General features: G+C 32.4%; 20 protein-coding genes and 2 non-coding genes across 37 annotated transcripts in view; 7 read left to right on the plus strand and 15 right to left on the minus strand.

Moving 5' to 3' along the window:
* The first annotated feature begins 170,862 nt into the window (after positions 1–170,862).
* LOC113396443 (CUGBP Elav-like family member 4) lies at positions 170,863–171,207 on the plus strand. The gene has a single exon (XM_026634414.2). It carries the CDS (start codon positions 170,863–170,865, stop codon positions 171,205–171,207), a length of 345 nt encoding a protein of 114 aa, XP_026490199.2.
* Positions 171,208–177,624: 6,417 nt separating this feature from the next.
* On the minus strand, positions 177,625–177,696 carry Trnap-ugg (transfer RNA proline (anticodon UGG)). The gene has a single exon. It is a non-coding gene; the product is annotated as a tRNA-Pro (tRNA).
* A 12,858-nt stretch (positions 177,697–190,554) lies between these two features.
* On the plus strand, positions 190,555–842,327 carry Bru3 (bruno 3). Of its 10 annotated transcripts, none has more exons than XM_026627538.2 (14): positions 190,555–190,970; positions 198,790–198,870; positions 256,508–256,590; positions 665,747–665,795; positions 697,403–697,528; positions 798,384–798,463; positions 832,030–832,200; positions 832,567–832,681; positions 834,081–834,257; positions 835,031–835,120; positions 836,903–836,980; positions 837,508–837,684; positions 837,872–838,038; positions 838,148–842,327. In XM_026627538.2, exons 1-13 carry the CDS (start codon positions 190,952–190,954, stop codon positions 837,997–837,999), a joined length of 1,374 nt encoding a protein of 457 aa, XP_026483323.1. In that variant the 5' UTR covers positions 190,555–190,951; the 3' UTR covers positions 838,000–838,038; positions 838,148–842,327. The 10 variants fall into 10 exon arrangements, with proteins under 10 accessions (XP_026483323.1, XP_026483480.1, XP_026483557.1 ...); XM_026627695.2 differs by having other exon boundaries at positions 837,526–837,684; XM_026627772.2 differs by having other exon boundaries at positions 198,811–198,870.
* LOC113392031 (parkin coregulated gene protein homolog) lies at positions 437,066–441,421 on the minus strand. Its single transcript, XM_026628282.2, has 4 exons — positions 441,002–441,421; positions 440,353–440,524; positions 438,868–439,017; positions 437,066–437,247 (listed from the first exon to the last, which is right to left on the minus strand). Exons 1-4 carry the CDS (start codon positions 441,284–441,286, stop codon positions 437,087–437,089), a joined length of 768 nt encoding a protein of 255 aa, XP_026484067.1. The 5' UTR covers positions 441,287–441,421; the 3' UTR covers positions 437,066–437,086.
* Positions 842,328–846,524: 4,197 nt separating the features above from the next.
* LOC113391430 (poly(ADP-ribose) glycohydrolase) lies at positions 846,525–852,148 on the minus strand. Its single transcript, XM_026627426.2, has 10 exons — positions 851,884–852,148; positions 851,580–851,738; positions 851,296–851,405; positions 850,338–850,481; positions 849,611–849,687; positions 849,280–849,445; positions 848,690–848,820; positions 847,847–848,034; positions 847,061–847,298; positions 846,525–846,714 (listed from the first exon to the last, which is right to left on the minus strand). The coding sequence occupies exons 1-10, from the start codon at positions 852,118–852,120 to the stop codon at positions 846,623–846,625; spliced, it is 1,542 nt and encodes a 513-aa protein (XP_026483211.2). The 5' UTR covers positions 852,121–852,148; the 3' UTR covers positions 846,525–846,622.
* A 4,024-nt stretch (positions 852,149–856,172) lies between these two features.
* LOC113391339 (poly(ADP-ribose) glycohydrolase-like) lies at positions 856,173–861,388 on the minus strand. Its single transcript, XM_026627315.2, has 12 exons — positions 861,157–861,388; positions 860,821–861,080; positions 860,408–860,569; positions 860,103–860,212; positions 859,763–859,906; positions 859,538–859,620; positions 859,177–859,333; positions 858,650–858,780; positions 858,047–858,234; positions 857,354–857,594; positions 856,768–856,892; positions 856,173–856,672 (listed from the first exon to the last, which is right to left on the minus strand). The coding sequence occupies exons 1-12, from the start codon at positions 861,194–861,196 to the stop codon at positions 856,217–856,219; spliced, it is 2,097 nt and encodes a 698-aa protein (XP_026483100.2). The 5' UTR covers positions 861,197–861,388; the 3' UTR covers positions 856,173–856,216.
* Positions 861,389–862,507: 1,119 nt separating this feature from the next.
* LOC113395143 (uncharacterized) lies at positions 862,508–864,579 on the plus strand. The gene is made up of 4 exons (XM_026632740.2): positions 862,508–862,776; positions 863,075–863,246; positions 863,724–863,855; positions 864,259–864,579. The coding sequence occupies exons 1-4, from the start codon at positions 862,664–862,666 to the stop codon at positions 864,505–864,507; spliced, it is 666 nt and encodes a 221-aa protein (XP_026488525.2). The 5' UTR covers positions 862,508–862,663; the 3' UTR covers positions 864,508–864,579.
* A 1,685-nt stretch (positions 864,580–866,264) lies between these two features.
* LOC113391353 (uncharacterized protein CG5902) lies at positions 866,265–872,652 on the minus strand. Its single transcript, XM_026627291.2, has 4 exons — positions 872,273–872,652; positions 871,258–871,343; positions 870,113–870,343; positions 866,265–869,881 (listed from the first exon to the last, which is right to left on the minus strand). The coding sequence occupies exons 1-4, from the start codon at positions 872,464–872,466 to the stop codon at positions 869,727–869,729; spliced, it is 666 nt and encodes a 221-aa protein (XP_026483076.1). The 5' UTR covers positions 872,467–872,652; the 3' UTR covers positions 866,265–869,726.
* Positions 872,653–873,011: 359 nt separating this feature from the next.
* Positions 873,012–887,361, plus strand: LOC113404937 (uncharacterized). Of its 3 annotated transcripts, none has more exons than XM_064216078.1 (23): positions 873,012–873,375; positions 873,455–873,642; positions 873,890–874,086; positions 875,297–875,420; positions 875,543–877,374; positions 877,567–877,637; positions 877,725–877,930; positions 878,161–878,317; positions 878,519–878,617; positions 878,836–878,993; positions 879,323–879,625; positions 879,693–879,812; positions 880,020–880,141; positions 881,118–881,227; positions 881,576–881,681; positions 881,866–882,040; positions 882,110–882,356; positions 882,446–882,524; positions 882,712–882,785; positions 883,007–883,050; positions 883,215–883,532; positions 884,057–884,244; positions 884,327–887,361. In XM_064216078.1, exons 1-23 carry the CDS (start codon positions 873,231–873,233, stop codon positions 887,073–887,075), a joined length of 7,812 nt encoding a protein of 2,603 aa, XP_064072148.1. In that variant the 5' UTR covers positions 873,012–873,230; the 3' UTR covers positions 887,076–887,361. The 3 variants fall into 3 exon arrangements, with proteins under 3 accessions (XP_064072148.1, XP_064072150.1, XP_064072149.1); XM_064216080.1 differs by having other exon boundaries at positions 880,029–880,141; XM_064216079.1 differs by having other exon boundaries at positions 877,728–877,930.
* Positions 887,362–887,421: 60 nt separating this feature from the next.
* Positions 887,422–891,513, minus strand: LOC113391340 (retinoblastoma-binding protein 5 homolog). Its single transcript, XM_026627281.2, has 11 exons — positions 891,326–891,513; positions 891,204–891,229; positions 890,909–891,103; positions 890,421–890,627; positions 890,010–890,191; positions 889,425–889,544; positions 888,910–889,103; positions 888,355–888,530; positions 888,027–888,140; positions 887,818–887,938; positions 887,422–887,515 (listed from the first exon to the last, which is right to left on the minus strand). The coding sequence occupies exons 1-11, from the start codon at positions 891,342–891,344 to the stop codon at positions 887,439–887,441; spliced, it is 1,431 nt and encodes a 476-aa protein (XP_026483066.1). The 5' UTR covers positions 891,345–891,513; the 3' UTR covers positions 887,422–887,438.
* Positions 891,514–893,650: 2,137 nt separating this feature from the next.
* LOC113396108 (phospholipid-transporting ATPase IF) lies at positions 893,651–922,537 on the minus strand. The gene is made up of 17 exons (XM_026633953.2): positions 922,272–922,537; positions 908,965–909,163; positions 905,255–905,380; positions 902,359–902,580; positions 901,595–901,774; positions 900,834–901,139; positions 900,330–900,577; positions 898,493–898,909; positions 897,998–898,169; positions 897,364–897,554; positions 896,660–896,941; positions 896,290–896,426; positions 895,828–895,963; positions 895,201–895,346; positions 894,675–894,842; positions 894,093–894,251; positions 893,651–893,870 (listed from the first exon to the last, which is right to left on the minus strand). The coding sequence occupies exons 1-17, from the start codon at positions 922,365–922,367 to the stop codon at positions 893,678–893,680; spliced, it is 3,378 nt and encodes a 1,125-aa protein (XP_026489738.2). The 5' UTR covers positions 922,368–922,537; the 3' UTR covers positions 893,651–893,677.
* Positions 922,538–926,073: 3,536 nt separating this feature from the next.
* On the minus strand, positions 926,074–927,960 carry LOC113396270 (ubiquitin-like-conjugating enzyme ATG10). The gene is made up of 2 exons (XM_026634191.2): positions 927,520–927,960; positions 926,074–927,247 (listed from the first exon to the last, which is right to left on the minus strand). Exons 1-2 carry the CDS (start codon positions 927,831–927,833, stop codon positions 927,046–927,048), a joined length of 516 nt encoding a protein of 171 aa, XP_026489976.1. The 5' UTR covers positions 927,834–927,960; the 3' UTR covers positions 926,074–927,045.
* Positions 927,961–928,262: 302 nt separating this feature from the next.
* Positions 928,263–932,378, plus strand: LOC113396191 (spermidine synthase). The gene is made up of 4 exons (XM_026634073.2): positions 928,263–928,393; positions 928,667–928,873; positions 929,078–929,203; positions 931,250–932,378. The coding sequence occupies exons 2-4, from the start codon at positions 928,670–928,672 to the stop codon at positions 931,784–931,786; spliced, it is 867 nt and encodes a 288-aa protein (XP_026489858.2). The 5' UTR covers positions 928,263–928,393; positions 928,667–928,669; the 3' UTR covers positions 931,787–932,378.
* Positions 932,379–933,993: 1,615 nt separating this feature from the next.
* Positions 933,994–937,105, minus strand: LOC113399793 (protein abrupt-like). Its single transcript, XM_026639065.2, has 7 exons — positions 936,910–937,105; positions 936,568–936,708; positions 936,074–936,205; positions 935,739–935,890; positions 935,101–935,255; positions 934,381–934,564; positions 933,994–934,158 (listed from the first exon to the last, which is right to left on the minus strand). Exons 1-7 carry the CDS (start codon positions 936,985–936,987, stop codon positions 934,014–934,016), a joined length of 987 nt encoding a protein of 328 aa, XP_026494850.1. The 5' UTR covers positions 936,988–937,105; the 3' UTR covers positions 933,994–934,013.
* A 1,017-nt stretch (positions 937,106–938,122) lies between these two features.
* Positions 938,123–941,171, minus strand: LOC113401498 (protein bric-a-brac 2-like). 2 transcript variants are annotated; one of them, XM_026641466.2, is made up of 7 exons: positions 940,988–941,167; positions 940,761–940,901; positions 940,352–940,483; positions 939,791–939,924; positions 939,353–939,543; positions 938,871–939,057; positions 938,123–938,289 (listed from the first exon to the last, which is right to left on the minus strand). In XM_026641466.2, exons 1-7 carry the CDS (start codon positions 941,063–941,065, stop codon positions 938,130–938,132), a joined length of 1,023 nt encoding a protein of 340 aa, XP_026497251.2. In that variant the 5' UTR covers positions 941,066–941,167; the 3' UTR covers positions 938,123–938,129. The 2 variants fall into 2 exon arrangements, with proteins under 2 accessions (XP_026497251.2, XP_064072058.1); XM_064215988.1 differs by lacking the exon at positions 940,352–940,483 and having other exon boundaries at positions 940,988–941,171.
* Positions 941,172–943,033: 1,862 nt separating this feature from the next.
* LOC113392069 (transcription initiation factor IIE subunit beta) lies at positions 943,034–945,824 on the minus strand. Its single transcript, XM_026628341.2, has 6 exons — positions 945,612–945,824; positions 945,091–945,195; positions 944,371–944,533; positions 943,648–943,757; positions 943,391–943,568; positions 943,034–943,313 (listed from the first exon to the last, which is right to left on the minus strand). Exons 1-6 carry the CDS (start codon positions 945,671–945,673, stop codon positions 943,053–943,055), a joined length of 879 nt encoding a protein of 292 aa, XP_026484126.1. The 5' UTR covers positions 945,674–945,824; the 3' UTR covers positions 943,034–943,052.
* On the plus strand, positions 945,505–969,761 carry LOC113392064 (chitooligosaccharidolytic beta-N-acetylglucosaminidase). Of its 3 annotated transcripts, none has more exons than XM_026628303.2 (16): positions 945,505–945,528; positions 949,845–949,909; positions 957,181–957,317; positions 957,942–958,072; positions 958,614–958,719; positions 960,558–960,721; positions 964,112–964,220; positions 964,932–965,053; positions 965,131–965,265; positions 965,918–966,023; positions 966,149–966,324; positions 966,746–966,844; positions 967,177–967,297; positions 967,581–967,673; positions 969,195–969,342; positions 969,508–969,761. In XM_026628303.2, exons 1-16 carry the CDS (start codon positions 945,526–945,528, stop codon positions 969,590–969,592), a joined length of 1,800 nt encoding a protein of 599 aa, XP_026484088.1. In that variant the 5' UTR covers positions 945,505–945,525; the 3' UTR covers positions 969,593–969,761. The 3 variants fall into 3 exon arrangements, with proteins under 3 accessions (XP_026484088.1, XP_026484110.1, XP_026484099.1); XM_026628325.2 differs by lacking the exon at positions 945,505–945,528 and adding an exon at positions 945,558–945,707; XM_026628314.2 differs by lacking the exon at positions 945,505–945,528 and adding an exon at positions 948,339–948,433.
* Positions 969,762–970,190: 429 nt separating this feature from the next.
* On the minus strand, positions 970,191–970,879 carry LOC113396359 (chorion class B protein Ld10-like). Its single transcript, XM_026634304.2, has 2 exons — positions 970,721–970,879; positions 970,191–970,578 (listed from the first exon to the last, which is right to left on the minus strand). The coding sequence occupies exons 1-2, from the start codon at positions 970,769–970,771 to the stop codon at positions 970,252–970,254; spliced, it is 378 nt and encodes a 125-aa protein (XP_026490089.2). The 5' UTR covers positions 970,772–970,879; the 3' UTR covers positions 970,191–970,251.
* Positions 970,880–977,260: 6,381 nt separating this feature from the next.
* LOC113392042 (nidogen-like) lies at positions 977,261–989,384 on the plus strand. The gene is made up of 7 exons (XM_026628273.2): positions 977,261–977,475; positions 983,986–984,476; positions 984,847–986,522; positions 986,598–987,578; positions 987,661–987,835; positions 988,057–988,341; positions 988,471–989,384. Exons 1-7 carry the CDS (start codon positions 977,293–977,295, stop codon positions 988,691–988,693), a joined length of 4,014 nt encoding a protein of 1,337 aa, XP_026484058.1. The 5' UTR covers positions 977,261–977,292; the 3' UTR covers positions 988,694–989,384.
* On the minus strand, positions 989,046–992,563 carry LOC113392072 (transmembrane protein 50A). The gene is made up of 4 exons (XM_064215956.1): positions 992,353–992,563; positions 991,742–991,873; positions 990,765–990,900; positions 989,046–990,378 (listed from the first exon to the last, which is right to left on the minus strand). Exons 1-4 carry the CDS (start codon positions 992,446–992,448, stop codon positions 990,269–990,271), a joined length of 474 nt encoding a protein of 157 aa, XP_064072026.1. The 5' UTR covers positions 992,449–992,563; the 3' UTR covers positions 989,046–990,268.
* Positions 992,564–1,024,918: 32,355 nt separating this feature from the next.
* Positions 1,024,919–1,024,992, minus strand: Trnat-agu (transfer RNA threonine (anticodon AGU)). The gene has a single exon. It is a non-coding gene; the product is annotated as a tRNA-Thr (tRNA).
* Positions 1,024,993–1,053,412: 28,420 nt separating this feature from the next.
* The window catches only part of LOC113392050 (kinesin-like protein CG14535), a 368,367-nt gene continuing 268,346 nt past the window's right edge, over positions 1,053,413–1,153,433 (minus strand). For both annotated transcript variants that reach the window (XM_064215983.1, XM_026628293.2), the window contains 6 exons: positions 1,118,028–1,118,190; positions 1,068,888–1,069,091; positions 1,060,321–1,060,414; positions 1,057,831–1,058,028; positions 1,057,390–1,057,605; positions 1,053,413–1,057,120 (listed from right to left, as the gene is read on the minus strand). In XM_064215983.1, coding sequence (XP_064072053.1) covers positions 1,054,428–1,057,120; positions 1,057,390–1,057,605; positions 1,057,831–1,058,028; positions 1,060,321–1,060,414; positions 1,068,888–1,069,091; positions 1,118,028–1,118,190 — 3,568 coding nt within the window. In that variant the 3' untranslated portion in view covers positions 1,053,413–1,054,427. The remainder of the gene's footprint in view (positions 1,057,121–1,057,389; positions 1,057,606–1,057,830; positions 1,058,029–1,060,320; positions 1,060,415–1,068,887; positions 1,069,092–1,118,027; positions 1,118,191–1,153,433) is intronic.

Raw genomic sequence — 1,153,433 nt, forward strand, 5'->3', positions numbered from 1 at the left:
AATTGATCGTATTTTAAGCACGCATGTAAGAACTCACTTCATATATCACTTGTGAAATGTTGAAACCCGACTTCCAGTGACACGTTAAATTGAAGAATAGAGTATCAATAAATAAATATGGAGTAAAATAAATAGATAAACATTATTTCGTGTTTATTTTAATAAATATGAATATCAGAGAAAAATGTTTTGTACAATAGCTGCAGGCCAGAAGATAGAATTTTTGTTCAATAAGTTTTTCGTCTAGAGCCAGTCGTTCCTCTGAAAATGCGATTATACTCAATTAATTTGATAGGTGAACGAAAACTGTCATAGAACCGAATTAGCCAACTCAGCTCCTTCGTCTTATCTACTGGAGTACCAACTATCACATAATTCTGACAGCATTAAAACATCTTTTAATGTGTTCCAATTGCCGTTTCACCAATCACATGTATTTGGAAAAATGTAGTTTGATGATCCTCTTGAAGTATTTTGATCAAGGTCAAGGCCATTCTTAAGGGAGTCCAGACAACTGAGCAGGATATATTATAGTACACGTGTGTGTGTAATCTTTGGTGCACTCTGTAACCTCACTCTCATAATCCTATGGGACGGTAAATCCGACACTACCAGAAGCAGTTCAGGAGCAAGTATCAAAAGCTATACAAGCCTTCCGAATCACGGGTGTGTACTTCCAATTCACAGACAACGGGCTGCTATTAAGAATTTTTCCACAGAAAACCCAATAAACTTTTATCAACCCCATCTTGGGATCGAACACTGGATATCGGAATCTGAGCATTAGACTGGGCTGTCAAAAATATAATTTACTATCCAATCATCTATGTATTTTATGTAAAGATCAACATCACCCACGGACATTGAATAGATTTAAAGACTATTATTCGTGTTTAAATTAGGTCATTAGGTGATCAATCCACATAATTAAGGCGAGGCAATTAATGTGTCGATCTCATGACTACAGTGCCTTGATATCCGAAGCACGATAAATAGTTGGTCGCGCGGGTTTTCGAATCGCGTTCATTCACCGTCCTGTAGATGGTTTTGAGGATTAATTGTGACCAAATGTAATGGATTGTTGTGGGATTGATAAGCGCTGTCTGTCCACGACTAGTCCACGGGGATTGTAATCGCTATATATTTGTTTATTATTTATTGAATTTCAGTATAAAGTATGAAATGAACAATAAATATATGAATTTACAAATGTCATTCGATGCAACAGGCGATTTTATCGTTAAAGTGGCGATCTTCTAGATGACCTAGACATACGATTAATTTAAAAAAGATAAGTGAGTACAATTAAAAATTGACAAGTTTAATTCTTATTAAAATAAAATCATAACGAAAAAAAGAACTTATGAATATATTACTATAATTCATCAGCTCAGAAAAGGTTCCATCTTATATTTTGGAGAAGATTTGCAGATGTTCCACCATGTTGTTCCACTGCAGGTTGTTACATTAGGTAGAATGTCATCCAATATATACAGCACCTAAAAAACATTAGTTGAAGTATAGACCAATGATCATTTCGATTAATTTCAAAATAGTTAATTTGAATTTGATTAATAATAAACTTAATTAATGGACCTTCCATATCAGATTAATTTATACGAAATATTAGAAGGAACGATTGCTTAACATCTTTTCATCTTTCACTAGTCATATTTCTTTTTCTTTTAACTCTTTCAAGCGGTCGATGAAAGAGTCGTTAGAGGTTTTGCTGCTTTGATTGATTGCGGGAAAAGTGATTTAATACTTCTCACAGCGTCTCGACTTAAGAATGGAGATTATTCTGAGTTTAATAAAACATTTTTTGAAGTAATTCTTATTTAGGCGTTAATAGAGGACATTTTTAAGTATGGTAATATTTATAAACATAAGAATTAATAACATTAACATTAACAATGTTAAGAGCCGGTGCCTCTGCAGAAAAAGCTGAAACAAAAAAAGATCTAAATATTCATCAAAAGTATAACACCTCACCTTATTTGCCTCCACTGGTGACAGGTGGGCTGGTTCGTTTTTAGCCCAGAGGATCGGAATTGCGATTCAACGGGAAAATGCTGCTAGCATTCTTGCCACCATTCCACGAGGTCAAGATTTATACAGTAACTATTTTTAATTCATATTTGTATATAATTAAGCACTTAAGGTCAAGTTTTAGGGTAACGTTGGAGTGAAATATTGAAAACGCAATAACGTTTTCACCGTGTAACGTTATAAATTGTTGTATTCCTTGTTACTAGTTACTAGAGGGCGGGTGATTGGTACCCTATATTCTTTTTGTGACCCTGAAAACGTGTAAATTTTATAATGATCAGTAGTTAAATGAAAGCGAAACAAATACACTAACTTGCGATTATTAGGTTAGAATAGTTAGGATTTGGGAAATCTTAGGTTTTGTATTTTTTTTAAATTTTGTCGTAGATGATTGTTCGGCTTGAAAAAATAAATCACATGGCTTAGATTATTAAATAAGAATCACTAAATTATGTTGAACATATTACAGTACGCAACTGTGTGTGCAAACAGAAGCACTATCAACGGATTATGTTGTAATAGCAATCTATATCTATATGCTTTTCAGAGCAAGGTATTGTAAATAACGCTTCTATACTGAGCTACTAAGAATTTCTTCACCAAAACTGAATTTGTGACTTTGAGACGTGCAAATGTATTTGCTATAGCTGAAAGTCTTTGAAAAGAAGTCCAAAAAATTTAATACGTTTATCAAAATTTGTTCATTTCCTAACGTATTTATAAATCAGACGTATCATTTGTCAAAATATATCGTATCAATTCGACCGTGTACACGAACAGAACAAACGCATTAAGGTAATGGTTACACTAACATCTTAATCCTGCCAATTAGCATAACATTGAGTAGGGTCTTAGTTCCAACGTTTGGTTATCGTTGAGTAAAAGAAGTAAAGTAACAGCCTTTTAAATGATCAGTGATGGACTGAGAACTCTCCTAATGAGGAGAAGGTTGTTTCACTATTTTGGGTCGGATACATATGTGTTAGATTTTCATCCGACACATGCCGGTTTTCTTATGATATTTTCCTTCACCGCAATATGAATTATAGACATAAATTAAGGTTTGCAGCTTATTTCACCATTTTGGGTAGGATACACATGTGTCAGATTTTCATCCGACACATGCAGGTTTTCTTATGATATTTTTCTTAATGTCAGATTTAACTGAAATAAAATATGAACTTACGTCTCAATCCCACAATTTTAAAGTCTTAGGTATTCGCTTTGGGAATAAAACGTAAAATTGGAATATTATTCACATCAACCATATTTTCCCTCGGTACCCAAAAACTGCTGAAAACTTTTGGAAGATCGCCACACGGACAATACGACGATTTACAACCACTCCGTGACCTGTAAGGTGAGATTTAAATGTAAAATACATGACGTTAGCTATCCGATGATATATTGTGTTTTGTTATTCTGCGAGGAAACTCGGTGAGGTAATAATGTTTTCGGGTTTATATCTACTAAATGGTACCTCTGTTTGGACTTTGTAATAACCGAATTCGAATAGTGAAAAATTTTGTTTATGACTATCATCTGTTACGTCTGTTCGAAAAATCTTTGTGTTATTCTGATCTTGAAGTTATTTATTGTACGATATTTTTATTGGTGTGATCGCATAATTGAAATTTTCCTACACAAAAGATTTTGTATAATAATATAGCTAAGCATTGGTGTGTTTCCATATGTTTACGTGTTTAATAAAAATAGTAAACTAAAAGTCAATAAACGTCCCAATGCTGGGCTTAAGCCTCGTCTCCATTTAAGGGGCAGGTTTAGCGGCTAATACAAACCCTTCTCTAATACGTGTTCGTGAATTGAATTTTAATTAGACAGATTAAAATTAAATTCACGAACGCGTCCTAACCAGGGTCCATCACGGATCATATTACATAAAATATAATAATAACTATTATTATTGTGTATTTCGATATTAATTTAGCATCATAACTCCTAAATTTAGTGGTGCATTCATGATGTCGTTATTTATGGGCGGTGGTGACCACCACAAGTGGCTGCCCTATGCCTATTTATATGGTAAAAAAAGACTTTACGTGGACCATATCGGTTATATCAATAGGTGAACATGAGTGACCGTCGAACATTTAGTGTGTATTATAATAGGATAAAAATTTAACTCAAACGCTCCGCAGCATTGGATAAATATTTCCATCCAATGTCGTTTAAATAAGGACGAGTTTCGACGATGCGAAATATTCGTACCGCGTTATAATTCAGTAATATTCTTAATTATAACAGAGATGACGTATTTTCATTGCCTTTATAGTCTTCGTTATTTCAGCATCTTGCGGAATCCTATGAAAATGCAAAAGCCGACGGCGTTATAAATATTTTTAATGACTATATTTAATTAAACTTGGCCGGTAGATCCTGTTTCGCGATAGTAATAGCTAATGAGAATAAACTTGATAAAGTAACCTGTTTTTCTTTTAGAATATTCCTGTATCACTAAAATGCCGTCCATTTTTGTGTAAAATTATTTTGTCCTACCAAATTTTGTTACTTATTAATATGGATTCTTGTATGTTAAAATTGTCTTTTTCTGGTGGTTAGGCTTTGTGCATTCATCAGATATTCTACCGCCAAATAGCAGTACTCAGTATTGTTGTGTTCTGGTTTGAAGGGTGAGTGAGCCAGTGTAAATGCGTAGGGACATAGCATCTTAGTTCCCAAGATTGTTGGCGCATTGGCGATGTGATGAATGGTTAACATTTTTACAGCGCCAATATATATGGGCGGTGTTGACCACTTACCAACAGGTGGTCTATTTGCTCGACCGCCAACTTATATCACAAAAAAACTTCCGAAAAAGTTCTGTATCTTACTAAATAATATACATAATTTATTTAAATATAACCTTTATTTCTTTAGGTAGGGTACCCCATACCCACCCATAACCATATCATAATACTTGGGAACTAGTACTAAATAAATATGCCTATACTCCGATCATAGCTTTGCAACATATGTTCCAGAAAGACATTAAAATTATTACTATTCAGGTAAAAGGCAAAAAAGTCTTCCTCATGTATTCCACATGTAAAGTCGAGGGCGAAATATTTTTTCACCCTCACCGTTGAATAGGATGTCGTTCAAAAGGTATTTAAAGTCAAGACGAGAATTCTTTGACCATTTTTCATTTTAAAACCTCCCTTTGGAAATATAGGCTTCAAAGTGGTTTGCAATATATGGAGGCGCCTTGTAATGTTGAAACTGCTTGTTTGGGTCTATTAAATAAAACGATATGTACTCAAAGTCAGACAAAGTCAAAAATCTTTATTCAATGTAGAAGTGTTTACACTTGCTTATTGATAGTCAAAGATCTACCACCGGTTCGGAATTTAACACCTCGGACCTGAGAAGAACCGGCGAAAGAAACTCAGCGGGATATATTTTTTCTTTATTTTCATGTTACATGTATAATAATAAACATATTTTTGTTTGTTTTGTTTGCGACGTATTGGCGATGTAGGGAACGGTTAATATTACAACGCCGATGTGCACGGGTGACCATTTAAAATCAGAAGGCCCATTTGCTCGTCCGCCTAGCTACATATATAAAAATAATTAAAAAATATAATATTTTTGTCACTTAAATTTGAATAAATGCTTAAACAGTCGTTCTTAAGCTTTCTCGATTTAAATTTAACAAAATTAAATTTTTAAGTAGTTAGATTCTTGACAAAAGTATAAATTTAATCATTTATTTAGGCTTTAAGCAAGCAATATAAATATATATTATATACATATAAACAAGGACATGAGGAGTACATACTAATATATGTCGGAATAGGCTCAGACATCACAAGTAAAACGCAACCAATATAATTATAATCGCTTTATTATAATTTCAATAAATTAACAAAGTAAGGGCGGTTTTACACAGCCAAAGCAATACCTATACTTAGTATCGACTAAGGGCAGTGAGGGAGGTGGTGAATACACTGAGACAGTGGTCCGTCCACCGAGACGCAATCGTTAGAAATGCGTGCCGATACCCTTTTTTTTATCTGTATTTGTGTATTGCTGTTGGCCCTATTGGCCTTTACAGCGTCACCGAACGTTGGGGCGAGTGCTAAGACTCTGCCTTAAGGTGAACCCTTTTGGACTCGAGAGTGACGTTCGTCCTGAGGGTGTCTCCTATGAGATCGCACCTCGGCTCAGGACGTGGTCGGTGGGGTGTGAATTTAAGCACTGATAGAATTTACTAACGTCACGGCCGCCTCCGTGATGTCACTAGTCCGGGTCCTCGTTTCCGCCGGCGGAAACGCTGTGAGTGTGAGTTGTGTAGTGTGGTGGTTTTCCCTACTACTAATGGCACGTTTGCGATAGTGAAGCTATCGTCGTTGTCGTTCAGGACGTGCATAGGTCGCCTGAGTCTGTTAGGTAGATTAGCTCTTAGGGAGGTGTACTGACAGGAGTGCCGATACCCAGCGCGTCTAGTCTTTTATACTATCAGCGCGTAGTGGGGAGTCGGTGGGGCGATGACGTCAGGTGCACGTGCCACTAGCGCACGCTGTCGCTGACCGCCTCCGTCATATACATATTTTGAAGTGGGCAAGAAGGAAAATATTTATTTATAAAAGAAAACTTATTTTCAAAAAGTAATATTAAAGTGTCATCCGGTTAATGTCCCTCTGCTGGACTAAAGCCTCCTTTAAGAAAAAGATTTATTCCCCCACGTAGCTTCAATGTGGGTTACTGGATACATATGTGGCAGCATTTCATTGAAAGTAAATACATGACGGTTTCTTCACGATTTTTCACATCACCGCCGAGCACCAATTGAATTATAAATACAAATTAAGTATTTGATAATTCAATGGAACTTGATTGCTATTGAACTTGCAACCATCGATTAAAATACACGCGTTCTAACCATTGTACCATCTCAGCTCTGTACTGAGCTGAGCCGATTTGCTTAAGATTAATATATAAATTATGATAAGTTACGTAGATTTATACAGTTTAGTTAAAATATTAACGTTTTATGCTTTTGTTTTCATCGAGAGCTCGTGAAAATTTGCTATTACATTACACACTACCCATGTTTTTCAACTCTAGTTCGATTTTAAAACGCTTTGAGAATATTTCGTAAATGCCTCGATTGAAACTATAGTGAAACAAGAATGTAATTAATGTTAATATCACAAAGAAAGTATCGACTGTGAAAGTCGTAAGTCTTGCAGTATCAGTCTGAAAAAAATATTATAAAGAGTTATTTTCTTTTTTTTTTTTTTTCTTATCTTTAGTAAAGTCATCCTTTTTTTAATTATTATATTTTATTTTATAGATTACCCAATCGCAGTATTGGTCGCGTTAATTTAAGAATTTCATAAATTTGACAATGAGCGCTTCAAGACAATTCTTTCCACGTACGTGCAGGTTGTGGAATGATCTTCTCCTCGAGGTTTTACTGGTACACTTTAATATGGGAGTCCAAACATCGGGTATACAGGTTCCGTCTATGCAAACAACGCATCAGGAACTGTCCTTACGGTGTAGATATCCATAGGCATCTGAGACCACTTGCCTACAAAACTATAAAAAAATATGAAGAATTAAAAAAAAAACGATTATTTTTTTATGCTATTCCCAAAACAATATTATAAACACTTAACTTATCATTATTTAGTAGTAAAACCTTTAAAAGCAGAGATTCCAACTAACGTCCAGATTTGTGATTATTCATAAGCTTTTATTTATTACTTTACTTGGTGGTAGGGCTTTGTGCAAACCCGTTTGGGTAGGTACCACCCACTCATCAGATGGCGCCAAGCTGCTTGGCGGAAGAATATTGCTGGTATTGTTCTGTTCGGGTTTGAAGGGTGAGTGAGCCTGTGTAACTACAGGAACAAGGGACATAACATCTTAGTTCGAAGTAAGGGATGATTAATATTTCTAACCGCGCCAACATCTATGGATGGTGGTGACCACTTAACATCAGGTGACTCATTTGCCAATACATTACATTAAAAAAAACATTTTAAAATTTTCATAAAAGGCACAATGAAAAAGAATTATTTGACTCTACCTTATTTATTACTGAAAATATATCAACTGAAAGAAAACTGTGACCTTTATCTTGCCCTGCAACGGTTTAATAAATACGCTGGTAAGTTGAAACCGGTTGCCGCACGCACGCCTTACCTGTACCGCGGGTACAAAAATAATCAGGAAACAGTAATCAATATAAACTTTACTCCAGTAATCTTCTACAAAGCGTATTAGAGTTGAAAGGTTATTTATCGTCACGCAAACATGTTTAACGTTGTTTATTTACTCGGTGTGTTGTAATTGTTTAAGCGAGCGTTTCCTCGGTCCGTGTATATTGTTGTTGTGACAGCGGCTTGGCGTTAGGCTTTGAACACTATCTAGATTGCTTGGGTTTTAACAGAGGGCACTTAGTCCTCACGCAACAACTCTGAGCTTTTTTATCGATACTTATTAATAAATGTTATCGTAATTTAATTCAATCTTATAATTCAACGTCACCAATGATTATCGGGAAATTGTGCAGGGATAATATTGAATTAACCATGCAATAGAAGTATTTTTCTTCCGGTTTTAACAGAATCGTGAGTATAAAAGCACGACTTACTGTTTCTAATTTATTGATAAGGCGTAATACAAAATACAGGTACATATAGATTATAAACTTCACGCTTACGAAGTTCGTATTCGTTGAATTCCATTAATAATAGGAGAATCATTTTTAATTGTATGTAGTTGACAATGTGTGAGAAAATTACAGAATTTCTTGCTGGTTTTCCTCGGTCGAATCTGCGTTTCAAACTTGTAGTGGTTGCAAATTCAATTTACTAACGTTACACTGTGATCCAAAAGTAAGTATAAATGAATCATGTCATATAACCATTCAAAAGTAAGGAATAAAATGATTAAAATTAAAAAATATATTTTTATATTTTCAATTGACTGGAGATGTTAACTGTCACTTACTAAGTTGGCTGGTATTTGTATGAGTAGAATACATACGAGCGTAATATTTTGATTCTCAGATCATCTTCCCTATAAGCTAGCCACTAGACTGACGGGGCAGTTCTTATATAAAACTGTTTAATAAATTACTGATATAATATAATAATATTTTCAATATAAAACCAGGAAAATATAACTTAGAAATTGTATTAAAAATGATTTATATGGAATGAAATTTTATATCCTTTAAGTCATAATAAACAAATCTTTATCAAGATCTGAAACAAAATTCTTGTACTTTTCCAAAGCTGACAAGAAAGCGGCTTAGCCTGGGGTGCAATATTTTGAAGTCCTATGATATTATGATACATAGACGAAGGGACGCTTAGAATAAAATGAAACAGAAATGACATCTTACCAGCCTCGTCTTAAACCAGAGTACAGAATTGGCGGGAACGCCTTTCGCTTGTAGGCCCAGGTGAGCCAACCGTCAGGGCGTCACGGTAGAACAAGAGATTCCGTGATGCCCTCCCGAAGGAACGGAGTGGGTACCATTGGTTTTTAGTGGGTATTCTAGTGAAATGCGGTGTACCAGGCGGTCTTGGCACCGGTGAGTCCCACATACCATTCCGACTAAGAGAGCTTTTCCAATAGAAAAACGGGCACAGGGATGCAATAAGTCCGGTCGCAACATGTTAGAGGCGCCTAAGGGATCAATGGTTAAGTCTGAGATAGTCGATAAGGTGCACAGAAGATCTCCTAAATTAATATTTTGAATGAGAGGATCACTTGAAACTGCTTTCAACCAGGCCAGTGCTTAATACTAATATCAACTATAATATTATTTTTAGATCATTTTTATTAAAATACTGCTGCTGGAAGTATTCAATAAATTACTATTATATCTATTAATATACCCTTCGAGTTTAAGCTTAAGAGTAGATGATGAGAAGCGCAATTATTTAATAAACTTCATGAGGAAGAAGAAGAGGAAAACTTCGTGAGGAAACGTACATGTGTCTAATTTCAACGAAATTCTGCCACATGCGTATTCCACCGACCCGCATTGGAGCAGCGTGGTGGAATATGCTCCAAACATTCTCCTCAAAGGGAGAGGAGGCCTTAGCCCAGCAGTGGGAAATTTACAGGCTGTTAATGTATGTATGTAATGTAAGACGATGATGAGTTGGATTGATTTTATTTTATGTATAAAAAAATAATAATTCAAAAACACTAAGAAATAAATATGGCTTAAAATCACACGTTTCGATGAAAAACAGGAAATGAAACTAAGAGAAAAATTTTAATTACCGTAAAAACAGCGAAGTGTTTTATTCTTATAATGTAATGTTTGATTTATATTTTGTATCAAACAGTTGGCGTTTAATGTAAAATATACTCGAGTCAAGTAGGCGTTACAAGTACTTTTATATAAACGAATGTAAACAAAAAGCTACTATATTTCCTACTTTCAACTGTTTCACTAATTAAAATATATATTTACTTTGGAATTTGTGTGAGCCCGTCTCTTTTGGATAGGTACTACCCAAAACTCACGTATTGTACCGCAAAACAGCAATATTTAGTATTAGTTTTGGTTTGAAGGGTGCTTGAGCCAGTGTAACTACAGGTGCGAGGAAAATAATATCCTAGTTTACAAATTTGTTGGTACATTGGTCGTCTACGGAATCATAAATATTTCATAAAACGCAGATGTTGTGGTGACCACTTACCGCCAGGCGTCTAATTTATACGTCCACCGACTTATTTTTTATGTAGTTTACTTATTTAAATATATATCTATGACGTGTTGTCACTCACGGCTACGCTCGCATTTAAGTGGGTGGTCATCAAGTGTTAGTCATATATATTTTTTTTTTTTATGTCTTTGGTAGCAAACGAGCAGGAGGCTCACCTGATGGAAAGTGACTACCACCGCCCATGGACATCTGCAACACCGGGGGGCGTGCAGGTGCGTTGCCGGCCTTTCAGGAAAGAGTACACTCTTTTCTTGAAGGTTCCCAAGTCGTATCGGTTCGGAAAAACCGTCGGCGAAGGCTGGTTCCACAGAGTGGTTGTGCGAGGCAGAAAATGTCTTAAAAATCGCGCTGTTGTGGATTTTCGGACATCTAGGTGGTGAGGGTGATTTTTGGAATTTCGACGAGATGTCCGAAGGTGAAATTCAGCAGCCGGGATTAATCCGAACAATTCCTCGGAACATTCCCCGTGATAAATTCTGTAGAAGATGCAGAGCGATCCAACATCTATAGTCATAGCCTATTTCCTCCCTTGGAGTAAAAACTCGCTTTATACCGAATTTTATCAAAGTCAGTTGTTTAGCCTTGAAGAGCAACATATATACAGACAGATAGAGTTACTATCGCATTTATAATATTAATATAGATAAAATGTATAAATAATAATAATTGCGTATTCTTTACGTTGCCTTTTTATTGAAAAGTACTTGAAAATTCTTAACATACCACCATTAATATTGAATGGTTGTCAATACCATAAAAAGAAATTACGAAGTGAAATCGTAAGACGTATGCCGATCATAAGGTGGTTCTGTATATGACATAGTCTCTCATAGAGTATCATAAGTATCTTCAAGTCTGTCAAATCGTACCTTTGGACAGCCAGTCTACATGAATCATTAATATGTGTGGAGGAATTTCGTGCATATAATAAATAGTATTCAACGCATTCCGAGAGATCGATATGGATCATTTGGCAGCAACTGTTAACTGATATTAAGCTCGTTTCATAAATCTTATAAAACAAGATGTAAGGCTATAATAGAAAAAGGACGATTCGAGAAAACTAACCATATATTTTTCAGATCAGCATCTTTAATGTTGTCCGTGTTAAATGCTAACCGCTCCACTCAAGTTCTGCCGCGTACAACAAAGTCTTACATTACATACATACATTAACAGCCTATAAATTTCCCCCTGCTGGGCTAAGGCCTCCTCTCCCTTTTGAGGAGAAGGTTTGGAGCATATTCCACCACGCTGCTCCAATGCGGGTTGGTGGAATACGCATGTGAAAGAATTTCGTTGAAATTAGACACATGTACGTTTCCTCACGAAATTTTCCTTCACCGCCGAGCACGAGATGAATTATTAATTAATCACATGAAATTCAGTGGTGCTTGCCTGGGTTACTTTCAACCCGAAATCATCGGTTAAGATGCACGCGTTCTATCCACTGGGCCATCTCGGCTCTTCTCACAGTCACAACAGTCTTATATTTATATAATATAATATATGAGTATAAGACTGTATACATAATTACTGTGACACGTATTGCCCCAGAAATGTTAAGAATCTTCTATTCAAATTATATTAAGACAAGCGGCCCGTCCTGCCTTCTCACGAGTGCAAATTATTAATAAAGAACATTTTATGGTGTAAATATATTGTCCTAAATCAAACATGTTAAGCGTTCATAAGGATATTTGTTTGTGATATATAAAATAAATATAACAATCAGAATTGTTTTTTAAATTGTCTCCATTTTATCACTTTATAATCTTAGTATAAATTATGATATGGACTTCGATTGTTACCGATGGAAAGAAGTTATTCAAATACATGTCATTTCCGTTACGTTCCTTATTCTATGATTTACAAATGAAAATTTACGCATCGCATATTGTTGTTTATCGCGCACTCGACGCGATTACCGGTTCTCGCTTCTAAACGCGATCTCTGGGACGTGACACGCATAAACCTGCATCATACAGTAATAGGGCAATTGAGTTTCCTTTTACGTATATAAAAATGTCAAAATATGAAAAAAAATAGCATTTATTTTCTTATTCCGCGCCCTTCGTTTTGTTGTCCCGTTCCTGAAGATGTCCCATTTGTCTGGAACGTATCTTTTCATTATTATTTTTTTATATTCAGATATATTATGGAATAAATCTTAACGAAAAATAACTGTTTTTAGAATTTATTCCTTAACAAAGTTAGAACCGATTTTTATGTAGTATATAAAAATATTAAAGTAAGTAATCCTAAAAACAGTATCGTAAAGCAAGGAAAGCATACAAAATCGCTAAAGCGCTTTTATTGCTCAATAAAACATATATATCTAAGAGTACAGGCGCGACCCTCGATTTCAACCCTATGTCTCTCGAAACATTGTCAAACAAATCCTTGTATTAAGCAACTATATACGCATTTTATTATTAATAAAAAAGTACTGCCTCGAAACATTTCTTGATATAAAGGCAGTGACTGCATGCATGTGTTTCTTGCCGGTTCTTCTCGGTGGAATTGTAGATTCCGAACATGTGGTAGCTTTACTTTAAATAGTTTGTTAAATGACAATTCATAAGTGCTTGTAAAAGTCTACTTGAATAAAGTCTATTTTGATTTGATTTGATTTGCAGAAGTTTCAAAGAATATGTGTATGGAAACATCTCAAGAAATCAACCAATTTAGGTTTAATGAAATTTCGCATAAGAATACAATATATTCGTAGTTTGTACTCCGAACTGTATCTGAAAAGGAGAAAGGCTTTCATAATTTCTATAAAGTTGGATATTATCACTCGTCTGCTTAAGTACTGTATAAGTTGGCCAGGCGTCGTAGATTCCTAATATATGGTTGGAAGAAGGATATGAAGTCACCAGCCACGATTCATCCCCCCCCAGTCTCCATGTATGTGTGCATGATGCTTGTGTACAATATACGTCTTTGATTTAACAGTTTTCACTGAGTATATCTGCTTTGTCAAGAATTATGAAATAAGAAGGTGGGAGGCACCTACTTCGTCCCATTGATTGCGTTCATGGATACGGCGATCGTTTATTCAATGTTAATATGCTCGGCAGTGAAAGGCGCTCGAGCGATAGTCACCGTCTGTCAGATATGTTGCTGAAGGAGGCCGAGGAGTAGGAGCGAAAATAAGACCTAAGCGCCGCTGTGGCATCGTAAACGGTCTTGGGAAAGTGAATTTGTGTCTTTAATCAATAAATTGATACCCTCAAAGTATGTATATAATATATTTTTTTTATATACATACATATAATAATTGTCATACACATTTATAGTTAGACCAGTCAATGACGCTTCAATACGAAAATGACCAAAAAAAAAATTGCCGAAGCCTATCGTATATGTCGGCGGAAAATCACGTATTTAAGAAAAACACGTGCCCGGAAATTATTGTTTTAATTATTTTGAATAATTGAAAACCGTTTGATTATTAAATTAATAATATTTAGTGAATTTTGAGATGTTAATATTAGTTTGAAATATTTCACCGTACATAAATAGGTATTATATTGAGGGAATAGTGCCCCCACCCATTTTTGTTATAAAAGGCCGAACGCCCGCCGGTATCGGCAGGTTTGTTCGAGCCGTCGGAGCGATCGGACCTCCTCAGTTTGGAATAAATCAGAGAAGAATATGTCCTTAGTTTAATTTCATACCTTCAAGGATGGATAGAAATCCAAACCCTGACATTCGTCATGTTTTTTAAAAACAAGCCGAGACAAGCTACTTGGTCATATATTATCCTCCATTCTGTAAATTTAAGTATCATTTTATTCTAAAATAGATTTTTAATTATTTTCTTTCTATTACAACTTAACATTCAAACTGCTTAATTATATATTTTTACAATTGGAATCTGTTTAAATTAAAATTTTATTAAAATCTATTTTTAAATATTATCTTAGTTTTATAGTTGATCTTATAGTTTTAGACTTCGCTGTCCTGGTTTTAATACGTTTAAATCCTTAAGTATATCAGCCTTTATGAAATGAGCGCATTGTCGACTCGCTCGCGCCGCTTTACGACCAATAACAGGTTTAATAACTCCACCAGTAAAATGTTTTTATGTTCGCGAACGAGTAACCACGCGCAGCGTTTATACTACGCGTCTTACAAACGCCAATCTCATCAAACAAGCCTTAAATATATTTGACGTCTCACTCGCAATACGTACGTAGTAATGTGACTACTTGTGGGCCTCGTATTTTCCTCTACAGTATTGGCTATTGAAAATTATGAATTAATTTTGTTGCAGAAATTTTATCTGAATAATAAGACTAATTGAAATCACGACAGTAACATAAATTTTAAATAATCGTCTCTAAAAGCAATTTCTCAGTTACGTAAGTTAAAAATTACGAGAGTAATGGAAGCATCTAAGTACCCGCAAGATAAAAGCCCTACTATAAATCTCACGAGAAGATTTAAAAGTAACAAGCGAAGAAATGAGAATCGTCCGATTTTTGGCAAGTTCGCAGACACCGGCGAAGTCGGCGGCGATTTAATAGAACGTATTTAAGTTCGGCCATTCAAAAAACCAGAAATTTAAAAGGAAACGCCGTTCATAAGTTTGATCGGGAGCCAAAAATAATCCGCACCTGAAAGATTCGCAATTCACCTCTCTTGGCACGGCTTCTTAAACTGTCCCGAGTGAGGCTATAATGTGTCTACGTCACGGCGCGGGGCGCGTCTGCTCTCTATATCGCGAAGTTACTTACTGAACTCGAATGAAACTCGAACACTCGTACGAAATACGACTTAAAATAATTCGTACAATTACTATAAATATTTTTATAGATAACAAAATAAGATAGTTTTAAGCGACTGTGTTCGTATGTCATGTTCGTGTTTTCAACAGATTGGTAGGATTAATTGTTTGAAGATTCTTTTCATATATGTTTTTCACATATGTGAAACGTTACCATATGTCTTTATAATAGGTAATTATTATGTTTTATTTAAATCTTTGAATTTAGAATACATTCGAAAGTACATATAAACGAGCATTTGTTAGACAGATTATAAAAATATGTTTATAATTAGTCAGTTTACTTAGAAAAACTGAAGGCACGAAGTTTCTTTAGAAATTGCGTTTCTCTTTGTTCCACCATGCTTTTTTATAATAACAAGCTTGTTGAAATGATCTTTTAAATAAGTATTAGTAGGTATTAAATAATTTTTCACACTGTTCTAGACTATATTTAAAAAAAATATTATTTGATAAACTTTTCATATTTTATACATAAGTATATTAAGTTAATAAGTTTAAGTGCTTCATAAATGTATGTTGCTGAGCAAATCCTATTGGAACTATACTATATAAAAATTCACACTGAATGTCTATAGTGGTGACCTTACCACCAGATGGCCCATACGTCCGTACTTATAAAATAATACTTATATTTATAATAATTGTATAAATTTTTGCACGTCAATGTATGACACATTATGACATGAACATAATACATTAAATTTGTAACATAGTATCATTAGCTTACAATCTTGCAATAACTGAATTTAGGAATTTGAATATTTCCATACATTTAGGTTTACTAACAATGTTTTCTTTCGCATTCCAAGTATAGTGTTTATGCGGCTTTGAAGTCGCGATTTTATGAGAGTCACATTGTAACCGAGGTTTATCTTTATATTATGATATAAAATATTCAATGATATACTTGTGCTCAAATTAATGTTAGGGACATTATAGTGAAGCAATAATTACATTTTCGTAAGCGAAAATCGTCATCAGTCATCTCTATTCAATATAGAAGCGTTTCAGTTGCTAATAGATAGTTAAAAATTTATCACCGGTTCGGAAATAAATACCTCGGACCTGAGAAGAGTAGGCGTAGGAAACCGGACTTTTTCTGTCATATATTGCAATGAATGTATTCATGTTATAATAAAAATAAAATTTTCGCCATTAGTTTTGTAATATCCTCTCTTTAACGAACTTTTTAAATATATTCTTAGCGGTTAATTTTCTTAGCATACATATATTGCCAATCAGCAAGACTTTGTATTGTGGTACTTCAGTTTGTAGAGTAAGTGAGACAGTGTAACGGGCACAGGGGACATCCCTAAGGTTTGTGATGCATTGGCGACGTAAGGTATGTAATTGGAGGGGTGCGCCTTCATAACAGAATAGAACTGAATCTATACGTCAAAAGTATTGTCACACTTTGTTGATGACATAAAATAAATTGTCTAAATAATCCAAGAGTTTATAACATTCCGGAATTAGTATCAATTTAAATTATGGATATTTCTAACATCTTATTAATAATATATTTTATTTCTTATTATTTCTTTCTAACTTATTGATAATCTTTCTGCACTTTTAATCTTTTGTTATCAGAAATATAATCTTCATTCACTATGTAAGTCTGTACATGCCCACGGTATCTACGGTTTTCTAAATTTTTTTTCAATCATTACTTTAGTGTGTAATAACTCAAATCACATGTATAATTTAGGAAGTACGAATTGATAATCGTTTCGAGTGCGTCATAAAGAACAATATGGCCGCCAGTAAATATTCGTTTGGGAACCGCGTAAATATCATAATACCATTAAAATATTGTCTAGCTGTTCAGGAATATTATTATAGTGAATTAAAGGTTTTACTTAACGTTAATGATAGTTTTTGTAAAAGTCCATATAATATTAATACAAAAAACAATATAGCAAACATAGCCGTACATTTCAACGATTTTAAAGTGTTCTCACAGAATTTTATTTTTAAAATCCATTTTGTTGAAAAAAATATTTTATGTATATAATTATATACTAAAAAAAATTAATTATAAAACATTATTTAATTTAGGAAAAGTATTTACTTGTATTGACTATGGGTACTTCGAGTGATTGACGTTTTGATTTGTGATTATATTCGTAGTAAGCTTATCGCTACGTCGTAGCATGGCTATGATTTTGTAAGTTGCAGCTACGAGCTACGATTAATAACATTAATACTATTAAAGGGGTTATTACTAGACTATTTGGAGTACTGTTATCGTTCCCTTTTTTACATAATCTTTACGCTTAATAAAATAAAAAAAGAGGGAAATAAGAATATCAATTTATTTTTATAATAAAAACAAATAACCAAAAAAAAAAATTATTAATAATGGAAAAATAGCATAAATTAATATTACAATTGCACTTTATTTTTATGTTGAGTAAACAAATGTGTTTTTTTTTAAATATCCACCAAATAGCTCACAAACTTCACAGAGGACCATGTAATCGGTACAAATTTGTGTGCCCAACATACTCGATGAAGTTATAAGTCAAGTTTCTTCACGAATATTTGAATTGTTAACAAAAGCGGACATAAGGTAAATTTACTGTTATATTTTTCGTATGCTTGTTATGATCTTTATAAAAAATAACTTAATTAAATTTAATGAGACATGTAACCCGATACCAATTATTATTCTTCGTTTTATAATGATGTTGTTACTTTGTGTATATTTAGTGGTATTTTATTTTATTTAATAAAAAAAATGCAACGAATAATTAATTTTTGTTTTAATAACAATGTTTTCAACTGAGATGGTCCAGTTGATTGAATACTTATATCTTAAATAAAGATCGCGGTTTACATCCGGGTAAGCATTGTTTAATTTTCAGTGGTGGGTATTTGGTCAGAAATGGATTAAAATTCACGTCATCGGAAGACATTGTGTAGGTAGTAGGTAGTAGGTAGTTGGGTATTGTGCAAAATGAGATAACGTTTCGATGAAATTACTGTATTTTTTAATAGTCACAAAAAATTATAAATCACACCGAGTCACCTAAACACAAAAATCTCTCGGCCCACTGTACTGAATAGATACCGTCCACTTGACACCCAGACTCTGCACAGTGCCACACGATGGATATATAATTTTTAATATATTTTGTCAAACAGTGTCAAATTTTGTGAATTTCAAACATATATACCAAAATATAGCGAGATGGCCAGTGGTTAGAACGCGTGCGTCTTAACCGATGATTTCGGGTTCAAACCCAAGCAAGAACCACTGAATTTTCACATGAAAATTTATATATATATATATATATTTAATTTAGCTTAATTTGTGTTTATAATTCATCATATGAAAGAAAACATCGTGAGAAAACCTGCATGTGTCTAATTTCAACGAAATTCTGCCACATGTGTATTCCACCAACCCGCATTGGAGCAGCGTGGTGGAATATTCTCCAAACCTTCTCCTCAAAGGGAGAGGAGGCCTTAGCCCAGCAGTGGGAAATATATTAATAATGTTATACCAAAATAAATTATTACATAGCAGTTTTGACGAATAAATAACATTCGCACTACTTTAAAACCATTAAATAGATATTCCAGCTACGAATAGTAAATTGTAATGTTTCCTTAAAGTTTTAAAACACAATATCCTCGTGCAAACAATGCTTTAATTCAGTTTGCATCATGTACGTTTCTTGCATAATGCCGTTGCGAGATTGCCACTTATCCGGAGGCTTTGCCAAAACGTTTCATTCGTATCAAAATCTTTGTTTTGTGAAAATTCTAGTGAGTTGAACGTGTGAATGTACGTTGTGGACATTTTATTTGTAAAACGATTCAAGTAGGATTTATTCTGATTTTTTTTTCATAATGACGTCACATTCAGAATGTTTTTGGCGAAATTAATTTCAAGGTTATATTTGAGTGCAACGTTTGTGTAGCGTTTGAAATTGAAATGTTTGTAACGTTTGGATTCACTTCTGTTATATGTGTGGTAAATGTATTTTTGTTTATTCTTTATGTTCGTCCGTCTGAAAGATTAAGACCATTAAAAGTTACTTTACCAAAGGTCCTACGTAAGCATGTTAAACATTTTACGTATTGAAAATTAGATAAGTAGCTCAAGATACTTAAATACTTTTTGAAAAACAAGTAATAACAATATTTTTGGAACTCTTCGAAATTCCGAATAATCTAAAACTGCGCGCTTTTATTGCAAACATAAAAAATATTGTACGGTTAATTAATATACAATTATTTTTATTGGAATGGAACTGTGAAATGTGAAAATCTGATGATAAGGTCATGTGAAAATGACCAAAAGTTAATTTTCAGATTTACTCACAATCCAAACTGAAATAATGGAATATTGCTGAGGAATATGTGACAAGTCAGAATCATCGAGTAAATTAAAAAAAAAAGAAGAATAATCTTATGGTCTACTTACTTAACTCAGATAAAATATTTGAAAATGTTGAACCAATTTTATTCTTTTATATCTTGGTGTGCGTGATAGCTACGTTTGACAGTCACAAATAGCTTTCTACTTTACTAGTGTGCCTGTATTTATTGGCCAAGTATTGACCACAATTTTTTTCGATGCGTACTGAACTTTGATACTCTATCGAGACATTGAAATAATCAAAGTCTCAAGATAATATTTAACTAATTAGTTCATTGACGATTTTTCTCTAGATTTTGTTAAATTGGTCTAGATGGACCAGTTCTTAGAATACGCAAATCTTAACCTAAGATGGCTGATTGAAAAGTTTTAAATACAATCTTCTACAATCCCAAGTAGGAAACTCTACATATTTTATTTTTGATTACAGTTTACATCATACTATAAGACCAAATTAAAAATTTAGAACACAACATCGTGATAAAAACTTGTATCTGTGTGATGGAATTCCACCTCCACTATACATGTGTCCAAAAATCTACAATAACACAGCTTATTGGAATAAGCTGCAGCCCTTTTTAAGATGAGAGAAAGCCGTTGCTATTGTCAGTGGAACTTTTAAAGGCTTTTAACGATTCTTTAAGTAAATTATTCAATTCAAATTTAATCCAGAATAACGATTCTTCAATAATTTCAAACTAGCATTACGAAGATATATTACAAATTTTATTTGTAAATTCTGTGCGAGTCGTTCAAATAATTTACATTCAGTCTGGAAACAAGTAACACACCAGCATGCTAACGATACTTTAATTCAGTTTGAATCACGTGCTCCACTTGCATAAGTCTATCACACGTTCGTTATTGTTATTTGAACGCTTGATAATTTCTTTACATAAACCATCTCTTTATATAATATACATATTCGTCTCATTTCATTGTATTGTTACTTAAGACATTTATTTATTAAGGATAATAAACAACTTTTTTTTTCGTTTATGATGGATGACCGGAAAATTGTCGCCACTAACATAGTGATCAATAGTCATCATCATCATCATCAATCTGGTTCGATTCCCGGCCGAGTCGATGTAGAAAAAGTTCATTAGTTTTCTATGTTGTCTTGGGTCTGGGTGTTTGTGGTACCGTCGTTACTTCTGATTTTCCATAACACAAGTGCTTTAGCTACTTACATTGGGGTCAGAGTAATGTATGTGATGTTGTCCAATATTTATTTATTTATTATCATCATCAACTCCCATTGACATTGGACAAAACCTTGTACCCAACCTTGGGAACTAATTAATTCCCTTATATCATTAATAAAGGATTACAATAATATAATGAATAAATAAAGGATATTATTTTCCTTATATAATTGATCCTTCGAACCAAATTACAATAATACTAAGTATTGTTCTTTGGTGGTCGAATGAAATGTGGGTATAATACCCAGATACGCTTGCACAAAGGCTTGTCACCAAATAATAAAAAACATAAGGATTAACACATAAATTTTGGAAACATATAGTACTACGTGACTTAATTCATGCCGTTAACTGAAAACCATTACGCTATAAATGTAGAACTAGCTGTTCGTCCCGAATACGTACGGGTGAAATGAGTATTTTATCTCGAGATATTTGTATAATTTAATTGCAAGATTATTAGGTCATAAATAAAAAAATACGTCACAGCGTCAGATAATTATATACTTTGATTGTAATCACTTAGTTTTGAGATTTGATTCTGTACGGCCAGTGAGCTCAATCGCTCTTTGTCACGTTAAAAAAAACATGGAATGTCGGTTGGCAAGAAGGAGATGACAGATGATGTCGCGGCCAATGAAATATTGTAAAAATATATATACGATAGTACAGCTATCGATTTGTTGTATTATTTCGTGAATATGTATGACGAAGACGGTGACCCCGAACCAAACAATCTTGCCGGCTCCCTGACAAATATATATTGAAAGATCCTGGGATACTTGGATAAGTTAGAAGTAAAAAAAGACTACATATTGTTAACCGATTGGATTTAAGTATAGCTAAAAACCATCCAAGTGACAACACTAACCAACACACAGACCTACGTCTATACTAATATTATAAATCCGAACTTCGAGACAGACATGTTTGCATGTATGTCATGTCATTTCGCACTGAACCCAATTCGATGAAATTTGTTATGAAGCAAGCTCGAAATCCAAGGAAGGACATAGGCTTTTTTATACCCGACGACCCTCAAAATGCGAGCGAAGCCGCGGTTGATCACTATTTTATATATCTAAATATACAAGATATACTTAGAAACATGGAATAAAGCTATCAAACGTATATACGTCACTTATGTTCATATCGCGGCCTGTATACTCTTGAGCTGTTTAGGCTTAAAACGTTACTTTTTAAAGCATTCAATTTAAAATTAGAAAACAGTTTTGAATTCGATTTATTTTTCATACGACCTTTATGTTTATGCTACTAGCAGCTGTATGTGTGCCTATATATTTTCGTTTCCCAAACTTTATGACCTTGGATCCGATATATGAAATACACTCTGTTTTGGCTAACAACAATATTTTCTATAAAACACAACAACAGGACAACAATTTCTTAGCTTATTTGAAAATTTAGTTTTATTTAATCGTGTCGTTTTACGTTACTGTGTACAAAATTTGTGATACTTTCATTTGATTTGGAATATTTTTAATCTGTCCGTGCATGTTTGTGTCCGTGTATGTTTGGATGTTTCTTCATGAGGTTATAACATATATTATTATTAAGAAGATATTAAAATCGTCAATCGGAAAAGTTACAAAAAAACTCAATGAATTAAAAAGTTTTTTTATGAAAATGAAACTAACAGAAATCGGGAAACGTAACGACATTCCGTTGAATTGTAGACTAGTCATAACGCCACGTTGAATTCGACTAAAAACTGCCACTTTACAGCCATTTCGCTAATAGCTGTTTAAACTTCTACAAATAGTTCGTAGTATTACGTTTTATATGTACGGGGCTATCTTACAATCGTTCGATACGTCGCGACTATTTTGGAAATTAATATTATTTGTATGTGATATTTTTATATTTTTTTATCAGATTTAACTTCACTGTACCAAAGAAACGCAACAAAAGTGTTGTGTTTTTGTGTTTGTTTTATACATTTTTCTCTGATAGTTAATGCAAGCTATTTTCGTAATTGTAATAAAAGTATGATTTAGAAAGCTTAATCACATAACGCTGAGTTTGATACTGAAATATATACATAATACAGGCCTCAAAAATATTGTTTAAAAATAAAGTGTGTCTGTTCATCTGACGGACTATTAGTACACGCGTTATAATGGCTGTCTATCTACTGAAATCTATGAAGTATATATTTATAAATGTTTTCGAAAATCCTATCATATAGAATAAATTTTATGAGGGATTTTTTTAGTACTATAATCTTACTTTAAATTATGTTAATTCTTAAATGAAATAATATTCTTGACACTAAATTGATCATTTGTTTAAAATAATATACTGTGACTCTTTTATTTAGTGGAAATGACGTATTGGTGATGTTATATTCTTAATTGGCATATAAATATTAAAACGAAATCGCGCATTATCAAATGACTGCGGGATTCGCCCCCAGCGTTTCGAAATTCTTGGCTCGCTGTAGCAAGTTTCGTACGCTCTAAGTTTTTGTGACAAGCTAACTCGGTAACGCCTGAATGTATAAGTTGCAATTTCTCGCGTAACAGTCGCGACACTTGTAACGCGTTCAAATGGAGTTTCTCAGCTTATGCAGGTTTATTATTAACAAGACAAGTTCGCGGCTTCGCGCGTCTTAGTCTGACTTAATAAGTGAGTAACTCGCGTTGTTTAATTCGGTTTAAGGAAATTCGGTAAGATTAAATTAAATTTTAAGTGACATTCTGCAAAACTAATTGTCACAAATTGAGGAAGTACATTTTGAAACTCTTTAAGTTTTATTATCAGACGAATTATTTAAATTAAAATTAAAAGAAATAGGTAATTTAAAAACCAATATTAAAAATAACTTAAGTATTTCTTGGTTAAATCGCAATTCAAATTATTTGGATAAAAAATGTACTGTTCCGCTGTTAAAGTAGAGGCAATAAGGCAGAGCGGTTAATAAGTCACAAGTGTTTTTACACAGCTTCAAGTGAACTATTACGTGCCGTCACATTTGAAACTAAGAAACAAAACATAAAATATATGTCAGCGCAAATAATAAAAAGACGCTGATTTGACTTTTTTAGAGGTAAAGTGCGTAGTTGGCCGGCAGATGGCGTGGCAGTTCGCACTAACGGAACGTCGGGGCCAGCGCAGACTCGGGAGACAGTTCTCGGTCGACAAGCGTTGGGTGCAAACGCATTCCTTTTGCCTCGGTTACTCTAAACAGTTATTATCTAGTTAAAGACTCGTGATTAAATTATTGTGAATATTAGTGTGATTACTGTGATTTATTATTGTGCTAATTGTGAACCAAATTAAATTATAGACGATTATTCTGTTTGTGTTACTACCTACCCTCATTAGTCGATAATATTACCATGTCTAATACGAAAGATACATTCGTAATGTTTAATATATTTTAATAAGTATTATAAGAACTTCAATGTTGGTTATAATTGTAGCGTGCGTCAAAACAAAAACAAATGACTGTTGTACGCGAAACAGTTTGTCATTTTTCGTTACAATTTTCAAACAATCTTTTTAATCCCCACATTTCCCTTCATTTATTCAAGCGCGCGTAACATCGATGAAGTGAAGAGCACGATTTGAATATCTAAATTAGTAATCCGAAGTTTCCTCATTCCGGTTCTTACCTGTTAATTTTTTCTAGGGTAGTTCTTTTTGTAATTTATCGACGATGCGTGACTAGGCGGTACGAAGTTTCTCCTGAAAATGCAACGTAAGATGCAAAGCTATTAACTCTCCTTGGGGAATTTCGAGCTGGTCTTACTTTTCACGATTTAAAGCTATACGTAAGGTAACCGGGCCAAGTCTGCACATGAAATATTTTGCGAAAAGATTTATCGTGGGATAATATTACTGAAACAGAATATGTACACACAGTACCGTAAATAAATTAATTGATGTTTTGTTTATATATAAAAGATACACACTTGGTGGTAGCTATGACCATGCTTGCCTTTACAGGTACCACCTCTTTATCATTTTTTAATGATATACGTAGGTGGAACACCAAATGGGCCATCTGATAGTAAGTCATCACCAACACTCATTGACATTGGCGCTGTTTGAAATTTCAACAATTCCTTACATCGTCAGTGACCAACCAAACCTTATCACAAGAATACTAAATATTGCTGTTTAGCGTCAGAATATTTGATGAGTGAGTGGTCTTGTACTCGACCTACCACTACCAATAAGTAATAATAATTATTGATGGTACCTCTCCAGATGTGTAGGTATTAGCTATAATTTAATCTTATGAGTATGTAGAATTAATACACATACTCGAGCACACATTGTTTGTTTTATTTCTATTATGAGTATTTAATGGATAAAATATATTAATGTATACATTTGGACTTTTCCATATGAACTGAAAATGAAATAAATAAATAATTCTTAATCACAGAGTATCTTAGGCCAGCTAGGAGACATGGCTTGTCCACTACGGACTGGAATGGCAGGCAATGAAATTGAGCAATTGTTTCCAAACTATAAACTAACAAGAGAATAAATAAAGTTATTATTATTATTAATACTATCTTACTCGTATTCTATGCGTTTACGCGCCCTTAATCTGATTGAGTTGAACCTTTGTTGTTGCTACATGAAAGCGTAGTTCATTTAATTTCCAATAGATGGCGTGGAATCGCATTGAAAATTACTTCGAAATTTAAATGACAGTTTAAAGATATTGATATATGCTCGATTAAAGCTAGCCAATTATAATAATTGTTATTTTTTATAAATTAATTTAATTTAAAGTATGATGACATACTTCAAAAGTATCTTATATTAAAAGTAAGATCAATATTAATTCAGAACACAAATGACTCAATTAATTGAAGGAAATGAAGTAATTTTACAACCGGCGTCGTTATGGGCAAACAATTTTATGTTCGTTTTGATTCCGTCGTTTCTCAACGACTTCATTGTAGTAATGGGCATTTGTATTCGTGTTCTTACGTTTAAGGGTTGTTTGATAAAGTTAGTACATGTATCTTAGATATCAGTTATTTAATTCGGGATGTCGATATGAAAATATATATCACAAATATAATTTATGAGCGTTTGGAATTTTAATCCACTTCATTATATAGTATATATCTTTGTATATAATTATCTAATTTTACTAAAATCCGTCTAGCTAGTTTTAATTAAAAACCTCGTGTATATAAAAGGATTTTTTTATGAAAAAAGGTCGTAAGATTAAGTTGTTAATTTGTTTGGACAACAGTGTGAGAAACTAAGAAAATCTTTTCATCCACCCAACCCCTAACGAATAGCTTTTACACATTATAAAAGAGAATGATTAATTTCGAGAATATCGTAGAAGGTTTTCGTTACCTGATTTATTTAATTAACTTTCAATATAAACAACATAACTAAAGAACAAATATTTATGATTAATCACACTTAAATTAAAGGCTTATTTACTGAAATGAACATGTTAAAGAGTCGATGTCTACGGGTGGTGACTTCTTACCAGCAGGTGGTCGATTTAACTCTCTGATTACTTAAATAATAAACACAACCTTCGACCTAACTAAATGTATGTTAAAAGCTATATATTCAGTTCAAAGTCGGCACGTAAGACATTATCGATTTGAAACTTTACGAATACATCTAATTTAAACCAAGCAAGGGACCAATTGCCATTGATTATTCAAAGCCATTAATATTTTATTTTTTGACGGAAATATAATATTAGAGTGATAGTTTATGACATATTTTATTGCGAGTTTTTTGATTTTATTGTCTCCACTAAAGTCTGAATTCTTGGTTCAGTGGTCGCTGCTTCACTTTGTACCACGCGCCGCTTTTAATGACGTATTGTCCCAGATTCCATTTTTTTTCCAATGGAAAGCTACCATCAGTGGTCCGCGGACCGATTTAAACAATGGAACTAGGAATACCAGTGAGTTCCTTTCTTCAATGTTTAGTAGTAAACCATTCACGATTGGGCTCCTTTGGTTATTATCAACGAGTCTAATACAATAATCCTACACAAGCATATTTAATTTATTTAAATTTTACGTTTATTCTACGTAATAATTGCGTTCAGTAAGCCAATATGGTTTATAATACAAGCCTGCGCCAAGTCTCGGTATGAAATTTATCAAGCCGGAACATGCGAGGCGATATTAATTAGCCAGAATCACAGCAAAGACGCATGGATCCTGTTTACAATGCAAGTCGGCACATACAAGGTAAATAAGCTTTGTTATTATTAGCCGAGCTAGGTTTTGTGCCATGGTCTCATGTTGATTTTACGATATCCTATCTCCATAACAGGGTAAGTGTAAATTAAAATTTAAAGCAAAAGAAAAACACGAAAGAGTTTTTTTTTAAATGTACTTTTATAAGTATCATTACATAGTATAAAACAAAGTCGCTTCCCGCTGTCCGTATATAGGTGTACTTAGGTCTTTGAAACAACGTAACGGATTTTGATGCGATTTTTTTAATAGATAGAGTGATTCAAGAAGAAGGTTTATATATAATACATGCATAATATAATAGAGAAACACTGATGAAAATTTTCTAATGTGATGTCGTAAATAAACACATTTTTTGCGCATACATTGCATATGCTGGCTAAACCCTACAAGATAGATTTAAATAATGTACTGCAGTATTAAAAACGTCCATCGTCGCACCCATGCGTAGCCGGGGCTGGTCGCTAGGGTTTTATAATCGAGACAAGTATAGATTATTTTATTTCGTTATATATGTTATGCGATGCCTACACTGTGTAGTATTTATGTCTCATAAAATTACGCAAAATACGATTATATCAATAGCATAGAGTTCTTTACGTTGCCGCAGTATCAGATGTGCGTGTTTTAAGTTAATAGAGACGAAATTGCTACACAATAACTTTGTAAATAAATTGCTATCGATTGCCGAAAAGATATGACACTAATAAAATATAATCCATTGGTTGGAATAGTTATGCCTGTTTCTGTTACTGGGTTGTTTGATATTGAAACGTAGTCTAGTAATTAGTCTGTGACCAGAATGATTAGAGTTCGAATGTTAGGTTAGCCCAATAAACCTGGCTGAGCTCTAAATCTTATTTGCAGTCTGGTATTTAAAAGTTGGTGGAGCTACATTCTCGAGCTCCGAGGCATGGCAATGAAAGCATCCGGCCTTGCGCCTGTTACTCCGGTACTGTCAGTACAACCTCATTCGTAAAATGGTGAGAACCGACTTACAGTATATATTACAGGATACGTTTCATACAAATTTTTGAAATCTCACGTTATTATGGGTTTTTGTATAGGCTGATATTCATTTAACATTGAGCTTTCTTGACGATTCTTTTTCACAACCTACCACGAGACGAGTTCAAGAACACAAATTAAACAAAAAATTATAGTGTTTAAAAAAATGCTTGCTCATGTTTGAAATTACAATTTACCACTGGGCCGGTTCACATTCGGTTGGTTAACTGTTTTTAAAATACCACAATGACAAGTTTCTGTACTGATTCTTCTTATAGACTTAAAATAACATATTATCTATCATACTGGGCTCACATGAGCCCGTACATCTTTTACTTGTTCAAGGCATCTTATGGCGTATTGCCAGCGTCTGCTCATTACTTTAGTCTAGATCTGACAAGTTCTTCGTTTTTAAATAAAGTAGTTGTTTTTTTGACCGCAATAACATTTTTATGACTGACCCAATACATATATTAATATTGGATAAGAAAATGTTTTCTTATATATAATGTATAGTTATGTATAAGAAGCTAATTGGATTATAAAGATATATTACAATTTTATTTTCGTTTCAGTTTAGTTTTATTATAATACTAGGTAGGTTATAATGTGGACTGTTTAGAGGTATTGTGTTATGATCAAGGGAAGTGCCAGTCGAGTTGTTCTTAAGAGCGTTTTCTGAAACTCTAAAACTGTAGTTATTTTTAATGCCATTGGGATGCCATTCCGTAGTACCTTTTATATTTATATTACCTTAATGTTATTTTAAATAGAAGCAAGATTTCCAGTTTGTCTGAATCTTTGAATTGCCTAACATAAATAACAATGTTAGCATAAAGATGACGTCACATTGATTTTCCTAGTTATATAGGTCTTTTGCGCAAACATTTTTTAAAAATATTGTAAATAAGAATGAAGCTTACGTCATGAGTTTAAATATCCAGAAAACAATTTCGCAATTTTATAATCGTGTTTGTTATACTTGTGTGTGTGTGTGTGTATTTATCGTTCAATGGCCTCGTCTTACGTAGTTTTATTAAAGTCCGTTACACTATTTAAGAGTGTAGAGGGAATTACGGAATTATGCTAAACAGCTCACCCATAGGAACCGAGCTGTTTATCCGCGCTGAAAAGTATCCTGTATGCGATTTCAAATTCTTAAATCCGTTTATAAAAAAATATTAAATTTCATTTACCTTACCAGTTTGAACAGGGAATTGCAAAATCATGATAAATAATCCCACAGGAACATTGCATTTTCCGGAAAGGATGGTATGCTGTATCCTCTGCTCTAATCTAAAACTGAAAATATCTTTAAATTAAATTTCATCAAAACGTACCTATTCATCTGGTTCAACATAAAGTTGTAATAACATAATAAGTATAAACTATATATCATAGAAGAATTAAACTTTTTTTTGGTATAAAATTATATGTCATTCTTCAGGCAATAAACTCTTCGTGGAAAGAATCCTCTCGATTCTTTCTTGCTTGCTTCTTTCCCCAGTGTCAATTGTTTTCGATTAGAAAGATAAACCAACAATCTAAAAAATGTCCCTTCACTCATATTATATATTTTTGTGCAAATAATATATAATATAAGTCGAGATGGCCCAGTGAGCCGAGATGGCCCAGTCGTTAGAACGCATGCATCTTAACCGATGATTTCGGGTTCAAACCCAGGCAGGCACCACTGGACTTTCATATGCTTGATTTGTGTTTATAATTCATCTCGTGCACGGCGGTGAAGGAAAACATCGTGAGGAAACCTGCATGTGTCTAATTTCAACAAAATTCTGCCACATGTATATTCCACCAACCCGCATTGGAGCAGCGTGGTGGAATATGCTTCAAACCTTCTCCTCAAGGGAGAGGAGGCCTTAGCCAGCAGTGGGAAATTTTCAGGCTGCTAATGTAAAATAATGTATTACAATAAAATAATCAAAGGAGCTATAAGGGGTATTGGAGACCACGGTTAGGCATAAGTTGTGTGAGATAGACGGACGATTAAAAAAAGGTGGCAGGTAAGGGCTGGATGCGGGCTGCCAAGATCGGATTGGTAGGCGTTCTATGGTCCATTGCCTGATGAAAGCTTCCCGCGTTCTTCCAGGAGAGGACGGCAAAGGGCTGAAAAAATAAATAAATAAAAAAAACAGTGATAATCGGATAATTAAATTATAAATATTAAGATAAATGTAATTTCTCCTTCTTTCACCACTAATACCCGCTCACGAATATGAACATTAAAAATTTAATTTTGTAACGAAATAAACATTTTAAAACAAAATAAAATGTAAAGTTTATTTTGACTAGACACTTAATTTGCTGTTTAACTCACAACTTGATCATGTTTTCAAGTCATTTTTGTCAAAACGCGCCAAAACAACTTTAACTTCAACAAACACATCCTATTATATTAGTAAGGATATTATTAATAATATGTTGAGTTATGATACTTACATTTAGTAAACAATTTAGCTTATCACATTCGAACATATATCATTTGGAACAGACGTTATCTGGCTCATTCTAGTTTGGTCGCAGTTTAAATCTATTTGGGTTGAGATATTATGCTATTAATTGAATAAATGTGATTTATGCGATAATTATCTAATTGTCATACTAGTTTTATTCGCTAGTAATTCGATTGCAATAGAATTTTCAAATTGATACAGTTTTTATGATGATTTCACTATAAAGGATGTCTTGAAAGATTTCTATCATCACGGAATCTTCAAGACGTGTTACGATGTACAAGTTTGTTTGGCACATGATCTGGCTTTAATTGTTTTCTGAAGTACGAGAGTGTTCACTATCTGCTTCCAAGCTTTAGGGTGCTATTGATAATTTCTTCGAGAGAAATAATGAAATCCTACCGCCAAACAGCAATACGTAGTGTTCGTGTTCTGGTTCGAAGTGTTACTGAACTACAGGTACAAGTGACGAACAACTTTGATCCCAATGTTGATGGCGCATCGGCGTTATTAGGAATGGTTAACTTTTTTTTTGCCAATGTCTATGGTCGCTTTCCACTCACCAACATTATATTGGTCCACCTACTTATATTACAAAACAAGTAAAACTTTTTTAGTAGCTCGACCCGGTCATCAAACTAGGAACTCGGGATCTGAAGCTTTATTAATTAGTCACTAAGCCTACGAGGCTGTTATTATTTATGTTCGGTAACAGTTTATTAAAACAAATAGTTTAATTTTTTGTATCTAAAAAAAAATAATGAAATAAAACATATTAAAATATAAAAATTATTGAGCATGGACGTATCTAAAAGGATTCACACATGCACGAACGCCCTCCACTCAGAGTTATTTTATGTAAAACCACTTTTATGTAAAACGAGTGCACAAAACAATAACTCTAGTCACAACATCCAATATTTCGTTTCGATATCATCCTGTTAATAAATGCCTACATATTTAAGCCAACAAATATTACTACTGTTCTTGGAATAGAAGAAAAATTTGACGTTAAACGATGTTAAAATATCTCGAATGATTTACTTCGTGTTGATAATATTATTATAACTATTCGACTTTGTGAACTACTATAGATACTTGAATCTTTGAAATTGTAACCTTATCTATTCGATTGTTTGTAGTAAACGCATATATTTCTAACTACTTAGATCGTGATCGAAGTGATTTCTTATCGAGATTCGATCGTGATCTTTCACTCTCGTAGTAAGCGCGGGAACTAATGCGACCTCCAACTTCCTGGAGCCGGCGTCACAGATTTTTTGGCAGTGATTCATGATTTGTTTTGGCTATAAAACGACTCTCAAACGAGAGCCTGCCTGACTAATGGACTTGCCAGTGTTTTAACATTAAAACGTGATCGTAAACTCGAACTTGGATTACCGCTTTTGCTGTTTTCATTTGCTTTAAAACTTTTAATGGTTGATGAGTTTAATATAACTCAAGGAAATGAAAAATCTTGAAGTTTTATAATATACAAGTATTTCATTGATTTATTTATAAGACGTTTAACGATTTACGTGGCGTCACACACTTCCTTTAAAACACACAAGTATGTATTCTGTTAATACACTCATTGGTAGGGATATCCCTTACCCCAGCTGTGTTCCTACTACTTATTAGGACAGAATCAAACAGTGTGAGGAGTATCTTTTTATTGTAATATCTAAGGACGAATGTATCACAATCAGGCGCCCTAAATCGTTTTATTCTATCCCAAAAATAAATGCAAATAAAATAACACATTACCTTCCTTACAAGCGCCGCAGTTGGTTTAAAAACGAATTCGTCATATGTAAATATTATGTTAGAATTTTTAGACAGACTTTATGAAATACCAGGACTACAAGACGAGAACTCCTGACGGCGCTAAAATAAAATTCTGAATTTAATAAAATGCAAATAGTCTCGTCTCGCTTTCCTGATGGAGAGACGGACGATTTTCATCTCCATGATATACTAGTTGGTTTTTATGGATATGCTCGTTTTTTTCTTGATTTTATATTACAGATGTCTTATAAATAATATATCTGTATAAATTATATAAGCCCGCTAAGTTTCTTTTTTCGGTTCTTCTCAGGTCTGGTGTGTTACTTTCACTAACTGGTAGTAGATTTTTTCTTTGTAACCAATAAGTAATTATAATGCTTTCTATATAAAATAAAGATATTTGAATCTGTCTTTTATATTATATCCCATCAACCTTGGGAACTAATATGTTATGCCCCTTGAGTCTGTAGTTATACTGGCTCACTCACTCTTAACCGGAACACAACAATACTATGTACTGCTGTTTGGCTTTGGCGGAATTAATTTATTATTTAAATTAAATTACAGTGAACGACGACCTCTGTGGTCGAGTACTGTTTACACTGGTTTTCATGGCTACGCCACTCCGAGGTCCCGGGTTCGATTCCCGGCCGAGTCGATGTAGAAAAAGTTCATTCATTTTCTATGTTGTCTTGCGTCTGGGTGTTTGTGGTACCGTCGTTACTTCTGATTTTCCATAACACAAGTGCTTTAGCTACTTAAATTGGGATCAGAGTAATGTATGTGATGTTGTCCGATATTTATTTATTTATTTAACTATATTACTAAAAATATTCTTGATTCTAACTAAATGAAAAATTAAACTTTACAATATATCTATTTGAAATTTATTTACAAACAAGTGAGCAACCACTATTTTCCCTTATATATTTCATTAACTTAAAAATAAATACTTACGCGTTTAAAATGCATGATTAGTCAATATTATAAAAAAACATTATTAAATTATGATTTATTAATGGGCAGACTGATGATAATGTAACGTAATTAACGTATGATAATTTAACTATTATTTACAGGCCCAGAGGTTTTAACCTAACATTAGATTCCATGGTTATCGTTTCGTTACGGTAAAAGGTTTTTGCAATTACAGTATCTAATAGACTATTAAATTTTAATAGGTTTAATAGTACGAGGAATTCAAGGCCGATTATTACGATTTCTAATGCAGATAGATACTTATGACAGTCATTTTTGTTGCATAAGAATACCTTATTACAGTACACGCAGACACACAGAAATTTAAAAAAATACAAATTAAACATAAGATACATTAAACGCACTAATAAATATCTGTGGATATACAGACATAACAATAAAAAAAATCTGTCAAATTGTTGCTTAAAAACGTTTTTTATTATAAATAACTCTATAAACTATAAGAAAATATGTCACATGTAAAGGTTAGTCACGGATCGCACGATGAAGGCCTCATGAGTAATAACGCGATGTACCGGGAATCGTTGGCAGGGATCCATTGCTTCTCAGAACTTTTGTAGTTATTCAGAATGAAACGAATTATTAACCAATTTAGTAACTGCTTCAATACTAAATATCTGTATGAAAAGTGAATGAAAATATAATTAATTAATTGGTTTGTTACAATTAATATTGTAATTAAACTTTATTAAAATTCTACATTCCAAAAAGATTCCTAATCTTTTTGGAATGTAGAATTTTAATAGATCCGTATGTTACGATAATTCTTATCATTCATTTTTTTAATTTAGGTTGGCAGACTACCAAATGGGACACATGATGGTAAGTGATTACCGTCACCCTTAGACGATATTGAGTACTGCCGTTTGGCAGTATCTACCGAGTGGCTGGTACCCAGACGGCTTTGAACAAAGCCTAACTACCAAGTTTGCAGCTTGTGGAGTACAGGCAATTGGTCATTGATAGCAATGTGACACAGGCAGATGTCGCGAGATAGATAATATATGTACAATACAAATAATTTACAAACGGAATATCTAAATTAAAATTCACATATAGCTATTTCGTATATATTGGAGAGTATAAGTATTTAATTCCTTATTGTTATTACTAGTTAAAATTAACAATTCGTATTGTCTGATTTAGATTACAATGTACAATTTCTATCCATTTATATACATATATATTTACAATATAGTATATATATATATATATATCTAGGCGCGCTTTCCAGGAATATTCAGCCGCCTTACGGCGGGTGCCGCTTGTGGGGTCGCGGTTGCATGCCCTTGGCGATCCCGTGGCCTCACCACTCGGCGGCATTGTGGAAACCCGAGGATGGTTTTAGTGGGTAGGACAGGGGATTAGCACTAACGTGCCCTGGCACGGGGCATTAGATCCCGGATGAGTCCCTCATACCCGTCCCGGTCCCCCAACCGAGCGGCATGCGTATGTGCATTTCCTCCTCGTTAAACAAAATAAAAAGTCGTCCCTTTATAATAAATACTTACATTTAGCAACTCATGTCGGTAAATCTTAGGTTTTACTGGAAAATCTTAAGATTTAACTTAGTTCGAGCTTTTATAGTAACATATATAACATACAGAACAAAAATGGCCTTGTTCACTAGGGTTTCTTTCCAAACTTTGGATTATTTGAAAATTTAAAAATAGAATCCAATATATACATATTTAGCCATCATATGCTCGCGACATTACCTTGTTAATATTATACGGTTACGAAACTGAACGTATTGTTTAGTCAAGGGTTCTTCACTAAGTACTATTGAATGGTCGTTTTACCTGAGAGGTAAAGAGTGCTTTAATATTACATTTAAACAGAAGTGAAAACAAGTCTTTAATAACGCTATAACAAGATTTTAGTATACATGTGACTTTAGTAACGATATTTACGCATCGTAATGAGTACGAATACATATTATTTCTATGTTTTGTTTGAATCTCTTATTGTTGACAGTGTTCGCTTGCAAAGCACTTGATTCGACAATTTTGTTGCGGAATACGTTTTTTCTTCACAACAATACATTAATATGATAACGTATTATATATTTATACACGTTTATCTTCAAATTATTTGCAATTAAGCATCTAATTTTTTTTTTATGTTAGAGGTGGCAAACGATCAAAAGGCTCACCTGATGGAATGTGACTACCACCGCCCATGGACATCTGCAACACCGGGGGGCTTGCAGGTGCGCTGCCGGCCTTTTAGGAAGGAGTACGCTCTTTTCTTGAAGGTTCCCAAGTCGTATCGGTTCTGAAAAACCGCCGGCGAAAGCTGGTTCCACAGAGTGGTTGTGCGAGGCAGAAAATGTCTTAAAAATTGCGCTGTTGTGGATTTTCGGACATCTAGGTGGTGCGGGTGATATTTGGAATTTTGACGAGATGTCTGAAGGTGAAATTCAGCAGCCGGGATTAATCCGAACAATTCCTCGGAACATTCCCCGTGATAAATTCTGTAGAAGATGCAGAGCGATCCAACATCTCTACGCAAAGCCAAAGGATCAAGCAGATCGGAAAGGGCTTGATCGTCGATAATTCGAGCCGCTCTACGTTGGATACGGTCAAATGGAAGGAGCTGGTACTGGAGAGCACCCGCCCAGAGGTGAGAGCAGTACTCCTGAGCACACCGAGCTTTCATTCACCGTCAAGTATTCCGATACTAGCTGTAGGGGCTAACAGAATGTTCTCAAATCGTGGAGATACGACGAACATATTATTTTCTTAATTTAATAATTTTAAAAATTGTATAAATATTTAAAAAAATACATATAATACAAAAGTTCCTTAAGATCCAAGCGTTATCCGAAAATTTTAAGACTTTTTCTATTAAATATTATTGCTTCAAAGTAAAATTTAAATAGAAACACTGTTAATAATAGACGCTTGTACAATGTTACATCGCTCGGACGGTAGGTATACGATAACAGGCAGTAACTACTACAAATATCGATTACAAAAATCCTTATTAAAGATCATTGTTAAGTTATTGTTACGAACGGGAGTCCTTTTGGTTGGGGTCTCTTTGGCTAGTGGTTGGGGTTAGCTGGTATAACTCTTTTTAGAAAAATAATTTAAAATAAAATTGAATTCTAATTTGAATTATTCCATCGTTCCATCGACGGTTACATATGTTATATTTTCTGTTTCTCATCACTAGCCCGTCTCTCAAAAAGATCAAGCTAACTTGAACAGGGTATAATAGTATAATATGAATTTTGAAAATCGAACTTCATAGAATATGCAGCGGCTATTAGAAAAACATTCGATACGATATGTACTCGCGATACACCGCGCGTATGATAAATTGTGAATCAGTCTATACATTTTTCAATGTAAAGAAACTCTATAACTCATACTTCATACAGTATACACGTGTTCGCGGAGCAATGAAGTATGCATTTGTCATTTCGGCGAGACCAATCGATTCTATCTCAACGGTCTGTTTCGAATATAGCTATTGATATTCTATATTTAAGCTGTTGTAAATTTTTTATCGTTTCCGGTTAATATTTTTTTATAGCGAATTTGGACGCGGAGTAGTCATGTACAATTGAATCGTAGATCGTAGGTTCATATTCGCATATGTACCATTTTCATGTGATTATTTTTTTGAAATAATTTATTTCGTGCTAGGTGGTACATCACCTTGAGGTACAAAGCGCGTATTTGATAAACTTAAGCATCGGAGACGATTTGTGGAGGAAGCTATAAAAGGCTTTCCTAAAGGTTTTTGAAAAAAATGTTGGAATTGAGTTTGAAAACGCTATACAGATCCGTGAGCAAGTATTCCTGATATATGATATATATTGTTCATGGAGCCGAGATGACCCAATGGTTTGAACGCGTACATCTTAAACGATGATTGCGCCTTCAAACCCAGGTAAGCGCTAATGTATTTTCATGTGCTTAATTTGTGTTTATAATAATTCATCTCGAGCTCGGTGAAGGAAAACATCGTGAGAAAACCTGCATGACTGTGTTCAATTTCAACGACATTCTGCCACATGTAAATCCACGAACCCGCGTTGGACCAGCGTCATTGAATATGCTCCTAACCTTCTTCTCATAGGAAGAGGAGTCTTTAGCCCAGCAGTGGGAAATTTATTTCTACTATAATATTATTATTATTATACTTAATGTAAAAAATATTCCGCATATTACACCAATACGCTTGCAACATTTTATGTCCCTTGTGTTTGTTGTTACACTGGGTCACTCACATTTCAAAGCGGGATACAATAATACAAAATATTGCTGCTTGGCGGTTGAATATATGATTAGAAGATGGTATCTACCCAGACGGTCTTACATGAAGCACAACCACCAAGTAATTAGCAATTCCTTGAAACCAAGCATCACATTACTAAGATTTTTATAAGAGTACGCGAAACAACAAATTAAGTATTAAATTAAACATCACACTTAATTTGACAGGATTATAAATAAAACGTGTTGGAAATAATTCATGCAGTGACGAATTCCCCGCAATATGTCCGTTTCATGCTGAATTAATTATGTTTTTTAATAACAAGCTGTAATTGTTTTGTTTCGAAAAACACGAACGGTTTTATGTTCGTATTCAATTGTTAACGAGTTATGCCCGTTATGATGTTCTCGTTGATTTTGAAAATAGAAGATATATCTTTGATAAATATTTTAATACATAAGTAACATACACACACACGAATACTCGCACACAGACGTATACTGTTATAGGATTCGGTATGTCATTTAAGATATATTTAGAATGTATTTTAATATTTATTTTGTTTTTCTCGCTACCTTAACCATTTTACAAGACTTCTGGTGTAACAAAGTACAGAGGGTTTTAGATATTCACGTTTGACACAGTCGAAATTTTATGCGGGTTACATTTCAAAGCGCAACTACTTACATATGATGTTATGTAATTGAATGGAAGGATGTTTGTTATTCAATTATAACAGAATGGACGAACGAAACTGAATGAAAATGAACGAAACTCAGGTGATCAGAGGAGTAAGTTCTTGAGGAGTTTGATATGCTGATTTGAGCTGACTTTTTTATGATATAGGTAGGTGGACGAGCAAATAGGCCAACTGATGGTAAGTGGTCACCACTGCCATTACACAATGGCCCTTAAAGTAATATTAACCATTTTTGACATCGCCAATGCGCCACCACCCTGTGGAACTAAGATGTTATATCCATTTAGCCTGTAATGCCACTGAACCTTCAAACCGGAATACACGAATACTGAGTACTGCGGTTTGAATATCCGATGAGTGTACAGTGCCTACCCAGACGGGCTTGCACAAAGCCCTACTACCAAGTAAATTTGTATGATAGTGCTGTAAGTGCAAAAATAAAATTATGATGCAGTATCAAGTCAGGGTTAAAACGATATTTCAATATCATTGAAGTCTCAGGATACTACATTTTGAATTGATTAGACAGGTAGAAGTTTCTTACCCCTTCAACAACCAGAAAAGAGCTGATGAATAGCTGCACGAATTCTATAATCAAAGTCAAGCAAAAGACACTCGATCAATTCACCTTACAAAGAAAAATAAAACAAAATCGGTTCATCCGTTTAGGAACTACGATGTCACAGACAGACTTACACAGATGCACACACACATACGTTAAACTTATAACATTCTTCTGAGTCGGTAGTTAAAAATGTTTCATAAATAGACAGCGATACTGTTTCTCATGTGATAATAGTTTTAAAAACAAAATTTGAATATAAAATATGACGCAACTTTATCACTCTTTATCCCGGAAAATAAAATAGTTCCCAGGAGGAAGTCAGAGATAAAATAGATTTTTAAACTCCCCTTTAATCGCTTTAAAGCAAAATATGCACAAGCTCTTTACTTATTCAAATGCAATTTTTTAAGTTTAATTAAAAATGCTAGCTTAGATACTTTGATATCTGAAGTTTTAAAATGCCAAGTCCCTTGAGCTGTCTTAGCGTCTTACGGAACAAAGTTATGAATAAGTAAGAAGGATTGAATTAATTTTATTAAGGGGCAAAAGACCACAAAATTTACTTGCTATATACATTGTATTTATAACTATACTGCCTCTCCCGACTTCAAACGAGTTAACTAAGTTTATTGATGAATTAAATCATGGAATACGTGATCGCAATCGAATCCGGGTCGAATTTAAATCCACCCAATCAAATATACACCAAAAATGTCATCAAAATCAGTCAAGCCGTTTAGAAGGAATTCAGTGACATACACAAGTTTAGAGATAACTAACTCGACGTTTAATTATTATCTTTTATTCATTAATTTTAATTAATTGCTACTTGGTATTATAATATAAAAATATCCACTGAAAGCCGTTCAAAATAAAAATAAACTCTGATCAAGTAGACTTTTATTACTTTGAATTGTCATTTTAGAATATAAGAATGCAAAAGAATTAAATCGGAATTTACAGGAGAAACTCAATAGATAAACTTTTTCTTCAATCATATTTGCTACGTCCTGGTACTGTTAGTAATTATCAATTGTTAATTATTATGTTATTATGTCAATTTACTGCCAAGCGTAGCCAAAATATTTTATCCTTTGTAATTATATAATTATACTTCAACTATCCTTTAAACACTCTAATTATTTTTGACATAAAATCGGCGATCTTTTGGAAAAGTATCTGTTCCAAGGCATTGATTTTTTTTTTATAAAAAGTTATGTTATTCTATTCAAGACTAACAGCCAGTGGCAATATTGTACGTAGAGACTATTTTCAAAGCTTAGGACTTTCTGAAGGGTTTAAGGACTTCCTGTTTTAAATTATTAAAGAGAAAATTATGACATAAAAATGAAAATATTATAGTATAAATATTAAAGGGGCATTTAGTTTATTATAATTTTTCGATACTTTCCTTCTATTTTTCAATATAATAATACTACTTTTGTACACACATCAAAGAGGGAGGAGTACCAGTAGTACCAGTAGTATTCTTAAACTAGGAAACCCCATATCTCAGGGGTCAATGACTTACCAATCAAAGCTTACATTTGTTAGACTTTTTTTCTGTAATAGTCTTATAAAAAAATTGTAAGCATTTTACGTCGTTAGTTATTATCTTTATGAAATTATGTTAAAAGTTTACAAAGTGTTGTGATTGACTATAAAACAAAAAAAATAATACGTGAGGCTGGTATCACTAAATTCATATCCTATTTATTACGCTAGAAAATAATTATCTAATCTCGCTTCTAATGGATGCATTACCGGATATAATGGAAAATGAAATTAGGTATGAATTTATTGAGCTTAATAGAGTGGCTTGGTGATCAGCATTAGTTATGGAATTACTAACGCCTCAATGAATGCCGTGAGGTACAAGAGATAGCGTGCCAAAACAATAATTAATTCTAATTCTATAATGAACATTCGATTATAGCCGTTATCATATTTCAACTGCCAGTTCACAAATCATTCATTAACACGCTGCAGCACGCGATAAATGCACGTTACAAGACAATATTTTACAAGTTTTTAATTAACTTGCAATGTGTAACTATTTATTCATTATAATTTAACATTTTTACATTATATATTATTTGTTCGGATGGATTCTTCCAAATCAATTTTGAAGCAGATATCTAGAACTGATTGAGCTGAAATTTTGTATACTCGTTTAGCTTATATGATAATGCATGGCTAGGTATGTGATATCATTCTAAACGCAATATGGTGGAGTAACCAAGATGGCAGACTAGTTATTTTGATTGCACTCGTACAATATAGGTATCAAATGAAACTGCTGACAAGAACTCGAAATATAAAGTGATTTCACTCTAAATTTATAAAAAAATCGTAAAGGAGTCAACATCATTGATTTGAAACTTGTCTGGGAAAAGTATAATTCCAAAATCAAACCTGAAACTTATTCGTAAGCCGCAAATAAACTTCAAGCTGAAATCAGCGGTGTATTCCTCAAAACACTCAAGTGAAGGTGCCGAGGACATGATGTCGTGAACGTATCGCCTTAGGGAACCGTAGCCGTGTTGTATATCATCTCTTAATCTTTTAGACAAAGCTATATGAGGGTCGACAATATTTAAAAACAGCTAAATAATCAAAGTGGTGAGCATCTATGGTTGTTTTCAACTGGTAACGCTGAGACTGGAAAGGCTTTTCTCTTTACCTTATTGAAAAATTAAGTGGCTATTTATACTGGAAATTACTTGCACTTGATGCGGCAACAGTGCCAACACATTGAATTTTGATTTATCGATTAAATCTCTATGGTTCCATATGACATGCTTTATATGTTGGATTTCCGATAAACAACTCAAAATAAATTTCTCTTTGGTGGTATAAATATTTGTGTATTTGACAATTTAATGCAGTTACATTCTGTGAGAGGAAATCAAGTGTTTGATCAACCATTTAGATTTGTCAAAGCAAAACACCTATGGCGTTCTTTTTCATTAATTGAATTGACCGAAAATATGGGACAACTCGGTAGAACAACTTTCAAAGAATATTTAGCTATTTTAATGAATCGTGTAAAATATTCCTTGCAGGTAGGATTTTGTGTAAGCCCTTCTAGGTAGGTACCACCCAGTCATCAGATATTCTACCAAAAAACAGCAGTACTCACTATTGTTGTGTTCCGGTTTGAACGGTAAGTGAGCCAGTGTAACTACAGGGACAAGGGAAATAAGATCTTAGTTCCCAAGAGCTGAAATTAAGAATCTGGAGGCTCTTGTACCAAAGAAAGTACATAAAATAATCGTTTATGTAATTACAATCTCTGTTAGTTTCTGAAAACCCTTCACAATGAGTGAGAGTTTAGAATGTGCACCTGTGTGTAAAATAGGCATTGAAATATTTCCTGTGCAGTCTACGAAATCGCCGTAGCCGAAATACAGTTGGGACGTTTTTACATTAATAAGATTTTAATATTTTTCTTATTACTTAAACTAAACGATAAGAAGTTACTATCCCAACATTCCAGATTGTCGAAAGCCAAGCACGCCCGGAACAATCTTGAGATACGAACGTAAGTTTTGCTTTTAATTAATTATTAGCATCACACGTCTTCAAACTTACACCGTTATTTTAGACTGGATAGCTGATAGTTGAAGAGTTGCTCGAGCGGAAGTCTTGGGTAAACTTGCAATAGTTATATAGAAATAATTGAAAACTGACAACGCGCAATGCCAAATAATGTGTTGTACAAATTTATTCAAAGTATATAATTATAATTTTTAAGGACTCCTCACTTACCATGCAGATGTATGCTTCAAGGTCATAATGTCAAAGTACGTACCGATCAAGTTTTGTTTTCCATCGAAAAATTATCAGTACCCGTCCGAAGTTTGAAGGTAGGCAGTTTTTATACTGTAACCGTTGGTTCAGTATCAGAAACCATACCATTGTGCCGTCAAATTATTTGAGAGAGAATAGAGCCTACATCGGAGTTTGCACACACACGCGAGAGCAATTATATCTCCTGTGCATTTATATTTTCTCCAGTTTCGTTTAGGATTTTAATATACCAATTCATTCTTATACCAATTTTTGACCTTGAAAACAGACGGACAAATTTGTGATTTTAGCTACTGATGCTCTTTTTTATTCATATTTCTATTTTATCTTATAATCAAGCGTATACCTTCTGATAAAATCGATTTCTTAAAATATACCTATTTATTTCTGAGATAGTTTGTACGAATACAATAAAGCGCCATAGCACAGCCATGTTAGTGGTTAGTCCACCATATTTTTTGTAGGTTTTTTGCTTATATGCATAATAGCGTATTACACAATTGTATACGTTTTATAATATGTATCTAAATCTATTTCATTATGAAGTACGATGTAGTTATGACCTCATGCGTCTGAAGCCGTCTACAGTTACTAGTGTCGCCCGGAATGATTTTCTTTATGGTTTCGTGTGTTAGAGCTATTCGGTTTCTAATAGAAAAAACGTGGCAATAAGGTTTTTTTAACATATTTCCGACTGATATAAGAAAAATATGGTGACATTTATGCATGGAACTTACATTTGCATAGAAATATACTCCAGAGGGTCTATTTTATTTCTTTGTGTCAAGTGTTCAGGATAATTATTATATAATATTTTGTTGAAGAGTTGTTCCAAAGTTATTGGTGACATTTATTTAAGCATATAACATTTAACTTAACTTTAACTCGGTAGTTACTCTTTTTCGCCATTATAATTGTGGAGTTCATACCAATAAAGTATTTTAAAATTAGCTTATATATTCTATTGTAAGATATATATAACATATGCAGTTAGTTATTAGTATTTACATACAGATATATACAAAATAAAAATCAATCTTGAGTAAGCTAATATTGTGTGAAAAATTTTCGGACTAGGATTAAAGCGAATTCGATAAAAACTTACGAATAAAACTAACCTCATTCCAGCATAACTAATACTTCTATGAATAGCGTTAGTCGGAAATAAGTTGATACTTTGAATTATATCTAGAAAAGTGTAATCGTGTTAAAATCGTAGTTCGTAAAAGTTCTTTTCTTCTAAAGTTAGAGGAAGAGGATCTCATAAACAAGTATCACGACCCGGTCCTGCCCACGGGTTGGCAAGCTTCGTTCCAACTTCTGCCAACTTCATAGGTCGCGGTCTCCGAAATTTCATCTGATTTTTTGCGACCACTACAAAGTTATTACGAAGCAGATTTCGATATTACTTTAGACAGCGCTGTCATGTTTGTTGAAAATAACTTACTTTACGGTGGTAAGGCTTTGTGCAAGCCTGTTTGGGTAGGTACCACCCACTCATCATAATTATGTTCTACCGCCAGACAGCAATTCTTAGCATTATTCTGTTCCGGTTTGAAAAGTGAGAGAGTCAGTGAACTAAAGGCACAAGGTACATAACAATTTAGTTCCCATAGGTAATCGGTAATCCGACATGCTCACCCAAAGCCCTATTACCGTATATATTAAATGTTATTTTAGTATGGATATCAACTCTGTTGCTGTCACGATGACTAGACAGTGATTTTCACTTTCGAGTGATAAACTCGAACAACCGCGATAATCCTTAGGAATAATTAATGAATCGAGCATATTAAATGATTTGAATCAAATTATATTAAGAATAACAGCCCATATCAGTGCATAGAAAATGGCTTGTTTGAATCCGACGATAATTGAGTTTTTATGCGAGGTGCTGCGAAGAAAAATATGCGATTAAACCATGCATGACGGAAGTTATTCTTTCAAATGATTTTTTTCCTGCTCGTTCAAGAAGAACACAAAGATTTGTCGAGCAGTTTATAAACAGGCGAAACTAACAGTTACAAAATTTTAGACAATATTTATTACTTTTTGCAACCATACTTAAATACTTATACTAAAAAATATTCAATTAATGTTATAAAATTGCTTTATGGGCAATTTGTCTACCTGCACTGTGAAATCCCATTTATCGCACTTAAAAGCCGTTATTCGTATATTTTCAGCAGGTAAAAGGTAAAAATGTTGTAATCATTTTTAAAAAAGCTGAACAATGCGTGTATACAGACGTGTTTTTCAGTGTTGTTTAAAAAACGCCTACAGGAGAAATCATGTAACCTTTCTTCTGTAGATGATAGATATGAGATGAAGAAATCCTTAGTGTTTTTAAACTTAATAAACTAAAAACACGAGACGTCTTTCTTAAAACAAAAATCCAGCTTTTTTGTGTATTTAAATTCTATTAATCTATTATTTTTAAACGTTCGAAGCTGAAGCCGCGTGGCATACTTTTGTATACTGTAAAATGAAGTCGGATAGAATTTTTATTCCTTTTAATCTCAATCTAATAGAGATAGTTCGAACCATTCTCTTAGACCTAGTGCAGAATCGCTAGCGGTTATTGGAAGACGGTGCCAAGAAATTGGCCTAAACGCTATCTAGGGACACCTACTGGAATTATTCAGACTGGATTACGTATTGGATTGGTTTCTACGATTTTGTATATTTAGGTGGTAATTTAACAACTCGTAATGTCCCACTGTTGGTTAAGGCCTAAACTCCCTTCGAGGTTATACTTAAGGTTTGGTTTGGTGGATACAAATGCGGCAGAATGTCATTGAAATTAGATACAGGCTGGTTAACTCACGATTACCTTCAGCGTTGAGCAAGAGATGAATTATTTTATTTTAATGAAAATTAAGTATGACTTTATTTGAACCCGCAATAAGATGGACGTGTTCTAGCGTACCAAACTACAACTTGCTTTTATTTGTTGAATTTTATAATCAGAGTAAGAAGTTGCATTAAATGAGTAGCTATATAACACACATCGATTCACGTTCCGATAAACGTGACTGAGAAAAATATTTGTAACCGACTTTTAAAAGAAGTAGGTTATTGATTTTAATTTTTTGTTTGTATTTTTGCGGTATCTTCGCTCAATGTAAATAGATTTTAATGAATAGATTATATTTGAGAAGAGATTTAGGTATATTAGAAGAACAAAATCTACTAACAGTGGAAGTCTCATTCTCTAAAGGCCCTACTAATTCATCACTAAAGAAAAGGATGAAATACCAAGATGTTATTTTCAATCAAATTAGAAAGAAGATTTTTAATTTACCTGTAATTTATTATCAGCTGTCAGTGGTAAAGCTTAACGAATTACTTAAGCTACAAATTTTAATTTTAATACTAGGTTTGAGATAAGAGTACTGTTACTCTAATGATGGTGAAGTTTATTCAAAACTTCATAATAATGGTTATTATAAAAAAGTAGTATAATTAAAAGTACATTAGAAAAAAAGATTGGATTATTTAATAATTATTATATTTAATACGAATTTAAAATATAATGCATATTAAATTTTTTATTATTAATTCCTACCAATGAACGGTTTAATTATAAAGCTATATTAAAAATGTTGCTCAGTTACAATTTCAAAATAGCCGATTCAAAATTTTAAAAATTCTATTTTCAAAATAGTGCATCATTGTCTTTGCAATTCCAAACTTTCCAGATGAATTTCCAGAATGCGAATTTGCAATAAATGAGCGTCCCGGGTGGCTCTTAGCTTAATCTGGATGGAATTATTCATGACGGCCATGGCGGTGGATGACATCGGCGCTCTAATGGCCTTCTCGAGGACTCTTCACGCCTTTTGGTGAATCCATGCCTGAATGCTGGTTTTGTTTGGAGATTTCTGATTTATCTTCATAGTAATACTATGTGTGTGTTTTTATATAATTACATTTATTTGTCTATATTATTATCTATAATTGTCGCGAATATAATAAGCATTTTGGGAACATTGATATATTTCATTTGTCTTTGATTAAATTTAAAGATAATATTTGTAACAATCTTAAATTAACTTAATTATATACTTTTAATATTGTCCAATATTTTTTATCTTATTGTGTTAAAATATTTGAGTGCATTTCTTGTTTTATCAATCGGTGGAAACTTCGCTGGATAATGTGATATTTAAATTGTATTATGTAATCAGATTATATTTTATATCTGTTTGTTTCCTAAATATTAAATAAATAAATAAATAAATTTATTATTTTTCCTTCATAAAAATAATCATTAGATTTTTTTTAACCACATTTTATATATAATATCATTTCTATTATCTGACAGATATTCAAGATTAATAAAAAACGTAAATTTGTTGCGTTGGTTACGCTACGATCCAGATATTGTTTTGTTTTGCATTGAAACTTATATGGAAATAAAATAAAAAAAAGAATTACTGAAAATAAATAAATTTTATAATATTAGCAACCTTTAATTCTTATGTTGCTTTGTAATAGGTAATTTAACTTGAATTTTCTATTCGTTTTAATACATGCAAATGTCTTTGTTTCCTTTTTATAAAAACCATACCCTACATCGCCAATGTTTCACCGACATTCGAAACTGAAAGGTTATGTCTTTTGTGCCTGAAGTTACACTGACTGACTCACCTACAAACCGTAAACAACAATATAATATGAGATAGGCTCGCATAAAGCCCAACCACCAAGTAAACACCAATTAAGTATCCACGGATATTTCCGTTTATGTATTTATTTATGAATTATGTAAGTGTTTGTTTACCAAATAAAAACCCGTCCTGATTTTGGGTAGACAAAGGTAGAGGTAGATTGTTAAGCTTTGAATCGTTATTTTTTGTCAATAGTAGGAATTAAAAAAGGACCTTTTCAAGCTAAACGGCTTATTTTAAATTGAATGGCAGACGTGACTGAAATTGATAAGGACGCCATCATCATCATATTCAAATTTCAAATTTGTATTCTCACATTAATGTTCTTTAAAACACTTTAATGTCACGCCGCTTAAATACATTAACTTTTTCCAAATATTAGCTTCCGTTAATTTGCTCTAAGAATATTTAAAATATTTATTTTAACACATAAATATACAATAAATAAGTCCTGTTTAATATGAAACGAGACGATTCTTAATTGAATTTTATTTTCTTTTTAATTAATTCGTTCCGTTTCGAATTCCAAACAGCTTCACATTTCCTGGGTGAGTTTTTGCCAAAATAAACAGTTTTCTAAATTGTGACGAACTTTACTTTAGCTGATCCTGAACACGCTGACTTAATATATTTATTTTATTTAAAAAAAAAAACAACTTGTTTTAGGTGTATAATAATTTTAATGATATTCGTAATCTTTTGCACGGATTAGTTTTAATTTGCTTATAATTGTTTGATGAATTCCTTAAGTAACGAGATATAATATATTAATAAGAGATTGATCCACGTTCCTTTTTTGCTAGTAGTATCTCATGACGAGTATATATATATATATATATCGCGGCGTTAAATAAAAAATTGTTCATTCAATGCATTATAGTACGATGTGTGTGTGTGCGTGTGCGTGTGCGTGTGTGCGTGTGCGTGGGCGTGTGCGTGTGCGTGTGCGTGTGCATGTGCGTGTGTGTGTGTGTGTGTGTGTGTGTGTGTGTGTGTGTGTGTGTGTGTAATATGTAACTTCGAAGTAATGGTACGGTACATGAATGTCATAATCGAAAGTGAGGATTGTGAATCATCGAGGGTGCACCAACGTATCATGATGATACCAATCTAATCATTACTCAGTTACGAACCATTTACCCAGTATCGTTAGTATCGTTATCCTAAAGTTTCGTGATTACGTTACGAATCTTACTAGCATTATACATGAGAGTGTAATGATCTTCAATAACGTCTACGAACTAGATAGATAATAGTCTGGAATATCTCTTAGGTTACGTCTTATACCTATACAAGGACGAAGCAAGGGGTAGACACTAGTAATAAATAAAGTGAGATTAAAAAAACTACTTCTTGACCCAATCTAGATGACATCGTCATATATCATTGCTGACGTCATCATATATACTTCGACTCTGTAAATAGTTTGGTATAAAATTGTCTTACAATGTAGTAAATATTTTTTTGTATAATATTTCATATAAAACCTTCGTATATGAAAAAATATGAATGTATAAGAAAATCTGAAACCGTTCCAAATGCCTTGATATCACGTAAGATCCATCCGTCTAGACCTAGTTACCTATTTCGTGTCTTACCAACGGCAGGTGCTTAAATGAAATAGCTCTATGTAAGAAAGAATTTTATGAAAAATAAAAAAATATAACCCCTATCAGACGTGAAATGTAATGACTTTTATCTGATCCAAAAAATGTATACCGTTAAGGATCAAATTTTTTATTCGTTTCCTTGGCATAATTTTTTCTATCGTTTTGAGTTAATTGGCTTTTTTAAGATATTTCATCACAATTTAAAATATATGTCATAAACATTTCTTTTCTTCATCGTTCACTGTGTTCATCTGTGTGTGTAAGAGTTGTTCACTCTTCAAAAATAAAGAAATAGCTCGTGAATGTCCACCACTATTGGGCAAAAATCTCCACCGCAGGATAAGTTATGCCCTATTCATAAGCCCTAACATTTGCTACCGCTGATGCCATGCTGCCCAATAGTGGGTCCACCGAAATACATTATACAGAATTTCATCCAATATATCCAAGATTCCTTACGTGGTATTTTAACGCGGAACGTAACATAAATAACAAAATAAAACAAGCCGTGCTGGTCTGGATTTGAACGTAATCATCGATTAAGATAATTAACCCAGTATCTATCGACTAGACTGATAATGTTCTGAAATATCGTTAAAATACTCATAGCTTAGTAAAACATTCTAAATTTAAAAAATATATAGAACTATATGGAAATGTGCGCACAATATAAAGGCCATGTGTTCAAATTGGTTGAAATCTCCCCCTCTGTCTATCAGATAAACAAGAGTAAACCATTGCCAGTAAATTAAATTCCGAAATCAAGCTGGATTTAAACCACGATCCGTAAGTTGTAGCTACTCTTACGACATTGTTTCGCTAGACCTCTCAGCTTGAACGCAGACATAAGATAAAATATACAGGACGTTGATTTAAATAGAATTCATTGTTTAAAAATATTCAAACTCTATTGTTATAATCTCGTTGGAATTTGCTATTTTAACAAAATTATATAAGTGTTACAATGGGACTCCGTATTTTTTTTAATAGTGAGTTGTTTACTCTTATGAAGTAGCGTTGGAGCTGATTTTTATAAATAAATAAATATTGGACAACATCACATACATTACTCTGATCCCAATTTAAGTAGCTAAAGCATTTGTGTTATGGAAATCAGAAGTAACGACGGTACCACAAACACCCAGACCCAAGACAACATAGAAAACTAATGAACTTTTTCTACATCGACTCGGCCGGGAATCGAACCCGGGACCTCGGAGTGGCGTACCCATGAAAACCGGTGTACACACTACTCGACCACGAAGGTCGTCATATTCACCATGCAGTTCCAGTGCCGGCTGGTCCATATGCATGGTGTTCAAGTTTTATCCGATAAATGCATATTTTCTTACGAAATTACCTTCCTACCCGACGATCTTCATTCTCAACTTCAACATTAGTATATTTCATCTGAAATTATCTCTAATTTAAGTTTTTATTAACAATTTCTTTGATCCAACACAATTTGTTTTTTATTTATCACCCTTGAGTTTGAAAATCTGTTATATACAGGATGCTCGTAAGAAGAAAGCATGTAATGCAGTTGATTTTACGTCTACCGTCTCTCCTGTTGTGTTGGGTAGGTGATTTAATAAACTATTAGAGTGAGAGCAGACAGTGCATCTTGATTTGGCCTTATAATAACATGAACTGGGAAGTTTATCAGTCTTTATAAATTGCCACCGTGGCTGAATTTGGAGCTAATATCAATATATGATAAATATGAACAAACTGATATCCTTTAAAATATCTTAAGTTACAGTCTGTCTTAATACTATCTCGTCTGATGTTTGCTCTAATCGTTATTGGTAGTCGTTGCCAAAATTTCTGCCTAGCTATCTAGGCGGGCCACTCGCCGCGATTTATAACGAAACTTGTTGGCAAGCCTACCTAAATTCGACCTGCACGTATTACCGTATATCGTGTTTACGTGAAATAAAAAACATTTTAAGTGCACGGCGCAGACGATTTGCGAGGCGAGTCGATTAGGTCGATTTATTGGTATATTTACTAACAAATTAAGATTTTATACTATTATTTGATATTCCTGATATTTGTGCAGGCTTGGTTGACTGGATCGATCCATAATTATTTATTCTACTTCGAAACATTAATATTCTGTGCAATTGTGTTTAAATTTGAAGGTGATTATTAGGTGCCAAAACCATATTGCGTTTTAGATCATTGTCCCATCCCATGTTGATGGTGAAAGGAGTGGACTTGTATGCTAGTGCCTATGTGTGATGGGTCTATCTCGTCGTGGCGGTGTTTATGGCGAGGAGGTCTATATTGTCATGGTGATTAAGTCTCTTCTACATACACAATGTAAATAAAAAAAAATGTTTCCAATGTACGGTCTGCATTACAATTGTGAAATATAAAATATATTAAATCGATCATGTGTGCGTTAGTAATTGTTTTGAGAAAAAGACTTTTTATTTTGCTCGAGATATATATTTTTATGTCTATATTGAATTCAGACCATGGCTCGATTCTGAATAAGTAATAAATATAATATTTATCAAATAATTATTATGTTTTCAATAATATTATCGTGATTACATATTACGTAGCAACGTAGAACAATAAAATATGAGCATAAGTTAGGCTTCACGGTCTGCAGGGTAAAGTTAGTGTAGGAAGTATGTGTCAGGCGAACAGTCAATAAACTTATATCGGAATTCAACTAACTCGTGGGCACGTGTCAAAGGAATTTACAACTGGCCCAGAAGTTTGGGGAAAAAACTTTGTTCCAAGATAAAACAGTTTTATTGCCTTATTACATTTCGCCTGCGGAAATAACTGCAATAATGTCATTATGTCTCGTCTTCCTTATAAAATATTTAGTGTATTTGGTTAAAACTAAAATATTCATTATTGAATAATGAATCATAAAAATACGTTTGAATCATCATATTAGAATGTTGAATAAAATGTAAAGGCACCACGGGTTTCATTTACCGCTTTTTTTTGAACATCTAAAAATACAGTCATGTTAGCTAAATATAATTATATATGTATATTATGTCTCCTGCCTGGAAGTCAACAAGCATCGTTAATCATCATTAATATAATCTTTTATTGAGTAATACTCCTTACTTTTGTTTTTTAACAGGCCAAGTCTAAAATAAATGTCGAATCACATCAAACATAATAATTGTAAGGGTGCTACATTTTAAAGGTACAGCTTTTAAGGATTCTTAATTAAGATGTCTGTTAGTGATTTATATTTGTATATAATATAATTTTAATACAGGTAATATAAGATGAAATAGTATAAAAAAGAGATTGACACCCAGTTAGAACGAAATTGCTTTTGATATATTGCATTACATTACATTAGCAGCCTGTAAATTTCCCACTGCTGCATATTCCACCACGCTGCTCCAATGCAGGTCGGTGGAATATACGTGTGGCAGAATTTCGTTGAAGTTAGACACATGCAGGTTTCCTCACGATGTTTTTCTTCACCGCCGAGCACGAGATGATTTATAAACACAAATTAAGCACATGAAAATTAAGTGGTGCCTGCCTGGGTTTCAATCCGAAATCATCGGTTAAGATGCACGCGTTCTAACCACTGGACCATCTCGGCTCATTCATGTTGCTATATACTATGTATTAAATAACATATATCATTTAACAACGTTTGAAAATAATTAAATGGAAAGAAATAAAATGTTATTAAAATCTCGTGTGAATTAAAATAGAATAGAGAGAGACAGAGAGAAAGTGAAAGAGACGGAAGATATGCTCGAAGGGAGCATAACACTTTTTCTTACGTGATAATTTTTACCCGTTCACTCTATTGTAATCCGCGTTAAAGAACTTCATTCCAAATTAATAAGGTAATGAAATAGGGTAACACCTTGCAAATGTCTCAATGCTGGCCAAGCTACCACTCTTTTTTTGATGATAGGTACGCGTGGTAGATTCACGTCAAGAGATGAATTTTAAACATAAATAAAGCACATATAAATTCAGTGGTGCTTGGTCGGGTTGAGCTCAGAATCATCCGTTAATTTACCTCTTATAGCCATTGCGCAGAAAACTTTAATGTGAATATGTTATATTTTAGCCAAAACATACGGAATCGCTGATACTAAATCACTTTCTTCATAGTGGACAGATAACTCGAAATTTTAAAATGTGAATCAATATAATAATGTTCTTACGTATTTTTTCACCCAGAGATATGTAATTTGTACATGCCAAAACAGAGCCATAGCTGATTAGTTTATCGTAAGCCACAATATATATATATATATAAAAAAATATATATATACCGTCTAATAAAACGTAATAAAAATACCTATATATTTTAAGTAATTTTCTAGACCTTTCAAAAATTGTTGTCAATTCTAAAATTAAATTTATCATTAAAAAAAAGATTTGTAGTGTTTCCGTTACACATAATTTTATACTAAATAAAAATCGGTTCAATGTGTGTCTTAAGTCTATTCGAATAAACTCGGTCATTTATTACTCGTAATTAATTAAATATTGTTATCTGAAGCCCGCCACACGTCCTGCAAGTAATAAAGACTGGCGCCGTCTCTATTTATGCCTTCTGCCAATCACCCCTACGTTCAAAGGGGGGTCGTTAGGTATTGATATGCATTCCATATTAAAGTTTCTCAAATATATTACAATTACCATTGATTATTTTAAACACAATTAATTAAGAAATATTGTATAATATATAAAAAAAACTCGTAACAGGTTCACTAGTTTTTTATCTGTGGATCTGATGAAATTGGATCATCCTAAAATCGGTTAAAATTCGACGAAAACAAAGGGACATACTATAAGTAAACAAAAAACCAAGTGATCAATGAGTGGTTAGAGCCAAGCACACATTGATCAGTCTGCTGGCAATCAGTATTCTGTTCTATAGTATTTTGGTTTGAAATGTGATCTTCTGTCAATAGAAGGAAAAAGGTTATTTAAGCTATTTGGCAGTGCAATGACAGTATCTATACAATAAGTTGACCACTTATCATTTGCTGACGTATTCGTTCCATCTTCCTAAAGTAATAAGTTTATACAATTTAATATATTTATCATTTAACTCAATTGGTCAAAAAATTACTTAGAAACTTAAATGATTAACAGTCTGTAACTGCTAAGCTGCCTCCTCTCCCTTTGAGAAGAAGGTATAGCATATTCGACCACGCTGCTCCAATGCGGGTTGGTGGTGGCAGAATTAAGTTGAAATTAGAAATGTACAGGTTTTCTCACAAATTTTCCTTCACCGCCGAGTACGAGATGAATTATAAACACAAATTAAGCACATGAAAATTCAATGGTGCTTCCCTGAGTTTGGAATCGCAATAATCGGTTATATACGTATATATATTTTATCTTCACTTCTCATTATAGTAATTTTTCAAACATAATCGTGAAACTCTATTTCGTATAGTTTTAATTACATAGTCTACATGATGATCAGTGAAATCAATGTGAAGTTAGACTCAACGATTAATCCATTTAATTTGTGTAAACACGTTTGCACAGTTAAGTGCATACGTATCTGCAAATCAGAACACAACAATTTATGTTATAATTGATGACGACGCGGTGTAACAGAAAGATGGGACTCTATATTATTAATAGTAAGTAGTTCTTGAGGTACTTTTGAGGTACGCGTTTCGGGTTATAAAAAATATTATACAAATAAATTATTGGGGAAAGATCGACTCGTAAGTCTTGACAGCAAACAGCATGACGCTCTGTTTTACCGTCATGACCCTTTCCGTGGCCACTCATTGTTCCTATAAGTGATTACATTTTTATATTTTACTAGTTGCCGCACGCCACTTCGCTCGCACGTTTAGGGTTCCATGTCATTGTATTTGATATAAAAAGATAGCCAATGTAGCCCTTAGTGTTCAAGCTTACTTCATACCGAATATCATCAACATATGCCATAAAAAATAAAAAAATCAAAATCGTTTCAGTGAAAGAGAAACAGACAGATAGACTGAGTTACTTTCGCTTTTATAATATTAATATAGATTATAATAATAATAAAAATCTATATTTTTTATTAAATTATGAATTCATTTAATGACCATCTAATTTCGATGTTTTACATCTTTGGTGATGGCAACTTTTTAATATTGATTTTTTGTTCTTCAAACGTTAAGTTTTACAAAAAAAAAATCATTTTAATTTTCGAATTTATCTTCTAAAAGATATTTTCGCTCACATTTTGCACCACAGCATCTATCGTGGAGATTGGTCGGGAGAATATTCAATTTTGATCCGTGCTCTATCTTTTCTATTAGCCAAGTTTGATGACAGTATCCGATACATCGGATGAAGCTCTCACTACAATTTACGAATTTTCAAATATATGCCGTTTAAATATATATTAGTTTTCGTCTGTTTAATTTTACTGCAGCTAGGTAATTATAACATATAATATTCATACATAACATTTAGGTATATGAATAATTATTTATTTGCTAAACAATAAAATAAATAATATTTAAATAACGTATAATATTTAACTAACAATAACATTAAAAATAAAACATATTTCTTCTCTAAGTTAATTACATTACAAACGAAATTAATGAAAGTATATATATATATATATATATATATATACATTTATATATAAAAAACACGTCCAACAAATATTATTTTTAGTTCATTTTTTAAGTAGCTTAATAGCTTAAGGGCTGTTTTGTAAAAGCCGGTGACTTCTTTCTAAACTCTAGATTAATGTCAGTCCACTCCTGACTCACGTTGAATTTGGGGCGGGGGGAAATAGCAATATTAGTAAATCCTTGGAAACAAGAACTACAAACTATTCTTTTGTTTTTATATTTAAATGCTTAATAAAAGTACTAAGTATTCATTAATAAAATCCGTGTTAGTAGTAACTGTAATAGGGTTTTAGATCTATGTTTGTCAATAATATATTTTTTTAATTTTTAGTTAATTAAAATAAAGAAATATTATAAAGTTGTCGTTCAAAGTAAGTCGTTTACATTAAATTTAAATCAGTAATATTTTTTACAAGCTTTTACGAGTAGTTAACTTGCAATGGAAGTATGTACGGATGAAATCGTGCAACACCATTTAGAACATATCTTTAACCAATTGAGCTAAATTTTTTTAATAAAACACACGTTCAGTTTGGATAACAATGCATGGTTAACTGTGTGACGTCATTCTAAATCCAACATGGCGGCATACCCAAGACGGCGGATCAATTATTTTTTGTGTGATTACTAGGGCCTACTTAAATACAGACTAATTATAATTTATTATATATTATTTGTAATTCAATACTAGATTAATATGTAAAAAAAATTATGTATTATTCGCAGGTTACTATTTCTTGATAATATTATTGAAAATTTTAAATTAATTACCTGAGAAACATTTCACTAATCCCCTAAATAATGTTAATGTTCTATTTTACAAACTTCCAACGTATACATAGCATTACATTTAATAATATTATATAGTGATTTATATATTATAAAATCGCAACGAATAGAGCTTATATAATTGAAAAAAACTTTAATATGCCGTACCTGTTACACGATATCGCTCTGCAGAGCTCCGTACCAACTCAACTGTATCTAATTCTTTTATCGTTTCTCGTCTATACTTGAAACTCAACTCTTTTGCAAAACAAAACTTGTGTAAAACTTCCCCGGGTGGCTTATGGCTCATTTGGCACAAGATGAGTTTCCAAGTCTATTTAAATTTAAAACATGTCTATCTGTATACGTACGTTTTTACTTTATCGGTTCGAAGATTGCTGAAAGTAAAAATACGTTATGTAACTTATTTTTTTATGGCATTGGTTGGCGGACGAGCATATGGGCCACCTGATGGCAAGTGGTCACCACCGCCCATAGACAAAGGCACTGTAAGAAATATTAACCATTCCTTACATCACCTATGCGCCACCAACCTTGGGAACTAAGATGTTATGTCCCTTGTGCCTGTGATTACACTGGCTCACTCACCGTTCTATCGGGAACACAACAATACAGAGTACTGTTATTTGGCGGTAGAATATCTGATGAGTGGGTGGTACCTACCCAGACGGGCTTGCACAAAGCCCTACCACCAAGTAAACTTTTTACTTTTCATTTCAAATTATTGTTATTGATTTTCTTTGATGTTTTACTTCGAAGGATTAGGTTTAAAGCTTTCAACGTTAAAGAGAGAACCCGTGTATTGGAATATTAAGTGAGTAACTTTGTGGAATGATTAATATTACTTGAGTGTGGAATACTTACCGTAACGTGGACTATTTAATCATTTGTTATCCCATATATATTTAATAATAAATATTCGACAACATCACATACATTACTCTGATCCTAATGTAAGTAGCTAAAGCACTTGTGTTATGGAAATCAGAAGTAACGACGGCACCACAAACACCCAGACCCAAGACAATATAGAAAACTAATGAACTTTTTCTACATCGATTCGGCCGGGAATCGAACCAGGGATCGGAGTGGCGAAAACCGGTGTACACACTACTCGACCACGGAGTCAAATATATATATATATATATATATAAATAATCCTATCCACATTTTTCCATAGCTTAAAAACTAACAGTCCTTATAATATTACGGTGACTGATGTATAACAATCAAGGCATAAATAGTCAAATAATTGAATCTTAAATAGCGTAACAAGATCAGTATGATTGTTCTTATATGTCTGCTCTTACTAGCAATCATATGACATTCATAGTCGTAAATTCTTATGTTTTCGTATAACACTAGAAAGCTATTTGATACAGCAAGGTTTTTTTTTGTATAATTTACTTTAAATATTTTTACATGTAGTTACGCCTTTTTGTTCTTGATTTGTTAAAGTATATTAATTATTTTATTGTACATTTACATGTGTCCTAAATAAACATATTCTTCTTGTTATTATGTTTAGAAATATTGAAGGAATTTATTATAAAATCACGAATTTAATATTAAAATAATCAGAACGTCATAGCGCTAGTTTTCATTACAAATTCCATGTCATCACATAGCCTTAAAATTTAAATCAAACAACAGAGAAATAGGGAACGCAGTGACGTGTAATTTCCAGATAAATCTCACGAACTTGCTTGACTGCCAGTCGGTCTGGCCTCATAATTAATCCACACTTCATGATTACGTCACGCCAGTTGATTTGTGGCCGCCTTCGCCTTTCCACTGCGCCTAGTTAGCAAGAACGCTTTGTTGTGCGTCGTGGTTCCAATTACTGATTACATTCAATGATACGAAAGTTTGCAGATGACAAGTTGAATAAAAATTAAATAATCCTACTGGATTGGATGTTTTATTTCAAATGTCGAATGATATTTTTCTTTTCATATATCGAACAGATGTCGATTGACATTTATGATTCTTATATCAAAAGCCATAAAATCATATTATTGTTATTTGTTGGTCTTTTACCACTAATCCTTAAATTAAGAAGAAAAAATTTAGTTTTGGTTGTGTTCTGTTTCAGCTTCAGGGTTGGTGCCTCTTATGACATTATTCAATGCCCAATTCAAAGCATTTCATAGAGCCGATATGGCTTAGTTTTCAAATGGTGGTCAAGCAACACTAAGTTTTCGACTCTTACTTAGTGATTAAGGAAAATATCGTGAAAATCCTGTAAGTGGAATGGTATTCTGTCATATGTGTATCCACAAAGTGCGCCTTAGTGCTCAGTGAACACAATGAATTTTTGATGGAATATGCTCCAAACTATTCCTTAAGATGTTTAAGGACGTTTGCCCAGTTTTGTTGATTAAAAAAAATAATAATAAAGACAACGTAATATTTCAAGCGTTTTAGTTGTTAAAAAAATAAAATAAAAATGTACCTCGCTCAAAGTAAATGTAATCAGTATCATTCGGAACGTTCTGTTACAATTCCAACGCTTAATACCATCTGAATAATTCATCTCGCATTTCCAAAAGATAACTTCCCAATCAAGAGTCGATCGTTGTTCAGGATATTAACCTCGTTATGGCTTTAGTTCGTCGTGACCTTTTGATTGTTTTGAAAAGTATTTTGTGAAACGATGGCTTAAAGTACACTGACCTTGAAGAGATTGTTCTCATGATTCTTAGGGCACGATGTTGGGTTAGGTTGACAAAATGTTCAGCAAAAATTAATGAAATATGAGGCAATTTTTTTTATTTGAATTATTAGTTGTAGTAAAAGGATACTTCGACTGGTAATGTGCCCGCTGAATCCAGTATCTTCATGTATTCTGACCACATTGTCCGGAGATACATCTGTTACATTTTGTTTGTGATAGTGGTTACAATTTACAATGACTTTTCTTGCCCATCATTTATTAGCCTTTCAAACGATTTGAGTAGTCTATTGTTACTTAAGATCTTTAAACAAAGACGTGCTGCTTGAATTTATCATTACTTTGATTAAAAACATTTACAATATTACGAAAATATGTTACTTATGAAATAGTTATCAATGGTTAGTAAGATTTAAGTCTAATATTATTTGAGAAAAATGGTAACCTAAAATGGGTTGAAAATATAAGGTCAAAGAAATGTAACATCATTTTGTCTTTTCCGAAACAACATTATTCTTCTTAAGGTTGAAGAAAAAAGTAAATTTGACAAAGGTCTATAGAATAGAATACAATCTCGAGATAGCCTAATGGCCATTATACGTTAATCTAAAGTGAGAGGTTGTAGATGAAAATTGAACTGGCGTCGCTGAGCTTGGTGAGTGCTTATTTCTTGTTATGTAATAAATATAATTTAAAAATGATAGGCATACGAGTGATTCTACTTCAAATGGTAAAGTATAGCACGTGAAACGTAAAACGAAGGTCTATTCCAAAATTATGGCTACCGGATAGTTACTTTGAGATTATATTTTAACTGACGTGTTACGACGGCAAAGAAAAAAACGAAAATAAAAAAAATTTTTGTATTCGTGATTACGTTATTATTCCATCGCGATCTAGATATACATATATAACCTAGCCTACATATACAATATAGATACTAATCGTCCTTTTTCCATTACCTACTTTCATATCTATTAAATTTCATATTATTTTCTGGAATAAAATGAAGTTATGGTACTGAAGAATTATTTCTGTACTCTTTTTTATGGCCTTGGTCGCAAACGAGCAGGAGGCTCACCTGATGGAAAATAACTACCGCTGCCCATGGACATCTGCATTACGTGATAGCTTGAAGGTGCGTTGCTGGCCTCTTTTTTTGAAGATTCCCAAGTCATATCGGTTCGGGAAAATCACCGGAGAATAATTCTAGTTAACTCCTTCCATTTGCCATACACACCAAAAAAGCATTCTAATGGTTATAAATACAGGAATTTCCAAAGAGATTTTATTATATATAGCAGCATTTAAGAAGATAAAATTGCAATAAAATAACAAATCACGTATTGCATAGTCAAAGAAAATCATTGGTTTGAACCAACCTGGAGAGAATTGCACGCAACACGCTTATACGAGTCATTTTGTTAGGAATTTTATTTCTTAATACAAAAAAGTCTCTCCCAATTTATAGTAAAAATAAGATGAATTCTGGCTTTTCTAGTAGTAGTTTAAGATGTAACCATCTTAACTACACTATTATAAAAAGGGTAAAATATATTTGTTTGTATGTGTGAGGTTGTCTCCGGAACTAATTATAGTAGTCTAAAAAATGTCATATAATTTTCTTTATTAATAAATTGCACGCGTGCGGAGGCGATTCGAAAATTGTAACTCATCGATATCTGTACTGAACTGTAAAAACAAAAAAAAAATCATAATCGATTCATCCATTTGGGAACTACGATACCACGTCAGACACACATACATACATACATACATATATACAGATATGTCAAACTTAAAATTTATTATTATTACTTTTGAGTTGGGGCTTAAAGTCACGCGAACGGAGTCGCGGGTACCAACTTATATTAAATACGATTGATAAATTGGATTTGAAAAACGACGAGACAAGTGAACCTACTCAAATTCGACATTTTTTTTTATTTGACAGCTACAAGACAATATATAAACAGCGTAATACTAGGCGGCCCAAAAATAAAATTACAAATCACTCGAAGGGATTTAATGATCGTTTTGGGTACAAGTAGAACATTCTGTTACGGGGTAAATCCTATCAATTACGGAACAGCTCGATAAATCGTGGCTTTGTGTGGAAACAAACCACTGCCTCCATCGTTAGTTGGTCAGCCGTGATCTATAGTTGGGGTGACATGACGATCTATACACATGAGACAGACATACTAAACACATAAAAAATCCTGTTGTAATTTATTTAAAAACAGTTAAACTGACTAAAACTCTATAACATTTGATAGATATTTATTATGCACAAGATATTTTTCACAAAGTCAAGATTACGGACTGTTAACTAAAACAACAAAACAGATGGAATGCTTCATTAATAAACTCTACTATATTTAAAGATAGAATATCTGTATTAGGCAGTAATTAATATAAGACACATTAAAATAACAAAATGTAATTGATTCGAATCCTAGAATACTTATAAAAGTAATTCATATATACAAAGAAAACATTGAATTCGTTTATGTTATAACACGATCATCTTTGATAAAATTTAATAATAATAAATATAGTGTTAGGGGTGTTCAAACCCGTTGGGGTAGGTACTCACTCATTAAATATTCTGACGCCAAACAGCATTGTTGTGTTAGAAGAATGAGTTAGTCAGTGTAACCACAGGCACATGAGCCATAACATCTTAGTTTCTAAGGTTGTTGGTGCATTGGCCATAAAGAATTGGTAATATTTCTACCATGGCATGCTACTAGACATCACGTAGGTTATAACTTTATGTACGTTCGAGTATAACTATTTTAATGAACTGGTTTATATTATTATTTTTGCGTTCGATTCAATATAATCCAAAGGTAATCGGACCGCAGTTTATAAGCCTACTGGGAGCGTTTAAAACAAAAACTTCTCAAATTTGTAAGAGTATATCGGATATACTTCGACAAATTTGAGAAGGATTTGTTTTAGTAAAAGATAATTTTATTACTTGAGAAAAAGTACGTGTATAATCTTGTAGCTTATATATATTTTCCATAGAGTAATTCATTCTGACTTCGAATCATGGTCACTGTAGTGACTGATATCTCCCAGTATTGTCCATCTGTCTGAATGGCCGTTATCGGTATCGAGTTTGGCTTGTTTTGGATTTACCTCATCCAATATTATGCATATATTTTCCTATGTGATTTAATTTCAACAAAATACATTACACGTATATTCTATTTCTAGCTTTCAAAATTTGTTTTGTAAAAAGATATATGATCGTCAAGCTGTGTACGCTGTATTGTAAATTGCTTTCAGCGGTTTTTTTGCTTGATTGGAGTGATGAAACTGCTGATATTTTTTGTTATATTTTAAATTTTCGTAATTTTTTTTTACTAAATTTCCTATAATTATTGGTATGAATATAATTATTTGGATTTACTATTTTAATACCTAAAATCTACCCATTATTGAAGCGTACTTGTGTCCTGGCAGTATCATGGCACAGGCCTTTAACCTAGTCATGGAGTTCATTGAACTTCATGATATCTTTGGGGTAAAGAAATTTTGCCTTTTACAGATTTAATTTTTTTTCCAAGTAGTATTAAAATGACGTGTTACAATCTAAATACATAAAAAGGGATATGTCGTGGGACACACAGTTATATTATGTATTTAATAACACAATACAAAAAGAAAGAGAGGGAAGGTCGTCTGGAGGGGATATAACGCTTTTTCGTTGTGTCACGATATCTGCCAGTTTACTCTACCGTAAGCCGCGTAAAAGATTTCGTTCAAAAACTTCGGTCCAATTATATCATAATATATTATCAAAATTAATATTGGTATATTTGTCTTGTATACATTTGTAATCATTCGTCCGATTTTTATGAAACATTGGTGACACTATCGTTCTGCGTGCGTCAGTAGAGTTTCAGAATTCTTGATTTTTTCAAGTTTAAATATAAACGTTCTACGTAGTTTTTTAGTCAAACCGAGCGTAAGCGACAAGTGTTTGTAAATAAATAAAATATATAAATAGATAGAAGGGTTTACTATGATTATATCAAAAGGTACTCACTACACTTTGAAATCCTGTATACCACCGGATCGGAATGTGGATTCGGACGAGAAGAACCGGGCTCAGTCATACAAATATTTATTCTTGTTCAATTTCAACATATTTTTTTAATTTATTAGTTGCTAAATGTAAAGTGAAAGTACCTTTTGTAAATGTCCCACTGTTGGTACTGCCAGGCCTACGTTTATGGGAATTCTTGGCACATTCTACAATAATATTCCAATGATGTTAGGTGGATCCATATCGGGCAGATTTACATTTTTTGGTTGTATTTGTCTGGTTTGAACCCGCAATCATTAAGGTTAACCTTTTTTAGTACTTGGCTATTTGGCTAATAAAATTACTTTTATTAATCAAATAACTTGATTCTAAATTATAGAATCAGAGAATTATGAAGGAAGTTTTTTAAATGATGTATAGTAATTTCTACTAAATGTTCGTTCAACACTATCATGACTAATATGACTATGGGATATTAACACAAAATATGTCCCAAGAGAAAATCATAAATTGTTTGCGATCATAAAGATTCTCGTAATAATATATCGGATTCCTTTCTCTTTGTGAGAACACGCCGTTAATGAAAAATACGCACGCCTTGGAATTCCTCATCGATCCACGTTGACGCATCTTCGACGTTACGTGACTTGAAGGATGCTGTAACACTGTCCTGTAATAATTTTATTCATGCGTTTAAATTTGTAGTTAATCGGTGTTATAAATATTTATATTCGTCAGTATATATCACCTAATATAAATAATATAAGTTAGGAATGATCCCAAAAAACATAGCTGACTTATCGCGTACTAGCGATTTCTTTCAGAGAATAATTGATAAGGAAACCCAATAATGCAGTCTGTATATTGGTGAAAGGGTTTTTTGGCAACCGGTCGAGGTAAGTATTATCCACGTATCACAAATTCTTCCACACAGTGCTAATTACTATTTTTGTGTTTCATTTTGGGGGAGTGAGTCAGGGTAATTACAGGCACAAGGAACTTACTGTGCCAACGTCTATTGGCAAATGTGACCGTTTATTAGGATACCTAATACGATTTACTATTAGGATACCCATTTAAAAGTTAGCTAACTATTTGAAATAAATTAAAAAAATACATCTATATTATTATGAAAGTTTGATCAAGTGGATACCATTCGTTGATGAATCTTATCAAAAGCTGATCAAATTCAGGCACTCACCAATGAGTTGCGTGTTCACTTTGTGCTTATAAACTCATCTTAAATTGTAACAAGGTCAATGTTCAGCTGTGGGATATATAGAGATTATTTTATTGTTATATTATTTTTTATTCCTGGCAATAATAAAGATAAATATATTCCAAAATGTAATATGTATCTAAACATGTACATATTTTAATATTAGATGCCCAATCACAGTACCATCTATCGGGTTTAGTCTAAACCAGATGACTTAGATAGATGGCGTTAGATACCTTGATAGGGATCGGTATCGACCGTTTAGGAGTTCAGTTACATACATTTTTAATTGTAATAAATAAATTAATATTATGAATCTGTAATGAATAAATAAATAACTCAAGTTTAGATAGAATTTCATTTATTTATTTTTACGGTCTTCTTATAAATATTTCTTTCAATTTTTTTTCTTTTGTTACTTTATAAAGTATTTTTTATGTAAATATTGCACAACGGTGTGAAATACGCCTTACTTAAGCTTAATATGCCGCTAGCGTCGTGGAATATTGGAACAATTTATGTGAGGACCTTTGTAATTTAGAAGAGCTCTCAAATTGAAGGTATGGAGGTTGACACCTCGGCCTCGTTGACTGAATTTAGATGACGGCTTTCCTCGAGAGGCTTCCGAGGAATCTATCGCCATAACTGATGAAGTGTTGAGTGGTTGAAATGAAAAATAGGATTAAACATTTCTATATACGACATTGTAGATATATTCAAATTTACATATGTACATATATGCTTTTTATATAGAACAAACGCCGTAAATTTATTCGGCGGCAATTATATTAAACGACATCTGCTAAATATAGTCTTCGTGTTAAAATGTATATCGATCGTCATGACGATTTAAAAGATCTAGAGTTAGTGATCACATGGTATTTTAAAACATAATATATATTATAAAATAATTCTCCGTGAAAAATATATCAATTTTTTTTAATAATCGATCAACGATGTTGTCGTATATTAATCACAAACAGACCGATGTAAAATCTGTACTAATTTTATAAATTCGAAAGTAACTCTGTCTGTTACTCTTTTACTGCCAAACCACCAAGCAGAATTTGATGGAATTAGGTATTAAACATTTCTATCCTTAACATTTGATGACGAACCCCTAAAACGCAAATCGCGGGTGACTCGACTAGTTTATTATACAAGATTAAAATATCCATAATCTTTGAGGCGATATAAACCGCGCAATTAAACTGAAACAGAACAATGCTTTGATGGAGCTTCATAGTTGATTTATTGATTATTTGTTTACTGTTTTTAATGCACCCTTTTTCGCTTTGTCTCAGCCAATGTCTAAGCCACGGAAAATAATTATTATTCGTGCTACTTTTTATTAAAAATTTCAGACTTTTTTTCGTTCCTTTGAGCTCCTTTCAGCGTCCCTCTTGAATCGGTAATAGTGAATTACTTTTTTTCAATCTTCTTCCTTTGAAATGGGGAGAGAAATTTGAATTGTGCGACTTTCAATGTTTGTATTTTTTTTTCTAATTGGTCTCCTTTGCATCTGCAGTATTTTGTAAAAGGATTATCTGTTAATATTTATGTTAAGTATGGATCTGTTCACTCATGAAACCTCAATGTTAAATTATAGTTGTACATATGTATATAGATAGATATCTCTCATATTAATGCACGCCGATAATAATTTAACGTGAAGGTGCGCCTTCGTGTGTGAACAGATCTTTGATTTAAAAAAATTATCCAATTATCCTAATTATATTTAATATCTGTTCATTCTAACTTCGTATGTTTAAAAAGGATTGTATTCCGAGCAATTATTAACCAAATATATGTCGTATGTCGTCGTAGGATACGACCCGCGTACTTTTTACGCATTATAACTAAACATCTCGTACTATTTTTAAAAATGTCGGTGCATAAGACGTTTTACATTTATATGTATGAATTTTGATACGGATTAACACTATTTTTCATCATCAATATCAGTATTTTTATATCTGTTGCAGTTTTGACAGTGATCGCTTCTAAAGCGCATATCAAGATATATCTGAAAAAATATGCAACACATCAAAATATACTATACGACAGAGGGCTTCCGAAACTTATATTTACTGTGACGCCCTTGGGAATTTGCCATTTTTTTCTGCCACACACGGGGATGCGCTGTTTGACAACTAAAGCGTAGTTCTAGCCGTAACAAGTTATCAGAAAAAATACGTTATTTGGATTTATATTTTTTTTATTAGAAAAAAAAACAACATAAGAATAAAAATGAAAAGAGATATTTATTTTACTTTGTTGGCTGCTAAATGAGCTGGATATTCTTGCTTTTCCGAGCATAGCTTCCCAAAACGAGGATATTGTTTAGAATTGCACAAAATTATGCAAGACGTCAATATTGAAACAACGATATTCATATTAGACATATTATGCTATTGACCGTTACGCCATAGACTTCGTAGAAGCTCATTGATTCTATGAACATTCTCTATCCAAAATATCATTAAAAATATAATGGCTATCTGATTGTAATTAGTGATTACAACATTCACATAATTTGGAACCTTAATAAATGTGAGGTATCACTTACACCATCAATGCGCAAAAAACTATGGAACTAATATTATATGTCATTTGAATCGATGAAAACACTGGCTATCTGAACTTTAAAATAATACCGACAGAGCGATCCAAAATATTATTGTTGTTGAACAACTGACGAGTGGGTGGTACCTACCCAGGTGAAATTATACAAAGCCCTACCATTATTATCAGGAACAGACCACTTAACGACCATGAATGATACCTATTTTCCTCCAAGACGCACGTCGTAATAAATTCCTTTGACAGATTCAAATTGAAGATATTTTTCTTTATTATTTCAATTGTAAGTTTATTTTTCCTTATTACAGCAACAATAAATACATTTAAGACAAAGGTCTCAGATATTTCAGACGACTCGCTTTTACAACTGCATTCAATCATTTCGAGTCCAATTTCGTTTTTAGTTAAATGTAAAAACATGAGATGTAGCGATTTTATTTAAAACGTTAAAAAGAGTAAAAAATAAATATATTTGCAACAATACTTTTTATGGTCCTTCGAGCCGGATTTATAAGTAACTTATTAAAAATTATAATCAACCATAATAGTTAATATTTAAATGTTCGAAATTATAATATTATAGATGATTTTTATATTAAATAATAATAATAATAATAATGTTAAATTAGACGATTTGTCTCTTTAATAGATAAATCAAACGTTTAGTATCAAATTATTGTGAATATAATTTAAATATGTCGCTTATAAATTGCACCATATAAGAAGCGAGCGTTCTTGTCTCCCCGAGGACTTCTATCACAGGCTACCGGGCGGCTTAATCTAACGAATGTTACACTAACACAACTTCAGAAATGGGATTCGATTCCCGATTTAACTAAGTGCTTTTATAGAAAATGATTTTCGTTTTCGACGAAATGGTTAAGCTATGTACTAAACGGATCGACATAATGCTATTAAAGTTATCCAACTATTGTAAGCTGTTGTGTAGTTTAAATATTATAATGTTAACCTCATATTATTCTACCGAGAAGAACCGGAAAGAAACTCAGTAGTTTTTTTATGGCGTAGGTTGGCGGACGAGCTTATGGGATACCTGATGATAAGTGGTCACCAAGCAAATTTGTCATCTCCTATTTCAACTTGGCTTTTATTCGACTACGCTGCTCCTCAGTGATTTGGGTGGGTGGGACGATGCTTTGGGTATAGATACCCAAAACAATATCATAACACATGTAGGTTTCTTCAAAATATTTCCTTATGAGATATCAGAGTCTGGATTTGAACTCGTGGTGCTCAGTTCACGATTCACGAGTATTATTCATCGGATCATCTGAGCTCTGCAAGATAACAAATTTGTAAATTCAGATCAAGGTCATGACTTTCATTATCCGTATAAGAAAATACAGCGTGAAAAATGACTTTATATAATGGTCGTTACGACCATTGTTTATAGCTATTCAGCTTTAACCCTCGTCATGCTGACAATGAAGATAACGTCAATTCAAATGTTATCAATGAATTGTGGGACCGCTGAGACTGAGTTGTGACAGAAGGACCCAATTGGATGACCCTACGTAAGTTATTTTTTATACACACTAGCTTTATTACGACCTTAGACTTCTTGATATGAGAAGGATTTTGTTCCTAATTTTCTTAAGGAGTACTTTCCGGTTTCGCACAGTAAAGATTAAGGGTTAGGCGTAATTACAAGATGTTCAGTCTATTTTCCTGTTCTATAATTAATCTAGCCATAGACAATTTTTTTCTGTATCTCAAGTGTTGATTTAAATATCTCCTAATTTGAAAGACGATTAGAGTTCAAAATTATACATTATATCTCTTGAAACAAATAAATAAATTAAACGAATTTACAAATTACTTTTCCACAAACAGAAAGCAACATACACATTATAAAATGTAATATGGCAACATATAAAAGCTCTTCGACTAACAAAAATAATACAAGAATAAATAATATAATTTTAAGTGTTGTAAAACACTTGAAGTTGAAAGTTATAATAATGTTACATTATACGATAATTAATCATATTAAAAGCGAGAATGCAAATCATTCAATTGCAGCCATCTTGAGCACATTACAATCTCTAGTCATTGAGTTATGATACTAATTGCACGCATGTGTTGAATCGGAAAAGTGATCGAGAAATTTGCACCAGAGACATAACATTTTAGTTCCCAAGGTTGCTGGCACAATGGTGATGTACGGAATGGTTGGACCCGAGATGGCCCAGTGGTTAGAACGCGTGCATCTTAACCGATGATTTCGGGTTCAAACCCAGGCAGGCACCACTGAATTTTCATGTGCTTAATTTGTATTTATAATTCATTTCGTGCTCGGTGGTGAAGGAAAACATCGTGAGAAAACCTGCATGTGTCTAATTTTAACGAAATTCTACCACATGTGTATTCCACCAACTCGCATTGGAGTAGCGTGGTGGAATATGCTCCAAACCTTCTCCTCAAGGGAGAGGAGGCCTTAGCCCAGCAGTGGGAAATTTACAGGCTGCTAATGTAAAAAATGTAATGGAATGGTTAATATTTCTTACAGCACTAATGTCTATGGGCGGCGGTGATCACTCACCACCAGGTGGTACACAAAAAACGCATACCTATAAAAAAAATATCCATTTAATTACTTATATCTACATGACTTTCAAAATTTTTAAAATTCTAAAGCAATTTTCTATGATATTTGATGAATTCCATTCAAGTGTCTCGACCAATGATGTCACGTCATATTAATGGCAAAGTTGTTTAATTGTCTTTACTCCTCCCGTGATTGGGATACGCTATAGGGACTTGATTATGATTGAAAAAATAAAAAAATCCAAGAAGAGATGGTCCAGTGTACATTTTAACAGATGATTGCGGGTTCAAACCGAGGCAAGCACCACAAAATTTTCACGTCCGTAATTTGTGTTTATAATTCATCTCGTATTCGTTGAAGAAAATATCCTGAGGCGAACTGCCTGTGTATAATTTCAATGAAAATCTGCTATATACAAATCAATCATACCTGATATGCAGGCAGGCCATGGTAAATTATACCTCCTCCTCAGAGGAGAGAGAGGAGGAGGTATAATTTACCATGACCAGGCATTGGTGTATTTACTGGGTATTATAGTTTTAGTAGTATATAGCATGCTTATAGTTATTTGAAGCACTAGAGCCACATACTAATTATTATTAAGTATGTGTATTCGTGTTTGATACTTTATTTATTGTCCTCGTAATGCACTCATTGGTCTAATGACTTTAATAGCTGCAGATTCTGACGTCCACACCAATTGAAAATACTTCGATAGTCATTTATACCATCGTTAGTGATTTTTTAAGAAAATAAGACATAGCCAGCATTTCCGACCCTCTAATTATCAAGTCTAGGCTTGACAGTGTAATTATACTAGTTTCGTAATTCGTAACAATTGTTCTAATTAACTAAATGATTGAGTAGGTTTCAGGAAGTGTAAGATTAGAAATAGTGTTAACGTTTAAATTGTTTTTCTGAATTATAAAAGATATGTTGTATGCATATTGCTTATTTTTTAATTTATCCTACTTCTGGTTTTTATAAGCATATTATTATAACCCCATATAATATTAATGAACATTAGATAGATATAAATATTTTATATTTCAGTTGTGAGTACTGCTGTAAATTATGCCGATTAAAGAAACTTGTCCAAGATAATATTAATATCAACACATATATAATACAGGAGAAACAATGTTTCGAAAAAAAAGGAGTTACGTGTAATGGTTTTCTATTTTATTTTGTTTCTAATTTAAACCACGTGAAGTCAAGACGAGTAGTTAGTAGTACATAAATACACCGATGCAACGTCTCGTTTAAGTTGCACACAAGTAAGGGACGTGAGTGAATCTAGTAATGACCCCATCGTTCACAACTGCAACTTGGCAGAACAACTAAGCGAGGAACTTACAAGTTGTGAGATCTATCCCGCTTGCCAACTCACTAACTGGGCGTGTGATGCTAATTGCAACATTGTTTTTGAGTTATCATTTGATTTGTCGTTCTTGGTAATACGTTTATAATGTCATTTGTTGAAAATACCTTCAGTAATCGTCAACTGATTGATACGTTTAGACTGATCTAGGCGTTTCTAATTATTGACTATAGAGGTTTTTGTATCTGTTCATATCAATGGAACATAATGGAATAAGCTCACAAGTTTTTCCGTATTAGCCCAACATAAGAATGATTGTAGGCAATTTTTGTTACTGCTATTGGCAGTTACAATAAATATATATCTTCAATGTTGATGAGTCTTATATTAGTTTGGACATATGTTGTTTTGGCAATATCTAAATTGGTATTGATCTACCGTTACATAAAACCAGGAATGACAGAACAATTATGACAATATTATGAGGACACTATTCAAGATTAATGTGGTAAAATAAAGTCTCGGATTTTGTTTGAGAAATTGGCAAAATATGGCGAACGCCGGTAAAAAATTCATACATTATCTGTGTTTAAAATCTTACTAAGATATCAAACTTCAATTTCGCTCGAGATAAGAGTGTTACAGTTTACTCTAAGAGCTGAATGTTACATAAATTCGGTAAATAGTGATTTATAGAATTTTTAAATGAATATACTCTGTCTTTGGCCGATTATAAAGTTGCAGAACTAAAATAAAAGCAATATTAATTATAATCATGGTACTTTGAGCATTATCGTATTATTGGATTTTTGTAAAAAGTTTCTGAGCTCATTAAAAAGTATTACTGAAAAATAATTAAAAACTAAAGTATCATTCCAAAGTTCCGCAAGATCGGTATTGGCCGAACTCATTCCAACATTAATAATTCAGAATCCGTACCTTCGACAAATAGCAGCTCTGAATATTCATAACGGGTTTATTTTTTCCACCAGCTAATTACAAGACTTGGACGTTTTCCATTTTTCTCTACAAACCTTTGATTGGGTATTGGGAATATGGATAGCGGATTTAATTAAGTTTGGGTGACGTTGGACCGTTGAATAAAATTGCCTTTAACGTTTCAATTCTTGTGAACGCTGATTTTTTTTATTGGTTCGCGGTTCGGTTGGTTTATCGTGTTAGATATATCCTCGTATGTATTTACATGTAATGAGGACGAGTACACGTAGACAGATCATACGATGGTTATGGCTTCTAGTCTAAATGTCGCTCATTTGTGTAAGGATCATGTATTTATTGAAGATTTTGTATTACTTTTGTTTAAGTATTATCGGTTGGTGGACTGACAAATGGGTCACCCAATGTTATGTGGTCACTACGGCCTATATAAAATATAATAGATAATCTTTAACCATGATATTAAGCGTTCTTTATATCACCGATGCACTACAAAGCTTAGAAACTAAGATGTTTATTTTATTTATTTATTTTTATTTTATTTTATTTGGTTCTTCAACAATGTGTACACTGATTATAATAATATAATATAACAAAGTAAAATTATATTCTAAGTGTCACAATTACTTAAAGAAGAACACAGCATGCACAAAAAGAAAACAATCAACATCTTAACCTAATTTGAAAACTATTTAAATAAAATTTAAATAACTATCTAATTAAAAGTATATAAAAGTAAAAAAAAAAAACTATGTAATAAAAATACAAGGATGTATCAATTCAGACATTATTTTTGCTGCCCAGTACGATCTTTTTCATGGACGCAATGGACGTAACATTTAGATCGACACTGTTTTGATATTCATCATAAGCATTGTACAATGTTAAGTACATACCTTGTGTATTGCTGTGGGGCGGTAGAATATATGATGAGTGGATGGTACCTACCCAGGCGGCCATGAAAGCCCAACCACCTATTAAATAGTTATTGTATTCTTTGGGAATATCACGGAACCCGAGATAGCCCAGTGGTTAGATCGCGTGCATCTTAAACGATGATTGCGGGTTCAAACCCAGGCAAACCTAGTGTTCTTATTTCTGTATACAGAAACCGCATTGGAGCAGCGTGGTGGAATAATCTCGAAACCCTTCTCAAATGGAGAGGAGACCTTAACCCAGCAGTGGGAAATTTGAAGGCTGTTAATGTATCACGGAACCCTAGTAAGCCAAAAATTGCCAGTATTTTACAAAATACTTCCGTTTGTAAATAAATATTTTGCATATGTATGTGACATTTGACATCCTCTAAGTGAGTTTAGAATCGGAATCGAAATCGGAAGCTCATTGATTGATATAAATTGCGAAAAATACTTGATAAAAGAATTAATTGATTGATGAGACGATAATGATTGAATAATTGTATGTATTTATTTATTATGGATTTGTAAAATACAAAATTTTGATCTTTTAGCAATTTCTAAGATGAGGTGATAAATTTGCACAGGTAATATGTGGTAAGTGAAATAATTTTTTAAAAACATAGACTAATTAATCAAGAACCGTTTGTAGTGTTCACTACAAACGGTTCTTGATTTCATTAACAATTCGCAAGGAATTGGCTCAGTAATAACTTTCGTAAATACATACATGAGTAATTAGCCAGTTTGAGTTTTTCACCAGAAACTTAAAATGCGTGTTATAAAAATTTATACAAAATACCGATACAATACTTCAGCTATACTTATACGAGTCGGTAAATATTGATAAAGATAAGTGGGGTAGTGCTAAATTGCATAATTGGATCCTTGCCGGTGGAAATTTTAATTATGACCGAAAATTTTAATTACATAAACGCCAAATCAGCGTTCGACTTGCGGCCGGGAAAGTAATGTTGAAATAAAATACGTATCAGTTTTTCTATTTGATAATTTATTCAATAATATTATAATTGAAAAATTATTTGCTTAACTTATCATTTATCGTTATTTTAGTAAAATGTTGTCTGTATCCTGTACAAGTTAGCTTGATCTTTTTGCGAGACGGGCTAGTGATGAGAAACAGAAAATATAACATATGTAACCGTCGATGGAACGATGGAATGCGTAATTTGTGTTTATAATTCATTTCGTGCTCGGCGGTGAAGGAAAACATCGTGAGTAAACATGCATGTGTCTAATTTCAACGAAATTCTACCACATAGGTTTTCCACCAACCCGCATTGGTGCAGTGTGGTGGAATATGCTCCAAAAATTTACCTCAAAGGGAGAGGAAGCCTTAGCCCGGCAGTGGGAAATTTACAGGCTGTTAATGTAATGTATGTATGTTTATGTATTTTTTTTGCTTGTATATTGAATGTATTCTCTGAAACTAATAATCGAATTCTAAAAAAAAATATTTGGTAGAAAGCTAAATTATTCTTGAAATTCAAAGTGAGCATTTATATTAATTAATTTTTTTATTAAAAAATTGCACCCATACGAAGCCGTCGATAATAACAAATAAATTTATTTATTGTATACGTATTGTAATTAAAAAATATGATTATAAATTAAATTAATTATTTATAATTAAAATAGATATAATTCAAGTAGGCATTTTACTAGCATCTGAAATGTAATCTAAAGGCCTTGTTTAAAAGGTTTTTTAAAAGAAAAACCCAGAGCTTCTTTTCAATATATTTCGTATTATGTAATTTGATTCGAGAACGAGATAACTGAGTTTCTTCCCGGTTCTTTTCGGTGTAGTATACACTTCGAATTTAGTAACTTTATATTTTATTTAATACTACCCGTCTCAGCTTCACACGGGTATATATAATAAGGCTGAATATACGCCTTTTATTGATTTTTTTTTTTTTTTATAGTATAGTTGGCAAACGAGCAGGAGGCTCACCTGATGGAAAGTGACTACCACCGCCCATGGACATCCGCAACACCAGGGGGCTTGCAGGTGCGTTGCCGGCCTTTCAGGAAAGAGTACGCTCTTTTCTTGAAGGTTCCCAAGTCGTATCGGTTCGGAAAAACCGCCGGCGAAAGCTGCTTCCACAGAGTGGTTGTGCGAGGCAGAAAGTGTCTTAAAAATCGCGCTGTTGTGGATTTTCGGACATCTAGGTGGTGGTGAAATACCAAACTTCTATTATTCTCCGTTTAGAAAAGTTGAAATTGTCACCGTTACTCAACTATAATATGCACGTGACAGATTAAGTAAGAAATAAATAAATAATTAGACGATTACAAACAAGGCTTACACTGTGTATTGTATGTTTCAATCAATTCTGTAATAATAATAATTTAATTTAAGTTATGTTTGAATTGTGTCGATAACATTGATATCAAATAAGAGGGTATATTGACTTTTCTGGTCTTTTTTGTGATTTCACGTGATTTGTAGTGAGGCCTATATAAGTGATGGAAGCTCGGTATAGAACACTTTACTTTTTACTTTGATCCTGGACCAGCAAGATGCTAACATTTAAGGTACGATATAATTTGTATCTGATATTGTATAATTGTTATTGCTTGTTTAGTTATTGATGATGAATATATGAATTGTGTTATTTGCAATTATCAATATACAAAGTTAGTATTAAGGTAAATATTAATTGATACAATATTACGATTACTACAGCTATTATAATGATTAAATAAATATTTGTATTTCATATATAATCTTTTATTGTCTTAAAACCTTAAAATATAACAAAGTAATAAAGAAATCATCTTAAAATATCCTGAAATAATGTATTAAGTCTCTATAAAAAATCTAACACATGCATGCCAGAGAAAGGTTTATACGTAGAACATATAAATCTTTTCTCTTTAAACACTGTGTATTGTTGAAAACCGCATTAAAATTCGTTTCGTTCAGACGTATATACTATATAATATAGCGTACTAACGACCCGCCCCACTACTGCATACTAAAAAAAATACTACAGAATGTCTTACAACTTTCACAGCTTTTTTGTCATTAGACAATACAAACCTCTATGTCCCTGCATTTTAAATCTGTAATATCTTCGAAAATATTCATTTAAATGACATGCTGCGAAGGCCCATATTCTAAAGTCCGCCTATGTATATTTATATTTTGGTCTATCTATTAACTAAAAAAAAAACAAAAAAATATTGAATTTTTCGTTATTCAATTAAATTTTACCTGTTCCCGAAATTCATAGAAGAATATCCTAAGATTTAGTACCGGTAAGTTTCGATTTAAAGTTCTGCGCGGCACCTCGTCGGATCGCGTCGATCAATCAAAATTATATTACCAATAAATCTACGCAAACTCATGCTGTGTGGATGATACCTTTTACAGTTTACGACAAAATTACGAGTCTTGTAAATGGCTTTAGTTGAGAGACTTATAAGATTAAATCAAATGTTTCCGATCGTAAATAGATCGTTGATTCCATTTCGATTCGATATTAGGATAATAAAATATTATTAATATTGATAAGGTTCTATAATATTATTAATATTGATAAAGCCTGTTAGATGAAAATATATAATATAGTATAGGTCTTATCGTTAATACATTTAACCGATACGATATCGGTTGCGACGAATTAATAAGTTATACATAACTCTAAGTTAATATAAAAAAAACATCATTCTCACACTAAGTTTCATCAATATCGGTTAAGCGGGTAATAACGGATAATACTTAATTTTTTTTATATAAATTGAATAAACATTTAGATAATTACATACATATTAAGTTTATCAAAATAATATTATACTAACATTGTTTTGGTAGAGTCATACAAAAACAGCTGATACAATTAATATAAAACATTCGTATAATAGTTTAATCGTTAATTTATATACATAATATAAGCTGAGTTAGTTATAGTCCATCGAGGCAGCCAAAGAGAAAATTATCACTACGGGGAATTTACAAGAAAGCGTTATTTTAACGTTGAATTATTATGATCGTATCGTACACGTCACATACGGTACTAACGAACCCGAAACTTTTGCCGTACACTGATTGCTTCATAATAATTTATACACTGTAATCTGCGAGCCATCGAGCGTGGTATATTACTCATCGTCGGCCGACTCGATTCACGACTCATGTATTCGATATCGCGTATTAATCTTGCTAATATTAAAAGGGATTGTCTCGATGTATCGACGATACGACGCGACGTAAAGATACGTTTATTTTGATGAAAACGCTTACTCGCAGATCGATCGCGAACCCTCGAGCTAGTACTGGCTACTTATAAATAAAAATTCAGCAATCAAGTGCCCGGCGAATAAGAATTATAGTCTGAAAACAGGCAACTGAAGTTAGACGTATGATAAAAAGAACATAAATTTATTTATGTAAACGGTGGGTGTTTTTGTTTTGAATGAAGAAAATGAGTGTTATGGATTTTTTATCTTACTGATTGATATAATAATGAGAAAGTTTGGATGGATTCATGTTTGTTACTCATTCACGCCAGAACTGGATAGCCTGAAACTTCGCAAAGAGATAGTCTTACTCTGGAATAGAATATAGGATAATTATTATGCTGGAAAACTTAACACCTGCACTTCGCCCTCGCCTCATACGAAGGCGCGAGTGGAAACTATAAAACTTCCAAGATAGTTTTTTAATAGAATTTTAAATTTACTGGCTGACATACAATGCACATTATTAATCGATGGCTCTAAAAGGGAGAAATTTTCCAATAAGAAGTCCTTATGAAATGGAGGTGAACACTAAGGATTTTTCAAAATTCATCTTTTAGGGTTGTTTGTTGTATAATATTAGTAATTGTTCATATGGAAATTCGTCATATTTGTTAATAAGTCAATGACCGAGACTAAAGATTTTTGAAAATCGATCATTTATTGGAACATGGAAATTAATATTAAGGCTTCTGTTTTTAAGGAAACGACCAATTTTGCTGTATTTTCCGATGGGTTATCTCATCACGTACTCGGTTAATAATCGAGTTAACAATTTTGAATGGTACATTTATAAAAGAATAATACTTAATATAGATGATGGGAGTGTTGCTTTAAATATATATATAATAAAAATGTTACATGTGTGAAAATAAGACTACGTAATGACTAGGTATTAGAAACGGGTAGAAAAAATGTATGTATCAGTTTCAATTTCGAGTAAATGATCAAATCAATAAAATATAAAAAAAAACAGTTTACAAAAAAAAAAAAAAAATAAGGCATTTACAACTCAGTACGTTTAATATGAAACTTATGTCTTATATGGTTGAAATTTTAATCTCAATACACAAAAAAAAAACTCACTTCATAAATATTTTCCTCGTAACTGTTATATGATCAGACATGACAAAATAATTTTATATATATAGTGTAACGTTAAGTAGACGTAGCTACCGACACATATAACAAGGGTCATCATTAATACTGAACCGCAAATTATACTCCTCTGATAGTAATTACGAGGCCTCGTGTAGTTCATCACGAGTGACCAACACTTCTCTCGCGTATTACCGTATTACTGCTAAGAGTCATTCATTAGTACAAAGTTTAATTTACAATTGATTATAGTTGTCTCTTGAAAGGGGATCGTTAGTATGTAATATATTTAAAAAAAAAAGGAAATACGAATAGAATGTAAATGTTCCACTGTTGGGTTAAGGCGGAGACATTTTGAAGTCGAAGTTTTGGAGTTTATTCCACTATGCTGCTGCATTAGACACATATGGCAGATTTTTATCCGACATTTTCAGATTTTTTTCATGACGTTTTGCTTCACCATATGAAATAAGCATTAATTAAGGACAGCAATTATCAGTTAGGATTCACATGTCCTAACCACTGAGTCATCTCGGTTTTGATCATCCTTATTTTAAGTACGAAGCAAGTTTTCATATTTTTCATAATACGATTTTACAAAGCACTTCAAGGAAATAGTGTAAAATTATGTTGCTAAATCTATATCTACTTTATTCGTTCTGACTTATAATTTAAACTATAATATTTGATTGATGAAACTGTATGGTTGTACTTTTTGTTTATAAAGTCGATATTTTGAAAAAAGTTATAGACTAAATAATATTAGGCTGCGATACGCGGCGGTAGAGCTTATGTTTAACGTAAGTGAAAAGTAAATGAGCAGCTATTTAAAAATAAATGTAAAGAAACTTCAAGTTATAAAATAGTTCACATTTCAAAATAAGTGGCATTGTTGCTCAAAAACATTACTATTTTATGTAATATTAATAATTTCTCATACAACCAACCAACCAAATTTGGGAACTAAGATGTTACTTTGTGCCTGTAGCTACACTAGCTTACTCATCCAAACCGGAAACATACTAATTATCTCTGTTTGATGGTAGAGTATACGATGAGTGGACGGTACATACCAGAGGAGCTTACACTAACCTACCACCAAGTGATGAATCTATTCTAAAATTTGTTAAAATATAATTATTACAACCGAAATAATAACAAAGCAAGCTCCGGTTCGTATTGTAGATTATATCGAAAAGAACTGCCAAAAACTACGTATTTACTCTCGCATACAAATTCTTTGAAATCGACATATAACTGATTATTTAAAGATGGTTTTAAATTTTATAACCCAAAGCGTAGACATGATCTTATAAAGGTGTATCGCAATCAGCGTAAGTGCTTGCAATCAAGCGATCGTTAAATTTGCAGTGAAGTAATTAAGTAAATGCACTGCCCCAATGAATCCGTGGACAATTAATTTTGAAGCGGTTATCCAATTTATTTTGTTAAAAGTTATGCTTCACGGCATGTGCGGTGAAAATTCGAAATATTTTTCCTTAATTTTTTTTTTATTATTCAAAAATCACGTAAAGGTAATATTTCATTGAACCCAAAACTAGCCGCGAATATTTTGGTGGTAGGGCTTTATGCAAGCCCTACGGACAAACAGCAGTACTCGGTATCATCGTGTTTCGGTTTGAAGGGTGATTGAACCAGTGTAATTACAGGCACAGGGGACATAGCATCTTAGTTTCCAAGGTTGGTGGCGCATTGGCGATGTGAGGAAGGTAATATTTCTTACAGCGCCATGGTTGTGACCACTTACCACTAGGTGGCTCATTTGCCCACCTGCCAACCTATATCATTAAATAAAAAAAAGTCAAATTTATTCGTATATCGAATTCAAACTCGATCAAAACATAAATCATTACGATTAAAGGATTAAGGCGTTTGACATCATCGTTCAATGAAGATGTACAATTATTATATTTATGTGTGTACCTCAGTAGGCTGGTAAAGGTGGCATTGACGTGTGAATTATTGACGCTCAATCACAGTGTCACGATTATAATTGTACGAGTTTTATATTTCATGCAAGTCCAGAAGTAAGCAATAGCACAAGATTGCACTGCATCTTTGTCGGTCCTTTACAATCTATTAAAATTGTGCGGCGAATAATGTGTGACTTCGCTTTTCGTGTTTAACTATTTTACTGCTCTATATTTGTAAAGATGTTTCCTGATAATGCAATTCGCTGCGGTTTATTCATTATGCAGTCGACTCGGTAGGCTTCGTGTAAAACTGTATGGTGAGCTAGGATTAAATTGACAACATGACAACATCACATACATTACTCTGATCCCAAGGTAAGTAGTTAAAGCACTTGTGTTATGGAAAATCAGAAGTAACGACGGTACCACATACATCCAGACCTAAGACAACATAGAAAATTAATGAACTTTTTCTACATCGACTCGGCCGGGAATCGAACCGGGGACCGGAGTGGTGTACCCATGAAAACCGGTGTACACACTACTCGCCGAGGTCGTCAAATAATTACAAAATATCTGTAAATATGTTTACTGATAATGCAATTAGCTGCAGTTTATTCAGTTTCAGCTAACTTGGCATTAATTAATTCGTGGACTCGGTAGGCTTCGTGTAAAACTGCACGGTTAGTTAGGAACAAATTATCAGTTATTCTATCGTTAAACATTAACGATTTGTCTTACTGTACTCATATTTCAAGCATACATTACATATATAGAGTTAGTGCAAGATAAACACAGTAAGATTAATGGTGATATACCACAAATAAAATTCTACTTTCTAGTAATAGATCACTACACACGAGTAGTATAAAACAAAGTCGCTTACCTCTATCTGCCTGTCCCTATGTATGCTTTGATCTTTAAAACTACGCAAATAATTTTGATGAAGTTTTTTTTAATAGATAGATTGATTCAAGAGGAAGGTTTATATGTATTATATACTCGTATGTATAATATAGTAGAGAAACACTGATCATTTTAGAGGTTTATAATGTGATGTCGTAAATGAACACATTTTTTTTCGTTTACATTGCCAACACTGGCTGAACCATACGAGATAGATATAAAAAAAAAATATTTTTTTACCTTTTACTTTTTACGAGAAATAATGGCTTATTTTCGAAGCGATTTTAAGCAATACAGTATTATTCCGCATCCAATTGAGTAACTTAAATACACTGGACATTTAATGTAATTTAATATGGCCTTTTATACCATGAAATTAAATGAATATTTTCGAAGATATTACGGATTTAAAATGCAGGGATATAGCGTTCTATATAAAGACATTCTGTTGTATATTTAGTGTCATTGTACCCGCGCGAAGCCGGGGCGAGTCGCTAGTATGTACAAGCAATTTATATCATTCTTATACAAACTAAGATATAATTATGTTAGCTAGTTTGGTTTCGTGATATTCTTTTTTGTGTAATTTATATGTTTTGTAACTTAAATTAGTAATTATGAAACGAATTAACACGAGAACGCGTTACATTGTATAAACTAGTACACAAAGAAACGTAATATAAAACTGTAAAAAAATGCATCATTTCATATTCCGCCTGCGAAAGGGCCGAGGACTTAACGAGAGAATTAGAATTTTTACATTGTAATGGCCGTTTCTGGCAGCGAGCGAAAAAACTTCGGATTAAAGAGCTGAAATTGAGCCACGAGCGAAAAAAACCGCGCTCAGACAATATTGCAAAATTCAACTACAAAGAGCATGATAACGTTTACTTCATCAGTATACTAGTTTTTAAAGAATAATCCAAATATTCACAGTATGAGATATGTACTATGAATAAAATATTATAAGGACAATTGTATAAGGCGATCTTTGCTTTTTGATTTTGAGATATTTGTATCCAGCCAGGTACTCCACGTGGATTAATTTATTTATTTGAGAAATAAAAAAAATAATAATAACACTTTTTAGTAAAAAAAACCCCAATATAAGACAGATGACAACTTACATTAAAAATAAAAACAAAAACAGAAAGTATAAAAAGAAAGTAACACTTATTTTTAAATTAAATATATCAAATTATTTACAATTTATGTTAATATATAATTTTTACACGAACACATTCTTTGTTCAGTCACTTACAAAGGGGTACAAAAAATAAAGACTGGTTTCTCGAGTTGAGGCGAGGACATTTAAAACGTACGTCGACATTACATGACGTTTTATAGTATATGATCTATCCTGTGATTAGCACATTCAAACAAACGAACTCAGCAATGCAAAGCATTCCTCCATTCTGGCTTGAACAGTGAGCCAGTGTTATTAGAGTTACAACTGTTTAAACTTTTACATTACAGAGTTGAGTTTTTTGTTTACTCTAGAAATGTTATATAGTTGTACAAATGCTAATGCAAATCCCTTATCTAAGCACCCCGATATTGCAATAAGTAGCTACAGAACCCTCCTAACGTACACAGTTTTCTACCTTGATTTCATAGTATGAGTAATTGTGAGTATAAATGTAAATCACCGTAGGACACGTTTGTGATATCAGAACGTCGTATTCGACATTGAGTATTTAGAATATTTTAATGTATCAATTTTAATACATCAAAATTTCGTATCAAATTAAGTCGATTAAGATTTGTCGTGAGATACGAAACGCAGTGCAGATTTTGAATAATAATATCAGAGATAAGTACTGTTAAATTAAATTATATCTAGCAATATAATAAACTGACAATCAATTGTTTTAAATGAATCTTTAAATTTTAAGTCAGTGGTAAGGCTTTGTGCAAGTCCGTCTGAGCAGGGCACCCCCAACTCGTCACATATCCTATAGCCGGCGCCAGACTTGTGCTCACAGAAGTGGTCACTTCTTTGAAGACTTTGCTTACACATTTGGTCTCATATTGTAGTACCTGGTAGATAATGTTCAAAGATTTCATCACTCCTTCGTCACATATGTCTGGCTCTTGCAATCTATAAAATCGAAATCGCGCTCGTTACTGCAATCCATCGTTAGTTTGTTTAGCCACAAATTATATAGGTTTGCGCACGACAGATCACAATGGCGACGCTTGCGCAACTGGGCTTCGCGCAAGTGTGGCGGACACACAAACATTCGAACTTTGATCCTTTTGATGTGCGCTAAAAAACCGACACGGAGCGGCAAAGCGCACTTGTGTGTTCAAACACGTGACAGTATTATCAAATGTCCGTGCCACACATGTGAAAACTTATTTAAACACATGTCTGGCGCCGGGATATCACGAAATAGCACTACTTAGTATACTTGTGTTCAGGTTTAAAGGGTGACCGTTCAGCGTAATTACAGGCGCGAGGTATCTCTTAGTTTCCAACGTTGGTACATGGGTGATGTAGGTTATGGCGAATATTTCTTACAGCACATTTCGCTCATTTCTATAAATTATGAACACTTACCATCAAGTTACCATTTGCCAGTATCCGTATCTGTTTTTATATAATATCGTTTATAAAAGAATTATTTTGGTATGTTATGTATGCTTTTATTTAATCAAGTTTATTAGAACATATCTAAAAAAATACATGAAATTAATAAAATCCAGTCCCTAAATATTTGAGTTCAGGTTAGTAATCATTTAATATGAAATTTTACGGATCAATTTACAAATTGTTTGTTCCGTTTAAAATTTTTCGTCAGCCTGCATTATAAACTAGCTGTGCCCGCGACTTTGTGCGCGTTCGAATTTAAGTTATTTGGACATTGTAGCGTGACTTTATTTATATTTTATATATAATTCTAAAATAAAAGCCTAAGTTAGTCCTTATTATAAAATAAAAGTAGCCTAAGTTACTCCTTATTACATAAACTATCTGCCAGTGAAAGTCCCGTCAAAATCGGTCCAGCAGTTCCAGAGATTAGCCGGAACAAACAAAAAGACAGACAGACAAAATTGTAAGAAAGGTTATTTTGGGATATCTACCGTATATGTACACACATATGCATTCAGTAAAGACAACAGACACTCCAATTTTATTACATATATCGATGATACTTACATCCGATGACGTGTACGTTGTAATATTCATTTTCCGGTCAATTGTCGATTCCGGACCACTCGTAGTTTTTAATATTTTGAAATCGAGTCGAATAAGAATATACTTTATTAAGTGAACTATTATAAGCACTTTTGAACGTGCTTTCTTTTTTCTGAATAAAAATTACCAAGAAAATCCGTTATGAATTTAAATAGTCTTTTCATAAAAAAATATTTACATCATTATTCAGAGTTGCTTACTCAATGAATTCAATATCGATAACAGCTAAACAACACTACTTTCAATGCATTTGTATTGTTTAACTGTAAAATAATATTTCGATTACATGGTATTAATTAAACGAACGCAAATAACTATACAATACAAAGTTCAAATTTGATAGTAAATAAATTATAATAATTGTATCAATGTTTCAAATCAATTGTTTTACATAAGCACAAAATTATAAAAAAGTCAATTAAATAATTTCTACTATGATATTTACTTTATGTTTATAATACTGAGTTTCTAAGGTAATATCTTTTCGGTAGAATCAATTTCCGATCCGTTACTAGCTACGTAGTTCAATGCAGCTACATGACGATTCAAAAGTGCTTTAATGAGTCTTCTTGTATGATGAATATTTTGATTCTCAAATTTAAATTACTTATTTTCGAAAACGCTTTTCTGAAGAATTTTTTTTTTTGTTTTCATAGTAAACCACCTTTCCGGAAAAGATTACATGCGCCCCAGAAATACCTTAGAAATAAATATATTTCTTTGTTAGATTTCCAAGTCTTTTCAATAGATTTCGTATTCAAATCTAGCCGATGACAATGTACTACATAGAACATGTTGTTATGTCGCAGTGTATGGCGTCGGTGTGTCGACTCACATCGCGCTGTCAGTCGTGTTAATTAAACGTTTTCATCGTGGATATAAATCTTCTAGATATACCGGAACTTAAATTGTATTAATAACATTCTATTTCACTCCTGGAAATTTACGATGTTCACATCATGACATTGTTTGAAATAATTAGGTACTAACGTTTAAATTATATCTTTGTGTTATGCAGCAACATATCTGCACTTAAGTAACTATTGTTTAGTAAGTAACTTGTTTTAAATGTTTATTAATATATAATGTAATACTTATCGACTTAAAATGTAAAGAATCATTTTTATTTAAAGGAAAAGTTCAAATTGAATATGCTTACTATTTTGTATGACAATTAAATTCATTTTTTTTTAAACCATTTAAAGATTAAATCTTATGTATTTGCAATTTAGCGTGTTTTGCAAATGTGAAATCGTATTATTGAATGTTATAAAAAATCAATGTCAATAATGATCATCTGATTATTAGATTTTATGGTTGTAGTTTCAAAGTACAAAAGGTTCAGTCCATTGTAGTTAAAATCACTCAGATATTATTACACTATAAACTTACAATTTAAATGTTTATAAACAACGAACTAGCTACTGAATTTAATGACACAAGGGACATATTAACTTGGCTAAATAGTTGACGCAATTATAACATAAGTATCTCTCATAGCGAATTAATTAACAATGCAATTATATGAGATGGTAATCTGGTGAACTTGTTCTGCTTCTATCTTCGATAATACATACAATGATATCTTTTTCTTCCTTTGCCCTGTCCGTACCCCAATATATTTGGGGTCGGCACAGCATGTCTCTTCCTACCATTCTTCTCTATCATTCACATCCATCTCTCTCATATCCCTCACACACTCCAACCATGTCGTCTTAGGTCCTCCTCTTCCCCCCCCCCTTCCCTCTACGCTCATGCTCATCTTATATATACATAAAATGATATATTCTAGTATATTATGGTCTAGGGTATAGGAAGAGAAGGTATTAATTAAAGGTTCCAAATTGGACAAGTCAAAATATGAGTACCAAATTTGTATTTATGATTATTATTATTGCTTGGTGATCAAGGAAATTGTTATGTCATATTTTATGAGCAACTGATATATTTGTATCCAAACACTCGCAGTAATGCCGTATTATGTATAGCCTCATAAGTATGAAAAGGAGGTTGCAGTTGTTCAACAGTGACATATTTTTGGACTGTTCAGTTACTTCAGTTACCCAATACAGTTACTCTACCGCCAAACAACAATATTAATATATCATTTTTTAGCTTTCTATATATAGTAACTTAAGTGGATAGTTTTAATCGAGGAGTAACTCAAAGCCATATTTAATAATTTATAATAAAAATTAAATGACACATCTAGAACGTGTATATCCATATAGCCTCTCGTACACACAAGGGGACAATGCGTTCCTATATTTATGTCTCGTTTTTTCCCATAATTGGTTTTCGATTTAAAGGCGACCGCCACACCAATGATTTCACTTCTGATGTACTTAGTCGTTTATATTTGATTTTGTTATTGTTAGCAGTTCATTAAATATTTGAAATAAGTTTAAATGCACTGAACATTTTGGTTTTAGATGGATTTACACTAAGAAAAGATTAACATATCAGTACGAATCTGAATATTCAATACAAGCACATGTTACGTCTGTTCTTTGTGATTGTGATCAAATCTATCTGTATTATCTACACAAAATATGGATTAGAAATTGTGTGTACATTTCTTAAAGATTGACAAGTATGAGCTCTTTTATATAAATGTACGTGCCTCCTACACATACTTGTATTTGAAATACATCGTGTGTAGGTTGCCAATTTTAGCGAAACGTGATTAAATATTTAATTGTGTTTATTAATAAACATGAAACACGATGTTTATGTTTTTGTTATTAAAACAGTTATTTACTAGTCTCCCCAAGTCCAACGTATCTCAAGTGGTTAATGTAACAATGCACATTAGTAATGCAAGCAACCTAAGCCATTTTGAATCGACGATGCGCTGCCAAACATAAGATATGAAATGTTACGTTCCTTGTGGTTCTAATTAAGCTGGCTCATTTGACCCGAAAATCTTAGCTGTTTGATGTTTGAATACCTAAGTGGTCCAAGACCAGTATCCATAAAACCGTAAACAAGTGAAGTTCGTCTTTTTAAAATTGCACAATGGAAGTTATTTAACTAAAGGTGAAGTTTCCAGGAATATTTCTTTATACATCAAAAACTAAAAGCTGACGTACCTAAAATTTGTTTCCATTCTCGGCAACGTGAAGTCAAATGCCATTAAAAGTTTTAATGAGTGGAGCATTCTTTCGGGGTAGTGTTCGAAGTGGTATTAATTAAAAAGAGAGCCGGGATCAAGCACTCGGTTTCGAGTTGAACCGGCTGCTCCACCCGGACATACGGCTGTACTATACAGTCAACTGTTTAATGATTTCAATTATATTAGACTTATAGAAATAATTTAGTATAAAGTTCCACCCTTATTTTTAGCTTGGCCTTTTAAAACATTAAAGGGTCATGTCAAAAAGTATTGATAAATAAGGCATATTATGGGCAGTAGGCAGGATATATATACTTACATTTTAAAGTATTTTTTGCATACTCTGTAATTTAAATGGTGGAAAAGAGTAACTACTGAGTTTCTTGCAAGTTCTTATCCAGGTAGATTTACGTTTAATTCATGACTGTAACATGACATTTTATGCTTTTATGAGCCTACTTGAATAAAAAATATTTTGATTTTGATCTTATTATTAATTTTAAAAATAGCCTAAATACTGATTGAAAAATGAGCGAATTTACGTAGTAAAGTACAGAAAATATACGTATTACCATAATTTCTTTATTTAATTAAAAAAATTAAAAATTTAAATTCTGACCGGCTAGATGTTTTCATTTGGTTATAAGAACTACACGCCCGCTAACTATACATAAATTAATTAATAAAATATAAAACATTTAACGCTATGTAGATTAACAACTGTTTTGTCCGCTGCATAGCTCGCCTCCTTCGACTGCACGACTGTGTGTCACGGTAGGATCTCGTCTTTCGCCTTTAAGGTGTCTTTAGACAAGCTGGAAAAACTTATTTTCACTTAATTCTCTATGAAGAGTATTATTTAAACCAATTTATATTTTAGTTCATATTTTAGCAACTGTAGTGACATTGTTTTGATGAAAGAGTCAATTGAATTATATGTCTTTGCTTACTTTGATATTCTACGCTTTTACGGTCAAGCCGCTAAAACGATAGTTTTTTTTTTAGTTTAGTTGCAAGATAGTAGAGTTTTATGCAAGACTGTCTTGCTAGGGACTACCTACCTAGATAAGTGTACATACATACATCAACAGCTTGTAAATTTCCCACTCCTGGGCTAAGGCCTCCTCTCCTCTTGAGGAGAAGGTTTTGGAGCATATTCCACCACGCTGCTCCAATGCGGGTTTGTGGTATATACATGTGGCAGAATTTCGTTGAAATTAGACACATGCAGGTTTCCTCACGATGTTTTCCTTCACTGCCGAGCACGAGATGAATTATAAACCCAAATGAAGCACATGAAAATTCAGTAGTGCCTCCCTGGGTTTGAACCCGAAATCATCGGTTAAGACGCACGCGTTCTCGATGCACCACTGGGCCATCTCGGCTCTCGAGTGTAATCAGAGCATAAAGGATATTACCTTAGTTCCCAAGGTTGGTGCCGCATTGCTTATATGTAGAATGAGTAACATTCTTAGAGTACCGACGTCTACGTAGCAGTGGTAACTTTATACCATCAGATGGCCGATTACTAGTCATATATGGGACATAAAAAAAGTACTCTAAACAAATACTTATCACAGGAGATATCTTCATCTGAAAGAAACAAAAATACTGTCGACGAAATTAATCTCAAACAATACCTCGAAAAATCTATTGAATTCAAACACTCGATAACAGAACACCCTCATCTTTTTCCTTTATTATGCAAAACAATGAATAGTTGTTCAGAAACAGTGCAAGCAGACCACATAATGATTGGTTGCGTAGCGTTGTCTCATTCTGTATCTCCTGTCACGTGTTTTATTTCGCTTACACTACGTTTATTAATATGCGATGGAATGAGACGGACATATACATCTATGTACCACAAAAAAAATACTGTTAAAAATATAAAATAAGTTGAAATACTAATAACTAGTTATACCGCTGAAAAAGTTTGATATAAGGACTAAAATTGATGAATGTGTTAGCACTTGAACAAAACATATAAATAGAATATAATATTCCTTTGATAAATTGGCAGATGGTATGTTAAAATGACTGTTTTTGGGGAAGCCTAATAAATAAGCTTCGCCAATTGCCAAATATAATTTGAATTAGAAGTGCGCTACGCTAACGTATTAATTTTTTTAACGGTTTTGATAAAACATGCACTTAAATAGCACCATTATTAAAATCATCCCTAATAAAATATAATATATTAGAAACAATGTCTCCAAAATATGTATTCAGTATTAAAGTTTCTTTTAAACTAATTATTTATATATATAAACTAAAAAAAAAAAAGATGTATAGACTTGAACATAACGATATTAAAATGATTTAAAAATACGTTTTTTATTTAAACAATATTATAGCTTAAATAACACAATCATGAAACTACTGACTCCATATTATTTTACAAATGCTAAATATAATCTTCAATACGAAAGGTCACATGACTAAATTTATCAATTGAACAATTCTCTATGAAAATATAAATTAATCAATTTATATAATTGATAAATTTATATTATATAATCAATATTGAAAAAGCCGTGTTTTATGACCACTGCTATTTTTAGGTTTTTAACAAATATTGAAAAGTTTCTATGTATACTATGAAATAACAAAGTTTTAACTAAATTCAAAATAGCATTATAGATTACATGGATGACAGGCTTAATACTTTTGTAAAATAAAAACTAGCCCAGAGTCGTAATTGAGTTTGTCTGTGAGATTCATTTGCGCAATGAATAGAGAGGCAGTCTAAGACTTTGTAACTTAAGTATAGTATATATTTTGATGAAAATAAGATGATAAAGTTTATAATATAAAATGTATGAACGAAATTAATTATTTTCTTTAATAACACATTATTAGCTAAATTATAATTATAATTTTATATCAAAGTTCAAATACGTCATAATTGATAGGGCTTAAATTCAAATTTCACTCCGGTTTTTAGAAATTATATTTAATATTTTTGTTAACAACATTTTAATAATTGTGAGCTACAATTCTGTTTGTCATAATTTGACAATACATTGGTACTGTCAAATTAGCTACTATGTCGATGATCCAGTGAGGCTTTTCGTGATATCATAAGGCTATAATAATAATAAAAATCATCCACGGGAGTTGTACCTCACATACTCCATGACATCTTAAAAACGCTGAATTTCCATGAATACATCGTCACACTTTGTTAGAAACTTCTTAACCTATAGCCCCCGTGGCTATGGCTCAGATCACTTGGCTCAGACCCGTGTATATTATATTAACCCTCTTGAAAAAAGAGGAGAAACAACAACACTAAAAATATCATAATAATAAAGTTTTTATTGGTTTACAATATGTTACAAGGTAGTCTTTTACTCTTAAACTAGGAAACACCGTTGTTTTAGGGGTCAGTAACTTCCCATTTAATGCGTAAATTTGTTAGACTTATTGTTAGGTTTAAATTTTTTTGTTAGCTATATACAACCTCTCTCAATAAATGGGCAGTGCAAATTTCAAATTAGAGATGTATCCTATGATAAGTGCGTTCAAACTCAGCTTTTTAAATTTGTTTAGTCCACTAAAAAATTCTTACGTATTTTTTATTTTTTAAAAGTCGATTCTTTTTATCCATCCACAATGTAATACGACGCTTTGTTTAAAACGTATTCACATCAGACTCTCCCGACTGCATCTCCCCCGATACCGTTATATTGGTTAAATAAATTCGTAGTCCTCAGGCCGTGGTTCTGTGACGAGGATAAGCTATATTGTTGACAAATTTACTGTATCATTAGATATTTACTTTTTTATGTTACAGGTTGATGGACGAGCAAATGGGCACCTGATGGTAAGTAGACACCACCGCCCATAGACACAAACGCTGTATTAAATATTCACCATTCCTTACAACGCCAATGCGCCACCAACCTTGGGATCTATAATGTTATGTCCCTTGTGCCTGTAGCTGGCACAAGGGACATAACATTAACACTGGCCCACTCAACCTTCAAACCGAAACACAACAATACTGGGTACTGCTGTTTGGCGTTAGAATATCTGATGAGTGGGTGGTACCTATCCAGACGGGTCAGCACAAAGGTCTACTACTAAGTAAAATTGTATTATATTGTGTAATAATGGGTTTAGAATGACCATTTTATTTGTCACAGGTATATAAAAATTGCCTATATAAAGACAATCATAATTTGAAACTATAATACATAAATAGTTGGTATACGAAACAAAACCTCTTTGTAATATTAGTTTAAACTTTCAATCAATTTTTAAATTAAAGTGCGCTTTCAACATCAACTCAATATCACTGACCCAAAAGCGGTTAATAAAGCGCCACTACAAACGTCCTTAAAATCACGGTTCGAGTTTCATTACTTGTTTTTCTCATCTCCTTTGTATTTTCCAACTGATTTTGACACAAAACACCGAGACACTCCCTGCGGCTAATCTGTTTTTTGTTCTTGCAACACCGCCGGACAGAGTTGTTTTTTAAGTTTAATTACGATTGGGTTCTGTCGAATATGTTTTAAGGAATGCTCTTTGAAAATGAGACTTTTTTAAAATAAGTATAAATAAATTTTACTTGTTATATTTTAATGCCTAAATTTTACAGAATTTATGTATGTTTTAGTATTTTCAGTTAAAAGTATTCGTTAATTTCAGTTGTAAAGGTAATCTTAAAATAATTAATATATTCATGAATGTTAATTTATTAAAATTTAATAGGAAACAAAATAATCATATCCATAGTCATCGGTCATTATACATTTTACAATCAAGCAATTGCTGTTGTCGGTGTTTTTATGTTCTGGTTAAGAGTGAGTGAGCAAGTGTAGCTACAGGCATAAACATTTTAGTTCTCAAGGTCGGTGGTGCATTGGTCATGTGTATAGGCAATAATGACCAATTAACATCAGGCGTCCCATTTGCCCGACTGCCTACCTATGATATAAAAAAAATATTGTAAGATTTCAATTATGGACGACGCAAAACCCTAACAAAAGTCATTTGTATTAAGACGTTTTTTGCTTTGATAGTTTGAAGTCTAATAAATGTAAGCATTAATGGAGAAGTCATTGGTCCCTAAGATGTTTGGTTTCATAGTTTTGGGGTATAGGGCCTCTTTGATATATGTAACATATTGTGAACCAATAAAAACATTATTATTTTTTCAGTTATAAGCTAGAAATCAAAATGTTACATATTCTAATGTTTTTCGTTCTCAAGGGAGATTAATCGTGTGCAGAATTTACTATAGTGCACAAACAAAAGTGCCTTTTCTATTCCAATTTTCATAATCCGATGCGACGGCAAATCCCGTACAACTGGAGTTTTCCAAGGGACGAGAGTGTAAACACTTTTACCTTAAAACATCCGAACGGCTTATTTGAAATTCTTGAAAAAAAAATACGACGTTATTTTCGTAGTTCTACCCGGGGACGAACCCTGAAAATCGATGGTCATTTTCACAAACTACACCAGCGAGTCATTCGAAAATTTGTTGTAATAGAACAAATATCACGAACATTACATAAGACATAAATGTTAATGTCTAGATGAGATTAGCCGAAATTCGGTTTGCTAGTGTGTTTGCTGTTTCCGGTCTAACAATGTGATGTTTGACATAGTTGCAAAACCCCGCTTTATCTCGTGTTATTTCAATAGAATTCACGTATTATGCTTTAAAACCTTGTAATGTTTCACTTCGCTCAAGTTTCTGGATTTTCAATGTCATATTAAATAATTTTACTTTAAACTTGCAATTGTTCTACAGCAGCTGATGATGTAATGAGTGACCAATGAGTGTTCAGCACCATCGATTAATTTCAAAAGGTTCAAGTAAAATTAGTTAATTTGTCTTTTCGACTATAGATCAGCCAGTGAATTTAGAACTCATAGTTTCAATCTTAGAATAATACAGAAATAACGGCCTTACTTACGCATATTGTTCAGTAGATTTTTATTTAATCAATGATTTCTCTCTTTTTCTGACATGAATTATTTTGCATTTGAAAGAAGAAGACGTAGTATTTTTTATGTAATAGGTAGGACGGACAAATAGGCTACTTGATATTAATGGTGTTCACTATACTTAGACCGCCAATGCATCGCCAATCATTAAAGCAAAGATTTCATGTCCCTTTTGCCTATAGTTAGACTGGTTCGCTCACACTTAAAACTAGCACTAGTAGAATGTGTAATGTATTGACGGTACCTATCCATAAACGTTATTTAGCGTTTGTTTAGTTAAATATTAACTTCTCTCTTTCAGCCATCATTGATTTAACATACGAAAGAAGAAGACAGAGAATTGTTAAACTAATCACCGACTACAATACTTTTACATTACATTAACTGCCTGTAAATTTCCCACTGCTGGGCTTATGCCTGCTCTCCTTTTGAGGAGAAGGTTTGGAGCATATTCCACCACGCTGCTTCAATGCGGGTTGGTGGAATACACATATGGCAGAATTTCGTTCAAATTAAAACATATGTTAGACACATACAGGTTTTCTCACGATGTTTTCCTTCACCGCCGAGCACGAGATGAATTATAAACACAAATTAAGCACATGAAGATTCAGTGGTGCTCGCCTAGGTTTGAACCCGAAATCATCGGTTAAGATGCACGCGTTCTAACCACTGGGCCATCTCGGGTCTCAATACTATACTTACTGTAACAAAATATACTAGTGCTTAATGTAACAAAATTTATTTAAGCGATTTAATTGTTTGACGTTCTATTATAAAAATATATACATTATTGTATATATTAACTCAGTTTCAAAGATAATAATGCTGTAGTTTGAAACGTGTTTATCCTGTTAATGACCGACATTGGTAGAAAGCAAACGTACATGATATAATTAATGCTGTAATTTAGCCGTATACAGGACACGTGTTAAATAAACATGATTGAATTAAGACGGTAAACTAATACAAAATAAATCATTACAGTAAAATAACGTTTAATTATTTTTAATTAGTTACACGCCCCGGCTTCGTACAAGTAGAATAATGGTCAAATTAAAACATTTATATCGTAATGCATTCAGTCTATTGGTAAAGCTTCTTGTCGCGTCGGCATATTTTTTTCCTCATCTCCAACTTTTGATTGCTACATCAACGATATATTTAAGCCAATTTACACAAAATCTTAATGTAGGTATAGGTCCTTTACAAGTAACAAATCTAATGAAACTCACCACCTATTAGTAAAAACAGAACAAAAATCCGATAAGAAGTTTTTGAGTATATCGCGTTCAGACAGACAGATGTGGCAGAGAGATATTGTTCTATAATGTCTTTGCATAATATAAAACAAAGTCGCTTCCTGTCTGTCTAAAGTACGCTCAGATCTTTTAAACTACGCAATGGGTTTTAATTCAGTTTAAATCAATAGACAGTGTGATTCAAAAGAAAGTTAATAAAATATGTATATGTTTATTATAGGAGAAAAGAAAAGAATTTTATTATTTTCGATTTATATGTCTATTTAATGTACCCGTGTTAAGGCGGGTAGATTATACATACAGTAATAAAGAAGAAATCGATGTTATTCCATCGACCGATTTTATTTACCCTTAAATCAACTGGAATCCTGTCAAAATGGTCTAATATTTTTAGGGTCACCAAATAAATGTAATTAAAGTTCCCGGTTTAGGCGGATTCGTTCCCAGCGAACGGAAATGGGAACGGTTGGCGATTTTCGAAAATTTTATTTTTCGTTTAATTTCAACCTGTCTCGAGTTTGTAGCGAGATGTTATCAGATTTTCCGTTCGGAAATATGATTGAGATATTTAAGTCCTTGGTGATTTAGTAAATCGAAATAATTGGTGATCTTTTTTATTTAGATGCGCAAGTGGTTCAATGTCAAAATCGTTATTAAATAAGCTTTAGTTTTTCTTGTTGATTTTTTTATTTGATTCTTTTTTGTTTTACAGGAGGAGGCATGCTTTTTGCCGACGACATTGTACTGGTTGATGAAGATGGATCTGAGATCCAGAGCAGATTGGTAGATTGGCAACATAAACTGGAGAATGTTGGCTTGAAAATCAGTAGAACGAAGACTGAATAAATGTTCTGCGATTTCGGCCTGCCTCTCCGGTCCTGAAGCCATATCGTGAAAGACGATATGGTTAGAAAGAATGTTACTTGTGAGATACCGTCCGACAGAAAAGTATGGAAGAAGAAGACATGCTGCGCCGACCCCGAGTAAAATTGGGATAAGGGTAGGAGGATGATGATGATCTTTTTTGTTTTTAACTGTCTGTCAAAAATTTATCACTAGCTTCGGAAGTCAACAGCTCTAGTCTAGAAGAACTGGCGAACGAAACTAAGCGATTTTTTTTTTATTCACAGCAAAGATACAATTCTTTATTTGTAATGGAAATAAATTATTGGTTAATAAAAAAATGTACTCAACAATAAAGTATCATCAAGTAAGATCATATTTTAGTAGGTTTTTTTTTATGTTCTCCCATGGGTGGGCAAAGTTCACATTGGTTTATTTTGTTATCGTGATATAAGGATTAGGAGCCTGTGATATACTTCACATCTTATTCAGTGCAGAGAATGTCTGAAAATCCTTTCTTGAAAACGTTGATGTGAAACATTCTTTACTGCAGCAATTCCTAAATGTTGGAAAACAAGATGTTGAAATGTAAAATGTTAGTCAGAGTTAAAACGCGAAGCAAGTAAGGGTATTTAAAAACTTTTCGTCATTAATAAACGCTTGCGAATTCTGTTGGACACTGAGTAAACGTTTTGACTGTGTTTGCTACCTCGGTTTTTTGGCAAAGGAATTTCAGTCTGTTAAAGTGAGAAATTTAATTAGATCTTTTATATGAAATTTCATTATTTCAGTTGATAATTATTACATAATATGTCCTCTGGGATTTGGTCGGGTTTTTTATAGGTGTCCATTAGTTATTCAAAGGTAATATATATAAATCTTCTGTATGTGTGTGCAACCAAAGTCCTAAACGGTTGGACCGATTTCGATGTTTTTTTTGTATGTATTTGAGTGGGTTCCTTTACAGTTTAGGATAATAAATAAATTTCTTATTTCGCTCGGACGAAATCGAGGTTCGAACTTAGTATCTTATATAAATGAATAAGAGCCGTGATGTCCCAGTGGTTAGAATACGTTGATATTTATTAATGATTCTGTGTATAAATCCCGTGCTTAATTTATGTTTACAACTAATCTCGTGGTCAGCGGTGAAGCAGCGTGGTGAAGTAAGATCCAAGCCTTCTTCAGGTAAAAAATTAGAGGAGGCCTCAGACTAGCAATTGGACGTTAACAAGCGGCTACTTTGTCCGTAGATAGTGTTATATGTAAGCTATTGTCAGTTTGTGTATTTTTTTTTAATAAATGGATACGACAATAATTGTATTTTTAGTTCAAACTATTTTTGTGAATAAAATTGAATGTGTCCTTAACAGTCGTAAATTAGTAGAACCACAACAGTATTATATTTTTGGAAACATTTAAGAGTTAACTTGAACAGTATAAGCGCTTTAGCCAAAACAAAAAGGGCTGAAAGCGACCGCAAGTCTTGAAAATCACGAAGTGAAAAAAGTTGACCCCCTCATTTAGGAAATGAACCGACACTTTCGTTTTACCCACGTTTAAAAGTATTGCAATTATATATAAAATTTTAAAAAATGTACTCGTATTTATTTTAGGACTTCGGGTAAAACATTTGGGTAAATAATATTATCTTTGTCACCGACACAAATTACTATTATTGGGAATAAAAATTGTCGTAAAAAACTCAGAAATATTTGCATTGATTAAGCTTTCTGATGGAATTTATGTTAATTTTACTGGATTGTGACGTCTCAATTAACTGGGTTATATTGTGCAACGGTAAATTCTTCAATTTTGAGACTAAGAAAATGTACTTAGAAGTATAATCGTTTATAAAGTAGATTTTATTCAACACATTTTTTTGGAGAAATTTACATCAGTGGTAGGTATTGGTGGTACATTGAATGTAATCCAATAGAATAAATAACCGATAGAAGTTTTCTTAAAAAAAGTATATTTTGTTTATGTTTTTTTCCATCTCACAGCTACAAATCATTATAGTAACAAGAGATGCATCATAACCCTGAACGAAGTTAAATTCCGGGAAAATCACATTCTACACCACAGAAACCGATCCCATCATAGTCACAACACATGGCTGTGGGCATTGTGTCTATGATGAGATCGGATAAGGATGGAAGATTTTATCCTGGCAAGAACCCAATAAGTGACAGAAGGCAATACTCCAAGTAATTGGGAAGAGCAAAAGTTAGATTTGGTAAACGAGATTCGCAATTTAAATATTAAATAAGACATTTTGGGCAAAATAAAAGAGCCGAAGAAAGACATAAGAGATAATATTGCCAGCCAATTTACGCACAAGCAAGACCTAAAAAGTGCAAACGGCTTAAAGGTGACACTCTGTAATAAGGCTTATAATAGTTAGCACTCGTAAAACACTCCGAAGCCGTCGTGATGATATTGCATATCATTACAGCCCACGAGCTCTTAATCTTACGTCGGAGATGTCAATTAATTTCAATAGAGATACAGATAGAATCTGACTACCACCTCACAAGACCTAACTAACTACCGCTATGAAGACACGCTGAGCAAAGTAATAAAGGGCCATCATATAAACCCATTTAGATTATTCCACTAAGACAAATAACACCGCTTCAAAGTCATGAAGATCTCGTCTGGTATCTGGCTTATAATGCATACTCATATTGCATAGGAATACAATACAACGAACCTTAAAAAAGACCCTAAAATTGCAGGCACACTAACATAACAAATACAAATGAAAGATAAGATACTACAGAGAGGAGATACAGAAAGAAAAGGAACAAAAGATGATGCCCCTTCGACCAACTGTGGAACAATTATGAGCTCTTACTTTTCTCTAGGTAAGCTACAATTCTTAGCAACATAAAACTTTCAGAATATACAAGTAAATTTGCGAATTCTAATTCCACGATTTTTGCTTATATTGTGTAATATGCCTTATTTATCTATAGTTTTAACATAAGATTTTAATTTATTAAGTTGTAACAGAGGGATTTTATTATAGAAGCGAATATAATATTCCCTTAGGAATGGATTCAGTTTGCCGAGTGGAAGTTTATTACTCATCGTGTTTATACACAATTTGTCCATTTTTTCATCAAATTAATTAATAAATTATGTTATAAATACATATATAATATTTTTATCAATACATAAGCTTTTGCAAGTAATCCTCTTTTATTAATATATCCCAAAGGGATTGAGCTCCAAGATTCTTAATTGCCTGTACTGTTCTTTAGTTTAGACAAAAGAAAAAACCTTTAATATCCAGTATAGTTACCCCAATGAAGGATACTTAAAATATAGCATCATGTTAAAATATGACGTGACAAAACATTATTACAAAATTTTCACGTTGTTAATGGTAATGATTCCCTTCTTTCCCGATTTTGTCACGACGACCATTCTCGACATAGATTAGCCAGTAAGAAATATACCTAATAGTGCACAAAATATTATTCCTTTATTAATTTATTCCTAAATATGTGGATTTATCCGTGCGAAATTACTAAAAATTTACCTACAGTACACAAATCTTCACCTTCAATTTTACCCCCACGAGGGTTCAATTAAAAAAGTAATTTATGTCCTCCCCCGGGACTCAAATGAATCCCAATTTTCAGAATGAAGAAGTCAGAATTATTTTCGCATTATACTATTGGTTTATTCCTTTATTCTTATAATCAGATCTGATAACGCGAAATGACCGGAAAGAGTTCAGGCGCAGGATGAACAGGTTTAAGTGCTTTCCAAGAAAAGACAGTCTAAACACCTTCAGAGTTCTGGGCTGCAAATGAGATTTTTTTTTCTCAAAAAACCCAACAGCTTATTATATGCCCGACGTAGGAATTAATCCTAGGCCCTTTAGCTAGCTATTAGGCTAATATTATTTAAAACGTCACCAAACCATAGCCAAAAAATCTTTGAGCATTATAAACTGATTACGATGAAGCGATAATTTTATTGTACGTAGTTCTACAACGAAAATACACACGTAATCTTCATACAAGATCTTGTGATGATATCCAACATTTAAAAATATAAAACCATCAGATGGTTTTATATTCAAGGCAGAAAAATAAAACGCAAAAACTCGGAGCGTCATCGCCCGATTACGAGAAAGTGATGATCATTATACTCGTAAGCCGCACTTGGGCAAACGAGCCGACTTTTAGTACTGTACCGTAAAAATGCAGTTTTTATGTCTCCACCGCCGTCGGATGGATGCTGTTTTTTTATTTCAACTTCACGGCTGTCAAAGTGCTTTTTTCACAAGTCACGCGATAGTGAGATTTTACTGCGGGACCGACTCTTACTATTGTATGAGGTTAAATAAAACTTTATCTATTTAAGAGCTATCACCGTGACTTGTAATAATCTTGTAGGTTAATTGATTTGTTTCTTTTAGATGAATAGTGATGATTCGATTAAAGCAGTATGTTTTATGAATAGTTTGTCCAAATAATTTAAAATAGTAATTTTCATATTTAAATAAAAGTCGAGATATGAGATTAATGTAAAATTTTGTGAAGGAATATTATCGTATACTATTCTGAATAAATATTACTTTTAGTGGCGCTACTTTTTTTAAAAAGGATACTTTATTGTATATATTTGTTTAAAAACTACTTAGTCTTAAATATATATTTTTTTCTAACAATAATTTCTGTTTTTTTTTTTATTCCATTGATTTGAAATACAGTTACCAGAAAAAAAAATTGATTAAACTTTTGAAGAAGATATAATCTACTTTTTCCTAAACATTAAACGCGCCATCTCAGATGATTTTATTCTTTCGAGTTACCATCTAGTTCTGTTAGTTACCAACTTTACAAGCCATTCGGTCTCATATACGAGCTAGCTTTTTACGACCGGCGACAGTGATAAGAATTGTTAATTTTATAGAAGACCTCAATGCGGAGACGTGTGCATCAAATTCAATGTTGTCTGCCAAGTTGCCAGGGGAATAAAATTATAGAACATTATTTAAAATAAAAGATTAATAAGGTTTAGGTATACATACAGTTTCTGACGTTTCCTTAGACTTCCTATCCTTTCTCGGTGGATTGAATATCATCATTGATTTTAGAATTTAGATTTGAATAGTATTCACATTTTTTAATTATTATAATTCTTCAAGTGGCAATGGCGCATTAATCAATAATAATCTTTTGAAAGTAGTTATGTATCTGAACAAATTAGAAGACATTTAATCCCATTCTCAAGGAATATTGCACAAGATCTAGTGCATTCTCTATTCACTTAATCAAAAGCCGACGGGACGACAAATCCGAAAGGACTGAAAAGAGTTCAAGCCAGGCCAAAAACTTTACTTGCTTTTCTGGGTATTCTGATTAATGCTAACTTTCAACCTTCGGGCAAACTGCTGATCTGTGACTGTCTTTAGTGAAAACCCCAACAACCCATGGTTTGAATTCAAGACCTCAAAATTTAAATCCATTTAGCAAGCAAGTAGACAAGCCAATCGTAAATAATAAATTTATTAATATTAACAATGAAGATCATATGAAACTGTATATGAGAGATGTATGTTATAGCGTGGAAATTAAATTCAAGGTCATTTCGAATACGGCGTTGAGTGACGGCGATGTTTAAGAGGAACCAAACGAGATGTCAATTGAGCTAATATACATGCGAGAAATTTGATCGTATCCTTAAAGTATTATTTTTTTATGCCGCTTTTTTATTGGAGAAATCCAAATGTTGAAGACCTAAGAATTTATTTTACAAAGTATTGGTAGCATTTTAAAAAACCACTCACAAAAAATAAAATCTAAATATTAACAAATTATATTTTAAATCTATTTTAATTATTATCGTTACATCTATTATGCAAGTTCAAATATTTTTATTTTCCAAGCGTCGTCGCCGCGTCGGGGGACCTTTGCCTTTTTATAAAGCAGGTATTAATGTTAGGAAGGTATTTATAGTGATTAGTTAGTTGAGTTAGTAACTTAGTTAGGTATCATAGGTATAAATGTAGTGGTAATTGAGTCTAATTGATCCCCTTTAATACCCACCTTCGAAATTGACGACCTTACCCAAACATATCATATCTGAAGTCATGGTTACCTTACCGTGTTCTTTCAATATCATTGAAGTGATACGGTACTAAATGTTGAATAAATAGGACATATGGAAGGTAGTCAGATCCCATCATCAACAATTAAAGAGCTGATGATTTTCAAACAACTGATATGGTCATAGTTTCCTTACCATGTTCTTTCAATATCATCGAATGGATAAGATATATAGAAGGTAGTCAGATACCCTCATCAACTATTAAAGAGCTGATGATCTAAAACGGCTGATCAGGTCATGGTTACCTTACCATACACTTTCAATATCATTGAAGTAACACGGAACCAAAATTCGAATCGATAGGATATATGGAAGGTAGTCAGATCGCCTAATCAATTATTAAAGACCTAATTGTTTTCATACGGCAGATTTTCATGAAACATGGCCAAGAACACTCGGGATAACATGACACAAAAAAAAAGGCTAAACGAAAAACAGTTCATCCGTTTGGGAGCTGCGATACCACAGACAGATACAGAGATACACAGCCACCTTAAACTTATATGCCCTCTCTTTTTGCGTCGAGGGTCAAAAACATTTTGCAGTAAGTCTTAAAAGTGTCGTATCAAATGGATAAAAAGTTTTTGCATCAATTCTAGAAAACAATGTTTGGTAGTAAAGCTTTATGTAAAAATGTCTTAGTAAGTACCACCCAGTTTTCATACGTTTCACCGTCAATCAGTAATACTTTGTATTGTTGTGTTCCGGTTTGACTAGGCCTGTATAACTATTGGCACAAGGAATATAATATCTCAACTCCCAGTTGGTGGGACATTTCATAAGTTTCATAGGGTACTCATTTCTCTGTGCAGTTGGTGACCACCTACCATCAAGTGGCCCTTTTGCCCGGCCGCCTACCAATGCCATAAAAAAACAAAATTAAATCAATATATTCTGTATTCGAATAGACACATGAAACACAACGATTTAGTGTTACATTATTGAATTTAACGAAAAGTCGATTCGGAAAATAAATTCTACCGAGAATAACCGACGAGAAGAACATAAGTTAATTTTTTGCCTTTTTAATTACAGAGTATATCATTAAAATACAATTAAAATATATATCCTGGCACGAAATCAACAAATACCAAGACCACGCTTTTTTATCATTCCCTTTAAGTCAATTTCTTTTACATAAATAAAAAAAATTGTATTTAAAACTGAACGCGTTACATTTCATCGCATTAATGAATAATGAGAATATTTTTCATTCTTTTACATAATTAGATATTTGAATAGATTAAACTCTAGTAAATGCTCATCACAAAGGAGAAAGTAATTTAAATGTAAACTCAACAAAGGTAATTTCGCTAACAATGATGTATTTCGTTCTCTCGTAAAAGCGTCAGGACTTATAAACTTTGGTTCCGTCTCGGCCCTCCTTGACAAAAGTTAGTCACTTCAGTTTTACATCTCCAATGCTGATTAAATCTTTACTTTGGTGCAGCCTTAACTTTTCAACCTTTGATAGAAATATAATATATAGTAATATTATAAATACGAAAGTAACTCTGTATGTCTGTTGATCTTTCACGGCTAAACCATTAAACCGAACCACTTGGTGGTAGTACTTTGTGCAAGCCTGCCTGGGTAGGTACCACCCACTCATCAGATATTCTACAGCCAAACAACAGTAATCAGTATTGTCCTGTTCCGGTTTGAAGGTTGAGTGAGCCAGTGTAACTACAGGCACAAGGGACATAACATCTTCGTTCCCAAGGTCGGTGGCGCATTGGTGATGTTAGGAATGGTTAATTTTTCTTACAACCCCATTGTCTATGGGCTGTGGTGACTATTTAGCATCAGGTGGCCCATATGGTCGGCCAACCTATGACATTAAAAAAAACGTGATTCTATTTCATACCTAACACCTGATAACCCACTCTCCAAATGCGAACGAAGCCGTGGGTGACAATTAGTATTATATAAATATATATATATATATATATAATATAAAAGCGAAATACCACTCACTGATTAATTACCAAATCTCAGAAACTATAATACTTACAAACTTGAAATTTGGCAGATAGGTTTCTTATAGGTGTAGACGTCTGCTGAGAATTTACGAAATTCCACCCCTAAGGGGGTTATGCCGCTAGTTCAGCTAGTTATTTAAATAATTATGTCGATAATATTCTAAGGCTGCTGAATGTTATAATATTTAATTGTGGGCTGAACCTGACATAGTTTTATTTAACAGTCGAAGTAAAATAATTTTAATATAAAAATAATAACACAACTACCATAAAATACACACTAACTAGAATGAATATGTTGGTGTGTTGGTCGATATAAAATACATCTATATACAATGATTAGCCCATATACTCGATCTGAAGCGGTCGGTCAATCGATTGGAAGCGCCCTCAATCGGAGAGGCAATCGAGATACCATAGACTTGAATGGTTCTTCGGAACTGTCAAATCAACTCGCCTATATTTTTTGAAGATTGACGGTTTTTATTGGACGTTGGGACGACGGGTTATATTTATTTATTTATTTGATTCAATGAAGAACAAATATTTTTGGAAATGTTTTTTCGCTGTGATGAGAGTTCGCAGAATATCAAGGTCGAATTCGAATGGTAGCGCTTTAGAGAAAAGTGTTTGCTTCGGTCACATGTACTGATTACGAAAATAGTGCCCAAAAATAGTGTAACATTTTCAGGGTTCATGTATGCATGTATGTATGTGAGTTCTGCCTTATAATAACTGATGAACGTCATAATCAGTTATTATAAGACAGATTTTACGACACCTTGGTATTCTTTTTCATTTATTATTTATGTGATTGAAAAAATAATTACATTATTTTCGAATACATAATATACATGAGCTTCGATACAGCTAAAATAACAGGATATAATATTATAACAGGCACATAAGTGTATGTATAATGAAAACTAATGTAGCATCAGTTCTCTAACTCTTATAGTCTGTTGGGACGAAATGACTGCAGAGGTCGAGCGCAGGATCAACGGCCTTAAGTAGTTTAAACACCGGTAACTTTCTGGTTACTAAGAATAACAGAGAGGCCCGATAACTTTTATCGAGACGAAAAATAACAGCTCGGAAGCCATGATATGCCAGAAATTATACAAGTTCGCTATTTAATCAAGGAGTTAAATTTATCATATACATATCTTTATCATTTGGTAAATATCCATTATTCATTTAATATACACCAATAATGACAAGTGGCCTAGGGCTAAGTGGTCACCAGCATCCGTAGAAATTGGCACTCTAGTAAATTCTGACCATTTCATGCAAGTCAATGCGCCGTTAACAGGGAACTGGGACATTGGATCACTCATCACTTATACTGGAACACAACATACTAAGTATTGCTGTTAGGCGGTAAAATATAAAATGAGTGTGTGGTATCTACCTATACGGGCTAGCATTTGTGCAACTGCTAACAAAGCGTTACACTTTAAAATACTTTTGTGAATTAAATAACATTATATACATTAACAGCCTGTAAATTTCCCACTGCTGGGCTAAGGCCTCCTCTCCCTTCGAGGAGAAGGTTTTGGAGCATATTCCACTACGCTGCTTCATTGCGGGTTGGTAGAATATACACGTGGCAGAATTTCGTTGAAATTAGACACATGCAGGTTTCCTCACGATGTTTTCCTTCACCGCCGATCACGAGATGAATTATAAACACAAATTAAGCACATGAAAATTTAGTGGTGCTCGCCTGGGTTTGAACCCGAAATCATCGGTTAATTGAATCAACGAGAATGTATGTAAACACCCGTGATATGACATACGATTCGGATTTAGCTCTTCTGCTGCATAAGCACTTTCAATGTCAACCACATTGGTGATGAGTTGAGTGTTTGTGCCGTTGGACCCAAATAGTCTTCAAAATTAACAAGCCTCTAGTGTAGTGTAAAGCACTTAAATATAAAGATGATTTTATTGAATTATATGATCAAATACCAATGGAATGAATGTAAAAACAAATGAACAAATGTTTATTTTACAGCAAATTGTGGATCGGTTTAGAAACTTTAGACACCTAGATCGGTTGGAAAGTTGAAAAACTCGAGGTGTCATAACAAAACAAACAATGGGTCACATTCGCGAACTTTGCCGTCGGCTCGGTAATAATCGACGAGGGTTTATTCCAACTAGAACTCAAAATTACCTAATAGATTATATGCGATTGGACGTTGGATGTACTTCGTTTTAAAATATACGTAAATTAAGATAGTAATGAAGTTGTATAATTTTGTAAACTTTCCACCGTTAATACACCATGAACTATGAGTTCTACGATGTAATCTTGCTCCTTTATTTACACTGGCTCACTTAACCTTCTAACTGAAATTCAACTATACTGATATTTTAGTCATATAATAAAATAAAAAAAAAACAATTATTTTTTATTTAGCTCTTGCTAAAAACCCAATTTAATACGTTTTAAAAATCATATACCTTTAATTTTTTTTTAAATATATTATATGATTACATTACCTTGTTTAGAGCGTTCCGAAAACTGTTTCAGTGTACTACTGGTGTGTTCTACTACTGGGTAGTGTCTAAATATTGACGATCCAAAAACTGTTTGATTTAAAAATATATTATGAACGTAACACAACAGTAACTTATTACACTATAATCTCAACACCCTTAGTTGGTTCCAAGCCGCAACGCACAAAATGAAATGCCCTAAATCATTTAATAACAACCTCCTTAAATATTTAACTCCACTCAAGTCATGATTATAGTTATTGTTTCGACTGACTTGTTCATTTTATTACTTTGCAATAAATTTAGACAAATCAAAAACAATATGATGCAGTGCACATGTAAGTATATAAAATATTTTTGTGATTGAATAAACAGTTTTTCATGAATGTTTTGTTTCTACGACAAAAATGATTTGACCACAAATTTTGTGTTAAAATATCAACCCCAAATTAATTAAGGAATAATATTCCTATTTTATTACCAAAGGGACCACCCCTTTTAAGCTTAGCACTTGCGTTAGGAATAATAGGTTGTGTTAGGGTCAGGATCGATCCCGCAACTTTCTACATCGCTAGGCGGCCCGTAAATCGTTGCACTATTGACGCTTCTCTGATTGAAGGTCGATCATAATCGAGTGCGATTTAGTAGATCCAAGTGGAATAAGCCTTTTTTCTGCAAAAAGTTAGAAATGGCGAACAAAAAGCCTTGTCGGTAGAAGCAAAACAATTGACACTTGAAACAAACTATTCTTCGCCATAGCAAGTAGAAATTTATGACTTTTGTTCCTGAGATAGTTTCCGCGCCGTATAGATTTATGGTTTAATCGATTACCGTTTCATTCAGGTAGCGTCTAAGTTGCTCCACAGTTGCGGCGCTGCTAAAGCGCTTTATTGCGAATGTATGTTTCATATTGGCGTTATAAAGTTCGTTGTTATATCCGTCCTATTGAAACCTATTGGAGTATTATTCGCAGTAATAAAAATAACTCGATGAGAGCGAAAATATTTATTTCAGCGATTGACACGTAATTTTTTTGAATTTAAATATTAAATTATATTTCTTATGTATTATTTATTATATTGCAATGCAGTAAGTTTAATATTTAATTAATAAAACAAACAAGCTCTCTGTCAGTTTTTTCTCAGAATAATTTATATTTCAGATCGATCTATAAATTATTAAACGATAATTTTATTAAAAGAGTTCTCAAATATCACTTCAATTAAATATATTATGTTGAATTTGTTCAAGGAAACTCACACGTGATAGAAAACGTTTTCAATTGTCGATATAAAATTATGATATTCATTGCTACAATTACGAAGGCAGAAAGTTCCAATCAATACATAATAATTACATTGCGTCAATGAAAGTTATCTTTTGATGAAGTAACCACAAATTATTTTTGATAGATAATTTAATCTGACCTATTATTTTATCAAAAACCATTAATAATTATGATTAAATAAATATATATAACGTTAACATAACCTTATTCTATTACTATTAACGTTAAACGTAACGTACCACGTAACGTAAATATTGAATGTGTACATTACAGCTCATCACAAAACTGGACGATGACCAATGCTATGACAAGTTGTGATTACGTCATCACTTTTCTCGGTAATTGGATGTCAAATAAGCCAGATATATTAAGGGATTAAAAACAGATGTGTGTGAGCAAAACCAAAGCGAAAAAGAATTATCCGTTAACGAATCAATCAGACGTAATTATTTTGGTGAATGTTCCAAATTTAAATTACGAACGAGGACTTCACGGAAATAATTGAAGACACGTAGAGTAGCCGCAGAATAGATTAATAAATATACTTCATCTCCAGTGAAAAAAAAAAAAAAAAATATTATTATCGCTTAAGAAAATGAAATCGCGTTAAGCAGCGATTAGAAAGTACTCGTGAAATTAGAATATAAATATATATTAAGAGACAAAAACGGCGAAAATAATTCGAAATGCTTTTCGTAGTCATGTAAGCCCGATACTTAAGAGATTTAACGATTGGTGGTTTTTTCAATGTTTTCGTTCTGATTCATTTGTTCAACGATGATAACTCATATACATATCCCCAAATGTATCTGTGAAGTTTTAATATCTCCACAAAAGCCTTCGTAGGTAATATATAATTGTTAAATTATGCAACGTATTTCCCTATTACTACAACTATTTCAAACGAAATTCTAAAATAAATAAAATAGGACCGAATCGCTGTAAGAGAAGTGTAAATCTGTATCAAGCTGTTCATAAACCCATGCGTTTGGAAGTGCAAAAAACTTATTCCGTGCGGCTTCATTTAAGTTTTGATCCCGTAACGTGTACAGACTTGACGTGTTTTCTAAACTTTTCAGACGCAGACACCAATTTAAATTTAGCGTTATTTTTAATTTTGTAACCGTTTAAATAAATTGTAAGATCAATTGATTTAAAATTAATTATATTTAAGTAAGTGTGGTATTATTATTTAATAATAAAATACATTAATATAACATCAGTAATATTGATCATTCGATTTGATTGGATGATAACATAACTGTATTATTTTACATATAGAGTGACATAATTTCGTATCGATTTTGTTTAAGTAGGTTCGAAAATTATTTCATATATCTATTTCTAATTCTGTCAGTTAAGTGTTAAACAATTATGAATACGGGTATATTGTAGTCCGCAGTGTACGTAATTCATAGAGGCCATCTGGTCGCGGCCGAGTAAAAATTTAATCAGAGCGCGATGCTCTGAAATTTTACCGAATCCACACTCCTTCACGGTTTTCAACTTTTTTCCCAACCGAAACATGCATTTGAATGGTGAAATGGAAAGAATTCCGTATGCCGTTTTTAAGATTCAGTTGTTAAATTTTCGGCTTTCGAAAATTTTCACGGCGCGGGCGATGAAATAAAAACGTAAAATTGTTTCAAATTTTTCTTTTATTTCCTGCGGAAGTTTTAGGAAATGTTCGTGAATATTTTTTCACCATATTTACAGTTCCTGTAGCTCTCGAATAAAGCAATGGGAGAGTAAGGCTTTAACTACACCAAGAGAAACAAATTTGTTAAGAAATAAGCTATCATAAAAAAAAACATCTATTTAATTCTTTTAAGCTTCAATAATGAAACGGATCACCGGCTGGTCGGCGACATAAAATTTGCAGGATTAGGCCTAGGTCTCCTTGGGTCGTCCTTAGCTGTTTCTTGAAGGTCTCAAACCAAAAAATAGCTAAAAAGCTAATAATAGTCAAGTAACAAAAGCGAATACAAACTCCAACAAACGAAGTAATGCGAAAAGTCGTCGTTTTATTAATACGCCAAAAGTGCTATAATTTTAATTATCAATTGTTGACGTTTAATAATCAGCTAATTCTCATAAATTATATACACGTATGACGATACGATGAGTATACATGAATGATGGGTCAATGATCTGGTGCAATTACATTCACCATGTATAACCTTTAAAGTAGTCGAAGTCGCCTAGGACAAGATATTTAATATTTCCTATAGTACCAATGGGTATAGATAAATTCATAAACATAAAACATAATCAGCCTGTAAATTTCCCACTGCTGGGCTAAGGCCTCCTCTCCCGTTGAGGAGAAGGTATGGAGCATATTCCACCACGCTGCTCCAAAGCGGGTTGGTGGAATACACATGTGGCAGAATTTCGTTGAAATTAGACACATGCAGGTTTCCTCACGATGTTTTCCTTCTCTCTCAGATAAATTCACGACTAACAATCAGGTGGGCTGTTTGGTATCTAACTTCCAATATTTTTTTGCATCCTAGTTACCCTAATAATAAAATTATATTAAAGTTCAATTAATCTTATACAAGTTTACCGTACTGACTTGTTTTGAAGATATATTTGTTTATTTGAATTAAAATTAGTGTTTTAGATTAAGGTATTTCGTAGTGTTGTATAAAACAATATCGATATATTCAATCGATTCATCGATCTGCACTTCTATGACTAAAGTATTTTTTATGAGTCGATTCAAACAAATCGTCAAATTTGCAATATGTCAATGTAAATATTTTTTTACTGTAAAAATTTAAAATTAATATATCATTATTTGAAAAGATACAAGTGCGTGATAATTAAATTAAACTATTATATTAAATTTTTCCTGCACCGAAAATACAATAAACAGTTAACGATATATGTATAATAATATTATTAATCCCATTTTATATGTAAATAGATAATATTACATTAGCAGCCTGTAAATTTCCCACTGCTGGGCTAAGGCCTCCTCTCCCTTCGAGGAGAAGGTTTTTGGAGCAAAAACCACGCTGCTCCAATGCGGGTTGGTGGAATACACATGTGGCAGAATTTCGTTGAAATTAGACACATGCAGGTTTCCTCACGATGTTTTCCTTCACCGCCGAGCACGAGATGAATTATAAAGACAAATTAAGCACATGAAAATTCAGTGGTGCCTGCCTGGGTTTGAACCCGAAATCATTGGTTAAGATGCACGCGTTCTAACTACTAGGCCATCTCGGCTCTCAAAAAAAAAATGTAAAGATAATATTTGCGTATTGGAATGTTTTGTGACCTTTAGCACCTTTCTCAACTGTAAACAGAGATTTTTCGTAGTCCCGTAAAGCCCTCGGAAGCCCTGTCAGCGTCCAACACTCAATCGGTATTTGTCAAGTTAATTTGAATAATCCCAGGAGTTTCCCAGCGAGGTACGTTCGTGTTGTGTGCAAATAAATATTTAAAGGATGCTTTTCTAGTGAATTTATTCTTAACGGTCTTTTGCTCGCGAGCTTTCGTTTGTGTCGACGTTGGATATTGAGAAACATTCGCTTGACTCTAGTCCGAGAATATCTTAATTACCCCGAAGTAAGGAAACATTTATCTTTTTAAGTTTTAATGCCTCGTTTGTCTAATAGCTAGATAATCCGCAGATCCCAAGGTCCTAGGTTCAAGTCCCTAGTCGGATCAATAAAAAGTTATTGGGGTTGTCTATCGATAAATTCTCAGTAACAGTGGAGAGTCTGGAAGTAAAAAGCGTATATAATTCAGTGCCTCGGAAAACACTTGAAGCCATTGGTCCTGTACCAGAGCTCTTAATAGTGGTGTCAGCTTTGCCGTCTCATCAGATTATAACAGTGTTTAAATATATAGCGCATCTGCGTTTGGACACACATTTGTGCTGTATAAAATTTCCTGCGTAGTTGGTTAGTCTCCCTTGAGATTGTCAGCCGTGACCAAAACCGGTCAGAACGACATAATCATGTGCTAATGTTTGTCCTCAATTTAAATAGTCCTATAAGTAACATATCGTTACACGATTTTACTTTTCAATAGTTCCAAGTCACGAGTAGTTCACGGTATTGGTGTGTACGTGAAAACGACCCAGCAGCCATGCGGATTCCTTTAAATTCGACGTAACCTGGATAAATAAAAAATACTGTCTATGTAGGTTTAAAAGATGTCTATTTTTAGGATTATAACGAAATTCGAAAAATTAAACAAAGTTTTCCTTGTCTCAATAAAACTTTTCTAATCATTTAATCGCATTGTTCGCTGATTGATGGATCTCTGTGACCTTTATTTAAAGTTGCCTGTTTTTCTGAAACGTATTTTATCACTCCGACATTAATTATATCTTTAATAATTATTTTGATACAGAATAACTCTACATCTCATATATTTAATATTGAATAAACACTGTATTTGTTTATTGCTTCACAAAAAATAATCATAAAATTTCATTTTCGCTGTGGTTTTCTTTAAAACATTTTTACACACTATTTAAATCTACAATAATTTTATTATTCTTTTATTTTAAACGGAGTCTGGAGGCGATGTTACGACATTTGCCTTTAAATAATTTGTAGTTTAAAAATATATTTTTTCAAGAAAATTTTCTGTAACCGATTGTTTCGTCATTACGTTTGTAAATATGTGTTTTATTGGATAACCGGCTCAACTTATTTAATGTGTCCACTATACGGTCCTATAGGAATCGATTAAGGTTTATTTGTTGCTTGTTACAAATAGTAATCATTTCTGGACAGTTAATACTGAAAAAATACCTTTGATTATCTAGATAGATCGTCAAAGCTGAGAACGTGTCGAAAAAACGGTACACCCACACTAATAAAGAAGTATGACATTTGGTGTGTCAAGCGTAGATCACGCACACTTAGATAAAAAAGTTGAATCGTTTTTTTCAGTTCTCTTAGTGACACTATCTAGATATATAAATATATCTAAGAAAAATACAATTAAGTTTTGCGTTATATTTCCAAACAAACAGATTAGCTGAACGGGCGGGCTAGCCAAAACTAGCTGTCATGTAAATCTCCTGTTGTTTATGATGTACGCCACGGTATAACTCACGGGGCCGTGGCGATAAATACACGCTCAGACCGCGTAGAATCGTTGGAATTAAAAACTCTTTTCCTAAGTCACTGGTGCGTTTCTCATTGCGAGAGTAAAAACGGGAAATCGTTCTCTGTGTGCATTGTATGAGTATGTATGCAAAATTAAATGCGCGTGGGAGATGTGAGGTTAAATTGACTCGTTATGTAATGTAATATTTAACCGAGTTTCAAATATTTTTTTCTTTATATACGGTGACCGATTAACTGAAAACGGTTCGACTGCTTTGGATGATTTACAATGTCTTCTTTGACTTAAAAAAACTGCACTTTCTAGTGGGATATTGTGCAAGTCTGTATAGGTAGTACCCATTTGTGGGTGACACATCAGAATTGCTAGTACTTGTACCCATGTGTGAGTGACACATCAAAATTGCTGATGGTTGTACCCGTGTGTACCCATCAGAATGGTGGCACATCACAATTTGGCAGAATGGCTGCTGGTTCGTCTGGTGACAACTAAACAGCAATGTTAAATATTGTTGAATAGTGAATGTTTTTTACAGTGCCAATGTCTTTGGCGGTGGTGATCACCAGGTTTTGCTATTTTTTTTTCTTATAACGTGACGTGACATACATGCTATAGAGATTATTTAAAGAAGTGTAGTATAGTAAAGATATTAATTAAGTTTCTTTAATATTGCAGCACATTACAATGATGAAAAATATTTTGTTGTAAATGTAATCCCGGTTCAATGAATAGAAGTGCACGGCTTACCGCATTTCAGCTCGCGTATATAAAAAGAGCAAAAATCGTGTAAAAAAACATTGTTATCTGTTTTAATTTCCTCAGTTTTGCAACGCGTGCGAATGCCCACTGGCTTTTATTGAACGTGCTCTGTAGTGGACTTTGTAACATGCGATATTTTGCAGCGTTCCAACTATTTTACAGTACTGTGTTATATACCACAGATGGAAAATTACGCAGTATATTATTTAAAGTTGTTATACTGTTGTCACCAAATAATACAGCTTAATAAACATTAAATTTATTTAAAGAATACTTTTTGTTTTGTTTTTTTTTTTAATTTATGAGCGCTATCATGGGTTGCTATCATTTTGTGCTTCCATGTAGATATCACCTGAACCAATTACTCCAATGACAGACGTCAATATTGTCTTTAATGTTATTGGTAATGGGGATTCGTGTTGGTCTCTTTGGATAAATATCACCTACCTATCATTTGTTCTATGGATACTTATTTCTTTATACTTTTTATTAATATGTTCCATTTTTAAAGAGGAAGTTAGCCAGTATGATTATAGGTTATAACATCTAAGATTGACTTATACAGAGTGAGACAGAGATGACTGAGACCGAGAGCAATAGCAAAGCTAACTTAAATCCATAAACGTGTTTAAGTTGTAAAGATATTTTGATTGACATTTACCAATAACATAACATTTTTGTTATACTCGCTGATCATATATATTTTTTTCTAAGTAATGAAGATTTCTATGTAAGAAGAATCAGAAATCAAATAGACCTATTTGCAATACATTTTAGTAAAAAATAAAAATCAACCTCGTGGCTAGAAATAAATTGTAAGCAAAACTCGCTCGCCCATCTTCAATTTCCAACTTGTATTATGATTCTTATCATAAAATTCTAAAACCACTTCATAAAGGACATGACGCTTTAATAATAAAAAATTCAAGCTATTTCTTACGCTATAAAACTTGAGACCTTAAATATGATGTCAGTTTTACAAACTGTGGTTTTTTTGTTGAAGAGTAGCTGATAAGTGCCTAGATGGGCTCACACAAAATCTAACGACTGGTAGAATTCTTGTTTATATTATAAACTAGTTTTCGCCCGCGCTTTGTATGGTCGTTGGTTTTGTGTTTAATAAATAAATCTTATTAATCATTAAAATAATACTTTTTAGAAAATAACGCCAGGATTTAGGCTCGGGCTACATCACAGGACACTAATTATTGTGAAAAACAGTATTGTAAATCTGTTTATTTGAAAAGAACAACTTCTCGCTGGAGGCTGCTTTCCGAAACGGAGGTAGTGTTATAATATTGACAATTCAAAAACGCTTAAGTGTGAAGGTTACTTGAATAAAATTGATTTGATTTGATTTGAATAGGTATGATAATTAATTTTGCTTGATACCAAATTTAATCATATTCGGTTCAGTAGTTGTTTAGCCGGTTTAGTTATTAAGCGTAACAGATAGACAGAGAGTTACTTTCGAATTTAATTTTTAGTATAGATAACACATTTAATTTATAGTGATAAAATAAACCATAAGTTATTACACGTGTAAGTGTATTGACTGCTGATGGTCCTTAATAAATAAATAAATAAGTCGATTTTACATAACGAGTGAAACTTACAGTCTTATAGCTTACATAGTCCACCACAACGCAGCACTAGTACCTTAATCTAAACTACAAAACATTCCGAAAACGTAAACGCCCAAAGTATTCTATTTAAATACATATCAATGACACTGCAGTATAAAATCAATATAAAATTATTTAGGAACGAAGATATGAAATACACAAATCCGAAACGTAATTCTCTTGCAATATCATAGTGAATTTCGATGTCAATATTTATCCGTTTCAGTAAGATATCTAAAATATATTCGAAATAATATTCTCAGCAAAAGGATGCTTTTCAAATTTAACCGCTTCGTCTAAACCACGTAATAAAATATATTGAAGTACTAAATCGCGATACATTTGCCTACTCGATGCGGGTAAGTTTTAGTTTAGATATATTTTTCGTCTGTTACAAGTGTACTGATACTGATGCTTAAAAATCGATTTTAGTATATTTGGTGAAAGTAAATTCCCATTTGTAATTATTTATTTTAAATGATGTTCCGATTTAAGAAAGTTAATCTAACATTATATTTTTTTAAGGTAAAAGTTTATAAAATATAGAAAAATAAATAATTAAATACCGCTTTCAAATGCACGAATAGTTTAATCATAAAAATACAATTACTATATCTGAGTCAACGTTAAAAAAAGGAAGCTTTTTATATTGGTGTAGTCTCATGGAGGTTATCCTCACAATGTTTTTCTTAATCGAATAAATAGGATCTGATACTTTTTTTAGTATCGTCATTGACCTATTCGAATAACCGACAGGAACAAGATAAGACAAGAAAAACAACATATCTTTTCGTACATCAAATATGTAATACATTTCACATTAACCGTATATTGTTTACTGTATAGCAAATAACGAAAACGAAATCAATATTTTATTTATTTATTGTTGTAATTTGTACTTGTGATAAAAGAAGAAACTTTGTCCATACATAGAAAGACTGACCTAGTAGGAAAATTACTATCAAGATCTGTTAGCGTAAACCAGGCCAAATCTGTACCATCATCCGATGACCCGATGAACGAACGAACGAAGATGCGTCGTTCTAAGGTATAAAATCGAACTACTGGATGTTAAATTGCAGTGATTTGTCAAAAAAAAAAACAGAGCAGAAATGGCAGAGATGAAACAGAATTTCATCGTAATTGTATTATTAGGTCGTCTCATGATGTACACTTTTTATTGTGTAATTGTAGGCCAACTGACGGCTAAGGTTAACCTTACGATAAGTGCTCATGGACATCTGCAACACTGGAGGGTTTGCATGGGCATTGCCGGCTTTTAAGAGACCAGCAAGTAGTAGTAGGAACCTTCATGGTTCCCGGGTCATACGAGTTCGGGATGAACCGTAAAAGTTGTTCTCAAAAAGTGATTGTGTGAGACAAAAATGTTTTAAGAACTGCGGTGTTGATTTTTGGATATCGTGGTTGTGTGGATGTAGCTTGGAATATTTTGCCACCGCGTACGAGATTAATTATAAATACACACACAAACACAAAATTGTTTTGGTGTTTCTCAGATTTGAACCCACATACTTCTGCTTATATTTACTAGTTTTAACCACCGAGCCCTCTTGTCTCTCTATTACGTGTTTACTTCCAAGTATTAAAATCACTCGTTCGCGTATGCCTCATACGTGCCAAAGCAAAATGCAAATGAAATTGTGTGGCCAAACTTTTATCCCTTATTTCTACCTGGATTATACCTGTGAGATATTATAATGTATTCAAATGTTAAGCCTTTTATTTTAAGAAATGAAATTATATACAAATTTATTATGAAAAAATTGAGGTTTTATTTTATTATTTTTTTATTTTTTAGGACAACCAACAGTAGATACAATATCACATCCAAAATAAAAAATTAAAAAATTACTTTTCAAAATTATCAAGGCAAAAGTTCTACTACTTAGAGGTAGCCTCACCATGCATTATCATATTACACAATGTAATTATTGAAAATATGAATTAAACATAAGCATAATAATTAAAAATGAGAAATACAATACATTTTTTAAACTATTATATAATAAATAATAATTAATAAGATAAACCATATGATTAGAGTTGGGCACAAATAAAATTCTTTATTTTTCGTTTGAATTGAGGCCGACTATGGTGACATACATATGTCTAAATCTTTTACTTTAATACTGATGGTGATGTATAATAATGATAATTTCGATATGATGGAATTCCTACCTAGTTGCGTTTTATATAATCTGGTATAAAAGAAATATATATAATATATATTTTAATACATGTACGTTGTTTTTATTTCTCTTAATTAATTAAAATCAACTATATACATAATTGAACTTATAACTTAATTAAAAATATAATAATATATATTATCCTCAGATTATAATGTCAAAGGGCAGATGGAGCGCATGTGAAGTAACAAAAGCTAATACAAAATCAAATGAGAATTTCCCGCTAGTAATTGTAGTAATCAATAATTTATTTATACGTTCACAATTAACAATTACAGTAACAGTACTTTAGACGTATTAACAAAACGACGTAACGTTTCGCCTTCGTGATACAAGTGATACTGGCTAAATTAATTTGATTGAAATTTTGAAATATAATAGTCTACAAAAATTATCACGATGTTATGTCTTAGGGGATGTAGTTTTATGACAATTTCTAAAACTTCAAAGTAAGAGGTAGATTCTCATTTAAGTTATATTTATGTTTGATACTTATTACCGCAGGGCTCCGTGATTTATGAACCGAATTCGAATATTTTTTGCTTGGAATTTACATTCTGTTTGGTCTTATTTCAATTCGAAGAAAAAATACCACCCCTAAGGGGTGAAAAAATACGGAAAGAAATTTTTTTTGGCCTCGTATTTAATTTATTATTTGAAGTCAATTTTTTTTGTTTAAATTTTTTTATTAGTATTGGAATGTCAAGGCGATATTCGAGTGTCACGTACACGCAATATCTTAATTATATTTATCTGCATTGAGTACAAAAAACTCAGCTGTTTAAAACAAAACGCAATATCAGATGTTATAAATTGCCTAGAGTTGAACGTCTTAATAGTTAGTTGGCAAGCTTTGTTATTCCAGAAACCAGGATGCGAATCTCGGCGGAGTCTGCGGTAATCTGCGACATACTGTCCTCTAATTGTGGTCCTAATTGTCCCCCATTCCCCCTTCTTTATTCCCCGCTAGTTGTTATTGCGACATTTGGCGGTAACAACCGGAAAACCTAAAAAAAATATACTGTCGGTCTAATTGCGTTTAGCTAATTAGATTTTTTTTATATTTATAATAAGCATGGAGATTATCTTAATAATAGAATGTAAGAATATTATTATTATTTAGACCGACATATTTGATGGGTGTCATTAATATATCAATAGTGTAAAAGTTATTGTTTTATTGTTTTTGTGATGACTTATTGTCTTATAATTATAATAAATATATAAACGTAACAGTTTGCAAATATCCCACTGCTGGTCTAAGGCTTCCTGACCGTTTTGAACTTATTCCAATAAAACATACATTGAGCTTTTCATAATAATATTTGGTATAAAAACACCTTACTATATCTTTTTTGCTGGAAAAATGCATTATGCATTTTCCTCCATGTGATGTGGGACTCGTCGGTGTACAGGACAACTGGTACACCGGTATACCCACTCAAAAACCAGCGGTACCTTCTTCGTCTCCTCGGCGGGCGCCACGGGATCGCTTTCGAATGTTACCGTGACGGTTACCGTATTATACCTAAATGTAAAAAAAAGTCAGACAGTTTTATTAAATCATATTGATCGAAATGGAATATATGCATATATAATTTTCCAATTAATATTAGACGATGATGCCTAAAATGTTGTCCGCTGCCACCACATGCAATCTGTTGGCTCTAGAAAGGCCATCTCAATGCCAAGAACTATGTGTACTAATAGCAAAATTACAAATCGAAACGCTTATTTAACGGAGCACACCACGGATTTAGCTTAACGTTTTCTCGATCCGTGTTGTTAAAAGATTGATGTGATAAATTCGTACAGATTGAAAATACACGGGTATTGCTAGTCTTATCATTTGTATCTTGCTCAAATCGATTTATTATAGGAAACCAGATTGTATTTTGATGCTCTTTTATTGATGTCTCCATTCATTTAGTCAGTCTTTGTAGCGTTGTAGTTAAGATCTTACATTAAGTCTTTATAAGGCAAAATAATCATTTAAAAGTTATTTTTAAATCAGTTTCGGTGAATGCATGGTTAAGTTTGTAGTGATGGCTTGCAAGCAATCACATATCAATCAAATATATCTCGTACTTTATCATTTAAATTGATTTTCTTAAATATTTTAAGAAAACTACTCACAAATTTACTGTTTGTAAATCTTTCACAGCTTGGCAAAAGTCTACTCTCCAGATCAAGTCAAGCATGGCGATCATTCCACCATGCGGCTCCTACGCACGATGGTTGGTAGTGCTTACCCAAGTTTGAACACGTGAATCTTTATTTAAAACTAGCTGTGCTCGCGACTTCGTGCGCGTTTGAATTTAAGTTGTTTGGACATTGCAAAATAAAGCACGCACTTTATTTTTTATTTTATATATATAATTCTAAAATAAAAGCCTAAGCTACTCCTTTTTACATCAGCTATCTGCCAGTGAAAGTCCCGTCAAAATCGGTCCATCCGTTCCAGAGATTAGCCGGGACATACAGACAGACAGACAGACAAAAATTGTAAAAAAAAATATTTTGGTATATGTACCGTGTATACATACATATGCAATAAGTAAAAAGCGGTTATTTTAATATTACAAACAGACACTCCAATTTTATTATACGTATAGATTACGCTTATTCTAACGACTGAATTACTATATAAATGTCTATCCTTTCGAAAAATAACTTGATAATGACTTCGAAATGTTCGTTTGTTAAACTCTATTTTTACTAAGCAAACGAAACTGTTAATCAAGAAAGCCACAAGTCAAACAACACGCTTATTTGTCGACTAATGAAAGTAAATAAACTTGTGGGTATGTTCATTATTAAGTTAGTTATACTAAACACTAATATACTGTCTTTAAACGAACGAGCGTTCTATGATTAACAACTTAAAAACGACTCTAGATTACTTATACAATGTACTATATTACTGAATTTTTGTTGTTATTTGAGTGCTTGGTTCATTACAAATTTACTCAAATTCAGTTCAGTGATTTAGCTGTGAATGCTTAACAGGTAACAGACAGGGAGAGTTACTTTTTCATTTTTAATATTAGTATTGATTTATTTACTAACAACAGTATGAAAGGAAATATTTAGTTTATGTGTGTGTGTTTTTTTTATTAATGAATGAACGACTATTAAAATGAATTTTCACAAATAAATCGTAATACAAAAACTTCACTTGAATTATTTATTTGTTTTACGTATCGTAATCTGGACCCCTTTCAAAACAACGAAGGTAGATCTACAACATAGCATTATCGGGTCTAGCTGAGCACATACCTTGTTTTTATTTACTTGAAGGAATACCAAATAAAAATAAATAACAATAAGTACTCAGTAGCGGAAATAATTATGTTGAAAAGTGAGAAATCTATTATAAGCTAGCTGTTACCCGCGAGTTATTCCGCGTGGAAGTTGCATCGGAATTTGTTAACAGTAATTTTATTAATATATTCAATATTAATAAAATTATTGTTAACTGGGTTTGTTGGTCATGCAAAAATAGTAATTATAGTTGCTGACAGTTTAACAGTTTAACAAAAACATTTGTATTTCGTTTCCTGAAACGCGGAATTACGTATATACTAAAGAAGAGTTTATAGGAGAACTCCCATATTAAAGTCCCAACATCACAACAACAACATTAACAGTCTTTAAATTTCCCATTTCTGAGCTAAGCCCTCCTCTCCCTTCGAGAAGAAGGTTTGGAGCTTATTCCACCACGCTGCTCCAATACGGCTTGGTGGATACACATGTTGCAGAATTTCGTTGAAATTAGACACATGCAGGTTTCCTCACGATGTTTTCCTTCACCGCCGAGCACGAGATGAATTATAAACACTAATTAAGCACATGAAAATTCAGTGATGCTTACCTGGCTTCGAACTCGCAATCATCGGTTAAGATGCACGCGTTCTAACCATTGGGCCACCTCGGCTATTAAAGTCCCAATAGAATAAAATTCCTCTATTTTTTAAATCGCTAAAAAAGGCCAATCATAATAGCGTTTGGACCATCCCCAGAGGTATTGATGGTTACTTAGAATATTTTATAAATATTAACATTGATGATATAATTTTAATAAACGATATTACACAGACGCTCAACCCTAGACCGCATAGTAAAAATATAATAGATTTCATCACGCTAGGTATTTCATTAAATAAGCTTGCTTCTCACAATACCTAAGAGCAGCAAAAAAAGCAACGTTTTAAAAAGTTTAATATTAATTTAAAAAAAAAAAAACTTTTGATAATCGAAGACACTGCTGTTTTAAATGGGTAACTAAATTCCTGAGGTGTAAGGTACATATTTTGCTCATAGATATTCAGCTGAAGGTACCACAAGATACACGACTTATGAAATAAAATCATCACAATTAAAATGGCTTTGTATAATTTATTTGTGGTCGACGCAGTAAGTTGCATATAAACGATTTTAGAGACTTCCGATCGGCTGATTGCCTGGCGTTCAGCCTCCTTGGAGTGGAATGCTTTTACTGGTGGGCTCGACTGATAAATACGCTTAAGAAAAATACCATAGTCGGCTCTTACAACGGACTTGATCGATTTTGTTGTAGTTTTCCGAAACATCACGGTAAACGATTGGTAAAATATTAAGAGCAAATTACAATAGCCGTAAACATTTTATCTATGTACTTGAATCTATATAACGGTTTAGTAAATAATATAAAATGACTATTAAAACCATATTATATAGTTTTTTAATTGTTATAATCTTACATTTAAAAAATACGCCGTTTTATATCACAATTATATGGAACAGGGATCAGAGATACTTGATTCCTGAATAAGTTCCAGGTACTAAAAGATTCTAGCCTTGTTCGCAGAGTAATCGTGTTCACTGAAATCGAGTCTGCTAGTTTCGGCGTGACGCATTATCGGATGTGTTCGGGCACGCGCCTGGAATCCTACCAGTGTAAAATTGCAAGCAATGCTGAACGCAAAATAGAATGCTCTGTAAAATGTTTCATGTTCACTTATATGGAGTTTCGGAGGCAATTTTTTTATACTTATAAAAAGTTTAACGTTATGTTTAACGTTAAGTTTAACGGTATTTTTTATACCGTACATATTATATTATATATATTATCTACACTCTATACACAAAGCTGAAGAGTTGTTTGTTTGAACGCGTTTATCGAAATATCTACAAGTCCAACTTGAGAGAAACTTATTGTGTTAGTATTTTTCTATGGTATAGGTAGGCGGATTATCAAACGTCCACCTGATGGTGAGTATGCCATACATTACCACTGACAGAAATATTAGGCGTTTCTTGCAATGCGCCACCAACCTTGAGAACTAAGATATTATGAAGTTAAGTTGGCTCACTCACCCTTCCATTCGAAATACAAAAAATGACACAAGCGATTCTAAGTATTACTGTTTGGTGGTAGAATATCTGAAGAGTGGTACACTTACTCAGACGGGATTGCACGAAGATCGACCACCAAGTCAATAATAAATAATATAATATTCAGGTTGAGTGGTGCATGTATCCGCTTTTTATATCCATGCCAGATCTTGCAGCCAGTAAAGTTTGATTATTATTAAATTTATCAATTCATCTTGATACTTTATGATTTGCAACATCTTAGAAAATTCTGAGGCCAATCCATTGACCCCTCATCGTCAACCACGACGCACTTTATAGAAGAGCTCTTTATGAGATAAATATAGTTGCTTCAATTAGCATAAAAAAAATATATTTTATAGTTTTTGTTTCATATATATCTGAACTGATATAGTCCAGTAGATAGAACACGTGAATATAAAAAAAATATTGTCGTTTACTGACATACGTAGAGTAACTACTGAGTTTCTTGCCGGTTCGTGTCAGTAGAATCTACTTTACCGAACCAGTAACGTGACGATTCAAAAGCGATTTTATAAGGCTACTTGAATAAAGAATATTTTGATTTTGAATATTGACCGAAGATTGCAGGTTCAAACACGCCACACACAAATTGCCACATGTAAATAACAACCAATAACAACATTAAGAAGAAGAGTTCAGCAAAGTTCATGAGCGGAGTACGGCACGGGAGGGACAAATTAAGCTATGTTAATATCGATCTCGCACCGCTCAGATCGGAATAGGAGACGGATATCATAGGAGTAAAAAAAATATCCCCAAGAAACTTATAATGCCGTGGAACTCGAGGTCCTCAAACTCAGTTTGGAATAATGAAATCTCCGTTTTTCCTGATAAGAGATTCTCAGTAGTAGACAACAGAAAAAGCCAGTTCTTTCCCGGTCTCATTCGTAGTAGATTATAGTTCCATTGGACTATCAGAGTGAGATAATAGTGTACACTGCACTCACACAATTTTGTGCTTTATAATAACCCTTTCGTTCGTAAATATTGTTAAAATCATAAGCATCATAACTGTTTGTTAGTGCTTACTGTTCATTGTAAATAGGGCCAGCCTAATAATATACATACAGTTAAATCTAGTTTAGAAGTCAAAGCACATAATTGTATCTTTATCATTATGTTGCAATAAAGATTATATTATTTACATTAACACTCGAAGAGAATATTTATCAATATTTCCAAATACAATTAAACATTTGAGAACATTAATCATCTCTCATATAGTTTATTAGAGTGGGGAAAAGAATGTGTTTTCTAGTTGGAAGTGATACAATGTATAACGGAGTGGCTTGGACATACGCCAAACATAGTTACATTCTCGACTATTAGATTATTACGAAATTTCACATTTTTGAATTTAATATTATATGGGAAGTCATTTGAATAATAAGTATCCGTAGATATCTTTAAAGATATTCCGTATATTTTCATTTTATTGACCAAACATTTCAACGTCTAGTGTGTCATGCTAATAATCGGATTACTAGTGGAATGTGTTTCGTATTGTTGGTTCGATACGGTCGTCTTAGTGTTGTGTGCGATGATTTAAAGAAATTATTTCAGAAAATAATTCAATTTATTTTTTGTACCTTTGTGTGTGTGTATGTTAGATTTTTTTTTCACTACAGAGATATGTATAGAGAAAAAAACGCGTAATATGAACCTAACATAAAAATAGTCTTCGAATCTTACACGTAAATGTTTTTGTTCGTATTCGTGGTTTAAGTATTGTTCAAGATTTTAAACTTTGTACAGTTTTTGTTGACAATTGCGTGAAGGCTTGATATAATTTTATCAAGTGGCAAAGACTTGTGGTATAAGTTTGTTGATTTGCGTTATACTTCTTTTATACATCAAATGTATTTATGTTGCATGGATTATACACAACTTACAATTATATTAATTTTAATAGGTATATAAAAAACTATTAATAACGTAATAGTGAACGATTCTCATAATTCTGTTTTTAAAAAGTTTTTTTTTTATTTGTCTTTCAGCAAAATTATATTGTTGACAGGTATGACTATAAGTCAACCTCCACTACAGTACCGTCAATGTACAATAGGAAGCGCGCGAGTCGTATTGGATAATTTATGACAAAAAATAAAGAGGCATTGCACCGCCTGCCAGCTGGTAATAAATAAAATTCTTTCATATTATTTAAGCACTGATTTTTTTTCTGATGCCAGAGTAAATATGAATTAGTGGATAGAATATAATAAACGAAAAACGAGTCTAATCAGAGTGAGAGTCAATAAAGATCTTCGACCCTAAATATTTATTTATTTTGTAATTCAGACGATCAATTTTTTTTATAACTTTTGTCTCAAGTTTTTACTGCGTCACCAACCTGGGGAATGAGAAGATATGCCCCTTGTGCCTGTTGTTGCACTAGCTCACTCACTCTTACGACTGGAACATACTAAGTATTTCTGCTTATTAGTCAAATATATGATTAAAAGGTAGCATCTACCTAGATGGGCTTGTACGTGGCTCTGCCATCAATTATTAATAAAATAAGTAATACTATGGCCGAAATTTGTGTAAAATATTAATATAATTCATTTATCGCACAAATTCATAATATCACTTAAACCCTAACCATAAGCTAGCTTTTTAATAACTTAAGCTTTATTAAAAATCAATATCAGCGATAGAAAATAATATTTAAAATTTTATAACATTCATGTTTAAGATTTCTCTGATTGCTTTAAGCTAATATAATCTTATTGATTATCTATCACGACCTGAATCACGCTATAGAAATTTTCAGTAACATTTGATATATATATAATGAACTGCTTATATAAATAGAGTTGTCCTCTAGCTAAGTAAGTTAGTAAAATGTAATTTATCTATTTTATATGTTAATTTCGTATTGAATTATAATTTATGTGTAAATTATTTATTATTTTAATATAAAACTAAAGTGATTTTATATTGAAATGAAGACCTGGCTTGCTTAATATTATGACAGAATTATGTATTATTCATAGTTCGAAAGTTTGACGGCAAATAAGTTTGCGGTTAACGGGTAAACCGGGATCGATAGGTGTAATTTACATTTTAATTCTATCCCCGAGCGAGGCGCTATTAACAGTTTTAATCGTGTTGTAAGTGACAACATTGGCTAGGTATCTATGTCGTGTGGAACATTAAAAAATAACATACAAGGCAAATCATTTGAGAGCGATAAAGTTACCGTTGATGTATGTAGATCTTAATTAAATAAGGTGCACTTTATGGGTGACTGTGGGAAGTGTCATGAGGTAAATTATATGCAAGTATATAATATGCTTTTGAAGATGGACCAGTGAGCCACATGACTGTAGTCACTATGTCCAATAGATAATTAGACCGTAAGAAATATTACATTGGTCACATCGCCAATGTGCCACCAACCTTGGGAGCTAAGATGTTATGTCCCTTATGCTTAGATACACCAGTTTGTATACTGTTATTGATAAATGTATTGCTGGCCATTTCCCGAGTAGTGTTTCAGTGTATCGTCTTCATACTGAACATCACCAATGCGCCACCAACCTTGGGAGTTAAGATGTTATGTCCCTTGTGCCTGTAGTTACACTGGCTCGCTCACCCTTCAAACCGGAACACATAAGTAAGCTAAGTATAGCTCCTAGGAGGTAGAATGTATGTTGTGTGGGTGGTACCTAATCAGATGGGCATGCATAAAATCCTACCACCTATACTATAGAATATATTTATTTATTTAAAATATAATATTAGTACGATATATGTTTAACTACGTAATTCCAAATGAAACAAACGTGTTAGGTGGAAGTTAGCGTTCATTGACCAGAAGTGGGCTTACAGAAGTGATTTTTATTTCTCTGAAATATTAATTTTAAATACACTGCGAAAATAGTTATTTATAGAACCGACGTAAGATATTATATTTATAATTAAATTTATTTTATTTTTTTAACTACTTATTTTTCTGTTAGAACTATCTTTCTGTTTTAAACTGCATTTACGAGTATATTTGTACAGCTATACTGATCCCTATATTTCCCTAACACTAATCAAAGTTATGCCATCAGATTTATACTTAATATAATAATATTAATTATTTCTGTCAGGAGTATGCAGACAGGTGAGTGTAGGATAATTTATATAGAATGTGTAGTGAGCTTGTGGCGTGCCATTAGGCATCTCCCACACTATCGATTGAATATTCAAACGCTCGACACAGCGCAGCTACGCTGAATATGCTCCGATTGTCCGCCTCACGCCCGCTTGGAATTATGATGAATTCGTTCCACAATATACCCTGTTTTTCATTAATTAATCAAATAAATAAATACTGACAAGTCTATAAAATAACTTTTTAATTATTAATCATTAATGTATTCTTCAGCTAGTTTACTTAGAGATATTAGCTACGGATGTGCATAAAATTTGTCTAATGCAAGCTACGTAAAAATACCTTACATTTATTATGGTCTGTCTCCTTTAAATTTTCTAGAAACCTCATAAAATTAAGCAACGCTGGAGTAATATTCAATTACGTACTATGATATAAGTATTAAGACAACTCACTGTTTATTATAAGGAATATAAAATACCAAAAATATAAATCTTCTTTATCAATTCTTTTTTAATTTATATAATTGAATTTGAAGTCAAAGTAAATTAATAGTATTATGAGTCTTTATTTAAGTTAATTTTCCTTATTTTAATTATAGCTCAAAACACAACAAGCGTACAATTTAGAAAGTATTTCGAACCTATGCATTAAAATTACAACCGTAATTTTATGAAAAGCAAATAATGCAAGAAATATGCACACGGTATTAGCCATTTTGATTTTCTTTAACACTTTATTACGAAATCAAATGCTAGTACATTTTAACAATAACAAGTAGCTACACAAGAAACAATTTCGATTTACATGGGGTCGCTCGACAACTGACGCTGGTGTTGAGCTCGTTAAAAATATTTACAAGGCCTGGGAGGAGTCACAGGATGCCTTAGGGATATTTTCTGATTTACTGAGGCCTTTGATTGTGTGCAACACGAAACTTTGGTCAGGAAGCTACGTCATTATGGAATTACGGACACTGCACTCAGTCTTCTGATTTCGTATCTGAGGAATCGTATTCAGAGGCTTGATGTAAATGGAAAGAGATCTCCCGGGTCTCCAGTTACTGTGGGGGTCCCTCAAGGATCAATTCTTGGACCATTTCTCTTCCTTGTTTATATAAATGACCTGCCACATCTCCTAGGTGATAAACTCGAGATAGTATTGTTTGCTGATGATACTTCTTTAATTTTTAAAATAAAAAGACGTATTTCAATATACGACGATGTGAACAATGCTCTCTCTGAAATAGTAAATTGGTTTAGTATTAATAATTTAATGTTAAATAATAAAAAGACAAAATGTATTAAATTCACTACTCCCAATGTAAGATGTGTCAAAACGACTGTACTTTTAAACGGGGAAGCATTAGATGTTTTAGAATCAAAAGAGATCCTTGGTATGACAATAGACTCTATTAAATATCAGATCAATTAAGTGTATTATTAAATATACGTATTTTAATGAATCGGCATATACTATTTGCGCGTGAATGATATGAACGCCGTTAAGTGATGATTAAGAAAAAAATTGTTAAACATTGTAGATTATTATTATTTTTTTAGATTTTTTTATTTTTGTCGCTTAATTAGCCATCCATTTAATATTCAAGATTTTTTATTAAAAAGCGTCGTTCAATTATCCATATATTTGGTTTTATATACTAGACTTTAAAATAATTCAAAAACTCTTAAAATATCACTTGATCGATGTCATCCTATCATATGCATGATATGCATAACCTTATTCATTTGGAGATAGTCATATGTATTTTCCTCTTCCATACCTCTCTAACTCCTCAATATTACACATATATTCTATCACACAGTTGCAATTGATCTTCTGACTGATAGTAAATTAACATGAGCACCTTAGATTGTTCTTGTAATACAACATTCATCTTTTCGCAGTGTTTATCTTCTATATTTATCTTTTAATTGCTATAGTCGATTTATTTTTCTAATAGAATATATTCGATTTTCTCGTTACTAATTTTATATTCTATCCATTCCCATCACTCAACACATCTATGTAGAAAGTTGCATATTATTATACGACATTATTGTCCAACACCAACACGATATCTATAATATATTATTAACTAGTTGTGCCCGCGACTTCGCGCGCGTTTGAATTTAACAAAAGTTATTGTTGTAGCCTAAGTTAGTCCTTACTACATCCGCTATCTGCCAGTGAAATTCCCGTCGAAAACGGTCCAGCCGTTTCAGAGATTAGCCGGAACAAACAGACAGACAGACAAAAATTAAAAAAAATGTATTTAGTAAAAAGCGGTTATTTTAATAAATCAAACAGACACTCCAATTTTATTATATGTATAGATAATACCAGTGGATATCATTTATGCCAGTACAGACATGCATTTATGTTCAAACTACTCTAAAATCGTAAGTATGAATTAATGTGTCGTCGGTAATATCGAGTTTTATGTACACGATATATCATCGTATCGGAAACTATAAAGTCGCTCGACGCTAACAAATAATTAAAACGTAATTATGTATCGCGGCACAAACGAAACATTAACAAAAACCATAGCTGGGTTTCGACAGTGCAATTGAGTTGTACCATAAAATGAAAAAATCAAAAATTTTAATAGTAAAGTAAATATATATGTTATAATTTTTAGTAGTTTAAACAATATTTCAGAGTGGGCTTAAAGAAGAAAATGCTACGTTTTGAACAACATTAAAGTCAATACCCCCTGCCGGTCGTATTAAGAGTAACATTGGAAAGAATGACCACTCGCCTTGGAACATTTTAGACATTTGGGATTACGAACTTTCTGGAATACAACAAATATAATTCACGTTGCTACCACCCATGAGGGCTCTCATCCTACCAGCTGTTTCTGAGGAGTTTTCTCTTACTGAAGCGCTAAAAAGCGCATAAACTGGTATAGCCGATTGCTGAGAAGTACCTCAAGTCAAAAGCAATAACAAGACAAGTCAAGTTGGAGATATATCATGCTGCACATTTTTGGTAAAATATGTCTGGATTAGAATTTAAATGCAAATGTTCTGTTTAAAAAAAGCTTTTGATACTTAATGTATTGTGAACAATCCATAAAAAATATTATATTAAATATTTTTATATCTCAGTATAGAACAATTATTTTAAAATATTTAAGAGTACTAAAAATGTTCTAGAAATTTATACATAGAAGTATGAAATGCTTACTCGTATAATTACAAAACTAAATAACTGCAAAAATTGAATTTTAGGTTATTTTTATTGACGTAAAATTCAATATATTTTATATAAAAATAAATTCATGATATATTCCTATTAATAGTGATTTCCGTTAATTCACCCGCTGCCGCTGAAACTTGGACCATAGTCGAAACTCGAGGACAGTACTAAGTACTCTCCAGACAACCAGTGTACTGCAGATAGTTCGCCAGATTTACGAGCCGGTTCGATGCTCAGGCTGCGTTTCGGACTTAATATGGAACGATGTCTGATATTGTGGCTTTATGCTCTTCAATATAGATTTGAGTAACAATAGTAAATTTTGTAAATCGCATAAACCCTGTGACTATTCATTCATGCCAATCTGAATCATTATTTTGATTGCTGTGTATTAAACTAACTTTCAAAAAATAGGTATAGGGAATATTGAAGGCAAAATCTCGATCGATCTATTTTTTATAATAATTAAACTGCTTTAGTCACCAGGCGACATAGTATGTCTCATTGGGAGAACAGATAAAATCGCAATATAAACTCAAACATTAGTAAATAATTATCTTCAAGGCAAGAGTGAATAGGCATCTTCCTGACAAGCGCGTTCTATCTTAGACTATATCAATACTTACTATTGGGTATGAATAATAATAATTGAATTAAAAAAAAGAAAAGAAGAATTGAATAATAATAAAGAAAAAAAAAAAACAAGCACTGCTTAAAAACGTTTTATGTTTATTTAAAGCCCCAATTTCTAATTCACACTTATACTATGGATGAATGTTTTTTTCTTTAATTTCAAATATATATATATATATATGTATATATATATATATATATATATATATATATATAAATTATGTTCTACTGCTAATATTAAAAACTAATATTATTAATGTTTTATAATAAAAAATATTCGATACAACTAAAAGTTTGAAAAACAACGCTGAATAAATGAATGCTCTCCCGCCATTTAAAATTCTCCGAACTCGGTCGTTTCCGTATCTTTTGTTCTGTACTGAAGCTTTTCATCTTAAAATTAATTGCAAGTTTCGATTGCGAGTGGAAACTGTGAGATATCATTTATTATTTATGATCCAAACGGTGTGTTTTGTTCACGTTACTCACGAAGTTGCAAAACGAGAAAACAATATTTTAAGATTTATATTCGCTTTTTCAAAATCACTGAAATTATATGAACTACGCAGTCTCAACATTAAAATGTATAAATATTTATTGGAATTATTAAATTGGCGTGTTTGTGAGGTATAAAATATAATTATAGCGATGCATTAAATAAAAATACAAATTACAATTTGATGTCTTTGAATATTTAAGATTTTTTTTGTGTTTTATTACTTTACCTTATTTTTTTTAGAAATACATTATATTTTTCAGGGCGGCTTTGTGCATGAAATAAAATGGACTAGATTAAAAAAAGGATGCATTTTAAGAAAAGAAATGGAAACAATAAACACAGAATAATCAAGTACCGAAAGACAAAACATTTAACAGTAACTGAATCCTTTTTACTTAATTCTTAACAAACATTCAAATTGAGTATACTAGAGAGTTCCAGTTTTGTGTTGCAAGGCCGGACAAGATCTTAAATCTTTTATCAGTCAGATCAGTGTCAGAATTGAAAATGGACTTACATATCACTGGGCAGTTTGTATACTCACAGAATCGTAGATCGAAGATAGATAGTAATCGTAGATCGAAGTTGTGGGTTACGAAATCGTAGCAGTGCTACGACGCATTGCTTTGAGGACTACGAATGTTAAAATAATCTGACACTTCATCATTTATATTTTGCAGTCATGATATATTATAATGTAAATACCATTCGTGTTAAGGCTTGTTACATAATTTCAATATACTTGTGATAGGCATGTTTGTATAAAAACCTACGGTAAATTGAAATCGTGTCATTTGCGTTAAATGGAAAGTTCATTGTGTGCGTTGCTTTTGTTCGTTCAAAAGCAATAAATATCATCGTTGATCTTTTAGCTGAAAATTGTTTGCTACAAATAAGCCTGTCCTATCCAGATTGTCGTTTACGGAGGAAAATTGAATATTTTCTAGGTTACGCTTTTTGAAGTCAAATTTTAAAACTCGGCGAGCGAAAACTTTTATCATTGGGACTTTTTAAGGGCAAAAAGACTTGTTGTTAAGTCAGTATTTAAGTATTTATTTTGTAAATTACTTCAGTTTCAGTGCTTTATGTTAAATTGAATTAAATTCTAGTTAATAGGTATTTCGAATTTTTAACGATCGCATTTTTAGTTAATAATTAAATACTTTTAAATTTTCCGCCAACTTTAAGTTTACATATTCCATGAATATTATTGGCTAGTAGTCTGATATATTATGCAGTTTACAAATAGTTCTTGATTCATATATCTTTATTTATAATATACTATAATTTGACTTCTAAAGTTCCGATAGTAACTTCGCCTAAATTCAAATGCAATTCTTAATTAATCAAAATTCAATCAATCCATCACGTCCATTTAATGTTAAAGTTTTTCTGTGACTGGAATAGGCATCTTTTAACGGACTATTCATAGAATTTTTATACCCAGACCAATATTTTGTAAATGGTTTATTTTAATGTAGTTTGGTGGCGCGAGTATGGTGGCTGAATGTAATAAGAGCTGAACATTTTTTAGTTAGCTTCAATAGTAATCGGCACATTATGCAATCTGTATTATATGAATGTATGACGTCTGGCCGTTAAAGTGCGCTGAACCTTTTTTCTTGCGTACCGTGAATATTTTGATCTCAAGTGAATGAAGATTTTGGCAAGATATAGATGACAATTAAATTTAATATATTATATATTTAAATAAATATTAATTGTACGAATTTTAACCAATGTTGTGTATAAAAGTAAGAAATATAAAAAACATTTACAAGATTTTCTTATCTCGTCCCTACAACTGTTTTACTACGCAAAGCAAATCAGGAATGTATCCTAGGATATTGTTAACTAAAGCGTATTTTCATTTGATTTGATTATATGTGCTATTTATTAATAATGTTTTATTTTATAATAAACATAACACAACCATAACCAACAGTTGTTAATTACAATCAAACACTAATATATACCGGTATTTCAACGGCTATCCGCGTTGTACGATCGAGCGTGAACTCAAAATGTGTTATAATTTCAAACACAGTAATTAAGCGGGGCTCGATAAATTATTCTAGAGTTATCAAGTATGCAAATGGGGCATAAAAATGGTAATGAGTATATATATCTCGAGGTGAGTCAGGTATTAAGTTGTCCTGGTATGTCAGATCAAATTTAAAAGGTAAGATTATCATATAAATGTTAGTATGTGTTTTTATGGAGACCTATGCAAACATACGTATTATATAATAAGGTCTATTTTCAAAAGTATATTTAAATATATTTTAGCGATATTATGAATTAAAAGGATTTACATTTATTGTATAATATCGTCATTTTAGAGATCAGCTTTTCTTACTTTTCCCATTGTTTAATATATAATTTAACTGTCTACGAATAAATTCTAGATTTAAGTTATTATTTTTATAAAAATAAATTTATAAGTAACATTTACTTATACCGTTGCTGCTGAAGTCATAATAACTTATATACTTCTATTTTATATTTTATTTTTAAATATATAAATAATGTATAAATTTATAAATATATGTGCCGACCTATTTAAGTAATTAGTCTGTTATAAATTGCCAATGCAGTATAAAGACTTCTTAAGTATCAATATAGTCACATTTAGAATAACTTTTTTCGCTGTATAATTCAATAATATATAATATTTTTATTTTTACTTTTAATTGTATTAATATTCTTTTACTACATGAACAATGGGTAACTAACATTGACAACTAAGATGTTATGTCCCTTGTGTCTGTAGTTACACTGACTCACTCACCCTTAAAACTGGAACACAACAATATTAAGTATTGCTGTTTGGCGGTAGAATAGATGAGAGGGTGGTACCCACTCAGTGCCCAAAACTGGTAGGGTATTGTTATTTTTTGTATTGTTAGACTTAATTTAATTTCATCGACATTTATGTATAGCGCAATGATTTTTTATTAATAATACCAATGATATATTACTGGAGGTAGTTTTATGAATGTGAAACTTGCAGTGATAGTCATAAACATTATATTATGAGTAATATATGTAATATGACGTCACCTTCGTTGAGGCATCTCCACATACGTATCTACGACTTGTTCTCGTATACAATATTTTTGTGTTCAATCTTCGTACATGAATGACATTTAAGAGATGTTTTGTATTAGCCCGTATTTATACTGTCAATGTATTGTAAACATAAAATCTACGTCCCTCGAGACTATAATTATTGCCTTTCATACACTGCTTCCTTACAAGACTGGTTTTCAATTTTAATGAGTGAATATTCAGCAATGAATAGTATATCAGATGGTAGAATAATTGGGTAATAATAAGGTTATATTCGTATCCACTATCATTTGTAAAGTTATATTAAAAAGGCACATTGCCTTTTTTACAGAAGTTGTAAACATGTCAATAAAGTATACAATAGATTTCAATCACAGTACTCTCAATCCATAACGTTTTTGGCAATTCTCGAATGTGTTGGTGAAACACGTTTTCAAACGAGATAAGATTTACTGACGCACCGACTCTAACTGCAGGTCAAGCCTGGGGGACATTCGCAATTTGGGAACGTTGCCGGTACATTTCAGATTTTTACACGCCCCGCGCTTTAATTGCGATATCCCTTAAAAACAATGCATTTTCAACAATATGTCAAACTCAAGCATACATTGCCCGCTGTGAACTAAGCGTTTATTGAGAATGTCATATACGTTGCGTAATGTATGGCATTGTTTGTTGTATTTCGACAGTGTTACATGTTACGTGGTACCACCACCAAATAAATGATCGCTCCGGCCGACGGGCCCAAAACGAATGTCTCGTAAACCTCACGCATTCAATTACTCTTCGCGCGTTTTTTCGATGGCCGTCGGACAGTAGGTTACAGAAAGCAATTTAGGGTATTCGGAAAACTGGCGGAGTAAATACCCTACCACGGTTTTTTGTTGTTTTGTTTTTACGTAATTCTTTTTAGGTTATTTCTGATGGTATAACAAATACACTTCTACATACAACTATATCATACTTAAATTTGAAAAGTCATCATCACTCATGATTTTAACTGCGTTTAAATCGTAACTCTACAAATGCCTCTCACATATCACTTTGTAGAGATGTAAGGGGCATTCGTAAACCTTAAAATAAAGATTATACTTCTGAAAAAATATATGATCCTTGTTATAAAATTTTTAGCATTACTGTTGTATTAAGGAAGAACTGTACAATTGAGGAAGTACAATATTATTCTTAAGGTAACAGCTTCTAAATCCCACTACTGGGCTAAGACCTCCTCTCCTTTTGAGGAGAAGGTTTGGAGCATATTCCACCGCGCTGTTCCAATGCGGGTTTGTGGAATATACATGTGGCAGAATTTCTTTGAAATTAGACACGTGCAGTTTTCCTCACGATATTTTCCTTCACCGCCGAGCACGAGATGAATTATAAACACAAATTAAGCACATGAAAATTCAGTGGTGCCTGGGTTTGAACCCGAAATCATCGGTTAAGATGCACGCGTTCAAACCACTGGGCCATCTGGGCTAAATACAACATTAAAGACAATTCTAAAATACTAACTATTATAATAAAGTAAAAATCCCCGCTGCTCCTTAATTAAGCTATTGCATAATATTAATATATTTTTCGTTCGAACAATTGTTTATTTACAATTAATATAACACAACTATACAAATATTTAATTAATAAAACAAAACCGCAATTCGCTTACGGATTCCGCGTACATTTGTCATCGGATAAGTGGTTGTGACCGCGAGAATAAATAGCTTATTATGGTTCTGTATATCGTTGGATTAATTATTGCACCTGAGACGGAATATTAAAATTAAAATATATATATTTTTTTATTATTATAAATTGATTTATTAATTTAATTTAAATTGAATCACTTTATGATATAAATAAATATTTTTGATGAACGGAATGACAAATATAATTGAGGTGAAATTATGTATATACTAGCTGCGCGTTCCGACTTCGTTCGGGTGAAATAAATATTATAGTTTATTTGATAAAAAAAATCCTGGTTTGCATCGTTACCAATCGGGTCCAATCTAAACCAACATTGATAGTTGGCTTAGATTCGACCAACTATCATGTATGTATGTCCAACTATATAGTTGGCTTAGAATGAGCCGATTATTATAAATCTCTAGCCGGTATAGATTGGACCCATTAAAACACACCTACAAAAAAAAAAAAACATCAAAATCAATAATCGACTGTTTAGTTCAGTTACACAGACACAAACCAAAGAAATGATTATTGAAAGCTGTTAGCTTAAGTGTACTGAGTGTGGTTAATTAGAATTGAGTTCCATGTTAAAAATATAAATAAATAATCATAGAATTATAATCAACAAAATATGTTTAACGATATCATATATAATATAATTTACTATTCATAAATCATAATCATTAAGGTGATTGTTCTTTGACGTTTAAAAATCCCGTTATAAATCTACGGAACATGCTTCGTTTTTACGATGCTAATTTTGTCGACAACTCTACAACTTCTGATAGTTGGTCAACATTACCTGCATTGCGGACGCTATGAGATGATACGGCGATTGTTATACTTTACATTATAGAAGCGAGTGTGCTCCCCACTTCAAATAAGTTGGAACGCAAATTAAAACTTATGAGAGGTTGGGAACAAAGAGAAATTCACACCGGTTATATGTTAAAAGGAACTGCTCGTATTTCATTAATCTAACCGTAAAATTTGAATAGGTTATTTGAATAAATTAATTCGAATTTATTAGCCTTTTTTTTATATTTCTTTTCATTTTCAATGAATTATTGCGTTTCTAGTCGATATTTATAAGAATTTGGTGTCCCCTTTGGCTTTTCAATTAACAATATAAACCAATAATAATATTCTTTGATTATTTGTAAGTATATATTGCAAATAAATATTGTCAATATAATATATTAACACTTTATAATATAAATTTATATAATAGCTATTAATCTTAGTGTAAGTCAAATATCATTAAACATGAAATTACATTGATTATTATTAAAATAAAATTAAGAGCTGGTCAATGTTTCTCTGCTGAGACTAAGACCCCGTCTCCTTTTGGGGAGACGGCTTGAAGCTCATGTCACTAAACGACTCCAGCGCGATTTATTAATATGTAAAAGTTGATAGTAATTATGACATATATAATTTATTACGCTTTAATTTAATAACAAAAATATTTTACCACGACATGTCGCATTGACTATTGCTTCAACAAAGCATGATGTGATTCAATCCCTTCGAAACGGAAATATCAATAAATTAGTCTTAACTAATGTAACTATACGCACAGGGATCATAAAACTCAGTTCCCAAAGTTGGTGACGCATTGGCGTCGTAAGGAATGATTATAATATCTAACGGGGCCAATTTATTTACGTACTGATCACCACTTACCATCAGGTGGCCCATTTGGACGACCGCCTCTATATGCTATAAAAATATACTCAATATTTCAGTCACTTATGTAGTCAATTGTGAATATTTTCCTTTGCACCTAAATTAACTTGAAAATCTGTTGACTATATATAAAAAGCAATTACAAAGAGAGAAAAAAAGGGAGAAGAATCGACATTATAATTTAAGGACCGAGTAGGTAACGAAGTCGCCACACAAAATGCCGAATGGAAATTCTTCACAAACTAAAAAGAAGTCCACAAAACTAGACCTACGTACACGAGAGTCGTAATTCGCGACACAAACATTCGGTAACAAAAGCGCACGGATGGAACACATAAACCTGCCTAGCTGATGTTCCGTTTTGCCATTCCGCCGCGGTACCCGAATAAATGAATAAACGTATCTTTTCAAATGGAAAGCATACCGAAAAAAGCCACGGCGAAAAAATATATGAGCGCTGAAGCGGTTTTTTATAGCCACAGCTATAGGCTTCCGCGCTAATCTCTTAACTCTTGCCGTGGAAACAATAAAACGTCGTCCGTCGAGTTTTTAGCACATGGACAAAAAATTTACCCCGAAAAATGTCCAGGCCACCACCCGCGACATTTTTTACAGGTGAATTTTATTTCGCTGGCTGTTTATCTCCGCTAATGCCTATATTAAAACTTTCATAATATAATCCTAGAGGAAACGTTATAACATTCTTTGCGCACGGTATTCAATATATTTATTGTAATGGACAGTTATGACAGACATGTGATCTATTTTATTCATTAATATAAGTATTTATTTTGAGTAGTATTCTGGACATATTTGTCATAAAGTAATCATAAAGCAAGTTATTACCTATTTATTTTAAGAAAACCAGCGCCTGTAGTAGAATATTAGTATTCTAATGATTATTAAAATGCTTATCGTCGAAGATAGAGTTGATTATTAGGATCTGTTTTAAATTATTTTCAATAAAGTTTCGCTTTAAGTAAAGCTAAGAAATTTGTACATATAATATTTAAAAAATTATGCGATCTCGATTGAAAGTTACAACAAAAATATTTCGCATTTTATTTTAGCAATTATTTAAAATACTCAGATAGAATAGTATTATTATATCAACGCTGTCTGGTTTGCTGGTATACTGGCTAAGTTATAAAGCTTCGAGGTCCTGGGTTTAAATACCAGGTCAGATGACTAAAACCTTGTTTCTTCGTCAAGGAATTCAAATTTTCAACCCAGAGCCTGTGAATTAGAAGTGAGTACTCTCACGTGCCTTGGAAAGCACGTAAACTGTTGGTGCCACTTTTTCTAGTCGTGTCGGATTTGCCCCCCATCGGAGAGAGTAGATTATGAAACTTAGGGAATAAAAAATACACTTGTGTTTGCGTGCACACTTGTGTACTGTAATTTAAGTCCTGCGTAGTTAGTTGGTCTCCCTTGAGAATTGCCGCCGTGACCAATATCGGTAAGAGAACATAATTTTTCGTGTTTCATATTTATAGAATTGTTAAATCTAAAAAAATACTAATCCCTCAAGTAAATAATAAAGTCTAAGATTTTCACTTGGTGGTAGGGCTTTGTGCAAATCCATCTGGGTAGGTACCATCCACTCATCTGATATTCTGCCGCCAAGCAACAGTACTTGATATTATGGAAAGGTGAAGGAGCTAACGTAAATACAGGCACAAGGGACATAACATCTTAGTTCCCAAGGTTGGTGGCGCATCGGCGAAATAAGGGGTGGTTAATATTGCTAACAGCGCCAATGTCTATGGTGGTGACCACTTAATATCAGGTGGCTAATTTGCTGGTGCGCCTACCTATTACATAAAAAAAAGATTGAATGGAAGAGATCATCAAACCGCATATGTACATTAATACTTTTAGTAAAGTATTTTTAGTATAACTTGAAAAATATATAGCTAGCGACCTTCCCCGGTTTCGCACGAGTGCAATGCTGATACTAAACATACTATAGAATATCTTTACAAAATATTCACAGTTTTTTTGTCATTAGACAATACAAACCGCTTTGTCTATTAAAACTGTAATATTTTTGAAAACGAAATATACATTTAAATTGCATGCTGTACAGGCCCATAATAATTTATATTAAATGCACAATGTATTTAAGGTACTTAATTGGATAAGGATTAATGCTGTATTGCTTAAGTTAAGTCACTTCATAAAAAAGCCATTATTTCTCGTAAAAAGTAAAGAATAAAAAATACCTATTGTGGGTTATTCCTAACAGATAGACATAAACCGTCGCGGACTTTTTCGTTTTGTATAAAAATATTTTAGCCTTATTTTTTATATAAATATCACTGTACCCATTACACATATTACCATATCGCTTAAAATCCTTATTTAAAATGAAATAATAAAATTTTAATGTCCTTATGAAGCTGAATGTAAACTTTAAAGGCCATATAAAACTTTAAGTGCTCAACTACGTCAGAGTAATTTTCGTAATATTATGTTTACTTAACATGACTTTTATTTTAAACACCTTTATATATAAAATAAGTAGGCGGTCGGATAAATGAGCCAACTGTATATGTGGTCACCACTAACCATCCCTTACATCCCCAATGCGCCACCAACCTTAGGAAATAAGATGTTTATATGTCGCCCTTTAAACCGGTACTTAAAAATGCAAGTATTTTGTTTGGCGGTAGAATATGTGATAAATAGAACTCCGTATCTTCTTAGACAGGCCAGTACAAAGCTCTACCATAAAGTCAGTAATATTTAAATATATTTAATACTATTATTTTTTTATATCAGTCAGCTAGGCTAGCAAATCGCTATTTAATGTTATGTGATTATTTTCAATAGATATTGCCACTGTACGGAATATAATCCATGCTTTATATCGACTGCGATGCAAAAATGTATCTGAGATATAATGTCTAATATATGTGATCATTTTTCAAAATATTATTGTAATATGTATAGTTAATAATTCAAAGTCATTGTGTCTACGAAATCGTAGCAGTACTACGAATTCATAGCATGCATGATTAAGAAATAATCCCCAAAAGTCGTTTAATAAACGAATGTATGGTATGGATATCATCAAATGTTTTGAATTAATTTCCAATTTTATTTTTCAACAGAACACCATGTTCACTTAACATTAATTTAGTGCCATCTATCAATAGAGACAATCATATTTTCAATATCAAATATATGAAAACATTTGCACACGTTTCATAATATATAATAATATTAATATATTTATATAATCGACTATTTTTCAAATAACGAAAGAATTAAATTTATTTCTGGAAGTCTTTTATTTTTTTCATCGTTTCGTTTCTGGATTCCAAACTGGAATCCTCCTACATAATTCAAATACGGAACCGCAGAGGAAATTGTATCCGCAAACTCTCTGCTTCTTATCTAACAAAAAGTAAATAAAACTAAGTAGAGAAACACTTAAGCACTATCTTGAAACTCGTATATCTTACTAATCACATAACTTAAACAATACTTTAAAATTGTCTAGTTAAAAATATCTCGAACAAATACAATAAAGTATAAATTATTGCAATTGTAAAAAATAACACATGGAATTAAAAATGATGTGTATAAAATCTGTATTGTACATACGCATGTATAATGAATAAACATAAAATTAGTTTACGTAATATATTTAAACCTTAACTGTTTATATTGCTTTTCATACTTTCTGTTTTTGGTTTCGAGTTGTCATATTTTGTTTGTATTAATCTTAAGTGGAAACTTGATTGATTTATGTTGTTCTTTTATCTGTTAAAAGTGCTAGAATAATTTTTTGATTCCCAAATAAATAATAATAAAAATATTTATTTATTTAATTGACGACCTCCGTGGTCGAGTAGTGTGTACACCGGTTTTCATGGGTACACCACTCCGAGGTCCCGGGTTCGATTCCAGGCCGAGTTGAGGTAGAAAAAGTTAATTAGTTTAGTATGTTGTCTTGGATCTGTGGGTGTATGTGGTACTGTCGTTACTTCTGATTTCCATAACACAAGTGCTTTAGCTACTTACATTGGGATCAGAGTAATGTATGTGATGTTGTCCAATATTTATTTATTATTTAATTATAATTCCAAATAAAACATTCTGATATACATAATGTCAACATATAATTGTATATGTTACATTCTGTTATTTACAGCTTATAGTTATTACCTGAGATTACCTTACGTAAACTATTCAGTAAGTATGTCACGTGACAGCTAGGAACTAATTTAGTACGCATAATAAATCTACACAGCGAGCCGCAGCCAGTTGGAATTAACCTCGTTGAACAGGTGTTAATATTATATAATATATTGTAATTAACCATTGGACTCAGATTTGACAGCTTATTTATAAATTGCAGTATTACGAATAAACTTTATAATAAATGTCTGGCCTTTATATTTACTTACGGTTTTACGGTGTATACATATTCCATAACAATACGTAACAGATGACTTGAACTCATAAGTAAAACTTAGCCAAGTGACTCCTAAAACTGTTATAAGTCACAAAGATACTTTTGTACAAAAATATATATATTTTTTTAATTTTTATTTCGACAATATATAAAAGTGGTTGGAGATTAATGTAACAACGTCTCAGTAGAACTATAAGACGCTCTGTACGATGTACGTAAAGTGTAGTTCAATAAGTATGAACGAGCAGGTCACTGAGCGTGACACAAACGGTACATAGAAAAAAAACAGAGTAAAATATTATACGAACGATTTATTAATGTTCTAACATAAATATTTTATACAAAAAGCAACCTATAAATGTGCCTCGCTGTGTCGCTCATTGCACAATACTCCTTCAAAGCGGATTGGTAGATATGCATGTGACAAAATTTCATACACATCCAGGTACTAAGATCACGATGGTTCCCTTCACCGTTGAATACGAATTCAATTATAAACACAATTTAAACATGAAAATAACGTCGTACTTGGCAAAGAAGACAAGTCCAGATTTTATGTTCTTTGTTTGAAATGTATTTGTGTCTTAATCGAAAAAATAAAAAAATACATTTAATTATGCCTTATATAATATATTTATTCGGTAACAAATATTCATTTTAGAGTCAAATTGGTACAACTCATTTCAGAACTCCACTATCCTAGTGTTTACCGTCAGATGCGGTATCGAAAAGCGGCAATAGCAAACAGAAATACTCTTTGCGAACAAAACAGACTAATTCTATAGTCGCAAGCTATTTTAGGAATCCTTGCGAACTTATTCAAAGGGTATATGGTTGAAAGTTGCTTGAAATGGACAAGATCAGCTTAGCAACATCGACAATAGCACTTCGGCCAGTGCCAAAATGTTTAAAACAAATATTCATTGTATGCAAATTTGGCCAGTCGGGATTAGAAACGTTATTTTGATATATTTTTTCATTTTGATTTAATCTGTATATTTAATAAATATTCAAACTTATTGAAAAAAAATTTAATTTAAAACTTTTTCGAACATCTTAGTGTAAAAAAAAAACTAAACAGTGCCTTCGTGAGTGAACACATAGCATGATGCACATAGTATAGTAGTACGAAGAGTCAGACAGCTGACATTAATACCGTTAGATTGCTATATAGTTCTTCAAGAATATATGTTTTTTACGGTTGCGTCACAATTTATTATAACTTTTCCTCACACTGAATTTCAAGTTTCATTATATTCGGTTCAGTATTAATCCACGCGCTTCCAAACGGACAAGCTGGTTGTTTTTCGTATTTTAACAGAACCATAATATAATATTTGTATAAACAGAACAGGAAAGGACAGTCATCCTCCCCATTCAATCAAGCTTTTGACAGCGAAAATTAAATAATAATATGCATATTTTTAATATAAAATCCCGTAGATACTCATGGCCAAAGAAAGAAATTAAAACGCCTGTGTAAAAAATTAAGTTATTTAGGACAGGTCTCGTTGATATTCTCAGTTTCTTGGTATCATTTTAGTCGGTGGCAAGGCTTTGTGCAAGCCCACCCGGGTAGGTACCACCCACACGTCAGATATTCTACCAACCATACCATTCTCCAAACAACAATACTTGTGTGTTGTGTTCTGTTTGGAAGGGTGAGAGAGTCAGTGTAAATAAATGTACAATGGACAAGGGACAAAACATCTTAGTTTCCAAGGTTGGTGGCGCGTTGGCGATGGAAGAAACGGTAAATATTTCTTACGCCGCCAATGTCAATCAGCGGTTGTGGCAACTTACCCCACGTAACTTAAACTTCCATTAAACATGAGATATTATATAAGAATATTTTAATTTTGTTTTTTTATTACATAAACATTATTAGTTTACATAATATAATTACATGTATATATGTTATATCTCAATACCTTACATACCAGGCATAAGTACCTGCTATAATATAATTCTAAAAATATTATCTACGAATAGTCTCAGCACAAACGTGGCTATACACATTCTGCGTACTACAAGTTACACAAACAATTATTCATTTGAAGGCTGTATAGGCGACTAAAAATATGACTATGATAAAAATGTATTAAAAATAATATTATAATAATTTATTGATAATACAGTGGAAGTTATTTGCATAAAACACGACGAATAAATTATGTTCCTATAATCAAGATTCAAGTTTATGCTTTCCACGGTAATGACATGCAACGGCTAAAAAATATATTTATTAACTGCATTTGATATAAACTATTACAGGGAATTAAAATTGTAAGGTATAATTTCAATTTTATATTCTATACAGGGCTATCTGTACCATTCGCTTAACATTTGTTATAAACGTCCTTAATGGAATGATGATAATGAATGTATGTACTTCAATAACGCAATGGTTAATGGGCCGCCTAGCGATGTAAAAAGTCGCAGGATCGATCCTGACTCCTTGGGCTATTGTCGTTAAATAGTCGGTAAATAAGACTATTAGTGATTCCTTAATTAATATGGGGAAAAAATAAACAATTGTGGTGTGTAGTATATATATATGTATATAATATATAAGAGTATTATGTATATTATACATATGAGTCAGTGTAATTACAAGTGAATCGCGTGCTTGGTGAAGAATTGATCTTATAAAAAGTGATTTATTCTTCAATTTCAGGTAAAAATTGACCAGACTCATCTAACTCCTTGAAATGAATAAAATTTCAGTCATAGTAAAACATTAACCATTTTTATGTTGATACTGGGAAAATATTTAATATATTTCAATGCTAATCACAGTAAATGAAATATTCGTTTTGGTCATTGAATATGATTTGATTTTATTGATTTATAATATATTGCATGACATCCAAACATGGTCATGTTTCCTATAAACTCCTGACGATCAATTAAAATCTTAGTTCAAAAAAGTTCGATAAGAAAGGGTTAAGCAACGACAAAATAAAAACAAAATACCGAATAAACTTATTCATAGTAAATTAACAACATATATACGTCACATTAATACATACATAATAATGTAATATTATACATAAAGTGTATTACATAATTGTCATAAGTAATGAAAAGACCATGGTAAATATTTTTTTTTGTTACCTTAACGTTATGTTCTACTATTTATAATACTCCTAATGCGTAACCAGTGTGATGATATCGACTAATCGATTTCCACCGCAGGATAGTGCACGAATGTGTGCGTAAACACAGGTGTCATCTCTAATCCTTTCCTCTCATCATCCGATGGAACGGCAAATCCGACTCGACCGGAAAGCGTTCAGGCGCACAAGAAACGAATTTATGTGCTTTCCGAGGCGTGTAGTGTACACACTTCTAACTTCTAGTCTCCAGGCTATTAGTGAGAACTTTTATACAGAAAAACAAAATATTTTTTTATCGGCCCGACCCAGGGTTTTGAACCTAGGACGTCAGGATCTGCAGCCTTATATATAGCCACGAGACCAACGAAGCGATCATAACCAGAATATTTATATACATAAATGATATGTTCTGTGTTTCATAGAGACAGCACAATTTCTTTTCGTTTATTCTCAACGGATTCCACATTCTGAACATAAGGCAACTTTACGATGAACTAACTTGACAGACTTATGTATGTATGTAAAATTCAAAAGAGTTTGTGAATGTGAAGTAAAAGATAATATTGGAGATGAATTCTTTTATTACGATTCAAACTCGTAACCTTTTGTTGAATCAAAAAGAGGGGTGTTATATGAATCTTGTCTGTTTTATTTGGCGTTGCAGATTCTAACACAAATCATATTATTTTATAACCGTAACTAGCTCTTTAAGCACGTTAGAGTTAAAAGTATTATATTAATAAATAATTCTAAAGTAAAACTGTAGTGTTGCTTAGATAAAAAAATAATCTAGCTCAACTCACTCTCTACTTCTGATTAAAAACCTATTTCTGTCACAAATTATTTTCTGTCAAATATCGCATATAAACCTGTCAGAGAATCAGATAATTTATTTCTAGTGAGTGACATATTTTCTCATGATATTTACCATCTCATTTACGTGTTCATTTTTATTCCTTTTATCTCAAGTCACGGCCTTATTTACTTTTGTTTAACACAGTAATTGATATATTCATAACAATTCAAATCTTTAATTTCTGGGTTCAAATCCTAGATTTAATCAATACTAGATACTGGGTTTTTCTGTCAGTATCGAAAAGCACGCCTAATCTCACTCCAGTTATATAATATTTCTGTAGCATCTGATTTTGGGACAAAGGATAGAAGATGCACTTGTGATCAATATCATCAGGCACCTAGACAAGCGAGTCATAGTAAGTGGTCAACGTCACCCACGAACGTCAGCAATGCCTGGGGTACAGCCAAACTGCTGCCTTTCGCAAAATACTCTTTTTAAGCCTCGTTTAAAAAAGGATATATCGTGGCGCTGAGGCTATACCGAAGGGGGAAGATACGGAATAAATGGCTACGTGTAGTCTGAGAGAAGAATGGTGCCGTGGGCATCAAATCAAACAGTTCCTCAGAGAATTATCTTTAAAAGAGCCGGTAGAACATAAACTAACGAAATATCTGTCAAGTCGTGACGGCTCTAATCTTTTTTTATAGGTTAATTTACATTTTAATTTTAAATGAATAATACTTATTTTTATATAGCTCTTCAACTACTTCGTTTAATAGAAGAGAGTACGACAATTTTATTAGACTATCTGTGATAATCAAACCATCGCAAGGCAGCCCGTAAAATTATGTGCAGGTTTCAAAATTGAAAATTACGTACAGACAAACTTTCAATACATTTATAACATTCGTTAAAATCATGTATTAAATGCATAGCAAAATCAATACAATATCTAAAATAATTGGCACATTCTATACCGAATCAGCACTACTTATGACCGAAATTATACCTTCTAAATAGTCCAAGAAATAATGTAAATTAAACCTTAATTGTATTGTAATAAGGGTGATATTGTCTCGTATTACGTGACATGTTAATCAGTACCGTACATACTTTGTTTGCCATGATCCCAAACTGCGATAAATTGAAAACAAACATCGTGTGTTGTTTAGAAGATGAGGGCAGGTTGAATTTACAAATTAAATTTCGCATTTGGGAATATGTACAATAAATGTAATATATGCTGTAGTTAAAGTATATATCTTGTATCCGTCGCTTTGTACATCTGGACTTTATAATTGAACATAAAAGAACAATTTCCTGCTTTTGATTGAGTCAAATTGTGTCTATGATTCATGTTGTACAAAGGTGCCGGTGAATGTTGTAATCTGCCACGTTGTAACCAAACCGCATTGGAGAAGTGTGATGAACTACGCTCCGAACCTTCTTCTTACAAAGGAGAGATCTTGGCTGTCCAGTGATACATATAAAGACTGTTACTTTACTTTATAGGATAGCAAATGAGCAAATGACACTTATGGGATGGTAAATGGCATCCACAGCCCTTAACATTGGCCTTTAAAGCTGTGCCCTAAAGTTTCACCCGAGTTGAATTTAAATTATACATGTCTGTTTCATACTGGATAACTTTTATGGTTTCGGTAACCTTAGGGTCGTAGCGTGAAATTATATACGCTTTAACCTTCCTCAATGAACGGACTAAGGTAAAATATTTAATTCGTATAAACTTTTAGTTCTTGAGATTATCGCGTTCAAACTTTAGTATCAAATTGCAAACATTATTCTCGTATTATAGATTTAAACGAACATAATAAACGCATCACCAAAAACAGAAAATATGATGTCGAATCTCACGCAAAAGCGTGATACAAAAATACAAGACAGAACTGTAGAAAAATTTGAGCAAACTCAAAATCCACCGCAGAAACTACCTTCTAGACGACATTGAATGTAGTTATTATAGAATTGTAAGCATACAAGCATCAAAATAACGTATCTCCGTACGACAACGTGACAATATTAGTGGCAACACTGTTTTTTCGCCGTATAACAATTGATAGTAGAAAATACCTACCCTGAAGAGTACACAAATCTACGTCGTAAATCCAAAATTAATTTTAGCTAAATCAATACAATTTTATAAATATTTCGTACAAGTACAATAAATAACTATAAATATAATAATCTTTAAAATAATTCGTGCTTAAGACGTCAATTATTTTTTTATAATAATTAAATTTTATACAACCATGTAACTCTTTTTGAAAAACTATCCATAGTTTCTTTAAAACAACATAAATTTTCCCTTATGTTATCAAATGCTATAAAAAACTATTAAAAGGTCGGTCCAATAAAAATACGTAGAATATAAAGTTTTGAAATTCCCACCAATAACACATGTGGAGTCCGAACGTTTAGACCAAACGAATATCATAAAAAACTCTAAAACATATGTTGCTGGGTAAAGTGCACTGACCGCATGCATCCCCGGGGTTCTAATAACACAGCTTGTTAAATTTAACGTAAATGCGATATGAAATTCTATTCCGCGTGAAAGAATATCAAGGAGACTTTATTTATTACTCAACTGTGACCCAGCTGAGTTTATGCTCTTAGGCTTTTATGAAAACTTACCTGTAGATGGATTCTGTAAGAAGAACTCGTAACTCACCGCATAATACCAGCGTGAAATGTAATAATATGGTAAAATAAAATTTATAGAATACACGTGTCAAAATTGCTTATCACTGTATATCAGTTGTCAACATTTCGATCATGAACTGAATCTGACCTCAATTTTAACTCATTATTAATCATAACATTTTTAAATTTTGTGTAAGCCTTATAATAGCTTTTAGATATTATTGTTATAAAATTGTGCTCACCAAATAAATAGCCTGATTCAATTCTTATTTCAGATTATATGAAATTCAGAATTGTTCTAATTTTAAATTTCGCCATGGTATTAAAAAAACTTATATTTCCTGAAAGGCCGGCATCGCACCTGCAAGCCCCCCGATGTTGCAGATGTCCATGGGCGGTGGTAGTCACTTTCCATCAGGTGAGCCTCCTGCTCGTTTGCCACCTCTAACATAAAAAAAAAAAAAGCACTAATATTTAATTTTGAAGCCCAACAAAACGAGTAGAGCAACGATCGCAATAAAATAACTTAAAACTCTTTGACCATTGAATATTATAATCTCTTCTAGCCCAATAAATAATTTCAGTATCTTATTTAATTCTTCGCAAATACGCTACCAACTGTGTTATTATATTATTCATATTCCCTTGTGATTGTAATTAAACTCTCTTAATAGTTCAATCACCTCTCACATTGAAACAATCTGTACCATTTATATTCGACCGTATAATATTGAAAATTTCTGAATTGTCTGTACTAATCGTAATTACCAATGTTTGTTTTTAGATATACATTTTTATGGTTTAGGTAAGCGGATGGGCTATCCGATGGTCCATTTACCATCGGATAGAAACAGGATACCACCGTCCATAGAAATTCACGCCGTAAGAAATGTTACCATTTCTTCCATCGCCAGTGCGCCACCAATCTTGGAAACAAGATGTTATGGTCCATGTGCCTGTAGTTACGGTCACCCTTCTAACTGGAACACAACATTAAAAAGTATTACTGTTTAGCGGTAGAATATCTGATGAGCCTCGTAACTAAATATCGGGTGGTGCCTACCCAGGCGGGCTTGCACAAAGCCCACCAAGTAAAGATTCTTCTTTTTTTTTATGAAATTGATGGCAAACGGCTCTCCCAAAGGAAAGTGACTACCACCGACCATAGACATCTGCAACACTGAGGGCTTACAGGTGCGTCCACGGATTTCAGACATAGGTCGACGAAAGTGAAATTCAGTAGCCGGGATTAACCCAAAGAATCCCTTGGAACATTATTCGTGAATATTGCCGATGAAGATGGAGAGTAATCCAACATTTCTACGCAAAGCCAAAGGAAAGAGATCGATGAAAAGGACTTGATCGTCGATTATTCGAGCCGCTGTGCATTGAATACGCTCAAATTGAAGAAGCTGATACTGGGGAGCACCCGCCCAGAGGTAAGAACAGTATTCCATGTGAGGCCGAATTTTCGCCTTGTATAGTTTTAGGCTTTGGTCCGACATTTATGATATTATCAGTACATTATTACAGAAACTAAATATTAGTCAATTTAATTGGATTGACATGGATTATGACTCCAATTTAGTTGTATATCAACCAGAATATATTCGTTTTTCAAAACGATTTATGATATTCGTTTTGTAAATCATTCGAAATCTAAATTTCCGTTAGATTTATATAATCTTTCGGTAAACAAGCAAGACGTCACTGAGTTCAATGGTTGTGGGTGTGTGCGTTTTATTCGTCTATTTCCCGCTCAGTACATAGAAAGGGATGCGCCCAAATGTCACGGAAGCAAATTATTTACAGCCATTCCTTTAGACCTGCATCCGTATGATATGGCGATTGCGGTAAGTTATTGATGGCTTTGTATTTATATTTCTATTAAAATATATCATAAGTATTTGTTTTGCAATTGGAAAGTGATATTTTTGATAAGTGATTTGTATCCATCTTTGTAACTTAATCATATATGGATTAACTACTAAGAATAATCTTAAAACGATTTTTTGAATTTGGAATACAGATATTTTAATTATACTAAAAAAACATGCAGATACGAACAGACTTATCTTATTCCGAATACATAAATGTTCGTATTATTTACTACGAAATAATATTTTTAATTTTAACATTAAATAATAAAATCAATATTTATGTAGAAATAACTTAGTCACCTATTTATAGGACAAATTAAATTTCTTGATTATTTTTTTAATTTTTCAATGTAATTTTTTTTAAATGTATAATATTTTCATCCTTAAGCTATTAAATATCTTAAGGCGGTTTTAGATCTGTTTTATAAATTTCGTGTTTCATTTAACTTCGACTGTTAAGCCTGGTTGTAGGTGTGAGTTAAATCCATGGTTCAGGTTATATTATTAAACTAAATTAAACAGGGTAAACTGCGTTTAAAGCCAGTTTCACCCAAACGGTTGAGCTTAAACTTTTCACGATTCTTTTGTGTTTATGATTTATAATTGTCATTTACAGTTTTAGTGTATGGAATAAATTAAATCTCATCTTTTAAAGATCTCTTTCAACTTAAACGTATTTTTGATGACCTCCGTGGTCAAGTAGTGTGTACACCGGTTTTCATGGGTACGCCACTCCGAGGTCCCGGGTTCGATTCCCGGCCCAGTCGATGTAGAAAAAGTTTATTAGTTTTCTATGTTGACCCAGACCCAATCTGGGTGTTTGTGGTACCTAAATGATATATGACGATGAAATGGTAGCTAAATCACGTGTGTTGTGGATTTTCCAAAACACAAGCGATTTAGCTACTTACATTGGGATCAAAGTAATGTATGTGATGTTGTCCAATATTTATTTATTTATTTATTTTTTATTCTGCTCGATTGTGTTTTACTTTTTCTTTTTATTTTTGTGATGTACAGTTGTTTTTGTGTGAGTAGGTATTTTATAATACTTGTTTTGCTTTGTGCAAGGCCTCAACACCTCAACCATCAAACAGAAATACTTAGAATAGTTGTATTCCGATTTGAAGAGTGAGAGACCCAGTTTAACTGCAGGGATAAGGGACATAATATATTAGTTCCTAGAGGATATAATTGATGGTTAATATTTCTTATAAGTATTACTAATGCCTATGATGCAAGTATCTGTTTACCTATTTTAAGTTGAAAAAAATTAGGAGTACATTATTGTTAACTCGATTATACTCGACGAAAATAATATATTTTTTTAATACAAGTAAAATATAATACGAATTTCTCCTTAAATATTTTCTTTTATACAACTCTCATTTCTTTTCAAAAGGAAGTTTCTCGTAAGTATGGCTGAAAATGCTACTCCGGTTTCCGAGATATTTACAGTACAAGAAAATTTCACGATACAGTGATGAAATAAATGTTACCTGTTTGAAACTCAAACGGCTGTGAGGAAGTCGGATTTGGCTTATTTCTTTAAATGCTGTTCTAGAAAGTTCTGTAAAAAATATTAAAAGTTAATTTTTACATTTTTTTCGAGTATAGTTCAAGTGCCGTTTCCTTTAAATGATCAACGATGTTAGTTTGAAAAAAATGACATCGTTAACAGGCGTTTTCGAAAAATTGTATCAATTTTAAACCGAAATTTAAAGTAAAGTAAAGCAAACAGCATCTAAAGATCTCACTGTTGGACTAAGGCCTCCTCTCCTTTTGAAGAGGCTTACAGCTAATTCCACCATACTGCCCCAATGTGGGTGGGTATACATATGGCAGAATTCCATTGGAATTTGATACATGCAGTTTTTACAAGATACGACGATTAAGGAACTCTGCCGATCATTAGATGAATTATACAAAACAAATTAAGCACAACCTCAGCTTTCGAATTTTACTTTAAAATATCTGACCTAGCTTAATTTTTTACATTGAAAGAATAAATATATAATTTTTGAAGTATTTTGCCAATCAAAGGAACACTCGTCAATGAATTTAAAGCACATTGTAATAATTTACTGAGTACGCACTCAAAAGGTAGATGAGCCAATGTAATTAATTACAGGCGCAAGAGATGTAGCCACTTAGTCCCTCCGACTTAGTCCCTATGAATGATTCCTTTTTTGCGGCGCCAATGTATTGTAATGAGCTTTGTTGATAACTTACTGTTAGGTGATTCCTGCTTAACTATATCAAATAGATAAAAAATAATATCAAATTTTAACAGTCATCAAAAATGAAAATAGAGCGCGTCGAATATAATATTGAAGCCCCAAAAGCGAATATGAAATCAAAATCGAATCCCGGTAGATTTTTCTTGTCTACTGCTTTGTTAATACAACAAAACTGGAATTTTAATTATAATTAATAATCTTAAGACTCGAGACTCCCTTCGAGATGTTCATAAAAGATAAAGTTGCTTCGCAGTATGTTTACAATAATATTTTGTATATTCACGATAATATAGATCTTTTTGAAAGAAATGGTGACAATCATTGCATAGACACGAAGATGAAAGCTAATACCACCTACTCGTAGTTTACGACTTCGCAAAGTTAATACATTCTTCCTGAGGCATGGTATTCGTTTCTATAGTAAGAGGCCAGTTACTTTTAACATGACTCATTAAAATATTTAAGGCTTATTTAAAAAAAAAAAAAAATTATAAATAAGGCATATTACTCAATACAAGATAATATTAAAGAAAAAGCCTGAACTTACAATTTTTTGATTTCTAGACAGGATACATATATACATAAATTTAATTGTACTTATGATGGAAAAGAGTAACTATTGAGTTTCATGCCGGTTCGTCTCGGTAGAATCTACTTTTCCAATCGGTGGTAGCTTTTCATTGAATTCAACACTAACGTGACGATTCAAAAGAGCATTTATGAAGACCTGTCTACTTGAGTAAATATATATTGAGTAAGTAAATAAGTAAGTAAATTTTGATTTTAATTAATTATTGACTATTTTATCGTCGTTATCAGGAATTTGCATTTGTTTTTGATTTTGTACTCGCTTTTTTGTATAATATACATGCGATTATATTTTCACCTCACATATATGTGAGTCATATTAGTGTCCTTTGGGAACATGACCGACTCATATGCCGTAACGGCGTGACAGTCTTATGACGTTATGACGTCATGATGTCATGACACCTCTCTGCTGAACCTCTCTCACTCACCTGTGTGTTAGTGGCACGTATCCAACTATATGTAAATAAAATCTATTTTTAATTACGATGATGAAGTAGAACTTCCCACGCGCTTACATAAGTACATATATAGAAATTTTGTAGTAGACCGATAACACAAAGACCAAATGTTGTACCCATTTATTAAATACGAGACCGTTAATATGAAATACATTGTACACTTATCCTGCTAGAAAAAGGCACATAAATCTAAAGGGCTGTCAAGCGAAGTACATTTTGGGCGTAAAATAATCCACATCGCTAAAGAATATGTCAAAAAAAATGAGAATTTAGCAAGCGGTAAACATTTCTTTTTTTTAATAACTTACGCATATCAAATGAATTATCTTTATCAATAGTTGGACGTTTATTAACACTTACCAAGAGGGGCCGGCACATCTTCACCTATGAATGCGAGTTCCAGCCTAGCCATTTAAATTGTTCATATCGTATTTACAAATCTGCATCTTTTGGATGAAATGCTGCCACTTAACTTGTCAATGTGTCAGTCCACAAATTGTACTGGAGCAGCTTGGTAGAATAAGTTCCAAGCCTTCTCCAACTAAAGGAGAGGAGACTTAAGTCTAGCAGCAGCAGACTATTTACAACATAAATTACAAATAAAATAACTTTAACATTTAAATATTTGTGTCAAATGATTTAAAAAATATTTCTTTCCAAGAATATAAAAACTCCATAGACACACGAGTTTTTGAGCACATTTAAGAGTTTGCACCTTTGAAGCTATTGTCTTAAAGTTGTCGTTTTTTTAGATATTTTAAATACAATAGTTACATTCTTGACACAATATTTTTAATAAATGGAATATTAATTATTATCATAAACAACAAATTTCGACTTTACTTAAATTTTATGTAAAATACTTGAGCAAAAACTGATTTTTTAACTCGCTTCAAAAAAGTCAATTACTAGATGTTTGACGCATTTTTTTTTCTTCAATTACATTTCTATTCATTCACGAGACATGAGATTTACCGGCTGTTACTTATAATACAATATTAGGAAGCTAGAGTTTTTTTATAGCTTAAGATTTATTTTCCTTTTTGGTTGTTGTAAATTGCTATAGAAACCAGACATCCATAACGGGTGACATGTTTCATTCAGTGGGGCCCGAATCTCGTGTTCCGTAGCTATCAGCTAGGGTCGTATTCTCATAACCTCAAAGTTCTCTCCAGGGAGGGATGGGTCAAGGTTGTCCCGAGATGGTAAGATTACATCAAATACATTCAGTTACTATATTGAGAGGTTTTTCGTAAGCCCTTAGGGTAGTATACTAAATTGTCCCAACAATAAAAAATTGAAGTTTGTCATAGATCTTTATATGTTCACAATTGTGTACGGATTCCAGATTGATTCTAGTTTCCAGAAGTAACTGTTATTCTAACAGTCAGGGATTATTTTCCCTTTTGTTTATAATATATATTTAGTTTATAATATTACGTAAAACATATTATACTAATATATTAAAGACAAAACCACAAATTTAGGGAAACCATTTCAATATATTAACCAATTCCCCCGAACACTTTCTCAATATATTCGGCAACTATTTAGCGATTCCCGTCTATCCAGCTCCGGGAACTTTCGTCCGAAGGGACGCCATTAATCTATCTTTATTACCAGGCATTTGATCACGATGAATTCACACAAAAGTGTTTATGTTAGCCCGAAGATGACTTAGCGGTATTTGAGACGAAATTCAGAAAATTTGTTGCTCGACTAAACACTTATGATACTAGTAGTGACTGTTAAAAAAAGGAGATTGCTTTTTAAGAAAACCGTTACAGGTTTCATGTTAAATTTTTGACGTTAAGTATCATTAAAGTAACCTATTGCCATCGTCTGTCTGAAGATAATTTGAAAAATGTTTCATATAAAAAATACATTATCCTAACAGTGAATTCATCGATACAGATGTTTTTCACGTTGAACGAAGAGGTATGTTTCCTCCAAGTTCAAGGTTAAAATTATCGTATTTTCATCAAATGAAAATACGAAATATTTGAGAACCTACTGATAATGACAAATATAATATATATATAATTAGGACTAATATAAATAGACTTATTAGCGTTGTTTACATAGTAATTTCGCTAATTATACAGGAGAAGTTAGGTAACTTACTATGGAAAGTATACAAGTCGTCAAACCCCAAATGCTTTCGATAGCACCTGACGGAAAATGGTACGTGGAGCTGCACATATTGTCCTTACATCCCCAATGCGCTACCTACCTTCGCAGCGAAGATGTTACCTTGTTCTGACTGGCTTACTCACCCTTCAAACCACAACAGAATACTAAGTATTCCTGTTTGGCGTTAAAATATCTGATTAGTGGGCGGTACCTTCCGAGACGAGTTTACACAAAGTCCTACCACCAAGAAAAAGAAAAATAAAATTAGAAAAATCGTAATCAAATTTACATAATTCTTTATTAAAACTGAATAAAATAAAAATAGTATTATTTAAATAATAAATATAACTAATGAATAAACTAAGTATAATATTTTTATATTCCAGTACGAGTTCTAAATTAACCTAAAGCGTGAAAACCGTAAAAAATTGTTACCGATTAATGCAAGAAAAATGTCAAGCTAACATTTTTCAGGTCTATTATATTATTTTACTAATATATGGAAAAAGTTTCATGCATAGAGTTCTCTATGAATGCATTTAAATAGTGTGCACCCTTTACGATGGCGCGATAACGTCATGCATCGTAAAAGCCAAACAAACTGCTATGCGTTACGGAACAGCTTTTCAAGCTATTTCACGATATTTTAGATTTAAAATATACAATAAGAGCAGTACTTTGCGACGTCGCGTGGACAATTGACGTGGTGCTTTTTGTCTATTTCTAAAGAATCCTTATATATTCCGCGACAAATTCTATTTTAAATATCGAACTTCAGTTATCAGTATGCTATCCGACGTCGAACGTGATAAAATATTTTCTAGTGGCATTGACGTATTGACAACATTTTAAAAATATGTTTTTGGAAAAAGATTTTTCGCGAGGAACCTTTTGTTTCTCATAAAAAAATTAAGTCAAAGCTAATAGTAGTACTTATACTAATGAGATTGCTTTTTAACCAATAGTATGAAGGAATGATTAAATCAATAGTTAGAAGATAGAACTATCAATTCGAAAAACTTTATCCGAATAACGTTACGAAAAAAATAAATTATTTCGACCAAACGTCTCGATAAGTCGGCTACAGAATAAAAATAAAGCTTGTTTCTTAGTTGCATTTATTTGACGAGCTTAGCGATAGCGAACGATAACGTCCGACAATAACCAAACCCTTCCTATCCGCAGCTTTTATTGCTCTCTGGAGGCAGTAATGCACGAGACCGTGTTTAAGGGAATCCCCGTTTTTATGGCTCAACTATTTTATATCAAATGTATGTGTCACTTTGTATTAAAATAAATACAATTTTGTAATGCGTTATACAAAATTTAAGTATTACTATATATTTTAATATTTCAGAACAGAATGAGACGATTCATGTTTAGATTACAGTTATCAATCTTTTATAGTTATAATCATACGTATTTATTGTCAAAAAAATCTCCATTAATTTACTAAGAAATACTTCTGAGCTGAAGTAAGAAAAATTGAGAGTCACTCAACTAGATTTACAATTTGTACGTGTAATATAAATTTCGTTTTAGAGAATCTCGTTGTGATTGTTCATTAAAAAGAAGCAGTATGCTAGTATCTATGTATATAGTTATTTGAATTTAGTTTTTAAACATAATATATTTTCATTTTTTCTTGAAATTTTATAGTATTATAAGTTTTGTTGTACGTGAATTTGGTAAAAAAAGGGTTACGTCCAATTTCACATTTCGCTAATCATCCCAATTACTTATAGTCATTTAAAACGATAATGTTTACTTTATATCCAAACTCCTTATTGTATTATTTTGTATAAAAAAACAGAAACGAAGAAAAAATCCATTAAAAGAAATGAGCCAATTCGAACACAATATTTCATAACTGAATTCACGAGGTGGCGACGAAGAAATTGCTTTAAAAATGAAATATTCGAATGAACGCGATTCGATCGCGATGCTATCGAAAGGGAGGCGAATTTCTATTATAAGGAATTGGCATATCATTAAGGCTATTTACTGAATTGAATCAAATATACATCAGGTCAAAAATATATTAGACTATATTTGTTTTATAATTATAACTCTATTTAGATCTATTTAGATATTCCACCGCCAAATAACAGTACTTTGTATTGTTGTGTTCCGGTTAGAAGGGTGAGTGAGCCAGTGTAATCATAGGCACAAGGGACATAACATCTTAGTTCCCAAGGTTGGTGGCGCATAGGTGATGTAAGCAATGGTTAATATTTCTTACAGCGCCTCTGTCTATGGGCGGTGGTGACCACTTACCACCTGGTGGCCCATATGCTCGTCCGTCAACCAATGACATAAAAAAAAAAACTCTGCCGTTAGTTAATTAGTAGGAAGGGATAGCTGCCGAACCTTGTGTTAATTCTCCTGGAGTCCACAGGTTTAATAATAAAACTAAATCTTGGAGATAAGTTTTTGTGCAAGCCCGTCTAGATAGATAGTTACAATTCGTCATATATTTCACCGCCAAATACTTAACATAATTGAGTTCCAGTTTAAAGGTCAAGCAAGTCAGTGTAACGCAAGGCATAAGGGACAGATCTTAGATCCCAAGGTTGGTGGCGAAAAAAACACCGTTGTCTATGGGCATTGGCGAACACTTTCCATCAGGTGGTCTAAGGGACATATATTTTTATAACGTGTGAAGTGCAGATACATCATCGTAAGCTGTAATTTCTCCTTTCAACAACTAGCAATCATTACTTCATGTATAAAAATACATAATTACTGATATTTAAACAAAATATGAAATTTAACTTCATGTTTATCAGAAAATGTGATTCCGTACTTTGATCAATAGTTATATAATTAGAAAGTAGCTCCCCCACTTAAGCTTGTGAAAATACCATGACGTAACAATTTCCAAGGTATAGTACGAAAACAAACAAATAAATATAAAAACAACGCAGAAATCAAAACTTCGACCCTCCGCAGGCGTGTTTCAACTCCAACCGTAATAAAAACGTGATAATACTGATAAAGAATCACTTATTTGTAACGGCAACGGAAATAAACGAAAACTTAATTTCACGTCCGTTGAAATTTGGAATTGTGACGTAATGAGTTTGTGAGAATGCATAAAATATGACGAACCCACTTTGCTTTTACTTCGGCTGAAAAAGGCCCTTACGTTTCGTGTCAAGATGTTATTTTCCCAGAATAATAAATTATGGTTATCTCCCTCGCTTACAATTATTCCTGACCTCGGCCATCTTTAACAATTTGTAAAGAAAAACGACAATAGGGATTGTTTCGTTTTTCAAGCTGTTATATTTTAACGAAGAATATAATCTTTAGATAAAATAATTATAATAGCGTCAGTAATCATATTAAGAAATAATTAAAACCAGCTGGAAAAGATGATATATATATGTTTGCTTGTATACGTATACTTATTTTTTTAAATTGTTTAGAGGCAATCGATAGATAGGTAGATAGATAACTATACAGATATATATATATATAGATTAAGAAGTCTTATAATCATAAGATCGAATTATAATATCAAAAGTATGGAAACTTATTTTCCCTACCACCAAGTAAAAACAAAGAAACAAAGAAAATAAACTTCAAAGTAATGTTTTCATTACTAGCTAGAATAGTTTGTTCTGACAATTTTTAACATTATTGTTATTTAAAAATTATAACCTCACCAGTTAATACTCAGCTACTAAAGGCAAAGTAAAGCGAATTAAGATATGAACATACATTGTAATTATCTGATTAATATGACAAAAATATGTCTAGCTAATATGTTAAAACTGATATGATACCCTAAGAGAAGCGAGCCTGGCATAATTTACAGGAAATCAATAATGCGAGTCCGAGTTGGGCGCCCTTCTCGACGCTTTTGATAAAACACAGTCACCCATGGAGAGGAAACATTATCTTTATGCTTACAATCATTTCGTAAACATTCTCGTGATTAAGTTCCCCGTCCTTAAAACAAAATTACATTTTTAGTAGGATGCGAAGCTAATATTCGTGTCGGTATTACATTTTTTTTTGTGTTTAATATTTCGTCTTCGTGCGTTATTTTAGGTTAATAATTGAGACTAAAGCAAGATTAAGTTAAATTAAGTTAACCATTCGTATGATATAGGATATACATATATAAAGCCTGTAGTGGTGTATCACACCGTACGTGAATTTATTTCCTACTTTTTCTTAATAATTTGTGAATATGCCGATGGTGTTTCGAAAATCTATAAATAAATAAATAAATGATACGATTAGCGAGTGCATTCATAAATATTTTTTAAAATAGTGTTTTTATTTCATAGTAGTAGTAATGTATTTTTTTGTTTTTAATGATAATTGTTTTAATTTATAAAAAAAAAAATTAAATTTTAGTAATAATTTTTTTTAGAAATGTATGCTATGTTCATAATAAAAAATAATCACCTATATATTTTTTTTAATTTAAATTAAAAAAAAAAATAGCAAAAAAATAATAATTTAAAGCAATGCTATACAACATCCTAGATTATACTAACTATAAACATACAATTTTAATACCACATTTTTAATAAGAAAACTAGTGAAGTAGTTAAGTTTAAAGACGTTAATATATTTTTTATTAACAACAAAACTTGTGATACATTTTATTATAATGACGATCTAAGTTGCCTCTCTATTCATTTTAATAGTCTCATATCTACATCTATATTTCGCTTTACTTTTAAATACAACGGGGATCCGATAACACGGTGACATCGCACATACATCCACCGATATAAACATAAGCTTTTATCGTGATTGATGACATTTTATGTTCCTGATGTCACTGGTTTTATGAAGAAACGGGTTAAGTATATGTATTACGTAAATTATTTACGTTATTCGTTTAGGGAGTGAGGGATCAGGGCGAGGTGAACGTATTAAGGAAATAACATATCAACTGTTATATCTTTTTTGAAGCCTGAAGTAATGATAATAATTTTTATTATAATATAAAGGTTACATTATTGATGTATCTAAAAATCTTAGTAAATTTTTAGAGATACGTGTCTAGTCATCATAAACGACGATGATATATCTTCATCATATTTCGCTTACTCACATTAAGTCCGTTTGGAAACTGTGCACTATGTTTTGGAAATATTTAGCTGTTTTTGACGGTCTGCGTTTGCTTGACACTAATTAATATTCTTGGAAATGTATTTGTGTTTATACTGGTCGTATTGATAGATTTTTAAAACGATACACGAACATAGACATCATAACAGTTATATCTGAAGATTCTGTAATAAAAAATTTGCACAAAAGTTATTGAGACTTTTTATCAAGAGAATGGCTAACTTCTAAAAAAATCGTTAAATTTGTTTTGAGTTGAACTTAAATACTAAAAAAATTAGCAGCTACATCAATGAGGAATTTATGGCATATAATTTATTTTCCATATAAACATTTTATTACTGAAAATTCATATAAAAATATTGAACACGTTCAAAACAAAATGCGTGATGTTTTTAAATCACAATTTTACTACTTCTCTATTGTTTAGTGACCCTAAATTCGCTCGTTGGACAGTCCCCCTTGACAGGTTTGTTGCTGGAAGGTCATTCAACCGAAGGGTCTAAGCCCTAAGGGTACTGCTATAGAGATGAAAGTTAGGTGTCTCTCGTTTATCGTGCGTAAAATGTTGTAACATTTTATTATTGTATATTTTATAATAACATTATTAAAGAAGCTTGTGTTATATTTCAAAAAAAGATAAATTACTATTGTGCCACATCCAGTATTTTTTATAATTAAAATATATATATACAGAGAAGTACGTGCAAAGAATTATCTATTAATACAATTAAAAACAATATAACCTTTAAATAAAATCACTACAACTATTTTAAATGTTTTAATTTTTATTTTTTTAGAACAATAGTTTTTCTTTTCATTATAGTTTTTTTTTATACTAAAATATACCTAAATAGTAAAAAATTCAGCCAATATGACAAATATTAAAAACATCCGAACAGGAGCCTAACAGGAGAAAGATCTTGAGAAGAAAAAAAGAAATACTACCTCGAAATCAAGTAAAAACTTAAGAACAAACATATTAAATTATGATGACGTTAAAGATCTAATGAATTCTAAAGTATATAGAAAATTTACCTTCGATTTTTTTTTTAAAGTTGTCTTCGCTTATTGTATGTATGTAACAAAAAAATATTATGCTGTAAGTGAGGTTATATTGGTGCAATTTGTTGCACGGTCAAACTTGTATGTTGAATCGAGATATAAAATGTTTTATCAAACATCAAACGTTCGAATATTTTTTGTAACAATCGCTCGTAGCGCGAGGAAGGAGCAATTATCGTAATAATAACCTTTTTCCGTACGTACACGTAATTGAAGCACCGACAGTCATTTTCCTTGTCGTTATGACTGTACCCAGCGTCGAGGGCGAATCGGATATAAAATCAAAGGTCATTTTAAATTATTTACTTTTTTAAGGATATTATTAGAACGGGAGAGAATATTGTATAATTATGATAAATTTTCATTATCATGTGTACATTTTTTTACACACGAAAACAACCGAACGTATTAATTTGAGATTATGACCAAACCACGTGCAATATTTCGCAGATGTTTGTATCATGGCTATTAATTTTTTTAATTACTCTTCCTTTTGCCCGTTGAAGTGAAAGAATTAAAAAAATATTATTTTTTTATTCCTATTTCAAATCAGAATTAAATATCTATCGTATAATCTTATCGTAAAAATATTATGTATCTATAACATAAATAAAAATAAATTAAACAACTTCGTTAACTACTTATAATACTACTGAGTTGTAATTATTAATCTTTAATTTAAAAAAAACAAAAAAAAAAAATGTTTTTATATATATTATATTTATTATACATTTATATATATGAGCGACTAAAACCTTGTAGGTACACAAATACAAGTCCGTAACGCCGAATCCGAATCCATCCATGCACAATGTCACCGTCCTTGGACACAGTTAATTTTGCCCCAATAAATATCCCAAGAGAAATTCGGTCGCGATAACAATCACGATTGCAAGTGGACGTTTGTAATTAGCCTTTTTATTGTCTCGCGTCACGAAGGGTTGACACAGGACGTAATTGGGACCATTACTCGGAAAATTCGGAAACATGCGTCGCTATTAACATAATCGTGAAAAATCCTTGTCAACTGCTTAATTTTCAGCTACGGTTTTCGAACTCTATTTACATAATTATGTATAATTTATTTAATGAATTTCCGGTTATGTCACAAATCATTTGATATTCAAATGAATTTAATAGTTATTTGTAAATTTTTTTTTGAGTGAAATATTTGTAATGTTACAGAGTTTAAGTAAGCGTTTATAACAACGGAAATAGTAATATATTAGCTAATTACGAACGGGTTAGTGACTATATGATCCGAGATGGCCCAGTGGTTAGAACGCGTGCATCTTAATATGATTTCGGGTTTAAACCCAGGCAGGTACCACTAAATGTTCATGCGTTTAATTTGTGTTTATAATTCATATCGTGCTCGGCGGTGAAGGAAAACATCGTGAGGAAACCTGCATGTGTCTAATTTCAACGAAATTCTGCCACATGTGTATTCCACCAAACCGCATTGAAGCAGCGAGGTGGAATATGCTTCAAACCTTCTCCTCAAACGGAGAGGAGGCCTTAGCCCAGCAGTGTGAAATTTATAGGCTGCTAATGTAGTGACTATAATAGTATAGTGAATAAAATATTAAATCGTTAATATATGTTTCAATAATGAGATTGATATTTTTATAAACAAGTTTAATTATTGTGCAATTAAAATAACGCTAAAATTAACTTATATAACTTGATTACATTTGATGTCAAGAGTAGTGACAGTCGAGCCATTTGATTGATGTTTTAAAAATCAGATTTATGATAATTATTATTCATATTAAATTTTATTCAGTCGACAAAGAGTTAATCCAATCTTTTATATGCGCTCAGATTGAACTCACAATCGATAGATACGAAGGATGGCTTACTATAAAACCACGAGGGCATTTGTATAAGCAAATCCAAGTCGATTTTCACCGTAACGAGTAAAATAATTGTATTCGGAAATCACTGGAACATTGTTATATTCAATTTAATTATGCTACTGTAACTCTTGAATGTTTTTTTTTTTCATATTTAGATAACAATATAATATTTGTTTTCCGAGATGATGGTTCGAGTTACGCTCGGATCAGATAGTTGGCGTAGTGGTCGATATAAATGTTTTTATTAGGTAGCTGATAGGCAAATGGGCCTTCACCATCGTCCATAACCATTCCTTGCATCGCCAATACGCCACCAACGTTGGGGGCTGCTGCTGCTGTTATGTTCCTTGTGCCTGTAGTAACACAAGCTCACCCAAACAGGAACACAACAATACTAAATATTACTGCTTCTCGATAGAATATATAATGAGTGGGTGGTACCTATCTAGACGGGCTTGCACAAAACTCTACCACCAATTAATAACGAAATAGTAATAATATATAAAAATTGTAAGGAATAAGTATTTATAAACTTAAAACTTAATGGTAGTGCTAGTTTGGTTCAATGGATTGTTAACTTCAAACGAAGAAAAAAATTAAACGTTTTTGTGTTTATATACTATTTCAATATGTGTATGAGTGCGTGTTATCTCTCTGAACGTTTGAAGCTCGACGTGACTCGAACGGTTAATAAAGGGATCAGTCAAAACTCAAAACATTGACAACTGGGTCCTCCCAATCAGTCTGAAAATGTTACGAGCGATCGTGTACCTGGCGGTGAGTTAGTATAATACTTTACTGACTGATGCCCGGTTCCTAGATTTAACAAGTCAGTTATATATATGTATGTGCTTAAATCTTAAATGGAAATCTATGTGTGTATAAAATATACTTTTTCCTTATCTTATATATTTACATTGCAATGTGGCAATCTGTGTATTACATGTTTATTTAACTTAACGACTTAGAAGTCAGACAATATAAAACATGAAATCAGTATTTACTAGATTTTTTCTAAATTAATATAATCGGTATAAGATAGGCTTCGATTTTATCTCGTTAAATAAATGAAAAAAAAAGCATTTTTTACTTACCTCAAATGCTTCATTTGAAAGTTTTAACATCCACCAAGTCTAGATTTTAAACAGTTTCAATATAGATATCTGGGAAGTTACTGAGAGAAGTTTCCAATCGAAATTTACCTGCGACCGAGAGTTCGAAAACGATTTATAGAAACTTTGTCAACTGGACACAGTTTCTTATGGCGGAGATGAAATTCAACGATCTGCTCTCGACAATTTTTGGGAGTCTTTTGTAAAAAACGTTTAATTGCTAAGTGTATATGAATTAGAATAAATGAAATTAGAAAGTATGATACGATAGATAATAGCCTGAAAATATTTCACCGCTATGATGAGACCTCTTCGCCTTTTGAGAAGCGATGCGATGCGAGTTTACTTACTATGTTTTTCATCCATGATTATTGTTATTATTTTTTTATCACATGGGCCACCTGATAGTAAGTGCTCACTGATCATAAGTATTGATACTCTCAGATTCATAAATAATTCCTCATATCACTATGTGCAACCCACATTGGGAACTGCGATGTTATATCTGATGATGCCAAGTAAATTAGCATAAAACTATGCTTGCCTGATTTTTAATCACTTTGTCATATGGTGGCGGAAGTAATATTGTTTACTACATACTACATTTGAAGTATATTTGTTAAAACTACACTTGAGCTAAGGCCAGGTCAAAATAATTTCAATTTGTGTCCAATTTATTCTAAAAGCAAAATTTACGTTAGCTTTAGTTTGTTTAACATTTAATGCTTCGTATTAGTGTATCGAGTAAGTTTATTACTAGAGATCCTAATTCTGGCTGCCTAATAAAACCTGGCTTTTTATTGGCAAATACTAAGTTTTATTGAAGGTCAAATTCATAGAACCTGATCATAAAAAATATAATAAGCAGTAGAATTAATAATAAATAAAATATCCAAGATTATAAAACAAAACACGGAGCATGCAGAACATTACAGTGACGCTAAAAAGAAAAGCAAATTCCCGGTAACGCGAAACGACGCATATTTTTGTTAATATATCAAAAGTGGTATTTGATTATAATATCATTTATAATTGGTTCGGTTCTTTGCTTTATCTAACTTTTTTATAATTTGAAATTAAAATAATATAATCTAATCGAATTTATATTATGTAGGGCTTTGTGAAAGCCTGTCTGGGTAGGCATCAGATATTCTTCCGCCAAAAATCAATATGTTTATTGTTGTGTTTCGGTTTGGAAGATAAGTGAGCTTGTGTGACTACAGGTACAAGGGACATAACATCCTAGTTCCAAAGAGTTGTGCCGCATTGGCGATTGTATGAAATGGTTAATACTGCTTACAGCGTCAATGTCTATCGGCGGTGGTGACCGCCATTCAACAATACCAAGTGCTGTGTGGCGGTAGAATATCTGATGACTTGGTGGTACCTACCCAAATAGACCTTCATAAAGCTCTACCAATTATGATCGGTTGAGAAGTTAAGACGTGACATCGGAACGTCAATATTGCATTAATAATATTAGGATATAAATTAACTGTATCCTTTAATCAACAAATCTATTTGACGTGGATACAATGTACAAAGAAGCCTACTTTAGGCTGAAATGTTCCATTTGTTGGTTTCGAACTATCCTTTTGGGAAAAGTCAGTCACGGGGAAATACAAAGGAAAGATTTGTACTACTGACGTTGCTATAATAGGTACTATTGGACGCCTGAGTACAGTAAAAGGGATATCGTTCAACAGGCGATTTTAAACTTTAGAGTTGTGGTGTAGAGTTCGTTTTAGTTTATTTGCATCAGATTTGCGTGCGTGCCTCCATCTGATAGCACTTCTTGTAGTTTATGTATCAGCTACCTTTGTTCTCTATTTTCACCTTGAATTAAGAACATTTTGGTGTTTTTTTTTTTATTTGAAATATTTATAAACAAAGAATATGATTGCGTTATCGCAAGTACCCTCCGAAAAACTTTTTTATTCAAAATTCATATCCACCTAAAGGGTTGAATTTAATAATCCTTAAGTTATTAAATTAGGGTCACGAAAGCGTGGATCTTTTTTACCTAACCTTTTATAGTAACAATGATAATCTGTATTGAAAATGGGACAAAATATAAATGAATAAAATATTAATATATCTACTTAAATTAAAAATAAAAATATATATTAAAGAACTCTTGTTTGCAAATAGTTATTATACAGTTATTTATTAATTAGTTCATGGTTGACAGTACATCTTGGAAATGAAACGGTCGTCTCTTGGCTATTTCTTTTTATATTCAATATTTTAAATATTCACAAATTGACAATAAAAAGACCCACTGCGTTAGGTCTAGCTCTTAGGTCAGCGTATTTTCTTTTCCGAACCGGTGGTAACGTTTAATTTAAAGATCAATAAGTAAGTGTAATGCTTCTATATTGAATAAAGAAGTTCGATTTAAAGAATTCATAATATTATATGAAATTAACTATTTTTATGTCAATTGTCTAAATTTAAAGTAGGTGAAACTTCGAAGACTTTTTTATCAAAATATCATATACTTAGACTTTCTCCGAAACGCACTATTTTTTTTTTGTATGAAATTTATATAAATTAGTTTAGTAGTTATTTTAATTAGGTATTACGATTAAAGTCTCGTGTATTAGTATAGATTTAACATCTATACATAAGAGTGAATTTTATATAAAATACTTTTATAAATATAATATAACAGGAAATGTTTTTATAGCTATAGAGATAATATACGTATCCATTTTCAAAAAGTTAAGTTACGTGAAGTTATTTTCATAATTTTCCTCCCTTTTAGAATATTTATTTTTATTTTTCCTTTCAATACACCGCTGTTTGTTTGAGTTGAATTTTTGTCATATTATTTGACACTACCGTTAGTCCTGCGCCCAAGTTCGAGTTTTGTCAGAATTGTCATCCCATCGGATTATAAGAGGGATAAAGAGTCCATCAGTGTTTACGCAAGACAAATTATAGTATACGCAATTGTATACAAACACAGGCAAATGCCTCCACTCATCTTTAGGAGATACTCGGAGTATTCCATCGAACTGATATAAAGCCGGTTGATGTACACAAGTACACACATGTCAGATCACTCTAGACATGATTTCGTCGATTTGTAGCTCACAATTAATTTTAATAAAAAAATAAATCATTTTAAAACTTATCGTCGCTAGATTAGAATGACATAGACGTCACATTAAGTATACAAATTATATAATTATATATAAATGAAAACCGCAGCAGGCTGCTAAGAAGTGTTAAAAATATAAAATGAAAATATACAAAATATACAAAGTTGTGGCTAACGTAGTGCTAATGAATATGAATATGTATAAAAACTGTCTGGCCAATATATCAAGCATATAATGGTATATATTTAAAAAAATACATTAATTGTATGAATAAATAGTTTTAAGGTATGTTTCATAATGAAATCGAAAAATAAACGTGTTAAGTAGAAGAGAAATGTTTTTTTTTATAAAGTTAATTTAAAAAAAAAAAATTACCTGTTTTGTTTTTCCTATCAACTTTGTTGTTATGCATACTTCAAATACATGCACATAAAAAAAATCTAAATTGCACCGTTCGTAAGTGTTTTTACATTTCGTGTACAGAGAGGACCTTGATAATATTTCAATCTGTATAAATATGTTATATATATACTAGAAATGTGATTTCAACTTCTAAAAATAATTAAAGTAATAAAAATTGCACAAAAGTTTAGCTAAAAAATGAAGCTACATCTTAAACTTGTCGCCCACTGAACAAGAACTTGAATTACTTCAAAAATAGGGACAAATTTTAATATCGCACGTAAACTCCCCTTGCCTTTTCGCCCGAATAATGTCTTTATGTATGTATTTGTATACGACATTGTGTGTCCCCACTTGGCGCGATCATAGAATTTCCATAACCTCAAAAAACATTTTTCCGAACGTTATTACAGTCCCTCCATACGATTCCCGAACGATTCTATATAATATTTGATGATAAAAATTCTGAAAGAATATGGTACGCACTGAGGATACATTCAATATTATTCGCACCTATTTATTGAGAATATAAATATGTGCTGAATTAATATTAAATTATTTTTATAAAAAAAAAAAAATTTTGGTATTTTTTTTTTAATATCAGCTGAGATGCTTCACGAGCTAATCCTCTAGAATGCGAATCGAAGATTGCAGGTTCAAGTCCGGTCAAGAAGTATTAGGTATTAATATTTATTATGAGATGAGAAAAACGTCATAATTAAATCGACGTGAATCGAATTAATGATACGTGCTCAGCAGAGATGTACACAAGGCTAACACCCTGGGCTTAAAAATTAAACATATATTGTTTATTTAAAACCAATTTTATAAGTTCAAGACTTAATGATTTATTAATTAAATTAAAACAATGTCATATCTAATTCAAACCCTAAATATTTTTGTAATATATAAAAAAAAAATCTAAAAGAAGCAAGAAAAGTGGCCCTTTCTAATTCACTTTTTTTCTAAACAGCCATTAAGGGCGCGGATCATCCGAAACGACGCTGGTAGGTTAGAGGGAGAAGCTGAAGGGTGGTCCATCCCCTTCTATTTTCGGCGCTTGAGTTATAGTCCGGCCGAACATTGAAGACCTTTTTACCAAAATTCACGTTTCGTTTTACGACTGCCTCCTAAGCATTGGTCGGATAAATTATTCAGAGAAACTTTTTCCGATACTGATGTTGGTTTGGTTTTTATTAAATGCTAAAGTGCTGCCCCACAATGCTTACTGTTCTCTTCAATTTTCGATGGTATTATAGAAAATATATCTTACTAATTCTATCGAATCCTATGGTTTGATATTTTAACTAATATATATCGTAGTGCAAATGGGTTATAACGATTTAATATCATTAAATTTCGAAGCTATGACAAAAAATGTTTGCGGCTGAAATGTAAAGAAAGTAAACGCATGCTAAAGTATGTTAACAATACAAATTTCTTGCACAATATCGCGCGAGACAAGAGATTCGTAATAATCAACCGCGTCGCATAAACTGAGTTCACTTGCCTCTAAATATCTGCGAGGGTGAGTGAAAGGGAGGCCTGTATCAAGATTCGAGGCTCCCCCATAGCGTACGCTATGAAAGGACCGGGAGGGAATTTTAGGTTAGTGGACATGTAGACATATAGACGGGAACACGGCAAATTTGTTGCCTAATTTAGTTCGTCGTATTGTGTTTCTTTTGTGCGTAAGGTCATCGTTCGTCGTTGTTGTGTGATCTCATTTAAATTAGCACTGTATATAATAAGTGTAATCGATGTTTAGTTATTAAGTGGTCGTTAGTGTTCGATTTATATCGATCGACATATAAATAAAACACATATTAAATTGGTGGTATTTCGCGTCTGGATTAAAAATAAAAAACGATATAAAAAAAAATAGTGTGTTTGACCAACGGTTGTTTGTAAACAGTACCGCGTGCGCTCCGCTACGTAAACACAAACATACGTTTTCGTGTTAAACTTTTTTCGCGCTAAATTTATTTCTTTAATGAATTTAACCAGCTGAACGTACTTTAGTGTTAACTTTTAAGGATATCGCTCAAATGTTGCCAGTACCTAAATCGTGCCAATAATATATGTGTAAGTGTAAGTGAATATAGTCGTGTAATTATTAATTTAAAAAATCTGTATAGTTTAAGAAAGTAAAAAAAAAAAAAAAACAATTGCGAATAAGAATATAAGTTGTTTATAGCGTAGCACGTGTGAAACATTGAGTGGGTGAAATACACGAGGTCCCTGAGCCTCTACTATAAGGATCGATACCATTACGCATTACGCGAGCGAGACACAAACAGACAAAAAACACGCACACCAACGCACCCCACCCTACGCCCTCCGAAAGTAAACAGCCCGCCAAAGCTTTAAAACAAAACCGAATTTATAGTGTAAGAAAATTATAGTACAAATTAACTGTGATTAAAACTATTTACTTTATTGAATCTGTACTGTGATAATAGTCATGCTGGTCGGCACGAATCTTTGCAATCCGGCCCTAATGTTCCCCGCTTTCGTACAGACACATCCGGTAAAAACTATGATTCCTAGCCGGCAAGAGTCTAACGAGAGCTCCATGCCGTCGACTCCTGTGCACGGCGGTTATGATGCGAAGCGAGCGTCACCACTGACACCGGCCGAGAGGACAGGAGCGCCGCCCGGAGCCGGCAAAGACGCTGTCAAACTTTTTATCGGTCAAATACCGCGGCACCTTGAGGAAAACGATCTGCGCCCAATGTTCGAGGAGTTCGGGAAGATTTACGAGCTAACCGTCCTCAAGGATAAGCATACGGGAATGCACAAAGGTTAGTCATACATCGAATTTAAAGGCCTTATATTTATTATATATATTTGAAAACCTTTTAAATGTGTATTATTTAAAATATTATTTATATTGTTATATATTTAACCAATTTATAACCTAATGTAATTTTTATTTGCGTGCCTAATTTAATAGAGTAGACCAATTAATTAATTTGTTAAGCAATCGCCTTGAAGGCGCCAGAAAGTTTTCTTGGATGATATTTCTTCGTAAATGTTGAGTATTAGTATTGAATTAATACTTATTAATATTCAATACGTAGCCTCAGGTACAACCTAGAAAGAAAACTGATCAAAGGCAATAACAGTCTCAACAAATAATTGTAAATGAATATTACGAATATTTGTTCTTAGAATTTATTTCATATTTGGTGGTACAACTGTTAATTATCCCTTATATTCAGATATGAATATTACACACTTAGTAAGAATGAAATTATGTAAAACCATTGAAGCGGCAAGAAAATGAAAACATTTAGTTCAAGTGACAGGATACCGTCAAACATCGATATATGCAAATAAAAAAATTTAAGTTTGTTTGCGGAAGCGAAAGGGGGACGTTGTCATCTCAACAGACACTCTCATGCGGTACTAGATGGAGATCTTGACCTTGTAGACGCAATACTTGTTGGTTGGACGTGAAATGGATTGCCTTACATCGAAATTGCGTTATCATCAGGCTCAATTTAAGCATTGGATTCATAGTCTTCAACCTGAACCACGGTCCTCGTCCGACATCTCTCGCTCAAGCTGTCTTGCAATATTCATATTTTTGTCATTTTTATTATTTTTGACTCAAAACCAAAAAAAAGGTATTATTATTATATTAGTCACGTCAAAATGTAAACTATTAAAATTTATATAAAAAAATCGTATCTTTAACGAGGCACATGAATCACTATTGCATTTATTACATTTCGGTTGGGTTTTTCATCGTTAAACACACACAAGGATGACAAGGGCCTGTGAAACTACTAGTAATTGTTTTCAGAAGTTTGACGTCGTCTTTTTAGGGCTCAGGGCAGAGTTGGGATTTCACTCTTGCTTCTATATGCTCTGAAAAAAATTGCTTTATCAAAACTATTTTCCTAGGGTTCATTCGTCATCACTTTCATCAAATAGAAATCTTCGTCACCATTTAGGGTCACTGATAATTCTTAAATTCTATCAATTTTCATTTAAGTGGCGGATTATCATATTGTTTGATTTATGTAGGTTATTAAGTATAAAAAAGCATTGTAATAATAGACTCACCAAACTGTACTACACTTGAAGTCACGTGGAGTCCGATGGGCCCTCCGTGTTGAGAATAGTCAACATCATGGCTAGCGAAACACTCAGGAGGGGTATAAAAGGTAGGAAGTAGTAAAACAACAGTTGCGTGTAATATTTCCTGAAATATGACAAAAATATAGTCGCGCCCATTGGACCCTGAAGATTAAAAATGTTATAAATAAGGAGTCTTTGGTTAAGTACTGAATAATTAATGAGAAAAAGTAAAAATTTACGATAAATAGACTCACTGATTTCGAGTATAGTCCAGGATCCAGCATGAACGAACAATATAATGTTTGATAATATCGCGTGTTGTGATTTTATTATTTACCAAACTCATTGAGAATGTGCACATTTATATTTAAAAAAAAAAACCTTCAAAATTAATCATATTTGCGGCTTTCTACTAAATATATGAAAACTCAGAAGGACTCAAGCTTCTCTATTATTATAATTTAAGTGTTAAAAAACAGGGTTCTTAATGAACTTGGTAATACTATTTGAAAACTCAATATTAACAGATACATAATCGAGATGGCCCTGCGGTTGGAACACGTGAATCTTAACCGAACATTGCAGGTTTAAACCCGGCTAAGTATTATTGATTTTTCATTCGCTTTTGCAATGCACCTCGTGCTCGACAGTGAAGAAAGACATTAAGAGGAAACTGCAACTGTCGAATGTAATGCCACATAGGAGCAGCGTGGTGAGGGCAAGCAGGTTCTAAATCTGTTCTTAATTGGAGGGGAGGCCTTAGCCCAACTGTTTGACATTTACAAGTTTTTAATAGATAAAAAATCCCTATATCGTGTTGATTATCAATAAAATTAATTAAAATATGAAACTGTTATGTATATTCATTAATGGTCAGCTTTATTGTGAAACCGAGTTCATGAATAAATGAATTTAATTGAATAAATTTTGTGTTTATTTGACCTCGTCCGTTACTCTTTCAAGAGATGTTTATAATCTTTATATATTATTATTAATTAATAAATTAATAAATATTATTATATGATAAAATTCGCACTCTAAACCAAAATCATAGAACTAATAGATGATTAACCGATTCTTTGTTTAAATAAATCAACTTTGAATCTCAATGAAACTATGAAATGAATGATGATAACGTTATATCGTATCGGACTGCCTATTCTATAAATATTTAGCCTTGACGCCTGCAGATCACGTCTGTCGAAGTTACAGACTCAAAAAGCGGTATTTATGCCAAAGAGCTATTGAAATTTGTGACAAAAAAAAATCTAGATAACTCCTCGGTAAAAGAAGTTCTCGTAATCTGAGTTTATCACACTCGTACAAAATTCTACTATCTCGGACAGCTCGAAAATTCGTGGGCCTGGAATCGGTTGTGTCCCATTAGACTATGGGAGTTAGAGTAGGGAGAATACGATGAATGAGATACACAGAAATTCCATATATGTATGTCTACGGTTGTTGTCAATACAATATATCCCGAGCAGCTAGCTAGCTATATTGGACGGCGGAGGAAAGTTGTGAAATGGATAAAGCAAATTTTCAAATGTAAATTTAAATTTACTTGGTGGTAAAGCTTTGTAAGCCCACCTGGGTAGGTACCAGTCATCAGATATTCTATCGCGAAACAGTATTTATATTGTTGTGTTCTGTTGAGTGAGACTGTGTAACTACAGGCAATAGATATTACATCTTAGTTCCCAAGATTGGTTGCGCATTTGCGATGTAATTAATGGTATTTTTTTTCTTACAGTGCCTACGGGCGTTGGCTATTTGCCAGTCCGCCGATAGAGGTATATCATAAAAAAAAACAATATGAATAAAAACATTTCAACAATTATAAGTCACTATAAAAGTAATTCTTTATATCTGCGTAAAACTTCAGATGAAACAAAAGAATAACAATTGCTATAGCAAATATTTTTCGATGTTATGAAATAAAATAATTTTAATAAATGTGTGAGGTATTCACTTAAAGCCAAACCCATTTTTTGAATTCCACGGAAGTAGGCTAATTGACAATAAATGGTCCACCTAATAGTAAGCTGTCACCACTGATAAAAATTGACATTAATTTTCATAGAGTATTCCTTGCTTCGGCTTTGCGTCAAGATTTGGGATTTAAGATACCCCCACTTAAACCTGTAACTATTCTGTCTTGATCCAGTAAATACTTGGGGTCTAAGATCGGAGGTATCTTTAACTCCAAGCATGACTTCTGCTTTTCCGCCTTTTTCATCTCTAACCCGAGACCCAGTAACGTCAAGTAAAAATCACTTCGATCATAATAAGCGTTATTATAATTTAATTGCAATTTGATATGAACTTTTATGTGAAATATTTCGGACGCAAAAAGGTTTTACTGCTATCACACAAATAAAGCTGACGACTTGTTCTTTTTTTAATTACTGCTTGATTCTTTATTCGAATATTTTTATTCGAATAAAGAAACTAAAACCTCAGCTTAAATTTTCCAAATATTTCTCGTTAACAATTCAGTATTTTAAAAACGCCTTTAAATTCCAAAGATAAGACGTATAATGGCGGGTAATTGGTTCAATTGCTGTGTGTATTGCATTAAGTGTATTTTATGCATTTCTTGGTTTGTTTACACTTGCATGCTATATTTCAAATAAAATATATTCGTATTGAAACTCTCCTATCATTAAAATGTAACTTAACGATCTCAAATGAATAATAATACCTATATATAATTTAAATACCAGAGGATTCTAGAAGGAGTATTCAAACGGGTGATTTATTTAGACCATTTTTTTTTCACACATTGCGGCGTTAGCGCACCCATCGTTTAAATTAAATTATTTGCAAAAAATAAATTTAAAAAAAGTTGTTATTTTTGGTCGTAATAAATAATACACTATCAAATGCCTATTATGCATATTAATTAGAATTTAAAAAAAAATCTAAATCAATCACCCTTCAGAATACTCCCATAATAATCCATTATAATACCTCACGCACTTAGATTCAGACAACATTTACGTACGGGTCTCCGAATTATTGAGAGTTTATATTTATTATACTAGAAACCAGAATCTGTCTACTTTTCACTTTTGATATGGCTGTTAGAAAGGATAACTCAAGAAAACATTTATTTTAGTAAGGCATTCGGCCAAAATAGCCAATTTATAGTTTGTCACAAGATAGCGTTGTAAGAGGTAACGCAATCCTTACAAAATCTTCAACCATAGAATAATGTTATTTTAGTTCTTAGACATAAGTGAATTATGACTGTACTAACATATTAAAAAAATAATATATTATCAAAATAAAGCTCATGAATATTCCGGGGTGCTTGCTTTTCCAATGAACTAATTTTATTTATTTTGCTTTGAATAAGACACACAAACAAATTGACCTGATGGTGATTGGTCACCACTGCCCATAGTCATTGGTACAGTAAGAAATATTATTTCCTTACATAAGGGATTTAGAAATAATTAGTTGATCCAAAATAACAGTTTCAACAATTATATTATTTATTAAAAATAAAATAATTTTAGAGCTCTCTAATTGTATTTTTTATTATAATTCGGGCAAATTAAGTTGGTCACTTCAAATGGAATTCAAGCTTGCGTGGCTTTTATTTTCAAATATAAAACAATTATACTAGATTAAACTGCAAATTATTTGAAGTTAATTAAACAAAGTACCTTGCCATCCTTAGCTGAATAGTTATTCAACTAAATATAATATTTTAAATAAAATGTTATTTACCTTATATAAAATATATATAATAAGTCTCAAAAATATATAAAGCAACTCGGTATGCGTTACAGAAGTAATTTTTCTTTTGAAATGGTGGACGTATATTACTAACCGCGAAGTTATTATACCTATGGGTATATGTTTAAAGAAGTTAAAATATGTATACATTTTTGCTTTGAAAATTTTGTTTCGAATAAACAGGCCCGCAATAATCATTTCGTGGCCCTTAGGCAAGGCACGTCTCGGGCCCCTTTACCTTTTCTAACTTGTTAAATGATATATTCTACCACTGTTACATTACGAAGGTACGTCATATCTTGAATTAAGTACTAGAAATATGTTTCTATTTATAAACGATGAATTTCTTAACTTTTGGCTTACCACGGAGCCCCTAGAAATTTGTCTACTTAGTGACTATTAGATAATCTGGCCCTGAGAATTAATCATACTTTTTTTTTGTAATAGAAGTTTCTAAAAAAATGGTAACAAAATAATTATTAGCAATTATGAAACTGATTTCATTATTTAAAACTAGCCGTGTACCCGTTGGGGTATCCCATCGAAAACATTATACAGAACCCACCGAATTTTCTAAAGTAGATATTAGAGTTTTTGATAACCCCATGCCCTCACTTTACTTTGGTCAAGGCTCACTCAATATGTAACCCTACTTTTAAATTGACGCAGGACTTAATATTAATTTTCTTGAATGTGGTGATCTTCTTAACAAATGTTTATCCCTAATTGCACACTCTTAAGTGGTAAATTTTCAAAAACACTGTGACAGCCGAAAACAGAAACCAAAACTCCGATTTATAAACTTCTAACTTTCTTAATGACGAACTTGAATATAAACTTTCATCCCCTCTTTAGAAGAGAAATTAAAAAAATACTCTCTTACCCGTAAGGAATTTGTTCGCAAAATGTCATCCTGTTCAACCCAGTGGCTTAGGCCGTGATTTAAACGCAAGTAATTTATTTTAAAATCTTATCTGTAATGAATACAATATTATTTATTAACAATAAAGTTAAGCTAATGGAATTTGTGTAACTGTTGAATCTAACATACATACATAATAATCATGTCGAAACCTTCATACATAAGATGTATTTATTGTACGCTCATATCAATTTCATCCGTCGATCTGTTTTTCAAGTCCCATATTCTCAAGTATGCTATTTAAATACAAAACAAAGCACTTTTAAAGTTAATAAGCGACAAATAACTTAATATGGTCATTGATAATTCGATTTCAATAATGAGAGCATCATGACGTCAAACGATTCGTAATAATTTAAATACATAATGAATATTGACTTATATTGGTATCTTAAATATGATAATCTTACGGTATATTAGGAATTATTATTTATTTATATTAATTAAAAAATATATAAACAAAAAGGAGGGCTCGTCCGGGATTTGAACCCGGGACCTCTCGCACCCAAAGCGAGAATCATACCCCTAGACCAACGAGCCACTTAGCGTATCAGGTGAAAGTATGATTTTGCTTCTGAATAAATTGATACGTATCAACGTCGTTGATAAATCTTTGCATACGAATGTAATATTTATTTCAATGGTTTAAGTGTCAAATTAGAATAACACTGTTTCCACTTGAAACAATAAAATATGAACAAATGTTTTATTTATTATTTGATTTATTAACTTTTAATTTTATTGATTTAGTGTGGTTTATTTTTTTATTAATACGGTAAAGTCTAGCCAACGGCAACACGGTAGGTAGTCCGTCTATTGATACTAGAAATAGAAAGGTTAATAACCAGTTATTACGTCATCAGTCTGTCAACCTGAATTGTATGATGTTTTGTTTCTGGTTTATATACCTACAATGCTCGTTCGCTTCTTATAACAGTATTAAACATTGTTTTAGTATAATAAGTAATGGCTTGACCTATTCATAATTAGGGTATGATTATTTAAACTGCGTCGTTTTATTAATATTTAACTAAACAACCCATTAACAATGTTTATAAGGCAGAATATGATTTGTGTACTTAAGAAAAAATATATTATAACATTAATTTTATTCAAATCAAATCAAATCAAAAATCTTTATTCAATATAGAAGTGTTTACACTTGCTTATTGATTGTCAAAAATCTACCACCGGTTCGGAATTTAGCACCTCGGACCTGAGAAGAATCGGCGAAAGAAACTCAGCGGGATATTTTTTTTTTTTTTCCATTTTGCATGTACAATAATAATTATATTTTAGTTATTTGAAACAGCCTGGAGGCGATCATTTCATTCCCAAGGTGTGCAGTCAACTAAAAAGTCATTAGTGTTGTAATATCCTTTAGCACACAAACGCTCTTTAACGATTCTTTTGAATTTTATAATTGAATAATTTTGAACGTTTTCTGGGATCCTGTTGTAAAAACGTATACATTGCCCCAAAAAAGAGTTACTAACCCTGTGTAATCGGGTACTTGGAGTAACAAGTTTATTCTTGTTCCTAGTGTTAATAGAATGTACGTCACAATTTCTGGGAAAATCGTTTATGTTTTTGCGTACATACATAACATTATCAAAAACAAATTGAGAAGCGACAGTCATTATTTTAATTTCTTTAAATTTATCTCTTAACGAATCTTTTGGGCCCAGGTTATAAATTGCACGAATAGCCCTCTTTATATTTATGACATTTTAAAATTGATTTTATCGACTCTTTAAAATATGTATTTAAGTAAAAGATACTCTGTTAGTTAATAGCAGGGCCGAATTTAGGGGAGGGCGACACGACAGAGATTCCGACGAGATACAAGTAAATAAATTATAGCTTACTGATTGAAATTAAAATATTAAAAAATTATTTTATAATATAATTATTAGGGTCTCCACGCCTCTGTTGCTCTCCTTTGTGAACCCAAGACCTCTTCAGGCCTCCTTTGAACCACTCTCTTCATTTCTCTATCTCCAGTCATATTATCAGTTACTTGTTATTTATTTTTCTTCTACACTCAGTTAGTTTTTAGTTAACACTTTCCTATTATTTAGGTACCATTCTTCTAGAAGAAGACATCCTTACGCATTGATTCACCATATGAAATCAAAATACATAATTACGTTTGAAACGTAACTTAAATTTTATTCATTTTTTTTTATCAATACGGTATGCTTTGCAATACTTTACTCTTAAAATTATTTTGTAAGCATGTGACGTTGTATTATAGTACACTGGGGAATCGACCCGGCTTCGGGTGCATTCTCAAAATTTATAAGGGATAAAATCCGAAACTAATAATCCGATTCTTTTTTTTTTAAACTAGCAGTTTAAAAAATTTTATTAAGATAGTAATATTATTCCTAAGTTCTTTAGGTTATAAATTATATTGATATCATATCATTTGCGTTAATAAACCTTCTTCTCAAAAAGGAGAGGAGGCCACAGCTTAGTTACAGACATTTACACGCTGTTGCTATACTTCTCTACTTTGTTCTTTAATAATAAATTGCAGCCGTGCGAAGCCGAGAAAGGTCGGGTATTAATAAGAAAAAATTAGTAGTGAGTTTAGCTAAAATATATTGTATAGGTATATTTATTCTATGACGTTTATTTATTAGTCACATAAGTAAGTCATAAATGAGAAATATTATACATAGTATTAAGCTCAAGGTCATCATTTTATGGTTCCGTTCCGACCGTCCGTTTCGCAGCGAACGTTTTTTTTTTTCGATGCACATAATGGAAATGGTGATATTAACTGGCGTATTCATCGAATGTCATGGTATTACTAGCTAAGCATGCAGCTTTATCGCACATAATTTTTAAGCTACCTATTGCATACAAATCACCTTGCCCATTTTACGCCCTCAAAGGGTGAATTAAAAAACCTATGTTCTTCCCCGGGAGTTAAATTTTCTCCAAAGGAAATCTCATTTAAATCGCTTCAACGATTTTATCGTGAAGAGCTAACAGACAGAGTTCCTTTAGCATTTACAATATTAATATAAATAAAACATAATATTAATCTATATTAAATGCCCGAGTTTGGTAATATATTTATTTCAAGAAAACCATTAAATAATTTTATGGCGAGAAATGCTTTACAACTAAGCTATAAGTATTTTGCATTGTTTGATAGATAAAAAAAGTTTACCTTAGAATATAGACATATCTATTCTTCTGGATTCTTTATCTTTATTTTCACTATTTCTATATATCTCCTAATGTTTAGTGTAGCGTTAGCAATGTGAGCGCATGTAAAATGCCGTCATAATTCAGCTATTTTGTAAAAAATATTCACAAATAATATTGAAAAACCTCCCTCGTTTACCCCTCTTTCTATTGGTAAAAATCGCATCAAAATCGGTCGAGTGTTTTATAATTAGTTATCGGACATGAATACTTTGTTTTATATTATTTATGTATTATAAAAGAATGCGCAATTTACGCTTGTCACGTCAATTGTCTAGATTGAAACCGAGTGAAATTGCGAAGTGCATCTACTTACATAATAATACCATATACTAAAACCCTCACCGAAACGCGCTGCATATTCAGACGATGACTTCTCACGAAATTACAACGAAACCTAACTTCTTTTATTAGTATACATTTGTCAGAACTCTTCAAGATGTAATTAAATTAGATTATTGGTTTATGAATGCGTACGGGGAGATCGAAACAAAAGACAAATTTTCATATAATCTCATTTCATATCATTGCGTTCTTCGTTCTTCGTCACGCGCTTTGAGTGGGAAATGCTATTTAAGTGCAAATAAAGTTACAACCTCATCGTGACTGTGTTTGTTTTAACTCAAAGTCCGTGTTCTGTGAACAAGTTTATCGATACAATCTGTATAATGATAAGTGTGATTTTTTTGTAATAAAATACTATTTGGAAACACAAGTTATTTTCCACTTTCAGCATATTGATAGATAGAACATATTTTGCACCGGGGTTATATCAAATAAAACATATACAATATACGTAGGCGGATGAGCAAATAAGCCACCTTATGGTAAGTGGTCACAATGGCGCTGTAAGAAATTTTAATCAATCCTCACATCGCCAATGCGCCCCCAACCTTGGGAACTAAGATGTTATGTCCATTGTGCCTGTAGTAACACTTGGCTCACTCAACCTACCGTCGAGTAAAAGTGGAACTAGAATGGGATTCAGGATTATTTCCCACTCAATCTCACTGTAGTCCCACTTCTGGTAAATACTAAATGTTTTCAATTACGTAATATAACGAGCCCCGTTTTAACATTTTAGTACGATTTTTTGTATAATTCTCTCGTGAGGATATTTAAAAAACGCCCTCGTTTCGGTTATTTCGTTGCGGCAAGTGAAAAATCTGTCGCCGTAAGTGTTCGCCGCTTAACACCGCTTTACATCGCTTTACACGGCTTCGGAATGTTTTAGAAAGTGATGTATGTAATGTGGTTGTTTGTTAAATGTCGGGATGCTAATATATTATGTTTATGATTTCATTAAGTTTTCTTTATACATTACATTTTAAACCTTAAGCCTGTTGTTTTAATTGAATAATAAAACATTTAATTGCATAGAAGGATGAAAGGAAACCTTAAGAATTACATTGAAATATGGATTTTTCCCAGACAAAATAAATAAATATGCTTGAAAAACACATCGGGCAAGTGTGTGTAATTATGTAATGTTGATTCGCGTTGTTCATATAACATGGTTGATTTTCATACAAAATATATTTATTGGTAGTACAAAGTTATATACTAACATGCATGTTAGAAAGAGATAGACATCTCATATTTATATTGAAAGAAATAGGACAGCTTGAGGATAACGTCACAGAGTGAAAATGTACTACACCTTCTGAAGATCGCCTTCGTTGAAGGCGATATTTACAATGTTCGAACACGTTTTTATAAATCAATTTCGTTCTTGTAATATAATAATATTTCCGAAATCATATTTGTTATATCAAACATCAGAAATTTCATATATTGGTTGAATTCATCGCGTTTCAAATCAATCCAGAAATACTGTAAATTTTGTTAAGACTTTATCAAAAACAAAAACACCAATAAAAAAATCAATAATCTATTAGAAATACGAAAGTAACTGTATCCGTCACTCTTTCTAAACTAAGGAACCGAATTTTATAAATTGAATGAAGGACGCTTAAACCCTAAGGGAGCAAGAAAGTATAATTTTTTATACCTAAAAACACCCCCTTCAACTGCATTTAAACCTAGTTAGTTTATATTTCGATCAACTTCACATTGTATAACGTTATCCAGATTTATAGGTAAATTACACCATTTGATAAAACAAATTCAACATATACGATAAACAAATATTTAATAAAAATAACGACATAAGGAGATGTCTTCAAATATAATCAACCGTGATGAAGCTTCAAACGTTTCCCTATAATCAGCGCTCGTCAAAGTATATCTCCGGAGACATCAAAGTGATGGTCAATTGAATTATATTTGTCATAATCATTAGTTTTAGATCTATATGGTTGAGATTCATTGGCTTTTCTACGATGTTTAAGAAAATAAGACATTCATTATAGTTGTTAGCTCCGGTAAATGTACACTCACGGCTGTATGCACAAGCGACCCCGTGGCGCCCTTCGAAGGAGGGTACCACTGGTTTTTTAGTAGGCTCAGTTGCTGGTGAGTCTAGATATCCTTCAATGGAAAGGGGTAAATGCGTGTTTAAGCGGAAAAAAAAGATGATTGTACAGTTTAAACCACAAACATCAATAATTGTGTTGCTGTGTCATGTCTTGGAGTACATTATTGATGTAACAGGGCCATGATAACTTTCTATACACAGAAAAGTGTTACTCAAAAATATTTTTTCCGTCAACTTTTTAAAAAACTTAAAAGTCATGGCAGGAGGCCTTGAAATCGAGTAAACTGTACTTACAAATATATATTAAATACCTGTATTTATTTTCGCCACGTCTTCTTAAAGTAACTTCTCAGTTTTTTGCTAGTTCTACTTTCCGAACCAGTAGTAGCTTCACATTTATTTCCTTCCAGTATGTAACATGACGATTTAAAAGTGACTTCATGAGTTTACTCAAATAAAGAAAATTTTCATTTTCTCTGTAATGCTTTTACAGAAACATAATCGAAATTTATATTCTTTTTTTACATTTCGTTAAAGAATCTTATATATATTTAAATTAAATTATTCTGATTATGTAAAGTTGCTTGATTTTAAAGGAACCTCTGTGTTCAAAGGTTTTATACAATTAATTAGTGTGCCTTCATAATGAAATGATCACCCCCCAGCGATTACCTATTTTATTTAAAATTGTAAACGTTTATGAAATTTGAAAAAAGAACTTTTTACTCGTTTTTCTAAAGATTTAGGCATATCAGTATTTTGAGCTGTTTAATTATTTTTTTTTTTACTATTAATAATGTAATGTAATGTTTATATATAACAAAGAAATAAAGAAATTTGAATTTGGAATTAGAAAGCTATGTTGAAAAAAAAAATATATATAGACATAATCTACGCGTGTATTAACTTTCAATTCAATCTAGTCATCTTTTTGAATATGATGATGTAAAAAACATTTTAAAATACTCTGAATATTAATAACAATTTAGTCCATCCAAATACTTCTAGAAAAAATCTTTTACGTAACTCGAGTGACCTTCAAACTACATCTGTAATGGTCGTATTCGAGTTTCAGTTGACTTTATTAGGTGTGCCAGATTAAATAAAAGAAAAAAATGGTCTCTTCATGTATCACGTTACACGTTTGAGATGAAGGTTTTTAGAAGGTGTATCGTGGGGATCGAATCCCCTGCTGAAAGCCTACGAAAACAGTGGGTCAAAGATAATATGTGTTTACATTAAATCACAGGCCTTTCATATAGAAATACACGCATACAAAGTATTGTCTTCTTGACCGAATTTGCTCATGCAATTGGCTTGGCACCCTTAAGTATGGCTTTTTTTTATAATATCGGTAGGCAAATGGGCCACCTGATGGTAAGTGGTCGCCACTGCCCATAGAAAATGGCGTTGTAAGAAATATTAACAACTCCTTACATCACCAATGCGCCACCAACCTTGGGAACTAAGATGTTACGTCCCTTGTGCATGTAGTTACACTGGCTCACTCACCCTTGAAACTCGAATACAATGATACTGAGTACTGCTGTTTGGCGGTAGAATATCTGATGAGTGGGTGGTACCTACCCAGACGGGCTTGCACAAAGCCATACCACCAAGTAAAAGTTAGCTAGCTAGTTCGAGGGCATTATTATAGTGCGCAAGTATGTGCGCAAACCGTAGTGCGCTCTTAAAATCCGATAGCAACACTAAAACGATTGTAGAGTTAAGGGGCCTGATCAACGGCTTAACATGCTTTCCTGACTTCAAATTCTAGACAGATGTTTTAAATTATACAATAGAAAAACACCATTTATTTCTTAATGTACTGGTCTGGGATTTGAACCTAGAACTTTGGGGTCTGTAGGCTTTTAAGCTACTAGACCAATGAGTCAGTCTACAAAGAAAAAGTATATTAACTTACGATTGTAGAGATGATGAGGTGGTGTGGTTAGATATATAAAATATTATGGAAACTATTCTTAAACAACATTTAAAAATATACAAAATTATCCGTATCCGCACAGTATCCGTGTGCTTTAGTTGATAAAAAACACGGATAGCTCTGTATTAAAATTATTCGAGTTAACACCTACGAATTCACGTTCAAAAATCGGTTGAAGGCTGTACTAATAAAACTAGGTAACAAACAGTTCGCAAGCGTTTTTTTTAAATGCTAATATCGAAACTGTACACAATACGAAACTGTGACGCATACGTTTATTCAACACCAATACTAGTAGAATATTATTTCGTTACATTTTTAACTCTATCGCAATTGTAATAAGAACTCTGTTGGATATTTGTGTGAAAAACGCTTTATGGTTTTTCATAATATGTTAACGAATGAATAGAGCGTTTCAAAGAGCGGCGTTTTTAGTTTAAGTGAAAAAAGCTTGAAAAAACAAAGTCGGTTTTCTGCTCGATAGCACGAATATTATCCTCTCGTGACGCTATTACATAAGGAATTGTGTCAACATCTAATATATTATTTAAAAAAATAAAATTATCGAACATTAATAATATATATTTATATAATTGCGTATATTTGTTACTATTTTACGCTTGAATATACAGTAATCTGATTTTAATGGACTATTGTGCATATAAGCTTGTAGCTATAATTTGATAGCTATGAGGTGAATTTTAATTAAATTAATAAATACTTTGTGTCCAATAGTTTAAAGGCCATTTAATTATTATAACCAGCTTCGATATTGTGTGCGGAGAGGGGGGGGGGGTAAAGTGATTTTGTGTCTTATTTTTCTATCATCTTGTCCGCGACAAAATTTCATAATGGTTGATTTAGCAATTAAGGCGTAAAAAAAAACGAACTCACTTTCACGTTTATAATATTAGCTAGGATTATAAAAATAGTTAATGTTGGAGTAAAAAGAATCGGCGTATGCAATTCAGTGCATTTTCGTCAGAAAATTTTCATTCACACGTTATAAATAATAACAATAATAGCCTTTATTTACGAGAAACGCGGTAAAAAGACAGATGTCTTATGAAATAATTCATGCATGCTTGTGTGTTTAGATTATGCATGTTTTGCGTCTTATAATATTATCAGACATATAAATGTATTTCTAAGATTCTTAATAATATTGAATTACTTTTATATTAATCCGTATGAATTTATATGATAGCTAGTTTTCATCTGCAGCTTCGAAGGGCGGGTGTAGGCTTAAGGTAGAAAAAAGTAGTTCGTCCGTGGGGTTCAATCTTGCTTTATACCAAATTTTATCAAATTCAATTCTCTGGGTGGACAGAGTTAATTATATTTATTATATTTTTTTTAATATAGGTCTTACATTTATATAAAACCTTTTTTCTACCATATCTTTTTGTGTGTATTAAAATATAAATAAACTTGTATTTGTTGTTGACTAATATTCTATGACAACTTATTCTTAATACTCAATCGCACCCCAAGTCTAATGTGGTGAGTGTTATCTGTGGATGATGAAATGTTAGGTAAGAGAATCACTTTTCCTAGTTCCAAATTGTAATTGTTTTCATTTCCATTTGTAGAATAAATCAGCTTTTTGCATTGTATGTTTTGTGTGGCTAAGAATATGATAATTTTATTTCATCGACCCGATTTCTTGATGAATCAAATCTGCTTTCGAATTCCAACGTTTCCTGATAAAGTTTATTTACGTTTGTAAAAATGTATCAACTTATTTGAAAGATATTAAAATGAAAAACTAAGCGGATCAACCGTTGACTAAGTGATAATAAGTGGATTCTCTTTATAGTAATGTATAGTTATTTTTTCTCGCTTATTTAGCTAGATTTAACCGTTTCGCTAAAAGCGGGAGGTTACATTATTCAATTGTCGAGGTAGTCGTGTTGGGCTCTCGAAGGATATAAATGATTATTACACTTTAGTCCCGGAACACCTGAGCGTCTAAAAGCTTTTTTGCAACTAAACCGATTACGAAGGTAATTTTTTTCCTTCTATCTATAACTATAAATTAGAACTGTTATAAGATTATTGTTCTTAATTCAAAATAAATTCGAGGAAAGAGAGAAAAGAGATTTTATCATTTTTAGAATAGTTTTTATTGTTTGCATAATAATAAGGTGATTTATTTTTAGTTTTAATTTAAGTGACATTACCTAATAATTTGAAGTGTATGAAATAAAGTTGTTTATTATTATTATCACAGTTCATGATTATTTAATTTACTTAATCTTGTTCTGCCACTGTTAGTTGTTCTATTGACATCGCTAATAATAAATATTATTTATGAAAAAAAAAGGTAATATAAGTTAGGGTAGGTCCACTTATTTCCAGAATTATTTTATCACATGTTTCTGATATAAATGATCTACAATTAAAGCAACTTAAACTTTGAGTAAGTTGCTACTGCTCTGAAGTCGATAATGCCAATCTATTATAAAATTGAAATACATTTTCCCTATCTAATAAAAATTTTAATGAGATGATGCTCAATTAATTTCAAATTTCACGATTTTATTACGAATATTTATCTCAATATATTATTAATAACGTTATTAATTTTAGTAAGTCTTTTATTGAATTCTCTTCCGAATACTTTATTTATCTTCTACAGAACAATTCATCAATTATTCTAAATACAAATCGTTACACTAGTTTTTCACTGCACAATGTTTCAACTACCAAACTTTTTGTTAGTTATTTGGTGTATAATATTCTAAAAACCAATCTCTACTTTAGTCTTCCACTGCAAAATGTACAACCAGCAACATTTGTATTAGTCATTTAGTCTATAATAATCTAAATACGAATCTCTACATTTACTGTATAATAATCTGATATTAATCTCTGTATATGTGATATAGTCTATGATATTCCCAAAAAACGTAGAGATTGCTCTACAAAGAAAGTACTATCATGAAATCAAGGTACAGTGGACATTGGTTCTAATTAATGACATTACCGTGTAAAGTTTTCACCTGAAAAGATAAGAAACCAATTGTTTGTTAACAAAATAAACACAGAATATTTCGTTGAAAATGTAAGAAACCGAAAATATAATTAGTCAACAAAGGTAATGACTGAGAGATACTTGTCTCTATTGAGCCGTTTGACAAGGGCGCTAATGAAGTAGTACATGGGCCCTTGAGTTATTATGATGCTTAATTGTCTCAGGCTTGCGGTCGAACACAAGCACTTATGACATATAAGCATGCTACTAGGCCTTAATATAGTACTAAGTGCTAGATATTTATAAATTATTATTTTTTAAGCGTATATTTATATAATCGGTTATACACAACATTACTTAGAATAAAAGTAAGCTTATTAATATTTCATCTTGGGTAGAGTACTCCACTCTTCTTAAGGAAAAGGCTTTCAAGGTTAATCCACCATACTTCTCTATTAAGGATTAGTGGAATTATACGCTTTAGAATTTAAACCGCGACGTAAAGATTACCTGATGGTATTTTCATATACACGACTTATATTGTAAGCTTAAATTATGTACGAAAAAGTGTGCATATAATGGTGGTTTTTTAAAGGTAATATAAAGAAACCTGGCAACCGATGATGCATGAAAGAAGTTTCACGCTAAAATCCTAAAACGATATACATACTAGCTGTCGAGGCTTCAATCGCGTTTCAGCTGTTAGTCATCGGGTATCAGACATAAAAGTAGTATATAACCTTTCTCAAAATTCAAGGTTACTTCATATCAAATTTCATCACATACGGTTAAGTGGTTTGGCCGTGAAAGAGCAATAGACAGACAGATTTAATTTTATATTCATAATATAAGTATAGATTATATTATACTTTTATTTCCTAAAAAAAAAAAACAGTTTTCTACAGATTCGTTGTCCGTTTCGTTGATTTTTCATTCGAAATCCAAATTTTAGGATTACTAAATTGAATAAATAACTTTTAATGGTCCTTTTGTTATTTTTTTTATAATTGCTTCTACAATCCTGGCCTTACTTTAGTCTATCAGTTGTCTTAGTGATTTGTTATTAAACAATTAATTATATTTAATTTTGTATTGTTTATTGGTGTACAAATAATTGTATTTTGATTTGATTTCGAATTGTTATTACATCGTAGCTCTATGTGACGGTTGTATTTGTTATAAATATTTCAGTATTCTAAAATTATTTACTTAAAGCAATTCTTATGCCTTTTCTAAACAGCCGGCAATAATTATTGTATATTAAAATTTCAAAACAACATACTATTTAAAAAAAATAGGACGGGAAGAAGAAACATTTTTAAAAAAATATTTGAAATATACATTTTCAGTCACTATTCATTAAAAATTTGACTAAAATCTGTAAAACTCTTTATTGTCACCGGTTAGTAAGTTAGTTAAAAGCACAAAATATTTAACATTTGAAAATATAATAGTTTTATTTCTCTTCCACATCTATAAGTCTTTTCTCCTGATTGCAATATCATATCACATGAATGATCCCTAATAAGCTTCTCTTGATCTATGTGTAAGGCTGTCTGGGTAGGTACCATCCACTCATCTTATGACGTAGACCGCCAAGCAGCAATATAATATAGTATTATTGTGTTCCAGCTTTAAGGGAGAGTGAACCAGTGTAACTACAGACACAAGAAATATGTCATCTAAGTTACTAAGGTTGTAGATGTGTTAGAAAATGAAAGGAAAGTTTTAAATATTCTTATGGTGCCATTATCTGTGGGCAGTGGTGACCACTTGCCATCAGGTGGCCCATTACCTCGTCCCAAAAATTAAAGTTGATTGGTTATTCTAACTATTATTTTGAATTTTATCTTTCACGAGTGACGTTAATATTTTATCAGTTTAATACTGTGTATCAAAAACAAAAAAAGATGAGAGGAGATGTCCAAAATACGTGAATCTTAACCAATGATTTCGAGTACATATCCGATGTACCTATGAATTTTCACGTGCTTAATTTGTCTTTATTATTCAATTCGTGCTCGTGATGAAGATAAATATTATATTTATATCCAGGTTGAATGTGGCGGATTACAATCTACTTGTGTAATCTTTACTTGTATCCACCAACCCACGTTGGAATGGGAATAAGCTCTTAACCTAAACCTTTTCCCTAAAACAGAATTGAAGCCTTAGGCAGTGGGACATTTATCGGCTCTACTTAGCTCTACCAGTACTTATGTAGCAACAGTATTTTTTCTGCTACGTAACGATCGATGATGTAGATACGACTCTATTTCAAAAACATTTTTTTACAGAGGAAGGTTCTCGAATATTTATTAAAAGGGTAAATTTATATAACCAAAAAGAAACATAGAATTACTTTTTACTTAAAATAATTCTAATGATTCATAACGTTAGCCAGTAAAAACCATTATAATTATTTTGGCATTTTATAGTTTTACTAAATTTAATGGCGTCTACAGTAATATCAGATTAAAGTTTGTTCTAATGGAATTCAGATAGAGCACCGTTTCGGCTTGACAGCACAAACAAGTTAATATTTCACATGTTTTATCTGGAGTCAAGTTTCAAGTCTAATGCGACTTATGTGGAATTATGGGAGGTGGCCACTTTGCAACTTAGGGTAACAACAATATCATGTTTAACTTAACTAATAAAGAAACTTTTAACTTACTATTATGGGTAAGTTTTGATAAGATGAACACGTGTGCTGTGCGATGGCGCATATGTTGGTGCCGTACGCATGCGTGCGGCGGTGGTGACGTCACAAATCCGTCGGACACGTCGTGTCCGCCGTCAGTCGTGCCTCAACCGGCCGCGCACCCGCCCGCACACCCGCGCGCCGCCGCGTACGCCACATCGCGTAAACAATAATAAAAACACGCCACAATGTACCCTCGCCACTTATGATAAACCGGCCGCGTGGTAACGACATTTTGGTGTATTTAGTTCGCATTTTGATGTATTAATTTTAATCGTGGATAGTGTTTGTGTAACACCAGTTAATAAACGTGTCTTTTTAGTGCCATTTTTTCTACAACATAGTTTTAGATACGATATCTTGCCAGTACAAAGTTTAATATTCCATTGCCTTCTCGCCTCTAAATAGTTGATAGGAAAGCTTCGTGTAAAGAGTTAGGCGCGCTAGTTAGATTTTAGAAGACATAAGTGTACATATATTTCGAACGATAGTTTTATAATAACATTACAGATGTCTTTGCTTTGTGGAGGTGAGTGTCCTCGTAAAATTTCACCTTGCCGTGAGAACTACGCCAGCAGTAGAACAATTTTCCCGCAATTCATTTATATTATACCTATGATTTCAACGAGTGTCATTAGCCTCTCGAAAGTCAAAATATTAATTAAGCTGTCGCTGAATAATTCGTTATGAACATACATAATAATGCTGCCTAAGCCTTAAATGCCATGTCATATTTTACGTTGACACCATCATTTGTATTCGCTCGACATAAATTCAACAAAATTAAATGATAAGCTTAATATATAACATATTAGAGCAGACAATTGAATGGTTGATCTGAAATATACGATTTTCATTTTACGAAAATCGAAAAAGAATGAAATATAAAAATGTAAATAGTATTTAGTATACAATAAAAGTCGTTTATTTACTGGCGTAAAAAATGTAATAAAAATATATTTTATTTTAGACGACCTTTAAAATGTCACACGTAAGAATTATACTTAGAACGTGTTTGGTATAAAAAGGGCTGTAAAGCTGTAAGTCTTGAAAATTACACTGAAATATTACAAATGCGTGACATTTTAAAATTAATTGAATGTATAGTTTATTTAAAAAAGTTGATAATGATTTTAAATGGAATATATTTTAATATTATTTTCGATTCGTGACTTCGATCCGGAGTAATAAATGATACGAAATTATCTTTTAATTACAGTGTTTTTAATTTAATAGACAATTTTTTTCTTAATAGACAATTGTTATATAATATTTTAGTGGACCATAAAAATACTCGTATAGAAAATTTCGTATAGCTCCGGACGAATTTGTGAATTGTATGATTGACGTTTTATGTCATTGTTGTAAAAACCGATCAAACGCATATTACTTTAAAAGTGTATTGTGTAAGAAGTTCGTCATTTTCATCGACTGTATAGTTATTATTAAATAAAAATTAGGATGAAGTAATTTAATTTCCTTTACGTTCACTCTCTAGTATGAAGCATAAAGTAACACATTGGAAAATAATAGTATACGAAAAAAAAACGTGAAGTGATAAGTGATATCATTTATAAAAGTCCAAATTTTCCAATTTTATTTATTTTCTTAGGTGAAAAAAATCCATAGATTTACATTTTATAAGTAGGAATAGGTTATGGACATATAAATTTAAAAAAAAAATGAGTCTAAGTTGCTCTACAATTAAAGTGGAATATGAATAGAAATTTTGAAATTTTGATACGTATCAATATCGTGAATCTTAACCAATGATTTCGAGTACATATCTACCTATGAATTTTCACGTGCTTAATCAATATCGTATTTTTGATACGTACTTTAAATGTTATAGTTATTATTGTCGGATATCAACTCGGATATTTCAATCGTGTTTTGCGGCGACTTTTAAGTTATTGCAGAGCTAAACAAAATAAAATCTAAGTCTGATAAATAAACGAGTACATATTTTTGTGTGAATATTCGTTCTATGCGACGGATTTAAGGCGACAGAATTCGTTTCCTCTCGAGCTCCTTACTTAACATAAGCCTATGTACTTCTTTTAGTTTTTATTATTTATAAAATGTTTGTTTTTTCAAACTCCTAATTCTTATTTTTAATCATTCACTGGTCTTTAGCTAACCAAAAAATAAATCAATCTTAGTAAAATTTAGTGGTTTATCTTATTAAGATGAGAATTTAACATTTTAACAGTACAAAAACAATATTCATATCCTATAAATTATATCAAACACAGAGTGTTTTTATTTAAAAAATACAAGCATGTATGTAAACGTATAAGGTTTGAAGAACACCTTTTATAGTTTAAACACTCATAATATTTCATTTTTATTTTTCTAATACATTAACTAGAAGTTCAATGTCGTCATATTTGTGATATTTTAGTTAAAATAATCACATTTTAGTATTCGAAATAAGATCTGAAGTATGATATATCTTTTACAAGCTTTGCGTTATAGTTTCATAGTTTAACAAACTATTCAGTTTTCAACATGGATTATATCAACAATATATGAAGATAGACTTTAATACAATAACGTACTCTGGGAATTAAAACGAGCGTGCTCGGTCTGTTTCATACAAAATATAATATTAATTGTCAACGTGTATTAACAAAAAAAACCCGCTTCATTTCCTCAGCCACTTTTTAGGTATCATGTTATTGTTTATAAAATAGTGATTTATATTTGACATTCAAACATAAAGTACTTAAATGAATATCGAGAAAAATATTTTAACTTCCAGCCATTCTTTTTAGTAAAACTAAAGCTATACTTGCTATATAGCAATACATCTTTGTCGTGATTGTCTCGGTATAGATACGCTGGTGTTATTGTAGCTTAAGAAAGGATATCACGTCGCGGCCGCTTCCGCAACGTTCAGTTCTCAGGTGTGTTCAATACCTTATAAACGTAATTATGTTTATAGGAAAAACTGAAAAAATATATAGCGGTGTGTGGAAATTTAATATCGATAAAACATTATACCGTATTATCAAATATTTATCACTTTATTATTGTAAATGATTGCAGGTCACTCTTGCTTAAATTTCCTTAAATAATTTTGACACTAAATTTTGTGCTAGTTTAGAGTTTATTTTGTGAGTGATGGTAGCCCATTAGGAAGCTTTGTTTTTTTGTAGCAAATGGGCAACCCGATGGTAAGTCAACACTGCCCATAGAGATTTGTCATGTCAGCCTTGGACACTAAGTACGCAGATACACTGGCTCACCCAGCCTTCAAACCAGAACACAACATTACTAAATGTTGTTGCTTGGCGTTGTATGACGAGTGGGTGGTTGTACCTAGACTTGCGAAAGTCCCTACCACCAAGTAGCTGTGATGGTAGCTCGTTGCACGTTCTATTATTCTGTATGCTATTTTCACGATTTTTGATATTTGTGTATGATCCTTTAAATTTTCTCAGGTTAGTAAATATTTGAAATCCATTTTATATTACGGTACTTTGTTTTTGATAACGATCCGGCTACGGTTGTTTTGGGAACGTGTAAAAGAGAAGTGAAAATTCTTAGTTTATTTTAAATGTAAAAAATATAAAATTGTTTGTTATTTTCACATAAGTTTAAAGACAGTTTCAACACGGAGATGTATGTAGCCTCACAATTAATTAAGAAAAAAATAAAATTAAATTCAACAATAATGTACACATTATAAAAAAAATTATGAAAAAAATATCATACTTATAATGTACAATTCCCGTGATAACCAGTGGTTACAAGGCGTGAATCCTAACCGATGATTTTGAGTTCAAACCCGGGCAAGCACCTCTGAATTGATGTGCTTAAATTGTATTTATAACTCATTTCGTGTTCGGCGGAGAAGAAAAGCATCATTAGGACACCTAAGGCAGTGGAGCAGCCTGGTGGAGTAAGCTCCAAACCTTTTCCTGAAAGGGGAGAGGAGACCTATGCCCAACAGTGGGACTATAACAGGCCGTTACTTTATTCTACTTCATCTTTATTAGTTGACTTCACAGTTTTCGTAGAAATACAAGACGATTCATATTAAATTATAATTTGTGGTCTTTGAAGAATATAAATAATTTATATCAAAACTCGAAATCAAAATATACTTAATTAAAGTCCTAACAACTTTTAAATTCATCATTTTACAAGGTTATATAACATGTCGCTAACGCTGCTTTCGAATGTAGATTTCCCGATTAGCATAGTTACCCCTTTTTCATTAATTTAACTACAAGCACTAATTACAATATACAATTAATTTTATACATACTACATGGAAATCAACGATCACTAATTCGAAACTCTATTATTGATGTTGTTTATATATTATAAATATCGTTTCAGTTATTGTTACTTTTTTAACGTAACATTTATTTTATTATAATAATGATCGCGTTAAGCAATTTATCCGTATGTACGGAGATTTATCTATCTGTCATACATCATACTTTAATCAATCTAAACGCTCTACGTTATTTCCAGGGTGGGTTTTTTTAACTATCTATTAATATCTCCTATTGGGTTAATTATGACAGTTTCTTCAGAATGTCTTAGTAATTTTAATTTATTATTCATTTAACTATTTTAGCAACTACAATTTTGAACATAAATAACTATATTAAGAAATAAAATTTATTATTTTTACGATAATAAATATTATAGTGATTCATAAAAGAAAATTAAGAGGAATTTATTTGATTCGAAGACAATTTTACATATTAATAAATATAAACATGAAAATTTGATTATATTTGAATAAGGTATGAACTACACAATTTATTTTCTGCTCGTTATAGATTGAAATAATACATATATATTTTATTTATTACTTGAATCTTATCAGAATTCTCCTAACGTAATATTTTAAGGCCAGTCAATCTAGCGAAGCGCAGCGCTGAGTATATTCGTAGCTGCGCGCGCGGACGCTCGGAAATGCGCGTGATTGTGCGAGACTACGCTTTTGCTTATTAGCGTGGCCGCCGCGTGAAGTATTGCGTACGGTCGGGTATACGCGTTCCTACGCGATGCTTTTAGCGCCTCTATCCGCTTTAAGTCTCTTCAGAACCAGAAGTTTAATTATTTAAAATTAAAATATTGTTATGTATTTGTCGCTTCGTTTTATCAGGTGAGAAAGGCCTTGTAATTTTTATGTGAAATTCAATAAAAAACATGCTTTATGCAGTATATTATGCGAGCTATTTGCAGTTTTCATTTTCAATTTAGTTTTACGACCTTTTGCATTAATACTATTGATACTGTCAAAATAAAAATAATTCTTTCAGAGTATTTTGTCTGTGAACTTTACGTCATCTTAGATTTTTATATTTAAATCTCGACCGAATATTTTGTCTGCAATGCAATACTTCAAACACCAAGGTGACCTCATTACTATTAATATTTTCTTTGAAGAAATTAACAAAATAATATATCTTATGTTTAAAGCTCGTGTCATCTGTTCATTAAATTTTACTGAACCTAGTTTATATATCTATAAAACACGACTAGGATAAGCTTTCAGTTCCATCTTTGATCTTTAGTAAAAGAAAAAAATATATTTGCTCATTTTTAGTATTTCTTATATTTTAATTCGACCAGAACTTAAGCGGCACAGTTTTTTTTACAGCAGCATAAAACTTAAATTGCACAAATAACAACAGACAGACAAATATATTACTCATCCTCGACTTTTCGGAAACATTAGGATTTTTTATTAGACAACTGTTGTTTTTATGTTTTATTCATTTTAAATATAATATTTGAATTGTATCTGTGTTCAGAAAAATCTATTTATTATTTTGTCCAGCGTGTCGATGAGTTAATTGACTACGCGGAGCATCGCCAAAGTTTAAAGTGCCTGTAAATTCAACATAAATACAAAAAGCATAATATTACAGTACACAACTTATATTTTATTGTATTTTCATGAATCTTTAAAATGTATCTTTAAAAGTGTTGTATCTATTTTATAAATAAATAAATAACAAACAGTTTCTAACCTGAACCCTCCCAAGAAATGTCAAGAAAATTTATTTCAAATATTTCAAATTAAACTAAATTTTCTAGTTCGTTGACGAAAAAATAAATCGAGCATATTATCTCTAGACTCATATATCATTATGTGGTAAAAATACTCACTCATATAATTTTCAGAAAAATAAAACTGTTAATTTATTTGATTGTGATGGACGACACTCCAAAGATACAGATGTCCGCGTTGCAGTGACGACAGTCTTTTACGAAATCTATGCCAAATTTTTTGTATGCCTCTTTTAGTTGATTTTATTAAAAACGAACTACTAGTCTTGGGAAACATTTTATTTTTCTACATAAATTATATCTATATCTTATATACAATACTTTTGGAAATATATATTTTAACTGATTATTTATCAATAAAGTTACCTGTTATCACCAAATAAAATGATCACGACATATCAGATAGCGTTGTGACGTTGAATCTAATATTGATAGCTATATGTATATATTTTTGAGTTATAGTTTTAATATGACGAAGTAAATTAGGACCGAATATAATCAATGAATCGAATCTCAAACACGACATAGGACATATTAGTCTGTGACAAATATGCCATCCTTTTTTCTCTTCTGGGATCCTTACCCTGGACCTCAAGAGTTGCAGCCATTTAAGCTAGTTACTCGACCAATGAGGCAGTCAAAAGTCGAGTCAAGACTTCATTAAAAATTCTTTGTTAGGTTTTTGACCTACTTATGAAGCGATTTTACAAATGCTTGTTCCATTATTTTTTATGTGAATATGGTTTGAAGGCCGTTCACGATATATTATGATTTAATTGGTGAACTTTGTACGCAAATCTAGGTACCTACCTGGTACCTAGTACCTACTCATTAGATATTCTACAACAGTATTTATTATTGTTGTGTTTTGTTGTGTGTGGACTAAAGGATGGGTGAGCCAGTGTAACTGCAGGCAGAAGACACATAATATATTCCATGTTTAGTAGCAAATTATCGTGATGAAGGGAATTGTTCATATTTCTTACAGCGTTAATGTTAATGGGCGGTGGTGATCACGTACTATCAGGCGCTCCAATTGCCAGGCCGCCTACCTACTTATACAAAAAAAAAACAGTTAATAGTTTGTTTTTATTTGAATATAAATAAATAATCAATAAAACATACCTACTACATAAAAAAATACCTTTATTCCTAGTTATAAAACTTACGTATTCATTTTCTTCACAAACATAAACTAATATATGTCAGTTACGACAAAATTCAAATATGAAACTAAAATGACAACGTACTAAAAAAAAAAAATAGGCGACAAAGCGGTTATGCAGTCTCACAATTGAGTTAAGAAAGACGTGAAATTGCACTAAAACTAGAATATAACTCTTTTGTGAATTTCTTGGCAGAACTACCACTTTTTCCGGGCTATTAGTGCAGTTATCTTGTACGTTAAGGCGAGCCAACATGTTGAATCTAACTTACGCATATTTCATTGTTCACAATTATTGAACAAAACTTCAAATTGATATTAATGTTTTTACAATTGTCAATTTTTTTTAAATTAAAGTTCCATTTTCAAAATTGTTAAAAAAAACTGTAAAATAAATACGCCCGTAAGAATAATAAGGAGTTTATTTCGAGTTTCATTATAAGTTTTTTCAATCTGTTATATTTACAATGATGGTGTCAATAAATAAATTATTGTTGTAGAAATGAAGGTAACGTTCATAAAATTGTTTATATAATAAACTGCGGGAAAGTTGTTTTTTAGGATAGGAATATAAAAGAGAGAATAAAAAATTAAGTCCATGTTACATATATAATATATTTTTGTAATTGGAATATGATATTTCCTATTGGTTAAAATTGTAATTTATAAAAAAATCTTTTTACAGGAATTGCTTTTATTTTATTTGTGATTTAACTTTAAATTCAAACAAATTATGTTATGACAGTGAAGAGTAAAATATTTGATAAAAAGTGCATTTATAGTTGATAAAATGTATAAAATCTTATAGTACAGTACTAAGCATATGAAATAAAATATTTTTTTAGAGATACAAACAATAATTATATGTTAAATTAAACGTCTTTAAATCAAGGTAAGGTGCTTAGTTATTGGCAGTATATTCCTTTTGTATATGCATGTTGACTTGTTGGCTGGGATAGTTGCCAGTTTTTGGATCCTCTGTTGACTCAATAAGTAGTTTGAAGATTTTCCAGTATTAAAATTAGACTTCAGGTCCACGGAAAAAATGTAAATATTGATAATTATTATATAAGCTGGTTCTCACGGTAAGGTATTCTTTATATTATTAGAGAACAAAGACTTAATAAATCTGGATTTAAAGCGACTCCTCTCTGTTTTCCAGAACCGGGCGGCACCCTTATGTCAGAGCCGCTTTTGAGTTTATATAAATCACCCATGTCAGGTATTGTATAATGATTTATAAATTATTCGTTTTAAGTATTAATTTTTTGTACATAAGATGTTTTATATGATATCCATAGTGTGTGTAGTTAAGACCGTTTGTTAATAGCAGATGAGTGATAAAAAAATATTGTCATATAAGGTGCGACTAAAGAATCAAACTCTTGTGTTTTATCTTTACTGTTCTAAGGATAACATTAGTGTTTGTCGAAAGGTGCAAAGAATACGTTGTTAACTCAAGAAACTGTGTCAACTACAATATAACATAAATATTTCGACCCATCTGGCAATGTTGTATTTTTTTCTAAAGTGTCATCTCTGTGGTTGTCTGCAATTATATCTTTATAGAATCCACTTCTTATCAATTATGCAACAGTCAAAATTAATACTTTGAATTGCTGAATTAGTACTTAGTATGAGTATGCGCTTAGTGGTACTTACAAGAGACGTAACATCTTGGATCCATAGTTAGTAGCGTATTAATGAAAATTATTTCTTATAGTATCAATGTACACGTATGTATGTAAATGAATCCAGTATAAAAATAATATATTATGCTGCCTCATGACTTGTTGTTATGCTGCTTCTAATAATTTTTTGACGTATTTAATTTGTAACTATTATTGTTTCCACGACATTTACACGCGTAAATAAATCTTTGAAACTAGTTTTATAAAAAAAATGTTGACTTAACGAAGATATGTTTTCGTATTTCTTCGTTAAGTAGTTTTCGTTGCATTTAAAAACGCCAAAACTGTGCCCAAGAGGGTAACATTGATATCGTGTCAAAAGCGGGATTTAGAAATAATCTCTTGGATTTAGATATATAATTAAAAACATGCATTGAATTGAAGAGGAGCGTGAAATTTTATGGATACATATAATCCTAAGAGTAAATATATCATCAGAAATGGCTCAGATATGTACATGAAAAGAAATGATTTGGCCGTGGATTATATTTGGATAGGTAGAAATTTTTATTGGTGCAAATTATGTAAAATAATATGTATTGGCCAATCGGCATTGAGTAAGCGTGGGTAAGCTGCAAATCTCCTCCAATATGCTTTAGGCCCAGCAGCGAAAAATTAACAGTCTGCTATTAGATTATTTGGAAAGTAATTTTGTTTTTTTCCAACTTACAAGCGATATTAAATGATATATTTTCAAATGATCGAAATTTCGCAAGCCAGTTTTTGGACAGTCGTTCTGTCATGCTTCTTCATCGAAATTCACATCGAATAGTTGTTTCTAGAAACACAGTGAACAACGGTTTTTCAGAAGAGAAAATATTGTCGAAAATGCTGCTTTTTAATTTTCATGTTTGAATGAGTACCAACCAAGACGTACTTCATAGAATCAATCAGTTATTTTTATGAGTAACCTGTGCTATAACAGCTTTCAAAATATAGATTAAAAATAAACAAAGCAATTATTAGCTAGATTGTGAAGTTAGCCGTGTATTAAGACATCTGTTAGGTATAAATGTACAGACAATACTATTTATATATCAGCAATGTGACGCATGTCATTTCTAATATAATTTTATTCTAAGTATGTATACGTATTCGTAACTCATTTCCTTAACGATGCGAGAGGCGACGTTTTTGGTACCCGATTTTATGTTACTTTTTATAGCTCAGGTCGAATGGTTTTTCGGTTCGACGGGTTTAATTCACTCGTCGATTTTTTCGGTATGTGAATTTCGAATTCATTTTTACATATAATTTTTACTGAATTGATTTCATGTTGGTTTAATAAATATAAAAGACAGAAAATGATGAATGAGGAAATTAAGGTTAGATGTTGCGTGGGTTGTAAGATCGTGTTTGGAAGACGACAAAGTATTTCGTCACGCTCTTTACTATATTCTTGATTGGGTACAAGGAGATAATTGTCTTATCATTTGCGAAGCTGTCACCTAAATTAATTCTCAATCCAAGTTCAAGCATTCTAGCTTACAGCAGTTAGAATAACATTTATATTCTCGCGTTATAGCTTTAGTATGTCGCTGCAAAGAATATTTTATATGAAAACGAAGGAAAGTAACAGCCTATTTAAGGTTCTCATCTTAAAGAGAAGGTTTGGAGCTTAGTCCACCTTACTCCATCCACTACACACTGTTATACTCCACGTGGCAGTCTTCTTTTTCTCCTGACATAATCAGGTGTTCTTAGGATGACATTCTATGCTACCGAGCACGACTAATTATAAACACCAATTAAGCCCATACACATTTAGTAGGGCTTGTCAGGATTTGAACCCGTAATATTTGGTTTTTGACCCGTAATCTGCATTTTAATATGACCTTTTTAAATTTCTATATTCATAATACATCTAAGTATTACTTATGTTTATACTCGAAGAATCATTTGACTGTCAATATTATTCTATTAATCATAATTATTATTGATTTAAGGAATAACTTGATAGAATAAACATAGTGTATAAGTAAATTTTATATGAATCAATTGTTATACGTTTTAGAAAATTTGTAATTAGCTTGTTTTTTAAGAATCAAGTTTTTAAAGAAATTCGTCTTTTGTTAGTCAAAAATGAGAAACAAAATTGATTATTTTCATTTCAATCAAATTATTGTAACATGAGTACGAACGAGTACGAGGCGACTTTCAAACGTACTAGTCCTACAGTTATCCGTTAGCTTAGTCAACGTATATCCTGCGTACTACTTTTAGCAAAGTGATTCTTACTTTGAGAATAAATAATAGGTATAAATGGTATTACCCGTGCAAATGGCCAAACATTACGACTTAGAGAAGGGTTTTTGTCTGTCTAGACGGGCAGAGTCTAGCGAATTAATGTTTTGATGAGATTTTTAACGATTACATATTTAACAGCTCGGATAACTTTGGATATCGTAATTATAAAAACAAAAGTAAAGCAGCTCAATGACTCATTCTTTATTTTGTTGTCTGGATTAAGTGTATTCTTAAAAGGTCGAGGATCTAACGTTTAGCTGTTAACGCTACAGATCTCGAAGTCCTAAGTAATATAAAATATCTCAATAGCAGGAAAAATAGTAAGTTTAAAGACGGCCACACAATCTTTCCTGTCCTGTAAAAGTGTCATTTTTATATTTGGAATTAGATTCTTATAATTATATAATCAGTTCAGATATCCGAGCTGTTTTTGTTTTTTGTAACGTCAATCTCAATATATATAAGGTTGTCTACAAGAAATCACTACTACTACTATAAGACTTCGCATCAATCAAATTTTATAAATAATATATGTTAAATCAAGAATAACTTTTTGACGAAAGTCACTACGTCCTTTCTGGAACAGAATATTTGAATCAATCCCAGATATGAACCCGTAATCTGTGCTAAAGGTCCATAAAATCTATCTCTCTCGGCTCTGAAGTTCAGATATCAACAATGATATATTTTCAAAATGTAAAAAAAGTAATGAATTTTTTACTTAAATATTCATCGTCGAATAATCGACGTGTGAATTATCGAATAAAAGCCAGTTGTTTTTAAGTTTATTTCTATCATTAAATTACTACCGACATCGCTTCCTGAAATAATACGCTGTCCAAGCGTTAAATTTTCATTGAAATCGGTTCAGTGAATCTCGTGCTTATTAACGTATTCGACGCTTTATCAAATAAAGATATTCCCAAATGGCTCGACCGTTTAATGGAATGAAATATTTATTAAAAAAAAATGTCTGTGGTAGTTCTGGACTTGTTTAAATTCGGAGTTTTATCAGATTAATTAAAACATACATTTATTATTCATAAAATAATTTTAATGCATGTATCGGAGAGAGTATGCATTTTCAATGTTTTACGTTATGAGGGATCGCCTGTACTTCTTATTAGTATAAATAAGTAACGATTCGATGTCTATTTACTACCCTTAATCAACGCGCTTAAATTATTTTGTGCTGATAATGCAAATTACATAGTATCAGTTTAATTACATAGGTATCGTGGTTTAATTTTATCCAATTATTTTTTTAACAAATGTTAACCTTTGACGAATATATACAAAGATATATCTATTTTTTACCATTGTTTTTTTCCTCCAGCTTAAGTTTGCCTGGAATAGATCTCTATTTTAGCGATAAGGCCGACTCTTGTGCATCTTTCTTGTATGAGACCTGTGTATGCGTCTATTGGTGTATCGTAAAAAGTATTTTGATTTGATTTGAATACATACTCGTACATCTATAACATTGTTGCTGTCGAATGAGTTATTTTTCATTATTTTATAATTAATACTAAAAAATGTAAGACGGTTATTCGATGTGCATGATATTTAAAATTTGCTTGTCCATTTAAAATTTTACAGTTTTATCTCATAAATTACACACACAATGTACCTTATTAAAAAGAGGTAATTAATTTTAGACAAATTAATTATCCGCGCACACGCATTCAGATTTTAATTAAGTATAACATTATTATCTCCATTTAATTTACTCCTGGATTATTTTTAATTATAATATTTTATTCAATGAATTATTAAATAATATCTCGAAGTCAGAGATATCGTATTATGAAGTTAAATTACAAATACATTTATATATTTGTATTCCATGCAATTTTTTTCCTTTTGGCCACGATAGCAATTCTCAACGGAGACTAGTCGAAGAGATATTATTATTTCTTCACTTTCTAACTCTAATAGTGCTGGAGTTAAGACTAAGGACTAACGGTTGTACGTGCTCTCTAAAGTACGGGAATGTAAACATACGACATTTCAAATTTCAGCCTACTAGTGTATTCCTTGAAAATATAACACTTTTTTTTTTTGTTGGATCAATCCAGTTGTCCAGTATCTCGATATTCGCTTTAAAAGATAGTCACGTAACTAAAGCGGTTGTTTATTGTCTTCATATAAGGTTAAGAACAATAGTTTATTCATATTCATAATGATAATGTGGGACTTTCATTTTACAAATATATATAGATACCTTCGTAAGATTAAAATGAAGGATTCCTTTCGAATTTAAATTGAATATAAAAGGAGTCTCCTTAATTTAAAAAAATGCTGAAAGTTAAATAAAAAGATGTCCCCAATATAAGTCTTTGGAAATCGGAAATCGTTCTAGAATTTTCGGGCCATTCATATTTTGTAAAGCTCAAACATTAAACACATGTAAGAGCCTAGCTTATTAAATGGAATTTATTTTTGCTCGATATTTCTCTTTCAGTTCGGACTGGATATAGTCCAATGAGCGCTAAATGCTTTCACCCATAATATTTAAATATCGAGGTAATTCCGGTCAATCATTGCGGTAAATCGTCGGCCACGCGGTTGACTCTATTCATAATTATTCCGATTTTGACGACAGGACGATTTAATATTGTGTGGTATTAATGTGCAAATAAAGATATAAAATAAGTTAATTGATCAGGAGTTTGATTTTATAGACGAGAAAGACGAAGAAGAAGAAGAAGAAGAGAGAGACGACGAATATTCTATAATATTCTACCGTGGTGATAATATAACTATACACTAGTGAAGAATAAACGCGTGACCTTTTAAGTCACGTATTGCTAACAATTTAGATTCGACTTAACTGTTGATTTTTTTATAGTAAGATACAAACCTACGCATATGAGGAACGAGAATATTATGTAATAAGTAATGAGAACTGAACTTTGATAATAAAACGTGGTATTTTATAAACACGTACATAAGCACACTCACACAGACGAGATACAGAACGGTAACACATTTTTGTGCCCTTTTTATTGCGAAATGGTCTTGAGAAAATTAAGCCGAAGGCACCTCATGGTGAGTAAATAAATACTAGCAATAAAAAGCCATGTTAATTCTTTATACTGCTAATTCACTACCAACTATGAGAAATAAAAAGGTTATGATTGTAATTTTACTGACTCACTTAACTAGCAAACCGTAACAAGACGTATTAAGTACTACTATTTGGCTGTAAAATAATGTTGTTTGTGATATTGTATTGTTTACTGACTGTTGCATCGGTATGGGGATAGATATAAGGCCACAGATACTGAGATTCTGAGTTGAAAGTGTGTACAATCGTGTGCCTCGGAGAGCACGTAAATCCGTTGGTCCTGCACCTGAGCTCTCTCCGTTCGTTTCAGATTTGTCATCCCAGTGAATTATTAGTGTCAGGAAATAGAAAGTTATATTTACTTATGTTTGCGCAAACTCTTTTGCACGATACGGTCACCGTGACCAAAATCGATTAAAATGACTTCATCATTGTTTACTGGCAATACTAAATAATTTTTGAATGTGGGTAGAGAACATGCTAGTTGTGACGATGTAAAGAGATGTTGATCTCTCTTATTCGTAATATAATTTACGAAAATAATGTATGATAATTTGGTTTTAAATACCAAGTTAAAAAGCGTGGTACATAAATATTAGTGATCGTAGTGTAACTTATATAGTATTTTTAAAAACATCTAATACTTGAATCTTCTGTAGAATATTTATTTATTTATTCGTCCTCAACAGGGTTACGGTTCGAAAAAATATACAATGAAACGACATTGATACTGCTTATTTAGAATGTTTTGGTTATTATTATAGTATTATGTGCTACGGCATATTACTACGCCGTAGACACCTACGGGGTAAAATACGTTAATCTTAATAAAATTAGATTAATCGAGTTATCCTAAGTGGGCTGCCAAGTATTATATTAATTAACTACGTAGATCTAAAAAGAATATTGTTATTTGAAAACCGGGTAAAACTGATTTTAAATAAATACGTTTAATTTGTTTTAGAACTTATCTCGTGTTCGATGAAGGAAAATCTCGCAAGGAAACTCGTGTCAGATGGGATTCCGCCAGATGTGGGCACTAATTTGCACTTTTTTATTAATGATAGATTTAAAATTATAAATAAATGCGTCTTGTTTCATAAATGATAATATTGAAATTCAAATATCAAATATATTCATCTTAACTCAATCGTTATTTTATAATTTATTTACTATGATGCATTAACTCTTAGGCAATGATGTTCCCGTCCAATATATTTTATTTCACGTAGCTTGAATGTCTTGATATTTCGTATTATCAGAATTAACTAAAACATCAAACGATAGATAAGAAAAGATGGTAAGAAGTTTAATTTAACAATATCCTGGCTGTTTTTCGAAAATCTCTAATTTCAAGGTCACCATTGCGTCCCTTTGAGTCAGAATTTACACGTTACTAAGATTTATTTAACTGACACTATATAAATATTTAAATCGTTGCGTCATGGTAGGGCTTCGAGTGAGCTCGTCTGGGTACCACGCTCTCATCATATATTTATGAACAGAACATAGCGTGATGCATTGGCGATGTTTGTTAGTAATTCTTTAATTACCGATATTTCTGAACTCTGTCAGACTTGTCATCCCATTGAATTATTAAAATTGAAAAATAGAGAGAGCCATGTTTGCGCAAATATTCTCGCACAATAACTCCTGTGTAGTGAGCAAGTCTCTGGTGAAAGTGACTGCGGCGACTGAAATCGGTTACGAGTAGAAATGAATCCCTATTTTAATAATATGTATATAATACAATCTATATGACCCTCAGTAATATTTTGTCACATTCAAAATTTTAAACAATTTTAAAACTTTTAGTATTTTAACATAATTCTCATTTTAATTAAAAGTATGACTTTATTATTATTCATTAAAAAGTTTATATATATTCTTCTCCTAATGACTTCTGAATTAAGATACTCGCGAGGATAGAATACGTGTACTTTAACTAAACTTACAAGGTCATGAGTTCAAACCCGAGTGAGAATTAATTAGTATTTTTAATAAGAATAATTTTCACACCAACATTGTGTATTTAAAGTAAAGCTGCATTAGCCCAGTGATAAGAAGTTAGAGAGAGTTAGAGTGCTGAAGATTGCGGGTTCAAACCCAGACAAGCATGATTTTATATTTATGTACTTAATTTGTGTATTTATTAGGAAGGAAATTTTTGTAAAACATTTATGTGGTAACAGGTATGAGGAAGGTCCTAGCACTGCAGTAGGTCTATTTCCGGTATAGTTGGGGGGATGGGCTAATAGAACACCTGATGGCAAGTGGTCACTACCACCCTTTACATCACATCAATTCGTCCCCAACCTTGGGAACTAAGATGTTATTTCCCTTGTGCCTATAATTACACTTGCTTATTCGCCTTTCAAACCAGAATACAAACTTAGTGATGGCACCTACCCAGACCAGTTTGCCCAAAGCTATACGACCAAGTAAAATGTATATATAATAATAAGTAGATAAGTATTATAAGCTACTATTTTTTTTTAATTATTGCGTAGCGAAGCTCACGCTTAAAGTATTCAGCCGTATGCGGCTAAGCTGTTCTGTATGTATTTGTATTTTTTTAAATGCAGATTAAAATAGCAATTGGGTAAAAGCCAAAAACATAAAAAAAAAACTTAAAGACATTACTTTTTATTTCCGACATTAATTTCCCAAGATAACTGTGAGTAAACAGGTCCTCGGCGTTCGTATGTTATAGAACAAACATACTCTTCAAACATACCGTCTCAGAACGATTTTACTCCAAAACTACCAAATATTCTAAGATCTTGAATAAATATTATTTCCATCTCATCATTCTAATGCGTTTTCTTATGGAAATGTACGGAATAAAAGATTCGAAATGACATCAGTGAGGGGGGGGTGGATGAGAAATGTTACCAGTTTCAGTGCTAGCGAATCGAATGCGTAATATTTACATTAATGGAAATAACACAAGAAAAAATTATTGTAATTAAAAAAAAAAAATGGGACAAATGAAAAGCATATGACATTGAAATGACGAGATTTCATTGGTGGAGAGCTTGAATAATGATTTTCGAAAAAAATACATATAAGTTGTAATCGGAAATTTGGAAGTAGAATTATAGTCAATATAAGTAGTGAGGTGGAACAGTGTTGTATTATAAAAAACTAGCGACCCGCCCCGGCTTCGCACGGGTGCAATGCTGATACTAAATATACTACAGTATCTCTTTATATGTATATAACGTGCACAGTTTTTCAATCATTAGATAATAAAAACCCTGCGTTTCAAATCTGTAATATCATCAAAAATATTCATTTAAATTACACGCTATAAAGGACTATATTGATCTATATTAAATGTACAATGTATTTAAGGTACTTGATTGAATAAGGATTGATGCTGCATTGTTTAAAATTGCTTCGATAATAAGCCATTATTTCTCGTAAAAAGTAAAGCATAAAAAATGGTTATTGTGGGTTATCCCTAAGATATAAGACATATAACATTGCCGACTTTTTTAAAGACCGTTTTAAGGTGTACAATACTGTAATAAATTATTTTCATCTATCTCGTAGGGTTCAGACAGCGTTTGCAATGTGAGCGCAAAAAAAATGTGTTTATTTACGACATCTCTTTAGATACCTCTAAAATGATCAGTGTTTCTATACTATATTGTGCATTTTTAATACATATAAACCTTCCTCATGAATCAATCTATCTATTAAAAAAAAACCGCATCAAAATCTGTTGTGTAATTTTAAAGATCTAAGCATACACAGGGACAGACAGCGGTAAACGACTTTGTTTTATACTACGTAACGATGAAGATATATTAATCAACTTTTAGTAGCGCAGAACATGGCTAAGTTATTAGCAAATCGTATGGAGTGGGGTTTGTTTTTATTTATTCCTTCTTTGATTGGAATATTCTATAATATTCTACCGTGGTGATAATATAGCTATACACTAGTGAAGAATAAACGCGTGACCTTTTAAGTCACGTATTGCTAACAATTTAGATTCGACTTAACTGATGGTTTTTTATAGTAAGATACAAACCTACGCGTATGAGAAACGAGAATATTATGTAATAAGTAATGAGAACTGAACTTTGATAATAAAACGTGTTATTTTATAAACACGTATAAGCACACTAACTCACGCTTGGTTATTTTCTATTATATTAACATTTTTTTTTTACATTAATAACCTGTAAATTTCCTATTGCTGGGCTAAGGCCTCCTCCCCCTTTTGAGGAGAAGGTTTGGAGCATATTCCACCACGCTGCTCCAATGCAGGTGGAATACACATTTGGCAGAATTTCGTAGAAATTATACACATGCAGGTTTCCTCACTATGTTTTCCTTCACCGCCGAGCACGAGTTGAATTATAAACACAAATTAAGCACATGAAAATTCAGTGGTGCTTGCCTGGGTTTGAATCCGAAATCATCGGTTAAGGTGTACGCGTTCTAACCACTGGGCCATCTCGTCCCATTGCTATTAAATATGAATTTTTTTTTTTAAATTTAGAATTGGATTTAATGTAGCGTAATGCTGATGGTACTTTTTATCGATATAATTGTTTATGATATTTTAATATTTGGTGGACATATATATTATAAAAGATTATAATATGTATATATGATATTCGATTGAAATTATAGTTATCATGTTCCTTGGACCTTCAGATATTTATCAGTCGTATCACATCAGACAATTCACACAAAAAGACAATGAGATGCGTCTGTCAACGTATCTATAGATTATCTATCCTTTGTCGGGTTGTGTTTAGTTTTGATTTGTTCATTTTCCATCCCTCAGTTACCATTATACATGGATAGAAATCATTAATCCAAAGCTACCTTTGAGAAACATCCGAGGGGATTAAGAAAAATTTCAATTATACTTCATTTCGTCCCCGGCCCCGTGCGGAGGGTCGGTAAGGCACAACGTTAGGATTTTATTCCCATCGGAATTAAAAACTCAAATGGAATTCTATTCTATAATTTTCCCTGATTTGTAGATAGACGGCTCTCTGCCGTTTTATTACTTTAGTTGTGATGGCTTTCGGAATGTAGTTACTTTTTGTGATAAAAATCGTTCGACTGATAAAACGCGAATTAGAGCCAAGAAAGCGATCGAGGATTGTACGTATATCGATTCGGCTATCTCGATTCACGTCAGCGTAATCGATTTTATGCCATTGAAGTTAATTAAGCTAAGGTTGGAACTTTGCTTGGCTCATTCGGCTGCTATTCTTATCTTAATCGATGTTTAACTTCTGCACGATTTTCAATGTGTTGTTTAAATACACTTGGAAATTTTAAGCGTTTTCTTAAAGTAGTTTAAGTAAAGTTTGTAGGGGGTTGAGTAATAGCATATTAATGTCTGAACAGGGATCAACTTGTATAGTTTAATCACTTGCCACGCGTACGCGATTACTTATTGATGGGTGAACTAGGCGCTCGTTTTGATATTCACACGCACATAAATGTAGCATTTAGTTTACATTAAATCTATATATTCTAATAGATATCAGTCGAAGCTTCGCACCAGAGAGACTTGCGAGTTTTTTTTTATAATGAATAATATAGATATTAAGATTTTTATTTATATTACTAACTGTAGATTTCAGAAGTCCATCGAATCTGAAAAATGAAGGAATTTACATTCCAACTCCCATTCTCATCCCACCTCCTTGGAAGGAAGAATTTTTAGAAAGCGTTGTAATGTCTGCTTTAACTCATCAAAACAAGCCAGCGTATAATATCGACATCAAAAATGAACTTCTATATAAGATTTCATCTCCGATTTCACCCTCTTAAAATATGAATTTTCAAAAATAGTATACGTACTTCCATATTTCAACAATTGAAAAAAGGCGAACTTCTACACAATCTGAGTCCAAATGTTACCCTCTTATATGATGTATTTTCAAAAAGACTGTAACCAATGTCATATACTTATAAAAATAAGACTTGCCAAAAAGAAGAAAAGAAGGCACTGATTTCAATACCTCTAAGTGACAAAAGGACAAATATCTATGAAATCTTTCATCCTAATTTTCACCCTCTTAGGTGATGAACTTTCGAAACATGTTTAATCGTCTTTGAGTTATATATATGGATCCAAATATTGATTTAATTGTTACTTCATACTTCTATGGCATAAATAATGAACTTCAGCTACCTTGTATATCCAGCGCTACCTACATAAAGACCTATTTTATATTATATTGTTTTTATATAATTTTAATCAATTGGGTCCATTGAGTTGTTAGCGCGTATCTACAAATGAATATAAAATATCCTGAACGACTGATTATTATCAACGCTAAGCTGAAACTTAAGACATAGAGTTAAAATTTAGAAGATAAATTATTTTCGCAATGTAGAGTCGTGCGAGGAAGTTATTTTTTTTGAACGATGTTCTTTTACTCCACTTAAAGTATAGTAAGCTGGCAGAAATCGTCATGTGAGGGTAAAGCATTACGGCCCCTCCAAACGACTCTATCTCTTTCACTCTGTCTCTATATTATATGTAAGTTTAATATAACATTATTTAAACTTATCGTTTGCTACTGTTTTAATTCACATGAGATTTTTAATAACAATTTATTGCTCGTCATTTTTATATTCTTAAAGGTTATTAATTTATATCACTGTGCTTTGTGTTTGTTATTGAATAAATAATCCACGACACATCTCTTTTAATATTAATAGACACGGTATGCCATCTCGACCTTCAGATTTATCTAATCAAGCATTTTAGCGCGGCGACACAAAATATATTGAATAGGTACGTTTCTGCGTGTAATCGATTGTGTGGCGCTGAAATTGCATTAACATATATTTTTTACTTCCACCAACGACCGCGGTGGGTCGTGCTATAATAAATAACACATTTTTTCATTTATTCGTGAATGCGTGTATTTTCAACGGAGGTACATCAAGCGCGGACCATGTTATTACTCTGGTCGTTGGCGGATGGAGTGCACTATCTTATTTATTTTCCTACTGAGAGCAATTCGCGGCGTGTGTATTGATCTGTCACCGCACATTTGTATGGAGGATTTATTATGATTCAAGTTGAATTGATGGCTTTGGTAATGCTATAGTATTCGTATCGTATTTTATTGTTATGAAAAGATTCATTTGTTTATTCACCAATATATTATTCATGCTATTACTTATTTTACAGTTTTTTTTTTTTTTTTTAATTATAGATTACAGATAAATATTAAACTCATCACTGAGTGTGCCAGTTTAACATACCTAAGAGATATATGACATTAGTTCTTCAAGGTTAGCGGCGTATTGAAGGAATGGTTAATATTTCCAACAGCATCAAATGCTTATTGACGGTATTATTTACGATCTGGTGGCCCATTTGCGAGTCCGCCTAACTATTTTATAAAAAAAATATCAGCCGTATATCGATTCGCAAAGTTAAGAGAAGATTTTTTTATGTTTAACACGTCCTGTGCTACCATTAACACTTCGGGTTTCAACAACCTATATGGTGAGATAACTCATCAACGAAAGCATTCTCTGAAAGGGTTAGCCTCAGGCAGGCAGGCTGTAAAAGTCTGGCAAATCGTTTTCCTTACAATGTTATAAAGCGTCGACCCCAAATAAATGGGACGTGGAAAAGCGAATGATGATTTTTTTATATTTATTCAAAATTGGAACGCATATGTATATATATAAATAATACCTAGACTCCTTAAGGTTTATGAAATATAAATAATATTCTAAATACAAATTTAAAATTATAAATTTTATAATAATAACATGAGACAAAGAAAATAAACTTCAACGTTCGAGAGAAAAGTACTGACGAAGCGTAAGTTTAGCGCGAGTCTGATTAAACTTTTTTATTTTCTTTGATAAAGTGCAAAACACTTAGCTCCTTGTGACAAATATATTTCACATTATTTTATTCATTAAAATAAATTATTTTATAACATAACATAACATAACATAAACAGCCTGTAAATTTCCCACTGCTGGGCTAAGGCCTCCTCTCCCTTTGAGGAGAAGGTATGGAGCATATTCCACCACGCTGCTCCAATGCGGGTTGGTGGAATACACATGTGGCAGAATTTCGTTGAAATTAGACACATGCAGGTTTCCTCACGATGTTTTCCTTCACCGCCGAGCACGAGATGAATTATAAACACAAATTAAGCACATGAAAGTTCAGTGGTGCCTGCCTGGGTTTGAACCCGAAATCATCGGTTAAGATGCACGCGTTCTAACCACTGGGCCATCTCGGCTCTTAATTATTTTATATTTAAATTATTTTATAAATAATATCAAAGTATTCTTAGAAGTTGTCAACCTCTATTTTAAAATTTTAATATTTAATTAAAATTCAGTTCACTCGTTCACGCGTGATTAAGTAAGAAGCATTGAAAATATTCAAATTATTCGTAATAGAATATTTTAAATGTAAGTAATGTAAATGTTTTACTAATGGGCTGAAGGTTTAGGGCTTATTCCACTTTGTTGCTAATTACGTAATGTTTTTTCGGTTGGATAGACACCCATCAGTTTCATTTAACAGAGCGCGTATTATTCTTTACCATTTAAATGAATTAAACAGAATAAAATTAAGCGATGCATCTTGCCGTGTGGGCTTGAACCCATTAAGTTGATATAACCCATATGTATATATATATATGTATGTGGTCACCACTGCCGATAGATATTGGTACTATAGGAAATATAAACTTTTACTTATGCGCCATCAAACCTTGAGAACAAAGATACTACGTGCCATGTGCCTTTAGCCACATGAAATCACTCTCTCTTTAAACCGGAGCACAAGAGAACTAAGTATTAGTTTAGCGGTAGACTATTTGATGTATAGTGGTACCTACATAGGCATATATATATACATTTGATAAATCGTTCCAGCGACATGCAAATAATAAGTATACTGCTCAATGCATTTAAATTGTATTAACTTCGCTTAAAACGATTCAGAGCTGGCAAGAAACCAACAAAATTAAAAAAGAACCGAATTGACAATGTGAACTTACATTTTTAAAGTTAGGTAAATATTGGCTTCATTCCGATACGCTTACAGAGGCCTTTGTGATTAATTACACGGTCTCTTTTACAATAATCGCTTTCCTTCGTAAGTTGTTCCAACAAATATGCAATTTTAATATAAATTGGTCTCGAGCCTTTAAAAATTTCGCCTTCACAGCTATTACCGCTGGTATAACGGTTTTTAAGTGAAAAATTCGCGTAAAGCGTTTTTTACAGCTAAATATTTACAGAAGATTAATTTTCGATTCTAATTATAGAATTAAATACAATACAATTTACGATCTTAAAAGCTGTGATTTGTCTTTTTAACTTGAAGGTTTAATATATTCTTGTATGTAAATTGTTTTTTTCATGTACTACAGCTGATTTCCAATTTTGATTACATATAAAAATATATTTCATATATAATTTAAACCTTAAGGCATATTACGTAATTCCAATATTATGTTCTATGTTAGTATAATTAACACTCCAGTAAGACATTGAACGATACATTACAAAATGTTTCTTGTATAGAAGTTCATAAAAAATATTTAGATTTTCAAACGAAATATTATATCATAAAAAAAATCCAGTCTCCAAAAAGTAATATTTCACCTCCTAGTTATAAAATATTGAACTATTTTTAACTATTTAATAATTATAAGCCCATAAAGTCTATAAATAGTATTAAATTACCACGTAATTGGTACCACCTCTTTTCGCTCTAAATAGCACTTATAGATTGAAGCACCATTGGTGCATACTTCTCATATGTATTCTATAATAGCTCTTATTGTTAAGACGTTAAGAATCACGTCTCGATCAATTGTGCTAATGGTCCACGTGAATAGAGTTCTTATGAATTAAAGTATAAGGTATATAATGCAATGGTGGTAGTTAAAAGCGGTTCGAATGGAGCTCGTAAGGCACAATTAGGAATGAGGATGGTACTTGATCCTTGGGACATTGAGGTTTCCATCGAAACTGCGAGGTTTGAATTAATTAGAGAAAATTGTGAATGTCCTCGTCTACTTAATGATCAGGTCAGCCTTAGGTGTAATATATCTCTTTGAACCTTTAATAAAGGGTTTCGTTTTAACAATAATTACAAATATATTTGTACAGTATATCATTTATCTGATTTATTTATCCGTAGATTGTAACGGACGGAAGACATACACGAAATAAATTGTTAAAATGTTATTGGTAGATCCTAAAATTAGCATTTTTAAGCAGACAAACTGTATATCTATTTTTTTTTTATTTCTTTCAATGACCGTCAATTTCAAGATTTACTGTGAGCCGTCCCGAAATAGACATTTTTTGTATTTTCTTTTATAAATAAACTTTATACGAAAAGTGATAAAAAACTTCTTCAATAATCATATTATAATGAAAACAAACTTTGTAAACATTTATCAAATATAATTTTTAATTAAAGTTAAATATTGAGAATTTTATAACAATTAATTTAACGTTGCAATATTCTTTCGCTGAACTATTTAGCGAAAACACAGATGTATTATTAAGCTCATGAAAGATTCAACAAACGTATCAGATCAAACAGGCTCTGCCCTAAGCAATCGGTACGAAATCACAACTGAAATGAAAACGGTAAGTTATCGTCGTTAGGAATTCTAGTCACATTGTTTAAATTTGAAACTAGAGATACTATTACACCGATACACTTTGCCGTTTCACGCTCGATATGACCTTATTTGTAAACTTTTTATACATTTTTTAAGCTATGTAACTGAGAACATTTAAATAAATTTCACCGTTTATTGTCATTTAGGTTATAAATTGTTTAAATACTCTGATTTTATTTGTTAAAAGAATCTTGTGTGTGAATTATGTTTGAGACTTTCGATATATACGAGTTACGTTTAAATACTAAACTCTGTCTTTTATTGGACCAAATGCTGGAATAAAACTCTTGCAAATTTGATTAGACGCAGTTTTTCAAGCATACGCTTTTATAGTTAAGTTCTTTATTAAGACTCTAGGGTTTTCTATAATGCCACAATTCGTTTGTGCAATTCGCTATGTGGTCTTCCTGTGTTTAATTTAACACGTCATGAGTTTTTTTTATCAGAGCCATAACAACAATTTCACTGTAAACATTCTTATATTCACCACAACGTATTATGAGCTGTTTTTTTCACTCAATGAACATTTTAGTTATTTAACAAATTAAGCATAAAAACTCAGTGACATTAGCACGTGATGCTCAATTAAAATCCGAGTATCCTTATTGATCAATCTCAGATTTTATCGTATATAAAAATAGATTAAATCGTTTTTTATCGGATTGAGTTCATATAAGCTCCTTTAGACTTGAACTGTGCGAATGTACTTATGCGACTAAAATAATACCAGGGAAATATAACTAACAGAAGATTACACAAGATAATATGAAATTACGTTTAAGTTATACGTTAGGTATGTTTACGATATGGCGCTTATTATCTTTTTGATCTACTTAGGCTTATGTATTGAGCACTGAGTACAATGTGGGATCAACTAAGCACACTATGTGCCTGTCTGCGGTGTACTGTCAAACATGCAATACGTGCATTGAATTGCTCTCGTGATTTGTGTATTAACTAGAGGTTCGTGGGTTTTAGGACTGTTCTCCCTAAAATAAATATATAGATACAATGTTGTACCTTTCAGGGATTTTCCAAAAACTCATCTTACAAATTAACAGGTTTTCATTTTGCTTTCAAATGTAATACTAACATAGATTTTATATGTTTTAATTTTATTTTTTAAATGAATCAATTCTAGTCTGAAAGGATAATTATATATATACGTATTATTAACAATCATATAAATTCTATATTCATAGGAAATAAAGACTATTTATTTATAAACATAATATGGAGATTTATAAACACCTCTAAAGTCCAACATAGATAAACATTTGTTTTAAAAAATAAATAATTTTCTTTGTGCAATCAAATATTTATCATAATTCAAAAACCGAGTGTAAACCGAATCCTTATAAAAATGTTTTAAAATACCTGAATAGTCGTAAGACTCTATCAAACACCTTATATTTAAATGTTAACTAAACACAATTACGTGCTTCGTATATATTAAAGTGAAACTGTTAATTGAAAGACTAAGCCGGATTTTACATTTACGGAATGAAAACAGACTAAAAGCCCCGAAAATCAGACATCCCCAGCATGGAATGGCCAGGTGAAATGTCTCTCACATCTGTAACGGAAGCCGATGGCATTTAAATGACGGCCGGGTCGTTCGCGTCACAATATATACAATCAGGGTTTAATATGATGTGCGTTCGTGTCAAGGTAATTTTAAAGTATGGCGCTGAGAGAGCACACTTTATGTTCGTACGAAATTTTGTAAGTTTTAATAGGGATTTCTATCTGACATAACGCTTGTATTAAATTGCGAAGCTAATTATGTCAATGTTTTCTTATAGCTTTTGCTTTGTAAATATATAAATAATAATTATAATGTTATTATATTTTCATTCATGTGTCATTCATAACGTTATAAGTACCGTATCGCGATATAAGAAAAAATAACATTTTTAATTTAATTCAATTATCAAAAATTGTGTGGTTACGTGTTGTATAACATTTTCATAATAATAAATTCAGAACACATTTTATAAAAAAAAAAAAAAAATGTAAATTATATGTAATAGAAATCTGAAAAAAACATCAGTTTTTTTTTTTGGATAAATAATATAAAACCTAACATCGACGTTGTGAAATAATATACTTCGTTATTTTTCTTTCCCAAAATATTTTATACATCACGGCTCATTAAAACCAGACACTTTATGATTCAAATCGTCTAAATTACGGTAAAAATATTCGGATATTCTAAACAATGAATATAAAATGTTTCGAAGAGAAATGATAAACGTCAAACACTAACGATTCTTTGAAAATACAGAAGTTTTAATATTAATTGAAGTTCTTTGAAGGCGACGTCTTCATAAGCATTCATTCTATTACAAATAAAAAATGATCTGAAGTATTCTCAAAGGAATTAATGCGATTAAATTTTATTCTAAATAAAATTTTCATTACAGTATTCTGCTCAACCTAACATTCAAGATTAAAAATCATAAATAATTTACGTCATATAAACCTTTATGTTTAACAAGGACCATATACAGTCTCATCCATGAAACAATAACAGATTTATCTTACTAATATTACAAATGGGAAAGTTTGTATTCAGTAACGCTCGATCGACGGGTTCGGCCTGTTCTTGTAGACTTTATTATTTGTTAACATCAAAACATATAAATAAACAATAATTTAATTTATGCGAAATAATAATATTTTTTTTTTTAAATGTAATACTCTTATCTTTCTAAATATTAATCAAAAAGTTAAATTGAAAAGTAAATATAAATTAACTCAGTCTAGTTTAAGGATGAATAAAGAAAATAAACATTAGTCTTATATTATTTTTATTTTTGAAAAAAGAATTAGTTGATCGGTCAGACATCCATAGAGATATTATGTAACAAAAAAATTTGAAGCACAACGCACCACACATCGATCCCAATTCTGAATTATCAGAAAGTGAGATGCGACATTAAAATAACATTTCTCGTGTGAGAGATTGAAAAAGTTTTTAAAGAATAGTCTGCTCGTCCAGAAAGGACATGACATAACATCAATCTTAAAAAATAGTAACAAAATATGAGATAGAAGAGACAATTCTAGAATTAATTTGGGTTTATGATATCTAATTATCTTTATTACTACAATCTTGAAACCAAAAGCCTCCCTTTGGAATGTTTTTAATAATATGACCTTGCCTGCGGTTAAGTCACAATCTATTTATAGCAATATTTTCTACGTTTTGTATTGAAATATGAATAGTTTTAAATATATTACATAAGTTAATTTGACCGACTTTCGATCTTGACAGAAAATGAATAGTTGTTTGTGTAGTAGTTATTTTAGTTTAAGAGTGTGTTCAAATACAAGTACCTTTACATTGCATGTGGAGTGTGGAGATCAAAATTCAAGAATTTGTTATATACGTAGTTGGCTTTACGTGTTTTCCGAGACATCAGAGTATTACAATGCAACCTTCATCGGGTTGCGAATGAAAATTGGCTAAGAAACCAATACATAAGTTAACTGCTCTGGGATTCAAACCTTGAACACGAAATCTGTAGCTATGTAAAAAAGCTATTATATAAAACAGGTTGTTGTTATTTATAAATATAGTTAGCTAAATGAAACTCTACGATGCTTACCTTAAAGATCTGACTCAGATGATTAAGAAAATAATAACATTATCTGCAACGATTTAATTATGTTTCGTTTAAAAAGCGCTCTACAGCGTATAGATCTATTCACTTGCGAAGGCGCGCTCCACGTTAAAATATGAGCTGGAAAGCTTGTTGATTTTCTTTTCAAATACTTTTTTAGTGATGATTGTATATATCTTTATTAAATAAATAATGAAAAAAATAGAGAAATATTCAAAACATATTTTAGTATGTACTCTTATGTGAAAATCAGAGACATCAATACATTTTTTTTTAAATTACATTAGTAATAAACTTAGTAATAAATTAACAGATTTCTTGACCAAATATCTGATACATTAGTGAAACGAAAAGCGTAAATCATTTGTCATACTGGACAAGAAAATAGTTAAAACGGATATCCATAGTAAAAAACCCAACCTTATAAATGTATGTAAAAAAACAATAATAATATTTAATGTACACGTTCAAAAAAATATCCACTAGAATTAAAACGTAAAATGCGATGTAATTTTCATTGTTTACGTCACTAAAAATTCCCGAGAGGCCTTAAAAACCATCCCTTGAATTGTAATTACATTTTTTTGTCACGCCTAAATACCAATAATTTCGTTATAAAAAGACATTCGAAGCATTAGTTCACATCAAGCGTAATAGTGTTATGCATTAAGGTTCGCTGAGGGAACAATAAGGGGTGATTACCCCTCGGGTGGGAGTGGCGCGCGTAATCGGTGAAGATGTTCTGTGTCAGAACTCAGGATAGAGCGATTGAAAATATTCTTGACACATATTATCATTGCTGTTTAATTCTGTTTAGAGAATCGATACTAATATATATCAATGCAGAGTTTATCCGTATACATGTTTTAACGTGCATATCTCGTGACTAGTAAAGTTTGAGAATTTTACGTAAATTAGCTAATTCATTGAAAGGTTTTTCATACTTGTTAGACACGATTAACGACTGAAAAACAGTGCGATGTAATTGTATTAGATAACCTTAAGCGCTGGTTTATTTAAATTAAGATGTATGTGAAGACAAAATAACGCAATTACTCGTAATATATTTATTAAATAAATGTATTTCAAATAGGCAGGCAGGCTGTAAAATAGGATCTTGCTGATCAGACATTGACAATGTAGGAAGTATTAACCATCCCCTACTACGCCGATGCGCCACCAACCTTGGCAACCAAGATATAATGTTTGTTGTTCGTGTAATTACACTCGTTCAAACCGGAAGATAACGATACTAAGTATTTCTGTTTGACGGAGGAAAATATGGTGAGTGGGTGGTCTACCCACGTGAGCTTGCACAACTCCTACTGAGTAAAATAATGTCATAATTTGCTTTATTTGCTTCATTTGCTTAATAATCAAATTACGGTTACAAGATCGACCCTGATCGTATCAGATATTTATTAGAATAAATCATATTTAACCAGTTGGTAGGGATTTGATCATCGGGCTTGATTAACTCTGGTCTGAAAATTTACGTTTACCCCTATCAAAGGCAAACGTTACAATGATATATCCATTTAAAAGGGATAAACTATTAAATTCGAGCTTGGCAGTGTATAATATATATGTATGTATAATTATGTCATTTAAACCAAGAATGCAATGAAACAGTTTGTCAATAACGCTATCATTGTCTATCGCTGGAGGTGATTACTTTCCATTAGCTTATCCATGCCGTTGACATATATATTTTAATTTAAAGATATATACACAATATGACTATGTGTGAGTGAATTATAATCAAACGTAAGGTTTAAAAAAACGATTCATTCGTATGAACTTAAAGTATAAAAGGTAAAGATCAATGACCTAACAGCTATTTTATAAACAATGCTAAAAAAAAATATGCTTAAAATATAGTATGTGTATATAATTGTGTTGTAGTTGCGTGTATATTTTCTCTAACGTCTTATAACTTGGACCATTTCTAGCGAGTTATGTTTGACTTCAACTGGCTCGACTGGATCCCTACATCTGGTAAGCGCACGATTCTTGCTCTTACATCGGCGTGTAATGGCCACTCTTATATAGCGTTACCTCGACGCGTTATTTATTACATAAGAAAGTAAATTGTGTCAGGAATAATAGTCTAATTATAAATCATTGTGTAATCGAATTTGGAAACGGATTATGACCAAATTTCTACCACTGGGCGAATACTTATTAAAAAAAACTTCTTTTTTTTTTAAATTGAAATAAAATAAACATTCGACATAATATACAGTGAGATATAAATATAGTATCATAATATAATGATTAGTGATATTTTCGTTGAAACACTAGTATACATACGTGAAAAAAATAATACTGAAATAAGTGCTCACACATTTTATTTTAATAATTATTAAAAAAGGTACCTTAATAATATACATACATGTTTCAAACTTAATAAGAGAAACACAGACTTCGTAATATTTATTGATATATGTATGTATATATCAATTAAAAATGTTCACAACATTAACAAATTTTAACATGTAAAATAATTACAGAATATTTTAAAATTATATTTATAAAATCTCGTTTAAAACTGATTTAAGTATGTCATTAATATTTATAAGATACAAAACACGAAAACTGTTTAGATATATCATTCGAACAACTCAATAATATTATGTTACCGGGTCAGACATAAAATGGCGAAACGTTCGTAAACAATTTCATAATGGATCACCGGATTACAAGAAAATATTGTGAAACTTACACACAGGGAAGCTTGGGAAATTCAAGATATGTACAAAAATTTTACAAAACGTCACACAGAATCCTTGTGCAAACAACGACTCTCCCATCGGGTACAATAGGAATGAACACATGAAATGAGATGTCTCATAACAGCGAAATACGAAGCGGGGACGCGCGTTGCTGACAGTGCAGTCGACCCGCTTATAATACGCTGCTATAGAAGATTATCTTTCGTAAAATATATTATTAAAAACGTGTCGCGTTTTCTTGATATTTTTACCAGAAAACTTTAGATGTCGGATGTTTCGGTTAAACAACGCTAGTTCACGTTTTAAAAAATGTCTTGTTTTGTCATGTACGTGGACCGACTACCATATGAGTTTAAGGCATTGGTTTTATGGAATTATTGTTACTCTGTAACATAGTCTTTATTAGCAATAAAAATGTATACAAATTAACAGAATATAGACATAATTCAACTTTACGATTTTCCTCACCATGATACAAGTATTTTTTACGTTACACCTTAACGTAATATCTGCATGGTTTGCGTTTGTTACTTAATCAGGAAAATTATTAGTATACTTTATTATAAAAGGCTCTTCAAGCGTTTTTGAAACATAAATTTAGAAGATATCATTAAATAATTTTATCCCTTTTTTGGAATATGTATTTCACTGAGGAGACCTGATAAGATACTTAGTAGTTATTATTTATTATCAAACCATCTTGGGTCTGTAATAAAGAAGTACGTTTACAGCTATCAGGCGTTTCACTTGTCCTATACGTATTGATTTTATAACACCCACTGTCACATAAAATATACACTATATATACTAAAAGAAAAGAAGCGAGCTGTCGTGGCACACCCAGTTGGAACGAAGTAGCTTTTGTCAATTCATTATGCATTGATGAAGGAAATAAATCAACAAAGTCTGATAAATGGCAAAATATAAAATTGTTATTAAAAAATCCGTGTGAATTAAAACAGTATTTTTTTTTTTTTATAAAAACGAAAATAATAGAAAGGGACAGAGAAAAAGAAACGAGAGGGAAGGTCGCCTGGAGGCATGACGCCATTTTCCTTACGTGATGATATCTCCCAGTTCACTTTACTGTAAGCCGCGTTGAAGAACTTCGTTACAAAAAATGCTTAATTCGACATTATATTTGAACATTTCTGAACTTTAACAAAATTCTATGAAATGTTGATATTATCTGTGTTACAAGATCAACGACAGAATTTTATTAAAAAAAAAATCGATTGACTTCGTACTACGGCAAAGGGAAAATTAAAAAAGGAAGTACCAAAAACGTTCACATTAATAAACGTGTGAATGCTCGCTCGGCTCCCTGTCTCTGACAGATATTAAATTCGCATCCGCGATCCCAGCCGGCCACAATATATTACTATCTACAAATGTACACTATGTTTCGCATTCATTTTGAATATATTATACAAGGGGAAAGAGTTTTGAAAGGAACATGCAGGGAGTAGATTGAAAAACAATAATTAAATAGGTTTTTATAACGACTTTTTTTAACATACATACATACATTAGCAGCCTGTAAATTTCCCACTGCTGGGCTAAGGCCTCCTCTCCCATTGAGGAGAAGGTTTGGAGCATATTCCACCACGCTGCTCCAATGCGGGTTGGTGAAATGCACATGTGGCAGAATTTAGTTGAAATTAGACACATGCAGGTTTTCTCACGATGTTTTTCTTCACCGCCGAGCACGAGATGAATAATAAACACAAATTAAGCACATGAAAATTCAGTGGTGCCTGCCTGGGTTAGAACCCGAAATCATCGGTTAAGATGCACGCGTTCTAATCACTGGGCCATCTCGGATCTTTTTTTAACGCGACTGAAAAAATAATTATTTTTTATATGATATAGATTTTGTTCACACACATTTTGGACATTTTATTTGGTATTATTTTCTTGATGTCTTTCTGATCGATTTCACAAGTACGTTCTCTATTCGTTCACTCTCGTAACCCGATGAATGGTAATCTGAAATGATTGAAGAACTGAAGATTGATAGATTTACGTGAATTCCGAGGTAAGTAAATATTAATACACGAAATTTTAAATTTCATAGCTCAAACTGGAGTATCAGTCCAGAATCACGAGATCAAAGTCAGTTATCATACCATTAAGAGTTCGATAAATTATTTAAAAGAGATGACATAATTATGAAAAACAAAAGAAAAACATATCAAAATTGTTTGGATATAAAATATAACGAGTAAAATGGCGCTTGTTATGTATATCATATAGCATAAAAGAAGGTACAAACTGAAATGCAAAATTGTGTGAAGTATGACAAGTTGGAAAAACTGAGAAATAAGTACGAGAAAATAATCAAATACACTCCATCGACCATAAACAAAACTAAATACTCATCCATTCGCAAGTATTTCACAAAGAATGAAAAAGTCATAAGAACTATAGTCATCATCATCTCATCAACTTGAGTCACTCCTCACTCACTATTGCTTAGCTTACAGGCGCTCTCAAACTCACTTATATTTTATTATACCAGTCATATTCAATACATGCACAATTTTCTGGAAATTCTTGTCAAATTGATTTGGTAATCCTAACCGTTTTTGCTTGGAGCAAATCCCGCTATAAATGTAAAAGGCTCGCTAAAACAAGTGCATTGAAATAATAAAATAAATATGCAATATATTTTTTTAATTGTTTTAACGTAAAATTGACGTAAAGCAATTTATTAGTATGAACAAATGTGTCATTATTCGATGAATTCTAACATCTGAAATAGACCGAGCCTGTATCTAAAATATTGGCTTATTCTTTTTAACATAATGTATAATATATCACGCAGATCCCTTGATTTTTCTACACACTGTCTTGTTAGTATATCAAATCATCATCCTCCTGCCCTTATCCTAAATTTACTCGGGGTCGGCGCAGCATGTCTTCTTCTTCCATACTTCTCTGTCGGACGTCATCTCACAAGTAACATTCTTTCTGACCATATCGTCTTTCACACAATCCATCCATCGTTTCTTTGGTCGTCCGCTACCTCTATATCCATCCACATCCATTCTCAAAACCTTTCTCACAACATGGTCCTCATTACTCCGCATAACATTCCCATACAATGACAGCCGGTTTCCAGATAGCTTCTCGGTTTGCGGTGCCACTTTCAAACTTAACTCACTTTTCACTATTTTCATTATTTCAGTTGTTAGTACATCAATTACAATTTTCATTTGTTTAAGCTGATATAATATTATAATCAATTTCGTCTCAGTTCATGTTTTTAATAATGATTAGATTTTATAACCAAATCAATAATAAAATAAACAACTTGTCGCCCGCGACTGGTTGTTTAGTTTAAACCAATTTAGGGTAAAGTGATCACTCAAAGTTGTAGTTGTATATCATGTAGTATATTTTTTAGCAGTAGCACCTTCAGGATGCATTCTAAATAGGTTGAAAATGAAAGAATACAGTAAATCTACATAGGCATATATTTAATGACCAGCGTAGCGGCCATTCGCACTATTGAATTTCGAACATAGAACATAAATATAGAAAAATACTTCATCATCAGGGTTTCATAATAAAAGCAAACGGAAATAATTAAAAGTAGTAAAGAATTTTCGATTAAATTAAATTTTTGGTTTATTGATAAAATTTAATTATACCTATTGCTTGACATATTAAACATTTTTGTTGACATTGATAATTTTTTTTACAAAATTTCATGCAAAGGTAGTTCTATGTTCAGACAGATATTAATAAAATGTGTCTGAATTTGCGTTACAAATGATTTTAAACTATAAAATAAATAATTTATAACATATTTTGCATGAATTATGACGTCATTGATTTTTTAAATCCTCAGTTTTTTAGAAACTTCTAATCGAAAATGTTTTTTTAAAAACCGGCAATAAAAGTAGCTGCACTATCATCTCGCTTCACAGTTTTCGCTTCACACGATATGACATACATATAGTTACGGAATACCAAATATTTTTCAATTCAAGGTCGTATCGAAATGAGTTCAGAAATGAAAGCTGTTTATAATCCTAACGTGGTTTTTGCAGAATCGCACTACAGATACAGTAACTTTCACATTTATATTAATAGTATAGGTTACAAAAATCCACAACAGCGCGATTTTTAAGACATTTTCTGCCTCGCACAACCACTCTGTGGAACCAGCTTTCGCCGGCGGTTTTTCCGAACCGATACGACTTGGGAACCTTCAAGAAAAGAGCGTACTCTTTCCTGAAAGGCCGGCAACGCACCTGCAAGCCCCCCGGTGTTGCAGATGTCCATGGGCGGTGGTAGTTACTTTCCATCAGGTGAGCCTCCTGCTCGTTTGCCACATCTACTATAAAAAAAAAAAAAATAATAATTTAAGACATGAAACTGATTATACAATAATAATGAATACATATTTAGCTTGATGTAACAGAATAGGTTATGAAAAGTCTAGATAGAATGACGCTTAGGAATATTATCGCTAATCTCTATGTACTACAGCATATATCTACAGAATATGTATATAGCTGTAATATTATACAAATTCACTATATTAGTTCGTCAAAGAATAATTAACGTAGTTTTTATTTTTAATTATAAAAGACACAACTCGTACCGCTGAACGTAACGGGAAAAACTTTTGATCCTCTAAGCAAGTTGGAAGCAACATTATGTAAATAAGCGGAACCATGATTAACTTTAGTATGTTGCTTAACACGTCTTCTTTTAAAATTTTTATAAAGAGGCGCGCTGCGGGTAATTCAGTATGGGGGAGTTAACGAGATTTGACGAAACAAAAGGTGAAGTTAAGACTCTTTTGAGAGGGGAATTTATAAACAAATAATCATTCAAGCTATGTATAAAATGAATATGTATTCTAACTATTTACCGACCGCGGCTTCGCTTGCTTGTGAGGAATTGGGGTTGGTGTGCACGTTAGGGATAACATGTGCTATTCCAGATTATAGTCTAAATCTGTACCAAATTAAATTAAATCAAATCAAAATATTCTTTATTCAAGTAGGCTCATAGCATTTTTGAATCGTCATGTTGAATTTCATTTGAAGCTACGACCGATTTGGAAAGTAGATTCTACCAAGAAGAACCGGCAAGAAAGTTGTTACTCTTTTCCACCATTTTAATTCCAGAGTATATCAGTAAAAAACAATATTTTTTTTATATATTCTGCCTAGAAATCAATAAATATTAAGTTCACGCGAAACTTTCAAATAATCTTGTACTGAGTAATATACGTTATTTACCAATGTTGATTTAACATTAGCTATAATTTTTTTAAAAGACCATTCAGATATCTTCAAACCTTTCTGGCATGAATGAGTAACAATAATCCGTAAAATTAAACCTTTGGCATTTATAATATTAGTAACTTTAAAACAATATATTTACTTGGTGGTAGGGCTTTGTGCAAGCTCGTCTGGATAGGTACCACCCACTCATCAGATATTCTACCGCCAAACAGCAGTACTCAGTATTGTTGTGTTCCGGTTTGAAGGGTGAGTGAGCCAATGTAACTACAGGCACAAGGGTAACATCTTGGTTCCCAAGGTTGGTGGCGCATTGGTGAAGTAAGGAATGGTTAATATTTCTTACAACGCCACTGTCTATGGGCCACTTACCATCAGGTGGCCCATGAATGAATATATATGAATTTACAATGATAACAATTTAACGAAAAACAATAGTACTTTTTCGAAATTGACGATGAACGATTTGCTATTATTTAAAGGCTTAACGTATGTTAGTCATTATAAGAGCTTTATACTTACTGGATGAATTTAAACCTTGAAGTACTAAAAACAATAAAAGTATACTGTATCGCTCGTAACCCGGGTAGAGTGTTACAGCGATTATCTTATCTTGTAACGATATTGATTTTCACGTTATTAACATAGCATGTGTTTTGTGTAGAGCTGAGAGAGCCACGTTGATAGAACTCGTGCATTTAGATTAATTATTATCATTACTGTATTTGTAATTCTGTATAGAAGAAAAACACTGTAGAGTATTTTTTTATGATGGATAAAATCAACTAGAGGTAAATAAGCCATCCTTTTTTTATGGCATTGGTTGGCGGACGAGCATATGGGCCACCTGATGGTAAGTGGTCACCACCGCCCATAGACAAAGGCGCTTTAAGCTTTAACCATTCCTTACATGACCTATGCGCCACTAATCTTGGGAACTAAGATGTTATGTCCCTTGTGTCTGTGATTAAACTGGTTTTGGCCTTCTTCTTAAGAAACAAACAAATGTACGGACTTCAGTTTTAAATTAATTTTTGTAGTCAAAATCTCTGTTTGTTATAATTTTAAGAAATATATATATATTACATTATATATGTTACTGTAAAAGCTCGAACTAAGTTAAATCTTAAGATTTTCCAGTAAAACCTAAGATTTACCGACATGAGTTGGTAAATGTAAGTATTTATTATAAAGGGACGACTTTTTCGTCCTAACCTAGCCTAACATATAAATCCTAAGATTTACCAAGTGAATAAAATAAAAGTTCGAATTCCAAAGTTTTATGGACATTTACCATTCATAATAGGTAAATCTTAGGTTTTACTGGAAAATCTTAAGATTTGCCGTAGTTCGAGCTTTTACAGTAACATATACATTGAATAATATGCAATATTGATCCATGAATTGAACGTTCCGCGCTGAGTACATAAATTCATTTGTTATGTAGTTGACAATGTAATTTGATATGTAAACAGGAGTAACTACTGAATCTCTTGTCGGTTATTTTGTTAATGAATATTACATTGCGAATCCGTTGTAGCTTTACATTAAATTAAATCTTTATTGATTAAGTTTATTTTGATTTCAAATGATGATTTAAAAATATTTTAATATCATCAAACGAAACTGTCTTCATATAAAATATTTTTACATAACTTTTTTTTACATACTACGTAATCGTTTGCACGTAACTGAATGATTTATTTGAGCCTCTATTCTAATTATTTTACGAATATAAATTATGTAATTGTAACAATTCTATAAATGAGAGTTATAAAATTTTTCTCAAAGAAATAACAATTATAAATGTTTCTAACAGTGTGAAATAGGACAATAATATCTAAGTCCCATCACACGGATTTATGTCGCTGTTTCAAGAGCAGACTTATTAGCCCTCGTTCACACGTTCGTAGTTGAAACCTTTTAAAAACTAAGTATACGTTATACTTGAAATTTTTATATTTTAGTCTGTGGGATATTATATGATTATTCTTCTGTGGATTTTAATATTTCTAGTGATCATGTTAACTGGTATCGTCTTTGGTCGAAAATGTTCATAACATTCGACAACTACTTTTTTGTGCACATCTAAGCCACAATATGTAAGGTCATGTAACATGGAACATATAACATATTAAATTACATGTTATATTTCCCTCCTTTTTCGATTACAATGAACATTAAAATAATATACTTTTTTGGATGTTTGTATATTCATATTATTAAATTTTATTTTATTCTAATTTCATGCTAAGTGGTAAAGGATTATTATAAAAAATAATAGAATACCATTACAACGCAGCTTACCCAAAAATAGTTTGAATCCTTGTTAAAACAGTAATTCAAAGTATTCCTAGCTTTATGATTATGACGTGGTTACGAGTTACTAAGAAAACGTAAGGCTATGTAAAATATTTGCGTGTGATAATGATGAGTTTTGTTGGAACGCTAGTGACGGGTTCCAAAATTAGCTTTTATATGTAACCATAGTACAGATATATAATGAACGATTCACACAAAAAAAAAGATTTTATACAAAGTAAATTAGCATATGAAAGTATGTAAATATGCATATGTTAAATGCACTCAATGTGAACGTGCCTTTAGGATCCACCGCCAGACACTAAACATCAACTTGTCCTATACAAGTCTAGATTTAATAGTCCACTTCGTATTCCTGTAACAGTAGATGCTCGCTTCAATATTGCCAGTAAAGCAGTATTAAATGGAAATTAGTTGCATATATGTAGTATCAGCTGTTATCCACGATTGCATCTTCATGTACCTTTGACTAGTTGAGATTATTCATACTAAGACTTTTATTTTTTAGACAAAACAATAATTGATGTGATATAAAAAAAAAACATTATTGTAGAACATGCATTTATATAGCAGTGTGTATATCCCACTGATGGGTCTCGTTTTCTTTTGTTTAAAGACTTTTTGGAATTTTAACACTAAGGTACATTAATGTTGTTTAGTGAAAACAAAATATGTAGATTTTCAACAACGTCCAGGTTTCCTCACGTATTTTCCTTCACAATAATAAACATAAAAAATCTGTGGTCGATATTAAATGCTACGGGCTATCTTGGTTCGAGGTTTGTTTGTAGGTATGTTTTTAAGACATATAGGGCGGCGGAATGGTAAATAGGACATTTCATGCCAAGCATTGGTACTTCAAGTAATATTAATCATTCGTCATTTCACCAATGCAATTTAATTATTAATTATTGCGTTGGAATTTGCATTTGATTTTGTATTTGCTTTAGTTGCGTCACTATAATGTTCCGCGCGCTCCACTTGCCTTTTGTTTTATAGTTTAAGCTAGTATAATAAAAACTGTGAAAAATCTCTATTCTCTTTATATAACATTAAGTTTAATATTTAAAAAATGTAACATACTTTAATTGTTAAGGATATTATGAAGTTACAACTAAACATGAACATAGATAATTAATAAACATATTGTTATTATTATCATGTATACTTCATAGAAAAAAAAAAAAAAAAAACGAATTGGAAAAAATAAACATTGCAAAAATAGTACTACTGAGCTTACGATATCTTAATTTTGTGGTATACATATTTTCGGTGACATCCGTGTTGATTTAGGATGTTAGAAGTACCTACTTATAAATATCTTCTATCTTTCTCTGACATATTGGATACGATATTTGTTGAATTACACAAAATATATTTTTAGTCAAATGATATCATATCAGTCTGTAATCCTGATTAAATATTACCTGGATTGCTATCTACTTTTTAATTTTCATAAGCGGAATGAAACCTACTATAATAACTTTCTATAACATGAAAAAATACTTAAGCATTTTGCTTTGATCGCCCATTTTGATTCCAGTTATCGAAAATGTTCATTGAAAAATTTGACACGAAAAACGTGACAAATGTGGTTCATATTAAAAAAAAAACATGTGTAAACGGTTTCCCACCTCTCGTTGAGAGGCCTGAAAGTTTTCATTATACCCACAATTGCCTTTTAAATGTAACAATAAATTCATTCGGTTCTCAAAGGTACGCGTTGAATGCGAGCCCGCTAAAGAATTTCCAATAAAGCCGAAAATATTGAACGGTTAAATATTTGCTATGGATAGAACTAACTACGAAAGTAACGGTAAATACGTTTTGAGTTTAATTTTACGAGAGATAAATGTTCGGATTAATTTGACACTTTTTTTTTTTTTTACTTGGGCTTTGTGCAAGCCCGCGTACATAACTTCTGGCGCATTCTTGATGTAAGGAGTTGTTAATATTTATTACAGTTTCTTTATCTAAGGGCAGTGGAGACCACTTAAGATTAAGTGTCATTAAATCAAATCAAAATATACTTTATCCAAGTAAGCTTTTACAAGCACTTTTGAATTATCATTTAATCAATTATATACAATATATATATCCTGTCTAAAAATGGACAAGTACTAGCTCTGCACTTTTTTATCATTTATATTATTCGCCATTGGCAAGTCCATATTTTAAATACAAATATGTAGATATAATACGACAAGGTTCTATTCATTGATTTAATGTCTTGAATTTTCTTTATCCGAACTGAATTAATAAATTTTTGTAAGAACCTTGCCATAATTCAGTTAGTGTAGAACCTTCATACGAGTATACGGTAGGAGGTGTACAAGTTCCTAAAATGCAGAGAAAACGGTGCAATATATTTTAAACTTTCTCAATTTGAACACATAATTACTCTTGTTTTGAATGTGTTGCGAGCGAAGGCTGTATTTTACCAGAATTTAATATTATGTATGTTTTGAAGTAACAGACTATCGCTTTATTTCGTAACATCCTGTAACTTATAATAATATCATGTAATATAAAAATATTTGATGATACTATTGTATATGATTTTCGACGATAGATACGTAGTTGTTTTTTTATTTTTTATTTAGTAAGTATTGTAATACGTCTTGGATACAATTTATTCATTCTATTAATTTATATGCAAACCGGCTGTCATTGTATGGGCATGTTATGCGGAGGAATGAGCATCATGTTGTGAGAAAGGTTTTGAGAATAGACGTGGATGGATATAGAGGAAGGAGACGACCAAAGAAACGATGGATGGATTGTGTGAAAGACGATATGGTTAGACAGAATGTTACTTGTGAGATGACGTCCGACAGAGAAGTATGGAAGAAGAAGACATGCTGCGCCGACCCCGAGTAAAATTGGGATAAGGGCAGGAGAATGATGATGAATAATTGTTTTACAAAAAATAATATTTTTTTACAGATTAGTAATCTTTAATAATATGATATTCTCAAATATAAAAAAGTATTTCTAATGTTGATATAAAAAATAATTTAATTGTATGAATACAAATTTTAGTTTAAATATTACTCTCATAACATGTATAGATACACCGGGATTAAGTCAAGTAGTACAGTATTTGAAATTGCTGTCTTAGAAATAGTACTAGTTCATGCGCTATCAAATTTTATAGCTCCCCAAACTTAGTAACATCTATCCCGGGGTTAAATGGCCCCGAAGTTAGGTCAGACGTTAGTCATAAATGTCTAGTCTATAAAGCCTTAAGGTGTGTTTGTGGTCTACGTCGTAGTCACGAGTCTACGTCGTAGTCATGATAGTGATAAACACGCATATCATGTTTTTGAATTATAGTATTACGAATCAGATGTATTACTTTAAATGACTCGTTGAACTTTGAGAATTTCTTTCTGTAGCTGAGATGTTGGTAGTGTTTACTACGTGCCACGGAAAATACGTAAAGTCATTGATCATATAAATGTACTTTTTTCAGTCGTGTTCCATCGCTTTATAAGAGTGGAGCAAAAATACATTTGTGTTTGCAATCTGCGGGGTTGTCTTGAACTTCCCCGTTATTGAAGATTTTTATTCTAAATCCATTGTTACTGATTAGTTTAAAACAAAGAAAGGGCGATAATCTTTCATTATAACATATACACTATTTAATCGTAATGAAAACGTAAGTCGGAATACCCTAAACATAAAAGTTACTTTCACCACAATTTATATATATATATATATACTAGCTGAGCTGCAACCGCGTGGAATTCAATTAATGACGAAAATCCTTCAAGATCTTACATATAACCCTCACCTACAACGTTCCCTCGTGAAGGGTTAAAAATGTATGTATCCTATGTCTCTCCACGGATTTCAAATTTGCTCCACATCAAATTTCATCAATATTCGTCCAGTGACTTAGCGGTGAATGCGTTACAAACAGACAGACAAAAATAGTTAATTTAGCATTTTTAGTATTGGTACTAATAAGAATAGATTCCAATTTTATTTAAAAATACAATGGCAATTGTTTTTTTTTTCTTTCTAATAAAAAGATTTAAAGGTACCTAATAGAGGACAAAGAAATAAAAAAATTCAAAAGTAGTTTATTAGCACCATCTTTGAAACCTGACCTCAAATGTCGTCCCTTTGTTAAAATAGACCCATTGAGTATAATCAAGTGACTCACCGACCATTTTATTTCCTGCTACGATTTCAATTCGGACCATTTCCATCCTCCAGCACTATTAATTCCAGCACACGTAAAAACTCTAGTCTTAATTTCCCGTCTATTGTTTCATTTTTAAAAACCCCTGCCTCTTTCGCCCCGGTTGACCCGAATAGCTTGTACATCGCTGATTTTGCATAATTAAAACCGTCTACAGTTTTAATAGATCCTTTGACCGAGCTTCTCACTTCCAAACGTGGTTCGTGTTATAGATACGTATGTTTTCTGTTTTGTGGTCGTCTCTTTGAAGTAAAGTATGAGCATGCTTATAATTTGAACGACATTTGTTTTCCAAATGTTCAATGTGTGATTATACTTTGTAATGTAAATTTTTAAATGCGCTGTTTATTTGGTGATCATTTCACTGAGTTGAAAATCAATCTTTGGTTTAAATGTTGTCTATAAGTTTAGAATGCTTGTTTTGTCCTTGTAAGATAGTATATTTTTTATACATAGCAGTAAGTTGATACATTAATAGTGTTAAAATTAAATTGTGTCGTCAAAGGATAACGTGGATGGTGAGTAGAGTATAGGATGATAAGATGAGCGGATGTGACTCTACATAAACATAACATAATCAGCCTGTAAATTTCCCACTGCTGGGCTAAGGCCTCCTCTCCCGTTGAGGAGAAGGTATGGAGCATATTCCACCACGCTGCTCCAATGCGGGTTGGTGGAATACACATGTGGCAGAATTTCTTTGAAATTAGACACATGCAGGTTTCCTCACGATGTTTTCCTTCACCGCCGAGCACGAGATGAATTATAAACACAAATTAAGCACATGAAAATTCAGTGCCTGCCTGGGTTTGAACCCGAAATCATCGGTTAAGATGCACGCGTTCTAACCACTGGGCCATCTCGACTCTAAAGACTTATAATTAAAAAAAGGCCTTTATTTCTGTTCTTGTGTATACTAATAATAATAATAATATATTTTTATCTTTGAATGTGCCTTAATCTTTGGAAGTGAAATATCGGCACACGGTTGTTAATCTCCTATAGTTTGTCTTCCGACAAAGGTCTCCTCTAAAGATTTCCATTCAATCCTGTCTTTTGCTTTGCGAGTTGAACCCGCTGTTTTTTTAATGTCGTCCTCTCATCTCATAGTCTGTCTAGCTCTGTTTCTTTTGCCATCTCGGGAGTACTATTCCGTTACGAGCAATTTTTCTTTCCTTTCTCTCATCATATGTCCTGCCCATCTCCACTTAATCGACTCTAAAGACTTAATCGTTTCCAAAATCTTTTATTAATTAATTAACCTTTGCCGTTATAAGTTTCTAAATATTGCACCTACAAAAATTATTAAACCAAATTTGTAAATATACTTTAAACATTAAAAAGATTCTCAAAGTAAAGAATCGATCGATTTCCCATTAGAGGGAAATCTTGAGAACACATTTTCAACGGACGGCAACTACTAACATAATAAAGTAGTTATTTCAAAACTCCTTACCCGTTTCATCAAAGATACATCAGCTTCACATCAAAGTACCCATCAAATTGCCCGAAGCTATCCATCACTCAGATTTCGTTATGTACGATTAAAAAGTCCAGAAACATGTTAAGCCTTTCTTCGATGTCCAAACAAAGCGGGCTGTATTATAAATTTAAAATTTTCGCCGTTCAATTAATCATCTTCAGCTGGTGCCGAGTCCGATCCTGGACATAAACAGCCTGATATATCGTTCATACTTTAGTAAGGAAAATATTCTCATACAAGTTTGTGTTCCCGTCATCGTTCAGATGGAATTTGTTATGAAGAACTTTTTGACTCTTTTTTTTATAGTCTTTTCAGTGACCGTGTTATTTTAATATTTTCAGTAATGTAATCTATGATTCGTTTTATCATTGTTGTTTATTTGAAGTTCAAAATCGAAATCAAAATAAACTTCATTCAAGTAGGATCATCTAAGCAAAATTGAATAATTTTTTTTTATTATTATATTTCTTTTTTAAGTTAGCGTATGTAGGATGAAATACACTAAAATCTTTTGTTTTATTACTAATAGTCAATAAAACGTTACAAGGTTTTATATCACATAGCATAACCATTTGACACTTTTATTACGATTGATACTATTAAAAGCCTTATGATCAACTTTGACACAAGCAAATCTAACCAGTATTCGCTAGATAAAAATGACGATATTCGAATGTCCAGCATTGATTGAAAGAGGGGATTTGTAATGAGACGGTCAGCAGTTATTGATTCACGTGGTTCCATTAGGCCGAGCTTAGGGATGGGATATGATTAATATCTAAAAAATATCGATAAGAATGCTTGAAAACAAATAGCATCGATGTCAGAAAGCTTCAAGTAATTTAAATGTATTTAATCATGATCTTGAGTTATTATAGTTGATAAATAATATTATAAGGAAAATTTAAGTATTGCCATAATTCATAAGGATAATCTTCATTTTTTTATTTATCACATTTCAATCAATTATACTTAATAATTATTTACCTATTTGGTTTTTTCATAATTTTCTTCTTCAATTAATATCTTATCTTGGACTTACGAATGCAAAAGGTTGCCAGTATTTTGGACACTACTTCGATGTAAAAGCATCGAACAATACTTTGATTTTATTTATAAAAATCCTTCTATAATCAAAGAGGTTGCTTACAAATAGTTTTAATATAAATCGTTTAATTAAATTAAAAGTAATATAACCTGAATTTAGTTCGTCGTTTTATAAATTTTGTTATATAATACATTTCATATATTTCTCGCGGTATCTCAGAAGTTATTGTAAATTAGATTCCAGAATATCAGACATACAATTTCTTGAAGCTTCTCTGTGAAGTTTCCTATGAACCGTTGGGTAGCTTTTGACGTTCATAAATTTTAAATGTGGGATCCGTTTCGTGAAGATGTTATAACTGATATAATAAAAATTTTACATTTTTAAAGGGAAATAATTTTATTTATTTCATTTCGTTTAAAAATATTTATCTGAAATAGATAATCATATTTTTCATTAATGTATTTTACGAAATTATGTAAATATTACGAAGTCGACTTTCGTCCATATACACTTGCAGTTTAAGATATATAAACTACCTTTTATACGATACGCCGCAACCTACTTAGTACTCAAATACTTAGTGTGTCTATAATTAGACAGTCTCGCTCACCAAATGAATGAGAATGGGAAAAAAATATATTGCTGTTTGAAGCCGCTGATACTGACAGCATTATTAAGAAAAATAAAGCAGAATTTGCAAAGAACGGTTATAGATGCTAAAACAAAATTCTATTCATCAGTTAAGATCGCTTATTTACTCACACAATTACAGAAATGCATCTTATTAAACATAAAAACAATTGCGTGCACTGTATACTTTTGAAATTAAATAAATAGAAAACAAATTTTTCTCTCGGTATTCCCACAAAATTTCCAGTCCGTCGAGGTTAAAAAACAGAATTTATCGACATGTCAGTTTCACGTCCCTAGCGGGCTCCGGAGTGCGAATTCAGCTGGTTATCTTGTCGCATGTACTCGTCCCTTTTGCGGACTGCAATCATGTTAGACGCACTATCTTGATCCTGACTCATTTTGCAATAACCCCATTTCATATTTATAACATTTATTATTCGTTTTCTCGCAATACGTTTTCCTTTAAACAGTTTCGATAATAATAATTGCGTTACGTTTTGTGATTCAGTGTACTTGGAATAACGAAGTAAATTACATTTTTAAGTCATATTAAATAAAGTTACTCGAAATAGATATACATATGTAATTCGACGAAAAAAATTATCATGTACAAGTTTTGTGGGAAAAATTCTACTATCCACTAATCGAATTTTCTAAGCCTTCCATAAACCGAATTGGAGATGCAAGCCCGGCTTCGTAATTACGACGAACTTTCCGCCGTTCGTCGGACAACAATTATACTCGGATTACGTTTGGAACTCATAACCGTGTCCCGGAATCCCGTTAAATAGGTATAATGTGCAGTCGGATTAACTACGCCAGATCATATTATCCTTAATTGTTCGCTTAAATACAAGTTTATATCTCGGATTATGTGATTTAGGAATGTTTTTTAGAAAACCCCCTCCCCCATTCTAGTATAGAGGGATTTAATTAGTCGAATATTGACCTCAGTTTACGAAGTGGAAGATAACAATTGTCCTAATATTATTTCTGTCGGGATGTGATACGTTATGATGCTTGCTTTTAATTAAATTGCAAATTTTATAGACTTTGGGATTGGAAACAAATGTAATGTTGATAGAATTTGTTTATTGGGCAAATTTTGATTATGGAATGAAAATTTTATCTGCAAAACTATTTTTTTTTTAAATCACCGAATACATATTTATTTTTATGACTATTTTATACTTTTAATCTCAAAAGCTATTTAAATATGCTTAACATAAATATTTAAAAAAACAAATCCTCATAAATGACACTGGCTAAATTTACTGCTTGAATACATTTTAAAGTACAGACAATTGCATTAATCATTATTTAACTTTTATTTTAACACGCGTTAAGTTTTGATTCGTATAATTACAATTGTAATGCCTTCAAAGGTTGGTAAATTAAAAATGGAAGTAAGTTAATGTTACGTAATTAGTGAACACAACCTTACAAGAAACGGCATTTCGTTGGGGCTGAGCAACTTTAATTATGCTAGAGGGGTGTCATTAATATTCATTAATTATTACCTAAGTCTTTCTACTGTAGTAGAAAGACTTACAGATCATATAATTGAAAAAGTATTCGAAGTCAAAGTCAAAAATCTTTATTCAATATAGAAGTGTATACACTTGCTTATTGATAGTCAAAAATCTACCACCGAGTCGGAATTTAACACCTCGGACCTGAGAAGAACCGGTGAAAGAAACTCAGCGGGATATTTTGTTTTTTTTTTTGCCATGTTACATGTACAATAATAATTATATTTTAGTTATTTGAAACAGCCTGGAGGCGATCATTCCATTCCCAAGGTGTGTAGTCAACTAAATAGTCATTAGTGTTGTAATATCCTTTAGCACACAAAAGCTCTTTAACAATTCTTTTGAATTTTATAATTGATACAACAAATAAAAACACACTTTAAGAATTATACATGTATTTATAAGTATACAATACCCCTGCCTTTTAAAGGAGGAGGTTTGGGGCTCATTTTGTTAGACACATATCGTTGAATATCATCCAACACTTTTACTTGATGGAACGGCGTTATGCAGGTCTTTTGGGTGAGTAGCAGCCATCACATTTCACACATTTCGTATCCTACCGCCAAGAAGTAATATTTAGTATTTTTGTGTTCCGGATTGACTGATAAGTAAGCCAATGTTATAACATTTGTTCCCAAAGTTGGTGGCACATTGGTTTTGAATGAAATGATTAAAATTTCATATGGCGACATTGTCTACGGCCGAGCGATGTCTGTCGACGAGCATATGGGCTACTCGATGGTAAGTGATCACAACCGCCCATAGACATAAATAAAAAAATTAACCATAACTTACATCGCCAATGCGCCACCAACCTTGGGAACTAAGATGTCACGTCCCTTGTGCCTATAGTTACACTGGCTCATTCACCCTTCAAACTGTTACACAACAATACAACCCTGTATTGTTGTGTAACAGTTTGAAGGGAATGCTGTTTGGCGGTAGAATATCTGATAAGTGGGTGGTACCTACCCAGACGGGATTGCACAAAGCCCTACCACCAATTAGTGGCACGTAATACATGACTTCCTCGCGATGTTTAATAATGTATTTAAAGGTTTATTTTATTAAAAATGCCTTGTAATGAATGCTTTAATTGTCTTTTCATAAAAATGTAACTGTTATGTTTCATAATTTTTTTATTACATTACTTAAATTAAAATTTCTTTTCGCATTACAACAATAAACATTTATTTAGTAATGAGATGAGGTTTTGTGACGAGACCGCATCTTAATAGTTTAAAATTCGAATATTATTCTAAATTTCATGTTTTAATTCGGATTTAATCCGTAATAGTTAAATAATCCTTAAATAGTTACGTGAACCTTGTCGCGAAATATATAAGCATATGTATGTAGTTGATTAACACAAATACGTGTTAAATTTAATATTCTCTGGGGATCGTTTTATTAACACAGAGGCATCGAATCACATTTTTTAAAATAATTTCGACGCGTTGTATATGAGTCTGTCGTTCTTTGCATGAACGAACAATCAACTGTTTCATTCGTTTTAATTTATACATTATTCTGACAAATCTCAGTTAATTAGCAAGTATTTTTATTAATTGCATACGTCCAGTTGGTTGTTTTCGTTGAATATAATCATTTACATACATATAATTGAGCCAAGATAGCTCAGTGGTTAAAACGCGATAACAGTATACAGAGATTGCGCATTTAAATCCAAGTAATAATGCATTTACTTATTCTCAATTGTGTTTATAATCAATTTGTGCTCGGTAGTAAAATAAAAAATATTGTGAGGAAGCCTCTCGAAAAAAAAACAATCATTATATGTATGTGTAGCCATCATACCGCATCGAATCAGTAAGATGCAATGAGTTCCAAACTTTCTCCTCATACAGAATAGAGGCCTAAGTCCTGAGGGGTACTTTACTACTACTAATTGTTGATATCAATTTAGTTTAGAATATTTTCTAAGGGAAATATTGTATTGTATTTTGTATGAGGCAGTTTACAGAAACCGAGTAAAGGGTATGTAATTTAATGGAGGATTACAATCAAAAACGATTGCGCATCGTGTCGTGAGACTTCAAGGTCGACTGTCCATGTACACTTATTGCAAACACGTTACGTAATTATGAAGAAAAAAGGATTTTTTAGTATGTTATAAATTTGTTTTTTAAATGATAAAATAAAATGAGCAATGCTATTTGTCGTCATCTGACCAGAGATGGCCCAAGGGTTAGAGCGCGAGCATCTTAACCTATGATTGCGTTTTTCATCCCAGTCAAACATCATTGACTTTTCATGTGCCTAACTTTGCTTGAAAGAAAACATGGTGCGAAAACTTGCATGTGTCTAATTACAATGAAATTATACCACACTCAGTATAGTATATATATTGGAGCAGCGTGGTGGAGTAAGCTAGAACTATAGAATTCATAGTCACATCGACATTGAGTATTAATTGGCAACACTAAATTAAAAATATCGTCATCACATCAGCCAATCACAATCTACTGCTGGACATAGCCTTCTCCCAAAGTGCGCCAATATCCCGGTTCTATGCCTTTCGTATCTAGTTGGGTCCTGCCACGTTAATCAAGTCATCAGTCCGTAATAAAAAGATTACAGTTGATTAAAACATATAATTTTAGTTCGATTTTTTTTTAATAAAAAGCTAGTTTATATAGATTGTAAGACGATGTGCTATAAATGTGCTCAAATGAAGTAACATTTAAAAAACTAGAAAATATGACTTCGCTATTAATTTAATATTACATAAAAAATGTGAATCATATACCCAATTATGTTTATCAATGTTGTATCCATACTAAAGTACTATTGATTTGCTAATTTAGTCAAAAAAAAAAAACGCATCAAAAATAATCTTTCACCATTTTAAAAGTCGATTAAATATAGAAACAATAATCACTTTTAAACTTCATATTATAATAAAAAAGCCATGGAAGTAATGAATATTAAAACACCCATATCAATTCCATGAAATAGGCTGTCCTTTTTAACGGGTCAAGTAAACTTGTTCAACATAAAACGAATGCAAATTGTCTCAGGAAACTCTGGTCGTTCACTAAGTAAGTTACAAAACGAATCATTCATACTGAACAGTGATGAATTAGAAATGGCATTGCGTTACAATCGAATTTCTTAATACAAACTTAATTTTTATTATGTAGGTTATATATGTATTTTAAAAATGGAACGCTGGATTGGTTTTAATACTACTTATACAAGCAGAAATTCATCTCATAATGGAGGTTCCTTACGAAGTTTTTCATTATGGCTGAGAGTGTTATGAACACAAAATACGAAAAATTTAATGGCGCTTGCCCAGATTTAAGACAGCAATCACCGATAAAAATTCACATGTTTATCGGCCCATCTCAGCTTTTATTGAAGTTTCTTACATAAATCAACTAAAAGACGTTAAAAGTATATATTTTTTTTCCAATTTTCCTTTGGTAGTGATGTAACTTTAGTAGTGTACGTCGCTATTTTTAAAATGTACTTACAGTTAAAGTAATTTGCCTAAATGTCGATTCAAATCAGAATCAAAATATTCTTTACTGAAGTAAGCTCATAAAGGCACTTTTGAATCTATATGTGTCTGTGAAGTTATATCTAGCCAGTAGACCGACGAGTTAGTTTACGAGTTCTTTCGAATAGAAGTAATAAGAAGACATCAAGGATTTGAAACAAAAAAATCTATGTATAACTTTTAATATTCCCTGTTCTATATCTTTAAGCTTATAGGGCTTCATTAAAGTATAAACAAATATTGTGACCCAGCCCTTGTTTATACAAAATGTATCCGCAATTATTTAATCTCGCAAGGTCGTCTAAGCTACAATGTTAACTTGAAACGATTTTTATGTTGAACACTTTGAACGTAATTATATTTTTGATAACGTTAAATGTTTTAAATATTTTCTTGTTTAAAGAAATTTCGTAATATGAAATTTTATTTTTAATTTGTCTTGAATTTGTATATTAGATAATAGAATCCATTGGTCGCAGGAGAACCTCGAAAGAAAATTATTAAGATCGCAACGTATATGTTGTATTGGATTGTTTAAAATAATAACAAGAGAAAAATAGTCTATTATTTATATACATACATATTTTGAGGGCCTGTGTTTCCAGTTGTTTGCGTTTTGTCAGTCAGTTTATATATTTAGTTAATTAAGCAAACATACCATCCCAGCTTTTTACCCAGCCTTAATAGAAACATGTCCTAGTAAATCGACCTAAACATTCTGTTGTTTTTCCTATTTTTAAACTTTAAGTTGTGTGACTTATCTATTAAACAACACTATCATCTATTCTATGCAAGCGAGGTCGCGGATAAAAGATAAAATGTTATTGTAATGCGAAGCCTTCGCTTGAAAAAGGAAAAATAAATATAATATTAAATAAACTAAAATATTTATATGATTCTATTAAACTAAAACGATTCACACATATTTCGTCAAAACGCTTAATTTTAATTAATAACTTAAACTTAATTCCATGTTGAAAACGAATTTAATTCAACTCTTTAATGTAAATGTTTTTTACAGAGCATAAATTCGTTTCATAAGCCGCTCACAAATGAGCCATCAGGTTTAAATCGTGAGCCAGTGAAACACCACTTGAGTTTTTATTTTTAAACAACACTCAAAACACAAATAGCGAATTCAAAGTGCTACATTATTACGGAATCAGAACAGAAGCAAAACGTTAAGGAAAAAAAGACTAACAAATCAGCCGACAAAAGGAAACGTAGAACAGCGGCCAACAATGTGCAAATTGCTAGTCTAGGAAGAACGCTAAGTCTAGAAAGAATTCCGTGGAAAAACGCTAAGATCCGACAGTGGTCAGTACAATGCAGTAAGCACGATAACAAACGACCCATGATCATACTGCGGGTGCTTGTTTTTTTTTCAATGTATATTTTAAATTGGAACATTCATATACCGATAGCATTTTTAGTTTTAATTAACATGAATAAAAGTGCAACATTGTGTTTATTCGCGAAATATTTTTTGGCATCATTAATTGATCGAATGAATCGAAATGATTATTTATTGATGTAGTCCGAAATATTTCTCGTTTCATTTTATGGGAAAAATACAGCAGAATAGATTTTAATTAAAACCGTTTTTTACGCTAGCTACTGCAATACTATGCTTTATAATATTTTTATCAATAACACTCAATACACTGGATTATTATGTAATAATTATATTATTTTAATTAAAATAAAATTTGGAAGCGAATTATAAACGACGCCACAGCCACGACGAACATGGCGAAATGTATTTGACGTCAATAAGATCCAATAAACGTTGTTTCTAAATTTCAATTAATTTTAAAATAACTATGTAGTATTTTTTTTTTATTGCTTTTTATTTTTATTTTGTTATTGATAGTTGGTAAGTTATTTTTTGTTTTTTGGTGTCGAGTCAATAATACCATAGAAAATTACGTAGACTGGTAAGAAGTTATAGCAAAGCATTACTAGCGGACCTAAAATACAACCTTTTGATACACCAAAGTTTTTTTATATATATTTAGTTTATAATAATAAGTTACATTTGGTATTTACACTTGTTTTTGTATATTTTAGATATGTATCTACTTTATTTAGGAGGAACATTGAGTACCCTGAAATGAATATCAATTTATTTAATAATTGTAATAAGTTGCTACATCTTAACGTGATTAACGTATTCAAAAGCTTTGGATAAATCTATAAAATATCACAGATTGGTTTGTATTTATGCACATGGTTACATGACGATATTACTAATAAATATCATTTAGTATTTCCTAAATCCTCAACTAAATAAGTATATATTATGCAATAACATTCACAAAATTTATCAGACACATTATGCATATAAAAAAACTGTTAAGATTGTCTTAGACTAAATTTAATGCAGTTTACGTACTTCAGAAACAAGCTTTGTTTAAAATTAAGATTATAGAATCAGACGTAACTATTATTAGATTCATTTGTTTCAACTACAATCTAATTTTAATCTATGTTCAAATATAAATTAATATTTAATAAACCGATTTACTTTTTAACTAAAACATCAACAGTGAGAGGTATCTTAAATATAATTAATATATCAATTAATTATAGTTTCGTTTAGAATTAAATACATTTACAATAAAATTAAATTGAAAAGCATTGCACATAGTTATACAATTACAATATTATGTTGTACAATTAATTATTGAAATTATGTATTTATAGAATTAGCAGGATTAACGCTGCTTAATGAACAATTGTTTACCAGAGTGTCTGATTATCTCCTCTGTTTATTAGATCGGTATGTGTATTTGTTCGTATATTATTGTCACAGATGCCGTCAATTAGTCATTCAATAGATTTAATTAAGCCTTAATGCAATGTCCTATTTGCTAAGACAATTAGATGGTATTCTATCTACCTAAGGGGTGCCTATCTATCTACCTAAAGGGTGCCTATCTATCTACATAAGGGGTGCCTATCTATCTACCTTAGGGGTGATATGAGGTTCTCTATTTGTATTTATGTATATATCAAATTGATGCTGAAAGCATGTCATTGTTTGATTTTTTTTTATTGTATGATAAATCTATAGAAGTATTTGAATTTCTTTTTGGTTGATTGGTTGGTTTATACTCCGGTTTCCATCGTACATCTTCATTTATCTGATAATGTTTTAAAAAATAAGGCCGTAGTTGTATTCATTTTTTTTTATTGAATGTTTAATAGTCTCGCTCACTTCAAATAAGATTGCTACTGTTGGAAGAACTAGTGAAATTATCAGTTTAAAAAGATACGGCATCTTTTTTTTTCTGAGATTTAGAATGAGTTGTTTTATTTGAAATGACGACAGTTTAAAATGACCGATCACAGTCAATATTTTAAAAACATTATAACTACATTTATGGATTTTCTTCAATGTCAATAGTTTCAATTTAATTACTATCTGGGAAAATCCTAATCCTTACTCTGTATTAAAATGCACGTTGAGCTGTCAGACTCATATTAAAGATTAGCACATTATCATAATGTTATCGGTTTTATTTTATTTAAAAATATTGCTAAATAAATGTTGTCTCGTTCTTATGTACTGGAATAAAAAGGATAGCAAGTCTTCGTTCATTAGAGTCTCATTTTGAGGCAAACCTTTGAAGCTACCACGCTGGTCGAATGCTGGTGGATACACATTTAGGCAATTTTGATCCTTAGGACGTTTATTTTACAGCTTGGCTGAATAGGTATTATTTGTACAAACTTCGGCTAAATTCTAGTTTACTAAGATTCAAGTTTTCTGACAACTTGACTATCTTAGTATTGGTCGGCCATATATGTGTGTTTTATTAATACTATAATCACGTTATATTGAAGATGTAACTAATGGAAAGGCTAATTATTAAGTTAATAAATTTATAAAATCATTATAATCAAATTTTCGAATTTTGAAATTAAAAATTTGCTATCATTTGTAACCGTGTATACTACCGGAATAGTAATCGTTCTTAATTATACATACGGATATTGTCCTCACTAATTCAAAAAGGTCAAAGGATATATACCATGTTATATAGTGAAAACAAAAGTTCGTAGAGCCGTTATTAATATTTTTTTACGTAATCGTCTATATTATATTTATATAAATTACGTAGACGTAATTACAAATTAAATAGTTTAGTATTCCATTTTATGTAATAGATTATTAAAAAAAAAAAGTTGCGGTTGATTTTCTGGGATTTATTAAATAGTATATATTATTAATATCAATAACTGAGGAGTCCAGTTGTCTGTACAAAACTCATCATTATATCTTTATAGAATTTAAATGGTTTTATTACGTAACAAACCTCTTTCGAACAAAAAATAATATTGCTAATTCTCCTACATATAACTATCAACCTGAACATACGTAAAAAAAATGTAATAAAAATTTGGAACCTTTTTTGAACTTAATAATTTCATTCAAATTTTTTAATTATATGAATGTATGTATAAGTATTGTCTGTTAAAAAAAAATCATTATTATGTTCTTTGCGAAACAACTTAGACAAGATCTGGCGAAATGAGAAAACAGGGGAGCATGCCAAGTGCAGTTTCATATTCGGTATAAGGATACCAACATACGTAGATTCTGATTTTAAAACAAATACAGTTTTATTACGGGGTTTAAAATTTTTACGCGTAATATTTAAAATTCGACGATAGTAGTTTAATCAATACTAGCTCGCTCGCTTCGCTCAGAATTAAGAGTTTTAGTTTAGTATTTTTTTATATATCTGTTATTAAAACGGACGTCCTTTTCCAACATCAAATGGACTTCTTTTTAAATTCTTTATATCTGTCAATCTTTCGAAAATGATTGAGTATATAAATAATAGTAATAATAATAGTATTAAAGATATTATAATAAAACTGAATGTCGAGATATCAACGCTATAAATTAATTGTTTCGTGTGTCACCAGCCTAAAACTTTGAAGGAATCCTTGAAAACAAAACTAAGTTTCGTTGACTGTAAATATGGACAATATCACCAACTCACTAATTAAATTTTCCAGTCTTTTGTTTTTCGTTCGCTTTCATATTGAATTTTATTTTATAAGATTATATAATTTTGACCAATCACACGTTGCAATTTTGCCAATTTATAGGTGCGAACATTTTGAGCGACATACTTACAGTTACTTTTAAGATACTTGAGTCTCTTTAGTTGAATATCAATTTATTTAATTTAAAGTTTGTTTTACATCACATCATGATTAACGTATTCAAAAGCTTTGGATAAATCTTTAAAATATTACAAAAGTGTCATTTATAAGTTCGAAAATTTTGATCGACGCCAAAAATCATCACTTTGTAAGGATGATTGAGCCAGTGTATACTCTATTCCGACAATAACAGGAAAAAAAGACAAATAAACAACATTTGACAGCAAATTGACTCGATATAATTGGCCAACAGCTTGATTAATTTATTATATGCGCTATTGATTTGCGAAAAAATGGCGTTTTGAACGTCGACGAAACTGTTATCGAAATTTTGGAAGAAAAACTAAACTGAAAATAAGTAGTTAAGGGCAATAGTGTTGTATTATAATTAAAGATATATTACTCAAACTGTTAGTAGTGCACAATATCGTTGTTGTAAGCGACGCGCATGAAATACGTAAATCTAAGGTTTGTTTATCTTTTTTCTTACATCCATTGAAACAGGCTATGATGAGATGTGGTCATTTAACATTCACTGGTCGATTTTATAGTTTCCATTTCCATTCGAAATACAAAAAAACGCGATGTGGATATTTCAATTTAAATTAAAACTATGATAACTAATTCAGCTTAAAATGACAATGGTTATTATTAAAAGCAATACGGTGATCGTGCAAGTATATTATAAAAACTCGAGTAAAGCAAATTAATACAAATTGTTCTAAAAGAATAATTGGAGAGAAGACTTTTGCGTAGCCAGACATTTTCGGGTTGCAACTATTAAACAAATCGACTAACAATAAACCTGAAACTAAAGTCACACACCACATGCACATCAATCATTGACATACACACACCTACATCACACTTGCCTCACACAAACACACATGCACTTTGAAATAATTATTAATTTCATTTTTCTTTTTGTTTATATTAATTAAAAGTTTATTTATTCTTTAGTTGCTTAGAAACACACTATGTTATGAAAGAGTGGATTCCTCGGCCACAAGTATGTATTATGCTCATTAGAGAGACCCAACCTTAAATATGCTATGTAAACACCGTTCAATTATTATTTTAACTAAAATGCTAGTTTTTCTATTATATTTTTATTAATATGTACGTTAAAACAAAGCCATAAAATATAATACGATATGTTTAAATCGAATAGATATTATCTAGTATTGTAGAATCACAATCTATACTAATAATATAAAAAGGTTACAATTTGTTTGTTTGTATGTTTTACTTTGTGGTAGGTCTTTGTGCAAACCACTCTCGGTAGTTACCACCCACTCATCAGATATTCTGCCATCAAGCAACAATACTTGGTATTGTTGTGTTCCTGTTTGAAGGGTGAGTGAACTAGTTTAACTACAGGCACAGGGGACATAACATCTTAGTTCCCAAGGTTAGCGCATTGGCGAAGTAAGGGATGGTTAAAATTACATTTTAAAAAAAAACCTTTTTTTTTTATTCTTGAGTACTATAATAGGGTATAAATTAAATCAATATCTTAACATTTCCTTCATTAATAAATGGCATCCGTGCGATTCTGAGGCGGGTCGTTATTATTCTTTCTTATACTTCAGATCACCGTTAGCTATAAATAAAACAAATGCTTCACACTCAAATATTCCCATTAAGGTATCCCCGATCCAAACACATCAAACAAACAAGTATGCCACTACATCGCCCCTATGTCCTTTATAAATATTTGAAAGGGCAAAAATCCACTACTGTTATCTCGGAAGTCATTGGCAGTGACTTCTTAACAGGAAGTCGTCATTAGTCGTCTTCGTTAGTCACTATAAAGTTATTTGTAACATGATGTAGTGTGATTCCAGCAGAGTTGATAGAACCATTATCTCATATCAAACCGTGGGTATCGGAAGAGTTGTCTCAAGATTTTTTGTTATTCGAAGCCTTTATAGCCTAGCAATTATATCTCTTATTGTACTATCCACATTAAGGCAGCCTGGTGGATTAAGCACTAAACCTTCTCTTATAGGGGAGAGACGATTGCCCAGCGGGGGGAAATTTACAGGCTGTTCTTTTATCTTTTCTAAGACAATTAAACACAAGTACCAACTAGAGAAAGATAATAAATTTCATTTGCAAATATCAAAAAACACAGACAAATAATTAGGTACACAATACTCGAATCGAAACAAAGTTTTCATTAATTCACTGGCCTCTTGGCAAAATCTCATGCTAGTGTACAACTAACTCCGATTTCCGAGAATAAGTCAGCAAAAGTAGTCACACAACTGGATGGAACTACACTACCCTTTTAAACTAAATAAGATTAAAAGCGAGTTTTCCGACGGGCAACTGTGAATCCTCTCTTTGTGATTAATTAAAGCAGCAATAACGTAGTTTTTGGTGCTAGTTTTTAAACGAATACATTCTTTAACCTATCCAGCTTTGAGATATGAAATGTACCATAAAATATACCTTTATACATTTATACTTTGATTTTCGTATACAGATTGCTCAATATGCAGAAAATAGTACTACTACTAATAATAGTATTATTTTTTAATTATTTTCTAATAAACGAGACATATGTGTTTAACTGGAAAAACTACTAAACCAATATGTATATAAGTAGTACCAGAAGATACAAAGCGCTTGGGAGAAGGATTTAGAATATAATATTATTAGAAGCTAAGCTTTGCTTCGCAGTTTCACTCATTTTCAATTTAGGCTATTTGAATTATTGTTTGTTACAAAAGGACAACAGTCATATCATTCGATAGAAATTAGTTAATAGTATCGTACGATAATAGTATATATTATATTTATAAGGAAGGAATGTTTATACGGAAGATGTTAAATTAATAATTAAATTACTGGCTCTTATTTTTTCTGTTAATTTCTATTAAAAAGATTTAAATAATAGCCTATGTAGGTGTGGTAAAAACTTGTTCTTACTCGATGAGTACGTTCTTATAAATCTTGTCTTGTAATAAATACTATTAAGAAATTATTATAGTTTACAAAGATATGCTATATATGAGAGAATTATGAGTATCATTTGATTTACAAATGTTCATCTATTTTTATAAGGTCTTTAAAATTTAAAGGATAGACGTATCTAAATCGAATATCTCAATAAGTTAATTTTCCGTAGATTTAAAAGTGAGAGAGATATTTAGGATTTTTTTATGATGTCACGGCAAGACATTATTTTCTATATTATTATTAATTATAAAACAAATTACAATTCACTTAAGAATAAATATTTACAATCTACTTAAGAATACACTCGAAATGCGATCAGGTTTAAGGCTATATGTAAATATAATAACGATCGGTGAAACCTATTATTTGTGATAAGGGCCAGACAGACAGATATATTGGAATTCATTAAAATGGTCTCTATAAAAAAAAACACTGTAAATTATTAAAGACTACGTAATGCCGAATAAAATTTGAACCCAAAATTCGAACTTAATACCTACTTTCTTGTGCACTCTAACGTTAAATAAATGCTACTTAGGCTGAATGCATCCTTTCAAAGTACATAATGGTATACTATAAACAAGACGCCCGCCGGCTGTTGGAGCCTCATCAAAGGGCCGTGTAATGTCGTGCCTTCAGCGTAATATTGTTACTGCGGTAATGAGCACGGAAAAATATACGAGTTATATGATAATATTATGTCTACAAACAGATTTTTGTGAGCTTATTATTTCATACGATGGTGGAATTTTTTTGATGGAAATGAGAGACGTTTTTTTTTAATAATTGCTAAGACATATTTTTAAGGAATCGGAATTCGAAGTGATAAATTTAACATCACCAAGTCAAGACTTTTGATAATATGACAAAGTTTAATAAAATTACCCATTATAAATATTTCTATGATTTTATTTCCACGTCACTTCAAAGACGCTAAATAATTATAATAAAGCATACGTATAATTTATTCGAATTAAAATCGCGATTAATTGAACGAAACAAAAAAATTAAAACCACAAAAGTCTCTGAAGAATATGATTACTAATAATAAGAAAACAAAAAGATCAGAAATATAAGTATCGTAGATGGACTTTGTATAGTTTAAGATAAATAAATAATAAATAAATAAATATTGGACAACATCACATACATTACTCTGATCCCAATGTAAGTAGCTAAAGCACTTGTGTTATGAAAATCAGAAGTAACGACGGTACCACAAACACCCAGACCTAAGACAACATAGAAAACTAATGATCTTTTTCTACATTGACTCGGCCGGGAATCGAACCTGGGACCTCGGAGTGGCGTACCCATGAAAACCGGTGTACACACTACTCGACCACGGAGGTCGTCATATCAGATATTATCCATTTATCAATAAATCTACCGCATACCATCAATACTTTTTATCGGATAACTTATATTGCTCATACACGTAATACACACTTCGCACAATTATGATAAGGCGTAGTGTACAATGTGATATGAGTTTTATCATTGATTATATCAGTTTCCTTTCTAATTACTATGCTTTGGCTTGAAGGATGAGGGACCCAGTGTAATGGACACAAGGGACACGGTGACTCAGATATTACGAGACATGATGAACTCATCATAATATCACCGCTATGAAATAAGTATATAACAACAAATAATATAATATTGAAAGTATAAAAGTAGTATACACAAGGCCGATATATTTCTTACATGAAGTATGTTTGTACATAAAGACTTTTAGGTTGTATGTCAACATGATTTTTTTAAAGATATTGTTTGGGGTGCAATTAAATGGTACTGATCAAAGACATTCGCTCCATTAGAAACTTTAACCGTTCCTAATACCATGAATACGGCACTAAGGAATAGGAACTAAGACGTTACGTTCTTCACTCGTCATTTAAACTGAAATACTATTAAGTATTTCTACCGCCAAGTACAAACTTCTTAATTGCGTCTCAGTTTACAAAATTTTGCCACCGAAGGTCAACGAACTGGATGTTAAATACGAAATATACGAAAAGTCCTCACGGTTACACTTACTTATTGGTAGTTTTTTTTTCTCTAATTGATGTATAATATATTAAAAATACTTTTATAAAGATAAGCAAATTCATCTATGTTATGAAACAAATTTTCAGAGCAATTTAAAATTTCGACGAATCCACATCGAACACACTGTGAAACCCCTCCCTGACAGTCATCCATAACTAATTTCTGCCAGCGCCGAGTATGTAATCCGAAACTAACTTTTCAGTTTGTAAAGATATATCTCACTTAGATACATTATAAAATCAATCTTATATTTAAAGACGTTAGGTGTAAATTAGGTTGTTTATATTTTAGATTGATAGAGACTTTCTCTCTCGGCTTTAGCGAGTCTGCTTCTTTTAAGCGTACGAGACAGGAAACTTTCCTCCACGCGCGGTACTTTTCGTGAATTTTTCCTAATTAAATGTTGTGAGTTCATTATACAATGAAGACTTGCTTATTATTGTATTCCAAGATGGCGCCCGTCGTGATGTATGTTTGTGTGAGTGTGGACTCGTGTAAAGCTGTATGAATTTATGAATGTTTCAAATTATATACAGGAAATATTTATGAATATAAATGAACAAGTTAGATTTACTAATAATTAAAAAATATTATAAACATTTTTTTACACTATGAAAATAAATATTACAACTTATATCTTATATTTTTATTCCTTCCGCGACGATATATATATTTTGCACCTCTCAGGGTCGTGACTCAACAGTGCTATATTAAAACGTCAGACGACACAGAATTTACTGTAATTATTACTTACGCAACTTTCAACCGCACCTGAAAATAAACAATATCGATTAATAATAGTTTAAACTGCGCTAAATTCCTGTAGGAATGCCATTCCTGCCTCTACTATATCGTAGAGTCACTTTCAATCAAATACAAAATATTTTTCAGGATATTTAATAAAAAAAAACACAACGTTTTATTTCAATACTTAAGAACTTAAAGAAATTAGTGTCATTTATAACACAAGTTTACGTGATCAACACAGTAGCTATGCGAATACTTTATTTCCTGCAGCGCATAGGCGTGGTGGTAGCAGATTACAAGGGCTTAGATAACGGCTTTGAAATAAAACCTCCTGGCTAATTAGTGGTCGGTGGCCGGTGGTCGGGCGAGCGTCGATGCAAATACGACCGACCGGCGTAAATTACCGCCATTGTAACATTATTTCGCGTGCTATAGTACTTATTTCGCTGGTACAATTAGTGTAGGTATTTGAAGCCGATTGTCGGATCACGGTCGTGTCGTAGATTAGATAGATACTGTTTATTGGTTTCCGATTGGAGTTTGTTTTGATAAGTCATTAGTTACGTGGTATTTTCCGGGGGTTTGCGGTCGCGGTTTAAAATCGAATATACGGGTTTGAAGATGTTTATTGTTTTGTTTAAATTACGAATAATACTGTTTGTTGTGTTGTTATTTAGCCTAGCACTAACAGTATTTTGCTTAAACATGTTACTATTTACATTGATCTTAGTATGATTTTTAATTATAAAATATATACCCTATTTAATATATATATATATGAAATTAATAGCAAAAATGCCCATTTTCGTAATACAATTTTGTTAAGATATATTTAAAAAAATAGTATAATAATAATCGATGTATTATTATATTATGATTTGATAATCAAATAATATTATATTTATGCTTATTGGATAAATTACTTAGATATTTTATGGGTTGAAATATGGATGCTCAAAAATTTTATGTTTTGGCATCGTAAAATCGTAATGTAAAACGAGATATTTACATCCAACATCCCATAGTGGAATATTCCATGGCTAAAACTCCGTCACTGGAGAAGAAATATTTACCAGCTATTACTTATGACGTCGACTGAAAATCAGCGTTGAAACTCGAGGACCTGACGTTATAGGCTTTTAGGTTGCCGACATAAGCTGAGTGGCTATCCTATTTGTGACGTCACTGTGCCATGTAGTTTGAAATTTAAAACTTTTATTTTGATTATAGGTTACATGTTTTGTTTCCTTTGTTTGTTTTTTTTTTTTTTAGTTTTGTTAGCAGTGCACGTCCGAATTAAAGATTATTGTTATTACTGAATTTATCTTTACTTAATACACTTTGTATCAATAATTTATTTCGTGATCAAAAATTGATGAATATTGGTAAAATAAAATTATTTTCTAAAAGAGTTTAAAACGTTTCGAAACAAAATAAAAAATATTTTTATGTAGATAGATATTTGAATAAATTATTTCAAATGTTGCTGCAAATACTACCGGAGAAAATAAAAACAAAGAACTGTAAAAGTTACAAAATCAAATATAAATAATTTGTAAATATTCAATCATAATATCATATAAATAAAAAATATAAAGAAAAATTAAATTAAAATAGAATCCTAAAAAAACATATCGAGACGATCCCAAAGATAATACGAGTGAATCCACTGGCAAATCCTAGTTTAAAAATAAAGCTCGCGACCGTCCGTTTCAAAGCCAGCCGGCGTAATCCACATTCACACAGACGAACCAATTAACTCGAGTACCTACATAGCCATTGAGCGTGCTATCTATATATTCCTATCAATATAATGAATGTAATAGAATGATTTTTGTTTGTTTGTCTGAGAGCATAATTATTAAAAATCTAAATCAAAATATTTGTCGACCTCCGTGGTCGAGTAGTGTGTACACCGGTTTAAGTTCAATAGTTTTCTATGCTGTCTTGGGTCTGGGTGTTTGGGGTACCGTCGTTACTTCTGATTTTCCATTACACAAGTGCTTTAGCAACTTACATTGGGATCAGAGTAATGTATGTGATGTTGTCCAATATTTATTTATTATTATTTATTTAAATCAAAATTTACTTTACTCATGTAGGCCTTTACAAGCACTTTTGAATCGTCATTTTACTAGCTACTACGTTTGGAATGTAGAATCTACCCAGAAGAACCGGCAAGAATCTCAGTAGTTTGCTCTTTTTAAACATTTAAAAAACAAAGGACATAATATATCTCGATGTCAACACGCTTTATCAACTGTATAATCTTGTATTGAATAATATGTTTTTTTTATTTGAATTTTTTCGGGTTAGTCGGTTTATAGTCGGGCGGGCGCATCGGCGTTGTACGATATATTAGTCATTCCTCATATCAATAATGTGTTAGCACCTTAGGAAATAAGATGTTTTGGCACTTGTATCTGTTGATGCACTGGTTTGCGTATCCTTGCAACATGAACTCAACTAAACAGAGTATTACTGTTTGGCCTTAAAATATGTAATGAGTATGTGGTACCTACCCATATGGGCCTGTGTAAAACTCTAGCTTCAATTGCTTAGATAATGGAGCTAAAGAAGACGTGATTTTTACTTTGTGTTTCGTAAAAATGCACGGAAGCAAAGTTGTGGTTAAAAAATATACGTATAATTTTAAGCGTGGTGTATATATTTAAATTATATTTTGTAAGCTGTGTTGGTATAATGGTCCGATTATAAAAAATACAGGTCTTGCTCTTGGTTTCACACTCAAGTTTCGTTCGGTAAAAATTTGTCATTTTGTAAAATATGTTGATATCAATAATCAATAGCTACTATTATGGAAATAAATTACAAACAAATCTAGCAATTTTTTTTTTTCTTTATAATATTTTGGTTCACCTATAAATTTTTCATTTATTACGTCTTTTCCTTAAATATTGAAATATTTCGTATTCGTATCTCAATAATTAATGCAAGTTTCTGGTATATACATATATATTATATTTTATGTTGATTTAATTCCCTTGATATTGTTCCGGTCTTTTTTCCAGCTATTTCTAATCTAAATTCTAATATAAAAATTATCCCTCTAAAATGCGTCTATGCCATCATATCTATTCGTTCCGCTGTTCACGGACGTCACAATATTGCGTGATTACAAAAGTTTGTAAACCTCTAAAATGTCAAAATAACAAAAGCCTTACAATATATAAAATAAAACTCGCGTCCCAAAAAAGACCGTATTCCCACGAGAATGAAATGCATTTCAAAATTTTTCCAACTAAATTTCGCATTCAAACGTCCAACGGTAAATCGCGACCATCTTGTATTGCAACGTGTTCATTTCCTGCGCCTATGAATTTCCGTTCGCTTCGATTCCTCTGCGTTTTTTTTAAGCATGACTTCAATGCTTCGTTTTTTTCAGTCCAAGTAGATTTGTTGGTTAGTTTGTCGATATGTGGTAACCAAGTTAATTGAAAATTCGTCTTGATTTTTATAAATATTTATGATAATACTTCAAGCCACTTGGCATATTATTTTTATTGTTGCATCAAAAACTCAATATATAAAAACTGCTTATAGAATTTAACTTCGTTTTTGCACTATATTTTCTTATATAGTTTTCTTCTTTTTATTGTCTTGAGAAAAAAAAGCTAACATTAATGTCGTTAAAAAAATTCGGTCAAGGACCTTTACACCGATTTCGTAATTCCAAACAGAAAATGTGAAAAAATGCGTTATTTTTGGTTCATTGAAAAAACTAATGTAGTTCAATAAATATTGAATACATTTTAGATAAATATTTCACTGTGTTTCGTTTTATAACATATTTAAATATTTCCGTTTTGTTTACAGGTTGTGCATTCCTGACATATTTTAATCCCGAAAGTGCATCAAATGCACAAACCGCACTCCATGAAAAAAGGACGTTGCCTGGGGTAAGTTTATTTACTGTCATTTTTAATTATTTTATTAATCATTGACATTATTAATCCCATACATAAAATTTTGTTCTTACGATTACATTACATTTACATTAACAGCCTATAAATTTCCCACTGCTGGGCTAAGGCCTCCTCTCCCTTTGAGGAGAAGATTTGGAGAATATACCATCACGCTGCTCGGTGGACCCGTGATTGCACAGTTTACTGATATATATCTGCGCATCATGCGAGAGATATATATCCTATCCAGGCTATCTCTCGTATGAGTTCTCACACTCAGAGTCCGGAATCTTATTGATTCTTACAATTGCTTGATAGTAATTACATATTATATACTCTATTATAGAGAATAGCTTGATTTGTTTTTATAGTACATTAAAACAATAAGCAATAATATTTTTTTTTTTTAAAATAGAAGGAATTATAGTACAAAGCCTAAAACAGCAAGTAAAGTTGTTTGTCATTATATTCAGATGAAAAACCTTCGTATACTACGTTCTAGTTCTCGCATATCCTACGTCCTACCTGGAAGTTCAAGTTTGCTTAACACCAAATATCTTTATAAATTTTAGCTTATGTGTTATTCTGATGTATAAGCTATATTATTGTAAAGTTTAATTAAAATGTATTCAGTTTTAAGTGATAGAGTGGTAAACGTCCGCATATTCTTATTTTATTTGTAATAATAATAGAAAACAACGCAATACTATCCAACAGAGGAAAGCAAGCTGTAAATATTCTCTTTAACCAGAGGCCTTTGTCCAGTAGTGGAATATTGACGGGCTGCTACTGTTAGTTATGTTCAGTTAAAAAGGTTTATGGTAAATAGCAAACGAAAGGAGCGTGAGAGCGAATAAATTCCTCACTAGCGGAATCGTATTTTATACCTAAAGCCATATGGAAGGAAAATTTCATTAAAAAGCTTGATAGGAAGGACGGTGAATTCGTGAATTCAAACACAATATTGCGTTACATATTCTGAGTTTTGCCGAACAGTTTTGATACAAAGGTACACTGACTGCCTCTTGACTTGTATAAAACTTGTCTCATTTTGTTCTGAAATAAACTATTTTCACACACAGAAGATCTCTTTCATAATTTCTGGGTCAACCAATGCTTGATTTGATCATAAATAACTTGATTATATAAATTGATTTTTTTTTAATTATACGAGTAATTTATAGCCTATATTTATAGTAATAGTTACTGTTGTATAGAGTTCCTTTCAAGCATTTAAGCTTTGTATTAAAACTTATCAGTTTTTAATGGCTCCGTTATCCGAAAATCAGATAGGGCTTATCGGCAAAATAAAATTTTAGCAAATTGCATTCGCTCGTACGCGACTGGACTACGATGGCTTAAACATTCAATAATTATTCCTCGTTGACATGTTTGTATTTATTTAATCAAGCTATATAATTATACGGTGTATCCAATTTGTATTTATAAATAGAGTTTAACGTATACTTGATTTTATCAAATTTATCTTTGTTTTTTTAACTTGAACATTCTTGGGTTATGACTATGAGCAATCTTAATGTTTGTATTTGAGATTACGATATAATTATTAGTAAATTTTAATCACAATAGAGCGGTTAGCTATGAACCATCCCCTAAATATGAGAGGAGGCGGTAAGTCAAAGTCAAAAGATTGAGAATAAAATTTAGACTCTAAATTTTATGAAAACAACTCATGAGGAATGGTTTAATAGTCACACCAAGATGTTTATAGTTCTAGAACACTGTCTCACTCACCTTTAAACTAGAACACAAGAATATTAACATGGGGGTAGAATTTTTGGTGAGTAGGTGTTAATTGCCCAGGTGGGTAGGGATTTGCGCAAGCCCTTTTTGTATTACTTAATTCCTTAGACAAAATGTAATCAATGTCATGAAGGTATATTAAAATACTATATAAAAATATATGTCCATATAAAACATTTTTTATTAATCTCAATATAAAAATGTATACTTTCAATGATATTCAGTGTTCATGTCAATAATGAAATAAAAGCGTTCCTGTCAAATGAATATTTTTAACGCACCTGCCATTAAATCGTTGCAGAGATTTTTTTTTCCTCCGCAGTCGGATTTATCGGTTAGCCAAATGATTTGTTATTTTAAGTAAACAAATTTCATGATTGCATATCGGGCATGAAGCTCGTATTATTTTATTGTACATGTACATTCGATCTGACGTTTTTATATTTTTTTATTACGGTGCAATGTAAATTTGTACAATGCAAACATATCTTTTTAATTAATTGAAATATTATTTAATAAAAAATATTGCTGATGTAAGTGAAGCTTCGAATAGTTTGGAGTGAAATTTCAAAGGTATTATTGATTGTCTTTTTTATATCATTACTCAGAAAAATTATGAAAAGTTTACGTTTATTTTATTTGAGATTTATTTACGGGTTTGTTTTAATTGAAACCAGAAATAAAGTCTGTTCAATGTGTGTTTGTATGTGCGATACTTTATAGAAACTACACTTACAATTTTTTTAAATCCAATTATATTTCTAGAATTATTTAGACTTTTACTAATTCCTTTAATAAGCAAGAACTACCACGGATTTACAATGTTGATTTTACAAAGAAGAAATATTATTTGACAAGACAGTTATTTGCTCTTTTTAATAAATCATAATAAAAATCTTAATAACCTTAAAACTAACTTCTATAAGACATAAATCATTTATTCTGTATTTTTGTCATATATATAGGTATATATACATTATGAATATAGAAATGAATAAAATAATGCATAATTATTCTTTATTAAATTAAAAAAAATATAAACTTCTATGACTAATACGTTTATATTTCTAGTTTGAAATTGATGTACGAGTTCGTTATATTTTTGTATAACGATTAATATTGTTACGTGTTTATAGTAAATTAAAATTAATTTATGATTAGTTCAATGGAGCTTATATGCACTTGTATATTATATATAAGTAACAATAACTGAATAGCTGAGACACTGGGCCAGTGGCTAGAATGCATGCATCTTAATCGGGATTGCAGGTTCAAACCCACTCAAGCTTCACTGAATTTTCAGCGGGAGTATTCACTCATCTCGTACTCGGTGGTGAAGGATAAAATCACAAGGAAATCTGCTCGAGTCCATGAATGAAATTCGGCTATAATGAAATCTAAGGAGAGGGGACTTTAATCCAGTTGTGGAATATTTAGAGAAACGAGTATATTCTATTTTAATAACTCATTACACTCAAGTATAGCAATATTGTATATATTTCTTGAAATATTCTTTTATGTTTCAATCTGTAAGGCCAAAAGCACTGCATTAACCTTTTTAGGATTTGAACACTATAAATATCATAAATCAAATTGGCAAACGTAGATATGTATCTCGCACCAACATTTTTTGGTTTGAATTGCGTAACAATTCCACAATGACCACTATTCAATTTAAATAGACAATTTGTATTGACAATAAATTAATAAGCATATTTCTTTCCGATTTGCCAAAAAGTTGCCAGTCATAGAATATATTCAGACATTAAGTCCTTTTTCCGTCCCAAATACACACTTTGGGTCCCTTTTATTATAATACAAACAAAATTTTACCATTTGAAAACATAAAGGTAACAATAATTACAGAATTAAATTATTATATGAAAAAGCGAGCAATATAACTGTTGAAATTTGTTCCCAAATCGCATAATACACGTTTTAAAGCAATTTAAATGCGGCCAGCGTTTTAACCCTTGAAAAAATTAACTGAATCTCGCGATAAGGGTACTGAGGGCCCCAGCATAAAGTAATTTCACCTTACACAATTTAATGGGAACGTAAAATTTTCCACTACTTTATATTCAGGCGCTGCGCTGTATTCAGTAACAACGAAAGTAATTTCATTTATGTCATAAAACAATTCGTCCATATTGAGTATCGTCATAGAGCCAGCAGATTATTTTATAAAACTCACGACAAAATATTACCTGTTCACTGATTTTTCTTCAATATGTTTTCCTTCATCAGACTGGCTCATTGGTCTAGTAACTACGGTCCCGAGGCTCTGAGTTCAAACTCAAGGTCAGGCTTAAAAAAGTTTTGGGTTTTTTTTTGTCGAAATGTTCTCAGTAACAATTCGGAGTCTGGAATTTTGAAGCCTGTACACTTCTAAGCCTCAGAAAGCACGAAAAGTCGTTGGTCCTGCGGCTATATTATTTCCAGACGTGCCGTATTTTCTGTCCCATTGGATAATGAGAATGCCCCTGTGGGCACACACTTTTGAACTAAGTATGTCCCGTGCAGTTAGCTATTCTCCCTTGGGTTGGGCACCGCGGCCGACAGAAGAATATTATATCCTTTATCGTTGAGCATGAGAAACTCCGTAATACTTCCTGTGATTCGAATCTAAGAACGTCGGTTAAATTTTTTTTTTTTCATTTGGTCATCTCGACTGGTAATATTTAATATTTATATTAATGAACGTAACCATAATTTGATATCAAATCCTTATAAATTCAACAGTTTAAAATAACATTTTATTCCAATAACAAAATTGCGATGTTTTGTACAGTTGGTTTTTTGTCGTTTTAATATTTTCTGCTGTCGCCGTAAAGTTTTTACGTTATAGAACTCTAGAACTTGTCAAAAACATACATTTGAAAATATGATAAATAGTTTTATAAAACTAAAACACATTACATACATTTTCATTAACTTTCCGCTTCGAATTATCTATATTATAAACCTGAAGAGTTTGTTTATTCGTATGTTGTAATTCTTGAAGCAATCTCTAATACCCTTTATAATAAGAGCTCTTAAAAATATAGCCATCTCCTTCTTTTGCTTTTATATCTCTATTTTTAATAGACTTTCGTATACTATTTTAGTATTTCTTGGTGAACGTGTAAATGGGGCACCTGATGATAAGTGGTAACCATCATCCATATACATTAGCTCAGTAAATAATAATAAGCGTCATTTAGCATAGCCAATGCGCCACCAACCTTGGTGATATGATGTTATTACCCTTGTGCCTGTAGTAACACTCGCTTACTCATCCCTTAAACTGGAACACAAAAATACTCACCATTGCTGTTGCTGCTGTTTGGCGGTAAAGTGACTACATATCTATGTATGTAATTTGCAAAAAAATAAATTATTTATGTATTTATATAATATCATATGCTTTAAACACGTTTTATATATTCAATAACACAGTATTGCTAGGTTGAAACGTATACGATACAATGCTGTAAGTATTTTAATTTTTGATCTCCTCTAATCTTTTCCATAAAGTCATATTCGCGAACCCGGCCTACGCACTGAATATAAATTGTGTCATTTCGTAAAACCCTAATGGAAAAGCAGATTAAATAATTCAAGCGTAAGAAATTTTTAGCCCATAACGGCTTTCATAAATAATGACGTTAGCGTATAGGGTGTTCAAATCATAACGGGGCTTTTTTATTATATTATATATTCGATTACTGCATCTTCATATACGATGTAGCTAAATGTTTTACCTTAATACGTCTATGTTTATTTATATTTATAAAATGTATTTATTGTACAGCGTTTTTAAGAATAATTTTAATTCAATTAGTCTGTTCTTTTTAAATTCTGTAAACACAATCTCATCAGTCTTATTTCTCTTATCTGTTACCATATTTACCGTTTTTATTGCGAATACGTAATATTTATATTAATTAAATTGTTTCTCATAACTGTATACTTTCGTGATATTAAATTTTTTTTATTTGTCTATTTATTTATGAAACGAACTTCTTTTACGTGGCTTAGACTAACTGACAGAAAACTTCATCTCCAAACGACAATTCTCTCATTCCTTTCACTCTGTCTCTTTATATAAAAGTTTTACTTATTGCTTTAAATCAAGCAGAATTTTTTTTAGTAAAAATCTATTTCTTTTTTTATAACAATCTTCAAACGTAGTTGACTTATTTAATCCTCTGCTGTACATTACGTGGAACGAAAGCAATTGCGTTCCAACTTAGTGTCCCAGAACATCTCCCTATTATTATCATTATTTTAATTAACACTTTATTATACGTATCAGAAAAATAAAATGATATACAGATAACGTAAAGAGAACTTAGTACGAGATGATGAGAATAACCGAAACATACAAGACACGTAAAATAAATTTTAGTAGTACTAATGGCAAGCTTATCCCTTGAAGAGATTCCTTCCAGTACACCCAAAAAAGAGAGGAATATTTATATATACCGATAATTTACAGAGAAACACTCATAAAAAAACCAAACAACAATGTACAGTTAAAATCGAATATATGCTCAGTTATTATATATTTAATACATGCGATTATACAAATATGATATCTATGTCTAACATTTGTGTGCGTGAGAATAGAATAATAGTCATCTCAAACCGTTGGTGTCATAAGAGCAGTCAAGTAAATATCAACTATCAACGATTTAGCAAAATCACTTCCAAAGAAAGGCTTTTGATAGACTGACTGCCTGGTCTTAAAAATGTACAACTAATCACCCTAAGCACACGTCTATTAATTTTAGAGTAGATTTTGTGTAAATGGCATAAGATATTGCAATTAAATTTATCAATCGGTTTTAAAATACTAAGAATAAATATAATAAAATATTTTAAATGATGTCAACCCTTATGTCGGCGCCACACATTCGTGTTAAGAAGCGATTGTGTGCAAAAGGTTGTAATAAAGTAAGCAGCTTTACAGGTATTAACACACATTGGAAAGTAAATGAACGCCTTCACGCCTTTTCTTTGTTAAAATCAGATAATATGTTAATAAAAAAAAAAAAAAACATGGCGAATTCCAAGTTATTTCTGTAAATTCAATGCAATAGATTTATTAATCCTAATAATATTGTATGTATGTAATATATTATGTATTATTTATTGGAAATGTATTTATTGAATTTTTGGATTGTATGTTGATGTCGAAAAGTTTGCATTGATTTCGATGTCTTCTTTATTGGCCCGGGTTTTATCTTTGTTAGGTAGTGTTGGTTTATTTCTTAGTATTATTTTATTATGACTTTTTCACTCTGTATAAATATCAGTTGAGTGACATCATACTTTTTGCATCAAAGGTATAAAAAAAAATATCAAAGTACTACACCCTCACGTTATTCGTACACATAAACAAACGTATAGGGATACGAGTCAAGACAATTTTATATCAACATTGGCTTAGTGTGTTGGCCCGGATAAATCTTTATTTTTCATCTACCAAAACGATTGAGAAAATATTTGAAAACTTTTGTATAAAATGAAGTCACGACCATGCCTAGTTGTTACAAGACGTAAATCTAAACTGAAGTTTTCGGGTTCAAACTCGGCAATAAATTTGTTGTTTATAACTATTAACGAATAAGATGTATTCGGCGGTAGTGGTTAGAACTTGCACTTAACCGATTATTACAGGTTCAAACCCAAGCAAGTATCGCTGAATTTCCATTTGTGTTTTATCTCGAGCTCGACGATAAAGGAAAACATCGTGAGGAAACTTGCATGTTTCTAATTTAGACTTATTTCTGCCATATGTGTATCCACCACAATGAAAGCAGCATGATAGAATTAGCTCCAAAGCCTTCTCCTCAAAGGGAGACCTTAGCCCAGCAGACATGACATGGGACATTAACAGGCTGATACATTTATTCAGCGCGGGTGAATAACCAACGCATTGGAATAGCATATTGAAACAAACTGCCAACCTCACCAATCTGAGAGAAGGCCTGTGGCCAGTGTCAGCACTGGTTACATAGCAACTGGACATATACTGACCGTTTCTTTTACTAAACTTCTTTGGATATTATTAACTGTCGAATAGTTTTATTTATTATATAAGTTGTATGGTTAAATAAATAAGAATTGGAGACATGTATATTTCATACAGAGATACGAAATGGTTTTCTAGCGAGCTATCTCTTGGGGATTTCAAGCATACGTCTGTTTTTGTACGTGATCATCACAACAAAAACAAGCCTACGTCTTCCTACGTGTTCGTTTTAATAAATATTTGATTTCGATACATGTATATTTCATGATTCGATTTTAAATACGCTTTCAATATATCTGTACGATCGTCTAAACTTCAATTATTTGTTTCTATGTAGGTAGATGGTAATCTCCGGAACTAATAATCGAATCTTTAAAAAAAATATTTCGCTCGTAAGTTACATTATTCGTGAGAGCTGTGGGGTATAAATTATTTTAATTAAATATAGTTTTCTTTTTAATAATGTGCAGACGCGCGATGCCGGGACGGTTAGGTTAGTATTATTTACAATTGTAAACGTTTTATTATTACTAATTAAATATGTCTCATTATATTTATAAATAGCATCTTGCAATGATAAAACCAGACAGACAGACAGAGCAAAAGCGGTATCATGCTTTAAGGAATATTTTACAGACAATCTTAGATAAAAGTTTCGTCGTACGTCGTACTATAGTAAAGTGTTACCATTATAATAAATATTATAATATGTTATAATAAATAGAAAACTATTAACTACTAAACAATTATTAAAGATGTAAGAAAATTTAGAACCATGTGATGAATTACAGTGGTTTTTGCTATAATTTACAGTTTTCAAAGCAATTTTTGATAACGATATTGAAAATTGAACGTCATAATAATACGTTACGAGATGCAATATATATCTATCTCTTTCACTCTTCTCTATTAATATTATTTAAAATAAAAAAAATCATAAACAAAATATACTTAATTCAAAATGCTTTTACAAGCACTATTGAATTTTACTAACTAAATTATATTAAGTAAAGCTACCACCGGTTCGGAACCGGCAAGAAACTCAGTAGTTACAGTCAGTTATACCATTGTCTTTTTATTTTTGTTTGATAAGGAAAATAATATTTAAGTAAATCATATTATAATTGAATGAGAACATAGCATACGAATCGTAAAGAAATTTTAGTTAAAATGAATTAAAGTAGAAACATACAATTTCATAACTAAAAGTGTGTTAAGGGCCATGTTCCACAGAATGTAATAAAGACTAAAAATAACGTTTTACGATATGTAATGGAAGTAGTTTGTGAGCTACGAAGAATTCATAGAACGTGCCTTGACTGTAACGCCGTGTCGTGAAGGTGAAATTAGAAACAGTAAAACGTCACTGGTACTGTTCTTTAACTATATTTAATGGGAGGTGTGAATGAGATAGAAAGATTTTCTTGCTTACATTCTAAAAAAAAATGTAAATAGTATTTAATTATCTTAATATATTTAAGTACAAAGAGTAATAATGGTTCCATAAGTAGTTTTTTTTTATATACTATATGCCTTCAATTGACCTGAATCGCTCGTTACATTGCGTCGATCGTGTGGAATTCGATTTATATACGCAGAACCATCTGTAGATGAAGGTCACTTACCAACCGGTAGCACGTAACTCTAATTCTTAACTAGAAACTTTAGTTACCCAATGAACTTGTTTAAATCTTTTACTTGGTGTTAGGGCTTTGTGCAAGCCTGTCTGGTACTCTCTATTATTATTCAATTTAATAGAAATACTCAGTGTTGTTGAGTTCTGGCTAGAAGGGTGAGCGATCCAGTCTGACCAAAGGCACAAGAGACATAGTATATTCGTTTCCAACACAGCACATTTCCAATGTGAGGTATGTGTAAATATTCCGTACAGGGCTGCTATGACACACACACATAAACACACACACTCAAATGACCCTTTAGCCAGTCTGCCTGCCAAAATATAATTTAAAAATATACAAGCACTCGTTTACCTTTTCACCTTATATTGTCTTAAATAACATCGTATTCTATTAAAATATTTTAACCTTTTGTATATTTAATCATGGAGCTGACATTTTGAGCCGCTTTTATGAAAGAAAGGATTTAATGATCCAATAAGTAGCTCGAATATTTCAATGGAAATATAATTTCAACACGCTCGTAATATTCATACTTTTTTGTAAACCTTAATATATTTGACATAAGAGCTATTTTGTACTTAAGATGTTTTATTATTGTATTTAATTGTTTCGAGTTAGATGTGTTGAGTTGTTAAATAGTAACTATTGAGTTTCTTGCCGGGTTTTCTAGGTCGAATCTACTTTCTAAATCGTTGATAACTTCATATATAATTTATGATAATACGGAATTGGGAGCCTACTTGAACTAAAGTTTCAAGGATTTTGATTTTTAAAAAACAATCAGTATCCGGTGGTTAAAGTAATATTCAAACTTAAAATCTCAAATAATACTTTTCGTACTTCACTCACCGATCCTCGTCATCACTTACTACAAAGAACGTGAACGTTTTAAGAAACACGTTTCGAAACGTTTTCTCGTTAATTTCTAGCGTCTCTATAGTCACGATTTTTAAGGAACAAATTCGGACTAACATATAATCCCTTTTAAACCAATAACGCTCTAAAGTTTTTTTATATTATTAACCAAGAAGGATTATATTGAATGAATTTAAATTAAATGAAGCCGTACAAAATGTTTTAACCGAGTATATCTGTTACGAAATCCACATTCTTAAAATTCGCAAACAAAACACAATGTAAATTCTCATACATAATATGGCAAACATAATCGCTTGGCACAGGGAGGCAGCGAATTGAAAAATGTAAACGATAACTAAAATGGCTTTATTTGAGTATAATTCACTTAAGCACTGGAAGGGATCCAGTGCAGCTCAGTCGCAACAGGTCGTGCGTGTGCCATAGAACAGCACATGTGTAGAGTCGACTGTCACTAAATACGTACATCAACATTTGATAAAATTACAAAAATTGCAGCTTATAACTATTTATATTAGAGGTTTCGATACATATTAACATTACAAAGCTTGTTTTGTAAGATGAAACGATGGTAGCTTGGATTATAATTCACAGGATATCTATGAATGATTTTAGTAATTATCAAAATTTCAATTACGTAATCTTGGGCACTAGTCTTAAATAATATAGCTTGTTGAAATATATTATTGAAATTTGACAATATTTTTTCCACAATGTCAGGTCAATGTATAGCCCTGTTCAGGATGCGTGCGTTACAGACCGCAGTCTGCTATCGTGCTATAAATTGTTGCGATGCGGTGCTGTGGTCTAGCTGAGCGGGTGACATTTTATACGCTGTCTCGTTTACGCGTGTATATCGTTACTTCTCGGAGTGAAATCTTGAAATGTTTTAAATGTCAAGTTGTTCATAATTTTTGCGATTTGAACTATTTATCGGATGTTATATTTTTTGTCAAATGAAGCTTTATTTGCTAGAACTGTCTCTGACGGAAAATTTAGTTATATATTATATTGATTTGTAACTTCTGTACTGTCGAATTAATTAGGTCGAAAAAATCATCTATCGATAGATTCGGTCAAAAATTCATAAATATTTGTGAAACGATTTCATTTTTTTAACTGATTTAAAAATATTTCAGTAACAGTTCCTAAAGCTCTTCTAGTATTCACTGTTCTGTGTTCGTCCTCGCATCTCGTGCTATTCTGCGGTGTATTTGTCAAATGTTCGTGACACAACAATTGGTTTTATTGCTGTTTCGTTGGTGTATCTTAGAATTTGTCTTGATGTTCTACACCACGTCCTCAATGACTTTGTTATGTATTTTGTTTTAACGGTTTACTTATATTTAATTGGATTATGTATTTTTGCTTCGACTGTAATTTGTTTTATCCGGCAGTATTTTATGTTAACTAGCATTTCAAAATAGTTTTGGACATTTACAATGTTATCTTTTAATTTGTAAGATAAAAAAAAAAACTATTTAAGCAAGAAACACTAAAGCCACTTTGCACTTAGCATTTCAACGAAATTCTTTCACATTTATAAAATTCAATAAAAGAATCTTAAGTTTCTTTTTAGAATAACTGTCACACTGCTATGAAGACAAGTTTTCACAGAGAAAGCGCCTCGTCGTCTTTTACACGAACAAAATTAAATCACTCCGCCTTTTAGATGTTTTTCTTATTCTATATTGAAGAAAACTTTGGATTTTTCATTACACGAATCATTCAATGTGAGAATAAATAATTACCTATATATATTTATATTAAGTCTATAGCAAGTTGGTATCGTTAAACACAAACATTTTGAGACTGCATTACATAATATAAACTAACGACACAAACCTACAGAATTATAACGATAGATGTATATTTTTGAAAAGTGAAACATATTTTGAAACTGCTGAACAACACAATTTTCTATAACAATAATAGCATTTCATGGATACACACATTAAAATAATCATAAGTCGATCTTCAACATTTCACGAAATACGAAGTGTTCTCACAAAATAGTATCGTCTTCACTTACAAAAATCGCAGTTAAACAATAATCCTAATTACGTATCGAATTTTTAGATTAGATATATTCGCGTTTCAATTGCGATCATACATTTTTTGTTATTATTATTTTTCCGACGTCTCGACGGAGCCGCACCTGTCGTGGTCACGAGCTGACTGCGAACTCCGCGCGCCCACCCCCGTCATCTGCAGGAGTTACTACATCTACCTCCGTTCCACTTATAATGTATTCATTTCTACTACAATATTGCAAATACACTGAGCTGAAACAATCAGACAGCGTGTACGTTATTCAAGACACTTACATTTTATGAAATTGATGTAGTACCGAGTTCCACGAAACGTCGGGCAAGATGATAATAAAAATTTGATCGCCATTAAGACCAGAACATTATGTTTGGAATGGCAAACACATCGCGAATGCTTTAAATATGTATTATTGGTATGTGTCGTTTACTTTATATTTTTTGTTTTCATAAATAATTTTCTATAAAACAATCTTAAGTGAATAAATATATTTTCTTAAACATTAACCACTAACATACATTGTGTTTTCGAAATCATGATAAAAACCTTTTTTTGCGATTCTCCTTGACCTTGAAATTTAACTTTCATTACGCTCAAGGTCATTCTACATCAAAAATAAGCGAGTCTGTATTAATAAAACACAATATGATTTAAGTTTGTATTTTTATCTATAATTCAAATCGTTTTGAATGATTATGTAAATCCGAATCACGTATCTTAGAAAATAAGAAAATAAAAGATAAAATCAAGTGAAGCAAAAGCCCTGTAAAAATAAATGTCCAATTGAGAGAACAAAAGATTTCTGTAATGCGGTTTATGTACAAAGTTCTCTCTTAAGTTTAAAAATACAAAAACATTAAAAAGGCGGCGCCATGATTTAATTCTGTTCTTGTAAAAGGCGTCGGCGAACCATTCTGTACGTAAAAACTTATCCGTGCTTAGTATGACAGTATTTTTTTAAGTTAGTAAAGAAGTAATTCAGCAGAAGCCGTTGGTGGATTTTTAACCTTAATTACATTGGATGGGATATATGTATCACCGTAGAATTGTAAATACCGTTTGATTGTAATCTATCTCGCGAGATTGTAAACTGCCGAAATATTGTGAACGGTGAATTTAACTTTATTATATTTCAGGTCGGTTAGGTTAGGTTAGTGTTTATAATTTAGTGTTAGTGTTTATAATTTAACTGAAATTACGCACTTCGCTAGATTATAATTTACTAAAAATAATGCGTTAAATTGTAAACTGTATGTTTCGGTTCATAATCTTTCGACGGTTGACAATCTCGCGAGATAGATTATAATCTAACGGTATCTACAATTTTACGGTGACATATGCATCGATATAAATTTTTCAAATCATTTCAACTTTTCTAGCTGATATACTAACTTGAGAAATTTAAGCAATCAATATATTATTGAGTAATTTTTAATTTGGTTTTAAGTTTGGCTGCACAGGTCATTTAGGAGCTGCTTTTTTACAAAATCAATTTTACAAAGAAGATTTCTAAAGGGTATTATTTTTAATTATTGTTTTTGATAAAATCTATCGTAGTACAGATCTCATAAAGAAATATATTATAAACTATTTTTCAGTCGATTGCAAAATATTTATGTCAAAAGTAAAATGTGTGAGTTTTAAATTGGTGAAACAAAAAAAATCGATGAGATATCCTTAAGGATGTTTACAATTGATGCTTTAAACCTATTATATATTAGTAAAGCAAACAATTGACAACTTAAATGGTAACGCGTTATATCTTTCACTATACATATATATATATATATATATAAACTGTCATAGTTTAAAAATTTAACGCATTATTTTTTGATTGATTATAATCTTATGAACTCTAAAGTTCTACCATAACCGAAAGATTAGATTTTACTGTAAGTTAAATTCCATTCAAAATCTTTTAACAAATTACAATATCGCGAGATAGATTATAATATAACGGTATTTACAATTTTACGGTAATACATACTATTCTAAGAATACACAGATGTACTATGGGATTTGAGTGTATATATTTTTTGTTAATTTTATTTTTTTTATATTCTATGCGATTCTGGATTTTTCTTTTTTGAAAATGTAACTTTTTTCTATGTCAGTTCGACTACGGCTAATCAGCTTATTCTCACAAAACAAACATTTAAAGCCAGTGAGGAAACCGATAGTCAATCGATTGAAATTAATTTCAAACACGCGGCAAGCATTCGACAAACGCAATTGCAATGTTCTAGATATTTCGACGTTTCGCTTCAGTGACATGAATACTAACTTCATTGTAATATATCGAATACTAAAAGCTAACCTATTACGTTGAAGGTATCTCGCCTTAAACATATTAGGTCAAATTTATAGACGGTATTCAGTGCATCTTAGTATTTGTGAAACTATTTGTCAGATATTCTTTAGAGAAAAGAAGTTCAATGTAATTTTGTTGGTATAAGCTTTTGTGTTTTCTATCAAAACGTAAAAGTAAAACTAATCAATATTTGTATATAAGTCTTGTTATCATAGAACATATAATTAAAAAAAAATTGATATAAATGGTATATTACACAGTAGAGAGAGAGTACAAGAGTCGAACCAAGTGTCTAGAACGCGTGAACCTCCAAAAATTAAAAAATAAAATAAAAAACAAAATATACTTTATTCAAGTAGGCTTTTACAAGCACCTTTGAATCGTCATTTAACAAACTATTTAAAGTAAAGCTACCACTGGTTCGGAATGTAGATTCTACCGAGAAGAACCGGCAAGAAACTCAGTAGTTACTCTTTTTCAACATCTAAAAATACAGTCATGTTAGTTAAATACAATTATATATGTATGTTATGTCTCCTGCCTGGAAGTCAACAAGCATTGACTCCACGCTTTTATATCATCAATATAATCTTGTATCGAATAATATGCCTTCTTTACCAATGTATTTTTTAATTGACTTGAATCTATAAAACGGCAAAGTTAAAAATGTCTGTGGAATTTTATTATAGTCCATGTGTTTAATCGGTATTTATGATTCATCTCATGCTTGGTAAAGAAAAAATTCAATCCATGTATCCACCCAACCGCATTGGAGCAAATAGGTTAAATAACCAATCTTTCTTAAAAGGAGAGTAGGCCTGAGGCCAGCTGAAGAAAAATTACACGCTGTTAATATTTAAATCATAAATATATGTATATAATATCTTATGTGCATAAAATACTTACATTAGTTTACACTTATGACAAATTATTCAGTGGCATAAATTTATTCGCATAAAATATCACGTAGAAATATCTCTAAATAAATGATTTTAAAATATCTATCAACTATAACTTTTTTTAATGTACAGTCCATTTACATCAAAAAAAGATATCTGATATGATAAGTAACATTCAATGGAAAATAAGACAATTCAAAACAACCTTTACGTCTTTCGCAATAAAGCCTAAAGTACAATGGTAAATGCATTCGTAACTAACATGAAAAATAAGATTTGGAACAGCATTAACTTCACGTTTCGCCAAAATATTAATTAGGAAACATGGAATTGAAAATACGTAATTTAAATAATGAATTAGTAAAAGTTACCGTATAATTTTAAAACAAACTAAAATGTTTGAAGTAACTCACGGCTCCGAACATACGCCATAACTTGCTTCCTTTACAAACGTTAGATATATATAAGGAGTAGTTAAGTCTGATTATGCAGAGTTTAATATTACTGAGACATGTTTTTTTCGTTAAAATATGTGTTTTATAATAATTAAACGACTGTTTTATTGCAATCACCGTCTATTACAATTAATATTATAAATGCAAAAAGTGAGTTTTTTTTAATGTTTATTTATTAAACTTTTTGATCTTAACTATTCAACCGATCATAATAAAATTTTGCATACAAGTTGCCGATGGTATATTTATTTATATATTTATTAGGTTCGCTAGCGATTTTTACATTTGTCATTCTTACATAAATACACAATTAGGTATATACATCCATAGATTATGTAAAATCGTTTAAAAGCAAACATTGCATGCTAATTAAACTATTAATTACAATTGTTTGCTCCAACAACAAAAGTGAAAAAAAGAAAAAACGAAAAATGAGCAAAAGAGAAAAAAAAAAAAAAAACTATTAAAACGTTTGTACACACATTTCGGCTTAAACATTACTCTGGTATATAAACATTTGTTCAGACTAGTAAAAGTTAACGAAATTTAATAATAATATAAGTATTAAAATATAATCATAAGTGTATTTTATTAATAATTCATTTAATCTTAATTTAAGGTTAAATAAAAATTTAAAAAAAAAATCATCGATTTATAAGCAAAAATTTCCATACTCATAGTGACTGGCTGACTAGGTCGTTGATGACTAACTTGCGAAAGGTGCTAAATGGATTTATGTTTATATATAAGTGTATTGATAGTGGCTTTGTTATATAATTTGCATATACGAGGAATGGGGGGAGTTGGCGCCGAAGACTGTTCTGGTGCGTCGAGGCACAAGAGGTGTAATGCTTGACCTGGGTATCTATGTGGCGCTCTGAAATTTATTTGTTCGAGTAAACTAGGACAATGTAAGCAATTAGTCAGTAATTTATATAGGAACATCAGATCAAGAAAATCTCTTCTTTTCTCAAGGCTCATCATTTTGAAAAATTGTAGTCTATTTTTATATGTTACTATTGTTTTCTGTATCTTAGTTGTGTAGGATAGGTGCCACATGAATCTCTTTTGAATGCGTTCCAATCTTAATTGATGGCAAGCATAATGCGGACGCCAGACAACACTACAGTACTCCAGATTACTTCGGACAAGGCTGTTATAAAGACAGATTTTTGTTTTAAAGTCCTTAAAAGTGCGACCATGCCGCATAATAAATCCCAACAATTTAGAGGCTTTACATATAACACTGTCTAGGTGATCAACGTAGGTTAATTTTTTGTCCAATATAACACCCAAGTCTCTTATAAGCTCCACTTCTTTGAGCGTATTATCATTCAAAGTGTATTGTGTTGGTATAATACTCGTGTTTCGGGTAAATTTTTGTTTGTATAATGCGGGTAATTATAACTACTTAACTGTTGAACTATAAGTCTGAATCCAATTTATGAATAATTAAAATATGTAATGGAATATTTAACATAATTGTTTTATTGTGCTATGAATGTCTTATCACTAATATTCCACTAGACACAACTTATTGAAGGTTTCACTCAGAAGCTCGATTACTTCGTTTTCTACTTCACTTTTTTATTTAATAACTTGACGAGAGCACTGACACACGACTTGCTTACGCGATGCGCGCGCGCGAAAAGGGATTTTTTTGCAAAAGGGATTCTTAAAAATCCACCGCCCCACTCCCAAAAGTGGGTGAAGTTACATTTCGAAACTAGTCGTACATAAAACAATTTTTTTATTGTATTTTATGAAAACATATTCAGATGATATAAATAATTCTTACTTTTCATTTGTCATATTTATATTTATATATGTAGCTAGTATTAGTATTATTTTATGAATTTATAAAGTCATTTAATGCACAAGTTCGATAGACTCAACGTAGGGGGTATTAACAACTCCGCGTACATCCTTGACAGACCAAAGATTTGTGTTTAAAATTTGGTCTTATTTTAGCTTTACAGGCGGTAGTGTACGTCAGACGTTACTCGACCAATGCGTCTTACATCGACGCCAAGGCGTGGAAATTGATCTGTGTGTTAGCGATTATTGACGTCTCGCGCGTATCCCGGAGCTCGATTCCGAATCCCGTAGTGAAACCCGGATTTCGGTGTGTGATTTTAGTGACAATGGATTACGACTCGCTGATTTATTCGCACATTGCGAATTACTACGACGATTTGGTAAGTTTGGGAAAAGAAATATTCGATCATAATTGACGTTATAATTATTATAAATTTTAAAAATAATTTCGTTGAGTATTTTCTTCTCAGGTACGTAAGTTAAATTATTCTCAGACATCTCGACGAATACCAAATAATACATTTCTGCAGTTTTATAGTTGGCGTGGGTGGCGCATTCTCTTCTATTTCAAAATATGTCACAATGTAAAACTGAATAATATTTGTATATGCATTTTGGATTTCTAATGCAAATACGTTAGATAGACCTCGTTGGAACGATTTCTAAATACAAATTTAATTATTATTTTAGTACATTTCTAGTACCAGGAAGCCAAACTTTTTTTCATCATTATATTTAATAATTACAAGGTTCAGAGTCATATTATGCTCGATAATATAAAACACGCTACTAAAAACCTTTAAAAATAGGATAGGATTCCTTGGAAGTACTACTACATTTCGTTCAAAATATAATTCCCATTTTAATGACCTTTGTCCCGGATAATATTGATATAAACAAAACTATATTTATTTCGCCTTTGTATTTTCTTAATCAATTGATTAAATTTTTATTATGATATATTTATAAAAAATAAAGAGATGATTAAGTGTAAATTACACACCTCCAACTCTACTTGATTTGATTTGATTTGATTTGATTTCAGTAAGGATTCCATCTGAACACTTTAGCTTTCGCATTTATAATATTAGTGAGTATAGTAATGGTAAATTACAAAATATGTAACTCGATATAAAGTAAATTTATATGTCAAATTAAATCTAAATCAAAATATACCTACTTTATTCAAGTAGACTTTTACAAGCACTTTTGAATCGTCGTTTAACAAATTATATTAAGTAAAGCCACACCCGGTTCGGAATGTAGATTCTACCGAGAAGAAACGGCAAGAAACTCATTAGTTACTCTTTTTCAACATCTAAAAATAAAGTCATGTTAGTTAAATACAATTATATATGTATGTTATTTATTATCCTGCCTGGAACTCAACAAGCATTAACTCCACGGTTTTTTATCATCTTATAATATATATCTCATATATATATATATATATTATCAATAACATAATATATCTCATAAAAACTATAACGAAAAACAAAATAAAAATATTTGTATTCAAATAGGCTCTTAAGAAGTTTTGGTCGTCACGTAACAGAAATAAATATAACGTAAGAAATTCAGTAGATACTCTTTTTGAAATAAAATTAATAATCAACGATGTACCTATAATTAAATACAAAATTCAACGAATACAATCGCTAAAATCAAATGAATGTTCTTGTGTTGTATAATAATAAAATAAGCCTTATTAAATAATGTTTTTATATATTAATTTAATATTATTTATATCATAGCTAGAATAATGTTTTTCAAAAATAAATTTAATGTTAACTGTTAAAAATGTAAGGTTTGATTGTATAGTTAATATTATTAATAGATTTTCAATGTTGGCAATACTGAACCTATTCCCAATAAAATTCCCAAGTAAAGTTAATATCCAACGATTCGACTTTTGAATTTAAAATATTATAAATCCATGTTATTTTTCTCTATTAATAATTATACTTATTATTCTGAAATGGTACTACATAAACATTTGGATTTAAATGTATCTAATAAATATTTACAGACTAAAAAATATTATCGAAGCTGCGAAAAGAGAAAGTAAAGTCGAGGTGTAATATAAATTGGGTTTGTTTATACGTTACATTTTAAGGATCTACGAGCGATTTTCGTTTTTATATATATGTCAGTAGATTCGAAATTGGTCTGGGGTAAAGATATTTCTGTATGGAGGCGTATCAAAATAATTACGAGCTTACACGCCAATGTTATAGAATTTGTTTCAGGGCCACGTACAGCGTATCCTGTGATAGTTCGTTCTCAATTACATGTTACTTTTAAAATATAGTTTGTTTTTACAAATACATAGAGTAAACGCATAATGAGTTAATTTTATTTTTTAAACTTAAAAATCTTTTCTATAAAAAATACAAACGTGAATCGTCAAAGTGATGCGATATTGTCTGTAAGTTCTGTTACAAACAACACTAAGGATACACGCATCAAAAAGAGCGTCATCATTGGTCGGTTATCATTTTTTTACTTGTGAAATAGTGAGTTCTTAACATTGCCGATCGTTTATTCGTTCGTTCGTGTCGAACTATTTATTCAAAATTTACGTAATTATTCAAAATTATGAATCAATCGTGTCCTATTGGGATCTCATCGGCTTATGAGACTGTGGCAGTATTTAATGTATATGTGCTCTATAATAGCGTATTTCGCAATTGTATGTTGAGAATAGCCACATGACCATCAAAAAGTCATAAAAGCTAGTCATAATTTTTTTTTTTTATGTAATCAAATCAAATTCGAAACAATTATTTAATAAAAATATATATAGTTATTTAATAATAAATAATTGATTTGAATCCTTTACATTATACTGTGCCACATTGTATCCAAGATAATCAACCTATATCTCTACAAATAGTTTGGGTTTTGAACCAAAATCTTTATAGAATTACCCGGATTTGATCTCACGACCTTTCACTAAGATTGCCTTGTTTTTAACTGCATCAAGGCATCGATTTTTTTTTCTTTATGTTCTATTAAAAATTGGTTGTATTTACATTCGTTTTTGACCTAATTTGTTTCTAAAGTATCGAACTCTACTAAACACTCTCGAAGGTTCTAGTAATTAGTATAATTAGAGTATACTGATCAGTTCAGTAACAATTAGAGCCTTGAACAATGAAGCACAAATTTTCATACTTTGAAATCATGGAATTTATATTTGTAAACATTTTAAATGTTATATTTTTTTTAAATATTAATTTTAGAAGAACAAGCATATAGGCGATGGTCGTAATGTCAAAAAAAATATTAATGACAATATAATTTATAAATAAATGTTTGGAGATGAACTATCAATGCTTAAAAAATATGATGAAAATATATTCAATTATTAACTATTTATCTTGAATTTTCTATTTTATTTTTATAGTAGTTTTTAAATGATTTTATGTATAAATTTGTGTACGTATGATACGGGAGTTATTTAATTCAATTTGTTGAATTAATTATTTTTATTCAATTAAATACCCAAAAGAAACAGGTTATACCTATATGTATTTTTAATTATGTTTATTTAATTAATGCACATTTCTTGAATTATAAAAATGATTCAATTCAATCAAAGTTGGTCATAACTCGTTAAGCTGATGACATAATCAAAAATGCGAGAAAAGATTGGTTTAATTTCGGAGAGATAGGCAATCATGAAAAAATGCAGAGCAGGCCTATCCGAGATGAGATTCTTATCACGAAGTTAAAGTGCTAACTATACTTACTTATAGGAAATTATCAGTTTATTCTTTGTTTTATAAACGCTCGTTTACATATTTTTCGCAAAAAAGCAAAATCCTTGTCAAATTAAACGTGTAAAAAACAACGATGTGTTTATTATATCTATATATGAAGGTATTCTACCAAATTCCTGCCTCGCAAAAAGGGCTCACTGTGGCTGAAGAGGTCGACGATGCGAAGTAGTCAATTGTGCACGTAGCCACATGCACTATAATTGGCATTAGCCGTACACATCACTAACAATGCACTGCCAACCGTTGGACCTCAGTTGTCATATCTGAAGTGCCTTTAATTACACCGGCTCACTCATCCTACAAACCGGAACAGCACAAAGCAAAATTGTATGACGGTAAAGTGACCAGTGAGTGGGTAAAATCTACCAAAGGAAGCCTGTAGTGCCGTGTGTGTTATTCAGCATTCGGTGATACAAACACTTTATATATTTTCAGCGAGTTATTGTATCACTAGCCCTTAACTGACTGATTTGGTGAGTATTAAAAAAAGTAGATATGATCAACTAAAAAAAAAAACTTTAATATCGATTTCGCGTCGATCAGTCGTAGTCTCATATCAATACGTTCAGGAGTTTTTACGTAATTGATGTACAAAGAAAGAAGAATAAGTACATTAGTAACGATTTAAAATTCCAAGCCAATTCTTTTTTTTTTTTTTGTTTTGCTTAGACACTAAACAGCCTAACCTTCTATGGGATGAAGAATTTTAAAAGTGACATTAGTTTTAATGAACTCCAAGAGTAGCTCCGTTAGAGAGAAAACAGAATGCGGATTTTGTAATTTCAAAGTCAATTAAAGCCTTAGTATATTATACCAATACAACAATTATGAAACATTAAAATGTCATAATATTTTCAAAAATTATAAAGATCAGTAGTACTTCATGACAGAAGATAAACTTTTATCGACCGATAAGTTGCAATCTATTTCTCCGAAGGAATTCAAACTTAAATTAATAAGTTTTTATTTTAACTAGTGTTCGAATGATCAAAATATATTATTGTTAATTTGAGGAAAATAAGTTTTTCAATTTTCTTTCTAATTTTATTTACATTTTTTAATTGACAACACCTATAATATATAGGGACAAAATTAATTGTATTCGCGTTAACGTAATAGTAAAAGATACTGAACTTTTTGTGTTTCCCTATTAATATACGGATATAAATAAATAAATAAATAAATATTGAACAACATCACATACCTGACTCTGATCCCAATGTAAGTAGCTAAAGCACTTGTGTCATGGAAAATCAGAAGTAACGACGGTACCACAAACACCCAGACCCAAGACAAAATAGCAAAATAATGAACTTTTTCTACATCGACTCGACCGGGAATCAAACCCGGGACCTCGGAGTGGCGTACCCATGTACACACTACTCGACCACGGAGGTCGTCAATATCGGAGTACATCTTTTTACAATAACTTATATTAATGTGAATTACGTTAACGAATTAATATAATATACATTGCTTATCTGCTTATAATCAAAAAGCAATTTATAGTGTACTAGCAAATCCCAACAGACTGTCCCGCCTGTGTATATAATAATTATCGTCGTGATGGGTTAAACGATATACAACTCGAAGCGGATAGTTGCGACAAAAACCTTATAGAAATATATACATAAATAAATTCCAATTTCATGATAATCTTTCAAGCGCTGTTTAAGCGCTATCGAAGAATTGAAGTGAAACATGCTATTAAACTTAGATAAGTAATATATTTAGACAGCACTACAAAAGAACTAAATCTAAAGGGCCAACGTTACTGTCTATGTGTGCGTGAAATCAAAGCTTGATATTCGCGAAATTAAATTCTATTTTACTAGTGTGCGTGTACACATTCTGAATTTAATTTATATTTACTTATGGATACTAGATGGCGTTACGTCAAATCGTTGACATTTCTACATAGCGATGGCAAGATTCGCTAATTGTTCTATATAGTAATGTTGTTCTATACGAAATAAATATGGCATCTAATTTTTTTATTCGTATATGTATTGTGATCCTTAGGATCGAGTGAGCCAGTTGTTTAGTGCGGGGTACTTTTTTTTTTTCGACGAGTTCTCTTTCACATTCTATCTAGACAGAAAACTAATTAAATTTATTTAACATAATAAATTCAAATGTATAAAACAACTCAGAATTGATAATCTCCTTATCTTTAAAGTCGGCTAAATACTCAAGCTTCAACAGACAATCATGTTTGTAATGCAATTAAATTGAATCTTTTTATAGATTTATCGCTCTCCGACGTCGATTTATTTTCTCATTTTATCTTTCAAGATTTAATGAATGTAATATTCTTAATAACCAGAAGAGTTATTTATGTATCTACTTATGCAACTCTGGCTTCACAGAAGACTTACGTGTAAATGTAATAGTGAGTTAAAACATGGGATTTCTTCTGGAAATATTAAACGTTGAAGTGTAGATAAAGTTTACATTAATAATGGATCTTAAGACTTTATATCTGAGAAAAAAGGATTATAATAAAAAGATAGATATATTTAATTTGAAATTATTACTTGAGTTTATATAAATTGATGAAGTGCTTACAAAGGCGATAAATGGAGATTTAATTTTTTTTTTTTTATAACATTACATTTCTGTTAAGAAGATATTTTATTTTTATTACATACGTAAGCGGACGAGCAATTGAGCACCCGATGGTCAGTGGTCACAACCGCCCATAGACTATGTTGCTATGGTTGTGACCACACTAGCAATATTAACCATTTCTTACGTTGCCAATGCGCCATCAATCACGGAAGTAAAAAAATGCGTCTTTTATGCCTTTAGTTACATTGGGTCACTCAACCTCCGTGGTCGAGTAGTGTGTACACCGGTTTTCATGGGTACGCCACTCCGAAGTCCCGGGTTCGATTCCCGGCCGATTTGATGTAGAAAAAGTTCATTAGTTTTCTATGTTGTCTTGGGTCTGGGTGTTCGTGGTGCCGTCATTACTTCTGATTTTCCATAACACAAGTGCTTTAGTTACTTACATTGGGATCAGAGTAATGTATGTGATGTTGTCCAATATTTATTTATTATTATTATTAACCTTTAAGCCGGAACACAACAATATTAAGTATTGCTCTTTGGCGGTATAATATCTGATGCGTATCGTGAGAGTACTGGTGCTTACACAAAGCCCTCCCATCAAATAATTATATTTGTTTTAAGTAAATTATTTTCAGTAACTACAATTTAAAATAATTAAATTTAACACAGTTTAATAAAAATCAGTGACATTCTCACTTTGAATAATTTTTGAGCTCGATACGAGTTCCAAGACTAAAATTTAGTTTGGTATTAATTTATTAATTACAATTTAGTGTGTTTAAAGTTGATTTAGAATTTAAAAGCCACGTCTGATTATAATTCAGAATTAAAATTGCCTATATTGATTTGAAACTGGATGCTATTGAGTCTCCAGTTTTAAATTTAGCTCGTTATGCCTTCTCTTTGTGGGTCCGTCTTATAAGAGTTCTCGGCTATGTTCCGGCCTTTGAAGTGATCTTGTTATAGTGCCATTATTTTCATTTATATTGATAGCATTGAATTTATATTCAAGTAAATTTGCTTTATTTTTACGTTTAGTTTATACGAGTAAGAATATAATATTGAGCTAACATAATTTTTGAATTGAAATTAAATATATTTGTTGAATGATTTTAATAGGTATATTATAAATACAGTCTTGTTGGTTGAATTCTTATAAACCACATGCAGGTTTCCTCACGATATTTTCCTTTACCGAGCTTTACTCGGACTTGAACTCAGATTCGTCGATTTAATTTCGCGTCTTCGAAACACTCGGCCATCGCGGCTCATTTTAAAACACAAAAAATATACAAAGCACTTGTGTATGAAAACATCGATAAGATAAAAAGTATTATCGTTTAATTAAAAATAAACGTGTATGTTGGGGCAATTATCATCCAATACTGAATTATCTTTAATACGAATCTGATTACCACTTCATAATACAGGCGATAATTAAATGAGCTGTCCCCATGAATGAACCTCCATTATTCATACCGATTATAATTGCATTCGTTTTATTTTATACAAATATTGAGATATTATTTTTGTTTTGTTTTATATATGATAACTTGCCATTGGCATACGTTGCACACGTTGACAGTTGAATGTTATAGTAAAGTAGTAAGAAAATGTCCCACTACTGGGCTAAGAAATCCTCTCCCTTGAGAAGGTTTAGAGCTGACCCCATTACCTGCTCCAATGAGACTTAGAGTGTGCACTTAGCAGATTCTTTTTCGCCACCTGCAGGTTTCCTCGTGAGGTTCTCCATCACCGCGGAGCACGAGATCAATTTTAAGGACAAATGAATCACATAAAAATTCAATGGACTTGGATTTGAACTCAGAATCATCGGTTAAGATTCACATTCTCTAAAAGAGTTGTCAGGGCTCAATTAAGATAACTTACGATAAATAAAAGAAACGATTCCTTTATTGATATTTTATAGCAAATATAAAAGTATTCAAAGGCGACTGAGTAAATTCAATTTTATGTTTTTTTTTTTAACTTAACTGAATTTGCCGATCAATAAATACAGTTCATCCTCATCCTCCTGCTCTTATCGCAATTTACTTGGGGTCGGCGCAGCATGTCTTCTTCTTCCATACTTCTCTATGTGACGTCATCTCACAAGTAACATTCTTGCCATCCATATCATCTTTCACACAATCCATCCATCATTTCATTGGTAGTCCCCTTCCTCTTTATCCATCCACATTCATGCTCAAGACCTTCCTCACAATATTTTCCTCATTCCTCCACATAACATACCCATACCATGACAGCCGCCTTCCACATAACTTAATAAATACAGTTATTAAATTTATTTATGTGCACATAATGATGATGTCTGATCGATTTCGGTCGCGGCAGCGTATCTCTAGACGGGGCTACGCAGGACATATTACAGTCACAAAAATGTACGCAAATACAGGTGTATTCCCTAATCCGTAAATCTTATCTTAAACTTAGAATATTTCACCAGAAATACACAATAACGTTTAATCATCCCGATCCTGGGTATAAGCCCAGAACCTCGGGATTTGCGGCCTTATGTCTAGATAATAATTATGTTATATTATTAAAATATGTTTTTTTTTTCTAATTACACTTGATAAACTAAACGGTGAAAAAACTCTTTCTTCGCAGTTGAATAAATTTTAAAGTTACAAGTTTATGTACACATATTAAATTTTTATATAATCTGTACAAACTAAAAACTAATAAGTTGGATATGGTATTTGATTATTTTCAATGTAATCTGACATTCCGATTTGCTAGTAAATTTATGTCTAGAACTCAACAGGACACAAATATTCGTGTAAATTCTACGCAAACAGAGTACTTACCTATATTTTATTATATCTGTTTTGAAAGAGCTAAGATAATATTCTCATAATGAAGGTCGTGTTCATTATTAATGACCTATATACGTTAAAATATCAACGCTTAAATTGTAAACGTAAATTGTTAATATAAGTTGACATACTTCTTTAGCCCTGATCTTAACATTTTCTTATATTAATTTTATTCATCTTTATAATATAAGATATCTAGAAATAATATTATAGGGTTGTCCTATTAATTGTTAATATTCTATGAAAGTCCTTGTTATTTTATTTTGAACGGCTACAGATCGTCATCGTAGTTTTGGGTTCAAGTCCTGTGTTATCTGTCAAGGAAGTAATAGAGTTTGGTTGACCAGGTGGGCTAAAATAAGGTAAAGCCGAGTCTACACTTGGACTTTCTCCGTCAGCAATCGAGAGTGCGTGTGTGTTTTTGTTCAGACTTGTGAATTGTCATATTTCGTTGGCTGTTGGTTAGTCAGGGAGACTGAATGGTTAAATTCAATTAAGATATCGTAGTCATTGTTTTGTTATAGGTGTTAACATATTTTGACATAGATGTAATCGTAAAATGAAGTTTATTAGTACGTATGTAATTAAATTATGAAATATCTATTATTTTGTCTAAATCCAATCCTTTTTTATTTTATATTTCAAATTTCCAAGAACGCAAACGTACAAATAATTATATTAATACGATAAAAAAAAGAAATAACATAACATTTATCAGAATTTGTCTCCCATCTGGTTTCAACCGGTTCAATCTAGTTTAGGCCGATTGGGCTTTTAGTTGTATACACAAAAGTTCTTCCGTTTATTAACCCTACCATCTAAAGCAAGTCAGAATCAAAGTATACCACGCGATAATATGGAATGTGGCTATTTATATAACACTGAATGCACGCGTTCGATTCTCCACCGAATGGATTATTTATGACTCCAGCAGGCTGGAAATAGAATTGTGTTCAGTGTATTATAGCGATTGTACAGCACGCGTCAAAATTGTACGGATTTTGTAAACTCAGCGTTGATTATCGTAAGAATAAGTCGATAGTTTCACAACGTCCTCCTCAAAACAAACTATATTGCTGATAAAAGTAAATTTATTTGTTTGTGTCTCGCTTTTCCGTTTTCATAGATTATATACTTTGGATGTTATTTATGTAGTTTCAGACACAAAATGAGGACAGTGTACTTTTCTGTCCTAGTTTGAATAATAGTACCATCGCCAATAACAATATAAGCAAACACAAATTATGATGAAAATAAATATTTATGAATCACTTGTTCTAAAAAATGTTTCAATTTAAATATTAAATAAATTATTTACTTACAGTGACATCAAAGAATTTGCATACATTTAATTTGTGTTTTAAATTTGGCTTGTGCTCGGCCAAGAATGAAACATCGGATTGAAAATCTATCAGATGTGTATTATTTTACCCACAATGGGGCAGTCTAGTCTTACCTAGAGATGAGATTTTTTTACTTTATTTCTTTTAAAACATTTTTATTTAAAATATATTTTTTATAGTCAAAATTATCACAATTATTTATGCTATCTGAAATAAATAGATTCCATTTAAATAATCAAGTACTATTATAATTATTCTTTTTTTTTCTTTTATGTATATGGTCGGATGGATAGAAATCAGTGCTTTAATTAATATTATTTGATTTGATTCCTTATGCGCCATCAATCTTGGAAACCAAGATATGTCCCTCGTGCCTGTAGCTACGCTGAATCAATCTTGAAACCGGAAAAATATCTGTGTTGGCGCTCACTTGTGGATTACATGGACTTGTATCGTCCTACCACCAAGTAAAAGGTTAAACGTTGAATTAAACTTTAGTAAATCTAATATTTTGTTGTATCATCATCGACTAAGAAAATAAAAATATACTTTTATAATTTTACTTTTTCTAAGCGTGAATTCAAATCGAGTTCGAATCTCTAAAATGAAACTGCAAAAGTTTCCATTCGATTTAATTGAATGAAAACAAGCATATATATTCTGATGGACGTCGAGGTTTATTTTAAAACTATTCGAAATAGAACAATTTATGGCTTATACTTTACATGATAAAATTGAATTATCAATCGCTAGCATATGTTCCGAACTGGCCTGTGATTATTTGAATAATGCAATAGATGATAATCATTCGCTGTCACATTTATCTGTGACTGGTGGAATGTGTATTTTATAATATATCGCTCAAAGACATTAACGCCGTAAGAAATATTAACCATTCCTTAAAATACCGCCACCGACCTTGGTAATTAAGATGTTATTTCTCTTGTGCTGGTAGTTACATGGGCTCACTCACCCTTCACACTGGATCACTGACTAATGCTGTTTGGTGGTAGAATGTCTGATGAGTGGGATGTACCGAAAAGGTTTTGCACAAAACCCTACTGCCGAATAAAATGCCCAAATGATAAGTTATCAGAAAGGGTAGAAGGCCTTTCCCCGCGAGGAGAACACGATTAAGCCACGAGCAGAGCACATTACGGGAAGAGACGTAGGCATGTTTCGAGGTTTTTGTGATTAAAAATCCCATATAATTTGACGGGCATAATATTTACTGTAGAATTGACTTTAGGCCTTATGTCATATTTAAGCCATTTTTGAGATAGAGCGAGGAGAATAAAGAGCTTACTTGTATTGTACACGAGGTCATGTGTACAAATTGGACGAATCAATATCTGAAATATAGATACAACTATGTAACTTTATATTTTATTTTCTTTTATCTAAGTAAACTTACCTCTTTCGTAACCTTATAATATGACCTACATAAATATATCATATAACTAAGCCTACTAACCAAACGCCCTCGAAAGAAGAGGAGATCTAAGCCCAGCACTTTTACTGTACTTTATTATATTTAAAAAGGCAGTCTCCTCATCCAATTTTAATTTTTATTTGGCCTTTGTAATTTGTAATTAATATATTTTGTTCTGTCCTAGTTTGCATATTAACCAATTTGCCATCAAAAATAAATTGCGCCCAAAATTTAATACAATTCCAACTAACCTTTTCACTAGAGTTCGCATTGAAACGACTGACGTATGTACGAGTACGTCAATTAGCACAAGTATGTTAATAAATTATCAGATACATAGCTTACATAATTCCCTTACTTGGCTTTGGTTTCCTATCATCCATCATAGCCCTCGTACCAGTATAGCTGTCAGCGAGTATGATTCAATATTTCACTACTTGTTTTTCACCTTGATATACGAGTAACATGTTTACATGGTAAGTTTTTTGATACACAACTGTTTGATGTCGCTTTTCACGTAAATATTTACGAAAAATACTGGAAGGGAATCGATTTAATTAAGCGTCTGTATTTTTTGGAACGAAGTTCTTTTACGCGGTTTACAGTAGAGTGAACTGATAAAAATCCTCACGTAAGTAAACGTTATGTCCAGACAAACATTCCATCTCTTTTTCTATATGTTTTTTTAAACTTTATCTTTTAATTAACATGTTTTATTTTTGTTCTATTGACTATTCTCAAACGTCGTCAATTTATTTATTTGTTACTATTATTCTAGTAAAGAATATATAGGGAAAGAAACTTATATTTGTCGAGATCTTAATGAAGAATTTGGATTCAAGTTTGGGTTAACAAAACTGAATATTCAGGTGTTAGTTTGTGAAAATTTTGTAAAGGAATGACATATGTCAGTTGACATCTGTCACACGTAACCCGCACTGAGAAAGCACGGTCGAATAACCAAGCTCATCCTCAAGAGGAATCCAAGCATTGGAACTATTTATGACTGCTACTCACTTGCCTGTATCGTATATATATATATATATATATATTCATCAAAAGAAGATAAAATTACAGTGTAAGCCAAATGGAAAGATATAAAGTAGAGGAAATAATCCGAAGCTTAAATTGGGAAATAGTTCAACGATTCAAAACGACAGAACGTTGAAATTCCTTAAATTCAAGTGTCTTTGTTGAACTACAAAGGCGTCAACTATCTAAGAGCTCTAGAAAATACGAGTAATTATAATATACGAAATAACAAACATCAATATTGCATTAAATATTTCACCATTTAATATTAAAACAAAAGGTGATTACAATTTTATATGCGACACTTCACACTGGTAGTATTACAAGGTTCTATATATTCAAGTCAATTTTACAAAATGTTTAATTAATATATACACTTAAATCTTCCTCATTAATCACTCAGTCCATTGAGACGTGTTGGGGACTGTTTTATAATAAACAGTGACAAATATAATGTCATTATCGAGTAATTAAAAATACCTTAATGACCCGTTATAAAGGAACGATTAAATTCCATGAATTCAAGTCTTTGTGGATATCACGATAGCGTTTTGAAGTGGCGTCGACAATCCGGCGATAGCTGGGTAAATTATTAATAATATGCGGTGTTATGGCGTGACAATGGCATCTGCCCTCATTCTTTGGTATTTACGTAGGCTTTAAGGTATCTTGCTCGTACGACACGCCGCATACTTCGGCATCCTCATTCAATTTGAGGAAAGATTCGAAATTTCAATGGAATTGGATTGTTTAGAAATTCATGAGCATCGCTTAACATGGTCTATAAATATGATTGATAGTTCGATAAACAGTTTTATTGAATTCATTATACGTTGAAGAATGATTCTTTATTTTTATACTAAGTAATCTTTTATGATTTTTTCTATTAATTATTATGTATTGAATTCAATAGTAGTACAAAACATGAAGTACTATGAAGTCATTAATGATGTCTGGTTTTTAATGATTATTTGGAGGTAGGGCGTTGTGCAAGCCTTTTTGGGTAGGTGCGATCCGCTCATCAGATATTCTACCGCCAAATAGCAATACTTAGTGTTGTGTTCTGAAGAGTGAATGTGACAGTGTAGCGATAAACACAAGCGACATAATATAGCTTTCAAAGTTGGTATTGCATTGCCGATATAAGGAATGGTTAATATTTCTTACAGTGCCCATGACTATGTGGTGAACACTACATCAGGTGGCCAATTTGCAAGTTCGTCTTTATACTATAAAAAAATAATACAAACGACTTATATTCCAAATAGTTATTTATTTTGTTATAGTTTTTATTCTTATACTAGGCCTGTTGGTCTAGTAACCAGTTTATAAGGCGTCATTGCCTGAGATCTTTATTTCAAATCTAGAGTTAGATAATAAAAGACTTGGGTTGGGCTTTTCTACCCCAAAATTCTTAAACGGTTTGTTTAAAATAACAATGTATTTATACAATAAAGCCTCTATTATTTCTAAAAACATAGATTAATTTCTCTTTGGGCTGAAAGTTAACTAGTAGAGAATCTATCGTAGTTTGTCTTTTATTCGAAATCTGTTGATGAACTAAGTTTTTAAATTGATAACAACTTACTGGGATATTTGGAATAAGAGCATATCATTGAATTATAATTCGGCACATATTTTGCTTTCTCGTAAGACATGAAATATTAATGTGGAGCAAAGAGATACTCACACCCAAAAACATAAAATACAAATTCACTTACAAACACACACACACACAAACATAATATATACGTGTGCTATATTATGCCTGTGTTATTTTAAAATTAATTTTGACGTTAAAGAATACGCTATGTGGTTCAATTTCTTTTCACACAAAATCACAAATAATATCAAGAATAAAACGTCGTTCATAATTTGTTTTCCTTTGAGATTTCCCCACATATTATCCATTCACACACGATATGAATTACAAGTAAACGTAAGGTAAAGTAGACTCTAAAATAAGTCACACACACGAATACAACTTCGAACAATACACATAGGCACTCATGTTCTAACCAATACCTCTGTTATTTTTAAATTATTATCGCTACGTTGTCCAATTTATGTACACACAATCTCAAATAATATCAGGAACCGAACGTACTTCGTTATTTGTTCACGTATCTTCATTCTTCTACGATTCGATGTATGTCATGTTTACTATATGTACACGAAATATCCAATTAGAGTTATGTCCAGTCTCTGAAAGCGTTTTATTTAATAAAAACGTCATGTCGGCAAATAACAGGCGATAGGTATTGATTAGGACTGTGAGCAATAGGCACTGACTTTGGTACAAGGGAAAAGAGAAAAAAAAAATAGTATTAAATATTCAGCATACGTGTTATATATATTTGTTCCTATCGTTAAACGCCCAGAAAAATTTACATCTCTCAGTTAGTTAGAACAAAAATTATTTACAAAAATACAAACTACCTATATATAATTTATTTCATTGATTAACATAAGAATTATTCTAGTCCTTAAATATATACAAATTCCTAAACTACCTTTGAAATAAAAATCAATAAATAAAGTATGGCATATTATTTATTGTAATGTATGTACATTACAATAAATAAGATATTATAAATTGAAAAGCAATATTTTATTACACACTTTATATACATAAATGTATTCTAACTTTAATTGAAATATTATTTTAAGAGTGATTATTTTATCTACTTCTTGACGTCATCATATGACGTCATAATACTTCAAAACGAGGAGGTTCTACATTCGACCCGTATGTACGTAAGTTTGTACCTCCAAGATTTTCTCAAAGACTACTGATCAACAACAAACAGCAAATATATATAGCGTCACGCCTGTACCGTTTTAAGGGTTAAACAGATGTGAATAAACTGTATTTTTTGTTAATTCGTATTAAATTTATTCCTGAAATCTGTTTCTTGTTTCTCTTTAAATAATGTATTATATCTTAAATTTAATTATGTCGCTTGTCTTCAGTAACTTGAGCCGTGTCCATAGATAGGTGCGGCTCATCCTATCTGCAGCGTATATCGCTTGAGGCGTCAGTTCAGTAATTGATTGATACGTCCACTTCGACCCTCGATAAAAAGTTGTAGTCGCTTTCAAGAAGCCACGTCAAGGCCTTAATTGCTTGATAAAATCTTTACCCTTAAAAAATGGCGCAAGTTAAATATTATGACTTAGTAAATATATATAAGGCTGTTCATTTCATTGTTGGTCTAAGAAATAATTATTCCTCACAACGTCAATACACTTCAATCATGTAAACTAAGATGTTATCTCTTTGAGTCTGTGATTACGCTGGCTCATTCATCCTTCAAACCGGACCATGACAGTACAAATTATTGCCAGTAGAGTAAGTTATAAGTGGGTAGTACGTACTGAAGTAGACTGCGTTTTAAAAGCCATGAATGTTCTAATTGAGTCATGTATTAAACTTAAATACAGAACTAATTCCCAAAATAATTTCTGAAAATGAGATATACGATGAATCTATGAATAAGTCTGTATACAAAGCTACGAATTATAATGTTAATAAAAACAACTTATTTCCCAGTACATGAACTCGAAACAATTCAAAGACTGATGAATTAATTGAAGTTTCATCATAAACTACTCAATTCAAACCGTTTCGCTCGTATACAGAATGTGAAAAGCAATTAAAATGACGCTCAGTACAAATCAATTATTGCTCTTTGAAGGCCCGTTTATTAATTGTTCTTAAATAATAATCGATAAAACTAAATTTCAAATAAGTATAGATTTTTCGTCGTAACGTTTTCGTAACGTTACGTTACGATCGAACGTTTATCGTTCGTAATTCATTTAGAATATCGTGATTAATTATTCAACACTATTATTTAGTACAATAATAATAAATTTATCATATTACATTACGATATTTAGTAAATTGAACAAATAATTCTTTCATAGCATTCGTTTTGGCGAATCGTCTGAGACGTTTACACAACACATCGTATTATTTTCATATACCTTTACAAACAGATAATCGTACAATCGTTCGATGCAAATAAATGCTAAATTAATTAATATTGCTATTACCAATTTTAATAAAATATATGAACTGTATTTAAAATATTGAAATAAAATAAAAAAAGAAAAATAATCGAAATTATTTCGTCCGAAAACGTGATGTGACGTCGAATATAAAATCACACAAAAAATAATTTGAGCATACGAAAAAGCCATTTGCATATCGACTTAACATTCAACAAATGTTGTGTACAGTTAATATTTTGGTACAAATATAAGCCCAATCACGTCGTATCAAGTCACGTAATAGCTTGACCGTATTTGTCAGATTGGTTGATAAGTTCACCACCGAGGCTACATTCAAAATCTGAAGCGGAATAAAAAGGTTACCCCCCCATTATGCGGGACAACAATGGCCTCCACTGAAAAGTAGCCGGATAGCATCTGCAACATAATAATAAAAGGTAACTGCGAATAGGTTTCCGGGATAAAATTTTATTGTGCAGCATCGACAAAGGATCAGATCCGGACAAAAGTCGGATCGCTTCGTGGGGAATAATTTACTCGAATTACAGAATTTAAGTAGATGACAAGTTGAAAGAGTTGCTACTGATATATATATATATAACTGTTTAATGTATAAACGTTTTAATGAATATTACATTTCCGAAAATCAGTAGTACTTGAATACAGGTGTGTTATATTTCTTAGTATATCGGCAAGAGCCGCCTTCATATGATGAAGATTTGAACTATAAACTTAAAAGTATAATGTAAAATCAACGGTATTTGGTGTTAAACATGTATTTCTCAGAGAACACGGATTCTATCTAAAAAAGTTATTTTCTAGGATAATTTTGTTTTATCAAAAATTCTTTTGGATAGGACAAATTTGCTTTGATGAAGACAGTAACGGTTTCATCCAAGATTCTAGGCTTTATTTATTCCGATCTGGACATGAACCTAGGATAGGATAACAACTAAATAATCTCACTGTACAATCCAATAGCATTGAGTTGAGTTTTTACAACATCGAATTTTATTACGTTGTTTGAAGAGTCACAGTCGAGTAGTCATTGTTTTTATAATTATTATATTTTTTAGTTTGTTTTCATATTTATTGATGTCTTCGGGCTCTTATGACCACGACAATGGTTCTGAAAAAAAAAACCAACCAACAGAGAATATTATACGGCATAAGAGTATACGCAAACAAAAATGCATTATCTATGTCTATGTTTAACTATTTAATTAGGTATATTTTATACATCAAAGCACCTTGTTTGTTTGACGTTACTATAGGACTTAAACTTTTCTCTTGTATTGCCTGTACATGATTCAATGACCTTCTTCTTTCGAATCCCCAAATTCAAATACTGTCACAAATAGCAAAAATCGCTTTGGTAGGGTTTTGCAAGCTCGGTTGGATTACCATTAATCATATAATCTCCCGGTAAACAGTAAAACTAAATATTGTAGTATTCTGGTTTGAAATAAGATCTTAGTTCCCAAGTTTAGTAACGCATTGGCGATGAAAGGTATGGTTAATATTTCTTACAACGCGAATGTCATTGGGAGGTGATATTTTTCCACCTACCTGTACCATAAAATGCAATGTGTAATTATTAACCGCTATATAAAGTTTATTAGTATCACTTGAGTTTTATACGTAATTAAACTTTTGTTAGCATTTAGCAGTAAAACGCGTGGACTTTATACAACCAAATGTTTTATCCAACAGAGTGATGAGGTCCTCCACACAAATTTCTACCATGGCGATTATTTCAAAACTGAAATTGGACTTTAACAATGCATTTATTAACTACTGATTAGTATACTGTTCACAATGTTTTATCAAAAAAACTCCAATAGATTTTCGGGTCGATAATCAGACCGGTAATTTGAACCCCGGAACTCATGCAGTTGCTTTATCTACTAGGCCATCGAAAAAGTTAATCTCATCTGTATTATGATATTAATCCTTATTTTAAAAATGTAAACTATAAAAGTTAAGTAATAGCTTGTAAGTGTCCCACTGCTGGGCTAAAGCCTCCTCTGCCTTTGAGGAGAAGGTTTGGAGCTTTTTTGGAGCACCATGGAGCCGCATTATCCACCGCCAAACACGAAATCAACCAATTATAAATACAAATTAAGTACACGGAAATTCAGTGGTCTTTGCCTAGGCTTGAACCCGCAATCATCAACTACTATGCACGCGTTCTCACCACTGAGCCATCTTAGCTCTTCTGTAAACTCTAATTATCACAAATTCTACGATTAACGAAGTATAACTTCATTGTTAGTATACATCTTCTACTTGTTTATTTGACAAAGTCGCATCTCAAAAGCGAGTCCTCGGGTCCCTTTTATTGTTTAAAAGGTTTTTTTAGTAAAGCTAAGCGCTTGGTTTATACAAAAGTGCTTTCCATATCCGTTCTCGTGTTTTTTAAACACATTTTGTGTTATTGACTTGTGAATAACTAACTATTACCTCTTAGAAATCTTTAAGTGGATTTTTTGTACATCAAGATTTGATCATCCCCTGATTTATATGAATAAAATAAGACAGAAATATATTTCTTTTTCTGATCCAGTAATTAAATCCTTGGAATCCGCAGCCAGCCACTAGAATAACAAAGTCTCGGGACATCGAATTTGAGTTTCAGGCTTGACTTACACACATACCTTCCCAAATTAAAATACCGCAAATATTTTTGTATTAAATATTAATAAACATTATTTTATGAAGTTATACATCAGTTTATGTTATACATTATTTTATGAGCCGAGATGGCCCAGTGGTTAGAACGCGTGTGTCTTAACCGATGATTTCGGGTTCAAACCCAGGCAGGCACCACTGAGTTTTCATGTGCTTAATTTGTGTTTATAATTCATCTCGTGCTCGGCGGTGAAGGAAAACATCGTGAGGAAACCTACATGTGTCTAATTTCAACGAAATTCTGTCACATGTGTATTCCACCAACCCGCATCGGAGCAGCGTGGTGGAATATGCTCCATACCTTCTCCTCAACGGGAGAGGAGGTCTTAGCCCAGCAGTGGGAAATTTACAGGCTGATTATGTTTATGTTATGTTATACAAAATAATTCAGATATTTTTTTTTAATCGGACCCTCTACAATAACTTACAAATGTATAAACTACTAGTGTGTCATTATTTACGGCAACCATCAAAGTCTCGTCTTATTTAGGGCGCAATTTCAAGTATTCGATATAACGAACCGATATATAACGATTGCACAAGGAGAGCATTTGAACAATTCAAAGTCTTTCATCGATTCTGTTAGTTCATTTTACCAATAAGATTACAAAGACCTTTGTTATCAATGAGGCAATGCGATTGCTCTAGACGTAAGAGTTACCTTTAGTAAAATTGCAAGAATTATATTGTTTTTTAGCTTAACACACTTTTAATCGATTCTTTGCTTATAAGTTTTTAAGAGAACAGGCTCCTTTTTTGGATTGCCTAACTGATATCGATAAGCTAATGTACATAAAATTATAACAGAGGACGCAGCGTGTTTCGGTGAAGGTTTGATATTATAATACTGGCGACCCACCCCGGTTTTGCACGAGTGTAGTTTATTAATAAGCAAAATGATATGATAGGGTATTAAAGGCTTTGATATATCAGGAATAATGTAGCTTCTACGAGTCAAAAATATGTAGAATTGGAGTTTCAGAGATTACTTACAAACAGATTTTACCTATTTATAACATTAGCGTGGATAAGTACGTAGCTCTCACTTTAAATTAATACTATTTACGCGATAAGCGTAAAGCTTAAATGTCATGTATATAAATAAATCGAGATTTAAATAAACCTAAGGTAAAGGCATATTCACTAATTGATCGATTCGACTTATTTTTAGCGACACGCTAAGGAAATTAAGCTGTCACATCTTTAATCTTTAATGTCATATTGAATGTCACACACACAGGCATACAACTACATCACACTCGCCTCACACACACACACTTGCACTTTATAATAATTATTAATTTCAGTAACATATCTTTATTTCTATTTTATTTTTCTTCTTTAACTTTATTTATATTAATTAAAAGTTTGTTTATTCTTTAGTTGCTTATATAACACACGATGTTATGGATATACGGGTGGGTCCCTCTGACACGAGTATGTTTTATGCTCACTAAAGAGACCCAACCTTAAATATGCTGTGGTAAAGAATAAATAAAAAAAAAAACAGGTTAATTATTATTTTGACTTAATATAATTCGATAATAATTGCTGTGATAGTTACATATTATATTTTTACATTAAAACAATTATTAATACGGAATATAATTTCATATCTCTATATTATCTAATTTGACACACAAAGTTATCTTGTAAAAATGATTTATACGATTGCTTCGACCGATTAAATTTTAGTTAAATTATCGTTGGCAACACTTTACATCTACATCTGTATCAAAATTTGTACCTCGAGATCTTATAATGGATTCATTATAATCACTTTTGGCAGCTACCTGGTTCCGATCATATTGGAACAAATAAATATTCAATTTAAAACGACAATAGGTAAAATAAAGGTATTGAAATTAACTCTTTCTTAAGACCCGTTTTATTGTTATGAAATTTTGTAAAGACTCCATCGTATTTCCTTCTATAGGAAATTCATTGTTTTTGTAAAGGTGGTATGAGTGGAACACTTTGCTCGAACTAGGAAATGGAAGCCGGTAGACCGCGTAGACAGCTATAATTTATGGCGCTCGCTCGTACAGATGGTGCAATAGATTACCAGTGGCATATTGTTGCACACCAATCTGACGTTTATGACAGGGTCTTAAGGAACAATATTGTTTGAAAAATATTGACAGCGTAAATGTTCAATTCAGGGCCGTACAAAATTGCAGTGCGCCACACCATTTTCTTATTTATTTCAAGTTTAAGATTAATGTTTTATAATATTTTAGTTTGATATGTTTATAAAATTATACCTTTGTAATGTCTTCCATAGTTCATAGTTTATAAATATAGCATAGATTAAATTAATTTTAGCTACGTATTTTGGGTGTAATACGGACCGTATTAGGAAATACAATCTGGTAATTTCGTTGTTCCGTTACGGTGTTTTGGCTGATTAATCAAAATATGATTGTTAGCAGTTCGTTAAGGTCGTAAGCTTCGATGCTCGGTATAATGGGCAAAAATTATTTACAAATGGTTGGTTTTCACTAAATATGAATAAATTGTTTTAGATCTCGTTCATGGGTTGTCGGATTGCATTTAACAAAATCCAATAAACCTGACTTGTTTTTGTAAGCATTTTAAAAGTAGACGTAGTTATTTATAATTTCCATTATTTACATGTAAAAAACTGTGCAAAGTTACATTTTGTAATTTATTGTGTAACATACATTTAACATTAACAGCCTGTAAATTTCGCACTGCTCGGTTAAGGCCTCCTCTCCCTTTGAGGAGAAGGAACATATCCCACCACGCTGCTCCAATGCGGGTTAGTGGATACAAATGTGGCAGAATATCGTTGAAATTAGACATATGAAGGTTTTCTCACGATGTTTTCCTTTGCCGCCGAGCACGAGATGAATTATAAACACAAATTAAGCACATGCAATTTTAACACGTGACGTTTTAGCGAAAATCTACACATGCAGGTATCACAGTGGTCACCGCTAAATATTATTTTACCGATAAATGATTAATATAAATCATTCACATGAAAAGCCAGCAGTGATTGGTTTGAACCCACGTTATTCGATCAAGATTAACGCGTTTAAGCCAATACGTCGCCGCGGTTTATTCGGCTCGAGTTATATTATTATTTTTCGAAGCATAGCGCTGTATTCAGTGATGGGTCACCCTAAGTTGTGTTTGCTACGTCTAGTCACGCACGTTGATGTGGATGAAATCTATAAATGGCTGTAAAGCGTTCAATTATAACGAGTAGCCGTTGATTACATGACTGTTTGAGTGAACACGCTATCGTAAACAGATATTATAATTAAAAGTTCCATATCTTTATTTTATTCGTCCCGGTTTCACGCGGATAGAATTACTTACATAAAAGCTATATATAATATAAAATAAAAATCTATTGGTCTGCGCGGTAAGCCAGGAGACAGGCGGCGTGATTTTTACCAAAATCTTCAACAAAACTAATTTCAGCCAATTTACACTAAATCTTAATTCAATATCCTCAAATATTCCGTCCACTAGTGAAAATCGTTTGAAAGTCAATTTGATAGTTTTTGAGATTATCGCGCTCAGACAGACCTACACTTTGTAGACAGACAGCAAATAGTATCTCTAATGGTAAGTTAACCACACGTTCAGACACTGGATGGGTAGGAATTGTTAAATACCAAGCTTGAGAACTAAAATACTAATATGTTCTTAGGCCCTATAATTACAGTACGATAAAATTACTTTAATTCATTCGCCCTTGTAAATGAATTACAACATCATAACTAGGTGAATGTAAAACATTGTTTATGTAGCAGAAGTCACACAATCTTAATAGATTATAGGAGTTAAGCATAACAAAATATTATTTTTTAGTTTTAAGGAAATTAATATTTTGATATTCGACGTTATTACTTTTTGAGCATATTTATATGTTGTTACACTGAATCATTTATTTGCCTCAATTGAAATAGTATGTATTTGTATAGCTATTACAATTTCATCGTTTATTTAAAACGACGTTTGACCTTTGAGATATGTTATATACGTACCTATGTATGTCTGTTGAGCTCTTGGCAGCGCTTAAAAACGGGTGGCGCGGGGCGTACAGTGCGGCGTACAAGCCTATAGGAGGAGCGCTTATGACGACCAATCAACGTCGACTGTTCAAGGTCAATCGTGCAACACCGATTAACGCCCTGATATTTAAAAAAAACGACAAAATATTTGAATGTCATGGGTCAATAGAAATACTAGAAAAGATAGGGGTTTTTATTTTCTTTTTGAATTGCTTCATGATAGTAAATTTATCACAATAAATCATCTGGCTATCCCACGGATACTGGTACTGTATGCAATCAAAACGACTTGTTACATCATTAATGCGCAAATACGAAGCCTAAATGATTAATTTCTTTGTATGTGTAATTGTATATATATATAAATTAAACAGTTAATTTAAATATCTACCATTCTAAATCGAATACATTAAGTTGATGTTTGGTAGAAACATAACTGACCAGATCATTCATTTTATATTTAAGTGTACCGTGTAGTCTATTATTCCGTACAAGATTAAATAGATTATACAAAGCTTGTAATTAGCATTAGTTGATTGTAATTCAAGGTATATTCAATTTATTTCGATTCAAAAGTGATTACGAGAATATTTTTGATTATGAATACGTAAGAACACGAATGGCTTATAAATGACGTTTACCGTGATGCACAGAGAACATTAAAATTAATTTATTCAAATAATAAATATCAAACTAATGATTATTTTATCCGTAATGATACCAGACATAGAACACCTGACACACGACTCCCTTCAGACGATAAAAGTAACCCAAGCTGACGCTAGGTTAAATCTGACTAAAGAATATTGAAATTTAACGTAATTTCTAGAAAAATCCTTGGCGCTAGTCTCGATTTACATTCGGTCACCGCGCTTTTACGTCACATTCATAGCCGCTGCTCTGTCACTTCTTACATTGCGGATTTTCATTTATGGATATTTTTTTACTGCATTTTTATAATAAATTTTATTCACTAGCAGAAATACTTCTGAAATACAACATTAACATTAACAGCCTGTAAATTTCCCACTGCTGAGCTAAAACCTCGTCTCCTTGAGGAGAGGGTTAGGAGCATATTCCACCATGTTGTCCCAATGCGGGTTGGTGGAGACACATGTGACAGAATTTCGTTGAAATTAGACACATGCAGATTCATCACTATGGTTTCCTTCACCGCCGAGCACGAGATCAATTATAAATACAATTTAAGCACATGAAAATTCAGTGGTGCTAGCCTGGGCTAGAACCCACTATCAGCGGTTAAGATGCACGCGTTCTAACCACTGGGACATCTCGGCTTCTAAAATAATTATTTGAGAATATCAAAATGAAAGCGCGTGAAACGTAATACACGTGGCAGAAGTGAAACCTTTTTCTGTCAGAAACGCGGTATTCTTTGACCTTGAAATTTTTCTTTGCAAACAAATGTTCTAAGAAATTATGTACTTCGTCAAAAGCGCGTACAAGTCAGTACACGTGTCAGAAAAATCGTTTTTTTTTATGGTATAGGCTGGCGGACGACTATATGAGCCACCTGATAGTAAGTGTCACCACCGCCCATAGACAATGGAGCTGTAAGAAATATTAACCATTCCTTACATCGCCAATGCGCCACAAACCTTGGGAACTAAGATGTTATGTCCCTTGTGCTTGTAGTATACACTGGCTCGCTCACTCTATAAACCGGAAGACAAAAATACTGAGTACTGTTGTTTGGCGGTAGAATATCTGATGAGTGGGTAGTGGTGGATAGAATATCTAACCTACCTAAAAGGGCTTGCACAAAGCCCTACTACCAAGTAAAAGTAATTAGTTTATTTCCAAAGATACTCAGTAACTGCCTGGAATCTGGACGTTGGAATGTGTACACTCCCGGGCATCGGAAAGCATATTATGCCATTGTTCCTGGACTTGAACTTTTGCTGGATTTGCCTTCCCATCGGATGACGGGAGTGGGGGAATAGAGAGTTCACCTGTATCTGCGCACATACTTGTACACTACAATATGTCCTGCGTAGTTGGCTGGTCTTCCTTGATATTATTCGCTATGATTAAAATCGGTCAGATCATCATTGAGACAGAAGGTCCATTACTAAGATTGGTTTAGGCATAATCTTGGGACTGCAATGATAAATGTCTCTGGTAAAATGGAATATTTATTCTATGATTGTTAATTTCATCTGCTTTTTATTACGTTCAAGAATAAATCGAAAACTTTCTGTTTCATAGTATGTGATTGAAACACTTTGAATTTTTCCATTCATTATGAGTTCTCTGTTACAAAATAATTATTTTCCATATTTACAACAACGACGCGCTTACCCATGGGCATTGATAGCGAAATAAAAACTCTTTGGAGGCACGCAGGCGCGCTCGTAATAAATATAACGTCCATTTCGCTAAGTTCTAATTAATTAAGCGCCGAGGGAGCCCAGTATCGCAAGGGATCGGATAACTAAAAACATTTTTCCCTTGAGCTATTTGCTACTCAAAAGAAATTCCTGTCGGCAAACTATTTTCTGAGAGTAGTGTAGAATAACCCGAACGAAATGAGAATCATGTTATCTTTCATGTTTAAATAATGAGATATGTTATAAAAATGTTTTATATTTAAAATACTCAAGAATATTTTAATTACACGAAGTCAGAGTACGAGTATACTATATACAAAACGGAACTATTTTGATTTCAGAAGAGCTTTTCCTTAATAATTTCCTTAATTAATTCGCCGCTGGTAAGAATTTGTGGTGTTTCATACAAGTTGCAACTGTCATTTAAAACCAACAAACAGCATTGTTGTATTCCAGTGTAAGGATTCGTGAGCCAGTGTAATTGCAGTTATAATAGTTATAACATCATAGATCTCATGATTGTGATGCATACCATCAGGTGGATTATGCGTACCATCATCAATGACCTGATGATCATTAGACGTCCATTACGCGTCCAAGTTCCAATAAAAAAAAAATGCAAAAATCAATCGGTGACGACATCGAAAAACACTTGCTGTATACAAGACAAGACAATTTAGAAAATCAAATACAGTAAGAAGATGAAAACTGATAAATCCCGAAGAGAATCAGAAGCTTATCCCATTCTTCGTGCTCGTAGCTGGAAACCAATTTAGAATTGCAATATCAATAATCAATTGGTGCATCCTTGGCGCATGTTCAAGTCTATTACGTGCGATATAAGTACATTCAAATGCATTGCCGATCATTTTGCGAGATACATCTGTAGGATTTATTCACTGCTAGCGCTGCGCAATAAATTCTGGATCATTAAATATTTTATCATTGACTTCAGGTTCAATTACTGCAGCAATGGCATATATTAATATTATTATTTAATTGCTATATTTTATTTTATAACATTTCCGAATCTCAAAAGTTGTCCAATCCAATTAAACTATACTTGTTTAATTTAATTTAATTCATTGTAGTCTAATTTTTTTCATCTTGTTGGATTCAAACATTTTCCTTTCTTATATGCTGGAAATATTTCGCTATATTGACAATCGTCGCGTAGCAGACGCATTTGTCTTTTACACTCAGAAAATTCCGAAGAAACAAGACGATAATAACTATCAACTTACACATTTGGCAGTCCGCTATCTACATTCGTACGGACAAGTAAATAACCTTAGCAGGTAATTTGTAAATTGATTCCTGGCGCCGGTTTGGCACTGGATCGGCCGCAATCCTCCATTGTGTCCAGAGTTCTGTACATTTGCATAAACGTAGATGAGATTGCTATTAGGCTTAGTGTAGATAACCCAAAAACATTGCGATAAAAATGCAATGTAAGTCTTTTATTGATGATTAAGATTTATTTATAAAGATACGAAGACCCTTTAATCGTATATTCGATCGGTAGTTAAATTATATCTAAATTTTTCAAATAGTTTCTATAGTTTGTGCAAGCCTGTCTTGTTTGGTCCCACCCAGTCATATGTTATTCTATCGCAAATGTATTTAAATGCACAAGGGACATAGCCTCATAGTTAGTAAGGGGTAAAATGTGGCTATATAGGATAGTTAGTATTTTTTACATGGTCAGTGTTAATGGGTGGTTGTCAATGTGCTCAGGTGATAAGTGGAGCACTTATAACCTGAGCATATTAATTAAAACGTCACGTTTATTAAAAAAAGTGCTCGTGAATTTGTTACTTAATATAGTTGCCTGTTTACTTATCTTCTAACTGCTGTTATTGATTTTAACTTATAGCTCCATATATTATTTAAAACTTATTCTCTGCTAAAAATATGTGCCGAAAAGAAAAAAATGCAATAAAATGTATAGCAAAAAAATAACGTATTTTCTTTGTTGCTGACTCACGCAGCTCACGCAAAAGGTTTTTCCCGTTGACCTAGAACTTTCAAAGTTGGCACGAAGGAATATGACATAAATTTAAATTACACTTAAAAAAGGGGTCTGTTATTAAATTTTATCAAGCTGTACATTGCACGGATTCTCAATATCAGATGAAAGTCATATCACTTTAGTAATTATTTATTGTATACCTTTGTGAAGGAAGATAAAATTTTTGGTAAAAAAAATACAATACCGATATGTCTGCCTCTCCGATTTCTGGCACGGTGGTTATCCAGAATTGCGCAGGGAATATTGGAATAACGCACAATTATTTGTGCAAGTGTGTGCGAAAATATTATATAAAATAGAAGTCTAAATACTGATAATTTCTTTGACCAATATCCTAACCATCTTCTATTCTGACCTGGACTATTAAACTTCTGAACCTCATAAGGGAGTCCAAAAAAATAAAAATAGCCCTAAAATATACCAAGGGTATGAAGTAACATTCCAAAAATTGGACAGACGGCTCTTTCTCTAGAAAAAAGTTTGAAATTCATTCGAAATCAGGAATTATTACTCATCGAGATAAATATACAATAATAAGTTTTTGAAAAGTTTTATTATTTTTCCATCAAACAAACGTTATTTTGGGATACACATTCTAATTAAGTTTCAGGTCTTAGATATTGCCATCAGCTGCGTACATGGCCGCCTTTATCTCTGGAATTAGCAAAAGAGCAAAGGTCGCTTCAACTGACGACAGGGTTTACTAAGACTTTAGAAATTGTATTGCTCAAATGCAAGTTACAACTAGAACGACGATTACTTTTTGGGTAGTTAGGAATGTGAAGAGGATTTCAGAATACGTACATGTATTTAAATGTAAAATAGAGGAACTAGTTCAAGATATATTCATCTTTTATACAAGTTTCAATATGAGGGGGGGGGGTGGGTTTGGACACATAAAACCTGTAAGTTATCTTATTTTCATAATAGTCCAGTAGAATATAATCTATACTAATATTCTTAGAGAAAGTTCTTATTAGAAAGTCTGTCTATCTGTTTGTCTGTGGCTCTTTTAAGGTCGAACCACTGAACCGAAATTGATGAAGTTTAGTACGAAGCAAGCTTGAACTCCAAGGACGGATAAAGGTTACTTTGTTATGCATGGCACCTGACGACTAACGTCTTGGTTATCTTACGGTTTATAATTAACAATGTAAAAATATAATTTATCAGAAAAAATATTGGAATAAAATATAAATAGTTAAATAAAAATATAACCTTATTCTTTCTTAGATATCGTACTAGACACCTATAAAATGATAAATAAACATCCCGCGGGATATACATAAAATTGTCATAAAATATCGTGGTATCTTTATTGCCCTAATGCAGACTTAAGACATTTTGCATTGCCTGTTATTTGGGTAAGTAGCCAACATGGATTATGCTGAGGATATTTTTCAGAGAACTTAACTCAGCAGTAGGATATTTAAAGGTTGTTTTGTAACGATATTTTAATGAAACATTAAATTAATACAAATATTATAGAAGGTTTCCTATTTTCCAATAAATAATTAATTAAAAAATAATACTTCAAAGATGATCTGGAAATATGTCTAGAAGTAATTCGATATGATTAATAATATTTGGAAGAAACAAAAACCAAAAGCACATTAATAAATATGACCACATAAATTCTCTTATCTAATATATACATATTTTTAATATCCAAGAGGTAGTTTTGGATATTTACCAATTTAGCGAAAACGTACGACTAAGATATAAATTTAGGCAGAAATTTTCCATCATCTTTATGTGTTCGGTAATAAAGGCGGGTCCAATTTGGATCGAAGACTTAATCCGATCGTAAAACACTATCCCGAAATAAGCGAGCCGATAGCAATCGGCAAAATGCTGAGGTGTGGCGTAATACCATCCATAGTTTTCATTGGTGATTTATTCTTGGCCTTTCTTTAGTATGTGGAACTGTTAAGTCATAACATAAGCCTATTTATTCAAATGGAATGACGACTGTTGGTAAATAATATAAGATTATTATGGAATTGTGTGAATGACAAGATATTATACGGGAACAATTTTAATTGTTGTTTAGTTTTAATAAAACTTACTGTCATAAGAGAGTTAGCATGCCATAGCCTTACCATCTTAAATCCGGTTCATTTAAAAAAGGTTGTATTTTGCAATCGATGGGAGGACAGATTCTCTGACCAGACTCGGTGTGGGTTCAATAATTAAAGAGAAATTTTACAGGCATTGCACTGAAAAATTCCTCTGTGTCAACCAGCTTTAAGACATATTAAGTTTTAAACTGTTTAAACTGTTACAGGGATCCCAAAAGTCTGACATTGCCAATGTTCTGCGAACCGCGAAGAGTATAGATATTACATCTTTTTAATAAAACGAACTTGTCGGTCACAACCTTCAAATAATATCGAAAGAGTTTTTACTTCGTTAGTCTTATGAAATACGTATTTTTCTTGTAAAATTTTGATCTTGTTAACGTGATATCGTAGTTCTATTTTACCAATACTACCGAGCTGACTTATCCATTCCCCAAGCTCCAACCGAAATTTTTGGAAAAAAATCAAGCATATCGATTCCTAGCATCAGCCAACTTGAAACTTTTGTCTTTATATGAATTCTCACGTCTTGGGAAAGTCCCACTTGACCGAGCCAAAAGTCCGTAACAACTAAGAAGTATTGGGAACTTGTTCTGAATTTTATGGATGAGCAAAAAACGGTGTATTTCATTTGTTTTAAGCAAAGTGTTAGATAAGTTGCTTTCGTTACAAAAAAACTTAGCATTAAAGCAACATGCAATATTCATGTATACGTTCATATATTCTTATACTTTGCTTATATTTTAATATATTTTCTACTCTTTAGAACTTTAGTATAACATGAAATAACCTATTTTCATGTTTTATTATTATTTCCAAATGAACCACAATATCTTTTCGAACAAAATCGGGTTGTGAAATGTCACATTATTTTGTTTATCACGTCGAAGATTGGTGTTCCGAAATCCAAACAAAGGCATATGAAATTCTGCTCGATCGCACACAACAAAGAACTTTTCGCAGGTGAAGCAAAATGTAAAACAACCACACTCTTCTTTCCAAACCGAAAGTGTCGCTATATTCGGGAACTCGCAAGTCGTTTGGAAAACTCCGATGCTGTGCCAAAGTCTCACGAGAACAATTCTTGCCCGCTTGCCGGAATGTACTTCGAAACATGTTCCAAAACTTTTAATATAATGCTGAGGTAAATTTTGCATACATCGGATATGATGAAACATATGACCTTCTTTTATGACAGCGAGACGTCATTTTGAGAATATTTGTCCATGCTTGGTTTATATAAAAAGAGATTTATATGGTTAGAAATGTAATAGCGTTAACAAGATAATAGGTGAGCCGGCATACAAACTGCTTTGCATTGCACAGTTTAGCTTTTATGGATTCACTTGAACGTTAACGTAAATCGGAATTTAAATCGTGAATATCACCCGTTGTTACTCTTTCACTGAGTTTTTTTTTTAATATTTTCATTCTTTGTACTTTTATTTTGCTGCCTTCTGTTTGATAACAAGTATCTACAATTTTTTTTATTAAACATATATAGTTTAATAGAATAGTAGCAATATCCCATTATATTCCTATTTGACCCTCCAATTAAGCTTAGAGCTTGTGTTAGGGTGGGGACGAAAATAGCCCAAAGGGTCAAGATCGATCCTGTGACTTTTTTACGATATCGATTTCTTATTAATTTATTTCGATTTCTTGTTAATTTATTTCCAGAAATTATAAGTAATATTTAGTAAATAAATATACACGAATACAATGTATTAGTTACAAGAGCTGAGATGGCCCAGTGGTTAGAACGCGTGCATTTTAACCAATGATTTGTGGTCAATGTCACTGAATTTTCATGTGTTCGTATTCTGTTTGTAATTCTCATGATCGGCGGTGAAGGAAAACATTGTTAAGAAATCTAAGGCCTTAGCCAGGCGGAACATGTGCAGGCTGTTGCTTTACTATAATTTTGATTATAGTTACTGGCACACTATATTTCAAATCTATTGTCACTTAAATATATGCATTAGGTGCATTAGGGATACTATGCCAAATATTAGTCTCGATTTATTATGCGAATTGAAGGCTAAAACGTACGGAACGTATCAATAAAGTTTCATTATGATAAAACAATTATACCAATATGCTCCAAATGCCATTTACATAAATGCCAAAATTGATTGGCCGTATATCCGATGAATGTCAATAGATGCTGATTAATACGCTAATTCTGTTTACATATCGTTTGAACGGTCGAAAATAGATGAAATATTCTAGTTATTCATATTTACGGCTTAGACATATTAGTTCGAATGTTTCAATTTTTGGCTTAAATTAATGACATGATTTCTAAAAAGCGATTAATTGACGTTTTTCAATAGTACCATAATATTCAAAGTAATTCTTATTTACTTGTAATATTACAAGTTATAGCAGTTACCGAACAAAATATTATTGTTTGTACAAAAATCGAATTACTTTTTAGTTCAAAGAAATTAACTACCTAAAAACCATTGCCAGTAACAAGTCGATCGGAAAGGCTTGAAGTTCGCGTGTACTGTCAACTAACCGCAAAATGCATTCCGATTCTAACCACACCTCGTTTTTGTCCATTACAACTGACCGTCTAACGAAATACATTGTAGCATGAAGCATGAAATATTTACGAATGCTGTTTCGTTAACTTGAATCAAATTAATACAAAGTTAATAATATGTTATAATATTTTTAAAATTAATAGTGACGATAATAATCTTAAGTTTTGGACATACTTTTTGATATATTTATCTCTCATTACGTTTTCATTTTAGTCATTACGTAATTAATTCATGTATTAACGTTACCTCAGCTTTTTTTTATTTCTAATACAACATCAACAACAATTTTCCCTACTACATATTATTTTATAACAAAGTTATACAATTTTTAAACTATTATTTACGTGTAAGCAATGAGAATTACACTGATAGATAAGTGGGGGGGGGGGGTGCGTCGCTTCATGAGTGAATAAATCTATAATGTGACAAATCAGATGAGAATTACAGGCCAAAAATAACATTACAGAAGATAAAACATTATAAAATAGTTAAGTACTTAATATAGTTTTTTAAACAATAAATAATTTGTAAAAATAAAATACTTCTACTAATTAATGCGCCAAGCGTTACCATTTTCAAATTGGCGCTCCTTCAAATCACTTAATAAGGATTGCCAAAGTAGTAAAATCGTGCCGTTCGTTTTAACAGCTTAGAACGCCGGATACGATAGTTTAGTCTTTTGTTCCGTTGTGATTTAGGTTAGGAAATTAGGTAAAAATGTGCTCTTTTAGTGGCGGTTTCGGCTTAGGTCAATTCGATAGCACAGCGCTTTTTTGTATCGGTTTTAATAAACATTTATTATATGGTTATGGCCGTTTTCCTTAGCCTTTTCCAAAGAATATTTCAAAGCGTCATAGTTATAACTTCATAAAGTGTTATATAGCTTATAATGTTTAATTACTTTATTATAGCTATAACTACATATGATTAGGTTTCCCCTTAAGTATATGTACATGACACAAGCGTGTGTTAGGAGGTATGAGGTATGGGAGAAATTGATGTGTGTCAGATGACGATCGTAGAGGAGAAAAGAAAGAAAAGATATGCTGTCCCCAAATAGATTGGAATACGGCCAAGGAAAAGCAGCAGAAGTGATCCTGTGATGAAAAAGAGACGGAGTGCTGCTAATTTTTAAATGGGTATTCCGGTGTGCAATGGCGCACCAGGCATTCTTGACACCTCTAGTCCTACTTACTCCACCGCTTGATACGAGGAAAGGCGTAACAGCGTTTTTCCAGTGAGAAAATATACACGGTTATTGGTAATTCGACGTATTCCCGTTAGGAGGTGATAGGGGTGATTATTTGCGATAATTGTAATCCCCATATGCATAATGCAAAAGTTAATCATTTTTGAGTTATAACGTTTTTTAGATTTTTTCAAAATAAGTCAAAAGTGCAACTTCAAAAATTTATTTAAAAAAAATATCAATGAAAATCTATTTTTGTCTTCTGATTTATAAAAACGAATAAACACTGGTTTTTTGTCAATATTAAAACAATAATTATCGGTCCAAATTTAAAAATGCGAGACTCTAAAAGATATTATTTCAATTTTTTTTCCACAAAAATGCCTTAAAAACTAAAAAAAGACGTTATGAAACTTGTCCTGCAGATTATTTTAAAAATATAACCGTTTTATCAGCTCTCCAAAAATGTACAACAACTACGAACTTATTTCAAAACAACCGAAATAAAATGACCACGAAAGGCGCTGGTGAAATTTGTATTCACGCATTTTTGTGGAAAAAAAAATTAAAAAAAATAATTAAATAATATCTTTTTCCGTCTGTCTTTCCGTGTTTATACGTGATTTCGTCAAACACCTCCAAATAAACGAACATTTGTAACATCATGATCGAACGCGTATTTTTTTTTAAAAAGCCCGTTTAATGAGAATTGTTATACTATATAAGCCTTATAGCTTAACATTACCCTCAGAAGTGGAGCATAACCATAAACAGAAACCAATGTGGGAAACTGTAGCCGTCGTGACATTGCTAGTTCTAGTATAGTAGTAGTATAGATGTTTTTTTTTTGACATGAGTTTTAATTTTTTTTTGATAGGGCAACATTTATATTATTGTTAATACACACATAATATTGCTGTAAACATAATATCGTGAAGCAACAGTAAGTATATCCACTTTATTAAAAACATCCCGAAGGGAGTCTCGAGCGAGTTATTACATATATATTGTTTGATCTTATACATGAATGTCTCAGAGCTAAAGGTCGCGGCCGATTTATCTGTTTTTAGATTTTTAATCCGCTGAAAATAGATACTAGAGAAATAGATATTGATTTTACAATCTTTAGTGTCCGTTAGATTTTCTCGGGTTACAGCGCATAGTTTATTTATGTTATTCTAAGCATATTTTTTATTATGCACGTAAGAGGATAGGCAATTCGACCCCCGGATGGTGACAGGTTGGAGCTGTTAGATATATTGACCATTTCTTACATTGCCAATGCATCACCAACCATAAGAACTAAGATGTTATGTCATTATGCTTTTAGTTCCACTGGTTAACTCACCCTTCAAGCCGAAACACAACTATATCTGATAAGTAGGTGGTACTTAACTAGACGAACGGGCTTGCACGAAAACAATACTAAACACCACTACTACAATAAAAACAAAGAAAGAAATGGATATTTTTAGCTTTGTTGTAAATATTAAATATATAACAATAGAGTATTATTAGTAAATATAAAACGTACCCCTGAATTAGTCGAGGGCTAGATTGATAAGATCTCCAATCATTTAATACCACCACGGAAAAAATCCACAGTTTGAAAAAAAACATATAAAACAATATTCAACAATAACAATATTCTCCACAGTTTGAACGAGTTAACAAAATTTTGTAATATTATATTTAAATATTGATCGTAAAAATCAACTTCAAGGCGTATAACTTTTATGAATTCAGAAGCATGGATAAAATATTTAACACTCTGTACTTAAGCTGGTTGTCAAGTACAGGAACGCTAAGACCGAGGAAAGTTCAGCAAGTTCCCTAGTTCATGCTAAGTTCGATTAGCAACTTAGTCTGCGTTTTGGCAAATACACTTAACTTTGTCAATATTTACTCGCGAATTCATCCTTTAATTGGATTTTGATTTACTATCATAACTATGAGTTCAGATCGAATATTATTGTATGGCAACATCGTCTGTCGTCAGTATAATAGAAGGAAACCTGATAATGGTATCTAAGTGGTGGCAATCGCCCATATTTTGCTTATTATAAAGTAAGTCTTTAAATGGCTCACTATGGGACATAGGTTGCCTCTCCCTTTGAGTGATAGTTTGAAGCCTATTTTATCAGAGTTTTCCAATTGGGAAGATTAATACACTTGGGTCAAATTTTCATTCGACATTAGCAGGTTTCCTCACGATGTTTTCCTTCAACTCATTGTAAACATGAATAAAACATCTTCCCAATCTTCATCGTCATCATTGATATTGTATCTTATATGAGCTATTTCTGACAATTTCAACGCGCTGTTAACGTTTTAATATTTAATAATACCGGCTTACTCACCCTTCAAACTAGGACGCAGCGATACAAAGTATTTGTATTACTGTTCATAGGTAGAATAATTGATGAGTGCACGGAATCTATTTTAACCATGCTGTATATATCCCCACTACGAGTATTACAAGCTTTTGTTTTATTTATACTAATATTATAAATGCGTATGTTTGTTACGCATTTACGTCTAATCCGATGAGCTGAATTTGATGATATTCGGTATGAAGCAAGCTTGAATGTCAAAAAAGGACTTAGGGATTTTAATACCTAAAACCTACGACTGCTCCTAAAACGTGATCTTATAAATTCTTTGGTAAGTTAATAAAAATTATGCTCCTAAAGTAAAAAGTGAAAGGTAAAGTATACTTCATACTTTACTTTCCATATTAGTTTAGTATTAATAGTCATTTAAATTTCGAATGCATATCGAATTGAAATACGAATTTGTTGTATTTGAGATTGCATTTGTCGATAAAAATTAGGAAGTAAAATTAATAATGATTCTTATTATTATGAATCACTGTCATAAATCGAATGATCACCGAATATCGAGTTGATTTAAGTCACGTTTCGCAGTTTTCACTTATCATCAATAAAGAAACAAGTTAGAAAATAATACCCCGGTGACCACGTGGGTTAAATGCATCGATCCAGTAATGACTGGAGCTCGAAGATTGAATTCAAAATGTTTGTGACAATCTTTCTCTTGTCCTAAATTAGTACTTATTAATGGTACATCACTTGTTCAAAGGGAAATATCGAGAAGAATCCAATAATATGTCGTTTAGAATACTTGCAATGGAATAGCCAGTGTGTGTAAAAACAGAATAATTAAATAAAATACTACATATTAACTGAAGATAACACGTCTTAACGTAAGCCCCTCGCTAAGCAGTCAAGAAAATACTACACTCATATAATAATTAAAATATTATACTAGATGCAAATATAAAGTAAACAATTTACAAATTAGCGCAATATGGTGTGCATAATCTTGACTGTTTTAGTGGCAAGGAGCATTTGCGAGGTAAAGCAACATTAGCTCTGAGTAAAGAGCGTTACATCTCAGAACTTGCTTAGTCCATTAGCCTAAAAGTCGGTCGCAATCTTTATGCAATACACTTAAAAGCACCCGAGGCTTGTTAAGTAGACTATTTAATCTCAGTTAGTTAAATCGTGGTACAGGATTATGTGTAAATAGTTATATTCATAATTTTAATAAATTCGTGTATAAATCTAAACATTACTCTATATTCTATAGTTCTTGTGATGAGTCAGTGAATACAGTCGGTTAGTGGATTGAATCAGATTGTTCAGTACATTAAATTGTATCACCATATGTGTTATAATTACTTTTCAATGACATATTTATATATATAAAATAATTTAAAAGCTTAGATTATATCCGACGAATCCTTTTTCGTAATATTATAGTTTTTCGCATATCGTTTCGTCAATGTGATCCGTGAATCTATTCGTGAGTACTACGTATATAAAACGGTACATTGCAAAAGCCGAGATTGTCCAGTGGTTAGAACGCGTGCATCTTAACCGATGATTTCGGGTTCAAACCCAGGCAGGCACCACTGAATTTTCATGTGCTTAATTTGTGTTTATAATTCATCTCGTGCTCGGCGGTGAAGGAAAACATCGTGAGGAAACCTGCATGCTTCTAATTTCAACGAAATTCTGCAACATGTGTATTCGGCCAACACGCATTGGAGCAGTGTGGTGGAATATGCTCCAAACCTTCTCCTGAACGGGAGAGGAGGCCTTTAGCCCAGCACTGGGAAATTTACAGGCTGCTAATGCTAATACTAAATGCTAATGCTTGCAAAAGCTTAATATATTTAATAGATTTTATTATAGTTAACGAGTATGTCAGTTTTTTTGTATATTTAAATATAATAAAATAGCATGCCTTTTAAAATTTAAGGATATTTAAATTTCTACTCGTTTGTGAAACCAGCCACAAGCTAGTTAAACTGAATACGAAAAACTGTTATAGTTTTATAGTTTAATATCATTTAAAAGAATACATATTTAAAAACTCGTTATAATAAATGTGACGTGTTATAATCAAGATTTAAGTGTCAGCTTGCGTTACAGGTGATATTAGTATTATTTTAATAAAAATTTGGATAATTTGAATATTTTTATTGAAATATTGATATATAAGGTACATACATTTTAACATATTTGAGTACGTTTGTTTGTTAGTACTGATATATATAACAACGCGTATCATTTTGGTCTAGTCGGCGTTGATATTCGCCGTCGTTTTCACATTTGGTCAGGAGGATATCATCATCTTCAATTATTAATATAATGATTAGTGCATAAGTGAGTTCCCATGCGTAGACACTGTCTGTAACCTACCTCTAACTAACCAATGAGACCGCAAAAATTAGGCGTTGGACCAGGTTGAGTGACTTCCCGAAATACGACAATGTAAATAATGCTAACTAAATAACTTTATTGGTCTAACAAATCAAACTCAATACATCATAATATTTATTATATTTTAGTTATATTTAGATATTGTTGACTTCTATAATAATTCATTCAATATCATATAAATCAAATATATAATATTTATATGTAGAGCAAAAAATTAAAAACTTGATTTATTTTATTATATTATCTATAGATTTATAGTAAAGTACATGTTTCTATAAAGTTTATTTGATTGTCAAGTTTAAGACTTTATGCAAGCCCAATCTTTTATTTTACCGGAAAACAGCAACACTTTATTTATATGTTCCGTTTAAAAGGCTGTGTACTGCTGTTCTTCAATTATAGGAGCAAGGGACACAATCGTTCCCATAGTTGGTATATAGCATTGAAGATATAAGCGTCGGTGACAGCTGACAATCAGGCGTTCTCATTGGCTAGTTAGTTCAAATTCAAATTAAAAAAAAAAAACGTAGGCGAACTTGATAATCTTAGCAAAATATGAAAATATAGTCAAGTTTATAATCGCGCTTGCTATTATATAAAATCTAGGATACACTTGAAAAGGAAAACTTTTTGTTCCTTATTCCTCGTGTACACAAATTAGACACGAAATCTCGTAATACAATTACGAGAACGTCTTTTCGTCCCATTTTAGCGAATTTCTTCTGAATACCAAGTGTTCGTATCGCTTTTTTTTTCCTTATAAAAGTTACATTAATACTATCTAAAGGGAATAAAGATTTTGGACGTAACCATTAATGTTTGTAGTATAAATGAATCTCATCTAGATACATGGCACATGTTTGAATACAAAAATTCATGCAACTCTAAAGATAATATTATATTTAATTATTTTACAAAACCTAATGTTTTTTTTATTTTATATCCCTATAGCTTGTACCGCTTAGATAAGCGATTTTTAATTAGCGAATTACAAGAAATATTTATTGCATTTAAGCTTATAATAAACCTTATAAAAAAAATTATATGACCTTCTTTGGTACACAAATAAACATAAATTAAGCAAAATCAAATCAAAAATAGAACGCCAAGTAAATTTTTTATTTGACTTAATAAAAAACTATGCTTAACAAGGAATAAAAATGAAATTACACTTATTCAAACACAAATTTCAGCCTACAACAAACTGTCTAAATAAGTCTTACGAGAATCAAAACAAGAGCTCCAACCTATTTAACATAAATATCTAACAAGGTCGGCAGTTACGGTGATTCACTGGTCCCGAAGTTAAATTTAGTTCCTAATTGAATAAAAAAGTTAGCGTGAACATTATTTATTTACATACTAAACGATGGGTTTTATTTACACGATCGTGACGTTTGAATTCGCATGGAATTGATTACGTGAACTGCTTTAAAAAAAATCCAAGAATATAAATCACAGTATCATCTTAACCACAAATCATTCAAACACACGTAAATACATCATATCATCATCAAAATCAGTCTAGTCGTTTAGGAGTTCAGCGACATCAGCGATCAGAAGAATTTTAGAACTGTGTGCATGTAAATCTAAGTAGCTGTAACTCAATATATTATTATATATCTTATAGTATCATATTATGTATCTTCGTGTTATATTGTACAAAGAATCTTAACAGTACCAAAAATAATTTCGATGTCCCGCACTACATCAAGCTGTGATTAGCAGCTTTTTTTTCAGAGAGTGCTTGGAAAAGATCATTTTTGTTTTGGTGTTTCAGGAACGCTGCATTCAAATTTGACCTTAATTTATTTTGCATAATACAACAATAATCCTTACTATGACGTCAACACAGGCTTTATCTTTCTGAGAGGACAAGCGGTCTTTTCAATTGCAAATGCAGTGAGTTATTTACGAGATGTTTCTTTACTTTTAATAATAATCATTTCGAAATTACTCAAACAGAATCATGTGTTACCCGTAGTCTACACACACAGATAATCCAACGTTTTCAACTAACAAATTCACGTCAGTAGCTTTTAGAGATCCGCGCTCCTGAGACGATAAATTTGTTTGTCGTTCCGTTTGTTCGTGAAACTTTGCTTGTTTCATTGTGTACGTTTAACTCCCGAAAAGGGTTACGCCATAAGTAGTTAAGATTTACGGTAGAGCGGCTTTTTGTGCCGAGACAGTAGGTTGTAATCTTTGCTGGATATATTTTTGTTTTGATGTAGGTTAACGTCGAATGTTATTATAATTATTTTTTATATAGTTATTGTTATATACTTCGTATTTTATTTTCGCGTTGTGTTTATGTGGTAAATTTATTCGATGTACAAATATTATGTTTAAATGGTGGTTAGTTTAGACTTAAAACTTTATTTATATTATAAATACATATAAGTATACTATTAATTATTACTCTTTCTTTTTTTTTTTTTTTTTTATCCCAATGTAAGTAGCTAAAGCACTTGTGTTATGGAAAATCAGAAGCAATGACGGTACCACAAACACCCAGACCCAAGACAACATAGAAAACTAATGAACTTTTTCTACATCGACTCGGCCGGGAATCGAACCCGAGACCTCGGAGTAGCGTACCCATGAAAACCGATGTACACACTACTCGACCACGGAGGTCGTCAAATTGTATAATTCAATCGATTATTTAACCAAGTGATTCATACACTTGTGCCTAAACATATTTCTATAGGCAGCTTATCCTTTTTCTTTACTCTTATTTCGTTATTCAAGTCTCCTACATTTATTCTTTTGTTTTTTAAATAGCTCATAATTATAACAGTAATTTTATATTTACAATACACCATTAATTGAATTGATATGTTGTGTACATATCGACAATCAGTTAACATTTATTAGTATTATTATTAAGTACAAACGAACGTTTTGTAAATAAAACTATTTGATTATATAACAAATAGGACTTTAAAGGCGTATTTTACTTCAGTTTAAAAGTTTGTGCTGCCATTGTAATGTGTTCAAAACCCGCCCCAGAAGCTATTTGTCACAATATTGCTTGAATGTTAGTGTTTTTAGTAGCGTTTTGAAACGTTTAGTTGTAAGTGTGTTTGTTTATTATTAAATAAATATAACTTCAGGGTAATAGTTAACGAAATTAAAATAGTTTAATAAATTCAAATCTTCCTTCATTTCATTTCTCAAGTTGGTTCTTAAACCCATCTGGGTAGTAACATCCACTCATCATATTAAACCGCCAAGCAGAAATACTTAGTATCGTTGTGTTCCGGTTCGTATTGAGTGAGCCAGTGTCACTATAGGCACAAGGGACAACAAAACATCTGGTTGGTAGCACATTGGCGATGTAAGAAATGGTAATTTTTTTACGGCGTACTTACTATACTTTTTTAACTTCTTTTTAATATTTATCATGTGAATTTAATTCATGATGAGTATAAACATGGATACTGTTTCCTGTTGTGTACTTTACTCCCGGTAAAGACTAGTTCCCAGCAGGCGTCAGTCGAAGTATTTATCGAAACTTAGTAAGAATACAAAACTTTAAATCCATTTTATTATAGCAGGTTGTGATATTTTTTACGATAGTCATTAAAACTTTTTATGAAGGCTTGTTTGTTCATTGTTCTTGGTAATAGCTTAGTATTCTAACTTTGTTACTTTAATAAATACTCATAAATATTAACAGAAGGACATTTACATTAACTTATATATTTATTGCTTACAAAACATTACCTCGAACCGGCAGTAATGGTTAAAAAAAAATTTCAAAGGTCAGTAAGGTGATGAAAATTCTCAAAGCAATAAGCACTTCATAATTTTTACACTACATTAATGATACTAATAGAAAAACGAATTATTACAGTGAAATTGCAGACCGATTTAGCGATGCCTGGCTATGAATAATTTAGTCCTTAATATAGGGCATTGCCTTGTTTATCACGTAAGCTTTATAAGATTAAATCAATTGGCTTATTCTCATTAGATATTCCTGAGTTTTTCTGTACGATGATCGTCACAGAGTATTTTAATTGGTCATTCTCTTATATACAAATTTATTTTTGTACTAAACTCTGAACTATTGTCTTTGGTCGTTGAAGCATTACACGCATATTTATTGTCAAAAGTCTATTACTTCGGACAGAAACACCTTTGCCTTTTTTCGTCTTTCGTGAATATATTTTAAGTTATATTTGAAACGGCCTGGAGGCGATATTGATGGTTTCATTATTAAATTCAAAACCCCGCCATTAGAAGTTTTACACTTGTGGATTGTTAAAAATATACCACAAAAAAGTTTCCTCAGATATGAGAGGAACCTGCGGAGATAAGTCAGATATGTAACAGTATACGGTATACGTCCTATAATCATAGATAATTGTCACCATTTTTATGTCTCAGATTTACTTATATTTTTGGCGCAAAAATTTTTTTGGTAAAAGAAATGCACCACTTCTAGTATTGCTGTAAGTGTGTCTTTTTATGAAACTAAATATACTGCTTTAACATTAAAAAATATCACAAAGGATGAATCCGTTCTTCTATTGTTATGCCGAAAAATTCAAGCGTTTTCTAAAAAAAAAATCGACCCTTAAAAATAATAACGCAAAACGGTATTCTCTTCCAAGACAGAATTATTACCTCAGTCTTCATTTAAGTTGGATAATAATGAAAATAACACAGAGAATGCTTACCAAGAATCTCTCTACAATAACATTAATAATTCAAAGTGTTCACGGGCCGTTTTTTATTTCTTTTGTCGGAGCTGCGCGGTTAAAATAAAAATTTTGTTTGAAGAGACGACGAAAAAATGTCGTTTCACTTAACTTGTTTTTGCGGGAATACTAGATGAAGTTTGCAGGTGTTCAGATTGTAGGAATGGCTCTACTTTTACTATGAAGTTGTTTCAGCCCAGTTGAAAATTATATGTATTCTATGCTTCTATTTTTTTGTACGAAATCACTAAAAACATTAATATTCAATACATCAAAAAAGTTATGAATATTAATATGGGATATAAAATAAAGGAAACGAACATTAAATGAAAACATAATGATTAATGTTATACTTTCAAAGATTATAAATTGTTAAAATATAACAACAAACAATTTCATAAGAATTATTAACATTAAGTATTTAAATATATGCAAAAATTATTAAAAATAGTTTATCATTGTAATAAATCATTATTAGACATTCCATGCGTATGTCATATATTTATCTTATATACATATATATACATAATACTTGGTTAACACAGGTGGTCTCTAAACTCTCTTTATCATAACTAAATTTTACGGCAAATCGGACACGTACAGAAAGATTTCAGGCGGAGCTCTAACAGCTTTGCGTACTTTCGGACACACAGGCGGACACACTACCAACTTTCAGACTCCAAGTTCTTTTTGAGAGTTTTCCTACAAAAAAACCAAGAACCCTGAACTTCGGGATCTGCAGCCTTATATTTAGCCACAAGACCAAACGGGGCAGTCATACATGGGGAAGTACAAAACAACAACATACAGAGACAGAGACCAACTTACGTGTATTACGAAAAACGGAGATATTACAACTTTCTAGCACTAGGCTTCTTATTTTGCTTCTTACCCGCGATGACTGTCCACTGGGTCACCTGGGCTTTCCTATATGAATTCATAACAACAACTCAAACTATAAGAAAACTTATTTGTAAATGTTACCTAACTTTACCAAAAGCCGGGGCATCATTGAACGATGTAAATACTTAACGAGCCCGGCCGTGTATCCCTAAGCGTTTACTTAACCGGAATACTTAGGGGATATTCAATGCGTCTTATTTCCTCTTATTATTTTTAAATAATATATTCAATGCTATGAATTAAATTGTAAGGCGTTTTAGTCGTTTCGATTATTTTATGTTAGTTAAATTGAAATGTTACGCCTTGTATGGTAATAGTTGACCAACATTGATGGTTGAAAATGGCACAGATATAACTAATCCGTGAATTACTTTTGCAATTCTTTAGATAAAAAGCAAAAGTCGATAATTATGGTGCGTAATCAGCTTCAAAAATATATATACACTGTCAAATGTATAGAAACGTTAAAAAGTCTAATGGTTGTTCGTTAATGTTCAAATATTTTCCGGCCGACTGTACAACATAAAGTATTCCATACATAGGAATATTATAAAGAACACGAAATAAAAAACGGCACAAAAGCCTGCTTGATCGCTAAATGAGCGATCTCTCCCACAAACTTTGAATACGGAATAATGTGAACATTTCGGTTTAAAATTTTACACTTTACGAAACGCGTTTATTTTAATTTGAAATATTGTATTTTTTATTTATTCGTATTTTGTAAAAGGGCATTAAAATTGCAATATATCGTTGGTATTACTTGGAACGGCGGCGTTGCAGCAGATGCGGTGTCGATTAGTCATTGGATTCCATTATTTCCATTGTTCTGTTAGCTCAGATCTCGTTTGTCTAATGGATTATAGTACTAAAAAAATCTACAATAACCGAGGTATTTTATAGCGATCGCTTTAATGGGAACGTATCTACGTAAGAATATACATTTATATAAAGAGCCGTTACTTTGTATTAACATTAAGACATTTTTATTATACTTACGTGCTCCTTTTTTTAAAGGTTTAAATTTTATTAACATTTCCTACGTAATATAAATAGAATTCACATATTAATAATTACTATTCTAAATTTAAAGACATCTTTCTTCCCATCCAATTCCCATTTTCAAAGCACACTCACGATAGTTCCGAGTTCATGTATCACCGATTGTATCCTTGGCATCAAGAGATAATCGATGGTTCCGTTGCTTTGATCGCTACAAAGGTCGCAGATGGCGCCACTGTTGCAACAACCGTTTTGTATCATTTACGTTCGTTAATGGCTATCGTATAGCGCGAACAAATTTTTTCGACCATTCAATTGGTTCAAATTATTCCTATATTTATTTTTTACAGATGGCGTATCGCTTCCGTAACGGTTTAAACGAAACAGCGTTTCGGCTTTAATTCGACGCAGATTGTGTCCCATTGAAATTTTATGGCCATTAAATGCATATTGTATTCCGTTGTAATTTAAATGTTCCATTATAAATATAATATGTTTCGTATGTAAAAATGACTGATCGATGTAATTTCATTTTTCAATCAAATGATATAAAAACAAGCAACGGTCGGTGAATATCTCTCAGGGAGGGCGTTTAGATTTTGTTCTATCATGGTCCACTGTTTATAATATGTATACATATATTTTACTTCGTACGGGGTCCATCGTCATCAATACAAAGGCGCGAAATGATTATAGTATATTTACTTACTTATTACTGTATCCTGTTTGAGGGGTAAGTCAGACAGTGTGACTACAATCATAAGGGACATAACATCTTAGCTCCTGAGGTTGTAAGGAATGGTTAATATTTCTTTCAGCAGCAAAGTCTTGGGGTAGTGATGACGACGCCCCAACGGATGCAACATACAGCCGTCCGACTGTCTATATATACTATAAATATTAAAATCCACTTATAATATTTATAAATATAGATCGAAAAGAAATAAAATCATTTGAAAAATATATACACATATATACAAACAGTGCAGGCTTAATTATCATATTATTTACACTGAACCACCCATTAACAAAACTATGACATTATGAAGTATTTATTTATTTATTATACTTCGTGATATACTGAGTAGACCTAAAGAACCTACCCAGGTCTTTATTTCCTTCCATCGGTAAAATCCTAGCATCATTAAATATATATTTACATTGAAAAGTGAGAACATGGTATGTTTGCCTATATGTTTATTATTAAAAGGAAATGGGTAATTATAATAAATTATAAGAAACGATCAAGTCTAACTGAATGCGGTCGTGATCTCATTTCCTAACACTAACAACGTTTCGGCTATTAATAGGATAAACACACGGTTCGCGAAATATGAACCAATCTGCTTAGGTGCCCATTGACCTGTATCGAAATCTGCTACTGAACATTTGCTATAATAAAACTCTGAAATATCGTATTTTGTTCCTGTGAGTATAATTTCAATACAGATGATATCGTCTCCGAAGTCTTAGGCATTTAATAAATTAATGAAATCGCATCTTATATAATTTCAAAACTCTTTTATAAACATAAATAGCAATTTATAATATAGAGGGTCGATCACGCGATCATAATTTTTGCTCGATGGATTAAAGTTATACATTGTAAGGAAATCTTCATATAATCTGCGGGATTAAATTCAGCTACCAATTCGCGATGCAGCGTATTCGATTAAGTTACAAACTTCCCTTTACAGAAGAATCCTTTCCTATTTTCCTTTTTTTTTTTATTAAAGAAATATAGATTTGCAAATGTCATCATAAGCACCTCTAGTTCCGTTTGATCTATTTTTTAAGTATTTTTTTTATACAGGATATACAGACTGATGAATATACCACCTTATTAATCCGCTTCTAAATAAAATTATGTTATGTAATTCGTGTCTGTAAGTTACACTAGTTCACAAAAACCGTTTCACCCTTAAAACCGAATAACAACGATGTTAAGTATTGCGTCTTGTTGGTAGACAATATCACAAGGTGGTTACAGACTCACATAAAGGCTCTGCCAAATGACGTAATCAGAATTAATTATACAATTTAAAATACTTTTTTACGCATTACATCGTCGAAACATTCGCAATTTGTCCTCTTGTATTATGAAGCGTTCATATGGCATGTTGTGGCTATTACTTTACCGCAGAATGTATAATTGGCATGCCAATTTGACACGAATTATGGCTGCTTCATTTGCTACAATAATTTTGACGGCAGGCGTTTCACTCGCCGCTTTACGAATGTATTTTAAAGCCGTGTTAATAATGTCGCTTTATTATGACGGCTCGAAATGTTTTTATGGATCAAATATTATGTGGTAATTTAAGTATTAACTACATGTTTTAACGACTTTTCGTTGCGATTTAATGATAAAGGTTGTTATTGTTAACATTAAAAGGGAGCCTAGGGTGTTTTAACTTACTATTATTATATATAAAAAAAAAAAAAAATATCCCGCTGAGTTTCTTTCGCCGGTTCTTCTCAGGTCCGAGGTGCTAAATTCCGAACCGGTGGTAGATTTTTGACAATCAATAAGCAAGTGTAAACACTTCTATATTGAATAAAGATTTTTGACTTTGACTTTGACTATTGTTACCCTATGCAGATCGAATCGTATCAAATCAAAATACAATTCATTCAAGTAGGTTTTTGCGAGGCTTTTTTGTCGTTATACGAGATTAATTTAAATTGAGAACCGGTTCGTTGTTTAGATTATATCGACACTTTCCTACAATTTATTCCTACAATTAAATTAAATAGGTAATTAATTAAATACAATCTAATTATTATTTATTATGCAATGGTTTTATTATCAACTGTATACATCTTTTATGGAGTGTCACAATATGTACATGCTGTAAATTTCCCTATGCTGGGCTAAGGCCTCCTCTTCCTTTGAGCAGAAGGGTAAGAGCTCATTCTACCACGCCGCTCCAATGCGGGTTGGTGGATTCACATGTGGCAGAGTTTCGTTGAAATTTGATACATGCAGGTTTCCTCATGATGTTCATTATAAACACAAATTAAGCACATGAATATTCAGTGGTGCTTGTCCGGGTATGAACCCGCAATCATCGGTTAAGATGTACGCGTTCTAACCGCTGGGCCATCTCGACTCAAGGTCACGCTGGAGTGACAAGCTTTTAATTAAATTTATTAATTGACAAAGCTAAGGCTACAGTAAGAACATTTTCAATTTTTTTCAAAATTATATTCAATAATGATTAGAACCATACGAGATATTTAAATAAACACAAAATAATCGTCTGGGTGGTTTAAGCGGTTAGTGAAAATGTATCATGTATAATTATCGTTGGGCAAAAAATACCACCTTATTTTACAGCATCCTCGGACGCGGGAAAGCAGCGTGTAGAAGCTACCAAGAAATGCGGAATTATCGAGATATAATAAATATTCAGCCAGACCATAATAAAGGTAGATTACATTCTATAATTCCGTGTATCAAACTTCAACACGCCTAACCTAATAATTCCTAAAATTCACTGAAAACAACCCAACCTTTCAAAACCTCGCCGATTCGCGATAACTTTATCGCATATCAAATCCGTTGCAACGAGTAAATCACAATTACACGAAATCCGAAAATTTTCGACCATAACAGAACATTATTTGGTTGGTAGTCGGCTAATGCGGTTGCCGCAGCTATAGTTAGACTGGAAGTGATGTTTCGTTGTAATATATAATGTTACTTTGGTAGTTATTCTTTTCAAAAATTATATTTTAAATTAATATAATTTAGCAAAATAGTTCCGCAGTTCACGACAAATTTGATAGACGCCCCGTTGTTGTGTTTCATTTTTAAATTTATCATAAAAAACCAGCGATTGCGTCGCTGTAATTATTAGTAATAATTCTTCAATTTTGACAATAAACATAGTGTTATCAATGAAGTGTTCTGATTTGTAATAAAAACGATACCAACTATGATAGTGATTTAAATTTTTAGGTAAGTTGTTTTTTGAATTTTGAGAAATGTTTAATTTTTTGGTTCAGGTAAATAATTAAAATTCATGTTTTATTATTAATATCAACCTCGTTTATCTTCGTCAACACGCAGTTACGAAGTATATTTGTATTAAAAAGTAATTCAAAATCGTAAGCCGATTTAAGAACTAAAATATTATTTGTTATATAAAGTACGTTCAAGGTACATCTAGTATTATTACATCTTCAAACACGATACTCATCTTCATAGCCAGTACATTAGCTAATGCAATTGCGTTCCTCAAAACATAATTCTACCAATCAACGCTTACACGAATCTTTATGAATGCCGTTTCAAGAATTATCGTGATATGAAATTATACTTCCATTTGACTTTAGGAATACTAAAATTCCTTATATTGTTACAGTTGATGTTTATTAGAATACGCTGTATATTGGTTATATGTCCTGAATTTTGGTATAAAATTTATTATTTTGAATTATTAATTGGTCATAAATATCCATAATTTGTATTGCTGTTCTATTGCCACAGATGGTGATTTATTTGAACAGCCTGTAGATTTTTAAAGTTTGGTAAGTATTATTTTTACTGATTTTATTAATACGTTAGTTTTCCTGCAGGTTCAAGTTTAGTTAATAAAGAATATCTGTAGAATATACTTAACAATGAAAAGAAAAAAAAGTTTCGCTTAAGAACAACTATTTACATCATTTTTAGCAACGTCTTATCAGTTTAGCAATCGTTTTGGTTTTTCGTGTTTGTATATAATGTATAAAGCAATAAGATCTTAGTGAAGCTTGTATTTAGGTAAAAATTCATATGATTTTAAGTATTTTACAAACTCTGAGTCCGCTACATCAGTGTCTGGCTTTAAAGTCGGAACTTTTAAAATTGTCGCACGAAATATGTAAAAGGATGATGAATGGGACAGCGTATCGCGGAAAATGGTAGCGATGTTATCTCGTACGAAGGATTAATTTTTCTGCTCATTTTTAAAACAACTCGAATTTTTTAAAGTAATCTCGAAAATGGAACGTGACGAAAGTTATAGAACCTTTTTTGTTGACTATTTGTATGTTTCTACGGAATTTAAAATAAATGGAAAACATGAAAACGAAATATAAACAATATTTAACATTAAAAAACGATTTCGAATCGAATTCGTAAACAGATACGTTTGTCATATAATATGGAAACAAAATTTGGTGCATAGATTTGTTCACTCCGAAATTTGATAAATATAATCTAATTTGTTTTTTTTTTTCTTATACTGATGCAAGTTTTTGTTTATCAAATCCACGCAATAAAGTTTATCCAGGATAAAATGCAATTTAAATCTATGCAAAACTCTGTAGAAACAAACAATTGTAACTAAAAAAGAAAATATTTTTAAATGTCTGCAATTGTAAAATAATTTATATCGAGAGATTATATATATTACATTTGAGATTAAACCATAAAAAAAAAACATATTACCAAATTTAAAAAAGGAATACGCACTTCGAAATAGTACTGCATACAGTTCTTCGTGACGTATAATAAAAATTAAAAAAAAGGGAATACGCACTTCCGAATAACATACAGTACTTCGTACCATAGCTATAGAGTATGTCAAAAATAATTGATACGCAAAATTGAGTATAATAAATTAAGTAATTAAAAGTCACGCATAAAAATAGCGTATCATCCAGAGTCTGCTTTCACATCACGAGTGAGATACGAGTTCTTACAGAATAACGCTGCTGATAGTGCACCAAGCCCTATTACCGTCGCTGGAGTTAAGGGTCGTTCAGACAAGTGTGTTTACGGGTCTTTTCACGTTTTTAATTATTCAATGCACTGCTTTTGTGACAGTATTTAAAGGTTAGTAAGTAAAGCGTTTAGTCTGAATAGCTTTTATATCTGTTTTACTTGTTTTTGGTGAAATTATCGATTTATTTTTAGATTTATTAATAATCGTTTTCACGATATTATTAAAGCATGATTATGCACAAGGCGAGACAATTGTTCATGTAAACATTTTCGTATCATATTATTTTGTAGGTTACTTATTTGGATTTACTTTCAAAAACATATATTTTTTAAATTTCGTGTAAAGAGGCAGGAGCTCGGTCAACATTATCCTTAATGGTCAGGACCAAACATGCATAACGTAGAACGAATGAACCCAATAATATGGAATAACTAATTACTCGTCTTACGGTAGCACTCAAAAGGAATAATTTTCCCCTGTTTTGACAGCATATTTTGTTTATACTCCGCTCCTATTCAAAATCAAAATTAATACTTTATTCAAGTCGATTTTTACAAGCACTTTTTAATCGTCATTTAACAAACTATATTAAGTAAAGCTCCCACCGGTTCGGAATGTAGATTCTACCGAGAAGAACCGGCAAGAAGCTCAGTAGTTACTCTTTTTCAACATCTAAAAATACAGTCATGTTAGTTAAATACAATTATATATGTTAAATGGGCTATCTAACACTGAAAGACTTTTCCCAATCGGACAAGTAGTTTCTGAGATTAGCGCGTCCAACCAAACAAACTATTCAGCTTTGTAATAGTCGTATAATAATACTATTCTATCTCTCAAACATAACCTCTTTTGTTAAAGGACTCTTTGAACAATTTTTCAGGTTTTATTTTTTCGAAAAATGTGAAGGAAAACTAAATGTGGACAAATTGAATTATTTGTGGAACTTTCTTAAGTGCATTTTTTTATAGAAATTAAAAGCAATTAACTGAAAATGATATATCCACCTTAATTGATTTTCAATATTTCTCGAGTGAGATACGAGACATTTCAGAAGTGAGTCCTTCTAGAATAGCAATTATGTAAGCGATTTTTATTAAAGGATTTATTTGCATAGTCTTCTAGTATTAATAGAAAAAAAAATTAATGGTTGAATTAATCCTTTTAAGAGTTTTTGATCTACTGCTATAACAAAATTTATTTTCCCATAATCGTACATCAAACTCCGTAATGGATCCATTGAGGATGGACTGAAACAAATGTATCATCATAATAAAATGGCGTCTCGCCAGCGACGCTATCACGAAACCTGTCTTGTAATCGTCGAATGTTAAATGGATGTTTTATGCTCTTTGAAATTTAGATAGATATTGTAATCGCTTAATTACGGTATTCTGTGATTGAGTCGGTTAAGTGAATTAAATTAAATGATTGATTTTTTTTGTTTATTTCAGGTAAGTTTTTTTAGCTGTTTGTTATTTCGCCTCTACCGTAAGTACTAGATTTTTTTTTTAAGAGACGCGTCGTAATTGATGTCCTTTGCTGATGCGAAATAGTTTTACCTCAGATAAATTTACTAGAACGTATAAAATAATTACCTAAAATGTATATACTAATTAATAAGTATATAAAACTAGTTGACACCAGTGGCTTTGCTCACGTTTTAGAAGTTAGTAAACAGTTGTTAGGCATAAATAATAAATGTCTTTCCTTGAAGTTCAAGCTTATTTCACACCAAATAATTAATTTCGGTTCAGTGGTTTGTCAGTGAAAAACAATAGACAGAGTTAATTTAGCATTTATTGTGACATAATTAAAAAATATATAATTATGTCACTTAGTTCTTGACTTCAAAACTAAATTTTGTATTATTTTCGAAGCAAGCAAATATATAAAACTTATTTAATCGAATAAAGTAAATCATGGACGAGATATTGAGCTTAGCCTTTGGGACTTTTCATCAAACGTCCAAGAGACAAACATACGAAATGTTTTCTCATAAATAGATTACCCGTTGTCAGCGCACAGTGAGCCGGAGCGAATCTATTAAGCGCGTTATTTCCGCGCCGACTTACATGAACATAGATTTGCAGGAAGTGACTTTTGATTGACTTTTCGTATTTAACGTATTGGAAGCGTTAACTGTCTCGTTTACTACATGCTCACCATAAAGCCGAAGACCTCGCGGTCCCGGATTATAGCTTAAATTTTGCAGAAATATAAAAGTCAGTAGACTTTTTTTTTGTTTCTTATGGTTAGGTGGTCTTACAAATGGACCACCTGATATAACTGTCACTAAGACATCGCCTACCACTACCCACAGATATTAATATTTTCTTACATAATGTGCCACTAAGCTTAGGAACTAATATGTTATGTCCCTAGTAAATATTACTTGCAGAACATAGTGAGCTGTCAAAACAGCGCCTCATTTTTTCCTCTGTTTTTATTGCAATTATTTCCGAATGGCCTAATGAACGAAAGAACAGATATTACATTTTCTTACTCGCGATTTTTTCCTTCCACGAAAAATCTTCAATGGACGATTTTTAAAGTTGTAATATAATACGATACTAAAAAATATATATTTTTTAACCGACGCGATATAATATTTACATAAAAAAGGATATACATAAAACACATTAGGGCATATTCCTACTATAATATATCTTTTGAACTGACTAATGTAAAATGTTATTATCACTACAAGGGTTGATTTTCAATTGTTTTCGTTGAATAATAATAATACATATTTAACATATTATATTTGGAAAGTTTACGTGAAATATTCAGTTATTAAATACGTCGCCTCTAAACATTTTTTGACATTCAAATAACATCCATAACGCAGATCCCTCAAATAAAAATGATAAATCGAAATGGCATTTCCAGATAAATCCCATTTCCGCGGGATCTCGCCTACAATTCGGACGTGGAGCTTCCAAAGCAATCGATTTCCGGCCTATTCGACTTTAAACGGGGAATCAAACCCGATATCCGAACGGATTTAGTTGTGGACTCGATAGTTCGTAATGAATAGAGTGGAGCTCGACGATTCACTTAGGTTTATCCATGTAGTTTATTAATCAATGCTCCGACGTCCCTTTGCTATGATGTCTGATACATAATCTACTTGGGAGACTTGTTAATGAAAGACTTGATACCTAAATAAAAATCTTCTTAAAATAAAAACAATTGTTAATTGTTTGATTTATCTTTCAAACAATAAACAAAATGTTTTCATTATATTCATATATTAGTAATATAATTATCGAATGAGAAGAATGAGATGGAATTGTAGGCGGACGGACAAATTGGTCCAATGGTAAATGATCACCACCGTCCATAGAAATTGGGCGCTGTTGATAAGAAATATTTACCATTATTTACATCGCTCTACCAACCTTGGGAAATAAATTGTTATGCCCCTTGTGCCTGTATTTAAAGTATTCACTCAATTTTTAAACCAGAACACAATAATGTCAACCTGTTTGGCGGTAGAATATATGATGAGTGGATGGTACCTACTGGATGGTACCTACACAGACGGGCTTGCAAAAAGCTCTACCACCAAGTGCACCTAGCACATGCGCCTAATTTTTAGTTTAGGTATTCCCCAGTGAAGTAGGTTATGGCAGTGGTGAGATCATTTAATAGTAGTAGGATTAGTAGTTCTGTAGTTTTGTTTAGATGGAGATTAAACAATATGAACATAATACTATGTGCCTGTGTGTAAGAACTGATATTACATACACACATTCAACAGATCTGTTCTGGTTAGAACGGCGAGTCAATATAATTAAAAATAGGATTTTTAGATTTCGAATGTATTTTAAAACCGGTGACGCAATTTGACAGGCCCCGACGCAGTTTTATGCAAATCATTCGAGTTTTTATTTTAGTTTTAATCTACTGTTATTCGGTATGTCTAGTTTCTATGCAAAATCCGACTGGTTCAATATCAAACCGGATCGAACTAGTTTTATTACTATAAACCACACCGACTTTCCGTACCTCTATTCGATAGCAACCTAATATTTGCAGTGTAATTTCGACCTGATCCCTGAATGCACGGTACAGATAAGAGTTTATTCACATTATGCTTCGAAATCGGATTGTTATGTCAATTTATTTCCTTTTAATTCATTTTAAAGCTGATTCTAATTCTGTAAATGCAGTTGAAACCTATTGCTAATATTAATCAAATAGAAATGAAAATACTGAGCTAAGCTAGTGCAGCTACAGGTACAAGGGCATAACATCAGCTCTCAAATTGGCGCATTCATGAAATGATATGCTTGGGTTGTTTTTCACGTAATAATAACATTTATAATTGATTTAATATGTCATCATCATTCTCCTGCCCTTATCCCAACTCTACTTGGGGTCGGCGCAGCATGTCTTCTTCTTCCATACTTCTCTGTCGGACGTCATCTCACTAGTAACATTCTTTCTAACCATATCGTCTTTCACACAATCCATCCATCGTTTCTTGGGTCTTCCCCTACCTCTATATCCATCCACATCCATTTTCCAAACCTTTCTCACAACATGGTCCTCATTCCTCCGCATAACATGCCCATACCAAGACAGCCGGTTTCCGGATAGCTTCTCGGTTACCGGTGCCACTTTCAAACTTCCTCTTATGTACTCATTCCTTATTAAAAATAAATAGTTCTTAAAAAAAAATTGTGACTAAATATACTGAAAAAAGATCGGATTGCAATGGAAACGGTGACGATGTGTGAATGCGCCCCGTGCAATAAAAGTGTCCAATCTCAGCTATAAAACTTTGCACATCTACGTAGTTTAATCAAGGAAGCGATCATAGTTAGATACCGAACAAACCAATGTACTCGTATATTAAATAAATGAGAAGTAATTAGAGATAAACTAACCGTATTTACATTTGTATATTAGTATTTTATTTTATGACAAAGTGAGCCACGTGATGGTAAGTAGTCACCACCGCCCATAGACAATGGCGCTGTAAGAAATATAAACCATCTTCTATGTGCCACCAGTCTTGGGAACTAAGATGTTATGTCCATTTTGCTTGTAACTACACTGGCTCACTCACCCTTCAAACCGGAACACAACTATACAGAATACTGCGGTTTTGCGGTTTTTCACAAACGGGCCTACACAAAGCCCTGCCACCAAGTAAAATGTAATTGTATTTAATAAATATTGCGTCGATAAGAACATTCGTCTTTGCATTTAACAATATTTTATGATATCACAGTCTAGTCGAATCTGTTACTCACGGTAAAGTTAATTACTTCTCACTCGTTACAGTACAGTATGCTCCTAGTGAGGGGCCGCCCTTAGGATTGCTTTTGATATGCAAAATACATTATTATTTTACCTTTGGATAATTGTTTAATAAGAGTATGTAAATAAACCACTGCTGGGCAAAAATATCCTCAGTCATTGTGGAGAAGGTTTTTAGATCTTATTACACCATGTTGCTGGTTAAGAGTTGAGACAGGGCGTTCAAATCATTAAACTATCAAAACGCAATAAAAAGGCAATTTTATACTTAACATAAATTAGTTGAGGACATGTTAACTCTGCATTGATTGTCAGGATTTGAAGTCGCAGTCTTCAGTCAAAATCGGTAGTTGCTGTCTAATGTACCAATCCTCATCTTTACCAACAAAAGTAATCTCTATAATGAGAGCCGTTTAATGACATGTTACATAATTCTTTGTATTAAGATAATAAACAAATTACCTACTGTTTCAAATCCATCGTAAAATATCCGCTAGGTAAAATTGTGTAAAAATAATGTAATTACAAGATAATGTTACGCAAAAACTGAGTCGACGGAACTTTTTCGTCGCTTACTTAACTTTGAGAGCTTTTAATTACTCAGTAATTAGTGAAGCTTTAATGCTCTTCGCATTAACAGAGCTTAGCGTTTTGTGAATTCATTTACAGGAATTGTCTGTTTAATTATCAAAATTTGTCTTACTTATATACTCAAATTATATGAGTTAAGGACTCATTCGTAAATGTTACGTTTTTAGCAATGTAAGTAAGTAAAATAGTTACAAATTAAATTTTTTATTTTCGTTTTTGTTTGTTTTTTTTTTAACGTAATGATTTATAAATATTGATTTATAAAATATACTTTTGTATAATGAGTATTTACACTCAGTGTCAAAAAATTATGCTTCTCTTTCTTCCTCACGTACATTCCAATCTTCCGTCTTTGTTGTGAGGTGGAAGCTTTGAAACGTGACGTGACCTTGTAATTTTACTCTCCATGTGTAGGACGTTTTACATCAATGACCATTTCTATCATGCAACAGAAAAAAAATATATCATAGAATGAATTGTCGTATAATGAACTGAGCATTAATGTAACTAACGCCCTAAGTTCATGCAGACATTGTTATGTGAATAGCTTAAAGCTGAAAATAATATCACATGTGCTAATTCCAATAACAATAAAAACATTGAATTCAAACTTTTAGCTTCGTAACTATTCCAGTATTTAAACAATTTTAACCATTACGCAGGTAAGAAAAGTGAAAAAAATCTATACATATTTGCCAAAACTTCTGGGAGCTTTTCATTACTTGAAATCATTTTAATTCTATACCGTCTGGATAAAAGGGTGACGACAATAGCTTGTCATCTCATTCTATCAATGGCCTAAAGCCTGGCTTGACTCCTGTAGTCGAGTCTAATGGTCTTTGATTAGCAGATGACAACGCGACGACATATCTCTTTCATTTAACTTCGTTGCTGCGTAACGTTTTAAATTTTTATATGTTATGTTTAGAGGAAGTCTATTATAAAAAAGGCGGTGATTAATAAAATAAATTTAAATGTATTTAATTAATTAATATAAATAAGTAGTTTCATTCGAGTTAAAGAAACTATTGAGTTATTTGTCGGTCGTTTACATTCCAAACCAGTGATATTTTAAAACCTTGTGAAAGTACGGTTTTTATTTGGTTTAGAATTTTATAAGTGCATGTAATCTCGTACTTATAATAGTAATATTTTGATTTTACTATCATAAAAATTAATTGTAATTTTCGTATACTCCCTTATTTTTTCGCCATTTTATACCGTCCAAAATGAAATCGCTGAAAGTATGATACACTTTTAAAGCTCACGTTAAGGTAAGCTTCATAACGGGCCGTATTATGCTTAGTGGTAGGTAGTTTAGTTTAACGATAATCGTCAGCCATATCCTACCGACTCTATAGAATAATTTACACAAAGAAGACACGATTACATCTCCTTAGCGATAGTCTGAAATTTGTTGTAATAAAATGTGCGCAGGTCCGTAGATTCCAGGATTGAGCTTTTACTGTTGCGTGTGGAGCTTTAACGAAAATTAGGTTAAGGTTGAATTGATGGAATGATGGATCCCTCGAAATGATTAAACCAGAGCCACTCGCATATTCAGATTTTAAAATGTCTTCCATAAAAAATAACATTGTAGTTTTTAAAATGACTCGTGCCCAAATAATTATTAATATTGTTATATGCTTCAGTTGTTTCAAAACAAAAATTGTTGAATAAAAATATAATAAATACTTTATTAACGTTTGCTTCCAATATCACTTTTGAATTACATGAAACGACATAAATTGAATGTCACCTGACAAAGAAGCTCAATAATCACTCTTTTTCATCAACCATATTAGGAACCATATACATAACAATACAATAAACCTAATAGAATATAATTTTAACTATAATGAGGTATAAATGAAATTTTCCAAAGTTCCTAAAGACCTAATTCCGTTTAAGCGAGTCGGTTCTATTCGATAGAAAAACAGTTTTCTCGTCGCTGGGATAGCTAGAGGCCATTACTACGCTTTTTATATTTAAGCTCGGCTGCCCTGCTGCGGTTCTTCCATTAATATCTCCCGGGGGAAATCACAGAAATTTGGGATTGCCCGATGCCTTAGCACACTTCGCAAAGTTTTATCCGGCCGAGATTTTGATTAAGTAGGAAATAAGTAAAATTAAACATCTGCTTTACAGTACGAAATTTCTCTATTTCGGGCTGGTGTTTTATTTCTACGTAGCACTTATGTACTGACTTCGTGTACGACAACGTATTGTAATTGTTTGTAAAACTAGATATAATATCTTTGATAAGAGTAATTCACTGAACCGTAATGTCCTAGTGGATAAAACACGTGGATCCTAAACAAAGGTCATGGTTTCAAATCCAGCGATGCGCTCAATAGTTTCTATGGATCTAATTTGTGCTGACATTCATCTTGTATGGTGGAAAATAGCAAGGACAACATGGTTCCGATAAAATCGTGACGTATGTCAATATACGTAGGAAGGAATGCTCTATACACAACACAGGAATATTTACATGCTCCTAGTTTACATTTCGATTTCACACATAAAACAGTTTACCAAGGTGCGCTTTAAAACTCAATAATTTTATTTTTTTATTTTTTAGTATTTTTGATCTTAGTCAATTTTATAAGAAATAATTATACATGGTAAAAGATATTTTATTATACAAAAATATATTATATTTCACTTACTTGAGCACTTATAACTAAAGATTTTTTATTTATCACTTTAATTTTAATGCATATAGTTAGTTTCAGGTTATAAATATTTAATTCGACAATTCATATTTCCATATTTAAAGAAAAGTAAGCAATTCCTTATTATTAGATAATTTATTGTTATATAATTCATAAGATATAATTTTATATAACTTTCGTAAATATATAAAATCAGTTTTCAAATAAATTAAGCGTCTCGACAGCTTGGACAATATGTCAGCGGCCATATTAAATTTCTGGTGATGTCACGTAGCTGTGACGTCACTTTGGAACACTACGTCTAAATGTCATATCAAAATAGTATTTTGTTCATTTTCTAGAATATAATAATGCATTTTAATAGTTTTTATGAGCACATTTCGATTGATTATTCAAATATAAAGTTGGAAGTTTGGAATTCAAAAATAGGATCGTTACGGTTTCGAATCATAGATATGTCGTAGTCAACTGAATAAATTAGTCATTCAATGAAATGCCTAACCACTATACTAAAAGGCGCCGATCTACCACCTGCGGAATGACATCCGCCATTTTATCAAGAATAGGGACGCTTCTGAAAATAAGGTTGTTACAACTCCCGTCGCGCCTTCAATTCTTTAAAAATACCCTAAAGTTAAGAGCGATAAAACTTCGAAAATTTTCCCTAGATCATTTTATATAGGGCATTTAAAAATCGGTCTCTGACATTCTATGTCACATGTATTGTAAGATATTCATCATAATTCATCACTAACTAAATTTTCATGCGGACATATACTGGCTATACACAAGAAGCACATTTATTTTACATGTAAAGCATGCAGCTTTACAAGTAAAATAATTAACAATAAAAAGATCACGCTGATTAGTATAAATAATATGATTACAATAAAATCTTACTAGAAAGTGTAACGAATTCAAAAAAAATATTCAGAAATTTACAAATATTTGGCTCGAATAAGAAGCAAACTTCTAAACGCTTCTGGCGGAGTGCGCCATGATCCTTTGAAGTGCACGAAAAACCGACAATATTTGACTGAAGGGTAGTGTTGGTCGTTTATGCGAAAAATACACCAAGTGAAAAATAAGGTCCAATGTGTACATTGGTATTTTTAAAAGCAATATATTATTTTACATTTTTTATTATCTAGAAATACAAAAAATATAATAATATTTAAGTTATTGACATAATAAAGATATGTCTCTATATACATAATGTCAGCAATATCCCTTTGCCAAGTTCAGAAGACAGAATACCCAAAGCACAACAGTTCATAACGTACTCGTCAGAGTACGGCTCGAATTAGTCCCGGAATAACTAAGCATAGTAACGTCAACTCACTGAGCCCATTGTTTGTGTATGTTCCACTCAACTAGGCTTCAGAGCGTATCTCCAGTCACTCGCTCATGCTGTAATGTTTAATAAACAACATATTATGGAATAGAATTTCTACGAGATTTTATGTAGTAATTTTATATATAATATTTTTCTCAAAGATTTTAATAGAAAAAAATTATTTAGTAACGATATACATAGAATATATCGTCCAATGGGATCAAAGTAACGATTTTTATTTGTTCGTCAGGCATAATATTGTCCAATAAAAATTACCAGATTTCGAACACTCGCGATATACGACAATCAACGAGTCAAGTCAAATACGTTATAAGAATTCGTTAAGTAGTATCCTATGGTATTAGATTATCTTTAGCCAAGCGAACATAATAACGAAGTTTTATTTCGACACGGCCAAACATCGCGTAATGGAGTCCACCTGGACTCTGCTAATAGCCGGTGTGACACGAAAATATGGGCCACTAAATCAACGTTTTAATGTCCAAAGTATAGTCTAGATATATTTCAGAAGTACCACAAGAAATTGTTTTACAAAAGACTTAATAAATTTGATATTGCTGGGTAAAGTTCAGAAGTAAATAGTGTACTATGTGCTAACATGGATTATTGTTTGAGAATAGTACGACTAAGGACAAAAGATATGAAGGGTTTTTATCACTTTTTAGGCGGACACTATCACAATCTTGAATCTTGGGTGCTAAAATATTGTTAACATGTCCTTTATGGATTTGTACAAAATCCCATCATAGATCTCATATGACTAATGATTATTGTTTCATTACTGTCTGCCAATTAGCGAGGAAAGTTGTTAAGCATATGTTGCTGAAGAATAGATGATGATGAACCAAGTTTGATTGAAAAATAATGTGAATTCAAGTCCGAACAAACACCACTGAACTCTCGTGCATTTAAATAGCATTTATAAGTAATTTCGTGCTCAGTATTGAAGCAAGACATCGTAAGTATCGTGTATCCAAAAAGTGGAACAGATACAGCTGTAACTTTACTTAAGCATATATTATTATAGAAGCCATATAACAATTTTTAATAGAAACACAAACTCGGTGTGCAAATGAGTACACAAAATGATTGCGAGAACAAAGTTTGCTAACAAGACAATAATAGCATAACCCGGACCTAGGAAGTGTTTGTCAGTGTTTCACGCGAGAGGAGCTGACCGCTGCCGGAACAGAGAACGTAAAATTATTGTAGACACTTTTATTCTAGTTCACAGTTTTAAATTTAAAACTGTAAATGTTTGTTGTATTGCAGGCAGCTTTTATCAAAGTTTTGCTTGTGTTATAAATGTACTTGACGGTTCTACGTAACAAATGAGTTGTTTTTTAAATAAAATACAAAGTCATACAAGCAGATGGCCTCGATTTGACCTTGAAGAAATAAAAAATCATTTTTATAATTTACTCGCGATGATTATATAAAATTTATATTTATTTTTTAATGCAAGATTTATAATAATTTATAATATGTATACCACAGTTCTTCTAAATATTCAATCAATCTTTATAGTATAGCTCTCTGTACAGCATATCGATTTTTTAAAAGCACTCTTAAATCAGTGGTGCATCCGTCACGCTCCCGTCTCGCTCAAGTACCGTTTATAACATTTGTCACGCTGGTATTGATTTCAGCGGCCATTACCCTAAGCAAAAGTGAATATTAAGCTATACTAATGTTTATTTACCTTTAAACGGTATATAAATAGAATAAATATCTATATTTAAAATTTGTTGCTTTGTTATGTTAAAAAGGCTATTACATAGCGAATAAATAAATCTTAAGTATTATATAATTGTCACGCTTCACGTAATTTAAATGAAATAAGGAATGATTCGATTCGAAAATCGAAAGTAATTTTTCACAATGCTGTAATTTAAAATACATAGTACTATTTGGAGCTATACATATGTTAGTAAAAGCCTGCAAATGAGTTACTCCTGGACTTCCTCTTTTAGGTAGAAGGTTTGGAAATGATTCAATCACACTGCACTAATGCGGGGTGGTGGATATAGATGTGGCAGATTTTCATCGGATATGTTTTCTAATCGGCGGATTACGAGATGAATTTTAAACAACAATTAAAAAAAAAAAAATAGTTTGAATCTTCAGTTTTCTGTTAAGAACCACTGGACCATCTAAATAGTTCGATTCTATATGAATATATGTCACTCGTGTTGTATTTATAAACGACTTGATGATACGCCATTTTGATACGTGTATCCCATAAATTTTATAATTATTTTAGTCATTGTCGCTTATAACATTCTGACAATCAATGCTCGAGTTTTGTACTGACATTCGGTTTCTTCTTATAGAATAACTCTACAGCTCAAATACATATTAATTATGTAATAAATGGCAAGACATGTCCGTCAAATCGTAGGTGCACCGTGTGTTGTTTAATTAGTGGTTCAGCATCCATCAAGCCCTTGTCTGATGTCGGAGCCACAACTTAATGTCATTTGTCACGCTGCAATTGATTACAGTCACGGCACTGAGCTATGAAAAAGTATAACATTTTAAGTTTTCGTCACATACATTAATCATAATGCACACATACGTGACATTGAATGTGATTAAGTTATCATCAATCTCGTTCGATTCCATTCAGTAATTAACCATTATAAGGATTTTTTTTGTTTGTATCTAATCTCGGAGCTACAACGGTTAGATTTTTTTACATTTGTCCAAATTCTTGGGAAAGATTATATTTAACTATAATTGGTGCTATTTAATAATACGCTACAATCCACGTTCGGAAAATGAACGTTTTACACAATTGTAACTAGCGCGAAAAAGAGAATATCTAAATAGGCACATAATATCATGTGTCCGTATGTTCAAAACAATCATTGAATCTAGCTAACCAACTAATAGAACGCAGAGTTCATTAGTCTTTTTATTTTGAATATCAAATTGATAGAGACGTAATGAGAAATCAGTGTTTAACTAGACACCCGCTAAAAATGTTCACAAGTAAAGCAGTTTATTTTTATCGTAATTTTTTATGCATTCCGTGAAAAACTGACAGTTGTCACATTTGATGGAAAGTGATTAACACTATCCATAGACATATGCTAGAGTCAAGTGCAAGTCATATCGGTTCTAAATTGATCATTTCTGCACAAGAAATTCGATATATAATTATTGGCATGATATGTTAAGATTAACTAACAAAGATATTTGCTTACACACCAAACATCAATATCACTTAAGGTTATCTACCTTCCTTTCGTACCTTCGAAACTCATTTAAAAGTCATTCGAATAGTTAAACTCCTCGATTTTAGTTTTTAACACAATTTTAATTAGAATGCACACGACAGAGTTTAATTTGTGGTATCCATCCGTTACGCTCATGTCTCTCGCGTCAGAGGCACCACTCATATAATTTGTCACGCTGCTGTTGATTGCAGTCGCTTTCCCGCCTGAATTAAAATTTTATTATGCAACATCTGAATATATTAAACTGAAGCTATCTTTCAGGCTGTAATTAAGTTGAAAGGTTTCTTCGGAACAGTTTTTTTTTCTCGATGAAACGAGACTTTTAGATCGCGTTTATCTATAAGATAAATAAAACGCGTTAGGATTTTTCAAACTATACACTTTTTATTATAATGTATTTAAAATTGATTCGGCAGATTTTTGGTTTGTTACTTAACTTGATTAATTTAAATTAAATTAGTCTAGTCATTTCTTAATAGTTTTTTTCCAAAAAGGACCAGGACCAAGATTTAATTGGATATCAGTAGTATTAATTATATTATAATAAAAAATAAATATATAAACTTTTTTATTTTATAAATATACTTATAAAAGCTTTGCTTTAAATAAATTGGAAACCGCAATAAAGTAAAGATTTTTGCTTGTATTCGCTCTTCGCTTTCGTCTTCCTTTTATCATAACTTTTTAAATGAGTAGAATATTGTGTATAAGAATAAAAGAGAAGCAATAATTTTTTAAATTATATTTACGTATAATGCTGCGTGTGCGTCTGTTTGTGTGTGTGTACTTGCGTTAGTGCCTTCGGTATGACGTAAAAACTGCTCGAGTCAGCCCAATGACCTTCCATCTTCTAAAAAATATATTGTCATACAACTCTTCTTTTTTGTGTATATTAGTTAATTTTTTATTTTTAAATTCGCACCTGCAAACAATTTAATTTCTGATTTTAATAATATTTGAAAAGAGAATACCGTTATTATACGATATTCGGATGTAAGTACATAATACAATGAGACAAAAAAACTATACCATACGCAGCGACATTCATCACAGACCATCAAGGAGACCAATATCGATTTCACATTAACCACCTACCCGTTATCGGGCTTTTTGTTTCAACTCGCCTTCTAAGACGAAAGAGTTTTTGTTTAACCAGTACGATGACGTTTCAAACGAATCGTTTCTTGAATACAGTTCTTCTAATACGTCTTCACATTATCCGATACGATATTTTTGGTAACTATTTGGCAACTATTTTTAGTTCAATTTGTTTTTAGTATGTTACTAAACGTGCAAATGAATAAAGATATTAATTAGTGATATTCGGCGGTAGAACGTATGAGAAGGCCGGAATCGTTCTTAAAAGGCCGGCTGCTCTACTACTATCTTGCAACCCCACCCTGCCCCTAAACCCCTAATGTCGCAGATGTACATAGGCGGTGGTAGTCACTTACCATCAGGTGGGCCTCCTTTTTGTTTCCCACCTTTGCCATAAAAAGGATAGTGCATGGTATTCCAGAGGGGCTTGCGCAGAGCTCTACCACCAAATACACTACTTATAAGGATTTAAACTAACTCTACAAATAAGAATTCATGCTAAAAACAGGTCCAATCCGATGAAAATTAATGAAATATGCAATCATTTTTCATATTATCCAATCCGATCCGATATCAGATAGAGTTCGGCCCTGGCTCTTGTGGTATATCGTACAGTAATATTCGTATGTGTGCGGATACATTTTCTGTATGTAAGCCCATCACGTGCTATCAGAACGTTATCCAACAACTAGTAAAATTGGAATGAGGTGTGTTGAAGCATCGCTCGGAATTATCGATTATCGGATTCCAATATCGACTTTTGGACTATCGTGTGAAAATGTTCTAATTAAGGTTGACAGATGGAAATTACGTAACACCTGCTAATTTAACTGTCTTTACTAGATTTAGGTTATAATACTTATATAGCAAAACAATTCCCACGGAATGGAGCTGTGCAGTCTGTAGTCGGTGTGTTTTCCGTACAGATTTTTAGTGACGAGACATTACCTTCCTGGGAACTGTCCGGTGTATCAACGCTCAGTTTTGAGTAACTTATTGTTATTTGTGATTTTTTGAAACTCTGTACACATGTCGCACACAAAGTCACTCGAAAACATAGGCCTTAATTCATTTTGAGAAATATGTATGCGTGTGTATGATATATGTGTGTGTGATCGAATAAGATTATATCACGGTAATATAAACGAGGTGACCTACTGTTCAGCCAGCTAACATCTACATCTTTCAATGTTATCTATGTACTTTATCAGAACGTGAGCGAAGAAAAATATTGGCGTAGTTGGCAGCCGACGCGGATCTTTACACGATGCTATCAGCCGCCGAGCCTGCTTGTAGTCAGCGAAAATTTTAATACATGCAAGTTAAGAAGTATATCGTGTTATATGATTTAGCATATTCTTTACATAATTTTAAACTTGTATGATTATCATTTTCTATAATACTATAACAAAAAATAATGTCGTGTAGATTTGTTAAACAATTTATGTAATAGAATGAGGATTATAATAATAATAATAACAATTTGTTTGATTTAGAAACAATTTTGTTTTAATAAAATATTTACATATAGAAATAAAATAAGAGTATTACTGACTTTGACTTCGAGCTAAAATGGTCCAGAGGCTAACATACGGTATTCTAGCCAAAGATTACACGTTGAAAATTTGTGTTTAAAATTAATCTACTATATCTCATATTGGGTTACCCATGATTTAAAAAACTGAAACATATCTACCTACAAAATCACATTAAATAAACAAGACGCCTACATGTATATTACTATATAAATATTATATTCAAATTTAACTTTTACATAATTAACAAATGAAAAACTTAAAACATCAGCGAAAATATTGATGAAATCGGTAAACAGGCTTTGTACGAAAGGTTTTTAGTCAGCAGTTTTTTACTACATGCAGTTCTGGAAGAGCAATCTATATTCAAAACAAGCGAGCTATTAGCATAAATAAACAAGGTCCGCCCTAGGGCCGCGGTTAGTTATGTATTAACCCTGTAAGTGACAGTTCAGGCAATTAAGTTTACAGTCATGCGTTTGATTGAAATTAAACAGGCTTGATTGAGGATCCAATGAGTATACCGACGATAGAATTATTTATCGCATTGTTAGTTTCCACTGACAACCTATTCCATATTTGAAATTTAATTTTGCTAGTGTTCGATTAAAGTGATTGATGTTTCTGAATTATTTTTTTTTCAATATTTTGGTTGTTGTGTCATTTTTCAGTTTGAAAAGTATTGGCGATTATGATTAGTAATAAGCAATATATATATAAATAAGTATAATATAAATAAGCTATAGACGCGCCCTTAAATTTATAATCCTATTTTTATTGACCAATGGATTATCGAATCGCTGCCTAAAAAGTTTCACTTCAAACTCAGCAAAGCGGACGAGTATCAGTTATTTTCTAAATAAAACAAATGTGTCTTCATTGGATGAGCAAGTGAAACGCTCTAAGCGAAGCCTTTGAAACGAAACCTTATTATTCACAATTCCTATATATCGACAAGGATATTCCTGTTTTATATTCAACTCTCCGGCCCTGCGGCGATTTCAGTACAACGTCTTCTGGGAACTCGATCCTCTTAGTTTTTAGGACCAGATGAATATCGATTTGAAACTATCGCAGCGATGTTCGCTGAAGGGTCCAATAGATACATACGATGTTTATCAAGTAAGCTTGTACTTTCAAAATATATCTTTGCAAAGAATATACTTTGAATTAGTTCTTCGGTTGTTTTATTGTTGTAAAATTATTATAGTGTTTTTTTGTTAATTTTTTTTTTAATATATTATATTAACTAATTTGTACAGCATTGAGTGATTAATATAAGAATGTCTTCGATGAAACTGATTATTTGATTCAACGCTTAAACATCACTTATTATATCATTACGAAACAAATTTCTTAGTCATCTCACGCACACTAGGATGTCTTATAAGCACGAGCGTCACTCACTCATACTAGTGCACGTCGATAATATAATTTAACGGGGAGGAACGCGCAACCGTATATGAATAGATGTATAATTATTACAACCTATCTTCTACTGGACTATTTTCGGTTTGATCAACAAAAGGGCTTTATACATTATTTATTGTCTAGGTATACAATTAAATGTTGAGAAAAGAGAATCCTCGAAAAAACGATAGCCTAGTTTTTATACCAAATTTGTACGTTGTTTTATTATTTTCCTTCACTTTGTTGGTTTTTTTTTTGTATTCCACTGAATCGTTGGATTGAGAATACATATTTCACTCGTGTTCACGAATATGCGAGTGCATTATAATGATTCCATTGTCTATTAAGAATGGCTGTCTTGGCCGAGGATAAAAATAATTTTAATCGAGATATATTATTTTGAAATAATAATCATTCCTTACATCGCAAATGCGCCACCATCCTTGGGAACTAAGATGTATGTATGACTCTTGTGTCTGTAATGATAAAGGCTTACTTACCCTTGAAACGAGAACACATCAATACTGAATATTGCTGACGGTAGATGTGATGACGTGATGGTACCTAAGCAGGCGAGCTTGTACAAAGGCATTCTGCCTAAAAAACATTTCACATTGATTTTTACTTCATGTGTGTTACGAGAAATCATTACTGGATAACCTCGAAAATCTCTCCTCAGATATTTGCCCAGCAGTATATAGCAGGACATACACAGGGTATTACTTTACACTTCATTTAATTTACATCGGTATTCATATAATACAATATTTTTTATACAGAAATGAATTTACCTACTTTTTTTACAGTTAGACTGTGATTTAGTCTTCTACGTGTTCCGAATATTTTCACCTAAGTGCAGGGAAACGATAATGGAATTTATTACAAATCTCTGCAGGCACCTGTAGCGTTAATACGATACAGCCAGAAGCTGCCTGGATTCATTAAATTAGGAAGACTCAGAGCTTTAAGTTTGAATATTAATCGGTATAACGTATCTCTATATAGAGGCAATATATGAAAAGATTAAAGAGTTTTATATCTGTACTAGAGAAAATATGTCTTTGTATGTTAAAATATATTATGATCATTATTTTCATTGAGGCATTTTTACGACATATTATTATTAACTACACGTCGAGTAAAATTCAGAGTTAATGTTTAAGGTTTTTATAGAGTTATATTTGAACTGTTCTCCAATTATCTTTAGATAAATTATATGCGAATATTTTTTATTTACCTATTAAATTGTTGGTACTTTTAGCTTGGAAAGCGGTCATAGCGATAATTATAATTCTACGTAATATCAGAGAACACATATAAATCAGATTTTCGTTGTATGTAACTGATTGGTAAACTATAAACTAAAATGTTATAAAAGTTTTATATCAATTTTATTAATAGTTTTTGCGTGAATCTAGAATGAAAAATGAACCTCGTTTCTAATATGAATATAATCGTTTATCAACTGAGACATTACACAAATAGAAATAATACAATTTAATACTTCCTTAAATATTTACTGATTTTAAATATATTTACGCATTCTGGCTTAGGGTCAAAAGAAAGAATATTACAGGAACAACTCAAAGTCTTGGATTCATGTGGTCACTTGTTAGTTAGCTTAACATTACGTTCCGTTAAGATCTACGAGTTCTGTAAATTATATATGCTTATCACTTACATTGCTAATGCACTATAAACCTTAGGAACTAAGACATTGTGTCCCTCGTGCCTATAAGTACAGTACACTCATCCTTCAAATCTACATACTACCTACCAAGATGGATTTACATATAACCCTACCACGAAGTTAAAGACACGAATGACTAAAATCAATGGAATCTTTTGTAATCGTTATTTAAGTAGTTTTTGTATTTTTCAATTTAATACATAGTATATTTAAAAAATAATTTATTATCAAATCTTAAATAAACATTTTATTATTTATGATAAAATATCTAACCAAATAATATTTAAAGAATAATAATTGCTATATTTCATACAATTATAGTTCTAAATAATTACGATGTCTGTTGAGGGACTGCATAAAAACGTTGCCAGTAATAATTTCATAATAGAGGTTGAACAGCGCATTAAAAGTTATAACTATTCCAGTTATAACCTTACTTTCCATTAGCTAATCCCACAAGACAATGCAAAATTCAACTTGCTCGAGTCCAAAGCTTCATTTGAAAATACTTTATAATTGCTTAGTGACATTATACTTTAGGAATATTATTAAAGTGTATTTAATGGTATATTTTAGTGGTCGGGTAAATGTACCACCTGATGGAAAGTACCACTACCCAAGGGCATTGTTACCATATGGAATTTCAACCATTTCTTACATAGACAATGAATCATCAACCTTGGGAACTGATATGTTACGTCCCTTATACCTGTAATTACACCAACTGATTCACCTTTCAAACCGGAACACAACACTAATAAGTGTTGCCTAGAGGTAGAATATATTACGAGTGGGTAGTATCTACCCAGACGGGCCTGCACAAAGCCCTACCAAGAGATTATGACTCTTGAAACTTTTGTTCGTGTTTTGACTACTTCAAATAGTAATTGTAACGATAATTAAATATTATTTCTATATCCTTAATTATTGAAACATGTTTATGGGTTCAAGATAAATCAAAGGGTCGTTGATTTTAACTAAAGATCAAATACCGTTAAGCGTGACTGGATATTTACATGCTTATTTGTGTTAATCTCGTGTTCGGTGGTGAGGAAAACTGCGCTGACCGAATGAATCTCTAACACATATATAAGAAATTATAGAGCATCTCCCAGACTTGTCATGATATAATCTATTTTATACAATTATATTAAGACTGACTGACAACACAAAATCTAAACCAGTGGATCTGACGAGATGAAATTTTACACAGGTATTCCTTGTGGAATGTTGGTGAGCATAAAGGAAGGTTTTTCAAAATTCGTTTCCCAATGGAGCTCAATAAGAGATGAAAGTTTGTATGGAAATACGTAATGTTTGTTTTGAGGAATATTATAGGCGGTATTTATTTATAAATGACAGTTTTTAAATCGTTTTTGACAATTTATAAATTTAGGTGATGAAATTTTACGAATAAGTCATTTTTTTAATTCCAAAAAAACATATTCTATCGGTTACGTAGTTTACCAAAAACAAACTGTAGAATGTAAAATACATTTAAAAAAACTAGCTAGGAAGTAAGTCTTTGTTGTTGGTCGATGAAAACCTTTTTAGCAAGAAAAATTTCATCATTGTCAGATAATAGAAAATGGTTCTAATTCAACGTGAAAGTTAAACAAGAGCTTGTAAAAGTAAATTAGACAATGGATTTATGTTTTTAATACATCAAGAAAATAACATATCCGTTCAAGTTTACAGCCGATTTAAACATAATTTCAAAATTGAAATCAAATTAAAATATACTTTATTCAAGTAGGCTTTTACATTAATTTCACAAAGCTATATTAAAAGTAAAGCTAACTCAGGTTCGGAATGTAGATTCTACCTTTAAGAACCGCTAAGAAACTCAGTAGTTACCCTTTACCAGCGTCTGAGAAACAAAATTACGTCAGTTAAATACATTTAAATCTGTATAGTATTTAATGTCTAAAATGCTGCCTTTAAATTCTCAAATAAGAAAGGAAGTTCCCATAATCGCCATATCACGTTAACTATGCAATATTCTCCTCATAATCTCCATACTGTCCTGACAAAATATTTATTTGCATACTCCATGAGACTATTCTATGAGTCAAGACCATACTGCGATATAACAGATCCTACAAGTCATGAGATAAATACGATTGGTGACTAAAATAATTTAAACATTTTATATTTTTGGTTCGTTTACATTTTTACGAAGAAAATAATTTATACGCTATTTTTAGGTTGTACGTGTAAACGGTGTTTATTCTATATGCCATTTGGAATTCGATTCTGACTGCGTCGGTGGTCTAGTGCTTAAATATCCAAAGGCTAGATATCCCAAAGTTTGAAGTTTGTTGTCGAATAATGCTCAGTATCAGATCGGAATGTGATAGTTGGAAGTTATAGCCCTGTGTTTCAGACAGCACGTAAAAACGTTGGTCCTTCGCTTGAACTGTTTCGGGTAGCGGGTAGATAGCGTATATAGCAATAAAAACTATATACAACAATAAAGAACACGCGAATAAAAATTGTTCTCTTTGAATTTTCTTTGTGTTGCTACCCAACTGAAAGGAAGAAACCCTTTGAAAATAAAAAAAAATAACTATCAATAAAGATTTGTATTGTTTTCATAAAATTTGAATTCCATATATTTACATTCACACGTTGTCTTGCTTGTTTAAGTCACATAACACATAACAAGAACACACTATTTCAGAGGCACACAACCATCTATTCAAACATGAACTAAACAACAGAAGTATTTCAAACATTTAATCACAGCACTGATATCAGTACATTTGCACGTCTCAGACAAGGTAAAGCTCGTACGGTGTAACATATGTTGGTAGTTATGCCACGCAGGATTTCAGTTTGGGTCTAGATTTATGGATGTCTGCCCTGTGGCCGGCGCGGCACGTCTCAGTGATGTGTACGAGACGTTGGATTTATGCGACGTTTATTGGGGAATTAAAACAAGATACGAGGATGCATACAATGTCATGCACTTCAAGATTATGTTACTTATACGTAAAATAAAAAACTGTGTTTATTATTTTACGTTAAATGTTTTTATATGAATAAGTTCGTTTAATCGAATATATAAATAATGATATTATAAATGCAGTAATGTGTTTGTTGACTATGTTCTGTAATCATGTGAAATGTATAAAATAATATTTTTAAATAAAGATACTGTTTTACTTAACCTGGAATTCGTTAATATAAAAAATCACATCATTGATTTACCGCTCGTAAATAATATCACAAATCCAACTACTTGGTATAAACTTCTTACTAATTTTTTTTTTTTATGTATATAGATAGGCAGACTGGCAAATGCAGTATCTAATAGTAAACGGCAATTGTGGTGGTACCTAACCAACTTACCAACTTTAGAAGCTGCTTTCTTGACATCGCAAGGGCTGTTACAATAACACTACCTCACTTATTTACATCACGAGAGGTGACCATTATTTAATCTGAACCGGCCTGAACCACCATTCTAAATAATAAAGACGAAGAAAATTGAGATATTTTAAAATTCTCAAAGTTGGAGCCTAAATTTAATTAACTAACACGTCATTCGTCATAACAAAAGTTAAATTAATTCGAAGGAAACGAAGTCGCCGGCAACCGACTTCTAAATTCGTTTGAATCTGTATTTATATTCGAGAATTCGTTTGTATTGATTTTATAAATATTTTATGTACTGTGTCTTGTATTTAGTCTTATCTGGATGAAAATAAAAAAACTAAGTGTTGATACACTATTGCTAACTAAGAGCTATTGACTAAGTGAGTTATATTTCGTATATAATATGTTGGTATGGCTCTTCTAGGTAGATACCCACCGGTTATCGCTAATCACTAAATAGCAGTACATAGTATTTCTGTGATATAGTTTAGAGGGCGAGCGAGACAGTTTAATTACAGGCAGAAGGTACATAATTTCTTGGTTCAAATTCGTAGCGCGGTGATCGGTTACTATTAGGTGACATTTACCATCTAGAAACGCGGTAGCGTGTCAGCCAAGTTCAAGCAAGTAAGTGTTCCAAATTTCATAAACACATCTTAAACGGTTACATAAATATTACCGTCTAAAAATCGTCATTTTTATCACTGACCTATAGGTCAAAACTAAAATCTACTTCCAGGTGACATAGAAAGTTCAAATTTGGCATGCAGGTAGATAATTAGGCCAATACAAAGGAAAAAATCTGAAACTAGTAAATTTTTATCATTTTATTATAATTTTTCATTTTCTTAGGTCTATTAGGAACAAGTGTTCCTTCCGACGGAAGCTGCCTAGACTAGGCAGCTTCCATCGGAATTCGATTGCATATTCTTTGTTTGAGTATACTAGTATACAACAAAAAAGTAGGTTTCGTGAGACTGTAGTAGAGTATGTATATCGTAACTGGGATGATTTAAGTATGTACTCTAGCGCTACAAACGGGGATCCTTATTGCTTGGAAGAACAGTATCGAGCAAGCATGCTGATGTCAGCATAGGACTGGTGAATGGGTCCAATGGAAAAATAGATAAGGTACATTGGGACGTCGACAACAGCAATAGCGCATGTAAAATAACAATTCAATTTAAACATAATTTAATTTGCGAACTAGAAGTCAAAACTAAGTTTCAGATATTAAGTAATGTATATGTTCAAAGGAAACAATTATCTATTTGCTTAGCATATTCTACTACTATCCACAAATCACAAGGCCTTCGCCTTGACAGTGCTCTTCTTGACATAGGCTCCTCTATATTTAGTAAAGAGCAGGCTTACGTTGGCCTCTCTAGAGTTAAAACCTTAGATGGAGTACATCTTATCAATTTAGGTCCAAGTCAAATCAAGGCATAAGAGAGCTCTATTGTAGAGTACAACCGTCTGCGCACGTTATACCGCCCCGACTTGGCCAATTTAAGTATAAACAGAAAACGCGTAAAAAAATTCCGGACACTGATTGGGCAATTCATTCAAACATTTCAGAGGTACAAGAAAATATAGAACGTATCACAAAAAAGACAATTATACCCGTAAACGTAGGAAAATAGAATAGTTTAACAAAAACCATATGGTATTCATTTTATTATTAATAAGTACCTACTAATAATTTATATACAAAAAGGAGTGATATCCCATCAAAAACATAAATGTAAAAATGAGAGCCAAGTCCATATATACCTTGGTTGTTGACTTCAACGACAAAAGAAGTGAGATCTAAATGGGTGCCAAGTTCAATGGTCCTTTCTGAAATTTATTTATAACTACATAAAATATAATTTCTTCTTATAACTTAGGATAATATAATGTTACCTAAGGTCTTACTTGGCTTCGTAGATAATCTCTTTTGCTTTAATCATAATTATATATAATAAAAGAGATTATCTACGAAATACTTACTGACATGTATGATATATGTATGTACGTGATTATAATAATAAATATAAAACATATCGTATGTATTAATAGCGTAAGCCGATTTTAGTCCCAGTGATTGCGGGTCGATAACTGCACATAAAAAAACGGTTATGGTCTCATTTTCGGCTCCAGCCGTAGACGTGCAGAAAAATAAAGAGGATTTATAATTGCAATTTAATAAATTTATTAGAATCAATTTTAGCGGAAAAAGTTGCTGGCTGGTTAGACTATAAAAAAAAAAAAACAAATGAAAAACGCGTGAAGCACTACGACATACGGCAAATGTAGGTGAATGACTTGCGAAATTGTGAAATTAATTCAAAATAAAATCTGTCATAGGTTTCAAAATTTCAAAAAAATCTATTGAGTTAAGTTTCGCGGGCGACCCGTTAGTACTAATTAATTAATCTCTTCCAATTGTGGTAATGCGGTAATCCACTAAGCGAGTCTTTTCAAAATGTACTTTATTTAAATAACTCCTGACAGAAAGGCTGATGAATTTTTTGAACATTTATATTGTCGTTCAACGATGCATTACTGACAGCTCTTTTCGTTATGCCTTCATTCATAATCGCTGTTGACAGCGACGTAAAAAACTTTCTATTCGATGTAAATTAAGCGGATTTATTTCACATCATTGCAACGCTAATGTGTTCAACTGTTTTCATAAAAAACTCACGTGAATCATTGTACATTGCAGAAGTATATTGTGCACAGATAAAACCTCGTGGAACCAGTGTAATTACTGGTACAAGAGACATATTTTTGGTGTAAGGGATGGAAATATTTCACCGTTACAATGTTAACGACATGAAGACCACATTAGGCTAACATATCGCCCGACTGTCTTTGAATTTTAAAATGGACAATTAACTTTGATATTTTTTCTATCATCGTATTGTAATACGCTTCATTATAAAAAAAGAAATATATGCTCAATAGCAATTAAAAGAAAATATAGGATGGTTAGCTAGCGCTAGGTTTTTGGGGGTCGATCCTCCGATGTTAGCCATAAAAAGAAAAACTTTGTTCCTACTAGGAGTTCAGGCTTGCTTGATTTAAAATTAAGACACACAGAGTTACTTTCATATTTATAAAAATAGCATAGAAGTACATATTTATTATTATTATATTTTTGAGCCATTATATAGATGTTTTGAGTCATTATAGATATGTATAAAATATATATATTAAACAACAAACGATGCTACGTGCAGATAAACTAGTTTTCATATACGTAGGTACAGATAATTAAGACGTAATTAGGAAGACAACAAGATGTTGTATAATCGTGGCTCGTAGCGATGCAGCCATCTTGACTGATATGAATATGTATTCTAGTAAATTTATTCCAGCGATATCGTGTAATTACTATTGAAGTGTTATTAATTACAGCTTGTAAATGTCCCACTGTTGGGCTAAGGCATTTTCTCGCTATGAGGACAAAGTTTACTCCATCAAGTTGTTCCAATGCGGGTCGGTGGATACACATGCAGGTTTCCACGAGATGAATTATAAAAACAAATTAAGCACATGAAATTTTGTGGTTCTTGGGTGGGTTTGAACTCGCAAACAGTTTAAGATGCACGCGTCCCAATCACTGGGCCATCTCAGTTCTTATCTGTCTGTCATCATAATCACAATAGTTCTTCCTTATTGTAAGCGTAAATATATTTATTTGCACTACCCTAAGCGAGTTTCGGTATCGAGCGTATTCACGCTTTTCCCCTGCGACTTTACTTCGCCCTGACAGTCATACACGATTTGCTTTATAAACGAAATATAAAATTCAACTTGACAATTTTATTAACTGCAAAATATTGTGTTTTTTCTATCAGAATTCATTATCACGTAACAACAATAAGTATTACACAGCTGGGCTTTCTCTCCATCTTAAGAAATAAGTTTGTAACGTCCATCACGCTTCTTAAATTTTTGTTGCACATCAGTCAGTAATTCAGGTTTCCTAGCGGTGTTTTCCTTAACATCAATAGATAGAGAAATTCAAATTAAACATGATAATTTATGGATGATTGCTCGGTTTTACCGTTCAAGTTTTTTTTTCATGTAATAGACAGGCGGACGGGCAACATGGCCAACTGATGGTAGTGATCACCAACGCCCATAGACATTGACGCCGTAAGAAGTAGTAACCATTCCTTACATTACAATAATACGCCACCAACCTCGGGATTTAAGATGTTATATCCCACTGTACACTGGCTCACTCACCCTTTAAACTGGAACACAACAATACTGAGTACTGCTGTTTGGCGGTAGAATATCTGATGAGTGAGTGGTACCTACCCAGATGGACCTGCCACCAAGTCTAAGAAATAATGCAAGATTAAATAAATTTGGTCAGTGTAGTACTCATTTTTATTTTGAGCTGTTTGCTTTTCAACCTTCACTGTTAACAAGAAAATGCCTGAACTTACTCCTGAATAATTTAGGATTTTTTTTTTAAAGTAATTAATAAAAAATGCATAAACCATAGCACTAATACTAATGAAAACGAGTTATGATGAATTTTAAATATTAGTAATTATAGTCATAATTTAAGCGCACAAATAGTTTAATTAAAACGCCTGCCAACGCAGGCATACACTGGCTCCAAAAACACGCACAGCATTAAGCTAACTATAAATTACAAACTTTATTATAAAACTGAAGTCGCAAATATACGTTTATTGCATTCGCCAATTTAAAACAAACTTTCCGTAACCTCGTTTTGGGTAATGCGTTCGCACAGAATACGATAGGCAGTTCCTTATTCCATTATGATCTTTATTGTAAACGCATTAAGGACTTTTATTTTGTAAGATATAAGGTGTAGGTAATAGCTTAGCTGGCAGTGTACCAGATCTGAAATCGTGCAAGAAAAATGGTGGGAAATCTGGCACGCCTCTGCACGTGGTCGGTACGAAGGGGATGTGGTAACGCAAAAACCACGTGTACTTTTGTTTTATCCGATACGTTTAAGTTGGCTTGGGAACGGAATGATGAGGGAGCGTTGAATAGAATTTGTAACGCCACTCGAGAAATGCTGTTATTCGGTTTGAATGTTTAACCCTTTCGTTATATAAAATAAGAAAAATAGAAGATGAAATATTTGCTAAATCAAAATTAAGGAATTTAAAATATTTTTTGAGTCATAGCAAAATTATTGAAATTATATCAGGCCTTGATAAAAATGGTTAAGATTAAGTCACTTAATAGATAATTTAGCATATAAATACTAAATACAATTCACTTTCCATAAAAAAAACTATTAGAATAACTTAAAAACAAATTACACGAATATAAGGCTTTAGAAAGGTGATTTCATTGTTTATATTTAAGATAAATGGGAGATTATATTTAGTCTTCATTTTGAACATGAGAGTCAGACAGTTATTTTGATTATTTAACTCGATTGCAAATGCATTTATAGTTTATTAAGAAAATGCAATACAGCCGAGATGGCCCAGTGGTTAGAACGCGTGCATCTTAACCGATGATTTCGGGTTCAAACCCAGGCAGGCACCACTGAATTTTCATGTGCTTAATTTGTGTTTATAATTCATCTCGTGCTCGGCGGTGAAGGAAAACATCGTGAGGAAACCTGCATGTGATTTCAACGAAATTCTGCCACATGTGTATTCCACCAACCCGCATTGGAGCAGCGTGGTGGAATATGCTCCATACCTTCTCCTCAACGGGAGAGGATGCCTTAGCCCAGCAGTGGGAAATTTACAGGCTGATTATGTTTTTATTATTATGTAAGAAAAAACAGCTAACCGACGTAAGCAAATACCGTCATAGTTATAGTCAAGGCAAGCAAGAAAATCTTATCGTTACACAGAACTCGTTACGTTAATTCACGAGACGCGGCCGAAAAAATCTCGTTTTCTACAAAAAGAATCACAATGGGATAGCATTGAGTCGTCTTGATTTCCTTTCCTAACGCGTAACATTTTCGTGATTACAAATCTTCTGGATTATTATTTTTTATAAAACAGGTAACCACCACCGTCACAAGCCCATAAACATCGGAAAAGTAAGAAATTTTAATTATTCCTTACATAGTCAATGGGCCACCACATCTTGCGAACTAAGACGGTATATCCTTAGCCTGCAGTTACACTGGCTCACTCAACCATCAAACTGGAACACAATAATAATAACTATTGATGCTTGGTAGTAAAATATATGATGAATGGGGTACCTACCCAGACGGACTTACAGAAAGCCATTAAGATACTCTGGATGTAAAGTATAATATCTCACGATACTTCATTCAAGATGATGTAATAAGTTTAGTGCTTTTTTTGTGTACTGTTTTCAAAATAATGCTCTTATGAAATGAACGAGACGTTTACGTAACGAAATATTATATTTGACGATTATTTTTTAACCGCCGAAGCTAAAAGAGAGGTTATATGTTTAACGTATTTATCTGCGACATAAAGTAGCTCGTAAATAGATGAACCAATTTTGATTTAGTTTTCTTTTATTTGAGATGAGACTAGACTGACAGTTTACTTCTAGTTGTTGAAAGATGACGCTTGATCTGGAATCGGCAGGATACTCAACTCTTCGCCAACTTACAACAGAGTTATTATATTTTGAGCTCATAATGTTAGGACTTTTTTGAGTTTTTAAACCGGGGAGACTTGGAATTATTATGTTCAGTTTTATTGTACAATATATTTAACGTGTTATCCGTCAATAGTAAAACCAGTCACTGTTTTTTAAACACTTTTTATTGCTTGCTGTCACGTAAAATCAATTGAATGCTTTTGAACTAAATATAACTAAAAGTTAGCCTGAGGACTAAAATTGATTTCGAATAACTATATATGGCTAAGAATAAATTGACTCAAATTTTTTTTGCAAAATGAACTTCTTTTTATGTACAGATCAGTGTAAAGCATAATTATTTAAATTTAAGACCTGTATACGTCCCACGGTTGGGCTAAGACCTACTCGCTATTTAAGGAAAAGGTTTGGAGCTTATTCCACCGCGCTGCTCCAATACCGTTTGGAATACCATTTGGACACGTGTGACTGATTTTCATTCTACAAATAAATTCTCTACTCTAGGTTTGAACCCACAATCATTGTTTAACGTTCACGTGTTTTGACTACTGAGCCTTATCAGCTCTAAATAATTGTAATTAAAAGCCATAAAGTCAAAATATTATGTTTAAAATTTATTAATTCTCTTAAACAAGTATTTTATATTCATAATACAATATTGGAAATATTTTTCATAGCATAATAAAATGCTTAAACAATTATATCGTGCAAAACCACGACCGCTAGATTTAATAATGTGTAACCACAAAAATATTTGTTTAATATTTGTTCGAACAATATTTACATACGAATAATAAACATACTATTTCATTTACATGGACTTTAACTATGTAAATAAAATTATTACATTATTTAAAAAGGTCTTAAGAGAGTGTATAGAGTACGCCTTATAATATCCGCATTAATGACAAAAATTGGTCTTATATGCAGTTGATTTTTAAAGCGAGTTTTTATTTTAAGATTCAAATCTAACAAAACCTAATAAAACCCTATGAATTGAAATATTTTTAAACACGAGTTGCAAATGCATACTTTTGGAAGTTCTGTAAAGAATAATTTAGATAACTATCATCCATCAGCCCATCAGAATCACTTGGTAATGTTATGTTTCAGCTAAAGACGTAGTACAGTAGTGTATAATAAATAAAAGCAACAAGGGACATCCTTCATAGTTGTTAGTGTTTAACACATACAAGAAAGAATATATTATTCCTAGACAATGAATATTTCGGACCACATCAGACTTAACACTAGGTATTCAAATCACAAAAATACAAATTAAAAATAAAATAGTCGAAAAAATATTATTAATTACAAAATTATACTTATTTTATCTTAAACAAAACATCACAATAAAATATATAATGTATGTTATAAACAAAGTAACTTGTATCAGGTGTTCTATAAGTATTCTCCTTCACGATAGAATCACATGAATTCTTTATGAAATTGTCTGCCAGGTGTCTCGACAATCGATTCGTCGAACTAATTTTATAGAGCATAAGAATGAACCTTAAATTTGTTTAAATATGTATCGGTTTATTCGGTTAAGTTAGAAAATAAATCGGCCTTGTTTTTTTTAAAAACTCAACTCAAATTGTAAATAAATTAATGAAATCGTGGTAAAACCAAATGTTTGTACACATTTTTCTCTGAATTCGCAGTCCCATAAATTTGTAAACCTGAAACACATTTGGTGGTCAGGTTAATGCCCTAAGCTCGTCTTGGTACCACTCACTCATCAGACATTCTACCGCAAAACAGCAGTGGTTAGTATCATTGTGTCCCGGAAGTTATGCCTGGAATTACAGGCATTGATATGGACATAACATCTTAGTTCCCAAGTTCAGTGGCGTATTAGAAATGTAATATTTGTTACTCAGTTTATGCGGGTTTTCCAATGACAGAATTTCGTTGAAATTAGACACATGCAGGTTTCCTCACAATGTTTTCCTTCACCGCCGAGCACGAGAGGAATTATAAACACAAATTAAGCACATGAAAATTCAGTGGTGCTTGCCTGGTCTTGAACCCACAATCATCGGTTAAGATACACACGTACTAACCACTGGGCCAACTCTGTCTCATATAATCCAAAAATATATTAAAAAGGCTGGTCATTACATAAGTATATGATGTTAGGGATCAATATGTAACAAATTTTACTATCCTAAAAATAAATATTACTAAGACAGATCGTTATCAGAATACTTGACATTCACATGAACATTAGCAGTCTGTTGATACATAAAAAAGGTTTTATATTTAATTAATTTTAGTTATTTAAAAACTCAAATAAATTTACTGAAGCACTAAAATAAACTGTCATTATTTCATTTCGATTGCAAAACGCATCTCTGTACCACAGGCTCGGGATTATCCGAACCACTGTTGCGTTTATTTATTTATTTAAATACAAAACTGCGGTGAACAGAAGCAATGATAGCGATGTTTTGTATGGAATTATTGAAATCGGACCGTGTGAACGAACCTGTCGTTGACAACGCCTGAATTATATATTGCTGGCTGAGCTGTAATGACACTGTTTCGCAATTTACCCTGTCATTTATTTAAGTTTTAACGTTAATAAGAACTATAATCGTTTGATGACGATTATTTAAAATTAATGGAAGGTTTGTTTTTCAAATTAAATTATATCTTAACGAATTCGAAATTTAAAAAACGTTTTTGTTACTGAGACCGACTTCGTTTGAAGCAAATGATTTTGAATTCAGTTTATTGTACTCGGTATCAAAATTTGAGGTATAATAAGATATTAATAAATAATAAAGAATAAAAAGTACGTGGGGGGTAGGATAAGATGTATTAGCAAGGAGTGACATGCCGGCTGGCTTAGTGCAAGATCGATTTGCACGATGTTCCGTTTATTATATTATGTGTGTACATGAACCGTACGAGATAAGACCCTTATTGCATTTTATAAAGTTATCAATAAAAATACACGTAAGAATGTATTTATCAGATTGTATAAGTACTAGCATTACCTAACATTGCACGATCGAAAGCCTCAAACCTTTGACTGTAAAAGTTACAGTTATTTTTCTTTGTGTAATCCAAAAAACTTTGTCATCTTAAGAATATACTTTTTACTGGCATTTCTAAACATTGAAAACTGAACTTCACCCCGTTCTCTAAAATTAATACCACCCAAAAATCCTCTCTTAGTACAGATATTCATTACAAAATCAAACTATCTACCAAAATTCATGTAAGGCAGGGTTTAATAATTTTATGGGCATTGCTACTCAGTATGATGAGTCAGTTAGGACATTGTTTTATATAAACTATCATCTATACGAATATTACCTGTCTAACTGGTAATCTTTCACGGGCAAACCACTGAGACGAATATGATGAATTTTGGTAAGAAATAAGCTTGAATAAAATTTTTTATACTTACCTGACGATCAATAATTAAAACGCGAGCGAAACGGCGGACGACAACTAGTAATAAATATATAATACTTGATATGAACATTTTATTATTATATTATTGATAAAACTTATGTCTTTAGAACTACGGTGATACACTAACTACCCTAACTTAAAAACGAAATAGTTTAAAATACATTCAAATTCAAATGTAGGTATAAAAAAAAGAAACCGTGGAAGAATCGGTTTGTGGCGACACAGCGGAAAGCGTGTCATACAAAAGAACGTAGGTACCACAGGAAGTATTATATTCAAGGAAAAGGTTATTTCGAAATTCTGAGCGTGTTTTGGGTTTTTAAACTCGTTTCGTCCTATACAATAACTTGGCAAAGTTTCAGAAGCGGATTTCATAAAGGGATCCCGAAGGTTCTGCGGATGTACTGACTTTTTAGAAACGAACGAAAGTCAGTTCGAACAATCTCTTCGGGTATATTTTAGCAATACTAATCATTGCTAATCTGTGACAATATTGTGAGTCATAATTATTTTTTAAATAGATAGTTCAGCTGGCAAATGGGCCACCTAATGGTTAGTTGTAACCAACGTCCAATGTGTTCTGGACCTTGTGCCTGCAGGAAAACAAAAATAATAAAAAATGCTATTTGGCGGTGGTATGTGTGATCAGTGGGCTACCTAACCCACCCATGTGGGCTTGCACAAAGCCCTATGAAGTAAACATAAACTCCAAACACGTGACACAGCGTAATTTTGTTAGTATACATACGTCACAGTATAATGTTATTTTTCTTTTCTAATGAGTATACAGGAAAAACAAAAATACGTAACTAAGATCTTAATTCGAGTTAATCCGGGCAAGAAAGCAAGTCGCAAGGTGGACGATAGACGTGGAGAATAGGACGTGCTTTGACTACGGAATATATAAACGCGGGGCCTCTAGAATAGCGTTTTACTCAACTTAAGCCCAATTGTTTTATATTTAAAAATTATTTCTTATGAAACTGAAGTGTCGGACACTATGTCGTGCTTTATATTATGTATTATAACAGACACAATAAAATAAATTACCAACAATTTGAGAATAATAAAAAACAATGACAAAATTGTTATTAAATATCCCGCTCGAATTAAAACAACAATAATGAGTTTAAATATAAAACCGCATACAGTAGAAAGAGACAGATAACGAAAAAGAGAGGGAAAGATCGCCTTAAGTCATAACGCTTTTGTGACAATTTCCGTCAGTTCACTCAACTGTAAGCCGCGTAGAACATCGTTCCAAAAACATTAGTACTACAAGCGTCATAGTCAAGAAGAAAAAGAAGCGATTCCAGCCGAACATGATGAATTTTTATATGATTATCACTCAAAGTGACACAAAATACCCCCTATTTAAAATGTCGCTAGCTTAGTAGCTCCAAACTAGCCAGGGTTTAATTCAGTCTAGTCTATTCCTATGTACTTAACGCGTGTTTGGTAACAAGATTGTATACCTGTCCCCATATTCCTCTGTGTTTGTTAGTCATATTATTAAGTTTGCAACTTTGATGCAACTATCGTATGGTAACGGCAAATATTTAATTTAGAGATAATAATTATATTACTGAAAATATATTTATTTAAGCATGTTCTAAATTCAAATTATGTCCAGATCTTTTCCTTAATAGGAAATTAAGCCTTGGTCATTTACTTACGGGTCCGGTGACGGATTTATGCAGCTGAGGTTCAACTCTCAGGTTAGGTCAAGTAAAATTTAGTTTTTCTGACAAGCAATTCTCAGCAGCGGCATGAAGTTAGAAAGTTAGTACTCTTGTGCTCGTAAAAAACAGGTAAAGCCGTTGGTTCTGAGTCCGATCTTTCTTTTGTGTCGATTTTTAATTTATTCAGAGTATGAGAATGATAATGTAATATGGTAAATATCCCGTTTTAAATACTCTTAGTAATAAAAATAACCATGTTAATTTAAAATCTTATGAGAATTATGTTGTAAATTCAGGTGAATAACTAACATACCTTGATTGCATAAATTTTTAGCCAAAATACTATCGTGGAATCAAATAGTGAATGAAATAAGGAATGTAAGTACTGTTCTGTTAACCAATCTGTTTAAGTAACTGTAATTTACCTGACCCTTTTCATCTTGTGTATTACTAACTGTTGGGCGTAGAGTGTAGACCCTAATAGATTCTAGCTAAAGACTTCGAACAAGATTTTTTTGTGTTCGTTTGAGTATTGCTGTAGTCCCTACTGGACTTTACAGCCTCACCGAGCATGGACGCGAGTACTAGTCTCGGCCTTAACCTGTGAGTCCTCTCGGTCTCCGAGTGAGGTTCGTTCTGAGGGTGTCTCCTTTGAGATAGCACCTCGACTCTGAACGTAGTCGATGAGGTGACTTAAGCGAGGTCCACGCTATTATATAAGTATACCCGTAAATGTAAATGTCTATGTGTAAGTGAAATTAAACAATGATTAATGCGTATTACATATATCGCATTACATTCCATACTAATTATTGTTACATCCCGTAATTATCCTAATTCCATACGATATTTTTATCATATAACATTTGTATATCAAATAAAGCCACGATTCCTATATATTTCAATACAAAATCTATAATACCTACGGCAATTTTCTAAAGTCCCATCGGCAATTGGCATTAAATTATTGTTTATGAGCTTTACGCTTCGCGGACGAACGAACTCGGATTAGCTACTACAAATACAGTTTCGCGACAAACAATTATCACACGTATTACTAATACAATAACGTTCAAACTATTTGCTTTCATTAGATATAAAGTACGAAGAGACACAATTGTTCGAATCGTTCAATACAGAATATATCGAGCAGAAGTCGATAATGGTTTAGGAATAATATAATTGACTTTTGCTAATGAATAATCTGACGTTGATTACGTATCAAATGTAATTAATAGATAATTATTATTACACTGAGATTTATCTTAATTAAATATGATATGTGATAATTGATAAGACAAGATTGGAATGCCTCTGTGGTTAAATATCTTATGAGAATATAAATCCCTAGACCCTGGATCCAATCCTGGGACGGACCAGTAGAAGTATGTAGATTCTTCGGTCTAGGAATTCTTAGTATCGGCTTGGATTTTGGAAGTTGGAACCTGGGTATCAGTTCTTAGCGTGATATTTTTCTATTCGAGTCAAATTATAAGCCACTTTATAACGCACTTTAATATTGAAGGTAGGACCTATAGTATTTGCACACATTTTTGGCAATTATTTTATAAAGCCCGCTAAGCAAGTGTGGATAATTACTCAGGCAGAATATATTTATAGGCGTCTAAAAATAATTTTATACCTTTTTTGTACGTAACATTTAGCTTGATTGGCTAATTAACCTAAAAAAACACAAACCTTTGGTTGATTTAAAATATCAAAAGGATAAAAAAATATAATTATAAAATATACGCAAACGTTATCATTGTCTAAAATTTATTTTATTTTATTTTTTTTGTAAAAAAATAAAATCAGAGAATCAACGGACACTTATCACATATGATATTACTGTAATCATTTCAAAAATAGAATACGAAATTAATAGTTTTTTAAGTCAATTTAAATTTAATAGAGACAACTGTGACCACGACAAAGGACAGTTTAACAGACTAAAAGAAAAACCGTAGAATTTCGAGTTGCGATACAAAAAGACAGTCTGAGAGAACTGACGCTAAGTGAATAACTGAATAGTTAAACTCTCATAATATTTACATAAACCGTACATTAACGGTATGGTCTAAGTTAGAAAAAACGAGCGATTGCTTAAATAATAAAAATATTGGTAGCATCTGAAATTGGTATTTAAAGGAACTAATAGTTTTGAGTCGTAATAGCGGTGGTCTACGATACTATTCTATAAGAATTCCCTTCCTATCTCACTCGTGAAATTTTGACAATTGATATACCATATTGATACGTGTATCTAAATGTAATATAATATAATGATTTAAGAGAATGTCGCATAACGTATCCTGTAATTTCACGTTCGCGATTTACAGTCGGTATCGATATTCCTCCTATAGAATACCTCTGCTATATTGAAAATGAAATTAAATAGAATACCAAACAAATCGGATTTGACTCATTTTGTCTTACTTGAACTCAGTTAACGCACGGTAAAGTAAACAGTAGGTAACTCAAAAATAAAAATGCAGGATACACGATTTTTTTTTAAGTGTAAAATTAAGTGTTTTCATAAGCTGAAGCGGTACCAATCTACGAGAGTTATAATGAAGGCGAGGGTATAATATCACACGTATTTCATAAATAATTCATTAATTATCTTAAGAGTTCCTCACAACATCAAATATGCTGGTTTTAATTCGTAAAAAACCCAACAGACGAACGTTATTGCCAAAATTTATCCATTTTTGTTTTAAAATATTTTTACACACATATTAAAAGAAGCGCTTCAAAAATTTATCCATATTTCTTGAAATTGCTTTAAGCTGCTGATTTCCCCCAAACCATAACGCGAACCAGAGAACGTATGGCGCGTGGTAAATGAACCAAAAAAATGCACATTGATCGAATACTGCTTTTAATGTAAGCCCTCCGTCATTGCATGACTGTGTGAATATGTAATGTTGTATTATGTGCTAAATATCATGTTATAGGGTCTGTTTGAATTGAATACGTTAGACATAAGTATCTTATTATTTTGGTTCATTTCTATTTCGTTTTGTTATGTTAATATTAATATAATTTGCTGATTCTAACCAGTGATACGTTGTACGTTGAAAGGTGGTTTAATGTGTATATTACTTCTGTTATTCTGCTTCCAGAATGCTTTTGAAAGTAGAGCCGTGTTAACAAATTCGAGGGATAATATTATCAATTTTGAGATTTGAGAACAATGATTATGTAATTATATTTTACTGTATATGTAATAAAAGCATGGAGCTAATATTCGTTTAGTTTTCATGCAGGATTTTGTATTACAATAATTAAATTGGGACCTCGAAAGAAGAGTTGCTCTTTAATTTCATGCCAGTTTTTGTGACATAAAATTTAAATTAATCTTTTGAAATGATAATTCAACTTCAAGCCTTGGACACTTACTTGGATTTTTTTGAATTGGACACTTACTTACTTGGAGTAGGCTTTGTGCAAGCTCGCCTGGGTATATACCACCCAGTCCACATACATTCTACCACCAATACTAAGTATCATTGTTTTCCGGTTTGAAGAGTGAGTAAGCCATAGGCGCAAGGGACATAACATCTCTGTTCCCAAGGTTGATGGTGCATTTGCGATGTAAGCAATGGTTAATGTGTTAAGGTGTCAATGTATGTGCAGTGGTGAAGGCTTAACATCAGGTTGTACTTGCTCGTCCACACTCTATTGAATTTCCATGATCTTATATATGTTTTAATTCACCTCATGGTCTTCCAACACACGATTAAAAAGGAACAATTGTTATTAGCTTATTATTTTTAAATACATTGCCTTAAATATTTACATATAGCATCGTATTACGGCTCAATATAATAACTTACAATTTAACCTTTTTTTATTCTACTTGCATGATAATTTGCTTAAATATAAATTTCTTATGAATTCAAAATCGTCCCTCATGATTAAATATTATATGTGAACACGTTTCATTAAACAATCACTAGATAGTGCACCCCTTAGAGTTTCAATTAATTTTAAAGATCGCTGATAGTCTCCAAGGAAATTGTCTAAGTTGTCTGTCATTATGGAGGGCGGTATAGGTTGGAATTATTAACGCTTTAACTTAAATTTTAATACGGCCACGGCGAAATAAGCTCCTCGGAAATTATGGGATGTAATACCAATTAATGTTGCTAGCAAAGAACATTATGGTGCCGGGACGGTGCGCGCGATGGATACCTTGGCTCTTTATTATAAAGACAAGAATTATGACATCGTATTATTTATACAGTAAATATACTTCGCGCAATGATTGTACTTTCTTGTATACTGGTTGTATTCGATGTAATAGCCTTAAATTAATTCATTAATGTGTGTTCAAGCTATTTATTTCTGAATGTATTTTTTCCTCCCCTTAGTACATTGGGGAGCATTTTAAGCAGATCCGGTTTTATCACTATATCTTTTTACAATCTACAGCGCAAGTCTGCCAAATTATTCTTATTGCTGAACCCGAATAAATGATGGTGATGGTTGAACATGGCTTACTTACTTATTGGATTCACGTATTATAATTTGCAATAAATGTTGAATTCGATAAATTAATCTAGGAGCAAAGAATAAATACCAAGGCCTTTAGAGAATTTGAATATACATTTTTATGTAAATATTTAAAACCACTGACTTATCACGTGATCTCCAAAAGTTTGTGTCCGATTCTTGAAGTTTACTATAGTTACTTTCGCGACGTTAACACTCGCCTAGAAAGGATTTCTAGAAATTTCAACAGCAAGGGAAATGTAACTCCAATATTACTCGAACTAAATAGGAAAAGGCAGCTAGTAAAACATATTTTTTATGTAATAGGTAGGCAGCCCGGCAAAGGGCTCACCTGATGCATGTAGACATTGGCGCTGTTAGAAATAAAAACCATCCCTTACTTCGCCAATACGCAACCAACCTTGGGAACTAAGATATTATGCCCCTTGTGCCTGTAGTTACACTGGCTCACTCACCCTTCAAACCGAAACACAACAATACCAAGCTGCTTGGCGGCAGAATATCTGACGAGTGGGTGGTACCTACCCAGACGGGCTTCAGACAAAATCATTCCATATATGTATGTTTTCCATGAAGCAATCTCAAAATAAAATAACAAACAGCTCGTAAGTCGAATAGCTAATTAATTTGCGTCTCATAAAATACCTCCGCACCGTATTTGCTCATATTTAATTTGTCCTCGTCTGAGACAAAATGAAAAATTGGACGACCGAGAGAATAGCGGTTATTTATTAGTATTTTGTTTTGTAATTATATTATTATGTTAGTCACTTCGTTCATGTTTGTTAATTATTGATCTTTTTACAATCCACTGGAAAACCCGATATCAATCTATATTTTTTGTATTAAGTAGTGTGTGGTTGAATGAGTATCTCAAAAACTACCCGTCCGATTCGAATGAAGTTGCTTTAGATATATCATACTTTTGATATTGTAGATTCTCTATGTTTATTTTCTAGGCGTTCTTGAAACATTGATGCGACCGTAATGAAAATTTGGTGATATGTTACGTTCACTCGTGAAGATTCCCGACCCCAAAAATAACTAGATTTTTTTGTACGGTTGTCTTTCAATATAAACGTTTAAATGAAACCCTTTTTCTACCCGTGCGGAGGTGAGACGGGTAGTTACTCTAAGAAGCGGAGTAATAACACCAACCAATATGGCAAGCTATTATAGAATATCTGTTAAGAATAGAGAATGTAAAATTCAAAAACAGATGAAACACGTCTTTTACCAAAATAGTCTGTTTCGAATATAATATTAATATTTTCAGTTTCCATCAAATCCATCCGGACATTTATTAGATTTTAAAAAATATTTTATTCGAGTAAATTTAGCTATCACTTGACTCGTCACTTTACAAATCTGTCATGTCAGTTTTACGTGAAGGTACTACAGATGAAAGATGAGGATTTTGGCGAGAAAAAATATCGTAAAAATTGAAAAATATATAGTAATTTTACAATATAATAATGTAATTATATAAATGGATCGAATATTCGAATACATATTTAGATTATAAACACGATTTCACTAATTTCACTGGTTTTTGAGTCGATGAAATAAAAATAATTATATCATGAAGATTTCTTGCAACTTTTATTTTTAAGTCTGTGATATTGTTTTCCAACCCATTGGTAGATGCCAGTAATATAAAACCAGTTATTATGATTTTCTAATTAAAATAAAAACATTTAAATCTCATAACGTCCTTTTTATGGAATATATTTTGGATAAGCTTACAAATATTGTTTCCATCTATCGGATAAGTTTGATAATATGTAACCAATGGACCATATCAGTTGATTAAACAATATATAGCCGTCAGTCTAGCCCTCCTTTTCTCTTAAGGCATACAGCTTATGGCACAGCCCGTCTGACTTAAGGAGACTTCCTTTCGAAAATTTCGATTAAAATCCAGATATAAAATAAAATATATAATTGTATTCGAGATATTTGTAAAGTACCAAAAGTAGTCACCAGTAGTCACTTCGAACTACAATCTTTAAGCCGAATCAGATCTCCAGTTCTCCCGAGTGTCGGATCTTTGGTGTCACAGCTCTAAGCCTCGATACATATATACAAGGGATTTATTTACGTACGAAAGGAGACCCATTCGTATGTGTGAATTTAGTATTGTCTCCGTTTATTGGCAGATGCGGTTACACAGTATATTTATTTTTTACTAATGTGACTGTGATGTGATATGCTTTTATTTCCTTATATAAAATGGTGTCTCGTATGAACCTAAAGTACATTTCCAGTATAATGAATAGCTTTAGGATGTGTTCGTTTCGATGTATTTTGTTTTTGGTAATGACGTTAAAAAAATATTTGTACAATGCTTGTAATTTAACATGACGCGATAAGTTTGATAGTTATAGATAATGTTAAACTAATCTTATTGTTATATTCTTTATTTCATCTTTTATTTTTCTCGGAAAGACTAAGACTATTGTTTTTTACTTATTTGTAGTCTGTTTTAAAAAATAACGAACAATTTTGTCTATTAATTAATTAGCAACCAATCTTTCTACCCTTTTAAGTAAATTAGGTAATGAATATTTAACACGCTTACGTCTTTTTTCCCCATTGAATTTTACACAAGTTCTGTAACAACACAACCTAACGTCCCCTCGTTCATTATTACGATGGCTCTTAAAGAAAAAAACAGTTGACATTTCCCTCACGCGGACCACTCCCTTAATGAATGCAAATTTCATCAAGCTATGGACGCAACATGCGCTTCGCGTAATGTTTTTAATTTTAAAGAAAGCAAAGAAAGTTCTCCGTTATTAAATCAGAATTATGGTCACAAGGAATGGGTTTTTTGTTAGAAATGTTCTAGCTCCTTCTAAGTACGGTCGTAAAGCAAATGCTGTTATAATGACTCCAAGTAAAGATTAAATCTACCATTCACGATACAATTAAATAAAGTTTAAGTTGAATTTTATTAAGGGATAAAATATATGAAAAATCTAAAAATAATGGTCACATTACTAAGCTTTTTAACAATGTTATTTGTATCAGGTTATTTAAAATATCGAGTTTGTGAGATTAATTTAGATAAAAAATAATACACAACTAACAATGTAAGTGTAATTGCTTTGTGAACTAACGATTAAAAAGTATTATTTTATTGTATCAAATTCGTGAATAAATTTAATATACCTACTTACTTGATACTTTATTGTATACCAAAAAAGAGAGAAAAAAAATATACATAACATGGATACAGCCTACATAAAAGTAGCATACAATTTTGGGTATTAAGGTACCCAAACTTGGGATCGTTAACGCTATATCAGGAACGTCACTTAGGGATCTCTTTCAAGCAACCGACGGTAGTGATAACTCATAGGTGGTGCTGTAATAATAAATAAAATAACATTAATGTCTAAAACAAAGTAAAAATAATAAATAATATTATCAATATATATATAATACAAATATATAATATAGATCATACTATATACCATATCAATTAATATTATAAAATGAACAAAGACTTTTCATCGGTGGTCGAGCTTGGACCCGCTTAAGTGAATATGAATGTCATCCGATTTCAAGGTCAAGTAAGCCAGTGTAGTTACAAGCACTCTGGGCGGCATTTTATGGATGGTTAGAATGTTTTGAAATAGTTGTTTGTTTTGCTTCTAGTCTCAGTAAATATGGGCTATTGTTAAATACAAACTATCCTAGATATGATAGCAGTTTTTTCAATACAACTGATACTATTGACTGAGAATAATTGAAGTTTATTAACGGATACTTAATGCACAATTGTTGATCGTTAAAAGTGTCTTGTATATGTCCATACTATTTTAAGGTAAGCGGATTGATATACATGCAGATTGATATAAGAGCCGAGATGGCCCAGTGGTTAGAACGAGTGCATCTTAACCGATGATTTCGGGTTCAAACCCAGGCAAGCACCACTGAATTTTCATGTGCTTAATTTGTGTTTATAATTCATCTCGTGCTCAGCGGTGAAGGAAAACATCGTGAGGAAACCTGCATGTGCCTAATTTCAATGAAATTCTGTCACATGTGTATTCCACCAACCCGCATTGGAGCAGCGTGGTGGAATATGCTACAAACCTTCTCCTCAAAGGGAGAGGAGGCCTTAGCCCAGCGGTGGGAAATTTACAGGCTGTTAATGGAAAATGTAATGTAATGTAAGATTGATAAAATATACGTATTTTATATTATTTCTTAAGATTCGAACGTTTTTCTAAACTAAAGTGTAATGTCTCTTGAACTTATAATGACGTTGGTTTCCACTGTTCAAAGCGAAACGCAATAATACAGAGTATTGCTATTTTGTTGTAAAATATGTGATGAAAGTGTACTATTTAATCAGACGGGCTTACACTAAGCACCAACTATATTGTGTTAGTAGGTACAGATCGTACCTATTGATAAATTTTAGCTTAATGAAATACAACTCCTGAGTCTGTGGGTTGACGAGCAAGCGTGTTAATTAAACAAACTTTATCTATGTTAAGCAACTTTATGGTTGAGGAACGTAATATGTACGAATGCTGCAATGTACAATTATTTTTGTTTTAATGAGTAATATTGCTTATAATTTAATGACCGAAAATCCCGATTGGTTTAAATACCAGTTTGGGCCAGTAAGAAGCTATTTAAATTATCTGCTAAACATAGCTTAGGTTACCCTGCCATGTATCGGAAACGACGAAGAGCTCCACCCAGTACCTGATAAAGTTTCAGTTGTATCAGATTGCCGTTTCAATAGTTTATGATTTAAAACGAACGACCAGTGTACGTTGGTTAACACATACGCGCACCTATCTCCTATCTCGAGGTTGCCTCCATGTTTTTACTTCGGTTATGAAAATATCTTCACATTAAAATGTGAATTTTGTAAGACGTTATGAACACCGTTAATTGATATTGTAACTTCAACAAAGCGTATTATAATTTTTATGTAATGGTAAACAACTATAAAAAAAGATTTTATATTATGACTTTAATTTTATTCTAAATGAGGCCAATAATTAAATGAAACGGAACGAATTATAAAAATAAATTAAGCATATGGAGATTCAGTGACGCTTGCCTCGGCTTAACTCAGAATCACGGCGTCTATCTACCCGTCACTGTCATATGGCGTGTGTAATCTTTTGTTTTGAGAGTTTTTTAGAAAACGCTAAAATAATATAGGTATTATATGTTTTGATAATCATCGATACTGTGTTACGAATAAGAAAATAAAATAAATAAAATAGCTCTTATTTTAAGTTTTCATATTGTTTTCTTTCTTCATCAAATTATACAATACCAATAAAATTAAATTAATTAGATTAATCAAGAGTCAATATTTTTAATGTCAGATTCTGAAGATAAATAATTAGTAATTGTTTTTTTTTAAATGTTTTTATGAAAAAAAAATTTAGTTTGAACGCCCAGTATTGGGTAAAGGCCTCCTCCAAGTCTTTCCATTTTTGTCTGTCGCTCGCTATCCGCTGCCATGTTATCGCTTCATATTCAATTATATCGTGTGCTATGAATACTTAGAAGCAAATGCGTTCAAACAAAACAACTTGAAATATTATACCATTTAACATAATATATATAATAAATACAAATTTGAATCTTAGTCTATTTGTGTCATTATTAAAATATTCATTCATTAAAAAACTTAAAGAATGAAAATAGTATTATAAAGAAAAGTTACATTGTAACTACAAATACTGACGTCTGCCTTGACAGAGACAAATTTAGCAAACTTTAATCCAAAACTATGACAGTAATTCAAACAGTACGACTCACCCTAACCCCCTTATAATCAAGTTTGCAACTTGCTCGTCCAAGATGTCGCCACGGGTGGCGAATATTCCAACATTGTCCCTTCTGAATCTCTCAGACCTGACCGGCTAAATTAACATACAATTTACACCAAGATATAGGTCAAATAAATTATTATTAAATTTATTATTTAAAGTTATGTAATAAAATATTATTACCGAGAAACATTATTAGGTTTTCAACGACGTAATTATAAAAATATTCTAAGAATGAAATTGAAACTCACGACCGAATACGATATCGTGAAATGCGAAAAACAAAGAATGTTGTTAATTTCGAAATATTGATTATGTTAATAATAATTTTTAAAATATATATAGTAGCATGTCATCGTAAGTCAACATTCCACGAGTGATGTATGAAGTGACTCTTCACAGAACATCACTGAGCGTATTATAAGTTTTTCCTATGATCATTATCATCACAACAGACAGGTGCATCATACGCTTGTTTCTACTAATGCACACTTTTTATAAAAATAAATCATATACTAGTTAAACTATGAATTATTTTTTATTAACCTGCAAACACATCCATAGAATTAAATTTAAAAAAAAGTACGGGAAGAACCGCACCAGAAAATCGTTAGTTACTGCTAAGTAAGACGACCATAAAATTTATAGCGTTCGAAAATAATTTTAATATCCATTTGATATAAAATACAACAAAGACTTTTCAGATAGCGGAGGAAATTGCTGCATTCATATTTTATCTAGAAAAATTTCGCTTTACAAAGCTCGGTTCTCAATGGGGGCATCGTTTTCAACAAGTACAAAAAGTGCGATGCATAGCTGTTCGTCTCGATCGGGTATTTCATTTGTTGGCACTGCTACCGCTCAAGTGAAGGCTTTGTGTCGTATCGAAAGGAAATTTTGATATCTATCGACAATATGGGACAAAAATATCAATAAAACTTATGACTAGAAATAATTAAGAAACTGTCTTATATGCTGATATTACCAGTATTATAAATTAGAAAATGAAATAACTTCCTCTGTGTTATTTTACTTGGTAGTATTGTTTTGTGCAAGTACATCTAAGTACCACCCACTCCTCATATATACTACTACCAAGCAGTAATACTTCGTACGTTTGAAGGGTGGGAAAGCAAGTGTCACCCATATGGTACAAGAAACGTAATAAATTTGTTCCTAAGGTTGGTGGCGCATTGGAGATGTAAGGAATGATTAGAATTTCTTACGGCGCCAATGTCTTTGGTGGTGACTACTGACCAACAGGTAGTCAATTTACTGGACCGCCTACCTATTTCTATAAAAATATTCAACTGATTAATGTGATTCAGACATTTTATTATATAATACATAATAGGAATGTAATCATGTACGATTGCTCCTATATATAGATTTGACAACAAAAAAAACAATTCCTAAAATAGTCAATGTACAAAGAACAGTGGAAACTCGTAGACATTATTGATTTGTTACATAAAAAACTTATATAAAATGTTCCCCTAATATTATCAGCGTGTAATCAAGACCTGTAAACACTAAAGACAGTCATTTGTTATTCAAGTAAAAAAATATAGCTACTATTAAAAAACATATTTTATTTGTTAAATTAAAAACTATTCCGTTCCCCTTTTTTAAGCTCTGCTTCTGGTTCAATAAATCCATCATACGCACGCAGTGTTTTTTGTCAAAGTTCTGTCCCGTTGTTTTTCTCTATGTGAATTGATGGGGTCAGTGTGAGGACTTTGAGCACGATAAATTAAAAAAAATATAAGTAAAGAAATTATTAAAAAAATACACTACGATATTCATATTCTGTGTTCATCCAATTGGATATACAAATGTAAATACGATATAATCTGTCGAGTTTTCATTTGTAAATATAGTCATTGTTCAGAAAAGTTTTAGAATTAAGAAGAAAAAATGTAATTGTGTATTCGTTACAACTTAGCAAATATTGCACAAGATCATCATGAAATTTAAACTGACGAAACATTATCATCAATATATTCAATTAACAGGAATATCACAATAACGCGTAGATAATTTTTATTAATAAGCGTATTAATCCCTATTTGAAGTATATGTTGCTTAATATAAATGAACACACCCTTAGTGTTACTATTCCTCAAAAGTTTAAATTACTCTGTACGATAGTATCCAGACTAGTATAATAATCATAATAAATAATCAGCCTGTAAATTTCCCACTGCTGGGCTAAGGCCTCCTCTCCCGTTGAGGAGAAGGAATGGAGCATATTCCACCACGCTGCTCCAATGCGAGTTGGTGGAATACACATGTGGCAGAATTTCGTTGAAATTAGACACATGCAGGTTTCCTCACGATGTTTTCCTTCACCGCCGAGCACGAGATGAATTACAAACACAAATTAAGCACATAAAATCCAGACTAGAATCTCAACGAATTATATTTTAGATGATAACACACCTTGGAAACAAAACGATCGCCTCCGCTGTTTAAAATACAAATGTAATAAATTCAAAGTAAAAATACTTTTTAAAAAAAGCTTTTATTTAAATGCTCTGAAAAGAAGAAAATAAAATTTTCCTTTAAAATTTTAACTATCAATTTATAACCGCATTATACACAATTTCTTTAATCGTAAAAGCTTGTCGCGAGGTTTTCGTAAGTACATACATAGAAGTATTTAATGAAAATGAAATAAAAAAAAAATGAAACTTAGCAGATTAAATTACTAAATTATATGGTACTAGTTAATTAACCAAGGTTATTAGTCTATTCATCTCATTCAACGCATCATTGTTGCAAGGTCGTTTGCCGGTTAATTTCGAACAGTCTAAATCTTCAATAACAAGACCTTTTAATGATTTTACCCTACTTAAGGCCACGTATGCTTGACCAGAAGCAAAGAGCGTCTTGCCTAAATAAACAACGGCGTGATCGACAGTACTACCCTGCTTTTTGTGTACTGTGCAAGCCCAGCATAATATAAGTGGCAGCATTCTTCGTTCCACGGTTCCGTGACTATATTTTGCTGGAAATTGCACAGACTTGGGCTGAATGAGGTGAACACCGTCTTTACCGAAATCTATACGGACGGATGGTATATTGGATTAAGAGTGACGTCAGAATATTTTTTAATTTATTCTTGACAACCTCTTTCATTTGACACCCATATTACATGAGTGCATAAAAAAATCACTATTCTGCCATCTAGAATGTTCCACCATATTGAATTTATAATTACGTCACATTATATTTCGAATTACTCACATCGAGCCCTATCATTTGATACCTATATTGCAGAAGTGCATAAAAAATAACTATTCTGCCATTTCGAATGTGCCACCGTATTGGACTTATAATCACGTCAGCTTATCGTGTATTGTCATCCAAACTTAACGTGTATACAAAATTTCAGCCAAATCGGTTAAAGATATCTGCTTCAAAATTGAGTAGCAAGATTCCACCCGCACATACATACATTGCAAGTTAAATAAAAGCTTTTAATATAAACACGTATTCTACACAAATGTATAAAAAAATTTCCCGCTTAGTTTTTTTGCCGCTTACATTTGGTTCTAACCGGAAGTTTTACTTTCCGAAACCAAAGATTTTTGACAAACAGTAAATGCGTATGTTCGTATATTGTAACTGACATTTAAACTTTACAGTTCATTGACCCACTTTTTTTATAAAAGAACGAAACAGTACAGACTTGTTATGACTTGAGATCTGTGTTAATACATTTTTTTTTATATATAATTAAAAATTGGCGTATGTAGAATACAAAAATGTACAAATGTCTTGATCGACTCCTCGATTATAATAATCTCTCTCTTTTTAATTTAATATAAAAAAAGGACGCAATGAAGTATCATCCAACGTTTGCAAAGTTTTCACATTAACTTAACCAAGGCTTTTATGTTTGCACTTCGTTAAGTTATGGTCCCAGTTCGTTGATTGTAATCTATTAATTCTGCTGTTCTGTTTATCTTCGGGAAATGTTTAATTGAATCGCGGGTCGGTCGGGCCATGCGTCATGTGTGGGCGCTGCTTTATATCAAGATTTGTACCTGCGTTTCTTGTATGCAAGTATTATGATGGGAATATTAAACGTACCGTTATGTATAGTGTGGATAGGGGGTATTATTTAACTATCACAATTATTATTATTATTACAAATGGATTGGACGCTTGTGAAAAATTGTCTTTACTTTTTCAATATATTTTTACAAGACAATACTGACGACCTCCGTGGTCTAGTATTGTGTACACCGGTTTTCATGGGTACGCCACTCCGAGGTCCCGGGTTCGATTGCCGGCCGAGTCGATGTAGAAAAATTTCATTAGTTTTCTATTTTGTCTTGGGTCTGAGTGTTTGTGGTACCGTCGTTACTTCTGATTTTCCATAACACAAGCGCTTTAGCTACTTACATTGGGATCAGAGTAATGTATGTGATGTTGTCCAATATTTATTTAATTATTTTCGCTAAGCACTTAAACATTGCTACTATATGATCACATGGAATGATCGCAAGAACACAACTAGCTGTATTGTATTGCAATTCCAGTTCTCCGGGCGAAAAATAAACCAGTCCTGTCACCAGTGGAGGCAATAAGACGGGGCGTTATATATTTTAGAAAGGTTTTTGTACTATTACTCAAGGTCCAAGTGTTTCAATTACGGAAGGCAAAACGTTGTTTAACTTTTTTAATACTAATGTTTGAACTAAAACCTGTGATAGTTTAAATAAAATATCCATGTTATAAATGATTATTGGTGATCATTCAAACATCACAGTTTCCCGCGTAATTAGAAGAAAACTCATCTCATATATACAGGCTAGAATTGTTATACCCAGAAGTGGAATGTTTGTGGACATAATTTTTACTTTTATGTGGCGGCTGTCCTTAGTACGTAGACAAAATTGTTCATATTTTTTCTTAGACAAAAATACTTGACAATTTCATAGATAGACAAGTAAAAAAAGTGTTCGTATTTAGTATCTGAACTTGTAATTGACATGGCATCGGAACTAAATAAATTAGACATAAATTTCCATCCAAAAAAATGAAAATTTCTATTACAAAAATATTCAACGAACAAACGAGTTCATTATAGTTTTATTATACGTATGTACCTCGGTATCGTCATGAAACTTCTAAATGCTATTCCGCAGAGACGTCCGACACGTCGACGTCATTAATTGAAACAAAGTACGTAACTCAATTATTTTCTAACGTCGGACTTTCGTGCGAATTCTGCCGACTGAATTCAGTTCATTTGACGGTGATTGTATTACATAGGCACATACGTTCCGAACCGTATTTTTGCTCCAAGGCAAGAATCGAATTATAAAGTTTTCTTTGTTAGCAATAGTAATTTACGTTTCATTTCATATATTTGAGTTTCAATTTTGAAAAGTTTTAGAATTTATTTTTACTATTTAGCTAAGAAATATTTTATTACCGTTGAATACTCGTAATTCCCGAGATTAAATCATTTTACTTTAATAAATTTTCGCTTGTTTTATTATTGGAATTTTATAGTAATGGTTTTGGATTCGCTAATTTTAAATATTGGATTTAAAATAACATAACAAAAAAAATTTATTTGATTTATCTTTAAACTGTTGGGGTTTCTGTTTACTTTGTAGTTGTACGTACGTACGTACAAAACTTAAACATTCATTCATTCATCTTCATAGTTGGGGTTTTTCAACAACATAAATGTTTAATGTCTAAAGTACAATATTATGAGTAGATAGGATATTCTAAACAAATAAGTATAAACTAGTAAAACATTAAAGCATTTTGTGAAGCTAAAGTTACGAATCACTGAAGCAGACTTTCTGAAATTGTCGTACTGCATTATCTTAAACTATTAACTTTAGTCCAGTTCAAAGACAGTGTTAATCCATTCACAAAAACGCTCTTAAGGCTTGTCAGCGGCGCAAATGTTTCAGAGTTCGTTGCCCAGCAAAAGTCACTTTCACGAAGACTTCAGAATGGAGTTTCTCTAAGATTTATGATATATCTGTTCATTCTACAGACGTTACTCAACTCGGATAGATTAGCTTGGACTTATAGTTGAAATAGTTTTCTGTAATCTCGTCGGGGGTCGCTGCTTCAATAACGAGTACTTTAATGGTCAATGGTATTTCAATACTAAATGGTGCCATTGATCTGAAATCTTTTTTCTTCATCTTTGACTTATATGAAACTTGAAAGTCACAATGTTGACGTACAATATATTTAGAGACGGACAAAGACGCTTAAATAATTAATTTTAATATATCTGTAAGATCAACCTTATATATAATTATATATATACAATATATTATATTGTATATAATATTATATATTAAGTCTATAGGTTTCCAGGTTTTGGTTCAAATCCAATTATTTATTTTTTCACTACCACCCTTGGGAGCTAAAATGTTATTTATATTGTGCCTGTAATTACCCTGGCTCACTAACCATTTAAACCGAAACACAACAATACTAAGTATTCCTGTTTGGCGGTAGAATATCTGATGATTGGGTGGTATCTACCCAGATGGGCTTGTACAAAGTCCTATTGGGTTTTTCTGTCAATAATATTTCAACTGATATCAATCTCGACGGACTGTTACCATTTTTTTTTTTTGTACAGAATGCTAACATTTTTTTTTCCACAAGACGCTTCATTAAATGATGATTAGGTTGTCTAAGTGGAACACGTGGAAGAAAATAAACAGCTGGCGAGACGCCAAGTCTAGGTAACATAAATACAGGTATAACTATGTCTGCCTTTGAACAATGTCCTATTACACGAACGTTACGCTGATCTACAGAAACAATTAAAAATAATATTAATGTTAGAGATGACAATGCGATCAGTATTATACTGAAATAATAAATAAATATTGGACAACATCACATACATTACTCTGATCCCAATGTAAGTAGCTAAAGCACTTGTGTTATGGCAAATCAGAAGTAACGACGTTACCATATACACCCAGACCCAAGACAATATAGAAAATTTATGAACTTTTTCTACATCGACTCGGCCGGGAATCGAACCCGGGATTTCGGAGTGGCGTACCCATGAAAACCGGTGTACACCATACACAACTACGGAGGTCATCAATTATATATTGAAGTCGATATATTTTCCAAAAAGCACCTAATATTTGTGTATTATAAAATTACGATAGGAGATTCAGACGTACGCATGATTTTTAAGGCATAATTGATTGATAAATAATATAATATTTTGTCACCATAACGTCATGTTTAGTTAGCTTGTATGTTTTGATCAAAATTAATGTCGTTAAATAGTGCGATAAGGTTCTATATTTTGTTAAAACAAGATATTTATGGCGACAATTTGGTTGTATTATTACACACTACGTTCACATACATCACTCCAGATCCATATCAGTCTTAAATTAAATTTGTCTATAAAGGCCAAGGACCACTTCTACCTAATATATCTTGTCTTGTGATGTACTCAATGTATTGCTTGAAGCTTGGCTTTCTATGTAACGTTATATATTACACGGGTTTACATAAATAGCTTATAATTAAATTGCATATAGAAAATAAATTTAAATAATAATTAAGGTGGGGTTATAATACCAGCAATGTCGAGATATAAATATATATATATATTCATTAATAAGAAGACATATATTGTCAAAAGAATATTACCTCAGACATACACACGTCTTTAACATGTAGGTTTCCTTACAATTATTTTTCCTGATTAAAGCTATAATGAAAATTTTAGTCCTTGAATATATCCGTTATATAGCCTATGGTATAGCAAGCTCGTTTGTCAAGATCCAATGATTTCATGGCAAAGTATTTAAGGTAAAGGAATATTTGTTGATGCTCCTAGAATAGACGATAGCGGCGTCCACTAATATATAATGACTTTAGAAGCCTATATTGTTTTGACAAACTTCTTCACGCAGTCCACGCTGATCTTCCAAATTAACTTAGTTGTCTAATAGATCTTGCAATAAATGCCTAATTTACCTGGACAATAATCACAATGTTGTTTTATGTAAGGTTAATATACATATATGACTTTATGGCTAAGGTTAATATAATGGCTTGCTCGTTGGTCTAGACTCGATATAAAGACACGGATGCCAATATATTTATACAATATATATTTTTCTTGTATTCTAATTTCAGTTAAAAAAAAAACAGGCTATGTTATATTATATAATTTCAGATATAATTTTTTTTTTTCAAGGTGAGACTTCAAATTTTGAACGTAACCATAAATCATTACAGTTCCCTTGATGCTATTAAATAATTTAAATATACAAATAATCGAATACAATACAAATAATTGTACACCACGTTATAAAATAAAATACAGTTATAATTGAAGCTAGGAAAGATGTACAAAGCAGGTTTTATAGCTAAAAAGCTCTTCCAGACAACCTTTGGCCATGGGACTAGACAAGCAGCAGCGGTTTGGAAGTTTACTCGTATATAATATATAAATAAATTTGACGACCTCCGTGGTCGAGTAGTGTGTACACCGGTTTTCATGGGTACGCCACTCCGAGGTCCCGGCTTCGATTCGCAGCCGAGTCGATGTAGAAAAAGTTCATTAGTTTTCTATGTTGTCTTGGGTCTGGGTATATGTGGTACCGTCGTTACTTTTGATTTTCCATAACATAAGTGCTTCAGCTACTTACATTGGGATCAGAGTAATGTATGTGATGTTGTCCAATATTTATTTATTTATTATTATTATTAAATATGTCGATCAATGAGATAAAAAAACATAAATATAGATAAATTTTTAAATATTTTTAACTTCGATAAATATTTATTTAATTAACTAAGGACGTCTTATAATGTATAAGCAAAAAACAAACGACTCCTACAAAATTCATAATAAGCTACATTACAGTAAGTCACTATCTTCAAACAAACTCTTCAAAAGAAATAGTTACAAAAATGAAGCAGAGATTGCTATCTAGCCTTTGAGATGAAAACTTACCCAAGTACGGTATCCAATTAAAAATTAGACTTCTTCAAACAATAGGCCTTTAGGAAAAGTGGAACGCTCGTTCGGTGCACGTTTAAGGCACGTTTTCTCAGATTCTTCGTTCAGGAAGACAATTATACCCTTTACTTGTTCATGGTAAAGTTTGAGGGGAGACGTAGCATGTATATTTGTTTCAGATTTAGATATAAGTAAAAGTTACGAGGAATTTGTATTAAAAAAATATATGTTTATATTAATCTGAGAATAGTAAGAGTAAGGAATGAGTACATAAGAGGAAGTTTGAAAGTGGCACCGGTAACCGAGAAGCTATCTGGAAACCGGCTGTCTTGGTATGGGCATGTTATGCGGAGGAATGAGGACCATGTTGTGAGAAAGGTTTTGAAAATTGATGTGGATGGATATAGAGGTAGGGGAAGACCCAAGAAACGATGGATGGATTGTGTGAAAGACGATATGGTTATAAAGAATGTTACTTGTGAGATGACGTCCGACAGAGAAGTATGGAAGAAGAAGACATGCTGCGCCGACCCCAAGTAAAATTGGGATAAGGGCAGGAGGATGATGATGAATTAATATGAGAATAGTAGCGACAGAATCGATTTGATTACAGTGTTATTAAATAGGATTTTTTAAATTTATATTTCGATAATTGACTTGAAAATTATATTTGACTAAAAAAATACATTTTATTCTAAATTATCTTGAAACGCAACGAATACTACGCCAACCGACTTCAGATCAGGTTGATATAATGATGATAATGAGTGAGCCAGTGTATTTTTATGCCATAGCACAATTAATACGTTCATGGAATAATTCACGTATAATATTATTCATACATATATGACTAAACCTTCTTATAAATAAAAAATGCCACGAATATTTCAATGTCAAAATTCATTTCCCACGCAAGTTTATGAATTGTACGGTATCTCAGAGCATTATGAGTATTCGCTAAATGCATTTCGTCTCGCCTCTTCAACTGTTCCAACTTGAACAAACTCGTTACACCGGGGAACAATCTTGTTAGATTTTGTTATAAGATAATACTAGCTGTGTGCTGTAACTTTGGTTACGAACATGTCTTAAAATTCTACTAATAAAAAATCAAATTCGAATAATTTATTGTATACAAGCATCTCTGTTTGTCCTCTATAATATGTCTCACGTGGTTGGCTCGTTTCTCTTAAGAATTTCCACTGTGACAAAAATCGGTCGTCAGATCTTCATCATACTGATGAGATATCTATTTTTAAAAGAATATTTGTCTATTTAACTGCACTCAGACAGAGTGTATTGCAACAGACCACAATGACAACAATGGAACTACTTTAAAAGTAAATTTTATACACAAACACTTTTCACATAACAAAAGTAATGACATTATAAATAAGTACGAACTTTAATGCCTAAAACATATTTAAGCATTTTTTTTAAATAATTAAATTTCTTGTTTCTAAAATAGGGTTCATGATCTCATTATTTTTACATTTTAATCAAAAATTTAATTCGATGACAAAGAATTAAGTCCTTGCTCTTGTCTTATTTGGTTTATGAATGCACAAACATTTTGGACTTACTTTCTTTTAATATTTTCGCATATACCTAATTATATTTTTTAAATATTTGTGTATCATATAGTGTTTAAGTTGAGGGTTATTTAAAATATTTGATTCGAGACCAATATATCATTCAAACAATGTAATTTTGAGCAGTAAATAAGACCGCAAAGGAAATTGTAATAAACACATTATAATAAATCCGTTGTAATTGTTTCACGTTTCGAAATGTAAAACGGTAATTCAAAACAAATACTAGGCCTTACAAATTATTACAATATGAACCTTATATTTAATGTAATAGAGCCTACGTGAGTTCAAAATCCATTCTACCGCAAACACCACATGCAATAAAGATACTTAATACCTATCACACTAAGCTTTTATTGCATTGCAACAAAATTGCATTCAGTGACGTGCTATACATCATACGTGATGCTTTCCCATTTTGAACTTTACATCAATAGCAATAAAGGTGTAACATCTAATGTAAGTTGCAATATTTTCTAGTCGGCTGCATAAAGCAAGGCTGACGTCACACGGCGCGATAACAACCGGCCTGTTTTCAATTACACGTAATTGTGGTTAGGGCTGTAATAACGGAACGTAGCAATTTTGCCCAAGGCATAAATTACGTTTATTTTTTTACGTCTAATGATCTTTTCAGAGTTTGTTATTGGTATCTGCTAATGTTTTGGATACGAGATACGTCTGTACCGATTATTTTAAATAACGGAGTACAAGATATCATGATATTTCGTTCTCTGTATTTTAATTTGTTATATTTATTAAAACACTGTATAGCCGACTCGGAAAACTACTAATATGCAAAGTAAAAGAAACGTCGCTTAATCACCTTCAGTTCAATAAAACGATTCTTATTTATCAAACTATAATACTGTTATTTAACTGTTTGTTTTTTTTGTTGCAGGTAAGTCTTCACGACGAAATCAAAACGGATTATGTAGACACTACCTGTCTAAGTAGATACCACCCACCCATCAGATATTATGCCAACAAAATTTATTAAAAAAAAAAAAAATGTGCCTCGAACTGTGTAATTTTTACTTTTTTATTTTACATAGAAATAAAGCATATTTCTTTTCTATTATTTCCTACAATTTATACGTCTAATAAAATCAAAGCAACGTACAAACTATTTCGTTTCAAACAAACAACCAAATTAGAGTACAAATGATCACATGTTACTAATAACTTACGTACGATTTACTTATATTGCTTAAAAATAGACATCAAGTCCCAAAACTTATCCATATACCTCTGAAATAACGCAAGAATATTTCTCTGGATTGGCCATACATATTTAATACCCTCATAAAATTCTCAACTCCTACCAACGAGTTACAAGGAAAATTATTTTTTCGGAAACTTCCACTCCACTGAGTGTATTTGCCCAAAGTGGTCCACGAAATTATTTAAACTTAAAACCGTACCGAACATGGCGCTAATAACCGGACCAAAGTTTCATTTACTTTATCAAACTTTAACGGAAAACGTTCAGTTTGCGTATTTATTTGGACGGTTTTTTTAGTTTGTTTCTTAAAACATCCAGATTCAAATGAATCGTTTGACTAATGTCATTATATTTATGAATATAAAACTAGAAGTGTCGTGGGATACTCAGTTTGAATTAAGTTGTTTTCTGTACCATATATATCTCGTTTATATTAAGGAAGAGACAATTAAGTAAATTAAAAACGTTTGAAATTAATTGACAATAATGAAAAAAATAACAGCCTGTAAATTTCCCACCGCTGGGCTAAGGCCTCCTCTCCCTTTGAGGAGAAGGTTTGAAGCATATTCCACCATGCTGCTCCAATGCGGGTTGGAGTAATACACATGTGCCAGAATTTCGTTGAAATTAAACACATGCAGGTTTCCTCACGATGTTTTCCTTCACCGCCGAGCACGAGATGAATTATAAACACAAATTAAGCGCATGAAAATTCAGTGGGGCTTGCCTGGGTTTGAACCCGCAATCATGGGTTAGGATAAACGCGTTCTAACCACTAATATATATACTTTAAACATATTAAAACGTCCAGTCCAGTGTCTACATGTTAATCTTAACCGAAAATTGCGATTTCAAACAAGACAAGCAATACTTAATATTCTCGTGCTTTCCAAGGCTTGTGTTTATTATTATATATAATTCATCTCGTACTCAGTGCGGAAGGACATAATGATGATGACGTGGATGTCTCCCACACATTCATGAAGCCTCAAGAAGACCGCTATATGATTTTTACAAGTGTTGTTTTACATTTAAATAAATATTGGACAACATCACATACATTACTCTGATCCCAATGTAAGTAGCTAAAACACTTGTGTTATGGAAATCAGAAGTAACGACGGTACCACAAACACCCAGACCCAAGACAACATAGAAAACTAATGAACTTTTTCTACATCGACTCGGCCGTGGATCGAATCCGTCAACTATATAACACAATTTCTAATAATAACTGGTACTCGTAGTTTCACAAGCGATTACTACACGAGAATATTCGATATACTTATGTATCATTATAATGTATAAATTCTACTATCTTGAATTATTGAATGGGTGTAAGCGGTACATTGAATCGGAGGCAACTTGCGATGGCACTATATTATTATTATTTGCACTAAATATTTTAGAAAACTTCAATCTCAATTACAGCCGTTCTATTTTAAAATTCGAAGGCATTACGGGATAATTTATATATTTTCTTTTCCACATTCTGTCTAACTTTATCGTCAAACATCAAAATATTTTGTTTAAATTTGGTTTGCATATTACTTGCTAATCTTTATCATCAGTCACCATCATAAATGTAAAAGTTGGTCAGATTGAGTGTTCGTTACATATTGACTAATCATGTGAATCGATGTTAATAAAATTTGTGGTCTCTTATTTATAGGATTATCGGGAAATTAGGTCGAATTAGGATGGAGTCACGAGAAAAAGCTAAAATAATTTAACTGTTATTACCTGCTGCTTCAATATTATCGGATACACTACCGGTGAGACAAAAATATCCACTCGGAAAACAGAAGTCTATACACCGGTTTCTATTCTTTTCACTTGGATAATATCACATTTTCATACCAACTTTAATCCTCAACTTAACTCCCTGAGGTTATGAGTTTTCAAAACATCGAAAGAATAGTTTTACTCATGAAGAGATGCCACCGATATATCTAACTTTAAAAATGAAGAACTTCGATATAAACTTTTATCCTTAGTTTTACCCTCTTAAGAGTTGAATTACAAAAAAAAACTTTAATATAATTAACATAAGTCATAAAACTGATTTTTACACCTAGCTACAAAAATAATGAATTTCTATACAATTTGTTTCCCCCAATAAATACTCGTCTAGTACTCATATTCGTTTCATAAGAGAATTTTGTAAAACTAAACCATCCTCTTAGACCCCACCACTTTAGACTGAACCTGACTGAGTTGTATGTCGATTCAGTCATATAATTATTATTATTATATTTTATTTATCCTCACTTATATGTACTTTAATATACTATTTCAAAATTTTACATTTGCGCGTTTCGATTTACTTGTGGGTCTTATGACAAAAAAGCTAACGCAAAATTGATATAGTTATCGTTCATCAAATTATCATTGTTTCACAGATATAAGTTCCATTTTCAAATTCGAATACTTAATATTTTTGTGCAGCTTTGAATATTAAAAGTCAAAGTCAAAAGTCAAAAATCTTTATTCAATATAGAAGTGTTTACACTTGCTTATTGATTGTCAAAAATCTACCACAAGTTTGTTTAATTGCTGGTTTTTATTTTGTGTCAACATAAAGTATAATATCAGTCATAGGGAACAATCCTGTGAAAATAAAAATCTTTTTACAGAAAAGGATTTGCTATATAAATGTAAACGAAGTTGTGGAACCAGCTCTTGCAGGGGATTTACAACAGTATTATGTATTTAACTCGGTTATCTACAGTTACGGCATTCGACAACCTACCCAGCGGCGTAGGCGTTTGATTTGTAAAAAAGTTTTAAAGCCTATTATTTACAGTTCAAGTACGAGTATATGTAGCGATGGGTTACAATTTTGCTTCTACGAAATACGTGTAACATTATGTACTACGCTACGACGGCGCGTAGGCTGTGCTACGAGAAATTACTGATATATTTACTCAAATATTGAAATCATTAACTATCTAACAGCAATTTTTTTAAACACTATTTATATATTTATTTTTTATTATTTATTTCAGATATAATATCAAACATTATTATTTTTTCTTGAAAAAACAAAATTCTTCAGGACCGTGTAGATTGTTTTGTAATATACTACATTGTGTTGTTTAGCAAAAACTTGTACTATATTAATAAAGATAATCTGTTTTCATCTTTCACTCTTTAACTAGATATCATTAGATTTTATTCATACATATATATACATTATACAGGTTTCCTAAAGATTTCCTTTACCTTGGCACTAGATGAATAAATAATAAATCACACGAAATATCAGCTGGCCAAGTTTGAATCTATAATTTACAGTATAGATTCACGTGTTCCAACCACTGGGCCATAACGTTGCTCTATGTAAAGGCAATTTATTATAGTTAAAGGAAACTCGGCAACGTAAATAAGCAGGTGAGCCGCGAGAATGTTTGTCGATGCTCATTCTATTTCCGTTCATTATCGGTAACGGCCGCATCCACTGAAGTTTTACTATGCAATACATTAGCGCCATTAACGTTGTTCTGAACCATTTCGTGGAGTACTCATTGGGAAACGTTTTAACGTTCTATTGCTATATTTGGTTTCTAACTCGTTACCCGAATATCTGAATTAGACGTCAATTTTCATGAGAGTATCTAAGTAAATATTTCTTACATAATTGTAAAGACTAGTAACAATGCATTTGTAATTTTGACTGCTTTTAAAATTAGATCAAAAGAAAAATAACAGCTAGTAAATATCTCACTGGTGGGCATAGACCTTCTCTATTGAGAAGATGTTCTATTGATGGTGTTTATTTGACCACTCTGTCCTAATGCGGGTTGTTGCTTAGCAAAATTTTCTTATATTTTGGCACATACAGGTTTCTTCACAATACCATCCTTCACGATCGCGAGGTATATTTTAAACAATAAAGTTTAAGAAAAACCTTGTGTATTAAAATAATTATGTGGAATTTTAATGAGGGTTGTTTACACTTAGGCCCGATTGAGCTGTAACTTAAACCCTCATTATTTGAGGCTTATGTTTTGTTTGATTAGGTCATATTGGACCCTCGATGTTTGTCCAATGGATTTTAGGGGATAATTATTATTTTTCGTATAAATAACATACTATAGTATGAATATTTGTAAGCTCTTTTTAGGGTCGAATATTTTAACATTAATATTATTTTGAAAGCTAGGGAAGAATGGTAATGTCAAAAAATATTTATAATTATACCGATAGTAAATACATATAAATTATATTTATTGATTTTACAGAAATATTTGTAACTTTAGATTGCTAAATAATAATGAATGAGTATCTTACCGGTTCTTTCCGATTTAGAGCACATTTCGATTTTTTTAAATTAAATTTAATAAATTTCAAAATTTATAAGATATAAGTCTCAAAATTGTCTATCGTAAGTCACTTGTCAAAGTTTCACAAGTGAGATACGAAATTAAACCTTACAGAATCCTACAGCTTTAATCTTGCCTTTCTTATATTTATTAAAGTTTATTTTAATTATTTCTTAAATTTGTATACTGTATGGTGGTCTGATAATCAAGATTTCGAATCATTATTTGTCAGAAAAATAAAGAACATTGAAATAATTATTAGCTGCCTAAAGATAGGACTTAAGTTACACATCCATATATAAACAATATATTACATTATTCAATTTAAATCTCTATCATTATCTGCACTACTGTTCAACATGTAAGACTAGAGTATGTACTATGTATTGAATAAATACGATGACGAAGCAGATCCCGATAAAACTGTTAGCTCGTTCCGTTTATAAAATACATAAATATTTCATCATGACACGAACATTTATCACAATAAAACTCACAACTCAAACATTTTCGCGTTATAAAAAGCACTCATATTTTGATCTAGATTGATACCCATCTGTTCAATTTGACGTATTGTTTCGTGTGAACGATATTAATAACCTATATTGGCTGTGATGTTGCTCGTTTATAAATTAGCTATGCAGATGGCTAATTTTTACAATTCTATATAAATCTTATAATTTTCTTTATTCAAATTAATTCATAAAAGCATAAACATAACATAAACAGCCTGTAAATTTCCCACTGCTGGACTAAGGCCTCCTCTCCCTTTGAGGAGAAGTTATGGAGCATATTCCACCACGCTGCTCCAATGCGGGTTGGTGGAATACACATGTGGCAGAATTTCGTTGAAATTAGACACATGCAGGTTTCCTCACGATGTTTTCCTTCACCGCCGAGCACGAGATGAATTATAAACACAAATTAAGCACATGAAAATTCAGTGGTGCCTGCCTGGGTTTGAACCCGAAATCATCGGTTAAGATGCACGCGTTCTAACCACTAGGCCATCTCGGCTCATATAAGCAGTTTTAAATCGTCGTGTTTTTGAATTAAATATAAAGCTACCACAGATTCAGAATAGACACTATTTAGATTTAAAATTATCTTATCGAGTATGCATTACACGTCATAAATAATACTTTTTTACTTAAAAAAATGTATAACTCAGACTTATTTATTTGACCTAAATAATATACAAAATTACGTTATTTAGTGAATTTCTCGGTCACTTTTTCGACGTGTACAAATTTAGCTATAAATTAAGTCGAAACAGTACTTCATTTAAGCGTCCGATCAACTTTAAATAAAGCCGGTGTCGAACACCGTGCATCTAAAATCAATTACCTGTCCATAGATTGGACAATTTGTCGCTAATCTCTGAACGATCGATATTACCTTAATGATCTCATGAGGAAGCTGCGATAAGCATTTAAGCTTGTCTAATGAGATACAGCGATATACCGTCGACAAGATCGATGGTTTTACATAAAATATGGAGTTTAGCTTTTAAAGGTAAACCTGACTCTGATGAGAGTGACATTTTAAGATCAAATTGATTTGCAACGGTTTGTACTTAACGTTTAATGGACAGTTTAAAAAAAGATTTACCTTTTTCAATGAAAATAGTTTGGGTACTATGCGTGTAAATTTTATTGTCAGTAAATTTGGTGCAACGTTTCTGCTTGTAATGTTTGGGTGAAACGTTTCTGATAGGATTTTGGGCTAACTATAGATACAATGTCTAATTTGTTATCCCTTTCAAATATATTTAGCTCCACAATCTACACAATTAGGAAAGTTATATAGCTAACGGACATTGATGATGTTCAATTAAATGTAGCCTGTATATTATAGCAGAATATATTGAATATATTCTTAGTGTTGTGTTTTATGATATGATATTGGGGGTTATTATTTAAAATCTCTGAGTTAGAGAATTACAATTTTTTAACAAAGTTAGAATACCTTCCAATACATTTAAAACAATATTATATATGTGAACAATATTATTGATTATTATCAGTTCCTTGGGAAATAATTTATATTATTTATTCAATAAAATCCCATAAATTAGCTACACCAAATAAATGTCATTTTAAGAAAACATTAATAGTAATCTGTACATATTACTTATAAAAATATTATATATGTTACCGGAAATATATATCATTCGGGTATTCTATCTCATGCCTAGGTAATGCTTAATATATTTTAAACGTTAGGTAATGTATCAAGATTATTCATTTTGTATTTTGGCTAGGAATTATTTGAAATACCAAACGTACATCCGGTAATGAGTGTTAATGACGAGAGTAGTAAAACTAATGAATATTTTGATGCTAAACTTATTGTATTTCATGTATAATTTGATTCGTTGAAAACTATTGAACTTATTTAAATAGTCAAATCGAATTAAACTAAAATTTCATTCGAGTAAATTTAAAGCTACTGCCGGGTTGGAAAGTAGATTCTACGGATATGAACCGGCATGAAACTCAGGAGTACTCTTTTCTGACAATCAGTTACATCATAATAGATTATATCAGCCGAGATGGCCCAGTGGTTAGAACACGTGCATCTTAACCGATGATTTCGGGTTCAAACCCAGGCAGGCACCACTGAGTTTTCATGTGCTTAATTTGTGTTTATAATTCATCTCGTGCTCGGCGGTGAAGGAAAACATCATGAGGAAACCTACATGTGTCTAATTTCAACGAAATTCTGCCACATGTGTATTCCACCAACCCGCATTGGAGCAGCGTGGTGGAATATGCTCCATACCTTCTCCTCAACGGGAGAGGAGGCCTTAGCCCAGCAGTGGGAAATTTACAGGCTGATTATGTTATGTTTATGATTATGTAGATTATATCAACACAATTGCATTATCAATTACAAATATCGAAGCGAGATGGCCCAGTGGTTAGACCGCGTACATCTTAACCGAAAATTGCGGGTTCAAACTCAGGTAAGCTCTACAGAATCTGCATGTGTTTAATTTGTGTTTATAATTCATCTCGTACTCGGCGGGGAAGGAAAACATCGTGAGGAAACCTGCACGTGTCTAATTTCAACGAAATTCTGCCACATATGAATCTACCAAATAAGGGAGAGGAGGCCTTAGCCCAGCAATTGGGAAATTTAAGGCTGTTATTATATTAAACCATAATTGCATTATTACTCTCCTTCGAAGGATATCACTGAGTTCACACTTTTAAATTAAGTTTCTCGTAGAATCAGTTGATAGCACATCTTAAGACTAAAACGATCACCTCCTGGCTATTTCTTGCATTGAACATTTATAAACAAGTAATAATTTACAAAAAAAAATATCTGCTGAGTTTCTTTCGCTGGTTCTTTACAGGTCTGGGTATTTTCTTTTCCGAAGCGGTGATTAATTTGACAATAAATTTAATGTTTATATATTTAATAAATGTTTTCGATTTGATTTGAATCAAATTTCTCTTAACAAAATATATGAGCTATTTACCTTTATGTAATAAATTATATAATATAGAGATAGAATGATTATAGATCGAGACGACCTTAAATTGAAGATAAAGCTCAGGTGAGCTAAGCAAATTCGCGTATAAGGCACTGCATTGCGTCAAAACAATGTCAATAGAAGGGCGCTCCCTTAAAGCCTTTGATACAATCCTTTGATAAGCGACTCACACCCGGAACCCTTGGTTATTCGCTAAAACATACGAAGACCTTTTTATTTTGTAACGTCACGAAATCTTTTCTGTTTTTTATGTAGATAAACTTTACATGTCCTGACGAATTTATAGATAAGTTCGTAGGTGTCCTCTGGGAACTCTTTCATTTTTTCCGGTTGAGATACTGTTTTATTGAATCATTTATACGATGTAACAGATAAATAAAAACTATTTATGATAAACTCCTTTATTATCTTAGTTCAAAGTGTGTATTATATTTATGTAATGAGTAATTTGCGAATGGCCTTCTAAACTAAAGGATTCGAAGTCGATATCTCTGTATCATGATAGTGGCCATAATGACACGTACTTTTAAAAGATAAACTTACCACTCGACATTTTACCGCCAATCAGCAATACTCATTGTTGTGTTTTGGTTGGAAGGTTGCTGGTGGATTGTGACGTTAAGGAATGGTTAACATTTTTATAGCGCCTATGTCTAAGGGCAGAAGCATTTACTATCAAGTGGAAAATACACGCCGTGACAAACAGCGTAGTAACAGTGATCCACTATTTTATATGTTTTCTATACAAAATCACACGAAATAAATATTCCGTAAAATCCTTTTAATAAAACAAATTTCTAACGTTAGCTATATCGCTACTCTGTGTTATATTAAATTCAATGAAATAAAAATATAAAACACGATTCAAAACAGGGAAATTTTAGGAACAGCGTGTTAACACATGATGAAATTTGAAAAGATCTAAAACTGGCTGCCACACCACATTAAAACTAAAATTTACAGATGGCAGTTTTGCATAAAACCATTTATACGTTTGTATGGCACTCACAAAGAACTAGCGGCTACGGAACGTTTCAAAAAATTCCCTCCGAATGTGCTTGAAGCGATATAAAAAGCGATACGATGTAACAAAAGTCATGAAGTTCTCTTTGAATCCTTTTTATTCGTTCGGAAATAGGAAAAAGTGTTCCTAAAGCTTTACGCCTCGGTGTTCGCAGCCGTTCGAGATATAGACAGACTCCATACTTGGCGCAAACGAGCGTTTGATACGGGCAGGATGTCGTGACAATGGATGTGGCACATTATGAAACTTATTAAAACAAATCAAAATTTTTTGTGAGTTCCGTAATGTACCTATAATGTTCTTATGTATACTTAAAACAATAAACTTGTGAATTATAATGATTATTAAAAATCACATCAAGAAACATAATTAAATTATTCGCTACATTAATTTTAACGTTTGCTTAATTCGTTGCTAGCGATGACGCAATCGATTATACAGTTACTCAAACAGATTAACCTATCAAGAGAGGTTTCGCCTAATTTACTCCAAGTCACCTACATTTTAGAAAATATGTTTACTCGTTTTAATGAAACCGTATTAACATGCACCGCATGGGCGCATCTTTAAATCCCCGTTAAACAAGTTATTGTCACAGCTATTATAATATAAGTAACCGCTTAATATCTCATAATATGTATCGAATTATTGTCAATACGTAAAAGCTAAAAACAATCAAGATGTAAAGCAAATAAAATAAGTAATTATAACAGTCTACAAATATCCCACAGCTAGGAAAATACCTCCTTTCCTGTCATATTAAGAAATGTTATGAGTCTACAAAACTGTTATTAGATATACACAAATGACAACCAAGTTTATTCCAATACATTGTTCTTATAGTGTTATGTACTTCCCCACTAAGACTAAGATGGCTTATAGCAAAAAATACAGCACGTAAAATGAGTATTGCCTAGTCTGACATAGACCCTTCAATATCAAGGTCACCTCGGCAACATAGATTAAAAAAAAATGAATCAATATAGCTTGTCTAATTTTCTTATTTATTAAATGAATTAATAAACAGTTCATTGTAAAAAGAAATGTACATCATGACCGTAAAGACAAATAATTTTGTCCAAAATTTTAGGCATTACATAATCCGAATTTTTAGACTATACAAAGATTATTTCGTATGTTTCTTCCATTATCTTTATGACATTGTTCCATATCGCCCCGATATCTAAGTAAGGATTACTAAGGATTCGGATTATACCTTTTTTGATGAAATGTTGCTATTGCGAGCCAAACTCATAATACTTTACTGTGTGATAAATTAATCTTTCTCCCCATTATTTCTCGTTTATCTCTGTTTGGCTCTGATCGGGATTTTTTGCTTTCTCGTAACAATATATAAAGTATTGTTCATGTTTCTACGAGTGCGTTATTTTAACGCATTTTTGCTCATAGAAACATTTTCAATTATACATAAATTAAGCTACAATTCCAATTATATATAAATAACATAATAATAACTTCCGTTAAATATAAAAAAATCCTAATTTAGTCATAACAGATTTTACACACATTAACGTATCTCCATATTTTTTAATTTCACATAAAATATGGACGAGGAAAAGTTAATCATTTTTAACACCTTAGTGGAAAATCAGTGGTACACTGGCTATGTAAGAAATGGTTTAAATTTCATACGATTCTAATGTCTATGGGCAGTGGTTATCACTAACCATCAGGTAACCCATTTGATCAAAAAAGTATTTTAGCTGCTCTTTTACATATTACTATTTGACATAATTATGTCTCCAGAGTTTTCATTTATTTCCTTATGTGCATGTAATTTTCTTTTTTGTTTTTTTTTTTTATGTCATAGGTGGCAAACGAGCAGGAGGCTCATCTGATGGAAAGTGACTACCACCGCCCATTGACATCTGTAACACCGGGGGGCTAGGAGATGCGTTGCCGGCCTTTCAGGAAAGAGTACGCTCTTTTCTTGAAGGTTCCCAAGTCGTATCGGTTCGGAAAAACCGTCGGCGAAAGCTGGTTCCACAGAGTGGTTGTGCGAGGCAGAAAATGTCTTAAAAATCGCGCTGTTGTGGATTTAATTTAATGGTATCGAAACATCCACGTAGATTTTATTAAATACTTTACTCATAAATTAGGAGGGATAGTATTCCGACATTACCAGAGATAAAGTAGGATTGGACCAATGGGTACAAAACACATTGAAATTTCCTAACTGCAGCTTACTATTAATCATTCCTTGAATGAATAGCACAATCACTTTTCATTGACCCCCTCCGGGATTCAAACCAGATCTTCAAAATCTGCAGCCTTATACAAGACTACAATAATCCACAAGACTAGCTATTAGGAACGTCTCAAATCTCTCGTAAAATTGACGCTACGGCTCCCATTTCCCATCATCCATTCAGAGTCACTCAATTGAAATTTTAAACCAGGCTTTTTATGTATAAAATTGTGTTTCGCTCTCAGGTTTACACGAATCCATTGTCATAATAAGTACATTATGTTACAAAAATAGTAAATACTTATCTTATAATACAAAATTACATATATATTCGAAATACCACTGACTGACTCATCAAGATTTCTCCGGAACAACAGGTCCGATTGACTTGAAATTTACTAAGAAAGGTCGTAGAAAGGTTACCTTTAATCACACCTTTCGGCTGCCTTTCATTGTATTACAACTAGTTCTCGGGACGGACAACTAGTTGTAATACGATATAGTCCAATGAATCGTGAAACTGCGATTTAAGTTAACGAAATTTGAGCAGCAAATTAGAATAACAAACAAAGAAGCTGATATATATTGAGTAACTTTATTCGCATTGTTTGACATAATTACCGAAACTAAATGAATACTATATGTACTTGATCTAAACAAGGATTGTTTATTTCGTGACGTGTGCAACATCGTTCTATAAAAGTTAAAAAAAGAATTATCGTTCCGCGAAACGATCGAAATACGTGTACAGACGTAAATTTCAATTGCCAAGCCATCGGCAGGAGCCCGCGAAAATTGCTGGAGACAATAGCATCGGCGCAAATTGGTATATTTTTATTCTTGAAACGTGTGACGACTGCTATTGTGTTTGAGTAATGCATTTTATATATCATTCCCTGTTTTGATTTGAATGGATCCAAGTGAAACGATGACGCTCCGACTACTAGTGAATAGTTTTTATTATTTTAGTATCAAAATTCTGTTTAAAAATGCTAAAATAACATATCGTTTCGCTCTATTGTGATGCCGTTATATTGAAAAATTTATTATATCATTCTCATTGCTATTTCAATTATAATTTATTTGTTGCAATTACTGTTATGGCTTTATTAATGTTTAAGAACAAATCAAAATAACTAAAGTATAAATCACGTATCGTTGATAGTATTTTCAAATGAAAAATAATATTGCAATAATACCCTTTATTGAACCTTTTGTGTAATTTCATCTGACTAAAGATTGGGAGTTAAACTATGCAACTGAACTTAAACCAAATGCAACTATAAATATTAATGTATAAATGTTTATACAATAATAACATTTTTATTTCTTGTCAATATTTATAACTATATAAAGCATATTCGTTCTAACCGATTGTCTCGCGACAATTCTCTTTTTTTTTTTTCTGTTAAGATTCCAATTTATTAAGCGTATGTTATAAATAGGTACAATATAAAATTTCAAGGTCAAATTAACATCTTAAAAAAAAAAAAAAAGCTATACAAATACAAATTATGGAAAAACATATGAATGTTTACTTCGTAACTATGAATCACCTGAAATATTTATAAAGAAATCAAGTATTCAAATATTATATTTAGATTTCATCGTTTACTTGCACCACACGCAGACGAATCGTCTAACAGTAGCATTCGAACGCGGGCAAATTACTGCGATCAATTTCGGCAAGAACCTTTGGGATTTGCAACTGTACGGCACAATCTTCGACTTGTCATTGTCAGGACCGATGGACACCGGAATGGAGTGCGGTCTCCTAGTGATTGGTGTTTCCTGGTGATTTATCTTCTTATTTGCATTGTTTTGATGGGCAGAGTTGGTGATGACAAGGCTTATATTGCTTGTCGCTTAGATTGATCGTGGAATGGATTCGGCAATGTACCGTATTTTTAAATGCATTTTCAACTGTATGTTCTTGCTTTGAAATAGTCCTTATGAATGTAAACCAAGTGCAATCAATGCGTGGTGAATTATAATAATAATTATTATATAAAAAGTACAAATCATATGTAATAGGTACTAATTTGTTATTCACTTATATTTAATTATACAAGTTCACCGCCATAGATATACAAATATATATTTGTTGCAATAATAATTTTAAAGACAAGAATAAAACCTACAATTGATAAATATATCCAATAAATAACACAAAACGTTAAACATCGTCACGTCATGTTGAATTCAGTATAAATTCAAGTACGTTACCGTCGATTCCGATATAACTTATGATTCTTGTAACAACAATTTCTCAGCTGTCATCGTCTAACCATAAATTCTTTCGACACTTTAGAATGCAGGACTTGCACTCGTGCGCCGCGCGTCGTGATCGCGATAAGAATAAAAATTTCACTCGCGTCCTAATAAATTTCTAAATCGATATACAACCATTTCGTATTCAGCCTGGCTTCGAAGATTTCGTACACAATAAGATCATGTTACAAAGGACATAGCTTTGCATATCTATTCGGAACGGATACTTGTGTTTGTTGAATGTTTTTCGGTGTTGTTTTCCCTCTGTTTCTATCAAACACAGTCCGAATCTAAGCGTACGTGGTTTGTTAAGTAATTGAGTTTAAATAAACGATGTTCCGGAATACGCTCAAATTCGACTAGTTTAAAGTTTTTCTGCATAACATGTCTTTAAAATCTCATGAAAATGATTCTATTACATACAGGCAATCTGTTTTTGTTAATCTATATTATTATTGTGTATTGAATAATGTTTACGAAATTCTCGGTTTAATTGAATGTTTTAAGCAAGTTTTGAAGCAAACGTGTCGTATTCAACCTGCGGGTGAAGGATTTTGAGTACAATAGTAGATATTACAAAGGGCGTCGCTTTGCATATCTATGGAGATCGTTGTTCGCGGTGGTAGATGCTTTTGGCCCGACACTAAAGTGTTTTTTTTTTCTCTTTATATAATATGAAATGTTGGGCGTATTTTATTCAAAAATAAACGTTCCGTTTCTCCAATTAAAAGTGAAATGGAAAATCGCTTACGACATATTTTTCTTGTATCAAAATTAAAGTTTGATCACGAATCTTTATAGATGTATTATTTATATATTATAATCTTTTGCCGAATCTTATCTCAATATCTTATAGATTAATGAGACGTTAATTATAAAATAATATACGTATATCGTCGCACCCAAACTGGAAATTATATTTATGTTCAATTTAGCATTTATCGATTGGTAGATCATGTATGCTATTAGTCCTTTGGGTTTTAATTAAAAAAAAAAAACGTATAGTTTATTTTTAACACACGGAACATTTTTTCACAGTGAAAATATAATTATACGTGAAAATAAAAAATGTGACATTATACAATTTTCTTTAAAAAACATGAACCAATTTCAATACAAAATGTAATCTGCTTTTAAGCCCAAGATAGATGTAATTATTATGTGCGACCATTATCAAAAAAATGTCCTTTTTTTGTGACTTATATAAAAATAAACTCAAAATTATCTTTATAATTTATTAGAGCATCTTTTTTATATCAAATGTGATTAAGATAGACATCGTTCGAGCGTGACCTTGTAGTAAACATCCTGAGCATATACCAACAATCTATGTATATACCTGTTTTAATATTACTAATAATATTTAATTGTTGACGCATAGAGGATTGTTGATTAATCAAATGTAATCGTTATAAATATACTAATTAGCCCGCTGCCATTGGTGCCATACCCTCAATATGTACCCAGTAAACGCCCTCAGCGCGACAGTGTACGCCCAAGTTGGTCCATAAAAGCTCTTTCGCCTCTCTCCACCTTTCCTTTGGCATTTTGTAGACGGCGTATATTTTTTTTTCGTTATGCGATTTTGGCCAGACGATACATATTTCTGAATTTTTAAAATCATTCGTTTTTCCGTTTTCCAAAATAACCAATTGGTTATTTTGTTTGCGAATTATTTTGTTTGCGAACGAAAAATGTTTCAAAAAGCAATTGCTTTTTAAAACATTTTCTCACTTTATGCTTCTAACGTTATATAATTTTAAAATAAGCTATGGTAACTCCAAACTCAATAAGTCACCGAGTAATGTAAGTACTAGTATTATAAGAATTGATTATACAATAGGCACGAGGGTTAATCCGAACGGAAGACCACACTGGCTAAGCATATATTCCTTGGTATTTAACGCGAGAGAAGGAGCACTTAAATATCGCGTCAAAGTAACTTCACGTTGATAATTCGTTATGTGACGTAATTATTTTATACACAGAATACGTCGCTTTTGGTCGGTCCACAAAGATCCTTAACTTAGCTTAATCAATGTGATCTTATTTAAAGCCACGTGGTCAAAATATATTGAATGAAATTTCGATAATAGACAAGCTGTAACTCACGAACTAGGTATCTTTCGGAGTAGGATTACCATCATATCGAATTATAAACGACCGAAAAGTACACCTGTGTTAGCACACACATATTTAGTCTCTAATATACCTTGTGCTGGTGACTAGTGTTTGAAATCGGCTAGAAGGAACATATTATTACGTTTTGGCTGAAACCATATGATAAATAAAATTAAATGAAGGTAACTTATATATTTTATAAAGCGTTTACAAAAACGTCCACGTCAAAACATTGCATACCCATGTCCGAACTCCAGTAGTCTCGACCAGACCTCACCTATCAATCATAAAAAAGTATTCAGTAATTTAAGACGAATTCGAAAACATTTTATTTAGTCAGCAATTCTAGTCTTTACGTATTGAATCTGATTTCCCTAAATCGGTTTTACAAGTCCAGGTAACACAGTTCGTTTTAGGAGTTCGGTGATTGAATAAAAGGGGACGCAGTCGCTTTGACAAAAGATGCATGGGAACACACAAATGTTTGCTCTCGAACCGTGTCTGCTTTCCAACGCTTTTATACGTTTTGGTAAGCTTATCGATTTTCTACTTAAATTCTGCATAACACCAGATTACACTTTCAGAATTGCTATTTATGCTTTTTACTGGTCTCTGAATCTTTGCAAGTTGAATTGAGAACTTTAATGTTATATTTTTTTAATTCGAATTCATTGTTGACCTTAATAGAAACTCAATTTTTTTTAACTTCTCGATTTTAGAAATCATCAAAATGGTAAATTTTATATCAATTATACATTATATACCTTAGAAAGTGCACGTACAGACAATAATATAAGTCTAATTCTGTATTTTTTTTTAAAGAGTATGTATATGTGCGTTTTGTAATGTTTTTATATAATATAATTGTAAACGTTTCGCACAATTTAAATTAACAGCCTGTAAATTTCCCACTGCTGGGCTAGGGCCTCCCTCTCTCCCTTTGAAGAAAAGGTTTGGAGCATATTCCACCACGATGCTCCAATGCGGGTTGATGGATACACATGTGGCAGAATTTCATCGAAATTAGACACATGCAGGTTTCCTCACGATGTTTTCCTTCGCCGCCGAGCACGAGATGAATTATAACAAATTAAGCATATGAAAATTCAGTGGTGCTTGTCTTGTCTCATCAGTTAAGATGCACGCGTTCTAACCACTGGGCCATCTCTTTTCGCACAATTAATATCACATAACGTTTGCTAGGCGTATGATTATGTTACATGAATGAATTTTGTTGATATCTTTTTATAACTAACAGTATTTAAAACGGGATATTTACCATGTTTTTTATTTTTATTTGGTGGAGCTCGATATTTCGACATTATCTACGAATGTCTTGTTCACGAGTCTCGTGAAATACTGTTAGTAATAAAAATAACCATGTTAATTTAAAATCTTTTTATAAATTGATATATATTATATTTTACCGAAAAGATACACTATAATACGTTAATTTTAGCGATAATACGTCGGATGCAAATTTGTACAAAAACTAACTAAATACTTCATTTATATTTTAATCATTAAAGGACATTTATATTCAACGACTTATACATCATAGTCATAATACTGTAAGTTAAGAAGTAATATTGACCGGTATATTTAAAATTCAGCAAAAAAATCCAAGAAGAACGTGGAATGTAATCAGTATTCAAATATTAAAAATTCTCCATCGGAATATGAACAAAAGTCCAATATTAAATTTACATTACCTGGCCGAGGACAATTGGTCGACTGCCAAGGTCGATTCGATTGCCAATAAGTTCGATTTCAAAGCAATTCGCACGGAGCCTTTTCTCACTGAACACGACACGGTATAAAATTAGACAAGATACTGAAACGAAAATACTTTAATCGTCAAAACTGAAAATTCCCATCAAACGGTCAACGATCATTTCCGCTTTTATCTAAAAATCATTTTAATTATTAAGATATTTAACATACTTATATATTATAGTTTCAAAAGAGTTATTTCAGTATAAGTTATAATATCTTTATTTTTCATTTAGGACTCAAGATAGCCTAACAATTAGAAAACGGAACTCTAAACCATGGTAACCGGTTCTGGCAGGCCCTACTTATTATATTTGTGTTTATAATAATCCCGTGATGGGGGAATAGATTGGAGGAGACCTGTTCCTATAAGTATTCGTATTAGTGATACCCAACAGTGAATCATTGTGTACGGCCGTAGCCTAGAAAGAATTCCGGCTCATCTCACTCGGTGAGATGACGAAATCTGCCAAACCTGTTATAGAGCGTTTTGCACAGCAATGCAAATTCGAAAAATAATATTTTCTTGCTTCTGTTTAATTTAAAATAGGCGTTGTAATTTTTTTTTTCTTTTCGAAGTGACACAACCTGGCTGGAAATAATTGGTAATGTGCCAAGGTCGATCCGATTTCGAATAGGTCGCTTCGCTCAGAGCTCGGAACCGAACAATGGCTCGAATATTACCTCTCAGAATTTGGTTCTTTGATTAATTATAAGTTGTAATAAATATGAAAGAGCTATGATTAGTTCGAATATTGTTTTTTCGGTTCATTGATATGGAGAGGAATATTGATATTGTTATGTTGTAGACTTGAGTTAAATGATTATTATTTAAATGGTAAATATATGAAACATTACTCAGTAGAATTAACCTAAAGATTTTACTTTTACAAACAACAGTACTCAGTATTGTTGTGTTCCGGTTTAAAGGTGAGAGGTGTTTCACTATTATTGCCATTGTGTTTAAATTTTTAAACGTTGCTTTTTTTATGTTTAATATTTTTAGTAGGTTTTTGTTTTTTTTTATTTTAAAATACAACATAGAATTCTTTAAATATTAGGTAAGTAAAAAAAATAAAACATATATTCGTACTATCACTTCTAAATATTAAATTGTATTAAACAATTAAATGGTAATCATATCAAACGTTACCTGCGTCTCATGTACCACATACCTAATTATGTTTAATTAATGATCTTGTTTACTGTCCCCCATCTGGATTATCACATTCGAATTAATTATTTACATAATTAGCAACGTTTCCTTCGACTGTAGTGACCTAGTCACGAGGCAGACTCTGATAGAGCTTACTGTATCCTAGTGATTCGTACGTAGTTTTAAACATTCTAGAAGTATATCTATATAGTTGTATTTTTGACTTAGTTATAGGGGTTTGTGCAAGCCCTTCTGTATAGGTACTACACACTCATGATATGTTTTCTACCGCCAAACAGTAATACTTAGTATTCTTGTGTTGCAGCTTGAAGGGTGAGTGAGCTAGTGTAACTACAGTCACAAGTGACAACATATTAGTTTCTTAGTTAGTACCGCATAAGCGATGTAAGGAATGGTTTATATTACTTACAGCGCCAATGTCTACGGCCGGTGGTGAACATTTACCATCAGCCCATTTGTAAATTTTTATCATAAGAAAATAATTTAAAAAATTAATGTCGACATTAGATTACGTATTCACCGTGCTAAGATCCACTTTTGTTGTTAGACCCGATATCGTCCATTGGTTGGAACGCATACATCTTAACCTATAACTGCGGGCTTAACCCCAAATTTCCATGTGTTTAATTTAATTTATAATTCATCCACGTGATCGATGGTAAAAAAAATCGTCTAATTTCAATAAAATTAAGCCACATGTGTTTCCACCAACCTGCATTGTAGCAACGTGCTGAAGTAAGGTCGAAACCTTCTTCAAAAAAAAGAGGAGACTTTAACCCAATACTGAGACATGTAGAGGCTGTTATTTTTTACAAGCTAAATTATAATATATTCCTATACCTTGAGTTCTGTCTCGTATATTTGTTAATCATCACCTTTTTCTCGGAACATTTTTTCCATAACATAATTATACAAGGGTTGTAAGTGACATCCGGACGGCGCTAGATGAATTTATAGTATCCGATTCAGTAACAGCATTAAAAACTTAAGTCCTAAATCAAACAAGAACCGTAATTCACCAAACCTGACACGGCTTTCCGGGTCTTCAACTAAAATAATATTCTGTCACCGCATGTAAATGTCCAAAAAAGCTGTTTGATAGTGTGGTAGCACACCGACCAATGGCGAACGCTGTTTCTACTCGCTCGTTGACGTGATTGGCTTAAATAAATTTCTAGTTATGACTCCATTTGTTCTTTTCGTTTGGTTTTATTTAAATTGTCTCTTATCTCTTAAATTGTTTGGATAGGCAAATATATTATAAGCAGAAATTTTGAAAATTCTACGACGAATTCCTTCTTTTTCTTCGATTCATTCGATTCTAACTATATATAAATGAGTCAAGAATAATTTACGTCAATACTACTGATATAAATAGCATGAACATTTTATAAGCAATAATATGTTTACTAATTTAATATTTTTGAACATAAATAAAATAAATATAAGTCTATTAGGGATGAATTATAAAAAAAAAATCAAATCGACTTAAGATTAAGATTTAAGCGTTACTTCGGTTCAATAATAATAAAGATATTTATATCTCATTCCTTCATAAATATTTAAAGTATCGTCATATATATGATTTAAAAATCACACAGGAAGTTTTATTTGATGGTGTTTATACCTTAATAATATTGAAATTCATAACTCTTAGGATGGTCGTAAGTTTAAACTCCGATATCCTTCCAGATTCATTTATGAACACTATTTTCACATTTATTTTACCCACTAATCCGTGCTTCACAATACATCCCGTATTCTCCAAATCTCCCTATAATTCTGATTATTTAAAAATCATTAGCATTATAACAAAACACTGCCGCCGCGTTCGATTTCTTGACATTCTTTTTCTTGCCGGCCAGTATCAGACGTTCGGCCAGTATTAATCGTGATAAATTAAAATATTACATTACAACATATTCTAAAAATATTAATCGACATATTATTTATTAAATTATTCTAATAAATTATAGTTATACAATGCGTAAAAAAAATAACTCTAACATAACAATTTCGCAGCAAAGTTTTTCACGGGTGACCGCCAGCCGAATTCCTGCATGCTTGCCTGTCATAAATCTGTCCGAATATTTAAGCATTACATTTGTGTATATACACATTCATTTTTACTTAAACATCCAAAACGATATTTAAGACTAGCAAATATGAATATTTTCACCGGCATTGAACTGGGACTCTCACCAATTGTATTGCGATCAAAAGGGAATACTTTTAGTTGAATGTATTAGTTGTTTAAAGTTTACGGAGCAAAAGGAAAATATTTTAAATCATGTCAATAGCACTGATGATGTAAAAAAAGTGGTCAATCCCTCATTGACAATGGGTAAAGAAAAAAATTTAGTCCGTTTTTTTTTTGGTAAAATTTAAATAATCATTATTTTGATGGAGCAGTTTATGTTCCTGCACGTTTGTTATTGAATTAATAGAAAGCTTGTATTTGATACACTCGTATTATATATTTTATATAAGTATTTGTAAATGTATTTTAATTAAATGGCTTATTTTATTTATTTATTGTTTAACATCCGTACTCTTAGCAGTTTACAAAGTAAAGTCTCCCCAAAGGTTGTCTGGAAGAGATTGCTCCTTTAGCAATAAGACCGTCTTTTGTGCTACTTTCTTCTGTATTCCTTAGTTATTCTTTTTATCTCGTTTTTTGGTAATAATGAAGTACATTTACTTTGTCTTGTTTCGTTATATTATTAGCTGAGTTTTATTTGTTCGTCTTTCGTATAACGCATTTATTTAAACGAAATCATTTGTATAATATCGACAATCAAGAATAAAATTAAATAAAAAATGTAATTGTTGTCTAATTCCCTTCCCAGTGAAATAAAAATAATTCACGGAGTTCTTAAGTAACAAACGTTTAAAATACAACCGAATTGACATCTTCCTTCTTTTTTTTGAATTCGGTTAAAAATATATAGCAAAGGTTCAACGAGTCTGTTAGTATTTGAAGGCTTTATTTAAAAAAAAAAAACTTTAGCGGGATACTAAGTATATATTAGAAGTATAATTCGAGCCGATAACAAATGACACTTGTATTTATTCACCGTTATGGATGGTATATGTTTGTTAAAATTTGAATGGAACCTATTATTCTAGATAATAGACTATACTCTTATTTGGGGTCCAAAAAATAAAATTCGAAATTGCTTATTAAATATATGACGGTTCTGAGGTAAAAACCACAGGTAAATAAATTACAACTGAATTGAGAACATCCTTCTTTTGACATCGGTTAACAAATAAAAGTCGAAACCAACTGTATTTACATTGTTGTATTAAAACAATAGTTAAACCAATTTGATCAAAAAACATTGGTGTATCGCGTTCAATACGAAATTTGCATTTCAGTTCACGTTCAGTTTGAAACCAATAGCCTTACAAAGCACACGATGTGTTTGCTTCATGTAGTTATATTACCTTATATATACTGGTTGTATTTATAGTCACTACAAATAGTATTATTTTGAAACGCACCGTCGTCCTAAAAGAATCGAGTTACTGGCAACTGTTAATACATTTTCACGACTTACAAAAACTGAACTTGTTAATTTCTATGTAAGAATGTAATGAGTTAATAAAATTAATCGCAATAAAACACCCAATAGTTTTTTAATTTAAAAAAATAGCATTAATTTTTTTTTTAATTATTTTTTTTTTATTGTAGTGTCATTAGAATAAGGCACAGACTTCTGCTGTAAAGACTTTCGGACTTTTTCAGACGTACCATTGCATAATTTAAAGTATATTTTAAATAGCGCTGTGACAGCCCTGAGTCCAATACAGTTTTAAAAGGATAAAATATTTAACCGCGTCTCTTCAGCCTACGGCTTACTTTGAACAACCGTTGAGAATAATTCATGAACTCGTAAATACTGATAAAAGTCTAAACGTACTTTAAAGTAATGCCAAATAAAATATTAACGAATTTTATATCGAAAAACGTCGTAAATACTTTGTATTTAAAAAAAATAAATACAAAGTATCTAAAACGCTCTCAATGTGTTCTTAACAAATTTTACTTTAATCTGAATGATCTTCAAGCTTTAACGTTGATTGGTCGGTGAGAGCCAATGGTGGTGGTTGGTTATTGTGCCTGTAGTCTGTGCTTATTGTGCCTGTAGCCTGTCTGTATACTCATCGCCATCGCGTCTGTAGACTCACTCGCCATTCAAATCCAAACACAACAATAGTAAGTCGCTGTTTGGCAGTAAAATATATAAAGAGTGGGTGGTACCTACTCAGTCAGGCTTGCTTGAAGCCCTACTACCAATCCTTGTAAAGTAAATAAAGTGATTCAAATTACTAAGAGCAGATAAAAAGTATACAATCAGCTCTCTGAAAAAATAATGAACTGCAAATTTAAATTAGATTATTGTGGAGATCTTGTAAGCACTTGTTAATGAGGAAGAAAGTATTGATTAAAAAATTTCAGTGCAAACACGCAATAGATTTTAAATTATGTTACGTTATTATTCGATGCCTGTAAATACCTCCACATATCCGTTATATTGTCACGAAAAATCCAAACTAACGCTATGTCAACACGACGCCACAGTTTTGCATTAACGTGGATAGGGCGACGGCGGCGCGTGAAATCGTATAGTTTTTAGGGACGATACACATTTAATCGTAAGTGAAATTCTGTTTGAGGCTTTGAAATTTTATTTCATTATTTTGTCCACTATCCGGTGTGACATGATCCAGAAAAGAAATTATTTGCTAAGCAAGTACGTAAATATCACAATGCAGGTAACACAGCAAAAGTTATTCCCTAGGATATTTAGCGTTAGGCTGGGGAAAGACTTAATTAATTTATTATTTTTATTTATGATCAATAAAACTTAAAGACAAATGTCACGTTCCATTTAATCCTATCTATTATTTTATCTATCAACACTATCTGAAATGAAAATAAAACAAAGACAATAGGTAAAATAGTGGGGTCATAATACATTTAAATCATACTCTTTTAAATTGAACTCTAATTTCATGAGAAACAATTTTGCAACTTCTAAACAGTAGGCCAACGATAATATCTGCTGTTAAGTTGAACGATAATTTTACAAGATTTCTTTTAGCTTCAGTATTAGTAATTTTTAGTAAAATCTTACAATTTAATGTGAAACCAGTTTCATCTAAGATCTACAATTTTGATTGATCTAAAATTTCAAATGAGTAATAGAATAATAATTTTCCTATATTTTAGTTAAAGTAATATTTCGATATTTTATTGGAAAAAATAACACAGAACGTTATTCAGCGTGTTTCTATACTGTGAGTGGTAGAATGATTTTCAGTACATCGAAATTAAATTACGTTGCGTTAATTTGTATCTGTACCCTTAATAAATCGTAGTGGGCTGTCGGACAGAGTCTAGTGACACTGTAACACGGCCGACAGCATCGCGTGAACAAATTACTCGTTTCTAACTTCAACCGGTTCGCACGTGCCGTGTTTACGTATTAAGTTAATACAAAATATACCAATGTAATACGTACGTTTATAGATTCGAAAATTACATTTAATTTCAGTGTTTTTTGAATTACGTAAATTATAATGTTTATATATTAGGTTGCGTGTAATTAAATTCAAATTTAAAATTGAATAGTAATGCAACGTTCTTGTGTAACGTTTGGAATTAAAACGATTATAATGTTATAATTATATAACAATATAAGAATATGCATTATTATTTTTAACAGAGATTCCGACTTCAAAAAATCCATATATTATTTTTGGAACGATATTTTTATGTTTGCCTTTCAATCGATTCACGTATTAAAATATAGATCTTAAAAAATCAGGTGGTTTCATTGATTTCCATACAATGTAATAAACTTGAGCCGAGATGGCCCAGTGGTTAGAACGCGTGCATCTTAACCGATGATTTCGGGCTCAAACCCAGGCAAGCACCACTGAATTTTCATGTGTTTAATTTGTGTTTATAATTCATCTCGTGCTCGGCGGTGAAGGAAAACATCGTGAGGAAACCTGCATTTGTCTCATTTCAACGAAATTCTGCCATTTGTGTATTCCACCAACCCGCATTGGAGCAGCATGATGAAATATGCTCCAAACCATCTCCTCAAAGGGAGAGGAGGCATTAGCCCAGCAGTGGGAAATTTACAGGCTGTTAATGTAAAAAAAATAAAAATGTAATAAACTTAATGATACGTAGCAATTCACTGCGTTATTTTATTTTAGAAAAAGAGTAATTAAGTGCTTATATAGTAGCCTACTTGAATGAAATATTTTCTGTACCTAACTTTTATTATTTCTGTATGTTTTGTGCAGACAGTGGCGCCATCTCTGTATTTCAGCAGCTTACATTTCATCCTAGTACTAAGTTATAATGCATAGAGGCGACATCTATTAAATTTCATGCACTACGTTCTGAAAACGGTCCGCCCTAGCCCGCCCAAGAAAACAGTTTCACTAAGCGATCACAGATGGCGCTGATAACTGTTTCAAAATTACAGGAAATATGTTTTAAAATAGATAGAATAGAAATATTTCAAAGGATATAAAATGTTTAGTATTCGAAAAACATTCGTAATTGAATTTTCTAAGCATAGTTTTGTTTAGGTAATTAATTAATAATATTTATAAATTTTATAATAACTGAAATCTACCTAATCTATTAATTAATCCAAAGAGGCTTGCTCTCAATAGATACTAATGAAAAGAAACAAGACATTACAAGGCTTATATTAAGTTTAAGAAGAAATTACAATGTACTTCCTCCTGACCGATTTTTACACTCGTGCACGAATGAGTGCGCAAACTCAAGTGCACTCTCTATTACCTCACTCTCATGATTCAATAGAACGGCAAATCCGACACGGACGAGAAAGAGTTGAGGTGCTGGATCAAAGGCATCATATTGGATAATAAATTGAATTTCAAACGGCATATAGATAAAGCTCTTGATATGGCAAACAAATCACTAGGCTTTGTTCTAAGATGCTCCAAATACTTGAAAAGGAGTGAAACTGTCTTGTCTCTTTAATTATTTCGTGCGTAGCAGATTAGAATATTGTTGCTTAATTTGGTCACCGTGTCAAAAATTGCACATTAATAGAGTCGAGAATATACAAAAAAAGTTCTTCGTCAACTATCATACAGATTTAGGTTAAATTCAAAGTTTTATAATGAAAGATGCAATCTGTTCAATATACAAAGTCTGGAGAATAGACGAAAAATATTGTCGATGAAATTTTTATTTAATTTATTTAATAATAATATTGACTGTCCGGAACTTTTATCAAAATTCTATTTAAACGTCCCTCACATTAACTCCCGTAATATGAGTCATTTCTTTTATACCAGATTACATAAAACGCAACTAGCTCGGAATTGCATCATATCGAGATTATCATTGTTATACATCACCATCAGTGTTAAAGTAAAACATTTAGACATATGTCACGATAGTCGGCCTCAATACAATCGAAAAATAAAGAATTTTATTTGTGCCCAACTCTAATCATATGGTTTATCTTATTAATTATTATTTATTATATAATAGTTTAATAGATAATGCATTGTGAGACTACCTCTAAGTAGTAGAACTTTTGCGTGGATAATTTTGAAATGTAATTTTTTTTTTTATTTTGGATGTGATATTGTATCTACTGTTGGTTGTCCTAATGAAAATAAAATGAAATGAAATTAAATTAAATGAAGAGAAATGAAATAAAATAAAGGCTTTTTGCACTTCTCGAGGCACGGGAGTGTACACAGTTATCACACACACTAGATCAACAAAGTAGGTTATATATTACGAAACCTATAAAACTGTAACCATTTATTATAATTAATTTATTTATTTAATATTACAATAGTCGCTCGAATTTCTTTAAAACAAATATGTCATTTTAATAATTATTTTTAAAGCCCCGTGCGCAATTTTTGTCTGTTACATCGTAGCTCCCGATGAACCTGGTTTTGCTTTTAATTATTTTAAAGTGACTTGATGAAGTTTCTTTTTAACACTGATTAAATAAGATCTATTCAGCTGTTTGAAAAAAATCAGCTACTTTCTCGATGTTTACGAGATTTGATCAACTACAGGTCTAATCGATTTAAAACGATTTATTCGTAAGAGCCATTCGAACTATTTATATACTACTACTATTGTAAAGACTTAGCACATTTACCTGTTCGCCTACGTCATACAAAAAGAAAGCATATGTGCTTCAAATCTAAGCAAGTGGCAAGTACTATTGAGTTTCATTTCTATTAGTTCACACTACACTATTGAGTTCATTTGTTTATAAATTAATTTTATACTCAGATGAAACATGGATGTGTAGGATGAAATTCTACCAAAAATTCGGTATAATCTCCAAACAATTACCTTAAAGAGATACTTTTCACTTGAGAACCAGTTAAATATTGTTTAAAAATACTTCAAAAGCAAAAGATTAAATTAAAATATTAAATCAAATCATCCATGTCTCCACTGAGTTATGAAAACACGATCATAATAATATAATGTAGAAAAGAGACGGTAAATATTGTCCAATAATGGAGTAGACGATAGCCGGGTGTTGTTTATTTGTTGTTCAACTCGTAATGAGGACTCGGGAATCGATGAGTGGTACAAGTTAAACGCGGTTATAACGCTTTGAGCACAAATCGAAAACATTTATTTTTCTACCATAAAATTTTTATACAAAGCATATAAAAGACAATGTTAATTACTTGACTTTCTACGTACAGTCTTAATTATAAAGGTAAATTACTCGTATTTCATATTTGGGCGGCTTCGTATTGTATCATGTTGAAGTCCATCAGCTCCAAACGATGAGCTCGTTCGAAGTACTTTTTTAGATTCATAGCATCAAGGCAGATAGATATGGACAAATATTTTTCGAGAATAGAATGAAGTTTATATATTACTTTGAAATTACGATCAATCTTCTCATAAAACCTTTTGCTATGGATACATTTTATTCATATAGTCTCAAGAGCCTTATAAGCAAGAACTTTAACATTGTAATTTTACATTGTTTTCATGTTTTCGTGGCAAGCAAAGCCACGAAGGGTTGTGTGATATAAACAATCTCATGACCTTAAATGATTTCTACCCAATGTAGTATATGTCCTCAATACTTTCACCTGACCGGCAACATCAAAGTCTGCGGAGTACGGGGCGAAAATATTGGTTTTCTTCTCGAATAATGAAAATTTCATTAATTTGGATCACCTGTCCCTTCAACGTTTACTTCAATTTCGTTGTGTTAACACTTCTTCTGTATTTAGTATTAGTTCTTCGTCTATTTTTGGTGTTCGCTATGTAGACTCTTGCTCTACAAATGAGATATCGAAAATTTAAGAACGAGAGATTTTCTATTTGCTTAAAATTTTTAAAATCTCGTATATCTATGCTGTCGTCTTACAGTTACGTTGCATCGATCTTTGTAAATATTAATAATGCTCAGAAAATATATATATAAATATATTTGTATATAGATACATTTTAATATTGGACAACATCACATACATTACTCTGATCCCAATAAGTAGCTAAAGCGCTTGTGTTATGGAAAATCAGAAGTAACGACGGTACCACAAACACCCAAACCCAATACTACATAGAAAATTAATAAACTTTTTCTACATCGACTCGGCCGGGAATCGAACCCGAGACCTCAGAGTAGCGTACCCATGAAAACCGGTGTACACACTACTCGACCACGGAGGACGTCAAATATATACATTTTTATATTACGTCTTCTGAATTTATTTTTTTTCATAATGGAGTCTCAACACTATTGTTATTTTTGTTTATTTACTTCAGCTATAACATAAATAGTAAGGTGTCTTGCTTTGTTACAGTAATAATGTGTACTTTTATTCAATATAAATACATAAATTACGCTTGAGACTCTTGATTAGAAGAATGTTAAAAAAATATTTTCCCTTATGTAAGAAGGGGCCTTTAATATTGAATAATTTACTTATTTTACCATTTTTTATTTAAAGCACGTAACGTATTAAGAAAGTGGTACGATTTAGAGTCATACACGAAACATACAGATTTTTTTCAAGATCTCCGAACGACTATAACGATAGATTTAAAGTCAACGCTTTGTGTTTATATGTTAAAAATACACGAGTTTAATCTTACTTAAATTTCCAAATTACCAAAAGAAAGGAATCACTGATAATCATTTTTGTCGATTTTATTAATTTAAGTCGTTAATTTACCAAAATGTTCATTACCTATACCATACGATCACGAAGCCCGACGGATGCTGAGGCAATTGGAGTCACCTATAGCAACCCCCTGTATCTATGGAAACGCCCACTCGACATCTTTATGAAATGTACCGTCATATTTTATAATGAACACAAATTGAATACCTCCAACGAACTATTTTGTTAATTTGCGATCAGTAGCTATTCAACTGTACAGCCTAATAAAGACGGGGGGATTATTTTAATTGGAAAGTTAGTTTTCAATGGATTATGAAGTACATTAGTAACAGAATCTAACTCGTACCGGTCGAACCAATTCATCTATTTGATTTGCGGTTTTAAAAGCCATTTACGCAATTTAGACCGACTTTAGTTGTTGTCTAAGTTTGAAGGACGCAATATTCTGGTATTATATCGCTTTATTTACTATTGAGTATTGATTTTCAGCGTTCGTACAAATACGAGGACGTGAGGTTCTTGCAATTTCGTTAGCTTGGACGTTGCGTATTACATTTTATTGTTGTTCAGACCTCTTTATAAATTTGACCCTAATTTTTGTGAAGTATTGACAGAAATAAAAACCATCCAAACAGTTTTGGTATCAATTTGTATATATACATATGAATTTATATACATATGTTTAATATACAATGATAATATATAAATGTGTCAGAAGGAGAGCATATAAAGATACATGCTATGATCGTAATCGGGTTACGTTTTGTCACCGGATGTACGAAACCCTACAAATTACAAACGAAATTGATGAAATACTAAAATAACCATAAAGCTGTTATTAAGGGCCCCGTTATACCGTACTAACAAAGGAATGAAAAATTCGTAAGTTCGTTTGGGACGAATAACCATATATATCAAGCTAAGGAATCACCAAAAATTTGGTAGCATAAAATTCAAATAAAGCCAGTTTTACATGAATTACGTCCGGAAAGCATTCGCGTATGAAGTAAAGAATGATATTGTATGCATTTTGCATGAGAGCGGTATTATCGGATATGGCAAAGAATTTGAATATTCCCAACGAAGCGGTACCATCGGTCTCGAATGCATTTCAATCGAGTTACTTCTGTTAACATTATTTCGACAAAATGATTAAGTTACGTTGAACTAATATCGGCCGATGAAAATTCAACTTTGGTTAAAATTGTATTTCTGTTACATGTTTAAATTTAAAAAAAAAACCGTTCAATGTGTTAAAGAGCATAATGTTTTAATAATAGAGAAATAACAACAAATACGTTAAAAGCTAGACAGAAGACCGACGCGATTGCCCAAACATTACATTGAACATATACTGCACATAAATACACGTCTCACGTACCAAACAACGAAAGTAATTTAAGCGTAACTAAAAGTACAAAATCGCTTGCATTATGCATTCTCTAGATTCTAAAATGATGTCATTAAGCCGTAATAAATCATTTAGACGCGCTGCAAAACAGTAATTTTCAAGAGTACCGTAACAATGGGTACCTTTCATGGCACGAACCAAAAGAATGTCTTTTTTTTTTCATTTAAATCATTTTACGCAGACGATATTTTAATGGCTTAATCCCAGAGGATAATAAAGTTTTTTTTTTTTTAATTTTAATTTATATTAATACACTTGCTATTGTGTTGTTATCATTTTAATATTTTTTTGTTCATTCAGTTGTTTTGATTACATTGAAAATTATCAATTAATAATTTATAAATAAACACACTTTCTTTTTCATAACAATAATAATAATTAGTAAATATGTTTTGTAAATTAATTCTATAATTATATACATATCATATATTTTCTTGTATTATTATTTTTTATCCATATGGGTTTTTTTATTTTTTACGTTGAAGGTCATTAAGAGAAAACCAATTGTTTCTCTCTATTTACATTTTTAAATAAGAATTCGATCGAATTAAATTTCGATCGAGAAATCGTAGTAACAGCTGGCGATACATATAGGAAACGCGTTTGTAAACCAATATGTCATCTACGAGGCCGTTCCGGGCCACAAAAGCATTCTTTACTATTATTCGTTCGGTAATATTCAGTGAAATTATTCACTAAATTTTTGCCTTGATGCTTGAAATCGAAATATTGCGCCAGCGTTGGGCTTTGTTCTCAAAAATATGGTTAAATAGAATAATATTTTTTACTATATCAAAGTAATATTACCTAATACGTAATATTGTTGTAAAAACATTTTGTAGAACAAGATTCCGCGGAAAATTTTACCATATTTAAATTTATTAATAAATTTAAAAATAATGTTTAAAAAACGTAAGACATTACTTGATAAGCGAATGTAGTATTCATAGATTTTCACGCAGGTTCATTAAAAATATAATAAAAAGTAATATTTAATCAACATATCTATGAAAATTTAAAATAGTTACTACTGAATTTCTTGCTGATGGTTCTATAGTTTAAAAGTTCCTTAATGATCTTATTCAAATAAGGAATTATTTGAGTATATATGATGCCAGATTCTAAAATGATACAGAAATAATATAACAAGGAAAGATCGACTAAATATCAAATTTATATATAGCTAGAGATAATTCAAGGCAATTAGATATCGCCGATAATAAAATACAAGAAAATATCGATGAGAGAACAAGTGAAGTGAGAAGCGATTCGAATTCGACGTATTTTGAAATACATTAACCGGAATCTTAATTTATCTAAGATACTTAAAAGTTGAACGTCGAGTCCGCTTTGAACGGAGAGTTTGTCAATATTTGAGGGACCGATGACTGTGATAGCGAAATTCTGGAAAGGAAAGGAAAATATTAATGGAGTTTATATAAGTTTATTCGAGAAGTTTCGTTGTAAATACATGTTTATAGAAAAATACTTTAATGAAAACCAAATTCAGAATCAAAATGTTTATTCGATATAAAGGTTATAAGTATGGAATAGTAGTAATAGTTGCTTATTGATTGTTGAAAATCTATGACCGGTTCGGAAATTAATACCCAGGTCTAAGGAGAACCGGCTAAAGATACAGAGAGCCTTTTTTTCCAAAAATAGTCGCCTACTATGAATATTGAATAACATTATATATTTTATTTGAAACGGTCTGGAGGCATCTCTTTTATTTCCAAGGTGTGTAATTATATTTTAAAACGTCGTTATTTAATCATATCATTTAGCACACAAATGTTACCAGTACCAGATTTAAAAAGTCAGAAATAATATATTTTTTTATAATAGTTGATAAATAAATGTTCTATGAATTAATCCGATAAAGACAGTTGTTACCATTGGCTATCAATTCATTTTGATCTAGGAACCGGGAAGGTATGTTCTATTAGCCAATTAAATTAAGAAGTATTTCATTAAACATAATACAACGTACTCGACGAAGTTAGATTGGTAAGCGTCGTTATGATTACTACAAGCCCGCGATAGGCAATTTCCTCTCCTTTGAAGTAGGCTTCCTGTTGCCGCTGTGAGTTGTTTTGGAATAGAACTTAATGGAACAGGCATTTTTGGGACTTCTTCCAGTGACGAGAAGTTTTACTTCGTACCTTTACGTCAATCTATTTATACTTTGGCTGTCTTGGATTCTTTACTCGTGAGAAATGAAAAGAAATATATGTTGAGAAAATTGATTTACGGTTACGGTTCCAATTTATGATTTTCATATATTGATATATAAATTTTCCATTCCGTTTAATCGTCATCTATTAATAATTCCTTTGATTTATTTTCAGAAATAAATACACACATATTCCTGTTTAATCAAAAAATGTTTTTTTTTTTCGTTTTGCAAAACCACAGTTACACTTTCGCTTTGTGCGTGAACATACTATCTTTTTCACAGATTCGATTTAGTCAGGACCGGGGCGAGGTCTTATAATATTGTAGTTTTATTCATCGCAGAGAAATATTTAGCTTTTGAATTACAGCAATAATTATTGGATCACGAACTACACGAGTTCGCAGCTCGTTTCGTAAAGATCGGAATAGGAAATACTGTTCTTTGACTATCCGCTGGGAATTAAGTTTCATTAAAATGTGTCTAGTTTTATAGTAGTAGTACTAGTATTTTAAATTTTAATTTATAATCATATAAGATTATATAAGATTCTTAAATATTTTAAAAATATTTCATTTTTAGTTCCAGTGAGAGATTCGGATACCGAAATGTTTAAGTCATCAGATCAATAAATTAAAATACGTCTGATATTGTTTTTATAAATTAGAGACTATTGAACGTCGAACTAAAATTATCATACTCTATTATATTTAATATTGTATAGAAACATATAATATCTAAATAAACAAGAAATTCCACTACAATTGTAGTCTCTAACATTGTTTACGACGTTAAAATCTTATATCTTAACGAAGCCGTCAAAATACTCTTAAGAACTTTTATTCCGATATGATTTCATAAAGATGTCATACGATACCCATTCAACGGCATTGTGCGTTATTAATGTAGCGCCTTATCATATTTCACTAACGTCAGAATTACAATGCCCCCAAAGGTGGACACGGGTAGGTTTCAGTCGTGCTTTTAAAAGGGGTAATCTTTGCGGTATGTGGTATGTAAAAACAGTGTTTCCAACGTTACCTCTGACGGGGACCGAGGACGATCATTTATTACCTGAAGATGACACTCTATTACCCCTCCCCCCGCGCCAGGGGCTTGGACGTAGATACGTTTGTTGGATTTTTTCCACCTTTAGATTTTAAAAGTAGTGGCAATTTGTTTTAACCGAGCTGACTAATGCGTTTCTGTGATGAGTAAATGTTGGGAATTTATGGCGTACCGTCTAACTGTATGCATCTGAGTTTTATTCAAATAGAAATGTTGAATTTTTACATTATAATATTTTTATTCTAAATTCAAAAATGATAATAACTATTGTTTTATTCGCGCTACTCCTCTCATCTTTACACGAGTGAAGTGAAATTTTACAAGTTAAATATAACCCGTTTTCTAAGAAACATTTATTAAGGAAATATTGCTTCTATGAAGGTTAGTTTTTTGAGTTTGATATGAGATAGTTTCTAGATCGTTAGTACGCATGGATGCACTCACAGTATTAAAAAACGAAAGGTGATTTAATCGGCCGTTGCGTTACGGCAGATGCGTTTTGACATTTCAATAGAACTGGCCACTTATGTTTAATATTTATGTGTCAAAACTAAAATAATTAAAAAAAGGTGCTAAAATTTTAATTTTTTTGCTTCAGGTAAGCATCAATTATATAGCGACAGTAATTCTTACGCAGCATATCATAACTAAGTATTTGTTTATTTACGTCGAAAAAAGTAATCACTATTTATATAATTCATAATAATAATAAATATAAAAATAGGCCTTAATCCGTATAAATCCTAAATGCTCATTGGTCGGCTATTACGTCATCATCGACCAATAAAAAATCAGATTAAAGTGAAATTAGTTAATTTGACATTGATTTGCGTTTTAAGTAGGTAAGTTTTAAACACTTGAACAATTTAAACATAATAATAATAACAAGAGATTATTAATTTATTAAATAGAATCACAAATAAAAAAAATTTTTTTTTTATGATGTAGTTTTAAAGAAAATTGTATGATATAGGTTTAAAGTTAGCCGCATTGGAGCAGCGTGGTCGAATATGCTCCAAACCTTCTCCTCAAAAAGGAGAGGAGGCCTTAGCCTAGCAGTGGGAAATTAATAGGCTGTTGATGTTGATGATGTTGATAGTTTAAAAAAAAACCTTTTAATGCCTTAAGAAATATATATATATATATATTTAAATATATCAAAACTTGATAAAAATGAGCGATAATTGATGTTACAACCTTTATGGAAATCATAAAATAATTTCACCCTGTGAAAAGGCTTTGTGCAAGCCCTTCTCTGAAGGTACCGTCCATTCATCAGATATTCTACCGCCAAACAATACAGAGTATTGTTGTGTTCCGGTTTGAAGAACGAATGAACCAGTACTGCAGGCACGCCCAAAGTTGATGGCGCATTGGTAAGGTAAAGTGTATACCATATACAGCGCCCATGTCTTTGGTCCGTGTTAACCTCTTATGTTGGCCGCTATTAAGCGACCCATATACTTGATACCTATATCATAAAAAAATATCACGAACGAAAAACGTACTGAGGTCTAAATGAACAATAATTGGTATCTGTAGCAGCGTACTTGAATAAAGTTAATTTTGATATTTAATATCGAGTCTCTTTATAACATTTTGTCTCTTTGTCAATTTCGAGCGTAGCTGACTCACAGTACTTTTAACTCGTCATAATAAATATTATTATCCATACGTATAAATAAATCGATGTGTTTATCTGTAATTTCAAAGCAACTGCCTCTCTATCAGTTATTATGATCATTTGCAATGAATTGGTTAACCAAAATCAAAATTGTTTTTATAATTTGTCCGAGTACCGTAAAAAATAAAATTGTGAATAAATTAAATATCCGTTCCAATATACGAAAGTATACCATTTGGGTCAAACAAAAATTAAAAAATAACTTATTTGTTTATTTCGCGGGTAGAACCGCAACAAACGTCTAGTCTTGTCACATATCCGTTCACAATTGCTAAGTATATTTGAATAAAGAATATTTTGTTCTTGATTTTAATATTGAGTATGTTAATGAATGGAAATTGTTAAATTATTAAATTAAAAAGCTGTTAATATTAATCACGACTAACGACTATCTTCTCCCCTTTTAATTAGAAGGTTATTCCCGGAGCTTATTCCACCACACTACTTTAGTACGGCTTAGTAAAGACTCGTGTGACACATTTTCACGCAATTAACACATATATAATATGTATTACCTCACAACACACGTTAACACAAATTAAGCACATAGAAAAATAACGGTATTTATCCGGATTCGAACTGTGTTCTCTAATCGTATAATTTCTTGCCATTTCTTTTCGGTAGAATCAACATTCCGAACCGGTGGTTAACTTAATATAGTTTGTTAAATTATGTTTCTACTTGAATAAAGTATATTTTGATTTTTTTTTTTTGAATAGGCTATTTCATTTCAGTCAAAACACGAACAAGCTAAATTTACATCTCTAAAAATATATATACGAGCAAACGTGGGTGCATAGTCATATTCATTAGTTACGGATTGGCAGGGCACGCCCTTTGGGAATAATTAATGATAGCCAGATATGATTAAGCTACCACAATACTGTGTCATCAATGTACATACGTAGAATATATGCGCGCCTTAATGCGATTACTTAGACCACAATTTGACGCTAATTCCGAGTTGATTTATTCTTGTTTTGATGTAATTAGATGTCTTCGTGGCAATTATGGTCATTAGAATCCTAATGACAATTGTCGTGTTTTATTTTTTGTGTGTTTTGTTTACGGGAATTTGCAGTTTTCTCGTTTCGATTTAGTTTAACGACAAACAAGAATAATGGTTTCAAAAATTATATTTTTCTCCTTCTAACATTAATAAATATATCGATACTTTATTAACTATTAAACTATTGTGTATAAAAATTAAATATCAGTAAATATTCCACTGCTGGCCTAAAGTCCAGATTTTCGTTTCATAGATGTAAGTTTCCTTATGTCGTTTTTATTCGCTGTCGAGCACGAGATGTATAATAAACACAAATTAGGCAAATGAAAATTCAGTGGTTCTTACCCGGATTTGAACCTGCAATCTTTGGTTAAGATTCATGTTTTCTAATCTCAATCTCAGTTATCTTTGTTTATTTAATAAATGTAGAACTTGCTTTAGGAGTGAATATAATTCTAGTCCTAGAGATAAGAATCGAACCAACGCCTATTAAATTGATCGATCATTTAACCTTTGAGCTATTTAATTTTATATCGAAATTGAAAATTATTGAGTCCAGATAGTTTGGAACATAAACTTATATTATAATGATTTTTTATTCAAAGATTGTTAATTAAAACTGACATTTAAATCATCGCGTGTACTGTACGTGTGAGCTACCTCGGCTAAACTATTTAAAAAAACAAAACGTGTACTACAAAATAAAGGTATTATTTAATATAATGACAGTTACATTTATTCGAAATTCAAATTACAGATAATTCTATCATTTTAATCCGTTCATTCACGTTCGATTTCATTGAAAAATATTTATTCAAGTACAGTAAAAACTATTGTCACTGTAATAAACAACATATATATTTACCTATCTCTGTTTGATGAAATATTTCAAACAATTGTGTGATTATTGAATGGCACCCTTTGCACGTAGCGTGAATCATTATAGCAGAACATAGGGTGGGTCCACACGGTGTGTCTGGTAGCGTGGACAATGGACATAATCCGAATTAGTGCGGGCGGCCAAGCGTGAAGTACAATATGAATGACCTTTGTCAATAGAATTGACGCCTCGGTTCGAGAAAGACCGAATAATTTAACCGATCCTTGCTTTACACCACACGATAATATATTTTTTTATTTCAATACGTAGGCAGACTGGCTATTCAGACCAATATAAATATCGCCAGTGTGCAACCAAACTAATATCTTATGACCTTTATGGTTTAGACTGGTTCACTAACCCTTCAAACCGAAGCACAATAGTAGTATTACATTACATTGAAAGCCTGTAAATTTCCCACTGCTGGGCTAAGGCCTCCTCTCCCTTTGAGGATAAGATAAGCATATTCCACCACGCTGCTCTAATGTGAATGTGATGGTGGTGGAATACACATGTGGCAGAATATCTTTGAAATTAGACACATGCAGGTTCCCTCACGATGTTTTCCTTCACCGCCGAGCACGAGATGAATTATAAACACAAATTAAGCACATGAAAATTCAGTGGTGCTTACCTGGGTTTGAACCCGAAATCATCGGTTAAGATGCACGCGTTCTAACCACTGGGCCAACTCGTCTCTCGATCTCAATAAAAGTATCAGTATTAAGTATTATTGCATGGCTGAAGAATTTCAGATGTAGAATACGAGTAGGTATTACTCAGAATCGACTTGCACAAAGCCTAAAGAACCTTTTTGTGATTGTTTATATAAGAGTGCAGTATTAGTGCGAAATAATTTAAGAACTGTCAGAAATCATCACGTAATGAAAAAAGTCTTGTGCCCCCTCCTTGTGCGACCTTTCCTTTTTTTATTACTAAACTAAACTTACCTTTTGTTATAGTTTTAATTATACACGTTATTTTAATAATAAATTTGATATTGTAATTTAATTATTATCAAACGCTGTGAAATTATTTCATTGCGTCTCTTATTTGATACATAACAATACATATATAGCGAAGGCTACTACGTTCCATCCGGGTTTATTTTACACCTATCCTTTTTTTTTTATAAATATATCATTTTGATGTTTATTCTTTACTGTAATTTGTAAAAAATACATCGATAAAGAAGGCATATTATTCGATACAATATTATATAGATGATAAAAAATCATGGAGTTAATGCTTGTTGACTTCCAGACAGGAGACATAACATACATATATAATTGTATTTAAATAACATGACTGTATTTTCAGATGTTGAAAAATAGTAACTACTGATTTTCTTGCCGGTTCTTCTAGGTAGAATCTACATTCCGAACCGGTGGTAGCTTTACTTAAAATAGTTTGATGACGATTCAAAAGTTCTCGTAAAAGCCTACTTGAATAAAGTATATATTTGATTTGGTTTATCAAATGTAAGAGATGATAGATTCACTTATAACAACCAAAAATCAAGATATTATTAAACTTTCGGGTTTTTTATACTTTTCTTTAAATTTAATACATAACGACATTTTAAGTATATTTTATAAGATTTGGATGTTACAATTTTTTTAGTATAGTACGTATTTGTTACGTATTTGTTAAAAAAAAAAAGAGCCGAGATGGCCCAGTGGTTAGAACGCGTGCATCTTAACCGATGATTTCGGGTTCAAACCCAGGCAGGCACCACTGAGTTTTCATGTGCTTAATTTGTGTTTATAATTCATCTCGTGCTCGGCGGTGAAGGAAAACATCGTGAGGAAACCTACATGTGTCTAATTTCAACGAAATTCTGCCACATGTGTATTCCACCAACCCGCATTGGAGCAGCGTGGTGGAATATGCTCCATACCTTCTCCTCAACGGGAGAGGAGGCCTTAGCCCAGCAGTGGGAAATTTACAGGCTGATTATGTACGTATTTATTTAGTATACAACAGTTTAATAAGTGCAGTTACTCTATTCAATCCACCTACTAAACCACCAAACATTACCTAATAATTTCTAGTTTATTTACATCCACAAGGAACTAAACATCTTAGTAACCATAATTGGTAGAGCATAGGCGATTTAAGGAATACCATATATTTCATTCAAAGTCCATATAATAATTACACGGGTGCTTATCTCCATGTGTCTCGTCTGTCCGACAGTTTTCCTAATTACAGGTAAATAAAATAAAAACAGTGATATATGTTCTGATTAACGTTTCTTTGTATTTTCGCATTTCAAAATATTATCTTCATTACGTACGTTATATAAGTCAGTAATAACTACAACTGTACAACATTAATCATTATTGTAACTCGACATTTGATCTTCAAAGATAATGTATTTGCAGTAACGTGTTCAATGTCCCTCGTGGCGTTAAGCGATGTCAAATAGTGTCCGATCGTATTATAGTCGTGTCGTATCGTGTGAAAAACACCACCCGGAGCGGATGTCTGTCTTTTGTCCGCACACTCGAATCTGATGATAATTAAAACGAATACAATATCCTCATAATATAGTATCATCTTAAATTATATTCCGAGAACGTATTTTGATAAAGTGTTCGTAATTAATATTGCTGCATTGAATGTTATTTCAATAGCACCTTCTTGCTAAATGACTGTTGAATTTCAATTTTAAATGTACGTTTCTCTATAGAAATTCTCTATGGACAACTGACATTATGAATGTAAGGGATAATCTCAAAGGTTTCATTTTGTTTTATCGAGTCAAATTTCAATGAGATTTTACTTCTGACTGCGAATGCGCTAGAAGCGCTTTCAAATAGTTTAAATATAACTTTATTTACCTTGACTCTCTTATAAGTATTACTATTCTTCGAGACAAGCGCATTCTATCTTAAACTGTAACGGTACTTATGGTTGAGATTGTGTCAAAACGAAATCTGTCAACTGTCAATTTTATTTCATTCCTACTAATAATAATAATCATTTCAGACTGACTAACTTCCATACCAAGTTTTATCATATATATGTTTATATAAGTAATCATACATTCATATATGTTAGCAGTCAATTAGAATTACTACTGAATTTTACCCAGGTTTCTCCTTGTCTTTACTAGTTTATAATCAACCTCACATTTGACTACGTGTGGATTAATTTATATGATTTATGTAATTTAAAAATACATAAAAATTAAAATTTTGTTGATATTTTTGCTCTAATAACGAATATATGTAAATAAATATTATTATGTTGTTAATGCTTTTTATAAACAGACAAAAATTAAAATCAATCTCATCATGACCGCGTGGCAAAAATTCTACCAGCATTCCGTCATTAAAGAATATAATAATATCTTATTTTGTTCAGTAATTTATAACTTAATGTTAATGCGGATTTGCTTGAAACTCCGAATAGGTAATATCATTTCGGTTAATTGAATAAACTGATTTTTAGGATTTCTCTTATACAATTGTTTTTTTAAGACAGTTGTTATTGGTATTACTGGAATGAATTAGTTGCTGTGTATACAATTACATACCCTTAGCCTCACTCTGTAATTAAGTAATTAACAGTTTTTTTAAATGGGATCGGATAATAATTATGTCATAATTTTGCCAGCGTTCACCTGACAAGCGCACGGCCGACGGTTTTCGCTTAAAAAACATTGACATATTATGTCACCTAAATCTCAAATTATATGCAAATCGTAAACACTTTTATCTTCCTGTAACTATAACCTATATAAATATAAAAGTTTAATCAATCGAATAAAGTTGTTTCCAAATTTAAATTTTTATAATATACTTTTACGTCTAATCTAAATAAATATATATATTTAATTTTTGTTAAAAAAACATCAAAAATCAAATCGTACAAAGGTTACATCTATATAATTATATCAATTATATATTGACAATATTAATAATTTGTATTTGTTTCATTGGCTTAGTTACTAGTTTATTGGGCAGCTGATCTCAATCTCAAAGTCCTGGGTTCATGTCCCACTTCGATCTATAATTTTTTTCCTATTCCAAGACGTATCTACGTATATAATTTTGCATTTGTATTCGATTATTGGTTTAAGCGTTATTTACTTTATAAACATACACATAAACTTCGCTAGGCGTTTATTTATCTCAAAAATAATATAATGTATGTTAGATGTGTTGTTGTTTCTATATACTTATTATATTTTCGATTACGTGCCGAAATAAATATATATATATATTTTTTTTTTTCATTTTATTTGTGTCTTATTTCGTTTTATAATCAAATAAAAGCATACGAATAGATTTATAGCCTAGAATATCCTAGCCTAGAATATCACAAATTCCAATATCAAATAAAACATTAAAATAAATGACAATATTACGAAAATTCAATGTTGTGGAAGCGAGACTTATTTGATGTTCATAACAGACAGGGTTAGGGAGAAAATAATAAAATTGTTCTCAGTAACGTCGCGATATGCACGCTTCATAATAAAAACTGCAACCCCATAGCTTTTCCCAACAAATTGCTTGCATGTGATCTCTTGGTAATGGTTCATTTCATAGGCGGGAGCGGATTTTATTAAATTAAAAAAGAATGTTTCAAATATTTAAATTTTGATTTCTATAAGAACTCGTATTATAATACAAAATAATATTTATTAAGATTACATCTACAAATAAATAATATCATGGAACTAATTATGAACAAATTAATTTATTAAAAACATTATATTATTATTGTTTTAGTAAAATTTAATGATTAAAACTGATTATTATATTATATTTAGTTTTAACAAAAATATACGTTATTTTATCATTGAAGTTTTTTTTTTCTTGAATATTGAATTCTCTTCCTAACAGTGTTTGAGCAATGTGGAGACTTCTATAGTAGTTGGTCATTCATTAGGTATTTTTATTTAACAAAACTTCGTGATGTCGCATTCCGGTTTTGCGGTCTTATTGCCTTTTTTAATTAAATGTACGAAGTACACAGCACAGACAGTTGTTACTACATTGTCAGCTTAAAGAGAGATTTAACGAGATCATATTGCTTCCATTTCCAGTGTCAATCATTACTACCTGCTAGTCTGTCTTTCAAACGAATATGAATTAATAATTTTAAAATAGTAAGACGTCTATGAATTGCTCCAGTCTCCAATCTTCATGTAAAAGAATGTCGCCTGGGATCGGCACTTCTTATCTAGGCACGGAGCCAAACCGCGGCCATTATATGCCTCGACTATTATTTCTTATGATGATGTTTTCATACTTTGTGGTTTGCTATTAACTTATACTTACATTGGAATCGGAATTTTAAGGTGCATCTAGTTATTTAAGTTGTACAAATACTAGATAACTCAGTTTATTTTTCTGTTAATTTATATAATAATCATTTTATAGTTATTATTGTTGTAAAGATTTAAGGTAATTTGATTATAGAAGTATTTGAGCAATTCGCAGAACATTTATATAGTGCTTTAGTGTTCATATATATGTAGGTTTATCTTCTAAATTCTTTCTTTATGTTTCATGTAGCACTTTGGTAAATTATTTACAATATAACAATTATACTTTGTTTTCGTATAAGACATGCTCCGACCCCAAGTAAAATTGGGATAAGGGCAGGAGGATGATGACTTTGTTTTCGTATCACTTTAGCTTAATGTGTTGTTAATTTTCATTAATTATAATACTGATTGGTTATCCCAATAGATTATTTTGGCATTTATATCAGTTTATTAAAAAAAAAAAAGAAAGTTTTGTTCATTTGGAGGCAACCAATAGACTAGCGCTATATTTCATATGTTAGACTGCGCACTACTGGGCGAGTCGTTGCCTTGAACCAACAGCGAGGCCGTAGCAACACAGTCTTGAATACAGAAAATTTTCAGTGATATCAACAAGTGCTAGGCGTAAAACGGGCCCACTCCGCCGTCGCATCTGGCTTGGCACATTGCCATGCCACGCCTAGGCCGACCATTGGTTAATAGAGTTAACCAATTGACACTAGCTCGTATGCTATTGGTTGAAATATTACATAATGCCAGGTGACCCGTTACGCAGATATAGGTCAGTGGGTGTTAAAACAGTATACAGTAAGAGGACAGATAAAGCACGTATCGTACGAAATGGAATCGATTCGTACTCTCCCTTGAGCTGACCTTTAATCGAAGGTTTTGCTTGGTTACAGCTCCTAATATTTTAAGTCGATTGTGCCCCCCCACATCGTAAAATAAAACTGTCAGGTGTGGCAATTTCATTCGCTTGACAATCAATTTGAATTCAACCTTCAGTCTCGACGTCAGATACTGATATAACGTAAATAAAGTAACAGAGAAGGTTTTGAGGTTATTCCATCGTGTGATGTACGCACATGTGGGGGATTCGTCACATGACTATTCAGTAGCACATGGTTAGGTTTGAACCCGCAATTAGGTTAAGTTCCACGCGTTCTAACCACTGAGTCGTATCTGCGCTTAAACTTAATACATTTAAATATTTTTGAGGCCATACAAAATTGTGTGTGTTATAGTATCAATTGACCAGACAGCGTTTTGTTTTTACTTACATATAATACATAGCTTATATCAATATAGTCTGTACTATAATATATATATATGTTCTTCATTTCTGACGCCAGAACTTTAAGTGTCGGATTTCAAACACCTGACTTATTCACGTCATTGCAAACGTCAACATTCGTTTTAAGTAAATTATTTAATTGTCTGGTATTCTTTTTTTTTTTTTAATTGTCTTTTTAATTCATGATATGTATAGTTTAATCGATTGTATAGTTATGTAATTAATTTTAGACTAATTGTATACTAAATCTGTCCGGATTGAGATATTATAAATAAACTATCAATTGCTTAAAAATAGACGTATAACAAAGCCGTCATCCATTCCTATAGTAAAGTGCCTACCAGCCAGTAAATATCCCACTGCTGGACAAAGGCCTCCCCTTTGAAGGGATATATGGGGGAATTGATATTCCTATTCAATAGTAAAAAATAATTATTGTATATCATACAAATATAAAAACATTAAAATCGAATAAAAAAAAAAGAAATGTCTTTAATTCTTTTTTTATTTATCATTAGAGTTAATAACAAATAATAAAACCACTCAGCGTGACAATTATCCGAGCCAGGTATCTGATATAGCGTAATAAATTAACAATTCCATTGCAAATATTAACGACATCTTGGAATTTATAACGACGTGACACGTGCGAGTTTAGCGTGATGGTAGTTAGAGTGTGCGCTCATGCGTGACAGTAAGGGGTTGCACACACTTGTGTAAAGTCGCTTATTTCGTATCGAAAAATGTGTTATTTAACCTAATGCCTTCCTCGTGTCTTTCCATACCACGATTTTTTAAGTACTTAATTACTATTATTTATCTATAATTAAAATATAATGTATTTATTAATTGTAATGTAAAATAAAAAACACAAAAGAGTTATATTTTTATTTGCTTGTTATTAACGATTTTTAGATTTATCGTCGAAAAATTTTACATAAAAATAGAAAGTAAAAATAAAACCAATATTTATAATTTATTCAACTTAAATTACTCTTAAGGTCGAAATCGAAGGTGACATATTTTTAATACGGCAAATTCTGGCATCTAAACTCCATATTGAGAACGTAATAACTCAGACTCGAGAAGACCTGGGAACTTAAAAAACTTGATCGTTGGGGCCGCCTCGCTGATATTGTCAATTCTTGGAACATCGGAATTGGATTATTGACATATTTTTTGAGGGAGCGGGGAGGTGGGTTAACAATAACACTACTCGGACCTGGGTGCTTGATGTGTAGATATTATAAAGTTAAGATGATCCATTTATTTCCTATTACTTTATTCCTTTTTTAGTAATTTGGCACAAAATATTCCGTATATTTCATAATACTACACTATTATTACACCTAAAAGAGATATATTGTACAAAAGAATTATTGAAACTGTAAAATAAAGATAACAATTTTATATTTGTGCAATATTATTATTTTATAAATATATAAAAAAAAAAATAATAATAAAAAAGTACATATTTTCAACTCAACTATGCAAAGAGCCTTATATTTGTAGTTGTTATTGTGAACTACGATATTTTATTGCTTGAAGTATTCGTTGAGAAATGATAAGCTTTTACGTTCGAATGAACAGAACAAGTTGTTAACTCCCTAAGATATAATATTGCATAATTAGTGTGAAGTTAGATACTCCAATGAATCAATGCCTAACACGTGTTATGCCTTAAGAAATATAGGTAGCTATTTTTGTAACAGTTGTTAATCATTTTGAGACTTCCATATATTCCCAAAAAAATATTTCGTTAATAAGTTACGTCTAGGTAAGGACCGCTATTGAGAACGTTACCTTAAAGAAAAGCAACTGTGGTCCATGTGTAACATGATAATAAAATATAAAATTATTCCTAAAGAAATTAAAGATTTCTTGAGAGATCCCTATCTGTGGTGATAAATTTCTCATTCTTGAAACACTTATTTTTATTTAATCAATTAAAGCTTTTTAGATATAAAAGGACAGGTAAAAATATTTGAAGCTTAACCCAACACAATGCACCACATCGGTTTGGTTTCCATATTGGACATCACGCCACCTTATGGTCATATTGTTTTTAAGTTTTAGGGCAATTTTTTTAATACAGACATTTATCGGATTTTTAAGAATTGTTATTTGTCTAAACCTTGTCTCTATTGTGATGTGAGTATTTGTCTTATTATCCATGACACAATTTCATTTCACATGCATGTTTCCTAGCGTATTCTCAACAAGCGAACACGAGATGAATTAAAATAACAAATAAGGCGCGTGTAAACTCGGATTCGAAATCTCATATTTCGGTGTTCCATCAACTGCCCAGTGAACACGTCCCGGCTCTTTTTTAGATTACACTTAATTATAAAAAAATCGGATCTTAATAAATCTTGTGTAATCTTCCTTTATATTAGAATGTTCGCACACTCCAAAGCGAGCTGATGAACGTGAGCAATACCAGTTATAAATGAATTTATTTGCATTTGTCTTTATATTTGAAAGGCATAACATCATTGGTATTTCCTTTTTTCTCAGTCGGTTAAACATCGTTAAAACAGCCGAGTAAACAGAACATCGATAGCTGAAACAGTCGGTATCTTTCAGCGCTTCAGACGTTTCAAATTAGTGAAGTGGAAACTCTGGGGGCACGTGTTGGTTTTCTCATGCTAACAAATAAACTAGAATAAACGTTAAAGAGTATTCGTGGAAATACACAGTATTTAGATAGTTACATCAGAAATAACTGTCATCAATGAAGAATTATATGCATTTAACCTTATAAAAACGACTTCTCTGAACAAATGTTAATTAGACGTTTAAAATATGATTTTCATTGCAGGACCTTATATTAACCTTAGTGTATGAAATTTTATTGAAATTCTGAGCCTTATTTAGCGTATGAGATACTACTTTTTTGTTTCGGATTTTGATTTGAGATGTGATCAAACTGTTTATTTATAAAGTTTGGCCTTTTAGTTCTTCGATATTTGTCCTATTTGGTATCAGCTACTTATGTTCCTTGACTTGTAAATATATCTGTGTTTCAATTTTATAAAATAAATACATATAATGTGGTGGTGACATTCTTAATCAAACTTGTAATATGCAACTAACTGCTGAACTCTTTGACATCCCATTACTGTCATATTCCAATATAGCAGCAATCTGACAAGATCTAAGAGAGATTAGACAAGAGTACTAATTTTATAAAGTTCCTAAATCTTCTAACTAAAAAAATTCTAGATTAAAAAACCAAACCTCAATAAATTGTTTGAGACCTCAAAGTCAACTTAGATTTCCTAATAGAATCGAAAAATAACATCAATTAAATGTGTCACATTTAATTGATGTTATTTTTCGTTTCCCTTCTCAAATTAATTTAAAAATATATATAATTTAACATATTATTTTACATCACGTTATACAGTTATAAAGTCCACTGATTTTATCATTGCTAGCATGAATTTTACTTAAACTAAATAGAAAAATTATCAAATATTTAAAAAAGGAAAATATTAAGTAAATTTTGCATTTTTCTTTCGTCCCTCAGTAACAATTTATTCTCAGTCCTTATCAACGCTCAGCAAGAATTCGCTCCAGGCGTTTTTCACGGGGACAAGATTTTAAATAACTTCAACCAGATATTATTTTTGATTTATAAACCCTTACGATAACTTCAGTCGCAAATTGTGTGATAATTATCATAAATATGATTCTTTTTATTAAAATAATCCGTAAGTCATTTGGAGTTGTACAATATATTTTTTATTATTTCATGCTGATGTTTTTAAATGAATGATTCCATCATTTCAACATATAATTTATAAAGGAAAAATTGCAATAAAACCAAATTAAAAAATATTTTATTTCATCGCGCTTTTGGAAAATAATTGAAATACGTATTGTACTGTTTTAGTCATATCATGGGTGTACGTATGTATACATCATTAACCAAAAGCCGGAGCGATGGAGGGTCAATTCGAAGGGCTTACAATTACAGTAATAACGTCCTATTGATCCATTGTCACCGGCAAGAACAGATGTAATTATTCCAAGATCATTGACTGAATTCAATTATAATAAATACTAATGTTAAAGCAAATATGATGAGATGTACAGTGTTGTATTATTCATGTGGAAATTGCTCGTGATTGCTTAATAAACTATCTTAGATATGTATAACCGTTTCATCTGTAGTTTGTAGTCTGTTAATGAGGATTAGGTACTATTTTGTAAGTATAATTGTCTTTGTTGAAGGACCTCCTTTTACAAATTCTACCACCTATGTAAGCAATGGTTAGTACCTACTCAGACAGACTATTATATTTCTATCAAACCTTTAAAATGTGTCAGTTATAGGATAATATTTTGATACCAGGAAATGATTTATAAGTGTACAAGAGACGCGAAAACAATCACGGCTTCGAAGTTATTTGTAATTATTTATTGAACTGAGAATTTATACAGTCAACATTTGATGTCGTTTGAAAAATAAAAAAAAAAATCATTCGTCATTTCCTCTTAATTCATCAACTTTATAGGTACGAAGCCTCGAAACGGTGAACCACAAAAATTTAACATCCAAAGTAAATTAATTCCGCTCCAAATATTCTAGATCATTCAGATTTCTCTTTACAACCGAACTAGAGTAATAAAATGACCCACAATTCCCGCTGTTGCCAAGTGAAACGCCTTAAATTCATTTAATCACCATTATCTCGGCCAAAAACTAAGGGCCGTACCATGCTGTTCGTTCTATGTAATCCGCATTAAGAACCGCAAGGCTTAATGCCGCTTTTGTTCTATTTGCGTGTTTCTTTCCTATCTCCCGGCAAAATTTGTCTAGGTGATGCCGTAAAACAGTCTAGCTAGGGCCTCGTGTTACACCGACACCCATATCGGAGATTTTTTTTTATACGTGGCATAAATACACAAAGTCTCAATCACGTTCTGATTGCATTGGCAGTGACGGTGTAAAGATTGACTTACATTTCTCATGGTATTCATTTAAGTGCGCAAAGTAAGTCTTAAATATATTATGTATGTCTTCCTGTTATAAATCAAATTGGAAATCATTAAAATTGATAGATTTAAATCATGACTTCGTTATTTGACGTAGTTTTATATATCTTATTATGCTGGTTGATCGAACGGTCGACGATAACGTAGGTAGTAGGTAGCAACATAGGTATTTATTAAAGTTTAGGTATCCTAGTTTTAACTTGACGTATTAACAAATTTCTGCCTGGACACGTAATAACGTGTACTCTAACATTTTAACAGTTTAACTTTCTTTTTAATGGTACCTATTGTATTTTTATAGTCAATGCAATTACTAAAGAAAAATAGTTTTTTTAATTGTATAAAAAACAATTGTACTTTTAAATACGAGTTTAAGTATCTATGTATTTTAATAGCTATTTGTTTAAGAAAACGTAAATGTATATTATAATATTATTTCTCAAGTAAATTAAAGCTTATTTCATATAGAATACACGTTTTTTTTTTTCATTTCTAGTGAAATTGAAATATTATTATTATTAACATCGGCGATCTAAATATTTATGCAAAATGTATCAACAAATAAGTTTGGAAACATACGTTGCAACATTCCATTACATTCATACATAGTTACATGTAGATATAGATAAAACGTATAATTTTTTATTTATGTAAGTCCTGCTAGAACTATTGTAAGAACCTGCTAAACTAACCAAAGAACGCGGTCATGAAATGCAAGCCCATCTGAGTATGACTCATCAGATATTCTACCGCCAAGCGGAAATACTTAGTATTCTTGTGTTCCATTTCGGAGAGTGGGTGAGCCTGTGTAACTACAGGCACAGAGAACATAATGTCATAGCTCCCAAGAATAATGGTATATTGGCGTATGTAAGGAATGGTTAATATTTCCAACAGCGCAACATGTCTATGGACAGCAGTGACCACTTACCATCAGGGAGGCCATTTTTCTATCCAACTGCATATTAAAAAAAAAAGAATTAACATAATTATAGGGTAAAAGTATCAAAGTAGCTTATTACAGAAAGTTGTTTTTTATATATGAAATATTAAAATCCAACATTACGACATTCTTACAGAATGGCACTGCTGAGCGTGTATTACAAAACATTGTAATAGGCAACCGTTTTAAGTGTTAGATAGCTACCTCAACGGACGCGATTTATATAAGCCGTAGCCAGATTTATTGCTTGTTAAATATAACCGCTGTTTTTATCTAATGAAATAAAATTACGTTTCAGAAAACTTTCGTGACTCCCGTTTGTAGATGCATACCTCGAAGATTTTATATTTATTCCCAGTAGATCTGCCGGCCATCAAACTCTTGCATAAGGGTTACTTAAAATAATATACTCAGAAAATTTTGTATTTAATTTTTATTATTATTTTATGTATTGAACAGCTGCACTTTTAATAAATAATTTGAGTACACCTAATTTAATAAACCCGTAAGAAGTTAATCTTTATGAAAAAAAAATAAACATAAACGCTTCGCTATCGAGTTAATAAATCTGATATTCAAGATGTAATCAAGACTGTTTTATCGCAGCATAATTTATATTATGTGAGAACAAACATTTTGTAAGAATGTACCATTCATTTATTACTCAAGATCTACTTTGTATAAACAGTTTTCGTATGTTTAACAAAGTTATAGTTTTGGCAGAGTTCGTTTACAAAGCGCCTATTACAAAAAGCCTATAATGAACTCTCCGACTATTATGACACCACGAGCTCTATTAAAAAAAAAAAAGCATAATTATGCCTTAAATAAAATCGCCTATTAATTCTATATCCATCATGAAAATTTTAACAATCATAGTTTAAATGTTCTGTAAATCGGTTCCGTATGATTTGTTTGAATCCGGAATAAACGAACTTACCGCAGTTTACAAGCTTTTTTTTTTACTCTTGTTAAGCATTGTTTTTTCAACACTTATATTATAAAACAAAGGGCAGATGGAAGGCGAGAAATATTACAGTAAAGCAACACAAACGAATACAAACTCCCGGTAGTGCGAGACAGCTTCTTACGTCAATAATGAATAATGAAAATGACAATACTTTTGACTTACAACAATCATTACGCAATAAATCTAATCTTTATAGCGCGCATCCAGGAGCCATTACATTGCTCTGTACAAAAATAGTTACCCTTTATTCCATACTCAAACCTGTCACAATAAATGTAACGTAAGCCTCTTCATTAACTACGATCAATTTGGTTATAAATATTTTAACATAACCAAAAAAGAAATTGAATATACTTAAAATACAACTGTATAAGTTATTACCGTCTACAGATTCTCCCCTTTCCCCGTGAGCAGTGCCTGTCTTTTAATGAGCATATAATGATGAAAAATATGGCATTACAGTCGTCCTGTTATATTAATCGGTGCAATTTTTCTACCAGCATTTATTGCGAGGAACGAAAGATAGTGCTCAGTGCCTTTCAGTGTTTTAGTGATTTCGTTAATGTTATGGTTATATAGTTTTATGTCTGAATGAAATATGGTGCTTTAGTAGTAGTATAATACGATTTTTTGATTGATTACTTAGTGATTAGAATGAAGAATATAATTGATGCTACTTTTCAATTGTGTCGGTTTATATTAATGTGATTTTTGAAATGTTAGTCATTACTACAATTAATAGCTTAATGAATAAAACATTAATCTTAAGAAAAAAATTAAAGTTAATACTGGAACAAAATAGGATCGTAAGATACAGGATTGTCAAGATAATAGCCATGAGTTACAATACCAAGACCACTAGAACACTTTTCAATATATGTTTATTTGATTATTTTATAATTCGGATTATTATTTGTAAAATGACGATTCAAATGTGCTATATATAATATTAAAAAAAACAGCTGAACCTGTTATAGATACGTCGAGATTGTATTTTAATTACACCACGTTGCATGTGATAACGAGTGGCATATTAATATTATTCAGTATAATAATATATTATGTTAAAAATGTAATATTATCCGTGCGACTTCGAAATAGATGCAGCAGGGATTCGCTTTGTTAATAACACTCTATCTTTTTATTTGCTACACTTGTTTTCGCGTGGTTTTTTTATGATATCGGCAGCATATAGGTAACCCGATGGTAAGTGGTCACTACCGCCCATAGACAAAGGCGCTGTAAGAAATATTAACCATTCCTTACATCACCAATGCGCCACCAACCTCGGGAACTAAGATGTTATTTCCCCTGTGCCTGTAGTTACACTGGCTCACTCACTCTTCAAACCGGAACACAACAATACTAAGTACTGCTGTTTGGCGGTAGAATATCTGATGAGTGGATGGTACCTACCCAGACGGGCTTGCACAAAGGCCACCAAGTAAAATTTAATTAAACACAAAACGTATAAAAAATGTAAGCAATGATTGGAAAGTCACTGGGTCCTAAGATAAAGGTTTTCTAGTTTAAAAGGTATCGGGCACCTTTGACGTACGAATATGTTACATATTTTAAACCAAGAAATACCTAAACTTTTCAGACTCCATTGAATTCGAAGCAATTATGTAAAATTTAGTCTCTGAATATTTACTACGTAATTAAAGTTTTATGCTCAGCATTTTGCTATTTTCGCTATTTATCAATTTCTTCTGAATACCAAACAATTTATATACAAAAAAAACTATTAAATATTAAATCCTAACTATATTACGAATGCGAAAGTAAGTTTGTTTGTCACGCTTTAAAGTCTAAACTACTTAAACGATCATCATGAAAATTCGCATACGCGTTGTCCGAAAAGGACATAAGATACCTAATTCATTAACAGAATATGACTCGAATCGAATTAAAAATAAACTATGAAAAAATACTATAAAAACTGTTTTTCCTTTGAAACAATGAAACTTAAGGCTGGAATAGTTTCGGAGCGCACTCTTCACTAAAATTACCGTCTTGATTGCTTCTAAGATAAATTATTTGAGTCTGAGGACTCGACAAAGATGTATTTACATGCAAACTAGATATGACATTGTATTTTTGTTTCAAGTAAGAAGGTGTTCAAGCAAAAACGTTGCACTGTCCCAATTTAAATAATAGAATAAAATATTATCTGCACAGAATATGTTTCATATATTCACAGCTTGTTTTTTTTTTTAGTTGTCGCATTCGCAGTGATCGCTCACTTCGTAGTCTATACCCATTTGCCACAGACTAAAAGCTTTAAAAAATAAACTGTTACGGCTAAGGCTTTATGCATAAATCAACGGTACTTTTAAGTAATAAATGATATATATTTATTTCAAGCCCTATCAATTTTATTATTATATCATTCAATTACGTTTGTTTTTTAAATAGGAAATGTTAGTGATATTACATAGTGAAAATTTCAAGCGCATTTTTTGTCTAGTTCCAGTTTCCTTACATCCGCGATCTCTGGTTATAAATGTTAGCGACTAAAAAGGTGTCGCGTAACCAACCAGCGACTGCGACCAGCTGATAAATGTACTGTGGAACCGGTGATCCTCAACCTATACTAATATTTATCTCACCTTGCATTTAATATATGATGTTTATTTTAATTATTTCTAAAATATGTCATTATCGTATAATATTAAAGTTGAATGTTAATTCTTATTTGACTTATTGGCAATACAATTTATTAATAGAGGTTGGTATAAGAGCAAATGACACCTGATAATAAGCGGCAAACACCATAAGAAATATTAACCATTCCTTACAACGCCAATGCTCCACCAACCTCGGAAACAAAGATGTTTTCTTCCTTGTGGCTGCATTTATAACGGCTCACTCATCCTTCCAACCGGAACATGACGATAGTGTCTCATTGGCGGTAGAATATGATTATGCAATAATATAATGTTCATACACCAAACGGCACGTGCACATATTTAGTTAATCATGCGTTATTTTACACAAAATTATCTTAAATATCACTAAAACTAATACATAAAAATAATCAGTCTGTAAATTTCCCACTGCTGGGCTAAGGCCTCCTCTCCCGTTGAGGAGAAGGTGTGGAGCATATTCCACCACGCTGCTCCAATGCGCGTTGGTGGAATACACGTGTGGCAGAATTTCGTTGAAATTAGACACATGCAGGTTTCCTCACGATGTTTTCCTTCACCGCCGAGCACGAGATGAATTATAAACAAATTAAGCACATGTAAATTCAGTGGTGCCTGCCTGGGTTTGAACCCGAAATCATCGGTTAAGATGCACGCGTTCTAAGCACTGGGCCATCTCGGCTCCTAAAACTAATCTAATTACAATATTTCAGTCTGATGGCGACTGGTCCTCACCCATAGACGTACCGATAGCCGCAGCTATCCTTACACTACCTGCACTACTGACCTGTAATACTGGTTCACTTATTCTTCAAATCAATAAAAATGAGAAGCATTGATATTTATTATAGATAGTTGGTAGCTACCGAAGTAAACTAACACGTAGCACACTCTATATATATATATGTATATATTGATCAGCTTTAAGCAATAGAGACATTATATAATTTATATTGGATCGGTCATCTTTCGACACAAGTAATTACAAAATAATGAAAAGTAGAATATCGTGTGAAGCAATCCTTAGCTCACGCTATGTCCAAAACTGAAGTAACTTGTAATGCAAATTATATGCATGCATAGCGGGATTCCGCTCCAAAGCCTGTAAATTGCTTTGCCTGATCTAAATATTGACTTGACGCTCCCCAGAGGTGAAAGCGGTCCATATCTAATCATAGCGCCATAACTGTGTTCAGATGCGAATTTCTGCCCGTTAGAAATTAACGATTGACAAAAGCTAAGTACGAACTGGATAGACTTGGATGATACCAAATCGTAGCCACATAAAAAAAGTAACAGCCTCTTTACGTCACTCTGATAGGAAAAGGTTTCTGCCTTTAGAGAAGGTTCGGCTCAATCAACTACGCTATTACTATGCAGGCTGGTTACACGCGGCAGATTCTCATCCACCACGTGCAGGTTTCCTGACGCTGTTTTCCTTCTAACAGTGGCATATACAAATAGTTATAAAATAATTAAAATATTACGTAAAATAGAACGAGATTTTTACAAAGTCGTAAGATTAATGTGCTTATAAATACGTAAATTACTAGAGACATCACATCGTTGTCTGTCCTAGACATTATAAGATTCTGATGTCAAATAGGTCCGTGAACTATTGGCTCGTCTTCGATATTATAATAAGTATTTTTAAATTGATTTATTTATTATTAAAAATAAATATTAATTTTAGTATAAGGGTCCCAATTGTATTTATAGCGATGAAATATTAAGAAAGCCCTGAGTTGCAAACTTTGTGTAAAATATTTAAGCGTCAAAAAACAATAGTCCAGAACGGCCGCTAATACTCGTAAGCCCCTCATATTAATAAGCAAAGAAACTTCGCAGTGACATAATATGAAATGAAATACAGATAAATTTAAATTATTTTTATTAAATATAACCAATTCATAAATTTGTTCAACGTTAAACAATATAATAAACCTTAAACGTAATACGTACAAAAAATCAACAAATAATTAAATGAGTATTAAAATGAATGAGCTCAATTATTTCTTAGCTTTCATTAATTCTTACGCCCGCTTACAAATTCTAAGTGCGCGGAATTTTAATTCATTTGCGGTGCTATAGCGATCCATCTTTACGGCATCCTACATCGAAACATTGCAAAGAAAGCTCATTTTGAAATGTAACTACAGTTCCTATACACAATATAGATACATCACACATCTATTATAACGTTACATATTGCATTGCATTAGTATTATAACAGATAAAAATAACAAGCAGTTATAACGCAGTAGCCACATACGAAGATCTAATATCAGCTGATTAAGAAGATGTCAAATTATACTAAATAATAGTATAGACTAATTGAATTGAACAAGATTTGATTATCCTTGAAAGCAATTATACAAATAATCTCAATTGAAAAACACTTCAAGAAATTATAACAGTAGCTTTATTCACATAATTATGAGTAATAAAATAATTGATGTGTCAATTTTTTATATAAAAAAACAATAATTTCCAGAGGTAAATAAAAATAAAGGAAAACGTCGTCTAATTCAATACACAAGATTCATAAGTTGGTATCATATATTTGATGTTGATAAATGCGTCCGGTCCGCCGTAGCGCTCCAGAATTTGCAGTGTATCTTCAATTAAATCAGCAACATTTTCACCACGAGTCGTCGTATGGTCTATCCCAGATCCCATATTACCTATAAATTATTAAATGATTACATTTTAAGAAATTAAAAATAAATATAATTATTGGAATTTATTGTTGCCGTTTTCAGTATTAGGAATATACTCAATCATACAGTACCATCGAACAACTTAAAATACTTTGTGTTATGTACTTTCATTCACATGGGACATAATATCTTAGATTCCATACTTAAGGGAACATTGATGATGAAGTATTGTGTACTACCCGGGTCTAATCCCGGTTAGCGCTCACTTTCGTAACTTACTTTTTTTTTTGCTGTCAATTTTTCTAAAAAAAAACAAGCAAAAGCATATCTTGTACTACTACTAATGGTGATATCATAAAAATATATATTCAGATAGATGATATTTTAATTTAAACTATGTTATTAAAATAAACAATGTCGTATATTTTAAAAAATAATAAAGACATATTATACAAAGAGCTTATTTTACATTTCGAGAAGTAGCGAGTTTTGTGCAAAGATAAAAAGTAAAAAGCAGACAACATACGAAAGTGGCTCTAAAAGAGCGAATGTTGTTAGTGATTTAGAACACAGGAATGACTTGTAAACAGACGCAGGTACGTAATTTGCAAAACATTAGCCGGCTAAAACAAACGGAGCAAAACGACGACGGAGACGGCTAAAACCTCGGCCGCAACTATTTGACAACACGAGAAATGAGAAGGCGTGAAATACAACAAACTTGCGCAGCAGTTAACGCATTCTTAGATAAGAATTTACTAATTTGTTCGAAATATAGTATTAATAACAATATAGCCAAATAATTAAACAAAATGAAATTATTTGCAAGGTACGTGAAAGAGATAATATAATTATTCTCTTGATAGTTCGTTTTTTTAACCCTCAAACTACCTGAGAAGAGAAGAGAATCTGAAAACATTTAAATTATATATTTATATTTAAGATCGTATGAGAACAGTTACATAAGTAATCTTAATTTTTGAATAACATAAAAACAATGACTGGATCTTTTGAACGAGAGACAGCAATAAGAGTGATACAATTGTACCGAATCACAGAATCTACGGCATAGCAGTCGCAAGTCAACAAAGCGAAGGTAACACGGGGTTGGAGCGCGCAGAATTCCTGTAACAATGCGGTCGGGTGTCAGGTCGCGGTGACGCTGTGAAGCCGTGACGCGCCCGAATTTCGCATCGTTGTCCCGACGACGAGTATAATTAATCTACTCGAGCGCCCCGACGAGTCTATTAGACTGAAAACAATATCTGACGTTATGAACGCGTCAATTTGATACTTGTACCAAGATTGATGGACGTGTCATCCATGCTCAGAGTCGATTATGTAAATATAAATTATACATTAATACCGGCACAGCTACGATGGGTGGCTGTACTGAAATCATGAATGGTCAAAAATAAAACGATACCACATCACAATAAATAGATCATAAATCACTAATTAAAAGCCAGACAAAAACTAAATTCTCTAAGTAGAATTTGAATAATGTTTCAATGCAATGAATGATACGCAAAATATTTTTCGAGACGATGAAATATTTCACTCAGACGACGAAATAGATTAACGAAATGAACACTTATATTTTGCGTATGAAATGAGACAGTTGAAAATGATTACAATACTAACGATTCCTGTCCTTGAAGAGGTTGAGAGTGGGTAATATCTGCCTGTAGTAGGGGACGAGCGCCTCGCCGACCCTGTCGCATCCCGTTACGAGCATTTGTATGCACTTGAGAGCATGGCAGAGAACCGTAGGTCGCTTTGTTGCGAGCGCGTCTGAACAAATACGGTTATTGTTAATGCAAATATGTTGTGTAAATATTATATATGATTTTAATTCTATTTATTTAAAATTTAATAAACCAGGTAATAAATAATCCTTTCCTGTAGATCATTTTATAAAATTATTGGAATATTATGAATGTTATTAAATTGAATTATGTTTAAAATTGACCTCTTATGATGATTAACGCATCGATGCTTATAAATACATTATTATTCAATATGTAAACACTGGGCTTGTAAATATTTTAATCAACGAACAAATAAATGATTGTAAATATATATTTTTTTTTGTCATACATAATCTGGTAACTGATTTTCAAAACTTTTACGCTAAATTCATTTTATTTAACCTCGATATACAATGTTAGATAAAAAATAAGAATCAATAAATTACAATGGTACTTTTAAGTAATTTCCTACATTCGAAGCTTGTGAACATATTTTTCATTCCATCAGAAATATATCAAATCAAAACTTGAATGAAATCTAATATCGAGTGATCGTTTTACGCGTTTAATCTGGAAATTAGAAGCTGTTTGATTATTTTTCACTCTGCGTTATTCCACCTGAATAAGGAATATCAGGTTGCCTGTCTGGCAGTGATCTCTCAAAAATGTGCTGTGAATTTACGAATATTGAATATCTCCTATTTCAGTTCTGGCTCCGTTTTTGTATGTGTTTTTGAACGAGATGAATCATTTCTATACTGACAATATTTTGGCAAAATTTTGGAAAATTCCAGATTTAGTTTGCAAATTTTACACAAGTAGATAATATCAAAGCCCAGTTGATAAAACTCATGAGTTTTATGTGCTTACTTAATTCTTGAAGTTAAAGTAAAATATAACGAGAAAACTTAAATACGTCGGTTAAAAATTTGCCACATATTTGTATATATGTTTAAATTTATGTATCCACCAACCTACATTGAGGCAACGTAGTGGAATAAACTTTCTTATTGAGAGGTGCCTTTGGCTCACTTAAACAGCGGTTACTTTACTAATGTTCGAAACTTAGTCAGATTTTTTGGACGACAATGGTTTTGTCTACGTCCATTAAATATTACCTTTCCAATGGTATTATTAAGTATCATTTACCACATTTTATTATAATATATTTTTATTTATTACACCAAATAATATATTCGATGTAAACGCATTCCATTTATTTATTTATTGTCAAAATAAAACATAAATACCCACCTGAGCACTGAGAACCAGCAAAACAAATTCAGGGGGTTGCTTTCTTTTCGCATTTATTTAAAAGATATATATCATACAAGGTATTCCAAGCATTATTTTAAATATACATATATATATGACTTACTTTTGATTGGTATTATGATTTGAGGAACCACTGGTAAGACTTTGAAGGATCCTTTTGTGACGAGATCATGTACGCCATGTTCCACTATGAAGTTAAAAGGGTACGTGCCTTCAGCTAAACCATCAAAGAACATTGGAAGGTAATGGTGGAAATCGAGTTTTTCTATCGGCACCTGTGAAAAATAATTTACTAGTTATAATATATACTAATATTATAAACGTGAAAGTAAGTCTGTCTGTCTGTTGGTCTTTCACGGTCAAAACACTGAACCGACTTTGATGAAATTTGGTATAAAGCTATCTTGAACTCCAAGACATAGGCTAACACCTGACGACCAACCCTAAAACGCGAGCGAAGCTGTGGACGATAAATACTTATACAATATAAAAAAGGTCAATTCGTTTGCGTTGAAAGTACACTAGTCTAAATAAAAAATTGTTAATATTTGTCAGCACAGATGTCATGTATCTCAATTTAATATTAATAAAATAATATTAACAATGATTTGTCACGTTACGTATTTTATTTCCTTTGTACAGCACCCAATACCTTAAAAACCAAATCCCGAAACCGTTTTATTCGAACACAATAAATCGACGGAGCTTCCTATCACATTAAAACGAATCAGATACACGTGAACAGTTGTTACCTTCCAAGCGAGCCGTTTTCCGCTCGTAGTGAACTCAATACAGACAGGGAACTCCCCTCTTTGATAGCATCTCCTGAACATTGTCGGCTTCGGTGGCAAAGGGTCGAACACACCGCACTTCGGGGGAGGAAGGACTTTCGTGTTCTTCTGCATCGACTGTATCGTAAAGGCCGGAACGATCCTGCATTTTCTTGTCTTATGCGGATAGTTTGGACTCGGTTTCTTCAAAGATGAACGAAAATCTTTCCCACAAATGTCCGGAGAACACGGCGGCAATAGAACCATATTGAGGCTCAATATTAAAACATGGTACACAAAGGATGGAAGTAAATAATCTGATAATATCTATCTAAAATGTTGACACAAGTAATAAAATAAGAAAGTAAATTTGCTCGGCCGATCCTCGATTGTGATTGTTTATTTTGCAACATGATCGTTGCTTGGCAACCGGTCGCCTATCGATTGATAGCCGACAGCGCCGCCGCACGGCTCCCGATCGTATTAGGACTTGGACAGACTGAATTTAGTGCCTATGAGTAAATAAATTTATTAATATTATGAATTACTATTAACCTTAATTTATCATTGCATTACTTTTATTTTATGTTTGATTAAACATGATATAAAAAAAATATAAAGTTTATGATCATGGTATTTACAGTTGTCAGTACGATTTTTTTATAATAGATTTATTAGCTCACCGCAACAAAATTGTAATTAAAATTTAAACAATACATAACCTCTGTGGAACAATAGTGATCGATTCTACAGCCTCGAGTAATATTATTATTTTAATCAAACATTTTAAGAAAAAAACACAATGTAAATCTAGTTTATACTTAAAATTAAATCTTGCATAGACATAAACAATATACTAATAGCCAAATATTAATGGACTATAAAATAAATTTATGTGTTATAAAATAGTAAAAATGTTGGTGCGTGAACTCGCGACCTAACTTTCGGACTACGCCGCGAAATTATATTAGCTATGGGGAATTTTATTACATTTTAATATAAGGTATCTCACAATATTCTCAGTGAAGGAAAGTGCCTCGAATTTTGATGGCTTCTGCTCCACGTAGAACATGAGAACATTTTCTTTCATAAGTTTTTTTCATAGCCATCGAAAAATTTATGGACTCCGAATAAATTGGTACGATAGATTTTTATTACTTGTCGAACTTTTGATGTCATTACAGAATGTTATCGGGTTTGAGTTTTTTTTTTCAATATATTCGGCGTAATGGATATCATATTTTATATGATAATTATTGTTTTATTTAATACACTTTTTTCAACTATATTAATAATGTTACTGAAGATATTATGAGTTTTTCCCAAATCATATTAATTTTCCTAGTTATGTTTAATTTGTACCCGTCTTTTACTATTGCTGACGGAATACAATGTTTCGCCTACATTAAGTTGAATGAAGAATACACGAAGGAGGGAAGTTTATATTATTGTTTCCAAAATTTGCATAACTCACAAACGTCGCTTAACAGAGCTAAAAAGTTTTGATAAAACTGTCAAGTATTCAAACAAAACTTTTTACTTAATCATTGTTTTTTTCTTAATACAAAAAAATGTACATCAAAGTTATTCCCTATTGATTCGCATTTGACGCACATTTTTTTCTACGTTGTAGTCACCCCAAACTGTCACGATGGAGATTTCGCGGCAAATTGAACGTTGGTCGGGAGGCGTTCGATATTTAAAATTTAATACAGCATCAGCTGCGGTCGGTATTATGAAAATTTTTATAACGTCATCGCATTCCAAGTTTGAAATGAACCGCTTCGTTCCAGTATTTATGGACGTTTAATATCAAAGTCAACTAGTAAATAAACGTGTGGCAATTTTTTTATATGCCTTTGATTTGTTTTAAAAGTGCGTTCTTATAAAATTTTAAATTATCGTGTTATTAATAATCTTTAAAATCTCAAGCAACCTTTATAGAACAAAAAACTATTAGACTAAAGAAGTATGAAATTAGCATTTATAATCATAATTTCATTTATTGAAATGACACGTTAACACACAAATTAAGCGTTCTAAAAATTACAGATTAATTTTTCAAAAAGAGAACACACTGTATCTGTATGAACAGACACTGCATTATTGAAATAATAAATAGGTCCATCCCGGTCTAGACGTAACGAAATTTCTAGTCTTTTGTGAAAATAAATTTTTAAGTCTTCGCGACAGAATAATTCCGAGCTCACGTAAAAGAAACCCTTTAAAAATATCTATTGAATTCAGACGGTATCAAAATGAGAATGGAGGTAAACTAAGAAAATATCAAGAAGCCACTGAAAGTATGCTATTCAATACTCAGAATTATTGTACAGGTGTTTCTTGAACTAATAATAAAATAAATCTGCAGGAATACTTATCTCTGTTCGAGCTTCTATGAGATTGCTAGCATTTTTGTAGTTTTTTAATATATTGTGTATTAGCATTAGCATTAGCAGCGTATAAATTTCCCACTGCTGGGCTAAAGGCCTCCTCTCCCTTTGAGGAGGTTTGGAGCATATTCCTCCACGCTGCTCCAATGCGGGTTGTGTATATGTGGCCGTTTAATAAATTTAAATTTGATAAATAAATTATATTACTGTTAACAATAATATATAAATGTTATATCTATGAGGTAATCTATCATTCCCAAATTCGATGGTGATATTTCATATCACCAATGCACCGCCAAACTTGGGAACTAAGATGTCATGCCTGTAGTCACACTCCTGTGGTACCTACACAGACGGTTTACAAAGCCCTAACAAGTGTTTTATTTTTAGCTTAAATATTTATACATTTGATTTAAAAATGTATTATAATCTCATTTCAAACAGCCTATCAAAAAACAATATCCAAAGTTTAAGTGATTGAAATCGCAACTACATTACAATTTAAATAAATAAGTAGGTAAAATAGAAACTGCTTGAACGTTGCCGAACAAACTGAACGTTCAACTATTTTCCATGATTGTTTACTGTTCTCACTTTTCTCGTTCTACATTTATAATTCAAAATAAATAATACAATTTCTAACGTTGCGTCCTTGGTTTCTTGTCCGGACTTGTTTGAGGAATTGTGAAAAGATTTTTTTTTATGTCATTGGTTGGCGGACGAGCATAGGGGCCACCTGTTGGTAAGTGGTCACCATCGCCAATAGACAAAGTTAACCATTCCTTAAATCATCTATGCGCCACCAACCTTGGGAACTAAGATGTTATGTCCCTTGTGCCTGTGATTACACTGGCTCACTCACCCTTCTAACCGGAACACAACAATACAGAGTACTGTTATTTGGCGGTAGAATATATAATGAGTGGGTGGTACCTACCCAGACGGGCTTGCACAAAACCCTACCACCAAGTAAATTTTTTTATCAATAAAAACTATATATTTTTTATAAGTTTATTATATATTTTGTATGAGAAAAAAATAATACCGCAACAGAATAATCTGTTGCGGAATACTTTAAAAAATATAATTCGGTCTTTATGTCAAAAGTCGAAACTCACCTTAGAACATGGTCACAAAATATTTAAAAGTCATAAGACATTGAGACAATGACAATATTATTTATAACATTAATAGTAAAAAGTTTTTAACTAAAATAAAACTGACTTCAATATTGCACAATTTCATACGAAGCAAATATATAGTAACATTCGCGGTTTTTTGGCATTAATTGAAAAATTCCGATGTCTGATCTTGGCAAAATATAAGCGGGATTTTAAATTAATCTTCTTTTGAACAAAAAAATTTTTTTGAAAATCCGTCTGAAATGAAGTTATACCCGAAAAAATATATAAAATTCAAATAGCATATTATGTATATACATATATCATAGTATATAATATGGAATAAATTCTATCAAAAGACCATCTGATAATTAAGCAAAGAAATGATTGCTAAAAAAATTATGACAATGATGTCGCCGTATTAAATATTCATTAGTTCGACAAAGGAAAAAGATTGAACGAGATAGGCAAGGATAAAGGGAATTTTCACAAAAAATACAAAATTAAACTAGAATTACGTATTACATCAAATCACGCGTAGAATAAGAATGAAAACAAAGAAGGAAAAGTCAATTTATGTCCATTCCAAACTTTAAAAAGGCATCAGTTTTAAACACCTAGCAACACGATGCCAACGGTAGCGAGCTGGCAACCCAGGAAAAAGGCAAAAAGCAATCGAAAAAAAGTGGGAAAAAATTTGGAAGTTGTCGGCTTTCATACGATATCGGTTTTTTTTTTTTCGTGCACGACCCGAATCACTGCTACATTGGCGGAACTGTAATTTCACCATCTCAATTTTGTATGGCTTTCGCTTGGAGGATTCCTCGTAGTATATTTATACATTTTTTATTTAATATCAGATAACATTCATTTTGAAGTAGATGATTGATTTAGTTATAAAATTTTATGAATTAGTACAAATGAATGAAAATGACGACTTCCGTGGTCGAGTAGTGTGTACACCGGTTTTCATGGGTACACCACAACGAGGTCCCGGGTTCGGTTCCCGGCCAAATCGATGTAGAAATAGTTCATTAGTTTTCTATGTCGTCTTGGGTCTGGGTGTTTGTGGTACCATCGTTACTTCTGATTTTCCATAACACAAGTGCTTTAGCTACTTACATTAGGATCAGAGTAATGTATGTGATGTTGTCCCATATATTTATTATTTATTTATATTTATTTATTATTTAAATCTGATAGAATGGGTTTCAATGGACTTAAATGTTTCCTGAATTATATTTGTAGTAGCCATACAAATGTTTGCTGTTGACCTAGATCCTAGCTTTGTGGTATCCTTACTGTGCATTAGGAATATGCAACGTCATCGGACGCTGCACTCCAAAGTCATAGTTGTGAAGTCATGCTACAAAATTGTTCTGATTTAATTATATCAATTTTAAAACAAGGCGTAGATAATATTATTAAAAAAAAATTATAGTTCTATAGTGCAAAAAAATAAATATATTTTGATTTTTTACTTTCATTAAATTTAATTCAAACCACATCAATATTGTGCTTACAAAACATTTCAAGATTTGTAATGAAGATGAACTAAAACTCATACTATTCCCAGAAACTGTGACACAGTATAAGATAGCGTAAGAAGTTCCGAGTCATGAATAACCTCGAACTCGCAGCGAAGCTTAGAGGAATAAGTACTAAGTCTTCCTAAAAGAAGAAAACGTTATGCAGTAGAATATTTTTCGACCAATAAAAATGATTGATTAAAATGTCCAGTTAAATACTTATTCTTAAAGAAAGAGAAAGAGAACGTTTTTTGTTCTGGTGTTTCATATCTGATAATAAGGACTCTATGCAATACGGTTAATTTAAAAATAATCAGGTTTTCAATCCAGAGCACAATGAATTCTAAAGCGAAGCTGCTCTAAATCTAGCGTTATTTAAAGGTTATCAGACTTTACAACCTAGTCGCATTATGATCGCTTAGTCAACCTCGATGCTGGAACCTACTTTTAATAGTAATATATTATGATGGTGTATCGTTTTATCCTCAGTTGAAGCTTCAGTTTTATGGTGGGAACGTGAGACCACTGGGTACTTAGATGCTCGTAAATCTTTTTCTACGACACACATATTTTATGTACGTGGTTCCGTAGGATATGTAAAGCTCTGAAGAAATTTAACGTCATCCCTTTTAAAGATTTCCAGTGCTTGATTAGACTGTTTATGTTTATTGATATTATTAGTATTAAATACAAATATTGCATGTTGAAATTCATATTTTTGTATGAAATTCATCGAAATTATAAAAGAAAAATGATACAATATTTGATGCTCACCTATATACAAATTAAATATGTATTAAGAAGATTAATTTTAATTAAACTTTATATTTATTTATACTGTAATATATTTAGTTCATTAAAACGTAATAAGTGTTTATAATAAGATATTGTGTTCTGCTGTTGAAAAATTCTTAATATCAATACCGAGTTTAAATTTGTTGTGTTAATACTCCGGCGCCCCAAATAGCGCGTCCTACGCCCTACTCTCCGTGATCATTTCAATTCAATGGGTTTAAGATAATGAAAATATAGCTGGTGAAATTGTATCTGCACACATCACACATTTACCGTGGCTGATAAATTAAGACATTGTTATTATTATTCTAAATCACACAACGAACAAAGCAATACCGTACAAAGTGCTTTTGACAGTAGATCAAGTGAATTTTGGGTTAAACCCAGACAGATAATTATGTGCTAAGCCCTCTTTGATATTACGCGAACAACATAAGTTTAATCAGGATGAATATAACGAGATCATTCATTCAATAATCTCCTATAATCGGTCTCATTTCTATAACATCAATACGAGGAAACAAATTGTTATTGCTACATATGGCTGTTCCTTCAGACGGCTGCCGTTGATACGCCCACGTGCCAAGATTCCTATCGATAACAAAAATGATTCTCAGGGGGTCTTGGCGCCACAGAATGTTCTAATGAAGCTCTTTATTTGTCGTTACCGTCGTAAATAACATCGAATCAAAGCAAACTAACGACGCGCGAGTTATGCATTGTGACATACTGCTGTCTTGTTTGTTGAATTTTAATACATTATATAAATTAACTAGCTTTCGCTAGCAGCTTCATCCACATGTGAGAGAGAGGCCAGGGTATTACTTAAACTGAGACCCAAATTCCTCTATTCAATATAGAAGCATTAGAACACTTACTTATTGATAGTCAAATGAAACACTACCACCCTGACCTGAGAAGAACCTGCGAAAGAAACTCAGCGGGTCAATTTTTTGTCTATTTTATTATTGACACAATTGAATATGAGTAGAAATAGCCAGGAAGCGATCGTTTTTATTCCAAGGTGTGGTATCAATCATAAATTCACTAATTGTATTAAAGCCTTTCGCACACAAGCGTTTCTTTATTTAGTTCCTTATTTTTTTTTATTTGGCAACAGAGGCACTTTGAACGCTTTCTGGGATCCTGTTGTAGAACATTGCCCCACAAAGGAATTATTATAATGTGAAGATTATATTGTGGAGATGTAAGAGATAAAAAATAACCCATGTGGTAATCTATCGCTTTACCCAATTTCATACAAATACGGCACGCTTGAGTAACAAACATCCATCTATGCATACTTTTACAATTTTAATATTAATAAGATTATTAACATATATTTTTCAAAATGCAACCAACAGTTTAAACCAACTATATTTACTCGTAGTTAATTTTCAATGAAGAAATTGACGTTAAGACTGCCTCGGCAAGTTTCTTAACGATAAATAACACAATCAGGTTTACAGGTATTTAAAAAAAATATACACCTTCTCTTTGAGGTAAAATTAGTAATAAGTATTATTTCTTGTAATGGGTAAACCTACTTTTTTGCAAAATTAATATAAAAGAAATATGTTTAACGTGAACAAAAAAATTAATAAATATAATGGTACAGTAAGCGTGCGTCCTGTCCTGGTTTCTGATTACCGCGCTGATCCGCCAACATACATAAGTTAATTGATCGTGTCGATTCAATCATTATTTACGTGAGTATTATTTACGTGAGCGTGGAGATGGCGCACACTAAAGATACAATCTTAGGAAGAATCAGGAACCTTAGGAGCTGAAACTTGAAGGTGTCAAAATGTAAAACCGCATATTAAAAAAAAAATTAATTAAAAATGAATTTCTTGTCAGTTCTCTATAATAGTGACTTGACTCGTTCAAACTTATGAAATATCTTTGTTTAATAGTTCTAAGACAATGAACACCACACCTGTGTGTCATACTGTAACAAGCGCAACACATTTCTCGGACATAAATTCAGTACAAACATACAACCGAGCTTATATTTCATCAGAATGACTTCACAACAAATTGAATGTACCTCTGAAACCCATATGTTTATACAAGTGATTTATCATTGAATAAATAACAAATAGCCGAAAACAAATTATCGGATCGCTCCGGATTTATTTGAGGATAAACTTAATATATTTTTATTGATATTACATTTTTTATAAGGTTAATACTACCCGAGTGTATTATTACAAGCAAATGTTTGTATAGAAATGTTATATTAAAAAAAGAGAGATAATTTTATTTTTAAAACGTTTGTTTGTGTTTATACTGCTAATAAGGCTGTGAGTGGACTAGCTTACCGAGCTATACTTGGAATTGTTTTAATGTTGATACATCTTCCAATGGATATATGTCAGTTATAATTGGATTTACTTAGTAATCTTAAGTTGTCTCAGAATTAAGAAACAATTATATAGATAGGCGGACAGGCTATTAAGCCGCCTGGTGGTATGTTGTCTTCACTTCCCATAGATATTAGCAGTACTTATTGTTGCGTTCCGGTTTGAAGTGTAAACGAGTGTGTAACTACAGATACAAGGGACAGAACATCTTAGTTCCCAAGGTGGTGGCGCCAACGGACGACGCCAACAGAGCCAATGACGATGGGCGGTGATAAGCACTTACCATCAGAGTTCAGGTTTAGGTCCCGTTCGCCTGCATATTTTATATATAAAAAATATATATCGATAAAGATTGAAAAAAAACTTAATAATTGTCTGACTTACTCCAAATGTTATATGTTTTTTGTACAACTAACTCGTTGGTCTGCAGGCTTTGTGGTTCCAAGCTTTGGAATGGCAACTAAAAGCCGTTGGCCCTACGCTTGATCTCTCCATGCGCGTCGGATTATCGTCGTATCAGACTATGGGGGATAGGTAATACAGAGTGAACAGGTTTACGCACCTTTGTGTACTATAAGCAATGTAACCTGCGTATTTATATAATCTACTTTGAAGTATATTTATATAATATACTTGTGTATCGTTAGATATTCCTAAAAAAGGAACTAAGATCTATATATGCATATAATTATAATTGTTTCCTTTTGTCACGGTGTGATAATTTTCTAATGATATTGTTGTATAATATTATCTTTGTTTTTAGAGTTCTGTACCTCTTAAAGAAAAAAGGAACCCTTACAAAGTCACTTCGTTGTTCGTCTGTTTGCCTGCATATCCGTCAAGACCATTTTTTCTCAGGAACGCATAGAGTAATAAACTATATTGAATTTAATACCAATTATATTTCGTTGTTTCATTCTTCAGATATAATTAACTAGGTAGTCCTTCTAACCTACAAGGTAACGTCGCATATTTAAGAGATTTTTTTTTTACTGCGGTACGTAATAAAAAATAAACTTTTTGGGTACCTACATTATTTCATTCATCGTTCCTGCGCTCAGTATTAGCCTCATTCTTTTTTCTTGCGAGGTAACGATCGCACGCGCTCTTCAAATATTAGAAAGTTTTTCATTACAAGCATAATGCCGACACGAAAAAGTCTTGATAAAATTAATTATTACAAAGTAAAAATTGAGAAAATGGAAGAAAAATGTAATCGACGCAATAAATGTCGTAAAATCATTCAGTCCGACTCATCTGACGATAATTCAGGTAAGCCTTACATTTTATCTACAATATGAAGTGTCCAGAGTCATAGTGATGACTTTTCATCCTGAGTTTAGCCGACAGTTAAATGAAGGAATGCGTACTTGAGTGTTGGCCGAGAGTCAAAATCAAGTAGAAAAATTGTTCAATATCGAACTTATTGTGTTGCAGATGTTGATGTTCCCGTAGAAACTGAACATATTCTGCCATGTTCTGAATCTCCAGAGGTTCAAACAGAAGCCTCGGATTGCAGACAAAATACATTTCTCGATCTACCCACCTCAGAAGGCGAATTACATGGATAATCAGCAAACTTGACGCTTGAGTATTTGCAAGTATTAGGAGATGCTATTAACGAAGTAACCCAATACGGTGAGGATACTGGCCCTCCCAGCCTTGGTTTCCATTATTACAAAAAGTAAAAAAATCTGAAATACTATTTATTAACAATGGTATTTTATATGATGACAGGTCACAGAAGCAAGGACAGAGCCTACAGCCTACCCTGGGAGCTGCCACACTTTGCGTCTCGCATTCTCCAGGCGTGACGTTCCCAACCAAGGGTTAGATCTTGTTGTTGCGTGATTATCAGAAAACACTAAACGAAAGTATAACGTAACTTACAAATTATGGTGGAATTTTTGTATGATGAATAAGTTTAATTCATTTTCTCATAAATATGCGACGTTACCTTGTAGGTTAGAAGGACTACCTAGTTAATTATATCTTCGAATGAAACAACTCATATAATAATGATCGGATTTCACTTGAGAAGTTCGTTTGATCATAAATTAATACTAAGGTCTGGGGTCACTTGGAGCTGTGAGCTCTAAGTCTACGAAATACAAACATATAGCCATTTATGACGCTTTTCCCATACATTTAAAACGGGAATAAAAACCTTTAGGATTCTTCCTGTCGACCTAGAATCATGAAATTTGACAAAAAACAATATCTTGTAGGACAAGTATAAGGAAAAATCCGATATATCAGTGTCTGTTTATCTATCTGTCTGGTGGTACGGAACTCTCAGGTCACGAGTCCGACTTACACTTTCCTGTTTATTTCTGTTTTTTATATTATTTGCATGTTTTATTTATCTCTTATTTATGTCCTTAATAAATCTATTGTTATAATTACTATATAACTAACAGCCTCTTCTATATGTTAATATGTGATATGTCGGAATGGAATGCCTTTGGCTATTTCTTTATTGAATATGTTATATAAACAATCACAAATTAATAAAAAAACCCTCTGACTTTCTTTCGTCGGTTCTTCTTAGGCCAGGCGTTCTCATCTTTTTCGAACCGGTGGCAGTTTTTAATTTGACAATCAATATGTAAGTGCTTCTATACTTAACAAATGAATTTGATTTGATTTGATATAGATAATCGTATTACTCTGTCAATATATACCAATATTATTAATGTCTGCCTGTCAGTTACTCTTTCAAGTCCAAACCAGCGTACTGTAGATGTAAGCAATGATTAATATTCCTTATAGCGCCTTATTATGAAAACAAAAAAAGTTTAATTCTAATTTCAAATAAAATAATACTCATAGGGATCCCCTTGATAAAATAATGTTAATTGAATGATTATTTTATTTATACTTGCGAGTAAAACTGTTGATTTCCGAATAAAAACAAGGGATTTGTTTATTTAATTAAAAGCAAATCAAATCTAAGCATTTAATAGTAACTAGATCCTTCACTAATTGGCACTTTCTAACAAGGTACGCCGTAGATTAGATGATCAATGTTCTCTTTATCAAGCATGTTGAACCTTATTCCTAAAGATATTAGGGTCTTTATGCAATAATACAGCTTATGAATGAATGCACAGTCTACTTATTATAAACATTGTTGGGAGAGAATATACCTTATGATTAAGAAAACAAGGGCTAATTATATTATCATTGCAGATTAAAATAAAAAAAATACAAATTTTCTTTATAACACTTTATTATTCTTTCCTGTTTATTTTACACCGAAATTTATTCTTGCCCGCTTAGTGCGAATTCAGAGAAACATAAAAATGTGTATAATTTTTTTAGTTCCTGCTGTAACTATTGTATGTAATATTTGTAATATTTGTTTATAATTCTGATTTTCTTTTTTCATTCTATTTTTAATCCAAATTTAAAATACAGCTACAATTTATGTTACCAGTGTTAAAATAAAATTAAAAAAAAAATGAGTCATGAGATTTTGAAAATCGATTCTTTTAAATTTCGAATTTGTATTTTTTAAAATAATAAATGCGAAAGTAATTCTGTGTATACATATGCTTAAACCGCTGATTTCGATGAAATTTGGTATTGGTTTGGTAAAATTGTTAATATAGGTATGTGTACTATAGGTAAAGTTATGTCATTGTCACGCGGGTAAAGCCGCAGATTCGGCTAGTTCAGTAATACACATTTCTAAAATAATACCCGTGATTGATGATGATATTACAACAACCTTTGCCTACGATGCAATTTCCTTAATCCACTTTCGCTAACTACGTAACATATCTAGTCTAAAGTCTTGCCTAGACAGTCTAGGCATCCAAGCAGCCTATCTAAGACAGTCATAAGACCGTAATAAATGATTCGCTCGTACGTCTTGAGTGTTCACATTATTATTCATCCTTACCACGTGATTAAAGATACTAGTGTTTAATAAAAATATGTAAAGTATGATATTTCTTAGTATACTACGCAATATTTTAAAAAGAACAGTAACAGTAACGGCCTGTAAATTTCCCATTGCTGGGCTAAAGCCTCCTCTCCCTTTGAGAATGTTTGGAGCTTATTCCATCACGCTGCTCCAATGGTTGGTGGATAAACGTGTGGCAGAATTTCGTTGAAATTAGTCACATGCAGGTTTCCTCACGATGTTTTCCTTCATCGCCGAGCACGAGATGAATTATAAACACAAAGGGTTTGAATCCGAAATCATCGGTTAAGATGTACGCGTTCTAACCACTGGGCCATCTCGGCTCATACACATGTCGATGTGATTGCTGTGATCAGCGGTGCTTTCCTAGGTTTGAACCACTGGGCCAGCTCGGCTCTCTTTTATTTTGAAAAGAACAGTCTTGTTCTATTATTCTACAATACAAAATGAAATCAATAAACTTCATTTTTATTTCGTAGGCTTTTACAAGCATTATTGAAATCACATTTTTCATCTGAATTTGATACGCATTCTTTAGGAAATTAATATATATATATATTACTTAATATGTGTAAATGCAATAAATATAACGTGGTAAACACTTTAAAATCAAATTAAAATTCGGAACATTACAAATAATTCGAATCTGATATCACGATTTCGGGCAACGATTCCAAAATTAACATTTACTCAACCGTAAAATTCCATGAATCTAATAAAATATTTTAAATTACATTGTTTTAAAGTAAGAACACTCATGTGTAACGCTAATGGAATGACGTAGGAAGCTGAGGAATGACGCTTCAACATAATTAAGAAAATTCGGAGTGATTTATTTCCATCGTGTCCCTGTTTTCTCTAATTTGTTTTGACAAAAACAAATAAACAACATAAAATGCTTCGCGTTCAAATTGTAAATTTGTAAATTTATACTTACGCGATCGTAAAGTTTTTTAATTATTACTAGTTATATGAGGTACGTTTAATTCAAATTTTACGTAAACTTTATTCGAATAAAATAGGGAAATATTTTTTGATTCGTACCATGAAAAAACGAACTTGGTTGTAACCATGTCATATTAAATCTACTGGCAAACAGCAATACTTGGTATCGTCATGTTCCTAATTTGGAAGTGACCCAGTGTAATAAAAATATATGACATCTAAGTTGATGGCGCATTGGTGTCTTGAAGAATGATAAATATTTTACTATATAACCTTGGGAACTAAGATGTTATGTTCCTTGTGCCTGTAGTTACACTGACTCACTCACCCTTCAAACCGGAACACAACATTACTAGGTACTGCTGTTTAGCAATAGAATATCTGATGAGGGGGATGTACCTACACAGACGGGCTAGCACAAAGCCCTACCACCAAGTAAATGTGCGCTTATTGTGTAGATATGACATAATTAATAATGACTTAAAACTACACCCTGGCAATGAACTAAATAGTGTTATCAATTAAAATAACTGATAATTAATATTGATACTTAACATTAAGAAGGAACGAATATATGGAGGATTATTTTGAAACTATACAATTGTTTGTTTAAAACGTGTTTTAAAAATTTTCGATTAATTATGTAATTATTTAAAATTAATTATTTTGTTTCAGGTAAGTTTAAAGTCTCGGTATGGTTCTACGAGCAGGTAATATTTTGTAATTGGAAATAAAACTCAATTTCTCATCTCTCACTCATTAAATATATAATCGATTACGAAATCTTTATAAAAATGTGTAATTATTATACTTATACTTTTAATTATTATTCATTTTCGTTTTTCATTTCAATTATAACGGCCTTAGATACATAGTACCGTATCGCAGTTACCGTCCAAAGTCAGTAACATTAACAGTGACGTCATTATCAACAAACAATATTTAAAAACAAAAGACTGTTAGTATTACAAAGTTAAAGACTTGTAGTTAAAAAACGTAAGCGAAATGATGAGACGCCGACCCAGCATATAAAAAAAGTAATCATTATTTTCGTTAAATTAATTTACAATGTAAACAGACATATCTCAACTACAAATACGAATATATTATAATAAGGATGCACGTGACAAGCGGATTCAAGCACAAACCAAGATGGATGATCGTGGCGCGGCGTGCGCAATTCGGACGCTGTAAAGCCGTCTGTATACAAGGAGACGCTATTGTCAGGTGTAACGAGCTTTCGATCTCTAGATCTTAGAGGTGGTGATAATTGAATTCATATAAACAGTAAATAGTGAATTGAATTCGATATTCAAACATATTTATTTTTTAATAAAATTATTGTAAGGGTAATAATCATATCACACAATCAAAAAGGAAAAATTTTAAAGGTCACATAATATAAATAATATATGTGTTCATATATTACTGAATATAATCAAAGATGAATGAAATATACTATTTACCCAAAAATGTCACTTAAAGCCAAACAATAAATTAGGGTATGGATACATCCATAGTAAAACTCTTTACCCGTCACTGACGCTCAATAAAGTCACTCCAGCAAAGTGCACATAAAAAGCGACCGATAGCAAGAAATGGTTTTCTCTGCATCCATTAAGAAGATGAAAGTATGAACTCTAGGATTATCCACTTAATGCAGCGGGAGTTACAATATGGTCCAAGTTTCGGGTTCGGGACGGGAATACGTATAAGGTACATTTTCTTCCTGGATATAGATTATTACGGTCTAGGTTATCCAATCAAATCACGCTTTATGATCTTTTGTTAAAATGGTATATTCCAGTTTGAAGTATTAGTAAACATGTATAATTACAGAAACGAGAGTCATGGTTACTTTACAAAGTAGGTAGTATATTAGTTAGGTAAATGCCACTTTCCATGCTAGTATTTAAGAGCTAATATACTTAAAAGACAAGTGTACTTGTATCATTCTGTAAAATAACACGTTAGTTCGAAATATGCAAAGAACAATATTTAAAACCACGAAAGAAATATCTATATATGTACATATATCAAAATGTCCTATGTCAATAATCAGATAAACAGTAATTGACGTAAAGATATTCGGCATAACTAATGAACACACAATAAAAAAAAAATAAAGAGGCACGGCGAATCATGTCATAAATAATCAATAAACTTTGGATCCACTAAACCAAATCAATTTTACTCAGCAATTAACTTTTATCTTATATTTATTTAACGCTGAGCTGAAAACTGTATCAATAAATTACATAATAATATTTATAAAAACATAAATTTGTTTAATCCAAAACTTGGACCAATCAGTAAAGTTTTGTCGTATGTTCTCGTAAGCTGTAAAAGTGACTTGGTAATTTATCGGGTATGAACTTGGCCGATGCCTTCACAATCTCACCTGAGAGTGCATTAGGGTCCTGGTAATGACACTCGGCTAGTACAAGTTGGTGCAACCTCACGGCTTCCTTTTTAGTTTGAGTCTTTCTTTTCAGCTACATTCTTTAAGTCGATTCCTCTTTTGAAGAAAGGAAGGAAAATGTTATTTCCGCTTTTTAATATATTAAGTGTTATAGTAGGTACTATGTGTCGATTCGATCGAAGATAGATCTATTATTTGAATAATTTAAAATTTATTATTAGTCAAAAGAATGTTTTAAATATTATGGGTTATCATTGTAAAATCTGTTTCAACGTTTTCTTTATTTAAATTTTTAATGACATTTTTATTTAAATCTCTGTTCATTATGTTAAGAAAGATTTTTTTCAAATATATTTCGGAATCTCTTCAATTCCGAAAAGTAAAAGTGATAGAGTATAACTTTGCCAGTTTTTACAGACCCCTCTATTTAAACTTATCCTGTTCATATTTATAACGTCAATTGTAAAGGGTATCTCACAAAGTGTTCAGTCTTTGTGTAGTTGTTGTCGATAACCAATAACGCTACGAGGTAGAATGTTGTAAACGTTGTTGTATACGCTCAACGTCATTGGCCAACGTCTTTGCCAAGTTTAAGTTTTAACGTCTTTGAGCAAAGCGACCTCAACACAAGTTGTGCGATAAAGTCTTTCATTAGCTTAACTCATTTAACTGCTCGATGTACAGTTTTCATGGTCTAGCTCTGAATCTCTCCATCGTAATACGGAAAAGTTTTGATTGTGTCTATGATCAACGGCTTTGAGCGATATTATGGTATAGATAAAGTTACATCTATGATTTTAGGAAGAGTTTTAAACATAATTTCGTAACGAAATTGGCTTTGCATACATAGAAAGAAGGTTGAGTACTTTTATTTATCTATATAAGTAAATAGTAAACTTAGAGCCTGTAGCTTTAAATGTCCCATTGTTGGGCTAATGCCTCCCGTCTTTTTTGAGGGGATAGTAGCTTATTAATAGATTACTTAGTAGGCTTTGTGCAAGCCCGTCTGGGTAGGCTTAATAACAGTACTCAATATTGTTGTGTTCCGGTTGGAAGGGTGAGTGAGCCAGGATAACTACAGGCACAGGGGACATAACATCTTAGTTCCCAAGGTTGGTGGCGCATTAGCAATGTAAGGAATGATTAATATTTCATACAGCGCCATTGTCTATGGGCGGTGGTGACCACTTACCATCAGATGGCCTATTTGCTCGTTCACCAACCACGTATCATCATCATCATCATCAGCCCGCATTCGTCCACTGCTGAACATAGGCCTCTCCAAATGCACGCCACTGTGGTCTTTCTTCGGCAACTCGCATTCAGCTCCTGCTAGCCGTCTTGCGCAAATCGTCACTCCACCGTACCTGAGGACGTCCTACACTACGTTTGCCGAGACGCGGTCTCCACTCTAGAACACGTTTTCCCCAACGATTATCGGTTCTACGAAAAATATGGCCGGCCCACTGCCACTTCAGCTTACTAATCCGGTGGGCTATGTCAATGACTTTGGATCTCTGACGGATCACCTCATTTCTGATGCGATCCCTGAGAGATACTGCGAGCATAACCCTTTCCATAGCACGCTCAGCGACTTTAACCCGCCGGACCAGCTTTGTCGTGTGTCCACGTTTCGGGTCCGTATGTCATGACGGGTAGAACGCACTGGTTGAAGATTTTCGTCTTAAGGCACTGTGGGATCGACGATGTGAAGATTCGTCGTAACTTTCCAAATGCTGCTCAACCTAGCTGAATTCGTCTATTCAACTCGTCCTCAAAGTTGTTTCTACCTAATCGCAATGTCTGCCCGAGGTAGACATATTTTTGAACAACTTCGAGGACGGTACCGTGTATCGCAATCGGTTCCGGTAGAACATGACCTTGGTTTTATCAAAGTTCATCCGTAGGCCGATGCGCATAGAAGAATCAGCCCACTCATTCAGCATTTGTTGTAGGTCCTGCAGCGTTTCTGCCATGATGACGATGTCGTCTGCGAATCTCAAGTGAGAGATGTACTCGCCATTGATGTTGATGCCACGCCCTTTCCAGTTCCGCGTCTTGAACATGTCCTCCATTGCATTAGTGAACAATTTGGGGGATAACGTCCCCTTGTCTCACTCTTCGATGCAATGGTATGGGATTTGTTTGCTGATTCTGTACTTGGACGGACATGGTGGCGGCTTTGTAGAGACATCTCATCACTTGGATGTATCGCCAATCAACTTGGCAACGCTGCAGGGACTCCAGAACAGCCCAGATTTCAACCGAGTCAAAGGCCTACTCATAGTCCACGAATGCAAGACACAGGGGCCGATTATACTCATGGAACTTCTGTTTAATCTGCCGCACTGTGTGGATGTGGTCTATGGTGCCGTATCCGCTCCGAAACCCGGCCTGTTCCGGGGGTTGGAATTCGTCGAATCTTCGCGCAAGACGGTTCGTGATCACTCTTGAAAACAGCTTATAGACGTGGCTCATTAGGGATATGGGTCGATAGTTCTTCAGCAGGGTCTTGTCTCCCTTTTTGAAGAACAGGACGACCACACTCCTACTCCACGCCTCCGAAGTTCTCCCTTCGAAGAGGACAGAGTTATAAAGCTTCTGGAGCTCCCTCAGTACGGGTTTACCTCCTGCTTTCAATAGCTCTGTTATAACGCCGTCCTCTCCAGGGGCTTTTCCATTTTTAAGCTGTTTAAGAGCAATCTCGATTTCGCCAATACTGACTTCTGGCAGGTCTTCGGTGAAATGGCGTGTTAATGTAGCTCTAGGATCCTCATTTTCGGGATCAGGTCGAGATGCATGCGATGCGTATAACCGGCCGTAGAAGTCCTCTACTTCCGAAAGAACTGCCGGCTTGGAAGAAACGACTTCTCCACTTACTGTAGTCAACTTCGTCAGGTGGCTCCTTCCAAGAGATTGTACAAACACCTTAGACCCCCGATTCTGCTCGATGGCTCTTTCAATCGTAAGAGTATTGGAGCACTGGAGGTCGTGTCGTACGCGCTTGCTGATCTCTTGGTTTAGTTGCCGTTTCTCTGACGAAGTGACAGGTGGGTTTTCACGTCGTTTCTTCATTAGCCCTAAAGTCTCTTCCGAAAGTTTGGACTTTCTGCCCTTACGCTGCATGCTACAAAATTTCGTGCCTTCTTCCCTAAGAATTGTAAGTACATTTTCGAGGTTCTGGTTTACATCTGTTGTGGTTTTCACGGCTGAGAATCGGTTCTCCAAGTTTGACTGGAACGTTTCAGATCCCGGAATGGTTTGGAGCAGGCCAACTCCAACCACGTATACCACAAAAAAATAGATAAACATTTGCCAAATTTTCATCCCATACCTGGAGGTTTCCATATATTATGTTTCTTCATTGCCTAGCACGAAAATAATTACAAACACAAAATGAACTCTTTATAACTCAGTGCATTTATTAGTTAAGATTGACTTCTTCTAAGCACTGGGCCTTATGAGTCCATAATACAAATTCAAATTTAATTTCAAAACAAGAGATATATTCATAAATATAATAATATACGTAACTTAGTTCAGACTTAATAAATAAATTACATTAATTGCAAAAGCACTGTAGGTACTACAGCAATTCCATTTAATACAGTTGACATATTTTACACAATCCTGGATCTGAAACCACTCAAATCAATTGCGCAAACAATTAGAAGAATGAGTAAAAAATATCTTTAGCGAGATTACTTTCAATTAAACAAATTACCAGTCGTTGCTATTGGAGTTTTAAATCGTATCCTGCAAAACGATTAAAAAAAAACATATTTTTCATCGCGATGAAATTTTAATCTTTGTAACGAAGGTATTAATTCAGAGCTATTGGAATCAAAATACGATATAATTTGACGTTGAATTTTATTTTTTATCTTTGTTATTGCAATATTTTGTTTCTCTTTTCTTTAGTTACTATTATAAAGGAAATTCTTATAATACTATAATGTAGTATTCAAATATTATTCTGTGGTTCTAAATTAAACACAGGTTTGTCAAGGTATTACTATTAGGATAGAGTTTTAATTCAATTACTCTGAAAGCATGTAAAGCCACCGGTCTTACGACTGGTCTATCTTGTTTTTCGGTTTAGAGAGAAAGAGTAAGACTATGGAAGAGGAATATAAAAGAGTATCAACGTATGCACATATACTTGTATATTATATTATCTACCACATAGTTCACTAATTTCCGTTAAAAATGGACATAGTGGTCGAAACTAGGTCAGGAGGACATTATTTTTATTATTTCATTGTAGGTACCACCCATCAGATATTCTATCGCCAAACAGCAGTACCCAGTGTTGTTGTGTTCTGGTTTGAAGGGTGAGCCAGTGTAACTACAGCCACAAGGGACGTAACATCTTAGTCCCAAAGGTTGGTGGCGCCTCGGCGATGGAAGGAATGGTTATTATTTCTAACGACGCCATTATCTAATGATGTATAATTTTTCAACTATTCAATGCTTATAAGATATAATGGTACTAACAAAATATTATTTATATAAAAAAATATAAATTCTCTCGTACGAAGTCGGTACGAGTAGCTAGTATATATATATAGTATAAGCAAAGTTTATATGATCTAAGTTTTTCAAAACAAAACAGTAACAATAAATAAACGTCAAATCATACAAAAGTAATAATTTCATTGCTTCGTGTCCAATTGAACGAAGAAAACGTGAACGCTTAACGTTATGTAATTTGTATTAACGTAACTTCAGGATTATTTTCTACAACAATATAAAAAAACTTGTTTCACTTTTTTAACTTAACCATTTGAAATAACAAGTGTGTAGATGCTGAATGGAAATAAAAAAAAATCGATAACAAATTAAAATAACTCGATCCAGAAATTGAACCCCGGACCTCGTATTTCACAGCCCTATAAGCCTAGACTAAACTTAGCAACGGCGATTTTTTATATTTAACTGATATAGAAGGATACAATAACGAATTAGCTTAACATGTTAATTAATACGTAGGTACAATGTAAATATTAAATTTTGTCAATAAAGCACCAATGCAATTGAAGTTGCGCCTTATCCCATAATATGACGCTAAGCGATTTGGTGTAAGTACCTACAGCGATACAAAGTTCAGTATAACCGTCTCTCGCAGGCTTTAAGGCTTAAGGCTGTCACGTGTTTGCATTCTCGAAATTTAAACAAATAAACATTTAAATATTTTTTTATCAATAACACTATATCGAAGGCATTCTTTTTTAAAGTTTATAATGGTCACGGTTTCATTTTAGTAAAAAATATATATCTTACTAAAGATTAAAAATCTAAGTTATAAAACGTCATAAAACAAAATGCTATCATAAAAATATGATACTTAAATCGTTTATACAGAATAATATCGAATCGTCTACACGAGTACGCATTCATAAAACGCGAAGCCGACACCCAAACACAATTATCAAACATAGCGTCAATCACAGCAAAACTTTCTTCCTATGGATGTAGTAATCACAAACATTGAAGGAGGCGTTACCATAGCAACTGATACTCCATCGCGCAGTCGCGCCCACCCTAAGCTCCGCCCATTTTGCAGCCTGTTGCTGCCGCACTCGCCGGACGCCAGTCATCTTCGTAACCTCATGGGCCCACAATCAAAACATTCATTCCGGTAAACGTCAAATGATCACAAAACCGGACGCAGGCTATGTTACTGCGGTTCTGATGTGTTAGTTTGTTTCATGAACTTGCCAAGTCGGATCGTTTAGTATTATCGTCCTTCTTCACAGCAGTTGTCGTGAGAAGAATCTCGATAGTGCAAGTTAATGAAGGCCTGCAAAATCAGGTATATTATGATTATGTTGTTCATTGTATTCACGAGTCACATGATTATTTCATTACATCGAATTTCTATCACTCGCTCCATTCCATAATTCAATATTTATTCAAATAATTATACTTTATTTTTCGAACACATAATCACTTTTTTTATCCACGATCCATATTTCGACTTAAATATCGTATTTAAAAGTACGATTCGTTTTATGTTTTAGTTATATTTCTATGTCGACATAGTGACCTACTGACCTACTTTCCTAATATATATATATACCTATATAGGTTACTTGTTACAATGCAATTTTGCCTTTTCCAGCTAATTAAATAGGTAATTATTTTACATATTAAATAGAATAGTCATTAATATCGTGACGATGAATGTCGTTATTGTAACGCTACAAGACAAGTTTCTGAATTAACAGTAGGAGATGAGTACTGCTACCAGTAATCTACCGAAATCGTTAATAATGTAGGATCTTGCATTGCACCTTAGAATCGTAGTTTAAAGTTATACAACAGCTATATATTTTAGTCATACTATTAGTTTCCGAGATAAATTTATTCAAATATACAAAACTATCTTAATATATTAGGATAGAGTTAGAGTACCGTTTCATATAAATCAAATTCCAGCACAGCTTTTTTATTTGATATCAAAACCTACTGTATTATACACATACATATAATTTTTTTTATATATCGTCCATTTCTCTGTTGCTCTAACATTCTTAAGAAAATAGCTGTCCGATAGAATGTTCTGTCGCATTGTACTTAAGAAACTGACGTTATTACTTCTACGTATATCGAGACACATTCTCGGAGCTAGGTAAGCATCGTTTCTTGAATCTATTGACTCGATAGGGAAGCGTAGATTATTCTAGAAAAAACTTAATTCACAAAGACATATTTATAAGCCCGTATCGTAATTTGAAATCAAACGAATGATATTACCTAATTGAATTAACAAAAAAAAAAAAAAAAACTTAGTAAATTAATATCGTTGGGAACAGTAAGTATATTTGCTACGAAACAAATAATCAAAGCAATTGAAGGTAACATTGTATGAGAATCCAATACTAGGATTCGAATAAAGAAAACCATTATAAACAATATATAACAAGTTCCCAAGGGTTTCATTCAAACGGTCCCGACAATTAATTAAAATTTGAATGGAAGTGTTCAATAAAACAATAGCTTTAGCATTTACTCAATACAGGATCCGAGAAAGGAACTCTCAAATCCGTAGACAACGTTTCACTTTGTTGGAAATAAAAATATTGTACAGGAACAAGTTGAAGTAAATCATCTAGATTACTCTTATGAACTAAATTCTGCATTTTGAATTCAGTATAAATAAAAAAAAGAGTTTATAAAGTAGCAGTACTGTGTATGTTACGGCTGAGCTAAGTCCTCCTCTTCTTTTGAGAAAGTATAGATCTTAGCTCAGCCTACGCTGCTCCAATATGGCAGATTTTCATCCGCCTCTCACCTTGGTAACCTTAAACCTTGGTTTTTAAATATTTATCATACCATTAATTTATAATAAAAATTAAGTTTCACGGATCTGTAAAAATTTAAGCCATTTCTTCAAGCTGGCAGGCTGACTCTCTTTTCAAACTGGAACGCAGTTACACAAATATTGATTTTCATTGTTTTAAGTAATGACAGATGAATGGTACCTGCCTAGATTAATCCTTTTTATCTAACTGGTATTACTAGTATAAGCTTGTATAGATCTCCACAGTTGATATTTTGCAAATTATTTATATTTACTGCATAAAATTGTCAGCTCGGTCAAAAGAAACGCGAGGTTCTAACCTCGTTTATATGCGTTATGAACGTGTAAAAAAGTTGTATTCGGTAGAGAGCCAGATGTGTTTTTTTTTGGTTTCAGGTCTGTAACATAATATAATGTAAATTACCGAAATGCCCATTGAATGTGTTATAGATATTATCTATGGATGTTTGTAATAAAACACAATTGCTGTTATACAAAAATCATTCGATATCATGCAAGGACAACTGAATGTTTATGTACTTTACCAGCCGCCCACAATAAAAAAAATATGGTCAAAAATACAGTTCATCGATTGAAAATCTAGCTTATAAACCCATCAACTCGCAATGCCTTTAAGGGCAATATTCGTAGCTTACATCACCATACATTAATAAATATAAAGAACTATTAATCACTACCTATGCCTGATGTGGATGCTGCTATCCCTCTCGCACGCGGGCTAAACCGCCGGCGGAAACTAGTTTCATATAAAGTATAGAATTTCGCTACACTTGCTTTCAGGACAATTATTATTGGGCAAAAGTATAACATTTAATCCGGCAACTTTAATATGAATACGATTCGCATAAAGCGCGTCCTGAACACGGAATGGCAAAAGTTAGCTTGTTTATTTCAACTCCCGAAGTGTGGAACGCAAATGGAGGTGTGAAATACATTCGTAACTGCACTTTTACAATGGGCCTTATACGTTTTTAATTTGATTTATACTCACTGGTACCCTTAAAATGTTTTAAATTAAAATTCCGTGACATAAAATTGTAGCATAAAATTTATAAATTGTGAGCTGGAGGGATAGTAATTAAATATATTTGATATTTCTTGTGTGAAATACTGTTAGGTAATAAGTGTGATATTAGTGTTAAGTAATAAGATTTAAGAAAAATATATCGAGCACGAGATGAATATAAACAAAATCACATCAAAGCAGTATTCCTCGACCTTCGGTTACAATCAGTGTCTAATAAATTTTGGCTCATAGATTCTTATTCTTTAAATAAAAATCGTGTAAATAAAAATGTCAAGGAAAAGTTTCGAGGAACGAAGACAATACATACATGCAATCACAGTAATGAGGGGAGTTGTCGGTGTTCTCATATTACGATCCCCATTGACCGGTGCCCAAAACTTCCCCGTTTTAGAGGATTCGAGATAGCTTCGGGGTATACAGTTAATCTCTGCCAAAGGCTGCGCTTATGACATTGTGTGGATTATGAAAAGTTTCAGAGATGAAATTCTCTCTCACACGCTGTTGACAGTTTTAATTGTTGTTACGGGTTATTGGATGTTTTTGTTTTTTGACGTATGAAAAACAATTTTTTATTTAAAAGATTATAATTAACAAAAACATAATATTTTTTTAACAAAACAATCTAAACAGCTATGTAAAATATTTACAAGTAAAATAATTTTTATTAGCTGAATTCGCGCGCATCTTAACCGATGATTTTGGGTTCAAACCCAGACAGGCACCACTGAATTTTTATGTGCTTAATTTGTGTTTATAATTCATCTCGTGCTCGGCGGTGAAGGAAAACATCGTGAGGAAACCTGCATGTGTCTAATTTCAACGAAATTATGCCACATGTGTATTCCACCAACCCGCATAGGAGCAGCGTGGTGGAATATGCTCCAAACCTTCTCCTCGGAGGGAGAGGAGGCCTTAGCCCAGCAGTGGGAAATTTAAAGGCTGATAATGTATGTATGTATGTAAAATAATTTACTTTTATATACAATTATAACAATCAATATAAATATAATATATAAAATCTCGAAATCATCTAGTTAAGTATTTGAATCTGAGACTGTTTTTTTTATTCATTCTAATATTCTTTAGAAGTATTGGTTTTACATAATAAACATTTACTAATTCTAAAGCACGAGAGACTGAAGTTGTTAATGGGCACGAAATCCACTTTAATATAATTCTAGACCTAGACATAGACCAGATGTCTCTAGGCATTAGGGGCGAACTTTTAATCCTAATATCCTTTCCTAGGAAATGAAGTTTAAGCTCGGAACGTCCGGAGCAGGACTGAATTGGACTTAAGTCCTGTAAGGAATCCTTTGGCAAACGGAGAGTCCATTGGTAGTGCTCTTAAGAAAGTTATGTTAGACCAAGAAAACAACGACAAAGAATTTATTGACTCCAAATGTAATTTTGAACGTCCGTTCAATAACAGATAGAAATGGATGGTATATAAAATAAAAATGAATGTATATAAAACGGTAAATGAAATAACATTTCATTTAATAAAAGTTATAAAAACATAAGAGACGGAATAAGTTATTTATCATTATCTTAAATCTATTATTAAAGATAGTTTTTTATAAATTCTCCAAATATAGTTATCACACAATAAAGCTATCAAACGAATATCGAATCACCGAAATGGAATGAAATCAAAATCTCGGACAGGTAACCGATTACGCGACGACAAAAGCCGAAATTAATTTTCTTCGTCGAGATAAATTCGAGTTTTATTTTAAAACAAAACTCACGAACAATTTTGGAAATTGACGCTGCGATTAAGATTCATAATACTTGTAAAGTTTTATCTCCTGCCGGAGCCGGCAAGTTCGCGGGAGCAATAAAGCATTTTGGCAGATTTTGAAGTGGTAGATACGGATATTAAATGTGCATTACGCGTTCTGCCACAGATGTAGCAAATTTTCAGTGTTCGCGACTCATTCATTATGTAACTTTCTGATTGTATCTAATACATTTCGAAACGGCATTTTCAATATTATTTAAAAATATAACATTATCTAAAATGTCTGAAGTTAATTACATGTGTTTATGACTGTGAAAACTAGCAAACCAGAGAGCCTGTGTTCAATATTGTCGTGCAAAAAAATGTTGACATTTTGCGTCTTTTATTTTTTTTATCATTTTTATTATAGCAACATTTGATATACAATGTTCTTTAGGTTATCAATCCGCCTAATTATAAAAAAAAATTAACACCTGATTTGCAAAATTAAAGATATTATTCCGTTAATATTATATTATCAGAGTCATTTTTATAATAAAGAATGCAATGCTGTAGAAAATATGTTGTAAATTAGTATTAATTTGAAACAACTAGTGCGCTAATGGACGTTAAGTTGAGTGTTTTATTATATAGGAACTTTGTAAAATACTGTGTTCGTTGTATAGTTTTAATTTCATCATAGTTGCATTTCACCGACAACAGTGGGCCTATTCTCACTGAATTAAATAAGCGAGTTACCGCTTCCTAAGTTTATTAGCGTAACTGGATTCACTTTACTCGCTCGCTGGTGATTCTATAATGTTTAGAGCTATTGATATTTAGCGAAGTCTGATGTAATGTCGTATAGATAATGTTGTTTCTACGCTTCCTCAAACTTCAGATTAAAGCTGGATAAAACTAGAATCTATAGACGTATGTTACTTATTGTAATTCGATTTGTACTATTTATAAATTATTAAACTTATATAGAACAAATCTTGTTATTTAATTTTCAACCACTTTTATTAAAATTTTGCTCAATCAGGTAACTTTTTTTTTCTTAATTTTTTTAATGTTAATGTTGTATAGCGTAGTGTACTTAGTAACTTTAATTAAGCTAAGCTAAGATGTTTTTATATCTTGTCATGAATACCAGTGTAACTACAGGCATAAGGGACATAACACCTTAGCTCAAAATAGTAAAATCTATAGTAGTAGATCGTACACTAAAATTGCTTGGGAATATTTGGGATTCGTTCCTCGCCACAATACGGATAGTTGAAGCCTTGTAAACAAACTCTCAGTCTTTAAACATCAACATGACATAAGGTTTATTAAAAGTAACTTTATTCTAATCTCCCGAATTTATACGACACAATAATTCATAATGAAACGTCTAATAAGAGGCAAATTGTCAATAAAAAACAAAAGTAACTCAACACTAGTATCGAACAGCTATTAACATCCGAGCGATCCCCGACGAAAAGCGTAAACACCGAAGAGAAATCATCATGAACAAGCAACACTACGCTTTTAATTAACGTGAGAAATATTGTTCACGTTCAATTATGTATAAATCTGTCGTATCGGTATTGGTGGAGGCTGACAGTTTTTCAGCGGGATCTGACTTCGACACACGCTTCGCGGTGTGTGTAATGAATACAGCTGTGGTTTAATTATAACGACAAGGTCTGGTTGAATTCTCGTTGTACGGTTAATATTAAATTGGTAATCTATGACGTGATTTTGTTTCGTGTATGGTTTCGTTAATACTGTTTAATGAGTTCGAATTTTGAATAAGTAATATAATTTATTTGATATATAATGCAAGGCACTCTTGTAATTTACTTAACAAAAAAATCAGTAATTACATCAAGTACATAATATCATATTAATATCTAATTAAATTTAATAAATGACCTAGATTGATTACAAGCTATATAAATTTGATATATTAAATACGAATATTTTTTATCTATATGTTTGAGTTAAAGTTATATTTTGTATTAAAGTTTGATACAAATAATAACCTGGTGAATCACCATACGTTTTCGGTTAGAAGTTAGTATATGCATATCTTCAGTCATCAACCTTTAAAACATGTTTATATAATCTTAAAACTTACATATCGGTCTAAAAAATAAACTTTAAGCGAGGCAAGGTAAAACTAAAATTAAAATCCTCTCTTATATAGAACTTCTTAAAAGTTTATATATGTTCAATAAATAAAATACAAACTATCGAAATTTCCAGATTGTTCAAATATCATCCATATCACTATCTTCTCTGAAAGGAAACAGTACAACAATATCCATACATGTTAAAATAAACAATGTTCCGAAATAATATTAATATTTAGCTACAGGCAGTGATATATTTTACATTCATAAATCTCCCAAAAATAACCTTGTACAAATGACAAATGCAGCCGCGGCGACCCTTTTTCATTCACACGTTACACGAACTACGAAATAGAAAACTAAAGCAAATAAAGTTACACGTATACTCCTGAGTCCACGTCAGGTTTTAGACAAATAAGGAAGGAAGCGTTTTCCGAACGGAGCTCAGGGGGGGAGGAGAGCGAGTTGAATTCTGTGAATTTGGTTCTGTATATCTAAATTATTATGTTTATGTATATATTCATTCGTTTGATTGAGTTGAAACATCGTCAATTTATAGTTGTTATTTTTGAACCGCTCTTGTATTGTAATATACATTATATTATAAATAGCAATGTTTTTCGTATCTGTTTGAGATCAATGTACTTCAGCAGCGTTAGAGTGACCACTTTGAATGTTTTGTATTAATACTATCAACGTTGTTATAGCTTAGCGGTAAATAGCGCTGTTATATCGCTAAGCTGATGATAATTGGCATATTTGTACATTTTATATTACGTACATACATTGAATATTGGTACATTCGAGCACAGAATAAAGAATATTTTCACAAGTTATATATAATAATAATTTAAAAAAAAATTTTAAAGCGTATTTGATTGCCGCGCAAATTCGTCAAGTTCAAGTCGTATATAAGTACTACTTGTATTAGTAAAATTTATTACGTCAGCAATTTTGTGCCTCAAATTTCGCCCTTGAAATTATACGTCGACGCACTACTTTATACGGAACGACTTCTGTCAAATATATGTAAATACAGCAATAATATAAGTGTACCGCTCACTCACACACGCGTTAAAGCAAGCATAATATTTAAATGAAATAATGTACTGTTAAATATAGTAAAATTAGTCTACGATGATTCCACTTTTTGAGGCTGATACCTTTATAATTTAGCAAAAAGTTTAAAATAAATATATACCATTTTATTCTTATTAGTCTTACAAGCACTTGTAATCATCATTTAAATTTCTTTAGCTATATAAAAATATATTTACTAAAATTTTATGTACACTCGCATTGTAAGAGTATTTGTACTAATTATGATCACATCAAGCTATTTATAAAATTTGTGTAATAAACATAATAAATAAGCAAATGTTAAATGATCAATGCGACTGTACTCGTGGTATCTAAATGCTATGATCCTTGCTATGCAAGTTATTTCAGCACTTATACAGTATAAAAAATATTATTGTTTGAGGTTAGAATAACTATATAAATAAATGAATAGGTTATATCTATTACGCCGTTCCTGTCCAAGGCCCTACAGGCTTGCCGTCCAATTATATTTCCATTAATAAACATTTAAGATGCACGTACTTTTTGATTACCATTAACGTTATAATAGCCATTAACGTTATGTCGAATGTGATGTTATTAAAATATCGTTACGTGATTATACAGTAACAAAAAAAAAAATTGTTTCAATAACTACAATTTCTAGATAACATTTAATAATTGTAGACCTGAAAATAGTATTATGATCTACTGAAACAAGGATTAGTATTAAAACTTATTTTTTCTTTTACAATTAATAATGTTTTTTAAATGAGAGCAATGGTATATTAATCCCGTATTTTCATTCCAAAGTTCATATTCAATTATAAGTATGACGACGTATCTAGCTTGGTGATAAATGGTTACAATAGTTATATTTAAAAATGTTAATTGAATCCTTGGAAAGGTGATACGGCTCGCTTATTATGCAAAGACACCGAAACTAGAGAGAAATTACTTTACGAAAGAACAGTTTTTGTACTAGTAAAATGTTTGCTCTTTTTAAAAACATAGAATACAAAATATTTTATTCGAAAATATTGCAATGTTAGTGGATCTCCAAAAGAGACGTAACAGCGAACTGAAGAGGTTTTATTATTAAGTTAGACCGGTCAAGACGGTACTCCAGACGGCGTATAGTGCATTGCAGCTCCACTTAGCTGAGGTGAGTCGTAACCTGTAATAGAGCGAGCGTTGTACCTCGCTCAAAGCGACAAACCCCAGTTTCGTCGCTAGAAGTAATAACGTTAGGTACATAAGCTGAATTTTCGTATGGCGCAGTTGAAAAATTGTAAAAGAACTCCTTTTGTTTGGTACTTCGTTTTATTTCCTTGAAAGGGGCTGATTTATTGTATAACCTTATACGTTTCCGTGGTAACTTATTTTTTCATTTAACACCTTATATTTTATCTAAGTTCGTCTTTTAAATAGTTAAAACACTCCGAAAGTTAAAATTTACAATTTACCTGAAACATTTTTCAAATCAGTTTATTTTTGTTTAACGAAGAGTATACGAGGCCGAAGGTTCCCGACAGAATTTAATTAAAGGCTTAATTTCCATACAAATCCTTATTAAAGTACGGCAATTGTTTATAATCTAAGTCTGTAGAATTTCTGGATTTGTTTTCATAATAACGCCATGTTTCCTTCCGAAGGGAACGTAAATACTAACTTAAATAATCACGAAACAAAAATAATTCACCAACGGTATCGTATAATCATTCTTCCCGGAATTAATTTGAATGTTACGAGAATTATTCATGCATCGCTTTTAACTGGAAGTATATTATTTACTTAGTATGAAACGCATCCACGAGGATTCGAATATCGATTCCATCTAGCTCTTCCCAGGACTACATCCGTGTTCACGACCAGTATAATGGGTATCATTTTACATTTGAAAACATACTCTATGTTTGTTGAAAGTTCAAATAGCAAATAAGTTGCCAGATTTTTTTGATACGTGGTTTCCGAATATGTTGCAATAAATTCATAATATATTTATTACAATTATTAATTTATCTATGCTATACTAGTTTAAAGAATTGATTTAGATTTCTAGAATCTTTGTTCAAGAGAACGTTCTAATTATCTTGTTAGAATAAATGTAAAGTGCGATCCTAAGGACCCTTGTAACTACATTCGTAAGAAACAAGAAGATATATAAGATATATCATCAGTAAAAAGAAATTCGAAACTCACCGCAGAACTCGTTTTGCAACATTGACCATAATCATTATAAATCTATAGGATACACTTTTCAAAATAGTATATTAGTAAACTCACATTTCATGAGTGAGATACGAGCTGAATTCTTACGTAACGCACTGCTGAAATTGTTACGTACAAACTTTTTAATGTTTATCATCTATTAATGGACGACCTCCGTGGTTTATCCCGGGAACCCGGGACCTCTGAGTGGCGTACCCCTGAAAACCGGTGTACACACTACTCGACCACGGAGTTCCTCAAATTGAATCTTTTATTTGAACATGGAACTGTTAAATAATAGGAACTATTATTAAAAAAAATCTCTGGGTCGCATTGCTTGCATTTGATTTCGATATAATTCAGTGAAAACTTAGTTCTATATAATCCTATGTATTGGTTTTATAGAAAACTTTAAATATTCAATGTGACATGTATTTTAACATAAAGTCCCGAGGACTGTCTAATAAAAGTAAAATAATAAATCGCTTTGTCACATACAAATAACATAATTTAACAGTATGTTGGATATTAAATTATGATGTTGAGTTTTCGAGCGTAAATTTTTTATTCTTCGTAAAACCGTTCTAGACTGTTGGGTGTTTCTTGAAATCGAACTTCATAATATTCAGTGGATATCACTACGAAAAGTTATATTTGTCTGAGATAGCATGTCTTTTTGGAGACTAAATTGCGAGTATAATTCCTTTATGTCGTATAACACTTTAAAAAAGATAAACTCACAAGGTTATACAGTATAATGTGCAATAATATCAACGTATAAGTTTCTCGTCTCAGAACAAGTTACCAAAGAATAACTGACGGTTTCACGAGCAAGCAGCGAAGAGAATTTGATAATAATCTACAAAGTTGCCTTCAAAGTTCCATTATTTACCTTTACACAACTCTTAGTCTTCTGGTTTTCAAGCCTGATTCATGGTATAATTACAAAATTAAATTTTTATTGCTTTTTAATTTTATTATATGTATTGTTTTTAATAACGTTAGATCATATTATTGATACATTATCTAAATGGTGTTAAAATCGTAGTATTAACGTACGGCAACGGCAAGACAAAATTATTTCTGAATGTACAGTGCAATTGTTTAACTGAGTACGTCATGTATGGTGTGGATAAAAGGTGAATAACAGTGGGGTTCCCTAATCCCTTACTTATATAGTTCGATGAGGCGGTAATCCAATACCATCGAACGGAGATCAAGCAAGCGTTTAAAGATCCACAAATTTACATAATTTTACAAGGCGAGACCAATGTATTATAATATTTCAAGGCACAAAACCGAATAAAATTTATTCAAACCTAAGCTTAAGATCTGCAAAGCAAGCCTAGTGGCTTCGGTGTATTAAAACCAATATACGTGATATTAAAATAGTTTTACAGACACTTTCCTATAATTAACTCGAAAAGCTTAATTTAAATTAGCATATTATATCATATTTGATTAATTGACTTAAAATCATATTAGACGGAAGTATGTTGGCGACCAAAATGTTGTTACTCATCACGCACCTGCTACGCTTGGAACTAATTACAGTAACAATGCTTCACTACTTGTTGATACATACGGTTACAAAGAATACACAACAAAAAATTGTTGCATTTAGCATGGATAAGAGTCATTAGATTGCGTGGACTATTTGAATTCGTATTATTTTACTTTAGGTGGACGGACATCTTATTAATTTTTTTAAAACAAATCGAAATACACCTAAATCATCACTCACAATTTTATTATAAACGAAGCTACAAATGATTTGGATCGTGAATTCAATGATCATTTAATAATAGTTATAATAAAAGATATGAAAGTTATATGAAAAAAACTCTTAAAAATAATAATAATAATAGGAATTAATAATATAAGTAAATTGTTGAATAGGCAGTTTTTAAAATGAAACAAACCTGTTTTGGATCAGAAAAATAGCTGAAATATTAAAAAAAAATAAAATAATTACAGCTAGGTATAAGTTATATTATGTTACGAGTTTCAAGGCAATTTTATCCACGTCAAACGTTACTTCCTCTACATTATAGAATGACATTACTAACTTGTGCCCGTGACTACACCCGCTTGTGAGGGGAAATCTGTGAACTACAAAATATCCATATAATATAGTCTATAACATCTTTATTATTATAATATCTGTCTGTCTGATTCGAATATAATTAAATTGTTATGAAGCTTGAATTCCAAGAAAGGACCAAAGGCTTGTTTTTATACCTAATACCTGATCAACTTCTAGAACGAGAGACAAATAGTTTCTTTATAAATAAGAAATTAAAAGCAAAAATATTTATTCAAATCGGATTCATAGATACTGCTATAAACGTGTTCAAACGAACAAACTTTTCCGCTTTATAATATTACTTATATTAAAGATATCCTAAAGCTATATAACTAAAATTATTTACATAAACAGCCGTAAGATATAGCCTAACAATATATCGGTAGTTTTTCTTAATAACTGTGTGTATCCCGCATAATCCGGAACGCCTAAATCATCACAACTTAAAATACACAAATAACAAGTTTGATACAGAACTCCTCCGTTCCAAGTTAGGGTAATTTGCATATATTATCATCTCAGGTGCTCCGTCTGTGATATTCAACGTTCGTGTTTGGTTGCCTCGTGATTCTGCTAAGATTTATCTGAACCTAGTGTTTATATTTGATTTTAGATTTGCTAAAATCCTATACTTGATTTTAATAATATCTTGCTTTATTCAGCTGTGCTATTCCATGAAAAACGAATTCGGATCTCACTCGAGAACTCGACTTACCGTTATAAACTTTGTAACATGTATAATTGAAATGTTATATTTATTACAAGGAATGTCGCATGTCATTTTCTAATATTTCATTATTAGGTACTGTGGTGAGTTTCGAGTTGGTCGTTAATCCTAATTTACTTTAGCGTTATACTAAATTTGAATGTTATATTATTAACGTAATTGTTATATTATATTTTATTTAAACGATAATTCAAATTTAAGCAATTTAAAGACTAAGATCGCTTAAGAAAATTTTTAGAAAGCAATAATGCTTACGAAAACTTATGCCTGATTCTAGACCACTACTGTATACGAAACTCATGCTGCGTTTATTTAAAAATGGTCCGTTCAGTTTAAAGGGCTCCTAATTAATTGATCCGAAGATTCGCGGAAATTGCGAGCAGCCTCCCTCGTCCCCCTACGGTGTATCTTTTGCTTTAATTTAGAATTGTTAGCGCAAAGGGAATGCAATTTACGTAAAATAATTGTTTGATTTCAAATATTCCGACTCTCACCCTTCTCGCCTTTGCTCATTTGTTTTATGAAAAAAATGGTCTGGTTTTTGCAAACGAATAATATGTATATCATGAGATGATTTGATTATAATGATATGAGATTTCAAAATTCTTATATATTATAAATAAAAGAAAGAAACATTTACGTTTTATTGAATATAATTATGATTGTCAAATATTAAATAGTAAACATCGCAATTGTCCAAGGCCCTTCTTAAAACGACAACGTCCTAAATCTTATGGCACCACTAGTGTAACATTTACTTTACTTTTTTAATACAGACCAGAAATTTAGTCTGAAAGTTTTAACACGCTGTATACTCGTATCCGTATACAAACAATCACTCGTCGCTAATGACGAAAAAACCGCAGCGTCATTTGTTATTATTATTTCGTCGCGTTCTTTTAATCCAATTTTTATGAAGAAAAAAAATTTGAAATAAACACTATATGTTATAAGAAATATCAATAAGTAATCCACTATATAGATATTGTGAGTATATCCAAAAATGCGTCATCAACTGCCAGCAATTTATCCCAAGTCGAGCGGAACTTCTCGGTCCATGTTTCTACCTCATTCTAACTTGTAATTTGTTGTGAAACGCAATTATACAGGGTGCGCTTCGGGCTAATAGCGCACCAGCGGTATTTCCAAGCCGATGAGACAGAGCCTTACTTTAAGGCGTAGTCAAGAATGAAACGTCTCGCTTTGAACGCTATACCTATTGTTAATGGTTTTGTAATCCAGCCTTTGTAACCGTTCTCCTGTGCAATTTTTCTCTAATACAAATATTTTTCTGTAAGAACGTTTTCCCTGTGTGTAATATTCGTTTGAGTTTATTCGTAATTGTATTATTTCGTACAAACTCTCCTCGTTAAATTATCGGCGTTTTAATAAAATAAAATTGAATAAATATGACCTAATTTGTATTTTTTTTTTCTGTCATTACTCTTAGTCGTTCCATGCACACTAAGACACACTGCAAGCACGAACGTCACTCACTCACACATGCATGTCGATAGTAATTTAACGTTGAGTGGCGCCATCACGAGTGTATAGTTTTATAATATAAATGAGGTAGGGATAGAAAATAAAGTTTACTCCACGAGTGTTTTCTATCCAATCATATGTTTTAGTTTTGCTAACGTAAGCAACGTGCATGTGTGTATTTATTCGAATAAGAAACACTGAATAATAAATTAATAGTTTAATCATTTTTTTTTTTCAAAATTTGAAGATTATAAAAGATAATGACAGTTTCAAAAATTTATACTTTAAATATTACGTTATATTTGAGTTCAAATCAGTAAACATTTTAACATAGATATGGATTCTCTTGCCTCTTGATTCCGGGTTTGAACCCGCAAACGTTGGTTACGTTGCACGAGTTCTAACCACTGGGCCATCTCACATATTATACTATTGAGATATATTGAAAGGAGGATCTTAAAAATAAATAAACGGTAAACAATACGGTATTGTTCCATGCTTTTAACGGTGTCTCGTTACATTTCTATGGGGAATATTGTGTTCAGATTTGAGTGTTGTGTTCCCATTAATCAGGTATTATTAAGTAAATGAATAGAAAGAGTAATTTTATACCGCCTCCGTACAAATTAAATGACGGCTACTCAACAAAGTGCTTCGAGTACAAAATTAATTCTGCATTCGAGTTTGTTATCGGGCCTCCCATCGATTGATTGAAATTTGCCACGTGAATGGCTTGAGCCATAGAGTTTGGTATAGACATAATTATCCTGAAAGTTCAAACATATTATGTGCCTTCGAAAATGGCTCTAGATACTTTACAGTCTATTTATGTTTCATTGTAAAATAGAAGGTTGCTGCTAAGCACAGGATGCAAAGGGACATTGAATCCTTTTGTTGGGTTAAGGTTCTTATGAAAAGGCTTGGAGCTTAGTCCTCTACGCTGCTCTAATACGGATTGCAGGAAACGCATTTGACAGATTTTCATCCCACGCATCAGGGTTTTCTTCACCAAATATACCACTAGGTTAACTTAGATTTTTGTTAACAAAGCTTAACGCAGCTCATTTTGACACTTTTGATTGGCGGATAAAAATAATTGATCTTAAGATTCTATTCTCATTTCACATCGACGCCTGCAATTTCCCACATTAAATTTTCTTCCACCACTCTTGTCGTATGGTTAAGATTTATATCACTGTTGTCTGGAATAGAATCTGCTACTGTTGGTTCGGATCAACGTACTCCACTAAATTTAAATTCAGAAACACCATTAAGCTTCTACCAAACATATGCAAAAAGAACGTGGTATTTATCTCATGGCAAGGTATACTTAAAGGTTTTCATTAAACGACCATGTCAGTTCATTGACCTTTAGCTAAATATTAATTACAACTGAATGTCATTGACTATCACACTATACATGCAAATTTACACTTATGTTTTTAAAGTATTAATGTTTTTTATTAATGTAATCAAATTTTTAGTAAATTCTGACAAATCTATCAAACAATAATTATTTTGATACTAATGATAAACGATTTGGTTTATGAGGAGAGCTCTAAGAACTCGAGTGTGTGCAAATATATATACTCTAATAATCCGATAGAGCGGCAACTCCACGTGATCGGAAAGAGTTATTATATAATAATCCGCGGCAACATTATACATATCTATCTTTATGACTAATAATATCTTAATTTCAATCAGATAAATTTCAAATATCGAATATTACAATTAATTAATAAAGAGTTAACATATATCCCAGACTATTATCTACCAACTTCAAACCCTCAAACTCCTACTGACAATTCTAAAAAAAATATATTTGCATATATAACTCGGGAGTTTGAATCCAGAACATTGATTTATTTAGCCAAATTCGGTAGCCGCTACACCAGCAGCAAACGAAGATTAACCAATAGGAGATTGTAATAGCTCCGTATAATATCGAGTAATCTGCTTATACGGATTATAGTAATAAACAATATCTCAGTTAAACTAATGTTTAATTAGATAAGAGGTAGATCGTTACTAGAATTACTGTAATACTAAATACGTTCTTCAGTAAGAGTATTTAATAAATATTTCTTATAATTAAAATTAGTGCTGTGTCCATCAATATATTTAGAACAATGATAGTCTTACTACTTTTACAATTCTGAAAAATTACGAATCAAGGTGATGGTAGGGCTTTATATAAGCCCAAATGGGAAGGTTCATCTAGCATTCATGTATTGAGTGTTGAACTAGTCTAACGCAGAACATAATATCTTAGTTCACAAGGTTGGTATCGCATCGGTGGTGTGAGGAATGATGAATATTTCTCACAGCGCCTGCATCGATAGCTAATGGTAAACCATATGGTAAACCATAAGGTGGCACATTTACCCGTCTGTTTACTTATACTATATAAAAAGAAATAATTACCTACTAATAAAAAAATTAAAACAACTGACTTCAAGCAACCCACGACGTTTTTTACGTTACTATAAATTGTACTGTTGTTGTTACTCCAAGTTACCGTCGTCCTACCTATAAGACAAAAATAGTATGAATATCAGACGAGAGAATTGGTTACTTGCTGGTAAGTTACAGCCACGATCTATAGACGTTAGAGCAAATTGTTTAGACCGACGTCATGACTTTGCCTCTCCTTCTCTTTTAGTCTGTCTCTTTTTAATATGGACGCTTTTGTATACAATTAAAACTATAGTTGTTACCAACGTTTAAGAATAATGAAATTAAGAAAAAAATGTCATTAAATTTGTGAATTAGAATAATGACCAAACTAAGCTTAAATAATCTATATTTATAAAAGCGAAATACCACTCACTGATTAATCTCGAAATCTCAGGAACTATGACACCTACAAACTTCAATTTTGACAGGTAGGTTCAATCGCCAAATATATAGGTAGGTAAAACAGATCAACACACAGACAAACAGTGGGGGTAAAAAGATTGTGTTTTATAAATTTAAAAAGGGTAAAGCCGGAGTTTCAGCTTGTGTTATATGAATAATGAAAGAAAGGAAAGAAAAGGTTCGATTGGAGGCATAACGCGTTTTCTGTATATGACGTTTTCTGTATATGACGATTTCTGCCAGTTCACTCTACTGTAAACGTCGTAAAATAATTTCGTTCCAAAAACTTTTAAAATTTTGTGTAGAAATATTCAAATATTTATTTATCTAGCTTAGATTAGCTGTTGTCATCCTCCCTCTCGCTTTGCAGTGCAGTTTATATCTAGTAAATATATTTTCATCGACTTTACGCCTATACATTATTAATGTACAAATTGTCATTCTCAATATGAGCATGGGTTATTAAAAAGTCATCTAATCCGTCATCTCGAAGGTAACCCGCAAGAGTCGATTACGCCCTGCCACGTCCAACACGACCGCACCCAATAGCTTGAGACCACGAGAGGGCACCACAAACTACTTTGTCGTAATACCCTTACAATTAGATTCGTGGTCGTTTTGTAATATCCGGTTTGAGCTTCTAACATTTGACTGTTCCATTTACCGTTTAACGTTAAATACGACAACAAGTCATTAAAAAGTCGACTCAACTATATTACTAAATATTTAAAAAAAACTGTTAACTAAGCGCTAGATTTTTACCTAAAAAAAAAATTGGTACACGCCAGCTTTTGGTCCTCTACACATAATATTGTAAGTAAAAATAGTAATATTATATAAACTCTCATTACTTATTACTTTTTACTTTTTCAAATGCTACCCTACATTATTATCTTTGTGTTATATGTTAAGAGAGCCGAGATGGTTCAATGGTTAGAACACGTGCATCTTAACCGTGGATTGCAGGTTAAAAATCAGGCAAGCACCAATGAATTATCATGTGCATCATTTGTGTTTGTAATTCATCATGCTCGGTGGTGAAGAAAGACATCGTGAGGAAACCTATCTAATAATCTAATTTCAACGAAATTCTGTCACATGTGTTTCCACCAAACCGAATTGGAGCAGCGTGGTGGAATATGCTCCAAAACCTTCATCTCAAAGGGAGAAGAGACCTTAGCCCAGAAATGGGAAATTTACAGGCTGTTAATATTGTACATGTTCTGCTGAATACTATAAATCCATCGTTTTTTTTTTTTTACCTGGCTCCACCAAATCATTATTTGAACGTGGTTCAGGCCTTTCTTAATCCAGGGTGTCTTCACCCTGCTAAAAACTCAGACGCCGCACTTTGCGGGGCGCCTCACCGGTGATGGTCAAATCTTGGATTATAGGGGAGGCACCCCAGATGGTCTCTTAAAAATCTTTTTTGGGGGTGTCGTGAGATCGCTGGAACACTACTTGCACCTAATCGCTTCCTATGCTTAAGACTTGACTGACGTCCATTAATAATATGCTCTTAAAATACAAATTCTTACAATTATTATTTATGAAGCAAATCAAGTGATACATTTATACATCCATATAATCATGTCCATGACACTTGTATCTGCTTGTAATGCAGATGTTGCTGTTGAGATTACGTCAATAAATCTCTCGTACGGCTAAGTCCGATGTTATTAAAAATCCCCACAGCCCGCTGACCAATCCGACGCGACCTATCAATAACTGAGACACCTACTGTAGCGTCATATTTCGTATTTATACACAACGGTGTAATACATAAGATCGGGCGTTTAATAAGAATTAAAATTAAAACATTAACAACAAACACTTCATTATTATAAGTTGGTGTTGTACAGACTTTTTCATTATTTTTTTTCACTTTATTATCAAGTTCTATATTTAAAAATTAAAAAGTATTATAAATCATGATTAAATAATATAACTTACTAATGGACTCTTAGTTTTGTTATCCTAAATTAAATGTTAAATGAGTCCATTACTCATTCAAAATGTCAGTTAGTTTTTGTTAAGGTCTACAATTCATGCATCGAGTCGTGAAACGTTTTAACGATGACCAATTTAAAATAATAATCATTGTGGTGTCCGTTTTGTTACTTAAATAAATTATGATCACAATAAATAACAAAATTTAATATGATAACACTACAATATTTAATTCAAAGTCTTAGTTTGTAATGACTGTAGAATAACATACTATATTATATGTGAAACTTAGTGCAGTCAACACAAGTTAATTTATTTTTAATGTCAAATGAAATACGTAACCGATATATTAAAGTTTGACCAGGAAATTATCATTAAAACTAAGAAAGTTAAAATAAAAAAAATAATGCATTATTTTCACATAAAACCGCTCACCGTCTGTAACTTAAGACTCGGTACACAGGACACGTCCTGACGCGATACATCAGCGTACTATTGGCACGGTCTCACTCCCTCCCTCCATTTGCATGTAAATTGAATAACGCAGAGCTTTGGCCGCCCATAACGTTTTGTCCTTCCAAGATGCATACATCTTTACTAACTTTTGTCATTTCGTTTGACATTTAAGCCTTTCATTATAATGACGTGTTTTATTATTTATTTTATTGCTATTCAAAGACAAGAATAATAGTTATTAAGTTTTTTTTGTTCCGAAGGTCGTTGGTGCATTGGTGAAGTAAGGAATGATAAAAAAAATTATAACACCAATGTGACCAATCACCACCTATTACCACCTATGGCCAATGGTGACCTCTTATCATCTGTGGTCCATTTACTTGTTCGCCTACCTATGCTATAAAATACATTTATAAAAAAAAAAAAACATTAAAAAATATTGTATGAAAAATATTCAAGTGCTATTGAAACATAGAGAAAATAAATATTCCTTCATAATATAACCAAATTCGAAAATGAAATAAAACAGTTCGCAATAAGAGTGTTATTGTTGAACACAAAGGTTATATATTAAGACTTATAACACGTAGAAGCGTTAAGAGCATTAAATGTTACTTGCCTAAATAATATATAATATTAAAACAGTTTACTTTCAACGTGCGAGTCCTCTGAGACGTTGAGTTTATTTTTGCTCGAGAAATCTATAGAAATTGTAAGCAGATTATGATCTTGATATAGAAACGTAGAAAATATATAAACGGTTTTAAAAGAGTTTTGTTATGAATCGCTACTTATATTTTATGAATCTTTTTACTGGAAACTTTTTGTGTGCAAATATTAATTATTTTCACTGGTATTTATACCAAATGGTATTATTTAATATAACAAGAAGAAAACTTTACGTTATGCAAATATTTATCCATATCGTTTTATTATATAATTCGTTTCGGTATATATATCTTTGTAAATTTATAAAACCTATAAATTACAATCTCTCGCGATTATAAAATTTCTAATGATTTTCAACCATAACATACTGCTTACAATATAACGTATATTATCTATGGAAGTGAATTTTAGTTAAATTACAAAAACTCTAACCTAACCGAATTAACAGATTATAAGCTATAGAAATTTTACGTTTCATTGTAAGTGGATTCACCTTTCATAATCTTTCGACAATTTTCAATCAAGCGAGATAATAATTCAACGGTATTTACAATTTTATGCTGATACTATATACGAGTATATATTTCTTTTTCACGGACTTTTTACGTTTTTGTGTTTATAAAAACATTTTCGTTGGTATTTTATGGATTCGTTACATCATGGAAAACAAACTCGGGATTATTTTAACCGTTAGGTAATAAAAATAATAACAAAACATTAACACAAACATATTTGAAACTATAAACTGTATACATGCATTGTAGTATTTTATCTATGTGATGTGATTATAACTATGTATGATAATTATTTTTTATTTTAATTTAATTTAGTATATTGATTCACATAATTTCATGTAAGTCGTAACTTGTATCTACTTTATTATTGTTCAATATCGATATAGTTTGCAAACATAAATACCAATATATGTATACACAATTTGAATACTTTGAATGACGTCAGGTTAAACAGTATTTAGTGAGCTCAGCTGTATAAACGGTCAATTGATCGAATGACCCGTTGTAATTAAAAACTCAAGTTACTTAGCTATATTGATGATTGACTGTGTATCGGAAATGTTACGATTGTATAAAATATGACAAATATACTGAATTATCGCTTTGTATTTTTGCGTGGATTCAATTTTTATAAACTTTTTATGTTTGTTTTTATACCTAGAAATCAAGGTGCAAATTAATTCAAATCTTTAATGTTACTCTTTATGTTTCAGGTAAGTCATAAGAAATACACCAATTTTATACTGGTAAGATAATTAAATTAAAACCTCTTTGGAATCAGTTTGTTTCCTTTTACAAGTTTCGGCGCTCAATAAATTATTCTAATTAATCATTCATAATATTACCTTCCAACGACTGGTGAAAATCTAGACGTTTCTTTAGGTCGTTTGAGAACATTTAGCGCAAACATTATTAATAAGACATTTAAATACAAAAGCAACACAAAATGGCGGAGACGTAACCAACAAATCTCGTACAGCCTTAACGACTGTAAATCCTACCCTTTAATTTAATGAGCTCTAAAACTCAGGCTCACTTGAGAACAAAAGGATGGTAGGAACTGGCTTCCCATCTCCGCTATGACCCGTTTATATTCAGACGTCCCGACCTCTTAAAGACATTGTTGACAATGACACGAAATCTCGAAAAGTATTAATCTTACAAATTATTCAGCGTTATATTATCAAACGTTGGGAACGTATTGGATGATATTACGGAAGAGGGACCACTATTTCTTGGAACACAATCTATTCGTACAAAGATACATTTCGTGGAAACAAATATATGGTTTAAACTTAACTTGGTAAAAGCTTTTCTAAAATATATGATTATTCTGAAAAATGGTTACAATAATTTGTTACGTGAAAAACTATCATTTGACATGAAGTTCACCTGCACGATATTTCCATGCGAATTTGAAAATCTGATATTGTTTACTAAGTCAGTTCATTTCTTTGTCTCTTAAACATAACTAGATAAATTCTATCTATCTAGGAAATGGTAATTAAATTTCAAGGTAATATTTTGTATACATCTTCATAACAAATAATATCTTACGTTCAATTAATTATTTTTAATATCAAATAGCCCTTCAACCATTGCAAAAACGACCAATAACTCAAGAAATATTACAGGATATTTGAATAAGCGAAAAGTCTATGAGCACCAGTACGGATAGACATATAGGTGAGCTCGGTATTTCTTGTATAACTTGTCTAAATTCGATACAACTTTTAAAAATATTCAATTACTTACAAAAATATCTGATGGCATGGAAAATACTTAAATTATTGCCGTGCAAAGTTATCATTAAAATTTAAGTAGCCACCCATATGTAGCATCACATATATATTCGTCAGCAAATTTGGTATTCTTTTGTTTCGGTTTAAAGATTGAGAGAGTTTATGTCTATGGGCGACCACTTACCATCAGATAATTTGCCCGACCTTCATATATTTGATAAAAGAGGAATTTGTACTTAGATTGCATACCTATAATATTTTAAAGATTGTTAATATTGAGGGATATTCTACAGACTATCGATCACTTAAAAAGAAATTGACGTATCGTGTTAATGTAAACGTAGTCTATAGGGATTTCTTAAAGGGCCAGACCTTTCCTTTGCGAACACGTGCCTTCAACATGTGTTAATCGTCACTCAAGTTGCCGAATGTTGAGATATTTAAGCAAAAAATATTTATTATTATTATAATGTAAAATTAATGAATATAATGTTATATATTATACCTACATGATAAAAAAAAATATATTATGCGTCATCACGTGAAAACAACTGTACGTATCCGGAGATTTTTTTGTGATAGTTATAGGCTCATTTTGTATTGAATTTTGTGATCCTCCCCCTTTTATTCGGGTTTATTTAAAGCCCATCAAAGCGAACGAGAAACAGCTATTGTGACATAATATAATTATACTGTTGTTGTAAAGGAAAAATGTTCCAAATATATATGTACATATGTATAATTCTATATACACATACTCATACATGCGACATATCGTACCAACTAACTAATGAATTAGTCATTTGTATGGTATACATAACATAATCAGCCTGTAAATTTCCCACTGCTGGGCTAAGGCCTCCTCTCCCATTGAGGAGAAGGTATGGAGCATATTCCACCACGCTGCTCCAATGCGGGTTGGTGGAATACACATGTGGCAGAATTTCGTTGAAATTAGACACATGCAGGTTTCCTCACGATGTTTTCCTTCACCGCCGAGCACGAGATGAATTATATACACAAATTAAGCACATGAAAATTCAGTGGTGCCTGCCTGGGTTTGAACCCGAAATCATCGGTTAAGATGCACGCGTTCTAACCACTGGGCCATCTATTATTAAAATGATACATGTAAAATACAATTCTTAAATCGATACAGCTCAGTGGTTAAACCTCTTGAATCTCAACCGAAGACACCAGGTCTAAAACCAGGTAATTGATTCGAGTGAGTGACATGAAAATAATTAGCTAATGAATTAAAACTATCACTAGTTTAACCGAGAGAGGGGAGAGGGTAAACAATACCCCAAAATTTTTAAGATTAAGCCTATGAGTTTTACGCTGGCTGGCAACCATTGAGCTATTGATGCTTCAAATGAAGTTCTTGATTTAGTTAAATTTAGACGATTTCAGCAAAATGATAGTGCTTTTTAGAAATGATGTCGAGAAATATGAAAGTAATTTGTTTGTTACGTTGTAACGTCATAACTTCCCAACCGAATGTCTTGTATTACATATTGACTAATCAACTAAATATATCATTATTATCAATTGTTAATTTATCATAAAAACATTCGTTCTACGAAGCAAAATTAGTGACAGTTCGTATAGGGTTTGAATCGAATTCCCATTAACGTAAAACAAATTGACCAACCATCTGCATTAGGGAAGGCGCACCTACATTAATTTATTGTTCACCACATACGACACTTCAATGAAATTAACTATGATGAATGGAAAAATTGTCTACGTAGCTCATCAATCATGAAGTTAGAGAAGTATAAACTCGTTTCAAAACAACGTTACGGCTCCGTTACGATATTTCGATGCAGAAGACCATGATTTGGTCATTGGACAAATTTTAGAGTATTTTTTAAAACGTTCCTGAAAACATTTTATATTTTGGAACAAATTTAATATGGTGTACATATATAAGGATGATACATCTATGACGTATATCACGGAAAATTATATAAATATTTTTTTTTTTTTTTTAATACACAGAGCGTACTTGGCGAAGACCGTCTTCGTACTCCGCAACCATGGGATCTATATTTATCCCTTGTGCATATATTTTCTCTCTCATCCTCTCATAAAACACATGAATACAAAGTATTGCTATTTGGCTTTACAATACATGATAAGTGGTACCTATCCCCTGGGCCGTCGAGCTTCCACAGAGCCTTACAACGAAGTAAAATTCGAATAATATATTAATTAAAAGCTACTTATTTTTAAAACATTAATCGATACAAGAGTTTATTTTAAAATATATGCATATTATATCTTAATGTGTAAATATACAAAATTAAATGATACTAAGAGTTAAAATAGTTCGTCCATTACCATCATCGTTGAAACAAAACTAAAACTGTTCTTTTATTTACAAGCGCGGGCGTGTGCTCGAATAATTATCTCCTTCAACTTTAAATGTTTCATTAAGTTAAAATATTTTGATTAATTAACGCAAATTGGTTCTAAAAGACAGTAGTTTTCTCTGAATTTTTCCTTGACCAATGCTGTACAATTAAAATAATTGACATTTCATTTATATATATTATTCTACAAGTATGGGAATGGTAAGTGGTAACCATTCCTTTCATAGCCCGACTAGTCAGCTCACTCGTGTTTCAAAACAGAACACAAAAAATAAAAGTATTCCTGCTTGGCGATAGAATATCTGATGATTGAACTGATCAGACAGACTTAAATGTTAAAATAACCACATGTCGTCATTGTTATAAAATATATTATATTTTGTTATATATATATATCATTTACAGTGAATACATAAATATTCTTATGAATTAATTGTAAATACTTGTTTCTTTTTAATTGTTTGTTCATGAAGCATTCATTTGTTTTATTTTAATGAATTTCATGTTAAGTTGGTTTTGAAAGACAAATCCAAGAATTAGATATTGTTTGTTTTCAATGGCTAGTACATTTTATTTATAACAGAGCATATAAATACAATATGTTTTTGTTTCATGATAATTTAATGTAATTTGTCTGTATTATATTATAAATGTACATAATTAAAACATTATTTAAATTAAGAACATGTTTCACGCTAATGAGATATCCAATGCATAAAACGCAGCACACGATGTCATATGAAAAACTAATACAGTCGTCTCTCTTTCGTCAAATCGAATTCAAATAAAATTTCTTTCGTATCTCCGTCTACGTAGATACTTCCAACATTCTCTTTTCCTAACGTCTATTCGCCGGAAAACTGCTCATAAAAATGCAAAATTAATTTTAAATTCTACAAAGTGGTAGACGTATTTGCAACATTCATATAATTGAAGAGACTCCGCATACGGGAAATATGTAAAATCTGTATAGTTTTATTTTTCGTTCGCTTTGCTGTGAACTCATTTGTTAGGAATGTCCACTCTGGGCATTGCAAAAGCTTCTGTGAAAAGACCGACGTGAGATTGAAAGGGGAATTCTCAAGACATTCGATACAGTATCGTTTTCAAAACGAATATATTATTTTCTACGTGGGTTGGTTACATTTGGCTCGAACCAAATTTGTAAATGCAAATCGACTTCGTTTCATTTACCTAATTTTAAATGCGAATAACACATTTGAAATTTTGCATAGATGAATTATAAATATAACATATCAGCTTACGTCGTTAAAATTAGGAATAATTTTGAATTTTAATTAATACGTTTATGTTCAATCATGAAATAAAATTCTAATCGAGATACAACATTACTAATAATCGTACATTATTTATACAAAAGTTGATTCCAATTCGAATCAATAGTTAAACTATCCTTTAATTTCTTATAACAGATGTTCGATATTCGAAACAGGAAGATACGAAAATATTCCCCATAACACCAGAGCCTTGCTAATTATGCAGTGCGTTCGCCTCGATAATTTCCCGTAGGAATAGTGTTCTATGCGCTGTTTTAATCATACACGCGCGAAGAGATTGCATCCGAACAAATAATGTTCCGGTTTGAACTGGATCGCGGTGTAATTTACTGTTCGGTTTGTTATTCGTGTTTGAATTTCGCAGTTTGTTTTTCGCAATTTGCTCCTATTTCAGATTGATGTAGACTTGCTCGGTGCATTATTTGTGCTCGATTCGATCCGTTACCAAATTGTCAGATGATATTTGTCATGTATTTATATTATCTAAATAATATTATAAATGCGAAAGTAACTTTGTCTTTGTCTACCTGTTTGTTACACATTCACAGCTAAGCCACTAAAGCTAATTTGATAGAATTTGGTATAAAGCAAGCTTGAATCACAAGGAAGGACAGAGTTTTATACCTTCAACCAACGACCGACGACAATCAACTCCTAGCAAGCGGGCGAATCCGCAGGCAATCACTATAAATCTATGTATATATGAATACTTCAAGCAATAACTTTGTATATACACGGATGGACGAATATAAAATTTGACATAGTTTATATGGAGGAATGAAGGAATGGAAAGAACTAATATTTTTATATAATATGAGTTATAAAAACATTAAATTAACACACACACTACCATTCGGCGGAAACACACACATTTAACATTAACTTTACGTTATTACAGCCAAATAAAAATCAATGAGAATTTTTTGTCAATTGAATTTGTAACAATGACAAGATGTAGTCTATAGTCCAGCTGAGCCTCATTTTGCCTGTCTTCGATTCAATTCGTAAACATTCTTATCAAAGGATGATGATCGAATTTCGACCAATGATCAATATTTTTTTTAAAAAGCTTATATATTTTTTTTTTTGGTAATGAATATTGGAATGACTCAAACGCAAACAATATTAAAAATTAACAAAATCGTTTCTTTACGTTATTTCTCGTTTATTCAATGTTGTATTTTTATAATTCGTTTGTGGTATCTAACGTGAGTTTTTATATATTATTAATATATCCCAACACCTTATCTATACTAATATTATAAATGCGAAAGGGACTCTGTCTGTCTGTCTATCGGTTTCTCTTTCACACTATGTCCAATAAAAATATTAACATATCGTTTATCTATAAATCATCGCAATTCGACATATTACAGGGTTCGCTTAAATTTTATTAATGATTAATATTTGAGTATTTAATACTCAATCAAGTGACGTTGTATCAGTATTTTCTTTAACATAATGTAATCCAGTCTCATCTACCAGTTCCAAAGCCCAGTATGTCATGAGCCCCAAACACGTAGTGTAATACAGCCATGAATATTAATACACGTCACTTTATTTGCTTATTTATTAGCTTCGGGGCCAATGATAGCTTGTCACACGCCCTCACTGGGTAAGACTTTGATTTTAAGCTCAGAAAAACAAGAGTTAAAAATTATAAGTTACATTTATGGTTGATCGTCGCTTATCTATCATAAAGGTTTACATAAACAGCCTGTAAATTTCCCACTGCTGGGCTAAGGCCTCCTCTCCCTTTGAGGAGAAGGTATGGAGCATATTCCACCACGCTGCTCCAATGCGGGTTGGTGGAATACACATGTGGCAGAATTTCGTTGAAATTAGACACATGCAGGTTTCCTCACGATGTTTTCCTTCACCGCCGAGCACGAGATGAATTATAAACACAAATTAAGCACATGAAAATTCAGTGGTGCCTGCCTGGGTTTGAACCCGAAATCATCGGTTAAGATGCACGCGTTCTAACCAGTGGGCCATCTCGGCTCATAAAGGTTTAAAGTTTGCAATTTCCTGAATTTATTTTGGTATCATTTTTTATGAAAACGTGTCGTTTGATTTTGCGATATCAATGTATGAATTTTGTAACACATGGAGAAATTAACAATTCCTAAAAATTCGGTGTTTTGTAAAAACTAATCTCGGAATCTATTTTATGCCACAATCAACGAAAAAGACTATATTATATAATACTAATTGTAACCCTCGGCCTCGGTCGCGTTTTAAGGATGTTCGTCGGATAAAAAAAGTAGCCATTGTCCTTCATTATTCTTCAGTTCAATGTTTTTCCGTGAAAGAGTAACAGACATACAGACAGATAGAACTACTTTCGCATGTTTCATATTAGTATAGATATTTTTTTTCATCTTACAACATTAATTATAAGGCTTTATACGCATTAAATGTCGTAAAAAAAAATTACAATAAAGATAGAAGATCGCTAAGCATTAGAATCAAAGTAAATATTGAAATAAACTGAGAGAAAATCCCTTCAATAACCCACAACTAAAACCGGCCAAATGTTTATATTTTGTCGAAACTCTGGTTAATACCACCGATAAGACCGCAGACGCCTGAACAAATCCAGTCGAAAATTGTTTCCTCACTTAAGGTAGGCTTTCTAACCCTTGCCCCAGCGAATTGGATAACGAAGATGGATGAATCACCGTTATCCCGAGAAAGTATCACGAGGAACATAATGTTTCTCTCGTATATATCTGTTTATTTCTGTGTCTGAGAATTTTTGATGTTAAACGGGTGACAGAAAAGGGTCCCCAAAATTCGAAGATCGTTTTTAATATTTCATTGTCGCTAGATCTATTTTCAGTTTTGCTAATGGTTTCCTTGCGGACCTGTCTTGGTATTTCCATTGTGGCTTCAATATAGTCAAATTTGGATTATGCAGGCTTCTTTCTTTTGAAGATTTTCCGATAATGATTAGATTTAACAGGATTTGACTAATGTTTCGTTGGTTCCAATTTTACATCATAACAACCGACAAAGAACATATTACATCTGGATTACTTTAATTGAAAAACTTAGAGTAAAATACATGACGAAAATACAAGCGTTCTTCAATGCAGACTCTTCTTGTATTTTCACTGTAATCCAATTAAGTCTGTACACGCCGTCGATATCATAAATTTACCAATGTTTTCCAGATACTTTTGCAACGTAAAGGAATTAAATCTTCGAAACTTTTGGCCGAAATAACGTATTAGCTTACGAAGTCACGTTCGCTATGGAACAAAGACACAAAAATCTAAACAGGAGTGACTTAACAAACACTAACTACTGTGCTTAAGCCAGTAAAGAAGTCTTGCCAGGTTCTCAGTGCCAAACCAACGGCTAAAGTTTATTCGCAAATTGACTACACGTATTCGCTTAAGGTGCAGTTTCTTTCATCCGGCTCAGCTTTTAACACTTAGTACGAAGCACAGGCGACAGCGATTGCAACGTATTGAATCAAATAATATGTTATTAAAGATAAACACACAGGTGTCCCATTTTTTTGCAAGTAATTAAATGTCGCCCATAGCTTCGCTTACGTTTTTAGGGTTTAGTCGTAGTATTTGGCATAAGTAGCCTGTGTCCTTCCTTACAGTTCAAGCTTTCTTTATACTAAATTTTATCAAATTGGCCGTTTGGGTTTGACATAACAATAGATGGGCAGACAGACAGAGTTACTTTCGCATCTGTAATATCAATATAAATAAAGTAAGGCACGGAGATATTGCTTCACAAAACGTTCTCCATTCATTAGTAAAATTTTTAACATTTTCCTCCAAATTTGAAAATCATTGTTATGCAATAGTAAGGTGGGCCGTAAAATGTGCCACCTGATGGTAACTGGCTACCACTGTTTATAGACATTGGCGCTATAAGAAATATTGACCATTCCTTACACCACTGGTGTGAGCAACCTTGAGAGTTAAGATGATATATCCCATGTGACTGCAGTTTACTTGGTGGTAGGGCTTTGTGCAAGCCCTGTCTGGGTAGGTACCACCCTCTCATCAGATATTCTACCGCTTCAGTATTGTTGTGTTCCGGTTTGAAGGGTGAGAGAGCCAGTGTAACTACAGGCACATGGGACGTAACGTCTTAGTTCCCAAGGTTGGTGGCGCATTGGTGATGTAAGGAATGGTTAATATTTCTTACAACGCCAATGTCTATGGGCAGTGGTGACCACATACCATCAGGTGGCCCATTTGCTCGTCCGCCTACCGATATCATAAAAAAAAGTTACTAAAATTTCTGTTATTAAAATATCTCACATACGCTTAAGCGTATTAACTGCATCCACGCGTTAAGTTGTATTAAGAAATGCGAAAACTAAGCAGAATGGCATTCTAAAGACCTCTGCTACGAAACTTTGTTTAGTATGAGTTTGTTCACAGTTTGGCGATTTTAAAACACCCCTTTGTCGGCGCCTGATAGGATTAGTCGTTTATCTTGTTTGTTTATTTGTACAAAATATAACTTTAACGGTTTATTATTTTTTCCTTATTTATGCTTTATCACTAACTAATGATAAAAAGCCGAGATGGCCCAGTGGTTAGAACGCGTGCATCGTAACCGATGATTTCAGGTTCCAACCCAGGCAGGCACCACTGAATTTTCATGTGCTTAATTAGTGTTTATAATTCATCTCGTGCTCGGCGGTGAAAGAAAACATCGTCAGGAAACGTGCATGTGTCTAATTTCAAGGAAATTCTGCCACATCTGTAATCCACCAACCCGCATTGGAGCAGCGTGGTGGAATATGCCCCAAACCTTCTCTTCAAAGGGAGAGGAGGCCTTAGCCCAGCAGTCGAAAATTTACGGGCTGCTAATGTATTGTAAAAATGGTAATGATAAAACTATACTGACCTAGATACAGTAAAACTATGTTAATTTTCTACTACAGCGCCTTCTTCTAAGGGCAAACTTTCGATTTCATGCCACCAGACTGAACCAACAGGATTGAATACGCCAATTTGTGTTTCAGTTTGAAGAGTTAGAGAGCTACTGTAACTATAGAGAAGACATAACATTTAAATATCTAAACGCCTACGTATGTGATATAAAAGTACATAATACGGCAGGATTTCATTTGGCACGTGCAGGTTTGACGACATTTTGACCGCAGCATGGGATGAATTATAAGCACTGTTTAATAATATTACATAAAAATCGAAGGAAACCATCATAAGTAGATACATGTCATGTAATTATCTCACTAAACAATGTTTATGATGGCTTTCGATAGTCATACATTAATACAACAAATATCCATACAAACAATCACAATGCGTAAAAGACAAATAAATATTACAATATCATAGAATATAGTACATCTTGAAATGATAATCATTTTACAATAATTAATTATTATTTCGGGATTAAATATTCAAGGCTGCAGTCATGATGCAAACATATATTAAGTATTGAAAACATCAATTTTATCGGTACAATATATTACTTAGCGTGAGTTTACGCTTGGCAGTATATTGTAGCTTAGCGCGATTGAAATGAAAAACTTAATCAAGATTATTTGTGACCAATTCTTAAATCAGAGTCACCGATCTTAAATAAGCAAACCTGTTGTGACTTGTTTACCAAATTTCGCTTTCTTTCTTAAACGATTTGGTAAGATTCGTACAATTTACATCCTGTTATCGTTTATTGTATCTATTATCTGGCAATCGAAGATCTGTAGACTGGTGAGATCGTGACATGACATGTCTCTTACGATGGTTAGCAACAATCATCAACAATTGTTACAATTGTTAAATAGTTTATCGAAACAGTAGCATATTCTTATGTACTAATAATAAAAGTTTGATATTTATAAACATTATTTCACAGAACAAGTATAAAGACCAGTCATGCTTTTCTTGTAAACTTTTTTTTTTATAGAATTGTTAGACGGACCTGCAAACGGGCCACCTGAGAGTAGGTCATCACTGGATATGAACATTGGCGCCGTAAGAAATTTTAATCATTGCCAACGCGCCGCTGACCTTGACATATGCTATGGCCATTTTGCCTGGCTCACTCATCTTTTAAAACGAAATACAATAAGACTATGTATTGCTGCTTATAATAAGATGATATAATATTCTAATTCTCATTAATAAAATAAAAAAAAAAGCTTTTAGTATAAATAAAATATCGAAGTTGAATCATTGTAAGATGTTTTGAAAAAAGTTGGTATTTTACAATCAACACGATTCGGTAAATACATCGATGATGCATAAAATTTGTCCTAAAGTAATATAAACGAACTTCAGAAATATCAAGTAGATTAATTAAACGTACTTTATATATAAAACATATTGTATTCGTAATATATTTTATATATACAGTACGTTTAATGACGAGGAGAACTCAAAACGCCCCCGCACGCGCTCGACATAAATTTGTTACATCTGATTAGGAAGTTTTCGCGGACTTGTCATCACAACTCTTCCACCTTGGCGGGCGAAATTTTTTCATTGTTAACGTAACATCTTCCAGTTGGAGATCAGAGTTCATGAGCGGTCGCGGCGCTCCCCCAGTACGTGCCCCGAATATTGTACGCCGTAATATTCATCGTTTTAAACCGAAACGCAAGTGTAACAGAGATAACGCTACACGACAGAAGGAGATAGTTGATTTCAGCAAGATTTCGTGACCTCTCAGCGGCTTCAGTCCGCAGAAATATGGACGGTAATAACATAAATCCCTTTGGCATATAAAACACTAAACGCTCTCAAAATTGTCCCAGTACTCACTGAATGTTTTTTTTTTTTTTGTTTAAATAAGTTCAACAGCAAGATTCTGTATTGGGCTCAGTGAATTAAAACTAAATTATATACTTAAAATATAAATCAATCACCACTTTCTACCATAAGTGGGTTAAAGCTTTTAGTAAAGGTCGGTCCAATAGTAAAGTTTCGGTAAATTTGCGGCGCAAAACTGTAATAACCAATTAGTTATGGTCGACTGGATAAACACATAATTAACTTATACGTGCTTAAAATTCGCGTCGTACGTTATTTTGGTTGATCGAAAATATTACGTAAATAAAACTAAATGATCACTAAATATAGATTCACCTTTAGTACAGAATTTTACAAGCTGACAAGTATACAGCTGTTTTTTTAAACTGTGTTTTACGAATTTCTATAAGATATCGGGAAATTTGTTTAAGTTAAACTAAATGTAAGTACGATTGATAAATTATGAAATATTATTTTCATAACGCTAATTACGTTACGTTAAAAATTTAAACAAGTTTTTACAAAAATGTAATTATAATCAATATATGTTTTTATATAAAAAGGACTATGTACGTACATATGAGCCATCTGATGGTAACTGTTCTACAGTGCCCATAGACATTGGCGCTTGAAGAAATATTAACCATTCCTTAAAATGTGCCATCAACCTTGGAAACTAAGAAGGTATATCCCTCGTGCCTGTCGTATTGATGAATGATGTAATGAATACGTGATACCAACCACGTACATCCAGTAAAATATTTCCTCACCTTTATTCATATAAAGGTGATTTTATATCGTAACTGCTACGGCTTCTTGTTTTCTGCTACTTCTAGTATTGACATCTTCCCAATGATTGGTATATTCCATGATGTTAAATATAATCATGAAATTCGTTTCAAATTGAAACAAAGACATCCTACCATAGTATCAATGAAATTTATCGCCATTCGCTTTAGTGTCGAGAGAGCCGAGACGGCCCAGTGGTTAGAACGCGTGTATCTTTTTTTTTATGGCATTGGTTGGCGGACGAGCATATGGGCCACCTGAGGGTGAGTGGTCACCACCGCCCATAGACAAAGGCGCTGTAAGAAATATTAACCATTCCTTACATCACCTATGCGCCACCAACCTTGCGAACTAAGTTGTTAAGTCCCTTGTGCCTGTGATTACACTGGCTCACTCACCCTTCCAACTGGAACACAACAATATAAAGTACTGTTATTTGGCGGTAGAATATCTGATGAGTGGGTGGTACCTACCCAGATGAGCTTGTGCAAAGCCCTACCACCAAGTAAAATCATAACCGATGATTTCGGGTTCAAACCCAGGCAAGCACTACTGAATTTTCATGTGCTTAATTTGTGTTTATAATTCATCTCGTGCTCGACGGTGAAGGAAAACATCGTGAAGAAACCTGCATGTGTGTAATTTCAACGAAATTCTGCCACATGTGTATTCCAGCAGCTTGGTGGAATATGCTCCTCAAAGGGAGAGGAGGCCTTAGCCCAGCAGTGTGAAATTTACATGCTGTTAATGTAATGTAATGCTTTAGGGTCATCTAGAAACGTTCATATAACTTCAATGATGGAAATTGCAGCCTGTTTCCCTAGTATCGTTCTTTATGCGCAACCCATATTACTTATTCTGGTTTTACATTAAATTTACATACGATTACTCAGCACTCATTTACTGGCGCGACCATGGATTTGTGAACGTTTACGCGATCGATCATAAACTTCGTGACGGGGAGCTGCATAAAATAAAACACAGATTGACTGAGATGGAGGATCAGTAATTGATTCTTTATATCATAGCGCTTTAGGTTATTGTTTCTATATTGTGTTTACAACTACTAAATAAGTTATTGTTATTGCTTTGTTAATTTCTTTACTTTGATTTTATAGATGAGTTAATGTTCAGCTTTCGATACCATTTAGATGTCATCTGTTGTACGTAGAAACGAGAGACGTTTCGCGAGTGTCAACTAAAAATTTTGATGAAAATGCTAGATGAATATAACCTAAAATAGCGAGATATTAATTTGAATATGTGATTTAATATTGAGTTACTGGTAGTGAGATTTTGTGTCTATACATTGCCAAAGTATCAATGCTGATTCATCTTTATACTAAAGAGTTTGGGATTCATATACGTTTATAATAAAGTACATTTTAAACAATTCTAAAGACGTCAAGTTAAATGATAATGTCACAGATAAAAAAAGTTTAAATGCTTTAATTTACTCAAAGAACTTCAATGGAATGACTACACAAATTTCAATCGTAAACCTAAGCAAAATTTTCATTACACTCGTGAAAGTAGCATAATGATCGGACCGCTATTAAGGACCATTATCTGAAACTGTAAAAGCATAATCTTACACCTTGAATGCATAAAGAACTATAAATGTCAGATATCATCTAATTGAAGTTGAAGTAATGGGCGGGAGGCGGCGTTAGGACATTAAAATGCCTAAGGTAACGATCAAAAAGGTTCTTTCAAGTGTAAAATATTTAAATTTACCTCGCAACAAATTGAGGAAAGCTAAAATGAGAAGGTCACGAATAGACCGCGTTCAGTTTAATTAAAATTGATCGGATGCTTGGTTAGTGATGGTCTTGATTCGTTTTCTACACTCGGTCGCAGTTTGAAGAAGCGCAGCTGAAATAAGATGACATTGTTATTACGAAGTGGTTTTACGTCAAAAACAAACAAGAATTTTGTTTCATTAATTTCCAAAGAAAATGACCATTCCAAAGTAACTGTTGGGGAATTACTACGCTTTTTGATGGATACTGTAAGTTTTATTATATAAAGAATTTTAATTACAATAATGAATAGAGCACTTCTAAAATTCAAAAGCCTAACGATTATTGTGAAACAATTATTAAAACTTTTTAATCGAATTGGTGAAAAAGAGTAACTACTGAGTTTCTTGTCGGTTATTCTCGTTACATTTAATAAAAATAAAAATAAATTTATTGATATGAAAAGTTAACATAGTCTCAAAACATCCAGTGGTCCCGCACTAGGCAAGCCTGTCTTGCGGGTATCAACTACCGATTACAATTTCGTATGTTTAAACAAGAGCTGTAGGTAATCCTGTAAAATGAAGATTCACAAGTGCTTCTGAGTATCGGAAGAACTCAATAATTTCTTATCCGTGATATCTTTATTTAAAATAAATAATATAATGATTAGGTATTATGATAGTTTATTATGGTTGTTTTATCGAATAAAACCGGTCAATCCGGCATAATTCGAACCGTTGGAAAACGCCAAGATGTCTTAGGAATTTCATATCCCAAACAAATTTCTACTATAATGAATTCCAGTGGGACTGACAGGAGCCGGCGGCGGCCCATTGAGCGACTACTTGAATAAAAATATTTTAAATTCCTATCGCATAATATCCACGCCCGGTCTTTTGGAAAAGGGGTCCATGAATATTGTTTTTATAAACATTAATTTTGGATTAACGAACTGTATCTTCGCAATATACTTATATACTTTGATTATTATTTTTGTGTTTGTTAAATTCATATTACGATCTCATTAAGCCTCATCGCGTCTTACTAATATAGTTGTATATACAAAGTGTATGTTCGTAATTATTAGAAGCGACTGTAAATTTTTTAGAGAAATGACAAACGTATGTATTCGTAAAAAATATTTTACGATACTTGATATCGCCGCAAGTATTACAATATTCAATACATTTTTTCTGCCATTAAAAAAAGCTCTCCCTCCTTTACAGACTGGATATAAAATGCAGGTCAGGAACAATGTTTCACTGGCTCATGTCAGACGTGAATGTATTTCACCGGACCCGCCATTTTGCGGTGACCTCTCGCATCCCTTTTCATCCCTTCGGATTTTATGAAAAATTTGAGAATGATGCTAGTCTGCGGGTTCTTCGACGGTTGGATTATTTTTGACGCGTTTCCCCCGTGCCGAATATGTTACAGTGAGTGACGTTGTAACGAAACATACTATTCTCTGGACGTCAGTTTTATTTAACGACTTCCAAATGTAATCTTCAATGTAATAAATAATTGTAAATTATTTTTTGGATACGTAAAATTGATTCAAGTCCATTTATTATAAGCGTCAATATATAAAATAATATTAACAAGTCAAATAATAAATTAATCAGGTGATTGCCTTTAATACTCTGCCGTAACGGCATTAGTCTTAATTAGTAAATAAATTCTCCAATCACCTGATCGGATAAAACATTCATTCAGACGGAGTACACTTAGTTTAATTAAAGCAACATACTGGATGACGATAAGTTTATTTGCATAGCCGTGTCTCCAAGCGGGATGCAAACAAATGCTTTTCTATGTTTGCTTAAATGTTTACTTTCGTTTGCCACTACGCAAATGTGCAAGATCCGCTTTGACTCCCTATTCCATTACGAATGCTGTTATGTAGTTTTTTTTTTTCATTAAATGCGTACTGAATCCGCTGACGGGTTTAATAAAGATTCTCGTTTGCTTAGTAAAGTAATCTTGAGAGAATCTTATATTTAAATATAATCTTTAATTCGTTTCATGCTTGATGGTAAAGAAAATCATAGAGACGATCCAAAATTTCTTGTAAGAACCTACTTGGATAAAGTATACTTTGATTTTGATATCACTAATATCAATTAACTATAGAACACTCTAACGATAGTACCTATTTGATTTTTACTGTCAAGTAAGTTAAATAAAATTTATCATAATATGGCTCAGTGCTAATTTTGAACCATAAAATGGGCTTGATATTTCATTAATAACTATTTTGAAGGTTTTGCCTATGTATTAACACGTGTTGCAAAGGCTTTTATTGTACATATATTTTGAAGTATTGTGTTTTTCTTTAACTTATGTTAAATAGAAATTCTATTCGTTATATTCGAGGGCACGACCAAACAGCCAAACAAGATTTATGCTCTCGCGCCGAGGATTAAAATATTAAAACTGCTGAGGTGTTTTCGCAACAATTTTTATTTACGGCTCGAACAATTGCGCGACTTTTCTGTTTTTTTTTTTTAAGCTTCGGTCAAATGATTTGTTACTCCATGAAATATATTCTGAGGCAATTTGCTGCGAAATATTTAAGAGATGAGGGATTTGTGTCCGTCGCTTTACTTTTGAAATTAATGCTTTGCTTACAATTCTTGTTTAACAATTTTGACGGATGTGTTCTTGGAGTTTATGTCAGTGATTGATTTAATATAATGGAGCTTATTATAATTATTTTTTAATAAGACACCACGTGGTACAAATATTCTTATTGTTTACTTTAGAATTAAGTAATTTGTACAGTATAGTTATAATTTATATCTGCTTCGTTGGTCTAGTAAGCTTATCAGGCATGAACTAGCTGATCAGCTTGATTGGCTTAAATTCCAGATCGAGCCAACGTGAAGTTTTTTTACCCGTCAAGTAATTTGCGATTTTCTGATTTAAAAATTTGTGGCATAAAATAAAGCATATATTCGTTAATTAATATTAATATTCCGAATTAGGCAGGTGTCTGGGCCACGGTTCACTACGCAACTGTACTAAATGCTCGCCGACCATTCGCACCCAGACTCCGCACAGCGCCACCTGTTCCTTCCCGGAAGCGAAACCATAAAAGACGCCTCAAAATGTTTTAATAACAATTGATACGACATATATAACACGTGAGTGATGAAATTGACTTGTCCCTCATGAGGACATCTCAACATTACCAATATTGTATTTTTATATACGAGTCCGTTACTATATTGATGTTTTATAACTTTCTTTTCTTTAAAAACTTTAAAGAAATGAGAAATAATATAACAATCTTAAATTGTGAGAATAATTGTCAATTACAAACTAATTTTCACTCAACAAAAGGGCAAATTATAATGTTAAATGGGTCGTCGACGGTGCAAACAAAATTTCGCTTGATTATGTAATCCGGTATAATCAACGCATCGTGTCGGCTCGCTTCTGGAGCGATCACGCGACAATATATTGTGATGACATGACAGTATTTTGATGAAATTTACAATACAATTATGATTTTTAATTATAAGGTTTCATGTTCTACCTGAATACATTACATTCAATCAATGCTTAGGACGATATATTGTCTAGTCTAATAAATATTTTAACTTCATAGTTTGAGTAGAAAATGAAGCATTTCACGGAGGCAAAATCATGGTTATATGTAACTACGATGTACCTCAAATAATTTTATCTCGTTTGTTAATAATTTGTCTAACCGACAGGTATGAACTGTGTACTGCTTCGAATGCTCGTACTTAGTTTTAAAACTATGGGCATATGGACAATAAACAAAAACAAGACTGTGTATTATACTTTATTACATGACCAAATTAATAAAATAATTAGTTTCTTATCATCAGCTGTTTCTGACAAGAATAAGTAACAATATAGTATAATAAAACAGGATTTTTTTTGTCTGATCGCTTAACGTGAAATGATTCAGAGATGACATTGAAATTGATGTTTTGATACTTTAAATGAATCTAACAGACGGATAGCTTTAGGTGCCATGCGAAGTATCTAGGAGTTCACAGCTTACTTTCTAATTCAAAATTGCTGAGTTTTATTTGACCTAAGACTCATCTGCTTTTAATAGAATTAGATTGGGAAGTCACTGACCCCTAAGATATGGGGTCTCCTAGTTTATGGGTACAGGGCCTCTTTGATGTATGTATCATGTATCATAATAAATAAATAAAATATTTGTATTGTATTTGTATAATGTAACAATATATAATTTGAATTTAGAATCTATTCCATATAACCTAACCCCGTGCCAATGAGACATTTTTATATATCATTGAATAATTAAAAAAATATTTACGTTGTACATTTTTCTACATTTCATTAAAAATTTTACTATTTATTAATTTTTACCAGTTGACGAGACACTGTCACAAAGGCGTGGGTCTAAAATTTTAAGTGAGGTTCAGTAAAAGGGTAATTAGTCTAGCTTGTGTGACATTCGTGACATTCTCGAACCTTATTTAGCACTTCAGGATCGCACCAAAACATGTCACTGAATACACGCTCAATTTGATAGTATGAAATTATTTTTTTAACAATATAAATGCTACCTGTTGACAGGACATTAAAAATTCATAGTTTTTAAAGATTTGACTTATTCGAACGTAATTTTTTACTACTTAATTTAACCTTTCTTCCAACTGACCCCCTTTCTTACATTAGGCTGTGCTTACATCGAGAAGGGTAAAAAGGTCTCCTATAACGGACTGGTTTTTGAACCATTTTTCATTCTAAGCTCTAAACTCCTATGAAGGAAACATTGAAAGTCAATTTGAAATCTCTATTATTCAATGAAGTGAATTTATTGTATTAAGTATGTAGTGTCAGTATTATATATATTAATATTAACTACTAAGTATCTTGGTAGTATATTTATTTGGGCCAACTTTAGTACCTTTGAATATTCCAAATTAGCATATATTTCTGTCCATCAGAACATAAAGTGGGGGTTTTCCTACATTTTGCTCTTTTGGTATACCGTGTTCTAAAACAGTGATGATTTTCTACATTATATTCAAAATAAATTTATTTAATTTAACATTATTAGGTATTCTGTCAATTAATGTGACTTAATTTATAAGCCTACCTATTTGTCTCGGTGCGTTAAATTGAATGTAATTTTAAAGATTTAATCACTCAACAAGTATCTGATAATAACAAAACCACTGGTTTCCATTATACAGGGTTATTGGTAATTCGACGTATTCCCGTTAGGAGGTGATAGGGGTGACTATTTGCGATAATTTTAACCAACATATGCATGATGCAAAAGTGAACCATTTTTGAGTTATCGCGTTTTTTTAGATTTTTTCAAAATAAGTCAAAAATGCAACTTCAAAAATTTATTTAAAAAAAAGTGTCAATTAAAATCTACTTTTTTCTTCTGATTTATAAAAACGATTAAACACTGGATATTTTTCAATATTTAAACAATAATTATCGATCCAAATTTAAAAATACGAGACGGAAAACGATATTATTTCAATATATTTTTTATTTTATTCCCTCAAATATGCCTGAAAAACAAAAAAATCATTATAAAACTTGTTCTGCAGATTGTTTTAAAAACATAATCGTTTAATTAGCTTTCCGAAAATGTATAAAAACTAGGAATCTATTTTAAAGCAACCGAAATAAAATGATCAGAAAGGACGCTGGTGGAAATTCGTATTCGAACATGACCGAATCAGTAGCTAAGTATCATATCAGTGGCATTTTGCCACTGATATGATTAACAAGATTCAGACAGCGTAGCTGATTTGGAACAAATTATTTCGACATAAAAGGCCCCGTGCAAAGTCAGGACGTGTGCGAAATAAACTTATTCTTTCTTAAATATCTAATAAGATCAACAAAAAATAAGGTTTCTCTTATATTTTTACCAATCCCATATGCGGTGGTCCTCTCTACGACACGCTGTGTTTAATTATTTTTTAAAGCAAAGTGAACTTTATTCTTCACGACCTAAAGTCTAAGTTTAACCTTGAAGTGAGCGAGTCGTCTGTTGTTTTGAATTAATTTCAACTTTGACACGAAATAAATCACGTGGCCCGCATCTTGATTAGTTAGTGGTTACGATTATAAATCGGCTTCTGTTTTTCCTACCTTTGATTTATATTCAATTTAGTGTCACCTTGTTGTTTATTAAATAATAATTTAAATTTGTCTCGGTATAAATAATTTCATGTTTTTGTGGTGCTTATGAATTCGTATGAAAATTTATTTCTATGAAAATCTAGCTAGATCTTTCAAATTTAAATAATAACCAAATGCTTTTCATCGCGTACTGTTTCAGACTTTATTATATTAAGTTAGTTATTGAAATTACTTTCGTATACATTTATATAAGTTTATAAAATGAGAAAGTTCATTAAAGCCTTTTAACGAATTTCTTGTTTAATGTATTGAGCTTCTGTTGCTTATACGGATGTTTTGGTTATATCATAGATCAGGCCCATAAAAGTTAGTAAGGTTAGGCTCAATGGGAGTCTGGAAGTAAGACACTCTTGAAAAGCAAGCCGATGGTTCTCTTATCTCTCTGTGGTTTCATCGGATTTCAGTATTAATCAGACTATGAGAATGAGAATGAGTTAATAGTAAATCTCCGTTTGTATTTGCGAACTTTTATATCCTTACGCAGTTTATTAAAATTGATTGTTGCCATTGAAACAGAATAATTATTAATCGATTATGTATCTTTTTGTAACACCAGGATAGAAATGGCAGACACTTGAGATCGATGAGTTATATTAAAAATATTATAAAAATACCTAGAGATGGTAAACTTTTGCAAAGTCCGTCTCTTCGTCCGTCAATTCCGTACGGATGGGTACCAATTATCACATATTCTACCGCCAACCAGCAATACTTCGAATCGTTGCGTTTCGGTTAGAGTGAGAAGGCAAGTTAGCCAGTGCAACTACTTTAAAAAGCACATAACATCTTAGTTCCCAACGTTGGTTGTGCATTGACGATTTAAGGGATGCTTAATATTTAATTTAAATGAAAAAGGTAATTCAACCCAAAACTCTACTCTCTAATAGCGTTGAGTTAAAATGAAGCACAATTTTAATGTTAATATTACAGAGAACACACAAATAGTTACTTTGAATTTGATTGTAATAATCACAATGATATTTTAGTATTCATAAGCTGAAAGTAAAAACAATTAAGTTATCGTTTCGAGGTGCAACTAGCCGTTTCTAGTGAATCCGACGGGTCAATTGATTCAAATTTGAACAGAGTTTGATGTGAATTTTAATTACACGACTTGCAATGAGAGATGATGCTTCCATATCGCTCATTTGCAACTAATCCTAATGACGGCTATCCGGAACCTCGAATTGCTATTTTGAATTTTGTTAAATAGTTCTAGTTTAAACCGAGACAATTTCTTTTTGAGCTTTTAATTAATGTAATTATGATGTTACCGATATTGTACATAATTATCAAAATTTACATTTGAAATATTCGCTTGATATTTGAATATAGAATTCCAATAAATATAATATATATAGACTCTTTTTTTTTTCAAATCTTATTCCTCATTTATTTCTTATTTCGTATTATTGTTTCTTTGCAACCCATTTAATAACAAACTAACGAAATCTTATAAGTTCACTCAGTAGATCTCAAGTAGAAGTAAAAATATTCACTCAATTTAAAAGGGTTACGTTTTACGTCACACATTGTACAACTACTACTTTTTTTCTACCTTTTACTTTCGACGACTTCAGTGGTCGAGTAGTGTGTACATCGGTTTTCATGAGTACGCCACCCCGAGGTCCCGGGTTCGATTCCCGGCAGAGTCGATGTAGAAAAAATTCATTAGTTTTCTATGTTGTCTTGGGTCTGGATGTATGTGGTACCGTCGTTACTTCTGATTTTCCATAACACAAGTGCTTTAGCTACTTACATTGGGATCAGAGTAATGTATGTGATGTTTTACAATATTAAAAAAAAATTACTAATAATGATTTGTAAATAAATGCCTCAAATCCGAAGTAAAGATAAACGAAAATACATGGAGTTTTTTTAAATCAAATGTCAGAATTATCAACAATAAAGTTATTAACTTGTTCTTTTCTTAAGATGTACCTACAATCCTTTAAAAGTATACTATATAAACATTTTTATCTATAATTTAGAAATAACAAATTAACATAAGATAAAAGCTGCGTCCCCTTTGATATAAAATAATACGTATTTTTATGTAACTAGATATTTTAACTATTAGACATAAATCTTTGAGTTAAATGATATACTTATGGATTTTATCTTTTAACAGAAAATAATACGATATTAAATCCGTGAATTTCTATGTTTTAATACATATATATACCATATATTATTCGCTTTTGTTGCTCCACTATAAAATTCCGAGCTCAGAATCTGCCTTTTGTTTTATAATCTATATATGCTTGATGTCATTATTTAGAATGTCATAAGGATTTTATAATTTAATCGTTCAAATAATTATTTCTTTAATAGATATTCGTAATTGCATCAAAATGTATTCTACGAATCTATTTTTCAATAAATCGTGAAATGTCAACATCATTATGTAAACACAATACTGCAATATTCCTCGGCTTTTGTATTCTACAATTTTAATTAAACTTCAATTCAAATGTATTATATGATAAACTGTTTATAAGAAACACAGTCAGATAACGGGTATTGAAATTTTAACTAAAATTTGAATCGAATCTCATGTAGTTTTGATGACGGGATTAAAATAAAAAGTTTCGAATTTTTATTTAATGAATTAATTATTTTGCATTCAAAGTATTTATATTTAAGTTGATGCCACACATTAACTGAAAAATAACGGATTGAATGATGAATTGATTCTACGTTCTTTTTGAAGTCAAAAGTTTAAGTGTTCATTTATTCTCAAAAAGACATAAGTCACAAATACACATATATGGTACTATAATATTCGTATTCGTCTTAACATAGCTACCCGTTCAACGCATTGGCTTATTATTGTCTTTTTTTTTTTAAACTAAATGCACTTTTATGTAATTAGCCCGTTTGGTCTTAAATGCGTTGAATGAGTTTACATTTTTTATGTGAGCAGGTATTTTAATATAAAGTTATAAAGGAAGTCTCATATAACGTTCAGCTCATTAATAGATTATTATTTAAATTGACTGAATAACCCTTCAATCCGTGAATACCATTTTCACCAGTGTGGGTAACTTTAGTCTTCCAGTCCTAGTTGCATAATAATTCGAATTACTTCTACACCTACTAAATTATTTAAAAATTGTATAATTGCGTTAATTATATGCTGTGTCTTACCCAAAATATTACCACTTATAAAAAAAGATCATTGTTGTTTATTAATAAATATATTTCAGATTTCAGAAGCAGTTCGGTTTATAATGGTTACAAAAAGTTGAAAGAAAACAGTCCTTCTCATTCAATGTGACAAAATAACTAAATATTAATAAAAAATGAATCTAAAATGTATTTTTATATTCCTAAAGTATTACTATCTACCAGTATTGCGTATGAATTTAGCACCAACGAGGGAACACAATAAATACATATTTCATGAAGTGCTATTGAATAACAATCGTGTACGCCGGACGCGAATACTGACACATATTAAAATGGACTCTTGCCTTTAAGTGTATTGGATTTTTACGCGGACTTTTGCGAGTTTTTTTGCCTTTTTTCGCGCAAATTCTACATTCAACATGTAAACTAGAATGTAGTGAGTTCAATTGTAAACATTTTATTATTTGTTCTCAGTTCAAAATACTTTACGAATGTGTTCGTATTGTAAATGTAACATTTTTTATTTATTCCTTTATTAACACGATATGTGTAGTGGTGATTCCGAAAAATCAGAATAGAAACATAGATGATCTAAGAGATGTTTAAAGAGGAGCCGTCCCCATCATTTATTAAAATATATTATTTTTTATATTATTTATATTATACACTACGTGCACACATATAAATGGTAAAAAGCGTTGAAAACATAATTGTACTTTATTGACATACTTTGAAATTAAAACGGTTACGAAGAGGTACTAATAAGTTTGGTGTCGACTCTTTTTTTTTTTTTTGTTTTTTTATGTGATAGATGGCAAACGAACAGGAGGCTCACCTGATGGGAAGTGACTACCACCGCCCATGGACATCTGCAAAACGGGCTTGCAAGTTATGTTGCCGACTCTTCTCGATAGAATCTACTTTCCGAAGCGGCGATAGTTGAAAGTGCAGCTCAAAAGTGTTTTTATGAGCCTACTTGATATTAGAGAATATTTTGATTTAATTGTATTGTAAAAAAAATTTTGGTTTAATTTAATTGTAAAAAAAATCCCAAGTATTTTTTACATGAATTTTATATACTGCGCCAGCCCTAAATAAATAGAAAGGTAAAGAAAACCATGACGTTGATAAATAAATGAAGTTAACGTCCTCCAATCAAATATCGTATCAATTATTTCAAAATACCCATGAGATATATCCTTAAATATAAGTATAATGTACGTGTTATTCTCATAAAAGAAAATATTTCAAGCCGACATAGACTTCAAGCAATAAATAATCTATTAAAATTTTAAAATCCACTGGGTACATTACAATGTAATGAATTTTGCACTCACGAGAAACATCCATCGCTTACTACGAAGCACGAAGTTGAAAGCTAATGCTTAGATATTTACGTGCAAGTTACAATGAACTCCGCCACTTCTCAATTCGTTTGGCATTAGTCTGTACCTGCTATTGTCCTGGCACATGCCGCTGCATTTCCCTCTCTAGATTTAAATAGGCTGCTTTCGATGGCACAGCTAATGCGATCGGGCTTTGAGTCCTATTCGAATGGCTCATATAAAGTCACTTGAATCACTTGCTAATCGTATGGGATTATAAGAGAATGGACAGAGCTATATTGAAAAGCAATATTGTATGAATGCGCCGTGTTAAATGGTTGAACGTGCGACGTAAAACTATGACATTATGGAAATTGACTTCCAAATTATGTTACTCAGCCGTACAGAACCAAAAAGTCGTAAATGTTAACGAACGAAAAACAGTGTGTTAGAATTGATTTTAAGTCAGATGTAATTTATAGAATATTTATTTTATTTATCTAAAGTTCCTACATTTTAGCTTCGAAGAAAGATGACTTCTGTTTTTTAAACCGAACATTAGTTTATCTTATATACTTTTATATATTCCTACACAACACGATCCAATTGTAAATATTAATTACATTAAAGTCCATAGTGGAATAGCGGACAAAATCTTGGTATCTTATATGATAGGATATAAAAAACATGTCATATTTTTTATGTATTTACCGTAATAAGATCACTTGCAACAATACCTGATAGATGTGAAACCTCTTTGCATCTTACGTTAAATTTTGATAAATCGCACTCAAATTCGACCTTAAAAAGATACTCTATACGCGTATAAATAACTACAATTTAAAAAATATATAAATTAAACGCTATAATTCAATAATTAACTACTAAAATAAATATAAATCAAATGTACATTTCGTGTATTAATATCCAAGATACCTAGCGTATATCAATACACAGTATAGAGGTACACTTAGACGCACGAAATTGCCAATATGCCACCAATTACACCGAAGAGTACACGCCACAATGAGCACAGAGTTATGTTGCGCTTGAAACGGCTTTCATCGAATGCATCCCGCGGAACAACGCGTTGAATTATCCACGCCTCCATTAGTCGGAGTTACGTTACACAGTTACTTAACGATTTAATATAAAAAATTACAATTATAGTTACTTAATTTTTTTGCTTCTTATGAACTCTTGAACAGATTTTATAAGACACTAATAATAGTCATAATATGATTTGATGCTAGAACAAAGCATTAATCGGCATTGTATATATTATCTTGTTATGATTACAATATCTACAATATTTATCTCGAAAATATAATTAAACTTTAGCATAGAATAATTTTAATACTGTCATAATTCAATATGACACGATTATACCTATCAGTCCTACCTACACTTTACATGTCTTCCGAACAACTGTAAAATTACCAAAAGATAAATATCGTAACTTTTTATGACAGCTAGTCACAAGAGCAATCAGCTAAAAAATCTTCGAACGTACTAACGTTCAAAGATTACTTTAGAAGTTTTGTATTTATAAAATAAAATTGACTTTAAATATTATCCTCCGAATTGCATTACGGTGTAACAGCCGTATCCATTAAGCAAAGAAGACACAATTTGCAGCGGACGGCCGGCACGCCTCAGGTGCCACCAATAGTCTAATTAAAGGAGAAAGAACTCCAATTCTCTTTAAGTGAATTAAAATTGCTTTTCATTGCGTCCTGTGTAACTAGGATTTACGTTTCGCTTCTAAACCGCTTTAATTGTTTTCGTTGGAGGCTCCGAACTCATTTTATGTTTATTTTATTGCGGTGTTTGAGGCAATTTGTTCGGGACGCCACCGCGATTTTTAATTCCATTGTAAACGTCTACGATCTATTTTATTTGACGATTGCTAAATTTTTATATTTATTTGTTTTGTTTTCATTTCATTTTAATTTATTTAAACATATTTATGAAATTTACCTTAAAAAAATGCTAAACAACCGACATAAATAAAAAGGTGCTATTTATTTGTAATGTGGAGTCTCACTCAATATAAATTTGCTTTTAATAAAGGCTTCAACATTTCGTAATTTATTATACAAATAATAATCGTAAATATTAAACTGAAATATTTTAGTTTTTAGTTTACAGACTTACATGCAACACAATTTACAATAACACGAAAATTATCATTGAAAATAGAAGCACAATGATTTTATATAAACAATGATGTTATTAAAAGAACACTTTGAATAAATTACCTCGAGGGTGAAAAAACAGTGCATTAATTCAAGATTCCATAATTCGCCTGTTTCATTAAATATTATAACGATGAACATTTTAACGTTAAAATGTTGTGAAAATAAACACAGTTCAGTGGTTTTTTTGCATAAATACCTATAACAGTTACATAAATACATTGTTGAAGTGCTTTTCGGGTAAAATCAATGAAAACAATCCTATGAAATGTAACCGTTCTCATTTGAAATTAGTTTCTTTTTTTTATTGATATATTTTTTTTAAAGTTTATAACAAGTTTTTACTTAATACTGTTTTAGACTACGATTAATTTGAATTTTCATGTCAAGTGTAGACCATACTGTAAACACGTGTTGGAATTATCGTTCGTTTTATTTTGCTTACTGGATTTTAAAATGTAAGCTAAACTCTAACTGATATACCTACTTAATAATTATAAAAATATATTGACAAGACAAAACAAAATAATATCTACTATTGCTGCATCGTTGGTTCAATGGTTACTTTAAATTGTTGCAGATGAAGGTCTTGTATTAGACAATGTTCTAAATAGAAGCAAAAATGAGAACGTGTACGGAGAAAATATGTAGTCGTAAACTCTAAAGTATTTTCACTTTAAAGTAAAAAAAAAACTGAATCTATATTTTTTAAAACGAAATGAAAACACAAACCAACCGATGCAAGAACAAATTTCAAAGCAGATTCAGAGTACCAAGTCAAATGAGATTCCGATCTAAACGAACGCACTTCATGTACGCAGTTTTAATAAAGGCCTATGAGTGAGCACTGTGACGCTTATCCGTTACATCAAAGAGGGGCTCAGATGTCAATTAACTTCAATCAGTATTGCATCATCGCACCTTGATAGTTAGAACTCGTGAGGCTCATTGCTGGATATTGGCTGAAAGAAATGCTATTTCGATGTTTGAAATTTTCAGTCGCTTCTATGTGGATGGAATGTTGATACGAAAATTGGAATTGGAATGTTGTCAGGAAATGGATTTTATTTATCTATAACAAATATTTTTTGTGACGTCAGATACCGTGCTTAGATTTGCGTTGGCGTGCAAATGAAATTCGAAAAACCTTCACATAACATGTAAACATACGGATGGGCGAAATGGAAATACATATGTACCGTTAACAAAATTGACGAATACATTTTTTTCAAAACTATTTTTTTTTTATTTATTGTGTATACGCATACATGATATAATTATTATATTAAATATTTTTAATTTCAACTGAGAAAATTCCTTACCAGTATATCGTCTGTCTTAATAAGTCTTGTGCTAAAACATTACTACGGTTCAACCGTAGTAATCTTTTGACTTCTAAATATAATCCACAATTAACTATTTGTGGCATTACATTACGCTCGTATTAATTTTTTTATATTTACTACCCGAAGTCACAGTCCTTATTTAAATGTCGGTTGAAATTGTAATTAAGTTAAACATGGAATTATAAACTTCAAAATACCCTATAAAATATAATTATTTAACAAAAGCATATTGCGTTATAAGTTTTCAAATAAATAGTAGAGAAAATACAATTATGACCATTGTATAAATGAAATATAAGGAACGAAATAGATGTTCTATTAAATTGAATTTACTTGGTGGTAGGGCTCTGTGCAAGCTCGTCTGGGTAGGTACCACCCACTCATCAGATATTCTACTACCAAACAACAGTACACAGTATTGTTGTGTTCCGGTTTGAAGGGTGAGTGAGCCAGTGTAACTACAGGCACAAGGGATATACCATCTTAGTTCCCGAGGTTGGTGGCGCATTGGTGATGTAAGGAATGGTTAATATTTCTTACAACGCCATTGTCTATGGGCGGAGGTGACATACTATCAGGCGGCCCATTTGCTGATCCGCCTACGGATATAATAAAAAAAAGAAAATGGAAACATACACATACATACAGACGACGTTTCACACTAACAGCAATGACGATAAAGAGTGACTATTTCGAAAAAAAAAAGCTTACAATAACTGCTGACGCGCAATCGACGGATTGAACTTGATTGAAATAATTCAAATCCATTATGCAAATTAAACGGCCATGTCCAAACCGGAGTCTATCAGCTCTAATGAATACGTTCGTGGTTTAGTTTTGTGAAGTTGTGGTCGCAAGTTTTGAAGGCTTTTTCATTTAAATTTTATAGTTACCGCGCGTTTTGTTACATTCGATAAATGTGGATTCGAGTGGTGTGTGTACTTGTGTTATACAAAATTACGTAATATGTTAAGTAAGTACCTTTTTTTCTATATTTCTATATAGAACATATTCTATGTTCGAAATTCAATAGTGCGAATGGCCGCTACGCTGATCATTAAATATATGCCTATGTAGATTTACTGTATTCTTTCATTTTCAACCTATTTAGAATGCATCCTGAAGGTGCTACTGCCTAAAAATTGTACTATATGATAATATACAACTACAACTTTGAGTGATCACTTTAACTTAAATTGGTTGATTCAGATCAATGTTCAGACATTCAGTATAGTATGTGGAAGTCCCACATATGTATGTTTTATTTCAGCTTTTTTTATAATATGGTTAATATTATTTTGAATACTATTTGATTTTTTTGATTTATTTTAGGTATTAATGCTCACAGCATACCAGCATGGCTGAAAAAATGTGAAAATAGAGGTACAGAAGAACAGAAATATTTTTACAAAGATTTTATACAATATTTTTTATTAACGAGTATTATTCATATATTTCGTATTATCATCAGTTTGTTATTCTTGAAAATCTATAACTATGTACCAATTCGTATAATAGTAACTATGTAAGTAATGTCGCATCTTATGAACTGACGTTAATGGCATTTCCAATGTTTTGTAGTGTAGTGTGTCGTGGAAGGTTTTGTATAAGCAGGTACACTTCATTACATAGTATAAAACAAAGTCGCTTACCGCTGTCTGTCCCTGTGTATGCTTCGATCTTTAAAATTACAGAACGGATTTTGATACTGTCATTTTAAATAGATAGTTTGATTCAAGAGGAAGGTTTATATGTATAATACATGCACAATATAATAGAGAAACACTGATAATTTTAGAGGTTTCTGATGTGCTGACGTAAATAAACACATTTTTTGCGCTTACATTGCAAACGCTGGCTGAACTCTACGAGATAGATCAAAATAATGTACTACAGTATTGAATACCGTAAAAAGGTCTTCAAAAAAATCCGGAATAGTATATATCTATCTCTTAGAGATAACCCACAATGACCATTTCTTACGAGAAATAATGACTGTAGCTACTGTATTTAGTTTTATGCGTACATTGAAACGGCAATATTTGTCTATGGAATGATTTGACGTACTTCTTTTTTCTCTTCCCTTCTCGTGTGAGCCGCGGTAACGTGTGTTATGTGAGTGCGCCGCGCTTTTGAAATTAGCTTGTGTAACGGACTTATCCTTCTCCTGTAATATCACCCATCCCTTTGGCTGTGTTCTTCGAGTGTATGAAGACCAAGGGAGCGCTCCCGAGAAGAATGTGTCTTCATAAGTCAGAGCCCAGTTTTGAGGTAAACTTCCCTTTTTTCCTTAACAACAGTCCACTTTTCTCTCGCGCGTACAATGACTTATATTCGAAGCAACTTTATATATAGTTAAGTATAAGTTTTAATTGGAGTAGAGTAGTGTGAACTTACAAGAGACAGTAAATATAAGATATTAAAGTCGAAGGCCCATTGGCGATATAAGAAAAAAAAAATAATGATGATTTCGACGACGACTTTTATTTTGCTCACTTCAAAGAACTCCGTTGGTGTGTGGTGAAAACCTTTACATATACAATAGTTGTATGTTAGGTTATTTTTACTAAGCTATATTTCTTATAATTCTAATGTCTATATATTGTGGTGATACGTTATCTTAATCTTCAAAAATGACAATATTTCTTTAATATAATTAGTTAAGGAATTCGATTTTTGAAAATCACATTTAAGTTTAATTCTATTTTTTTAATTTATGTTTATTTTTTATTCAATTTAATTATAAATGATATAGTATTATACTAAAACAAATAAACTAAAACGTTTGACTAAATAAAATACCAGATAAACTCCAGCTATGATATAGTAAGCACAAATCAAAAAATTACAAAAATCAATTCGTGCTACGGAACAAAAATCAGAGCTTGGCTTCGTATTATTTCGATCCATTATTAAAATTAAGCGTGAAAGTGTTGAAAAATTAAATTGCAACCGAGCCTATCATGGCCTCGCGCCAAATAATTGGCTTATCTCTTACCGTAATGGAGGCTTTTCGGAATCCCGTTGTCACAGCCAATCACATTCGAAGATACTATAATCAACAAGGATCAACGGAATTCAAGAAATTAATAGTGTATAACGCTCTACGGATGATTCCCCATCGATTGATAATAGTCTCATATCGATACATTCAGTAGTTTTCACCTGAGTGCCGCTCAAAGAAAATAAAAACATTATATAAATAGATTATGTGATAAATGAAAAAAATATCTTAGGGATTGTACAACAGAATCGAACACATTTCTCAAAGAAGAATACGCTGGCATCTTCATAGAAAACTTGTTGTTAAAAGCTTATCTTTAATTTTTTTTTGTTTGTTCTTTTTATAATGTGTTTAATATTTATTCGAAGTTACATCATATATAAATAAATAATAAATAAAGATTGGACAACATCACATACATTACTCTGATCCCAATGTAAGTAGCTAAAGCACTTGTATTATGGAAAATCAGAAGTAACGACGGTACCACAAACACCCAGACCCGAGACAACATAGAAAACTAATGAACTTTTTCTACATCGACTCGGCCGGGAATCGAACGCGGGACCTAGGAGTGGTGTACCCATGAAAACCGGTGTACACACTACTCGACCACGGAGGTCGTCAATTCTAGTCTTTGTGCCGTTTTTGTACCTGTTTCTTCGATATTAGTAGATTAATACTACATTTCGTAAGATAGAAGCTTGCATAATTTATAATAGGAATTGACGTGTAGAAAATAAAAACTGCAACATTTGTCTATGACTGTTATTTGACTAGATCGATAGAACTCGCTCCGTTGACCTGTGCGAGATAGTATAAAAATGAATGATACTATGCCCGTCCTATCGGAAAATAGGAGTGGATCTTTACTTCTTCAAGTCCCCAGTAACAATGTCGCGTACTGTTACCGACAGAAGTGTTAGTTTTCTTTTGTGACGCCGGTCTGTTTTTCTACTTACGTTTACTTTGAAAATTATAGTTTCAATGGAGGTAGCACTGCTTGAAAACTTCCTGTTTTAGATAAAGTTTAAAAGAAATACTTTGAGATGCAATATCGATATCAAGTAACTTGTTCTTTCCTTTTACGAATGGATATTTAAATGATTTCTATTCGTTATTTTTTTCTTTTGTCGACAATTGAAAGACCAATACAAAAATAGAATGATCATTTATTTACTTTTTCACACTTTACGATAATCGCGGCTTTACCTGACGTGGTACCTATGCAAAGTCAAAACATCTTTCTTGGGAAAAGGTATTCCTTTCTATTGACTAATAATATATAATATTGATTGACCAATTAATACATTTATATTAAGAACTTCAATAACTATGCCTTAGTTATCGAAGTTCTAGATATCACACAATAAAAAAATCAAACATATAAAAAGTATTCCATTATTTCCATACGTATAAATTTAATTGTTTATGACATTACAATTCATTCAACACATTCAATTTTAACCGTATGAGCTTCACCAAAAAAACAACATCATCAAATGGTACTTTTGGGAAATGAACTTTAACTACTTCACTTTAAACCTCATTTTCCAAAAGTACCGCTTTGGCGCTTTAGCTTTTCTTCTTTTCGACTTTGATAAGCATTGATATTTGCAATGTTAGTATTAGATTATTATCACGAATACGTTACATTTATTGTTATGTAAAAACGACCTAAAAATATTTATATTTATACAATATCTGTTTCTGTTGACGCAAGTACCGTTAAGGGCCTCGGAAGTTGAACGAAGTAAATCGTAACTCAGTAGAATCCCCACAAGCATTCAATCGTCGAAACTATTGGGAGTTTCGGTAGTGCCTAAAGATGTCACAACGATGGACTAGTTGTCCATCGTCGGTTACTATGAAATTGTTCCCGAGAGAAAAAAAAATGGACTACTTTTGTTTATAGACACTTTAATCGATATCCAATTTCTTGTGTCGGCTTCACGTACGAACAAATATTTTACAAGTAGCTTATGTTGACACATCGCAGAAAAATGAAATTTTTATGTGTAGGTTTTAGGTGGTGGAGCTATATGCAAGCTTATCGGATAGGTGATGTTTACCATATGTGGTAAATGAACTGATGGGTTGTACCCAATCATGACTCATCACCACAAACCGCTGATTCGTCGTTCAAATAGTGTAGCGGTTAGGAGGATAAATGAGCTAGTGTAAATACAGTAGACTACATCTAAGGTTGATGGGGCGGGCATTGGTGATAGGAATGGTAAATATTTCAAGTACATATATACGGCGGTGATGACTTACTATCACGTGGTTCATTTGTCAGTCTGCCGATCTACATCATGATGACTTAAAAATAAACATCTGTCTTAACTACGGCTAGCGCTGTGGATTAGAGTGAGAAAGGAGAAACCTACCTACCGCTGCCGTGTGCGTAAGAGAAAGGGAAGCTAGATTGGCGCCATAACGCGTTACGTAACGAAGTGGCTTACCCTCCCATAAGAAGTTCAAAAATATATTTATCACTCTATTTTTATGTGAAGAGTATTTTTGGATATGACAAGAATATCGTTTAAATAAAACATAAATGAAATCTAAAAGTGATGTCTAAAAGTGAATGTCGCTTACATTGACTAGAATAAAAATTTTAACATCTACACATACAAAATAGACGCATCGCAATAGTATATCGCCGTAACTCAGCTGTCAACATTTCACGAGTGAAATACGAAGTGAGTTCTTACAGACTAGCACTGCAAGTCGCAGACAACGTATCACTTACTAGCAATATATTTACGTAACGATAAAATGAATTCTATCGTAGACTTTTCTATAAAGATTTTGAAGCTCTACATCTTTCCTACGAATAATTCTTTTTTTTTACTACAAAACCGTAATGAACTCTCTTTCAAATAATATAAATATGACAACTTAAAAATTATACAGAGTTTATAGGCGTATCAATGACTTTCATAGTCATGTGTATAAGAAATGTCATTAAGAAATAATGTCTTTTTTAGAAACTTCGATAAAGAAAGAGGTTCTCAATTCGTCTTTATATTCAGAAATATTTTCTTGCCGGGTTGCCCGATTATTATTATTTTTATATATTTTTTTGAAAGGAGTCCACTTTTTTCTAGATTTGATACCAATATCTATGAAAAAAAAATCATCAAACATTGAGCGTGATATTTGGATGATTAATTATTTATCATATCAACCGATTCCGATGATAATTTTATCTCGGAATATTAATAATAATTTTGTCACTAGCTTACGATGGAATCATAGACAATATATTTTACTTGGCTACTAAGTTTTTTATATATATATATCGTCTCGTACGTATAAAAACGTGTTAATCAAATAAATAAATAGTAGTATTTATATAGATATACATAAGCTGGGAAATAATTGAGTTAAAACATCTCAGTAAATCTTCATTGTATTACTCGGCGTTGTAAGATTCTCTCCCAGGATTATGTGTTTTATTTCAAATCTTTTACCAATATCCTCGCGTAATTGTGGATTACGAAGCGTGTCCTAATTTGTCTTCTACTTAGTGAGATTTTTTTACAGCTGCTTCTATTTCAGTTGGTATGTTTTAGTGTTTTATTTTTAAAGCGCTAAAGCGCTTCGTTTTCCACATTATTTTTTCACTTAAATACCCTATTTGATGAGATATTTTTGACGTTAAATAAATTATGCTCAATTTGATTTTTCGTAGTCAATTGATAAAATATTAAAATTATTCAATATTTTTCCTTAGTAAATAAGTTTTCTGCGCCCAATATTATAATTTATGTCGGTTTTCAATTACAACTTTCGATATTGAAATGACTTTCGACAGAGTTTTTTTGATCTTTACGATTTTTTTTTTTATTTTCGAATGAAAGTAAACAATTCTAGGCAAGGAATTTATTCTTAACCCGTCGTTGTTAAAATGATTTCATTATTGATATATTTCTTTAGTTCAAAATACTTTTTTTAAGGAAAATTCGTTATTTTTTACACAAAACTTTATCAATTTATCAAGAATGTCACATGTTACTTAAATATTGATGCTAATGTATCCTCTATACTAATGGCAATAAGATACGAGTAATATAATTTTACAATTGTAATTTATCACTCCAAAATTAACTCAAACCAGATGTTTTATAGCTCAGACGCGTTAGTTAATAATTCCCTTTATAGTCTGTTAACTTGGTTACTGGCTTAGCGACCTCTTTGGTTAAGGTTCGTATACTTTTGTATATTTTAAACCTTATAACTATCGAAATAGAGTGTACATTTAAAATTCATAGGCCAGGTTACGTTCATTTAAGCTCTCTAAATATTTGTACATACGTTCGCATCCAATGGAGTTACTAAACATTCCGCTATTTGAATCGCTGGTAATATTGCTCTCCTTTATTGAATTAAATTTCAATTTTGTTCAGTATTTATATTTATGTTTGTGGAAATTTGAATTGAAAATGATACTAAATACAATGTGCTCTCGTGCGTGCTCTCAAATCATTTGTTAATTTTAAAACATAATAATATGTTAGTGAAAATGATTGAAATTTATATTATTGAGTTATTGAAATCTGAAGTAGCTTATGAGCCTCATTATAGAATGGTATTGGATTCGTAAACCGATTTCATAATAAGGAACTGTTTACGTTGATACATTATCTTATGTATTTATTAAATTTAAATTGAAACGTTGAATAAATGAACATGTAAGATGATAAGATTTACAAATTTCGACATCATCAATTGAAATAGTGATCTTGACATCACTGCCTCTTGATTCTAGCGACTCATTATGGGTAAAATGAAAATAAAAATTATATTTTCATTTTAGCCATAAATAAAAACAAAAGGCAGATGAAGCGCTTCGAACATAATAATGAAGCAACAAATGCGAATACGAGTTCCGGGTAGTGCGATACGGCGCGTCATTTTGTTAATACATCAAAAGAGCGGCCAGTTTAATTATTAATTATTGACGTTCATCTACCCATTGTTTTATAATCTGAGATTTTAGCTTCGTTTTAATTAAGGCTATGTTATTCGGATTAACATAACATTCATCTCATCATGTAGAGTACGGGAGTTCGTAAATAGATATAGAGAAATTTATAAATACTAATTATTTTAATAATTATTTTTACCCAAAACAGCGCCCGCGTTTTAAGGGTTTGTTGTCATAAAAAAACCTATGTCCGTTCTTGGAGCTCAATCTGGTTCAGTGGTTTGACCGTGAATGAGTAACAGACCGACAGATAGAGTTACTTTCATTTATAATATTAGTAACTATTTTATTAGATACTTTTTACTATATAATGAAACTAGATCTATACCTAAGCGTATTTTATAGGTATCTGTCAAACTGTAGGCAATTACTCATCATTGTATATGAAAGATTATAGTATAATTTCACTTTGTAATATCGCTTTATGCAAGCCCGTTTATTTAAGTACCTCATTTATTACATATTCTACTGTTTATGATTTGAAATGTGAGTGATTCTGTATAACTACAGCCATAAGGGACATAACAGCTTCATTTCCGAAGTTGATTCCGCATTGTCGATGTTGGGAATGTTTAACATTTAATACAGGGCCAATATCTATGCTCGGTGGTTAACCTTCACTTACCAACATTGGCTCATTTGCCGGTCCACGTACCTATTTTATGAAAAAAAAAATTCAAACGCCTTCAGATCCTCTTCGAGATTGTAATATATCATATCAATAGTAAAGAAATGATCTTTTGTAAACGGTTACGCATCACAAAATATACGTATGTAATAATACTTTTCGAACCGGAAGAGTTCGTATGTACCGGTTATAAGAGAAATTGATTAATTCCGGGGTTGGGTCTTCCGGATCCCACTCGACATCGGTCAAAGTCGATAAAGCTGAAACCACACATGTCATCCTTGTAAAGAAAAACACTCGAAATCAAGTTTTATGTAACTTTTTATTCACAGTAAATTTTCTCAAAAAATCCATCAAATCCTATCAGGTCTTGTTAACAGTAGATAGACAGATAATGATTTCGTAGGCTGTGTTTTTAAAAGGTCCAGAAATAGCAACATTTTATTTTTATTTTATGTTATAATTGATTTTATAATGTAAGTAATTAAAATAATCTATATATTTGAATACAAATAAGTAGCAAAATATTTATCAACAGTGAACTAATACCATCTCAATAACAGATCTTTATCATTGATACTAAAAAAAAAACTTCTTCGTACTAAGTTCACAAAAGATTACATGCATTCGCATATGAACACTCATAATCATTTGATAATACTTTTTTTTAGCATTGGCAGCCTGTAAATTTCCCACGGCTAAAGGCCTCCTCTCCCTTTGAGGAGAAGATTTGGAGCATATTCCACCACGCTGCTCCAATGCGGGTTGGCGGAATACACATGTGGCAGAATTTCGTTGAAATTAGACACAGGTAGGTTTCGCCGAGCACAAGATGAATTATACACACAAATTAAGCACATGAAAATTCAGTGGTGCCTGCCTGGGTTTGAACCCGAAATCATCGGTTAAGATGCACGGGTTCTAACCACTGGGCCATCTCGGCTCTTATCTTATTTTCTTATTCGATCATTAATTTGTATTTATTCGTTAATTCTGCATTAATGATTCCATATTAATTTCAACCAATACAATGACACGCCTCATGTGCCACAAACTTAAAACGGAAACTTTTTGATACGCCAACCCGTAAATGCACTGAGACAGATTATTCTGCCTTTCGTTCAGGGTACGTGTGACTGGTCAAAGAGACCCCTTTGATATTCAATGCTTTGTCGTTCGCATTTATTACCGGAGACTACACTTATGTTATTTCAATCATTAATTATATCTTGTTTAACTTTCTGTAAATAAAATATCGTTATGTAACTTTATGTCAAAGGCTTATTAAAAGTTTGCTGATTCGTACTCGAGTAGTTCTTTATAACTGTACTTTATTAAGCTCTATCTTCTATGCTGCTCGTTTAATAATTAGCCAGTCCAGACCAGTTTATATTATAATGTGTAATGTATTTATATAAATCAAACGAAATATTAAAGGAACGAAGATATATGTACATAAGTTTAACGAAGAAAAAACTTGTAAGTCTGATGCATTTTTCTTCTAAGAATCTCCAAGGAATACGGCCAAAGGTAATAATATTGGCTCCATTCACAAAGGCGGGTGTTATTAACAAGTTTCCACAAAGTGAGTTTTACGGAAATGAATCCGGTATTGTTGATCCGAGTTGAGCACTCTAGTTCGTCTATCACTTGCAGGGTTATTTGCTGTTTTTCACGAAGGTTGTCTCCCCAGAGAACTGAACACCGCAGGTTCTTTGTGAGATCTTGAGTAAATAAAGGCAGGGAGGCAGTCGGTAGCAGATGTCTTTCAAAAACTATTTAAAGAGGTCTTATAGGTGATTGCCACAGATTTTTACAATGAACCTTTTCAGTTTGGTGAGGCTTACTATAACTAAGCGCCGATTGTTTGTTTTGAAAATTTTTCAGTGAAACTAAAAGTTAATTTAAAATATTGTCTATACAATGTTTTAAAATACATAAATATAATGTAATAGGATACTATGTTCCAATTTCAAATTCATTTTAGTTTGTTTCAGACATATAATATCATAATTGAAATAGGTTGGAGAGAATTATAAATATTTATGATTTATATAAATATGCATTAATTAGAGCTTATTAATGCAATTCAATTTGTTTCCTAGATAACATGAAACTTCCTAGATAAAATGCGATATTAAAAATTAACCTCAGATCTGGAAGACTCGGAGAAAATGGATTACAAATAAATTAATGAAACTAATTAATTTTAATCTAATATTTTGGTTTTACTAAAACAAATTTAGCAAACCTAGTTTCAGGTTAGTGCACCGCTTTTAATCATTAAAAAAAAAAAGCTGCTAAATGAAAGTACTGTCAATATAATGAACAAAGAGCGCGTAATTAAATCAAACATCGGCATTTCATCATTAATATTTTCAAGCCTATATTTTTAAATATAAAGTCTCCCCTCGCCAGCTTAATCGTCATATTGGAAATAATAACTCCATCAGAGGATGCAATATTCAGCGTAAACCGTCGCTTCCTGTTTGTGGAAAGAGGAAATTCAATTACCAGACGATAAAAGTGGACGCTACGTGCCTCCGGAATCGCGATTGCATACCGCTGTTAAGTTTATTTCAACGTACTGTCTTCGCTGCTGTAGTACTTTTTCGTATGTTTATTGTGTGTCGTTATTTTTAACGCACAGATATGTATCTTCAGGTTTCATGTGTGCAGGAGTAATATTTTTATCAAATGCGTCAAAAAATGGTCTAATCTATATTATAGATGACTATAGATCGAACAAATTCAATTATAAAAAGGTTATTTGTTCTTAGTCTCTAAAGTAAAGGAACGTAATATTCTATAGTCTCTTTGATTCCGGCATTACAAATATACAATTTAATGTGTGCGTTTTATAGAGCTTAATTTAAAATAAATAAACATTAGACTGCTATAGTTGAGGACCTAAGTAATACTCTCTCAAATTTTTTGTGAAGCCTGTATCGGTGCCGGAACAATACATTCATTTAAAATTGTTATAATTTATATTCTATTTTTAAAATGTAATATTTTTGTTATCTGTAAATTTATAAATGTGTTTTTGACTAAATTCCTGAAATAAAAGTCATTATCATCGTTATTATTATTAAAAAATAATAAAAAATAGCCGCGAATTTTTCTGAAAAAAAAAAAGGAAAAAGGGGGCATATAACAGAAGGCATAGCCTATATAAATGTGAATGTCAATGAGAGGAACGAAGCCAGTCTTGACGTGATTTACTTTTTCATTGGCAATATATGCCCGCCATCATAAATAGCTTTAGATAAGAACATAAGTAATTAAATGTAACCCATAAACGTCCATACACCTCCCTTGTTGCAGAGATCGTTTTGAAGCTTGTTTTATGCACCGCAAATTTGGGGGTAACTGGACATATGTAGATCTGTCAGAATTTCATACAATACATGGAGTACATAAGAATTCATTGTTGATTGTCCGAATACACTTGTCCTAATCACTGGGCCAAATTTTTCTTCTAATTTTATCTCATCATTCGATAATGACCCTGAGGGGACGGGGAGTCTGGGTAATCTAGATGGATAGATTCCTCTCATCAGTTATTACTCATCCACCCTACCGCGAAACGACAATAGTTTGTACACTGTATTGTACAAAGGGTGAACCTGTATGATTAAAGGTTCATCAAAAGGAAGTCAGACGATATTATGGTTGAAATGACATTTATTTCCTACATCGTTAATACGAATAGAAATACGTGACTTTGTATAAGATAACCTTAACTCAGCCTCAGCCATCAACAAAACTTTAACCCAATATTACAGGTTCAAAGCAAGCACTGAAACATTAGCCTTTATTTAGGTTTGTAATTTATCTTGTGTTTACCGGTGGTAAAATTTTTAGACCTGTGTTAGATAAAATTCTGCCACTTATTTCGCCAGTAACTCTCACTGAAGCAGAGTGGTGAAAATAGTTCAAAGAGAAGATGAGACCTCATCCCGGTAGTTCCGTTACAGGCTATTACTTTTTTTACGATAAAATTGATATGAAAAGTTCCATAAGAAGCAATACACATTTTACTGGTTAAATAAAAGGTTTTGTTGGGGCACAACAATAAATAAGTTCGTAAAACGTTCATATAAACATTTCGTTTATTTTCCCGTTTTGGTAATAAGTGTTCAGCGCTCGAACAATCAATTGGTGGAAATGTATCAAAATGAAAACTTCCTTTAATATTCGATCGTAATAAATTTGCTTTTATGCATACTTTATATCGAGATTGGATGGCATAAAAACATTCGCAAATAAAAACATTTTTGGTAAAATTGCATAAGTGAATTACTTGATTGTTTGTTCATCTCACTTAAATTTAACTCTTCAGCTGATCGTTTTTAATTGGTATAAGTTTTTTAACTTGTCATTAAGGTATATAAGACAAATATAATTATTACATATACTAAACCGCTTGTGTGTGACCGATATATATATTTTTAAAACTTTTTTGCACTTCTACAAATAACTATTTGTTGTACGTCCATTTTTGTCTGGCTGACGAGAATTAAATTTTGTTGTGCAGTAATATTCAATTAATGAAAATAATAAAGGGACAATAATTATCTCAATTAAAAAAAACATTTTGTTTGATATATTTTTATACAAATAATAACAATTAAGAATCCACCTCCCGCAATGGAACGCCATACCGTGACATGCTCCAATCATTATCCTCCGACTTTTTTCCACTTTAAAATTAAATTAGAACTCTAATGTAGCCTGTCAAAAATATTTCTATTCAGCTATCTCTGCATTAAAAAAAAAATCTCATATTTTTTCGTCGAATAATCGCCGTGCGCTACATTCAACGGAATGGAATTTGACACTTCACGTTAGCTGTTTTTATTTAAGCATTTGAGAGCACGTTCGGTCTATAAATTTCGTGGTACTTAGTTGTACGTCATTCCCACTACCTCGGCTTTCAAGTGGCTCTCAACGAAATTGGCTGGACACGCCCGTAAGGCTCGCGCCAAAACATCTGCAATTTGTGACCGATTCAATTTTACAATACATGCAATGATTTACGTGTCTCTGTGTATTTTTGGTGTACATTATTTTGACGTTTCTATTTTTTAAATGTATTGTGTAATTATAATTTCGTTTTAGATATATAATTCTAATTAAATAACGTTGATAGAAATATTGAGAGCTTAAAGGCGTCGATGGCTTACATTTCTGTAATTAATAATCATTTAAAATAAAACACTAATCACTTCATTATATGATATAAAAAAAAAACAATATCAAATTTGTAATTCCCAAACATTTGATAACAGCTAGGAAAGTCTGAAAGCTGGATTTAAGTTTTGTACCTGCTTTACGTATGGAACCAGGATAAGTGGCTTCTCAAAATTGTCTCTCAAACGGTAATAGACGGCAGACGAACAATTCTCCCAAGGTACTTAGCGAATAGTTTCGCGGAAGAGTCAAAGGAACCGGGGCGCCGTCAAAGCTCGAAACAGAATGGCGTAAGATATGAGCATATACGATATAACATCTTAGGTGCTACGTTTGGCAGAACATTGGCAATATAACATACAGCATCATGCTAGATTTTTTATGTCTATCGTCAAAGGAAACTTTGTATAACTTCTTTTGTGCTGTGTAAAAGTAATTGTTATTTCCAAAGTTATTTTTTGACAAATCCTTGGCATAGTGTTTATTAACACGTTTATTTTGTTTTTTTTTTATTCTGATTGAATTCCATTTATGCTGATAATGGTTACGAGATCGACTTCCATTAAAAAAACTGGTGTTTGGTTATTTCCGTTCAATCTTTTCACTAGTTTGAAGTGGACTCTGGTGAATGCACGAAGATCTATTTTAGTACTAATCATTTGAGTGTTCCATTTAAAATAACAATAACACGCTATTTTTTCTTACTAAGAGGTGATCTCCTGTCAAGGACGTGATTACCTTTGTCTAGGGGTATCGGAAGTAACATAATATGCGAATAGCCCATTGCAACATCAGGCTTATTATCAAGGTTACATTGTTTACTTTTGTTATTTGTCAAATCATTAAATTTCAAGCGTCATTCTTCAGAGAATTTGCGAAGTTCACATCACCCTCTAAACAGATGGTCGATAAGCTTCAAAGTAAATTACCTTTGTTTAATTCACATACATTTGTGAATTTTCATTGATGAACTAGATAAATTGAGAAACATCTGCCAGGCTGTCCTTCTTCAAAAGTCTTACGACGTTTCGTCCATCTGAAATTGCAAGATGTTTTTGCTTTTAATACAAATGCTGCAGCCAATCCAGCATCATCACTGCGTTAGGAAAATTTTAGACTCCTCAATTCATGAGACAAAGGTAAAGGTTCGTCCTGATTATCTCTAGTAAGATAACTCAACTTTACCACCTATTTGAAGCTAACAGTGTGGATAGTTAGTATCCAGTAATAGAATAGTTATGTTCATAAAGGATATCAAAGATCCCATGACGAGTAACGTCTATTACAACGATAATTTATATGCGCGGATAATTTGCAATCTACTGACCAATCGCACGTCTGTCTTTAAATTAAAACGAAGCTAATTAAAAAGCAAGCCATACCGAGATGGCCTAGTGATTAGAACGCGTACATCTTAACCGATGATTGCGGGTTTAAACCTAGGCAAGCACCACTGAATTTTCACGTGCTTAATTTGTGTTTATAATTCATCTCGTGCTCGGCGGTGAAGGAAAACATCGTAAGGAAACCTGAATGTATCTAATTTCAACGAAATTCTTCCACATGCGTATCCACCACCCCGCATTGGAGCAGCGTGGTGGAATATGCTCCAAAATCTTTTCCTCAAAGGGAGAGGAGGACTTAGCCCAGCAGTGGGGAATTTACAGGCTGTTCATGTAATTAAAAAGCAACATAATTTATATTAATTTAAAACTGATTATTACGTTTCTGGGTTTACTCATTCTAATTTATTTTATTAAAAGTAAAATGTAACGCGCGAATAACATAATTTAGTATTTTAAATTGGCGTTATTACATAATTCAGTTTGAATTTTTCACTAGCATTTTATCTGCCGCTTGCTCCTAACTTGAGCCGCATAAAGTTTGACAGCTAAACCGTCTCAAAACTGGCAAAACTCGGCATTTCGACATGCAACGACATTCCTGTACAATTTCACGTCTGCAAGTTTTATTGAAGAGAAAGGAAATGACGCGAGTTATGGCAGCGTGTGTCGCGGCCTTTTATTGTTATTTAGCTTTATGCAGAGCCGTTGAGATCAATCTTTTACACTATTTAATATTGTTTTATTTCATGACAAGCTTCTTTTACTACAACTACTTGGACTTCAGAATTAGGATCACTATGTCTGCATATTATTGACGAGGTATGTTTTAAGTGATACCAAAATTTGGTAACAATTCAATGAGAATTTATTATTAGGAAAAATTATCATAATTATTTCATCCTGTTCATTATTATATTATTATTATTATTTTAATTCAGCACTACCATGTCATGTATAAAAAAAGTAACAGAACGTAAATATACCACTATTGGGCCCCATCTCTTTTTGAGTTCGAGTTGATTCTACTACGTTACTCCAAAGCGAGTTGGATGCTAATGTAGCTGAATTTCATTGAAATGAAAGACATCGAAAGGTTTTCTGAGGACGTTTTCCTTCAACGCCGAGCACGAGATGAATTATAAACACAAATTAAGCACATGGGAATTCAGAGACGTATGCAAGAGTTTGAACTCGGAATCATCAGTTAAGATGCACCTGTTCTAACAACTGGGCCATCTCAACTCTATCTACTTAATATTTTGAATAAAATTCTACGAAACAGACGACTATACTCGTCTAGTCTAATACTTAAAATGATAAAAAAATCTCAATGTACCAAAAAAAAAAAACGGAAATCTAAAGAAAACACACAATGAAAATATTGATGTAAAAAATGATAGCGCCGGTAGACTATTAGTACTTTTAAATAGAGTACTAAGTTGGTAAGGGACAAATTATGAATCTCAATATTACAAAAGCGCTCCGGGCGCCTCGCTCAATCGAATATTTATGAGTGAAAATTTACAGCTGATAAAACTAAACTAGCTTGCCCGCGAAGCGTCACTCTAATAAGTGAATAAATTTGTCACTATATTTTATTAACGAAAGCAATTTATCACAATTATAGCTATATACTTGTAAATATTGATCATGAGTTTTGTTTTTACAAAATTTACATGACTCTTTCGAAATACAAACGTAATACGATACAAACCTGACTGCCTTTATTACCTTATCGGTGGGATTTGTTAATATGCGTGGATCAAGTCGTACAGTTTCTTTCCGATTTTTTTTAATTTTTTTAATAAGGCAAAACAGCCTTATAATATATAACGTATATAACTATAAGAATAAGCCTTCTGTTTACTAATTACTCTTATTTTTCATCAATATATGATTCTTTGACTTTAAAACATACATATTTAAAGTAATTATCTTACATTACTTTACTTTTAAGCTGAAACACAAATTTGTGGAAAAGAAAAACAGCAAGTGGGTGATACCCCCGAACGGACCAGCTCCAACCCCTACCACCGCCGAAACAGATGCACAGATGCTGCAAATTTACCATCTCATGAACTTTTAATAAAACTGGTTGGATCGGAAAATTTCTCACCAAAACACTCTCCTTTTTAATAATTCCGTTCATATACATGGGTCTTTTTACTTTCATCTTTCTGTGTTTTGAGCGTCATCTAAAATATTGGTTATCATTAAGTATATAAGTCTATTAAGTGACTATTATGAATTATTAATTTTATACGCGTATGATAGAATATACATGTATTTGAAAAGGAATAGTTCAATATATAGTTAGTATTGAGTTTCAATGTACTTCAAGTTGGATCAAACTATTCATCATTCCTTGATATCCAAAGAACAATGCTTTCTAGTACCAAGTTTCAATATGAAGGAAGAATTAGACCGTACAGTGACAGAAGGACTTATCTCTTGTGCGTGTGTGTGTATGAGTGTGTGACGTAGTTGTTTATATATCTCGTTATCGTCTAATGTTTAATGTGAATCTTTAGATTCTGATATGTTGTTATTATTATTATTATAAGATATTAACTGTTGCTTCTCAATATATATTCTGTAATGTTTTGTATGTACGGAAAAATATTAATGTTTTTATGAGAAAATGTGATTCTCATAGCATTGGTACAAGGAACAAACACAATCTTGTTACTCCTGTTACTCCACTGCATAGAGTCAGTAACTCTTTTGTGGGGCAATGTATACGCTTCTACAACAGGATCCCAGAAAGCGTCCAAAATGCTTCTGTTTGCAAATTTAAAAAAATTGTTAAGGAACGCTTGTGTGCTAAAGGTTACTATACAATTAGTGAGTTTATGTTTGATAGCACACCTTGGGAATGAAACGATCGCCTACTGGCTGTTTCTATTCATATACAATTATGTATGAAATTAATTTGACAAAAAAAAAAATACCCGCTGAGTTTCTTTCGCCGGTTCTTCTCAGGTCATGGTGTTCCTTTTTCCGAACCGGTGGTAGTGTTTAATTTGACCATCAATAAGAAAGTGTAATGCTTCTATGTTGAATAAAGGAATTTCAGTTTGAGTTTAAGTTTCTTCAACGGTATGTTTTATAAATATCTTAAACTTTGATCAAGATTATTTAAATGTATGTGTTTTACTTATTTAAAATACGTAATATCGTTCCTATATAAAAAATCTGTTACATCCTTTATTAAGAGATATATCAAGTAAAATTCATATAGCCATATATGTTCCTTTAAGCTCGTTTCAGGAGAAAATAAATTTTGAAATAGTTTATCGTTTTTGAGGCAATAAGTGTCGTGAAATTGTGCAATATCTTACGAGATATAAAAAACCAGTGTGAATTGTCTCAACGAGCGATATTTACGTAAAAGTGCGTTCGGAAACGTGCCGATTGTTTAACTCGGTGATATCGGATACTTCCAAACATCTCCCGGATGTTGTCCAACTAGAAGTCCTTCGTTCATAACAATAAAAACTATTCCATGAAAAATATAAAACTACCTACTACCTACTTCATTTATTTAAAACAAAAATGTTTCTCAAAAACAATTATTAATAAATTATACATTTCCGGAATTTTTGAATTAAAACAATTTCAATTCATTTTATACTGAAATTTAATTTTATTTCTTGGTTTATTATGCTAATAACACCAGACCTGATTAATACACGCGCGACTACAAGAACTGATAGCTTATTTATTTTTATGACTCGTAATTAATAGTTTTGGAGATATACGGAAACAGATGCTCAGACTAATACACAAAACATTACAATATACATATATTACCGTCTTAATTACGTTTCTGAGTCGAGTAAGTTATACTGGACTTAGGATTTGATTAAATCAGCTGGTGTGTTCGGACAGTAATGAATTTCATTAGGTGCATGAAATGACAATTGAGATCTATATCTGAACGTGCTCTTTGAATATTAAGACACGCCACATCTATCATTTATATAGAGAGCCGAGATGGCCGAGTGGCTGCAACGCGTAAAACTTAACCGATGATTGCGGGCTCAAACCCCGGGAAAGTACCGCTGAATTTTCATGTACTTAGTTTGTGTTTATAATTCATCTCTTGCTAGGCGGTGAGGGAAAGCATGGTGAGGAAAAAATGTGTCTAATTTCAACGAAATTCAGTCACATGTGAATCCACCAACTCGCATTCGAGCAGTATGGTAGAATATGCTCCTAATCTTCTCCTCAAAGGGAGACGAGACCTTAACCGAGCAATGTGAAATTTACAGTTTTTTACTATATATATATAATATTTATATTAAATACAAAAAATTTGTATATATAAGAGTCGGATATTTTAATCGAATCGGGTTCGGATCAGATCAACCACTATTACGTTTCTTCGTTAATTTGAGTTTATAATTCATCTTGTTCTGGTTAAATACATTTCACTGATGGAACAGACATGGTGGGTTTAACTTCAAGCCTTGAAATAGTGTGGATGGTTTACTCAACAGAGTAATCTGGGCGACGAATTGCCGATATAAATAATAGTATATATTTCTTACAGCCTCAATCTCTATGAGCGGTGATACCCATTGACATTATTGTTTTAATTATTTGCCGTTCACTCACTTTTTTATAAAAAAAGGCAACTTTTAAGCTGGACGCATGTCTTATATCAGTAGTCCTTGGTAATGCGTGTGGTAAAGTTCCTTAATTTAACAAACTAAAAACGAATTGAGTAAAAAAAAATGTAGTTTGTGCTAAAAAAAATGCCACCTTTTAAATAGTAAAGTCGAGCAAAGTTTTCTTACTAAAAATCTATTTAATAAAACCCTCTTATTAAAAATCATTGATTATCTCGAATATATTTATTTACATTAGAATTACGTACATTAAATACTTAAATATATACAAATATGAATAAATCAAGACCGCGTGGAATCGTGGCAGTAATCCTAGCAGCGTTTCCCCGTTGAATCGTAAATAAAATAATAAATAAACAACATAATATTTCATTGATAATAATTGAATGAAAAATTATTAAGTTAAACAATTTTTTTTTTCACTATTTAACTACGCCCTTGCCGCTTCCAGTAATATACATATGCCTCTACTTATTTCGCTTTACCTCTCACACCGATCGGTTCCTAAGGTTTCAGTGGTTTGGAAAGTGGACCGTTTTCATAGCAATAATCATTTATCGGGCCAACGTTATGTTAGCACGTGACGCGCCTTGCCTTATACCTCTTGTTAGAATTACTTTTTAGACCTTTCCAAACGTATTCCTCTCGTGTTACCTTCAACGATGATTTGATTCAATATGTTTCTGTAACGTTCATATCTTGATCACTATATTTATTAAAAAAAACTCTAAAATAACTTAGCACTGGTTCCATCCGAGTTAGGGCTTCGTGTAGGCTCGTCACACCGTCAAACTTTTTAGTGTTGTGTGCCGGATAAAAGTGTGAGCCAATCAAAAATTCGTTAATGAACGTTTGTCCGTTATAATATACCTTGGAAATTAAAGAATCGCCAGCAAATATATTTAAATAGAAATATGTTTTTTTTATAGTAAATACAATTGGTAAAAAATAACGATATAAAAAAATATGAAAAGTCTCTTTTGCCGGTTCTTCTAAGGTCTCAGGTAAGTTTTGCTCTTGACAATCAATATGTAAGCGTTGTTTTTCTATATTGAATAAATATTTTTGATCTTTGACCTTGTGAATTTTGTTAAATGCTATGTCTATGGATAAATCTTTATTCACAGGTGAGATATTTGTTCACCTTTCAAAAACAAGTTTGATAGTAATATGGTTCCTTCCCTTAATTGAACTAAAATAGAAAAAATAAACTGTTATACAGATGTTTTAGATGAAACAATTATTAATTGTTTTTAAACATCATTGAGAAAACTTCTTTATCAATTATCATAGTTTTAATATTACTGGTAATAAATTTTATAACTGTAACAGAAATTACCAAGTAAAACTGACTTAATATAATTCTCAATACACAGTCATATTATTTATGGTAACGCAACTAAGGAATCAGTGTTTAAAAAAAAAAGCTACGTGTACTTATGTACGCGTGTGAGAAGTTTTCCTTCTTCTTCTAAAATAGTTTTTACTGCATGTAAATTAATTAAATAAATAAAATGTTTATTATTTACTTACTTATTTCGAAATAGTTGACATTTATTTGGCGGTTTAGCGAGTAACTTTAAATTACACTCAAATCTCACACTTTTTTATAACAAAAGAAGTATAACCCTATCAAATGAAATGGAACAATAATTTTATTACAAAAAATACAAAACATTCGATCAAGATTTATGAAAGAAATCTCATTAAATCCTCGCACATAACACATCATATAATCCAAACAAATACGTACCAAGTAAACATACGTAAACAAATACCTTGTCATTTCCCAAACGTAAGTCAAGCATCAAAAGCTTCAGCGTAAACACGTAGCAAGTAACACGATTATCCCCACCCCGCTCTGACTCTCCAACCGTGAAACCACACTAATAACGAACTCACCAATCGTAATTTCCTATACATGACAATTTGAATATATGCCTATAGACTATAGACGTTAATTTGTATGCGTTTATAATTACGTGACAGATAAAGAGATGTATATTACGTTGGATGTTTCGACCGCAATCAAAGATTAATATTTGAACTTTGTTTATTCGTTACAACGAGGCTATTTCATGTCTTACAATTAATAACTGAATACGATTACGATATTAACATTACATAAACGTACCTTTACTGTTAAACATTCTGTAAGAAGAAACTCGAAACTCACTGTAGAACACGATACACAATTTGTACTTATTAAATATTTTTAAAATAATAGCCATGAGATATCACATAGCTGAAGAACCTTTTATCGTGTTAACACTACTGTTTAAAGCTCATACCACCATTATAATGAATGCCAGCTATAAGTAGTAGAATGTTTCAATATTTCCTAACAATGTTGTACTTCTTTTGTGACCACGGAATGAATTGTATTTAAACACAATTGAAACACGTAAAAACTTCATGGTACTTGCTTGGATAATTTTCAACATCATTTACAAGAATATATCCTTATATAATAAGCTTCAATAGCGCAATGTTTACGTCGCTTAGCGATGTAAAAGACGCACGTTTGACCCTAACATTCAAGCACAAGCTTAGCTGTTAATCGGAAGGTTAATGTGCCTGACATTAGTAATTCTTCAGACTGCCATTGCTATTGTTCTTTATTCGAAAAATAAAATGTCGTCCTGAACAATCAATGAGCTAACTGCTGAGGACTTTACGCAAATACGAATGCATTATCTACTCTCTTACTCTTGTAATCCTATCCGATGCGACTGGAAAGAGTTCAGACGCAGGACCAATGGCTTAACGTGCTCTCCGAAGCACGGGAGTGAAGAGTGTACACACTTCCAGTTGGTCTTCCAAATTTCGACCTGTTTGTTCTGAGTATTTTTTAGACAAAATAATTTATCGGAAAATTGTTTTATGTCTGATCTGAGGTTCCAACCCAGGACCGCGGGATCTATGAATCTAGATCCACTAGACCAACGAGGCAGTCAAAAATAAAATAAACAAAGATTAAAGCAATAAAATTCAAAATGAACATGGATTCACAACAAACAAACACAACTTGTAAACGTAATGATCACTTTAGCTTCTGTGAGTTCGATTTCCGCTCCTATTTGTAAAGCCTGTCTCTTGCTGTCGTCTATTTGTATTATGTTAAATATGTTTCATGAATACAGCGCAATATTATGCATATAAAAAATATGTACTTTCAGTTAAACTAATTTCAGAAAATACTAACATTCATTTATATTATCGTGATAATTGAAGTTTTTTTGGCGTGTTTTAAGGTTTTGAAAGGACGAGCAAATGGGCCACCTTGTGGAAAGTGATCACCACCGTTCATAGACATTGGTGCTGTAAGAAATATTAATCATTCCTTAGATAGCCAACGTGCCACCAACCTTCTGAGTAGTTAGATAGCCAATGTGCCACCAACCTTCTGAGTAGTTAGATAGCCAATGTGCCACCAACCTTCTGAGTAGTTAGATAGCCAATGTGCCACCAACCTTCTGAGTAGTTAGATAGCCAATGTGCCACCAACCTTCTGAGTAGTTAGATAGCCAATGTGCCACCAACCTTCTGAGTAGTTAGATAGCCAATGTGCCACCAACCTTCTGAGTAGTTAGATAGCCAATGTGCCACCAACCTTCTGAGTAGTTAGATAGCCAATGTGCCACCAACCTTCTGAGTAGTTAGATAGCCAATGTGCCACCAACCTTCTGTAATTACACTGTTATACTCACCCTTCAACAATACTAAGTATTGGTGTTTGGTGGGAGAATATGTGATGAGTCAGTGGTACCCAGACGAACTTGCATAAAGCCCTAACACGCAGAAAAGTAAATTGTTAGAGACTTGTTAGGAAAATACTTCTCTATTTTTTTGCTACGCGAAACTTTATGAGGAGAAATTTGATCAGGCCATGATCAAAGAACAGGATGTGCCGTTAAAACATTTTTAGTTCCACGCTTCGATGCAATTTAATTTTACGGAAATAACTTTGTTAATATAGTCGACATAGTGATGTGATAATTTTAAATGCAAAAAGTAAAAGCTCGTAATATTCCACTGCTGGGCAAATTTCTTTTGAGATGAGGGTTTGGAGGTTGTTCCATTGCGGGTTGGTGTCTACATATGACAGATGTTAATCCGATACATCCTATTAAATACAAGTGTTTGATAAAAAGATCGCAGATTACCACTGCGACCAAAAACCAGGTTTTTTTTAATTATATCGGTAGGCGGACGAGCAAATGGGCCACCTGATGGTAAGAGGTCACCGCCGCCCATAGACAATGGTGTTGTAAGAAATATTAACCATTCCTTAAATCACCAATGCGCCACCAACCTTGGGAACTCAGAGTACGTAGAGTTACGTCCCTTGTGCCTGTAGTTACACTGACTTATCTCCCTTCAAACCGGAACACAACAATACTGAGTAATGCTGTTTCGCGGTAGAATATCTGATGAGTGGGTGGTACCTATCCAGACGGGCTTGCACAAAGCCCTACCACCAAGTCAAGTAACATTCTATCATTAAAAATTACTTTGACCTATATGAATTACATAATAAAAATAAAAAAATAATTTAAAATGAATTCAAGGAGTATTTGTAGTTCTATCTATGGTTCCCATCGTTTAAATAAACATATCTGATATATTTTCTAAATAAAAATATATTTTAGTATCGATGTCAAACTAGAGTCGTTATAGAGATACACACGTGCAACCGACAGCACCCCACGAACACGTCCCCAGTGACATTATAAAATCGGAACATGTTAAACTGACGTATTCTGCGTACATCCGCGCTTGTATTTTCATTTGAAATTAAATGGATACATTGATCGGAATCTGTGATAATTAAATTCGGTTCAGGTATCGTGTAACACTACAATATACATATGGAAATTTTTGATAGACGTGCAACTTAATCGACGACATTTTTTCTCAATATTTGACGACATCCGTGGTCGAGTAGTTTGTACACCGGTTTTTATGGGTACGCCATTCCGAGGTCCCGGGTTCGATTCCCGGCCGGGTCGATGTACAAAAAGTTCATTAGTTTGTAGTCATGGGTATTTGTGGTACCGTCTTTACTTCTGATTTTCCATAACACAAGTGCTTTAGCTACTTACATTGGGATCAGAGTAATGTATGTGATGTTGTCCAATATTTATATTTATTTATTTATTATATTATATTTTTTAAATCATAATTGGGATTATCGTTTTACATTTCATTTCACAAGAATATATGTATTTATTCGAGCCACATTGAAATGTATGTGATGTTGTCCAATATTTATATTTATTTATTTATTATATTATATTTTTTAAATCATAATTGGGATTATCGTTTTACATTTCATTTCACAAGAATATATGTATTTATTCGAGCCACATTGAGTCACGGACAAAATTTCACATTGACAATATAGGCCAGTCAATAAAGCCCGTGAAGGTCAAGTAATTAGTATCATTATGATTTTTTGATATGTGGTTTGGGACGTTAAAATAATAACAAATTAAAATTTTCAACCCTCTGGGGTAAACGCTAGGGGGTTGAGAGGGTGCAAAGCGTTTTTCCTTATAACTTTGTGAAAAAAAATGTTAGATGGTTGAAAATTGGACAAAAGGTGTAAATAATTATAACTTACCTTGTATTAAAATTTCAACCTTTTTTGTTTAGTGCAAAATAAGTTATTATCAAAAAATAATGTTTCTATCTATTCTTTTCTATCATAATTATACTAATTACTTGACCTTCGCGGGCTTTATTGACTGGCCTAATATTAGTACCGATAATAATGTTAAGGCAATCAGAGAGTAAATCGTGAAACTGAGTTCAGTGAACACTTGCGTAATTATAGCATGTACTATTCCTGATGATGATGATATGATTTCGTCCTAACAGATTTCGTCCAAAGCTAACAATCTACGCATGATACGTTATAGGGCATAAGTGTGCCTAAACACAGATGCACTCTCATAACCCGAACGTCAAATCGGACACGACCGGAAAGAGGTCAGGCGCAACTTCACGTGCTTTCCGAGGCGCGAGAGTGTAAGCACTTCGAGTGTAGACTCGAGGGACTGAGAATTTTTTGATATAAAAACCCGATAATCTTTCAATGGCCCGACTTGTTGTTTGAACCTAAGACCTTGGGGTTACTGGCTTTATATGTAGACACTAGACTAACGCCAGTCATTCCTAGTAAGTCGCATTTTTTTATGATATCGGTAGGTGGAAGAGCAAATAGGCCACCTGATCGTTTCAACTAATCATTCCTTACTTCACCAATGCGCCACCAACATCGGGAACTAACATGTTATGTCCCTCGTGCCTGAAGTCAAACCGGAATACAACAATACTGAGTACTGCTGTTTGGCGGTAGAATATCCGATGAGTGGGTGGTACCCAGACGGGCTTGCACAAAGCCCTACCACTAAGTAATTCCTTCTAATGTATTGAAATATCTGTTCCTCGTCCATGAAAAATGAGGAAATAGATGCATATAAAAATGTCGGGGTTATGCACGCTATACACTCATTTTCTAAGAATGATGAACAGGAATCCGACACAATTAAAGAGATATGAAGCATATGATTAATGGCTGCACATAACAACTTCTAAATTCGACATGATACTAAATATTAAAGATATATTTAAAACAATATACTCACTAGACCGTTGCAAATATAGACATATAAATATTAAGAAAATCCTTTACTTTAATAACGCTATCCAGAGATAATAATGATATAAACAAATTCTATAATATTATACGCGATGCTATCAAATACAATGTAAGTTCACAAAATTCCAAGCGCGTAAGGCATGTCACACGTAACTTAATTAAATTATATTATGCCATGGCATAAATAACCCCTCGCGTTAGACGCTCGCGACGGAGCAAGACCTAAAATTTAGAAAGAATGAAACGATTCTCTTGTAACTTAAGAGGCAGACTGAAACGTAAACAGAATTTAAGTGTAATTTATTATACTTGTTGTAATTATAGCATACTTGTAAACATACGATTTTATGTAAAACGATTTTTTTATATTTTATATAACAAAGGATTGTCTGTAATTCAGATTTAACTCAATTTCGTATCTCAAATGTATGGAAAATAATAACCATACAGATTGCCGGATCTTCTCGGTAGACTCTACCTTTCGAACCGGGGGTAGCTTTCCGTTTAATACAATTTTGTAAAAATGATTCAAGAGTGCTCGTAAAAGCCTGCTTGAATAAAGTAAATTTTGATTCTGATATATTTACTGATTGTTTTTATGTATGTAAACCTTGTGTGAAGATATTTGTAAGTGAATTCCGACTAATCGGTTAGATCGATAGCGATGAATTTACGTGTAACAGTTCACAAACTTACGCATACAATCTCGTGAGATAGATTATAATCTAGCGTCATTTACAATTTAACGGTATATTTTCACCAGTTAAAATTTTTCTAATTAGTAATTAGATGAGTCTCTTCTTTTTGATTATATCTAATAAAACTTAATCACTAAAGTTCTTAATTTTAATATTTTTTTTTAAGCTGTAGAAATGATTATTTATGTCGAATCAAATTATATTATATTGTAATTTGAAAATGTTCTCAAATTTTACACGGTAGAACTTCGATTAGATCCGGATGGATATAACTTCTTCTCCTATCATTGAATGAATACGGTGTAATATAAATAGCTAATCTAGACATATAAGGTACTTACTATATTACAATACTCACTTCTGTTGTCAATGCCAAAACACACGCCATAAGATATGGGTGGCGTGTTTTTTTTTTACATTTTTATATCATGTCTGTTGGTACATATGTCATAGGTAGGCGGACGAGCAAATGGTTCTACCAACAAGTAAATATATATTTAAATATATTTAAATACGTAATAATATATAATATATTACGTAGTTTTAACTTAAAGAAAGAGCCAACCACTAGATAGAAGTAATCATAGGTAGATATTATATCCATAAGAAATATAACGACTGACTCTAAATTTTTTTTTAATTTTTATAATAGCTTAGTTTTACATAATATGTCACCTTTTGCACTAACAATTGCGATATAATATATCCCTATTAGATATACACTGGATTTTAAATACATACATAAAGCAAAGTTAAATTTCCGCAAAAGCCGCTACGTGCGCTTAAACGTCCGAGTATTTATGCTTTTAAATAGTGTTAAATGAGTTACGAATGCACGTCCGGTCGTGTGGTCCACGTTTAAATGAAATTATCAGTAACGCTGTCTATCTCCGCGACGCCGGTCTGAGTCGCATGTGCAAATCTATATTCGATTACTCTCAGCATTTGACGCTGAAACATAATCTATTTTAAATTTTACGTTATGTTATATGACACGTTCTATTTTTAAATAGTTTTATGTGGATTTAAGAAATGGAAATTTATAAAAAGCTTTAGTGAGATTTTGTATTGCGTAATCCTTACTTTCCGAATGTTTATAGCTCTGTCAGTTACTGATATGACAGACCAGTCAACGTTACAAGCTTCTGTCATGCCTTTCTTTAAAGGTGATTATTGTGGTATGCATCACGTAAGTGGCAGTAACATTTATATCTATAAGTCACATATAATATATTGTGTGAAAGACGACATGGATGGAAATAATGTTACTTGTGAGATGACGTCAGACAGAAGTATGGAGGAAACATGCGCCAACCTCAAATAAAATTGGGATAAGGGCAGGAGGATAATGAAGTCACATAAAACATATTAATAATATCTTGTACGTGCATGCATGTTCGCAGATACTTACAAATAACGCATGTAATTTTTTTGATATAATAAGTTTTATATAAGACATTTTCTTAAACGCAATCTCGATTATATTTTTAAAAGTAAGAAAAGAAGCCGTTATAGTCACTGAAGTGGAGCTTAAGCACTGTCCATTTTTGAAAATAAAGAAAGTTTTCAAACTCAGTGTTATCGCAACGACATTGCAGTCTGAGTCAGTGTTAAATGTTTGTGACGGAAAGAATGGACCGGTGCATGCCATTTCTCGTTTTATTTTTAAGTTGGACGATAACAAAGGTTTCTTGATAAAGGCCACTTTCAGTAAAATCATGATTATCTCGTTGCTTTGAACTTGTTTTTGCCGGAGGATAAAATTTACAATTATATAAATGCATCTGTGTTTATTTTACATATGTATGTTTGTCTATCAAGATGGTATATATATTTCAGTCACAACCGAAGATTGTGTGTTCCCAGCTAGTGTTTTTGATGCTTAATTTGTGGTTGTAATCTCGAGCTTGGCAATTAAAAGAAAATATAAGAGTAAAAAAGTCTTTCCTTAAAAGATGCGAAGGGATATGTATAGGATGCTAGTACATGCTATGTGTGTGCATTTTGAATTTAGAATGTAGTGGAATCAGTAAGATTTGTAGAAGTAGAGATATTAAAAAAAAATTAGAGCCATATATATACTTATACACATAAATGATCTCAAAACTATTTAAGAGTTTTATCTATTCGTAGATAACTTTACTTTTGCCTTTTAATGAATTTTATTTTTATGTTAAAAAAAAATAAGGCTTGTCTATGACACAATACGAAAACATAAAAATGCATGCAGTTCGTTTTTGGTGATTTCCGTATTGGATCTATATACTATTGTAGTTAATTTGGGAAAAATAATATTTTATAATTATTTAACTAAGAGCCTAATCATTTAACAGTCTCCTTCGTTCGCAATATTGGTGATCTAATAAATGTAGCCGATCACATCGACTGGTACGAGGCTTAAAGAATCAGAAAATATATAATTTCATCTCGACAGAAATCGAGATCAGAAATGCTTTTATCGTTCAAGTATTTGAATTTCCTACGAGCTTACGTTCCTGGATAAATTCCTTTTAAGATGTTGAACGAAATCGTCCGTGAGCGCGATGCCTAAGTATACTGACCCGTACATTTTATGCGCATTTTGCTTTACATAATCTATACTTCTTAGTATCAGTATATTAAATATAAACCTTTTCCGTCTTGCATTAGAGTTGAAAATTAATATATTTACTTTCAAACACTATTCATAGCCAAGAGTATTTGTATATTTGGTCCATGAAGTAATCTTTAGAAGAATACTACGCATGAATACATTCGTTGCAATGCTTAGATTAAATAATAAACAAAGTTACTAATATGAGAATTTTACAAATTTACTTCATTTTTTATAATATAAGGAGGCGGATGAGCCAATGGGTAAATGGTATTAACCGTTCCTTACATTCCTATGCGCTACCCGTCTTGGGAACTAAGATGTTATGTCCCTTGTGTCTGTAGTTACACTGGCTCAATCACCCTTCAAACCGGAACACAACAATACTGAATACGGTTGTTTAGCGGTAGAATATTTGATAAGTGAATGGTCACTACCCAGACGGACTAGCACAAAGTCCTACCAACAAGTATACTTCATGGTAGGGCTTTGAGAAAATTTCAAATTTAGTACCACTCTACATTTATTGTACCGCTAAGCAACACTACTTAGTATAATCATAGACTTGTCTACATAACTTTTTAGTTCCCAAAGTCCCAAAGAATTGTTAATAATTCTTACAGAGCCAATGTCCACGGACGGAGCGACCACTCACTAAAGGCAGCCAATCGCCAGTTCTGTTACCTATTATAAATATAAATTAATATAATATATTTCTTTGTAGTTGTCCCGAATGAGTAAATAAGCCTAACTCTTTACAAAGAAATTAAAGCGGAAAATCTAAACGTCATCCGTCTCTACAACGACGTTCCAAATACAAGACTCCATTTTTCTCTCAAGCCATGCAGTGTTAATCAACTTCACTACCAAACATAATGATAAACTGTCTTAAAGCATTTTCAAATTCGGAACACTTATTACGGTTGGATAAACACCATATAGTTCCAGAAAGTGCCAATGAAAGCTTTTTTTCTGCAGCGAATTCATTAATCTCGCAAACCACTGTAATGCCAGCGGGAAATCTACCACTACCAGATATTTAATTTACTACCGACTGGCTTTAAAAACCGAACCCTTTATTAATTTAGCATTAAAACCAGCAACTTATGAATTATGTCTAAATTTCACAAAGGTACAAGCGACGTGGAAGGGCAATTTGACATTTAAATATTACTACGTACGAGCAAAATTAATTTTTACTTTTTATTTCAGGTAAGTTCCATAAGCAATGAAGTATTCGGAGTCGTAAGTACGTAGATATTTAAGACATAATACATTTGATGAATCTTAATATTTACAATGAAAAGTTAGTTTTTCTTATGGATAGTATATTCCACGATGCGTTAGAGGTTGACATTAGCTACTTATGGATCAGAAGGTAAAAAAATCTAGAAAATGCTAAAAATGTATAAAAACGACAGATACGATTAAAATAAAATACAGTAAACCTCAATTTGACAATTCTACAATCAGCAAGCGAAACGAATTATTTTTTTAAATATTGTATCTATACTATAAATAATAAATAAATATTCGACAACATCACATACATTACTCTGATCCCAATGTAAGTAGCTAAAGCACTTGTGTTATGGTAAATCAGAAGTAACGACGGCACCACATAATTATACCTTTGGCATTAAACATAAAATACCTCAAGATCAACTTATCATAGCATTTCGTATTGCAACAAAGTCCTTTTTAAACATTTTCTTATCTGATTTGAGATCGAATATTCCGCTATTTGCGTTGCCAATAAAATTCTAACCTAGCTCACCTAAGCTAATATTACCTCTATCGGCTTAAATGACAACCAATGTCAAATCCTAATTAGAAATATAAGTAAAAATTAATCGAAAACATACACCCATACGAACCTGTCATGTCCCTAATTACTTGTTAATTATACTTTCTGATGTCTACTCAAGTGTTAAATGAAGTAAGATTCATAAGACCAAAGGAAATTACTCCGATTTGTTTGTGTGAATTACTCTAGAGATATACCCTTGATGAAGTTACCAGAAATTCATAATTTTCGTTCTTTTAAGCGCGTCGGAATCAAAGTGAGATAAAACGATTTTTCTTGCCACGTTTAATTTAAATTGGAATCATAGCGAGTACGTGACGTATTTGAAATTGTACACTTGTCGCTCCTTTATTAAAGTGTAGTTTTGTGATAGTTATATTTATACTTTCGTAAATATAACTAATTATAAATATTTAAGAAATACTGTTTTATATATTAATGTATACGAAATTGTATTTCCCGTAAATGATTCTTTACTATACATCCAAATTAGTGAACAATTTGCACACTTATTCAATTCGCAACAATACTTTTAACATGCACAATTTTTTTTTGTTGTAGCAGGGCTTATTTTAAATGGCGAAATCAAATTAAAAAAAATATTTAATTCAATTATCTCTATAATGCCTTTAAATTGACTTTGTATTATTTTTTAACTAGGTATGTGAAAATTATGTAAAATTTTCAGTTATATAAGTTTGTCAGGATGGTTTATCAAGTGGCATAATTACATTCTAAGTAACCGCAAAATTAACTTTTTTTGGTTCCATTTGCTTATCGAACTATTTGCCTGATAGTAGTTAGACGGAATAATCTTAAATGTTTGAAAACAATTTTACTAAAAATTAAATAGATTTCCTTTTTCGTATGCCACACTGGTTAATAAAATTGCAACGGAAGTGTTTTTATAAATAATAAATAATAATAAATATTGGACAACATCACATACATTACTCTGATCCCAATGTAAGTAGCTAAAGCACTTGTGTTATGGAAAATCAGAAGTAACGACGGTACCAAAAACACCCAGACCCAAGACAACATAGAAAACTAATGAACTTTTTTTACATCAACTCGGCCGGGAATCGAACCCGAGACCCCGGAGTTGTGTACCCATGAAAACCGGTGTACACAATATTCGACCACGGAGGTCGTTTTTCTAAATGGCAACGCTCGCAAGCTCCCAAAGGGACATCCAAACATACTAGTGCAGTTGAAAAATAGTTTTTAAGATATTTGTTTTGCAAAACGCTACTAATAAATGAGGGACATCCTGCTTACAAAGTCGAATAGAAAAAAAACTACTAATCCAATATACGTAAAACTCCATCCATCCTCCTGCCACCTGAAAATGCTGTTGAACGTTCATAGTTTCACCCTTTAAATTTAGACACAATTTAAGCTTAAATTTCGATTTTGTTAGTAAAAGGATAAGTGTCTATGGCAGTAATAACGTATTGCGATATGTCTTCTCAATTGGGACGAGGACAGGTGTCTGGTGGCCTCGCGATCTGGAGCCGATGTTCCGAACAATAGTCGTATAAAATCGATTTATTTTTATCACTTCGACCTTTCCAGATGATCAGTACAACGTCGAAATGGTCGATCTTAGTTTCGCGTATCCGTACTAACGTTTTAGTATTGTATTATATGAATAATAATTATTTTTAGTATGATTTGATTCAAATATAATTTCGTATTCGTTTCAAGTTAGAGTTCAAATACTTTTATTCTAAAGGAAATTGTTTTAATAAAATATTTTACAACGATTTATTTATTTGATAATTACTTTTTAGTTAATATATTTACTCTGTTACGAGTCTCAGCTACTGAAAATCAACATTAAAATGTAGTGTTGTTTTAATTTTCTTACACGATTTTTTTATATTTATTTATTATTTTATCTACTTGTTTTTTAATGAGCTTAAATCCGTCCATTGAAACAATTTATTAAATATGTATATCTAATAGTTCTCAATAAAAGTTTCAATAACATCAAAGTCGATTAACACGCGCAAAACGAAATAAAAATAAAACTAAAGACTGCTAGATATATTTGCAGCAACATCTCAAGTTACATATAAAGTTTTACATTTAACAAGTGTAAGTCTACATCGAAGATATTCCTAACATTTCTTTTATTTCGGAGCTCAATGTGAGCAGGTGTTCTGTGACCTAGCGAGCTCAAGATAAGCGTACTGAGCAATAGTCGTACAAGCTCGCTTTATTTTTATTACGACAACCTTTTTAAATGATCACAGACGTACAATAATGTTGGAGCATTTCTTTTAAGTTATGTTTTATTTGATTAACAATTTTGGTAATATTTTATCAGCGCAAAGGTAATTAAAAGAGATTTATTGTTATACAGTTTAAATACCATTAGAATTACATATCTCTTAATTTTTTGGTTTTAATATTAATACAAATAAAATGTATCTTTATTGAATAAAATATCCATTATATTTTATAAAAATATTGTAAAACACGACGAAATTGTTCAGAATTTGAAACGGAAAATTGAAACGAAACCCTATATTTTTTCATAACTGGGTATAGTTTTTTTTAATATGCCTGTACCTTAAAATTGTAGAAATGAAATGACTTCAAAAAATTGTTTAACTGTATAGAACACCTACTAAACTGAGCATATTAAAATCTCAGACCAGCTAACATGTATTTAATTCACCGATTTTTATTTAAGATACACTTGTTCTATCAATAGTAGCATCTTAGATAGGAATACATTGTGTACAAACGAAAGCAAAAAGTTGCTTTATTTGCATATTATATTCAGTGAAAATATTTAATTTCTGTGGGTTAAGACCGACTTGTACTTCGTGACGGCAAACGGCATAATTTCTTGTACAGTTTTCTATATTAGTATTATAAATGCGAGAAGAACTCCGTCTGTATGTCTACTTGTACGCTTTCACGCACGAACCACTGAACCGAATTAGATGAAATTTCTTATAAAGCAAGCTTGAACCCCAGGAATAACGTTATATCTGACGATTAAACCATAAAACCTGAGCAAAGCCGCGGGCGACAACTATTACTATATACGTATTTTCAGCAAACAATTGCGATGTTTGTACCTGTGTGCGAGCCGAGATGGCCCAGTGGTTAGAACGCGTGCATCTTAACCGATGATTTCGGGTTCAAACCCAGGCAGGCACCACTGAGTTTTCATGTGCTTAATTTGTGTTTATAATTCATCTCGTGCTCGGCGGTGAAAGAAAACATCGTGAGGAAACCTACATGTGTCTAATTTCAACGAAATTCTGCCACATGTGTATTCCACCAACCCGCATTGGAGCAGCGTGGTGGAATATGCTCCATACCTTCTCCTCAACGGGAGAGGAGGCCTTAGCCCAGCAGTGGGAAATTTACAGGCTGATTATGTTTATGATTATGTACCTGTGTGCGTGTGATGTTCACGTTTTTTAATAATATATAATATAATTCAATATTTTCAATGGATTTCATTAGAAATATTAGTTATTTATACGGATAGTTGTAATTTAGGTAAATCGAGTCGCATTTAATTACACAACGAACGATTGCACCCGCCTCCTCTCAGTCCCAAATACTCAATTATGATTTTAATTGACCCACGCCGTGGATTTGACACGATTATTCAGCGAGGACGTTTCACTCGATAATCGCCTTTTGCAAACGTGCAAAAAGCAATAACTGCGCCAACTGGATCTGATTTGGCTAATTTATAAATTTACATTTTATATTATTTCAAGATTTAAAATCAATGTTGATTGCTTTGATTTTGTTAATTAAAATCCTAATGTTACTATTGTCAGTTAATAATGTTACATTAATATAGCGTAGCATATATACTTGGTGGTAGGGCGCTGTGCAAGTCTGTCTGGGTAGGTACCACCCACTCATCAGATATTCTACCGCCAAATGACAGTAGTCTGTATTGTTGTGTTCTGGTTAGAAGGGTGAGTGAACCAGTGTAATCACAGGCACAAGGGACATAACGTCTTAGTTCCCAAGGTTGGTGGCGCATTGGTGATGTAAGGAATGGTTAATATTTCTTACAGTGCCTTTGTTGGCGGTGATGACCACTTATAAAAAAAAAATGTTTTTTTTACTAATATTATGCGTTCTAATGCCTCGTTGAATTTTATTAAAACAATTATTCAACAGGACTAGCGTATAATGATGGTATGTCAATAACATTCAGATAAATATGTACAAAATATTATACAAAGTCTTCAATGGCATAGGAACGCACAGTGAATTAATCGTATAAAAAATATGATGACTGTAGTTACAAATGAATACTCTCTCATTGTCTTCCTATTGGGGAAGAGAATCCTCTCTCTTTTGCGTTGTAATGGTTCTTGAATATACTTGCGATAGATCATTCGAGAACATAACATTATTTTGAATATCGAATGATAATTATCTTCTCCGCTGAGAACGATATGAGTTATAAACACAAATTAAACATAAAAACATGTCACGTCTTGTCAGAATTTGTACCATCTGCGTTCATCCATCCCATATAATAATCTAGCTCTCTGCGTATAAACAATGACTGCCATTAAATTAATCGTCGTTTATATAATAATAATGCGTATTTAAATATAATATAATATAGTAATGACAATAACTTTTTTTTATTTAACAGTCAGAAATAGAAACAGTTTAGTATAATATACATGAATCGTTCTAATGTGTGAGCTTAGTTTTTGTTTTCATACTCGATCGTAAACCAAACACGAAATTTCAACTACACACCAGATATTATCTCTAATAGTAATATATGCCTTTATTAGATAACTTTCTAAGTTTGCATTAGAGTTCGCTTAGTTGCGTAAACGCGTAATATAACCTGTTTAAATAAACTACGGTATCTGTTTATGCTTACTCTGTGGGAAATTGAATTTGACTGTGTAATTTATATTATTATTAATATGCTGAGAAGTCGTTTAACATTACTCGGTTGGCTTTGTGCGAGTCTGGGTAGTGGTGTCCCAGTTTCAAAGGCGAATGTGTGAAATTTCATACAACACTAATTTTTATAACATTTGACCGTCCGCAGAAAAAATAAATCCGCGTAGATTATTATTCGAACTTCGTTTTTTATAGTACTTTTGATGCTATAAATCAACAAGTACTGTAACTAACTCTGTTTGACCAATATTAAGATATTGATAAGTCTATGGGAATATAGCCTTAAGGCCAGTCAGTCACAATCTACTGCTGGTCGTAGGCCTCTCCCAAAAGCGGCAAAACTCCCAGTTCTCCAGTCAGGTCAGTCAGGTACCTTGTGCTTCTGACTGGATAGTCAGGTCCCGCTACCTTTTTCAGGTAATCAGTCAGCCTGGCTGGGAGGCTATATTATAAATTTTAATGTAAATCGAATTGAAATATACTTTATTCGAGGGGGTTTGAAATACTTTTGAACTGACACGTGATACAATTAAACCGAATGTAATCTCTGTATTTTCTACGGAGAAAAAAACATGAGAAACTCTCAGGAGTTACCAGTTTTCTCAAATGAAATATATAGTCAAGTATATACATTTGCATTATCCAGGCTTTTTTATTATCTATATATTCTCGAATGTGCAATAAGCCTTATCGTTTAATGAATTTTACCATTAGATTTAAATTGAGAATGTAAACGAATGTTAACATTTTTAGAGTAACCATAGCAACAGTATAATTAATCATTTTTCTTTATACTTCGTACTCACTTCTAAGATTAACACACAGTACGGAAATGTATACCGAGCACAAATTTCAAAGTAAACCTTATTATTAACTTACAATTTCACGACGTCAGTGCCGTGATAAAACTGTTGAGGCGAGAACAGCGATTAGCCACTAGCCAGCTAGGTGTCATTTCGTCCGCAAACAAGACGAGCGTAAATATTCGCTACAAATGTCGCGTCGGACTAGCGGCAGCCTATGCAAATTTCATTTGCGCGTAATCCACTCAGCGGGATTGCACTTGATTGATAGACGCAAATTGGAAATAGGCTACGCATTCCGAGCGAGGCCGCGGGCTCGTGACGATGAAACACCGAGCAACGGCGAAGCCTTGGACGAATTTAATTATTATTTCTTATATTACGACGGAATTGAGGGTGTCTTTAAAATATTTAAATAAATAAAAAAAAATGTGATAAATTAATGAAATATTTTTAATAATTTTTTTCTATATAAATCAACATTTATACACGTGTTTTTTTATATCCTACCTACATTTACTTGACATGTTTAACAGGTAGATTATTTTTAGTAATCACTTACACAATAATGATGTAGTTAATGAACCTCAGAGCCGAGATGACCCAGTGGTTAGAACGCGTGCATCTTAACCGATGATTGCGGGTTCAAACCTCGGGATAGCACCGCTGAATTTTCATTCATCTCGTGCTCGGCGGTGAAGGAAAACATCGTGACGAAACCTGCATGTGTCTAATTTCAACGAAATTCTGCCACATGTGTATCCACCAACCCGGATTGGAGCAGCATGGTGGAATATGCTCCAAACCTTCACCTCAAAAGCTCAGGAGGCCTTAGCCCAGCAGTGGGAAATTTACAGGCTGTTAATGATGACTAGCATAATGACTACTAAAGGTAAAAGAAGTAGCCATTATGACAAGACGTGTTCGGACATAGAATTTGAAGAAGAGCAGGGTAAGTCTTACGTTCTCTTCTAACAGTATTTGTGGCTGCTTCGGTGGTCTAGTAGTAAGCTGGAACAGGTCCAACTTCCGAGCTGCTATTAGATTCCAGAATCGAGGACATCACGGGTTATTGGATTTTTTATCTAGTAATTTTCAGCAACAGCATGTTTTTAGAGAATTGGCAATATATCCCGCGATTTGTGATCCTGTCGGATTGTCGTCCCATCGGGCAATGGGAATGCGGGCACAGAGAGTGTAGCTGTATTTGTGCACACATTTGCGAAAAGTATCCTGCATTGATGGATAGACTTTGTGATTGTGCATGTGGAGGTAATTTGGTCAGAAAGACAAATATGGTTAGCTATGTATATTTGTAACAAATATAATATAACTAGCTGTGCCCGCGACTTCGTTCGCGTAGTTGTCGGAAACACTATCATGATTATCGTTTGATTGCTCACGTTGGTTTTTGTTATTATAATCGTCAATAAGATTTAATAATATGTTTTACAGTACTTTAGCGTAGATTATATTTTTAGTTTTATTTTCTTGTGGTAGAAGAACATACTGATTTTGCCCGCAACCCGATCTTGACAACGCGACATATAGTTGGCCGTGTGAAAAGCAGTCTTGACGTAAATCGATTCCTACGTGTTTAAATGTTTGGCCCTGTGATTTATTAATGGTTACGGCAAAAGATAACTTAATGGGAAATTGAATTCTTTTAAAATTATAAGGTAAATCATTTGGAATCATTGGGATGCGAGGTATAAGCACTGTTTGACCAACTGCCGGACCAGTCAAAACTGTTGCAACGATCACGTTATTACGAAGGAATTTTACTTGAAGGCGGGTCCCGTTACATAAATTTGGTGGTTTAAGATTTCTGAGTAAAATTATCGCAGCCCCTATTTTTAACTTCAGGGAATGTGGTGGAAGGCCGCTCGGGTTTAAAGAATTGAGAAACTCTTGTGGGTAATGGACAGCATCTTCTTGATCCATTACATTATCAATAGATGTGTAGGTAGTTATATCGCCTGGAAGTTTGGTTAAAATTAGGTCGTTAATTTCGTCAACGCTACTATTTCTCGCCGCCAATATTGCCCTTTGACACATCCATTGGTAATCTTTATTTTCTATTTCGACGATATTAGGGTAAACTTTTGATATTAAATCCTCTATGCTAGTCACTTTTTCTCCTAAATCGCGATCAATTTCAATTTTATTTTCAGAATGAGGTACTTTTCCATCTCCTATTAAAAGTAACTTTGAAGGAAAATTTGTACTTCCTCCCCCCAAATGTGCTCTCATATTCGTAGATAGTTTTAAGGTATGGACAAATTTCCATAACGGTGAACTTTTAAGGCAAGACCTTACAATGTCTGCTCTAGTTCCTCTTAAAATTACCGGTAAAGTTTGTCTAAATAAATTACCAACATCTGTGTTTTTATTGCTTATTGTTATACGGTCAATTATGACAACCCTTTTCTTAAACATAAAAGAAATATTGTACAATAGTGTACGATTGCGAATATTTTTTTTGTTAACAATTCGATGCAGGTGTATCGACATCTGGATGTAAGACAAAAGAAAAAGTCAATTGTAAATAAATAAATCACAAACAAAATTCATACTCTGCCAAAACAAACAAAACGTTCAACAGGAAATGTAATAGTAAATCTGAATGACTTTTCTTTGTCTTGGATTAGGAGAAAAGTTCATGAATTGTAATACCTGACGGTAGACACGTTTGCTTAAACACTCAATTTTGATTCCAATTTTCTGTCATTATATAGGACCACTATGTACGTATAGGGTTTAAAAAAACATCAAGAAGAAGTGTATTTATCGATAGACCAGATTTACAAATTTGGAGTATATCATATATTTACAAACCTACCTTGGCTGACACCGCCTCCAAAAATAACAATAATTTTAACTATAATATATTATCGTAATAACTTTGCTGACTTTTAAATAGTCTAAATATTTTTAATTTCATTTTACATAGTATAAATCTAAAAAATATTGTGATCATTGTTTGTTATTCATAGGTTTGTGTTAAGTTAGATTTAAAGTGGGTAGGTACATACTTATCTCCTTGCGTGGAAACACAGAACGTACCTACATATTGGTAAGTAGAATAAGTTACTTGATTATTAAGTTGTAGAATAATAAGCAATTATTTTTTACTTTTTAGAGCATATTATTTTTTTTCTCTTTTGAAGTCGGTTTTTTTTTGTCAAAATTTTTGTTTCTAAAAGATTCGGCCGAGTATCGCTAACGTGCTCCTTAGAATTGTTCCGTTCCCTTCCGTACCGTTACTTTGTCATGGATCCTATGCTCAGAACCTTACCAAACTTTCACCATAGTACCCTTGAAGTATATCCTTTATAATAAAAAAAGAATCATTAAAATTGGTTGGCACAATTCTGAGTTATTCACCTATTTATCGCGCACATACATAATGCACATTTAAGACTTATATCGTTTTCATAAGGATACCATCATCGTAACAGGATAAAATTAAAATGGGGCCCCACGGGAAGCACTACCTTTCAAACAAAAAAAATTTATCAAAATCCAGTGAAAAGTTATGAGGTAACAGACATATAAAAAAAAAAATACAGACGAATTGATAACCTCCTCCTTTTTGAAGTCGGTTGAAAACAAACAATATTAACTTAAACGTAATAAGATAAACAAACCGAACAATAAGAAGTTTAGATTGTTTCTCCTTTGGTGTTATTATTCCATAAGGTGATTATAGTACAACCGTGTTGAATATGCTTGAACGTAATAGAATTTACTTGAAATATTGAACTACTAATTTATTTGTGTAGTCATTTTAATCGATATTCACCTATTTGCTTATTTGCATAATTTATTTTCTCAGTGATGATTAATCTGCATCGGTGAAAGTATCGCTCGCCATTTTGAACTTTTTTACGTGTGTAATGTAATTTTTATACCTTATTTATACCGTGAAACGTTTGAATTGTTTACTTGCAAAGTACGAAGGAATGTTCATTGAAATTTTATCTTATATCGTAAGTTAAAACTACAGCAGATTATGATTTAAATGTAATCGATTTTAAACGATAAAAAATAATGAGCAAATAAGCTGATAACAAAACCTAATTTTGATAAATAATTTAACTATTAAGAATGTTAATTTTTTTAAGTCGTTATGTGCATTGCTACTTCGCAGAACTACACCCGCGGGTGAGAGTGGCGAGCGCGGCGGCGGGGCTGACCCGCCTCCCCCTCAGCCGCCGCCGCGCCCCGCCTGCTAGCACACTCTTAACAAATAGACATATAGTGTCACGGACTTTTTTTTTATTATTAAAAGAGGAATATATCTTTCATACACATTTTTTGAGTAACTTAAAACGTTTATGTTGCGCACGCATCGAAAGTCCATAAATGTGAATAATTTTCCCCGTTTTTGCAACATTTCTCACTGTCGCTGCGCTCCTATTGGTCGCAGCGTAATGTTATATAGCCTAAAGCCTTCCTCTATAAATGGACTATTCAACAAAAAAAGAATTTTTCAAATCGGACCAGTAGTTCCTGAGATTAGCGCGTTTAAACAAACAAACAAACAAACTCTTCCGCTTTATATATTAGTATAGATAAATATTGGACAACATCACATACATAACTCTGATCCCAATGTAAGTAGCTAAAGCAGTTGTTATGGAAAATCAGAAGTGTCGATGTCCTTAACCCAAATTAATACTCAATATTTTGGAATCGATGGATTTTATTGAAACAAATCATAATTATGAAGAATCTTAGCTGTAACAGCAGGTCGCTATGACTGCTCTTCTTTCTCTTTTAATGTTTGTGGGGGAAGAATATCGGCTTATATGGGATTCTTACCCAAACAAACCACTACGATGGCCGTCTTTGGCACGAATCGGAGAGGCCGTGAATCGTGTGGCCCCCTTAGTGACTCGGCAGTGTTCTCCTCAGAAGACGAATGTGATCTCATCCCACTGTACTCCTCGCTAGTGTGTATGACAGAGCGAGGGCATCCCGACTGCGTCCTGAAGACACGCAAAGCCCCCACGACTGCTCTATTTTAACTACTAAATGTGATCTTAGTTGTGGGTACTAACGCTAGTTTTTGTTAGGATAATACTTATAATGTGATTTTTAATAATGAGAACATTTAAGGTAATATGTTATGTACAACATTTTAATCGTACAAATACTCTTATACGAATACTTTTAAGCGTACAATTAATACATAAGAAAGTATGATAATTTCGATGTTCAAGTAATAAATTAGACTACCAAGAATAAATTAGCCTTATACACGCAAATCACATTACTCATGGTGTAACTTACACTCGAAAGCTTTGTTATTAGTTTTACGAGTTTTTTTATAGCACTAATTGAAGTTGACACCGTTACGAGTTCATTACTTGTTTTATATGTTTCTATCCGAGATATTATATAACTGTGGGTCTTAAGTCAGCAGTTAATATCATATCGGCAGCAATATTTTTGAAATTAGATCTAACTTTCAATTGCTTGTAAATGAAAATTTTACTAAGCAAACATACAGAAAATGAGCCTATAATATATACCTAACTAAACTACACACATATATAACTAAGCTATTTATTAATATATTTCGACGTAATATTTTCGAAAATATTCGTTAACAAACTCCATTTAACTTTAGTTATCACTTTATTACGCAAGTCGAGTCGAGATATCGTTTAGCAGATTTAGCAGCTATTTCGTCTCGTAGCGAACCAATTACTTGCAAGCACATTAGCCTCGAAGAGTGAATTTCTTGACCCCACATCCTCGCTAAGACTGCTTGCAACTTTACACAGAGGACCTTAGCGTGCATCGAAAAAAAAACATAGTATGAGAAAAAAGCGAATTTGAGAATTTAATTTGTTGTAATTACATTTTGCATAATCTTCTTGATAGAAGTTATATTGTCTTAGAAGTAGCTCATATTAAGATAATTGTATATAGTTATAAATGAATTTCAATTGAGATAAAGATTTTTGTAGGTATTGAGATTTTTGCTGGTTTTTCTAGCCAGGATCTATATTTCAAACCAGTGCGCGTTTTGCATTCAACTTTATCGAGTACTCGGATCCTACTTGAAAAAACAATTTGAAAAATATTGATATTGCGACTACAAGATATATGTGTTCAGGAAATTTGTATATACTGCTCCTAACGAATTATATTTTCCAATCAAGATCGTTACAAGTTTTCTAGTACATATATTTAAGCTTAATGCTTTATTGTTATAGTCTGCACGTCTCGACGCAATTTATCTTTGAAGTAGTATTTGAATCGCTTCAGTTCCTAAATTGCAGCCTTCATAGCGATAGTGCACTTTGTTCATCTTTAGTGGTGCATGGGAGCAATGGGGCCAATGACTCCCAGATCTGCGACAGAAATGGCTGGATAGTGCTTTTATAGATGCCTTTGTCTTAGCAAAAGTTTCGTAACTTTGTACCAAGATTTGACCTTTTCATAGATTTGACCTTGAAATATAAAACTTGTGTAAAATAATTTGACGAAATGTAGGTAATTACTAATATTGAAATTTTCGTTAATTGTCAATCTCAAAGTCTTCATACGAAATATTAAATACTGTTTTGGGTTTTTTTTGTATTTATGGTATAAGAATAAAAAAGTTTAACATAAGCCAATGTAATGGATAAACATTTTTGTATCTATTAGTTAGATTCAACATCGATTAGCAGTTAATCTCAATTTGTGTCCGAAGGAACAAGTAAATTGTTTGGATTGGTGAAATACGCGTCTGAACAAATAACATCTTATCGCCCGATTCTTAATAAAGCTCCCAAATTAGAGAAGAAATGTTCATAATGACGTTTTTTAAAAATATCCTTCTTAGTTTGAATAATTAATTAAACAATACAATTTTGTTTAATGATTTAATTTACTAAGCATTCCACGTTCAAATTAAGAATAAATATATCTTATAACGTTGTCGAGATGAGCTGTTTCACGTGTAAACATTTTGACAGACTTTAAGATGCGGTTACCAAACAACGTTTGTAGGCCGTTAGCGGTCTAAATCACACACAATTTACTCGACAAGTTACTTTACACATGCAAAGTACATAATAGCTTGCGCTATACCGTGCCTCGGGTTTAATTGAACGGGGTGGAAAATTATACAAACTTTCACGCTAGCATTAATGCTTTCGGACATTTTGTAAGTCAAGCGTCCTACTCTCTTACAATCAATGTTTATAGAGGACCCGTCAATTATCGATGTTTAGTGATGCTTAAAATCGTGGTTATCACTTAAGATATTGTAAATTATATCGATAATGGATGTGGAATTTGTTCAGTAACATTAATAATTGTCGATAGCTAATATTGGTAGGAATGATTTTGATCGTATTTTAGTAGACATAATAGATATTACAAACCAAAGGAGTAATGAATGGTCTGAACGTAGATACGTTATTATTATTAATTAAAAATAGTAACAAAAATATTTTCATATTTTACTTGTATTAAATCCCTAATAGGCAGTGTCTATTATCCTACTTCAGGTTTAAATTTTAATTATTTTCCAAAATTACTCTTCTCAAGGTCAAGAGGGCTCAATTTCCAAGACCCGATTAAATGAGTTGTACCTTGAAGTCGGTAATAGTTTTTAAATTAAAAGGCTCTACTTGGAAATCCAAGACTACAACCGGACCGAATATTATTTTTAAAATTATAATATTGTTTCTGGTTTAACCAGTGATAAAAATGAGGTAACATAATATTATTTGCTGTGGACAAATGCTGTAAATATATTATATGATATCGACGACATATGATACGAAGCAGATACATGCAGGAATTAGGAAATATTGGGCACAAATCCATGTCTACATACAGGCTATACGGTAGAACGTTCACAGAATTATGACCCCTATATATCACATATTAAGGTCTATGAATAAATGTGAAGAGATACTGAAGGTTGTACTGTACAGAGAACATTGTTTACGTTTACCTACGAAACGTTCGAACGCAAACATTTAATATCGGCTGCAGGGAGAGGATCAGAGTATAGGTATATTTCTATGTGTCACGTGATCTCTGATAGCCGCGTTTTACTAAAAGGTGTATTTATTTAACGGTAAAAGGCGAAAATATTTAAAGTTGGTTCAAAAAATCACAGTTTTGTTGGAAAATTGAAATGTTTACATTCGAAGACGCCGTACGTTCGATTGAATAACGTAACATGCAACGCAAAGAATAAAATGTTATATATTTTGAATATTGTAAAATCCGAGTTATTATGAATATTATAATGAATACTTATTCATTTATTATAACGCTATCATCTAGATGTGACGTACAAAAATTACTTATATACGTTCTCTAGTTAATACATAAACAAATATACATGGCAATCTGCGAATAGTATGTGTATATTATATATTAGTTACAATGAAAACATACGTGGGTTTGGTTGAAAATTCACAGTATGTGTGAAATCCTATATCGCAGAGAGAATAAATTATAGGATAGGCAGTGAGCATTATATACAATAAACATCGGAAATAATCTGACACATGAGAGAACTATTCCGCGTATTCCGCATATAAAGAGAATACTCTTCATTCAGTACATGCGATGCTCGAAATACGATAAACTCAGTAAATTCACACTCGTGAACAAACTTTAGAATTGTGATTTGAGAGACTTAGCCTAGCAATTTCATATCGCTGGCCGATACTGTACGATAGATATAATTTCGATACGGTTTATTCTCTTGATCCTATTCTCAGTGGACGGATTGTAAGATTTAGCCCCGAAGTTATTCTACGATTGCACATTACAAGGTTTTCTTATAAATTTATTTTGTAAACGTTCTTCTTCTCTACGCTTTGGTTTAATGATAGTTTTGTAACTATATAGACTTAGATATGAGTAAATTGTTCCTAGTTAAATAAAGTACTTTGTAACTAAAGTCCAGATAGTCCTGTGGTGAGTCTTAAGATTGCGGACTCAGAGTCGAAGCCTTACCCTCAAAAGAGAGAAGACATTAGAAAACCTAGGAGTGGTATTGACAAGGCTGTTATTTACTTTTTTTATCCATCGAGTTTAATTCAGGCATTCTTTGTTATTCAATACTAGAGGTTAATATTTTCATCGGTTCCTACATAGCTTCTAAGTTTATTATGACATTTCGACAAAATAGGATCAATAGCTACCTTATAAAATCTTCTGTCATTCTACATCCTGTTTGATGTCATATTAAAACCAGCCAGCCCAGTGGTTAGAACGCGTGCATCTTTACCGATGATTACGGGTTCAAACCCAGGCAAGGACCACTGAATTTTCTTGTGCTTAATTTGTGTTTATAATTCATCTTGCGCTTGGCGGTGAAGGAAAACATCGTGAGGAAACCTGCATGTGTCTAATTTCAAGGAAATTCTGCCACATGTGTATCCACCAACGCGGAATGGAGCAGCGTGCTGGGATATGCTCCAAACCTTCTCCTCAAAGGGAGAGGAGGCCTTAGCCCAGCAGTGGGAAATTTACTTTATTATTTATTTTTAGTTGTTAATGTTAAAAATAACTGGCGGAATACGGCAAACAACAAAAATAAAACATTGACAAACGTAACAAGTGTGGTACCGAATGAAAGGTTTTTATTCAAAGATCGCAACAAACAAAACAAAAAAAAAAACGGAAAATGTTTCCATATTTTCCTGGACGGGAATTCGTTTTTTTTTTCTTATTAAAAGTAACTTTATTAAATTTATTTACTTTATTTATAGAATTTCTTCATTAGGCACTCAGTTGAAAATTCCAATAACCCAAGCGGGATATTTCCACAAATACAAATATGGAATATTCTTTTGAACTCGAGCAAACGTTTGCGTTGCCAGATTCGAACGGTTGAAATCCGCGTGGCTTATGTGAGAGCACGCGCAACGCATATTGCAAAGTGGTTCAATGATATTTCATATGATACACGTTTGTTGTCGCAATTTTTAAGATGTTTACTATGTCTGAATTTTTTCATAGGCGTTTTTCATTTTAAAGCGTTATCTTTGGCGTACGAAATATACGGCTAAGTTGATGTTAAAGGTGTTTTTTTTTTGTATTTTTCATAAATTCATACCAGTGTGCCTAAGATATAAGGAGACATCCATATTATTGGTAAGACAAAATTATAATACATTAGATAGTGTGTAATATCCTCCTGGTATCGTGGCATGTCTTAACGGAGCATAGGTAATTTTGCAATTGATATAATATTGCACAAGTTCCTAGATGCACTATTCCCTCACTCCTATAGAGAACTGCAACTTACTTAACATATTTTCAGTCTTATCTATGCAGCAAATCTGTATACAGGCTTTTAAATTCATAATTACAATCACTAGTGCCTCCTCGCGTTATATTGCGACTATCGTCCCATAAAAACTCGAGCCGTCCCCTTTTCCTATATTTTCGGCATGAGAGCTTAGCGAAGTTTGGGGACGATTAATTATTAAATTGAAATTCTTTTTCAAGTTTTGAGTAATGCACCAAGTTTAGTGAAGCTGGACCCTAAACCTTAAGCGATGGAGTTCTATAAGATTGTTTCTAAAGTATCTTGCTGCCTATTAATTTTGGTAGCTGTACTTTTTCACGATAAAAGGAAAGCCTGTTATTGACTTAAATAGGCAATACACCGTTTTAATAGATCCCTTTTTAATTGCGTCAAATATCATAGGTGCTGTAATTTCCTCATACTATTAGGGCCTTACAATCATTTTCCGTTACCAGTTTTCTCACTCCTTTAAGCACTTTAAGCAAACCGCAGTCTGCAATTAATTTCTTTATAATTTTATTCCTATTAATGAAACTGTGTAACTACTGACTACGACAAAAAATAAACAGACTGACTTGTACGACGCAATCATAAAATTTATATCAATATTAAAATCTTTAGAATACGTACTTGTTATATTTATCCCTCTTAAATATAAATATTTTTCTCCGCTTTCAGTAATTTTCCTTGACTCGAAACATTTAGAATATTATTTAGATGCAAAGCGACCGCTTCACTGCGGTCAAAGATAAACACGGAACATGGAACAAACGGGACTGGAAATGGCCAGAATATATGAAGGCATGCGCACATTATTCATAATCCAATATCAGAGAACCGCTGAATGCGCCCTTTTAAGAAAATATTAAGCAAATAAAGTCTACCAGCTGTAACGGACTCTTTTGGGCTACTAAATAAGCGTTTATCGTCATTATGATTATTTTATTTTATCAATGTCTTGTAAAAGTTTCATTTTAATTATACTATTAATAATATAGTTAACCAGTATTATAATTAAACTCTGTATTTTAATTGTTATACTATGCAGGATGCTTCATATCCTGATGTACGAATTTTTCGTTAATAATACTTAAACCGACAGCCACTTAACAGTTTAAAAATTTGATCTAGACCCTTATTTACTTATCACATACCATGTAGATTTAGGAAAGTATATTACTAAGAAAGAATATTTTTAAAAGCATATTGAATACTAATACCGCTTTATTGATTTACAAACGTATTGCAAGTTACATTATAATGAAGCAACAGAAATGAATGTAAGTTCCCAGTAGTGATGTGTTAATAATTAAAGGGACCACTTTTGAGATATTAACAAAAAGATGCATCGTTTCACACTACCTGAAATTTTTATGCCTTTTGTTTTATAATCTGAGACAAATTGTATCTTAGTCGTGAATTTTTAATTTGACTCATATGAATGATACACTATATATTCGATTTCGTATATCACCTTCATACGATATTATCACGACCATGTTCCACGGTAAGATTCAATTATGTTTACAAAGGACAGTTCTACTGACCGATTTTTATACGAACAGATAACCGAGTCAGTTGCGCAATACATACATGTTTATATTTAGACTTAAAGTAATGTAAACGAGATATGTCAATAGGTTATTAAATATACTCACGGTTTTAATTTATTTATAGTTGTTTCCGCTACTTTAGCGGCCTCAACATACGAGCCGCTAAAACAAACGTTGTCAGATTGAAATGTTTTACAAACACTAGGGCATAATGAGAGTATTCCGCACAAAGAATACAGTATCTTCTTCCCACCAGAATGAAATTAGAAATCACTTTAAGGTCGTATATCCCAAACGTTATTAGTAAATTGGCTTACATATTCCGTACGAATGAAATATAAAATTAACCAGTTACATCATTACACAAATATTAACAAAAAATATACCAAAGAATACGATTTCTGTATATTTATAATTTCAATTACTTCTCATATTTAAAAAAATACGAATGCAACGTTATACTTTCAAATAAACGCGATAGATAGCTAACTAATATCCACCTAGTTGGATATAAAAATGTCATAATATAATGCCTTGCAGCAATATACAATAGGACCTCATTTTGCATCTCACTCGTGATTATTAAAAATCGACTTACAGATAGGTGTTTTTTTGAAATGTGTTAATTAAATAATTTAATTGTTATAGTAACGTATAGCATACTGATATCTAACGACGCTGTTCTGAAGTCCGTCACTTCAAAAAACTAACCAAATGCGTTGAAAATATTATATTGGAAATGCATGTAAACATATTTAGTGAGACAGCAATCCAACAATATTAAGACAGAATTACCCAACATTTTTTTCTACTTCGAACTGAGCTTTGGAAACTACTTGATGGTAGGTCTTTGACAAGCTCGCCTGGGTAGGTACCATTCACTCATTAGAAATTCCACCTAACAGCAATACTTAGCATTGTTGTGTTTATTTCTAATGGTGAGTGAGCCAGTGTAACAGCAGGAATATTTTGGTTCCCAATGGCGGTGTAAGCATTAGTTAATATTTCTTACAACGCCAATTTATATGATGGTGATCTCTTACCAGATGGTCTATTGGACATTTCGCCTCTCTACTTTACTAAAAAACAACATTTGAGAACCTATAATATAATGACTCAGTTAACATACTAATATTCATGAATTATTAATTAAACAAACAGATTTAAATATTAAAATGTATTCGGTTTGTCGCGGGCCGTCACAGACCGTAACAGCCCTTAAGACCGTGACCATTGAAAATAAGAGTTATGTTGTTTAGTTTGTGATTGGCTAGGTTGAACGGACTATCTTAAATATATTTTAAAATCGATTCAATTAAGATTAATTATTTGCTTACGTTGTCGCCATAGCAACGTATCTTAAAGGATTTTAATATAATACTGTTCACCAATGACGCAACGCAGGCTTAACTCTGACAACTTAGTGTAACTTTGGTAATCGTAGTAGTGGGTCGGGATGCTTAGAGCGGACCAGCGCTGCGGAGTAAAGTCTTAAGACACGTTATTTGACTAGGTTACGATGCTTGAGGTTATATAAGTTATATTCACGTTCACTTAAAATTTATAAACTTATTTTAAAAAGTAGAAATAGAAAGATCATCTAACACCAAAATAATTTCTAACAAAATAATATTTCGGTCATATCGAAGATCCACTGATAGATTCAAAATATTTATGTAATAAAGTTTCTAAAATTTTATTTTCAAACTTTAATTTCATATATATGTAAAGAAAAAATGTATTATTCTTTAATTTGAATTCCGCGCATCAACCGTCATCGAACGCGCAGTGACATGACAACTAAATTATAAAAAATATAATTATGAAAAATATTATCAATCTCGTAATTGTATAAAGTAAAGTATAAAGTATCTTGTGATTTAGGAACAGACATTGTTAATAAATAAACATTAAATGTCGTTTCTCTTTTTACAGGTATGTAAATATTATTTTTGTAAAAATTCGTAGGTAAATACAAAATTTTATTTTATTCTTTCTTATTGTAAAATTAAACATATAAATCTCTTTTTACAGAGAAACTCAATTGTGTTTCATTAACTGTGTCGTCCTAATAAAAAGAATACAAGAAAAAATCTTATATATATTTCTCAAGGTCAATTTTATTTACGCATTTAAAGATGTTACCTTTAACAACTAATATAAGTATTCTTACGAAATTATCCGTAAGTTTACCTAATTTAGTTTTTAATTTTAAGTGCTTAGTGATAAGCTGATGGTGTAACTATTTCAATAAATATAATGCCTTTTAGTTGGTGCAAGCTCTTTTTATCAGGGACCCCTCATCATCACATATACTACCAAACGGTGATTCTTCAGTGTTGTTGTGTTTCAGTTTAAAGGATGAGTAAGCCAGTGTTACTACAGACACAACGAACAATACCAATTACCATTAGGTGGCACAATTACTGGTTCGCCTAACAATATTATAAAAAAAAACTCTGCGTATATTTGACATCAAGTATCATATCCGCTTCTTTCATTGTTTACTGTAGTAAATATGTTTATAGATATTCTTTATATATACATACATATATTATGAACAAAAAACTCATCGCTGCATAATAAAATACATAATATATCTTAAAATGTTTGATTTATCGTTTGGTGTCTGAATATCCCTTTAGTAAATCAATTCTTTAAATAAACAAAATACTATTTATTAAAAATACTTAGTTCAATAATAATACATCGAGTTTATACTTTATCGTTATACTAACAGTAACAGTGGAAATTAAATCATTAAAAACATATTTTTATTTAAATAAAATATATTTATATTTAAATTAAATAAACGTCTTAATCTTTAACTCTGACGTCATGTCTAATGATCCTCCCATTATATCAAGTTAACATCGTTAAGATTTATCTGTAAAATTTCTCACGGGCGCTGTAATTCGATTAAAAATTCATTTAACCGTCCACACCGGCTCATGGGAATAATTTAGTACGATTCACACACCGACGCCTCGGCCCCTTTTTTGCACGCGTGTAAGCCATTATGTACTTTTAGAAAACACTCACCTTTTACAGTAAACTAAATAAAATTGAAAAGTGTTTAAAAATACGTGAAAAAAATTCTATTGATGACTCTATCGTTTTAAATTTGGAAATTATTTATTGATAATTTGAGAGTCGAATGTCATTAGCCAATACGGAATACAGCATTAAAAGAAAAATATTAACAATATAATCAAATTTCGAATAAACAAGATCGTTCCGTGATGCCGGGTAATAAATCAAAAAATTAAATTGCATGAGACGATGACGCTGGACCAATCACAATATTTGACAAGCGTCGAATGTATGAAAAGCGATTATAAATGTTTTACTGTGAATATGTAAATCGAAATTGTTATAAAAAATAACTAGATCGGACTAGAAATAAAAAAATAATAGTAACTTTAGCAGACCGAAGTGACAGTGAGCTGGTCAGGTATGTCGAAGGCCCGATGGCTGTTGGAGCAGACGAGCCCTAGAGCGGAGATTACAAATCAGTGTAGGACGCTTTTTAGGCGACCAGTGGGACTGATGATTAAAAATTTGGCGGGACTCGACTGGATACAAAGGCAAAGATCCGGGAGTCAGCTCCCCGTCCAACAGTGGATTACGATTGTTGATGTTGTTGGTGATGAATGGTTGTACTACATTATCACAAAATACAACAAAAAAATTTGAATCTCACCTTTCGCACTTTTAAATCACTAATTAGATTCATTAAAATGTAAAGCAACGATTCGATATTTAAATCCTACTTAAAAACTGATAAGAACAAACTTTATTTCTCTTTCTTCTTGCCTTATAATGTAATATTCTTTACGAATTATTATCGAAATATTTATTATATTATTTTTATCAATTAAATTTTGTATCAATGGATAACGCCGTTTATGTGATACACGATGGTTTACACCAATGGCTGACTTTGGCGGCAATTTTCAAGGGAATCTAGCCAATCGCACAAGAGATATTAAAATACATGATGAGGTGTAAAACGGTTTAACACCATACACCTCTAGTCACCAGACAGCTGCAGTTCCCAAGGTTGGTAGCACAGTGGCAATGTAAGGAACGGTTAATATTTCTTACAGCGCCATTGTCATTGCCCATTATCTAGAGGCGGTGGTGATTCATAGACATATAGCCAATATAGTTTTGTATGTAATCCTTACTCTGATTGGACAGAGTAAGAGATATACATACAATGGTGGAACATAAGTGTTTTTTAAAATATCATCACACTGGTTCATATATTCTTCATAATACACACCTCTTTAAGTGAGAGTGAGAATTACTTGCTTATATAATTTATGCGTTGTGATCTTATTGTATATTCTTATTTTCGCAAATTAAATTGTTTTGATTAATAATGAGGTTCTTCAAATGTGGTGTTTCTTTTTAATGTATAGGTATACACATAATTCTTGATATTTTTTCTCTTAAATTCACGCTAAATTCTGATTGCTCGGTTTATTAGTCTCCCATCGCAAGTTTTACAAAGTATACTAAAATTATGTTCACCAGAAATTTTTATTAGAGATACCGATATCAGATGCAAGAATACATATATTTATTTATAACATTATTTGCATGGAACACAAGAGTGAACTTTTCAATAGCGAGGATATTACCATCGCGCACACAATGGCCACATCCAGCGAGCGACAGTCCGTGTATCGTATCGGCGTTCTGCAGTTGCCACAACCCAATTGTCAAATATTTGCATTCCGCTGAAAAAGTAATGCGATTATTAATTTACTCCCGATTCATCGTGCGCCGGTTCGATTCCGTTCAATAAACGCCGCTGCCTGGTGATTTACGATATTCACTGTATGCAAAAATGGGGAATTTAGTTTGTGTTGTAGATTGGAAAATATTAAAATTTTACTCGAGATCGTCAAACGATATCTGGTTACGTGTCTATGAATCGAGAATTATTCGATATGTTGTTTATGAATTGATAATTGACCGATACCTTTGACGTTTATATCGAATGCAGAATTCGATTTTCCGTATGAATTCAAAACTTTGACTGCATTTAGTAATGTTAAAACGCAATACCCGTCTATACTAAAAGTATTATATATTTTTTATTTAAATCGTAAAAAAAATTACGAACGTTCAATATATGCATAAATGTTTTGCATCCACGAAATAGGTTATTTTGTAATACTTTTGGTAAGAGATGAAATACTTTGATTCTGCTACAAACAAAGACACTCGATTCTCGATCTGATAATTAAAAATTGAAACTCTGCTAAGTGTATTATTTAAATAATAAAATTAATTATTCACCTTCTGATATTTAACGTTAATTTGGAACGGGAACACCCACATTGGAAATATTTCCAAAGGTCGTATGGATCTTCAAATTTTGCAGCCCTAGCTAAATTCGGTGGAAAAAGTTATAAAAATAATTTATGATATGAATATTTTATTATTCCAATCAAAACACTGATTTATTAAAAAAAAAATTAAACGATAAAAAAAACTGGAAAATCATTTCTTATTATGATCTGATTATAACGCGATTCTAAGGAAACCTCACTGAATAATCGTGAAAATATTCGGTCCCAATTTAATTAACGGCAGCGGTGAAGTGATTATGTTAATTACATCTTATTCAACAAAAACTGAACTTAATGAAAAATGAAATTATCATCAGTGATATTGTAATTTCCCGAGTAATTATATTGAAAGACTAATTTGTTATAATAAACGCAAATGAGATTGTCATCTCGTATTTATAAAGATTAAATTTCGAACAACGTGTTGCGCTTTTTGAAGAATCGCAAAGAATACATAATCATGATCAATTGTAATTATCTAAACTCAATTGAATCTTTATAATATCAACTAAAAAGTTTCTATATGACTCGATAAAAAGTATCTAGATAATAACAAAGCATGGACTTTGCAAAGTGACGTAGGAGCCTACTTCGAAAGAGTATATTTTGACTTTATTATTGAGTGAAGGCTGGTGACAGAAACAATCTACATTTACCTATTTTTTGTATTTTTTTATATAAGTTCTCATTTACATTAATAACATACACATTTCAATTTAAAGTGATTATACCATCAACTCACAAACAAGACTATAATGTCGATGCATATATTAAATTAGAAAATTGATGTAACAGTCATAGAAAAATAAATGTATAAGAAAAATAAATTTTATAACAATAGCTACTGAGTTTCTTGTCGGTTATTTTCGCTAGAATATATTTCCCGAATCGGTGGTAGCTTTAGATTTAGATTTACACTGTAACATGACGATTCTTAAATAAACAATATTTGGATTTGATTTGATTTGACTAAGAGCAAATATATTTCATTTAAAAAGAATGGCAAAAAATATATTCATAAATTTCTAATTATTATATTGCGAAAAAATACTTGCATCATAATAAAATGAGGTATGTATTTCTTCTTATTTTGTTACATAAAGCAATACAAGAGAATTTTAATATATATATAAATCCTTAAGAAGAAGAAGATAAATCCTTAAGCATTAATACAGTTTCTATCAAAGCTAACCGCATTACTTTTATTTTAATTGCCCGAGTACAAAGATCACGGTATGTAAATAGTGTTGGTTCGACTATATAGGTACATGGAAACTAGCCGTTCTCTCAGTTTGATTACCGTAAGACCGCCGTTCGCTCCGTTGAACTTTCTAAGCATTTGATGTTGTATTGACACCACGCTATTCATATATTTGTGAACCAGTCCCGATATGGAATATTATTTAAATTTAATATTTATTTACAATGAAAACTTAATGAAATTTATTTGTATTCAATTCTCTATAAATCGCGACCATCGTGCGCTTTGGTCTCAAGAATGCTAGTAACATTTCTACGTTGAATTTTAATTATGATTCTTTAGAAGAGACATGAATCAGCTTTATCCACCGTAGAGGCAAGAATACGAGGTATCGGAACTGCAAACAGCAGAAACAATTATTTAAATATTATAAGTTTTAAATAGTAAAATATTTCGTTCGCGATACAATATTTGGTTTGATTTATTCTTGTTTTTTTTTTTACTTATTATAAATATAACATTATCATCTTTCCCCTTATATCCTCTACCAAATTGTAAGAGCAATTCTCTTTTAAAACGTTCTCAGATTTTATGTTAATTAAACTTTATGTATGTTTATTAAAAAAATATAAATTACCTGAAATAGTCAATAAAGTTAATTTACTAATAAAACTAGAATCAGATGTCATTTAATGTAGCATGTTATATTCATTCTGTAACGTTGATTGAAATATTAAAATTATAAATTTGTTTGCGTAAAAACCCATGCTTACCATTTCGCATGGCGACCGCAGTGCAAGGCAAACATTTGCTCAAGTTAGCGCTGAACAACTTTCCCCATCGTTGTCTTGGTGCAGTGTACTAGTGATGATGATTCTCGTTTCGATTTCAGGAATATTATCGATGACATGAAATGAACCGAGATTACCCATTGGTTAGAACGCGTGCATCTTAACCGATGATTGCGGGTTCGAAACCGGGCAAGCATCACTGAGTTTTCATGTGCTTAATTTGTGTTTATAATTCATCTCGTGCTCGGCGGTGAAGGAAAACGTCGTGAGGAAACCTGCATGTGTCCAATTTTCAACGAAATTCTGCCACATGTGTATCCACCGACCCGCATTGGAGCAGCGTGGTGGAATATGCTTCAAACCTTCTCCTCAAAAGGAGAGGAGGCCTTAGCCCAGCAATGGGAAATGAATAAGCTGTTAATGATAAATTATATCAATTTGATCGTCTCTAGTCAGGGTGTTTACTTTATGAAGAATGGCAAAATGCTCTAGATATGTTATAGTGCTCAAAAGTGTTCGAAACCAAGGGTGTACTGTATATTCTCTGAATTTCATAGCATGGTTCCGTGATATGCTTAACATGAACTAACTTACACTTGATGGTGGAGCTTTGTGCTAGCCCGTCTGAGTACCATATGCATATACATAGTACCTTACTATACTGATATGTTCCAACGGTTAGACGTGGATTAGATTTTCAAATTCAGTGAATTACAAATTCAAGGAACACCATTTCCATGATTTTTTTTATTTATAATTAATATCTAACTCTGCAGTGAAAAACGTGGCGAGGAAACCTGCAAGTGTCGAAAAAAATTGTACCACAATAATTCACTGAATTAGAATAGTAGAATAAACTCAAAGCCTTAAGAGTCTTCGCCTAGACATAGGTTATTTACTTTTACATAAGAAAACGTGACACCGTACATGAAATACAATAAACATAGACACTAATTTGCTTTGAATGAACAATTTTAACTATGAATTCGTAGACGGCATCAAAGCGTCCTAAATTAATTTAGAATCAGCGTATTGGAATACAGTGATACTATTTCATAACATTCGTTATAAAACTTTACATCGGCAAAATTATAACAACGAAATAAAACGTAAAAGTTATTCGAACAAATTTATCTCGTCCTGAAAAATAAAATTGGTACAAAATATCAGATACGGTATCAGAGTCGGTCGGAGTTTATCCGGTTATTAAAATATATATTTCACAATTGTTAACGGGACTATCGCGTCCGATTAAAAACGTACGTAATATTCATTGTTATTTTACTTTAGAGCCGACACGCCATTATAGTTGAGAGCTCCATTCAAAATTATCGACAGGAGAACAAATTATGCAGCCTTTCATATACAAACAAAATAATAGCCCCTTGAAATTAAATCTACATTTTGTAATATAATTGTTTAAATAATTACGCTAACAATGTTTGTGGCATTTTTCAATCGTAATTATGACAATAACAGAACATTGAATTATAAATTAACTTATTAAATTAAATTGCTGTGTTACAGCTGCGTTCATGTTGAATATGGATTTTTTTTTTTTTATTAGTATCCCTGAAAAGTTGTTGCAAATTTATATTCTTATTGGATTAGGAGTAAAGTATATTTTTAAGAGTACTTTTAAGACAATCTGTTTATTTCCGCATAGCGTTTGCGGTTGTTTGTGTTGTTAATAGTATTTTTCAGGTTGAATTTTTGAGTAGTAACATTAAAAAAAAACATAAAACAAATTAATTTTAAAATATCCGAGTTCGAAGGGTGAATGAGCCAGTGTAACTTCAGATGCAAAGGACATAACCTACCTATGCCTTAAAAAGAAAAAATAATAGTTCTGATCTCATTATCATGCCGGTTGCATCATAGTCGACAGCAATGAATTTCCATGGAAATTAAGCCCATGGGCTTAATTCGTGTTTAGAAATCATCTCGTGCTCAAGGATGAAAGATGATATCATGAGGAAATCTGTATGTGTCTAATTTCAATGAAACTCTGCCCCTTGTATATCCACCAAAGGGGCTTAGCCCAGCAGTGGAACATCTACCGGTCACTTTACTATATCCGCATCCGAATGTAAATATTGCAATTCAAAACCTGTTTAAATATAAATGAATTTATCATTGGTTTACGAGCACAGGAATTCCACTTGCCAACTACCAATTCAGTGAGTTCCATTAGGGTGAAATTAAATTAATATTGTTATAATTTATATTAAGCAGACGTTACACTCTTCAATGTTTTATGAAGCGAAAACAAATAATTAATCGAAATTCGGCTGCCGCTATCTTTATTGGATATAATTTTAATTTAATTATTAAAAAAAAAATGTATTTATTCAAAAATAGAATGTCTAAAATATTTTAAAATATTCATCTGTCAATCGATCGACCTATATCAATTTCCAAATGTTGGCCTTCCCTAATAATCTGGTCCGATGTGTATTGTATTCCATTGGTACATCAGTTTTACTTTAACGTTTAATAATATTGACTAAAAATATTAACTTTTAAGTATTTCCTAGTGACTTTTCAACGAGACGAATATTGCATTAAATATATTCTTTCTTTATCATTCATTAGGTGTTCCGTAAAGAGCGAAAGAGACGTCGCATGGCTCCAGGAACACCACAAAATGTCTAGCAACACAGCATACTAAGGAAGCTGGAAATAAACTGAGGTCGTTGTATTCGTTCGATACATTTTTATTGCACAAACTATAAACTAGTAGACGAAAACGACCATAGTGCGTTTAAGTCACTCATAAACGGCGAATTACTTTAAACATTGTTATTTATATAGGTCCTGGCAACTTCGGAGAGATTTCGGGATTCTGACAAGGATTATGGGATTATCGTTTAAGCGTTCGTTCATGAAATGAATATCCAGATTAGAATTACATGCAAGATATAAGATATAATATGAAAAGAGTTCTAGAAAATGTATCTTAATAAATTTATTTCGTATAGCAATAAAATTGGAATTACATTATAATATATAATATGGGATAATGAAGATGATACGTAGATTTAGGTATATATATAGAAGTATCCTTTTTTTGAAGTAGGATTTTACAAGCATTTTTGAAACGTCATTTGACGGAACTGCATCAAAAGTGTAGCCGCCGGTTCAGAACGTAGATTCTACCGAAAAGAACCGCCAAGAGTCTTACACTCTCTTTTTCAACATTTGAAATACATAACGTTAATTATATACAATTATATATAATATACCAAGGCTTGACGTCGTTAAATATCAGTACCACGCTTTTTTATCATCTATACAATCTTGTGTTGAATAATTTGCCTTATTTAACGTGTGATTATGTGATTTGAATTTATGAATCGGCAAAGTTAAAAATATTTTTAGAACCAGAAGTAGGAATTACTTAAAAAAAACAAATAGGCTAACCCTTAAAACAATGAATTTACAACAAAAGAAAAACATTTAATTTACAAGACAAATAACCATAAATAAATACACTACACAGTAATAATCATAATAACGAAGTACGACACGTTCTCATCCTGCTAGCGGTGGCGATCGAAATGTGTCCGCCGCATAAGTACCTCCTCGTTTTTTTTTAAGGGAATTTGTGTGACGTCACGCAGATGTCGCTCAGCTAAGATGTTTATTCCGACAGTATCTATAACTAACGATAGTATCAACTCTCAATATATACATATAAAGCCGAGATGGCCCAGTGGTTAGAACGCGTGCATCTTAACCGATGATTTCGGGTTCAAACCCGGGCAGGCACCACTGAATTTTCATGTGCTTAATTTGTGTTTATAATTCATCTCGTGCTCGGCGGTGAAGGAAAACATCGTGAGGAAACCTGCATGTGTCTAATTTCAACGAAATTCTGCCACATGAGTATTCCACCAACCCGCATTGGAGCAGCGTGGTGGAATATGCTCCATACCTTCTCCTCAACGGGAGAGGAGGCCTTAGCCCAGCAGTGGGAAATTTACAGGCTGATTATGAGAGTTGCTAGCCTAAACCATAGCCTAGCCTTTTTATCTTGTCGAGGTCGAAATCTATCTTCACATATAATTTCATTACAATCGTTACAAGGTTCTATTCGTGGTACATATCAAGCAGTCAGACGCCATTTTTGAATTTACAATACAAATCCTATTACAACTTTTTCCTTAATTTTTTTGCAATCATGAAACATTTATGAACGAAAGAAACCGAATTTATTGAATTTTAATAAAATGAAGTGTAATAAATGTCTTTTTGAAAATAATCACGAGGATTTAATTTGCGCTGAGATTAAATTTATTTTATTTAAGTCTAATTTGCGACAAAAATTTAGTTTACTTTTTTGTCCAAATTAATGTTTTAAACGTGTTGCTGAAGTAATAAATAGCTTAAAAGGTAAAATTTAATTACGTTTCTTATATTAAATATAATGATGTTCAAAATCAGTTTTAATGAATTGATGGTGATTGTTTTGATGATATGATCGTGTAAAGAATTCATTTGAAATATTATTTTTAAATTGAATGTTCAAAATATGTATAATGCGTTTATGTATTTAATCAATTAATATTCAATAAATAATATATATTCCAAATTATTTTGATTTAACTTCAAATCAACTTCTTAAAAAATCTCATAGACATTCTAAATCTATATCCTGTTTGTAAATGTCCAATGGCAGGGCTAACGTCTACGTTGCATTTGAGTTTATTCATTAAGTTACTTCAAAGCGAGTTGGTGGTCACACAAAAGTTGCATTTTCATCCGATACGTTCACGACACATCCATACATTCACGATGTTTTCCGTCACCACCAAGATCCAGATGAACGATAAACATACGTAACTTTAATGATGCTAACTCTGGTTCGAGCCCGTATCTCCTGTTTCGATTCCGGTGTTTAAGCCACTGAGCCATATCAGCTCTCAAAATCTGTATACTTGATGCAAATACAAATATTCCTATCTCTTATACAATAATTTCAATCGAATCACGTACAGGGATATATTTTAATCAAGTACACAAGTTAAACTTAATTCCGATACTCAGTACCCGGACGGAACGTAAATACTAATTCGACTATATATCTTGATTAGACACAGTAAGACACAGAGACGTTGACATATACAATAGTAGTTCGTTTTCAAGATAAATTTTACCCAGTAACGCTCTGCTGGAAAACACAGAGGCACCGTCGCTCGTCACTGCAAGTAAGAAAAGTGAGCCAGACGCAACGACTGCATACAAATCGGGGCACAACTATGCTTCTAAAGGAAATCGCGATTTGATACAGTAAATTTTGAAAATCCGCAACAATTATATTATACTAGTAATTCATCCAGACTTCGTACGGGTAAAATTCATACAAAATTACCCTCCCACTTTCCTTGAAGTTAAAACTTTTTATCTCAGTGAGCGTATACGTCGCGAAAAAAATAGTGTTAAATTTTAAGTCAATCTAACCTGTAGTTTCCTACATCTCATGACTATTGGTATTTCGCTAATATAAATCAGTAAACTTCAAATGATGGAATGAGTTAAATTAAACGAACAAAGACAAAATCCAAAAACAGACAGGCGTTTAATAATCCAAAGATAAAAATCAATACCAGTTTCACGACACTTCTTCCAAACAACAATAATTCATTAGACGGCCGATGAATGAGGGTGAAATTATAGGACCAAATGAACGACATTACGAATTTAATCCTCGACCCGATAAATCAGAATCATCAGTGATTGCTGCGATTTGGCTGAATTATTAGAATGGAGGTAGTTTATAAACAGTAACTGGAACATCGATCTGTGTATGAAGTGTCTGCTTTTGAAGTACGAATGAATGTTTTGTATTCAGTAGTGCGTACGTCATGGTACGCTATAATAATATCTTGTAATCATTTATTGATAATTTACTTTGTTCTCAGTGGTTCATACAGCAAGTCTAACAGCGAATGACCTGTTTTTTATAGTTGATTTAGAATCAAGGGCGAATGATGGTCTAATTTCAAAGCAAACGGTAACATTTTTCAAGGTCGCTACGTATGACGTCATTGGCAAATTGAAATCGAAAGAAAACATTTGCAATTTTTTTTTATATAAATGAGATGTAAGCATTCAATAGAATGTAATTCCTTGTCAAAGTCAAGACATTTATTTAAGTTGTATTTTCATTACTCTGTATATCTCGTATTTTATTACTTCACGTGTTTGTCTTGTACCTGAAATAACCTTTTCTGTTCATCAATTTACTTCCAAACGTGTAAGTGGTTTATATTAAATTATTATCACACAATAAGATTTCATAAACATCAACCCACTTGTATTTACTTCTTATTAAAAATTTTGTAAATGTTATTAGTCGATAATTTTTTATTAATGAATATTATTTGTTTTATACGACCTAAAAAATTATAAGCTTGTTATATAATAAGTTAAGTTCCCCTTTTATGAATTTACAAGAAATTTATCATGAAGATCATTCAGTATAAAAGGGGTAAGTCGTCAAAACAACCCCTTTATAAGCATCGTGGTATATTTCCTTTTGATTTATAAATGAAATATTTCGTTTATAAAGCCACGTATATATTATATGCGAAATGTAAGCTTACGACGGTTTCAAAGTAAAAGAGTACGTAAAAATGATTATAACGCAATTCAAAAGTACTTTGATGGTATCCGTCGGCTGATTCTACTATTTACGTTTCCCAACGATTTCTCGAGGTAAACAAAAACGAAATATCTTAATCTATATAAAAGGACCTCTCGCAATGGGTTAAACACTCGAACGTCACGACAAACATCGTTTGAGAGACTTCAAAAGCCAGACAGAATTTCTTCGAGGTGAATAGGGTAAAGGGAATAGTTGGTGTAAGAAAAAAAAATGATTTTAATCTTGTTTAGTAAAGTCGAGGCGTCGGCGAGACCAGAAGTCAGGTGGCACGCTGGAAAAGAAAACTCATTACTTCTTATTCACCGACGGCGGAGTGATAGTGCTGTTCGATGTTTGTCTGATATCGACAAATCAGTGATGTACTAATCTTATTTAAAGAGAATATTTGTATTTTTTTAAGGTTAGATTTTTATTTTTATCTCGATATCGGTATTTGATTATAATATAATATTATAAATTTGTGATTATAAAATCCAATTTCATATCCTAAAAGAAAAAAAATCTTTAAAGAACTGTATTTCAGTATACTATTCAAATTTATTTGGTAACTTTTTAATTTCGAAAGCGTCAATAGTGTTGCCGTTGCTATTGATTAAGAAATGAAAAATAAAATAAACATTTTTCGGTAAAATTTTAAAGATTTATTTCGAGACGTGCGGTTCAACGTTATACAGAATAAAATTGAAAGCGTAGCCTTGTGAATTATCTGAAGATTTTTAGGGCTCATTGTAAATGTCATTTATCTAAATTATTTTCGTGCTTATTGTATTTAATGTCTGTTGCGTTTTATCGACAAACTTAGTACATTGACACATCGTCCCTACCCAGAGGCTCAGTAATAAATTTTAAAAGTAACACATCAGTATGCCACTGTCGTTCTCCGTCTCCACATTGAGCAGGACAAAGCAAGATATATTATGTCTGTATGAGCAACACTGCTATTACGTTCGCGCTCAATTTCAAGCTTTTACTTTGAAAGTAAAAAGATGAATTCACCTCGAATATATCTTACTTAAATTTTCGATAAATTTAATTCAGATAGGTAACAATTTAAAGGGTTGTTTTTGAATCTATACATAACATAAAACATACATAATCAGCCTGTAAATTTCCCACTGCTGGGCTAAGGCCTCCTCTCCCGTTGAGGAGAAGGTATGGAGCATATTCCACCATGCTGCTCCAATGCGGGTTGGTGGAATACACATGTGGCAGAATTTCGTTGAAATTAGACACATGCAGGTTTCCTCACGATGTTTTCCTTCACCGCCGAGCACGAGATGAATTATAAACACAGTGGTGCGTGCCTGGGTTTGAACCCGAAATCATCGGTTAAGACGCACGCGTTCTAACCACTGGGCCATCTCGGCTATGTAACATTATTATTACTCTGAAATCGGATACTATCTAACAAACTATTTACAAGGATTTGATATGTGTTTATTTATTCGTTATTTACCGAAACACCTTCGATTTTTGAAACAATGATTGGGTAAATAGTGCATTTGTAGAGCTTTTGGTAAATATTGTTATATTTCTTGCACAAGGCTAGTTTTTTATTTAATTTAACAATATCCACGGGCTCACAGTTGCCCGTGTTTTTTTTACATTCTACTTTACTACATTTTGGCGATTTATATTTTATATTTTTACTGAACATTAGCAGATCTTCGCTGGACTTCAAGCTAGTCGTCTTCTTGAAAGACGTGTCCCACGCTGACTTTTTGTTCTTTTAATTTTTTTTTATTCAGTTTAATTATAATATATAGAATATATATAATTATAGATAGAGAAAGTTTTATATATACGTATGTACATTTGGTCTCACAAGGCTGGTTAGTCATAAGGCTATTGAGGCTTTAGGTTAACTTGAAACACTTTAACGCATCAATGTATAAAACTAAACTTCGTGAAAGTGGGATTACCGTATATGCTATTTCCTCTTTTTATAACTGACAAGACATTATGGTGAAAAGAACAAATACTACTAAACTTTGAAGAAAAAAATGACTTGACTTGAACAACGTATTTTGAAGTTAATGGAAAGTGTTTAAATTTAAAATATGGACACAAAAACCACCAATGAGGAAATTCTGGGAAAAGAATACAATCTCAAAATGGCGATCCGTATTGACAATATGGATAGCCAAATGCCTTTCAGACCAGCTGAGGAATCGAGAGTCATACGAAGACTAATAACACCTAGGAACTACTCAACAAAGACAAACTCAATGAAGAAGTCGTCGTTGTAGTTCAATGCAAACTTTTTGATATCAATTTTCAATCCAAAAATTAAATCGTGATACTGACTGGTAATCAAATGCAGGCACATTAAAATTATAAATACGATTTAAAAAAAAAAATAGTGGAATATCAAATTCTTTCATCTAAATTCTTATCATTTGAATAAAAATACTACATAATATATTATGACGCATCCAGTCCAAAAAGCACCGAAAATAATGACAAAATAAAATATTAATACTTACAAATAAGGTACATTAGAAACAGAATGAAATGTACCGTCTGATATGGTAAATATATCCAAATGAGATTTGCTCCCAACGTAATGCCTGCTTCGGAAAGTGTTCAGGTGATTTGGGAGTGCGGGATACAGATTGAATTTGCTTGTGGCCCCTGAGAGACAGATACATAATGGTCAAGGACAACTAATCACTAGATATGCTGTTAACATTACATTTAAAAAGGGAAGTTAAAAATTATAAAATACATCGATAATTTATATTTTTGAATATTTTAAAAATAATAATTTTGCATTTTTCGTTCAATTCAAATTTTATTACAATTTGCTTTGTAATATTTGTATTAAGCAAAATATATTTCATACATGATTTAGCGATCCTTACATTTTCTCTACATCACAGCGACATATTTCTCTTGCATAGGTAAAACGTCGCTAGTCACATTCAGAGTCAAATGACCTTGTCTAATTTGAGTGCTATTTTTTTTTAAACTGACTTTTCTGACGCAAAGGTATAATTCAACTCTGCCATGTGTACAAATTTGATACACATTACATTACACTTCTGTGTTCTGGATTTAACGGTGAGATAAATGATGTAATTACCAATATAAGGGTCAAGGGACGAAGTATATAAGACGGTTACCAGCCATTGACGTTGTTATACGAAGTTAATACTTTTAACAGTGCTGGTTAGAGTCTAGGATCAACGACCATTGAAATCAGGTCGGCTATTTGCTTGTCTGCCAGTCTAAATATACCGACTAATTACACAATCATTACATAATATAAAACAAAGTCGATTATCACTGTCTGTCCCTGTGTATGCTTAGAAATATCTTTAAAATTACAAAACGGATTTTGATGCGATTTTTTTTAATAGATAGATTGATTCAAGAGTTAGGTTTATATGTATAATAAATGCACAATATAGTAGAGACAGATAATTTTAGAGGTTTCTAAAGTGATGTAAGTAAACACATTTTTTGCGCTTACATTGCAAACGTTGGCTGAGCCCTACGAGATAGATCAAAATAATGTACAACAGTATTGTACACCTTAAAAAGGTCTTCAAATATAATATATATGTCTATTTCTTAGGGATAGCCCACAACAACCATTTTTTATCCTTTATTTTTTACGCAAAATAATGGCTCATTTTCGAAGCGATTTCAAGCAATACAGCATTAATTCTTATCCAATTAAGTACCTTAAATACATTGTGCATTTAATATAGATCAATATGGTCTTTTACAGCATGTAATTTAAATGAATACTTTAAACGCAGGGGCATAGCGGCTTGTATTATCTAAACATTCTCTGACTGAAAAACTGTGAACGTTGTAAGATATTCTGTATATTTAGTATCAGCATTGCACCCTTGCGAAGCCGGGGTGTGTTGCTAGTTTATTATAAAACTGTAGTTCTCATGTATCCTTTTATTGTTGAGTTTGTAGCTTTATACAATGTGAAAATAAGAAATATGACGTAATAATTTTATTAATGAACCACTAACCCTCGGCTTCGCAGAGTTAAGATAAGAGTTACGGATAAAAAGGATGGACATATTATAATCAATCATATTTAAACGTGCCCCGCGACCCGTCCACCTCACCTGACCACAATTTCTCTCTTCTAATACATTATAGAGCTGGCTACGTCATACGTCGTAATTCTGTCTTTTAAATATCTTATATACGGAGGTACTGGTGCGAATTTATATTAGGAGAACTTATTTTACTCAAGCGAAAATTTTCTGAGAAACATTTAGACATTCTAGGTAAATAAATAGTTTATTTTTTATATATTTAAATGAATTAAAGGCTTTTTATTATTTTATAGAATGAACGAGAATTTGCCTACAGTGAGGTGAATTTGTATAAGCGCATGGTTAATGGAATGATCTGGAAATTCGTAGCGATATCCTTCTTCAAGAATCAGGTTACCTATCTAAAAAAAGTCACTTCGATATTGTATTATCTATGTATTATCAAAACTACAAATTATAGCTTTTTGATTATCTCACAAGACCATTTCAATTTTTGTTTTCACTCTTTAAGGTAGTCACTAAATCAACGAGGCAGTTTAATGTACCCGTATATAAGTTTTTTAATATATATGTTAGTTTTTGCCTGCTGCTTATTAGCGGTCGGTCGTATGTTTTAGATATTTAAAAGTATCCAGTGTCCTGGGTTCAAGCTTGCTTCATTTTAATTATCATAAAATTTCGTTCATTGTTATAGTCGTGAATAGACAGACAGACTTTCGCATAGATAAGTATAGTATATTAACATTACTATAAAGTACTCGTATATTTAATCATTGAAAATACTATTCAAATAATCAAATCCCAAATGAAATAATTAAATATATACAATGGCTCTTCCAGAAATAATAATGTACTAGTTAAGCCTATGCGCGCACTCGTTCCTTTGGGATACTTTTCCCCTATTTGCTCCTATAACATCACTTTCTGATACTCAAATGTACATTTTTTTTTATTCATGATAATACGTTTTACATTAGTCTATTTGTATCTGTACCAGTATTTTATATACTGCCATGTTTAAGTGTGTTCTTTTTTTTATACCATAGACATAAACCGTTTTCATTTTATCCACCTTATAGTAGACCTCTTTGCCAATATCCATTGGTGCTATAATATGCTTAAACCACACGCTTATTGTCAATGGAAGTAAAAGCACGTGAAAGGGCAACTTGTGCTGTTCCAGAACTCTCTTCGCGTGGAATTGGAAACATGAAGAGAGTGCATCTGTTAAACTATAGCATCTGTTTGCAACTTGTGCACTATAATACCAGTATTCCATACATAGTTGGTTAGCCTCCGTTGAGCTTGACTGCCGTGAGTAAAATCGCTCACGACGACATCGACGTTGCTATATGTAATAACAATTTTGAATATAAGGCTCTATTAACGGCGGTTTCCTAGGACCGCGTTCTAAAGCTGTATGCATTGCTTGAACAGAGAAATATTTATTACTGTTTTTTTATTAAATAAAAATTATAATCTCAAGATACTGGCTCCATATCGAGGCAGAGAATATCCGAAGGCGAAATTCTGAAGCGTATTGAGAAAGTTTGGTGGAATCACCATGATGTTCCAATACAAAATTGTGGACATGTATATGACAGAATATCATTTGACAAATGTTTACGAAATGGATGTTAAAAAAATAAAAAAAAACAGTTGTACTTGCCTGGATTTGAAACTGTCATATTGCGTTGAAATCTACGTTGTCTTTACACCACGCTTATTTTCAAACATCTATAAATAGACTTTTATGTATGAAAGTTAATTTCACATAATAACGCTTAATAGTTTTAATTGATAAATAATTAAGTACCATATAACTAATCACAGACACGATGTCCTATATCGTCAGCCTTCGCACCGATACAACCTCTAACATTATATGCTAATTAATTGGTAATCTCGATACAAAGCAAATCAATTACGGGTCCATAATTACGAGGAAGACAGTATTAAAGGGCGGCTTCTGTAGATCGAAGATTATATTATGTGTGTGCTTAGTACAATTGCACATGTGTGCTATCAATGCTTTTAATATACTTTAGTTGTTAACGTGTTAGTAACAGAACTCGATCTTTCAGAAATTCTGCCACGTGTTCATCCGAAACGATGTTCTGAAGTAGCGTTGTGATATCAGCTCAAAACTGGCCACGAGAATTTTCGTATCTAATTATGAGACATTTATGATTATGATATTATACATATTAAAATTAAACGGATTAGTTCAATTTTAATGTAATGACATTTCGATTCTTTGTTTTTCGGTACAAATTATATATATATATTTATTGAATGAAAAGAAAATTATGTAATATTTTTCGAATAAATCATCTTATTCGTATATTATTATCATTAACTTCATTACATATTATCTGATTTTATTAGAAATAAATTATTTATTTTATGAAACCAGAGCTGAGATATATACTTCTCGATTTCAACATAATATTGTGTTATTGGATTCTAATTAATTATCAATTAGACGCTATTATTGTGTTGTGTTGCGTGATGTATCGTTACAGACGTTTGTGTTGTAATCGAATAACTGATAGGGATTATTTTAATTAGCATTGAATCAGTTGAAAAGTTACAATTTATAAAATAATATTAATAAATATAAGTATTGCTTTTTTTTATATAATAGGACTGTGTCGAAATAAATTAAGAATGATACGATAAAGATAAAAAAACGTGGAGTTTATTTTTGTTTCTATTGATTTGAGTGCTTTTTTTATCAATAATCAATAGATTAATACTTGAATTTGATCTTTAGTAATAATTTGATAATTACCATACGAAGCACATTTAGCTCTACTAACCGTATATTCCTTAATAGATTAAATAGTAAATTTACTATTATATATTAGATATTTAAAAATTGTTGTATACACTAGTGTGCGTAACTTACACATACAGGCAATATATGTATGTACACTAACGCACGATATGTTATGAACCTATGGAATTTTGTTTTTATAATTGAAATGAAATAACTATATTATAAAGTTAAATAGCGATATGGAATCATAGTATTTCTTATGATGAAAAAAAACCAATACTCAGAACTTCAATATTTAAAATGACCAATTGGTTATTTTCCCGTGATTCGTGTCAAACGGGCGCAGGTAAGCCGGTTGCCGGCGGCAGAGCGCACCGACCGAATCCTATCGCGTTTGAAGCGAGTGCACGCCGCGCCAAACATTAAAAAAGAGCGAAAATGACATTTCCAATTTTCTACTGTTGCCCCCGGGTGTACTCATTTTATTTGCAGCCTCTAGGCTCGGATTCGGCTGACACGTGCGAATCCGACTAGCTACCTCGATATTTCAATGACGTCAAAGAATATCGAGGGCTCAGTTTATTACAAATAATTTAAAAAAGATTTTTTTGTGCTTATCAAAAACGTAATATTAAAAGATTAAGCGCAAGAATTACGAGACTTAAATAACAGGGATTTTTTTTTAAATATCGTTATAAGGAACGCGGAATTCCTTTAAAAAACTTCGTAAAATGTATTAGTCAAGGAAAAGGCGTTAAGTAAAGAAAATTAAATTATGTCCGCAGATTTTAATTGATTGTTTTAATCTTGGGACTTTATTTATTATACCAATGTTGAGAAATATCTAAAATTAATGCATGTTATACATTCCAGAATTCACGAAAATACAAACACAACATATACACACAAACACAAAATACGTATTAGTCTTTTCCAACGATCTCGGAACTCACGAAACTTTGCTACGCCGCTGACCACAGAATTAAGCGTTGAAGAATTATATGATGCCCGCAGACTGCATGCTATTTACTGAATAATGAAGTTATCTTATCATATTTTAATGGAATCATAAAAAAATGAATATTTTTCACGTTATTTTAAATAGTCAGCTTGACATTATGTCTAAACTATTTAAAAAAACTGCGAAACCAATTACAAAATCTTTTACTTGAAAAACGTCTTAACAATAATGCAAAATACTATTTGTAAGTTAGCAGAACAAATATATATTTAAATATAAATAAATGACAAATTAAATATGTATAAAACAACGTCGTAAAATGTTTCCGCGTGGTCTTTACATTCACCATTTTTTTAGCTAAGCTGGATTCTAAAACTAATACAAATGTCCCACTGCTGAGGCCTCTCCTTCCATTGTGGATAACGTCGTAGCTCTACTACACTACGCTACTCCAATGCGTGGTTAAATTACATTGAAATTAGATACATGCAGGTTTCCTCACGAAACACGAGAATTACATATAAACACAAATATGTATATAAAAATTCGGTTTTGCTCGCCCCTAGTTTGATACAACCATCGATTAAGATGCATGCGTTCTAACCATTGGCCCATCTCGGCTTCCTAAAACTAATGTAACAATGCCGTTTATATTCACAAAAATATCGTATTATTTATATATCACAAAAATCTTATAAACAAGAGAATAAAATAAAAACTTATTAAATCAAATTTTCCAAAAAGTCAATCCACCCATCCTAAGACGAGGTGTTTGATCCTATAATAAAATTCCAAAGATAATTTTTGATTCAAAAATATTAAATTTTAAGTTCATCTTAAAGGAAATAAGGCCGATAGTCTGTTCAAGATAATAAAGACGATAAAAAAAACTTGGTAAGTATTCGTTGATATTCACACAGGATAAATAAATATAATTTTGTTTGATGAAAAAGAGTAATCAGTGTGTTTTTTGCCGGTTTTTCTCGATAGAATCTACATTCCGAACTAGTTGTAATGTAAAATATAAAATAAATTATAAAATCATGATTTGAAGAGTTATTTTGAGTAGAATCTATTTTTCGAACAGGTGGTAGCTTTCCATTGAATTCAACTGTAACATGACGATTCAAAAGTACTCTCATGAGCCTAATTGATTAAAGAATATTTTGATTGTTTAATATTGTACTGAACTGATGGACGTAATTTAAGTTTCGCTTGTTATCTCTGCTAAAAATTATTCGAAAATATGTCCCTCATAACAATCTCCGCTCCGACTGAAATGAATGAGGCGTGTCAGAATTTCATGTAAAATTCATGTAAATCTCGACTTCGCGTTCGCGTTCAGCATTTGCGTTGGCAAATTTGTGATAAAATCACTCGCGTCTAATCATGTTATGCGGGAGTCTGAATCGAATGGAATTTAAAATTTCGTCCAACTATTTATACCTCTTCATGAGTTATAATCAAAATAAAATTAATATCAACCTTAAAATGTCACACAACTGGGCAAAGATCTCCTTTTCGTTTTGAGGAGAAGTTTTAGAACTTCTTCAAGTTTGGGTTGAACATGTGACAACATTTCACATCCGACACATGCACATTTCCTCACGACGTATTTCATTGCCGATATATTATGAAGTAACTGGAAGATTTACTGCATATTTGCCTAAAAAAATTAAGCCTTGAATTCCTCGGAGAAAATAAAATCACGTAACACTTCACTTGAGTCCGCTTTGCACTTGTTTTTGGCCTTTTTCTTTTCGATATATATTCGTATCTTGTGTAAAATAATTTGTCTTATAAAGTCACGCTGCTTTACTAAAACCTCTTCAGCGAATATGGACAGGCATAAAAAGCTTACTGAACCAAATTCCAGCGGGAATTGGACGAAAACTTATCTCGAAAAATAATCGAACAAAAAATTAGTCGGGTGCGTAGGCATTACATTAGGTAATAGATTAGGTATTTTAGTGATGAGTGAGTCAATGGAAAAATACTAGAGGTAACCTCTCCAATTAATATTTCCTACAGCGCCGATGTTTATATCCGATCATAACTTCTCATCTCTAGTTGGTAGATTAAATCACTTAAAGTACTTGATATAACATTAAATCAAATTTAAAAACATCCTCATTTAAAACTGTTGGATATAAACCTAAAATCTTCACTTGAGCTGTTCAACTGAATATATCCCTAATTATGTGACAAAAAATATTCCGCGAACGTACATGAATTTTATCACCAATCTCTTTAAAAACAACAAAAGGAAACTTTCCGAACCGCTGAACACGTGGTCAACGATATTCATTTATAATAATTATGCTAAAAATATTCGTTTGTTTACATAAGCATATAATACAGAGAGATACCGTTTCAAATGCGACACACAATGCTTTGAAACATCGGATCATAAATAATCCTATCACCCGTATTAAATAAGCACCAAACATAAATGTACGACATATTTGAGTATCACGTAATACTGGACGTCCATTGCAAATAGCTTTACTGAGCGCTATATGATGAAATGTGTCATTTTCTCACGATTGCTCTTGGTAATTTTTTTGTATTGTTTGATCAATTTTTATTATGGATTATGAATTCATATTTTAATTGTAACTAATTTAAGTGTGTATGTGTGTGTATGTATGTGTGACAACAGGACAAAGTCTTTTTTTTATAATGCGAAATCAAACAGATGAATCCCATATAACGATGGTGTCCTGTTGACCGATCTGGATGCAATAGCTATTCGCAACGAAGATATTACAGTGTGATTATTTTTTTTATAAACAAGTAGGCGGACGAGCAATTAATTCATCTGATAGAAAGTGCTCAACACTTTCACCCTTCCACCTAGACATTTGCGCCCTAAGAATAATAATTTCTTACATTGCTCACTGAACCTTCCACCCGGAACACAACAATACTAATAATTGCAAAATATATATATTTTAAGTATAATTTTAATATATATACAATATATGTAAATATATGACATTTATATCAATTAGTTTTATTATGTTAAGTAGGTACTAAATTAACTAAGAATATATAAAAATTTTAGAAGAGATAAAAGCTCATTATATTATATTTTAGTGGGCAGATATCCTAAAAAGACAAAGTGGACGCAATCCGCTCTTTTCCCACGCCAACGTTTTTTTGTATTCCGCAAACAATCGATCCCACCCAATTACATATAGGAGTGAAAACAGCCTAAAGAAGACGGTACGGCTCACCGAGCAGAGAACGAGAAAACTTTTGCAATATGCCAGGAAATATTCCACACTTCAAGGCGTTTCGATTCTATAATAATTTATTATTTTGGTGTTTATAAAGAAACATTTTAGAGATAAATTTTATTTTATTTCAACATAATTTTATTCATTGTAGCTTATATTTCAGTTTCGAGAAAATTTTAAATTGTTTGATTCAAATTTGACTTCGATATTTGATTTATTTTATACGTAGCTATATTTAATATTGTTAAGAGATTATATTAATCTCTAAAGTTCCAGTCTCATGGATTTTTCAACTGATTCGATATTTATAAATATATATAACTTTAACTCGTATTAATAAAAATAGCATACAGAAAAAAATGATAAGCCAAATTATTCGTTAAAACAAAAATATATAAGGTTTAAAATACTGTATGTCAGTATTGTTTTTCAACAAGAATAATTCTATCAAAGCTATAATAGACAATGACAGAATTGAGAAAATCGATTCTTCCATTACTGTCTGTATACATACAAACAAAGAAATACCCGTTTATAAATTAGTAAAGATGTATAATGGAATTGATGTTAATGCGTAAAGAGTTACGACGAGCGCTTCTCAGATTTTTTGAAATATTTATTCACTGAAATATTTTATGGTAACATCAGAATCACATTACAGCTACAAATTTAGTATAATAATTACTATATGTTTATATCTTATTGTTTTTATCTACATAATCAGTCTGTAAATTTCCCACTGCTGGGTTAAGGCCTCCTCTCCCGTTGAGGAGAAGGTATGGAGCATATTCCACCACGCTGCTCCAATGCGGGTTGGTGGAATACACATGTGGCAGAATTTCGTTGAAATTAGGCACATGCAGGTTTCCTCACGATGTTTTCCTTCACCGCCGAGCACGAGATGAATTATAAACACAAATTAAGCACATGAAAATTCAGTGGTGCCTGCCTGGGTTTGAACCCGAAATCATCGGTTAAGATGCACGCGTTCTAACCACTGGGCCATCTCGGCTCTTGGCGTTTTTATCTATATCTTAGTAAATTAGAAAAAAATTAAAGCGTTAAATATTCCTTGATATTATAGTTGATACCTTAGCAACATCTATGATCCTATGGACGAAAGCAGAGACCATGAACATCAATCAAATAAACCAGATCAAACTCAACTAAACTAACTGTAGCCCATTTGGTATCATAGTCATATGTATACACACTTAAATAAACATAACATATGTATTTAACCAAATAAATCATGGATGAAATCACGCATCCCAGCTATTTGATGCTATCAAAATAAAAAAAGGTTTTATAATTAGACGCGTTAATATCGAGTACTGTGGTTTAATTCAAGGATTATATATTATTAGGTATCAGATTCGATACATTATGAAGTAATAACATTACTTATGAATCGACAAAGAAAAACCAGGCCGTAAAAAACAATAAAAAATTGAGGGACTTTTTTGAGGAACTATGATATAATATAAGAGTTAATGAAAATTGTTAAGGAACGCTTGTTTGCGAAAGGTTATTATACAGTTAGTGTATTTATGATTGATACCACACCTTGGGATAAAAACGATCCTGGCTATTTCTACTCATATTCAATTGTGTCAATAATAAAATAGACAAAAAAAAAGACCCGCTGAGTTTCTTTCGCCGGTTCTTCTCAGGTCAGTGTGTTAGTGTTGCATTTGACTATCAATAAGTAAGTGTAATGTTTCTATATTGAATAAAATAATTTGAGTTTGATCGTTTTATTCGCATCACTATTTGAATCGATTAATCTCTAATCGTATAATAAAGTTTTACTCATAGGCACTATTAACGCACTGTCCCACGAGAAACTTACTGACTCATAATATACTATGACTCTAAGAAGATGATAGAAAAAACGTGACTCAATATATCATACTGGCATTTACTGGTATAATTAAATCCAATGCGGTCGAACACGGTGCATAGCTACTTAAATATATTTACGAACATCAATGATAACAATAAACTGTGCCACTAGAGGGCACAAATCTGCTTAACGGCTGGATTTCCAACGTAACATAATTAAAGTTTGTATCGGCGTGATGGACATAATATGTCGGGGTTTAAACGTCAACAATAGGACCACACGCCATTGTGAGTATTTTGAAAATTGCATTTTCATTCAATGTCGCGGGATTGGTGCTTCGGTATTTTAGTTGTTTCAATGGAGCTCGGGGATGAAATTATTTTATGAAAAACAATACATGGCTTCTGTTGTGATATGGTATATAGAAATTGATGTATTTTTGACTACAGATAAATATAAAGTAAAGTAACAGTTTATAAAAGCTGTGCGTACAGGACGCACAGGATACTTGTGGCAAATTTTCATTCAATATATGCAGGTCTTCTCACATTTTTCAATTATATTAACTCGAAATGAAATACATTATAGTTCAGTTGTGTTTGGCCGGTTTTGAACCCAAAATCTTTCGGTTCTAATATTAAATAATCTAAGTTTTTTACAACAATTAAATAAATGTTTTATATTAAGCTACTAAGACTAGACTAATAAATAGTTTTTATCTTCTTACAAAGGTTTTGTTTAAACTTTAGTTTTAAGAATTTACATTTTCACGTATGAGTTATGAGTATTTCATACTTTTACTAATTGTATTTATAAAAACAAATAATATATTCTTTCACCAATAATACGACTAAGTAAGTAAGATTATAGATATTGATATTTAGGTTCATTGCTCTATAAACTATAATTTAGAAGAAATTCCAGACAATTCCAAACACAAAAGAACCTCTCACGGAACTAAAACTGTGCGCTCAGCCTTTTAACTTTTTGTTGCTTTCTGGTCCACTGTAATGTATTAAGTTATTGCTATTAGCAAACTCGCTTTACTCAGTTTGGCACAAGTTACAATATAGGTGAGCCACACGAACTGACATTCGTTCAACTATGAACTTTAAACTTTACGAATAAAGGTCGTTTATCGGATGCAACTTCGCCATTTCGAACAAATAACCAATAACATGATTATCGACTCTATGATCGGAGACTTAAGGTTGTTTTTTGAATATATCTGTGTGAGACTAAGAGTCAACTGCACGAATTGCAACCAACCTCCGTTTCCGCCGCTATGCACTTCCTTCGTTTGAGCTTCCGATAGATATATGTCTCATTCACACATATTATGTCGCTAAACATAAGATATCGATTTATTTGTGTCTTTGCAAAGTTAATAATAATAATATAGTCATTAGGTTTCATTACTCTTGTATTGAATAGTATTATTGAAATCATTGTCTATATTGGATATTATAATGCCCTTGCGTTGTCATTCTTCGAAGTTTTTAGTTCAATTTTGCTTAGTATAAACTAATTTTGACACAACTTTATACCTAGGTAACAAGGTAGACTGACGATGCGTGTATTATAAGAGAAGATGAAATGAATAAAAACAAGACAAGAAAAAAAATACATTTATATCTATCTATTTAATCTAACCTGATATTTAAATAATAGCTCTACTATAATATGCACTAAAAATAGATCATCATACTTCATACAATACTTGTGTCTACTTTAATTTTACATCAAAAATTCCTATAATAATTTCGCTGATGCGTAACGAACTCTTTTTCATGAATCTATATATAATACAGTTCATTATTCAAGATATCCATTTAATTTTGTCAATTCAATGTCAAAATTATTTGGTTTTTTTAATTTATTTATACCTGCCGATCCAAATTCAATATATTATTTCACGGTTCTACACTAATGTAATTATTTATGAGTATAAAACCAAATATTAAGTTTTTATTGTAAGTTTTGACAATTATTAATATTATTGTTTATTATTACTTACTTTATTGAGGCTTTGAAAAGTAGTACGTAATTAGTGATAACTTTATACTTGAAGTCATAATTAAAATACGCTTAGACGAGTTAATTATACGGTACATAATTATAAATGAAAGGAGGTCGTGGTATTTATTTCCGTAACTGATTTTATTTCCGTATTTGTAAATTATACATGTATCGATATTAAATAATTGGTATAAAAAAAAATTAACTGCTGATATTCTAAAGATTATTGTCGTTAGTATTAAATTTTTAAGGCGACAGCGTTAATAATCTTATCTACAGTAACAATCAAATCACGTAAATTTGCGATCGTGTTCATGTGTACGTGAATACGAGAAATATTAGTGTAACAAAATTAAATGTTTCCTTTTGTAATGTTACTTAGAAATATTTTCATTTTTCGAAATTTGTATTTAAATATTTTTTTTTTTATAAATTGAAGTAAAATACTTTCTGCTCATATTATAATATTATAATGATAAATATATGAGCCGAGATGGCCCAGTGGTTAGAACGCGTGCATCTTAACCGATGATTTCGGGTTCAAACCCAGGCAGGCACCACTGAATTTTCATGTGCTTAATTTGTGTTTATAATTCAATTCTCGTGCTCGGCGGTGAAGGAAAACATCGTGAGGAAACCTGCATGTGTCTAATTTCAACGAAATTCTGCCACATGTGTATTCCACCAACCCGCATTGGAGCAGCGTGGTGGAATATGCTCCATACCTTCTCCTCAACGGGAGAGGAGGCCTTAGCCCAGCAGTGGGAAATTTACAGGCTGTTAATGTATGTAATGTAAATATATGACTGTTGTTATGATGCTTGTTATTCACTCACGTCAGAGCGGCTGAACGGATCTGAATTAATGTTGACACAGAGATAGATTATTGTCTGGAACAGCACATAGGTAATTGAATACCTCGAAAAGAACCTTAGGTACCAAGCAACTGCACTCTCTCCCCGCTCACAGGCGGACGAAGGCGCGGTATGAAACTATTTTAATATACTATAAGCATGTTTGGAATTGACTAATTTAAAATGACAATTTTTTTACAGGTAAGTGCAAGGAAAATGAAAGTTTGGAGGAAACAAAGAAAGGTATTCTAACTGAAACCAACTAAGACATTTATAAGCGCATCATAAGTGTTTAAGATTAATTTATCAATTACTATATTAAACAAGATCGACTAAAAAAAAATTGAATGCGTATATAGAATAGTTCATAATTACTTTAAATATACATAAATAATTTTACTGAGCCAAACGATATTAATAAAAAGCGAAAACAAGGAGCGGACGTGAATTAGAATTTAATAAAAAAAATTTTTTTTATCACAATTGTATATTTCCAAAGTAATTTTGAATATTTCCAAAGTGCGATTATAATTTAACAGAGTACAACATCTCATTTGTTTTATGTAACGAGGTACCAGCACAAATTACTCAAGCATCACGACCATACACGCCTAAATTAAATGTGGCACATGTGGGTTTAACCCTAAAATGTCGCAAAGAATTCGCATAAACGTTAGACAAGGGTCACAATCAAAAATCAAGTTCTATAATGTTCTAGGAAATACGAACGAAAGAGTGAATTGACTTTTTCCAATTTGACGCTAATAAAACAGGATGACGTAAGCCGAATCCGCAACATGTGGCCCAGGCACGCACACATACAGACCGGCGATTGTTTTCTTTGTTGGAATATAATAATAGAATGACTCGCAATATTTCCTTAGTAGAGAATAAGATGTGTAGTAGACGTACAATCTCATTTCGAATAGTGCTTCTCTTGACGGATAGTGCTGTGACGTAGTTATCGCTGTGTCACACCAATATTATAAATATATGATTTTTTTTTTTTTCCCTTTTTCCACATTCTCGGAAAAATGCTAATATAAATAATAATATTCATATGTAACCTTTTTGACTTTCATAATTCATAATATAATGGCTGGCAAATTTGTTCATGTGCTTATGTGAACTCAATTGAAGTGATTTAATCGTCAAAAGAGTTCGCAACATCAATCTATAAACTAAACGGTCTTATTTACACATTTTAAAAATCGTCATTTATTTGAAGAATTGGTATTGGTATTATAATACAAAAAATACAAAAAATTCTGTCCAAAAATCTTGACTACTTTCCGTTAGAGGAAATAATCTTTTTATCCACAAAACTTGTAATCCACATTAACAATTCACTAAGTCCTACTGTATGTGGCCTGATTTATATTGTAGAATAACTTAATTTTAGATAAATTACAATTGTGCGAATCCATATGAGAAGAGAGTTGGTTGTAGAGACTATGAAATGTTTCTTGGTTAAATAATAATGATTGAATAAAATATCTATTATTTTATTTATATTTTGTTAATATGTTTATCATTTTATAATTAGTTTAGTTTGAATGTTGTTATTTAGAATCATTCGAACGAAAAACTTAATTAACGGAACCGACCTAAATTTTCATCTCCCGAGAAATATAAATTAGAATCATCTAACAGATCAACCAATCAAAGTTAACGATTCAATTAAAACGGAAAAGGTAACATAGAATCGATGAGAATCCTTATATCACGCCCTAACATGAGATGACATAAATAACGAGGGGACATTTGAAATATCGACTAGGGTCAGCCATAATCGATATCGAGGTCTGACTGTGGACAGCACTCGAAGATTGGTCGAACCAGTACCAGAGTGATACATTACAAGGGATAAAAATATTTCTCGACATAAGTAACCTGTTGCTCTAAGATATGAACGGGAGAGCTTAGGCCGTATTTTTACCCAAATCAACTATCTTGCTTCAATATTCCGATATACATTCGAGTGTGAAAGAGAGAGAATATTTTCTCTGTCAGAATAGTTAATGGATTTTTAATTTATATGTCAACAGTTGTTTTCCGCCTTTCATTTTATTAATGGTTTTCATAAGGCTTTACGGAGGAAGCCTTACAATATTCCAAGACACTAAGAGAAATGTATAAGATTTATTTACGAAAAAAACTCTGATTCAAATTTAATGAAAATACAAAATTCTTGTACATCAACGATAATATTTATGAACTTACTTCTGTTAAAGTTGAAATAGTCGATAAGCCTAGACTTTAGATTAAAAGTGAAAACTGAATAGTTCGCAAACACTGAAATACCATTAAGTCATTCGACGCCCCCAGTTAGGTTCAATTTGACGGGCTAAAGTAAAATTAAACTGGACTTCTCCGAGCCTGAATGAGATTATCGCTAGCACCATTAAATTAATGGTTTAATGTTGTAACTAAATGAAGAATAATTGTTCGTGTCAAACACTTTTGTTGTTTTTTTTTTTTTTAAATTAACTTTGAAGTTATAATACTTTGTACAAATTTTGTACAAATTATTGAACTTTTATTTATTTATATTATATTTATTATTTATTTATATTCCTATTTTACTGTATTAAGCATTGGGCACAAATATTTCCAATTTAGAACAAAATTACTAAAGCAGTTAAACAGTCATTAAAACGAAGTTGATTCGGTTAATGTATTTGCATATAATATAAAAACTTCTTAATAAAATTTAGCTGAGCACAAAATTTTCGCAGCATTTCGAGGAGATCAAGTAAATCAAATAAAAAGAAAGTTGCAGTGACGTGACTAATGGGGGCACGTTATTTTGATGGGCGCTAGAGAACTCGCCGAGTTCAAGTGAATGGCGGGCTGGGGACGTGCTACAAATTTTTCCAAGAAAATCAGCTCATTTGTGTTATTTATATCATACACTTCCAAAGTGACCAATATTGTCAGAGGAATAGTTGGTGTTTTTTTTTTATCTACTGCCTGGAGACCTTTGTTTGATGAAAAAACTTGAAGTTATTGGGTCACCCACCCACCCTCAAACTAGTACACAAAAATGCTAAGTAGTGCTGTCTAGTTTTAACTGTATCAACTGGAGTTATTGAGTTTTAGTTTTGAGTGAAAATTTAACTTTTTTAAAACATTCGAACGTCTTAAAACGTAAAGGTGGTAAAAATTAATTGTCTTTCAATCAGAAGTATTGTTAATATCAATAATCTGATTCAGTATACAACAAAGATTTTAGAACCATGAAATTTATTTTTAAGAAGAAAATTACTTAAAGACTAGTCTTATGGTTAAATACGTTTTATCTTAAAAGAACTTTGCGAAGTTTCTGCAATCGGTGATTAAGAAAAAATTAAAACAAGTTATGGTACTTAATTAACTTTTCTGAGAAAGTTATATCTACAGTGATACAAGTTTGAGCCTTAATTGTTTCTCCTCGACAAAATTATGTTACCTCCTTGAGTTCCGTTTTTTTTTTTATCTTGTCAAAATTACAGGCCTTAACTTGACATTTCAAAAAAAGTTTAAAAATATATTTGCCTATCTATATATATCTATACATTTATAATATTTATCTATATATAGTGACACGAAAATATATTACTACTTTCAACCGTGCTTTCATGTTGTTTAACAAAAGTCGGTTAAAGAACGAATATAAATCCATAAAAAGTCTGCTATTTTTTAACAAACTATTAACAGTTTACAGACTTTTATCCTCAACACCTTCCTCCCGAAACTCGATAAATCGGATGGCTGACTCGGCAAAATTGATTCCGAATCGGACGCGTCTCGATTTAGATCGACGTATTGTGTGACGTTAAACATGTTTATAATGTCAATGGTGTACCATTTGCCTTAACATGATTCCTGAGGGAACTTCTCTAAGATATACAGGATTTTTCTGTAATTTTTATTCTATGAAGAATTTCATTGTCAACAAGAATCATATGATATATTGTTTTCTATTATCGCTTTTATGTATTATAATTATTTACATGATAGCCTTTTATAATTACAAAAAACATAACGAACAAGTTGAAAACGCTAGCAATATTTTCATTTAACAAGAAAGACCAAGAACCGCAGTCTTCTCGAAACCTATTGAGCATTCCTTTTAAATGACTTAAAGTGAAAAACGAATAATTAATAATAAATATATTATGTAAAAAATTATATTATGTAAAAAACTAATTAGACGTAAAGTTTTATAGACATACTAGCGACCGGCCCCGGCTTCGCACGGGTGCAATGCTGCCACTAAATATACTACAGAATCTTACAACGTTCATAGATTTTTTTGTCATTATACAATACAAACAGCATTGTCCCTGCATTTTGAATGTGTAATATTTTCGAAAATATTCATTTAAATTACATGCTAAAATGAGCCATATAGATCTATATTGAATGCAAAATGTACTTAGGGTACTTAATTGGTTAAGGATTAATTCTGTATTGCTTAAAATCGCTTCAAAAATAAGCCAACTCATAAAATGTTATTAATAGTTATTGTGGATTATCACTAAGAGATAAACATATACCATTGCGAACTTTTTTGAAGAATTTTTTAAGGTGTACAATACTGTAGTATATTATTTTGATCTATCTCGTAGGATTGAGCATTTGCAATGTAAGCGCAAAAAAATGTGTTTATTTACGACATCACTTTAGAAACCTCTAGAATTATCAGTGTTTCTCTACTTTATTGTGCATGTATTATACATATAAACCTTCCTCTTGAATCAATCTTCCTGTCAAAAAAAACCGCATAAAAATCCGTTGCGTAATTTTAAAGATCTAAGCATACATAGGGACAGACAACGGTACTTTGACAGATGGCGACTTTGTTTTATACTGTGTAGACATGTGTTTACAACCAAACCCTTTATTTTTCTAGCAAAATTTGTCATATTTATGCACGTTGCTATTGTGGAACTAATTTAAATTATTCCCTCAGTTGTATTTAAGACGCCGCTGTGCCAAGGATTGCAGCAATTTTGCATAGCTCTATAATGCAAATTTTGAGTGGAATTTCTTTACAGATTTCAGAATAAATAAATCTGCATCTTTGTTGTCTTCTGTAAACCAATTTTTAACTTAGCCCGCTCTAGACGATTACGTAATCGCAATTGATTATTATTTGTCATTACGCGATTCAAGTAAAAAATAAAATTAATATTTAGTTACAATTATTATAACGGAAAACAATTTCACTAATCGCAAAAATTATACCGTATTAGTTTGTTTTAATCTCAGTCTTAAACTATTAAGTAAACTCATATTACCTAAGTTATAAAAGCTTCGCAAACACTCACGTGCAGCAAGAAATTTGGCAAGTTTTCGCACCCAAAATTCTGCGAAAATTACCGAGTGTTACACCCGAGTGCATGGTAAACTATACACCGTATGTACGATCCGAGGGCGTCGCTTGCGAAGATGCAATTGTTCCGCTCGACGGCCCCACTAACCGGGTTCGCCTTCATTACAGCCTGCCCTGTTATGTTGCACCTACGAGTATGTGTACCATGTGACGCTTATTGACATCCTGTGTCTAATATGTTGGAGTCTGTCTTCTTGCAATTTATTGTATTCTTATATGATACAAGTGAGTCAATAAGTAATAATATAAATATTATACCTATGAAGCAAATGCGAAGAGAATGAATTAAAATGAATTAATACAAGTTTTAAATATGCCTACGATTATCTGATACGAATTTATAAGTAACATAACTTACGGTAAAATTTCCGCAAAATATTTTACTGCGGAAAAACAAAATAATTTTTAAATTAATTAATTATTTTAACCCAAGAGTAGGTATAATGTTTTTACTTAGAATTATAGATACTAGTGTGGTATAGAAATTCTTACACAGAGACGTCTTTAAACTAATCTCATCCCATACGATGTCGACATTCAGAGACCAAGGAACAGAATTAAGTCTTCCGCATCTGCTACATTGTATAGCACCGGCGCAAACCGGCAACGTCCAGTCTAAACCGGTTAAGAGCGGTTTCGCCCGGAAATGTTCTTTACTACTTGCTAATGTAATTGTGTGCTGTAAGAGGTTATCTATGCGTTTTGACAACTGTATACTATAAATTGTAATTGTAATGTAATTCAAAAAATATTTTTTCTAAAAAGGCATCATTATATCTAACATGACGTTTAATTAATAGTCAAGAAAAAAATACTACATAAGCGTGACGTGCCGACCTCCGTGGTCGAGTAGTGTGTACACCGGTTTTCATGGGTACGCCACTCCGAGGTCCAGGGTTCGATTTCCGGCCGAGTCGATGTAGAAAAAGTTCATTAGTTTTCTATGTTGTCTTGGGTCTGGGTGTTTGTGGTACCGTCGTTACTTCTGATTTTCCATAACACAAGTGTTTGAGCTAATAACATTGGGATCAGACTAATGTATGTGATGTTGTCCAATATTTATTATTTATTTAATGTAAAATTAAAATATTCTGATAGATTTATAGATTAAGTAACACAATTAATACGAAGAGGAAATTATAGTTATAGATATTACACGTGGTTATACATTATCGAAAGACTCATTAGATTCACAAGATGGCAACTTTAATAATAATTTCGTAATTAACGCCGTATTGAAGCCATTCATTTCACTTCTTGTAACTCACTTTAATTAAGATGTACTGCTGGCTCGTAGGCACAATTTGCTTCATAAATTTCATTAAAACCAAATTATAATATATATATTTATACATGATGAAGTGAACTACATCTGTGTCTTAAATCTTATCTGTGTTTGATCTGAAACGGATAATGTGGTCTGTCGGCTGTCTCATTCGTTACATTCTTAAACTTCCGGTCGCATCTTAATCGATCAATACATTTTTAAAAAAAAAATCCGTATTTAGAAAAATAATTAATAATCATCCCATACAAATTTAATACTTTTTACAAATATAAACTGTTAAAAATGTATACATCAAAATAAATATCTACGAAAAATACATAATCATAGGGTGGAAATCTTGAGTATGCAGCCTAATTATGGAGTACGTGATATATATTTAACAAAAAAAAAAAAAACAAAAATGAAGTATAATTAAAATACTGTACGCGAGCCTCATTAATATCGGATCGGATTAAAATATAATTCTGCGAGTGCACATTCACAATTATTAATAAATTTTAGAACTAAAAAATATTCATTTAATTGTTAATCAAATATTTTAATCGATACATTCCAATTAAGTACAATCGAAATGACAGCGAAATGAACGAATGATTCATTCGATCAGAATAATATGTCACTAGGATGTTAATAAACCGTACGAAAAGACCCCTTTTTCATCCGGTCCCGTCGCTCCGTGCCACGGCATCGAAAGATTTAATTGTTTGCAACCGTACGTGACGTGGTTATGGTCGGCTTCATTCAATACGCAAAAATCTTTGCACCGTGATATCCAGTGTTTCAATTGATCATGTATCCGCCACCGAAATATTGTTTATACGTTCAAAAGCGCTTCGTTGTGAAGTTTACTTGAATAAAATTGATTTGATTTGATTTGTTATGCACACTATTAATTTAACGAAGACATGTTTGTTTGACGAGCATTGAATTGTTCATTGGATAAAAAGGGAAAGCCTATTGAAACTTTATATACGATCGAAACATTTTTATTTAGTCAAACATGATTATTGAAAATCATAATGATATTTTCATCATACATTACATTATATATACATAAGCAGCCTGTAAATTTCCCACTGCTGATCTAAGGCCTCCTCTCCCTTTGAGGAGAAGGTTTGGAGCATATTCCACCACGCTGCTCCAATGCGGGTTGGTGGAATACACATGTGGCAGAATTTCGTTGAAATTAGACACATGCAGGTTTCCTCACGATGTTTTCCTTCACCTCCGAGCACGAGATGAATTATAAACACAAAGTAAGCACATGAAAATTCAGTGGTGCTTGCGTGGGTTTGAACCCGAAATCATCGGTTAAGATCGACATATGTTTTATATTAAGTGAAAATTTTATTAAATCTTCTTAAATAATAAACAACAAAACAATATCTGCATCTAAAATTCAATTTTATTTATAAACGTTTAAAGTTCAAATTACTTTATTTATATTTTACAAAGCCGAATAAAACTACAAAATTGTCGCAGGTTTATTTCAAAAGCTTGTGAAAATAGAATAAATAATGGAAACTTGATACTGTAATATCATACTTTCCAAATATGATATATACGGCTTTAATAAAACCACCATATATATAATATTTACTTTCACTTGGTGATACTTTTGTTCAAGCCCGTCTGTACCACCCACTCACTAGATATGTTACCACAAATCAGCACTACTTAGCCAGTATAATTACAGGCACAAGGGACATCATAGCTCCCAAAGTTGGTGGCATATCAGCGATGTAAGAAATGAGTAACATTTCTAATAGTGCAAATTTCTATGGGCAGTATCCACTTACAATCAGGTGATCCATTCGCCATTCTGCCTACATATTCCAATATAAAATATGTATATCTTATGAACTACGCAAAAAAGATTGTTAAATTAATTATTATTAAATTGAGAAGAAACAAATTAATAAAATAGTCTTTACAACCATTCTTGACAGAGAGACAGAAACGTTTCATTTCAACGGGTGCGATTCCCGGCCGAGTCGATGTAGAAAAAGTTCATTAGTTTTCTATGTTGTCTTGGGTCTGGGTGTATGGGGTACCGTCGTTACTTCTGATTTTCCATAACACAAGTGCTTTAGCTACTTACATTGGGATCAGAGTAATGTATGTCATGTCCAATATTTTAAAAGTTACATACACGTTGCTTTCATATTTGACCTTCAAACATCCCTTCCGTAAATTGCAACTGAAAAATTCTTCACATTGTTCTTATTCTCTACTAGACTGCTTCTTAAGTTTAGTATCTTGATACAGGCCACAGAGGTTCTTAGTTCAAACCCCAGTTCAGGCCAATGAAAAATTATTGGGTTTTCAGCCCGAATTATGGAAGTTGGAAGTATGTACACTTCCATGACTCGGATAGCCGTTGGTTTTGCGTCTGAACTGTTTCCAGTCGTGTTGGGTTTGCCGTCCCATTGGATTAGGAGAGTGACGCAATAGAGAGACCCTGTGACTGCACACACAATGGTGCACTGTAATATGTCCCGTTCCTGGACGTGATCTGATCGTAGTTTGCTGTTCTCCCATAAGATTGGCTACCGTGTCCGAAGTCAGCAAGACAATATCATCTTCTAATTTTAATTTGAAATTGAAAATAAATTTTGCATGACCTACAACAGACGTTATCCGTAAATCGAAATTTCAAGCAACTAAGGAGTGCTTTAAACATTATCAATCTATGCAAATATAATTCGCTCATATTCAGCTTATTAAAAAAATATCGTGTGTGAAATTATATTTTATTTAATCTGTATTTTAATTGTTAGAGAACTTAATAAAAATTATTTTGTAGAGCATTGAAAAATGTTAAGCGACAAATATATGTAGGTATATTATAACACGACTAAGTTAATGAAGGTTAGACTAGAAAATATCAGTAGGAATGGATGTATTTGCATCTGATAAGTTAGTTTCTATGCAAATGGCTAGGGAGAGAGTTAATCATAACGTATTAACCTGCCATATTAAATTGGTATAAAGCGTCGAAAAGCACCGAAGTTTCGGGTCAAAATTGACCATGTTTTAATCTTGTAAGAATTATAACGGTTACGATGACACGTTAACGTTTGGGTGATGTTTTAAGTATTAAATATAATTAAAATAATAGTATGATTACATATTATATTTAAATTAAATCGGGATATCAAATATATTTTAGTATATAATTTAATTTGCCTATGTATTCGGGTATTGTTTGGAGTTTTACTTTCAACGAATGATTTGAATAAAATTTATTTGTTAGTTATGATATTACGTTACGTACATTATGATATTATGTGTTGGGTTAAATTGAGAGGGATTATTAAGCTATACCTTAATTTATTACCGGATATATGAAATGGACACACACAGAAATAGTAAATATGTGACTATACGTTCCCACACACACATACACACGGATGTAGTATAAACATTTTAATAGTATATTTTACACAAATAGCCTACTTAAATGATAACTTTTACTCGTCAAATTACAATTCTAGTAAAGTTGTATAATCAGCCATGCTTCATACCTTACATTACAAGAATCATCTTGCGCAACTTACTTATATGGAATTTTAATGTATTTTCAATAAACCATAATAAATAATTTGCAGCACATTAATTTAAATGAGCTTCTTATACGGACCAGAAACAATTCGAAATGAGTTATTGCGTCGTAATTGTATGTATTCAGAGTGAACGTAAAGTTTGCAAAAGGTGACGTGATTGCTTCATAAAAGCTCGACACCCTAAAGGGGCAACGAATACACCTTTACGTCGGTTTAAATGGCAAGCAGTTATTGGTCTTCTTGATGTTGATGCGGCTTATTAATTTTATATAGCTTTGTACGGTGTTAATAATTTACCAAATTGAATTGAAATGAACTGATCCGGCTTCGCAGGACCAAAATTGATGTTTTTTGACGATGTTATTACGTAAGCCAATTAGATTTCTTGGTTATTTTTGCAATAATTTATTTCAATGAAAACCTAGTCTGATTTGTTTTATAGTGCAAGGTGTATGAGATGATTACTATTTCCAGAACTTTCGATGTTTTTGAGGGGTGGTATTTTCGTACCGTTAGAAATTCTATTTGCAAATCTGGCTTCTTGTCTTTAATTTAAAAAAAAATCTTAACTTTATCAATGCTCACGATTGGCCAGAAAAATCGCCGGTCAATATCTTATTGTAGTCAATTAAATTACTATCTTTTAATTTCTTTTTAAGATTACATTACATACGGATCATCCGTATGTAATTGATCATCCGTATGTTGCATCGAAATGTTTTATAATATATTCAGACGAACGTTCCACCTTCGCAAAATAATGATGAATTATCTGAAAAATTACTTGATGTATATAACGTATAGGGCCATATTGACACAGTGGCTAACTTGGCCACTGGGCCACTGGGCCACTGGTTAGCTAGTTTGGCTGGGTATTATTAGGGATCGAGTAAAAGTCAAGACTTTTTGTCAAGAAATTTGAAATAAAAAAATTTGTTCCAATATCTTGGTCCTGCATCCTTTTCTGATCGGCTACAAAATTAGAGAACAGAATGAGCAACTGCTCAAATACAGTTGTATTTGCCCACTAAAACAATTGGTGGTATTTTTTAAGAATAACCAGTGGCAATTACATAAAAGACTAAAAACTTTATAGCAATAGTTTTCTACTGCGCAGCACTATATTATAATATTAGAAATATTAAAAAATTTTAACCTTTTTAAAGTAAAAATTTGTTTTATAAACTAAGATACGTTACTTGTTGTATTTAAAATAAGCTCGAAATTAGCGAACCTGGCTACATAATTTAGATTGACAAAAATCGAAATAAAACTAAATTTTGTTCGTATATTTAATTCATTCAGTCCTACTCATATATAGTGTCTTAATTGTCACGTTAAGTCGAGACGTAACATGAAATATTTTACGTCTCAAAAAATATAACAGCCGAGTTCCCGGATAAGCGGAAATAAAAAAGTCGTCTGCGTAAATCCCGGATGTTTGCTAATAAAGGAATGGAATCGGGACGGAGAATGCTCGGTGATATTAGACTTTTATTATTACGACGCTAATGTCAGGCGCTAATAGGAGAGATTTTTTAGGACGTGTGTATTTTGGGTTATTGCAGCTTTTGACTTATTAAATGTAGTTAATATATTTTCTTCGGGTTTTGTTGTGGCTGATGTCGCTATAAATAATTATTAATTTTATTGTATAATAATATATTATGTCGATAATATGCTTCGTAATATTATCAAGTTCATGTCAACATGAAAATATATATCTACAGCGGCTATATTTCATTTGGATGTATATATACATACTTATTTAAATCAATGATGTAAATAATTCTTAGGAAAATAACTATACGGTAATTAAGTAGTAATATTCAATTATAAAGATATTCTTTGAACTGTTTAATAAAATACAATTTTGCCTTTAATGTACATAACACATATCAACACAGATAAATTAAAACGAATGGAAAGATCAAAACACCCAAAGCACAGTCTAAATGCGAGACTACACGTAAGTCGTAAACTTAACGAATCAAATTCGACTGAAAACTCGGAGTTTCGACACTTGAAGTTAAGTCTGCAGTAACTACAAAACTATGTTTATGAATGAATATGCAATTTTGAACTCTAATAACTAGCAATAGTGCGTTTGTACAACAATGTAAATCATTAAAGTTATATTTAGTTTTGTCACTTGAAAATGGGATTTAAACGATACAGGTTCCTTGAGATAACGAAGCTAAGTATGAACTAATAGTTTGAATACGTGTTGTACTGCTGAAAATGGAACACTCTTACGCCAATAAATATGTTAAAAGATGCGTTATGTCAGTTACGTATTAAAAAAGAGTCATAAATACTTTTTTTTTTAAATATGTGGTTTGCGACTTACGTATACAAACGAGACCGGATTGTTTTTTATAATTACAAGCAACATCTTTTCGCAAGCCTGTGTCGTAGATAAGTACCACCCACTCATCACATATTCTACCGCCAAACAGCAATCAATACCTTACAAAGGTATTGCTTGTATATTCTTGTATTATAGTTGTGTTCCGGTTTCAAAGGCGAGTGAATTGATTAAAACTCAGATTCCTAAGTTGCGATCTAAAAACGGTGGTGACCTCTTACCGTAAGGTGACCCACTTACTCAAACGCCTACTTCTTATCTTATAAAAAATGCGTTTAAAATAAACAAAATCCTTGGAATCAATTTAGAAGTTTAGAGTAATTTGTTTAACATAAGGATCAGTAATATCCGACCTACCAGGGCTGCAGCAAATGGAAAGCGATGGAACTTCGTCGCTATTAGCGTACCGCCCACTGAGTTGAAAAATGGCTCAAGGTATGTAATGTGGATGAACTTTCCTGGGAGAGAATTTGTCCAACCGACGTAAGAGAAGACAAAGGTTTATTAATGTCATTATTTATACGCTGAAGTCCAGAAAAGTATTATGAATTTTTTAAAACACTGTAATTTGCTGCGTGTTTATATTTTGAGTGAATAATTGTGTTATTTATCTACGTTAGGATGAAAATAAGCTTCGCATAATCAATGAATATAACTTGTTCCATTTTAGTTTGTTTAAAATTAGTTTATTTGGGATATATTCAATATGGTTAATTACATCATTACAAGGTAGATTCATCCATACTATTCGCATACATACGAAGCTCAATTATTATTAAAATCCGAAAAAATAAATTCATTTATACAGCAAATCTATAAGCAGACTAAAATGCGTTAAGTCAAGTATCAAAAAAATATATATCATAGTGTTCTCCAACTAAACGCACAATTTTCTCATAAAAATTCAGTAATTTAATTACTAACTTTCGTATACCATTGGATGAGATAAAATACTTGAATTAAGCATTTTTTTTTTAATATTATTTATTGAAAACTCTGATATATTTCGTTTCGTATCTAGTTATTCAATTGTAAGTTTATAACTATAGATAACGCAATAGTTCAAAATTAAAAATATTCTCATACAAAAATATGAGCCAAAGCCGTTGCAAAACGTCCACATTTTGCAATTACAACCCCTGGTTGGTCAACCGATAAAATATGATCGTTGGGTTACTGATTTTTTCTGTCTCGAAACCAATGGGCACCGCTTTTTCTCGGAACTAATACAATCATACCGGTTGGGGCCGTGTTTTTTACTTTTATAGATGAAAAATTGCCGTGTTACGAGTTCTTATTTATTCTTTTGCTTATTAAACCTGACAATATGATTATATTATCACAAAGAAATGAGTTTTTACTTGACTTACGGTTGAATAATTAAATATTAAATACGTTTATAGTAAGCCGTAGTGGCTGGGAAATGAAGGCTACTTGATTCTAATTTCTAAATCTTACTTTGCGCTCGAAATTTATTTCTCATAATAATTGTATTTGCAATGAAAATGGATTTTTTTGAAAACAAATGAAAGTCATACGTTATACTTGCATTGAATAAATGTAAATAATATTAAAAATACAATTTGCAACCAAAAACAATATATAGCTAACTAATACATATTTTCAGAAGTATGGCTGTTTTAATGTCTTAATAAACCAAAAATGGCCAAAATTATTATTAATTACAATTATTAAATTTCTTAATTTAAGATTGAAACTTTCGTCCAAGTTTTATTAACGTATTTTACAATGCAATTAATTATGCCAATGATCAATAACAACCGATTGGCATAAACGTTTTTAACAAAATATTTATATATGTCCGGTCATAGACTAGATATGAAATAAATGTAAACGGGCATTTAAGCCTAATTGACTTCGACCGTAAAAATAAAATTATGTAAAATAATCCTTCATTAATAAACTTTTTTTTAAATTTAATTGATAAAAGAATAATAACTATTTTAAAAAAGCATTCTTTGATAAATTAAACAACATAATATTTAAATAAAAAAATGAATAAAATATTTTCACTGTTACCAGGATCACATAACATGGAGAGAACGATTGAATGAAAAGAAAAAAATACATTATGGAATTTTAAATTGAATTCGAATGCAAATTGGAAATCGATTGATACATCTAATACCGATTTAAATTTCGAATGCTAGATATAAAATTAATTCTACCCGTAAACCTATTCGCATGAAAAATTTCTATTACAAAAACAATCTCGCTCATATTACGATCATGTACCTAACATGAGAGATATAAATTATTGGAACGAATGAATGGACGCTTGGTGCCGACCGCAATGATCGTCTCTGTCTGTAATTTACTTCTGACCCTTGACTCATACATATTGCCTTACTTCTTTTATAAAAAGGCTCAGTATCCAATATAATTTGATGTTTGTTTTATTGAATTAGTAAGTATAATATTTAGAAATTGTATTTACTGGTATTTTATTGTATATGTAAATATTTTTTTATAGTTGGATATTTAATATCATATTTTTGGCTAGGATTTCATCCTGGAAGATATTTTGTACGATTGTTTTATACGCGTGCATTTCATCGGGGTTTGGTGCAGGCGCGGCGGAAGATTAATTCTACTTCATAAAAGCAACACTGTATAACTTTGTTTTGGTTTAAATGTTCTGTGAGCTAGTGTTTTTATATGCACCAAGATCATAACGTCTTAAATCCTGCGACTGGCGACGTATTGACGGTATTAAAAGCGTTTTATATTTATTTCGTGGCAGTGTCCACGGACAAACATAACAACTACAATTTAAGGTTTTTTAATATTTGTTTTTTTTTATTATTTATTTAATGCATATTTTTCTTTATATTCCTTAACAATAAATTTCTAACTAAGCTTTAACGTTTAATGAGGAAATGAGGAAATGACGAATAACGTTTGATGAGCGGCTAATAAGCCGACATATTCAAAAATTCCGTCCATCCCAGCTTCATACGGGTAAAATTCATACAAAGCTATGGGCTCATTTCCCCCTTAACGATGAAATTTATAAAAATCCTTTCTTAGTGAGTATCTACGTCATGGAACTCATTACTTCATGTTAAAGGAGTCAATCGGACATATAGTTTCAAAGATATCTCGATGAGTGGTATTTAATTTATATAAAAATATTATTAGCATATTATTTATTAAAATTTTCGTATGAAAAGTATTGTCTTCAAATAATTACTTGTACAATAATAACGATATATTTTACAAATATTATTACGAACAGATATATCATATTATAAATTGTTTTATAAATTATTACAAAGAATATTATTAATGGCTGTCTTTGTATTAACATAACAAAAACCACTTGACACAATTCACTTTGACAAGTGATGCATTTTCCCGGAAGCGTTAATCATTATTGAATTCGGTTAATATAAACTATTAAACAAATAAATGCATTACATATGTAGGTTGACTAGCAAATGAGTCTTTGGTGGTAAGTGGTTACCACCATCCATAAACATTGGTACTATAAGAAATATTAGTCATTCCTCATATCACGCGCCACTATCCTTGGTAAATAAAGTTTTCCCACACAATACTTAATATTACTTTTTGGCGAGTGTGTAGCGTTACATTACATTTCAATGATGATACTAAATTTAATCGTAATAATCTTAAAAACAAGCGTTTATTTAATCCACTTTCAAGAACAAATAAAAGAAAGAAAACCAGAAAATCTTGTTACTAGAACCGAAAGTTTCTGCGAAATTGCAGCTTAATCGCTTGCGTTTTAAAGGGTTTTAGATTCAGTATAAGATTTGACACAATGACCAAGAATCTCCAAGAATCTAGAGAAAGCCGATGAGCTGTGAAACATTGTATTGAAAGATTTTAAAATTTAGAAAAACCAAAAGAGAAATATGGAATAAAATGAAATAAAGTTTTACCTTGGTTAATAAATTTTAAATATTATTTCTTATTATTTTGAAGAAAAATAATAAGGTACCAAGTATTGGTACACGCGTCATGTACACGCAAAGATGTCGAATAAGAAGAGGGTCATGCCGTTTGCCGTCACGGCATACTACCCGTTCTTACGGCCGTAGGCACGCTAATAGATGTTCCAAATCAAAAACTTGCCAAAAAACCACCAATCGATATACAAAACCTAGAGTTCTATATGTTTGAGTGTTGATAAAGAATCGTTCTTCCATATTCACAATTCAACACACAGACCACATATCTATAAATATGTAAAAACAAAAAAATAACTTTTAATTTCTCATCCACTTAGTTCCATATGTTGAATTTATTCGAACATTTCGAAATTAATTCTCAATGTGCAAGCGGTCTTAAATAAAACAGGGGCTTTCCAATTTGTTCCACCAAAAGAAAACATTTAGCCGTCGACCACTGAAGGCGTGTTTTTATTTTCATTTCCTCTGTATCCTTCAAAGAGCGTTTATGGATTTGTTTAAAAACCGAGAGAAACAATTTAGGTACACACGTATAAATAAGGGCGAGTACAGATACGAGAAAATAAGTTGAATAAATCTTTAAGACATTCGTTAATGACCATGATTAAATTAAAAAAAATATTTATTTTTATTGGAGAGTACTAAGTATTTTTTGAAGGTGAACAGGTCAAATATTAACATAGAACTGTCAATATTTGACGTTCCTAAAATGTTGCCAGTTTATCAATTAATGTTTAGTAATACAAATCACGCTTCAATAGTTTGACGAAATGTCACGAAATTTGACATAGAAAACAATAATGCTAGTGAACTAAGATTTATTTTTTACTTATGAAAAATCATATATCATTTTAATTTACCCACGTCGAACATTACTGTGCCTAACAGAAAATGCAAATTTGGTTTAATAAACTACTAAAAGATTTTTTTATTATTAATTCACGATTATATAAGGGTATATCTTAAGAAGTATATTACAGTAATATATTTACTCCAACAAAATAAATAAAGTAGTTTGGATAAATATAATATTAGAATGTTTTTTAAGATTGCCTTACCTCTTGTCTGCTAAGCTAAAGTGGTTGATTTTTTTATCAAAGTAATTTTGGGACTAGGAAATATCTTTTAAGCTCTTTTAACTCTATTTTGTTATATTAATAATATATTCAACCTGAAAGGAATCAAAGTTGAAAAGATTTCTCTTTAATAATATAATAATTCTATATAAAAGGAAAATATTTCTTTTTCTATTAATTCGTCGCCTTTGATGGACATTTCGAACGCAGACTACTTTTATATTCGCCATTTAGTGAAAAAATAGAAATGGAATTTTAATTATTGGACCAACGAGTTTTGTTGGATTTTAATTATTATGTAGTCACGTTTTATAAATCCACTGGCAAAATTTGCGCGATTTCACTCACGGTCAACGATACTGTTAGCCTTCTTACCGAGATGTTATAATTATGCCCAATAACTTATTCTCAATAAATATATTTTTCGAATCGGTTTGGTAGATTCTGATATTATTATTTTTAAAGAAACAATTACTCTGATGTTACTTCATCAATAGCTATTCTCAGTCTGAGGGCTATTAATCGTTTAAATATATTTTTCAAATTATTACTTTTACAGAAACAAACTATTAGGGTTTTAGAATATTACTTCAGATTCACTAAAACTTTAAATGGTTTTATTTTATTAAAAAAATATTAATTAATGTCAAATAGCTTTTTTAAACATAAATAGAAATCTATTTATATTTTTGAATATAGATAATTAATAAAAGAATTCCAGATATCCGTTTCATTTTATTCCCGAAACGTCCATAAAGAAGTGCAATTCCCATAAAGATTAAACAAATTGAAGTGATCTCACTCAGTCACAAGATAATATCATAATCTTAACCAGTGAAAACCAAGAATAAAAACAATTTCTGTACACGAAAAACAATTACAATATTTCTCACGTAACGAATACATTGTCAAAACTCGTTGTAGGAAGGGAGCTTTATGTGGGCAAGTGGCAAAATAAAATCATACGAGGAGGCATCAGGCCTCAGGGACCGATTAGGAAGGCAGCCAGGTTAATGCATAAATAACGATTGCGTGCTCCCAGAAGCTTCTTATGGACAACCTTTTAAGAAAATTTTCCCCAAGCCCGCTGTGAAGGTAGGCTTGGACGTAGCAATTGAATTACCTTAGTGTCGGCTTTTGGAAAGTGAATGAAGGGTTTTCGGTTTCTTAAGACATTTCCAAGGCACATTGCTGAAGCCACTTACAAAATACAGTACTCGATACGTTCCAAGGAAAAAAAAAGCAGGTTATTTTTTCGTCAATTTCTCCTTACATTTTACACTCGAGTTAATCGAATTCTACTATTATTAAACAGAATATAAATAATATTATATTCGAGTGATCTGACATCTGTTAATATTAGCTCGATTGTCAAACGAATTTCCCATCATACGACGTGCTTACGTAATTTAATGAACGCAATATTGTTTTAATATCGGTTCAGTTGTGTTCACACCGTTACCTTTGTGACGCTAGCAGAACGAAATCACGGATATTGCGAATGGCCCGAGGCGTTTTTGTATTTAAATTGTATTATTTCAATGCAATATCATGATTGAACGCTAATACGCAGACCAATTACTCGCTTTGAGCTGATTAGAGCTGCTGGACGATTTCATTGCATGATGTCATTTGGATCTCATTGTTGTTCTAAATACGTGATACGAAGGGTTAAGTACATGTCGAAATATAATGTAACATTGCTTATTCAATTATTGCCTCGCAAATCCTTATGAGTTTCTGTAGTCTAGCAATAAATACAATATGAAATACTTACTATATAATAATGTTCGTATGATTAGGTTCTTTAATTAAAAAAATCAATTTAAAAAGATTGTAAGTTGAAGATATACATAGTTGTGTAGAGATATTGTGTATCTTGTTACTCTTAAACTCGGTCACGTATTATGATTTGTTTTTTCTTTTTAAAGTCAAACAGTAATATGACGTATCAATACAACTACAATGCTTGTAAATAATGTTTGTCGTGTTCATATAGTCAGGTACGAAATGGCTTAGGATGAGTTCTAAAGCAAAATTGATAACCTTTGTCGCTGTTGCTTTACGTATTGCGCCGTCTCGCTGTCTGCGGACTTCATTTCCTTTCGTTGATGGATGACGGTATCTCCAATGAGATTTATAATGGTGTGTCACATTCCGTGTGAAGATTGATGCATACATGCCTAGGCAACACCTTGGTGGGTGATTTTTGTTTGAGCTAATTTGTTTCATGTTACGTTGTTTTTACGTCTGATATATTTTTTTTTATATCGTTATTTTTTAAATTTATTAATGCGTTAATTTTTCTAATGTTTTTTTTTTTTAATTATTGCTAATGAAGTGGATGAAAGCTTGTTTTATTGAATGAAAAGTTTAACATAAACCATTGAAGTCTTTGCTTCATTTTTACAACTTACGCAACTGTGTTATGAAGTAAAATTTGATGTTTCATAAGCTTATAAAAAAACCTCTTTTCCAACTCAGTTTCTCTACGGTATGACTTTTTTCTAATGTTGACTATTTAAGGTCACATCTGGTGGCTGAATTGCCTTGGTGCCGCCTACGTGTTATATTATAAAAAAACTTAATTTTTTTTAAATGTCATACCCGACAATAAAAAGAGTCGCCAGTATTATTAATATAAGAGCTAAAATGTACAAAGTATTAAAAATAACGTTCAGAATAAAAATGAAATAAAAAAAGCAGTTGCTTCCACTTTCCTTGACAAACAGAATGATTGTGGGACATTTTTAGAATGAGAAAGTATAGCCACTGCATACAATCCCTACACAAGCGATCTACACCCGCATCACTATTCCATCCTCGCAATTCGTCTTCACCCACGCTGTCACCTCGGTCGGCCGCGAGTAATTCAAAACATTAATTTTCCTAATGGAGTAAGGCTTCGTGCTAAGCCGAGCGACTCGAACGTACCGCCTAGGTGTCTCCGTGCGTAAACACAGACTGTTGTGCGCTCTCTCTTAATTAATTTAAATGCAAACCGACTATTCCGCGCAATTCAGCCTAGCCGCATGTCAGCGATTGCCTCTTTTGATTTACGTTCCGAATAAGGACACTCCGACCTCTATACGGTATGTTCTTAATACATGTCTGATTGTTTACAAGGTGAATAAAATTTGTTTAAATTAAAATTATGTAATATTTTACATGTTTCGGGTAATAAAGGCTGTTGGTATACCATATAGCAAACGTCCTTAGGTCGATAGTACAATGTAATCTATCATAAATTCGCGAAAACAAATGAATGCGTAAAATTTCAATGAATTTCTGCCACATGTGTTTCCACAGATCCACATCGGAGAAGCGTGGTGGAATAAGCTCCTTCAAACGGAGAGGAAGCCTTAGCCCAGAAGTGGGACATTTACATGGACTATATATACGAAATGGTATTCAATAAAAAAATATATGAATTCCGTGAATTTTCGTATCTCTTTATTTATAACCTTATGTTTCAACGTCGCAATAGTAAAATTTGAATAAGAAGTGAGGTATACATTGTACAAGAAAACAGTTTATCTCGAACGTAAACTCATTACGTCACACGCGATACGTTGATACGGTGCTTCTTTTGTACGTTATTCTCTCATAGTTACAAGTGTGAGCGTCCTAAATGTTTTTGCTGTAGGAACACTTGCTTTGAATTCCTTTGAAACTATTTTTCTTTGTGTGTGGCCTTTTCCTTAAGCCAGAATTCACGCGAACGTCCTGTATGAAGTGATGCGAGTTTAACATACTTTATTTACAAAATATATGTGCGTTAATAAGAATAAAAACAAATCCCAGCTGTGTTATTAGGTAAGTAGGTCTGATATAATGACAATTTAAAAGTGATATTATTTGTTTAGTTTTGTTTATATTCGCAATTTTATAAAATGCTAGCTGTGCCCGCGACTTCGGGCGCGTTTGAATTAAGTTATTTGGACATTGAAGCGTGACTTTATTTTAATTTTATATACAATTCGAAAATAAAAGTAGCCTAAGATAATCCTTACATCAGCTATCTACCAGTGAAAGTCCCGTCAAAATCGGTCCAACCGTTCCAGAGATTAGTCGGAACAAAAAGACAGACAGACAAGAATTGTAACTAATGTTATTTTGGAATACGTACCGTGTATACATACCAATGCATTTAGTAAAAAGCGGTTATTTTAATATTACAAACAGATACTTCAATTTTATTACATGTATAGATTAGACTAACGATAACAACACATTGCAATTATATTGTTTTTACTTTAAATTAATCTTAATGGTAGGGGTTTGTGTTTACCCGTCTGGGTAGTTACCGCCTACTCATCACTTATTCTACCGCTAAACAACAATACTTAGTATTTTCATATTCAGATTTAAATGGTAGGTGAGACAGTGCAACTACAGTTACAAGGGTCATAACATCTTAGTTCCTGTGGTGGCGCTTTGATATCGGAGGGTAGTAATTAATTCTTATAGTATCAATGTCTATATATGGGGACAACTTACAATTAAGTCAGCCTACCCGTTGTGTCTACCTAGCCATTTTAAATTAAAGTATGACATTTTTTTCAAATCTGTGCAAAATAATTTGTTTGATTAAAAATGCAATTTTAATCTTTACTTGTGATATTGTTAATGCAAAACCTGGGGCCGGCTATTTCTTTACTGATGAGGCTCTTTTACTAACTTACATACTTACTGCTTAGTTCACAAGCGGTAGCGGATTTTCAGTTTAAAATACATTCAAGGCATTAATTTCGCTTATTGTCTTATAAACATTATATATCAAAGATTATAGTTTTGATATAAAACATAACTTCAATTGTAGCAATAGTTTTTTATGTAAAAAACAATTTAAGTACATTATGTTACAGATAAACGAATACTATACAAAAGTATAATTATTGTAGTACTAATTACTGATTAATATTATTAACATAATGAGTTATCATACTTATGTAGAATGTCAATTAATAATATTTTATTAAAATGAACGCATCCATTCGGATATGTCAACTAACATTATCGCACCCGGATTTGCGTATACAATTCCACCATTAAAACTCTCGCGACGAAGATTTTTAACATCAAATGCGTTTAATAGATAAAAAGGCTCGCTCCGCTTATATTTTATTCAGACGCCGTGAGTACCGGAGAACGTCCTGTAATGAATTCTGCGAAGACGCCGCGAAATCTAATATATATTTTAGTCTATTATGTGCCTGTAAGTTTAAAAGCATCTCCTTTATAGATAATGAACATTTTAAATTTGTAAATATTTTTGTAGAATTTAAATATCGAAGGTTAAAAATTTTCGTTCGTTCGTCTTTTTAAATCTGGATTACGTTTTGATAAATAACAATAATTCTATTTTTATTATTTACAGCGTGTGAAATACTGTTTTTTTTATATCGGATATAATATAGGCGGACGAGTAAATAGGTCACCTGATGGTAAGTGGTCACCACCGCCCATAGACAATAGCGCTGTAAGAAATATTAACCATTCCTTACATCACCAATGCACCACTAACCTCGGAAACTAAGATGTTATGTCCCTTATGTCTGTAGTTACACTGGCTCACTCACCCTTCAAACCGGAACACAACAATACTGAGTACTGCTGTTTGGCGGTAGAATATCTGATAAGTGGGTGGTACCTACCCAGACGAGCTTGCACAAAGCCCTACCACCAAGTAAGTACGTACATTCCCGTGCCTCGAGAAGCACGTAAAGCAGTTGGTCCTGCATCTAAACTTTTTCCGGTAATATCGGATATGTTGTCCCCTCGGATTATGAGAGTGCACCTGTGTCTGTACATACACTTTTTTAATATAATATGTCTTGAAATTGGGCACCTTGAAAGTGGCCAAAATTATTATATTATACTAAGATAATTTGGATTATTTGTCAAAATTACTACATCGTTCAAACGTATATATAATTCAATAACATCAATCATTGCCATCTAAAAATAGTTCATTCCGTAATATGTAAATTTAGAACAAATGTTTGCTAACCAAAAATAGTATTTGCAATTACAGGTTGTCAAAGTTCCCATCCCTTCCAATTTCATTTCCCCGTCGTACCTACAAGTCCTGCGTTGTTATTTTCGCGTTGTTAGCGTTTTCCACTGCGGCAGTTATACCAGTTTATTTGTACTCGTTATCCTAACGAAAACAATACCAAATTGACACCGCCCTTAGAAGCCTTGTTTTCTGGTGTACCGCTTGTTTTATTACGAATAGTTTTGAAAGGAATTTTTTTTTTTTTTTGGTATACTGCTAATATTTTTGAGTACAATTTCTAACACGCTTGCATCTTCATTTTCATGAAGAGCAGAATTTTGCCCAAGCTTCCTCTTCGTCACATATTAGGATATCGTCTTCATCGTCAAATGTTAGAAATAAAACACATAGAGAGGACCCTTACCATATACTTTATATCTTCTCAACCATGTTGGTCAATCTTAATAGAGACTAGCCAATACAATAGTTTTACCAAGAGATTATATAGATGATAAAAAAAACGTGGAGCTCATACTTGTTAACTTTCAGACAGGACATATTATATAAATTTAATTTATTTAACGGACACAACTTTGTATTTCAAATGTTGGAAAATGAAACAATTGAGTTTTTTGCCGGTTCTCCTCGGTTGAATTTACATTGCGAACCGATAGTAACTTTATGTTTATTACAATTCTGTAAAATGACGATTCAAAAGTGTTCGTTGTTGTAAAAGTCTACATGAGTAAAGTATATATATATATATATTTAAACTATGTATTATAGATGCGGTCAATCAAATATGATCTAAGAGAGATCAAACACAAGCTTTTGAGGCGTAAGATTACATCTTACATTTCATCCTGCTAAGCCTTTAGCACTTGAGACAGAAACAGCAACATATTTTGGTTCAACCGATCCTCAAAATTCCATATAAACTAGGTGCTAGACCACCGAGGCAACGATTACTAATTACAAATTGATCCCGTAACCACAGATATTATCCAAACCAATGTACTCGACAAATCAAATATATTCCACCCATTATTACATAACTGTGACAAACTAACCACGCGGTTTATAGTTCTATTGCAAACAGAAAATTAAAAAAGTATACTTTTTGGAGCCATGTAGGGAGCAATAAAGTGACTTATCACTTGATACAGTAACTGAATACAAACGGAACTACTGCAACGGAATTTTAAGCCAAGATGTTAAAGCTAAGCAACCAGGATCTTTCCACATAGCTTGAGTTGCACAATCGTATTACTATTAAATACGACTAAACATTGTTTTTGAAGTGGGTTTAATTGTGAATACTTAAAACAGACAGCTCGATCGTGGATTATAAGCAGTTGGTAAGCTTAGCGCACATCTTTCAAAGAAGGCGCGTGGTGTTTACTCCGTGTAGGCTCGGCTTAGTTGAAAGTTAGCGGAATCCTTAGTACGTGACGTAATTAAGGATCGACTCCTCGAGTCATTCTACGGCTTACTGCGCTTTGCTTTTAGACTAAGGAGACTTACTTACTTATTTATTATTTGAATTTTGCACTGGTTACTGATTCTTTGTTAAGTAATCTAAATATAAACGTATGAAACCTTTACGTTTACACAAAAATTGTTTTTTTCTAATTCTCACTGGAAGGTGCTTACTGAAAGTTGAAATAGTGATTTGTGCCTGGAATATATATAATATATATTTTAATGTTACAAATACATTCAATTGTATCATTAATAACTAAATGTATGATGTAGAAATGATACAAATGTGGTACATATTAGACAAATTCAAGCTCAGCATGAGACAAATTATTAGCAAAAATTAAGTTGAAAACTCCGTGCTGCATGCTTGATTTGAACCTGCAATCATTGATTAAGATTCAAGAGTAGTGTATGTACTAACCGACTTATGCCTGTTCACTGATTCTGTTTTTATTAATTTCTTCAGATTGAAATATTGCTAAACATAGTTTCAAATAAATACATCTCGTTCAATTTACACAATAATATAAAATTAAAGGATACGACACTTAATTTTCATTGAAAGAAAGTATGTCCTCAAACCGAAATCATTACAAAAATTTAATTAAAAATTAACGTTAAATCATTTATATAACAATTAATTTAATGCTGAAAGGCAGACAACTTTTCGACTTTCTCCTTAAAATTAATTAATTCGACGAAAAAGCACAACATTCAAATATCTTAAGTTTCAATTTAATTCCCGCGTTATGTTTTATTTTTGTATCAATCCGAATTATTATCAAAGCGAAATTGAAATGGGACAAGTCAAACGCAAAAACATTAATAGAAAGTTGGAAGCGAGTAAACAAATCAGCGCGGCGAATGAAATTTTCTTCGAAAGTAAAATAGAATGAGGAACAATTAAAACTTAAAAACTCGCGCCTTCAATAAAGAGGACGTACTTGATGTGAGATGAGACATGTCTGTTTCGAATTGACAATAGCATATTACGACTGATAAGACGAATTTTTAATAATAATTAATAAATAAATATAAAATAAATATTCGACAACATCACATACAACACTCTGATCCCAATGTAAGTAGCTAAAGCACTTGTGTTATGGAAAGTCAGAATTAACGACGGTACCACAAACACCCAGACCCAAGACAACATAGAAAACTAATGAACTTTTTCTACATCGACTCGGCCGGGAATAGAACCCGGGACCTCCAAGTGGCGTACCCATGAAAATCGGTGTACACACTACTCGTGTTTTTTTTTATCATTGATTATGAAATTTTGGAAATTGACAGTGTATGAAATTTAACTTATCAAACTCAAAAACAGCAATATTTAGTATTTTTGCGTTTTGTCTCATAGAGTGAGAGGGCCATTGTGACTACGAGGGATATAACATCTTAGCTACCAAGGTTGGTGGTGCATGGGTGATATGAGGCATAATTATAGGTACTAATAATTCAATGGGAATACTTTTCATTTCGGTTTTCTCTGTAAAATCTGTTTTTCAAACCGTTTGTAACTTAACATTTAATTTAAAACAATCTTATAAAATTACGATTCAAAAGTGCTCCTAACTCGTAAGAGCCTACTTGATTAAAATAAATTTTATATTATATTAGTTTGTATTATAACCAAAACCAATTGCGTGAAACTGGTTTAAAAATCTGTTGCAACATTTGAAATTTATGTACACTAGTTTATCCACCAACTTGTATCGAAGCCTTTGCTCAGCACTGCAAGGTTTTCAGGTTGTCATTTAGTTAAGTAAAAAATACAATATATTACTTTAAATTTATATCATAAAAATATTCACGAGGTCTAATCACAAAACTAGTTAACTTAATATGTACATCATTATAGGTATTTCAACATGTCCCGTTTTAATTTTACGCTAAAATGAATCAATATGGCCGGCTTGTGAAATCGCATTGATTACCCCTAGGGAGGGTTATCGGCGATTTAAACTAAACAGAGGTTAACCTCGACTGTCCTCTGGGGCGAGGGACGATAGGCCTTTATATAATGACTACCTTCACTTGGGAATCAATTTAAATTAACGTCAGTTCTAATATTCGATTCTTTACAGCATGAAACAAAGTTTACAAGACGCAGATAATAAAACTGTGCCACTGTTTTCTTTGGATAGATAAGTTGCAATTAAAATAATAAATGAAAATCCAATAAAATATTAATAAAAGCCAATCGAAAAATGTAATGTTTGTTCAAACTAAGATATAAACGTTATTTCTTTTTTCTTGTCGTTACATTACAAAGGTTATTTTTCTAATAAACACAATGACACGATAATTATTATTTAAAGAACGTATATTAGCGTCAAACTCAATAGCGTTCAATTAAAGCTTCGACTTAGTGTTCATTCATTTTCATACGAGATAAAATAATTTAATTATTGATTAAAAGTAACTACTGAGTTTCTTTGTTGTTTCAAATTTGATTTAATATGATTCAAGTACTTGTTACTTGAAAAAAAGTATTTTTTATTTTGACTATATTTGTTTTCATGCAAGCAATCACAAGCTCATCCATCAATAAAATGATATACAAACATTCGTTGATAAATAACGGTAATAAGACCGAATATACAAACATTTCTAATGTATAATAAACATTTTATGATAAGATTATTTACTAATATTATAATACAGAAGTATTCGTTTGGATGTCATTTATTCATAATTTTCAACTCCGTTTTGATAAAACTTTTTGCGTTAGATAGACAATTTATTGAGTAATAACTATCACGTTACCAACCATAGATTTAGAGTATTTCGTTAAACGCGGTTGAAACCACGTGGAACGAGTATTATTTATATAAGACTGATTTGTTCCTTGGTCTTTTTTATGTCTAAGGATGGCGGACGAGTGTAAAGGCAACTTGATGGTAAGTGGTCACCACCGCCCATATACTATGGCGCTGTACGAAATATTAACCATTCCTTACATTGCCAGTACGCCACCAACTTTGGGAACTAAGATGTTATGTGCTTTGTGCCTGTATTAACTGGCTCACTCACCCTTCAAACCGGAACACAACAATGCTGAGTACTGTCGTTTGGCGGTAGACTATCTGATGAGTGGTACCTACCCAGATGCGCTTGCACAAAGAACTACTACCAAGTAAAGTCTAGTGGCTTGTTCTGTAGTTGGCTAGAGGTCGTGGGCTCGAATAAGTCGGGCTGATAATAAATAATTGGATTTTTCAGGAAAGCCCAATCTCTTATATGTCCTGCGTAGTTTGCTCGTCTCTCTCGAAATCGGTCAGGACGTCATAATTCATTTAAATAACCTGTATAGATTTACAAAGCTAATACTGAAAGCAATATTATATGAAACTTACCGAGATATTATATTATTTTAGAATAAATTAAAGCTGAACGTTGCAATATCCCGACTTTATCATGAATCCAATAATATTGCAAATGACACATCCCAGAAACAACATCAAAGGTAGATCTCAAGATGCAATGTCTCAGCGGAAATTGACTACCATGGCGTCTATAGGAACTGAATAAAGTATAAGACAGGTTTTAATGTAAGCAGTAATTTAAATTCTGCTATTATCATCAACACGTATACATTTCAACAATTTCCTTATTAAGAAATGTTTTTTTTTTAATGTATATTTTACATCAAAGCGCTATCCTTACTAAAATTATAAATTCGATAGTTGTTCTGTCTGTTACCTTATCACACTTGAACCGATGAACTAATTTGGATGATATTTGGTATGGAATTATTTTGATAGCAATGAAGTACATAAGCTAGTAAAAAAGAATCCCTTAAGTGTGTGAAGAGCGGGCCGGAAGTTTGTATCGGAGATCAAACAATGTATGTATGGGGGTAAACGATTGTGTTAAATCGCGGGTTCGAATAGTGTTTATTCTCAAAATCTTATTTTAAGGAAAATAATAAATAAAAAATTATAAGTCGTAGGAAAAAGTTTTATACTTTTGGTCCTTTGAAGAGACTTTGTTTATATATTTAGGTAATGTTATGGTAATAAGATAAAAAGCAGCCTGTAAATTTCCCACTGTTGGGCTAAGGCCTCCTCTCCCTGAGGGGAAGGTTTGGAGCATATTCCACCACGCTGCTCCAATGCGGGTTGGTGGAATACACATGTGGAAGAATTTCGTTGAAATTAGACACATGCAGGTTTCCTCACGATGTTTTCCTTCACCGCCGAGCACGAGATGAATGATAAACACAAATTAAGCACATGAAAATTCAGTGGTGCTTGCCTGGGTTTGAACCCGAAATCATCGGTTAAGATGCACGCATTCTAACCACTGGGCCATCTCGGCTCGGTTATGGTAATACTATTATGTAATTCAGATGGGCCATCGGTGACAAGACTCATATACGTAGACCCATATATATTTGATGTTCTAAATATTATCAATTTCTTATACCACCATTCCAAACCCGTGGGGACGAGAGAACTTTTCTGCCCGTAATTACCCTGGCCCTTCTAACTGGATCACAACGATCTTGCCGTTGGTACAAAGCACCCTTCGACCAACTTGGACTTAAAAACATATATTAGTTAACCCTCAATGTAGAAAATAACAACCAGTTTATAAGTTAAAAATCCTACATTATAAGAAGCCTCTATATATAGACAAGCTGCTTCATTATAACAGTATTATAAGTAATTGAAATCAAAGATCACTGTCGAAGTATATATTTATACAGCTCTCTAAATGCCGATATCGGAATATAGGATATAGGAACAAATCGACAAGTAGATAATCCCATTAGTCATTAATATTATTAACAATATAACCTAATACAATTTATTAAATAAATCACGTAACAAAATACATGATTATATATCATATAATATATATTACATATCAAATTACATAAAATTCAATCGAACTCTAATCCGACTACAGCATATATCAATATCGGTATTAATCAAATCGAATATGCTGTTTTGAATATTCGCCTCAACCGCAGGATCCCGATCAAAAAAGGGTTTGCAAAGGACCACGCACTTTACGCGTCGTTTAATTGCTACAAGCATTTAGGGCTCGTGAAAGTCGAAACAGTAAATTGGATTTGTATGTCCATAGCGGAGGGCCCTTTGACCGCTCCCGGAGTCACAATTTCGCATTACTTCGCTTCCGCCCCCTAGCTAACTTGATTACTCGTCAATTTCATAGGCTTAAATCATTCCATCGTATTTAAAGAGTATCGGCGACACTTGTTTGACGTCAGTGAATATAATCTTTAAAATCATCGGCTATAAAACTATTTTAATTCACTTCAAAGCTCCTAAATATATAGAAAAACCTAAGCGCTTTGGGTCATAATTAAAAGCTCTTTTTCTTTGTCTAAAAAAAAATCCGAAAACTCTTTCTTGATATTATATTAGGATTTTGATATAGTTATGTATTACTGTATTTGGTTATGACTAGATTACATAATTTATATCTATGTATATTAAAGCGCACCAGTGTATATACAAATATACATACTACGTGACCATTTGGTTCGGTACTACCCACTTTTCAATTATTCTACCGCCAATATCAATTTATACCTTACTAGATGTGGCCGGTGGCTTCGTCGGCGCTTTAAGGGTTGGCTATCAGGTGTTAGGCAAAAAAAATACAGTACAGGTCGTACTTTCTTTCACCGAAATATATATTTCATCAAATTCAGCGATTTGGCCGTGAAAGAGCAACAGAGAGACAGACAGACCAAAACAGTTACTTTCGAATTTATAACATTAATAAATATATTAAGAATATGTTTCAGTTTGAAGGGTGAGTAAGCCAGTGTAATATACACAGCTCCAATAACTGGAAGGACTTTAATAGTTTAAGTCCGTATTACGTTTTTAATATAATTAAACAATAACACAAATGTAAGTTTTATTTCTTGACATAAATCATGGTACACGAGAGAAATTCTTATAACAAAGTTATGTAGTATCGTTATATTTCACTCAGAAATGTTTATTACTGTTATTTTCGTTAACCGTAAAATCTTAAAAAAAATCGTAAACGTACGAACGATCTCGTAAAACAGAGTGCGTAAGAATGTTTTGCGTTTTTCGAAGTATACTCAACTAAACATGTTCAAGATAACAACGAAAACTTCGTAAAAGGTAAAAATATATTTACAAAATCTATTCATATAAAATCGTTTGTTCTGACCGACTATCAAGTACCCAGCAAAATACTAAGTCTGGAAAGTCGAATTTTGTAACATGGGTTTATATATATAACTTATTTTATAACATACGCATCCTTTCAAAAAGGATTTTGGAGAAATTAAAATTGGAAAGAAATGATAGGGATTTTACTGTGTATCAATTTCATTCGCACGAACACGAAAGGGTAGCTAGTATATGTTTATAATGTTGAAATAAAATGGGGTCATTGGTTTTTTAATCGAATTAAAAAAAACGATTTGGTAAATCATTTTCTTATTTGCTGTACTTTGCGAATGGTCATAGTAAACTAAATAAATACATAATAAATAAATATTGGACAACATCACACACATTACTCTGATCCCAATGTAAGTAGCTAAAGGACTTGTGTGATGGAAAATCAGAAGTAACGATGGTACCACAAACACCCAGACCCAAGACAACATAGAAAACTAATATTTTTTTTCTACATCGACTCAGCCGGGAATCGAACCCGGGACCTCGGAGTGGCGTACCCATGAAAACGGTGCACACACTACTCGACCACGGAGGTCATCAGAATATATTAATATATTATTCGTTTTATTATAACAAATACGTGTTATTGCTTTTGTTACGCCATTTTCTATGCATTTAATAACCATGCTTGTAGTTAGTTATATCTTAAAAAATAATATCGTTATCAACATCAAAATTCATAATAGATTACCGCATAGCTTAACTATATTCCCAGTGGACTCTTATAATTTATTGTTAAACGACATGTCAGAGCATTACCTTTATTAAATTGGGAAACAAAATGTATGGAATTGTATGAAAACGCCTTTAATTCTCCGTCGACAATAACGTCATGTTGTGTGCGTCAACGATATTGTGTGCTTTTGAAGACCTCGCCTTCCAGCCAGGTCTTAGTAGCAATATTGATCATTTGAATCAAACAAATGTATACCTATATACTGCTATAATATCTATACCTATAGCTGCCCGTCCCGACTTCGTTCGCGTGAAATCTTTTACTTTTCGATCGCAGTACCATCTAAACCCACCAGGGATCCACTCAAATACATACAAAACAATTTATCGAAATCTGTCCCAGCGCTTAGGTGCAGTTGCACCGACTGGCATTCGGAGACGACATCGCGACACATCGTGTCGTACTGCGCTATAATACAGTAAATATTTTGTAAGAACATATTTTATACTAATAAGGCTTATTTGGAGTTATATATACATTCCATTTAATAAATTATCTCAGTAACGTTATTTAATTTTATGCAAAATTATGATTATTTAGATCATATAGATATGTTTCCTAATTAATTAATAATTATTTAGAAATAACTGTTTCACGATCAGCTCTGGTAGAATTATCTTTGGTAGAAATTATCAAGAATGCTTGAAAACGTCAATATCCTGTTTTAGTAAACACCTATGCCCACAGTGACATTGAAGGACTGTCGCTGATGTATAAATAATTGAATCGTTTACTGAAACCCTAAATCATTACGATGCGGGACAAGTCCCGAGGAGTAAAACAATTACAGCGTATCTAAGAGGCTCCGAAGGAAATGATAAAGAAAAAATCCTTTTCAACGTTTACGAGCTGTTCTGTGATTTTTCTTAGTTTATTTCTTGACACTTCACTTTGTACTGCACCGCTTTTGTAGACTAATTCAGATTTTGTAATGAAAATTTTCATTTCGCTGTTATTTTTTTCTTATTTAGATTAGTGTTGTGATTCTTAATTGAAAACGTTGCTGAGTTTTCTTTTATATAATCTCGAATAGCGCTCACTTCAAACAAGACCATAGATTTAATGTTAAATCTTGTGAAAACTAATTTGTGTTAATATTATATTTACTTAAAGGTTTAAAAGTATTTGGATATAGATTACTGAAAGAAGAATAATATTCCCATATTAATTTTGCAGCAAGCATTCTAGCTATTAAATCGACAAAGCAAAAGTTTTTGTTAAAGTATCTAATAAAGTTTTTCTAATTAGAATACCTTTGAATCATTCTAACCTGTATATCTTAAATTATGTGTGTTTGTTTGCAAAAAAGTTTATATATAAATAAAATTAAAATATGCTAAGTGAATATGATCTCAATCAACCATCATTTTGAGATTTTTTTTAAGGTGCTTCGCTTGGTGGTAGCCTACCCACATATTTTACCGCCAAGCAGCAATACTCATTATTGTTTTATTCCGGTTTGAAGAGTGAGTGAGCCAGTGTAACTGGCAACAGGAACGTGACATCTTAGATGTTAAGGTTAATAGGACACTGGTGTTTTAGGGAATGATTATAGGGAGATGGTGACCACTTAGGTCAGTTCATAAAAAAATATATATTCAAATTCATAGTGTTCGAATTATGTTAGAAATTTATTACTAAAATTTACAAGATTTTCTTAGTCTATAAATAATTAAAAAATTATAAATTTTTCATTCATAACAATACAGTTACATGTTTATATATTTAATTAAATATTTGCATAATCCAATCAAACCGTAGCGTTTGTTGAGTCTTAATGGAAACACCCAATAAGACGAGACTTAAACTGCAACGGATACGTAGAACTTACTCAAAATACAAATACAAATATTATTCTATGAGCTGTTTCTTGTTATCGTAGAATTTCCTCTGCACAGTGCCGTTTAGATTATCAGATGCGATATGGCTTAGAACCGTTGTAGATTTGTTGATACTAACTATTTCATTTCCTTACAAATTTAACCTTCAATTTATCCTGTAATATTATTTTGTTCTACAATGATTTATTTCAGTCATTCGAATCATATTTAAAAGTGATACTAGAAATGTATATTCAGTCGCATATTAAAATGAAATTAAATATTATAAATTTATATTTATTTTGGAAAGAAACGCTATTATACATAGTACATAGAATAAAATCAGATACATTAATAAAATTTATTCAATTATCGGTTTCAATGTAACTTTAATGCAAAAAATAAAGGAAAGAATATATAAAACAATAATGGAATTATAATCGAATTTAATAAATTACATAAGACAGAAATAACAAATATAATAAATTAATAAATAATAAAAAATAAAACAGCAACATTTATCATATAAGTCGTGCTTGTTTAAATTTTTATTATAAATTTAAGAGTGTATTATTTTTTGTTGTAATTCAATAGTGCTGTAAATACCTGTATTGATGTATCGCACTGCATTGGTCCGTGTACTTTTGATTGCATTGTTTTTGTGAATATGCCAAGGGTGTTCCGAAAAAAAAAAAAAAATTCATAGAAATATATATAACATTAATTTTATTAAGAGAGAGATAAAATACGATACCATTTATAGAAAGTTTTTGTAATAAACTTTACATTTCCATATTTATTTTCAATTCCATTCGATTTAAATTATAACGAAAAAAATACATTGAATATTATACGTTTATATTATGTTAATACATTCACTCGTCTGTTCAACTCAAAGTAAGGCCTTGTTTTCGGAAATTAAAGCTTGCAAAAATTTCACTAAAATGAACGGATTTCGTCACATACAATCTGATTTTGACAGTGCCATTACGAGCCAACGCCAAAGCTTTATGCATGAGACGTTTATGATTAAAAATAAGTTTATGATCTGTTAGTTTTACGCAGATAAAGGTTGCAAAGGGCGAACGCGGCCTAATAATTTCCTCTTTGCCAGATGGTACGATTGATAAGCGGAAGCGATTTGAACTAGCATAATTCGAGTACAGTTTAATGTTTGATATGTAATAGTTTTTACGGTTACTTTACTTTTTCAAAATTTTGCATGTCTTCATATAGTAAACATAGTAAATTTACATTTAATTAATCTTGTATAAAGAAGATTAAAAAATAATTATTATAAATGTCGTTTAAAGTTTTTTTAGAGTTGGCAAACTTTCAAAGATTTGTAGTTATAATTAATATCTACAAATTGTAGACCAAAAGTATTTTATGAATAGAGTCAACTTATAAATATTAAATTTAAAGAACTTTTATCAATAATACTATTCTTTAACAAATGTAGATATCATTATGTTATCGACCTATTTGTTTTGGCATACAACTTACAGCTATTTATCAAAAAAATATCCAAGATGAAGTCAGAATATGTTTGCCCTAACGCGGGAAATTTGACCGTGACAAACCCGTGACTTTACTGACTTTTTATAATAAAAATTGTATTCAATAATAATTATTAATTCTTTTATTTACGCTGTGTTATTTTCAGTAATCAAATTACTATAAAAACAATCAATTTACACTGTATTACATCCATAGAGATATATTATAAATGTTGGTATATGTGTTTATTTGTTAAAAACGCTGTCAGCTTATACTTGTATCACAGTAACAGCGGAGACGACGTTCTGACAGCGGACCCTAATCCGGACCGCTCCGCGGGGCGTCACACTGCGCTTGACATTTTCCAATTATAACCATTCACTATGTAACACTTTCGCACAAAACTACGCCATTATTCGCGATTAAATTGTCGTTCCAAACAACTTTTATTGAATTATCGCGATACGAAAGCAATTGTTTCGGTCATGGTCTTATTTATTTGTTTTCTTTCGATAGAATTCATTTGTCGGTGAATTTGAAGCTAACAGGCGGTTTTCCTATGAACTTTTTCGCAATCGAACTGAAAATTTACAACGCTATGTAAATTAATATTTGATCAGAAATACATCAGATAATGCAGCACTGGGTGTTGTTTAGGAATACAGTTTCGGTTTCAGTTATCGATATTGCATTGGAAATAAATATATATTTAAGCTATATTTTTTAATTTAAAAAAAAACCGGTTGTGTCATCGCCGACTATTTACGCAGAATATTTTGTATGGAGCGTCGTGGTGAAATATGCTTCTACTTAAATCATAATGAGGTTTTAAGCCTTGCTAGGCTCTGCTATCGGGAAAAGGTTGTTACTATTTACTTACTAAAATATCAGCTTAAATTTTGCCTTTTTTTATATTGTATCTATTTTTAATTTTTTTTTTTTTTGTGTTCTATGGTTCCCTCATCATGAGATTGTGGATTCCTTGGCCGGTCTGGATGGATTCGGATCTCTAATAGATTGTCATTTTCTAAAATTAATCTCCTCGGTATCTATAAACTTAATTCTATTCGTGCCCTCTTCACAAGTTTTTCCAAAGCGCCTTCGCTGTCGTTGTTATCAAAAACGACTTTTTTCGTGTGACGTAATATTGCAACCACTGCATGGGATACGCTATCGTACACACCGTTACACAATAGGATTACTATAAAACATTGATATTGTCTACTTACTAGTGTGGTATATCATGCCTAAGATGGAGCTATGAGGCTTAAAGATTCTCGTTTCACTATGGATCGATTTCCAAAGTTGCGCTGTACTGTTCAGTATCTGAAACTAGATTATATCGAAGATATAGAATTTCTTTCAATAAAACATATTAGAACACAAGTAGCTCATATGTTTTATTTATCGCCTACGAAATTCAGTAGATATTTTGACTATTTTTTATGGTGACCATTTTTTATCATGAACGTCCCTTTGCAATTTTACGATATAATTTTTTTAGTAAGTGTTGAGTAGCTAGTATGACTACACATTATAAAAGCACGGACTTGTATCCCAGGTTCATTTAAGCCAATAAGTGGTAAAAAAATATATATCTTAGGGTTCCAGTAAGTGGTGGAAAAGGCGTAAAGGCGTTCAGCTCGTGCATGACAATGTAATATCGAAGTATGAGTGGCAGAAAAAAGAGTGCATCCTTTATAAAACTGTAGTAGCTGAAATTTGGTCTCGAACATCATCATCACAGGATTAAACGACGAATGTACAAATTTATATCACTCATTTTATTTATCATAGAATTGCAAAATCATTTGATGAAATTGATACTATATAGCCTTGGAAATAAAGATGGAAATTGCTTGGTATAGGCTTATCCACTCCATACATTCGTGATGTTTGCAGAGCGCTCGTCCGGGGACGTGCGAAACTGCCGTCACGGTAACACTACACAATAGAATGTGATTTTTTCAAATCTATTTTACTATGGATGTAACGGGATGTTTAAGATTTCGTTTAATATTTATATTATTAAATTTTAAGGTACATATTCACTCATTGTTTAGTTACTTTTGTTTTTTCTTAATGTATTTGTCATCTTAGCGTATAGCAACGAGGTTTATGGTTTTGAGCGATATGGCACAGGTACGTGTATATCAGTATACATTCACCTGAATAATATCCTAACTTTTACTTATAAAAATTATTCAAATACTTGTATGAAATATACACTAACAAAACAATATATTTTAACACCAATAAGCGGTCATAGGTTTTAGGGCAAGGAGGCATATGACCTCGACTATCATCTGAACATCACTACGAATATGTATTAAATACATTAAAATTTTGTTAAATAGATTAACTAGATTAATAATACGTGGTGGTAGGGCTTTGTTCACCACCGATTCACCACCACCACCCATTCATCAGATATTCTACCGCAAAACTGCAATACTCAGTATTGTTATGTTTCGGTTTGAAGGGTGAGCGAGCCAGTGTAACTACAGGCACAAGGGACGTGACATCTTAGCTCCCAAGGTTGGTGGCGCATTGGCGATGTAAGGAATGGTTAACATTTATAGCCCCATTGTCTATGGGCGATGGTGACCACAAAAAAAACAACGTATAAGTTGTATATTTAAAGGCGATAAATACCTATATCATAGTTTATACATAACATTTTTAGTTGAAAATATTTTCTTGCTTCATACTTTTGAAAGCATAATTTTTCAGTCGCCTTTTGTTTGATCTTACTTTATTATACTACATATTATACTATATTGAAAGTATCTTTCGTTAAAAAATATCCGACATATATTATATCGCATTAATATGTGATTTTACAAACAAATATAAATTAAATATTTAAGGAATTTCACGATTTAATAGTTTATTATGTAAAAAGCTGTCTATAATCCAAAAAGCGAATGCTGTCTCGCTCGAGCGATTAATTAAAGCCTGATTCTCTCGATAATTTCATACTAGATGCTTGGTAAAGTAGTAAACAGCTGTTTTATGGTAAGTCGCAAGGCGTAGCGCAGTCGTCCGTACGTAATCCCTTCTAATTACTGAAAGACTACTCGACGTGAAGTTTCCTAATAAAGTAGATGGATAATTTCAGTAGAAGCCAAAACCTTGCGTATAAAGTCATATTTTCAGCGATAATAGAATTTCAACTGTAACGTTTTAAAGTAAGATATATAATTTAAGAGAAACGATTTAATAGTAGCATACATTTTCAAACATATGTTTTTTCTTAATAATAACGGTTTCGGATGCTTCATGATGTTAAGTGATCATATTTAGCATCTGGTACTGTGATGTAAACAAGTCATACGCCCTTGTGCATGTAACTACACGGGCGCATTCATACTTCAAATGAAACATAACAATACATAGTATTACTATTCGGTGATACCCTTGTCATCTATACAAAAATACATTGATCCTACTCACTTCTTGTATTTACGGAAGTCTAAAAAAACAATAAAGCGTGATAAAATTGTATAGGGCATAGGCTTCCGATCGTGTATTGATTAGGTTATCAGCAACAATATTTCTCGACGGAAATTCAGTTTGGAGAGCCTCTCACGGACTCTGTGTGCGTAGGTATCGAATTTGTTGAATATTTCGGCCAACTTTGCTTCTTCAACTCCCGTGCAAGTTTTATTGGGATACTTGTAAAATTTCCGCCTATTTCCCTTCGAGTGTTCGCGCTTGATTAAATAAGATAAATTGACTTAAACGCGCCCGAAATTAATGAAGAATTTGGATTTTTCAATTAGAAGAGCTCCCGTAAACTGTGGAATCGGTTTCTTGTTTTGCCAACGATAAATTAAGTTTTGGGCAAGCAATCGAGAAATAATTAAAACGACTCGACACCGATTTTAATGTATTGGTTTCATGAAATTATTATTCGTTCGTTCAATTCTGACCAATACAAAACCAAACGAACATTTGAACTTATAGTGTTTAAACATTTTCTCAAAATACATATCTGAGGCGAAATTTTCTTTAAGCGCGTGTAGCAAACGAATAGCGCTGACAATATTCTTCACATCTAAAATAAAATTCGGGAACATCTGAACGAGGCAGCTGCGCGGGTCGCTGCCAAAACTGAGGATAAGGGAACAATTGCTTGGCTGGATTAAACGAATTTAAACCGAGTGTTGTATTTCACACTTCGTTTTCTTGGCAACGCTTGTTGGATTACTCCAAGTGTTAAGCTATCAACAAATTGATGGATAGTAACGTGTTGATATTTATTCTGGACGCTGTTACTATTTATTTTATATGAATGAACATTTATTAATAATAGGAAATTTATATTACTTAATGGTAAGTCAACTCGTACCATAAACATTTACATTTTGAGTAATATTAACTGCTCGTAATGCTTTCAATGTACCAACAACCATAGAACTTGAGACGATACACGTATGTTTAACTACTAATATTACACTGGCTTAAAAGCAGAATAAAGCCATATAAAGTTTTGATTTCAAGGGCAAAAGGAAGCCTTTGCTAATAGATTTAAAAAATATGTACAACTAGCAGCCCGCGGCTTCGCTTCGCGCTTTAGGCGTTAATAGTCGTATGTTAAGCATAAAAAACTAGTCTCTATCCTTAACAAATTTCATCAGATTCGGTTCAGTAGTTTGGCAGTGAGCGAAAGACCAACCGACAGACAGAGTTACTTTCGCATTTATAATCATACGTACACTTTGAAAGATTATAAAAGAAATATTGACATTTATAAAAACTAAATTTCCTATTAAAATTAAACACAAAATCTTAAACAGCAAGAGAATATAATAAATTGAACGAATATGGTTTACAATATTCATTATACAAGTATCTATAAGACCGCCAGACATTATGAACAATTTCCAGTTATATTGTAAGGCTTTTCATATCTACAATCCGTTGAAACGGCCACTCTATCCGTATTCCGCCTCGCCCTCTTGTCTGTTTTACGCAAATCTTCTTACTGACTTGCTGGTAACTTTCTGCTTCAATTACAATAGCTTAATAGGAATAGAATGAGAAATGATGCAATATTATCATTTTGTTCGACTTATATTGTGTATTATATGATATTTGTAATGATAGTTTAATTTATATTATCTGGTTACGTGCGAGTCTATGTACACTTTGGTATGTATTTTAAGAATACATGATTCTCAATCGTAGTATTCCTTGTTTCGTAGTATCAAACCTATGTAAGTACTGTTGCGTGTGTGTTCAACTCACCTCATGTTAAGTGGGGAAAGATAGTCCGTGACTGCATGTGCCGGATGAAAATATATCACATGAATGAATATTTTTCACGCAGTGCTAACCGAAAAAGGTACCGCGGTCTCCCGAGTGGGTTCTTCGGCACTAGTCGGAGAAGCTGCTGTGTCTGTATAACGCATCCGTGCTCCGCTCATGGAGTTCTCTTCAGTTGAAGGTGATCTCATTCCCCCACTCTTCGCTATAACGTATGACAGCACAAGCCATCCCGGCTGCCGGTATGACCGTACCTTCACCAACCCTACCATGAACAGCGTAGTGAAATAAGCATCAATTATTATGTTAAAAAATAAAGGCCTTAATACGAAGTTGAAACATTTATAATAATATTTTTAGTTTACTTTAAAGCTATGAAATTAATGTCATATTAAAAAGTATAAAACTGCATAGCAAAGGAGGTGAAAGGCCCTAAATAATAACAATAAACTGTGTGAGAGATAAAAATAAAGAATATAAACAGAGAACGAAATGAGAGAGATTTACAAGAGATTTAGAGAGAGAGAATTATAAGAGAGAACAATGTAATAGTTGCCTAAAAATCAGTAATTTTTGTGAAATAAAAAGACGCCAGCACTCAATCAATTTGTATATAATTTTTCTATCATTACTATGTTAGTCGTATCACGCACACTATGTATGTATTCGTATTGTAAGCGCGAACGTCACTCACAAACGCCGATACTTTAACTCGGAGGGCACGCTTACTTAAGTGAATAATAAAATAGAAAACATAATCATTAACTTTAGTTATAAGATTTTTTACATCTCAAATGTTTAAATAATTCTTGAGAAACGTAGCGCTAAATTGTCACGAAAGAAACCTTTTGAAGTTTATTCGTAAAATATAATTTTAATTATGATAAAAAAAAAATTAAAAATGGAACGTCTGGATGTGAACCTTAATTGTTCAAGTGAGCTACTAATTTTCGTGCAATTAGAAAGGCCCGACTAAGTTTCAAAGCAATTCTTTGAACGCGTCTGTAAAAAATCTTAATCATCTAACTTGGACGTAAAAAAAAAAACGTTGCCTCCGAACTTTCTGTATCTCTTTTTGTTCTTTCTTTGATGAAAGGTAACAAATTGTGTATTTAGGAATTCGCCGAGTACAATTTTTTTAGGTTATTTACTTACTGATTTGCATTTAAGTCAGTAATTACGAAGGGGTTGGCTTAAGGTGAACTAAAGTTAGAGCGTCATTTTCTTCGGCTAAAATTTGATTAGCATATTTTTATAAACTTCAAGTTCGTAACTCTGTTTTGATATGAAAAGTTATCAAGGTATAGAAAATATTCTCAAAATGATATCCATGTATATTTCTTATTCTATTACAAAATAAATTCGAAGTATAAACTTCTTTTATCGTCTATAGGCAATAATGCATATAAATACACCAGAAAGAAATCTTTAAAATAATTCCAATATTTTTAATTTTTTTTTTTCAAAATATATAAACGCGATTATAAAAAATCTATGTTATATTTTCATAGAAAATAAAAAATCTGACTGGTCTAGCCGGTTTCATCAAGTTAAAATAAATGGAAAACTGTGTTGCCAGTGCAGACATTCTTATTCGGAGGAGGTTGTGCGAAGTAATGAAATTAATGTCTTAATCAGGGAAATTTATTCATTGCTAGCCGCAGACGGGAAGAGTGCATCGTACGTACTGACATACGGCTGTTCTTTATAATTAATTTTAGAAAATATTTATAGATCTTATATCATTCAAAGGCATGATTGCTTAGTAGATTGAAAAATCGTAGCAAGATTGTTGGTTCAAATCAGGGCAATTTGAGATTTTTTGTTGTTAATTTGTCAATAATAATTATTATTCTCCAGGCTAGTTAGTAAATGTATATAGAAAACGTGATGTTCTGAAACATATAAATCCATTGCCCTGCAGGAAAGCAGAGGAGTATAATAAGTTATTTAAATTAGGTATATCTACGAGTAGATGAGCCTATAACCCAGCAGCATTAAAGGGCTGTTATTTTTTATCATTCCATAACTGTAATCTTAATTCATAAGCCTCTGCCTTTCTACCCGTCACAAAAAGCGAATAATATAGTTTACTACGATCGATATAAGGAACGTTACTTTCGTATATAAATATTAGTGACGTTCTGTTAAAATATACTATAACTATACAGTTCCGTTGAATGAAATCCAAGCAATGGGGAAACAAAATAATATTAAAACAGTAAAAATATCCAAAACTTTGTATCGTCCCATTTCATTCTGCTCCAGTCTTTTGTATTTTACAATATTGAATATTTACTCTATTTTATATTGTATACAAAACGAATATTTATTAGTAAATATAAGTAAGTTATTTTAATTAAAAAATTATATTTTAAACGTTAATATTTCCGGGTTATTTAGTTGAATTGAAACGTTATTACTACAACGTACAATACATAATTAATTAATTTAGCAGAAAATTAGCAATTCAATGTCAGCACGCAATCCAGATCATCGATATCTCACAGTACAAGTTGCTGCTCCAAAATGGAATGTGTTCATTGAAGTTAACGATTAATATACATTAAAACAATTTCTAGATTGAGAGTCTTTTTTAAGGTATAGGTAGGACTGGTATATAGACCACCTATTCCAAAAAAAGCCACCAAATATTTGATGCTAATATAACAAAAATCCTAAAAATAAATGTATATGTTTTTTATATTGAAAATATCGTTATATAAGTTCATATTATTTTAAATTGGATTGTACATATATCACTTCGTATTTATCAATTGTTTCGTCAAAAAATAATTAATTGTATCGTTATATTTTATTATTAAAATTAAGCGAGTCGGTGCATTATACTTTACAATTAACTTCACTATATTATCAAGAATCAAAATTTGTTATAATACCGTCCATGAAAAATTAATATTTTAATATTGTGTTCATATCGATTCACTGTTTTTGTTCTCAAAAGGAATGTCAACAATGAATACAAAACACACCATCTTTCATAGCGAGTCGGCAGCGTTTATCGTCGAGGCGTGGTCGCAATCAATTAGCCGCTCCCGCCGTCACATTATATGTATGTTTACTCCCTCATTACTTACTGACCATGCCTGGCTTTACCTTCGTTCTATTGACACGTTGGAAAATATTACCTGTACTACAATTGTCATCTTCTAAATTGTATGTTATAAGTACATATTACTTATGTTTCAACAATCATTTTATAAATCTTCATCGCAAGTAAAATAATAACATTTAAGGTATTTAACCATTGTATTCTTAGACGAACTATTCGCTTCTTATAAACGCTATTGGTAGTATTTGGATTGCTTTATTAAGAAGTCACTATTGTTTCATGTATTCATGACTAGGATTTATAATACGTGTACCTACTTTATATGCCGCACATTAAAAAATATTAATATAATAAAATTTTCCAAACACAAGTTTATCCATTTTAAGCTTAATCAAATTAAATGCAACAAAACACATAACTGTATTAAATGCACATTATAAACATAAAGTTTATTGTATGAAATATAATTTAATTTTCATAGAACTTTTATTCTAACGGACATTACACTTAGGCCTATAATTGCTTAAATGGACATTAGGAAACGAGTCGAAGAATCCACAGATCTACGTGACTACGGAGTGTGTGTGCGGATTACGGCCTCCATCACGGCTTCTGCCTAATGCCTGTGTATACCGATCTAATGGGAAACTGTTTGAATGTACAATTCTATGTTGAAATAATAATTATTGTTCAAATAAAAATGAATCAGTTTCGTCACGCTGGTTAACTAAGTCGCTATTGTTAATGTTATCGTCTTTTATTTAGTAACACTTTTCATACGTATTACTCGTTATAGTAAAGGAAAAAATGCTGTTTGTCTTTCTCGTAACATTCCGTGACTTTCGTTTTGTAAATAAAGCTTCGTGCATCGTTTTTTTGGTTTTTGTGTTTTTGAAAACATTTATTATAAAATCTAAATAAAAAAAGAAATATATACGGTAATGTCGACTCCATATAGGTATGTCTAAATCTATGTATGAGTAAATCTTTAATTTTATATACAATCTTGTTAGTTTAAAATGTGACTTTAAACATATAAAACCTTTAAATAATATCTAGTGTTGGAATAATTGACTCATAAGTTAAAAAAAAACTGAAGCTTGCATCGGCAGTCCTCTGGAGAGTAAGTTTCGTAGTACTCGTAGCTCGCTGCTACAAGTGCTACAGAACTAACTCGTAGCCGAGTGTGGTTATGCTACGGTTTTAATTTCATTATCTAACTTTTGATAGTAGTTTAATCCATTTATATGACTTTATAAAGTTCCATGACTTTTTTTTCATTCTATTTGTACTGTTAATTGATAGCATTCATACTTTTCTTTTGACTATTAAAGTATAAAAGCAAACAAAAGTAATAAGTCTCTTTATTTTTTTCAGTCACTCATTAAAGCATTAAAAATATATATAAAGAATCGGAAATAAAATCCTACCTTCTTTGTTCAACTACTGGCTTTTAGTTATTCCAACAGGACACGTATTTTAATCCAGAACACATATTTGAAACTGTTACCAAAAAATACATAATTGAGTTGTATCGAATTTTAATCACGAAAGAATTTCAGTAATCTATCAACGTAAATATCGTCTCATAAAAATTACTTAAATCACTTTATTTTTTTATTAATTAAATCCAGATTATTATATCCAGAATATTCGTCATTGTATTTATTTAATAAAAGGAAACCATTCAGAAACTAAAACAACACTTTAAATCCGCAAATGGTTTAAAATTTAAGCAAATTTAGTTATGTTTTATGCGACCATGGCGCACAATATGACTGAAAATGTTCCACAGAACAATAGTCTGCTTACAGTCGAGACAAAATGTTCCTTTCATTCTATTTCTAATTTAATAGGATTCCAACAAAACACCACGTGACGAATGCATTGTTTCACACTAACTTCTTTTCGAATAAACGAACGCAAAATGTTCGCCCGTGAAAATTCGATTTTCCATTGAAAAGTTAAATAGGTTTCATACTCTGTTAAAAATTTTACAGGAATTTCGTCTGAAATATGAATTGACTTGAATATTAAATGACTAAAATCTTTTTATAAATACTCAAATGTAATCATTTAATGAATATTAACTAATACATATTTCGAATTATTCATTTTATTTAGGAATTACGTACATTCAATATAATTTAAGTCTAAGAACATTAATTTTTTCGTTTATAATATTAATGGGAATCTTACCTCAATATACAATAAAAAGGATATTCTTATGTCTGGGCTTTTCAAGTTATGGTAATTTTTACTTTGGCTATCATAAACTGAGTAGAGAGTAATACTTTTAGGTTAAACAAATACATTCGAATTGAACACGAATGTGTAGTTTAAATAATTAGGTATTCTCGTAATTGTATTATAAAACGTCAATGTAAAAAGTATATTCTAAATAATATTAAAAATATCAGAACGATGTCTTCTAAATAGGTTTGATTGTTTTTATAAGGATTACAATATTTGAAATCAATTATCAGCTGGACATGAGTGTTATGCCGTTTAGAGGACTGATAGTTAATAGAAACGAAAACACCAAAAAAGTGACTTGAAAATAATAAAAAGTGTTGGGTTGTATTCAAATGGCGCAGAACCGATGGGAGTGCAGCCGATTATGATATGATATGAGGCCTATTTCCTGCAGCGAACTAGGCCAGGTATTACTGAATATACTACGAATATTCGAAGCAGTAAAAGCAACTGCATCATGTAATAAAGTATTCGTACAAACCTCTTTGTTTAGTTAAACTAACCACATTGGGGTTGTCATGAATTTGAATTTTGTGTATGTGACGTAAATTATATAATTACTAGCTTTTCGCTCCGACTCCGTATAGGGAAATGAGGACTTTATATCTATTTTTATATATTATATATATATTGTTCAAATATCCTTCTCCAGTCTAAAGCATCTAAAATCATCCACCAGTTTAAGAGGAGTTCAGTGACAGTTAAACTTATAATTTTTTTTCTAATTAACGATATACGGAATGTCTAAGTAACCGTAAAATTCTAAACATATATCAAAATATCGACTGCCTCTCGTCACTTATACCAGAGTCTTAATTGGTTTCATTTTCAAGTGAACAGGTCCGGTCCGACGCGACACGCTGGACCTCCGTTTCCTAATATGATATGAAAAAGGTAACGACAAATATCAACCTTATCCACCTGTCTTAGGGGCTCTAATAGATACGGTATCTACTTTTAGGGATTAAATGACGTGGCTTGCTGAGTTCATTTTTTTATTGATTGCATCGCAGTTTGATTTTTATTTCGAGATGAGTTACACGTATTTTATTTTGATTTCTAATGTTAAAAATGATTTCATTGTTATTTTGAACATGCTGCTGTCAGCACGCGACGCCAAGCGTAAAAAAAATATTGATAATTTTGTATGAGTAAATATTTATTCTGTTACCAAATCGAATGCTGTACTAAATGCTGTTAGAATAATGTACTATGGAACATGATTATTAACAAAATAGATTTTGTCAATCTGTCTGCCTCTAAATGAAATTGATTTAAATACAAACAACTACTTTAATATTTTTGAATTAAAGAATTTTTTACATAATATTTTAATATTTATTGCAAATTTAAATACATTACAAAAGTTAGTTAGTTGAGTATTAAGCGATGGCAACTAAACCTGTTTATACACTGAAGGTCTAGAATTCTATTTAAAATAAAGATAAATATAAATATTGTATCTCTATAATACAAAATATCCGACCCAGCTTGTTTGGGGCTAGAATATGACTAATCATAATACGTCACTATTGAAATACAAACAAATGTACAAAGAAAAATTCACGATTTTTTTTAGACTAGGGACCTTCTCGGACATTCCAGGCAAAGGCGGATCAACTCACCAAAGTTTCATCGCAATCAGTCGAACGGTTCCTTATTTAACATAAAATATTTCAGATCATGGACGTTGCCTTTGTAGATAATATAAGTAATAACTCCTCCTGAGCCTTGAAGCTAACTGCGTTTATGACTGGTATAAAATGATCTTGAATAATCTTGTACCAGCTAATACGCCAAAGGTCACCATGGAAACCGTTTAAGCGCTCCGTAAAGCAGAACTAATCCACTAGTAGGAACATAAAGACAAATTTAATTAGTATCTCCGCAAGAGGATTTAGTAAAATATCCCTTTCTGATATCAGTATTGGCATTGATTTTGTTAATTATTAAAACATATTTACTTAAGTAATTATAATATCACATTTAATTATTTTCTGTATATAGTGAAGAGAATTATTGGAAATTGTAATTAGATTTTATAATAATATAATTATACGTCAAACTTTAAGTGTTATAGTAAATAGTGAACGAAAATGTAACATATTATGTATTTTTTTATTAATAGATAGGCAGGCTGGCAATTTATACACCTGATTGATCTCCATATTAGACAGCCAGAGATATTGAGCTGTTGGAAACATTGACCATTCCTCAGATCGCAACACCTACCTTAGAAACTAAGACGTCATGTCCCTTGATGCCTGTAGTTACATTGGCTCACTTACCCCAAACCAGAACACAGCTTTGATACTATTTTTATAATATTTATTTGGATACTACAGTGTGAATACTATGAGTATGTATTATATGGTCATTTATTATATAGATTTCGAACATAGGAATTGTATGTAGGAATAAAAAATAACAGTAAAATATCTAATATGTAATGCACAAGTCATTTTATATCATTTACATAGATTTACGGACTTGCAAATAGGCCTGAGAGTACGTGGTCACCGCTGCTTATAGACATTAGTACTTTAAGAAGTATTCAATCATCAAATCATTCTTCAAATCACCAATTCACCCACCTTGGAAGCTAAGATGATATGGCTCCCTCACCTTTAAATTTTGAACACAACAATACTAAGTTTTACTATTTGGTGGTATAATATGTGATGAGTATGTACCTACCACCGAGGGACAACATATATTATATAGTCATATAAAATTAAAGATAATAGCTGTTTACTTTTACCTTTAACATATAAACAGACTTGCAGTATCTTACGATATGATAGCAAAAACAAATGCATGTAATAAAAATCACATTTTTTTTTTCAAGTAGACTTTTACAAGCACCTTCAATTGTCATTGTGCATGATTAAAGTTACGTAAAGTTACAACCGTTTTGACCTGGAGATTCACCTGATAGATATTCTTTATAACAGGATACTAAGTTTCATAGGGAAATGCTTTGCGATCCGACCTCGACCCATTTCTTCAGCTGCAATATATATATATAAAGTTCATATGATAAAATAAACACGAGACATTTCTCATGCTGTGCCTGCTCCTTGTTTTCTTTATAAGATTTTTTTTAAACGTTGTATTTCGCCTGAAGCTCTATATGATCGACGTTTTTCGTAGAAATATCTCAACATTCAAAAACAAGCTATTCAAATTTCAAACAAAAACCACCGAATAGAAATATTGATATCCATAAATTATATGAACAGTGTTGATTCAAATATATTTTGTTATTTTTTGACTTCATTTTTTGAACAGGCATTATATTGAGTGTACGAATGTTGTTTTTCACTATTCCCTTTGGTCAAATAAAAAATTTGTGATAGTAGTAAGTTGGCCATTATTATGCTGAGGGGTTAGAATTGAAAGTACGACAGCAATAAATAGCCGTTAGGATTAAGCTATGACTTTCACATTACCTGGCGGCCCGTATCGTCGAGATGATCTATTGAGGATGTAAATTGGTAATCTTGTAAAATTATGATCACTGTCATAACTTGCAACACATTAACGTATATTCTTCTAATACCCTTTTTAGAATATTATTAGGTATATATACTTAGAGTTATGTAACCTTTACACTCAGCATATTTTATTCGAACACTTATTAATTAGAACAAATTTAAAATTTTCATAATAAAGTTTTAAAATCAGTTCCATGAATTATCAGTTAAATAAATAAATAGTTTTTCAATTTCAAATACTATAAGATTGACATAACTACAAATATCAAATAGTGCAACGCTTAGAGATACTTCGACATTAATAAGACCTTCCAATGACCAGCACGACAATGTTTAAAACTATCGCAAGATTAATGAATTTCAATAAAATCTGCATAATCAAAATTATTTAGCAAATCATAAAGACAACCCACTCTAAGATACGTCCCCACTTACAGAAATACACTGGCATAACCACCTGTTTGTAATTTTGGTCTAACAATCTTCGAATTTAATCAAAATAGTTATTCTAAATTCTAATTCTAAAAATAGGCACCATAAAAAGTTAGTAAATGCTGTTAAGGTAATCTATCACTAATTCTAGGAGCACTACACATTCCGTTGTCAGACTTATCGACATCGCTACGTTCGGAGTTTGTATAACTATACGCTACGCTGAATAATTAACTCACGCCTTAAGAATTTATTGTTTTATCGCGGATGTCGTATTGTTCGAATTCAACGAATAACTTTTGAGATATCAAAGTCGGTTCGATTTTGTTATGTGCTTTTTCAAACTAAGAACAATAAAAATACAAAAAAAATTAAACAAGTCAAAATATCCGGCTCGACGGACCAAAATAAAGATAATAGCTTGTTCCGCTAGTCGATTTTGCCTTAAGTCATTTACGATTCCCATGTTGCTAGAAGAAAATAATTAACTCAAAATACTAGTGTATTATTACATTATTCTATGAAATTCATTTTAAATCATTTGTTTCTCCGTATCTAATTTTTTCAACTTAAGTTAACATAATACATTCTCCACATTTCCTTTGTGTAAGCTAGAACCAATTTAAAAACATAATGATTGCTGTGTTCTTTTAGTGGCCTATCATTCTATTTTCATTCTTAACTAAAGGTAATAAAATTCAGAATCGTGGCTGTATATATTCAAAATTTAACGAGACGCCGCAAAAATTCCAGGCAAAAACAGAGCTGAACATTCGTAAATGTCCCAGTAATAAGTTGGTCGATTCTTCAAAAACAACTAGACACCGGGTACCCGGCATGCAGACGCCATTTTTAAAGGAAAAAGGTGAAACGTCAGGCAAAAAATTTGATAGGTGCATAGCTGGTTTATTCAGAAGTCTGTTATTTTAAGCGGCTCGTATGATGTTAAAATTATTTGTAATTCATCATCAGTTCAATAAAACAATGCTTTGGAAAAGCAATTCAACAATAAATCTATTTTAAAAGCAAATTGTCAAAATACAATACAATAATCGAAACTATTACATACTGTATTAACAAATAAATATATAATTTAGATATAAATTATTTTTTAAATTGTAAAACCTTATAAATATTTAATGTTTATTATAAGTATATTAATAATAAATATTTTATTGGGCAGGGAAGTATTTTTATTTGTATTTATAATCATAATCTATTTTTAATTTGAAGGAGGCAAACTAGCAAATGGTTTTGCCTAATCATGACATGGGCAGATTAAGAGGTCATGTCTTTACTTATATTTACACCAGCTCATTCACCAAAATACAGAAGTTCGGCGTTACGAGTTCTCGTATCTTTCACCGTCACGCAGTTAAAGAAATTTTATTTATATCATACGTTCCCGCTTTTTAGCTTAATAAAATTACTTGTCAAGGTTGTTTATAATAAATTTTATATTTAAGCTTTACAGTATAAATAAAGTAAAATGTCACATTATTTTACAAGGCAGGCAATTTCATAAAGCGCCCGGTTCGCACGCGTGTAGGCCAGACGCTTGTCCTATTAAAATGAACGAGAACTTCACTCCCTCGGAATAACTTTTGATATGGCTAAAAGTGTATGGGAAGCTTAAATTTCATACATAGAAAGTAATCATGATTTCTGTCTACATTCAGTCTACGGTGAAATATTAAATAATGTGATACTTACGATGAAATATTAAATAGATCCCAAGATGCTGTGTTCGAATTGGGACCAGTAAAATGTGTTAGATTTTTTATCTCAAGATATTAATAGTACCAGTCTCGAGTTTACAAGTTGATAGTGATTATACCATATACATTATAAATTATTATAGAATGATTTTAATTTATGGTTACAATTAACTCTAATCATGTATTCTTAGAATATTATTTTCAAATTGTTAATTCAGATTTCAAATATCAAACGATCAAACGATACGAAATTTTAAAAATTTTGATAATGTAACTCGAAACATATTATAAGCATGTAAAATATATAACATATTCTTGAAACGTGGGGTAAGGTTAATTTAAAAAAATATCTATTACAAACGTGAGCAAAGGAATCCTGTTCTGTTCATGGAAATAATTGGCGAGTTATTTCTTCGCGTCGCTCTATTGCGGTTAGCCAATAGAGTGTCTCAAAATTTTTATACAAATGTTTTAGCTCTTAGGATTTTCCATCGTGGTGGGTTTTAATTACTTATTTTGTGCTAGCTTGTAGCCTAGTTCATTCCATTAGAAATACTTTTAAATTTATTTCAAATAGTCTTATACTGCCCACGAAGCCATCTCATAATCTGGCCTATAAATTATTTTTTAATCTAAATTAAAATATTGATCACTAAAATGAAAAACAATAAAGAACCTTCGATACCAAATCTCTCGGCCGTGTTCCATTCTAAATTAATTTCATCTAACCTTTTCTCAACTTTGGCTTGTAAATATTAGGGATCACTTCCTAATATTATTTTAGTAGGATTAAGCAAATGTTTTTCAAAGCAGCCCGAAAATTCTCGAACCTAATTAACCTATGCGAAAACTTTTCGAATCGATGGCTTGTATAAAACAAACTAATTTAAACTTCTACGTCATCGCTAAACTTCGTCTGATATAATAATTACACTAGATTCTATTCGGTATTTCTCTTAACGGTTTTTTAGAACACTTTTACATTCTCCAATAATATCATCGCAATTATTACGATCGCTTTTGCTAATTGCTGCTGTTGTTCTTTTTTTGAATTTTTTTTTTAATCCGTTACTTCGGTAATTCGCAGGCTATTCTGCCACCAGACTATACTTTGTGTGGCTTTATTATGATTTGGAGGTAGAGCGTAATTACACAAGAACGCGGTGTTACATAAAGCATCCGTCGGATTTGTCATCCCATTGGAGGAGTGCGGGAATAGATAGGCGATCTATGTTTGGGCATACACCTTTGCACTTATGTCCTGCGTAGTCGCCTAGTATCCACTGATAATCTATCATTCGGTCAAACAACATCGTGAACAGAATGTAAGACTGTACACAAGGGACATATAATCAAATCTTAGGTATGATGCTCATAAATAGTGGTTTATACTTCTTGTAGAAAATTCGTCTATTAGCAAAACTGATCATTTGAGTGTTTTATTTGACCCGTATGATAAATCGTAAGAAAAACGGGTATACTAATAACTTTTTACAGTCTAAAAATATATTCTCATAATTCCAGTTTATAACAAACCAAATACCAGTTTTTTTAATATAGGACACAAAGTAACAGCCTGTAACATTCTTACTGCTGGGCTAAGGCCTCCTCTTCTTTTGAGAAAAAGGTTTTTGGAACATATTCCACCACGCTGCTCCAATGCAGGATGGTGGATACACATGTGGCTAAATATCGTTGAAATTTTACAAATGCAAATGACATTTTTCCTCATGATGTTTTCCTTCACCGCCGAGCACGAGATGAATTATAAACAAAAATTTAGTGGTGTTTGCCTGGATCTGAACCCTCAATCAACGGTTTAAATGCACGCGTTCTAACCACTGGGCCATCTCATCTTTTGAATATCGAATTTCCTATTATAATATTTATTGTAAACGCACATTAAATTGCAGAGTTAATGAAATGATTTCTTATGAATCAATATTTTGATATACAATATTATATTTTCTGTCTATAGTTGTAATAATAATAAATATATCTATTAAAATATTTTCAACCTTAATAACCATTGTAAGGGCTTAATCACTCACTTGGTGAACGGATTGATTGATGCGGAGCAAGTTACTATTAGCAAGAGACGCGAAAGATGAAAGATGGTTATAAAAAAAAATATATATTGAAAAAAATCAATATAGTCCAACATCATACAGTTTTGTTTACTATCTATTAAATACTATATAGACCTGAAACTTTTTTCTATTCGACTAACTTTTAACAAGCTCAACGATTGAGGGAACTTAACGAGTAGGAATGTTATATTCTCTTTGGTTATCGAAACCGTATCGCCTTTTACTTATCGTGTGATATATTTTTATGGGACTGTTTTTGTACACGGAAGCGTGTCACGTTTATAAATCCATCCCAGCTGGTCACCAGGACTGTTTACTTAGTTGTAGGGCTTTGTGGAAGCCCGCTTGGGTAGGTAACAGCAGTACTTGTTATTGTTGTGTTCTGATGAGTGTAACTACAGCCACAAGGGACATAACATCTCAGTTCCCAAGGTTGGTGGCGCATTGGCGAAGTAAGGATTAGTTAACACCCTTGTATATGGTCAGTGGTGACCACTTAAGATCAGGTGAGACATTTGGCGGTCCGCCTACCTATACATAAAAAAATGAAACATTTTGCCTCATTTTTTTCCATATTATCTTCATGAAGAATTTATTGATAAAAAAAACTTTGTTTATTTATAGAAAACAATACACAGTTGTTCATGAATAACTAAGCAGTCATTCATCAACAAGTCAGTCTTTACCTGAAATTAAAAAAAAAATCAATCAAAATGTTAATCCCAAGAGTCTAGTGACCCTTAAATTAGGCGTCTAAGTTACGGATCTCCTTGCACCGATATTAAACGGGGCGTTGGTATTAAGCCCTCGCCGTGAGTAATGCGTATAATTTTTTGTCTGTTCCGACTTTTTATAGTCCCCTCAACTCGCTATAAAAGTTTATAAGACCGTTATATGCTATCAATAAATATTTTTGTTATAATTCTTGGGTCAGCTTTACAGTTCGGGTGTATATTTTTACATATTTATGTTTACTAATGTTGTTAGGCCGAAAAGTACATTTGCGCGTTAGTCTTTTTCAAAAAATCGAAATCTAAATATACTTTATTCAAGTAGGCTTTTATCACCGGTTCGAAATGTAGATTCTACCGAGAAGAACCGGTAAGAAATTCAGTAGTTACTCTATTTCAACATTTAAAATACAAAGTGATGTTTGTTAAATACAATTCAATTCCTTCCTGTCTGGAAGTCAACGAGTATTTTAATCTACCAGTCTGGTTTGAAAATATTTTTTACGTTTATTAAGAGGGATAATGTTTTAACTTTAAGCTACAGCTACAACAACTACTATTTTATATTATAAACTTTGATAATGTACACGGTTGCAAGAGCTAATCTGAAGTACTACCACTGATTTGAATAATTCTTTTTACGTAAGACATTCAGTTTATAGAAGAAGGTTATATGCTATATAACTTCAAGCTACGACTGTAAGGAGCGAAGTAGTAATCGTAAACGTCATCCAATATAGCAAACTATATGAAACAGGCACGTGTAAGTATAAACTAGTAAAAGTTTTATCAATTTAAGTAAATAACACACACATACAAAGGTGATATGATATTTACAGTTGTCACAGTAGTTGTCTAGTGTCTAGAAGGCCGTAGATTCAAAGGTCCTGGGTTCTAATATAAATCGAAACAATATAAAGTTTAAGTATTGGGTTTTTCTGTCAAAACATTCTCACTAACAGCCTAGAGTCTGGAAGTAAAAATGGAGGCTGTGTTTGCGCACACACTGTTGCTTTATAATACACCACTTCGTAGCAGGCTGGTCTCCCTTGAGATTGACAGCCGTGGCTTAAATCGGTTCATCAATGTTGGGCTAAGGCCTCCGTTCCCTTTGAGGAGAAGGTATGGAAAAAAAATATTATGATTGTATTAATACAATTCACCGTTCTTAATATAAATATATCTAAAATTCATCGTTAACCTGCACATTTATATTTACTTAATAACTACCGAAACCAAACATGCGATGTCCTGTCCGAGTACACGTTTACGTAGGTACTAATAAAATTATTGTCATAGTAATCTCTTAGATGGTGTAGAAGTTAATAAGTCGCCGCGACATCTAGCGCCCAACCGCGACTTAGTAGAAAATATGTACCAATTATTAGGTTAAATTGTGTCGAATTCTATTTATCTGAAAGACATATAATACGAACAATTTATATATACCTATACTGCTATTATAAAGCTAAACAGTTTGTTTGATTGCTGTGAAAAATTATTAAGTATTAGATACGCTATTCATTGAGGAAGGCTTTAGTTTATAAATCATCATGGTACGACCAATATAAACAAAGTCATGTTTGTTAGAATCTGTAATATAGCCGAGCCAAGTCGATACGAACAGCTGGTATATAGATAAAATAAATCAAACGAACACGACCGACTGAATAATTCACGGCCATCAATTAAATACAACTTTAGATTTTGAAACTCGATCACATTCCTTTTCATTTGATCAAGTAATGAATAAAATATCTCGTCGGGGACGCATTGCTGGCGTTCAGTTTAAATCGAACGATACAATTGTGTTCCGTAGAATTTACGACATTTTAGTTATGTATTGGAGCTAGAGTTCAGTTTGATCCGTCTGAGTACATCATTTGCTATCGTCAAAATAAGTTTTCTTTTTTTTTTAAATTGATATTCACAAATTATGAGCCACTTTAATTGCTAGAATATAGGACTTTGTGCAAATCGTCTGGGTAAGTAGAAATATGCCAAAGATTAATAATACTTTGAATTTCTGTGTGTGCTTACTATAACGACCCAAAAATATATGTTTATTAAAAAGCACAGACAAATATAGATGTTAATCGGCTGCCCATAATAATAAGAAACAGCTGATTTAACAACAAGAGTCCTAATAATAAATAAAACTGGTATAGCAAGCGTGTTTTAAATGGGAAGAAGTCGAGGTTACTGATATACTATTAAATAAAGTTAGACCGTGTACATAAGAAAAAGTATTGAATATCACTATTATGATTATCTTAGAGCTACAAATTAAAAAAAACTCGTAGATTATACCTATTTGTTTTGGAAAACAATGAATTCGTAAGTTTTTTCAAATACACGACGATACGGCTTAGAAAACATTTTAAGCTCCAAACGAAATGCTTATGATAAATAAAATTAGAAAGACTACTTCTTCTTACGAGTATATCATAATAAACCTCATTCATCCTATCATTAAAATATCAGTTCTGTGACGACTTACGACTCTATTACGACTTCCATAAAACCGCACACTAGATGGTAAGATAGTAAGAAAAAAATTTAAAAGCTCTAGACTTTGAACAATTTTTTGTCTTTTTTTTATGATATCGATTGGCGGACGAGCAAATGGGCCACCTGATGGTAAGTGGTCAGCATCGCCCACAGACAACGGCGCTGCAAGAGATATTAACCATTTATTACATCGCCAATGCGCCTTCAACCTTGGGAACAATGTTATGTCCCTTGTGCCTTTAGTTTCACTGGCTCACTCACCCTTCAAGCCGGAACACAACAATACTGAGTACTGCTGTTTGGCGGTAGAGTATATGATGAGTGGGTGGTACCCACCCAGACGGTCTTGCTAAAAACCCTACCACCAAATGATCCTGAATTACCTGAACCTTAGATTAATTATTTACAATATTTACTTCCCTTATACTCTTAGTAATCTCTCTTGGAAAGCCAAAGGACCTGGATCAGAGTCAGATGCCACGTGACCCATAAACCTAAAGGCTGCTCACGACTTATATCCCAGGCTGCTCCGGCGACAGCGTGACATTCTGCCAATAATAGCTGACAGTGCTTTTATTTTGTTAAGAATAACGTTGAATACTCCTAAAAATCTATCTGTCTATCTTTAATCAGCGTTACCTCACATCTAAAAGTCGTTAAACATCAATCAATTATTAAACAGCCTTGAAAAACGACAATAATACTGCACTTCAAGCACACTTAAATTTTTCACAATTATTTTTATGACCGTTGCATTTTACCTTTAAAAACGATAATTAAATTTTGTATGAATAACAACAGATTTCGTACAATATATAACACATTAGTAAAATAATATAACTCAATACACATTTCTGATATGCGAATTTGTATTGATGGATTGCGAGCGATGACCATAAGAGGGTCTGTAATCCCGGATCCCGATAGCTTGCAGCCATTTGTTTATGCATACGAGGTAAATGTATCGAAATACATCCTATTGATGATTTGATTGGAATTTCGTATAGTAATGACATATTATTGCATTGTTATTATTTTATAACATTATGTCATCTGTACATAAGTGATTTAATCCGATACTCAAGTATCGATTTTCATAATTCCTCACTGGGATATTATATATAGAGAGTTGGCCGTCTCGACTTCGAACGGATGATTTTTTTTTGTTATAAAACAAACATTTAAAATTTCATGGCTTCAAATCCAAACTACAAACACTTAAGAGGCGTTCAATTACATACACACATACATAATAATTACATATATGTATATAAAAATATAAAGAAGTTAAAATTTACCTAAATTTTAACACATACCATATAAAAGTACCATTCATATAATTACGGACACGAGTAAAATAACAGTGCTAAAAAAAAAACGCTCTACATAAAATTTATATATATTATTGTTTATTGTATACTTTCTACGTCCCTTTAACCTTCAAGAATAGTAAAGTATAGTTTGCATTATTTTATAAAGTCCGTCTTATCTATCTACGTACAATAGTTTTTGTTATAAAAGAAAATACCCTTCATTTTCTCAGGGGACAGTAAAGTTTATCTAACTATAGTTTATGTAAAATAAGTCACTGGCATAAAAATTGCTATTAGGAGTAATATTTACGTGTAAAATGAATAGCTAAGTATTAAATAATAGCCTGTTTGACTCACCGGCGATACATAGATATAATATATGGTTTCTAACGGAAATTAATGTAATATTGTTTTTATAATGGATAAGCTAACATTAAACAATATTAATAACTCGACTAAAGTGCCGTCTATCGTCTAGCATAGATATGAACCATGATCTCGGTAAGACATATAGTATACCAGCTTCCCGTCTCAAGTTCCCCTCCCATTTCCCCACGTAATATTATAATTTCTAAAAATCCTCCTTAGCGAATGCTTACATTATTAAATAATCCTTCGCTCTAAATTTCAGATTTCTAGGCTTAATAGTGTAGTAAAAGCAAACGATTTAATAATTAATGTAATTTTTTTTTTTTTATGGAATATACACGTAGGTGAACGTGAAAATGGGACACCACTGGGACCACATAGGTAGGCGGACGGGCTTATGGCCACCTGATGGTAAGTGGACACCACCGCCCATAGACAGTGGCACCATAAAAAATTTTAACCATCTTAAATTTCCAATGCACCAACAACTTTGGAAACTAAATTGCTAGGTCCCTTGTTCCTATAGTTGCATAACGCATCCTATTGTATCCGTTTTAACGATTGATCCGAGGTGTTTATCATAATAATGCAAGTCTGTTATTTTAAATACTAAGCTGAGTCTTATATACAATCCAGATAAATAGCTAGAGTGCCATAGATTTGTAGTATGGATTGCACCTGCCTTCTCCATCTCGGTACGTCCCCGTTGGAATGTATCCAATTCCCGCCCGTTACTGACAGTGATATTTCTGTTTGTTTGTCCCACCTTCAACGTCTAATAGTAAAAGTCTTAACGGGTATCAAAGTTTGAGATCTTATTATGAAGAAAATTAACAATATTTCTGAGAATTTCATTACATTTGGAACGTAATTTTGTGGATATGTTTTTTTTTTTTTTTTCGTTTAGTAAAATATATTATATTACTATTTATACAACGCACTTATCTTTGTTTATATTTATTTTGTTTCAAGCTCATAAGTTTGTCTAAAAGCGATTGCTACTCAGCGATAAGAGTACCTTATTGTTTATATAAAATATTTTTAAGTTTTTTATATTAGAAAACATCATGTCTTTCTGATTCAATATTTTATTATCGTTATTTTTTTTAACTAAACTATTTTCTTAGTTGTAATTATTATTTATATTAATGTATGTATGTATTTGTAATCCTATTGTATATGTGTATATGCATAAGTAATTTTATCTCCTGACATAGTTTCAGTAGAACTACAGGAGACTTCTATAGATTTAAAACTGTATTTTTATGTAACATGTTGTTGTTAGGAATATCTGCAGAACCTAATATGAGCAGCGAAAAAAAGCCTAATAAGTAAAGTATGAAATGACATCTGTCAATATTCTAATAAGGCTAAACAGTCCACACGTACCTGCACAAGCAAATGTTCTGACAAAAGAAATTTAAAAAGGAGAAGTTTATCCTTCTTAATACAGAGTACATTATAAATAGACACACTTTTATTATTTATAACAGATTTATTTGAACGACCAATACCTTTGCGATTGTATTTAAATATTATTTATTGTCTGTTAAAGGTATAATCTGGAAATAGGTTAGTAGAACATACCTTCGGTCTACTTTCATGTCAGATAAAAAACGCAAGCGTCTCTGAGTCAGTACTCTATAATGTCTACTACAAGTACATGAAGTTCAAGCTTGTCACGTCAATATTCTAAATTACAAAGTGATGTTACTTGTGTAATAATATTATAAAATAAAATATCTTACTTTTATATATGCATATGTTAAATAGTTTTATCGGTTTGACATTATAAAGAAGTCTCTTACTCTCTTACTGTCGAATTAGGTTCAAATTGAAACATACAAATATAAACGCATATTATTAATTCCTTAAAAGTGGCAAACGGCACAATTTTTGCATCCGTAGCACTTTATTTAACACATATATGTTATGGTCTAAATGACCTTAATTTTGCATTATCACACCGAAAACGCTTTTAAATAATTACTAAAGTTTGTCTATTTTAGGATATAATGCTTAAAGACATTCGATATAAAATGCCAATATATCTCAATAATTCAACTTATCATTAATAAACTAGTAAGACACCAACCGATAACACTGTTCTCGATCTCAGAAAGGAATTAAAAAAGTGATATTTCAATTCGCATTTGTAAATAAATTTCAATACATTTTATATTCCATAATATTTCTAGCGTAACCAAAGTATTCTTAAGCACAGTTGAAGTCACCACACCAACTTAAACACACTAACAATTCAAATGAAACATATGGTCACAATGACAGCTTTCGTAGTGTATAAATAAATAAATCAGTTACTCTTTGAAACATAAATAGCCAATATACGTAGTTCCGCCTCTGGCCTGGTCTTTATTTTGTAGCATAACTTATTTAGACCACAGACTGGCAGTATGTTCTATTTCCTCCATATCCGCTGTATGACAAATCGAGTTCAACAAGTTGAAATCGCTGCACGAATATGCTTAACAAAAATCTATGGACAAATGTTTGACGTTACATATATTGAAAGCCGCGTGAACATAAAATATTGGATTACATTGATCAAGCATTTCATGTTTCATACAAATATATTTATAGTTAAAACAACGACCACTTTAATACTATTTACCGTTTTTACTAACGGGATTTGAGCACTCAATCTTCATTCTTCAGTAGAGTCTTGCAAGTATATTTTCCCTCTTTCCATAAAATAGTTCGAATCATAAAATTAAATCGACAATTTAAAAAAAAATAAAAAAAACTAACAATGTAAGAAATAACTTCTTTTTTTTAATTATATGCTTTTCCTACTAATGATTGTAGGTCAAATATGTGACCTTGAATTAATGACGCTTTGAGTTATTATAGTGAGTTAGTCAGTAGGATCAAAGGAACGTGTAAAATAGAGTTACTTTCAATTGAAAATTGACGCTTACGTTGCTCATATCAGACGTTTTTTGAATGACATTAATTAATTGGTATTAACGGTAAGTGATTGCTCGATTATCTACGTAATAATCTACGGGTGGGCCAAAAACACAGAATAATTTTCCAACCATTATTTGTTATTAAAAACAAATCTACCGGGACAGTGAGTTTGTGGCTTCCGTGGCATATCGAAAACACCCACAAAGACTGATACGGCTATAAAACATACGTTTATGAATAATTATTTTGATACTATTTATATTAACGTAAAATTATAATACCGATTATATTCTACAACAACTATAATATAGTCGAAAGCATGCTTACAGTTTAATGTATATTAACTTTCGAAATTTTATACGTTTATTGTAAGTATAATAATTATTCTAAATCTTTTGACGGTTTACAATCTCGAGAGAAAAATTATAATCTAACGGTATTTACAATTTTATTCTGATATCCTTATTTCAAAATTCTCCATTAACATTTTATAATAATTATATATCGTCTAAACATATTGACGTAACTTAGGTTCATCATCATAATCATCATCTTAGCCGTAGGACGTCCACTGCTGGACATAATCCTCCCCCAAAGATCGGCACAACGACCGGTCTTGTGCAGCCCGCAAGCAGCGGCTTCCCGCGACCTTCAGGTTGTCGGATCCCCTTAACTTAGGTTCATATAACAATAAAATGCTAGTTAGTTGATAATCCAGCAGTAATATAATCTAAAATTATAATTTCATAAATTGATTCATGAAACCATTGGCTTTGTAATAAATTATCTAATCTTTTATATGACTATAATAACCAACCCAAGCAATATATATCATATTTAGTACGTAGACTAATAATGTCTTCATGGAAAAACAATTTATTGGGATCACTAAATTATGACAAATATGACTTAAACAATTTTCAGTACATTAATCACATATAATCATTATAATTTCCTTTTAAGAAAAATGTTTCGAGCATGTTCATTGTTCAACCATAAGCAAGCTCAAAATGCAACATTTTGCACTTTTGACTGGTAATTTTATTTTTATGGTATAAGTAGGCGGACGAGCGAATAGGCCACATGATGCCAAGTAGTCACTAAAACCCATAGACAATTGCGCTGTGAGAAATATTTACCATTCCTTATATCGCCAATGCACTACCAACCTTGGAAACTAAGATGTTATGTCCCTTAGTTAAACTGGCTCACTCATTCTTCGAACCGGTACACAACAACACTGAGTACTGCTGTTTGGCGGTAGAATATCTGATGAGTGACTGTTACCTACCCAGACGGGCTTGCACAAAGCCCTACTATAATAAATTCAATTGAAACCTACCATCGAATCGATATATTTATTCGACCAAATACCGAGAAAATCTAATAATACATATTAAATTAATCAATTTACTTGAAATGGAGTTGCTTGTAACATATTTAATCATTTACGACTAACATTCTGCTATATATCTAGTAATCACAAAGCATTTACATGTGTCCAATGTCTAAATTCATTTGTTATTCTCAACCCGTATTGCAGCAGGTGACGGGGGCGAGATGAATCTTGATGCATGCTTAGACATTAAGACGTACATGTTACGACTGCAGGCATTTACTGCTGGGTTTCTCTATCAGTGGCATATTGTATGAATTTAATAAAGACAGAAATTTATTAAGTAAGTAGGTATAAATGAATATAAACTGAGAGTTTTGTAAGGATAAGCTAGGTTAGGTTAGATGGAAACTACATAACCCGATTCAATACCGGGTCCCAAGTACTGTTTAATAGTAACGTAAATAATAGAACTGTAAATTGTCTAAAATAACTTAAACTATTGTTAAAATTTGACACTTTATTATTAATATTTATTAACGATTAATGAATTTGACTTCTCGTTCTTCTCAAGTCTGATTTTTCCTTTTTAAAATCATTTATAGTTTTCACTTTGACAAGCTAATAAGGCTGTGTATCACTATGATATTTTATAATGGTATTTGAATTTTAACAAAGTTTATATAAACTTTGTTAATTTAGCCGAGTCAATGAACTTTTATCTCAAATAAAATCTATGTAATACTCAGAGATAGATAGATCTAGATACATTAAAGTGTTATGCAATGTTGACTGCATATTATATGAAACAAGCACACTACTACCATAAGTATACGTACATCTAATACCATTTCTTAGTATACATAAATCTAGGTGACACAATGAAACAATTTCTAGATACAAAAATAAAATATGTAATCCACTGCCAACGCTCTGTCCTTAGATGTATTATATAATATTCTAAACTCGATCACTCGAATAATAGTTATAATAGTATTAATGTTGCACCTGTGTTCAAACACACAGCACGCACGCACAATCCACACACACGGATGCACTCTTGATTTCTTAACTTCATAGTCCGAGGGACGGCAATCTGACACGGCCGAATAGATTAATATCGTAGGTCTGACGGCTATACATGCTAACAGAGGCACGAGAGTGTGCCTAATCCAACTTCCTAACTCTTTTGCTGCTGTGAATTTATCGATGGAAAACCCAAATAACTTTTAAGGTTGACTCCGAATTTGAACCCAGGACTCTATCTGTCCTTATGTGTTTGAACAAGGTTTATAAAATGTGTATATGAGACAAACGTGTTTATAATTTAAGCAAATTAATGCACATGATATGTAGCATATTTCGAATATAGTTTATTGGAGTAAGATGATTTTGTTTAAAAAAAATCGGTACATGAAATATACACATCGAAACATATTATTTGGGCTACATTAGTAATAAACTATAAGTGCACGGTCCCATACTATACCGTACATTCTCAAGATAATATTGGTATGTATCATACCTAAAATAACAAACAATACAACAATTTATTGTAAGCTATGTTTACTAAAATGTAACTACAATAACTTCTAATGAATACTAAAAACTATCACAGCGTATGCGTAACGACGTGACATCGTAAATAAAGCGTTATCACGATCAAGCTTCAAACCTACATTCGACGGAACTTAAAAAAAAACTAAACTTGATGATTTATTTAAAGTCCGTAGATCCCTTATCTGCCACCTCGTGTTATCTCATTGCGTGTTTCCTAAATAATTAATGCAATATAGGGCATCGATTGTGAGGTGACGGAGAACGCGGGGCGGGGCCTGAGGTGCGGGGGTGCGCGCGACTCACGCACGCGATTGGCTGTCACGGCTGCGTGAGTGCGTACCCCCTCTCCCGCGTGCGTGTGCCTTCGCGCGCCTCTCAGTCAACGTCCGGCCGTCGCGCAAGTAGCACGTATCGCTCCACCCCGTTTTACGTACGACCGCGTCTACCTCCCGTTGTTATAGCTTTATCAGTTTCATTTAAATTGGGACTAAATTATCTGTCCATATGGTTCATCTCGTAGATATATTTCGTTCGGCGAAAATTGACTATCCGCCCCCTGTTATTGTAAGTAAAGTTTATTGTTATGTAAGTGTTTTGTTTATATTTATTAAAAAAGTTTTTATTTTCATTTCATTTTTTTTATTATTTTTTTTTCAGAAAGCGGTGGACGGTTTTATACATTATTATTATATCCAGTTATCTATAAAAGTGAATTCATAAGAAAAAGTGATCGGTCACATGATTATTGTTTGTTTTGCGTGACGCGCATTTTGTTTACATTTGATACAGCATAAAGTTACACAAAAATTAGTTTAAAAGCAGTTCGCGCATAAAGTCGTATTATTATAAGTTGATTATAATTTTTAATTAAAAAACATTTTATTAAAAGTTTTTTGTTTTATAAATATAACAAGAATTGATTGCAATACAGTAACATTATTTTATACGTTTTGTGGTTTTATTTATTTAAATAATTAACGGTCCAATTTATTTCACTAACTAATATTAATTTCCTGCATTAAAAAGTTTTACTAAGTGATCCTAATATTTAATTCGTATTATAATATGTAAAGTGAATTTAATAAAAAATAAATCATTCGTTTATGTTCAAAAAACCCTGTTCTTTGGTATACTGTTAAAATATCCAACTTCTAATCTTTTATACAACATAAGACGGAGTAAACTTAAATCTTCTACAAATATATTAAATATATATAGCATATAAAAATATTGCACAGTGAGATTGACCTACTACCAAAATTATCCTTACAAAAATCCCAAAAGACATTTCCTAACAGATATATTAATAGGATAACTAAGAGTACTTATACAGCTATTTCTCTTATATTTAAGTTGGCACAAGCGACCCCACTTCGCTTGTTCATAGGCTATACAAGATATCATAATGCGTTATGGATTCCTAAACTGTTGGGTCAGTCGTAAGCACTACATAAAAACTTTTATCATGCCCTAACCAGACCGGTTGGGTTGAAAGTTCTGGAAGAATGTCCCTTCCACGCCCCATTACTTCGGCGAGTTAGTGTAGAAACTTCATTTTTTATAAGTTTTGGGGTTAGTGTGTGATGATGATAGAGACACACTAACTTTTCCTCGGCATCGCTCTAGTGAGTTAGGTAGGTTTTCCTAATTTGAGGGTTCCGCGACTTGGAAAGTTTTGAAGGATTGTTTTCTGTTTTATCGCAAAAGGGTGTGACTTTTCGAGTTTAAAGTTTATCATTTCCTTCGTTTCTTTGTCCTTTAATTTTATTTACTTTAACACCATCTTATTTGTCTTCTCAGCGTTAAAAGACTTTTACTTCGCAATAACTTTTATTCATTCATAATTATAATTATCAATGAGCATCCAAAGGGATTAAAGTTGGTGAAAGCAAATTTTCTATAAAGAGTTGATATAAAAAATAAGCATAATATAAAATAATAGCTCAGTGGTTCGTGTATAATCATACGATTTAAAGGTTCGCAGGTTCGATACCAATGCTGAGGCTATACTGGTTTCTTTTACGAAATGTTATAAATATAACTTGAAACTCACATCGTTATATTTGTTTCACGAGAAGATTTATTTTAGTTTTTTATCATGTTTATTATTTTTAAATTCACAGAATTGTGATTAGCATATAGTATTTTACTTATTTTTATGTATTAGCATAAAATACCCACTTGATAATCCCAAACGCTTCCATACCGATTTGTTATTACTAACAGTACCCATCTTGGTTTGATAAAATATTTTATTCAAATAATACGATAAATTAAGATTTAACATACATAAGTTTATTGAAATAGAATTCGTAGTTGATGTTCGAATGAACAATTACGAAGCCGTTTAAACCCGCCAGTTCTATACAAATTCATAACTAAAACAGAATATATAATTCGCCAACATTTATTAATATCAGTCCCACACTGTTCCTCAAATGGAATGTAACGAAGTTTGTGACGACAATTTATATATAGGGTATTAAATTTTTGCAGTATCTAAACCACCCTTTGACCGCTAGTCGATTATTATTATATCAAATTACTTAATAAATTTTGTTTTGGTTCAGGATTGGCCACTGAATTGTAATTTATGATCGGTTTTACTTTCCAACAAAATCTAATAATTTGTTTTTGAAATTTCTCCGGTGGAACCGCATCGGCTTTTAAACTTTATTAATTTAATATTATGTGCTAATTTTGCCTGTTTGACTTTAGATATTTTGACTACATACAAACCCAGAATACCTTTATCTTTAGTTTAGTTTTTATTATTATTTTGTATCATTAAACGTAGCTACTTATATTTTTAAATTCAGATTTAATGTAAAAGTACTAGTCACTTATCTTTTCTATTAATATGAATCCTTAAACGGACTAGGCGAGGATATCAAAGCATTATACAAAAGATACTTCCTATCAAGATGCATCGTGATTTATTTTTATGTATTATAATTAAATCGTAATGAATCGGTCACATAAATATCACTCGACTTTTTCAATATCAAAATACACCTGAGTGTGCTTTCCAAATGATTCTCTCGTTCCGTTAAAGATCTTGGTGCTCCATTACCCTCCGCTAATTCCCTACGGGGAAAGTTAAAAAAGTTTTGTAGGTCAACACGGACCTTAAGAATAGACAAGGGAATTTATTATTTTTAATAATATTCATATTTTAAGGAACAATGTTGTTTTTTTCTCTGCTTTTACGTTTTTTTTCTGTTATCATTTCTCTTTGCTTGCACTTTCATTTATGCTTAAACTAACATTTAGATTTTTCTTTGTTTTCAATACGTTTTTAGGCGTTTTGAAATTAGTTGCGATTAAATCATACCTTGTATTTATTTTTAAAATTAAAGTTTTCATGTATCACCTTAATAAACGAACACTTAAAACCAAGTCCAAAAGTGTAAATTCTTCTTCTTAACTCAAACGTGCAAGAAAATATAAAAAGTATGAATTATATCCATCAAAAACAATTTCATAAAATAATTTATTGACACAGACAATAAATAACAAGCGGAAACCGATGAATAAGTGGTCAATTAAATAAAGAACCGCCAAATAACATTATTCATTTTGACATGTTGGTGACCTGGTTTCCTAGCAACGATGACACAATGACAATTGTCAATGTCACCGCATCAAACATGGCTGCGATTCCGAATGGTTTATTCAATTTGACAGCAGAAAATAGACGTGTTGTTTTACGCCATTCTCTATCAAGGGATATTTTTCGAAAGTCAAGCAATATTTATAATATGACTCTTCGATAAAAACACTTTGAATATTAAAGTTTACGGTATTCTATTTTTAAATTTTGACTCAATTTACAATGTTAATTCAAAGCTCGAGGAGACTAAATTCAGTAGATTAATTATTGTAAGTTTTTTTTCAATTGTTCTTATATGAGTACTTTAATTTAAGAACGACGTTTGACGTTTCTTCTTTCAACAAAACATTAGGGGTAAATTTATTTTAAGAAAAGGTTTTAGATCTTTTGATCTACCTTTTTGATTGCTAAGGTATTTCTAAAGCATTTCTTCGGAACCGTACAAAATAAATTTACCGAAAATAACACTAAAAACCTTTATCGCTAGACAGAAATAAACTACAAAAGTGAAACGAACTTATACAAGTATATTTTTGTGTGGGATTAAACTCATTTAGGAGATTTTAATAAAATTACTTCCCTACCTACAGATCACGTTAACTCACGAAGGTGCGCCCCTCCACGTTTAATTTTCGGCGTTCATATTGATGCTCGATCTTACAAAATGTCTTATATGATTTATTATTTCATTAACTTTGATTTAAGTTTTACCTTTAGTTTAGCGTAGCACGCGTCCTTCAGTGAATAGATCTATACTAATTAATGGTATCTGATTATTGAGATTTATTTAATAGTTAATTTTACAAGATTAGCAGGATAACAAATGTTACCCTATGCTTGTCAGCGTTTAAAGAAGTCCTTCTAACACTGTCTGTCACTGTTTCTGTGAATCCCTCATCATCAATGTAAAGTTATATCATATTGGATACTTGTTTGCAAATGAATACACGGATAATAACTTCGTGTAACTCATTCCCTAATTGAAAACTTCGATCCATTAGTTTCGAGACGATGACAATACAAGTTCATTAGATACCCTTGAAAATTTATATCATAATTGCTCAACATCTTATTTACAACAATCTATGTAATATTAACAGCTTGATTGATTTACACGCATACTAACTTAATATCAAGATAACCAGATACTAGAACAAGATAATACGCGGTTGTGTTAACTAAACGTACTGTTATTCAAACAGAAGCTGATTGATACAAGCTTTTGTCAGATAAAATAAAAAAATAAACTGCCTATTCTTTTTTTAAATATTCTTATTTTATATTTAATTAATCATTTTTAAATTTATTCAAATGTACAATACCTAAACAGGCATTTTTTTTAAAATTATTGTTTCAAGCTTTTAGCTAAATAGTTACTAAAATATATATAAGAGAAAATTGCTATTTACAAAAACTAAAGCTACAGTTTATTGTATTATATTTTGCCTTCTAACCAGGATTCTGATATTATAACCAGTATGAATTCTCATACCTGAGCCTAAGGATGTCCTGAAACAGTTCTTCGAGTTAGATATACGCTAGTTAGGTTGTCTCTTATGATGTTTTAAATATTTTTTTATGTGAATACCACTCATATCCTGTATAATTGGTATCATAATTGTTACTTCAATAACTTAGGGTATAAATTTAATACAAGTGATTTATCTAAACCATGTATTGCCATAAATGCTTAGGTTTAATACCCACAATCACAAAATATTATAAACTAACGTATTCGGTTACATTTTATATTTATACATCAATTCTTTTTTTAAATGTTTAAACTCTAAAAGTTTAAACTCATACATAATTTATACACACATATACACAAACATGACACATCATTTGTAGCATACTGTATAATAAATTAAAATAATACCATTTTTATTTTGAACTCTAAAATAACCTTTTTTTTCTCTCGTCTTACTCGGTTTTTCGTTAAACTTATATCATTACTTAGATGAGAAACTTAAATCAATTCAAGACATGCAAATAATTTTTTTTTTTTTTTTAATCTATTTATTAAATGAACATTAAGACTTACAAATGGAAATATATCGTAGATCATAAGTAATAAAATATGTAATAGTATGTTCACATACCTTTATGACTTTTATGACCGCTATACCAACAGCTTCTAACGTAATGAAATAAATAAAGCATAAAACAGTCGCCTTTACGTCAATGAAGTTAAATATCAGAATGGCATGAGAGTTTTATAAATGTAAACACGACGCTACCACAGTTCAAAGCAATGTAGATATTGCGGTGTAAAAGCGCGGATAACATCTTTATTGACTAACATTAGTTTACGAATTAAAGTGATTGGACTTAGTAACATTCATTCATTTAGCTCTAATGCTTTCGGAGTTTTATAATGATAACCGCAATTACATGCATTTATATATTGTTATAGCTTAACGGTTTTCATGGTCTAGTCCCTAACTTATACGACTTTAAGTCGTGGAGTCCTAGCTTCGAACCCCATGTTCACACCAGAGTAAATTATTTTTCATGATCATAATTCGAAATCACTATCGGTACGTAAGCCTAGCCAACTAATACGGTAACAATATCCAATATTTATATTTTTTTATTTTCTATACAAGTTTAAAAGTGCAGTTGCAAAAATAAAGGCATATTTCAATGTACGTATCATATTTCAACTGTATATACCTACAGCGAGGCGGACACGCCCACAGCTAAATATAGGTCATCTCTTTTCATCCTAACTGCAAAGAATGAAATAGGTAGTACCTAATAAGTTGAAACTGCTTTAAATTTCAGGATTTTTTGTCATTGGTTCAGCTAGTACCAGAATTGTATTAGGATACTTGTACCTACTCGTGTTTTTATTTAATTAAAATCAAATTGTACTAAACAAATATCATTGGTTCCCAAAAAATGTTTATTTAAATAGATAATAAACCTATTTCTTAATGTTCTAATTTTTTTTAAAATTATTTTCTGATGAATATTTGGAATAAGGAAGTACGTATTTGTATTATTAACCACTTTTTTGTATACTTATTGAGTATACAATAAAAACATGCAAAGCTATTTTGCTAGAATTCACTTCGTAACTCACTCGGGGTGTTTATTCTTACAGAACACCTCAACTATCTAGATTTTTATTAAGATTTCATTTAAATTAGGTTAAAATTTTATATTAAAATGGTTACTGTTTGACGACCTCCGCGGTCAATACTGCCATCTTCCAAACTCCGTACACAAAAAACTCTTACACGTACACTTCCGAGATAAAAAATCAATCAAATTTTATTAGGTTGACCCGAGATTCGAACCTACGTCCCCGGTATCTGCAGCAGTATAAGGTAGTCATTTGAGAAACGAGGTAGCATATGCATTAAGGTCTTTGTAGTAACGTTTACGGTATAACCTATCAATCCCATTTTAACTCCTGTGTGGCCCACAAAGTTGACCTCGTAAGTTAGAAGAATGATGTTAATACTCATTATAGGCTATAAACGCACTTATCATAAATGAAAACGGATAATGTATAAAATCCACATTTAAGCACTAAAAGGATACATTTTGACGTAAAACTGACTATAGAGTTAGTTGTGTACAAGAATGATGCGAATGTTGCAATTTTTAAATATAAACTGGAGTTAATTTGTCAAACCAAGATTCGATTAACATTGTGGTAAATCATATCACTAAAAAAATCGTTGTACGTTCTATTGCTGTATTTTGGATCGAAAAGTTATTGAGACAGCTTAATAAAATTGCTGTCATTTAAATTTTTTTTTTTTTTTTGTTTTTGGTTGGCGGACGAGCATATGGGCCACCTGATGGTAAGTGGTCACAACCGCCCATAGACAAAGGCGTAAGAAATATTAACCATTCCTTACATCACCTATGCGCCACCAACCCTGGGAACTAAGATGTTATGTCCCTTGTGCCTATGATTACACTGGCTCACTCACCCTTCTAACCGGAACATAACAATACAGAGTACTGTTATTTGGCAGTAGAATATCTGATGAGTGGGTGGTACCTACCCAGACGGGTAAAAGTTAAATTATTGACGTTTCACCAAAAAACACGTCGTTTCGAACTACTGGAAATTTGTATTCGCTTTCGTTGATTCGTTATAATGTTCCGCGCTCTCCGTTTGTCTTTTGTTTTATAATCTGAGTTTGATGATGTAAAGAATAGTAATTAATTTTCCTACTGTGCCCATTGTATTTTGGCGATGAGGAAGGGTTCCTTTTTTCACATATGCTTACCTATAAAAAATTAAAAAAGTCTACAAATCGTTTGATTGCCATATTAAATTATTAAGAAGAATTTTCTTATCAAAAATAATAATATATTGATTTTTTAGAATAAACGGCAAAAACTAGTAGACCGTCTGTAAAAACAGGAAATAGGAATGTGGACGAATGCAAAAAATGCTTTGGAAAATAATGTATTCGAACATATTTATTCTTCTAGCTACCTACTTTGACTATGCAAGCAGGTATTAGAAGCTTCGAGATTTAATATTTTATCTTTATAGAATAATCAATGAGGTAACATTCCAATACAAGTACGAATCGGTCACTCGCATTCATCACTTCATAACTTCTCATCCTGCACATTCTATTCTCGAATTCACTGAAGAAGTTGTTTTATTATTTAATAATTTATTCTATGTGACATATCTATTAAAGATAAGATCATTGTGATTTATCTTTTCTATAGAACATTCACAAGAAATTTGACCTGAAGATGATTTTGCTATTTGTTAATAGTTAATATTTTCAATCATCTAGTCTCTAATAAAACTCATAACATATCAGATAAATATGTTTAGAAAATGTTCGTTGAATTTTGATATTTATTGTTAAAATAGGTTCACGGTAGTATCTGTACTTATGATACCTACATTTTACATCTTCATTCCAAATATTTGGGACCGAAAATAGGAATCACATTAAATAGAACACCTCAATTTTAGCCAATGATTACATGTTTAAATCTGGACAATTGTTTAATATTTAAAATGAATCTCACAGTAAAAAACATCTTAAGTAAAATTGCACGTGTTAGGTGAAACGTGCCATATAGTAGAAACCATCCAGCACCACTGAAATATGCTTGAATTTAACTTCTTGTAACACATATTTTGCCTTGAAATATTACCTTGCGACATTTACAATATTTTTAGGTAGTTCACGCAGTTCCTAAAACATTAAAAAATTGGGCAATAATGACGGAATACATATTTTTTTCAACAACATACTTCTTGGAATGGATTCTCTTACCTAGTCGACGGCAATGAGTTGTAATATGAAAATCGAATACACCTTTTAGTTCCAATTAATTAATCAAAACATTAGCTATTGAACTTCAAATTATTGTTACAAAATAGTTGAAAGCATTCTCTTCAACGCTGAGTTGTGGGTAATTATGCGAACTCGGTAGAATGCAGTGTGTTTTAGAATACATTAACTGTCGGCAAATAAACTGTTATCGGCATTCAGGGGCGGAACGAAGCGAATAGTTACTCTATTGTGTTACTTTACTTGCTTCAGTTTAGCGTTTTGATCGTGTCATTGTTATTCAATTAAGAAATTTAACTTTATTTTGGTAATAAATTCAGACAGTTTTTGTTTAATCACAGTTAGAAATTGAGGCCGAAATTAGGTCACACTTCATAAACTCCTCAGGCTCACTCACAGATGGAGCGTGGTATCTATCTAACACTGTGATAACAAGTATGTAATTGAATTAACATTGAGATTTACTATTCAAGTGGAATCGTATGAACAGTTTTGAGCGTCGTCTATCAATATTACATTCAATTTAAAACTACCAACGGTTCGTAATATTAATCCAGAAATTAAATTAGTTTAAGGAGCTTGTATTAAAATTACCGAATAGCAACCAGACGCTTTATTGTAATCTATATAATTCGTCAATTGTATCCAAAACTAGAATCCAGCGAAGCGATGACGCTCGACTTTGAATCGACGGTGCTCGAGACGTGCTCACGCGACGACAACAATTAAATTCAAAAGTTTTCTTCCGTCCACTCGTGTTTCTCCCAGCATGTTGTTACTCATTCAAATTCACCTGGTCGCATTGTCGCCTTGTTGGCAAAGAAAACTAATAAAAGGGCAGGCCGCTTCGAGAAAGCTGCGATTTATCGATGAGCGGCCTGCAGAGGGCTAACGCCGTACTCACATGTATAAGAGACGTTAAATGTTACAACACGTGAGTTCCAGGCTTTAGTTTACAACAACAACTTTAATGCTTCAAAATTAAAGGAAGATGTATGGATATATCGTTTCCATTTGTGAAATATTTACCGCAATGTGTGAAAACATTCCAGTGTCGAACAAATGTTTTACCCGCCACTTTACTGGGCGTATCAGTTCTACGGAAATAGTTGTATAAGTGTCAAACATGATGATGATGATGAAATAACATTATATTTTGCATTTATAATCAGTAAGAAATATAATATTACAAAACATAGAATTTTCGATGGCCTCCGTGGTCGAGTAGTGTGTACACCGGTTTTCATGGGTACGCCACTCCGAGGTCCCGGGTTCGATTCCCGGCCAAGTCGATGTAGAAAAAGTTCATTAGTCTTCTATGTTGTCTTGGGTCTGGTTGTTTGTGGTACCGTCGTTACTTCTGATTTTCCATAACACAAGTGATTTAGCAACTTACATTGGGATCAGAGTAATGTCGAATATTTATTTATTTACTTATTTATCATTACAATAATTTTCTTGACGTGAAACAAACGAATATTACTATTCTTGCCTATTTTTTTTCTCTCAAATCAAGAAAAAGCAACGTATTATAATATGTTTTCAAACTTAATCATATACGATATTGTAAGTTCGAAGATACTTAATATATTAAAAGGCTATGACCAATCATAATTTAAGTGATTAATTAAAACAAATTTTTATAGAAAATATGAAAATTAACCACGCATATCAAGTTGCATAATGTTTACGAAGGGAAATAAAAATACGTCATATTGAATATAAAATACAAACTAACAATCTACATTATATTCTAACCCATTGGTTAAGATGTAAGTGTTGAATTGAAAGTTGATGATTTTTATTTTTTTAGTAAGATAATTTTTTTTTCTTTACAGATGAACCGGGCAATACAGGTGAAACCAGCGGACAGCGAAAATAGAGGAGGTAAATTTTTACTCTATATATCGATTGAATAAAGAATATATTTGAGAATAATATTTCATAATACTAAAAAATAATAATTATTATTATATGTTTCATATACACAATTTCCAGAATGGTTTAATTCTAACTAAAAAAAAACTACAAAGAATGAATTATTTAATTAATATCATAATATTATATATATGTAACACAATTAACAGATTAAACATTGTCGTAGTTATCATTTGAAAAAAGTCATAAAATATGACGAGTCTTAACTCATATTTACTCAATATGTTTTCTTGTTGCATTTTATACGAAAACTTAACCAATTGTTCCCTTCCGTAATAGAACACGTCTACCCTCTTGAAATAAAGGGGCCAAATCCACTCGACCTGAGCGGAAAATCTTTGGTAACTTAAGTAAAAATTTCATAACAATTTATTGGGGCCTCAAGTGCCCAACGTGACCGTTGACTGGTTAAATATTGATATTGCTTCCAATTCACAAATCAAATTATATTACGCTGGGTTATTTTTGAAAATGTCGGCAAATGACGAAGGTAGAAACTTTCTATAAATATTGTTCGGATTCGACGACATTATTATTAACCGAATAATAATTTTAAAATTATATTTATTAATAACAAAGGAACAGCTCGATTTATAATTACATTTGTAGTTAACAAACAAACTTAAGATTGGTGAGATTACAATCTATTTTTAAAAACATTAAACGCTAAATTAAAATCTAATACGATTATTTGAACTTAAATTGAATTTCAAAATTCGAATTATAATGTAAAATCAAAGTATTAAACGTCAATCGACTTCGACAAAAGGTAAATGAAAATTAACAAATATGTATTAAAATATTTACTTGAAAAACTAAACTGTTTTACAAAAACAACTACTTCTGTCGATAAACAACTCCACCCTCGTTTCTATGGATTAATAATTTGTGACCACCATTACATATATTCCAAAGTGAACCCCCAAGGAAATTATTGAAACTTAACCGCGGAACGTCTCAGTGAGGGGACGCAGCTGTTAAAATAACGGTTAATATCGAATTTATTTAAACTTATTAAAGTCGTTTATAAATATGATGTCTCGATTCAAATTTTAATCTACGCAGAGAACATTTTATGTTGATATACATACATATTTGTTTGAAATTAATAGACCACGGCACCCTTTGGCCGTTCACAAAGTTAGCGAGAATGTTGCGTAATAATTTGTGTATTATAAATAGAAAAAGTTTTTATATTTTCCATTTTCCGCGACTCGCGACTAGATGGCGCTGTTCATACAAGTAGCAACTTCTATGCGTTCAACCGATCGCTATAACAATTGGTATTCATTACGGAAAATATTTTAGCGTGAATCGTATCGGATAAAAGCATTCGAATAAATGCAATGAGATATTGCAATGTTAGTTAGCTTGTTATAATATAAAGGAGTTGTATTTAATATTTTTTCAATGGAATATTAAAAAAATATATAGCTTATAAATTTCAAAAGGCTATATAGGAGTTTGTCTACAGCTTCTTCTACGTATTTTATTGATTATTCATTTAAACTTTGCCACCCTCGCTCGGCCTTGTTTCCAATTGAATTTCCAAAAACCCTTTCTCACTAAGATTGCTACTATTGAAGGAAAATAGAATGCCTAACAAAATTTTAAATTTAACGTCTTTGTAATTCCGCAAATTCGAGTAAGTTTAACTCTATTATATTTAACAGATTCTCTTTCGTTATTTTAGAACTTATCTAATACGGATTACGGTTACATAATCTCATTTTTTCTATCATAATTAAATGTATTCGAGTAAGGTTTACCAGACATATATTTTTAATATAAGATTTTCATATTTCGGAAGGATTCCTTATATTGTGCTATCCCGTCTGGATAGGCCCCACCTACTCATAATATATTATAATATACGATGAGCGGTATTGTTGTGTTTTGGTATGAAGAAATGAGTCTGAGTAACTACAGGCACAAGGGACATGACAGCTTAGTCCCCAAGGTTGGTGGCACATTGGTAATCTTGGTCGTGGTGAATATTTCTTACAGCGCCAATATTTACGGCGCTGGCCCAATTATCCGTCCGCGAAACCATTACATAAAAAGAAAAATAAAATAAATATAAAGATTTTCGTTGAGTTATTCACACGTTATTAAGCAACAGGTATTTTCCTTATACGAATTTTACCAGATTCATAAAAGTACAATTTAATTTACGAACAAGGCTAATCGCGTGACTGTAGCAATTATTTCGACACCTCATCTAGTAAAATTATCGCAGATACCACATTTCGGGCGATACAATATCGCGTAACATTTATAACGCCACGCCTGAGTATCGTTATTTAATACATTTCGTTAACATAATAAAAGTAGAAGTTTTCTCGCGTGAAAAAATCCTCCAAACACATGCAGGTTGCCTCACGATGTTTTCTATACCGTCGAATACTAGGCATGAAAACTCAGTAGTGTTTGTCTGGTAACCCAAAATGCGCATGTTGCACAAACGGTTTATAATAAAGCGCGTTATTAATCATAGAACGATCACATTTCATGGTTTCTGTTCCGGAAAATCAATGTCCCATCAGCATTGATAGTCAATTTACGTGTCACAAAAAGAAATCAAGCCCTCAAACCAAACGGCTGACACGACAAATCGCCCTCTTCAACTTGTAATGGCCCTTCACCCAATCCAATCATCGACTGGTGTTACACGCACGGCCCATCATCTGCGTCAGACCGACAACGCTATATATTTCATAACGCATCGATAGTTACGTGCGTACATCACTAAAAGGCTTTTGATGAGTCGAATTTAATTATTGGCCGGCCTTCCGTGGCTTCGTTGATGGAAAATTTTGGCGAAAATTTTTGTACAGCTTCATCCTATTTTTATTGAAAATAGATAGCTATATGGACTAGCATTTGCTCGATCCATTTCGTTCGGAGTATTTTATGTACACATTTTGGTGCTGTCCCCGTCACGGTCGATGCTTTAATATTCTCAAATAACGCATTCGCCTGAACCCATGTTCGTATATCTTGATAGAAGCCTACATTTGTGTCGGTGGGCTAAATTTTATCACTTTGTTACGATTTGTATCAAAAATTATAGTTGTTCTTTTTTTTCCATTATTTTTTTAATTTGTGGTTTTATTTTGTTATCTTTTACCAGTTTTCATTTATACTTATATTATAAAATGCGAAAGTAACTCTGTCTGTCTGTCTGTTGCTCTTTCACGGACAAACTATTGAACCGATTGAATGTAACGAAATATGATGATATGAAGCAAGCGAGAACTTCAAGGAAGGCCACAGGCTTTTTTATACCTAACAGTAGACCAATACCTAGAATTCGAGTGAAGATATATTAGGCATTAATCTATCTATATAAAAAAATACAAATAAAACAAAAATCCACTATAAATATATTTAAATATATGACGACAAAGGCGAGTAATATTTTAACTAATTCACTTGGTACCCAGCACGGTACATTTCAATTTTATAAATAGTACGCTTAGGCATAACTTGCTGAAATCTTCATATAGAGTTCAGTAATAAAATTAAATATTATTAACATTCTGTCTTACGCTAACGAGAGGCTAGTTGAAGATATATATTTTGTTTTGTAGCGAGGAGCCCTTGAATCTCATAGTTGCACCGTAATAGAATTATGTATGACCTTGACCGACTGACAGACAGTTCGTTAATGTTTCACGTTTGAGCAAATGCCTTCGATGATAACATTGAAATGTAGTTATAAGCACAAAGGACAATTTAGGTCTCAAGGCGGACAGGGTATGCCCTTAATATTATGAGTAAAGTAACTACTTATCAACCATTAGCATAAATTGACTATAATGTCTAACGGATTTTTGTCAAGAAAATTTGCACTATCAATTTCTCATTTGACGCTATTAGAAATATATAGTAACCTACATTCAGTTTTATTCGTATCACTGGCAAAAAACAAAGAACTAAACTAACCTTACTTAAAAAAACTTTCAAAAATCGAACATAATTTTATGACAATTCAAATGAAATTTAATTAAACAAGTTTGACTTTAACATCGAAGGAAACTATTATAAATACTACATTCAAAACGTTGTTTTACTAACAAAGTCGTAATACTTTTACACGAATTTACACCCGTACGAAAATAATTCAATTCTTCACCTCCGTTTACACGGCAAATATAACTAATTGATGTTAGCACTCATTACAATTGGCTTGTAAATATAAACACGGCACGCAACACCGAAATTCTTTCGTAAATACATTTTTCCTCGAGATTAATTTACTTTAGAGTTACGTGTTCATGTGCTTGTATTCGTTTGGATTTGTTTAGTTAAATGGTTTGACTTTAACGTTATAGCGCTTATGTTGTATCATGATTATGAACGGGTGTTTAATAATATTAAAGACTGGAGTTTTATTATATAATTGATTACATTAACTGCTGCTGGGCTAAGGCCACCTCTCCCTTAGAGGAGAAGGTTTAGAGCGTATTCCACCACGCTGCTCCAATGCTGGTTACACATGTGGCAGAATTTCGTTGAAACTAGACACATGCAGGTTTCCTCACGATGTTTACCTTCACCACCGAGCGCGAGATAAATTCTAAACAAAAATTAACCACATGAAAATTCAGTGGTGCTTGCCTGTTGAACCCGCAACCCGTTAAGATGCACGCGTTCTAACCACTGGGCCATCTCGGCTCTTATATAATTGATTATTGTATCTTTATTTAAACGATTACATACAATATGTGTCATACCGAATGCAAAAAGTAATTAATTATTAGATTTTTATCATAACATCCTTTCACTCAACCTTATAACCATTTTTAAGAGAGACTACCCAATTACGTAGGACATATTATATTGCACAAGTGTGTGCAAATACACATGCACATACACATGAAAGACAATCCTAAACGACTTGAAAGAGTTGACAAAGGATTTAAGCGTTTTCTCTTGATATATTATTAAATCCAGCTGCATAGACAGAAACACCTCAATAACTTCTTATTGGCCCTACCAGAGATCTGGTAGACCTCGTTAAGTGTCTCAACTGTACAGGTTTCGTATTAAGAAAAAAAATCGTAGTTAATTAATGTTGCCAAGATGGAACACTGTAACTTCCGTTTTATTTATTGAACAACTGACAAGAATAACAACTTTTAATAAATTCTCCATTCAAAGACCGCTGTGCTAAACTCGGTAACCAGATTTTGCCGCCTCCGTCGCATTCAACCACTAAACATTAATTTGGCAACAAATCTTCACACCAAACAAGTGTGTGCAAAGCGCACCGTTTAGCGCTGAGCAAGAATTTACAATAATATTGCAACGCCCCGCCCGGAGGCATTCCGAATGAGTGACTCAACTTAGATGAAAAACACCCTAGAAATTATGTTTATTGAACTGAATGTAGCTTAAAATTATTCTACGAAAATATTTTAATTGGAATTAATACATTTTTATATATATATATATATTTCACATCTTATAAAAGCCTTTATTTAATTTAAAGGCTTCGTTACGTCCAATTTGTAAACATTGTTTAAATTGTAACTGAATAAAAATGTTGTATCTATAGTGAATAAAACCTCAATATGAAACCTAATGTAACTTTTGTGTTGCTAAAACAGAACGTTTCTGACACACAAAAATCACTTCTTCGCTTACTGTAGTACAACACCAGCGGTGAAGTAAGTATATGAAAAAACGTCAATCTTAACTGCGATCTTAAGGTCAAATCTAGTAAAGCATCTATTATTTCATAGTGCTTATTTTTTGTTTATCAACAAACCCGTAATAGAGCAGCGTGATGAAATAAACTCAAAACCTTCCATTTAAGATGAAAGAGTCCTGATCAGCTGTTGGATATTTACGCGCTGATACCATCAAGACCATAATATCAAGCTTTTGTTTAATAAGTCTTATAAGTATGTATGTCTGTTATTGAAATTTGTAAACATTCTTGAAACTCGGGGGTTAAGTTTCAAAGTTATAGAATGTCATAAACATATTGCTAATACGCAATATGGGTGTATCGAGGCGGGAAGGAAGCAGCGGTCGTCACTCGGAAGTTGGAATCTGAGTTGAAGTTATACCATTTATAGATGAAAATCAAATTTACTTCTATTGCTAAAATATTTCTTAGTACTTTTTAAAAATCACGACTGTATATTATCTTTGAATAAAGGTTTTGTAATGAATTTTTTTTTTTTTAAATCTTAAAGTCGGTAATGAACAATGAATACGCAACAATTGACGGATCTCCTTGTTTTGTTAATCCGTCCAAATTATTTTTTATTTAAATGGGACCTTGCGGTATAACCCTGGAGGTCTAACCTATTAAAAAATAATAACAATATCGGTTCTAAATTTGAAATTCATTGTTTATTTTTGAGGAAGGTGTCCAGTTATCCTAAAATAAATAATTAAAACATTTAAAAGATACAGAAACCAAACAAGTCTTCACAAGTTATTACCAAAACACAAACAAAAGCAGACTGAAATGAAACATATAATTACGCAACTTTTTTCATGTAATAAGTAGGTGTAGGGGCCACCAGATGGTAAGTAGTCACAACTGCCCATAGACATTGGGGCTGTAAGCTATATAAACCATTCATAACATCACACCAATGCACCACCAATCTTGGAAACTAAGACGCTATCCCTTGTGCCTGTAGTTACACCAGACTTTAAGAATTTATATAAAACAAAAATAAATTAAATAAAAAAAAGTTTCCTACATACGCTACTCACACCTAATCCCATCAAACACGGGCGAAGCGGCGTGCGGAAACTAGTACTTAATGTAATACGAGACATAAAAATATGTTTGTTGATATTGGAAGAAACATCAGAGTAAGACGTTGAGTGCGGAGCAAGACGTAGTACGAGATAGGCTTGCTAGGAGATATATACACTTTATTATTTTAAAAATACATTTTGTATACAAGGCTTTTAATAATGTAACACGCGCGAAGTGTAGATGGGTCTGATATGCTTTGGAAAGTAAACAGCGAATGGCAACACTCAGAATCTGTCACGTAGCTAACAATGATTTATCACGGTTTGAGTGGTGAATCACTGCGAATTTTATTTATACTAACGAAGAGAAAAAATTATAAAGGTATCTTTATAATACGGTTCAATAAATTTTATAATATTCAAAGTTAGCTATGTTTATGTCAACTATGTCATATCTAAATAATTTCAAAAAATATATACACTCACGAAACTAATACGACAAGCCGAGATGGTTCAATCGTTAGATCACGTGAATATTAACCGAATATTGCGGGTTTAAATCGGAATTTTCAAGCACTGTCTCATGCTCGGCGGACAGAAAAATACCTGATATTTTGTCATATCTGTATCCACTGACCCACAATGGAGCAGCTTAGTGGAATAAACTCCAAGTCTTCTCCTCGAAAAGGAGAATAGACTTTTACCCACTTACAAGCTGAGACATTTTCAAATACAATAATGTAAGATTGTTATCTCCACATATTTTTACGTTATTAAGTAGCCTCATAAATTTCTTGTTCGAAGTGTGAAGTAAAGTGGTCGGCACGTATTGAAACAGGATAGGAAGCGAATTACTGTGGTTGCGACACGGAAGTGGGCGGTTCAGTTGCCAAGGCCGTATTCCTCAGAGACAACACAAACAAACGTAGATTTTATTCATTGATAAAACTTCGAATAATACTAATATGTACCTTTTAAGTAAGTCCAATCTTAACAGATTACATTTCATCCTAGTTTAATTAAACAAAAAATAATATCAGCTATAACTATATTCATATTTTGAAAAATATTTTAATTAAATTTCAACTCAAATTCTAAATCATAATTTGGTAATCGAACACTATCCATATAACTAAACTGAAAGAAATTGCAATTCGAGTGACGTCGTGAACATAATTAAAATACTAGAAGAAGAAAGGCGTGTTCTTCGAGATATTCGACGCGAATAAAGAAATGGTATTGAATAAGAAAATCGCACTAACGTTACGTCAATGTGATCGTGACCTAATCGCTTTTGTGCCAACTCCGTATTCAACTAGGCATGGTTATTAAATTGCTGCAAGCTATCACCATCTGCACGAACAACTAAGATAGTAGCGGGAAGAGTCGAATTTCTGGATGCCATATTGACAGCTATTGTCATACCAACAGGGACCAGTTTAGCGTGCTATATTTACGCATATTGTTACAGCTTCTGCGAGAATGTTGAGCCATTATTGCCTTGCTAAATAGTTATTTAAATTCAACACTTGATCTTAATGAATATTGGTGCTGAATTGGGTGCCAGGGATTTTGAATAACGTTTGGTTTGTACTCAAATGCAATACTCAGATACATCGTATTAGATTCCAAATTAAAAATAATAATATTTTATTAAAGTTTTATTTGGTGGTAGGGCTCTGTGCAAGCCCGCCTGGGTAGGTACTGCCCACTAATCTTTCTACAGCCAAACAGCAGTACTCAGTATTGTTGTAATCCGCTTCGAAGGGTGAGCGAGCCAGTGTTACAGGTACAAGAGATATAACATTTTAGTTCACAAGATTGATGGCGCATTGGCGATGTAAGGAATGGTTAATATTTCTTACATGACCATTGTCTATGGGCGGTGGGGACCGCTTACCATCAGGTGGTCCATTTTCTCGTCCACCGACCTATACAATAAAAATATATATATTATGTATTGAATTAACGAAAACATAAAAAATGCTAATGGTGTCAATACTTTTCGATTCGATGATACTTTTGTTTGAAATGAAATAGCAGAGTATTAATCTCTTGAGGATGTCTTTTCCATTGGTCTGTTAGAAAATAATGAACCGTTTTATGATGATAAACAATCTTCATACACATTGCCATATTGCAAGCCCTTTCTGAAAATTAATACCTTAAAAATTTAAAACGTTTACTTGCGTAAATCTTTTTAATTTGAATGTATTTTATATCCGTATTTATTCAATAAAAACTCATTAAAATTCTAACCCTTTTCCCAATAATATATGTAGTTCAAATAAAGGCCTTCTTTGAGGTTTACAAAAAAGGATCGTTTAATCAATCAGATTCTCTTTGAAGCTAATTACTGAATGGAACGTAAACAGCAAATTGGGTATGATCAATCATTTCAACGGAATGAAATTATTTGAACCCAGAACGGCTTTAAATTTTTAAATCAATATTTCATTCTATATTACATCAATTCCGTTTTAACGATTTATTTTAAGAAACGAAATTTCTTTCAGCACTCGCAACAAAGAAATATTAATTGAGACTGATGAATAAAAGATAGATAATATTAGAAAATGTAAGTGACAATGTACGGGGAATAACCCTAATAAAAAGCTATTTATTATGTAGTATAATATAAATAACAATTTCTTATAAAAATATTACAATCCTCTCTCCTCCTCTCTCTCTCTTCCTCTCTCTCTGTCTCTTTCTCACTCTGACTATTTAATTCTAGCGTAGCCAATGACGTAATACGAATAAAAAGTAGCGTCTTAGCTTCGCCTGCACACGCATGAGTCCAATTCTAGGCACCCTTTGTTCTGTACACCAGACAATGTGTATGGAAAATTTCATGCTGATAAGAATTACATTAGTAAACACGTGAGACTAGAACCAATAAACAAATTCACTTGCTCATTTTATAGTATTAGTGGATGGCATAGTTGTGACACAATCAGATATATTACGTCTCATTTTTAACTTTAACATTTACAACATGTTTACAACAGTAATTACCGAACGTTTTTTAAGTGCTACGTACGTAATGACACCAGACACGCAACAAAGAAATAGTTGTCGTTATAAAATCATTTGTATTGATAGTCTTTGATTTATTCATATTTCGTTGTTACGAATATTACCGTATTGATTTAAAGAGTGAAATGCCTTTCACATTAACATTAATTTTGTTTTGATCCCCAACTTTTTGAGGCATTCGTGTTCGAATGATTATTTAAATCATATTTAAAAGATATTTTCAATTTACATCGGATATTACTGTTTGGTCGATTCGTTAAAGACACACAAAGGCTTAGCTGATTTGTCATTCCGCACACATTGAAAGATGTTAGTAAAATAAACTTTTACTTTAAATTAACTATCACAAGTATTTTTATAAATATATTTTTTTCGAACAAAATAATCATAATATAATCTAGTTATTTAAATTATCTGAAATGGTAAAATTGGTACACTGAGATGTAATTTGTATTTATAATTCATCTTGTGGCTCGGCCATTAAAATTACTTTCGTCTAAGTGTGTAAAAAAAAATGTGTTCTTATTTAGTTTTTAGTTTTTGCTGTATAAAAAGTAAATTAACGTTCAATGTAGAACGATCGTTGTCTCCTCTGATGTTGAGGAAAATGCAGAGCTTTTCCAAAACACTTTTTGAATGAGAGTTGGTGGTGAATTTCTTTTAACATATGCAGGTTTCCTAATTATATTTTCTACACCATTGAGCTAAAGAATTAAGTAGTACTTTTCCGGATTGTTCTTACCTTTTCATTAATTACAAGAACTTTTATATACATTTACTTAGTAGGTTGAAATGATTATTATAATTTCAATTTAAAGCTACCGCTGGTTCAGAATGTTGATTCTTTCGAGAAGAATCGACAAGAACCTTAGTAGTTTCATTTCAGTCAATCAAAAAAATTTACATTTAATATTAATATAATATAATTACATTTAGTTATCTTGTATGCAAATCAACGACTACTAACTCTTTAAATTTAGCTCTTCTATCAATTACATAAACCTGTACAGTATAATAAGATTTAATTATTAAAAAAAAAAACATTATTTTAAAATTTAGTTATAGGTAAATAAAAATACGGAAACTTATAGAATATTAACACCCTGCTTCAAGAATGATGTAACTTTGTGTAAATTCAAATAATTCAATACCATTTTTCAAATGATAAAATTCCCTCTTGTTTTATGTGCTACCCTGTCAGACAGATCGCGAAGGGTGCTCGACTAATAAATTGACTTCGTCCTTTCTCATAGAATGTGGTTTGCCATTTAGTTGTCACCACACATTTCCGATAGCAGATCCCATTCTTTTGTTTCATTGTCCATGAGAGCATCAAGGAAATGCGCGTTGACGCAATGATTTAAGCGATCTCCACTAAGCCTCACGCTGCAAAGATAGGTAAATAAATTTTCTTACTCTTGGTAAGAATATAAGTTTCCAAAAAACGCAAATTTCATGCTCATCTGCTTTGGAAAGAAAAGCCATCGGTGATGTACCTGATATCTAAAATGTACGTGCGAATTATATTCTCAGAATGATAATGTATTTATTTACTTAATATTTACAGACAAAATTTGAAGCCAAAGTTTGAGCCTTTCAATTCGAAGAGTATTTGCTTAATCAAATAAAGTTTTGAGCAACATTAACAGGAGTTAAGTAAATTAGATTATATGTTTGCTCTTGAAATATTTATTTTCATTTCAGAATGACAATTTAAGCTGTTTGTTTGTATAGATTTGTTGATTTTAAATGATTACGATAATCTACTTCATCGTTCGTTGACTAAGAAAATGTAGTTTTAGACAATTGTGGACCGTTTGCCTCTTGGACTATACTTGCCTACGGTGTGCTTGCAACTTCATTCGTATTTTCGTTAAATAATGACATAATATATTCCCCTACCATGTTAGTACCATCTTACGAGATTAAGACTGTATATTTATTAAAAATTAAATAATAAAATAAAATTGTACAATATGCGTCTTACAAGTTTAAAAATTGCAGAAAATGTCGAAATTTATTCAAAATTGATAAAACGATTTAAATATAATTTGTTATTTTTAATACAAATATTTATATACAATTAATCTATATAAAGCCTTTTCAGCATCATCGTAATTGTCGGTCATCTTCGAGTAGGCGTGGATTATCGGGTAAGGAGACAGTACCACAATTTAATTTACACAATCTTATAATAATTATAGGTAACTTTGAATCAGAACATAACGTCCACCGAGCACGTGAATGCGTGCGCACTTTGCGACGAAACAAAACTCACTGTCCCTTTTCACCCCATGGCCGCCCCTCCAGTCCTCGGTGTTAGTTATGTATATTGATGTTTGACAGATCACGTGATAAGAGGCGGATGCGCCGACATATATAATTTTGTCTGTCTAAGTCGTAAACAATTTATAAAAATAAATTGTTAGTCATAACACATTTAACAGTAGTACCACTGTGTATAACAATAATAATGAACACGTTATATATTAAAAATACCTCACGAAATTCTCTAAGAGATAACGAAAATTTCATATCATCTTAGTGCATTTGATAACACAAATTTTGTCTCTGATATTAGTAACGTTACTAATATCACGACGTAATTATAGCTACGAATATGTAGTTAGATTTCCGTCAGATTGACCATATACTAATAATCTTCATGTATAGATATGTATGTTTGTATGTATTCCATCTTAATGGGATGTTGTGGTTAAGCGTTGACAGTCTCTGATACGCCTATTGCCTGCTAACGTCATATAAGATCGTCGTGACATAACAAGATACATCCCAAATACAATTATCTCTATTGCATTATCATATGGCATAAGAATAAAAGAAATGATTTCTTAATCAAGTCTGAGTCTTATTACTTTTTATTTATAATGAATAAACAGTTAAATAAAGTATGTATAAATCAGTTTATGTCATTAAGTAAAAGCTGTTTGCGTGAGTATTGTCATTTAAGTAGAACGCGCGAAGATTTCACGAAAAGTAGACCTTAAAATTTGAATGCTTGCCTAAAAACCATCCGTGGTCGAGTAGTGCGTACACCGGTTTTCATGGGTACGCCAACCTGAGGCCCCCGGCTTCGATTCCCGGCCCAGTCGATGTAGAAAAAGTTCATTAGTATTCTATGTTGTCTTGGGTCTGGATGTTTGTGGTACCGTCGTTACTTCTGATTTTCCATAACACAAATGCTTTAACTACTAACATTGGGATCAGAGTAATGTATGTGATGTTATCCAATATTTGTTTATTATTTTAAAAGGACTTCGGTCAAAAAATAAAAAAAATGAACCAAACAATCTCAATGTAAATAATTTACAACTAATAATTAGCCTCAAATTTTAAATGATTATTGAAATGAACTGAGATTTAATTACGAAATATTTTATCAAAATTCATAATCGATTGGTTATTCAATAGGCGAACTCTCTAAAGTTATATTTAATTTTATGAAAGATATGCAAAGCTTAAACCAAATTGAATATCATTATGAAATTCGTAGCTAGGTACGAGTACGTTTAATTTATTCTGAAAGTAAAATATTATCATAAAATATTTATTTGCTCAAAGATATATTAAATATTTTCCATACAAGAGACGCAAACAATAGTTGTGCGTTTAATTTTAAAGTTTACATTACGAGAGACGAATAGATGGTGGTGAGCACCTTAACGCATAGATACTGGCAGAGTTAGAAGTATAAAGATTTTTAGAGACATTCAATATACTAGATTATGAATGTGAAGATGTCCACTCAATATTGGAATTGGAGCACAATAACACGAAATAGGTATTTTTTGCTATAGCGTAAACGGTGAGTTAGTGGTACCTTAATCGGGCCTACACAAAGCCTTACACCATACACACCACAGGCAGCAATTAAATATAAAACATTAATAAAAAATAATACAAAGAAATGTAACTAACATTGAACAAAATAATAAAGATAGAACAAAACAAGACAACCTCGGCCTCTCGAAACATCTGAAATAATTTCAAATACAAATAAATCACAAAATGACAGAGGAGAAAGATATGTTATCTCTTATACGAAAGTTCCTTGTGCTCTCTATCAGAAAACTATAAATTTGCCGTAGGACTCCACTCGTCGAAATTTTCTTATACTGGTAAAGTTTCAGTCGTAAATATTTTAAAGTAACTTCTAAAGGAAAGGTGACACCGAGTGTTGACGCTTCTGCGGAAAACTTGGAGGTGGCCAGCGCGACAAAATAACCCGGCGATGTCGAAACTGAGTCCGAACTTCAAATATAAAAGTTTGGGATGGGATAGTACCAGCGACTCGTTTGTTTTCCAACAATGCATTTCTCAGTATTCCCAGGGGACAGGGACCTTTTGTCATAGTCCTGGATTTGGAAGCGTACGCTCAACAAAGTTAATGCACGTACTCTTTCTAGCCTTGTTTGTTTGTGGAATTTTGTTTCCCCGATTTGGAATATATTAATGAAATCTATAGCACATTGATTCAATGAAAAAACAAAGATTAAAATATATAATATTTTGTATAAAAATTGTTGCAACTAATTATATTATTAAGTGTTTTATGATACAAGATTCTCAATTTAAACATTTAAAAAAAAAAACTTGTTCTTAAGTTCAAAACAACATTAGTCGAACGATCTGTAGTTTAAGAAAGCAAAAACTTTGATTGAATAGAAATATCGGCTTCCATGATATAAAAATTCAATAATATAATTTGAATATTTATATCCTCGAAAATACTTTGCTTACTCCGACGAATGTTGAAAAGGTCGAATTTTAGTAGGTAATAATACATATTTCAGGGGCCCGATAATTTTGGTTATATCCGAAAAGGGTTTGTGAAAAAGCAATGCATTGCCGTCGTGAGTCTGTAATCCCGTGTTCCACATATTATGGCCCAATTATAATTTTATTTGCTAGTCCCAACTGGTACGCTTATTATCCACTCGTAAATAGCTTAGAGGGGATCCGTTTGTAATTCAATTACTTTAGGTTCTTAATTCTCCTTAGTTGGGATATTTCTATGAGTTTTTAGTACACCTTAAATTTTTTTTTTTTGTGACGACGGTAACAAAATAGAATCTCAAATTAATTATTTCTCTTAGATTACCTAATAATGAGCATAAATTGATCAAGAATCGATAGATGCTGATATTTTATTTATTATTAATCTATAGCTATTGAATTTTAACAGCAAAATGACGAGACTTTTTTAATTAAAAAAGGAAATGAGGTACCTGTTTTATTTTTGTCGTCTAAAGATCAGAAAGTTAAATTAAATACATCGAGCGGCATCTGTTTTAAGCTAAAAACGACGTTCTCCGATAACACGTAAATATAAATTCGTTATTGACTTTGTAACTATTCGTACAGAAGTAATATTTCGAGAAATATAATAAATCGTTACACAAAATAAAATACTCCTCTCCGTTTCTTTTAAAGATTGTACACGTTCTCAATTCCCATGACACAAAATTATATTCAACTTTATGGTCGGAGCAAAGTGTATGTTATTTTATGTTACAACCGAATAGACAGTCGAAATGATACTGAGCAATTCCCCGTCCGCCATTATTATTAACTTTATTTCCCGCACAAGTAAAAGACGTACAATCGAATACTCAAGAGGGAGCGTTCTCGGCACCCTGATACACTGAATTATTTATACGCCAAGCCAACACACGTTCCGCTGGACTTATGAATGTACACACTTTAGCACTTATGAAGAGTTAATAAATTATGGCTACCAGCGCCGCCTGATGGTGTGGTCTCACGAAACTCCAATCCTTCGTTCGTCTGAGTTATTTCTGCAACTCACGGATGTTGAGCGTTTTTACAAGTCTCCGTCTTTGTGTAATGTTTTTGTTGCTAAGACTTTTTGCGCCTCAGCGTGTATGTCATTTAAGGAAATGGTTCATTTATTTGCGGGAAGTGTTTATTGGAAAATTATTGTTATGTTGTTACCGAGATATTTGTCAGAATGATTTCTTACGCGTTCTGTTACGATTTATAGACATTTATTTTATGTAACATATCCAATGAATAAAATATTGTCGGAACTTTATTCGTCTATTATATTTCCGAATCAAATTTCGTGCATTTTCAATGCCTAATATGTGGTTGTTGTTAGAATGTAAAATATTTGTTTGTACGCAAATCAATGAGTAAATGAACAAAGGGATCAGGTATGTTGGCTGAAATGAAGCTATTAATTATAGTTAACGTTTGATATTTAATCCCATTCGTAATAGAATTAAATCGGACTCTATTTAATCATAGAAACTTAATGTTTAATTAATTTTATATCAGTAGTCAGATAGTAGCCAGCAAATATTCTAGCGCTGATCGAATGACATCTTTCTTCCTGAGAAGGTTTGAAGTTTATTCCTCTGTACTACTTAATTAAGTACTTTGGCAGTATTTCATCACAACGTGCAGTGTTACCTCACAATATTTTCCATCAAGATATCAAATGTTCTAAAATATTTCAATAGCGTATGTCCCAGAAGCAATAATACTGAATATCGGTCGAAATTGAATTATTTATCAAACTGGCAGATATCAAACGGTTTTATAGACGATAAAATATAAAATTATTATTTCCATGTTAATGGCGTCGATAAATCCAGAGTGTTATGCCTCGCGACGTCACAAGGTTGTAAGTTGAAGACTGACGAAGACTTTAATAACCTAATGTCGGGCAGATCAAGTTTTAAGACTTTGTAAGGCATCAGATATTCGAAGCATAAATCTTATATCGTCAAATATATTAAACCTCGCTTGTTTCAAAGTTTCTGAAAAGTTTCTATGGCTAGTTGGTATATTGTTTATGTGAATAGGTATAAATTTTCTATATGAAATATGAAGTGCATTTTCTATATAATATTTTAATATCTTGTATAATTAAATCAGTATAAATTAAATTATTTGTAATTGATTTTCGTTATTGTTTATTGATTTTCATGCAAGATATATTTATTTGCATTTAATCATTATACATATGTAAGTAATTTAATTGATGGAAATAATCTACAATCTAAACTAGAAGCTTTACAATTAAATTAATATTGTAAAATAAGGATTCATAATGATTGCGAGGGCGTACTTGAATTAATTATAATTTGATCAGATTTTATTTCGTTTGTTGTTTTAATAAGCCCAAACTAAGTGTTAATTCGTCTTTGTTGTATTGTTGGTTGTAACTAGCACTTTCGTTATAAGTAACATAGAGTTTAAAGTGTATTTATCTGCTGCTGTTGCGGAGATGAGCCGGTGGCTAGAACTTATTGATATAGATAGAACATGACGGATTAAAACCTCACTTAATGCAATATCAGAAGGTATATTTATTAACAAAATTAGATGTGCATATATTAAACTAATTTTAATAAATCAATGGTATAATAGAAACCTACAAAAAAGGAGATATAGTTTTATAAATCATCCTGTTCTTAGCTGTAAAGATATATATATCGTTTCGGTATATGTGCTTAGGCACAGTAGGTGCATATTACTGGTAGGTACCACTTAGTGGTAGGTAGGTTGCTGTTGGCGTATATATTTAAAGATATTTAACTCGAATACTTTTTGAAAACTTGCTACGGTATTTTTATTAATAATGTATCATCCATGGAAAAATCTTAAAGTAAAATTCAACTTTAAAACAATAAGTCGATTGATTTCCAGAACGACGGACAACTTCGGCCGTTGTTAATAAATAACAAGACCTACTGGAAAATATTTGACATTTCGATACTGATACCCTCAAGTTCATTAGGAACATAGTAGCTAAAATATTTGAAGTATATGTCTCTCTCTCTAACTAAGAAATGTTTTTCTTGTAAATTTTTGACTTTCACTCCGTAGTAGGACTTTCCGCAAGCCTTATAATTCTTCCGCTCAACAAAACTTCGTGGTATTGTTGTTTCGGTTTGATAAAATGTAATATCCATTTAGTTACTAACGCTGGTCGTGTGAAGTTGTTAAACCGTAACCGTGAACTGCAGGTTCGAACCCAAAGAGGTATCACTGAGATTAATTTATGTTTATAAATCATTTCGTGCTCGATTGTCAATATAAACATCGTGATAACATCCTTTGAAATACCCTCAAGAGAAGAACTTTAAGACCAGCTGTGGGATATTCACAGGCAGGTATATTTTAATATCCCCAGCGTTATATTATATTTATTATAACACATTTACTTATGATATTGTCATAATGAAGCCATCAAATCATACTAAATATGCAAATATTATTGAACAGGGACACACTTTGGTGCCTTAGCACCATTTCATATATATTGCACCATTACGGATACTGTTTATGGAAGCATTTTTGTATGTTTATTGTTTACCGAACGTAAAAAAATATTATTTTAAAGATTCATCCGTAATTTGAAATTGATGAAATTCTGCAAGATGTCCCAATGAGGGTGGCCTGCGGTGAAAAGCTCAGTGGAATAAGGTCTTATCGTTGCAAGCATTTTCTTCTTCCTTTTTAATATTGACCTTAAATTTAGATTCGCCTTTTGATCCGTCGATTACTTTAGCCTTCATCAAATACACCAAGAATATATAAAGCCATCGTTATAGGTGCTATTAAATTAATAATGAAAACTTCAGTTAACCCGAGTGTGGAGCGTTCCAGCCGTGATCGAACCCCGGACCGATTAGATCGCGTCATTGATCGTTTAATGACTGCCGTCCGATTCCTATCAACGTCCTGTTTTAAAGTTTAATCACTTTATTTGTTGCTGTAATTGTTCAGAGGTTTACTTCGAGGAAATTTTAATTAAGAAAGCATCGACTATGCTCCGAAGCGAATCCATTTTCTGTTATAATAGTAAAAATGTAATTATTTCCGAAAACTTGAAAATATGCGAGATTATTTTTTTAAATGGAATTTTGTTTTCGGTTTACCACGAATACGAAGCTGGATTTTCCTGGATGTTGGAATAATAAACATTAAATATTTTATGTGTAAACATTTGAATAAAGTGAAATAATATTACTTATATAAGTTGACTAAATAATAACAATATATTTACATATAAATAATATAAACAAACACAAACTGAGCACACAATAATTCAACTGTATCCCCGGATTGAACTCTCTATCTTCAGTTCCTATTCATGTTTTTTAACCACTGGCTTATCTAAGCAGTAATAATTCACATTAAAAACGTAAATTTAATTCACATTGTTGTAAAGCGAATGCGTTGAACGTAACAGGAAAAACAGTGGTCGTATATGATAACAAAAGTTTTTATTGTAAACAATTAAAAGTTTGAGGCTCGTTGGAGACAAAGCGATGTAATAATTTATTTTTGTTCCTTCTAGTTTGTTCTGTTTATTTAAATACCGCTGTTTCGATTCCACGAGATTGGAATTGGGTGAGTTAATTTCTTATCACCGTGTTTATTACGGTTTCAGAATAAATTAACTGTCCTTTGCGATTAGAGTATTATTTGTTTAACTGTTTCTAATAAATTTGAAAATAAAATACGTGTTTTTGTTATATTTAGAAACTATTTTTATTCGCGGCTCCACCCTGGTTTTGAGATTTGGGTATAAAAAAATCTTTGTCCTTTCTTGGGGCTCAAACTTGCTTCACAGAAAATTTCATCAAATTTGGTTCAGTGGTATAGCAGTGAAAGCGTAACAGACATACAGACAGACAAATAAAGTTACATTTGCATTTATAATATTAGTATAGACAGTTTCTATATTCTTAATTCCTTACGAAATACATACATAAATAAACACAGATAATGGCAAGCGTGATTCCCTTTGACTAAATTTTTAAATAACTTTGTTGAAAATTTGCTTTTCGTTGTATTACAGGATTATTATTTTTTTAATTAGCTCTCATTGAGTATATTCGTTAATTAAGAACGTTTGTCAATTTCGAGTTCATAATATGATTATATATTAAATTTTAATAGAAAGAAATTTTAGAAAAGCTGTAATTATATTTATATAAACTTTGTACCTAACCTTAAAAATGATGTATGTAAATATATATAAAATAAATAAATAAAATTATACTGTATTAAAATAAATTCTTATAATTAATATTGTACCGTCATATTACAGGACTTAATTGAATCTAAAACTACCACCAGAATGTTAATTGTATTGAAAAGAAGATGCAACAGCGGTGGTCATGTTTTGAAACCTGATTGACCATATTTGTATTTTAATAATATATATTTTTTAATAAAGCCTTGCTTATAAACACTAATATTTAATAGCTTAAGAACTCAATTGTTCATCTCTTTTTAAAATAAAAAGTTCACCACGAACCTCCTTAAAAAGTCAATTAATATCAATTAATGTTTAGTTTAATAATATATTTAGTAAATGATTCAAAATCGACCTTTTCAGAATTGTATACAACCACTACATCATTAATTATGTCTGTTAAATGAAGCCGCGCTACACTGTGGCTCACGTGGCATTTTAACTACGGTTACTATGTTTCACTCTGCTAAATTTAGGACAAAAATATACTGATATTTGATATATTACATATTCTACCGCTAAACATCAAGATTTAGTATTTCTGTTTCGGTTTTAAGAGTGACTGTATCAGTGTTACTACAGACAAAAGGAACATAACATCTTCATTCATGTTGGTGACCCATGAATGAACCATTCATATTTCTTACAATGCCAGTGACTATGGACAGTAGTCAAAACATACTTATTATCTATCTACTACCTGTACGAAGCAAAAAAAATACATTACAACAATCATAATTACATAATTTGAAATTTACATAAACTTACTTCAAATAAACATCTCGTTTTAATTATAAACTTTTCTGTTGTCTTTATATCATTGAAATATTTTCCACCTTTTCCATTGTGTTCTCCAAAAGGAAACTGAAACTAGGGATACAAATATTTCATATGTCATCTTAGAAAACGTCACTTTAAATTTAATATTTAAGATGCGACTGCAGAGACAGTTTTCTTTAAAATAGTGCATGCACTATCATGACTTCATGTCAATCTTACATGACAATCATGATTGACACAACTATTACAGCAATAGTAAAAAAAAAAGATATGAAGATTTTTCAACCCACTTTTCTATTGCCGGACGGTGGATAAACTTCCTTATCCGCCACATAAGAACTGAGTCATGAGAAGCGCAATATAATCTGTGCAATCTTATTTTATATCATCGGTTTCAATCTCGGTGTCATGGTATTACTTGGTAATAATGAGAGAACTATAAGAAAATTTATTAGTAAAGCTTTACTAAAATAATTATTATTCATATTTAATACCATGATTCTGATAATTTAGGGGCTGTCATTATGTTACAAGAAAAAATATCATATCTATCCTAAGTCTAATAAATTTATGGCTACCCTATTTTTAGCTTCTACGTGTTTAATGTTACGTCAAAATGGCGTACACGATTGATTTGATTGACAATGCGGCCAGACTTTTAACAGATGAGTAGCGTGTTTTAACAAGTTTTGACATGCTATACAAAACGACGAAATTAATTTCGAATAATCTGTGTGCCTTTGACATAATTAACGGTATTCTATTAATGTAGACCAATAAAAAGAGAGAGACTAATTAAAAAAAAAAGTTACTTTTAAGTTTTTTTACTTGTATTTATTAACAAAAAAATAAATATAAAAAAATGATTGGAGCTACTTATTGACTTTCATGCAGTACATTTTATATAAATAGAATTGTGTTTTACTAACTCGTATTTCAAATGGAAAAAAGAAAATGAGAAATGGAAAAATATACTAAAGAGTTTCTTGCCGGTTCTTCTCAGAATCTATATGCTGAACAGTGGTATGTTTAAATTTAGTATAATTCTCAAAAATTATCATTCAAAAGTTTAATAACGTCGGCTCAAATAAAGAACAAGAATCTATATAATGAACGCTGGTAGGTTTAAATTTAATACAATTCTCAAAAATTCTCAAATAAAGAACAATGATTACGAACGACGAGGTATGACGTAACAATACTTTAAGTATCAAATATAGGTGCCCTAAATTACAACCATATTGTTCCTGTTATCTTCTGGTACATTTATTAGGCCTAACGACTCGGCTAACACCATTTTAATGTCTATCCTCCTCTCACTTCACCCTGACCACAATTTTGGGTCCACTAATCAGATAACCGCTTAATGATGGAAATCGCATTAGCAAAAATGTCAGCACTTTTATGTGGGTAAATGTAAAATTACTTGGAAAATTAGTTGCCTAACTCGACCCCATAATTTTACTTTCTCTCATTATCGTAAGAGGATGATCAGAGGATAGTACACGATTATAACCATTTATTAAATCATAATGTAATAGATACCCAACTTTGGGAAGATATTTTACCATTAAAGAAAAGTAAAATAGAATACTCTTTTAAATTCGACATGATACCAAATATTACTTTCAAGTAGGCTGTTGGATCGACTTGTAAAAAATATAAAGCTACCAATTCTTCTTCGTGTGCTTCATTACTGAAGGTCGTGCTTGACCTGAAATGCTTTCACCGATATGTCGACTAGCTTCCTCCACACCACTCTGTCCTCGGCTAGTCTCAGGGCAGTCGAAACATTGAGTCCCGTTATATTTTGAATCTTAAAGATTCGAGATCGCAACTAACTACATCAAATTTAGAAGTATCTTATTGGATATGAAAAATCTACAACTGGTTCTCAAACGTTAGCTTGGGAAACCCTGACAGTTAATCCTTTCACGAATGTTACAATATCTATAAGATTTACGCAGAAAGGAATGTACAAGAAATACCCTTTGCCTGATATCGACAAAAAATAATAATCTCGTCGATGACACGGGGTTAGCTACGGAAAGAAATCATAATAGTAGAACAAAATTTTCAATACTATTATTAATATTTCTGTTCTTAATTCAAACTTTTATCCTTCGCATTCGCACCCTCACTTCAAGCTAGATTAAAGTAATACAAAGTAATGCTGTTTGAATTTATAACAACCGTTTATTAGATGTTACCAACCCATGCGTGTTGTCACCAAATTCCACTAATAATAGAATAAATATTATCATTGCTAAAACACAACCATATATCAAAAATATCTACAAAATTTGAAGGAAATACTATATACTAAAAAGTCGATATATTGCATTCGTGAATTATATAAAACAAATTGCAAAAAGCGGCAGAGTTTGCGCTGTCTGTTTATATATAGAGTCATAAACTATTTCTATTGTATCATAAAATTATTCTTTATAAAAAAAAATACGTGGCAACTTTCGTGATATCGAAGTCATTTAATTTGAAACAGGTACACTTATATCTGTTTATATATAAGATGACTAAAGGTACTTTCTGATGCAATCTCAATTGTGAGTGTCCAAGCTTACCTGCCAAATATTTGATGTTGCAACACGTCTCCGCTCCCTAAAGCTGCATGGCAACACCCTGAGGCTGCAGCGGCCCGTGCAACCGACAGGCCACGTCTAACGAACGCTGACAATGACAAGCTCTGAAAACGCACCCGCTCCGGATTAATTCGCTGGCATTAATTAAACGCTGTATATTGAAGCCGATGCAGGAATAGTAATTTAAACTGTCCACGAGTTTTGGTATATGATGAAATTTTAATTAATTTCGTTTTTTATTATAAATTAATCCTATCTTATTATTGAATTAAATTAATTTATTTACAGAGTTTATGAATTGTATGTATAGTTAATTTGACAGATTTTAGTAAACAATTAAAATATATTATTAATTCTTGTTAAATGTCAAAACTGATGAAGCAAACTTATAACACTCGCTTCAATGCTTTGAAATTCAACGGCACGTGACTGTACCTATCCTTACTCTGACGCAGGTTAATACAGATATCTCAACAAACAATTTTGCGACCCTTGTTACGTCGGCCGTAATAACTTCATTGTGATACCGATGGTAGTAAACATTACATACTGTATACTGTACAAAACATAACTAAACACAGATCTCGCAAACACGTCGCAAGTTACACGCGGTAGCGGACTTCGTTTGATGACTTTATTTTTGAACCACCATAATATATAATTTAAAAAATCTTAACATTTTATATATATTCAGAGAATAAGCTTGAAGTTTATGTGATAAGCTATGTATTTTCAAGTCAAAGAGAAGAGAGCAACTAATCTCAACCCGTTGGCACTAAAATATACGACTAAGACCTTTTTATGTTAAAAATGCAGTTTTTTTAAGGATACCCTCAGCTTACTTGATGATAGGGCTTTGTGCAAATCCGCCTGGGTAGGTACCACCCACTCATCAGATATTCTACCACCAAACAGCACTGACTGACTGACAACGATGACTGTGCCAGTGTAAACGCAGGCACAAGGGTTATAACATCTTACCTGATGTGAGAAATGGGTAATATAACAGATAGCTGGCAGTAAAATTGTACCTTATTAAAAAAAATTGCGCAATTGCGAAATGCATATAAGAGTCTACTCAAATAAATATTTGATCATGATTATCGCTAAAAACCAAAAAAAACTATTAACCCTTCTAATGGCAGCATTATGTACTTTGAAGTTATCTTGTCACTTACACCGCACACTCATCCGTCTTTGTCCTCAAGACACCTGCGCGACCTCCAATTATCAATGTAATTGGCTATTCAAAGTTGGCGCGATGGGGCGAGCACGGCATCGTTAATTAATAGAATCAACTGAACATTGAAATTTTCGCTCCAGCAGTCTGAAGCTACATGGAAGCAATTTCAAGTGAATTTATGTGGAATGACATGACTTGAATAGCTTTTAAGCTACTAGCTTAATAGAATTGAAAAGAATTTCGTCTTTTATCAATTCAAGAAAGCGAATAAATTAAAAGTAAGAAATAAAAATATAGATAAGATCACAACGACGTAATAGAACTGTTAAGGGATTATATTCCTTTCAAACTTATATGCCTTCGTGTATATATCTCTTACATGATTTATTTTATTCGAGATGGCTCATTTTAACCGATGATTGTGGGTTCAAACCCAGGGATACACCGCAGAATTTTCATGTACCTAATTTTTGCCTTATAATTCATCTCTTGTTCGACGGTGAAGAAAAACACCGTGAGGAAACCTGCATGTGTCTAATTTTAATGAAATTCAGCCACATGTATTAAAAGGAGGTCTTAACCCAGCTGTGGGACATTTATAGACTGTTACACATCACTTATTAAGAGCACAAATTTAAGCATATATTTGAAAGAGAGTATTATTTTTCCAACAAAACTAAATATGACATTTTTATAAATAACATCTGCGCAATATATATATGCAATGGATATACGAATATTATAAGTTTCATTTTATTTAATAATATATTTAATCGTGTAAACATAGATATTAACCAAATTCACGTCTATCTGAAACGCGAAAATCCCTCTAAAGTTTTTTGGCGAAATCGACAAACATTGCTAATGTTACTTGAAATTCATCAATAATATAATGTACCCTCATAAATTTACGTTAGGACTGATGCTGTGTTATCCATGCAGCCAAACAATATGTTGTTTTGATTGATCGAAGGGCTCCAGGGAAGGTACCGCGTTACCTACCTCATTCAATCAGGTGGTGCGTTGAAAATCCATTTGCAAAAAGTCATGATGATTGATGTGCTCAAGTTGTAACTTGTTTATGATATTTGGGCAAGAATTTTTATTTTTATATTGCTTACGTTAATACGATTTAAATATTATTTACTATTGATACTGAATATAGCAACAGTAGCAAGCTCTCGCTTGTTTAGTCTATCGATATGCAGTTCGTTTCTGATTGTCCCCAAAAATTACTATCACAACTAAAACCATACCATCGAGCCATGTCGTGCCCAAGTGAAGTGCGATGAAGAGGGTTAAAGTCACTCTTTCCCCAGAGACGAGCTCCGTCAATCTACAAGCGGAGCACGGCACGGGAGGGTCAGTGGATGCGTACGTGAAAACGACCCCGCGGCCCCTCCGGTCCATGTCGAGGACAACCATCGCAGAGATTTTAGTGTAAAAACCCAAATAACCAGGTTCCCCTAGAGAACCAATTTTATCTCAAGCCGCTTGGAGTGCGTTTCTGTTTAAATCCACTAGTGATTTTCAATGACACTTGTATACCGGGAAATATTTAAATTGAAAATCAATATGTATTTATAATTACGCATCGTTTTTATTTAAATTTTCCAAGTACTTAACATACCGAAATAGATTAATAAGAACCGTATTATTTAACGTTTATCATGCTTAATCCTTACAAAACTTATTTAACATCTATTTACTACATATATATTCTGTAACTATAAAATGGATGGTTGTCTAATTAGACCGGACGAGGTCTGCACGGCTTGGGAACGGGGATTGAGGATGAGACCGTCAGGGATTACGCCAAAACCTACTGTGGAGTTAAACAGTTAAGCTTTCCCTGATTTGCCCAAGTTAGACGGCTCCTGCCAAAGAGAACTCAGGTACGATCCGATTTGATCGAATTCATAGTTGACTAATGAGTTCGAATTAATTTGAATGACTTTATTTCTAAGGCTTAATTTAATATAGAATAGAATGTCATTTATTGTATTTATGTATTATTTTATATATTTAGATTAGTTAAATTTTACTCCTTTTAAGTATATTAAGAGATAACTGCATTTGAAAACGTTAATGAAACTCAAAATTATATTCTTGCAAATAAATGAATTCATACATAGTTAGAAGATATATTAACCAATTGTTACTAAATTATAACATCATGTCATCTCTGTTTATTAGCCCTTAATAAAAGGCTGTAGTCAGTGATAACAAATGTACATACGAAGCCGATATAATAGTATAAAACAGTGGTTAGAGCATAAATATTAACCAAGAATAGTGAGTTTGAATCGGGAACATTACCAATCAGTTTTCATGTATTTTATTTGTGATGATAAATCAACTCTTATAAAATCTTCTATGTGTTAACCAACGCGTGTGGTCGGATATTATCTAAGACTCAAGCCAAGAACTATTGTCCAATAAAAGTACCATTAAAGTCTGTTATATCAATTATGATATTCTATTGACAATCTACAATACTACGAATTATTAGTCATTCTTTATACAAACCCGTCATAGTAGATTAACTCATTCAGCATATATTCAAATAGTAAGTAGCAATATTTTGTAACGACAGGCATAAGGAACATAATACTTTAGTTCGCAAAAGTTGTTGAGTCATTAGAGATGTAAGGAATTACTAATATTTCTTACAATAGCAATGTACAATAATTTTTCCAGTCTGCCCAGCTATTAAATAATTAAAAAAAAATAAACTAACACGATTTAAAAATATATAAGCAACGCATAACTGGACTTAACCGGCGCCATGCTCCGTCTCAGTCGCGCTTTCATTACAGCAGACTCGAGTGTGAAATTATCACAATTTAGCCGGTCATTAGCGTGGTCGCTCGGGAGAGATATCCCGGCTGGGTATAAATCTGAATTTAATGACCAACGTTTCTGATATTTCCAAACAATGTTTCGGAACACGTCTGACTACGTGCTCCCATGTTGACCGTTCCTTGTTACTTCCTGAAGGGGATTCTGGGACAAACTTTTTGGGTATTACACAGAGTAACAAATATCCTTACTATAACTCGTGCAGTTATAACTAGACAGTAACAGTGTTGAAAACGCTAACCTCATCAATTCTCGACAATATTAATAGTCATTTCACTTAATTAACGCCTAGGAGTTCATATATTATGACTAAGGATTATACAGCTGATACATTCTGATAATATACTTTATGAATCATTTTCAACGTTGTATAATATAAAATTCTACCCCAATCACTATGAATAAGTAAGTTTAGTCTACTTGACGTAATTGACAGCTAAGGTCAGGAGTAAAATGTTAGATGTCGCTATTGACAGCTAACCTTTTCAGAGAACTATATAATTATAGTTTTAAGAGCGTTATTTACGTCAAATTCAATAACGGGTTCGTCATTTTAAAATATTAATAAGAACGAAAGGTCTTTTTGAAGTCTTTCTGGTCTGAAGGTCTTTCAAAGGTATGTCTGAGGTACGCTGATAACTTTTCTTCTATGATATTCTCGAAGGTTCTATTTATTTTTATTCTGATGACATTTAATTTCCAGCTCTTTAACACATATTTTCAAAACAGAAACCAATGACATGATTGTGTTACATTTATATTTTCTGACATGTTCTCAGAAATCTATGTATCTCAACATAAAAGTTCTCTCGTTTATATATTTATAAAATATACACACATGAATAAATAATGGTAAGATTATAAAGGAAGTCGTTATGTTATATTATATGCTTCTCTTTTAAAAGCGTAAATAACTTGCATTGTTACACTTTTAATATAACAATTTTAACATAAACATTAAAAATTAACTTATAGTTATTATCTGTGAAAATATTTTTAATCAAATTAAAAAAGCAAAAAATACATTCTTATCTATGTACGTGTACACACATACATATGTTATCTACATACGTACACACATGCATACAAATTTTGCGTCGCTAGCTTTTAATGATTATAATGTTTTGTAACTTTTTTTTAAATGGGTGATGGTGACGTTAAAAGTCTATAAATAAATATTATTTAAAACATTAACATAAAATTTCTACAAATGAAACTACACGAAAACTAAATAAATAATAATTACATAACAGTAAATATAATATTAATACTATTTTTATTTTCCTCTTTCAACTGTATCTGCAATCTAAAGGAAAATCCACTCGAAACCGCTTCGAACTTTATCATTCGAGTCCGTAAAACCATATTTTTCATTTCATCCTTTTTGTTTCGCTGTATTTGTAACGATCATCCCAGTTACGAGTTTTTATCCGAACAAATCCGTACAAATGGATCAGCATCCTTAATAAACATAAAAAATCATCGAAACAAAACGCGCCCCGATAAATTGTGAATTATTTTAACTTAAAAATTTAATACTTGCAAATTACTCTTCCGTCATTGTTACGACTTTAAATGTCTATTACGAAAGCCTTACAAAGACTTTTTTTTTGTATTGCGTTGTATATCTTTAAGTTAGTATATTTTCTTTTTAACTTTTTCCCTTAGATTTCTTCTTTGGTCTGTATATATAAACATATATATATATATAGTCTGTAAATGATTCGATTCGATTCGTTGAAATATTTTTTTTTTACCATTAATAATAAATAATTCTTAAAAGTTAATTCATAAATATATTTAAACAAAGGTTTTTCGAGCTGTGTTCAAAAATTATTAAATTATCAATGATAACAAAAAAACATACACATAAAAAACCGTAAATAAAATCTTTCAGAAATAAATTAACTGTTACAACCTCCATTTTGTTAATTATCATAATAAAAGACTTATTTGCGATACTTAATAGCCACTTAACGAGTCAACGTTTAATATAAATAAACTAAATTTTATGACTAAAAATTGTTTTAAAAATAAACGTATTTGAAAAGACAAAAATAATATCAGTTTATTGAATGATATTATTATATTTACACTAAAAGTGATTTAAAAAAAAACCTATATCACTCTCCAAATCAATTATAAGTTCAATTTTCAAAATCCAGAATATTTATAAGGTAAAATATGTATATGAAATATAAAAAAAAAAAACACTGATAATGATTGCCAACTGGATCCAACTCAAGTGATGTACACATCGTGCTGAAGTCAAGCGGTGGAGTAAGCGTGTGTAGCATGTTTTTGTGTTACAGGGGGTGCGGGAAGACAGCGCGCGTAGGCGGATAAAGGTAGCGTGTTTTGTGCGTGCCCTAGGCTGTTCTGTTCACTGTCTGTCTATAGCGCGCGAAGTGAGATAGTTCCACGTCGAATCTATAGGAGCCTTGCTTAATTTATTTTGATTTCTAACTCGTTCGTTTGTTTTTATTTTTAAAGGCCATTTCACCACCTTTATATATTTTGTATCGAATATTATTCCGCTGTTTTTACTTAATTGAGCCGAGTTCTATTTGATACAATTAATCATGTGCTATTTCGTTTAAAAAAGTTTATGAATTTCGTGAGTATAACTGATTATATCAAATTATGAAGCGACATTTTTTAGCGTCGTTATAAATGAACAATAATGTCATTTGTATAATGATCTAACGCTTTACGTTGAAGACTACACTTTTATGATAATGGACAGAACCGGATTGAATTTAAACGACATTAATAAAATTAATTATTCGCGTCAAAGCGCTTGAAATAAAGTTTGTGGTGAAATAAGCCGGTTTTATTATTTATATTCTTTTTGTTGTTTGAATTTTGACTGTTATACTGTCATAGTTTGTTATAGATGTACATAAATGTACGACTAACTATGGTTTTGTTATAAGTGATTAAAGTGTTCCAATTTATATGTCAACGAATATATTATACTTACGAATTACTTAACAATGGATTTCAATTTAACTTCGATAATAACATTTATGTTTAATACTGTTAAATAAAATGGAGCACTGTATTCGGTAAATGTTTATCGATTTTATTCGTTAAAATTTGGTTTATGTGATTGTTGAGGAGCATTCGCCTCCACTTTCGTAGATTCGACATTGAACAATGAACGGCTCACTCTGCACTTAGTAATCGTCGTGCTGTAAGAGATATTTTATTTTTCGTATTCATTTCGAAACGTAATTAGTGTATTATTGTTATTTTGTCGTTGATTTATTCAAATGGCGTTGATTTATGTATAAAGCCCAATGCTAAAAAGCCCGATAACTGCCGCTAGATTAGTTAGTTGTTTGAGGAAAACGTATTGGGTGCCGCGCTTGATTAAGACAGACAAACGCTCAGATAATGTTTACAAAAAATCTACTTTCGCGTTCATTGAGTATTCGAGGTTTCCGTAGTATGATATCGTGCCTAAGTTCGCCCCTGCCCACTCCCTTTAACCGTGCATATTTAAATTCCTACGGAACCCTCTGCGTTTGAAGAGTCACTATTTAGTGTAATGTGCTAATTATGTGTTGGTCTGGATTTGAATTATGTTCGTTGTTTCATTTTGACTAAACCTGTGTGTTATATGTGTTTTATAGAAGCTGTTGTTTTGTGTATGATAACGGTGAAGCGCGGGGTCGCGTGTCGGGGCGGCGGTGAGGGCCCTGCATACAGGGCGTTGGCTGGTCATCAGATTGTTACCCTTTTGATATTCGTCGATATAACAGATAAATTATGTATTGTGTCATATTTTTCAAAAGCCCCACCATTTTGCAAACTGTTATACCGACAATATTTTTGACTGCCAACGCCTTGTTAAAATTTATATTATTATTGTATTGAAGTCATGATTTACTATCTGCAAATTATATCAATAAAATCATATGTAATAATGCGAAAGGTTATAAAACCATGTTTATATTTTTTCTAAGCTATCGTGTGGACGCGAAGTTTAATTGATAGAACAACTTGTGTAAAATTCAATGGCCTTCTGCTGAGCTGGGTCGCACTTTATATATGGTTTTCAAATTTAATTTATTCGTGTCAATATTTAAACGTTTATTAGATAATTCAATTAAGATATTTATGTATATATACAAAATCATGACTTCAAATTATGTCCGTCACTCGCACCCGTCACCGTCGCACTTCGAATTCCTGGGGTACATTAGCACGGTATATTTAAAGTCCGCAGCTCCACGCACCACCGCTGGGCTTTTGTGGTGTGGCTCAGTGTCACTGTAGTGTGCACGGTACCTCAACTAATACCCCATTCTCCTCGCAGATCGGAAGCTGTTCGTTGGCATGCTCAGCAAACAACAAACTGAGGAGGATGTGCGTCAATTGTTCACGCCGTTCGGTACAATAGAAGAGTGTTCGATACTTCGTGGCCCGGACGGTGCGAGTAAAGGTAAGTTCTTATAACTGTTAAAATATTATTGTCTTTGCCTTTCAGAAATACTACAGCTAAAGTTGCGTTGGATAAACCAAGGTATAGTTTGGTGGTAGGACTCTGTTCAAGCCCGTCTGGGTAGGAACCATCCACTCATCACTTAATTATATTCACTTAAACCAATTAAAGGACCTTATTAATTATACCGTTAAGTCAAAATTAATTTATACTAAAGCCACCTTGAAAGGTATGTGTAATGTTTTTCCTTACCAGAAAGTTGCATATTAAAGAGAAATATTCGCACGAACGCAAAGTAATCAGACGTAAGAAATTGATACGATAAATTTCTCTCCCACGCAGTTCTATTGTCCTCGTGCGTGTGGGAGCTCGCGAAAATTAAAAACCGAATATATTTTGACACACAATAGGAAGCGAGTCTAATTAAGACATAGGTCAACATAAATTTGTCATGTCATTACGAAGATTGTAATCAGCGAGACGTATTCGAAAGTGTTATTCTATTTTTTTACAAGCAGTACGCAAATTACCAAATTACTGCTAAATATTACACTATATAATACATAGTATAATATACTATAAAACCCATCTTATACATATATAATAAAATTATAATGATATATATAACCAAGAAAATGATTTTTTAAGTCATTCGTTATCGGGGAATTGCCACCTGAGTTTAAGAAGTCACCACCACACAGACATCGGCGCCGTTGAAAATTTTAACCTTTCCTGAGATTGGTGCCCATTGCACATTACATTGGTGGCAACCAACCATGTGAACTATGATGTTACGCCCGTTGTACCTGTAGACACTGGCTCAGCCTTCAAGTCGGAAAACAACAATAGTAAATATCGATACTTGGAGCTAGAATGCATGATAAGTGGGTTATACCTATCCTTGCTTACACAAAGCCCTAACATCAAGTTTATTAGATTGTGAGTTTACGTTGGGTTACTTAAGATTCCATAATAGACATTCAGCGCCATTGAATTAGGTTCAGTATTTTGTTTCCTCTATCTCACGGTATATTCTAAGTTTCTCTTTCCTAGTTATTACTATTCATCATTCCACATTACAAGTCCGTATTATGAATATCAATTCTGTTTCAACATATAAATACATACATTATAATAAAATTGCTTTTTCACGCCATATTATGTTTCAGCACTACGTTTGTAGTATAACACCGTATTTTTTATCATATCAATAGTTATGTGTCTTAACAAAACAAAAAATGTATAAAAAAACGTATGTCAACAGACTTTGTACAATAATCTAAACATTCCGTGTAATAAAATAGTTGTAAATATTTAAAAATCAGTCTAATTATAATTAATATCTATTTATAATCAATAAATGAGGAAAATCTAAATGTAATTTGCAATACTTTTAGTGTTAAATGTACGAGGTTCATGTGCTACGTCAATTCGTAGCGATAGCTACAATCGGTTACTTTGCCGTAGCACTCAGCTACGGCATGTAGACGTATGTTTTGATTGTATTTCGTCTACGTAATTTATTTAATTGAAACTAGTTTTTTAAAAGTTGTTGGTAAATTCCATTTTAGTTATAAACTAGGAATTACCTAAACAATTTTCAATTACTTGCTTGTATTGAAGCAAATATTACCAATTTAATAGCAACTGTGTAAATAGAAATAATTGAATGCAAATAAATATCAATCAGGAGAAAGAAGACTAAAACGAATAAAAATATGATAAATTCTTTTTTTTAAATATAACTTAAATATATATTCAGTGACATGAATTTGTAACAAACATTAAACGCGTAAACTAAAATGTATATGCAATAGTATCAAATAATATTTGGAATACATTTTATTAATACAAATTCCACAATTATAAAATAAGAAAAGCGTTAACAATTCACAACAACAATTCAAAGCTCAAGCGGCGTGTTAAGCAACGATATTAAATTCGACTGTCGCCAACAATTACCTAAGTTGACTAGCACGCAAATGTGTACTACTAATTCGAATTGAAACAGCCGCGACCACGTAATACGTCATAGCTACATAGCGACAGCCCGTCTCGGCGCTACGCAACTTTAATTTCATTTTGTTCTCGCTTGAATTTCGTCGGATTTTAATTGAGTTTGAGCTCGTAAACTCGGCTAACGCTGCGTGGTTTGTTAGTTGCCTAAGCGGCGCTGTCTTTATGTACATTACACTTTTTATGCCCGAACTGCCTACTCCGTCATTATTGGACGATAAAGTTATTAACATGAAAGCAATTGTACAACAGATGTAGGACGAAATTGTTAATTCTCTTTAATTACGTACGGCGCCGCGGTGCGATAAACTCATTTTTATGAGCTCCTCAACGTTATCGCTGTCGACGTTTTAATTATAAATTAAGTGGAATTTCAGCCTCGCTTTCAGTCTTTGACACTTGAAGTTGTGAAAAAAGTAAACGTTCTAAGGCTACTTTACTATTATGCCTACGAGTCTTCTCGCGTCGAAGTTTTTCATTTAATCCACATTTAATTACAATTTTCCGACTTATACGTTGAAGTTTTTAATAAGTTAAAGTGGTTTTGCTTTAAAACGGTGTTTTAAATTGTATCATTGGCATTCAGAACTTTTTTTTTTCATATAATATCAGTGAAATTTCTTTGAAAGGTTAAAAATAAGACTTCAAAGTCGAATTTATGTGCAGCGCAATATTTGTAAAGACAAGTCTACGTGGAGACCTCATTTAAAAAAATATAAAAAAAAATTGACTGAAATACCCAAAAGAAGATTGACAACATATAACATTTGAAACTAAATTTTAACTTCATATTTGCAAGACATTCAAAATACATACTTATATGATCACAAAATAAATTCGCCAATGGAATTAAGAATGTCGTTAAAGACACGATTGACATCAAATATCAATTCTTATAATATCTTATTTCCCTATGTTGGTGGTGCATTGGTGATGTAAGGAATGGTTAATATTTCTTACAGCGCCATTATCAATGGGCGGTAGACCACTTACCATCCTGGTGGTAAGTGGTCCAGGTGGCCCATTTGCTCGTCCCCCTACCGATATCATAATTTTTTTAAATAGTTATTCCATTTATATTAAATGCAAGATTTTTATGCGCCGGATATAAACATTGCGTCTACTATCAGAAACTCTTTTACAATCAAATACTTTTATACTTAGTACTTAAGTGTAACATAAATCGCGGTATTTCAACAGAAAACATAATTCCTCCGAACCGAGCCACAAAGTACCCGCGTATTTTACCTATACAATTAAAGGGGAACGAAATCACTTTCACCGGTAACAGAACCCGGTAACGGTCAATAAAAGTCTCTTTAATCTTCTATTCTGGCGTTATCACTACGACTCACCACGAATGATCGTACTGGTTTTATTCTAGACCTTTCTAAATGTCGAAATTTCTGGAACAATGAGGTTTATTCAGAACTCTATTTTATACATACTTTCCAGAACGCTGGGTTCGATATAATAACTTTAAATTGAAACTGCAAGGATTAGAAAAGATTTGAAAATTAAATTTGAATATATTTCAGTATAACACTCAGAAATATTTTTCTTACTTTAAAATATATTATAAATATTTGAACATTTCTTGAACTTTATGTAGGAAGTTTAACGTATAAATATTTCAATTCAAGACACCGACGACATTATTCATACATTTCGCGAATAACCTTCATTTTCCAAAAATACTGAAATCCGTAGCAACATCCATCCACGTTAGTCTTGTTATCGTTTCGTCCAACCGTAATAAGGGTGCAGGTCACGGCGTATAACCATCGTAAAATTGCCGCAAACTCGCTCTCTTTACAGCCCTAGTAACGGCTAAGTCGTAAAATATCGCCAATTTACTTCACACTTAGCGACGACTCACGAGGTCGCCTGACGTATTGTCTGAACCTCTAAAATAACGTATGATAATGGCAGGAGCAAACGGCTTTCGAACGTGGCTGAGGATTCTCAAAGACTAGATTATGTATCATCGTAACAAGCTAAGATTATGATAACAATTGGAGCAAAAATGTATTTATTCGATAAACATCGAATATATTTTGTTTTGTAATGTCAATGACCTGTTATATTAAAGGGTAAAGCCCTTTTTCAAACGCAGAAGGACTAAATTTAATCATAACCTGATATTTACATATAATTCCGTGCGATTACCTTAACGGTTATGCAATATACTAGAAACAGTTCTTGATTAATATATCTTTATTTATGATATAAGTTATACGACGTAAAACAAATACTTAACTAAAAAAATACAGCTTAATAAATAGTGAGGTAATATTATATCAGTCTTTGATATGGAGACAAAGTTTTAAAAATAATAATCATATTTATATTCGCATTTAAAGAAATCGTTTGTTAGTGATCTCGGTAAATATGCTGAGCGACATATTTATAAACTATTAAAGTTAAAAAGCGTTATACCTTACGACCACAGCCACAATTTAATGTATCACATTACATCAATTAATTATTACGTCACATAGACCTACTCGGATATATATATATCATTCGTATTAAAATAAAAAAATATACACTGAAACAAATATCTAATTTACATTAACAGCCTGTAAATTTCCCACTGCTGGATAAAGCCTCCTCTCCCTTTGAGGAGAAGGTTTTTGAAGGATATTCCGCCACACTGCTCCAATGCAGGTTGGTGGAATACACATGTGACAGAATTTCGTTGAAATAAGACACATGCAGGTTTCCTCACGGTGTTTTCCTTCACCACCGAGCACGAGATGAATTATAAACACAAATTAAGCACATGAAAATTCAGTGGTGCTTGCCTGGGTTTGAACCCGAAATCATCGGTTAAGATGCACGCGTTCTAACCACTGGGCCATATCAGCTCATATCAATATCTAATTTAATCACGGCAATTCCGGAACAGAAATCACAAAATTGCTACATATTGCAAATTACGCTCGACTTCCGACCCCCTTCCATATCTTAACACTCGTTTCTAAACAAATGCCATTCGAATTTGTAATGCCGTATGGACCCGTATCAGAGCGTCAGTTAAAAAACTCCACGATCCAGAACCTAATACTCCACACGACATAATCGTTGGAAGGCAATGCCTACTTTTTATTGTTGTCCTTTGTAAGGGATACGTTATAATGAACGAGGTTACAACTGTATGTGTTTTGACTACGTTTCGGACATATGTCGGTTCCGAATAATTTGGAATTAATCATAATTAAAAGTCTACGATGTTTAAAACTCGCTTTTAAAATTTAAATTAAATTAAATTATTAAAGATTGTTTTATATTTACCTTATTGGACTAGATTACTTATTCATAATTAAAAATAACCCAATATAAAGTAGAAGAGGAATATGATATTTACCGGTTTTTTACTTCCTCAAAATATTCCATTGGATTTGATATATATTCAAATATTATTGTCTCAGCCAAAACTATAATTGGATTTTTTTAAACTTGCTATTAAAACAAAACACGAACGATAGCAAATGTATAAACGCTTCTACAGAATATAAAAGTTTTATGTTTTTCAATAAATTATATTTATATATTCTGAGCCGAGATGGCCCAGTGGTTAGAACGCGTGCTTCTTAACCGGTGATTTCGGGTTCAAACCCAGGCAAGCCGCACACAACTTTCATGTACTTCATTTATGTTTATAATTCATCTCGTGTTTGACGGTGAAGGAAAACATCGTGAGGAAACCTGCATGTGTCTAATTTCAACGAAATTCTGCCATAAGTGTATTCCACCAACCCGCATTGGAGCCGCATGGTGGAATATGCTCCAAACCTTCTCCTCAAAGGGAGAGGATGCCTTAGCCCAGCAGTGGGAAATTTACAGGCTGTTAATGTAATGTTATGTAAATTTATAGGAAAATGAAAGAAGAAAATTATATTAAAATGGTTTATCCCAAGAGCAGTATGTCACATGTAAAACTGAAAAGCCGAGTGTGTGGAGTGGTGAAATTAAATTCTCATTGATCGGGACAAGGGCCCGCGATCGTGACGCAGTGATTCGCGATATTTTATTGCCACCGCACCTTATCTACTCCGGGTCCATATTTCGAGAGCTGACGTGAATCTAAGAGGTTTCGAACCTTTATAAATAATACAGTAACATTGAGCGTCGACCTTAAAATTGCAATTTTCACAACAGTTTCCTTATAGGAGAGTCTAGTTGATTGGGTGGACATTTCAACCCAACAGTTTTATAAGAAAATGTAAAAGTATTTTGCTTTAAGCAATAAAAGTTAGTGATGTTCGGTACCTTGCGGTATCTTAGATATCGTGTAGTCGCGAGGTGTGAATATGTTATAATTCGAAATCGAGTTTGATTTATGAATATTTGAGAGGAACTGATTAAAATTATAACAAATAACTCGAGGTCGATACTTTGCTTTGTTTGTAATCATTGATTTATTTTCGGAATATGAAATTTTGATCGATTATCTTACTGGTTCTCTTTCGCTTCATTGATGATGCTTTAAAACTATGAGACAGTTTACTTGAATAAAGTTTTTTTTTTTTTTTGATAATTTGAAATGATCCAGTGTTCAGTTAAAATTTCTCAAATTAATCGTTTATGGTAATGTTTTTTTTTTTTTAATCACATGGTAAGCTTTTTGCTTTGTAAACCGCTACGAGCAAAGTAACCTCAAAGTCGGCCGCTCATTACGCGGCAATTCCGTAGCTGTCAGAGGCGTCCGCTGACTTCACGTCGACGTGGCGCCCACGTAACGTCAACGCCGGCGTTCGCCGCAAATCAACCGCGCACCGGCGTTCCCGGCGTTCCTGGCATACAATTACAATGTGACATCAGAGCGGCCTTTGCTGTGGTTTATGTATTGTATTTATAGGCTCTTTAGCTTCGCGTGAATGTTATTAGCACGAATTTTATTAAAATGGTGTTTGAACGCACATACATAATTATAATCGGTATAATCTGTATTATAAATACATGTGGTGACCACTATCGACGGGCTGCGAGCGATGCAAACTGGCCGTCTCGATCTCACTATTATATCCAGTTTGTATCGCTCGCAGCCCGTCGATAGTGGTCACCACATACATATTATGAATATGACAGCTACTATCGAAGAAGTCGCTTGAATAATTCTATAGACTATTATATTATATACAAGACGTTACAAATAATTCTACAATTAAATATTACATTGAACTTCATAAAATTATAACGGAAACTATCTTATCAAGTGTAATTAAAAATACGCCTTAAATAGTGAAAATATCGTTGGAAATATCTGACTTAAGTCCTAATATACTGACTCATCAACTAACGTTCTTTGCTACGTCACGGCGCGCGTGAGCGTGATGACGTAACCGACCACGAGGCTTTTCACTTATAAATCTTACTCGGCCCACAGTCAACAAGTTAGACTGTTTTATATGATAGTATCATTGAAAATATTTAACGTACACTTTTTTTAGAAGAACAATTTTTTGATTTTGGTAAAAGTTAATCAGATGCATGACACGTGATAATAAACATTTTGGTTATAAATAAATAATGTTATTTTGTCCTGACTTAGCGACTTAGCTTTGATACCGCGTATAATATATAAATACTTATTGATCACCCGTTAAATACTAAAACTAGATTATTACTCATTATGATTTTACACGAGTGCTACAAAATATTTTACAAGAAAATCATATATGTAAAAAAAAATCCATACATAGTAAATAGTAAAAAAAATATGTAAACAAAATTACCTCAAGTTCTACAGCATATTGACACGTCGAATCACGCCCGCTTTTTGCCCGTCACGCCGCACGTAATAGTAATGACGTAACACGCCCTCGGGCGTTTCATGTGTAAATCAACAAGTTGTATTCATATGCGTGTTGCCTTTTATAAAGTATCCGCTTTCGTATTTGGAACATTTTATATTAAAAAAATTCATAAGAAATTTTGCATTTAATGTCTAGAATGATACAATATCATGAACATTTCTGATCCAAGGAGTTAATTAAAAGTTCTCTTGCAAATATCGAGGTTTCTGCTCTGTTACGATGTCGAAAGGTTTAATGGACGTCGTAGGACACAAAATGCATTGACCGTCTCATGTCAGCGAAACAGTGTTAAGGGTCGGAGCCTCAGTAGAAAATGCTAAAGCTAAAATATTATTCTATTTTTATAAACGATAAATTTGTTGTAATTAAAATTGAAACCCTTGTAATAATTGTATAAAATAATTTACAAAACCTATTCATTTAATTTTTCGCCCAGAGAATTTTTATTTGATACCAGTACTACTTATTTGACATTTGTGTACTCATAAATCTTCATTCCCTGCTACCGAGGCGTTAAAGTTCAAGTTCACTTTATTTCAAAGCCAATAACGAGCCTCGAATCTATCTTCATTATAACAGTATACTTTATTTATTTACTTTAGAACAATTAATTTCAAGAAATCGTTCCAATATTTTATCCCAGAAGTATCGTAAGAATTGACTAAGGGGTTTTTGACAAGAGTTAGTCGAGGCCACGTACGTCGTAATCAGCCCAATGGTAGGGAACATAGTTTACCAAAAAGTGACAAACAGAGGCATTTTCAAATATGATTATTGTGTCAACGGGTAAATAGATACTTTATTATAATAAAGTATCTATTTATTAACGAACGCCTCCACCTTAAACTATTATCGATGTGCATTAGTAAGAGTGACGCCCATGCTTACAAGTTGTCTTAGTGAGCGTGAAAAGACCAAGCCCTTTTCTCTCTTCGAGCAAAAAGATTGCAGCTTTTTTATGTGATAGATGGCAAACGAACAGGAGGCTCACCTGATGGAAAGTGACTACCACCGCCCATGGACATCTGCAACACCGGGGGGCTTGCAGGTGTGTTGCCGGCCTTTGAGGAATGAGTGCGCTCTTTTCTTGTAGGTTGCCAGCTCGTATCGGTTCGGAAATCCGCCGACCACGCTACTTTAGGTTTAGATTAACGTGATGTAGTCGTTAAAACTTTAAATTATATCTAAATTTTGTAATAACATCAATTTACAGCTCTGCTGTTATTTACTAGAACACGCTGTATAACATAACACAAGCGCTCCCAAATCTCGAAAATATTTGTAAGACCTATTCAAATATTGTAGCGAACGGGCCTCTACCCTGAGATCTTTAATTTTCGAGATTTCATCGTTAAATTATTGTTTTAAAACAAATATTTTATCAAAAACTTAACGTTAATAAATTATAAGACTGTTTTATTTATTTTTAGGAGTTTTCAATATCAAATCATTGATCAGAAGAAAAACAGACGACCGTTTTTGAAGAATACAACTAAAGAAAATGGAACAGCGGCTTATTTTGGATTAGTAGGTGTTTTAACGAATGTCATGACTCTTATATCAAAACATATTGACCATTATTTATTTTATTTATTGGAGGAAAATTTTAATTTTGAAATAAAGTTATAAAAACAAGTCATGTATAATGTTCCGCGAAATAACTACTGACATGCAGCAGAATGTTAACAGAGACACGCAGGTTTCCTTGCAATGCTTTCTTTGAGTACCGAGCCTGGGATGAATTAAAACACAAATTAGATACATGATTAAGATTTATTTGTTCTCTTATTGTATAAAGGCTATATTATTGTTAATAGGCGAACGGGCGTATGAGCTCAGATAACCTATAATGGTAAGACGTCACCACTGACCATTGGTGCTGTAAGAATTATTAACCATTCCTTACATGGCCAATTCGCCACCAACCTTGGAAGACTAAGGTTTTATGTCGCTTATATAATACTTATTCACTCTTTAAACCGGAAAATAACACTACTAAATACTATTGTTTTGGGGTAAAATATGTAATGAGCGGTTATCCATACTGGCTTACACAAAGCCCCACTAAGTAAAAGAGCCTATTGGCTCCTTATACCCTTTTTATTTTAATTGTATATAGCGTAAAGAGGTGTATTATGTCCCTGCTTCAGCCTATCCGGCCTATCCCAAACGGCTATAGCTCTTGTTACATTAAACTTTGCCCCGAGCGGGGCAAATTTGACATTCGAAGCATTTTATGTAAAAACGTTGCAAACTATTTCAAGGCATAAAAAACATATAACATACGGTTTATTGTACAGAATTTATCATATTCGTGAAAGTAAATCTGTCTGTCTTTGTGTCTGTCGCTCTTTCTTTGCCAAACGACTGAACCCGAACTTGAACTCCAAGGAAGGACATACTACTACTTTTTTGCCTAACACATGACAACCAATCCCTAAAACCCGAGCGAAACCGAGGGCAACAACTAGTTAAAATATATATCATAACCCCAAATTTACACGTGCAATGTTAGGATGCGTTATTAATACGATATTATGTTTAATCGTTACGCCGTTAAAGACTCGGAGATTGCGAATCCAGATAGTCGTAAAGGTAATAACAACAACTCATCTTCACAACTGAGATCCACTAGAGACCCACCATTAATGGGAGGCTTAATTAGGTACTTAATAGAAAAACCCCCGTAAGGAACAATGGAACGGAGAATGAGCGAAGTTACAACGATGTCGAATGACTGGACCGCGTATAAATTATTTTCAAACAATGTTGAGAACATAAAGATTAATAGGCACAGCTTAGATAAGAAAAAATAATTAATTATTATTATTAAACCGGAAATTGTCGAAATTAATTAGAAATTATATCTTTTTAGTATATAAATAATAACGAATAATATTCGTAATATAATAAAACTATTTCATGAATATTATTTTATTATAACTATCTACTTCTGACTGACGATTCCAGAGGAAGTCATTTCTGTGTCGCAGACGCTGGAGCGATTTATTATCTGTCATTACCGTGGCAATATCGCGGTAATGACACGATCCCCGTGGAAACTGAGGATTATTCAAACACCTCTCATGCAATAAGCGAGCTGCGAAACGGACTTGACGGTCCCGTGATGAATGAAAACAACGTCATTCCCGTAAACAGCACCTTGTTCTCGTGACGATTAAAATGATAAATTTATAATTAAAGTCTCTCGTATTAATGAAATATCTATAAAAGAATTAAGGACTGCGTTTTAATTAACTGGACTCATATAAAGCGCAATTCATTAAATTCTCACATGTCAGACGGTAATAAATAACGCGGACAGGCAGACCTATACGACAAAACAAATATTGAACAAACGGTATTGAACTTATGAATTTTTTATTGAAGAGATTAATCAACTTTTTCCTGAATACAATTTCAAAATATCAACGAACAATTTGATATGATGAAACTGAAATTTAGAAACTGTTTTGCTTACGTTAAAACTTAAACAAAATATTATAAATGTTAATTATATACTGCGACCTTTAATTATGAAGCTTAAATTTAAACGTTTAATAGAAAACAAGCTAAACAAACAACACAATCGTGTTTCAAGTGTAACGCAAGTGGCTATTAATTCAGCGTGATGTGACGTCATCGTGACGTAGCATGAGAAGCATTTTGTAAGCCAAGTCACTCTGATGAGCCGATGAATTCAAATACCCGTATCGGTGCTAACCGATTTGTTTGCTGAATCACTATTTGCAACGTATTTTCATTTCAGGAATTAATTTATTAAGTTACAACGTGCTTACGTTTTATATTTATTATTGGTATCATTTTTTAATTTAATAAAGACGTAACTCACTTCAATTATTATGTCGCAATATCAAATGTGTTACTTATGTGTAAGGGTTCATCCTTAAATTAGACGAAGCCTTTCACTAGACAATGAACTGTGACATGACGTGAGTAACCTAGATTATTTTAATTATAGGACCTGTAATTAAACTGGCTCACTCGCCCTTTAGAACGGAACACGGCAATACACGACTGTTTGTTTGTGGAATAATTGGGTTGGATACCAAGAAAGAGACACAAGCCGCATACTCGATATCATCCTTACTCCTTTTCTTTATGGTGAAGATTGTGTATAAGGCATTTATATGCTTAAGAGCCGAGATGGTCCAGTGGTTCGAACGCATGCATCTTAACCGATGATTTCGGGTTCAAACCCAGGAAGTACCACTGCATTTTCATGTGCTTAATTTGTGTTTATAATTCATCTCGTGCTCGGCGGTGAAGGAAAACATCGTCAGGAAACCTGCATGTGTCTAATTTTAACAAAATTCTGCCACATGTGTATTCCACCAACCCGCATTGGAGCAGCGAGGTGGATTATGCTCCAAACCCTTCTCCTCAAAGGGAGAGGAGGCCTTAGTCCAGTAGTGAGAAATTTACAGGCTGTTAATGTATGATGTAAGTATGTATGCTTAAAACGTTAAGATATATGTACACTTAAATTTGTACAAGTATATTAAATTTTTTTCTTTTATATTAAAAATATTATCTTTACTTATAACTAAAAACTTTATCCATAATATAATATAAGAATTAAATTAAATATCTCTATCGTAACATAATTTATGAAAATATAATATCAGTCATAATATATTGTCACAGCGTAACGTAATATTTTGTGTAAATTAATAACGTTCAATGGACTACCGAAGCCTCATACGAGCATTACATAACGCTTATATACGTGTAAGCTCATTAATATTATGTAATAGTAGTTATTATGAAATTTAAGCGATATTTTAAATATTATACATTTTTATAAATCTTATATCTTATTTATATCTTATATATATCTTATACCTATCACGGCTTCGTATGGGTAGGAAAAACACTCAATAAATTACTTAAACCTTCCTCGTGAAGCACTTCACACACGTCCAGTGGTAAAAATATGAAATTTATTTCGATGATTATTGAATGTATCGCATTCAAATATAAATACGCGTTTGGGGGACTGTTTTATAATATGTAATGATTCCTTTAAGAATACACTTATTTAAGTTTCCTTTCACTTAGAGTCCCAGACTTTGGAAAGGTTAAAGCAATTATTTAAGCCTCTGATCGTGTATTGACTGTTGTGTAGAAGCAGAATGGCCGATCCCATTGCAAGTCAAGAGATCACATCCGAATTTCAATAAGAAAACTAGCATTAAGAGCGCTATTAGCTAAAACATTTAAAGCCATAAATTAATCCAAATAGAGTACTTCAAGGACCATTTGCAACAACGTCTTTTACTGTCCCAACGGTACGTTAGCCGGAGTTTACCTTCAATGAATAAATGAAAACAGGGGACATTCGCTTCCCCGGAGAGCATATAATCGTATGCTCACTAGATAATGACTTGAATGAGACCGTTAGCTAAAAAGACTTTAAAGAGATAAATTTTCAAGGAAAGTATGAAGACGAGCATCTGCTATTGATTTTATGTATGTATTTCAACAGGATTTTCACTTGAAACTACTTCGGAGTACTTTAATTATTTTTATTATATATTGTAACCTTCTTCTCGAGGAAGGGAAGGCCTTAACCCAGCCGTGGGAGATTTAAAGCCTGTTACTTTACTTTATATTTTGTTACACTTTCATACGATGACAAAGTTCAAAAAGTTACACCGAGATGACCCAGTAATAAGGGAAAGGAAAACATCGATTGGAAACTTGTGTAGTTGAAATCTGTATCTACTTTTGGAATAGTATGGTGGAATTAGCGTCAAGCCCAGATGAGTGTAGGATTTTCCAGGTCAATCAACATTTCAAATCATTAACAAGAAAACTAAATTGTTATTTTATTTGAGCTTTATTATGACCAACATTTAACGTAACTCGCTATGAATCAGTCTCGAGGCCCCGGTTGATTACAGGACAGCCTTATAGCTGGGGTGCAAAATGGCAGCTTCGTTCATTAACCGACGACGGTGACAACAAGGTGAAATGATAACTCGCCATCCCGTCTACGTGAGAAGCGGTTAACGTTTGATAGTTAAGAAAATTAATTACGCTCAAAAACTAAAATGCTTTGTTATATTTTACATAAATACAGTTTGATATACATATGTATTTGTAACATGAGAGGGTGATTATGACATTCTAAATTCAAAATTGATACGTAAATATCACAATCGTTCGATGTAAGACCATTGATGACGTAAACTATCATTCATTCGTTCATTTAGAGACTGTGTATTTTTTATTATTTTCATCTCTTTCTTCATATCGTTCTTTCTCTTTCTATCCTAACCACAAACCATGCATTATTTTTCGGTTCATTATGCTTCTCATCATCCATATTAATATAAACCTAATACTCTTCTTGTAATAAGATTTTTTATACATTTATTAACAAAAGCGGTATGTTTTAAATAATATATTAATAAAAATGCAAAACAGGTGTGTACTTAAAATACATCATATTCTGACTAACCTTTCCTACTGACATTTGGGTAGTATTCACACTAAAACAGGTCTCTAGTGGCCTATATCTAGCTTACCCGGACGGGTACGGAGCCTGGCCTTACCTTTGTTTAAAGATTGACTTACAAATTCACTGATTATGGTTTTTTATACCTTACAATACATATTTCAACTTAAATGTTCTTGCCAATATTATTTAAAGGTTTTATTGCTTGTTATGCTAATCTATTTTATACTAGTTGTCGCCAGCGGCTTCACTCGCGTTTTATAGGTTGATCGCCAGGTGTTAGAACATAAATAAGCAAGCCTTGTCCTTCTTTTGGTTTCAAGCTTAATTCATAGGAAATTAATCAAATTCGTTTAAGTAGTTCGGCAATGAACGAGCAACATACAGATAGAGTGTTTTTCATCCATAATATTAGCACAGTTAATTTCCTTAGTAATCATTAATGAATAAAACTATGTTTGATTATTTATATATATATATATATATATATATGTTTCTTTACTGAATAAAAATGTTCCCAATAAAGCTTTACAAAGGAACTCATTATATAAATAGTAAGTAAATTTGTCCCTGAAGGCGGGAACTCGGGGCATCGTATCTTTTTAATCGTTCAATAAACTCCCCTGAAGTTTTCCCGAAAGACTATTCCTAAACATGGAACGTATAATATTTATTTTAAGCAGAGTCATTTAAAGAACGATAATGTCTAATCATATTTAGAACTATTTTATATTTGTCGCCTAGCTCACATAGATTTACGCATATTACGGAATTTATTTTAATTAAAATTTAAGTGTATTACGGAATTTTTATTTCCGCAGTCTTTTTATAAATAGAAAATTACAAATAGCTCAGTAGCTTTTTCTTCTCTATTCGTATTTACTTTTTTTTTTGTTGGTAGCTATTAACAAACCTTATTGTTATCAATTAAAAAAAATTGAATATAAATGTAGTAAAAAACCTTGCAAATTCATATATGCATAGTATATTCTGACTGTTTTATCTCCAACTCCCATTGCAGTCACAATATAATTTTAAGTCTAACCATATACCTTCAAACATTAAGTTTGTTCAAAATCTTTGAAGGAATGCAAGTGATGCTCGACCGATCAATCAGTAAACAGCCATTTATAACTTATTAATGATAGATTTAAATAAAAAAATATGAGCGAGTTTCTGATGATAAAATTACTTTAAATAAACTCGCTAAAGATTAATTGCCATTTCATAAAATTAGACTACACGTAAACTACGCTGAATATTCCTTATTTAAATAAACTATGATTATGTAAGGAGTATATCACGTACTAAGCTTAGAACGTAGCGTAGTGGAAATTAATTAAGTTTAACCATAAAGCGACGTCAAATAAAAAGGAAAAATAGAGGCAAATGTTGGAATTTTAATAAAGCAGAGTCACGTAAACATTGATGTCTAGAAACAATCCGACGACCAGTGGCGTAGGAAAATAAAAGAGAACACGATTCGGTCCTATTTATTTGTTTTTATGTTCCAACTTGTCGGAAGCCATCTTAAGTTTATGTACCTCGAGGAAATAGTTTATTGAAAGGGATCATTGCTATATTTGAGTTCGGAACGAAGATCGAACCTTCTATACGACGCCAATAATTTCATTTGAAGTTTTATGCGTAATATATTCCGTTATGTTCGAAATATAATAATAATCTATCATTATACTTATTCGATTTTTTTATTACATTTTTGTCTCATAGACCCTGGAAGACTGTATTAGGCAGACCAGTGTGACCAGTTGTATGCGTGACGTTATCCTCTTTGGTGTCTCCGTGGTTTAAATTGGATGTATCTAATATTTATATCGTCTACGTCGCCCGTGATCAGGTAATATAACATCGATAAAAAATATTTGTTATTATTAAATTAAGAATGATCAACAAAAAATGTCTAATAGGTATATTCATTTACGAAAGAGCAGTCGAAATACTGAACGTAGCTAAAATTCAGTCGTTAGAATATAATAGTCTCAACGTGCCTTAAATAATGAATACCCCAGGCATCCGAGCGAGCGTGACAAACGATATAGAAGAGCCTGTTGGCTGCGGACTGAAGAATCATTATGTTGTGGGACGCATCACTAATGATCTCTGACTGATGTCTTCGCTGACCCGTCGCACCCTACTGGTGTCACGTGACACGTGACACGTCCGTGCTGCTGGGTCTGGTTAAATATGAATTTCCTACTTTATCATGAAACCAGGTTATCTTTTATAACAGTTTAAAATTGATAGCTCATATTTTTAAAAAAGTATTTTATACAAACTTAAATATATTATATCCTATACAAATGTTCAGAGATTATACAAAAGCTTGAAGTAACCATTCATTTATTTCAAGCAAGATTTATATATTTAATTGTAAATAATTAATGTCAGTAATTTAATTTAGAAGGCAGAAAGTAACTTCTCAGTTTCTTGTAGGATCTTTTTGAGTAGAATCCACATTCCGAGTCGTTTCACTTCACTTATAACAAACTAATAAAATTAAGATCAAAGGTGCTTGTAAAAACTGGCTTTAATAAAATACATTTCTTTTTTTTTTTACGCAGTTTGTTGACATTGTATAATATATATATATAATATATATATAGTATAATAAGTTCACTCACGACTTTATTGACACGTAATTTCAACTCCCTCTAGTCTATTTATTAAAACATACGACGTACAGATTGTTCTAAGAACAACATATGGTATAATTTATTTTTTAGTTCGCAAATAAAAGTAGAAAAATTGGGGATGTAACAATTTTAATTTTTATTCAATTATTTTATGAGGGTAGACCAGCAAATTACCTATATCATCTCATTGTCTAGACTGCACTGTGAAAAGACCCTTTTTTCACCATCAATGCGGTGACTGCAATGAGACCTAAGATATTATGTGTGACGTTGCTTTTAGCTATTATGTATTACATAACAGACGCCATGAAATAAATTATCAACGTTTGAGAATAATTAAATAACACATACAAAATTCTTATTAAAAATCTTGTACGTATTAAAACAATAACAAAAAATAAGTTAAAATAATATTAAGTATAAAATAGAAAAAGAAAAGTCTTCTGGATAACGTATTTTTTTTAAGTGACATTTTGACCAATTCACTCTACTATAAGCACTGTTAAAGAACTTAATTATAATAAAAATATGTACATAATTTTTTAAATATTCGTTTGCCAAACAATTGTAAATCCCCAAAGCAAAGCTTAAATAAAACAAATTCCCAGCACGTCATCGATGATACCATAATTTTAAAGCTCAGTACAAAATCACGTCCCAATGCATCCAGTTCGGAGCAAAACGCTCTTAATTATCATATTGTTGTATAAAATTGTCATTAAAACCCAACAGAAGTCGATAATGTTCAACTTGGCCCATTATAAAAACAGGCCTCTCGAGGAAGTGACGGCCCATTCACACGCCGCTAAAAACTCGCTCCAGTGCTAGCTCTAACTCGAACTCTCAAGGCCGCAAAACTTTTAACGACGTTCAAGTACTCTGTCAATTCTTTTTGCAATTGTACGTAATTTCATTAAATTGTTTGATGATTCGGTTGGTAGCAAGTGAGTAGCAAAAAATTCAGTGTTCGTATTACTGTTACTCAAAGAGGCGTATATTATATAAACGTCAATTTAAAAATTGTATTTATAACAATAAATATATGATTCGCATGCAAATATATTCTTACTTCTTTATCACTTCTTACTAGTGTATGACTTTTTAATAAATTTCTTAAAATACCTAAATCTATAATAATAATTTATACTCTTTGTTAACTCCTAATAGTAAATAATTATTATGTAAAATAACTTTGTACTTTATCTTTAAAATAAAATATATATCATTAATTATTTTGCATATTCGTAACAATTTGAACTTGCTCCATCTCTTAGCGCGTGTGAAGGCAGCCTAATACTTTGTCAGGACAAAAAATATTCAGTTAGGTCACGTAGCTTACTAATTCGCTCCCGAGGCGGTTGAAATCATGTCAGGAATTCACTATATTCGGTCAGTGTAATTCTCTCAGATGTTTTGCAAATTTATTAAAAAATAAATTAAATAAGTATATTTCTCGTGTTTGTTGATAGAATCGTATATTGACCGAGAAGATTTCACCAAGGAGGTTTCACCGAGGAGGTTTTAAATATCATATTTTCTAGGTACATTTTATTAATCACTATTGACCCGTCCCGGCTTTGCACGTGTGCTATTTATTATTGAATAAAATTATATGATATAGGTATAATTTAATCCTATAGCACTCAGGTATAAGACACTTCTAATAGTATTTTTTTGTATTGAATCATTAGATGCGGAGATTACCCTTCACATACAAAGAAACTTTATTTTACCAATACGAAATTTTCCTCTTTATAATATTAGTATAGAGTAATTGTGACCTGAATCATTGAGAATAATGTAAAATCAACAAAACATTTTAAATCAAAATTTGCGTTTATTTGTTTTTTTTTAATAATATAGACGGCAAAGGGGCAATTGACGGTAAGTGATCACCCTTGTCGGTAGACATTTGCACTGTTAGAAATATAGCCATTCATCACCAATGCGCTGCTATTCTTGGAAACTAAGATGTTATGTATGTTCTGCCTGTAGTTACACTAGCTCACTCACCCTTCGCCCTTCACCCAAAGCGAAACAAAACAATACGAAGTATTTCTATTTAGCGTAAAATATATAATAATAGGTACCTAAGCAAGCGGGCTTGCTTAGAGCTCTACTTTCAAATCAAAATACAAATATCTAATACAAAGTATTTTTCCAAGTATCGCTCATAATTTTAGACGATATGTTTGTCGCAATATAACTAAATATGGCGAGGATATCCTTTAGCTGAGATAAATGTTATTACAAACTGAGCCAATAGTATTTCCACATCCCCTAATTTCGACTTTTGGCACGAAACCTAACAAGGAAAGTTATCAGAAACAACAAGACATCGATCTGTTTACCTGAGATCGTGATTTACGACAACATTCACATGAAATACACAAACAGATATTACTAACTAGCCTAGCACCCTGACGTCGCTCGTTAAGGATTATGCAGTGTTTTACTAAGTGGTAGGGCTTTGTGCAAGCCTGTGTGGGCAGTTAACCGCTCATCATATATCCTATTGTCAAACATTTGATGAGTATTATTAGTGTCATTGTGTTCCTGTTTGAAGCATAAGGGTGTCTACAGGCTAGTGCAACAACAGACACAGGGGGGATAAAGATTGGTAGTTCATTGGTGCTTTAAGAAATGGTAAATATTTCTTACAGCGCCTACGTCTATAGATGATGGTAGCTATTTACCAACAAGTATCTCTATATAACCAGTAATGAAATTAGAACAAATTATTTTTTCAAACGTAATTTTTTTTAATACACCTCCTATATTTTGGCCTATTAATTTATGTATCTAAGAAAAATTCTATCCTATATCTAAGTACAATTTTCATCGTTGTAATATCGAAGAGTAGCAATAAATAATAATATATATTTTTTGAGATATATCAGAACAAAGACACAGACACGCTCGAATAATTTTCTTTTTCAACATACAGCTATCAAGTTCCGAAGAAATTGTTTATACTATTAGGTCGGTAACTCCCTTAAATGTGCCTTAACTTGACAGCCATATTTGAAAGTTTTTACAAAGTGAGTTTGAAATCGTAATCTCTTTCAAGTCGAGGTGTGTATTCAATCGTTACCTTAATGCCCCTCTCAACAATACCGAGTCACTTTATAGAATGGAAATGTTACGAACTTCGATGTATTGTCAAGTAATGTTAGCCTTTAAGAAGATTATTACTAAACTTTCATACTTAGTAGGGAAAGAATACAGTTGTTACGCAATGGGGAAGAATTTATTTAATATTTATGTCGCTTACGTCAGCTGTATCTGATACTGTTGTATGAAGACAAACAAATTCTTTTAAATACCTATAATTCCATTTCTCTTACTTGAAGTTTGATTTATATAAGTTTAACTGTAGACGAAAGATTAAATTTTTAAAACGTAGGTATTTCTAAACAAGTCGGGATGGGCAGCTAGTATTAGGCTATATATATATATATATATATATATATATCTTAGGTCCCTTGACTATTCGTAATATTAAAAAAAAATCTTTATTTTTAAATTTTAATCATTATATTTTCATGTATTTTTTGCTCTTTCTTCAGTTGTGATAAAAATACGGTAATATTATACTTTTATTTAACACCTCGATAAGTAAGTCATCAACCGACGAGAATCGTAAAGCCTACAGTCGTAAAATTTCAACTTAAGATATTTTGCTGAAAACTTATTAAATGTAGGAGAGTGCTTAAGGTATCACTTTCTTATGAGGTTAAAGGGTAACGAAGATATTTAACGAAATTTATGTCTTGTCTCTAATAATAATATCTGAGCTTTAGAAATCTGTTCATATATTTTCTTATGAAATAAGTTTAATAAATTCGAAAAATTAATTGGCTTCATGGTCTAACGGATAAATCTAAGACTGAAAAGGACAAGGTTTCAATTTCGGGTCAGTAAACAAATGCTTTGTGCTTCATACAAGAAGTTTTTGGTAGCAGTTCGGCGATAGGAATTTTACAGAACTGTATCGAACTAAGTGAATGAGTGTATGTGAAAAATAGAGAGAGAGGCTGTATTTGTGCTCAGTCTATAAGTCACTGCAATATATCCTTAGCAACTGTTTGATTTTTGAGATTTTTATTGTTAATTTTTTTAATAATAACAATTGTTTTTTTACGTTGTAACAAAAATAAATCAAAAATTCTTTATTCAAAATTATCGAAAACGGTTAACCTTTTGTTGTATTGTGACAATATCCTTGACATGAGCGTATTTAAATATAGATTTCGCATCGTTGAACCGACTCGCCCACCAACTAAATACCAATGCATTAACCATAAAAGATAAAATGACACGCGTAAATCTGAAACGTTGATTTACCATACGTGTTCCCGCCACCGCGCGCCCGGGGCTTGTAAACGGTCATTTCCATCTCACATTATTGTGCAATAAAGAGTAAAACACTACACCGACAATTTTACATGTAAAATTTCGCTTCATTATTTTTAATGGCGTTCTCTGATTTACGAAACGACACCCCGCTCGAATGAAACACACGACACGGGACCGTTTCGGGAAAATGAGTACACCGGAACGCGAATTCGCCAAATAAAAACCGAGACATGACGCTTTATAAACAAAACTCAGTTTAAAAATATGGTCCGATGAGTCTCATGCATGGCGTGGTGAGCGAGCGCGCGGAATATTTTAATGTTCAGAGTTCCACCGGCATTCACGGACCGATGGTCGTCTATGAGCGACGCCTAACTCCTTTCAAACGGCACACGAATGCCGGGCTTTATCCTAAGTCATCCTGACGAGTTCCCGCGTCCTTTGTGCTCACGGCGTCCTCCCGTTTTTGTATTTTAATTTGTATACTACACAACTGTTATTTAAGCGCGAGGGGTTATTAGAGCCCCTAATAAGAAGAAACGGTCCTTTTCCTTTATAGCTTTAATTCTTTACACCCTGTATTTTCGGGCTCGGGAAGAAATTAAAAAATACGGGATTTAGAACGGTGGGACGACAAGGGTGATAATTATGAAGGGCCGCCCACCCTCGGCCAGAGATGAGCCGGTGAAAATATTTTTAATATAATATGGTGTTGCCGAGTTACGTATCAGACTTGATAATCGCTCGCAAGCCGCTCGAGTATCTTAATGAAGCGCGCCGGAAGAGGGATTATTACGTTTTTTGTCGAGAGCCCGCGTGAAATTAGGGAGGCTGCTACAAGACGGTTTGCCCGGACACGAAAAAGAAAAACAATCAAGGCTCGTTATGACAAACAACAAAGAGAATAACAGCAATAAAACTGGCCGACGGCTCAATCTCGCGCGATCGTTACTAAAGCTATGCTATCAGTGTCAGTATCACCGTTCCAAATTTCAATAAAACACATTACGTTAAAAGGACGAATAACAATAATCGTATAAAATTTACATCGCAATCGCGTTTATATTGGTTAAAAATTACATCACTTGGAGGAACAGTGAAAAACGAAGTGTCCACCCAGCAGCTGGTGAAGTGCACGCGATTCTAAACCTTCAGTCTCACTAATGTGGAACAAATTAATGTAAGTATTTGAGCAGAGCATTTCTCATCACAGATTGGATGCGATACGAACTTAGTGTTTTTGCTCCCTCGATTTTAGACTTTTTAGACCCGAAATAGAAAGTAAATTAGCGTGTTTTTGACACATTTTAAACGTATCGCAAGGGTTGTATGAAATTTAAATTTGAGTTTCCGACGACCGAGCTGCTGGATCGTAATTAGAGGCTAATGAGAGCGAGGGTACACGTTTCCCGCTGTGAGAATTTTTTCATATTTTGTTACGCACCGCGTTTAATATGATATACATTTATGATAACATTGACATATTTGTTTAACAATTATATAGATTAAAAATATATTATAAAATGAGCACAATCCAGCGGCCTTTCCCACGCAATTTATATCAAACTTCATAGCACCAAACCTTTGATTTCTTACGCTGGTAATGCTTTGTCAACTAAGGAATCTAATATGTTACATTCTTATGCCTTTAATTACTCATTCAGCCTTCAACCCGGAAAAATATAGATAATATATAATTAATAACTTTATTTATAAATTATGAAAAAATAATAAATGTAATAAAAACATTCTCACTATTATGCAAAGGTTTATTTGGAGCTTATAAGAGCTCCACTCACACTGATCCAGTAGGTGGTTAAAAAAATATTAAATAATATTCATTATATGTGTATTTTAATTAATCTATTTTAAGTTCACTTTTAAGAATATCACGTGTCATTCTTATTCATTGCTAATAAATAATAATAATAATTTAATTTCCATAACTATGTCCTTCTATTTACCTACACACATATTAGGTACCGTTCTAATATATATAGTTTTCGAAGTATTTATATTATATTGCTTCACCCTTTTCGATTTACTTTCGGGTTCTGAACGAAAAACTTCTGCCAATTAGGAACTTGCAGATAACAATGTCAGAACTTCGAAAATGTTAGCCTTCCAAATAATTGTGACGTATCTGTTAAACATATGTTATTCACCTTTATGAAAGTCTTTTATTTTGAGACAATTTTTTGTCGCAAATAATACATTTATACAGTGACGTTCGGATAATAATTATAACAAGATATATTCAGATATAAAAATACAAAATTGATTATTTTTTAATATCGTCATAAATATAACGTTATATATATAGATGTGAAGGTCAGTTTGTTTGTTTGTGACGCTTTCAAGAATACAGAAAAGAAAATAGAGTACCTGACATCCTCCCACTAAGGTAAAGCCGCGAACTATAAATAGAAATAAATAAACTTGATCATTTTTTACATTACATTAACAGCCTGTAAATTTCCCGCTGCTGGGCTAAGGCCTCCTCTCCCTTTGAGGAGAAGGTTTGGAGCATATTCCACCACGCTGCTCCAATGCGGGTTGGTGGAATACGGACGTGGCAGAATTTCGTTGAAATTAGACACATGCAGGTTTCCTTACGTTTTCCTTCACCGCCGAGCACGAGATGAATTATAAACACAAATTAAGCACATGAAAATTCAGTGGTGCTTGCTTGATCATTTATTGGTAAAAAATAATTGTGTATAAATAAATAAATTTGATGAGATATTTTTCATTAATCACTATTTTCGTTATAGATGTCGATTCGACGCATTCATTCGACGTTAATGGTATTTTTGTGAAAGTTCTCATTAAGATGAAAATAAAACGCGTCATTAGACTACGATCGACACCGCAAAACAATTAGTAAACTAGCGCTAATGATGTTGTCGTTAATCGTTATAGATGTTTTGAAGGATGACGACAATGTAAAAAGAAAAGATGGATTTAAGTAATCCTGTAAAAAACATGTTTTGATTATATCACTTATATAAATATATATTTATTTGTTAAACTGCGTATTCAGGAAATTGCTTTATTTTTAAATCGAATCTTTTTTTATGCACAGGTCGTTTTTTTTGCCTAATTTGTCTTTATAGTTCACTTACTACTCAGCAATGAATAATGTCGTGAGGAAACATACATGGTGTGGTGATATACGCTCCAAGCCTTTCACCTAGAAACGCTTCTGGCTTAAGCAATGCGTTATCAAGACGTTACCTATTACTTTTATTTATTACAACTTCTTTACAACTGTAACTTATAAGAGAGCCTTAAAAGCAAGTTCAGTAAAATATTAATAGCAAAAATAATGATAATATATCAATATTAAATGGACAAAAACTTCAATAAATAAGGCGGAAACATAACCCACATAAACGAATCTAGTAAAGAATTAAAACTTAATGTGACGCATACGACAAGAATACAGACCCAACCACGAATTCAAATACAATAGGCCTAGGGAGCGTCAATTTTGTTCAATTTCCGCGACATCTAGTCATCATACATTCATTGTACCTTTATACACATGTATAAATTAGTGCCAGACGATTATAAACTCTATTTCTGAAGCGATAAGAGCTACGTTATACCACATTGACCATCAGACGTGTCCACCACTAATCCATTAGCGATGCGACTCTTACAATGGTTGATGTGAAGCCCCAAAACTGTCCTTTGTGTTTTATCATTACGTCACAGGTTATAGATTACATAAGATACGAGAAAATAGGTTTTAATGAAATCGCAATATGGACGAAAATGCTATGAAGATAATTTAGAACATTTTTAGTATTTACGTCTACATTTTCGATTTCTTACTTATGTTCACAATAAGTTATTTTAGTAGTTGCTTAAAAGGAGATTTCAAAATCAACCGAATTTCCATTTATTAATTTTGCTTTGATAGAATTGAAGCCATAAGATGTCACGCACACTTACAAAATACAGCCAGTCAGCCTGTGTCTCCTCTTGAGGAGAAGGTTTAGAGTACATTCCACCTTAGTGGTCTAATTTAAATTAGTGGAAAATCATGAGGTAATTTTTTTTCCAATATAGGCTTTATCGTAAGGTTTTTAAGGTGCAATTTTCGGTTATTTTTTTTACTTGCAGTGGAAACCTTCAGAAAAATAGCCAAGGCTCTGGTTATACGGGATTCGTACCCACTAATATCACAACAATAGTCTTCGGCACGGATTTGAGTGGCTACGCTATCGTTTTAATATCCTTAAGGTGATTGAAATAGACATGTTCTATCTGTTCCTTCCCAACTCTTTTAAAATAACTTAAAAAAACACTAATAACAAAAAACAAAATACAAACACAAGTAGCTACATTCCAAGAGTAATCAACTCCAAATATAGTCAGGCTCACGTACGAATCAGCGCGGAGAAAGCGAAATAAAGTTTTGATGTAAAAAGTTCTCTTTTCATACGCCGCTCGGAAAACTTGTCGGATGCTGTATTGCGTGTCGGGAACTAGGTTATTGTATAGACACACGTATGTAGGGAACGCGTGAATATTGATTATGCTGTCTCTTTTACTCAGTTAACCGTAATGAAGAGAGACAGTGATGGATATATACATACAATTTACATGCATAAAAATAAGATGATGAATTCTTCGTTTTGTCGTATCAATACGTTCTCGGGTTAAGTAAATTTTAAGGTTTATTTTCATTGACATCTGCCAGGTGAGATTAATCTTTAATATTATTTAAATTATTCATAGTTTGGTCGCATCGCGTCGTAAACATTAATTATGTATTAAATACGATGTTTAATGAACGATATTAACTGTTATTAATTGAATCTGTCAAACCCAGCAAGTACCATCGAATTTTATTGGTGAAGAATAACATTGTGAGGAAACTTGCCAATATATGATGAAAGTTTGCCGAATTTGTATCCACCAGCTCGCACCGAGTTAGAGTGTTCGAATAAACTTCGAACCTTATCATCAATAACAGGTCTTAGCCCAGCCAGAAACATTAATAGGCTATTTAATATCTCTTTACGTAATATAGCAACCTTTCTCGGAACCAAGGCAAGCCTTCGCTAATATCCTTATACTTGGAGATCTCATTAAGACTTAATGTTAAATATGACAAAATAATTTCCTTTCTGAATCAATTTCCTTTCTGAATCATTTCGCTCATCATATTTAACCATCTTATATATAAACCGAATATCGGTATATCTTATTGAGATTAAAACTTCACCACTTGCTAATTAACATAAATATTGCTTTGATTTAGACTTGGGTCCCAGCACAGGACTGAATATCAACAATAACTGTTGATACTAATATAATTGTAAATCTGGTTAATTTGAAAAGAGCAATTTTGCCGATAAAACTCACTGGAGACGGCTTCCGGAAGAGGTTGTCGAGTTGAAATATTGACGATTCAAAAATTGTAAAGTTTACTTTAATAAAATATATTTGATTTGTTTTGTTACTTATAGAAATCATTATGTTGTTACTGCCGCTAGGTGGCACTGCTGCATATCAACTTGTATATCGTGTAACTGATCACCATAATAATTGGTATATACTCAGACTGGTCAGCATCTGCTCTGTTTTGCGAGTACGATAATATATCTCCATTCGTGTTGCATTGCATACAATCAGAGATAGAACTTTGTCAATCAATGAGGGAAATCTCTATTGTAGGAAACATCCAAATCGAAGGCTAAAGGCCGTAATTACATAAGATCTGTTCATATTAACATCTTCGAACCAAGTTTTAATCATACGAGATTGTATTCTAATACGATGATGTGTATACGAAACTGGACTAAAATCCTTTGAAAAATATTTATTTCGAACGATGGTTATACAGGTTTTTATTTAATGTAATAGTTGGACGTTCTAATAGAAGGACATTGCCGACTTTTGTAATAAATAAATAAATAATAAATAAATATTGGACAACGTCACATACATTACTCTGATCCCAATGTAAGTAGCTAAAGCACTTGTGTTATGGAAAATCAGAAGTAACGACGGTACCACAAACACCCAGACTCAAGACAACATAGAAAACTAATGAACTTTTTCTACATCTGCTCGCCCGGGAATCGAACCCGAGTCCTCGGAGTGGCGTACCCATGAAAACCGGTGTACACACTATTCGACCACGGAGGTCGTCCATTCTCCCTTCGAGAGATAAAATTAGTGGTGTCAGTTTGTGTGCTATAGTTAAGTACTTATTTTAGATTTCGAGCCGGTAAAGCCGCAGGTTCAGCTAGTATCTAAATATATTCGAAGTGAACAGTCAGTATTGAATAATTCTATGACGTAATGACAACTTATGTACATTAGACTTGAGCTAAAAATATGTCTTATATAAGATAATCAAAAAAGTTTCGTTAATGATCCTACCTCGGCTTATATAAAAATATTTTCATAAAAGCCTAATAAAGTGCTGTATCTCATTGTCCGTAATTATGTTGCGAAGGTGCTCTGTAAAAACTTCTTATGAACTCCCTTTGTTTTGTTTCGTAAATAATAATCGAGTTTACACGAGGGAGAGTCATTAAAGCCCAGTGGATTGCACGCGTGAATCATAGCCGTACATCGCGAGTTCAGCTCCGATATCAACATCGTGAGGATTCCTGTTTGTATCAGAATATTAATCCCACGTGTAACCTTAACATTGTCCTTTTTCTTTAAGGAGGAGGAAACGAGCAAAGTTTAAGTCTTAAGCATTAATAGCGCGATGGTTTAAGGGCTAGCAATATAACAAGTCGCAGGCTCGATCCTGATCCTCTGTGCTATTGTTGTCCCGACTCTTAGCACAAGCTTAATTGGAGGGGTAAATAAATACGATATTAACGAATAACAAAGATAATTCTTTACATGCAACTACTTATTTGGTAATATTTTCAATTAGACTAATTAAAAAAAAGTAACTATCTACAAATATCCCACGGCTGCACTAAACCCTCCTCGGTCTTTGAGGAGAAGGTTTGGAACTTATTGTCAGTTGGACATACATGTGACAGAATTTCATTGAAATTAGACATTAAACAATTTGATTATTCCAAATTTAAAATATGATTAATTTCATTACTGAAACGCTCATCGCAAAGGGATAAATTAGATATTTTATAGCAATAAATGAATATTTAATTTAAATTATTTAGCTAATTGGCTTGATGACCAGACATATCATAATATTAAATTATATGAACTCTGGGTATTCCCCAAAGTTCACATAGTTATTAGTCTAACGCTGCACAATGGTTGTAATAATAATATCCATTTGTATTTAGAAAAAACACTACAATTGCTTCAAGAATATTTCGCCTAAGTAACAAAGACATACCACACTCCAACTCAAGAACAAAAAATTACATATTAATACAGGCCAACGAGGTTTTATAAGTCCTAATAATTTATATAGTCGTCAGTAATACCAAAATTTAGATTATGAATTGGCTAAGAACAAAGACATTCCAAAAACAACACGTCCATAAATTCAAAAAAGTCTAGAATATATTAATGGATTATTAAAATTCTAAATTTAAACAATTTTAATTACTGATAGGGCTGTATGTTAGTCCGTCTGGATAGGTACCACCCACTAATCATATATTCTACCGCCAAACAGCAATAACCAGTATTTTTGGGTTTCGATTTTGGTGAATGAGCCAGTGTAATTATAGACACAAGCTAGATATAGTATAACATCTATTCCATTGGATGGCAGCGCAATGGCTCTGTTAAAATTTCTTATATCAATGGGAAGTCGTGATCAGCGGGTACATTTTCCACACATAAATAAGCTATATCATTTAAAATCATATTAATCGATGTGCTGAAAATTGTATGTATAAAATAAATTCAATAGTTAAATAATCTAAATGTAAATAGAACTGAAGGATACGGGGATATATCATTTTCTCTCGTACGATTCTTTGGCAGGTGCGAAATATATTGTGAAGTTATTACGTTGGATATCCTTTGATTTATAGCCTCTGCAACTGTCATCCGTCACATATACAGCCGAATGTTTTCGCTCACAACATTATGTTATTCATATATTTATTCCAACCAGCTATCGTCTCCGAAATTTTATTTGCTTAGATTGACAGATTGAATGGAAATATTTTTAAATGAGTAGCATAATTATTGTTTTATTAAGTGCATATAAGGACTTGGAGACTCGTCTGGATAGATGCTCTAATACTTGTCAACTATATTTTTCGCGCTGGTAATAAAAAAAAAAAAAAAATATATATATATAACATCTTTTTTTATATAAAATAAATAAATAATATTTTGTATGAATGCGTTCAATAGTTTATATAGGCATCTAAGTTACACAATACTTACAATTTCTTACTAATTATATTGTATATAATACTTTGTGTTGCTCTGAAAAAAGGTGCATTGGTATTATCGCGTTAATGTATTTACCTTTCTACATCGATTGAATAAAAATATATTAGGAATTGAATTTGCAATCAGAAACGTAACTGGTTACCATATAAGAGCTCAATACGTTATCCACAGATTCAAGTAGAAGTATGAATTAAATACTCCTCCTACTCTAAAACTCTAGATGGTTCTGTGCATAAAACATATTTATCGAAATGTTAAAACGCGGGGACAAAAAATTTATTATTCATATTTGAAAATAATCTCGTACTCGCAAAGAAAACATCTTTATACTGTGCATTTGTCTGAAGTAATTCCGTGATAATCTATATTGTTATATATCAATGTTTCGCAATAAGTAGTACAGACATAGTAATACAGACATCTCAAACATTGTTCAATAGCCACTTGAAATACTCGAGAAACTACATGTATTGGACGAACAGATGAAAACTTTGATAGTTCCATCTGATTTGATGTCTTATTTGTATCAAAACCAATATATCTAACATGTTGCTTGATATAAGCTGATTTTAGATAGATTTTAATATCTAAATCTATTTATAGTGATAGTTTTTTTTTTTAATACCGCATCAATATTAGGGCATGTGAACTTTGCTTTAAACACTTTAATGTTTTTTTTCAGCTATTCCGTTTAGAAATTAAATCAAATCTTAATGTTCATTATTACGTTTTTATAACTAGGATTATATTTTAAATCGTATATAACATACTAATCAGAATACGTTTTATTCTCAAATTATAACCTATTTAATTAGTTCTTCTCAATAGAATCTAATCACCGAACCGGTGATAATTTTACATTTAATTCTACAGTCACATTTCAAAAATATTTTATGAACCTATTTGAACTGAAACAAGGAATACTTTAATTTCGAATCAGTAGGTTTTGCGAGCACCCAGAATAAACGAAACATATTGCTTTATATGTATATCTTTATAGTAATGTATAAAAAAATCTTATACGTGACCCAAGTGAGGATGATAATGAAAGTTTCCTGACCAAGTATAGCCGTGGCAACATTCATAAGTGATTCTAGTCCTCTGTGCAGAATATGTTATAGTACACATCAACTCATAATCTGATGGACAATTCAGACAACACCGGAAAGAGTTCAGGCGAATCAACTTTACGAGATCAGGCTTTGCGAGTTTTCCGAAATCCGAGAGTGTAATAATTGTAAAACATAAAAATTTTAACAAAAATATAGCCGACTCTGAATAATACTCTGAGAAAATAAATTATGAATAAAATTCGAGCCCATCGAAAATCCCACATTTTTTTCTCCGCTAGGGATGTTATTTTTTCGTCAAATTTAAACAGAAAGTATACCCGCCTAAACAAAAAGAAAATAATTTTACAAATCGTTTGATAAATGTCGGAGTTCTGACGTAACAAACGTAAAAAATACAAATTAATCGATAACCTGTTTCTTATTTTGAAAATATTGCTAACTTCTAGAACGAGGTTTGAACCTAGAACATGACTAAAGGGAGTACAAGCTAGCTACTAGAAAAGCCAAATCATGTCATAAGTACAAATATATAATAATATGGCTTATAATCTCTCAATATTATAAATAAAATTATATGATACTTCCATATTCCTCAGAGCATATAATAAGAAAAATATTGAGGTAAGTAGGTACGTCGTAAGCCACTTTGAAGCCGTATATATCCCAAGTAAGAGCTTATAATGAAAAACGGTCAAAGGAACCTCAACTTGATTTAAAAAGACCTTATCAAAGATACTCACTCAATATACTAAGTTAAAAAAGGACAACAGTATCTTTACCGAATGATGAAAGAACTAAAAACCCGACATAAATTTTATAAATACTTGACAAATCACACTTATCGAAGATAAAAAGTATGAAGAATTGTATACAATAAAGACGTTTTGTATTTGTTTATTTATGACGTGTTCACTTCTACCTTTCTCTTTCTAGTTTTTCTCACCTTTTCATCTTTGCCTTAAGAAGGCCTTAAGGAGATCGCTATCTCAGCTGTTAGATCTGTTAGATTATTCTCAGATCTTAGATTAGATAAAGTTGCATCTTGTATACTGCACATCTTTTGTATACAATAAAGAGAATTTTGTATAATGTTATACTGAGTGATTATTTTCAATTTAATAAGCTATATGAACATACTTATTATTATCAATATGCTAAGACATTTTATATCCAATGACATTATAATATAATATTTACTCTATATTTTTGTTAGTCTATTATTTATAAAAAATACTTCAATACTACCCGACAATATCATATCCCAATAATTCTATTTTTTCGTAAATGTTGAATTCACAAGCGAGTAACGATAGAAAATTAAACACGACTGGCAACAAAACAAAACGCTAATAGAAAGCCCGTATTTAAGACCCGTTGAGGCTGAAAACCTTTACCGATGGCCCGAGGTACCCGCCGCAATGCCTCCTGAATACAAATGGGAAAATCTTAACCCTCAATCTGCTGGATGCATGCGCGAACGATAAAGTCTCACCTGAACATTGATTTTTTAAAAGGTACATTTTTCTATTCACCTCTTTCTTATTACGTTAGAAAATTTCGTATTTCACTCCAAACGCTCTCTTAAGCTCTCGTCTTAGAATTTCAACGCCGTTTTAAAAGAATCGTTGTTTCCTTTTGTTGCTACGTCTTATTCTAACATTATATTTTTATGTTGTTTCTTTAAAAGGAAAACGTTATTTTGAATTTGGAATATCTACTTTTTATTTAATATAATTGATTAAATATAGAAAAAAAAACAAAAACGAAAATATTTAATACAACTAAAAAAGTTAAAAAAAAAAGCTTAATTTGCACAACCGTGCGTCGTCACAAATAGGCCGCCACTCAGCTTTTGTTGACAACGTAAAAGCCTACATCGAGCTTCAACGCCGATTTACACCTAAAAAAATTGCCAAGTATACTGATTTGTCTATCGAAATTAAATCTCATTGGAAAATAAAATTCGTAAAAACTATACCCATTATCGTTTCATCAACTGGAGTCATTCCCCACTCACTTTTCTCCAGCTTACAGGTGCTTGGTATTCACGAACTCACGTTTATTTAATTACAGAAAGCAGTCATACGCAATACATGTAGAATTGTTCGGAAATTCTTATCTAATGATTCGGTAGTCCTTTTTTTATGGACAAAATCCCGCAAAAACTGCAAATAAAACCTCGATAAAACGAGATAATTGAAAAAGTAAAAAATATAAATAACAATAATAGACACCATTTAAAAAACCTAACATACACAAATATAATCAATAGATCTTGGTATTATATATGTGAAATAAATACAAAACGTAACGTAATAATCCATTTCTCGTCGATCTTATAACACAATTCAAACTGAATGTGAATAAGCGCACAGGACACGAAAAATATCCTTTAAAGATCTTACAAGTTTAAAAGGAACGTTTAATAGTCTCTTCTAAGGCTTTTTTTTTCCTTCAGAACGGCCACGTATGCGGCACATGTCAGCGATCTGCTGCCGATCGAGATTTTATCTCAGACTTAATAAAATGATACCCAAATGACACAAGGGATAAGCGAATGGCGTTTTTAGTTCATTTTATTTTCTGAAACGATTTCTGTGTTGCTTAATATATTATACAATTTAGTACATATAAAAGTTTATCCTTACTATTATAATGAAGTCAAATGTGTTTGTTTGTATGTAGGTAATCTCCGTAGTTATTGATCTATTTCAAATAGATTACATCATTTTCTTAATTATTAAATGGCACACGTGAAAAGCCGAGGCGGGTTGCTAGTATTCATATACATATATATATATATATATATATATATATATATATATATATATATGCATGTATAAACAATTACTGTTCATAATAGTCATTATTTTTAATATATTATCAGTCGCCATTGGTTTCAAAATGAAAATCTAAGATCTGAGGAGAATTGTCGAAATAAATACAGCGGTTTTATATTATATATTTCACAAAATATATGGATAGAATTTGTTGCCAATCGTGATCAAGTTTACAAACTCGAAATCAATTTTTTTATTAAATATATAAACAACATTAGGCTCATTGATTTTCTAAAGCATACACTTAGAAAGAAATACTTCGATTACATACATAAAGATGTGTTATCATAGTAATACGGATATTGATTTAAGATACCCATGTAGCAGATTTGCATTTGACTCATGCTAGTTCCTCAAGATTTTTAGCTCTTAACCACACAAATTTTGGTTTTCAACAGTATAGCAACAACAGTAACAGCCTTTAAATTTCCCACTGCTGATGTTGATATATCCTCTCTCTTTGAGGAGAAGGTTAGGAGCATATTTCACCACGCTGCACCAATGCGGGTTGGTGGATTCACATATGGCAGAATTTAGTTGAAATTAGACACATGCAGGTTTCCCTATGACGTTTTCCTTTACCGCCGAGCACGAGATGAATTATAAACACAAATTAAGCACATTTAAATTCAGTGGTGCTTGCAATCATCGCTTAAGATGATACTATAATATTCTAAATATAGTACTCATAGAATTACAAACGATAAAATATATTAATCTTGAGATTTGAAAGCCGTATAATCGTTTCAATTTATTGTTATTCATTTGACCTTAAAATAAATACTTATAAGTTAATAATATTAAAATGAATCATCTATCTGTTGCACTAGAAGCCCGTGAGAGCTTTTAATGGTAATTAATCGATGTTCTAATTAAAGCAAATTGATAATAGGGCTGGGTACTCGTCGTATACAATATCATTCACTTGTTCATTTAAGATTCAATGCAGGGAAAACTATATAGTTTTCCCTTAGTTTGTTTCACTTCGGCCAGTCCTATCTGAATGCAGTTCTATCCTGCTGTCTAATACATGTCAGACCACTTAGCTCAAAGGCGGTTAAGGTATTTAATAATAATTAGAATTTTAATTATAATTCACATATCTACTTCGATTTTCAAATATAATTTTACATTCTATTGTTTTTCCGAAATAGGAAATTATGTTCAACATACTGATCAACAGTTTGGACAAAGCTATCATTGATTTTAAACAAGAAATACAATCACGATCTTGGAGTTATAGACACGCTATAGAACTACCACCAACAGCAATGTTGTGTTCCGGTTTTAATGGTGAGTGAGCCCGTGTAACTACAGGTATAAAGGATAGCATGTCCCAAGATCGGTGGCGCAATGAATATTTCTTAAAGTATCGATATCCATAAGCCGTAACCACTTACTAGGTCGCCCATTTGTAAATTTGCCTGAAAATCTATACATATAATAAAAATGGAGTATCTGTTTGTAATATTGAAATAACTGCTTTTTGCTAAATGCATATGTATGTATATACGGTATATATACCAAAATATATTTTTTTTTTACAAATTTTTGTCTGTCTTCTGTCTGTTTGTTCCGGTTAATCTCTGGAACGGGTGGACCGATTTTGACGGGTCTTTCGCGGGCAGATATCTGATGTTTGATGCGGAGTTAGGCTACAACAATAACTTTTTATTAAATTCAAACGCGCACGAAGTCATGGGCACAGCCAAATATAAAAATATGAATAAACTTTTCTGTCAATTGCACCAAACACCAAAACGTCTACATGATCGTACGAGTTTGTACTGATCTCTTTAGATCCCTGTTGCCCAAATTCCAGCAAACCGCCGACGACTGTGTTTTTTAACTAAATCACACTTATCTTGGCACTTGCTCACGTTCACACTGTCTTTTGAAAATAGAAGAAATAAATTATTTTTATATAATATTCCTGCGGGATTTATTTTACAACAGAGTAAGTACTAAGTTTCTTGTCGTTTCTTTTGACATAATCTACATTCCGAACCAGCCGCAGTTTTACATTGAATTTAAACTTGTGAAATGACGATTCAAAATTGCTTGTTAGTACATACTTGAATAGAATACAATTAATTTCATTAAATTAAAATTACAATTAATAATATACAGATATGTTCGTTCAGGAAAACGCACCCTTCCACGTTAAAGCAACGCATTACCTGATTTCATCAGTAAGTCAGTTATCTCACAGTCTATAAACATCCCACTGCTGGGAGTAGAAAGCCCCAAATTTAATTTGCTGTATCCATGTAGCAGATTTAAATTCCACACAATTTTTAGCTTCAACCGTAGTAAAAATATTGTTCATAAATAATAACTTGTGTATTTAAGTAAAGGACATAATTTTAAGTATAACAATTCAACTGTGAAAAGTTATATAACGAAACAGCTATCATCGTGGTCCGTTGTCTTCGATGACGGCTATAACATATTTGAAACAATTGCAAAGTGTAATGTGCGAAAAATAAGGTCCTCGCGTCCCTACTGCCGGGCTTCAGCGACGTCTCGTCTTGAATTAAATATCTAGAAGTGGCAACTTTTATAAAAAAAAAATATATTAAAGTATATTTTTTCAATATCAAATCAAGGTTTTACTATAGCAGAAGATTCGATAGTACTAAAATAAGTATATTTAAATTAAAGCAATGTAAGAAAATTATTATAATTATAAAGAAGGATATAAGGATAGAATGCCCTAGTGTTCTATTTTCAAAATGGTCTGTTCCACACATCGGCTTCGCTATAGTTTCTGGGATATGTAAGAATATAACAAACTGCTAATGTGCAAATAAAAAAGGCTAATTATTATTATTTATTACTATTCCTGCAGATATTTTATCATTGTGACATTACATACAGAATGCGACGGCAATCGTTAAATTCATTGAAAATATTTTGTACAATAAATGATTTAAATTAATAATTGCTTAAATTTATTAAATATCCTTAGAGTTTTTCACTAGACATATTGATATTTTATTTATATTTTAAATTTTTCCTAAGAGTGTTGCTCTAGTCACATCTAGTGAGTTCACACATACGTCAACAGCTGAGCTCTGCGCGCGCGAGATACAACTGATCCGTTTTGTTTCCGAACGTGCTCTGCGAGAAATTGAGCCCGCGACCGAGACAGCTTTAAAATATTTCCCATACCCCATTATATATACGCGGCATCGAGCATGTTGTTCTCTTGAATTTATAAAATATTGAGTCTAGAAACCTAGAACTGAGCAATGCGCGAACCGAGAACTCGATATAGGGTTTATACATCAGAAACGGTATTAAGAATTTATTTTAAAACACCAGGTGTGCGTCAGAGATTGTTTGAAGATACATTATTTATAGTGTTCATAAATGTCAACTTCCCTAGACTTTTTATGTCAATATTTTTTTTTTATCTTATAATAGAAAATACCTATGTACGTCAAGATATGTTTTATATACTTAGAATAGTTGAGAATGTCATGTAATTTTGGAAGTCGGCAGTTTTTTAAATTCAACGTTTATAATTTAAAGTTGTGGATAAAGTATCGTAAATAATCAAAACTAATTTCAATTTTTTATAAAACAGGGTTGAACTACTAGCCCTTTAATAGAAGACCGTCTAATTTTGTATACCTCAGGCGTTTGAAAAAAATCAGTACTAACTCTGCCAAGTATCAAGATTAGTGTCAAAATAATAATAAAACTCATAACCGCTAAGAGAAAATTTGTGAATGCCGTGAAGAAGGCGAAATATATGTAAATATAAAATGAATATTTCAGCTTATTTTTTATTCCGTAATTTAAGCTCCGCGCCATGTTTTGGGATATAAATAGTATCACTTAAATTTAAAAAATATAAACCTTAAACCTAATCCTATACATCCTGAAACATTAAAACTGGTTTCAAACAATACCTACTCTATATTTTCAAAATAAAAGTAAATTTTAGAAATTTTAGACAATTCCCAGAGCGCAATAAACAATTGATAACGTTTTCAACGATTAACCGATACAATTTTTATTTAGAAAAACGTTTCTACATACGGTTTTAAACAAAAGACAAAATAACGCAAATAAATAAAACAAATTATATTTAGAGTTGATTTTATTTTGATAAAATGATAACAATTATTGACATTTTAAAAAACACATGGTTACGTACATTTTGATAAAAAATATAATCTTCTTGTATACAAGTACAAAATCCATCTAATTCTTTTATATATTTGATAAAAATCGTCAGATTTTCAAATGTCCGCTTTAGAACTAATTTTTTGTTGCTTAAGAACAAGAATAGTTCATTGAAAAATACGTAATCGAGTCTCATCTTAAGTAATAATTACACAAAGCGTTTAAGGAATCAGTTTTGCTTACTAAAAAAATAAATTATAATATGCGCTATTTCAGAGGTCCCGTATGCCGGTCAGTTGGCCGCAAAGCCTTGTCAACGACAATCCTCGCCTTAGGTTACAAACATTTGTTATTTTACCATTATTAAAACTACTGATTACTGAGAGAGATCCAAAATCGGTGGTAAATTTTGTTTCAATTCAATCATTTAAAATGAAAATTCAAAAGTACAAGTAAGAACTTACTCGATCGAAGTAGTACATTTTATATATAGCTCAATTCGAACGCCAGGCGGCTTGATAGTCTTCTATATTGATTTATACAGAAATCGCTAAGGAAAGTAAAGTCATAAATCGGTTCGACAAATATCGAATGCATTTTGTCTAAACCTACTGAACAGTTACTGTCTGAGGACTGACATGACCTAGTGGATATATCGATCTTAACCTGAGAATTCAGGTTCAAATCTAGACAATCAGTTCTTTGTTCTTAATTTGTATCTATAACTCAATTCGTTTTCAACATGAGGAATAAATATGTATACAGACAAGTGGACAGGTATATAAGCCTTCTGATAAGTGGTCCCCACTAAACACAATAATACTTTAAGAGGTATGAATCATTCCATACATATGTCTTCATTGCACCACCAAACTTGGGAGCTAAAATGTTACATCCCTTGTATTTAACTTACTCACCCTTTAAACAGAAACACATAAATTCTAAATATTGCTGTTTAGCGGTAGAATATATGAGGAGTAGATAGTACCTACCCAGATGGGTTTGCGCATACCCCTGTAACCAATGAAATCCACTAATCCATAGTGAAATAACCCTATGGAATAAGATTAAGTTCTTTCTCACAAGTGAAGATTTACAAGTCGACTTTAATTTTTTTACATTTTAATATCGTTTGGTTATAATGTAACGCCGTATATTCACGTAAATGTTACAAGATAACAATATAACAAGTAAATAAATACAACTTGATCAGGTATAGCGAGACGCAAATGGATTGTTTTGATTGGACACTTGATGCTAAATTATTACCTCGGCCTATAATTGGACGAATCTGACATTGAAATTGCGCTGCCTACCGTGAGAGACTATATCTCTATTGGCTGTAATTATAGAGGATCGCCCTTCACTCTACACAAATTTATAGTACCTATTGTTTGAGGTGGTTGGAGACCATAAATGAATATAATATATAAAGGTAAATCAGTTAATACATTTAAATAAAATAATATGTCTACCGTACTACCTTTTTGTGTTAACGTTTAAAAGGTGAGTAACTGAGTTAGATAGTTACGTGTCACTAGAAGTGCAAGGGACATATCATATCTCCAAGGGTTGTTGAGGCATTGGTAATGTATGAGTTTGCGTGAATTTGATTCGATTAATTTCTACGTGATTCAAATCAAATAGGCATAATGAGACAAATTGAAGCAATAAAATAAATTGTTAACTTTTCATCTTTGAAGATAACTCGAGCAATTTTTTTTTTAATTTGCTATGAAATATTTTTGTTGCTAATTATCAAATGTTGCTCAATTAAAATCGAATTAAATTCGAAATTAGATCGTTCCACAATTTTTCACTTCACAATGCAATTTCAAAATATGTTAAAAAAATATAATAATATTGAAAATATATTTTCTTTGCGGCAGATATTTAACAGGTGCTATAATAATAAATATCGTGAAAATATATTAAAATATTTTTATTAAACAGAAGTTAATAACGTTTCTTTGAGTCGAAACGAGTTATGTCAAAAGGAGCTGAAGCTTTGAACGAATATTCATATGACGGCTTTCATACTAAGCCTCATACGAAATATAACCGAAAGTATCACGGCGTATTTCGAAAACTAATTTCATACAAATGAGATTTTGCCTTCTCAGAGTGGCAACACCACAAAGTACATTCACAGTTTCACTTCAAACAAACTCATTAGTGTACTGAGTATTAAATAGTGTTGCTACTTTAGAAAATACCTAGTTATTTTAATGTGATGAATCTTATACTTATTTTGACTACTGTTTAAATTACTTTATTTGCGGCTATTTGTGACATTTATAAAACGAATACTTATTATTGGACGATATTTAATATTTCGTTCATTATCTGTTACTTATTTATGAAGTGAGGTTTGCTGGGAAATATATGATCACCATTCCAAACTAACTTTAGTGTTAATCATAAAAATACCCTATGTCCTTCAAGCTTACTTCGTCACAAATTTAAACAAATTCGTTTCTGTTTGGTGTGAAAGAACAATAGACAGACAGATAGAGTTATATACTACATTTAATTTCACAAGCGTTTATTGTGAAAATAGGAAAAAATATTACGCACAATAGATACTACGTAAAAGTCGTAACATATCTTTTTTTATAAAAAATACGCCATTTGTATTATTAAAAAAAATATATTCCAAATTTAAATCTGCAATAAATTCCCTGTGTCAGTACTCTATATCATTTTATAAACATTTCTTATGCTAGCTATTTTCTATGCAATTAAAAGCAAAAGCGGCCAAGTAAGAGCGGAATCAAGAGAGCGAATCACAGAGTCCACTCTTCTTAAATATGCAAGGGCGGTCTGAATGTATAAACAGGTGCCACTTCCCACTTACGTGATTTTACCCTTACCTCGACCTTACTTATCTGTATGCTACTGAAGTAATCTCTTGCATGGGATATGAATAAGATTATTATTTTTTTTATATCTTGACGGACGGGAAAATGAAAACTCATGGTCACCGTTGCCTATAGACATTAAATCAGCAATGCGCCAACTTAGGGAAATGAGATGTTTTGTCCCTTGTGCCTGTAGTTACACTCGCCCTCTCACTACAGTTGGTACCCATACGGCTTACACAAAGCTCGACCACGTATAGCAGTAATGCTCGTTAGTCTTGTGACTGTCGTATAAGGTCATACTGTTTATATCATAATAAAAAAATATATCATCATCGTCATTAGCCTTGTGTATCCATGGCTAAACATTCAGAGCACGCTATTAGGCCCGTTCTAGAGCACGCTATTGGACCCGTTCGAGGGCACGCTACTGGGCCCTTTCCAGAGCACGCTATTAAGCCCGTTCCAGAGCACGCTATTGGGCCCGTTCAAGGGCATGCTATTGGGCCCGTTCTTATCCTTTTATTCTCCATCTATCATTAGCACATCCTCTCACACTTGCCAAGACACGGACTTCACTAAAGAACACATTCACCCCAACAATTATTGTAAAAAATATTAAGATCACATAAAAGCGTGGTTACTTGATTTTTATACATATATTTAGATGTAATTGTATGTATAAATTTGAGTATGATATTGGTCTTCCATTAATTTTGGACTCCTTAGCCAATCTGATTAGTACTCAGTCTTTTCATAATCAAGATATATCTATAAGAACTAAGTTTATATATTAGAAGGTTATCTTTAAAAACGTCTAACTATTATAACTTACACTGTATCAAAGATATAACTTACCGAATGAAGTATCGTGTGTACTGATCAGATTTTACGATGTCAGTAAAAGTAGTTTACAGTAAGCCCACTAATACTGGCGCGGGACTTCGGCATCAGATCATTTAACACGGATTAATGTTTTGCGGTTCATCCGAACGGTCCGGGCAATATAACAAAAACTTTTTGAAGGTGTTATACGGTTAGTGCGAAAGAACCTTTTTGTTTGAATAAGCACGTCTCTGCGAGAGTGTTAAAATGTTGAAATAAATTTCCAAAGGAAAAACATTTTGTAAGTTTAATTAAGGTAATGCAGCTGACATATATGCTGTGTTTTTAAATGCTGCGTTTTCTCATTACGTTTATGAATACTGTAAAATTAGGTAGTCAAATAGACAGCCTACCTAACGAACGGCATCGATGATATTAGCATTCTTATTAATGACATATTTTATATGATACGCGTCGAAATATAATATCATAGCTAAATATTGTTATGACTACAGATAAAATTACATTAGGTAAGATATTTATCTAAAAAATTTCATTGTATTTTTAAAAATTAATTATAAAACCTCTTTTTATATCCGTCCTATTTCTAAAATGCCATGACCATAAAATAAATAGTTGGCAACATTATTCGCTCTAACGACGCGGAAGACAAATTTCCACGTATCTCTTTACAATTCGGGCGAGACGAAAAGATGGAGTGCGTGGTTGAGAAGAGTTATGCATGCTCCTATGGCGTGGTCTAGGGCGAAGGAGAATATATACTTTCATGTCGATAAAAAATACGATAACTAATTTAATTTCAATAATATTATAACTAAAAATTATTCAAAAGCCAACCTGTAATGACATTCAACTTAAAGGTAAATTAAGTATTGGATTTTGACAAGGCCCCTAAAGAGGAGAGGAGGTTCTGCCAAACAGTAACACTACTACTTCTTTTTCACGGCCAAACTCGTACTAAATAAATAATAATAATTTCACAATAATTCTATGAAAATACACACAAATTTATGTACTCGTTGGGAATGAAACATTTTTATCGTAGAGATATTTTATACAAAGGATTAACACTTTATCGATAGTTGTTAAGGACATCACTACACCGGTGTAATGTAATAAGTTGTACGAATATTGACGAGGTGATTTGTGCCTGGTTTTTGTTACTTGGATTGATATCATCGTGTGTGATGCGATGTTTTTTTGTGTTTCACAAATGGTTAGTACGATTGTATCTATTTGTAGCATAAAGATGTTTATGTTCAAATATACGCTACTAGTACTTTTACTATGTATGTTTGTCAGTAAGTTTTGATTTTATACTAAAATTATTAAACGCAGATATTTTGCTATTCAAAAAATATATATGTAAATCTTCATAGATACCCGACTTCTGGGGGGGATGTCGGGTTATGTGAGATTTGTACTCACTAAAAACCCCTGCGATGGCCGCCATCAGCACGGAAACGGAGAGGATGCGGGATCGCTTTCGCAGCACGTCCGCTGCCCCTCCCGTGCGCTGCTCCGCTCGTGGCTGGCGGAGCACGAATCAGGAGGGCGAAAAATGGTCTCGCCTTCCCCGCACCCCTCGCTGGTGTGTACAAAGGCAGTCCGGGGCCATAACCGGCCTGCCGTCCTCCTCACGGCCGTATGAAACGGATGCGTGAGACCCCATCTCACGCACCCACGGCCAGAGGGAATGCCCTATTTATTCCGCCCCGGGCAATGGGGCTTGGAGGCCGTGAGGACGACCTGCCTCCTAGGTCGTCTCCGCCGGAAGGAATCAGCCCTCTCCCGAGCCCGCTCCGCAATCTCCTTCTGGACCATGACGGTCTCAGGAGACTACGGCCTCCCACGCCGATTCCCTGCGTAGCATCGCCGACACGACTGCCCACAGGGAGAGATTTCGCCCCGATTTCCTGGACCAAGACCTGCCTCTCCATGGTCCACGCGGGACACACCTCCAGCGTATGCTGGGCAGTGTCTTGTTCCGCCCCGCAGTGGTGACAAACCGCCGTCGCCTCGCGTCCGATCTTACACAAGTACTCTCCAAAGCAACCGGTCAGCACCTGTGTAAGTCGGAAGGTGACTCGTTGCTTCCTACGCATCCAGGCCTCGAAGGCCGGCAGGATCGCACTCACGACGCGTTTTTGCGCATACCGATCTCCACGGAGACGGGCGCACCGTGGTGCACCCGTCTCGTGTCGACGACGATGACGACGAACGACGTATCGCGATAGCCCTTCGCTGCTCCTGCCACCTGAGCGCTCCGAAAGCACTGGCAGGGTAGGACGCACTTCCGCCACTTTGACGAAGGGCGCGAGTCCGGTTGTAGGCCCTCGCGTCCCTCTCCGCCAGGATGTCCAACGGCGAAAAGCACGCCAGAAGGGTCGCCGCCTCGAAGGATATTGTGCGATATCCCCGCACCATGCGGATGGCCACTCTCCGCTGCAGACTCAGGATCTTAGTCTTGCAGCGGCGGGTGCACATCAGTCGGTGTAACCAAACGGGCGCACAGTAAAGGGCCATCGATGGCACGACACCAGCATAGAGGCGGCGAACCTCCTCCCTCGGTCCCCGGAGATTAGGTAGCAGTCTGTGCATCGAACCCACTGCCTTCTCGTTCCGGAGGGCCAGGAGTTTGAAGTGCTCTTTAAAGCTCCAGCGACCAACCAGGACGAGGCCCAGGTATTTCATGTACCTGGCCACCTGGACGTTTGAATCACCTACGCGAATGATTTGCGAACGGGGCGATTCCCGGCCCACCGGCCACTTGTGGAACCATAGCGCCTTTATATTCATTTTTCAAAATCAAAACTTCATACTGATAATTACTTTTCATACATTATATACATTAACTTTAATTAGACAACGCTAGGCTATTATAATTTACTCCACGACTCATACTGTGTTTAATTCACGGAAGTTTCAGTACACAATGTTTACGAGGTGTATTTTATAGGGCACTTTAAAGTTAATTGATGCATTGTCGCAATAATTTAGAGGCACACGCCATCGAACCTCGCTGTTTAATTAGTTCAGTAGGGTTGTCACAAAGCTCTCTATATATGTAGCTTTGTATTACAAACCCTAAAATATTTGAACCCAACCATAAATTGAATGTCGTGTAGATTTATATATTTCGGTTCTATATTTGAATTTAAAAACGACCAGTATAAAAAAAGGTGCGTGTTAAGTACGCGCGTAGGAAGGTCTACCTCTTCGGTTAATATAGTTGATTAAAAATAGTTTTTAATAGCGTGAAAATATTTAATTTCAATAAATTAATAGTTACTTATCAATCACTACTATCGCAACACTCACATACAAATTTATGTATTCACAATTTCAATTTGTAATAAAATAAACATCGTAAAATAAGTTGCGTAGTTGTCTCTTTTGAGCGACTTGATTTAATTAGCAGTTTAGCGAGCGACTTCGTCGTGTAGTTGCCACCCTGTGCGCGCGCATCATAAAAATTCACTCTTATATTTTTTATACCACATCAAAAGAAGTATAACATCAACAAAATCATTTCTTTGAATGATACTCCGCCTCTTCGGCTTTTTCAGACCGATTATTTATAGACAATGCAAAATAGCCGAGATGGCCCAGTGGTTAGGACGCGTGCATCTTAACCGATGATTTCGGGTTCAAAACCAGGCAAGCACCACTGAATTTTCATGTGGTTAATTTGTGTTTATAATTCATCTCGTGCTCGGCGGTGAAATAAAACTGCAAATCTAATTTCAACGAAATTCTGCCACATGTGTATTCCACCAACCCACGTTGGATTAGCGTGGTGGAATATGCTCCATACCTTCTCCTCAAAGGGAGAGGAGGCCCAGCAGTGGTAAATTTACAGGCTGTTAATGCAAAATTATATATTTACAACCCTTAATCTAGCGACGGTACAAACATAACAAATTAAAAAATATTGCACGCGATTGTCTATGAAATTTAATATAACACAAATACAGCGTTTGATGCGATGATAACAATAAACTTCATTTATCAACTTCGATCTTATTAACTAATTACGGCTTTTCATTCATTCTAAATTGCGTGTATCCCAAGTTATTAATAGGGTAGGTTTTAATAATATATACTAATAAATGAGTACACGCCTATTTAATGTCTAACTCGTTTTTTTTAACGAGATCCTTAAATACCTTGTCATGTTTCCAATTTAAACAACAACTTAATGAATGAGACCTTCATGAATCGCTCTACCCATTGTTGAAAACCGTTTGAAAATGCGTTCGGTAGTTTTCTAACTTAGTCAATTCAGATGGACAGACAGGCGCCGGATATAATTTTCTTTTCGTATATATGAGAAATATGCACGAAAATTAGGTAGATAAGTATAAAGGACTTAACTGACTAATTAGAACTTTTAGAAATTGCGTTTAAGAACAGACCGGTTAGTTTCTACAAGTTAAAACGAATAATTACGAAGTATTTTAAATGGATTTAAATGGGGTATGTTAATGAGGATTGGGGTTACGAAACGAACTCAAAAACTATCATCTAGATTTAAAACATCAGAACTTTAAAAATAGAATATGTCGTGTGAAATTAATTTTATTCAAATAGTTTAATTTTTTTTAATTTAATTTTATAAATTCTTAATAATATAAATACTTTCTCATTGAAACTTTTTAATGAATTCTGTATTTTCCAAAATTATGTAAACAACGTATCCTCACTTTGTATCTAAGAAATATTATCGCAAAAAAAAAAATTGTAATTAACAATTTGAAATAAACTTTTGACCGACGAAGGTTAAAAATTAGTCTTTCAAACAACTCTAAACATAATTACGTCTCATTCAGTTTAGCGGAGCCAAAGCGTGCGAATATTCCGGCAAAACAATTTGGCCCAATTAACGCTATTATGATGCCGTTGCTGTCGGTACACCAATAATTCGCTGTACAGCTTGTACGAATTGCTTGCATAAACATTTGACAACGTTTAAAAGCGCTCCAGAGTTTAATGACGATATGACGTATATACCTATATAAAGAAATATCCCCATTACTTTAGTGATGTATTCTATAACGGTTCTTGTGTTAAATTCTAAATGTACAATAACATATCTTATATTTGATATCAAGCAATATTAATCGTTCTATAGAAAATCCATACGCCATCTACATAAGATGTTATATCCCTTGAGTATGTTGCACTGTCTCACTCACCTCCAGAACACAGCAATACATATTGATGTTTCGTGTTAGAAATATTGGTAAGGAGGTAGTAGATGTATACGACTTAGGAACCTTGGGAAAGAGCGTACTTATTCCTCAAAGGCCGGCAACATACCTGCAACCCTCCTGGTGTTGCAGATGTCCCTTAGCCGTGGTAATCACTTTCCATCAGGTGAGCCTGCTCGTTTGCCCCCTATAACGTAAAAAAAAACCTACCACCTAGTAGAAACTGCACGAAACCTATCTACAAACAGTATTTAAATTGTATATATGCGGTTCTTATTTAAAATAAGGCTCTCTTATCTTATGACACCTCATAGAAATAAAACCAATCCAAGCTTAACTTCATACATGCTTTTTTGCAATGCATTAACAGCCTGTAAATTTCCCACTGCTGGGCTAAGGCCTCCCCTCCCTTCGAGGAGAAGGTATGGAGCATATTCCACCACGCTGCTCCAATGCGGGTTGGTGGAATACACATGTGGCAGAATTTCGTTGAAATTAGACACATGCAGGTTTCCTCACGATGTTTTCCTTCACCGCCGAGCACGAGATGAATTATAAACACAAATTAAGCACATGAAAGTTCAGTGGTGCTTGCCTGGGTTTGAACCCGAAATCATCGGTTAAGATGCACGTGTTCTAACCACTGGGCCACCTCGGCTCATACATACATTATCAATCGACTCCATTGCAGCCAATCTTAAAAAAATAATAATATCGCTATGCATAGAACAGATTTCAAATTCGTTCGAAATTCAATATTATTCGCTATTTGACAGCGATATTAAACAGCTACTTATTACGTATTTAATAACGAATAAATTAATAACGAAATGGTCAGTTGACCATAACCTTTGCTTACCGCCATTTCAGTTTCGCTATCACTTTTTAATAAAAGCGAAATGCAAACAGGTATGTTTAAACTATGGTTGATGGAGCACAAAACGGGTGCTGGGGGCGGTCAGAACAAACACAGCTTAATGAGTATTGAGAAGAGCCCGCGATCAACATGCCCGGTTTGTCTATTTTGATACATTTTATGTAAAATTCGATGCTGTTATTCGAAGTAATAGTTTCAATTCCAATGAGGAAATTAATCATTTTTGTTTGAAAATACTGCCAGCATTCAACATACCACGTGGTCATGATTTGTACAGTAACTTTTTTTTTTTTATTTGTTTATAGTTAAGGCCGTAATGTTTGTTTTATTAGTAATTGTTTTTGAAACTATAAGTTGTTTTTAAATTATAGCATAGCCCAGCATATTATTAACATGATTTTATATAATATTTAAAAACCAGAAAGAACCATTCGAAATGCAAAAAAAATGTTAAATAGAAACTTTGACCTTCGACATCTTTTTCAGTTATGTTTTATTAAATACAGAACAAATTTACACTATAGCCTGTTCTCGGATACGTTTGGTAGGTAAACTTTTGGGTCGTTAAAACGATATTCAATAAAATTGATATAAAAAGCAAACTTTATCGATATTGGCTGGTGAAAAAATCTTAATAAGAAAAATTTCGTATCATTTCACGTTGTCATGGCAATTCCTTCTTGAAAGTTTCGAATAACAACAACAATAAAAAATAAATGTACCAAATCTTTATGTCATAAGTGTGACGGTGAGATTATTAATTTGTCGGTCTTTTACGATGCAATGAAAAACTTATTTTCAAATATAGATATGAATTTTCATTTGAATATTCACTGTTAGGGCTTTGTGAAACCAGTTCTGATTAGGTTACCACCCACTCATTATATATTCTATCGACAAATAACAACACTTGTTACTGTTGTATTTCAGTTTGAAGGTTGAGTGAGTCAGTTTGACTGCAGACACAATGGACATATAATCTAAGTTGCCAAGTTGGCGAATCGGCAATTTTATTTAATTTAAAAATTCTTCCGGCCAATACGTTGGTACCACGCCTACCCAGACTCACTGGTTCAAGGTAAAACGAATGTAAATATCTATATGAAACGGATTAAAATATAATAAAAAGGAACTTCTAAATTTAAATTTAAAAATATTGGAACAAGAGATGACGTTTGTGTGTAAAAAAAAACGATAAAAATAAAATTACATTTAATAAGATCTAAGGTTTCATATTCCTATATATATTTATTACCTATCTGCTTCGATTAAAAAAAAAGTCCGGTATATTCCAGTGGTTAGAACAGGTGATGAATCGAAGATTTCTGGTTAAAACTTGGACAAGCACCAATACATTTCCATGCCCTTAAGAGCGTTTAAATAATTTCGTTGTAAAAACCTGACTGTGTTGGGCGATAATCAACCCTATGTGACTGGAATAAGATCGTTGACCTCAAAAGGAAGGTAGGACTCCACTGGTAGGACTTCAGCTGACTGTTACTTTTCTTTTTTTTAGTGAAATAGATAGGAAGCACAATTGATAAGTTGTCTACTCATAGATATTGGTGCTTTAAGAAATTTCAATCATTCCTAAAAACACCAATGCTTCACCAACTTTGGGAACAAAGATGTTATATCCCTTGTGCCCGTAGTTACATTGGCTCATTCACTCTTCAAACCGGACAACAACAATCGGAAAACAAACAATAATTAGTAATGCTATTTAGCGATTGAACATGTCATGAATGGGTAGCACCTTTTTTTTCGCTGAAAAAACACGTTAGGCATGTAGACTCGCCGGTGCCCAAGATGTTGGCGGCACACCGGAATACCCACTAAAAAACCAGCGGTACCCTCTCCGTCTAATCGGTGAGCGCCACGGTATCGCTTTCGTATGCTACCGTGACGCCCTGACGGTCAACCCGCCTATGTGGGCCTCCAATTCCTAGGGAGGATTCCCGGGGTACTAAGAACCCTCCTAGCCCCTGTGGCGCCTATTGAGGCGGGGGGAGAAGGTGCGCGTAGCGTTGTTTTCTCCTCCCCGGTCTTCTTCGGTGAAATGGGTAGCACCTAACCAGGAGAGCTAGCCCTACCACCTATACTTTCTATTTATAATAAGTCTTAAAAGCTTGTTATTCATTTATCTCGCTGCGATGACGGTAACCGAGCAAACGTATTATATGAATTAATCATGTATACAAAAAGAACGCTCATTAAAAACAATACTACCTACGGAAATGTACTAAAATGAAATTGAGTTTCCCGTTTTTATTTTCCCTTTTCAATGATTGAGGCTCTTAGTATTATCCTCATGAAACTAATTATTCCCAAGAGAGCACTCCTGGCGTATTCTTAACTCTTAAATTTTATTTTTATGGTTTTTTTTTTAATAATTGGTCATTAGTAGGCGTTGCTGTATCCTCAGCTATTATCTAGATAAATTTCTAAATTAACCGACTGTATCAAGGCGGTTGCTTTTTCTTAATTGCAAGTATGCGGATACATTTAATATAAGCTACCTGCCTAAATCTAAGGATTAAACAGATATATACTATAGAGGAGAAAAAATAGTTGAATAGTTGAACGAAAAACTGAACCCTGTCTTAATCAGAAGTCACATTTTTCGAGATTGCCATCAACAAATACTAACTCAATTCAATTGACAGAATTTCAGGTGGAATATATAATTTTAATTTAATCTTTCACATATTTCACATAATTATTTAATGAATAAATATAAATAACTATAGAGTTCATATCGATATATTCTACATTCCAAAGCGTGTACGATAAATTTTAAAACAATATTTATAAAAAATAACAGATTCATTTATTTTGTTACAGGTAAGAGACGGCCTACGAAGATTCGTATTAATAATAAAATTCGTGAAAAGGGTAAATTGATAATTTGTTTAAAACTGTAGATTATATATATTTATATATTCTATGTAATACATTACGATAAGATCATAGCTACAAATTTCAGATAAAGCCCATAAATATTAGGTATATAACTCAACTCGTACTCGTAATAGTATGAAGGTACTGGCTGTGTACTTACCTCGAAACGATCGTGGTCATGCGCCTGCTCTCCGGTCGTGTGAGATCACCGTCTCATCGGATTATGGGATCATAAGTTTAAAAAGTGAACATGTGTTTGTCCACTGGACCAAATTGCAGCAATTGACTATTACTTGCAATGGGCCAGCGCGAAAATTCAATCCAAGAAGCATCTTATGAATGTAATAGTGAATCTCGGGTGAATCAAATTATAGTTCGTGTTCGTTTCAAGATATTATAGATTTTGTTAAAATGAATATATGAACTGATAGCATTGATTGTATTTTGTGAATTGATACGCAAAAATATGTGAAATTTTAATCGTTAGATGACATACATTTAATGGAATACAAGTTTACATTAATCATTCATAAACATAACATGAGTGTTACATACATACTCGTCAATACTTGTACGTAGATAGAATTAATAGAATAGTCTAACTGGGTTATCATTGACAGTTGAGGTCAGGCATCGAGTTAAATAAAAACCGACCATTTCTAAATTAGACTGAACTGAACATAACATCCAAAATGCTATTTCCATGACTTTGATAATACTGAAATCTCCGTTTCAAATATATAAATGCCTATCTGTCGCCTGCTGCTTTGCTCGCGTTTTAAATCTATCGTCGGGTATTAGGTATAGAAGTAACCTATGTTATTTTTTGGGGTTTAAGCTTGCTTTACTAAACTTACTACTAAATTTCATCAAATTCGATGGTTTGACCTTGAAAACATAACAAACATACAGACTGAATTAATTACAAATTTATATTATTAATATAAATATAATCTAAAACAGGGGTAGACTATAGAACTAGATTTTGGAATATATATAAAATAATATACTCGTTCACACTATATTTTTGTTCATTAATATACTATACTACGTCAATATATAAGGTACTTATAATTTTCTTTTTGTTTTAATTTAATTAAATTAATTTTTTTACTGCCAGGAAAAATTCAAACAAGAGTTTGACTATTATTACACCTCCCTCCCTAAAGTACCATCCAGTCATCAGTTATTTAGCCAATGTAATTACAGGGATAAGGAACACAACATCGTAGTTCCCACGGTTGGTGGCGCATTGACAATGTAAAGAATGGTTAATATTTCTTACAGTGGCTATGTCTACCAACGGTGGGGACCACTTATCATCAGGTGGTCAATTTTCCTGTCCGCCTTACTAGTTTAATATTTAAAACTAAAAAAACTCCGCAGTGTGATCCATAAAAGCCCGTCCCACCTTCCAACCACCAATAAAAGATTAGAAATAAATCGTGAATAAAACAAAAATTTAATTAAAAAACTATGAGATATGTGGACAAAAAACCTGTATGCAGCCACCTACCACGTCTTATTATGACTAAAAATGATCCAGGAGACATAATAGGTACAAAAAATGTTGCGTCAAAATCGGCCAAGTCTTTTAATAGGAATATTAAAAATCATCAGTTTAAGACACTAGTTGAGATATAATTATGAAATCCCTACAAAAGACGTTTCAAAATGAACAAATAACTTTTTTGGTTCGCCTTGTCTTACGCTGAACTAACGAAATCGATAAGACAGAAGCGTTGTTAAAAATCGCTTCGACAATATGTATTTTGTGCAAGACCGCAGGTTTGGTACAATCTTTTATCTATTCATCTACATAGGTAGTAGATACGACCTTAAAAAGAGCAAACATATTGAACGCTTAGCTCACTCGAATGGTGAATAAGGATGGTGCACACCATTGATTAATAATAGACCTAAGAGGTGCCACTGATTACCGTGCTTATTTAAAAAAAAACAGCACTATATAAAACAGTTCGCGAATCTTGCCATCGCGATGTAGAAATGTCTACACTTTGACACAACGCCATCTAAATTAATTACGTGTATACATATGTATCTTTACTAATATTATAAATGCGAAAATAAATATATCTGTCTGTCGTTCTTTCACGGACAAAACACTCAACTGAATTCGATGAAATGTGGTATGAAGCAAGAATAAACTCCGAGGAATGACATAGGCTACTTTTGTATACCTAGCCCTTAACGACACACGACCTCAAACGTGACCAAAGACGCGGGCGAAAACTACTTTTTAATAAATTTTACCCTCATTACACATTGAATTTTTGTTTACTCCGAGGCATGAAAAAATTCCCAGAACATAAGAATGCTTTATATGAACCCAAGGTTTATATACAGGGCACAGTTTGTTCTAAATAAAAGCGGAAATTATTTGTGCTAGCTTCATATACAGTCTCTGTCGCCCGAGGCGCGGATCGGGCTCGTCGGGGATCAAATATCAATCTACGATGCTTACCTCATGCGAACGCGATCACGAATATATTTTGTGCGCGTCGCATGTTCCAACTAAACTTATACGAGCGACCGTTCACCGTGAAATACGAACATTCGACCATTCTTATGTATTTTGGTTAGTTTTATTGTCATTTTGAGATTGAGTTAAGATTATTTATGTTCGTTGTTAAATATTATTGAAATGAATCTTCTAAAACGGTGATTCGATAATCGATAATTTTAAGAATGCATTCTGTCCACTTTTTGTTAAATGAAAGAAACGGCTTATAGAGAGAGATAGAGACAGCTATATGTTTTAAGAAGTTTCACTTCTATCTAGCATTAGCGCAGTTGAGAGAGGAGGCCTCAACCCAAGAGTGGAACATTTACCCTCTGCTATGTTACCATTTAAAAGTAAATTTAACTAATACTGTTAACACAAATATCCGTTTGCGTTACACGGATACCGTAACATTATACAATTCTACTGAGTCACCACCCCTTAGTGCGAATAACTTGTAAGAATACACTAAACTCAGAACAAACTTTGTATAAGTTAAGCGATCAATCATACTTTCCCTCTCCGAGAAGGTTTTATTTTGATTCTATGATTTCTTACTAAACATCAATGTTTATTATAAAAATATCTATAAATCATATACGGATGAAGCTTTTAAGCCTTTTCGAATAATTCTTAACATAACAAGATGAAACTATTAATATAATGTGTCATTCGCGAACTTTCCCTTAAAAGGATCTCCTTTTAGATTTCGACACAATTACATTTTAATATATTCACTGAAATTATATGTATAAGTCTTCTAATAATTATCGATCACGCCTGCTAATCCAGATTCACATTAACACCCAAACACACACTCACAAACACACTCACCTTATAGTGAGCGATATAAATATATTTATTTAGTGTAATATATTGTATCAATATCCAACGTCTATCTATAAGCCTTATTATCAATATCCTTAAGTAAATTAACTTTCCAGTTTTTAGTGCTTAAAAATAGATATGATCGTACAAATAATATTGTATCAATTGAGAGTTTAGGGCCTGGTGACCTGATGTACAGGATGTACTTTAACAAAACATGTCATAGGTTTCGAAATTCCTAAAAAATATTTAAATAAACTCGAAGTTTCGCGGGTACTTGTATATGATTAATATCCGCAAATATATGATTATGAATACAGTTATTATAATCCACATGTACTTATGTGCCCAAACACAGGAGCACTCTTTATTTCCTCACTCGAAAGCGAACTGGCACCACCATTTACGTTCCTTCCGAGGTTACGTGCTACTGGTAATTTTATTGTTCTGATTTGATATTTAAACGGAAAATCTGAAGTCATATTAGCTAGCCACTAAACCAACGAGGCTGATGAAATGATCTTAATAATAATACGATGAAATTAAATATTTACAATTTAATATTACAAAATTAAAACGTTAAATAAATGACAATTACTAAAAGTTATTACAATTAAATGCCTAAATTGGTTTATTTCGGTCGAATCAGTTCTATTCAGAACTGTGTGGACTGACCATTATGTATCATTTAAGTTAAAATAAAACGACAAAAAAAATTGTTCCTCACATCGATCTCACGAAATAACCCCGCAATAAATTACGTAAATTTCAGATGTGAGCGCAAAAATCCTTAGTTCGTATCATAAAATAAATATACTGAAAATGATGAATAGATTGTTCGTTCCATAAATCAACGGAGTGTAAACTTGGAGGTCTCCAGTTCAAATGACCGTATTTTTTGTAACTCCTTAAGATTCACATTGTTCTCTTGGCAATTATAAATTTCCTGCGCTCCTAATAAAGTCTGACGTTTTGACACAAAGACCTCCGTCCTCTCCATTCTCATCTGTCCCGCGGTACGAGGCGCAAAATTGTTTCTACGTTTTCGACGTCAATATATTTTTGATGATCTTTCGTCGGATTCATTTAAAGATAGACAAAATGTCTAATTATATTTGTGCCTTTGAATAAATTTATCAAGAAAATAATTTAAAATTACAGTATTTCTTGTGTTATATCAGTTTTTAACAGCTTTTAAATGTCTGCTGGGTAATGGTCTCGTTTGGTCGTAAGGCTTGGGGCTTATTCGACCACGCTGCTACAATAAGACATGCTACATACTGCAGTATGTCACTCAACATATGCAAGTTTTCCTTTATAACCGAGCATGAGGTGAATTATAAGCATAAATTAAGCACACAAAGTGAAACTTGGATGAAAACGAATCCGCAAAAGTTGAGGTAAGGAGAAGTCGTGATCTTAACTTTAAGTACGAAGTAAATAAAAATGTAAAGATAAACAATTACTTTCGTTTTAAATTTAATTAAAAAGTCTTATAAACAAGTAATTTATTCAGAACTTATTATATTAAAAAAAAAACTTCGTCACATTTTTTCGTAAAGAAAATATTTTTTGTACACACCTGGCTATATTGCGATCCACGTAAAATATTGAACAGTATGTACCTTCAGTCGATGCAAATTGCCTTCGAGGAGCGAACCCTTAGGGAGTGGCGTGCATTCGATTACGTGATGAATTCTATCTATGCTAATCTAGCGCCTGCCCGCAGAACCGTCTAAACGATACAAGTGGTTCCTTTGAAATTCTCAAAAAATCAATACGATTTATTTATTTTAAATATTTTTTTGTGTACATACGCTTCAATCTATTTTAATGGCAGGTCATAGCCATTGTAAATAAAAACTGACCAAGAAAGAAAGAAACAGACATCTTGGATACATATTGGATTAACATATTGGATTGTGTCGCCGATACAAAATAAATGTTCTTCGTCAGACTTATTGCACTAAAAAAAAAAAAAGTAGAATACGATAACACCTCAGCCTTATATATTTTAAAACCTGGACATATGAATAGAAATATTTGGCGATAGCTGTTGAGTGAGACTTTCCAAGTAAACTACATTCATCATCATGTACATGTGTGATGATTCAGTAGAACTCTTGAGTCTTAACTAAGACTATGGGTTCAAATCTTGTCAAGAACCACTGATTTTTTTTGCCTAATTTGTGCGGTACCGTAATGGTATGAGCTCCTAAATATTTTCCTCAATCTCTTGGGCAATCCAACTATATAGGCTAATTACAGGCTTTTAAATAATAAGTACTTGATTTTGCTACTGATGTTTGCAGCACCGCACATTTTTAATTTATTTATTTGTCTAGGTAAATACGCAATATTATTTAAGGATTTAACGCACCTTTTAAATCAAAATTTTACAAAATTTCTTTTTTATCATATATTTTTTCCATCTATGATAGCTTGTTAACAATCTCACTCATTACTTTGTAAATATTTATACAACTTGTCTAACCCGTGCGGGTAATGTTCATGCAAGTTATGCATCTCCCTGAAGTTAAAATTTCCAAAAATCTTTTCCAAATGTGCATCTACGTCGGAAAATCGTAACTGCAAAATTTTAAGTCAATCGGACCGATACTCAGAGATCTCGTGAGCCAGTCCGTGATATTTTACTAATATATATTTATAGATACAGATGGCAAGTAAATGCGTTGTCAAATTTCTATTTCGAAATGGGTCACATCTCCCTCAATAGAGCGCCCTTTTCACGCACGGCCGCATAACCAACAAGCCTCGGTGGCGTATATAGGCTCGGAATTCAGGTGGACAAAGGATCCAATGTTATATGGTTCTCGGATTTTGACTTTACATTTATTTATGATTCCTTGATTGTAGGAAGCTATTTTATAATAAAATGAATAACCGTGCTTATGGTACTGCTAATATTTTATGCTCCAATTAAGTATAAATGTCATGCTTAGATTGAAGATCATAATAGCCTAAATATCGCACTTGCAATATTTACATGGTTATTCGGCTTTTCAACCATTGCACTATTGACATTTTTAATCTAAGGTTTTAAAGCAATTAGTGTTAAATACAGGAGTCGATTTTAAAGAACTCGTATTGTTTCTTAATTACTCTCGCAGAACAGTGACTCCTATAGAATCATTAACGCTATATATCTAATTAATGATTTGTAAATACACACATATCACTCGTGTGAAGTACACGAGTGATTTGGAAAATCTTTTTAAAACAGCTTTGAAACCTGCGTTATTTCATCAATAATCCTATCATATTTTTCATAGTTACCGAATGTTTTGTCTTCTTCTTTCGAATTTCAAACTACCAATGATAGAAAGAGAGGAATAAAAAGTATGCAACAATACACAAACTATACAACGTTAATAAGTCCGTATATGTATGTGTATCGTGTATATAAATAGACACGTTTCACGTGACAGTCAATATCAATCGCGTTATAACAATAATCAACCGAATATTCCACAGAGTTCTAAGGTTACGTCGGCGAGCCACGCACATCATTAAACCCTTTGTCACCTGAGTAACATAACCGTTTTTCAGCTAACGACACGAAACCATTCTGCCTCGTTAGGTATTAAATAATTTCGACACGTCCAAATTGTGTTGATTAAAAAGTGTAATTTGAATTCACTTTGTTTGTTAGTGGTTTTTTAATTATTTTAGTAATAGAAATTTTGTAGTGAATGAAATTAATTTTTTTGAGCCGTGCGTTTAAATATACAAGTTCATATAAATGTAAACCGATTTGAAATAACTATTACATGACCTGAGTTAAAAGCGCCATAACCCAGTCGTTTATCAGATATATTTCAAAATATTAATAATTATATTATAATAATTGTAGTGTATCCGAGAATTGAAATATTAATACGTTTTAACGAAATTGATGTATCAATAAGTTATATTTGTGTGAATATAAGCTATATAGAAGTTTCGAGAAATTTTCCATGAATTCATAACTACATTATCAAAACTATGAACATAACAAAACCCACAGCAAAATATGTTTAGGACTTAAAGGCATTGCGTTCCTTGTTTTATTTCAAGTCGAATAAAAACCAGTGACCGTAATTTGAAGAGGTTCAGATATCGAGTACGCCACATCGTAAATACGCGATATACTCGTATAGGCACAACGCCTTCACACAGTCTGATGTCACATTCTCAGATCAACGGAGCGCGAAATAAGTACATTTTTGCTCACGCGCCGTAATAAAAAAAATAATGTCATGTTTTAAAAGTAAAACCCCAGTGCTATGCCATTGACAGATGACGTCTGAAACTCCAAGAGTTTGGGAAAGTATAGAGATTTACATTTCTCGTTCATTTAACTTGCAAACCAAAAATTTTTGGTGCGCCAGCAAACTACTTTGAGTTGGACTGAACTTAAATAAAATTTCTTCGGCACTATTCAGTGAAAAAAGTTTATAAAGTCACTATTTCATAATATTCGTCTTGGGAAACCTCAGACGAATTCTTAGAAATTCGTTTATACATTAAAATAAAACGAAGAGAATAATTGAATTAAAATAATTCAAACATACGAGTATGTATTCAAGTGCTTTAAAATTCGAAAAATGTATAAATGTACACTGAGAGGTATGCAGATTCAGTAGGATATAATACACTTTTAAAGATAGCACGAATTCCAAACTGCTCACTCGCATAAAGAAACTAAAGGGTAACTCTATAAAGAGCACGACTGTCGTGTCTATTTGTAGAAAATTCTTTCCAATTCTCCCTTTCCATTCGCATCCGATACCTTTCCTTCGTCCCAATAATAAATACGCTATGGACAAGCCTCGCACTAACAAGAGTACAAGCTAACCCGACGAGCGGTGCTGAGTTCGTTTAAACAACGGAGAATGTCGTTATTTACTTTCCGACCAATCTACCGCTTACTGCCTTATAAATTGGAGCGAATTCTTTCACAAAGCACTTTTAATGAGACCTTTACGGGCGCAGAGACTTTGATGCTATAACTTTTTTCGATATTTTCGTCTCCCCATAGAAAAATATAATCTGTCCCCGTCTCACCTATACGATGTGACATCATTCCATCTCGCCTACTCTTTGTGACTGCAAAAGAAGACCGCTCCCGGCATCTGCAATCAATGGAGCGTTGAAATTGAAATAAGATAGCGTAGGTACTATGACTCATAATAAGACAGACTTCATATCATCTCAAGACATATTTCATCACATTACTCCAATTTTACGTTATGAAATCCGATTATGCAACTTTACTGGTAGGATACGAAAAATTTTGTTTTCATTTATACATTCCAAATATTTTTCATTCAATTATGATTATGATATTTCAAAGAAAATCTTTTACAAAACCCTTTACGACTAAAACCTTTGAAGCTAGAACGAGTTCACAAACGCCATTGCCAACGTACCAATATTTCGTATCAGTAGAACTGGAATGTGATAAAATGGAAACTTCCTTTTATTAGCTCCATCCAGATCCTTCAAACAAATAGTTCTAAACGTCGTCGCTATTGATTAAATACCAAACCGCATTTCTCCTTTAAATATCACAAAGTTCCGTATTGTCTAGATCGGAGGCACCTCTTCCTGGTTGCCTTAATTATCTACAAGTTCTGTTAGCCAACAAACAGCGTCAACCGATTGTAATGTAAGATGTACCGGAAATTGACATGAAAGGAACCAATTTGCCTGCGGAACATTGAAACTATACTGCTGTGGGGTAAGTATTAGGAAATGTGTTTGAAAAGATCTAATTAAAGTTCGAGGTTTGCTTAAAATTAAACTTTTATTCTTTTAATTCGTAAATAATGCCAGCAAACTCAATTATAGACAAAAAGGAATTATGAAAAGTCATGTGTACAAATATATTATTTGACTTAAGATTTTTTTTAAAACATCAATAAAGTCACTGTGTGCTTTTTTTTTTGATAAAATGCCCGGTGATGATAAATCTGTTGCGTAACTTGCGTGAAAATAATTAGATCTAGTTGAAAAATAGTTTATTAGTATATCAATAAAAAAATAACTTATTTGAGAAATTTTCGTTGCATTACAAGTTTAGCAAAATTTTGAACATTGGAGACTGGCATGTCGAATCGTCCCCGGATTAACCGATGGGGGATCAATTCAAAATCCGAAACACTTTGAGACGATATCTTTCGTAGTTACCTCAATCGAAAAAGTATTATGAATTCAATCACGATCGAAGCCATGGACAAAGTTAGTTTGTCTATAAATAATAGATAATCCAATAAATATAAGGACGAATAATGAACAAAAGAAAAAAGTATAAATCCAATTTGTGTATTCTCAACACGATCAAACTTTTATAGTTTATTACACGAGGTTCATAAGTTCTCTAAGTTGGCTTCGATTGCAGGCTTATACTAATGACTCTTTCGAAACTTCAGAACGAAATTATCGCATATTCCCTCCAATGTGGACTTTTGAACACCTACAAAGAATGCTTTTTCGGAAAAGAGTATCTTTGACAGTTTTGCTTGGTTATATAGTCTAAAGCAGATTATACTTGAAACGACTCGAGTCACTTTACCGAGAATTCATTTTAACTTTAGGACACACGTAATTGATTATTGCTATTGAGCTTCTAGCTGGTTCTTTCACCTGATTCGTATCAAATCGATCCTGTAACTTAGTGTTTCCAAAGTGCTTATCAATGCTTACTTGAATAAAGATATTTTTTTTTAATATAGATGATTAAATGCTTCATCTTTTGGTATATGGCCAATGAGAAAAGGCACTGTAAGAAATATAAATCAGTTGACAGAAACAAAAGATGACAAATCACAGGATCTAATTTATTTGTTTCTATAATATACTGGTTCAATCACTCTCATAACTAAAATTAAGAAGGAAAAATTGCTGTTTTGTGGTAGAATAACTGTTCACAAGTTATATCAACAGAGTGGTATCAAAAATTTGTCCACATAAATATAATCAGATAAAATAAAAAAGAACAATATTTCCACTTCAATTAAAATTAGGTGACAAACAAATGTTTTTATAGCTTTTTAAAAATATCTGGAATACGAAACAGAACTCGCTGTACACACAAACAAAGAAAATGAAAAATGCAATCATGTATATTAAAGTTACTTGGAACTAGCACTTAGGAGCTGTTCGTCTGAGTTACTGCAGTGTTGAAAGGTTTGATACGAAGCATTTATTTCTTTTAAAGTGACCATGACGTCATCTGTGTGTGAAATTCAAGAGAAATCCTTACAGAATACCTGCTTAAAGATTCGTTTTACAATGAATTCTTAAATGAAAAATATCGAATTGCTGTTTTTAATAATATTTTAGAGAAATGCAAAGTTTAATGTTTTTCGCTTAATCCCATGTTTTAGACCAGAGATTAGAAAGTTAGCACCGTTGGATAGAGACAGGGAAGTTCGTTGGTTTAATTAGCCTTTAGCTTAATGGTGATTTTGTCTTTGGCCGTCCAACTACATGTGCCGTATTAACATAAACCTAATAATAGATTTTGCATCGTTAATAGGTAATTGTCTTACAAATTGAAATAGGGTTACGAGGATATTTATCGTGTTCCAAATTTAAATTCCTTTAATATATAAGAATATTAAGAATTATTTCACGTTCTTGTTTATAGTAAATATAACTACAGCATATAAGCTAACCTCGGAAAGAAACTAAGTGGGTTTTAAAACTGGTACTCTGCCACTGTCTCTCTGAGAACTCACAAATGTTTTCAAAATCATCTATTTTCAAAATTATTTCTTTGAATTATTACAAAATCTTTTCTAGTTGAATCGTAATAAAAAATTTAGTTCATAAACACATTTTAAGCATTGTCCAGATTCGAACTATTTAATAGTTGGGTTTTGTGCAAGCCCATCGATATGTACTAGCCACTCATAATTTAACCTACCGTCAAACTACAATTCTCTGCATTGCTGTGTTCAGATTCAAGTATGTGATCTAGTCTAATTACAAGCAAAAGTTCAATAACATCTTAATTCCCACAGTGAACAGAAAAAAGGCAAAACTACATAATTCCAGGTGGTTCACTATCAAAACCTCTTGCCTGGCTACCTTTATATAGTCGACTGAACACCGACCGAGTAGTTTTTGAGATTAAACGCCGCGCCCGAAATACTGTCAGGAAGACTTCATTAATTTCAGTAATACCTACAAGAGACGGTTCATATTAGTACTAAGATTATATTTATTTTATACAACGAAGGCACTTGAAATTATTCGATCATAAACTTTGAACCTTTGTTTATCGTATGTTTCACGTGCATGAGCAAGCAATTTGTATATAAAATAGTAGTCAATGAGTTCTAAAACCTTCATGTGGCCTTCGTGTGGCCCATCTTTCCTTTTTCAATTATCCCGTATCGTACAGCCAATACGGGTTACGACTTTTGGACTTAAAGCGTTTGTTTAACTACTTACGCACCCTTGGAACGAATGAATAATGTTAGCAATAAATTTATTATTAAGATTTTCTTCTAAATACTAAATAGACGTTTATGACGCTTGTAGACATTTTTAATATCGTGATTTTTATGAAGCTTATAGTTGAAGTTGAAATAATTCCCACAGATAATTAATTTATTAGTTAATATTACAAAGTTAGAAAATTTAAACAAAAAAAAAAACAGTAATATTTGCTAAAGCGTCAGCTCTTATTACTTTTTTTCAGTACGAATAGAAACAATCTTAAATTTATTTAGAAGGGTTACGTATATTTCACAAAGCATTCAGCTAAAGTATTGTTCGTTTAACAATGCTTATTAAATTTTCTTTAAGTAGTTACTTACCCCTCGCTTGAATACACTTTTCCATCTTTAAAGAGACATTACTGCTTTTTTCTCGAAACTTCATGAGTCCTTAAAAATGTATGTTAAAATGTACAACTCACGCTTCTACAATCTAGCCTTTGACGGTAGTCTTTTCTACACGAGCTAGTAGTTGAACTACGTAAGTGCTTCGCTAGTCGAGATTACATTCCCGGGGGTCATGGAACGATGAAATGAGCGCTATTATCACTATATTAACACTTATTTTTGCTTGGAGTGCTTGATATTAACAGTAATTCCGTTAAGAACTCTCTTCTCAGTCCTTATAACTGGGCTGAATTATCGTAAATAATTACTAATGCTTTGTAATATTCTGAAACTGATTTCAGTTAACATTATGTATTTTATTCACAAGTTATCTTGATAAATTTAATCTTTGTAAGGGAGATTTTTAGTAGACGAACTGGCTCAGTAGCATAGAATAAATGCTGATATTTTAAACTGAAGCTAAGACTGCGGGCTCAATCCCAGGCAATATTATCATTGCATTTTTATGTAGTTTTTGATTATTTAAATTTTCATCCAAGAAAATATGATGTATAGATCAGAATCGTAGTCAACAGCGTAGTGGAATAAGCCTGAAGCCATCTCCGCAAAGTGTCAAGCAGTGAGGGCTATAATGGCGTTAAAATAAAAAATTGCAAAAATTTCAACGTAGCAAATTATTATTAATGTATTTCTCGATATATATATTTTTTTTAATTTAAAATATTTGTTAAAAAACATTACGCTTACTTTTCGATTGTCAAATTGAGTTGATCCCTCGAACAATATCAGTTGGTCTTTATATCGTAAATAAAAAAATTATATCTCACCATCAAACAAATAACATCATATTTTTATTTGAAATGTTAAGTTTTATTGGAAGTTTGACTTTCGTAATAAATCATACGGAGAAAGTAAATTTTCTCAACATTATACATCCTAAAGAAACTTGGTAAATCTTAGAAGCAAATATAATTTATAATTTTCTAACTGAAATGAGCATCTCGATATCAAAGCTTGAAGTTTTACACGATCTCGTCATCAAATAAAGATAGGATCTCGTCTTGTAAAACTTTAATGGCCTCTTTCTACAAGAGTTTACGTATCTTTTACTTAATCAGCTTTCAAACTGCTATCGTCGAAGCCTACCAAGATGGTATTATTCAATCAGAGGTATCATAGCCGCTCGTAAATCAAATTCACGTTACTTATGAAGACATATCGCATAGTAACATCGATTAAACCTTCAACAGGATTTGGGGTGAATCGAAAATTGAAATGAAAGTTCATACAATGAATAGATTAAGCATTTATTACTTTAAAACAAGTCAGTACGTTGTTATCGCGGTAAACAATCGTGTGTCCGGAGGCGTCTGTAATCACCGCCAGTAACGAGCCCCTTAGATCATCGCAACAGATAACGAATGTTTTGTTCGGGAGCGAGGGGAGCGGGGAGGGCGACGAGGGACTGGCAACTTCATTAGCATAGCAAGTCGGAGTCAGCAACTCAGCCTGCTGACTCCACAACCCACCTTTTATTTGGAGATTTAACTCACTTAACTTTCCGCGGAAAACGAATTTCGTGTTCCACGTCCCTCTTGCTCCCGTCTGATAAATATAATTCCGTCTCGAGTTGATGCGCATTTTCGTACACATTCATCAAGTAAATGCGTGAGCGTGCCGTATAATTTGATCGAAGACAGAGGACTGCCATCAGCTATTTCACTAGCGCGAGTGACGATAAATGAATTTAATATTAAAATAAGGTTACTCGAGATACTTGGGCTGGAGAGAAATCTCAACTAAACAAATTAAGTTGTTATTGGCCCGAGTCTGCGTTCCCATTTGGATACCTGTAAAAATTCTTACGTAAAATTTTAATAGAATTTGCATAGAAAATGGTAAGTTCCATGTTTACTTTAAAAGCTTTTATGGATATGTCGATCCAATATATGCATCTTTAGCAGTTTACTCTATACATTTTTATGCTGTAATGAAGTCCTTGTACGCGTAGTGCGGAACGTGTAATGTATTTGTTGTGTTCGTTTATCGTCTGCGAGATGATAATCGCTGCGCGCGTGCGTTTTATTGCTAAATTTATAATGATCACTCATTTTAGTTTACGCTATTTCCCGTTGTGCCTTCTAATTGTACGAATAAATTGTTTTAATTGTTTAAAACAACAATGTATTAATACTTAGTGGCAGGGCTTTGTGCGAGCACATTTGGGTATTTATCACCCATTTTCTACCACCACAAAACAAAACTCGATATTGTTGTGCTCCAGTTTGAGGGCGCCAGTGGATATATGGTATGGTGGTTAGCACTTGCCATCAGGTGGTCCTTTTGGTCAGCCTATCTATATTATAAAAAAATACACTCTTACTTAGATTTATACGAAAACTACATACAACATGACCAAGTACCATCTAGCGGGCCAGTCCAGTGTTTCCAGTCTCTCAACATGTATTAAAATTTCCTTCATGTACACAACCAAAGTATCGAGCTCAAATATAAATATGATATAAATATAAATTATATTCCCTTGATCTTTATAAACCTTCGTGATCAAAGCTGATAATATATTCGTGTGTTTATGTCTCAATCAGCGAAGAGACAATTACAGGCGAATGGAATACGTGACGGAGGCCGTACTGCCGGCGTTATCCGCGCCACACTTGTTTACTAATCATAATACGGGGATGACGGGACCTCATTTCAACGTATTCGTGTCACAGTTATTAATGAATAAAATGTATAAAATTACTAGCTGAAACTGCGGCTTTATCCCAGTTTCACTTGGGGGTGTTACTTAAGTTTCATAAAATCCGTTCTTAGCGGCCGGCCAAATTTCGAGTTATTGTAGGTGTTATTCTTTCTGAAGTTTCGCGTTTAATCAGTGATTGGTATTTCGTTTTTATATATGTATATGGATTACTTTCTAAGTAATATTTACTTGTTAGTGTGTAATCCCGTCTGGATAGATTCCACCCACATATCAGATATTCTATCGCCAACTATAAATACTTAGCATTGTTGTGTTCTGGTTTAAAGGATGTGTAAACCAATGGAACATGGGCAAGAGATCACATCTGAGTTCGCAAGTTTTGTGGCGCATTTAGCACATCTACCTTTTCGTTGCCAGTTAAATAAAAAAGTGAGTATGAATATACACATTTCATAATTAGTCTTTGTTTTCTGTTGATGACTGTACAATTGTATTTTCATATGAATTTGATGCCACTTGTAACAAAATACTATTCCATCCCGTATGATCTTCGACAGTTTCGATAAAAACTCAATATACACTCAAACACTCCAATGATATAGATACGCAAGTGGACTGTACATCCAATTTGCGATAGACCGATTTTCGAAAAAGAATTTCCATTCGAAAATTCGATACCAAACCTCAAAAGGATAGCGTAAAATCCGTGACGATATAACGATTTCAAAGATCATGTAAATAAATTATTTTTATCCAGTGTTTTCGTCGAAAGTCAGCGGTGATTCCGAAGGTTTGGCATTCAGCCAAAAAGTGAAAGTTACCAAGTTGGCCTAACCATTTGTTTATACAGGAACCAGAAACTCGTGCCAAAACGTGAAGGGAACAGGAACGGAATGGAAAGTGAAGGCGGATCCGTGAATAAACAAACAAACATCACAGTGACGAAATTTTACCTTGCGAGACTTGGTTAAATTGAAATATCTGTGTAAATATACTGTTTAGCGATCTACGAAATGTAGGTGACACTGAAAGCGCGTTGAGCGTCGCTGCCTCACAAATTGAAATCTTAAGTAAAATAAATTATAACGACTTTAACTATAATTGTTGTTTAGATGGTGATCAGTGAAACAATGCTGTCTCCGTCTTTCAAATGTCAAATCAGTGATGATTGAAAGAGATAAGTCACTGTTATAAGTAAGGCCGTTGATATCTCGATTTATATTTCTGTGACAAATTGTTTTATGATTACAATTTTTGTAATAAAGTACAATCAAGGCTTAGAAATGGAAAATTGAATTACTTACAAATTGCTCAAAAGAGGTACGACATTTACAAAACAAAAGGATACTTTAATACATACAAAAATGAAAATATATTTTATATTTTTATAAAAATAATACACTTCCCGTTACAGTAAGAGGTGAATAAGTGATCGATAAAATGAAGACGTCAACTTAATACGCGGGGTGAGTTTTCCACCAAACAGATCCCTCGACCTCAATAGACAAATTACCCAATTACAAATAATTCCTATGCGAAATGGGGTAGGCAAATGAATGACTCGTCCACGGTAATAAACTGACGTGCCATAAATTAACCGACATTGTAAGAGAAGGTGCGCCTGTCCCCGCTCTAAACAGAAGTTATGGTGTTAGGTAATGGCTCACCTTATACGCTTTAAGGCGTACACGCCTTACAAAGCCTTTATACAGCCATAAAGTTAGCAGGACCTAGCAATACATACATGTCTTGGCTACCGTGCCAAATTAAATATCAAGTCATTACTATGTTTACCTATACTTTTGCAATGCTTTCTATTTTTATAAGGTTTATTCACATATTTCGTAAAAACAGGCTGCTCGGTCCGGATGCGAATAATAGCTCGCAAATCAAATGAAGCTAGAGTTACCACCGACGAGTTTTATTAGTGAAATCTGGTATCTTTCCAATTTGCAATTTAACCTATCCTGCAACAAAATTACAGTAAACCTTAATTGCATGTCGGACGATAGGAATTTTAAACAGCGAACCTTAACATGTTTTTTTTTTACAACTGGATTTGCAATGGTATTCAATTTACAAATTATATTTAAAAAAATGTAACTAATTAATGTGAACTAATTGGTAGTGCGATTATATATAGTGGATCTATTTCCTAGTAATGACATTAGATTAAATTGGTTCAAAGCGTATTATGTAGTTTGACGGACATCTCGCTTTAATTTAATTAAGCACAATGACGTAACGTACGAGCACAAAGTACGCACATACTCAACTTTTAGTATAAAGTTAATTACGCTCAATTCGGATGCGTCCAATCCAGTGCCGGCCAAAATAAACAAACGGCTTTGCCGGGCTATGTAAATGGCGGACCGCTGGGTAGACTCGGATTAAATTATAAGTAGCGGGCACGTTACGTTCGGGCTGGTACAGGACAAAACGGTTGTTATTATTATGTTTTTATTTTAAATATACAAGATAACCTAGCTAAGATTGACCTATAATGCCACAAAAAACGCCTCAAATGATTAATATAATGTACTTGGACCAGAATCCATAATCGGTGTTGAGTAATATATCATTTATTGCTTTTGGCAGAGTATCAATTTCTCGCGTAAACAATACTAGCATTTAATTTATTGTATCTTCTATTTCGAGACAGCGATTCGATCATAAACGTCGATACCGTCACAGGTTTACACCGTGGCAATATTTGAACGGGTCTACACACGACGCACGTTCGTCATAAGGCGAAAACCTCCAGTACCGCAAACACATTACGTCCTCTGACTGTGTATTTGTGTGGCGGAGATTGTGTACGTATTTATTTTTCGCACGTTTCCCCCCACACTGTGACACTCACGTTGTTTGCTCGGCCGAGAGTTTGCTCACGTGTACTGTACCCACCATTTTATTTATGCGTTCAGTGGCCACGGTCATAATTATTTATTCCCTTTATATATGGGATAGCCTTTGTCCCTCTCCGCGAATGTTTTCGCTCTAAATCGCTTTTATTCAACGACAGACTTAATAATATTTCTGTAATTAAAATCTCGCTCCGAACATTTTCATCGGGAGGCGAAAGTACTAAGGAATTTATGTGACATTTTTAGGTAATGGAAGCAATTACGCGCTTTGCGTTTTTATTGGAATGGAAAATTCAAATTTTGTTGTATCAAATGCAGACTAAAAATAACGTCCCTATAAAGAGGTAAATTGAATTCGACTCTATAAAATATAAATTTGCTTTTATCAGAGTTATTAGGATATTTAACAATAATGGTTTCGTTTTGTAGTCTAGCTCTCTGACCCGATTTCGCTCGAATACTTTTATAATTTTATGCTTATATATGCATTCAATTCAACGTTAAGTATCACACCAAGCTACCTCTCTAACCGTTACCTTGGTTAACCAGTGCTGATATATCTTTAACCATACTACCTCAAAAACTAATAAATTGTTTTAAAGTTATCATTCATTTTGTTCAAGCACAAGACTGTGCTTAGGTTATGTAACCTAATTATTATTGTAGTTTACAGTCACAGACTTTTTGTAAACATTTTTATATTTACTAATCTCCTAATAGTTTTGGATCTTTTATTGTTTATCGAGAGTTCGACGACAATTTTCCCAAAACATCTCCGGGCTATATGTATTCTAAAACTATAATTTGAAAGTTGTAATAAATATATTATAATAATAAATAAACTGAATTGATACGAGGCTACAAGTCCACTTCTAAGGGCCAAAGGTCAAATCAAAAAGTATAATATAACGACTCTTACTTATACGTTTCTCTCCATGAGAAGATTTAGAGCTTAACCCACCGTGGTAATCCATTGCGGGTTACGCGAGGGACATCGCTACATTCAAAACAATTTATGGATATTTGACCGTTAGTGTTTCCGTCACAAAGAATGAATATGTTCAAATACATCAGTGTTATAAAGCTGGGGTACGTTTTGTTTGTTTTTTTATTTAATTAAAAATTATATTTGATTGATATGAAACTTTCGTTATATTTCGGTTTAACGTTTCCGAATGGCCATTTTTTTTCTTAATAAAACAGTTAAATCAAATCAGCTAGAACTATCCAAAAAATAGAGTTTAAATATTTTAATGAATTCTTTTTGTTTCAAATTTACGTAAAAATTACTAATCTTATTTACACGAAACATTCACATTCGTCGGAGCGAAAAATCACGTTTCGGGCGCTAGCACGTTGCCCATACAATAACAGATAAATAAAAACTTTGTAATAAGATTTGCAGATTTCTGAAATGTTCCATGTTCCGTCTGATTTTAAGTTTTAAAACATATAATTTAGGAATATCATCATGAATCTAATACCACGGGTTATATGGGTGAAGAAGAATTAATGGGTTCATCCGTATCCCTTAGATGTTCGAAAATCCACAATAGCGCAAAGGCATATTCTGCTTCAAACAACAACTCTGTGGAACCAGATTTCGCCAGCATTTTTTCCGAACCGACTTGGGAACATTTCATACTTCATTTCACGCAGCTGTAAGGTCCTCGGTGTTGCAGATTTGCCTCCTGCTCGTTTACCATACCATACCATATAAAAGGTAGACATAGAATGCATGTCAACAATAACTAAAGTTAACAAAGTTAGACACCTAGCTTAAGTGGTTCAGAGGTCTCTTCGCGTTTGAATTATATGGTAGTTAACTTCAACACGGCAGAGGCAGAGAAACAGAGCCCGACGTCGAAATCCGTTTCACAAACTTCACCACTAATGCCTTTTTATGCAAGAACATCGCCTATATCCACAGGCCTTCGTAGCTATCGATCAACATCGATATAGGCAAGAAAACAAACATACCTTGCTCGCCCGCACGTCTCATTGATTTCGGATTATCCTCCGAGATTAGACCTCCTCTCACGATCTCTAACTATTCACTCCAAGCCTCTTTCATTATACTCATCTATATATGTATCTTCATATCAGGGCTTAATTGTGTTTAGGGTCGAATTAGGTTTCTTGTTCATAATTACTTCCTTTATTACTGATCATTCGAACAGAACAGAGGAAAATTTGAGAGTGAATCTACTATTCCTTCTGATTTAATTTTTATCAAATTAAAAAACATTCGGATTTAGCAAATAAGATGGCAAAAACGTGAACCAGTTTAAGAAAAAAAAAACTCCAAAACACAAAAGGAAGCAATAAAATTTTGATTTTGAAAGGAAACTTGAGTAACTTTTTAATACCATTTCAATATGCGATCCATTTAAAATGCCACGTAATTCATTCATAATAACCTTCGAACAAAGTTACTTGAAGAAGTTACCCTTTGGTTGTGCGAATTTCATTCAGAAATATTAAATGCTATTGAGTACTTTCGGTTCTTTTTCAACGTCCACGAATACAGAACTGATTCATTTAAGGAGCGGACACCGTACCCGGAAATTGTGTTATTGGCAAATTATTTATTGTGCGCAACGATGGATGTACTATTGCCTTCATTATAATTAGGTCTTTGTATTATTTTCCATCTCTTATAAAATTTAAAATAAACATAAACTATTTTTTTATTTATTTTTCAATGAGAGGTCAGGACTCATTCAGGTCAGGGTCTTCTTATGGTAAGAGGCAACCTTTGCCAACTTAATGTAAACGCTGCAATATATCGTCTGTAAGCAGTCAGTCATATATTATAGGATAAACCATATCTGTTTACAACATTATATCCTCGTATTTAACATATATTTTTTTGTTTTTTTTTTTAATTCATTGTCCTTCAATATTTGAAATTGGAATTGTAAACTCTTTGATATACGTATGTATACAAAGTTTACTTCTTGGAAACAAATGACAAAACGTTGCCACTACATAGCAAGTGATATTAAGTTCGATTTAAATTCACAGTGAAAACCCGTAATATTGATAGAATGTTCCAGGTGTATAACACCACGTAATCCTGCATGCGCCCCAATCTTGTCACAAATCGAATCATCGATTACATCGAGGCGATATGTGGGCAAATTTGATCTCCTCACATAATGATCTGACGAGATTGCGACGCCGTTTAAAGAAATATCCTCAACTTCTTTAAACAATGAAAAGACATGGGAGGTTTATTAGTACGTTGGCAGCGAGTTTAATTAATTAGTGTAAGTGCCGGTGAGACCGGAGAGATTGGTCATTAATTAAACGGCTCTTTGCCGATCGATCTAGAAGCAAACAATACACTTTATTACTTTTATTATACCTACTCGGCTCTGTCCCAATGCGGTTGCTTTGTGGATATTAATGATAGTTTTCTAGAGTCGAGGGAATTATGGAGTTCTTTTAAATGGTCTCTGTCGTTTAGTTTTGACGTTGATTGAAAATTTTAACGCGTCGTTGATCGTGAGATACAAACGCCGTAACATTCTTTGTCTTCGCAATCGTCAAAGGATCTCTTCAATTGTATTTTATTTGTTTAAGCCATTGTGATCAGTACAATAAAGTTTTCAAATTGTCATTAAACAACAAACTTTGTCTAGTATATAATGACATGAAAAACCGAATCTATATTTTACATATATTTAACAATGATGGTACTAATATCATTTTACCAGATTTGGCCACGGCGGCTATTTTCAAGGGAGGCTAGACAGTCATGCAGGACATACTATAAGTGTTATATACACGCACATAGTTCCATCTCACATTAAAATAGAAATAAACTTTTTTTAATAAGAGGACAGGTCTCATTCGTCCTTTTTATTAAGCTAAGATTTACTAAGCTTTCAAAATCAATATATACTTTATTCAAGTAGTCTTTTAGAAGCACTTTTCAACGGTCATTTTACAATTCTATATTAAGTGAAGCAACCACCGATTCGGAATGAAGATTCTACCGAGACGAACCGGCAAGAAACTCAGTAGTTACTCTTTACCAACATTTAAAATGCAAATATATATTGGTTAAATACAATTATATATGTATCTAATATATCATGCTTGGATGTCAATAAGTATTAGTTTTTTATCATCTATATAATCATGTATTGAATATATAAAAATTTTTATTAATGTATTTTTTACAAATCATTTTAATTTATCAATTAGTAGGAATGTCTTGACAGAATAAGCTAATAGCTTTATTATTTCCTCAGAATCCGCAGCTATATAAGCTAGTTAGTAGACCAACTAGACAGTCTACTAGAGCACAATATGGACCTCATAATATGGAAATTCGAATGGATGATTATACTAGTACGTCTTATTTTGAAGCTTAGTGTTACTGAACCAATTAACAACTTGAAAACAATACTGTTTGTATTATGTTACATCTTATTCGAACCGGCATTGCAGGCGTAGATTTGGTTAAATTACTCTATCTAAAGCTCCATACTCATATAAAAATAGATCACATAATTGACAGTTATGCTTTACGGTTATTTTTACAGACATGTGTACTTTTAAACATGCTATATCATAATCCTAATCTATTAAATATACATTTGAAAAACTTTTCAAATTTTTCAAGTAATTAAAATGTATTTTAATAATTTTAATATTAACCTCTATAGTGGTGAATACCAAACTGATTCGTCTGTTTTTAGCCTGAAATTGACAGTCAAAAGCAGAGATTGTATACATAAACGGAGAGTTTAAATCAACATAATAATAAATAATAATTAATTTTCTCCAATTTGATCCAACATGTTGGCCAAATTTCGTACACATGGCTTGGCTCGACTCGTTATCGGCATTTTATCAAAAACGCAATATTATATGCGTCGCCTTTGATGTCACCTTATTTAAACAGCAAGGCTCGACGGCTTTATTGAGTCCCTGAATATTATCCGTCCGATATTCAGAAACAGTATCAGTATTCGCTCCTACGCTCTCTACGCTTCCTTGTTTGTTGTAATTTAACATCAGAGTTTATTAAATGAAACTTTTATACGAGTATATTGTTCTTGATGTTCGAATAAATTGTCCAATTGTCTCTTTGATATTAAAAATAAACTTATATATTTTTTTACTTAATATATTTGAATAGAGGCACTAACTAGATTATAATAAATGTGTTAATCTAAAATGACAAATAAATAATTCTACAAAATTTACTAAAAGTTAATCGAAGATCACGAAGAACGTATATTATGTTTTTACGATTTTGTTTCCAAGATAAAATTTAAGAGATCAATCATAAAATCTTTTCATACGAAAACGTTTTAGGTTAAACATATCGAAGGGAAATAGCGCGAAGAAGCCTTAATGGGAACATGATATTTTAACGAGTGCATATAAGGCAAATCGCACGTCCAAGAAAAATGCCTCCTCGACAGATCTACTTTGTTGCTTTTAGGGCCACTTTATAAGCAATTTGCAACCTCAAGTCTTTATAACCAGTTTACAGTACGTTGAAACTGTAAACTGGTTACTATAGTTAAGCGTGTATAATTATCAATTTTTCAATAAGGTTCTAGTATATACGTTGCTACTATCTTTCAGTTAAATTATCTTTTTGTTCCGGCATAACTAGCTAAATTTATATATAAACTTGAATAAATAAGTATGATTTTGATTTAAAAATAAAATGTTTTTAAATCGATATAATGACAGAAGCCATAAGAGAAGATGACAATGAAACGAGTTATGAAAAGTACCCAATTGAAAATAAATCCGTACAAATTAAAACAAGCAAAGTCGCAAATATAAATATGAGTTATATTCTAAAAAATAACGGTATATTTTTTTATTCTTACCTTGTATTCGTATTTTAAAATTATGAACTAAAGTTTTTTAGGATAAAATCTAAAAGTATTAGTGAAACATGACACTGGAATATTCCTGAGACGTACCAAGAGCAATTTCCGATATCAAAATCGCTCCGGCAAAATGTAAACGGGTTCTTATTAAGACTGTGGAAGTTATAAAAAGATATAGCCGACTATAGCCAACCGTGTGCTGAATACGAATACCGTGAAAATGGAGCGTTTAGACGGACAGAGTTATTGCGGTTTTTATATTGAGCACTTATCGCATTCGAGTGGGCGACTGTTTGCGTACTATGAAGTCCGAACGACAAAAGACTTTAGGGCGGAGTGATATCTAAAAGCCTTATTTCCATTGAAAATGTGTAATGACGTCTCAATTGGTAAGATATATATATCTTATAAATTATCATATGTAATTGTAATGGCCGAGATGGCCCAGTGGTTAGAACACGTGCATCTTAACCGATGATTTCGGGTTCAAACCCAGGCAGGCACCACTGAATTTAAATGTGCTTAATTTGTTTATAATTCATCTCGTGCTCGGCGGTGAAGGAAAACATCGTGAGGAAACCTGCATGTGTCTAATTTCAACGAAATTCTGCCACATGTGTATTCCACCAACCCGCATTGGAGCAGCGTGGTGGAACATGCTCCATACCTTCTCCTCAACGGGAGAGGAGGCCTTAGCCCAGCAGTGGGAAATTTACAGGCTGATTATGTTATGTTATGTTTATGTATGTTATATCATATGTAATTTAGAACTGATCGTCTTATTAAGTAGCATGATATGGGAATATCCATGCAATCAGAGAAGAAGAACAATGCTACATATGATAAAGTTAAAACATACACGTCCACGGGGAACATGCAACAGTATCTCAAAGGTAATACGACGCTAGCTAGAATATTTTAACATGAATATGGTCATACTACTTTAATGAGTCATAAAAATGTAACCAGTTCCTGCACCTTCTACGTTTTTTCCATATATATATCATCATAGTCATCATATAGAATCATATAGATAAATTATAACCATGGTTGTAATACGTTCCCAAAAAAAAGTATATTATGTACAAAACCTAATTTCATGTTACAAGAAGAATTGTTAGGTATGAATATAGAAGGCCTTAGTTCATGTGGAGTAATGAAAGGAGAATGAACTGTGAGCTAGATGAAAATTGCAATTTGAAATAAGAGCAAGCAAATGACGACGATAAGAAACGTAACTCTTCATACAGAGAAGAAGATTGATACACCCGTGACAAAAGTTCCAATACATGTATCTAGGTTTCCTCATACCATCTTTATCATTTAATGCACAGCACAGGATGAGCTGAGATGGCCTCGTGATTTAAACGCGTGCATCTTAACCGATGATTGCGGGTTCAAGCACCACTGAATTTTTATGTGCTTAATTTGTATTTATAATACATCTCGTGCTCGGCGGTGGAGGAAAACATCGTGTGGAAACGGAAATTCTGACACATGTGTATCCACCAATCCGCATTGAAGTAGCGTGGTAGAATATACTCCTAACCTTCTCCTCTAAGGAAGAAGGGGCTTTTGCCCAGCAGTGGTAAATTTACAGGCTGTTACTGTACTGTACAGGATGACTCTTACACACAAACGCCCCTGAATATTCAGAAGTGATCTTTAGGGTTTTTGATGACCTCGATCATCTTCCTTTCTACGTATATATTAGTTATTATTATTCTTTCATTTTATTTCTCGTGTGACGAGTAATCTTGAAACAATGCTCTACTGTTAGGGCAAGGCAACATTTCTTTAAGACAAGAATCATGAATAGAAAAATAAGCCCACAAAATTCATTGGTGTTTATCCGGGCTTGAACCCGCAATCTTTGGTTACGATTCACGTATGTGGTTGTCCTGTATAATCTCCATTTATTAAAATATATCTTCAGGACCGAGGAAAGGTTGCAGGTTTGACACGTGACATGATATGATAGGATAAGATACGAAGTATGAAGTCAAGAGAGTATAAATAACAAAGGGATTGCCCGAAATCCCTCATACGTATGAGGAAGTCCTATCAATAATAATCAATAGGGCACCATATTATATCAAATACAATGAACGCTAATAAGGAACGAGGGCTGACCTATTTCTTAAGAAATATAAGGCCCTTTACACAATATAGGTATGTAATGGGCGTATGTGTAACCCATAATATTAAAAATATTAATATTTTGATAAATGATATTACTTACTGTGATACGAATAAGTTATATTGTACTTATATTTTTAGGAATGATTTCATTTAAGTAGTTACACGATTCGATCTACGATCACGAGTTATTTATATATGTGTGCGTGAATGTATATTTTTCGTTTGTTCATTGTCGAAGATAGTACATATCTGAAAATTGTTTAATATAAAAAATATGTTCAGCTATGTTTATAATATACCCAAAAAACACTATATACTATATACCACCTATAAGTGTATCTATATTATACTTTATTGTATATGATCAGAGAATATAAGTCGCCAATAGATTTTTTCGTTAGATACGTTTTTAGAGAAATGTTGTAAGACCTATGACGTCACGCTACGGCTCTAAGAAGCGGTGCAATGACAGTTAACGTCAACCAATATGGCAAACTGATAGAACCGCGAAGCAACATGTAGTATAGAAATAAAATCTGCAACTCATAGAAGTTTCACTTCTAACGCGTATACAAGTTTTAGTCGTACAATAATCTTGATATATATTTTGACCTGGGATATAAATTGCTAATATGTTAAGTTTTTCAAGTGATACAATATATTTACAAACAGACAAAATATTTATGCCTCTAAGCAACATTAAAACAAAGACGACTGTAATCCCTAATAATATTTCATACCCAGATGCAATAACTTTTTACCTTTTTAGTAGAAAGAGAACAACTTAATACAAGAACTATTTTTGAACGTAATTATATAAGGCACAAAACTTTTTAAGATTCGTTCATTTAAATATGTTAAAATACGAACACGAAAATGAGGTTGCTTCTCGTCCAGTGTACTCGCATCCTTATACGGAGTTAGTTTCGCATTAAGAAGGTCTGGCGAGGGAGATAACAGAGCAGCGGCTAGTGGAGCGGCTAATTGTCTGGATGCCCTCTCGTCAGATGCCGCGCTTCGTGTTTGACAATATACATTCTGCTACAGAAAATATAAAAAGGCGAATGGTCTTGTTTACGGAAAATAAGTTCACTGATTTCAATAATAGTTTTGAGTTTTATTTAACGATGTTAAAATTATATTTGATAACCCACAATGGAACATAGTAGTGGAATAAGCTAATGAGCAGAAGTCTTTGCCCAGCAGTGGGCCGTTTACGGATTCCGTTTTTTATCTAAATCGACCAAATACTATGCAATCCTCGCAAATACTAGAACATACGAAAACGTCGTATTTTTACAGCGATTACAAGTTATCAGTAAATTATCGAAAGCCTTAAACGTTAAAGGAACGAGTCATAAACATTAATGCCTCTCCACCTGTCCGATCGCTACGCACGCGAACATTTTTTGTTAAACAAATGGTTATAGAGTTCGGATATCTCCTGCGCGTTTACGCTGCGATAAGACAGCTACGCATAGATTCACGACTTAATTGTTCACGATAAATATTTGGACTTTGCAGGGATTAAAACGGTGAAGCGTTTTTAATATCGGTCGATTAGTAAACGATCAAATCTTTCAATTGTAACAAATATACCGAATCCATCATTTTATATATATACACAGTTTCAAATATAATGTATTTTAATTGATGTAAAATGTTTACATCATTGAATAGAATAAATGCTACCATTATTGAATAACGTAGGTATATTTAAAAGTTGAATAATAACATGCCTTTGCCATGTGATAGAACGCTTAAAAAGTTACCCGATGACTTAAAGGGATTGAAGTCAAGACGCTATCTCCTTTAACTTACACCGAAGTTGTCTCAACGAACACGCAACGTTAGTAATTTTTAACTTTCACGAACGCTTAGATTCGAGTTCTAATTTTAAATGTTTTTAGGAGTGAATAATTAAGAAGCGAGATATAGTTCCCGAACGTTATGTAAGGTTGGACTTATTGCGGCTTAAAATTAGACGTTTTTTAAGGTCTTGGCAATATTATACTAGTGGTGGGGCCTTGGGCAGGCCTAACTGAATAGATAGTACCTATCATCAGCTATTTCACGACCAATGAATAATGCTCTAAAGCTTGAAGTGTAAATAAGCCAGTAACATGGCAGTATATCGACGTCACAGCCTTTATTTTTATGTCTCTTGTGCCTGCAGTTTCACTGGCTCACTCACGTCACGCTAAAGCTCGAACGCGAAAATACAATACAAGTATTACTGTTTTGCGGTAGAATATCTGATGTGTGGTTGGTACCTACTGGGTCGGACTAGCACAACGCCCTACAATCGAGTAGTTTGTGTTTTCTTTTCAAATATAAATATATAAATACATTGTAAGGTAGGGTTATACCATTATTCGTGTAGTTTACGTGCTCTTAACCAAAAATGACTATTTATCATCAGGTGGCCCATTTACTCGTCAACCTTCCTAAAGTACTAAATCAATAAATATTTGGTTTGGATTCAATGCCGATTATTTGACGATACGGAAACTAAGTCATTCGAATTTACGCGATTCGAATCACGCAAAGAATGGGTACGCGTACACTCGATACGACAATTAAAACAAAAGTCGTTATTATTTATTAATTACGTGTTACGGTTTTATGATATTTTACGAGGAAATGTTCCAAAATCAAAATCAATACTTTAAGAAAATTTTACATAACATTAAAATAAAAATAGTAAATTTCCCACTGCTGGGCTAAAGGCCTCCTCTCCCTTTGAGGAGAAGGTTTTTGGAGCACATACCACCACGATGCTCCAATGCTGGTTGGCGGAATACACATGTGGCAGAGTTTCGTTGAAATTAGACACATGCAGGTTTCCTCACGATGTTTTCCTTCACCGCCGAGCACGAGATGAATTATAAACACAAACTCAGCACATGAAAGTTCAGTGGTGCCTTCCTGGATTTGAACCCGAAATCATCGGTTAAGATGCACGCGTTCTAACCGCTGGGACATCTCGGCTCTTCACTGGGCCATCTCGGCTCTTCTTAAAATTATTTTAACACAACCAGCTTATTGCAGTATTGTATGAGACAATCCACACGCAGACGCAGCAAAACTATCAACAATACACTATAAACAGCTTAAGCATATTTGCTTACAAAACAGTTTAATACCTATACTCCTCTATTTCTCAACCGATTTTATTTTCGTTTACGCTTGAGCTCGGATCCGATAAAAAATCGAAATATGAGTGGAAAAAAAATATCTGAAATTCATCAAATTTCAAGAATGGTCGTTGGTCGAAGTTAGGTATTGGAAGATCACTAATTATATAAAGAGTATATATGTATTTAATTGTTACAATTATAAAACTAGATCTGTGACCGATGTTAGTAATATTTAGTCATTGCTATGGATATCTTTGTGTACTAAAGTTTTGACTTGCAGTAGAATTGTAATTAATTTACTACATTTACAGACATATGCAATAGCTTTTGAAATTTAGAATTTAAATAAAAAAATAGAAAGAAAGACCTCCACTCCAACCACGAACCACCAATGCACGACAGACTTTCCAAAACTATTATTACAGTCCTCGTAAACATGATCATAATAGAACGACGGTGAACAGTTACCCTATTACCAAAATATTAATGCACCCCTTAACAACTGACACATGACATCTGGGTCAACGAAGACGACGGAAGTATAAAAAATAACACAACAAAAAATTACGGTTCTTACAAATAAAAAAATGCCGGAACATAAAACGTAATATTAATTAAAATGATATAAAGATACATCAACGGGAAAAAAAACTGGGATTATACTAATAATTATAATGATTGACATCGGTACTGTAAACAAAATATGTAAACTAAATATATACAACGACAATGATCTGACGACTAGTAAAGTGTTTGAGTTACTTAGCGTTCAAATCGAAACACAGAAGTACGAAAAATGCATGTTGATTGTTGCTGGATGGAACCAAAACAAGCTTGCAAATCTTGCAAATATGCTCATTTCGTAGTGTTTGATGGCTTTTTTTTATTTTTGATAAAATTATATCAAATTTATTCTTTTATATGCGAACACTAATAAAATAAATGTCATGTAACAGTTTTATATAAAACTGTCATAATAATATTCGTAAATAATGTCGGTCTATTATTATTTATAATATCGGGGAACAATGTACGCAGACTGCATTTTACTATGCTCTCGATGAGTGTTTGACGACCGGAAAAATAATGAAGGAGCCAACCCGGCCGACGTGCCATCTACACCTGCACCTACCGAAATGTTAACAAGCGAACGTACGGATTCTATTCACCTCTATATAAAAATGTCCATCAAAAGATGATGGAAGCATTATTTTTTATAAAAAATCCAATTTTTTAGTTCATTGTTGTATTTTTCACGAGGGACGAACGATTCAATAACCCCTGAGAAACAACATCTCACTGAAATAATGAAACATAAAATTATATTAAATACAAAAGATCGATGTAAGTTAAGTTACATATTCAATCAATTTCCAAAAGATAATGGACATTTTGATGAGTTTCACGTTTTGTATCGTTTTAAAATGCACATGCGTTTTGCGAAATTTCGATTTTAGGAAAGACGCTGTATCTCCACATACTTCATCTTCGTCAAATATATTATGTATGAATAGTGATAAAATAACGATCTTGTTTGTATAAACATTGAATTCATTTTTGAATGAGGTTTTAGCAGAAAGTTTTTCATACAAAATATATTAATCGCGTGCTCAATAAATGACAAACACAATTATACCGTTCTTGTAATGTAATTTAATTCTTAACATGCTAATCATTTATGATAATTTAACAACACAAGTGTAAATTTATTCATGCTTTTTATGACTTAAATGTATTTTGTTGTGTGGAAAACTCAATCTACATATAGCTCTACATATAACCGATACAAGATAGAGGTGTTACTATTTCAACGCATTTGTTCATCATCATAATAAGGAACATGCAAAAATCGTCTATACATCATCGCAATTAGACATAATATTGCTTGTAGATACATTGATTGTATCATGTGGGTTTATGGCCGTACAATCGGGCACGAAAGTTTAATTGTGCGTAAGCGACATTCAGCTATAATACAACGTAATAAGGCAGGCAATGGATGGGTGGGTTAATGGCCGTGTCGTGTGGTTGATCACTGTACTATAAGACGCCAAAGCGCAATTGTGATAGCGCCCACAACTGCCGGTCACGCAAGGCCTTCTGGAGCTAGATAGCTTGATAGACTAGGTCTTAAAGTGAAGCCGCTCAACGATATCTTACAATGAATATTGTACTATTAGATCCAAAAAATAATTGATGAGTCCTCTTACTTCCAACAATTCTAACGTGAAAACTTGATTGGTTTAGGAATTTGTTTTTATTTGATATCTTATTTGTGTTTGTATAAACATTTGTCTTCCTAATCATAAATAAATACTTAAAAAATGTTTGCTAGTAATGTTCTTCACATATCAAAATAATATCAAAGTTGTACACTTTTTACTTTATACATACGACTTTTTAACTTGATATTGTTTTTTTTTTTTAATATAGACATTATAAGACTAATCTTCCAATAAGTTGAGCTCTAATATAAAATAATAATATATAAAATAATAGAGCCGAGATGGCCCAGTGGTTAGAACGCGTGCACCTTAACCGATGATTTCGGGTTCAAACCCAGGCAGGCACCACTGAGTTTTCATGTGCTTAATTTGTGTTTATAATTCATCTCGTGCGCGGCGGTGAAAGAAAACATCGTGAGGAAACCTACATGTGTCTAATTTCAACGAAATTCTGCCACATGTGTATTCCACCAACCCGCATTGGAGCAGCGTGGTGGAATATGCTCCATACCTTCTCCTCAAACGGGAGAGGAGGCCTTAGCCCAGCAGTGGGAAATTTACAGACTGATTATGATTATATAAAATAATAAGATTAGCTAATTTATTTTTTTAAACATACCTTATATAAAATGTCTAAAATTATAATTCAAGTGCAATAAAATTACTGGACATATAACTACTATACATAACATATAGCTACATATGAAAAATAGGTATTTTTACCTCAATAATGTTAGACATGTAGCATAACAAAAAAATCGTCACCTCTGTACGCGTACATGAAATGTTTTACAAGAGAATGTTAGTTACTTGTACACTCGTCACGCGTAAACATTGTAATAAAACTCGTTATCCTTAAACCGATTGCTTGTCGCTTATATTCCGTCTACGTGTTATAAAATACCTTTTAAAGTGATCGCGTGTCTTATATAAAATGGAATAGACATTTAAAACAATATATACGGTAAATATATGTTTTGCAACTTTAAACTAACAAATAAATTCAATCTAACGAAGTTCTAAACACTTAGACAAATTAAATAATCGAAAAACACGAAGAACATGTAAATTTTAAATGAAATTGCCACAAATGATGTAATTCTTACCCCGACTAGCATTTCATGGCTCGTCGATCGCGTAAGCGGCAACACTTTCGAACATTTAAAATTACTGGCAACACAAAACAAACACTCGGATCGCGTCGTGACTGCCAATGAGGTGTAATGAGTTGTGAGTGACATCCCCCTTTATCTTGGACCCTTCACATAAAAACTTTACGATGAAAATGGCGCGAGAATTTATTTTTTTAAGGTGAGGTTTTTACTGGCATGGATTCTTTACGGCCTGTTCTACTTTTCGTGTTCCAATTTACCAGTTATTTAATTTAAATTTTTACATAATTTTACATTGTGTGTATTCAAAAAATATTTAATATCTGTATGTTTTTCTTACCAAAGAATAATTTTAATATTTTTAATACTATGAACTGCGCTGCCTAAATATATGGGTCTCCGATATTTACATACATAAAATGTTAGGCGGTAATTTACAGCGTAAGAAATGAACATTTAAATATTATTTATTGAAGTAAACAAGCTATTATTTGTAAATTCGAATGTAAATCTACCAATAAGAACCGACAAGAAACTTAGTAGTTAATGGATATGATCGCTTAGCATCAGAAGGATATTATAAAAAAAAAAATCCGTTAAAAATGGAATCAGAATACTCCATTAATATTACAGTATAAGGAATCCAGATCGATGAACTCACGTCACGTGTTATTGTTACAATAAAACTATTATTTTTATCCGCAATACTAATCAGATTATGTCAATTTACTCATCCATACTAATATTATAAATGCAAAAGTATTTACGTCTGTCTGTAACGCTTTCGCTGCCAAACTACTGAATTGGATTTGTTAAGAATCTGGCAAGAGGCATGCTTAAAACCAACGGAAGGACACAGGCTACTTTTTATACTGAACACCTGACTGTCAACACCTAAGATACGAGCAAAGTCGCGAGCGATAACTAGTTACATATATTATAGAAATGTTGAACCAAATATCTGATGTAATAAACTAATAATGATTTCTCAGAAGTTGTTATCCTGTATTGCTCACGTATTGCTTACGATATCTCTTGATTTTGCACTTAACTAACTTAGAAACTGCAGTTAATATTAACTTATCGAAGAACCATTACCTGTGGCTTAGATTCGAATATGTAACATTTTACTAATAAATATTAAAGTCATCTTAATTAGGAGCTATCTGTCTTACTTATAATGGCTTATATTCTGACTGACTGATTAATCTCGCCTAGTGTCAAATGTGTGTTATTATATATATTTATTATAGTGCATAAGTATGTACTCATCGTAGGCGAAGAGAGGTAAACAATCTCATAATCCAATGGGATTGCAGTTCAACACGACCGGAGAGAGTTCACGCGCAGGACCAATGGCTCTACGTGCTTTCCGAGTTCCAAACTTCGTACTGCTACTAAGAATTTATCTACTCGCAAAACTCAATAACTTTTAATTCCCCTAATCCAAATTTTTGTCAAGGATCGCGAGTATACTGCCATATGAAATAGTTATTAGATCAATGACACAGTTCGTATGAAAATCTAAATACTTTATTCAAGTGTGTTTATTCGCAAGTATGTAAGGTCAGAAGGTTGGTTGCGCATTGATAATGAAACGACTGGGTCATATTTCTTACAGCTAATGTCTTTGGGCAGGGGTAACCACTTACTATCAATTGATCTTTAAAAATACGCACTACAAAAGAACTAAAAGAACCGAGCCAACTCTTATCTTAGTGTGCGTGACAGCTACGCTTGACACTGACCAAACGTCATGCTAGTTCACTAGTGTGCGTGTACTTAGAGGCAAAAAGTTAGCCATTGCTTTTTTCGGCGCGTCAGCTTTGACAGTCTATCTAGACATATCAATATATATAAAACTCCTCCATTACTGAGTGATTGAGTGACTGACAGACAACGCACAGCCTAAACCACTGGACCTAGAGACTTGAAATTTAGCACACGTATACCTTGAGTGTCCTAGAGGTGCACTAAGATGGGATTTTACAAAATTCCCACGGGATAGGGAATAAATGGGATTTATATTTTCGAACCAAAGTAGCTCTGTCTCCGTAACTATAATTATTAGGGGTTTCAAATTTAGCATGCAAGTAGGTTATAACAACAACTAAAAACTGTTTTTAGGATATTTCGGAATTCCCAAGGGATAGGGAATAAACGGGAATTGTATTTTTTTCTTGAAAGTCCGTAGTCCTAGAAACTTGTAATTTGGCATGAATGTAGTTATTATAGCACAATAAACTAAAAAAAAACTGAAAATCATGATTTTTTTATTTTTATTTGTTTATAAAAAAATCAATATAAATTGAAACCCAAACTGCGTACATTTTGCTCAGGAGCAGGGCTCTGCTTACATTGGAAAAAAATTAAAAAACTTGAAAAAAGGGAAATATATTCAAGCATCGTTCCCTTTTGGTAGATCTATGAGCTATTTACATACCTATAAATATGTATATGGAACCCTCGGTCCACGAGTCCGACTCGCACTTTATTAGGTAGGTTAGTTTCAATTGAATAGTTACTTTTACGTTTCATTTATTTTTAGTTGGTTTCTTTTTGGCTAACATATCATGACACCTACTAGGGAGCGAATTTTGGAAATTCTACCCCTAAAGGGGTGAAATAGGGGTTGAATGTTTGTATGGAAGTCCGTAATTTTTTAAGTTAGATACATGAAACTTTATTTTTGGGATACTGATTAAAAAGGAGTAGATACTTTTTTAAGTGTTTCTGCATATTCAAACTCTAAGGAGTTTAATAGGGGTTGACATTTTTATATAGGTTAGTCTGGAAGTCCTTTATTTTTGAAGTTAGAAGCAAGAAATTTTATTTTTGTGCCACTGATTAAAAATTAGTAAATACGTACGTAAGCGTTTCTGAATATTCTACCCTAAGGAGGGAAATTGGGTTAACAGTCCCTCATTTTTGAAGTTAAAAGCTATGAAATACACACCAATGTCAACAAAGAGGTCTTACATTAACGTAATATTTTAAGTTAATTTGTAAATATATTCAATTATTCATATTCTACGCGAGCAAAGCCACGGGTAACAGCTAGTAAATAAATAAAGTGATAGACCGTTGATGTCCCATTTGTTATTTGATTCAAACAATTGAAAATCATTTTACATTGTCGTATTAAATATATTTACCAAAGGGGTTTTAATACGAAACTCTTTTTGATTGTCATGTGCCGTACATTATTGAAATATTTTATTGTCATACACGAACAATCCTAAGTATCAACTCAACACTAGGAATTCAATATTACGAAGACAAATCAACCTAGTGGTAGGGTTTAACATAACAGAGTCTGTGTACCACTTATCAATTATTCCAAGTCTATGAATTATTCTATTATGAAATGTGTCAGAATTATTTCAATATAGCATCTTAGATTTCAAAGTTCAAGGACATTGGTTATGTAAAGAATGGTTTATGCCTAAAGGTAACCTCTTACCATCAACCGTTTATACGTCTATTATCCGAAACTAATTTAAAGAATGCCACATTGCTAGTCTTTTGAAGCATCATCTAAACATAACATTTATGCACTTATTGGATCTAAACTAATATTATAGAATATATAAGCGCCTTCACGGCCAAACCACTGAATCGAAATGAAGCAAGCTTGAACTCTAAGTAAGGCCAACAACGACCAACCCCTAAAATGCGAGCAAGGCCGCGGGCTGTAACTAGTAATCTATAACAGTTAAGTTCTTTGTTATTCCTCTTATAGACTTAAAAAATAGTGCTAGAATAGAAACGACAAACGAAATACCATCAATTTGCCACATTCAAGCGCAGTCCACAAACACCTGATGGAATAAAGTTCAAAATTACCCATTGTTTTCAAGTTCTAAGCGAACAAAGAGGCTAAAGAACTCTCCAGCCTTTTGTACCAAGTCTTGGCTAATAGACGAATGAAATGGTTAGTGTAGAAAACTTAGTCATCGAGTTCACGTGCAAAAAACATGTTGCTAAATTAATTACCTTCCATAAAAGCGACTTTGTTGTATTATTTTGTAAAAAGTCTTTATCATTGAGGTCTTTATTTGAAAAAATATATATATAAATGTGTTATCTTTTCGTAATAGAGGACATCCGTGAAGTTTTTATAAGCTTTCACATTTAACTGCTTTATTGTTGGTATGTAATAAAGTTTATTGGTATACTGGTTAGTGTATACGGCTAAAGGACCGGAGGTCCCGGGATGAATTCGGCCAGATCCAAGTTACCGCGATTATCTTTGAAGAAATTTTCAGTTGCCCGGACTAAGAACAGACTGAAATAATAACGTTACTCTCACCTGCCTCGGAGAGCTCGTAAAGCCGTTGGTCCTGCTACTGATCTCTCTGCAAAAGGGGCGCATTGCTGATACGTCGGATTCTGAAAGTAAATTAATGGAGGGAGAATATTTGCAAGTTCGTCAATGAAATTGGCAACCGAATATCGTTATAGTCGTCATATCAGTTTTATTTATATTGCAAGCTTAATAAGTTAAAATATTGTATGACGATTATGAATAAATGATGAAGCAATCACGAAACAATCACTAAATATTTGAAAGATTTTTTTTTAGAAGACTTAATTTATTTATTTATATCAACCAAAGATACATTAAAATTGTAATAGCAATTGTCAATCAAAAAATTATTCGTTAAAACTATATTTTTAAATAGCTGCTGAATTATAAATTGTATGAATTAACGAAAGCGACAAAACCGACTATTATGAAAACCTAATGTTTTGTCCCGTTTTCAATATTATTTACACGTTAAACTACATATAACATATATTTCAGGAAACAAAATAAAAGTATATTTCTCTCTAATCACACCCTGCGTATAAATCTCTCTACGTCAAGCATTTAATTAACTATCTCGTTCCACGTACATACATACCGCTGCTGGGAATTAACCTTATCGTCCACCAAACAAAGTCCGATACAGAACATTCCAACGGTTGACCTTATTTTTTTTTAAAAATAATAGAATTAAGTATTTCACATGATAGAACTTAATGGTAACACTTTAGCAACAAACGGGAGTTATAAGTAAGCGATGGACATAACATATTCTTAGATCTCTTCGATGATGGTGAATTGAAGTGGTGTAAAGATGCAATCCCGACCTATTCGTTCGTCTACCTTCGTAAATTAAATTTAAAAAGCGTTACCTTCAATAAATACCCGTGTAAGGTCAGCTTTAACTTGAAACAAGAGATTTTAAGATACTTAAAGACGGCTAATTGAAAAGCTAATATTCTCGTATAACATTAATTATGCTCTGAGGGCCGTAAGCGATATCCTCGTTATTATTTAGTGAATAACTTTCCGTGGAAATTTTCTTAAAGAGGTCTTAACGTTCATAAGACGAATTCATCATGCCTTATAATAATTTATACGAAATCATTTTCGTTGTTACGCTTGTAATAAAATTATGCTATTGATAGGGCTTTAATAGTTTTAACAATTAGATCAGTCTACTGTCCGCCTTGTTAGCGTGAAATGTTCATGCTACCTAGTAGCACACATGTGTGCTAGTTTAATACAAATGATACTTAATGGAATACAATTAATACAATTAGTACATGATATTGAAACAACTTTTTTTGTATATGTACATTGTACATATGTATACTGGTATTGCCACTAGCATGCTATTAACTACATACTAGTCTATAACTAGCACCGGTCAATGAGTGTACGCCTAAAAACTGAACTAATGTTTTGTTCATATCATCAATCTACTTATGGTTGCTTGCAAACCCATTTGCTCTTAATCGAGATGAATTATTGTAATCCTTTGATATTATTGTGGTGTACGATTATTGAATCAATTATTACAGTGATTAGACGATATTAAATACGTTTTATTTTGTGAATACGCCCACATAGTCTTCCAAATGTCGGATCCATCCCCGAATCCAACTGTTCGGCATCCTGCTCCTCCGACATCAGAAATGTGTTGCAAATATTAATGTAAATGTGTGTGTGATTATCCCCCGTATCTGTATATGCCACAGAAAAGAGTCCACATAATATAAATATACGAAGCATGAAGTTACTAACTAAAGAGAAGAAAGGATATGCTTTTTAAAAAGTTTACATGCCCTATGGAAGTATCAATATTTATATATATTAATAGCATTCTTGCTTCTTAGATGTTAAAGAAAAAACCTAATATAAGTCACACATATCATGACTGTAAAAAGTGAACTTTCCCTGATAAGGCCGCTCAATTAGCAACCTTAACCCCGTATAAATTGATGAAATTGGTTCTGAAACAAGCTTGAACCCCAAGGTAGGACTTAGGCTACTTTATTATACCTAACACTTGTCGACCCCTGAAAGCGAAGATGCCGATATATAATTTTGATGATGATCGAATAGAAATTAAATAGGAATTACATTGAAATATGTACTTGATGAAAGTATAGTTATAAACTCGTAACAGAATTTCAGCTTTGTTGCCTATAAACATACAGTAAAGTTGCTATCAATTTTGAACTAGCAAATGAACTCGCATTATGCTCAAATATATAATATAAAACTATATAAAATTAGTTGTCACCATAATTATATTTACACTGAACCTTATTTTAAGACGTCAAAAATTCGGCAATATTTCAAAGCGAACGCAGATAAGACGAACAAAGTTAGGTGTTTCATTGGAGTTGTTATCAGTTGTTAGAAGTAAACTGGGATTGTGAGACTCCCGATCACTAGCTTTGGAAAATCGTAGTCGAAGTTTTTTTAAAAATAACTTAGAGGTAGAACTTTGTGCAAACCCGTCTGGATCCTTATCACTCACTCATCAATTATTCTAACACCAAATAAGATTTTTTGTTAATGTGTTTCGATAGCAAATATAATCGAGTGTTCAAAAAAGTATATTCAACCTCCGCGTACAGTCGCGGTCACAAAAGATCATCCGAATTATTAAAATTAAACTTCTTCGAATACACACACATACATCGATATTATACGGAGGTGGGTAGTTGGAAATTCAATAATGTTACAGTCTGCGCAAATCCCACCTTCCTTTCATCTAAACTTATTCCCGAAAGTTCGCCTGAGTCCGCGTTCGTGAACGTGTAAACAAAATTTATACTCACTGGAGTGGAATGAACGATCTTTTAATTCCTTTTATTTTTTTCTTTTTGACACGATGTTAAAGGTACAGAATGATTTGTAAGTTTAATTAATTCACTTGCCTTGAGGCTGTGCCAACGTAGAATAAAACCCATCTCGCCGCGAGTGGTGTAAGAGCAGACTGAGGGCTTTTTTAGAAGAATTTGTAATATCATCAAATATCTAAGCATCTCAATTACACATACGATTAAAATCAATCCACCAGCGAAAGGACTTCGAAAGAGAGTTACGGCACAATTTACCAAAGTCCTTTCTAATGTGTGTATGCAAGTTAGTGATGATTTTTTATTAAAAAAATATTCCCTTTCAATTATACTGAAAATTATTCAACCCCACATGGTGCTGTGGATACCACAAATATTACACTGAAACCACAAATTTATACTGTGCTATTTAATATTCGCTATAATATTAAATAACACAGTATAAATTTGTGGTAAAATAAATAATATAAATAAAATTATATTAATAAAGTCAAAAATCTTTATCCAATATAGAAGTGTTACACTTGCTTATTGGTAGTCAAAAATCTACCACTGGTTCGGAAATTAACACCGCGGTCCTGAGAAGAACCGGCGAAAGACACTCAGGGATTTTTTTTTAAGTATTATTTACAACTATTTTTTTCATAGTATAACAATAAATATATTTTCGCTATTTGAAACAGCCTGGAGGCGATCATCTCATTCCCAAAGTGTGCAACCAACAAAGAAATAGAATAAGACAGCAAAAATGATCCACGTATGCTTGTCTAAGCTACGTCATAGGTGTATTACAAAATCCTGTATTTTTATTTATATTATCTGTTAAAAGTAACCTTTGTTCTTTTGTTCTGTCACAGCTAAATTTGCAATCAAAAATGTATCAAGGAGTATCTTATTCAAATAATGTCTACAAAATCCCTTAAACACAAAATCTATTACCGAAAAAACTCTCAAGGGAGAGTACGTCTTATCAAGCCCTCATGTTGGCTTAAGGGCAACTCCAGACTTTGAGCAAGATATCAAAATAATATTTGAAAGGTTAGGAGTCCCATAAGTATTTTTATATTCTTATTAACTAATTAAAAAAAACTGTTCCTGTCCTATGAGTCACGTGTGACTCCTGATTATTTTAAACTAAGATAGGAAAATTTTAAGTGCATAAAATACGGCTGTAACATTATGGTATAAGCTTTTAATGTTTTTTTTTAAATTATTATTAACTATAATATAGAATCTTAGTAATCTTTGTTTTTCAATATAGTATGATCATAATCGGAGGCGACCACTTAACTCAAACGATTCATCGATGAAGACATTATTGTATCAAAATGATTAATATTTATTTATCGAAAAAAATTACACTGTAAACTCTTAGTCAATTAGACTATATCTCCTGAGAAGATGCAACAGTCTTAACTCAGTAGAGGGACATCGCCATCATATCTAGACAAATGTCTGTTAGGATAAGTTTAACCGCTCACATACACTCATTTTGACTACAAAATATATACGTAAATAATTAATTTTAATACGACACTAACGTCGACCCAGTGTGCTCGCCCTTAGCTCCCATGTTGGCTAAACGTTTATTTCGATGTCATGAGTCAAAGATACAAGGCGGATACAAAAAACAAAGGACCTTTGATGAATTATGACGTCGCTCCGTAAATATTTGTGGGAACCTGTGATCAGGCAAGTACACAATCCGTAATGCCGACTAATATGAAAGAGAAAACAATAACGTTACCCCTCATCCGTTTGTTTGGTATTTATACTGAGCTGGCAAACGCCCATTCTCTAGAATTGGATGGGTGCAATTGTTTACCTTCAAAAACTCAAACTATACCGTTCGTATATTCCATATTTGAATAAATTATCTATTCCAAATTTGAATAAATTAAATAAACAAAGAAATACATTTCATTCGATTGTCTATTAAAAATTACAGTTACTGCCTATAATTTAAATATAAAAACATAAACCATTTCCTAAAAAAATTAAAAAATATATCATATTACGTAGTTTTGTACTATTAAGTTCCTACTTGGTAGTATTTTTAATGCTATTTGGTAGTATTATATGCTAAAATGCTTACAACATTAGAAAGATAAAATTTGTTCGTTTATAATGCGAAAATTCAATATAAATATTGAAATTAAAATATACTTTATTCCAGTGGGCTCGTTGTTATTTACAAGGTTAAATTTAATGTTGCCACTCATTCAGATTGTATATTCTATCGGAAAAACCGCCAAAAAACTCAATAGTTATCCTTTTCCACAAATAAAATTATGTACGGGAAAAAACGACAACGTTATGAACTGCGTTAATAATTGATAACCTTCCTTCTTGTATTGATTTAAAAGGTTTCCATTAAAGAAAACTGTATGCTTAGGTGCTTATATCTTTGTCTGAATCCATTCGAAATAAGCTCCTTATAATATTAACTCGTATTAACGAAGTACTGGTTGTATGTGTAATGATTATTTTACGTATAAATGCACTATAAAACCAATACAGACGATATCTTTACAAATAGTCTCCGAGTGAAAAGAAAAAATTCAAATATTTTACATACTGCCCTATACTTTTTCTCAGATACGTTATTTGCGTATGGAATCGCTATTCCTCGAGTTACTAAACTCACATCAAAATGTAGATGAGAAAGAATTACACAGTCATGACATTTTTGTTCGTCGCTCTTTCGAATATGTATAACGGCACCTACTTTGTGATTACAGCTTGTTTTATTGAAATTTTTACTGAGGACGTGGTATACAAATCGAATCGAGGAAGTAATGCTCGTTCTAACTCTTCAACTGTTCGAACGTTCAAAGTTTTTATGCACATTCAATGAAGTATCAGTCGAATTTATCATCAAACTATCATTGTCCTTTGTTTGAAGTTGAATAAAATTTTCTTCGTCGCCCCCTCGAGCGTCACCGAGAATAATATCAGCAGCGTCTTTAGATAAAGACGCCATTAAGCAATAAACTATTTTATATCTGACGCTAAGATTTGAAGTACGGACGGGTCGAGTGCCAAACTTTTAAAAATATAATGTTTCCGATACATAAAACCATCCAATAATATTTGCGCGGCGGCGACACGAAAACATTTCGGGCGGTATCTGTCGACAATAAAGGCCTTTCGGGCGATAAAAACTGATCTGCAAGTTCGTCGGCAACAGGAAAACAGATCTTTGGACGATCGCCAAGTTACCTGCACTACGCACCCCGATCATGCGTGTGTGTATTCAATGCCTATAACGCATAGGCAGTAAACACACACGCGTGTAAACAAAGCCATGACGTCACCAGGAACATTATTATTTACTGACTCGACAAAGAACATGATTATTTATACAAATTATAGTACTTCTTTATAATCCCAATAATGCGGAACATCAATTAGAATTTTGTCGCCGTTAGGAAAAAAGACATCGAACCAAAACAAAATTTGAGAAATTAATTTTGGCATATTGTTATTAAACGTGCAGTATTACCGAATTCGGACAACCATGTCCTGTAATGATATGTGTACAGTTTTGATAAATAAATAAATTAGAAATGAAACTTTTTTAACTATTGCGATAGAATCATAATCCTGCTATACGAAATAAGAAGCAAAGGAGGTAGAGTTAAACGTTTAAATCTTTACTGAAACACTACAGTAAATATGCCCTTTTCTATACACCTGACAACGATTATTTCATAACGATATATGAGTAGTTAAGAAAGTTAGAAACAAATGAATATCACTACAAAATAACGTTAATATTTCTAACTTAGTAAGCAATAATTATATCACTTTAATTATTCATCTACTCTTCATATCATGAACCAAGATCGATGTTAATATCATCGATGGTCATAAACATAAAAAATAATAATCAATAATCGATATATAATAATCGATGGTCCCAATTAAGTAACTATTACCTTTCTCTTTATTCTTTACCTCAAGAGGTAACAAAATCTCCAAAACCCCGGATATGTTCATCCTGATTTGGTGATGATGTTAGAAATAAATACGTTGATAAGATTCACATATAACTCTTTGCGCCTTTTCAAATTACCTTATTCAGTACATCAACAAGTTTAAGAAAATTTGTTTGTTTTATAATATTTAAATGTATATCAAAGTGCCTTATAAACTTGACATTTCGAAAAAATATGTCTGTTTGATGACGTGTATTTTGAGGATGTGAGCTTACATAAAATGCAGATACGCCACTTTTTCCAATATACATAACTCAGTATTGCAAACATCGTCCGATGCGCCCCTCTTTTTTGCTCAGCAGATTTGATGATTAATGCTCAAATTTATTATCCAAACAAATCCACGAGACAAGGTAGCTTTAAAAGTCATTTCTATTGAGGCATTTAACGTAAAAACGTAAGTTTAATGGAATTATATCAAAGAAAATAAAACAAATTAGCAAAGCGTTAAATTAAATTAATAAGAAAAAGTATATCTAATTAATTTGCTTGTTAAATTGACCAATGTCGACACACATGCAAAATTTTTGGTTGATAAAAGTATATTGAACATTTATTTTTATAAGAACTATTTTTTCTATGGAATATTAACATTTCACGATCTGTAGATAACAATAATTCGAGAACGTGTCACATATTTTATGAAAACAGATGTTCTAAACATTCCTATGTAATAAAAAACAGACGCGCAAATAAAAGTATTTTACCGAACGCCTATCCTGTCATGGCTATTATTAACAGCTTAAATACCTGTGACTATGAATTGTTGGCTAATAAATGTTCGAAAAACAACCCGAACGATGTAAAACAGTTTTGATAACTTTATTACATTGGAATATTTATTAATTTTTTTATCGATCCGGTAAAAGTTTACCATATTAATATATTCATAAAAAAATATACTAAATAACTATTTTATTTTTAATATTACTTAATGCAATGCTTTTTCTTTTTTGCTTGTTGTATAAAGACCTTACTTATCTTACGTAACTCACTCGTGAAAGTTTGAAAATCGTCTTACAGTGATATTTATTATCCGTCTTTCCATTATTTCAAGTACTACAGTCGCATATCAGTAATTGAATTTCGATTTTATTCTGGTTCAGAAAAATCCTAGATCCAGGACTGTTGATATCAAGTTTGATATCATCATAAAACCAGTGATGTTAATTCAGCTTATTAATAGTAAGTAATAAAGTTGGCATCCCTCAGTTGGCCAAAACCCTCCTCTCCTCTTGAAAAAGTTTTAAGAGCCAATTACATCCGACAGATTACACGATGTTTTTATTCGCTCCCGAACACGTGATTAATTATAAACACAAATAAAGCACATGAAAATTGGTAACGAATTCTCGTCTTCGAACCCAGAATCTTCTGTCAAGATTCTTGTGTTCTATCCACTGTGCCATCTCAGTTTATGTCGGCAAATTATCTATTGTGAACGTAGCATGCGTGCTCGTACACCGATAGCAGTTAATAAATTGCTTCATAGTTATACACGTATGCAACCAGTAAATAGTTCCACGTACGTAGAACTTTTCGACTTCCAGCTCGCGAGCTAACGTAACGTATCCCATTGTAGGCGCCAAGGAGACTGCGTCGGATTGTCAAACGTTTAATAGCTTCCGTGATTATCGGTTCGCTACGATAAAGCTAAAGGTGTAATGGAGAAAAACTTTGGTGATTTTATTTTATTTCATACGGAATTAGAAACGGAGCGAAATGAAATAATCATCTCCGTCTGAACTGGATATTTTATTTGCAACCAATTGCTGTATAAAACTTCTGAAATTCGTAGTTTGTTTCTATGTATGAGTTACCGCCTCGACTTTGAGCTAGGGACTCAAAGCGGTGGGGACGTGTATACGGAACCCAATGCCGTTCTTTATACACCTGACAGCGATTATGCAAATTTTCATAACGATATATGAGTACCTAAGAAGTTAGAAACAAATGAACTAATTTTCGCATTTATAATATTATTTAGGATAAACACATACCTACATAATAACGTTAATATTTATTATGATACAGGATACTGAACTCTACAACGCGTTATATAAAAATAAATAAGTTTTTTTTTATTTTTATTTTAGCGTCATAATTTTTTAGGTATGGAAAAGTATAAGAGACCGCGCAATTTCGATGACATATTTCTATTTTTTTTTTTGTATAAGATAAGTAGGCGGACGGGCTACCTGATGATAAATAAATGCTCCAATCCAACATTCCTTACCAATTTACAACATTTTTTGAGAATTAAGGTGATGTGTCTTGTTATGTACCTATTATTACGCTTTCCTTCAAACCGTCATAAAATAATACCAAACACAGAACCTACTTAGACGCGTGGGCGATAGTTAGTTAGAAGTATTTGTACAAAGCCCTATTACCAAGACATATAAAAAAGTCACGACTGCTACAATTTTTCCAAAATGTTATTTTACATAAGATTTTATTTACTTATCAACTAATAATACTTAAATAACGCACAATATGCTTATTCATTAATACAAAAAACAAATACACCAATTTTCACATTAATAATAATATTCGTAAGATTTTCTAAAGTACACAATTCTTCGGCTGAATTATTTATTGCTATATTTAACGTCAAAGTCGCAAACACAGCGCTCGTAAATATGAGCAAAGTATAGGAGAGGTAAAATATAAGATATAAACGTAAATAGTTCCAGACAACTCGGTGCTAAACGAAAAAAAAAAGGTCTTCAAAAATTTTAACGAAACTAAATCAAGCGTGTCCGAGGAGTCGTAACGAATGAAACCAATCAGGCATAATTCCTTTGAAGATTCCCCACAAAAGATAAAAGTCCGCAATCTCTTTGGTACACTTTTTATTCCCCGCAAGGATTCACTAAAGCTGATTCAATAAGGACTCGCTCATTTATTTAACCGCGAAAATGTTAATAACTTATAATACTGACATTTTATTATAATGAACTGAAGAAATTTCATATACATCGTGAAAGAAATCCAGTTTCGGTGTGGAATTTTCGTCTGATACTATTTTTATTGAAGTTTTGTTTGATGCAATGTCGCATAGTACCTTTGTATCCGAAATGCTGTATTTCGAAAGGTTTTTTTTTAAATACAGTTGCTCTCGCGTTTTGGGAAAAAGTATAAAACAGCTCTTTGTGTATGTAATATTTTTATTACGACGAACAAAAAACGTATCACAAATGTAAATACAATGAGGGGTGACATGAAATATTTGTGAACGTACATTGCTTAAGATTTCGAGGATTAAGGGATAAAGAAAATTGTAAATGCGAAAAACTCCGTACGCCATTCTAATTTTCTCCTTCAAAGAAAACATCCGACACGTCCAATATTCCTGAAAGATCACTGGTGATTTAGTTGTTAAATCCAACTTTGGGTTCTATAATCCTATCTTCATAACCGGCAGATCCATCAGTCGTCATTAAGCGGACACGCACTCTTTCCCTGTCTCACTCGTATCGTTTTTATATTTCCGTCCCTCTCATCGCACCTGTGGGAAGCAAGATTGATAAGGCCCCCGCCACACTGCGCTCTGACAGCTTGTTATTGAAAAATTGAGCGATAATCCCGGTGCGCGTTGTTGTTTAAGTTTTTTGTTTTTTCCACGCGCCGAATTTTTTTCGGCACTTTTAACGGGAATGAAAATTGAGTGGATTTCTGTTTACGGAAAATCTTTCGTGAACTTTATTGAGTTTCCAACGCGGATTTTATGTTCAATCATAGTTTATGAAGTACTGTATAAGTTAGTTATATTTGCTTAAAATGTTGTTGCTTACATCTGTCAATTTTTTTACATACTAAAAGCTATTGATACAAAGTATTTCGCTTGTTTGTTTTGATTGAAATACATGTTAGAGAGAAAGAACTAAAACGCTCACCAAGCGAATAAACATTTCGAATCGCATGATAGTCGAATATGATATTGACTATGCGATCGTTTGTCTGCCACCTCATGGGCGTTTTTATAAGAGCCATAACACGATGTGTGTTTTACATTGACAACAACGTCGTGAATCGTCGTTTTTTAGCTCAATAAGCGTTTTAGTTTTGAGCTCATTAAGTAGATAAAGAAAAAATCCTCACTGACTTACTATTATAACTTCCAACCTTAATTTTATACTGTTAGTTAATTTACTCTGTAATGGATATATTTTACAAACAAAAAATATTTTAATATGAGATAACATACATAATTTCAAAAAGATTAAGCGGTTATATCGACCTTAAAGTGAAGTCTGTTAGTCAGTATTTAATTAACAATTTAAAGTAACATAATATGTTCAAAAATTGTAATTAAATAAATTTTAATATATATACCTAATATATTAATAATTGTATAAGTTTTAACTATACAATGTTATGGTTTTAAAATGCATACATCAAAAAAAAAACATAGGCAAATTAATTTTAAATATTCTTTAATATTCGAATATTATACAATAACAATACACTATTATTATCAATCGAGATCATTCTATAACCTTGCCTTAACCACGTGGCTATTATGTTACACCATTTCCGAAGATCTCACTCATTGTTCAGAACAAATGATATTACTCCATGCCCTTCTTACTTACCCATAAGAGAGCCTTTGTCACAGCTTAATGCTTATTCAGATGTATGCAAATTACATTAATATGATGTGACATTTTGAAACAAGACAAGGCGACAGTCTGAAGAGACAGTTTCGTAACGGATTATTTTCCTTGTCAAGAAGCTTTGGATTATTTAAAGGACAATAGTTGGTATATATTACAAATTAATAATGTCCCATCACTGGGCAAGGACCTCTTAGAGGGTATTCCACTTTTGAATGACATTAACGTGCGAGTATTTGTGAGTGTGTAATATTTTCTATTGGTTTTATAATATACCACTTTCTTGTCATAATTGTGATATACGTGTGTAGATCTAATTTATTTTTAGAAGGTAATAGTTTCTTTACTTTTTTATGATTAGGTGTTTTTTCAATAATTTTTTTTTTCTGGTCTTTAGTGTATTATCGCTTTGTTGTTTTTAATTATACAAAATGAAGTTTATCTTAGAGACCAACGGTGCGGAAATTACATTCTAAGAACAGAAACTCGTTCAACATTAACTATTTTTATTTTTATTTTAGACTACCATTTCGTTTCTGTTAATACTGATATTGACAATACCACCCGGAAATAAATATCTCTAAAATAAAACATATAAAGCAAAACCTTCATACTGTTTCAGAAATTTGATAAAATTATTCATGTAAAGATATTAATTTGTAAAATAAATTCACAGCCAAGCTCATGTTATGCGGTTAGTTAAACAATAATATCATGAATATCAGATGCGTTTGATTGCCTCCTTGTTTACTTACAACTTGCCTAAAATAAGGAAACAGAAATCTTACCTAAATTAAAATTGAATTAAGATAAAAAATAACCACTAATAATTATAATTAAAATCAGTCGATTATAGTCGATTGGAGATGGCCCAGTGGTTAGAACGCGTGCATCTTAACCGATGATTGATCAAACCCAGGCACGCACCACTGAATTTTCATGTGCTTAATTTGTGTTTATAATTCGTTTCGTGCTCGCTGGTGAAGGAAAACATCGTGAGGAAACCTGCATGTGTCTAATTTCAACGAAATTCTGCCACATGTGTATCCAACAACCCGCATTGGAGCAGCGTGGTGGAATATGCTCCAAATCTTCTCCTCAAAGGGAGAAGAGGGCTTAGCCCAGCAGTAGGAAATTTACAGGCTATTAATGTAATGTAAAAAAATGTACCAATTATATATTTGAAATATAAAATCTGTGACAAAGTAAAGCTTATCTATCACCTTAGAAGAGTTCTTCTGGACACCCTAAGCTGATAGTATAATGTGCACTATAAACTGAAACTTGGCGGGATCTTGTATAATATATAAATAAATATTAAATAAATAATAAATAAATATTGGACAACATCACATACATTACTCTGATCCCAATATAAGTTGCTAAAGTACTTGTGTTATGGAAAATCAGAAGTAACGACGGTACCACATACACCCAGACCCAAGACAACATAGAAAACTAATGAACTTTTTCTACATCGACTCGGCCGGGAATCGAACCCAGAACCTCGGGGTGGCGTACCCATGAAAACCGGTGTACACACTGCTCGACCACGGAGATATATATGTTATGTGATTTGAATATTACTAGTAATTGTGAACTGATTGTATTCGGAATATAATAATTACTACAATAGCCTAACGTATTAGCTACTAAAACACAAAGGTCAAGTCACTTACATCGGGTTTACGATGATAACGAATATGACTGGTTAAATGATTACCTTAATAAATGTATTGGTATGTAAAAAAATAATAATAATAGCAGCAGCCAAAATCTTACACTTATTTCAGCCTAGCTCTCACTCGAGTGTCTGTACTATACGGAACTTCGTCCCAAAAATTAATAGTTGAATATATTGAGGATCTTCTTAGATCTGAGGATCTTTTGTTGAGACTCGTTCCTTCAACCGATGATGTTCCAATCAGAGTAAAGGCGCAGGGAAAAATCTAAACAAACAGTCCGTTCAATTTTGTCCCATTCACTGTTTAATTGAAACGTTACACCACAGACCCGGATGATTTCACGCTACGTGTTTTTCGTTCAATGCAATTATGTCAAAAATTTTAATCAGAACAGATAAAAATAGTATATATCGGAATCAAATTTCATGTTCAAATGTGTACGTGTATTTAAAATTATAGACTCGCCTGTGTTCGTCATCAGTAATATGTCAGCGTATTCAAAATAGGAGGTCATAATTTTTTTAAAAAAAAAGTTCCCTCAAGCGCTTAGCGCCGATTTAAGATAGTTTTGTAACTCCAACATCGTTTTTTAATAAAACCTTTTATTAAAAAACCCAATAAAAATATGTTTATTTTTATATTTCTAACGAATTTACCTCTTATTTGCAGGTTGTGCGTTCGTAAAGTTCAGTTCACACCAGGAAGCGCAAGCAGCCATCACAAGTCTGCACGGCAGTCAAACTATGCCTGTAAGTAGGAATATTAAATAAAATTACATTCGGTTATTGGGATTTATACAATCTCTTACTTCTTCTAGATTCACTTATCTCTCTACTAAATAGGCGTTAGAATAAACTGCCAAGTATTGCTGCGTTTTCAGTTAAAAGGATAAGTTCGCCCGTAAAGATACAAGCAAATGAGGTTTAACATTTTTGCCAATGATTGGCCACTTTATAATTTTTGTAAAAAATTTATTAGATGTGTTAAACGCATAAATAAAACGTAAAAAAAAGAACGAAGGTATATAGATGACAAAAAAAGTTATCATTCGTTGATTTTCATTGTCGATAAAAAGTGAACTGAAACTGCTGAGCTGCTATTCGTTTCGTCTCCATATACATTATATACATTTCCGGTCCACGGTGGTGCCTTTACATTTAGTTTAATCTTTAACAGTACTTGTTAGAGTATACCGGAATAAAGTTTGATTTCGTTTAATTTTTATTTATAATTTATTCATTTTGTGCTCGGTGTTGAAGAAAATTAGCAAGAAAACAAATGTGCCGTATAACAAACTACTGTTGACAGTGTTAGCAAAATTGCATACTGACAAAAGTTATTGTTTTAATATTAACAACGGCAAAACAAATTATCGTGCCAAATGAATTTATACGGCGTTCAGAGTATTCCAAGTTTCCGTCTTGTTTCATATCCTATGTGTCATGTTTAATGGTTGAGTTTTAGTTTAACAATAGCAAACGCCTCGAGTAACGAATCAACTGTTTGTGAAGTCTGTTTTCGAAGCTGAGAATCTTCAAAAACATTTATAATATTGAGTAGTTTTTGATTTATTAAAACATCAACCATTTCTTAGGTTTTTTGTAAACGTGTATTACGAATAGAACTCTCAGATCTCAAATCGTGGGTGTCATAAGTGCCGATTGAGGGATTTTTCATGTAAATAGATCACGCAAGTTCTTCAATCACCAGCAAAGGAATAATGATTGGTAAACACGCAGTGGGCTGTAAAAGTATGTAGAATTATTGACGATCAAGCCCGTTCCGATCTGCTTGATCCTTTGGCTTTGCGTAGAGATGTTGGATCGCTCTGCATCTTTTACAGAATTTATCACGGGGAATGTTATGATGAATTGTTCGGATTAATCCCGGCTGCTGAATTTCACCTTCGGACATCTCGCCAAAATTCAAAATATCACCCACACCACCTAGATGTCCGAAAATCCACAACAGCGCGATTTTTAAGACATTTTCTGCCTCGCACAACCACTCTGTGGAACCAGCTTTCGCCGGCGGTTTTTCCGAACCGATACGACTTAGGAACCTTCAAGAAAAGAGCGTACTCTTTCCTGAAAGGCCGGCAACGCACCTGCAAGCCCCCCGGTGTTGCAGATGTCCATGGGCGGTGGTAGTCACTTTCCATCAGGTGAGCCCCCTGCTAGTTTGCCACCTCTAATTTAAAAAAAAAAAAAGTCCGCTGACTTATCTTCGATGCAATACAACTTGTTATTTAATACATATTACATAGCGAAAGGAATGTCCCAAGATAGGTATTTTTTATATTCTTTAATACAAATAAATACAGTGACTTTAATAACTCATCAAGCAAATTCCGAGATCTTTGGTTGAGATCGAGGGCATAACAAATTATTGGATATTTATGTTGAGAAATTCTTGAGGACAGAAATTGCCCGGATTTTTTAATTTGGCAATGTTTACACTCCTATACCCACCGAGGCGCGGGAGTGAAAATACGTAAGGCTAGATCCTACGCATGAACTCCCCGATCGTGTCAGATTGCCGTTCCTTTGGATTATTAAATGAAATGAAGACTTTACAATTTTGCACTGTATTATCTCCTAAGTTAAAATAACAGGTTAGCCTACGTCGAGAATGGCCGCAATGACTATTTGTTATCGGAGGATATCATCTTTAACTTTTATCTAAATTAAATCTTTTGTCAAAAAAAAATATATCTAAATAATTAATATGATAAAGGGTGGAGTTGAGAATTTGTTGATTTTATTTTTTACTATATTCGCCATCTTTCTACAAGAAATTTTATAATACTAGAGTAATATATGTCAAATTTTACAACTAAATTATAAACGAAGCATCTTTGATTGAACCAACCGATGAAATTAAAATTGTTTAAACATTTTTTTTATATTTTAATTTTTGATAGCTTAAAATTAATGATGGTTTATAATGGCATTCGTTCCTTTATTTGACCGACAATAATGAACTCACGTGGCAATTTCTGTTAACAACATGTCCACGCAAACACTCAACTTGTATTCCGTTGTAAGTGTGTTTACGAAGTCCAGCGTGTAGAGCATACGTTAATTATACAAAATAATAAATATGGCATCATTAAGCCTTATTAAAGTTGTCTGGTTGATTAAATGTGAACTGTTTTTAATCCTCACGTATTCATCCTTAAAACTTTATTAAAATAATATAACGTGTATTCGCATTCTATTTTTGAAATATATAACTTTTTTGGTAATTTATTTTGAAAAGCAAACCTTTTAATTAACAAGGGTAGACGCACACGTAACTGCAAATTAGGCACGTATCCAAAAAAAAACATTTTCTTTTTCTCTGAAAAGCTGGACAGTGATGACAATCTGTTTGTGAATATGCAACTCTTCTTCTCTACGCCATACCTGTCACGAGACGCTTGGAATCTTCCCCGAGCCGATAAACACGAATCGAACTATTTATTAACATATCTCCCAAAATCGATTTTGGAATACATTCGTGAGAAGCGATTAAGAGTACGTTCATTTAAGCGCATCCATTAACAAAGTACATAAGCCTCTATAGATATACTATGGTAAAATAACCCACTAGCAAAGGTATTCCCAAAGACGTTGGAGCTAGGCCCGAGGCTTACCAGCAGCTGTCACTCTTACAAAGGAAAAATTTCTAATTTTTTGACAGACGGAATAGAAAAATTGATATAAAATATCTTTTACCGAATGCACTTAGCTTTAGGCAGCTAAAGAGCCTCTTTTTTAAGCAACTTATATTACTCTTTTTAATATGTAGTCTTTGTTGTATGCGAAGTCCAGTTCGGGGAGGTACAGCAAAAAGTCCTGAAATTGACTGTCCGGGCCAGCCGCTTAAGTTTTAATTAGCGGTTGTTTCCCTCGAGCTTCGTTGAGACCGTGTTATCGGTAAAAATACATTCGGACTGTTGAAACTTAGTGTGATTTATGTGTAAATTTCGGACACAAGACAACATCTGATACAAAAATATATGATATGATAGTATCTCATATACAAAAATGAATGTTAGTTTTATGACATTAATAAACTTGACAAATATTATTTTGAAAATTTAGCACATATTTGATTTTCCATTAAGAATTATAAACTCTGTTTGTCGCCATTAGAAATCGTTGCTGCACATCAATTTCGATAACGTTCAAGCGATCGCAATCTCATACATATCAAACTATATACACAGTCGGACAATGTTTTCTGGGATTTGCTAAAAATTCTTTCTATAAACATTTTGTGTATCTTTGTCGTGTAAAATTTAATATTTCTAAAAGCTTTAATCGTTACGAAACATTATTTAATTTAAAATAAGTTTAAAAAATAAAATCATAAATTAATTTGTAATCGGTAAGCGACTACAAAGTTTCTCGCCGGCACTTCTTGGTAAAATTTAACTTCTGAACAGGTGTCTTACGTTTAATTCATCTTGCAAAATTGCGATTCAAGTGCTTGTAGAAGCTTACTTGAATAATGTATATTAGAACTAATACTATTATGATAAATATATTATAATAATTCTTCACAACTCGTCTCATAATATGTTGTGTGTGTGTAAGCATACGGTACATTAAAATCGAAGAGAATTAAATATTATTTAATGTATTTGTTTAAACTCCATTAAACAATGAATGAATGAAATTGATATTTTCCTTAAAACCAAATTAGCATTTATTTTAACGGCTTAAGAAAAAAACTAGAATGGAGGAAAACAAAGTTAAAGAGTAATCAACATAATGGTTCCACTGTATGGAGTAAGATCGATTATTCAGAAATTATAACCCATTAACGAAGTTGATCTCGGTAGCGTATCGTGATTTATGTCATATTTTGTTTTCTCTATACTAAGGAAACTCTATTAATCTGAGGAGTATTCCAACAAAAAGTTTTTATATCAATTACTAGATTACGTTTCCAATCATCTGTGACGTGAGTTCGACGAGGCTTTATGATTTCGGCAATCGTAATCTTCCTGGCAAATATCCAACATTCCTCTATTAATACAATGTGAGTGACGAAATATTTCATAAAAAAAATAATGGTAATATGAACACCTTATTTATTTGGAAGGACTTTGTGCATACCCGTCTGCATAGGTAGCAATCACTCGTCGTATATTGTACCGCCATATAGAAGTACTTAGTATTGTTGTGTTCCGGTGATTGAGCGAGTGAATTTAATTTCAGGCATACATACATACATAGACACATCTTACTTCCCAATGTCAATGGCTATCCGAATCGACCTCCGTGGTCGAGGAGTGTGTACACCGGTTTTTCTGGGTACGCCACTCCGAGGTCTCGGGTTCGATTCCCGGCCGAGTCGATATAGAAAAAGTTCATTAATTTTCTATGTTGTCTTGGGTCTGGGTGTTTGTGGTAACGTCGTTACTTCTGATTTTCCATAACACAAGTGCTTTAGCTACTTACATTGGGATCGGAGTGATGTATGTGATGTTGTCCAATATTTATTATTATGCATGGCATTATATGATGATACGCATGCCAATCCCCATTGGTGGTGACAATTTTAATAATAAAACTACAATTACAATTAAAATTATCCTGGAACGTTCTTAGAGAGTCAACTGTATCGCTTGCTCAAAGATACATTAATTTGACTAGGATTCATTTGAAATTCACGTCTCAAATTTCCGAATCAATATTTTAACAAAATACAAGCACTGGCTCTTGGATACGAGGAGACAAAAACGTCATTAAGCGAAGTACAGCAAATCCAAAGGCGCGCTTTTGTGCCGCCGCCGTTAAAGGAATTATCGGCTAGCCTGCCGAATTCTATTCCCATTTCTGCCTTCGACTTGGTGCTGATAATATTTGGGATTATAGTTACGTGTATATACCTAAGTTTAATGACTACTCGCTTTGTTCGTACATTTCAATGTACACGATGTATTAAGTTTGTGAAAGGATAAATTATATTTAAATATAACATATATTTAAAAGTATCATATGCTTTGCTGTATATATTGATTTAATCTTTCATAAATCTCTTCGATATGTTTTATATCTGTTTTTTCTGGTACGTAAAATAAAGTTATAAATAAATAAGTCATGAGAATTTTATTCTAAATATGATCTAAACTAATTGGTCACCACAAACTTCTAGAGAATCTTTACAGCACTTTAGTTTCAACTTGAAAACATATAATGCCATCCCAATCCACTGTTTTTAATAATTGGACTCTCGAAGGCCTTTTGCCTTATTAAGAGAAATTTTCTAGTGCCGGAGGCCCAGGCTGGGAGGACCGTTTTAACAATCTACTGGGACGTATATCAGAGAGGGCCTTGTTGGGGATATTTTATGGAAACTATAAACTTATTTCGTTTAATAACATGCCTTCGCGAGGGTCTTTTTATGAGGTAGCTAGATTAGTTTCGTGTCTTCTGCATAGTTGGTTGATTTTAATAGAAGCGATCTTTTTATGACAATTACACGATGCCGTTATGTATGCCTGCTTAAATATTATTTCGTTTCACTTTTACATTACTTTGAATAATATGCATACGGTCCTCCTTTACTTTTTTACTCATTCACTACACAAACAGTAGTTTATCATTAGTAGTAAGTGTTATTCGACGTATTTATATATATGCCTAGTATGACATATACAGCATTAAGTTAGCTAGCTATGACAGGTGCACTTACGGCGCCGAGCTGTCTTCACGATGTAGCTTCAAGTTGGCTGATCTCCAGAGACCTCTCTGACCTTTACCATTTATTACTAGATTGACAAACTCATTCAACCCCTCAACCCAGACAAAGCCGTAAATTGTGATCGACCGCAATCAATTAATTTGCTTATAGGCTCCACTACGGGATATCTTCGAAAGCAGACTAATAGTACAATTGATTAAAATACCTAAACTTAAACTTGTTTAGTTCCAGCTTAATTGTAATGAAAAGTTACTTTTATAATGAAACTCGTTGAAGAAAATAATTAAAAAATTCATGGCAGTTTTTCATTTGGATGATATAATGGCCAAAATTTTCATTCTTCAGCTGTAGGCCCGAATAAATTTAGTTAACTAAGACAATGTTAAAATATCCGAAACGTCCGGAATAATTGGATTCCATTTTCTTAAACCTCGAAAGCCAAAGTAATCCTTACGAAACTTTCGTTTTTTTTACATAAATTGACAGCCATGAAAGGTTCCGAGATGGATCTCAAGATTGAAAGGGATTTAAAGTCGATATCTTTTTTTTCACTTATCAGGTAAATTCTACAGAATCGACTTTATAAACTTTATTCTATTCGAGTACCAGCAATTATCCATGAATGAGAAAGATCTGAAACGAGAGATAATTCAGATCTTTAAATGCCACTTAAAGTTTCAAATAATATTATACACTCGAGGAAATAGATCGCGAATTTTTGCTCGAAAGCGATTTCTCGTAAACACAATAAGTTAATTATAAATAAATTTGCTTATTATTAAGCTCCTACTGAATTTTAAAATAAAAACTAATTTCAAAGTAAGAACCTAATAATTATTATCCTATACCAATAAAATTAAGACGAAACCTCCTTGGAACTGTACTGGACTCAACGAAAAAAAAACATCGATATCAGCTATTAATATATATATTAAATATATATAATATATATTAAACAAAAGTTATACAGTAAAAATATATACAGATGAATTAAGTACCTTCTCCTTTTTTGAAGTTGGTTAAAAAATAAATATATATTGCTCAGGCCATGTTTAATAAATAAATTCTTGATTATACTGTTATACGGTCCTCGTATCAACCCTCCAAGCCGCAGTATTTCATAACCATAACGAGTCTAGATTAAATAGTTACCTGGAGCACTATGCACGTACGAAGCCTGTCCCAAGTCATCAAGGAGACGATATAACCTCATATCAAATGATAAACGTATGAGCTCCGACAACCAATTATAAACCCGATCTTACTCTGGTTATATTAAGCTGTAAGTGTTACTTACAACATTAAATTTAATTAAAAATTATTTAAAATATTCCTTGATTTCATTATGAAATGCATTTTTTAACAAATATAATCTTATTTTCAAATAACTCATGCAAAGTGCATTGAAATCTATGGATTTTTGGCGAATAAACAAAAATACTCCAAAGCCCAAAACATAATCTCATGTTGTTTTTTTTTTTGTTAAAACAAGGAATATTACAATGAAAGATGTCGAATAGATTGTTAAAAGCTTGTCAAACGTATCCGCAAAGTCTTTCACAATTTTCATCTTGCTCTGTTTGAAGCGTTAAAGGAGCGGAGTACTATTTACTGAGCTTATGGGCGAGGCGGGCGCAAAATTAAGAGATTTCCAGCATCAGTACAAACAGTGCGAAACGACCCTTATTAAAGCGGTCCCGGTCGGGCGTCATTCAAATACGACGCGCACTGTGTATCAACATCGCAGGCATAAATAAACAGAGAAAAATATGACTCGCAGAAATGTGTACAGACGCTAATTAGTCGAGAGCCTTTTGCAATAATTTTTCGAGTACTTTCGGATGTTATAAGAACTTTTTTAGATACAACTGCGCACAACTAATTTAAACTTTTAAAAGTATTTTCAAAAGTATAAACGAAACAGCAACTTGGTTCTACTTTCAAAATATTTAAACCCCATTTAATATATATTTTGCAAATAGTTATCCGCGCTTTATTTTTTATTATAAATTAACAACTGTCATTAAAAAAAATGCTAATTTTGTCATCTAAAAATAATACGCACACGATTTACCACAGTGCGAGTAAACATCAGGTACAACATTGTGCGCCATTTTAAAATGAAGACGCAGATAAGTCTGTATATTTGTTTAGGAATCAGAGTACGTGCTGTAATCACGTTATAAAGTGTACGAGGTTTGTATGCGTAGTTTATGAGCTCATCTGTTTACACGTTCCTACTAAGTGGATGACTTTGCGTTGATGTGAAAATGTTTTGTGTCGTGGGTAAAAAGGTTTCATATTTAAGTTACATTTTACTAGCGACCCGCTCGACTTTACAAGGATAAAATTATGAGTTTTTAGTTACAATATACACTGTACGTAAATCTTGTTTAATGTGTTATTTTGATAATTAATAAAAATGTTTAAAATCATTTTATTAGATGGGAGAAATGAAAAGATAATATTTTTTCATTCTTTACCAGTGTCTATGGACAGTGGTGACCACTAACCATCGCCTATTGGCTACACATAAGGCATAAAAAAAGAAAAAAATAAAAAAGCGAAAGAAGACGCTGAGCACGAAATATGTAAGTTACATACACAAATAATTAATATAAATAATAATTATAAATAAATATTGGACAACATCACATACATTACTCTGATCCCAATGTAAGTAGCTAAAGCACTTGTGTTATGGAAAATCAGAAGTAACGACGGTACCACAAACACCCAGACCCGAGACAACATAGAAAACTAATGAACTTTTTCTACATCGACTCGGCCGGGAATCGAACCCGGGACCTCGGAGTGGCGTAGCCATGAAAAGCGGTGTACACATGCTCGACCACGGAGGATATATATAAAAAGTTTCTAAATATATAGAAACATAATGAGAAATGCAGCGCTCCAAACCTAATCTCATTCTGCGTATATAAAATCGAAGGTAGGATAGGTATGTCAACAAAAGTCCATTCCGACAAAATCCGTAGAATGCGTCTGGGAGCCTTCCGTGAAGAAATTGACCCAAATTGGACCCATTCAAAACTTGTAAGATCAACATGGAATCTACCGTCCTGTTTGCTCTCAAAGCAATTCCAACTAGATATTGATATTGTTCGAACTTTTAACTAAAGTATTAAATGTGAATTATTAACATATTGTCAGAGGTTTTGTTAAAAACACATTCTTATATACATAATAGAATACAAAAGAAAATGATTAGATCTTTATATGGATTATATATAAAGGTTTTATGTTACGAATACTTCTATAGTAGTAAATAGCAGTTCTAATAACAGAGGAAGACATGACTATTCTACTATTTAAGCCAATGACAATTAAATTATGACGTGTTCTCATTGTATAATGATGTGGTATCTATTGCAAATATTACAAAAAATATAGGTAAAAGTTTATATGAGATAAACTATTTATTAACAAAGTAAAAATCGAACATCTATATCTATTTCAGTAACGACTGTATTTTTTTTATGTTTGTCTTTGGATTTGGACAATTATGATTTTCTCAAAAAAATAAATACATTATTTTTTGTTAAAATTTGATATTATTATAATAAAAAACTGTAAATTAAAAGATAAAACAAGCTATAATTTAGTTTGAACATTTCTGTTTATCGCTATGTGTGCTATTCGTAGCTAACAGTAACACCCGGTCGCAGCACGCGGCACGATCGTTATTAAAAACATATGTTAGACACGATCTGGCGGAAACTTTATTCTACCTTCAAATTTAGTCCAATTTAAAATGAAAGGAAATAACATTATTTTTTTTAGTCACCCAAACAAATTTATTTTAAGTTATAAACTTCATTATTTTTATTTGTATTAAATTATTTAAAAATAAACAGTTGCTAATTTAACTTTTTTTTTTTTACTTTATAAGGATCTTATATTCTACTGCCAAGCAGAAATACTTAATATTGTTGTGTTCTAGTTTGAAGAGTAAGTGAGTCAATGTAACTACTGGCACAAGGGACATATTTGATTAATATTGTATTAACAAATTTATTGGCAATGGTGATAACTTGCCATCACGTAGTCCATTTGTCTGTGTCAGACTGACAAAGGTGCATGTGGCATAAAAAAGTAAAACTACCACCGGTTCGGAATGTGAACTGAAAAGAAATTTACGGAAAAGTACCGGCAAGAAATTCAGTTATTACTCTACTTATATTATATAGCTTGCTTAAAAAATAAACAAAAACTGCTTATTCATATATTGGGGTATAACATAGTATTTACATAACATAGAATCGTTCTAAGATATCTTCATAAACTATTTCTATATAGAAGCGTTTCATCAACGTAAATTTCGTAGCTTCGGGCAAAATGCGAACGTTGCCTACAATTTATACAATATAACGAATATTCACGCCGTATATCCGTATGTCACAACTCTGTACCTCACTCCCCTTATTGAAAACATTTACATATCTATGTGGCCATCCCGTCCCGAGCGAATCGACTGATGCCGACGTTCCACAATAGATAAAGAAAAACGGAGAAAATTTTCTTCTTTACTTTACAGTCCTGCTTTTTATGGATATCTAAAACAGATAATATTTAATCCTTATAAAATGTTTTGAATACAAATGAGTTTATGACAAAATCAAAATATTCTATGTTCAATTGGGCTAAAATAAAAGCACTTTTGTATCGTATGTTACAGTGTTAAATGTAATGTAAAGCCACTAACAACTAATGTATGTTCGGATTATTTTAAATATGTATGAACTTAGATGATTATTTTTGTATTACATTCAGCAGAGCTCCAAGATGGTTCCATCTTAATGACTTTGGAAAGCGTATATTCAGTTCATCATCAGTCAGTAATAATTTTCAATAATTCTTATTTTATATTTTTGAACATTGCTGTTAAAATTCCTGAGAAAAATCGTGTTACTTAACAAAATTAAAAAAAAAATTATAATGTTAAATTTGTTTTTAAAACCCAGGAGAACCTCACTGCATTTATTTATATATGTACATATATATACGAAAACAAACGAAAACTTTTAGCCTATGAACATTTTGGCACATTTTATAATTTGAGATACAATTATTTTATTAATTGTTCAATTTATATTAGCATATAAGCTCTCATATTATAAAACATTGAAAAAAATTCTAATTAATAATAACGTAAAATATAAAATTAGCCACAACAACTCGATTCCAAATAAAAAATAAAATACTATAATGCGAAGCCGACTAAACGCTCTCCAGTAATCGGGATGAAATTTATTAACATAAAATAACAAAGGGTAATTAGCCTCCGGTTTCGTTGAATGCCGGGTCTGCTCCGTGCATAAAATTATCTCAGTACCTCGGCATTAAATCAGCGAACTTGCTCCCCCTGCATCGTGCAGGTAATTATTAGGCGAGAAAACACGTAAATGCATCATTTGTATAAAAAATTTACAAGTAACTAGATACACTTAAATAACGTACTTTATTTAAATTTACATAAAACCTTTTTCATTATACGTTGTGTTTATTGTGTCCGTTTGACATTTTAGTTTGCTACAGGATTGTAGGTTGTCAGCATTGGTGGTTTCGTGGCTTGGCCCAATTGATTTTTTCTATGATATAAAAAGGCGGACGCGCAAATGTACCATCTGATGGTAAGTGGTCACCACCGCCCAAAGACATTAGCGCTGTAAGAAATATTAACCATTCTTTACATCGCCAACACGCCACCAACATGTATTTCGGATCCAACATCACACTGGCTCACTCATCCTTCAGACCAGAACACACCAATACAAAGAGTGGGTGGTACCTACCCAGGCGGCATATAAAGTCAGTAGTAATTTTCCGGATACCCGCAATCTTCAATTAAGATTTATGTTTTCTAGCCACTACCCCATCATCAGCTATAATACATCATAATTTATAATTGCTATGTTCCTATTTTAGGGTTCAATATATATCAATTCAATATTTTAGCTGTCATCGTCAGCCGCGTAAAGAGTGATAATCATTTATAATAACACGAAAGGAAGAAGTATTTAACTTAATGAAAATTATAACTGTCCAAATAAATAATTTGACAATCATTAAAAACATCAGACAATACAATATAATAGTTATAACATAACTTAAAGTGTTCTAAGGGATATTTTATTCATATTAATGTTACTTTAAATGTTGTTTTTATGGAGTTATAATGTATTCGTGTCCATGTTCATTATACACAGAAACAAACACAATTACAATATTTTCATTTATTCCTTAAAGTACATAAGTTTAAACGAATAACAATGTTTACAGTTCACTGTATCCCGTTGATAAATATCCGTCTAAATAGTTGTATGCATTTTGTATGTAACGTAAGTCGTATTAACTTATTGTTGTGTTCGTGTTTATTCGGTTTATTTTAACTAAAATCACGGGGGATTTTCTTAATTATTATGTTTATAGCATTCAAATAGACTAATGCGAATAATTGTTTGACTTAAAGGAACAATATAACATTCTATTGTGGAAACTACGTTCACCAATTAGATATGCTTATAATTTATAATAATATATTTTACATTTAAAAAAAATATATATTACGTAAAAAACATTTACGTAAAAAACATTTACGTAAAAAACAACATAAAAAATTGTCCATATAAATATATATAAATTTTCATTTGAAGTTTAACTTCAAATAAAAATTTAACGGCTTCCTAAACACAATATAACATTGCCTTCGAACTATACAGAACCAATACAAAATAATTATAAAAGTACAATCATAAATAAAAAGTTTTACATTTATAAAAAATATATATTTAGACGAATAAAACCTTTTGACGTTGTTTACCAAAATAATTGCGACCAATAAATATATAAAATTTATACGATACGTTGTACATCATATCATATTAAAGATATATACATATTTGTAGTTTCAATATTAAGTAACGAATAATCAAAATAATAAATAGTTCATGTGTTGCAGATTGCAATAACGATTGCAAATAACATTTAAATTGCTATCATAATTCGAGCTAACGTTGCATTGGACGTTTGAGAAACAACAAATATTCCAAATGACGAATTGCAGCTGAAGAACCTAAAAATACCAGACTATAAATATCATGTATTATCCATTATCCTTTCGACCCGTCAAAACAATCGAGCCGCAATCTCGCTCCACTTGTACCACGTTAAAGGCACCCTTATATATGCATCAGGGGATCCGATTTTTGCATTCGTAATGGAGATCGTTGTGTAATTATTCACTCGTTAGTGGACCAATCTATACGCTGTGTAGGATCGGCGACGCTTAGTGGCCAATTTTAAATGCGCCTTGAATCTCGCTTCTCGCATAAATTTACATTTATAACGATTTTTTTATTATAAATGTTTTATATTCTTTACGGTATATCCCATTTCCCATTTCCCATTAACCTGAAAAATATCAATTATGCCGCGTGACTGTTGTATTCGAATGTAATTTTGATATCGTAAATTTAAATGGGTTTTTGTTCCATATGTCCCTTCTATAGCGTAATTCATTGTTAAATAAAGTATTTAGCGGACTTAATAGATACATTATTTTATTAATAATGCGTTATTATTTATTTTTTTATGTCACTGGTCGGTGGACGAGAAAATGGACCACCTGATTGTAACTGGTCACCAACGCGCATAGACAATGGTCATGTAAGAAATATTAACCATTCCTTACATCACCTATGCGCCACCAACCTTGGGATCTAAGGTGTTATGTGTCTTGTGCCTGTGATTACACTGGCTCACTCACCCTTCTAACCGGATCACAACAATACAGAGTACTGTTATTTGGCGGTAGAATGTCTGATGAGTGGGTACCTACCCAGACGGGCTTGCACAAAGCCCTACCACCAAGTAAATTTCAAAAGTGATTACTTAAAATAAAATATTCTTTGTAAACAATGTTGTGTGTTAGTTTAGATTAATAGTGATGTATGTAGGTCTTTCTAAGACTAACAATTCTGTAACACGATCTTGTAATGTATGTCGTATGGCTTAGTCGATATAAGCCGCGTATGCGTCCGTAAAGCTTCTTTTACGACTTGATTACGAAACATAAAGATTTCTGTACTATCTTTTAATATAATAAACAATATTAACCACCAACCCGCTGTGAAGCGGTGTAGTGCAATAAGTTTCCAACTTTTTTTAAACAGGAGGATGTCCTTGATGCTGTTACTTGCGTTTATTTTTAACATAATATGAATGTATCATAGGCTTAATTATATGCACGTACAGACTTAAAAAGCGATAAAGCGATGTATTTAATAAATGAAGATTATTTAAATTAATGAAAATATTTGAATGCGATTTACGTATTGAGCAATGATCGTTCCTTGTTTTAACATCTTCAATAAATGTTAAGAAATATTTCTTCTGTCGATATTCGAGTCTACATTTTTATTTAATCACAAACAAACATATAAACAGATTCGTATCTATAGCCTCTGGACTCGTGTAATATAACAAAATAGTCATCAATCTAACGCTTTAACGAGTTACAACAAAGCAAAGCTACATTGGATTCAAAGTTAAATTTATTAAATGTGATAAGACAGTGAATTTAAAACAATATAGTCACCGCATTTCAACGAAAAATCGTCCGTAAGTCCGGCTCAATCCACTTTGTTCCAAGCGACGTCGATGTTTTATACCCTACACCTTGTTCGAGCTGATTAAATTCATGCGAGTCCCAAGACAATGGATTCCCGAGGACTTCTTCTGTGACTTTATTTTATGACCGTTTCTGATTTTGTTTCATTTAGAATTCTTGCTTTTGTTTTGCTCAGTTTAAGAATACATTAACTACTTGTAAATGTTTCGAGTATTACAGTGGATTGTTTTCTTTATCGATAGTTATATACGAATACTAGAACTTTTCTTAGAAGGGTTGGAGTTTATGCCAACACGCTAGTCCTGTCCTAGATTAATTGAATATATTATGAAATTTATATCCGTGTTGCTTACTGAGATTTGAACCCGCGATTTTCACTTATAATCAACATGTATTATCTACTCGGCTATCTTGATTCTACAAGATATATTGGCCAACAGCGGCATATCTATTTCAACTAGCATCGGTCTTATAACAATGTTATAGATTAAGATGAAATGTGTCGTTAAATGATAGAACTATAATTTAATTACGTCGACGATCAGCTCCTCCGAAGTATTCCCTAACGAAAGAATAAAATATAGACAAATGTCATTCCCATCTTAATTGTTTACGACGTAGGCCGTAGTTTAATAGCCCGCTTTATTGCTAAAGAAATAGTCTCCAGGAAATGGGAATAGGAAATGTTTGTCAAACGGTTCATTACTGCGACAAAAAACAGTGCGTGAAAAGGACGTAATGATGGAACGAGATAAAAAATGTGTTGTGCAAGTTTAATGGCCCCTTGTTTGTTTGTGTTGTGAGCTGATTCGGTCGAGGTGAATAAGGCATCGGATGGAACTATTGGGTATATGCCAAAGACACTTTGAGCGAAAACGTCGAAGGTGTGTTGTGTCCTCGTAATATATTGTCGAACCAAGTTCGCAGCAACTTTTCCCATCAGTAAATAAACTTCTACAAAATACTCACAATTCGAAGGGATAATAGAACTTCAAGATTTAAAAAAAGCTTTTAACATTACATTACATCTGAAATTTCCATAATGTAGTTCGAGTTGTATGAATCTTAATCCAGTTTCTTCAAGGAAGCTCACTCAGCAATAGAAGCCGAATCCTCTGTTATGTTTAGCATCGAATTATAATTAAAAATGAACTGTGTTTACGATATTATTATGATTATATAATCTGCTTCCATTAACATAGTTTATCGAGGAATCTTTGACATGTAAAATTTCTTTATTTCCATATCAAGTTCTTCTAACAAGTAGTATATAATTTCTTCCAAGCATAATGCCTGTATTAAGTGTGTGTGTGTGAGTATATATGTGTATGAGTGAGCGAGAGTGTTTGTTATACATTACAAGAGTGTTTCCGTGTCTTCACGTCAAGAACTTGAACCCATAAGCTTCTATACAGATTTACCAGTGCCACTAAGCCATCTCAGCTCTTAGTATTAATTCATCGTGCTCTGTAATGAAGGAAGGCATTGCGAGGTAGCTCACCTGTGTTGTATGAAATTCCACATACACAAGCATATCTAACACTCCGCTGAGAAATATGGTGGAATATGCTCTAAGCCTCTTCCTCGGGCTATTACTTTTTTTGCAATATATATATACAACAACAACATCAAAAGCGTTTAATATTGGAAGTCCGGATAAACGTCGATCTAAACGAGAGATGCAAGATATTTACAATTAAAATGTTAAAAGGTTTTATATAAAGTTTTTATACAAAATGTAACACAGTTAGCCAAAATTAAAATAGCAATACAAATGTAAAATTATCCCCAATCTACGATAACAGAATATCCACTGAAATATCTTTAACGGCCATACTTCGAGCTCATCTCCGCAATTTTAATTCCACTGGACTGCGGAAATTGGTCGCAGTTCCAGCGAAATGAAAACCCTAATTGTCGGAGTCAGAGTCATGTACACCAAGCCTAGTGACGATATGCAGCGAAAGTATCTTATTGTTTAAAGAATAGAGATCAGATTGCGATATCGTTAAGTTGTCCACTGTACAATCTGAAATGCGCAACGGTTACTTTTTAAATGTCTCGGTTAAAAATACAAATTCAGGTGGGTGGGTCCGAGTAAAGAGTTCGCATAACGTCTGCATTTAACTAGTTCTGTATGCAAGTTTCATGCGAAGGCGTACTCTTGAATAAGTTAAGTTTGTTTGCATAAAAACTCGCATCTCCGAATTGTTAAAAAGGTGTGTTTACATTATGAGTTAACTTCAACTATTTATAGTAAATCTTAAAGAAACGCATTGATTAATATGTATTATAAATAGTTTGCGTCTAACTTCAACATATTAAGACGAGTGTGTATATGGTTTAATGTTCTTGTACCTTAATCTCAAACTTCCATTAGTACAATATATTCACATCGTTGAGCCACGTAGGCGTACCATATCATTAAAATTTAAATCATCAACCAAAATCCATACAATTAAGGCATTTAATTATACACAAATGCGGCTACCTGATGAGCTCTTTATGAACACACCTTTACACTTTCGGGTCCTGGACATTTGCATAGAATAACAAGTGAGCCCGGCGGAGAGCTCTTCAAATCTTGTGCTCTGTTTGGTTACTGAATACAATCATCGAGCAGAGCAGAAGACAATGGTGTGCTTAGTGTAAACGGGTTACAGATTGGTAACACTAATAGTTTAATGTTAAATTACCTAATAACGAATTTAATTAAAAATTTAGTTACATACAATCAATACTTATATTTATTGTTATTATTATTGAAGCATTTTCTAAGAATCAAATATTATATTTAAGAAAGCCAAAGCAATCTTGTAAGATTAAAAATAAAGTTACTACTGGTTCGGAATATAGATTGCACCAAGGAGAACCGACGAGAAAACTCCAGCACTATTCGAAAAATACTTGGGTATGTTAATTAAATACAATTAAATTATTATATTATATTTTTAAATGAAATTCAACGAATAACAAAAAACTACCTCTACAAATTTTCCTCATCTATAAAATGAGAATGAGATTTAGTAACACGTAAAAATACTTTACGTAATTTCAAAATTGTCTCTGGAAATTATTGCAATATTTCTTACTCACGTTTTAATTTCCCCAACAAAAATATCGCATTGAGAAATTAATTAAATTAAAAAAAAATCAAAACCCCACTTGAATAAGCGTTCATGAATTCGACATTAAAGTGCTCGAGGGTACTCGCCGTTTAAATTAAAACAAACTGTAAGCGCGTCGGTAATAAAAGCTACGCACTCTACATTCAGAAGGATCAGAAGCCGTACAGCTCAGTCTCGGCGTGTAAAAAAACGTGACACTTTGAGTGGAAAAAGGCGTTGTTTTATAAATAAACAGCCGTTATCAGTTGTCGACAGCCGAGTTGCTACGGATTAAATAAAAATCCACCATCGCTTTTGGCCAATATAAAGGAACTCTTATCAAGAGTATGGGAGCGCTCAAGGATAAATTATGTGCCGGCAAGAGATGAAAATTAATGAGGTAAGACTGAGGCGAAACTAAGCGGTAAATGTCATTTGACGCTTGTAGTTTTTTGTGAAGGTGCGCTAAACGGATGAGGCTAATCTTTTAACGAAAAGGATTATGGATGAAGGCGAAAATCTAATGCAATTAGTCAGTATTGCCTTAATGTAACGTTGAGGTTTAAACGATTTTCGATATTTTATTCTGTAACGACTTTTAAAATTAGTCATGTTATATATAAATAAAAGAATGCATCGATATTTTAATTCTATAATAATATCAATATAAAAATGTAACTATAATATGGCAAAATATTGGTCATTATGACTTTATGAATTTATACATATTACCAAATATGTTATAATTTTCATTGTAAGACTATGATAAAGAGTTACTTCTTCAATAGTTCCTGTCAAATAACGCAGCTTCATAATACATTCAAAGATCAACGATATACTTCTACCTAGATGGACTATGCGTATGAAATCACGAGTCTAAACAGGTCAGACAATAATTTAAAAGATAACTAAATCACGTATTCAAAATGAATGATCGATTTAAAATTTAATCACACATTCCCAATACTGATTGCTTCTATTCCGTGATACAGGAAATATGCCATCAACAATATAATTGACTTTCGTAGTCATAAATATGATTCAAATATTGAATTATTCGATATTGAAAATGTATTCCGATAAAATATATAATTGTTTTTATAATACTATCACTTTTTCATTCCGGTTTCATAATAATTAATATATTTTTACAGTAATAATAAAAAAATAACTTAAAGTAAAGCTCTCGAATATTACGCTTAAAATAAAAGCCTAACACTTTTTAATAATAACATAATTAACGGAAAAAAACACATAAAAATCGGTGGATAAATAAAACGGCACATACATAAAAAATACATAAACAGACGAATCATAAGCTCTCTCCTTTTTATGACAAGTATCAGTATCGAGAAAAGCCTGTTATTATTTTACTGACCATACATTTATCAGTTATCATTAATTTTCTCATTTATATAAACCTAAAAAGCATTTTCTGTGACTTGTTTAATAAATATACTTTCACTGACATTTAGGCACCCTTTAGGACCTTATCTTAGGAGACATTCTTCCTTATAATTTGAAAGAAGTTATTGTAGCCCATAAGTACGTACTCCGTTTTACTAATTACAGTAAGTCATTTTCGTAGCGAAGTATCTGCTACGCTGCGTAGCAATTGCTACGATTTTATTGTACTCTTTACATTTTACATTACTTTCACAATACAGATGCACTTCAAGCATCTGAAACTTGACTCAAATATAACAAACAGGAAAAAAATACACGAAAAAATCAAAAACCCAAAACAGTATAAAGAATTATTTTCTCGCTTAAATTTAACTACAATGATTTACCGTGTACTCTGACTCACTCATAAAAAACTTGGCGAGATGAGCCTCCATCGCTCAGCCAAGCTCGCTGGGGAGAGAGAAATACGCAACCTATTATTTCTACTAGAGCGCAATCGAGATAAAAGATATAATAATAATCCAGGGCCGTCATCCGAGATTTAGCAAAATACGTAACATTTTGGTTTGATTATTCTTTGGCTCTGGTACGTTTAACGTTGCGACCACTCGAGACAACCTTTATTTCGTCCTAGTTTACATGATTTGATTCGATTCTATTATAGTAATTTTGAAAACATTTACTGAACCAAATGTTAGGCGTCTTAAAGTTCTATTAATGCAATCGTAAATTACTTGTAAATAATTTGAATATTATTAATTATTTGTAATAATGACTTACGTAATTTAACTTCACACATCTGTATAAATATTTTGTATGTGTGTTTGTGACTGAACTCCTCCTGAACGATTTGATCGATTTTAATGTTTTTTCTTTGTGTATTTAATTCTCTGTGTGGCTTAGATTGCACTAAGTAGATGGCGCAGCGATCGGGAAATAAATAAAATTCTGATTTTACCCAAACGAAGTCGCGACAAGCACCAAGTAGCAATATATTTTTTGTGCATTTAATTAATTAAAATACTGAACTGTTTAAACTATTTTGCGAAAAAACGATAACTATAATATGATGTCCTGAATGGTTTCAGTCAAGATAAAAAATCTTAAGGGAAACTATGCAACTGCTTGTGATATTCTAATGGTACCAGACGATAAACCAAAGGCTTTAAGTTCTTTCCGAAGTACGAGAGTGTTAATATTACCAACTTGTAACTTCGAGCTCTTCCTGAGGATTTCTTAACAAAAAAATCCAACATAATATATTAGGCCGACATTAGGACGCATGTCTTCGAGAGATTTGTAAGCTAGCCAATCAACAAGCACTGTAGTATAACATGATTGTTCTAATTACACGAACAAGGAACATTATTACTCATCCTATAGTTATCACAGATTAGTAACGTACTAAATAACTAACGTAAGTTACTATGTCAATATCTATAGAGGTAACTAGGCAGCTAATGAGTACCCCTTGGCCTTCTATTAATATGTAATTGATAGAGTAAACAGACTGCGCTTACGTGACCCGTCTGGTTGGTTACTATCGAAAGGCACTGTCTAAGTAATTTTCTTGTCCATTGTTCAATGATAAATAATCGAATAAGAAAAAGTACATTCGACTAGACAGTTAGTTATTGAGAAAATAAACCAAGACATTTTATATAATTATGTGAAACCGTTGTTGCAGCAACAACGCCTGCAGCATAGAATTGCTTCCGAAAGAATCAATAACACTTCGTTCCGACACTTTTGTGCACAGTAAGGATGCTGTTTGAAAGCGCACGATAACGCGGAAGTAGCTACGCTATAATTTTATGACCATTTGAATTTTCCTTGATAGTCCCATAACAAGTAATGCAATGCTAAAATTTCTTTTAAAATCGATAACATGCAGCTTTGATTTTTTGTATTTTTTCTGCATGGTATTACATAACATATCTTCATAAATAATATATATACATAATATTTATAGCTTAATTATATAAATAATTCAAATAATTTCAGACCCCATGTATATACTCGTACTGGGTATCATAAGTATACTAATAATTTTTAGAAACAGGCATTCCAAATGGTAAAAATGTTATCGTTTAAAATAAAATAATATTGAATCTCTTGCAGTATTATTTAAATAAGCGCCACATTAAACAATTTAAATATTTAAATTCATATCCGTAACGTAACGAACGATTCATAAAAAGGCTAAAAAATATTATTCTACACATAAAGAGTAATACACAATACACGTCTTATGAAATTATCATATACGTCCTTAAGTTTATTACTAGACTTTATACACGGCATATTTCAAAGAAGCTAGAAGTCAGGCTAAAACCTAGAATTTCTTTACCTGGCAACCGACGCCCGGGGAAATTGAGTTCCGTCTTCATTAGCTCCTTCAACTCTCTAGACGGGGATTTAAAAAAAACTTCTTCATAAGGAGTTTAGGCCCGAGTTAAGTTTTCCATCAACAAAATTAAGGTGCGTGCTTAATATCAAAACTTTTCGCTAATGGATTTGAAATTTTACATTTATTACCCGAAAGCTCGCCGTAATCAATTTATATTATGACAAACGTCGTAAATGCAGAAACGTTTTTGACGTACCGACTGAATGAAGGATGTTTGAAATATTAATTAATTACGCCTTTTAAGATAAACCGTCTGAAATTTTCAAACACTAAAAGGTTCATTAATATTTTATATGTGTATTTTGAAACCATTGAGGAAATTTTATTATATTAATAATTATACAATTCGTGTTATTATTTAGGTCAATAAATTTACTTCATTAAGTTACATTCGTTTCAGAAAAAAAGACTAGTTACTTTCAGTTATAGAAACACGAATTAAAGAAAGAGTTACTATTCAGTCTAAATACTAAAAGTCCATTGGTCGTCCACTGTTACGTCGTTGACTGCTATTGACAAATCAGTTAGTCTGACTTTGATTAGCGTTTCGGGAATTCGTATGGAGACAACTGAAATTGAAACTAAAATTGTGCCCATAAATTTTCCCTATACATTTCAACTACAAACTTTATTACATTTTTTAAGTTTCGTGAGGATAACATATATATATATATATATAATATTACTATTCAATTTTTTTTGTAATAAAATACAGTCTAAACAACAGTCGTTTATAGTTCTTTATTTAAATTCGGTGCAAGAACTAAAGCAAACGAATTTAAACAATATTGATATGATAATATTGAACTAGCTATAAAAAACAACAGTATTGATCCTGATTATTAATCAATCAATCAAAGTTACATCATTAAAAAATTGTTACACATTATAGTTCGACTTACGTATATTTTAAATAGTAATAGGTAGAGGATGAAAAACTACTTACAGTTTTGAATAAAACATCATGCATAAACCCTCTTCTTTTTAATTGGGGCTTAAAAGGCCTCCCTAATCCCAGAACGGAGTTCGTAGACAATATGTAACTGTGAGCCATACCAGTTCGGTCCATTCAGTGCAATATCGTTTTTATTTCCAACATACTAAGAACCTTAATTGTCAGAACATTTGATACGATATATATAAACAATATTCGCGATATATTGGACAGCGTTAAAGCTGTGTTTTAATACTTACGACCGCCTGTGGTTTGTCTCGCTTTTAGTGGTTGGAATATCATGTGGTGTTATGGAATGGATATTATTTCGTGTTATTCAATCTAGAACAAAAAATGCGAATATATATTTTTACATTTACTTAAAACAGTTTTGTAGTGAAACAGCCGTCAAAATTTCATGCTATTGAAAGACCTTTCCTGTAAAAGGTGCTTGGAACTTTTTCCACAATAATGTATTATTGCGTGTCGATGTATATCCTTGTGGGAAAATGTTATTCGATGTTTGTAGGTTACCTCGCGACGCTCTTCCTCGTCGTCGAACACGAGATGAATTATCAATGTAATTAAACATGTACAAATTCAGTGGTTTTCCATCTTTGAACCGTTTTAGCGACATGCTCTCGTTCAATACGTAGAAAATATTATGACGTAATTACCATGACTACTATAACGTTCGTGGATACGAAAAGACCATAGCGCCAAAAATGATATTTTTAAAATTGATATTTATAGCAAAAACTTTAAAGTTCATTTCCCAAAATTACCATATTAGTGCTTTAGCTTTCTTTCCTTTGGATTCTCGTAAAATATATTCTCGTGAAATGTATTGAGCAAAAGAACGAATCATTATAATATCGTGAAGTATTCATTATATTATATGTTATATTATTATTATATTATATGCAGATGTCCATGGGCGGTGGTAATCACTTTCCATCAGGTGAGCCTCCTGCACGTATGCTTCCTATAACATAAAAAAAAATATTATAACAAAGATAGATACTTAACGAAATAGTTCGTTTTAAAAATGACCAAAATTCCCATAAGAACCGATATCAACAGCATACAATAGGATCGTCTTTAGAAATAAATTTACGTTTTACGCAATTGTCGAACTAAACAAGCCTACTTGAATCGACCCTTGCGAAGTTCGCCGGAAGAAACAGAAAACTCCTTTTACTATAATTGGACGATGAATAATACACGAGACTGTTATTGCAGACCAAAACTCGAATAAATAAGCGTCTGTCGATTCGGCCGTTCTGTACGCTGTCAAAATAAATGAATTTTATTCGATTCTTAAACGTTACCCGAGTCCTCCCAATGAATCTTTTAAAAGATTACCTTTAATTTGATTCAGTTTAAATATTTGTAATTGTACTTTTGCTCTTACACTGTCAATTAATGAAAACTTCCTCATTGATTTACAATATTGCGTTCAATTTATAATGAACAAAAAAATTATATATTTTAATTAACTAGTACATAGCTAATATTTAAAAGAACATGCTTTAGAATTCTTAATTAATTAAGCATACTACCGTCTAAGCTCCGTGTAGTGAACGAGGAATACGTCTAAGAGGCTCAACGCAAATCCATGCCAGAGTCTAAAGCGAGGCCTCTCCTTTATTGCTAGACTAAACTTTAAAAGATGCCAATTAACTTAGGACGGTGTAACTACAAAATCATACATAACCCTGAAAAGCTATGAGATAATTCATATATACATAAAAGGGGATTGTAGTCTTTAATGCTATCGACATAGAGATTACTATGGAATGGAATACCTATTTTTGGCATTCTTTACCGTGCACTTTCAGCCCCACTATTCTTTTAAGCGCTTTCAACAAAAATTGAAAGACTAGTACGTATGGAGCGTGTCTTGTGTTCTAGTTCAGAATTATTTTTTTCCTACCTTTTGAAAATTAATAATTTTGTTAAGGATTATTCGATGTCTATATCTTCTAAATTTTAAATATGGTGAGGAGGCGTGGACTTCAGGTTTTTTTTTGCAATAAGTACTGCTACGCTACACTAACAGGTTCCTACCAAAATTTGGTTGGCCAACACTAGCACTGTAGGTAGACGTTGATTGCAATAGGAGTCCTTTACCTACACCCAGGTCGCAAGTCCCAGGAGCTGCTCGGAGTTTTCATCAACCATACAATGGACCTGTCAGCTGCAAGGTAAATCCATGGAATGACGATAAGTTACGTCCCTATTGAGGAATCTGATATAGCACTTCACTTTTATTTTAAAAACAAATCAATCACTATTAAAGAACCTTCTTGGTTATGTACACATCGTATTTATGGAACAGCCAAGTGTAATAGAAATGAAACTTAAATCTGGTGTTACAATGATATACATACTTTAATTAAAATATATATATACCTATATCTTGTCATGTAATCATTTTATGATTAGGAAGCGCAGTAATAGGTATATTATGATATTATTTTTAAATATTTATTTTGTACTAACTTTTCACTCAGTGTAAAATAAATTGTTTTATCTTAATGCGACCAAAATTGTTCTAGCGTGGTTTTCAGGGGTTACTTTTTTTAAATTTCTTGTTAAACTAACCTTAAAGCGTGCAGAGAAGGCTTTTAAGGAACAATGCCTTATAAGCGCCGTCTTCGACACTACCGGCCATTTATATGGAGGTATTAGACTCGGGCAAAGGTTCTCGGAGTAATAAAATAGAGTAAAGCTGCAATTACACTGAGGCGATTCGAGCCCAGAAATGTTAAGCGTTTTCGGCGAGGTTTTTCAACCAATCTGGCTCAGTAAAATCTGTTTCGGGTCATTATAGAACTGTACGGATTGCTGGAACAGGTCCGGATTTTGATGTTTCTATATTTAAAAAACTCTTTTGGTTTATAGTTAGTGAATATATTAAACAATGATTCCAAAAATAAGCATATAAGCATCCCTATAATTTATTTATTTATTTATTTATTTATTAGATCACCAACAAAATACACACTAAAAACAATCCAGATACATGAATAAAAAGTAAGACTAGTGGTATCTTACTTGTAGGTGATAACAGCATGCACAAAATAAAAGTTAAGCGACAACAAAAGGAAGGTAAAAAATGCTAATTAAAGACTATTACAAAACAACAATAAATTAAAATAAAGATAAGAACACAATTAAACTATCTAAACTAACAATTTTGAGCAATTATAGTTAATATTTTATAGTTAATATTTTACTTTTAAATTTTTTCATATTATCGAAAATATCTAAATCTTTGTCTCCGCTTATTGAATTATAGGCTCTCATAATTCTATTGAGAGGGGAGTAATGACCCAAATTAGATTTAGACATATGCTCTGAAAAAATCGTGCGTTTGCTAGTGCGTAATGACTTGGAAGGCGCGGAAATATGTATCCGCGATAATAAGTCTGGACAATCCAAAGTGCCGTTAATCAGTTTATAGATGAACATGTTGTCCAGTAAGCGTCTTCGATCGGCAAGGGTGTTAATTTTGAAAAAGGCTATTCGATCTTTGTAATTAGGGAGTTTTTTTGCTAAGCCAAATTTAAAGCAGAGATGCCATAAGAAACGCTTTTGAATGCTTTCCAACCTTTTGGCGTAAACATCGTAGTGCGGGTTCCAGACCACACTGCCATACTCAAGTCCACTACGGACAAAAGCGTTGTACAATGTGATCAAAGTCGAAGGATTTTTTAGATCACTACAATTGAAAAGCTTTTGTTTTACGGAGACGACTTAATACCTGTTCAATACGACTGACCATGTCGCCTAGCTGGACAATATGGTCAGACCTGCCATTTCTTATCCCAACAAAGCAAAATTGAAAGTTGGCTTTTTAAGAAGTCTCTTGAATTTTTATTAAATGGCTCTTACTTATTACAAATAAAAAAACAAAACTTTTTATTTTTATTTTATTTTTAATGACATAAAATAATGGTAGAAATAAATATATCTAGATTCAATACACTATGGTAGATACTTTATAATTCTCACCCTTTGCCTAGTTTAAACCGGCTTGAGCCGCTTAATCTCGACCGACCAATCACACCTCAGTATTTGTGTTTCAATTAAGTGAGAGCGAATCTGCGGTATCGCGATGATTACATTAATCAGAATATCAAACTATAAGCTCACTGTTGTTTAACTTGCCAGCGAAATAAATAGGCTTTCCGATACAATTTGGAACTGTGAAACTGATGTATTGTATAATGTAAATTATTTGAACCGCTTCATTACAAGTTTTGATAGAAACGTTATATAATTACACTGTACAATTTCGCTTTCATGTTAAAAAGTGATGTAATTAAATTAAATTATGCTTTGAATACATCTATATTCAAAATGAGACGAAAAAATTAACAAAAAACAACATCCTGTAATTAGATTCCGATACAAGAAAACTTTTTGAACTGAAATTTCATTATTTATATAAGCTCTGATAGTTATTTTATATAAAAATTATATATTGTTACCTAAAATATTTTCTGTTATGAAATTTCGCTCATGCAATAATTATGACACAACAATATGCCCTAACTAGAGTCGTGTAGAATTTCACGGTGGACAGATCTCGCACAATGCTGCGTAATGCATGAGACAAGCACTTGCGTGTAGCTATTAACAGTCACCGTACAGCACATATGTGCTGTATTCCAACTACAGACACTGTGTTACATTGTGTTGGACATTGGTGCACCATGTTATCACTAATATGCACAGCCTTGCTGTGTAACGTGGAGGAAATATAAATAAGCACAAATTGTCACACTAAGCTATGCAAAATTGAATACTATTAATATATTAATAAGATTAATTATTAATTAAATCAGTAAATTTTGTGGATCCGTTTTAAGATTATAAATTTTTATTTCATGATTTTATAAATATAAAATGATATCGACCACTATGTAGTTAATATGGCTGAAACTATTTTGTCGGAAGCGTGAAGCCAACGTCGATCGTTCTTTCTTAGGATTGCAAAGTAAGTAACGACTCTTGTCGTCACAAGAAAATGGAGTTTTTTCTTTGTGACTTTTGAAGTTTCTTGTCTTTAAGGCAAAGTTTTAATTCTATTTCACAGGAAACTAGTTGATGAAGTACTCTGTCCAAGCTGAAAGTCAAAGGGAGGGACGGAGTCAAATAAAAGAACAAGTCGCTGGAACTGGATATATTTATTTTTTGGAATTATTCATCAAATAAATTACAAAAAATATTTTATAATATTCAGTAAAAAAATATATCAGTACAGTCGGCACACACTTTTTAATTTTGTTTTTTATACATTAATGTTAAACAACGTCCAGAACTTTCCGTGATCTGATATGTTTAACGTCTTCCATGGGTGTGATTTAAAATAACAGTTCGCAAAAAAAAACACATTAATAAAATTTTATATATTTTGCCCATCGAAAAATCATCATATCGGTACACTAACCAATACAACTGAATATTAATCTCTTTATTTGTCAACGAAGTATCGATTGTATTACTTAGCCAAAACAAAATGTTTATAAAATGAAAATTAACGAAACAGTGTATTTAATAATGATGACGACCTCCGTGGTCGAGTAGTGTGTACACCGGTTTTCATGGGTACGCCACTCCGAGGTCCCGGGTTCGATTCCCGGCCGAGTCGATATAGAAAAGCTCATCAGTTTTCTATGTTGTCTTGGGTCTGGGTGTTTGTGTTACCGTCATTACTTCTGATTTTCCATAACACAAGTGCTTTAGCTACTTACACTGGAATTAGAGTAATGTATGTGATGTTGTCCAATATCTGTTATTTATTATTATAATATAATTATTCCGTGATCGATGGCTTTGTGCAAGCCCACCCATGTGACACCCACTCATAATATATCCTACCGCCGAGCAGCAATACTTATCAATGTTGTGTTCCGGTTTGAAGGGTATACTACGAGGAACATAACAGCTCAATTCCCAAGATAGCTGAGCACAGTAACAGAAGAAGTAAATCGGTGAGGTCACATTTAATTTATTAAAAAATGGAAGTAAGGTACCAGTCTCTAAATAAAACTTTAATCTGTTCAGCGATTATATACGGTATCATCGTGATTGGAAATAAGTTATATACTTACAAAGTATTCATCGCCCAAAAACGATTTATCTGAAGCATATGCGACGTCACCCCAGCAACTTCAAATAAGCCAATTGAAGCTACATTCAAAATATATATATATTGACAGACTCCAATAGGGACCTCAGTATTAGTAGACATTTATTATATGACTTAAATTGTGTGTTCGAATTCATTTAAATTTGTAATATAGTAATTATAATTAAGAAATCGTTCTTTAAGTTAAGTCGTATTCAAACAATATCTAATAAAATGAATAGTTTTATGTTTGAATCTGAGTCCTTCCGAGATTCTGATTCCAACGTTGATCATTCCGCATTGAACTAATAAGATAGAATAGTGTCAAGTGAATGTTACCAGCTCGTCTCCATTGTTCGCTACCCTTCCTGCCTTGCTCCATTAAGTGCCGGTTTGACAGGAAACCCTGTCTCGGAAGCCGTTATTTACTGCTGATCACGATCTGACGGCCGTCTGTACGCATAAACCATTCTGTTGTGTGGACGCTGCAATCATTCATCTTCGTATCTTGACCTGTTTGAATTATGAATATTTGTTATAAAATTTATCGAATATCCTTGTCTCATATAATGAACAAATTTAATCATCTATAGGTCAATGAACCCGGAACGACTAGCAACGAAAATACAGCAAGAGTAGTAAAAAAAAATTAAACTAAATCATTGCTCGTTAAAAATATTTTGTACAGTTTTCATTTAAAACATATTCCAATTTGTTACAATTCCTGGATATTATAATGACTTCCTGAAATAGCTGTAAACAAAATAACGTTAACCGTTAACGTAACAATTCGGACACCTAGGACAGAGGTCGAAATATTTCAAACAAAACTAACATCGAGTGTACAGTTCCGACATTAATAACAAAGTAAATAGAGCGAAAGTGAAGTTATGCAACAACAATTAAAGGAGTTAATTGGACGTTACGTTAACGAATGGCCCCTTGAACCTCGTTATGGGATGTGGGTACAATACCAGAACGTAATAAAATCCCTACAATCAGTATTATATTTGGACCAACATCTTAATACTGTGTGCGGATGTGCTAATAGCACTTAGACGCTATATGCTGTTCAATTACGAAAACTTGATGACTGTGTGAAGAACAATTTTTTTATACATAAATCTAATTCTGATATAGAACGACAAGCTCATCTAGGTAGGTACTACCCGCTTATGAATTCTACCGTGAAATAGCAATAATTTGTATCACTGTCTTTCGGTTTGCAGTGTGAGTGAGCCAGGGTAATTACAGACTCTAGAGTTATAACTAGTTTGCTTGTTTGGCGGCGCTATAATTTAGGTCAGTAAACCTTAAAATGGGCGATAGTGCCTCGATCACGTGACCCATATTTCCTTCTCGCTTAAAACTAAAACATAAATTACTTACGGTCCTAAAATATAACTAAATTTACAACAACATATATCTGTACTACTAGTCACTGAGATTTGAGAAATAATTTTAGATATTGAATCTCATCCTAAGGATTTCAATGGTTTTTATTAATCACTAAACTCAAAATCAAACTAAAATACTCTTTATCGTAGAAATATAAACATAGATATAAATTATATACAATTAAGATTATACAAGAGTCTAAACTCACTAAACTAATACTTTATTACAATAAACGATTTAAAACATATTCGCTTTCATTAGTTAATTAATTCTGAAAGACTACAATGAAATTTACCTTTAAAATTAAAACAGAAGCGCCGAAACACCGTCAATATTGACTGTAAACATTTGTAATGCAAACAATGGAATCGCACTTCGAATAAATAATCCTATGAAATAATTCAATATTCAGATATGCGGCGTCGCGATCGAAAACAAAATATAGTTTACTAGCGACCCGCCGCGGCTTCGCACGGGTGCAATGCTGATAATAAATATACGTACTAAAGAATGACTTACAGTTAACGACGTACTTCACAGTTTTTCAGTCATTAGACAATACAAACCGCGATATCTCTGCGTTTTAAATATGTAATATCTTCCAAAATATTCATTTAAATTAAATGCTGTGAAGGGTCATATTGATCTGCATTAAACGCGCAATGTATTTAAGGAACTTAATTAGATAACGATTAATACTGTATTGCTTAAATTCGCTTCGAAAATAAGCCATTATTTCTCGTAAAAAGTAAAGGAAAAAAAAATGGTTGTTGTGAGTTATCCCTGAGAGATAGACTTATACTATCGCTGACCTTTTTGAAGATCTTTTTAAGGTGTACAATACTGTAGTACATTATTTTGATCTATCTCTTAGGGTTCAGCCAGCGTTTGGAACGTAAGCGTAAAAAAAAAGTGTTTATTTACGACATAACTTCAGAAACCTCTAAAACTATATTGTGATGTATTATACATATAAACCTTCCTCTCGATTAATAAAAAAAAAACCGCATCAAAATACGTAATTTTAAAGATCTGCACACATAGGGTCAGACAGCAGTAAGCGACTTTATTTTATACTATGTAATGATGATGATTGATCGTATTCAAAAGACCGTCTCGAAACTTGAAACCGAAACGAAATTGTTCCGTTCTTTATTGTTACCAGTAACAAAAAAAAATTACAAATAATTCGTCATTAAAATAAAATAAAATAATGAGCTGTGACTGGTAGATTTGATTTTTTTTTAAGTTTTTAATTAATATTAAATTTTTATATTTATATTAAATAACTGATTATGAAAAGCATTCTTACAACTCATTACTAGAAAATAAAGAATACGTTCAAATAAATACATTGGTTTAAATGTTTAATTATAATATCATAAAAATAACGGAAACCAAAATAATCGCTGCGAAGTCCACTCGAAATACGTCGCAAAGTCAAAATTAGCAACTTAACATTCAAACCGGAGTCAATTAGCGGGAGTAGAGAAACTATTACTTTGGCAAAGTTTGCGGGAGTCCAATGCATTTTTGGACGCCCGCCCAGAACTTGTTGCATCGAGGGGGTAGCGACCTGTTGCTCGCACGAGCCTACGGAACGATATTTTTGCTTTACAAATACATAATGAATGCGCCTCGCTAGTTCCCGCATTGTAGTTCTCTTGAATTGCCTCCGGACTACCGCTTGCATTTTTAAGGACGCTCGGGACTCATTTTCTGAAAGCGTTTGTGTTTTGTTGATAATGATCTCGTCTTTTTTTAGTATTATGTCTACATTGCCGGCATAAAATTGCCATTTTAAGCTAAACGAATACTCAAAATGCTCTTTTAATGAGTCCTAGATAATGTTACTCGTACATTAATATAATGGCACGGTTAACTTAGCAGTTTGGAAGTCACAGTCTATCCTGACACCGTCAGTTATTATCGTCAGGACTCAGTACTAGCTTTACGTTTAGCAGAAAGGAAATAGTGAAAGAAGACGTATTGCTAGATTTCCTTTTTAATGTGTAGTTTTTGTAGTGAAGGAAAATCGCATATATGAATAAAATATTTCATTGTTATATTTCGTCCTATTCTATGTTCTATTGAATCAATTTAACTGAAGTAGTTGCTAATTAGTACATGTTATTGAGATAACCAAATATATTATCTCGCGCGTTTCCGATAGCATAGTATCTGCAAACACTTTGTCTTATTCATGGCGCTTTGGTAAAGTTTGACTAATGCTTAATGACTAAAAATCACATCAAAAAACGTAATTAACCTCTTACTTTTAACCCATTTATTTGAATATGTTTGGGTTGTGGATGGATTCTGTTTAGCCTCCATACGAATTGTTAAAGTGCTTTTAGTGATGGATGTGCGTTATACAAAAAATAATACTTAGCTAGTTCACACAACAAACCAATAAAAATATGAACAAATAATTATGGACATTAAGAAAAGAAAATTTTCTTCTGTGTATAAAATGTATATGTATATATCAAACAAATTATTTCTGATAAAGCTAATGTGCTCAATTAACAAGATACAAACATTTCTAAATTATCATAATGTAATTACTAGTTACTCGGGGTGAAGTGACAAGATATCTATCATGCTGTAATATCTGTTATACTGACGACATCAAAACAGCTGGCTGTGAGATATTCACTTCAAGGACCTCATTTGTGATCTTGATACTTTAAAATAGTTTTTATAAACATATTCTTGCTTCTATAACTCATAAAAGATAATATAATTTTCTTGATCGATAAGAGAGAATTGTTATTTATTTTTTTAAATAAGTAAGCATTGGTTTCGTTTCATTAATTATCCCAAAAAAAGAATCTAAAATATCTAATTGATTTAGAAAATCCACAAGCAATAATATTGAAGGAGATTTGTGAATTGTACGTTTAATACCAAGTCGAATATTTTTTCTTGGACAAATTAAACTCGAGACAACCACCAGTCCTAACGAATTCTAAAGGCTCGAGTATTTTGCCACCGAGCACTTTTTTATTACATGAAAGACAGACCGAAAGGGTGGGAGGACGCTAAATTCATATCGCTCTCCGACATCGCGAGGGCTGTAATGAAAGATTGCTATTTCTCCTTCAACACTTCGTTAAATTAAGTGATAATTGAAATATTTCTTGGTCCCGTTTTTTTTTATGTTTACTTTGCTCACGTTTCTTTTTCTATTTCACTTATTTTCAGCTCTCGTCTCCGTTCAAGCGTTGTGATTTGATTACTAATCGATCAAATATAGTGGAATGTCACTTTGTATGTTTTTTTTTTTAATTGACAATTATGAACGACTAATTTAAACAATCATTCAATTTGTTTTTTTATTTATTCTATATTTAACGTTAGCGTAAAAGTGATATTAATTTTAAGGATCATCGGTTCACAAGTTATCTTTAAAAGAAACATTTCGTGTCTTTGGCAATGTACAAAAACAAGGGTTATGTTTTTAGCGGTATTTTATTAAGTTAATTTATTGATTATAAAATACGATCGCATAGCGATTATGTTATGATTTGAAACATATGTGTAAATGTTTGTTTCTTTGTTTCAGGGCGCGTCTTCGAGCCTTGTTGTTAAATTCGCAGACACGGAGAAGGAACGTCAATTGCGTCGAATGCAGCAGATGGCCGGCAACATGAGCCTCTTAAACCCGTTCGTTTTCAATCAGTTCGGGGCGTACGGGACCTACGCTCAGGTCATCACTGAGCAAGTTGACTTACAAGTGCGTATGACTTTATCGCTAGAACCTGTAATGATTTTTTATTAAACTTACTTTGTTTTATAGTCTTGACTGTTAAAATAGTAGATAGTATTAATCAGATCTAGAAATGGAACATTTTTTGTACCAAAAATTGTTTTGTCTCCTACGTCTTAAATATTAATGACGATATTGAATGCAGTACCGTATAATCTGAAATATTATAGCAAAATAGTACGCGAGTAACTTTACCGATTGTTATAAAAATTCCACACTCAATTACCGAAATCCGGTTAATGAATATATAAATGAATTGAGGAAACCATGAATTGTAAATGGCGAAAAGGGCTGGAGCATTATTTTTTTTAATTATATTCTAAATTGTTACAGCAACAAGCAGCGCTGATGGTAGCAGCGACTGCTCAGGGCTATATTAGTCCAATGACAGCTCTCGCGTCACACGCGCTTAACGGCATGGCCAACTCAGTTGTGCCCCCAACTTCGGGTAAGAAATTAATAATAACTAATTTATATATTCACATTTCTATAGACTTAAATGCTTTCAGTCACCACTGAATTTACATGTGCTTAATTTTTTTATAATTCATCTCGTGCTCGGCGGTGAAGGAAAACATCGTGAGGAAACCTGCATGTGTCTAATTTCAACGAAATTCTGCCACTTGTGTATTCCACCAACCCGCATTGGAGCAGCGTGGTGGAATATGCTCCATACCTTCTCCTCAACGGGAGAGGAGGCCTTAGACCAACAGTGGGAAATTTACAGGCTGATTATGTAAATGCTTTAGCTAAATATTACGAATGACTTTGTGCAAGACCAAGTTCTATTTCATTCTCTCATCGAACAGTAATACCCACCTCATATTCTATGAGCTATCCTTACACCGTCGGTTGCCTGGAAGAGATCGCTATGCGATAAGGTCGCCAAAATTGTTCGTCTCTTTTATTTAGGCTGTATCCATGTTAAATTTATTTATTTTCTCTTTATGGTGAACGATATATGGTAGAGTAAAGTACAGTAATACTTTGTATAATGATGTGGTTTAATTACATTAATGACGGACACTTGGACATTACACATGGCATAATTGGCATCTCGTTGATATGCAAGGAACGATGTATCCGCCTTTTGCAATCCTCTGAATGTGTGGGTCTTACAATCAGGAAAACATTTGCCTGTCAACGTACTAATATATATATATGTGTGTGAGACCGGAAGGTATAATAAAAAGTAAAACCAATTTATAAGTAAACAAAGTAATTTTTAAATAATAACAGGTAGTTATCTCTCAATACTGATTACAATCAATTTGCTATATAACTTAATTAATGTAAATTACATATTTAACAGTATAAACATAAAAATACACTCACCTGGCTAATCACCAAATAAACACTTCAGATCATCATTCATCAATTAAACATATATACTACACTTTCTAAAAATATTTTCGTCATAGTTTATTTTTAATCTATCTATCTCAAACGTTACTTTTCTTTAAATACATCATTCCTTTTTTGGGATAAGTTTTTAAACTAAACTCACTTAATAAATTCTGGATACATTGAAAATAACTGTTACAGGAATGGACATATTAATAGCTTGATATCAAAATAATAAAACGTACTATAAAATATTTGTTAAAATATTACGCGGAATATATTAATTATTAAATATACTCGAAATTATTTTAAATAGGAAATAGCTAAGACAAACTTTATTCAAGTAGTCTTTAACAAGAACTTTTTAATCACCATTTTAAAGCATTAATTAAACTTAAAACAGCAATCAATCTTTTTATACAAATGTATATTATTAAAATCAATAAATATATGTCATATATCTATATAGAATACCGTAAAACTTTTCGGGTCTGTCATTCCAGATAACTTTTCCGGTTTGGCGATAGGCACTGGCGGCGGACAGCCACTGAACGGCGCTCTGCCGTCGTTGCCATCGCCTACGATGCCAGGGTTCAACATGGCCGCCCAGACCGCTAACGGCCAGCCGCCACCGCAAGAAGCTGTATACACTAACGGCATCCATCAAACATTCACTGGTCGTAAGTATAAATAATTATATCCATTTAAATGGATAGATATTAGAAGTTATCGTCATGTTCTGATACTCCGTTCGCATGGTAATATATCACTAAATCGACCCAGTAGTTTGGACAAAAAATCGCGTGATCGCGGAGATAGTGGATACAAAAACGGGCAAGCATTACAACATTTCGAGTTTTTATAATTCATTCCATGGGTAAACTAGCTCAAATTCATCTCAAAGGAATGGGGAGATCAAAAAATAAAAAATCTTTTTTTGGACATATTTAATGTTTTCAAAGAAAAAAAAATATATTTTTTAAATCAATACTAGCAATGCCCCAAATTAATTAAGGAATTACTAATATTCCTATTTACCCCTCCTTTTAAGCTTATCACTTGTGTTAGGTGTGGGGACGACAATAGCCCAAGGGTTCAGGATCGATCCTGCGACTTTTTACATCGCAAGGCGGCCCGTAAACCATTGCGCTATTGACGCTTAAATAAATAAGTATACCTCTGTAATAAAGGAAACCGTTCTACCTATACTATAAGCTGTGAGTATTTTATTAAATGAGCCGAGATGGCCCAGTGGTTAGAACATGTGCATCTTAACCGATGATTTCGGGTTCAAACCCAGGCAGGCACCACTGAATCTTCACGTGCTTAATTTGTGTTTATAATTCATCTCGTGCTCGGCGGTGAAGGAAAACATCGTGAGGAAACCTGCATGTGTAATTTACAGGCTGCTAATGTAAGGTAATTTTATTAAAGCAATATTGTATTATTCCAGCTGTCCCCGTCACAGCGCAGGGCATACCCAACGGGGAGGCAGCGCTGCAACACGCGGCGTACCCTGGCATGCAGCCCTTCCCCGGCGTCGGTGAGTAACGTTGACGATGCGCTTAAACCTAACCGCACATTGCCGATTACTAATCATTCGATAAATGACTCAACAATCAGACAAAGAACAAGAGCATTTTAATTTATTTTAGGTTATTCCGTTAGCAAGTAAATTATCGTCTGATTAAAAATCATCAATGTGCGATATTTGTATTATAATACACCGCATATTCGTTTTAGATATACATTTGGTATTGAATGGATGTCTGCTTCACATCACCTCAAATATTCGTTTACTTCGTACACTTTGTATAGATAAATTCTGTTATGTTGTTCGCTTAAAGATATTTGTAATAAAATAAAAGTTCAATTTTAAGTCAAACCAAACAAGCCAGGTGCTCGTAAAAGTTTCAAACAAAAGTAAATCCTTATTTGACATCTGACAAATCGAAAAAAAATATTGCTTATTGTATTTATAATCTTTAGAAATTTATTATTGCTTACATTTTCTTATGTTCAGAAACGAATATAATATAAACCAACATAAAATTCATCATTATGTATTTTGTGATGATTTACGTTCAGATTTTAATATCTTTGACGAATGTAAAATTATGTTTAAAGTCTTATTAATTAGGAATTATATATAGAATTTCAATAATAAGGTCTTAATCTTATTAAATTAAAAAAAAAACAAAGCAAAACAAATGTGTATCTACTATTATATTATGTATTATAAATAGTATATAATGTATGTTGAGATGTATGCAAAATGTTATCCTAGCACATTGATGTTTTGTCTGATTATATCCAGTAGTTTGTTAAATGTATACATATAAATGTTTTGTTTAGCCTATATATTCGTATATCGTCTATTTTATTTATAGGATCCGTTCAAGAATACGTATTTCATAACAAAACTTTAACTTTTGTCTTTTTTATTCTTGATGTCTTAGAGCCCGTGACTTGCGTATTGATTTTGTATGGAGTGACATAAATCTTGTAATGCTCATAGACACTGATGACCATTACACACTATGCCAATTAACTCGTTTGCTAGTCAGTCTTTCTTGATAATTAAAAATATATATATATTTCACATCACTTTTCTTAAAAATCACTCTTGCATAAAGAAGGTTAATTACCTTTATGTACTATACATTTTTGCATAGAGAACAACTATTAATATACACAAATACACAAATCAAAAAATACACTACACTAAACTTCGCTACAGACCGACTCAAATGTTTTTATTTTATTTTATTTATTATTAAAAAAAACACGTGATTAATGTTAATATTACCCCATCCGTTAAATATATAGTAAGCTTTATTATGAATGTATTGTTGCGACGACTCTGTAATCAGACATATTAAATGTTTAATATAAAAAGTAAAAAATAACAACCGTCGTACTGCTAAGACTCTTAGATTATTAATAAAATCAGTCTATATTATTTTAAGTTCTATTTTTTTATAATTAAATGATATTATTGAATATATCAATAGATAGGTACAGCACATTCATAAAGCTAATTTTGATACAATTCGTTAATTGGATTCAAAGTACCTGTACTGTTCTTAACCTCTTAAAAAGGTAACTAAAAGCCTAATTTGCCTCACAAGATACCCCTTGATAATTTTTAATAAATAAAGACGAAAAATCTCGGCGTTTATTTAAATTTAAAAAAAGAATATATTTAAAAAAAAAAGGATTATTGTTACCACTTTCGTCTGATTACATCGTCAGTCTGGTAATGCATGACCTACACGCAATAAGATAGGTGTTCATTGTGAAAATGCATATTAATGTTCTACAGCTTACCCAGCGGTTTATGGACAGTTTCCGCAGCCCATACCAGCGCCGATGTCTACCATTGCGCCTGCGCAGAGAGAAGGTAAGTTGAGCCCTGAGCTGTGAAGATTTAGCTGATTTCGTCGTCAACTTTACTTTGGTCTGTCAATCATAACTTCTAAACAATGACACTGCTTGATTGAGAACTATCGATATTTTAAAAAAACTCTTCCTTGCTTATACTATTCTGTTATTTTAACACCAATTTAAACTTTTCTACATTATAAAGTAACTTAACCAAATTGAATTAAATTTCATCTAATCCAGATTCGTTTGTGTCGTTGGTTAGATGAAGTTTTCCTGAGTATCGATGTGTTGTATTACGTCTGTTTAGAACATCGCACGACTGTACAGCGTTATATTAAAGAATGCTTTGCGACTGGCATTAATTTGTAACAATTGTATCATTTGTTTAGCTACTGTGCTTCTTGATGTTTAAATGTACCCTAAATTTATTTCCAGAATTCCAGAATCTGAATCTACTTCACAATTTCAGCCATTCTTAATGTGTGACGTATTACTTCTATCTATATGTTGGTGTTATAAGGCAGATTTGTGAGTTCTTTAAAGATTTTCTCGTATTTCCAGGCTGCTCAATTTCGGGGCCGGAAGGCTGCAACCTCTTCATATATCATTTACCACAGGAGTTCGGCGACACTGAACTGATGCAAATGTTTCTCCCGTTCGGGAATGTGATAAGCAGCAAGGTCTTCATTGATCGTGCCACTAACCAAAGCAAATGTTTCGGTAAGTGAACATATAGAGCTGTCTCTTTACTAAAATAAAATTCTAAATAATACTGGTCAGAGAAAAAGGATGATATAGAAAATATCCTTAAGCGATAGTTAATCAATAAGTAAATAACATAAAAAAAAGTAAATAACGTTAAAATAAAATTTTATTTATTTCTAAATATTTTTTTATTCCACTATAGGCTTTGTATCTTTCGATAACCCGTCGTCAGCCCAAGCGGCCATCCAGGCGATGAACGGCTTTCAAATTGGCATGAAGCGGCTAAAGGTTCAGCTGAAACGGCCAAAGGATGCCAACCGGCCTTATTAACCCATGATGCCGTCCCCGCGCGCACCCGCAATGCCCAGGGTGAGATCCACATAGACGTTTGTGTATTTTCATCATGTTTTTTTAAGAATAAAAAAGCATTTGTTGTAAAATATAAACTTTATTAATCTATTTCTTTCTTTCGTTCCAGAAGGCTCCCGGCAGGTCTCGTACGCCCGCGGCACGCACATTTGCGTATTATCAAAGATTCTAAGGAATTAAATAAACATTAATTGTATAGTAAATATCATTAACTACATTACTTACTTAAAGAAATATGCAAGCCCACGCGGCATGTATACCGTATTAGTTAATGTAATTTATTGATCAGCGTGTAGGCAAGCTTCATTCTTATCATTATCGATTAATCATTAAATTACTCTATTATATTATTATATATACAATTTATTAACTTTGATTAAATTATTATTATTATTAAATGACACGTTATAAAAATTTTGTCATTCGTAATCATACTTCTACTTCTAAGTACTTAATGTTTAAATGAAAACTTTTAACATAAATTTATTATACTAGTTATTTGCTTGAATTAAGCCAAACTGAATTTATTAAGTAAGTTGAGGATAAGAAAAATGTATTTTAATTATTGTATATTGCATAAATTGTAACGCCGAGGTGTGACGCGCGTCTTTGTCTGTTTTGTTGTTTCGTTTATAGTGTAGATGGCGCTGATAGTCTTTGGCGCGAGTCGTTCTACAAAGATGGCGTCCACGCTCGGCACTCGCGGACACTGTTGCCTCCCCACCGTACGATCACAGATAAAATATAAGTGCTGCGGTATATATCACTATCGGAGTATTGTCCTATATTTTGTTAAATTTTATCGGTGTGTGTGTCAGATAAGCTATTACGCTGAGCTGTACCTTTTTGAAGAGTTGTAAATTCTTAAAGCTAAATTTGATTTTTAATCTGAAATCGAATTGCTTGAAAGATGTGTGAAATGTGATTGACGTTCCATACTAAACTATAAAACATTCCCCATTGCTTTCAAGCGATTATATGATTTAATAGTTAAAATAAATTGTATATAGCATATGAGATTTTGATATTTTACGTTATCCAATCCCAAGGGAAACTTTCTCAATGGTCAGCTCAGCACCCCACCTACATGTTAGTAAAATTAAATAAACACAAAGTTGATGACATTAAATTGAATGTTCATATAACGCCGTGTACAAAGCGAAGTGCACTTCAACATTACCGACTACTTAAGATCTTCATTTTGAAATATTCTGTTTCGTTTGTTGTAAATTCCAAAATGGGCTGTGATATAAAAATATAATATCAAAATAATGGATTGTACAGGCCGTCTATGCATATTAATTGTCACGCTCTACAATACTGCCCGCATACTGATATATAAATATAAATTTCATAGAGTGGTGCTTCGATTCTTTCGTTTGCTGTAAATCTTACAACTGTAATATTGGTTACTAATATTAACTCATTATTAAGGTAAGACATTTTATTCTTTAAAGTCTTCTAAATAAATGTTAAGAGTATTATTAAAACTGACTACAATTAAACGTAATCGTTCTGCCGATCTGTTACTAAATTTTAAATCTTGGATAACATTTTGAATCAGAAGAGATTCATAATGATAACAGAAGCATTGTTACAGGTTATAAGATAAAAAGTTAACAAGGCAAATATCATGCCACTATGGTACGTATAGACAATAATTTCAACTGTTTAGAATAGAAATTGGCGCGTCGGAATTCGTTACCGATTATACCTAGAAGAGTTGTAGATAGTCTTCAATGTTTTAGTCAAAATACATTATATTTGGGGACGGTTCTCGCACGTGCCAAACTCTATAAAAAGTTAAATATTGCCCCCCACATAAATCAAACGCCTTGAATTTATACATAATATATAGTAGGAAATTGTACAGATATAATATATATAATGTGTGTGCGGGCGGTCATTCGCAGAAATGCGATGTCAATTCAAAAAGCGTGCGTCCCCATATATTATTTCGTGTGTGTGTCTATATATTAACATATATAATCTATACATGTTAGGGTGTTAAAGCAGTGAAATACGTCCGGGGAGTCGACAGTGAGGGTGCGATACAGATAACAAAAATACTAGCGTAATTTCTACAGAAAAAAACATAGATTCATAATCAAAACGTACCAATATAAAATTATAATAATATGAGATACCTTAGATGTTAATGCGTGCGCGCGGGCGGGTTCTGTACCCCGGTGTGCCGTTGTTTAAACAACAGCTTTAAAAACATCGGTCAAAAATGTATGTGCCATTTACCACCTTACTAAATGCATATTAAGCGTAGATTGGCGTAAACGTTTTTGGCATAAATAATTCTATTTTTATAAAGAGTGTCTTGGAGCATAAATATTTTTGACGTGAAGTAAAGGAAGGGCTATTGAAATTGCGTTTATCTTTTCCTCACGCCAAAATCACTTTTCATGGCTTCATATTGTTAGCACACTATTTATAAAAATATAGATGAGCAACCTTTAACCTCGACGTTTGGAATGAAATGCAGACATAATTATGAATTTTCTCGAATTAGTCTTCGGTATAATGTAGTTATCGGTACCAAAAATAAATTGTAATCGAAAACATTTAAAATTTTTCGTTGTAGATTTTTTTTTTATTTAACAAAAGTCACAGCTAAAAATCTCCGTCCGCTAAAAAACATGATCCGAACAAAAGTGAATGTTCCCGCAGTTAATTAGACGAATTATTTCTATATTTTATTACCAAACGTAAACGAGATATCGAAGGAAGAGTAACCGCACACAGATTTTTTTTTTGTCCCACGTAGGTTCATGTGTTTTTATTAATAAGGGGCGCAGATGTCTCTGGTTAACTAACTTGTGCACAGGAATGACGAGCGAAGACAACTACAATTATTTTGTTCTAAGTCACTATTTTGGAATTTTTAGTGTAATTCCAAACGAGGTCGATCGAATGTCTAGCAAATTTCTGTGTGCAGGTATTGTTAAAAATGTCTGCTTACCTCGTGCGGTAGCAATTGCCGCCGCCCGCCTCTAGTCAAATATTACTCTCACCACAAGACATAGAATTTTATATTTACACAAAATAATTATATTATATTGATATAGTATTCTAGTTTTAGGCGTTTAATTTATTAATAAGCCGTGTAAGTTGAAACGATAATTGAAAATTGTATTGGTATCGTTTAAATCGTAGGTATCTAGTTATTTTATCTCTATCTCATGTTCGTGCAATATTGTTAAGCTTTTTGAATTGTTTTAGTTCTTTTTTTTTTAATTCATATAATTAATTATGTTAACTATTTAAATTATTCGTGACATGGTCTCGTTACAGAGGAGGCGGCCTCTTCTATAATAAGCCTCTAATAAAGTCGCTTCACAGTCAACGCGACATATTATACTCGTATTGTTTGATTCATGTATACGTGATATAACGTTGCATCGAAACGGGATCAGCGCGAATAGATCAATAATTGTATTATGTTACGGATAGGCCAGTTCGGGTCGAAGGTGCAGCGCTGACTGCGGAGGGCGGCGGCAGGCGTAGCTGCTCCTGCGTCTTGCCGCTTGCTGGTAGATTACTGACTAAATCGATGCCAAAGCGGAAAACGTATTTACTAAATATATATCGATTGCCGATTTTATCACCTCGTGGGTAAAGTAGAAGTAACACGCTCGATAACTCGACGCGCACCGCGGCGAAGTTCAACTAATAATATTGTACTTATGTATCTTTATACTGATTAAAAATTAAAACTTCCCTTGTAATATTGCAACATAGCAATCGTTTCTACTAGATTAAATGACCTCTCTGAATGTATAAAACGATCGCCCACAAAGTGATTCTAGGATACAGGGTAAGCTTTGCAATTATTTAAATGTATCTAAATGTTTTTCATGTAGGCAGGTTTTGCCGAACTTTCTCAGTTCGTTCCTCGTTCACTGACTTCGGCCTAAACAACTTGACCGATACTTACCTTTGGTCGGTACCGCCGATGTGAAAAGTCAGAGGACGACGGTACGGAGAGTAGTCGCACATCGGCCTCCCGGCGGCGGCGCCCGCGCCGATTCACTCTCGGGTCCACTGTAGTCTGTCGCGAATCTTTTATACTCTTTCGACACTATCGTAGCGTAACCAATACTATATCATGTCATTCGCGACTTAAATAAACTAGCTTCGCCTTTTATTTTACACTAGACCCGCACATTCATCTTCTTCATCTATAATTCTTGTATATCGACGTATCCTCATTCACTTGTCACCTCGGTAGCGACTATTTCTATTGAAACATTTTTATCATTACGTAACAACTTATAAAAGATAAATAAAACAAAATGTGCCGCAACTGAAACAAGCATAACATACATACATACACCCTACATTTCATGTCATCAACGACGGCAAATTTTGCTGAAATCGATCAATATAAACATCCTAGTATTACGAAATCGAATTTGATTAAAAAACTATTTAACTTCTAAAAATTTTATAAAGTAAATATTTATATCGTTCGCAAATTACTTCGTCGTAGCGCTCGCGTAGCCTTTAAAGCGGTTGGCATATTGAAGAATGTTTGAAAGAATAGTTAACGATACAAGAATTGAAAGCGGATTATTGATGCGAATTGTGTAGACCATCGGGCGGTGCGCGCGCAACATGTTACAAGATATTCGCGGCGCCTCGAGTGCCGATGTCAAACGCGCCCGCGTCGTTATGAACGCCTCATTCACTGAGCGCCGTCCGATGCTAGTTAATAAGATGATTGCCAATATTCAATCGGGAATAAACAAATATTAGATTTTGAAATTATTAAGCATATTATTATATCTATTTATATAATAAAGATATGAAGAGATGCGCATAGTGCTTTTATGAATTGTAGATCCTAGTAACAAGAAGATCTAGTCATATCGCCATTTTTATTTATTTTGTCTGTCGCTTAGCATAGTTAGCTTCAAGCACTTCTTTACTTGTCTAATTTTAACTATTTATTTTATGGTTACTTAATTATTTAAAAAAAAATAAAAACTTTTTTCTCTCGGAATTATAAAAAAATATTAGATAGATAAACGAGAAGTTTATTTGTTTGCTTTTAATATTTTTTATCACGTGATTATGAAATTTCCGTAAATCCTTATAAATTATGATGTAAAGAAATGTTTTGATAAGTTATCCAGAATATTGTTTCGTATTTTTGTTTTGTATAAGTAACATTTAGAATTTAATATGAATAAAAAGTGTTTCGTATAGAACGGTAGGTCATGAATAAATGGTATAACCGTTTGGTTAATAAGGTTTAAATTACTTTAGTGAAAATTATTATATAGTTAGAGATGATAACGTACAGTCCTGCTATTGACAGTACAGATACTCTATATGGAGTCGATGTAACGTCAAAGATTTTAAAAAACGCGCCGTCCGTAATCACTATATTGCTTCTATTTGCAGCCCCAGCTTATAGTAACTACAAATAGAGAACACTAATATTGTATTAATATATCTAAATTATCTTCAAAACTCTTATATGTTTAAGTTTCGCACGCATTGATATGTTTGTGACTTAATTTCGTTATTTGATTGTGTCCTCTAAGCTTAAGAATCTCCGCCAATTTATTTAAATTGGAAGTACATATATATATTTTTGCATTATAATTCATTTATATGCTACTTATAATTAATATATTTAAACGATGGAAAGTCGAAAAGCTAAATAATTCAAAGTGAGTCATTATGAATATTATATAAAAATATTAATAATTTTTAAAACTACTAAAACTAAACAATTTATCAAAATAAGGTTCTCTTTCTTATCCTATAAGTATTATCCTTTGCATTTCCTTATATTAAAAAAAAAAAACAAATTCTAGGATTTGATAAAGGAAACGTTCACAGTTCCAGAATGTACATACATAAATACATATATTATGACGTCATATCTAATTTAGGAGCTTACTAGCGTTTTGCCCCGGGTTCTCTCGGGCGGGTGACAGGGTGTCGCTGTGTTTATGCTAAGAGATTCATAATCATTAAAAATCTAAAAAAAGCATTTGCCATATTAAAAGTGACTAAGGTAGATTCATGTTATCACACCATTATTATTTTGTATGTACGTAAATATAAAGATCAATTAAATTCGAAAATTTAGTTTTCCATAGATTTCATATATTTTTATAATCGATTTTAAAAAACTGTTAAATTTGAACTTGTCCTAAAAAACGTACTTCTTTTTCTCATTTTTCCTTCGTATCTTGAATCACACTTAGTCGATCGAGTCTTAAAAAAAGCCTACAATTTACTAGGGACAATCTGGCGATCAAATGTGTGAACAATTCTGGTCCATGTATAGAAAACTATTCGGATCACATTCGCTTGCACAGTGTGATAGTATACACCACTGTCCCACACATTGTTCTGGATAACTTATATTGGAATAGTTTAAGAGTAAACAGCCTGGCCTGCTATGTAAGTTAAGATTTATATTACTTTGAATAATACATACAAAATTACATAAATATACCTTTTGCGTTTAAATTATGCATTAAAAGCCATGCTGATTAATGTTTTATTTAATTTTTTGCGGAGCAGTGTTGTTTACAAATAGCTTAGCAAGGATGCCTCTACAGGTGTCTGTGATATACGCTTGTAAAGATCGTCCATTGAACCCTCTATATACTCACTGTCTCCCATGACCGTTCCGTTTCGCTCGAACACATAAAATAATCTTACATCTTTGATAAGACAAATTGTACATTTGACAACTTGTGTATTTTACACTTACATTTTTTCAATTTAATTATAGAACATGATGATTAGCGATCGATATAAGGAAAAATTGTAAAATCATTTTTAATAACAATCTCAGATAGCTGCTTATGTCAGAATGCCCTGTGTTTGAAATTATATAGTTTTATATACCATAGATTTGCTACAATGTAAAATAAGAGGATTGAAATAAGTCAGCGTTATGCAAACTGTTTATAATACTTGTAATATATTGATGGGAATAACATATTGTTTGCTATTGTCAACAAATCAGAAGTATATAATATGTTGTTAATATAAGCTACATAAATAAAAAATCTACTGGACTAGGTTTTCCTATTTTAATATAAGTGATGTGTTGATTTGCATTCGTAAGTATTAAAAGTTTTTAAATTAGTCTAATTTGAAGTGTTTCACACGCGGCAAATACTTACCTTTTTAATGAGTACAAACCGTCTGTCGTTTTTCCTTAATGGATTTTGAACTCTTACAAAGCGGAGAGCTTAATTTTCGTTAGAGAAATTCGCCAGAAGGCATAAGTTAACTAGTTGCTCGCTTATTCCGTTTCCAAGAACAGATATCAATGATTTTAAATATTATTTTTAACGTTTATTAATATATATCATGGTGATTATAACAGATGTACTTAAAATACGATTACATTATTATAAAATATATAATGTCTCCATTTTAAAATAACTTTTCTAACACTTCATATCTGTTATTGGAAACTAAATAAAATTGTGTTTATTAAAATTTACCGTTTAACATCTTGCCGCATTGTATTATGAAAAGAAACACCAATGAACAAGCTGTCGATACTGCGCAAAGTAATTTCGCACTAAAACCAATGTATTAAAATCCATATTGGGATGAATAAATAAATAATGGAAATCCCAATTATTGTAAAACGACATATAAAATGGACCTCAGTAAAAATAATAATGTCAAATTTGTTATAATAGAAATATTGTATATCATCACCTAATCTCAAAACAATTCTTGGAAACATATTAATTGACATCTTTAATGAATAAAACGTATATTGCCGCCATTTTGAAATAATTGTCGGTTGATCGTTGGATCCATTTTGTATGTCAGTTGCCAACACAAATAATAATAAAAAAAAAACGAACAAAAGTTACCATCAGTGCATTTGATAGCTAGGCTGTTGTAATGAATCATATATAATTATATTGTTATATTTCGCCAAAGTTTGTATTGTAAGAGAGTTTTAACATTTATTTCAAGCGTCGCTAGTAAATTTAACTATTTATTTTTATTAGTCTAGCAAAATTCTGTAGCTAATCGATTTGTGTTTTTAGTGCCACTTTATTATAAAACTAATACAATAATTTGCCTACTTTGCATGTTCGGTTTAGTTATATACCTATTATCATGTTAATATGTATATGGCTGAAAAATTTCAAAACTAAATTACTATTCAATTATTTATTATTATACACTTATTACGTTTAGTATGCTAGAAATATGAGGAAGGATAATAAATAATTTTAATTATATTAGGTATGTGTTTTATTTGACTATTTTATGGCACAAATTCTTTTTTTTAATTGACCCCAAAGAAGTGCATGCACACTTAAAAATAATACTTTGGTTACATACCGATTAATAAAATCATCAAATGTAATAATATATGAAATTAGAATTGCCGTTGGAATCTAAATCCAAACCAATCAAAACAATGTAAGTAGGACCAAGGACAAATAGGCTACAGTGTAAGCAACTAAAATAAAAATAAAAAATCTTTATTTAATCCTACAAATTCAAATGCATACATCAAAAGGCAATTTCCCGTACACAATCTTGATATTTTGTTCGATTAAAAATATTATTTTTTTACTTTCTCCTTTAAGTAATCATACAAGTTTGTTCTGGGGACGTCAGCTTGACAGTATTCTAGAATATTTTTATACAGTTCACCTGAAAATAAAAACATTGTAATGACGTCTTATATATAATTAGGTTCATTTTACAGACAATTAAATAGTAAAATTTTATTATGTCATTTATTATTTTCAGATATATTTACTTATTTTATTTATTTTAATATAATTTTTGGTGGGGGTCAATTATTTGAATGTCTATAGTTGTTTACACCTTGTACGTGCACACGTCATCCATTTATTGAATATCTAGTCATGTTTGGATGTCAAATTGACAATTAAAGCAAATTATCTATCATTATTATAAAATATAAGTTTTGCCAGGGCTCGAAAAGTCAGATGTAAAAACAAACTATAGTTTTCATATGACTCCATATACATACCCACAGTAATCTCATATTCAATTAGCAAATTATAAATGATGTTGATATCATCTCTCAGTTCTACATCTCCGAAGGTATAATAGGCCATTGGTCTGCCTGCTTCCACACAGGCTATCAGTTGTAGCAACGACTTGAGACGAGCGTTACCGCCGAAAGCCCCGCAGCCCCAGTTGCCGGTCGCTACTCCAGGGAAATTTATAACCTCCTTTGTAGTGTGGATTGAGAATCCTGTGTATGCCTAAAAGTGTAAAATAGTAATGCTAAGCTTCGAGTGTTCAACAACAACCTAATTTGGGTTTTATATGAAAATAAATATCCGGCATCGGCTCCGCCTGCCTGTGCCTGTGGGGGAACCCACATGTCCTCTTTTGTAACCGTGCCCCGACAACGTGTATGGAAAATTTCATAATTCAAATCATTTCAAAATTGAGAAAAAGTTAAAAAAGCTAGGGTATCAATTTTTGACTTCATGTGCCAACGTTTCACGACGAAGCATTTGAAGAGTAAATAAAAAACTAATTTTATCTATTTGGTATTCAATAATTTAAAAGTTTTATTTTTTTCACTTTGTCTAATATCTTTCCGTTTCTTGGAGTCAGATTATGAGATTAAAATATATAATAGAAAGGGCACTTGTGTTTGCTAAAAAACTTGACATCGTCTTATCTCTTGCGTAGTTAGGTAGTACTCATTAAGAAAATCGGCCAGCAAAACATCATCATCATCTCCTACTATTAACCACCGTGGCCGAATCCTGACAGACCATTATAATATAAAATAACGTACCTTATTAAGTTCCCTGTCCACCATCTCCTTGGTATACTGTTCTTCTGGTTTCGGGAACCTCTTAGCATCCAAAGCAAGTATTGCACAACGTCTTCGACCTGATGAGTCTCTTGGAGTTTCATCTTTATAATCACCAGACCATTTGAAGGTCATGCTGTAACCTGAGTGAGTGCTGAACCGTTCGCTACCTGTTTAAGAATTAAACTTTATTATATAAATATTTGTCTGCAATAAACTCTGTAATAGCATTAAATGGAATGTGATTAGGTCGGTCTGTTCCACATCGTTGATAAGTTAAAAAGTGTCGGCGCTGTAAGAACTTCTTGTAATGCCAGTGTCAATAGCAATGATATGTGTGTGAGTGTAGCATAGGGTGGGCCAACTAACGTCTGTTTTCCGATAATTAAAAAAGGAGAAAACACGAGGCTTATAATGCAATCCGAAAAGTAAGCTAATAGTTCCTCACTAATGACAAATTTATATATAAGGAACGAAATTTTCGTGACCGTCGCCGCACTAAACATCTTAATTTAACATTTACGACAACAACTACATTTAGATATTTATAGAGTAGGGAATTTTAAAGTTTTTGCCTCGATCCTATTTACTTGATCAGTGGTGTAACCAAAAAGAATTTGACAGATTAGAAATTAATTCGTAAGTGGATTGGTTCCTACCACCACGAGGGTTGTTAAAGCGGTTATGTAATTAATCGAATGAAGTCCTTAAAAAAAACTTTAGTCAGCTCTAAATACATATATCTATACTCTCGGTATGAGACGGGTTCACTATATTCTACACAATACATCAAAGTAAACAAAATATAATAAATTGTTTACCCACCTATAATCATAATAGCCTCAGTGGGTGCCATGACTTCTGCGAAGAGAAGAGACACGATGAGTTCGGGGTTGGACACAAACCGTATTTCCTCTTGTACAGCACCACGACGGAGAACCCCACCGCCGATGTATCTGAACATTTTTACATACTTATAAAAATGAATAGATTGCACCACAGTCGGTTAAAATCGAATTGATATTGTTTATTAAAGAGTTTGATTTATTAATTCTGGCATCTAAGGTAACGATGATACATTATTGGCTAAAATATTGCCTTTATACTGACATACAATCATTAATCTTAAATTGGGTAAATCCCTAAAGTTCAATAACCTACCGTACGAATATACATATGTCTTTATTTCAGAAACGACTGTATAGTTCAATTATTATTGAAGTGCTTCTACGTGGAAAGTAAAATTGGAAGGTGCAATGGAAATGACGTTAAAAGAGACTATATTATATACTTTATTAAAGAAAACCGAAAGTAATCTACTTCATAGTTAACTATCTAACTCATACTACGAACAAGTGCTAGTTTTAATTTGCTAATTTGCGTACTTAAATATACGCTCCTCTTGTTTTACTTACTTGTTAGCGAAGTCCACTTGTATGCAACCAGACGCGTCCTCTATAAGTGTATCTGAATCGACAAATAATTTTGTTTTGGATATCTTTGAAGAACAGCTGTTCCAATCTGGACAATCATCTATTGGTATATGATGGCGGGAAAATGTTACTACTCCATTTGGCTTATCTGCAAAAATGGCAAAAAACAAAGTCAATTGTATGAAAATCCTATATACCTACAATACGTGAATCTTAACCGGATATCGCCCGTTTAAACCATTTTTAATTCATTTCGAAAGTGTTACACTGCAATGATCCTGTTTTCTATCTACTGAGTATAAGATATAGATACCTTTGTATATTCTTCCGAAGTAATGGCAGATGCATTTTAATTTCTCCATCACTTTCGGTCCACCGCCATCGTACAGTCTGCAATAATTAACTCGGATTTATTATTTTTATATTTCTTCTGGTACTTAATACTCTAACGTAACGTACTTGGTCTGGCTCTTCCTTATTTTGAGGATATTCTATTTATTGATATAGTTTAGATAAACATGTTTTTATATTTGATTAACAAAAAAAGCGAAGAAATAATACACTATTCAGTATGGTGTAAGCTCTATGTTTCCAGCAGCCCATTTCAACCTGGTGAGTATCGTAACAGCCGACCAAATGATATTTTATTTCAAGTCTAATACCATTAACACACACAGAATGGCAACTATCGCACAAGCAGAAGTACTAAAAAGTTAGTCATCAGGAGACGGCCAGCCGTAAAAGTGGGTTCCAAAAACTCTTAAGGGTAGGTACCCATTCCACATATATTCTACCCCTAGACAACAATAGTTAGTATTGCTGTGTTCCGGTTCGAAGGGTAAATGAGCCACTTTAATAACAACATTCATAAGGGACATAACATCTTAGTTTCAAAGATGTACAATGTATAAAGTGACCCAGAAATTACCAGAATCCTATAAAATTTAAAAAACAGTTACGAGTATGCAAGAAAAAGGCCTTACACTTCCTAGGTCCCAAATATATGGGACACTAATAATTAGTATTGAATATGTACTCACGAGTTGAAATTAACCGGCGGATATGTCTTGTACTCGGAGTCTCTTCTCTTATTATTTCTTTCAGGGAACGTGCAGAAGAAAGCATTTGCAAATAAACTGGCTAATTGAAGTTGAGTGAACGATATCGACTTGTTCTCACCTTGTCTGAAAACAATTTATTATATATGTTACTGTAAAAGCTCGAACTAAGGTAAATCTTAAGATTTTCCAGTAAAACCTAAGATTTACCGACATGAGTTGGTAAATGTAAGTATTTATTATAAAGGGACGACTTTTTCGGACTTTTACCAGTCCAATCTAACCTAACCTAACTACTAAGCTTTTACAGTAACATGTATTCAATACTTTACGCCTAATCATGTCTCTCAAGCTATGTTAAAAGCTGTTGCAGATTTCTTAATAAGCTATATGGCTTTCGGCAGCAAATCATCAAAGCAAATAATGATATTTATATGTTACAGAATATTTTATGTCATTCTTAAGGCAATGCGAAAAAAGGGTGGATTAAATTTATTTCCCATTATATTAAATATCAGCGATTAAAATTCAACTTGTCCATTAGTTTAAGTCGTTATTATAAAAATCATGCGATGTGAACTTGTTAAAACTTGGTATCGTAAGTACAACAATATTACAAAAAATATCACTAAATCTATAAAAATAATCAATTTACTGCAAATATACATGATAGTAGGTATCGTAAATATATTTTAACACAACCGTACGTATTGCAACTTTGTAACATCCCCTAGGGAGCCTCTAACTTCGATGTTTAAATAACATTCTAAATAGAATAATACACACATACATAACATTACATATATACACACAGTTAAGTATTTGAGTGCATGTAGCTCTCAAATAGTTAATCAATATAGCCAGAATATACCTAACAACTTTTATTACTTATTAAGAACTTTCAATGAGCTAACAATGTAAGTAAATAAGTTTAACTTACTTCAAAAGTGGTATAGGCGACTTTATGAGGTCGGGTAGTGACAACGCCAATTTCACAACTTCAGGGAGAGTTATATCGAAAAACTTTTTACTTTCCGCTTCGTCCCAATACTGAAACAAACATGTTTCGATATAATTCGCTATCTTAAATAAAATAATATACTTACTTATAATCTAAAAAATATCTCTGAATGCGTATCAAAATCGAATCGATATATTTAAAAAAGAACACATTTTTATATTGTAATATTAATTATACATAGCAATCGTAAACTTATTAGGTACCTCGTTGAAAAATTTATGTAGAGCCTTAAATTTCCATATTTCTTTAAATCCCGACTGGTAAGTCAAAACAGCATCCAAGAACTCTTGGCTATTATGTATTGGCTTGGACAAGGCACTTTTTATCAAATCCCATTTCTTTAGAACTTTCTCGTCGTTATCCTAAAAAAAACTTTTGAAATCAAATGATTCATATGATTCGCATCAAAAAACAATATAACGCCATTTTAACTTGTATAGGTACGTAATTAAATGATAAAAGGCCATGCACGAGTGGAAGTTGTTCCGTAGAATGCTGGATACGTACTTCAATAGCATACACGTTATGGGCGGAACATGGCAATTTAACATGGTCTTGATCCCATTTGTCTTCTCCAATTTTCGGTTTCAAAGTTTCATTAAAATTTCCGTCGGAGGGTATTTCGTATAACACAGTATGGGATTCCCCTTCTGCTACTGATGGGAACTCGCGACAAAGCCAAGGTGAATGTACCCCAAACATTGACTTGAAGAAATCATCGGTTAATATCTTATCAGAACTCATAATTGAATGTGACTATGTACCTGAAAATATTTAATTGTCGTCATAATCTATTTAATCTATAATCATGTAAAAATATCAAAGCAAGTATGGGCCTTTTCGTATTCATTATTAAGAGTGCCTATTCCAATTTCCGCTTGTTAATTTCTGTCATTTTTAGGCTTGTTCCGTGCAACTGCGTGTCCGTGTATAATAACAACTACATACTATAGTCAAATCAATCGATATAAAGAATCGTGATGCTATTACATTATTCATTCTTATGTGGCATTATATACTTTATGTGGCACGCAACGACGAGCAATACGTTCTCTCTTTGTGAGTGATCGGCGCAGAATGCCAATTAGGGCGTTGAGTTTCAACGTTGATAGGTAATTTTGAAAAAAAAATTAATTATAATTTCTCGTAGTTTAAACCAAATCAATTTTTTGTGTAAACAAATATTTAACTTTTATAATTACAAAAGTATTTTTTCGGATAACGATGTACTTTTGTAGATTAAGTTTGAAGCTTAATATTATGAGAATATATATTTTTATCAAAACATTCTAAAGAAAGCAGTCTGCTCTTTTTTTTATGTTATAGGGGGTATATATAATTCAAGCTGCTCTACATTGGATACGGTCAAATGGAAGGAGCTGGTACTGGGGAGCACCCGCCCAGAGGTGAGAGCAGTACTTCATGTGAGGCCGAATTTGCGCATTGTAAAGTCTTAGGCGATGGGCCAACGTGAAATACTGTCTTGCCTTGCTGAGCACACCGAACTTTTTTGATGCCAATTTGGCTTTGCCTTCCAATTGACCGCGGAACTGAACGAGGCTCGAAATATCAACGCCAAGTATTCCCATACTAGCTGTGGCGTCTATCGGAATGTTCTCAAATCGTGGAGATACGACGAATGGTGTTTTTTTGGCGGTTAACGCGCAAACTTGCGTCTTTTTGGGGTTGAAGTGGACTAGGTTTAGCCGGCCCCAGTTCGAGACTTTGTTTAACGAAGACTCGATTTCAGACACAAGTTTGTTCCGGTTTTCTTCGACGTTTTCCCGAGAAATATTAGCACGGCTGGTGTATGACTTGTCTATGGTACTGTCGTCTGCATAGCAGTGAATGTTACTGATTTGCAACAAGTCATTGATATGCAGAAGAAACAGAGTGGGTGATAGAACGAAGCCTTGGGGAACACCAGCATTGACGAATTTTTGGTCGGAGCATGCACCGTCGACAACGACCTTGATGCTCCGATCTGCCAAAAAGCTGGTAATCCAATTGCATAATTTCCCGGAAAGCCCATGAGAAGGAACCTTCGAAAGAAGCTCTTTGTGCCAAACGCGATCGAAGGCCTTCGCTATGTCCAGACTGGCTGCGAACTGCGAACTTTACGAACTGCACTCGTTTATATAGTGTTTAAATAAATTATTTACATTTTATTTTATAGGTTATACAGCTCAATTCACATGAATTGTTGATATTTTTAAAAATCAGTCAACAATCAAATACAAGTCATTTTTATTTATGATTTTTTTTTTCGATAGATTCTATTAATTAGAAAATATTTTTTTGTATTATTATTTATTTAGGTAACTGAGAAATATTTGAGTCCCAATCCCTTTAAAAAATCTGGTCAAAATGGCTAAATCGTCTTAATATTGGTTTTGTAATATCAATATCAAAATACCTATTTAAAATTATAATATTAAACAATAATTTATTTTTTGTTATAGACCTATACTCATGACAGCACTTCCCTCAAAGTTCAATTATTATCGGCGTGTTTATTATTTGTGAGTGACGCTCGTGCTTACGAGATGTGGGTAAAATATTAAGAGTAAAGACAGCAAAGAGTACAAATAACAGTATATTTAAGTTTATAACTTCGTGGCTGAATAGATCTATACGATGTACAAAATTGCAGATTGAATAATTCCCGCGTTTTTGCGAAAGAGTAGTATATCACAAGCCAGAAACAATTTTACAAAATAAAAAAAAAATATCTTTAATTATAACAAAACTTTAGCATCCTAATCGTAGTACAATTAATTGATATATTTATTTTAATCAGTTGCACTAATGTTTAGTCTTCGTGTCTATGATGACAATCAAACAATAAAAGTAATTTATAGCCTATAGCTATACTCTGTATCTCCGTACTCTGGTTCTGTCTAAAAGTAAACAAAATGTTCTTTCTTGAAATTAAATCTTATAAAATTTGATAAATTTCAGTATAATTGTAGTAATAGTGACATCTTAAGAAAATAATGTTGTATTTTAGATATTGATATAAATAGGTTCTATTATTCTATCCTATTAAAAATGTATTTAAAAGTTACTGTTGAACCGTACAACATTAAATTTATAATATGTAAATATTATATCACATGGTCTCTAAATATTTAAAGCTCTATATTATCCTGAATTTCACTTACCAGGACTTCTTTAACATAAATGTAAATAATTAGCACAACACAACAATCACCTTAAAAGACTATGATACTACGAATAACATTTTATGCCTACAAATACTTTTATTCGCATTTCGGCGTGTTATAGGTTTAAAACTCGGAAGTATTATAATCAAGTTGTGTTACTCATCAAAATAGTAATATCGAATATGACATATCAAACACTAAACAAAAATTTATTTGCTTTAAAGTTGCACAATAATAATAATTGTGAAATAATACGAAATTTCAACTTCTTAAAATTATGTTTATCGAACACTGGAATAGTCTTCGATTACATTTTTTTTTCCTTTCGAGGTTAATTCAGATTACAGGTACACAATACCATAATCAAAATGATGATTATAATTAGTTTACGCTTTACTATAGCTTTCTAAGGAAGTTGGATTTATAAGTCTAATACTAATAATAATACTGTAGGTATTATAAGAAAATAATTAAATTAATGTAAGCTATGCCACACCTGCTAAATTTAATTGATGGTCCATATGAATATTACGTCATAATTATCTTATTTTCAAGGTCTACGAGGCAAAAAACTTACAATACTTACTTATGTTAAGGAGTGTATGAATAACATAGTTGGTAAAAACAGGAAGTCGAACTCTGGGGACCTCAATTATTGGCCCTAAGGTGCAGTTTAAAAAGCCATTATTTTATATAGACAAAAATTATAATATTGCGCCCAAGCATAAAAAAACCATATCACAAAACCACGATTGATTAAAAAATATCAACCGCCGTGAAAAAAAAATTCATTGATACAAACTTGTTTATAAAGACCATACCCAAGTTTTTCGAATATTGATAAAATTGTACTCAATGGCAATAAAAAGACAAACTCGATAGATACAATGTTTTTGTTATATCTTATATCTTTATAATTCCTGATAGCTTAAACACTCAAAAGTGAAGTTACTGTTGTTTTTCTAATTAGTAATCCTAATTATTTATATCACAATACATAACAACCTTATAATTTTTTAAAAATAATTTTCATTATAAAAATGTCGGTAAATCTGGAAGTCACTGTATAAAGGTAGTGGCTTGGCACTTATTTTCAACTTCTTAAATTTTATTTCACGAAGTCATGATAATATTTTTAATCCAAAATAGTCCACTTTATACAGTTACATACCACGTACATATAGTCCATTCCACGAGTTACAACTCCTAGATGCCAATTCGCCAGTCGCATTTCATTAGTCGATTTGTGCGGCTAGAATAAGCGAGATTATTCCTGCATATAAGACAATCTTAAGGAATAATTTCGCCAATGAAGGTCACGCGCTTTTACCAATTAGACACGAGGGCAACTTCTTGAAGGGCTCGTTTCGTGAATTAGATGATTCAAGTGCTTAATATGCGTTTATGTTTTATCTCGATTTCGACAAAAACATTGTGAAATTTCTTTCACTGTGTAGCTTTGTGAGTTGGTACTCGTTAAAGCTAAAACTAACCCACTCTAATAAACTCCATAACAATTTCTTAATATGAAATAGATGATGATAAATTTGCCTAGTTTTGTAAATAAAATAAAACGATAAGAAGATCAAATGGATTCGGAACTACACAATAACGTAAATAAAAAATACGCACGAAAAATTTATTAATAAAATAAATACAATCTCATCCAAAAATCATGCTGGTTTCTTTGAGAAATAATCTGTTATTTTCTTTGCTAACTTTTTTTTATCATTAGGCGTTATATTTGTTTGCAAATTATCTTCGATATCCATGACCGTTTCGTACTTTGCAGTTTTCTGTTCAAACATTGAATTTTGGTGACAATTTAGATTTAATTTTCCACTATCATTGTCTAATTTCTCCATCTCGTCAAATAGTTTCGTCGTTTGGCTGAATGGTTCGATACTTTCGGCCACTTCACGCTCACTTGTCAATATTTTATTTTGATTAGTGACAAGTTTTTCACTAAAGTCTTTGTTCTTGTGTGCGATTTCTGTTTCGTCTGATTGCATTTTCTTAGTCGTAGGCGTAATAGATTCGCTATCATCGTCTGTTGTAAACATGTCGGGAGATCTATTTAGATCTAGTACCACAGATAGAGGCAATTCATAGTTTTCAGTTTCACCACCCTAAAATCCATATGAAAATGAGATTATGTATATTACTAGTTATTTATATATTTCAATATGTATTTCATGATTATCATTTTTAGTAAACAGCTTACAGAGTTCTCACGTTGTAGTTGGTTTTGACAACGTTTTTTTTCTAAAGTTTCTTCCAAGAATGTGAAAATGTTTGATTTTTGAACATCCTCATTGCAGAATTTAAGTAATATTTCATAGAGCTGACCTGTAAAATTTTTAATTTTTTTTATATGATCGAATATGTTATATAAAATATATTTTCATTCATAAACTAAGACACTATACACATTTAATAATATTCAAATGATGTCGTCTTGAACAATTTCGCCTACGGCGGCCAATATCAAGGGAGACTAATCAACTAAGCAGGATGTATAGCGCACAAGTGTACGCGAACAAGTGTAAACACAGACGCAGTCTATTCCCTCCCTCACAAGGCACAACCGAGACAACCGAAGGAGTCTAGGTGCGGGACCAACTGCTCTACGTGCTCTCCGAGACATGGGAGTGTACACACATCCATCATACAGACTCCGGGATGCCACTGAGATTTATTTCGATCGAAATATCCTATCCGCTCGATCTGGGGTTCGAGCCCAGGAGCTCGCGAGGCAGTCGAAATAATGATTACTGTCAGAAGGTTCACACAAAGCAAAGCGCAATCACCGACGGTGACGTCGTGGTGCGCCAGCAGCTCGTGCGCGCGCACGAGGCGGTCGCGCAGCGCGGCGTCGCCGAAGGTGTAGTAGGCGAGGTGGCGGCCGGCGCGCGCCAGCGCCATCATCTGTATGAGCAGCTTGAGCGGCGCCGACCCGCCGAACGCGCCGCAGCCCCAGTTGCCGGTCGCCACGCCCGGGAAGTGCGGGCCCGCCGCGTCCGCCGTGAAGAACGAGAAGCCGACCCACGCCTGCGTGCCACACCACCATTACTTCGCCTTCGACTTACGCTTTGAGCTACTTGAGTATGTATTTAATGGAACATAAAAATAAACGATATATATTTGTCTTGTTTGTAAATGTAACAATTTTGATTAACTTTGCGGTAGGGCTTTGTGCGAATCCATCTGGGTGGGTACCACTCACTCATCAGATATTCTCCCGCCAAACAGCAATACATAGTATTGTTGTATTCCAGTTGGAAGAGTAAGTTAGCGGGTGTCAGACACAGTTGGCATAACATCTAGTTTCCCCAATTGGTAGCTCATTGACAATGTATATATAATATTTACAGTTCCAATGTCTATGGGTATTGGTAACCACACAACATCAAGTAACCCATTTGATTTCTAAAACTTAAAAAAAGATAATTTTGGTCTGAATGAATATTGGAAACTCCAATTGGCTCCATCTCCCCGCTGACCTTATCGAGTTCCCTAGTGATGGCTTCCTTCTTGTACTCCTGGCTCTTGTTACTGAAGGGCTGGGCGTCGATGGCCAGCACGGCGCAGCGCCTCCGGCCCGACGAGTCCCGCGGCGTGGCGTCCACGTGCTCGCCCGCCCACTGGAAGCTGTGTCCGTAGCCCGAGTACTTGCTGTACTGCTCGCAACCTACGAAGGTCATTTTATTATTTAATATCGGAATGAAGACGATCATAACAGCTACCTTATCATAACGGGACCATACTTGTAGACTTAATAGTAACTCCATAAGAGGATCTACGACGTCAAATCTCTAGTGCATAGATTTACACCGGATCACTCCTACTCTTCAAATCGAAACACCCAAGTAGAGTATTGTTGTTTGGCGTTATAATGGCTATGTTATTAGCACAGTAAAGTCATATGTTAATATTAAATAAGCATATTATGTAAACTGTTTACTATGAGATACACCTTTGTCTATCAAATGTTAATACTTTTACAAGTATGGGTTTATATTACCAAACCCTACATTTAAGCAATTCTTAAACAATTGCTTCATATTTCAAAGCGGCACAGTTATATAATACGAATCATTAATTACCTATGATCATAAGTGCTTCGTTAGGTCTCAATGCTTCAGTAAAAAGCATCGATATCATCAACTCTGGACATATCATGAATCTAATTTCTTCTTGAACGCTACCGTAATTCAAAACACCGCCGCCGAGAAATCTGAAAGGAAAACAAATAATGATATTATTCGTTCAAAACCTGATAGATATTATGATTTTTTTTACGAAATAGGTTGGCGGACACGCAAATAGTCCACTTGATGGTATGTCGTCACCATAGACAATGGCGCCATAAGAAATTTTAACCATTCTTTACATCTGTAATGTGCGACCCATCTTGGGAACTAAGTTTGGTGAGCCAAACTAATTAAGGTGAATGAGCCAGTGTAACGGGCACTAGGGACATAACATTTTAGTTCCCAAGCTTTACGCCAGCCTTGCATTGGTTATATGAGAAATTATTAATATTTCTTACATTAGAGTAAGCTTTTCGGTGAAAATAATGACTAATAATTTGAGTTTACTTCCATTCGTTAAATATTAAAAGGGCACGTACTTATTCGCGAAGTCGACCTGTATGAGTCCGTGCGCGTCCTCGATGGTGCTCGTGGCGTCGGCGTGCACGCGCAGCGCGCCCAGCCGCGCCGCGCAGTCGCGCCACCCGCCGCCCGCGCGCCCCGCGCGCCGCGACACCGTCACCGCGCCCGCCGGGACTGTACTGCAACACGCGCTTACTCACACACCGGGACACGCGTGGCCGTCGATACAACTCATGGCACGCGTCGAAGCAGTTGGTAATAATTGTTTTTAAAAAATCTTTTTTTTTTTTTTTTGTAATAAATGTTACACCTAGAAGCCACAGGGCCCCTTAAAATTAGAATATAAATACGAAATACAAACATGAAATATAGTATTACCGTTTGTGCAAACTCTTCTGAAGTAATGGCAGATACATTTGAGTTTTTCCAAGATGTGGTCAGACGGTGAACACTCAAATAACCTAAAAACAGAAATTCTAATAAATAAAATAAGCAATAGTTTTAACCTAAACAATATAATTTTTTTACGTTCTGTCACATATTTTAACAAAGATTGCAGGTTCAAAAGCAGGAAAGCTTATACAATAAAAAAATTCAACTCACATACTGAAATTAAAGTATGGATATGAAGCATATTCTGAGTCCCTCTTTGTTGTGTTTCTCCTCGGGAATGTGCAGAAAAATGCATTTGCTAATATAGACGATATCTGCTGCTGTGATAATGATATTGAATGGTTTTTATTCTGCCTGTAACATTAAATTAAAAAAAATGCTATAAGAAATCATATCAATACACCATATTTATAAAAATAATATAATTATAAATCAGTCTAATAAATAATATGACTCAATAAATTAACTACATAATAATCTAACCAGATTGCCTGAAATACATCTGGCATGCCTTGATCTTAATGTTAATAAATACGTAAGGAACAATTACTTCAATAATGGTATCGGTGACTGTATCAATTGTGGGAGAGCCAGAGCTAACTTAATCATTTCAGGAAGAGTTACATCATAGAAATATTTTGTCTCCTCTGCTTCTAAGTGCTGAAAAACCAACACAACAGAATATTATGAGCATAAAAACATTATCCATCTAAAAATTAAAATTATTTTCCATTAGTACAGCTATAGAGCAAACAATTATAACAAATCCACTTTTGTTAGTGAAATCTAAATATTTTTTATAGTTACTATTGATATTTAATAAACTGTTTATATCAATGTATCACAGTTAGTTACCTCTTCAAACAGCTCATACAATGATCGAAACTTCCACTTGTTCTTAAACTTAGTGTTGTAACTAAGTATGGCACTGGCTAGCTCTTCAGTATTTCTTATAGGTCTATTAAGTGCTTTCTGAATCATGTCCCAACGCTTCTTTAAATGGGTTTCACCAGAGCTCTATTAAAATAAATAAATATTAAAGTAGTTCACATAATTCAAACAAATTTAAAAAATTACTCAAAATACTTATTAAACAAAAAGGGTATCGTAGGTTAGGATAGGTTCTCTTTACATTCTGTAAAACATTGCATTATGAAGGCTATTGTTGTGATCAGGGCCCAAACCTTCACGATATTGTTATATCAGACACTTTGTTTCCCCAAAGATGCACAGCTGAATATTAAAACCAACCCAACAGTTACACTTACATTTTCAACAGGATACAAGCTGTGAGAAGAAAATGGCATTCTAACATGCTCATGATCCCACTTATCTTTGCCAATCTGTGGCTTAGGCGGCCTATCTAGTTGCGCCCCACTAGCAGGTATGTGATATAAAACACTGTGGTTGTATGCTGGCTGCACTAAAGGAAACTCTGGAGCACCCCATGGCGAATCAGATCCAATAATTTGCGATATTGGAACACCTTTCCACTCACAATTGGTAGACATCGCTTTTTGTAAAATGCCTGCGGGTTACAAATTTATGAATACTATATATACATATATTATGAACGAGCAGTTTTCAAAGATACTACTACTTACAAGTTTTTAATATTTTTTTGTAAGCTCTACTGTGATTCATGGAGCTTTGTACATTTTGTTATACGATATATATGAGGATAACGAATTTCACTACAAGCAGTGAAATTTAAAATTTTGTAATCAGTGAAAAGAAAGTAAATCAAATTACAAAGCGAATATCGTCACATGTACTTAAATTACGTACAAAACAAACTGTAAAATGAAAATTGAAAAACACCTACTTCGTTGAACGCGACCTATACATTCCTTCAAACAGCTGTCAATGTCATCGGTCAACAATTTAAAGCCACAGAATACGTAGTACGCTTTACTCAAAAGTCAACATCACATCAAAGGATGCAGATATGGAAATCTTTTTTGAATTATATACAAAAGGTCGACACACTGGAAAATAGGACACCTACTTAGTTTCCTAGAACCTTCCATAGACATGGACTCTAACAAATAATATTAATCATTCCTTTCATCATCAATGCACCAACAACCTTGGGAACAAAGATGATATAAAGTGCCTTGTCTCTGTGGTTACATTGGCTTACTCACGCTTCACACCTGAAGCACAACAATGATAAGAATTTTCAATAGGTGCCCTTAACCCACCAATACAGACTTACACAAGCACTACAGCGATGAATCTAACAATATTAAAATCGTGTAGTGGAATATTAAATAGTAATTTTATTATTGTCGTTATTCGTAACAAACAATAATCTTGAGCTCCAAAATAATTATTGATTAGAAGGGCTTAGAAACAGATTTAACCAATCTTAAGTTTGTATTGATCCTATTTGTGTTTCACTTAAATTAAATAATCCGTAAGTATTATTTTACTGACCGTGAGGGGTCACCCAATTCTATATGAGAACCAAAACTCAACCATTTTTGTATTGTTCGGAGAAAATAGCCAAAACCTTACGGCACGAACAATGTATGGAAATAAAAGTTTATTTCCATATATTTTTATCCCAGGACATAATCATTAATTACAGTATAAAATAACCTACATCGTGTAAGTGTTTCATTGGTAGAAAATTCAATCTTTTTAAAACATGTTGTACACATACAAATGAAGACAGTAAAATCATTTCTAGCCTTTCAAGAAACTATATATTATATTGCTTTGCTTACATATAAATGAGGTTTTTATTGATTTCATTTGAATTGTTTTAAATATACTAATAGTTTGAATTATCAGGCATCTACTTTAAATAGAAAATATGTATGTAAATCCTTAAAGATTAATAAATTAGTTACAAAAAAGTAATTAATACCTCGTTCATTCTTTTTTTTCATTTTGATACCCAGTGCCACAGATTAAATAATACGCGTCAAAAACATCTGACAAATGACAGCTATTTTATTAGGTTATACACAAATCAGATTATATAAATAAACTTACTCCGAACCTTTCACAAGATAAAATATTTAATATATTAATAATAAATATTTACATACAAGGTTATGATACTTTTCTTTAGCCGAGAGCAAATTAAACTAACAGTTCACCATGGTTTTAATGAAAGGTTCTCAAATTCCTAAAGATGCTGTTGTACTCGATGAAGTTGAAGCGATCAGTTATGTATGGGATGTTGTATCAAAATGGGATTCGTGGTCAGACATGTAAGATAATAGTAGTATAATAAAATAATGTGCCTATTTTAAATAATTTAAGGTTAGCATTGCCCTATATAAGATTATTAAAAAAGCTTAAGACGAAATTATTACCAGTTCAAAAAAAAAATATTTTAATAATTTATTATATTATACTAGGAAGTTAATTGTAACAATCTAATACCTGCTTAAATGCTATAATATATAACTTTCATTTCTGCAATAATTCATTGGAAAAAATAATATCCTAATGCAGAATTTATTTTTGTATTTAATAAACTTAAATCAATATTCCTCGACATTACAGATGGGCATTACGATACGGCCCAATGGTCCTGGGGGCTATAAATTCAGTAAGCGGTGTTATTATAAATAATCACTACAGATGGAAACTGAAACTTGGAAATTATGGATATTTTTCATCAACTTTGCCTCTTACTGTGATGCCTGGCATTTTAACTCTTATTTTTCATAAACATGTAAGTTATACAAAGTAATGATAATAGCAATTACTTTCTGATCAATTTTTAAGCAGTTGCTTTATATTAAAGAATCAACAACTAGGCAGGAAACCTTATAGTGTTAAAGTTATATAAGGTGCAGGACCAATGAGTGGCTACACACTGCAACAACCATAAATGATTCTGAAAACTTTGATGAGCTGACCTTTATAAGCCAAAACCATGAACATGACCTGCAGCTATTACCTAGCTACTTAACCTTATACTTACACCCATATAGAAGTGCCAACTTCTTTACTTCTTGGTCTGCTCCTGAGGTTTTCTTGAGAGATTTATTAATTAACAAGTAAAACAATAGAAGTGTTGCTAGATTATTCCTACATCTTCTGTTAGAAGCTTTATTTATATTGCTTTAGGAGTTTTTTCAGTTAATTATATAATTTATAAGGCCATTTAATTAAAGAAAATAATTATATTTGTCTCTATTTTCCCTAGCTCATATCAACAGACTTGCTTTTAATGAAGAATGATACATGCCCTGTCTGCTATGAAGTTAAATCATCAGCAATACAAATATCTATGGGTTTATTATATCCAATGGTATTGGCTCCCACGTCAGCTTTAATGGTAATATTACTTTTCTACCTTTCTAAAGACAAGTAGGATTAATCCAAGAACACAGTCCATGTGGTGGTAATGCTTTGTACAAGCCAGTGTAAATACAATTATACAAGCTCAAGGGATATTTTAGTTCCCAAGGATGAGAATCAATTAATATTGATAACAGCACTATTGTCTCTGGGCAGTGGTCATACATGCCACTCAAATATTGCAAAATATTATGTCATCTGTTTGATATTGTCTCTTGACAATATAAGTTGAATGATTAAAATTAATGTAATATTAACCAGAGATATGACTAAATAAATGACCTTTTTTCGTTGTCTAAATACAAATAGTATTTATGTTTTTTTTTATAATGTATACACCTCTTTATTTTTAATTTCTCTTCATTTTTTTTTGTTTTCAGCTAGCCAATAGATATGCAACATACAGAGTGCCACATCTTTTCGAAGGTCCTAAGGTTATGTTTGGTTTTTTGAAGAAGCATACAAAACCATTTACTGGTACTTTAGGATATATTGCTTTAATCCAACTTGCTGCCTCGGCCTTCATTACCTATTTTGAAATGAAAAATACTTTTACATTAAGGCATAAAATAGTGGAAATAGAAAATAAAATGGAGCAAGAGTTAAATGATAATAAGATAAGACTGTAATTTATTTTTATAAGTCGTAAATATAGTTGTTGAATTTTGTAATGTAGTTTTAATATAGTGTTTTATCAATTAGTTTCGGATTTATTATTTGTGTTTATTATTTAGAGAGTTGGCCAGCATGGAAATTCTCTGTTATATCATTGAAGATTTCCGAACGAATTCACATTTCACAGTGAAGCGGCGCAACGTTTTCGCCGTACTTGCGCGCCGAACGCCTATGTTTTGGACAATCTTTAACATTACTATAAGTATTTGAAACGGGATATTTACCATGTTCTCGTGACCAAGACATTCGTAGATAATGTCAAAATATCACATATATAATGTCAAAGTGACAAACAAATACAAATAAAAAACATGGTAAATATCCCGTTTCAAATACTTATAGTACTAAAAATAACAACAATTAAATTGATGGATTAATTATCATGCAAACCTCTTCCCAATGTAGTTTTTTTACAAAATGATCATAAACAAGATATATAACCTTGTTGGTACTCAGCGAGAGTGTACATAACGGCATCAGTAGCGCTACTCGCTGCGAATTCACAGCGCACTTGCGGCGTACTCGGTGAGCCTGCTGCTAACTCGTCGTGCTTTAACTTATCTCGCAAATCTTATCCATCCATCCATCCATCCAATATATATCCATAATAGCCTGAAGGGATTTTATAACGATAACCAAGCCTGCCTCCAACGCATGTAAAGCTCCCTTATTGTCTCACCAGAATGGCCGAAATATCATCGATGTATTCTTATCATCCGAGATACGGAGGATAACCATTAATTCTCCATATATACATACATATTTTAAACATATGGAGTAAACATTGGAATCAATGTTAAAAAAACTTGTCGATACACCAGAATAGATCGGCCGAAAACATACTTGATGCTATCGTTATTTTAAACGGATATATTTAACATGTATTCATATTTACCACGTTTTAACCGTATAATGTTATTCTGTTACAAGTAATCATTCAACAAATAAGGAAGAAGGAAGTGCAAGAATTGACGCGACTAAGCAGTTTTTCAAGATGTTTGATAAGGTCGCTTTATTGATAGTCGAACAAATTATGACCGGGAATGAGATAAAAGTTTATCACTTGAATCCGTGTCGAAGTAAGAGTTAATACAATGAAATAAAAGACTACACAAGGGCTACTTTAACTTTGTCCGAATCAGCCGCAATTTGTTTTTGTTTTCTTTTTATTATTATTAGTACTTCGCTTAAAGAAAAAAATATACGAAGTTTATCCGAAGGTAGGTACTTTGCCAGACAACGCGCTTCTTCAACAGTTGCGGTGCGAAGACAATAGGTACGTTAACATATCTTATATCCTCAGTCCCTAGTGAATTATATTTTACCAAAGATTATATTTATGAAAAAGTAAAAAAATATGTGCTGTCCCGCCTTTATCATATCAGTACCTCGGTTTTATTTCTACGATTTTAGTGTTTCAAAATTATTAAGATGTACTTTAGAGATGTACTTTTTTTACTTTAGAGATGTACTTTTTTTACTTTAGAGATGTACTTTTTTTACTTTAGAGATGTGAATTTAGAGATGTACTTTTTTAATGACAAGGAATCGCTTCCGTATGGCAGTCGAGGACCTCAATATTAACACTTTTAATAAGGTCTAAATAAGATGGATATCATTTTTAATTAATGAAATCACATCAATTCTTTTAGTTTTGGTTCGAAAAAAATATCAAGTCATTCAGGAAGGATGTTAATCATAAAGAACGCAATTTTTTTCTTTTGGCAGATGTTTTATTATCAAATCAGAGACAAGTTTTGATCTTCAACAAAATAAGCATCGATATAATAATAACAATTTGTATTAAAAATATCGACAAAGTAAGACGGCCACTTACGATCTACAACAAATAAAACTTATTTAATCATATAATTTTTTTTATTTTAGTTTTCTATTTTGTAATATTTTTATAATTTTCGCTTTGACATTCGATATTTAAAGTTATAACAAATCTTAACTTTTTATCTTAATATAAATTCAGAACGTCACCTGAAAGGTCTGACTTAACTCCATCTAAGTACACAGATTAAATATTGGATGTCAGTGCGCAATGATCTGCCATGGTAAAATTGTAAAATGTAAAAAAGTATATTCATGCTATATCACTAACTAATAGCTAACGAAATTACCGTGACCTTTTATTAAACAGCTTTATTATCAAGGTGACTTTTCACGTAAACCGTAATTTTTATTCTGTAATTACACCATACAATATCTGTTTTCAGTAAGTTGATGTAGGTAATAAATACGTTCCTATATATAGTAACCGATGTTCAATATGGCAAATATTGAAAATCAGTAGCCTTGTCTGTCCGTTACTTGTTTAGGGTAAGTTTCCACTGAAATACACAAAGTTGGCGATTTCTGATGAATTTAATTTGAAAAAGTAACCAATTGGCCTTTCGTGGCCGTTTACTGTTAGAGCATAGATTCCTGAGCAAAATATAGTGGCAATAATTAATCTTTTGAATTTTACATCTACCCAAATCATTAAATATAAAAATTAAATACCAATTTACGACCACTAAGATCTATCATTAAAACTATAATTTCTTAATTTACTCTATAATGATCTTAAACGTTTACCTTATCATTATGTAAATTTTTTCAAGTTATTTTAAAAATTATCAAGTTTATATGAAAAGGCCACCCCAGACCAAATAAATCAGAATCAATTTTATAGATCAGTAAGATATTATAAGTTTCGTATTCACTAGATATATAAAATATAATAAGAGTATTAATGCTTTCCTTCCTGTTAAATTTTAAGACAAGAACAACCGAAATTGATAGAAATCAAAGTCTGCTTTTAATTCCATTCTGAAAATATGACGTGTACAATTTGATAACTAGAAAAAAAAATGACAGACCTTTACACGATAGCTATGACTATCTAAGTGTATTATCAGTCATATTTTAGTGAATACGATCCTTAAATTCTTGCCACTGAGAGAATCTGTTTCTGACATCTGTCAGGTAGTCATGACTAGCGATACACTACAAAAAAAACAATTCACATAACATTGTAACAGCGTCAATTAAAAATATATATTGATTGACGCAAATTATAGCATTCATTTTAATTTGACATAATCACATTTTTCGTCAGTACGCCATAATAAACGACAATAATATTTTTATCATAAATTCTCGCAACTTCAACGTTACATCGTTCAGTCGATTACAAACCTGTCTGATGCACATTCTCTCAGCAGCTGAACTTTAAAAGAATTAAACTTAACAACTTCACATTAGTTAAACCTATTCACAAATGTTAGAACTACATTATCATCCAATAGCATACATTTTTAAAAATTATAACCTCCAGGCATATTGTGAACAATAAACACCATTCAGTTCTTATTATTTAATAATAATTCGGCGTTTATATTTCCACTGATAATATTGCCAGTGTTAAGAGACATTACGTAACAATAAGTTGAGTCAAAATTATGATCTAAGTGAACACCAGATGTAATTAAATAGATACTCAAATAATAAGAAATCTAAAATCTAGCGAGTTTTATTATGACAACGTGCATTTTCACACTTTTAATATTAATTATCAAACGAGTTCGTTGAAACGTTCAGTGTATATTGTAACGGCTAAACGTTACTATATACACTACAAACACTTCCACTGTGAGCCACAAACAACTTTAAACTTTGCATAGAACAACTATAGTCTAAATTCACGTACTCATCTAGAATGACTAAAAATATCCACACATGTGTTAAATATTTATTCGAGTATCGAAGTATTACGATAGACGTACGTTTACAAAGCGAAATAACGTCATTATAGAATAACGACATTTTGTACTTCTGCGAGGTTTTGCTTTATCTATAACTTTACACTCTTAACCTAATATGGGGTTTATTTTGCTAATCATTACGTGCTTATAGGGTTGTGAGATCTAGAAAGTAAATTAACTTTATGTGGATATTTTTAGAAAGGAATGGTTTGGACCAGATCATTGTGATAGAGTATTTTAGCCTTATAGGAGTTCAGTGCATGGACATGTATTCTTATTTAACAATTTAGTGCAGTCGGAGTTACCTGCAGATCTCGATCTGGCTATTTATTTATATAACGTATATAGCAAGCTACAAATAATAAAGATCATATTTGTGATGCTTGCTCGTTGTCCGATATTGATTTAATAAAAATGTAGTAATCACATTTATTTTGTTGTTAGCAGGAGTTGGAGAGATTGATGTACCCATTGATATTTGCCCGATGCTAAATACTTGGTGTAACCTATTAATGATAAGACTTGTCTATAAAAATATTATGGCGGTTTTATTATGGGTTAGGAAGTGTATGTGAAGTTGAAATAAATATGTAAGACAGGCCCGAGACTGGTCATGTTCCATGAGGACCTAATCTCTGGCCCATTAACTATATAAGAGCCACCAAACACGATGGAGACTTATTGGGATTTATCATTGAGTAGATTGACAGTACTATAGGAATAATTTGGGACAAAGATAATTTAAAAAAATGTAAATTAGGATAAAAAATAATAACTATTTTAAAAATTGTTACCAGGTACTAATTATGTAACTATCTTAAGCTTTTTCATGACAAATGAAAAAACTGTAGATGCATCTTATTTTGAGTAAATGACTGTACTGGAGACATATTAATGAGCCCGTCAAAACATTCATATTTTTTCTTTTTAAACTGTGGTTAACACACTAATCTCACCTAACTTCTTAGTATTGTACTTACTGTAATTACTTAACGCGTTAACCTTCATAATACAATTACCGTAAATCAAACTGTATATCATTCAACAAATGCAATAGCACTTTACAAGCAAAACCTCGCAACAAAATGTCAAAGTACCCTCAATTATCATCATTTCAAAGATGGCACCTTGGATCTCCTCGGGAATGTCGTTGGCAGTGATATATCTTAATATTAAAGCATATCGATGTAACACGAACTCTTGTCTGGGCAGGAATCACTTTGAGCATAATTCTGACCCATTGTACTTCTGTGGGCGTTACACCGCCACGTGGCATACGGAACACTAGACGCTGATGCAGACGTATACTTAGAAACTACGCTATTAACACAATATATGTCACTCGCATTAGTCCGATATAATTGCTTATTTGTATATGCGAGTCTGGGATGCCCGTGGACGGACGGGTTCGCCATTTGCTAGCAGCGCTGGTTGACGTACTCGTTGTAGGAGGCTGATACCTCCTCGGACTGATATCTGGTCAGTTTGATACTCCTTCTCATGTCAGCCGTTATGGCTGCCTTGTATCCCCCCTTTCGGAGGAGGGAGTCGATTGTTTGTATTTGGTCCCAACCTGGAAATATTATTGATTTTTGGTTATGTTACTTCTAATCCTAATTTAATATTAATATTGATTACTTACAAGATAAATAATATGAAGCTGATATAGAAAATTTAGTATAAATATAAATATATAAGTATTTTAGTAAATAATTAATCATAATTTTTGTAATAAGTCCATAGTGAAATGAAGCCTCTCAAGGGAAGAATACAGGTGTACAAAGACTCAATAAATATATCATACCTTGTTCAGTGGCGACTTGAGGTAAGTAGGTTGCAGTGCGCTTCGAGCCCCGCTCGCTAATGAATTCGATGCGGATGCCGTGTTTGCCCAACTTCCAATCTAAGTAATGTTCAGCCTCTTCGAAGTGTTGAAGAATAGACACGGACACCGTGAGACGAGGAACCTCCTCGCGGGTTATAGGTGTAAAACGAGAATCCTTTAAAGCACTAGTGATTGCATACTCCCGAAGACCTGGAATCAATTGACGATATTTAACTATATTCAGATTTATTGCTTATTTATCTCCTCATTATCTTGGATTCGAATCTTAGTTATTAGGTTACTGTGATCATAAATTGTTAAGAAAAAAGTTTGTAGTATAAATTCACATTTGCAAGAACCAGTAATAGTATTGCATCATAAAAGCACTCAGAGTTTTTTATAGAGCTTTGTTCCCACACTGTTCAATGTTCAAAACAAATTACTTTTTGCCATTATATTGCTCTCTACAGATTCCCTATAAATTCAGACAAAAGTATAACAATGAGTGTTTCTATTGTAAGATTACGCAAAGATAAATACTATTATGGCTATATATGGGTACAATTATTTTCTTTTCTTTCTTGACAATTCTTTGCAAGAATGACTAGCTTAAAAAAAAACACTACCAAACTGTCTGAATTCTGAAGTAAGAAGAAAAAGTGCCCAAACACAAAAAAAAATTTAAAAGGATTCATATTTAAATTGAAAAAATTAAAGAATGAGCACTCATGTAAAGGTGCACTCTCCCGTGCATATTATTTTTATTGTTATTTAATAGCCATTGAAGACTGAATAGGTATAATTTAGGTTTAGTGACTGATATCAGACATAATATTAACCAAATAATAAAATATATTAAAGGTTTGTGTTCTAATTAAATTACATTGATACAACTTTTCGATTTACTGTGTATTTTGGACCTATCAGTAGTAAGACTGCTAAATTTTCTGTTGCACTAATCATAACTATATCACATTATTTTTTCTATCACAAATAAATAAAATAACAAACAAAAATGAGCAACAATGTTTGATGAGGAGCCTGCAGGCAAGACATTTTTGTTAAAAGTCACAGTTAAAGTCACATGACAATGAATCAACTTTGTAATTCTTCGTATTACAAACCTGAGTGCAAATGCATTGCATTAAAGGTCCCAATACATCCACGGAGACGATGCTCCTTACCAATCTTCCAAGTAACAAAAAGGGGACTGAAAAAAATAAAAAATGGAATTATTAAGGAACAAATTAAATAACATGCCAAAATATTGTGTTTTCTTTCGAAACCATAATAGTGGTTCCATTTTATACCGTTAAAGTGTAGTTATGTCATTTTTTTCGTTTTATTTGGATAATTTTTTGCTGGAGACTAATTTTTGTCATTGTGTTGTAATGTTAATTAGTTACGAAGATCATCTGGTGCTATCTGACACATCTGTGCACATCTGACTTCTACATCAGGGGTTGCGGAATCCTACCTGCTAGTGACAAAAATTAAGCATTGACCGTTCAAATATCTAAGACGGTCTCATTTTTTTTGTTTTTATTATTGTTTAAAACAGTTTTTTAAATACTTTACTATTAAATTATTTTTTTTTATATTTAAGACATAACAGAAATGATGAGAATAAAATGAGTATAAAAAGTATACTGAACTACACTATAGTAACTAGCTAACAGAGATAAAGAATCATGGCATAATACCGTTCGATTTAAGCAGAATTAATTTTTCTTTTTGTGATCTACTGTTTGTAGCATTAAGACTTTTACTTTGTGTTGTGTTGTTACTACATTTTTACTAATGAGACTAACTTTGGCTTTATAAACATTTTATATATAGATTAAAATAATCTATGAATATTTAACAGTTACCTATTATCATACAGAAAGTGCAGATGTTGTTGAGGATTATAAAAATAACTGTTTTCACAGTTATTTAATAATAAAACACTTTGTGTAATTTAGTTAGTAATAACTATAAATATCCTTTGTCTTCTTGCAACCATTTCCATACAGTTAGTTGGATTATTCTTATGGTTAATTATGGATTAAGTTTATTTCAAATCAATTGTTCTAAAGAACACTTAATTCTATTGTTTATTAATTAGTTACTTACACTTCATAATATTACTTTACTTACTATGCTTCGTTAGTAAAATTTGGCGTTTGTGGCGGGTCCATACTATGCAGCTGACAGTACAAGACGTCGAAACAAAAGTAACACATATCAGGAATTGCAACTGATTCTAGGTAACCATTTATAGGTCGTTCAACGTGGTTGCTGTACGAATTGTTCAATTTCTGCTTCTTTGTTCCACAACATACTGAAGACATGATGGTTGGTACAGAGTTATAATACTAATAATTAGAAACAGCAATCACACAATGTACAAAGTAAACGAAATCAACACATGAACACACACACACACTCTTTCAATAGGTTTTCCTGCTATTCGTCAATTCATATGACAGTAGTGAGCAAACAGAAACAGCTAAATGCAGAGACACGCAGGGAGTGATTAATGAGTGCAATTTAAATGATCAAATTCACAGGCTCAAAATACTGTTTGTAAATGTAATTTAAATCTTAATAGATCAATAAATTATAATAAAAATGTTTTTAATGATTACGATCGCAATACAGCTATATAACTGCTTAGGTAAATATATTTTAATTGCCATTTAAATTTTTTTAAATTAAGTTTTAGCATAATATTATCACATACGTGTAAATTTTCTGATAAATATGAACTAGATAAATCCTGTTTATTTTAGTATTTTATTGTATAGTATAATTATGTTGTTTTTATTGAATTTCATTAGGAATAGTCAATAAACTGAGTAAGTGACATCTCTTGCTATATAGCGTTTGGTTTGAAAAAAACTTCATTGTCTATGTGGCGATGGCTGTCATCGAGTTTTATTTTATTATTTTAGGAAAATAAGTAAAGAAGCTTTCAGTGATCGTAGAATGATGATATTTTCGTGAATCATGTACATGTTTTCTAATAATCTAATAGTTGTAAGTGAAATTGTTATATACCGGTAGTGAAAAACACTTAGCGATGATAAGTAAAAAAGCTTAATAATTGACGACGATGGCGTCTGATGGAGAAATTTCTTGTACGAATGATCCTAATTTCGCCGTTATTTACTCGTTCTTAAAAGTTTTTGGTAAACTCTACAGTTTAGAAGTACCTACACTAGCTAAATTACAAGAATTGATAGAAAACACGCAGGAAGGTGAGCTAACAGTGTCGATTTGTCATATAAAATATAAACAAACTAGGCAAACATGTTGGCAATTGTTTTGTTCTTTTAGTGTTGGATCCGTTGAAAGAACTCCACTTGAGATTGTTGCGTCGTGCTCTTAAATCAGTACAGAGCAATAGATGGGAGAGGTGTCTGATTAAATTTTGTCATCAGCAGTCTTATCATCAGGAGGCTTGGGAAATAGAAAGGTTTTCTTACAAGAAAGCTAGTACACAAGTGAAATTGCGAATATTGAAAGTAAGTGACTCAGTGATTCTTAGAATAATAGGTGACAATGCATTAGGCTCATAAGACATTTCATAAAAACTTATATGCCAAGCTTTAATACTTATGATATATTTATTAATAATAAAAAAATAGACTTATTGCAAAAAGAAGATTTGCATCTAAACTATTTGATTACAGTCCTTTATAATAACTGAATTATATTTAAAATTTATACTATATGAAATTCTAACAAGATTTTTTTATTCTTAATTTGCAGTTGTTACTAGAATATCAGTTCACATGTCATGCAAAATTCAAATCAGCAGTGAATGCTATATCATGTAATGAGCTCAGGTTGGATCCAATTGGACGGGATAAGAATGGGTGTGTGTACTGGCTCCAAGTGGACCATGAAGCAAACCTATGTCTTTACAAGGAAGATCAAGATGAAGAAACCTGGCAGTTAATAGCAAGGTAATAAACTCACGCACACTTAAGAATATAATATGTACGCAAGTTTTATGTGTATAGAATAATTAGAATTTATGGTTGTATAAAACTTTTTGTTCCATATTATGATAATGTTTCTTCAATTATTTATATACATTATTACTTTTGCTTGTGCAAATGGTCATTATTGCATATTTTTATATATATCATATATTTTTTTTATTATGTGTAATAATTCATTCTCAGGTACAAATAAATAGATAAAATACTATCTACATGTAGTATTTTATATGATGTTTTTTAGTATTTCGTACTACAACTAGTGATGTTTTATAATGATTTATGGTGTTTGGAATATATGTTTGTATAAAGTGAAATAACCATGCACTATATTATTTTGATTAGATGTGGATGAGTGGTTTAAATGAATAGGAGGCCTTAGCCCAGCAGTAGGAAATTTACAGGCTGTTAATGTATGTGTGTATGTGAGTGGTTTAATGGGGACTCTATCCACAGTCGTAAATTAAAAATAGTGTCAAGTTCCTATTTGCCTTACCTTACCGAAAAACCAAATCTGAAAGACCAGAATCTGGTAAATTGTCACCACGGCCGAAAAAGAAATTTCATAGTGGCATTCTATGAAATTTTAACCATTCTTTAATTGTTTAATTGGCCAATGCACATAGTTGCACTGGCTCAATCACCCTTCAAATCAAAACATCGCAATACTAAGTATTGCTGTTTGGTGGTAAAAATTGAGGTAAGTAGGTGTTACCTACCAGGTGGGCTTGTACAAAGCTGAACTACCAAGTAAACTAACACTATACTACCATTGCTGCAAGTAGTGTAGCAATGTTGGTCTATGTATAAAGTAGCATAAATACTTTAATATTTTTTTTTTTTCCCGTTTTTTTAATTGCCTGCCAATTATGATTTTCGTTTAAATTTGTTTTCTTAAATACATAATATATGGTTGAGTTAAAATTTTAAGAATTTTTACTTAGTTTTATTAACGTAACATGTAATCCTAATTCGCATAATCTTTATACATATATATAAATGTTCTGCTTATGTAAGAGAACACCCTCTAAAAAATTAGACTGATTTCGAAGATGTTTCTGTTTGTAATTTAGTGGTTGTTCTCGATGTTTTGTATTGAATCCAGTAGGTGATGCAGGATATGGCATGTATAGGTAATTATTTTAATTTAAAAATAAATGGTTTTTTTTTGTAGCAATCGAGAAGAGCTAGTAAAAATTATAGGGCAACTGAAAAATGGTGAAGAAATCACTCCATCTATTGTTTCAAACAATAATGAGGATTCAAATAGTACAGAAGTCCAAAATCCACAGTTAGAGGTATGACCACAAAAACAAATATTAATAATCAAGCTATTTAAAAAAAATGTTACTGTTTAATATTTAAATTTAGAATATTAGATATATTTAGTGCTGAATATATATTTATTGAATTGTTTCAGCCTAGTAAATCATCAGATGTAGATGATGAAAATGAAGAAGAGTTCCTAAGTCCAGAATCTGAATCTGAACATGATAGTGATGATCAAAAAGAACAAACTAAAAAAGTGAAATCTCCTGATAGTATTAAAAATAAATCTAAAGAAATTTCAGATGAAAATGTAAATAAAGTAGAAAATAGTGAAGATGAAAATTTAGAAATAACTGAAACTAATAAAGATGTAAAAGTTACTGAATCTTGTAATGAAGTAGAAAAAACTAGTGAGGATAAAGATGTAGAAAGTTCTAAAGATGAAGAAGAGATGAAAAGTGAAACGTCAGATAATGGTGAAATTGAATGTAATAAAGATGAAATTGAATCTAATAAAGATATAATTGAATGTACTAAAGATGAAATTGAACCTGACAAAGACGAAATAGAGAGTAATGAAGATGTAGATAAAACAGTAACTGATGAAGAAAATAAGTTAGAAACTCGTGAAGGTGTAGACAGTACCGAAGGAGATGAAACTGTAGATAATACTGAAACTGATACCAATACTGAAGTGGATAGCAACATAGAAAATAAGAGTGATACAAAAGACAATGAACCAAGTGATATTAAAAGTGTCGTGAAAGAAAACATGGATAGTGTTGAACAAGATACTGAAAATAAACAAGAAATATCAGATCCTGCAACTGCATCTGATTCAACTGAAGATGTAGTCGGTGAAGCAATTGAAGAACCTTTAATGATTGTAACAGGCGAAGGAAATGGGGCAGATTGTGACAGTGCTTATTTTATTGGAGAAGAAATTTGTGAACCAGTCATGTTTTTTTATGGTGAAGGTTGGGGAGCCGATAATGATACTGGCAACCTAGATGCTATACAACAATCTAATAGTAATGATAAGAGTGATGAAGAAAATCCTCCGGAAGAATGTAATGGTGAGAACCATGATGTGTCAAATTCTAACAGAAAAGCCAAATTAAGTAAAAATATTAAATTAAAAAATAAATCTATAATCAAGAGGTCCTTAAAGAAACAATCCAATGATGGTACAGACAATGTTAAATCAGATTGTAAGAAACATTGTATAAGAGAAATGGATAAATCTAATGGATCAAACTCCAACACTTTTACTGAAAGTGATTCAAAGAACGAATGCAGTGTCAATGATAAAAGTACAACAGAGAGTGGAAAATTAAAAAAAGTAGGCAAGAAGAAGATTAGAAGTAAAGTTAAAAAGAAACAACTACTACGGAAAGCTGAAAAGGATGAAAATAAAGAAGCGCTTAATTCTCTATCAGAATCAGAGAATTGCCAGTCTACTAAAGCCAGCATTATTGAGAAGAGGAAGAGTAGTCTCTCTTCTGAACAAAGCGATGAAAATAGTGAAGAAGATAAAGAGAAGACTTCTGATAAGGAGGCAGTAAAGGCAGACGACGATCTGCCACCTAAAAAAATACGCTTAGAAACACCTGAATCAGAGACAGTATCACATTCCAAAGAAACAAGTGACAATAAAGATGAAAATATTACAAATGAAAACAATGAAAATGACAATTCTAATACAAATGTACAAAATGATTCTGTAACAGTTAGGAAAAAAATTAAGGCCAGAAAAGGGAAGCTTAAACCAAAAAGAGCATTGCAGAAACCATTTGAAGAAACAAGTAAAAATGATAGTATTGAAGATACTAAAAAGGAAAGTAAAGGCCTTAAAAGATCGCTATTAAATGCGAATACAAGTGATAGAAACAATGAATCTCAAAGCGAAAGCGAGGAAGAGGAACCTGTAACCATCGGGAAACGATTAAAAACAAAACCGAAAAAGATCAATACGTCGACCAGGTAACAAGCCACGATTAAAACCACAAATAAGTAGAAACTTTGGTTCAATTGAAAATTAATACCTTAATAACTCACTGTACATAAATGGAAATGTTCCAGTTAAATATGTACAGTTTATTTCCCATGAAACAAAAAATATATATGGAAAAGTTTATTTCGAAATAAAAATCTAATAACCTGATTTTCTTTCAGGAAAAAAGTGGAGGCTAAGCACATGACTAAGAGTTCGAGTGAATCAGAAGAAGAAACTCTTTACAGTTTAGGTACTTAACTTAATTAATAATTATTTTTTTATCAAATAATATTTATCATTTATCAGTTCATAATCGTGTGTAAAATTCTGCGTCAAGCAGGTAAGAAAAGTCCAAAGAAAGTCTTAAAGAAGAAAACGAAAGGTAAGGAGAAGCAAAAATCACAATCCCAGTCCGAAGATCCGGACATAACTCCCGTGCGACAGTCGCGCCGTATCGCGCAGATGAAGATCAAGGAGGAGGCCGACAGGAGGCACCTGGAAGAAGTTGCGTTGCGGGAATTAAAGATGATACACAAAAAAAAGGTATTCAATCTTTTAAAGTCCATATATAAATGATGTATGTAGTATTTTTTATATAATGTAATATGTTATATGAACAATCTTTTAATAAGGCATGACTCGTGAGAACAACTTATGTACATCCAAAATCAAACATTAATGTAATATCCTCAATATGTCTTCACTGCATTAATTTTGTATATGAGTACGATCACTAGTCATACTGTCGCTTCCGTGGTGCGCAGAGCGTGGAGGAGGAGGAGGAGGAGGAGGAGGAGTGGCGCGCGAGCGACAGCAGCGCGGCGTCGCCGGCGCGGCGCCCGCGCGCGTCCGTGTGGCGCGCCGCCGACTCCACGGGGCCCGAGGACTCCGACTCCGACGAGCCGCTGTTCGAGCACGACGAGCCCGACCGTACGCGCCCCCCCCCTACACGCTAGACATCTACCACTCTTCACGGATCACATCCCAACATAAATTTAGAAAATGCTATTAAAAAATAAAAAATAAAGGAACTCTATCTAGAATTAATTCATCGATAACTTCGAATTTGATAAATTTATCACGTAGTCATCATAGATGTAATTTACTGTAATATTTTCGTTACATTAACAGTGGAATTCAACAAGTCCGATCACGAGTTCTCGCCCGAGTCCGACTTGGAGAGTGGCGAGCCCGTGGAGCCTCTCAAGCGAGCGAGGACATTGCAAGAAGGTACCATAAATGTTATGATTTTTTCTTACTTATAATTTTGTTTCCTACATAGAATAAGTGTATGTTATTAATTATGGGTTCATAGGACCTTTTATTAGCGTGTTCGAAAAGTTCGATATCAATGGTTATATATTTAAAGACGAAATGTTTTATCGATATGATTATTTATATAAAGTCCGCGCTAACCATATCGGCCGCTAACCCGTGCGCGTGCGCAGGCGTGTCGGCGGGCGTGTGCGCGCGCTGCGGGCGCGGCGAGCAGCCCGAGTGGATCCTGCTGTGCGACGCGTGCGACGCGCCCTACCACGCCTCGTGCCTCAAGCCGCTGCTGCTCGTGGTGCCCGAGGGCGACTGGTTCTGCCCGCCCTGCAACCACGTGCGTGCTCCCCTCTGGCTCTCTGTCACTCGTCCGCCCTGCATATGTGTTATCTCTCACTGATCAGTATCGTCGGCGTGGTCTGGGTGTACCCTATCGGACCCCGTGATTCGGGATTCGGGGCCCGAGTCTGGACGAGTATAAGTCGCTCCATCCAGAACTCGACCTCCCCAGTCGGGGGAGATCGCCCCCTCATAGGATTACGGTAGTGCCCCAGAGGAGTGTATCTCGTACCTCTCGTGCGAGTCCCTGTCCTTTAAGATCGACCGGTCCACCCGGATGTCGGGCCAATTTTCTATATCTCATCAAACAATACGACTCGACCGCAGGCAATGCTGATAACGGCGCTGGAGAGGGAGCTGTCGAAGTACGACGAGCTGCTGGCGAGCGTGGAGGCGGAGCGGGCGCGGCGCGAGCGGGAGGCGCCGCCGGCCGCCAGCTCGGACGAGAAGGCGTCGGCCGAGTCGCGCGCGGCGTCGGGCGACAGCGGCTCGGACGGCTCGGAGGCCGGCAGCGCCAGCGGCAGCGGCTGGTCGTCGGACGGCGCCGTGTACCGCCTGCGCGCGCGCCGGGCGCTGCCCGTGTCGTACCGCGCGCGCGAGTACGACCGCCTCATCAGCTCCGCCATCAAGGTGCGCCCGCGCCGAGCCCGCTGCGGCCTTGCCTCGAGATTCCGTCTGATACGATTTACTCCCTCAGGAAGAATACGTCGAGCCTACGACGAGCGCGGGCAACCAGGGCCGCGGGAAGGACATATCTACCATTATAGAAGCGGCCGAGGAGGAAAAAATGAAAGCCGAGCGGGAAGCTATCGAACAGGTACCGGTATTTAAAATATTTAAAACTTCCCACCCAGTATTTGAGCCCGTGATATTGGCAAGTGCTTTAATTTAAAAAAAAAAACTATCTAAAATATCATACATTACTCCTGACCTTGGAATTGACAATAGATATTTTCTAAAGTATGTTACTTTTGTAGATCGCGAGTATTAATGTCTTGTTTTATAGTATTGTGAATTGTTTAAGGGTAAGCAGATAGAAGTTAAAAAGATCAAGAAGAAACAGCGTAAGAAACAACGCAAACTGAATTCGCTCGATGTACCCTCCGAGGACGACGACGAGACCGACGAGGACTTCAAAGATACAGGGTTTGTTTGCTTTTAAATCGATACCTTGTCCATAAATAGTATAAATTATAGTACTTCTCTGTTTCTGTCTTCGATTTGTATATAATTGTAAATATTTTGGTACAAAATGCTAAACCCTAGGCCACAAAGCATTGATTTAATGCCATTAAATCAATGTATTAGAAAATTGTAGTCCTTGAAAAGGCTTACAGAACAACAAGAACAACTTACAAATAACAACAAACAAATACCATGTGTCTACCTTTTAAGATACACTTAAATAACTATTTTTATGTATTACAAATGAGTAAAAAACTACATTTTCAATTTATTATTAATACCTAGTCAGATATTTTATTGTCGACCTTAAAAATCAGTGAAGTATCGTCAGGAAACAACACTATATTACAAATATCTTTAACATAGAAAGGAAGATCATTTATATATACTAGAAATAGAAAGGGATCCAAAATTGATCCTTGTGGAACACCCATTTTAAACGTAGATCCAGTAGATTTTATTCCATTTATGAAAACTTGATGGACTCTTCGACTTACCATCATTTGCAAATTCTGTTCAAACTAGTTGTCGCCCGCGGCTTCGCTCGCGTTTTAGGGGTTGATCGTCGGTGTTAGGCATAAAAGTAGCCTTTGTACTTCTTCAGGGTTCAAGCTTGCTTAATACCAAATCTTATCAACTTTGGTTCAGTGGATTGGTCGTGAAGCAGCAACAGCCAGAGTTACTATTGTATTTGTGATATTAGTATATATTATCTGTCAATAAACAATGCAAAAGGGCATTATTTTTGAGTTAAAAGTAGTAAGTAGAACATATAACATAATACGGTGGCAATATAAAATAAATATATTAAAAAAATCAATCAACGTCACCAAGGTATATAAACGGAATTTTAGCAATAGTATCGGTAATCCTACTATAGGTGTCTGATATATTTTAGTTAGATTTAATGTTAATTATAAATTAATTATTATTACAGAATGGAATCATCGTCCGAGGAGATATCTTCGTCAGCTGAACGCGGCAGTTCGACATCTCGCTCTTCTGATTCGCTTCCCATCCGTCGCGCCTGTAGACCCGATAAGAAAGGTGCTTACTATATTTTATGTTAATTTTTGTTGAGTTTTACGAATTTAAAGTAAACTCACAGTTAACACCGGAATGTAATTCACCAGAAGAACAAAAAAATCAACTGTTATATTCGTTTTGGTGTGATGAATGTTAGATACATTAATATACAACATTCAGGATATGTCGTTTGTATAGATAATATTATGAGTATTTGTTCTTCTTTTCTTTTGGTTTCTTATACATATGGATTTTAACTTTTTTTTTTGGTTCCTCTCTGTACTATTGTGGTAACTTTATGTCTGTAATGTTTGTTGTAAGTGTGTTCGGGATAATGTTTTCATATTCTTATTTATGTTACTTTTCTAGATCGCCAGAAATTGGAGGAGTCGTCGCCGGAAGTCAAGAAGAAGAAGAAGGGAGTGTTCGATGAGAGTTCGGGAGAATCGACCGGGCGGAAGGAGTGGTCGAAAAAGTACGTCCTAAAGTTTCATTAGCTTTCAACGGTCTTCATTAGCTTCATTAGTCGGACTATGACGCTTCGAATTTTAACGGGACAGTAATTCAATCTCGGTCGACGAGATGACGAGAGACGAATGTGTCCAATCTCATTTCGTTCATGTTGTATTAACGCCCAGTACCCAACGCCCGGCCCGCAGGTGCAAGTGGGCGCGCAAGCGCGGCCTGTCGCAGTACGACGCGGCCGGCAACGTGGTGCGCGCGCGCGTCACCTACGGCGGCCTCAGCGACGAGCCCAACGACTGGTCGCCCAAGCACCGCACGCGCCGCCGCAAGATCGACTACACCGAGATGCCCAACACGGAGTCCGAGGACGTGAGTGCCGCCCTCGCGCCCCCTCCACCCGCCGGACCCCACACCCGCCTCACGCCCGCCTCGTTGCAGGAGATGCACAAGTCGAGCGGGAAGCACATGCCGGACAGCTCGGACGAGTTCAAGGTGGACGACTCGGACGTGACGTCGGACTCGGACTCGGACCGCGCCAAGCGGCGCAAGGAGGAGGCCGCCCAGTCCGGGGACGAGAAGAAGAAGGCTCTGTGCGACCTCATCAACAAGACGGCCGTGGTGCCCCTGCAGAAGCTGCCCGACGACGTCACCAGGATGAAGACCGAGGAACTGCAGGCGACGCTGGGTATGGTTTTCTGACTCGTATAATTATAGTCATCGAGAACATACTGCGGTCTGATTCCACCGATATATTAACGCTATGGTTCATTTTAGCTTTAGAATCTCAGCCGCAAATGAGCAGCACGCCGAGGCCTCTTCGAGGTCGCGGGAGCAGAGGTGGCCGGGGCAGCAGGTATCATCGAATAATCTGTATATTATAAATATGGCCCGAAGTATTATTTACATATCCTAAAAGTAGACTGCCTGATAAATTATAAGGACACAAAAATCCAATGAGTATCACTCGCGGCATACCGAACTGGTGTAACTACAATGAGCGATGGTGATGGTTCGACTCTGTAAAGTGTGTATGTACGCAGGGGCGCGCGCGGGCGCGGGCGCGGGCCGAGCGCCGACGACGCGCTGTCCAAGCTGGTCGGCGTCAAGATCAAAGGTAACCGCCGCGCCACTCGGCGTATTGAACCCATCGGCGGTTTTGCTGCTTTTGCTTGCGGAACTGACAATCCTATTTTACACGGCATTTGCGGCTTTCATGAAAAATTTGACAATTTTGCTCCGGCTTAAAATGACGTCGTATGTTATGTTGGCAAAATTGTAATTTTTCCTTTGTAAGTAATTGGGATTGTTTTAATTTTTTTTCTACTTCGTTTCCAGACTTGAAGCCCGATAGTGTAATGGGACCTCTGAGACCGAATCAAGTGAGTTTTATGAATATACTTTCATTTTATGGTTCTCCAACAAAGAATTGATTTGCTATTTTTTAAGCAGATGTCGTTTGAGTGAGAATAATATTCTTAACTATAAAATTCATATGATTAAGCGATTGTATTCAAATTCAAGTAATCCAACAAAATAATTCCAGGTCGAGCGGGAGAAGAAAAGACAGGAGCGTGAAGCTAAATTGGCTGAAAAAGAAGCAAGGAAGCAAGAACGGATGCAGAAGAAAGAAGAAAAAGAAAAACTAAAGGAGCAAAAGGCCAAGGAGAGAGAAGAGAAACGTTTAGCGAGACTCGCTCTTCAGGAGAGCAAGAGAGTTAAGAAGGAGAAAACTGAATTCGTTGGTCCCCCAGGATACCCCCCTGGGATGTCCGTACGTCCAGAGCGGCCCTACGGCAGTCCTGGCCCCAGACCGCCGCCTGACTACCAGGAACAGAGGTTCCCGGTAGCGCCGAGGTTACAGGTACATTCAGTTATATTCTGTAGTCATAGAAAATGCCCTTAAAATGGGTCAAAAAAACATAGCTTGAACCGAAAAAAGAAACCCTTAAGACTTTCTATAAATTTGTAAAGGTAAACTAATAAAAACTAGTTTCCAAAGTTCGACATACTCCCGGGCACGGTATTCATTTCTATAATAAGATTTCATAGCCATTTTTAATATGATCTATTAAAAAAATTAAAGCACATGTCAAAAAAACATTGATAAATAATGGATTCTATAAAAACTATTGCATAACTAATATTAAAAACTAGGGCTACTCTGAAACAAGAAACTTGAATCTCACTGCAGAACACGATTGTGAAATGTCAGAATGTGATATGTGACATTGACTATAATAATTATAAAATGTATCTGTACGTCAGTTGTCAACATTTCACGAGTGAGATACGAAGTGATTTCTTACAGAATCGCACTTCTGAACAGTTAATTGATTTAATGGTGGTATAGTTCATTTTCTACACAAAATATTACTAATATTTTAGGTTCGACCCGAACTACGCGGTATATCGGTGGACGAACGGTCACCACTCGCCCACAGACCTGACCAACACCATAACGTTATGCGAGAGGGTACACTATCGGTGGCCGGGTCGCCTCAACCTTTCAAACCAGTCACAGAAGAACCTAGCATTATTACACGGATGCCACATATGATTAACCAACAATACAGGTATTTTTTTTCAACTTTAACTTAATAAATTTAGTAAAAATATAATATACTGATATTAAAGTCATAACGTCTTGTCTCCTAGGGGATCTATGATGTACTCGGCTGGCAATCCCCCTTACGGTCCGCGCGGGCAGGGTGTGCCCATGTACCAGATGCACCCCGGTCTCAACCAGGGTGCTCGGGCGCAGTACCCGCAGTACTATTCGCACATTCAGGGCCTGCCCGCATACCCCGTGCGACCCGGCGGGCCGCCGCCCTCCTCCTCTCCCGGTCCCCACGGCCCACATCGCCCTCTGGGGCCGAGTCCGCTGGCGCACGGGCCCTCGGCTTCGCCCCATGGGCCCCCACACCGGCCGCCCGTCTCATCGCCGCACGGCCCGCCCTCGTCGTCGCCGCAGTCCCACTACGGCCCGCCGGGACCTCATCCGCACAGTATGCACACGCTCCGACCGCCCCACGCGTCTCACGGGCCCTCCGTGTCGGGACCTCACGGGGTTCTCAGACCGCCGGGACATCTGAGCGGCAGACCGGAGCTCCAGGGAGCGCATCCCCCCGGTTCGTCCGGCTCGAACCCACACGTTCCGCCGGGAGTGTCGCCTCATGGCCCTCCGGTCTCGTCACCGCATGGACCTCACATGCCCGGAGGACTATCGCACGGTCATTCCGGTCTCTTACATGGACCTCCAGGCATGCGTCCCTCCATGCCGCTCGGCATGCCACACGGCCCACCCGTTTCCTCTCCGCACGGTCCACCCGTGCTGGGTAGCCACCAGAATTCTATGCCGCGAGGATTGGTCCCTGGGATGGTGCCCGGCATACGAGGCCCAGGTCCAGTGCCGCCCGGTAACGTCGTTGTTCGGGTGCCTACACCCGGGGCCCCTTCGGTGTCTCCAGCGCCGGTGCTTCCTGGGCAAAAATCGCCACAGACGAACTCATTATCTGATGTCGGCGCGGAACCACCGATAACGATCAAGGCTGAAGTTAAAACGGAACCCGAGTATCAATCGCCACCTGTGTCTCCTACCGATCGGCCCACCTCACCAGAACCCCTCAGAAATCATCCCAAAATCAAGCACACGGAAAATAAAGATGGAAGGCCTCGATATCCGCTGGGTCCATACGCGCCGCAATACGGCCCTTATGGACCATATGCACCGCATGCCCCTCCGAATTCTCAGCCCCAAGAAACCTTACTAAATCTTCAAACGAGACTACATCATAACCCTCTACAACGTATGCCTTCGAATGTCCGACCTTTTTTGCCAAATAATCTAAGTGATATGAAACCAGCCGATCCGATTCCTAGATCTGGTTTAGAACGACCGCAGTTCAATGAAGTTCGATCGCCAATTTCCGAAAGACCATTAATACCTCACGATGCTTCGAGACCATTGCACCTGGACAGGCCTTTAATGCACGAGATGATTCGGCCTTCAGGACCTAGTTCTTCAGTACACGATATACAGAGGCCTTCTTCATCTGAAAGGACCGTTCCTGACAGGACAATGATGCACGATATGCTTAGACCATCCGGTCAAGATCGATCGCCGATACAAGATATGTCTAGGCTGCATGGACTTGATCGACAGTTGCCGCAAGATATGCCAAGGCCACCCGGATCGGATCGTTCATTGATGCAAGACATGCTCAGACCTACGGGGACGGATCATCAAATGATGCATGACATGCCGAGACCACCTGGTATGGATCGACCTCCTGGTATGGATCGACCTCCTGGTATGGATCGACCTCCTGGTATGGATCGACCTCCTGGTATGGATAGACCTCCTGGTATGGATAGGCCCCCTGGTATGGAAAGGCCGCCAAGTATGGATCGACCTCTTGGTATGGATAGGCCTCTAGGTATGGATAGACCTCCTGGTATGGATAGGCCTCCTGTTATGGATAGGCCTCCTGGTATGGATAGACCTCCAAGTATGGATAGACCTCCAAGTATGGATAGATCTCATAGTATTGATAGACCTCCAAGTATGGATAGACCTCCAAGTATGGATAGACCTCCTGGTATGGATAGACCTCCTGGTTTGGACAGACCGTCTGGTTTAGATCGATCATTAATGCATGACATGCCTAGACCGCCCGGTCCTGACCGAACTTTGATGCACGACATGCCGAGACCACCGGGCCCAGATCGATCTTTAATGCAAGATATGACGAGACCACCCGCTCCGGATAGATCTTTGATGCATGACATGCCTAGAGGAGCGGGTTCTGATCGACCTCTGATGCACGATATGTCGCGACCTCCTGGATCGGAACGTCAAATGATTCACGACTTGCCGAGGGCTCCTGGTCCGGATCGATCAATAATCCATGACTTGCCCAGGGCTCCCGCACCCGAAAGATTGATGGGTCACGATCTACCTCCACACTACCCGTACATGAGACCACAAGGTCGCTCGCCTTACGGCGTGCCGTTGCTGCGAGCACCGCACGCCGGCCGGTCCAGTCCCGGGATGCCGCACTACGCGCCCTACCAGGACATGCACAGATTAGACAAGCAGCCTCCGCTGCAGTCCCTCCGGGAATCGGTTCTGACGCCCACTAAGCCCCCCTCGCCCCGAGACGAGATCGAAAAAGATATCGAGAGGGAATGCGGAGCCGAATCACCTAACGACGTCGACGACGATCGTTCGTCACCACCCGAAACTAAACCTCAGTTCCTGAAAATACCCGGCGCTGTAAATAAATATATTCCGGACGGCAAGCTGGTTCCCATCAAAACGGAGGCCCCCGGCGAGGAGGGCAGTGTGTTCGGGGGCCTCGTGAGTTACTTCTCGAGCCAGCGGGAGGACGACTTAGACGCGTAATAGTGAGTAGTCCACTTGTAAATATAACATAGATAATTTTATTTATACCGACGGCTATAGACGCCTTGTGACGTACGCTATGTATGATATTTTATGAAGTAAAAATATTTAGTTCGACGAAGTTTAATGAGTCTTTTTGGTCTCGAATAAAAGCGATGTATTATTTTGTTTACGTTTAAGTGAGATTTATTTATATACAGAACGATAAGTACTTACGGTATACTCTAAATACGAATTCTATTAAAGATCGATAATTTCTTTTTTGCAAAATAAATGTTTTCTCCTATTTCTATTTTTTATTTATATACTCCTAACGTACTTGCCAATAGTAAATAAAAAAAATATATAATTTTCTTAAAATATTTATTTACGAGGTCTGCCTGCAACTTTTTTACTTCCTGCTGTTTGTTTGTTTTTCCCGCCAAACGATAATGGTTGTTCTGAAAAAATAATACTCAATAGTTTTTAAAGCAATAACTGAAGTAGAACAGGCGCTTTTCTATGGAAGCCACCCTTGAAATAAAGGACAGACAACGATAAACACAACTCTATATATGCATGTCTTTGCACTCAAAGGTATTTTTGAGTGAAACAATTAGTTAAAAGGACTTGGTTATCGTTCCAATGTCTACCTTGTGTCTTTAGAAAACATCACTTTTAACAGTGTTGCCATATTCAAAAGAAGTTATAACTGTTACGGTGCGAACAATCCCTATTTATATAATATGTTTAGGGTACAAACCAGGTGGTGCAATTTTCAGTGATATATCGTATGTTTTGCTTTTCGGTCGTTTCGCAGCTGGTTCTAATTTTTCTGGAGTTTCACTCGGCGTCACAGTTTCTTGAGTAGCAGCCCAGCCGTCCTGATTGTTGAAAATCGGAGATTGGTCAATATTAATAATTTTATCAACAATATAGGTACTGTATATTCAGAAGTGTGAGGTTACTCACCTCTGGGTCTTCAATCTCCGGCGCGATGGGCAAGAAGGACAGCATGTTCTCGTCCTCCCCCTCCTCGTCGGAGCTGCAGAAGGCCGCTACGGGTTCGCACGTGGTCACATCCACCTTAATGACATTTTTGCAATTATTTTTACATTTGGGCAAATTACGACAGATATTTGACGGCTTGATCATTACATGATGGTAATTTGTGATGTTGAGTATACGTTGTGATGATGAGTACCAATTTTTTATTGAGAAGGCAGACGAGCATATTAGCAATCTAATGATAATTGGTCAGCTTCGCTTACACACAATGGCGCTGCACCAAACCTCGCACCTCGAGCTCCTCGTCGTGGCGGCTCTCGCCAGCCTGGTCGACGGAGCGGTCTTCGTCCTCGACGTCGAACTCGCTCTCCCGCTCCTCGTACTCTACGTTCTCGTCCAGCTCCTTGAAGTCGGGCGCAAAGGCCGACCAGTTCTCCACTTGATTTTGTGCCCAGATCGATACTACCCCTGGAGGAACATTCACTTCGTACCAGACGAGATGGTCTCGAACTATAATATACTTAAAAACAAATCTCAACTCAGTATAAAATAGACAGCCTTGATTTGCTTTAACTATAGATATATTCGTTATTGCTATGGTCACATGGTGATGATTTTGGTATATTTAGATATACCACAAAAAATAGACAACAAGTTTTACTAGCATGAAAAAATTTTGAACATAAAGACCCAAAAATAATTGTTAAAAATGTTCTTAGATATTATATTATCTTGGTCCATAATACTCCTAAATTATTCTAAAAAGTATGAATTATACATATTTGTACTAACTAACTGAATACTAAGACTAATTGTCTCTGAGATATGTGTAGTTAAGCATATGTACCAGCACTGATACTGGCTATGATGGGTCGGATGGGATGCCACACGACGTCCAGCAGCAGCTCCCCCTTGGTGCCGTGGAGGATCTTGACGAGGTTCCCGATGGACTTCTCCCACACGTAGAGCGCATGTTGGCGCGCCGAGCCCGCACAGATGTACTCGCCGTCACCGGAGAAACAACATTTCTTCCAGGTCGTTCTGTTGTCAAATAATTTTGTCTTATTATCGGTATTTTATTAGTAATTTGTTTACTAATAAAATACCAATGTCTACTAATAATATTAAATCCCAATGTCTTTTATATTATATAATAATAATATTCCATCTAAATAAAATGTGACAGAATGAGAATATTATTTTATTTAATTAGTAGCTTAGTAATTATTACCAATTGTGGTGGATTTAAGATTACTTGTGAGCAGCATCTAGTAGTAGAAGTTAGCAGTTAATTATTTCCTATACATTAATAATTTACATTAATAATTACTTGTAAGAGATTTGTAAGATGAAATTACTTACTTGTTAACAAGATCCTGTAACTTTTGTATGGGCTCTGGTTCTCCATTTATACCAGATTTTAATACAGTTTTGGTGTCATATACTCTTATTACTCTATCTGACGTATTTACTAGAAAACAACTGAAACAATGAATACAAAACATACTAAATACTATACTATATATATATTCCATACTAAGTTCTTTTTTTAACAAGTAGTATTTTAAGTCACTAAAAACATAGTCCCTGCATTAGGAGACTTAACTCTTCCTACATATATTAGAATACAGAAAAAAATATGATCATAATAATACATTTACTAGCATTACTTTTAAACTTGATTGATGACTTTGATTACCTAGTAAAGTACCGATATATTTACTATTAATTATTAGTTTTGGCATTACTTCTTACTTCTATATTAAACAAATGCATGACTAAAGTATATAACTTATTGAAATTCTGACATTTTATGTTCTGCAAAGGATTGCCGTAGAGCAAAAAATATTAAAAGTATAGTAAAATAAAGAAAACAAATTCTACGTAATGTTTTTCACTTTAGCATGGAACAAGAGAAATCATGTAATACTTAATGTAATTACTTACTCGCCTCGTCTAGCAAATTCTATACTCTTTATGCCAGTAGTGCTTGATGTACCAACTGTGATTTTGAAACTAGCTTTGACTGTCAACGATTGAGAGTCTAAAATTAAAATCTTTCCTTTGGCATTTCCAGTATACACATGATCACCCCGTCTATCAAATGAAGCTATAACATTAATGTCACCCTGAAAAGAATATTGAATTTCATTTTAATCAATTGTGGTTTACTAATAAATGGGTATTTGTCACACTGCTATACCACTGCTGCTTACTTTATATCAGCCAAACTCAAGGTTTGCACCTAGTAATCTGGATCTGTATAGATCCGTGGTCTAAAATCAACGAGTCAGTCATATCTAATGTTATTTTGATGATTGGTGATATGTAATATCAAATTGGCTTGTAGGTACTCACATCATCGTCGATAGGTAATATCTTGTGTTCTCCATCAGTATCAACTAATAAAGCTGCATGTCGCATGGGGCAAACCAAAAACCGTTTATCATTTCTTGGATCAAATTGAACTCTAAGTATTGGTGTAGGAAACCTATAACGCTGCTCACATTCTCCTGATAATACATCCCAGATACAAACATTGTGGTCTGTTGAAGCTGATAATAACTAAAAATAAATAATATTCTAAGCACAAAATAACTGATGAAATCTTATTACTCTTTATGCATTTTTTTATATCATACTATTTTAGTGTCTCATTTTAAAACTGTTAAGACTCAACCATTGATACACCTAATAGTTTTTACATGTTGATAAAATAATAATTCAAAACTATAAAGATAAATGCAATAGATAAAAATATACACATCAACTAATCTGTTTTTAAATGTAAATTTATTCATTGATTTCTACACATTATTCTTTAAAAATTGAACAAATATTCTTACTTTTTTACAATTTCTGGACCAACTCAAACTACAGACTGGATAGACATGAGCCGATAGAGATTTTGCAATTCCTCGGGTGAGGAAATCCCAAATAAATATTCTGCCATCATTACATCCCACTGCCAGCAATGTGCCACGACGATTGAATGAGCATGTAGCAGCTAAGGATATTGAATCTAATGTACCGTCAAATTCCTAAAAAATATATGAAAAAAGGCAAATTTTGTTGATAAATTTTTACAAACTTGATTGTAACAAATTTATATTGGTATTATATCATATAAAACGTACAAACCTCTGGATAGTTTTGACCAAATGATTCTGAAAAGACATAATATATTTTAAAAATACAGCAATAGTTACCACTTACATAGTACAAGAGTAAGCCAATAAAAAAAAATTTAAATGTTTATTTACCGAGTAACTCTAAATTCATGTTTATTACTACTATTACGAATTAGTATTAAATATCAACAAACATTAAACATCACTTTAATAAAATATGCGATTGTATATAACTTATTATGAAACGGTTGTTTTTTCTAAACAGAAAAAATGCCGCAATAAACAGGCGCGAGTAGAAGCTTTCCTTTTGGTCATTGTTACTTGTCAAGTTGTCAATGTCATATGTCACCATAAATAATACGCAAATGTTAGTCGGATACTTGTACGTGATTTATTGTTATCATTTTCAACAACTAGGTACTTTCTGCATTAGATCAGTTTATATTAGGAGCATGATGCATTATTCCGTTATACCCTCTGGCCCCTCCCTAATTTTCTGCTTATTTGTGCGAGCGTGATACATATACTTAGTTGCTATACATTATTATGAATAATACTACTTAATAATCGTGATTGCCTCATTTATTTATTTTATTGAGCCGGGTTTATTGGTTATTAATTAAGCCGGGTATGTAATGGAAAATGATAAAGGAGCAAGTTAAACTTCATGCGCTGGACTAAAAAATCAATTAATAGATGAGATAAGAATAACAAGTCAAATGAGAGGTAACATTTTAATTAATTTATATGAAATAATTGCTGTAGTTAAAAATTCCTAATATTTAATCACCTCTATATATTTCTACTTATTATACATAATCTGTCAAAATCTTATTACCCTATTCGCTTTCGCAGAGTTGAATACCTAATTATTTTTAAAAAAAAATCTTTGCTATTGCTCATTCGCTCCTACGCTCGAGAACTGACATTTTGATTTACTTTGATAAAGTTCTGTTCCATTCTCATAGAGCAATTTTCGATAACAGTGTAATGGATATAAGGTATCATTGCGAAGCTTTATTGGTCATGGTATGATTATATATTTTCAGGTTTTTGAATATTACTGATTTATTCAAATTTCGTTTAGATAGTATTTTCACAGCAGTAGGTTGAAATTAGAATTGTCTTCATTCTTTTTTAATATTTTTATTGCCACCCGAAAGGATTTTAGCAAACAAAATAAAAAAAGTTTTTGGCTCATTTTTTTTTTATTTACTCTCAACAATTGTATTAATACAATATGCAGTTGAATAAATACAATAATATTGTTAAATATTAGTAATACTTACCTATAATCATTAAATATATTTGTACAGTCATTCTTTATATATTTATTTATATAACTAATAGTATACAAGTGGTATCGCTTATAAAAATAAATAATAACAAATGATATAAATCACGAAAATTTACATTGTTTTTTTTACCTGTAATCTTTTACTTACTTCTAGGATTTACAACTTTTTATACGAACATTTTACAATGTTAATTTATACAATTTTATGCATTCATTTTATCGTCAACTTATTAACAAAATAAGGTACACTAATAACGTAGGGTTAACAACAACACATTACGTATGAATATCGTTCTTTTCTCTATTAGAGATTAAAAAATAAAAAACCTTCGACATACTGATTAATATGGGTCATATCAAAATTGTCATATTTTATATGCACTACTATTTAAGTATTTAGCTTAAAGAAGGAGTGAAGGAGATTATTAAAGATCCCGAACGATCTCGAATGATATCACGTCAATTAAATATCAAAGATGTTTATTTGTCTACCTCTCTTGTGGTTGGAATAGGCTGTACGTGGTATATGGATGTAAACTGGATCAGGTTAGGATTAGCGTTAGTCTACAGTTTTAAAAATATATATTAATATTATATCATCCAAATCAATAACAACAAAAAACAGGCTTATCAACTTAAATATAATCTGGTATGGGTGCCCAAGAGATACTTACTATATTTGAAAAAAATATTCTGAGATGGCTTAATTAGAAAAATTGTAGGCTAGAGCTGTGTCATTTGTAAATATTTAAAGATTTCAAATAGCCTTCTTATTCATCCTTACTTTCTTAATAATTAAGGGTCAATGACCTAATATGATTTATAAATTATATTGTCTATGATAAAATAAATAATACATTAAAAATAAATTGTTCACATTCAACAACACAAAAATATACATTCGCTATATACTGTACTATCACATAATTGTCGTATGACTAGATAGAGAAATTTTGTATATATGTAAATGCTATACCTAATTCTATTTTGGTCCTTTCATTTAAAAGTAACAAAAAAATATCATACTTATAATACAACAATAATCTTATCCTTACAATTGCAAATGATTTTAGAACTACGTGTCACGTAATACATTAATTTTTTTTTAAATGCGGTTTTATTTCATCACTGTAGTGATTTCATTTATAATTAAGTAACTATTTATATTATTATGTTATATTGATATCTTAAAGTCTAGTCGAAAATATAGATTGATTCTGAGTTTTGGTTTGTATATTTCGTCCGCCCCACTTGTCTGCAATGAGCCGAACGCAGAAGTCCGGTACGAGTGTGCAGATTATAACGACTATATTTAAGAAAGCGAAGGAAGGCGAACTCAAAAGTCTAATATAGGTGCCTAAAACGTCGCCATCGACTTGCCTGAAAAAAAGGGCATATTTAGTAACATTAATGACTCCTGTGAAATAAGTAATACATACGCAGGATATGTATTCCTTCAAGCACATGAATTTTCAGTAGTGCTCACAGTTTTTGCTTAATAAAATATTAACACTCATGTTAAATAGGAATAATATTTACTCATAGTACAAGCGAAACAAATCAGCACCTCTAGTGATGTAACATAAATATCGAAAGACTTACATGTCATGAAGCAGAGAGTAAACGGCGTTGAAAGCGACGTAGAGGAGCACGGAGAGCAGCGCCGAGGCCGCGTACACGAGCGTGTGGTAGCGCGCCTGCAGGCTCAGCTTCAGCGTCACGACCACCATCATCAAGTGGAACAGGCAGGCGCCGAACGACCTGGCGAACAAACGCGACTTTTAATTGACACTTGAGACGAGTTCGTTTTTTCGGATCGGTTAAATGCTTTGGTGACTTCTGTGTTTTATACATTATATAAATATTGGATAGATCTATATATTAAAAAAAATAGGAGAAAGGTTTAAAACACAGTTCTTAAGGTAATTTTAGGATTAAATTATATTTCTATGCTCAATTCAAAACACTTCAATAATACGTTACAAAACCAAACTGAAAACATCACTGCCAATAGACACCGGCACTGTAAGAAATATTAACAAATTCGCCAATGAGCTGCCAACTTTGGCAAATAAAATGTACCTGTGGTTTCACTGGCTCTCTCACCCTTCAAACCGGGATATACCACTATTGTGGATTCGTATTTATTTTAGACGGATACTGCTAATTGGTATATCTACTTACCATAAATCGACAGTTTTCCCGTCCATGCTTATTAGGGACGTATCGAACAACTCCTTCGAGAAGTAATATATGACTAGGGAATGGTAGAGCGCGGACACAAACCACGCACAGAAATGGGACCAAGATAACAGTTTGTTTCTTCTTATTTCTCTGTACAATGTTGGATTTCTTAAAACAAAAATAAGTAGTAAGTAAGACTTAAACATTTTTTCTTTATATTAATTTAAAAGCGCTCACATATACAAATACATAAACAATAATTTATGTGTTGCTATTAATTTTAAATAAATTCTTAGAATTCGTTTTCGAAGTTTTGTCAATAATTAATATATTTTTATGATAACGCTCATTTACTAGCAAGTTTCCTAGTTACTTAGTTTATGTAAAAAACTCGAGTTTTAACTAATTCTTACATTAAATAATGACTGTTTTATTTTATTTTATATTCAGTAGGACAACCAACAGTAGATACAATATCTACTATTTACAGGTAGTCTTACCATGCACTATATATAGTTCAACTTACTTCATAAGAAGATCCGCAGGCCACCTCTGGTCAGTGACAGAGAGTATGAGGCAAGGAACTGACGTAAATAGGAGGTTGTAGAATGTGAGATACAATGAGTCAAATATCGATTGTGTTGAAAAAGCTGAATTGGATTGGAAAATTAGCTGGAATATGAAAAAATATGACGTTAGTAGGTTTAATCTTTAGATAAAATTTTGATAGTTATAAACCTCTCAAGGATACTGCATTCAAATTTTTGAAAATATTTTGCCATTTAAAGCCTGTGATATTCTATGTCTAATCAAATAAATCAAGTAAACTTTTCAATGAAGCATTTTTAAGTGTCAATATTTCAATATTTCATCGTTTCGGAAAGCAGCCTCCAGAGAGAAGAAATGGCACGACTCTCAAGAAGCTCGCATAATTGCTCTTTTAAATAACCAGATTTACAATTATATTAATGTTTACAATTATTGATTAATCACAACTGTATTGAAACCCGAGCCTAAATCGTATAATTTTAACTAATAATAGAATTAATAGATAATTTTGTCTTATCTACGTCTAATCACTGGGGTAATCGTTTTAATTTAACGTTCTTATGTTGAACAGGAGTGTGTTTTAATAATAATAAAATTAACAAACCATAATATTTCCAAGGACTAGATTCTTGTAAAAGAAGAAGTGTATGAGTGTAGCGAGCCGCTGGTAGTACCAGTGTCCCATGACCAATAACATTTTCTTAACCATCGCGAATTTGGTAAATGCAAAGTCCGCTGATCTGAAATATCGTCATTCATACTGATTACACGTCAAATAATCGGTAATATACTTGTCCATTAATAAATACATAATTATTATTTTAGAACATATGTATAATATTAAATTAATCTTTATTTTTAACAGTTTAATTTATAACACGGTATTTGTTCTACTTTGAAAACTCTTTCATTTTTCTTAATAAAAATATCATGTATGTGTATTTAAGTATGCTAGCCAAGTTAATTATATCAGCCATGAATGCTGAATATTATAAGCATTCGTTCATATGTACGATACTAATGTTTCTCACAAGTTTAATCGAATAGGTATTCGCTTTCAGTGTACCTTGCAGCTTGGTGGCCTTCTTTTCCGAAAATTCCAAAGCCGACATGCGCCTCCTGTATCATGGAGATATCATTCGCGCCGTCTCCTATCGCAGCTGTTACAGGTCGTTCTGGACTTTGTTTTATTAATTTAACTATCTGAAATAACGAAAAAAAAAAATATAATAATTTATTTGAAAAACTGTTTATTGAATTAGCCTATCTGTAATATCACATTAGGGATCTATCACGACTTTACAATGAATACAATAAATATTTCATTATTTATTACCATTTATAAATAAACTAAATTAGTAAATATCAACAAATAATATGAAAGAGATCGCTTTATATACCTAATTGTAAAGGGCATTTGTATTGGATTAACTCACTTTCGCTTTTTGTATGGGTGACAGTCGACAGCACAGTACCGCGTCACACTTCATAGAGATATCAACAAAGGTACTCGCGAATGGTTTGTCCAGGATGCAACTCATACTCATACCGTCGACTATCAGCGTAAAATCTCTGTAACTTGGTTCTTGTAATGTTCGCTGACAGATATTTAAATTAGCTTCCAATGCTTCCTCATTATCTATATTCACGAGAAACATTCTTCTATCATTTTCGGAAATGTGTGCACAAGATTGGGCGACGTTGATCGCTGTTTCTACCTGCAATTAGAAGATTTGTATTTTTGGAACTTATTAATTCATATTAGGAGTATTATCCTTTTCGTTTTAAATAATTATTTATTAAGAAATTTAAATATACTATATAAGTATACAATTCACTGATAAGTCATCGTGTATAAGAGAAAGGAATAAAAAAAATATTGTTATCATGACTGCAGTTTTCATTAGTAATTCAATCGTTTTGAAGAAAAAATACAGTCTAAGAACATTTGTTTCAAATAATATTTCGGCTCCGTTGGTCTAGTCGCTAACATGATAGCACCCTAGGATTCAAACTGGGTTGTTTATCACATCTCTCACCAATAAACCTGGAATCTAAATGAGAGAATAAGACAGTGTTCAGGTGTAGTATAACATTTCCTTTAATTTGGTCCGCACATACATCATTAGCATCACCTGACCTTGTCTCCGGTGAGCACCCAGGTGCGTATGCCGGCGCGGCGCAGCGCGGCGAGTGCGTCGGTGACGCCGTCCTGCAGACAGTCCTCCACCGCCGTTGCACCCACCAGGGTCAGCTGTTGCTCCAGCACGCGGTACTGCTGTGTAACCTGCTGGAGCCCCTCTGCGCTTTTGCCATCTATACTTTTGATTGCTGAATATTATGAAAAAAAAAAACAACGATTTAACTACTCCTTCGTAAAATTTCAAGTAAATCTATTCCGATCAACTTGATAAGTACTAAATTAAAATACAAATATATAATAGTTCGAAACAACAAATTTCACATTTATAATTTTAAGAGTTTGAAAAAATTTCTGGCTCTGAGATATTAAGGATATAAGGCAACCAGAAATAATGCTCAATGCTACGCCACTCAAGAAAACTAAAATATGATGTCCTTCGTTGATCCTGGCTCGCTCACCCAAGTACCAAGTAACAGCAACCAAACGATTGGAATAATTAGTGATCATTCACTACTTATTCCACATAGGAATCATTGTCTACCTAGACGGGTTGGCACTTAGCCGAAGCACCAAATAATCCAGAGATCAACTTACTAAATAAAAATTCAGTCTGTGATTATTTTGTACTTACATTCAGATACCCTTTCGTATTCATCCTCTGGTATTTCTCTGTATGCTATCGCTAACGTTCTTAAACCTTTGTTTGCAAATATATTTATGTCTCTATCAGTTTCTTCTATTAGGGCAGTGTCTTTGCAAATCGGAAAAACAGATGTCTCAGCACCCTTACAAAACAACCATATCTAAAACAAAAGGTAATGCTATGACAAGATATAGTGATGAGTGGGGAAAAAAATGGCGCGGATCCCACAAAAAATCATAGTGATTTGTGTACTTTATATATATATTTTTCAAATAATAAAAAAGTATTTTCGACAACTTAGCATAATATATTCCAATTCTAAGAAACTGACTTTATCAGTCTATAAACACGATTAATAAATCTATAGATAAGGATCATAAGAAAGGTGCCTTATTTTTTTTTCTATTGAAACCGTTTTCATGTAGCTTCTAAAACCACCTTCTTTTTTTAAATAAAAATAAAATTAAATAAAAAAAATCGAACCTTCCCATTCTTATCTCTGACAATGACCGACATTCTTTTTCTCTCCGACGTAAATTCTATAACTTGTAATCTTTCATACAGTTCAGTATTTTCTCCGATTCTGAGCATTAAAGTATTCCCTTCTTCTCCTAAGAAAGTAACGCCAACTCTGTCCGCTAGTTCGACGAGAGCCTTCTCGTCTGGGCTGCTGCCCTGGTAGTCCATTTTACTACCGATATCATGCATGATCGCATTCCACGTCATGTCCTCAAGTACACTTTTATTGTTCAATTTGTTTTGTTTCTTTCTTCGGAATATATTCATAATTTGTAAATTCTCATTACCAGAGAACCTTGCGCTTAATTTTTTCATATCTTCACTGGACACTTGTACCGAATGACATAGAGCGAGGATTGTGAAGAAAAATGTAATGTCTGTCTGAAATAGAAAATAGTCGCTACAGTTAACCTGTTATTGCCTCGTTACTGAATCAAAACACAAATGAATGAAATACATTTTAGGTAGGTTGGTTCAAATAATTACTTGGATTAATAAGATTTTATCCATTTGAGAATAGTGGTATAGACTATATAAAAAAACTCAATTAAGTATCTTCACCAAACTGAAATAACTGAGGTTAGTAAGAATACAATTCAGAGAGTTCAAATTCAGAACCCTTCTGTAACAAGAGAAACATCTCATAAAATATCCTATAGTAGCGAATTAGAGGATGAATCCATCAGGTATATTTGTGGCTTGATGTGCCCCTGTGATGTTTTACCCCCTTTATTCGTATTATAACATATTTTCATACAATCCCAGAGGATATTTGAAAAAATATGAAGATATTTAGTTATTATAATTATGTAGCATTTAGCATTTACGCGTATGTTATATTTTTTCATACACACAACTGATTTTAATTGTAACCGTTTGAAAGGTTGTTGTTTCCCAGAAGATAACACAGAACTGTTTTGTCTCTCGAAGTTTATGTATAGATATTATTATAATATTTTTTATTTATTTACACTCATGCATAATAGATTTTTAAATATAGAATACAAAATTATAATTATTATTAATGTCATTGCCCTTGTTACTTTATCTGTTGATTAGCCAAGATTTTATTATCAGGTTAAGCAAATATTTAGTGAAAAGTATATGTACGTATACGTATGTATATATGCATAAGTAACTGGAAAAAGACAAAAAAAATAAAATTATTGAGATTTATTTTATCTGGATTCATAGAATACTAAATAATTATAAATTCATCGCGTAGTTTGTTCTCAAACAAGATAATCAAGGATCTAATATTAAAAAAAAAATTAGCGATTATTCACTTTTTAAATGTTAAAAGTAGTAAAATTGTCTATGTCTTAATATCAGTGTCTTTGATTAGTTCAATTATTTAGACGGTAGGTACGACAAATGGCTAAGTAAGAGTAGGGCGAATAACCGTCTAAATAATAACGTAGGTATATAGTAAATAATAGTAAAGAGAGACTTATAAACCGAATTTACTTAGTGATAACAAAAAAATGACAACCAATCAAAGGCGAGACAAAACTATTGAAAATTTCAATAACACGATTATTGTTTTTATATATAACCTCTTCGCAAACATTTTAATATATATAAGAATAAAAGAGTAACTACTGAGTTTCTTGCCGGTATGTCTGCATAATTCTAACTATGGGTTTGAATTGACCTGAAGTAAAAAGACGAAATTTGTCTAATGGTCATCTTCGCCCATATAAACTATGGGATCATAGCGTAATCATCCAAATGCATGTATAAAGATTTACCAATACAATTCGTAAGTTATGTTTATTAAAATATAAAAGTAAATATTGACCTGAAATGTGTCTAAAGGCTCGTCGAACCGCTCCGTGTCGTACAACTTTGAATCCCTTTCCTCATAAATTTGACCCTTAATGGAACACGCTTTGAACACCATGAGATTCTTAGTTAGAGTTCCTGTTTTATCTGAGAATAACACTTCCACTTGACCCAATTCTTCGTTTAGATCAGACGTGTTCGCTATCGCCGGTCTTCCAGTTTCCTCACATCGAAGGTCGTCATCCCATCCGATAAACAGGGCACCTTGAAATTGACATAATGTACTTATATCAAATACATATTAACAAGAGGAAGCCTTTGTCCAGCCGTAGCATATTTATGAGTTGTATTAATAATATATACGCCAAACATATTTAATTTTTTAGATTTTCTTTGTAATAACAATAATAATAAATTTAAAGATCTTTCATTGATTTTAACACAGACAAATAAAGCTCAATGATAAAGCAATATAAATTTACGTTATGAGCATTAATTACGTCGAGTAACATAAACTCACCGATAAATTTGTACAATTCAATCGTGACGTACAAGGACATTGGTATGATGTAGTAATAAAGAAGCAAGAACGAAAACAAATCCTGTAAAATACTCGAAAAGCTCAGAGAAAATGTTGATTCCATTCCTAGAGTCTCGTTCCGTCCCGGGTTTAACTTCTCTATCACGACCTTGGCAACAAATGATCCTGTTATCTCTATGATAAGAAGGTAGATGAACAGTATTAGGAATCTGTTGACTGCCGCTTCACTCGATGAGAACTTATTACCTGAGTACTTTGAATTAAGAGCGAGTTTCGTCTCTTCTCCTGAAACACAATATTGTATTTTATCTGTGCAATCTTGGCGTTGGGTAACCATAAAATCATTATTGATACAGTCTAATGATTGATATGTCTTAATTGATTTTGTTAAATAATATTGTACACTTCTATAGGTTGTATGTACAATTTGATTCCTCAAATGTATATATTAAATAACTACTCGGAAATCAAACAAAGACAAACGAGTCACTCTTGTTCATTGACATTGATGACTGGAATATGAAGACCATTTGTTTTGTTCAATAGTTAATAGTAATTCACAATGATATTTTAAGAAAGACATATCAATCATTACACCATCGCTGTGATGACTAAGATATTTTATCCTTTGTGTAATTACAAAGCAAAGTACACTGCATTTCTGCTTAGCGGGCAAATAAATGGTGATTGGTGGAAAAAGAATGATTTTAAATTCTACGATATTTAATTTCGAAGTTCACCTGTATAAACGGCGCAACCAATCGCCCATTCGGTGTTTTTAACCCTGGATCCTCTTAACATTACGTTATCCGTTGACAGAGCCAGGCTGTCTAAGCCGGGTATCTCAAGACGTCCATAAAACGTGTATAGATCTGCTACCGGATGTGGGACCTCTATACGCATGCCGTGCGGTATTATATCTAGGTCAAATAAAAGGAGATTAAACTCATTTGGATGTGTTTATCGTAGATGATAAGAAGATGACACGTTCAGTATTGGCGTTATCGATCACCTGTAAAGTGCCGACTTAAAATCTGTATTTGAATATGTATTCAAATACAGATTTTAAGTTATTTAAATTTATGAAAATTGGGAACAATTTATCTTCTTTTTTCAAGGACAGATTAAACTGAGTTATTCGTTATATTAATATAATATATTGTCATAGAATAATAAGTTTTATTAGGTTATCTAAGTAATTATAATGAGTAAGAGCAGTAATTAATAATTTGATATACAATAAATTGTGTTTATAAATTCAAATTTTAGTAGTAAGTCATATTGTAAAAAACAGATATGAGGTTACATAAAACTATTTTATCGTTATAAAACAAAATAAAACATTTTTTTATTGATCTGTAATAAATAACACGAATGACTCATAACTACTACATTATTAATTATAATGTTTTTTTTATTTATGTTTTCCCACAAATAAATCTAATGAATATACAATTGAATTTTTTTTTTATAGGTTAGGTTAGATAATTATCTTTAAAGTTACCGGCTGTATATCCTACAAATGGGGGTGGGACCCTCACTGTCTTTAAATTGGTCTCGCCATCCAAATTGGCGGTGGTGACGTAACATTTTCCCTTTTCGCCAGCTGCGCACAGAAGCACCAGGTCAGCAGGTACTTCTCTACCGCGTTTCACGCGAACCAGCGTTCCAGGTGCGATTGACGAATTCCGTACTTCTTTTATTACACCTTTGTGGACTGTTTCCACTGTCAAAGAGAGGATTGTGTTACATTATAGTATAATTATGTCGTTTGTTTTTAGATGTAATTTATAGATCCGCGAATTATTAACATTATTCTTCTTCTAACAAAAAAATAATTTCAATTAAATATTTCTTTTAATTCAATAAAAAAAAAAAAGGTCCAATTCCGATTTTCCAAGATATGTCCATCAAAGGAGAGCCGAAATTGGCGTAAGGCGTGTCCACTATGATATCTAAAACGCAGAGAAATCTGCTTTGAAGTTGCCAGCCATAGCCGTAGTCATCAGGTATCATCATCATGAACAAGTTGTTGTTTAAAGGTGTGTCCTTAAAAGGCAACGTTGACAAGCGAGAAGGCGCGCGCCTTCTCGCTTGTGCGAGCCCTCCATGTGCATTACTATGAGTGACGCTCGTGTTTACAAAATGTCTTAGTGTGCGTGAAATGACCAATTAGTGATAGCGAAATAAAATCAGATTTGATTTGATTTTTTCATTTGTCGATTATATGTCGATAATTTAACATTGAGACGCGTCTTTCTGAGTGAACAGATCTATAGTTGAATATAATAATCAAGTAACTACACATTTTCACATTTGTAAAAAGTATTAAAATTGTCTTTGATTAATAATTTATATAATATTTTCTAGTACGTCAGTAAGCTATGTCAGAGCAAGATCTATACCGGAAGGACTGTAATAATAATCAGTATATAGTGTAAATACTAAGTAAACAAGACTCAAGACTCAATAGTGATAAATACACAGTAGGTGTAACGACCAGTAAAACAAAGGTGTCTTTAAGTTTGTTATCTTTACAATGCTATAAATATTTCGGAACTGATACGGAAAGCTTTGTTTAGAATATGTTCTTAAGATCATTAAATATAATATATAAATATATAAATATTTATTATAATATATAAATATTTTGTACTTAAAACGAATACAGACATTATGTAACACGACAACAGACTCAAATTTAACCGTGATAGTTATGTCGAATAGATTACGTGGACTTTGACAAAAAATCACAAAGTGTTAAAAACTAGGCAAGCACTACTTCCTAAAAAGATCAAGAAAAATTGAAAGATTTTCTTTATCATGGAACCAAATACGTGAAATCCAAGAAATCGCCGGTTTAAGAATCGCCAGTCAAGATCATAGCTCAGCGATAACATAACATGACAAACAGATAAGTCAAGGCGAAACACCGTTTCCCAGAGATAAGAAGATAATCACAAATTTCGTTTATCTGAAGTGGGTACCATTATTTTTAAAGTTCAAGTTTTCTATTTTGCAATGTATTCATTTGATAAGACTTTAATCATTCTAAAATATGGACACAGTAACAGCCTTTAAATTTCTCACTGCTGGACTAAAGCCTCCTCTCCTTTGAGGAGAAGTTTTGAGCATATTCCATCACCCTGCTCCAATGCAACCCGCATGGAGCAGCGTGGTGGAATATGGTAGATACACATTTGGTAGAATTTCGTTGAAATTAGACACATGCAGGTTTCCTCACGATGTTTTTCTGCGCCGCCGAGCACGAGATGAATTATAAAGAGAAATATGGGTTTTACCACGCAATCATCGGTTAAGGTGCACGCGTTCTAATAACTGGGCCATCTCAGCTCTGCACGCGTTCTAATCCCGCAACTAAAATATGGTCACGGTCTTTTTTGGACGTCATGTGAAATAAAGCTTAGGACTAGCACCCAATTGTCCTGCAATGACCGTCCTCGTTAAGGATTAGAAATGCCGCTGGATAGTTTATGCTTATCATTGTGTCTACTTCTTATCGCCCACTTGCATCCACAGCATCTCTCGTACCAAGCTCGTCATAGCAAGGTTTATATTTCATTGACAACTTTCGTTTGTATGACGTAGACATACTTATGGGTTATTTTAAATAGTTTGGCCAAATTTGAAAATTGTCCATATTTTTGTAATAAAACCAAATTCGCAGTTCTTTATTATTAAACTACTAAATTATATTTTATATTGTTATGATGTGTTTTTAACGTCAAAAGTCAAGGTCAAATAAAATTAGGTGAAGTTATATATATGCTTTGCTTAATAAACTAACACAAAAAGATTAATTATTCGAATCGTTCTAGTACTCCCTGAGAACTTTAAGTTCCTGAGTCTTAATGCTTTTGTAATACAAATATAGATTATTCTACCACTAACTTATCGCGATTTCTTCGAAACTATATATATGACCAATTTCAATCGCAAAGAATCAAGGTATTCATGTATATAACATTTTTTTAAACTTTTGATGTCACAGTAGGATTACCATTTACAAATGTCAGTCGTGAATTACTCGTTTTTTATAGACTAAGAGGAAGTGAGAGGAGAATTATTTATATATATGTGTAGAAAACATTTTAAAATGAGGTCACTAAGGTATGATGAATACCTATATAAAGTAGTATTACGTTTAAAATTATTTATTCGTTGCACTAGATTAACAGAAATTAACCTAATCTATTAGGAACATATTTAAGCACGGTATCTTAAAGCGACGTAACTAAATAAATATATATAAGTAAAATAACTAAATATATAAGTAAATTGACTTCTTAAATACCACCGACACAATTCGACCAGTGGAATAAATTAATCGCAAAAAGTACTCATTCATATTCATTAAACAATATAGAAAAATAGCTTACCGATTTGATTGTTAACTTTATTGTCTGCTTTATGCCGGAGCCAGTCCTCGTAGCCCTGCTTGACAGCCGTCACCAGAACCATGAAGCTTAAAGGCGCGATGCTCGTAAACGGAGATACGGGACTGTCTTTAACAAAAACAATAATATATATATCGTCTAATGCCGTCAACATCTACCCGCAAACGTCAGTCTCGTGAACAAGACATTCGTAGATAATGTCGAAATATCGAGCTCCACCAAATAAAAATAAAAAACATGGTAAATATCCCGTTTTAAATACTGTTAGTAATAAAAGTAACCATGTTAATTTAAAATCTTATATATATATATATATATAACAATAATAAGATAATGTCGGTATAATTTTCTAATACTGATTTTTGCTCTTTATTTAAGAGCACTTTTGGAATCAAAATCATAATCGAAATTTGAAGATTTCTGCACAAATTTTAACTAAAGTATTGGCTAGGTCATTGTGGTTCACCTTGCCAATAGTGGTTCAACTTTTACAGGTGAGCAATGGTTCAAGACAAACATAAGTTTACAAATTCCATAGTAACGCCAAGGAACACTCAACAAAGACCATCTCCGTGTAAATCAAGATATCGTCGTCTAAGAATTCAGCGCAAACTTTTCGCCAACAATTTACAATCCAATAAATCAAATTGAGATGCTGCCTAGTAATAAAATATAGGAGCAAAATAACGTAATCAAAGTTATAAATAATATGATATAATAATGTCTGTGGAGAAATTATGATACATAAAAAAATTACAATAGTACGTTTAAAAGGAAAATTAAGTATTTACCTTTAAAATACTTGTTATACGATGATTGTCCATGACTGTTTATTTTTAGATAATGTTATAGATAAAATATAGGTAGGGAATTTCCTGAAACAGTTCAAGTCAATGAAAGATTCTACGAAAATATGGAATTCATACACCGGTGTATAATTACGAATACAATTGAGAGATAATTTATTATGTAAAATGGTACATTTGATGACTTTGCGTGATTGATCCAATAACATTACATATTTAAGGGCTATTAAAAAAAACTTTAATTGCATTAATTATTTTAAATCAGTTTAATTACAAACCGGTAAATAAGAGTAGTTAAGTTATCGTCTCGAATCTCAGTTATCATTTCACATGACATTCACATCATCACACATGATATGGCATATTGTTACGGTATACCAAATATTTTTCAATTAAGGGTCACGTCGAACTGAGTTCAGATATGAAAACTATCGTAGTTTTACAGAATCGCACTACAGGAGTATGTGTAAAAACACATGAATACGGGTATTTGTTGTTTTAGTGTGCCTGCATGTTTTTATTACCAGGCAGAACCACATATGTATACACAATATCATTGTTTATTTTGATAGAATCAGTAATTATCATTATTAAAGTCGACGAGTAATGATAAGCTTATAACGTCATATTTCCTATACCGCTAAGTCTATAAATCGTTTCTGGGGCTACGTAATCGTTCCTATTAATATCACTGATACTTTAAAATTTAAATGTTTCGTTAAATTTTTTAAGGCTATTAGTATCATTACAAAATTATTTAACTAAGATTATATAGATGATAAAATGGCGTGGAGTCAGTATCTGTTGAATTTCCGACATGATATATACATTATACATACGTAAAAATTGTGAGTATTTACCATACGCATGTAAGTTATTTGACGGAAAAAAAATTCTTTACGTTTATATACATATATAGTCTTTTGTTTTGACATCAATTTTTAACCAAAGCTAATAAGTCAAGACAATCCGCTGAGAAAGTATTTTTGGAAATTGCAACTTTAAAATTACCCTAATTTTGTTTGAAAGTTATTGTTCTCAAAATTGGGAAAATGAGGAAATTAATCGCAACTGGATTAATATAATTCTGTAAAATAGCGATTTTGATGAACCGTGTTGCTCTAGTATCTAACTAAGAGGGATACGAAATAAAATAAAAACCTATAAAATGAGCATAATTAATGAATTAGTAAATTGTGTACCTTTAATATACATATATATATATAGCACAGTGATCCGATAATGGATAAAACTTTTTATATTGATACGGTCGTCCTTATCAATATATATAAAACTCTTCCGTTACTGAGTGATTGAGTGACTGACAGACAACGCACAGCCTAAACCACTGGACCTAGAGACTTGAAATTTGGCACACGTATACCTTGAGTATCCTAGAGGTGCACTAAGAAGGGATTTTTCAAAATTCCCGCGGGATACGGAATAAATGGGATTTATATTTTCGAACCAAAGTAGCTCTGTCTCCGTAACTATAATTATTGGGGGTTTCAAATTTAGCATGCAAGTAGGTTATAACAACAACTAAAAACTATTTTTAGGATATTTCGGAATTCCCAAGGGATAGGGAATAAACGGGAATTGTATTTTTTTCTTGAAAGTCCGTAGTCCTAGAAACTTCAAATTTGGCATGAAGATAGTTATTATAGCACAATAAACTAAAAAAAACTGAAAATCATGATTTTTTATTTTGATTTGTTTATAAATTTATCCAATATAAATTGATCCCACACTGCGTACATTTTGCTTAGGAGCAGAGCTCTGCTTACACTGGAAAAATTAAAAATTATATTCTATATTATAATATTATAAATGCGACAGTAACGCTGTCTGTCTGTCTGTCTCGCTTTCACGTCAAAACTACTGGAATGATTTAAATGGAATTTGGTACACAAATTATCTAGAGCCTGAGAAAGGACATAGGATATTTTTTATTTGGAAAAAAGTGCTGTAAAGGGTTGAAAAGGGGGGTGAAAGGTAGTAAGTTGTTGAAAGTATTGTCATTTTTAGAACTAGAAGCAAAAAACTTATATTTTATGCTGTACACTTAAAAACTAACATATCATGACACCCACTAAGTAGCGAATTTTGGAAATCTGCATATTCTACTCCTACGGGGTGAAATAAGGGTTGAAAGTTTGTATAGAACTCTGTCAGTTTTGAAGTTAGAAGCATGAAACTTTATGGGCTACTGATTAAAAATTAGTTGATACGTATTTAAACGTTTCTGGATATTTTACGCCTAAGGAGGGAAATTGGGTTAACATTCCGTACACAGGTAAGTCTGGAAATCTGTCAGTTTTGAAGTTAGAAGCTAGAAATTTTATTTTTGGAACACCGATTAAAAAATTGTAGATAAGTATTCAAGCGTTTCTGGATATTTTACACCTAAGGGGAGAAATAGAGGTTAACATTTCGTATACAGGTAAGTCTGGAAGTCTGTCAGTTTTGAAGTTAGAAAATTTATTTTTGGGATTCCGATTAAAAATTAGTTGATGCGCATTTAAGCGTTTCTGGATATTTTACCCTAAGGGCTGAAATACACACCAATGTGGTATACACAGAGGTTTTACATTAACATATTATTTTAAGTTAATTTGTAAATATATTCGTATTCTACGCGAGCAAAGCCGCGGGTAACAGCTAGTATATATATATATATATATATATATATATATATATATATATATAATATAAGAGCAAAAAAGATATAGCGCAAAAGACCCATTAAAATCAACATAATTTATAACTTGTTCCTAAATTAAAAGCCCTTAAAACTAATGCATATTTAACCTCATAGCATATTTTTTTAAATATGTACTCGAAGCTAAGCTAATCGCTTCTTAAGCAAGCAACATCAAAACTTACCTATGACAATAGCGATGACGGTCACAATTAAAAAATAAAAGTTGACCACTCTCCGGAACTGCTCCGACAAGTTCTTCGGTATAAACATGAGGAAGGTGTACTTGGAAGTTTTGATCTTGTTATGCTTCCTCTTTCCATCTTCTTCCTCGACACCGACATGTATTTGCCGGGTTTGCGTCACCGCTGATACTTTGTTCGACTGTAGAAAAAACGAAACGAATTAAAAATCGCCATTTTCTAAGGTATTTTTGATGTTTTGTGTTTTTTTTCATGTAAGACACACATACACAACGAGCGCAAACTTTCTAGTTATATTTACTCTAAAAACACGAAACCATCATTTAATCTTAAAATTGGTATTATTCGTAATAAATTCCAAATAGGAAGACCAAATCCATACATTTTTTTGGCATTCATAGCGTTTAGATTTGCTTTTTAATAAGATAATTGAGATAAGCGAAGTGAACTTGCCAAAATGTCAATCACATAATACTTATGAGCGTCTTATTGCGATGACTAATGAATGTACAAAACGTATAATAAAATAAAACCCACAATCATGCACGTAGAATCCAAAGTTTAATTTTGTCTGTATATTTTTATATTACTTGATAAATAGTATCCTTAATCAAGAAAATACGTCGCACTCATTACTCGAAAATGTAATATGCACCTATTAATAGTTTTTGCTATCGTATGTTTTTTATGTTTTTCTTTTCTAGTTAACTTTTTTCTAGTTAATTAGATTACAAAACGAAAGGCAGATGGAGCGCGCGAAGCCTTATAGCGAAGCAACAAAAACGAATACAACTTCATAGCAATACGAAACGACGTATTTTTTTGTTTATATGTCAATCTTATATATTAATAGCGTAAGCCGATTTTTGTTCCAGTGATTATAGGACGGTAGCTGCACATAAAAAATCGGTTACGGTCGCATCTTGAAGAGCTCCTGTCGTAAATGTGCAGAAAAATAAAGAGGATTCTTGATTGCAATTTCATAAATTACATTGTTACATAGGCCGGTTAGAGAGCGGTACTACGAAAAAAAAGAAAAATGTAAACAAAATTCAAGTAAATTGATATCGATAAACTCCAATTCGGACTGAAATCATGTATAATATTTGACATTAAAAATTTCATTTAAATAAGGTATCATCATTTTGGCACCACATGTAGATGAGTGATCTGTCATAGGTTCCGAAATTCCTTAAAAATCTTTTGAATGAACACGAAGTTTCGTGGGAGTCCCATTAGTAATAAATAATTAAAGTAAAAGCACATTTGACGTATTAACAAAACGGGAAACGGGATCGCAAGATTTTATATTCTCCTTTATAATAATGTTTCACGCGTTCCATCTGCCATTTGTTTCTTGAAGGCTAAAAGCATCTATTTCAAGATAATTATAATCAGTTGAACAATTTCAATATTTTTTTTGTATCAATTATCTTGATATTCGATGTATAAAATTGCTATTTCTTTTTTATTTGTTCATGAAATTTATTAATATGTAGGTAAGTAGGTATTAGTAGGTAATTCTTTACAAATTATACATAAAACTTTGTTCCGTGAAACATAAGAAATACCAAAGAAACGTACAAAACGGTATACAACATTAAACATAATGTTGAAATCTAAACGATCATTGGTCAGTGGAAGCCGATGATGTAATAGGCGACCAATGAGCGTTCAAATTATAGTCAAATGAGTTAATTTGAATTTACAAACGATTTTGAAACTGGAAGGCGTGCATTCAACGCTCTGTTATATATTGTAAAGGTGCCATTTTCACGCACATCCGTTCATCTGACTGTTAGTGGATATCCCTTCCTTATTAAAAGAAGTTTATTTGCAAAAGAAGAAATGGCATCACCTCTTCTAACTATAATCAGATATAAAGGCTTCTTACGGGAAGAGGTGACCCTGATGGATCTGATCGGCCATGACACATGACACATGAGTCAAACGTCAGTAAGGTTAAGCGGCTATCTAGCAATATATTTATAGCTATGAATAATAATGGTATGTTAATAACTGACAATATTATTATATCAGTAATACACAAATTATTTAAAAAGAAAACTTATCACAAATTAATTGATAAACACGTAAATATACTTAAAACATTGGAGATTAAATTAAATATAAAATCAGGTTCGATAAACGATTAAAAATAACAAAACTTAAAACGAGTCGATTCAAGTACACGTGGCGTATAAGAATTATTTTCCAAATTCTTAATCTTTCGTTTAGTTTTAGTGGTTGTTTGTGGTCGCCTTTATAATATACTTATAGATATATATTAGTATCATATATTAACTTAACGCTAGATTTTGAAGAAAAATCTTTGTGTGGAATGAAAGTAAAATTAGTGCCTAATTTTAATTCATCTTGTGAATACCTTGGAAATAAAGTATTAAAAGTAAACATATTCGTAATTATCAGGTCGAAATATACGTCTACGCAAAAATTCAACCTTATTTATTTAGGTTCGATTGTTTAGATACAATCTCACCTGTAATTGGGATTTGGAAAGGAATATTCGGAAATACACCTGTCAAAATAATTATTATCTTTATTAAAATGTAAAACCACAGATTAAAACGTACCTCATTATAATATTGAAAGATATCTTTTTAAACACGTTCTAATCTATAACTATTATAATATAATAAAATAATAAATTGCGTATCTATACATTAAAGATTATAATTTCTTTTGTTTTTTATTGCAATCGGCAAAAAATAAAAGGTTCTTCAATGAGATGATATCATCGTTAATTATAAAAGATTAAGTATAGTAAAATATATTGAGATGGATGGGTTTATTGATGGGTAATTAGGTGGATGGATGGGCAACTGGATGCTAGTTAGGTAAATCGGTGGACAGGTGGATAAGTTTTAAGATAACTAAGCAGTATAAATAGACTGGATATCTGAATTACTTAATTAATATAACCTTTTGATTCATTTTATTTTTCTCTCTCTCTCTCTACCAATCAAGTTAGGAAATTATATACATATTCGGTAATTGGAGATAGGTATAGTATTACCGATGCTCGTTCGAGTATCATATATTTTATAAAGAGGACAGGACCATTTTAATCCAGGGTGCGGACGTGCGCCATGCGTTGTGGGGTGTCGCACCGATGATGGTCAAGTCTTAGACCATCGGTGAAGCGCCTGAAGGTTTTCATATAACATTTTTAGATCGCCAAAACACTGCTTGCGAAGGCACTCGTTATTCAAGTATATTATAGTTCATGTATTATTTTTAATTATATTAGGTAGGTTTGTGTATATATTTTGTTATTAAGTATAATCTTATTACCTTTCAATAACTTTAAGCTTTCAGGTATTAGAAATCCTCTGGGCAAATGCCCGAGGATCGGGATTTCGATTCAACGGGGATATGCTGCTAGTATTCATTATACTATTTTAAATTTTTATATATCCAACAGTTAATTAACGTTAATAATTCTCATATAAGTACTAATTATTATGTGTATCTACATAAACTATAGTGTATAATCCAAACTTAGTGTTATCCATAAATGTTATCTTTGCTCGGTGCCCACGTACGCTCTTCCTAGCATTGATATCATTAATTTGGCCGTAGAATCTAATCGCACATATAACATCATATTTGATTAAATAATACACTAACGAAGACGATAAAATATTATTGATTTTTCATATAGTAATATCTTTCCTATTCGATGTTTGTTGACGTCATAGCCCAGGTGACATTCATCAATTAAAATTTATTTTCAGACTAATCACTTATTCAAATAATTTTATTTTGATCACGATTTCACACAAAAAATAAGTAAACTTTGAAGGAAATTGAGAACATTAATTTTTATACTCTGAACATACGATAAAATTCAGTGGGATTTCTCAAGTTATTCTGATTAGATAGAACAACTGTACCGGGAAAACCATCAACGTTTGTATATCTATCATGATAAATTATATTTATCAAAATAAAGAAGGCCGATTTCCTTTTTAACAGACAAATTATCAGTCTACAAAAGAATTGTCATATTTCTCACTATCAAGCTTTACTGAAAAACGGTTTTTGATTCCATACCGATATATTTCCGAAAGACGTTAACTACTCTACTCTCTTTCCCGACACATAACTTGTATAATAGGTAAGGACTGGCTAAATGAATCCTTGCTTTCATCATTAGCAAATAAGTGTCTTAGCCACCCCTATAGTAGTTGTAAAACAAGTCACAAGCCGAAATTTTTCCCAACGCGTGTAAGCATCTCGAAGCGGTAGGGCGTAAAAGTCTAAGAATTCCTTCTCTAAAGTATGATTTTTGTGTCCAAATAAATTAAAAAAACTGTTATTATTGTTATTCTGGCTTGAGCGTAAACTCGCTACATTAGGAAATGAACTAATCGACAAATTAAAGGGAAAACGTTCTCTTTGATCCAGTAGCTAATATTTTTGTAGGTCGTGAGAATTAGGTAAGTCAAATCGAATATATTTGATTCAATTAAATTTTTCAATAAAATATTTTTGAATCGTCACTATTTCAACTCTACCACAGTGTCGGAAAGCAGCTTTCAGCGAGAAGAGACAGCAAGAAACTCGCATTCTTAGTTGCTCTTTTAAAATTAACCTGATTTACAATGAAGTTAGTATTCATACTTGGTGGTAGGGCTTTGTACAAGCCCGTCTGTGTAGGTACCACCCACTCATCAGATATTCTACCGCCAAACAGCAGTACTCAGTATTGTTGTGTTCCAGTTTGAAGGGTGAGTGAGTAGTTACACTAACTACAGGCACAAGGGACATAACATCTTAGTTGCAAGGTAGGTGGCGCGTTGGTAATGTAAGGTTTGGTTAATATTTCTTACAGCGCCCTTGTCTATGGGCGGTGGTGACCACTTACCATCAGGTGGCCCATTTGCTCGTCCGCCTACCGATATCATAAAAAAAAAACCATAATTATTATTCTAAATCAGTCCTGCCTTGGAAACCGAGCTAAAATCCAAACATCTTTATCCAAAAAGTATTCTTTTTACAAATTTTATTTTGGTAGTACACTTCTGTAACGGTAAGTTCGATAAGCGTTTTTGATAATACAATTACAATAATTCCGAGGCGCCTTTGAATCGTAAGTTTATTACAGGTGCGACTTTTTATTGTTATTACATAAGCTTAATAAGTAATAATTTAATAGATGTCCTTAGAAAGATAAAAAGAAACGATTTCCGTAATATAACTGTGTAGGTATGTCGACGCCGAAGCGTGAGACAGCTCGACAAGAAAAGGGTGATTTCAAGGCTAATGTCGCTTCCCTAGCTTTGCACGGACAATCGATATAATTTATTTCACTACACGTGTGCATTTCATAATAATTAATTAAAATTCTCGACCGAAGTAATTATGAAGAAAGTGCTAGCGTCGTTTAAGTATGTATGACGGAGAGAAAGAACATTTGGTGTTTCAGTTTATAATATGCTAGCTACTCATTCTACCTTTGCCCATTTAATAATTATAAATTTTATATAAAAATATATAATTTTGATTAATATTGTCTTGCTCCAATCAACTGCTTTAACCCAGGAGCATGTTACTTTGATCATGAGACTGAAATTCCTATTCCTTCAGTTTTTAACTGAAGATAATAACATTATCCGATAAAATATAATATATATTATATTTGCAATATATCAGACCGAGTAAGTTTAATTGGAACGGAACAAGGTAAATAATTGTACAAGAAATAAATTATGATGGAAAATATATGAATATCTTTTAAATATATATTTTTTTATTTTATAAATAACTTGACTTTAATGGCCTAAAAAATGGCGTTTTGTATTTTGGCGAAGTTATCGGAACTTTGGCAGTGGAATTAAATTGGATATACCTCAGTAGTTAAGTAGAACTGTATTATATTATAAATAAAAATACTAATAACGAATAATTAATTAAGTATATAATACAGTGATAAGAAAATCAACAAGATTATGTAGGTAAATCTAAGGTTGATTATCTTTAATCCTCTTTGATTGAAATAGCGTATAGTTACTACTCCGTACATCTTGAGACAATCATGATAGTTGGTACGTAAAAGTATTATTTCACGGAGACAATTTTAATACTATCTATTTTGGTGTTACACGCTGAAAGATGGCGCAGTACAACATCAACTTCGATACCATTCAACCGATGCCTAGACTAATTGGTATACACAGACACAACGGCTGTCAGGTTCTGCAATTATTTTAATATACCCCAATGTTCTACTCTAAATCCTAAAATTACAAAGATAAATATTAGTAGTAGCAGCTACTTGACATAATCTATTTAATGTATTGCCTTTTTCTTTGTTCGTCAATCACATTAAACTACTGAACGTAACGGAACTCAGTACACACACTACAGTACTACAATACTGAGTAGTATTGTTGTGTTCCGGTTTGAAGGGTGAATGAGCCAGTGTAAATACAGGCACAAGGGACATAACATCTTATTTCCTGAGGTTGGTGGCGCATTGGTGATGTAAGAAATGGTTAATATTTCTTACAGCGCCATTGCCTCTGGGCGGTAGTGACCACTTACCATCAGGTGGCCCATATGTTCGTCCGCTAAACTATGATATAAAAAAACGGTATGAGATTATGACCAATCAACGTAAGCGTTAACGCAAACGATGAGTGGGCCAATTCGGACTATCCTCTGTTTTTACACAAAAAAAACCTAACTCGTAGGAACCAATGAGAATCGTGTGGACATATAATGAAATATTTTTTTGTTATTAATTTTAATTCTTCTTCTTATGTCAGTGATTCCTACACTACACGATTAATACGTTTTACGACCATCCCCTTGCAATGAAAAATGTGAAAGATCAAATTAGAGTTATTAAATCTATATATATATAAAAGCGAAATAACAAATCACGAAAACTCAGAAATTATAACACCTACAAACTTGAAATTTGGCAGGTAGGTTCCTTATAGGGTGTAGACATCCGCTAAGATTTTACGAAACTAAGGTGTAAAAAAGGGCTTGGATGTTTGTGTTTTATAAATTTCACGCGGGCCAAGCCGCGGTTTTAGCTAATATTAATATATAATTTACAACCGACGAATTATTTCAGAGCAAAATCTTGCAACCAATTTTAAAGGATACTCTAGGACTATTTTCCACTCAACTATGCTTTAATTGCGTGTATCATAATTCACCACCACAAGAGTTCTATAAAACTATCGATTTTATAGGTGATTATTCACCTTGGGAATTAAATGATTGCCTCCAGGTCGTTTAAATAAAAGATAGACCCACCTACAAATAATAACCTCTTCATTAAAATAGATTAATACAAATCAATTAACAGTCGACGATTTTGGAGTTATAAAACACAAAATTCCAACACCCGTTTTACCCCCTTAGGGGTGAAATCTGTTCTTAGCGGATTTCTTCATCCTATAAGGAATCTACCGGACAAATTTCATGATTTATCAGTGAGTGGTATTTTGCTTTTTATATATATATAGACAATGTGTTTTATTAAAATTAATATAAATAATAATACAATATGTAGCCTATTCCAATGGAAGTAGGAAAAAAGATAAACAAACCTTAGATTAACGTAATTCATGCGATTTTCTAATAACTCAGGTATATTGTGCACTACTAAAAGTTTATGATTAATATATCTTTATTTATAATATAACACAACTGCACTTAACCACTTATTTCCAGTTTAATTTTACTTCCAAAATTCCGATAACAGTTTCTTCGACGTTCAAAACGCCATTTTTTCGCAAATTCATATCTGAATATCATAGAGTAATCAAGCTCTCGACCAATGATATCGCGTCAATTTGCTGTCAAATATTGTTTATTTGACTTTTTCGTGATTCGTGATCTTGCGTGGTGGAAAGACTCAAGGCCTACTCCTTAAGAGGAGAGGTTTTGACGAGCATTGGATTTTATACACACTATTTCTTTCAAAGCTTGTTTGTTAAAAATCTCTCCCAAAAAAGATTTTTACCGTTTACTGTAAACTTCTACAAGACTTTTTTATTCTATACGGTATAATCAAATTACCAAAGTATCTAATTATTAGTAAGTCATTCAATTCTACTATTCCCTTTAATAAGCATCGTTTACATAATTTATCAAAGTAACTTACTTATAAGCTTTTATTTAACCTACTTTATAACTTATAATAAAATATAAACACTTAACTTGAATGCGAAGGGACTTTATAATGAAACATTTATGTGATTTTTAAGTTAATATAATATGTTAACCTATTAAACATATATTGAAAATAAGCTTTTATGAGAATTATATTGGTAGCGTAGTTAATAAAATTAATAATACTAGATTGTCTTATCCCAAAAACAAATTGAATTTTATCTAATTTGGTTAGGTGTATATGGATTGAAAAATTGTTGATATTTATTTCGTGCATATAAAGTTAAATAAAAAACTTGTGAAAAATAAATCTGCTTGATGAAATTAAATGGTCTTATAATTCTAGGTCTATAAGTGCGATTTTGGATGGATGTTTGTGACTTAATCACGCCAGAACTGATGAACTGATTGGGATGATTTTTTGGCACGGAGATTAGAGATTAAATTCTGAAATAGCATATATGTTACTTTTTATGCTGTGGGATAGTTTTTGTTTTTGTCTTACACTGAGGAAAGCATCGACATGATTTTTGCTTAGTGGCAGTTTAGGGCACAGAGAATGTCAGAGGTTTCTTTTATCCCGACTGGAATGCACGGTTCCTACGGGATAACGTAAAGAGGTATTTTTAATTCGTTTGTTGTCTGCACCTACAGAACTGATTTTAATAACTCTTAAACCTTCGGAGAACGAATTTATCCAGCAGTAACATAGGGTAGCTAAAAATTAAGAAATACTTAAAAATGAGGCCGCGATACTATTTATATATCTTATTTTTTATAAATAGGTATATACATGGACTACCTGGTGCTAAGTGACCACCACTGACCATAGACATAGGCGCTACAACAAAATATAATTACCTTTAATTACATCGTCAATTCGCCCTGAATATTGAAAGCTAATATAATATGTCCCTAATTCCTGTATTTACGCTCACTCACAATTCAAACTTGAATACCACAATTGTTGTTTGGCTGTAAAATAGCATTGGTACCTACCCATGGCTTGCATAAAGAAGAAAGAAGAAATAAAGAAATGTTTATTAGGACACGACACAATTATAAAAAGTATAAAATTAAAAAAAGAAAAACAACAAAAATAAAAAACATATTAACTATTTATAAATACTAACTAACTTAATCTACAAAAAAAAACAACAAATAAAGCCCTACCACATGTCACATACGGACACATTAACTTCGAAAAGTTATAAGTGCGTACCCTGGGATCGAACTTTTGCGTTGCAGTCAAGTATTTAATATAATTATGTATTATTAATAAAAAAATAATGTAAAATAAACTTTAAAAAAAATCGCGCTGAGTGTTTTTGGAGGATATTCGAATCTGAATTCGATGCGTTCGAAACATCGGGTTTTTGTTAGTATATTATATTTCAGATCGTTACATTAATTAAAGTCATTATTTGTAAAATACACGGTTATTTTATTTAATAAACTTCATGAATCCAAAATTATTATATTAAAAAATATTTTGTTATTTAAATAGTTGGCAAACAATTGATATCAAAAGTTTTAGGGACTGGGTTTTCCTAATATAAGACTTATTATTTTTTAATGTTAAATTAGAAGAAAATAAAAAACATATATTAATTACATATCAATACAAATAATTGGCAAAGAATTTATGCGTACGTAGCCACTTCCAATATACATTTTACGAACGATATAACTATTATTTTTTATTACAAAACACATTAAAATATTTCCTAACCTATTATTAATAAAAAACGTATTGACAAAATAAAAGTTATAAATATTGGAATATAAGTTACCCTCATCTGTGAGTCCCTCCTCAGTAATTGTCGAAGGGATGCATCATTGTAGCACTAGCACTCGTAACATGGGTAGCGGTTTCAATGTCAAGCGACGTCGGCATCGTGAGATCCTTCCCATCTGACATTCGCAAATGATCACTTTCCCTGGGTCTTTATGACAAGAATGAGTCGCATTCGATAAAAAATACTCACCGTCTTTTTATTCGTAAAAGTAATGCGTTTAACATAGATATGTAACAAATTAGGCGCCCGCGACTCCGCTCGCGTTTTAGGTATTTGTCGTAAGATGTTAGGCATAAAAAGCCTTCCTCCTTCCGTGGAGTTCAAGCTTATTTTATGCCAAGTTTCATCAAAATAAGTTCAGTTGTTTGACCGGGAAAGAGCACACATACAGACAGACGGTCAGAGTTACTTTCGTATTTATAATGTTAGTTTAGATAATGTAAACTAATTGCATGTTTCTTGATTCTTGTGTGTGTATGTAACATATTATGTATGTTCCTTTTAATTTTGTTTTGCGTTCAGTATAGCTATACAAGGTTAGTCTAAGGTCCAACTCTATTAAGGGATTCAAGATTGCTGAAATTTACAGCGAACATCATTCGAATTTATTAAAGCCGGTTTTTGTTTTTTTGTGTAAAATAGTACTTTGTTGCACAAGATATTCATAAATATAATACAAGCAAATTACACTATTTTTAAGTGCGCTAATTTATATAACCACATATTTAGTAAGTATATCTTAATAATAATTTTATACTTGATCTACCAAATATATTAAACATTTTGTTTGTTTTTTATTTAGTCCCAATTTTTCTAATACTGAATGAATGTGTGTTATTTTATAAATTTTCGTTTCAAAAATTTTATTTATCTTGACGTCCTCATAGATAAAAAATTGCTTTAACGAGTTTATGATTTAATTTTTTAATAGATGAGTTTGTTATATATAATTTTTTTTTTCATAAAGTATCGTGCTCGATTGTCAAAGATTTTATAAATGATTTCCACTATAATTATAACAAGCTGTAATTGAACCGTGCAATTAATTCAACAGTCCTACTATTATTAAATAATTAAAAGTAATAAAATATGTTGCTATTAGAAATTAAAGTAACAATCGTGTAATATAAATATATGATATTTATTAATATAATAATTTTATAGATTAGATATAAATTTGCGACGCACAGTATTTATTTAATATTATTTTTAAGGAAACATTTATTAACTATTCTCTTTACCAATGAAAAGCGATACTTAAAGGACATTGATATTGTGATACTAGTGATCAATTTTAGTAACCTGAGTACAAGCCCTCGGGTACTCAAGTATGGGAATCGAACAACAGGGTCCCAGAAAGCGTTCAAAATGCCTCTTTTGCCAAATAATAAAAAAAAAATGTTAAGGTACGCTTGTGTACGAAAGGCTATTATACAATTAGTGAATTTATGATTGATACCACACCTTGGGAATGAAACGATCGCCTCCTGGCTATTTCTATTCATATACAATTGTTTTAATAATAAAATAGATAAAAAAAGACCTGGTGAGTTTCTTTCGCCGGTTCTTCTCAAGTCAGGGTCTTTTCTTTTCCGAACCGGTGGTAGTGTTTCATTTGGTTATAAATGAGTAATTTGAGTTTGAGAATATACAGAAAAAAAGTCTTATACCCACTAGAGTGCTAAGCATCAGGGTGATGAGCGGAATTACCGTTAAATCGTTATAGAAACTTATTTTTTCGAATCTTATATATGATCAAAGACTTCATTGATTCAAAGTATTGTTTACTATAGTATATTAGTTTGCTGTAGTGTATTAGTATTCAAATATTAGAAAAGATTAACTGCTGTCTTTCTTGCCATTTTTTCTTGGTAAAATCTTTAATCCGAGCCGGTGCACAATGTTAGCTTTAGTTGAAATGACAATTCAAAAACGCTTGTAAAAGCCTACTTGAATCAAGTATATTTTGATTCGATTTTGTAGGTAAAGTAGCATTACGCTATTATATAATTTGTACTTTATTCATATTTATAAGGCTAAAGTTCAGATCAACAGATCAGGTTAAGGTGTTACTGTGTCTCTGTGCTTTTGCTAAAGCAAAACAATTGAGTCCATTGGGTATTTGATCATTGGTTTGTATTTCTTTCAGACTGAAGTCAAAATCATTGACTAGTTCATTTTTTATATGTCTTTATTTATAATACGAGACTATTCCACTTAACAACACACTTTAATTTTACTTCCAAAGTTCCGATATTAACCACCGACATACAAAACGCCTTATTTTGCGAATACCTAATGAATATCTACTATTTTAGATTCAGGGTCCTTTACTTATCTTTATTTCTGCCATTCGAATCGGCTATAGATACGACACCGACGTATTAAATTAAGCAAAATTTGTTTTAAAATAGATAAACTAAAATAACGAGCAGTTGAATTACCATTTGATAGATAATTGTATCTAATTAGAACTATTCTATACTCGTGGGTCTTTTGGCGGTGATTATCAATCGTGTATTGACTAATTTGCTCGTAGGCAACGTGCAGCCCTAGATTTACACTAGGAATACGGGGCTAGTGCCCAAGGCGGCAAATTTTAAGGGGTTGCAAAATTATTCGCGTTATCGAAAATACTCTTCTTATCTTACAAAATAGGATTAATAAAAAAATATAATAAATGAGTCATTATGTTTTTTTTTTAAATGTCGTATCGAAACTTTACGAGGTTTCACTTTTTACAGTGCCCAGGGGCGGCGCTGTGATTGAATATAGTGCTGCTTGCGTGTATATACCTACTGCTGGTCAGGAATTATTATCCATGGCCATGTGTCAAGTGATAATAAATAATAGAGAGCTGAGATCTTAATCGAAGTTTAAACCCAACAGATCTACAAGCAAGCACCACTGAAGTTTCATTTGCTTATGTTTATAATTCATCTCGTGCTCCTGTTTGGAGCACCGGGGTGTAATTAACTCCAATCCCTCTCGATTTCATTACTTTAGTTAGTTTAATGTGTGAAATTGCGCTAATGTAAATACTGATGTATAAAATGTCTTATTTGAACATTTTACAAAAAAAAAATCGAGCTAAACTGTGAATCAGCTGTTTAATTGGATTAATAAAAAAACCTTTATGCAACGAAATAACTATCATATTTAGTTATTTAAAAAAATCACACAATAATAACGGAATACGTTCATTTAAATTATGTAAGGGATAATTTCAAATTTGTAATATCAAATTGTACTTTTTAGTACCAGGAAGTAAACAATGATAAAATCCTTTATGACGAAATTCGCAAGCCATTATTTAAAAACAACTATACTTACTCGCCACCAACAACATGTCACAAGAAAAAACGAGCCCAAACAATCACGGAGCCTTCCAAAGAAAACACTCGTCACGGTAACACCACTATTCCTCATTATATAAACATATGGTTCACCATTATACACTAAACGTACGAATTATACAAACTGCAAATAACAGGACGGATGAGCGACTGAAGTAACGTCGTAACTTATCTTATCATGTCAATTCGGTATCAATAAAACGCCACGACTTACCTGATTGAATCGACAGGCCTAGACCTTTCATTTTTATTGTCTTTTCAATAATATTAACTAAATTTATATTTGCGCGAAACTCCGGTTCTTGTTATGACTAAACCACATCCTTTTAAAGTTCTCTCGTATACAACATCCAGGCTTTAAGTAAATTATGGAGGTAAAAAATAAATTGTATTTAATGATCACAAAAATTAAATGGCTTAACTTTAAAGATAAATTTAATTTTATTAAAGTTATCTTTTAAGTCAAGCCATTTTATGGCGTTACCTAAGACTTTGTAAACATTCATATATTGTAATCAGAGGTTATACAGAAGTTTTTGTATAGCCATAATCAAGTCTCAAAAGCAAGGTCGCCTGGCGATTTGAAATTCGCTATTTCAATGTTTATATAAAATGTTAAACTTAATCATTTAATCTATTTGACCCGACCATCTCTCTAGGAGAGCCCTGTATTTAGCTACTATTGATGAATTAATGAAAATTTTGATTTACCGTTCTCCCTAACGAATTCCCGTCACTTCTTCTTAAGTACTAACCTACTGCGAGGGATGATAAAATAGTACACAAGTGTTGTTGCAAATTTACTCTCTACTCTACCCCTCACTCTAATAGTTAACTTAGGTTATAGGACATCTATCCGTTACGACTCGGAAAGGTTAGCGGATGTCTACAAGGAACCTGATAAATTTCAAATTTGTAGGTGTTATGATTTCTGAGATATCGTGATTAATCAGTGAGAGGTATTTCGCAGTTATATATATATAGATTTAATAAACAAATATAGATGTATGCATTCTAATATTATAGATATATATTTAGAAAACGTTATGCAATTTAGAAAAATACCATAAAGATTGCAAACTATAACTACGTCATAATGGTTGTTATAGAAGTAAATTTGATGTTGTTTAATTATTGCGTAAGTTACATAAATGGTTTTAAATATGTTTGCAACAAATAATCAATATATAAAAATTGCCAAATAAAAACATCAATGTTATTTTAAATAAAAAAATCCCCATATTTTTAAATGATCTTATATCGACCACTGACCGAACGCTAGTTTATTTAATATTCCATTTAAAAATTAATAGCTGTAAGTAAATAATAGTAAAATGTTCTATACATATACATAGGTACCTACAATATAGTATTTTTTACTAATTATGACGATAACTTCTTATTTTCTTAACAATAATAAAGATTACCTATTATTATCGCATAATATTACTATTATCACAAGCATATTTCGATTCTATCTATTTGTTATTATAAACCTCGACTTGTTATCCTCGAATTACCGTTTCTTTAATATAATTTATTTTTCAGTATATTACAAAAGTGTAGGGAAAAGGTCGTTAGGAAACCTGTATGACTATCTCGGATGAAAATCAACCAACTCGCATTGGAGTACCATGGTGAAGTAAGCTTTAAGCCTTCTCTAAAAGACCTACAAGGCTCAATTCTTAGTCCATTTCTCTTCATCAGTTATAAAATAGACTTGACTTACCATTTAGCGGTACCAACACGAGATAGTATTGTTACTGACAATTCTTCTCTAATTTATATTTTCCTGGAAATTGTTTCCTTCAAATTATTAATTCTAATAAACAAGATATATAAAATGACATAATTGTTTTAGGACAATTTATGGAAACAAACTTTCAAAAAGTTCCGTTAAAAATATAAGTTGTTATTAATTTCACGGCAAAAAAATATAAAAAGATAACTATAACCCCGTTGAATTTCTTTCGTCGTCGCCTTCTGTAACGATAATTTGTTGATTAGTCAACAACTGTAGATTTTCTCAACCAATAATCGAGTTGCTGAATGCTACTATGTTGAATAAAGATTTTGCCATACATCCTTGTATGAATTATCTTTAAACACGTAGAAATAGATGTGATATTGTGATAGTTTTATTTTAGATATATACATGGTTTTGTTGATACACAATACTATGTCCTCAAAACATTTTAGTATAAAAAAAAGCATTGGAAAAAATTCATGACTACAGCAGACGTGAATTATAATTGAATTTGATAAGCCCTGTAGTGGTTTGGTCGTGAAACCGTCACAGATAGACTAATTTACTTTCACACTAATAATATTAGTATATATTATGAGTTGGTTAGTGGTTTTATTGGTTAAAAGAAAAATAATCTTATTCCACCACACTAACACCACACACTGCTAAAGGATATTACAACACTAATGACTTTTTAGTTGACTGCACACCTTGGGAATGAAATGATCGCCTCCAGGCTGCTTCAAATAACTAAAATATAATTATCATTGTACATAACAATGGTTAAAAAAATATATATATATATATCCCGCTGAGTTTCTTACGCCGGTTCTTCTCAGGTCCGAGGTGCTAAATTCCGAACCGGTGGTAGATTTTTGACAATCAATAAGCAAGTGTAAACACTTCTATATTGAATAAAGATTTTTGACTTTTACTTTGACTACTCTTCACATATTGGTAAATCCATACTGTAATTATATATATTTATAGTAAAAAATAAACTTTCTAAGTAACTAAACAAATCGTAACTTGTCGCTAATAAATAAACCAACTAAAAAAGAATGTAAATATAAAATCAAACAAAATCATTCACATTGAAATTTGTTTATTCGTAAGACATTTGATATGAGATCAATTCTACATCTATAATAACATTTAGATTTGAAAGAGCCATAGACAATACATGTAAATATTATGATTTCACATAACATGACTACGATCCCAGAAACCTGGATAGATGGTATTCTGTTTATTCGGAATATATTCTATTAACATGATTAATTTATCTAGACAGATTTTTTTTTTGTATAGACACTTATATAAAATAATACATTATAAAAAAATATACTTTTATCAATAATTTTCACCTTATAAAGGCACTTTACTCGGCGTTACAAGTTCGAGTAAATTTTTTTTCTTTGACTAAATATTTAGTTTATTCGCAAATAATACAATCTTCATCCACGCATAGACTGAATACTCAAATGAATGGAAAAGTGCAACGCTGCATACTGAGCGAATGCAGTAGTCAAGGCAAAAATATTCCTTATTTGTTACTTAAAGTTATATGAAAAATATAACCTCCGATCTTTACAGGTCAAAATTTGCAACCAATTATTACAAATACGCGAACACGTTACGCCAAGTGAAGCGCCACCATTAAACTTATAAACATAATCTCCAAAAAATTGTGCAGTATAACTTTATCAAAATCGGTACATTGTTATGAATTTTGAATTTTGTCAATCAATAAAAAAGTTATATGAATTATTATATATTAATTGAGTATCTACATAATATAGTATAATACAGTAATAGTTATCACACAGTATAAGACTCAAGACTCAATACCATACAATGTAAATACTCAATTTAAATAAATTGTTATACATCATTTATTCGAATATGTTTTTTTTTCAGATAAACATCTATTTTAATGGAATAAAAAAAAGTAAAATTACAAGTACATTCCATAAATAGTTTCAAAATCACAATATAATTATAACAAAATATATAAGTAACAAAAAAACAAACCGTAAATTTATAAACAAATGGTATTTTAATAAGATTTAAAAATAAACATATATAAACTTAAAAAATGGAAAAACCATCTGCTTAAATTACAATTATCATATATGTAAATATTTTTATTTACTAGCATAATATATAGAATTTCCTATATTAATATATCTAAATTATATTTATTATTGACTAAGATATTCAATACAGCATTATACATACATATATTGAGATCATACTACACCAATAGTATACTTCAATAGTATAATTATTATACATTTTATGTACCATTCTAGTCAAATGTTATACTATTAATAAGAGTATATTGATGTACATTGAAAATAATTTCATTAATGACAAGAAATTAATCATGAGAACTATGCCACATAAATAAACTGTTTTATAAACTATATAACCATGAAAGCTGATGAATTGATCTAAAATACAATGGTGAAGCAAAATAAAAGGATTATACCTTTATGTACTGTAGAAATTATTAGATAGACTTAGAATAACATCTAAGTGCTGTGGGGCCTTACTCGTCAATGGGTCTATTAGGGACATATTGATTAACTTTAAGGTTATTAAAAAAAAAAAATTCAATGAGTAAATGCCACATAGAGGTTTGAACTATATGAAATAGTTCCTTTGGAATAATTTTTGTTAATTCACATGACTAGTTTAACATGAAGTTCTATTTCACAATTATATATATAGAGTTGTGTTAGGTAAACAATTTGACAAGTTTTTATAAGTACCTTCAACATTATAGTTGGCCAAAATATTTTTAAAAGGGGCAAAGTTACAAATGGTTTTAATGTTTATAAATCTTCAAACCATTCGTAAAGTCATTTAGAACAGACAATTAGCTGCCTCTATGTTTTCAATCTATCCTTTTTCTTATAAGGATCAAAAGACTATCAAACCAAACAAGGTTAGGGTATATCTGAAAGATTTTTATGAGCATTTAGGTGGGTTTCTTTAGTCATAAACCATACTCCAAGGGCAAATTTAACTGAATCAATGGTGTTATAAGACCCAAAAACGTGATTATAAGGTTTCTTGATGTGTATCTAAAAGCAGATACAATTTTGGCCGTGTGACAGGGGTGAATGATGAAATATGGCCGATACATGACTGGGTGTTCTTGCTGTGTCACAACGGAGTAGAAATCTTCTTTACTGATCCTAGAAATTAAAGAAAAAATTTAATTGTAGAAAAATTCTTATATATATTTTAAATTCATCTAATGCATGTTTTTCATTCTTAGACTTAACTTTATTTATACATTTAAATATTTACAATATAGAGAGATGTTTGTAAATAATAGATCAAAATAAAATACCTTTGTTACTAATCTTAATAAATTAAAGATGTGTAGTGTAATTATTATTTTATAACTTTGTTTAAAACAAACGCCATGTCTATACAGCTATGATACAAAGAAACCATTACTTACTTCATAAGCGAAATCTCCCTTACTTGCTCCAAAGTCAACAATTTTCCAGAACAGTCCCAAAGATTGAAACTAAACGACGGGACTCCGTAGCTGAGATTATAAAAAATAATATATTCAGCTCTATACAAAAATATTTTGTCATTCTCATCTCGATGACTAACAAATTCTTCTTTTTTAATGTATGTGTTCAATATTTCATTGTCGTTTTGGTGAATAGTCCAGCTATCGAAATATTTATTAGATAACTCAATAAAATCTCTTGCAGCGTATACAAATTCCTCGGGCGTTATGGTGTTACAATTCATCCTTCTCATTGTGTAAGCTTGTTTATTAATAATTGAAAACAAGGAAATGAGTCTGCCGTCGAATCTGTCAGAAACCTGAATTATATGAAAATTTAAAACTGAAAAATCAATAATCTGCCCACAGAACACTAATATTTATGAAATTTAGCTACCATAGACATATAATTTATGACCTAAGCCGCTTACAAAATCTAAATTGAACAAGTTTACAAAATGCATGTTATGTTGAATGTTGAATACTACTGAATATGCAACTTTTTGGAAGATACTTACTAATTTTGTTTAGTTCTGTATTTCCGGCATCAACAATAATTTTATTGATTGTCTATTCTACACTTGTACACAGATACATGTTAAGCATTTATTATTTGACAATTGTCGTTGGATGATGATTGATGGTCAATTGTCAAATGTCAATTGTGATTGGTGGAAGTCATTGACCGTCCAAACGACCGTCTAAAACGTAGTGTGTAGTCAGTCTCAGTATATAGTGGTTATATACTTGATACGTTTTGTGACCGTCCGCCGATTCCGCTGTTTTGATTTTACATTTGATACATCGACGTAAGGTGTATATATATATTTCACAAATGTAATTATTATATTTAAACAAAAAACAAATATATTTGGGAATATATTTTAATACATCTACTTAGGGCGAAAGAATCTGTATTCTGTACTGGACCTAAACTTGTTTTGATGTAATTGCAGTTTCGAGTGCATTAATTTATTCTTCATTTTAAAATAACGCTATATTTTGAATGAATAAGATGTAAGATTTCGTGATGGAATTAAAGTTTGTAGATAATTATTTTATTTATATTTTTTTATTTATTTTTTAGAAGATGGACACCATGAAGAAAAATTGGTTTACGGAATCTTGTGAAATGTGGCCTGGAAGCACATTCTCATTTGAAGTTAAAGAAGTCCTATACCATGAGAGATCCCAGTTCCAAGATATCCAAGTTTTTGATACCACCAGCCTTGGCAAAGTTCTCGTACTGGATGGAATTATTCAATGCACACAGAAAGATGAATTCTCTTACCAAGTAATTATTTATAAAGATACTAGAGATTTGTCAAGTCATCCCAAGATATTATTATCTAGTTTTTAATTTCTGGACATCACATGCTTCTTAAAAAAGCATTTAAAAATAAAAATTGTAACCTATACAGTTCATTAACCAATTTCAAGCATTAGGTAGTTACTTTATTATATGTATATTCAATTCACAAAGTAATATTTCTATTAGGAGATGATATCGTTCCTGCCTCTTTGTTGCCATAAAAATCCAGAGAAGGTGCTCATTGTGGGAGGTGGAGATGGTGGTGTCGCCAGGGATGTAGCAAAACATCCTAAAGTCAAGGAAATTGTACAGGTATTTAAAATAAATATTTAATCAAAAATCAACATAAGCATAGCCTATAGCAATCACGGATATAATTGTGTAAGACCTTGAATAACCTGTGGTTTATTCCATGTTGAATATGAATTACTTTAAAAAGGGTATTTTAATATAGTAATAAATTGTTACAGGAACTTAAGCCATTAAATTAAAATAGTTATAATAATTAATCGGATTTTTAATATAATGTATCTAAAGTAATTATAATTATTAAAGTTAAATAATTAACTATCATTAGATGAATCCTAAATATTTGTCTGCTAACAATTTACCGAAATACATAATAGTACAAATAAATATCACTTTTATCTTATGTTTATTCATGATAAAGAAATGTTGTTTGATAATATAATATTTGTTAAGTAAGTAATATTAAGTCACTGTCGAATAATTTAACATCTTATGATGTTAAATCATTATGCATTTATAAACTAAATAACTGATATGTTTTTTTTTTATCATTTGGTCTCATTAAGGATGTGTACCTAAACTCCTATTCTAAGAAATCTCATAGTCTATGCTTGTTACAATGAATAGCATATTATCTAGTATCGCACACAAATTGAATCACGTCAGTCATAAAGGTGTTTTTAATGATAATTCACTTGTTTGTGTGATAAGAAACCACACGGCATTCCATTAATTATATGTTGCAATGCATTAAAAAATATAATATAGATGGAAGGCCATATTTTCTCAATAACAAAATAATCTCTTTTTAAGACATAATAGACAATGTCATTAATTATTTAGTGCTCGCTCTTTGCTTGTCGTATCGTGTCGTAAATCAGAAATAATAAAAAAAGTAATTTAGTTGCTATGTTTTAATTGATTTCAATATAATACTGGATTGAGTGTATTGAAATTTGGCATTGACATTTAACAAATATTCAAAATTTTATAAGTTATAAAGTAGTATACATTTTCTGAATCAATTAATCCTTGTTGAGGATTTATAATGTTTGATATTGTCTATGAAATATGTCTGAGTCTGTTGTGAAATAATTATATCTTCAGCGTATTCTATATTATATAAATGAAGATGAAACAATCAATTTTAAAGTAACATTAGTCAACATGATAAAAATTATCTCGTCCCGGTAACTAAAAAGGTCATTAGATGTATCTGATAACCTTTAATGATAAAAAAATACTGTCACGTGTTTACGCTATGATCTAACTATTCGTCTTAAATTATATTCAATTTTTTTTTATAAAAAAGTATTTGTATATACATCTTGTCTTATTTTCAAAGTGGTGACTTTCGGAAGAATGGTACCATTGTGGCATATTATTTGAGACAAAATACAAATGTTCACAACATGTATACATATCTACTCATTTTTAATTACTATTCCAAAGATAAAGTTTCGTGTGTCTAATTTAAAACATTACGGACTTCCATACTATTTTTCAATACTCATTTCACCCCCTTAAGGGTAGAATATCCACAAACGCTTAAATACGTATCTACTCATTTTTAATCAGTATCCCAAAAATAAAGTTTCAAGTGTCTCGTTTAAAGAATGACGGACTTTCATACAAACTTTCAACCCTTTTCATACAATATTTCACCCCCTGTAATTTCATTTGAAGAAGAGAGCGTACTCTTTCATGAAAGGCCGGCAACGCACCTGCAAGCCCCCCGGTGTTGCAGATGTCCTTGGGTGGTGGTAGTCACTTTCCATCAGGTGAGCCTCCTGCTCGTTTGCCACCTCTAATATAAAAAAAAAGAGTACTAACTACTAAGTTTGGATTTACCAAAAAAATAGCTCATATTTCTAGGTCCATTTTTATTTCTTTCTATTTGTTTGTGATATAGCAAGACTTCGAAAAGAAAGACAAAGAGTCAATATTTAGAGAAAATAGTTCCTGTAACTATTTTTCTTTGTTGTAATTTATGATTAATTTTAAAAATGAATAATTAGAGCAGTGTGTATTGTTTAAACGTATTATCTATGCGTAGATGTATATAAATAATAAACCTGAAGGTATATGTTTTTTATCTGTTTATTTCAGGTAGAAATCGACGCAAAAGTTATAGAAGTCTCCAAGAAGTACCTTCCATTTATGGCTGTTGGGTTTGAAAGCAAAAAGCTGACTCTACATGTAGGGGATGGTTTCGAATTTATGAAGAACCATAGTCACGAATTCGACGTTATTATAACAGACAGCAGCGATCCTATTGGGCCTGCGGTCAGCCTATTCCAAGAAAATTACTTCGCATTAATGAAAAGTGCATTAAAACCCAATGGTATAGTTTGTTCGCAAGCGGGTACCTTCTGGGAGAGTATGGGCCTAGTTAAAAATACACTCCGTTTTTGTAAAAATCAATTTCCAATTGCTGCGTACGCAACAACTTCAGTTCCTACCTATCCGTGCGGTCAAATCGGCTTCGTGATTGGCTCTTTAGACGAAAGCGTTAAACTTGACCAACCAACGACAAAATTCTCGCTCGAAGAAATAAAAAGTATGAATTTGAGGTACTATAATAGTGACATCCATAAAGCTGCGTTCTCACTTCCTTCGTTTGTTAAGAAGGAAATTGAATCTTAATTTTATGAAGATACTTTTGTACTTATTCAATATGCATTTATTTTTACATTATCGATTCATTGGTGGATCCATTTATATTTTTATATGCAAAGCTCGAATCGAATCTAGTTTTAAGTGTTTTAATTAATTATTTTATCGTCTGTACCTTCTAATGAATGGGAAGGAGATTTTTTTGTAATACCTAATTGAAAGTACGTTTAAACATAAAACGTTTACCAGATAATACAGTGCGTTTGGAAAAGGTTTTAGTGTAAAATATTATTACATTATAAGGAGCTGCGTTTCGCAGTTTCACCTTCTTTAAATTGAGGCTATGAACGTGACAAGCGTGAATTGAATGTTCTCGTAATATGTAGACTGAATAATACTCGGAGATGTTTATATTTTAATACATTCCAGCACATTCCATATTTTTTATACATATACATATTTATATACTAGACTAAATTTTAAAAAAGTTTGATGCATATAAAAATAGTAGTAAGTGCGTAATTATTGTGATACATAAATCGAAATACATATTTTTGTATATTGTTGCATATATTATATTTACTGTTAAATCGGGGACAATAAATTTTATTTTTTTATAAACTGTTTTTTTTTCAATATCCTGTTCCGAAAATAATCAAATTATACTTTTTAATGGTCAAATGCTAGCTTAAAAATAGGTCTATGGGAATTAAAAAGGTAGGTGGTAAGTTAAATTCTCCAATAAATGTGTGGTACGTGGTTCTGAACAAACAATAATACAAAATACAATTTAATTGAAAACCTCTTTTTTTAAGACAAGACTCCTTTTTTAACCAAATGTATTGTCATCAGAAAAATGATTTTTTTTATGGTTGAGAAAATCACGATGACGAGTGATACGTTCTCCCTTGTGAATTTCGACGCGTTATGCCAATTTGGGGGCTGCGTTTCAATGTTGATAGGTAACTTTGAAAAATATAAATAAATTACGATTAATCGTAATTTCAATCAAAAACACATTTTCTGTAATCAAACATTTTAACTTTATAATTGCATAAGTATTTATACGGTTAACGATGTAGTTTGATAGAAATAACATGAAATTTAAAGCTTAATATTGTTTTGCAATAAGCCTAGTTTTCATATTTTTTTTTAACAAACATTATATAGGAATACTTTTTTATCAAAACATTCTTGAGAAGGCAATCTGCTCATTTATGTAAAGTTTACAGAAATAACTTACAACTCATTTCTATGGATGTAAAAGCGTTCAATTTACACTGACATGTAGACGTTTTTGAAAACATGCATTTTTAATAAATAATCTTTCAAATGTCAGTAACGTTTATGGATTTTATCAATAGATTCTATTAAAAAGAGACCAACTTATATACAGTATTTGTTGTTTAATTAGGTAATAAATATTTGGATAAAAATCGTAAAAACGGCTAATTCAGCATAAGCGCTCTTAATTTATTACAGTGATTAGCATGGCATAGCAATCGCAAAATACATCTATGGTTTGTTTATATCTATACTCTATTCCAACCATAACGAAAAAAGTCAAATAAACAACATTTGATAGCAAATTAAATCAAAGCAAAATATATTTTATTCAAGTAGGCTTTTACAAGCACTTTTGAATCGTCATTTAACAAACTATTTAAAGTAAAGCTACCACCGGGATGCAGATTCTACCGAGAAGAACCGGCAAGAAACTCAGTAGTTACCCTTTTTAACATCATTGATTGAGAGCTTGATTAATCTTTTGATATTCACTATGGATTTGCCAAAAAATGGCTTTTAAACGTCGACGAAACTGTTATTGAAATTTTGGAAATAAAATTAAAGTGGAAATAAGTAGTCTTATAAATAAAGTATTATTTATAATTATATTATAAATAAAGATATATTAATCACAAACTCTTAGTAGTGCACAATATAGCAGTTATTAGCAAATCGCAATAAATACATAAAAAGGTTTGTTTATCTTTTTTCTTATTTCCTTTTTCGATGGGAATAGACATATATCTCATAATACTATATTTAAGTATATATTACTGCAAGAATATCTAGCGCAAATCCTACTCTCAGGCTTTTGGACAACTAATCAGACATTAAGATACCATAGACAATTACTACTTTTATGAACTAGTTAGTATTTCCATCTTCGAATTTATAATAAAGAATAATATAACTGATAAATAAATGATAGTGGTCTAAAATAAAAGTGTAAATATAATTTTAAACATGTCATTTATTCGGTTTCGTGTTGTTCTTCCAGTCTGTTTTTCATGATCGTTCCTTCGTTCTCCGCGTCGTTTATTGCTGTAAAAATGGCGCCCGCTTTTACTTTCTTCAATATCTTTTGGTCGTGGAATGGATGATTGTGGGCTGATATCCTATAGAATATGTATAAATTATTTTCTCAGAATTGATTTTTAACGTTTTATATCATCCGCATTTTAAATAGTTTGCCACAAAAGATATTTTTATCATAATTGAATTAAACAAAAAATTCTTACATTGATCAAAAGATCAATGAGAGAAATTCTGTTCGCTCCGCAACTGGATGATATTTAAAGTCAGACTCGAATTGTAATATATTTCTAATAGAATATTACCTTTGTACAACAACATCGTCTTTGGTGAAGACATACGCGGGACACTTGCAATTGTTGAGGTACTCCACGCATCTCCACTGCCGGGACATGTCACGATTCGTGTGCTTCAAGTAATATATAAACCTATTTAGGATCATCTGCAGTGAGCCCTGATTGGATACTGTGTATTGTAGTGTGCTGAGGTCTAAAAATATATAATGTATAAGTAGCACAAATTAATAATATCAAATATACAAAGTAAACAGTGAAAAAGGCATTACTATTCTGTGTAAAAAAACTACAAATTCTATGATTTTTAAAAATAAAATTATCTTCCAAGCTATTCTCAAATGTTAAAAAATTATAACTTGAGTTTTTAATAACACGATTATCGCAATTACATATGTGTGGTTCCAGCATTAGATATATTGCCAACAGGAAAAAAACAGTAAATATAGATAAGTATAGGCATGCCTCTCCACATTTTTTTTTTTAAATAAAATACTGCTGACTTCTATTAGTTATCACACGCATACTATGACGTTCTATTAGCCCGAGCATCACACACTCATACAAAACGTAGCACCTTATGGAGTGAATACATCCATAGCAGCATTAAGTATATTATAGGTATATTAGGTATATATACATTTCTGTATATTTTCCTATGTCTAAAATATACAGCATAACATGTTATGTTATGTTATCCTGTATATTTTATACATAGGAAAATCAACTTACTCGTTGGATCTTGATTACCAGGTAAGCTATCGATATTTGTATAATTAGGAACCATTTCTGTAGTGACATTGTCTTTTTCATCTGTGACATCAATCTCATACAAATCGTCTATATTATTGTCCATTACTTGTACATCGTTTTCTATTAGGCTGCAGCTAGAATGAGACACCTGTTTATTATTAATAGTTTAAGTTCAACTTAAATTGAGTGTATAAAAACCATCATTCTAACATTTACGGGAATTATAAATTGGCCACCTAATGTTAAGTGGTAGTTGGCACTGTTAAAAGAATAAACTAACTCTTACTACCAATGGAGTTAGAGTATGGTGTAAGTTCCTTGGGCATTTAAATATTAAAAAAAAAAATTCACATTGTATCCTATATGACAATTATTTTGATATATGCAAGCACTGACTATGGATTATTCTGTTTTTTTTTTATAGTGCTGATGCTAAATAAGTGTTTTATTGTATAACTACAAAAATACGAAATATTTTAATTTAACCAAATTTATAACACTATTTTCAATATTTATGTTCCACATATTCGTCATACTTTAAATTACAAAACCTCAAAGTGCTGCTACAGTAGAAATCGTTAATAAAAAGGTATACAATAAAATAAGAAATGTATTACCTGTTCCGTTCTAAGTCAATTTTATTTAGTTCATCATTCTGATTTGAGATTTCAAAGTAACAAATATCCTCCTCTGCTTCTAGGCTTTCTATTTGTGTAGAGAACACTTCTGGTGATTTTTGTTGGTCACTTGTTAGAGCTTGGGACAAATTCTGGAATGTAAACACTTAAAAAAATTTTGATAGAATTTACTTCAGAAGTGGGACAATTAAAGGTTTTCCCTTACTTATTGAAATTTCTTGTATTATAATTTATATTATATTTATATAATGAGTAAAAATACATTGACTAACAAAATAATTAAAATATATTTAATTAAATCGAATTTCTCATACCATCTCTTGTAAACCCTTAATATGCAGCTCTTTAGCTGCATCTATAAGCTCATTTAGATCCTCTATAGCCACCAAAACCTCTCCTGTGTACATATATTCAAGTAATGCTGACAATGTAGTATGGGATATTTTCTGTAATATAAAACTAAATTTGCAAAAGTTTGTTTAGGAATAGAACTTGTGCCTTTTTATAAATAATGAAATTATGTCATATATTTGTATTTAAATACATTAATTATAATCTTATAGTCAGTCTCACTTTCTATTTTGTAATATTTGTAACAATTTTCGGTTAAGTTTTATTAATGTTTTGTATTTTATTAATCAATAAAATTCTGTTTCCAATATAAATAATTAACAATTTTAATAAGTATATATTGTACAGTACTGAATATTGTTTTATATATATTCTATTGTGTTCATAGAAACAATGCAAAATTATAAAAGGAATAATTCAAATACAGATACAGAAATAAAAAAGGTGTAGTACTTACACTTAAAAATATTACAGGATGAGGGCATTGAGCTGTTGATATTAAATCTTTCAAAAAAGGACTACTCAGAGCCATTATAACTTGGTGCACTTTAACGTGATGCCCGTCGGCTGCTAAAGTCATATCAACAAATTCACCATTCTGAAATTATTTTTATTTCATAAATAATAATACACTCCATTACTAAACTGATATGTATTATTGTATGAAACCGAAATTGTATACAGTAAAGAGCAACTTATCATATATTAAGATAAATTATAGGAACAATTAATTACAAGTTCGATCAATTAAATTGTAGTTTAAACCATAAAATTCAGTTATTTATATTATATTGTTTACCTGTTGCAGCAAACTTAATCCGTTACAAATATTTTGGACATGCTCGTCCCATGACAGAGCAAATTGAGATTGTTCCATACTTAATTAAATCAAAAATATTATTTTTCTTTTCGTTTAAATATTCAGTCTGAAGAGTTCTTATAAACATCAGTTTGAAGTTTGAACTGTCAAACGAATTGTCATTGAATGACAGACAGCCCAACAATAACTAATTTACCACAGCTTATATTATTTATTTGATGCAGTGCAAAAGGATTAATTAAGCTCTATAAACTTCTATAATCATTTAGCTTTTGCTATTATAAATATATATAAATAAATGTACAATAATGTTCATTCCTAAATTCATTGTGTACAGATTATTTATGTAGTCAGTAATGATTACATTTGATATACCATATAATTACCTAATTGTAATTAATAAGAGAAATAATATTTTATGCTAGTGGATTGGCTTCTAATTGCCAATTTTAGTATTTCGGAATTAAAAAACTTACATATAAAATGATTGTTGTTTTCTTTTTGTACATTACACCATTACTTTTTGTTACAAAAATCTTGTTCTTTACTTAAATTCTTTAATTGATAAGTTTAATCCTACTACCAATGATGGCCAAAATATTTACAAGAAGCCTTTACTGAACTACTAGGGTCGCAGTCGTAAAATTATTGTTTAATATTAGTATTTAGTAATATCGAATAGGTAATCATAATTCTCAATTTTAATGAAACCTCATTGTATGTACCTATAACTCATGCAGTTCTTTATAGACCTTAAAGTATCATACAGTTTTCCTGTCTGAACTTTATTGAACTGTTTAAATAAAGTTAGGACTTGGAAATGGGTTTTTAATATGTAATAGGGCCGAGATGGTTGGAACGCGTGCCTCTAAACCGACGGTTACGGGTTCAAGTCAAGCACCGCTGAATTTTTATTTGCTTCATTTATGTTTGTAATTCTTTTCCTGCTTGGTCCTGAAGGAAAACATCGTGAGCAAAACTGCATATTGTGTCAAATTGATGACATTCTGCCACACAAGTATCCACAAATCCGAATTGGAGTAGAGTGGTGTAAAAACCTTCACCTCGAAGAAGGGCAGGTGTTAACCAAGCAGTGGAACATTTACCAACTTTTACTTTACTTCACTAAATAAACATAATATGTATTATGACTAACAGTGCTTATATTAAATGTGAAAAAAAATGGACAATATTTTCTGTTATGTTGTATAATTTTTCTTCCCTCTATTATATCTAGATTTAGAATCCTTTTTCGTTTTTGCAAATTCTTCAGCGTTACTCATACTAGAAAACATTTCACCAGATGCAACTTTCTTAGCGATCTTGATATCGTGGTATGGATGCGCATGTCTAAGATGCCTGTAAAATGTAAGATTATTAGATGTTTAACTCTAAATATTATAAAAAGTTTAAGATTATTATTATTTTAACTAATAAAATACCATTTTTGTAGGCCATGACAAGGTCAAAGTGTGTGATAAGTGAGGATTAGGTAAATACTTGATATGTATGGACATCCACTGGTGAATATGATAATACTAATGTAGGAAATAGTAATCGTTGTGCACAATAAAGACGGAAAATGGTTGGGACCGGATAAAATACCTGTAGAAGTATGGAAATTGTTGAAACAGGAAAGTACATTTGTCAGTACCCTGACAAATGTGGCAGCAGCAGTTCAATAGTGCCTATGTTTAAAAATAAGCGAATATAATATTAAATATGAGATGGGATGGGATGAAATTATGAATTGAGTGAAAGTGAAAGGAACAAAACAAAAGAATTGAATAGAAAATCAAAATGCACCAACTGAAATATGTGGGAAGGGAAAGCAAATTATGATTCCTATTATTAAACACGGACACTTTAATTAATAAAAAAACTGTTATATATCACAAAGTCCATGAAACTAAATTTGTGCAAAGATTTTCTATACTAACCTTTGGATAACCTTATCATTTTTAGTAATTACATATGCGGGACACTTCGTGTTGATGTAGTTTATGCACTTCCATTGTGAATGACCAGATGCACTTGTACTTTTATATTTAAGAAAATATAAGTGCCTATTTAATACCAACTGCAACGAGCTTTGATTTGATATTGTGAAGAAAGGAGTTGGAAAATCTAAAAGATAATATATGAATGGTATAATACTGGTATTATATGAATAGCAGTCACATTTGTTTTTCTTTAAATTATGTTATTAAGTTATTATTATAGATAAAGATTATACAGATATATATATTTAATCAAGTAAATATACACATGTTATTTAATTTATAATATTAAGAACTTACAAAAGGACTACAGTTTTTAAGATTAATATTCCAATTACTATTAGCTTTACTTGAATTATGGTCATCTAATTGGGAACAAATTTTGAATAATATATTGAAGTCATTTCATAATTCAATCATACCATTGCTATCTTGATTGATAATGAAAGAAGAATTATCAGCATTTTTAGAATTGCTACTGCAAGCTATCTGGGACATAGCTGGATCATTCACTTTTCCGTCATTACATTCTAATTGTAATTCAACTTCCTTCTCAAAAAGATCTTGGTTATTATTAAATTCATTTTTTGTGAGATCATCTGTCATGCTAAATCTGAAATTATTATACAAATGTGTTTCACTTATTACAGTTTTAAGTATAACATCTGCACATTTCACAATTGGATACCAGTAGGAAGGTACCACAAGTACCATTAGGTGGTGGGAAAGTAACAAAATCAGTCTTAAAGAGAATATGAAGCAAATAGCTAGCAATAAATCTGTTTAAATCTTTGCAGTTTTATTAAGAATATAAAATGATATATAGTACCATTTTTAAAATTGTATAGTGATACACTTACTGCTCCTCTGATTCCTCTAAAGTTTCTATTTTGGTCTGTAATAGATCATTTTTATCTTCTGAACTATTTGAGTCTATTATGACACTAGGATCAATTAAATTGGATGGTAAATTTGAGGATGTTGTTTGTGACGTCTGTAATACAAATAATATAAATTATATTCAGTACAAAAAAATATTGAAATTAAATTTAAAAGTAAATGAGTAAATAAGTAAATACTAAATTTGAAAGTATATATATATATATATATATATATATATTTAACAACTCTTACAATTTTGTAATAATGAAAAAAAATAGTATAATAGGTATATCTATAAATATAAATATTTTGTTGGCTGGTTTAAGTTTATAGGGTATTGTAATAAAATTGAATGGAATTTTCTATCATTATCTTCAGATTTAACAAATTAAAAGTGCTCTTTAAAAATTATCATATTTTATTTTATGAAACTTGCATAAAACAAAAAGTGCCATAAATATGCTTTAATCAAACATTGTTCTTCCATATGTCAGTGAAAATTATACTGATGTTGAGATATAAATCTGAAATTAAATTACCATTTCTTGTAATCCTTTGATCTGTAATACTTTGCCGGCTTTTATCAAATCATCTAGTTGTTCTTTAGTTACTTGTACTTCTCCTGTATATACATAATCTAATATTGAGCATAAAGTTTTATATGATACATTCTAGAAAAAATATGGAAATTACAGACAATGTAAACATTTTTAATATTTCTTTTTGAGCTCTAATTTCTATACCTTATTGACGCAGAGGCCAGTCAAAATTATTAAAAAGTAGATTTTGATATTACTTTAACATAATATCATTTCATGGTTTTAATTAAACTTATCATAGCAATTAGTTATATTCTTAATCACCAAAACTATAATATGATACTTTTCATAAGAGTGACATAGAGATTCATATACCATTGCAATAAGTTTAAATGATATTAATACTTACATTTAAAAATATAACAGGGTGTGTGCATTGTAATGAAGCTATGATATCTTTGATATATGGGCTAACAAGGGACAGTATCATTTGATGAGCTTTTAAGAAGTATCCATCAGCTGCTAAAGTCATATCCACAAATTCACCATTCTATAAAATAAAATTAAATAAGAAATACAAGAAAACATTTTTTTTTTAGTATGAGTTTTAATAGAATATCCAAAGAAAGAACTTACCTGGCGGAATTTGCTTAAACCGTGACTTATGTTAAGCATATGTTGCTCCCATGACAAGGAAAATTGTGTTTCTAACATTGTGTTCAACTTTCAAAAGTATCTTTTCACAACGATATGATTTTTATACCTATATACCTCTCTATATTTATAAATAATAAAGATTAAAGAAATGCCGAAATAGATCAATCAAAACAATAACATAACAGCAGAATAAAAAATCTATGTTCATTTATGTTCTCTTGGAAATCGCTAAGCCAAGATATTACAATATACAGCCTAAAAAATAAATTGTGAAACAAAATATCTTTTGACAATTGTCCCTTTTTATTGCTATCAGTTAAGGATATAAGTTATTTACAGCAGTATTTTTTTAGAACAGTCAGGCTCATGACTAATTTTCAGTTATCATATATATAACAATTTCGATGCATTATTCAAGTAAAGTATTGTTATTTCTCAATAATTTACTTGAATTTGAAATTATTACATCAGTATTAACTTCCCATTCCTGATAGGAATATTCGACTATTAATTTAATATATGAAAAATCATTTGCATTTTATAATGTATAATTCTTAAGTGTCAATCATGCCGACATGGCCCAGTGGCTAGAACATCTCATGATTTATTAACCAACAACGACAATAACAATCATTACTGATTGTATGCTTAATTTGTATTATATATTCATTAAATACTCGGCCTTGAAAAAAAACATCACCAGGAATGTGCAGTTAGGTCCGTACAGTGACGGCGAAAGAATTCAATTCACTGCCTCTCTTTCTCCCGTGGTTGTCGTAAGAGGCGATAAGGGATATCTGAACGATCATCTACTCGTCTGGTGGTAGGTTGTTAATCATAGGTCTGGCTTGTTGCCACCGTACGCATGGTGAAAAACTCGTAAAGTGGATACTTGCAGTCGCGTTTCAGTCAACGTACAGCCCGTGCCTGAGCGAGCTTTGCCGCGATAAGTGGTCCGGTGGAGGCGACAGTCCATCATATTGATCTAGCGGACACCGGGAAATCCAAAGAAACGGCTTTTCCGCTGGCCGCCCGTGGTAAAGTATAAGGGCCCAAGCGTGCCTAACCAACTCTTGAGGATGCTTCACCATGCCATGCATAATTCTGATACCTGTTGTGTATCCACCAACACGCATAGGAGCAGCGTAGTAGAATAAGCCTTTCCGCAAAAGGAGAGAACTTAGTTATGGCCTATGGCAAATTTACAAGCTACTACTTTAAAGGATTTCCTCCTTGTTTTAATTCATTAAATACGTCATAAGTGAGATTCAATACGTAACCTTTCATTTCGTTTCGATTGTAATTTAGTAGATACGAAGGGTGCCTAAGTTTGAAGCTTTTAGTTTATAGATTGTTTTTCAATAATATCTTGTCAAATGTAAAGTTAAACTAAATGCGTGAAACAGAAAAGTGTTTTAAGAATTTTGTTATAAGATCTTAATTTAAATATATTATAAAAATTTAATTGTTCATTGTTTAAAAATACATAACGTACGAAGAAAAAATATTTTATATTATAAACTAAGTTTTCCAATCACATAATTACAATCTAGATCATAGATACGATAATTATGTATCATTTTAATTTACATACATATAATTATAAATAATAATTAGATTTATTAATGTATTTGAATATTCAAAGCACTAGAAATTTATAAAAAACCCCTCATCATCACCCATTAGGTGTAAATTTGCAATAAGTTTTATATAATGGTAATTAGCCATTATATTTCTTAGGTATTGTTTCATTTAATTTGCTAATGACTTTTTGTTGTAAATTTTTAATTTGATCGGCATATCGGCAGCTGTCAGTTGGTTATATTATTAAAATTTTTGTTAAAATGCTTGTTTTAAAATTTTGACAACTAAATTTGTAATATTAAGAAAATAATAACGATTATTGCTGATTATTTTCTATGTTGTGCCCTAGTATTTGGCCCCAACAGGTGACAGTGTCAAGGCAAATATGCCACCTGCCATCGACATTAAGAAATTTGAAAGAAAATAAATAAGGAAATAATCTATATTTGATTTATTTATTTCACTTAATACTAACTCCTTTTTGTGTTAATGTGTTATCCTCATATGTTTCGAGCACATCAGCTAGATGTTCGTTGTCTCTAGGTTTCTTGAACTGTCTTCTTTTCTGACTAACTTTTTTCCTCTTTGGCACTATGGGTTTTCTAGGACCATGATCCTGCATAGATTTGATACCTTGCTTCTCTAAATACTCTTCGATTTTCGCATCATCCATAGCGTCCACGGCAGTAGCACGCCATAATTTAACAAATTCTTCATCAACCTAAAAAAAAAGAATAAATTGAGAAAGATTGTTTGATTGACATTTAAAGGTTTTATATGATTGCTTGTGTTACTAACGTCTAGCGTAGCAGTTTTGTCATTGTAAAACAATATTTTCTTTTTATCAGTTGGTCGGGTTATGTACAATATCTCTTGAGCTAAACTTTTCAGGGCTCTTTCACAATGAGGTAAAGATTCTTGGACATCTTCTAGGAAAATCCCTCCTAGACCTTTTAAGTCATGCTGCTTTAGTAATCTACAAAAAAAATATGGTATTATCAATGAATACACTAATCTTATAAAAATATTATTGAGAGTTTGAAATAAAATCTTACCTTAATAATGATTTTTTGTCTTTAATTTTATATACAGGTTTAAATATGTATTTACTGTCAAATGTACATTCTATTTTAGGATTATTCTGTAAAGCCTCAGTTTGTAACCACTGAAAAAAATATTATTTGATTGACAGCCTGTTTATTACGTATTTCAAATGAATTAAATAAAAATGCTCTGATGTGTGTGTAATGAATTGGACTTAACTAAGAAGTCTTATGTGTCTTATTCTGGCTATGTGCAGGCACATAGTAGCTATTCTAGAAGATTGTTCTATGAACCTTTATGTTACATAATAAAGTTCAATTTAATATTGTATTGCCATCAGAATTATTATTATTATTGCAAAATTTAAAATTGACATGTCAATTAACAGTAGGTTAAAATGTACTTCTTATGTACAAGTTTTATTGTATATAGCTGATTATGTAATTTAATATAAGAAAAAGAGTACCCACTGAGTTTCTTAATAGTTTATATCAGTAGTGTATATTCAGACTCAAAAGGCTGAGTCAGCTTTAAATCAATCATAAAAAATGATAAATCAAGTGACTCAAGAAATCCTACTTGATTTAAATTCTGATGTTGCCTTGATTATAAAAATATATATGCAAGAATATTAATATGATATCAATAAGAAATAGTAATGCCACAGATAGCACATCTGTGGATATAAAATAACAGTAACAAAAAACTGATTTAGTAGACAATAAATAAGAAACCTGTTTTATTTTATTTCCAACGTCCAGTTGATTAGTTTCATCCAGAATTTCATCCAATGTTAAAGGATGATCGTCTCCATCCTGATGCCTGGACTTCATGTGTCTAACAATGCGGGCAAGCACCCCAAACCTATAGGAGGAGCTGCCCGCCATTGTCTTATAACTGAAAACAACATTATATTTACATTAGTTCTTTTTTAATATTGTCCTGTTTATGTGAGATTGGTGTAATTTGTTTTTGCTGAAATAAGGATTGGGTAGATTTTACTGCTAATCATTTATATTTATATACTAAGAAATACTTTTTTTTTTATCCATCAAGTGTTTTTCTTAGCTGCGCTATAAGCAAACACTTGAATATATGTGTATATAATAGTTGTTCTAAAGCTATTGGATTTCGTAAAATATTTACTTAAAAAAATCTCATCCTTCGTTTCAGTACCAATAAGTGCAGCAGTGCAAAACATTCAATGTAATTTAAATTTTGTTGCAAATTTGATAAGTCATAAGTGCGAAGAAAATTAAAAGCTCTATAAAGTATAATATTAGCATAATATTAGCTGCAAATATTGTGTGCTTTACTATAATCCATTGTCTATGTATAAAATATTTATTTCATTTATAATAAATACATCTATGAATTAACTATTTATAGATCCATTTATTCCACAAATTTCATCATATAGTAAATATTGAAAGTTTTTATAACATTGTCCTTACTTAGTTCCCTCCAGCTTCGGCGCTGCACTGGCCGAGCTTGATGATTTAGATTTCTTTTTGCTCTCATCTTTAAATGAAGATTCATCTCTTTTTTTCTTCTCAACACTGGAATAAAGTTTAGAAACATTTTATAATTTTACTCATTTGGAATATTTTTAAAGTTTTTAATATTTTTAATACAGATTAGATTAAACCAACATTTGTCAAGAGAAAAACATAATAAAATAAGCTTTTTTAGAAATATTGTGGTTTTTATTATTATGGAAATTGTTTATTGAGTGTCAATTAAAAAGATAAGATAAAGATCTCGATTTGCATTCAGAATCATTATTCGAACTCATTACTGTGTATCGTATGTTATAATTTCATGGATAAAATAATTCGCGGTATTGTGACGAGTGGGAGCGAGAGAAGAGAAAGTTATTCGCTTCTTGTATGGTAAGTGAAGGGGATAGTAGTTTCCAAAGCGAATATAATATACACTCCGTAGTAGTTACGAAGCAAACGAGAATGAAACGTACGTTGGTGTCGCAAGTGCCTTTTTTCTAAATAGCTCTCGTTCTCTTAAAAGTGCTGGATCCATATTTTCTTAAAAAATTACAAATCTTCCTCAAAAAGTGAGTATAGTTTTTTAAAAATCTATTATTGTTTTCATTGCTTCAGTTCTTAATTGTCAAAATACAAGACACAATCTCACATTTCATCTTGACATTTTACGTTAAGTGTTGCCAAAGTCGTTATGACGAAACTTTCTAGTGTTGCCTTCTCGGCACAAATAAAAGCCACAAAACAAAAGAAAACTTCCTAGTGAAAAATATCGTTTATTAATAATGTATTTTCTAATGGCGATCTTGTATAAATCTTTAAGATACTGAAATAAAATGCATTATCAAATTGTAAATTTACTCTTGCCATTTTATAAGGAATATCAGAATAATAATTCTTAGAAATTTAAATAATTCGAAGGTAATGGCAATGAGGTTGGGTTAACTTAATATTGTGTTCTAAGTTAATTAAATAAGAAGCCTACAAAATGTGTGTTAATAGGTTCAGTTTAATATTATAAGATAAATATGTACAATTATCACGATTGAGTTCTTAGTCTTATTTAGTTACTACTGACACTATATACTGAGTATTATTCCCCGAAGTCCTCCAGCATAAACTCTACTCTAATTCTGGCGTATAAACAATTATGTGTACCAATACAATGAAATTAAGACATAAACATTTAACTAGTTTTTACTAATAGGTAATCTATATTTAATGAAACAGCAATACTAAATTTATTTTTGTGGTTATTTTATAAACGAAAAATATGTATTTATTTATTTTAATATAATTTGCATTTAAATATTTAATCATTTTACATATATTCTACCACCAAACAGTAATACTTTTTTTAGCTCTGTATAATGTCGATAAAATGTAATCTTACCTATGCAAAGTTAGGACTGGTCGCTGAAGATACAGAAGAAATTGAATAATTAATGTACTTTACTAGTCATGAAAAATACTGTTATAATGATAAAAATGACAATTTATTATATTATTTAGCTTATGTTTTCCCTTTTAACGTTATATATAGTATATTGGAATTAGGATAGTCTTTTAGCTATTTATAAATTTAAACTTTGCTTATTACTTTTCCTTTTACAAAATGGCTATGGCTATGGCATCAGCAAAACCATCAGCAATGCTGGTCAAATTTTATTTAGGCTGCCTCTGAACCTTCTCATCAAACCAATATATAGATTAATACTTTAATGAGATGAATCAAATGATACAAAGTTCAAACACACTTATATGCGTCTACCTAAAATAAGAGAATCATCACGACCTACGGGAGTCCATACGAAAAACATCACATATTTAAAAAAAATAAATAAACGATGTTGATCCATGTAGTAAAATACATAATCTTTAAAATATAGCCTATACCGACCACAGAGAACTAAATCCATATAAAGAACTTTGACTTTGAAACTTTGAATATTTTATACTATTAATTATAGATTTCTGGAAATATTTGCGTTTTGAATGTGGGCAAAGTTGTGCCTTTTCTGAATTAATATTTGTGGATATAAGTAGATAAGTAAGATATCGTGGTATTAAAAATGAAGATATTATATTAATTAAAAACTATCTGTAGACTATAATATAGCAGAGCTCCGCTCCGGTATATATAGGGTCCTAAGAGGATAAATTCTTGGTGCAAAACTCGACTTCATTTACATAAATAAGTTTTCTTATCTTTTAGGTATCTAATAAAAACGAGATAAATGTTTTTTTTTTTGTATGTTTCTTATTATTCTACTCGTGCGAAATGGTGGACTATTTATTTATAATTTTTTTATTATTATTGCGTCGTAATTCCTTTTAAATAGTCCTTTCCTTTTTCTGAAACTACTTTTTTTAATTTGAAGCTTATTTTGTTTTTGTTTTATTTGTTATTACTTAAAAGTTGCATTTATTGTGCTTTTATGTAATTATCAGGGTAAGTCTTAACATATAATAAATGTTTCAAGCTAAACAAAATTGCACTTAGAAGAGTATAATATGTATAATCAATTCGTCTAAAATGACTTAATATGTCATAGTTAAAAACACACCATAGTACCATCACCAGACTTTTTTTGTTGGTAACAAAAGATTGTTTTTTTTTTTAAATAATTTTTAAATAACCTATCTCAATGGCTCCAAATGGAATTATTAACATTTCTAGTTTGAGCCTTTAAGCAAGTGTCAAGCTTGGGCTAGGAACGGGCTCAGGAGTCAGAATTGAAGGGCTAAGTATCGTCCATGTAACATTCACATTGTCATTGTTCTTTGCTATGCGTATTAAGCCATGTGATAGATACCATTATATGAGTATTTCCCAATAAAAAAAAATTAACTGCTAATTTCGCAGTACAACAGTATGGTTAGGTGGTAGGAAGTCTGACGCAAAGTATCATATAAGTAAATCTATATTTATTTGCCTAAGTCTATACTTATCAGGTACCTAATTGCCATGCTAAAATATTATCATCCATATAAACTTATTTTGTTTAGAAAACGATGTTGATTCAAAGTCAAATATTTGTTAGAACATTAACATTTAATTTTATGTAAGGTTTTTATTTTTCATATGTAATATTTAGTTATTTAAACATAAAAAGTTTTTATTGTGAATATAGTTGAATAACATCATTTATTTTTTTTATTTAAAAAAAGTAGTAGGTCCGCAAAACTTGTTCCATCGAACGCAAATTAGGCGGGAAATTATTGATATATATTTTGTCCAACTCTTGTCACTGTGTCGGCATTCGTGACATCGAGTGGACGCAGGCGGAATTACGAGGTATGTACCTATATAGTACGTATTACAAACGCTTCGTCTGAGTCATTACATGTATTGCTACTAAAATGTGCTATATTTAGTAGGTTTTAAAGTGCGTTTTTGACGTGTTTAAGATTGTTACAATATATTTTAACCGGTTGTCAAGCATTTATTTACCGAACGTCAGTTACAAGAAAATGTTCTTAAATAAATATGATATCAATGGAATTCGCAAGTTATTTTTAAACGAATTAACATTTTTTGAAAGAATAGTACCGGATACCCCTTTTTAACCGACTGACCGAGGGTTTAGTTGCTAATGCTTTTTTTATAGGATAACTAGTAACGGATGATATAATGTGATTAAATCAGGTCATAGACCTTGTTCTTAAGTATTTAACGATACAGTATAAGTTATTTTTCTCATTTAAACCAAATTTACATAAAATAGATATTTGATTTGAATACAAATAACCTATTCATTATATTTTTTCTAACATTTCCGAGAAAGGTATTTATTTGAGTTATATTTTTAAGAGTGTCATGCTTCTTTAGTAATAATGAATACCTATGTTATAATAATTATATAGAACGAATATCTTTAAATTTGATGCCCTTGCCAGTCATAAGTGGCCAGTACTAGAGAATAAAAAATAACGTTACAAATAAGTTGACAAATAAAACTCCAGGATAAAGGCGCTTCGACCGATTCTACGTCCTTAAAACGTTGCTTGTCGTAATCGTGATTAATAATGTATTAGATATATTCATAATATCGTATTTATTTTTTGATATGCATACTCGTATACCTATTGAAATATATTTTTTTTATTATTTTGTGTACCCTAGTGTTAACACTGCGCTGACTATAAATAAAAAAAAAGTGTGTGTGTTTCTTTGTTCAGTGGAGAAAAGAACCGTTAAACTCATTTGCATTATTAAATATGTAACTAATTTTACTAATGACTTTCCATAACAACTGTCATTTATACAAAATATTATACCAACAATTTTTGACTTTGTATAAATTGATGTATGAGTCGGGAGGGACAATTAATAAATTTATAAGACTTGAAAATATTAGTCGCTAAAATGTATATATGCCGTACGATATGCTTTTAGTTTGGCGTTAGTAAGACAAGACCTTTTTCAAACATGTGAATATGGCGCCCTTTTAAACGAATTGATTCGTCCGTAGTGCTTACCAGCTTTAAGACGATAAGACGTAAGATTTGCCATAGCTACTTTAAAATAATGCCTTAAATTATAAAATGTCAGACGGTCCCTCGACAAAAAGTCCCAGATTTATGAGTTTAAAATACGAATATTTTATCTCGGATTTTTTTTTTGTTATATTAAAAATGTTCATGGCACGTCACGTCACGTTCAGGCTTGATCTAATTCAATTTAATAAATCATTTTATTGTTACAGGTTCACAAAATGTGGCGTCACAAATTATTTTTAAATATAATTTATTTATTTATAATACTTCAATGGTAAGTGCGAACTCTTCATATATTTTTTTATTTTTGCACAATTATGTCTGTTTTGAGCGAATTATTTATTAAATACTTTTCTCTTGAGAAAATGGTTTCTTATAAGAGAGTAATTAGTACTAATGATACTCTGTATGACTGCAATTCTAATATTTTATCTTTTATTTATTATTATAATATACATAATAAATGAAATACCACTGACTTATCTGGAGATCTACGAAACCATAGATCCGATTAACTTTAAAATCATAGTTATTCCTTTCGTGTAGATGCTCACTTTTGATTTTTTGGAAAATTTAACTTTAAAATTAGGGGTAAATGGGAGTGATAAAAAAAGCCGAGATGGCCCAGTGGTTAGAACACGTGCATCTTAACCGATGACTTCGGGTTCAAACCCAGGCAGGCACCACTGAATTTTCATGTGCTTGTAATTGAATTTGTGTTTATAATTCATCTCGTGCTCGCCGGTGAAGGAAAACATCGTGAGGAAACCTGCATGTGTCTAATTTCAACGAAATTCTGCCACATGTGAATTCCACCAACAGCGTGGTGGAATATGCTCCATACCTTCTCCTCAAAGGGAGAGGAGGCCTTAGCCCAGCAGTGGGAAATTTACAGGCTGTTTATGTTATGTTTATGGGAGTGATAACTTTGTATGAATTTCACCGGAACGAAGTCGGGACAGGCACCTAGTAATTTATATATCACTCGTGATATGTTGAAAACCGACTTATCATATGCTAGTTCGTTGCGTGTCTTTAAATGCTGTAGTTATTACTATATTCAATAACGCTAAAACTTTCTTACATTTCACGACCGTGTTTTATTTCAAGTTCGTTCTTACAGAAAAGTACGAACCTGCGACTTTCACATCGTTTAACAGCCCGTTTACCGTTGAATTATCGAGCTATATTTTGTTTTAAAGTTATTATAATAATATACATTGTTCTGAATAATAATATATAGTAATGATAATGTATTTTATATATGACATAATTTTCGCTAACGTTACTTTAATATATCGTGAAAGATATACTCTTCTGTGTTATCACTAACAGGTTTTGTTAGTCAGTATTTGGCAGGTCGGTAATGGGGTTATTGATAAGATAATGATCAAAACAGTATCGGCAAACTCAGATGTTTATGCAAAATTGATGAATTCGTCTAGTTTTTAGATGAATTATTAATAACCTTTAGTATGGCATAGCGTAATAGTATTTTTATATAGCTCGTATATCTATAAGGCTATTATAGAGGAACTTTGTTCATTATCTGTTATTTAGAGTGCCTTATTATGCACCTAAATGTAATGTAAATGTGTCGGATTATATTCTGGTGTTAAAACAAGCTTCGTTTTCTACCCACCCAACCCTTACCCTCCAACACCCTCTATAGAATATATTACATACATACATACATAATTGTGCTTATATGTAGTGATATAAAAAAGGGTACGAATAGTTTTTTATATAATTAGTTAACTGTCAATACTTTTCATAGGCATAATTAAGTTCGATGATGTTTTTTTTCAAACAATGAAGCAAAAATAATGCATATATAGCATTTAAAATAAAATAATCTAAATATATTTATATATTTACTTGGAGTAATACGAAAATCTTTATAAAACATATAACACAGATATATTGCCTCGGCTGGTTGATTTTTCGCCCAGGGGATCGGAATTAAATAGAGAAATGCTGCTAGCATTTATGCGCATATAATTTGTGCAGCAGCTTATTTTTCATTTTGATTAGGTACTATGTACTTATGTTAGTCATCAATATTTATTTTTTAATCAGGATTTATAAGGCATATATTATTTTTTATGCCTTAGATTGGCGGACGAGCATATGGGCCACCTGATGGTAAATGGTCATCACTGCCTATAGACAATAGCCCCGTAAGAAATGTTAACCTTTCCTTATATCGCCAATGTGCCACCAACCTTGGGAACTAAGATGTTACATCCCTTGTGCCTGTAGTTACACTGGCTTCCTTTAAACCCTCCAAACCGTAACACAACAATACTGAGTACAGTTGTTTAGCGGTAGAATACCTGATGAGTGGGTGGTAACTACCCAGACGGGCTTGCACAAAGCCCTACCCAGTATATATATTTAGCATGTCAATATTTTGAAAAAATCCTCTCGTACTGATTGAGAAAATTCTATTCATATATTGTCGCATATATGATGAGATGACAAGCGCCAGTTTTCTGTCAAATAATATTACAAGTACTAAATCTAACGCCGATAGTGAGTCGAGATATCCGTGTGGATATAATTCGTGAATCTAAACAAAAGATTGTTAGTTTAAATCCAGATAAGCATTACTGCCTTGATGGAAAATATATTGCGTGTATATTATGTCCAATAAGATTCTCCCATGTATATCCACCAGCCCGCAATGGAGCAATGTAGAAAAAGACTTAACGTATTTAAAAGAAGCTTTACCCAGCAGTGGTCAGTTGACGTGTTGTTACTGTTAAGAAATATTTTTGTATAATTAATAATTAATATCCGTCTGATTTATATCCGGCTCGAAGGATGTAGAATTAATAAAGATAACGGATACAATTTTTTTGTCATAAATTACAATCGTTTTCTTTATTAATTCTACAAAAATATTTCTTAACAGTTATTCTGTCAGTTAGGTACTTAATCACTGCATAGCATTAGTATATGTTAATACATATTCGTCATAAAATATGTGATGTTTTATTTAGATCACTTAGTACTTCTTGCTTCTTTGAAAATCGACCGTAATCATTTTTAACATTTTCTTACTCTTATTTCCAATTATTTTTTAGGAAGCTGTATGATACATTTCCAAAATAGGCTGTTTATAACCGAGCGCTTAGATAACATATCTACATATCTAGATAGAATGACACACTCCAAAAAACCTAAATAAATGAGCCAACTGCATTATCTTACAGTGCGTGACAGTTACGCTTGACGTTCACACTCGAACACCATACTACTTTACTAGTGTACGTGTCCTTAGTAGCCAACTGTTGGCCATTATTATTATTTTTTTGACGCTTTTTCAGCATTAACAGTCCTTTTAGACATAAATAATCAAAGGTTTACTTAAAATGACTTTTTTTACTGTTATTCTTTCCATTTGCAAAAATACATTGTTATAAGATCGGTGAAGGTTAATTCGAATGTTTTTGAATATTCCATACTACACATGCCACCGGTGGGTGCACAACTACAGGAAAATAATACATGAATCACGGATATCGATAGATGAATATATATAAGAAAATATTGTATGGATAATTTGAAATTAATTATTATAATTATAACCAGTTATAATAACAGTATGATCAACAAGGTAGATTAATTAGTGAAAAAGTTAGTATTATAATATTTAGACTCAACAAATAAAATATTTAATAACTGACTGTTTTTATGCCATATTAAATACATACAACTAATAGGAAATCAGAAAAATTACCTACGATTTATACTTTAATAGTCTTAATTTTAAGTTGGTAAAAGTAAGTGCAGCTTATGTTAAAATGATGTTATATACTAAAACCTCCAAAAAGCCGTGTTTTTTTTTATATTAGTTATATTTACATAGGTTTAGTAGTTTTTGCATTTCACAAAAAACAAGATGTCTTTTTCGAGTTAACGACAAAATTAAAACAACAAAGGATGGATTTGAAAATATTAAATTGCCGGTTTCTCGTATTTGTTCGGAAAATATCTTATAAGTAAAAAATAGTAAAATTGTCTATGTCTAAATCTCATTGTCTTTGATTAGATGACACTACATTAGACTATGTTAGAGTAGGCTCTAAGCCGGGGGACTCTGTAGTAACAGATAGAGTAGTGTTAATTGCAACTAAATAAGACTCAAAAACTCATTAGTGATAATTATACATAGCTATATGTATAATAACAAAGGGAGCAAGTGAGCAAAGTCTATTTCTTTTGTGTAAACTTGAATGTATTAAAAAGTAAAGGACAAGTATCAGCTCATAAATGTCGTACTGTTAAGCTAAGGTTTACTCTTTTATGAGAAGCTTACTCCACCACGCTGCTCGACTACTGGTATACCTTTTATAGAATATTATCAAGGATCCTCGCCACTTAATGAATTCGTCTCGATTTGAACCCGCCGAATGAAATCTACGTACTGTTTTCCCAACGCCATTGAGGAGCAGAAGTGGGCTGAACTACCGGCACGTGTTATATAAAATTGAATACTTTCAAACCTTTTTAATTTATGCAGACCCCTGCAGATAGTTTTCTCTATTATGCCTAGACCGCACTCACCGCGATATGTTCGCGCGAGACAAATTCGCCTTCGGCCCATGTCGAATGTCATATATCTATACATATAATAAAATTGGAGTGTCTGTTTGTAATATTAAAATAACCGCGTTTTACTAAATGCATATGTATGTATACACGGTACATATAGCTAAATAACATTTTTTACAATTTTTGTCTGTTTGTCTACTTTTATTTTAGAATTATATGTAAAATAATAACAAAGTCAAGCTTTTTTATTAAATTCAAATGCGCACGAAGTCGCGGGCACAGCTAGTAGTAAATATATTAAACATAGTAAACATCGTATCGTTTGTCGCGAAGTCGCATGGATGGCTATTGAGGTCTAAAATGTTATCGTTACATTTTGTTATCGAATATCGAAATTAAACAAATCTCGTAATATTCAATTTAATTTTATATAAAAAAACTCTAAATAAACAATGCTATAACTAATATACCATAATACCTAATAACTACACTACTTAATTTAAAACAATGTTACTTATAAATATACCTCATGTAAAATAACAACTAAAACTACTAAATTACTATGTAAGTTTACTAAAATTATAATATTAAGTACGTATCAATAAATATCGTTATCGTTAAATACACAATAATATTAAATTTTTACATAAGACAATATTTAATTAATATTAAATTACATAATCATAAATAACACACATTATATACCATACATTAGCTATCAATATAAAAAAATTAACATAATCAGAACGGCACACCAATTTAAAAACATCAGATAAATCTAATATGTCACCTACCATAGTTATTGTATCATTATCACTTTGTATAAGCACTATATTTTTTAGTAGACTACTCTACCTTACAACAGAAAATATCCCTTTTTGTACTGTACTGATATTATTTAGGCTACTGTAATATTCATCGTATTATGTACGCCTAATTGTTTTGTAATTATCTCTGTAATTGATTTAAATGTAAATCTTTTGAGAAAATAAATGTCTCTAATCGTAAACATAGGTCGTACTTATTGCGTCGCACGGTGTCTGATTTAAGTCTTGTCCTTTGATGTGCGAGAGCTTACCGACAGCGGAGCGAAGTGTCTTCAACTTCGAAGTACGAAGTATTCGCGAATATTCGCGTTATCGTGATGTATGTGGCCTACATATTACCAAGAAACTAGATAGCGTGCTATATGTAGAAAAAATTATAAACAACATTTTCTACCGCCAACACAGCAAAACAAGGTATTACGGTTTATTGGGAAAACTTAATAATAGGGCATATATAGGCTCGATTTGGAAGACAAAAATAATAATAATTAATAAAACCAATAAGATATACCATAAAATTAAAAATGCAGCAGCACAAATATATTTTTTTATTTTTGTTAAAATTATAAAGCTAAACTCAAAGGTCCTGGGTTAAATTTGGTCTGATTAAAAGGTTTCGGGGTTTTCCTGTCGTAGTATTCTCATTAACAACCAGGAGTCTGGAAGATGGAAGTGAGGCGAAGACGTGAGCAGTATCACGCAAATGGAATTGGTTTCTAAAGTATAAATAATATAGTATAATATCAAGGTAAAACCATATTCGTATGTAGTTTTACCCGTGTAACTACAGGCTCAAAGGACATAAAATCTCAGTTCCCGAGGATGGTGGAGGATTGGTTATGTAAGAAATTGCTAAAATGTCATACAGTGCTAATGTCTATGGGCAGTGGTGACAGGAGATGTGATGATCAGGTGGCCCATTTGACAGTTCGCCTACCGATGCCATAAAAATGCGATGCGATGGTGCGGGACTTTATTAAATACGGTTCGAATTATTCAGTTAACAGATCGGTCAAAATAAAGGCAGGATTTGTTGATAAGGATATAAGCCTTAGCTTATTGGTATTTAAAACGGCTTCACCGCCGAACATATAATCCACGGATTATACCGAATATAAATTAATAAGGTTTCTATTAAAGCAACACAAAATTTGCCAATACGAGTCGAAATTTTTAAGTGTATTACGTTGTGGATATAAAATGAGTCCCAATTTTATAAATACGGACGTTCGAATGGTATGGAATGCAATCTAATGGTATTTTGATCTTGTGTGTTTAACTTCGCCTATATACACTGGCACTCGAAGAATTATAAACAATGTTTTCTACCGTCATTGCGCCAATATAGCAAAACAAACTGTTACGGTTTATTGGGCAAATTTAATAATCGAGCATATATACGCTTAATTCGGAAGATATAAGTATCTTAATCTTAGCACTTGTTAAGAAATAGTTCAATGTCACATACGTGACAATTAAGAGGGTACCATGAACTAAAATGTTGTAATTTTTTTTTTGATTTTGTGTTGTGATTATTTTTGGAAGAGGAAGAAAGAATTTTGAATTAACTTTTGAATTATAGTTTTCCGTCACACATATTTAACGATTACAAAAAAAAAACTATATTTATTAACTGACTTAATAAAGACAAGGTGTACAATTTGTTACCTCAGAACTCAGTTAATGAATCGGTATGGAAAATATATTTTTTATTTTGTTTGGGTCTTGTATGGGTAGTGGGTACTTCCTGTTTGGTCCCATTTAAATTTGAAGAAGAAAAAAAAATACGGAATGAAAATTAAATTCTACTTGAAGTCGGTTTTTTTTTGTTAAAATTCTCTATTATTATAGACAAGTCTAAAAAAAGATTCATACGGAACTACTCCTTCGACAAGAGGGAACAAAGGTTATTGCGAACAATTGCAGAGGAAGGTAACACCGTTCCTTGGTAAGGTACGACTACACTCGTGATACCGAGCGAATACAAAGCCATGGTTTTTCATTTCTGATACAATTTTTACAGGCAGTTATTTATGGTACGTTTTTAAGTTGCCGATTTAAAAAACAAAAATATAGGTAATTGCTAGGTGTTTTTTAGCACGTTTATAGTTTTTACATATGTTTTACTATAATTTGTTTGTGGTCTTGTCTTTAATAGTGTAAACACAGCGGAGGACCATCCAGCGTGGAACTGGAAGTGCGAGGATGGCAAGTGCAGTAAAACAAAACACGACCAGCAAAGCCCAGAGCCGGCACTCTCACTTGAAGCCTGTAAATTGTTCTGCAACGAATTCGGTATGTCGACGACACCTTATTATCGTATATTATTTTATAAATGTATAATCATCGCCAGCCCCGTATAAGAGTAGAGCAAGATCGTCTATCATCGCTTGTTGGTTCCTCATAATTCTGGTTGTTTGTATAGCCTTGACAAGATGTCTGAATCATGCATATTTATAACCTGTATTTATCTGACATTTACCTGGTAAAGGATTTCCCCGCTGTGCAGCCCAGAGTATCTCAAAATGGCTATTAGATTATATTTTGGCCGCAATTTTCGTTCGCATATTTACTACCAAGGGCCAGCGGTCTAGCGCTGAATAATATGATTAAATTAATTGATATAAATGGTTGAAGGTACATAATGTAATTTAAATTCTCGACACTAAATTTGTGTATCAGTAGTTAAAAATCTCATAATTTTCTTTGTCTTTGCAATTTAAAAAAAATCTCTTAAAGAGAGAGATAAAAAAACTTTTTTAATCACACCGGTTTTGTAAGTTTTTCAATCTTTGCACACCCTTGCAAAGTAAATATATAGTAAAGGCTATGTAAGTAAATGTATGGTAAAAAAATATTCGTCGACCCTTAAAAGAAATCTTAGAATTGCAAGCATTCATCATATTTGTTTTAATCTAGGTCTTTTGTGGCCGAGGCCTACGGGTAATACAGACTTGGGGCGATTCTTGTCCAAAATAAATATCAACAACATAGAAATACAAATTGAGAAGCGCGGAAGGTCAGACGACCTGATGAATGCAGCCGGTCAGGTGAGTTTTTGTAAGCTTTATATCCACCTGCAGCTGATGAATAGGTACTTCATGATATGTCAAATTCCTTTGTAGCTTTTTTCGGTTAGATAGATTTTTTGTAAGAAATAGTATAACAGAATCGATCTATGTTGATATAATAGAATCTACAAGAAAAACATTTCTTTGTATAAAATTGTTATTGAATTTGTTGTCAATTATTTTATCGCCGATGAGGAAAACGAACAGGGTAGAATAGAACCAACTCTACATAACGAAGGTGACGTAAAAGCCAAATAAGGTTTTATTTATTATGCGTTTTTAAGCGCCTCAACTATCCTTATTTTGGCAGGAAAGTTCACCAATAAAAGTAAGCTGGTCGTAAAAGTCTGCTAAAAGCCAGATTTCATTCAGCATTCACCGCGCGTATTATGTATACATATACTGTATCCATTAAATTGTACCATTGGTTACCATCATATGATCGCATTGACGAGCAAGATTTACATTATGAACAAAACATGCGGTGAATAAGAATATGTCTAACTATTTATCGTTTCAGAGATTCAAACAATTGGTCAGCAAAGCCGTACCAAAAGGTGTTACTCCTAAAACAACAGGCAAATCCGTCTATGTGTATCTTGTCAATAACAATCCTGACGTCACAGGTATGTTATAGTTTTTTTTTATCAACAATAATTAATATTTTACATTATATTAAAATAAGACATTTCTTTATCGTTTCAAATGATATTTATTTTTGATTGAATAATAAATTTGTCACGTTAAACACAGTTGTTGTTATTGGAAGTTTTATTAATATGATATATTGCATTCCGAACGTGTTTTGGGCAGCTTTAAAGGCAGTCTTCCACTAAATTTGTTTAATGTATATTGTTATGATATAGTAAGATTTATATAATTAATTTCTCCTACATATTTCCATAATTTATTTTAAAAACGCCAAAGACACCTCAAAGTATTTAATTAATTTAATTTTAATAGTTAGTTTAATAAAATTTTTTTTGCTAACTCTACTTCGTACGTAGTTTCCGCTAATTTAGGTGTAAAGTAAATACATTTGCGGATGTATTTTATATTGGCCTTCATATTGTAAGACAGTATCGCGCTAGATATAGTTTGAGTTATATATCAAGTCCCATTTAATGGTTTATTTAATTTAATGGTAGCATTGAGATTTTGATAGATTAATTGAATCTCGTGAGTTTGGATAGACACTACCTATCACGCGAATTTCGTAAAGTTCATATTCATTAATAAAAATATTCTGAGTATATTCGTACATTTTTGAATTAGATGACTTAACAATACTTAGGGAAAAGTTATTGACACACTTAAATAATCGACTGTACAATCCTCAATTGCTACTATTGGTAAAGTTTAACTTATACTATTTATATTGTTATATCAGAAAATTGCGTGCTTATTATTCGAAATTGATTGTAAAGACAACTTGTTTTTGTAGTTTCATTATAATATTAATAAATACATCATGCTAATTAAACAATATGTTATATAGTATGTAATTATATATTGCATTGTTTATCGCTATTTATCCTCTGGACAATCAGACGTACATAGCTACTCGAGTCCGACCTTGAATTCTTTTTATTCAGTACGCCTATTCATATATGAAACCTTGTATTCAATTTTCATCTTTATCTATAACGATTTAAAGCATCATTTCATTTAACAACAACTATACTATTAATAAATTTGCAATTTAGCTTTTAATACTATGAACAATGAACTTTACTATATCGTAAACGTTTCTTTGAAATGAAAACCGTAACTAATGTCATGGATGCGTTTTCACGACTAAACTACTCAAGCGATTCATATTTAAATTTTGCATACAGAGAATGAAATTGGACGTCAACGAACGAGTGAAGGAAATTGCAACGTAAGGTTATAAATGTAAAATACATAGACAAACAACATAATAACTTGATTGTGTTATTGCGAAATATTCAATTGAATTGACTTTCACTCGTCGGTATTTCTAACATTGAGTACATTGATTTAAATCAAAATCGTAATATTTCGATTGGTACATACAAGTAGGTATCTTACAAGGTTTACAAGGAAGAAAGAAACCTCTTTTATTACCACTCACTATAGAACTAAATAATGACAATTTTAATATCAAGTATAATTTTGTGTGGCCAAAAGAGACAGCTCACAAACGCCTGGCTGGCAGTGTTGTGACGATCTCAGAACCCCGATCAAAAAAAAAATGCAGTGGTTCAATTCTAATGGTCCAAAACTTGACCATCATCAACAAGCCCCCCTTCACGCTTGAGTATTTTGAACCCTCTGAGCCTACCCTGTATTAAAACCTGACTCACAAACAGCACAAAGCAGAATCCTCAGAGATTTTAGTTGCGCTGTTTATATCTATGAATATAATTATGTCATTTTCCACACTCGTTGTCAGAAGCACTTAACTTATGTATAGAATGATCATGATGCTTCTATTTCTTAGATTTCTCGCTGGACTTTGACGAGAGTTACACTCTGAGAGTGTCGCCGGAGTCCACTGAGCGTATTAATGCTACAATCTTTGGAAACAATTTCTTCGGTATCCGCCATGGCATGGAGACCCTATCCCAGCTGATAGTCTTCGATGATATCAGGAACCATCTATTGGTAAGATGTTTTTTAATTTAAGTACTTTAGTTCTTCTTCTTCTTAAAAACACTTATGCCGTTTTCACGAGACTTTTTAAAGGGATTGTGAGCGAAATATGCTTTATATTGATTGGCTTGACTAAAGTAGTTGTGCTTATAAACGAATACACAGTTACACGCACACAAGCTTGAAAACGACAGAAACTGAGACGCGGCAATTGGGATAAACGCTCTTAAACTTCTAAACGTCTGTGGGAGTTTAAGATTTAATTAAAATAAATGAATATGAGTACTTATATGTATATACTTTTTTATAAGGTTCCTACAGTTCTTCCAAGCATTTTTGATTACAGAAATAATCACAGGTTAGGAATTTAGATACCGAGAAACCCGGTAAAAACTAAGTAGTTATTCGACGTCATAAAAAATAATAAATTCAAAGTAAAAAAACTTTTTAAAAAAGCTTTTATTTAAATGCTCTAAAAAGAAGAAAAAAAAATTACCTTTAAAATTTTAACTATCAATTTATAACCTCATTATACACAATTTCTTTAATCATAAAAGCTTGTCGCGAGGTTTTCGTAAGTACATATATAGAAGTATTTAATGATACTGAAATTAAAAAAAAATGAAACTTAGCAGATTAAATTATATGGTACTAGTTAAAACGTGCTAAAATTTTAATTAATTTTTATTGGCCTCACTAGGGGCTCAAACCCTTAAATCTTAAGATCGATATACGATCTTATCTTTCTCTCCTTAAAATTTTAATAATGTTTTATTAGTATGTATGTGGTTTCAAACAATTCTGCACAATACGGCCCAATTCAAGTCAGTGTTTGCACACAAGCCGCCGTAATATATCTCCTGCGTAGGTGGACCGTAGTTAGACGGATCACCATGATTGGAATCGACCAGCTGTTCCTGTGTTACAAACTTTTTTTAAGTAAAACCGTCGTATGGATTTCAGACTCATTAGTAGATATTTCTCAAGCTTGTTGGTATTTATGTGTTTAATGAGATATTTATCCTTCTCCTCGATGTCCTCATTTTATAACTGTCTGACCTCTAGACGCCATTATTGTAATGTAATACGACGTGTCAATTGTTGGTGTTGCCATCTTATCCAATTAGCAATATGATTCATTTATTTATATATATAATTAAGGTATTTTATTGTTAATTATTTTTATTTTGAAATTAAAATAATATCTTTGAACGCGAAGGTTTCATTTGGATGCAAGTTTATCCAAATATTAATATTAGTATTACTGTAACGTTTCTGATGTTGCAATTATGAAAAATAGTTTTCGCTTACGGTGGTTCCTGTACTAATTTATTTTTTGTTTTAAAATGTACTATTTTTTTTCTTGTATTATTATTTATTTACATGTACATATTAATTATTTCCCCACAAAATGATATCAAATAAACTATACATAGATATCTACATATACAGGTTATTGGTAATTCGACGTTTTCCCGTTGGGAGGTGATAGAGGTGATTATTTGCGATAATTTTTAACCCCCATATGCATCATGCAAAAGTGAACCATTTTTGAGTTATAACGTTTTTTAGATATTTTCAAAATAAGTCAAAAAATGCAACTTCTGTAATTTATTTAAAATAAAGTATCAATTAAAATCTATTTTTTTCTTCTGATTTACTGGAATACGTCGAATTACCAATAACCCTGTATAATTACAAATATATAGATTAAATACTGTTATTATTATTTTTTCTGATTCACTTTGCCTCTTTGTTAGTACCGCACTGTTTAAGAATAAGAAAGAAACATTATTAGAAAAAAAAAAATTCGACAATAATATTTTACAATTGAAAACAACACTACACACCTGAAAAACACCTGACAAAAACTAGACAAAGCATACATTACTCAATATAAACAAAAGATATAAGAACAGTAAATAGAAAAAAAAAGATTTAAGAAAAGAGTACGTATAAGCGTAAGGTTAAAACAACGAAAACCGCCACGTATCTCCTTTAGGTCCATTTTGATGTTCGGTCTACAACCGGCTGGCAAACATTGACTTAGCAATTTGCATAACATCAAACACCCAACACGGAGATGCTGTGACATTTTATTGTTATTGAAAATGACACAAAAAATAATGAAATACAATGAACCTTATTATATACAGATCCGAGATCGTCTTGTTCGTAAATGTTCGCGAGAGAACCCGTTCCTTTATTATCGCCAGCAAGGTTACGGCACGGTCAATGAATTCAGCTCGATATTTAATTTTATATGTAGCACCTTTTTATTTAATAGTAAATACTTTGACCATTTATATGTCTAGATAGATTTGTCAAAGTTGAGAATGCGTCGATAGAAATAGTGACCAACGGTTGGCTCATAAATACATGCACACTACTTTAGCAGTAAGACGTTTGGCGAGTGTCAGGGGAGGCTGTCACGCATGTCAAGATAGTAAAGTAGGCACGTTTGTTTAGTTTCTTTCGTAGTACACGATGTAGATAATTGTTTAATCTAAGAATAAAACCTTTATCTTAATCGAAGTTTGAACTCTTACTAATCAATTTAGAGATTTAATTAAAATCACATAAATAAAACTATAAAGAAACATAGATTTAGATGTAAAACTTTGATAAACATTTTCTTATGTAAGATTCGGAAAAACTCCGCAGTCATTCTTTAATATTAGTTCCGATTGGGTATGTTTATTGCAGAAATCAACCAATAACAATTCCAAACCAACGATTATTATATGGCATGGCATTGTAAAACAAAAATTAGCGATAGTTGTTTTTTTTTCTAAATTACAAGTTACTATTAAATTCAAGTTAATAACGGAAAATCCCCGGAAATTATGGCATGTTGAAAGAAATCTTAAGACAATGCATAGATGGATATGTCCGCCAATGTTGGAACAAAGAGAGGGTAGAGGGATTTGGTCCGTTATTGGACGTTTTATATTTACTTGGTGCTAGAGCTATATGCAAGTCTATCTGGGTTTGAAGAGTGAGCCTTTGTAACTGCAGGCACAAGGGTCATAACATCTTAGTTCCCAATGTTAGGGGCGCATTGATGATTTGAGGAATTTTATTTTTTCTTACAGAACCAATGTCTATGGGTGGTGGTGACCACTTATCATTAAGCGGCTCATTTGCCAATCCACCAACATATGTGATGTCAAAAAACCAGAATATCCCTTTCGTAGACGATAAGATTCCTATACGATAGCTTATATATTTTAATTAGGTGATTTCGAATTGGTTTTTAGTTCGAGTACTTTTCTATTTACAATGCATTTATAGCTTTTTAAATTAAAATCGATAAGATAAATCACACAGAAATAGTATTTTACGTCATTAACAGATATTTTTCTTTATTATTAAAAAAATATTATTTTTCGTTGTTTTTAGATTGCGAGAGATGTTACTATCGACGATAAGCCTGTGTACCCGTACAGAGGAATTCTATTAGATACCGCTAGAAATTACTACTCAGTGGAGTCTATTAAAGCTACTATTGGTAAGACTTTTATGTGATCGATTTTGGTGTAGAAGATTTTCGCTCAGTCAATGTGTAGTATATCAATGTTTGAGAGAAATTTTGGCTTTTATAGCTCATAATATTCAGCTTCCAAAAGCTACGTGATTCATGAATATTTTGTTGACTCATTATCAGAATTTAGGTTATTTTTTGCTGTTCGTTGAAAATTCATAATTGTGTTATAATCTTTAGCTATTAACTATCAAAACAACTCAAACAGGTTCCTCTTCTTAAGTTTGAAGGTAATCTTATTCATCATATCAACTTTTTCAGTTGATGGTAGGGCTATGTGTGAGGTTATTTGGATAGATACCACCCACGCCTCATTTATATGACCGCCAAACAGCAATACTCAGCACTGTTGTGTTTCAGTCTAAAGAATGATTGGGCCAATATAACTACAGGCACAAGGGACATTACATCTTAGTTTTCAAGGTCTGTGGCACGTTGGTGATGTAAGAAATGGTTAATATTTCTTACGAGGTTTATGTCTATGGGCATCGTCGACAACACAAAAAATGGACATCCATTCCTTACATCCTCTCTCCTTCGCTAGTAAATAAATCTTGTGATTGTATTCTGGAAGAGATATTAGGTAGAGCATGTAATGACATTTTTCTGATTTTTATCTGGTCCTACTTGGTTTTTGATTGTTTCCTGAATACTTTCACTTCTTCATTTCCATATCAGAGGCGATGGCCGCCGTGAAGTTGAACACCTTCCACTGGCACATCACGGACAGCCAAAGCTTCCCGTTCGTGTCGAGCAGGCGCCCCGAGCTGACGAAGTACGGCGCCTACGGTCCCTCCAAGGTGAGTGATCGGCCTGCGCCAAGAAGTCCATGACGTAAGCGTGTCGGGCAGCCTACAGGCGTGCGTCCCGCCGGCAGGTGTACCCCGCGGCGGCGCTGCGCGAGGTGGTGCGCTTCGGGCGCGAGCGCGGCGTGCGCGTGCTGCCCGAGTTCGACGCGCCCGCGCACGTGGGCGAGGGCTGGCAGGACTCCGGCCTCACCGTCTGCTTCAAGGTCGGGCTCGCACACATACACGCACGCACACACACACACACAAATAACTTCCCATTTAAAATCATCTAATATAGAAGCCAATATACATAATTAAATGAAATATAAAAAAAAAATTATAATATAATTACTAACAAATAATGTAGTGTTGAATTTTCATTTGAACGAGTTACAGCATTAGATATTATAAGAAATAACAGAATCCTATTGGCGTGTTCTGTGATTTATCCAAAGCATTTGGTTGTGTACAGCACGAAACGCTTTTGTACAAGATAAAATATTACGGTGTTAATGGTAAAGCTCCTGATCCCATTGCTTCAACTGTTTAATTCTTTGATACGAGTATAATATTACTGGCATGAAGTCTTCTGTATCTGCATTAAAAATGGTAGTCCCATAGGGATTAATTTTGGGTCCTTTTTTATTTTTATTATTTATAAACGATCTTTCTTTCTATGTTAAAAGTATTTGTGATATAGTATTCTTTGCCGATAATATTTCAATATTTTTTAAAGACGACAGGAAAAAACCTAATTATGACGATGTAAACAATGCTTTAACACTCATACAAAGTTGAAACAATGTTGAACATATTTCTCAGAAAATAAAGTCTGGAAATGTAAATAATGAAACGCAGACACTTTACTAATTACAGGCAGAACCGTGGGCGTCGTACTGTGTAGAGCCTCCGTGTGGACAACTGAACCCCACCAAGGAAGAACTGTACAACTACTTAGAGGATATTTACAAAGATATGGCTGGTGAGATGTTTGGGTTAAAGTGCTCTTTTGGAATACTAAGGAACGAATGCCGAATATAAGTTTGTCTTTCTTCACAAAGGTACAAATAAACGGTAAATAATTTAAATTAAAATTTAAAATTTTAGAGGTATTCGATACGGACTTGTTCCACATGGGCGGGGACGAAGTGAGCGAACGCTGTTGGAACTCCTCGCAGCAGATTCAGCAGTTCATGTTGGAGAATAGATGGGGCCTGGACCGAGCGTCCTATCTTAAGCTCTGGAACTATTTCCAGACTAAAGCCCAAGACCGAGCTTACAAAGTGAGCGAATTACTTACATTCAATGCCGGTTACTTTATTCAATAGAATATTCGTTTTGCTTAAGAATAATAGGAGTTTACTTGGTGGTAGGGCTTTGTGCAAGTCCGACTGGCTATGTAATTATATGTCCTACCGTTAAAAATTATACTTAGTATTGTCGTGTTCCGGATTGAAATGTAGAAAATTCTACTATCTTTAAGTAAATCGAATAATTTCTAGAATATTCTTATAACTATCGATTAAGTGTTAATTATAATTTAGGAAGATATATGAAAAAACTGAGAAATTTAATTTTGCCTGACAAATTAAGTAATTTTAAATGTTTAAAATAATAGTTTTATACATTGAATCATTAAGAAAGTGTTTTGCAGAGAAAATATCATTACGAATTATTTATATGATTTGAAATTTACTTTTCCAGGCATTTGGAAAACGTCTGCCTCTGATCCTGTGGACCAGCACGTTGACGGAGTTCAGTCACGTTGAAAACTTCCTCAACAAGGACGACTATATCATTCAAGTGAGTCACCAACATGAATATAATTATTTCGTGTGTAGTGAAGAATTTTGTTTCTGTTTCTGAGGCAGAGTTTCACTTCTGTTGCACAGGATTGATTAGAAAAAGATTACCCTTGAGATAGTCCATTTATAGAGAAAGTTTGGGGATCTCTACAGGGTTGTCCCAGCGCTTTCAGGCTTTAAGAGGCCGTGTTAAGATACGATCCTGCTAAGTTATCGATAAAAGAAAAATACCAAAAAAATCTGCATGCAGCAGTAAGCCATCTTTCAGTCTTCCTAAAAATATTTTTGCGAAAATATTTTAAACAATGTCATTCAATTATTAATTACCAGGTCTGGACGACCGGAGTGGACCCTCAGATAAAGGGTCTCCTAGAGAAAGGCTATCGTCTCATCATGTCCAACTACGACGCGCTGTACTTTGACTGCGGCTATGGGGCCTGGGTCGGAAGCGGTGAGTTCTAAACAGACTTCAAAAATAACGATATTCACAATTTGGCACAGTTTTTTGTGTATGTTGTATTATATATTTTAATTGTAAAGCTATTTGACTGATTCTTTGTACGTTGTTAATGTTTAGTCTTGACAGTAGTCTCTTTCATTTCATTATTTAATAAATTTTAAACCAGTTAATACCAGATCAGCTAAAATTTTCGTAAAATTTTGTAGCTGTAGATAATTTGATTTGTTTTTAATATACTGTAATGAATCTTAAGAGAAAATGTAATCGTGTGCAGGTAACAATTGGTGTTCGCCTTACATCGGCTGGCAGAAAGTTTACGAGAACAGTCCGATGCAAATGGCACAGGAATACTCGAACCAAGTTTTAGGTAAGTCAGTCATCAGTCAATATGACGATTAAAACATCTTCTTAAACTTAAAATAAAACATGACCGCTCTGAATTAATTTATTAATAGCCAGTGCCACTTATGTGTGTGTTATTTATAGCAGTCTTGTAAAAATATGTCTAGATTGTCATAATTAGACTAATTAATGATAAAATTCAGGTGTTGCAGGAAAAATGTGTCGCATTTTATGGAGCTTTGTCGTAAAACATCACTTACAAGCAACTATTCTTGAGAAAATTGCATTAATATTCCTATAATCCCAATTTAGTTTAGTAAGTTTAATAGCATCGCATGCAAAAGTGTAGAAAACAAGGCAGTAAATATAATTGCAAATTAATAATGATGCACACGAAATCAATGTAATCGTATTAAATCATATTCGAATATTCCTATTATATAAGACAAATTATTTATCGACTTAAGAAACACGTTCGTATAAATAATGAACATTGTACAAGTCAACATAAGTATTCTGCGATTTGTCTGAAGCATTTAATTGTGTAGAACACGAAAGGGTCTCGATATCATTTTTTTATACGTAAGTCAAAGAGTTCAATATTTTTTTATTACGGCAATAAAGTATTCTTGATCTGAGCTAAAAATGGGTGTTACACAAGGAACAATTTTAGGTTCTTTTCTATTTCTTGTATATATAAATGACCTCAATTTGTATTTTAAAGGCATTTGTGATATTGTCACGATTAGTGACGATACTACATTATTTTTTAAAATTTGACTTAAAAATATATTTTGATTGTATATGCTGACTTTGTATTAAAAAGTACCTAGTTTTGAGTTTCTTGCCGGTTCTTCCCGGAAGAATCTACATTCTGCACCAGTGGTTTATATTTAACAAAAGCCTGCTTAAATAAAATGTATTTAGATTTTATTTGATCTCGGAAAAGTGCACCATATAATATACAGAACATGTATACTATACATTTGAGGATTGACAACACATGTAGCAATAGACTTGGTATATCTTGGGTTTGTTTTGGGGCAAAAATATGACATCCTTTACCATTATCTGCTCAACTTGAATATTCCCAATGGATTCAGGCTTGGAACAAGTCGTTTATGCCTTCATATATCGCTTGCACCGCGTTGCCAAAGAGACGACTCAGTTATCGGATATATTTCAGATATATTATATTGTTTACTGTTTGGTAATGTTAGTAACCGACTATAGTTTTTAGGTTCTTACATCGCAAGACGGACGTGGCCTAGCCGCTTCACATAGCTTATTGAGACGAGATACGACATTTTTTGCATTTTAGCAGCAGCGTGTTTTAAATCGAGTTAACCATTGATTCGCGAAAATACTGACGCTCGTACTCGCAATGCTCCTGAAACTTATAGAATGGACGTAGCCCATAATGATCCCTTTTGAAACATTACGTCTACTTCAAAATAATGATAGCACGCGGCGGCTTCGAATATACAGACGAGCTAAAGCAAAGTCGGAGCCCGAGCGCTCGGTGAGTAACGAGACGGTGTTGCAGGCGGCGAGGCGGCGCTGTGGTCGGAGCAGGCCGACTCCGCCACGCTCGACGCGCGCCTGTGGCCGCGCGCCGCCGCGCTCGCCGAGCGCCTGTGGGCCGAGCCCGACACCACCTGGCACCACGCCGAGGCGCGCATGCTGCACCTCAGGTGAGCTGGCACCGCCTGGCACCGCCTGGCACCGCCTGGCACCGCCTGGCACCGCCTCCGTGGCGAGATAAGTCATCGGGCAAACGGGCCCCGGTGGCCGTTTTTGTGTGGCCGAGATTTTATGTGGTCGCTGCCTATTCTTTGCTAACACGCGATTACTTTCAGGGAACGTCTCGTCCGGTTGGGCATTCAGCCCGAGTCGATCGAGCCCGAGTGGTGCTACCAGAACGAGGGCTACTGCTACGCGTAGCCGTGATCGTCGTGAGTTACGAGGGAACCCCGTGACTTATGAGTTTCATCAAGACACAAATTGTAATCTATATCTTGAGATTTTGAAACCGATCAGTGAAATTAAACTCATTTTTCTACTTAATTATTTTTTTATTCCTTCGTTGGAAAGTAATAAAAATATTATTTTATTTAGTTGTTATATTTATATAAAATACCATTTATACTGTTTCCATAGAATGCAATGGGTTTTTGGGAAGTTGATTGGGTATTTTTTTTATGTTTGAGTATTTCCGAAAATAATAATATTTTTTATAAAATCATTAAATTTTAAATGTAACATTGGAACAACCCAGGATTTGGCAAATATCTTAAAAAAGGATTGTTTTATACCAATTCTTTGAAAACATTTAATAAATTACGAGTATATCATTTAAATTATTACCAGTTATCCTTATTTATATAAAGTAGGTAGGTATTTTTAGTTAGGCCCTTAGTTCTTACGTCCCTTGGCCCAAATATATTCAGGGACATTATTTTATTATTTGCTGATCTGATCATATATATATATATATATATATATTATTCATTATTTTTGCTATACTAAAAAAATAAAAAAGTGGATTTAAAAATTAAACATTTATTTAACGAGTCCTTAATGATTAAATACTTAACAACATTTTAATATACACCGATTGGTACGCGACCTGCTGGCGTTTTTCTCACCATGCCGACCTCGCCATTACCACAGTTATACAGAACTGATCCTTCGCCTACCGCTGGAACGGAGCCTCCTAACGTCACCGTGCCGAGGAACGGCAGAGACCCAGCAACAGACACAATACCGTCCACGATCAAGTCATCAGCTACGATCGAGAAGGCCGGTGCTGGTAGTGCCGGTATGTGCATTGTCAGCTGACTGGTGAAAGGGCCCGGTGTGCCGGGGTACGCTAGGCCATAAGCTTCTGGTATGCAAGCGGGAGTGCCAATACATTGAGCGAATATACTCTGAAATATATAAAAATCATATAGTATAACATACATATATAAAAATTCAAAACGTAAAAAGTTCCGTACGAAATTAAATCCGACAATAAAAAGTAACTCCGGTGGTTTATTAAGATTTAAGTAAAAAATAATATAGGTATACCTCTAGGAATAAAATTTGGAAGCAGAGAACAAGAATAGTCTTAGTCGCCATATCTTTTGTTTGTGTGCGTCTTGTTATTGAACGTTGTTAAGTTTTGATGCCCTACACTAACCTACTGTCCTATTTATATTGAATTAAATTTATCACTGCACTAATTAATATATTGATACTTACATCATATTATCGTCATTACATAAGTAGTATTACTTACTATATTGTTACTTTATTGTTATAGCAATGTCGTCGTTACTAAATTTCCGATAAGAATAACTGTTAATTATGAAATTTTATTAAAATATGATATAATTATTATTAATATCAATGCACTTGCATTATGTTGTTGTGTTGCAATTAGAGTTAAAATTGATTTAGAAATTATTGAGAAAGGAGAACATCGTTACAACCGGCATGGCAGTTTTTGTTGTAATGGTTTTCTAAGTCAGAATGAGAATTTCTTCCATAATGGTTTGCAACGCACGTGATGATTCCGTTTTTTTTTTAGTTTTCGTGTACCTAACAAAACTTAAGTTTTTGTATCGTATTATTTATACATTGGCATTGTGTGGTACTATATGTTATTTTCAGAAAGGTAAGTTTAACCGTGTGCTATTTTATATATTTAGCGTACAGAAGTGCAATAGAATAAAAAGGACAATAATTTAAATTACTTCAAACAATTTACTAACAAACCAAAAGTAGTTCTAACTTCGAATTTATCTTAAAATAAATAAATCACCAAATCATATATATTAGAGTAAACTACTTACTCAGTTGTATTTACAAATCCAAATAAAACACAAGGAACAATTTCACCAATTAAAAGTCGCGCCAATATCGACCTTACTGTCCGCCCCCAAATTAAAGCAAAAATAATGGCGGTTTAATTCGGTTTCGCGCGCTTTTTTTTTTTTATTTGTTCTCGTTAGTTGTATGGATAAAGTAATCTCTAAATATATATATAATGTCAATTGTCACCATTTTAACATTTACTTCAAAATTGATGTACCAGTTAATTCGCAAAAACATCCACTTGCTAATATCAAAAAGACTTTGCAAATAAATAAATTGGAACATTGAACGAATATTGTAAACAATACAAGATTAAGATTTTTATAAAAAGAAGAATAATCACCTATTAAAATAATTAAAATATTTTAGTAACAATGTTTTGTTTAAATCTTAACATTTTAATCTAATGAATGTTAGTACTTAAGAATTTGTGTGTGGATATATCAAATTCATATTAGTTATTTTTTAATTGTTTTTACCCTATAAATAATTTATAGCAAGCAATGGTTTATTCAGTGGTATTTCTCTTGATTGACGCTCGTATTATTTGTTCAACACATTCAAATCAAATAAAAATATTTATTATTAAATAGGCTCATAAAAGTACTTTTGAATCATATTATAGTGTTGAAATAAATGTAAAGGTACCACCGGTTCGGAAAGTATATTCTACCGAGAAAAACCGGTAAAAAAAAAACTCAGTATTTACTCTTTTCCAACATTATGTATTCCACTTTCAAACAGTACCTACCTAATACTTTCTTATTGTTGTATTCTTGTTTAAAGGGTGAGTGAGCTAGTATAATTTGAGGCAAAATTTATGTAATATCTTGTTTGCTGTATTAGCGGTTCAAGGAATGTTTATCGTCAGTGTCAATTTCTATAAGTATATAAGGCGACCATTTGCCATAGGTTAGCTCACGTAGTCGTCTGAGTTTGTGTTTTTATAACAATAAAGTTGCCGATGTATTTTTACGATATTGTGACAGTATTAAAAATATACGTACATTTCATTTTATAAATAATAAAAAAATTGTATTATATGCATAATCTCGAATTAAAAGACTTATCAAAAGGGCAAGATGCCAGGACCGCGTGGTCGGTCGCTTGCATTCTAGCATGGGGTTGGTGACCTAAGATTTCAATGAGTTTGTGAAGATATTTTTGCACTTTAAATCAGCGAGGTTAACGGACTTACAACAAATAGAGAAGATATTACTCTATTCGAAATACAAATACTTATTACTTCAATCCTATTTTGTTGGAGGCTCAGTTAATAAAGTCAAGGCAAAATAATTGAACTCATTTGTTATTCAATATTTCTGTCTATATTTACAATGATTATGCATTAACATACATTTATTGTTATTCAACTATTGCGATACTGTGCATTGATTTTATTATGCAACAATAATTATTTCAAAATACATACCGAGTGTATGTATTTTTATCATATAAAAATGATATACGGAGGTTGGAGGTTCATCTCCAGCATTGGTGTTCAGTCATCACGTTTCACGTCTTGTCGTGCTTATAGTGACCACTAATTCTATAGTGACTAGTTAATAGTGACAACTATTAGGGGATAAATTTTGGATCAATGATTAAACAACATTTTGTTTTGAAGGATCGATTTTTTCATGTCAGTAATCAGCCTGGCAAATGGGTCAGCTGACGACTGCCAGTAGACATTGGTAGTGCAAGAAATATTAATCATTCCTCATATCCCAAATGCGTCACCAACCTCAGGAACTAAGATGTTACGTCCCTTGTGCCCGTAGTTACACTGGCTCACTCACCCGTTAATCGGAACACAACAATAATTAGTAATGCTACTCAACGTCGGAATGTATGTTGAGTACTACCTGGACTACCTACTACCTGAACGGACTTGCTCAAAGTTCTACCGCCGAGTAATATGCCGAGAAATTTGATAAAAAATGTTACACGACCGAGTGAAGGCTTTTAAATTATCAATTTATACTTCAAAGTTGTATGTTGCCAGTTATTAAAATAATGATGAGATTTTGCTCATTAGGGTGTATAATTTAAATGAGTTAATATATTTATTTTGTAGAATAATATTTAAATGTATATTATGTTGGGTAATACTGGATCCAGGAAGAAATATAATAACTCATTTCCACCGTTAGCAACACTCTGAGATGCCAATTTCAAGTACCACTATAGTTTCGAGTTGACGAAATAATCAATTCTTTATTGAATGGATTTATTATATTTACCTTCATTATTTAAATTGATATTTAAACGATGAAGTTCTCACTGCTCTAGACATTAGTGTCATAATTTTTTTACATCGCCCATGCGCCACTCAACTTTGGTACGTAGATGTCCCTTGTGCCTGTAGTTACACTGGTTTTGTCACCTTTCAAACCAGAATATAAAATATACTAAGTATAACTAAGCCCAACGCTGGTCGCTTTGATTCTTTGACACTTCTCGAATTCTCGGCCGAGTCGAGCTCCGCTTCGGTTCAATAGAGAAACACAGTCCGCAATGCTGCTCCACATTGCTCATTCCCACTTCTGAGTCTAACATAACTTATCTAATTACAAATGTATGCCGTCACAAATGTTTATTGATGATAAATGTATTTTTATGAATTAAGTAACACGTCGGGTGTTTAATTCTCGTAAGTAATGTTATTCAATACGCTTTTATTTGTGGTTTTCCTGTCTTTATTAATATTTAATTCACATTTATTTATATAACATGGATAATCCTAGCTTTTCAGAGTTACAAAAACAGTATGAGTATTCAAATATGTTTTTTTTTTAAGTTATCGGTAGGCAGACGAGGAAATAGGTCACCTGATGGTAAGTGGTCACTACCGCCCATAGACAATGGCGCTGTAAGAAATATTAACCATTCCTTACATCACCAATGCGCTAACAACCTCGGGAAATAAGATGTTATGTCCCTTGTGCCTGTAGTTACACTGGCTAACTCACCCTTCAAACCGGAACACAACAATACTGAGTACTGCTGTTTGGCAGTAGAATATCTGATGAGTGGGTGGTACCTACCCAGGCGGGCTACCACAAAGCCCTACCACCAAGTGTTGATAACAAAAGCGAAAGAAATGCGAAAGTTGGCATGGATGGATGTTTGTTGCTCAATCGTGCTTGAAAAGCTGAACAGATTTGGGATATACATGTATATCGGAACAGGAACACACACAGGCGAAGCAGCAGCTGACAACTAGTATTAATATAAAAGAGAGTTTAAAGTACCGAAATATCGCTATGTAATCAATTCATCACGTGTCGGGTCAAAAGTTAGAGCAATGACCACTTCGACGACGTTTATCTTAAGTTCGACCGATAAGATTTTCGTACAATGCGTAAATCATTAAACAATATGTTTCTATAATAAAAGTTGTTTCTAGCTATTTAACTCTGATGTCATATTTAGAATAATATTTTAACATCGATTCAACGACTATAGTAACGTTTCTTAGAAGCTATCTTTGTAAGAATAACGTCGCGATGATTGGGAAATTATGATAAAAATACGTATTTTATAGCAATAATATAAAGTCGCTCAGTCCTTTGTAGTTTCATCGTAGTCTCTTGAGCTCCCAAAATGTTTTTAAGGTCTTTTTATCTAAACAAAATCCCTAAAAAGAACTATCTAATTTTTAATTTTAAGACAACTTGATGAGGGTCGCCTTCACCAATGGTGCACTTTACCAATGGTTCAAGACTTCACCATCGCGTGGCGTCCAGGCTTTCTTGACCCCGTACCTTGGATTAAGAGGAGCTTAAAGGCATTAATTCTCTTATTAATGAGTTCGTGGCTTATTCCATTGCTAAATACTGACGGCGTGTTGTGTTTCGGAATGACCGGTGAGCAGACTAATATAACAATTTTATAGCCTCAGTTGATATAATTCAATGTATCAATCAATGAATGGAACATCGGATACTTATTTATTTTAGCCTATTTATCATTAAAAATTCAAATCACAATACATTTTTTTTAGGACCTTCGAATTAATCCTAAAGCTACCATCGCAAAGTAGAATCTACATTACGAACCGGTAGTAGCTGAACGTTAATTACGGATCTGTAAAATGACGGTTCAAAAGTGCTCGTAAAAGGCTACTTGAATAAAGTGTAATTTCATTTTGATTTTCATTGAGAAGAACCGGCAAGAAACGCAGTAATTATTCTTTTCCACCAATTTACACAGGCATGTTAATTAAATACACTTATTTTTAATATTTATTTATGATCAATTTAATCAAAGAACACTAACTCCAGACTACCTATTTGAAATGTTCACTTTACATGTTATAAGTAAGTTTACCAAAATTATTATTTTTAAGAATTTTGCCGCCTCAATGAAAGTGTCGCCCTGTGACCTTCCGCCGTACATAGCACTGATAATGCTTATATATATTGCGTAACAGTACCTCCATTCACTTGATATACTCAACAAAATATACCTAGCATATGCCGAATTATTTTGATTTTATAACTGTTCATAAAAAGGTCTTCAGTGTATTCAAACTAACACTTAACAAACTGAAAACGACATCCAGTCGTTAACCCAAATCACATTTGACTTATTTCGTAACTGGAAGTGTTCCTTGTTCTACGATTTTAATATTGTTTACTTTCACGCTCATTTCAGATTTTATAGCTTGTTGGCGGCAAATTTAGCAACAAAGTCTTTCCGGGAGAAATGCCCGTAGCTAAATATATAATTTATAGTTATTGTATGGACCACTTTTTTTATGTAATAGATTGTCGTAACGGCAAATGGGCCACCTGATGTTAAGTGGTAACCACCGCGCACAGACATTGGCGCTGTTGAAAATATTAAGCATTCCTTATTTCGCCAATGTGCTACCAACTTTGGGAACTAAGATGTTATGTCCCTTGTGCCTGTAGTTACACTGGCTCACTTACTCTTCAAAACCGGAACACAGCGATACCAAGTATTGCTGCTTGGCGGCTTTGCTTGGTACCTACTCAGACGTTTTTGCAGAAAGCCCTACCACCAAGTATATGTATATATATTATTTAACATGCATATAAATCAAATCAAATTATAGCCGCGTGACCATCTATCGTCCCCGATTCAAAGGAGAGGATGTGGATTCAGAGGAATGTATTTTACTATATATAAAGGTACGGCCCTGCTTGTCACCAGTGAAAGCAATACGACGAACTGTTTGTTAATTATTTAATTAAAGTTTGTTCGTTAACTTCAACTTGGATTTCGATACGGTTATCTTGAATATTTAGAGGTTTTAGTTAAAAATGTGCTCTTAAGGGATTAACATGACTGAATCTGACTAAATTATATGTATTAAATCAATGAAATATCAACACATGTCTTAATAAACTACAGAAAAGGCGGCGTTAGTATATATTTTATTAGTTTACTTTGTTTTAAATATATATTAGCCATTCGGTATCATAATATAATCGAATAAGTTTTTGCACGAATCCGGCAAACGATAAATCAAAAAACTCAACTCTTCATAACATTCGTATGATAAAATTTTATCTGTTTAAATAATAATTATTAAATATAATATATTTTTTATATTACATACTCTTGACTTTGTTAAAAACTTAATAAAATGAAATAAACAAATAGGAACTAATTACGATTAAGGAAAATCGTTTTCAGTAATAAAACGTAATGACGAGAAAACAATTCCGGCTTTATCGTTCCCAAAAAAAAAAACTATTTGAAGCCCGTGTCAAATATTTGTACGATCCTCGCTAGTTCGGTGTGACATCGCGATGTGGACGGGCGGGCTGGTGCTATTACTCGTTTCGTGCGCTTGCGCTATAACGCGGGACCAATTCTACCCCCATGGACAAGGGCTCGACCAGCGATTGCCGCGGGGAGCTGAGGTCTCCTCCCCAGAAATACCGTTGAACGTACCCATCGTCTTCTTTGGCGAGACTTATGAAAATATTTTCGTAAGTACCTACTTTTGTGGATGTTAAAATTGTGTTGATGCCTTATTACTTATATAGGGTTTTTAAAATAAAATGTATTTCAATAATCATATCTATTATTAATCCAATTAGAGTAATCAATAAATAATCAATTAAAGTTTAATGATATGGCAAAATGTAAATCTAAATCTGTATACATTGTTGCATGTACTTATAATTCGCATGACTATTTATTATTATTATTTATTACTGTATATAAACATAGTCATTATTAATGATCATCTAATTTTTTAATGCGTCGGTAAAGATTTTTGGAAGTTGCTGAATTCGAAATTGTGACTCGAATTGGACGTATAATTAAATTTATTATTAAATCAAGGTATTTTTTAAATAAAGAAATACTAAATTATTAAAAATAATTATGCTTAGAAAAAGTAGGTGAATGTCAAAATCATTAATAGTTATACTAACTCGGAATATACAGGCTTAATTCTAATGTCAAATAGTATCTTTGCAAATAAGGGCTTTAAAGTAAACCCGTGTAAGATAATTTGTATTCATAATAATATGTTGTAAATAAATGTCTGAGTTGAAAAAAAAACACTCAAGCGCTTTCGTCAGACGCGATTTACGAAAATTGATTCAAAAATAAATTTCTACATATTTTCTTCGGTCAGAAAGCGAATGAACGGAGGCGTTGAATGCAAATTTTCACTATCCCGCATTGCGTGCCAACTCCCATTATTGTGGTGACATTGCAGTCTAAATTCATATTTGCATATTTGCAAATCCTAAAAAAAACTATCACACTTTCATCGCGTGCACTTTACATTTGAATAAAAACTACTGGGGACAAAATCTACTAAAAAATTGTCACTATAATGCAATCGAAAAATTAACGTTCTCGTTAAGCCGTTTTTGTAATCTACTAACATAACATTCGAGTTGCGGTTCGGGCGAAGTTATACCGGGAACAATTGGGATGAACGAATGAAATCGTATACCATTATAAGTTAATAGAATTGGTCCCCTATACATTCGTAGACGATAAACGTTTTTCTCACGTACGTTGTTGCATATCACAGGAATAAATTTATTGCTACTGTTTTCCTTACGTCTTCTTCACCATTTAGTACCAGTTTAGTACATAAACTTGGTTGCATGGATACGAAAACTTGGTTGTATTTTAACTAATTTGTCCATACTTTCGATTCTGCGCGTACTTTCCACTGGGTCATTTGGTTCTGATCTCGGAAGTTGATACTGATAAAATAATCCATTAAAAGTAAAACCGAAGTGTAAATAGACGATGTCGAGTTTATTTAAAATATTCTAAACGGAAATTCCACGTGGTGCAAACATCGATAAAGTAAAATTGACTTTGAACTTCCGCTTTTTAAACATAAGTAAAGTAACTGCTGGGGACAGACCTCCTTTCACTTTAAGGAGAACACTTGGCGCTAATACCACCACGCCGCTCCAATGCGGTTTGGTGGATACACAGGTGGCACAATTTCATTGAAATTAAATACACGCATATTTCCTCAAGATTTTTGCTTTTACCGCTGAGCACAAGATGAATTTAGAGGCGCTTGACTGGTTTTAAACAACAATGATCGGTTAAGATGCACGCGTTCTAATCACCTAGCCATCTCGGATCTTAAAGACTTAATAATGATAGCCATTATTTTTTATTATATCATAATATGCAAATAAGCACTTTCATTTTATAATTTATTGATAGACAAGCTTAATACTTAATACAAGAAATAAATGTGCTAACTAATTACGATTGATACATTAAACTAGAACAATGACCGAAATTTAAAACAATAGATGTTGTTGACCACTCTAATAAAACAATACGTTTATTATTTGTAATTAGTATTTCTTAATAAGTAAAACATAATTGTTGGCTATTAGTTTAAGTAGTTGTTTATTCAATACTCAATATTTTCCTCTCTGATTGTATAATGCAGATGGAGCGTCCGAAACATCATAGTGCTGCAAAAAAATTGTTCAAATTTATTCGCTTTTCATTTTGTATTCGCTTTTTTTTGTAATCTGAGATTTCATTGATTTAAATCTTTGGAAATGATATAATTTATTTCTAGATACTATGACCAATCTCGGAATTGTACGTAAATAGACTGTTAATCTTTTGAATTCCGATAATCATTGATAATTTTATAAGTAGTTATAATAAATTAACAGTCTGTTATCGAAAGACGCCGAGCTCGAGATTCATTTTAAGCACAAGAATTAATTTTAAGCACGTACATTTTCAGTAGCGCTTGAATCCGCAATCATCAATTACGATCAGTGGATAGGTCGGGGCAAGGAAGCACCATGGCAAATTCGATTATATGTTCATATTAGCAATACCATTATTTTAAAACTTTTTTAGGCCTTTATCCGATTGTGTTCTAACTACTGGACAGTCTTGGAATAAAGAGTTCATTTAAAAAAAAAGAGATTGTTGTGAGATCCTATAACCGGAATTAACATAGCCCTTATTTATAAAATAACTTATATTAATATAACAATTGAATACAGCAGGTATTCATTTGATTAGTGTTGTAATTGTACTGCGGCTAGCTGGAAATCGTAAGTTTTTCGATTTTCGATTGCGACATAAGAACATCATTTCAGTATTTGTCACTTCTCGATCGTGGTTTATGGTGAGTTTCGAGTCTGCTCTTACATAACAGCTCCACAACAAATATGAGTGACTGTAATATGCGTTTAATGACCAGAAGAATAGAAATACAATATAGTATGTTCTGTTATTGTTTGCATGATATTGCGATTCTAAACGTCTTTATAAAAAATATTTACACACACAGACGCACGCACGAACGCACGCAAACGATTTATAAATATATTTGAAAACGTGGAAATGAAATGCTCAAGGTCGAGAATTGCATCGTTTAAATTGAACGCTCCTAATGTTTATAGTTTTTGCTTGCATTACATCTTCTTAATGAGATTTATACGCTTTAAATATTTATAATATTATTTATTAACTTCATATAATGCTCAACAAAATATATTCCTTTAGAGGACATTTTTTTACGTTTAATCACCGTTTACTCTGACTGTTAGGTAAAGTACTGCGTGGAAATATATAGGAATTAGATATTAATTTTAGGGATAGGTAAGTAGCAGTCATTGACCGACGTATCCTCCGCCCACGTGCACTTCCGTCGCTGTACAAAACATTATCAGTGCAGCGTTGCGAATATAATGCATTTCTGATTTTGGTCAAAACATTTTACATTGTTCAATATAATTTTCTTTTTAAATATTATAATATATTTTGTTATTAGAAACTACAGAATATAAAAGATACAATTTTTAAATAGACTCTAAGAAACTCTTGAATCGATATTTTAATTAGATAAATTTGAAACAACTACCTACCGACTTGGAAAGTCGTTTATCTTTAAATTTCATTATAAAAGTGGATAAGTTATTGTTTAGTAGCTATTATTTACTTGTCATTATTATTTGGTAGCTGTAGCTCGCTGCAAATAAGGATTGTATATGCTTTATGTCATCCAGATTGATTGACATTTGATTGTTACTCCGGTCCTTAGATTCGTACTATAACCTTCATCAATGGTTGGGACATCTACCTCAAATATTTGCGCGATATTGGTGTTGCACATGTCCCTCAGGTGAGCCTCCTGCTTGTGTGCCACTTATAGCATAAAAAAATATCAATCATACAAATTATTTAGCTTTATAATAATAATTGGTCACGTAATAAATTATGTGTTTGTTGCTAAATTTTTTTATTACACAACGCAAAGTTATATAATTTATTTTACTTCAATTTGCATTTTTTCTAATAAGTTTAGGTTAACACGTTTGCAATCCGATATAATTTTATTAAGTACTTTTGTGTTGGTATATTACTAATGGTTACAAATAAATGTTGACACAATTTGATATTACATATTTTGAATATCGAGATATATGTATGTTCTGAAAATAAACATTTTTATTTATCATATAATTATATGTAGTGCAGCCAGCGAAGAGCTGAGTGATTAGAACCCGACTCTTGATTGTGTCGGGAGAAGTTCTGGCACATTTGTCTATTGAGGCGTCTGTGGATAACGTTAAAAAAATAATAATATAAAGATTTATTCATAAAACTAGATTAGGTACAGTTTTTTAGGCAGTTTTAGTTCTTTTTTCCAAAATGTCACGATTTTTTATAAATAGTTTTGTAATAAATTTCGAACAGGGCCCGATTTTTCTCACACAGCCCAATTGTCCCCGTTGAAGTTGAAATTTCCAAAAATTCTTCCTTAGAGATCGCTACGCCGTGAAGAACTAACCCTGCTAAAATTTAAGGTAATCGGACCTATAGTTTCGGAGATCTCGTGATAAGTTAATGGTATTTCGATATTTATGAAGATAAAAATAAGTAAGTAGTATTAATAAAAACTTATTGTAAATATATTCTTAAGCGAAAATAAAAAAAAAAAAATTATACGCAATGTGTTTATATAAAGAATGTCGCCATGATTTATTTTTTCCTAAAAAAAACAATGAACATTTATAAAGATACCTACTTACTAAATATGCAAAGTATGCCCGATAAAAACTGAATTTGTAATTTATATTACATCAAAAATCTAAATGTTATAGATGCAAGCGAAATAATATTGAATATTTCAAATCTTAATTATGTAATTTAAAACGTAGCATGTAATGTGTTAGAAATTTTTGTAACAGTGTAGTGTTATCGTGAGTTAAGCAAGTGTCAAGACCTCAACGGTAGCCTAAGCGTGTGATATTGTTATCACTATGCGACTAACAAACAACGCTTGTGTACTGTACTACCTAATCGTAAAAGATAAATTGTTATGTAGGTATAATTATTACGAAATGAACCTGTGCGAGTTTCGGTCGCACGGATGTCGCGGCTCGTCAGCTATTGTGAGCGTCAGCACACTACTCATTTCTACTTTGAAATAAAAACTACAATACATTTAAAATTCGCTATCACTGCCGGCTTTACACAGGTAGAATAAGGGTCTATATCAGTAGTTCCCAAACTTATTTTTCTCGTGGACCACCTATTGGCATGTGTCCGTAACCACAGTTTGAGAGAAACACTAAAATATGAACTAAATTTAAATTTGTTTAATATTGGTGCTTTTAATTCTATCCTTAGTAACCCTACGAGTATTTCAGCAATTAAAATCTATGAATTTGTTAGTGATTCTCTCAAACTGATGACGAACAAAAAAAAAAGGTAGGTATCTTTGGCATCAAGTATTTATAGTGGTGATCAAGTCCATGTCTGAACAAACATTAAGCATTGTCGTCAGTCTGTACACGAAATTGTACGTAATATCGAATACGCAAGTTTGGACAAGTAACAGTCGCTTGCCTTTTTAAAATATTATCTGCTTAGTTAGGTACTTAAAACAATGTAGGTAGGCCCTTAAAACTATGCTTACATTTTTGCTCTTTACTATCAAAAGCAGATAAATTTTCATGGACCCCCATTAGCATCTTATGGACCCCCATTTTTTATTCACGCCTACGTAGACCCCCAGCAAGTATCCCGTGGACCCCTAGGGGTTCCACCTGGACCACTTTGGGAATCACTGGTCTATATGAACTATTATGTCATAATATACATCTCTATTGGTCGGAATTTTTTTTTCCGACAACTTCGACAATTATTTATCATTATATTTTAGCTAATTTACACAAAATCTCAATGAATTCTACACCTAAACCTTCCTCATGAATCACTCCGTCCATTAGTGCAACCCGTATTAAAAACCTTTGGCGGTTTTGAGTTTGTCACGTACAGAGTCGGCGGGAGGACGTTAGTTTATATTATGTATAATACATAAAAAAAATATTTATTCTGTGTATTGTTCGTAAATAGATAAATGATTATACATACTTTATTTTTAATAGAAAAATAACGTTAAATCTAAATAGGTGTAATGCTGAAAACATATATTTTGAAAATACCTAAACCTAAACTAAAACCAATAGATAAAATATATTCTATTATAAAAATAAAATTGGCAGACTCTTTAACACTGCGTTTCGTCCACTTTGTTTACAAATGCTTGATTCTTCACATTTCCTTTACCGCCGAACACGATGTATTGAATGTAACTTCTCATCATTATGTTATTATTATTTCTTTGGTGGTCGGGCTTTGTGCAAGCCCTTCTGGGCGGTAGTATATGTGATACCCATTTATCCTAATACCTAGTATTGTTAGGTTCCTGTGAGTCAGTGTAACGACAGGCACAAGGGATATAAAATCTTAGTTTCTAAGGTTGGTGGCGTATGGGCTATGAGGATGATATGAGGAGGTTAGGAGCAGTGATGATATTATCAATATTAAATTATCAATATTTATGGTGTACTAAAATATGCCTATTTGCCAGCCCTATATATGATATGAAAACAAAATCAACATGTTAATTTGTTTTTCACGTCTATATTGCCATACGAAAAATAAATAGTATTAATTTATTGCAGGTAAACAATTATGGCGTGTTGTCGTTCAGAGCAGATATTCCAACCTTTCTTAACGCTGAGTTTCCCCTACCGTATCCATCTATAGCCGCGTTTTACGCGAACATTGACACCACAGAATCGGGCGAGGTTTACTATAGAGAAACCAATGAATCACATGTGCTGGTCAAGGCGGAAGAGAGCGTGCAAAATAACTTTCACGATTACTACGATTTTAGACCTACGAGCGTGTTTATTGCCAGCTGGATAGACGTTACTTATGCGAGCAAACAATGGCAAGATCGTAAGAATAGCTTCCAAATTGCTATTATTAGTAACGGCACAGAGAGTTTTGTGGAAATGTTGTATCCTGAAAGGGAAATACAATGGATACAAAAGGAGACGCAGCCAGGCAGTATGCCTGATGCGAAGGCCCAGGCTGGATTCATTGCGGAAGACGGCCGTCTCTTCACACTTAGAGGCTCTGGTAGTCATCAGATTAGGAATGTTGTTTCGTAAGTATTTGAGCATGGAGAAACAGTATTGTAAATTAAATTGATTATTGAATTGAACTTTTTAATATATCCCATATTAAAAAGAACATAATCTAAACTTGTATTTTTATTTATCCAAAAATTTTATACATACAAAGTGAAGTGTCTATAGAAATATTTGCACCTGTGTTTTACATTTGATATTTTTTTATGTAAGAAAATGCTATGACAGATATTTTTTTAATTAACGTCTTGATTGATTTTTTGGAAAGGCATCAATTTCATTATATAATTTATTTAAAAATTCGATTAGATACTCAGGGTGATAATGGAGGCAATTATTTATCAAAAAGGGACTAAGTTCTATTTAAATGTTATTTTGTAATTTCAGATGGTCTAACACTCGTGAACCCGGAAAATACGTATTCCGCGTAGGAAACATAACAATAGATGGTACCGTAGCCGTCCCCGACCAATACGATCAGAACGAAGTAGAAGTAGAGGAGGAGACAAGAACGTGCGCTCAGAGTGGCCCCAGCGTCTGTCACTTACAAGCAAGATGTGTCGATTATCAAACCGGTATTTGCTGCCAATGTAGTGAAGGCTTCTACGGAAACGGAAAATCTTGCATTAAAGACGATGTTCCATTAAGAGTTCACGGAAAGTTAAATGGTATTATCAACGACGTTAATCTTAACGATGTAGACATCCAAGCATACGTAGTAGTTGCCGATGGAAGAACTTATACAGCTCTTTCACAAGCACCACCACTGTTAGGAAGCAGTTTACAACTTTTAACTGTACTTGGTGGCGTATTAGGATGGCTTTTCGCCAAGCCGTCGGGAACGGCGAAAAACGGATATCAATTAACCGGTGGACTTTTTAATCACACAGCCGATATATATTTCCCAGACTCCAAGGACAGGGTCACGATTAATCAAGAATATATTGGGCATGATGTATTCGATCAGATAACCCTAGATGCTGATATTCGTGGTACGATTCCGATTGTATCGCCGGGATCAAGATTGGAAATTTCTGAATATAACGAAGAGTACACCGTTGTGGAAGCTGGTCTCATACACAGTGTTTCATCTAGAACGTTTACCAATAAAATTACTGGACAAAAGTACGAACAGAGAGTATCTCAAACGTTTTCATACAACCCATGTAGATATGCACCACCGTCTGAAGAAAATGAAATTTCAACTTTGAAGGTTATTAAGAATTACTTAGGCTACGAAACCAGGGAAAATATTGTTAGATATAGTACTAGTAACAAAATTCAATCGAGGGGTCAAGAAGATCCTTGTATAGAGGGGCGAAATTCCTGTGGTACTCATAGCACATGCGTTGTACAAGGGGACTCATTTACATGTGTATGTCAATCAGGTTTCACTAGTATTTACTATGAGGATTCTCATATTTGTGTAGATATAGATGAATGTGCAGCTTCCACTCACAATTGTGACAGCAATGCTGATTGTTACAATCACGATGGCGGTTTTCAATGTAGATGTCGGGACGGTTATGAAGGGAATGGTATTAGTTGCAATATAGTGTCACGTTGTAGAGACAAGGTATGTGATCCTCATGCACAATGTATAGATAACCCCGGGGAAGAGCCAATTTGTTCATGTAAGCCAGGATTTACTGGAGATGGGCAGAGATGTTGGCAAACACTTAATAACATATGCAGCAGATGTTCACCGTATGCTTACTGTAGCTATTCAGATCAAATAAACAGTTACAATTGTCAGTGCAATCCGGGTTTTAGTGGTGATGGTGAATATTGTGTTGAAGATACCACTTCAATACCAGATGTAACAGAGACCACCGAAATATCTGTTGCTCCTCTACAGTCAACGACTGCAGTGATATCTGAAGTTGAATATAATGAAACGTATGTGCTTCCAAATTGTGAAATTATTAACGACGATTATGAGTGCTTCTGTCCTCCTGGATATTCAAGATATAAAGATGAACGAAATAATGATTTGTGCCGTATAGATAGTTATAAAGAACCAAAGAATACAAGTATCGTTGAGGAGAATAATGACACTTCAAGTAGGTATTTCATAAGTCGTTTTACTTGTTATGCTTATCAATAGATAATAATGAAATGTTTTTTTTTTGTTGCAGTTACTTGCAGCATGGACTCGGAGTGTCCACCGAATGCGATTTGTTCATTCTCAGGGCAGCAATCACAAGGACATTGTGTGTGTCCTGAAGGATACGAAGGAGATGCTTATGAGTGCATCGAACGAACTGGTTCGAGTTGTTCATGCGGCCCCAGTGCTCACTGCATTGACACAGCTACCGGTGAAATGATGTGTGTCTGTGATATTGGTTATCATGGCGATGGATATGTGTGTAGACCCAATTTTAGTTGTACGAACAATTCTGATTGTGAATATAATGCAGAATGTCGACCAGATCCGAACACTGATGAATTTGTTTGCCAATGTATAGAAGGTTATATTAAAGATCAAAACGATGCTTGTATACCAGATGGACAGCTATGTAATGGAGCAGTATGCGCAGAACATGCTTCTTGCCTCTATGATGAAACACTAGAGGTTAATTATTGTAGTTGTGATGAAGGATTCGAAGGTGAAGGCATTTCGAAATGTGTTCCTTTAGGCAAGACGTGTGATGTAGCGAACGACTGTAGTCCAAATGCGATCTGTACGACAACAGAAGCATCGTATCAATGTATATGTCGTGAGGGATTTTTCGGTGATGGTTACACTTGCAATGCTGAAATGAATTGCAGAACGAACATTTATCTTTGCGATAGTCACGCTTCCTGCTTGAAGACTAGTGAAGGATACGAATGCGAATGTAATACAGGTTATAATGGCAATGGAACTTACTGCGAGATAAATCCGAGACAATCAGGAAATTTCTTAGTTGCCAGTGATGGGGCATCAGTCTACCGCGTACCTTTTAAAGTGACTCCACGAGAATTCGCTACTCCACTTAATAGTGCTATATACCAGATAGCAGTTGGTATCGATGTCGACTGCCTTACTGGAAGAATTTATTGGGGCGACGTTGGTGCCAGCGCTATTAAGAGAACCTCATACGACGGATCAAATTTTGAACAATTTTTGGCATACGGTAGGTAAATTTATTTACTTATTTAACAAAATGTTACCGACATATAATAATAAAATTGTAAGAGTATATTTTTCTTTTATAGATATCCAATCACCTGAAGGAATGTCTGTAGATTGGACGTCAAGAAATATATTCTGGACTGATTCAAAGAAACTTACAATTGAAGTAGCAAATTTAGACACGAAAGTAAAAAAAGTTTTGTTCAAAAGGGATGGGATATTTAACCCTCGTGGCATTGCAGTTCATCCTGGAAAAGGGTATGTATAAATACGCATGTCAAATGTTTATATAGTTTGTTATAAATATACTATAAAAATGGCCTTTTAAACAAATTATGGCATTTAATCTACTAGATGACACTTAATGTAGTGTCACCCCAAAAGGGTATCAATATTTCATTTTAATTGGTTTGAACCATATATTAAAAGAGTGAAGTAAAATTAACTTTGCTAATAAAAGTAACATAATTGTTTTTTAGTAAAATTTTCTGGACTGACTGGAATCGCAATGGACCTAAAATCGAATGGGCTAACATGGACGGCTCACAAAGAGGAGTCTTTTTAGATAAATCGGAAGTGAAGTTACCAAACTCTTTAGCTATAGATTGGTCGAGAGATCGTCTTTGCTTCACTGATGCCGGCCTCTACACTATTAAATGCGTTAGCATTGATACTTTGGAAAGTGAAACAATTGTAGCCAATTGCTCATATCCATTTGGTCTAGCGATCAGCGGAGACAGCTACTATTGGACAGATTGGAAAACGTAAATATTTTCAATAATAATCTTATATAATATACTGCATCAGTAAAATTATTAAATATTTTTTTTTTAGTTTCATAAGACGAGGAAGATCACTATAGTCGTGTATTTAATAAGAGCATATTATTACAGATTAAAAATCGAGTACATCAATAATTTAACCCTGCAAAGAGGACAAGTTCCTATTGCCACTGCGTCAAGAAGGCTGTATGGAGTAACAGTTGCGCCAGAGCAGTGTCCAAATCAAAGTAACATCTGTCAATACAGAAACGGGCAATGTGATCCGAATCAAATATGCTTGCCAGATGGTAAGGGCGGCAGAACGTGTGCGGCTGGAGACAATTATTCTTATTGATTTTTGAACTAATTCTTATAAAAGGTAAAGTTTATAATTATATCTTAAGTTTTCATTGAAGATACATACGGCTTGTGAATTAATTAAAATTGCAATAGCGTTTATACATTTTGTATCGTTTGGTATTTTATTGACGTTATAAGACGTATCTTAAAACGTAACTCTATTTGTCTTTATAGAAGTAATGTTTATACATTCTTCGAATTAACATTTTGTTAGTGAAATATATCATATATGTTTTTACTGATCATTTAAACCAATAACCTTGTTTTCGTCGAACAAATAAAAAGCAAAAGTACTTAAAAATAATAATAAAAAAGTGCCATAAATTAAAAATCAATAAAACAAATACTCAACTTTAAATCAATAAGGTTTTATTTATATTTAATTAAAATAAAGGAATACCAAAGCAATAGTAATGTAATTTTATTATTTATTTTGTTAATATACACAAAGACAGCATTGACACATGTGTACCGAAGTGTTAAGTCTTCGGTGTTGCAAGTGTAATAAATATTGAATTTGTAGAAAAATATATTTAATTAAAATTATATTCTAAAACAAACGAAATACACATGAGTGAATGCACTTTGAACTTTTAACATTACAATATAAATATTCAATTGAATTGTTTCAATTACAAAACAATGTATTTTAAAAATGTAAATATATTGCCTAATTAACAGTTTAATTTGTATTATTTCTAAATAAAATATTTCCATACGATTATTTTGAACTGAATTAGTTACACGCAAGACAATATTTTTTTTTTATATAAATTCTTATGGATTTTTTTTATTTTATTACAGTGGTATCGTATGTAGATTATACAGTCTATAACTTTAAGAAATACTTTCTAAATACATACGCATAATACACAATTAAGAAAAGTTACTTAGTCTTTGTTTTTTTTTTTTAAATAATATTGATTTAAAAAACGTCGTATCGTTTCTTTTTTTAATACAACTATAGCGGATAATCTCATATGACTCATAATAAAAGGTAGACTCGACATTTCTATTTCAATCTAAGATTTGGTCTATTTGTTTCAAATTCAAATAAGCTAAAATTATAAATTATGTAGCTGCTATTATGGATAGGAATGATATAGCAAGCGCTTCATTAGCAGCTGTTGCGTGATGGGCTCGAATTATCAAAATAGTTTTATCATCGTTACCGAAATACAAAATAGCAATACCGGTTCTTCTCGGTAGAATCTACATTCCGAACCGGTATGACCGGAAAAGTAAAGACTTTAAATAATTTGTTAAATGACCATTCAAAAGTGCTTGTAAAAGTCTACTTGTATAAAGTATATTTTAATTTTGAAATTTTAATTGTCTTATGATTAAATAAATGTAAAATTCACATGAACCACTATGGAACAATTAAGTACTGCAGCTACAGGAGTGTACTTGCTATATCCCTTCGATCAGAAATAGAGATGTGTCAAAATTAGTTACTAAATTAATTCTGTGAAGTTTTATTGTTTATTGTTTGCAAATCTTAAGATATAAACGAGATTATTTTATGCAAATTAATTAAAGAACATAGTTTTGTATTTTGAGACTCCGTCTAACCCCAGACATCCTCAGTGCGACCAAATTTAAACACTAAAGATCCAGCGAAAATGAAAGCATTTTGCATGAATAGGCTCACACCAGGCCATGTGTGTTTGCTGCTACCTGTTGACAAAATTTGTTATTTAGCATAGCTGATTTGAAATATGACTTTAGGTCTCTTGAATATGATATTAATATCTTGAATATGCCCCAAAAGGAGATGTTAACCCCCTTTTAGATGCTGTTACAATGGTCTACTAGTAGATCTTAGGTTCAAGGCCCTGGGTCGGCCATTTTTCAATCCTATATTTAAATTACTGTAGAATGCAGTTATTGAATTAATAAATTATTTAAAAAAATATAAAAATTACATTTTTTGTAGTAAATTTAACATGTTTTTTCATACAGTTCATTATATTTAAAAATGCAAAAGTATTTTCTTTTTCTCACTAGTAGAAAAAATATATCATGGTTTGTTTAGGCTATTATGAATATTTTTACAGCAATACCTGCATTAACGTAGTTTGCAAACAGTATCCAGCAGGCGGCAATGAGTGAGGCAAAGCCCACCACGAAACCGAGAAACAGCCAGAGGCGAGCCCCGCGTGGGCCCATACAACCACCTGTGTATGTTTCACCACGGACCTGCAATTGAAATGACACACATTTTATTTATTTCCGATCTAATGATATGATATGATTTTGGTGGTAGGGCTTTGACGACTCATCAGATATTCTATGGCCTTACAGTAATACTTAGTATTGTTCTGGTTTGAAGGGTAGGTTAGCCAGTGTTATTATGCAAGGGACATAACATTTTAGTTCCCAAGGTTGGTGGTGCAATGGCAATGTAAGTGATGGTTACAATTTCTTACAGCAGAAAAATCTTTGGGTAGTGTTGACCACTTACTAGCAGTTGGCACAGTTAAAACTCTACCTTACTCCAACAAGTAAGTAAGGCCAGTAAGTAAGTACTGAAATGGATAGACAGTACAGAATGTATGTATATTTCTTTTGAATGCCAATTCTATTAGTCATTATTCCACATCATAATAATTACAATAGTGGTGATCTGGATGTGCTATATTTTTGTGTTATATTTTATTTTTATATCCAGGTACTAAATTAACACTTAAATGTCTAAAACAGACTGACTGTGCACTTATTATTTAAAAAAGATTACAATTGTAATGTTTATCTACCCATTTTTTTTTAAGGCTAAGTCGCTTTTTATAAATAATTTAGGTGCATGGTTAGGTAAATGGGTCATCTGATGATATATGATCATTGTCACCCGTAAACATTGTTGTAGTAAGACCTAAAACCTTGGGAACTGAGACGTTATATTCTTTGGTCTTGTACTTACATTGTAGAGGATACACATATGGTAGATTTTTCCTTTATATACAACTTAACTAATATATATTAAGAATGTATCCACTAGAGAATCTCATGGTCTACAAGTTAATATTTATAATTTAATAACCTGGGCATTAGACACCGAGTTGACCATGAGTAGAGAAAGTGTGGCCATCACACCACACACATGAGCAGCATTTGGCAACTCTCCTGGATACACTGATGCTGCATCAATAATGAACCACCAGCCAGTGAAAAACTGGAAAAAACATTGTATTATTTATTTAGTAAACATATTTAGAAAGTTACATGTTAAGTTGGTTAATAAGTACAATTTAAATTTCAATAGCATTTTGAAATCTTATACTTATATTATTTATTAGATTGAGTAATTGAATTAGTGTGTTAAATTTATGAAATGGCAATCCCTATGAATTTTAAAACAATTTGCGTGCATAACATTTGATATAATGCATGAAGTGTTGCTTTTTTGTATTTTTATAATAGAAAGGGTATTCTTAATGACAATAATGAAACACGTAGTTGTAAAAGAATAGTTCTCGCTTTCTAGATCACACGTAATATTTACAGAATGTTCTATTCGTCAAGATATTTTTTAATATATACGTATAATATAAATTATGCACTTTTTAGTAGTACATTTTCAGAAAGCAAATTTGCTTTTGTGTTGTTATAACTTGAAAGAGAAGGTACGTAGTGAATCATCATCTTACGAACCAGTAAACCTGCGAAGATAGAGGCTAGGATGTTCCGTTTTTCTCCACTTTCGAACCAAATACAGCTCGGCATAGATAAGTTGTCGAAACAGCTCATCTTGAGTATTTGTTTTTTAAGAAATACTTTTAATAACTTTTAGAATGATTGTAAATAAATTTGACAATCGAATATTTTATCAAACGTCAATGTCAAATTTATTAATTGAGCATAGAAAAATAATAAAATTACCTCGCTTTCAGTGTGACATGGGCAAAATAATCTGTGCGCAAATTAAACTGTCCACTTTACTTTTCTTTGCAAAATGCTTTTTACGTCGTTTTGATATTTATGCTTTATTTTTACCATTCAGCGAGTGTGAAAAACTTGGGATACCTTTTTTAAAAAGAACTTCATTCACTTTTCCTTAAGAACCTATTTGCTTATAAAAAATATATTATTTTAAATTCATCTTCTAAATTATATTTTTTGATACATGCTGTCATTATTAACATATTGATGTACAATTCATGACAACCGTAGTAGGTATTTTTAAATATTTCTATTGGAATAGTGTGTTCTTTTTCTTAATAGACAAAATATAATGACCAAATTTACTATTTTCTAATTTGTGGAAAAATGGTGAATATTTTTGGCGGGCTTTTACAGGCGGATATGACGAATTTTCATACAAACATTCCTCCCCCTTAGTAGATTAATTTAAAAAAGACCTTCCTTAGTTATCATATACATATAATTTATTTATTTACATTTTAAATTCCTGTACAAAATTTCATCCTAATAGACATACTGGTTTAGGCTGTGTGTTGTGTGACTGTCAGTCATTTAAAATTTATTTAAGTAGGTATATTTTTACCTATTTTTTGTTCATTAAATAATATTATGTAGCTTTATATCATTTACTGAAATAAATAGATGATTCTTAGCTTAATCGAGTATAATAGCCTCATTGGTAAATTTTATTAAAATGTTTTTTTTTTTATCTTATTTAATATATTTTCGGACCACGGAGTACCACAAGCTAGCTATCCTAATCTTTTGCAAGCGTAATATAAAGGACCTTTTACCTTTTTTTAAAATCATTAATAACATAATAGTGTTATTGAACATTATGATTATAATTTTTTTGTATTGCAATCTGGAATCCAGTTTCAAGATTGCAATACAATGCATTGTGGGTATTCCTCGGGTAATAATAGGGTGTATAAACGTTGTTGGCTACGGCTAAAGTTTGCGAAAAGTGGATTAATCAGACTCCGAAACATAGGACTTACGACTTACTTTTATCCGTGGTTACTGTTGTTTTTTTAAATTAGTAATAATTTATTAAAAATATATCAGAACAAAAACGATATAATAAATTAAGGGACCGGCGACAGACATAAACTCGTCTCTATATTCTGCAATTATTCTTTGAATTGTTCCGTAAAAGTTTCCAAGGAACAAAGCGACCCCGCTTTTCTAGTGTCGAACTACTATCGAAGAATCTCAGTCATCCGATTTTTTCTTGAAACAAAAACCCCTCACTCATTACTCAGCCACGACTTCCCTTCAAAAGCAATTTATCGTTAAACTTTTTACGGTCATTTGTTCTGCGTATAGACTAGTGATTACACAGAATACTCAACTACAAGTAATATAACAATCGTAAAATGTCTTTTTGTTTAAAATATCAGTGTAAAAGACACCAAAACATTTTCTGTATTTTTAGACACACGGATTTGATACAACGATATATTTGTTACATTATCTATTTGCAGTTGTAACGAAAATAATAAAAGCATTGTGCTACTTTTGCTTTGTGCAAGCCCTTCATAGAATAATCTGCCACCAAACAGCAGTAAGTACTTAGTATGTGTTGTGTTCCAGTTTGAAAGTTTGAAGGGTGAGTGAGCCAGTGTAACTACAGATAGAAGGCACATAACATGCTAGTCCTGCGTTAGTGGTGCATTGCTGCTATGAGGGTTGATTTATATTTTTTATAGTACATATCTATGGGCAGTGACCATGTACCACCGAGTGGCAAATTTGTCCTTTCGAAATGAATGTTCTTTGCTTGTGATTTAAATTATTTGGTAGAACTTTAATTATCTTTAAGAAATGTTAAGTAAAAAACCATTTATTAACGATAATTTTAAAATTCTATCCATACCGTAACCATACTTACAAGAGTTGTTAAAGAGAACATTTTTTGAACAATCATTGGGCATGTGATTTTTATTACGTTTGTTATTTTTCCAACAATAACAGAGTCATTCACCTAGCCTTTCTGTCCCTGTAGGTATATCCGTATCAGTTCTCTTGTCATTAGAATATAAAAATAATAAAATACACATTTCTATATCCAGTTACACCATTTACTGCTATATTCGGAGTAACTAAAAAATGAAAAAGATAAATATATAATTTTTAATATTGGGTAGTTTTTAATATGGAATTGGACCAGTATCCAAGAAAATGATTGATTATTTTACTCTTAAAGGTGTGCCGTGTGATTTCCCGTAGAGTAGATTAAAGCCGCCCATCTCAGGAATCATAAGAGTCAACTAAGGGTTGTGTTAAGCGCATCTGTCAATACTATTAGCACTTAGCGCCTCTTCAACCCGTATGGTAAACTAACCCAAGGAAAAGCATTTCCAAGTAGGGTTAGCGTCAAGAACACGGTCATAAAAGTTTAAAACGGTTCTGTCATTATACGAAAAATAAATGAAAAAAATTCATTACATAAACAATTTTTGACATAATTAAGAATCATAATTTTTTTTATCCATAATTATTTGAACAGATTGGTTCAACAAATATTTTTTTTTACGAAAAACGTAACTACCCACTCATCCTAAATTCGAAAACTAAACAGTACTACTTAGTATGGTCGTGTTCCGTTTTGAAGAGTGAGTATGTCGGCGTAATTTGAAGAATAAAGGAATTACTTCTTAGTTCCCAAGGTTGATGGCGCATTGGCGATGTCAGGTAAGGTAAATATTTCTTATAGTACTAACATCTACGGGTAGTGGCAACCACCATCAGGTGGACTATTTGCAACTTATATACAATACACAACAAACAAATTATAAATAAATAATAAAATACTTATATTGGTTAGGTCAGAATTTTTTTTTTTTATAACTTGTACTTGAACGGTGAGCAAAACTGTGAAGGAAAACATTTGCGTATTCAGTGCTTGTCAAAAGATCTTCAATGAAGTTTAAATAATTGCCACGCTTATAGTCTAAAAATGTATTTTGTAAAATAATTATGAATAATAATCATTTTATAACAAATATTAGGGAAGCTTTTAAGACACAATGCTCTGAATCAAATTATATATGGAAGTGCAAAATATTTATGAGCAAAAAAAAAAAACGGATAAATTGCAGATGACATGTATTTTTTTATAATTATCTAATTCTCTAAAAGCTCTGGGTATCAGGTGCTCTGTGCGCTGCAATGAGAGTAATAATTGAATCTGTAGTTTGGGCTCACGCGGCGTCTCCGCACCACTTCCGGCCACCCTGAATGATTCGCTGTTTCCTGTTTTTCTCCGAACTATCGTTTTACAATACGTGTTTTGAATTGCCAGTTAAGTAAGAAAGGGGCAACTCCAAAATTACTTTTTAATTAGTGACTTTAATGACAAATTCAAATTACTCTAAATAAGCTGTTACGAATTTTTGAAGAGAAATTAAACGAAAATAATTAAAAATTAAGGATTGATTTACGTCGATTATTTTTCTGTCATAGTAAAAAATGAAGTGTATTTTTTTACGGGATCATTATAGGGAAATAGAAACACAAGCGAGATTTTTTATGTCATAGAGGATCCATAGAATCTATTTTAGGAGAGATTTTTTTTTTCGTTTAGAATGAGTTGAACCCATAAATATGAATTAATTATTTTATTGTATCGGAAGAAACTGGGACCACACGAATTGAAAATTTATAAAAAAATCATTCAATTAGTAAGTAAGCTCTAAATTACTAAAACGAATGATTTAAAATATGTTTAATATAGGCTCCATCTTTAGAGTTTCAAAACAAGTTTTTATCAAAATTTTCCAAAAGGTAGAATATAAACTATTTAATATAATATATTATATTAATATATAACATAAAAGCTCTTTTCTATTTTCCTGTTTATTTTTGTATTACTACTCTGCATTTTGTGTACCGTGCGAACCCAGCATTATATAATTTCAACATTCTACGTACAGTACATAATTATAACGCTAACACCGTTTTAGTTAAGCCAGACTTTAGAACGTACTATTACAATTGAATGCCTATACAAAATTTCGTGCATAGTCACGAAATTGACGAATTGTCGACCGCTGAGCTAGTCCCTTGTTGGGAGCCAACCCGTAAGTGCAGCAATGTCATTGTGAAACTTAGAACGGACTGTCAAAATTAAATATTTGAATAATTATCCTCTATGACCTCTCAGGCTTGTTTAGGTACTATTGATTACTACAGAATCCAGTGGCAAAGACCTTTCTCCAACATATCCTTAAGGCGTACTGTCAAATATTATATATACTAAGACAATGAAATCTAGACATAGACAATTTGACTACATTTTACTAATATGTAACACCCTACTAATATTTATATAAAATGTTGTTATTGAAGAGTTACTTTGCCTGGAGCCAATCCTGGTTGTAGTGTCAGTTCTTGGTTATCATAAAAATGCTTTGCCATCGGAACCGAACTCAAATTTATCCAGATCCGTGGGATAAAGAGATAAAGTTCTAATTCAGCTTACAAGATTCGACCTATGTTTAGGTCAAACAAACATTGTAAATTAAATAACAGGTTTTACAAAAGTTTTAATCATTTCTACAGCATATTTTCTGTAATCTCTATGTTTGGCATTTCTCGATAGAAATGCATTCATTAATATTTATAGTCATAATTGTATAAAGTTATTTTACTAAAGTTTTACAGTTTACAAAAATTATAATATTACATAGGTACCTAATCAAATACATTAAAACCGGTAATATTATGCGGACAATTTCACACTATATTGCTTGTATAATATTAACATAAGATATAAATATAAGATAAGTCCACAGATAAATGCAAAGAATATTATAATTGTATATAAAAACTTTTTTTAAGCAGGCGATTCGAAATTGAACCGACGAAATAAATATTTTCAATTTCACAGGAGATAACTAGAAAATTTCGTATTTCGCCACGATCATGATTGAATATCCCTGAGGATTTCAGCTAGTAGACTAGACTAGCTCATCGCTACGTGACCGGGGTTCGGTTGCGCTGCTAAAGCTGTTTATCTATTTTTGTTACAATTACTTTAGGTGAGATGTCTTATGGTCGTGTCATTTGTTAACATTCCATACAACAACTTCTAAGATTCTTTTCTACTAGTATTCTTATAATACTATTTATATATAGTATATATTTTAGTTGCCAGTTTACGTAATATCAAAAAACTGAATATCTAGTATTAGCGTAGCATAATAAAAACTGTCTGATTGGTTAAATTTCATGACATAAGACGCGGTTGTAAATCTTTGTGTACCATTGAGCAACTGCTACACTAAACTTCTTTTACCAAATTGTCGCCTATGGGTATATATTTACTACAACAAAATTCTATTGTATTTATTGTTATTAATATACCATAAATTTGACTATGTACATTACTGTTATTGTTCAGTTATAGGTATATAAAATGTTAAATGTGTGAACGGGATTACGTCTGACCGAATAAATATAGAATATTAATAGACATAAGTCATAATACTAAAATTCTCGTCTGTCTTGTCAAACTGACTTTTTAATATGGTATTGAATTTTAGCGCTGTAGCACTTTATTGTAATAAAAAAAATGAAATAAGAATAGAAGAAGAAAGTTTACATGTACACACATATACGCACACACACGCATAGGGAAATAGCAGAAGCAAATCAGCATGAGTCGGATGTTTGTAAGTACATGCTAACATGCAAACATGCAGCATGTCGTCTGTTATAAGCCTTATCTATTTATCTTTTGTACAATTATGAAATGTTATGTGTTGAATATCAATTTCTGAACAATGTTTTTTTTAAGATAGTTTAGTGATTTTCCTACATGAAAAAATACATATTATATTATAACGTAATTTACTAAAGATACTTATGATGTCTTCAAGGCATCCGGCAGTAAAGACTTTATGGCCAGTATCATCGGAGTCACGCGTCACTTAGAGTGGCGTATCAAATACCACTCAAAATTATTCACTTTTATTACTGGAGTTAGCGTGTATCATATATCATAAGCTAAGTATAGTTATATGTATATTATTGCATAGTTATATTACGTATATTAATGTATTTTGGTATATAGTATTATTATTTATATTATATTATTGGTTAGCATATAAGGCGCAGATGAGGAGCCTTGGTGGTAGGGCTTTGTACAAGCCTGTAGGGATGATACCACCCTCTCATTAGATATTATATCGCCAAACAGTAGTTCTCGGTATTGTTGTGTTGGGGCCCCTTTTGCTCTTTCGCGCACCTACATCATAAAAAATATCTTGGCCTATGGATGGCCTAGGTCAGGCACATCAAAAAGCTATTAGGAATTTCTGTCGAAAACTCTCAGAAAGAGTTTGTAGTCTGAACATTGTTACTGCGTACCTCGGAAAGCACGTACAGATACAACTGATTAGGAAAGAAATGCTTCAGACCTGAGAATGATTGCCAAGAGTTTTCTTCATTAAGAATTCCATACAAATAAATTCATTTCATTTAGCATAATTCTGCGCAGGGTTTAGGTATGTCAAATAGAGTCTGCAAAGTTTAACCAGATTTAGACTAATGGACTGGTTTTGTGTTCAAGTGTTTTCAGTGTCTATAACGACGTGTTTAAAAGGTAGTCAGATTTCAACCAATAGGTCCTGACCAATCAAAAATAACAAAGATTACATTCACATTTATATTGGATTAACCATCGGACCACAGATTAAACAAAAGAATTGGAAAATTCAGGAGTGCAGTTTTTATATATATGCGAATTAAAATAACTGAAAAACCATAATACTTTTATTATACATAAATTACTGAAAATAATAAAAAAAAATAATGATTCAATTACTGAATTTTTGCAAGCCATAACATCTTAGCTTCCAAGGCCGGTGGCGCGGTGGTGGTGGTTAATATTTCTTACAGCGCCGATGTCTACTCGTATGGGCGGTGGTGATTACTTACTATCATATATATACTAAAAATAAAAAGGAAAAAAAAAACAAAAGGAGGAGCTCTTCCATCCATTCATTCCATTACAACTAATGGAGTAAAACCACTGTACATAATATTTTAGTAAAATGATAAAATAATGAAATGGTTATTTGAAAAGGTAGTTTCGAAATCCGTATTATATTTCATGAAAACTTATACGTTAGGTGAGTCAGTTGGTTTAATCCGAATTGGCTCCAATACCGGTTACGGGAGGCTTAAGTAATACCCATACTTACTTATTGTGGCGTTTACCAAAAATACCGTAAGCATGTTAATACTAGCAAAACACGGAGTATCTCCGAGCGAGGCATAATGCCTTTATAAAATAAATGCACGATTGTAATATACGCGGCTGGTGGCTCGTCGTAAACTGTTTACGAGCTACTGGGCGTGCTTTAAGTGGGGTGTGTTTGGGTAGATTCTAATAGTTTACTACTCACCTACATGCTCACAAAGGCAGTGTTTTAACAGCATACCTTGAAGTAATCAAAGGTTTTTACATAACGAATTTCACTTACAGCGAATAGTCCTTAATTTTTATCACTGTTAACACAAAACTGTAACAGTTCCTGAACTGAAAAAGCGATGAAAACACCGCTAGGCAGATGCCTGTAGTATTTATATTGTTTGAAGTTTTTATATATTTCGATTCACAATACACTTAACGTACACAAGTTCTGAAGTCGTTGGAGAGAGTTCAGAAATGTGAAACGTCTGTGAGTTCGAGTATAATTAACAATTGCCAGTTTCTGTTATGCTGGATTCGTAACCACTAAATCGCAACGGCTGAGCTTCGGGTTCGTTTTCATTTAACACATCCCGTATTTCATGAAAATATACTTTTATCCAGCAGTGGGATAGCATTTTATTATTTACAAGATACTACAAGGTTCTCTTCTGTTATGGTGTAGCATTTTTTTTATTTGTTGATTATTTTCCCCTGTACGACTGTCCTATTTTATTCAATTATATTTGTGACTTAAGATATACACATAATTCTAGAAAGCGAACAGGGTGTAGGTTGTCTTGTATTTACATATGTAGTGCACTATTTACATATGCAGTGGCATAGTATATAACAAAGTCGCTTCTCGCCATATGTACGCTTAGCCTTTTTAAACTACGCGACGGTTTTTAATGCGGTTTCTATGGATAGTGATTCAAGATGAAGGATGAAAATTAAGTATATGTATAATATATACATGTTATAGTAGAGAAAACCCGAGAATATCAAGTTTTCTGGCCGGAAAAAATCAAGATTTTTTCTTTTTTTATTAAATATCCTTATATCCTATCCTGATATATCCTTCAATATAAAAGTTGTACCCGTGTAAAGCCGGGTCGGGTAGCTAGTTTAAATGATAAAAGTTAAACGAATTGACTATTATATAATATGAATATAATTATGTACCTGTATTTGATACGTTGTTAATGATACGGGATAATTAAAATAACTATTAATTTAATTTAATCGATCAAAATTTGTACTGTCAAGATTTTGTCACATTGAGCTCATTTATTTTATTATTTTATCGCTATTACTCGCACCATTCCTGGTCAGTTGTTACGGAGTATGTCAAAGCGACCGACCCTCTCGTAACGCGATTTGTGTTTTACGGTTTACGTAATGTGACCGCTAGTGTTTTGATTAGAATTCAACATTAATGATGTGTGTAAACACTCTCCAAGGATAGAGGGCGTAAATTTTACGAGTTTAGTAATTATGTGATACTATATGTTAAGACATAGTCTTTATAGAACACTAGTTGTCGCTAGCGGCTTCGGTTGTGTTTTAGGGTTTGGTTATCAGATAATAGGTATTAAAAAGTAAGGCTTGTGTCCTTCCTTGAAGTTCAAGTTTATTTCATACCGAATTTAATCAAAACCAGTTCAGTAGTGAGAGAGCAACAGACAGAAGTACTTTCGCATTTATAATATTAATATATATTAGTATAAATAAGAAGCATTACAACTGTACTGATTGTCGAAATTCTATCACTGGTTTGGAAAAACCTAACCTAACCTAACCTTGGGTACTGTGGTAACTAGGGTATTGATTTAATGTTTGTGTTAATAGTATTTAGCTTTTACTATCTAAAATATAATACAAGATTTTCTTGAGAAGTGGAAGTTAATTTTATATTCTTTAAATTAAATTGAAGGAATAGCCATTTCCTTCTTCAGGACATTTAATACTGAAATAGAATCCAAAGCAAAATGCCAGGGAAAATTTTACAGAAGAAGTAAATAAATTGGACTATGCGAGTTGTATCATATCAGTTACCATTATTCTACCGTAAACAATTGGCAAGAATATGAACACAAATACTGTTAAGTTTAATTAATTCGCCACTAAAGTATGACGACGCCACAGCCCAGAGTATCTATTTACGCATAAAACTAGGAAATTAAGCTTTCTTAACAAACAACTGAAAAACTTTCTAAATTAATAAATTCATCCCCTACATATAGGGTACGGAAAATATCCACGAGGTTTTATTTCATCACCGAGCACGTGATGAATTATAAACTCAAATTAAGCAGGAAACATCGCGTTTCGAGTACGATTATTTATTAAAATTCGTTTATTCTACATATTGGGTTAGCTCTCTTGGGCTATTACAATATACAGGGTTATTGGTAATTCGACGTATTCCCGTTAGGAGGTGATAGGGGTGATTATTTGCAATAATTTTAACCCCCATATGCATCATGCAAAAGTGAATCATTTTTGAGTTATCACGTTTTTTAGATTTTTTTTAGATTTTTAGAAAAAATCTAAAAAACGTGTATAATATATTTACGACTAATATTTTATATAGAATATATATATTTACACGACGCTTTTATAAATATTAATTTAAAATCTTATACATAATTGCAAACGTAAACGTCAATAGCGCAATGGTTTACGGGCCGCCTAGCGATGTAGAAAGTCGCAGGATAGATCCTGACCCTTTGGCCTATTGTCGTACCCACTAACACAAGTGATATGCTTAAAAGGAGGAAGAGCTGTAAATAAGAATATTAGCAATTCCTTCATTAATTTGGGGCATTAAAAAGGTAACGATTCAGCATGTAAAAAGATCTTTTAGAAAACAATGTGATTTATTTCACCATGCCCCTCATCGCACTTACCGCAGGCCATGCAGATTTCCATCCGACATTTGCAAGTTTCCTCACGATGCTTTCCTTTAGCTGTGCAGGAGATGAATCATAAGCACAAGTTAAGCACGTGCGAAATCAGTGGCTCAAGTTTGAACCTATAATCTTCAAGACATGTGTTCAAATTTCTCAACTATCTTGACTGACATTTTTTATTAAATTTTGATATAATTACGTAACATTTTTGAATTTATATGTAACATAAAGCATATATTTAAGGATGGTACCCATTCCAAGACTAAATCCTTGTACAAGTTAAACCTCACGTTCCATCAACGCCTCTAAGCCTATACGTTATAATTAGCAGCGTAGCCGAGGTCACGTGCGGAACAAAGTAGATTATTTGTGTTCATCCCTTGAGATATTCATTATCTCGCCTTTATTATTTTCCTCTCGTTGTTTCAATTTGGATGAAGCTTTCTAAGGAACGCTTGTAGAATATTTTCGGTTCTAATTGATCGTTAGAGCATTATTTAGTACTTTTAATAAAGATCAAGTAATTGCCTTCAAAATTCTTCCGCATGTTTATTTGTCAAGCTGCATTGGAGCGGCGTGTTGAATTTAGCTCCATACCTTCTCCTCAAGAGAGAGGAGACCCTATCCCACTAGTGGGACATTTATAGATTGTTACTGTTACTGAATACGTGAATCTTAAGTCATAACCGAAGATTTCGGGACCAAAATCGGGCAAGATCCCTTGTTCTCAACTACCTATATCCCTGCAATTCAAATATATCATCTATTTCCATAAGGATTCATTCTGTGCATTGAAATTATGAATATATTCATATCCTAATAACGTAACGGATTTTTTATTAACTTTACTTGGTGGTAGGCTTTGTGCAAGCCCGTCTGGCTAAGTACCATCCAATCATATATATTCCACATATGAGCGAATAATTGCACCTTCAGGCACAATGGATATAATAACTTAGTTCCCAAAGTTGGTGGCGCATTGAAGGTCTAAGGAATGGTTAAAATATTACGGTCCCAATGTCTTTGGGCGGTGGTGAAAACTTACCGTTAGATGGCCCATTTATCCGTCCTTATTATTTCATGAAAAGGTGACACTATTTTATTAATAAAAACTGTATAAACGTTACGAAAATTTAGTTAAGAGTTGAAAGTCTATTTCTAAATACCGATTGAGACTATGTAAAAATAAATTAAGCGCTTTTAAATAATATTACATAATATGATACACTATAAAAGTACCAATTTAAATAGCGAGTTAACGAAAAATATAAACTACAGCAAGTCTAGCCTTCTTTGACATAACAACCTATTATGACGTTTTCATTCCTTGGCTATCAGATTGAGTTTATTTCTGAGTGAAACGAGAGAAAACAACAACAATATTTCTCTTTTAAATCTTAAATGTAATATTTATTTTTGTTGATGTTGCTATCATGTAAGAATAAACTCGATATTGACTATAATTAATTATAAAATTTTATAAGAGAGGTATTATAATGGCGAATAAACGTAAGTTGGTTGTCAAAATTTCACAAGTGAGATACGAAGTGATTTTTTACAGAATCACACTACTCCGGTGAGTAATAAATTAGAGCGTTCTTATAAAGTACTATTTGTAAGTACTTTATTGGTATGGTTTTAAATACTTTTTTTTAATCAACGACGATTAAAAAAAGTACAGTACAGTACAAAGGTATACCTAATGTTCGTCTTTATTTAAAATTTCGTTTAGAGGAAATATCTTTTTCTCAGTATATTGAGAATGCTTTTCAAAAGTACCTTAACAAACAAACGGAAGTAGGCAAGAAGTACCTTCATAAAGATCGGATTAAGCTTTCCCTCGGCAGGCACGTAGTTGACCGACAATAAAATTTAATATCATTACCTAGGCCACCATTTCAATTAACTTTGTCTTAGAAATAGATCCCAGGGAGGATTTATTTTTAACGATCTAATTACGGGATATAAAAGTTTTGAACATTAAGAAAGAAAAATAGATTTACAGACAACACATAAAATTCTACTAAAAACAAAGGTGGGCATTGAGAAAGGTTTTTTCAAAATCTATCCCCTAAGGGGGTATTTCTGATGTTAGAAATGTGGATATTAGTTTTTAGCTTTATATTATGTTAAAGAGCTAAAGACAGTTGTTAAAGCTTTCAAAAAAATAATTACTTAAGACGGAGAAACACTGTATGTAAGTTCGTATTTTTTAAATTTTGTTTATGCTTCTGTTTATGTGTGCAATAAAAAGGTTATATCGGTTTTAAAAATTCATCACCCAAGAGGTTGAAATTGGGGATTTAAGTTTGTACAGAAATCCGACTTTTTATAATGTTTGTAAAATCCAAATCCGCTGATAGGCGTCTGTTAATAAGTAAAAGACTAGAGCCTTACATCGTTTTAATATTTCATCATATAAGAGGATTAAATCGGGGATGAGTGACACAGATATTATGCCGTGACCGAAGTAAAATACTATGGACAAAGGTAACAAAAAACTTAAAACTTTTAAAAGAAATCGGTGGGATACTTAATAAATATACGAGTACGTTAAGTTAATAAATGTACGAGTACGTTAAGAAAGTACGTACATTCATAAAGTAACTTAAATGCTTACGGCTGCGTTACTGACCGTTCATAAAATTTAATATAGTTGCTCTACCTACCGTTTCAATTAAGTGCGTCTTAGAATGAACCTGAGGTGGAGTTAAGAGACTAAAATGTATAGTGAGGATAAAATAGATTCATCAGAATGATCGACTTAATGTGAAGGTCTTAGTCTTACTGAGAGTAGGCAGAAGCTATAGATGCAATTATATAAATATAGCAAGATAAGATGAACACAGGCAGTCTTATCACTAAGGAAGCGATCTCTTCCAGGCAACTCTTCCAATAAAAGAAGTGTGCACGCTGATATAGTTTTTGCTTTTACTTTTTTCATTAAATACCTATTTCTCTTTTTTAAAAAAAAGATGTAATCGAAGAGCGAGTAGGCAAAAAATCAACCTATTTAATTGTTTAATAATTAATATAATTTATATTTTCAAAATAGCACGTACATACATCTTTTTTAAGTCGGTTTCCCGATAAAGATCGCTGTCGCAGGAATTAGGCTCAGAAATCTTCCTTAAATGTATTCAGCGTATAAGTTTGGTGCACATTAAAGAGTATTTGAATGATTACTACTGCTCTTAGATTCTGTCGAGTGGACTATTACTTTTATTATGGGACTGTCTTATTTCTATGTTGTTCTAAAAGTAAAAAAAAAAGTTCCGATGTGCTAATTTCCGAACCGGTGGTAGATTTTTGACTATCAATAAGCAAGTGTACTGCTTCCATATTGAATAAAGATTTTTGACTTTGACTTTGCTATGTTTCCTGCTCATGAAATTATCCTGGTATTAGTACGGTTATTGTTTAGTAGTATTCGTTTTAGTTTAAACTGCTGTTATTTTGTTATTAAAAAAAACTATCGAAATAATGCTGAAAATGCATACTGGGAAGTGAGTTAGATCTTGGTTCTCAGAACAAAGTTAAGCATCCCTCGGCGCTTGCGAAAAACAGTTTAAAGACCCTTATGTTAAAGCGTCGAAAAGTAATAATAATTAGTACAAATAGTTAGGCTCACCTTTACAATTTACGTATGAAATGTGGAGTCGAGACTTAGCCTTGGGCGAATGAAAATTAACCCGTGAGATGGCTCAAAACCATAAGCGTCTTATCTCGCTCACACACCCAAATTGATATATGATAAGAAGAGGACAGATGTAATAAAATTCCCAACGAGGGGAAAATGGAAGGAGTAATTGGAAAATACCTTCGCATTGAGTGGCGCGACTGAGGTTCCCGCATAGATTAAAGAATATGCCGAAACTAAACTTCGTTCCTAAAAATATGTGCGTAAAATTATACGTTGAATAAATTATGGCATTGCCGTAGAGTGGATTCGGTATTGTTGATATAACCTTCCACCAAAAATATTTTGAATATTAATTTGCATATTTTTTTTAAATTACTAACAGTATTTAAAATGGGATATTTACCATGTTTTTTATTTTTATTTGGTGGAGCTCGATATTTCGACACGTTCACGAGACATGAGAATGGTAAATATCCCGTTTTAAATACTGTTAGTAATAAAAATAACCATGTTCATTTAAAATTTTTTTAAATTGTATTATTGAGTACGAAATGTTTATTTAAAGCCTCGTATAAAACTCTTCAAATACACGACTCAATAAAGTGATGCTTCTATCATGTATGTTGATTTGTAATTATTTTTCTCATTATTTAGGCTTGAGGTAGTGTTTAGTGTCGTCACGATAGTATGCGCGAGCGATCCCGTGACGCCCCCCCGTAAAGACGGAGTGGGTACCGGTGGTTGTTTAGTAGGTATACCGGCGCCTTCAGCGCCGGCGAGCCCCACATACCCCCCCGACATCATAGTGGGGGTAAAGGCGTCAAGTGTTTATCCAGCTACAAAAAAAAGAGGTTAGTTTAAGAGGTTGCTGATTCCGAGGACATGGCTTCAAATGAGTTAGAGAGTTACCAGTATTGTCCTTATTATAACACGTAAAGCCATCGTTCCAGCGTCTGTTTCCGGTCGTGTAGAAAAGGACTTATAACGTAAACTAATATAGAATGCACGTGTTTTTGTATTTATTGTATTTTCGAACAGATATATGAACTTTAATATGAATGTATGTCTCTTGATGATTGGTCTCCGTAAGCGATTTTCAAAGGAAAAGGAAGGTTAAGAATAGTAATGATAAGTTACTAATAACAAATCATGTCAAACTAAAACTCTTGTTTTCACGTGAAATTGGGATCTGTTGATCTTTAAAACATGCATTCCTATGCTTAACTCAGACGCCAGCTTCTTCACACATTCTAGACTATATGAAAGGAAAATCTCGTTAGATATAAATATCGCTTTCTAATTATGTAAGGTATGCGTTGTAAAGAGATATAAGCATTATTATTATTACGTAATAACAAATAGAAATACACTTTATTTACACAACAGTGTGACGTCACAAACAGAATAGCCACTGAGGACTTACTTTGCCAACCTAAAAGCTGTTACATCGAGCGTTCGGGTACGACAGCTGATTTTCAGTGGCTGCTGGATTTGCAGTGGCAATATCATACAAATATAATATTGAGCCGAGATGGTTCAGTGCGAACAGAACGCGTGCATCTTAACTGATGATTGCGGGTTGAAGCCCAGACAGGAGCACGGAATTTTCATGTGCTTAAGTGCTGCTCGGCGGTGAAGGAAAATGTCTTCAATGAAATTCTGCCACATATTTATCCACCAACCCGCATTGGAACCGTGTGGTGGAATATCTTCCAAACCTTTTGCTAACCAGGGGGGGGGGGTTTGAATCTTAGCACAGCAGTGGTGTTACTTTGTAAAAATATTACTCACTTCAAGCAGTTCCTAAACTAAACGCACCTACTGACATGCGGCTTGTGCTATAATATTTTAAGTACCTCTAGTTTACAATAAGTCAAGATGGAATTAGAACACTTGAATATTAATTGGTATCTCGGGCTTCAACCCTTCCCTTTCAAAAGTCAAACTGTTTATTTAATATAAAAGCGTTAACCTTGCTTATTAATAGTCAGACATTTAGCACCGATTCGGAAATATATTTTTTTAAGCATCGCACCTGAGATGAACGGGCGATAGAAACGGGGTTTTTTTCCTTCATCTCAAATTTAAAAATTGTAATTTTTTTTTTAATTTGCTGTATTCTTTCCTTTTTTCCCAAACTCATCTCCAAAGAAAGCTCTTAGTTAATTTCCAGACTCCTATTTACTATTAAAAACTAATCTGTGTGTGTGCTTTATGTGAGTCTTTGATTGATGACAAAAAGTCGCTGAAACCAACGGTGAACGAATTTTATATATTTTATATGATTTTGATAGAGTAACGGTTTATTTTATTAATCTATGACTATCTGCTAAAATAGAGATCGTCGCGTGTACTTTACTAGCCGACTGCGGTCTTTTGTATGAATTTAATCAGAATCTGTTTTCGTCGTTTTCCCGGGTAATTGGAATTTATATTGAAATCGATTCTCACTCTCGAGTCTTATAATTTGACGGTACATTTATAGAAAATCATATAATATAATATATAAATATAATTATTAAATTAAGATAACACCGGTGACGTACAAATCGAATATCGGTAATTAATTGTTATTTGAATCAATAAAATTTAAATACAAAAATGTATATTGAATATATATTTCAAGAATTCATTCACCAAGGAGAAATATACAATTATAACGTTATAATTAATATTAATAAAATAATTAATAAACTACATCCAAAACATAACTGTGGCATTGTATCCAGAACTCTATGAATTGATAGGCAGTTTCAGAAAAATAAGCGCTATTAATTTAAAATTGAAAAGTGTATCTCACTAAATTTTCGTAGTAGATTTTAGTCTTACATTTTACTTTGAAGATAAAATGACGCTACAGATATTGAAACTGTTCAAGAATACTGTCCGGGCTATTTATAGTCTTCGCACTCGAGACTTCCTTCGGGATGTTATTAACAAATTGTATTACAGTTACGTTCACAAAAATATTACGTATGTAATTTGTTTTATTTATAATAAGCGATGCGGCTTATTTCAAACGGGACGACTGTCTGTAAATCACTGACTTATGCACCCTTCAAACCGGAACACAACTATACTAAGTAGTGCTGTTTAGGGGTAGAATAAGTGGGTTGTTCCTACCCAGACGGGCCTGCACAGAGCCGTACCACCAAGTAATTTACAGTAATAAAAGATAATGTAATAACTTTGGAAACATATGCCCATGAAAATGGACGATTCGTTTTTTATATAATTTCGAAACATCGGTACGTCAAAAATACCCCCAACATTAATTTATATGGAGAATAATCCCACCCTTCGTCCCTATGGGCTCTTTAGGCCAAGACGAGATCCGAGTAATAATTATAAACACGCCCCCGGGGTTAACGTTACTTCCATTTGAATTTTCCGAACCTTCAAGGGTTTCGATTTATTCAGGAAGGGATATAAACAGTTTTATTACGGCAGGTGAGAAAATGTGTACGATTTGTTTATTGAATTTGCTTGTTTTGCTCGAAACGTGACCATAGATAGATACTTTTGTATTTTAGGACGTCCGCGAATATCTTTTATATCGGAATTTTTAGAAAGATATAATATCAGATATATGTCTAATTATAATTATATATTTATTTATCGTGCACATTTTTTTTCACAAAATTGTTCGGAGGATTGTTGTATATGTGAAATTTACATTTGTTTGAATATGAATGTACGAAATACAACAGCTTAACACCGTAACAGCGTCAATATAGGCAATAATATTATATTACATGTAAATATATATTTAACAAAAGTACATATTACAAAACAGTCAAATTGTATATTAATAAATTACGTAGTAAAGTAATTATGAAAAAGAAAGTCGAATAAACGGAATATGATCAGTAAAAGTAAATAAATAAGGCTTCGTTGTCATTTGGAAGGCGTTTTGTGTCCCTGGGCTATTGTAGTCAATTTCCATCACATAAGCCTGCTGCTCGTTTGCAATAAAAAAAGCTTCTATAAAAACAAACTCGGATCTCACCGCAGAACATGATCGTGAAATGTCAGACTATATGCGACGCTAACTATAATACGGATTGCGTAATTCGTTTTGCAACACTTCCGGAGTGGGATACGACATGGTTCCACAAAAATGTTGATTCGACTCTGAAAGTCAGTTAACCTGAATTAATAAGTGATTACATTATTAGGTCAAGATTCACAATACAATATTATTACACAAAACTATATTAGATATTATGAATTATATTAATCATGTTGCATTATTAATATACATCGCCATTAAGTATATTTTACAAGACGAATTATGGGGACATGAAATGTTAAAACATATAGAACAATTCACAAGAGACAGCGTGGTTATCCATTTGTATAAAGTAATCTGAAAATTCGTGTTTTAAATAAATAAATTAGCTATTAAATTATATAGTCGGTCACTCGGAGAAATTGCTCTTCAAAACTCATTTCGTAGTGGCAATGAATCCGTATTACACGAACGTGTACTAAAATCCTTGGAATAGTAAATTTTGGTACGCAGAGTTTGAGTCGAATTATACCCAAATATAGGGGTCAATGCGCACAGATCATTAAGACGGTCACCCGATCTGGAACCGTCATAAACGTGGTATCAAACTGTTTTATTGCGGCCGACGTATGATTTAATGAAATCTTTAATATTGAAGATAAGACGCAGAGCTCGTAAATTGCCGAGAGCAATATCGCCCGTTCCGTGTCTAATGTTCCTTTGAAATAATAGCTTTACTTTTCTTTATTTCAAATCGTCCCTGTTTTTTTTTTTTTTGATATAAAATTTTAACATACGTCTAATTGAATAAAATAAAGATATTTTTTTTACGATTGCATAATTTATATTACTTTTTGTGGAATGATTATTGCATTTTTATACCGTTTTAAATATATTTTGCGAAAAAGAAATTGAACGAAGTCGTTTAAGTCTAATCTAATTACATACTTCATACAGTATTAAGAATGTTTTTGTTGTCACTTCAAATATATAAACAAAAATATGAAAATAGAATAATAAAAATCTTTCTTGAACCCCTTGAAATTACGAGTACCTATTAAGTAAATAAATCTCTTTATAAAATAATGGGAGTGTTTTTTTTTGTTATTGCTTCTAGATTATCCATCCTGAAAATAAATTTATAAATATAACATAATAAACATAATCAGTCTGTAAATTTCCCACTGCTGGGCTAAGGCCTCCTCTCCCGTTGAGGAGAAGGTATGGAGTATATTCCACCACGCTGCTCCAATGCGGGTTGGTGGAATACACATGTGGCAGAATTTCGTTGAAATTAGACACATGCAGGTTTCCTCACGATGTTTTCCTTCACCGCCGAGCACGAGATGAATTATAAACAAATTAAGCACATGTAAATTCAGTGGTGCCTGCCTGGGTTTGAACCCGAAATCATCGGTTAAGATGCACGCGTTCTAACCACTGGGCCATCTCGGCTAATCTATAAAAGCTACATTTAATTATGTAAGTAATCATTACTTCCATTGAAGATTTAAATAAGAATTAAAAATTGCATTAATGAAAAGCAGTTACTATATAAACCGTGACCGCGCGGAGTGGCGACGGGAATGCCAGCAGCTTTTCCCCGTTGAATCTTAATTCTGATTCTCCTGGCGAAAAATGAACCAACCCCCCGTGTCACCGGCGTTGGCAATAAAATAGGGTGTTAAATATGTTATTGAAATGTTAAATTATCCACGTCTTATTTTAACTGTTTATTCCTTTAAACAATACTATTAACCACAATTTATATATTTTTTAATATCACAGACAAGGCAACGACTTAAAAATAAAATGTGTCAGTAAACAGGACTTTAATACAGCAATGCTTTAAGTAAATATGTCATATGTTATATTGATGTCCTGACTGATTTCGGCAACAGGGTCGTGTAATTAACGTAAATATATTTATATATAAATGATAACTAATATATTACATTAACAGCCTGTAAATGTTTCACTGCTGGGCTAAGGCGTCCTCTCCCTTTGAGGAGAAGGTTTGGAGACTGAAACTCAGATGCGAAACGCATGCGTACACACTTAAAACTAACAGACTCGGGGTTTAAAGTCTTATAACTTCCATTATATCTGTTCATCATTATATCTATATTATTTAGTATATATGTATGTATATTATACCTTTATATTACTTGTATATTCATGTTCATAGGCCCTGCCTCACCGCAGCAATAGGAACTAATTATAAATAGCGAAACCGGTAACGTTTATGACGGATAACGATCGCAGCCCGTCTGCGGTCGTAAAGTGCGTGATCTGGTAGATGGGAATCTGGGCCTCTGTTGCCTGGAGCAAGATTAAGGCGATTCTTGGATTATTTCCGCGTAATAACATTTAGTGAGTCTTTAATACAGAGATGTAAATTTGTAAGATATTTATTGAATAGTATTGCAGCCGGATAAGCTTAAATTTAATTCAATACTGTAACACGTCGATTCAAAAGTTATTTTATGAGTCTGCTTGAATTAAAAAAAAAAAATTTTTATATTTCACACATGCATATTGAAATTGATAATCATAATATGAATATATGTGTTTTTATTTAATTATTAATAATAATGTAAGTGAGTTATTAAAACATGAATCTATACATGTAAATGTAAAATAAAAACGAAGCCCAAAAAGGCACACACACACAAAAGTCTATAGGAAAATAAAGTAATAACGAATGTTACAAGTTACACATGAAGTGTAACATTTGACATCTCACCTTTGCATAAGAAATTATGTAAATTTAACCTTATGTCCTCTCGGAAAATGGATCGCTGCTATTTGACGGCTAACTCTAGCACCGCGCGCTCATTGGTCAAATCAAATAGCGCGCGCTACCCCGGTTTTCGGTGTTACACACTTCCGTCCCTTTTCACGAAATAACTCCCACGTATTGCAGGAAAGCGGGAGTTAAGATGTTACATAAAAAAATTGATTGCATTGGTGTGAGTGAGTCAAATAATATATATGATTAATTTATTATTTCGGATAGATGAAGTGATTAGTTTATATAGAGCAAGTTAATTTTATTGCCTAGAAATTAAACCTATTAGCTAGCTACCTATTATCTAGCTGTGATGTCAGATGTCTATGTAACATGATAGGGGCATTATAAATTGTATTAAAAAATTAATATTGACTTCAAAGATTGACGACCTCCGTGGTCGAGTTGTGTTTACACCGGTTTTCATGGGTACGCCAATTCGAGGTCCCGGGTTCGATTCCCGGCCGAGTCGATGTAGAAAAAGTTCATTAGTTTTCTATATTGTCTTGGGTCTGGGTGTATGTGGGGTACCGTCGTTACTTCTGATTTTCCATAACACAAGCGCTTTAGCTACTTACATTGGGACCAGAGTAATGTATGTGATGGTGTCCAATATTGATTTAATTATTTAAAGATTGTTCTCAATGAAAGTTTCTTATAGACCGAAATCCGAATCTCTAGACTATCATTTCACTTCCTCGGTCCCCGTTCTACTTAGGGTCAGGGTTGGAAATATAAAAGCGTTGGTTCCCATTAGCCACCTCATACAATAAATTCAATTATAAATGTATTTGTCAATATTACTGTGAACACAAAATATTAATAACATTGACTACCATTCATAAAATAAATCGTTTTATATTATTATATAATATTAACGGATTCATTTGATTACAGCCGCGTTAAGAGTAACCTACTGTTAATGTCGTAGCGTGATATTATATAGTCTTTTCTAAATAAATGTACAAACCCGTCTGGTTAGGTACTACTCACTAATCAGATATTCTACCGTCGAACAGCAATGCTTAATGTATTCTGGTTTGAAGAGTGAGTGAGTCAGTGTAACTACAGGCATAAAACATCTTAGTTCTTATATACCCAAGGTTGATGGCGCATAGGCGATGTAAGGAATTTTTAATATTTTTATAGTGCCAATGTCTGGTGTCAGGTTGTGACCACTTACTTCGGGTGGCCCATTTATCAATACCCAGTAACCTGTACCCATATACAAACACAAATAAAAAATATAATTCTTATAAAAACCAAGACGACCCACGTTATTGCTCCATCTCCTTGCGTTATAGAGTGATGTATAACCTTTTTAAATAAATGGACTATCTAAAATAAAAAATAAATATTTGTAAACAGACTGATAGAAATTTTAAGAGTAGCCCGTAAAACTGAACAAACTCTTCAAATGAATATTAGTAAAAATAATAATTATTAACGACGTATTAATATAGTTAAGAATCGCTATATCTAATCACTTGTACCATAAGATACGATTTGCATACCGTATAATATACTGTAGCCATTCCCTTCGGCCTATCTAGGACGGAACCTAAACTAAATGTCACAGTAGCTTAAGTTAAACAAATCAGTCTTAAACACTAAGGTAGTTAGGTTGTATTTACAGTGACATTGGTATACTTATCACTGCATTAAACACGTATTTACTTATAATAGAAAATTAAACATGAATTTGAGAAAAATATTGTTACTAATAGGATAAAGTTTATTGAATGACATTCCTCAGCAGAATCCATTTGCAAGCACCAATAAATTTTTGTGTACTTAAGTTCATAAATCATTATCTTTTCTTGGTGTTTGTTGTAAGCTTATCTGGGTGGGTACTTCCCGCTCATCGTATATTATACCGCCATGAACCGTCATGTAGCTTCAATGAGTCAGTGTAACTCCAGGCACAAGGGACAAAACGTATTAACCCCCAAGGTTGGTCTGCATCTCCGCTCTCTTCTCTTAAACCACTCAACAGATTTTGATATCGTTTTCACGATGTGTGTTTGTGTGTCATGAAGGTTTGTATATATAATTCATTAATATTTTTTATAAAGTGGCTGCATAAAATATGACGGCGTTTTATTCAAAAATGCACTTACATGGCTAATGCTGATTAAATCTTGGAACACACTACAAAACAATTTAATAAGATTATTTAAATTAAATTATTGTTAGTTTAACTTTGAGAAATATCTACAATAGCATCTGTCTATCTTCTAAGGTACACTCATGACAATAACTGTCTTTATCTATTACAAATAATTAAAACGGACATTTAATATAGGTTAAAACTGTCTGGGCTCTTCTACGGAGACCGCAGAGGGTCGTAGCGGTGATGGCGATAAGTGGATATCGCACGGGTACGTGGATGGCGCCGACGCTTCTCGCGGGTGATCTCTCCTAGGAACTCCAAATGGACGTGTTCGCGAAAGTGTACTCGTTCCGGGTGGCAGCCAGAGCGAGCGGCGACCGTCTAGGATCCGCGGAGGTGGGATGAGTCAGGGCTCTTGCCCAACGAGTCCTGATTCGAAGATGGGAGGAGGACCTTGCGTCAGCAGACCTGGCGATCCGCCTTCACTTGGTTCGGTGGGTAAAATGGAGTCATGGCACACACATACAGACTGACGCAGGTGCTTACCGGACAACGTTGTTTCGGTAAGTATCTGCACTAGATAGTGAAGCAGGAGATAACGCTCGCCTGCCAAGAGTATGACGCAACTTTGAACATGGCACGTCACACCCTGATGTAGTGCTTTGGGGCCTCAGAGGCATTCCCTGGTGGCGATAGTCAGCGGTGATCTCTCGTTGCAGAGCGGCACAAAAATGCCTGCGGAGAGAGCTCGTGGGTAGAGTCCTCCGTTGACTCGCTCCTATGCTTCTTTTAGGGTATACGTTAGTCTTCAGTACATTTTACTCAATAAGGCAGAACAATCTTTCAAAATTCGTCCGTTTATTTATTTTTTAAATAAATGTCCATCATGTCTCTGTGATTGGAAAGTGAAAGGATTTTATAACTCTACCGGATCACTGTAACTTTAGTATAATTTAATTTTTTTATTCTTAGAACAAATATGGCGCATAGATTTTTTTCTGTAATCTTTCTTATGAATTTGATAGTACTGACTCCAGACAGTAGAACAGTATGCTTACTTCGAACCGTTGAATTGAACAAAGTCAGTCTAATACTTGATTTTATTAAATTATTTTGTACTTTCTCAGAGCCGAGATGGCCCAGTGGTTAGAACGCGTGCATCTTAACCGATGATTTCGGGTTCAAACCCAGGCAGGCACCACTGAATTTTCACGTGCGTAATTTGTGTTTATAATTCATCTCGTGCTCGGCGGTGGAGGAAAACATCGTGAGGAAACCTCCATGTGTCTAATTTCAATGAAATTCTGCCAAATATGTATTCCATCAACCTGCATGCAGGAGTAGCGTGGTGGAATATGCTCCAAACCTTCTCCTCAAAGGGAGAGGAGGCCTTAGCCCAGCAATGGGAAATTTACAGGCTGTTAATGTAATGTATGTACTTTCTCATTATGGTTTATAATTGTCTTATCTGTACGATCTTGTGTAATGATAATCCAGAAGTGATTGCACGGGTTAATTTGACTAATGTACATATTAATTTAGAATATTTCCCAGTATTTTTTCTTTCAATCATTTCTGCAGGCAGTCTCGAAAATAGAGTTTTACCACGGATTTGAATCCTCGAATCTTAGTCGAGACCAACTTATTTAATCCTACTGCATCTCTAAAGTTAAACAATCTACCCACAATATTAGTTAAGCAAACTTCGTGCCTTCTATTTTAAACCCCGGCCGTATGATAAATATAGCTTACGACTGCACAGGTATCGATTTTGGCGAGGTCTTATTCCGGTACATTTTGCTGTTGTAGTTTCCTAAATTATTTTACTTGATACACCATACATACGTTGACAATAAGTTCTAATTTTGAGTAATATGACACACACGGATACTTAAAATGATAAGCATATTATTTATATGTATGTGTGCTTTTGGATTATTAGCCTGTATTACAAACACAAAATACAACTTTTTAACTGCGTTAGACTGAATTTAACTTTTAAATTTTTACTTCAAAAATATTTAATGTATAATTTATTTAATAATTTTATATAGGTAGACAGGCGAGTAAACGGTAGAGCTTATAGTAAGTGGTAAACTTTATTTATAAAAGTAAAATTTTTGAAACTAAAACTCGACTACGTAAAAAACGCGCTTTGAAAAGTAAAAGTTTTATCCAATTATACAGTTGATTCCAGCAAAGTAGCGAACAAAAGCTTGTAATAGATATTTTAAGTGCTCATTAAGCCTTTCATTTGATATCTAACAGGTTACATTAAAAACCATTATTTATTTTTCAAATACAGAACCTTATTTCCTCGAAGGAATGCCATAATGAAGTTACATTCTATAACCAGCAGGAAACTCTAGACGCTTTAAATGTTGACAGTTAATAAATGAAAATATTTACATTGATACTATTTTTTTAATTTTATTTATTTTATTTAATTAAATAGGTTGGTGGGCGAACAAATGGGCCACCTGATGGTAAGTGGTTACCATCCCCCACAGACAATGGCGCTGTAAGAAATATGAACCATTCCTTACATCAAAAATGCGCCGCCAACCTTGGGAACTGAGATGTTATGTGTCGCGTGCCTGTAGATACACTGGCTCACTCACCCTTTAAACCAGAACACAACAATACTGAGTATTGCTGTTTGGTGGTAGAATATCTGATGAGTGGATGGTACCTACTCAGATATCATATACCGTTCTAAGTCGCGTAATCAGCCCTAATGAATTTATCCCCTCTATATTATTTATCACAATGATATGTTCTATTTAAATCATTGCGAAAATAGAATATGCCGTCGCAACAGTCGTCTGACTGTCAATTAGCCACCACTCGGATGGTGACATACAAATCGAGCTCGATTTCGCTTTGTTCGCGGTAATGTGCTGAAAAATTTAGTATTTTGATCTTTTTGTTTGTACTGTGCTACTGACGTCATTGTTCATATTAAACATTTCATATTAAACCAGAGTCGACCGAATGATGTATCGATATTTGTGATTATAAAATTAATTGGATGTCATTAATCAAATCACATTGCATTGTTTTTGTTTGAGAAGACATAGCGAGTATTTTGAATGATTACAATACAAGTGACATCGTAATGTGTATTAATATTAATCGGTATTTTAATTAAATTATTATTAACTTAAAACTTGCAAGCGAAAACATATTGTAATCGTTATTTTTGAAAAAAGTATTTAGTCTATTTTTTCAAACATCTTCAAAAAAGGGCGTACCTGTTGTTTTCAATTTGTATGTATATTCTTTTCTAACTGCCCGTTTCGATCGATAGATTCGGTTGTCGTTGGAATTTGAATAGAGTTACTCCACCCATTTCTTCCCTTATAGTTTAAAATTTTAAATACACTTATGTTTTAAATTTCAGCTTTCTAGACTTATTAATTTTATCAGCGTTGATAGTCAGATAGGATTAATAATTTTATCAGTATAAATATATGTTGGGAGTATTAATTTTTTTTATGCGGACGGTAAATGGGCCACCTGGTGATAAGTGGTCACATCCGCCCATATATAATGGCGCTGTAAGAACTATGAACCATTCCTTATATCGAAAATGCGCCACCAAACTTGGGAACTGAGGTGTTATGGGCCTTGGCCTCTTTAGTTACACTGGCTCACTCACCTTTCAAACCAGAACACAACAATGCTGAGTATTGTTGTTTGGCGGTACCTACCCAGACTGGCTTGCTCAAAGCTCTACCACTAAGGAGAGTTTTTGCTCTGGGTTCAGTAGGTAAAGTGGTCCCATCTTAATTATATAAGAATTGAAATTGTGTTATGTATGTTATTACATTGTCAATAGACTATGTAAAGTTACGCTACACGTAGTCACGTTTGACGTGGGCGACGCTAGTAATTTAAATAAAATCATATCAATACAAAATACAATAGAAGTCATATCGTTGTATGTTTCATCGACTACAATGCAGAACGCAGCCAAGTGACGTGATTGAAATGGGAAATGATATTCGTCTCATCACATAAAGCCGATCGTCGGATTCGCCGGAGCCCCGGAGCACGTCTTTAAATCAGGACGTGGTTTGCGCCAGCTTATTTTACAGCTGGGTTCTGTAGGTAAAATGAACGATCATCGAGCTCCAATTTTGATATTTTACATAAAGTATTGTTCACGCCATACTTTGAGCTTTTGGGTATATGTCACTGGGGTTTTACCGCGATAATTTTATTACTATTTTTGTAATTAAAACACGCTCAAAAAGCCGGTTTCTATTTAAATTTAATACAGACATCATTGTTGTTATGTCGATTACTCTGATATACGCGTCATAATATGTTCACTTCATGTCACCATTTTGAGAGTTTTTTGAACCGAAAAACATAATAATATATTTTTTTGGACACCCGTATTTGAAACCCACCAATGTGGCATTGGAATTTACTTGTATTAGAAATTCTGCCGTTTACATATCCATTAACAGTAAAAGCTAATTAAGAAGTAAGTTTAGTAGTTTAGTAGTTCATTCAGTAACTTATATTTTCCAATGCACACACCCAGATGGGATGGCGATGAATTAATTAGAAGAGGTCATTGCCCAACGTCGACATATTTATGGGATTTACGGGATTTACGGGATACGGGAAGTTCATTGATTATATATATTTATTAAACGATTTTTTTTATCCAACATTAAAAATATTCACTCAAACTGATTAATTACATAAAATGGAAAATATATTTAACCTCTTTACAGTTAACAAACTTTAACGAACTCTTTAATTATGTGCTAACAGAATCAAGCACTTGTTTGGAAAAGCGAAAAAAAAATCTCTGTAAAACCAAATGGTGCTTGAAAATGACCGATCAAAAGTCAAACGTGACGATGAACGTATAAATTAGATTTGTTAGTGAGGATCGCTCCCTCGCACCTGAGTGCTGCCATTTTAGAAATTCCGTTTTACGTGCGATTTTTTATCTGTGAACGATATATTTAAATCGAAATTTCGTAGTAGATAAGTAGGTACTTTTATTCTTAATTTGAAAATTATTATGCTTATATTGCTTAGAAACATTTTGACATATATAATATACAACATATATATGCGACGAACAATTTATTTAGAATAAAAACAAACAACATACCGCTTTTTGACTCAATCACTCAATTATTGTATAGAATTGTGATAATGGCATTTGTCTATGGGTCCAAGTGATCGTAATTAAAATAAAAAAAAAAGAAAATTACCTCCAGACCCGCCTTAATCTAGAATACATGGTCAAGTCTTGGGCCATTAAAATATGTTTTATGGGGGAGAGTAGATCGCCATAACAATGCTTGTACCCGAACGCTGTTGTGTGAAGACGGGGCTGAATTGTGGGGCATCTCAAATAATTGACCTTCTTATCCCAATTCCACTAGCAGATGGTAATAAAAATTATGCCAAGATTAAAAAACAGACCAAGTGTGAGAAGTAAGATAACAAATAATTCCGAAATATTTATTATCTGTAAAATCGAAAAAAAAGATTTATTTCCCTTCAATATTTATTTTATTCCGTTTTTTATTATTTGTTGTTATAGCAGCAGAATTACATCATATACAAATCATCAAATATCAAGTGTCTAACTATCACGGTTTATGAGATACTGGTGACAGACGGACAAACGGACAGATGGATAGAGGTGTCTTATTAATAGGGTCCGTTTACCCCAGTGGGTACAGAACCCTAAAAAGGCAGCTGTTCAATAGATATTATTTTCGAGATTTTCTCTCAATCATACTAATATTGTGACTTAACTTTTTCATCCCTCATCGCATATGACGTGAGCTTACACATGCTTGCACGAATTACGTTTATGTATGAGTTTGTCAAAAATTTAATTTAATTAAACATAGTTTGCTTTTCGAAAGTCTACATAATGTTTCATTTTGTAGCCGAGTATTTTTAATAAAAAAACTTTGTCAAAGATATTTTATACAGTGTAAAGTAAATATCAATTTCATTAAACTTTCCCGTGGAAAAAGACAAGTTTCTACTTGATCACACTGATTACGAGCTCGCAGCAAGAAGTTCCACTACAGCAGCTATTGAAACATGCTTCCTACATTTAAACTATTTAATGTAACCACCGTAAACTTTATGACTTATACAACGAGACAAATTTAGTACTTGCTGTATGGACATAACCTAATTAAATATTGACCTTAAATTATTACCTACGATGAGGCAAGGAACAAAATGGCGCAACCATGAAATTAAGATGTTTTGGGATATCCATAATTTTAATATAATACTAGACATTATATTGGTGCTAGTTGTCGCCCGGGGCTTCGCTCGGGTTTTAGTGGGGTTGGTTGTCACGTGTTAGGCAAAAATTGTAGCCTATGTCCTTCCTTGGAGTTCAAGTTTACTTCATACCAAATTTCATCAAATTCGGTTCATTGGTTTGGTAGTGAAAGAGCGACAGACAGATAAATAGATAGACAGAGTTACTTTCACATTTATAATATTAATATTGATAGGGTTTAGCATAAAAAGAAGTAGGCTATGACTTGCCTTGGGGTTCGAGCTTGCTTTATTCCATATTTCATCATATCGGTGCCGTAGTTCGGACATGCAAGAGACACAGACAGACATTCAGGCAGCCTTCATAGGACTCGGACACACAAAGAGACAGATTGGTTCCAATGTTTTTTATGAAATCTTAATATATTCCTTAAGGTTATGTCGTACGTGTGACATTTTATTCATATACGATATAAGTTCGAAAGTAGTTCTCTATTGATTACTACTAACTTAGTTTTATTATTTAAGGTGAGACTAATAACGTAAATTAAAGTAGAGTGGATAACGCAACTAAAACATCTATAGGGTTTTAAATTAACATGGTTATTTTTATTACTAACAGTATTTAAAACGGGATATTTACCATGTTTTTTATTTTTATTTTATTTGTCTCGTGAACAAGACATTCGTAGATAATGTCGAAATATCGAGCTGCACCAAATAAAAATAAAAAACATGGTAAATATCCCGTTTTAAATACTGTTAGTAATCTATAGGGTTTGTTTATACTGCAATATTTTGTATCATACGCTACCGAAACTTTAGGATAGAAGTACCTTCATCCAACTGCATCGTTTTGTGGCTAACATGCTACTATTTTGCTCGCAAACTGCCCATTGAAGACTTTAACTGCAAATATGGCGCCAAAACATGCTCACGGGCTTTGTCTCAAGAGCATATTCGTATCTGAAACTGAGAACCTAATGTCATCAACTTATGTTAAAACGATATCTGAACTGCGGATGAGCGATGTTATTTTATACATTTTTATGTTTTTTTTTTGCGGCGTGTATCTACGCTATTTGAGCGCAAAATATTACGTAGCCAACATCACGTTAGCAATAAAGCTCGTCAGTAATTAAGAAATAAAAAAGAACAAATTCATTTGATAAGCCGAGAAGATAAAGGTGCTGAACTGTTTTTCTATTTGCTTATTTATATATTGAAATTTGGAACTGAGAACCGTAGCCCATTACACCTTTTCATATCATGATCATGACAGACAAAAAATATTCTTTGTATTAAGAACTATGAGACTGTTCTCACTGTAGAGTGTATCCACCCGATAAAATATTCTCACCGACAATTGTTGACGATCCGCGCATAGCCCCTGACAGTATTGGTCGCTGATAGAACGCTATAGTGGGCATCGTCTCATTCTTTTCAATACAAGAAGAGTAAGAGGCAACGGATATGATACGTGGAATACATGCAGATGCTACGGTCAGTAAAATCGGTGTCGTTTTTATTTCCGTACCAGATACGTTCATAACACGGTCATGGAATGAGACGGTGTAATGGGCAAACTACTTTAAATAGAATACTAAGTTATATGTATATAATGTATATATCCATCACAGAGAAAAACAAGTAATAGAAGCACTGATAATATTTTTGATGTTGTTAATAATAATAATCACATATCATATCATAAAAAGTAATAAAAATGTCAATTACAAACACTGAGGGTTTTTAAAGTAAGTTATACATATAAGGTTTCTAGGTTATTACAAATACAACAGTGCGCCGGTTTCCTTTTTTGTTTTTTCGTCACCGACAACGTTGAAACGGTTTTACGTTATTTTAGCTTTGAGATTTGGGCAGGAGAGTGATGGCCACTTTTTGTTTCATCCCGGAAAAATGTACGGTAGCGTGACGTCGAGTAAAAGCTAGCTAATTAGGATTCAAGAGAGTCGATGGCTCAGTAGATATAACAGTTAACCGAAGAGTGCAAGTTTAAAACCCGGAAAACGGCTGAAACTGCTCTTGAATCACTTGAACCTTGGAGTAGTAGTTCAAAAAGTATCATTTATAAGACGTTGCATTATTGCCTCCACTGGTAACAGGAGGGTTGATTCATTTTTTGCCCAGAGGATCGGAATTGCGATTCAACTGGGAAATACTGCTACCATTGGTGACACCATTCCACGCGATCATGATTTATACTAATAAACTAAAGATAAACATCGGTTTAGGTGAATCAGTCTCCCATTAATTTATCCTGCACAGTTTGACATATTATAGTACAAAACGATGTGCTCAAACACAAAAGTGCACTCTGTGTTGCTTCATTCTCATAATCTGATGGACGGTGTATCCGATACGACCGAAATGAGTGTAGGCGCTGGACCAAAGTTTTAGTACTTGCTTTCAAGGTCATGGAATTGTAAATAATTTATTTGCTCTATTTTTTTAGTAGAATAAACGAATAACTTTCTATCTGTTGCTATATAAACCTAGCTACTATATGGTTCAACGACATCACCTCCGAGTTAGTAGATCAACATTAAATTTCAAAAGAGACAAAGCTAAAATAACAAAAGTAAGGAGAATTTTCCTGACATTTAGTAACCATTAGTGAGATCGGCCGCAACTCATACATTTTGAACAGCACACCCTTCTCAAACTATGGTTTATCTTTATCAGCGGTTTTCATGTGGAAACTTATGTTTTTTTTTGGTACAGGAAAACGAATGGAGTCTCTTCTATTGTTTAAATATATTTTTTGGTCCACTTGCCTGTTAAATCGTTGTGAATTGTAAATGAAGAAAGTTGTGAAAACTCTCGTATCTAATTTAATGATGTCAACTGCATATGGTATGTAATGGATCATATGTGTATGCGCAAATACAAGTGCATATTCCTTTACGCATAAAATATGTTATTTTTTATAAAATAGGTAGGCTGTGTAAATGGCTACCTGTTGGTATATGTTGTTACCGCCCATAATCATTGGCGCTGTAAAAATATTACGAAGTTTTTTTATCTCTTGTTATATTGACGTACTCATCCTTTGAGCCGGAACACAATAATACTAAGTACTGCTGTTTGACTGTGAAATCTGTGATGAGTGCGTTGTACCTACCCAGAGGGGCTTGCACTAAAGCCATACCAGATAGGACGGCAATCCGATACGACCGGAATGAGACCGATTATTGTACGCCTAATTACAGCATATAGTTAATGATAAAAGTATTAGTATAATGTACGTATTAGTAATAAGTTTTCTAGTTTACCTTTTAAAATATCTCCGATATTTAATAAAAATAACGTTATAGGCCCCGGCGAGATTCGAACTCGCGATCTCCTGTTTACTAGACAGGCGCTTTAACCAACTAAGCCACGGCGCCGTTGGCAAGAAACCATAAAATTATGAGTCGTATTTGTTTCATTATATTCACAGATACATAATTCAATAATTTAAAAAGCTAATTATACAGTAAAGCTAAAATAAATCACACGTATTTATTTCTATACATGTCTTTGGAAAATTAATCAATAAATTAGTTATTTATACAATAACATACATATGTAAGTATATATATAAATACATATATGTATATGTCGCATCAAAAATGCAGTGTTGCCGTTTCGCAAAATCGATTCCATCCAATTGTCCACTTGACATTTCGATATCGAGAATTTATTAACTAGCAACACCGAGGCGTAGTTCTTGATCGTATTAGCAAATGGCGTTGCTCGTTCCTCGACATATATGTAAGCTGTAATGTTCTTGTAGGTAAGTGACGGGAGTCATTTATCGGTTGTTTTTAATTAATCAGTGAATATACAGGAAATAAACTAGGTATTGTTATCTCAGTGTAAAGACAAGACAAGAGATTATTGAGTTGAATTATGGAGATAATCGAATATATCTGCTAAGTAATATGTATATAATGCTTGTAAAAGTATTTATAATTTTTTAATTTAAATATTTAATAAATATCATAATTATCCATACAAAAATAAAAGTATGGAGTTATTCGTTGAAATATGTTCACTTAAATTGTACGTAGGTAGTTAATTGAGTTTTTTTTTCGATCGACTTTCTGCGTTGAAAACAATATTGCAATTCTTTAAATTCCTTCAAATATAATTAAATAACTAATGAGAGACTCCTTGATTAAATAATTTTTATTTTTTATTAGTCCCAACTTTATTGTATCTAACCTCCTTTCTTGACATTTAATCATTTCGAAATTGGAATGAACGCATTTGAGTCCAGGTATTTTTTATTCTTTAAAAACATCACTTTATCCGCGAGCCGCCGTGTGTCCGTCCGAAACGGCAGAGGTCCTGAATAAATTCTTTCGACTCCATTAAAATGTCACTCAAACTCGTCTCGGGCCGAGTGCCTGACTTGCCGTTACAGACTTGTTACCTTTTTAACAAAGTTGACAGTTTGCTCTTGGTTTTTTAAGTTTCATTACATTTTTTTTAAGTTTATTACAGATCTACGATGTTATTATAATTAGAATATTTAGGACATATAAAACAAAAAAGAGTTACATTTAATTTCATAATTCGTTTTTTAAATTATTCTAGTCTTTGGTACAAACTTTAAAAAGTAAAAGGATTTTGTTGGTTTTAGTGTGATAAAAACATGACAATTTATAAATAAAATAAAAGAATAAAAATAAAGTTTATAGATTGGAACGAAACGAAACGAAACGAAAACAACGAATTTTTTTAATTTAGGAACGTATTCTGAATTCAAAAATATTTTTTTGATATTTTTCTTTTAAAAATAATATAATATATACTTGATTATATTTTATTTATGGTTGGGCTGGAACGTATAATATCGAAATGTTGTAGAAACCTTTGCATATTAACTATTAACTTAAGATAATAATCATGTAACGTCAACGTGCTGTTAGTTGAGATGGCCCAGTGGTTAAAACACGTGAACCTTGAACGAAAATTGCGGGTTTACTCTGTATTTTTATATGCTTGATGTCTTTGATGTAATTCATGTGTCGGCAGAGAATTTGTCACGTCTTTATTTACCAACCCACATTGTAATAACGCTGTGGAAACTTCTCCTCTAAAGCCTTAATCTTCATTAATCGGTCAATTTTTAAGATTCTTAGATCAGTGGTAGAATAGAGCAGAATAGAATTCGATCTTTTCAGATGCAAATTTAAAAATGGCGAACTGTTCCAATAAACTATGCAATTAAATTAAATATACACGTATATATAATACTAGCTATTTCTAGGCTTCGCGTAGAGTCAATTAGTTTGCAATACAATACCTCAAGCGCACTGAAAGCCGATTTAATACCTTCCATCCAATTGAAACGCATTAGTATCAAGTATTAGTATCTGAACAATATGCCAGTGGAATTATACGGTCTGACAATATCGTGCTACGTGCCCGAAATATTACTTTAGAATAAATTGTTCTTTTCTTGATTAAGGGTCATTGTACTGTAAAAGACTTATACAGCGTGTGAACTAGAAGTTAGTATTCGTTGATTTAATTTAAATGAAATTCTGCCACATGTGTATCCCTCAACTCGCATTGGAGCAGCCTGGTGGAATGGTTGAGCGCGTTCCCTTACCTGCTCCTGAAACATGCCTTAGCCTAGCAGTGGGACTCTAACAGACTGTTACTTTATAAATATACTTAATAAATTTTAACTTGTAAGATGTTTATTTAAAGGACTTGTCTTGCGATATAATCAAGCTTAAAACTGTTTTAGTTCTTGCACTAGGAATTATGTCAGTTTGGTTTATTATAATTATTAGTTGGCTCCTTTTTATAACCATAATGATTATACATTAAGATACATAAATTTTTAATAAATTCGTAAGTATATATTGCGTAGTTACATAGTTATAGTATAACACTTATAATTATTAAAAGTCGGGCAGCTTTACTTTTGGAGAAGGTCTTAAAATTTCCGTAAATTCAACAGCCGTGAGTACAATGGCCAAGCCGGCGCCTGATCTAAGAGGGGCCCTTATCTAAATCAAATGCCCTCTCGGCCCCTGGAAGGCTTTTGAAAAGGATTTACGTTAGAATAAATAAAATGTTACAATATTAAGTTTAATCTGAGGAAGCATCTTATTTATCTCGATGTAATTTTTATAACAAATATCTTAGCATATATATTAACAAAATAATATACAAGGTACGTATATTATTCTATGTATGTACATAGATAATAAATATAATATGATAAAAAAGCATGGAACTAGCACCTACTCGTCGATTTTCATGCAGAATGTACGTATGTATGTAGATTTAATTTGTAGTTTTATGGGTTCTATTAGCAACGACTAAGTTTCATGCCGGCCACCGGTTCTAGCATTAAATGTTATGTGGTTAATTGATGATTCAAAGTTTTATTTAAATCCTTCTTAAATAAAGATTATTTTATATTGAACATTCAAAGAGCTCTTTATATATATAAATTCATTAAAATACATTTTATTTCATTATATTATATTAAGTAGGTAGTTTTTCCATTCGGTAGATATTTTACTACCGGAAGTAGTATTAGTTGTAAAAAAAAATGTACTTAAGAAATATTCTTGTAAGGATATTTTAGAAATAAAATATTATCCCTCGGTTCATCCTAACCTTAACTCTAACGCACAAAATGTTTCAATTAAATGAAATTATACATTATTCTAAAATTAATTTATTTCAATCGATCGATAAATACAAAATACGAGAGAGCTGATGTTCCTTCAACTGAAATTGAATTAATATTAAACGAGAATAGAAGATTTAAATACCAGCGAACAGCTATGAGCGGTAATTTAATGAAAACATCGCGAGGAAACTCGCACTATTAATATTATCAGCTGTTGACAATTCTGTCAAATGTGTGGTGGAATAGTCTCGAATATTCTTCTCCTTAAACCCTTAAGGACACATTTAATGGATTCATTTTGTTTTTTTAGAATCGAATTTAAATTATGAATTGGTGTTCAATGATGATTGTGAGAGCCTAGGTGGCCCAGCAGTTCGAACGCGTGCACCTTAACCGATGATTCGGGTTTAAACCCAGGCAAGCACCACTGAATTTGTGTTTGTAATTCATCTCGTGCTCGGAGGTGAAGGAAAACGTCGTGAGGAAACCTGCATGTGTCTAATTTCAACGAAATTCTGCCATATATTTATTTCACTAACCCGCAATGGACCAGCGTGCTGGAATATCCTCCAAACAGTCTGCTCAAAGGGAGAGGAGGCCTTAGCCCAGCAATGGGATATTTACAGGCTGCTAATGTTGATGGTTGTGACCCAATAAGAATATACAGCTCGTGGAAATTTATGTTTTACTTTAAAAACTATTAAAATATATAACACACACATACAACTTTACGTGTGTGAGGTTCTGTGCTATTGTTCCCTCCCTATTTTGTTATGTAAATTGGACAGTGCCGATGCTACGTTCGTTGTATATTTATCGAATTCTTGAAAAAAAAAATCCGACGAGAAGACACGTTATAATAAAAATTGTATATTCTCGTATGAGTTTGCATACGTGATAAATATAAGAATTAAATTTATTTGGACTTGAACACGTGATTCTCGAAAGATCACGAGGGAGTTATGTGCATCTTAACCTATAGGTATATTTTAACTTATGATTCAGTTCAAGAGTTCAAGGGCGACTAGATTAATGTACTTAATTGTATTGTATTTATAATTTATACTGTACCCGGTAGTGAAGGAAAACGTCGTGAAGCACGTACTGAAATAGAATCTGTCATGTGTGCCACCACCGATGCAGGTTTATTGGAGTGCGTGGTGGAGTAAGCTCTTTTATGGTAAGCACGACCTATTTTTACACCCAGGACCCCTGGGAAGGAACTCAACCATCAACAGCAAATACCAAATTTTTTATATAAAGCTTACTTTAAAAATACATACATATATTTATTAATTTATTTAAACTTAAAAACTCTTATTCGTAAATATTTTTTTGATCCGGTATATAATACACGATGTTCGGTTAAAATCTACTTATTTTATTTATTAGGCTATTGGTCGGTTGGGATAATTGTCTACAAGAAACGCTTATGTTGAAAGACGGACATACAAAGAAAAAAATCTAGTTTTTTTAAGCCAATAACCTTTCTGGGCATACACAGCAAAAACTTAGCAATTTTTCATCACAATAGTTTAGGAACGCGTAGAGAATCAACTTACACATGAAATATTGCATCATTAAAATAAGGACCGAATTTGAATATAGTTGTACTATATTTATGGCGTCATTAGAGAAAGTGGCTTCAGTGGTCCGTCACACGTATCAATCGATTTGTGGTCAACGTTAGTCAAAGGGACATATCGTACCCAATGGCATCCCTTTAAACTAGAGTGGCCTTTGAAATTCGAAACACGATTCAACGCGGCATCGAATCCCGATACTTAATCGTGCCAAATGTGTAGACAACAGCTTTGGAGGGATTTTCCCTACCGCATAATGCACTTAGCCGTGTGGTAATGTGAGTTGGAACCTCGTACGCCGCTTTTGTTACTGTTTATACATAAATTATGGTTATAATAAGACTGGCTAGTTTAGAAATATAATTAAAATAATGTACTAATAAATTGTTCATGTACCTACTAAATAAGCTAGTAACGAATACTCTAAACAGAAGTCTGAATATAATACATAATATGTTTTTGTTTTGTGCGTATTTAATTACCTATGACATATTATGTTACATACATAATATTGCTAACAGTAAAAGTATGTGAACACTTTTCAGGACGGTCCGTCCGTCAGTGCAAGTTGCATTTGAAATCGGTGCTAATGTTAAAAATTAGATGCATTATTAATGGTGAAAGTAAAATTTGAAATTGTATAATTAATTAAATAATGAATATTTTATATTTAATAGCCTAGTTCTGACAGAGCAGGAAAAGTGTAACCTCATTACAAACCTCAAACAGTAGGTGCTGAACGAGTTGACCTTAGGGAATCTTTGTTAAGTGCGTTCGATTGACATTAATTACGCGTACCTAAACTATATAAATAGTTGCGTGGAACTTACCCACCTGCAAAAGCATTCCCAAAGAAGGTTGAAGGGCCGACCCTAAATAAACCGTAAAAGGATAATAGAAGAATAGATAAAGAATAAATCAATTATGAATATACATAGCCCGAAATACATCAACACGAAAAATCCATCGGTGATTCTCATCAAACCGCCGTACACAATAAGGAAACCTCTTCATATTAATGAAAAAATAAACATCAAAAACAGCCTTTTTAAATATTACCATTATTTAGTTTTCAACAGCAACATCTTTGTCTCAAAGTTGCCTTAAAGTATCGAATTCCTTAATGGTATCCAGATAACTTCTTTTAAATGGATAATGTATCAAGGGGGTGATACAAAAAAAGGTATTTTCAACAGGAGTAGGTATTCATTATACACACTATATGTTGAATATAAACACATCAATACAGATGTGTCATTAATATAAAATAAAATCCTAAATATCCACGGCTGAAAATGGCGTCTTATGATCTGAAGAAAGAACCGTATAACCGATTACGATGACAATTGTATACAAAAAAACATTTCAAAACTAAGCGTAAAAGATAATGAAATATTTAATTTGAGAAAAAAAAATTAAATATTGAATTCCTTGTCGTATTTTTGTGAGAGAAATTTCATGGTAATCGTCATTTAAAGTGTTGAAGGTAAATGTAAAGCTACAAGAACCGGAAACTCAGTAGTTACTTATTTTATTGCACGCGAAACTTCTCGTTTATTCAACAGATTTTTACAAATTTCGAAATCTATAACAGGTTCTACAGCCATAGCGCCGCTCTCTACGTGGCTAGTAACTTTTTTCGCTCTCTAAAATGAATTCTTTGTTAAATCATAACAATTTAATAAATTGCAATCAAGAATCCTCTTTATTTTTCTGCACATCTACGGCTGGAGCTCTTCAAAATGAGACCATAGCCGATTTTTTATGTGCAGCGATCGTCCCATAATCACTGAACACAAAATCGGCTTACGCTATTAATATATAAGATATCCTGCCTGGAATACAACAAATACAAAGTCAATTTAATAAATGTAAAGTCTCAAGTAAATCTTATGCAATTAAATATTGATTATGAGGATATTAAAAGATTGTCCCGTTCCTGTCTCTCGACAATGCCCAACACATTTAAAATCGCATCGTGATGGGGGCCACATCTGGCAACTCACACGTAAAGGGTATTTCGTTTTTCCTCTGGCTACAGGAAGAATGTTTCCTAAACTTTCGATAACACACTTTGTTTTGTATCTATTGTAAAAATGCTTAAATATATACGTATCGTAAATAAAAGCAGTTTTATTATTTGTATTTTTAGAATTCTTAAGGTAATATTATTGTTAAGAATTGTTTGCTTATTATTGAGTACGTAAGTAGTTGTTATTATAAATTGAAAAATGACGTAACGACGTACTATTAGGATATATTATTTATATAACTATTAATTAAACATTAAAATTCTTATTATGTAACAGAATATTATTCACTAAAATTAATTCATTAAATTTATTTCACGTTACAAAGGTTTTTATTTTATATTTCGATACAAAAAACGACATTAAATTAATGTTGTTTTAAAATAAAATAAGTGTCAAATACGAGAGGATTGGGTAAAGGCCTAAGGTAAGATAAGGGTGATGGGGCGATTTCGGCCGAACGACTTCCGAGCGTGTCCGGCGACAATAAAAATAATACTATTTAGAGGACAATAAAACCATTCAATACTTGATAATATTATTATGGAAACATATTATGAAAAGATGTATCGAACTAAAAATATCGAATTAATACTAAAAATATTAAATATAATCACCAATATACATTTAGTAACTACTTAACTTGCCTAAATTTTTATTTTGACCGGTTGATCAGATCTAAGTTATTTTGTTACAAACCTGTGATTTTCTTTCATAATATAAGTAGGCAAGGACGGGCAATACGGCTATCTGATGGTTAGAGGTCACCATCGCCCATAAACAATAGCGCTGTAAGAAAGTACATCCACAATGCATCAACAACCTTGGGAACGAAAATGTTATGTTCCTTGTGCCTGTTGGCTCACTCACCTTTCAAACTGGAGCAAAATGTTACTGAGTATTACTCTTTGGCAGTAGAATACTTGATGAGTAGGTGGTAACAGACGATGACGGTAACAGACTTGCACAGAGCCCTACCACCAAATAAGTGGTAGATGAACGATCGATAAGTGAGAGTAACGCTTTTTGTTTATTTTGCCTTTCATTTTGAAACTGGCACATTATTTATTCCTTTGACAAAAAATTTAGGTTATTGCACTTAGGTCTCGTGAGCTTAGTTGACTCACAAGCAGGTGAAAACATATGAAAACTTAGTGGTGGTAGAATCCATGCCATGAAGATAACATTAACATATTTTGTTTCTTTACGTTTTTGTATTTTATAATGATGTATTGATTTATTTTATCTTTGATATTATAAATATACATGGATGTCACTTTAACAATCATATTTTTTAATTTATATTGTATTTAATCAAACGATATATCTCGTCTTACAATATATGTGTTAATAAAAAATGATGCGATACATAAAATAAAACAATAAAACAGCTAAAGTAATTCCATGATTTCCAATATTTGTAGTAACCCTACACAATGGAGGCTACTTTTTTCAGTGATTTGACAGGGGTTATATTGGAGCTATTTTAAAAGATATAACATACTCCGGGGACAACTTATATTTGAACTTCCTAATAATCTAGTTTAAGTCGTTGTTTATACACGTTGTTGATATTATATAAACGGGTTAGTTGATTGTTGGCACATTTTCATGGTATGTCATAAAGTATCGTCATCATCTTTGTTGTAACTATAAATATCTGATGCACGAATAAATATAAAATATAATGAACTGCCTCGTTTGTCTAGTTGCTAGATATAAGGTCACATATCTCGAGAAACATTAGATCGATGAAAACGTATTGGGTTTCTCCTGTTGAAAAATTTTCAGTAACAGCATGGAGCGTGGAATTTGGAGCCGATTATGAGAATAGAATATGTACCTGTGCTTGTGCACACAATCGTGCACTATAATATGTCTTGCGTATTTGGTTGGTTTTCCTTGTCGGTCGGTACGACATCGATTTTGAAATAAGCTTGTCTTGCTACTTTAGCATACAAAATTCTATTGTTACCAGCACTACAAGTTTCAGCTCCATCGCTTGTATAAAAAACTCTATAACATATAGAAATAGGAAGGTATGTAATCGCGTCGATACAAATTTAATAAATTTGTCTTAGTTCAAATTTAATTGTATTCACACATACGTAGGAAATGTATCGAAGCATGTATAAAAGAACGCGAGCAATTTAAACTATATTCACCCGAGTCGACTTTAGTCGACCAACTGATAAATCGTAAGTGATTAATATTGTCTAAACAGACTTTTATTTAATTAGAAATAAAGTCAGTTCAATAAATATAAGTTTGCTTTTTTTTTTTCGAATGTTGTTAATTCAATTTGTTTTATTTTCTTCCGCATCAATTTTTTTGTCAATAAATAATTAAGTGAAACTTATAAGAAATATATATATTTATTTTTGTAACTAACTTCGTGATTCATTTAATAATTGTTTAATCTTTGAATCACGGAACAGAACAAATAATGTTTAAAGAATTCGTCATAATGTTACTTTGTTATTCTTATAATATTATTTTAATTCCCTTTTGTTTTTTAGGAATTGGGTATAATTGCCGCCTAGAAAAAAACTTTTTAATTTTTTTTTTATAGAAATATATGCACATACAATATGCACAAATACTATTCATAGATATCCATTGCACGCCCGCATAGTCTTTCAAATGTCGGATCAATCCCCAAACCCAACTGTTCGGCATCCTGCTCCTCCGACAAGTACATACATTCTTTCAAATAAGAATATGAACGTCAATGACCTCAAACGCTCTTTCAACTGTCATTTGAAAAATACGTCTTGCAAAGAAGATAAATTATCCAATAATTTAGATATTTTTCAAATGTTTTATTTATAAAAAAAAGTTTTGACAGATCTATTGAAGTTACCATTAGTTTAAAAAATAATATTAAACAGTTATATTCTTCAATTCTTCTTCTTCTTCACTGAATCGAATTATACGGTTGTAATTGTATACGTAATGCTGAGTTTTTATTTAGTTCGTCTTTTATTTACATTCTGAATATTTTCCAATAATTAAAAATTGATTTAACATTGTCTTTAGAATGTATTCTTAATTACAATTTAAATATACGAGCAAATAGCATTGGAATTGTTTCATTGTCTGTTGGAAAGGCCGCAGGCAGCGCTGTAGGCGGGACCCGATCATTAATTGCAGAAATTGGTTCACTTTGGGAACCTTCGGGGTCTTTAGATAATGTTATCTTGTATGCAAACATATGTCATCTACATTGAACAAAAATGTTTTCTAAATTGTTATACGAGGGAAGAAAAACGACCTACAAAACCATACGTTGAAATTTTTTTATAGCCATTACATTGATAAATAAGGCATATTACTCTACACAAGATTATATTAATGATAAAAAAGCGTGCTAAATTTACTTTTAGTTTAAGCTTTTGTACTTTATTAAGATAATAGATAGTACTTTATTAGAATAGTGAAAAAGATTGACTACTGATATTCTTGCCGGTTCTTCTCAGAAGAATCTACTTGCCGAACAGGTAGCTTTACATGATGATTCACAAAAGTACTTCGATGAGCCTATTCGAATAAAGAATATTTTGATTGTAATTTTATTTTTATTTTGTATATAAATCAATAACTCTTTGAAAGAGTAAATTTGTTTTTACAATAAATAGAAGTAAAATTTGACTATCTCTATAGTCTGGTGTTAAGGTTATAGGTTTATGTACTGGGTTGGATGTTGGTAGTGTTTAGACTCATGGGCCTCAAACAGCATGTAAAGCAGTTGGTCCTGCGTTTGAAGGTATCAGGAGAAGGTAACAAAATAATGGAAAAATTACCATTTAAGTAGGTTGATAAAATAAATTGTAAATAATGTCCTTATAATGACAGGTATTTTATAATTGTATGTAATAATGAGAACTCAAATTCGGTGACAAGAAAATATCTGAGAAAACATTCAGGTGTTAAATCACCTACACTAACTGGTGCAATCGGTGTAATAATCCAAATCTTCTTCATCATCCTCCTGCCCTTATCCCAATTATATTTGGGATCTGCAGGAGGATTTTAGGTTCATTGCACCATTGTATTGACATATTTATGAAAGAAACTCATCGAGACCCTTTCAAAAAAATCAAAATAAATCCACGTCGGGTAGAATCGATAGGCAAATCAGTGATAACAGGGTCCCGAACTCTTAGCGTTTATTCCCCTTCTTATCGGCCGATCTACAAATCCAATTTCCTAAAACGGGGATCGATCCGACAAATCATCTGGCCAACTCCATTATCTTCAGATATTGTTGGGTGACTTGCTTATTCTTGAGACTGGTTGATATATTTTATGGCAAATGAGAGTTTAACTTATTGTGGTAAGCTTAGATAATTTTAAGTTGTTTTCGTCTGTATGAAGTTTATTTATCATGTTGTTTTGATTATTTGAGAAAAGCAAATAAGTCTGAAATTTTACCACAGTTCTCTCGATCTCAGCGTCTTTTTGAGATGAGGCCTTAGACTTTTTCCGTCTCCTTGTCCTCATGGCGTTTGGTGGATACACGTGTAGCAGAATATCGTCAGTAACATACAAGTTTCCTCAGAATGCTTCTTTCACCATCGAGAACGAACCCTTTTTTTACGATTCACATCTTGTTCTAGTCTCTTCTCATCTTAATTCACTTGAGGATTTATAAATTTATATCGTTTGTGGAATGGAAGAAATGCAAACACCAAAATGGTACTTTTGGGAAATTAAGGCTTAAAGTTAAGTTAGTAAATTTTAAAAGTAACACTTTTGGGCGTTTTTTCCTTACAACTTATGATACGTATAAAACTATCACTCTGGCTCAAAAAGTTCTAGTCATGTTTGTCCCAAAAGCTGATTAAAGCAATCTATTTTTATCAATTTTAAACAATGACGAAATTTCCTGGCAATTAAACGGCATTCTTGTAAATAGCGCGTCATCCATTGACATATGTACTATATGTGAGGGAGACAACTGAATGAACGCAAACCGAGACGCACAAAATATTATTTAAGTTAAATGAGATAATTGTTCGTAAAAAAAGGTTGATTTTGCAATATTGCATTGTTTTTGGATTTTCCAGCTATTTTAAATATAATAACCTCCGTGGTCGAGTAGTGTGTACACCGGTTTTCATGGGTACGCCACTCCGAGGTCCCGGGTTCGATTCCCGGCCGAGTCGATGTAGAAAAACTTCATTAGTTTTCTATGTTGTCTTGGGTCTGGGTGTTTGTGGTATCGTTGTTACTTCTGATGTCCATAACACAAGTGCTTTAGCTACTTACATTGGGATCAGAGTGATGTATGTGATGTTGTCCGATACTTAAAAAAAAAAAAAAATAATAGTATTGCTTACTTTATTATAATAAATAGTAGAATATTTAAAAAAAGAACGCTAGATACTTTATATCGTTTGGACTTACTAAGTATTAAAAAGTTCCTATAATTTTCTTCAACTTTTCATTCAAGTAGAACAGTTAAAAATTTCTCTCGATAATATAAATTTAATTCGACTCGTTAAGACTTTGAACTTCTAGTTATCTGTACAGCTCAATACCTCTTCAAGAAATAAAAAGTCGTAGTAAATTCACCCTTCGTTTTCCACTCGGGTAGTTTTAAAAGACTATTAAAACAATAGACGGTGGTTTGTCTTCGGGTCACGTCCGTGAGTAATTTTAAAGGCGACCGGCAATTCGGAGAAAGTGCATTATAATAGATTTCGGGACGCAGCAGATGGTAGTTTTCGGTCTTGTGCTCTGAAATCTAATGCGTGAATGTATTTTCATTCAAAAGGTATATAAAATTCATATTTGGATTGTAACTTTTCGCCTTTTCCCACTTTTTCATAATTAACTATTTATGATAGTTAAATTTACTGTTTGTATGATAGTTGATGTACAGCGAAGATATTTACAAAAACATTATGGTTAGGCATGTGGTCGAAATATCGATTTTTTTTTAACGAATCGATTATTTTGAGTCAATTGAATAAGTTTAATTCGAATATGTTGTAAGCAGTAATGCGTGATGTCTGTATATAATTAAAATATATTAAAAACAAGAATAGTAGAAGAGGAGTCAAGAGCCAAGATGGCTCAGTGGCTAGAATGTTTGAATCCTAACCGAACTAACCGAAGATTGCAGTTTTATGTTCGGGCAAGCAGCACTGAATTTACACGAGCATTAAATATGTAATTATATAGAATATGTATGTGTGAAATATTTCTTTTCGCAGATGTATCTATCTAACCATATTTGACAGTATCCTTAAAAGAATCGGATGTTTTGCTCAGAAAGTGACATATAAAGGTTGTTACTATGACAATATCTGATAAACATGTGTTCATATGTTATGGACTGTGTCCACTGAACTGTGACGTATGTAGAATACATCAAAACGTTATCTATCTTAATCTATACTAATATTAAAAATACGAAGTATCTCCTCAGCCTTTATGTCTGTCTGTCTTTAGTTCTTTCCACTGCCAATCCCCTGAACCGAATTTAATGAAATTTGGTATGAAATAAGTTTGAGTGTCCAAGGAAATGCAGGCGTGACACGTGACGACCACCCCCAGCGGTCGATAACAACTTTCAATTAAAAAAAAAATTAAATCTATTAAAAAATTGTTCTTTGCGTTCTCGAATCTTCGAAAAACAAAAAGGATTCAGAATTTTTTTTATCTTTCTCGAAATTTATTATTTTATGGTCAGTTAGAAATTAAAAAAAGTCCTGAAACGAAACGTTTTATGCAATGTTTTATTCCATCAAGATTCAAACGCCCCCGTCGTTAAAATTAAACCTAATTAACTTTTTAACTCCAGCCGCCCCAATGGCCGCTAGAGTATAATTAAAACAAAACAAAAGTCAACTTTACGCTGCCCTCAGGAGTTATATGTGCGTTTTAATTTTTGTAAATATAATGAATATGAATTAAAGAGACTTTCCTGCTTTATTTGGGTAATCTCATTTTTAAATACCATGTAAAATATATATAATTACGTAAATATTGTTAGCTTGAACCTCGTACATATATAAGAATTTCCGACGGATGCGACATCCGTACATCATCTCTTGATCACTCATAGACACACACATATTCATAATTTTCTTTATTTATTTAATTTAATTTAATCATTTGGGCAAATGAGGTATCTGATGATAAGTTCCACCGCATTGGCGCTACCAACTATATGAACTAACATGTTGTGTCCGTTTTGCCAGCAGTTACACCGGCTCACTCAGCCTTCAAACCGAAACACAACAATACTACGTATTTCTGTTTGGCGGTAGAATATGTGAAGAGTGGGCGATACTTATCTACGTGTAGGATAGTGAACCAAGATTTATCATAAATCTATTAAGAGAGCCATTGGTTTTATGGGTGTGTACGGCGCTAAAGAAAAATACCGCCATGACATGCGATGCGGCAGAATTTCATGTTGTGTCCATCAAAAAACATTGAAGCAGCGTTTTGGTATAAGCACTAAAAGTTTCTTCGTGAGGAGATCTATTATACTTCCATGTAAAAAATATTAATGGCGATAGTTTTATTTGATGTTCCCTATCATTAGTTTTTAAGCCTTTTTAGTAGCGGTCGATATATTTTTTTGGTTTATTTAAATTAACATGCGAATTAAAAAGGCATATTGAGTAATTTCCTTATCGACCCCGAGCACTGGCTTTTCAGCCGTTCATTTAAGATTTGAATACTAATGTTACCATAAAGTGATTCTTGTTTTTTCAGCGACGTTCGTTTTAATAATACGAAATGAAGAGAATTATTTGATAGCATTTTTATAAATGATGACTGAATTTGATAGCTATGATTTCTTTGTTTTGTGAACCTGCTACTTGTATATGTACATATATGTACCTAGCAGGTATATACTCGTATATGATGTTTAATGGCTTTGTCTATGGACGTTCTCAGGAGGTGATTCGTTAAGGAAATATTTAAATATATACCATTTATAATATTTATATGAATCGTATTTTCTTATTAATATAGTACTGATTTAATTAAATCACATCGGCTACTCTCAAGGAAACTATGTATGATATAATAAAGGAACAAGTATGCTAGACACTTTATTTATTCCATCGGAACGGAGAGAGCTTATGTACAAGATCCACGATTTTAGTGTGTTATCCAAGGTTTCGAAGTGTTATTGTTTAATAATTGCTAACTTTCAGTTTCCGCGATGCTATCATATTTTTCAATAAAAAAAGTGTCTCTGAGTTCATTAAAAAAAATAACCGTGTGATGGCAGAGAGTATATTTCGGTTATAGACAGTAGACCAACTCACCCCATACATTAATTTAACAATTAACTTTTATTACGTAATTCACTAGAACTGTTTTTTTTTTAATATATAATCTGTGTATATACTTTATATTACTGAATATAGAGTTATGGACTCTTGATGGTTTTCGTACCCCGTCTGTGGTTTATGGCAGCGATAAATGAGAAGTGTTAGCAATAACATTCGCGCTAAAGATTTTTGGAAAATAATACTTATATAAATAAAAAATATTATTCCTATAAGTTCATATATTCAAAATGAGATTAGCATTAAATTTACTTACTTATTAATAATCAAAGTAAAAACTTCAAACGGGTCGGAAAAAGAACAGTGAATTAAACTTGACGGTTTTTTTTTTTATAATTGTATACAATTATGAATCAAAATTAGATGGCACCGATCATTATACGTTGATACCACACAAGCTACGAACAGACTAATTGTATTTTGCACTTAAGATATACTTATTATATCTTTATATTATGCAAAAATATTATTATTTAATTTCCGTTTGATTTTTTAGGACTTTGATATATATGTATTTCCATACAACATCATATTAAAATTTTTAAAACTACCGAAGTAATATTCTTTAGAACAATACGGTCACAACAAATCTTCTAAAAACATACTTTCGATAAAACAACAAGATCGTCGTCTCGTCTGCAAATTCACACAAACTTCAGCGTACTAAAACTACACTAAAATTTTAAATTCAAGAACCTTTTCTTAGTATATCCCCCCTGTTTACATAAGGCAATCCGAGAGAGGCACCAGATGTCCTTCTCTTGACAATAAATTTTATTGCGTACTACACACACGTACACACTGCAAAACCGTAAGCTTGGATTTGAAACAAGCGCAGAATGTATTTTAGTTAGTAAAACGAATGCGTTATATATACCTAGGTGACAGATAGCAGAGAGGCTCGTTTAGGGGAGGACAAGTCGGCGAAAATGTAAACTTATAGATAATTGAAGTGAATAATGAAAGGAATTTATATGAAGTTCGTGTAATAGAATAAAAAATAAATGTAAACCAAACGTAAAATTTGCACTGCTGGTAATAAACGTAGTACCTAATATTCTCTTCTTCTAAGTTCACGAGATGAATTACGAGCAAATTAAGATGTTCCTGTAGATTCATGTATTCTAGCCGGCCTATGTCGATTATAAAGTAATTATTAGAAATATTATATATTATTATCGCAGTGGTAGTGTTTAATTTGCCTATAAACAAGTAATTATAATGAATAAAGTATCTTTTGATACGTCACGTCGTATCAGAAAACTGTTGAAGAGTTTTTTGATTATAACAAATGTTAATGACTTTTTTGTAGAGATTATTAGAGATCTAAAAATCTTATATACAAGTCTTTGTATATTGGTTCCCTCACTGGCTTAAAAGGTATATTCTACTGTAAAATATTTTTATATTATGTGACTTTTTAACAACGAATCTATAAAAGTTTTTTCTCTGATTAAAATAATGAAATGGAAAAACGTCGGACAAGAGTTAGAAAAATAAATTATTCATTAAAAATTTCGACCAGCCTCGCTGGCAAGTTGTGGAATAAGAAAATTTCACTTTTTTTTTTGTTAAAAGTTTACGAATAATTTGCGTGCTTATAATATTTTTGAGATTTCCATTTTCTATGTTATCTATATTTAATTACAGATCTTCTTTATTAATCGCGATTTTGCTGCATAACTTACGCCATATTAATAAACAAGGATTACCTATTTCTTTTAAAACTTTCTTTTAAAGTCCAACTATTGCGTGTTCGTCTTCAGGTGCTCGTATTAAGTAATACTTTATACTTAACACAGGATCTTAAAGCAGTCATTTAAACACTAAACATTTTTTTTTTATTATATTAGACACAAATTTAACAACGACACTTCATGATTTAAAAACTTTTTAAAGAATAGTAGTCCATGCCCATTATAAGCAATTAATAATATTTCTATTTGACCCACCAATTAAGCTTAAAGCTTGTGCTAGACGACAATAGCCTCTTCGGTTCGAAACTGCGATATTTTAAAACGCTAGACGGCCCTTAAACCATTGCGCCGTTGAATCCTTCTACACCACGAAAGCTATTTTGTAAGAACTCACGTGGTTTCTCACTCGTGAACTGATGAAACTTACTCGCGGTGAAACAGAAATTCTTATATCTACAAATGTTATAATTACCGTAGTCAATGTACCGTACTCGCAGACATTTCATGCAAGTTTTTTGTGATGAGTTTCGAGATTCGAGCTTATCCCACCACGCTGCTTTTACTTTGGTTGGTAGATATACATTTGTCAGAATTTAATTTGATCCAAAGTTTATTTATAATACCACAAGGTAACTTAGTGTCGCTCCGGTTTGAACCTGAAATATTCTGTTAAGACTACTTATCCACTGGATCATATGTGCTCATAATATAAACAAATAATGTTTTAATTATCATCATATTCAAATAATTTACTTCTGCCTACTAACTACTACACTAAATACTGTTAGTAATAAAAATAACCATGTTAATTTAAAATCTTCTCGGTAGGTTCTAGAGTTCCGAGTCAGTGGCAGCTTTTTTAATGATATGTCATGTGTGTCAATGTGCCTATAAGAGCATGTGATTAAAAAATAATATGTGCAATTTACTTTAATGTTACTTTATAAATGCTTGTTATTTTTTTGTACAATCATAACTTGTAACAATCTATGTTCACAGTCAATAATTTAGTATATAAATTGACTAAACCAAAATTTAGTATTGGACAGCGCGCTGGGAAATTGCGGGTCATTAAACGCGTCCCCGAACCAGGACAAATCGATTGGTTCCACGTTAAATACTACCAGAGAAATGTTGTCAATGGTTCCTGCAATACACAGCCTTAATATAATTTATTATTTTTAACACTATTACTACACTATTTAATTTTATCATATTATAAAAATCTTATATGGTCATGTGGTTATAACCGAAGATCACAAGCTCGAATTTAGACGAGCGTAACTCACTTTTATGTGTTTAATTATATATTATTATATATTCTATATTCTTTATATGCATAATGTTGATGTTGTGCTAGGCGGTAAGGGAACCCCCGAGGATAGCTCCGCCGAGTCACGAGCGAAGTATAGTAAGGCAGGGACTTCGGATGCGTTATATCAACACGATCCCACAGCCTCTTCGATCCGTGCCAAAGACATCGCAGTGGTTTCAGTGGATAAGGTCCCACATAACCGGTTCCATTTACCTTTCTGATGAGTTACACTGTATATAACGTTAAGAAAAGTCTATCTACTAATCCAAACCAAAGGTGCGTGGTGGAATACCCTTCGAACCTCAACGAGGACCGGAAGCCTTCGGTCAACTGAGATTTTAAAGGGCTGTAATATTTTTTTTTATAACTAACAATTTATAACAATAAATGAATGTTAATTAATTTTTCTTTCGTTTTTACTTACTTCAATACTTATATTATATTGTGTTACGCATAGATCTCGAAACTCACCATAGAAGACGCTCGTGAAATGTCAAAAAGTGTTATGTGACAGTAGCTTATTAAAAAAAAAACTTATCATCGTAAATTGGGACTTAATCTTTCACGAATTTCAATTTTTACAGAATAGCACTGTATTACTGAACGAATAAACAAAAAAAAAAAAACTAAACAAATATTGTTTATCATTTATTAATAATTACACTTACAGAACGCACCCGTAAACGTCAAACATGGCCGACCGTTGAACTGTCATGTCCGAAATATCTCGATTATACGAATTTTGCGGATATATGTTGGCGACTAAAAATAATATTTTTTAACGATCTATAATTCTAGATAGGTTTCGATCTAGTCTATCGTAGACCTGCTCGAAATTATTAATATAGACAGTTGTAAGATTGGTACGATTCTTTTGATAAATAAGTAAACATATAAATGAAAACCTTTTTTCAAGTAACAAAAAACAATTTGTGATACTATGAGTAAGTGGTAAATTTATAGTGCCGTTGAATCTCTAAAATTTAACAAGAAAATTTTACGACACCAAAATCAAATTGGCGAATGGAAAATCTAAAAGAAAATGTGCAGGTTTTATATGCATGGACTTCGTTATTTTTCGGGGCTCATCATTCGTATTTTATTAGACACCCCTTATTGTCTTCAATAAAAATTCTAGGGATGGCCTATAAAATTTAACGTCGGCGCTGTAAAATCTACCCTTAATAAATTTCGTTGTAAATCAGACGAGATTGATAAAGCGATACGAATTATTTACGGGTACATAAAAATTAAGCTAATCAATTAATCAAGTTAAAAAATATATATCATTTTCAATTATTAGAGTTAAGTAAAAACATAAATTAGTGGGAACCGCAGTGAATATTCTAGATAGAAATTAAAAACTGTTGCCTCTGCTCTTGTCTAAATGATTACACATCTTTTTTCGTCGCAGTATCGGCTGCCCGTGACGTCTTTCCGAGTATACCGACTAAATACGCATTTAAGAGCTCTTTCTCGAGCGCCTCTAAAACACTTTTAGGAGATGTGGACTTTGCCATATCCATTAATAAACTTTATATTCCAGGGAAATGTATCAGACTGATCACCGCTTGGAAAGATTCCATGTTGAAACTTCACATTATATGAACGGTTACTGATGCTGTACGATTTGAAGCTGATTCAATCTTAATTCAAAATATTTAAAAAAATACACAAAATTACAAAGCTACCAGTGTTATAATATAATCTATGTTCTGAAATGTTTTATTTTAGAAAAAACTAAATCACAAATAGTTTATTATTATGAATAAATACTTAATATCAATTCTCCGTGTCTTACTGTAAGTGAATGCAATCGTTTAATGGGAACCTTAAATAAGACTTACCAATATTACAACAAATCGAACGAGGTAATCCGAGAAATGACATGATTTTAGTATTAAAGTACGTAAAATCCTTATAAATAGCGAGATGGTAATAAAAAGTGTCGCTAATACAGACTAAGTATCGGTTTTCCTCTTACTATTTGTTCACTCACTCGAAAGTGAAAAGTCATTTTATACTCGAAAGTAGAAAGTATGAAATTTATGCTTTAAATGGCTTTAATAAATTATATAAATTTGCACGAATACCTAGTTAAATTAATATATGTTTTAAATAAATTTTGGAAACTAATTAACTTTTTCTACATCGACTCGGCCGGGAATCGAACCCGGGACCTCGGAGTGGCGTACCCAAGAAAACCGGTGTACACACTACTCGACCACGGAGGTTGTCAATAGTTTTACACTTCTAACTTCATTCATCTCTAATAATGTTATAAACGCGAAAGTAATTCTGTCCGTGTTCACACTCACCGGTGAACCGATTTTAAGGAAATTTGCTATGGAGATAGTTTAAGTCTTGAGGAAGGATGTAGGCTACTTGTTTTTAACTCACCCCTCGAGGGGATAAATTGATTGATGGGTTGTGCGCTTTAGGTAAAGTTTTATAAATATCGAGCGGGTAAAGCCGCAAGTTCAGCTAGTCTATTATAAATTAATAAATCAAAACGTGATAGTGATTCCTATTACTTCTCTGATTTGTCGAGTTGTCTAATTACCCAAAATAATTTTAAAATTTATATAATTATTGGAATGAAGAGGAAACGACCGTGAAATCTATCTTGACTAAGAAACGTCACGAACCAATATTGTAAGATAAGCATTCGGCTAACGAAACGAACACTGTCTCCAGTGGAATAATCTTAGTATTTTTTCTAATATAGCGTGCACCAATAGTAGCGGCAGACCTACTAATTCGCCTCGAGTCTATCCAGATAAATTGTTGACAGTTGTTTACGACGACTTGCAATCAAAACGGCTTGAATTTTCTGTTATTTATTTGTTATTTTCTTATTTTTAATCCGTCCATTAGTTCTTTTATTTATTATTTCAATGAAATTAATCCTTACTAAAGAGTAATCCAATAAAATTTATTATAATGACGTGAAAGCGTAGCTTCAAATATGAGTTGAATCGATTATTGTCATTTTAAATAGCTTACAAGGTAAGTTGTGGTTATTATAGATTTAGGAAACTCATTTTTATTATAAAAAAAAGTCTTTATAAGGCGGCGTACGTCCGGCTAAGGGGCATTCTGCTTGGTACAGAACGTTAGCTAAAAGTAGTTTTGTTTGTATAGCCAATTGGCGTTTTATTTTGGTATAAAGGTTACGTAATTAAATGGGTACATGAGTTTGTATTTTTATTTGATTTTGTAATTATTTAATAAAGCGTAAGATAATTGGTTTTTTTTAATGATTTCTGCTTCGAACTCCTAAATATAGTTTATATAAAAAAGTAAGTAAATGTCACTCAGGTAGCTTTGGAACATATTATTCCACGCTGCTCCATTGCGGGTTGGTGGATGAATTCCATCCATTATATGCTCTGGGCATGAGAGATAAACACAAATTTAGAATACGAGAATCTTCGGTTAAATATGCATGTAGTCCGGATCTTAATCCCATTGAGCATGTTTGGTATAGTTTAAAAAAAACTGAATATGTGAGAAATCATGTACCCACAACAGTGACAGCACTAAGAACAGCAATTTCACAAGAATAATAAATAACCCGAATCAGATCAATACGGAATCGATTAGAATCTGGAATAAGGGCGCATGGAGGCAATAGAAGAAGAAAAAACCAATGCTTCAACTTTTTTTTTATTGTAAAAACAAATATTTCAATAAGACAACAAAAACCAACTTCTATTGCATTTATAGTTTTGTTAAAAAAATAAATTGAATGTTTCTTTCCCGTATACAAATATACGCTTAAGGATATGATACCACACTGTTGAAGTGAACCAAACTATAGGTTTCAATTAAAATTTGTATAAATATAAATTGCAACCATATGTTTGAATACGTATGTTTGAAACTGTCAGTATACTTATATCGCCAATGGGGCAATAACTTAAGGAGATATGATGTTATGGCCCTTGTGACTGTAGTTACACTGTACACTGGATCACTCAATCAGAACACAAAAATACTCAGTATTGCTGTATAATAGAGGAATACGTGACGAGAGCGTACCTACCTTGTCGGCGTGCACAAAGCCTTACCAACAATTTAATTTAACATAATTTGTAAATGTTTATGTTGTATTATTTTGGAAATATATATTCTCTTTAGCTTAGAGTTGTACATATAAAGAAAATTTATGAAGTAATGAAGATAATGTGATCAGACTTATTTTGAATACTTACTTACTAGTAGTGTGTCGTTTAGCGAATGTCAAGCGTAGCCGTCACGCACACCAATATTTTGTAGTGCCATACTCTATATAAATAAAAAATCTAAATGGTTGGTAAGTATAATAAGGAATATTATCCTGTTGATCTGTTTATAGAAATCTATCATTTATTTTGTGAATACAAAGAGCTAAAAATAAATTTCTCGCTATCTTCCGAATAAACATTGTAAAATGCGTGCCTTAAAGTTTGAGCCGCTCCTCAAATCCTGAGAAATCGCTCCGACTTCAGACGGCTTTCAACACGTTTTATCGTATGGCTCAATTTAAAAGGAAATAACGGTCTTTAACAATGTTTCTTACAAACGAATTAAGTTTCTTTACAATTATTTTAGGTAGTTTAATTAGTGAAAAAGATCAACAGCTGTGTTTATAGTTGGTTCCTCTTTATAGAATCAACATGTAGAACCCGTGGTAGCTCTACTTTTAAATAAATTGTTTAAGTGAGGATAGATTTGAATTAAGCTTGCAGATTATCGCTATACTGTTTAAAATGGACATAATTTTATGATTTAAATAGTATTTTGTTGTTTAATATTTTTTGTATCATCGTTTATTATATCTGGATTGTATAGGCTTAAATATAATTTTGTGTAGGCATATTTCAATATTATCTTAGTCAATAATTTGTTTAATATATGTTACAGATCGAATTCTAAACATAATATGTTTGACTGTCTAAATGCCATATTATATAATACATGAATATAATTTTTAATTTTTAATTATGTATGAATGTATGATGTATATATATATATATTTATCTGTTGTATTATTATATGTAAGATATAGTATGCCATCTGCCTCATTTTTGTTTATGTAGTAATATTTCTCCTTTACCTTTAGGTTATCTGTCTATTCGTTCAACTTTTAAAGATTAATTATTTTTATAAATATATTTTGATGGTATAATATATCGTGAGTGTACCTAAACAGACGGGATTGCATAAAGCCTTACAACCAAGAAGTAGTTAATAAGTAGTAAATAATTAAAATAAAATAAAAAGATTGATACACAATATTAACATAAAAGTTTAATTAAAATATTATTTTATGGTATAAGTTCGTCACTTAAGTCGTTGTGTTGTCACTTGGATAATGCAGATTGATTCGGCTCAACTCGAAGCAGACAAATTCGATTTGCGACCGCGAAGGTTTGTGGTAAAAAATATTACTGATTTCTTATGAGCAGTAATGGATGTGAAGAGCTGCGTATCATTTTTGAATATTCCATATATGTATAAGGCAATATCTGGACTGACTGACTACTATCCGTATGACTGAATAAATTGTTCCATGTAGAGATGCTATTACTAATTTCTCTCTGACGTCATGTTTTGGCAATCCAATCGAAGCATTGCAATTATAATTGTCTTTAACACCAAGGTTTGTGATTGGTTATAAATATTTTTGGGAGTAGACAATTGTATCGCATACATTCGAGCGATGCTGCGACGAGTATTGACTATATATAACTAGACTATATAACACTGACAGGGCGTGTCTTTAAAATTCAGCCGCTAAATTAGACACACATTTTGTTAATTACAGCTGCTGTAATTAAATGCTCGTTTTAAAATGATGTTGAATAATGTTGTCACTATTAGATAATTATTATTGAAAAATATTACACATAAGGCTGGCTTAATGCTGATAGCAACTATTACTCTCTAACCCAAAGCGTTTAGCGTTATTTACGTTTGTTGTGGCAAAAAATATTTTCGAACAAAACAAGATTAACATAATTCAAATTTACGTACATTGCAAACTTTTTATTTTACAACAATATTGTTAAATATATATATACTAATATTCTAAATGCGAAAGTAACTTTGTCTGTTACACTATCAAGGCCAAAACACTGAACTTGAATTGAATTGAATTGAATTTGAAACCCAAGAAAGGACATAATCTACTTTTTTGTCTAACACCTGACGATCGACCTTTAACGCGAGCGAAGTAGCGGGCGATAACTACTATAATATGAAAATCATTTACAATACAGTACCTACAATATTTACAGTAGTACTTTGTGCAGGACTACCTGGGTATTTAAGCTAGAAGCATGAGTGAGCCAATTTTATTACGACTCATAGTTTCAAGTAAATTTAAGGTATAACACATTGTCTGGATCTCGTAAATCATAACAGAAATCTGCGGGTTTAAATACTGGCGAAGAAAACATCGTGAAATACCCGTGTCGAATTCAAATCGGCTACACGTGTCCGCTAACCCGCATTGGAGCATCGTTGTATCTGAAGTCCTAGCCCCAAACCTTTATCTCGAGAGGGTAGGAGGTCCGCAGGGTGATGTTCATAAGCTGTTACTTTGTGTGCCATTATTTACAAACGATGGTAACCACACCTAATCAGTTGGCCCATTTCCTTCAACTTCCTGTACCAGGTAATAACCCCCTGCTTTATGCCCTTATTATGCCAATTTTATTTGGGGTCGGCGCAGCATGTCTTCTTCTTCCATACTTCTCTGTCGGACGTCATCGCACAAGTAACATTCTTTCTAGCCATATCGTCTTTCACACGATGGATCCATCGTTTCTTTGGTCGTCCCCTACCTCTATATTCATCCACATCCATGCACAAGACCTTCCTCACAACATGGTCCTCATTCCTCCGCATAACATTCCCATACCATGGCCAGATAATAATAAAAAAAAAACATGATACAGTGCATAGATATAGTACATACGTGGAAATACATAAAGTATCGTTCCATATGAAAGCCTTATATTAAGTTTTAAAGAAATAACTTATCATCGAATTGTTCCCAACTTTGACTATTATGCTTAATGGCCTTAAAATGGTTTAGCAATATTGTTTGAAACTTATTCGAAACATCCAATATTTTGCAGAAGCTATGACATTTTATAAAGTATTTTTCTTTGTGTTCGAAATTGCACATAGCTAGTAAATAAAATTTTAACGGTTTTATGCTTTTGATATTATGAAAATTGTCTAGTGAGTCCAGTGGTCTATTGAGGTAGGTACTTGGTGGTAGAGTTTTGTACAAGCCCACCTGGTAGGTACCACCCAGTCATCAAATATTCTACCGCGAAACAGTAATACTAAGTATTATTGAGTTTCAGTTTGATGTGTGAGTGTAGCTACAGGCACAGGGAACAGAACATCTTAGTTCCAAAGTTTGATGCGCATTGGTGATCTAAGAGGTGGTATTTATTTCTAACAGTGCTAATATAGACGGGTTGTGGTGACATCAGGTAACTCATTTGCCCGTCCACCTATAATCTAAAAAAGGTCTGAATCTCGAGGTCCTGGACTACCGTGTCTCAGAAAGCATATAAAACTATTGGTTATCTGTCTGATCTCGTTCCGGTTGTTTGTGGAATGCAGTCCCTTTGGATTATAACAGTTGAAATATTTATTCGCAGATACACTAAATAGTGCACACTTGTTCACAGTAGTATCACCTGCATTTTTGGTAAATCTTTTAGGATTGGTCATTAAACCCGAAATTTCGTCACACTTCATAATGTTTTACAAAAGAATTTTAATTTTTTTATTTCTGAAATTAGTAGTTTGAGTGATGACACAAACGTACGGGAAGATAATAATGTTACATATTCCTTCAAGATTACTTTCAGTTCAGTGACGCAGTACGCGACCATATTATTATGACGTATCTATCTATCTATATCTAATATCCGAGCAGCTTTCTTTGCACGTCACGTACAAAATATTTCACATAAACAAAAACCAATTTCTCCAACACCTTTAATGTATAAGACTTAAGGTGGAATTTATCTTGCATTTTTATCGAATGAAGTTTCGATATGTCGCTTAAATTTCGTCTTCGTGTCACGTACCGGGTTCGACTCCCCGGCCGACGCGTGTACCGCCTTTATCCTACGTTATTCTTTGTGTTTTGTTCTTGTTGTGGTATTATGTATCGTGACAGAGTCGGCATTATTAAATGTAGGATCATTAGAGGGGATAGAGCTGTAAGATCAAACAAAGATGATTGTACTCACGATAAATACACTATATATGAACTGTCTCGTGTAAAATAACGTTATAAATATTATTCATTGTATAAATAGTATGCCTCTTATTAGATTATTTTATTTTTATATTATAAATTTAGTTAGACAGCGATGCTGCCTCAAGAAATAATTATTTATTTTAAGAATTTTTTTTCTATCGACCACGTGATTTTTAATACGATCATAATTTTTTTTATCGACTATTACAAGGATATACGATCAAGTTCCCGTCGCCTGGAAGAGATCGCTCTTTAGTAAAAAAATAATATATAATTTTATTTGTTTACTGTACTTATCCTCTCTGGGTTTATTATTATTAAGTTACAAATCCGACATTACTAGTGTATAATAACAGCCTGTTAACGTCCCAATTCCGGACAAAGGTCTCCGTTCTCTTTTCAAGAGAAGATTTATTCCACCACGCTGATCCTATAGGTTTTGGTGACCTACACGTGGCAGATTCTCATCCGCCACATACAACCTGTATCCAATATCCAAATACAATCCTCACCATTTCTTACCTTACCTTAAATCTTTTCCTTCACCTAGCACGAGATGAATTATAAATACAAATGTACTTAACATGAATTCAGTGGTGCTTGCTCTGTGTGTGAACTCAGAATCATTAGTTAAGATTCACGTATTTTAACCACTGGACCATCACGGCTCTTTCTTATTAGTATACATTTTATTTAACTACGTATTTTAATATTAATAAAACAAATATCCAATCTTTAGTTGTCTCTAATACAAATATTTATAATAATAACATAAACGATATAAATTAAATACGGCGTAATCCTCGACCAACGAGCATTAATAACGTAATATGTGAGTTTAATAAACTGTAAGTTTATATTACACAAAAACCTATTAGGGTCAATAGAGAAAGAGGTCCTTTCGTATTTTTGATGTGTATAACTTAATATGTAGATACGATTTTGCAATTTAAGTACAAATATAATAAAAATATCTTACGGTGAAATTCTGTTAGAAATATGACGTATTCCGCTTTACGCCTTTTGATTAATCAATTAATATAGTTATATGTCTTAATGATACTTTTTATAAGATAATTATTATTCTTTAAATATATAATTATTCTAGTCTATGACGTAATATACTTAAATTTTTTTATGAAATTTTGAGTAAGTTTTTTTTTTAAATAGTGCTACGTATAATTTTATTTATTTCTCCAATTAATAATATATTTAATTTGTCATATATTATTATTCTTGATTTATTGTTAAACATTGAATTCGCTCGAAAGCTTCATGAAAACGAAAGGCTTAATAGTAATACTGTCTTGATAACAATTTTGTTTCTCCCCTAAAATCTCAGCGAAAATGTTAACGCAAAATCTTTTTAGTGCCCGATAATCGTTATGGCCTAAACAGCTGCCACTTTGCCAAATTATTGGGAGATTTCGGAAAAAGTTGTCACCCCTCGCTGAAGAGGGTGTAACTTAGTGTTTGATAGCATGATTTTCCCGAGGCGTAAGGAGAATGTTAAATTACATGAGAAATGAAAGATAATAGGGCTCCCCTTAAAAGTTTTTTGCATGGGGATAAAGTTAGTATCCCATAAGATTTTCGAATTACCAAGGGTAAAGAATTTAACCATAAAACTTGGGAAAGTTTTTACGTTATTTATTCATGAGGTTTTGCTGCACGGTGTGCTGATGCAATTCTATAATTAAATAGATTTTGAATAAATGATTTTTATATCTAAATGCATGTATTTCCTTAAAAAAAATTAATTTGTTTATATAATGTACATTTATACAACAACAACAACCAAGGGTTGTTGTTTGTTCTTACATCCTTAATTTTCTATTTTCAAATTTGTATATATTTTTCATAATTCTTTCATGTATTTGTTAGTTATAGTTTTTTTTTTAAAAAGGTGTGAAAGAAAAATACAAAACAAAAAACAAAGTCAGTTCAAATCGAACATTTTATTTTAAACTAATACGAACGCATAGTAGAATTTACGATATATATTTATATAATATTAAATGGTTTATAACAGAACATCGACAATAAAGCGATAACTAATTCACCAACATTTTATAAAGCCATAGTGATTGCATTCGAGTTTTATTTACAAACGGTCTCGCCGATTTTGAAGATGATAATAAAATATTAAAGCTATTCAGAACATGGCCAATGACACAACAGTCTTATTTCTAGATAATTTCTTATCAATATAAAATAACATTTGATCCATTCACTTAATTATCATGAACAAGAAATCTAATAAAACCTAAAGATATATTTCGAACGAACGAGTAATTGGTATTAAAGTAACGATATTTACTTGCAATCGATATCCAAGGATGTGAATTATTTTCCAATTTTAAAACATCTTATTAAGTGATTGGAAGAAATGCATCGAAAACATCTTTGAAGATATCAGTGGTAGCAAAGGTTGAAAATATGGCAGTGCCTTTACAGTACGACATCAGAGGCGGGGAAGACAGAGGAAGACTCTTGCTTTTATTTTTATACATTTCTTATAAAAAGCTAAACAACAATTGCAATTATTAACGTACCGATTAAAAATGATGTCGATGATTATATAAAAGTACAAAAAATGAGCAGTAATAGTTCTCTAACTGGGTCGATTTATTTTCGTTGCATAACATGTCCGTCTCTGTATTATTTACAATGTGTTACATTTATTATACGATCCAATAAACTCACTAAGTACGTCTTTAAAAATATATTTCGGAGCAGAACTAGAAGCTTCATAAGGTTCAGAAAAATACAGTGGTAACCTCATTGGATCAGTGCCAAAGCTTTTGTTGTATATATACGAGTACGTCTAGAGTACAAAAGCAGTCTCCAGATTAAATTCGGTAACGTAGCTTAATGATATAACTATTCAGATTTTAAATACTATAAGTACAATTTTGTACCGTTATATAAAGTTTATAAATTTTGCTTTATTGTTAAAAGTCACTAATTTCAGGATCAGTGTCCGCGTATTTGCAAGTGAAAGGGTTTCTCAACCACGAACAGAACGATCGGTCGCTATGTTGTTTATATTTAGCTGTTGTATGTTTTTTTGCGTGTGCTCTTGCAACAGCCGCTCTTCGAGTAGGATAAGAGTCTAAAGAAGATGCATCAGAATCTCTTGGTACCGAATCATAACCGGATTCTGCTCTTCTCGAAGTTGCCGCAGGACTGTGTTTTCCAGTTCGAGGCGTGGACTCATGTCCACTGTCATAACCATCTGGTTTACAGCTTGCAACTACTCTTGCAACATTTTTATCACCTTTTTCACACTTTTCAGAACGCGGTTCGATTGTAACAACTGGTGGTGTAACCTCTAAATGTAAATTTGATTTTAGTTCTTTAAAATTACTAGATGGCGCTCCACTACCTGGCATGCGATTTTCTTCTCTTAAATTTGGATCAGATGCTCCATCTGGATGCCTTAAAGATGCTATCCTGGCATCTGTAATATCATTTGATCTGTATCTCTCAAAAGGTCCATAAGGGTCATTGTGTGCTATGTCTAAGTCATGGTACGCATCACATTCCCCTACAGCACTACACGGCCTCGACATAGACCGCTTGCAACTATCACAAATTTTGTCACTTGGCCGATATGCAGGTTCACTATAAACAGATCCATCACCATGATAATCTTCAGTATCTCTAACATTACACATTGAAAGTGATTGAAATTGTGGAGCTATTCTGGGATTAGGTACATTGCTACTACTATCTAACATTCTACGAGAACCATATAACTCTGTTAATCCCATAAGTTCTTCTAGCCTCGAGCGTGATGAAGGTAAGCTTTCTTGAGGATTTAAGTCTATTGGATGATCTCCAAAGTGATGTGTGTAAAACCCTATAGTTTGTCTTAGATATGCTTCGTTTCTTATTTGTCTTTCAACTTCACTGTACATAGAAAGTGTATCAGTAAAAGTTGAAGCTACAGTTAAATTTTCTTGGCTTAAAATTCTAAGCGGATGGTCCTCACCATCTCCATGGTCAATATCACCAAAAGAATGATCAGCATAACCCATACAGTACGCAATATCTTCTTCTGTAACTTGAAGACAGCTGTCTTGCATTGGGACGGGCTCTAATGGTTCTTCAACTTCTATTAATTCTAAAATGTCATCTTCATCATCTACGTGCCCTTTGCTCATTCCATGAAGATCTAAGTCTCGACTTCGCCTGGAAATCATTTCATCATCCATCCTCATTCTTTCTTTGTATTTACTATCTAAGCTTTCCATTGACACTTCTCTACTGCTGAGGCTACTTGGGTTCATCAAAGGTAATGCCGGCGGAATTTCCGCTAACTCTTCGCTATCATCGTCTTCGTCAGGCTCATTTTTTGTCGATGATCTGGCACTGGACGGTTTTCGACTTGAGTTAGGATCAAGCTGACCGAGATTTTCCTCCTCTATTGCCATATTGCTTTTTGAGCCAGCCTTTAAACCTGTTCTAATAGTAGATTCTTCAACGTGAATCCTTCTGGCTGCATCTTTAATTTCCATTCGATGTGTCGTTTCCCCTTCTTCAGGTACTCTCTGTTCTTCTTTATGGGGTGGTTGGGCTTTATGGCTAGGAGAACTATGTCTAGACTTTTGAATTTGAGAAGTTTGATTTTCGACCCATTTCTTAATCATATTTTTCTTATGGTTATCCATATACCCATAACCAATACTTTCGCTACCAAAAGAGTTAAGAACACCAACTTGTAGAGGTACAGCGTTCGGTTGAATTGGTACAGATTCAAATTGTAGTGGTAGCTTACTTTCTTGCATTGGACCATCGATCCAAGTTTCTCTCTTTTTCCCCTGGGTTTCTTTTATAATATGTCGTGCTTCTACTAGTTTTGACTTTGAAATCCGAGGACCATCGATCCATTGTTCATCACTATTATTTTTTCCTTCGTCACCGTGCTTTGGTGCCTGTTTTTTTAAAGGAGCCGCTTTTATTGAAGCTGTGTGTACAGGTGACGACTTCGGAGTAAAATTAGGTTGAGTTATATTTTTCAAAGGTGATGCTTTAGGCGACGAATGCAATTTATGTACAGGACTTTTTTCTTCTACGACTTTAGACAAAGAGGATTTCTGTTTTTGTTCAGCTGCTGAACCTCTCAAAGCTTTACTTAAGATACACCTGTTGTCACCTGAATTGATATGCGGTATATACACTGGAGGATGTTCACCGTCAGTTGCATCATCTAACGGTCCTACATAAATGACTGTATCTGCTGATAAATCACTACTCGATGGATCAGGTTCACTGCTACTTGGTTTTGAAGCGTCTTCACCAGAACTACCCCCAGAACCGGCGTTATTATTAGAACTATATTTCACTTTTCTTCTTCGTAATCTATGTATTCTTGATGCTAATTGTAATGTTGTTAAAGTGTCGGAATAATTTTGACCATTTGGAGACACGTGAACAATCATTGCAGTATGACATGTCAAAGAACCTAAACATTCTTTTAAAACATGTGTCAGATTGTGGTCCCGATATGGTAAATGTCGCTGACCATTAAATATAGCAAGAAGTATATTCCCCAACCCAGACAACGGTATACCTCCGTTAGTTTTTCCTCGTTCTGAGTTTCCTAAGTCTATCAAGTGCAAACGGCTTCGGCCACCAGCAACTGTAAATAAAGAAACGAATTGTTAGTTTAAATCTGTCTCGGCAGCAAAAGCTCTAGACATTTGCCTGAACGTAAATAATAAAACATTCATATCCCTTAAAGAAGATTTTTGATTTGGATTCAGAAATAGATTAAAAAAAAAACGAATATTAATATTATTATAAACTATTAATATTAAGAGAATGATTAATAATAATAATGAATTCTCATAAAGGCGTCAAATATATTTATAATAAATTTAATATAAATATTAAGATATTAAGACCTACCTGCACCCTTTCCGCCTACACTATACTGGTAAATATGTAACGTGTACAGAAGATGACTGTCTTTTCCTTCCTCTCTCGTTCCACGTGTCGCTAGGGCCGCATCCAAATAAAATGCTGCTTTTTCGGCGCTATGCACTCGAAGTTCTGACTGGTTCTGCAGATGTGTGCCAAAAAGAGGATCGTCTCGAAGGTATACTCCCGGCGATTGCTCCGTGTCTATTAAAAAAACAACTTATTAGTACGGAACTTTATTAACTTAATTTTATTATATAGCAAAATAGTTAATATCTTATGATTATACGTATTTCATAACGATCAATATTTCAATTGAATAGGGGTATTTTAATTTCAATATACAAAAAAATTACATCAAGAAGATATAATTATAAAATTAATTAAGTACTAAGAGTATTATCAGGGCAGTTAATAAAATCATCTTACCATTTTGGTACGGCGCCAATAGGTCTCGTATTTGATTTGTATTAGTGCATAGCTCTACAGCAGACACTCTCACGGAGAAGCGAGTGCCGCATTTATGTCTCTGCTCTGCGATACCCCGAAACAGCCAAGATATGGCGCATGGTATTGCACCAAGTGAAGCCGTGGAGTCCGGTCGCCCCAACATTGTGTACGACTTTCCTGCATAAACAATTGGCGTATTTATATATATATATATATATATATATATAAACGAAATTATAGATAATTTTGAATGTATATATTGCGTAGAAAACGTTATTAACCCAAAACCAACTAATAGTTGGTCAACTAATATCGGCAAATTGGGTATTCTTGAGTGGGTAAATAAATATTCTCCTTTTCTAAAGCGCCTTGGTAGATAATACAATGATTCTTATGATAAAACTACCCGTTATATATTTATTTAAGCCTCTTTAATTCCTTAGTATTAATAAAAACAGTATATCTTTCATATTATTATAATGATATATAGTATATAATATATAGTAACGAAGTACATAGGTATACAGAGTACCGACAGGCCGTTTGCCGATCAAGCTGCGCTGATATATTCACATTAAAAGTTTTTATCTAACATTGCGTTCAATATATAGTATTGTAATATATATAATATATAATACCTCATAAATTATCACATAACACATCAGTAAGCACACACTCAGTGTATAAATATTAACGTATCCAATTAATAATCTAATCCGCAGCACTATTTATGTAACATTAGCTGTGCCTCCGTCTCCGATATAATTAAAACGAGGTTCTAATTATTCACTCCGCGGGTTCGACAATCCCGAAATAAGCGGGATGATACAGTAAGCCAGGTTTCCGCGGGATCCCAGCCACGTTCCCTCAAAGTTCCGTTCGTGAGGCTTTCATTCAATTTGCATTTAAAACCTTAATCCTCGCCGCTGAGTAAGACTTACAATGTCGGCACAAGTCGTTAATAATATCTTCTCGTTTATTAAGAAAATCTTTCAAGAGTAGTTTGTACTGTTGTCATTTGAAAAAATAAAAGGCGAAATGTTTTTTCTTATCTGACAGAGTTTAAAACTATACGAAATGTTTACAAACTAAACAAAATTTCAATGTAAGTTGTTACAAATGGAAATGGTTTGGCACCTTCTTGGGTAAAGTTTTTAAGGTATTGTTAATATCTCGCTATATGACGCTCAGTTCATTACCATCATCATCATTCGCTTGTTATTCCTATTTATTGGAATTTAACTCAGAATGTTATATATCTTTATCTCTGTTAACTTTTTTTAACTATTTGTAAAAGTCATAGCCACACGGTACCTACATTTTTTTATCAGTGTTTTCTTTCCTAATAACTAACACTCTGGTATGATTCATTCATACTAAATTACATGTCAGTACGATGGTACAATTAATTATTTAAAAAAAAACAATGTACGTATCAACCTTTTTATATAGGACTTATTTTTAAACTTTTTAATTTGAAAGCATTATTTCTGATAAGTGTAGCTTCGTCTGCAGAGAATATTTTTATTTTTTAATTTGCCTTAACAAATTTAATAACTAAATCAGAAATCCAATAAAACGTATATTTTTATTTAAGTAAGAATATTTCATTCGAATTAAGATTTTAGTAAATTCAAACAGCTGTTAATTAAAAGATACGATTAATCGTTTTATCACCTACTAAAAGTTATACGGAAGTTTCTCCATCCAGTATTAAAGTTTCAATTAACTGTTAGCGGCTTCCATTTCGATGCAAATCTTTCTGCCTGAGTTTCACGGCGGTTGTCTTTTAAATAGTGCAATGCTCTGGCTTACAGAGTGAATATTTTACTAAGAGATCCGAGTGTTAGCATACGTACTGTGTGTCTTAATATGGTTGCATTTTCTATTACTAAACTATGATTGCTGAAATGGTTTACTAAATTGAATGTGTTTAATTTTTGTTTTTGTTTCATCTTGTGCTTGATGATGAAGGTAAAACATTACGATGTATAGTGTATTTATATTGTATGAGTTGGATGAAGACTTATATTTAACTCCACTAGCATGTTGCGTGTTATTTTTACACAAGTACTAGTGTACTTCTAAACAAGTAAATTAATAAGATGACATAATTTGTTTACAACTCAGTACACGTGGTAAAAAATAATACATTCGAATTAGATTTTATCTTTTTTTTTTTCTTTTTTTTATGGATTAGGTTGGCGGACGGTCGAATGACAGTAAGTCCACTCATAGACATTAGCGCTCTTAGAAATATTATCCGTTCCTCACCAAACTTTGGAACTAATATATTATTCTTGTAGTTCCACTGGCTCACTCACTCTTCAAACCGGAACATAACAATACTATTGCTATTAGCGAAAGAAAATATGATGAGTGGGTGGTATCTATCCTGATAGGCTCGCACAAAATACGACCATCGAGTTAAATTGGTTCTGTTACTGAGTATTAAAAGTATTTTATTACCTAGTCCTGCATGTCCGAAGCAAAAGAGGCAACCATCGGTCCCATTGATAACGGCGTGTATGACGTCAGTCAGCGCACTGGAACAAATCTCCGTCTGAAACAATACATTGCATTAAATAATTGTCATTTTACCAAAGAGTACGGTCGATTTATATTTACATAAACAATATGAAGACAGCCTTAACAATCTTCTAAATAATATAATTTAAAAAAAATCGATATTTGAATAATACTTGGCAAGTTGGTGGAGTTAAATAACCAATTTTAATGTATTCTACTGCCAAACAGGACTACGTGTGTAACTACAGGTACAAGGGATATAACATCTCAGTTCCCAAGGATGGTGGCGCATTGGTTATGGTAAGAAATGGTTAAAATATCATACGGCGTCAATATTTATGGACAGTGGTGACCACTTACTAGTGGTCTATTTGATTGGTAGCCTATCGAAGCCATATAACTAAATGATATACTAGTAGTACATATTGATTATCGTCGAAGTTCTACTCCTGGACTAACACTAGTTATGACAAAAACTTTTTTTTTTTACTTTTGAACATATAAAGGAATATTAAAATAAATTTATGTTCTAATTTTGAATGCTTGCTCGTAAAAGCATTATAACTTGAACTCACGTATGCTGCGCATAATGCTTTGAATAATTTAGGGGAATCTGGTGCTTAAGGCTTGTCGGGGGCTAAAAGCGTTTTCACTGTTTTCTTTACCGGGGCTTGTTAGATAATTAAATGGACTTACGGTAGAGTACAGAGATTACGTCGTAGGGTGACCATGATTAGTGATGAATGACTTTATTCATTGTTCAGTATTATTTTTAGAAAATTAAAAAGTAAAATATTTATTACAGTAATGTAACAGACACTGAGAATTTATGTAACAATGGTGAAGAATTAGAAATGTTTGACCCATACACATAGAAGAATTCTTAAATTAAATCTAGCAAACATTAATTATACAGGGTTATTGGTAATTCGACGTATTCCCGTTAGGAGGTGATAGGGGTTATTATTTGCGATAATTTTAACCCCCAAATGCTTTATGTAAAAGTGAACTATTTTTGAGTTATCACGTTTTTTAGATTTTTTTAAAATAAGTCAAAAATGCAACATCAAAAATGTATTTAAAAAAAAGTATCAATTAAAATCTATTTTTTTCTTCTGATTCATAAAAACGAATAAACACTGGTTATTTGTCAATATTAAAACAATAATTATCGGTCCAAATTTAAAAATGCGAGACGGAAAAATATATTATTTAAAAAAAAAAAAATTTTTTTTCCACAAAAATGCCTTAAAAACAAAAAAAAATCGTTATGAAACTTGTCTTGCAGCTTTTATCAGCTCTCCAAAAATGTATAACAACTAGGTAGTTATTTCAAAACAACCGAAATAAAATGACCACAAAAGACGCTGGCAGAAATTTGTATTCGAACAAAACTTAAATTCGCTCTTTGAATGTCTCGCAATTAAGATTAATACATACCTAACCAATGCAAGATTATTCGCGTCGGTTTCCTCTTCACCGGCTACCCGATGTATCAGTTTATAATAAGCGAATCCGGGAAACTGGTAGTGTTCAGAGACGACAAATTAATGTCGAAAGACTCCCAGTCCATGTTGTTAATTACTGAGAGGATAAGAATTTATCGATGAACCATTCGAATCGTTTCGACAAAAACCTTCGCCGCACGACTCTCTGTAATAGAGCACAGCACACACAGCATGGTCTACAGTGCATAATGCAGGATTCCATCACCACCATTTACCATTATACTCCTGCGCAAATTATTCACGAAGAGGTCCCTGAAAGGAGAGTTATTTTTTGTAGATTCATGCCTACCGCATTAAGCATTACTTTAGGAGTCGCGTCTTGTTTGAAAATTTCAATTCAAAATCGATCAAAATGGGTTGTTCTAAAATAAGTTCCTAGTTGTTATACATTTTTAGAGAGGTAATAAAACGGTTATGTTTTTAAAATAATGTGCAAGACAAGTTTCATAACGATCTTTTTTGTTTTTAAGGCATTTTTGTAGAAAAAAAAACAAAAAAATATTGAAATAATATCTTTTGCCGTCTCGCATTTTTAAATTTGGACCGATAATTATTGTTTTAATATTCAAAAATAACCAGTATTTATTCGTTTTTATAAATCAGAAGAAAAAAATAGATTTTAATTGATACTTTTTTTTAAATAAATTTTTATGTTGCATTTTTGACTAATTTTGAAAAATTCTAAAAAACGTGATAACTCAAAAATGGTTCACTTTTGCATCATGCATATGGGGGTTCAAATTATCGCAAATAGTCACCCCTATCACCTCCTAACGGGAATACGTCGAATTACCAATAACCCTGTATATATAGATGGTTAATTTATGAATATATTAGTATCCCATACGTATATAACTATTATCTGTTCAAATTATAATTGTACTTCGTGCTTCGAATAAGTTATTGACCCCTCAGCTTGATATTAAAAATATTCAATAATGTCAAAATATTATATAACCGTAATCTTCTAAATCTTCATATTAACAAAACAATAAAACTAAAATGACTATTTGGTATAGAAAAATAAAATATACACATATTTTTCACATCGTGCAAATGTTTGAAGTAATGAATGAAGCTACTATTCAAGTCAACAGAAGGCCCTTGCCCGGCTGTGGGTAAGTTACAGCGTGATCTTTATCTTTAAAATGTATTTTATAACTTCATTACAGTTCTGTATAAAATGTAACATTACAAATACTTTTTGATTAATGAAAATTGCGGTGCTCGCATGCTAAATAAACGTGGCTACCCTACAAAGGGATGCCTTCATAAGGTACGGAAATATTGAGATTGTTTTGAGGGAAATTTTAATGAGCATACCGAAGATTTAACCTGAAAACATTTAAAATTGAAACCGGAGGTAGTTTATTAAATTATAATACCAATTAGTATTGTACAAACGGTCGATTAATTACGGAGAAAAGACTTTTGAATGGTTTTATATCACAATAAGAAAAAAGGTTTACTAGAGTAAATATGCCAGCGTTGGAGAATGTTTTGAGTTCGCTTCTTTTATCTGATTTGTGTGGCAGAATTTGCAACTCTGGAATTAGTTCTATATATATTAAATAATGAGCTGATTCTACTGCTGATATTATAATGTATAGAATACATGAATCGCAGCCGGCGGTGGAAATCCAGCCAAACAAACTGTTTATAATTATTTCCTCGTCCTTTGGAGTAAAGAAAAGCATATAAGCAGGCAAGATCATTTTTGTAGGAGGTTCTGCAATTTGCATATTTCGGGTCTCAGTGGAGCAGCTAAGTAGAACGAGCTCCAGACCTTCACTTAAAATCCATTTACCAAATCAATAACATTTATGATACTCAAGCATCAATTCATTATAACCGATAGAAACGGCATCACAAAACGGATAACTTATTAATTATATGTGATTAAAATATGACATTATGTTATTCATAATTGTATTTAACAAACATAACTTTGTATTTTAAATGTTGGAAAGAAAAAATACCGAATTTCTGGCCGTTTCTTCTCGGTAGAATCTGCATTTCGAACCAGCGGTCGCTTTATTTAATACAGGTCTATAAAATTATGTTTAAAAAATGCTTATAAAATTTACTTGAATAAAGTATATTTTGATTTTGCATAGTTAATTAAACTAAACATAGTTTGTTCGTAAAAAAAAATAGGTAAATGTACAGATTTTTGCGTTACTTAAAACGTTTCCTGTGAACGAGTGAGAAATAAAAGAAATTCGAGGTAAAAGTTGAAAGACCTCATGTAAATGACATTAGTACGTACTAAGCGAGCGAAACGCTTTTTGTATTTTGTATTTTCTACGAGTCGTGCATCGTAAATAGTATTTTAAGTTTTAAACTACGATTTCGAACAATACGGGAATGAAATACCAATATCAACAATCCAACTCATTATTCGACATCTGTATCAAAACAATTTATATATATGCGTTTATTTTTTAATAAAAATGCGTACGCAATAAAAATCGTACGAATGGGTAGCCAGGCTTGATGCTGATTGCTGAATTTGCTTATAGCACAGTGTTTAAGGTAGATAAACGTGCTAATCACCACCACTGCCCATTAATATGGGCACTGTATAAATATTAACCATTCCATACATCGCCAATAAACTAAGATGTTATGTCCTTTGTGCATGTAGTTGGTAACGCACTCAACTTTCAAACCGGAACACAAAAATAATACGTATGGTGGTAGAATATATGTTAAGTGTATGGTATTTATCCAGTCGGGCCACCAAGTAAATATATAGCCTAATATACCTTATCTCTATAATCATATGTAACGTTACAGTAAAAGAGATTTGATAACAAAGACACGTCACGAATTTTTCACTCACATTCGTTGCTGTACCGTAATCTGCTTATCTTTATTTTTACAAAGGCCTGCAGTATTTGTTGTGAGTTAGTTTTGTCTGTTTTTAATCCAAAAATTCACTCAAAGCTAAATTTCATTACAATCACAGGCAGTCCGTTGGCAGATCACCGGTGCGTATAAGCCTCTAAGCCGCCGTCAGCCGACCGCCGAGTTATAGCAGACTGTAGTAACTAGCTACGCCGTAGCAATATTGTGTAGCTATCACTATAACTGTTACTTTGTCTGTACACGAAAAGTTTTATCATAAAAAATAAGAGCGTGCTATTCAGTAGTCGATTATAATTATATATTCATCAAATGCTAATTTTGTACAACACGATAAAAATCAATTGTTAGACTTTTTTGTCGTATAGATATATATTATAGTCTGGAATAGCACATAGGTTACTTTTTATCTCGGGAAAATGTATTTAACACCGCTCCGGTCACATGTAGGTGAATTTGTGGGTGGGAATTAATAATTCATATTTAATAAAATTCGTAAATGTCACATTGGATGAGAAAATAACTTATAATTATTATAAAACTACCAGTAATTGAATCTATGATGGGTAGAGTTTTTGTGTAGGCACAGACCAATAGCAAAAATTTAATTTCCAAAGGTGAGTGAGTCAGTGTAATTACATGAACAATATTTTATTTCTGAATTCATGGTTTGCGGTGCGTTGACGATGCCAAAATTACTTTGTAGCCCATAGACCAAGAGTCCAGTTATAATTAACCATCAGGTAGCTCATTTGTTCGTCTACCTTGCAATTACATGCCTTTTTATAAAATAGTAGTAATTTAAAGGAACAAAGAGCTCTTATAAACTTCCCTCTGAAAAAACACTCATAATGTCAACTGTTTACAAGCCTCCGTATTCAACGTTCCGGATGGATCTACTTCAAACTATAATACACCGAAATTACGTTTACTAATCGAATGTAATTAGTTAAGGCAAAACGAAGAACAACTAAGAAAACAAAGTAAGCCTCCACATCATCACTAGATGTTATAAATCAAAAACCCGCCGCGTCTGTCTGTCTCAACTCAACTGATAGAGTAATTCATGAGGAAGGTTTAGGTGTAAAATTATTAAAAAAATTGTGACAATTGGCTAAAATATGAAGAAAATTATTGAAAATGTCGGAAAAAAAATGTCAATTGGAATAGGTACTGGAATGTGCCACGTAAACCAATCGAGTTATATTTATTACGATACAAATGTTATATGTAAGCCGAGGCAGGTAGCTACGTCATAAATAAATATTCCGACCACGAGTGAATACCCACGAATAAGTTCAGACCGAATGCGAATTTTGAATGTAGTTGAACGTAATTACAACAGCAACAAATTAAGCCTCAGTAAGTGGCTAATGCACCGGCGAATGCGTCGGATAAAGGGCTTACGTGATATTAATGACTATGCGAATTGTCGTAGTGATTTAATGCGTGCGCATAAAACATATTACGTGTCGCGTTAGCTTTATACAATACGCTTTTCCTATTGCGAAGAACAATTCTGCTTTGATATCTAATCTTTTGTAGCGCGACTGGAGATTAAAATAACTTATATATTAAACGACTCATCATGACTACTCTTACGAATAATTAAACATTCAATTTAATGTTATACAAATCGTGGCAAATGTGGAATTTCAAGCGACTACTACACAACCAGAGCTGATTTTTTGTAAATACTTAGTGCTAGTGACAATACAATCTATTTTATTAAGTGTAGAAATAATAATATATAATACGAATATTATATTATTGTATAAGTTTTTAACTTAATGATTCAATTAAATGATAGATTTCCGACTGCAGTCTTCTGTTATATAAAATAGCTGGACTGGCAGATGGTCACCACAGTTCAAAGATATTGTAATAAATATTAACCACTCCCTTGGGAATTAAGATGTTATGACTCTTGTGCCTTTACTCATACTGGATCACCCACCCTTAAAACTGGAATAGAATAATATGACGAGATGTTGAGAAGGCCATAAACACTATAAAGAAATGAGCGATTTTAACGCTATTTAATTAAATTACATAGTATAAATAAATAAATAAATATAAATAAATATTGGACAACATCACATACATTACTCTGATCCCAATGTAAGTAGCTAAAGAACTTGTGTTATGGAAAATCAGAAGTAACGACGGTACCACAAACACCCAGATCCAAGACAACATAGAAAACTAATAAATTTTTCTACATCGATTCGGCCGGGAATCGAACCCGGGACCTCGGAGTGGCGTACCCATGAAAACCGGTGTACACACTACTCGATTACGGAGGTCGAAGTATTTTTACATAGTAAAGTAAAAGTATTGATATATTCAGTTAAGTATCCTTTAACAACATTAAAAATATTTTTTGATTCCTTCAAAATATCTATCGAAAAGGTTCTCATCGCACGACAAACTTTCTCAGATATTTTAAACTTTCAATGTTCTCGAAAAATGTGAATTTTACTGCATAGTTGGTGATACTCGAACGCTGCACAGCCTTTTAACAATTTAAACATGAAATTCGAGGATAAATGTGCATGAATTTCGGAACTACGGAACGTCGTGACAGCGGCTGTAAAAGAGCCAACTTAGAAAATTGTTGAGAGTACTGCAACCTGTTTACCTACCTGGGCACCTTTGATGTAAATTAATTAAAAGTAAGGAATATATCATTCATATTATAATTATAATCTTATTGATTTTAAATTTGAGATGAGATTTTTTTCTTAGTGTTTGCTAAAAATGTTTTTTTTTTATTCATGGTAGGAAATCGAACGATTATAATTTCTTCTGTCCGTCTTGAAGGCTCAACCACCAACGCTCATTATCATTGGCGCTTTAAAATTTTTTAATTAATTTCTAAGAAGTAACTTGTGAAATATCAACCCGTAAATGTTTAACCTCTGGGTAAAAGTCACCAATCCTCTTAAGTTATGATTTAGAGTCTATTCTACCTCGCTGCTGCAATGCGGGTATATAGGTAATACACAGTTTAAGGTTTGTTTTAATAGTAGGAACGCCTAAATGAGTCATTTGATAAGATCTTTGTCCTTATTATTATTTATCTCAATCGAGTCGTCGAGCAGTGTGTACACCGGTTTTCATGGGTACGACACTCCGAGGTCCCGGGTTCGATTCCCGGCCGAGTCGATGTAGAAAAAGTTCATTAGTTTTCTATGTTGTCTTGGGTCTGGGTGTTTGTGGTACCGTCGTTACTTCTGATTTTCCATAATACGAGTGCTTTAGCTACTTACATTGGGATCAGAGTAATGTATGTGATGTTGTCCAATATTTATTTATTATTTACTGTCATGTGAATCATCATCAAACATGTGAAATATGTAAATTAATAACAACAAGTGGATACCACTTCATTTCCGAGCTCATTGTCATAAAATAAAAAGTGATTACAGGGCAAAGCCAAAGGTAATAACTAGGTCTGTAACTATTTCTCCCGGGAGCTAGCTAGCTTGTAAGGTGCATTCAACGAGACCTTACAATATCCGATGATGCTGAATTTCAAGATAACTTTGGTTGATGTGATTACTAAATGTAGCGTAGTTTGATTACAAATACTATTCGAACGAAATATTTTGTCATATTTATGAATTAATCTATACATTAGAAAATACTAGAATTTCTTAAAAATATCATAACTTTTTTGTGCAAAAAAGGGGCGAATTTAGACAAGCAACACTAATAAAAATATTGTTCTGTATATGTGTATGTGAAATATATTTTTTTTTTATGATATAGGTAGGTGGACGGGCAAACGGGCCATCTGATGGTAAGTGGTCACCACTGATCACAGACATTGGCACTGTAAGAAGAATTAATCTAATCATCATTGGTGATATGACCACCAATGTGGCACTAACCTTGTAAGCTATGTCATCTCCTTTGTGACTGAAGTAACAGTGACTCACCGTTCAAGCCGGAAACCAATAATACTAAGTATTGCAGCTTGGCGGTAGAATATATTATGATGGTAATACCTATTCAGACGGACTTGGACAAAGCTATCAAGTAAAAGTGTTTATTTGTGTTATAACTTTTGAATATTTTACGTGAGTATCCTTTATTAAAATAAAATAATATTTTGTGCATTATTACCTGTGCATCGTCTTGAGAAAAGATGGCGTCGAATGCGAACATCTTAGGAGCAGCGACTCCGACTTTTCTGTCTTCAGGAGCAGACGTCGCGGACGCCGTTTCGCATAAAGTCACTTGTTTCTTGCGCTTATCCAAGGAGAAGGTCTGCGTGCCGCTGGTGAAGGGACCTTCCCCAGTCGCTCCTACACGCAGCATCACCTTCACCTGTAACAATGAAAAATGTGTTATTATTACATTGCTCGCTTGCAACGCACAAATAACGAGAGTCCGTAATGAAAGCTTCGTCGTATGACGTCTTCAAACGAAGCGTCGATTTGTCGTTTAAAAAGAATGAAAAACTTGTCTTTAATTTCCTATTATAAAATGTGATTTATATATTATCGTGTTATACTCATATAAATGTATTCTTAGGTATGTATGAGTAATTGTGTGTTTTTTATTTCATGTTGGAAGGTGGACTGGTAAATAGGTCACGTGATCAAAATTCTCATAAAGATAATTAATTACGAAATTCCAAGGTAACCTATCAGTTTTAAGTTTATAAGGTTCTTTAAAGGATAGTGAAATATAGCATTTTTAGTTTGTTTCAAATTCGAAAAAGGGCTATATTTTTAAACCATATTCATTGTACAGAAACATATGTTAACAAAAAAGTTGGTACAGACTAATAATATAAAAAAAAAAATGTGTATATTAATAAAAGACGTCTAGAAAATACGCTTGAATATGTTAACTGCAAGCTAAAGCGGAATAAACGTTATATATCCAATATAATTGTAACTTTACAATCTATCTAATCAATAAAAAAGTGTAATGCTTCTATGTTAAATAAATATATTTGGCTTTGAATTTGAATATCACAATTTCCACGAGCGCCTAAACGAAATAAACACTATCAAATGAAACATTAAGCGCTGTTTATTCTATTGTTGCATTGTTGTATAGAAAACAAGCGTGAATACACTTCAAAGCCGTGTTTGTGACGCTTCGTTAAGCACAGATTCGTCAGTCCCGGGACACATGTTTCAACGTGATGTATGAGGACTTAAGTGATACAAATAATTTTGTGCTCTATGCGTAAATCTAGTAAATTTTTTATCATATGGTTCATAGTTTCAATATTTTTGTTACTGTAACTTTGTTAAGTGTAGACCGGCGAATTTATGACAATTTTTTTTTTATAAAATACATGTATTTACATAAAATATATAGCCGTAATCATACTCTCTAACATCTAATCTTATGATGTCAAAAGTAACAGGTACAAATATTTAAAATCAAAATCAAAATATACTTTATTTATGTAGGCTTTTACTTTTGAATCGTCATTTAACAAACTATTTTAAGTTACTACCACCGGTTCGGAAAATAGATTCTACCGATAAGAACCGGCAAGCAACTCAGTAGTAGTAACTAAAAGAGTACTTTTTCAACATCTAAAAATACAGTCATGTTAGTTAAATATAATTATATATGTATGTTATGTCTCCTGCCTGGAAGTCAACAAGCATTAACTCCACGCTTTTTTTTCATCTATATAGTAACATACATTACATTACATTAGCAACCTGTAAATTTCCTACTGCTGGGCTAAGGCCTCTTCTCCCTTTTAGAGGAGAAGGTTTGGAGCATATTCCACCACGCTGCTCCAATGCGGGTTGGTGAAATACACATGTGGCAGAATTTCGTTGAAATTAGACACATGCAGGTTTCCTCACGATGTTTTCCTTCACTGCCGAGCACGAGATGAATTATAAACACAAATTAAGCACATGAAAATTCAGTGGTGCCTGCCTGGGTTTGAACCCGAAATCATCGGTTAAGATGCACGCGTTCTAACCACTGGGCCATCTCGGCTCAATATAGTAAGACTAAGTAATAATCAATACAAAATGTATCCTACATATAGTTGTATATGATTTGAAAAACAATATTGTTATAGTTTAACAAACTAGTCCGGTTTTAATATTCTTAGAATTTAATGTCTAAATGTAACCATTATAGAGTAGTTCTTGTGATGCGATTGCCTACATAATTCTAGGAGCGTGTCACGCAAATCACTATGTAATTAGAGGAGAATTAATTACGTCACGTTGTATCCGTGAATTAGTAAGTTGGAGGGGGTGGAGAAATTCGCGTAAGTAATAAAACACTAGTTCGATAAATATGTCAGAGAATACATTTAATTATTATTTAAGGTGTCTTCCGAATTATTTCGAGTTAAGTTTTCATGTTTTAGTTTTTAGACTAGATTAAATTAAATTGAACTCGCTAACTTATAACAAAGTACTACTTATTATTAAAGAAATGAACGAAAAAATACTGAAAATTCATCCACGTAATTAAAAACTGGCTTCCCTGTGAAAAATGATAACCTGGTGAGCTAATACTTGTTGACTTCCAGGACAGGATGTATTATATTATGTTGAAAATGATAATTAAATGTTGAAAAAGAGTAACTTCTGAGTTTCTTGCCGGTTCTTCTCGGTAGAATGTGCATTTTGGTGGTAGCTTTATTTAATATAGTTTGTTAAATGACGATTCAAAAGTGCTTGTAAAAGCCTTGAATAAAGTATATTTTGATTTTAATTCTATTCGAGATATAGTATTGGAATTATTTTAATAGTAAAAAGAAAATATGATATTAGTTACAGCGTATTTTTTTCTATTTCGTATGTTTTAATTTTATAATAATTATTTATATATTTGTATTATTTTTAATGTATAACATCTTTTCTTTCGTTACCTGCAATCTGAGTTATTTGATGAAAAGGGACGGAAGTGTGTAACGGGAAGTCGGGGAAACGCGCGCTATTTAAATTGACCAATGAGCGTGCGCGGTGTTAGTGTTGATCCTTAGATAGATTGACCATACTATTTTCCGAGATGACATAACGTTCATGTAGCTTATTCCCAAGTTGAGATGTCAGTTGGTACAGATCACACATCGCTAATGTTCTAAGCACCTACTTTTAATTAAGTGTTGCTTAATGTAATTAATAAATTAAATCGGACATACATATTTTAAGCCGCAGTTGTAACTAATATTTGAGATATTACTACTATTTTCATTCGAACACCCATTAAAATAATACTTTAATTAAATCGAAGACACATATTATAAAATTACATTAAAAATATATTGAATCATGTAATTAAAACATAATTTTTTTTTTTTAAATCAACAGCAATAATTTTACTATGCGTAAAATCTCACAACGCAAAAGAGGGTCTACACTAATCAGCTAATAGGCGTAATTCTCGCAGATAAGCTATTGTAACGTTACGTGTCTGGTTTTCTGATTACGGTTTCAGAATACCATTACGTGATTACACATGTCACGCTAATTTGTGAATGTGTTGTGAATGTAAACGTGTCGTAACATCAAAGAAGTTTTTTAGCGTGACGATCTTCTGCTGCCGTAACAACAGTTTCCATGTTTTGCTTTGTCGCTCTGTCTATTGACTAGATGACTGTATTTATCAGACACTGATACTATGATGAGGTAAATTTTTGTTTGTTTTGGGATTTTTGCTATCTTATATTTTCCATGCCAAATGCTTGTAGGGTTGTTGATTATGAGGTTTCGGGTTTGATTTCTGAAAGTTATTAGGCATCTCGGTAACATTCTTGAGTTGGTAAGGTGACGCCTAATCTCTCCCTAGTGTTGTTGAATTTTTATCCCATCGGAATATTTATGTGAATTTATCAATTTTTGTTTTTAAATCTTTATTTATTTTATGCACAATATTAAATTTTACTTGAAATAAATAGCCTTAATACTACGCTCTTTACGTTAATCCATCCAACTTATAAAGAACTTAAATTATACTAGCTTTCGTTCACGGCTTCGCCCGCGTGTTATGGTGGGGGGGGGGGGAAGAGTATCTCATACGTAGTTGTCTTCATCCGTTGACGATGACTACTATGATCGTTTTAATGCCAGGAAGAAGTCATTATGATAGTTTAAGTTTGATATACCATATGATAATAATATGTCATCTATATATATATATTCTTTATATATTCTTTATAACATATATTAACCTCCAAAATCAAAGTAACTACCTTATTAAAAAAAAAACAGTGCTAATTTTATTTACGGAACTTCTTAGAAGTCGATTTATAGAGTGTTAATAAACGACAATGATTTGTCAATTTACAAGAGACTTGCCCGATAATCCTACTTAGAACAAAACTGTACCGAAGGTGTAATCTAAGAGAAACAGGAATACACTCATTATGAAAGCAAGGCTTAACCTACAAAGCTAACAATAGTCCAGGGTTTATGGCACTGATTAGTTATTGAAGCTATCGGAGACAGGACGATGTTATGCAAATTGCGCTATTACGGCAATTGTTCTGGACGAATCGATAAGATGTTCGATGTTACATTCAGTGATGTGTATGCAAATATAGTTAGTGAATTAGCTGAAACGTACTTTATATTAAATGTCAGTTGAATTGTTTCACAAGATTGTATAATCTGAGAGACATAATGATGAAAATAAGTTAAATTTATCGATTAATAAATTGTATTTATGTAGAATTATGTAAAGAACGTGAATGTAATTTCAAGGTAAGGGACAACGCTTACCGTAGTATATTATATGTAACATATATGTTATAGGTACACACACACAGACTTATTTGTAAATGATTTAATTTTTCTTAAGAGATGTTATTTTCAAAAGAGCATATGAATTTTTAATATTATTCTTTGATTTAATTTATATATATTTTATTGCACTTAAATAATGGCCGCAATAAGAAAACAAAATTTCAATTAAGAAAAATAAGTTAAGAGAAAAAGTCTATGACAAGATGTCGCTAACAGATTCCCTGAAGACGAGCAGCTGGATATTGTAACAATACAATATAAATAATAAAATTGACTACTTTAAATAAAAATACTTATTTCAATACGTAGACAATCATTTACTTTTATATACAGGTAGGCAAGTGTTCCAACTGATGACAAGTGATCACTATCGCCCAAAGACATTTGGCACTGACAGAACAGCCTTGGAGACCAAGACATGCCGCTTTTGTCTATGATCATTCTGGCTCAATTACTTTCAAACTGGAACACAATGATACTATCTAATGCTGTTAAATGGTAGAATATGTGGGGTGTGGATTGTAACCACCCAGACGGATTTTCCTAATTAAGACGGAACATAATGTATATAAAATTATTTTTCAAAACCAATCAATTATTTTTGGAGTCAATAAATGAAAAACTAATTTAAAATATGATGCAGAAATTATCATTGAAAATAAAGTTAGAATTATTTGTAAATCATAAGCAAGAATAAGAAAACATTTGTATGGTCACAATAAAATTGAATGTAAAACAACTACCAGTTCGAAACTTAGTTCCTATTGACGAGAACGGATAAGGGACTCAGTAGTTATTTACTTTAATTCTTTAATTAAATACATCGTCAACTGTTTACAATAAAATTTAAATATTATGTCCTAAATTAAAATCATTAATAATTCTAGTATTGTGCAATAAGTCTGTCATGTAAGAAATATCATTAATACGTTGAGTGAATTGACAAGGAAACCCAAGCAATTGGCACTGTTACATAGCCTAACCAGATGTTCGTGTAAATTGATAAAAGGAGCTTGCGTGTTACGCTATTTCTAACGATATCAGACATCGTGCGAAGAACAAGTATTGAGGTATTGTCTAGCGTTTCTTTTTGTTGGATAAGCGTTTTATCGACATCATAATCACGAATGCTGTACGAAAATAAAAAATGTTTTCTTGCCTCATTTTTCATTTTATAATAACAGAGTGTAGATGTTCCATTGGCAAAAGACTTATCTCCTTTTAAAAAGAAGATTTGGAGCTTACAAGAGAATAATTGGCAGTTTTTTCTTCGATACGTGTCTGTGTCGAGCAGTAAATGAATTAGCAACACAAATAAAGCATACGAAAAATACAGATTTTTGGGCTCGTACCCGCCATCTTTGGTGATGTAACTTGGACAATTGCTGTTCTGAACTAGACCATCTTGTATTTCCTTGTATACATACTAAGTTAGTAAATACAGCAAAAAAAATGTCTAATATATATGTTTCAAGTGTTATGTATATTGGTTTTGTTATTTTTTCAGTAAGGTAGATAAAAATAACGTTTCGTTGATTTGTATATAAATGCGTTCAACCGTTCAGATATTGGCACTTGTGAGAATGTTTCTGATATGCTTTCTTTCTGTCTCAAAGGAACAGGAAAATTTATTTGTTGGGATATATAACTAATTACAACCACAAAAAGCAATATATTAGTGTTAGTAATACCAAATGAGCCGAGGTGGCCCAGTGGTTAGAACGCGTACATCTTAACCGATGATTTCGGGTTCAAAACCAGGCAAGCACCACTGAATTTCATGTGCTTAATTTGTGTTTATAATTCATCTCGTGCTCAGCGGTGAAGAAAAACATCGCGAGAAAACTTGCATGTGTCTAATTTCAACGAAATTCTGCCACATGTGTATTCCACCAACCCGCATTGGAGCAGCGTGGTGGAATATGCTCCAAATCTTCTCCTCAAAAAGGGAGAGGAGGCCTTAGCCCAGCAGTGGGAAATTTACAGGCTGCTAATGAAATAATGAAATGATGTTGATGATGATGATGAATGCCAAATGGAAGTTAGACTATAATCTAACTCAAGGCTTTCATATACAGCGTAAGTAGATTTAAAGAAGTAGAAATTGTACTATCATCAATAAATATTAAGTGTAATATTTGTATCGTATTAAATCCTATGTTGTGATATACTGCCTTATTGATTTTCGTCTCATTCGTTGAAAATGTTTTTAGGTTAAGTTCGGATTTTGTTTTAAATGTTTAATAAATTACTGATGGAAACTAAAATGAAAACAGGCCTTATAACTTAAAATTGAAAATAAAGTTCGTTAGTGAAATAAGATTAAAATCTTGGCTCAGCATTGATATGAATAAACACGGTTTCAATTTTATCACAGTGACGTCATATTTACAGCTAAATGTTATATTATAGCATTTCTCAAAAAGACAGACTAATAATTTAATTCCCTATGACGAGTTGAGTCTAGTAAGCTAGGTTGACGAGTTAATCCCTAAATCCTTAGTGTTTGGCGTCAGATACCAGCTTAGCCTCACCTCGATATGTAGCCATAAACCGAATTAAAATAAAATAACTTCATATAAAATTATGCATTACAAGAAAATGTAACATAGTACTGAGTACATTTATTACAATTCTAATCCTCTTTTTAATAATAAATGTGATACGGTTCCGACTTATATTTTCCTTAAGATATTATATATTATCTTTATTCCTGGAAAAACGCGTTCAGGGAAAAAATATTGTTTGATAGCCTATTACGTCATACCGATCGAATTTGGGCCAAGCTATCAACTCTATAATACAAATCTACACGGAAGATTGGCGTGACAAGTATTTGTGTGAACTATGTGCACAATTTGTTCATTTTTATCTTAACGAATTTGAGATTATTTTCTCATTGGACCAATTCGGGATATGAACCCGTAACATCACCAATTGCAGCAGTAAAAGCCACACCCATGAGACAGTAGCTTAGAGAGTTATCAAGAAGTGAGAAAAATATTTCGCTAACTTTAAATTTCTAACAGTCGGTGTTGTCAGACGAACGCTATTCGTAACAGAATGACAAACTGACTTTGAGAAAAACAAATCTTGTTGTCAGCAAGCGGAATGGCTTCGTCACGGGTAAATTTTTGTATTTTTTTTTCGAGCCCTCGTAAATAACACAGGCTCCCATTTGTTCGCTTGACAAAGATTAAAATTTTTGTTCAGTTCGTATATACATACAAATGTAATGTATGAATGTTCGAGTACATACATAATTTGCTGGTCATTAACAAAAATTACTCTTATGTGTTTGTTAACTTTAATGTTTGCATGATTACTTGTCTAGACTTAGTAAATGTATGATCAGTATGTGGAATAAATTATTATTATTAAACTATACTTTATTACGAAATTAAATTTGAGGTTGCCAACATTATGTCCTATAGAGCCTACCGATAACAGGCATTTTTAATAAACTTTGTTTGTTTAAAGTAATAGTTATTATTTTTGATTAGCAAATATTATAACGTTTACTCGAATAATTTTTAAGTCTATTCGGTGCCTCATTTAAAACATAACCGTCTCGTTTGTGGCTCGTGTGTGGTATTTGTTTCTTTAATAAGTAACCACGGCTATTTTTAACTAAGCCTATTAATACATTTAAACTACATGCCAATAAAGCTTTGACAAATAGAGCATATTATTCAATACAAGATTATATTAAATGAGGGTATTGTTAATATTTGTTTATTTCCAGACAAGATATATATAATATATTTGACTGTATAGTATTTGCTCCGTACAAGTTATATTCCGACCCAATGCGGTGATAACTTTATATTTAATTCAATACTTTGTTTTAGTTATAACGTTAATATTATTTACTATCATAGATAATACGATTTTCTTAAATAATGTCAACACGCCAACATCCAGAACAAACTCAATAAATAAAAAAATCCTCTGTGATGCCCCAATATTTCCTCTCCCGGGTAAAATTGAAGCAAGACGTTCAATGTTGGTGACGTTGCACGCGTTCATGCATAAAATTAAAGTCGGTAATGAAACGTCCCTCCATGTGCTAAGCTGAGATATTCGAGTCATAAACTTTGAAGGGAGATACGTTTCAAAGATCACTAAAATATAGAAATCGAGGAGTAAAAATGATCATCTAAGAATACATAATTTGCTTTAATAAAGCATTTTTTACATTTATTGTGTTCATATATGTATATATGTACAGAATTACAGAATTATGTTATTTCATACAGAAAACCTCTATAAAACTATTACATGATTGCACTATGAGTAAAGACTTAATGTGTAATATAATATGGTCATCAAGAGAAAAACAGGTCAAGTACTGGCTATCCTAGGTAGGCTAAATTAAATAGCCTGTGTTAAGGATAATCAGTCCTCTCCCCGAAAGTTGAGATAATTAAAATACATTAGAGATCTATCGCCTGGATATTACAAAACGTATTTTATGTAAAATGTTTATAGGTAAGTAATTAATTAAATTAAAATAGGTAATAATTAAGAGGTGTGAATATGTATATGTGCTCGTCAATAAAAATAACTTAATTCATTTTATCACTAGATTTTTAGAGAGCTATTGTTGCTCACTACTCCATCTTAACCGAATGGTTGCAGGTTTGAAACCCCCAGCCACATTAAAAGATAGCATTGAGCACCATCAATCCACATGGCGTAATGGTTTTGAAATAAACCAATCCCACGCTCTTACTACGGTTTTTTATATTGCACCACGTTTGAATGGAGGGTACTGGAGAGATGATAGATTTACATATAATCATGGAAAATTACGATTCAAAATTGCTCAACACGCATACTCGAATGTGGTAATGTATGGTAAAAAAAGTAAAGTAATATTAAACGTCCCACCGCTGGGCTTAAGCTTTTTACCTTAGAGGAGAAGGTTTGGAGCTAATTCCACCATGTTGCTCCAATGGGAGTTGGTAGATAGTTGGGTTTTATTTTTGAAATACCTAAGAGTCTTATATTCAATCGTCGAAAAACGATGCAAACTCATAAATATTTATGAGAGTCGACTTTAATCAATCAGGTCGTGGCCACGACCCTCAATATTCTGATATTCTTTATAGCCAATTGGACAAACAAATTTGTCGTTCGATTGACGTGTTATCGACAGCGCGCGGCGTGCAGTTTGCAAGGGTCCTTGTGTTTTATGTTATTTATTTTTTAAATCCCTGACATTCACAGATTCAAAATAATTTATTTGTTTATTCGCTTGCTTTAATCCCGCAGCTGTTAATGATAGCATCCATTTTCAGTAAAAGCTTTATTAAAAATATTTCAAAGCCATAATTCCTTCTGTTTCAAATACTCTTGACACAGTTTTGAATTTTATTTGTAACGGTCTTAAGGACTACGTGAAATAATTGTGCTTGAAAGTATTCTTTGAAAAAAATAAAACTAAAATTATTTTAAAAGAGAATAAGAAATCATTGGACTTTTCTTGAGTATTCTTAAACCCACTAGCTTTGTTGTTAAGACTTGCGTCACGAAAGGTGTAAGAAAATCGTCGTACATGAATAAAACACTTATCCAAAATTATTTCGTTCGTATAAATTGGTATCAAGAAATACCTACCGTTTTTAATCGAATATTGTGTGTTGAAATCTAGTTTCAAGCACTATAATACTGTATTTAATATAATACTGAATAGTTAAAAAATGGTCCTTCCAGCCGGATTTCATGCTAAAGATAAAATTTAATCTGGAAAACAATATAATCACATATAAAATACACCTTTAACGCGCAGTCTCACAATAATTGGTTATTAAACTAAGAAGTTAATACATAAAGAAAAACATTTTTTTTTTAACAAGTCAACGTCACTTTCATTATATTCAAGCATGAAACTAATATCAGTTAGCAAACTAACACGGGCCCCTTAAAAGGTTCAATTAACGTTTGGTGTACTTTAGATCAAAGCATACGTTGAGCCTATCACGGGCTCTGAATGAATTATGTAAATCGTCTATGGTGGTTAACATCGTAATATTGTAAGCGACACTCAAACCCTCGATCTTAGAGACATGGATATAAAAATATATGATGGAAATGATATGCGCACATTGAAGAATTTGAAGTACTATGGAATGGAGTCTGGATTTCGTACTTGATATGCACATAGAACTGTATCGAAGTAATCATTAGAAGATTTTTTAAATTATTCTTATTAATAATTTATATAAATAAATTTTGAAACAAATAAGAGTGTGTGATTTAAAATAAAACATATTCGATAAATTTAATATCATAATATAGCAAAATATTTTTTTAACTAATGTCTCTTTTAGTAATTTTATCTCTTGATTCGAATTCTTACAATGAAAATGGTATCTCAGGCAACATAAATTTGAAGAGGGCGCGCCGCGGGGCGCTACGCTCAGGTGAAAATTATCAAAGGGGGCGTCGCGGTGCCAGATTTAAACCAACATCGGTTACGGAGTTACGACTCTTGTCTGCTCCTGTATATAAATGGTTGGTTATCTTCGCTACTATAAAATATTATGAGATTCCGCCCGCTCACCATTCCTAGACTATTCACTTGATATCCGTTCCTTCAATATTACATTTGATTTGTTTCGGTTACAACAGCGAAATATATTATTAACCGACTTCAAAAAAAGTAGGTAGTTATCGATTCGGATGTATTTTTTAATTTATATCAGAATTCCGTCGTTTATGAACCGATTTGGAAAATTTTGAAGAAAACATTTTTGTAGCCACTTATTTTTTTGTTAAAATATGATTTAGTTCAAACGGCATTTTCAGTACTTCTATAATTGGATGTATCAAATACTGTCTGTAATATGCTGGCCATGCCGACTTCGTACGGATAAAATACATTCAAAGATGACATTTCTATTTCCTCATCTTAAAGTTAAAATTTCCTAAATTCATTAAAAATAAATACATTGTTTTTGTTAATATTAGTCGATTAATGCTCTCAATTTGAGACATTATTATTTTCTTAGCTGCTTTAGTAATTTACTAATTTTGTCTAATATTGATATATATAGATATATAAATGGCATATAAGAAGACACATTCTCCTTAGTGGTTGTAAATAATAAAAAATTACGTAAATGTATAAAATATTTGTAACACCTTACTTTATCGTTGCAATACACTGTCAACCGGAAGACTTATGTTTTATTTTACTATGTATTGTAGTATCCAGTAACTTACAGACTTATTTCGTTAATCAATAACAAAAATTAACGTTTTACAGTAGTGGACTACAAATTTATTCTGCAAGAACTCCATTTCTCCATCAATATTACACTCAACGTCTTATATTATAACCTTCTGACATTTCACGAACGTGTTCTGCGGTGAGATACCAATATGTTATCAAAGAATAGATCTGCAGCATATTTAATGTCACATAACATAAAACATTAATAGCCTGTAAATTTCCCAATGCTGGGCTAAGGCCTCCCCTTTTGAGGAGAAGGTTTGGAGCATATTCCACTACGCTGCTCCAATGCGGGTTGGTGGAATACACATGTGGCAGAATTTCGTTGAAATTAGACACATGCAGGTTTCCTCACGATGTTTTCCTTCACCGCCGAGCACGAGATGAATTATAAAAAAATAAGCACAGGAAAATTCATTCGTGCTTGTCTGGGCTTAAACCCGAAATCATCGGTTAAGATGCACGCGTTCTATCCACTCGACCATCTCGGCTTCATATATGTCTCCTATCGTTATTGTCTTCTATTGTCTTTGACAATATCAAAAGTATTCATAACGTATTCTTGTGATATGATAACAAAATTAATTTAACATTGTTGAAAATTTTTAAATTCTATTATTGTAGATTGCAACATTATTATTAAAGGTGTAATAAAATTTTAAGCAGTGCAAAATAAAACGTACCCTTAATTCTCTAATAAAATAAAACCGGCCGTGAATTTCCTTAAAGGGTTAAACTCAATTACCATTTACTTAAGTAATTGCTTTGAATTAAATCGAAATGAAATACAAAATCTTAAAGCGGTTGCTTAGGATCGAAGTCCACAAAGCGCTACGTTGCTATTTAGAATGAGAACCTGTTCTTGAATCTATAGTTTATTGATGACATCGACAGTGTCGCCATGTGGAGGGTAACTTTGTAATTAAAAAATTTAAATCGTGGAAAAGTAGCGTTACAGCTAAAGTGATCCAGTGTAACGACGATTCAAAGGTGCTCGTAAAAACGTTCTTGAGTAAAGTATATTTTGATTTGACTTGACGTTCTTCGTAAGGCATTGCCATATTAAAGCCTTTTACTTTTAAGTCCTATGATTTGTTTTATTATGATAAAACAAACTAAAATATTAATAACAAAGGGAATTTATAAATAATAAACAAATACAACAGTTTATTCAATGAAATTGTACTGGAGTATTTTTCCTTTTTTTGTTGTCCAAAACAAATTTGCGTAGTAGTAAATATGAATATTGCCCTCGAAATGTAATTAAGGAAAAAAGATCAGCGCAAATTCAATTATACAATGGTTTGATCAATATCAACATAACTTTAAGTCAATTTCAAACTGCACACACTCTGCAGTACTATTTACTCATGAGTAAGTTAAAATTTAGGTTCATGTTGTTCGAAAAACATATGCTGGACGTTAAACCTTAAGCTATTTGCGACAATTGATAGCGTCAGTGATAAATTGCAAAGAGGTGGAATCGCCGCAAACGATCTCATAAACTCGAGAAAAATAAAAAGACACTCCGACCAAATTACTCTGAGGTGCCATGAAGTGAACTCCATTCCGTCCTTCTTTGATGTTTTATAGACGATAATGTTTGAAACTTGTTTTGATTACTATAAATATAAATGATCAAGGACGTATGTTAATAGGTGAACAGAATAATTTCAATGATAATGTTGCTAGTTTTTCAATATAATAGTTTATCTATTTGATAAAAATGGTAATCGATTTTTTGGACAAATCAAATTGTTGTATTTTTACAAAACTTTCTTAAATAAATTCTCAACAAATACGGATATTTTCTGTTTGAAAATCGCAGTTCGAAATTGCGGACTTGATAGAAGTACTCTTCTGTCCCGGGATTCTCAACAATACTATCATCTGGCTCCTACGTATATTTCTAAGTAACGGAATGTGAAAAGTATTTTAATGAAAAATACGACTTAGACTTTAACTAACTAAAAATAAGTTCAGCGGTTATTAAACAAATATTAGATTTTTTTTAAAGAACAAGACACTCGGCTGTTACCTCCATCTTAAAAGCAAAATCTGATTTTAAGTAAAGTTTAAGGGTGATCGTTAAAATTGCAAGTGTACGGGGAGACGGACAAAGTTGTAAATTTAAATCACTAAGTCTAGCAAGTTGTGGCAAGTTGGAAGGAACTCACAGCAAATTGGATTACTGTGGCGTACATAGGCTAGTTTGACACGTAAGATGAACAGAGGCACGCTATTTGTTTTTGTTGTGAGAAAATAACTTTAAAAGTGATAATTTTCTAAATTAACCAGTATCTAGAACTCATGCAGTAATATTCAATCTTGTCTATTCAGTGAGTGACATTTGCTTTAATTTTTATTTGTCCGTTTGTTTCGAGTCGCCTATTATCTTGAATATCTGCTAAATATCAGTTATAAAAATACTAACGACCGTGAAAAATAAAAATTAAGATTATTTCCCGTTATTAAAAGGTGAAAAAGGCAAAATATTTAATCAGCGAGGGGCAGTGGAGAGTCTCATTAACGCTGATGGCCCTTAAACGCAGTTCGTAAGCTTGAGACAGGTAGACAACGGAACTCATTAGCACATCTACTTATTGATATAATTATATATTTTGACAAAAAATACAAGACAATTGGTTTAGATGGAAAATTAATTAGAATTTAATTTGAATATAACCATTAATAATTTCAACCATCTGAAGATATTTTCAAATTATTGGCACACGATGTAGCTTCCTTGTGAATTCATGAGGCTTGAATAAATTTAATAGTATGATGAACGTAAACGGAAAGCGAAATGAATAATTGAGAAGTATCACGTTTGGTCGAAATTCGCCAATTTTTTTATTTTTACGATTTCCCTTTCAAGCGCATTTATAGCTATCTTATTGCAAATAGTTCCTTTTAAGTTACTTTTTAGTTTATTTATATATAATATATTAATATCAACCCTGTTGCATGAAACACGAAAACTTGTTTGAACGCGTAATGCGTTAGATATAAAGGTAATATCATATCACATACATATGTATACATCACGCTACGGTCAACAGGAGCAAAGAATTAACGTTTAATGCGGATAAAACCGCGTGGAAAAGCTAGTTTCTATATTATATTGCATGTTTAACTTGAAATCCAAAAATTATACTACTTGGTAAATTAAATTGCAAAACTATGCCATTCATTTATTCATAAAATTAATGAGTTTGTATAAAAATAAAAAAAAATATATCAAATTTAGGGCAACGAAAGAATGTCAAGTTCTCAATTCAAACTTGGTAATTTTTTTGTGAACCGCATCAGCGATTCCCGTTAGTTATATCTAGTGTATAGATACTTCACCCTAACGATTGTTACAAGTTTTAAGAGCGATTACGTGCCTAAACGCGAACGAGGGACACTTCTTCTGTGCCACAAATTAAACAAGTTCTGAAATTCTGACTGCCTCGCTTCGACAAACTTAATAATTAGTTAAGCTGTTTTGATTTCAGTCCGTTGTGATTGGATTCGCGTGTTTAGAGTTCTCGATTACAAAGTTCTGTTAGTGAATATCTAATGACGCTTTTTCTGGTGTGTTTTTCTATCGTATATCAGGTATTTGAATATTATTTATAAGTTGATGAATGTGTTGTATCTGTTTACCATTTAAATGTATTTTGTCTTAACTAATGACGACCACTCATTTTATTAAGTAATATCTGCCGAGCTGAAGTTTAATGTTATGGATATTTTATTCTATATAAATAGTCAGACATTGCAAATTTATAATAACAATATTTTGCTAGTTGAACAAATACGAAGCGAGTTTCTTCGTTACAATTTCCAAGAACTTTGTCGTACATTGTGCGTACTGAAGTTAAGGGAAAAATACGTGATCGGAGTTCAAGAACGAAGGCGGGTAAATTAGGGTTACGTATTTAAACTTTGAGGAGCAAAAAAATGTTCTTCAACTATATTCGCTTGGAGAAATGCGAGAATGTGGATTGAATGAATGAGGTATCGTTATCATTCACAATTTATAAGTATTTTAAGTGACGGAATATTTTTAAAATTATTTTACAATTTAAAGAAGAAATAACGCCTGTCAAGTTAGGTTGGATGGATGGTTTGTGTTTCTACGACTGAAGACAACAATACATTTTTTGTAATGTATAAAAGGAAAGCATTAGAACAATTTTATATGACGAAGACAATGATACATTTTGAAGGATACGTTCAAGTATTTTGAGATCATTAATTTTAATCTGAACAAATTTAAATAAATAAATTATTATTGTCATATTATTAAGCAAAAATATTCCGCATTTATGACATATCAAAACCGTCATCAAATTTAATTGAAACCCACAAAAAGTTATCTAACACTAATTAAAAGAAGATATTTATTTTACGACTTAGAAATCTTATTACCAGGAATAAAGGTACGTCAAGTTTGGCAAGAAAGGGAACACATGTGATATACGAAGTATCAAAAACTTTAGCCGTTAATAAGTTGGCTCCTGGGTCATATATCGCAGTTTACCGCGTTGACGTTACGAGCGGACTGAGGTATGACATATGCCTTAACTAAGTTAATTTCAGCAGCTTGGTTTATATAGTTCACTTATTTCAAGTAAGTATAGTAAACTGTTTGAAATGTATTTAAATTACATATTTCTTCAAGGCCAGTTGTTCCGTAGATTTTTTTTATTTAAAGATGTCCTGACAAATGTTGCTTCTGGTGTTAAGTGGTCGCCACCGCCTATATATATTAGAGTTATTAGAAATAGTAACAATCCTTTACATCGACATTTACATTACATTATATTAGCAGCCTGTAAATTTCCCACTGCTGGGCTAAGGCCTCCTCTCCCTTTGAGGAGAAGGTTTGGAGCATATTCTACCACGCTGCTCCAATGCGGGTTGGTGAAATACACATGTGGCAGAATTTAGTTGAAATTGGACACATGCAGGTCTCTTCACGATGTTTTCCTTCACCGCCGAGCACAAGATGAATTATAAACACAAATTAAGCACATGAAAATTCAGTGGTGCTTGCCTGGGTTTGAACCCGAAATCATCATGTCGATGTGATTATATACACATGTGATGGATTGTCGAATCCACCACCAAATCTGGGACTAAGATGTTATGTCTCTTGTGACTGTATTAACATTGAATAACAGTCTTTAAACCAAATGATAACATCAATAGATAGTGATATTTATTGATAGAATATGTGAGAAGGTACCCTTACGGGCTTGTATATGACGCGCAAGAATACGTGAATCTCACCAATAGGTTTAAGAAGATTAAGCATCACGTGGTGTTTCCTCATTTTTGTTTATCCTGTTTAGTGCATAGCAGAGAATACGTGAGGAAACCTATGTATTTTGGAATAAATTGTAACACATGATCCGCCCACACTGGAGTACCGTGGTGCCCCACCCTTCAACTCCTAAACGAGGAAGGAGGTATGTGCCGAGCATTTAAAGGTCGTTACCTTACTTTAATTATTTAGGCGTCCCGATGTTTCCGAAACTTTCAACTAAGTGATTTAACAAACGCTTTGCTTGCCTTTGGTTTAAAGTTGTTGTAGCCTATTTTTTTTTATATAAATAAAAAATACTTAAATTATTATTGTTAAATCTATTTTTATGCATCTTATGCTTATTTTGAAGGGAGATGAAGAATAAAATAAATAAATCTTTGTCAAATTTTTAGATGACTAGTTTCAGCTGATTCCAACGGAGGATTAGAGACCGGTAATATGATTTTAAAATACGGAATAAAATACGCCGTTGAGAGGGAAATTGTGTTAAGGTTAAAAGGGTGAGTAGGTCAGTATAATTACAGGCACAAGGGACATAACATCTTAGAATATGCTTGGCGGCGCACTGATGGTATAAGAAGTGATTATTACTTCTCGTATTGCCGTGGTTTTCTCGTATTGGCATTGGTTTATGTGTAAACAAATTACTCGTTCGTCTATCAAAAAAAAAAATGAAAAAAAGTTTGTATGTTTAGGTATTTTTCTTTTTTTCCATCGTATAGCGCTTTTATCTTTTTCATATGTTTTTATTCTAAGCTACTGTACTGTACTTGAGTAAAAACGACAAATTAAAAAAAAAATTACCAACCGTAATAACACAATAAAACATTAAATAATCTAATTACAAATAAGAAATGACAAATAACACAACCGCACGACATTAGATTTCCGTGACGAACAATACTTAAGGTCAGTGGTCATTCACACAGGGCCCTTTACGAAAGTATTATCATTAAGCCGCGGTCAGAATGGCTTTAGCAGTTAAGAATTTGTACTCACAAATGACATAACTTGTCACATCAGTCTGCGGGGAGCGATTGAACATGCAAATGACCTAGCGGTACTAAACCCGTAACAAATGACATGCATTAAAATAGTTAACGCGAGATTTATCGGTCCATTATGAACAATACCTTATCTAAAATGTTTCTTAAAGAATAAAGTTTGACGTTTGAGTGTAATTGTAGGCTCAAGGGGCGAAGTATACGAGAAGATTTGGTTACAACAGCGTATAATAGACTTTCGTTACGCAGATGATTATTAGTAAAGATATACATATGTATATATATATCTTGTTCGTCTTTTATTCTAGCTTTGACAGATAAAAGTCTGTCTAGATTAATTTCAGTTCATTAACAAAGCATGTGTGAGCTGTATCGATCCATTGGTTACTAAAGGCAATATTGTATAGCTTAGCCGGCGGCTATTTGTGTTCTAGGCCTCGTTTATTTACGGCGGTGTTTATATGTTACCACCAGCTATAACCGTAGCATTAAAATTATTATAAATAAATGACATATAAAGTAGTTACACGTTAAACACGAAATTGTGAAACAACTAATTATTCTTTTTATGTTTTGTAATTTGAATATCAGCCATATTTCGTGTAATTTAATGCAAAATAAAAAAAATATGATTTTTATATTTATATAGCAAGTAAATTAAGATTTAAATTAATCATTTATTATTTAAACATAGTAAATTAATAATAAATAATATTTTTAATTGTAAATAATTAAGTAATTTCGTTTGAAAAATATTGAATCCATATAAAACTCGTACCCAAAGTTTGCTCGGTTCGGTGGAACTTGTTTTAATTCCAGTTGCCAGATTTGTTCTACACAGGTTACGTTATATAAAAAATTATCAAAAATACTAATTAAAAAAGTAACTGCTAAGTTTCTTGTCGGTTCTTCTCGGTGTAACTTACAACTGTGTAGCATTCAATGATATATATATATATATATATATGCTTGTTAGAATATAGTATATATATTATATAATCAAATCTTAACTTGATAAAACATTTTTTAACGTTTAATTGAAAAATCGTTCAAATTACAAATTAAAAGAGCTAGTAATTATTAGTATTATTATAGGGTTAATGACAACGTAAATTTTAATCAGAAAGCAGGGATTGTTCTTGTTTTGTAGTATGGTAATAATTACAAGTTTTATCATGACAACAAAGATTGCGCATAGATAATACGATTAACAAACAAAGCTATTAGCTACATTAATACAGTAGCGAACACGAAAACTCCATAACTATCCTTTATTCAAATTTATTGTGCTGCACTTTAATATACCCGTATTCAGGACCCCGGAGACCGTTGAACTCTGCGGTTGGAGTTCACACTTCTGCAGAACTAATAACGTAGCCGGGGCAAATATTGTGAATTCGTTCCGAATGATTTTCGTAACGCTGTGGTGTGAATTGGCGACACGACGGAATTTTTTTCGCTTTTAGTTAATCGTGTATTTTGATCTCGTTGGTTTCGTTTCTATTCGTACACGTGTCAAACATATATTTTTTTATTTGTGTTTATTTCTTGCTTACATATTCAATAGCGGCGACGTGTCAGCTTTCTCTCCTACTTCGTCAGTTGTAATACTATGAAGTCATGTACTTTACCAACGTAATGAATATTTGTGCACGTTAAGGAAAAATGTAAAATGCAAGAACTGAAGGCGTAGTAGAAATTATCTTGGTGGTAGGGCTTTGTGTGAGTCCGTCTGGGTGGTTACCACTCACTTAGCAGACATTCTACCGCCAAACAGCAATACTTAGTATTGATGTGGTCTGGTTTGAATGCTGATTGTACCAGTGTAACTGTAGGAATAAGGGATATAACATCTTAGCTCCCAAGTTTAATTGCGCATAGGTGTTATGTAGGGAATGGTTATTATTTCTTACAGGGCCAATGTCTATGGGCGGTGCTGACCATTTAATATCAGGTGGTCCGATTACATAAAAAACGATATTAATATATAATTATGTCGAGGCTGTGATTAAAGTTCGTTTAAAGAGCTAATCAGTCAAAAGCTAAGAATCCAATAAATGAAAAACTCAATACACAATTATAGCCTCGATGCCTTTTCGTTAAACCTTATCTTTGAATGAGAAAAATAAACGATTTTCAAAGGAATCTCCTTGTCAATAAGAAGGAAGGGCAGGCAATTACGCGACGCAATCGATATCTCTCGGCAGATAATGTTTTATGCAGAGCCTCCGGTCCACGCCTCTGTCAACTGCATTTTAAATAAGAGACCAAAGTTTATTTTCGGACGTGCAAATTGTTTTGACTAAATTCCTAGACTGATAACGATTTCGCTCTAGTGTCTGTGAACATTTAAAATTTTTAACTAATACTTTGTAATGTTTTTCTCCTAATGAGTTATTACAATACATTTCACTAGCCCGATTCGAATCTGGTCACTTGGCCACAAAACAATATTTCCCCCAATATGACTCTTTAAAAAACTAAGTTGTTCTGTTGAATTTGCACAACATCTATTATAGTAACAGTTATCACATTTGAAGATTTACGATGGGCAATATATATTTCATTTATTTTTATATTAAATAAAATTTAAGCTAAAATATAATTATTTGGTATGAAAAACTTCTGGCTTTGTTTGGTTTAAATGCCGATAACTTTTGTCTCGACCTTTCTCATCTTTTGTCGGAGTTTCTGAATTCTTTTCATAATAAAAAGCCTGTTATAGGTAAACGGGTTTTTAAAAGTGGGTCAAAAGAGAGATACAATAGATTTTATTTTTATTTTGAAATGTCAGCCAGCGAAGCGAGAAACACCGGATAAGTTTTGGCTTAAAACGAAACGTTTATATTAGTGGTTCTGACTATTGTTATTCTTAGCTGGCTTTTGTTTATACAGCGTGTTCAAGTTTCAAGATAGTTTGTGTTGCATAATTCACTTTCATAATAAACATTCCTCCGTAAATATTGTCTGTGTCGAGAAGCAGTATCACGAATTTTGATTTCATTAATTCCTTTTACACTTAAAACACAAGAGCTGAGGTGGTCCAGTGCTTAGAACAAAACCTTAAAGATTGCAGGTTCAGTTCACGAAAGCAATTCATTACTGAATTGCCATGTTCTTAATTGGGTTTAAAATTAATCTGGTCTCTTGGGAGGAAAACAAAATGTCCTCATGTAACCTGCATGTATTGAAATGTAACAAATGCGTTACATTGTTAACATGTTGCGTTAAGGCATTGCGTCGTCTGAGTAGGTACCACCCGCATATCACATATCCTACCGACAAGCGATTGTGATTAAACCAGTATACCAGGCGTAAGGACATAATATCTTAGTTTTCAAGGTTTGGTTGCCCATTGACGATGTAAGGCAAGTTTATTATTTAGACAACTACTGACCATTAAGTGTATAATCAGCTAGTCCTACCTACCATCCAAATTTAACGAGCGGGAAGCCGCGGGACATTCTTAGTTTATAAATAAAGACGCTATGAAAGGAATCCCTTTGTTCTATGATGCTCGATCAATATAAGTATCACAAGAAGCGCTTACAAAACCCTTTCTGTGCCATTATGTCAAGATCTCTTGACTTGTAACGAGCGGTTTTAGTACGCGTGTTTCATCTTATATAAAGTTGTTTACACATCACGACCGATCCGACACGACTACAGGTCCGATAAATCTCGATGTTTTTTTAACATGTCGCATCGCTTTTGATTCGTCGGAGGTATAAAAGGGACTCGGCGAGTGAGCAGCAAGATGGGCATAGTAATTACAGGACTCACAATGTTAGATAAGAGGAAAAACGGTCAGCTATAGTACGAGATCGTTCCATCTTACTGAGTTCTTGTGTACTTCGAATCATTTGTATATATATTGAAACTGTAGTGCTGTCATTGTCATTTTACAAGACACAATTTAAAGGATCTGATACACATTCGTCGTTGATATTTTAAGTTAAATTTTGCTAATTTTTTTTTCAAATTATATAAATAATAGGAATTCATATGTGTCATATAAGAATTAATTTTAATTATAATTTCAAGGCTGAATATGAGCGGACAATTCCATTATACATATGTAACATTTAAAAATGCAATGCACGGTCTTTTTTTGTATACATTGCTGTAAACTTATCACAAGCTATTGGTGGCATATAATTCATTTAAGTCGTCATTATGACACTGTTAAAGTTATTGAAGTATTTGGTTAGTAATTGTTATCTCATAACTCTTCGCTAATAAAATATCGAAGTCGTGTTTTTCGTTAATATCTGCGCGTATCGGTTCGGGGATCTTTCAGTGTTTTTTTTATATTTGAGTCTGATTCAATAGTGTTTCTATATAATGAGTATGTTTTTTCATCTTTTAAAAGTCGATTATCACCATCATCGCCTAATACAGTACCCACCTCTAGCATAGTTTTACTTTTAATTGGATGGAAGATATAATTATTATTAAATCTTCGCATACAGGCAGAGCTAGAACTCCATAAAAAATCTATACTTTTTGTTAAAATAAATTCTATTTCATTGAAACAAAAGGAGTATAGGGGCAGTTCTTTGTGACCCATTAGACGATGTATTTATTGCATTCACAGCGGTGTGCCGGGTAGTGATCACGTGACCATCGCACATTACCACAATTAACAATAAACTATATTCAATTCAACGGCAGTATTGTAATAAGGTATTACAATAATCGTATATCGTGTGATGTACAATATTTTTAAACGCGAATCCGTCGTACTGGAAAGATAAGTGGACGTAGGCACGCTTAGTAAAGGCGGAGAAAAAAATGGCGGATGAATTTTATTTTCTCTAGGGAAACTATTCGAGATTAAAATAGTCTTTTTATTCTGTCTTGTCTCATGGAATCGCTTTATTATGAAGAACGATGGAAGCAATATATTTGCGTTCTTCTAGTTTCATTAAAAAACGTGACGTCCGATTTTTGTCACGGCCGTCATTTTCAACTATGCAGGAGGTATTATAATCTTTGAGTGTGTGTGGAAACACATATGTACTATCTCTTCCATAAGTGTCATAATCCACGTGACTGAGAGTTCAAGTGCAGGACTTACCGGCTAGGCTAGGCTTCCTGTGTTCAGACTATACGCGTTTTCCAAAGCAAGGGAGTGTGAACACTGGCATCTTTTTAACTTCGGACTGCTGCTTAAAATATGGTGACAAAAAACCCAATAACAATTTATTACTTCCACCCGGGTTTGTGCCTGTCGTGATCTTCAGCCTAGCCACCCCCTAGACCAAAGAGATAAAAAAAAGTGATTGTTACGTTCGAATATTCGGTGATATCATAATATGACCTTAATATGACCTCAAGCAATATAATTATCAAAGCATAATAGTCCTATCCCACCAATTACGTTACAAACGACCCTTGATAATTGCTTACATATACTGGTTATTGTCAACGACCCATTGTCCGCAAATGTACGTTTGATAAGCTTATTACTACCGCAAATGTCCGCGAAATTAATTAGTATCGGGGTCTTATGGGCCCGACGACATTGATGCTCAATTCTGAGTGTTAAGTGTTGAAAGATAGCGAATTCCAGGGGCATTTAGTAGTTCGAATCGCAATTTCCATTTCACTTCAACATTAATACAGTGAAACGCTATGGGTCTGGACCTAATGACATCATAATCGAGGATTTATTTAAGGTTATGTACAATGATGCCCAGTTTCAAAATATGTGTTCATTTTAGCTACAAACACATATATTTAAGGTTTTACTAGCTTCTTGTTCATAAATGATAATAAAAGCTCCTGTATAAAAGGTTTATTGTTATTTATTATTTATATCTGAATCAAAACTATTATAATAAATTATTTAATTGGTGGTGGGGAGTTGTGCAAGCCCGCCTGGGTAGGTACCACCAACTCATCAGATATTCGACCAACAAACAGTTGTACTCCGGTTAGAAAGATGAGTGAGCCAGTAGTGTGCAGTATCTATGTCCGGTGGTAACTACTTACCGCCGCTATACGCCTACTTATACCCTAAAAAAAAACTTGATCTATCCAATGTAAGAATCCATTATTAACGTGACATATTTGTCTAATCCTATTGTGTGTGTTTGTCGATGTTCGATCAATTCAAAATATATCTTATGATTCAATTAAATTGATATTACAATAACATGGCAAACTTGACCTGATGCTGCAGCATCGTCTGGAATCAGCAGAATAGACACCATCCTCACCACCTTACAGCAGGGGTATCGTGTTTGAGCTCATTGGAATGGTCCCAATGGGTGCACATATATATGTATAAATACTTTTTGAATATGAATTTCAATTCATAATTTAAGTTTTATTTAAAAGTTCCATTCGACTGACTGAGTTGAAACTAGCAAATATTGTTCTGGTGACAGTATAATATGTAAATATCAGGACATAAATCTGTTCCTGTTGGACGCACATGTTTTGGTGAGCGACTAAATTTATATTGGTGCATATATTTGCCGATTTGTATTTGATGTTGTATCGTTGATGTTGATGTTCTGTGTGTCAATAAATGACTAAAATAAATAAAGTTTACTAAATAAATACTAGGTTGTAGGACTTTGTGCAAGCCCAATTATGTTAGTACTAGCTATACATAACATGTTCTGCCAGCTTGGTGTTGTTGTGTTCCGGTTTGAAGAATCAGTGAGCCAGTGTAACAACAGGACATACCATCTTGATTCCTAAAAATCGTGGCGTTTTGACGCTGTAAGATTAATATTTCTTACAGTGAGAATATCTTTGGGTAGTCGTCACTTACACATCGAACACTCACAGGTTGACTATCAATTTAATTTTAAACAAAAAACTTTAACATTTCTTGTAACAAAAAATATAGTAATATTACCGATTACGCTATACCGGTTCGTTTCACATTCATCAAGTCTATTGAACAATGCAGGATATTATCGTTTAATTAATCGCGAGTCGTAAATAAAAACAACAGCCACGCTCGTAAATCCTTTAATTTTTACACTTTAAACTATGTAGTATCCTAGCTACGGTCGAGCCATAAAATTTGTCATCAACATTTATTTCGGAGTTAATTTTTGAAACACTGAATTCTGTTCTACGAGGCACGCGATAGTCGCCGAAAAACGACTAGAATTGTATACGGGTGAACATTGTAAGTAACAGTAGAAAAACTATTCTTTTATTCATTACTTTGTATATGAAATGATTGTATGTTTTACTTTGTTTTAAAATTTGCCAATAAATACATTAAAATTTAAGATTGAATAATTTTATTAATAAATAAAGCATATAACTCAGTTCAAAATTATGATAAAATTCGCGTGGAGTTTCAGGTAGGATATATTAATTTATTTTTGTTTTTTAGTTAGTTATATTACGATGTTGCAAATTTGTGTTTATAATTCATCTCGTGCTCGGCGGTGAAGGAAAACATCACGAGGAAACCTGCATGTGTCTAATTTCAACGAAATCCTGCCACATGTGTATTCCACCAACCCGCATTGGAGCAGCGTGGTGGAATATGCTCCAAACCTTTTCCTCAAAGGTAGAGGAGGCCTTAGCCCAGCAGTGGGAAATTTACAGGCTGCTAATGTAATGTAAAATGTAAAATTTTGCACCACGATGAAAAATTTAATTATGAATTGATCCGATCTCTTCGCCCTTAAATTGCAATACAAGATCTATTCTTCGATCAGTTTGCGATATAATTTATTTTCATGTATTTATTAAACATAGTAAAATAAAAGCTCTAAGTATGACGATCCCAATCGCCTAAACAGTAATTTTAATTAACAATATACTCTTAAAATGCATATTGATTTAGCAAGATACCTTTCCAAACAAATAACATTTGATTTTTTTTAATTTATCAATTCAATAAACTGTAAACGTGACTTATATAACGTTATACGCTGTATACGCTGTATACGCTGTTCTTGATAACTCGCTAGGCATTTTGAAGATCAACAAATCTTAAATACAAAGTTTACTAGCAGCTGTTATAGTTTTGGCAGCGTTCGATTTTACCGACCGACAATTTTCTCCACAGCTACGTTGACATAATACGCTTTATCTCCAAAAACATACAATGTGTAATATACATTTTGTAATGAAATGTATTAAAATTCTTGGAATAGTTTTACTTAAAATATACATTTTTAAGTATATATAAGATTAGTTGCTCTTCCAGATTTCGTATGGCGGTAAAAATATGTATTTTGGTAATAAACCTGTACCGTACGGTAGCACCATAACCAAACCAAAACCGGGTTTAATCTAAGCCCAAAATACAAATCATTAAAATCAATCTGTTTGGGAGTCTCGAAAAATTATATATACATATAAGTATAACATTTATTTTATTATTTTTATCTTTGCACACGTGACGTTCGTTGGTGTGTCAAATCTTTAATTTGTCTTTGTTTTTTTTTTTAATTTGTCTTTTTTATGAGATAGGCGGATGGACCACTGGTAAGTCACCAGCGCCTATAGAAATTTGTGCTATAAAAATATCAACCATGCCTTATATAGCCGTTGCGCTAACGATCTTGTGATTGGAACTAAGATTATATGTCCCTTATGCCTGTATACAATAATACTAAGTATTGCTGTTTGGCGGTAGATTATCCGATGAGTAGGTGGTACCTACCCAGACGGGCTTGCACATGGTAATACCGCCAAGTAAATATTTGATCACCAGGCAACATCACAACTTAAGTTTGAGGAGTATAAATGTCAATATAAGTTTCTGTTTGTATTAGAATTCGTAGGATAAAATATTACATACATGAAATATCAAAGCGCTAAAGTGAGCTTGCAGGAACAAGGCGGTGATTTCATCAAAACGACTGAAAGGGAACATGATCACAATTGATATTGATGGTTCTTTGAAACGGACGCCATCGAAGGGAACGGAAGTCAATCAAGCGATAATTACAATAAAAACAGTGGCCGGATAGAGTTGGAAAATCGTTCATCCGCCTCGTGGGCCATGAAATGCGCTTGGTTTTGCGAGGATTTGTTTTAAACCAATCGATAATACTGCATGGTAATAAAACATGTACGCATAATAAAATAAAAAATACAAACGAAATATAAGATACACCAAAGGTATAGACAACATGTCTTTGAAGCTACATATAATTAAAAAAAAAAAATTTTTTTTTATTTTTAATCATTTAATTCAAAAGAAAGTAAATGTTTCTACTTGCTGTAAGCTCTCTTGCCGAGTTCCGGAGATTAATCCTTCGCAGCTTTAAGTAAAGCTCAGTAAGTCAATTTAAAATTGTCCTTTTTTATTGAAATATAAATGTTTTTAGATAATTCTACTTTTGATAATAATTAAGTTAAGTTACTATTTATTAAATTCCTAATCGCGTAATTCCTAAATCGCGATTCTATTAGCCAAACGACGCGGAAAGGAGTGAGGTGATAATACGAGTAAAAACAAGCGGGTAATTGATTAACGAGCAACCCTCGACCTTCCGTCGCTTCATTCAATTTCACTTCGTTATTTTTGCAACTGTCTATAGTTATTAAAGGGGAGAGAATTGATAGTTCGCTTATTGGTTACTCTGTAGGAATTTATTTAAACTAACCTTTAAAAATAAAATTGAATTTTTAATACTTTTGTCTTTGTTTAATACGGATTAACGATAAATTTATTACGAATTTAATTTAAAAATTCAACGTGTATCGATTATTCTAAATAATACATTTCATAGAATTCCGAAGACCAAATAATATCAAAATGTTAATCGAAACAGAAGCGACACTGTCAGGAAACTGGTTACGTTCACTACGAGTACTTACGCTCGCAATGGACAACTTCATCAAAAAAATTACATGTTAATTTTTATTCAGAAACATATAATTAAAAATAAATATGATTTAGTATAGTTTGTGTTGACACTGGAGAAAGTGTACGCAAAATCTCAGCTGGTCAATTAACTGGAACTGTTTTAAAATTCAGTTGCAAGATTTGACACTTATGCAAGCAAGTGAAAAATATTTTGCTCCTTTTATTGTGTTAAGAAAATCATTACTCAACTAACCCGCATTGGAGCAGTGTTCTCCTCAAAGGGAGAGGAGGCTTTAGCCCAGCTGTGGGCAGCAATTTACAGCTTGTTACAGTTACTGTATATCACTACAATTTTACAGAATAGTATTCACCATTTAACGCTGTGCTATGGGTTAATTGTATAGACAATTAAGATACTATTATATATGGTGGGTCATCTCGATTTTGTTGAACAATAAATGTAATTTAAATCACGAGGTGTTGACGTAAGATTATGTTTTAATTGTTAGTAGTTAGGTAACGATACCGCTTGTTTATTTCTAAATAAATATGTATTTATCTTTTTTTTAAACTATGTTTTTTGTATAACTTTTTCTTTCGCTCGCGGATTCGTGTTAGTGCAGCGTTTTTAGGTTTTACGAATAAAAAAGAGCATAGACTCTTCCTTTCTTCATTTAAAAATCGACGAATTCGTTTCAGTTACTTTCGCATTTATAATATTATGATAGAATTATCTTTAAAAAAAAATTAATTTAATTGCTATTTACTTTGCACAATTTTATATTTATAAATGTCAAGTTATATCATCGTAAGTGTGGAACACGCACGCAGATCATTTACTATTTCGTGATAAATAATAAAACAAAGCGTTTTCTCCCGTGAAGGTCCTCTGGCCAGACGCCAAGCTCGGGTAATTTGATAAAAACGCCCAACAACGGGGTAGTTTCAAACTTTAGACCGGCTTTATTAGCTCTGTTACGTTCATATTCACTGCCTTTACCGACCATTTTAAAGCTAAACTTGTAAACGTTTTAATAAATAACAATTCCTTAGATTAAACTGATTTGAGTTTTGTTTTAATGGCAAGTTATTGTTGAATTACGGTAAGTGTAGTGCTTTTGTTGATTCGGATATTAAATGCATTTAAAGTTTTTGTTGTATAAATGTCACCGTAAAATTGTAAATACCGTTGGATTATAATCTATCTCGCGAGATTGTGAACTGTCGAAATATTGTGAACCGTAACATACTGCTTACAATTTAACGCATTATTTCTTCGGTAGAATATAATCTATCCAAATGCGTAATTTCTGTTAAATTATAAACACTAACTTAACAACATTTTGACGTTTTATTGTGTTAGTTAAATCACTGTTCAAAATATTTCAGCAGTTTACAATCTCGCAAGATAGATTACAATCTAACGGTATTTACAATTCTACGGTGATATATGTATGTATATGTATTTTTGATTTGATATGGAAACCTTTTTTCGGTATATTATCATTAATTTTAAAGATTTCTGTAGAGATTAAATCGTTGGGAATTTTCCCATCTTTCCAAATTTCTTTTGAAATTCTTGCAATGTTACGTTACAATTTCAATTATAGGTGAGATTTGACGTTGAAGAGGCGTCGCAGCCAATTGACCGGGAAATGGGACCTCTGGAATAACACATTAGAGCCCTTATTCTGTTTTATTGTTATAGTAAGCTAATAAAACTTAATCATAAAACACTGTTTAAGAAATATTGAGTTTGATGACATATTTTTTAGAGCATTGAAAAATAATTATGGTAATTTTAATCAAAGGTTGCTTTTTTTATTCTATGATATTTTTTTCATCTTGTATCGATATCGTAAAAGTACTTATATAAAACCTCAAGACTCCCAGGTAATTTTTCCATGTCATAAAAGCAATCAAACTGTATGAACTTGCAATTAAAATCTTGTTTGGGGGGAACGCAATCTCGATTTCTATGTCACTTTAAACTTTAGATCAGTTTTGATATCTAATAATAAGCGGATATACCTCATCATATATAATAACATATTATTATTAAACACACTTACATAATTATTGACTTTACGATGCATTCGGTAAATTCAATGAACGATCTTGCCTATACATTTTAAGGTTGGCTTGTAGAGAATATTGTAGAGTTAAGCCTACCTTTTGTACAATTTAATTTTGTAGCAATAATATATGTACATAGAAAGAAGTGGTTCTTACTGTAAGTTAATATTTCACAAGCATTTGGAACACATACCATACAAGTTGTATAGCTCTAGTATATTGTATAACACTTTATAAATCATTGAGATCACAGAAATCTGCATCTTACATTCCAATCTACGAGATATATACCAACTATTGATCAACAAAAGATCTCAGTGAAATAGTCTTTCAAGTTATTTATTTTTATTTATATATTTATTAAATAGGAAGGCAACACAATGTATAATATTAATATATAACAATCTTATGGAAGATGACATTTTTTTTTTTTAAATTGTTGCATTTCCTGTAATTATACATCACAATTATAGGCTAACTCAATATGCAAAATTCCAGTTGTCACTCCAAATTTACATTTTTTAATCTAAAACATAAACACAGGCATGCATTAAAGTAAAATTATTTATATTAATGTAAATATAACAAAAAATAGATAGTTTTTAAAAAATATATATATATATATATATATATATATATATATATATATATATATAAAATACAATAAATAAATTTGAACTCGGTATGCGGAAAAAAGAATCCAAACCAAAATATAAAACAAAAACAATCAATGCGAAGGTAGTTTGGACAATTCGTGGCGGTGTTTACCGATTTATGTAGTATATAAATTGTCGTAGTATTTTTTAATTTTAATTCTGTAGGTTTTAATGTTGTCACTAAAAAGATCTCAATCCGCCTCTTTGTAAATATTGTTATAAGTTTTCACAGCCCTATTTAACATTTGAAAGTCGGTATATTGATAAGCCTTGCATTTTGTCTCGGAATAACTAATTTAATTTGAGTCAAAAGATCGGGGCAGTCTATATTCCCTGATATTATTTTATGTAGAAAACACAAATCCATCATATCTCTGCGACTAGTAATTGTACTCATTTTGTAATATTTTTGTTAAGTTTAATATAAATATTAAGTTATATTTTATACTGACGTTACTACATACTTTTGTTGAGTTGTAAATGTCAGACTAATATTGAACGATGTGAATTTGCTATTGGTAATTCTACAATGCACTTACCATTAGAACATAGAGTAAGTTGCCATAGCTAGTACACTAATATGATCTATACGCATATATTAAATTGCATAATGCAATAATCCTCTTTATACAATACACTTACTTGTCAACATTAGCCAAATTAATTATTCATACTTACAGATATTCAGCTTGACTGATACAATTAATTAATTTTGGAAATAGAATCTTAAAGGAATGGTCGCGTTTGAGATGGAGATAAGGAACAAGTTTTGATGATGAGATAGTCTAGTGATTAGAAAGTGGTTACCGGCCTCAAATTTGGCCAGAGTAAAGAATGTTATGTTTATAATTAATATTGTACACGGTGTTGATGGAAAATATAGTGTATACATCCTACGATGAAAAAGTCCATAAACATTCTACTCAGGAGAAAAGCAGGTTTTAACCCAGCAGTGGATTATTTACAAGCAGATTCTTCATAACATATCATCATCCTCCTGCCCTTATCCCAATTTTACTCGGGGTCGGCGCAGCATGTCTTCTTCTTCCATACTTCTCTGTCGGACGTCATCTCACAAGTAAAATTCTTTCTAACCATATCGTCTTTCACACAAACAATTCTACATAACATATGAAAGTAAGATTTCCTATGTACGAGGAAAACTCACCATTAAAAGAACCATCACGGGTCAATGTACTACGCAAGTAAATATTAAATGTATGTAGCTGATACTCGTAGTTCACTATGCAGTCGCGTGAGTGAGGCAGACACGCCGTCGTGCGTAATATTGAGAGGAGATAGCTGCAACGGACGGTAATTCTCGGATCATCCAGAACGTTACGAGAGGGTATAAGTTATTCCAGACGGCTGGTCGAGATGTGGTTGTAACTTGGTTTGTTGAAGTGACAAATAAAAATATACAAAGATTCATCAAAAAAATTTGTAATTTTTTTTTTTAATATTTAATATAGACAATTCTGAAAATGATTTACTTATTGACAGATACTTAAGAACAGTACACATTAACAAGAACAAATAATAATTAGTTTTATTAATTATCATATATCTTTTGCATGTAATTAAACTGGTACATAATTGGCAAAGTTTAATTAGTTCAGTTCAGTTCACTGTGTAACTTAGTTGGTATAGACGAGTTAATTAAATATTTTACTTTTACTATTTTAAATGTAAATGTGTTTCTACTGGTGGTAGCTTTACATTAAAAGTAAAACTACCACCAGTAGTGTTGAATTCAACACTGTAACATGTTGATTCAAAAGTGCTTTTATGAGCCTACTCGAATAAAGAACATTTCGATTTTTTCTGTGATATATTTGTCAATTTCCTTTCCTACTGAGTCTATCTATCTAACGTGTAACATTGTTTATAAGAACTGAATATCCAATTGACTGACACAAAGAGAAATCATAACAGAAACGCAAGTTTCACAGATTTCTCTGTGTTTTTTTCTCTTCTGATTTCATTATCAACGGAAACACGTAAATGCCATGCGAAAACAAGGCAAATTGATATGTTTCCTTCGTGGACGTGCACATCAAAGGATGAAGACGGTATGTAATCCGTATCAATAACGTAGACCCTCTACTGTATAAATCATCTGTACACGTGGGAGACTTCGTTTGGTCCAAAGATAATTTACCGACGAACAACAAATATAACGAACGAAAGGAAGCTGACCCCGCCAGTAATCTTTCATCAACATTGTAATATATGTAGTAACTAATCTGAGAATTTTTTATATAATATTTTTTAGATTAATTAAATTTTAAATTCCGTCGTTATTTATTTACAACATACTTTGTGTTGTTATATTTTAGTATTCTATATTTAAAACTAGTTGTTACCCGCTGCTTTGCTCGCGTAAAATATGAATATATTTACAAATTAACTTAAAATATTACCTTAATGTAAGACCTCTTTGTATACCACATTGGTGTGTTATGTTCAGACCTTATGGTAGAATATTCAGAAACGCTTAAATACGTATCTACTCATTTTTAATCAGTAGCTCAGAAATAAAGTTACCAGCTTCTAACTTCAAAAATGACAGACTTCCAGACTAACCTGTTTACGAAATGTCAACCCCTATTTCTCCTCTTAGGCGTAAAATATCCAAAAACGCTTAAATATGTATCTACTTATTTTTAATTAGTATCCCAAAAATAAAGTTTCATGTTTCTAGCTTAAAAAAAATACGGTATTCCCTACAAACTTTCAATCCTTATTTCACTCCTTTAAGGGTAAAAAATCCAGGAACGCTTAAAACGTATCTATATTTGTAATTAGTATTTCAAAAATGAAGTATCATGTTCCTGACTAAAAAAATGACGGACTTTCATACAAACGTTGAACCCCTATTTCACCCCCTTAGTAGTTGAATTTCCAAAATTCCTTTCTTACTGGGTGTCTACTCATTAAAAAGATCCTACTCACTAAATTTCAAGGCCCTAACTTTAATAGTTACGCTCGGCGGTGATGAATCAGTCAGTCAGGACTTGTTATTTTATATATATACATAGATTATACTTAATTTGGCGCGTTTTTAAAAAACATTAAAGTGATTTTTTAGGATGCCCGTATACAGGCTGACACGAAAACTACAGAACGAAGTTGCTCGCTGAACAGACAGTGAAGTGCCAAGTCGCGCGAAATAGACAACTTCACAGCTTATCTTATTTTAGAATGTTTGTTTTTTTTTTCAATTGTTTTTCTAATGTATTTTTGCAAATTAGTTAAATCTGAATGTGTGTGAAATTTTAGTTGCGACATAATATAGTATTATTTATATTTTAGATTATATATAGTTTTTACGTGTAAAGGATGTTCTATATTTTTCCAAATTTTCATCGGATCGGAAGCTTTGTTACCTTCACAATTATTTTACCTATCTCATTAATTTAATTTTATCACTTGACTGATTTAATATTACCGATTACAGGTCACTGTTAAATTCATACACATACATAAACTAATGATTAATACGAAATATTCAATTCGATAACCAAAGGATATAATTAGATCCAATTATTATGTTAAATTTGATTTTGTACTCTTGGAATTATAATATAAAATATTTCATAGGTTTTCGTTATAACTTATAACTTGGACCGGGTCTGAATAAAAAAGGGTCGAATCAATAAGAAGTTTAATCCCGCGGGCAGCGGCCACGATCTCATTGGCCGATACAAATTGACAGCAGGGAAGTGGCGCATTGAGCTGTACTTTAAGTGTTCTTTTATTTATTCTTAAGTGTTTTAGAGGTAAAGGTATTTTTCGCTCTTCTTTAATGTTATATGAGCTTTTTCTTTGTGCCGAGAATCAAACAAAGTAACGAATTTATTTATGAAATTGTCCGTTGCAAATGGATCACCTGATGGTAAGTGGTCACATTTAAATTGACGCTGTAAGAAATTTTCAATTCCTTACATCACATCGATGCGCTACCAATCCTGGGAGCTAAACTGCTGTGTCTCTTGTGCCTGTAGTTACATTGGCTCACGTTTCAAATAGGAACAAAGCCAAGTTTTACTGTTTGGCGGTAGAATCTGATGATTGAATGGTAGCTATCCTTGCAAAGCCCTGCCCATCAAGAAACCACCAAGAATAGTTGTATGGTCGGTTTAAATATTTAATAATTTGAAGTACGATTTAACTGTTACTTTATACATATATATATATATATGCCTTCATATGTTAAATCTTACTTTAAAATAAGAATCTCCAGTAACAGTATCATTATACTACTGTAATATTTTAGCGTTTCCTTTTCAAACTTGTCTCACTTTCGCACTGGTGTCGCGAATCACTTAAAATTATTTTAAGCATCAACGCATACTTATTTTTAATAGTAATTTCAATAGTATTAATCTTTATAACAGTATTTAAGATGCACCGCAAACAATGACGTGTCTCATCCCTGAGTATCAATCTCTTTCAGGCAAATTTATCATTCTGACAATAATATTAATATTTTTAGAAATCTCTTCTTATGATACCACATAAATGATATTATTTAAGAATAATAATTTCATCTAACTTGAAATAGAACTATCAAAGCGGAGACAATGAATATACGAAGATCACGTCATCATATATCATCGTAATTGACCAGCGTCACAGACAATTCAAATGCAACCTTATGTTTTGTATATAAGGTTCATATCGCCATAAAATAATGTCGAACAGAACCACCTGAACGTCTCATAGATCTTGAAGCTACTTATATCACTGAAGGGTCCACAGAGGCCCCTCAAATGTCCAAATAGCATTAGTGTTTAATAACACGAGCGAGATTGTTTTGACACGATATGAGATTTACAGATACAGATAGACGGAAAAGGAAACGGGATTTATAGACGACTATGTAAGGTAGAGATTTTGATTTGTATTTGGAGCAATAATTATGATTTGAACAACGCACTATTATATTTCGTTTAATTTTTGTTATTTTAAACAGATCGGAAAATTAAATTTGTAGTAATGGCTTTGTTCGGTTTATGAAATTACTGACATTCGTGTTTAATCTTCCAATTAAGCGTATTACTTGTGCTTTGAGTGAGGTTGTCAAAAAGCAAAGGGTTCAGAATCATACTTCCGATCGCTAGTCGGTGCGTAAACCATTGCGCTATTGAGGAATATTAGTAATGTACACTAAATATCCTATTGCTGGGCTTTGTAAGCCCTTTGCGAAGACTTGGGGCTTATTATGGTGGATACTAATTATGTTTGATTTTCTGTATAAACATAAATAATTCTGGGATATTAAAGGGAATAAAAGTATTATAACCCACAATGGTTGTTTTGCTATAATCTGTTATCTTAGCCCACCGCGTGCACTTTTTGTGGTCGCGTACGTACCTCTTATCAGGACCATATATTTTCTGAATTGCAAATTCAGCTCCATTACTAGTTCGCGAAGTTTTTAAGCCAGAATTCTGTATTCCAATTTAAAAAAATTCAAAATACAAACCGTTTTTTGTGTTATATTTCGAACATTACAATTTTTTCTAGAATTTAAATATTAGAGATTATTATTCTTATTTTTTTTTTTAATTTTAATGGCTATTCGATTAATAAAATTTATATTTGCAAAAAAATATCAAATACCTGTGAAAATTTTTACGTATAAGTAATTGGGTTAGTTTTTATTGCAATTTAATTGCTAACTTAATTATATCAAATACAAATGTTATATTTTACGTTTAACCTAAATGAATCGTTACGGTGTTGTAAATAAATGCACAACTGTTTAAAGTGCTTATAAATTGATTAGTGATGATATAAGAAAAATGCAACTATAGGCACCCAATCCCCAAATATCCCCAAATAGATGTATCCCCAATACAACATCTTAGTTCCCAAGGTTGGTGGCGCATTGGAAAAATAAGGAATGGTTGATATTTCTTACAGCGCCAATGTCTATAGGCTGTGATGACTACGACGTAGTATGATACGTCGTATCACGTGACCCATTTGCCCGTTCGTCTACCTATTTTATATAAAAATAAAAAGTTAACTATACCAGTAGAGGACGTTGTCTACCGCTGTATTCAAGTTTAAATCAGCCAGTGTAATTAATAACAGGCATCAGATGATATACCTCTATCTATATAAGGCTTAAAGTGTTAATAATGAACAATTTAAGGATATTTTTTTTGTTAATATTTTCACATTTCTAGATAAAGAACGAAAATGTACTCAGTATTGCTCGTGAACTGAGCTACATCCAAACGAGACTGCTTGCATTGCTCGTAATTGCAAACACGCATAAATTATTAAATAAGGAACACAATTCTGCAGCGAGCTTAGTGCCTATTAGTGCTCAGGATACATTTAAATTAAATTATAAACTTGATTACAAAAAGTGTTGACTTTAATCAAAATAAAGAAGGCCGTTATCATATTATTATTTGTTCAGATTAAAGTTGTAAATATTTTTTACTTACACCTTTTTTAATTTACGCAGAGTTGTATATTATAACGTCGGGTATTTAACGGTAATTTAAATAATAGAAATAGGAACATTTCATTTCTATATTATTATATAGTCATTTTTACATAAGTAAACCCACATAAATGGACTTTTACTGTTATTTATTTATATAAAGGTTATTATATATATGAAATGGCAGAAGGGCCTTCACCAGAACTCATTTTATTTAGATCGGGTAGATGGGCGTGGTAAAATAAACGATCCAGTCCAAGATGTTAATTACAATTTAATAATCACTGTAGTCACAGGAATAGTTCGAATACACAGCACTTTCATACAAAAATCAACTAAGATAGTTTGAACAAAACGGCAATATGGCGGCAATCACAGCGATTCGTCATAAGTGTGGTAAACGGGCGCCCTCTCGTTCGATCGTGTCGTTCAAAATGGCTGCTCGCCTCACCATTCACTATGACGCTTCGCTAGGTTGACAGCTTGTCAACCTGATATAGGCCGGAAACGCCGTCACGGCCAGACTGACATTCGACCGTCCACGGGCGTTTAACCTGAAACAAATTAAGTTAACTGCGTAATCTGCTCGTTCATCCTGACTTAATGCTATTTATCAACTACTCAGCACCACAGATAAACCAATCGTCTAGAAATATGAACCTAAATTTTAATGTTCTATCTAAAATTTGTCTCTGACACCACACTTCACATATTTAAACATCCTGACAGGTCTATCCCATCCAAGATATGACCTGGACGACATCTTTCGTCTTTACGAATAGCCAGACAAGCCAATCCTTGGCAGGATATGACTCGGACGACACCTTTCGTCTTTACGAATAGCCAGACAAGCCAATCCTTGGCAGAATTTGGCCCGGACGACACGTTTCTTCTCACTTATAACTAGCAATCATACAGGACAAGTCAGCCCTCGTAATGGACCCTACTCGGACGACAATTTTCGTCAGATGATGCTAGGTTCATCACATGACAAGCTGACCCTCTGCATGGGTGAGGCTCGGACGACAAATTTCGTCTACTCTCTGGGACTAAGAAGTGCATCATCTAATCAAACAAATTTCTAAACATTCAAAATATTCACGACATACATTACACATTCAATACCTGGTAGTAAGTATAGTAAGTAGACAAATACCTACCTATGATGGTGAATTGTCTTGTTTCAATGTATTTCAACTTCGTGAATAACGTCCCACGTTTCGGGGTCTGAATGAGCACTCATTGTGTCTGAGTTGGCTGACATAGTACGTGAGTCCGCGGAAGCGGTATCAGAGCATACGGTCAAGGTGTCTAGACGGTCTAATGACTCGTTCTCATTGTTAAAGCCCAATATATTGTCTTCAGTATCCGACGCCGTCTCGGCCTCATCCTCATTCAAAAGACTAGTCGCGATTTCTAGTAATCCGATATGTCCCTGGGGCACTGTGCGCAAATTCTCGTGAGAGTATTTAAGAACACGATTGGAACTACCTGCTATGCTTTTAAGTTCGTAACGATCATTATTTAAAACTTCTGTAATTACGAAAGGACCCCTGAATTTCCTATCCAATTTAGTTTTATTGCGTTCGTTGTTTTTAATGAACACGTGATCACCTTTAGAAAATGGTTTAATTTTTGCGCGACCGAGGTTAAATCTAACAGTTTCAGATTCAGAAGCTTTCTGAATATTTATCGAAGCATCCTCCCTAATCGAATCGACATCCGAGCGAACCGCATTATTGTTATCGATACAGTTTATTTTGGCCATACCTAAAGAATCGGAATTAATCCCGAACATAAGCTCTGATGGTGAATATTTAGTAACAGCGGACTTGGTACTATTTAGGGCAAGTTGAATATTTCCTAATTCGTCACGCCACGTTTTGTTAGGGTCGTTTTCTACTATAGTTAAAATGCTCTTGAGAGTACGCATTACTCGCTCAACTTGACCATTTGCTCTACTGGAACCCGTCGCTATAAAGTGAAGTTCTATTTTATGCTCATCGCAGAATGACTTAAAGTCAGAACTGATGTAGCAACGACCTTGGTCTGCAATAATTCTTTTTGGTGCTCCAAAAAGATTAACTGCTTTTTGCAGTGCATTAATCGCACTCTTCGCATCAAGAGACAAGGTATGTTCTAGTAAAACGAACTTTGTGAAAGCGTCTATGATTACTGAGCAATACTCCTTCCGATCACTCTTTCCGCTCAGCTTTCCCGTGAAGTCAATATGAATCGTATGCCAAGGTACAGGTACCTTTGGAATCGGGTGAAGCTGAACGGCTTGAGGTCCGGATGGGCCCTTGGATGCCTTACAAATGATGCACGAGTCTATGTATTTTCGGACACATTTAGACATGTCCGGGAACCAATATTTCTCATAAAGCTTGTCAAGCGTTTTGTCTTTACCTAGATGTTGTAATTCAGTATGAACATGATTTATAAGGGTCCAGATAAGAGATCGTGGAACTACTGGCAGCCAGGACACTACTTTATTCCGAACAATTTTCCGGTAGAGGATGCCTTCTCTAACATCGTAAGTTTGAGCTACAGTCTCAGGAAAACCATTGTTATGGTATTTCGAAATAAGGTCTTGGATTTCGGCATCTCGTTTCTGTTCAACAGATAGCCAGCCGTGGTGGAGTTCGATAAAATGAACAGATTGAATTTGAGATTTTACGGGTTCTGTGGTATTGTCTGAATCTGGATTCGGTAAAGGGTTTCGAGACAGAAAGTCAGCGTGTTCCATCCTACTGCCTTCACGATACACGATATCGAAATCGTAGGCTTGCAAATATGCCCACCATCGATATACGCGAGGAGTTAAGTCCTTCTTAGACTTTGACGCTTTTAATGAATTGCAGTCGGTAACAACCACAAAATTCCTGCCATACAGGTAATGTCGGAAGTGCTCTATTGCTCTTACTACTGCTAAAGTTTCTAGCTCGTAAGAGTGATAGCGCGACTCCGCATCCGACGTCCGACGGCTAAAATATTCTACTACGTGGGGAAGGTTGTTTTTCTTTTGCAAGAGGATCGCTCCATACCCATCGGAGCTAGCGTCAGTATGCAGCTCTACAGGGAGGTCTGGGTCAAATATGGTAAGTACGGGTTCGGATGTAAGAATGTCTATTAACTGTTTACGTATCCTTTCATGTTCTGGAGTCCAGCTAATACGTCCTTTGAGTTTCGTAAGTGGGTAGAGGGGACCAACTATATGGGTAAAATTGGGGATGAATTTTCGGAAATAAGATGCCAATCCGAGGAATTGTCGAACATTTGTAGCTGACTTGGGCTCTGGGGCATCTATCAACGCTTGGATTTTTCGTGAGTTGGGCCTAACTTCACCAGACTGAATAGAATATCCTAAGTAGTCTATCTTTTGTTTCATAAACTTACACTTCTTTAGGTTAATTGAAAATCCAGATTCTGATAGTGCAGCCAATAGTTCATCAAGGCGCTGCAAACCTTCAGAAATGTCCACTGAATAGGCCAACACGTCATCCATATATATCAAAGGTTTTTCTTTAAGATGGCTGAATGCTTTTGTGATACATCTCTGAAACACCGAAGGCGCGTTACGCAACCCAAATGGCATGGCGAGGTATTCGTACTGGCCCTCATTTGTGACAAAGGCTGTTTTCTGAATTGAGTTGGGATGGACAGGGATCTGGTGAAAGCCAGCAGCCATGTCCAAAGAAGAAAAGAAGTTGGCCCCACCAAGCTGGTCGATTTGTTCGTCAATGCGGGGCAAAGGGTAACGTTCCGGTACAGTATTAGAGTTTAACTCCCTATAATCTACACAAAGCCTATACGAATTGTCCTTCTTTTTAACGAGGACAATCGGGCTTGCAAAAGGAGAGGAACTCTCTTGGATAACTCCAGCATCTAACAATTTTTGGACTTGTTCCTTAATTATTTGTTTCTCTATAGGTGCGCGTTTGTTAGGACGTCTATACACTACTTTTTGAGGGTCTACCAAAATTATCTCAAATACTCCTGTCTTAACTCGTTTAGTCGGTGTACCTTCGATAAAACTATCAGAATATTTTCTTAAAATTGAAATCAACATATCCTTATCACACCCTTGTAAATCTGTATCAATTTGATATAAATCTAAAGGATCCGATTTATTACAAAAATTTGATTGTTCTTTGGCATATATAACAAGATTATCATTGTCAATTTTAACACATAACCCTAAATCAAAAATATCTCTGCCAATTATAATAGGATCTGATATGTTGCAATCCGGTACTACGTGAAAGAGTAAACTAATAAGGCGATCACCGATTTCAACCTTACTTAGAATTTGTGTAGTACATAGCAGGTCATTGCCACCGATACCACTAAGATAAACAACGTCTTTACGCGCAGTACCCAAAAGTTTATCGCAATAACTTTCTTTTAAAAGCGAACAAGATGATCCACTATCAAATAAAAAAGGGACAGACTCACCGGAAGATGTTTTCAAAGTCCCCCTGGACGGACGGTGCTCACAATGTTGGACCTCCATGACCGCAGCCTTGCTTCCATTCTTCTTGTCAGGACAGTTAGTTGTCACGTGTCCTTTTTTTCCACAAGTGTAGCAAGACACGGAAGTTGTGTTCTTCAATGTTCGTGACGAGCTCGGTACCTCTTGAGATGCAGATCCGAAGTTGTCACGACGTTTTCGACAGTCTGCAAAGCGATGTCCTCTTATTCCACAGAAGCTGCATCTGCCTGAGAATCTTTCAACTGACCGGAAACGTTTGATCTCAGGCTCACTGGTATCTCCACCACCATCCGATTGGCGTTTCAAGGACACACCTCCGAGTACTCGAAATAGTTGAGTGCGAGTCATAATATTGTGAGCATTTAATTCGCGACGTATTAGTCCATCCTTTTTACACAGTACTGATATCACAAATCCAGTAACTACTTCTTCAGGCATCGTGCACTTCGGGATCCGTTCAATCAAGCTCCACAGACGTAGTGCAGATTCGGAAGCTGTTTCTTTGGCAGCGATTTGAAATCGTAATATGTCGTCGAAGTAATCCTGCGGCAACTTTGGTTTTGAAAATTTCGCCATTAGACATTGCTTGACCACAGTCCAGGTCATTTCATTTATATTCACTTTAGTAATGCAGGCTGCAGCTCGTCCTTTCAAGGCGCTGGTAAGGGCCATGAGCAAGTCTATTCCGTTTAAATTTTTCTTAAGAACGATAGCTTCGGTTATATTGCACCAAGCCTCAACGTCAGATTCTTCGTCGTCTGGGTTAAAAGGTAGCAATTGCGTAGAATGAGTAGTGTTGGCAGTTGGTGTTTGCTGACTTGCGAGAACCCGAGATAACAACGCCTCCATACTGCTTAGTAACTTTTCGGCATCCGATTTTGTCCGTTGATCCTCAACTTGGGCACCATCGAATCCCACTTCTGATGAAATGGCAGAAGGGCCTTCACCAGAACTCATTTTATTTAGATCGGGTAGATGGGCGTGGTAAAATAAACGATCCAGTCCAAGATGTTAATTACAATTTAATAATCACTGTAGTCACAGGAATAGTTCGAATACACAGCACTTTCATACAAAAATCAACTAAGATAGTTTGAACAAAACGGCAATATGGCGGCAATCACAGCGATTCGTCATAAGTGTGGTAAACGGGCGCCCTCTCGTTCGATCGTGTCGTTCAAAATGGCTGCTCGCCTCACCATTCACTATGACGCTTCGCTAGGTTGACAGCTTGTCAACCTGATATAGGCCGGAAACGCCGTCATATATATATATTCGTTATTGTCACTGTGAACTTTTCAATTTATTTCCCTCAGATTATTTATATAGTGTCGCACTACAAAAGAACTAAAAAACCAGTTCAACTTTATTATCTTTATGTGTGTGCGTGTATTTAGTGGCGAACCGTTTGACACAATATTTTCGATACGTTTTCAGATTTGTCTATCTTAATTAGTTTTGAATTTAAATTAATTGTTAGCTCTGGAAATAACCATGTATTTAATTATAAGTTTTCTAGTTCTATAATTTAATAGAGTATTATTTCCTAGTATATTGTACCAATAAACTTGTAGGTATCTAGGTTGTCAGTTTGGGAAACCTGAGACATGGTTCGATGGTGTGTTAGTTTGCTTTATGACGTTAGCAGTCTGGGGACAGAGCTTATCCGGATAGTCGCATCTATGATGAGAGGCGAGTTCAGAACTAAACAAAATTGCTTTGAAAATGATCAAAGTTAATATTCTTTGTTCTCTTTTAAATTATATTTTAAGATGTCTATGCTATCCACAAAACCCTACAAGAAAATCAGTTACTCTTAAATCGAATTAACAACTTCGTGAGTAATATCATAATTAAAGTTGATGCTAAATTTCAGAAAATGACGAATTGCCAATATGGCGAATTGTGTATTTATATTTTATAAAGAAAAAAAAAAAAAATTTTAGTTGTTTACATTACATTCTTTTAAAGCCTTAATTTTTTCTGTTGATTTAAAAGCGAGCTGTATTTTTTTTATACTCGATTACAGGACGAACCGGCGTAAGCGCTTAGGTAAGTTTTAGTTTCAAATACAACGTTTGTAAATCCTACAATGTGGTTCCATGGCTCGTTGGCTTGTCTCGTGATGTAAGCGGTATATGCACAGAGCGCGTCCGGTCGCTCGGTCCGTGGCGGACAGCGTGTTACGGGGCCGAGAAAGACGCTCTACTATAAAAATTTATCCCGGTATAAAATATTATTTAATATATTCATAAATATATTTTATTATATACTCTGTAATTTTAATATACATGTTATGAAATATCGTATTATCTACAAGATAAAATAATTAATGCTTCCGTGACGATTTTTAAATATTTCTCGGGAACAAGAAGGCTTTTTTAAGATATACATACATATGTATAAAATACTAGACGCTACCCGTGACCAACGTGAAATATTTTATTTATTAAATGGACTCGCAAAACTTTGATATGCTCGTATTAATTCGAAAACATAAAATTTTCATAAAAAAAATATTTCAATTAAAATATAATAAAATAAATTATAAATTTGAAAAAATATGTTATAAAATACACTAAAAAAAGGATTTTCGAAACTGTTCAACTCTAGCGGGTTACTTGATAAATTTTACCCGTACGAAGTCGGGACAGTTAGTTAGGAGTAACTATATAATGTTTAATTATTGGTCATAATATAGACAAGACTGTTCGTGGAGAAATAGTAACAAGATTAGAAGCGAATTTAATCACTAAGTGGACGCTGGATCGTGCTCTGAATGTGTAATAGGCCATGGTCTTTGGTGATCTAATTTCATGGTCAAATCAGCAATAATTGAACAACCAGCAATGAAAGACATTAGAAAATGTTGCCAGTTGTGTCAAATCGAAGGAAAATATGATATTCAAATGTAAAATCTTATTTACTCCAAATGTTGGTCTTAAAATGCTTAAGTATATTGAACTTAAAAAAGGTTATTTTAAGTATATATAAGAAATTAATGTTTATTTAAAATAAATTATTGTTAAGTTAAATATGTTAGAGTTTTGTAGTTTTAATTTTATAGACTTGTGACTTTAAACTGACCGTTGCATAATAGCCGCTAATATTTCAAAAAGAGCGGTGAACCGATAAATACGTTTTCCATACTAGCGATCTCGCCAACGTTAAGTTGAAAACAGAATAAGAAGGATTTTCGCCTTATTCAATCCAGTTGACATGATCCTTTAATATACTATATAGTTAAGTGTGTTCAGCAAATCTATTGAATACCACATAGGCGAAGGTGTTTTTTTAAAGAGGGTTCTGTCTAAAACTTGGTGGTAGGGCTTTGTGCAAGCCCGTCTGGGTACGTACCACCCACTCATCAGATATTCTACCGCCAAACAGCAGTACTCGGTATTGTTGTGTTCCGGTTTGAAGGGTAAGTGAGCCAGTGTAACTACAGGCACAAGGGACGTAACATCTTAGTTCCCGAGGTTGGTGTCGCATTGGTGATGTAAGGGACGGTTAATATTTCTTACATCGCCATTGTCTATGGGTAGTGGTGACCACTTACCATCAGGTGGTCCATTTGCACGTCCGCCTACCGATATAAAAAAAATAAAAAATGTCACCCTAGTATGTCATAGCTCTACAGTTTCACTATTATAGCCGAAAGTTAAAGCTGGTTTCGTATCTGGCCTAGAAATTAATTAGTGTATTAAAAAAATCGTGAGGACGTCTGCACCTGCAAATAAATCCTTCAGAAAAATCAGTATACAGATTTGATAAACATTATATTTGATATTTGTTTATTAGTGATATTAATGAAACATCAAACAAAATTCGTTATCTTTTTATACTTCTTATAAACGAAAATAATATTTTGTTCTATATTTAACATATTTCTTCTGGTAAACAAAACTGTTTCTCGGAGTTTGCGGAAAGTAAGCTCATTTTCAAATAGGTTTTATATGTATAAATAAACCTTGTAATGCGTGAAAACATTTCTCTTACACGAGTAATGTCAATATTAGACAACCGATGTCCCAAAATGTAATATACCATACTCCCGAACATCGAGGAAAATGATATAATATCTAAATAAATAAGATTTTTGTATGAAGACTTAGGAAGAAAGCTTCGCTCTGATATAGCACAGTATACATATTATGAAGCATAGCTTACAACTCAATTCATAATACAGATTCTTAACGGTAAAATCTACGTTCAGAACCGGTTGAAGATTTAAATTTAGTTATCTCGTAAAATGACGATTTAAAAGTTTTTGTAAGAGCCTACTTGAATAAAATATGTTTTTGATTCATTTTTAAAACATAAAATCAAAAAGCTAAGCGTGCTTTGTTCAAGTGGGCTCTTAATGGCACTCTTGGATCGTCATTTTACAATGTTTCTAATGCAATCTAGCTGGAACGAAATTCAGAAGTTTTGGCGAGGATATAAGTGGATATTTTTGATTTCTTAAATATATTATGTAACATATAATAAATTCACATGACCAAGTTCATATCGTCGGTACAAAGGAAGAAATTCTAAAGGTACTTTTGTTGAACGTAAAGGTACAAGTTTTTATTTCAAGTCTGCCTCATGTGTATCCACACATCGGCATGAGAGCAGCGTGGTGGAGTAATCTCCTTGAAAAAAAAGGAGGCCTTTGCTAAGCAGTGGCATCATATTATGTTTTAAATTATTTTTTCAGCACAGGCTGTAAAGTCTTGATCTTTAATGATTTCGGATCATTTTTTTGTAGTTAAGGTATTTTTATTTTATGTACTTTATTTTTTTAATTACGATAGTAAATTATATTACAAATTGTGTGTGCGAATTATGTGCAAATCTTCTAATTTGATAGACCTTGTAAATGGTTTTGCTGGTGACTTTTTATTAATCATTTGGTTGGTTTTAACGATACTCATGGGAGATAAAGAAGGACAATAATTAAAGATAAAATATTTCATCCGATGTAATTTACACCAAGAAGGTCTTACTTTTATGCATACATTTATTTGAAAGGATTTTTTTATAAAAAAAAATGCAATCGTTTTCAGGATCTCAAACAATAAACTGATCATGAGTACAGACCAAATTACATTAAGCTGTATTTTATTGTGAAATTAACTTTTATATACTAATATCTCAGAGTAGATCTTTTTAAAGTTTTTACTCAGAAAGTCAGTAAGCTAATAAAAGATTAATTTCTCAAGCGTTTCCATCGTTAAGGATCCTCATTAGCGCTAGATCATCAGTTGTCTCATTAAATGCTTCCAATTAGTGAGCTCCGAGCTTAAATAAGGTGGATCCTCCACTGAAGATACTAAAATATAAATAAATAATATAGTGTTTATACGGGAACATGTATTTGTAGAATTGATTGATTTTGATTGAACGATGAATGAACCAATAATTACATGTTATTTATATGGTGATGAATGGAGTACTTATGAGACGAGGATAGGAATGAGTCGAATGAGTTACTTTAATTTATAGTCAATAAATAAATCGCTTTGCGTATCGAAAAATGAAATTGAATCAATTGATAATTATAAATCAACATTGAAGAAGCAAGTGAAATGGCTCCAAAAACCTCAGATGAATGGTAAGTTTTTTTTATGACATAGATTGGCGGAAGAATATATGGGTCACCTGATGGTAATTGGTCACCACCGCCCAAAGACAATGGCGCTGTAAGAAATTTTAACCATTTTTTACATCGCCAATGCGCCACCTTCGGTACTAAGATGTTGTTTCCTTTGTGCCTATAGTTACACTGGCTCACTCACCCTTCAAACCAGAACACAACAATACTGAGTACTGTTGTTTGGCGGGAGAATATCTGATGAGAGGGTGGTACCTACCCAGACGAGCATGCACAAAGCCCTACCACCAAGTTAATAAATAATTACGTTCGAATGGACGGTAAATGAAACGTGAATACGGCTCATATTTGACAACTACATATAATGTAAAAAAATCCCCAAATGTATACTGACTAACTGCGAATTTCAACAAGCAACAAAGATAAGGTCTTTAGGTTAGGTCAGTTTACCTTTTACCGCAATCAACGTTATCCATCGACGAGCGTGACTCGACTTCGTTCCGCCAGAACATTAGCGCGAATTATTTCTCGAATTTATTCAGAGAGTCATTTAAGCTTCAAGTGCGTCGGGTGCTCCAAGTGTTCGCGCTTGTTGTATTCGCAAATTGGTCTTTGTCTTATTTTATTTTTTTTATATTTATTAGCGCAGTTTTTTACCATTTTACCTTTGTGTAAAAGTACTCGGTGGTAGGACTTTGCGCCAGCCATCGTACGACAAATCTTACATTGTACCGTCAAATATAAATACATAAGTATCGTTGTGTTCCGGTGACAGCCAGTGTAACTACAGACACAAGGGATATAACACCTTAGTTTCCAAGGTTATTGGCACATTGGTGGCATGTGGAATGATTAATATTGTAACTTTTATAGGCAGTGACCACTTACCAATGACCCATTTGCCAGTCCGCCGGCTCCGTATGAAATATGTCATGAAGGTTGATTAACTTTGAATTTATTATTATTAATGTTTCACGTTATCAAACAAAATTTTACATATTTATTTTTCATTTTATTTTTTTTTTAATTTTAAGCCTTTAAAAATACAAGCCAATTAATCAACTGATTGAGATCTTCGCTCTGAAGAACAGCAATTCAATTCGCAAATATCCTTCATAAAACATTGAAATAAGAAGATATGTTAAAATGTTTTTGTCGAAAAAAAATTTGCAAAAGCACTTCGACCGTTAATTGCAAATATCAAAAGATTAGAACGAGTACATTTTTATAGGATAATAGAAAATACTTTTATAAAATTTTCTGCTTATTTTACTTTTTGTTGTTTAAGGCTTATTTTTGTTCTCAGCTCATTAAATTCTGATTATATTACACAAACATAAAATAAAACAAATAGGAAGTAATCCAGACTGAAAATCCGTCACAGCGTTAGGGTAGCAAAGTGCGCAGATAATTATTATATCAAGCAAGTGTACACACTATTACTTTCATAATTAAGGACATTACATCCCTTCTGAATTAGACTTTTTATTTTATAGAATGCAAAGCAATGCCCCAAATTAATTAAGCAATTACTAATATTCCTATTTACCCCTCCATTTAAGCTTATCACTTGTGTTAGGAGTGGTGGTACGACAATAGCCCAAGGGGTCAGGATCGATCCTGCGACATTTTACATCGTTAGTCGGCCCGTAAGCCATTGCACTATTGACGCTTCTGCGCTGTTGATATTATCAACTAACTTTTACGGAGAGTTTATTTATAAAATAAAATCAAAAACTCTTGATCAGCTCGCTTTGGATTCGAATCCTGTACCCTAAGATTTGCAGCTTTATAAGGCTCGGGTATGTAGCCAAGGTGAAAAAAATATATAATCTCTTAAATATTCTTAAATGTACCAACCTTGCCTACACCCGTCGGTTCCTTCACACCAAGTCGTCGAAGTAAGGCTGGTGGAGGAGGCGGCGGTGTTCGATGTAAGGCAGCGCTGAACCCTGAGGATACAGATTCCTCCTCTCGTTTCCTGCGCTCCCGATGTGGTGATCCACTGCTGCATTTTGTTGTTCTATAACAAAAATATAATATATATACTAATTTTATTTAAAGATGTTATTCAAATTATACTTTTTCAATGTAAGTTACAGTTTAAAGAAAAACTTAAAAGATGGCGATGAGAATTAAAATTAAATTAGCTTGTGACACAAAATATTTTGTGAATAGAAAAAATATTGTCAAAAATTAAAAGAACGTTGTTTTCAGATATAAGTTAATGTTTGCTTTTGCTCTCCTTATCAGCTTAATATCCAACAATAATTTTTGTTTTTCATTATTCCTCAAAACACTCTCAAAATTATTCTTAGTCCTTTTGAATTAATTATATTTCCCGAAATTGTGCGTGATTTGGGTCATTTATGATAAAAAAAAGCGGTAATGAACTTCCGAAAAATGTTGTAAATTGCTAAAATACGACAAAGAAAATGAGTAGAGGAGTAATTTAAAGCGCAGAGTTCATTGAAAACGGAAACCGAAAATAACGTGACTTTTCCTGAACCCCTCAAGAATTCGAATTCGAAATAAATGGACACTACGTGACATCCTGGCTGACCTTTTTTACATTTTTCAAAAATTCGCTCCGCGTCAATACCGTGGCATAAAGCCTTTCCTCTGATGGATGGTTCTTACGTGACTCCTGCCAACGATCGGTATTTTATTTTAATGTTCCCGTCGGCTTAAAATTGAAAATTCTCTGAGCATATTCGAATACTGCCGTATTGACAAATATGCAATTCTAAGTCTCTGAAACATGTCAATTCAATAATGTTTTTATATCTTAACAGTAAATAAACAATCCAATGTTATAATTTTAGATGTTTATTATAATATTACTTTTTACTCTCGGCGTCACCCATATGTTAGGGGAGAGGGGGAATTTAGGTACAAAAAGTATAGCCTATATATATCCTTTCTCGGAGTTTCAGCTTGATTGTTTCCAAACCGTGAAAGCATAACAGACTGAATAACTTGCGCATTCATTATATGAATATAGATTATATTTTATAAAGGTTTTACAAAAGTATGAAGAAAGTAAGAACGCTAGATTGTGTTACCACATCGTTGAAATATATTTCATTATATTTGACGTTATATTGGGACAAGCAGGTACGAAGGTATGAAAGGCAACATTGGACAAACACACCATGTCCTGCGTGCCACGGTCGCGTGACCGGCTCAGTTTATTGTGTTTAGGACTATTAACATTCCTATAGGGGAATGTTTAGATAACTCTCGACTTGGTGGCAGAAAGACCCTTCGTGTCTCGTGTGTGCCCGATAACAACGCCCGTTGCTTTCCGAGCCACTTATTGATTTCCTCTTTATTGATAGGTGCGCTCACTTATAACATTATTGCAATAATATCGTTTAAATGAACTAACGTATGAAATAATCATCATCGAAATCTCATCTCAGTTGGCAGCATAATATAATAACTGATACAGGATATCATATAAGACTGTTTTAAGCAGGTGTACTTGCTACTTAGTTTTGATGGAAAATTATATATGACACCATGTTTGTTGTTTTGATGGATACAATATTTGTCAACATCGTTCCAATTTATTTGGGCGTATAGTATTTTTCTCTTCTGTTGACAAACCTTCGATTAAATTCTTGTCGCGCGTGACGCTTATATTATTTTTTGACCTTATAATTGGGATAAAGTTTTATCAAGATTTACGTAGATAACATTTTAAAGACTCTAATCGAAATCAATACTTTATACAACAACACTTTAACATATATTTGAATCTTTATTTAGGTTTATTCTATGTAATAAATAATAAAGGCAGTATTGTATTCAATTATATAAAGGTATAACATACATACATACATTAGCAGCCTGTAAATTTCCCACTGCTGGGCTAAAGGCCTCCTCTCCCTTTGAGGAGAAGGTTTGGAGCATATTCCACCACGCTGCTCCAATGCGGGTTGGCGGAATACACATGTGGCAGAATTTCGTTGAAATTAGACACATGCAGGTTTCCTCACGATGTTTTCCTTCACCGCTGAGCACGAGATGAATTATAAACACGAATTAAGCACATGAAAATTCAGTGGTGCCTGCCTGGGTTTGAACCCGAAATCATCGGTTAAGATGCACGCGTTCTAACCACTGGGCCATCTCGGCTCTTAGGTATAACAGATAGCAGATAATTTAAGAGCCATAATCAGTAAGTATTATTAACGTCAGATACATTGATTTTTCCCATTAAAAAAATCTTGGTAATACTTCTTTAATTCAATACTGTATTATACTTCCATGTATGGATACATATCCATCATCTTGCAATAGAATGGCTTGGAAAAGAGTTCCAAGTCATTCATTGGCACGACACTCAGACTTATGTTTGTGAGATATCTGCAATCTGTTGCTTGCTTCATACCAATTAAAATATTTTACTAACATTCTCTAAAAACTGTAGCCACCATCTGCCCGTCTGTTTCTGACGTCTTTAACTTTTTAGGGTTAGGTGTACCCTTTTAATGATATTGCAGGGGCTGTTGCTTCGACGCAGGCTCAAAATGCTGACTTTAGTTTCATCTTCAGTCATGATTATTTCCAAAACCGTCACACTATTCTCACCACACAGCTACAAGGAACGTGTTCGCTGTTTTGACTGATTTTAATGATTTCCAGATCATGTAGGATCATTTAAATGGTGATATCGATATATTGATATGTAAGAATAATTATTTTTCAGGTGAGCTGTGTTTTATTAATATGTCGGTCATCCAGAGACCCGCCTTACTTCTATTAAAACACGGTATATATACAATTAAATAGTTTCCAAGACTTCATCCCCATTCCGCGAATTCTTATTTCAGTTTCAGTTGTTCATTGTCAATTTAGTGAAAAACTTTGAAACATAGGTCATAATTCAAAACGGTAATGTTTCTACGAAATGTTTAATTTGAAATATACCTATATATTTACATTTCATCTTGAATTTCATGCAAACGAGTACTTTCTTTTAATGAATTGGCTACATGATTAATTACTAGGTTTTACCTTTGTTACGTTTGCTGTTTGCTAATTGATTAAAAGCTAGCGAATGTGTTTCTCATTCAACTCGATAGCGTGTATTTTTTCCATTATATTCACAAACAGAAATATTTCACCTATTACATACGCTTTCACTTCGAAGGAAATAAATTTGAAGTTAAGTTAACTGATTAGGACCAAATGGGGTTATTAATTTGATTTGCAACAATGAAACTTAATTAAAACAAATTTTCTATTGTATGAAAGTTTTAGTATTGAATATGATTACAACAATTTTAATTTTTCGTGACTTTCAGTATTTAAAAATAAACCTATCAAAAGCGGTTCTTTAATTGGTTTAGGGTTAATAGGTACTTCCGTCCTCTTTACGCTTGAACAGGATGTATTTGTTCTATGTGTTGTAAAAACTCTTTGCTTTGTAGAGATTTAGTTCGGTTATTGTAATGGTACCGATCGGTAGAACAGCGGTCTTCTCACCAGCTATCTAAAGCTGACTATTAATTATGGTGTGACTGAGTCAGTATGCACTTGCAAAAAGACAAAACTTATATAAATTATTATTATTATATATATTATACAAATATTTCTTTTTTATTAAGGTTGAAGTATTTATATTCTTATTATCTCGTTTGTAATTCCAAATGTAGAGCTCTTAACGATATATTTAGTTCACCTGAAGTGAGCACCGAGCTCGGCTGAGGTCGAAGTTAGTAATTGACGCACGATTGATAGATCCTTCGAGAAATCTATTGGAGAGGCCTACTCGAAAGTTGGATACTCATCAATTAGGAAACAGCGTTAGAAATTGATAGTTGGTTTGTTGTTTTGATATAAACGTATTATTAAGAAGTAATTTTCGCATTATCTTTAAACATTTTTAATGAATCAACATGAGTTTTTGTCGCCATTCGTTTTTTAAGTATTCTTTCTTTCAGGCGACGGAAAAGGCTTAATATATAGCAAAGATACAAATCAGAATATGATGTCAATATATTTAACGATTACATATAAAATAAAATTCCCAGACTAATATTATATAGCAGACTGATAAATGTCATCTAGTCGTAATTGGTCGCCATATACAAACAATGAAATTTTATATCCTTTGTGCCTACAAAAACTAGTGTAATCAACTTAAAATAAAACGAAACACAGCCAATACAATATACTGTATAATAATATATCTTTGGCGGTAGAATAATTGAGTGTGTGGCCCGGTAAGTGACTAAGATGGATTTGCATAAAGCCTTCAAGTTCAAGGTTTATTTACTTAATTTGTATATCATGTTTTTTATTTAAATAAATAAATAATTTAATATTACTACGTTTATTATTAAGAATTAGTAATTTTTTAAAATGGTTCACAAGGTAGATAAATGCTCTAGATATTCCACGACTGGGCAAAGGGTTAATTATTTGATAAAATTTTTGGGTAGAGATTTTTCGACTAGTGCGTTAGTGGTGAATTCACATATTCCTGACTGTATGGCTGACGACGAGATGTATTATAAATAGAATATATGCATATTTAAATTAAAATGTTTCACGTGTTTTTCCAACTAGAATACCCAATTTAAACGTAGTAGCACAAAAATAAAATGTTAAGTCGTTAATTTTAAAAATCTCAATAACCTTCCTTCTTCCCTTGCATATTATTCATAACGTCGCCGAGTTTAACGTATCGTATCGTATCGTCATGTAATCCTTTATCCGGGCTTGTAATGTCACAGAACTACAAATATATCAAGTCGGAATAAAGCGTGGTGCAGACGTGATACAGTGAAGATAGAAATCTTGCAATTTCAACGCGATGTTTATGGCTCTATGTCGTTGATTTCACGGGTCGATGAACTCACTGAAAACAATCTCGGAAAGGCCGACTCTTGACATTTGATAGAATGTTCTTTCGACCATGAATAAGTCGACGGGTATTTTGAACTATCTTTATTATTTTCGAATTTTTCTATCTAATGTTTATGTTAGGAATTGATAGAATCAATTTTCCTGGGATCCACACATATACACAGATAAACATGTTTGTTGTCTTTTTGAGGTCTTATTTATAAATTTGTAGCTCTTTCTAAATTTGTCTTTTCTTGTATTATATTGTATTTTTGTCTGTAATACTGCTTCGTTTGTCTAGTGGCTAGATACCAGGCCTTTAAAAATTCATTGTGGATTTCTGTAGAAAGATTTTCAACAACATTCCGAAGTCTGTGTGCTTGAAATGTGCACAAAATAAAAGTTTAGCAGGCAAATACAAGGACCTGTATAGGTGATCTACCAAAACCAGTAAGTGGTCACCCCACAGGGCTACTAGGAACTGGACCCTGGACCTGACCGCCTCTGAAGAAATTCGTGACTTAATAATAAAAATTGGAACCTGTCGTTTAATATAGTCTGAAATATTTTTGTAAGGATTTCTTTTTCACTTTTGATTGGTTAAAACATGTTCAAATAATTCTTTTTTTATAATTTACATTTATTTAGCAAGTAAATACAGACACTCGAAACACACAAATGTGTTTCGAGAGTCTAACCTTTGCTTTATATAATGTTACTAATACTATCCAACATAATGGTGCTAAATGTTACCACAATTTTATTTACGTTTCGTGATTTGAATTACGCGATTATTCTACAGGGCACGCGGAAAGTGAATTATTGCGGAAAGAATCAGTCAGCTATTAAATTCGCCTTAAATTCGTATTTAAAATTTTAAATCTATTTCGAAATTTGCATCAGTATTCATTTATTCAGTCTAAGATTTCAAAACAGCTCTTGTAATTCAAACCTTAATTGACAGGTTACCGGAAGCGTTTTACACAGGCAGGTTAAAATGTCACTGTTTCTAAATATTGAATATGATTCATTAATAGTTGCTTTAAGTAAAAATAAATTAATCGCTTTATACTAAAGACACTTTTAAATTTGTTTGTTTATTTAAATACATTAAACATTCGTGATAATTATGGCGATAAAGACCTCAGGTTGTATTTAACGTTCCGATAAAAGAATTAATGGAGATCGTCCAATTAGACGCAAGGGATTGAGAACGTTAAATAAGTACTAATCGTTCTATTTTCAATTAAATTCTTTTTTTTTTATTTAAAATATATTTCAATTTATGAAAAGAAACATTTAGGTGATTAAATTTTAGAACATTTTGTACAGAAGACACGCTTGAATAGAACGTTAAACAATCTTTTGTTCGGCATTTTAAAATTTAAATCTGTCGCCAATAGCTCTGGAATAAAATTATGATAGTGTTCGAAACTTATGTACGCTATCAAAGTTTTGAATTTGAACATTTCTCATATACCTTATATACATGACTAGACGATTTTTTTTGGTAGGAATTACATGGCAACCAGCCAGCAAAATACCCAGTAACTTGTCGAATTAAAACTGTATTCAATGCAAAATTAGACTCTATTCAATTGCAATAAAGTACTGAAAGACTTTAAACAACTGTATATGTAGTTTGTAAAATTCAGCATTGTTTGGGAAAATGATGGCAATAAATATAAAGGAAGGCCTTTACCAAAACTGTCCAATCGCGTTTAAGCTTTCAATGCATTCTATACGACATTACGAGCTCGTTTTAGTTTTTCGAATCTAGGATTTATGGTTAAATTGTCTTGACGTTACACAATGGGATTTAAATAAAATTTGAATCAGATCGTAAAACGGTTTCATAATCATATTCAAATTGCAAGTCAAATCATTTTTTATTGAAGGTGGTTAGGTAGACTGGTAAATAAGCTATATGACGATAAGTGGTCACCATCGCCATAACAGTTGTAACTGGAGGAAATATTAACCATTCCATCACGATCACATCACATTACAACAGCCATGCACCACAAACCAAATTGTTAATGGTAGTTTTTAATTTGACAATAAATAAGTAAGTTGACACTTCAATGAAGCTTTCATTGAAGTGTCAGAAAGTCATATGTGACATTAACTAGACTAATTATAAAATTTAATATAAGACATAAGTATCAAAATTGCAAATCATCGTAAGCCTTAGAGACTTAGTTTAAAATATATACAACATGTTAATAATTAAAGTTACAATAAATGAAAAAAGAATTGCTGAAAATATTATATTTTAAATTACGTTGCATTTTGTTGCTCTAGAAAATATTTGATAAATGAAATAAAAATAATAATATTCACTTCATTTAAAGATATAGAGCATTATACAAATGAGGGTGAAAATATTGCGAGCACCGACGCCGCCTTAAAACAGGGCTTTGATAGAAATGCGACATGCATGGATCGAATTAACACATGTGCACTAGATAAGGCAGTTTTTGTTGAAAATCTTTCATAAACTTGCACCCAATCCCTAAATCGCGAGGAAAACTGAAAGTGTCGAATGGCCCAGTAAAAAACCTCATCGTTAAATATATTTTTGCAATTATTTTATTTTTTATGCAGTTATTTTTTCAATTTTTGCGGGTCCTACTGTCGTTGGCTACGTGTCTAGTCGGGGTTTACGCATTTAAGGATAAACGTCCTAATTCGAAGATTTATACGAAATCTAAAAGATACTATATTATTATTTTTATAAAATCACCTTTAGAATTATGTGATATGTAGATTCCTAAAAAATACTTATTTTACATTTGCGAATAATACCATTTCTATAACAGTTTTACTCTATGGTCTCGTAGTTACTCCGTCGTAGGATCGCACACAATGAATATTTTATGGGAAAAATTGCGGCGCACTCCACTAATGCTGTGGGTATCTCTGAGTTATATCACGTATTTTTATCCTATTCTAGATAAGAACCTTGCAATGTAAAGAAATATAATACTTTAATAGATTATTTTGATAATGCAATTATGTTCGATGAAAAATCTATCATTTTATACAGCACAGAAGAATGCTAAGTTTTCTCTCTCTCCCTACGGCTTATTCGAAAAGAGAAAGACAGAAAAAATATAGTTGGCGTGTCATATGACTTGAGTTGTATTAAAAAGTCGCATCGCAGTGTTATAGGAGCTAATGAGGCAGTTGACGGTAACTGCAAGTATGCATCGCCGAGATAAGTTATCAAGCAAATTTTGCATATCTAATTAATTACGTACGATGCTATTTGTATCCAATGTGATAACGCAATATACGATTATATAATGTATATAAAGGGCATATGTGCCGTATGTTACAAGCACAGATTTAGAACCCTAAGTCTGAATTAATAAGCGCTTTACAAAATGAAATCTATTCATAGCACATAGGTTAATTATTTATCCCGGAAAAATGTTCTTAACACCTGTACACCCACCTTCAATCCTCACATGCGGACCAAGCTGTGGACCATAAATTGTGTTTTATAACTAAGACACTTTTTCGTTATTTGTTGTAATCGAAAATACGGCTCTGCCATTAAATCCTAGCGGTATAGGCTTATTGTGTAGCTATCTAGCAGTCGCAGGTTCAATTATGAGCTTGTTATCGTTCTCACTGATAGTTCAACAATATTTATATAAAAGTCGGAATGAGGACCATTGGATGTGGATAGATATAGAGGTAGGGGACGACACAAGAAACGATGGATGGATTGTGTGAAAGACGATATGGTTAGAAAGAATTTTACTTGTGAGATGACGTCCGACAGAGAAGTATGGAAGAAGAAGACATGCTGCGCCGACCCCGAGTAAAATTGGGATAAGGGCAGGAGGATGAGGATGTTATCGTTCTCACTGATAGTTCAACAATATTGATATAAAAGTCGCGAGAACCAATTGACATAAGCCTTATGTGGAATTAGTTTTATGAATACAAGCTATATTTTTAGGAACGAAGTTCTCTTACAGTAGACTGAACTGGCAGAAATCGTTATAAAGAAAGAGACCGTCCGGACTACCTCTCCCTCTCTTGATCTTTATTTCTTTCTATGGAATACGATTTGAAAAATTATTATTTAAAATTATTTTTTATATTAGTCCATATGGGGGAATTTCATAAAAAAAATAATTAATATTTAATTATTCTCACATATCGTATCCTAAGACACCTCTCGTTTTTTTCCGTTAAATTTGTTAAGAAACATAAATAAAATTCCAAGCTTTTTAATTTGATCGTATTATTAGTGCAGGGAACTGTTCAAACAAATTATGCTAATCGCTGTTTACTTATAATTTGAATCAATAACACGGTCCGAGCGCCCCAAACTGCAGATGCGTGTATAACTCGAGCTTTGAAATACTGATGGAAAAGTTTCGAGAAAGGGTGAGTTGATTTTTATTTTTCATCTATCAACACGAACAAAAGAACAATTCATCTGAGATAATGAAAAAGATTATGAAGGATTGAAACTGTCTAAAAACAAATGAATATAAATATGTATATATCAATTTGTTAATGAATATAATGATCATTTGCCGAATTGTACCGATATCTAAGGCTATAATACATGGTACTTACTTATTTTTTAAAATGTTTATTTTATACAATTTTGCACAATTATTAGTTCAGCGCTGTGCTGTATCTTAAATATAAAAAGTCTTCATTATTTTCGTGAGCTTTGTGAGTCAATTTTATCGATTACGAACCCTTTTTAAATATTTTTGTGCATACATGAAAAGAAGATTAAATATTAACGTGCGAATATATTCCTTATGTAAATTATCATAAACTTTATAATAGTAATAATAATAACCTCTTTTTAAGGTACATGAAATATACCTATAGTGCTTGTAAAAGCCTACTTCAATAAAGTATATTTTGATTTTGATACTTAAAACCAGAATGTGCCCACTCTATGTCTAAATAACTATATAAATCTCTCTGCAATATGTACAGTACTGAAACTATGTATATTTAACCTATACTTAAGTATCTATTATTTCAACTTTTTTCTCGTAATCACAAAAACTTCCAAATCTAGTCTATAGTCTAACGAATTTTCAACTCAACTGCCCAAATCCAATTATATTAGGTTATTTTGGTTTTATAACATCGTAACATTTGTCACCTAATTCCAATTAAATAGGAACAAGAATAAACTATATGTTGGAAAGCGCTTACGTAACAACATGCAAACAGTTCTATCGTAAGTATACAAATTGTATCATGTATGTAAAAGCTACGAGTGGCAGGCGGAACTTACATCCGTAGTTTTGTTTTATGTACTCCTGTATAACTAAAAAAAATTTGTTCCACGCGCATAGTCTACCAAACTGCTACGACCGTAGCACTAACATTCTACGCCAACTACTAACAGTACTATTCGTTCAACTTTATATAAGTTTCATGTAGTAAAGTAACTTAGGGATACAGAACCTAATGTAAAAATATTTTATACTTAATATGAAATTAAATTAAAGTTAATTAAATATATAAGAAAACTGATTTTATTGAAAATGGAATTAACTATTAAAATAAATAACTAAAATGTTTTATAACTACGACATTAAAGAAAATACGACTTTACGAGATATATACGATACGAGACGACGATACGAGAATTATATTATTATATGCGATAATACTTTCGTTCACATATGTATATACGTATTACATTTAAGTTTCAGTATATATTATAAGCAGTCTGTATACCAATATATAGTCTGAAGATAAAATATTTATCATATTAAAATAATGATATAATATTCAGTCAAATATAACATGCTTATTTTTTTATAATATTTACTAACCCGATGGTAAATGATCATAACTGCCCAGAAACATTGGCACCGTCAGATATTTTAACCATTCCTTATATCGCCAATGTTTCATTGGAACTAAGTTATGTCCTTTGTATCTTTGTAACTCGTGAGAGTCAAATCGGGAAAAATAATATTGAGTATTACTGCTTGACGATAGAATATGTAATACCCACAAATAGACTTGCACAAAGCTCTACCTCCAAGTAAGTAGAATATATTATATATATTCAATTTACATTTCTTTTAATTAATCTATTTTAATAAGCAAAGATAGTATCATTCTTGTGTAAAAAATTCATCAAAGTAATATTATATTGTTAATCTGTGCTTAATTAAATAATTTAGAAAAGTTTTGCCGAATGTATTAATCTAAAAGCTCTTTGATGATTGGAATTTATTATCCTTAAAGATATTTCTTTGAAATATGTGTCAACCGTCGAGATTCAAATACAATAAAGCAATTTTTTTAAATATATAATTATAATATATTGTCCGGACAAAAATAATAATAACATAATAAATTGAAATGATATATCTACTTATAAGTACAAAATATCTCCAAAGAAAACAGTAATATCTGCCGTACCACTTTTATAAATCGGGGAAAGTGAAAATTCATATTGACATAATTTTTCTGGAAAAGCGTAAATGGTGGCAACACGTGTCAAGTAAAGCTGTCCAAAGGAGGTACGTGCTCTAGAAGGCGACGTAACTCCGAAACTAAGCCGTAAAACACGCGAAAATTCTTCTTTATGGCGTTACAAGACCCAAGAGTATGGGGCAGATTACTGTATCCATTTTATAAATGTCGACGCTTCAAAGTCGAGAGGGTAAAGATTGTAGGGAATAAATAACTGGTCCTGAAAGGGCCGGGTTAAGGCGGTCGATTCCAGTTTATGCGATCGACGAACGCGAAAAATATTCAAATACTCGTTTCTAGTTAAAATACGTATTTTAGATTTCTTTCCTCTTCGTGTTATATGTTTTTTAAATAAATGAGTACCTGCCTTATATAATTCATAATGAAGGTTTTTATGTTAAAGGAAATACAGATATATAAGAATGCTGGTAATAAAGAAGCGTGAATTTAGTATTCCTTTATTTTTTCTCATGCTTGTTAAATAATCAATTGTATTTAATTAATATACTCATGTAAACTCAAGGAAAAGTGTAACAATTGTTTCTATTTCGGTCGTTTTCGGAAGTATATACCGAACTCGTGGTAACTATACGTTCAAGTTAATTTTATAACATAACGATTCAAAAGATTTGATAAGTGTTTAATAATATTATATTTGATTGAAAACAATACTAAACTATACTATAATCGCAGTATAATAACTAGACATTGAGTGAATATGAGTATAAAACATTTTCATAATCTCATACAATGTAATTGTGTGAAACACAAAGGTATCGAGATTCAGTATCAAGGCGACAAATCACAAAATTATTTCCCCACGATACAAGCTTAACAAAGGCGTCTCGCATCCGTTACTGACGGATACGATATGGAAACGTCGCGAAAAAAATATGGCATCACAGGAAACGAATACAAATACGAAATAAAAATAAATGTACGAGCTGGGAGTAAGGAAATGAGAAAAACCATACGCTCAACGCCGATTCGCGAGGGGATAGGGTCTTGGTGTTGCCAGCAATCCAATAGAATTAAAGAAATGGGGAAAACGAAATACGGAGTTTATAAGCAATTATTTTGGATTTATGGCTTTCTGTTGAACTTACAAAATCAGGGTAAATAAACTTTTTTTTTACCAAAATAGGAAATTATACGGTTCAAATACGAACTGTTCCGAATGTCATGTAGCAGTGTTGTCATACATATTTTATGAGGACTGCCGCTAAGCGAACGGGAGCGTTATGATTTTAAGTATATATATAAGTATATTAGTATGATCATCTGTTCCATTGAAGCTCGTAAGCTACTTATCATATTTTGACAAATGAGGCGTCGTTAAATTCGTTGAGACCCGCGTATCAAAGTTTATGTGATGTCGTATTAAATTCAACATGGAGGTTACTTGTATACGTTTAACAATAAATAAAATGGCCAATTGATTTAGTTTGGTAAGAAACAGTTATGTTTCGTAACTTTATAATTTTTATTGTAAATAAATTACCTGTAGCTTGAAACTGTCTATTTCTTAGGTCCTTGTTTTTTTTATTTATGGTCATACATGCTGTCTTTCTGTATATAAAGGGTCCTTCAGTGATATATAGATTTAGGTGTACAAGAAGATTGTAATCTCAGCCTGACAAAGGCCAAAGATTCAAAGCTTTGTTACCAGGACTGACTCGCCCTAGACTGTTTGTTTATTGTGGTACGTTATTTGGATCTTTACGTTTTGCTTTTAATTGAAATATTTAATGGTTAGTATATATATTATGAAACTCTCTTTCCGTCAAGGCTACTCACTAAAAGAATAAGGGTTTCTAAAAATTAAATACAATCAAATATTGGGGTATAACTGTTAATCTTACCGTACACTATTTCGTCTATTTAATATGCGTTTTTGAAATATATTGTAATATGTCTAAAGAACAATTTTTATTTATTATTAATTACAAAAAAATCATGTCATTAATAAATATTATGATATTATTTTAATTTTTGTTTTATTATAAAATATACTAAAATTTGTCTATCAAATATATGTATAATGTATATATTCGGAGTTAGCTTATATAGATATATATTAGCTAACAAACGGATAGACGCCAATAACAACTTTGCTTTATTTATATTAAAGAAAATTTAACGCTCAATTTCATGACATAACTTTTGAAATAATTTCAGGTCACATAACTCTTAAGTTAAAGATATCACTCGTTTAAAACGCCATTTGGAATCTTAGGAATTACGACATCAAATCTATTCTTATCTATTAATTATACGTTACGATTATACAATATAAATACTTGATATTGTGAAAGGGTTCTGCATATGTAGATTGCAAAAGTTATCAACCAGTATATACCGCGAGGAAGTCAGGAGCGGTCTGTCCTTTGTCAGAAATGTGGTATTAACTCTACTCGGATTAACAGGGTCGTCGGCTTATCCTTATTACGTGTCTACATAGCGATTGACATTATTACATTTACATGTAAAAGAATTTGACATTTATTTGAAACTGAATTTATTAAGCATTGAGACCAGTTTTAATGCTTTGTATCGTTTTAGTTAGCGAAACGTAATCGGGTGTAGTTTTCGTTCAACGATATACTACACAATTAAGGCGTTGAAATAATTATCAAATAATTACTCACGTATTAGGTGATATATTCCAACATTAGCCCCCAGTGTGAGACATGTACTAGGATTGGAAACGCTAATAATCAAGAGTACTATAAATCAGGATCGAATCTAAGACTATCACATCGCTTGGCGGATTCGAAAACTATTGAGTTATTGCAGTACTATTATATTTTAGTAAATTAAAAAGATTAATATAACCATTAAATATGTGATATGTTTTAAGCATCCATCTTTGTATTCAAATTAATAATAATATTTTATTTCCAAACACTCGATTCATTTTGGAGACAGTCAGCTTGCAGTGTTCATAAATATTATAGAAAACATAAAATTTTGAATAACAATGGCACTAGATCATCTCATATAAATTTCACGCTATCGAATCGTATTAAATACGAATTTAAACAATAGCATCCTTACACATAGCATCTGCTAAGCGTCCGATCCGTGCCGTCATATTTCAAAACTCGGAAACAATGTAAACTTGGTGCTATTGTTTTGTTTCTGGCACTACACGTAATTGACACTTCTGCAAAATTAATATCAACAGAAGTATGTGAATAAATAAAGGGTTCACTATATATACATATGTTAAATATTTAACTTATGTATATATAAAGTTGATAAGTGGAGGCTTTTTTTACATGAAACAACTATTACCTTTAAGGGTACCTTTAAGGGTAAGACTGTCTCGTATGCCGGGACGGTATACGGTTTATGCTTTATCATGCCGTCACGCCCGTTCCCGCTCCCTACTTCCTTGTGTGTGCGTTGTGCGCATATTATTATACTTTATACTTAACTTTGTTATTAAATATTATTTATTCAATCATTGAAACTCTATTTTTATATATGTAACATTTACATTACATTACATTAACAGTTTGTAAATTGCCCACTGCTGGGCTAAGGCCTCCTCTGCCTTTGAGGAGGTTTGGAGCATATTCCACCACGCTGCTCCAATGTAGGTAGGTGGACTACACATGTGGCGGAATTTCGTTGGAATTGGACACATGCAGGTTTCCTCACGATGTTTTCCTTCACCGCCGAGCACGAAATGAATTATAAACACAAATTAAGCACATGAAAATTCAGTGGTGCTTTGCCTTCTCGGCTCTTTATATACGTACCTCAATGTTTATTTATTGATTTATTAAAGTCAATGTTTCTCAACGTTATTAAAAACTCGTGATGTTTAATTATAAAAAACTCCAATATAAGCTGTTTATGTTATCCTTGGTAAAATATGCTCTTATGAGTAAAATAAGTAATTAACCTCTTTGTAAATGTTAATAGCAAAAGTTTTATTTTATTATTTAAATTCACTGTATTCAATTTACGTCCACTATAATTGTTGTTTCAATATGACGTGAATTAATTAACAGCTAATTTTTGGATCTGAATGTGCCATTACAGAAATGTATGTTAAATGGCATATTTATTCAAAAATGTTGTCGAGTGTCGTCTATATAAAATCACAACACGTTCCACGACGGAGGAAAATGTTTGACGCGGGTAAAACCACAGGACATAGCTAGTATACCCTATATACACTCACGATCCAAAAAACCGCTTCCGTAGTACCGGTTGACACTTGTGACCGCTACGTGGTAATTTCAATGAAACAGAACGTTTCAAATAATTCCAACTCTTTATTAAAAGTCGTGACCCTATATATGTCGGGGTGAACCAAACGTTAGCGTGATTCAGGAAACTGTTTTTTCCATACGAAATTTTGTTTTTTTTTTTTTAATGTTTTAACTACTTGTGTAACAGATAACAGTGTGCGGTAATCTTTAATTAAGGGTACTTAAAACGGTTTTAATTTAAACATACAACCAGCTATTTACCGCGAATGAGAAATAGTTAAAAAGCGTAAAAGTTTATTTTAAAGTCGACGTATTTAAGAGAAATAGCTCGATTTTAAGTTACATTTTCACTTAATGAAATCACGGCTTCGTGAACATTTATGTACTCGAAACGGCTTTGTAAATAGCCTAGAATTCAAAGTAGCAATGGTGCAATGGAACGGGAGTCTATTCCCATAATACTCTGTTTTTATTTCTATGTAAATTTACGTAATGACGTTTTTGTCGCGAAACTTGCGGCGAGATTTACAGCGAGAAATCTCGGGGGGGCTCTGAATTTGAACGTATAAATCACAGCTGCCGCGAAGTTAACGATACAGATGGTAAAATATTGTTCGGAATTATAATTATGATATCGTATATCGATACAGTTATGCTATAATCATATTCAAATAGTTACCCGATTATTTTAAATATACAAATAATTAAAACTCATGTTAAAAAAATAATACATTAAAATATTGTTCCGTACAAGATACTATTCGTCGATCCGTAGAGTAACTCTTAAGTGTCTACGTTATTGCTTAGTAGAATATTTTCGAGTCGGAACTACAATTCCAAATTGTTCTACTTGAATTATTAAAGTTTTGTTTATAAATAACTTCTAATTTGGTAATTAAAATTAATAAGGTAATGAATTTAAGTACACCCATTAACAGTTATAATTATAGCTCAACAGACAGAGTTGTCAACGTTACAATTACTAATGTGAAGTATTTTATCCCATATTACCGTATTGTATCAGAATCGAAGCTTTAAATGTTCGGTAATATATATTTATTGCAACATTATTATAATTTTATTTAACAGTATTACCGAATCGCATTAACATTAATAATTACAGTTAAACGACCCGCATATTGTTTGCTTGCAATAATATTCGGTAAATGTTTTTTTATATTGACAGTAAAATGTAAGGGAATTTTCGTTACGATCGAAAAATGTATGAATTAAAATGTGTACTTGAATGTAATGTCTAATGAGGGCTTTGAAGTTATGTTAACTTTTGCAATTTGGACTTTACTCCACATTGGTTTCCTCTAGTTTCTATGGCTTGGAATCCCGGGTCAAGATTATGAGATACTGGTATTTTCTGTAAAGCAAAGCTAAATATAAGCACAGAGTTTATTTATTCATGAAAACAACATGTGTTTCGGTTATATTTTACTAATTATATACAGTATTCATTAAGTATATGGTAGTAGTTAAATATAGTCTTTTATTACATAATAACAAAAGATTATAAAATATATATTCGGAGATGACAGATGTATGTAGATATTTTCTTTATCTCGCTTTTTCAACTTTTAACATGCAGGTTAGAGTTTAAAGAGCCGAGATGGCCCAGTGGTTAGAACACGTGAATCGTAATCGATGGTTGCGGGTTCAAACCCAGGCAAGCACCACTGAATTTTCATATGCTTAATTTGTGTTTATAATTCATCTCGTGCTCGGCGGTGAAGGAAAACATCGTGAGGAAACCTGCATGTGTCTAATTTCAATGAAAGTCTTGTTTCTTTGTGTGTATGTGTCTGTGTGTATTTAAAAGAGTAACTTTTTATATCTGATATCGTGCAAGATATCTCTTAAATGATCTTTTAGCGTAGCGGAAAATGTCAATATTTGAAAATTTTCATTGTGTGTACGTGCAACTTAAGTGATAACAGAATTCTGGGTCTAATTTTTATGTTTTTATAGCACTCGGAGTAAGGATATATGTTGAGTCCGTACCGTCCCCCGGTACCAAGCGAGGGGATATGATTTTGATTTATTTTGTTCATTAAAAGTTTAATTACCTATGTATATTTTAAATTGCTTGTATATAAAAATACAAATAGTGACGACATCATTATAGTTTTACAAAAAAATATATAAGAATGTCCTGTGAAAACTATGTTTCCGATAAGGGCTTAAGGTTGTGTGGCGAACAGTTAATACACGCGCATCGTTGATATCTTGAACTAGCATAAATATTTTTCGTAGCGATGTGTGCGTGTGTGTTTTGTGCAAATATATTTGATATTAGATAAAATGAATTATAAAGAAAATCTGTGCTTTCTTTTACTGTGCTAGCATTTAACATTATATTAACATGAGAAGTAACTGCAACTGAACTGCAAGTTGAACTTTACTTCTCTCCGCGCCAAGTTTCCGACTCCGCAAACCAATACTTCCTTATTCGAGCAAAGTATACGATAATAAAATCCCACAGGTAATTTTACATTTACCAAAAAGCTTGGAGTTCATATTCATACCAGATATGTAAATGTAATTGTATATAATGATCATTGTTACGTTTATGTATTCGATATATAATACAAAGATTGTTCTTACCTAGTTTTATTCGGTAGAATGTAGGTATTTAGAATCAGTGATAACTTTCATTTTAATGTATCAATGAAAGTAAAAAAGCGTGGAGCTAATACTTGTCGACTTCCAGGCAGGATGTATTGTATACATAAATTGTATATAACCAACATGACTTTGTATTTTTAAACGTTGAAAAAGAGTAACTACTGACTTTTTCGTCGGTTCTTCGTGGTAGAATCTGCGTTCCGAGACAGTGGTAACTTCACTTAACATAGTTTGTTAAATGACAATTAAAAAGTGCTTGTAAAAGCCTACTCGAATAAAATATATTTTCATTTTTTTATTTTAATTTTAGTTATATTATTGCTTTTAATTTGTTAATTAATTTAAGACCAAAAAATAAATAAAGATTTCGTATCATGATCCGTAGTTCTTAGAATAAAACTATTAATACATACATACATGTAAATTAAATGAGTAGTTTAATGCTTCGCCTAATCGCTTCTAGCTGTGCGAACCGTGTGTACGCTTATCAGGTACCGATAAAACCTTTGAACGTAAAGATACAACATCACATACAACTAATCTGACGGCGTTTCTTTGACTGCTTAAAGGGATTAACTGAACGCTATCAGTTCTCTACTCGCAGACAGTGCATTAGCATTTCCATTAGAGCAATGTTTGTCGCCCGCACGCGACACTGTTTGACAAATACTACGCGACGTGGCTGCCGCATTGCGTAGACAGCGGATATAAAACTGCACGATTAAAATTTTATCCGAGGTGTACTCTCGATCCTTGCGAAATCTTTTATTGATATTTTTGTTATAGAACCTTTTTCTTTGCCGACTGTTTTTTTTTTTTTTGATACCGAGGTAATATCAATGTCATGTTTAATAAAATAGGGATTTGTTTATTGGCTAATGAACCAATTAGAAGTGATAATGTGTGGATATAAATAACATACAGTGTATGTTATTTACTTGGTGGTAGGACTATATGCAAGCCTGTCTGGGTGGATACGATCCGCGTATCAGATCTTTTACCGCCAAACAGCAATACTTAGTATATTGCTATTGTGCTATAGTTTGAAGGGTGAGTGATCCAGTATAACTGCAGGTAAAAGGGATATAACATCTTAGTTCCCAACGTTGGTGCCACATTGGAGATATAAAAAATTGTTGATAATTTTTACAGCGCCAATGTCGTATTTTGGTGGTGCGGTTAATATTAGATGATCAATTTTCCTGTCCATCTAACTCTATCATAAAAAAAAGTTACTACTTATAGTGAATTGACGTTGTCAGGAAATTTGTTTTTTTGATTTTATAAAAGATGCCGTTCGAGCACGTATACATATTCGCGTATACTCGCTCCACGGAAGATGCTAAGTTCTAACATACACGGCAATATGTCGAGTGAAGGACCTTTTTGGGATCAAATCTTAATATTAATGAAGTTACTTTAAATATTTAACTTTACTTTTCACAAATAAACGGTTGTTTTTTTTCTTTCTGGAATAACGTGATTAGCTTAATTTAGGTAAGTAATATTTTTCTGATACTAATTTAAATTATAAGATCCTTTTGAGATAAAAACAAAATCTCGACAATAATCTAGCGTCATAATATTAATGACAAATTGTATGATATAATTATTTGAGTTATTAAAGAAATACTAACATCAAGACATTTATTTTATCGAACCCAAAGTGATTCGTTATATGGTATAAGGCTTAGTTCAGAATGGGCATCAGTTAGGAGCTGAGTTTAAACTGTTATATACTCAGGTCTTTACATTAGAGTTGGATATTTGCTTTGCACGCGACGCTGTTTGACAAATACTTCATTCTACTAGAACATGTTGTTACTACACTGTATCCTTATCTGGTGGTGGTCTAGTATCATGCTTGTACGGCTATAAATAATATGTGGGACTCAAATCCAGATCGAAGTTTTTTTTATATATTGGTCGTATTACCGTGCCCCGGACAGATCGTAAGGGGCATTAGTTTTGTGCCTAATCACTCTTGACTCTTGACTTCTGTGATCATGAAAATAAAGAAATAGAAAGTGCATATGTTTTTGTGAACGCACTTGGTCCACTATAATAAATTTTGCAAATTTTTAGTCTAAAAGCACTTTATCGTGAGTTTTATTTTTAATTTATGTTATATCAATACTATTCTACGACAATACTAAAAAAACTACTTCTTTTTTTGCATAGGTCGATAACCGCGTCATATATGTAACATAAAACTGTTTTACTTGTTAAACACCAATTTATAACACATAATGAAAAGATGCCGAACAATTCCGAGTGACCGCTCAATTTGTGGCGATCATCCCTGTTAGTTAATCAAGATTTAACGCATCCCTATTTTAAGTCCTATTGAATAATGGGCCAGTATTTGTTAGGCGACGTGCAGGCTTTTTTATTTCAGCCTTCTCATTTTGAAATGTACGAGTATTTCAAGAACAAATAAATGATGTATAAACTTTCTTATATCATTATATTTAATTTACTAGACCTATATATGTTGAAGTATTTATATTTATACATATATATAATATATATATTTTTAATAAAGTATTATCAAACAGTTAGACGTGAAAGCGTAACAAACAAACAAATAAATAAACGTACTCGTTCTGGCATTTATATCGAATTAAGGAAGTGTGTAAGCGAATCTCCTATATCGATTTTAATATACATCTGGTTTATTGTTGTATCGATTCAAAATATTTTACGGTCTAATCATAACGAATGCGCCACTAGCCGTGGAAACCGTAGCGCCTGTATACTGGCTCACAATATTAACGAACACAACAATACTAAATACAACAGCAGTACTGTTGCGGTAATATTATAATATGCGGTATATTATCTATATAATATTATAATCAGCCTGTAAATTTCCCACTGCTGGGCTAAGGCCTCCTCTCCCGTTGAGGAGAAGGTATGGAGCATATTCCACCACGCTGCTCCAATGCGGGTTGGTGGAATACACATGTGGCAGAATTTTGTTGAAAAAAAAAAGACACACGCAGGTTTCCTCACGATGTTTTCCTTCACCGCCGAGCACGAGATGAATTATAAACACAAATTAAGCACATAAAAATTCAGTGGTGCCTGCCTGGGTTTGAACCCGAAATCATCGGTTAAGATGCACGCGTTCTAACCACTGGGCCATCTCGGCTCATAATAATAATATGTTATTATTATGTTATTTTATTATAAAGGTACTAATCTGACCGACTTGAAAAAATTATTAAATGGTTAAAAATATCTGCGTAAATTTAATACAGGGAGTAATTGATCACTACTGCACTGCATATGGTTAAATAACTAAATGAATATACACATGTCAAGACGAATAGAAAGAGTGATTGTACAGTTGCATGCTGTCAGTAGTGTCGACTTGATGCATAATTTATTTAAATGAACGCTCTTCAACACAAACATTGGACATTGCTCCATATTTCCCTTGACACATTCAAATCACACGTTCAGACTGTGCTTAGACTCGGTAAATAGTATCCAGAGCATCTATAAATACTACTATCTCGAATGAAATAACACTGTAGAAATGGCATGTGTTGTCTGGGTCTAATTTTTTCAATGACAGGAGGAGTATATAATAGGAATGCAATCGGCCGAGATCTCGAATAATCTATTGTGTTGATTATAAATTTGCAAAACAAACTGGACTTTGAATATTGGCAGTCTTTATCGGAAATTTAGAAGTAAAATTACAGTGGATATATGCAGTTTATCAGCCAATCGTCATCCACTGCTGGAAATAGACCTCTGCCAAGGTTTGCCAATGCTCCCGGTTTAAGTGAAATGTAGTTTAGTGGAATAGCGAGATAATATAATTAAAGATATCAAAACCGGGACCCTTTAAGCATAAAATAGCAGAGCTGTTATTAAATCACATCAAATATGAAAAACTAACTTACGAATGGGGTGCGTATGCGGATTAAAGTTGTCTTAGACGATTCTTAATTTTGTTTATTATGATTTAACTATAGAGTTACTCTATTTTAAAACAAAACCTACGTGATATTTGACTTGTTTTATGTCACTCTTGATTATTAGCATTTTAAGAAATGGGGATTAATGGTTTTACGGTAATCGACAGTTTTAAAATGTAACTTATTATTTTGACCTGCGATTACACTTAATGGCAATAAAATACAATGAAAATATATTGAAATTGTATAGTTATTATATATATTGGTAAAAATAAACTCGATGACATTTCCGATGTTAACGTTGTTCTGTGAACACATATCTAATGCGAATACGAACGCGTTTATTGCGTTGTTTGGCTCGTATCTGATTTAACTTGAACGCTTCCATCTAAACACGTCGAGAGCTATTTCAAAATGTACCTAGACGAGTATTTAACTCTTGACATGCGCTTATTATCAACATGATATAAGCACGAGACGCAATGGAATAATGGATAAAACATAAAGTATAAATTTCTTGTATAATATTATATCGTGGATTTTTTTTTAAATTGGTAAGCGGACTGGCAAATGTGCCACCTGATGGTGAGTGGTCACTATCTATAGACATAGGCGCTGTAAGAAATTCAATTTGAAAGCGATCCTATGTCGTCCTCCGAAGAGACGGAGAGAATAACGCTTGTTTTTTAGTGGGGAATACCCACTGGTATATAAAGGCGCACTAGGCTTCCTGGGCTCCGATGACTTCCACATGCCACCCGTCACTTCTAAGTCTACTAACTAAGTTCCCCCACATGAAGTGAGCAAATTGTTCAAACTGAAACACAACGATACTAAAAATTTTTGTTTGGCGGTATAATATCATTTTGGAAATAATCAAATATACAACAACAAAATGGTAAGTTGATCAGTGATTACGTGCCATCTAGTATTGTCCGCATGTGTCCGTCAAAACGTCTATTTTGGCATTAAATAACTTGCCAATGAATAGTTAATCTTGACATCTGAGAAATAATGGATCACTCGTGTACTCATACCCTAGCAATACAAAGTAGGGGAATCAGAAAATAGCACCAACATTCCATATATAACCATTTTAAACAGCAAGTTATGTTAAAATAACTTCTTAATAACTTCTATATTAACACACAAACTTATGATATAGCTATCTAACTATTGTATCCAATATATAACGTTTTTTCCAACTGTGCAAATACTATTGTATTCAGAACTTACTTTAAGACGTTTCGTGGCTCGAAGCATTTTGAATAAAACAAATATAGTAACGGAGTACGTTCCTTAAGAATCATTTCGCTAGAGGTTAGAGTTTTTATGCCTTTGCCATAGATATAGTACAATAGAAAGGAAATAAATCTTAGCTTGTATTCGGGTTTTAAAAGAAAATATTCAATAGAGGATTGCGGATTTTAAATATAGGACATCATTCACCGATGGAAGAATGTCGAATTTCCAATTGAAAATATAGCGCAGCTCGACAACGGAGAGATATAAACATATACAGATAACAGATTATCAAAATAATTATGTTTGTTTTGTTTGTTTCATTACATCCAGATCATATTATAACCCACAAAATTCAGATTTACAGAAAAGATTACCTACCACTAAAATCACAGTATTGCGGTAACAACGCTTATAAAAAAAAGATAAAGTTTTTTGATTATATTTTGAACTAACCGGGCTTTCAAACTAACATTAATATGTCAATTTTAAATTAAAACAAAGTTTACTAATATGGAATTCGACGGCTTGCAAATCAGTTGGGTTTGGTAATTTGTATATTTAAAAAATATATCGTTAGTATATTTAATTAGTATTTCTGAATATTTTGACTATCGCTCTTGCCTGTAACTTGAACGGTACTTTGCTGTAAAGAGTTTCATTTGTCGCTGATCGACTCGAAATGGCTACTTTGTGAAATAGCTTATTAATGGCCATAGGAATATTTCAAGACGGTAAAATGCTTTTGATTTTTTGCTATATCTGAATGTTTTGTATTTCTGTGTATTTTCTTGTTATTTATTATGTCAACTGTTTAAGATTTTGTTTATATTGTGATTTGGTGGCTCATAGGTGTGATTTAAGGAATGGTTAATATTTCTTAAAGTGCCACCTATCTGTTATATAAAAAAAGAAGCACCAGCTTTACTTGTATTAAGACAGAAGAGCAGCAAGGCAGTCATTGTTGAGATACGAAGTATTCTCTACTAACCAAGTATACGGCAGCGTCGAATAATCTCCGAATAAGATTTAAATAAAGAGAGTCACACTTTTATCAAAAGATTACTAACGTACTTTATATTATTTCTCGTTATTTAATACATAGTTACCCTACTATTTCCCCCACCAATTTTGAATCTTATATAAAAGGTGCTTATATAAAAGAAACATTCCAAATCTTGGTTTTCTGGATTTAGTAGTTTTGTTGTGCTTTATAGTTATCAGGTCTAATGATTTCATATAGAAGACTTTTACTTGTCATTCATATGTCATAGTGACGCGTTAAGTCACGTTTGGTTCTTAGAGTGGCCAAACACCGTGAATAACATCAATGGCGGCTGACATCTGACACTACCCTTAAAAACCTCGCTACATTAGCGTGTCTCCGCGTGTCTTAGATGGGACACTTAATTCGTTTTCGTTTTGCAACATTACCCTCCGCGTTTATAAATAAATCGACGCTGGGAGTCAATCTACTGTGATAACTTCCGTTTTTATTTCCCGGAAACCAAAATAGTCTCGTCTTAGTTACTTTATTAATAATCTCTCTTTCTTGTTTATTCGTCTTCGTATTTTGTTTTGTTGTGAATGTGAATATATTTATTTCATAGAAATATGAATGATTAGTTTAGTTCGAAAATCAAATTTTGCGCTCCAATATCTATCAAACAACATAGGAGCTGTTTAGAGTGAATGATGAATGTAGTCAAGACCGAATGAATGGGAATATTATTCAAATTAATCAGTGGCATGTCCATTTTACTGTGTCGCAATGCACGTTCAACTTCTATAGAAGGGAATATACCCAATATACAAATAAGCTACAACTGGTCCTATATTAATTAACATAACATTTAAATGTAATGTTTTTGTAATGTAAAGTCCTATTTATTATTAAATAGTACTTTAAAAATAATTGTTTACTATGTAATACTATAAATATCACTATTTGTAGTATATGTTATAATATAGATGTACGTCTATTAGTCTGGAAATTAATAAAAAATATTTAAGAGCTTATTACACCACGCTGGTCCAATGAGAGCTGGTGGTTATACATGTATCAAATTCACATCCGATACATACATGTTTCCTCGTTGAATGTGAAATAAGTTATAAACACAAATTAAACACATGAAAAATCACCGAATCTTTCCCGGGTTTGACCAGTAATCATCTCTAAAGATAATTAAACACCGGGCCGCGCAAAAAATACCTATTATGATATCACATAGAAGTTTTATTTTTGTGTTTTTGTAATTCTTTCCTACAACGAATACGCTCGGCGGATGAGTCGAATAAAAAACTGTACCGAAGACGAGATTGAGCATCAAGTCGCAAGACGCGCTAAAGTAATATGAATTCCAAAAATGCCTAATGCTTATTAATCCCGTCCTTAGTATTTTAATTTTAAATCCAATTCCTTCGAAATCCCGCAAGTGGCCTACTTTCCACTGTAATCCTTCGAACCCCGCTTAATGTCGTGTCTTGGGATAATTAATACGGCTGAGCACTATTTTATTTCATTACTGCGACAGTAACAAGCCGTATATTTTGTCCAAGTTGGAAGTTCCGTATGCGAAAAGTTTGTACCAACATTGGTATAATCGTTGAGATAAATATTTATACCGCGTCGCCGTCCAGATATTTTGTTATACAAAGGATTATTAGTTGTTATTGAGTTTTTAGTGTATACGCTTGGTTGGTTCAAGCAACTTCAGAGTCTAGAATTCGTTATATCTGAAAATATATGCAATGAATTCGTTTCAATTTGAAATATAGTTTAAGTTGGGATAACAATTATTATTGTTGTTTAAATTTTTGTGTGAATTAAAACAATAGCAAAAATAAGTTTAAAAACAACCTTATATAACAGAAAGAGACAGGGAGAAAGAGAAAGAGAGTTAAAGGTCAAATGGAGGGGGCATAAGGCTCTTTCCTTACATGACGACTGCCAGTTCTACTGTAAGCCACGTAAAATAACCCATTCCAATAATTTGCAATTTTTAGTGGCGCACTTTGGGAGTAAGGTCGACTCGTATGCTGTGACGGCTGACGTCATGACGCTTTCTTCTCCCATACGCGCTTTCTGCCCCCAAGCTCTGTTATTCCTGGTGTATTCGTGACGCGTGTACTATATAACTTCCTTGTTATATCTGTACCAATATTATATATGAGAAGCAAACTAACTAACGTAATGTTGTCTGTCTGTCTGTTTATTACACAGCTAAATCACTAAATGGATTTTGATGAAACTTGGTACGAAGTAAGTGTAAACCCCAAGGATGGCTGTAGGTTTTTACACCCTTTGTCGGGTTGTTGGGGATAAATACAAGTGCTTCAATATTAAGTGAACATAATCACTTAATCAAATTATATACTCATAAGTAGATACGCGTCTTATTCAAAAATTAACCACACAAATCGCTGCTCTGTTAATTTATGTATGTTTGTCTGTCTACTACGCTAATTCCAGCTTAGCTCGGAAGCCGTTTTCGTGCGTTGGTTACAGTAATTAACGTCGACAGATCATGCTATAACTTTTCTCTATTACAATGAATTTTCGGTTATTTGTGAATAAAACCAAACCGAAATACACGTTCATTTAACTAGAGTTTTAGAAGTATTTATAAAGGCAACTATTAAAATAATGCGCCTAATACTTACCGTTTACGCTAAATATATATAAGATTTAATTTAAATCTATAATTTAAAATGATATAAGATTTTTTTTCGTAACGGTATTGATATAATAGGAGAAATTAAAGAACGAAGATGTAATTATTTACTAAGCTTATATAAGATTTATTTTATTACAGTTATAAAAAAAAAAAAAACGCTTATAAAACATAATAAGGACACCAAATATTAATATTCATCCCGACGTCTCAATGGGCCGTCAAGAAGAAAAATAATTAAAAATTCCATCAGGCAAAACGTTTCGACCAAAACGCTTTCATTGTCGCGAATTTTTAAGCTTAATAACGGAGACACAGGGATGGAGACATTAAAACCTTTCTAGTAGCAAAAGTATATCTAAAATGAGCAATAAGTGTATTGATGTGTGTCCACGAAGTCTTCGTTTTGATATAAAAAATATTTTATAAGCACTTGAAGGCTTATGTTTTTTTTTTTTTTATAATTTATGACAAAACACATAATATTGGAAATAATGAGTGGGAGAATCCCATTCAATAATTATTTTAATTACAGAATTAAACAATTATTGAATGGTTACGGACACCTAGATTTAAGCAGTAAGTTATGTGTTGAAATATATTATTGTAGACAATTATTAAGTTTGATGTTATAGATTATTTAAATGTTGAAATAATCTGTATTTTTGTGCAATATATAAATTATATTCTTTACTAGTGATAAGTCTTTCTTTGTTAATAAATATTCATACTCTATTTCAAGACATAATTTACTTAGTTAAGTAGTGTTAAACGTAATAAAATAGTTATACTTATTACGAAACGCTAATCCCATGGCCCACACCAAAACGACGGTAATATAAAAATGCTCGAAATTTTCAAAAGCAACTCGGAAGGGGGGGTTACACACCTGGGATAACTTTCTTTCACCCTATGAATACAAAGCGACCTGGTTAGGGGGACGACACAAAACGTCTTGGTGATTCCCTACGATCGCCAAATGATAACGGTTGTAAGAGAAACGGTGAACATTATTAATTTGTAAGAAAGACATTTCTTGCAGTTTACTTTTAAAGGTATTGTAGCATTGTTTAGGAATTTTGGAGCACAATAACACAATACTTCGTGTTATTGTGCTCCGGGACACCAGTGTACGGGACAAGGGCCATAATATCTGGGTGTACTGGCCATATAAGGACTAGTTAGTCAGACATGATAGTCTATGACGACCTGCGTGGTCGAGTAGTGTGTACACCGGTTTTCATGGGTACGCCACTCCGATGTCCCGGGTTCGATTCTCGGCCGAGTCGATGTAGAAAAAGTTCATTAGTTTTCTATGTTTTCTTGGGTCTGGGTGTATGTGGTACCGTCGTTACTTCTGATTTTCCATAACACAAGTGCTTTAGCTACTTACATTGGGATCAGAGTAATGTATGTGATGTTGTCCAATATATAGTGTTGTTTATAGATATGCCGAACACTTTTTAATTATATTTTATGGGCAGTGGTTACCGCTTATCATCAGGTAAGCCAGTGACACAGTATATGTAGCTCAAAATCTCATATCGCCAGTGCATTAGTAGAAAGATAAATCGTGCGTAGAAAATTTACTTTGCAATCTCTGCAAGAACCTGCGACCCTCGCGTATCGCGCTTGACTTATAACGCCATTTAAACTATTTACCTCATAACCTGCTATATCATAACTTTTGGCGTAATTTTGAAATAAAATATCTTTACAAAAAAAAAACACAAAATATTTTCCCAAAATTTTAAAACAAAGTTCCCATTTTCCTATAGGAAGACCATCAATCAACGGTCTCTAAGGACAGATCGCGATATAGATTCCGGGAGTTTTTAACAAAATTAAAATATCGTGATTCGCCTCGTAACAAGGCGGGGCAAGTGGCTCAAATCATCGGTTCTCAGTGGTGATTACATTATGTAAATTGTGCCTCCCCGACTGTGTCATCTATATCTTAACAAAGATGTTTTTTAAATGGATATGATTTATGATATTCCATGTAAAAATAATATTGGCGTTTGTTTTTTATCTTTGACTAGCTGAACCTGCGGCTTTTGCCGCGCTTAATTTTTAAAAGTTTACCTATAGCAGAGAAACCGTCACACTCAATTTTACGCCCTTGAGGGGTGAATTTACCAAATTTCATCGGTTCAGTGGAAGCATGAAGAGGTAACAGATACAGTAACTTTTGAATTTATAATATTAGTATAGATTATGAAGTAATTTTCGAGGCGTTTCCATTAGATATTGTTTTAAGAATAAAAAAATTGCTTTTGTTAAATATTGATAAATATACTTCATTTATTTAAAACTAGCGATTCGCCCTGTCTTCGCACATAATTTGTACACTGGTGTACACTGTACCCTAGAGCACTCAGGAATTACGTAGCTTTCGACCAGTGAATATAAGATTTAACCTCTTTATAATATTATAGAGCCGAGATGGCCCAGTGGTTAGAACGCGTGCATCTTAACCGATGATTTCGGGTTCAAATCCAGGCAAGCACCACTGAATTTTCATGTGCTTAATTTGTGTTTATAATTCATTTCGTACTCGGCGGTGAAGGAAAACATCGTGAGGAACTTGCATGTGTCTAATTTCAACGAAATTCTGCCACATGTGTATTCCATCCACCCGCATTGGAGCAGCGTGGTGGAATATGCTACAAAACTTCTCCTCAAAGGCAGAGGAGGCCTTAGCCCAGCAGCAAGAAATTTACAGGCTGCTAAAAAAATAAAAAATATTATAGACGCACATAGACAACAGAGTATAGATTAAAAAAACCTGCCAATTGTAGGAATTTAAAGTCAATGGTGTGTCATTGTGATCCATTGTAGATCGCAACAATGCAGATACACTATATGTAGGGGTTAATAATTAACGGCAACTCATTTTAATCAAGTTGACTATTATGTATGAGTTTACGCTTCTATAATAAAATTCCGCAGACATTTTTAAATTTGCCGTTTCATAGATTCAAGTCATTTGTAAAAAATATATTGGTAAGGAAGGCATATTATTCGATACAAGATTATATAGATGATAAAAAAGCATGGAGTTAATGCTTGTTGACTTCCAGGCAGGATATATAACATACATATATAATTATATTTAACTAACATGACTGTATTTGTAGATGTTGAAAAAGAGTAACTACTGAGCTTTTTGCCGGTTCTTCTCGGTAGAATCTACATTCCGAAGCGGTGGTAGCTTTACTTTAAACAATTTGTTAAATGACGATTCAAAAGTGCTTGTAAGAGCCCACTTGAATAAAGTATATTTTGATTGATTTAAAATAACAATCATAAATATATGTTTCCTGATATTCCATAATGAGTGTAACTTAAAAAAGTCAGTTCCAAGCTCTCTAAATCTTTGTCCTCTACTTTTCCTTAAACAGATTCTTGGGTGTACGGTGTTTCATCGCCCCCGTATTGGGGACATTTCAAGATTAGCGTTAAGAAGTATGTTTCCATTTAAAACTCCTATTCGAAGAACGCAGCTGCGTTTGTCACTCGAATAATTTCGGATGTATCCATCCTTATCTGTGCTGAATGTCAGATAAAAACTCTGAGTGGCGTTAAAATTGTACCATTTATTTCGTAAATGATTTAATCATTGCTTATTTATTTTTAATATTTGGAGTAGTTTTATAAATATATTTTTTTAAGGAAATACGCTGTATAATATAATGTACTGTATCCATTATATGTGTGTATAATTGAGATGTTTAAGCAAAGGTCGTGGATTTCAATTGAGCAAGAACCACCTAGCTTTGATGTGCTTAATTCGTGTTAAATCTTTCATGTGAGTATTCGCCAACCCGCATTGGAGCACCGTGCTGAAATAAGCTCCAAACCTTTTTTTCCACACAAAAGTGGCATCTGTTTAACAGCGGAAAATTAGCAAGCTACTACTTATTAATATGGAACATTTTCTGAGCATAATAATTATATCGTAAATGAAGTTGGGACTTTAGCAAATACGATATTATTGATAATTTAATACCTTTAAGAGCTTAATAAGGCAAACAGAGATTCCAATAAATAAATTGAACTAAAGCCTCCAATTTGTGTTAACAATCAACGCTCTCCTTTTAGGAAAAAGGCTTGCGCCCAGCTAAAGTATATTAAAGAAGGTTTAAAGTTAATATTTCAAAAATCTAAATATACTTTACTCAAGTGGGCCCTTATAATTAAACGAAATGTAATAAAATTTTATTGTTAAATAATGCGTCAGTCACAAGCACTTATGATTCATCATTATATAAGATAAATTAAAATATAAATTCACCATCGTTTCTGCAATGTCATAATGTAAATTAGAATGTTATTGCTATTTATAATCTCCAAAAAAATAGTATTTTAATATACACGATAGCCTTTTAGCTCGAATAACTTTATAAATAAATAAATAATAAATAAATATTGGACAACATCACATACATTACTCTGATCCCAATGTAAGTAGCTAAAGCACTTGTGTTATGGAAAATCAGAAGTAACGACGGTACCACATACACCCAGACCCGAGACAATATAGAAAATGAATGAACTTTTTCTACATCGACTCGGCCGGGAATCGAACCCGGGACCTCGGAGTAGCGTACCCATGAAAACCGGTGTACATCCTACTCAACTACGGAGGTCATCAAATAAGAAATTCATATTAACGGTTCAGAAGACGATTCATCTTTATAAATATTGATGCTTAAAAACAGAGAGTTCATCAGTGGTGAAATTAACATTCAAGACTCGAAGCCAATAATATCTTCATCGTACGCCGAACGCGATCTCGTTGAAATGCAACGAGGATCATCCCTTAACGACTGGCGATTTTAAAAAGTTTCTCCCATTTAAAGTTAGCGCTTTTGTTGGAAATATAAAGCCGATAGATATATTTTCAAGAGTACGAAAGTATTTTTAATGAGCCAAAATAAAAATACTATTATATGAATCTTATATTTTGCGCTGCGATATTGACAAAAGGATTATTATTTAAGTTTTTTGTTTGAGGCCCTCAATTCTCTTAAGAATTTTAGATCTTATTTCATTACGCTGTTTCAATGTGGTGTCCATCAATCACACCACACCACACATATGCAGATTTTCATTCGGCACGTGCAGATTTTCTGAAGATTTCATGTTTTCTCCAATGCTGAGCTGGAGATTAATTTTCAGAGTTGAACCATTTCGGCTTTTTGATTATTTTATGATTGTAATATGAGTTATTCAAAATGTTGTCAAATAACTTATTCAAAGTCATTGTGATTCTATCAATTTCATTAGCGGGTTGACGAAAACTGCACGTAAAGGCAGCTTCTCACGCGTAAGTGATTGAACTGGATGATAGACACCTTTAAGAAAAAGTAAGAAAAAAAGATACAAGTACGTATGCGCGTGAGAAGTTTTACTTCTACGGCATAACGTCGTAATAATCTACTTATTAATAATAAAATAATAGTTGTTATTAGGATAAATAAATAAATGTAATTTTTTCTTTATTCATGCCTAAATTTAAACATTCACAAAACATTTGTAAGAAAATAAATATTGTTAAATAAAATAAGGTATGAAGTTGTCTTGAAAGTGAAGTTAAAATTTTGAGCGACTTAACACTTAGCTGTCGGTTCAGCGAGCAACTTCATCGTGTAGTTTCATGTCATTGTGCACGCAAAGCATGATACTTCAGTGTCATTATATTTTCATAGCGCAAGAGAAGTATAACATCAAAACCGATATATCTATACACAATATGTCATCACGACTGAGCCATTTAACCGATCGTAATGAAATCGAACGTGGCCTGGGATCTTGGTAAAGATATGTGCATATGATTTACGGAATTTTCGCAAAAAAACCGACCGCAGATGGTACAGCGAGGTTACAAAAAAAAATAGACGCTACGCAAATAGAATTCACGCAATGAATATTAATATAAATCTTCATCAATCTCTGAATTCCCCGACGTATCAATCTGAACCTTATATAAATCATATCGAACGAGAACGCTGGCAACCGAAAGGAACTTTTAAAATATAACATCTGTCAAAGATGGCCGCGCAACTGAACTTATCCGTGACCACGAAGATTGGTTTGCCTTTATATATTTCTCTTACTAGAGATTGATACCACTGGTAGTCGTAAATATACCTATTAGTACTTAAGCAAAACTTGTCAGTACAAATTATCGAACCGAAATCGAAAAAAAATCTCAAATATAACCGATTTTAAAAATAGAATTAACAATAGAACATTTACGTCAGGGCATATGGAGACTCTTTTCGTCTGAAATATACATTTTGCCTAAAATCTCGAAGAACAATAAACAAACCAATTTCATTTAGATAAAACCGAACAAACACCTGCGTTAAAAAACACCCTCGGCTATTTGCGTTAAACGTATCATACACCTTGAGATTGTAACAGAATCTATAGAATCGTTTAGTTCAAACAAATAGATCCCTGAAGATAAATCAAAATCACGTACGATCTAAGCCCAAGACAAATATTATGCACCCCCAAATGTTTTGGACGTAGGCAATAAGAGAGGCCAGGTGCGCATCAAGGCAATACATCGGAACAAATGGTGAAACGTGATCCGGGTACAGGACACTGACCCATATATAATGCGGCTCAATCCTAAGACTCTGAGACGATGATCGAAGAACTTAAACGGAGCGAAAGGGAATGGATCAGCTGAATTTCCAGACATAGATTGTGGATTTCATTTCGAGTAAGTCAGGTTTTAAAATTTTATATACGGTAAGATTGGTTTGTAAGCAATGTTTTAAGAGACGATTTATCGGGTTGCAGGATTTTAGTTTTATATTGGACGTTGAGTTAATATTAAAGAAGGAATTTCAGACGTTAATATTGTGTAAGTCGTGGACGGGTTAATATAACGAACATTACAAGTATAATATTGTATTACGAGATTTTGTTTTTTTTTTTTTAAGTCTATAGTCAATTATTATTATCAATCATTTTATTAGTTATTTATATAAATAATTACGTATGTACAGTTATATTTTAAAAATTGAATCATTTTGGTTAAGAAGAGATTACTGCTAAGGTTATGGACTTACCTGGTGGACATAATTGTACAAGGATGCGAAACGGTCTACTGGATATTACATCTACTGTTATTGGATTTGCGTGGTAGAGTAAAGTCTCCTTCTACTTAAGTGGGAAGGAGGCCTTTGCTCACCATTTTAACCCAGTGGGGTAATAACAAGCTATTGATATGCAATGCTAATTAACATAAAAAGGTAAGGTAACATGTAAGTGACCCACTACTGGGCTGATGCCTCCCCTCTTTTCGAGGAGAAGGCTTGGAGCTTATACTCGCAGTTCCGAGTTAGTGGATACACATGTGGTTGCATTTAAGTGAAATTAGATATAGAGGTTTACTCACGATATTTTCCTTCACCGCTCACCACGACATGAATCATGAACGCAAATTAAGCACATGAAAATTCACTATTGCCTGCCTGGGTTTGTACCCGCTATCATCGGTTAAGATTACGCTGTCTAACAACTGAGCGATCTCGGTTCTGCTATAGGAATGTAAGGTGCAAATATCCAATAATTTTAATTAAAATCAATTTTTAATTTAATTTTAAATTCCCGAGTAATTTGAAATTGTCTAGCGCAACAGCACGTTCAAAATGTCGATAGTTTCAATACAAACCCCTATGGGCAACATTTGCTGCAATAAGGCCTTTAAGTCGTCTGTTTTTGTGCTATGAATTGAGATTATGAATGTGTAATATTTTTGAATTGTTTTTGCATTATTTACTATGTAATGACCAGTGCGATGTCAAGCAATATATGTATAATATCATACAAAAAAGAATTAAGCCGGTCTTTATACACTTCGTCAATTATTTTTTGGTCTGAGGTGTTTATTTTTGCTTTTTATTTGAATAAAGATTTTTACTTTATCAATACTTCTTACATATAAACTAATTAAACAAAAATCAAACTATCTATCCCAGCTAGCTTCAAAACCGGTGGTAGCTTTACATTTCATGGTGGTAGCTTTTCAATACATGACATGACTATTCAAAAGTGCTTTTATGAGCCTACTAGAATAAAAAATATTTTGATTTGATATGATATAAAGTTAATATTTTTTTGGTTTTCTACATTGAATTCTGTATACATGTGACTTTTAATAATAATCCGAGACACTAAATTGTA

Source organism: Vanessa tameamea, chromosome 10, assembly GCF_037043105.1.
Source record: "Vanessa tameamea isolate UH-Manoa-2023 chromosome 10, ilVanTame1 primary haplotype, whole genome shotgun sequence".
In the NCBI taxonomy this organism is placed as follows: domain Eukaryota; kingdom Metazoa; phylum Arthropoda; class Insecta; order Lepidoptera; family Nymphalidae; genus Vanessa; species Vanessa tameamea.

What these genes read in the sequence shown, in the direction of transcription:
- Bru3 (XM_026627538.2), top strand. An exon ending in GCAGCCCTTCCCCGGCGTCG is followed by an intron (nt 835,121 to 836,902) that starts GTGAGTAACGTT and finishes AATGTTCTACAG; the next exon opens with CTTACCCAGCGGTTTATGGA. An exon ending in TGCGCCTGCGCAGAGAGAAG is followed by an intron (nt 836,981 to 837,507) that starts GTAAGTTGAGCC and finishes AGTTCTTTAAAG; the next exon opens with ATTTTCTCGTATTTCCAGGC.
- LOC113404937 (XM_064216078.1), top strand. Translation starts at nt 873,231, where the DNA reads ATGGCGTCTGATGGAGAAATTTCTTGTACGAATGATCCTAATTTCGCC. An exon ending in AGAAACTCTTTACAGTTTAG is followed by an intron (nt 877,638 to 877,724) that starts GTACTTAACTTA and finishes TTCTGCGTCAAG; the next exon opens with CAGGTAAGAAAAGTCCAAAG. An exon ending in CGGAAGGAGTGGTCGAAAAA is followed by an intron (nt 881,682 to 881,865) that starts GTACGTCCTAAA and finishes CCCGGCCCGCAG; the next exon opens with GTGCAAGTGGGCGCGCAAGC.
- LOC113392072 (XM_064215956.1), bottom strand. Translation starts at nt 992,448, where the DNA reads ATGAGCTGTTTCGACAACTTATCTATGCCGAGCTGTATTTGGTTCGAA. An exon ending in ACTCGGTGTCTAATGCCCAG is followed by an intron (nt 990,901 to 991,741) that starts GTTATTAAATTA and finishes TTTCAATTGCAG; the next exon opens with GTCCGTGGTGAAACATACAC. An exon ending in TGCAAACTACGTTAATGCAG is followed by an intron (nt 990,379 to 990,764) that starts GTATTGCTGTAA and finishes TTTTGTCAACAG; the next exon opens with GTAGCAGCAAACACACATGG.
- LOC113395143 (XM_026632740.2), top strand. Translation starts at nt 862,664, where the DNA reads ATGGTTTTAATGAAAGGTTCTCAAATTCCTAAAGATGCTGTTGTACTC. An exon ending in CTCTTATTTTTCATAAACAT is followed by an intron (nt 863,247 to 863,723) that starts GTAAGTTATACA and finishes TATTTTCCCTAG; the next exon opens with CTCATATCAACAGACTTGCT. An exon ending in CTCCCACGTCAGCTTTAATG is followed by an intron (nt 863,856 to 864,258) that starts GTAATATTACTT and finishes TTTTGTTTTCAG; the next exon opens with CTAGCCAATAGATATGCAAC.
- LOC113401498 (XM_026641466.2), bottom strand. Translation starts at nt 941,065, where the DNA reads ATGTTAGAAACACAATTTTCCTTGTCATGGGAGCAACATATGCTTAAC. An exon ending in TCAAAGGATTACAAGAAATG is followed by an intron (nt 939,925 to 940,351) that starts GTAATTTAATTT and finishes TTTGTATTACAG; the next exon opens with ACGTCACAAACAACATCCTC. An exon ending in TATCAATCAAGATAGCAATG is followed by an intron (nt 939,058 to 939,352) that starts GTATGATTGAAT and finishes ATTATCTTTTAG; the next exon opens with ATTTTCCAACTCCTTTCTTC.
- LOC113399793 (XM_026639065.2), bottom strand. Translation starts at nt 936,987, where the DNA reads ATGGAACAATCTCAATTTGCTCTGTCATGGGACGAGCATGTCCAAAAT. An exon ending in ATCCTGTAATATTTTTAAGT is followed by an intron (nt 936,206 to 936,567) that starts GTAAGTACTACA and finishes TTTATATTACAG; the next exon opens with AAAATATCCCATACTACATT. An exon ending in TGGTAATCAAGATCCAACGA is followed by an intron (nt 934,565 to 935,100) that starts GTAAGTTGATTT and finishes ATATATTTTTAG; the next exon opens with ACCTCAGCACACTACAATAC.
- LOC113391430 (XM_026627426.2), bottom strand. Translation starts at nt 852,120, where the DNA reads ATGAGTTCTGATAAGATATTAACCGATGATTTCTTCAAGTCAATGTTT. An exon ending in ATAACGTGTATGCTATTGAA is followed by an intron (nt 851,739 to 851,883) that starts GTACGTATCCAG and finishes AGTTTTTTTTAG; the next exon opens with GATAACGACGAGAAAGTTCT. An exon ending in TGGACAGGGAACTTAATAAG is followed by an intron (nt 847,299 to 847,846) that starts GTACGTTATTTT and finishes TTACACTTTTAG; the next exon opens with GCATACACAGGATTCTCAAT.
- LOC113396191 (XM_026634073.2), top strand. Translation starts at nt 928,670, where the DNA reads ATGGACACCATGAAGAAAAATTGGTTTACGGAATCTTGTGAAATGTGG. An exon ending in AAGATGAATTCTCTTACCAA is followed by an intron (nt 928,874 to 929,077) that starts GTAATTATTTAT and finishes TATTTCTATTAG; the next exon opens with GAGATGATATCGTTCCTGCC. An exon ending in AAGTCAAGGAAATTGTACAG is followed by an intron (nt 929,204 to 931,249) that starts GTATTTAAAATA and finishes TGTTTATTTCAG; the next exon opens with GTAGAAATCGACGCAAAAGT.
- LOC113396359 (XM_026634304.2), bottom strand. Translation starts at nt 970,771, where the DNA reads ATGGCGACTAAGACTATTCTTGTTCTCTGCTTCCAAATTTTATTCCTA. An exon ending in TCCAAATTTTATTCCTAGAG is followed by an intron (nt 970,579 to 970,720) that starts GTATACCTATAT and finishes TATATATTTCAG; the next exon opens with AGTATATTCGCTCAATGTAT.
- LOC113396108 (XM_026633953.2), bottom strand. Translation starts at nt 922,367, where the DNA reads ATGAGGAATAGTGGTGTTACCGTGACGAGTGTTTTCTTTGGAAGGCTC. An exon ending in CGTCATCGCTATTGTCATAG is followed by an intron (nt 905,381 to 908,964) that starts GTAAGTTTTGAT and finishes TTTTTGTTAAAG; the next exon opens with ACAGTCCCGTATCTCCGTTT. An exon ending in CACCCATACAAAAAGCGAAA is followed by an intron (nt 896,427 to 896,659) that starts GTGAGTTAATCC and finishes TCGTTATTTCAG; the next exon opens with ATAGTTAAATTAATAAAACA.
- LOC113392064 (XM_026628303.2), top strand. An exon ending in CCCAAGACCGAGCTTACAAA is followed by an intron (nt 966,325 to 966,745) that starts GTGAGCGAATTA and finishes TTACTTTTCCAG; the next exon opens with GCATTTGGAAAACGTCTGCC. An exon ending in ATACTCGAACCAAGTTTTAG is followed by an intron (nt 967,674 to 969,194) that starts GTAAGTCAGTCA and finishes ACGGTGTTGCAG; the next exon opens with GCGGCGAGGCGGCGCTGTGG.
- LOC113396270 (XM_026634191.2), bottom strand. Translation starts at nt 927,833, where the DNA reads ATGAGAAGGATGAATTGTAACACCATAACGCCCGAGGAATTTGTATAC. An exon ending in AGGGAGATTTCGCTTATGAA is followed by an intron (nt 927,248 to 927,519) that starts GTAAGTAATGGT and finishes TTTAATTTCTAG; the next exon opens with GATCAGTAAAGAAGATTTCT.
- LOC113391353 (XM_026627291.2), bottom strand. Translation starts at nt 872,466, where the DNA reads ATGTCTTCAGTATGTTGTGGAACAAAGAAGCAGAAATTGAACAATTCG. An exon ending in TGCAATGCATTTGCACTCAG is followed by an intron (nt 870,344 to 871,257) that starts GTTTGTAATACG and finishes AATTGATTCCAG; the next exon opens with GTCTTCGGGAGTATGCAATC. An exon ending in TCAAGTCGCCACTGAACAAG is followed by an intron (nt 869,882 to 870,112) that starts GTATGATATATT and finishes TAATATTTCCAG; the next exon opens with GTTGGGACCAAATACAAACA.
- LOC113392042 (XM_026628273.2), top strand. Translation starts at nt 977,293, where the DNA reads ATGTGGACGGGCGGGCTGGTGCTATTACTCGTTTCGTGCGCTTGCGCT. An exon ending in GGAGAATAATGACACTTCAA is followed by an intron (nt 986,523 to 986,597) that starts GTAGGTATTTCA and finishes TTTTTGTTGCAG; the next exon opens with TTACTTGCAGCATGGACTCG. An exon ending in TATTGGACAGATTGGAAAAC is followed by an intron (nt 988,342 to 988,470) that starts GTAAATATTTTC and finishes ATATTATTACAG; the next exon opens with ATTAAAAATCGAGTACATCA.
- LOC113392031 (XM_026628282.2), bottom strand. Translation starts at nt 441,286, where the DNA reads ATGGTTCTATTGCCGCCGTGTTCTCCGGACATTTGTGGGAAAGATTTT. An exon ending in AATCATAATACCAATCAAAA is followed by an intron (nt 439,018 to 440,352) that starts GTAAGTCATATA and finishes GTATTTGTTCAG; the next exon opens with ACGCGCTCGCAACAAAGCGA. An exon ending in CCTCTTCAAGGACAGGAATC is followed by an intron (nt 437,248 to 438,867) that starts GTTAGTATTGTA and finishes AATAATTTATAG; the next exon opens with GTAATATGGGATCTGGGATA.
- LOC113391339 (XM_026627315.2), bottom strand. Translation starts at nt 861,196, where the DNA reads ATGAATCACAGTAGAGCTTACAAAAAAATATTAAAAACTT. An exon ending in CAAAAAAATATTAAAAACTT is followed by an intron (nt 861,081 to 861,156) that starts GTAAGTAGTAGT and finishes TGTAACCCGCAG; the next exon opens with GCATTTTACAAAAAGCGATG. An exon ending in CGAAGCACTTATGATCATAG is followed by an intron (nt 858,235 to 858,649) that starts GTAATTAATGAT and finishes TGACCTTCGTAG; the next exon opens with GTTGCGAGCAGTACAGCAAG.
- LOC113396443 (XM_026634414.2), top strand. Translation starts at nt 170,863, where the DNA reads ATGCTGGTCGGCACGAATCTTTGCAATCCGGCCCTAATGTTCCCCGCT.
- LOC113392069 (XM_026628341.2), bottom strand. Translation starts at nt 945,673, where the DNA reads ATGGATCCAGCACTTTTAAGAGAACGAGAGCTATTTAGAAAAAAGGCA. An exon ending in CCGAAGCTGGAGGGAACTAA is followed by an intron (nt 944,534 to 945,090) that starts GTAAGGACAATG and finishes TGTTGTTTTCAG; the next exon opens with TTATAAGACAATGGCGGGCA. An exon ending in TTGGAAATAAAATAAAACAG is followed by an intron (nt 943,758 to 944,370) that starts GTTTCTTATTTA and finishes TATTTTTTTCAG; the next exon opens with TGGTTACAAACTGAGGCTTT.
- LOC113391340 (XM_026627281.2), bottom strand. An exon ending in GAATTTGCTAGACGAGGCGA is followed by an intron (nt 889,545 to 890,009) that starts GTAAGTAATTAC and finishes TCATTGTTTCAG; the next exon opens with TTGTTTTCTAGTAAATACGT. An exon ending in CATAGCCAGTATCAGTGCTG is followed by an intron (nt 888,531 to 888,909) that starts GTACATATGCTT and finishes ATGTTCCTCCAG; the next exon opens with GGGTAGTATCGATCTGGGCA.